At 40.6% G+C, this 1148616-nt stretch overlaps 12 protein-coding genes, 2 long non-coding RNA genes and 2 pseudogenes across 54 annotated transcripts; 8 read left to right on the plus strand and 8 right to left on the minus strand.

The window, feature by feature from the left end:
- Positions 1-10561: 10561 nt before the first annotated feature.
- LOC105479157 (olfactomedin like 3) lies at positions 10562-13374 on the minus strand. The gene is made up of 3 exons (XM_011737001.3): positions 13171-13374; positions 12190-12475; positions 10562-11859 (listed from the first exon to the last, which is right to left on the minus strand). The coding sequence occupies exons 1-3, from the start codon at positions 13282-13284 to the stop codon at positions 11039-11041; spliced, it is 1221 nt and encodes a 406-aa protein (XP_011735303.1). The 5' UTR covers positions 13285-13374; the 3' UTR covers positions 10562-11038.
- Positions 13375-15028: 1654 nt separating this feature from the next.
- On the minus strand, positions 15029-64290 carry LOC105479159 (homeodomain interacting protein kinase 1). Of its 2 annotated transcripts, none has more exons than XM_011737006.3 (16): positions 64153-64290; positions 51982-53059; positions 40267-40390; positions 38399-38518; positions 37518-37604; positions 36357-36541; positions 35885-36047; positions 34889-35114; positions 30440-30561; positions 29366-29500; positions 26601-26743; positions 24927-25109; positions 24231-24437; positions 22681-22922; positions 20908-21038; positions 15029-19852 (listed from the first exon to the last, which is right to left on the minus strand). In XM_011737006.3, the coding sequence occupies exons 2-16, from the start codon at positions 53055-53057 to the stop codon at positions 19364-19366; spliced, it is 3633 nt and encodes a 1210-aa protein (XP_011735308.1). In that variant the 5' UTR covers positions 53058-53059; positions 64153-64290; the 3' UTR covers positions 15029-19363. The 2 variants fall into 2 exon arrangements, with proteins under 2 accessions (XP_011735308.1, XP_011735307.3); XM_011737005.3 differs by lacking the exon at positions 64153-64290 and adding an exon at positions 63243-63260.
- A 19963-nt stretch (positions 64291-84253) lies between these two features.
- Positions 84254-91373, minus strand: LOC105479163 (DNA cross-link repair 1B). 2 transcript variants are annotated; one of them, XM_011737011.3, is made up of 4 exons: positions 90867-91373; positions 89491-89656; positions 88486-88668; positions 84254-85595 (listed from the first exon to the last, which is right to left on the minus strand). In XM_011737011.3, exons 1-4 carry the CDS (start codon positions 91053-91055, stop codon positions 84535-84537), a joined length of 1599 nt encoding a protein of 532 aa, XP_011735313.1. In that variant the 5' UTR covers positions 91056-91373; the 3' UTR covers positions 84254-84534. The 2 variants fall into 2 exon arrangements, with proteins under 2 accessions (XP_011735313.1, XP_024647840.1); XM_024792072.2 differs by lacking the exon at positions 89491-89656.
- An 11-nt stretch (positions 91374-91384) lies between these two features.
- Positions 91385-101901, plus strand: LOC105479162 (adaptor related protein complex 4 subunit beta 1). Of its 3 annotated transcripts, none has more exons than XM_011737010.2 (11): positions 91385-91408; positions 91849-92037; positions 93779-94003; positions 94770-94900; positions 95591-95738; positions 96568-97064; positions 98158-98241; positions 99021-99124; positions 100491-100698; positions 100918-101199; positions 101465-101901. In XM_011737010.2, the coding sequence occupies exons 2-11, from the start codon at positions 91925-91927 to the stop codon at positions 101890-101892; spliced, it is 2220 nt and encodes a 739-aa protein (XP_011735312.1). In that variant the 5' UTR covers positions 91385-91408; positions 91849-91924; the 3' UTR covers positions 101893-101901. The 3 variants fall into 3 exon arrangements, with proteins under 3 accessions (XP_011735312.1, XP_011735310.1, XP_011735311.1); XM_011737008.2 differs by lacking the exon at positions 91385-91408 and adding an exon at positions 91415-91610; XM_011737009.2 differs by lacking the exon at positions 91385-91408 and adding an exon at positions 91614-91700.
- Positions 101902-109227: 7326 nt separating this feature from the next.
- Positions 109228-194761, minus strand: LOC105479165 (uncharacterized). 8 transcript variants are annotated; one of them, XR_011620028.1, is made up of 9 exons: positions 194531-194761; positions 192818-192920; positions 191856-191951; positions 173805-173856; positions 171212-171283; positions 152360-152459; positions 149153-149353; positions 142982-143099; positions 109228-110716 (listed from the first exon to the last, which is right to left on the minus strand). It is a non-coding gene; the product is annotated as an uncharacterized lncRNA (long non-coding RNA). The 8 variants fall into 8 exon arrangements; XR_011620022.1 differs by lacking the exon at positions 109228-110716 and adding an exon at positions 118162-118268; XR_011619991.1 differs by lacking the exons at positions 109228-110716; positions 142982-143099; positions 149153-149353 and adding exons at positions 150660-152266; positions 167849-167920 and having other exon boundaries at positions 194531-194746.
- Positions 110842-118298, plus strand: LOC105479167 (BCL2 like 15). 2 transcript variants are annotated; one of them, XM_011737022.2, is made up of 4 exons: positions 110842-111213; positions 111791-111912; positions 117339-117507; positions 118188-118273. In XM_011737022.2, exons 1-4 carry the CDS (start codon positions 111087-111089, stop codon positions 118229-118231), a joined length of 462 nt encoding a protein of 153 aa, XP_011735324.1. In that variant the 5' UTR covers positions 110842-111086; the 3' UTR covers positions 118232-118273. The 2 variants fall into 2 exon arrangements, with proteins under 2 accessions (XP_011735324.1, XP_011735323.1); XM_011737021.2 differs by having other exon boundaries at positions 110850-111213; positions 117339-117563; positions 118188-118298.
- LOC105479166 (protein tyrosine phosphatase non-receptor type 22) lies at positions 126406-193492 on the plus strand. Of its 9 annotated transcripts, none has more exons than XM_011737015.3 (21): positions 126410-128160; positions 140536-140644; positions 140926-141002; positions 141753-141848; positions 142863-142901; positions 144028-144099; positions 144206-144265; positions 145604-145746; positions 146116-146182; positions 148813-148890; positions 152231-152317; positions 167044-167120; positions 167253-168070; positions 170642-170725; positions 171239-171330; positions 172475-172502; positions 175899-175979; positions 176224-176339; positions 180690-180720; positions 187664-187741; positions 192353-193492. In XM_011737015.3, the coding sequence occupies exons 1-21, from the start codon at positions 128074-128076 to the stop codon at positions 192415-192417; spliced, it is 2385 nt and encodes a 794-aa protein (XP_011735317.2). In that variant the 5' UTR covers positions 126410-128073; the 3' UTR covers positions 192418-193492. The 9 variants fall into 9 exon arrangements, with proteins under 9 accessions (XP_011735322.2, XP_011735320.2, XP_070947042.1 ...); XM_011737016.3 differs by having other exon boundaries at positions 167331-168070; positions 171200-171330; XM_011737014.3 differs by having other exon boundaries at positions 126412-128160; positions 171200-171330.
- Positions 194762-194832: 71 nt separating the features above from the next.
- LOC105479164 (round spermatid basic protein 1) lies at positions 194833-246046 on the plus strand. The gene is made up of 7 exons (XM_011737012.3): positions 194833-195600; positions 210305-210978; positions 229919-230056; positions 230371-230513; positions 239422-239589; positions 240662-240770; positions 241417-246046. Exons 1-7 carry the CDS (start codon positions 194898-194900, stop codon positions 241888-241890), a joined length of 2409 nt encoding a protein of 802 aa, XP_011735314.1. The 5' UTR covers positions 194833-194897; the 3' UTR covers positions 241891-246046.
- A 2355-nt stretch (positions 246047-248401) lies between these two features.
- Positions 248402-321468, plus strand: LOC105479318 (putative homeodomain transcription factor 1). Of its 9 annotated transcripts, none has more exons than XR_011619856.1 (20): positions 248402-249271; positions 250238-250294; positions 268366-268435; positions 268908-269066; positions 281247-281403; positions 282933-283067; positions 293875-294034; positions 294907-295080; positions 295185-295274; positions 296860-297081; positions 300637-300765; positions 301199-301471; positions 302567-302698; positions 303233-303319; positions 306392-306547; positions 307548-307643; positions 308894-309019; positions 309544-309839; positions 317413-317469; positions 317597-321468. XR_011619856.1 is itself a non-coding variant. In XM_071091180.1 (20 exons), the coding sequence occupies exons 5-20, from the start codon at positions 268390-268392 to the stop codon at positions 309562-309564; spliced, it is 2163 nt and encodes a 720-aa protein (XP_070947281.1). In that variant the 5' UTR covers positions 248402-248899; positions 249197-249271; positions 250238-250294; positions 258421-258504; positions 268366-268389; the 3' UTR covers positions 309565-317469. The 9 variants fall into 9 exon arrangements, 7 of the variants coding, with proteins under 7 accessions (XP_070947281.1, XP_070947194.1, XP_070947216.1 ...); XM_071091180.1 differs by lacking the exon at positions 317597-321468 and adding an exon at positions 258421-258504 and having other exon boundaries at positions 248402-248899; positions 249197-249271; positions 309544-317469; XR_011619829.1 differs by having other exon boundaries at positions 317413-321468.
- A 1679-nt stretch (positions 321469-323147) lies between these two features.
- Positions 323148-621260, minus strand: LOC105479169 (membrane associated guanylate kinase, WW and PDZ domain containing 3). 3 transcript variants are annotated; one of them, XM_011737024.3, is made up of 22 exons: positions 620379-621260; positions 456823-456939; positions 419180-419299; positions 414430-414639; positions 408993-409167; positions 405130-405209; positions 388449-388506; positions 383276-383370; positions 377635-377823; positions 365212-365817; positions 363950-363981; positions 361093-361249; positions 358436-358527; positions 356552-356744; positions 353750-353938; positions 347869-348054; positions 335374-335476; positions 334451-334577; positions 333735-333878; positions 325815-325953; positions 324862-324952; positions 324142-324268 (listed from the first exon to the last, which is right to left on the minus strand). In XM_011737024.3, exons 1-21 carry the CDS (start codon positions 620692-620694, stop codon positions 324903-324905), a joined length of 3378 nt encoding a protein of 1125 aa, XP_011735326.2. In that variant the 5' UTR covers positions 620695-621260; the 3' UTR covers positions 324142-324268; positions 324862-324902. The 3 variants fall into 3 exon arrangements, with proteins under 3 accessions (XP_011735325.2, XP_070946782.1, XP_011735326.2); XM_011737023.3 differs by lacking the exon at positions 324862-324952 and having other exon boundaries at positions 323148-324268; positions 620379-621258; XM_071090681.1 differs by having other exon boundaries at positions 323301-324952.
- Positions 621261-689904: 68644 nt separating this feature from the next.
- Positions 689905-785877, plus strand: LOC105479170 (uncharacterized). 3 transcript variants are annotated; one of them, XR_011620040.1, is made up of 5 exons: positions 689905-690135; positions 713202-713391; positions 715243-715331; positions 715968-717985; positions 784200-785877. It is a non-coding gene; the product is annotated as an uncharacterized lncRNA (long non-coding RNA). The 3 variants fall into 3 exon arrangements; XR_011620039.1 differs by lacking the exon at positions 689905-690135 and adding an exon at positions 690678-691022; XR_985732.2 differs by lacking the exons at positions 689905-690135; positions 784200-785877 and adding exons at positions 690678-691022; positions 725897-729938 and having other exon boundaries at positions 715968-716031.
- A 28046-nt stretch (positions 785878-813923) lies between these two features.
- LOC105479172 (small ribosomal subunit protein uS19-like) lies at positions 813924-814412 on the minus strand (annotated as a pseudogene).
- A 28445-nt stretch (positions 814413-842857) lies between these two features.
- LOC139361964 (small ribosomal subunit protein eS19 pseudogene) lies at positions 842858-848655 on the minus strand (annotated as a pseudogene).
- A 28907-nt stretch (positions 848656-877562) lies between these two features.
- Positions 877563-1074190, minus strand: LOC105479319 (leucine rich repeats and immunoglobulin like domains 2). 7 transcript variants are annotated; one of them, XM_071091905.1, is made up of 24 exons: positions 1073580-1074190; positions 1069403-1069501; positions 1014429-1014659; positions 1003131-1003213; positions 998120-998218; positions 986261-986379; positions 923399-923464; positions 920799-920873; positions 920505-920639; positions 919806-919949; positions 919533-919676; positions 918271-918414; positions 917924-918067; positions 915230-915310; positions 913144-913215; positions 912938-913006; positions 904686-904849; positions 901561-901881; positions 899372-899653; positions 897311-897760; positions 895517-895666; positions 895159-895212; positions 892783-893073; positions 877563-888159 (listed from the first exon to the last, which is right to left on the minus strand). In XM_071091905.1, the coding sequence occupies exons 7-24, from the start codon at positions 923410-923412 to the stop codon at positions 887933-887935; spliced, it is 2961 nt and encodes a 986-aa protein (XP_070948006.1). In that variant the 5' UTR covers positions 923413-923464; positions 986261-986379; positions 998120-998218; positions 1003131-1003213; positions 1014429-1014659; positions 1069403-1069501; positions 1073580-1074190; the 3' UTR covers positions 877563-887932. The 7 variants fall into 7 exon arrangements, with proteins under 7 accessions (XP_070948006.1, XP_070947952.1, XP_070948044.1 ...); XM_071091851.1 differs by having other exon boundaries at positions 986261-986418; XM_071091943.1 differs by lacking the exon at positions 998120-998218.
- Positions 1074191-1074266: 76 nt separating this feature from the next.
- On the plus strand, positions 1074267-1117825 carry LOC105479175 (solute carrier family 16 member 1). Of its 3 annotated transcripts, none has more exons than XM_011737026.3 (5): positions 1074267-1074503; positions 1103156-1103416; positions 1108028-1108171; positions 1112098-1112964; positions 1115972-1117825. In XM_011737026.3, the coding sequence occupies exons 2-5, from the start codon at positions 1103200-1103202 to the stop codon at positions 1116244-1116246; spliced, it is 1503 nt and encodes a 500-aa protein (XP_011735328.1). In that variant the 5' UTR covers positions 1074267-1074503; positions 1103156-1103199; the 3' UTR covers positions 1116247-1117825. The 3 variants fall into 3 exon arrangements, with proteins under 3 accessions (XP_011735328.1, XP_011735329.1, XP_011735330.1); XM_011737027.3 differs by lacking the exon at positions 1074267-1074503 and adding an exon at positions 1074652-1075261; XM_011737028.3 differs by lacking the exon at positions 1074267-1074503 and adding an exon at positions 1075554-1075722.
- A 17107-nt stretch (positions 1117826-1134932) lies between these two features.
- LOC139356737 (large ribosomal subunit protein eL39-like) lies at positions 1134933-1135221 on the plus strand. The gene has a single exon (XM_071071595.1). The coding sequence runs from the start codon at positions 1134933-1134935 to the stop codon at positions 1135086-1135088; it is 156 nt and encodes a 51-aa protein (XP_070927696.1). The 3' UTR covers positions 1135089-1135221.
- The last annotated feature ends 13395 nt before the right edge of the window (positions 1135222-1148616 follow it).

Below are 1148616 nucleotides of genomic sequence, written 5' to 3' on the forward strand. Positions count from 1 at the left end.
GCCAGAGAGAAAGGTCAGGTTACCCATAAAGGGAAGCCCATCAGACTAACAGTGGATCTCTCAGCAGAAACTCTACAAGCCAGAAGAGAGTGGGGGACAATATTCAACATTCTTAAAGAAAAGAATTTTCAACCCAGAACTTCATGTCCAACCAAACTAAGTTTCATAAGTGAAGGAGAAATAAAATCCTTTACAGACAAGCAAATACTGAGAGATTTTGTCACCACCAGGCCTGCCCTACAAGAGCTCCTGAAGGAAGCACTAAACATAGAAAGGAATAACCGGTACCAGCTAACATCATAATGACAGGATCAAGTTCACACATAACAATATTAACCTTAAATGTAAATAGGCTAAATGCTCCAATTAAAAGACACAGACTGGCAAATTGGATGAAGAGTCAAGACTCATCAGTTTGCTGTATTCAGGAGACCCATCTCACGTGCAGAGACACATGTAGGCTCAAAATAAAGGGATGGAGGAAGATCTACCAAGCAAATGGAAAACAAAAAAAAGGCAGGGATTGCAATCCTAGTCTCTGATAAAACAGACTTTAAATCAACAAAGATCAAAAGAGACAAAGAAGGCTGTGACATAATGGTAAAAGGATCAATTCAACAAGAAGAACTAACTCCTAAATATATATGCACCCAATACAGGAGCACCCAGATTCATAAAGCAAGTCCTTAGAGACTTACAAAGAGACTTACACTCCCACACAATGAATTCCAGAATCATGAACCATCTGGAAGGGGCTGAGGACACATATGAAGTACAGTCTAAAGCTTCAGGATCAGTTTTGGGAGCCAGATGTTCTTCATTTATGGGCAAAAGACCAGAGGATCAAGGAAACTGAAAAATACAGCACAGCCTAGATCCAGAGAATTAACTGGGAGCTCTTAGAAATAAGACTCAATCGATTAGAGACTTAAATGTTAGACCTAAAACCATAAAAACCCTAGAAGAAAACCTAGGTAATACCATTCAGGACATAGGCATGGGCAAGGACTTCATGTCTAAAACACCAAAAGCAATGGCAACAAAAGCCAAAATTGACAAATGGGATCTAATTAAACTAAAGAGCTTCTGTACAGCAAAAGAAACTACCATCAGAGTAAACAGGCAACCTACAGAATGGGAGAAATTTTTTGCAATCTACTCATTTGACAAAGGGCTAATATCCAGAACCTACAAAGAACTCAAACAAATATACAAGAAAAAAACAAACAACCCCATCAAAAAGTGTGCAAAGGATATGAACAGACACTTCTCAAAAGAAGACACTCATGCAGCCAACAGACACATGAAAAAATGCTCATCATCACTACTCATCAGAGAAATGCAAATCAAAACCACAATGAGATACCATCTCACACCTGTTAGAATGGCAATCATTAAAAAGTCAGGAAACAACAGGTGCTGGAGAGGATGTGGAGAAATAGGAACATTTTTACACTGTTGGTGGGACTGTAAACTAGTTCAGCCATTGTGGAAGACAGTGTGGTGATTCCTCAAGGATCTAGAACTAGAAATACCATTTGACCCAGTCATCCCATTACTGGGTATACATCCAAAGGATTATAGATCATGCTGCTATAAAGACACATGCACACGTATGATGTTTATTGCGGCACTATTCACAATAGCAAAGACTTAGAACCAACCCAAATGTCCATCAATGATAGACTGGATTAAGAAAATGTGGCACATATACACCATGGAATACTATGCAGCCATTAAAAAGGATGAGTTCATGTCCTTTGTAGGGACATGGATGCAGCTGGAAACCATCATTCTCAGCAAACTATCGCAAGAACAGAAAACCAAACACCGCATGTTCTCACTCATAGGTGGGAATTGAACAATGAGAACACTTGGACACAGGAAGGGGAACATCATACACTGGGGCCCGTTGTGGGGTCAGGGGAGTGGGGAGGGATAGCATTAGGAGATATACCTAATGTAAATGACGAGTTAATGGGTGCAGCACACCAACATGGCACATGTGTACATATGTAACAAACCTGCACGTTGTACACATGTACCCTAGAACATAAAGTATAATTTTAAAAAAAGAAATTTTTTAAAAAGTCAGTGATTCTAGTCTGTGGTCTACTCCGCCATAATCCTTGTGACTCCAATAAAGGTACCTGCTATGTGCGCTAAACTTAAATCTTTCAAAGTCCTTTTACTGCTATTCTGCCCAGACTACAGTGGACAGCCCATTCAAAACAGTGACAGAGGTTTCTTAAAGTGGATTCAGTGGCTACAGGGAGAACTGACAGCTGACAGCGAGGGAGAAGAGAGCAGGAAACATAAGTAGAAAAGCATAATGGCCACATTCTATATAGCATAATTGGTTCCAAAGGCATCCTGGCAGGATGCACAGTATAGTGATTGATGTGGATAATCACTCTGAGTCATCAAGAGGGGCTAAATTACAGATATGTCACTGGGAGCTGGTCACACAACTGATTTACAAAATATCTGTTGGATACCCAGTATGCACCTAACTGTGTCTGGATCCTGGGTATAGAAAGATGGATAAGGCATGGCCCCCACCCTCAAAACGCTCTCTGAGCTTCAGTTTCTCCTGTTGTAAGAAGAGGAAGCCAAAGGACATGATTCCTAAGAGTCCTTGCCAGAAGTTCTGAATGCTTTATGCATTAGGGCTTGAACTGCAATGATCCTAGGCAATGATAATCCAGATAATATAATCCTGTTTTGCAAATGAGCAAACTGAGGCACAGAGGGGTTAGCATCTTGTTCAAGGTCACATGGTCAATGAGGAGCAGAGTCAGGACAGTCAGCATGTGGACCAATTACATAGAAATAGAAAGTTCATCTTACTCCCATCCATGCTCTTTCCACACTATCTTCCTTCCCGCAAAAGGACAATAAAAATAGATAGAGAACAGCTCATGCATTTGACAACTGCATGGATTTACAGGTCTAGAACACAAAATTCACCAGCTACAAAACCAAAACTATGTGAAATTGGACAGTAATAAATACCCATAAGATGAAGTGCACCAAAATGGCACCGAAGGATCTGTCAAAATCCACAGCAAGGTAAGTTCAAAAAGTTAATAATGATGAATTCTAGGGACACAGGCTGAACAACTAAAATATCTTTGAGAGAAAATGTGATTGAAGGAAAAATGCGGCTTTGGAGCACAACGTCTCTCTCTCTCTCTCTCTCGCTCTCTCTTGCACACATACACACACACACACACACACACACACACGTATCACTGCTGGGAGTGGTGGTCCAGGCACAGAAAAGAAGGATGTCTCGGTGCACCTTACTTTCTTCCCTCATGGCTGGTGCAGGGCACCTGTCAACCCTGCTGTTACTGATAACACAGAGATCTGTGGTGGGAAACAGGTGCCACGTCTTCCTACAGAACAGTGTACAAATGGAGAAGGAAGGAGCGGAAGGGTCACTGGGTCAAGATAAATGGTTTATAATGCCAAACAGAGATGATCGCTGGCATGCTGTTCCACATCAAGATAGCAAGAGTCAAATTAGCCAGTTGTGGTGGTGTGTGCCTTTGGTCCCGGCTGAGGTGAGAGGATGACTTGCGCCTGGGAGGTAGAGGTTGCAGTGACCCAAGATCTCACTCCAACCTGGGTGACAGAGTGAGAACCTGTCCCCTGCCCCAAAAAAATAAAATAGCAAGAGTCATGGGCCTAGGAATGAACATTTATTGAACATCTATTCTTCTAGATGCTCTGCTAGATATTTTATAAACATTAGCTGATATGGTTTGGCTCTGGTCCCTACCCAAATCTCATGTTGAATCGTAATCCCCAGTGTTGAGAGAAGACCTGCTGGGAGGTGATTGGATCATGGGGGCAGATCTCCTCCTTGCTATTCTCATGAGAGTGAGTGAGTTCTTGTGAGATCTGGTTGTTTAAAAGTGTGTAGCGCATCCCCCTTGGCTCTCTCTTCCTCTTGCTAGCCATGTGAGACTTTCCTGCTTCCCCTTTACCCTTCTGCCATGATTGTAAGTTTCTGGAGGCCTCCTAGCCATGTTTCCTGTACAGCCTGGGGAACTGTGAGTCAATTAAACCTTTTTTCTTCAATTGCCCAGTCTCAGGTAGTTCTTTATAGCAGTGTAGGAATGGACTAATTCACTAGTTCATCCATTCCTCACAAGTCTCTGAGGCAGGGCATGTTTGCACAGGATTACATTGCTAGCAAGTGGCAGAGCAAGGATTTGAAGGCAACTTGAGTTCAGAGCTCCAGCTCTTCACACTCCTCCACATGGCCTCTGTAGCATAAGTTCCAGCTCCAATACTTATCAGTTATGTGGCCTTAGAGGAATCATTTCATCTCTATAATCCTCAGGTTTCTGATACCTGCTCATCTCATGGGATTATTGTGCAAATCAAAGGACAGAAAATATGTGAGAGCACTTTGTTAACTGAAAAGACTTATGCAATGATGATAACATTAGTAACAATAATAATAATAATATATATATTGAGCGCCTACTGTGTGCCAGATACTGGGATCACTGCTTTATATAGATTATTTCATTTAATGCTCACGGCAATCTGTGAAGTGAGTACTATTAAAACCATTCCATAGATGAAGAAACCAGGCTCACAGAGGTGGAGTAACTTGCACCACATCACACTCTGGCAAGTGGCCAGGCTGGGGTGCAAACACAGGTTCAACTACTCCAGGACCCTTGCTATGAGCCGGGTGCTGAACACCTAGGCCTTCCACTACCTTCCGCAGTTTTATTACCCTCCTCCCCTGTGGCCTCAGGGCATAAAGGTCCTGGCCTAGCTTGAGTTTCCCCTTAGATGTTCGAATTGGAATCATGTGGGAAGGCCAATGCCTTCTGCAATTGAAAGGCGCATGTTTTCAGTTTTTATCTGTATCTTGTCTTTGTCCAACTGATATGGTTTAAATGCATCTCCACCCAAATCTCACCTTGAATTGTAATAATCCCCACGTGTCAAGGGCGGGGCCAGGTGGAGAAAATTGAATCATGGGCATGATTTCCCCAATACTGTTCTTGTGGGAATGAATAAGTCTCATGAGATCTGATGGTTTTATAAGTGGGAGTTCCCCTGCACAAATTTCTTTCCTGCCTCCACATAAGACATCCCTTGCTCTTCTGCCATGATTGTGAGGCCTCCTCAGCCATGTGGAACTGTGAGTCAATTAAAACCCCTTCCTTTATAAATTACCCAGTCTCAGGTATGTCTTTATTAGCAGCGTGAGAACAGACTAATACACCAACTGACTTGAAAAATGCCACCAAGAACATGTACTGCTTGCTGGCAATGTGCCACTCCTGAGCAAGGTCCTGAGTTAGGAGACAGACATGCTCAGGGTTCCCAGGGTTCACAGCCTGACGGAGGAGCATGGATATATATAGCATTTATACATTCAACAATAATGATGAGTCAGGGTCTGTGTTCAACCCTGGCGACACCAACATGAGTAAACAGCACAGAGCATTACGGGCTCCAAGTGGGCTATGCCTGGGGGTGAACAGGGGTCCACAGCAAACGGTCCTGACCTGTGTGATTGGGAGTAGAAAGGGCCAAAAAATCCTCTCAAAGGAAGTGGGGTTTCAGAGCAACCACACACTGATTGCGTGCCCTACTGAAGAATCTGCATATTTCATCCTTAATCCTCATGGCAACAATCCTATTGGGTAGATATTATTTTATAGATGAGGCCTTAAATAACTTTGGTAAGTGGCAGAGCCAGACTCTGATCCCAGAGGCTCTGACCCCAGAGTTGATGCTCTTTCTAATACATAAGTTTACCTCTAAGAACGCTGTGCTACAGGCTCTGATGGGGGGAGACGGCAGCCCACGAATGAACAGAACAGGAATGTGGAACTGACTAGGTCGTCTGGAAGGTGTCGTGGAGGAGGTGTGACTTGGTAGAATGATTGGGGCCAGGCTTTGGGGAGATTCTTTCATTATTCTAGTGAGTCTTCTAGGTCATGTGCAGGGAAGAACACTCTACAGCAAGCTTGTCCAACCCCCGGCCCATGGGCCACATGTGGCTCAGATGGCTTTAAATGCAGCCCAACACAAATTTGTAAACTTTCTTAAAACATCATGAGGGCTTTTTTGCAATTTTTTTTTTTTTGGTTTCGGTTTTTTTTTTTTTTTTTTAGCTCATCAGCTATCCTTAGTGTATTTTATGTGTGGTCTAAGACAATTTTTCTTCCAGTGTGACCCAGGGAAGCCAAAAGACTGGACACTCCTGACTACAGGGCCAAGGCCATTTGCCTAGCAGTCCAGGGAATAGGGGATTTTTCTAGTGGGGAAGGTAAAGATGAGGAACCGCCTTTGGGTTTTGGGAAACAGAAATCCACTCATATTAACTTACAGGCACTTTGCAGAACCCAAGAGCCAGAAGTGTGCTGTGACCTCAGGATTGATGGCTAGGGAAAGGGCCAGAACCCAGGCCCAGGTCAGCAGCCTCCTCCCTTCTGTCACAGCTTCTCCCTGGGGTCCACCTCATCCTTTCCCCTCCAGTCGGGCTTTCACTGCCTCTGGGTAGCAGGGCAAAGATGCCTTCACACACTTCCTAAGATCTAACATCTCTGACCTGCAGTTTTAACTCCCCAGGAGGGAGTCTGATGTGTTCCCCTCTGGGCATACCACTATGGCCAGGGAGTAAAGTTGTCTCATCTCAGAGAAGGGGGAATGTGAGCTGGGTAGACCCCCAGAGGTCATGCAGGAATGACCTGTGTTGGGAACAGGCCCCCCAAAATCTGGCCATAAACTGGCCCCAAAACTGGCCATAAACAAAATCTCTGCAGCACTGTGACATGTTTGTGATGGCCATGACATCCATGCTGGAAGGTTGTGGGTTTACCGGAATGAGGGCAAGGAACACCTGGCCCACCCAGGGCGGAAAACCACTTAAAGGAATTCTTAAACCACAAACAATAGCATGAGCAATCTGTGCCTTAAGGATATGCTCCTGCTGCAGATAACTAGCCCAAACCATCCCTTTATTTGAGCCCATCCCTTTGGTTCCCATAAGGAATACTTTTAGTTAATTTATAATCTATAGAAACAATGCTTATCACTGGCTTGCTGTTAATAAATATGTGGGTAAATCTCTGTTCGAGGCTCTCAGCTCTGAAGGCTGTGAGACCCCTGGTTTCCCACTCCACACCTCTATATTTCTGTGTGTGTGCCTTTAATTCCTCTAATTCCTCTAGCACCACTGGGTTAGGGTCTTCCCTACCGAGCAGTCCTGGAGAGGTATCCGGTTACAGGCATGGTCAGAACCCAAGTTCTGGGGAGACAGTGCTGAGAGTTTTGCACTTTTAGTTTCTCATTCTGCCCTTTAAAGTAATACATTGGCTTCCACATTTATAATTCTGTGGAGTTATTAAATCCAGAAATAAAGATTTAATCTTTTAAGCTCTGCATTGTAAAAGCAGAAGTTAAAGACCAGGCAAAGGAAAGCTCGCCAGCCAGGCTGAGGGGTCCACAGGGCCTGTGGAGGCCACAGCTGCCAACAGGAGCTAAGGCCACAGGACAGCCCCTGCTCTCCAGCCGGAGAAATAGAAAAGTTCTCCTGGACCAGAGACCACACTACACTGCAAAGGCAGACACAGGGAGGCTGGGCAGCAGGCCCTCAAGAGACCTATCTTGAAGGCCCTGAGAAATACCAGGACAGTCTCAGCAGCTCTCAAAATGCGCATGCTTTCCTCTAAACCAGGTAGAGGAGTGGGGAGCAGTGGAAGGGGAGGCCCCCAGGAGCCTCAGGGAAGGGGTGCCTGTTCAGGGAGAGATGAGAAGAGGCCCAGAAAATCTGAGACTGGAGGAGGAGGAAAAGGAGGGCTTGGTTTCTGTTTAGCTCAGAGCCCATCCCAGAAGAAACACTGACAGCTGAATCAACAACTTCATCCTGTCCATCTCTGCCCTGTCCCTCTCCACCATCCAGGTCGCTCACAACACTGGCTCAGCTTCCTTGATTAGAATGAACAAGACAAACACTTTGGATTCTCTGGCAGGCAGATGCTGAGACCAGCACTGGAGAAGAGAGGATATTGAGAACAAAGAGGGGAGCTTAGGAGGTAAAGCAGGAAACCCTGAGGCCCAGTGTGGTGGAGAGGGGAACCCTCTCAATACTGCCTTGTGAAGGAGAAGCAACATCTGGACCTAAGACCTAGCAGACAGCTGCCTCCACCACAGCAGCCCCTCCTGGTTCTTGGTGCCCTTCCCACATCCCCATCCTTGGGTGTTTACTGTATCAGGGCCAGGCACTGGGGCACATGTGGGACTTCTCTTTGGGCTTTTAACCCCTCTCCTCTCCTAGGCCCTTTGCCTTCCACTGTCTTTCGTTCAACCAAATCAGAGGTCATAACCTATTTCTGCCAAGTGATGGGTTGTGGAGGGTCTGAGGTGGTTCTGAGGCTACTTGTGGATGATAGGATTTAGCTACTGGTGCTGTCTCCTGAAGCAGCAGATAATTTCGTTTAATGAATTTGGACAGTTCACTGGATCCGCCCACACAGTTCTACTCACCTTCCAAAATTCTTCCAAAATAGCACTAGCTGTTGCATAGAAGCCAAAAAGAAAGAAGAGAAAAGTAATAAATGACAAGGCCCCAGAGATTTCTGCCCTTTCAGAAAAGCCTGAATGAACTATTCCAGAGAAATTGTAAGCCTAAAAAAAAGAAAAGATGCTTTTTGCTTTTTTTTTTCTTTCTCATGGAGGTGGAATCAGGCAAAGATAGATGCCACAAAGACGAGCACACACATGTAAAGCGGAAGAAGCTGGTTACCTGGTTTTCATGGAAGTGACAAGGCGTTAAGAATGTACTTCAAATACACGTTCCTTGACATCACTTATGCACCCGGAGTCTCAGGTTATGCTCTCATCAAGGGCATCAGAGCAGCTCCTGGTGTTTGGTGCTCTAACAAGGTCACTCCAGAGACACAACCCGACCCTACAGCCTCCCGTCACACACAGCTACACAGCTAGCAGACAAGCTCCCCTGCCACACGCGGGCACACATACACATACAGTCACACTAGGGAGACGACAAGCACCTCTACTACACACTGTCAGTGCCCCCCACCCCCACCAACCCCACAGTCACGCCAGGGAGCAGACAAGCTCCCCTTCCTTCCACCTGGGGCACCCACAGTCCCCACGCTGCGCTGCCAGCCCTGTGGCCCAGGACCCATTCTCCAGGCCTGCGCTCAGAATGCCCTTCCCCCTCAGCCCCTCCCTGTGCACCACGTGCGCCGCAGCCAGCTGTTCCGTGGGCAGACCCTTCCGTGGGCTGACAGGTGGTGATTACTGTTGCCAGCCCCACATTAGGAGAGAATTGAATGGGAGAGAGCCCCTGCCTGCCCCAGGCTCCCTACAATAGCGCCTTTGTGAGGTGCTTCACTGTCTTTCTTTCCCCTTCCTCATCAACCTACATCTGGAGCAGCTCTGCCTGAGGAGAAAAGAAAAAAAGACAAAGGGAGGCTCACAGGGCCCTGACGGAGCCACCCCACCTGGGGCGGGAAGGCAGGCTGTGCTTTGGGGAGAAGGCTGTGCCCCTTCCCCGCACTTGGCTAGGGCAAATAACCAAGAGGACCCCCAGGGCTGCCTGAGGCGGACTCCTCATAAAAGCAGTGGATCCTGCCCATCAGCCAGCCTTGCCCCTGCACGCTGAGCACGAAGCAGTGAGGGTGAGGCCCGGGTGGGAGCCTGGTGCAGAAATCAGCAGATTCCTGGAGACTGGAGTCCAAAGCCCGGAGCCTTCCTCCTCCTCTCCCTTCTCCCTTCCCCAGATTACCCTCTGCAATCCAACCCCAGAGGCCAGGGCATGGGCCAGAGAGGGTTAAGTTTCCAGAAGTCCTGACGGGTTCCGGCCAGGTTCAGGGCTGGAGTGGGTAGGTGAGGGTGATGAGGGTGGAGAAGAGGAAAGCAGGAATAGGCTGCGGACCGGGTAAGGCCAACATCTGGGACACGGTCACTGCCCCTCCTCCCTGCCCAAACCGCAGACGCTGTGGCAGCAGGAAAATCAGAGCAGTGTAGACCAAGAACGATTGTGCAACCTGGCCCTGCAGGAGCGCAACGCTGGAGGTGGGAGTGGAGAGGTCTGGGGTGCGGGGCAGAGTCCGCTTTAGAGGAGAAACTTCAGTTCTTACTAAAAACACAGGCAGGCATTCAGGGCTCTGGTTTCCACCCTAGACTGCAATGCAACTAACATCCATTTTGTACTTCAAAATCCTCTGAGAATCGGAATTGGAAGCTCTGCCCTGGGCCCCAGTGTCTCACAGTCAGAGGCACGGTGCCACTGAGGTTCTGGGATGGCTGCTGTGGATTGGCTGCTGTGGATGGCAGTGGGTGTGGAAGGAGACCTTTCGCCCAGCCTCCTAAAGTGGCGGGATTCTGCCGCTTCCCCCAGGCGCCTCACTGTAAACTCTTCCTCAGCAAAGGGAGCCCAGCCAAGTCCTTAATATGGCTCAAGGAGTGCGGATGGGTTGGGAGGGAGAAAATGGATGGTCAGGGGGAAGTTGGATCTGAGGGCTACCCAAACACACACAGGAGAGGAGTAGTGGATTTTCCTTTTAATGCAAAATGTTGCAATACAAAACTGTGGAGAAAGTCCTGTTCCTCAGGACACTGAAGGGAGGAGTGAGGAAGAGAGGGCAGAGCTGGATGTCTCCTCCTATTTCTCCCTCCCCAAGTCACTCTGAGGGCAAGAACACTGCTGCCTGCTCCTGGGGCCTGCCCCCATACAAGGTCAGTGCTCCGGGTCTGGGTCATCTTAGTCTGAAATTTGTTGACGTGGGGCAGGAGAGCAGGAGGGAACATTGAGGGTTTTGACTCTTTGAGCTCTACAAGGATTACTCAGGATCTGGAGTTCTGTATGAAACAAAGGAGCTGCAAGAATTTGATTGCCATTGGCTAAAAATGTAGAGGATTTGAGCCACAACTGGCCCACATTTGAAGAATGAGGAACAGGAAATTTAGTGGGGATATAATATAAATGTATGGGAGCAAGAAAGATGCAAAAAACAAGGCTAGCTCCTCAAACCTCCTCCTCTTTCTTCCTCATCTCCAGCTTATAGACAATCTGGTAGCCATCATCCCAGGCATAGAGCTGGCGTTCTCGGGGATTATAGCGGAGGCTGGCATGGGCACCGTATCTGCGGGGAAAATAAGGGAGTGCTGCCCGTTCAGGGGTCAGGGTGCCGCTGACATCAAAGGAGCACTGGATGCGGGCCCGACTGGCAGGACGGGTGTTGTAGACGACATAGAGGGTCCCACAGATGACAAAGGCAGCCTCAGCATTCTCTCTGGGACATGGTGTGTCCCACTGCTGCTCTGTGTCCAGTGTCTGTGGATCTAACTTGGCCAGACACAAGTGCCTGTCATCCTCTCGGGTGGCATAGACAGCCCAAAGACCTTCCTCATCAGCTGCCAGGTCGATGTAGGTGTCTGCTGTCAGGCCGTATGGGGGAATCAACCCCTCTGCTGGGAATACTGAGCTGTCCACCACTGTCCGGTTTGCCAGGTGGAATTTGATGAGCTGCAAGGTGTTCTCCAGCTCACCACCCCCGCCAGGTCTTCCAGGAGGCCTCCGGGCAAAATAAAGAAAGCCACCATATACCAGCTGCCCTGTGCCTACCCAGGGAAAGGGCACCCGGACTCGGGAAGCTTTCCGGGCAGCCATGGCAAGGGTGAAGTCACGCAGCCTTGGGAAGACAAAGGCTGTGTCATTCTGTGTCCCATCTAACACGTAGATCTTCTCTGTTTGCCCCAGTGGATCCTTGGTCCACAGACCAGCTGGGCCACCAAATCGCTTCAGAATCTTCATTGATCTCACTTGAGAGATTGTGTAGCCACAGTCTGATGAGAAAAGCACAGGAAAAGGAAATAGAGGCAAGAATTAGATGCCTCCAGCAGGAACTCCCCCAGGGTGGGCGATCTGGAGAATAGTGAGCATTTGCCCAGTGGATGCCTCCACTCTTAGGGAGAATTGAGAAAGAGCGGGTACCACAACGGCCTGGATCCCCAGAACCTCTCCTTAATAGACCTGGCATTACAGAGGTTTCCCTGAAACAGATTCCAGAAGACAGAGCCACAATGGACTGGGACAAAGAGAAAAAAAGAGTAAGAAGCTAGGAAGGAAGAGTATCAGTTCTGAGAGATTTAGGGGCCTGCTTTTAGATCATTTACCTGTCACCATATCATACTTCTCATTTCTTCTTCCCTTGCCTTTGGTCCCAGGGCCTCCAGTCACCTTCTCATCAAACTCTACACAGGGCAGAGCTGGGTTCTGGGTCTCCAGATAGTCCACCTCCCGCTCCAGACGATCCACTCTCCCGGAGATGGTGTCAGCCTCAGTTCTGAGTGCCTCCCGCTCCTTCTCTGCCACCTCCAGCAGTGGCAGCATCTTGTTCTTGAAGTCCCGCAGCTCAGCAGCATGCCGACTACTCTGGTCCTGGCACTGGGCCAGCCGTTCCTGAAGGGATGGGGGATCAGGAGGGAGGCTGCAGGGTTACAACTCCCAGGCAGGGAGAGGCCCAACTCGGGAGTCAGGAATGGGAAAAAAAGGGAAAACTCAGCCAGGCTTCAATATCCCCTTCCATTCCTGCAGAAAAGGAAACCAGATGTGCAGAGGTGCTAAATGTGTAAAGAGCCTAACTGAGATTCACCTAGGCCCCTACTCCGACTCCATGTCCTCCAGCCCGCGTTCTCTGTGAGCAGTGCCACTGAGTCACCTGAGCCTCTAGGCAGGTCTAAGCGCATGAAGGTGTGAAGAGGTCTCTGCTCCCTTAGCAATTATCCTCTGGGAACTAAAATGCTACAGATCTCAACCTGTTAAAAAGACAGGAAATTATAGATTCCCTGGGAACCTCCAACTTCAACAGAATCATCAGCTTCTCCGGAGATGCAGCCCCACAATCTTGGTTCTCGTTTCCACTCTGCCCCCTTATTCTGTCTAATCCCAGAGTTAAAACGCAAAAGTCTATTTGCTTTGGAATTCTTCTATGTGGGGAAAGAGGAGGGCTTGTCATTCTGAAGGTCCTCTTATTAAGGGAGAATTTTCTGTAGAGTCTTACAGAGCCCTTTCTTGTTATCCCCAGATCCCTAACAAACTGGTTGAACCAATAGACCTGGAATCCTTCTAGGCTGGGCTAGAAGGGGGTCCCTCACCTCTAAAGCAGCTAGTCGGCGTTCCATGTACTCCACCAGGTGGTGCTGCTGTCCTTGAAGGGGTCCCGACCATGACAAAAGGAAGAAGATGAGGAGAGGGGTGCTGGGCCCCATGGCAGCCGGGAGAGTGGTGCCAGAGTAGAAGGAACTTACAGTCGGCCTCTTCCCCTCAAGCCTGAGGGTTAGCTTTGGAGGCGGGGTGGGGGCGGTGCCTTCTCTCTTTCTGATCTCTGGGTCTCTCTCACTACTCTGGAATGCTTTCAGTCTCTTTACAATCCCCACCCCCTCCTTTCCGCCAGGATTGATCAAACACAGATGGCCCCATTGCACAGCAGCCAGAAGCCTTAACCACCTCCCGCCTAGGCTGTAGGCTCCCCTGGAGGGGAAAGAGATGGAAACCCAAAGGCAGAGGCCTCTGGGCAGTCAAGCAGGAAAGCTAGCTGCAGGAAGCAGAGACCCCAGAGAAAACTCAGCAAACGCCATTCCTGTTTCAGGAAAGTTTCACCAGTGCTGACTTCTTAAGAAACTAACATCTTTCATTAATCCTTCCCTTCCCTGCAATGAGTGGGTTGTTTTCAGCCTTGTTCAGTAGAAGCTCGAAGCTGGGGAGGTGAGATTTGAGGGGAGGAAGCAGGAAAAAAAAGGCCCAAGTGGTCAAGCCCAACTTATTCTAAAGCTCATTGGCGCCACCTTGTGCTAAGCACCTAGTGTCATCTCTCATGATTAATATAGAAACTAAGGCTTAGACTCACCCCACGAGGAAAATTTTCCACAAAAGCCAAATATATTGAATTTACAGGGGTTTTCACCACTAAAATGCAGATTTCCCCCAAGACTATCCAATTACTACTTTGGATAGGCTTGGATTGGCTATGCAAATATCTCTCTGATTTAGCCCAAGAAGAAAATATAACTGAGATTAAAAAAAAAAAAAAAAGAGGTCACTGAGAAGTTAGTAAATTAACTCTTGATTGTCTGGAAGTAAGGCTGACAGCAGCGCTGTTTTTCATGGCTTTCCTTTGCTTGAAAGAGGCCAGGTATATTCTCTCACCAAAACTGAGGAGTGTTCAATGAGTTCACATTAATTTACTATACATTCATTTATTGCGGGGGGGGCGGAATCTGAAATACATATACATGTATGTATGTTGTTGCAGTCTAAATCAGTGTATTCTGACCCCCTTACTACTGGGAGAAAAGACTGTTGGTTATTTCTCTCGGTTGGGGTCCAAAAGGGTATTTCTGAGTGTTTCTCATTTCCATACCCCAACTAAGGCTGCAGGAGCATCCGAAATGAATTAATGGCCACCATAAGGTAGACATGGCCTGACACACAGGTCAAAAAAAAAAAGAAAAATCAAAGAGAGCATTTACTCAGAGACCTGCAGTCGTTGATCCAAACAACCCCGTATTTCTTTATCGGGAGAAATTCTACTCACTTTAGAATCAAGAGAATCTGACAGAGAGGTTCCTTCTCTAAAAAGGACCATGACTCTTAACGGTACAGCTTGAAAGGAGGGGAAAAATAGCAGCTTCCTGTGGTGACTCATCTTTTCATTCTGCTACTGCTATTTGGCAAAATACACTAGGAAACAAAGCTTAATTAGCCTGTCTCAGATGTCTTCTACCTCTTTCAAGTGTCAGATCCAGATGATGTGAAGTAAGGGCCCTGGACACTGCATTCTTGGGAAGTATTCCCTGCCAAACCCTATTCATTTCCAGTATGGAGATTTGTATGAAGAATGAAATTGTCTCTAGTACTCTACTGATGTTCAAATATAATATGCTTAGCCACTTTCAAAGACGTCATTTATTGATCCCCTTTATATCCTATAACAGAAGTCAAAAACAGCCACGATTCAGAAAATTTACCCATTTTATTGATGCATTACAATTGCTCTACATTTTACCATATTATGTAGAAAATACTGAAAATACAAGCTACTTTGTAAAACCAAAGACAAACATTGAATCCAAAGATAAACTATGTTTTACACAATGGACCCTTTTCCCATAGTTAGTATTAAATTTTAAATATCTATTTCTTTTGTTAAAATGATTATTTTACATACTCCCTAAGTACATCTGCATTACAAACATAGCTCAGTAATTCTCAGAAACTATCTGTTTCTAGAGGCTTGTTGTAAAAGAAAGCGCACAACCAAAAAAAGGGAGAAAGCAAAAAGAGTTTAAATCACACACAATAACTAGCATATCAAATACATTTAATAAAGTAGGAATTCCATTGCAATATCAAGGATTCAAAGCAGAAATACTAACATTACATATAATGTACATATAATGTACTGCTACATGTAGTGAGATTATTTTTCAAGCTGAATTGAAACCACACATTATATAAAGTTTAGCAACAAACAACCATGTAGACATGCTGCACCATCTATCAGTTTAAAAAAAAAAAAAATCAAAATAGGAAGCAGGCTCGGGCCACTCCTGTCACTGAGAGGCAATTTCATTTCCTATCCTAAAACAAACCATCTCAACTAGTGAATTTTTGCATAATAATGCTGAATAAAACACACATTACTGTGCTTGCCTGGCCAAGGGCAGTCAAGCTTAGCCCCTCTAGTGGAGGACAATGGATGAGCAATCACAAAAGCAGGCTCAGAATGGCCAGAACTGTTTGAAACAGAGTTCTTATTCCTGGGGTTGGTATTTCAGCTGAGCACTGAAAATAATATCACCTCCTGGGAGCTATTAAAAACTCTGGAGTGACCAAGTGTCCCTATGAACCCAGAGTGGCTACAATGAACCCTTCCCCGCTTCTTCTCTCACCTGGAAAGGAAGAAGCTGGAAATGCAAGTTCAGAGAGAGGACTTAAAGCCTTAAGCTGGTTTGAGGTCAGGTCACTGTGACCCAGGCCAGCTGCTCACTAAATTCACCGGGCTTCCTCCCTTCCTGTCAGGGCCAACAATGTTAAGCCCCAGGGACAGAATCTAAAGCCACATTGAGCACATACATACACATTCAGTAGACACAGGTGGATTTTTATGTTGGAAAATCGGAAATGCCAGTTTGCACACTAAGACTGAAAAATCTCTAAAGTTTTTAAAGCCACACACTGCTAGTCAAGTGATTAACGTAACAATACAAGCTCTTGGTATTATCCTTTTCTGTGGAGTTTAGACTCCTATCTTAAGTGGTATCTGCTTATTGGACTAGGGGAAGGAATGTGGTTTGGTTTTGTTTCCTGCATCTCATTTCTTACAAAAACAACAAATCTTGTCCCTTATAGAAAAAAGACAAGGAACAAAAAAATTTGTCCTTTAGAAACCAGACCTGTGTTCCAACAAGAAAATCAGAATGTGCTTGGCAAAAAGGAGACACAAAGATCACACATGTTGACCAGAAAACTGTATGACACTAGTGACAGAAATTATACAAACTGCTTGGCTATCTTGACCAATATAGTGCTGAAAACACAACTCAATATAATGATTTTTAAAAATAAAGAAAACACAACATGTTCCTGGTAGGCTGTACTGACTACCTGCCCCATCTTGGAAGCCCTTACTCCTTACAATGAAGAAACTCCAAATACTTTGACAGCTCCTCGGTGTTCAACCTGGTACAGAGCTGGCTGACCAGGCTCTATGAAATCTCCCATCTCCATCCTGCACCTCCTTGACACCATCTCTATCTACATAGAACCAGTCCTAAAATTATATCTCAAATATATCATTTTCAATTCAGATGGAACACACCTGTATTTTAGGATTAACCTTCTTTCCCCAAATCCTTTATGGGCAGGAATGTCCCCATCCCCAGTACCTTCTACTTGACCCAGATCCGTGCAGGAGCTGAGAGTACCAGGACAATTTCACAGCTTGAAGGGCCCCAAGACTCTACAAGCTGTTAAAAAAGAAACCTCAAAAGCCTCAATGACTCAACAGGCTTTGGTTCCTTCTCTATATTCTTCACCAGCTAAGAAACCTTTCTGTGAGCTCCTTGTCACCAGCGGCACCATAAAACTCCTCCTCATAGTGTGGGGACATGGTAAGCAATACAATAGGCTCTTTGGTATTAAACTCATCTGTTATATGTTTTTTCAACAAGCAAATATTTTACTAGGAATGTCAACTATTTGCAGGAAGGACTGCCACATGGGAAAAGGAAAAAAAAATTCATTCTAAAAGTGATTGCACATACTTTAAAAGAATGCATATTTAATATTGGCTTGACTCCTCTCACCTGCTTCCTGAATTCTCACAGAAGCAAGGTAGCAATGCACAGTGAGAGAGCCACATGGGGAAAATGCTTCTGTGAGAACTCAGCTGAGAATCCAAAATGGAAAGGGGTAGAGGTGGTGGTAAAGGAGAAAAGCTGCTGTTTTTATTTTTCAATGTTGGCAGGGAAACTGAGAACGATGCATTTACACAACACAGCTACTAATCCTGTTCTGATAAATCCCGTGAACAACTTAGGGTCCCCGGGGGCTTGCTGGTCCATCCTAAGGCAAGCTCACTGTAAACTCTATTAACCACTACATTATCATATAAGGCACTACAATAAGGGAAGGAAGGAGAAAGGGAAGGAAGAGACACACACTGAAAAACTCCTCACCAGACACACCTGTGCAAAACAATTCCAAGGGTCTCCTCTCCTTGCAGGCAATGCCCCTGCTCATTCAGCACTACAGTAATATGCTCTAATATACTTGCAATTAGTTCACATACATTCCAACAAGTATCAGTTCATTTTGGTTTAAATACAACGGGGACATCAATCCATCTCCCGGATAACACTGGAGGATCACATACACACTAAGTACACAATTCAAGTGTAATCACTACACATTTGATTACAAATAACATTTTGGGTTAGCAGGAAAAATTGCTTGTTATATTTTTCTAATCAATATGTACATATTTAATTATGTAAAATATTAAAACACCACCATTACAAAACTTCTAAAATATTTTTAAATTCAGTAATAAATTTTTAAAATATTTTTTGCAATTCCTACATGCACTTATTGTATAAGTCTTAATAAGAGAGCATTCAATTTGCTGCTGGCATACAAAGGAAGCTACTTTAAAGTATAAAAGCTATACACAAGAAATGTTCTTATCTGGTTTCAGGTTTTTTTAGCTTTCTCCCCAAACAAATCACATAAAACAGAAGGGAGAGATGAGCAAAACACAGAGGTGTAATATTGAAAATTCATACTAATCTTTAGGCAAAGCTCATCAATGCCAGTATCTCATAAGAGACAGAGATTTTGCATATAATAAAACAACCACCACCATATAATAATAACCACCTTAATGGCTTTTACAATAAAAAAATTTAAGCTGAATCAGAGAGAGAAAGACTTTTAAAAAATAATTTAAAAAAGAATTCATGGTGCTTCATTTAAAAAGAATACTTGGTGTTTTCACATAGATATGGATTCTCTCACATTAAGTTACCAGCAAATGGTGAGCTGCCTTTTAAACACTACTTTATAACACACACAGGAGCAATTGAGAGAATCCCAATAGTAACATAGAGTAATACGTAACCAGTTTTGCAAAAATAACAATTACCCATTAAGTATAATATGACATTAAAACAAAACTGAAACTCTGTAAGTTTAAATGTCCAATAAACGAAGATGAGATTTTGAGGAGAAATGCCTGATAGTAAAAACACAGACTTGTGTAAGCTGCTTTTAAAATAAAATAGGCAAGTAAGTCTGAGTTTATAAACAAACAAAAAGTAATGATTTTTCTTTTCTTGTCATCAGATTTCAACTCCTTCTATCAGCATTTTTCCTAACCAGCAATCACAATAACACAAAATGAAATAAAGAGGGGCTTCACTTGTTTTTAAAAGCATTTATAGAAATCAAGTCAGAGAGACAAAATATTTTTCAGAGGGTAACTTCACAACAATCTCTCTTCCTTGGTAACTGCAGAAGATGGGCATCTGAACTCTTCCAAGTACCAAAATTGCTGTCACAAAAATAAAGAATTTAAAAATAGGGCAAACTTTGGGAGACTACAACAATGCAGTCAACACTGAGACAGGTTCCCCCAGAGAAAAACTTTCTGCTTCAGTGGGCCCCTGCAGAACAAGTTGCTGGCTAAGAAGTTTCAAGAGGGTAAAGGAGGATCTCACCATAGCCCAATATTAAGAACTCAGGGCCAGAAGAAGGTAGCCATGACTCCTCCTCCCTCATGCTCACCAACTATAAGTAGGAATACTGGCTGATCTTGGTAGGACTCAGCGGGTATCCAGTGTAAATTGTTGAGCCTCGGGAAGACCCAATGTACGACTGAGTGGCAAACTGGTGTTGGTACTGAGCAGGGGCCACGCTGGCAGAAGTGAGGAGGCTGGGCCCAACACTGACAGGGACCTGGTGCACCAAAGTGCTAGGGTGAGTGGTATAGGCTGCAGCATGCCTTGAGGAACCCTGTGGGGAGAAAAGATGAGCAATGGAGCTGGTTGAGCCCAGTGCAGCAGCAGAAGTGGGGGCAGCATACGTATACAGATGAGCCTGGCTTGGCAGGTGAGCAGGGGCTGGGGCAAGGTGTGGGTGCCCCGTCGAGTGTAGTGGGCTGCCGTGCTGGAAGGTGTAGGGGGCTTGGGAGAGAGGGGCCACAAACGCCTGCTGCCTGCGGGGGGCTGGGTTGCTGCTTCTCTCCTGCGAGGTTGGAGCCGCCGATGACTGCTGGTTCTGGAAGAAAGAAGGAAGTGAGGAATCTTGAGGTCACTCTGGTTCAGGGCACGAAAGGCCAAGTTAAGAGCTCAGGTCCTGACTTGTACTGTTTCCGAATGGGTATATAACACATAATCTCCCAGACTGGCATTGAATGCTGTCAGAAATCAGCCACCCCTCCCTCTGCCTCTTAGCAAGATAGATCCTAACCTGGCTCAGGTAACAGCAGTTTGCTTATAAGTATGACAGGAAGAGGGAGAATCAAGAGATCACAGGGTTCCCCACTCCTGCAATTTAATAACTGGTGACTCAACTCACCCTATTCTGGCATCAGTAAATTTGAATTTTTCCTAACCTTTATTTCTTACCATTGCTTTCTTTTGTTCTTCTCCTCTAAGTTCTTCATACCCCTCTTGAAATGTGGAGCCTAAAATATATACACTAACTCAAACTTACATTTTCACTTGCATGTGCTCTCACACTCTCTCTCTCATATTGAACTTTCTCACTACTGGTGGACATCATACAAGCACTTGAATTTTAGCCTCCAAGAATGAACACAAATAAAGTAATGAGAGAAGTAGAAGGGTGGGTTGGGGCAGGGGATGTTCGGAGAGTGGGGAAGTCCCAAATCCCAGACTTCAGCAACAAGCAGGACCTAGAACCAGTTGAATTTGGTGGCCAGTGAGCTTTTCAGTCTCTTGACTCAAGTAAACAAGGTAAGGATCAGCTTACTTATGGCCTGAGGGATAAAGAGAATCTGGTCTCAAAGCATACGCCTATCACTGACATGGTTAAACTTCCCACGCTCTTTCTAAATCCCAGACGTTTCTCTAACCTTCCATGGTAGACTTAGGGAGGTTTGATGGAAAACCTAGAATGTACATCCCAAACACAAAAAGTGAATGATGAGATGCAGCACATGCGGTACGACGTAAGCCATAGAACACAAAATTGTTTGACACAAAAGGGGCTTCATTTGGCTTTATTCAGCATCCAGCCAGAAGCAGGGTTCTCCAGAAAGTAACAACAGTGCAAGGCCCAAAGAGAAGGCAGTAGCCCGTAGCGCTTACCTGGCTAAGGTTGAGTGGCTGTGCTGCACCGGTCCCCCCGCGTTGAGCTCGATACCCTGTGGGGGTGATACAGCATCCAGATGACTGCCCACTCACTGAAGCTACTGGCTTGGTCTTATTGCTCAGGAGACCTAAAAAAGCATCAAGCTTAATAGTTATGAGTAGACATCACTGAGCTAACCTCAGATGGCATCATATTAATTAGTCCACATTTGTATGCAGTTTGCAAGCGTTAAGGTCTCATGTATGTCTTAATTCCTCAATTCTATTTACCCCAGAAGAAAATAACCTGTATCACCCATTTCTTTTCTGTCTTGGCACAAATCTCCACATAGGAGATTTGTTCACTTAAATCAATATTATAAATATTATAATATTGATTATATACAATAATATAATATTGTTATATACAAGGAAGGACTGGAAATACAAATATGCTAAGACACCGTCCCTCTCTCTAAGAGTTTATAGTTTTATGTAGGAAGGGATTAAACAAGCACAGAAATGACAATATGAAGCTGAGAAAGCTATTGGTAATTCTTAGGATATTAAAGTGTCAAGAGGGTTTAAAAAAAGGCAAACTTATATCTTGGGCACTTAACTGGCTTCAAATTCTAAGAAATTACAGGACAGCTGAATGTGAAATTTTGCTTGCTTCTGTGTTCCCATTAGGAAAACCAGAGCATCTATTCAGTGTTTCATGTGATAGCCTATATTCTCTGGACCCAAGAGCGCATGGAGGTCCTAATAATTCTGTTCAGTAGCCTGGCATCAGGAAGCTCTCTCCCTTGTCTGCAATGGGACAACTGTCTACTTCTGAAAAGAATCACACAGAGGCGTAACACAATACCCTCAAATTATAACCCTGTTTACGTCTATGGCAGTAAGATAATACACAATAAAACATAATTTTTACAGGTATGGCCCAGGTTTATGTTGACACCTAAACTTCACCAACCCCTTTCTTGGTATGAAGTTGTCACTGAAAAGCAGCTACCTTGACAAGACTACATTGCCTGGCTCACTTGCATCTAGGTGGGGCCATGTGAGAAGTATTCACTATTTCCACTTATATCCAGGCTAAAGAGATTAAAACATGTGTGTGCCTCCTTCAAACTTTCTCCTTCTGACTGGATGCTCAGGAATCAAACACTTGTACCAAGAAGTTATATGAGAGAGAAGTAAATTTGTACTATGTTATGCTATAAAAATCTAGGATTTGTTACTGCAGCTATTACCCAACTAACACAATAACTGAACCAGGGAGCCTAAGTCCAGTATCTATCAGAGCAAAGAAGATGGAAGTAATTGGGTTGGTAATAAAACCAACAAAAGCATCACTGCTATGACACTGGGTGAGAAAAAAAATCTTAAGAATATAACTGTTTTCCAAAACACTTTTGTAGTCATTTTCAGTATTATCAAGTCCTGTCTACATCTCGATTGCCAAATTCAAATCATCTATGGCAAACCTAATTGCCTAATACTTCTGGCAATATCACAGGTCTTGTCTGCTTTCTCCCATCAGCACTGAATGTGTTTCTGAGACTACAATCTCATTTGTGCATTAATCCAAGCAAAATAAACACAGGAAGATAAAGTGATGGCCAAAAATAATTTCACATTGTGCAGGGAACTGATTTCTGAATTAAGGACTCTTTAAGAATGTCTACACCACTGGTCTCTACCACTAACATAAGTGGATTATGGCAAAATATTTAAGCATACACACATCAAAGGAGAATTCAACTCAAGTTGTGAAGATACACTTACCTGAGGCCTGGGTTGCTACAGTGCAGTCACCAAGCTGAGTTTTCAGTGGAGGCACAATGATGGTGCGGGTGCCAGTGCCATCTGCCACAACTCTGCCAGGCCCCTCCAAAACGGGTCCACTATTGCCTCGGAGAGCACTCAGGGTATCAGTGGAATAAGGGCTGCTCAAAGAAGAGTCAGAGTCTGGAGAATCATTGACAGTGACATAACTGATGACATTAGACCTTGGCTTCAGGCTAGAGCTGAGGAAAAGAAAAATACATGAAAATTGAATTGTTCTTTTTTTTGTGTGTGACAGGGTCTTGTTCTGTCACCCAGGCTAGAGTGCAGTGGAGTGATCACAGTTCGCTGCAACCTCAACCTCCTAGGCTCAAGCTATCCTCCCAACTTAGCCTCCCAAGTAGCTGGGACTACAGGTGTGTACCACCATGCCCAACTGTTTTTATCTTTTGTAGTGATGAGATCTCATGATGTTTCCCAGGCTGGTCTCAAATTCCTGGGCTCAAGTGATTTCCCGCTTTGGCCTCCCAAAGTGCTAGGATTACAGGCATGAGCCACCATACCGAGCTTCAATTGCCCTTTTAAGCAATGTTTCTTAGATGATCTGTCTCTGGTTCTCCCATGATAACAATGATGATAAAGATGGTAATAATAACGGTAATATTAGCAGCAGTTAACTTCTGAGTACTTATGTATCAAGCACTACTCTCATGCTCTACATACATCTCACTGAATCCTTACAACAATCCTATGAAGTAGGTACTATTAACACCATTTTGCAAATGAGGGAACTAAGGAATATGGAGATGAGGAACTTGCCCAGGGTCACACAAGAAGTGATGAGTGGTGAAGACAGGATTCAGACCCAGGACAGAATGACTTCAGAGTCCACACCTCTAACACTTCCTGTATATTGCTTCTACCATCTTACAATTGGTCCTTTTGAACTAACAGGCTCTAAATTCATTCTAAATTTTCTCTTCCAAGTTCACTTAAACTTCATTTATGTATGACTCTGTAAAGTCTCCTAAGTTACTTTCACGTGTGAATCCTACCTTCTTAGGTAAAAGCAAGAGGTCATTCCCTCTTCTGTATGCCCAACACCAAAAGCCCCATCGAAGGCTATGCTTCCAAAATACCTTTTTCTTCGGCCCTTTTTTTTTGGGATAGGGGTGGAAGGGGATGCAGTCTTACTCTGTCACTCAGGCTGGAGTACAGTGGCACGATCTCAGCTCACTGCAACCTCTGCCTCCTGGGTTCAAGTGATTCTCCTGCCTCAGCCTCCCGAGTAGCTGGGATACAAACATGTGCTACCACGGCCTGCTAATTTTTGTATGTTGAGTAGAGATAGGGTGTTGCCATGTTGGCCAGGCTGGTCTTGAACTCCTGACCTCAGGTGATCTTCTGGCCTCAACCTCCCAAAGTGCTGGGATTACAGGCGTGAGCCACCGTGCCCTGCTGGTCCTTTGTTTCACAGGCCAAACTGGGCCCACTTGCCTGAAGCCAACAGTCTAAGACCAACAGAGCCAGGAACCATTCACTTATCTTACCTACTGGGCTTGTATTTGTTGTCCTCTTCCTCATCAGTGTCACTTCGGATAGTGATGACACTCACAGGAGGGCTGGGAGTATCTGGAATGATGATGGGCTGATGCTGATCTTGGACAGGGACTAAGGAATTATAAGAAGATGTGGTGCGGAGGGGACTGCTCCCAACCAGAGAATAGACTTGGGAAGGCAGAACATCTAGAGAGGACCTGTAGGAAAAGTTCACATGGAAAGATGATTCAGTTCTTGGCTTTCCAAATTGTACATCTTTTCCCCCAGACTGCTTTCCAATTTACTCGTTGATTCCTTTTTACATAATCATTAAGCAAATACATTTAACTATACAAGTTCCGATGAAAATAAGCACCATGCTGGCAAGAGTTTCAGGGACAAGAACACCAAAATACAAGACATTTTACTTTTATAAGTCCTTTATCCCAGGACTAAATTTCACTCTGTAAAGTAAAATAAAAGCATCATAAAATGCCCCAGATTCAAAGTGGCAGCAGAGAGAAAGGACCATCATAACCAGGACACACCTGGTGTACATGTGCAGATGAAATGATTTGCTCTTTCTCAATTTGGCAGCTACCTGCTGCTTCATATCTATATGATATGTCTATAAAATATTCCAAATGCAAGGCAACATATCTCTCAAATTGGCACAGTTTTAACTATCAGCTGTAACACAGACTCACTTGGAAGAGACTGGAGCTGACTGCTTATTCTTCTTCGAAGGGAGGGAACTGGATTGCTGTTGTCTGACAACATGGGCAACACCAACATTCAGAGGCTGAGCAGTGGCCAGTGTCACATGGTTAGTCAGCAAGGATGGCTGCTGCATGATAGTGCTGTACTGGTTGCCATGAGAGTGGGCATTCCTGTACCAACAGAAAGAAAGAGAGAAGAGTGAATTCCAAAACCACTGAAGAATCAGGACCAAACAGACATCAAAAGCAATTAGCCAAAATGCAGCTGCATTTTATTTTTTTAAAGTTGAGTACCTACCATCTGATAAGGGATTCATAACCAGAATATGTAAGCAGCTCAAACAACTCTATGGAAAAAAAATCTAATAATACGATCAAAAAATGGGCAAAATATTTGAATAGACATTTTCCATAAGATAACTTACAAATGACAAACAGGCATATGAAAAGGTGCTCAACATCTCTGATCATTAGAGAAATGCAGATCAAAACTGCAATAAGATATTATCTCACCCCAGTTAAAATGGCTTATATCCAAAAGACAAGCAGTAATAAACGCTGCCAAGGATATGGAGAAAAGGGAACAACTGTACACAGTAGGAATGTAAGTTAGTACAACTATTATGGAGAACAGTTTGGAGGCTCCTGTAAAAACTAAAAATTGAGCTACCATACGATCCAGCAATCCCACTGCTGGGTATATACCCAAAAGAAAGGAAATAAGTATATCAAAGAGATAGCTGCACTCCTATGTTGCAGCACTGTTCACAGTAAGATCTGGAAGAAGCCTAAGTGTCCATCAACAGATGAATGGATAAAGAAAATGTGGTACATATACACAATGGAGTGCTATTCAGCCACAAAAAGAATGAGATCCTGTCATTTGCAACAACATGGATGGAACTCAAGTTCATTATGTTAAGTGAAATAAACCAGACACAGAAAGACAAACCACATGTTCTCACTTATTTATGGGATCTAAAAATCAAAACAATTTAATTCATGGACATAGAGAGTAGGATGGTTACCAGAGGCTGGTAAGAGTAGTGGAGGGTTAGTGAGGAGGTAGGGATGGTTAATGGGTACACACACACACAAAAAGAATAAGACCTATTATTTAATAACACAATAGGTGATTACAGTCAGTAATAACTTAATTGTACATTTTAAAATGACTTAAAGAGTGTAACTGGATTGTTTGTAACTCAAAGGATAAACGCTTGAGGGGATGGACACCCCATTCTCCATGATGTGCTTATTTCACATTGCATGCCTGTGTCAAAATATCTCATGTACCCCATAAACATACATACCTACTATGTAACCACAAAAATTAAAAATTAAAAAAAAGAAAAAAGGATTTTCATTATAAAAAATAAAGTTGGGGACCTAGATTATCAGGCTTTAGGATCTCACTGTATGGTTTCTAATCACTTAAGACTCTCTTTAAAAAATCTGGAAGAAATGATTCTTAAGAACCTATTGCTTTCCTATATTCAAAGTTTTCTTATAACACCGTCTCCTAGCCTGATATGGGTTCTTAAAGGATTCCAACAGAGTCAAATTTTCCTTATTTTCTTACTAGTCTCTCCTTATTATCAAGTGCTCCCACCCTATGGGATCTGCCCTTACAAATCTCCCAGAGTAACACAGGACACTTGCCTCCAGTCGGCTAGCTGCTGGCCACTCCCCATGGCCTCTGGAATCATTGCTGTGGGCTGGACAGAGTTGTGTAGAGCTACCCCAGGCAACTGTTGCCAAGTTGAAGGCAGGAGAATTTGCTGAGTCCCTCCAGGCCACGCCTGCTGTAAGGAAACACACACAAAAAACATCCAGACTTGATTCATTCTTGGCTTTTTCTTCTGTTTTTTTAAAGAAAGAAAAATTCATATCTTAAAAGAAGTTGCTTGTAGATTGTTAACTTGCAGAGATTAAAAAAGAAAAGTCAGAGGGGCTCAAAGCTACAAGTCTTATGAATGGGGAAAGAAAACATACTGCTTTCTTTCACTCACCCCCATAACCTGACCACCCTGGTATTAAAGAAAAGAAGATCCCTGCGGTTAAGAGCTTCTATTATACTGTAGAGAAAAGGAGTCTGAAGGTTCAGAGATAAGAGCTGGTTAAATGCTGGAGTTTCATTTTTGCAACAATTCTAAAATATATCCGTAGAAAGACTTAAGAGGACTCCCTGGAGATTAAAAATTTTTTAATCTGACTGCCAATCAGATAAGATATCAGATCAATTCAACCCATAAAACAAAGGGCAGAGCTGTTCCCTTTTTTCAAAGGGTAGTACTTAGAAAATGGAGCCAGATGTGGATGACCAAAGGCCTAATCCTTTTGGGAAAAAAATCTTACGCCAGCAAGAAAAAGCTAACCTCATCATTTATAGCCACATAATAGAATTTCAAAATAAGGCTAAAAGTAAGATCTTTGTGAAATAGATGCAGAAAGCACCATACTTTGTTTCTAATAGTTACCTAAAATATGTTTTTATGTATCATTTGCAGGAATATTTCCACATAAAAACTAATCACTACAAGAAAGCATGATTTCTAGTTTTTAAAAAGCCATGTCACTTGCAATAAACTGAGCAACAAATGTTTTCTGTACTTCTTCCTCACAGAAATTCTGGCATTTTTTGAAAAAAAATGGAAACAGATTTGGAAGTTTCCTTTTTAAACTTGAATTCTGCAGTACGATTACCTACAATGCCTGGGTACATATGGTTCTGTTTCTTGAATTTCAAATTGCAAGGCCATCAACACACTGTTTTAAAAATATTTCTGCAAGTAACAGATCCACTTGTTACAAATACTGGTTCCAAACAAGAAGCCTTCAAAGCAGAGAAACTGCAAACACGTCTGCTACCATAAGCAGAATTTAAAACAAAACAAAACAAAACAAAAAATAAAAGAAGTATGTTAAGTCACACCATGCGTCTTTCCATAAGCCAACACCTGCACAAGACAAAGCATGTAGTTTAATACAAAGCAAGAAATAACATTCCAATGTGAGGCAGAAATCTGGCGTTCCAAGCGACGAACTGTTTTGACAGAGGAAGAACAAAAATATGCAAAGCTTAGCAAATGGCTAGTGCAAACTTAAGAGAAGCAGCAAAGGAGAAGTGTCAACTAGCATTCCAACCTCGAAACTACAGATGAGTGAGTTAAAACCAGCGGCTTCGATCAATCGAGTTGGAAATATATCTGACTCCCTCACACTCAGGTTTTATGCTCACAAGAAAATTAATGTGGAAGTGACAAAGACTTTTAAACTGAAAACCAAATTCCAACCAAAGTATGTTTCTGGAAGTGTTTTCACTCACATGAATACTTAAGAAACAACAAAAGAAATTTAAAGCAACTTTGAAAACAGAGAAATAACAGGATTCAATAGTGCCTTTCAGGTTTTTGGATGCTTACCTAATTTTAAATTTCAAATGATAAAATGCTGGATATCCAATAAATAATTCTAACTCCCCAAATAAACCAAAACACATCCAAAAAATCACTCTTAAGGTTACAAATCCTGAAACACACCTCAAAGTCTTGTTTGTTTTTTCTGTCTCTAAGCCCAATACTACAACTGCAGCTATATTAAGTAACTATTCCCCGTGACTTTTAATAACAAAGATATTGTATTTGCATATGTATTTGCATAGTTTGTTGGCCATACTTTCAACCTTTGTATAAAGACCTATTTGTAAAATAATTAATTCTTCCCAAAACTCCTAAAAATGTGTTCACTTTTAATTTTAAACAACAATATGACCTCCAATATGATCTACATTCTAAAGGGAATATCTTTAAATGTAAGATATAAGCTGCCACTGATCATGAGTGGCAAAAAGAGCTATCTTCGTGTGCCCATAGAAAGATGGTTAATATCAACTGATAATAAATTAAGAGCATCTTAAGCATTTCCACGTGCAGAAAAGTTTTAGAACCTTAAAACAGCAAAAAAAGGAGAAAGCTACCTTGCCAAGGAGTTCAATTTTGGCCATCCGGGTACCTGTAGCTGAGCCAAATTAAAGGCCACTTCCTTCATGCTCAAGGGTCAGAGGGTAAAAGATAAGGCAGAAAACAAGTAACAGTGTTGAAGCTCTTCTGAGGCTATATTGAGAGCTTTTATCACACTAGGCTGGCAAAGAAGAATCAAGGGATCTGGCTCCTTACAGAGCCATATAACCATCAGTCAGACAGTGCTACAGCAAATGTTGGGGAGGAAAACAATGAGACATTAAAAGATGTAGCAAGAACACAGCCACAAGATGGCACATGCTTCCATGCCCTCTGCAAAGACTAAGCTAAAAATTTTTTTTGAAAAAAACCAGAAAAAAACAGAACAAAAACAAACAGGAACAAACAAAAAAGAAAGAAACCAAAGAAACTCCGTTAGTAACACAATCAAGTGAGGGGAATTACCAGTACAGCAGCAGTCTGTTCAACCAGCGCCGGCCGGCCGGCTGCGCAGCTCAGAGTAAAGGGCACCGCATACTGCGGTGTGATGGTGGCTACTTGAGGGTGGAGAGTTGCTACCATTAGTGGTGTACAGCTTCCCTGAAACGTAGATTAGGCAGGTGAGTGAAACAAACACGGAGGCAGGACATCTGGATTCAGAAGGGTTCTCATTCCCCCCAAGTTATTACTGACAATGAACAGTAATTTGATAGCACCTAAAATGCATATACCAAACACGACTTCCCCCCTTCAACTTTGTACAGCACTGGCCCACAAAGTCAAATGCCAATGGCCTAAAACAAAGAAATATAGGAATCCTCCTTGGGCTAGATTCAGGGCATCAGTTCTATGAAACAAAGACATTTATTAAGAATTCTTCCTCCTGTTCACAAAATAGGGTTTTTGGATTTGAGAATTTCCTATGTGTCATAGGCCACAAACATTTATATATAAAATATAAAATATACTGTTTGTTGCTATTTAAATACTTCACTATTTTCTCTATCATCTTAGTCGAATGTTCCATAGCAAGTATAAAGTTTTAAAGCTTTCTACAGTCTGGTTAAACACAAAGAATGAAGGAATGTAATACGTGAAGGGGCATCCTGATGTGATCCAGCCTCTCAACTGTGATATTCTAAGAGTGAGCAAAAGGGACACAAAGGGTGCAAAAGTGGAACCTTGTATTTTAGAATCAAAATGCTGCATATATACTTATCTTTATATGAGCTCCAACATTTAAAAAACAACAATAAAAAAAAAACACTTCATCCCGCAAAATTAAACTAAACTTACTCAGAAGACCATTTCTCAAGAATGTCTGGATATTTTTCCCTGCAAGTCTAGGGAAGACGATGGCACACTTGCAATAGTGTTAGGAATGAGTATATTGTTCCATAGAGATGTTTCATTTTAAGTCCACTGAATCATGACCAAGAAAGATCTTAGAGTCAAACGAAATGCCATTTTCTAGGACAAAATATCTGAATCTCAACAGTGTTTAGCAATACTGAGTATCCACATTGCTCTAGCTTTTACCTGCGTAAGAACTCCTGACTGAATCTGTAGTGGCTGAGCAGCTGGTGCCTGGGGTACAATTGGTACAGCATTATCCATCCTCACAGGGAATCCAGAATGCTTTGCTGTTGCTTGTAGTCCAGCTGTTGAAAACAGCATCACAGTGAAATAGTTTTGCTGGGTCTGGGAGTACTGTTTTAGATTATTTTGTTTTCAGCTTTTCTGTTCAAATAATCCACTATTCAGATTTTAGTCCTAGACACTTAAAATAAAGAAGTTTCATTCACAGAAGTCTTGGAAGTTAAGAAAAGGGAGACTGTTCCCCTCAGTTTTTTAATAGAAAGATGTCTGATATAGCGAGGGTTGGCTTAAAGGAATTCTAAATTTTTTTTACACTACAAAATTTAAAACACAATATTCATCCCATCTCCATTAACAGTACAGGCAAAAACAAGCCTTCACTTAGTAAATTACATTCACTTTTTCTTTTTGTTTTTTTTTTTTTTTGAGGCAGAGTCTCGTTCTGTCACCCAGGCTGGAGTGCAGAGGTGTGATCTGGGCTCACTGCAACCTCTGCCTCCCAGGTTCAAGCGATTCTTCTGCCACAGCCTCCCAAGTAGCTGGGACTACAGGCGTGTGCCACCACGCCCGTCTAATTTTTGTATTTTTAGTAGAGACAGGGTTTCACCATGTTGGCCAGGCTGGTCTCAAACTCTTGACCTCGTGATCTGCCCACCTTGGCCTCCCAAAGTGCTGGGATTACAGGTGTCAGCCACTGCGCCCAGCATTATTCACTTTTTAATCCACTAGGGGAAAAAAAACTTGATTTTAAAACTCTAATCTTTAAAAGCAAAGGCTTAAATATAACTTTTAGAGAATGAGAAAATATTATGAAAAGCTCAATAATTTATAATCTAAGTTACCTTTTTATTTACATTTTTCCCCATTCCTCAAAAAATATAACCTAGTCCATAAATCAGACATATATTTTATCCTTAACCAGGCATGAACTGAAAAAATTATGCCTAGGATAAGAATATTTTAAAAGCAGACATTCTGGTTTATAGAAACTTTCTTCTACTTATTTTAGAAATCTACTCTTGTCATTGACATCTAATAGGGCTCTTTTGTAGTTAATGGACAGCTAAGAAAATGAAGAATTCTTCTTTGTAACAGTGCCTTTATAACAATGATCATGTCTTCTTTTTTATTCATTATGCTCTTAGAACAAATGTTGAATAAATCTTTCCTACAAACAGATCTCCTTCTGGGGAAAAGCACAACTAAAGACAATTCTTTTTGCCAAGACTTGAGAGTCTTCAGTTGCTTCTGTACTTTATCAAAACTTGCAATATAAAGAATTTAAGTTTCTATTATACTTCCAACTCACTAATATCTGCAATTTTGTTAAGTAAGGATATAAAGATTTTAATTAAAGACTCCTTCAGTGACATTTTCTCAACTATCACCAACTAATTTCTCTTAATATTGCTATGGAGGTATCAAATAAGCATAACTCATAGACCTAATACTGCTGTTTTCAGCAAGTCAGTCTTCTAATTTTCCACTTCAGTAATTTATGAGTAATTTAATAACAGGCTGTCATGAAGAAAAATACAATCCAGCAATGTACAAAATAAGAGGGCATAGTAAAATCGGAATTAAAACACTAACAATATCCTTTTAAGTTCTACTTGTACAAAAATAAAAAGTAACAAATTCATATATCAAGATTAAAAAGTTGCCAGCCATGCTTCATTAGGCAATGTTATCTAATAAGGCTAAGCCACACAAAATTCTTGCCTAAAGTAGGACATGGATACATGCCTAACTACAAGACATTGGTATTGTATAATAATAGCCTCCTACAAATTGGTAAAATTTAGGAGGAAATGTTTACTTCAGAAGTTCATCTATGGCCCCCAAGGTGATAAAGCAAAAGTGACAAAATTACAGAATAATAGTTACTACTAAGCAAAATGTGTATCTATTTTGGCCAACCAGGGTAGTATAGAAAGTAGTATTTATAGTACTGACCTACAAATGTGACTCTAATGTATTAGACTGCTATTGTACTTTAGGCTGAGCCCAAAAGTGGGAACAAAGAATTTAACAAAAGGCAACACTGTTGGAAGGTTCTCCCTGACTCCTGACCTAAAAAGGATTATAGTTTCATTTTTTGTTATTATTTTGTTTTATTGAACATAGTCCTTTAAATAAAGAACCAGTGAAGTATGGAAAGAATAAACTGCCTAACTGATGAGGATCTATCCTCCTGTAAGTATAGGCATCTTGTAAAAAAACAGATGGTCCAAGAAAAGTGGGCAACCTGGAATAGACCATTGCTGCACAGAAATGAGCAAATAGTGGTGGCTGGGAACTGAGGGGCAATGAGGAATAACACTTCAAAATACAGAAGCTATGAACTCCCCTGCCTGGGTTCAAATCATGGTTCTGCAATTATTAGTTATAGGACTTTGGGCACATGAAGGAACCATGCTCAAAATTCTCATCTATAAATTGGAGATAATGACATTACCCTACCTCCTAGAATTGTTAGTGAAGATAAATTAATACATGTAAAAGCAGTTAGAACATTATCTGGCATATAATAATACATATCAGGCATCATCATCATCACCTTAATTTTAAAACTCCCTTTTCATTTGGAAAATTTTAAATACGCTCTACTAGCTCCTCAGGTTATTTATACTTCCTAGATAGGAAAAATGTCAAAAGTTATACTTACCTAATTATAGTAAAAAGGGTTATCCCACTTTTCCCCTCTAACTTCTTTAGTTTACATTTTGTTTTGTTAAAGGAACTCAAAAGTTCTTCTGCTTCATCTCTTATCATCTCAGAAGAAGCAGAAAACTTCAGGGTCCCACATTTGAAAATTGTTCCAATGAAACTCTTTGGAAAAAGTAGTGAAAAAAGTGGCTAATCTACTAAGCTCAGTGGAAGAATCACTCAACATACGACAACCCCAACTACAGAATTTACTATTATGAAGCATATGCAGAAAATAATTTGGTAAGTTAGGCTAAATGTGCATTTACGGATTTTGAATCTGTTCCTCCGCTCTCCCTGTGGTTTCTCCTTGGTTTACATCGCTATTGCTCTCCTGTCCTCCTGGTAATCTTTCAGACTTCCCTAGCCCCTCTTTTCCTTCTGCTTGCTCCAACTCTGTCAGAAACCAAACAAACAAGAGAGTCATAGTCAATAAGTAATTGATGTAAAAAGGCAAAAATGCTACCTGCGGCCGGGCGCGGTGGCTCAAGCCTGTAATCCCAGCACTTTGGGAGGCCGAGGCGGGTGGATCACGAGGTCAGGAGATCGAGACTATCCTGGCTAACATGGTGAAACCCCGTCTCTACTAAAAATACAAAAAACTAGCCGGGCGTGGTGGCGGGCGCCTGTAGTCTCAGCTACTTGGGAGGCTGAGGCGGGAGAATGGCGTGAACCCGGGAGGCGGAGCTTGCAGTGAGCCGAGATCACACCACTGCACTCCAGCCTGGGAGACACAGCGAGACTCCGTCTCAAAAAAAAAAAAAAAAAAATGCTACCTGCTTCTATGTAAAGTGTTATATGAGACACCTGAATCCTGGTTTACTCTCACAGGGTACTGACACTGACCTTCTCTTGGGAAAGTCAAATGTGTCATTGGATTTTAGCCTTAAAGTAACATTCTTCTAAATGGCTTACCAAATGATTAAACACACATTTCCCATATACAGAAAAAAGAAACTGGACAGACTAGATTACAGAACAACAATGTCAAAATTAAGAAGGATGGGAATGTGAAAATTAAAATCGTATTGCAACACAGGGACTCAGCCTCCTCCTTCAGCTATTCTGTTCCTCTATTGACAGGAGTTTGCAGAAACTGTATGATTCATAAGCTGAAGAAGATAATCTTAATGCCTGCCCCACACAAGCACCTCAGCCTGTAGGATTTTTTAGTTCAGTAAATAATGATTTTTCTATCCTTAAGTAATTTAAGACATTTCCACATTCTTAAACATGGTATTTACATTTTACAATAAAATCACTTTTTATTGGGAACATAATTTTTATAATAGAATGATACAGGAAATAGGATCCAATATTTAGCAATTCTGCTTACAACGAATTTTTTTCAAGTTGTATAGATTTTGCATATTGACAGATACATGCTTATACAAGACATATGACACTGACACAAGGACTCAATGGGCAAGAAAACTGGTGTGAGGCAATTCAATTAAGGAAACATAAATTGAGCTGTTATAATGCATCAGATAGCATCATAATTAGATAAATAGCCAATGTAAAAAGGGAAAACCCATTTTGTGATATCACCCAATTTTAGTTACCTTCATCATCAGAGACAGAGTTTAAACTTGTAAAGATCAGAACTAAACAACTAGAGCTGCCTGAAGCAGGAAGGTCTGATACAATACCATATGATACAGGAGTTTCCCCACTTACTTTGAAACGCAGGTGGACATACTATAAATGTCTGTTGGAATGGATCTGTCTGAGTGCAAATCTGGGTGGTTCCAGGCTGCAAGGAAACACCCTGCTGGGCAACTCCAGGAACTGGTGCGGCAGATGATGGGTACAAAGCTGACTGGTAGTTTAGTAGCGAGACATCTGAATTAGCCAGAGAAAGAGTAGCAGCTGCTGCAGTAGAACTGGAAGCTAGAACACTGGCCTAAAAACAAAAGGATTATATTTGTACACTTGTATTAAGTAGAGACACAATAATTTTACATATAGAGAATTTATCCAGAAAAACTTAGAATAATGTTTTAAAATGTAATGTTAGCTGCCTCTGAAATAACTCTCTGCTTAAGAAACTTTCCCAGTCCCTAAATCGAAGGCATATTACAAGGTCAAATAAGCAAATAAAAAAAAAAATAGTTCTATGCTGGCTGTGGCTACACAAACCCCAACTACTTCTGAACAAAAATTGCCAGATGGAAGATCTCACCAAATCTCATAGGCTCTTCCATTAAAAAAGGACACCCAGTCAAGAAATTGGGAAGCTTACATCTTCAGAAACAAACCTAAATGTAAATATCACTGGCCAGCAAACAAATGCAAAACCACCCTGAAAGTTAATGATTGGAAACCTTTCAATACAGTAACAAGAGATATAAAATCCTTCTCCTAACAAGGAGAAAGTCATTTGGCTAAAGTTAGTACAACTAACAGCGGTAAGTAGTACAATAGTCAGACTCCATTTGTTTGATGATGCTGAACATATGAGGGCATGGATTAGGCCTTTATATTTAACTTTAGTTAGCCTGTGCCTGGTACGTATTATCAGTCTACCCTGTTTTCCATCAACTTTTGTCAAGTAGAGAATTTCTAAGAAGCAACAAGACCACCAAAACAAAAATTGGTTCTTTACCTTGCCCTGTATTTTTACTAGTTTCTATCCCATTTAAGCTTGAGTTTCCAAAATTATTTACTGAATACCTGATTGTGCACTGTATTGAGCTGATTGCTGAAGCTCATGGTTAGATTTGTGCTTGTATTTGGAGCAACATGTGTAGTGAAAGGACTCTTGATCTGACTCACTGTATCATACATGTGAACCCTCCGCTTGCAGATCTCCATGTTCTGAAAACAAGACTTAACACTGAAAAAGAGATTAAAGATTCATTAAATGAACGCTGAGATTTAAACAGCAAATAACTCAAGATGAACATGGATCAAAGTTTTTTTTCCCCAATCACTTTCAGATAAAATAAATCAAGAATCTGTGTAATCATAGGGAAGAAAAATACACATCTAATTTTTATCTTATAAAGTTTCAATGAGAAAGAAAAGCACTGCTGAGCCAGATTTATAAGCACCAAAGTGGCTGGCTCATTTGATAGTGCTATTATTAAGGCAGTAACTCAACAAAGAACCACATGGCAAAAGCCCCAGAATATTCCATACTCACTGATTGCTATGTGGAAAATCCAAAAGGTGAGTCATTGTCACAAACTGATGGTTAAGAGTTTTTAGAGGGGTAATTCTCTTATCTGCATCAATTGTGAGCATTTTCTTTAAAAGATCAATATATTCTCTTCGGTCTGCCTTCTCTGCCAACATATCTGTTCCCTCTAGGTCTGTGGACATATTCACCTTCCAAAGAAAATTCAGAATTATACTTCTTCACTTAACCTTTAGCACTGACACTACATAGCTGCTTTCCCTCCAAACTATGTGTGTGTTTCCCTCCAAACTATGATCAAAAGAGAAACCTGGGGAAATTCTTTTTATGAAAGTGTAATCATTTTCACAGGAGGAAGCTCTTTTTATGCTGCTTAATTAAAATCTTCATCTAAATTTAGTGGTAGAAGAAAGCTAAACAATTTCTTGTCATTAAAAATTTGGGGGCTGGGCATGGTGGCTCATGCCTGTAATCCCAGCACTTTGGGAAGCCAAGGCAGGTGGATCACCTGAGGTCAGGAGTTTGAGGCCCAGCCTGGCCAACGTGGCAAAACCCCGTCTCTACTAAAAAAATACAAAAATGAGCTGGGCATGGTGACACATGTCTGTAATTCCAGCTACTTGGGAGGCTGAGGCAGGAGAATCGCTTGAACCCGGGAGGCAGAGGTTTGCAGTGAGCTGAGATTATGCCACTGCACTCCAGCCTGGGCAATAGAATGAGACTCTGTCTCAAAAAAAAAAAAAAAAAAAAAAAAAATTGGAACAAGTAGTTAAGCAATAGTGACTGTTACTACCTAAATATAAAAGTTTCTACTGTTGAAAAAATTAAGTAAGTGTGAAGAGTTCAGAGTTTGTAACATAATAGGTGCTCAATAAATATAGCTCTTAAGTATTTGAGAAAATGGGACAAGAAACTTTCAATAATATTTTAAAACACTGCTATGTAACAAGACCAGTTAAGCAAAGCAAGAGAGAAATATGTAATTCTAAAAATATACTTGGTTAGGATTTAAATGTTCCTTTAATACATGGCAGAATATTAATGCATTTTTTATAAAAACTGAAAAATACTAGAAAGATAACATTAAATTTGCCTTCAGTATAATCAAGAGAAGTGTGTCTCTGCTTAAAAATAAATGTCTGACTTTCTGAAACTTTCTGCACTCACCTGAGCCATGTCATCTAAGCAATTAAAAATGTACTTCCGGGCTTCTTTTGATTTTATTCCAGTCTCCAGTTCATGTTCTTCAGGTGTCTATAAAATAAAGATTCTCCTCCTTAAATTCCATCTGTATGTTATTTTCACATTTTATTCAAAACTAAAGCCAGAATACAAGAGAAAAGTGTGGTCACCCTGCCAACCATAGATGGAAAACATGAAAGTAATTCACAATCAGAAAATCTTCCAGTGGACAGATGTGACCTTGATATCTAGCTACCCTTTCAACAGTGATAAAATAAACATGCAAGTAATGATACAGCACAGTTCCTGAAGAATGTCAGGTAAAAAGGGACACTACCATTGTTCTCTTAAAGCTACTTTGAAATGAATTGATATCTCAAACGCTAACTGTTCAACAGGATTAGAGGCACAGTCACAGAGTTAGTCAAATTACTCAGATATTTCTGACCCTGACAGAGCAGGCTCAGAAGTAAAAAGCAGGTATTTGTTTCAAGAAAAAATACAGAAGTCTTGAATGTGGGCAGTTAGAAAATTATGTGATTTTATCACGTTCATTGAGAATTCTCTAAAAATCAGTCATTACTAAATGTCTCTAGTTCTATCACTTAATGGTGAGCACTACTCTCCAAACTTTCTATCAGCTGCGGATTGAACACATACAAAATAACCTCAGCCAACTGAACTAGCACTTAATGTTTTGTTTTTCAACCGAGGATAAGGCCAAACAGGTACAAAGAAATAATTTTTCAAAATGTTTCTCCCTCTCCTGTCCCTCCACTACCTGAAGAATTTAATAAACTTTGAATTCAAAGTTGGGGAATGAGGGGTGGAGTACAGGAATCGTAAGCATAGTAGGGAAGACAGACCTTAAGCCTCCACAGTGGGTACCCCAAATTAGGATCTCTGTTGAAAAACCTGGTTGTTTTTGTTCCGGCACTGAGAAGATATTCAGCTGGCAAGCCTTGTGTTTGTGAAATATAACGAATCTGAAACATCAAAACCATTAAACATCTATTTGAAGTGAAAAGGGAAATTATTAAAGACTTTTACACTAAAACATTATTAACTTTAGGCAAAAGAAGAAATCAATTCTTTAATCAATACAACTGAAATTTATCTGTAAATACCTATATATACTAACCCATCCACAGCTACTGTATCCATTGTTTACAAGGAAATCCAGTTTTGAAAATTTTGGCTATAATCTTTGCTTTTCCTGTGGACTTCTAATACTTCAAATCTGTGGAATCTACTACAACTCAGATAACTTCCTTTCTAAATCCTATAACTGGAAACCAAAATACCACGCAGACATTGTAAATAAGGTAGAAGTATATTTATGGACATGTAAAGATATTTGACAATATAGACCAGGCATGGGGGCTCACACCTGTAATCCCAGTACTTTGGGAGGACAAGGCAGGAGAATAGCTTGAGACCGGGAGTTTGAGACCACCCTAGGCTGATATAGCAAGATCCCCAATTCTACAAAAAATAAAAGAATTAGCCAAGCAAGGTGGCATGCACCTGTAGTCCCATCTATCTGGGAGGCTGAGGTGAGAGGATCGTTTAAGCCCAGGAGCCAGAGGCTACAGTAAGCTATGACCACACCTACACGCCAGCCTGGGTGACTGAGCAAGACTGTCTCTAAAAAAATAAAAACTTAAAAACAAACAAAAAAAAACTTGTGTACTGACTGTGTACCAGACACAGTGTTAGGAGCTTAGGATATACCAGTGATATGAAACAATCTCTACCCTCAAGGAGCTCACATCATAAAGGGTAGAAACGTTTTTTAAAAATAAGAAGGCTGGGCACAGTGGTCACACCTGTAATCCCAACACTTTGGGAGGCTAAGGCCGGCAGATCACCTGAAGTCAGGAGTTCAAGACCAGCCTGGCCAACATGGTGAAACCCCGTCTCTACTAAAAAATACAAAAATTAGCTGGTCGTGATGGGGGGCACCTGTAATCCCAGCTACTTGGGAGGCTGAGGCAGGAGAATTGCTTGAACCAGGGAGGCAGAGGTTGCAGTGAGCCGAGATCGCACCATTGCACTCCAGCCTGGGTGACAGAACAAGACTCCATCTCAAAAAAAACAAAAAGAAAAAAAATAACAAGAAATGAGAATTCACAATTTACTTCCACGGTAAAACATTTTCCCTTAATGGACAAATTCCTTAGGAAATTATAGTGTATCTCCTAAAGTTTGTCTATTTTGAGATACAGATCATCTATTACTACAACTCAGATGACTTCCTTTCTAAATCCTATCTTAGAGACCCAGTATGTCACAGCTTCTGGGACCTAAAGTGTTTCAGTCTGAAGAAAGTACTTCACTGTATCATGTGTAAAGGAAAATTATAATAGCTCTGAGTAAGTAGAAGTTCTCTTAAAATTCCAGTTCCTCATCCTTACTCTACTTTCCTAATTCACAAAGCACATTAGTTAATGAAAGTTAAGTCTCTAATAAATCATTACAGATCTAGCAAAGTATCAACCTTAAGTAATATAAAATAAAATTCTTTTTTTTATTATAGAATTGCAAACATACTTTAGCCTAAAAGGCAGGAAGAGAAAATTCTACTATTCTTTAAAAAGTTCTTTAGTAGTAATTGGACTACTCTTTCCCTATTATCTAAATACTTCAGTAGTACTTAGTACTTCTCTTTCTCTAGAATCTATTTCACAAGTAACTACTTGCATTCTATTTCCATCCAAATAAACACTTTTACCTGATCATATTCTGAAGCACCAGGATAAAGAGGCCATCCCAGGAACAGCTCAGCTATCACACAGCCCAGTGACCACATATCAATAGCTTCACAAAATGGTAACCCAAGAATAATTTCAGGAGCTCTAGCAAAAACAAAAAATATCAGATAAAAAAATAAACATTATTTGGGAAAATTAACTACATGACTAAGTCCTGTTTTAGTATTAGCTAAAGGAATATTTATTCAATGAAATGGAAAAAAATCTTTGGTATACAATCTATCATCTGAAACTCAGGGCCAGATGTGTTTTGGAATACAGAATATTTTGAATTTCAGAAAGGTAATGCAGAACACAAAGTACATATTATATAATAATCCCAGTGGAGTTCAGTGCAGTGCCCTATAATCAAACACATTAATATTTCTGCAACAAAACATGGAACAGTCATACTAAATTGGTTAAATAAAGACTTCAAATAGCTTTACAATGGTTCAAGTCAGGCCTTGCCAATTAAATGAATTTGTACCAAACTTAAAGAACAATTTTCATTTATGAGAGTTTTCTGAATTTTGCAATCACAGATAAGGGATAATAGATCTTATTATTATTCCTAGAAACTTTTCAATCACACACACACACACACACACACACACACACACACACACACACAAAATCAATTAAAAGACCTGGTCATCTGGGCACAGTGGCTCTTGCCTGTAATCCCAGCACTTTGGGAAGCCAAAGCGGGCGGATCACCTGAGGTCAGGAGTTCGAGACCAGCTTGGCCAATACGGCAGAACCCCGAATCTACTAAAAATAAAAAAATTAGCCAGGCATGGTGGTGGGCGCCTGTAATACCAGCTACTCAGAAGGCTGAGACAAAAGAATCGCTTGAACCCAGGAGGTAGAGGTTGCAGTGAGCCAAGATCACACAACTACACTCCTGCGTGGGCGACAGAGCGAAAAAAAAAAAAAACCCTGGTCAATAAATAACTCCTCATGACAGAAATGCCTTCTGGAAAAAAAAAAAATAAGAAAGGCCTTCTGAAGAGACATAGTGTTGACAGCACACTCTCTAGAGCCAGCCTGTCAGGGTTTGAATCCTAGTACCATCATTTAACAGTTGCGGGTGTATTACTTGATATCTCTGTGCCTCAGGTTCCTCATCTATAAAATGGTGACAGTAAGAGTTCCCACCACACAAGAGTTGTTGTGAAGCTTAAATAAATACATGAAAGCTTTTACACCAGTGCATGGCACATGGTAAATACTAATAGGTGTTAGATATAATAACATTATTATATTACCATTATTTTAAGACTCTGAACTTTCAGTGTGCTTTTTAGAAATATTCATTTTCATTAACAGTCCAAGTGAGAAATAAAACACTAGGGAACCTTAAAAAGATGACTAAGGTAATCCATAAACTCAGACCTTTATATACATGAACACAACTAAAATAGAATTATCCCCATTGTATAAAAAGAAATTGAGAAAAAGAAATATTAAGTTATTGGCCTAGAGTCACAGTCAAATAAGTGGCAGAGCTAGGACTTGAATCCCTGCAGTCTGGCTCCAGAGTTGAGTATATTATGCATTACACTGTTTCTCAATAAGTAAAAGTACATACTCATATATATAAATTTATACTTGACATGGTGGAATACAAGGGCAATTGTCAAACTGTGAGTAATTAAGCAATAAGTAGGTTCAAAAAGAAAATAATAGTAAACACTAATAACAATAATAATAAATGACACATAAATAGTGCCTATTGTGTGCCATGTACTGTTCTAAGTTCTTTATAAATGTTGAGTCACTTAATCCTTACAACAATCCTATCAAAGTATTATTATTATACGTCATCAATTCTAAGATACACATCTTTTTACATTTCAGCACCTCTGAAATTAAGATTCTTACAAATGATGGTATATTTTAGTTTAATGGCAGTGCTTTTCCTTTTTTAAGTGATACAAAAATAATGTTGTATCTTATAATCAATGGCACCTTAGATTCTATGTAATAAAAATATTATTCTCCATTTTACAGATGAAGAAACTGGGCACCAAGAGGTTAAAGTAACTTGCTGAAGGCTATACAACTACTAAAAGATGGTGCCCTTGGCTAGCGCAGTGGCTCACGCCTGTAATCCCAGCACTTTTGGAGGCCAAGGTGAGTGGACTGCTTGAGGTCAGGAGTTCAAGAACAGCCTGGTCAACATGGTGAAACTCCATCTCTACTAAAAATACAAAAATTAGCTGGGCATGATGGCGGGCGGCTGTAATCCCAACTACTTGGAGGCTGAGGCAGGAGAATTACTTAAACTCGGGAGGCGTAAGTTGCAGTGAGTTGAGATCGTGCCACTGCACTCCATCCTGGGCAACAGAGCAAGACTCCATCTCAACAAAAGAAAAAGGATGGTACTCAAGCTATCTGGATCCAAGATTTCGGCTCTTAGGCACTTGATCATCTTCTCCAAAGAATTTCCTTTCCTTCTTACAAGTCATGGAATTACAATCTATAAGGACATTCCAGATCCAGATCCAGATCCAGATTCCTCATGTAACAGGAGTTAAATGGAAAACAGATCTCTCCATGAAGAACCATCTAACTGGCCATGTCCCCTCACAGAATACTTAGGTTTCTCAAACTACTTTCAAGTGATATGTGCTTATTGTTGCTTTGTGTATATGTGCAGGGGGTTGAGGGAAGGCAAGGATTAAGCATGGAGAATATAATTTCCCTAAGTAAGAATATCCCTCCCCATCTAAGCAAACTAGGCATAGAAGGAAAGAAAAAAAATCCCCCCCTAATATTTATACATAAATAGTGGCCCTTAGAAAATAGTAAATCTGGGGACTCCACAGGGCCTGAAAGCTTTTCTGATCCTTAAACAGAAATAGCAGTCAACCCAAGCCTCTTCAGGCTTACACTTTTTAACAGCTATGGATGGAACAACCAATATCATCAGTTTTTGTAGTATTTAATTTGAACTGTGGTTTTGTTTACCAAAGAAATAACTGGCCAGGTGTGGTGGCTCATGCCTGTAATCCCAGCACTTTGGGAGGCCAAGGCGGGTGGATCACTTGAGGTCAGGAGTTTGAGACCAGCCTGGCCAACATGGTGAAACCCCATCTCTACTAAAAATATAAAAAATTAGCCAGGCGTGGTGACGGGTGCCTGTAATCCCAGTTACTCAGGAGGCTGAGGCAGGAGAATTGCTTGAACCCAGGACGGAGGTTACAGTAAGCCGACATGGTGCCTGCCACTGCATTCCAGCCTGGGTGACAGAGTAAGACTCTGTCTCAAAAAAAGAAAAGAAAAAAGAGAAGAAGTAACCCTCAAAAGTGATATTCCTGTTACAGGTGGCTAGAAGCACATATTACTGATGGAATTTCAGAGTTCAATGAAATCTCAACCATAAGGGCATGTTTTTAACACTGCACAAGTTTGACAAGCGCATTAATAAGCTAGTGAGTAAGACTACCCAGAAACAACATAAAAGCTTTTCTAAAATTGAAAAGGAACAAAATTTTCTACTCCTAGTGAGCAGAATCATTAATTTCCAAGTTCATGACAGTGCCAAAAATAGCTGGCAGGGGGAGCACAACTGGCTATGTGCCAAAATAAAAACTGGGTTTAGAACATTCCAAAGCATCAATTGGAGGGCAGCATATTGATTTTGCTATTCTTACCATACTAGAAAGACATTTTAAAGTCCAAAAGGCAGGTCACAAAGAATGGCCAGGCCACTCTATAACTTCCTTTTTTAAAAGGCAGCAATAATAGGCCAGGCGCAGTGGCTCACGCCTGTAATCCTAGCACTATGGGAGGCCGAGATGGGTGGATAGACTGAGGTCAGGAGTTCAAATCCAGCCTGGCCAACATGGTGAAACCCAGTCTCTACTAAAAATACAAAAATTAGCTGGGTGTGGTGGCAGGTGCCTGTAATCCCAGCTACTCCGGAGGCTGAGGCAGGAGAATTGCTTGAACCTGAGGGGGTGGAGGTTGCAGTGAGTCGAGATTACATAAATTCACTCCAGACTGGGCGTAAGAGAGAAACTGCGTCGGGGGGCGGGGGGGGGAGGTAGCAATAATATAACTGTCTAGAGCTTAAAGTTTTCTGGGAAATTAAGGAAAATATCACTTCCCACAGCCCCCAAGTCCCGTTTTTTAAAAACAAACTGAAGATTGGCTGAAAGTTTTTTCATTTGGTCTCACCCTGCTTTTGGAGTGACAAAAGCAGTTAAGGATTTCCAGCAAAAGCTCAGTCAAAACAGCAACTCTACCATATCCACCTTATAAAAAGGCAAATAGCAAAAGGAAAAACAAAAAAGGAAAGCAGTTAAAAAAAAAAAATATATATATATATACAGCCAGAAACGGCAGTTCACACCTATAATCCCAGCACTCTGGGAAGCCAAGGCAGGAGGAACACTTAAGCAGGAGTTTGAGACCAGCCTGGGCAACACAGCAAGACCCAATCTCTACCAAAAAAATTTTTTTAATTAGCCAGGTATGGTGGTGCGTGCCTGTAGTTCTAGCTACTCGGGAAGCTGAGGTGGGAGGATCACTTGAGCCCAGGAGGTCACGGCTGCAGTGAGCCATGATTGCACCACTGCACTCCAGCCTGAGACCCTGTCTCAAAAATAAACAAAAAACCAGTAAGGCTGCTTAGTTCATTGAGGGCTTTGTATTATTTGGGCCTATAAATGTTAGACTTACCCAAACTCTACGAAGCAAAAAGACAAGTTATTTTCTACTTTACTGAACAGTAAGGCATCACTAGGGCAGGTTCATCTCTAAGAACTGAATACTTTAAACTGTGCATCCAGATTATAATTATTAGAATTATTTTCATTACATCTTTCCTGTTGGCCTCATTATTTCTTAATCCCTCAGTATAAACTCTATAGACAAGTAAAATTCTGGTTCTACCTCATTTGTATAATAAGGAAGCGGAGTTAGATAATTACTCTTCCAGGTCCCTTTCCAGCTTTAACATTCTAACAACTGGGCAGTAAAAAAGGTTATCTACAGAAGCACAGGAAAGTGAAAGAAACTGTTTAACACTGGCCGTGTTCACTTCAGTAGGAAAATGGCATTGATTGTGCTTTGAAGACGGCAAGTCTCCTCTCTGAAGACACATCCCATCCTTAAAAAACAAATACTAAACAGGCTTTAGTTATTACAGTTAAGTGATAGAAACAACAATCCCTGCCTTTTGGTTCCCCAGCTTCAAACTTCTTTAAGTTGAAAAATTCTTCCAACCAACATTGTTGAGGTTAATTTCACTGGCACCCAGAGCAAGCTAAGGTTAGAATCACTTAACACAAATCACTGATTATTTCCATGAACATTCTCATTTCTTTCTTCCTATCTCAGAGACATCAAACCTACTTACTTACCAGATTACAGAGGTTACTTAAAACCTAACTTCCTGCATCAGTGGCTTAGGTGAAACTATAGTTTGACTGTCAGAGGAAATTAGATTGTTTGTTTGTCTAGGATAAATGGAAGATACATTCTCCTTCTCTAGACCTTTTCCTTCCATAAGTAACAAAGTGATTCAGCTTGAAATAAAGGCTGGCTAGTTCAGTAGGGAAAAACATTCAGCTTGTAAGCATGGCAAACCTTTGTCTCTAAAACTCAAGCCCCAAAGACAGGAGCTTTGCTTGGAGTCTGTGCACATTTACAGTGAGCCAGAGAATAAAGTATATTATTTCCACTGCCTGAATCATTTAGCCATGCCCAGGACCAATGGACACAGCGAGGTGGCAAATTTATGTGAGCTGATAATACTTTGGCAAGTTATCAGAAAGACAATGCAATGTAAACTAAAAAGGAGGGTAAGAGGAGGACTAGCTTTGGAGTCAGAATGCTTCACCAGCCAAAAGGATTTCACAGAGGTTTTTTGAAAGACAGAAGGGTGAGGACTTAATGGTCTCTAATACAGCAACAAAGCAACATGAAAGAAGCTTAAGAGGACCATTGCGGATAAAACTAGTGATAAAGAAGGAATGCCTGAGCTGCTATTCCATCTGCCTTAGGCTCATTATCAAGTATTACTGTGACACAACAGAACACTCATGTTAAATCCTAAACACAGTCAAGCCCTGGGTACTGAACTTCAGTATACAGAGTAATTACTCAGTAACACACAGAATGAACTCCTGTTTTTAAGAGGCAAACTTAGCTCCACTTAAAATTACACTCAACAACTATAATGCAGTGAATTTAAAGAAAGCTTTGTCGAAGGTAACTTTGAAGATTTGAAAATTGTAGTTTCTATAAAAAAAAAAACCAAAATGAATCAATTGACAGCTTAAATTAAAAGGATAAAAAAATACAAAGATCAGCAACCTAACATTGAAAATTATTCAAAAGAATTACATATTACAGAAAGCTAAGCAGTCAAATAATTCGTTTTATTTTGTATTAACAAGCCCCAATTATAACAAAGTCAAAAAATATTTATCTCCTATTGCTCTCTCTTTTTCAATTTAAAAACTACTCTGTTATCACAAGAGAATGCACTTTGTCTTTGACAGGGCAAACAAGTACTTAAAGAACACCTGTACACACAGTGAAGACAGAAAGGAAAAGCTGATCAGCCTTCCTCCTTCAGCTGTGGTCTGCCTAGTCCCTCCTGAGGACTCAAAATGGGATGCTGTGCTGAACTCTTCAGTTCACCAGTAGAGTATGCTATATATATGTATGTGGGTGTGGCTGGTGGTGAGACTGCTCAAAGGAGAGTATTAAAAAGCAAATGTAGTTGGAACTTAAATCTCCCAAGGCATAAATAAATAAATAAATGGAGATGAGATTCTTAAAGTTAGCCAAGGTTGCCTAGGGCAGCATAAAACCAGAAAACGAAGGCTCTAAGAGTTTCTTTACCTCACCTCAAGTAAAAATCACCAGTTTTATAAAACTGTAAAAAGGCCGGGCGCGGTGGCTCAAGCCTGTAATCCCAGCACTTTGGGAGGCCGAGACGGGCGGATCACGAGGTCAGGAGATCGAGACCATCCTGGCTAACCCGGTGAAACCCCGTCTCTACTAAAAAATACAAAAAACTAGCCGGGCGAGGTGGCGGGCGCCTGTAGTCCCAGCTACTCGGGAGGCTGAGGCAGGAGAATGGCGTAAACCTGGGAGGCGGAGCTTGCAGTGAGCTGAGATCCGGCCACTGCACTCCAGCCTGGGCGACAGAGCAAGACTCCATCTCAAAAAAAAAAAAAAAAAACTGTAAAAAGATATAAAGAAATAAGGATGGACTGACTTAATATTAAGCTGTCAACACTACCCAAAGCAATCTACAGATTCAATGCTATCCTTAATAAAAAGTAATTATGATTTTTGTATAAAATAGAAAAACCCATCCTAAAATTTATATGGACTCTCAAAGACCCCAAATAGCCAGAACAATCTTGAAAAAGAATAAAGTTGGAGGTCTCACACTTCCTGATTTCAAACTTACTACTAAGCTACAATAATCAAAACAGTGTGGTACTGGCATACAGACATACATAGATTAATGGAATAGACAGCCCAAAACTGAAAATGGGAAAGCAATAGAAGATAAGAATTATTTGTATATATGTTCAAATGATTCCAACAAGTGTGCCAAAACCACCCAATGCAGAAAGGACAGTCTTTTCAGCAAATGGTGTTTGAAGAACTGAATAGTCACATGCCAAAGAATTACACTGGATTTGTAACTTGGACCACAGACAAAAATCAACAAAGAATCAAAAACTGAAATAAAAGAGCTAAAACTATAAAACTCTTAGCAGGAAACAGTGGAAAATCTGTATGATTTTGATTTAACAATGACTTCTTGGGTAAGTCACCAAAAGCACAAGCAACAAAAGAAAAAGTAGACAAACTGCACTTCACCAAAGTTAAAAACTTTTCCGTGTCAAACACTATCAACAGGTAAAAAGGCAACCCAAGGAATAGATGAAAATTTAGTATATAGACTATACAACTCAACAACAAAAAGCCCAATTCAATAAACGAGGAAAGGACTTAAATAGACATTTCTCCAAAGAAGATATACAAATGTCAGACACATAAAAAAATGCCGGGCTGGGCATGGTGGCTCATGTCTGTAATCCCAGCACTTTGGGTTACTGAGGCGGGCATATCACTTGAGCCTATGAGTTTGAGACCAGCCTGGGCAACACGGTGAAACCCTGTCTCTACTAAAACTACAAAAAACTAGTCAGGTGTGGGGGTGCATGCCCATAGTCCCAGCTACCGAAAGGCTAAGGTGGGAAGACTGCTTGAGCCTGAGATGTCAAGGCTGCAGTAAGCCATGATCGCACCACTGCACCCCAGCCTGGATGACAAAGTGGGACTCTGTCTCAAAACAAAACAAAATAAAACAAATGTTCAACATCATTAATCATTAGGGAAATACAAATCAAAACCACAGTGAGATACCACTTCACACCCATAAGAATGGCTATTATTGGCTGGGCCCAGTGGCTCATGCCTGTAATCCCAGCACTTCGGGAGGCTGAGGCCGGTGCATCACAAGGGCAAGAGATCAAGACCATCCCGGCCAACATGGTGAAATCCTGTCTCTACTAAAAATACAAAAATTAGCTGGGCATGGTGGCACCTATAGTCCCAGCTACTCGGGAGGCTGAGGCAGGACTGCTTGAACCTGGGAGGTGGAGGTTGCAGTGAGCCCATATCGTGCCACTGCACTCCAGCCTGGCAACAGAGCAAGACTCCATCTCAAAAAAAAAAAAAAAATAAGGCTATTATTGGCCAGGCGCAGTGGCTCACGCCTATAATCCCAGCACTTTGGGAGGCCAAGGGCAGATCACCTGAGGTCAGGAGTTCGAGACCAGCCTGGCCAACATGGTAAAACCCCATCTCTACTAAAAATACAAAAATTAGCTGGGTGTGGTGGCAGGTGCCCGCGTGGTCCCAGCTACCCGGAAGGCTGAGGCAGGAGAATCTCGGGAGGCAGAGGCTACAGTGAGCCGCGATCACACCACTGCACTCCAGCCTAGGTAACAAGAGTGAAACTCCAGCTCAAAAAAAAAAAAAAAAAAAAGCATGGCTATTATTTAAAAACCAAAACAAGGCCAGGAGTGGTAGTTCATGCCTGTAATCCCAGAACTTTGGGAGACTGAGGCAGGAGGATGGCTTGAGGCCAGTAGTTTGAGACCGGGTTGGGCAACAAAATGAGACCCTCAAAACCCCATCTCCACAAAAAGTAAAATAATAGTAATTAGCCAGGTATGGTGGAGTGTGACTAGTCCTACCTACTTGAGAGGCTGAGGAGGGAGCATTGCTCAAGCCCAGGAGTTGGAGGCTACAATGAACTATGATCGCGCCACTGCACTCCAGCATGAGCAATAGAGGGAGCCCCTGTCTCTGTAAAAATAAACAAACAATTTTTTTTTAATAAAAAAAATAACAAATGTTAGAGAAAATGTGGAGAAATCTGGAATGTTCATCCACTGCTGGTGGGAATGTAAAACGGTGCAGCCTCTGTGGAAAATAGTTTGGTAATTCTGCAAAAAGTTAAACATAGAATTATCATGTGACCCAGCAATTCCACTCCTAGTTATATACCCAAAAGAACTGAAAATGGGGACTAGGATACTTGTACACCAATGTTCATAGTGGCATTATTCACAACAGCCTAAAGGTAGCAACAACCCAAATATCTACCAACAGATGAATGGATAAACAAAATGTGGTATATACAAACAATGGAATATTATACAGCCATAAAAGGAATGAAGTTCTGATACACGTTACAGCATGGATCAGCCTCAAAAACATTATGCTAAGTGAAATAAACTAGACACAAAAAGACATATATTGTATGATTCCACTTACAAGGAGTATCTAGAATAGGCAAATTCATAGAGACAGAAAGTCAAATCAAGATTACCAGTGGTAGGAAGAAGGGAGAATAGGGAGTTATTGCTTAATGGTTAGAATTTCTGTTTTGGGTGATGAAAACATTTGGAAATAGTGGTGATGGTTACACAACACTGTGAATATCCTTAACATACTGAGTGGTACCAAATGGTTAAAATTGTAAACTTCCTATTACAAAGATCTTACCACAATGTTTTTAAAAAAGTAAACATGTAGATGACATTTTTTCTGAGTCCTTGCATGGGTTAAAATATCTTCATATTATTTTCACACATAATATAAAATTATTAATTCAGAATTTCTATTTCCTCAAATTTTATTACAGGTATCTGGCATGTATAGCTCCTTATAAACATATTTTATAGGTTATCTATGTTTTTGTTTATTATTTCACTTCTTGATTGGATGCTTACATGATTTGTATTTAATGTACGGCCATTAAAACTAAGTATTAGATTCCTTAAAATTAATAACTAGGCAAGTAAGTAAATGGGTGCTGACAAAAAGCACATTTTAAAAGCCTTGGTTATGATATAGACAAAAGTATATATATCAGCATTTACATACTGTCCCAATAATTATTATATGTTAAAACGGTAACTACATTAAAAGTATCAATCTAGAAATATATATCATTAAAGTGTAAGGTACTTGGGTCAAGGCCATTCTAGGATAACCCAATAAGTTCAAAGTATTTAGAGAATGTTAAGACAGGAAGAGACTGTAGCAATCATCTAATCCAATTCATGCTACTACAGAAGAAAATGTAAAAGAATAAAATGTTACTAGAGTTAAAGCTGGAGTTATTCCCAAGTTATTTTACCTGCCAAGGTAAGAGCTTCGAAAAAACAGCAGCATATGCTCAGATTCATTACAAATAAATAAATATCTTTGTATATTTCAAGACTCTTTAAAACGGGAAAATGGCTGGGCATGGTAGCTCCTGCCTGTAATCACTGGGAGGCCAAGGCAGGCAGATTACCTGAGGTCAGGAGTTTGAAACCAGCCTGGTCAACATGGTGAAACCTCATCTCTATTAAATATAAAAAAATTAGCCAGGCATGGTAGCAGGCACCTGTAGTCCCAGCTACTCGGGACAGGAGTAGCAGGAGAAATCACTTGAACCCAGGAGGTGGAGGCTGAGTGAGCCGTTATCACACCACTGCACTCGAGCCTGGGTGGCGAGTGAAACTCCATCTCAAAAAAATAAATAAATAGGCCGGGTGCGGTGGTTCACGCCTATAATCCCAGATCTTTGGGAGGCGGAGGCAGGTAGATCACAAGGTCAGGAGATCGAGACCATCTTGGCTAACATGGTGAAACCCCGTCTCTACTAAAAATACAAAAAAATTAGCCGGGCATGGTGGTGGGTGCCTGTGGTCCCAGCTATTCAAGGAAGCTGAGGCAGGAGAATGGCGTGAACCCGGGAGGCGGAGCTTGCAGTGACCCGAGATTGTGCCACTGCACTCCAGCCTGGGCAACAGAGCGCGACTCCGTCTCAAAATAAATAAATAAATTAAATAAATAAAATGGGAAAATGAGGTATAATGATAATAAAGAAAAGAACCAGGTGGTAGTATAATTCAACTAGTAACAACTTTCAGAATCAGACTGAGTTAATTTTTCCAGTGCTAGATAAAATTTCAGAAATAAGAAAATGTCATATATAGGAATGCCACACACACAGAATGAGCTAAAACATATCCTATTTCTATCTCAGAATCTATAAACAAATTCACTGCTATATGTAGGCTATGGGGTATATGTTAAATATAAGGACAGAACTCTAGCCTAAGATACAATTTTCAGCATTTGCCACTTGCCTGTAGTAACGTGACTGTAAGTAGGTTGAGCACACAGCTTTGGAAACATGACTAGCAGAACCAAAGTCAATGACCTTCACTCGGTAGGGCTGGCGAACTGGATCAACCAGCATGATGTTTTCAGGCTTAAGGTCGGCGTGGATCAGACCAAGACTCTTGAGCTTCATCAAGGCTGTGGCCACCTGCTGCAAGATTGGTCTGATGTACTTGAGTGGCAGTGGGCTAAATTTGTTTTGCTTTAGAAAATCATATAAGTTCTGCTCCAACATCTCAAAAACAAGGCAGGTGTGATTCTTATGCTGAAAGCACTCGTATGAACGGACAAAATTATATTCATCAGCATTTTCACTGCTTAGGCGGGAAAGGATGCTCACTTCAATCTGCCCCTGTCTGGCATAGGAGGGGTGGTTCTTCAAGATTTTAATAGCCACAATTTCCTTGGTGCTCCTCTTCCAGCACTTAGCCACCTGTCCAAATGTCCCCCGGCCTAGGAACTCCAAGACTTCATAGCTATTGGTCATAGAGCAAAGGATCTCATGCTGGACCAGCTGGTAATCCCCTTCTCCACTGGAACTGCTACTCTTTGTGGTCACAGTGGTGGTTGTGGCAGCAGCACCCACCACAGTCCTGTTTTGCAGCATGAGAGGGGGATGTTCTTCTATGATCTGCACACTACCGTTGCTGTCAACTTCCTCACTTTTTCGTTTCAATCCACATTTTTGATAGGGCTCAAGCAAAGAAACGTTGCTTCTGTGAGTCAGGGACTGGCTGCTTTGGAAGGTTGATGTAGCAGCACTGCCCGAGCTATCAGCGGCTGTTACAACAATATGTTCCACTGCAGGAGCTGGGAGGAGGAGGCCCTGGTCGTAAGCAGGGATGCTGAAATTTGCTACCTGGTGAGAGGAGTTGGCTTGCCCTTGTGTGGCTGGGAGGGTTTTGCTGTGGGTATAATATTTGTCGTTGCTACTCTGTCCTGAAACATCCCAGCCAGAGGGCTCTATTTTCAGTTTCTTCGCACTGCAGAAGGCACTCGACGACACTGATGGGGGCGAAAACACTTGCAGCTGTGATGCCATACCTACATTGAGAGAAAGGAGGAATTAAACCACAAGGATAAGAGATACAAGGCTTAGGTTTAAAACGTATACACACACACTTTTACTTGATAAAAGAAACATGATGTAATAATGTTCTCCTCAAAAACTAATTCAATCTGGGCCTATATTCATAGAAACAGTGTACAGAACCTGCTGGACAAAGTGAAGATTATCCACTCTGCTCAAGTCATACATAAAATGCATTCAACTGTCTACCACATTTTAAGAGAAAAAAGTAACCAGCATGGGCCAGGCACAGTGGCTCAAGCCTTTAATTCCAGCACTTTGGGAGGCCAAGGCAGGAGGATCTCCTGAGCTGAGGAGTTCAAGACCAGCCTAGGCAACATAGTGAGACCCTGTCTCTAGTATAAAAATACTAAAATTGAAAAAAAAAAAGTAACCAGGATGATGAGAAAGCTAGGGAGTATATTCTGAAGAACTAAGGAAAGTTAGCAGAAAAATATGAGGAAAGGATAAAGAATAGTCCAGCTTTCTGTCCCTGAATATCCCACAGACACTTCCAGCTCAATATGCCCAAAGATTAAACTGAAAGCTATCTTTTCAGAATAAAGTCCAAACATCTGACATAGCATACAAGCCATTTCATATTTATCTTCTCCATTTTCAACCATCCGATTTCATATGCCTTGGGGCTCTATAGTAATCCCTCTTTCCTTGCTCTACACTTTCCCCCTTTTTAATAATTACTCCTCAGAATTAGTCATCTGCAAAAGACTAAAATCTCTATCTCTAACCCAGAATTCTCTCGCTTTGAACTCCAAACCCGATATCCAAATGACTACTTAACACTGCAACTTGGATATTTTATAAATACCTCATATTCAATACATTCAGAATTAAACTTATGAGCCTCCACCCCACCTTCAGTTTTCTATCTTAATTATGAGATGCCATTACACATCCAGTGCCTCAAGCCAGAAATCAGGGAGCTCCAGCCTGGGCAGCATGGTGAAACCATCTCTAAAACACACACCCACACACACACACACAACAACAAAAAGCAAACAAAAAAAATTAGCCAGGCATGGTGGCACATGCCTGTAGTCCTAGCTACTCAGAAGGCAGAAGTGAGAGGATCACCTGAGCCCAGAGGTAGAGGCTGCAGTGAGCTGTGATCGTGCCACTGCACTCCAGCCAGGGTGAAAGAGTGACACCCTTTCTCAAAAAAAAAAAGAAAAAAATCAAGGATGTCTGTTTCCTCAGCTACACAATGGTGATAGCAATACCTACCTCATGGGGTTGTTCTGAGAATTAAATGATTCAATACCTGTAAAGTGATAGTGTCTAACACATATTTAATACTATTATCCCGACTCATTCCTCTCCCTTATTCCTCCACATCTAATCTCTATCTTATCCATTTCATCTCCCAAGTATATTTCTTTTATTTCTTTTTTTTATTTTTATTTTTTTTGAGACAGAGTCTCACTCTGTAGCCCAGGCTGGAGTGCAGTGGCGCAATCTCGGCTCGCTGTAACCTTCGCCTCTGGAGCTCAAGCGATTCTCCTGCCTCAGCCTCCCAAGTAGCTGGGACTAGAGGCGTGCGCCACCATACCCGGTTAATTTTTTTGTATTTTTAGTAGAGATGGGTTTTCACCATGTTGCCTGGGTGGTCTCAAACTCCTGAGCTCAGGTGATCCACCCCGCTCAGCCTCCCAAAGTGCTGGGATTACAGGCGTGAGCCACTGCCCCCCACCTCCTAAGTATATTTCAAATCAGCCCTTTTCCCCTAACCTTATTGGCACCATTCTAGTTCAAACTGACAGTAGCTTCCAAACTAATCTCCTTTAATCCACTTAATAGATCTTTGCTTTTAAACAATGCAAATCGGATAACCGCTCTCTCTTCTTAACCATCTTGCTTCCCCTTCGCCCAGGGTTTCTCATTGCTTTGGAGATAAAGTCCAAGATACTCAACTTGGCTGGCCATAGTCGCTCATGCCTGTAATTCCCGCACTTTGGGAGGCCCAGGCAGGAGGATCACTTGAGCTCAGAAGTTCAAGATCAGCCTGGGAAGCATTAACATTAAAAAAAAAAAAAAGAAAGAAAGAAAAAAAGAAAAGAAAAGAAAAATTAGGCCAGGCACAGTGGCTCATGCCTGTAATCCTGGCACTTTAGGAGCCCAAGGTGGAAGGATCACTTGAGCCCCAGGAATTCAAGACCAGTCAGGGCAACATGGGGAGACTCCATCTCTACTGGAAAAAAAAAAAAAAAAAAGCCAAGTATAAGTGGCACATGCCTGTGGTCCCACCTACTCAGGATGCTGAAGCAGGAAAATCATCTGAGTCTGGGACATTGAGGCTACAGTGAGTTGTGATCACTCCATTGCACTCTAGCCTGGGCAACAGAGCTAGATTCTGTCTCAAAAAAAAAAAAAAAAAAAAAAAAAAAACTGTCTCAACCTGCCTTAAAATGCACTCCAAAATCTGCTTGCTGCCTTCCAACATCTCCCCACTTTGATTCCCTTCCCCCAACCCTCATTCTGGCCACACTGCCCTTCTTTCTTTAGTTCTTGGAAGGCCACTCACCTCCAGGCCCTCTAAATATGTTTAAGACTTTCTGCTGCGAAAACTGCCCTCTGTCACCTCTGCCACATGCAGAAATGCTCCCTATGATCATCCCCTGCCCCTACCATGCATTCCCACAGCACCCTGTTAACTTGAAAGCATTTCTTTAATGCTACATTCCCAACTACAGTATAAGCTCTAGGACATGTACCATCTCTGTCTTGCTCTTCTCTTATACCACCAAAGCCTACTACAGACTGACAATATATACATACTCAATATCTGTTGGATGAATTACTTGACCCCTGCCTACCAATCTCCTATCTATTAAATACAACTCCCTACCACTCATATTCAAATGCAGTATCTTCAAATGCTTGGTCCTTGGTTTTGTTTTTTTTAATGTCTTCCCTCCCTTTTATCTGTGTGGTCCTTGAGTCATGGGGGAGGTCTCTACTCCAATCCATATAGTATAACGTTACTAATCACAAGAGAATAAACACACACAAGAAGAAAGGAAGGAAACATGACAAAGGATGTTACAGAACATCAAAAGGCAGTATGTGCATTTCTTTGTGCCTGAATACAACTAGAAACCACCTGCACTGGACTAGTCAGCTGGAAAGAACAAATCCTCTGCCTTCAATTTCTAAAACCCAGTTGAGATTTACTTTAAGAGTTTCCATAATTTACATAAACTTTGAAGAGGGAAAAAAGTACAAATTAAAAGTTAAGGTCAGTACAATTTAACTGTGAGACTGAATTTACAAATCATCTTGTTCTATTTCACTGAAATACCAAACATAATAAAAGAAAAATCTGAAACCAAGTAGCTCCTTTACAAAATGCACCTATTAAAATATAAGTATTTCTTGTCATAAAATTAAGCCAACCTGTTGAACAACAAAAGGAAGCAAATTTTCTAAATTTGTTTTCCATTAACAATGTTAATATTGTTCACCTGCTATTTTTTTTTTTTTTTTTTTTGAGACGGAGTCTCGCTCTGTCACCCAGGCTGGAGTGCAGTGGCCGGATCTCAGCTCACTGCAAGCTCCGCCTCCCGGGTTCACGCCATTCTCCGGCCTCAGCCTCCCGAGTAGCTGGGACTACAGGCGTCCGCCACCTCGCCCGGCTAGTTTTTTTTGTATTTCTTAATAGAGACGGGGTTTCACCGTGTTAGCCAGGATGGTCTCGATCTCCTGACCTCGTGATCCGCCCGTCTCGGCCTCCCAAAGTGCTGGGATTACAGGCTTGAGCCACCGCGCCCGGCCTCACCTGCTAATTTTAACAATCTATCAAAAAACATAAACATGACTTCTATGTAACTGAAAGTAGTGAAAGAATCTAAATAGAAAATTCGCAGTTTGCAGCAACTGTCTAGGAATGGGGGGGTCATAAAAGTAATAATACTGAAAAGAATTCATGAAATACCAAATTTTTAAAAATGTATTCATTTTGGGAGGCTAAGGAAGGCAGATCATGAGGTCAGGAGTTTGAGACCAATCTGACCAACATGGTGAAATGCCATCTCTACTAAAAATACAAAAATGAGCTGGGCGTGGTGGCGTGCACTTGTAATCCCAGCTACTCAGGAGGCTGAGGCAGGAGAATCACTTGAACCTGGGAGGCGGAGGTTGTAGTGAGCCGAGATCATGCCATTGCATTCCAGCCTGGGTGACAGAGCGAGACTCGTCTCAAAAAAAAAAAAAAAAAACAAGTATTCGTAACTAGATACTCTATAAAATTTTGCATTTAGCAGAGTAACATTATTGCCAACTTTTTACCCAAAAAACATAATAAAAGATTACTTATGATTTCAGATCTTCACACTGCGCATTGAAAAAAGCACAAGTTCTAGGACATTTTTCAGAATGTTTTAATATTAAATGATTATAATCTTTATCCATAAGGACAAATTTAGTTCACCCAAAGGGAAAGGACAACTCAGAATTCTTTCACTGGTCTTCCCCACAGCAAGGGTGTGACGTACAAAAAGTCAGTATCGGACCACCAGGGCTCTTACAATGTGGCTGAGACTCATTCTGACCTCAATTAACACAAGGTGAGAAGAAAATACAGAATCACAATGGCCTAGAAAAACCAACAGACTCTTATTTATACTCTACTCTGAAATTCAGCTAAAATAGCAATTTCTAGACACAGGATAAAGATACTATGTTCCATCAAACCTGCCTTTGCAAGTCGGGGGGCAAGTCTCTTCCTAGGTGGAGAGCTTTCAAACAACAACAAAAACAGAATTAACACCTGTGGAAAACTTACTATATATCAGAATCTATGAGGCAAATTACAGATATTTTTAATTCAATGTGAATAGCAACCCAATAAATTAAAACGCTATTTTTGACACATTTGCAGTCAACAAGCGTATGAAAAATTGTTCAACATCACTAATCATTAGAGAAATGCAAATCAAAACTAAAATGAGATACCATCTCACACCAGTCGGAATGAATATTACTAAGAAGTCAAAAAATAACAGATGCTGGCAAGATTGTGAAGATAAGGGAACAATTATACTGCTGGTGGGAGTATAAATTAGTTCACCCATTGTGAAAAGCAGTGTGGCAATTCCTCAAAGAATTTAAAACAGAATTACCATTAGATCCAGCAATCCCATCACTGGGTATATACCCAAAGGAATATAAATCATTCTACCATAAAGACACAAGCACATGTTCACTGCAGCACTATTCACAATAGCAAAGACATGAAATTCAACCTAAATGCCCATCAACAGTAGACTAAAGAAAATGTGGTACATATACACCATGGAATACTATGCAACCATAAAAAAGAAGGAGATCATGTCGTTTGCAGCAACAGGCAACATGGATGAAGCTGGAGGGCCACTATCCTAAACAAACACAGGAACAGAAAATCAAGTACTGCCTGTTCTCACTTATAAGTGGGAGCTAAAGAACAAGAACACATGGACACAAAGAGGTCAACCACAGACACTGGGGCCTAGGGTCTACTTCAGGGTGGAGGGTGGGAGAAGGGAGAGGATCAGAAAAAATACCTGTCAGGCACTATGCTTATTACCTGGATGACAAAATAATCTGTACACCAAACCCCTGTGACATACCTATGTAACAAACCTGCACATGTACCCCTGAACCTAAAAGTTTTTGTTTTTTTTTTAAAAAAGCTATTTATTTATTTATTTATTTTATTATTTTTATTTTTTTTGAGACAGGTTCTCGCTACTGTCATTGAGGCCGAAATGCAGTGGTGTAATCACAGCTCACTGTAACCTCGAACTCCTGGGCTCAAGCAATCCTCTGCTTCAGCTATCCAAGTAGCTAGGACTACAGGCATACACCAGGACGCTTAGCTAATTTCTACAAGCATATGCCGCATTTGGCTAATTTTTTTTTTTTTTTTCAGAGATGAGGTCTTACTATGTTACCCAGGCTGGTGTCAAACTTCTGCTCTAAAGCAATCCCCCTGCCTTGGCCTCCCACAATACTGAGATTACAGGTGTGAACCACCGTACCTGGCATAAAAAGCTATTTTTGACTTCCTGAAAATGCTGCACCTTTTGACTCCAGCAATGAATGAAGTCTTTACATTTCAAACCTGACTTTCCAAGGACTTAGTCATCTCAATATAATGATAAATTTGCCCAGTGCATTAATACCAAATTAGCAATGATGGGCAAAAGGCCATTGGTACTTGTATTTATTGCTAAAAGATAATTGCTAGAATCCAAGGCTTTCAAAAACAGATTAACAACTTTCCCACTCCCTGGCATGGTCACATTCATTTAACATCGTTTACTGGGTGCTCCACACTATAAGCACTATAGGTAGATAATCTTATTAAAATCATCCAAATATTATAACCCTGAATGGAACAGTTGGATATGACAACCAAGGTAATCATTTTCCATTGATTTGTCCTTACCCCTCAGTAACCTTTTTCCTGACACACCAGTAATAAATTCCTGTTGCTTTTGCTCAATGTCATCTTTGCCTCCTTCATACAATTAAACAGTTGGTTAGCCAAATGACCTAAAAACTGTACTATATATTGATTTCTTGTTCTAGCACTTATCCTCAGATGACATGAACACAGGTGTACATACTGTCGATCACATACTCTGATACATATTTTTACAGATGATAAGAGTACACCTTCTGTAAAACCAAAGTGAGACAAGTTTGGGAAGAAAATTATTTCCAACAAACACCTCTCTACTCTCCTAAGTTTTCTCCACCTCTACTGCACAATTCCATACTTAAACAGCTTAACTGGTTTCCTCCAAACTGTACTTTCAACTTCCCCCCTTTATTTGAGATTCTGTCACCCAGACTGGAGTGCAGTACATGATCATGGTTCGTTCACTGCAGCCTTGACCTCCAGGGCTCAATCCACTCTCCTACCTCAGCCTCCAGAGTAACTGGGACTACCAGCACATGCCACCACGCCCCGCTAATTTTTTTGTATTTTTTGTAGAGATAGGGTTTCACCATGTTGCTCAGGCTGGTCTCAAACTCCTAGGCTCAAGTGGTCCACCTACCTCAGCCTCCAAAAGTGCTGGGATTACAGGTGTGAGCCATGATGCTATCCTCAAGCCCCTTTTCTAAGCTCCCCTCTCCCAATTCATTATTCACCTTTCAACTGAAGCTTTAAAAATGCACAGCTGGAAAAAAAAAAAAAAAAGTGTATCTGTCCCCCACTTAAAAACTTAGGAAAAAGACCAAAAAATTCCTATTTTGGATTACCAGGCCTTGCAAGATCTGGACCATGATTACTTGCATAGCCTTGTTTCATCTGCGCTTTTCCCCAGGAACTTTCTCTTCCAATACTACCAAGTCTCTCTGGGTTCCCACAATATGCCTTGCCTTCTCTGGCCCTAGTTCCTTCAACACGTTTCCTCTCTGAAGTTCATTTTCCCCTTAGACTTTTCTTTTCCTAACTTTCACTTACCCTTCTAGTCTGTACTTAAAGCTTACTTCTTCAATGTGGCAGAGGCTGTTGCTTTGTATCAAAATCAATAGTTCACTGAGATTTATTTGGAATGACTATGGCAACAGAACAAAAGAAAAGTGCTTGGCCAGGCGTGGTAGTTCACGCCTGTAATCCCAACACTTTGGGAGGCTGAGGCGGGCAGATCATGAGGTCAGGAGATCAAGACTATCCTGGCTAACACGGTGAAATCCCATCTCTACTAAAAATACAAAAATTAGCCGGGTGTGGTGGCAGGCGCCTGTAGTCCCAGCTACTTGGGAGGATGAGGCAGGAGAATGGCGTGAACCCGGGAGGCGGAGCTTGCAGTGAGCCAAGATCATGCTACTGCACTCCAGCCTGGGCAACAGAGCGAGACTCCATCCCCCCCCCCAAAAAAAAAAGTGCTTTGTATTTAGTAAAAAGGTACCATATTTTAGTACCTGCACATGACGGTCTATAGGTCTATAAAGTTTAGAATTAAGAAAACTATACCTTGAGGAGCTTCCAGGATAAAAAAAGTTAAAATTAACAAAGCAGAGACGAATATGAAATATAAACAATATGCCAGCAAAAGCTGAAGGAAAACGGGACTTAAGTAAGGCAATAGCAGTTTGGAGAATGGAAGATGGAGGAGGCTCTTTCAGAAGAATGAGATGACTTTTGCTATGCTAGTACGCCAAAGGATGTGGAAAAATAAAAAGCTGTGTAGAGTAAGGAGATATATTTAACTGGAGCAGAAGACACTGGCAAAAAAGTACTGGAACTCTTACAGATAAAAGGGACCTTAAAAGATGCTAAAACCCCCTAATTCCAAGATGAGAAAAAGGCAATCCAGACCAGGCATGGTGGCTCATGCCTGTAATCCCAGCACTTTGGGAGGCCGAGGCAGGTGGATCACTTGAGGTCAGGAGTTCGAGACCAGCCAGGCCAATATGGCAAAAACCCATCTCTACTAAAAATACAAATATTAGCCAGGCATGGTGGTGCGTGCCTGTAGTGCCTGTAGTCCTAGCTACTCAGGAGGCAGAAGTATGAGAATCACTTGAACCCACCACGGCACTCCAGCCTGAACCCACCATGGTACTCCAGCCTGGGTGACAAAGTAAGACCCTGTCTCAAATTAAAAAAAAAAAAAAAAAGCAGATCCAAAAAGGCCAAACGAGTTTTACCCAGAGCTAATGAGTAGCAATGCTGGCAAAGAATCCAGGTCTTCTCATTCCTTTTCCTTAAGCACTCTGGGAAAGCACTGTACCAGGTACCCTTAAAGAATCTAAAAGAAATGTCAGTTTCCTTACCTTCAAAGAACTTAAAATGTTGCTGAAATGATAAAACACATGAAAAAGAAAGAAAAATATGAAAACAGGATATAAATTTCTGAAGTGCCAAATTACGCACTACAGGAATATATTAGGCATTTAGGAGCTGGGTTCCAACAACTAAAAGGAAGATCAGGAACAAAAACAAAAGGAACCAAAAGACAAACCAGTGATTGTTGAAGTGGTACTCAAAGGAAAATAATCTTGATGACTTGTGTTCAGAATGGCACGAAGGGAGAGGAAGGGAAGAAAACGGGAGGAATAATAGTAAACTTTTTTTTAAAAGACCTAAAAAATACAGACTGCTGTTATACCTCATGCAGGTGGCAGATCAAGCAGCTCATGTTTGCAAAATTACTTCAAATTACAAGACCAGTTACAATATATAACAAGCTGCACAAGTTCCAAGTGTAAGAACTTCACAAGGCCGGTATGACTCACTGATTTGTACCAACAAATCATTGATGGAGCTCTGCTTATAAAAACAAAAGCAGAGAATGAAAGAAGTCTATTTTCCAAAGAATTGTGAACTTTGAGATTATCTTTTTCTTTTAGAAGGAAGTTCTGGTTTGGTTTGAACTCTCAAGTTACCAACAAACTTGCTCTAAAATCCACAAAACTACAGTGTCGAGAGATAGGATAAACTATTTATGAAGGTATCACCAGCAAAAGTTCTACTTGCCAACCAGAGTCAGTATATTTATAAGATCTCATTCACCATTTTATTCTAAGATGCTTTACTGGCTTGGCTGCCTCCAGTTCCAACCGCAAGTACTTTACTAAAATATCCTTCAAGCCAGGAACAGTATCTTAAAAGTCAATGACACCCTTCATCATACCAGCATTATAACACAGAACCCTGAGATAATTGCATGTAAAGATCCAAAATCACCAGATGAATAATGAAAATTAAGTCAAATGATTTGTTAGATTTTAAAATGTTTTATAGAAAGCTTTAGGCTTCTATATTTAAAAACCTAGTAATGGTTTGCATTCTCTATAATCTTACAAAAAAAAACAAAAAAAAAACCCAAAAACCCTACAGACCAGAAATCAAAAATAGCTTTACACAAACAAAAGGAAAATTGTAGGTTTGCTGAGGGCATCAGCCACTTAATTTAACCCCATTTCATCAGGAGCAGGAAGCCACACTGCTGTTTTCACCAGTTACTAAGAAACAAGATAAAGGACAGATTGGGACAGAGAGTCTATAGCTGAAAGTATTATTTTGATGCAATTACTGAGAATTCCCAAAGTGTCACTAATAGACAAGAAAGAGCATCTAGGACTGCCTCTAAATGAGTCTACCTACAACAGAATCAGTGGTTAAGTAAAGACAAAACTTACTGGAGCCTGGGGGTGTTCTCCCCCTCTTCCCTACCCCCATCCTCCCATCCTCAACTCCCCTCCCTAAGCAGGAAAGAAAGCTCGCCCAGCATAAACACAGGCCATTGCTCGCTGCTCGTCACCACAACAAACTGGAGGTTAGACCAACGCTCCTGGAGACAGAACTCCAGGTCTTGGTTGCTAGGCACAAAAAGGGGACTCTTCCCCACAGACCTGTGAACAGTGTGGGTCTTACCAGAATTTTGGTTGTTTCTCCACCTTTCCTTTTTTGTTTTTTTAACGAAAGCTTTGAAAGTGGTGACAGCAAAAGTTTCCCTTTGGGCCAGACCTCTAGATCTGCCTTGCACAGATATACATTAGGTGGGCTGGTCTCACCTAGTCTCCACCGTCATTACAAATTACAAGCCTAACGACTACAGAACATCAGCGAAGACGACAGAAAAGCTTCCACACCCATCCCACTGTCGTCCGCTCCAGGCACGGCTTCCTGGTCCCAAACAGCACAAATAACCCAAAATCATGGTGATAAGCGGAGCTGTGAAATACACACGCACAAGCCACACACTGAGAACCTGCCACGACAGCCGGGGAAAAACCGGCCGAGTGAGAAGACGCAAGGCGGTCCCCTGTCACTTAAGGACAACACGCCCAGGCGAGAAGTGGCAGGAGGCAGGGGGAGTTGTCCCGAAAAACAGCCCAGAGCCTGCCCACCTTCCTGGGAACGCAATCCCCTCAGCGGCCGCGAGCCGCCGGGCCGCAGGACGCGGCGCCCGGTCCCGGGCAGGGGCCCTCTGAGGAAGGCGCCCCCCGCAGGCTAGGCGCCCCAAGAGAGCCGGCGGCCGGCCCCGCCTCGGGGAGCTGAGGGGAAGTCCCTCCCCGCCGAGGCCCCCTCCTGCTGGTCCCCACTCACCGCCGGTGTGTCTGGTTCTCAGCCGCGAGCTGGGGCTGCCGTGAGGAGGCGGCGGAGGAGACGAGATCTGGGGCCCCGCCGCCGGGTCATCATACCCCCCGCGCGAGCCGGCCCGGGCCCCGGCCCCCGCCCCCCGGAGCCGTCCCCGCGCCCGTCCCGCAGGGGGAGCCTTCTCAGCCTCCCGCCCGCTCCACCACCCAGCCCCTTCCCGCCGCCGCCGCCGCCGCCTCAGCCCCGCGCGCTCCCGCCTCGGCTTCCTGCTGCCGTCCGGGGCTACCGCCGGGCCCCTTGCTCCGCAGCCGCCGTTGTCGCCAGACCCGACGAGCGGAACGCCGAGCGGCCGCCCCTCAACCCGGACGGCCCCGCCTCGCCGGAACTATTCACCCGCCCCGCGCCATGACACCTACTGAGGCGGAAGTGCAGATGAATGGACTCTCTAGGACGACCGCATAGTACTGATCGCAGTGGGAGTGGGTGGGCCTCCGTGGGGAGCCAGCGTGGATCGAGTGCGGGGGCTGGGCTTCCCGCCCCCTCCGCACCGTAGACTCCGCGGTGATTTAAAGGTGCCTGGCAGTGGTAGGGGATCCAACTGTAAAATGTCATCCCAGCTAGTGTGACATCACCAGTCTAGTGTGACACCCCCAGAGCCTGGGCAGTGTACAGGAAGACAGTGCCTAGCAGAGGAGCTCCACTGCCGGTGAGGGATTACCTCAGGTTAGGTTTTAATGTTTCGTTGCCGTCTAGAGACGTTCTAGCAATGTGACATCTGTGTACCCTATCTGGAAGTCTCCCTGTACGTCAAGAGCCCCTTAGTGGAGTCTCCCATTGCCGCCTTGGGAACCTGTGTTTACATTAGGAAGAGAATAGCTGTAATCTGAACTTAAACGCTCAAAACATGCAGTGAGCGAATGCTAGCATAATTTTCTTGCCTCTACCAGAAGGAAGTAAGGCTGGGTATTTAGGAAACAGAACGCGTTGGCACAACATTCTGAGAAAAAGGACACTGAAAATTAGGTTATCCTAATGGAAAAGCAGTTGCGACCTCCCAAAATCAAGAGATTCTGTAGGACTTCCGATATATCTCCTGCTGTGTAAAATATTCAGATTCTTGAAGTGGGGGACATTTTTAAGGCAACTGTAATCTCTTCATTTTTTCCATCCCACAAGTGCTAGAGGCAGCAGTGATCTGAGCCCTAGAAAGTGACTGTCCGGCACCATCGGTATTTGCATATACTCTCTGAAGAGAAGGGCAGATGTGGCTAAGACAAAATTCTACTATCAAGTTTTGTTTCTCAGATCTCACTCATTAACATCTTTGATTTCCTTGGATCCCCATAACATACACACACCAAAAAAACCTATAATTTTTGTAAAATGTGCTAAAGTACCTTTTAAGGGAAGTCATTTGACTTTCTCTCTGGCTTAACAACACGGGGAGCAGTTCCATTTTATCTGGAACAGGGAAGTTTATTTCCCTAGAGAAGTAGGGTTACCAAAAATGTTCGATCCCACAAGGCAGTTTTGTTTGCATATTTTCACAGAAACTTCCTTCAACTACTTAAAGAACTTAAAGTCCTCACGTTGGGCCAACCTGGGAAATATGAAGACAAAAAGAGTGGGTAAACGTGCCTGCTTGATGAGCCAGAAAAAAAGGCAGAAACCTGTGGTCTGGGTATAACAGATCCTGCTCAAAATGTAAGCTTCAAACACACTGTTTATCATGCCTTCGTTCAACCTAACTCTCTGACATGTTCCTAAACTCCTGCTCTCTCAAGGCATGTCCCTTTCCTCTTTTCAAATATCTCTCAGAATTCACCTCTCGGGAACCTTTGCTGATTGACTCTTATTTTATTTGAATTCTACATCATCATCTGATTACTTAAATTAACCTGTACCTTCTTTATTTATACTTGTTAACCTCTATTTTCATTGCTTTTAGGTCCTCAGTCTTTCTCACTATACGGGGAGCTTCTTAAAGTCTGTATTTTCTCCTCTTTAGTATCATTCATTCATTCATCCAGCAAACTGCTGTGTGCCTGCTCTGTGCTATACACTCTTCTAGACACTGGGTCAGGTATGCATGAGACAGATGAATAAGGCATGGTCTTTTCCCTCAGGCACCTTACAGTCTATTGAGGCAAAAACGTGTGCAGACATATATAAGATAAGCGAGAGAGTCGGAGAAGAACATCAGAAGTGATATTTGAGCACAGTAAGGTCAAAGAAGTTTCAAAGTTTCATCATTTGTCCATTCAGTAACTATTTACAGAGCATCTTCTGTGTGCCAGGCACTATATAAGAAATTAAGGGGCTGGGTGTTGTGGCTCATGCCTGTAATCCCAGCACTTTGGGAGGCCAAGACGGGTAGATCACCTGAGGTCAGGAGTTTGAGACCAGCCTGGCCAACATGGTGAAACCCCATCTCCACTAAAAATGCAAACATTAGCCAGGTGTAGTGGTGCATGCCTGTAATCCCAGCTACCCGGGAGGCTAAGGTAGGACAATCACTGGAACCCAGGAGGTGGAGGCTGCTGTGAGCCGAGATCGCACCATTGCACTCCAGCCTGGGCGACAGAGTGAGACTCCGTCTCAAAAAAAAAAAAAGAAAGAAAAAGAAAAAAGAAATTAAGGAGACACAGAAGAAAAGGCATGGTCTGTTCCCTGAAGGAGCTTACAGTTAAGCAGAGAAGTGGCAGGATATAGAAGTAATAAGGTAAATTGAGTCAGATTTTGAAAGGCAATGTAGAGCTGTTAGAAGTTTATTCGCACAGGTGGCCAGGCACAGTGGCTCATGCCTGTAATCCCAGCACTTTGGGAAGCCAAGGTGGCAGATCACTGGAGGTCAGGAGTTCAAGACCAGCCTGGCCAACATGGTGAAACCCCGTCTCTACTACAAATACAAAAATTAGCCGGATGTGGTGGCATATGCTTGTAATCCCAGCTACTCAGAAGGCTGAGGCAGGAGAATCTCTTGAACCCGGGAGGCAAAGGTTGCAGTGAGCCAAGATCGTGCCATTGCACTTTAGCCTGGGCAAACACAGCGAGACTCTGTCTCAAAAAAAAAGTTTATTCAGATGGGTAATGTGAGAGAGAACTAGTGATGGTGAAGGAAGATAGCTGGCTGGAGTGGGTAAAGACTGGAGAAAGGGATCCTAATCAGAAAACTATGATGAGGGTTTGATTAAACAGGAAAGAAGGCGAGAAAGGGGCAGATATGTGAAATATATCCTCCTAAACAAAGACAGAGCAGCTGGAGAGGGAGATGGAGCAGTTAGCAATTGGAAGCATTCAAGTCTCATTCAGGGTCTGACATCCTTCTAGGACCTAGAGCCTAGATTCAGTGTTGCAGGCAAGAAGTCACTTGCCCAAGAGTGGCAGTGCTTAAGACCAAATAGGAGAAGCTGACGAGAAGGCTGTGTCTTGAGACAAACTGAACCATGAAGCTAGGCAAACTCTTCAAACAAATTATGAATCCTAGGGGCTAGGAAAAAAAGAGAATTTAAATAGAAATCAACAGGTTGTGAAACTGGGAAAACCAGATTAGCGTGAAGGTCTGCAGTAAAGGATAAAAAGCAGAAAAGTCCCTTGAGCCAACAGGAGGAGAACTTCAATGATTTTTTTTCAAATCCAGAACCCAGGATACTTTTTATTTAGAAATAATGTTAAACATACAGATATGTTGCAAGAGTGACAAAAAGAGGACCCATATACCTGTTACCCAGATTATTAACATCTTGCCCCTTTTGCTTTATCATTTGCAGTTATAGATATAGAGTTCTATTACACACATACATGCTTTTTTGTTTGTTTTTTGACAGTCTCACTCTGTCACCCAGGCTGGAGTGCAGTGGCGCGATCTTGGCTCACTGCAACCTCCGTCTCCTGGGTTTAAGTGATTCTCCTGTCTCAGCCTCCTGAGTAGCTGGGATTACAGGTGCCCACCGCCACACTCGGCTAATTTTTTTGTATTTTAGTAGAGACGGGGTTTCGCCGTGTTGCCCAGGCTGGTCTCGAACTCGTGAGCTCAGGCAATCCACCCACCTTGGCCTCCCAAAATGCTAGGATTATAGGTGTGAGCCACCACACCCGGCCCACATACATTTTTTCTTTTCTGAGCAGTTGAAAGTAAATTGCATGCATCATGCTCGTTTACCACATAATACTTGAATATCCTAATAAGTACATTATCTTATATAAACAAAATACATACAATTATTGACTCCAGGAAATTTAACATTGCTGTAACACTTTACCATCCATGTTCCAGATGTTGTCAGTTGATCCAATAACATCTTTTTTAGCATTTTTTTCTTTTCCAGCACAAGATTCAGTTTAGGATCATATATTACATTTAATTGTCATGTCTCTTTAGTGTTCTTTAATCTGGCACAGTTCCTCAGCTTTTCTTTGTCTTTGATATTTTTGAAGAATACAGGCCTTTTTCTGGTAAAAGGGTAATAAAATGTTCTTCACAGCTGGGCGCGGTGGCTCACGCCTGTAATCCCAGCACTTTGGGAGGCCGAGGCGGGTGGATCACCAGGTCAGGAGATTGAGACCATCCTGGCTAACACGGTGAAATCCTGTCTCTACCATAAATACAAAAAGAAATTAGCTGGGCGTGGTGGCGGGCGCCTGTAGGCCCAGCTACTCGGGAGGCTGAGGAAGGAGAATGGCGTGAACCCGGGGGCAGAGCTTGCAGCGAGCCAAGATGGCGCCACTGCACTCCAGCCTGACAACAGAGCGAGACTTCGTTTCAAAAAAAAAAAAAAAAAAAAAAAAAAAAAAAGGCCGGGCGCGGTGGCTCAAGCCTGTAATCCCAGCACTTTGGGAGGCCGAGATGGGCGGATCACGAGGTCAAGAGATCGAGACCAGCCTGGCTAATACGGTGAAACCCCGTCTCTACTAAAAAATACCACAAAAAACTAGCCGGACGAGGTGGCGGGCGCCTGTAGTCCCAGCTACTCCAGAGGCTGAGGCAGGAGAATGGCGTAGACCCGGGAGGTGGAGCTTGCAGTGAGCTGAGATCCGGCCACTGCACTCCAGCCTGGGTGACAGAGCAAGACTCCGTCTCAAAAAAAAAAAAAAAAGTTATTCATTTTAGGATATCCTCATTTTAGGTTTGTTGTTTATGTTTGTCTGATGTTTACTTATAATTAGATTCAGGTTATCCATTTCTGGCCAGAATACTTCATGTATGATATTGTGCCCTCAGGATATTATATCCGAAGGCACATAATGTCTCTCTGTCCTTCACTGGAGATAGTAATTTTGATTACTTTGTCAAAGGATCTGATTTCTCACAGTGCATTTACTATTTTTTCCTTGTAATTAATGAGCAATCTATGGGGACACATCTTAGACAATGCAAATATCTGGCTCCTCTTTAAACGTTTTCCTCTAGATTTAGCATCTATTGTGTTTTGCCTGTACCAATCCTCCCTTGTCTCTTATTTAGTTAGTTGGTTTTTTAGTTATCTATTAATGATACAGACTTATGGACTACTACTTTTTTCAATGGTTTATAATTCATTACTGTCCTTAATTATTTTGGAACTTGAATTTTCCAGATTTAGTCATGGATACCCTTTCAAGTTGGCTCCTGTGTCTTTTTCAGCATGTCTCCAAAATAGGATGCTCCAGATTCATCTTGTACTTTCCATGCCCCAGCCCCAGAATCAGCAATTTCTCTGAGGAGTCCTGGATTGCTATTTCTTTAATGTGGAACTATATTAGAAAATAAGATCTGAGCCGGGCATGGTGGCTCACGCCTGTAATCCCAGCACTTTGGGAGGCCGAGGTGGGTGGATTGCTAAGTCAGGAGTTCAAGACCAGCCTGGCCAAGATGGTGAAACCCCATCTCTAAATACATCTAAAAATACAAAAACTAGCCAGGTGTGGTGGCGGGCGCCTGTAATCCCAGCTACTTGGGAGGCTCAGGCAGAGAATTGCTTGAACCCGGGAGGCAGAGGTTTCAGTGAGCCGAGATCACGCCACTGCACTCCAGCCTAGGCGACAGAGCGAGACTCCGTCCCCGCCCCACAAAAAAGATCTGAGCACTAGGCCCACAATGATTTATTACTGAATGCTTGGATATGAATGTCAGCCCTTTAGTTTCCCTACTAATCCCTTTCCTCCGAGTTGCAAGACTTAGGTATCACCAAGATTCTTCTCTTAAGACTCCTTTTGAGTATCCTTAACAGAGAAAGCTTGCATAGGGAAATTTGGCAGACACTGTACATTGCCTATTCAAATGAATAGTTAGGGATAGCTAACTTCTCTAGGAAACAATCCCCATACCTCAGGGGCTTATGGAAAGGTCACGGCTAGCTGGTCCATAATGGCATGTGCCTGTAGTCCCAGCTTCTCAGGAGGCTGAGGCAGGAGGATTGCTTGAGCCCAGGAGTTCAAATCCAGCCTGGGCAACATATTGAGACCCCCATCTCTAAGGTAGATAGATTAGATACATAGATAGATGGATAGACTGACAGATAGATAGATAGATAGATAGATAGATAGATAGATAGATAGATAGATAGATAGACAGACAGACAGATAGATAGATTCTGATTTTCAAGAGAGCGGTTTTAGTGGCATAGTGGGGGCAGAAGCTGTGTGGTTCCTACACAGGATTACTCATAGTATGAGTGGTGACTGACAAGCTGGGAAGAATGGTTTGGTCCAACTGAATGATAGAATCTATTCTGGTCAATACCCATATTCAGCTCTTAATATCCAAGGAATCTGCTTGGGTCCACATAAGCTACATCTGAGAAGTCATGAAATGAATCATTTTGACAACGTTCTCTATCACTTCTCTTCTCACAGGAATAAACCAGGAAAAGTTGTTCTGGCCCCTCATCTGGTTTCATGATGGACAATATCTAGCATGAGAGTGACAGGGATTAGAATAATGGACATTATGGGGACTGCGTTCTAGCAGAAATGATGGAATAGTGGAACAGGAGTTTGGATGAAGCGGCATCCTATGGGATTAAAGAAGATTTGAATACAAGCTTTCCTAATAAATGAAAGGGAAGGTGAAACTAGAGCATGCTGATGGCTGCACAGCATTGTGAATGCACTAAATGCAGTAACTGTCCACTTTAAAATGTTTAGTAATATGTCAATTTTATCTAAATAAAAAAAAGGAGCAACATAGTGAGACCTTGTCTCTAAAACAATTTTATTCAGATGTCATGGAGGATAAAACTTTCTTTTTTTAATTAGCCAGGCATGGTGGCACACACCTGTAGTCCCAGCTATTCAGGAGGGTAAGGTGGGAGGATTGCTTGAGCACGGGAAGTTGAGGCAGCAGTGAGCTATGATCTTGTCACTACACTCCAGCCTGGGCAACAAAACAAGACCCTGTCTCAAAAAAAAAAAAAAAAAGTGGGGTGGCAGGGAGGGAGGTTTTCAGGATTTAGAGACAAGGCACAATTACCCTTAATTTTCAAGGGTCAACCCAGAGACTATTGTAGGGGAAAGAACAAATGCCTTGACTCCTTATACAACCCATGTTTACGACTCCTCAGACCCTCCTTCCTCCATAATCATTTCTAATGTCTCCCTTTTCCACACATAATGATCTTACTCTTTCTCACTTTTCTCGTATACCAACCGTTTATTTAGCAAAAGCAAGGAATAGTGCTTTTACTCCCTTTCCTTGGGTCATCATTTCTCATTATTATGCTTCCTCTGTTCTGTAGTTTCTCACCTTTTTTTTTTTTTTTTTTTAGATAGAGTCTTGCTCTGTCACCCAGGCTGGAGTGCAGTGGCCGGATCTCAGCTCACTGCAAGCTCCCCCTCCTGGGTTTACCCCGTTCTCCAGCCTCAGCCTCTCGAGTAGCTGGGACTACAGGTGCCCGCCACCTCACCCGGCTAGGTTTTTTGTATTTTTTAGTAGAGACGGGGTTTCACCATGTTAGCCAGGATGGTCTCGATCTCCTGACCTCGTGATCCGCCCGTCTCGGCCTCCCAAAGTGCTGGGATTACAGGCTTGAGCCACCGCGCCCGGCCACGTTTTCTTTTTTAAAAAGTCATCCTCCCCACTCTAAGATTCTCACCTTTTCCTTGACCAACTGTTACACAGCATTTAGCATCTGCATTCCATATGTCTTTCCCTATCATCAATTTCAAGCAACATCTAAAACCAAAATAAATGGTTTGGGAAGGCACAGAGACCCACATGAAAAGGGCAATGAAGCAGAACAGGAACTTGAAATTTAATAATTGAATATTATTTGTGTTAAGTCATTTTGCACTTCCCACAAACTCAGAAATCCAAAAGCCCCAATGAAGTGTCCCCTGCCCAGCACAATTCCTTACACATGGTTGGTGCTATAACTGTTTTGATGAATAAATTACTGAGTGCTTATTCACAGTGCTCAAAGCATCAGGATCAGTAAACTATAGAATAGGGGTTAGGAAACTTCAAATGGACCCAGTACAATGGTTCCTACTTGTAATCTCAGCTGAAGCAGGAGGATCGCTTGAGTCCAGGAGTTGAAGGACCAGCGTGGGCAACATAGTGAGACCTCATCTCTATGAGAAAAAATTAAAAATTAGCCAGGTGTGGTAGTGTGCACCTGTGGTCCCAGCTACTTGAGAGGGAGGCTGAGGTTGGAGGATTGCTTCAGTACAAGAGATTGAGACTTGTGCCACTGTACTCCAGCCTGAGTGACAGAGCCAGATCCTGTCTCAAAACAAAAACAAAAAAAAGAGAAGAAGGGAGGGAGGAAAGAAGTCAGGGAGGGAGGGAGACCTCACATCGGTCACGCCTGTAATTCCAGAACTTCAGGACTGGGAGGCCGAGACAGGAGGACTGCTTGAGGACAGGAGTTCAAGACCAGCCTGAGCAACATAACAAGACCTCATCTCTATTTTAAAAAGAAGAAACCTCAAAATAACAATTATCATCATTGACTGTGAATTTAATTTTTTTTATTATTACTTTTGTAAACTCACTTTGATGAAACCTGTAAGCAGTCAACAAGTGGTTCTTTTCACTCAGGGTAGGATAGGGGAATGTGCTCTATGAAAACCCTAGAGGGTAAATTCTCTGATGTGAAATAGGCTTTTACCTGACCAACCTCACTGCTCCTAGGATTCCAGTATAGAAAAATAGGAGCTTCAGAGCCTGACGTCCATAGGAATCCTGACTCTGGTAGGTATTAGGGTATGATGGTGGGCATCTTAATGAGCCTCACTTTCCTCATCCTGAAAATGAAGATGATAATACCTTTTCCTTAACTCCCTCATTCCATCCATCAGAAAATGTCTTCAGTGGTACTTCCAAAAGATACCCTGGCTGGGCATGGTGGCTCACGCCTGTAATCCCAGCACTTTGGGAGGCCAAGGTGGGCAGATCACCAGAGGTCAGGAGTTTGAGACCAGCCTGGCCAACACAGTGAAAACCCGTCTCTACTAAAAATATAAAAATTAACCACCAGGTGTGGTGGCAGGCACCTATAGTCCCAGTTACTTGGAAAGCTAAGGCAAGAGAATTGCTTGAACCCAGAAGGCAGAGGTTGCAGTGAGTTGAGATTGTGCCACTGCACTTCAGCCTGAGCAACAAGAGCAAGACTCCATCTCAAAAAAAAAAAAGAAATCCTAAATTTACTAATATTCATCTCTACTGATACCACCTGTGAAATTAGAAAGTCTGTGAGAAGTGAAATATAGAATAACAAATATGGATACTTGATACATCTATGTTGTGTGGGAAATATTTAAAAATTTAAAAATATTGGCCGGGCACGGTGGCTCAAGCCTGTAATCCCAGCACTTTGGGAGGCCGAGACGGGCGGATCACGAGGTCAGAAGATCGAAACCATCCTGACTAACACGGTGAAACCCCGTCTCTACTACAAAATACAAAAAAACTAGCCGGGCGAGGTGGCCTGCGCCTGTAGTCCCAGCTACTTGGGAGGCTGAGGCAGGAGAATGGCGTAAACCCAGGAGGTGGAGCTTGCAGTGAGCTGAGATCGCGCTATGCACTCCAGCCTGGGCGACAGAGCGAGACTCCATCTCAAAAAAAAAAAAAAAAAAAAAAATATGGCCAGGCGTGGTGGCTCATGCCTGTAATCCTGGCACTTTGGAAGGGCAAGGTGGGCGGATCACCTGAGGTCTTTTTTTTTTTTTTTTTTTGAGATGGAGTCTCACTCCATTGCCCAGGGTGGAGTGCAGTGGCGCAATCTCAGCTCACTGCAACCTCTGCCCCCCAGGTTCAAGCAATTCTCCTGCCTCAGCCTCCCAAGTAGCTGGGACTATCACACCCAGCTAATTTTTGTATTTTTAGTAGAGACGGGGTTTCATCTTCTTGACCAAGCTGGTCTTGAACTCCTGACCTCATGATCCACTTGCCTCAACCTCCCAAAGTGCTGGGATTATAGGCGAGAGCCACCGTGCCTGGCCCTATAATAATCTTAATAATTTAAAAATAAAAAGTAAAGGCCAGGCACGATTGCTCACACCTGTAATCCCAGCACTTTGGGAGGCCGAGGCAGGGGTGATCACCTGAGGTCGGGAGTTCCAGACCAGCCTGACCAACATGGAGAAACCCCGTCTCTACTAAAAATACAAAATTAGCCAGGCATGGTGGCACATGCCTGAAATCCCAGATGCTCGGGAGGCTGAGGCAGGAGAATCACTTGACCCGGGAGGCAGAGTTTGCGGTGAGCTGAGATCATGCCATTGCTCTTGAGTCTGGGCAATAAGAGTGAAACTCCATCTCAAAAAATAATAATAATAAATAAAAATTAAAATTAAAAGTAAGCGTTGGGTGTGGTGGCTCACGCCTATAATCCCAGCACTTTGGGAGGCTGAGGCAGGCAGATCACTTAAGTTCAGGCATTTGAGACCACCCTGGCCAACACGATGAAACCCCGTGTCTACTAAAAATACTAAAATTTGCTGAGCATGGTAGTTCGTGCCTATAGTCCCAGCTGCTCGGGAGGCTGAGGCAGGAGAATCACTTGAACCTGAGAGGTGGATGTTGCAGTGAGCCGGGGTCGCGCCACTGCACTCCAGCCTGGGCGACAGAGTGAGACTCTGTCTCAAAAAATAAATAAATAAAAATAAATAAATAAAAAGTAAGTACTGTCTGATTAATGAAGTTTTTTAAATTGAAGATTCTTAGTTTCTCAGGAAATGTAACCTCTAACCCCAAGACTTGTGTTGACTCCAAAGCAAGTAAAACATGCTATTTCTTTTAAGAAGATAGTTATAAAACATGCCTATTGTAGGAAATAATGTTAATTCATAAAATATTCCAATTATTTACTTATAAACTGGCTTACTCATTTCTTCCTGTTTTCTCATTCCCCACAAATATGTGTATTTATATATTAGTTTGTGTATACATATGGTTACAGATACACTTTTTCTTTGTGAAAGCTTTGGTGGAGGAAAAGGTATTCTTTTTCACTGTAACTGCTTGTAATAAAAAGGTGCTCTAAAAGATTCCTATTTAGACACAGTGTAAATCCAGCCAGGTGTGGTGACTCATGCCTGTAATCCCAGCACTTTGGGAGGCCCAGGCGAGAGGATCATGAGGCTGGGAGTTCAAGACCAGCCTGGGAAACATAGTGAGACCACATCACTACTTTTAAAAAAAAAAAAAAAAAGTCAAATAGAATATAAATTACCTTTCCCCAGCTCCCAGCTCAGCTCACCAATATCTCTGATTGCTGTAAGAGCTTCCTAAGTGGTATCCTGTTTTCATTTTTGCCCCATTCTCTGTTGTTTTCAAAAATATATATCAGATCATATCACTCCCCTAATTTAAAGCACTCCAATAGCTTATAAGTACATTTACAATCAAATTAAAACTTCTTACTTTAAACTATTAAGTCACTTCTGATCCAACACCTGCCACCCTCTCTGACCTCATCTCCTCTTCTTCTCCTTCTGACACACTCTTCTTTGTTTATACATATATCTTTTTTTTTTTTTTTTAATTTTTATTTTTGGAGACAGAGTCTCTCTCTGTCACCCAGGCTGGAGTGCAGTGGCATAAGCTCGGCTCACCGCAATCTGCACCTCCTAGGTTCAATTCTCCTGCCTCAGCCTCCCGAGTAGCTGGGATTACAGGCATGCACCACCATGCCCAGCTAATTTCTTGTACTTTTAGTAGAGACAGGGTCTCATCATGTTGACCAGGCTGGTCTTGAACTCCTGACCTCAGGTCATCTGCCCACCTCGGCCTCCCAAAGTGCTGGGATTACAAGTGTGAGCCACTGTGTCTGGCCTGTGTGTGTGTGTGTGTGTGTGTGTGTGTGTGTGTGTGTGTGTGAAATATATATTTCAACTTTTATTTTAGATTCAGGAGGTACATATAACAGGTTTGTTTCATAGGTATATTGGATAATGCTGAGGTTTGAGGTATGACTGATCCCATCACCCAGGTAGCAAGCATAGTACTTAATAGTTTTACAACCCTTGCCCCCCACCCAGTTGTCCCCAGTGGCTGTCATTGCCATCTTTCTGTCTGTGACCACCCAATGTCTAGCTTCCACTTATAAATGAAAGCATGCGGTATTTGGTTTTCTGTTGCCGTGTTCATTTGCTTAGGGTAATGGCCTCCAACTGCATCGTTGTTGCTGCAAAGTAAATTATTTCATTCTTTTTATGGCTGCATAGTATTCCCTGGTGTATATGTACCACATATTCTTTATCCAGTCCACTGGGTTATATTTTTTTTTATTTTACACATCACAAGTTACCATTAACCAATCCACTGTTGATGGGCACCTAGGTTGCTTCCGTGTCTTTGCTATTGTGAATAGTGCTGGGTTGGACAGATGAGTGCAGGTGTGTTTTTAGTAGGATGATTTATTTTCCTTTGAATATATGCCCAGAATGGGATTGCTGGGTCAAAGAGTAGTTCTCTTTTAAGTTCTTTCAGAAACCTCCAAACTGTTTTCCACAGGGGCTGAACTAATTTCCACAGGGGCTTATACACTGAACACCAACAATGCATAAGCGTTCCCTTTTCTCTGCAGCCTCACCAGCATCTGTTGTTTTTTAGCTTTTTTTTTTTTTTTTTAGACGGAGTCTCACTCTGTTGTCCAGGCTGGAGTGCAGTGGCACGATCTCAGCTCACTGCAACCTCTGCCTCCCAGATTCAAGCAATTCTCCTGCTTCACCCTCCCGAGTAGCTGGGACTACAGCCGCCCGCCACCATGCTCAGCTATTTTTTGTATTTTTAGTAGAGATGGGGTTTCACTATGTTGGCCAGGCTGGTCTCAAACTTCTAACCTCATGATCCTTCTGCCTTGGGCTCCCAAAGTGCTGGGATTACAGGCGTGAGCCACTGCATCTGGCCATTTTGACTTCTTAATAATAGCCATTCTGACTGGTGTGAGATGGTACCACACTGTGGTTTTAATTTGCATTTCTCTACACTCACTTCTTGATGTTCCTTAGGCACAAAGCTCATTCCCATCCCATCACAGCCGCTGATTCTGCCTGAACCCTCTACCTATTCCCTACTCTCGGCAACATAGTGAGACCTCGTCTCTACAAAAACGATTTTTAAATCGGACCTCCCCACCAAGTCTTTACCTGGCTGGCTCATTACTCAGGTCTCATTTTGTTGTCAGTCCCACAGATGTACTTGAGCAAGTAAGCCAGGAGAAAAAGTTTAAAATTGAAGTTTCAGATGTAGTATAATTTCTGGTAATGACAGGGTGGTGAGGTAGAGGGAGAATAAGGTCTTTGAAGATGAAGTCAAGGAAGCTGAGTGGCCAGGGTGTTGAAATCATCCAGAATGATGACAGGGTTCTGAAGGAGGAGAAGGCTGTGAGTCAGCGACTCAAGTCTTGATAAGTGAGAATGGGAAGGAGGGGATGGTGTAGCTAGATAGTATGCACTTCATGGGAGGAGAGATGGCCACAGGAAGAAATGGCAATAATGATTAGGAGGCAGCAAGGAGAGTAAGGAGAACATCAATGTCACCTTCTTACCTTGAGGTGGGGGGAGAAAAAAGGAGCCTGTATGTGAGAAGCTGGCTGGAAAGCAGTGTGCTCAGAGGAGAGCCAGTCTTCAATTTAGGCAAAGAGGGTGATGGATAGTTTCAGAAAAGATGCTGAGGACATAGAGGAATTTGCTGATCACAGAGCAGGAGACTTGAGAGCCTAGTGAAAGAGGGGAGGGAAGGCTGAGGATCCGGCCTTAAAGACTTGAACTCCTGACAATGACTGGGGTTTAAACAAGGTATAGGGGGATTCATTCTGCCACCTTTAGGGTGAGGCTGGGTGACCAGACCTGTTCTTATGGTCCAGGGAAGTTGCCCCAGGGTGTCACAGCTTGGTATCCTTGATGCTCAAAGGTGTCTTCCTAAGGCTTCACATGTTGTAAGAGTTTGAGTCATAAAGCTTTGTCATAACCACTAATGTACATGGGAGAGGAGGTGGATCGAGGGCATAAAGAGATGAGAAGCAGCTTTGAAAATACCAGAGGCTGAAATCTGTGGTGACACCAGTTGTATGGTTCTTTTCTCCAGTGGTTCTGCCTTCCTTCTGCAGGAGTTGAAAAGGAGAATTCCAGGACTGATCCAAGGTTGTTGGTTTATACAGCTGGTGTGGGAGAAGAATCTAGAACCAGACCAAGCATAGTATCTGGCCCTTAGTTTACCCACAATGTTTTGAAATGCACAGGCCAGACTGCTCTGCTCTGCACACCTCTTTGGATTCTCTGAGCCTCTGATTAACCACTTGTTCTTCTGAGGTGTTTTGGCTTTGCCTTAGGATTTTACAGTGAAATCTACTCAGCACAGCATCTGAAGCTTATCATGATTTCACCCTACTCTTTTTCCATCTGTACAAATGCATCCTTGGATGCTTCGGGTAACTGCCCTTTTGGTTAGACTTGACTCCAGGAACCTCTCCCCCAGGAAGTAACTTCATCAGCCAATCTCTCAGATTTTTCTGGGTCTGAAAGGTAGGATTAGCCAATGGCATTATCCAGAGCAAGCACTGGACATGTCAGTCACTCCTCTGTAAACAGAATTTAAGGTATGTCAGGGAGTTTAAGGCCAAACATTTTTTTTTTCTGCGGTAGGGTCTTGCTCTGTTGCCCAGGCTGGAGTGCAGTGGTGTGATCTTGGCTCAATGCAACCTCTGCCTCCCTGGTTCGAGCGATTCTCCTGCCTCAGCCTCCCAAGTAGCTGGGACTACAGGCACATGCCACCACTCCCAGCTAATTTTTGTATTTTTAGTAGAGACGGAGTTTCACTATGTTGGCCATGCTGGTCTTGAACTCCTGACCTCAGGTGATTCGCCCACCTTGGCCTCCCAAAGTGCTGGGATTACAGGCGTGAGCCACTGCACCCAGCCAAAGGCAAAAACTTTTTCTTTTCTTCTTTTTTTTTTTTTTAATGTATTGGATACTCTTGTGAAGTACTTTGGTTGCTTTATTCTATTTCATTCTCCTCCAAACCCTATGAGGTAGGCATTATTATTCCCACTCTACAAAAAGAAACTTTATGCCGGAAAGCTGAGTAGTTTGCTAGAGATTATATGCACAGCTAGTAAGTCACAGGATCACTATTCCAACCCAAGACATCTAACTTGAAAATCCATCTTTTCCAGGCCGGGCGCGGTGGCTCAAGCCTGTAATCCCAGCACTTTGGGAGGCCGAGACGGGCGGATCACGAGGTCAGGAGATCGAGACCATCCTGGCGAACACGGTGAAACCCCGTCTCTACTAAAAAATACAAAAAAAACTAGCCGGGCGAGGCGGCGGGTGCCTGTAGTCCCAGCTACTCGGGAGGCTGAGGCAGGAGAATGGCGTAAACCCGGGGGGCGGAGCTTGCAGTGAGCTGAGATCCGGCCACTGCACTCTAGCCTGGGCGACAGAGCCAGACTCCGTCTCAAAAAAAAAAAAAAAAAAAAAAAAGAAAATCCATCTTTTCCAGTATGGCCTACCGTCTTGCACATTGGGAGAACCCTGGGAGATAAGGCTAGAAGGATAGGTTGGGCCTTGTATCATGTGGACCTAAAATGTTCTGAATAGTTTGGGTTTTTGAAGGTGTATGAGCAGAGAAAATGTTCTTAGTAAGAGGTTAATTGAAGGATTTTTATCCCACCATTGAGAGGGAAATTAGAAAGCAGATGGTATGAGCCTGGATGATGGGTGGGAATTTGAAGAAATTCAGCTGATCAAAGCTTTCCTTTCCTCCTGAAGACATGTTTTCTACAAACTTTGTATCCCTGACTCCCTAAACAGCAGGCATCTGCTCTTGCTCTGGTGCTTTGTCTCCACAAAGCCTAATTAGTAGGGTGAGTGAGCTTAACCCAATTTCCTTAGCTCCTCAAAAACACACATTTCAATGAGCACATTGAGGAAGGAACAGCACAGGGGGCAAATTTTTCATCCCACACTCTCCAAAGTTGTTGTAAATTAACCAGAGGAGACAGGACTGGTAAGAGAGCCATAATACAATAGTGTAAATAATGTAAGGCACAGGCAAACCCAAGGCTAGCCAGAAGTTTTGTGTGATTGAAAGATTATTCAATAAGCTATTTATCCAGAAGAAGAACCAAGCCCAGAATCCTGCGAGCTTTTTGTGATCCAGTAGGTCAAGGATATGTTCAAAGAAGACAAAGTTACCCAGGAATGAGACAGTCAAAAATGGAAGGGTAGAGCTAAATGAAAGCATTGTGGTCAAGAGAAAGACAAGCTTAACCATTCTGAGAATGCCTCATAGGTGGCTGTAGACTCAGATGATTATAAGGGAGAGCAGCATCATTCTGTTTGGGTATAGGTGGGATCCCCTGGGGAAGAGAAAGGGGAAAGCACCATGAATCTAAGACAAAACAGCTTGTGGTGGTTGGTGGTGGCTGAGGGGCATGAGGGGTGGGAGGCAGCTAACACACTGACAGGTGCTCACTGATGGTAACATTGAAAATATATGCACGTGGGCTGGGCCAGGCGCGGTGGCTCACGCCTGTGATCCCTGCACTTTGGGAGGCCAAGATGGGCAGATCACCTGAGGTCAGGACTTTGAGACCAGCCTGGCCAACGTGGTGAAACCCCGTCTCTACTAAAAATACAAAAATTAGCCAGGTGTGGTGGTGCACGCCTGTAATAGCAGCTACTTGGGAGGCTGAGGCAAGATAATTGAACCCAGGAGGCAGAGGTTGCAGTGAGCTAAGATAGTGCCATTGCATCCAGCCTGGGCAACAGAGTGAGACTACTTCTCAAAAAAAAAAAAAAAAAAAAAAAGAAAGAAAGAAAGAAAAAGAAAAGAGAAGAACAAGTGGAGTCACTCATCTGTTTCCTACCACAAAGGGCAATCTGGGTCAAGAGTGAGAGACGGTCCCCCAACGCCAGCCAGGCAGATTTTTTTCTGTAACGGGACTTAAGCCACTGTCAGTCACCTTGTGGAAAAGTACAAGTTCTCCCACAAGATCATCCATTAAATAACTAATGGATCTCTAGGGAACCTCCTTTTTCCCAGCACCTTCAAGCCTAATTGCAAGATCTTCATACATCTATAGGATCATCTTTAGAGCCTAAAAATAATTTAAATTGGCTATGTAAAGTATATGCAATGCAGCATTTTTATATGAGGGACTATTGGAAAATCAAACAACTGCTGATCTCTAGTATAAGAAGGCAGACATTTTTCTTTTAGAATAGTATGGAATTTTCCCATTATGAAAATGCAAACATGGCTGGGCACAGGGGCTCATGCCTGTAATCCCAGCACTTTAGGAGGACAAGGTAGGGGGGATCACTTGAGGCCAGGAGTTCAACACCAAGACCAGCCGGGGCAACACAGTGAAACCTTGTCTCTACAAAAAAAAAAAAAAAAAAAAAAATTAGTTGGGTACGGTGGTGCATGCCTATAGACCCAGGTACTCAAGAGGCTCAGGTGGGAGAATCTCTTGAGCCTGGGAAGTCGAGGCTGCAGTGAGTTGTGACTGTGCCACTGCACTCCAGCCTGAGTGACAGAGCTAAAAGCTGTCTCCCAAAAAAAGCCAAACAAATGCAAACATGCTGCCAACAACTAAATTCCTCAGTCTTTTGCTTCCCCTCCCCTATGTGAATGCATATAGAACCCACTTCAAGGAACAGGTGTGACACAGCATGTGCCAAGAGTAGACGGGCTCCCTTGTTGCTAGAAGATAACGCCAATATGAGGACCCCTGTACCGAGAACTACCTTATCTCTCCCAGCCACCTTCAGCCACACAGAAGTGAGACAGCTGGAGGATGCTAGAGGAAGTCCGGCTAAATTTGCCCACACAGTTTAGTAAATATTTATTAAGTTAACACATGAGATGATTTTCCATGTGTTAACATGTACTGTTCTCGTGATCTCATTTAAACTTAATGAGTCTTCAAGGTATTTTAATGCTATCCTGTCTGCAGAAAAGATGGTCAGGAAACCTTTCTGGAGGGCAATTCAGCACAATTGGTATCAATAACTTAAAACTATAATCTACCTCCAGTAATTTAAGGAAATAAAAATGCAAAATATATGCATAAGGTTGTTCACTGTAATATATGTCATTAGAAAAACAGTACACAAAATGTTGAATATGGGAATGGCTTAGTTAAGGAATACTCATATGATAGGGTATTATATTAATATTAAAAATGATGTTTTTGAATAATATCTAATGAGTGAAATGCTTAAGATATCAAGAAATTAAAATGTAGGCTATAAAATTATATATAGTATTATCCCCAACTTTGAAAAACATTTACATATTTAATACATCTACATGCACAGGAAAAAAAAAAACTAAAAGAAAGCAAATCAATCAATCTATGACGAATTAAAATTTTTTCTTTATATTTTTTTGACTTTCAAAGTTTCTTTTGTTATATACAGATTAGTTTCTTTCTCGAACCAGAAGCTAAAGAAAACCAACATCTGAAAGACCCATCCTGTGGCAGACATTGACCTAGGGGAATTTTACCAATTATTTGATCTCCAAAGTAATCATGAGAGGTAGGCATCCCAAGTCCATTTTACAGATGAGGAACTAGGCTCCACAATTTAAGCAATTGCTCAGGGTTACACAGATTTGAGCCTAGGCAGTGCCCATGTTTCCTGCTGCACCAAATGCCTCACCTGCTGTAGCTCCTAACAGAACACTGGTACTTACAACAAAGGTCACTGACAAAACAGAGCTGTGTACAGCTTTCCCAAGAGCAACTGCTTTCTAAACTCTGTATTTCTCTCTCAAAGCAGAAAACTCTTTTAAATCCCCTGGACAAGAAACGGAACCTTTTTCATTGATAGGGCTAGAGGTTCCACCCCAAAGCAGTTTTGATCCAGATGCCCAGCTCCACAAGTCTGTGGCCTCTCAGAGCCTATTCCCTCTAGCCGTGGTATCAGCTATCCTGCTTACTAGTTTGGCATTTTGTCAGGTTATGAGCAGAAGGACAGGGCAGACTGTACACCCCACCCCTTCCAGCCAGCTGGCTCCTTGGTCTCTTCCTTGGATACTAAAACAAACAGGCTGTGTGCTCTGGCTCCCTACTCAATCCAAGGGGTGGGGGGAGCAACAAATATCCCAGCTATGTGAACAATTGGAGGAATATCTGACAACACATTTGATCTTTTGTAACTCTGCTTCAGTCAAATAGGGCCTCCAGGCCTGGGAGTCCCATCACACCCAAAGCCTTGCTGTTCAGCTGGGTTCTAGGTACTGCTAGAGAGTTGCCCAGCCCCCCAGCTGGCTCTGTTCCACATGAATCCCAGTGATACTAACTGCACATCCTCATGAAGGACACAGAGGTAGAATTTTCACTACTGTTTCAAGACCTCTTCATCGCTTCCTGTTCCCTCCCAGAGGCAGAGACAGGAAATTATTTGGATGGAGGGTCACAGCAAGTCAGTGATGTTCAGAATTGAAGCATGCAGCACCATAGTTCATAATTTTAAAAATAGAACTCCCTAGGGATTTTGATCTGAGAAGAGGCAGAAGGGGACATGGAGAATGGCACATGACACCACAAAACAGCAACAGGAATAACCTGGTCCTTTTTGTTTCAGACTCTTTTTGATTCAGACCCACATAAGAGGATTGCATGTTCACAAAAGTTTGAGAAATACTGGGTTAAACAAGGTTAAACAGATTAAGTTACTGTAGGACTTCAAAGAAATTTTAATTTGCTCACGCATACTCCAAAGATTTTAAAACAAAACGTATTTCTTAAACATAATCAATTATAAAATGAAGGATTCCATAGGCACGAGGACCCCAATGAAAAAGTTTTGGGAAGTGCTGCTCCACAGTGGGCCCGTAAGAGTCTTGTAAAGATAGAAAAGCAGGCCCCCAAAACAAACTCTTTCCCACCAGCCATCAGTTACTATCTTCCAAATGGCAGTGTGGGCTCAACGTTGTCCTTCTGTACTCTGTCTTCAGCAGGGTTTATGGTATTTTTCCACTTGCTGGTCAAAGCTCCTGGAAGAATACCCTGCCTGGAATAAGTTCACTGGAGTCAGAAGGTATTTGAGTGCTAGATCCCTGAATTCACTAGCAAGATGAGGGGTGCCCTTGCTGCTGTGGGACGGGGGAGAACCATGGCCCATCCAGGCACTCTGATTCTCTGTGGCTTCTGGACCTCCATCATCATCTCCCAAGGGTACCAAGGGGGACCCTAAACCAATTTCCTCCCTGGTTTTTAGAGAGATAAACTCTTCATCTGTAGACCTTAAGGGCACTGAAAATCCCAATGGGGCAGTTAACATAGTCACCCTCTTTTGGGACTCACAGAAAGGCACTGCCTCGTTCCATTCTTTGCTATAGAGGTCTGGGAACAACTGCTTCTTGGTCCGCAAAGGATGGTGGGAAGGCTGCTTTTCAAGGTATGCAGGCCAGGGAGAAAGTTTCTCTTTCTGGGTCTTCTTCGAGTCTCTGTCAGCTTGAGATTGATCAGCACTTTCCTCAGGAGATTCAAACACAACACCTTGGGTTCTTGGCCTCTTTAGCCTCCTTTCTAACAGCCAGAGAAAGCTTGGTTTTCTAGAGGAAGAACTCATGTATTGCTGTACAGAGTCCGGGATCAGGGGCATGGAGATCCTGGGGCTCAGACTGTCCTGAAAGCCTCCACAGGGCTGCCGACTGACAATGGGCACCACCTGGCAAGGCTTCAGTGCTGCGACAAAGGCACAAAGCTCGGAGTAGGAGGAATGGTCAGAGTAAGGGATGACATGGATATCAGGATGGGAGCTGTGGATTTTTCGGCTTGTGGGAAGGATAGCAATGGTAGGGTGGGTCTGGTTCCAACGCAGCATGTTGGAATGGCAGATCTCCATATGGCCTACGGCATGGATGCGGCCAGCCTTCTCCTCCACAGTGAACACATCTGCCAGGCCCAGTAGCTGCACCAACTCCAGGCGCCGAGGACTCAATACCACCCAGGTCTGAAACTCCAGGGCGAGCTGCTCCAGCAGTGATTCCTTTCCCAGGTTGTAGAGTCCTAAATAACGTTCAATGTATTGGGGAAAGTAAGAGAAGGAAGAAAATGAAGCTATTGGAAAATCCTAATAAATCAACAAAATGTTTAACAAAAATAGATACAATTCATAGAGAAATCCAGGGAGAATATCAAGGAAGAAGCGACATTTGAGCTAAGATATATGAAGGGGAATGAGAGCATCTAGCAAGCTTCAGGCACTATGAAAACTAATAAAGAAAGCTGTCAGCCCTCAAGAAGTACAATCTACAAGGAGACCCAGAAAAACCAGTTAAGAGCAACGTAAAGATATGTATACAGGCCGGGCACTGTGGCTCACACCTGTAAGCCTACCATTTTAGGAGGCTGAGGCGGGAGGACTGCGTGAGCCCAGGAATTCAAGACCAACCTGGGCAACCTGGCGAGACCCTGTCTCTACAAAAATAGACAAATAAGCATGTTGCTGCACGCCTATAGTTCCTGCTACACGGGAGGCTGAGGCGGGAGGATCACTTGAGTCCAGGAGGTCCAGGCTGCCGTAAGCTGTGATCGCGCCACTACCCTCCAGCCTAGGTAACAGAGTGAGACCCTGTCTCTTTAAAAAAAAAAAAAAAGTATACAGCATTGTATCCAACAGGTGATGGAATTAGGGAAAGTTAGGCTAAATCTTAAAGGATGGGCAAGTTTAACCTGGCAAGGAAAGGGTAGAAAGGGTATAGTGGAAAACATTTTAAGAGGGGTCAGTTTGTTGTTACTAAAGTAAAGAAGGAATTGGTAAGATATGATACCAGAGAGGCAAGAAAGGGCCGTATAATAGAGGGTCTTATATGTACCACTAAGAAGCTCGGACTTCATTGTGTAAATGAAGGGGAGCCCCTGAGTGTGAAGCAGGAAAATGGCTAATTCTAATCATAAGAATAACATGCTCAGAGCAGAGCTTTAAAAACAAAAATATGGTAATAATATTATTTGACTGCCAGGATGAGAAGAAGCTGGAGTGGAAGTTTCAATTACCCAAATAGTACTTACAGAGAAAGAAATTGAGACATTAATTTGGGAAATGGTTATGGTAATAGATATAGGAGATGTTTAATAGCTGTTCTCAGACCTTTTCTGAAGAAGTTTCAAATCCACAACCAGATTGTGAACGCCTTAATAAGAAGTATGTATTATTTATATCCACTTTATTCCTGATTAGGGTTCAAAATCTCACTCTTTGGGCACAAATGGAGCTGATTTTTCTTCTCTCTATATATATTCCCACTTCCACCTCCCCACAGGTCCTTCCCTACCAGACTGGGAGCCCTCCAAGTCAGAGACTGTATTTTATTCATCTTTATATCCCCACTGCCTATTGGATACTTGGTACTTAGTTGGTAGAGGCTTATTACATGTTTGCAAAATTAATCAAGACTTACTATAGCATCCTCCTAGCCAGCTTTGCTTCTTTGAGAAAATTCTGCATTTAAATATTAAGAATGGTTAGGTCTTTATGAGTAGTTAAGCAATCCTGAGAGTAGAGGATATTTCTCAATCAATTTGGTAGTCACCCTGGAAGGTATATAATTTTTTCAATGCCTTTGTTTAGTCTCATTTTGAAACTCCTTTCAGAATTGAGACATGTCCTTTTCAAATATTTATAATGGTGGCAAATCTTTGCCCTTTTGTAGACTCACAAATTTGGAAACAACCAAAAAAGTAATTTAGAACCAAATCTATTACATGTATTTATTTTATAAAACAAAAATTTATTTTCATAAACTATTCCAAATGGCAACTCAAGAGTCCTCGACAATGTTTTATACTATTTATAATCAGTAGAACAAGCACATAGCTGTTTTTTCAGTATACTTAATTTAAAGCACAATGCTCACTTAAATATCTATGTTCTGATAAATTTCATTCATTCATATTGAATGCATCTGTGTCAGGCATTAGTGGTATACCTATAATAAAACAAAGAGCCTGCCATAGTGGAATTCACATTCTAACAGGGGGAGTCAGACAATAAAAAGTCCAATAAATATATATAGAATATATTGCAAGATGATGAGTGCATATTGTTCCTCTTCTACTTAAAATCCTTCAATAGCTCTTGGTTGGGTTTAGGATCAAGTCCAAAATGGCTTAAGAGCACTAGAGCTCCTCTTGCCTTTTCAGCCTCCTTGCCCACTGTGTGCCTGTCATACTAGCTGCTGCCTCTCTGTTCCACAAACACACAAAGTCTCTTCCTATTTTCAATGATGCTCTTAAGGAGTTTATGCTTCTGTGTGTGTGTATGTGCGCGCGTGCCTACGTGCATGTGCCAGAGGAAGTGGGTGATAGGCAACAAGCAATAGCATATCTAAAAATGTATAGAATATATGAGTGCTATAAAAAAATGAAAAAAATGAATTGGTATAGGTGATCAGGAGTTGGGAATGGGGATGGTGGGCAGGTTGCAGTTTTACTTATTTTATTCATTCATTCATTCATTGAGACAGGGTCTTGCTCTGTCATCCAGGCTGGAGTACAATGGCACTTACATGGCTCTCTGCAACCTTGACCTCCTAGTGGACCCAGGCAATCCTCCTGTCTCAGCCTCCTGTGTAGCTGGGACCACAGGCATGCACCATGCACCACCATGCCCAACTAATTTTTAAATTTTTTGTAGAGACAGGGTCTTGCCATGTTGCCCAAGCTGGTCTCAAACACCTGGCTCAAGTGACCCTCCTGTCTTGGCCTCCCAAAGTGCTGGGATTATAGGTGTGAGCCACCACAGCTGGCCAGGTTGCAATTTTAAATAAGGTGGTCAGTGTAGGAGAAAGTGAGAACTGCACAAAGATATGAAAGCACAAAGATATTTAAGTGAGAACCCTTAAATAACCTAGTTCACTATGTACAGGTGACAGGAAACTGAAAGGAAACAACTCACCAATCTTTATGTTATGTTGTGGGTGTTTTCGAATGAGCTGGACAATCTGGTGGGCAGCTTCTTGTCGGGAAGGAAGAACCAGGGCTGGATTGCAATTGGTGTTGTCTAGGTATAAAGTATGGATCTGTTTCCCCAGTGTCAGGGCTGGCTCCTTTAGCATGGATGGTGTGTATCGAAAATCACCTAGAAGAATATGTATATGGGGGCAGAAGGTCAGAGACAAAAAAACAGAAGACAAGCCTCTCCTACCTCCAACAATAGATGGGTGTTTGCTTACTAGTCTGTGAAAAAACTATTATGTAGCCTGGCACTGAACTATGCAGTCTAGCTGCATGGTTTCTTTGTTGAAATGTCTCCATCCTGCTCCTGTTTTTCAATTACTCTTCACAAGGTTTGGACCCTTAAAGAGTGGGAAATTGGCTGGGTGCAGTGACTCATACCTATAATCCCAGCACTTTGGGAGGCCGAGCCAGGTGGATCACCTGAGGTCAGGAGTTCGAGACCAGCCTGGTCAACATAGTGAAACCTAGTATCTACTAAAAATATGAAAATTAGCTGGGTGTGGTGGTGGGCACCTGTAATCCCAGCTACCTGAGAGGCTGAGGCAAGAGAATCACTTGAACTCAGAAGGCGGAGGTTGCAGTGAACCACCATCATACCACTGCACTCCAGCCTGGGTGACAAGAGTGAAACTCCATTTCAAAAAAAAAAAAAAAAAAGAGTGGGAAATCAGTTGAGATGGGGTCACTATGCTCATATGTGATGAAGTTAGAAGGCCTTCAGCACCTCCAGACTTCTATTGAGTTAAGGCTGCTCAAGAAAAGTCTGCCAGGTGTGGTGGCTTGTGCTGATAATTCTAGCTACTAGGGAGGCTAAAGCGGGAGGATCACTTGAGGTCAGGAGTTTGAGACCAGCCTGGGCAATATTGCGAGGCCCCAGTCTATACATTTAAAAAAAAAAAAAAGGTAAGTCTGAGAAGTCACTGGGATTCCTTGAGAGGCCCACCTGTGTAGAGGATGGTTCCAAAATATCCTTCAAAGAGAAACATGACAGAACCAGGACAGTGATTGGCATCGAGGAGGGTTACAGTCATGGTCTCTCGTCCAATTTCATCTAAGGGTAATACATGGCTCTCACCAATCTCCAGGGGTTGGATCCATTGCTTAGATACCTGAGAAAACAGTTAGTCATCCCAGTGACCACCGACTCCCCTCCCTGTTACTTCCCCGGGTCAGGGACTATGCTTTACATGAATCAGGAAAGCTGACCAAATCCTGAGTCACCGGGAGCAGAAGCTGTAATGGGGATTCCCAAGCAATCTGCCCTTCCTCCTTCCACTCCCCATCCCACCCTTTGTACAATTTAATTAAGAGTTCAGCTGGCCGGGCGCGGTGGCTCATGCCTGTAATCCCAGCATTTTGAGAGGCCGAGGCGGGAGGATCATGAGGTCAGGAGATCGGGACTGTCCTGGCTAACACGGTGAAACCCCATCTCTACCTAAAAATAATAATAAAAAAAAAAGGTGGCGGGCACCTGTAGTACCAGGTACTCGGGAGGCTGAGGCAGGAGAATGGCGTGAACCCGGGAGGCGGAGCTTGCAGTGAACTGGAGTGCCCTCCAGCCTGGGCAACAGAGGGACACTCCGTCTGGGTGGGGTGGGGGGAGAGTTCAGCAAACAGTCTAGTCAGCAATTTTCAAACTTACTCCTGATCTTAATATCTTGGAGACTTAAGGGTGGGGTGGGGAGAGAGAGAGCTGGAGAACCTAGCACGTTAGGTGGATTCTTAAGATAAGGCATATTTAGGCGGGGCGTGGTGGCTCACGCTTGTAATCCCAGCACTTGGGGAGGCTGAGGCGGGCGGATCACTTAAGGTCAGGAGTTTGAGAACAGCCTGGCCAACATGGTGAAACCCCGTCTCTACGAAAAATACAAAAAATTAGCTGGGCGTGGTGGCGTGCGCCTGTAATCTCAGCTACTCAGGAGGCTGAGACAGGAGACTCTCTTGAACCCGGGAGGCGGAGGTTATAGTGAGCCGAGATCGTGCCACCGCACTCCAGCCTGGCAGCAACAAGAGCGAGACTCCGTATCAGGGAAAAAAAAAAAAAAAAAAGCAAGTTTGGGAAACATCAGCCTAGCTTATGTATAAAGGTAGCAATAGTTTCCTTGGCTGGACTAAAATATCTCCTCAACTTATAGCTAAATATCTCAAGTTGGTCACTTGGAAACCACGTTCCTATTCTGAGTTAAAGATGCATTTTTGGGTTCAAACAACTTCCGCATCAGTCTTGGTGGCCCCCATTCTATGACTCAAAGAATGACAGGTCGAAGTCCCAACCCAGATGCCTGGACCACCTCTTGGAGACTGACTCCAGCCCCATACCTGTAGGTGACGATGCAAGAGGTGGGCTGTAATCGGGGAGCAGTAGAGGGGCCGGGCCCAGGTGCTAGACAGGCCCACGGTGTGGTCCGAGTGCATGTGAGACAAGAAGAAGAGCCGTGCGGTGCCAGCCCGACGCAGGCTCCAGAAGTCCACTGCAATGGGCGTGTGGGGGATCAGGACCCCATTCATGGTGGCAGGGTTGTAGTCACCAGTGGGATCTTCTCCGCGAGGGCAGGGCTCCTGCGTGAGGCTTCCACAACGGCGCCCCGATAAAAGTCATGCTGGGGCAAGAACAGGGCCAGATACCCTAAGGGAAAGAGCCCAGCAGAGGAATAAGTCACTAGAGTGGGCAGAAAAAGGAAGTGACCGTGCCGGCGGGAGCCCAAATAGCGGAGGGCGCTCGACACTCCCAACCGCGCGGGAGCTGAGGCCAAGCCGGGCACTCAAAGCGCGCGCTGCTGGGAGGAGACAGGCCGAAGTAGCCGATTTCCGATTGCCCGCCGCAGCTCCACCAGAGGGAGCCGCGCGACTGCGCCTGGAGGGTGAGAGGTTGAGGGAAGGGCATCCTAAGGTCGGAGTCGGGACCAAGCTCAGCTCTCGCTAGCTGGGAGACCGGCAGCGCGCTTCTGTTTGGTCTCCTGACAAGCGGGCGGGACTTCCGCAGAAAGGAAGATTGGGCCTATCTGCGATGAGAACGGCTTGAAGGCGCAAGAAAAGCTGGAACTGGAGAGGGAGGGGTCTGCGGTCAGTCGGCCGCGGCGCTGGAAATCCGGCGGAGGGCCTAGTGTTAGCGGGAGCGATCTGTGGGCGGGGCGAACGGCCTGCCGGGCGAGGGTAGGGCCTGAAGAGCCCAGGGTGGGGCTCGCGGGGTCGCGGAGGGCGTGGAAGTGTGTCAGGGCCAGCGTGCCGGCCCTACGGAAGCCGAGCCTGAGGCGAGATTTCGTCTTTAGTATTTTCACTGACTCATATTTCCTTTACTCAGGCTCCCACATCAAGACGAGAAGGAGCCCACGAGTTACCGTGGGAGCTGTGGGAGCTGCCCTGTGACTGTTAGGAAGATGCCGTACCTTGGCTCCGAGGACGTGGTGAAGGAGCTGAAGAAGGCTTTGTGTAATCCTCACATTCAAGCTGATAGGCTGCGCTACCGGAATGTCATCCAGCGAGTGATTAGGTATCACCTAACTCCCGTCGCGTGCTGTTTGCTCCCTTTGCAATCCCCATCAGGGCTCACTAGCCCCAGTCTCTCTGAAAGGGTAAATTAGCTTTCACACGTGGCAATTATATGGTTCGGTCTTCGTCCTGCTGCTTTGGAGTACCATCTCAGTCTCTCCTCTGCAGCATCTTTTACTTACCTGGGTAGTTTCCTCCATATCACAGGCTTGAACAATTACTGCTAACTCCTGGATCTATAATATAGCTAGTACAGACTTCTTTTTTTTAGCTTCAGACCCACGTATCCCACTGCCTGCTTGGCATTTCCACTTGCATGGTTTATCAAAAGTATGTCCGAAATAGCACGGACATTCTTCCGTCTTCCTCAAACCTGTTCTTCGGCTTACATTTGTGTTGATGAATGCCACCAGCAGCGACTATGCGTGGGAGCCAACCTTGAGGACACCCGATCCCCACTTCTCATGTCAGATGGTTTGAATTCATAATTCTAAATATCCACCCTCTCTTGTTTATTGGCGTTGTTGCTTTGGTCCAGGCCTTCATCACCAAAGCAATTGCAGCAGCTTACTAGTAGGCCACCTTGCCCCATTTGAGACAGAATTTTTCCATTATACAAATCTGAACATATAACTCTTGCCTACAGCTATGGTTCACAAACTTTACGGTGCACAAAAATCCCTGGGGGTGCTTTTTGTCATCCAGTCCAGGGATTGATTCTGATTTCAGTAAGGTAGGAGGGAACCCAGGAATCTGTATTTTTAATAAACATCTCAGCTGATTCCAGTAGGCGACCAGTTTGAGAAACAATGAAGTCCAAACTTACCACAGCACCCAAGGAACAAGCTGTTAATTCAACTACCTACAGACTCAAAAAAATGTATGCCGCTCCTGCTCATGTCTACATACCTCATACCTTCTGTTACATCGATTACATCTGCCTAGTGAGCTCCTGCTCATTCCGGTAAAGTGTTACTTCCTCTGTGAAGAAACATTTTCTGACTTCCTGCCGGTGTTAGACCTCTGAATCCCCTCTGCGCCTTGTACAATACTTCTATTTAAATACTTATCAATCATACCATAATTAACGGTATTTTTATCTGGCTCATTAATAGATTTGAAGTTCCTAGAGGTCTGAGACCACGCCTTCTTCAAGATTATGTCCCAAGAGCATGTCCCTGGATGTAAAAGTTGAATTTCACCAAAGTACTAGGGATTCAATAAGTGTCTGTTGAGGCTGGGCACGGTGGCTCACGCCTGTAATCCCAGCACTTTGGGAGGCCAAGACGGGTGGATCACCTGCAGTCAGGAGTTCGAGACCAGCCTGGTCAACATGGCAAAACCCCGTCTCTACTAAAAATACAAAAATTTAGCCAAGCATGGTGGCACGCACCTGTGGTCCCGGCTACTCAGGAGGCTGAGGCAGGAGAATCACTTGAACCTGGGAGGCGGAAGTTGTAATGAGCCGAGATTGTGCCACTGCACTCTAGCCTGGGTAACAGAGCAAGACTCCATCTCAAAAATAATAATAAGTGTTTGTTGAATGAATAGAAGAAGAATGTTTATTGCAGGCCTATGGTATGAAGTACTGTGTGATATAATAGACAAGGTAATCCTGGCTGCTACCCTCTTAAGAGATCACAAGCTAGTTGGGTAACCAGGAGATATGTAAGTAAAACTCCCTCCATTGTTAGTTGGGGATTTTGCATTTTACTTCTTTCTGTCATGTGCGTTGGTTTCAGGTACATGACTCAGGGTTTGGACATGTCTGGTGTTTTTATGGAAATGGTGAAGGCCAGTGCCACTGTAGATATTGTCCAGAAGAAGTTGGTTTATCTGTACATGTGCACATATGCTCCCCTGAAACCAGATCTGGCTCTCCTGGCCATCAATACGCTGTGCAAAGACTGCTCAGACCCCAATCCAATGGTGCGAGGGCTGGCGTTACGGAGCATGTGTAGCCTCAGGTGAGTACCATCTTCTCTGTCTGGTCCTAAATGGCTGATGACTTCAAGAGATCACGCAGTAGGTTTTTAAAGAGGATAATTTATTTGAGCTCCTTAATACTGGGGAAAACATTATCGTACCCTGAACTTAGATTTTCAGCCACTGCTTTGGCTTAATAACCTGTATCATATAATTTTATTACAGGGAGTTTTTGATTCTCACTCTAAGTAAAATAGTCCTCAATTTTGGTTAAATATCTCTAAACAATTATGTGTATATATTTTTTTGCTGCCTGTGCATCATTATTCCAAATGAAAAGTCAAATTAGGCTGGGCACAGTGGCTCATGCCTGTAGTCCCAGCACTTTGGGAGGCTGAGACAGGAAGACTGCTTGAGCTCAGGAATTCGAGACCAGCTGGGCAAGATGGTGAGACCCTATATCTACAAAAAATTAAATGGGCATGGTGACACGCACCTGTAGTCTCAGCTACTAGCTAGCAAGGCTGAGGCAGGAGGATGGCTTGGGCCCAGGAATTAGAGGCAGCGGTGTCCTATGATTGGGCCACTGCACTGCAGCCTGGGTGACAAAGTGAGACCCCATCTTGAAAAAAACAAGAGAAAAACAAAAACATCAAATTATGGCTTTTTAAGCTTGATAGAGGCTTTCTGCAATTCTTCATGATCTGATGGGTGTAGCATCTACTAAACTCTGTTAGGTGAACAGGGTTTGATATATGTCAAAATTAGTATTTCCGAATCTGGCTGACTCCAGGATGTGTTGCTTAGGATGCCTGGTGTGCAGGAGTATATACAACAGCCTATTCTCAATGGTCTGCGGGATAAGGCTTCGTATGTCAGGAGAGTGGCAGTCCTTGGATGTGCCAAGATGCATAATCTTCATGGAGACTCTGAAGTAGGTAAGTTCAGTGTAATCCATCATGGTCAATGTGCCTCTATTATGTATAACTTTATAAAAGATTATGTAGCTTTGGTAGAAAATAATAATGTGGCCCCAGTTCTGTACATATCTCTTTAAGTAGGATGCAGGGCTTGGTATCTTCTGGAGATGAGAAGTCCTTTCTCTCGGGCCCCAGTGAGATCCTTTGTATTAGCTGCTTAAAACAGTCTGGACGGCCGGGCGCAGTGGCTCAAGCCTGTAATCCCAGCACTTTGGGAGGCCGAGGCGGGTGGATCACGAGGTCAGGAGATCGAGACCATCCTGGCTGACACGGTGAAACCCCGTCTCTACTAAAAAATACAAAAAACTAGCCGGGCGAGGTGGCGGGCGCCTGTAGTCCCAGCTACTGGGGAGGCTGAGGCAGGAGAATGGCGTGAACCCGGGAGGCAGAGCTTGCAGTGAGCCGAGATCCGGCCACTGCACTCCAGCCTGGGCAATAGAGCGAGACTCCGTCTCAAAAAAAAAAAAAAAAAAAAAAAAAAACAGTCTGGACATGGCATTTTTTTTTTTGCCTTGCACTTTAGTATGGCCTTTGTCATTTTTGTAGCAGAGAAGTTCAACTTTGTCTACTTGGAGCTATTACTCTGGCTACATCCCTGTTACTCTGAAGCTTTTCTTTTTTATCTAAGAACTTTGTTCTTTTTTATAGATGGTGCCCTGGTAAATGAATTATACAGTTTGCTGCGTGACCAGGATCCAATTGTAGTTGTGAACTGCTTGAGGTCTCTAGAGGAAATTCTGAAACTGGAAGGAGGCGTTGTCATCAATAAGCCCATTGCTCACCATCTCTTAAATCGGTTTGGATGCCTCAGTGCTCTTTTTATTATGAGATCTGCGTCCTTGTGGGATCTTGTTGATGTATTGAACAACTTATGTGAAGTAGAAAAGAAAGTTAACCATTATTATTATTATTTGAGACGGAGTGTTGCTCTTGTTGTCCAAGCCGGAATGCAACGGCACTATCTTGGCTTAGCGCAACCTCCGCCTCCTGGCTTTAAGCAGTTCTCCTGCTTCAGCCTCCTGAGTAGCTGGGATTATAGGCATGCGCCACCATGCCCGGCTAATTTTGTATTTTTAGCGGAGACAGGGTTTCTCCCTGTTGGTCAGGCTAGTCCCAAACTTCCGACCTCAGGTGATCTGCCCACCTTGGCCTCCGAAAGTGCTGGGATTACAGGCGTGAGCCACCGTGCCCAGCCAGTTAACCACTATTAACTCCCTCACATTTCACTAAGAGAATTTCTTTTATTTGCCTTAGTTTCCCTTATTGATATAGGGAAATAGAAATATACTGTGGGAATAGGTTCTGCCCTTCTCTAGTCATTATGTCCCCCAAAGTAAGCCATTTATAGTGTCTTAAAATGTAGGGAACCTGGACCCAGTGTATGCTGATCATGTCTTTGGTCTTAGGTGAGTGTGCATTTGTATTAACAGCTCATCTTGGAATTTTAAGCCTTTTTTGTGTAAACTTTAAATAGTACATGAAAAGAATGATTTAATTATGGCACAGCCTATTTTTAAGAATTCTCCCTTTGTTATGATGAACAACCAACTGGTCATATGGCAGTGGCATGGAAATGGCCCTAATTTTGTTGCTAAAATAGCTCTTTTGTTTTCTTTTTTGGATAGAATGTCAAAACTGGACCAATGGGGCCAGGCTGAGGTATTGAACTTTCTGCTACGCTACCAACCCCGCAGTGAGGAAGAACTATTTGACATTCTCAATCTGTTGGATAGTTTTCTCAAGAGCAGTAGCCCAGGTGTGGTGATGGGAGCTACCAAACTTTTTCTGATCTTGGCAAAAAAGTTTCCCCATGTACAAACAGATGTCCTTGTGCGGGTCAAGGGACCTTTGCTAGCTGCCTGTTCTTCGGAGAGCCGTGAGCTCTGTTTTGTTGCTCTTTGTCATGTACGCCAGATCTTGCATAGTTTGCCAGGTCACTTTAGCAGCCACTACAAAAAGTTTTTTTGCTCCTACTCGGAGCCCCACTACATCAAACTACAGAAAGTGGAGGTGCTGTGTGAGCTGGTGAACGATGAGAATGTGCAGCAGGTGCTAGAGGAGCTTCGAGGGTACTGCACGGATGTGTCTGCGGACTTTGCACAGGCTGCCATCTTTGCCATAGGTAGGTGTCTGCTGCTTTTCCTTCTTGAGAGACCAGCCAGCGAGAAAGCTGTGGTTAAGAGGAACCATAGAGAGCAAAGGGCATGAATCTTGCTTCAGAAGCAAAGTACTATGCACTAAATAATTGGGTCAGTGACTACAAACAAGGGGGAAGAGACTTGTTTTTTTTTTTTTTTTTTTGGTCAAGATTGGTGTTGCCCTATCTTCCAGGATGGAGAATACAGGTAACTCAAACTACAATACTTAAAATTTTTGTTGTTTTCTATCCAAAATGCTTTCCTATACATCATCTTACTACAGTCTCATGAGACAGTCAGGAAAAGTAGACAAATGTCATTAACTTCATTTTAAAGATGAAGAAACTCAGGCACAAAAACAGTTATCAAGTTGCCAAAAGGACATACAGTTTTAGAAATGGGACTGAAATGCAACTTTCCTGACTCAAAGTCCTTTGTTAATCCACCAGTCGTTTATTGAGCTTCTACTATGGGCTATGTATTATGCTGAATGTAGACAAACACAGAATAATTCCTAAATCTTACAGACTTTTTCATAGTACCCTGTCTGGAATTTAAAAGGCTGGAGGTGACTCAAAAACTGAAAACAGCTGTTGAGCTAAGTTTTGAAGGATTTCAAGTATAGGAGGAGGAGGAACCCTCATATTTGGAATAAAACATGGTTATTTTAGGGGCAGAGAAGAGGGAGCAAAGAGGAGACTAGAAATCCTTAGGAGACTGCTGTCAAGTGTCCCCTGCAAAAATACTCCTTTGCAAGTGTGCTGCAACAAAAAGGGTGTCTCATATCTGGCTGCCATGTAAATACCTTTGTTACTATAAGTTTTCAGCCTTGTTTAATGGGGAATTGTTTTGCTATGAGCTTTTAATTTTCTAGTAGTCAGTGAGAAAAAATGATTTTTACCAAAGTTTCCTTTATAGCAAATTTATATTCTTAGTTCATCAAAGAATGATTTGTTTTTTCTCTTTTTTGTTTTTAGATAGCTCTGTTTCTTTTGTCTTTGATTGGTGGGAGATGATTTTAGATTGAGGTATTAATATTTCACTTAGCAGTTTTCTCTTCTTTCCCTTCTTTTGTAGGTGGCATTGCCAGGACTTACACAGATCAATGTGTTCAGATTCTAACAGAGTTGCTGGGTCTTCGACAAGAGCACATTACCACAGGTAATGCCTGCCTTTTTAGGATTTTTGATTTTTTTGTCAAGTGCCTGGCTTATAGTAGTTGCTCAAAACATGTTTGTTGTTGAATGAATAATATAGAGATTTGAACTTTTCTTTGCATCATCATCTGTTGCTGTTAGAGAAGCATAGGGTCTATGGATCTAATAGGATATTGAGTCTTTAGGCTGCCTTGAGTCTATAAGGCTGTACTATAGACAATGAAGGCTACTAGGATGACCTTGCTTGATATTTCACCAATTTTACTTCTCCTTTTGTTTTATGGCAGTATGCCATAGGCAGTGGCTTCCAGGGTTGGGACTAGGGTAAGTCAAGCAAGATGCCTAGGATGCAAAATTTAAGAAGGCACTCAGTCTTAGGTTCCTGCAAGAGCCAATCCTGCATGTCTTCTTCAATTTTGAACCCTAGGCACCTCACTTGCTTTATCATTTTCCCAAGCCTGGTGGTTCCATTTATACTGTCTTTAGTGTTTCATTCAACAGCAATACTACCCCACACACATTTGCATACGGCTTTACGTTTTACAAAGTGCTTTTTCATACATTAGTTCATTTATCCTCACATCAATCTGGTAAGAGCAATATGCAGTCAAGAAATTATTGCTCATTTCATTACATTTCTTAGATAACCATTGACCATACCTCCAAAACCCATTTTATAGAAATCCAGCCAGAACCATGAGTCTGAATACATCACTGTTCTTAAGATTCCTCCCTACCTGGAGGCTCTAATCCTGTGCTTTTGTACCCTGGCCTGTATTGTAGTGGTGGTGCAGACTTTCCGAGACCTGGTTTGGTTGTGTCCTCAGTGTACTGAAGCTGTGTGTCAGGCCCTGCCCGGCTGTGAGGAGAACATTCAAGATAGTGAGGTAGACTATAATTCTCCTTTACTTCTAGGTAGAGGGAGAATGCTTGAAACCTTGCCCTTTAAAAGGGAATCTAATTATTCTCTCTACCCTGTGTTTGAAGTGGACACTCTTCGAATTGATTGCCACCTTAGATTCTCTTTTGGATATAGATGGCATATAAATTATAAAAACAAGATTTATCTGACGGTTTTTATTACAAAACTCTGATACCATTGTTCTCTTGAACAATTTTGTTTTGTTTTGTTTTGCTTGAGATAGTCGCCCAGGCTGGAGTGCAGTGGCGCGATCTCGGCCCACTGCAACCTCTACCTCCCAAACTCAAGTGATTCTCCTGCCTCAGCCTCCCAAGTAGCTGGGATTACAGGTGTGCACCACCATGCCCGTCTAATTTTTGTATTTTTAATAGAGTTTTGCCATGTTGTCTAGGCTGGTCTAGAATTCTAGCCTCAAGTGATCCACCCGCCTCAGCCTCCCAAAGAGCTGGGATTACAGGCCTAAGCCACTGCGCCTGGCCTCTCTTGAACAGTTTTGAGTCAGAGATTTAGACCGTGGAGTTTTTAGCTAGAATGAGAATTAGAGTCATTTGTGAAATTTTTACAAAGATTTGGACGTAATCACAGGTCTACTGACTTAAATATTCAGGGGTAGTGGACCTAGACAGATAACTTTTTTTTTTTTTTTTTTGAGACAGAGTCTAGCTCTGTTGCCCAGGCTGGAGTGCAGTAACGCCATCTCGACTCACTACAACTTCTGCCTCCTGGTTTCAAGCAATTCTCCTGCCTCAGCCTCCTGAGTAGCTGGAACTACACGCGTGCACCACCACGCCTGGCTAATTTTTGTATTTTTAATAGAGACAGGGTTTCACCATGTTGGCCAGGCTGGTCTCGAACTCCTGACCTCAGGTGATCCACCCTCCTCGGCCTCCCAAAGTGCTGGGATTACAGGCACAAGCCACCGTGCCCAGCTGACAGATACATTTTTAAGAAGCTTCACAGATGAATTTGATATGCACTCTAGGTTAGTAACCACTTCTGTGAAAATTTTAGAGAAATTCTTCAAGCAACTTCCACTGAAACACTAAACCCCAATTGGGCCAGAGGCCCCAAACCTGAGGAAACCTTATTTATTGCTTAATCCAACATAGGCTATGAAAGTTTTGAGTTTCCTCTTGTGTATTAGAATTTCATTCCTATTTGTTATAGAGAGTATAGTATAGTAGGGGGAATTGGTAAATTAAATGAAGTAACTAAAGATTATACCTTTTCTGCTGGCACTAAGCAAAAAGCAAAACCAGTGGCTGTCTACGATCTCCTTTGTTTTAGACGGTCAAGTGTTGAACGCTTGCTCTTATTCCTTTATTCTCTAGGGGAAGCAAGCACTTATTTGGCTACTTGGTGTCCACGGGGAAAGAATTCCTAATGCTCCTTATGTGTTAGAGGACTTTGTTGAGAATGTGAAGTCGGAAACATTTCCAGCTGTTAAGATGGAGCTGCTCACTGCTTTGCTGCGCCTTTTCCTCTCTCGACCTGCTGAGTGCCAGGACATGCTGGGACGATTGTTGTATTACTGCATAGGTGGGTTTTGCAGGAGGAAATAGTGCTTGCCGTGACCCATAGTAAAGATTCTTAATAGCTTTCATTGTTTGGTGAGTCATGTCTGGGACCCGAGAAGAAAATGTTAATGCTTCCTAGGGTTTCCTCTCTCCTTCATTTTTTTCTCCTATTATGGTTGGCACAAAAGTAGGAGGAAAGTGGTTTTGTTTTTAATGAAGTCAATCTGTTGTCTTACTTCAGAGGAAGAAAAAGATATGGCTGTACGGGACCGAGGTCTCTTCTATTATCGCCTCCTCTTAGTTGGCATTGATGAAGTTAAGCGGATTCTGTGTAGCCCTAAATCTGACCCTACTCTTGGACTTTTGGAGGATCCGGCAGAAAGACCTGTGAATAGCTGGGCCTCGGATTTCAACACACTGGTGCCAGTGTATGGCAAAGCCCACTGGGCAACTATCTCTAAATGCCAGGGGGCAGAGCGTTGTGGCCCAGAGCTTCCTAAAACTTCATCCTTTGCCGCGTCAGGTAAAAACAGTCCTTACATTAAATCTTGTCATGATAAATCTTTACCTTTTCAATGATTGGCAGAAAGTAGAGTATCCTAGCACTAAAGCTCAGACTGTTGTCTGAATTTGAAGCATTTGTGAACAAGAAAGAGGTTCATCATTGGTTATTTCAGCCATTTATCCAAAGATGAAAGTCACATTGTGTACATTTGGGAATTTGGGTAAAAAACTTAGCTCCTACAGATTAAGAGTATCTTTCACACAAGTTTTCTGTCTCTTTTTAGGACCCTTGATTCCTGAGGATAACAAGGAGAGAGAACAAGAACTCCCTGATTCTGGAGCCCTCATGCTAGTCCCCAATCGCCAGCTTACTGCTGATTATTTTGAGAAAACTTGGCTTAGCCTCAAAGTTGCTCATCAGCAAGTGTTGCCTTGGCGGGGAGAATTCCATCCTGACACCCTCCAGATGGCTCTTCAAGTAGTGAACATCCAGACCATCGCAATGAGTAGGGCTGGGACACGGCCATGGAAAGCATACCTCAGTGCCCAGGATGATACTGGTTGTCTGTTCTTAACAGAACTGCTATTGGAGCCTGAAAACTCAGAAATGCAGATCTCTGTGAAACAAAATGAAGCAAGAACCGAGACACTGAATAGTTTTATTTCTGTATTAGAAACTGTGATTGGAACAATTGAAGAAATAAAATCATAACAGATTCTTGTTGCTTGTCCAGAGTAAGATGAATAACTATTACAGTTTATTTATTTATTTATTTATTTATTTATTTGAGACGGAGTCTCGCTCTGTCGCCCGGGCTGGAGTGCGGTGGCCGGATCTCAGCTCACTGCAAGCTCCGCCTCCCGGGTTTACGCCATTCTCCTGCCTCAGCCTCCCGAATAGCTGGGACTACAGGCGCCTGCCACCTCGCCCGGCTAAGTTTTTGTATTTTTAGCAGAGACGGGGTTTCACTGTGTTAGCCAGGATGGTCTCGATCTCCTGACCTCGTGATCCGCCCGTCTCGGCCTCCCAAAGTGCTGGGATTACAGGCTTGAGCCACCGCGCCCGGCCAACTATTACAGTTTCTTAGTCTTTCTTTTTAGAGCTGGCAGTAAGTCCAGATAATATCAGATACAAAGGAGAGTGGAAAATCTAGAAATCAGGATTCTTAAGTTTTTGGCCAAAGAACATCGATTCATTCCTTTCATTCCTATTGGCAATTGACCCCATTTTTCAATGATGATGTTGTAAAGGTTAATGTTGGTAAGGGAATGGGATAAGGATGGGATTTGGATTATTTCCTAATCAATTTTAGGAATTGTGTTAGTAATTAAAGATGGCTGATGTGTGGAAACTGACAGGGGTCATCATTTATGGGGGTCATCTTTTCTTCCCTGGATTATTATAGCAAATTGCTAACTGTTCTCATATTTCCAATCATGCTTTTTAGGCCAGATTCCAAAGTCCTTAATGTCATCTAAAGTACCTCTTTGGTGTCAAGTCTTGCCACTCCCAAAATGCCTTTTCTTCTGGCAGAAGCAAACCATTTGCATTGCAGTTCCCTGTATACACCAGCTTCTTTCACCTCTGTGCTTTAAACCTGCTTTTATTGTCTGGAACATTTTTTCACCCTCATATCTTGAATTAACACCTTGTCTATCTTTCAGTGTTCAGCTCACTCATAAGCTCCTTCAGGAAGTTTTCTTTAACCCTCACTGCCTTCATTAGGGATCTCCTTCAAGCTGTGAAAGCCAGAGCATACCTCTAGCAGTAGTACTGTGATTGTTTTCTTGTTGCTTGTCCTCAATTTTTATTCTGTTCTTACCTGACCACATTTTGTACATTGAAGCAACTTATGGCAAGAACAAATCTAATAAAATGATGGGAAAATTAAAATACCAGTTAAGACCAGCTGGGTTAGGGATGGGGAAATACACAAATGTTCAGGCTGTTTGGGTCTATTAGGTGATATAGTTGAGCCTTGATTTGTCTCTATAGGCGATTTAGCAGTCATAAGGGAAACAGTTATAATTGTCATCAGAGAGGAAGAAACATTGATTTCTAAAAGAAATTTACATGTAGTTTCACATAGGTGGTACTAAGATATGTGCAAGATCCTATGAGAAGTTAGTAATGGGTTTCACATAACTTTCTTACAGTATTCTTCAACGAAAGCAGAGACGTTAATACAGAGCTTAGATTGGGTGCAGTCGTTCACGCCTGTAACCGAGCACTTCAGGAGGCCAAGGAGGGAGGATTGCTTGATGCCAGGAGTTCAAGACCAGCCTGGGCAGCATAGTGAGACCCTGTGTGTAAAAAAATTCAGTTGGCCGGGCATGGTGGCACATGCCTGAAATCCCAGCTGCTCAAGAGGCTAAGGCAGGAGGATTACTTGAGCCCAGGAGTTCGAGGTTACAGAGAGTGGTGATCACACCACTGCACTCCAGCTCCAGCCTGGGTGACAGAAGGAGACCCTATCAAAAAAAAAAAGTAGGCTAGACATGGTGGCTCATGCCTTTAATCTCAGCAGTTTGGGAGACCAAGGTGGGTGGATCACTTGAGGCTAGGAGCTTGAGACCAGCCTGGGCAATGTAGTGAGATCCCCATCTCTACAAAAGTAAAAAATTAACCAGGTGTGGCAGTGTGTGCCTGTAGTCCCAGCTACTTGGGAGGCTGAGGTGGGAGCACTGCTTGAGCCTAGGAGGTTGAGGCTGCAATAAGCTATGATCACACCACTGAACTCCAGCCTAGGCTACAGAGCAAGACCCTGTCTCAATAATAACAACAACAACAACAACAACATGGTGCTTAATGAAGGCATTTCTTCAAGGACTTAACATGATCCAAGAATATAGCCTTCATCATCCAGCTTAATTCAAGGATTTCTACTATCTAGATACATAGATGAACACATACCCTTCAGAAAATTTTTCACCTATCACTTCTCTCAATTAGGCTCTTTTTTTTTTTTTTAAATCTGAGACGGAGTGTTGCTGTGTCACCCAGGCTGTAGTGCAGTGCTGTGATCTCAGCTCACTGCAACTTCCACATTGCAGATTCAAGCCATCCTCCTGCCTCAACCTCCCAAGTGGCTGGGACTACAGGCATGCACCACCATGCCTGGCTAATTTTTGTATTTTAGTACAGACGGGGTTTCGTCATGATGGCCCAGGCTGGTAACTCCTGACCTCAGGTGTTACCCAGCCTCAACTAGGCTCTTAATAGGAGTAGATAACAAACAGTATTGAATTTTCTGGTAAGAGCCTGGGTTTTGTGAGTTGTTTATTGAATGGTCTTCCCCATTGAACAACTTTTTTTTTTTTAAACGGAGTTTTGCTCTTGTTGCCCAGGCTGGAATGAATGGCACGGTTTTGGCTCACTGCAACCTCCGTCTCCCGGGTTCAAGCAGTTCTCCTATCTCAGCCTCCCGAGTAGCTGGGATTACAGGTGCCCACACCACACCCAGCAAATTTTTTGTATTTTTAATAGAGACAGGGTTTCACCATGTTGGTCAGGCTGGTCTCAATTTCCTGACCTCAGGTGATCCACCTGCCTCGGCCTCCCAAAGTGCTGGGATTACAGGCATGAGCCACCGCGCCTGGCCTGAACAACTTTTAAGAATGATTCTCACCGGGTGTGGTGGCTCATGCCTCTAATCCCAGCACTTTGGAAGGCCAAGGTGTGTGGATCACCTGAGATCAGGAGTTCGAGACCAGCCTGGCCAACATGGTGAAACCCCGTCTCTACTAAAAATACAAAAATTAGCTAGGTGCGGTGGCGGGCACCTGTAATCCCAGCTACTCAGGAGGCTGAGGCAGGAGAATCACTTGAAACCCGAGAGGTGGAGGTTGCAGTGAGCCAAGATCATGCCATTGCACTCCAGCCTGGGCAGCAAGAGTGAAACTGTCTCAAAAAATAAAAAAATAAAAAATAAAAAAAAGAGTGATTCTCTCTTTCTTTTTATTTCCATAGTGCTTGCCACATAGTATTACTCAGTAAATCTTTATTGAATGAATGGCTGTATATAATTAGATTCTGATGTGTTTTGGGATTGATGTTTGAAATGAGTTTTACGATACTGTATCAACTATATGGAAAATAATGGAATTTCTTCTAGACCAGGATTTCTTAAAAGTGGCAATACTGACATTTGAGGCCAGATAATTATTTGTTGTGAGGGGCTTTCCTCTGCACTGTAGAATGATTATTAGCAGTATCTCTGGCCTCTACCCACTGGATACCAGTAGAATCCTCAGTTGTGACAACTAAAAATGTCTTTAGACATTGTCAAAGTTACCCTGGGACAGGTGGCAAAATGGCCATTACTTGAGAACCACTGATTTAGACCATGGATCCTCAGGGGTAGGAAAGGGAGGGATTAGAACAACTTCAGAATTGCATTTTCTGTATTTTTATGGTTCAGTTAAATGGTGAATGTTTACATACTAGGAGAAATAAAATTGAAGTGCTGCCAATTCAAAGCGTAGCAAGGGGCTGGGCGTGATGGCTCACACTTGTAATCCCACCACTTTGGGAGGCCGAGGTGGGTGGATCACAGGATCAGGAGTTCAAGACCAGCGTGGCCAACATGGTGAAAACCCATCTCTACTAAAAATACGAAGAATTAGCTGGGTGTAGTGGCGGGCACCTGTAATCCCAGCTACTCAAGAGCCTGAGGAGGGAGAATCACTTGAACCCGGGAGGCGGAGGTTGCAGTGAGCCGAGATTGCGCCACTGCACTCCAACCCAGGCGACAGAGTGAGACTCCATCTCAAAAAAAAAAAAAAAAAAAATAGTGTATCAAGGGAACAGGATGCAGGTGGTGGAAACTGAGTAAATTTTTTTTTTTTTTTTTTTTTTTTTTTTGAGACGGAGTCTTGCTCTGTCGCCCAGGCTGGAGCGCAGTGACCAGATCTCGGCTCACTGCAAGCTCCGCCTCCCGGGTTCCCGCCATTCTCCTGCCTCAGCCTCCCCAGTAGCTGGGACTACAGGCGCCCGCCACCTCGCCCGGCTAGTTTTTTGTATTTTTTAGTACAGACGGGGTTTCACCGTGTTAGCCAGGATGGTCTCGATCTCCTGACCTCGTGATCCGCCCGTCTCGGCCTCCCAAAGTGCTGGGATTACAGGCTTGAGCCACCGCGCCCGGCCAAGGAAACTGAGTAAATTGATTGACTTTTTAAAATTAAAGACTATAACTGAAAAGTTGATCTAAAGAAAATTAGGTATGACTAAGCAACTGAATAAATGAAAATACTAAAGTAATCCCAACTATTGGAGTTTTTAGAAGACTATGTTCTTCTTGGTCGCTTTTCTGTAATGTAAGAGGCATACATAGAATATGAAATTGTTGCTTTTGGAAAATATACTTTTAAGATTATCTCAATGAAGAACTGATTTCTCCTATAGCCTGGCTTTACTAATTTATAAGCAAAAATGACTAAAGCTCAAGTATACTATTAAGTTAATGCTTTAATATTTTCCCCCCTAGGAACTCTCTGTAGCTTCTGCAGACATGGGGTTTGATGATGTGATATAAGTAGATGTTTATATTTTACAATCCATGAAGGTAGTCCATACTGTGCTCTCAAAGCAGCAGCCTTCTAATATCATTCTTAGTTGACAGGTAAACAGAATGTTGTGTATGTAATGAGGTCCCACAAAGACAATAGTGTTTTGGAACACCGCAGAGGCAATAATGCTTAGTTACCATCATTTTATAGTTGTGAATCAGTGACTGTGATGTATTTCCGTTCCCCCTATTTTTGAACAGGCGTTCTGTTAAAAGTATTCTATTCCTTTCTTAGATATGGGGTGTTTAGGGGAGAGGGGACACATTGCTTGTTTTCTTAGTTACAAGTCTCCATGTTGAGAGGAGTTGCACCCAAGGATCTTCATCCACATGCACATCTGGTACACATGACAGGATCCTGGACTTTAAGCCAATGATACAATGAGACAAAGCTTTTCGGGGAGGGATGTAAATTGTTGTGGTCAGAGGGTAGCAAGAGAAACAAGTGACGGTGAAAAAATTCTGGCCTTATCATTTTTCAGTAATAATTAAGAGCACAATATTACAACTGCAAGGGTGAAGGTATGTGGGCTGATGGAAAGGGATAGTTTTGGAGGGTGCTTTATTGAAGGCCCAGAAGAAGTAAACAAACGTGGAAAATTTACTCCACATTGCCAATGACAGGCTGTACTCTCTTTCTATAGCTTTACAACATTGATTATAAAAGACAATGCAAAGGAGTTGAAATTAGACTTTTTTTTTTTTTTGAGACAGAGACTTGCTTTGTCATCCGGGCTGGTGTGCAGTGGTGTGACCATGGCTCAGTGAAGCCTTGATCTGGCCTCAAGTGATCCTCCTGCTTCAGTCTCCTGAGTAGCTGGGACTATAGGTGTGTGCCGCCACCCCTGGACTCAAGATTCGAGTTCAAAGATGGCATGAGCATACTGATAATGAAATGAGGAAGGTGGTTTATTACTGTGGGAAAAGCTTCAGTCTGATGTAAGACAGACTTGGTTTTATTCTGCCACTTACTGATGTGTTGGGGTCCGCGTGTTTCCTAAACAAAGGAATGAACACACAAGACAACACAAGACAAGACAAACATGGTGGCCGCCTCGAATGGCGTGCTCTGCTTTATTTTATACAGTCATTTGTGGAATGTTGCCAAGTCACAAGACACATTGTTGTTTTTCTGACCTTTCCCTGACTTTCTGGATTTTCAAGATGTTTACACATAAACAAGCCCCCAACGCCCTGCTTCGTTTGCAAGAGCAGGACTTATCAGGAACCTCTCGTTTGCGAGCACATAGTCCTCTACACTGATGTGTGAACTTGGGCAAGCTATTTAATACCAGCTGGATGGTCTCATAAATATTTTCGTTTTTTATATATTGTTTTGGGAGTATGTCACAAATGTATTTTTTAGAATCCTTCAACTGTCAGTGGCTAGCTCTAATGTGAAAGGAGGCTAGCCTACAATTTTCTCTGAGTGCCCTTCTGATGTTAAAGATCTGAAGCCTACTTAGTAATAATGGAGGTTTCAGCCCTTTTGTCTCTAGAGAGAATGAGCAACAGATGACAAATGAAAATAACGCTTTTTTTTAGCTACATGGGAACATAATTTGTGTTCTTACTCCAAAAGCAATTTATGATCATTTTTAAAAATTAAGACTTTTTAAGAGCAGTTTTTTAGGTTCAAAGCAAAATTGAAACAAAGGTACAGAGATTTCCCATATACCTTCTGCCCCCACACAAGCATAGTCTTCCCCATTATCAACATCCTCAATCAAAGTGGTACAATTTGTTTTAAACTGATGAACTTACCTCATCAATTATTACCCAAAGTCCAATTATCACCCAAATTCCTCCTCATCTTTTCATGGCCTGATAGCTCATTTCTTTTTTTATTTTTTGAGATGGAGTCTCACTCTGTCACCCAGGCTGGAGTGCCGTGGTGCCATCTCAGCTCACTGCAACCTCCGCCTCCTGGGTTCAAGCAATTCTCCTGCCTCAGTCTCCTGAGTAGCTGGGATTACAGGTGTGAGCCACCGCGCCTGGCCAGCTCATTTCTTTTTAGCACTAAATAATGTCTATTGTCTGTATGTATGACAGTGTATTTATTCATTTACCTACTGAAGGACATATTGGTTGCTTCCAAGTTTGGGCAATTATGAATAAAGCTGCTATAAACAACCATGTGCAAGTTTTTGTGTAGACAAGTTTTCAGCTCCTTTGGGTAGATACCAAGGAGTACAATTGCTAAATCATATGTTAAGAGGATGTTTAGTTTTGTGAGAAACTGCTAAACTCTTCCAAAATGGCTGTACCGTTTTGCATTCCTACCAGCAATGAATGACAGTTCCTGCCCCACATCCTCACCAGCATCTGGTTTTGCCAGTGTTCTGGATTTTGGCCATTTTAATAGGTGTATAGTGGTTGTATGTGTTTTCAAATGGAACAGAAAACACAAGATTGGCTTTGATATTTTGCAAGACAGAAATTCCATTCTGAACAACTGACTTACTGTTTATGCTTGAATCTTTTCTTTTTTTTTTTTTTTTGGAGACAGAGTCTCGCTCTGTTGCCCAGAGCAACAGAGGCTGGAGTGCAGTGGCGTAATCTCGGCTCACCACAACCTCCGCCTCCCAGGTTCAAGCAATTCTCATGCCTCAGCCTCCCGAGTAGCTGGGATTACAGGCACGCACCACCACACCCAGCTGATTTTTGTATTTTTAGTAGAGATGGGTTTTACCATGTTGGCCAGGCTGGTCGTGAACTCCTGACCTCAGGTTATTCACCCACCCCGGCCTCCCAAAAATGCTGGGATTATAGGTGTAAGCCACCGTGCCCGGCCTATGCTTGACTCTTTTATTAGTTGGAGCTGTTAATAACTTCACCAGGTCAGAGGTTGAGTGGTAAGTTTGCAGATAGACTTGATTTGGGTCTGAGACCCAGACCCAAAATCTAGGTTTAGCTACATTAAAAAGGCAACCACTACAGATAAGTGTCCAATCATGAGATCTCTTAAAACAGTGATGGAGTCCGACCCTGTTAGGAAAATCCTTTTGCTAGAGAAAGAATCTCAGATCTCTTTCATCCTGGTCATTATGCCTTGGGCTAAAAGGAGGACATTTAACATTTATTGTACGCCAACAGTGCTAGGCCATTCTGCATGTTATCTTGCTTAATCTTCATAATTTATCTGTGAAATATTTTCCATTGTCCCCATTATAATTCCAAGTTGTTTGAGTTGTTTTTTTTAACTTTCCCAAACTTTATATTTGCTACCCCTCCACCTAGAATAGTATTATGCCTCCTTTTTGCATAGTGAATGCCTACTTATTCCTCAGAGCTCATCTCAGATGCTACTATTTTAAGGAAGCCTTCCCAGTCCCCTGGGCTTGTTTCCCTATTAAACTGATCAAAGGCTTGATTCTCTATTACACTTCACTGATCTAAGTGCACTGATCTCAATAGCACAAATAACTATGTGATTAGTCATTTAATGTCTGTCATTTCTGCTGAAGTGTAAGCTTCATGAGCACAGTAACTGTGCCTGTATCATTTTTCTATGTTATAGTGCCAAGTATGGTTCCTTGTTTGGTAAATAATTATTATATGATTATGGCAAATAAATTCCATAAACAGAAGGGTTTTTTTTTTTTTTTTTGAGACGGAGTCTCGCTCTGTCGCCCAGGCTGGAGTGCAGTTGAGCGATCTCCGCTCAATGCAAGCTCCACCGCCCCCCAGGTTCACGCCATTCTCCTGCCTCAGCCTCCTCAGAAGCTGGGACTACAGGTGCCCACCACCACGCCCGGCTAATTTTTTTTTTTTTTTTTAGTAGATATGGGGTTTCACCGTGTTCGCCAGGATGGTCTCGATCTCCTGACCTTGTGATCCGCCCGCCTCGGCCTCCCAAAGTGCGGGGATTACAGGCGTGAGCCACCGCCCCCGGCTGCGTAAACAGAAGTTGAATGCTGGTCCACTGTAACTTCAAAACCTTCCTTTAAATTATGCCATATGCAGGACCTAAGAAGTAAAGGAAGTATTTCTTAATAAAATTACTCCAGAGGCTCTTCCTGAACTCTGTTTCAGTTCTAGATTGGCTATCTAACGATAAAAGTTAAGCATTAACTTTATGTGGTTAGGGTGTGGTCTGAGATAAAGAACCTAAAGTCTTTAAAGTCTCCCCAGTTCCAAGTAGGTAATCCCCTCCGAGAAGTCCCACCTTTCTGAGCAGCTGTGTTTGAAGAAAGCTAGTGGGAAAAGTTCCAGGACTACATGTCAGGAAACTACAAGAGTTAGAAACATTTGTTGATTTACAAGTGTTTTTAACTTCCTGCTGGGCTGAAAACTGCTTGTTTTGTGGAAAAGCAAAACTTGGCAGCAAACATCTAAAATGAAGAGCCCCCAAACTTTTGAGGAAAAAACGGAATGCATTGTGAACGCTCTACTCATGGACTTCTTGGCCCCAACATTGCAGGTTGCCAACCGGAACCTATGCTGTGTAGATGAAGTAGATTCAGGTAAGGCTCCTGGCCTAGGTGGTGATTGCAGGTCAATAAGAGTATGTTTTCGGCTGGGCACGGTGACTGACTCCTGTAATCCCAGCACTTTGGGAGGCCAAGGCAGGTGACTTGAAGTCAGGGGTTTGAGATCAGCCTGGCCAACATGGTGAAACCCCATCTCTACTAAAAATACAAAAATTAGCCAGGCATGGTGACTCACGCCTGTAGTCCCAGCTACATGGGAGACTGAGGCATGAGAATTGCTTGAACCTGGGAGGCGGAGGTTGCAATGAGCAGAGATCATGCCACTGCACTCCAATCTGGGCGACAGAGACTCAGTCTCAAAAAAAAAGAGTATGTTTTATTTATTTCCTTTAAGTTTCAAAAGGCAAACTCTAAGCTTTCAGTAACACCTAAAGGGAAAGAGGTTCTCAATGAAGGGAAACTTTCTGACTATTGGTGTTGACAAAACATTTAAGCTCTTGGGAGATGATGTGAAAATTATTTAAAAACAAGACCAATTTTTCCATTGCCCAGATTCCTGGGACTTGCCATTGCTTCAAGCATTGTAACAAATGTGTTCCCTCTGTCGTAGGAGAGCCTTGCTCTTTTGACGTGGTTATCATTGCTGGTCGCCTTCGGATGCTGGGTGACCAGTTTAACGCAGAATTGGAAACTTACGCCAAAAACATCATTGCAGAAACCATTCAAGAACAGGTCAAGTTTCTACTTCATGCTATTGTTTGCTGCTTTTTTTCCTATTTCAAACTTCCTTTTCTTACTACTCCCATACTATGGTGACTAGGAATGTTCTATGAAAATATTTGGGGGCTTATATTCCAAGGAGGTATAGCAAGAATTCTCCAATTGCTAAAACCTAAGTGGTATGGAGATGGAAAATTTTTGGCATAGGCTGATGAACCTTCAGCTTGTCTCTACTTGGTCTTCATCAGAGCTGTGCTTAGTGTGCATAGAGCACATTTTATAGCACTTTATTCTTGGCAAAGTATAGCATTTTTTTTTTTTTGAGACAGGGTCTTACTCTGTCACCTAGGCTCAAGTGCAGTGGTGTGATCTCAGCTCACTGCAGGCTCCACCTTCTGGGCTCAAGCGATCCTCCCACCGCTGCCTCCTGAGTAGCTGGGACTTCAGGCAAGTGCTACCATGCCCATCTATTTTTTATTTTTATTATCTTTATTTTTAGTAGAGATGGGTTTTTGCCATGTTGCCCAGGCTGGTCTTGAACTCCCGAGCTCAGGTGATCCACCCACCTCGGCCTCCCAAAGTCCTGGGATTACAGGCGTGAGCTACCACACCCAGCCTATGCTTTTTTTTTTTTTTTTTTTTTTTTGAGATGGAGTCTTGCTCTGTCACCCAGGCTTCAGTGCAGTGGTGCGATCTTGGCTCACTGCAACCTCCATCCCCCAGGTTCAAGCAATTTTCCTGCCTCAGCCTCCCAAGTAGCTGGGACTACAGGTGCACGCCGCCACACCCAGCTAATTATTTTTTGTATTTTAGTAGAGATGGGGTTTCACCATGTTGCCCAGGCTGGTCTCGAACTTCTGAGCTCAGGCAATTGGCCCGCCTTGGCCTCCCAAAGTGCTGGAATTACAGGCATGAGCCACCACACCTGGTCCCAGCTTATGCATATTTTAATATTTATTTTGTTGGAGGTGGGCACTTTTTTCCCCCAGGGTCCAGCAGTGAAGTATATACAGGAATGACAGGCAGTCTACAAGTTTGATGCAATGAGGGATAAGCCCTACAGCAGCTCACTGGCTTTTCATCAGAATGCTGATTACTGGCAGTAGCACTTGGACTCTGTTTCAGATGTAAAGACAATAAGGCAGTATCTAGGAGATGTTGCTGATATATATCAACAATGACAGCTAATATTAACTTATCACTTACAATGTGCAATTATTATCTCATTTAATCATTATGCCCCTGTATGAGTTATCATGGAAGCTATTATCGCCGCAGCAACCTCTCCCCATCTGCATATAACACCACAAAAGCAAACATCTAACCTGTTTTGTTCACTGCCATATTCACACAACCTGTAACAGTGCCTTATATATAATACGTCCTCAGTAAGAATTTCTTTTTTTATTTTTTTTGGAGACAGACTCTCACTGCAACCTCTGCCTCCCGGATTCAAGTGATTCTCCTGTCTCAGTCTCCCAAGTAGCTGTGATTACAGGCACCCGCCACCATGCCCTGCTAATTTTTGTATTTTTAGTAGAGATGGGGTTTCACCATGTTGGCCAGGCTGGCCTTGAACTCCTGATCTCAGGTGATCCACCCGCTTCGGCCTCCAAAAGTGCTGGGATTACAGGGGTGAATCACCGCGCCTAGCCCATCTGGGTGGATCACCTGATGTCAGGAGTTCGAGACCAGCCTGGTCAAAATGGTGAAACCCCCATCTCTACCTAAAAATACAAAAATTAGCCGGGCAGATAACTTGACGTCAGGAGTTCAACACCAGCCTGGCCAACATAGAGAATCCCTGTCTCTACTAAAAATACAAAAATTAGCTGGGTGTAATCCCAGCTACTTGTAATCCCAGCTACTTGAGAGACTGAGGTAGGAGAAACCTGGGAGGCGGAGGTTGCAGTGAGCTGAGATCACGCCACTGCTCTCCAGCCTGGGCGACAGAGCAAGACTCTGTCTCAAAAAAAGAACCACACTCTTAACCATTATGCTTTATTCTTCCTACTATACATAGCTTGGGCAGTGTGCCTACACTACCTTCAAGCAGAACTGGACCTGTTACCTCCAGTTACTTGCCCTGAGGCTGTCCTAGGTAGTTGATAGCTGAGTTGACTTTTTTTTCATTAAACAGATTTTTTTTTGGCTGGGTGCCATGGCTCATGCTTGTAATCCCAGCACTTTGGGAGGCTGAGAGGGGCGGACTGCTTGAGGCCGGGAGTTTGAGACCAGCCTGGCCAACATAGTGAAACCCCATCTCTGCTAATAATACAAAAATTAGCTGGGCATAGTGGCGCACACCTGTAATTCCCAGCTACTCAGGAGGCTGAGGTAGGAGAATCACTTGAAACTGGGAGGCAGAGGGAGGTTGCAGTGAACTGAGATCTCGCCACTGCACTCCAATCTGGGCAACAGAGTGAGACCCTCTCTCAAAATAAATAAATAAATACATACATACACACATACATACAAACACAAATACACAAATTAGCCAGGCATGGTGGCACACAACTGTAATCCCAGCTACGCGGAAGGCTGAGACAGAAGAATTGCTTGAACCCGGGAGGCGGAGGTTGCAGTGAGCCAAGATGGTGCCATTGCACTCCAACCTGGGTGACAGAGCAAGACTCTGTCTCAAAAAAAAAAAAAAAAATTATTTGACTTGAACTTGTTTTAATAAAAAAAAATTTTGAAACAGCCCTAAACTCAGGGAAAAGTTGCAAGGATAGCACAAATAATTTCTCTCTTTAATCATTTGACAGGAGGGAGTTGACATGATATTTCATCAACCCCTAATACTTTTATACTTCCTTCAAACGAGGACATTCTCTAATGTAACCACATTCTAACCATCAAAACCAGGAAATTAACATTGATTCATTTTCATCTAATCCTTAGATCTCTTTCAAGTTTTGCCATTTTTCCTGATAATGTAACGTATAGTAAAAAGTTGTAGGCCAGAATCACATATTGCATTTAGTTGTCATTTCTCTTTAGTTTCCTCCAATCTGGAATTTTTCCTCAGTCTTTCCTTGATTTTCATAACCGTGACACTTGAAGACTATGGTCTATCTTGTTGAATGTCCCTTAATTGGGTTTGTTTGATGTTTCTTCTTGAATAAATTAAAGATATGTACCTTTGGTAGGAATATCACAGAAGTATTGCTGTGTTCTCAGTGCATTGCATCAATTGGCACAATATTTCATTTTATCCCAGTATTGATGTTGTTAACTTTAATCACTTAAGATGGTGTCTGTAAGGCTTCTCCTCTATAAAGTTACTCTTTTCCCCTTTGTAATTAATAAGTGTTTTATGGCGAGGTACTTTGAAACTATGTAAATATTCCACATCTCATCAAAATTTCAATGCATTCATTTTTTATCAGCATTGGACCCATGAATTCCTACTTTATTCAGTGGGTTATAATCTGTTAATGTCATTATTAATTTAGATGCTCAAATCATCCTAGTTTTAGCTAGTGGGAGTGCTTTCACTCTAGACTGCACCTCTTTGATGTGTCTCTATCTTTATTTGAGTACTTCCTTAATTTCTGACAGAAGATCTTATACTTCCCTAGCCCCAAACTGAAATCAACCATTCTCCAGAGAGCGCTGGTTTCTTTTATTTTTTGAGACGAGTCTCACTCTGTTGCCAGTCTGGAGTGCAGTGGCACGATCTCAGCTCACTGCAACCTCTGCCTCTCGGATTCAAGCAATTCTCCTGCCTCAGCCTCCCAAGTAGCTGGGACTATAGACGCACACTGCCAAGCCTGGCTAATTTTTTTTTTTTTTTTTTTTTGTATTTTAGTAGAGACGGGGTTTCACCATGTTGGCCCAGGCTGGTCGCGAACTCCTGAGCTCAGACAATTCGCCGGCCTCGGCCTCCCAAAGTGCTAGGATTACAGGTGTGAGCCACCGCGCCCACCTTTTTTTTTTTTTTTTTTTTTTTTTGGAGACGGAGTCTCGCACTTTCGCCCGGGCTGGAGTGCAATGGCGCCATCTCGGCTCACTTCAACCTCTACCTTCCGGGTTCACATGATTCTCCTCCCTCAGCCTCCAGAGTAGCTGGGATTACATGCGCCCGCCACCACGCCCGGCTACTTTTTTGTATTTTTAGTAGAGAAGGGGTTTCACTACGTTGGCCAGACTGGTCTTGAACTCCTGACCTCATGATTCACCTGCCTTGGCTTCCCAAAGTGCTGGGATTACAGACGTGAGCCACCGCACCCGGCCTTTGGTTTGTTTTAATGGAGAATGATATTTAGAAATCAAGATTTAGGTGCCCTCCCACATGGATGTCCTTTTCGGCTTGTTTGGGCTCTGATATTCAGCTCTGGCCAGGCTTGACCCGCCTAAATCCCCACAGATCTTGCTTGGACCCACCTAATGGCTTTTGGATCCCATATTTGAAAAGGAAAGAGGAAAAGGAAGAGCTACTCAATTATTTTAATTAATTATTTTATTATTAATTCTAATTAATTACTATTTTTGAGACAGTCTTTCTCTGTCACCTAGGCTGTAGTGTAGTAGCTCAATGATAGCTCACTGCAGCCTCAATCTCATAGGCTTAAGTGATCCTCCCACCTCAGCCTCCTAAGTAGTTGGGACCACAGGCATGTGCCACCATGCCTAGCTACTTTTTAAAATTCTGCATAGAGACAGGGTCTCAATGTGTTGCCCAGGCTAGTCTTAAACTCCTGACCTCATGTGATCCTCCCACTTTTGCCTCCCAAAGTGTTGGGATTACAGGTGTGAACCACTGCACTCGGCCTTTTTTTTTATTTGAGACAGAGTCTCGCTCCGTCACCCAGGCTGGAGTGCAGCGGCATGATCTCGGCTCACTTCAACCTTCACCTCCCAGGTTCAAGTGATTCTCCTGCCTCAGCCTCCTGAGTAGCTGGTATTACAGGCCTGTGCCACGATGCCTGGCTAATTTTTGTATTTTTAGTAGAGACAGGGTTTCACCACGTTGGCCAGGCTGGTCTTGAACTCTTGACCTCAGGTGATCTGCCTGCCTCGGCCTCCCAAAGTGTTGGGATTACAGGTGTGAGCCACCGCACCCGGTCTTTACTTGAGAGTTTCCCAGACAATTTCCTTGTCATTCAAGCAATACCTTTACAATTTAACCAGCTGGACTATCACATACTTAATATTTTTCTTTCAAATCATTTTTCATTTATTTTGTTTAACCTAAGCAATAATATCTGAAATCATGGGTTTGATGGACTACTTATGTATTTTCAAATGCCCATTAATATAACAAAATATTAAAACGAGAAAAGATTATCCATCTACCCTCTGAGATTTCATTAGTTACCACCAATTGCACATTTGGCACTCTAAGAAACAATTGCTCTACTGGATTCCTGCACCTGCAGCCTCCTGCACTTTTTGAGGGATACTCTGTTGATATTTCCTTTGTCTTTCCTCAGGCAGGAGCTATACTCCAGAACACAGTGGAATCTCTCAGCAAGACCTGGTGTGCTCAGGATTCCAGCTTAGCTTATGAGAGAGCCTTTCTGGCAGTGTCAGTGAAACTTCTTGAGTATATGGCTCACATCGCTCCTGAAGTAGTGGGACAGGTGGCTATCCCCATGACGGGTATGATCAATGGGAACCGAGCCATCCGGGAGTTCATCCAGGGCCAGGGAGGTTGGGTAAGTGTGTTGGGGCTCCTGGCTTTGCTAGGTATTTGCACTGTTTTTGTACTAATACCTGGGATTCCAATTCATGACCCTTTTGGTAAATTGGAAACCAACAGGAAAACAGGCTTCCCTATTTTGCTGAAAATGCCTAGATTTTCTTGCCATGGAAAAGTGGAGCAGACAGAAGATCAGCCTGTGGGTGTTGGACTCCAGAGTCATGCTACCTAAAATATTGACTGCTGACTACTGTAAAGCTAATCTTCATTTCCTACACATAATCATCTATAAAGTATATTCGTGGTAGAGTTCTAATTTCAGCCTGGCTTCACTCTGTTCCCTTGTAAATTTCTGGGTCTTTTTTTCCTAACATCTTTATGTGTGTGTTAGGGAAGTCAGAATCACCTTAATAGTATCTAAGAAAAAACAATCTTTGCTGTAGTTGTAGCCATAGAAGGTATTCTAAGCCCATGTTTTAGTAATCATTAGAACTTATGCTGTCATAGAGCATTTACGGGGTCAGTGGAAGCCTTAATAAGAGCTACATTTCCTGGAGCTATCTGCAGATCATTTCCTGGTTTCTTAGGAAGTTCCTGAAAGCAATTCCTTTGACTGTAGGATTTTCACTGTCTTTCCTAGGAAAATCTGGAGAGCTGAAGAGGTGGAGCTATTCACGAGACTGAACATCACTTCCTTGTTGACTGATTGGGTGATTAACTCCTGGCAATTCAAACAAACAAATAAAAAAACACTTTTTTCATTTTATCAGAACTGAACTTAGCTGAATAAGTTATTTTTTACTGATTGTTAAAGTTGGGAGCAGCTGCCAGAGGCCTACAGAGTTGGTTTTTGTTTTGTTTTGTTTTGTTTTTTTGTCAACTTAACGCAAACCACAGAGATTTTCTACTTTCTGTTTTCACATGAGCTTTAATGAGGTTCTGTTGAAGCAAAGACCTCTAGACACAAAGTAATGACTTGTTAGTAGTGGAATTATAAACAACAGGGCAGGCCTTTGCTGGAGGTATTTTGAGAGAAGGGAGAATAATGGAAACTATTCCTTCAGATTTAGCCCTGTCCTTTGGTAAGCATCTTGTCTACTAATTTTGCAATTTAAAGGATTTCAGGAAGCTTTTTGGTTGAAAAATCTTGTTTTTTTTTTTTAGACGGAGTCTTGCTCTGTCACCCAGACTGGAGTGCAGTGGCTCGATCTCAGCTCACTGCAAGCTCTGCCTCCCCAGTTCACGCCATTCTTCTGCCTCAGCCTCCCGAGTAGCTGGGACTACAGGTGCCCGCCACCATGCCTAGCTAATGTTTTGTATTTTTAGTAGAAACAGGGCTTTACCATGTTAGCCAGGATGGTCTGGATCTCCTGACCTCGTGATTCGCCCGCCTCGGCCTCCCAAAGTGCTGGGATTACAGGCGTGAGCCACCGTGCCAGGCCTAAAATCTTGTTATTTTAAGTTGAGTATTTTCATTCAAAAATCATCCCTAAACTTCATGTTAATTTCACCTGAGGAGGACTATTTTATGCATTTTAGAGGTTGTAAGCAAAAAACAAAAAACAAAAAACAAAAAACAAAAACAACCCAAAAAACAAACAAACAAAAAAAATAGTTGTTTCTACTAGGAAGGTCAAAGAAAATAAAAGTTACTGCATTGTTACTGCCACAGGATGCAGGAAGTGCTGGCCCACATCTAGGACAGCAAGGCCACCCCAGCTGACATGAAGCTAGCTGCGTAGCATAGAGCTTTAAAAGTGTGGTTCACACACCACTTGTGGACCTTATTAAATTGCTGATTCGCATTCCTAGAGATTCTGATTCTGTAAGGGTAGGCTGGAGCCTAGGAACCTACCTTTTAAACTAGTTCCATAGGTGATTCTGATGTACATATAGAGTGTGACAGCCATCACTTTAGAGAATGGATTGACAAATTACAACCCACACGTCAAATCTGGCTTGCTCTCTTATTTTGTAAATAAAGTTTTATTGGAATAGAGTAACATTCACTTGTTTACATATTGTTCATGGCCACTTTTGCGCTACAATAGCAGAGTTGAATTATTATGGAAGACCATATGACGGTTAAGTCCAAAATATTTACTAGCTGGCTCTTTACAGAAAAAGTTGGCTGACCCCTTCTCTAAATCAACATTTCTCCTTGGTAGTTGAAACTCTATTACAGTCCTGACAATTCCAGCAAACACAGCTGTGGATACAGGGTTTAAACTCAAAGATATTTAACTCTTTTTTGGGAACTTAGTCTCCATATGTTTGTTAGTTCTTGCATAATCCACAGTTTCTCTAGGTCTTCAGCCAATCAGAGAGCTCTGTAGCTCCTGAGTAGTCCATTTCTCTGGCCCTACAAGTGAGAGTGACTAGAAGCAAAACTTATGATTTGTATGATCTTATATCTCAAAATAGTCCTTAATGATCTAACAGATTAGTAGGCAGTCATCAGGTAGAGACTTCGAAAACCAGACTACTTTCCTGAATGTCAAGAAGAAAGGCATTGCTACTGTGATTCACGAAAAGCAGCATTAATGACTTTGGCTAAAGTTTAATAAAGCTAACCACTTCCCCTCTATCAGCCAGCCATCCATCTATCCCCTCTAAATTCAGAGAAGTAAATATGTAGTGCTGTTAATATATTTTTGCTTTTTAAAGTTATGCTTTGGCCTGGCACGGTGGCTCATGCCTGTAATCCCAGCACTTTGTGAGGTCAAGGCGGGTGGATTACCTGAGGTTAGGAGTTTGAGACCAGCCTGGCCAACATGGTGAAACCCTGTCTCTACTAAAAATACAAAAAATTAGCCAGGCTGGGTGGCATGTGCCTGTAATCCCAGCTACTCAGGAGGCTGAGGCAGGAGAATCACTTGAACCTGGGAGGCGGAGGTTGCAGTGAGCTGAGATGGTGCCACTGTACTCCAGCCTGGGCGACAAAAGCAAAACTGTCTCAAAAAAAAAAGAAAGAAAATAAATAAAGTTATGCTTTTTCCTTTATTCCTAGTTAAATCACAACAGGTTAGTAATCTGTAAATGATGTGTCCTGTTTCTCTTTAGTAGAAATTATATTTTTGGCTAACCATTAAGAAACTTGTACTCCTTTGTCCCTTATGTTACTATAAACTCAAGATGATGAGTTTTGTGGTATTTGACTTCATAGGCAAAATCAAATTACTTTGACTGTTGCTATTCTGTTTTATGAAATAAACTTCTGTCTATGCATTTGAACTAAGTTTCAGCAAATTCAATCTAAATTGAATAATTCCAGCTCCCAGTTTTATCCTGTGTTGCTCATAAAACAGTTCCAAGTATACTGCATTATCTTGAGATTTGAAGATATGGTGCCCACGGGGATTATACTAGGCAAATGCATTAAGCAGCTCTGGCCTAGGTGTTGTGTATTTTAGGAGACTCTATCTTAGGAGAGTTTAAGTGATTGGGCTGCAGGAAGAAGACATTTGTAACCCAGGAATTAAAAATGGATTCAGATTGCCTGATTTTAACACTTTAGTTTCACTATAGGCTAATTATGTGACATTGGGTAAGAGACATAATTCTTCTGTACCTTAGTTTCTACATTTGTAAAATAGAGATGATTTGGTAACTTATTAATAAGATTTTTGTGAGAGATAAATAAAACAATACACTTTGTAAAGGGCCAGTGCCTGGAATATTTTAAACACTGTGCCATTAGCAATTTGGAATTCTATGTTATGGAGTTCATAAGGTATTAGCTTGACTTTTTTCTCTCTCCATTAACCCTGGCTCTCACAGAGGCAAACCACTCTTAATGGCTTTACCTTTCACATCACGGTGAGTAATTCCTAAATATGATTTATTTCCCTTCTCAATTCCATACCCACAGACGCTTATTATTTATGTGTACCTTTCTTATCCCCATACTCTCCGTTTGCCATACAACTAGCTCAAAACCTCAGTCATTTTTACCTTGTCTCTCTCTCTCCAGTCCAACTCACCCAACAGTTTTTCTCATTTGTTACTTCCTTTTTGTCCTGGTTCTTCTACCAGATTTATTAGCAACTGCCTGGACTATTAATAAAGCCTCCTACTTAGGCTTTCAATAAATTGTTCTGTTCCTGCTCCATTCCAGTCTATCCTATATACTGACATCAGATTGATCAAAGCTGTGGTTCCTTTGTCTATTGTTTTGATTCATTTTTGTATATGGTATCATTCATTTTTAAATTTAACATACCAATGAAGATTATAGGACTTAAACATTTTATCAGAAGGGGGCATTTATTTGTTAAATCAAGAAATAACTTTCCAAAAGCATTGCTTTGAATGCCATTCTCTTAAAGTCCTTCAGTAGAACTTTTGAGGGTGATTAGATATGTTCATTATCTTGATTGTGATTTTATGGGTGATTTCATACCAACTTATCAAACTGTATACTCTGATTGAAATGTGTAGTTTATTGTACATTAGCACTACCTCAATAAGGTTGTTTAAAAAAGAAAATCTTCAGCGGCTCCCTACTGTTCATCAAATAAAGCCTGACTTTCAGTCTGATATTCAAATTCCCCTAGGATCTGGCCCTAACTGCCCTATATAGCCTTAATCAATCATGATTCTCCTCTACAATTCCAATGCTCTAGTAAAACCGAGCCAGTCACTAAAGCCATCCTCCTACTGTTCTCTGTGTTTCATATTGCTTTTTCTGAGGCTCTACCTGTAGACATCGTCAAGACCTAACCCAATTGTCACTTTCTCCATTAAGGCTATCCGTATAACTAGAACAAGAAGTGGCCTCTGCCTCCTCGAACTTTTGTTTGTGCCACTTTTATGTTTCTTATCCAAAAAATGGCCTTAAATTGTAATTATCTGTATAGTCATCTTCCCCACTAGGATAAAGGATCGCTGAAGGATACAATTTGTTGTATACTTCTGTAACACCCCTCCTCTTCATTCTCTGTCATGTACATCGATATTAAAAATATTCATTAAATGAATGAATAAATGATTGACTCAGATGAGACTTCAAGTTTGATTATATTTGAACAGGATGCTAAGCTTTAAGAGTCCTGATGCTCTTGGCCAGGCGCGGTGGCTCACGCCTGTAATCCCAGCACTTTTAGAGGCCGAGGCAGGTGGATCACAAGGTCAGGAGATCGAGACCATCCTGGCTAACACTGTGAAACCCTGTCTCTACTAAAAAATACAAAAAATTAGCCGGGCGTGGTGGCGGACACCTGTAGTCCCAGCTACTCGGGAGGCAGAGGCAGGAGAATCGCTTGAACCCGGGAGGCGGAGCTACAGTGAGCCGAGATGGTGCCACTGTACTCCAGCCTGGGTGACACAGCAAGACGCTGTCTCAAAAAAAAAAAAAAAAAAAAAAAAAAGAGTCCTGATGCTCTTTATTAAAAAAAAAAAAAAAAAAAAAAAGCTTCAGGCTGGAGTTGGTGGCTCATGCCTGTAATCCCAGTACTTTTGGGAGGCTGAGGCGGGTGGATCACCTGAGGTCAGGAGTTCAAGGCCAGCTTGGTCAACATGGTGAAGCCCCATCTCTACTAATAATATAAAAATTAGCTGGGTGTGGTGGCTCACGCCTGTCATCCCAACTACTCAGGAGGCTGAGGCAGGAGAATTGCTTGAACCCAGGAGGCGGAGGTTGCAGTGAGCCAAGATAGCACCATTGCACACCAGCCTGGGACAACAGCAAAACTCTGCCTCCCAAAAATAAAAAAATAAAAAAATGCTTCAATTGCAATTTATTGGTTGCCCTTTGCCTCTTGAGGATTCTGAAACCAAAGACAGAGTATGCTTCCCTGTGTAGTATGTGGGAGGTTGACTATGAAGTCTGCAGCAGGTGAACTGAAGGACTTAGTGAAGTCTTAGAATGCTGTAGTGACAAGCAGTAGATTAGAAGATGGGTAGGGGAACTTTTCCTACCATGGATGACGTGAAAACATGACAAAATGAAACAAGCTTAATTAAAGGCATTTTATAAGCCTCTTCCGTGTTCATTTATAAAAGGAGAAACAAGCCTATTCTAGAGATAAAGGAGGTCATTTATTTCTGGCTATTGCAGTTCTTCAGAGATGGACTCTGAAGCTCAGTATTGACACCATTCCTTTCATAATAATAGCCTTGCTGCTTGGACAGCAGCATTCAGGAAAGTACCCTTTGCCAGGTTCCTGTGCCTCCATGTAGGAAGGCCCATCTGCTCCTGGCATAATGAAAGTGCCTAGCTAGAGACAAGAAGCACAGACTGTGCCAGGCAAGAGACTTGGAGTAATTGATATAATGAGTAACCAAGTGAGAGTAGATCCCTCACCAAAGTGTAACCACATTAGCTTACATTATCACAACAGACTTATTTTAGGTATGTATTCTCAAGACCATGTTAAGCACTGTGGGTTACACAAATGCATAGAAGACACTATCATTGCCTTTGATAAATCTGAAAAACGGGGCATCTTTTGAATAAACTCTTAAACTTACAGGAGACAAGGAAATTGAATAAATGAAGAAAATGTCTATAGCTGTATATACAGATTTATACTGAAGAGATTCAGACTAAGGGAAGATCATGGTGAAACAGTTAAGGGCAAGATTTTTGAAGAAAAAGTAATTGAGCTTTATGGCTTTATTTTCATCGTGGTGAAACTTAGGGGTACAAGTGAGAAGTAGAAAAAGAAGTAGAATGAACAAGGTCTGTAGGTGATGTGCTTGGATAGGTTGGCTGGGGATAGTTGACAGGGAGGGGCTTGGTGACAAGCTAAGGAATCTAGACTTGTTCCCATAGACCATCAATAACTATTCTGATTCTTTAGCATTAAAGTGCAGTTTTAAGAACTTTCATCCAGCCTTGGTTAACAGGAGATACTAGAATGGAAACATATAGATAGGAAGATAATATAAGTTTATTGCTATAGGAATCCAGGTGTGAAAGTGGGAATGGGACTAAGTGGGAATGGAAAAGACAGGTTGAATCAAAAAGACATTGAGGAAAAATTTCCAATAGGTCTTGGTGATCAAGAGAATGCTTACAAAGGACTGAATGTTTCACAGACAGTGTATATATCCCATATCAAATCAGTGACCCTGGGATGTAGGGAAAGGCAAGGGTAGTGAAACTAAAGCTAAGGTTGGGTAAGTATCTTCTCCAGGGTAAAACATGTCTCTTCCTCATCCAAAAGAGAGAAGGATGTTCTGAGAATCCTGAATGTTTTTCCTATTGAATAGTTTATCTTATCCTTGTAGTCTTCCCTGAAATTCTCTTCAATTAACCTGTATTGTAATCTAATTCCTGACCTCCATGATACTGATATTTCCCCTTAAACTAGCATACGCCCCTCTTGTTGGAACAGCTGACATGGTGACCAGCACTCTTCTCTATTGTGTTCTTCCTTCTGACCAAACACTACAGCCACATGAGGCAGCAGTGAGATGTGGCCTTGTCACTCCTCTTCAGGTGCTCATCCACAATTTACTTCCCACAATTTACTTGATGGTTCTGGCAAAATGTTGGTAAGTCTTTTTTTATTGCATGGAATTGTTGTATTCACTTAGGTTTTATGCCAGACTGGTTTAAATGACTCATCATAAATTCTGAAACTCTTTTAGGTATTTGCCAACCTTTACTGCAAGTCTTGTTTCCCCTCCCCAGCTCTTTATCTTCCCACAAGATACAAATGAATCAACACAATCTTCATCAAAAAGTATTATGCTCTTATTGCCCTTCGGTATCTGTAGAAGGAAGTGTGATAAATTAAGTAGTAGCTTATTTAAAAAATAATAATAATAATAGCTCCAGCTACTTGGAAGGCCGAAGTGGGAGGATCACTTGAGCCCAGGAGTTCCAGACTAGCCTGGGTAACATAGCAAGACCCTGTCTCAAATCAAAACAAAACAAAACAAAACAAACAAACAAAAAAACCAAAACAAAAAAAATTAAAGTTTTGTGTTTTCTTCTTCAGTTTGTTTTTTGCTTGCTTGAGTGGTCTACTCAGGAAATGGCCTTGTAGCTAAGTGGGTTTTGGGGGTTTGGTTATTTCACAATGTCTCTATACCTTTTGGGTTTACAGTTGAATAGAATCTTAAAAATTGCTGCTTGCTTTTTTAAAAAGTGTGAAGTTCTGCCAACACACTATTTACAGATTCTTAGATTTTGAAGAAAAGGACTATGGAGGCATCTAAGCAAAAATTTTTTTGCTATCTCCTATTTATTTCTATCTTCTCCCTCCTTAAGAAGAAACAAGAAAGTTAGTAAGAGATTGTTCTGAAATATAGGCTTGAGAAAAATAGATTTAAATTTTATTAGGCAGGTTTGCCTAATCAATTAATAAAAATAAAGTTTTAGTTTTGGTGTAATTGAGGACATTCTAAGGGTACAGAGAAATTATAAAACTATATTATCTTATTTGTCCAAACATAGAAAATCATTTTCCTTTTACGATTATGCTTTGCTACTCTGCAATTAAGCAAGTTATTTGGAATATTTTTATTTTTATGTTCTTTTCCAAAGTTACCTAAGGAATGTTTTAATTTTTATCAGTAATCATGTCTGTATCTTTAGTTCTGAGGTGCTTTACTAACTGGCTATGGATTTTTTTTTTTTTTTTTTTTTTAACCATATTCTGGCTTTCTCAGTGTTGTATGCCCATCTCCTAAGATAATGTTTAGAATTTAGTAGGTACTCAATAAATTTGTTGAACAACTTAATGGATTTTTTAAATGTTTATTTCTAATTTTAAAAACAGTATAATAATTTTAGAAAGCAAACTTTATCCCATCACACTTATACAATTGATTCTCTTTTGCACCTTTTAGTCTTAAACTATGTACATACTTTTACATGGTTTTAGTTATTATAAACTTGAAATTTTGTATTCTTATAAATCAAAGATTTCCCATGTTTTATGTTTTAAAATAGCCAAAGTAAACATCACATTACTTAGAGCAGCAAGAAATTCTCTCTTAATTCTAGGTGGGAATAATTTGAGAAACATACTATTCTCAACAAATATTGCTGAAGAATGAGGGTTTAATTTATGTGTACTGGGATTGAGTTTCTTTATTTGAAATATTGTCTTTAAGTCACCTATAACCAAGATATCTCAATGATCTTACTTTTCTTTTTGCAGTACTTAGTAAAGAGCATGCAGTATCTTTAATATTCAGAATAAACAGTGTTCAGAATCATGATATCCTGAAAGAAGTTTGAATAATGTTGCAAAACAGAAAGGATTGCTAATATCTTAAATAGAGGAAGCCCTAACAACACATTTCCCAGTTTTCCTAGGATCAAGACTAATTTTGTTAACATTTGTTGAACTTCTGCCTTCAACAAAGATGATATGCTGATTTTGGGATGTTCTCACACTGAATTAGGCACTTGGGTAGACTTGTACCCATTGAGAGGTTATGCAAGCTGAGATGTGGAAGCTTTTTCTAGAAGAGCCTGCCTTTCAGGGCCAAAATGCCACAGGCACAGCATAACTTCCTGAAACAAATTTATTTCCTAAGACATTGGTTGCAGAGTAGAAATGTGTTCTTTAGAAACAGTTCTTCAGGCTTTCTGCCCTAAAAGTTACAATGTTGTCAGCAAGGTGGTTGATTTTACTTTCTTTTCTTTCCATCACAGTTTACCAGCATTACATATGCAGGATATTGTGCTAACTGCCTGGTCAGGTGCTCCTTGTGGGGGTCACTTGCTCTGGATCCTGTATAGACCAACACTCTTAGTCTTTATATCCAGAACCCAAGTGAAGCTTCAAAGGCTACTGGGAGGGTTGAAGAGGTGCTGAAATGAACACTTCCCCTAATGGAGGTCAGCACTTCCCCAGTCCTGGGGGAGACACAGACTGTCAGAAGCATCTGACTTTGCTTCATTCAAAAGAGAGTTTGAGGTATATATAGCAGACTTAAAAGTTATGAATAAAAACACCTTCTGTGATGAACAGAAGTTTCTCATTGATCACACTGACAAGAAACCTTTTGATGAACAGTCGGGGTAGAAGACATGTAACTCTAAATGGTGTCTGTCTTCTTTCCTGGGCCTAACTGAACTTTGCAGAGTTCACCTGGGACATAAGGAAACAGAAGGTGTCAACTGGGCCCTTGTGCTCACTGGGGAAATGGGGAGAGACAGAACTCATGCAGGAGACCTGTAATTCTGCTCTTTCTCTGGGAGGCAAGAAGAAAGGTGGGTTTTGCGTATGAGTGATGGAATGGAATAATCTCAGAGTTAAGCAGACCACAATTTATGTTCCGGTTAGCCTCTTGTTTGTTAAAAATTTAAATTGTAACCAGGTTCCTTTGCTGAGAAGGAAGGCGCTAGGGCCCTGGAGCAAGATGATGGCTGTGTTATGTGACCACAGAAGGTGGTTACGTACTAATTTCCTCTAGGGCTTGTGATGAAGTCAGTAAACCACAGACTTCAGCATGCTCTGCTCAGGCGGCAGCAGTGGCTTTTTGGAGGTGTCTCGGCCATGACACACATTTGACATGCCCTCCCTCAACCTGCTTATAGACTATTTCTCTTGCTCTGCAGCATGGACCAAAGAGAAATTCTGCAGAAGTTCCTGGATGAGGCCCAAAGCAAGAAAATTAACAAAGAGGAATTTACCAATGAATTTCTGGTGAGTTCTGTGTGTGACCCTCTCAGGGTAGTTACATACACTATTTAACTGACTATGTGGGTCCAATTTTCTGAGACCAAATTGCCCTTGGGATAAAGTAAATATCAGGCCTTGAAGGGGAAGACAGAAAAAAAGGCAAACTAAAGTCTGACTTCTCTGACTGGTTTGCATGTATTTTACGTATTCTCTCAAAATTACTGGTTTTAATATTTTGTTTGCTAGCTCTTTGGAGTTTGGTTAGGAATCCTACAGAAGACATATACAACTCCAGATATAAAACCACTAATATTAATTGAACATCCAGATTTCCCCAGATATCATCCAGATATCTGAGTTGTGGTTTATGCTTCATATTACTAATTTTAATTAATATTAAGAAGAAAGAGACCAATGTTAACTTTTCATACAATATTACATTTTTAGCCTCCCCTTGGGATTCCATTTGGCTGACAAAGGTTTTTGAAGAGCACCAAAACTACCCACTGCCACAGTTTTTTTTTTTTTTTAAGAGTCAGGATCTTACCCTGTCACCCAGGCTGGAGTGCAGCAGTGCAACCATAGTTCACTGTAGCCTTGAACTCCTGGCCTCAAGTGATTCTTCTGCCTCAGCCTCCTGAGTAGCTGGGGCCACAGGTGTGTATCGCCATGCCTGGCTAATTAAAAAAAAATTTTTTTTTTTTCTGGAGAGACACGCTTTGCTTTGTTGCCCAGGCTCGTCTCGAACTCCTGGCTTCAAGCACTCCTCCCATCTCGCCTCCCAAAATGCTGGGATTATAGGCATGAACCACTATGTCTGGCCATCATTTTTCTTTTCTTTTTCATATGAAAAATATATTATAACGTGTTTTTTCAATAACAGGCCTTCCTTAACTTCTTTTTCTTGGAGAAGTAGAATGGCTAGGATGGAGAGTAGAGACAAGCGTAGGTCACAGAGAGAAACATGAGTATAAGATAGGTTCAGGTTGGGTGGATTAGATTACCCAGAAGAACAATGCATCTCCTTTGAGAGAACTGTGATTATTGATGCAATGGCAGCTGGGTAGGCCTCATTCACCCTACAAGCTGAGACATCAGATAACATAGGGTGTCTAATAGTACCTATCATGTATTTTAGAATACTTACAGCTGGTGTTTCAGAGATATAAGAATTTTAAACCTTAGCTCTTCAGCTGTGAAGAAATGGGGGGAAAAGGGAGAACTGAAGTACAAACCTGAAATTTAATCATGATTTTTTTCACTAAATTACCAAGTATTTGACATGTTCTTAAATCTTTCTGTTTTCTAACTTATAAAATGGGGATAATAATTAATGTCCTACCTATCCTCACAGGATTGTTGTGATGATTAAATATCAAAATTCAATGTGGTCATTTACTGAGTACTATTTATTGAGCACTTAGTAGGTACCAAGTTCAGTTCTAAGCACTAAAAATACAGCGGTGAACAAAAAGAACCAAAACCTTTGCCTCTTGGAGCTAAAACTCTGGTACCAGATAGTAGATGTGAAAACACTCTGAATGTCTTGAGTAATTAGATATTATTGAGTGATTAGATATTATGACAGGAACTCCGATGTCAGCTCAACGTGGATAATCTTGTGGTACTATGAAAAATGTGCTCTCACTGCCACTGGCTGAGCAGTCTGAGCCCCTCTGGTAGAGTTACCTGAAAGGAGTTAAGTAGGACATGTGTATACATGTCCCTGCCCCTGCACTATAATTCCTAAGCCAAAGTAACCCAAGGCATAGATGTAAAAAGTGGGCTGATGGGCAGTGCCGGGCCTCTGTTTTATTTTAGTTGTGTTTCTAAAAATAATGCAGACTGGTCAGGTCCTGTGGCTCACGCCTGTAAACCCAGCACTTTGGGAGGCCGAGGTGGGCGGATTGCCTGAGCTCAGGAGTTTGAGACCAGCCTGGCCAACATAATGAAACCCCATCTCTACTAAAAATACAAAAATTAGCTGGGCGTGGTGGCGGGCACCTGTAATCCTAGCTACTCAAGAGGCTACTCAAAAGGCAGGAGAATTGCTTAAACTCGGGAGGCAGAGGTTGCAGTGAGCCGAGATACAGCTGTTGCACGCCAGCCTGGACAACAAGAACGAACCTCTGTCTCAAAAAAAAAAAAAAAATAATAATAATAATAATGTAGACTATATCCCTAATATTTTACCTTTTCTCAGCTAAAGTCATTGTAGTTTCTCACTAAAATATAGCAGCTACTTCCTAACTGGCTTCTCTGCATCTAGCCTTGCCCTACCTTCAATCAATTTTCAGTTCAACACCCAAGTGCTCTTTTAATCATACAAATTTGGTCTTTTTTTTTTTTTCTTGGAGACGGAGTTTTGCTCTTGTCACCCAGGCTGGAATGCAATGACACGATCTTGGCTCACTGCAGCCTCCACCTCCTTGGTTCAAATGATTTTCCTGCCTCAGCCTCCCAAGTAGCTGGGATTATAGGCATGAGCCACCACGCCCGGCTAATTTTGTATTCTTAGTAGAGACAAGGTTTCACCATGTTGACCAGGCTAGTCTAGCCAATCAGGTAATCCACTCGCCTCAGCCTCCCAAAGTACTAGTATTATAGGTGTGAGCCACTGCACCCAGCCAAATCTGGTCATTTTTTCCCTGCTTAAAAACTTGTTATAGTTTTTTTAAGCTGCTTAATATTGTTCAATATAATACACATTTAGAAAAGTACATAAAACATCTAAGTATAATTGTAAAGCAACCTTTAGCAGTGTAACCACCACCCAAGTCAAGAAACTGTCAGACCCCCGAAGACCCCTGCCCCATCAGGTCCGCTGCCCCCATCCCACCCTGTCCTGTCCTACCCTGGTCAAGGGATAATCACTATGCTGACTTTTATATTAATCACTTCCTTGCTTTTCTAGCTCCTGATTTTTAGGACCTTGTTTTTGGGTGGTGATTAAGTGTAACCTCACTGTTCACTGACTCATGTCCTCCAGTGGAAAAATAGTCTTCCTCTCAGCTCCATCTAAAGGTTTCAGATGAGACACCAGAGAGAGAGCTCTGGGGGAGTAGAGGAGTGGTGAATGAGGCTACATTGCTTGCTTGGACAAGGAAAATACTGCCACTAAATCGGAGGGCTTTCCATCTGGTCATGTTCCATGTCCCATCTTGAGCCCTTAATGTATTCTCCCAGGATTTTATGTTTCTGAGGTTGGAGGACCAATTCTGTGACACAAGGCCACTGTTCACTTAACTGGTGGTACCTTTAGGGGAATTATCAAAATGCGTATCTATTTCCAGGTAGATTCCCTGTGCATCCTAACCCCTTTACCCTCTCCCCAGGTCCATGGTTCAGATTTCAGTCTCCACTTCCTTCTTGGCCAGACATCTTTGTACAGAGAACAATACAGATGGCCCTCTGTATCCCCAAGTTCTACATCCTTGGATTCAACCAACTATGGATCAAAAATATTTGGGAAAAAAACCCAAAAATAACACAACAACAACAACAACAAAAATGTAAAGCATAACAACAATTTATCTAGCATTTACATTGTATTAGGTATTACAAGTAATCTAGAGATGATTTAAAATATACAAGAGGACGTGTATAGTATGTGTAAATACTATGCCATTTTATATGAGAGACTTGAGCATCCATAGATTTTGGTGTCTTGAAGGGGGTAGTCCTGGAACCAGTCCCTCACAGATACTGAGAGGACTGTATTCATAATTCGATGTGGCAGTCCTGTTATGACAGCTGAAGCCAATGCCATGCTGCTTACGTCTTTTCCCTGTGCCAGGACTAAATTCAGTAACTTTTCTGTAGTTGAAGCTACCACTGACCACCCATCTAAGGTTTTTATACATTCATATAAACATTCATTGAGTGCTTATTGTGTGCAAAGTAATGCCCTAGATGCTAGGAATGCAATGCAATACTCCATGCTTTAGTGGAGCTTATTTTGTAAGACAATAGATATGTCTTAGAGAGGCAGACATTAAACAAGCTAATTAGTATATTAATATTTAATATAATTGTGACAATCTGGGTGGGGCAGTCAAGGAAACATCAACATTCATTTTCTTTTTTTTTTTTTTTGAGACGGAGTCTCACTCTGTCGCCGGGGCTGGAGTGCAGTGGCCGGATCTCAGCTCACTGCAAGCTCCGCCTCCCGGGTTCCCGCCATTCTCCTGCCTCAGCCTCCCAAGTAACTGGGACTACAGGCGCCCGCCATCTCGCCCGGCTAGTTTTTGTATTTTTTAGTAGAGACGGGGTTTCACCGTGTTCGCCAGGATGGTCTCGATCTTCTGACCTCGTGATCCACCCGTCTCGGCCTCCCAAAGTGCTGGGATTACAGGCTTGAGCCACCGCGCCCGGCCTCATTTTCTTATTTACTATTCCTTAAGAAAACCCTGTGAAATAGCTACAACTGTGATTTCTGACTTACAAATGAGGAAACTGAAGCTCTGAGAAGTTAAATAATTGGCCTAAGCTCACTCAGCTGTTCAGCCATAGGGATGAAATTTGACTCAGATCTGTCTTATTACAGAGCTGTGAAATTAATCCTTATCCAATAGTGTTCTACTTCATTCAATGACACTGAGTCTCTCAAAGGACCTAGTTTTAGGGTAAGTGCATAGTGCATAGTATAGCTTCTACACAGCAGAAACAGCAGGATGCAACTATACTGTTGAAATTTCTAAAGGTACTTTCAAACATTCCTTATTATTGTTATTCTTATAAAACAATGTTATTGAAAGTTAAAAGAAAGTAAACTCACCATAGTACCAACATTCTAACAAATCAAAACTTTTTTTGTGGATCTTGGCCAGGTGAGGTGGCTCGTACCTGTAATCCCAGCACTTTGAGGCGAGCAGATGGCTTGAGTCCAGGAGTTTGAGACCAGCCTGGGCAACATGGTGAAACCCGTCTCTACTAAATATAAAAAATTAGCCAGACGTGGTGGTACATGCCTGTAGTCCCAGCTACCTTGGAGGCTGAAGTGAGAGGATTACTTGATCACAGGAGATGGAGGTTGTAGTGAGCTGAGACTGCACCACTGCACTCCAGCCAGGATGACAGAGTGGGACCCTGTCATACACACACACGAAAACCAACAACAGCTTTTTTGTGTGGATCTTCTAGTTCTTGTCCATTTATATAATTTTTTATATTATGGTTATTATAGCATAGGTACAATTTTGTATTCTCATATTTTCACTTACCATTATACCAAAATTATCAGGCTGATTAAAATGTATATAATTTTTAATGGTTGATAATGCAGCATCATCACATGGACATGTATTTGTCCATGTGGGTTTTTGTTGTTGTTGTTGTTGTTGTTTGAGGAGTCTTACTCTGTCACCAGGCTGGAGTGCAGTGCCGTGATCTCGGCTCACTGCAACCTCCTCCTCCCGGGTTCAAGCTATTTTCTTGCCTCAGTCTCTCGAGTAGCTGGGACTACAGGAGTGCACCACCACACCCAGCTAATTTTTGTATTTTTAGTAGAGACAGGGTTTCATCATGTTGGCCAGGATGGTCTCAATCTCTTGACCTCGTGATCTGCCCGCCTTGGCCTCCCAAAGTACTGGGATTACAGGTGTGAGTCACTGCACCCGGTCTGTCCATCTGTTTTTTATAATGAAAGAATAATAATCATAATAGAGAATGCTTGTATACCTCTTATAGACACTGTTCTAAACACTCATGTATCAACTCATTTACTCCATTGAGGAAGGTACTGTTTTCATTTCCATTTTATAGGTGAGGAAACAAACAGAGAGGTTAATTAACTTGCTCAGGGTCACATAGCTAGTAAGTGGTGGAATTGAATTTCAAGTTCAGGTAGTCTTGCTTTATCATCTGAAGTCATAAAAACTTTGGAGTCATATAAATCTTGCTTTGAATTTAGGTTATGCCCATGATTAGCTGTGTGACCTTTGATTAAGTCAGTAATCGAATAATTACTGGGAATAATATTCACTTTGAGGAACTGCTGTGAAGATAATAAGTATATAAACTTCCTGAGACATAGTAATATCCAAATAATTTAATTATTTCTCCATTGTTAGACATTTGAGTAATTTCTAATTTTTAATGATTATTGATAACACTAATATGAATATATTTTTCCATGTGGTTTTTCCCTTCTTTTGGATTAATCCTTAGGCTAGATCCCCAAAAATGTTATTACTGGGTCAAAGACTATTAGCATCTAATTGGTTAAGTATTACCAAATGTATTTCCAAAGGAGTTTTTCTAATTTGCAATATGTGAATTTATCATCTTCTCTACCACTCTGCTAGACTTAATAAATATAAAAAAGAATAAAAGATGAAAAAATTTTGCCTACTTACTATGTATCAGGCAATCTGCGAAGTGCTTTGCCATATATGATCTCATTTAATCATTACAACGACCCCAAGAGGAGAATATTATGTTCATTTTACCCATGAAATGGCAAAACCCAGATTTGAAACCAGTCTGTTTTTTTTCAAAGCCTCTTAACCTCTTAAACTGTATCAGGTAAAAATCATGTTTTTTTTTTCTGATATAACTAGCATAAAATAGTACTTTATTATGCTAATTTCACTTATTTGATTTCTGAGCCTGAAAATGTTCCATGATTATTTTAAATCTGCATTTCCTTATATACGTTTTCTGTTCATCTGCTTTCCACAGTCACAACAGCTAATCCATAGAACTGTGTTCCAGACTCTGTGCTAAAAGTGCTTCACAAATAGAACTTCATGTACCTCCCAAAGAACCTTTTAAAATGGCTACCAATACCCTACATAGTGTCTCTCCAGCTTCTTATAGCATGCTCATTTTCTTGTCCTTGCCATGCTTCCTCTGCCATAGGGCCTTGCACACATGTTGTTACCTCTGCCTTGAACATTCCTCACACTCCTCTTTACCTAGATAACATTTAGTACTTTTACTTTATTTTATTTTATTTTATTTTATTTTATTTTATTTTTTTGAGACGGAGTCTCGCTCTGTCTCCCAGGCTGGAGTGCAGTGGCGCGATCTCTGCTTACTGCAACTTCTGCTTCCTGGGTTCAAGTGATTCTCCTGCCTCAGCCTCCTGAGTGGCTGGGACTACAGGTGCATGCCACCATGCCCGGCTAATTTTTTGTATTTTTAGTATAGATAAGGTTTCACCATGTTAGCCAGGATGGTCTCTCGATCTCCCGACCTCGTGATCTGCCCACCTTGGCCTCCCAAAGTGCTGGGATTATAGGCATGAGCCACAGTGCCTGGCCTTTTTTTTTTTTTTTTTTTTTGAGACAGGGCCTCACTTGGTCATCTAGGCTGGAGTCCAGTGGTGTGATCATGGCTCATTGCAGCCTCAACCTCTGGGGTTCCCATCTCAGCCTCCCAAAGTGTTGAGATTACAGGTGTGAGCCACCATGCCCGACTAATAATTCTTAAGATCTCAATTTGGTGGTCACTTCTTCAGAGAAAGCTTTCTTTTCTTTTCTTCTTTCCTTTTTTTTTTTTTTTTTTTTTGGAGACAGAGTCTTGCTGTGTCACCCAAGCTGGAGTGCCATGGCTTGATTATAGCTCACTGCAGACTTGACTTCCTGGACTCAAGTGATCCTCCAGCCTCAGCCTCCCAAAGTGCTGGGATTACAACCATGAGCCACCACACCTGGCCAGAGAAACCTTTCTGGACCTCTTTGAATAGATCAAATCTTCTATTATAAGTTCTTATTAGCACCATATGTTATTTTTCATAGCACTTACCACAATTTCAGTTTTTTTTTTTTGTTGGTTTGTTTTTTTGAGACGGAGTTTTGCTCTTTTTGCCCAGACCAGAGTGCAATGGTGCGATCTTGGCTTACCACAAGTGATTCACTGCAGGCGAAGTTGCAGTGAGCCGAGATCACGCCACTAAACTTTAGCCTGGATGACAGAGTGAGACCCCATCTTAAAAAAAAAAAAAGGCATTTATTAAATATGAACGATTCATTGAATCCCAATAGAAAGAAGATAACTAGTTCTGAAGGCCAGGTTTAAGTGCTAATGATTTAAAATATACTAGAATTCAGACTGGTACTATAGCAACTTCTGGAGACTCAATAGAAGACCAGAGACAGATTAAAGCTCTGGTTACATCTTGGTTCTATAAAGGAGACATAGATACATCCTGGTTCTGTATGTATTACAGTAATGATACTAACCAAACAGTTATCAACATGGTACATCCTACAGAGCAAGTGCACAAACATCTATGAATTGACATTACTCATTCCTGGGAATCAGCCTATCACTTGAACATATCTATCGGCATTTCTTGACCTTTGTGCACATTAATGCGCAATTTTTTAAAATGCCACCACCAGAATAAATGTATCACATCACCTCTGAAGCTGACTTCTCTAACTCCAACTCTAGTCTCTCACTAGGGACCATCTAGTCCTATATTTTCATTTACTCACAGGACACTTAAAACACATTTCTTGGCTAAGCACAGTGGCTCACGCCTGTAATCCCTGCACTTTGGGAGGCTGAGGCAGGCGGATCACTTGAGGTCAAGAGTTCAAGTCCAGCCTGGCCAATGTGGTAAAACCCCATCTCTAAAAAAAATACAAAAATTAGCTGGGCATGGTGGCAGGTGCCTGTAATCCCAGCTACTCAGGAGGCTGAGGCGGGAGGATCACTTGAACCTGGGAGGCAGAGGTCGAGGTGAGCCAAGATTGCGCCACTGCACTCTCTGCTGGGCAACAAGGCAAGACTCTGTCTCAAAAACCAACCAACCAACAAACACACACATTTCTTGCCATTTTCTCACATTTTATGTATCTAAAGTTGAACCTCTTGGTTTACTCACCCCAATTTAGCTATTGCCTACCCACCTACCCATTTGCCCCACTATTGCACTGGAAACTAACCTCGATAAGTTTGTTGATCCTGTTGAAGATGATTGCACTGCACGCTCAGACAATTCAGTTTTGTCCTCCATTCCTGTTGGTAGTTCTCCTGATTACTGGATTTAGAGGCCTGAACTCCTAATGCCATTCCTTACCACTCGCGCTTTTTCTGTCCTGATGGAGGCTTGGGATAATACTGACCTATATTTGCAAGGCACGGAGGAACTACCTTGCAAAGTTCTGGAGATAACCAAACTTTGTGTTCTCCCACCTAGCACAGGAGGGCCAAGTTTGATTTTCCTCTCTCTAAAATGTCTCTAAAATGCTATGTCTTCTATTCAATAATGTAGTCCTTCAAGGCAAAGATATCGTGGTCTTGTACTTTCTTTTACTTTCTGTTCTCTTTTGGGAGTGACTTTATTTTATTTACTAGTCTATGAGAATAACATGCAAATTACTCAATCCGAATTTCTAGAATCTAGTACTCCTTGTTATACTGGCCAGGATCCCCGTTCTCCTCTCCTTTCTTGAAACGAAAGGGGTAGTATCATCTACAAACCAAATGAACTTACTATTAGCTTATCAAGCATACACAGAATCTGGTTTCTCACATATTCCACCCTATTTCAGGGCCCATAAGGGATGCTGAGCTCTCTCTTCACTTTATTCTCTTTTTTATTTTTATTTTTTTTGAGACGGAGTCTCACACTGTCACCCAGGCTGGATGACAGACTCACTGTCATCCAGTGAGTCTGTTATGGCTCACTGCAATCTCTTCCTCCCAGGTTCAAGCGATTCTCCTTGCCTTAGCCTCCTGAGTAGTTGGGATTACAGGGGTCAGCCACCACGCCCAGCTAATTTTTTTTTTTTTTTGTATTTTTAGTAGAGATGGGGTTTCACGATGTTGGCTAGGCTGATTTCGAACTCCTAACCTAGTGATCTGCCTGCCTCGGCCTCCAAAAGTGCTGGGATTACAGGTGTGAGCCACCACACCCAGCCTCTTCACTTTATCCTCTTGGCAACTATTCCCCTGACTTCTCTTGATGGTACCTCTTCTAGGGAACTCACACCCCCTACCTTGTACTTGGCAGAGAAATAACTTCACCCTTTAGATCTCGTATCTTTTCTTCCCAAACTTAAACCCATCTCCATGACCCTGCTTCCTCTTTTATACCCTTTTGCTTTCTACTCTCAGAGTTCCTCCTTTTCTGGTGTAGTTTATCACTTCTTCTGTCCTAATTGTGCCCTAATGTGTTCTTTGTTGGGGTATTGGATCCCAGGTGTCTGGCAGGAAGAGAGGTGGAAGAGAAAAATGAAGCCTGCCGGGCGCGGTGGCTCACGCCTGTAATTCCAGCACTTTGGGAGGCCGAGGTGGGGGGATCACTTGAGGTCAGGAGTTCAAGACCAGCCTGACCAACATGGCGAAACCCCATCTCTACTAAAAATACAAAAGAAAATTGACTGGACGCGGTGGCTCACGCCTGTAATCCCAGCACTTCGGGAGGCCAAGGCAGGCAGATCACGAGGTCAGGAGATCGAGACCATCCTGGCCAACATGGTGAAATCCTGTCTCTACTAAAAATACAAAAAATTGGCCAGGCGTAGTGGCAGGCGCCTGTAATCCCAGCTACTTGGGAGGCTGAGGCATGAGAATTGCTTGAACCCGTGCCACAGAGGTTGCAGCGAACTGAGACTATGCCATTGCACGCCAGCCTGGGCAATAGAGCGAGACACTGTCTAAAAAAAAAAAAAATGCAGAAAGAAAAAGGAAGTCTTCACTGTGGTATGACCTTAAGATGTTTGAAGGAAAAAAATCAAATCTTTCATACATTGCAAATGAATTATTCTGTAGGCATTTCCTGTGTGATGTTTTGCTAAGAGTGTCTCCCTTTGTCATCCAGCTAGATTACTCCAGGGGGAGAAAAGGAGTAGGATAAATAAAAGCCATTCTGCCTCATTGTTGAAGGTGGCAGTGAAGGCAGCTAAACAAATATAGGACACATACACACACATCCATCACCTTTATCTATAACATTTTGCCAAATTAATTGAAGCATATCTTACGCAAAGGGGTTTGTGTATAGCATTCTCCCTAGAAAGTGTTCCAAAAGCAAAATAAAACAAAAATAAATAAAAACAGTATAACAAGGAGTATGCACTGAGCTTAGTTCTGGAGATTCCTAGAATAAACTGTTCTGGGACTTGAGATCTTTTCAGCAGCCCTGGGATCAACAGCAACCTGAAAATGATCATTCTGGGGTTGCTTAAGAGCAGGGAGATTTGAAAAATTGGTGTAACTTCAGCTGAAATTCAGCATAGTCTTTCATGTGTCCTTAAATTCCCAAATTAGTCCATTTCTATCCATATCCATCTTGAAGTAAAAATATGGTATAAAGATAGTTCAATAGCTTCTTGGGGTTCAAAGTAAAGCAAGCAAACAAACAAACAAAAAGATATCAGTTCAGTATCTCTCCTCTCAAATCCAGTTCTGAAAATCTAGAGGAATTCAAATTACCGTAGGCTCTCTCTACAGAGGATGTGTTTGAAGACCTACAGTAGATGCCTGAAACTGCAGATAGTACCAAATCCTATGCATACTATGTTGTTTTTACCTATACATACATATCTTTAATTAAGGTCAATTTATAAATTAGGCACAACAAGAGATTAGCAATAATAGCTAGTAATACAATAGAACAATTATGATAATATACTGTAATAAAAGTTATGTGAGGCCAAGGAAGGTGGATTGCTTGAGCCCAGGAGTTTGAGACCAGCCTGGGCAACATGGTGAAATCCCTTCTCTACTGAAAATATGAGAACTATTCAGGTGTGATGCTCGCGCGTGTGGTCCCAGCTTTCAGGAGGTAAGGCTGAGGTGGGAGGTGAGGCTGAGGTGGGAGGTGAGACTGAGGTGGGAGAATCACCTGAGCCCAGAAAGTTGAGGCTGCATTGAGCTGTGACCAAGCCACTGTACTCCACCCTGGGTGACAGAGTGAAACTCTATTTAAAAAAAAAAAAGTGACTGCTTTTGGAACTGAAATCTTTGAAATTTTGCTAGATACAGACAGATTTTATTCAGCTTAAGCTCCACTTCTACTTAGAAAAAAAAAAAGTGATCTGAAGTAAAAAGACTAATGGAACTTAATAATTTTCCAGTTGACCATTTAACTAAAAAGCAGTTATGAAGAAAGTAAATTAAGCTTTTAATATCTGCCTGTTGGGTGGAGCATATAGCTTGCTTCCAGAAGATATTTGGTTCTTAAAATATTCACAACTTTCACCTTTAAGTTCACACTATCTATGGCTCAGCTGCAGTAAGTGTGATCTTTTCACTTCCCCAAATGTCACTGAACTCCGGTCTCTTTATGCTCTGCAGCTCTGTCCTGAATGGAGTCAGAACCAGAAGATAATAAAAGGGTTGAGGTAGAATGTTTTGCCAGTGGAAAAGGAAAGCTCTTTAGAGATAGCTTCTTACCCCATTTCTCTATGAAGATTAATTATTCTTGGAATCTTATTACAGAAGCTGAAAAGGCAATCTACCAAGTACAAGGCAGACAAAACCTATCCTACAACTGTGGCTGAGAAGCCCAAGAATATCAAGAAAAACAGATATAAGGATATTTTACCCTGTAAGTTCCATTTCTCTCTATAAACTCATACTTTCTCCCAACCTCAATCATTACTATTTCTTTGTACCCACTGCTTACTGATCCTGACCTTGGAACAGAGTATTGACAACTTAGTTTGTACTATTTATGACTGCAAAAGAATATTCATTCATTCATTCATTCATTCATTCATTCATTTACTTGTTCACGCATGAGCATACACTATTCACAGTGTTAGGCCCTGACTTAAATCTGCTGACTAAGCTCTCTTAATTATACTATGTCTGTCTTTTGTATTATAGATGATTATAGCCGGGTAGAACTATCCCTGATAACCTCTGATGAGGATTCCAGCTACATCAATGCCAACTTCATTAAGGTACAGTGAAAGAAAATAGCCGGGCGCAGTGGCTCACGCCTGTAATCCTAGCACTTTGGGAGGCCAAGGTGGGCAGATCACCAGAGGTCACGGTTTCAAGACCAGCCTGGCCAGCATGGTGAAACCCTGTCTCTACTAAAAGTACACAAATTAGCCAGGCGTGATGGTGTGCGCCTGTAGTCCCAGCTACTCAGGAGGCAGAGGCAGGAGAATTGCTTGAACCTGGGAGGTGGAGGTTGCAGTGAGCTGAGATCAGGCCACTGCACTCCAGCCTGGGCGACAAGAGCCAGACTCCCATCTAAAAAAAAGAAAAAAGAAAGAAAATAAAAGCAGTCCACATTTCCCTAGATACCTAAAAAAAGGGGAGGGCTGGCTGGACTCAGTGGCTCATGCGTGTAATCCCAGCACTTTGGGAGGCTGACGCGGGAGGATCACTTGAACCCAAGAATTTGAGACCAGCCTGGGCAACATATGAGACCCCATCTCAACAAAAAGTTAAAAAATTAAACAGGTGTGGTGGCATGTGCTTGTAGTCCCAGCTACTGGAGAGGCTGAGTAAGGGGATTGCTTGAGAACAGGAGGTCAAGGCTGCAGTGAGCCGTGATTATGCCACTGCACCCCAGCCTGAGTAACACAGTGAGACTGTCTCAAAAAAAAAAAAAAAAAAAAAAAAAAAAAAGGGAAGGGGAGGACTAGGTGAGAACACGGTATTATTTGTAGTCACGCCACGTAATTTCTGTTCCCCTTTAGGGAGTTTATGGACCCAAGACTTATATTGCCACCCAGGGTCCTTTATCTACAACCCTCCTGGACTTCTGGAGGATGATTTGGGAATACAACGTCCTTGTAAGTATAGCGTTGCTTCTGTTACTTTATTCTCTACTTTATTAAAAACAGTGCCTTTAAAAAATTGGTCAGTGGAACTTCAGGGTTCAGGCCTCTTTTAGTCAGAATCACAATGCCATTCTTGTCTAAGGAAATGAAAGTTCTTAGCCAGGTGTACTCTGGGAGGCCAAGAGGGGTGGATAGCTTGAGCCTAGGGGTTCTAGACCAGCCTGGGCAATATGGCAAAACCCTGTCTCTACAAAAAATACAAAAATCGCCGGGCGCGGTGGCTCAAGCCTGTAATCCCAGCACTTTGGGAGGCCGAGACGGGCGGATCACGAGGTCAGGAGATCGAGACCATCCTGGCTAACACAGTGAAACCCCGTCTCTACTAAAAAATACAAAAAAAATAGCCGGGCGAGGTGGCGGGCGCCTGTAGTCCCAGCTACTCGGGAGGCTGAGGCAGGAGAATGGCGCAAACCCGGGAGGCGGAGCTTGCAGTGAGCTGAGATCCGGCCACTGCACTCCAGCCTGGGCGACAGAGCCAGACTCCGTCTCAAAAAAAAAAAAAAAAAAATACAAAAATTAGCTGCGAGTGGTGGTGTGTGCCTATAGTCCCGGCTACTCAGGAAGCTGATGTGGGAGGATTGCTTGTGCCCATGAGGTTGAGACTGCAGTGAGTTGAGATTGTGCCACAGCACTCCAGCCTGGGTGACAGAATGAGACCCTGTCTCAAAAATAAATAAATTTTTAAAAATAATAAAAATAAATTTAAAAATTAGAAAGTTCTTACCTTGACAGGTTCATCTGGTAACAAGATTACTGGTTTGAACAGAGAAAGGGGAAGTATTGTCAGAATGAAGGAAGAGTAAGAGCAATGTTTCATAAGTTACCAGGATTTCTTTTTTGGTTAAAAAAAAAAACAACAAAAAAGAAAAAAGAATGGTTAATACTTTCTGACTCTGGGATCCATGTATTAACTGCTCTTTCTAACTATACATGAATGTTTAAGTTTCTATCTATTTCATCCCCCAGATCATTGTTATGGCATGCATGGAGTATGAAATGGGAAAGGTAAGTTACTTACTAGTACCTGCTGACCTACAAACAAAGGAAAGAAGAAAAAGGAAGGTGAAATTGGCAGCAGAACTTACCTAAGTGTGCCTAGATAAAACTTATGTCATCTTTCTAGTTTTCAATTTTGCAATGCCACGTGATTCTCAGGGGATTTTTTTTTTCTCATAAGAATCCTATTTGTTTTCTCCGTAGACTCTATGTTTTAAAGTTAAAAACAAAATATGCTTTTAAGATTAACAAATCACTTGCCCATTTCTATTAATCAGATATCTTTAACTGCCAGCCAGAGCTTTTAATCCTGTGCTGTCCCATATTGCATCCACCAGACACATACAGCTATTGAGCATTTAAAATATGGCTAATGTGACTGGGGAACTCAATTATTTTAATTGATTTAAACTTAAAAACTGACATGCAATTCAGCTATCAGAAAGCTGTTTGAGTATGTGAAAATTTTTCAGATGTAAGTTTTATTAAATCTAAATGGAAATAAAATACTTCCAAAATTTGGCATCCTAATTGAGATTAGCTATAAATATAAAATACACACTGGAATTTGAAGACTTAGTAAAAAATGCCAAATATCTGATAATTATTTTATATTGGTTACATGTCAAAATGTTTTGATATGCAGGGCTAAGATATGTTATTAAAATTAATTTCACCTCTTTTCATTTTTTAATGTGTCTATTTGAAAATTTAAAATTACATTTGTGGCTCACATTATATTTTTACTGGATATCACTGTTCTACTGTTGCCATTCTGAGTTGACAATTCTAATCAAAACCAAGGAAACTAGGTATTTCACTTAGCTTGTGCAGCTGTTTTAGTAGACATATAATTTCTGTTAGTTCCTGTGAAATACTGAAAATAGGTCAAAGACTTCTATTTCTACTTTTTCAGACTCCCAGGAAGTCTGTAATTTATATATCCTTTAATGTTTGTTTTCCCATCTTTGGAGATTTTAATAATGTAGGGGTTGAAGCCCAAGGGGGTTAGACGCACCTAACCTAAGGTGAAGGACAGAGCTAAATTTGCTTCCAGATGAGGGAGTGGGTTTTATTCCCCCGAAGAGACTAGAATACATGGAGGGAAATCACTGCATTCTGCTTTGTGCAACAGAAAAAGTGTGAGCGCTACTGGGCTGAGCCAGGAGAGATGCAGCTGGAATTTGGCCCTTTCTCTATATCCTGTGTAAGTATAATGTCTGTTCTCATGTCTGAGTAAAGCCTTCAGGGTCTACCTTATAGTGAGCTTGTCTTTGCAATCACTAATATTTTGGTCTTCTTTTTCTTTTTAGGAAGCTGAAAAAAGGAAATCTGATTATATAATCAGGACTCTAAAAGTTAAGTTCAATAGTGTAAGTATAAAAACTCTAAGGCTTTTGAGTTTATCAAAAGCCTATAGAGATCAGGCAAGTAAATATAGATGTGTGTAGCTAAGGCTGGGCATAAGACAATGGGGAGTGGTAGGGTCTTTGATGTCGTGAATGAGTCTTCATATTCAAGAGAATTTTGAGCCTGGCCAACATGGCAAAAACCCGTCTCTACTAAAAACACAAAAAAATTAGCTGGGTGTGATGGTGCATGCCTGTGGTTCCAGCTAGTCAGGAGGCTTAGGCAGGAGAAATCATGTGAGCCCTGGAGGCGGAGGTTGCAGTGAACCGAGATGGTGCCACTGCACTGCAGCCTGGGTGACAGAGCAAGACCTTGTCTCAAAGAAGAAGAAAAAAAGAAGAAACCGTTGGTATAATATGTCTTCAATCTATTCTCTACCATGACACACATATAAAATGATAATATTTGTAGGGTAAACAGAAGCTGAACAGTACATAGAGACTGGGGACCAGTTTGAGAGCTTAGGCTGCCCTAGGCCCTGCCCAACTTCTCTAAGGCAAAGAGATTTAATATATCAGCATGATTGTGGCACATTTGAGGCATACCGGTTGGGAAACACTGGTTTCCCAACTATTTTCATATCCAGCTATTGCCTCTTGTGAATGGGGCAGATGGGGTCAAAAGTGACCTGAAATCACTTTTAATTGTTTTCAGAAAGCATCTGGTCACCTGAGATTTATAGAGAAGAAACCGGAATAAATTTCTAAAAGGATATAGATAAAACTTAGTATGCCAGACTGATGTCTTGGTATAATGAGGTGGAGTTCCAGCCTTCAGTTGTCTTATTATCCTGGCTATTTTTAAAATAATTTCAACTTTTTTTTTGGGGGGGAGGAGGGGACAGAGTTGTGCTCTGTCACCCAGGCTGGAGTGTGGAGTGTGCAGTGGTGCAATCTCGGCTTACTGCAACCTGAGCCTCCTGGGTCCAAGCAACTCTTGTGCTGCAGCCTCCCCAGTAGCTGGGACTACAGGTGTGCGCCACCATGCCTGGCTAATTTTTGTATTTTTAGTAGAGACAGGGTTTCCCCATGTTGGTCAGGATGGTCTTGAACTTCTGACCTCAAGTAATCTGCCTGCCTTGGCCTCCCAAAGTGCTAGGATTACAGGCGTAAACCACCACACCCAGCCTCAACTTTAATTTTATGAATATAATACATAAGGGCGTAAATGTGCAGGTTTGTTACATGGGAATACTGTGTGCCACGGAATAATCGCATCACCCCAGGTAGTGAGCATCGTACCTAATAGGTAGTTTTTCTGCCCTTGCCTCTCTTCCCCTCCCATCTGGCTATTTTTTATAGGACACTCGAACTATCTACCAGTTTCATTACAAGAATTGGCCAGACCATGATGTACCTTCATCTATAGACCCTATCCTTGAGCTCATCTGGGATGTACGTTGTTACCAAGAGGATGACAGTGTTCCTATATGCATTCACTGCAGGTATGATGCTATGTATAAACCTTCTACCTAGAATGAACCAAATGTCAGCGTCTGGCCAGGACTTTGTAATTGAAAGGGGGAAAGGTTAATAGCAGAAACAAACGACAATAAATTCAACCTAAGCATTAAATTCATGTTTTTCTGATAAGTTACTTGTGAGTAGTACAACTCTAGAGACTCTTGCCCTGAGATGTTGCCTAGGACCTGTGGCATGACAAATGTGCTCTGGGAAATGGTGGGGTTTGGGAAGTTTAATTGTCCCCAGGCATCTTCTTCCTCAAATCTGTTGGTGAAATTTTCCAGCTACTGTCAATGGTCCATTCTCTCTAGGTATACATGCATACATGCTACTGTGATCTTTCATTTCAGTGCTGGCTGTGGAAGGACTGGTGTTATTTGTGCTATTGACTATACATGGATGTTGCTAAAAGATGGGGTGAGTTTCTCTCAGCAGGCACTTCCCATTTTCTTACTCTACTGCTTTCATATTAGTAATTGTTTGGTTTTTCAAAATATCTATCTTCATGGTTCATTTTTTCTAGAAAATGTACTTGTAGACCCACTCTGTCAGATGATTAAATTAGTTCCCAGGTAGGTGGGTCTTAAAGGGTGGTCCACAGACAAGAAGCATCAGCATCACCTGAGAACTTGTTAGAAATGTAATATATATTGGGCTATGTTATTAAAATTAATTTCACCTATTTTCATTTTTGAATGTGTCTGTTTGAAAATTTAGGCTGGGTGTGGTGGCTCACGCCTGTAATCCCAGCACTTTGGGAGGCCGAGGCAGGCGGATCACGAGGTCAGAAGTTCGAGACCATCCTGGCAAACATGGTGAAACCCTGTCTCTACTAAAAATACAAAAAAATTAGCTAGGCGTGGTGGCGGGCGCCTGTAGTTCCAGCTACTCAGGAGGCTGAGGTGGGAGAATGGCTTGAACCGGGGAGGCGGAGCTTGCAGTGAGCCAAGTTCGCGCCACTGCACTCCGGCCTAGGTGACAGAGCGAGACTCCATCTCAAAAAAAAAAAGAAAAGCAAAAAAATTAGCCAGGCATAGTGGTGCATGCCCGTAATCCCAGCTACTCAGGAGGCTGAGGCAGGAGAATCGCTTGAACCCGGGAGGTGGAGGTTGCAGTAAGCAGAGACTGAGCCACTGTACTCCAGCCTGGGTGATAGAGACTCTATCTCAAAAAAAAAAAAAAAAAAAAAAAAAAAAAGAGGCCGGGCGTGGTGGCTCACGCCTGTAATCCCAGCACTTTGGGAGGCTGAGGCGGGTGGATCACGAGGTCAGGAGATCGAGACTATCCTGGCTAACACGGTGAAACCTCGTCTCTACTAAAAATACAAAAAACTAGCCGGGCGTGGTGGCGGGCGCCTGTAGTCCCAGCTACTCGGGAGGCTGAGGCAGGAGAATGGTGTGAACCTGGGAGGCAGAGTTTGCAGTGAGCCGAGATTGTGCCACTGCACTCCAGCCTGGGCAACAGAGTGAGACTCCATCTCACAAAAAAAAAAAAAAAAAAAGAAAGAAAAGAAAGAAATTTTCGGCCGGGTGTGGTGGCTCACGCCTGTAATCCCAGCACTTTGGGAGGCCAAGGCAGGCTGATCACCTTCAGGAGTTCGAGACCAGCCTGACCAATATGGTGAAATGCTGTCTCTACTAAAAATACAAAATTAGCCAGGTGTGGTGGCACATGCCTGTAATACCAGCTACTCCAGAGGCTGAGACAGGAGAATCACTTGAACCTGGGAGGTGGAGGTTGCAGTGAGCCAAGATCGGACCAATTGTACTCCAGCTTGGGCAACAAAAGTGAAACTCCTTCTCAAAAAAAAAAAAAAAAAAGGAAAGGAAATTTAAAATTACATATGTGATTCACATTATATTTTTACTGGATATCACTGTTCTACTGTTCAACCATTCTGAGTTGACAATTCTAATCAAAACCAAGAAAACTTGGCCGGGTGCGGTGGCTCATGCCTGTAATCTCAGCACTTTGGGAGGCTGAGGTGGGTGGATCACCTGAGGTCGGGACTTCAAGACCAGCCTGATCAACATGGAGAAACCCCATCTCTACTAAAAATACAAAATTAGCCGGGTGTGGTGGTGCATGCCTGTTATCCCAGCTACTCGGGAGGCTGAGGCAGGAGAATCGCTTGAACCTGGGAGAGGGAGGCTGCAGTGAGCCGAGATTGTGCCATTGCACTTGGCCTGGGCAACAAGAGCAAAACTCCGTCTCAAAAACAAAAACAAAAAACAAAACCCAAGGAAACCAGGTATTTCACTTAGCTTGTGCAGCTGTTTTAGTAGACATATAATTTCTGTTAGTTCTTGTGAAATATTGAAAATAGGTCAAAGATTTCTATTTCTACTTTTTCAGACTCCCAGAAAGTCTGTAATTTATATATCCTTTAATGTTTGTTTTCCCATCTTTGGAGATTCCAATAATGTAGGGGTTGAAGCCCAAGGGGGTTAGGTGCACCTAACCTAAGGTGAAGGCAAATTACTGGGCCCCATTGAATTGAACCGTATCTCTAGAGATGGGGGCCCAGCAAGCTGTCCAGGTGATTGTGATGCATGATAAAGTTTGAGGACCACTGTCCTAAATTATATAGTTACCCTTCCTTTATCCAAACTGCTTTAATAGATGGACTCAACTTACTGCAATCATACTTTGCGTTCCAATCTATAAATCATTTTTTAATGTCTAATAGGAAGTTTAAAATATGGCCTTTAGACCTATCTACCAACCTCTTTTATTTTATACAACTCTCATACTTGTGCATCTACTGAATCTTGTCCCTCGTTATATCTATAGTTTTAGACATTTGGTTACACCGTGTGAAATCATTCTGAAGAGTTTCTTTAGTCTTTTCTAGGGAAAATACCAGGCTTTAAATCATGTTGCAAGTGATAAGGAACCTCATTTGTTTTAAAAATGCATCATTTTTTCTGATATTACCCCATGTTAGAAGAGCAGATGCCATGGAAGTACAAGACTATGAAAAAGTAGCAATAATTTATTAACAAAGTATTGAAAGGAATAAGATATTTTCCCCTTTAATTCGATAGATAATTCCTGAGAACTTCAGTGTTTTCAGTTTGATCCAGGAAATGCGGACACAGAGGCCTTCATTAGTTCAAACTCAGGTATGAACTGTAGTGAATGGATCAGAAAGTGTGTCTGAGTCTTGCTCCATCTCTATGTTTAATGGTGAGGCATCCAAAAACAGCTGACTGCTCACATATAACACCAATTTACTATTACATGCTCTGGAGTCCATTGCCATTTTCTGTAACTCTGAATATCCCAATATTTTTCCTGTATCCCTTGTCCTGGGTCAAATTCCTTTCATTCCTTATTTTACTGTCTGTTCAGAAAATATTAAGACACCAATGTAATATTACTTACTTCCTTACAAAGGATGTTGTAAAACTATTCAACAAACTGTTTGGCTTGTGAACTTGAAATAGCTAGGTCATGTTAACTTGAAATTTTGTAGTGATAAAATTCATCTCTGAAAGCATAGAAAATCAGGGATTTATAATCTCTACCTCAGGATGTGGTAACAGAATATGGAGAATTCAGTCTATGTGCTCATTTTAGGAAACACTGAAAAATAAAAATAAAAAATATATTCCTATTACCTAGAGATAGCCACTATTACTATTTTTCTATAGTTTCTCCTGATTCTTATTGCATGCATACTTTTTTAAAAACACATAATTGGGCCAGGCACGGTGGCTCACACCTGTAATCCCAGCACTTTGGGAGGCTGATGTGGGTGGATCACCTGAGGTCAGGAGTTCGAGACCAGCCTGACCAATATGCTGAAACCTCGTCTCTACTGAAAATACAAAAATTAGCTGGACATGATGGCAGCCACCTGCAATCCCAGCTACTCAGGAGGCTGAGGCAGGAGAATTGCTTGAACCTGCGAGGTAGAGGTTGCAGTGGGCGAGATCACACCACTGCACTCCAGCCTGGGCAACAGAGTGAGACTCTGTCTCAAAAAAAAAAAAAAAAATATGTGTGTGTATATATATATATGTATATATTATAATCACACTATATTTATGTATCACAATCTTTTAACCTACGCCAGAATGCCCACACTTGTTCATTCCATTTAGGAATGCTCTTCCCTTCTCCTCCTAGCTCAAATCTCTCACTGTCTACAATATTAATTTCACTCACATTTCTACACCAATAGTTTTACCCAACAGTTTTAGTTTTCTAAGCGGTATTCATTTTTAATATAGAATTTAGAATTGACCCATTCATTCATCAAATGTATATTGATATTTATTAACAGGCACTTTTGTGTAATCTGTTAGAACTACTTTTAACGACTTAAATAGCAAGACCTTAAAGTGTTTAAGACACTTAGAAATGAAGATGCAAATAGTTTTAGAGATAAAACCACTGACAATGGCAATTCAGATATTTTAGTCTAGAAGTTGTTAATTAAAGGGAAAAAATAAAGAGCTATTATAATATAAAACTGGCCTCCACAGGTTTTCCACTAATAGCTGGTGGAAAAAAATAACTTTTCATGTGCTGAGTGTAGGTGTTTTCTATATTCAACCTGTGAGGGAGAAAGCTTATATGAAATGAAAGCATTGGTGGTTTAATGCTGTCAGACTTGAAAGAAGGCTGATCCATGTAAATGCATAAAGATTCCAGAAGTATGGAATCTAGTTACATAAATTGCAATACTAATTTAATAAAACTATACTCCATTTCAAAAACAAATTCCATTTCAGGTCTACTTTTAAGAGTTGAAAGACAGCTGAAAAAGCCTTCACATTTTGGCATTATCAAACAACTAATTGAATTTAACAGTTGTAGCTGTTTTTTTCTGACACTACTCTAACCAGGAAATGGCACTGTAACCAGATGAGAGCTTCCTGTCTGATTTTTCTTTCTTTTCTTTTCTTTTTTTTTTTTTTTTTTGAGATGGACTTTCACTCTGTCACTCAGGCTGGAGTGCAATGGCACGATCTCGGCTCAGTGCAACCTCCGCTCTGCCAGTTTCAAGCAATTCTCCTGCCTCAGCCTCCTGAGTAGGTGGGACTACGGGCACGTGCCACCATGCTTAGCTAATTTTTTGTGTTTGTAGTGGAGATGGAGTTTCACCACGCTGGCCAGGCTGGTCTTGAACTCCTGACTTCGTGATCCACCTGCCTCAGCCTCCCAAAGTGCTGGGATTACAGGCGTGAGCCACCTTGCCCGGCCCTGATTTTTCTTTCTTAAAAAAATTAGCCAGATGTGGTGGCTCATGCCTATAACCCCCGCACTTTGGGAGGCTGAGGCAGGTGGATCGCTTGAGCTCAGGAGTTCAAAACCAGCCTGCGCAACATAGTGAGACCTTGTCTCTACAAAAAATACAAAAATTAGCAGGGTGTAGTGGCAGGTGCCTGCAGTCCCAACTTACTTGGGAGACTGAGGTGGGAGCATCACTTGAGCCTGGGAGGTCAAGGCTGCGATAAGCCGAAATTGCATCACTGCACTCCAACCTGGGCAACATGGTGAGACCATGTCTCCAAAAAAAAAAAAGAAAAAAAAAAAAAAAAAGAGCATACTAATGACTATGTTGGATGATACAGACTCTGCATTGTTTCTTGCTAAAATTATCTTTGAAAAAATATTGTTCCTTATTTGTATAGAAATGTGTAAAGCGTCAGGGAAAACTCTGAATAGGCCCATTCAGATAAAAAGTAGGTTCAAAATTAAGTGCTTGAGCAAGTACAGGCTAAAACAGAATAGTAATAACTCGTAAACCTTGTAATAGTAGAGGTCTTATTTCTCTATGGTGAAATACTTTTGTAACCACAAATTTCCAAACCTTATTTAGTGGTTTACTTTTCTTTGGTATCTTTACTAGGACAAAATTTTAGCAACTTTATCTAAATGCACTGAACTAAGAGTGTGGAAATTAAGTTTCTGAGTCAAGTCCTGGAAATTCCTTCTGTGACCTGGGATAAACTGTTTGTAAATAGGTATAATAGCCTATCTACTTTATAGAGCAATTGAGAGGACCGAATTAAAGCGTATACATTGAAGTTACCTATCTATACACCAACTACTATCTCTTTTTCCAGAAAAGATGAAGGTTGCTTACAAAAAATCCATCTAGAATGAAATACATTTTTTTTTAATATGAACAAAGGAAACAGAATTAGAGGAATGATGGAGAGAAAGATAAGAAAGTAGGGTTAGAACATAAAAGAAACAAGTCATAAGATTCTTGTACATTAGTTACAGGTGTATCAAATAGCTATTTTCAGCAGCATAAAAGTGCTTTGAAATCTGAAGTGAACTATGCAAGCATAAGGCATTGTTAGTAAGTTTAATAACATGCTGATTGTCCTTTTGGGTCTGCTATATTAGGATTTGATTGGTGTTCAAATTCCTAAAATCTGGTCCTGCAGTTCACCATTTTTTTTCTTTTTGTTTTCATTTGTTCTGGGTTGTGATGCTCTTCAGGAACAATATGAACTGGTCTACAATGCTGTATTAGAACTATTTAAGAGACAGATGGATGTTATCAGAGATAAACATTCTGGAACAGAGGTAAAATTTAAACTAGATATGATGTCAAAAAAATTTTCGTACTTGCTTTTGGTCAAGGGATGTCAGATTTGTTGCAGGATTTATCCATTGTCACAACTAAATTGAGAGCATCAGATGTGCATAGGGCTGCACTAAAAATTTCCTGTGGAAAAGAGCAAATTAATTTGAGGTAACTTAACTTAAAAAATTAATCTCACTAGGTCCGGTGGCTCGCGCCTGTAATCCCAGCATTTTGGGAGGTTGAGGCAGGCAGATCACCTGAGGTCAGGAGTTCAAGACCATCCTGGCCAACATGGTGAACCCCATCTCAAAAAAAAAAAAAAAAAAATTTAGCCAGGAGTGGTGGGGCATACCTGTAGTCCCAGCTACTCCAGAGGCTGAGGCAGGAGGATTGCTTGAACCTGGGAGGTGGAGGTCGCAGTGAGCTGAAATGGCACCACCACACTCCAGCTTGGGCAACAAAGTGAGACCCTGTCTCAAAGAGAAATAAAAATTTAAAAATAATCTCTTGGCTGGGCGAGGTGGTTCATGCCTGTAATCCCAGCACTTTGGAAGGCCAAGGTGGGAGGATTGGTTCGAGCCTAGGAGTTTGAGACCAGCCTCGGCAACATAACAATTTTCTCTACAAAAAAATTTTTCAAAATGGCCGGGCGTGGTGGTTCATGCCTGTAATCCCAGCACTTTGGGAGGCCGAGGTGGGCAGATCACCTGAGGTCAGGCGTTCAAGACCAGCCTGGTCACTATGGCAAAACCCAGTCTCTACTAAAAATACAAAAATTAGCTGGACATGGTGGCAGGTGCCTGTAATCCCAGCTATTCAGGAGGCTGAGGCAGAAGACTCGCTTGAACCCAGGAGGCGGAGGTTGCAGTGAGCCGATATTGTACCATTGCACTCCAGCCTAGGAAACAAGAGTGAAACTCTGTCTCAAAAGAAAAATAGTAGCCAGGCACAGGCATGTGCCTGTGGTCCCAGCTACTCAGGAGACTGAGCTGGGAGGATTGCATAAGCCCAGGAGGACAAGACTGCAGTGAGCCAACATCCCACAACTGCACTCCTGCCTGGGCAACAGAGTGAGACCCTGTCTCAAAAAAAATTATTAAAAAAATTCATCTCTGATTAACCTACTGCATACGGTTAGTTTTCAGCTAAATTTAGAAACAATAGGAGTAAAAGGGCAAGCATATATTCTGCTCCCATGTTTAAAATTTACTATCAGCTATTTTGAAGTATACAATACATTGTTATTAACTATAGTCACCATGTTATACAACATTGTACAGCTTGAACTTATTCCTACTGTCTAACTGACATTTTGTATACTTTGACTGACATCTCCCTAACCCCATCTCTCCCCCAACTCTCCACCCAGCCTCCTGGTAACCATTATTCTATACTCTGCTTCTATGAGTTTCACTTAAAAAAAAAAAGGTTCCACATATAAGTGATAATGTGGTATTTGTCTTTCTGTGCCTGGCTTATTTCAGTTAGCATGTCTTTCAGGTTCATCCGTGTTGTCACAAATAACAGGATTTCCTTCTTTTTTAAAGGCTGTATGGTACTCCATTGTGTATGTATACACATTTTCTTTATTCATTCATCTACTGATGGACACCAAGGTTGATTCTGTGTCTTGACTATTGTGAGTAACGCTGCAATAAACATGGGAGTGCAGATATCTCTCTGACACAGTGACTTCATTTCCTTCAGATATATACTGAGAAGTTGAATTGCTGGATCATATGGTAGTTCTATTTTTAATTGTTTGAGGAATCTCCATCCTGTTTTTCATAATTTCTGTACTAATTTATGTTCCCATCAACAGGGTACAAGTGTTCTCTTTTCTTCATATTCTAACTTTTGTTATCTCTTGTCTTTTTGATAATAGCCATCCTAACAAGTGACAGATGACAGGTCACTGTGGTTTCAATTTGCATTTCCCTGATGATTAGTGATGTTGAACATCTTTTCATATGCCTATTGGCCATCTGTATGTTTTCTTTTGAGAAATCTTTTCAGGTCTTTTGTCCATTTTAAAATCAGGTTATTTGTTTTCTTGTTGTTGGGTTGAGTCCTTATGCTATGTTAGTATCCAATGCTGTTGGATACTTATCAGATGTATAGTTTGCAGAATTTTCTTCCATTGCACGGGTTGTCTCTTCACTCTGTTGATTGCTTTCTTGAATCATTGAAGTTTTGAGAATTTTTTAGAATATCCAAAGGATTTTCAGCTGGAGGCCTAAGATATAAAAACTATTATGATTTGGCCAAATGCCAATTAAAAAATATTGAGAGTTCTAGGATATGCTATTTTGATCTCATCACAAAAATTGATGTTAAATACTGTATAACCACAAAGTGTTAGATTCTGAACAAACCTTAACAAGACAAAATTACTGCTGCCTTGCCTTCATGTGACATATACATTTCTTTTTTTTTTTTGGAGACAGAATCTCATTCTGTCGCCCAGGATGGAGTGCAGTGGCGCGATCTTGGCTCACTGCAACCTCTGCCTCCTGGGTTCAAGTGATATGTGACATATACATTTCAATTTTTAATATCGCATTTTAAATTATTAATCTGAAAATACTCACTGAGGCTCTACTATTTTCTCAGCATTAGGAATACAAAGTGTTTCAGACATGGCCCTGATCATAATTCTCATCATTTGAATGATGAAGCATACTTGAGACCTCAGCAAGACAGGTGGGTGGGAAGAAAGCCAGAATAACTGATGGGGCTAGGGAACTAATTAAGCAATCTTATAGTTAATATCAACTGCAAGGAGAAATGATATGGTGAAGGGACATGGAATAAGAATATAGTTGCTAGGAATTGTTACTTATTTTATATTCATGCACATTTCATTGGCTAGTAATCCCAGAACAATGTCAAATAATAGAGGTGAAATAAACAATTCTAATTTTGATAGGAATTATTCTCGTGTCTCACTAAGCATAATTTTGAATTTTGATTGGACATATGAATTTTTAAATTGTTTAAAGGAATAATTAATTGATTTTCATTTTCTGAAGAATTTCTTCAGAAAGCATGTTGAATTATTATTATTATTATTTTTTTTTTTTCGAGACGGAGTTTTGCTCTTGTTGCCTGGGCTGGAGTGCAATGGCGCGATCTCAGCTCACTGCAACCTCCACCTCCAGGGTTCAAGTGATTCTCCTGTCTCAGGCTCCCTAGTAGCTGGGACTATAGGCATGTGCCACCACGCTTGACTTATTTTGTATTTTTAGTAGAGATGGGGTTTCTCCATGTTGGTCAGGCTGGCCTTGAAATCCTTACCTCAGATTATCCGCCCACCTCGGCCTCCCAAAGTGCTGGGATTATAGGCACGAGCCATTGCACGTGGCCAACATGTTGAATTCTTATCAATTGCCTATTTTTGCATTATGGAGTGATTAGATGGATTTTCCCTCCTTTGACCTATTAATGCAGTCATATAATTATATGATTATCAACCATCCTTACACCCTTAGAATAAAGTCTACTTGAACAAAGAATATTGTCTTAATGTGTTGCTGGAGTAACTGTGCTTATTTTATTTAGGTTCTAGGAAATGTCAGTACTCAAATGTAGCCCAGTAGCAGTGCCATGGCTCTGGATAGCTGGGTTGTTTGGAGTGGGTCCTTAGCCAGTAAATGGGGATACAGGAACACAGTTCAACCCCTCACAGGGGGAACTGGTTAAAGATAGCCATGGAGGACTTCTGCTTCTAGAAAGATCTAGTAGAGATACTTTTCCTATTCCTTCCACTAAGTGCAACTAGAAATCCTGGATATTATACATAAAACAAACACTAGAAAACTCTGAGGGATGGAGAGAAAAAGGCAGACTAGTCAGGGCCCTCCGGACTTGAGGAACAAAATGGTGGTGAGCTCCCTCGGTTTTCTTTGCCTCATATAATTTAAACTTGGTGCTTAAGATGCCAACAACTGAGAAATGCTAACAGTGCAGAGAAAAAAGATGCCCCAATAAAAGCCTGCTATCTCTAGCCAAATAACCAGTAAATGGGCAGCCTATCAAGACAGAACATTATTAGACAATAATCATTCTACTGTAGCCAACACTGAAGCAAAAGCTGACCCAATCTCATCCATGCCAACAAAGGCTGAGTGGGGAGCCTATACTTCCACCCTTACAAGGTTATAATAAGGTGTCCAATACGCCTTCTTGGGTGGTGTTAGAGAAGGGCAAATAGAGAGCTGGAACTTTCATCCCCACTGGCCTGTAATGAGGCTCCCTATCCTGCAGTGTCAGTGGAGACCATATGTAGCATCAGAAGAGGCCCAGTGGAAACTAAATACTTTCACCATCATTAGTGGTAATGAGTTCACCACTATCACAGTGTCAGTGGAGACAATGTGAGGAACCTAGGCTTCTACCTGGTATTAACATGACCCCACAATGCCTTCCCATTGAAGTAGTGTCAGAAGAGGCCTAGTGGAGAGTCAGGACTTTCACAGTCATCTGGTGGTAATGAGGCCACTCCCACTACAGTGTCAGTGGAGAACAAGTGAGGAGCCTTCCCAACAGTGCATGCCCTGGAGTGTCAACAGAGGCTAAGTGAGGAACCTGGTGGAGGTAGGATCCACCCAGCAGCAATGAGGAAGCACCCCCTACCATTTCCCCTGCTAGAGAGTATCAAAAAGCCCCAGCAAGGGCCAGGTGTGGTGATGCATGCCTGTAATCCCAGCACTTTGGGAGGCCGAGGCGGGCAGATCACTTGAGGCCAGGAGTTCGAGACCAGCCTGGCCAGCATGGTGAAACCCTATCTCTACTAAAAATACAAATGTTAGCTGGGCATGATGGTGTGCACCTGTAATCCCAGCTACTCAGGAGGCTGAGGCATGAGAATTGTTTGAACCCAGGAGATGGAGGTTGCAGTGATCTGAGATCGCACCACTGCACTCCAGCCTAAGTGACAGAGCAAGACTCTGTAAAAAAACAAAAAAAGCCCCAGCAAAAAGAGAAGGCTTAACTAGGATTCAGAGTTTCATAATAATGTGAAAATACCCAGATTTCAGTTGAAAATCACTTATTATACCAAAAACCAGGAAGATCTCAAACCGAATTTAAAAAAGGACAATAGGTGACAACACTGAGATGATACAGATGTCAGAATTATCTGACGAGGATTTTATTTTATTTTTTTTATTTTTTTTATTTTTTGAGACGGAGTCTCGCTCTGTCGCCCAGGCTGGAGTGCAGTGGCCGGATCTCAGCTCACTGCAAGCTCCGCCTCCCGGGTTCACGCCATTCTCCTGCCTCAGCCTCCCGAGTAGCTGGGACTACAGGCGCCCGCCACCTCGCCCGGCTAGTTTTTTTTTTTTTTTTTTTTGTATTTCTTAATAGAGACGGGGTTTCACCGTGTTAGCCAGGATGGTTTCGATCTCCTGACCTCGTGATCCGCCCGTCTCGGCCTCCCAAAGTGCTGGGATTACAGGCTTGAGCCACCGCGCCCGGCCCTGACAAGGATTTTAAAGCAGCCAAGATAAAAAAAAAAAATGCTTCAGTGAGCAATTAAAAGCATGCTTAAAACAATAACAACAAAAACAACAAAAAGAATGAAAATATAAAAAAAGAAAAAAAGTAAAAACATGCTTAAACCAAATTAAAAAATACAAAGTCTCATCAAAAAAAAAAAAAAAAAAAGAATCTCAGCAAAAAACGAGATATAAAGAGAAGCAAATGGAAATTTTAGAACTTAAAAATACAGTAACTGAAGCAAAATAGATGGGTTCAACAGCAGAATAGAGGGTACAGAAAAAAGTATTAATGAATTGAAAAGCAGAATAGAAATTGCCCAGTCTGAACAACAGTGATAAAATAGACTGAAAAAAATAAACAGGGAACTAAGAGACGAGAAAAAAAAAAAAAAAGAAAGAAAGAAAATCTAGCATTGTGTCATCAAAATCCCAGAAAGAAAAGAGAAAGGGCAGGGCTGAAAAAGTACTGGAAGATACATGATAATTAAATTTCTGAAAACGAAAAACAACAAAAAAGTTTTAGAAATCAGCCAGAAAAAGATGACACCTTAACTGTAGGAGGAAAACAATTAGAATGACAGCATATTTTGCATTAGGAATCATAGAGGTCAGAAGGAATTGGCACAATATTTCCCAAGTGCTGAAAGAAAATAACTGTCAATCCAGCGAAAACATCCTTCAGGGATGAAGTGGAAATCAAGACATTCTCAGATGAAGAAAAACTAAGATAACCTGTTACCAGTAGACCTACCCTAAAAAAATGGCAAAGGAAGCTTTCTAAACAGAAAGGAAATGATGAAAGAAGGAAGAATATAATAAGCAAACATGGGTAAATATAATAAACTTTCCTTCTCCTCTTGAGTTTTATAAATTATGTTTTACAATTGAAGCTAAAATATAACACTGACTGATGTTGTTCTAAATGTATTAAAGAAAATATTTTAAATGCTTGTAACAGGAGGATGGTAAGAAACATAAAGGAAGATAAGGCTTCCACACTTGACCTGGTAAAATGACAATACCAGTAGAGTGTGATACCATATATCTAAATCTATATCTAGAGCCATGACTAAAAAAAGGCTATACAACACGATATAATAAAACACACTGTAGGTAAATCAAAATGGAATTCTAAAAAATGCAAGAAAGAGAAAACGTCAGGAAAAAGAAAATAGCAATGAGAAACAGAATAAAAATAAAACAAAAAATAAAATAGCAGAATGAAACTTGACCATATTAATAATTACATTAAACATATAAGCCTAAATACACCAATATTTACTGGTGGTAGAGTGAATTGCCAGATTGGCACAGAGAATTAAAAAAACAATTCAACTATATGTTGTCTATGAGAAACTCACTTCAAATATATAAGAGGGCTAAAAACAAAGGAATGGAAAAAAGATGTATCATGTAAACATGAGTCAAAGGAAAGCAGGAGTGACTGTTAATATCAGATAAAGTAGACTTCAGAGTAAAGACAATTATCAGGGATAGGGAGAGATAATGATAAAAGGATCAATCTGCCAGTAAGACATAATAGTCCTAAATGTATATAGACCAAACAATGAAGTTGCAAAATATGTGAAGAAAAACTCATAGAACTTAAAGGAGAGAAACAGATGTTTCACAGTCATAGCCAGATAGTTCAATATTCTTCTTTCAACAATTTTGATAGAACTAGACAGAAAACCAGCAAGGATATAGGTGAACTCAACACCACTAACTGACAAAATCTAGTTGATACTCACAGAACACTCTAATAAGAATACGCATTCTTTTTTTTTTTTTTTTTTTTTTTTTTTTGAGGCGGAGTCTCGCTCTGCCGCCTAGGTTGGAGTGCAGTGGCCCGATCTCAGCTCACTGCAAGCTCCGCCTCCCGGGTTCACACCATTCTCCGGCCTCAGCCTCCCGAGTAGCTGGGACTACAGGCGCCCGCCACCTCGCCCGGCTAGTTTTTTGTATTTTTAGTAGAGACGGGGTTTCACCGTGTTAGCCAGGATGGTCTCGATCTCCTGACCTCGTGATCCGCCCATCTCGGCCTCCCAAAGTGCTGGGATTACAGGCTTGAGCCACCGCGCCCGGCCAGAATACGCATTCTTTTAAAGTGCTTATGGAAAATATATATCAAGATAGAGTATATCCTGAGCTATAAAACAAATCTGAAAATTTTTTAAAAATTGTAGTCCCAGCTACTCGGGAGGCTGAGGCCGGAGAATGGCATGAACCCGGGAGGCGGAGCTTGCAGTGAGCCGAGATTGCGCCACTGCACTCCAGCCTGGGCGACAGAGCGAGACTCCGTCTCAAAAAAAATAAATAAATAAAATAAAAAAAAAAAAAAAGAAATTAGGCTGGGAATGGCAGCTCACACCTGTAATCCCGGCACTTTGGGAGGCCAAGGTGGGTGGATCACATGAGGTCAGGAATTTGAGACCAGCCTGGCCAGCCTGGCCAAACCCCGTCTCTATTAAATATACAAAAATTAGCCAGGTGTGGTGATGGGTGCCTGTAATCCCAGTTACTTACGAGGCTGAGGAAGGAGAATCGCTTGAACCTGGGAGGCGGAGGATGCCGCTAGCTGAGACAGGATCACTTCACTCCAGCCTTGCCAACAAAGCGAGACTCTGTCTCAAAAAAAAAAAAAAAAAAAAAAAAAAATTGAAATTATACGGAATATATTTTCTGACCACAATAGAATCAAATTAGAAATCAGTAACAAAGACCGGGTATGGTGGCTCTTGCCTGTAATCCTAGCACTTTGAGAGGCCAAGGTGGGAGGATTCCTTGAGGCCAGGAGTTGAAAATGATCCTGGGTAACACGGGGGACCCCCGTCTCTACAAATATTAAAAACTCAGCCAGGTGTGATAGCATGTGCCTGTAGTCCCAGCTACTCAGGGAGCTGAGGTGGGAGGATTGCTTGAGCCTGGGAGGTCAAGGCTGCAGTGAACTGTGATTGTGCCACTGCACTCCAGCCTGAGTGACAAAGCGAGACCCTGTCTCAAAAATTAATTAATTAATTAAAAAAATAAAAAATCAGTAACAGGTAATGGAAAAGTATCCAAATACTTGGAAATCAAACCACACTTTTCTAATCTATTGAGTCAAAGAGAAAGTCTCAAAGGAAATAAAGAAACACAGTGAATTAAACAAAAATGAAAATACAACATATCACAATTTATGAGACAGAAGCTATAGCAGTACTGAGAGGGACCTTTACAGCACTAAGTGCATCCATTAGAAAACAGTATAGGTCTCAGTAATCTAAGCTCTCACTCCAAGAATATAGAAAAAGAAATAAAGAGCAGAAATCAATGAAATTGGAAACAGTAATAGAGAAAAATCAGAATTGGTTTTTTCTTTGTTTGTTTTTGTTTTTTTGAGACAGAGTTTAACTCTATCACCCAGGCTGAAGTGCAGTGGCATGATCTTGGCTCACTGCAACTTCCGCCTCCCAGGTTCAAGCGATTCTCCTGCCTTAGCCTCCCAAGTAGCTGGTACTACAGGTATGTGCCACCATGCCCAGCTAAGTTTTGTATTTTTGTAGCGACAGGGTTTTGCCATGTTGGCCAGGCTGGTCTTGAACTCCTGACCTCAGATGATCTGCTTGCCTCGGCCTCCCAAAGTGCTGGGATTACAGGCGTGAGCCAAGGTGCCCAGCCTGGTTTTTTTTTTTTTTTTTTTTTTTTTTGAGACAGAGTCTGGCTCTGCCGCCCAGGCTGGAGTGCAGTGGCCGGATCTCAGCTCACTGCAAGCTCCGCCTCCCGGGTTCACGCCATTCTCCTGCCTCAGCCTCCCGAGTAGTTGGGACTACAGGCGCCCGCCACTGCGCCCGGCTAGTTTTTTGTATTTTTTAGCAGAGACGGGGTTTCACCGTGTTAGCCAGGATGGTCTCGATCTCCTGACCTCGTGATCCGCCCGTCTCGGCCTCCCAAAGTGCTGGGATTACAGGCTTGAGCCACCGCGCCCGGCCTGGTTTTTTTAAAAGATAAAAAAATATTGGTTCTTTAACAAGATCAATGAAATTGAGAAACCTTTTTAAAAACTGACACAGATAAAAAAGGAGAAAATAAAAATTATCAATATCAGGAATGAAACAGGAGCTATGTTGTCCAGGCTGGTCTTGAACTCCTGGGCTCAAGGGATTTTCCTGCCTTGACCCCCCAAAGTGCTAGGATTACAGGCGTGAGTCACCACATCCAGCCCAGAATGGATTATTTTCTCAAACACAATCCACCACAATTTATTCGGCATGACATAGATAATCTGAATAGCCCCTTAGTGATTAGAAAAACTGAATTTGTAATTTTAAAACTCCCAAAAAAGAAATCTCAGGCCCACATAGTTTCACTAGAGAATTCTATCAAATGATTAAGGAAGAATTAACACCAATTTTATACAGTCTATACCAGGAAATAGAAAAGGAAGAGATACTTTCCAATTAATATTTTTATTGTGGTACAATATATCATTTTAATCTGCTATTTTAGCCATTTTTAAGTGTACAATACAGTGGCATTAAGTATATTCACAATGTTGAGTGACCATCACTATTTCTGGAACTTTCGTTATTCTAAACAGACACTCTGTGTCCATTAAACAATAACGCCCTATTCTCCCCTCCCACTGGCCCCTGGCAACCATCATTCTACTTTCTGTCTCTATGAATTGGACTACTCTAGGTACCTGATATGGGTGGAATCATATAGTATTTGTCCTTTTGTGTCTGGCTTATTTCACTTAGCCTAATGTCTTCAAGCTTCTTCCATGTTATAACATGTGTCAGAATTTTCTTACTCATTAAGGCTGAATAATATTCCATTGTATATGTTTATACACACACACACCACACACACACACGCACACATTTTGTTTATCCATTCATCCATCAATGGATACTTGAGTTCCTTCCACCTTTTGGCTGCTGTGATGCTGTGATAACCACCAGTATACAAATATATCTTTGTATCCCTGCTTTTAATTACTTTGGTATAACCCAGAAGTAGAATTACATGTGGTAATTCTATGTTTAGTTTTCTTGTAGAACAGCCATACTGTTTTCCATAGCAGCTGTGCCATTTTACATTCCCACCAACAGTACACAAGGGTTCCAGTTTCTCTTTTTTTTTTTGAGACGGAGTCTCGCTCTGTTGCCAGGCTGGAGTGCAGTGGCGAAATCTCAGCTCAATGCAACCTCCGCCTCCTGGGTTCAAGCGATTATCCTGCCTCAGCCTCCTGAGTAGCTGGGATTACAGGCACATGCCACCACGCCCAGCTAATTTTTGTATTTTAGTACAGATGGGGTTTCACCATGTTGGCCAGGATGGTCTCAATCTCTTAACCTCGTGATCCGCCGACCTCAGCCTCCCAAAGTGCTGGGATTACAGGCGTGAGCCACCACGCCTGGCCTATTTTGTTTTTTTGATGGCAGCCATCCTAATTAGGTGTGAAGTGGTATCTCATTGTGATTTTGATTTGTATTTTCCTAATGATTAAACACCTTTCTGTGGTCTTATTGGCCATTTGTATATCCTCTTCGGAAAAATATCTTTTCAAGTCCTTTGCCTTCCCCTACCCACCCCCACTTTTTTTTTAGTCAGGGTCTTGCTCTGACATTCAGGCTGGAGTCTAGTGGCACCATCCTGGCTCACTGAAGCCTCAAACTCCTGGGCCTTAAGTGATCCTCCCACCTCAGCTCCTGAGTAGCAGAAACTATAGGTATGCACTACCACACAAAGCTAATTTTTTTTTAACTTTTTTTTTTTAAGAGACAAGGTCTCATTATGTTGCCTAGGCTAGTCTCAAACTCCTGGCCTCAAGGAATCCTCCCACCTCAAACTCCCCAGTAGTTGGGACTACAAGTATGAGCCATGGTGCCCAGATTTTGCTCATTTTAAAAATTGAGGCTGTATGCGGTGGCTCACGCCTATACTCCCAGCACTTTGGGAGGCCGAGGTGGGCAGATCACTTGGGGTCAGGAGTTCGAGACCAGCCTGGCCAACATGGTGAAACCTCGTCTCTCCTACAAAGACAAAAATTAGCTGGGTATGGTGGTGTGTACCTGTAATCCCAGCTACTTGGGAGGCTGAGGCAGGAGAATTGCTGGAACCCAGGAGGCAGAGGTTGCAGTGAGCCGAGATCGCACCACTGCACTCCAGCCCAGGTGACAGAGCAAGACTCTGTCCCCGGCCCCGCAAAAAAAAAAAAAAAAAAAAAAAAAAAAAAAAAAAAAAAAATTGAGTTGTTTACATGTTGTTGAGTTTCAGGAGTTCTCTACATATTCTGGATATTGATCCCTTATCAGATATGTGATTTGCAAATATCGCCTTCCATTCAGTCAAAGGGTTGCCTTTTTGCTCTGCTGATTGTGTCCTTTGGTGTGTAAAATTCTTAAATCTCAATGAAGTCCAATTTTCCTATTATTCTTTTGTTGTTTGTGCCTTTGGTGTCCTATCCAAGAAATAATTGCCAAATTTAATGTCATGAAGCTTGCCCATTTTCTTGTAACAGTTTTACATTTTACCTCTTATGTTTAGGTATTTGATCCATTTTTGAGTTAATTTCTGTATGTGCCATAAGGGTCCAACTTCATTCTTTTTTTTTTTTTTTTGAGATGGAGTTTCACTCTTGCTGCCCAGGCTGCAGTGCAATGGCACAATCTTGGCTCACTGCAACCTCCACCTTCTGGGTTCAAGTGATTCTCCTGCCTCAGCCTCCTGAGTAGCTGGGATTACAGGCATGCACCACCATGCCTGGCTAATTTTGTATTTTTAGTAGAGATGAGGTTTCCTCCATTTTTGTCAGGCTGGTCTCGAGCTCCTGACCTTAGGTGATCCACCACCTCGGCCTCCCAAAGTGCTGGGATTACAGGTGTGAGCCACTGCACCCAGCCTCAACTTCATTCTTTTGCATGTGTGTATTTAGCTTTTCCCAGAATCATTTGTTGAAAACACTCTCCTTTCTCCACTAAATTTTCTTGGCACTTTTGTCAAAAATCAATTGCCTACCATATGTAATTGTGTTTTTCTAAGCTCTTCTATTTCATTGGTCTTTGGTCTATACTATGTCAGTACCACACCGTTTTGATTACTGTCGCTTTGTAGCAGTTTTTGAAATCAGGTAGTGTGTCATTCAACTTTGCTCTTCTTTTTAAAGATTGTTTTGACTATTCAGTGTCCTTTGAAATTCCATGAATTTTATTCTGGTTTTTAAACAAATTATGTAAAAATGCCATTGGGCTTTTGATAAGAATTGCATTGCACCTGTAGATCAGTTTTAGTAGTAATGTTATCTTAACAATAATACATTTTCCACTCCTTGAACAGAGAATGTCTTTTTATTTATATCTTGTTTAATTTCTTTCAGCAAAGCTTTGTAGTTTTCAGTATACAAGTCTTTTGCCTCCTTGGTTAAATCTATTCCTAAGTATTTTATTCTTTTTGGTGCCATTATAAATATAACTGTTTCCTTAATGTTCTTTTCAGATTGTTCATTGCTAATGTATAGAAATGCAACTCGTTTTGTGTGTTCATTTTACATCCTGCAACTTTGTTGAAGTTGTTTATTAGCTCTAGCAGATTTTTTGTGGAATCCCATATATAAAATCATGTCATCTGAGAATAGAGATAATTTTACTTTTTTTTTTTCCTTTCTGTTTTGGAAACAGAGTCTCACTCTGTCGCCCAGACTGGAATGCAGTGGCGTGATCTCGGCTCACTTCAACCTCCGCCTCCTGGGCTCAAGCAAGTCTCCTGTTTCAGCCTCCCAAATAGCTGGGATTACAGGTGTGCACCACCATGCCCAGCTAATTTTTATATTTTTAGTAGAGACAGGCTTTCACCATGTTGGCCAGGCTGATTTCGAACTCCTGACTTCAAGGGATCCACCCGCCTCGGCCTCCCAAAGTGGTGGGATTACAGGCATGAACCACCGTGTGCAGCCTTTTTTTTTTTTTTCCAATTTGAATGCTTTTTTTTCTTGCCTAAGAACAAAATTACTTTAAAAAATTACTTTGGCTAGAACTTTAGTACCAAGTTGAATAAAAGTGGTAAAAGTTGGCATTCTTGTCTTGTTTTTGATATTAGGGGAAAAGCTTTAAGTCTTTCACCACTGAATATATGTTAGTTATAGGTTTTCATATATGGCCTCTATCATGTTGAGAAAATTTCCTTACATTCCTATTTTAAGTGATTTTAACATGAATTTTGTCAAATGCTTTTTCTGCATCAATTGAGATGTTCAAAATGGATTTTAACATCTCTGAAATGAAGATATATTTTATAATCAATGGTATTTTAAGATTCTATGAACCACAATAACACATTTCATAATAATTGCTATAAAAAATAAGGATTGCGAGGCTGAGGTGAGAGGAGCACTTGAACCCAGGAGGTCGAGACTGCAGTGAGCCATGTTTGTGCCACTGCACTCCAGACTGGACAACAGAACAAGACTCTAACTTAATTAAAAAAAAAAAGATTGAAGCCAGGCACTGTGATACACACCTGCATGGTCCCAGCTACCTGGGAGGCTGAGGTAGGATGACTCCTTGAGCCCAGGAGTTTGAGGCCAGACTGGGCAATATAGCAAGGCCCTGTCTCTTAAAAAAGAAGATTGAGCATGGCTGGACAGGCGCAGAAGTGTGATTTTAGGTTGGGTGGTCAGGGAAGGTTTCCTTATGCAGATGACAGTTAAGCAGAGATCTAATTATTTAGAAGGAGACAGCCATGCAAAATTTGGAGCAAAAATATATTCATCAGGAGGAATAGTAAGTGTAAAAGCCTTGACTTGGAAGTAAGTTTGGCATGCTAAAGTAATGGCAAGAACACAGTATATCTAGAGCATAGTGAGGAGGAAAAGAGTAGAACAAGATGAAATAGGTCCAGAGTACCTATAAAGGGCTGAGATGCTGAAATTTCTAAAGGCAGAGTGTTTTTGAGACTAAAGTTACTCACCAAAGAACATTTTTAAAACTCCCACATTTGCAAAGATGATATACACAAATCCTTTCTAGTTTCTATGACACTATTAATCCTTTATTCTGGCCATCTCAGTATATGAACGAGTTCTTGCTGAGTTCAATATTTTGGAAGCTAATCTAACCCTTTCATGAATTATTTTAAATCTTTGCATTTCCTGAAAAATTACTTTTCAGCCTTCTAAATATTAAAATATCTTATTGACATTGCTTCACTGAAAACCAGCCTTTGACTTATTTCTTTTAAAGAGTCAAGCAAAGTATTGTATTCCTGAGCAAAATCACACTCTCCAAGCAGACTCTTATTCTCCTAACTTACCAAAAAGGTGAGTACAATTTTATATATCTAAACGTTGACTAAATGTGTCTGGGAGATGAATCTCATGCTTATACATCATTGTGATGCTAGGAAGAGGCCTATTTGGGGTATGGTGTCATTATTACGCTTTTTGTTTTAGTACCATAAAAGCAGCAAAAATGATGAACCAACAAAGGACAAAAATGGAAAACACAGAATCTTCTTCCTTTGACTTTAGGACTTCTGAAATAAGTGCAAAGGAAGATCTAGTTTTGCACCCTGCTAAATCAAGCACTTCTTTTGACTTTCTGGAGCTAAATTACGGTTTTGACAAAAATGCTGATACAACCATGAAACGGCAGACAAAGGCATTTCCAACAGTTGGGGAACCTCTTCAGAAGCATCAAAGTTTGGATTTGGGCTCTCTTTTGTTTGAGGCATGTTCTAATTCTAAACCTGTAAATGCAGCAGGAAGATATTTTGATTCAAAGGTGCCAATAACACGGACCAAATCAACTCCTTTTGAATTGATACAGCAGAGAGAAACCAAGGAGGTGGACAGCAAGGAAAACTTTTCTTATTTGGAATCTGAACCACATGATTCTTCTTTTGTAGAGATGCAGTCTCAAAAAGTAATGCATGTTTCTTCAGCAGAACTGAATTATTCACTGCCGTATGACTCTAAACACCAAATATGTAATGCCTCTAATGTGAAGCACCATGACTCTGGTGCTCTTGATGTATGTTCTTACATACCTTTAGTGGAAGATCCTTATTTTTCATCATGGCCTCCAAGTGGTACCGGTTCTAAGATGTCTCTTGATTTACCTGAGAAGCAAGATGGAACTGTTTTTCCTTCTTCTTTGTTGCCAACATCCTCTACATCCCTCTCCTCTTATTACAATTCACATGATTCTTTATCACTGAATTCTCCAACCAATATTTCCCCACTATTGAACCAAGAGTCTGCTGTACTAGGTGAGTTATTTTTTAAAGTTTGCATAGAACTTTAGGTTTCACTTTGTTTCTATAGAATATTTGGTTTCTTCTCATCTTCCCTCTTCTCTGCTTCTTCTCTTTCTTCTTTTTTTGAGATGGAGTCTTGCTCTGTCTCCAGGCTGGAGTGCAGTGGTGCGATCTTGGCTCACTGCAACCTCTGCCTCCCGGGTTCAAGCAATTCTCCTGCCTCAGCCTCCCGAGTAGCTGGGAGTACAGGCGTGCACCACCACGCCCAGCTAATTTTTGTATTTTTAGTAGAGATGGGTTTTCACCATGTTGGCCAGGATGGTCTCGATCTCTTGACTTCGTGATCCCCCTGCCTTGGTCTCCAACATGCTGAGGTTGCAGGCGTCAGCCACTATGCCTGGCCTACTTCCTTCTCTTTCTTCTTCCCGCTACTCCTCAAATAAATACATCCCAGGAGTGTTTTAATGCTGTAATAAGTTGAAAATAGCAACATCAAACATATAATATTCCATGAAACAGGCAGCAATGGAGGCAGTCAAGATCTGGTACAGGATCTGTACCAGCAGGAGTACTTCTAAAGAAGGCACGCCTCATTCCTAGAAATGTATATCAAAGGCCCACAATATACTGTTTTTCAAAAATATTTTTTGAAACAGAATCTCACTATGTTGCTCATGCTGGAGTGCAGTGGTGTGAACATTGCTCATTGCAGCCTTGATGTCCTGGGCTCAACCGATCCTCCCACCTCAGCTTCCCAAGCAGCTGGGACCACAGGGACATGCCACCATGCCCGGCAAATTTTTTTAGAAATGGGGTCTTGCTATGTTGCCCAGACTAGTCTCAAAAATCTGGCCTCAAGCAATCCTCCCACCTTGGCCTTCCAAAGTGCTGGGATTACAGGTGCAAGTCACCACACCTAACTTCAGAATTTACTCTTAACATATAGAAGCAGCTTCCAAAAGAAGAGCAGAAAAAAATGTGATCAATAGCACCCAGAATTTTTGTTGCACAATTATGTGGCTAAAATGAGTTGAACATATTGCTAAAAACTGAATTCTCTTCCTGTGGGAGTTGGAAGGGGAGAACTTGATTTCTTGCTCTTTTGTAGTAATTTAGTAGATGAGAATACATGTTTATATTTTGTGTAAAAATTTTATCTTATGTATACCTTTACTTTCATGTTTTACCTTTTATAATTTTGTATTTTTGCATATCATGCATATTGTTCTGTTTTACTGATTAGTTTGAAAATAGAAATGAGCATCCTGTTAGAGATGATGACAATAATTTGATGTGGAAGATGATGAGGGAAAGCAAAGAACAAGTTTAACTCCCTTAGGTATATCATCAAATAATTTATAAAGCACATTCTACATAGACAGGAGGTGGAGAAAACTTTTGCTCTATAACATTATTTATTGTAGAGTTTCTTCATAAATAGTTGTGTAAGATCATTTGTGGCTTTGCTGCAAAAATATCTGGATCTAAGAAGTTCCTTCTGTGATTAGATTATTTTATACATTTTTAACCATTTAAATGTATTTTCTTTTCTTAGATACTCAAAATACCTTAGACTTCTCTAAGCATCTGCATCATTAAAAAACAGAGCGAGACTCCATCTCAAAAAAATAAATAAAAAATAAACCCTTATTTTTCCAAGGATTGTAACAATATCGTCAAGTGCCATCTGGTGGCAGTTTCTTATAATAGCATTTAAAATGTTTAATAACTGGAATGTTTGTATAGAAATACAGAAGACTATCCTATACTATTGTTTTGTAAAATGGAAAAATACCTATATTCTTGGATTTTGTGTAGAATGAAGAGATACTAAAATCTTTATAATTTTACCTAATGTATAACTGAAGCTTTTACATATCAAAGCACTTTATAATGCTTTATTATATAGTCTATATAAAACAAAAGGAGTTATGCGAAAGGTAATTCAAAGCTTCCAAAATTAATGTAATATTTTATGTTAACTGATATACCATGACTCAATCAAAATACTTTTGAGCTTTTATTTATTTATTATTATTTTTTGAGACGGAGTCTCCTGCTGTCGCCCAGGCTGGAATGCAGTGGTGCAATCTCATCTCACTGCAAGCTCCACCTCCCAGGTTCACAGCATTCTCCTGCCTCAGCCTCCTGAGTAGCTGGGACTACAGGTGCCTGCCACCGCGCCCACCACCATGCCCGGCTAATGTTTTGTATTTTTAGTAGAGACGGGGTTTCACCGTGTTAGCCAGGATGGTCTCGATCTCCTGACTTTGTGATCTGCCCGCCTTGACCTTCCAAAGTGCTCGGACTACAGGCCTGAATCACCACACCCAGCCCTACTTTTGAGCTTTTAAAACAAACAATAAATGTTAAAGAATAAGCAAAAACCTCGTGGGTTTGTACCTCAAGATAATTCATTTTGCTTTTTCCTCGAATGAACAAGTGCCAACTTTACTGATAATGGTGCTTCAACGGAATTTAAATATAAATTATGGTAAATTTATATTTAATATTAGAATATAAGAATTTCCTTTGGATTGTTCTAATTAACAATTGTTACAATGTTTCTGACATTTTGGATAGCAACTGCTCCAAGGATAGATGATGAAATCCCCCCTCCACTTCCTGTACGGACACCTGAATCATTTATCGTGGTTGAGGAAGCTGGTGAGTACAGTCCAGTAAGTACAAAATAAAGTGTGGGTCGGGCATGGTGGCTCATGCCTTTAATTCCAGCACTTTGGGAGGCTGATGTGGGAGCCTTGAGTTGGAGGAGTTCATTGAGGCCAGGAGTTCAAGATTAGCCTGCACAACATGGTGAGACCTCATCTCTAAAAAAAAAATTTTTTTTAATTTAGCAGAGCAATGGCAGCATGCATGTGTAGTCCCAACTACTTGGATGGTGGAGGCGAGATGATCACTTGAGCCCAGGAGTTGGGGGCTGCAGTAAGCTGTGATTGTGCCACTGCACTCCAGTCTGGGTGACAGAGCAAGACCCTGTCTCAAAACATAAAATGAAGTGTGAATTAACTAGATTACTTCTCAGTTCCTTTCAATGTTTTATGTACTATTTGCTGAACAACATTCGATTTCTAAAAGAATACTACCCCTAAGAACTGAAACATATTCACTTTCTTCCAGGAGAATTCTCACCAAGTATTTCCAAATCCTTATCCTCAGCTGTGAAGGCAAAAATTGGAACATCACTGGAATGGGGTGGAGCATCTGAACCAAAGAAATTTGATGACTCTGTGAGACTTAGACCAAGCAAGGTCAATAATTTTTTAATGACTCTACTCATCTAGATTCAATAGACTACAGTTCTACTCCTTGTATTTTTAACACCCATCATTCAATAAATCCTAAGTACATACTAAATATAAAACAATGTGCTAGAGGATGTTGGGATAAAAAAGATGTATAAGACACAATTCTTGCCTTTAAGAAGCTTCTTGTCTAGTGGTAGAGATATAGGACATGTACAAATCTTTATTTTTGCCTATATTTATTATAACAAAGCAAATATGATCAATGTCATATGAAAGATAAAGAATTTCAAGTGTGGGAGATGCCTCCAGGTTGGAAGTGATCAAGGAAGATTTAGTGAAAGAGGAAACATTTGAGCTGATTCTTGAAGGATAGTTAAGGCAAAAATAAATGTTTCATACTTAAGTAGGAAGCTTGTTCACTGTAGTCATCTGGTAGGCTGTATCATGTTAGCTGTGATAATATGTTATAGAGAATGACAGGTGTGCATATTACTTAAGATAAACCTTTTGGAATAGTGTGGTTGATGGTAAAGTCAGAGATGGTGGGGGATTGTGGATTAAATAGAAAATAATTCTTGAAAGTAGACGTGTCCTGCTTCTGGAGGAAAAATAGAAGTGCATCTAAAAATGTTATGCATTTCTATATATTCTGTGAATCAATTATCTTAACATTTGAGAGACTGGAAAAATAATTAAACATTTTAAAGTACCTACAATTGCAATGCTGATAGGTAAATATTCTCTGCCTTTTAAATTATAATTCCAATGTACTAGTAATTATGATTGTCAATAATAACCACATATATTTATCTTAACAACTCCCAGAGGAAAGAACAATAATTCTTTCCAATGTTATGAAGTAACTTCAATTTCAATTTTCAGGGAAATGTTTTAGGTGGGACAGAAATAAGTCAGAAGGGGATCAATTTAGGACTAATTGCCATGGGATATAAAAAATCATCATAAGAGTGAAGGATGCCATTTCCTAATTCAGCACACTTATGAATTAGGAAAAATAGGGTCTACATTTCATAATTATTTCTACAGCTATCTTAAATATAATTTCAAAAATGCCATTTTTTGCTTTGAGTTTGTATAATTCATACATATATTCTTCTTTCACTTTTCCTTTCTGTTTTTCTTTTAGAGTGTAAAACTCCGAAGTCCTAAATCAGGTAAAAGTTTCTCTTGGCTTTAGATGACATTTAGCCCTAAGATTAGAAGAATGGTTCGTTAAGTTTAGAGTAATTCACCTCAGGAAGTTACTTGGTTCCCATAATAGCTTCCAGTATTTATTGATTTATTTCTGGTTTTCCCGGACTAGAAATTTTGTTAAGAGCAAGGTGAAGACAGGATTTTAGAATTCTGTTCCTTAATATATAACCATTTAAAAATTATTTCAGAGAGAATCTTTTAAAACTTTGCAGCTTTTCCATTATATATATAGATTTTCCCACTGTTAACACTGTGATTCAAAAAATTATTTTTGGCCACTTAGTTCTTTAATTTGCTGTTGCCTTTCCAGTACTTTCCTGAGCTTTGCCGGTTTTATGCATTGAAGAACAAAAACTAATATTTATTGGGCACTTCCAGGTACTTTGTTTACATTATCACAGGTGGTAGTTGCCCTTAACATGTTTATTCATATTGTCATGTTATTCAAATACATATACAGACAATATAAGGGTTAAAAAACATGGGCTTTGCCAGGAGTTTGAGGCTGCAGTGAGCTATAATGGCACCACTGCACCCGGCCTGTAGGACAGAGCAAGATGCTGTCTCTAAAAACCATGACAATAGGCCAGGAGCCGTGGCTCACGCCTGTAATCCCAGCACTTTGGGAGGCTGAGGCTGGCGGATCACGTGGTCAGGAGATTGAGACCATCCTGGCCAACATGGTGAAACCCCATCTCTACTAAAAATACAAAAATTAGCTGGGCTTGGTGGCACGCGCCTGTAGTCCCAGCTACTCGGGAGGCTGAGGCAGGAGAATCGCTTGAACCTGGGAGGCGGAGGTTGCACTGAGCCAAGATCACGCCACTGCACTCCAGCCTGGGTGACAGAGTGAGACTCCATCTCAAAAACAAAGCAAAACAAAACAAAACATGACAACAAAAACATGGGCTTTAAAGTCAGATAGGCTTTAAGTCAAATCCCCAGTCTACGAACTATCAACATGCATAAAGTTGGTTAAATTACATACTTTCTCCATCTATTTTTCTCATTTATAAAAGGAGAATAGAATCCCTTAGATAATTTTTATGAAGATTAAATACAATAATGTCATAAAGCTTTTAGCCCAGTACTTGTCAAATAAGTCCTCATTAAATATTATCAATTATAATTTTTATTAATCATTAAATGAGCATTTTACTAAGCAACTTCTGTGTACCTTACATGGTGTTAGAATAGGCACGATGTATAAGAGTACTACTTAATGCTTATATTCAAATTCAGTAGATAAGATTAATACTCACATGGAACCACTAAGTGATAATCTGTGTGGTACCCACTGTAATCACCAGCAGTCTGGAAAAACAGGATGGCATTACTGGAGTGGTTAGGAAAGACTTTGCTGAGTGGAAGAAAGAACTTTAAATAATTTGTATAGACAGAAAGAAAAAAGGAGGGAACTCCAGCAGCAGGGATCAGCCTAACAATGACTCAAAGGTAGAAATGAGCATGATGTGTATGGAGAAATGGTGAGTAGGCTATTTTTTATTGCAATAGATATTCTAGTTTGTGAAATACAGAAAATAAATTTGGGTAAATAAGATGTGAGGCAAGATTCTGAAGGACTTAAAAAAGTCAGTCAGATGAAATACCCAGAATAGACAGATCCATAAAGATAGAAGCAGGTTAGTGATTGCCAGGGGCTGGGAGAAAGAGGAAAATAGGGAGTGATGGCCTTATGGGTGCAGAGTTTCCTTCTAGGGTGATGAAAAATATTCTGGAACTAAACAGTGGTGATGGTTGTACAATACTGTGAATATGCTAAATGTCACTAATGGCAAATCTTATGTGTATTTTACCACATACACCCAAAGTTAGGCAGAGGAATTTAGATTTAATGCAGTAAGTAACAGGCATTATGGGTTCTTTGTCAGGGGAATATTAAGATGAAATGAAAATTTAGGGAAATATTTACTAGAATACTGTTAACGAACAACTTTAGTTTTCAAAATATTCCCTAACAGCAAACTGGAAGATGATGAACTACTTCAGAATAGTTATTAAGTATTTATTAAATGCCTACTGTATGCCAGTTATTTTATTAGGTGCTAGAAATAAGTACTACACTTGTGTGTATTACCCAGCATGTAAGAAATAAGACAATTTATTGATAAGACAAATTCTAAGGACTAAACAAACCCAGTGACCAATGACATGTGAACCTCTCGTACTTTACTGCATTTTCATTTTCAAAAGGAATTGATATACTACTACTCAGCACCATACAATGAGATGCTTATGTCAGTAGAATACCATCTGTATCTTTAGAAATTTACATCATGGGAAAATATGTCCATTATTGAACATCTTCATCATGGAAAATTTCAAACACATTTAAAACCTACCATGATACCATTATCACACCAATAAAGCTAATAATAATTCCTTAATAGTAACTAATATCCAGACTGTTCAGTTTTCAATTGTCTCAAAAATATCTTTTTACAGTTGGTTTATTCAAATATGGATTCAAACAAAATCTAAACATTGCATTTGGTTTACATGTTTGTCTTCTTAAATCTGTCTTTTGAAATCTGTAACAGTTCTCCCTTCTTTTTTTGTATTTTCTTTTTAAATATATAACAGTTCTCCTTTCTATGCTTTTCACACCATTTATTTGTTGAAAAGAGTCAGTCATTTTTCTTAAAAGACTGCTTAACATTCTAGATTTGGCTAATTGTATCATGATGGTTTTATTTAACATGTTCCTCTATCCCAAATATTTCTTTCTTTTTTTTTTTTTTTTTTTTTTTTGAGACGGAGTCTTGCTCTGTCACCCAGGCTGGAGTGCAGTGGCCGGATCTCAGCTCACTGCAAGCTCCTCCTCTCGGGTTCACGCCATTCTCCTGCCTCAGCCTCCCGAGTAGCTGGGACTACAGGCGCCCGCCACTTCGCCCGGCTAGTTTTTTGTATTTTTTAGTAGAGACGGGGTTTCACCGTATTAGCCAGGATGGTCTCGATCTCCTGACCTCATGATCCGCCCATCTCGGCCTCCCAAAGTGCTGGGATTACAGGCTTGAGCCACCGCGCCCGGCCTATCCCAAATATTTCATGCAAAATGGTTGTTAGATCTAGAAGCTTGATTATATGTGGCTTCAGTGTCTTTGGGAGAATACTTCGGAAGTGAGCTATATATTTTTGATGAATCATAGGCTCACTGGCTAACGAGGCAGAAAAACAAAGTTCTTGAGGCTCCAGTCATTTTTCAGATAATATTTTATTTGGTGATTTTTGGTTAAGATTCATTGATTTAAAAATTATACAAAGAGAAAAGGGTGTTGACTTATGACTTTTAATTGATGGATTTCTCTGGTTTGTTGTATACTTTCTTATCACAGAACTACATCAAGATCGTTCTTCTCCCCCACCTCCTCTCCCAGAAAGAACTCTAGAGTCCTTCTTTCTTGCCGATGAAGATTGTAAGTGGTAGTACTTTCTCTCAAAAAAATCATAAAAATGAAAATGTTAAAAGATTAACAATAAAGTAGGACCTAAATGAAAAGGTACAAAAATGATTACACAAAAGAAAACATTTTAAAAGCCCATAACATATAGTCAAAATAATGCCTAAAAAAGCCAAGCTAATAATTTACTATATGTAACATGAAGGCTTAAGAAGGTATGCAATGAAACATGTTTTTCTCCTTTTTTTTTTTTTTAAAGGTATGCAGGCCCAATCTATAGAAACATATTCTACTAGCTGTCCTGACACCATGGAAAATTCAACATCTTCAAAACAGACACTGAAGACTCCTGGAAAAAGTTTCACACGGAGTAAGGTAAAGAAGATAAGAGTTTTGGGAAACATGCCAGAAGCTTTCTCTTACTGCAAGTTTCCCCCCTCCCCAGCATTGAGATGGAAAATTAGATTAAATATCTTTACTAAAACTAATTGTTGATATTATAACAATCAAAATTAATAGAAGGAAACCAAAAAGAAGAAAAAATACAACTTAAAGATTCATTTTCAGAGATAGAGGACCAGAAAAAATACCTATTGGGTACTATGCTTATTACCTGGGTGACAAAATTATCTGTACAGCAAACCCTTGTGACACACAGTTTACCTATATAACAAACTGGCACACGTACCTGTGAACCTAAAATAAAAATTAAAAAATAAAAATAAAAAGAAATGAAGAAAAAAGAATCCACTTCTCTCTAAGGTTGATTTATAAATGTAAAAGATGCCCAATGAAACTACCAACTTGTTTATTTCTGCAACTATATAAACTGATTTCAAAGTTCATATGGGAGTAGGGGGAAGCAAGAATAGTCAGAAACCTGCAAATAAATAATAAATAAAAATAGTTCAGATAAATGTCTTTCTAAAATAATTTTTAAAGATAAAAATAAATAAAAAGAAAAGCAATAAACGAGTCACCTTAGCAGATATTCAAATATGGTAAGTCCCAGCCTTTGGGAGGCCAAGGCGGGCGGATCACTTGAGCTCAGGATTCAAGACTAGCCTGGGCAACATGGCAAAACCCCGTCTCTATCAAAAATACAAAAAATTAGCTGGGCATAGTGGTGTGCGCCTGTGGTCCCAGCTACTCAGGAGGCTGAGGTGGGAGGATTGGTTGAGCCTGGAAGGTGGAGGCTGCAGAGACTGCACCAGTGCACTCCAGCCTGGGTGACAGAGTGAGATGTCATCTCAAAAATATAAATGTAAAAATAAAATGGCATGATATTAGTGTATAAAAAGAAACATATACCAGCAGAGTAAAAGGGAAAGTTCTGAAATAGATCCAAATATATGTAGAAATTTAGTATATAATGAAGGTGGTATCTCAAAATCAGGGGATAAAGATGGATGGTTTAATAACTGTTGTTGGATCAAATAGATAACCACCTGAAAAAAAGCAGGGTCTATTCCTTATATCTATACCAGGATAAATTCTAAATGGCTAAAAGATGAAAATATTAAAAAAAACAAAAACCTAAAAAAAACCTGGAAAGAGTCTTTTATAACCTGGGAGTGTGAATGACCTTTATAACTATGACTCAAAATCCAGAGGCCATAAGAAAAGAGATAGATAAATTCAGCTAAATAAAAGAGAAAATTTATGCATGGCAAAACAATCACCTTAAAAATCTAAAAACAAAGAACAAATTGGAGGAAAAAAAATCTGCAACTGGCACCACAGCCAAAGGGGTTATTACTCTAATATACAAAGAACTGTTGGAAATTCATGGAAAATAGCCGGGCGCGGTGGCTCAAGCCTGTAATCCCAGCACTTTGGGAGGCCGAGGTGGGCGGATCACAAGGTCAGGAGATCGAGACCACAGTGAAACCCCGTCTCTACTAAAAATACAAAAAATTAGCCGGGCGCGGTGGCGGGCGCCTGTAGTCCCAGCTACTCAGGAGGCTGAGGCAGGAGAATGGCGGGAACCCGGGAGGCGGAGCTTGCAGTGAGCCGAGATCGCGCCACTGCACTCCAGCCTGGGCAACAGCGTGAGGCTCCGTCTCAAAAAAAAAAAAAAAAAAAAAAAAAAAAAAAAAAAAAGAAATTCATGGAAAATAACCCCCAAATAAAAATGGGCAAAAATATGGGATCAGATGGTTTGAAGAAAATAAATGAGCGTGGTATGCCCTTTAAACATTTGATATGTTCAATCTCATTCATAATGAAAAAATTATAAATTAAAACCACAATGACATATGGCTTTTCATCTATCAGAATGGTAAATTCCAAAAGTTTGATTGCATTCTCTGTTAGGAAGACTATGGGGAAATAAGCACACTCAATGTTGTTGGTGAGAATGTCAAGTGGTACAACTTCCTTTTAAAATTTTTTTTTAAAAATTAGAGATGGGGTCTCCCTATGTTGCCAACTTCTGGACTCAAGCAATCCTCCTGCCTTGGCCTCCCAAAATGCTGGAATTACAGGTGTGAGCCACTGTACCCAGCCTGCTACAACTTCTATGAAGGGCAATTTAGAAATATCAAAATTACAAATGCATGTATCCTTTACTCAACAATTTCACTAGAAGTGAAATTTATCCTACAAATGTGCTTGCATATACATGAAATAACATGTATACCAAGTATTCATTGCAGCATTATCTGTAAGAGCAGATGACTGGAAACAACATAATTAATAGTGTTAATTGTTAGGGGAACTGATTAAATAAATCATAAATCATGTTATATCCATACAAATGGAATACTGTGCAGCTAAAAAAGAATTAGGACTTTCTCAATATATTTATATATAATTTATTAACTTTTACTTAAAAAGAGGAATATGATACATATGTGTATTTATATATTCATAAGTAACTCTGGAAGGATACTAACTATAGAGGATGAAAAACTAACAGTGGTTATCTACAGGAGGAACATTAGAAACTGAGTAGATTGAAGACAAGGATGGGAGCATTTTTACTAGGATTTCCTGACTTGTAAATAAATCATCTATTTTTTAAAAAATAACTAAAAATGTTACAAATTAAGAATTTATTAAATATCTATTCCAAGGAAGAGCACATTTCTGTTCGGTGTTAGGAAAATAGAAAAGTCACAAAGGATAACTATTTGCCCTTGAAAATAGTATAGTTAATCTGCTGGAACAGAACACCTTTGAGGAACATGAAAATTATCAAGAAGAATAAAATGCCATGAAGCAGATTAAAAACATACATGCTGAAGAAATGTGGAGTAAAGAAGAAATTTGGGTAGGTTCCTTGAAGAGATTAATTAGAGACACCACCATAAAAGTGAGGGAAGGAAGTATGGCTAACAGTATGGAAGGGGGCCTTAGTAAATTGAATATAGAATATGACTGGCAAAAATTCTTGGCTAGAATGAAAATGGCTGTGTATCATGGATATATTCAGAAGCCACTGTGGGTTCTGAAATGGTCCTAATAAAGGAGAGAAGTGGGAATTTCATCCCCTCTACCCCTCTGAGTCCCTTCCTTTCCCTTCTCCCTTCCCTTCCCTTCCTCTCTCTCCCTCTCTCTTTCTGTTTCAGACAGGGTCTTGCTCTGTTGCCCACGCTAGAGTACAGTGGCATAAATATGGCTGACTGCAGCCTTGACCTCCTGGGCTCAAGTGATCCTCCTGCATCAGCCTTCCGAGTGGCTGGGAACACAGGTCTGCATCACCATGCCTGGCTTTTTAAAATTTTTGGTAGAGATGGGGTCTCACCATGTTGCCCAGTCTGGTCTTGAACCTCCTGGCCTCAAGGGAACCTCCCACCTGAGCCTCCCAAAGTGCTGGAATTACAGGCATGAGCCACCTTGCCAGCACCCCACCGCTCCCTGTCAATATTCTGATAGCATAATTTAAAAAAACAATTTACTGGCTGGGCGCAGTGGCTCACGCCTGTAATCCCTGCACTTTGGAAGGCCAAGGCAGGTGGATCACGAGACCAGCTTGCCCAATATGGTGAACCCCAGTCTCTACTAAAAATACAAAAAATTAGCCAGGCATGGTGGCACGTGCCTGTAGTCCCAGCTACTCAGGAGGCTGAGGCAGAAGAATCGCTTGAACCCGGGAGGCGGAGGTTGCAGTGAGCTGAGATCACACTACTGCACTCCAGCCTGGGTGACAGAGCAAGACTCCATCTCAACAACAACAACAACAAAATTTATTAATCTTTCATAAAAGACATGTTTTTACTCTGTCACCCAGGCTGGAACGCAGTGGTGGTATCAGAGCTCACTGTAACCTTAAACTCCTGGGATCAAGCGGACCTCCTGCCTCAGCCTCCCCAGTAGCTGCTACCACACTCGGCTAATATTTTTTTTTACTTTTTGTAGAGATACGGGGTCTTGCTATGTTGCCCAAGATGGTCCTGAACTCCTGAGCTCAAACAATCCTCCTGCCTTGGCCTCCCGAAGCACCAGGATTACAAGTGTGAGCCACTGCGCTCAGCCTCTGATAATATTATTTCAAAACACGTAGTGTGATACTTGCATGGGTGATAAAAATAGCAAGATAAAATCAAGTAGAGGTTGTGCACTGAATTAAAAATGGCAAGATGGAAAAACAACTTTGTACATTTTCACGGCTATTTTTAAGGAAATTAATTCTTTTCACTTAAGTCTATATTTCTACTTGATTAAAGTATTTCAAATTTCACAGGAAAAAAACTAACATTTTCCTTTTCTTTGCTTTTGTAGAGTTTGAAAATTTTGCGAAACATGAAAAAGAGTAAGTTGGTACTTATGTTTAAAAAGATCATTTTCTCAATATTGTAATTTTTCTTCATATAACCAACCAATATTGTGAAAAGATTAACAAAATTATTCCTAAACAGAGCCTCCCTAAAGTCCTATGAATCAGAACAATCACCCATAGGCCTCTTTTTTCTTTTGTTTGTTTGTTTTTGCTAGGCTTCACGATGCTAATATTGGGCAGGGAGTAGGCGATAAGTCTTCTGTTTAATACATAAGAATAATAATTAGTACAATGGCATTTAAAAAAATTTAAATATATTTTAAAATTTATTTTTAATAGTAGAGACGGGGTTTCACCATATTGCCCAGCTTGGTCTTGAACTCCTGGGCTCAAGTGATCCTCCTGCCTTGGCCTCCCAAAGTGCTGGGATTACAGGTGTAAGCCACTGCACCTGGCCAATGTTTGGTACTTTCTACCCATCCTGAGATGCTGTCATACAATTGGGTTACTTAAATTTCTAGCAGTCTAACCTCAGATGTATTTTCTTTGAAAATAGTCACAGCAAACCATATTGTGAAACAAATGTGTTGACTTCATGAAATAAGCAAAACATTGACACATTTCCATTTTTACCAAGTATTAGTAGCAATAAAAGTCTGTTGCTTACTATTTTTGCTATATTGTAATGAAAATAAAATCCGTTGAGTCCTGAAACTGTGGAAAATTATCTTAGAAATCTTATTTACAAATAGAAAATATAAAAAACATGGTGATGGCCGGGTGTGGTAGCTCACACCTGCAATCCTAGCACTTTGGGAGGCCAAGGCAGGTGGATCACCACGTCAGGAGTTCAAGACCAGCCTGGCCAACATAGTGAAACCCCGTCTCTACTAAAAAATACAAAAATTAGCCAGGTATGGTGGCGTGTGCCTGTAGTCCCAGCTCCTCGGGAAGCTGAGGCAGGAGAATTGCTTGAACCTGGGAGGCGGAGGTTGCAGTGAGCCAAGATCATGCCACTGCACTCCAGCCTGGGCAACAGAGCAAGACTCTGTCTCAAAAAAAAAAAAAAAAGAACCATGGTGATATACTTAAAAATTTTTTTGATCCATTTGGTTAATCGGTGAAAGACCAGTTATTTGACATTATACTAGTATTATAGGGAGAGACAAAAAGCACTGAGAAAATCTGATTTCAGGTATAGTCTAAGAAAGAAGGTTTCCTTTTGGGTTTTCATTCTATCTCCCTACCCAAAAGCTCCAGGTTCTTGAGCTAGTTTGATATCATTGCCATCATAGCTGATCTCTGACATGAACTCATGATAGCTGAAGTATAGTTGGAAAATGTACCTTTTCTCCTAAAGAGAGTCAAAAGAGAATTTAAACATTTCAAATGGAAATTATGGTAGGAAACAGGGGAAATAAAACAGCCAAGTGCAAAGAAATGAGTGACTTAAATGGTCAACCAAAGATTGGTTTGATCAGCCTAACTCAGAAAATAGTTTTCTTTCTCTAGCTCTAACTCTGCCTAGAATATCAAACAAGAAACAGAAACTTCAGGTAGATTTAGGTTGGCACAACTTTGAAGATATGGTGGAACTTTCAGAGATTGAGTCTTCTTTCTTTTTTTTTTTAAATTTAAAAACCAAGTTCATGTTTTTCTTGTCCCAATAATTATACTATTTATTTATTTATTACATTTTTAAAATTATACTTTAAGTTCTAGGGTACATGTGCACAACGTGCAGGTTTGTTACATGTATATACATGTGCCATGTTGGTGCGCTGCACCCATTAACTCATCATTTACATTAGGTATATCTCCTAATGCTATCCCTCCCCCTACCCCTTCCCCACAATACCACCCAGTGTGTGATGCTTCCCTTCTTGTGTCCAAGTGATCTCATTGTTCAATTCCCATCTATGAGTGAGAACACGCGGTATTTGGTTTTCTGTTCTTGCGATAGTTTGCTGAGAATGATGGTTTCCAGCTGCATCCATGTCCCTACAAAGGACATGAACTCATCCTTCTTTATGGCTGCATAGTATTCCATGGTGTATATGTGCCACATTTTCTTAATCCAGTCTGTCACTGATGGGCATTTGGGTTGATTCCAAGTCTTTGCTATTGTGAATAGTGCTGCAATAAACATACGTGTGCATGTGTCTTTATAGCAGCATGACTTATAATCCTTTGGATATATCCCCAGTAATGGGATGGCTGGGTCAAATGGTATTTCTAGTTGTAGATCCTTGAGGAATCACCACACTGTTTTCCACAATGGTTGAACTAGTTTACAGTCCCACCGACAGTGTAAAAGTGTTCCTATTTCTCCACATCCTCTCCAGCACCTGTTGTTTCCTGATTTTTTAATGATTGCCATTCTAACTGGTGTGATATGGTATCTCATTGTGGTTTAGATCTGCATTTCTCTGATGGCGAGTGATGAGCATTTTTTCATTTGTCTGTTGGCTGTATGAATGTCTTCTTTTGAGAAGTGTCTATTCATATCCTTTGCCCACTTTTTGATGGGGTTGTTTTCTCTTGTAAATTTGATTGAGTTCTTTATAGGTTCTGGATGTTAGCCCTTTGTCAGATGAGTAGATTGCAAAAATTTTCTCCCATTCTGTAGGTTGCCTGTTCACTCTGATGGTAGTTTCTTTTGCTGTGCAGAAGCTCTTTAGTTTAATTAGATACCATTTGTCAATTTTGGCTTTTGTTGCCATTGCTTTTGGTGTTTTAGACATGAAGTCCTTGCCCATGCCTATGTCCTGAATGGTATTACCTAGGTTTTCTTCTAGGGTTTTTATGGTTTTAGGTCTAACATTTAAGTCTCTAATTGATTGAGTCTTATTTCTAAGAGCTCCCAGTTAATTCTCTGGATCTAGGCTGTGCTGTATTTTTCAGTTTCCTTGATCCTCTGGTCTTTTGCCTGTAAATGAAGAACATCTGGCTCCCAAAACTGATCCTGAAGCTTTAGACTGTACTTCATATGTGTCCTCAGCCCCTTCCAGATGGTTCATGATTCTGGAATTCCATGTGTTCTCCTGGTAGCCTGGATCTCCCACTGGTCCGTAAAGCTGGTCCTACTTTTAATGAAATTAGGATTCTTCATCTGTTATTTTAAGCTAGAATCTAAGCCTAGTGTCATTCATTCATTCATTCAATGAGTATTTGTTGAGTGTCTACTATATTTCAGGCATTCTGTAAGGCACTTGGTATATGATGGTGAACAGAACAGATATGGGCTCTGCTTTGTGGAATGTAAGTTTGGTGAGGGATTCCATCATTAAACAAACAACATTAAACAAAATTTGGTTGACCATATTCACAAATATGTACATAATAACACATGACAAATGCTATGAAGGAAAACAAAAGGGTAACTAGGAGAGGGTAACAAAGGGGATCCACTTTAGAATGAGGAGTCCAAGAAACCCTCCCCTTTTTTTTTCTGAGACGGAGTCTCGCTCTGTCGCCCAGGCTGGAGTGCAGTGGGGCGATCTCGGCTCACTGCAAGCTCCGCCTCCCAGGTTCACGCCATTCTCCTGCCTCAGCCTCCCAAGTAGCTGGGACTACAGGCGCCAGCCACAACGCCGGGCTAATTTTTTGTATTTTTAGTAGAGACGGGGTTTCACCGTGGTCTCGATCTCTGACTTCGTGATCCGCCCGCCTCGGTCTCCCAAAGTGCTGGGATTACAGGCGTGAGCCACCGCTCCCGGCAACCACCCCCCCCCCCACCTTTTTTTTAAAATGGAGTCTAGCTCTGTTATCCAGTCTGGAGTGCAATGGCGCGATCTCGCCTCACTGCGACCTCCCCCTCCCAGGTTCAAGTGATTCTCCTGCCTCAGCTTCCCGAGTGCTGGGACTACAGGGGTGCGCCACCATGCTCGGCTAATTTTTGTATTTTTAGTAGAGATGGGGTTTCACCGTGTTGGCCAGGATGGTCTTGATCTTCTGACCTCATGATCCACCTACCTCCACCTCCTAAAGTGCTGGGGTTACAGGCATGAGCCACTGCGCCCAGCCCAAGAAACCCTTTTTAAGGAAGTGAAAATTGAACCCGAAACATGAAGGAGCAGCCAGCCAGCCAAAGGGTCCAGAGAAGAGTATTTCAGATAGAGGGAACAAAATCTCTGAGGTATGAGAGTTTGGTGTATTGTAGAAACTCAAAGGGAAGCCATCTTAGTTGCAGGGTAGTAAGTAAAGAGGAGACATGAATAAGGCGAGACTGGAAAGATCAGAGAGGAGCAGTTAGATTCTTATGGGTCATGCATGGTAGGTAGTTTAGTTTATTCTAAGTGTAATGGGAAGCCATAAAAGGGTTTTAGGTAGAGATGTTACATGCTCTGTTTCCTATTTATTTTTATTTTTAAACATGCTTCACAGAAAAGTATAAAACGATCATGAATGAATTATAGAGTGACAAGAGTGGAAGCTGTCAACTGTGATGTTTGATGCTAACTTTTGGTGGGAAACTTTAATTGCTCAGAAATCCTTTAGTTACAAGTGACAGAAAACCTAACTTAAGCTGACTTAAGCAGAAAAGGGGAATTTACTGGCTTGTAACAATGGTCCAAATGATGTAATCAGAACCTAATCTCTCATTTCATGTCTCTCAACTTAGTCTCACTCTGTGTTAACTCATTCATAGGCAGGTTTTTATCATGTGAGTTCAGGCTTATGATGGAAAAAAAAATAACTCTTTATTAGTTTTCAAGCCACACTGTGATGACTAGTGCCAACTGGGTCTGATTGTCTTGACTTGGTTCGTTTGCACATCCCTGAACCAATTATTGCCAGTATAGTCAATGTTCTGATTAGGCAGGATAGTGTCATACCCTAATATTTAACACTTATTACATGTGTACACTGTCCAATCAGGAATGAGGTCAGACCTATACATCTGGCGTGACCATGCCAATATACTAACTGAAAATCAGCCTTAGTTATAGGTCATTTCCTTAATCTAAAGGTACAATCAGCTCTACTGGAAGCATGGGAACTGAAAATTGGGGAGGGGTAGTTTCCTAAAGGAAAATTCAAGTTCTATTATTAGAAGTGGGAATGAAGGTTAGGCAGGCAGCATAAATATATCCATAATAGGCCAGGCGCAGTGGCTCACGCCTGTATTCCTAGCACTTTGGGAGGCCGAGGTGGGCAGATTATGAGGTCAGGAGTTCGAGACCAGCCTGGCCAACATGATGAAACCCCGTCTCTACTAAAAATACAAAAAATTTAGCCAAGCATGTTGACATGCACCTGTAGTCCCAGCTACTTGGGAGGCTGAGGCAGGAGAATTGCTTGAATCCGGGAGGCGCTGGTTGCGGTATGCTGAGATCGTGCCAATGCACTCCAGCCTGGGTGATAGAGTGAGACTCTGTCTCAAAAAAAAAAAAAAAAACAACCATGATTTTAAAAATATAACAAAATAGCAGTTTCCTCTGATATATATGTGTGGAATCTGTGCCTCCTTTGTAAACAACCAATATTCTCCTTTGAGACAATTTTGTTTTCTTTCTGAAGGATGTATATAACTTTCAGCTCTATGCAGTATAGAGATTACTGATGTCTCCTGAACTTCCTTACCTTTACTCACTTTCTATTCATGTCTATCTTCAGTGCCTAGAGCAATGCTTAGCACATAGTATTTAAATATGAATAGTATTTTATACTTATACTTTAACTATTTTAATATATTAAGTATAATAATTATGCTTACTATAGTAATATAGTAAGTATAAAATAAATATGTGTTTTAACTGGATCTGATTGAAATTCAGTATGTATTCTAGTGATTCCTACTCAGGTACCTCCTCGAAAAGGAAGGTGTTTCTAGAATCCTAGTATGAGGTATGCATGTGCAAAAACACATATGCAGTTCACACAGTGCATTCTGAAAATGTTGAAAACAACAACAAAAATGCTTACCAATATTCTTCCCATTTATATGCAATTTGTTAGAAAGTTATACAAGCCTGAAATTATCTTTTTCCGTTGCCAAGAGTGCAAAATGTGGACAAAGTTTTTAAGGGACTATTTTCAAAACTGCAGAAACTGATACATGAATATATCAATGTAAATATATGACCTATAAGTAACTTATACCTATAAGTAACTAAAATAGCAAAACAAAGCAGCATAACAATGCTTTTGGGAGATTATTGGCCTAAATAATAATCAAATCATGTTTTTTTGAGACAGGGTCTTGCTCTGTCACCCAGTCTGGATTGCAGTGGCGCAGTCTGGGCTCACCGCATCCCTCTGCCTCCCAGGTTGGATCAGTTCTTGTTTCTCAGCCTCCCAAGTAGCTGGGATTACAGACGTGCAACACCACGCCTGGCTAAGTTTTTCTGTATTTTTAGTAGGGTTTCATCATGTTGGCCTGGCTGGTCTTGAACTCCTGGCCTCAAGTTATCTGCCTGCCTCAGCCTCCCAAAGTACTGGAATTACAGGCGTGAGTCACCGTGCCCGGTTATGGGCCTAAATTAGAAAAAAATCAGGCTGGAAAGTGGAATAAAAAAAGAGATTCCAGCGTAGAGGATTATATAATAAAAATAAGACTTGTCATGGATGAATTATTGTGGAGAACAAATGATGTAAAAATGTACTAAGAGTGGTCAGAGGAAAAAATTATATGAAGTCCAAAGCCAAAATGTGAATTTCAAAAAAAAAAAAAAAAAAAAACCATGCTGATTCATGATATATTGGATCTTATTTCTATGGCAATTACCTTTAGTGTTGGGCTTTACTATACAATCTGTTTGCAAAGAAAAGAAACCTTTTAAGAAAATACCAAAAATACAAATGAGAATATTATAGTGTCAACCCATTTGTAAGCACCTACATTTTGTTAACATTCGACAGTGATATGTTTATTTGGGATTATTAATTACTCTTAACAATTATATGTGATCTGATCAACAGTCATCTGAGTCTGTCTTTAGTCTTTCCCTTATATTTTTTCTTTTAATTCTAGGTATCTGTAATTCTTGCCCACCAAACAAGCCTACAGAATCTGTTCAGTCAAATAACTCCAGCTCATTTCTGAATTTTGGTATGTGTGTCATTTTACTGAAGAGTTAAACAAATTACCTAAATTACTCATTTACAGTATAACAGATACAACTTTAAATATGATTTTAGGTTGCACGTATAGGTCCTTATGTTTATATTCTTTTCCATGCAATTTATCTTTTTATTTTTAACCTTAACTACCTCTTAACATCTCACACAGAACTAAATTATCTAGTATATGTGGAAAATAAAGCTAGGTAACCAAATGATTGTGTTGGCATGTAGTAAATAAATATGACTATCCAAATGAAGAAATTGAGATGCTGTGATATTCCAGTTCATATCTAAAGCAAATTTATGAAAAACATACAAGTATGATAAAAAGAATAGCAGTTGCCACTATTTAGTCTCATATAACTAATTTAATAGTAGGAAATGAAGCACAATTCTGACAGTTTTAAGGTTTGCTTACCCAATTCCTCCTAAGTTAAGCTATAAACTTAAAATGATAATTTTATATTATTCTAAGCATTCTATTATTCTGTGTGATACATATTTATGATACTATTTAAAGTAGTATCAGGTATAATTTTTTGTAAGAAGAATAGCAATTAGTAGTAGGCTATTACTACTAAACATTATTATTAATCAACCCCCTGAAAGAGTGTGAGGCCTCCAGGAGTCCCTGAATCACACTTTGAGAACTGTCGCTTAATGGTATTGTCCTTACTTACACAATCAAAATTAGGTTGCTGCCACATCCAGACTGTAAGTGGCAAGAAAAGAGGAAAAAGTGGAGGTGTGGCCTCCTCTTCTTACTCTACAAAGGCACTGGCCCGGAAATGGCCAGATCATATCAGCTCATATTCCCTTGAAGAGAACTCAGACATGTGCTATAATTAAACTGCAAAAGAGACTGGGAAATGTAATATTGCTGGGCAGACAGAAAAAACTGCCTACATACAATTCTATTTGAGGAAGAAGCTAAGAGGATATTGGTGGATGGGGAGCAATATCTGCCACGCCTAAGTTAGAGTCCCTGTGTCATCTTCACAAAATGTTTAACTAAAATCTCTGGATCTGTCTTTTTTGCCACAAAATTTTGTTTGGATTTCATTAACTCTAAGGTTTAAAAAGTTATAATTTAGGCTGGGAGGGGTGATTCACACCTGTAATCCCAGCACTTTGGGAGGGCGAGGCGGGTGGATCATGAGGACAGGAGATCAAGACCATCTTGGCCAACATGGTGAAACCCTGTCTCTACTAAAAATACAAAAATTAGCAGGGCATGGTAGCACATGCCTGTAATCCCAGCTACTTGGGAGGCAGAGGCAGGAGAATTGCTTGAACCAGGGAGTCGGAGGTTGCAGTGAGCTGAGATCGCGCCACTGCACTCCATGCTGGCGACAGAATGAGACTCCATCTCAAAAAAAAAAAAGTTATAATTTAAAAAATAAGTTATGATTTACACGAAATCACTTAGCTAAAACATTCACATAGAATATTGTAAAAACTACGAAAAAAGCAAGCCAGGCATGGTGGTTCATGCCTATAATCCCAGCACTTTGGGAGGTTGAGGTGAGGGTCCCTTGAGCCCAGGAGTTGAAGACCAGTCTGGGTAACACAGTGAGACAATCTCATTTAAAAAAAAAAAAAAAAAAAGGAAAAAAGAAAAAGAAAAAAGCTCCCTACTTTGCCCGGAACATAAATGTTCTCTGCTTCCTTCTTTACTCTAAATCAGTGATACAACTTGAGTAACTCTAGGCCTACCTAGCTTAACAACAGTCTATATAATCTAATATGAGGATAAAATATTAGAGAGCTGCCTCCATGCTGCTCCCTCTCAAATATGCCTAGATTTGAACATTTTACCTACTTAAAAAGCAGCACTTTTATGCCTGTAATTCTAGCACTTTGGGAGGCTGAGGAGGGAGGATTGCTTGGGGCCAGGAGTTTGAGACCAGTCTAAGCAACACAGTGAGACTCTGTCTCTACAAATTTTTTTTTAAACTAGCCAGGCATGGTGGCATGTGCCTGTAGTCCCAGCTACTCAGGAGGCTGAGGTGGGAGGGTCACTTGAGCCCTGAAGGTTGAGGCTGCAGTGAGCCATGATCACGCCACTGCACTCTAGCCTGGGTGACAGTGCAAGACCCTGTCTTGGAAAAAAAAACCCAAAACATCAGCACTTACTTTTTTAAGGCAATATCAATTTAAGTGCATGTTACTCAAAAAAGTACTTAAATCGGAATGAAAAAAATTTGTGATTCAGGTTTATTTTCCCTGAATTGGCCCACATGCAAAAAAAGGTAGCTCGAAACTGTTTTAAACTACTGAGAATTGACTAGAGAAAGAGATTGAATATAGGTATTCCTAAAATTTTAGGTACTCAGTACTAATATATATCCATATCTCTATTCCTAGTCCACTTGGGTTACAATCAAGTGATCTGTACTGACAGGATGATTCTGACTATTGTGTGTGAAACATTTTAACCAAAAGTATTCCTTCCATCTTCTTTCTTACCACTGGGAAGAGTAAAATGTACATCAACTAGGCTGTGCGTCCCCTCCACCAATTTTTTTAATCACCACCATTAAGAAATTTGAATGTGCTTTTTTTTCTTGAATCTTCTTTCCCCTTCCCTACTCTTCTTCTCTTCCAGTTCTGGCATAGTTTTCTAGGTTGGAAATTTTCTTTTTCTTTTTTTTTTTTTTTTTAAATGAGATGGAGCCTCGCTCTATCACCCAGGCTGGAGTGCAGTGGCACGATATCGGCTCACTGCAACCTTGGCCTCCTGGGTTCAAGCGATTCTTCTGCCTCAGCCTTCCGAGTAGCTGGCATTACAGGCACTCGTCACCATGCCCAGCTAATTTTTGTATTTTTAGTAGAGACAAGGTTTCACCATGTTGGCCAGGCTAGTCTTGAACTCCTGCCCTTACGTGATCCACTCACCTTGGCCTCCCAAAGTGCTGGGATTACAGGTGTGAGCCACCATGCCTGGCTTCTGGGTTGAAATTTAAGCAACATTTGAGTAGTTACCATGTGCTTGAATTCCTGGCCTCAAGCTATCTTCCATACTCACCTCCAAAAGTGCTGGGAATATAGGTGTGAGCCAACATGACTGGCCTGAGCAACATTTGAGTACTTACTATGTGCCAGGCATTGTGCTGGATGCTGTGCATTTTTGTTTTTGTAATTCTTTTTTTTTTTTTTTCTTTCCCTCTGCAGCCTTGACCTCCCTGAGCTCAAATGATTTGCCCACCTCAGCCTCCTGAGTATCTGGGACCAGAGGTGCAAGCCACCATGCCCAGCTAATTTCTTTTTGTATTTTTTTGTAGAGACAGGGTTTCACTATGTTGCCCAGGCTGGTCTTGAACTCCTGGGCTCAAGCAATCCACCTGCCTTGGCCTCCAAACCTGTGGGATTACTCAAAGGCGTGAGCCACTGCACCTCATCCCATTCGCTTTTTACACAAATATCTCATTTGATCTTTACATCAGTTTTTTAAGGTAGACAGTACAACTTGTATGATGATGAAATTAAAGGTTTAGGCATATCTTTGAGTTTTCCATTTTATTATTCCTCTATACTTCGAACCTTTCATTTCTCACTGTAAGTTTCTAAAGTTGCTAAGTGTAAGATAACTGAAAAATACACTGCCATTAGGCCTGGCTTAGTGGCTCACACCTGTAATCCTAGCACTTTGGGAGGCCAAGGTGGTCAGGAGTTTGAGACCAGCCTGGCCAACAGGGTGAAACCCCATCTCTACTAAAAATACAAAAATTACGCAGGCATGTTGGCTGGCACCTGTAATTCCGGCTACTCGGGAGGCTGAGGCAGGAGAATCGCTTGAACCCAGGAGGCGGAGGTTGCAGTGAGCCGAGATCGTGCCACTGCACTCCAACGTGGGCAACAGAGCAAGACTCCGTCTCAAACAAAAAACAAACAAACAAAAAGACATTACCATCAAAGAAAAGTCATAAAGTCATATGTTGCTGAAATGATAAAGAACCAACATCATCAACCTGCATACCTTTTGAAAACATCCAGAAATAGCCTTCATTAGTTGTGAAAAATTTTCTCATCCTCCTTTTTTGGGGTAGGGTAGGGGGAACAAGTTTGAAGAAGAAAGATAAATAATAATGATTACTTACCTACTTCGTTTTTCAGAATTGTTTATTTTTTTCTAAGCTTTTCAAACATAATCTCTTAGTAAATTGAAGGATTTCTGGACTGACATAGAAGTATATCTAGATGTAATGCAATAATATTATAAGTAACAGTGCTATATTTTTGTGAAATTAAAATTTCCCAGCTTCATTTAATGGGAAGGAGTGGATGACAAAAAGTCATAGATAAATGATATTATATACTAAATTATCAAAGGCTATATATAACCAGGGTCCTACATTCTATTATTACCATTATTAAATTTGTAAATGCTTTTCAAATTTAAAGTGTTATTAGTATTCTGTTATCATTTAAACTTTATATTACTATAATCCTTTTATAATCTATTACTAAATTGGTCAAGATGCTGCCTAAACTTAAAAAAAAAGACCATGTATTTGCATATATTATACTCTAAAATCCAAGTATTCATTTCTATACTTAAAACATCTTTTTCATTCAACTTCATTTTTGTTCCCAGGTTTTGCAAACCGTTTTTCAAAACCCAAAGGACCAAGGAATCCACCACCAACTTGGAATATCTAATAAAACTCCAGATTTGTAAGCATATGGGCTGCAAGTACACCTGCAAATAAAACTACTGGAATACTGCTAGCTAAAATAAGTGCTCTATACGCATAATATCAAATATGAAGATATGCTAATGTGTTAATAGCTTTTAAAAGAAAAGCAAAATGTAAGTTTTGCATTTTCATATCATTTACATTGAGTTGAAAACTGCAAATAAAAGTTTGTCACTTGAGCTTATGTAGAGAATGCTATATGAGAAACACTTTTAGAATGGATTTTTCATTTTTGCCAGTTATTTTTTATTTTCTTTTACTTTTTTACATAAACGTAAACTTCAAAAGGTTTGTAAGATTTGGATCTCAACTAATTTCTACATTACCAGAATGTACTATAAAAAGTTAAAAAAGGAACTTACCTTGTGGGTTGCAATACAAATTGCTCTTGACAATGACTATTCCCTAAGTTATTTTTGCCTAAATGAAGTATACCTTGTAAATCTTCCCAAATATTGTGGAAAACTGGAATATTAAGAAAATGAGAAATTATATTTACAAAAATAAAATGTGCAAATAATGACAATTATTTGAATATAACAACAAAGGAGTTCAACTGCATTACTGATAAGTTTTAATCAAAGTCATTAAATTACCAATTCTAGAAAAGTAATCAATGAAATATAATAGCTATCTTTTGGTAGCAAAAGATACAAATTGTATATGTTTATACAGGATCTTTCAGATCATGTGCAATTTTTATCTGACCATCAGAAATACTAGTTTAAAATGAATTTCTATATGAATATGGATCTGCCATAAGAAAATCTATTTCAACTCTAATTTTATGTAGTGAATAAATTGGTGGGTAATTGTGTTTTACAAAGAATCCACCTGACTTCCCCTAATGCATTAAAAATATTTTTATTTAAATAACTTTATTTATAACTTTTGGAAACACGTAGTATTGTTTAAACATCATTTGTTCTTCAGTATCTTTCATTCAGTAGGGCAAACTGAATGAAATATTATTAGCTGTCTGTTGTAGTACAATGTATCCAATAGATAATCAATAAACTTTTTTGTTTTTAAACTGACTTCATTGCAGTAGTGTTTAGGTAATACTTCTCCAGAAACTAGTGAAATCAAACCACAGTAATTTTATCTGCTGAGTATATATATCATTGTAATCAATTACTTCCAAATGTCTTTAACAAGAAACAAATATATTAAAAGAATCCTAGGTAACTATGAGTCACCTAGGGCGCCATGAGTGCACCTGTAGACCAAGCTACTCAGTCCTTGAGCCCAGGAGTTGGAGGCCAGCTTGGTCAATAGAGCAAGACCTTGTCTCTCTCTCTCTTCTTTTTTTTTAAGAGTCAGGGTCTGGATCTGTCACCCAGGCCAGAGTGCAGTGGCGCGACCACTCCTCCCACCTTAGCCTCCCGAGTAGCTGGGACTACAGGCGCGTGCCACAACACCCAGATAATTTAAAAAATATTTTTGTAGGGACAGAGTCTCACTGTTACCCAGGCTGATCTCGAACTCCTGGCCTCACGCGATCCTCCTGCCTCGGCCTAAGCTCTGGGATTGTCGGCCTAAGACACAGAGCCCCGCCCCGCCCGTCTCTAAATAAATACCTAAAAGAACCCCAGGTAAAAGCTAAAGCGAGGATGAAATTCTAAATGAATTTCTGAGCAGCAGCTATCCGTAGTGAACAGTGACGATTTGTGGTGTGTTCTCTGGTAGGCACCCTTTTCAAATTTATGCAACCTTATCCTTAAGATTTGGAAAAAAAACTTACAAAAAATCTTAAACATGGTTTTCCATCTACAATTTTTCTTAACTGTAGGGATATATTAAAAATAAATGCTAGACTCTTCCAGGCATTAGCGGGGATGTGGCCCGATGGCAAGGAGGGGCCGCCCCCACCAGGACCCCAAGCAGTTCTCGGACCTGACTTCGTAGGCCTGTAGCTGTAACCATAGCAATGCCCCAGATGCTTGAAAACATTTCTGAATTGCGGCCCTATCATATTTTTACAGCAAAACCACCCTTATTTTACATATTACTAAATCTTCTTTTCACCTTCATTTCATCCCCCGTAAAAGTTTAAAGGATGAAGATTTTTTTACCTGAAAAAGGTTATGAGAGAAATATTAAATTTAAAAGTCACTGTGGAGACCACCTCCTCCGTGTAAACGAGGAAGGGTCATAGGAAGATGCTAATGGGAACGCGCCGCCAGACTCTAAAAGCCATTAACATTGTTTCGGCCGTTAGGGCGGTTGGCGGCAACTCACCGCCCAGCGGCGGTTGCGTCGCAGCCAGAAGCGTGACTCCGCGCACGCTCCCTTTCCGCTCCTCCACTCAGAGCCGGGGACGCGGCGCGGGGCCCGGCGGAACTACAGCTCCCATAATGCTTTGCGCGGCACACGGTGCTTTACAATAGAAGCTCGGTTGGAGAGGCCTGCGGAGAAAAGCTGGGAACGGCCGCTTCCGGCATGTTCATCTCTGGACGAAGAACAGCCGACAAGTGGAGGGCGGAGGAGAGACTCCAATGCCCAGCGGGCAGTGCGCGGGCGGCGCTTGCGCGATGCGCGGACGGGGGGGCGGTCGGGCCATTTAAATGTGTGTTTGTGGGTGAAATGGCTGCGCAGGTCGGAGCGGTGCGCGTAGTACGGGCGGTGGCGGCGCAGGAGGAGCCGGACAAAGAGGGGAAGGAGAAACCTCCTGCTGGGGTCTCCCCGCGGGGAGTGAAACGGCAGCGCCGATCTAGCAGTGGGGGGTCTCAGGAGAAGCGGGGACGGCCGAGCCAGGAGCCCTCTCTCGCTCCCCCTCACCGGCGGCGTCGCAGCCGCCAACATCCTGGGCCGCTGCCGCCAACGAATGCAGCCCCAACTGTCCCAGGCCCTGTTGAGCCTCTTCTCCTGCCGCCTCCGCCGCCACCTTCGCTGGCACCCGCCGGGCCCGCTGTCGCTGCCCCTCTCCCGGCCCCAAGCACCTCGGCCCTCTTCACCTTCTCGCCTCTGACGGTGAGCGCGGCCGGGCCCAAGCATAAGGGCCACAAGGAGCGGCACAAGCACCATCACCACCGCGGCTCCGATGGTGACCCCAGCTCCTGCGGAACGGATCTCAAGCACAAGGACAAGCAGGAAAACGGCGAGAGGACTGGAGGGGTGCCTCTGATCAAAGCCCCCAAGAGAGGTGAGAGCAGGCAAACTGCCCGACTTGGGTTCTAGGTCTCTCTCAGTTCCGATATCCTGCATCTTTAGGACTGAAAGACGCCAAACCCCTGCTTACCTTCTGCTGCTCTACTTCCCTAAGCTCACTGGGGTGGACCCTGGATTTCAGATCGTTGACACGGTTTGATCTAACTACTTGAGGCTTCTCGCTCCGAGGCCGAGCTGTCAGTTACTAATCCCTTTGCCAGTCCCCCGGAACCTCAGCATTTGTTTTCAAATTCTGCAAGGTTTCCGCGCCGCGTTAGATTAGTAGGTGGGGTACTAAAAAATGCCTTTCCAAAGAAAAGACATGTTGCTAAAATCCCTTCTTGTTTTGCTTGCTGGAAAGCTTTAGTATCCGCTCTCCCTTGCGCCAGAATAGTCAGGGGTATGGTTCCAGTCTTTCAGAAGGGAATTCATATAAAGGTTACACGACTCACTGGTTGACTTAGCTTCTGCAAGATAAAATATCACACGCAATTAATCTTGGTTCTTTTTAATCTAGAGATAAAAATCATTTTAAAGTTTTCATATTATCCATTTAAATTCTTAGAATAGTCGTGTGGAAGTTTTCTCTACCCTTTGATACTAGGAAATAGGACCAACAGTGCCTCTGAAAAGTGGGAATTTGTGCAGTAGATAGTAGAGGCTGGAATTCCAGTTGCATTTGATTCTGTCTAGCACAATTTGTGAATCTGTTAATTCCAATAGCCCTCAAGAATATTTAACTAGAAAATGTCAGAGTATCCAATTAAATGTGGGTTCTAGAAAAATTAGATTGGCCAAAACTGATGTCTTCCTGTTCCCAAGTACCTGTAGCATTTATTTATATTCTTTGTGGAACAAATATGATGCTTTTGATTATGCCATATGTTTGTACTTTATATATTATTATTATTATTATTATTATTTTTTTTTTTTTTTTGAGACGGAGTCTCGCTCTGCCGCCCAGGCTGGAGTGCAGTGGCCAGATCTCGGCTCACTGCAAGCTCCACATCCCGGGTCCACGCCATTCTCCTGCCTCAGCCTCCCGAGTATCTGGGACTACAGGCGCCCGCCACCTCGCCCGGCTAGTTTTTTGTATTTTTTAGTAGAGACGGGGTTTCACCGTGTCAGCCAGGATGGTCTCGATCTCCTGACCTCATGATCCGCCCGTCTCGGCCTCCCAAAGTGCTGGGATTACAGGCTTGAGCCACCGCGCCCGGCCTATATATTATTTTATATAATTTGCTAGTTGTTTTTCCTCAGGGAGATTTAAAATACTTCTTTGTTTCTTAGTACTGGGCCAGTTAGGTTATTACGTGTTAATTAACCGATCTTTCAACCTAAAGTTTTGTGAGTCTTGCATTCTTTCCACGTATTGAGTCTTAAGGCTAATCATTTTTTTTGGTGGTGCTATTTCCAAATAGTGTAGTTCATTGCAAATAATTGGTCAATAAGTATTTATTGAATAGCATTAAATTTTTATTCATTTGGTGGCATCCAAATCTTATCCTTGGCAGTAGAACTTGTGGCAAGATGACAGAATTGCCAGTTTTCACCGCCAATATGCAATGATCTTGCTCTCTTTTTATTTTTACCTTTATTCCCTACTTTCTCATTTCGTGTGTGTGTGTGTGTGTGTGTGTGTGTGTGTGTGTGTGTGTTAACTGTACAGAACTAGAGGGAATCAGTGATCCTCTGGCTTAAATTTGTATTGTAGAAAAGGAAACTGAGGCCCAAAGTAGTAAAGAGGCCTGCTTAATCAAATCACAGTTAATTCGCACCAAGTGCAAAAAATTTAAATATTTTTTAAAAAGATGAATTATTGACATAACAGGGAGTAGAAACCAGACTCCTGAATCCTGCTTCGAGCTTCATCTCCAGGCCTCATGATGTTGCTTTCTCTTCCTGCTATTCATTTTTTCCACTCCTTTGTTTACCTTTTCCCTGTGCTTTGACATTACAGTGGCTTTATATCATCAAGGATCCCTGACCTGGCCCTGTTTTATGGGGGATAGTGGCAATAGCATGTGTAATAATTCACAATCTGCTTCTCTGAAGATTACACAGGCCCCACGTTCTTTAAAAAACACGCTTCTGACCCAATGCTGACTGATAGAACTTTCTCAGATGATGGAAATTTTCTGTATTTGTGCTGACCAATATGGTAGCCATATGTGGTTCCTGAACAGACTTGAAATGTGGCATGATTGAGGAACTGAAATTTTGATCTTATTTAATTCTAATTAATTTATAATTAGTCACATATGGCTACTGGCTACCACATTGGACAACACCACTCTAAATATTTGTAGTTTGCCAATATGTGAAGAAGAGAAGTGGGTTAAGATAAGTCCATTTAAACATTTTAACTTTTGACTGAGAGATTGTTGGATTATATACCCAAACTATATTTTGGGTGAAAAAGAGTTTTTTGGTCAAATACATTTGAGAAAAACTGTATACTCTAGCCTTCTACATATGTAATATGAACTGGCAAACTGGCATTTTAAAAGTTTTGAAAACCCTACAGAAAATAAACTGATTTAACTTTGTTTAATCCAGGGTTTTGCACATAGTTGGACTGATACCTTTCTTGTCCTGTGAACATGTTTGTTGTTACAGTGGTATGCAGGAGGCATGCCTCTGGTATTAATCTGAGTTTAAATCATGACTCTCTTACTGTGTGAACCTGAACAAATTGCTTTACCCTCTCTCAACCGCACTTTTCCTGTCTGTAAAATGGGATTGTGGTATCATTTATAAGGACCTTGTATGGATTAAATAGGGCATTGTGTCAAAGTACTTACAACAGTGCCTGGCTCATGGTAGGCACTTAGTTAAAACTGGCCTTTATTATTTTATTATGCATGGTCCTTAAAACAACTCTAAGATTAATAAGGAGAGTGGGCAGATTCTTGTTACTTGCAAAGCTATGTCTTTCCTTCGCTTATCCTCAGATTTTTGGAAACTATTTTAACTTTTTTTTTTTGAGATAATTAATGATTGACAGGAAATTGCAAACATACTCGAGTTCTTACCTTTTACCGGTTTCCCTCAGTAGCTACATCTTACGTAACTATTGTATAATGCCAACACCAGGAAATTGACATTGGAACAATGTATATGTAGTTATATGCTATTTTATCATATGTACATTAGTGTAACCACCACTACAATCAAGATACAGAACTATTCCACCACCACAAACCCTTTACAAACTTAGGCACTCCCTCTATCTCTCTATCGTCCCTGTCCCCTGGCAACCACTAACCTGTTTTTCATCTCTGTAATTTTGTCATTTTGAGACTATTATATAAGTTGAATCATACAGTATGTAATCTTTGGAGATTGCCCTTTTTCACTCAGCATGATGTCCCTGAGATCCATCCCTCTTTTTCATTGATGAATAGTGTTCCATGCTGTGGATGTACCATGGTTCACCTATTGAATCATTCCCCTATAAGAAAGGACATTTTGATTATTTCTAGTTTTGAGCTATTATAGATAAAGCTTCTATGAAAATTGATGTTCAGGTTTTTGTGTGCATGTAACTTTTCATTTCTTTGGTCGTATGGCAAATACAGTTAGCCCTCTGTATCCATGGGTTCCACATCCCTGGATTCAGCCAACCTGGGATTAAAAATATTTTCAAAAAAAATTGTCTATACTGGACTTGTACAGATTTTTTTTTCTTGTCACTGTTCCCTAAACAATACAGTATAACAATTATTTATATAGCATTTACATTGTATTAGGTATAAATAACCTGGAGATGATTTAAAATATAGGGGAGGATGTGCATAGGTTATAAGCAATTATTATGCCATTTTATATGAAGGACTTGATCGTCTTAGATTTTGGTGCCCTGAGAGGCTCTGGAACCAGTCCTCCGTGGATACCAAGGATGACTGTATATGTTTATTTATTTTGTTTGTTTTTTAAGATATTGCCAAATTATTTTCTGGAGTGTCTGTACCATTTTACATTCCTGTCAGCGATGTAAGAGAAATCCAGTTTCTCCACATTCTTGCCAGTATCTGGTATTGTCACTATTTTTAGCAATTTTAATAGCTGTGTAGTGATATATCATCATGATCTTAATTTGCATTTCCCAAATGGCTAGTGATATTACACATCTTTTCATATCATAATTTGCCATCTATATATCCTGGTCAGTAAAATGTCTCTTTATACCTTTTGCCTATTTTCTAATTGAATTGTGTGTGTGTGTGTGTGTGTGTGTGTGTATATATATATTTTTTTTTTTGGAGACAGAATTTTGCTCTTGTTGCCCAGGCTGGAGACCAATGGCAATCTTGGCTCACTGCAACCTCTGCCGCCTGGGTTCAAGTGATTCTCCTGCCTCAGCCTTCTGAGTCGCTGGGATTACAGGTGCCCGCCACTACGCCCAGCTACTTTTTTATATTTTTAGTAGAAACGGGGTTTCATTGTGTTGGCCAGGCTGGTCTTGAACTCCAGACCTCAGGCGATCCACTCGCCTCAGCCTCCCAAAGTGCTGGGATTACAAGTGTGAGCCACTGCGCCTGGCCCTTGAATTGTATATTTTTTTATTGTTGGGTTTTGATAATTTTTTGCAGATAACAGGTGCAGCTTCTTTGTATGTTTTGCACATATTTTCTCCCAGTCTGTTGCTTGTCTTTCCCTCCTTTTTGTTTGTTTGCTTGTTGTTTTTTTTTTTGTCATTTTGGTTTTTATTATTATTATTATTTTTTGAGATGGATTCTCACTTTGTCGCCCAGGCTGGAGTGCAGTAGCATGATCCTGGCCCACTGCAACCTCCACCTCCTGGGTTCAGGCAATTCTCGTATGTCAGCCTCCCGACTAGCTGTGATTACAGGCCTCTGCCACTGTGCCCGGCTACTTTTTGTATTTTTTAGTAGAGACGGGGTTTTGCCATGTTGGTCAGGCTGGTCTTGAACTCCTGACCTCAGGTGATCCGCCTGCTTTGGTCTCCCAAAGTGCTGGGATTATAGGCATGAGCCACCACGCCCAGCCTGTTTGTTTTTGTTTTTTGGGGAGGGTCTCACTCTGTTACCCACGCTGGAGCACAGTGATGTGATCATGGCTCACTCTGGCCTCAACCTCTGGGGTTCAAGTGATCCTCCCATCTCAACCTCCTGAGTAACTGAGACCACACGTGTGCACCACCACACCTGGCTAATGTTTTTTGTTTTTGTTTTTGGTAGAGACGGGGTCTCTCTGTGTTGTCCAGGCTGCTCTCAAACTCCTGGGCTCAAGTGATCCTCCCACCTTGGCCTACCAAAGTGTTGGGATTACAGACAGGAGCCACTGTGTCTGGTCCTTTCTACCTTCTCAGTGGGATACTTCACAGAGCAAAAGTTTTAAATTTTGTTGATACCCAATTTACTAGTTTTTTTTTTTCTTTAATGAATCATGTTTTTTTGGCATCATATCTAACATACCAAGTCCTAGATCCCAAAGATTTTCTCCTTTGTTTTCTTCTAAAAGTTTTATAATTTTAACTTTTATATTTAAATCTGTCATTCATTTGAGTTAATTTTGTACAGGTGTGAGGTTTAGGTTGCCTTTTTTTTTCTTCTTGCCTAAGGATATCCAGTTGCTCTAGCACCTTTTGTTGAAAATATTAATCTTCCATTGAATTGGTTTTGCACTTTTTTCAAAAATCAGTACAATCTGTAATGTAACAATGTTTTTTTTTTGTTTTTTTTTTGTTTTTTTTTTTGAGACGGAGTCTTGCTCTGTCGCCGAGACTGGAGTGCAGTGGCCGGATCTCGGCTCACTGCAAGCTCCGCCTCCCGGGTTTACGCCATTCTCCTGCCTCAGCCTCCCGAGTAGCTGGGACTACAGGCACCCGCCACCTCGCCCGGCTATTTTTTTGTATTTTTTACTAGAGACGGGGTTTCACCGGGTTAGCCAGGATGGTCTCGATCTCCTGACCTCGTGATCCGCCCGTCTCGGCCTCCCAAAGTGCTGGGATTACAGGCTTGAGCCACCGCGCCCGGCCTTTGTTTTTTGTTTTTTGAGACAGAGTCTCGCTCTGTGCCAGGCTGGAGTGCAGTGGTGCGATCTCAGCTCAGTGCAACCTCCACCTCCTGGGTTCATGGGATTCTCATGCCTCAGCCTCCTGAGTTGCTGGGATTACAGGCGCCCACCACCATGCCCAGCTAATTTTGTACTTTAGTAGAGATGGGGTTTCACCATGTTGGCCATGCTGGTCCCAAACTCCTGATGTCAGGTGATGTGCCTCCCACAAGTGCTGGGATTACAGGCATGAGCCACTGTGCCTGGCCTAACAATGGTTTTTACAATTTAAAATAGTTGGAACGACCTTGTAGCACATGGAAATCTTATGAAATTTAAACTGTGTCCAGAAATAAAGCTTTATTGGAATATAGCTTTGTTCATTCATATATATTGTCTATAGTAGTTTTTGCACTACAGTAGCAGAATACAGTAATTGAGACAGAGACCATAAGACCTGCAAAGCCTGCTGTTTGACTCTTTAGAGAAGTTTGCCACCCTTGAGTTCACTTAGGAGACATGTTCCTTCCTGCACAGCAGTTCAACAGTATTTAATCGGAGTTCATGTGGAGACTAATTATGAACTATTACACTCTCAAATATTTGGAGTTGTTCATAAACAGTTGAAACAAAAATTTAATCTGTAAATGCTAGGGTAGACTTGCTCATCTTCAAAACAGAAAGTAAAGTGATTTTCAGAGAGGTAAAGTGAAATGCTTAAAATTTTTTAGTTAGTGATAGAGCTGAATACAGAACTCAATTTTTTTCACTCATAGCCCAGTTGACCTCTCTTTCTGCTATGCACACTGGGGTTGATTATTTAACAGAGATATTTAAATGTTTTTATTTCATATAGGCAGTAGACTTGAGTCTAACTAAACTGGCAGTTACCTATGTGTTTTGAAATCTTAATTTTTTTCTGTCCCTCTTATTGCTCATAAAAACATAGGACAGGCCGGGCGTGGTGGCTCACACCTGTAATCTCAGGCCAAGGTGGGCAAATCATGAGGTGAGGAGCTTGACACCAGCCTGGCCAACATGGTAAAACCCTGTCTCTACGAAAAATACAAAAAATTAGCTGGGCGTAGTGGCGGGCGCCTGTAATCCCAGCTACTTGGGAGGCTGAGGCAGGAGAATCACTTGAACCCGGGAGGGGGAGGTTGCAGTGAGCTGAGATTGCGCCACTTGCGTTCCAGCCCAGGCGACAGAGTGAGACTCCGTTTCAAAAAAAAAAAAAAAAAAAATAGGACAAACATACTTCCTTAAAAAACCATCAAAAGAAGTAATGCTTCTTTTTAATTATTCTTAGTAAATTCATGATTTTAATATTTTGTTGAAAAGGAAAGGAAGGACAGCCCCCATAGGCTGTCTTCTCCAATATCACTACATGACTGGATTGCTCATATGTATGCTCTTGTGAGTCATCATTCCTTTCTCTCTCTTTTTTTTTTTTTTTTTACTCTTGACCACTTGCCTAACTGCTATCACAGAGTGTAAGTGTTCCTGAGCCAGACATTTAATGGAAATTTTCTCTTATGTCAAAAACCTGGGGTTTTAAGTCCAGAAGCACTTCTTTTTGATGTTAGAAATGGAAAATTATTGGGATTATAAGGGAATTGAAATAAACAGATAATCTTATTTATCAGAACAACAACTGTAGGGACTAATATTTTTCCCTGCTCACCCTGAGAGAGGCAGAAACACCTTTAAGGATACGAAAAATTTTGGAATGGGTACTAAGTAAGATATTTGTTGAAGTAATACTCCCTTTCTTCCAAGCTACCTCAGGTCCATTAATTGTAACCAGATAATCTTAGTTAATCATCTAATGGGAGTGTTGCAGGGAGATGTCTGATAGTGGAGGCAGAAAGGAAGAGAGTGTAGTGTGCAGTATGTTAGAATAATTTGTTTTCGAGTCAGATAGGTGAGAAGTTTGAATCTTGGCTGTTGTCTACTAGCTTTGTGACCTAATATAAATTACATATCTGGTTTCAGGCTCTGTTTCTTTCTCCATACTTAATTGGTTTGAGGATTAAAATGAGATAACATATATGGTCCCTATTATACACTTGGCAGATAAGTTTTCTTTCTTCTTTCAGAGATCTTTCTTATGTGTTTCTCTTGATGATCAAGATGATAAGAGACTTATTGTGTGTCAAATATTGTGATGAGGGCCTATTATAGTCATTGTCTCATTTAATCCTTAAAATAACTCTGTGAGATAGACTCTAGAATTAATATATATATTTTTTTCTCTGAGACAGGGTTGCCCAGGAGGGAGTGTAGTGAAGTGATTATAGCTCATTGTAACCTCGAACTCCTGGGCTCAAGTGATCCCACCACCTCAGCCTGTAGCTAAGCCTAGCTCACTCCTGCAGCTAGGACTACAGGCATGCACCGCCAAGCCCAGCTAATTTTTTTTATTTTTTATTTTTGTAAAGATGGGGTCCTGCTGTGTTGCTCAGGCTGGTCTTGAATTCCTGGACTCTAGCAATCTTCCTGCCTCAGTCTCCCAAAGTGCTGGGATTACAGGCATGAGGCACTGCATCTGGCCTATGATAACATTTTAAGGTGAGAAAATTGAGGTTTAAAGAGATTTATGAGCTTACTCAGAGAACTTAGTAAACAATAGAGCTGGGACATTGACTTAGGTCTATCTAATTGTACACCTCCTGTTCTTAAATAGTACACTCTATGGCCTCTAGAATTCAACTGTTTTTGGCAATAATAGTAGTTAAGATGTATTGAGTATTTATTATGTTCTAGGACTATTATAAGTACTTTACATGCATTTTTCATTTACTCTGTACATGAATTTTATGATGAGATACTGTTCTTTCCTCCAATTTTACCAATGAGAAGCAGTGCAAAGAAATTAACTTGCAAAAAGATATGCCATCTCATTCATTATTTTTGCGAATACAAAATGATATAGCCAGTTTGGAAGACAGTTTGGCAGTTTCTTAACAAAACTAAACATATTGTACGATCCAGCAGTCATACTCTTTGAAATTTACCCAGAGGAGTTGAAAATTTATGTCCACACAAAAACCTGTAGATAGCTGTTTATAATAGGTTTATTCATAATTGCCAAAACTTGGAAGCAATCAAAATGTCCTTCAGTAGGTAAATGGATAAACTGTGGTACATTCAGACAGTAGAATATTATTCAGTGCTAAAGAGAAATGAACTATCAAATCATGAAAAGACATGGAGGAACCTTAAATGCATATTACTAAGTGAAAAGAAACCATTTTGAAAAGGCTGCACATTTTATGATTCCAATTATATGACACTCTGGAAAAGGGAAAAAACTATCAAGAATGTTAAAAGATCAGTGGTTGGTAGGGGTTTTGGAGAGGGATGCATGAATAGGCAGAGCACAGAGCATTTTATAGGACAGTGAAACTACTCTTTATGCTACTTAATTAACAGTGGATACATGTCATACATTTATCCAAACCCACAGAATGTACAACACCGAGAGTGAGCCTGAATGTAAACCATGGACTGTGGGCGGATAATGATGTGTCAGTGTAGACTCATCAGTTGTAACAAATATTCCACTCTGGCTGGGGGTGATGATAATCAGGGAGACAGACTATGCATTTGTGGGAGCCAGGTGTGGTTATAGTTCTAGGAACCTGAAACTGCTCTAAAAAAAAAAAAAAAAAAAGTAAAGGCTTAGGGGAAAAAAGTTATACTTCTAGAAAGTATACTAGAAAGTTGTACTTACAGAACAGGGATTTAAACCTAGGGAGTGCTCTTAAAACACCATGATATAGAGAGATGGTGGGTAAAGTAAGGCAGTATTAAAAACATACAATGATTCAAAATGTTTGGCTTTCAAAATGAGTAGTTGTTTGTTTTTCCTTTTTAGTCAGGTATTTATATAGAACTGGCAGAACTCTCAAGAAGACTGAAAATAATTTGTTTTCAGAAAACAACTTTAGTCCTTTAAAAAATCATGAGTAATAAGATGTAAGCAATTACACTTGTTTTGCTTTTGCTCATCTACTATGATTTTTAGGAATTGAAGATACTACCTTTTTTTGTGTTTTTCCAGTTCTAAGTCATAATTCGAGTATAAGAATTGCTGTTAAGACCTTACGTTTTGTAGGCCGGGCATGGTGACTCATGCCTGTAATCCCAGCACTTTGGGAGGCCAAGGCAGATAGATCACTTGAGGTCAGGAGTTTGAGACCAGCCTGGCCAACATAGTGAAACCCTGTCTCTACCAAAAAGTACAAGAATTAGCTGGGCATGGTGATGTGCACCAGTAGTCCCAGCTACTTGGAAGGCTGAGGTGGGAGAATCGCTTGAACTCGAGAGGCAGAGGTTGCAGTGAGCCGAGATTGTGCCACTGCCCTCCGGCCTGGGCGAGAGTGAAAAAAAAAAAAAAAAAAAGGAGAACTTAATAATGTGGAAAGCTATTTTTTGCATTAATGAAAACTTTCAGTAGTGTGAAATCAGATGACAATAATTGATAATATTGGAAGTATTAGCACATATGAGGATCGTATTAATAATGTCATGTATTGATAATGACCTTTTTAAGGACAGCCAGCAATTTGTTTCTTAAGTGAATGTTTGTATCTTCCTCTGTAGAATTATGTATTTCTCTTTATATTTAATCACACAGTTGGATATGTGAAAGCTTTTCTAAGTCACAGGTATAGCGTAGGTTGTTGGCTCTTTTTCTATAAAGAACTGTAGTCAATAAATTTTAGCTTTTACACTATGGGGAAATACTAAAAATGTGCTGAATAGATTCTCCGTTGGAAAGCTAAAATCAGAAATAGAAAGGTTGTGAAGACTTTGGACATTGACTTTCAAATAACGTTTTTAATTCAAGGCAGGACAATTGTTATTTTTCTCATAAAGCAACAGTGGCCAGCGTTTGATAATAACCTTTAATAACTTTTGTATACATATGCCATTCTCAATTAGTTGCCACCTTGATAATTCAGTAATAAATTTTGTTCCCTTATGGAGATTTGTTAGCCAGTATGAAATGGGTAGTCTTAAATTTCTCTGTAAAAAAGTCACGCTTTCTGTATCTTAGCCTAAGTTAGATAGATAAAAGTCAAAAGCTGGGGCCGGGTGCGGTGGCTCACGCCTGTAATCCCAGCACTTTGGGAGGCTGAGGCAGGTGGATCACTTGAGGTCAGGAGTTCGAGACCGGCCTGACCAACATGGTGAAACCCTGTCTCTACTGAAAATACAAAAAATTAGCTGGATGTGGTATTACATGCCTGTAATCCCAGCTACTTGGAAGGCTGAGGCAGGGGACTCTCTGGAACCCAGGAGGCAGAAGCTGGAGTGAGCCAAGATCACGCCACTGCACTCCACCCTGGGCAACAGAGCGGGACTCCGTCTCAAAAAAAAAAAAAAAAGGAAAAACAGGATTAGTGAGAAGATAGCTTGAGATTTACTTCATATTTAAAATTTTTATCATGTTGATTTATGAGATTACAATGTAAGGTTTTTTTCTTTATACAGTGGTTTTCTCTTTTTTTGTTGTTTTTGTTTTTGCTGTTTTTTTTGAGATGGGCCATGTTGGACTAATTGAATGGTTTTCATATAAGTGACTTTTGTGAAACCCGTATAAGTGAAACCCACAGATACTTGGCCATGTTATAAATACCACTGGAAAGTTGATAGTAATATAGAAAATGTGTTACAATCAGCGCAGTTCCTTCTTGGTGCTAATGTCAGTGGCAGATCTAGGTCACAATTTTCTGCATACCAAGTACCTCTTTCGAAGCTTAAAATAACAATATCTATTTGGAGATATTTTCTTTTCTTGTTTTCCTGTGAAATTCTAAAACATTAATAGCAGAGGGTAATTAGATGACTATTTTTAAATTGGTCTAACCTTTATATTGAATGGCATTAACATTTAGTTGCTTGGGAGAATTGACTAAATTACTGATTTGATATTGGGGAAAGTATTTAGATTAATTTTATGTGGTAAGAAGTATAAGTGACTATTACTAAGTGTTTAATTCTCAAATATCTCAAATATTTAGTTGTATATAGAATAAAAGATGACTTTTTCTCTTGCCAGGTTAACAGTATTTTGATTATATGTAAATTTTGGCATCTAGTCACAGTTTAATTACAAGTGATATTTGCAAATAAAGGGTTTTCATTTTATTGTTCTTAGAAGGAAATATTAAATACAATGAAAGTTATTTGGCATTGGAAAGTCTTCGACTTGGTTTTTTAAGTATTTTATGTAGAAGGTTTTATAAGCCTTGTAATAACTAATTGACTCGAAGTGATTTTTATATAGAGTACTGGAACTGTTATATATTTACGTATTGTACCAAGTAAATTCTTAACTCTAAAATTTGTTGAACTTATTCTTCTAGATGTAATAATAGGATTAATTGGAATATTTGTCTTAACTCCAAATTACTTCAATTATGTTAGAAAAAACGATTGGTGGATAAATTCTATACAGTAAATACTAGACCAAACTTGAAGGTTGGTCAGGACTGTACCTGGTATTTCATCCTGAAAGTTTCCTGCTAGGTATATTTTCCAACTGGTAAACAAAAGATGTCATTCCATCTTGGGCTTGTTAATCCATGATAATCCTTTAAAAATTAAAAATAAGTTTTTAAATTATAAAAGCAATATTGTAGAAAATTAGAAAATACAGATAAGCAGAAAAGAAGCTAGACATTTAGAATTCTACCACCAATAGATAACTACTGTTAATAACTTGGTATATATTTCTCCAGATATTTTTCTCTGTGTGTGTGTGTGTTTGTGTGTGTGTATAAAGCATCTATAGATCAGACTTTTTCATCGCTTTAGGTCCTTTTCTTCTTTCTGGGAATATTTTCTCCTAGACCTTTACATGCCTGGCTTGTCTTATTCTTTAAGAATCACTCTCAATTTTACCTCCCTAAAAGAGCTTCCCTCAAACTTAATGCATCCCACTTATCACTACCTGGTACTTTGTTTTTCTTGTACAATTAGATCTTAAGATCCAAGAGATGCCAGGCACCATGGCTGACACCTGTAATCCCAGCACTTGGGGAGGTAGAGGCAGGAGTATAGCTTGAGCCCAGGAGTTTGATACCTGCCTGGGCAACATAGTGGGACTCCATACTCCTCAAAAAGCAGGGAGAAAAAGATCCAAGAGATTGGGGATTGTGTATGTCCTAGTCAGCACTATGGTCCTAGTGCTCAGAAGTATACCTAAGCACTTGGTAGGTACTTAAATGTTTGGATGAATGAATGTTTATATAAACATGGGATCAGAATGTACATGTGTTAAGTGTTCAGGAAAGGAAGGTAGGATATACATCCCTAAACTTAGATTGCTGACAGTCTAGGGGAGGGTGGAAAATGAAGTGTTAATAACACAGAGTATAAGTGCTGAAATGGGGATGCAAAGCTAAGGGAACACGTAGCAAGAGTAGCTATCCAGATTGGGTGGGGAAGAAAAGGCTTTCTGAAAGAATGACAGTCTAAGCATTTTGTAACTTTCTAATTTTTATGTCAGTTTTTTCATCTATAATATAATTTATTTATTTATTTATTTATTTTGAGACGGAGTCTTGCTCTGTCTCCCAGGCTGGAATGCAGTGGCGTGATCTCAGCTCACTGCAAGCTCCACCCCCCGAGTTCACGCCATTCTCCTGCCTCAGCCTCCCAAGTAGCTGGGACTACAGGCGCCCGCCACCATGCTTGGCTAATTTTTTGCATTTTTAGTAGAGATGGGGTTTTACCGTGTTAGCCAGGACGGTCTCGATCTCCTGACCTCGTGATTCGCCCACCTCGGCCTCCCAAAGTGCTGGGATTACAGGTGTGAGCCACCGCGCCCAACCATCTGTGATATAATTTATAATGGCTGGGTAGTATTTTATAATATGTAACTACCAGAGGTTAATCAGTCCCCTGTTATTAGACATTTAGAGCATTCCCTGTTGTGTTGTTTTAAATAATACTGTCATGAATATCTTTTTATGATCTTCAATTATTTTCTTAGATAACTTTTACTTGGAAGTGGAATTTCTGAGTCTGAGGATTAGAAATATTTTTTAAGACTTTTGACACGTATCATGAAATTGCCTTTCAGAAAGTTGTACCAGTTTAGTAGCAACTTACTACTTCCAGCAACAGTAGTTGAGAATGGCCAGAAACCACAAACTTTGCCAACTTGATAGGAAAAAATGATATCCCATGGCTTACTTTGCCTTTGTTTGATTCGCCTGTATGTATCATAGTAATTCATAGGCCGACAGCAAAATACGCCCAGCTTAAATTTAAATTTTATGCTGAACAAAAGGATCTATGTTGTTAACATAGATTTCAGAATCGTCATATTTAGCTATTGTATAATGTTTCATACCATTGCTATATCATGATTTATTTAACCATTCTCTGTTTTTTGGATGCGTGAATTATTTCTGATTTTTCTCCATTGTCAGTAATACTGCTTTGAAAAATGGATACCTTCAGTTCTTTTAATCTTTTCTTCAATCCAGAATATTATTATATTTTAAGATCTCTGTCTTATTTGTTTTCTAACCATGTAAGTTGTAAAAGCAAATTCAGAGAAATTGAGGATAGGCTATTTAATGAGATCAAGTACCTTAAGAAGCTTGTATGTTGACACTAGTCCTAGCAACTAACTTCTTTTTAATTATTGTGGCCAGAAACACCAGATGAAAATGGTAAAACCCAGAGAGCCGATGATTTTGTCTTGAAGAAAATAAAGAAGAAAAAGAAAAAGAAACACCGAGAAGACATGCGAGGAAGACGCCTTAAAATGTACAATAAGGAAGTTCAAACCGTCTGTGCTGGCCTGACCCGCATCAGTAAAGAAATTCTCACCCAAGGACAAATAAATAGCACTTCAGGACTTAATAAGGAGTCCTTCAGGTATCTGAAAGATGAACAGCTGTGCCGATTAAATTTGGGCATGCAAGAATATCGGGTACCCCAGGGAGTACAGACACCTTTTATGACTCACCAGGAACATTCTATTCGTAGAAATTTCTTAAAAACAGGTACTAAATTTAGCAACTTTATTCATGAGGAACACCAGTCCAATGGTGGTGCTCTTGTCCTTCATGCTTACATGGATGAACTCTCATTTTTGTCTCCAATGGAGATGGAGAGATTTTCTGAGGAGTTTCTTGCTTTGACATTCAGTGAAAATGAGAAAAATGCTGCTTACTATGCTTTAGCAATAGTGCATGGAGCGGCTGCTTATCTCCCAGACTTCTTGGACTACTTTGCTTTTAATTTCCCCAACACTCCAGTGAAAATGGAAATTCTGGGCAAGAAAGATATTGAAACAACCACCATTTCAAATTTTCACACTCAGGTAAGATAAACGTTGTTAAAAATTATTTAGTAAATACATTTCTAAACAGAATTAACCTCATTCTGTTGCACAGCACGTACCAGCACATTTTTGGTAACAAATTTATGGTAATAAAGGTGCTTCAAATTGTTTGTCTCTTCCTTTCATTGAAAAATCTTAATTACTGAGTTCTTTGGGGTGGGACTTCTTATTTACTGGAAGGAATGCTTTATACTAATGTTATGTATCATTACAAACTTTATGGAAAACTAGCTTGAAAACTTAACTGGTCTTTCACAAATCAGGTAATGTTAGTATGGAGGATGTGATTGAGATCTGGTAGTCTCAGAATAACTTTAGTTAAGGTTTGCTTTTATATCATAATGAAACACATGAGGGCATGGGCCTGTTTATTTTCCAGGTTTTTGGAGTTTTTATATCTCTTTCAGTAACTTGTTGGCAGTCCATCCCAGAAATATACCCCAGTTATGTGACTTGGAAGTGTCATTAGGAAGACCGCCATAGCCTCTGCTCCTTCTGCCTATGCATTGTTGTAGGTGAAGACATTTTTTGAAGCCTTGCTTGGGCAGCTAGGCTTAAGTCAGCAGGGAAATGTCTGCTTCTTAACCAGTGGTTTTAACCAAACATTTTTTTCAGTGAAGTTATTTTAGGGCATAAGAAGTTAATAATGTGTCCTAGTTTTTTTTCTTACTTGCTTTTCTCATAAGAATTGAATATGAATGGTCAGGTATAAGTTTGTGCAGTATGTATTATAAATTCAACTTTAGTGGAGACTCACTTTTTAAACTTTTATGATTGTACATTCTATTTTTTCAGGTTGTCTAGTAATTTGCTGCCATTCTTTTCCCTTAAGATTTTTTTTTTTTTTAGGTAAATAGATTGTTGCCATAATAAGACTCTCAGCTGCCTGAATTATAGTGGTTTCAAGCCACTTAGATTTATTTGTAACCTCCTCTAACTTGAATCTTTTTAGCGAGTCTTACCATCTTTGCCTCCAATGAGGGGAGTATCCAGTTTAGATTTATGAGCTTCAGAATTTCTCTAATTGAAGTTCTCTCTGCAGTAGAGAGAGCAGGAGCAGCCAATGTGGAGAGGTCGCAAGATGGGGCTGCCCACGATGTTGGAACACCATGTGCAATAAAGGGCTTCGTCTTGGATTTTGGCCTTGGCCTTGTTACCACAACCAGGTACCGAAGTGCTGACTTTTGTAGTAGATTTTCTTTTTTCATTTTCCTTTTTTTTTTTTTTTTTTAAGTTTTGCCCTTTGAAGGTCAAGGAATTCTATTTTTATAAATATTGCCGATGAGACCGAAAACATTTCTCCCAATATAGTCCATAATCCCCATAAGTTCCCTATTTAACAAGGAAAGATATCGCTGAGAGCAGAGTCAACATGCTGTATCATTTTTTTAGTTTAGAAAAATGCAGCAAATTTTCTCTTTTGATAGACCAACAAGCATTTCTGAGAAATAAGCCAGAAATTTTGGGGAAAATTGTCCCAGTTTTGTAAGGGTGACTTTTTAACATTCCTATTAGTTAAAGTGGATCAAATTTGTATGTCAACAGACAGTATCCAATCTAAATAGTTAATAAAAGAAAATATCTTGAAATATTCCCTGCTGATTTTTGTCCTCCAATTAATTTTTTAAAATGGAGCTGAAATTTAAATGACTGTACCAACAACTTACCTTGATATTTACTATGAGATTTAAAAAATAACCACTTTTTAAGAACATATCAGATTATTATTAGATTACATGTTAAACACTTCAACCACATAAGAATATTGAGGACTGTTGAATGAGTCCTGTGCTCTCATGGTCCTGAAACTTAATTTGATTTATAAATTTTCAGTCATTAGAGAAGAGTATGGTGTGGATATGGGAGGTTTGATTAGCCCACTAAACTTTTAAGTTTGCAACTTTAGCAGATGTTGGGATAGAAGTTAACACAATAGTTCAAATGTATTTAGCACTTCATGGTTTATAGAAATGCTTTCACATTCATATCTGAATATTTGAAACAACCCAGTGGGTAGGTAGGTAAGCAATTTTATCTCTGTTTCCCATGGAAGAAACTGAGCCTGGGAGATGTTCATTGTTTGTTAGCCAAGGTCATATAGCTAGTAAGTAGAAGAGTCCAGATGCAAACCCAGGCCACCTGAACAATGTTCACATCATTTTACCATGGAGAAGAGATTAGTGCTTTTATTTGTCTAACACTGTGGTCATTGAAATTAAAGTATCTCCACAGCATGCAAAGGGCTTTGTTTCTAATATTTTTAACAAATCCCTTTAGATCGTTGGGAATTTAACAAATACCTAGGGTAGTTTGGACTTACGTGAAGTCTTTTGACATTTTGTGAAGTTCTGTTAAACCTAGAAATAAAGTCAAGTAAATTTTTTATTGCTTTAGAGACAGAGTTATTGGAAGTTATTTATAGTTTAAATGTGTAGCCATAATAATTATCTGTGACTATATTTCAAGATAGTTTATTCAGCAAGCACTTGCTGAGAACCTACCATGTACTGGGCACTGTGTTCTTTTCTTTTTTTTTGAGACAGAGTCTTGCTCTGTCGCCCAGGCTGGAGTGCAGTGGCGCGATCTCAGCTCACTGCAAGCTCCGCCTCCCGGGTTCACACCATTCTCCTGCCTCAGCCTCTCAAGTAGCTGGGACTACAGGCGCCCGCCACCATGCCCGGCTAATTTTTATATATTTTTAGTAGAGATGGGGTTTCACCGTATTAGCCGGGATGGTCTTGATCTCCTGACCTCGTGATCCGCCCATCTCGGCCTCCCAAAGTGCTGAGATTACAGGCGTGAGCCACCGCTCTCGGCCTAGGGCACTGTGTTCTTAAAAGGACTAATTGTTGAGCTCAGTCTAGTGGGGGAGATGAGTAAACCAGCAATTATAATACAGAGTACTATTTGAGTAGAGGTATGCATAGGGCAAACCCTATAATAGAGGGAGCACTGTCTGTGGTGTTACCTAATGCAGACTTGAGGTAATTAGAAAAGGCATGTTAAGCCATGTGATGCTCGAGTAAAATCTCGAAAGCATGTTAATACTTAACTTGGTAAGAACATTTTAAGCGAATAACAGCCTATGCAAATACACAGAGGCATTTAAGAATGTGGCACTTAGAGAGAGCTACAAATAGGTTGACATGGCAAGAGTATGCACTAACTGTTAAGGGATGGAAGGAGTTGAGACCAGAGAGAGAGAGACATGATTAGGATTATGAAGAGCCTTATATGACATGCTTTTAAAAAGTTAGTACTTTTTCCTAAAGATAATTGGGAGTCATTGGTGAATTTTAATAGGGAAATGCTTGCTATTCATTTGTTTGCAAGATTACATAATAGTGTGGAGGATGGAATTGGTGGTGCAGGATATGAGATTGGAAGCAAGAATACCAGTTAGTTGTGATAGTAACCAGATAATAAATACTCCATGTCCAAACTGGTACTGACATTAGAGAGAAAAGAAAGTAATTTGAGAAATAATTAGAAGGTTGAGATTTAACTAGTCTTGGTGAGAGAGAGGGATAGTCTTCAGATGTGGTTTGGACAAATGGGTGGATGGTGATACTGGTCAAAGCCAATACAGGGTTGAAAAAGCTAGTTTCTAGGGCCCAGAGGGTGTTGATGAGTTCAGTTTGAGGTATCTTGAGTTGAAGGTACCTGTGGGAATATATGGTTAGCAATAACCATTAGGAGGCTGGGCATGGTGTCTCACACCTATAATCTCAGCAGTTTGGGAGGCTGAGGTGAACGGATTGCTTGAGATCAGGAGTTTTTTGAGACCAGCCTGGTCAAAGTGGTGGAACCCCATCTCTACTAAAAATTCAAAAATTAGCTGGACATGGTGGCGGATGCCTGTAATCCCAGCTGCTTGGGAGGCTGGCTTGAACCTGGGAGGCAGAGGTTGCAGTGAGCCAGGATCGTGCCACTCACTCTAGCCTGGGCGACAGAACAAGTCTCAAAAAAGAAAAAAAGAAAGAAAAAGAAAGAACTCTTAGGAATTGAATGTATGGATCCAAGTTTGAGAGATTTGTCTAGGCTGGAGATGCAGAAGTTGAACCCATTAATGCAGGAGATGCAGAGGTGCAGAAGATGGAACCAGCGATAGCACTGGAAAGGAGTTGAAACTAAGGGTATAATCTTGTGATGCACCCACAAGTATGATGAACATGGGAAGAGACCAAAAAGAAAGACAGGCAGAAGAAAGACTAGAAGTTTTCTACATTTTAGGAATGAAGTGTTTATTTCATCCATATGAAAGATCCAGAAAGTAAGGATGGGAAAGTGGTAGGTTTATCAGTTAGGAATTGAATTGGAGACGTTATCAAGATTAGTGCTTTGCAAACCATGGATAGCTAAATACTATTGTAAATTACACCTTTTCTTTAGGACCTTGCTACTAAAAGTCTGCTCTATGTATGAATTTGGCGTCACCAAGGAGCTTGCTAGGAATGTAGACTGGGCTCTTACCCAGATTTTCTGAATCGGAATCTGCCTTTTTAAAAGGTGATTCGAATGCACATTAAAATTTGAGAAGCTTTAGAACTCAGCTCCTCTAAGCAGGAGAAAGTAAAATGTAGGTTTTGTGCAAGAAGAATGAAAACTTCTGTTATTTTTATATTTTTAAATTATTGTGGTGGCTAAAGCTAGGATCCACATATAGGGTTTTCTTTTAACATTCTAGAAAACTCAAATGTTCTAACACCAGAGCAGAAAAATTTATATGTCCATTGAAACAGTAAGCTGATCCTTGTTTGATTACTTAACTCTCAGCAGTTGATACAGGATAACTTTATGAAGTTGAGTTTCCTTCCTTCTTCCCTTCCACTTCCGCTTCCCCTTCCCCTTCTCCTCCATTCCCTTCCCTTCCCTTCCCTTCCTTTCTTTCTCCTTTCTTTGATGGGGTCTCGCTCTGTGGCCCAGGCTGAAGTGCGATCATGACGTGTGATCATGGCTCACTGATGGCCTTGAAATCCTAGGCTCTAGTAGTCTTTCTACTGTTTCTTACTCCACTGTGCCCCAGTACATAAACTTCGGGAAGTGGTGGATCTCAACTTGTTCTTTGCTTTCAGGTGCTATATCCAGTGCCTCAGCCTCCTGAGTAGAGTAGCTAGGACTATGGGTGTGTACTACTACAATTGGCTAATTTTTAAATTTTTTTATAGAGCCAGTCTCACTATGTTGTCTAGGCTAGTCTTAAACTCCTGGCCTCAACGGATTCTCCTGCTTTGGCCTTCTAGCGTGTGCGGATTACAGGTGTGAGCCATTAGCCCTGCTTTTAGTCTGCATTTTCTGGTGATGCTGATGTTGCTAGTAAATGGACCACCAAGGCCATATAGGTCTCAAAATCTGTACATAAATTACGCAAATAATAATAAACACTAAAAATACAGTGAAGTTAAAAGGGAATTGTTTTCAATATCACCATCTGAGATCTTCTGGCAACTAAGTAATTAAAGGATGTACATAGAGAGAAGTGTGTGTTATGTGTTTGCTGGTGGGGAGGGGAGATTGGCAAATCTGCATGTTTTAAGTATCTTTTTCAAAAATTTGCATATATAATTTTGAGGTTTCACTGAGAATAAAAGCTTTTTAACTTTAGGTAGTTTTATTTCTTATGTTACTTTTATTAGTTTATAAAATGATAATGTTCTGTAGCATTGGTGTGTACAATTTTAGTGTCTGCGGTTCCAGAGAGAAACAAAAAGTGTTATTCCCTCATTGTGTGTTGGGACAAGGCCTTATATGGGCTAGTTATATGCACTCTGATCTTTGATTAACATTTTTTAATGAATTGGTAGTACTAATGAAGAGCAGAACTAGTAGAGTAGTATATAGCTTGGAGAATAACTGAGCAACCCTTAAGGAACTGTATACATTAGTGTGTTATAGAAAAGGAGAAATAAACATTTTAAGTAGCAGGTTTTATAAAATAAAATGGCATAAATAAAAATGGTAGGCTTGATTCTTTTTTTTTTCTCATTTTAAGTACTCACTTTGACCCACTGACACTGTTTTTTCACTATATATTTTAAAGTAGGAATGCTTTCCTATTCACAAGTCACAAGGTTAGGAAGATTGCTGGCTAGCTTTTTCCTTTCTGTGTTTTAAAAAAGCTTGAATAGGCTTCTTCCTGAAACGTGAGTTCTGTGGAATAATCCACACCCCCTCTCAAACCCCTGTACATAGGGTTTTCCACATAGTGCTTTTTTAGCTTGGTATTCTCCTGAGTTATTAACAGATTTATAATTGTCCTTTGTAGGAGAACCTGTATGTGTTGGGGACACAGTTGAGCTTACTTCAGAAATTCTTATGGGATAGCTGTGAAGTTGAGTTTCTAATTTAAACACTACATATGTATTGACAGCATATGTATATATTCAAAGATAATTGTTTAACATTTTATAGATACTATAAATATGTTAAATTTTTATGCAAAACTAACTACTATTTTTTTTTAATAGGCGTATTTCTCTTTGATGCCACATCCTTCTCCCCTCCCCACTTTGCCTTCTGAGTTTTACCAAAGGCTGCATTTTTCCTGTTGGCGTTATGTCTCCTGCTTCCATGGCAGCTTTAGTTTTTTCTGTTCTTTGGTCTCATACGTACCTCCCTCCAGTCCTCCCAATACTGTTTCTTCCTCCACTGTGCTCCAGTACATAAACTCTGGGAAGTGGTAGAATTCAACTTGTTCTTTGCTTTCAGGTGCTATTTCCAGGCCAGAGTTTCCCAAACTTGCCAGATCCTAAGAATAATTTGGGGTTGCTAGTTCAAATATACATTAGACTCTCAGGTTCCTCTTCTGGAAATTCTGGTTCGTGAGGTCTGGAGTGAGGCATGAAATAAGTACCTTGACTGACTTGATTCCTATGATCAGGCAGGTTTAAGAAACACTGTTTTAAACCACATACCATCTACCATTACTCTAGTTCCTTTCATTTGACCTGTAGATAGCATCTTTTTAGAATTTCAGAGCATCATAAACTAAGAGATAATCTTATCTGACCTTTGCAAAGTGCAAATTTTAAAAAATCATGTTTTGATTGGTCGTCACTGGGGACTTTGTCTCTTCATAACATTTTATAATGCTTCCCATTGGGTCGTCAACATTGCCTGGGAAGCCTACTTCGTTTCTTTGGTTAGCTTGCTTACCTATTCTTCATAAATACTATTTAAACTTTCTCTGTATACATCTTTTCCTCATTCTCTCCTGTTACAGTAGAGAAGATATTCTATCTCCTCCTCAAAGCCTAATTTGTCAGGCTAATTTGTCTACTTGTGTTATGAATACCATCCCTTAGCCTGCTAAGGTTTTTTAAAAACTGTTGTCAAATATACACAAAATTTACCATTTTAACCATTTTAAAGTGTATAATTCTGTGGCATTGGGTATATATGTGGTTGTACTATTACCACAACTTTTTCCTCATACCAAACAGAAACTCTATACCCATTAGCTTAGGATCTTTGATGTCAGTTACCCGTTACTACCCCTCCAACCTTTCCCTTCTCCATTCCCACTCCCCACATAACTAAAAGTATAAAATATATTAAGCAAATTTCTGCTTAGTGTCTTTCCCCCTTTTTTTTTTTTTAAATAAACTTTTCCTTTCTCCCTAGAAGTAAATCTTTATTCTGAATTTGTGGCTTATCATGTCCTTTTATCTTTTAACATTTTACTAATACCAAATGAACATAAAAACAATATTTGTACCTTTGTGTTTTAAAACTATAGTGTATTGTGGGTATCATTCAGCGGGCTATTTTTGTTCAACATTGTTTTTGAAGATTATTATACACGTAACTCTACATTAATTTTAACCATTATATTTAGTATTTCGTTGGGCGACTGTATCACCGTTTTTGAACACCTTACTTTTCCTCTCCTGTCAAACAACAACTATCAACACAGAAGACTTCTTTGTCCAAATGTGGGAGATTTCTCCCCCACAACAAGCAAGCAATCAATTCTGCAGCAGACACCAGCTGGATGTCATCCAATTCAATTCCGACACTACCCAGAGTCAGTTTTGGATCCCAAATAGAGGGCTCAGTCCCCAGAATTGACCCCTCCTTCCCACCAGTCACAAGTCCAGGCCTCTGGAACTTCTGACCAACTGGCTTCAAGTTGAGGGTTCCCATGATCCCCCCTTTGAGTTCAGTGGATTTGCTAGAGTAGCTCAGAGAACTCAGGGAAATACTTATGTTTATCGGTTTAGTATGATGGATATGTTAAAGGGTGCAAATAAACAGCCATATGAAGAGATACACAGGGCGTGGTCTGGAAGGGTCCCAAGCACAGGAGCTTCTTTCCCCGTAGAGTTGGGGTGTGCCACCCTCCCTGCAAGTGTATGAATTCCTGTTCATCTTCCTGTCTGTTTCCACATGTTCAACTATCCAGATGCTCTCTGAACCTCTTGCGTTTTTATGAAGCTTTCAGTACGTAGGCTTGATTGATTAAGCCAGTGGCCATTGGTGGTCAGCTTGACCTTTAGCACCCCTCCCTGGAGGTTGGGGGTAGGACTGAACGTCCCAACCCTCAATTTTCTTATCTTTCCTATTATATTTTTCATTGTCTTTTTTCTTGCTTTCTAGGGGTAGATTTAACTAGCTTCTTAATGTTGATTAATGTCAGCTGTAATTTGAGAGGTTGTTCTTGTTCTCTGTTCCTTTTTTAATAACTTCCTATTGTTTTATGGATACAATACCCTTTTTCATCTCTCTGATACTAATTATACTTGTTTTTAAATTCTCTTTTATGTTGTAAGTTGTTCAAGTTCTTTTTTGTTTTTGTTCTAGTCTTCTATTTATGTCATATGTTTTCATCAAACATGGTGATCTGTTCATATTGAAACATGAGTCGTTGTAAAACTGGTTAGAAACTCTGTGAACACATGGGTAGGATTTATCAATTGAAGACTGGATAGGCAATGTGGTCATATTGTGAGAAAAGCTCTAAATATTAGTGTTTAAAGATATTGTTTCTTGGGCTTTTAGTTTCTACAGCTAAAAATCTACCACGTTTTTGTCAGAGGATAGAGTAGTTTATATACCCGTCTGCTAGAATTCTTGGAAGGAGGTAGGTGATTGCATTGTTAAATAACTGGGATTTTACTTAATTCCTTGCTTTCAGTGTAATGGTTCTCTCCCATGGACTTGTGCCTTGTATCCTTGTGTCTGTAGTCATTTGGTTCACTTTCACCACACATAAGGTGAGGAAAAAGGAGTATGGGATAGGGAGGTAGAATGTAAGTGGAAGGGTCTCACTGACTCAAGCAGATTTTAAACCCAACTTTTTTGTTTTTAATTGCATGCTTTGTTCCTTGCTTTCTATAAAACTTAGCCAGAGTTCTCATTTTGCAAATTCCCCTGTACATTTTTCACCTTCCCAAAACATTTTGATAGCTTGTACCTATAGTTTTTACTTCTGTTCTCTTTGAATATTTGGGTTTTATAGCCTTGCTATTTTATTCTCACTTGAGTGGGATTTTGATAAGGAATAGAAAAAAATCGTACATTCAGTCTACCATGTTTAAACAGCAGTCCTCTTCACCTTTTCATCTTTATCAGATTCTTTCTATTAGTGTTGAAACATGATCACACAAAAGAGGACTTAAATGGAAAGATATATTACTATGTTCCTGGGGAAGAAGAATCAATATCAGAATGACAGTTTCTCCTAAATTATAAATTGAACACAATCCTAATAAAATAGAAATAGTTGTTTTTTGAGACAAGCAAGCAGATACTGAAGTTTATATGCAAAAATAAGTAGGCAAGAACAGCCAGAAAAGAAAAGAAAAAGTGGAGGAGTGCCCTACCTGGTACCAATATATTCTAAAGATTTAATTATTAAATCAGTATAATTGGTTTATGAGCTCTGTTCAGCAAGACAGAAAATTTGGAAATAGACTACAGACACTCACCACCATGCCCAGCTAATTTTTTGTATTTTTTTTTTTTAGTAGAGATAGGGTTTCATCATATTGCCCAGGCTGGTCTTGAACTCCTGGGCTCAAGTGATCTGCCTGCTTTGGCCTCCCAAAGTGCTGGGATTACAGGTGTGTGCCATCCAGCCCCCAAACAATGGCTTGAAACAACACAAATTAGTTTCTTACAGTTCTGAAGGCTCTGAGGGAAAAAAATCAAGTTTTTGCCTTTTTTAGCTTCTTGTGTCTTGTATTTCCTAGCTTGTGACCCCTTCCTCCATCTTCAAAGTATAATACCCCAGGCTATACTTCTGTCATCACATTGCCTTCTGAAGTATCTGTCTGCCTCAGTCTTACAAAGACACGTGTTTTTACATTTAAGCCCATCTGGATAATCCAGGATACTCTCCTCATCTCAAGATCCTTAATTTATTCACATCTGCAGAGTCCCTTTTGCCGTAAGGTAACATTCACAGGTTCTAGGGATTAGGTTCTCGGGGTTAGGCTTTTTGGAAGCCATTTTTCAACCTATCACATACTTCCAGCTCATCATGTCCACAACAATGAAACCTGGTCCTCCTTCGGAAGACAGAGTAGTTTCTCTGTCAGGTTCCAAAGTACAGAAGCTGGCAGTCATCTTTGATACTTCTTTCTGTTATCTATCATATCCAATCTTTGTCCACATCTTGACAATTTTATCTCCTGTATAATTTTCAGATCTCTTTTTTTTCTTTTAAAAATAAGTCCCTGTTTAAAATCAAGCTATTAGCTTAGCCTAACATTTCTTATTTGGCATATTATAGAATACTCCCAGCTGATCTCTTTACTTTTTGTGCCCCTCTGAGAAAACTAAACAAACAAAAAGCCAAAGGCAAATTGGGTAACTTTCCTTCTCTTCAGATCCTTTAGTGGCTTTCCAAAATCCTTAATGTGATCTTCCAGGCTTTCCATAATCCAGCCACAAGTGTTTTTTTCAGTCTCATCTTTATTTTTCTCTTGCTTTCTGTGTTTATTACCATTAGCTTTCTTTTAGATCTTGGAAAGGGCAATGCTTAAGAGATTTTGTTTCCCTCTGAACTTGTTCTTTAGATCTGAGCTCAGTGTTACTTCAAGGAACACTTTATTCCCCGGATCAGGATCCCATGTTCTTTTTCATAGTGTCATACACCTTACATTCTGAAGATCATAGTTTATAATTAAATGTCTGTTTAGATTAGTGTCTGCCTCTCCCTACTAGACTGTAAGCTTCAAGTGGCTAGGAGTAGGTCTGGTTTGCTATACCTGTGTTGAGGACAGTGGCATAAAATATATGTTTATGTGCTATGTAATGACGTTTCGGTCAATGACAGACCACATATGTAAACTGATTCCGTAAGATTATAATGGAGCTGAAAAATTCCTATTGCTTACTATATTTGCTATACCTTTTATCATTATTTTAGAGCATACTTCTACTTATTAAAAAAAAAGTTAACTGTAAAACAGCCTCAGACAGGTCTTTCAGGAGATATTACAGAAGGCTTTGTTATCATAGCAGATGATCGCTCCATGAGTGTTACTGCCCCAGAAGACTTTTCAGCAGGACAAGATGTGGAGATGAAAGACAGTGATATTGATCATTCAGACCCTGTTGTAGGCGTAGGCCAATGTGTGCATTTGTATCTTTGTTTCTAACAAAAAAGGTTTAAAAAAGTTAAAAAAAAGTTTTTAAGTAGAAAATACAGAATAAGGATGTAAAGAAAATATTTTTGTATAGCTGTACAATGTGTTTTAAACTATGTGTTATTACAAGAGTCAAAGAATTTAAAAACTCATAAAGTTTATAAAAATTACAGTAAGCTAAAGTTAATTTATTATTGAAGAAAGAAAATTTTAAAAATTAGTTTAGCCTAAGTGTACACTGTTTATAAAGTCTACAGTAGTGTACAGCAATGTTCTAGGCCTTCACATTCACTCACCACTCACTCGCTGACCCAGAACAACTTCCCATTCTGCAAGCATGGGAAGTTAAATGTGTTTAGATACATAAAAACTTACCATTGTGTTTTAGTTGTCTACAGCGGGGGTCCTCAACTATACTGGTCCCCCAGTACTGGTCTGTGGCCTGTTAAAAACCAGGCTGCAGCAAGCTATAATAGCATTGCTGCTTGAGCCCCACCTCCTGTCAGATAAGCTGCAGCATTCGATTCCCATAGGAGTGTGAACTCTTGTGAATTATGCATGTGAGGGGTCTAGTTTGCACACTTCTTATGAGAATCTGACTAATGCCTGATGATCTGAGGTGGGTCAGTTTCAGCCAAAACCATGCCTGCCAACCCCCGACCCTGTTCTGTGGAAAAATTATCTTCCATGACACCGGTCCCTCATGCCAAAAAGGTTGGGGACCACTGGCCTACGGTATTCAGTACAATAACGTGCTGTAAGTTTTGTAGCCTAGGAGCAATAGGCTATGTCATATAGCCTAGGTGTGTAGCAGGCTATACCACTTAGATTTGTGTAAGTACAATCTGTGATGTTCTCAAGCACAGATTGCCTAATGATATTTCTCAGAATGTATTTCTGTCATTAGGTGACACATGACTGTACAATAAACTTGTGGTAAATGAATGACACCTGCTTTCCTGTAACTCATGTTACCGGCCTCCAAGTATTTGAAGATTGTTGTGTCCCTCCTTTAATCTTTTCAAGTTAAATACTTTTGAAATACTTTTGATTTCTTGAATTCTTCCTCCATTTTGTATGGTTTGCAAGTCCCTAATCACTTTAAATGTTATATTTTGGGTGTGCCCTAGTTATAGATTTTTTTAGCCCAGATCAGGAGATCACACCCCAGATGATATCTCTGTGCAATGCAGAATATTGCCTCCCTCATTACAAAGTATACAAGATACAGGCTAAACAACCATAACAATGAGGACCAATGTGCAGTGGCTAGAACAAAAGTTTCTCTCTTGTTTAGCAGTCCAGAGGTAAGCAACTCTGTTCCTTGTTGTCATCCAGGATCCTAGTTTCCTTCTGTCTTTAATTTTTGTCATTCCTACTGGTGTTGTCATGTGCATGGTTGAGACTAGCTCTTTACCACTCTGTGTTTCAGCCCTCAAAAGAGAAAAAGGAAGTGGAGGGCAAGCCAGTTCCTTATAAAGGTATGCCCTGAAGATTGCATATGTAACTTATGTGACTGTCTTATTGGCCCAAACTTAGGCACAGGCCACAGCTAGCTGTCAGGGAGCCTAGCTCATTGGCCATATGCCCAGAAAGTTTTCTTACTAAAAGGAGGGAATACTTTGCTTGTTTGGCATTAGTTTCCTACAGTTGGTGAATGTTTTTTTGTTTTATTTATTTTTTTTTCTCGCTCTCTCTTTTTTTTTTTTCTTCTTGTCAGCCTTTTCAAAAGGTTGAAAACTGGTGCATGTTGAATTTGTGGTCATAATTGCTGTTCATTGTTATGCTGTTTATTATTTAAATGTAACAAACATTTGCATTTATTAAATTTTTTAATGCAAGTGATAGACTGGCAATCAGCAGTTCTTCTCCCCCCCCCCCCGCTTTTTTCTTTTTGCCAGAGTTTGTGGCCCTAACATACAGAAATTCAACAAATATTTATTACTACATACCAGGCACTCTGTATTACAGATACATAATATTGAATGATACAGATTATTCTCTTTCACAAAGTTTGTATTCAAACATATTGCTTGATTTCTTTTGTGCGTGGTTTAAATTAGGGGTTGGCAAACTTTTTCTATTAAGGACCAGATAGTATTTTCTGCCCTGTGGCCTAAAATTTATGTAAAGAATTCAAACAACCCCATAACAACAACGAAATAATCTGATTTAAAAATGGGCAAAAGACCTAAATAGACATTCTGAAATTTGAAGACATACAACAGGTATATGAAAAAATGTTCAACATCATTCATCATCAGGGAAATGGAAGTCAGAACTACAATGAGATATCACCTCACCCCAGTTATGGCTGTTAACAAAAAGACAAAAAATAAATGCTGGTGAGGATATGAAAAAAGGAGAACTTTTATACAGTTAATGTCAATCTAAATTAGTACAGCCATTATGGTCAACAGTGTGGAGGTTCCTTAAAAAATTAAAAATAGAACGACCACATGACCAAGCAATTCTACTTCTTGGTATATGTCCAACTCAAGGAAATTTACTCAGTATGTTGAAGATCTGCATTTCCATGTTTATTGCAGCACTATTCATAACAGCCAGTTTGTTTTTCTTAAAAAATAGTTGTCCTTGACCATTTTTTGAAATGTTATTCTTACATCATTTTAATTGCATTACTTCTTACTTCATCCTTTCACAATTCCTTTAGCTAACTCTTCCTCCTGTCTAATACCTGTTTTAAGTGAAGTTCTTGGTTCTCTGTCTCTCTCTATTCTTTCTCTCAAGTCTTAGTCACTTAAAAAAGTACATGTTATAGACAATTTGCAAATCTATGCATCTGTTCCTTACCTTTTTTGATCTAGTTATAACTCCAAATCTCACTTATCTAAAATCTGTAAATATTATGTACTTCAGTTCTTTGAGCTTGAAACCTTATTTTGAGTCATTTTATACCATCAAGGAAATAATAGGAGTTGTAGAGGTGGACAATAACATGTGAAAACTTGTAGAGGCAGCAGAAATTATTTAGAATTTGGGAAATGTATATTTAGAATGTGGCAAATGTGGAGAATGTGGCAAATGTTGGTCTGTTACTCCCTTGGAATAATAGATCAAGAGGGGCTTTGTCTTCCTTAAAAAGGATTTTCTAGTTTGATTCTATAGGTAGTATGGAGCTACTAAAGGATTTAAAATGGGAAGGTTTAATGATAAGATGTTTTTCCCTAGATTATTTGTAGCAGTATGTAGGATGGCTCTTGGGGATGGGAATCCTGAAGCAAGGATACTGCTTAAGAGGTTTTACGATTAGGTGAGAAATGATAATTTCCTGAATTAAGGCAGTGGTACTGCAGATTTAGTTAGAAGGATAGATTTTGATTTAAGTGGTGAGGAAGAGGGATTTATCAATTCCTGATTTAGGACCTGAGAAAATGAATATTATTAACTGGCGAAGTACATACAGAAGGAAAAAAGGTTTGGGAGGGGAAGGGAACCTTACAAAAAAACGAGCTCTGTTCTGTAGGTATTAAATTCAGGGGTGTCTGTGGGCTGCCCAGGAGGCATTTGTATGTAAAGATCTGAATCTGAGGCAAAGTTTTAAGTTAGAGATGTAGATATGGAATGTAGTAGGGTACAGGTGATAGTTAAATCTGTAGTATAATTGAAACCACCTGCAGATAATATGTTGAATGAAAACTGGGCCAACTCTGCAACAACCACATTTTGGAGAGGAGGAAGCCTGGAAAGGGAAATCAAGAAAGCAGGTGATTGAAAAGCATTTCTTGAATTTGGCTGTGAAGAGGTCATCAGTGATTTGTTTCAGGGGAGTGGTGTGGGCAGAAGCCTGATTGCAATGATATGAGATGTGAATAAAAGGTGAGGTGAGGCAGTAGAGACAGGTAATACAGACTAATATTACAGAAGTAGGATTTTTATGTGAAAAAGGTATATCATGTTGCTTTTGATGGCAAGTTGCAGGATAGTCAATTTTAAAATGGGCTTAAATGATGAAAGAGATTTGTTGGCTTTTGGAATGGAAAAGTCCAGAGGTGGGATTGATAGTTTGAATGTTTCACGCTTGGGGTTTGCAGGCAGGACTGGTGGAAGGACTGGGATAGAGGATGAGAGTGTGTTTATGAGAGAGGGATAAACCTTGGGGTTTAGCCTAGATATGGAAGCAGCTGGAAGAAGGAGGGGACTGATACTGAGAAAAAAACGTAGGTCACAGAAAGCCAGAAGTCTAAGTAAAGGAATGAAAACAGGAAGGTTGTGGTTTACTAATAAGGGCTTTCTCTAGCTAGGCTAACTTAGCTACAGTTATCCAAATAGGCTTTATACATTGCAGCTTTCAAAATCCAGTCCTAGTATTTTGTCGCGTAGTTGTTTACTTGATGGCTCTTCTGCCAGGAAATAAAAATTGAACATTGTTAATTCTTTGTCATTCGTGGATACAACATTGGTACTCACACAAAGGTGTGAACCTGAAGATCCTCATAAGATGAGAAGCTTTTCTTTGTGTATATATGAAAATAAACAAGTTGGTCTTGGCAAAATTATGAGGTTGCTATATTTTGTGGTCATACCCTGTCTTTGTCTTCTGTTGTTCCCGCCCTCTTCCTTTTTAAGTTTACTTTTTTTCTCTTTACAAATAAGAAAAGATGCTTCATATTTATTCATGTCACATGTTAATTATTCTAGGTGTTTACCTTTCTAAGGTGTCTTCAAGTTCAGTGCTGTTGAGTTTAGTGGTATTTGAATTAGGTAAACTTGGAGTGGTGTGATCTAAGAATATTAATTCTGTCTCACTTTATGTGTAAAATTTAAAGTAATATGAATTCCTTCAAATTAGTAATGCATTGAGTTGCATAACCTCAAAGCCAGCAGGCCAAGTGAATTGAAAACTGCCACTTGGCAGTGTATTTCTTTAGGATTGGTCTTGAGTTTTGGCAGCTTTAAATTATGATAGGTCTTAAGAGTCACTTCTGGCTGGGAAAAAGATTTTAAAAAAGATTATGATAGGTCTTTAGGACATTTGTTCCATAAAATGCCTGTATAGAGTGAAAGCCTTTCTTAGGAAAGGAATTTCTGAGACTGGGAATAGTTGGGAGAGGTGTTTGGGGGAGACTGATACTTCTTTCATTTTTTTTGAGATGGAGTCTTGCTCTGTTGCCCAGGCTAGAGTGCAGTGGCATGATCTTGGCTCGCTGCAACCTCCACCTCCCGTGTTTAAGTAGTTCTCTGCCTCAGCCTCCCAAGTAACTGGGACTACAGGCATGTACCACCACACCCAGCTAATTTTTGCATTGTTAGTAGAAATGGGGTTTCACCATCTTGGCCAGGCTGGTCTTGAACTCCTGACCTCGTGATTCATCCGCTTCAGCCTCCCAAAGTGCTGGAATTACAGGCATGAGCCACCGTGCCTGGCCGAGACTGATAATTCTTATTATCCCTAAAAGCATATGATTCCTAGAAATGTTGCTGAAGGTTAAATCTACTTTAGTTGTTTTAGAGTGCTTAGAAAGGTTAGAAAAATGATTTAAAAAGACTTCCCTTTCTTCCCCTTCCTTATCTCTATATCCCATGGTGAGCCTTTGTTCCATGCTGCCACCCCTGGCGTTTTATGGCATGATGATCATATAAAACTTATGGAAAGTAATTCATATGAATATATATATAAAGTAATTCTGGCCTGGGTGGCTGCTGCTTAAGAATATCTGAAGTGATCTTGGGGGGAGGATTTGTAAGGAATTAAGAAATCCTCACCCCTGCTATTTGAGAACAAGATCTACGGCCTTTTTTTCTGTGTATATGTGTGTGGGTGATGTTAAATTGTCTATGGAAAAAAAATTGATTCTAAAAATGCTGCTGAAGAACAAATGGTGAAGAATTGTGGTAAGATATCCTAGATGGTCGTTTATGTAGACTGTTTCCTATTAAGGCAAAATAGGTGGTATTTAAAACATGACGGTAGATTCTTTAAAATTTTTTTAATGTTCAATAAAGAGCCATTTTATATAAAGGCACAGCTATATGTTAGGCTTTTAAATTTAATCTGCATTTTAACAGAGGTAGAAAATGCTAGGTAACTGATCTGAAGTGGAAATTCTGGTTAAATGCAGCATTTCTAGTCTAGTCCATTGCTATGTACAGGATCCATCTCTCTGTCCTTGAGAAACTCTAAATTGGAGATTATATAAGATAAGAACATACATGAAATGACTAGAGGAATAGTATCAGATTGTATGGAATTAATTGATAGATTACATTCAAATGCTAGATAGGATGCTCTGGGCTACATATTTGTATAGGATATGCCCTCAATTCACTAGAGAGTTGATACAGTGAAAATGTATGTTGCTCATAGGTAACGTTAGACTTCAGAGAAGGGAGAGATCATGGAGTATGACCAGAAAGATTTCTGGAAAAAAAAAAAAAGCTTTTGAACTGCTCTTTGAAGTATGGATACGATTTGGGTTGACAGAAAAGAGGACATTCCAGATGGGCCAAATTCAAGAGAAAAATCACTGGAGGTAGAAATAAGTTTGTTGTAAGTTGAGTAGAGAAAAAAGATTGGGGCCAGGTGTGGTGGCTCACACCTGTACTCTTAAAACTTTGGGAGGCCAAGGCAGGTGGATCAGTTGAAGTCAGGAGTTCAAGACCAGCCTGGCCAACGTGGTGAAAGCCTATCTCTACTAAAAAAATACAAAAATTAGCCAGGCGTGGCAGCGCACACCTGTAATTCCAGCTACTTGGGAGGCTGAGGGAGGAGAATTGCTTGAACCCAGGAGGTGGAGGTTGCAGTGAGCCAAGATCACGCCATCGCACCCCAGCCTGTGGGACAAAGAGTGAAACTCCGTCTCAAAAAAAAAAGATTGGTCTGTCTTGGTAACAGTGAGCCTGGTATCCTGGTATCTGGGCTAAAGTGAAGACTTTGAAGCTAGGGAGTACAAAATGAACATGGAAGATTAATCTGACCATGGTCTTTTTTTCTCCCTGCCCTGATGATTTTACTTTTATATGTTTTTTTCCTTAAATAAAAATCACACTCTAAAATATTTAAAATATTACAAAGTTAAAAAAAATCATTTTTAGAGAAGTTTAAGTATTAAATAGATCTTAATGTCTTCAATATTTCTTTGAGATGTTCAGGCTCACTCACACATTGAAATTTGCTTGTGGCAAATGTATTAGTGTATTTGTCAGTGTGCTTGGGTGCCTCTCTGACTTTATTCAAGGTATTGACCATTCAGTTCTTAGTTTGTAGAAGAAATGGCAACATTGGAAACAATAACCTATTTTAATTCTTTAATTATATTATAGTTGTGCCTCAGTCCATTTTTCCCCCTTTCATTTTATCTTAGGTCAACAGGACATACTGCTGTGGCACCTACCGAGCAGGTCCTATGCGGCAGATAAGTCTTGTTGGAGCAGTAGATGAAGAAGTTGGTGATTATTTCCCAGAGTTCCTTGATATGTTAGAAGAATCACCATTTCTGAAAGTGAGTATTAATTAAGATTATTAAAGTTTTGATCTTTACTTAAGTGGGCCCTTTATATGTTGAAGAGTATTAAACTAATATTGCCTATTGAAATTAAATTTATCCAATGTTTTGCATAGAAATGTTTAGATATAATAATATTGGTACAAAGTACTTAAATTCAATTATTCTTTTTAATATAAATTACTATGTAGCATTTGTTTCTTTATATACAGTTGTAAAAAAGTCTTCTTAGAACTTTTATTTGGGTGGGGGGATTAACTTATAAATCACTGAAATGATTTTTTAATGTGACTAATCCTTCTGATTTCTAGATGACTTTGCCCTGGGGTACACTTTCCAGCCTCCGACTCCAGTGTAGGTCCCAGAGTGATGATGGGCCTATAATGTGGGTAAGGCCAGGAGAACAGATGATCCCAACAGCAGATATGCCAAAGTCACCCTTCAAAAGACGACGGTAAATATTTCTTTTTCTCAAATAAACAAAACTACTTTTTTTTAATTGGTTGCTTATAAAAATGAGCACAGTTTGAAAACCATTTGTCTTGGGCTCCCTTAAGTAAATATTTTAGTTGTCAGTTCCTCGTTTCAGTTCAATCATCACACAGTTATCACAGTGAGGCATTTTTCTAAAACATAAATTTAATTTTTACTTATTTTTTAAAAACCTGTGCCCTAACTGCCTGCAGGATAAAAGATCAAATCCCTTAGTGTGGTTTACAAGGATCTTTCATAATCTGGTCAGCTCTATCTCTTCTAGACGTATCTGGTTTTAGTCTTCTCCGGCCATACTGAATTCACTTTCCAAACCATAGTCTATCATCACGCTTTGCTTTTGCACTATTTTTTTTTTTTTTTTTTTTTTTTTGAGATAGGGTCTTACTCTTGCCCAGAGCTAGAGTGCAGTGGTACAATCATAGCTCACTGTATTCTTGAACTTTTGGGCTCAGGAGAGCCTCCCAAATAGCTGTGGCTATAGGTGTGCACTACCATGCCCATCTGATTCAAAAAATTGTTTTGTGTATTTTATTTTTGTAGAGATGGGGGTCTCATCATATTGCCCAGGGTGGCTTTGAACTCCTGGCCTCAGATGATCCTCCTGCCTCAGCCTCCCAAAGTGTTGGGGTTACCATCCCACAGCAAACTTAATACATTTTCAAAACTTAGCTTGAGCTCAGCACAGTGTCATATGCCTTTAGTCCTAGCTACCTGGTAGGCTGAAGTAGGAGGATCACTTGAGCCCAGGACTCCACAACAAGATCCTGTCTCAAACCAAAACCAAAACCAAACAAAACTTAATTTGGACGTCACCTCCTTTGTGAAGTTTTTCTTTCCTCCCTTAGGTAACTTTGCTACAGTGTTCTGTTCATTAAAGTTCTGTTTGCATGTTTTTATTTTTTACTAATATTTGAGGTGTGCTTTGGGAAGACAGGGACTCTTTTATTCATCTTTGTCCTCATGACATATACTATAGGTAACCAGTATTTGCTACATGAAACCAGTAATGTACCGTAGTACCGAGCCTCAGTAATTCATATTGTGCTAACATGTTTTGTGTTTCAGACTCTTAAGACAAATGTAGATTAACTCACTCTCTAGTATTTTGAAAAATCTAATTTAATGAGACCGAAAATGATTTATACCTGCTTAGACTATGAAAATAGCAATTCAAAATAAGTGCCCAGAAGTGAGTTTTAATGGACTAATCTAAACCTTAACTTAAGACTCATAGGAGAATGATACTTGAGCTAAGTGTGGAATAATCTTAGGTACTTGAAATGCATGAAAATATTTTGAGAAAATTATGTATGAATGCAGGGTGGTGGGATGGTAAAAACCCAGGAGTTATTTGAAAGTTCTGCGCATTGTTAGATTATAGCAGTTTTTGTTGCAGGATGACGACGAATCTTAAAATCTTATTAAATTGTTAAATACTATATACATATTTTTTGTTCTGTAGTCTTTCCCCCAAAAATCACCATCATTTGTTTCCTGAAAAAAGTAATAGGAAAGAGTAAAAAGAGGGCAGGCGCAGTGGCTCACACCTGTAATCCCAGCACTTTGGGATGCTGAGGCAGGCAGATTGCTTGAGTCCAGGAGTTCAAGACCAGCCTGGACAACATGACAAAACCCTGTCTCTAGTAAAAATACAAAAATTAGCATGGTGGCACGCTCCTGTAATCCTAGTTATTGAGGTGGTTGAAGCATGAGAATCGCTTGAACTCGGGAGGCCAAGGTTGCAGTGAGGTTGCAGTGAGCTGAGATGGTGCCTCTGCACTCCAGCCTGGGTGACAGAGCAAAACTCCATTTCAAAAAGGAAAAAAAAAAAAAAAACAAGAGTAGAAAGAAGGCAGACCGGGCGTGGTGGCTCACACGTGTAATCCCAGCACTTTGGGAGGCCAAGGCAGGCATATCACCTGAGGTTAGGAGTTCAAGACCAGCCTGACCAACATGGTGAAACCCCATCTCTACTAAAAATACAAAAATTAGGTGGGCATGGTGGCAGCCGCCTTTAATCCCAGCTACTCGGGAGGCTGAGGCAGGAGAATTGCTTGAACCCGGGAGGTGGAGGTTGCAGTGAGCCGAGATTGTGCCATTGCACTCCAGCCTGGGGGACAGGAGCTTCTTCGCCTCCAAAAAAAAAAAAAAGAAGGCAGAAAGCCACCATTTAGGCATATTAACCTTTCAAATTATATATAGTCATAAATAATCTTTTTACAAAAATCCATTGTTTGTGTGATGTTTACTTTAAAACTTGGGAATTTTTTTCCCCCTAGGCTTATGCGTTATATCAAGATGCAGCTGTATCATTTCTAAACAACTGTGTAGTTTACTGTATGGTTGTATCAAGATTTATTTAACCAATTCTTGGTTGTGTTTTTGTTTTTTTCTTTGAGACAGGGTCTTACTCTGTCACCCAGGCTGGAGTGCAGTGACTCAATGAGGGCTCACTGTAGCCTACCTCCCAGGCTCAGGTGATCCTCCCACTTCAGCCCCCCAAGTATCTGGGACTACAGGTGCCTGCCACCATGCCTGGCTAGTTGTTTTTTTTGTTGTTATTGTTTTAAATTTTAATTGTAGGCCTCACTGTGTTGCCTGGGCTGGTCTTGAACTCCTGAGCTCACACAATCCTCCTGCCTTGACCGTTACCAACTCTTTATTAGTGTAATATTTTCCCAGGTTTTCAATGTAAACAGTATTTTCAAAACATGATACTGGTGTGCTGGAGCCAGTTTGTACCTGTTCACAAAGGCCATCATTAGCATCACTTTCCAATTCCACATCGTGTGATGTCATGTTAGTAACTGGAAATTGTTTGTGTTAGGTGTATTTATACCATAGAAATCAGCTAAAATCAGCCACCTCCCCGACCCTCAAGCCAGAGGTAAAATATATAGAGCGTACCACTGATTGTATGTGGATGGATCATATAAACAAAAACTTCTGTGAGTAAAGAAAAAAAACACTGAAGCCGAAAGGCAAAGAGAAAAACTTGGAACAGAAGGGAAAAAAAGCTTAATAGTCATAATATATATGGGATTTTTACAAAAGAAAAACACCAAAATAGAAATATATATAAAGGAAATCACCAAAGACAAAATAAGAAACCCCTCAAAAAATAGCAAATTAAAATGAGACATTTTGGGGTTGGTATGTTTGTGCATATGTGTGTTTCTTTTCTTTTTTTTCTTTTTAATATTTTTTGAGACAGAGTCTCACTCTGTTGCCAGGCTGGAGTGCAGTGGCGCCATCTCGGCTCACTGCAACCTTCGCCTCCCGGGTTCAAGTGATTCTCCTGCCTCAGCCTCCCAAGTAGCTGGGACTACAGGCATGCACCACCATGCCCAGCTACTTTTTGTATTTTTAGTAGAGACGGGGTTTCACCATGTTGGCCAGGATGGTCTTAATCTCTTGACCTTGTGATCCTTCCACCTTAGCCTCCCCAAGTGTTGGGATTACAGGCGTGAGCCACTGCATCCGGCCATGTGTGTTTATATTCTTAGTAAAAATTCCTAAAGGCTCAAAGTATACACATTTCTAATGGACTTCCAGAAATATACCAATTTATACACCCACTCATACAGTTCCCCTTTTTCTTATACTCTCCACTAACATTTTTAACTATATTGATCTGATTGGATAAAAATGTCTCATTTTATTTTATTTAAAAAAATTTTATTAGACAGAGTCTTGCTCTGTCACCCAGGCTGGAGTGCAGTGGTGCGATCTTGGCTCACTACAACCTCTGCCTCCCAGGTTCAAGTGATTCTCATGCCTCAGCCTCCCAAGTAGCTGGGATTACTGGCGTGCGCCATCACGATTGGCTAATTTTTGTATGTTTAGTAAAGAAGAGTTTTGCCATATCGGCCAGGCTGGTCCCAAACACCTGGCCTCGAGGGATCTGGCCAGTTTGGCCTGCCAAAGTGCTGGAATTTCAGGCGTGAGCCACCGCGCCCAACCCCAAAATGTCTCATTTTAATTTGCTATTTTTTGAGGGGTTTCTTATTTTGTCTTTGGTGATTTCCTTTATATATATTTCTATTTTGGTGTTTTTCTTTTGTAAAAATCCCATATATATTATGACTATTAAGCTTTTTTTCCCTTCTGTTCCAAGTTTTTCTCTTTGCCTTTCGGCTTCAGTGTTTTTTTTCTTTACTCAGAGTAGTTTTTGTTTATATGATCTATCTTTCCTTTTGAGGTTTCTCCTTTAGCAGTAGGCTTAGAAGAGCCTTCTCTTATTCAGTGTTATAAAATACTCACCTACATTTTCTCTTAGTACTTCTGTGATTTCAGTATTTACATATTTAATCTACCTGGAATTGGCTTCAGCATAGAGGAAGAGATTTACATTTTTTCCAAGTAGTTAGGCAGCTATACCAACATCATTTATTTAATAATTCATCTGTGGTGCCATCAAATTTTGTTTCTGTTGGAATTAAATATTCTTAAGTGAGGCATTCAAAAGCATTTTGAATTAGAATTGAATGAATCAAAATGTAAATGCTAATGTCCATCTTTTTGTGTTAGTGAAAACTTCTTGTTGCAGAAAATGGTGGAATCAATGTGAGAAGCTGTTCAGTTACCAAGGGCACTGCTACTGAAGCTTATCTTTGGATTTATGAACTCTGAAGTTAAAGAAATATGTGTACAGAGTTTTTTAAATATCAGATAATACAGCAGGACTTAATAATGGAAAATCCTGCCCACTTTTCCTTCCCAGAGGCAAATATATTTTTACGAGAGTCAAAACCCATTTGTTTATAATACTTTTTTAAAAAGGCTTTGGCAGGGTTTTTTTTTAATTAAACATTTTTTTAATCTTGTGTATATAATAGTTGTATATATGTATGATGCACATGTCATGTTTTCATACAGGTTTTGATTTTTTGGTATGATAGCAGGTATTCCTTCCTCTTACCTGTTCTCTGAATAGTTAAATGACCCCTACTTTATCCTCTTCCTCATTTCTTCTTTCAGTCAGCTGTCCCTACACATTGCTGGGGTTAATTCATATTCTGTTTTAAAATTATCGTTAGGTCTTACATGCCTTGTTAATAAGTGGATTCTAAAATTTTATGGCTAGCTGTGTTTACTGCAGACCCAGCTAGTAAGTTATTAATTCATATGCTAAGGTTTCGATGTTATGTCGTCACTCAAAGGAAGAATATGCAAAAGCCTCTTTCTTTTCTCTATTTCACCTACGTACTTAAAACCATGTCACATTTTTTGAAAGTTTTATATTTGGTATCATAACTTCTTAAAAAAAAAAAAGTCTTCTGTTTTTCCTGCAGTTTCTGATTGCCCTGTTTTTTGAGGTAGGAACATAAAAAAGTGTTCTGTTTTTCCTGCAGTTTCTGATTACCCTCTTTTTCTTTTTTGGGAGGTAGGAACATAATAAACTTTTCTTGACCATCCTAAATATCTTCTGCTCTCTTTATTGCTTTACATCCTTTTATTTATTGCTTCCATTCTCCTTACTGCTTACAGGGTTAGCGTTAAGGTACATTACTTTCTTCCAGAACCACGCTGACTTTGTCATCTGTCTGACTATGGCTTTCTTTAATAACTTTTTTTTTTTTTTGAAAGGGCATTGCTGTTGGTAGTTACCTAGCATTCTGTTCTTTTATCATATCCTCATGCCTTTCAGAATTTTTTTTCGTACTCTCTGCTGTAACATATCAGTTTTTTTTTTTAATCTTTTGGAACTCTGTGTTCTGCCTATAGAAGGCTTATTTCAGTTATGCACCTAGGACTTCGTATTTAATGCTTTTCTGCATTAACCTATGGTGGTTGTTCTCCTAGATTTATTTCCTTCTCTTGCTTAACACATTCTCAGGGAATAGTCTAACAAAAAGGAGGTATTCTGAGTCATTGTATGTCTGAAAATTTATTTTTCTGTTAATAAACATGATTTATAGTTTAGCTGAAGTCCAGAAGTTGTGTTGTCTCTTAGTATTATTAGCAATGCTCTATTGTCTTCTGGCATCTAATATTATTTATGAGAAGTCCTAATGCTAGTATAATTTTTATTCTTTTGTAGGTAGCCTATTTTTTTCTTGTCTGCAAGCTTATAGCATCATCTATCATCAGCAGTCTGAAATTTCACAGTGTTACATCTTGAGTCTTTCATTCTTATTTTTTAATTATACTTTTTGTTGTTTAGTAGTCACCTTAAATTAAAAGATTCATGTCTCCTTTCCTTTCTGATAATTTTTCTTACCTAATTGCTTTGGCAGTTTCTTCTTTATTTTCTCTTATTTCTTTCTGAAACTACTATTGGTTGAATAATAGATCTCCTGGTTTGATTGTCCTCTTATTTCCTATTATCTTTTTGCTTTTGATTCTGAGACATTTACTGGACATTTGTCTTCTAACCTTTCTTTGGTGTTTAAAATTTTAGCATTGTTCATTTTGGTTTTTCTGTGTCAGGTTGCTGTCTTCAGATAGCTGGTGATTTTTGGTTGACCCATTCATATTTTAAAATAAAGCATTGGGTTCATTGCAAGTTATATTTATATTTTGGTGAGTCTTGTCAACAGGTAGACAATTGTCAGTTGTCAGCTTAGAGTGAACAGGCATAGAAATGGACACTAAATGATGTGCCCAAATATCAGAGGATTATGTTCTATTTTTGTGGCAATTTCCATGTGTTTAGAGAATGTGCAGTTTTTCTGGCTGAAAGTTTATCAGGATGTTTTTCGCTATAAGCAACAAAAATTTTGATTCAAACTTGTTTATAAAATAAAATGTCTGTCTTGTATATCGAGAAGTCCAGAGAGGTTGGTTCTAGACACCATATGGTCAGTGTGTCAGTGCTGTTATCAGGGGACCAGATTCTTTCCTTTTCTCTGTTCTAACATTCTCTTGGCCTAGGCTTTGCACTTGCACTAGCTCCCTTTATAGTTGCTAGATGGCTGAGGCAGTTCTAGACATCACATCTGGATCTGGCTATATCTAATAGAAGAAGATAGTATCTTTTCTTGTACTTTCTTAGGAGCTAGGAAACTTCCCAGAAGTCTCTTCGGCATATTTCCTTTCATACTATTAGACAGAATCTGTTCATGTCTATTCCTAAATCAGTCACTGTCAGGGGAAATGAGCCTACCATAATTTACCAGGACTCATCAGAAATGAACTCTGGAGCTTGTGAATGAGGTCACATACAGGGCAGGATGAGATGCCTAATGAAAATCAGGGTTCTGTCAGGGAATTAAAGGGGAGGAATGGATGCTGGGTGGGTAGCCATAGTCTACTCCATGTGGGGCAAAATGCCTGTCTACATTTTTTCCTGCAGGGATGACTTGTTTATTTGCAGAATTTCACTTTAATTCCCCTTGTCTCAGCCTTACTTCATTTCTGTTCATCATTATTATGCCTGGCTTCTTTTTGGACTCAGGCTTTTCTAAAGTCTGTTGGGCAGGTCTGCTGCCTTTTGCCTGCTGATCTCTTTTTGTGTATTCTATGCCTGTGGCTTTCTCTGCTCAGTTTTATTAATCTCAGGTACTATGATCATTTTCCATCTTGTAAAAGTTTGCTGATATTGCTCATTCATTAATTCATTTCCTTCATCACTTATTCACTATCATCTTTAGATTATTATACTTAGAAATTCTTGAGCACATAAAAAAGCAGAAAATAATATAATAAACTGCTGTGTGTTTAATATACAATCAACAGCTGTCAACTCATGGCTAATTCTGTTTCATCTGTACTCTAATCCATTCTCCCATCTAATCCCCACTTCCCCTATTATTAATTTGAAGACTTTTACTTTCGTTTTAATGTAGAAGGAGATAACATGGATGCCTAGTTTGCAATCTTGAATCAGAACTCTAGTCTAACTATAATAGGTTCATTGCCTGATGCAAATAACAAGTCAGTACACCAAAACACCAGATTGCAACAGAGAAAGAAGTTTAATTGTAGGGCCACTAAAAGAGGAGATGGGAGGAAATCTGAAATCTGTCTCCCTGAGGAGTTTGGGGGTTAGGGTTTTTAGAGGTTTTGGAATGGGCTGATGTGTGGAGATGTTCATTGGTCTGAGAGTACAAAGTGAAGTTATGGACAAAGAGATGAATAAACTATTCTCATGCTGATTAGGTTTTTCTGTGGGGGTCTTTAAATTGGTTGGCCGCAGCTGTTTTGCCAGAATTCAGGATCTGCTTAAGCCATTCTTAACATGGGAGATTCTATCTTAAACAAAAGCCTTATGATGCTAATACTTGAATTCTTTTTTTAAAAAAAGTATATATATGTGTGTGTATATATGTGTGTGTGTATGTGTATGTGTGTGTGTGTGTGTGTGTGTATATATATATATATATTTTTTTTTACAAAAAGGTTTCCCACTTCAAGAAATTCTATCTGTAGGAACAATGGGGATGCAGATGGTCAGTATCTAGTGTTACCTGACTTGTAGTTATAAGAAAGTGGTCTAAGTGCAGCCTGATTAACACTTAATTATAGCTATATTTCCATCCAGAATTTTTGTTAACTGTATGAGGGCAGCCTCACTCGTAGCATATGTTGAGAGTTGGAAATAAGATGATTAAGTGTAAAGAAACCTTAAACTTTGACTTTTATTTTCTGTTGCTAGACAGAAGCACTACATTTGAGCCTAATCTAAGATAATATTTTCAGTTTTATTATGGCACACAGGGAGAGGAAGGTAATTACATTAAGCATTATAATATAGTGTGTTAAATGCTAATGATCATAATCATTGAACACTTCTCAGTCCTCATGTTATTTAAATCTGGTATTTTAGCAGACTTTTTTGTCTTACTGGTATTAATTAATTTTTTTCTTTTTTTGGTCTCTTTCTTCCTTGCTTACCCTTTGTTTACCAACCAAATCAACTCTAGATCAATGAATGAAATAAAAAATCTCCAGTACCTACCTCGGACCAGTGAACCCCGCGAAGTCCTCTTTGAAGACAGGACTAGAGCTCATGCTGATCATGTAGGTCAGGGGTTTGACTGGCAGAGTACGGCTGCTGTTGGAGTTTTGAAAGCTGTACAATTTGGTGAATGGTGAGTTAATTGAACTCAACTGCAAGGTTGGTTAATATTGTATAAGACAATGTGGACTCTATTTAAAAGGTTTAGGACTAGTTTTTAAATTGTGGTAAAATACACATACAGTTTGCCATCTTAACCATTTTTAAATGTACATGGTGGAGTTAAGCATAATTACATTGTTATGAAACAGAGCTTCAGAACCTTTTCATCTTGCAAGGCTGTAACTCTATACTCACTGAACAATTTCTCTTTTACTCTCACCCCCGGACTCTGGTAACTATCATTCTACTTTTTGTTTCTATGAATTTGACTACTTTACATACCTCATATAGATGGAATCATATAGTGTTTATCTTTTTGTGACTGGCTTGTTTCTCTTAGCATTGTCCTCAAGGTTCATCCCTGTTGTAGCAAGCGTCAGAATCTCCTTCCTTTTTTAGGCTGAATAATAATTCATCATATGTGTATACCACGTGTTGTTAATCAGTTTTTCCATCAGTGGGCGCTTGGGTTGCTTCCACCTTTTGGCTTTTGTGAATAATGCTGGTGTGAACATGGGTGTATACATATCTCTTCATGTCCGTGCATTCAGTTACTTTGGCTATACACCCAGGAGTGAAGTTGCTGGATTATATGGTAGTTCTATTTGTAATGTTTTGAGAAACTGCCAGACTGTTGTCCATAGTGGCTAAACCATTTTACATTCTGTTGGGGCCCATTTTTAACAAAGCTCAGGACATAGAAATACAAAGTGGTGAGAGGACCGCAAATGCAACTAGTTTAGAATACAACTATTCTTTTTAGCCATTTTTGTTTTAATTTTACAACAGCAAATCTGATTTTTATGGCTTTTTAAGTTTTAGGTTTTTCTCAAATTTTAAAAAAATTGTATACCTCGTCCTTAGAAACTATGCATCTATTTCTCTGCTAGTAGAAGCATTTCCAAGAACAAAAGAACTGAAATTTTTTCATTGTGAGATGTTTGGCTCTAAAACTTAATTTTGTTAGTTTGTCTCTAAAACTTAATTTAATCATTTTTCATTGTGAGATGTTTGTCTCTAAAACTTAATTTTGTTAATCTTAGGAGTGACCAACCTCGCATAACCAAAGATGTGATTTGTTTTCATGCTGAGGATTTTACTGATGTTGTACAGAGACTTCAGTTAGATCTTCATGAACCTCCAGTTTCCCAGGTAAAAAACTTATTTTTTATTACCATTTGAGATACTGGAAATAAATATCTATACCCATTTTATTTTGAATTTTATCTTTCAGTCTGATATGTGGGATAGTGAGTTTAATTTTATTACTATTAAAGACTGGGGTGGGGGTGGTGCTGAGAATCATTTAAACAGAGCTTCCCCAGCAGAATGCTTGAAATCACTTCCATCTTTGGGATACCAGGTGGGCCTGGGATGGTTAGAGGTCCCAGGTGACTCAGTTATGGCCATGAGCTGTCTCACTTGTTAACCCCATTGCACTGTGTCCCCTCAACTGCAAAAGGCTGAAAGACACACTGAAAGAAAACATGTTGCCTTTATGTGTGGTAAAGAATATTGGTACTTAGCTGTACTTTGAAATACTTAAGTGATTCTCTAGGCCATCCTGATTTTAACCTGTACTTTGTTACTAAAGAGGTAGTAAAATAGGAGGAAAAGAATTTCCCAAGCATTACAAAAATTTTTAGAAAGTTACCTATCATTCAGTGTTGCTTAATTTTAATTTGATTGTTGTTATAACACATTTTGTTTCTACTGTTTTCCTTTGCTAATTATAATATTTCATTTGACTAAATTATTACATGTTTTAAAGTCTCACGTAACTTTTTTCTTTCTTCAGTGCGTACAATGGGTAGATGAAGCTAAACTAAACCAAATGAGGCGGGAAGGCATTCGTTACGCTAGAATTCAGCTTTGCGACAATGACATCTACTTCATCCCTAGAAATGTCATTCATCAGTTCAAAACAGTTTCGGCAGTGTGCAGCTTAGCCTGGCATATAAGGCTTAAACAGTACCATCCTGTTGTGGAAGCCACTCAAAACACAGAAAGCAATTCTAACATGGACTGTGGTTTAACTGGAAAGCGAGAATTAGAAGTTGACTCCCAATGTGTGAGGATAAAAACTGAATCTGAAGAAACATGCACAGAGATTCAGCTGTTGACAACTGCTTCATCATCCTTCCCACCTGCATCAGAACTTAATCTACAGCAAGATCAGAAGACTCAGCCTATTCCAGTTTTAAAAGTGGAAAGTAGACTGGACTCTGACCAGCAACACAATCTGCAAGAACATTCAACCACTTCTGTGTGATATGTACATATTCAAACACATTTTTTAACTTTTTTAAATTTTGATGTGAAGTTATAGTTTTATAACTGGCTTAAGTTAAGTTTTATTGGAGAAATCTTGCCTATAATTCTATAAAGAGAAATGACATTCCACAAATGTCAAGCATATCTTTTTTACACAGATTATGCAAAGTTAAGAGTTGTATCTTATCCCGTTAGTACAGTATGTAATAGTGGGTCTGCTGCTACTTTCTGTTTTAAGGTGTGAGGTAACAATTCAATCTCTTCTTCAAATCAAAATGAGAATTCTCTGGAATAACAGATTCTTATTTGGTAAATTATTCACTTCCCTTAATTTTATCTTGCCTTGTCTCTTGCCATATTTGCTGTTTTTATGGATAAATCAGATTTATGGTTTAGTATTTGTGTCTTTATGGCACAGGTTCAATTTCTACAGTAAAAATGGCATTAGGTTGCAGGAAAAAATTCCTGCATCTGGTACATGGGCAAGTAAGTTATTTAGTTCTAACCACAAATAACAAGTAGTTTCTAAGGAAATTTCAGTGGCTCTCTGGTTTCTTAACAAAAGAGAAAGCACAGCACTTTCTGATCCAAACTGTCTTTTTTTTTGTATCTGTTATTTAAAGCCCAGTGGATATTTCAATTAAAAAAAAATCTAAAGATGAATAGTCCTTGGTCATTCATTATCCATGGCTCATTAATCTCTTCTAGAATATATGCTAACTATGGAAGATATTTTGGGTAAAAGAGATAATGTTGACATGATACTCTATTGTTCTGCTTCCTGGCATCCTCACATTTTGTGGGGATAATTTTGCTTCCTAAACTGATCACAACTATTAAACTTAGAGAATAATAATAGTCTTGCTGATGAGGCTGCCATATTTTGAGCATCAATCTTACGATAAACTATTCTTGTCACTTGGCATCAACCTCTTCATGATAAATATCTACTACTGAGACACTTCAATTCACAGTTTTAACTCGTGAATACCTGGGTTTATTTACTATTACTCTGTGTTGCTATTTTCTAAGAAAGAATACAGCACTAGACTTCATCCTAGAGTTTCAGGCTAATGCTTAGTGCCTGAGTATTTAAATTTTCTTTTCAAACAGGCACAGTTCACGTTGCTAGTATGGTCCTAACTTTCTGTTATTTTAGAATGTTAACATGATTCACATTATACTTTATCTTAGTTAATAATACAATAGGCCTTTTGTTTATTAAAGGAAGAGTTCTCCCCACACCTAAGACCAGATTCTTGTATCTCCCTGGTTACAGTGCAATTTGGAGATTTTTTTTTTCCTGGATGGTAAGATTTGAAATATTTACATTAACATAGGCAAAAAAAAAAAAAAAAAAAAAACCAAAAAAAAAAAAACCAAGATGCTGCTTTATTATGTCTGTCACCATGAAAATGTAGCTGCATCTTTTGAAATATCAAATATGAATTTTCTCTAAAATATTCTGAAATAGGTTAAATCTTATATAAATATTACTTTGTGCAATATTGTTGTGTAGTTAAATGCATATTAGCAAAGTATAGAGGTCACTGTGTAAACAGATAGAAAAGTAACCATCAGCAAATACTGCAGTGATTAGTTAGAATCTGTATTATTCCTTATATATATGTATATGTATGTATTCTCTGTTACAAAGGATGAAGACAAATAGGGATACATTTCAATGTAAACCATTTATGAATTGGAAGTGATGTTGGCTTTAGTTATCTTTGTAAATAAGGTAATTAGAATGGTATGAAAGGTAATGTGATTATTGCAGGGGTGTTTTTAAATCTTGGGTATAAATTCTAGGGTAAATTCCAGTTTATCAATACTAGTTTTTAACAGGACCTGCCTTTGAGGGTGTTTTTTTGTTGTTTTGTTGGGGAGGGGTTTAATCACAAAGTGTGTGGGTTTGGGTTACTTCTTGTTTTTATTTTCCTGTCCAGAAGAGCTTTACCAGGCTGTGCAAAGTAAAATTCTTCTCAGGCAACATTTGCTTTTAAAAATAATCATGAAGAGAAGGCTGTTAAAGCAAAAAAAAATTTTTTTTTAAATTTTTTCTTGTCTTCCAAGATCCGATTTCCCCATCTCCCACTTGCCATCCAGCAGATGCCATCTGTCATCCAAGCTGGTCATTGCTAATAAACAAGGAGACTGTCTCCTGACAGCCAGCACTGTGTATTATCACTCAGGAACCAGCGGATCTGCAAAGACCTACAATCAAAAGCAAATCCCCATTTTCCTTTTATAAAACATTCTACCCTCACCTCCAATATAAACACATTAAGAGTACAATAAAAATGTTTAAACTCATGTACTAATAAATTCATTGTATGTTAGAATTGCAATAGAATGGAGAGAAACATTTAGCTAGTAATGTATCTGAAAACTGAATGTCCTATGTGAGTATTAGATTTTAATAGCATGCTTTAAAGACTGATGAATATAAAAGCAGAAGTTTTGCGTTTTTTACTGCTTTCAAAGCTGTATCCTAGTTTAGTGATACAAATGATTGCAATTTTTCTAAATCATTAAATTATTTGGTTTGGTGGAGTGAGGCATGGAGCAATCTGGCGTCTTCTGATTTGTTAAAGTAGTGATGGGAGTGAAGTTGTAACTGAAATTTAAGCTGATCTTCCTTTTTGATATATTATCCGTTGTGCCAGCTCTTGAGATTACTTGCACAATGTGGCTATAAGTTTTAATATTTTGTGGAGCAGAGGGATGGTTTTTAAATGTGCTTATGGAAAGGACCCAATAAATGAATATTCCTAACTTAGTAAAGTAGAATAATTTCATGGTACCCATTAAAAAGGATAAAAGTCTTCCTCTTGCCCCAGAAGTAATTCTTGATACCAAGATATGCTAGGAGTAGGATGATTCAAAGCGGTAACCCAAATTCATAAAGCAATAATAATGAAAACCTACATAGTATGTTCCCTCCTCCAAAGTTTTAACTCTAAAAATTGATTCCTAGGTTTAATTGTACTTTTAATTTGCTTATTCAGTACTTAGAATTTGTTTAACTGGTACTTTTATTATTTTTTAGTGAAAGACTTTTGAAAAGTGCCCTTTCCCCTTAAGAGACAGTTGGAATACCAGTTGACTGATATTATAAGCTCTTATAGGGGGGGAAAAGGAGCTTATTAAAGTTCTTTACTAAACTTTGGGAAAAGATGTCTTGCATCAGTCTTACTAGGCATAAAAGTCACACTTAATGACTGGAAAAAACTTGCTTATTGCCTTTCCTTATATAAATATTGTCTAGAATGAAAGCTAATATAGGAACAAGACTCCCAAATCCATGAAAACCCTTAGTGAATATATTCTTAATCATTAATATTAGCCCATTATATTTTCATCTGTATTTGCCATAAAAAATTTATTTGCATTTATGCCTTTAGGATAATTTTGTATCTTTCTAATCTTTTATCATTGCTACACGTTTTTAAAAAAGAATCTTTCACTAGCACATGCCAGAGGTTCACATCTGTGCTGTTTTGTTTTTCAAACAGGTTGTAGCTGTATTTATTGGCCATGCAAGTAGAGGAAATGCACAGTACAAATGTTTTTCTTTAGCACGTAAGGGACCTATCCTTGTCTTGAAAGTTTGTTACTTTAAAAGCAAGTATCTCTCCATAAATATTATGGCCTTCCATTTTCTTCATACATTTTTTAGGATCCACTTGTGCATGTAGTTGAGACCACTGTCTCTTAAAATATAGCACTTTTCAATTCTCTCTGAAGAAATACTTATGTACTACTATCACATGTTGTAAATTTTCATGTAATAGTGTTTTCTGTGACTAAACTCCATTTTGATTGGCAGCTAAGACTTTTTTTCCTGTGGCTTTTATTTATCTAAGAGGTCTTTGCATATAGATGAAATGTATATTTGCCTGGCGGACTATTTGCGTTGTGTGGCCTTAGTTTGTTTATTGACATTAACAAGTGTTTTAAAAAGGTTTTTAATGAATAGTCTTAAATCTAAATTTGTGTGAATAATCCTTTTAACACAGTGCTTTTTTGTAGCTGTCTAAGTGTGTTAAATTGTTAAGCTATTTCTTTGTAAAATAGGACAATGGAATGCATAGTTTTTTTTTTTTTTTTTCCTGTAAAGTATTTTTTTAATAAACAAAGTCTGATTTGTCCTTTACTGGTGTTTCATCACAAAATGCATAGCATATGCGAGTTCTAAATACTTGGAACCTATTTTTAGAGGACGAATCCTTCACCTACTTTATCCCCTACTACTACAAAAAATTTTTTTAGAAAATCTTACGACTTTTCTTTCTAAAGATGTCTGGGGAAAATTCCATCCATATTGAGATGCAATTAGTTTAGGGGAAGAAGAAAAAATCACTTGGCATTTGTTGTAGTTAATGCCTCTTAATTGCTTAAATTAGTGTGTATCTACTTAAAAGGACAGTCTTAAATTTGTATTCTGGTGATGTGGATTTTCTTGAAGTTCATTGAGTATTAATGAAGATGGCGTATAGACTTTTATGTCATTGATGTATTAATGCAACACCACAAAATGGATTTCTTTCCTCATCAGTTTTTGTGTGAACTTACCTTTAATTGAGGTACCTTTCCTAAGCACTGATAGCCTTTGATTCTGATTAGGAAAGGAAAAGAAAGGGACTTCACAGTTTTTGAGTAACTGCCATGGGCCAGGAAGTTTGTATGAGGGTATCTCATTTAATCCTCACATCCTTAAGAAGGCAACTATCTCCAAAATACAGGTGAGAAAACAGGCTTGTTAGTTGAATAAATTGCCTAAGATCACAGATTATTGGTTGGGAGCAAGGATTCATACCTTGTTCTCTGGTAGCCTTAGGAAGCACTGAATAGTTTCCAACAGGGCACCTGAAAAATGGTTTGCTACTTAACCACTATCGTCTAATACTACTTACCTGATTTAGTTCCTCCACACACTGCCCGGAAAATCTTTTGTGTGCCAAACAATGAAGTAAAGTACTTTTGCTATTAATGTAATTGAGGTTAAATATTTACGTGTGCAAAATTCGACGTTTTTCACTTGTCATTTATCTTTCTTTTTTTTCAAGTTGGTCATTTGTCTTGAAGCCCAACAGAATTGTAATGTTTAGCACTAACGAAAGGAAAAGCTGTCAAGGATTAAAAGGAAACCACTGCCAATGTGTGCAATGTAAAAAGGATAAAATAATTTTTACTTTATTTGAGACAGGGTCTCTTGCCTAGGCTGAAGTGCAGTGGCGCAATCATAGCTCACTACAGCCTCGAACTCTTGTGCTCAGACGAATCCTCCCGCCTCAGTCTTCGAAGCAGGTGGGACTACAGGTGCGTGCCACCATCTCCGGCTAATTTTTTTTTTTTTTTTTTTTTTTTTAGAGATGGGGTCTGGCCATGTTGCTAAGGCTGGTCTCAAATTCCTGAGCTCAAGCGACATTTCCGCCTTGGCCTCCCAAAGCGCCCGGATTGCAGGCGTGAGCCACTGCGCCCAGTCTGGGGGAAATAATTTGTAAAACTTAGTCCTGTGGGAGTTATTTTAGCTTAGTCGATTTTCCTCATCTGTGAAATGGGATAACTTCCACCACCTGGTACCCACTCAATAGATGATAAGAAATAATGTCTGTAAAACCGCGCCTTTTAGCCTTTAAGTGGAAGCTATCATCTGTCATTAGCTTTCTCTGACCCAGATGCTACACGCTGTGGGCCAACAAGAACACAGCTTCAAATAAGGTGGGGAGAATGACTAAGGGGACAGTGTTCCATTAATGGCCAAAAAAAAAAAAAAAAAAAAAGGAAAGCAGCTTAACAATCCTTTTAATGTATCCTTAAATATTCACTTTAGGGCTCAACCTTTCTTTCCTTTCTCCTGACCTCTATCGGCCCTAATTAACGTGTTCCCGCCGCCACCTAACTTTACCCTATTTTGGAAAAAGCTGTGACTGCCCAATACTTGTCCCTCTTTTTCCCCTACCTTTGAGCCCCAGAAAGCTCCAGACCCAGAGCTGCTGAGGGGCGGGAGAGGAAGGGAGTCACTAAGCCGCAGCCTGGCCCTTCCTCCCAGGGCAGCGTAAATTCACATAAACATTCATTCATTCACTCAACAAACATTGGGAACCTAAGTGTCATGTTCGTGCCAGGCCCCAGTCTCTGACCTCATGGAGCCCACAGCCCACTGGGGAACAGAGATTAAGCCATGAAACACGAAGATGAGTGCCACAAAGACATGAGCCGGGAGCTACTAGAGTATCAGGACCGACCTCCTTTAGACCGCTGGATGGGAGAGTCGTTTGTGAGGAAGTGACTTTTAAGCGGAGGGCTGAAGGGTGATCTGAGGGAGCTGCTCTTGGCCACAGATCGCCGCGCGGCTCCCCAGGCCCTTGGACCCTGAGCCTGGACCTAGGCGGGGCGGGAAGGCCCGGGCCAGGGGCGGAGCCACCTCGGCGGCGAAAGCCGGAAAGCGGAAGCCGAAGGCTGCTACCCGGTGGTCGGCTGAGCGGCTCTAGCCCAGCTCTCAGACGGCTGAGTCACTGCCGCCCGGCCCGGCCCGGAAAAGACGAGCGCCGCCGCCGCCGCCGCCGCCGCCGCCGCCGCCGCGGCCGCCTCTCGGGTTCCCGGGCTCTCGGGGTCCCGGGCCTTTGCACCTGTCTTTTCCAGCTGGGCACACCTTTTGCTGTCGCCGTGGCGACTGGCGGCCTAGCGAAGACCTCCTTTACTTTTAATCCCCCTCGTTTTCCAGTCCATTCTCTGCTTATTTTCTGATCAGTCCGTGACCCTCTAGGCGGGCTCGGACCCGCGATCGATTTGCCGCCCTCAGGGCGCTGGGCCGCCCGGCTGCCTCCGGGGCTGGGGCTGCCTCCGCGGTCTCCATGGTAACGGCCTCGCCGGCGTTTCCGCCTAGGTGGGAAGATGCGGCCTGCCCTGCCCGCCGCCTCGCCCCCGGCCTTACGGTGGGACCCCGGGCACTGAGGACGAAGGTCCCGGGCGCCGGCCCGCGGGGCAACGGGCACTAGGTGAGAGCCGGACGCCGGGGAGCGAAGGAGGCGGGTGCCGGGCGACTCCAGCGGCCGCCCCTGCCCCTCCCCCGCACCCAGGAACACGCTCGCCCGAAATATTGCAGAGGCTTCTCCGGTCGCCGCTGCGCCAGTTTTTGTTTGTTTGTTTGTTTGTTTGTTGTGTTTTCCCTGGCAAACAGCTGGAGAAAGAGCAGCTCATGGAGAGGCTGAGAGAAGCGGTTTTTGAGTCCTACCCAAATTGGGAGAGTAACCTTCAGCAGCTGGACTCACCGACTGGTTTTCCTTCATTTTCAGTGAAATCCCATTCTCTGGCTGGAGACACAGATGGCCTCGAATGAGAGAGATGCTATATCGTGGTACCAAAAGAAGGTAATACCAATATATATATTTTTATTTGTAACGCATTCTTCCTGCAAAAAGCTCTCACAAATAGTATGTTACTTTCCCCTGAGTTTGGTAGTGCCAGGTGTTCATGTATACTTCAACATAAATGGAAAAAAAAAAAAAAATGTACAAGGTCATTATGTTTTTTAAACCCGGTTCCAGGTCCTGGAATAAGGTTTACAGGCCACCTCCCTTCTCCAGGCTGCGTACACAATGCCACCGCAATGCTTTGAAAGTTTGCTTCTGATCAAACTGCTTAAAAACAAAAAAGACATGAAACCTTAATCTGCACAGCTCAGATTGATACTATTAACAGTCTTATTGAGCTGTTCCTTGTATTTTATTCCTCTCTAGTTTTTCTATTGCTGTTTTCCTTAATAAGTGGATTTGATTTTTTTTTTTTTTTTTTTGAGACGGAGTTTCGCTCTCGTTGCCTAGGCTGGAGGGCAATGGCGCGATCTCGGCTCACTGCAACATCCGCCTCCCGGGCTCAAGCTGTTCTCCTGCCTCAGCCTCCGGAGTAGCTGGGATCACAGGCGCCCACCACCACGCCTGGCTAATTTTCTGTATTTTTAGTAGAGACTGGATTTCACCATGTTGTTCAGGCTGGTCTCAAACTGCTGACCTCAGGTGATCCACCCATCTCCACCTCCCAAAGTGCTAGAATTACAGGTGTTAGCCACCATGCCTGCCCAAGAAGTGGAAATATCTTTTAAGGTAATATTTAATTTGAAATGTTTTGGGCATTGCTTTTGAATTTACTTTTAGGTCCAGCTATTTTAGATATTTGAAAGAAACAGTCCTTGGAAGTATTAATTTATTCTAACTCCTGAGTAGCACAAACATTTTCCACATAGCATATTGATACTTAATAGGCTCATGACTTTTGTGAGGCTTGACTTAGGTAAGGATTTCCTTTGCATCGTTTAAATACACTACTCCCTCTTTCAGATTGGAGCCTACGATCAGCAGATATGGGAAAAGTCAATCGAACAGACTCAGATTAAGGTAAATTGGTTTCTTTGATTCTGCCTATGTTTCACTGCATTAATATGAAGAGTGGAATTGTACTTACCTGGTAAACTCTCACTTAACTACCAGTATGGCATTCTTTAATCTTTGAAGGTTATAAGAAAAACAGTGCAAGCATAATGAGAAGTGACACTTGATTTTTGGCCTCACTATCAGGAAAACAGAAAGGGGTGAGTTGGTCTGTGATGAATTAGAGAGCAAATGTCCCATGTAAATAGGGCTGGGTTACTTAACTCTGGCCAGTTTTTACTACATGGCAGTGCAGGTCCAAATATTGCCAGAGTTTCAGATTTTTCAAGAGAAGCTGGAAATACACATTTTTATATGAAATATATTGTGCATTTTATGTCAGATTTTTAAGAGACTCTTCCTTTTCTTCCTCTTCCTCTGCAAGCCAAATAAAATCCATTTGTGGCCTGAATCCAGCGTATGGTCCCCCATTTTATTCAATCACTAGCTTAGAGTATGGGTTTTTGTTTGTTTGTTTTGTTATGTTTTTGAGACGGAATCTCACTCTGTCGCCCAGGCTGGAGTGCAGTGGCATGATCTTGGCTCACTGCAAGCTCCGCCTCCCGGGTTCATGGCATTCTCCTGCCTCAACCTCCCGAGTCGCTGGGACTACAGGCGCCCACCACCACGCCTGGTTAATTTTTTTTTTTGTATTTTTAGTAGAGATGGGGTTTCACCGTGTTAGCCAAGATGGTCTCGATCTCCTGACCTTGTGATCTGCCCGCCTCCACCTCGCAAAATGCTGGGATTACAGGCATGAGCCACTGCGCCTGGCCTAGACTATGGTTTTAAGTTTTTCAGATTCTTAAACTTTTTTCTACACAGCTCTTAGAACTGAGAGGATTCTTATTTTATACTAACCAAGTGACCAAAAACTGATATGTAATTCAGAATGCCAGTTTATTAACTTATAATAGGGGAGGAGAGGGTTAAATCATCTTCTAATATTCCAAGGTCAGAGTTGTGGGGTTAAGCCATTTGGGGATGCTGGTACAAATTCGTCATGGAATGGTTGCTTGGTAACCAAATGTAATTGGATAGTCTTGAGATGTGGAAAAGCCTAAAGAACTATCCTTGGTCCTCAAAAGAATGTAACTGTCTGCAACTTTAATACTTAAATCTTACGGACACAGGGCCTGACTTCCTTGGAAAGTACTGATAAATGCCAGCTGATTCTTGTTTTTGGATTATCTTTTAGAAAGTTTTGCTGCAGACTCTTCATTAATAATTAAAAAAACCTGGGTGAATACAACTTAATATTATCTGTTGTGTTAAATAGACCAATCAAGTAGAAAGCTACTTGAACGACAAGTAGCCGACTAACTTTTCACAATTTGGTATAGTCCTTGATTATTTATATTAATGGGAGATGGGGTTAGGATGAATAAGTCCCGGGATTTTATTTTGTAATTCTCTGAATCCTGTCCCGTTATTTTTTTGTGAGCTGCTAAACATCATTGATAGTAAGTATGGTATAATGGAAACAGCATAGAAGTGGAGTCTGATCTTGTTTTGTGATCTCTAGCCTTGTGATCTAACCTTCTTTTAGCCAATTTAAAGATTTCCTTCACTCTTTTTTTTTTTTTTTTCTTTTTCTTTTTTGAGACAGAGTCTCGCTCTGTCACCCTGGCTAGAGTGCAGTGGCGTGATCTCGGCTCACTGCCAGCTCCACCTCCCCAGTTCACGCCATACTCCTGTCTTAGCCTCCTGAGTAGCTGGGACTACAGGCACCCGCCACCATGCCCGGCTAATTTTTTGTATTTTTTTTTTTTAGTAGAGATGGGGTTTCACTGTGTAGGCCAGGATAGTCTCCATCTCCTCACCTCGTGATCCACCTGCCTTGGCCTCCCAAAGTGCTGGGATTACAGGCGTGAGCCACTGCGCCCGGCCTGATTTCCTTCACTCTTATTTCCATGCTATTTAAAACATACCTTCCTTTTAGTGCACCATATGAAAGTTATTTGTTAACCTGTGTGTGTTCATAGGCCTTAAGGGTAGGAAGTGTGTTTGTTTCCTACTCTGAGAACATCTTGATTCATACTGAGAACTCTGTTGCTATAGTTAATTGAACCCTATCCATCATGCATGTTTTTACTCATTGTTCTCTCATAGGGTAAACTGCCTAATCATGCCTTAATGTATGCTTCTGAATTTAGCAGCAGTGGAAAGAATGAAATGTAAAATAACTATAAACATTTACTGAGCTTTCAGTGTGATAGTAGAAAGCTGGAAAAAAAATTACTCAACTAATGTGCCACACTTATACTAGGTGCTGAGAATACAGTGAAAAAGATAAATGTGATGCCTTCGTGGGTTTCACTGTCTAACAGTGATGGGAGAAAAGCCAAGATATCTTTTTAATATGCTTAAGTCTTAAAAAATGACCGAAGTATAGCATACAAAAAAATTAATGCTAAATTTAAAAATACATTAACACAAATACAATTTTTTGAAAACAAAAAAAGAACAAATAAGCAAAAAAAAATTAAAATAAAAATATTAACATCATATCACAGTACTGTTATATAATTAAAAATTATATATGTAAAAGTATAATTCAGAATTATAAAAGACATAAATTTTAAAAATCTTAACTTGGATCATGAAAAATGGTACGAACTTTTCCATAAGTGTTTATTGAACTACAATGTTTAAGGCATTTTGTTGGGTGCTGAGCACAAGAGGAAAAGTACTAACAAACAGAAGTATAAGACTTGTTTAAAGTAACAGCAAATAAGTAGCCCAATGTGATTGGAGAATAAGGTACACAGATGGAGTGATAGGCCATAAATCTATTTGGAGATTACTTGACTGCTTTACTAAGAACTTTAGATACTATTCTGTAGAAAATTGAAAGGTTTTAATGGTTTTTGAGTAGAGGAGTCACATCATATCTGTGTTTTTGAAAGACAGAAATAAAAATATAGACATAAAATTATGAAATTATGGAATATTTCCAGAGTCGTACTTATTATTCTTAATGTCTATATTAACAAAAAATGTCTAGTTTGACTAGGAAGGAAGATTTATAATGAATAATATTAATATTGAATAATCTAGAGAAAGAAAATAGTAATCAACCAAAGTAAAACAGGAAAAGAAATACCAAAAATAAAACGAAAGCATCCATTACATATTTATTTAACAAATATTTGTTGACTGCTTACCTACCATGTGTCAGACACTAGCTATGCCTACATAATGGTGAGTAAAAACATTCAATCTTTTTTTTTTTTTTTCTGAGACAGGGTCTGGCCCTGTTGCCCAGGTTGGAGTGCAGTGGCATGAACACAGCTCCACTGCAGCCTCAACCTCCTGGGCTCAAGTGATTCTCCTACCTTAGCCTCCTGAGTAACTGGGACCACAGGCATGCACCAACAGGCTTGGATAATTTTTAAATTTTTTGTAGAGACAAGGTCTTGCCATGTTGTCCGGGCTGGTCTCGAATTCCTGAGCTCAAGCAACGCTTCCACCTTGGCCTCCCAAAGTGCTGGGATTATAGGTGTGAGACACTCTGCCCAACCATTTTTATTTTCATGGAATTTATGACAAAGTGGGTGAGAATAATAAAAAGAATCCTTCTAATAAGTGCAAATTACTTTGAGGCAAATACTGAGAAGAGGGCTATTTATAAGCTACTACACTTATAATAAGGGAAATAAATGAGCCTAGTTGCTGGGCATGGTGGCTTATACCTATAATCCTAGCACTTTGGGAGGCCAAAGTGGGAGGATCGTTTGAGGCCAGGAGTTTGACACTAGCCTGGGCAACACAGGGAGACTCTCTCTCTACAGAAAATAAAAATTAACTGGCCATGATGGCATCTGCTTGTGGTCCCAGCTACTCAGGAGGCTGAGGTGAGAGGATTGCTTAAGCCTGGAGGTCAAGATGACAGAGACCCTGCCTCTAAAAAAAAAAAGGCTGGGCATGGTGGCTCATGCCTGTAATCCTAGCAGGGAGGCCGAGGCAGGCAGATTGCATGAGCTCAGGAGTTCAAGACTAGCCTGGGCAACATGGTGAAACCCCTTATCTGCTAAAAATACAAAAATTAGCTGGGTGTGGTGGCATGCGCCTGTAGTCCTACCTACTCAGGCGGCTGAGGCAGGAGAGTCGCTTGAGCATGGGAGGCAGAGGTTGCAGTGAGCTGAGATCATGCATTGCACTCCAGCCTGGGCAATAAGAGCAAGACTCCATCTCAGAGAAAAAAAAAAAAAAAAAAAACAAAAACCTATTTAAGAAGGTCTCAGATAAGCTTTTGCTAAGGAATTGATTCTTAAAATGAGATCTGAAGCATGAGTAGCAGTTAATTATGTCAAGAACAAATATACTAATTCTACACAAACTTTTTCAGAAAATAGAGAAGGAAATATACTTCTCAGCTTATTCTATGAGACTAGTATTACCCTGAAACCTAAGCCAAAGGCATCATAAGAACATTCATTATGAATGTATGTGTGAAAATCTTTAATAAGATATTAACAAAACCAACAACACATAAAATGGCTTATCTACTGTGACCACGTGGGAGTTACCCCGGGAACGCATTAATTTGAAAACAAAGTAATGTAATATACCATATTAATAGGATAAAGGACAATCACATATGATCTTCTCAGTAAATACAGAAAGAGCATTTAACAAAATTCAGTGCCGGCCGGGTGCGATGGCTCACGCCTATAATCCCAACACTTTGGGAGGCCGAGGCGGGTGGATCACGAGGTCAGGAGGTCGAGACCATCCTGGCTAACATGGTGAAACCCCGTCTCTACTAAAAATACAAAAAATTAGCCGGGTGTGGTGGCAGGTGCCTTTAGTCCCAGCTACTCGGGAGGATGAGGCAAGAGAATGGCGTGAACCCGGGAGGCGGAGCTTGCAGTGAGCCGAGATGGTGCCACTGCACTCCAGCCTGGGTGACAGAGCGAGACTCCATCTCAAAAAAAAAAAAAAAAAAAAAAAAAAAATTCAATGCCCATTAACGATAAACTAGGAATAGAAGGGAACTTCTTCAACTTATTAAAGATTGTCTAGGAAAAGCTTGCTACAAACTTCACACTTAATGGTTAAAGACTGAATGTTTTCCCCTAAAATCAGGAAAAAAGCAAAGATATCTGCTCTTACCATTTTTATTTAACATTGTCCTGGGAGTCCTAACCAATGTAATAAGCAAAGGAAAAGAGATGAAAGGCATTGAGATGAAAAGGAATATGAAAACTGCCTTTACTCATGACAACATAATCCCATGTTTAGAAAATCCTAATAATTCATATAAAAAACTACAGTAACGAATGTGGCAAGGTCTTCAAATACAAGATCAATATACAAAAATCAGTTGTATTTCTATATACCAACAATGGGTAATTCAAAAATAAAATTAAGAAAACAATTTTATTCATAATAGGAACAAATAATACAATTCTTAGGAATGTTTGACATAGAAAGTGTAAGAGCCATACATGGAAAACTATAAAACATTGCTAAGAGAAATTAAAGAAGGCCTAAATAAATGGAATAACTTTTCATTTTCATGATCTGGAAGATTCAATATTGTTAAAATGTTAGTTTTCTCCAAATGTATCTATATATTCAATGTAATCCACTCAAAATTCCAGCAGACTTTTGTTTTTGGTAGAGATTGATGAGCTAATTCTCAAATATATGTATGTAATACGAAGGATGTAGAATATTCAAAACAAATTTAAAAAGAATAGTGTTGGAAGATTTACATTACTACATTTCTAATACATCTGTTAGAACAAAACTAAAAAGACTAACGATACCAAGTGTTGGCAAGGTGATGGAGGAACTACAACTCTTCTACACTGCTGGTGGGCATGGAAAATGGAAAACAGTTTGGTGGTTTCTTAAAATGTTAAGTATATACTTCTCACATGACCCAGCATTTCCACTTCTAGGGTATCTACCTATATTTAGGGTATCTACTATATCTAATATTTTCTATCCAAGAGAAGTGAAAACATAAATACATGCAAATATTCATAGCAGCAGTAGCAGCAGTGTTCTTAATAGCCAGAAGTAGGAAAAATCCATGTGTCCATCAACTGGTGAATCAACTGGTATAAGCAAATGTGTTATAGTCATATAATGAAATACAATTCAGCAATAAAAACTGTTAATACATACTGCATCATGGATGAATATAAGAAATGTTATGCTAAGCACAACATATTGTGTGATTGTTTATATGAAATTTCTAGGAAACTATAGAAATAGAAAACAGATCAAAGATTGCCTATAGATTGAGGGGAACAGGGCTTTCCTGCAAACCGGCAGAAAGGAACTTTTTGGGGTAATGGAAATGTTCTAAAACTTGAGTGTGATAATGATTGAACAACTCTACAAATGTACTAAAAATTAAATTTACTAAATCTGTAAAAATGAGTTAGTTTAATAGTATGTAAATTATACCTCAATAAAGCTACTTTAAAAATTATACCAATAGAAAAAAGTAGGAAAAATAATAATGTAGTATACCAAAAACGTAAATGTATACATATTCACAATTAAAATTGTTTTCTAAATTTAAAAAAAAATTTATATTTTGTAGAGACAGGGTCTCACCACGTTGCCTAGGCTGGTCTTCAACTCCTGGGCTTAAGCAGTTCTGCCTCCCTGGCCTCCCAAAGTGCTGGGATTACAGATGTAAGCCACCACACCCAGCCCTAAATTTTTTGAATGAGAGTGTATATTAAATCTAATGTCTAACATTATTTTCAGTGATGGAGTGTAACTTAGTCCTCCAAGTTCTTATTTTAAGACTAAAATAAGAATCTCCCCTTTTACTACTCTTTTTTTTTTTTTTTTTTTTTTTTGAGACAGAGTCTTGCTCTGTCACCAAGGCTGGAGCGCAGTGGCGCAATCTCGGCTCATAGCAACCTCCCCCTCCTGGGTTCAAGCAATTCTCCTGCCTCAGGCTCCCAAGTGGCTGGGATTACAGGCTTGCACCACCACGCCCAGTTAATTTTTGTATTTTTGGTAGAGGTGGAGTTTCACCATGTTGGCCAGGATGGCTCGATCTCTTGACTTTGTGATCTGCCCACCTTGGCCTCCCAAAGTGCTGGGATTACAGGCATAAGCCACCACGCCTGGTCCCTTTTACTATTCTTTAGCATGCTGTTTGAGATACATGTGCTGAGATGAGCAAAACATTCTAATTAACATTATTAATATTATCTTTTTTGTATGTTTTCTTTTTAAAAATTAATATTAGAGTGAACAAAAATCACTGTTTGAAGATAGCATGGTTTTGTATTTAGAGAATAAAAAAGGCTAATCAGAAACACAGAGACTACTTCAGCTGTATTTGTAATGTTTTACTTAAGCACGATGGTGGCCCATATGATAGATGACACTGACACTCCTTATTAAAGATGACAGTTTGAGGCCAGGCATGGTGGCTCAGGCCTATAATCTCAGCACTCTGGGAAGCTGAGGTTTTTGCTTGAGGCCAGGAGTTTGGGACCAGCCTGGGCAACATAGCTCTACAAAAAGATAAAAAAAATTAGCTGGGTGTGATGACATGCGCCTGTAGTCCCAGATACTGGGGAAGCTGGGTGGCGGGGATCGCCTGAGCCTAGGAGTTTGAGGCTGTGGTATGCTGTGATTGTGCCACTGCACTCTAGACTGGGTGACAGAGCAAGACCCTGTCCTGAAACAAAAACAAAAACAAAAACAAAAACACCCAAAAAACGATAGTTCAAATACATGCTCTAATCTCTCCTGAAACCTCTTTAAAAGTACAATAAATAAGAAAAAAACATGGCAGCCTGCAAGGACTAAAAGAATGGAAGAAGAGACTACAGTAAACGAGAGCTATCAATACAATTTTGAAGGCTGGAAAATGAAGGAAGTAAAAATCTAAGTCTCTGCAATAGGGAAAGCCAATAGGAAACAAGTAAAACCCATGTGATTAACTTCTGCAAGACTCAGGAATTAGATGTATCAGGTATATCTGTAGGAGTGAGGAAGAACTAAAGACAGGATTATTTGAGCATGTGTATAAGGGATAATAGACCTAGCCCCAGATCTTCCTTATTCCATGTAGCCACATAGTTACCCTTATCTTCCTCTGACAGAAGACTGGATTGAAGCTTGCTCTCTGGAGAGGCTGAGCCAGAGAAGTTCTGGATTCTGGAAGACCAAAAACAAATCAGAGTCTGGTGAGATGCTGCACTAACAATGGGGATTAAGTGAAAGTCTGGTGGTCAGATTTATAATCTGCAAACAGAAGACTGGAATTTCTTTTTGTCAAAACTGAGTAACCAAAGAGAACCTAAGGATACTGAAAAGTGAATGACTGGCCACGCCTCTGTAGTGAGGCCCACTATTCAAAATGCTTCACCCATTGCACAGTGAGCTTGCATTCAGTGTGTTAGTGCCTCTTAACTATAAATGGATAATTAAAGATCATCAAATATTTGAGACCTAAAGAAAAAGAAGAAAAAAGAAAAGAAGCAATGCAGGAATCGTAAGAACAGTGTTTTTAAAGATACAGTTACTACCTTTAAAAAACTGGATACTATAAAAAGACTGAGAGATCTTCAGCAGATCTATTGTATAACATTGGTGACTATAGTTAGTAACAGTATATTGTATTCTTGAAAAATGCTAAGAAAGTGGATATTAAAAGTTCTTACCACACAAATAATAACCATGTGAGGTAATGCATATATTAATTTGCTGGATTTAGTCATTTTACAGTGTATATCTACTTCAGAATATGTTGTACACACTGAATACATAGAATATTATCTGTCAATTTAAAAATTAAAAAAGAATGCTTAAAAGATAGACTATAGATGAGAAAGTAAGAAGACTTGAAAATAAAAATAATCAGAATAAATTCAGTGGTGTCTGGGTACAGTGGCTCACACCTGTAATCCCAGCACTTTGGGAGGCCGAAGTGGATCGCTTGAGCCCAGGAGTTCAAGGTTAGTCTGGGCAACATGGTGAAACCCTGTCTCTACAAAAAATACAAAACAATTAGCTGGACTTCGTGTTGCGCGCCTGTAGTCCCAGCTACTTAGGAGGTCAAGGTGGGAGATCATCTGAGCCTGGGAAGTCAAAGCTGCAGTGAGCCGTGATTGCACCACTGCACTCCAGCCTGGGCGACATAGTGGGACCCTGTCTCAAAAATAAACACATAAATAAATAGAAATTAAAATAAATTCAGGGGAAAGGTTAGAAGATAAATTTGAAACCATTTTCCAGAAAAATAGTATAAAAAAGAATGACAAAAAAGAAAATAACAAAGTGAGTGCAGTTCGTACAGGAAATGTAATATCCAACTAATAGATGTTCCAGAAAAAGGAAATACATGGAGAGGAAGAATAAATAATTCAAAAAAAAAATTGCCCCAGAAATTCAGTACTGTATATGTATTTCCAGATTAAAAGGATCTTTTGGTTGGGCATGGTGGCTCATGCCTGTAATTCTAGCACTTTGGGAGGCTAAGCCAAGAGGATCCCTTGAACCCAGGAGTTTGAGACCAGCCTGGGCAACAAAGTGAGATCCCATCTCTACAATAAAATTTAAAAATCATCTGGGTGTAGTGGTGTGTGCCTGTAGTCGCAGCTACTCAAAAGGCTGAGGTGAAAGGATCCTTTGAGCCTGGGAGTTTAAAGGTGCAGATAGCCATGAATGCAACACTGCACTTTGATCTCGGTGAGAAGTGAGACTCTGTCTCAAAAGAAAAAAGAAAATAAAACGATCTTTTGAGTCATCAGCATTGTTTGGTGATGTAATGATCATTAATAGCGTGGAGTATGTGTCTTGCATTATTTTAAGCAACACACACAATTGATCCTCATGATAATCTTATGAGGTATGTGCTATTATCTTTCCCTTTTTATAGGTGAAGGAATTGAGGCATAGAAAGGCTAAATGGAAAGTTATTTCCTCATCTTCAACAGTAAGAAATGAATGGATAACATCTGAAATTGATTAAAGCACTGTAAACTTTTTTTTTTTTTTTTTTACAAATAAAAAAGAAATAGCTAGGATATATGAATCAAGGGTAAGGAAGGGTGAGACTGGAATGTTATTTTTTATTAGCCTTGTAATATGAGAATTATTTTAGTACAAATAAAGATTTAATTTTAAAACATTTTTCCTCCAAAACCAAATAATATATTAAATGATGTTACCTGAGTAATAGGCTATACATACATTTCCATATAAGATAGGTATATTTAGAGGTATATGAGTATTTAGGTATATTGGCTATACCAATATGCTTTATTTATACCGGTGCCAAAACGAACAAATCTCATCAGCATTTAGGCAAGAGCTTTAGAGTCAGATGGACTTAACTGTATATTATAGTAATTTTCCTAATTATTCACTACCTGTAATTATTCTTTCCTGTAAGAAGATTATATGGCTGCACTTACTGTCATGTGACTTGCAGTGCCTTCCTATAAGAGGAGAATTCTTCCTGGCCCCACAGACTTCCACCTTAGTCATGGAATTTGCTTGGCCAGTGGAGTGTGAGCTGAATGTGACCTTCCTCCCATGACTCAATACTTTTTTTTGTTTTCTTACCTTTCCTATTCAGTGACTTGCTAAAATGCTAAAGTCAGGGTTTAGAGTTCTTCACCTTGACACTAATCTCACATTTTCAGTTACCAATACTTCTGGATTATACCTGCTAAATATCTTTTGAATATGAGTACAGTTCCCAGTTCACACTTCTAATTACTGGTCTGACCTATTGTCTACTCATCTGGTTGGCAAACTATTGCTTATGTGCAAATCTAGCTGAAACCCAGCCAGGTTTAGTGCTTTACATATTTATATTCAATGTCTGTGTCTGCTGTAGGGCTACAGTGGCTAAGTTGAGTGGTTGTGACAGAGATGGTATAGTCCAGCAGTCCCCAGTCTTTTTGGCACCAGAGACCAGTTTCATGGAAGATAGTTTTTCTGTGGACTGGGGGGATGGTTTTGCAGTGATTTAAGCACATTACATTTATTGTGCACTTTATTTCTATTATTACCTTGTAATATATAATGAAATAATTACACAGCTCACTATAATGTAGAATCAGTGGTAGCCTTGAGCTTGTTTTTCTGCAACTAGACAGTCCCATCTGAGGATGATGGGAGACAGTGACAGATCATCAGGCATTAGATTATCATAAGGAGCACGCAACCTAGATCCCTTGAATGTGCAGTTCACAATGGGGTTTGCACTCCTGTGAGAATCTAATGCCACCTCTGATCTGACAGGAGGTAGGGCTCAGGTGGTAATTCGAGCAGTAGGGAGCGGCTATAAATACAGATGAAGCTTCCCTTGTTCTCTCACCTGCCGCTCACCTCCTGCTGTGCAGCCCAGTTCCTAACAGGCCACCGACCACTATTCCATGCCCTGGGTATTGGGGACCCCTGGTATGGTCCATAAAGCCTGAAATGCCATCTGGCCCTTTATAGAAAAATTTTATCCACTCCTGATTAGATTACTAGAGTAGGTTTTTTAACTTTCTAACTGCTTTCTTTTGCTTCCTATCTCTCCTTACCCTCCATCTGTTCTTTATAACGAAGCCAGGTTGTTGTTTTTTGGTTTCTGTTTTAATACAAATTTGATTATTTTTCTCATATTTAAAACTGTTTCCTGACTTCCTAGTACCCTTACAATAAAATCATACTCCTAGCATGATTATAGTTTTCACATTATGACTTCTCATCTCACAAGTTTACCTCTTACCCATGTCTTGACCTCTTTTCACTTCCACTGTGTGCTTTAGGCCTTCTCAAACTTACTTTAGTTTTTACCATGCTATCTCTTATTCCTGGGTCCTCTCATATGCTTTTCTTTCTTTCTTGCCCTCCCATCCCCTCCCCTCCCCTTCCCTCCTCTCCCCTCCTATCCCCTCCCCTCCCCTTCCCTCCTCTCCCCTCCTATCCCCTTCCCTTCCCTTCCTTTCCCTTCTTTGGAGACAGAGTCTTGCTCTGTCATGCAGGCTGGAGTGCAGTGACACAATCTCATCTCACTGCAGCCTCTGCCTCCCTGGTTCAAGAAATTCTCTTACCTCAGCCTCCCGAGTGACTGGGACTACAGGCTCATGCCACCACTCCCAGCTCATTTTTGGCATTTTAGTAGACACGGGTTTCACCATGTTGCCCAGGCTGGTCTCCCTGAGCTCAGGGAATCTGCCTGCCTCAGCCTCCCAAAGTGCTGGTATTACAGGCATGTTTCTTGATTCCTCATTTTGCTATATCCCATGCGCAACTTTACAAGTTCTTATACATCCTTCAGGTATCAGGTTAGATACTATTTTTCTTTGTGGAAATCTTTCTTGGACTTCTTAAATGTGAATAAGGTGTCCTTTATGGATGTTCCTGTAGTGCTACACTTGCTTGTAATTGTTGTTTTGTTGTTTATCATATGCCCCAAATCAGGGGTAACTTCCCTCTCTGCACCAGACTGTATAAATAGTTCAATTCTTTTGATGGTAATAAAATAGAAAATTTCAGCACACTAGGAAATAGAGATTTGTCACAGGGTTTCACTTGTTTTTTATTCCTTGTTTAATACAAAGTCCAGTTATATTGCATCAATACCTCCAGTGTTTTTGTTCCTCTTCCAAAAAGTGGGAACTTCATTTGTCAAGTGGTTCTGAGCTTGTGATGATGTTGCACAGTTATGTTGGGGGCAAACAATAGAGAGGGCTGTGTACAGCCTACACCTGGGGATGTGCAGAGAATTCCCCTACCACTACTCTGGCAACTAGTGATTATCCTGATTCTCTCCTACAACCTTTTCCTGGACTGCTGAGGTAGAGGTTGTGGCCAATAGGAAAATCCACTCCTAATGCCCATTGAACCTCTCAAAGTTAAGCAGTCTTGTTTGATTTAACAAAACCTCTCTCTACATTGATTAGGGATGCATTTTGTGTCATATAGCAAAAGGCAGGATAGTGTAGTGGTTAGAGCACAGACTTTGGAATGAGAATGACAGGATTGGAATCTCTGCCTTGGTTGCCTCATCTGTAAAGTGAGGATAATAAAGGTACCAATATCATAGGACATTTGTGAGGACTAAATGAGTCAAGTTAAGTACAGTCATGTGCCACATAATGATGTTTCAGTCATCGATGCTCCTCATATGGTCCCATAAGATTATAATGGAGCTGAAAAATTCCTATTGCCTAGTGATTTTGTAGCCATCCTAAAGTCATAGCATGACACATTACTCATGTGTTTAGAGTGATGCTGGAGTAAACAAACCAAATGCACTGTCAGTCATAAAAAGTATAGCATACAGTTACGTACAGTACCTAACACTTGATAATGATAATAAATGTCTATTACTGGTTTATATATTTACTATACTATGCTTTTCATTGTTATTTTAGAGTGGACTCCTTCTATTTATTTAAAAAAATCAGTTAACTGTAAAACAGTCTCGGGCAGGTCCTTCAGGAGGTATTCCAGAAGAAGGCATTGTGATCATAGGAGATGACAGCTCCCTGTGTGTTATTGCCCCTGAAGACCTTACAGTAGGACAAGATGTGGGAGACAGTGATATTGATGATCCTGACCCTATGTAGGCCTTGGCTGTGTGTGTTGGTATCTTAGTTTTTAATTAAAAAGTAAAAAAAAGAAGAAAGAAAAAAGCTTATAAAGATAAAAAGAAAATGTGTGTTTTTAAACTGTTATTACAAAAGAGTCAAAAAGTTTAAAAAACCTATAAAGCTTATAAAGTAAAAGCATTACAGTAAGCTAAGGTTAAGTTATTATAGAACAGACTGGTTGAGGTGGCTCATGCCTATAATTCTAGCACTTTGGGAGGCCACGGCAGGAGGATCACTTGAGACCAGGAGTTTGAGACCAGCGTGGGTGACAAAGCAAGACCCCTTCTCTACAAAAAAAAAAAAAAAAAAACTTGGGAGGCTGAGGTGGGAGGATTGCTTGAGCCCAGGAGAATGAGATTGTAGTGAGCTGTGATCGTGCCATTGCACTATATCATGGGCAACAGAGCAAGACTCTGTCTCAGAGAAAAAAAAAAGTTATTGTTGTAGAAAGGAAGATTTAAAAAAATGTGATGTGTATCTTATGTTTACGGTGTTTATGAAGTCTACAATAGTGTACTACAGCGGCGTCCTAAGCTTTTACTTTCATTGACCACTCACTCACTGACTTACTCAGAGCAACTCCCAGTCCTGAGAGCACTATTCATAAGTGCCCTATACAGGTGTACCATTTTTTATTTTTTATTTTTCTTTTTTGAGACAGAGTTTTACTCTTGTCGCCCAGGCTAAAGTGCAATGGTGCGATCTTGGCTCACTGCAACCTCAGCCTCCTGGGTTCAAGCGATCCTGCCTCAGCCTTCTGAGTGGCTGGGATTACAGGTGCCCACCACCACACCCGGCTAATTTTGTATTTTTAGTAGAGATGGGGTTTCACCATGTTGGCCAGGGTGGTCTTGAACTCCTGACCTCAGGTGATCCTCCTGCCTTGACCTCCCAAAGTGCTGGGATTACAGGGGTGAGCCACCACGCCCAGCCCCATTTTTTATCTTTTATACCATATTTTTACTATACCTTTTCTAGGTTTAGACACAAATACCACTGTGTTTAAAATTGCCTAAATATTCTGTATAGTAATATGCTGGACAGATTTGTAGCCTTGGAGCAATAGGCTGCCATATAGCCTAGGTGTGTAATAAGCTATGTTCAGGCAACAGTGAAATCACTTAAAGATGAATTTCTTAGAATGTATCCCTGACATTAAGTGATGCATGACTATATGTGAAAGTGCTTAGGATAGTGCCTGGCATGTACTTCCTCTTATACATACCTGCATGGTGGAAGATAAAGCAGAAGAATTCTAAAACGAAAGTATGGAATGTGGTTTTTACTCTCCCTCAGTACAAAATATACAGCAGTATATGGTGACTTTTCTAATCTTCCTTGAGATCAGTGGTCATAAATTTATTAAAGATTTCTGTCTCTTTAGGAATTAAAAAAATGGAGAGATTCAGAGGGCATTTTCCTGAGAAACCCTTGTACATTTGGTCTTATCGTTTGTCTTCCCTTCTATACTGTACATTCGTTGAAGATAGAGCCATGTTTTGACTTATTGTTTTATACCTAGCTCAAGCAGAGTATCTGACATATAAAAGATACTTGTGGAATATTTTTTGACTGAGTGAATGAATAAATGTGTTTCTATTGCTAAGGGAGATTTGGATAATTGTACCTCTAGTTAATGCTAATTCTAACGCTGTAACATTATTGGAGAAAAGTCTAGAAAGCAAAGAAAGTAGAAAGATTATTTTGACTCTAAAGTGATGGGGAATAGCACTGGTACAAATGTCCGGAAAGCTTAGCACTGGGACAAATGTCCAAAAAGCTATAAAGTAATATTTTTACTTTAAATTTTTAATTTCTGATTTTGAATATAGCATACAAGATAATTGTTATTCTCGTGAAAATGCATATTTCAAAAATTAGTGTACATGTTTCTTCAAAGGGTTTTTTCCTTGAGTTGCCTCATTTTCAAATTTTGATTCCTTCTTTAATTTTATTACACTTGAGGTTTTAGAATATTTTTCTGTAAAATCTACAGCTTATGGTGAGTTGAATAGAAATATATAGGATTCACAAGAGAAATTGACTGCATCTGTTTAAACAAAGCTAAAGATCAATACTGGTTCAATGACCATGATAGGTAAATAGCAAATTATTGTAAACTTTAATTTTGGCATTAATTTTAATGATTGAATATCTAATTTTTAGATGTAATTAAGAATTAGCATGTACAAATTATTTTATTATTATTTTCTAAATTAAGGGACAGGGTCTTGCTCTGTCGCCCAGGTTAGAGTGCAGTGGTGTGATCTCAGCTCACTGCAACCTCCACGTTCCCAGTTCAAGTGATTCTCCTGCCTCAGCCTCCTGAGTAGCTGGGATTACAGGCACCCACCACCATGCCCAGCCACTTTTTGTATTTTTAGTAGAGACAGAGTTTCACCATGTTGGCCAGGCTGGTCTTAAACTCTTGACCTCAGGTATCCTCCTGCCTTGGCCCCTCCCAAAGTGTTGGGATTACAGGGGTGAGCCACCGTGCCTGGCCACTATTTCTCACCATATACAAAAACCAAGCCAAAATAGATTAATGATTTAAATGTAAGACCTGAAACTGCTAGAAGAAAACATAGGGGAAATGCTTCAGAACATTGGTCTGGGTAAAGATTTTATAGAGAAGACCTCAGAAGCACAGGTAACAAGCAAAAATAGACAAATAGGATTGTATCAAACTAGAAAGCTTCCGCACAGCAAAGGAAACAATCAAGATTGAAGAGACAGCCTACAGAATGAGAGAAAACATTTGCAAACTTTTCATCTGAAAAAGGATTAATATATATAAGGAACTCAAATAACTCAATAGCAAAAATCCAAATACTTCAATTTTAAAATGGACGATTGAGCTGAATAGACATCTCTCAAAAGAAGACAATACAGACGGCCAACAGGTATATGAAAAAATGCTTGATATCACCAGTCATTAGGGAAATGCAAATCAAACCACAATGAGATACCACGTCAACCTAGTTTAGAATGGCTGTTATCAAAAAGACAAAAAAAAAATGCTGGCAAGGATGCAGAGAAAGAGGAATTCTTATACACTGGTGGTGTGAATGTAAATTAGTACAGCCACTATGAAAAACAGTATTGCAGTTCCTCAAAAAACTAGAAATAGAACTACCATGTGATCCAGCAGTCTCAGTATATATCCAAAGGAAAGATAATCTATATGTCAAAGGAATATCTGTATTCCTATGTTTATTGCAGCATTATTCACAATAGTCATGACATGGAATTCATACGTGTCCATCAACAGATGAATGGATAAAGAAAATATGGTATATATACACAATGGAATATTATTTAGCTGTAAGAAAGAATGAAGTTGTGTCATTCATGGCAACATGAATGGAAATGGAGAACATTATGCAGAGTGAAATAAGCCAGGCCCAGAACGATAAATACTTCGTGTTCTCACACATACATGGAAGCTAAAAAGTTGATCTCATAGAAGTAGAGAGTAGAATAGTAGTTACTAGAGGTGTGGAAGTGTAAGAGGGAGGGAACGACAGATAGCCAATGCTTGGTTAACAAATACAAAAGTACAGCTAGATAGGAATAAGGTTTAGTGTTCTGTAGCACTGTGAGGTGGCTATAATTAATCACAATTTATTATATGTTTTCAGATACCTAGCAGGGTGGATTTTGAATGAACCCAACACAAAGAAATGATAAATGTTCAAGGTGATATAGTTTGATCATTATACATTGTATACATGTATTGAAATATCACATTCTACCCCATAAATGTGCACAATTATAACGTGTCAATTAAAAATAGTAGAGCAAAAAAAAGATGAAAGTTATTTGTTTTTGAGGAGTGAAATTCAGAGGAGAGGAGCGATGGCTCAGGGGGCTATTATTTTTCATGTATTGATCTGTTGGCACTGTTCGAATATTTTAAAAAGTGATAAAGTATATGGATGCATTAGTGGAGAGGATTAAAAACTAAAACAAAATGTGTATTAATGGCAAGTTCCTTTAAGGAGCTTTAGGATTAAAGTGTCCTTAGTAAAAGGGAATCGGATATACAGAAAAAAAAATTTAAGTTTATTTTCTGTATTTAAAAGGGCTTTTCTGACTGGGCACAGAGGCTCACACCTATAATCCCAGCACTTCTGGGAGGCCGAGGTGAGTGGATCACCTGAGGTCAGGAGTTTGAGACTAGCCTGGCCAACATGGTGAAACCCCATCTCTACTAAAAATACGAAAAATTAGCCGGGCTTAATGGTGGGCACCTGTAATTCCAGCTACTTAGGGGGCTGAGTCAGGAGAATCACTTGAACCCGGGAGGCAGAGGTTGCAGTGAGCCGAGATCACACCATTTTTTTCCAGCCTGGGCAACAAGAGCGAAACTACGTCTCAAAAAAAGAAAAAGTAAATAAAAGGGCTTTTATTTATTTCTGGTTTTGTTTGTGTTTTGTTTTATCCTAGGGTTTGAAAAACAAACCAAAAAAGATGGGCCACATAAAGCCAGACTTGATTGACGTTGACTTAATCAGAGGTTAGTTCTAAAATTGTTTTTTATGTACATTATTATATTATTTCTGGTGGTGCCTAATTTTTAATATCTTCTCTATATGATAGTGTACTTTAATTTCCAAATGTAACACTTTACTCTCATCACTCAGGCTTTAGCACTTTTTCTACCTCTGCCTTAGTACTGTGTGGCTCTATAAATTACATGCATACATGTAAAAGAGGGATGAACATAGAGACTTGCTGTTGTGTAATTAGATAAATAGGTTGTTTAACATTCATGTAAGCCTGACTTATTTTGAGCTTCTGTCCTAGTGATTGAGGCAAGAAGTTATTACATTTAACAGACATCTAAGAGGGTTTTTTCTTTTTTTTTTTTTAACTGAGCAGGTTTTGTGCTGATGTTTGCACTCACCTGTTTTTAATGTAGTGCTACAGGTGGGCATCAATACAGTGTATATAAATGTTTGATATTTTGTTTTATTGTATGTTTAAAGGGTCAACATTTGCCAAAGCAAAACCTGAAATTCCATGGACATCTCTGACTCGGAAGGGGCTTGTTCGAGTTGTATTTTTTCCATTGTTCAGCAATTGGTGGATTCAGGTTACCTCTTTAAGAATCTTTGTTTGGCTGTTACTACTTTATTTCATGCAAGGTAATTGGCAGAGTTGGAATAAGCAATGACAGTTTCTTTTTGCTGCTTTTGCTATTAAATAATTATCTACTGTTTTTACATTTACCCTTTCACTTGACGGTTTAAAGTATGCAGAAGTGAAGAGACATAGGCCATTCGGGGTTCATCTTAAAATTACCTGCTACATTAGAGCAAACATACTTGTGTAACTCTTTCTCTTCACTTGAGTTTCTTTCTACCTGTCTCACTGGCCAGGCCTTTTCTGTCTTTTCTTGTGTCTGACCTCTGAGCCTTTGAAATTGGGTATGTGTGTTTTTTGTTTTTGAGACAGGGTCTCTCTCTGTCACCCAGGCTGGAGTGCAGTGGCATGATCATAGCTCACTGCAGCCTTGACCTCCCAGACTCAAGCAATCCTTCCACCTCAGCCTCCCAAATAGCTGGCACTACAGGTGTATGCCCCTGTGCCTGGCTAATTTTTGTATTTTTTTGTAGAGACCAGGTGTTGTCATGCTGCCCAGGCTGGTCTTGAACTCTTGGGCTCAAAAGTGTTGGGATTACAGGTATGAGCCACCATGTTCAGCCTGAATATTGGATTACCTAAAGTTTGCACCCTAGGTTCTGTTCTTTAAGTAGTCTCATTAAGGCCTGTTGCTTTAAATATAATTGATATACAGATGATTCCCAAGTCTGTATCTTCAGGCCAGATCTCTCTGCTGAACTTCAGACTTACAAATCTAATTGGCTGCTTGACATTTCCATATGGAGATTTAATTATATAAATCTGGTATCAAGATACCATATGGTATCTTGAACTTAATTATATAAAAAATGGAACTCTTGACTTGTGTGTGTGTGCGCTGCACACATGTGCATGTGTGTGTAAACTTGTTCCTGTTTCTGTCTCCAATTCATTAAATGATACCATCAGTCACCCAGTATGCAGGTGAAAAATGAAAGCTTCCTACTCTACCCTACCATCAACTCTCATGTGTAATCTGTCACCAAGTCTGTGAGTTCTTCCCCCAAATTTGTCACTCTATTTATCTCAGTCTCTGCTGCCATGATAATTGTCCACAGCACCAGCATTTCTTTGCTTAGACCACTGGAATAACATCTACTCTGAGCCTTCTTTCTACCAATCATTCTTTCCACAGCAATTAGCGAAATCTTTTAAAAACAGAAGCCATATAATGTCATTTTCCTGCTTAAAACCCTGTAGTGACTTCTGTCGACCTTAGAATAAAAATCCAAAGTTCTTACCATGGCCTATACTGCCCTGCAGGACCTGGTCCCTGTTCTCCTCTCAGACATCATCTTCTCTATTTCTTACCACTCTGCTTGTGCTGGCTCTAGGCATAATGTCCTTTTTTTTGTTCTTCACACACAGCTGTTTTGTTTTGTTTGAAGCATTTGGAGTTTGGCTGTTTTCTCCCAGGCTGGAGTGCAATGGTGCGACCTCGGCTCACTGCAACCTCTGCCTCCTAGGCTTAAGTGATTCTCGTGCCTCAGCATCCCGAGTAGCTGGGATTATAGGTGTGCGCCACCATGTCCAGCTAATTTTTTGTATTTTTAGTAGAGATGGGATGTCACCATGTTGGCCAGGCTGTTCTCAAACTCCTGACCTCAGGTGATCCGTCCACCTCAGCCTCCCAAAGTGTTGGGATTACAGGTGTGAGTCACTGCACCTGGCTGTTTGAAGCATTCTTAAGGCTTTTAAAATGGCTGGCTTTTTTCTCACCTTTAAATCTCAGCTGGGATGTAAATTCCATAAAGAGACCATTCCTATCTATATTTCTAAGTAGTCCTAATACCCTCTAGTCACTATCATAAGAATCAATTTTAATTTCTGGGTTACACATCACTACTTGATGTTTTCTAACTGTGTGCAGGGACCCAGTGTATTCTCTTTACGAATGTATCCCCATTGTCTACCAAGGAAGTAGGCAGTATGTACTATGGTTACACCAGTGCAAAAAGGCATGAATTAGAACAAAGAGTGGGAGAAAGTTGGGTTAAGGTGAAAGAATTATGTTTTTTTTTTCTTTTATCTGTGTCAGTTTAAAAAATTTTTAAGTTATAGAGTGAAAAATATATGTATATATTTACAAATTTATAGGTTTAATATTTTTTAAGTTGTGAAAGTGTCATTTATTAGAATATCTGTAATGGAAGTATTCCACATCTGTGCTGCCCAGTGTAGTAGCTACTTAGCCATATGTGGCTATTGAGTATTCAAAATGTAGTTAGTGTCAATAAGAGACCAAATTTTAAATTTTATTTTATTTAAAATAAGTCTTCATAACCATCATTTTAATGGCTGCATAATCATTCATCATGTGGACATACCGTCATTTAAAACTATCATTTTAATGTCTGTACAGTCTATCATATGTAGTCATATGTATCATATGGATTTATAAACATCTTTATATGGCTGCCCTTTTTTTTTTTCTTTTTGAGACAGTCTCACTGTTGCCCAGGCTGGAGTATAGTGGTGCGGTCTTGGCTCACTGCAACCTCTGCCTCCTAGGTTCAAGTGATTCTCTTGCCTCAGCCTCCCAAGTAACTGGAACTACAGACACACACCACCATGCCTGGCTAATTTCTGTATTTTTAGTAGAGAGAGGGTTTCACTATGTTGGCTAGGCTGGTCTTGAACTCCTGACTTCAGGTGATCCTCCTGCTTCAGCCTCCCAGAGTTCTGGGATTACAGGTATGAGCCACCACACCTGGCCTATATAGCTTTTTAATAGTCCATTATGTAAGAGTACTGTAATTTCTGTAACCTTTCTGTCTGAGTCTGTTCAGGCTGCTATAAGAAAAATATCATAGACTGGGTGGCTTATCAACAACACAACTTTATTTCTGACAGTTTTGGAGGCTAGGAAGTCCAGGATCAAGGTGCCAGAAGATGTGGTATCTGGTGAGGACCTGATTTCTGATTCATTGGTGTCAGTCTTCTTGCTGTGTCCTTATGTGGTGAAAGGGGCAAGGGAGCTCTTAGGAGTCATTTTATAAGGCCACTTCCATGAGGGCACTCATCCCCAAACTTACCAACTGGTTATATGTGACTGGGGACCTCCCTAATATGCTTTCTCACTTTTTACAATGTGCATAGGCTGATAACTTTTCAAATCTTTAAGTTAATGCTTCCTTTTTGCTTAACAATTCTGTCTTTTAAGTCATTTCTCTCTTCTCACATTTTACTGTAAGCACATAGGAAGAGCCAAGCTGCACCTTTATCACTTTGCTTAGAAATAGCTCCAGTTAAATATGCAATTTCATCACTTGCAAGTTTCACTTTCCACAGAATCCTAGACCATAAATACAGTTCAGCAAGTTCTCTACCACTCTGTAACAGAGTGTTTTTCCTTCAGTTTCTAATAACATATTATTTCTCATTTCTATCTGAGACCTCATCGGAATGGACTTTACCTCATATTTTACCAATACTCTGTTCATGGTTACTTAGGTATTCTCTAAGAAGACTGAGGCTTTTTCTGTAGCTCCCCTCTTTTCTTTCTTTGTTTTTGTTTGTTTTATTTTGTTTTTCAAGACAGAGTCTTGCTCTGTTGCCCAAGCTGGAGTGCAGTGGCACGATCTTGGCTCACTGCAACCTCCGCCTCTCGGGTTTAAGTGATTCTCCTGTCTCAGCCTCCCGAGTAGCTGGGATTACAGGCGCCTGCCACCATGCCTGACTAATTTTTGTATTTTCAGTAGAGATGGGGTTTCACCATGTTGACCTGGTCTCAAAGTCCTGACCTTAGGTGATCCACCCGCCACGGCTTCCCAGCTTGTTGGGATTACAGGCGTGAACCACTGCACCTGGCCACCTCTTTTCTTTCTGATTCCTTACCAGAATCTCTTTTGAAAAGGTTTAAGGCAATCCAGGCTTTTTCTACTGTGTACCTCAGTATTCTTCTAGTCTGTACCCATTACCTCTACCCATTCTAAAGCTGCTTCCACATTTTTAGGTATTTGTTATAGTAGGACTCCCATTCTCAGTACCAATTTCTATCTTATGCCACTTGGGCTGATAAAACAAAAATATCATGGCCTAGGTGCTTTATAAATAACAAAAATTTATTTTTTACAGTTCTGGAGGCTGAGAAGTTCAGATCAGAGCACTAGCAGATTCAGTGTCTGGTGAGGGTCTGCTTCTCTCTGGGTCCTCATGTTGCTGAAGGGGCACAGGAGCTCTCTGGAGTCTCTTTAATAAGGTTACTAATCTCATTCATGAGAGCTCTGCCCTCATGACCTAATCAGCTACCAAAGGCCCCATCTCCTAATATGGTCACATTAAGGATTAGAATTTCAATATGAATTTTGTTGGGGACATACTTTATAGTATCTTCCCATATTGTGGGCATTTAGGTTGTTTCTATGTTTTTTCTATTAATAATGCCATCAGGAACAAAGTTTTCCTTATTTTATATTATTTCTTTAGAATTTGTTCTTTGAAATAGAATTAACAGATCAAAGAATGCGGACATTTAAGGGTTTTTGTACATACAGTGAAATTGCTGGTGGCACAGTTCTTTTGGAAAGCAATAGATGAGGATACTTGTTTTACCATGGTCTTACCAGCATTATTATAATTTTAAAATTGTTATCTAGGTGGGGGGCGGTGGCTCAAACCTGTAATTCCAGCACTTTGGGAAGCTGAGGTGGGAAGACTTGAGGCCAGGAGTTTGAGACCAGCTTGGGAAACATAGCAAGATCCCATCTCTACAAAAAAAAAAAAAAGAAAAAAAAAAGTTTAAAAAAATTAGTGGGGCATGGTGATGCATGCCTGTAGTTCCAGCTACTTATGAGGCTGAGGTGGGAGGATCACTTGAGCCCAAGAGTTTGAGGTTACAGTGAGTTATGATTCATCACTGCACTCTAGCCTGGCTGACAGTGTAAGACCCTGATTGCATCTCTGCCCACACCTGCAACAAAAAATTGTTACCTAATTTGACATGCAAAAAATATTTTGCTTGTTGAATATGCATTTCCTTGGTCACTTGTAAGGGTGAAATTTAAGTATTTTTTCCACACATTTATTATTAAATTATTTATTCCTTCCTGGTTGATAGATACTGCATCATATATAGAGAAAATTTCCATATATGCCATGGTCTGTTTCCAGACTACATATTCTGTACCGTCAGTTTTGGTTATTCTATGCCATATGTTAAATGGCACATAAATAATTTTGGTTATTCTCATATCTGTGCCATATACTAAATTTTCGTATTTGCCATAGTGTGTTTCTGGACTACATACTCTGTACCATTAATTTCTAGTTATTCTCATATCTATGCCACACTGCTTTCATTAACTACAGCTATTTAATATGGATTAACATTGAGCAGGAATTTTTTTTTTTCTTTTGGGATGGAGTCTCACTCTATTGCCCAGGCTGGAGTGCAGTGGTGTGATCTCAGCTCACTGCAACCTCTGCCTGGGTTCAAGCAATTTTCCTGCCTCAGCCTCCCAAGTAGCTGGAATTGCAGGCATGTGCCACTACGCCCGACAAATTTTTGTATTTTTAGTAGAGATGGGGTTTCCCCATGTTGACCATGGTGGTCTCGAACTCCTGACCTCATGATCCACCTGTGTTGGCCTCCCAAAGTGCTGGGATTACAGGCCTGAGCCACTGCGCCTGGCCAGGTATTTCTTTATTATTCTGCTTTCCCACATTTTCTCTCATGCTTTCTTGTTTATCCTTTCCAAAATAGTTTAGCATTATTTTATCATGATTAAAACCAAAAAACCCCACAATATAGGAATTTGGATTGGAATTCTCTGATTATCCCCTTTCCCCAGCACACATACACAAATATAGATGTATGCATATATTTTTGGAAGATGGACAGAAAATATGACTTCTTTACAATATTCTCTTCGCTATACAGAAATATGATATTGCTCTCCTTTTAATCGGGACTTCCTTTTTTTTTTTTTTTTTTTAATTGAGATGGAGTCTCGCTTGTTGCCCAGGCTGGAGTGCAGTGGCATTATCTTGACTCACTGCAACCTCTGCCTCCTGGGTGCAAGCGATTCTCATGCCTCAGCCTCCTGAGGAGCTGGGACTACAGGTGTGTGCCACCATGCCTGGCTAATTTTTTTGTATTTTTAGTAGAGATGGGGTTTTGCTGCATTGGCCAGGCTGGTCTTGAACTCCTGATCTCAGGTAATCCTCCCACCTCGGCCTCCCAAAGTGCTGAGATTACAGGCGTGAGCCACAGCACCTGGCCTTAATCAGGACTTCTATTTATCCCTCAGTAAAGCTTTGCAGGATTTTTTTCTTTCTTTCTTTCTTTTTTTAAATATAGACAGGGTCTCACTCTTACTCCCAGGCTGGAGTGCAATGGCCTAATGGTATTTCACTACAGCCTTGAGCCCAGGCAATCCTCCTGCCTCAGCCTGTTGAGTAGCTGGGACAGTAGGGGTGTGCCACCACGCTCAGCTGGTGTTTTTTATTTTTTATTTTTAGAGATGGGCTCTCGCTATATTGCCCAGGCTGGTCTTTGAACTCCTGGTGTCAAGTGATCTTCCTGTCTCAGCCTCCCAAGTGTTGGAGTTACAGGTGTGAGCCACCACACCCAGCCCTGGATTTTTTTCTTATAAGGCCCCCTTAGATCTTATTAAATTCAGTTTTTTTTTTATTGTGGTAAAATGTACACAGCATGAAATACACCATCTTAACCATTTCTCAGTGTGGAGTTCAGTGGCGTTGAGTATATTGATATTGGAATACGACCATCAACACCGTTTATTTCCAGAAATTTTTTCATCTTCCCAAACTGAAACTCCATACCCATTAAACTCCCCATTTCCCCTACCCATAGTCCCTGGCAACCATCATTCTACCTTGTCTCTATGATTTTGACTACTCTGGGAACATCATATAAGCGGAATCATATAATATTTGTCCTTTTGCAACTGGCTTATTTCACTTAGCATAATATCCTCGAGGTTGCCCATGTAGAATGTTTCAGAATTCTTCCTTTTAAAGGCTGAATTGTATTCCATTGTATGTATATACCATGTTTAGCTTATACATTCATCTTTTGAGAGATACTTAGAGATTTCCACCTGAAATTTAAATAGTTTGTCTTTGTTGCTGCTGCTGAAAATACATGACTTTTTAAGTCTATTTTTACAAATTTTAAGTGGTTTTTGCTGTCACATTTGAAAGCTGTTGGTTTATAATTAAAATTGTTATAACCAGCTGCTTTATTAAACTCTTTGTCATCAATTCTAATAGTTTTTCAGTGCTTGTATTAGATTTTATAATGATATAACCATATGGTTGGCAAATAATGAAAATTTGGTTTTCTCCTTTCATATACATTTCATTTACTTTCACCGAATCAGTCAACATTTCAGAGTCATGTTAAGTGATAACAGTGAGTGGTCATGTTGTTTTGTTCCTGATTCAGAATATCTTCACTAACATATAATGTGTATTTATTTTACTTATATATTCTTTAGCATGATAAGGAAATATTTTTATTCTTAATAGTTTAGAAAATATGGGCATTTGAGATGAATTACAAATCAAGAACAAATATGTGTGTGTGTGTGTGTGTGTGTGTGTGTGTGTGTGTGTGTGTTTTTGAGATGGAGTCTCGCTCTGTTGCCCAGGCTGGAGTGCAGTGGCCGGATCTCAGCTCACTGCAAGCTCCGTCTCCCGGGTTTATGCCATTCTCCTGCCTCAGCCTCCCGAGTAGCTGGGACTACAGGTGCCCGCCACCTTGCCCGGCTAGTTTTTTGTATTTTTTAGTAGAGATGGGGTTTCACCGTGTTAGCCAGGATGGTCTCGATCTCCTGACCACGTGATCTGCCCGTCTCGGCCTCCGAAAGTGCTGGGATTACAGGCTTGAGCCACCACGCCCGGCTGTGTGTGTGTTTTTTAATACAATGCTTTTTTTTTTTTTTTTTACTGTTACCTGGAGTTGGGCCAGACTTCACAGGTTTAGGGCACAGTCCTCTACAAGACTGCTCTCACTTCAGATACCAGCCTCAAGTTTAGGGGTCGCCAGGGTCACTCTCACTTCTGACCAGGTAGCTATAGTTTTAGGTCCCCCAGGCATTCCCTCAGATTTGATGATTGGATGGAATGACTCTCAGAACTCCAGAAAGTACTAAACTTACAATTATAGTTTCATTATAGCAACAGAACATAAATGAGAAGAGAGGTATAGGAGTGTTTGGGATAGTTCCAAACAGGATGCTTCTGTTGTCCTCAGGTAGCAATATGCAGAATATTGCCACCCTGCTAGGGAAGAAGCTCCCCTTAGCTTTGGTATGTAGAGTTTTTATTGAGACTTTATTATTTAGGCTTGATTGATGGGATCATTGACATGTGGTTGAACATAGTCTCCATCCCCCTTTACTCCTCAGAGGTCTCCTATGGCTCAAAGACCCAAGCCTTTAATCACATAGTTGGTCTTTTTGGGGTGACCAGCAGCCATCCTTAGGTACCTTGTTAGCATAAACTATCAGGCTTGGCACAAGGGGCCCACAATGAATAGCAAAGGTACTTCTGTCACTTAGGAAATTCAAGGGTTTAGAGGTTACCTCTGAGGAACTGGGATCAAATGCCAACCAAATTCTTTTTTTTTTTAACTTCTTAATTTTTGTGGGTATATAGTAGGTATATATATTTATAAGGTACATGAGATTCTTTGATACAAGCATGCAATGCATAATAATCACATCATGGCAAGTAGGGTGTTCATCTTCTCAAGCATTTATCCTTTGTGTTACAAACAATCCAGTTATACTCTTATAGTTCATTTTAAATGTACAATTCAATTATTGACTATAGGTCAGCCTGTTGTGCTGTCAAATACTAGGTATTTTTCATTCTGTCCCGTGAACCATCCCCACATCCCCTACTCCACCCCCACTACCTTTCTCAGCCTCAGAGCCTTCTACTCTCTGTCTCCTTGAGTTCAGTCTTTTTCATTTTTAGCTCCCACAAATAAGTGAGAACATGTGAAGTTTGTCTTTCTGTGCTTGGTTTTTATGGTTTTTATCACTTAACATAATGTCCTTTAGTCCCATCCATGTTGTTGCCAGTGACAGAATCTTATTCTTTTTTATGGCTGAATAGTACTCCGTTGTGTATATGTACCACATTTTCTTTATCCATTCATCTGCTGATGGACACTTAGGTTGCTTCCAAATCTTGGCTATTGTGAACAGTGCTGCAACAAATGTGGGAGTGACTCTTTGATATACTGATTTCCTTCCTTTCTTTTGTTCTTTTTTGTTTGTTTGTTTTGAGACAGAGTCTCATTCTGTCACCCAGGGACTGGAGTGCAATGGCATAATCTCAGTTCACTGCAACCCTCTGCCTCCTGGGTTCAAGTGATTCTCCTGCCTCAGCGTCCCGAGTAGCTGGGATTACAGGTGCCCGCCACCATGCCCAGCAAATTTTTGTATTTTTAGTAGAGACAGAGTTTCACCGTGTTGCCCAGGCTGGTCTTGAACTCCTCACCTCAAGTGATCCGCCCACTTTGGCCTCTCAAAGTGCTGGGATCACAGGCATGAGCCACAGTGCCCAACCACCACTTTCCTTTCTTTCGGGCATATACCCAGCAGTGGGACTGCTGGATCATATGGTAGTTCTATTTTTCTTTATTTGAGGAACCTCCAAGCTGTTCTTCATAGTGGTTGTACTACTTTACATTCCCACCAACAGTGTACGGGGGTTCCCTTTTCTCCATATCCTCTCCAGCGTTTGCTATCGCCTGTCTTTTGGATAAAAGCCATTTTAACTGAGGTGAGATGATATTTCATTGTGGTTTTGATTTGCATTTCTGTGATCAATGATGTGAGTACCTTCTCATTTACCTGTTTGGCATTCGTATGTCTTCTTTTGAGAAATGTCTATTCAGATCTTTTGCCCATTTTAAAATCAGATTATTAGATTATTTCCTATAGACTTGTTTGAGCTCCTTATATATTCTGATTATTAATCCCTTGTCAGATGGATAATTTGCAAAGACTTTCTCTCATTCTGTGAGTTGTCTCTTCTCTTGGTTGATTGTTTCCTTTGCTGTGTAGAAGCTTCCCCTGCCCCACCTCCCCACTCCCACCCCCACCCCATCCCTGAGATGGAGTCTTGCTCTGTCGCCCAGGCTGGAGTGCAGTGTCGTGATCTTGGTTTAACTTGATGTGACCCATTTGTCCATTTTTGCTTCACCAACCAAAAAAATTTTTTTTTGTTTTTGAGACCAGGTCTCACTGTGTTGCCCAGTCTGGAGTGCAGTGGTACGATCTTGGCTCGCTACAGCCTCAACTTCCTGGGCTCAAGTGATCCTCCCACCTCAGCCTCCTGAGTAGACTGGGAGTGGGACAACAGGTGCGCATGCCACCATGTTCAGCTAATTTTTTTGGAGTTTTGTAGAGATGGGGTTTTGCCATGTTGCCCAGGCTGGTCTTGAACTTCTGGGCTCAAGTGATCTACCCACCAGGCCTCAAAAAGTGCTGGGAAGGCCAGGCGCGGTGGCTCATGCCTGTAATCCCAGCACTTTGGGAGGCCAAGGTGGGTGGATCACGAGGTCAGGAGATCGAGACCATGGTGAAACCCCGTCTCTACTAAAAATACAAAAAATTAGCCGGGCACGGTGGTGGGCACCTGTAGTCCCAGCTACTCTGGAGGCTAAGTCAGGAGAATGGCGTGAACCCGGGAGGCGGAGCTTGCAGTGATCTGAGATCCGGCCACTGCACTCCAACCTGGGCAACAGAGCGAGACAACTTCTCAAAAAAAAAAAAAAAAAAAGGTGCTGGGATTACAGGTGTGAGCCACCATGCCCAGCTGCCAACCAAATTCTTACTGCATAACTGTCAAAATTGAGGTGATTTGTGTAGATGTGATCAAAATTACATTGTATGAAATTATTACATTAATTCAGTTGAGTCAACAAATACTTAAGCCTATTGTGTCTGTGCCAAATACTCTTCTAGATGCTGAGATAAATTTTCTACTTTTAAATGTTAAATTCACTTTGATAGTATTTCAATAATTTATCCAACAAATATTGAGTGTCTATTCTGTGCTCCAGGTACTGGTTTTAGATAGAGCAGTGAACAAACCAGAAAAAACTCCTTGTCTTCACGGTGCAGTGGTAAATTTATATTCACATTCTCAAGTCAACAAGGTCTATAGTTATTGTCTGGGTACTTTCATTATTGTGTTTGAGTATTGGGATTTTATTAGGGCATGAAATAGGTAACTTTCTTTTTCTCCACACAGGAATAGTTTGTATAGCACAATAATTACTATTTATGTGAAAATCTGAAATATGTTAAAATATGGAGATACTTTTTGATATTTTTCCATTTCATTTGCTTCTTTTCTTTTTTTTTTTTTTTTTTTTTTTTGAGACGGAGTCTCGCTCTGTTGCCCAGGCTGGAGTGCAGTGGCCGGATCTCAGCTCACTGCAAGCTCCGCCTCCTGGGTTTCCGCCATTCTCCTGCCTCAGCCTCCCGAGTAGCTGGGACTACAGGCGCCCGCCACCTCGCCCGGCTAGTTTTTTGTATTTTTTTCTAGTAGAGACGGGGTTTCACCGTGTTAGCCAGGATGGTCTCGATCTCCTGACCTCGGGATCCGCCCGTCTCGGCCTCCCAAAGTGCTGGGATTACAGGCTGGAGCCACCGCGCCCAGCCCATTTGCTTCTTTGAACCTTTTATATATATGCTTTGATTTGCATTTCATACACACACACACACACACACACACACACACACGTATATGTATTTCTTCTTCATTATATATGAAATGAAAAGGCAACATAGTTAAGAGTGAGGACTCTGGAGCCTGACTACCTAGATTCAATTTCCATCTTTGCTTTTTGCTTTCTGTGTAGCCTTGGAAAATACTCTTCCTTAGAGCAACACATTTCAACATGCGTGTTATATACAGCATCTAGTTGTTTTTGCGGTGGAAACCCTTTTGAAATATCTAAATTATGATGCTGCCAGAAAGGTAAATCCTTTTAACACAGTATTCTTCACTTGCCGAGGGATCTAGGGCTTCAGGTTTTCACTCTGCTAATGTGCAGCTGGATGGGTGTTGTAGGAAATTATTTATTTGTGTACTTTTTTAAATGATGGATTTTTATAGAAATTGTATAGTTTTTAGAATTAATTTTAAAGATGAGATCTAATGTTTTACATCTTAAAACCTCTTCTTTTCAGTTATAGCAATTGTCTTATATTTGATGATGCCTATTGTGAACATAAGTGAAGTACTTGGACCCTTGTGCCTTATGCTACTCATGGGAACTGTCCACTGTCAAATTGTGTCTACTCAGATAACAAGACCATCAGGAAACAATGGAAATCGAAGAAGAAGGTAAGATGAGAAATTACACTGTAGTTGTATATTTTCTGGGAGAGGTGTTATAGAGATTGATAAAGTCTTTGATTAATTTAAAATCTCCCTCTTTTGTGTATTTTTTCATTATTTTTTGGCTTAGGAAATGGATGCATTACTTTGCACTTTTCTCCTTGATGCTGAGAAACCTTGTTATAAACTTTCAGTTCCAGTTTGGGATTTTTGTCATTCAGTACAGTTGTTTAAAAGGAAATTTTATATACTATATCATTCTTTATTAAAATTTATCTTATATATTGTCTTTAAAGAAAACATTCTCTTTGAAATTCAGTCTTAATCAAAATTTGGTGAAAATTCACTGTAAACAAGGATCTTGGTACATTTGGTTAGTGCTACCAAAATTTTACCTTTTTTCAAAAGTGTGTAATAAGAATTGACTTCTAAGTGGTCTAAACTTTTTTTTTTTCTTTTTGAGACAGAGTTTCGCTCTTGTTGCCCGGGCTGGAGTGCAATGGTGCAATCTTGGCTCACTGCAACCTACACCTCCCGAGTTGAAGCGATTCTCCTGCCTCAGCCTCCCAAGTAGCTGGGATTACAAGCGTATGCCACCACGCCTGGCTAATTTTTTTTTTTAATTTAGTAGAGACGGAGTTTCACCATATTGGTCAGGCTGGTTTGGAATTCCTGACCTCAGGTGGTCCACCCACCTCGGCCTCCCAAAGTGCTGGGATTACAGGCGTGAGCCACTGTGCCCAGCTGTCTAAACTTTTAATAAGGATTGATTTGGCTTTTCTTTACATATTGAATTCATGTTATATTTTAATCGATTATATGGTATATGTGAGTTTTGGAACTGTTTAAATGTTCTTAGGTATATGCAGTGTTACCTTCTAAAAGTTATGTTATCCTCCCTCAAAATATCTGTAGATATTTGCCTGCGTAAGCAATTACTAAATAAGAATTTTCCATTAGGTGCAATGAATTTCAACGTATTCTTATTTTTGAATGTTATTTTAAAAACTTTTAAAAAAGAAGATTTCTTGTAAGTTCAGTTAAATTGATTGAATGTTTTCTAAGGAAATAAAATGCTATGCTATGTCTTATTGATATATATATAGTATATATCTTTTAATTATATAGGATATCAATAAAAAGTGATCAGTTGCTATTATTCTATGTTCCCCTTATAAAATGTGCCATAAGAGGTAGATTCCTAATGTCCATATTTAAAGAAATTGCTCCTTCTGCTAGTGGTGTTGAATGTGCCTGAACAGACTTTTGGTCATACAAGTGGAAATTTTTTTTTAGTAGATTCTGAATAGCAGTTCTATTTCTTTAATGAATGAACAAAATGGTAGCATAGGACTTTGGTTTGGAATCTGGTTTTGCCCTCAAATCAGAAAGTTCTTGCATAATTTATCCTCAGTATGTGAAGTTAAACTATACTTGATTTTACGTAATAATTTGTCAGTATAATTTTCTATAGGGATATTTTGGGCAGAAATAGGGTCTTGAATAATCTGAAGTTATTGACCTTTTTTTTGTAGAAAATTGCGAAAAACTGTAAATGGTGATGGGAGCCGAGAAAATGGAAATAACTCCTCTGATAAAGTCAGAGGAATAGAAACTTTGGAATCTGTACCCATTATTGGTGGTTTTTGGGAGACTATCTTTGGCAACAGGTGGGAGTCTTTTTTACTTGATTTTGTATTCACATGGTGTTTACAGAATGTATAGTATCATCAGGTCATAGGAGTAAGTAGTATAGACTTATCTTGGTGTGATTTTAAGGGTTATCAGAGGGCTTGCTTACTCAAAATGTTGTCTTCACTGTCTGTTTTGTTAACTGTGAATGCAGTAATCTATCATGAAAGTATTCTGTTTTTTGTTTGTTTGCTTGTTTTTTTTGAAACGGAGTCTCATTCTGTCACCCAGGCTGGAGTGCAGTGGCACGATCTTGGCTCATTGCAACCTCTGCCTCTTGAGTTCAAGCGATTCTCCTGCCTCAGCCTTCCAAGTAGCCGGGGATGACAGGTGCCTGCCACCACACCCGGTTAATTTTTGTATTTTAGTAGAGACAGGGTTTCGCCATGTTGCCCAGGCTGATCTCAAATTCCTGACCTCAGGCCTCAGGCATGAGCCATCGCACCTGGCCTGATTTCCTTTCTTTCGGGCATAAACCCAGCAGTGGGACTGCTGGATCATATGGTAGTTCTATTTTTCTTTATTTGAGGAACCTCCAAGCTGTTCTTCATAGTGGTTGTACTACTTTACATTCCCACCAACAGTGTACGGGGGTTCCCTTTTCTCCATATCCTCTCCAGCGTTTGCTATCGCCTGTCTTTTGGATAAAAGCCATTTTAACTGAGGTGAGATGATATTTCATTGTGGTTTTGATTTGCATTTCTGTGATCAATGATGTGAGTACCTTCTCATTTACCTGTTTGGCATTTGTGTGTCTTCTTTTGAGAAATGTCTATTTAGATCTTTTGCCCATTTTAAAATCAGATTATTAGATTATTTCCTATAGACTTGTTTGAGCTCCTTATATATTCTGATTATTAATCCCTTGTCAGATGGATAATTTGCAAAGACTTTCTCTCATTCTGTGAGTTGTCTTTTCACTTGGTTGATTGTTTCCTTTGCTATATAGAAGCTTTTTAACTTGATGTGATCTCATTTGTCCGTTTTGCTTTGGTTGCCTGTGCTTGTGGAGTATTATTTAAGAACTCTTTACCCAGACTGTTATCTGGAGAATTTCCCTAATGTTTTCTTTTAGTGATTTCATAGTTTCGGGTCCTAGATTTAGTTCTTTAATTCACTTTTATTTGATTTTTGCATATGGTGAGAGATAAGGGTGTAATTTCATTCTTCTGCATGTGGATATTCAGTTTTTCCAGCACCATTTATTGAAGAGACTGTCCTTTCTCCAATGTATGTTCTTGGCATCTTTGTCAAAACTGAGTTCACTGTTGGCTGGGCACAGTGGCTTATGCCTGTAATCCCAGCACTTTGGGAGGCTGAGGTGGGGGGATCATTTGAGGTCAGGAGTTCAAGACCAGCCTGGCCAACATGGCCAAACCATGTCTCTACTAAAAATGCAAGAATAATCCATGCATGGTGGTGGGCGCCTGTAAGCCCAGCTACTCGGGAGGTGGAAGCAGGAGAATCACTTGAACCTGGGAGGCAGAGGTTGCAGCGAGCCAAGATCTCACCACTGCACTCCAGCCTACATGACAGAGTGTGACCCTGTCTCAAAGAAAAACAACAAAAAAAAAAACAGTTCACTGTAGATGTATGGATTTATTTCTGGGTTCTCAATTCTGTTCTGTTGGCCTATGTGTTTTTATGCCACTACCGTGCTCCTTTGGTTACTATAGTGCTGTAGTACAATTTGAAGTCAGGTGATGTGATTCCTTCAGTTTTGTTATTTTTACTTAGGATATCTTTGGTTATTTTGGGTCTTTTGTGATTCCATATTATTATTATTATTATTATTATTTTTTTTTTTTTTTTGAGACGAAGTCGTCTTCTTTTGCCCAGGCCAGAGTGCAAATGGTGTGATCTCAGCTTATTACAACCTCTGCCTCCCAGGTTCAAGCAATTCTCCTGCTTCAGCCTCCCAAATAGCTGGGATTACAGGCACCCACCACTACGCCTGGCTAATTTAGTAGAGACAGGGTTTCACCATGTTGGCCAGGCTGGTCTCGAACTCCTGACCTCAGGTGATCCGCCCACCTTGGCCTCCCAAAGTGCTGGGATTACAGGTGTGAGCCACTGCACCTGGCCCATTCCGTATAAGTTTTAGGATTGTTTTTTCTATTTCTTTGAAGAATGTCATTGGTATTTTTATAGGGATTGCATTGAATCTGTAGATTGCTTTGGTTAGTATGGATATTTTTAACAATAATGATTCTTCCAGTTCATAAACTATGGAATATCTTTCCATATTTTTTGCATTCTCTTCAATTTCTTAAATCAATGTTTTATAGTTTTCATTATAGAGATCTTTCACTTCTTTGGTTAAGTTAATTGCTCGGTGTTTATTTGTAACTGTTAGAAATCGTATCACTTTCTTGATTTCTTTTTTAAATTGTTTGCTGTTGTCATGTAGAAATGCTATTGATTTTTTATGTTGATTTTATATCCTGTAACTTTAATGAATTTATATGTTCTGATAGTTTTTTGGTGGAATCTTTAGGTTTTTCCAAATATAAGATCGTATCATCTGTAGACAAAGGTAATTTGAATTCTTCTTTTCCAATTTGTATGCCTTTTATTTCTGTCTCTTGTCTGATTGCTCTAGCTAGGACTTCTAGTACTATATTGAATAACAGTGATGAAAGTGGGCATCCTTGTCATTTTCCAGATCTTAGAGGAAAGGCTTTCAGTTTTTCCTCATTCAGCATGATACCAGCTGTGGGTCTGTCATGTGACTTTTATTCTTTTGAAGTATGTTCCGTCTGTACCCTGATTTTTGAGAATTATTATCATGAAGGGATATTGAATTTTATCAAATGCTTTTTTATCATCATTTGAAATGATTATATGGTTTTTTTCCTTCATTCTGTTGGTATGATGTGTCACGTTAATTGATTTGTATGTATGTTGAACCATCCTTACATCCCTGGTATAACCCTACGTGGTCATGATGAATGATCTTTTTATTTATTTATTTCATTTTATCTTATTGTTATTTTATTTTTATTTTTTATTTTTATTTTTTTTTTTGAGACGGAGTCTAGCTCTGTTGCCCAGGCTGGAGTGCAGTGGCCGGATCTCAGCTCACTGCAAGCCCCGCCTCCCGGGTTCACGCCATTCTCCTGCCTCAGCCTCCCGAGTAGCTGGGAGTACAGGCGCCCGCCACCTCGCCCGGCTAATTTTTTTTGTATTTTAGTAGAGACGGGGTTTCACCGTGTTAGCCAGGATGGTCTCGATCTCCTGAACTCGTGATCCGCCCGTCTCGGCCTCCCAAAGTGCTGGGATTACAGGCTTGAGCCACCGCGCCCGGCCTCATTTTATCTTATTGTTATTAATATTTGAGACAGAGCCTCACTCTGTTGCCCAGGCTTCAGTGCAGTGGCGTGATCTTGGCTCAGTGCAACCTCTGCTTCCCAGTTCAAGTGATTCTTGTGTGTGAGCCCCCCATGTAGCTGGGACCACGGGCATGTGCCACCACATCCCTCCCTAATTTTTTGTATTTTTTGTAGAGGTGCACAGAAGTCAAGAATTGAGATTTGGGAACCTCCGCCTAGATTTCACAGGATGTGTGGAAATGCTTGGATGTCCAGGCAGAAGTTTGCTGCCAGGGCAGGGCACTCATGGCAAACCTTTGCTAGGGCAGTGTGGAAGGGGAATGTGGAATGTGGGATGGGCACCCCCACATAGAGTCCCCACTGGGGCACTGCCTAGTGGAGCTGTGAGAAGCGGACCATGGTCTTCAAGACCCCGGAATGGTAAATCCACTGATAGCTTGCACTGTGCGCCTGGAAAAGCCACAGACACTCAACACCAGCCTGTGAAAGCAGCCAGGGGATGCTGTACCCTTCTGGTGATACTTGATATAATTTTAAATTTCTGGAATGTTTTAAGATTTGTTTTGTGGCTATAATATGGTATATTCCTGAAAATGATTCATGCACTGAGGAGAAAAATGTGTATTCCATAGCCGATAGGTGAAATGTTCAGTAAATGTCTATCAGGTCTATTTGGTCTGTAGTGTAGATTAAGTCTAATGTTTTTTTGTTGATATTCGCTTATGTATCTGGGTGCTTCAGTGTTGGGTGCATATATATTTACAATTGTTATGTCCTCTTGCTGCATTGACCCCTTTATCATTATATCATGACCTTCTTTAACTCTTTTTATAGTTAAAATCTATTTTGTCCAATATAAGTATAGCTACTTTATATGGTTAGGCTGTGTCTCCACCCAAATATCAACTCGAATTATATTTCCCAGAATTCCCATGTATTGCGGGAGGGAGCCAGGGGGAGGTAATTGAATCATGGGGGCTGGTCTTTCCTGTGCTAGTCTCGTGATAGTGAATAAGTCTCACAAGATCTGATGGGTTTATCAGGAGTTTCCGCTTTTTGCTTCTTCCTCATTTTCTCTTGCTGCCGCCATGTAAGAAGTGCCTTTCACCTCCTGCTGTGATTCTGAAGCCTCCCCAGCCTTGTGGAACTGTAAGTCCAGTTAAACCTCTTCTTCTCAGTCTCAGGTATGTCTTTATCAGCAGCATGAAAATGAATTAATACAGTAAATTGGTACCAGTAGAGTGGGGCATTGCTGAAAAGATACCTGAAAATGTGGAAACAACTTTGGAACTGGGTTACAGGCAAAGGTTGGAACAGTTTGGAGTGCTCAGAAGAAGACATGAAAATGTGGGAAAGTTTGGAACCTCCTAGAGATTTGTTGAATGGCTTTGACAGAAATGCTGATAGTGATATGAACAATAAGATCCAGGCTGAGGTGGTAACAAATGGAGATGAGGAACTTGTTGGGAACTGAAGAAAAGGTGACTCTTGTTATGTTTTAGCAAAGAGACTGGTGGCATTTTACCCTTGCCTTAGGGATTTGTGGAACTTTGAACTTAAGATAGATGATTTAGGGTATCTGGCGGAAAAAAAAAATTGAAGCAGCAAAGCATTAAAGAGGTGATTTGGGTGTGGCTAAAGGCATTCAGTTATATAAGGGAAGCAGAACATAAAAGTTTGGAAAATTTGCACCCTGACTGTGCAATAGAAAAGAAAAACCCAGGCCGGGCATGGTGGCTCATGCCTGTAATCCCAGCACTTTGGGAGGCCAAGGTGGGCAGATCACCTGAGGTCAGGAGTTCAAGACGAACCTGGCCAACATGGTGAAACCCCGTCTCTACTAAAAAAATACAAAAATTAGCCAGACGTGATGGTGGGTGCCTGTAATCCCAGCTACCTGGAAGGCTGAGGTAGGAGAGTTGCTTGAACCCAAGAGGCGGAGTTTGCAGTGAGCTGAGATCACGCCACTGCACTCCAGCCTGGGCGACAGAACGAGACTCTGTCTCAAAAAAAAAAAAAGAGAAAAACCCATTTTCGGGGGAGAAATTCAAACTGGCTATAGAAATTTGCATAAGTAGCAAGGAGCCCAACATTAATCCCCAAGCAATGGGGAAAATGTTTCCAGGCCATGTCAGACACTTTTATGGTAGCCCTTCCCATCATAGGCCTGGAGGCCTAGGAGGAAAAAGTGGTTCATGGTCTGGACCCAGGGTCCTCATGCTGTGTGCAGCCTTGGGACTTGGTGTCCTGTGTCCCAGTTGCTCCAGCCATGGCTGAAAGGGGCCAATGTACAGCTCAGGCTATGGCTTCAGAGGGTAGAAGCTCCAAACCTTGAGCTTCCACGTGGTGTTGAGTCTGCAGGTGCACAGAAGTCAAGAATTGAGGTTTGGGAACCTCTGCCTAGATTTCAGAAGATGGATGCCCAGTCAATAGTTTGCTGCAGTGGCGGGACCCTTATGGAGAACCTCTGTGAGGGCAGTGTGGAAGGGGAAAGGTGGGGTCAGAGCCCCCACACAGAGTCCCTACTGGGGCACCGCCTAGTGGAGCTGTGAGAAGAAGGCCACCATCCTCCAGACCCCAGAATGGTAAATCCGCCAACAGCTTACACTGTGCTCCTAGAAAAGCCCCAGACACTCAACACCAGCCTGTGAAAGCAGCCAGGAGGGAGGCTTTACCCTGCAAAGCCACAAGGACAGAGCTGCCCAAGACCGTGTGAACCCACCTTTTGCATCAGCATGACCTGGATGTGAGACCTGGAGTCAAAGGAGATCATTTTGGAGCTTTAAAATTCGATTGCCTCACTGGATTTTGGACTTGCAAGGGCCCTGTAACCCCTTTGTTTTGGCCAATTTCTCCCATTTGGAATGTCTGTATTTCCCAATACTTGTACCCCCATTGTATCTAGGAAGTAACTAGCCTGCTTTTGATTTTACAGGCTCATAGGTTGAAGGGACTTGCCTTGTCTCAGATGAGATTTTGGACGCTAGACTTTTGGGTTAATGTTGAAATGAGTTAAGACTTTGGGGGAGTATTGGGAAGGCATGATTGGTTTTAAAATGTGAGGACATGAAGTTTGGAGAGGTAAGGAGCAGAATGATATGGTTTGGCTGTGTCCCCACCCAAATCTCAACTTGAATTGTATCTCCCAGAATTCCAGTGGGTTGTGGGAGGGGCCCGGGGAGGGTAATTGAATCATGGGGCCTGGTCTTTCCCATGCTGTTCTTGTGATAGTGAATAAGTCTCACAAGATCTGATGGGTTTATCAGGGGTTTCCGCTTTTGCTTCTTCCTCATTTTCTCTTGCCACCACCATGTAAGAAGTGCCTTTTACCTCCCACCATGATTCTGAGGGGCCTTCTCAGCCATGTGGAGCTGTAAGTCCAGTTAAATCTCTTTTTCTTCCCAATCTTGGGTATGTCTTCATCAGCAACGTGAAAATGGACTAATATACTACTCCTGCTAATTTTTAGTTTCTATTGGCATGGAATAACTTTTTCCATTGCCTTATTTTCAGCCTGTGTGTATGTTTATAGGTAAAGTTTGTTTCTTGTAGGTAACAGATCATGGATTTTGTTTTTTTATTTCATTAAGCCACTCTATGTCTTTTGATTAGAAAGTTTAGTTCATTTACATTCCATGCCATTATTGATAAGTAAGGACTTACTCTTGCCACTTTGTTAGTTGTTTTCTGGTTCATTTGTGATCTTCTTTTCTTTCTTTCTTTCTCGTCTTCCTCTTAGTGAAGGTGATTTTCTCTAGTGGTATTTTAAAATTTATTTCTTTTTATTTTTTTGTGTATCTGTTATTTTTTTTAAATTTGGGGTTACATTGAGGCTTGCAAATAATATTTTATAACCTATTATTTTTAAACTGATGACACTGATTGCATAAACAAGCAAACAAACTCATAAACCAGCAAAGAGAAAAGTAATAAAAACTGTACACTTTCATTCTGTTCCCTTGCTTTTTAACTTTTTGTTGTTTGTATTTATATCTTATTGTACTGTCTATGTCTTGGAATGTAGTATTCTTTTAAATTGGTTCATCTTTTAGTCTTTCTATTGAAGATATGAATAGTTTACACATGACAATTACAGGGTTATAATATTCTGTCTTTATTGTGTACTTACTAATGAGTTTTCTACCTTCAGATGATTGCTTATTGCTCATTAATGTCTTTTCTTTCAATTTGAAGAACTCTCTTTTGCATTTCTTGTAGGCAGGTCTGTTGTTGATGAAATCCTTCAGCTTTTGTTTTTTTCTGGGGATATCTTTATTTTTCCTTCTTGTTTGAAGTTTATTTTTGCTGGATAATACTATTCTAGGATAAAAAGGTTTTTCCTTTAGCAGTTTAAATATGTCAGACTGGCTGCACATAGTGGCTCATGCCTATAATCCCAGCACTTTGGGAGGCCAAGATGGGAGGATTGCTTGAGGCCAGAAGTTCGAGACCAACCTGGGCAACATTAGGGAGACCCAATCTCTACAAAAATAAGAATAAAAAATTAGCTGGGTATGGTGACATGTGCCTGTGGTTCCAGCTATGCTGGAGGTTAGACAAGAAGATCACCTGAGCCAAGGACGTTGAGGTGGTAGTGAGCTGTCATGACAGTGAACTCCAGCCTGGGCAACTGAAATCCCCATCTTAAAAAAAAAAAAGTAAAAAGAAATAAGTAAATAAATATGTCATACCACTCTCTCCTAGCCTATAAAGTTTGCACTGAGAAGTCTGCTACCAGACATATTGGAGCATCTTTGTATGCTATTTGTTTCTTTTCTCTTGCTGCTTTCAGGATCCTTTCTTTATCCTTGATCTGTGAGGGTTTGATTGTTAAGTGCCTTGAGGTATTCTTCTTTGGGTTAAATCTGTTTGGTATTGTATGACCTTCTTGTACTTGAATATTGGTATCTTACTCTAGATTTGGGAACTTTTCTGTTAGTATCCCTTTGAATAAACTTTGTACTCCTATCTCTCTCTCTACCTCCTCTTTAAGGTCAGTAACTCTTAGATTTGCTGTTTTGAGGCTATTTTCCAGAATTTTTAGGTGTGTTCAGTCTTTTTTATTCTTTTTTCTTTCGTATCTTCTGTATTTTTAAATAATCTGTCTTCAAGCTCACTAATTCTTTCTTCTGCTTGATTAATTCTGCTGTTAAGAAACTCTGATGCATTCTTCAGTTGCATTTTTCAGCTCCAGAATTTGTTTGATTTTTTTTTTTTTTTTAGTTATTTCACTCTCTTTGTTAAATTTATCTGATAGGATTCTGAATTCCTTCTGTGTATTCTTGAATTTCTTTGAGTTTCCTCAAAATAGCTTTTTTTTTTTTTTTTTTCTTCAGTGGTGCAATCTCGGCTCACTGCAGTCTCCACCTCCCAGGCTCAAGTGATCCTCCTGCCTCAGCCTTCCAAGTAGCTGGGACTACAGGCACATGCCATTGCACCCAGCTAATTTTTTTATTTTTTGTAAAGATGAGGTTTTGCCATGTTGCCCAGGCTGGTTTTGAACTCCTTAGCTCAAGTGATCCACCTGTCCCTTGGCCTCATAAAGTGCTAGGATTACAGGCATAAGCCATTGTGCCTGGCCAAAAATAGCTATTTTGAATTTTCTGTCTCTAAGGTTGTATATTTCTGTCTCTCTAGAATTGGTCACTTATTATATCTTATTAGTTGGTTTGGTGAGGTCATTTTTTCTTCGATGGTCTTGACGCTTGTGTGGTTAGATGTTTATTGTAGTCTTCACAGTCTGGGCATCTTTGTACCTGTCCTTCCTGGGAAGGTTTTCCAAGTATTTGAGGAGAATTGGGTGTTGTGATCTAAGTCTTTGGTCACTGCAGCTGTATCTGCATTCGGGGGCACCCTAAGCCCAGTAATGCCACAGCTGCTGTAGACTTGTAGAGGTGATCGCCTTGGTGGTCTTGGGTCAGATCTGGGAGAATTCTCTGGATTACCAGGCAGAGACTCTTGTTCTCTTCCCTAACTTTCTCCCAAACAAATGGAGTCTCTCTCTCTCTTTGCTGAGCTGCTTGGAGCCAGGAGGGGGTGACACAGCACCCCTGTGGCCTTTAATACTGGGACTGGCCTGGGGCAGGCCTGAAGCCAGCACAGCACTGGGTCTTGCCCAAGGTCCACATGGTGACCACTTGCCTGTCTACCACCTATGTTTACTCAAAGCCCAAGGGCAAATTCAGCCAGGCTTATGTCCTTCCTTTTAGGGCAGCAAGTTACCCCTGGCTCTGGGCAGATCTGGAGATGCTGTCAGGGCCTGGCGTTGAGAACCTTAGGAATCTACCTGTCGCTGTGTTCTATGGCAGCTGAGCTCGCACCCAAACCGAAAGACAAACTCCCCACTCCTCTCTCCCATTTCCTCAAGCAGAGGAATCTCTCCCCATGGCCACCACTGCCCCAGGCCTGCAGCAAGTACTGCACGGCTGTCGCTGATATTCACTCAAGGTCCAAGGGCTCTTTGGTTAGCTTGCGGTTAATGCTGATAGGCCTGGGTATCTCCCTTCAGGGCAATGTGCTCCCCTCTGGCCCGGGGTGGGTCCAGAAATACCATCCAGGAGCCATGGCCTAGAATCAGGGACCTCAAGAGCACACTTGGTGCTCTACCCCACTGTGGTTGAGCTCGTACCCTGCCTATAAGACAGGGTTCCCTTTACTCTTCCCTCTTTTCCTCAAGCAGGAAGAGTCTCTCCCTGTAGCCACCACAGCTCGGAATATACTGGGTCACTCCCTGAGGCCAGTATGGCTCTGAGTCTCACCCAAGACCCACAGTGAGTACTGCCTGGCTACCACTGTTTGAGCCCAAGGGCTTTTTGGTCAGCAGGTGATGACTCCTGCTGGGACTGGATCCTTCCCTTCAAATGTGCTGATTGCATTTTGGTCCAAGGTGTGTCTAGAAATGTCATCCATAAGTTAGGTCCTGGAATGGGGGCCTCAGGACTGTGGTCTCTTGTTCTACTCTGGCTGAGCTGGTCCTTTTTACTCTTCTGTCTCTTCCTGGGCTGTGAGCAACACTGCCTGGCTTTGCAGTAGGGGTGGCACAAGCACTCCCTGGCCACTCAGCTGGTGTCTCAGTAGGTCATGTGCACCCTAAGTCTGCTGGGCTAGTGGAGTGGCAGTAACAGACGATAGAAGGTAGGAGTTGCATTGTGTTTGAGAAGATGTGGAGAGGACTATGAACCTACTTTTGTGCAACACTGAAAAGTATATGCTTCCTTTCAGTTAATTGACCTGAGTCTTTGAAGAATAGACTCACATTCTGAGTCTGTGATTGAATATTTTGTCATTCTACACCCTTACTTAGCAAGCTAAAGTCCTGAAAAATATGATTCTTGAATTTTCTTGATTTCCAGAATAATATAGCGTATTCCTTAGAAGAAAGTGGTTTCATGAAAGGTGTTATTTTCAAAAAACTAATCTTCTTTTCCTTTTTTTTTTTTTTTAAAAAAAATAGGATTAAAAGAGTAAAATTAATATCTAACAAAGGGACGGAAACTGACAATGACCCAAGTTGTGTCCGTCCTATCATTAAGAAGAGACAATGTCGACCAGAGATTAGAATGTGGCAAACAAGAGAGAAAGCAAAATTTTCAGATGGAGAAAAGTGCCGTAGGGTAAGATTTAGATGGATTTAACAAGCCTTTTTTTCCTCATGTAACATTTTCCTGTTAAGACTCTGTTAGAGATATAAAACAGATACTAGTAGGTTTGTAAATTTGTCCTAACAAGTAAAACCACAGGATATGAAAAGAAGCTATCACATGAAGACTGGAACTTAGTCTTAAAATTTCTAGTACTAGACTTGTTATTAATTTTGCGAGTTATCCAGCCTTAGCAGTAGGCTAGTAGATTTAATAAACAGATTAGTGAAGAGGGTGCTGTGTCATATTCCAGAGAAGCAGTGATAGTATAGTAAGAGTTTGGGAAATTATTTTGTAGGTTTAGGTAGAGATGGTCTGCTCTATGTCGAAAACTAGCTATATGCTTTTAGTTTATAGTTTTAAACTGTTTTCTTGTTGGTTAGATCGTGGCATTTAGTCTAATAATTATTGAGCCATTACTATAACCAGATATTGTTCTAAGTACTTTACATATACTAACTTATCTCATTTATTTTCAACAAATCTGTGAAATAGATGCTTTTGTTATCATTTCTTTTCAGATGAGGAAACTCAGCTCCAGACAGATTTAGTAAATTGCTCAAGGTTATGTGTCTAGTAAGTAGAAGAGTTGTGATTCAGGCTTAGAGTTTGACTTGAGTCTTGGTTTTTGAATACTCCATAACACTGCCTCTTCATTTAGCATATTTAGTTTCAAGTTAATATTTTTCTTAATTGAGATTAAATAATATATGGATTTATTCAGTTTTGGGTTAGTTTACTTTTGCTGCTTGGTAGTGTTTGTATGATTTTTTTGTTTTTACACATGCAGCTTATTAGAATATTTTGGGCTGTCCCCTGTGAAGATATTGCTGTTCTCTTTGTAGGAGGCTTTTAGGCGTTTGGGTAATGGGGTGTCTGATGACCTGTCAAGCGAGGAAGATGGTGAAGCACGGACACAGATGATATTATTGCGTAGGAGTGTGGAAGGGGCCTCAAGTGACAATGGTTGTGAAGTTAAGAATAGAAAATCAATACTTTCAAGGCACCTAAACTCTCAGGTAATTTTTGTTTTAGTTTATGAAAGTATAGGACTAAATCATTGAAGTTAGTAACAAAGCATTCAACATATCTTCCTATTGTTTGTTGGTTTGATTTTTGGCAGGTAAAGAAAACCACTACAAGGTGGTGTCATATTGTGCGGGATTCAGATAGTCTAGCTGAATCAGAATTTGAATCAGCAGCCTTTAGCCAGGTAAAGTATCCCTTTGAGAAATCAAGGTATATTTTTGAGTGTAATAACTTTATCCATTCCTTTTTTTATTGGTTGCCCTAAAGTTGCGTTTACATTAATTGCCAACCCTTTCCTTGTCTCCAATTATCTATCTCCTTATCTGGCAGCTTTTAATGACTACATACCTAGAAAGAATATTTTTCTTTTTTTTTTTTTTGAGACGGAGTCTCGCTCTGTCGCCCAGGCTGGAGTGCAGTGGCCGGATCTCAGCTCACTGCAAGCTCCGCCTCCCAGGTTCACGCCATTCTCCTGCCTCAGCCTCCCGAGTAGCTGGGACTACAGACGCCCGCCACCTCGCCCGGCTAGTTTTTTGTATTTTTAGTAGAGACGGGGTTTCACCGTGTTAGCCAGGATGGTCTCGATCTCCTGACCTCGTGATCCGCCCGTCTCGGCTTCCCAAAGTGCTGGGATTACAGGTTTGAGCCACCGCGCCCAACCGAAAGAATATTTTTCTATATTGACCCTGAGCTTAAAAGTATCACAGATGATGCCCAGAAAGAGGTTACTTAATCCCTGAATTATGAGATTATTAAATATTCACTTGGAATATGAGGTTTATTTTTAAACATCATAAATTGGATTGACACTGATGAAGACAGATTTTTGAGAAAGGAGTTCTGAAAAGATGGGAGTAGTAAATCTCATCATGAGAGCTAAAGGGCATATTATATTATTTGGAAAATTGTAAGTCAGAGGTGAGCAGAGTAGATGGTGGTGGTGTGGTTTTTCTTTTGTTTTGATTAACAAGGCAATTGTGATCATGGAATAACTTTCATATTTATGTTTTTACTTTTCTTTGCCTGATTATCCTTTAACATTTTGGAGCTGAGTAAGTCTGTAGTGAAGTTCACAATATTTAGAGTTGGGGACATTTTGTGTGTGTCAAAAAGCTCAGCTAAGCCAATTGAGTTGGTCATCTTGGTGTGCTTATAGGAATCACTCCCTTCCCAGAACACCTTAGTTGAACAGTTCTGTAACTTGGCAATAGCTTCTTAGAGGGAGTCCTGCTTGCTAGAGACATCAGAGTTTAACATTTAAATACTAAAATCTATTATTGGCCAGACATGGTGGCTCATGCCTGTAATCTCAACACTTTGAGAGGTTGAGGTGGGTGGATAGCTTGAGACCAGGAGTCTGAGACCAGCCTGGGCAACAAAATGAGACCCCCTCTTTACAAAAAAAATATATATATATGTGTGTGTGTGTGTGTGTGTGTGTGTGTGTGTATCCGGGTGTGATGGTATGCACCTGTAGTGCCAGCTACTCAGGAGGCTGAGGCAGGAGGATCGCTTGAGCCCAAGAGTTTGAGGTTGCAGTGGGCTATGATAATGCCACTGCACTCCAGCCTGGGTGACAGAGTGTGACCCTGTATCAAAAAATAAGAAAGCATTATTGTTATGTGAAGCCCTGTGAAAAAATGAATTCATGGTGATTGACTTTTGAAGGCTTTCAATCCATTGCTGTAGATAACTTGTTTTAATTTTATTTCACATATAATTATTTTTAAAGATGAAGAAAATTTTTTCCTTTTTGTTTTCCTTTAAAGGGCTCTAGATCTGGTGTGAGTGGTGGCTCTCGAAGCCTCAACATGTCAAGAAGAGACTCAGAAAGCACCCGCCATGACTCGGAGACTGAGGATATGTTATGGGACGACCTGCTACATGGCCCAGAGTGCCGGTCATCTGTCACCAGTGACAGTGAGGGGGTTCATGTGAATACCCTTCACTCAGGGACCAAACGTGACCCCAAAGAGGATGTTTTTCAGCAGGTCTGTGCAGGCATGATAAGAATAGCTAGTATTTATTGTGTTCTTACTGTGTGTCAGGCATTCTGTTATCTCATTTAACTTTACAATAATCCTGTAGGGTAGATACTATTATTATCCCCAGTTTAGAGGTGAGGAAATTGAGCATAGCCTGTAAGTGAAGATGTTGGGATTAGAATTCAGGGAGAAGTAATCTAGAGTTACCTAACCTAAATTTTTTTTATATTACTTTTTCTTATTATTTTCCTTAGAATGGCCCTTAACGTGTATTTTGTATTTTGTATGAGTAAAGTTTGTATACAGAAAATATACCTTATATTTTCATGAACATCACAGTGTTACATATGAATTACTAGGAAATGGTACTGCTTGCTTTTTGAATAGTGCATAAAATAAATAATGCTTTTAATTTCAGGTTTTATATTAATGTCATAAAATCAGTCATTAGAAGGTATTTCAACCTTCCAACCAATGTAGAGATTCATTCTATATCTGTAAATTTTTTACCATCTGTTGTGTGGTGATAATAGTTCCTACTTCTTAGGAATAGTGTGAAATAGCTAATAAGATAAAGTACATAGCATAATACCTGGCAAGAGTAAAAACCCAATAAATGTTAGCATTATTATTAATGTCTCCATCAGATGATCAGTTGGCCTCTTCTTAAATACTTCTGGAGCTGGAGTGCATGTTATTTAATGATACAGCTTATTCCACTTCTGGATAGATTGAATGATGAAGAAATAGTTCTCATATCAACCTTTCAGTTGCTTAATGTCAATGATTGTTATGATTCTTAGGTTTTTGTTCTTTAGGCTAAGTATTTCCACATTGACTTGCAAATAGTGAATGATGGATACATATTTGCTTAATTATCAAATTTTCTTGATTCAAAGATACCATTGATTTAGATGATACATTTTCATTTAAAAAATCACTTCATTAAATGTATATAATTTTTAAAAAATGAACCAGAAACAATGTAAATTTTCTCATTAAAGTTTTTTTTTTTTTTTTTGAGACAGAGCTCACTCTGTTGCCCAGGCTGGAGTGCAGTGGTGCAATCATGACTCACTGTAGCCTTAACCTCCCCAGCTCAAGTGATCCTCCCACCTCAGCCTCCTGATTAGCCACCATGCTTGGCTAATTTTTAAATTTTTTGTAGAGATAGGGTCGCACTATCTTGCTTAGGCTGGTCTTGAACTTCTGGGTTCAAACAGTCCTCCCACCTTAGCCTCACAAAGTGTTGGGATTACAGGGGTGAGCCACCATACCTGGCTCTCATTAAAATTTTATGCTGCTTTTTCTGATTTTGCAGTGAGGCTAAATATTTTTTGCATTCAGTCCGAAGATTCATCTAAATTACATTGCTTTCAGTAGTTATGCATAGCATCATGATGATCTTGATCTCTTTAGCACTCCCCTCCTTTGAGATTTGCAGTATAATTTTAAGACATATATAAGAATAATTGAGTGTGGTAAACTCACCATGTCAAATGCAATAAATCATTTTCCAATCCTGTTCACCTAGCCTATTATTCTTTTATTCCCTGTGTTTCTTAATACTATACTACCCACCCAAGTCAAAAAGCTTGGAGTCATTCTTGACCCCCCCCCCTTTTTTTTTTTAGATGAAGTCTTACTCTGTCACCCGGGCTGGAGTATAGTAGCACAATTTCAGCTCACTGTAACCTCCGCCTTCCAGGCTCAAGTAATTCTCCTGCCTCAGCCTCCTGAGTAGCTAGGATTACAGGCGCCTGCTGCCCACCACCACACCTGGCTAATTTTTGTATTTTTAGTAGAGATGGGGTTTTGCCATGTTGGCCAGGCTGGTCTCGAACTCCTGACCTCAAGTCATCCACTCGCGTCGGCCTCTGAAAGTGCTGGGACTACAGGCATGAGCCGCCATGCCCAGCTGGCCCCATTCTTTCCAACCTTAATCGCTTATATTCTTTTGATTCAGCTGTCTAAATACCTGCATCTCTGTGGTCACCCTGCTTGGTGCAGGCCATCATCTTATTTCAACTGGATAAGATAAGAAGCTATTACAGTAACTTCTGTAGGGTTGCCTCTGTTCCTTTCATTTTCCTTGCTACAGCCAGAGTGATACTTCTAAAATACAAATCTGATAATGCCACTTCCTTTAAAATCCTTTTTTCTTCTTTCTGGATTGCTTGCTTCTGTTCCTTTATTTGTTCTAATACAGTTTCATCTCTGACCATTCTGTCCCTGCTCCTCACATGGTGAACTTGACTCGACTAACTTTCTTTGTTGCTGATATGTAACCAGGCCTCATGCGCCTCTGGGCCTGTATGCATACAGGTTTCTTTGCCTGGGACATAATTTTCTCTAATGCCCATTCTTTTGGTTCATTCCTTTTTATTTCCAGGCAGGTCTTGGCCTGAGTGATGCTTCCTTCAGGAAGCCTTTCTTATATACTCCTAAAGCACTCTTGCTTTTCCTTACCATGCTGTATAGTAACTTCCTTCAGAAGTCTATAAACTCCTTGATAGCAAGGACATCTGTCTTGTTCTCCATTTTATCCACAGGCATGATACATAGTAGGTGCTTAGTAAATATGAGTTGTATAAGTCAGTGAATCAGTCACATCAGTGATTCAAATCAATAAATGCTTGTTGGCATTATGCTAAGCGTTTTGGTAGAAAGAGAAAAAATATGCCAGATGGTCCTTTTCTAGAAGGTTATATTTTAGTTTGGGAACAAGATAATTATATAGGAAATAAGTAGAGGACAACATAAAAGCACCATATAATAAGATGCTAATTTGTCTGATACAGACTGTAAAAGTTTTTCATTTCAGAGAAGGGCAAAGTTAGTAAGGCTGAGGCTGTCAGAGAGGACCATGGTGGTGAAATGGGACTTGAGCTAGTATTTAAAGAATGAGACATGATATGGCAGAGGAGGAGAGGGAGCTGTTTTCATTGTGACTGTCTCCACTTGAGCTTTTCTAAGCCTCACTAATTCTCTGTGTCCTGGTTAGACCAGAAACAGACTTAACTCCTCAGTCATTCATGTGATGTATAAGGCCTTTTAGTATCTTCCTTTACTTCCTATTACTCCCAGTATAATCTCATAGCTCTAGAAATTCTTTCTTAATAGCCCATGACTACACTAAGCTTATCCTCACTTCCATACCTTTAGAGAGGGAAGCAACCTTGGAGATCATGGACTGCTATCTCTCCTCATAACAGAAGACATTTAGTCTCTCCCTAGGTAAGAGAATGGCTTAGTGAAGAAAAATGGACCTAGCGGGCCATGGTGGTATGTGATTGTGGTCCTTGCTACACAGAAGGCTGTGTAGAGGGAGGCAGATGGGAGGATTGCTTGAGCCCAGGAGTTTGAGACCAATCTGGGCAACATAGTGACACCCTGTCTCAAAAAAAAACAAAAAAAAACAAAAAAAAAAAAAAAAAGAAAAAAGGACCAGCATTATAGAAGCGGTTATTAGAGTGTTGGCAAATGAATGGAGCCTGGGAAAGAAAAACTAATGGAGGCAATAAAGCATGGATAGAAACAATTTTATATTTTTCTTCTCAGAATCATTTGTTCTGGCTTCAGAATTCAAGTCCTTCCTCTGATCGAGTTAGTGCAATAATCTGGGAGGGGAATGAGTGCAAAAAGATGGATATGTCTGTGTTGGAAATAAGTGGCATCATCATGAGCAGGGTAAGATTGAATATGTTTCCAGATTTTTCAAAAAATATACTAGGTGATCAGGAGCTATTTTATAAGAATCTCTTAGTGATTAAAACAGTATGACTCTGCTTTTGAAGCACATATATATATCATCTATATTATATGTAATATATTATTAACATATATATGTAATTTTGTAGTCAGAGTCTTTACATGGTAGTATATATATTATTTGTTATACCTGGTCTCTGTTAGCATAGTCAACTGTTCAGGTATGCTCTACAGATATTCCTATCTCATTGAATCCCAATTTTTAATAAGATTTAAAAGTCATAAATCTGTATGTCATTTGTATTTATACTTTTAGAATGTGTTTTTAATAGTCTGAATAGTGTTTGATAAATACTGCTTTGTAACTCCATTTAGCTACACAATAATGATAGAAATTGTAAATAATTCACAGGTCAATGCCTATCAGCAAGGAGTAGGTTATCAGATGCTGGGAAATGTTGTCACTATTGGATTAGCATTTTTTCCATTCTTACATCGACTTTTCCGTGAGAAGAGCCTTGACCAGCTAAAGTCCATTTCAGCTGAGGAGATCTTGACTCTCTTTTGTGGGGCACCACCTGTTACACCTATTATTGTTTTGTCCATAATTAATTTTTTTGAAAGATTGTGTCTTACTTGGATGTTTTTTTTCATGATGTGTGTGGCAGAGAGAACATATAAACAGGTCAGTGGAGAAATAAGTAAAATTTTTTACCTCTGTTTTTGTATATGATATTCCATTGAGTCGTTTTTGTTCTCTTGATTTGGTCTCTCTTCAAGTTGATGTGGACAATAAAGGATTGATAAGTGGACTTTTGATATTTGTGGATTTATTGTTTGTGTTATTGACTGTTTACGTATTACACATTGTAATCTGAAATTTTGCCAGGCCCCACGTGTAGAATAAGTGGCTTAGCCAGTGAGTGAGCCTAGCCGACTGCTTAGCTTCTGTACCTCAGTGTCCCTTTTTTGTTTTTTATCCATAGAATAAAATAATTATCTACATGTGATAATGTTTTTGTGAAAAATGGCCAAGTGAGAAATACGTAAATTGAAATTTGATAAAAATTATGGATGGAGGGTTTAAAATATTGGTGATATGCAGAAGAAGTGTGATTTATTTTATTTTATTTTTTTGAGACAGGGTCTCGCTCTGTTGCCCAGGTTGGAGTGCAGTGGTGTGATCACGGCTCACTCCAGCCTTGACCTCCTGAGGATCAAGCAGTCCTTCCAGCTCAGCCTCCCCAGTAGCTGGGACTATAGGCCTGCGCCACCACACCCGACTAATTTTTTGTATTTTTGTAGAAGTGAGGTCTTACTTTGTTGCCCAGGCTTGTCTTGAACTCCAGGGCTCAAGTGATTCCCCTGTCTTTCCTCCCTAAGTGCTGGGATTACAGGCCATGAGCCACCATGCCCAGCCCCAGAAATGTGATTTTGAATAGAAATTTAATTTGGGAATAAGGCAGAATGATGTATAAACATTTGAGTTTGTGAAGTAATGGATCCACAAATGCCAACCATTCTTTGGGGGTCTCCAAAGAATATTCCTTGCAAATGTTGAGTGTACCACATTGTGAAGAAGTATATTACTATGTAATGTGCTTTGGAAACAACAGGGTAATGAGCTATTAATGAAAATTTTCACTGCCCATCTTAGTGATCACTGATTAGAACTTCATTCTTTTTAACATTTTTGTATTCTGCGAATATCATTGGCAATTATGTGAATACACAGACACATACATACATTTCACTGTGTTTTTTTTTAAACCTCTTCTAGAGATTTTTATTTGCAAAACTCTTCAGCCATATTACTTCTGCCAGGAAAGCTAGGAAATATGAAATACCTCATTTCAGACTTAAGAAGGTGGAGAATATTAAAATATGGTTATCACTGCGTTCCTATCTAAAGGTGAGTTTTATTTGATTAACAATAGAGTATATGCAAGAATATGCTCACTGAAGCTCCTGGCAGCAGTTACTCAGTAGACAGTGTAGTTCTGGGTGTCAGGCAGATCATATCAGCAGCCGACAAACTTGCTGGACAGCAAGTTGGATGTCATCTCTCTGCAAAGCTGGTAGGGGTAGGTAAAGAAGAGCTTAGAAAGGGAAAAGAAAATCTAAATTTCCTAGGGGCAAAGTGATAATTAAATAGTGTATATTTTTCTGACTTTTTGGGGAAATATTCCAGCTTTTTTGGGAAATATTCCAGCTTTTTTGGGAAATATTCCAGTATGTTAATGAATCAGTCACCCTTAATTTGAAAATGCATGGATTTCAGTACTTAAAGTTGATGACTTTATGTACTGAATATGTTAAAATCCTATCTCAGAAACTTCTTATAAACATTTTCACACGAATGTAGTACAATTCAGAGTGTTAATGATGTGAGGGCGGTTGCTGTCTGCCAGTAATCTAAAACATTAACACGTGTCTCACTCCACAGAGACGGGGGCCACAGCGTTCAGTTGATGTGGTTGTATCCTCAGTCTTCCTACTGACACTTTCGATTGCTTTCATTTGTTGTGCTCAGGTAAAAGTTTCACATCTGCTTTAAGGAAAAATGAAAATTCTAATATAGGATTCACTTTCTGTTTTAGACTTAGGTCACTGTCTTTAAGTATGTACTTTTAGTACATCTACATTTTTTACTATTTTGGATTTTTGGTAATTTTTCTAACTTTTCAAAATGGGAATACAAGTAATTTTGAAGTCCTTTCAAACTGTAAGATCAGTCTAATTTTAGTTGGTAATTATTAATTGATATAAAACTATCGTATGATTGTAAAATATTGATTTTCCGACTACGTTATTCCTTCTGTATTTATTAGTTGTCACTCCAAGGTAGATCTTTCATTTCTTTCCCTCTCATTTATTCATTCATTTATTTATTATACTGTGGAATCATGTATTCTCATTTTTATACAGTGGGTTAAAATCTGTTACTATAGGCTGGGCATAGTAGCTTAACACCTGTAATCCCAGCACTTTGGGAGGCTAATGTGGGAGGATTGTGTGAGGCCAGGAGTTGAAGACCAACCTGGGCCACATAATGAGGACCCATCTGTACAAAAAAAAAAAAAAATCTGTTACTATATTTGCTTTGATGCCTACATTGTCCCAAATTTGGCCAGTGGGAGCTCCTAGAAACCCCCTCCTTTATCCTTTTGATAGGGTCTCCTTTTTGTAAAGCACTTCTGTGCTTTCTGCATTAAAAGAAGTTACAGGTTTATCTTATACTTTTGCATTTATTGAATTTTAATGTAATTCTACTGTGGTCAAAGCATACTCTGAATATTTTCAGTCCTGTTAAATATGTAGAGGTTTACTTTATTATCCAGCATATATTCAGTTTCATTAAATTTTCCATTAGCACACTGACAAGATTTATATTCTGTCATTGTTGAGAGCAGTGTCCTATATGTATCAAATTACCTACATCCTTACTGAATTTTTTGGTCTGCTTATTCTGTCAGTCATTGGTAGAGGTGTGTTCAAGTCTGATTGTGGATTTGTCTATGTGTCCTCTTCTGTCGATTTTTGCTTTATGTGTAACGGGGTACAACCAGATTTAGTTTTGTTATCCATCTTTTTGGGCAATTGACTTTTATGTCCTTTATAGTGATTTTTTTTTTTTTCTGAGTCCAGGATCCAATTCAGAATTACATATTGCATTTAATTGTCATGTCTCTAGTCTCCTTTAATCTGGAAAAATGTCAGGCTTGGCCTTTCATGACCCTACAAAATGTCTCTCTTTGTAATGTTTCTTATTGATTTGATGTTAATTTCGTTGCACCAGCTGTCTTGATTCATTTCTACATGTTATATCTTTGTCTACCTGTTTTTATTCTTTTGTTCTCATATTTTAGTTGTGTCTCTCATAATCAGCATGTCCTCTTATGGTTGCTTGGTGTTCGTTCGTTCGTTCTTCTTCTTCTTCTTTTTTTTTTTTTTTGGTAGCTGGGACTACAGGCACATGCTACCTAGCCTGGTTAGTTTTTAATTTTTTGTAGAAGTGGAGCCTGGATTTGTTCCCCAGGCTGGCCTTGAACTCCTGACTTCAAGGGATCCTCCTGCTTCTGCCTCCAAGAGTGCTGGGATTATAGGCATGAGACACTGTGCCCAGTTGGTTGCTTGTTTTTTAATCCATCCTCACAGTGTTAGATTTTGGAGTGTCTAGCCCATTTAAACTTAATGTTATTACTATAACCACAAATATATTTGGTTCTTACTTTTGCTACCTGCTAATTTTCCTTTTTCACTCCTCTTACCATCTTTTTATTAACCAAATATTTTTAAATATTCCACTTAATCCTATTAACTTGTTATATATTCTTTTACTATTGTTTTAAGTAGTAAAGAGATTACAACATGCATGCTTAATTTTTTATAGTCTAATAAAATGATTAATTTATCACTCTCTTGATAATGCTAGGCCCTTAGAACAGTTCATCCCATTTACTTTTTCACCTTTTGTATTATTGTCCTTCACCTTAATTTTACATATATTTTAAAACCACAAGATGTAATTATTATTGTTTTGTGTAATTAATCATTTATATTTACTCACATATTTACCTTTTCCATTGCTTTTTGTTATTTCCTGAATTTCTGTGTTTCTCTCTGGGATTATTTTCCTCCTACCTGAGTAACTCCTTTAGTATTTATTTTAGTGACAGTCTGCTGGTGATGAATTCCCTCAGTTTTTGCTTGTTTGAAAATATATTTTATCACTTTCACTTTTGAATATATATATATTTTTATCAGGAATCGAATTCCAGGTTGCCAGTTATTTCCTTTCAGCACTTTCAGGATTCTATTGCTTTCTGATTTCCACATTTTATCTTGAGAAGTCTGCTGCTAGGGTGCCATGACAAGCCAAAGCTAATATGAGTCAAACTCAGTGGGGAGGCAGAAAACAAAGGTCTTGTAAGGCAATGGAGCTGGCTAAGAGGAGTGGAGATGGGAGCCTACGTAGCCCTGGGGGAAGCGAGATGCAGAGGGCAGCTCTTCCTGTTTTTCACAAGGTTTCTGTGAGCATTATCTGTATGTTTTTCAGTAAAATTCCATCTTACTTTGGGCTTGTTTGAGTAAATTTCTTTACTTTTAAATCAACAAATTTAAAAACAAAAACAAAAACCTTTTACCAGAAAATTTGACGCATAGTTCCTGCTGCTATTGTTATTTGGAGCCTAAAACAGAATAAAGAACTGATCGTTAGGACTTTCTAGTCATACCAGTGGGATGAGCCACATGTTTTAGGGAGCTCACTTGACATAATGCAAAGTTATTACTTTGAATAATGGTTGCCATATCGTTGTGAGTGGACACACTGATAGTTAAAGTAGTTGCAAATGCATTTGTCTTATTTTATTTGTGGTATTTTCCTTCTTTGTTACTTCTAGACCCTTGCTAAAGGAGAAAATCTAGGAAACTTAAATATATAATGATTAAATAAATAGGTAATACTTTGGGTATTAAAGCTCTTCTGCTTTGAGTATTAAAATACTGGATTTTTGGAAATGTTCTTAAATTGACAGAGTAAAAGTAATGATATGATTTTAAGGTAAATGAAAAACTAAACTTTTTTTGATCCTTTATATAGGTTCTCCAAGGACACAAAACTTTCCTGAATGATGCTTATAACTGGGAGTTTTTGATCTGGGAAACAGCTTTACTACTTTTCTTATTGCGTCTGGCCTCATTGGGGTCTGAAACCAATAAGAAATACAGCAATGTTTCGATATTACTTACAGAACAGGTATTGATCAGTCCTGTCAATTGGGTTTAGTGGTTAGGGTAGTATAATACACTGTAAGGTCCCTGCAGAGGATTCAGGGTTTAATCACTGTCTAGCTATCACATTCTAGCTAAAGGACCTCACAAGTCACTTTGCTGCTCTGTAGTTGCTTATCCCTAATAAAATGGATGTAATATCTCCTCTTGCTCCCAGGATTATGAGAATTAAGATCTAATGGATTGAAAAGACTTTGTACACTATAGAGAGATTTTTATTGGTGGTAATGGAGCATGCTTTTAATCTCATACTCTATGTCAAGTATTACATCTTTAGAGTACGTGTCATTTAGCATGTATAATAAGCTTCTTGAATTCCTCTGTATCAGACATAGAATACATTATTCAATGTTTGGAAAATACTTGGTTTTCAGTATGTGAATAGATACTAAGATTGAGAAATATCTCTTGTAAATACAGAGTAGTATAAAGTGTTTTTTTTTTTGTAATTTTGTTTTTAATTTCAAGTTTTTCCATAAACTTTGAATAAAAACATTTATCTTTTTTTTTTTTTTTTGGTCTTAGAATCATACTGGAGAATTCTTCATACAAGGCAAAATATAAGGAATTAGTAAAGTAACAGGAGCTATCTTCTTCCATGTTTAATGAGGATGTTAGATTATCTAGGGGGATAGTGAGATGAATAAGATATAGGTTTTGAACTCAAGGTGCTTATGTGCTAATTATGTTATATTGCAAGTAATATTAAAATTTTTCATTGTTTTGATATTTAAATTGCTTCATCATTAATAATTTTTTCATCACTAAGTATTTTTTCTTTGCCAGAGTGAGACTGATCAGGGCTGGGGGCTAGAGTACGTGACATATGTTCTCTGTATCAATAGTTATTGGAATTTCAAAATTTATTTTACTTGAAAACATGACCTTTGAAATATGCCAGATTTTATGCAGTATACATATTTTTTTCCTAAGAAATTTACCTTAATTTCTATTCCTTCCCTTAGATTAATTTATATCTTAAGATGGAAAAAAAGCCAAATAAGAAAGAACAGCTTACTCTAGTAAACAATGTATTAAAGCTGTCCACCAAGTTGTTGAAAGTAAGTCATAGGCTGTGATACACTTTTACTATTATTTAAGTTAAATCAGTCTCTTCTCTGAGAAAACATTAAATGGCAGATGATACCTTGGGTTGGGAGGAGTCCTGGAAGTGGACTCTTCCACAGTGGCATCAGGGGTAGGGGTCACAGTGGTGGTTAGGACCAGAGCTGAGGTCACAGAGCTCCTGGAGGCAAGGTTAAGGACAAAGAGTGGCTTCCCATCACCAAGTTGGGCCATCTGGTCAAGGACATGAAGATCAAGCCCCTGGAGGAGATACGCCTCTTCTCCCTGTGCATCAAGGACCAGGTTCAAGGCATTTGTCACCATCGAGGACTACAGTGGCTATGTTGTTCTGGGTGTTAGTGCTCCACGTAGGTAGCCAGCACCCTCCATGGGGCTATAATCATGGTCAAGCTCTTTATCCTCCCTGTGTGAGGAGGCTACTGGGGAAACAAGATTAGCAAGCCCCATACTCACACTGCCCTTGCAAGGTGACTGGCAGCCTGCATCTCTGTCCTGGTGGCCTCATCCCTGCCTCCAGAGGCATTGGTAGTGTCTTAGCCCCTGTGCCCAAGAACCTGCTGCTGATGGTGGATACCCACCATTGCTGCACTTTGGGGACTGCGCTGCTACCCTGACCAATTTTGCCAAGGGCACCTTTGATGCCATCTCCAATACCTACAGCTATTTCAGCGCCAACCTCTGGAAAGAGACATGTTCACCAAGTCTCCCTATCTGGAATTCACTGACTATGGCCTAGAGACCCATACCAGAGTCTCCATGTAGAGGACCCAGGCTCTAGCTGTGGCCACCACGTGGTGGTTTTATACCAGAAAAATAAAGTGAGTTAGCCTGTTTTAAATAAATTAATTAATGTTTTACTTCTCAGAACCCAGTAAGAGATAGATGCTAGGCTGTGTAGATTCAAAATGCTGACCTGATGATTTTGGGTTAATAACTACTATGAAAAAATTTCCAATTTTGTTACCCAGGTTCTGATGATTGCTGATGTCTGTCATATTTTATATATTTTAAACCACAAATGACATATTGCTCAAATCCACCTAAAAAAATCTTAGTAGAAAAGTAGGTGAGAACGCGTTATGGATGTTTTGAAGGTAGCTCTTTGAATATTAAGGAAAGGCAGCCTTAAGCATTCATCTATAACCAAGACAAAACACAGCAAGAAGTCACTGAGTAGCTATGAGAAAACATGTATCTCATTTCAATTCTTTGATGTTTTTTGTAGGAGCTGGACACACCGTTTAGACTCTATGGACTGACAATGAATCCCTTAATCTACAATATCACAAGAGTAGTTATCCTTTCTGCTGTCTCAGGTGTTATAAGTGATCTTCTAGGATTTAATATAAGAGTAAGTATCCCCACCACTCTGTAGCATCTTAGTCTTAAAAATTACTATGTACGGAAATCTGTGTTCTTCACACGTGTATGTGTGTGTGTGTTTCTAGCATGGAAATAACTCTTGAGGTAAAGAAATAGGCATTTTGATTGGTGGTCCACAGGCTTTTCTTTCAAAGCTTTGGTGTTCTCATTTTACACAAGTATAACAGACAGTGCTCTTGAATGGAACAAAAAAAATCAAGTTTGAATTTCACATCAGTTTAATAGCCTGAGCTGGGTAACAGTCTTACTCTTATCCTGGGAAATGTACAGAGGTAGAATGAATGAAAACCAGTTCATGAACTGCATTGTATTATTTTTGATCCTGGAAGTTTTAAATGTTTTTTCTCTATGATGTTCTATGGTTGCTATTGCCAGACTTGATACCTTTTCTTCTTTTATAAAGGATTCTTTGTTTATAGTCATGTAAGTGTACCTATAAATCCCACCTGGTTTTCCTAGAACTAACTTATTTTGGTGATTTTGTTTTCTTAGCTGTGGAAAATTAAATCATAAGCTGAGTTAAATGCCTGGACTCTCCCCTGACTGGTATCAAAACTTACCTATCAAGGAAAGAGATGACTGCAGAAACCAGTGAGATACCCACCTGCTTGTTCACATGCACAGGTGCTCTCAGCTCTGCCAAAGCGAATGAATGGTGTTTCCAGAGGAACAAGTCCTTTTCCAACTGGGCGTGCATGCTAAAAACCTGTATCTTCATGCTTTTCAAACAACACGAATAGTCAGCCGACTAAAGACACTGTGTGTTTTGGTAACACAAGGACAATTTTGTAAGTTAGTAAATTTATTATGTGCACTTCTGTACTGTGACAGTTACGTTTACTGGCCATAGTCTTTTGGGCAACTATGGTAGATGCTCAAAGCATGAAGCAAATGTCTTTTATTGGAAATATGCAAATTCAATATTTTTACATTATAGTCTATAGAATTGGAGATTTCATTTCTCTATCAAAGAGAGATCAAACTATTTTAGGTTAAATCCAAATAAAAGAACTTTACTGGAGACTTTCAGTTTCTAGGTTTTCTTTGTTGTTGAAGGAAGAAAAATAACTTTTAAACTCTGAGTTTCTGTTGAACTGTGGATAAATGTTTTGTTAGTTTACAATTTTGAGTTAATCCTAATAACTGTATAGTTGTTGGTGAACGATGCATGCACACAATATGCCATGTAATTCAGCATGAAAAATTTAAGTATATGCCTACTCATCCATTTCCATCATACAACATGGTTTCCATGTTCTATGTGGAAGTCATGGAAGCATGGTTTCCATATAGATCATCTAGTTGTGGTTCCTAACACAGTGTTATGTGTCCTATCACAAGCATCATTGATAGTTTATCTGTTGTGCAACTTAATGTATTAAACCCTCAGTACATTTTCAGGTCCTCAGTGTCTATAGTCGACCATGCCATGCCTCTGATGATATAGATTCTGTAATGCAGCATCCTCTTATACACATGCATATACATATGTTAATGAAGCTCTAATAGTCTACTTATAATTCTTGCTCATTAAGTTACCTGCTTTGAAGAATCTTTTTTTTTTCCTTTTTTTGAGACAGAATTTCGCTGTGTTGCCCAGGCTGGAGTGCAGTGCCACCATTTTGGCTCACTGCAACTTCCACCTCCTGGGTTCAAGTGATTCTCCTGCCTTAGCCTCCTGAGTAGCTGGGATTACAGGTGCCCACCACCACACCTGGCTAATTTTGAAGAATCTCTTGAGGCAAATTGAAAGCTTGAACATTTTAATGATAAGGTTTTGTGAACTTTTAAATAAACATAATTTAGAAACTTGGTTATTACATGTAAAGCATGTATTCATTCAAAATCAGAGTATCAGTTGCATATTTTCTAATAAGCAGGAAGATTTGTGAGTTTTAGAGGTGGATTTCTGAAGAGTCCAGGGATTGAGGTCAGACTTTTCTGAGTTCAAATCTTTGGCCCTGCCACTTATTAGCTCTTTGTATATTAATTTCCTCACTTCTTAACCCATTTATGGGAATAACAACTACAAGTGGGGATAATAACTACATAATAGGGTTGTTAAGATTAAATGAGGTTATCATGTAAGGTACTTGCACAGTGTAAAGTATTTAATACTTAGCAAATCTACAATAAATATGTTACTATTTAAAGTCCTTTAAAAAAACCTCACTGATAATTCCTGTGAAGATAGAAACATAGAAAGCAGGGTTGCCGAACTAGAAGTTGATTACCAAAAATATGCAACCTTTTATACATGAGTTATAATTTTTTAAATGGTAAAACTCCATTATAGTGATCTACCTTTAGAAGGAAGTGTTCTGTAGAAGCACTTCAGCATCTCAACAGATGGCTCATAGAAACCATGCCTTTACTATTTCCATAGGGAACAGTAGCAGTAATCTCAAATCCAAAATTGAGCTCACTGCAGATTTCAAATGAAAACTGATGCCTTCATCTTTTTCTTCTACAAAAATGCTGTTCTATTTTTATGTACAACTTTTACACAGTGAATTCTTAGTTTAAAAGCAGTGTTTAGAGTATATTAATTCACTTGTGTGGATTGCTTCAGTTGTGGTTTTGATGGTGTATATTGGTTTAAATTATTTTTCAGATGGGTAAAATTATATGTAAGTATAGTTAATCATATCAGTAACTTAGGAATGATTCTTGACTCATTTTTCTTCCTCATACCTCACATCCAATCAATCACCAAGCCTTTGAATAATTATCTTCTAGGTATCTTTCTGATCAGTCCACTTTTTCTTCCTCCCCACTGCCATTGCTCTTAAGTCAGCATCCTTGGTTTTTTGAACAAGTTTCTGCTATCTCTGCTCTTATGTATGCTTGACTCCTCTTTCCCCCATGCCTAACCCACTCATCTCAAAAGTGTAATATGTCTTTCCTGAAATGTAAGTTTCGTAATTTAGAATCCATTAGTAGCTTACTAGCACTTTGAAGATGAAAATCCAAAATTCTTTTAGCAAGGTGTATAGGCCTACCCTATTGAGAAAGATTTTGAATCTTCATGTTTGAAAGATACTTTTGCTGGGTATAAAATTCTAGGTTTAAAGATGTGGTTGTGCTGTTACCTCCTGGGTTGCATTGTTTCTGACGAGAAGTCTACAGTCACTCTAATCTTTGCTCCTCTGTAAGTGTCTTTTTTTTTTTTTTTTTAACTCTGGCTACTTTTAAGATTTTTATCTTTACCATTGAATTTGTGCGATTCAATTATAGTGTACATTGGTTTAGTTTTCTTCATGTGTTCTGTGCTTGGGGTTTGTTGAACTTATTGGATCTTTGGTTTTGTAATTTTCATATTATTTTATATACAGTTTTCTATTTTCATATAAAATTTGGAAACATTTTTGCTATTCCTTAAAATAAATTTTCTATAGTCTACTCTTACCTACTTCCTTCTGGGACTCAAATTTACATGTATATTAGACTGCTTGAAGTTGTTCCTCAACTCACTGATGCTTTATATGTTTGTCCAGCCTTATGTTTGTTTTAATTTTGGATGATTTCGTTTGCTGTGCCTTCAAGTTTGCTTTTTTGCACTGATTTGCTATTAATCTCATCCTATGCATTTTTCATCTCTAGAAGTTTGATTTTGGTCTTTTTTATATCTTCCATGTCTCTCTTTAACATGAGTATTCTTTTCTCTACCTCATGTAACATAATACATTTATAATAGGAATAGTATATAAGGATATTAAAACAGTTATTGTGTCACTTCCCACCCCCCGCATTTTGGGTCGTTTTCCTGCTGTTTTGCATGCCTGGTAATTTTTTATTGGCTATGAATTTTATACTGTTGGTGTTTGTGTGTATGTATGTATTCTTCTTGGTAGTCTTTTAAATATTGTTGAGACTTTGTTTTGGAACACTGTAAAGTTATTGGAAATAGTCTGATTATTTCAAGGCTTGCTTTTAAGCTTTGTTAGGTGGGCAGGAGCAGCCTTTAGTTTTTCTCCGTTCACCGAAGCAATATCCTTCTGAGTACTCTACCTGATGCCCTGTTCATTATGAGGTTTTTTCTTTGGCTGTAGTAGCGTGAACTATTCCCAGACTTGTGTGAACTTCTGGAATTTTTCTGCCTGCTTCTTGGAGGTTCTTAACCTGTTCTTGGGTATTCCCTCATATGCTTGTGCTGATCAATATTCAGCTAAAGACTTGAAAGGAGCCCTCTGCATGTCTCTGGAACCCTCCCTTCTCTGTGCAGCTGCATTCTCTCTGGTACTCCTTCTTATAAATTCTAGACCCCAGGCCTTCTCCAAATTCTCAATTCTGTCTCCTCAACTCAGCAAGACTACTTGGTTCTTTTTGGGTTCTCCCTTTTTGCACCACAGCCTAGAAACTGCCTCCTTGTAAAACTGCTTGAATGAAATAATCTTGGAGCGGTTATGGGACTCACCTTGTTTAATTCTACTATCCTGTGCTGCCTGGTGTCTAATATCTAAAATCCATTTTTTCGTATTTTTAAAATTGTTTTTCAGTTGTTTGAAATTTGAAGAGTAAAACAACTCTTCATTACCTTAGTAAGTGAGTTTCTCCAGTTGCTCAGGCCGAAAGCTCCATATCTAATCTACTACCATGTCATGCCAGTTCTGCATTTCCACAGCTACTAGGTTAAGCCTCCTTCACTCTCACCTGGACTACTGTGTGACCCACTGGTCTGTTTCCATTCTTGTCTCCTACAGTTGGTTTTTCATAGCCACATGAATGAGCTTCAAAATTTGGAAACTAACATTGTTCCTACTTAAACCTTTCCTGGCTTTCTCTTTGGTGGCCTCCAAGGCCCTTCATTATCATGCTTGCCTTGCTTTCCAGCTTTACCTCCTTTACAGCCTCACTCCTTTACCTCACCACCACACTGACCTCCCTCTGCTCTTCTATTAGTCCAATTATTCTATTATTCTGCTCTTCTATTATTCTTTCTCATATCAGGCTTGTGCAAGCTTGTTTCATCTGCCTGGAATGTATTTTCTTAGGTTCATCTCTGGCTGGCTGCTGCTTATCTCTCAGCTGTCAGCTGTCAGTTCCTTAGAGGGCCTTCTCTCATGACCCTAATTAAAGTAGTTACCCATTTTATCCATTATCAGTTATACCGCCTTGTTAATTTCCTTCATGGCACTTACCACAATTTTATCGTGTTTATTTTTTGACTGTCTGTCTCCTTTCCCACTAGAGTGTAAGTCTCTTGAAGGCAGAGACTTTTTCTTGTCCCCAGAACATATAATAGGTGTTCAATAAAAATGTGTTGAATGAAGAATAGACCTCAAGTAATTTACCATTCATGTAGTTTTTTTTCTGTTAGGATAGAGGGTTGTACATTTGATTCTTGAACAATGCAGGGGTTAGGGGCATCATCCTCCTGTCCTGTCGAAAATTCATGTATAACTTTGATGCCCCCAAAACTTAATAGCCTACAGTTGACTGGGAGTCTTGCCAGTAACACAAACAATCAACACATTTTGTATGTTATTTGTATTATATACTGTATTCTTAAAGTGAGCTAGAAAAAAGGTAAATGTTATAAAGAAAATCCTAAGAAAGAGAAAACGTATTTCCTCTTCACTAAGTAGAAGTGGATCATCATGAAAGTCTTCCTCTTTGTCATTTTCACATTGAGTAGACTGAGGAGGAGGAGGAGGGGTTGGTCTTGCTGACTCGGGGTGGCAGAGGTGGAAGGGGATGCACAAGAGGCAGTCACACTTGGTCTAAATCCACAGAAATACATTTTAATCTGTCTGACTTTTTGCTTTTTTCATTTCTCTAAAAATGTTTCTATATGGTACCAATCCTTCTACTGTTTGCTTTAGTTTCAGTGTCCATATCATAGAAGAGTCCATGTTGTAAAAGAAGTCAAAAGCAGCCTTGAATAATTGGAACCCTTCTGCCAGATTGTCTTACATCCGCTTGTTCTTTGGCATTGCTTCTAAGTTTTCTTCCTTATCATCTTGCACTGCTTTGGAATCACTCATCTCCATCAACAAGTCATCTGTTAATTCCTGTGGTGTGGTGTTTATTAGCTCTTGAATTTCTCTTGAAACCCTTCACACCCCACCTTTTTGCCACATCCACAATCTCTTTCATGACTTCCTTGACTGACTCTTTTGTACATCTTATGAAGTTATGACAATATCTGCATAGTTTTCTCCAGCCAGAATTTAGTGTTTGGGCTTGATGATGGCATCTTCAGTGACATGGCATAATCATTCCTTCCAGACTTGCATAATGTTCTCTCTTGGGCTTCTCTTTCACAGCATTGACAGTCCTTTCCAGAGTACTGTGTGTAATAGATCTAAAAAGTCCTTATGACCCCCTTATTCCTGAATTAAAGATGTTGTGTTTGGGAGCACAGAGACCATTTCATTGCCTTGGTGTTGAATTTATGGGGTTTTAGGTGGTCAGGGGCATTCTCCAGTATCAAAAGAACTTTAAAAGGTAGTGTCTTACTAGCAAGGTACTTCCTGACTTTAGGGACAAAGCATTGACAGAACCAATCCAGAAAAAGGGTTCTCATTGTCTAGGACTTCTTGGTATACAACCAAAAGACTGGCAGCTGGTGTTTTTTATTTTTATTTTTATTTTTTCTTCAAGGCTCGGGGGTTAGCAGCTTTACAGATATGTGTAGTCCTGATTGCAAACACAACAGCATTTGCACAGTGTTAGCTTACCCTTTCCTGCCTAAATCATGGTGCTTGCTTCTCTTTCTAATAAATTTCCTTTGTGGCATTGTTTCCCAGAATAGGTACTTTCTACTGCATTAAAAACTTGTTAAGGCAGATTTCTTTTCTTCTCATTTATCTTCTGAATGGCATCTGTGAACTTGTCTGCTGCTTCTTAGCAAAGCTACTTTCCTTTTGCTTTAAATTGTCATGTGACTTTGCTTTTTCTTGAATCACATTGGAATCTATACATCTGCCTTAGAGCACTCCTGTACTCACATGAAGCTGCATTTTAAATGCAAGTTAAAAAGCTATTTCACAAAAAGTGCAAGGTTTTCATGCCTGGTGGCATAACCGCAGCAAAAGCTTCATGAGTTTTTTCTTTTTGCTTTCCTTTCTCTTTCCTTCTTTCTTTTTTTCTTTTTTTACAATGGTCCTTATGCTGGACTCATTTATCTTGAAATGGTGGGCAACCACAGACCCCAATCTATGGTATGTAAGCAATTCAACTTTTTCTTCTAATGTCGTGACTCCTCTGTGCTTCTTGGGAGCACTTCTATCACTGGTGGTACTTCATATGGGTCTTGCAGTTTTTATGTCCTCAAGGTTTACAGTATTGCACTAGTCACGAAAAATATGCAGGAACCGCAAGGGATCACTTTTTACTGTGATCCACGGTTTATGAAGAGATGAACTGCCCACACAGAGATGGTTAGCATCACATGGTGTTTTAAACAGACCTTTCGACACTTGAGTTCACCACAATAGCAACAGGAGGTAACTACAAAATAATTATAGTAGCTCAGCATGTACTACAGTTAATTTTATGCAGTTATGATTTAATACTGTATCTTTGTTTACATTTCTCTCAACTGTGAATGGTGCCATGTACAGTTTGTGTTTGTATGTTTTTATAAATTTTAACTTCTTATAATAGATTTGTGTGTATTTTGTAGTAAATGATAAAATAGGCTAGTATCTACATACCATTTTAATTTTTCTGTATTTCTAGGCTACATGGTTTCTTTTTTCAAATTGTCATAAATCTCAAAAAAATTTTCCAATATACTTACAGAAAAAAAACCTGTATATAAGTGGACCCACACTGTTCAAACCTGTGTTGTCCAAGAATTTACTGTAATTTCATGGTTCTCCTACCTTCAGTGCTTCGTTTATCCCTGTATAGTAATTTCTAGGAACTTGGGCTTTTGTTTTGATTTCAAAAAAGAAATGAGATTTTGGTGTTAATTACTTGTTACTGAGAAATTAAACCAAGATGTAAAAACAATTAGATTAGGCCATTCACACATTTAGTTGGAATAGTAATAACCATAGAAGGGTAAGAAAAATACCTGTTGACTTAATTTTATAATCTGCAGTTGGGAAAAATTCTCTCTCTGAAAGTTGGGTGTATAATATGCAGCAGGGGTCCCCAGCCACCCACACCCCCCACTGGCCATACAGCAGGAGGTAAGCTGCAGGGGAGAGTGAAGCTTCATCTGTATTTACAGCTGCTCACACTGCTTGCATTACCACCTGAGCTCCATCTCTGTCAGATCAGCAGCAGCATTGGATTCTTAGAGGAGCGCAAACCCTATTGTGGACTGTGCATGTGAGGATCTAGGCTGCGTGTTCCTTATGAGAATCTAATGCCTGATGATCTGTCACTGTCTCCCGTCACTTCCAGATGGGACGTCTAGTTGCAAGAAAACAAGCTCGGGGCTACCACTGATTCTACATTATGGTGAGTTGTGTAATTATTTTATTATATATTACAATGAAATGATAATAGAAATAAAGTGCACAATAAATGTAATGCACTTGAATCATCCTGAAACCATCCCCTCCCTGCACCCCTCCCCTGCCCCCAGGTCCCTGGAAAACTTGCTTCCCATGAAATCACTCTCTGGTGCCAAAAAGGTTGGGGACCGCTGATCTACAGACTTTCTAAATATGTACAATATGACCTGTGTATAATATAAACACTTTGAGAAGTTAAATAACCAAATAATTGCCTCACTGGAGTATGGTTCTGACTTTCAGAGACAGGTAGAAAAATTCTAAATACCAGGATGTCTCACAAAGTATGAGTTTGTTTTTATTTTTGGTTCATTTTATTTAGAGGCAAGTGGACCTATGCAATATAAAAATAACCTTTCAAATTAATGAAATTTATGTTTGAAAACTTTTAGATCTACACACTTATAATAGGCTAGATGAGCTTCTCTCCCAAATACAGTGTGTCACTTGGGAATATCAAGTTAATTCATTAAATCTAATCTATTCATGTACTGGCTAGTTTAGTAATCTGTTACTTCCTGCAGTTATGGGGACCCATGTTGAATAGTGAAGTGTGAGTTTCACAAATGTGCAATAATTCTGTACCTTTCCTGCAGCATATCCTGAGCCTATAAGGTATAATAGGGTATTACTCTAGTTAATAAATGGTTGTCTTTTATTTTTCTATTTTTTTTTTTTTTAATATTTTTGAGACGGAGTCTCACTCTGTCACCCAGGCTGGAGTGCAGTGGCACAATCTTGGCTCACTGCAACCTCCACCTCCCAGGTTCGAGCGATTCTCCTGCCTCAGCCTCCTGAGTAACTGTGACTACAGGTGTGTGCAACCACGCTTGGCTAATTTTTTGTATTTTTAGTAGAGACAGGGTTTCACTGTGTTAGCCAGGATGGTCTCGATCTCCTGACCTCATGATCCACCCACCTTGGCCTCCCAAAGTGTTGGGATTACAGGCGTGAGCTACCATGCCCAGCCAGTTATCTTTTATTAATGGCAAAATATGTCTCTTGATTTGTGTATTTGCTAATAGTTAAGCTTTACTTGAATGCAATATTGCAAAATACCCACAGGATTATTTGTCAAAATATAGGTTTAGGCTAAATTAAAGCTCTTGGCTATGTTTTCCTATTTTAATGTATAAATGAGAAAGATTCAGGGTTTTCTATTAAATAGAATTCTCTCTCTCTTTTTTTTTTTTTTTTTTTTAGACAGAGTCTTGCTCTGTCACCAGGCTAGAGTACAGTGCCACAATCTCAGCTCACTGCAACCTCTGCCTCCTGGGTTTAAGCGATTCCCCTGCCTCAGCCTCCCAAGTAGCTGGGATTACGGGCATGCACCACCACACCTGGATAATTTTTTGTATTTTAGTAGAAACGGGGTTTCACCATGTTGACCAAGATGGTCTTGATCTCTTGATCTCCTGATCCACCCACCTCAGCCTCCCAAAGTGCTGGAATTACAGGTGTGAGTCACCACGCCTGTCCAGAATTCTCTTTATAAGCCTTCATACTCCCTTCTTATACTACTAAAAAAAAAAAAAAAAAAAAAAAAAAGTTCTTTTTTGGCTGGGCGCAGTGGCTCACACCTGTAATCCCTGCACTTTGGTAAGCTGAGGTGGGCGGATCACATGAGGTCAGGGGCTTGAGACCAGCCTAGCCAACATGGTGAAAACCCATCTCTACCAAGAAGTACAAAAATTAGCCAGGTGTGGTAGTGCGCACCTGTAGTCCTAGCTACTGGGGAGGCTGAGGTGGGAGAATTGCTTGAACCCAGAAGGCAGAGGTTGCAGTGAGCCAAGATCGCACCACTGCACTCCAGCCTGGGTGGCAGAGTGAGACCCCATCTCAAGGGAAAAAAAAATTTTTGAGATGGGGTCTCACTGTGTCATCCAGCCTGGACTCAAACTCCTGGGCTCAAGTGATCCTCCCAGCTCAGCCTCCTGAGTAGTTTGGACTACAGGTGTATACTACCATGCCTGGGTTTATAATTCTTAAGGCTACTTGCCTATCAATGTCGTAATTCAGCTAACTAAAAGCAAAAATTATAGATTCCATGTAATAATGACATGCTTTAAACAAGTCATCATATTCCCGATAAACTCTAATAGAACCAGAAAAGAGCCACCTGAATAAATAAAGGTTATTGTTTCAAAAGCACAAATAGTTTTTAGGCCTTGGAGCATGCCATGATGATGTAGTAAGTTGCTCTGATGTATTTCTCTTACCAGACTGAAATGTCACATTTTGTAACAAGTTTATTTATATCAATGTTCCTTAGCTCCACTGTGGACTAAGTGTCAAATACAGCTTCCTGGAAGTCATTAGTGAGACTGTTATACAGTTTAATCTGAATACTCCTTGCCTTATTAAATCCTTACTCTTTGAATAGTGGACATATTAAACATAAAATTCTTTGTCTACATGTTTAAAAGCATTTGGCTTCTACATGATTACATTTGCTTCTCTTTTAAATCTTGCTATTAAAAAGGGAAATAACAAGGTATTCTTATGTTGAGTAAAAAGCCAAGTGCCTTTCTGGGTCCAAGACTTCTGAAATAAGAGTTGACCCTGTTCAAAAGCTACCTGGTCCAAGACTGATGTAACTAGAAGACAATATCATAGGATCTTAGCCTTCTCATCTGACTAGTGAGACAATGTAATAGTATCTCAAAGCTTTTCTCCTTGTTGTGACCAGTAAGGAAATATGTTCACTAAAACAACAAAACGATTTTACTGCCAGTTTCTGCAGCCTCTGCTATGGCACATCTTCACTGTGGTGTCTGGGAACTAGAAGTTTGGGTTTACTTTTGTTGTTGTTTTTTTTTTTTGAGATGGAGTCTTGTCTGTCAGCCAGGCTGGAGTGCAGTGGTGTGATCTTGCCTCACTGCAACCTCCGCCTCCTGGGTTCAAACAATTCTGCTGCCTCAGCCTCCTGAGTAGCTGGGATTACAGGCACCCGCCACCACACCCGGCTAATTTTTGTATTTTTAGTAGAGACAGGGTTTTGCCATGTTGGCCAGCTGCTCTCGAACTCCTGACCTCAAATGATCTGCCTGCATTGGCCTCCCAAAGTGTTGGGATTACAGGCATGAGCCACTGTGCCCGGCCGTGGGTTTACTTTTAGTATGAGTTCTTGCAATGGTAGGTGGGAATTTATATTTCACCTTAAGAGTATAAAATTTACCATGGTTTTGAAGTAGGTTTTAGGCACTTTTCATACCGAGTTAAATCAAAACGCTTTATTCTAAAAGTAAGTATAAAACTAAATAAATGACCTTTAAAGATAATGTGGATTGTTAGTCTGCTGAAATGGAATTTTGTGACCTTGTGGTAACTGGACTTATGTTACTATAGCCATTATAAATGTCTAGTAGCTGAATTTCCAGTAAGAAATTTTCTTCTCTCCCCAACAGTGTAAGAAAGGATTTTTAGTAGCAAATTATTTATCCAAAGCTATTTTCTTTACAATGAAAGATGAAAAATGGGTATAATGATATTCAACTCTAAACAATTTCAAACTCTATGTGTAAATAAAAGAAGTGTAGCTATACAGGTAAAATCATTATTATAAGAATCTTCCTGATTTTAGGACTTTGAATGTTTGTTACTTGGAGGGACAAAATCTTGTCTGCGGACTCAGACTATGATGGAACCTTGCTCCACCAGTAGAAAGCAACATTGAACCAATGTGACAGTCACAGAAATGCAGGCCAGGAACTCTTGTTTTTTTTTTTTTTTTTTTTTTTAATATCTATATAAAAAATAACGAGCAATTTACAGATCTTTCTCTAATCAGAACCTCAAGTGTATATATAAAGGTACTGTACAATATATAAACATTTACAACCAGTACATCCACATTTTGCTCAGCATTCCAAGGCCACATTGCTAAGTCAGTATATAATCAGGACAGAGGTTACTTAGAAAGGAAGAACCACATAGGACAACATATGACATCAAAGTTATGTCACAGTTAACAAAAATAGGATTTGTTATCACTAATTGTGGACTACAGGGAAATAAATAATTTCTGTGGTACTAAATTCTTAGCATTTATCAAGCCTCCTAATTTTGCTCTATTTGAATAGTTACAATAGGTGGGTAAATATAGTTCTGGATGAAAAGGGGATTTCAAAAATCTCACTCTGGGAAGCATGTCTTATCTACAGGGGCTAATACAGTTGTTGGGTTAAAGAGTTTCACAGTCAGACTCCCAGAGGGAAGGACCTGGACGTAATGTGCTTCACAACAGGATGAACCCAGGTGACATAACAAGTGTGTTCACACACTCCATGGAATAGTTCTATTCTCCGAAGGTGCCTTTATTTATATAGATGCTACTGAATGCTGCTTCAGGGAACTGAAAAACCTGGATCTATTTTATGGCAGTTAACAGTCTCCAACTTCTAAGAAACACCTTTAACTAGACTTTTAAACAGAATTCTGAAAATGTGTACAAGCTAAGCAGATGTTTAGTCTCCCTTTCTTGTTTTTAAATAAGAAAGTTAATGTAGCCAAAAGTTAAATAAGATCCAGTAAGTACTGTCTACACATTTGTCCTCACTTGCTGGGCAGCATACCCTACACAGGTTGTTTCTAAACACCCAAGCTTGTGCACCTGCTACCAGAAGAGTTGGTACCTGGACTGTGAAACTGGTTTCATGATTAAGTCCCTCACATAATCTATATAATAATTTTACTTTTCAAATATGTATTATGTATTAAAGACTAATGACTTTAGTAGTAGGTACAGCCAAAATATCCAGAAATAGTTGGCGGTTTTTCTTCAAAGAGCAATAAACACTATTTCCACATGCTTCTTTATGGTTTCATAATTAAATAAGTGAAATAAAAAGCGTGACCTGAGATGCTGTAAGTATACATCGAGGTTGGATAACACAGCAAGAGATGAACTCTATTGCTTAAAGTACTTTCTCATTTTGAACATTCAATTGTAAGTAATATCTTTTAACAGTTATTTGAAACAACTTATCCAGCCAAATTAAAATAAAAAGCTGTAAGAAAGCATCAGTATTGGACTACATTTTTTTCCTTAAAGTAGTGATGTTTGGGGGTTTTATTTTTAAAGTGGGACATCATCAGTAGCTGTTAGACGACAACTGCCATCTTTAACGATGAGTTAACAGTCTCGTCTTCTGCAAGGACTCACATATTTCTCTCTGTAAACATGCAACATGCTATTGAGAACATCAACTTCCAAGCCAAACCTAACTTTTTCATTACTGTGGAAATAGCTGAACAAGAAGGATAAAAACAGACATGATACAGTAGATAACTTGGCACAAATACAAAGTGAGTTGTGACCACACTGTTAATATCAACATATGTCATTTGTTCAGACACTCGTGAAGATGAGCTGGGCAGCCTGAGCAGGGCGGGTCAGATGAGCGTGTGGATGCAGCTCCTTCCTGAGTGCGAGGGAGGGCAGCCGGCCAGGGGGACAGTTGGTTCTTAGCAATCCTAAAGGCCCTTCATGCAGCCTAGGTAACTTGATGCTCACATTAACATGTACTTATCTGTTTCAGAATATCTGAAAAAAAAAGGCTTTTTCTGGAAAAATGCTGCTGTAAGAAAAGATTACAACTTGTTTTTGTTTTATACTAAAGGTTACTGCCGTTTCTCAGCCATACCAATAGTGCCTGTGACTTTATTTCCACTTGGCACCTTCCAGGGCCCTGGAGTTATCGGTGTTTTCTTAACTGGAGAACTACTTTCAGGTTTGAACCTTCCAGTCTCTCTGTTTTTGTCAGCTGCCTCTAGTTCTTTCCCTTTGTGATCTTCTGTTTTGTTTGAAACTACCTTCTCTTCAGGTTCTTGCTTCAGCCTCTTTTCTGATAGCTGGATATTTTCTGCTATTTTATCATTACTAGAACTTGTTTCTCCTGTGGTTACTTTCTTTCCTTTTTCATTTTCAGATACTTCTTTACTTGTAGTCTTATTAGTCTTTTTGGATGGAAGAGATTTCTCAACCATTCTTTTGCTTTTTTTCTCTGGAGACCTTGTTCTGCTTTTTTCCACCTGATTCTGCTTTGCATCTTTCCTGATGACATCTGATTTTTCCTTCCCATCTAGGATCTGCTCAGCATTACTGCCTGTGTGGCCTGCTATTCTTCGACTCTTACCCTCTAACAATTTGGCCTCAGCATTTGATGGAGCTTTGCTTCCTTCAATTTTTTGCTGCTTTTTTGGACTGGCAGACCGACCTCTGCTTTTTCTGCACTGATCTTGTCCAGAACCTGCCTTGGTGCTGACCTGGCAACTTTTATTTTCCCCTTTGCTGGGGCTGAGGGATCGATCTCTGGGTCTTCTTTTGGGGTCATTTTTTAGAGGACTAGAAATCTTATCCAAATGTTCCTCTGAATGTTGACTGGCTGGCTTTTTGGGACTAACCGATCTACCTCTTCGTGTAACACCATTTTCTACTTTTAATAGAGTTTTCTTGTTACTGTGCCCATGACTGCTGGGTGGATCCCTCTTACTCACATTTTTCTGGAGAAGAGACTGGTGCTTTATCTCAGGTTGATTTTCATTTAAAGTGCTTTTCTTTTCAGGTACAATGTCCTTTAATTCTTCTGCCTTTTCACATATCTGAACTCTCATTAAAGATTCTTCAATTACTGGCATGTGAGACTCTTCAAATATGGAAGCAGAATGTGAAGATGGGGGTAATGGTGACTGTTCATCATAAATCACATTTGACGATGAAGGATTATTAATATCCCAATCACCTAAAAAAGTGATTTGAATGGAACATTATTTTTAGAATTACAAATAGGAACAGTACGTTTGAACTTTGACAGCCATTTGAATTGTACTAACTGCTTAAAAAGCCTGTATTTTATACAGTTTGTGTATGTTTACAACATATCTCTCTACAAATATAGGCAGATGTGTATAAACATCTGTTCATACATAAAGGATAGGTTGTTTATATACATAAAATAATATTCATTTTTTTCCAATTACATATAATTAGTGAGATAATATATGTTCTGTAAATTCTCTATTAGTAAAGCCCAATTAGAACTTACAAGTTATAAAGTTGAACCAAATTACCTGGCCCAAGAAGCTCACTAATTATTATGGATTGATATAGTTTAGGATATGGCAAAATCACTAATTAATAAAGGAAACCAAACTGTGGTAACCAGAATGAGGCTCATGGGCATTTGTAAATAATTTTCTTGCATTAAGCTGTCAAATTTAATGTCAAAAGGAGACTGAAAAGTGCAGAAGATAGAAATAGATGTATTTAATAGCATCATTTTTAATTTAAAAGAAAACAAAAGAAGAAAGTGATTTACAAGACATGCAAATTTACCAAGTCTTTTTAAGGAAAGACCAAGAAAAGCCCTGAAAGCCTTAATGTTGCTCGGGTTTCACGTAGGAGCACAGACCGGAAGGAGCCAAACCTGAAGAGGGAAGAGAAAAAGCCTAGGACTATGTGAAAAAAAAAATCAGTGCAGTTAGCAAAGATGTCACTGGGAACGTATGATTTACAAGCAGATGGTGGAAGATAATACAGTCAGAGAATCATAAGCTGGAAGGCTACTGTAGGAGGTTATGTCTACACTTATCCCTCAAAAGTGGTGAGGTTGGGTAGGGCAGGGAGTGGGGAGCTAGATGAGGCAAGTACTGTGTGGGTGTCGTACTGCCTTTATTTCTAGAATAGTGCACTCAAAAAACAGTGACTTTCAAATACCATGATATTTCAAAACATGCAATGGAAACCCAGGAAGTTTAACATTAATACAAGACAGACATGGTCTCAGGTCCAACTCCGTGTCTCCAGGTAGGGTGATAGCAACTTGTTTTTGCCGAGTCACCAGAAAAGCCTAAAGTTTTCATGCTACATATTCATTATAATATAAACTTATCTTGCTTTACAGAAATAAAAATATTGGTTGGTAATGTGTAATTAGCTAAGTAAGGGGAAAAGCTGGGATATTTTGCAGAGATTTAAAATGTTTTTTATGATATTTAAATTGTTTGCCTCTAATACACTTTTTTTATAGGCACATTTTTCTACAAAAACTATGTTTTTTCTGATTAAATTTAAAATACATTCCATTCCAATGAAAGTCCTGCCTAAGTCACTTGTTTTCTAATACTATTTATGATAACTCTGCTATGTAACTAGCTTTTCATGGTTCCAGCATTCATCTCTGAATTAACTAGTAAAATATCTATCCTCTGCAAATATATATTCATCTTTCTTCTGCCCCCCCTCCATAATATACAACTTTTCAGCTACTAGTGGGCTACTTTACTTACCATGGTCAGGTATCAAGCCAGTTCCTGGCCTCAAAAGAAGAAGAACTTTATTTCCGCCAGCCTGAATGAGCTCAATTGCTCGAGTATGTGTGATTCCTTGTGTAGGTTCCCCATTGATTTCAACAATCTGGTCACCAACCTAGACAGAGAACATTCACAGGGACAACATGAAACTATGCATCCTTTGTAAATTCTGCTTTTGTCAGCTCTTGAGCCATTCAACCTTGCTAAGTGATTCTTTCGTCTGTAAAATACCTAACGTGTACCCAGTGCTGCCCTGCGAGAGTTGATGAGAGGACAGATGATAACAAACAACAGGAAGCGGCAATGTCCAGGTGTACTCACAAAAAATCCTACACAGGAAAGTTTTATATGGCTAGTAACTAAGATCTGGACATCTTGAAGTCAAGAATCAAATTCTAGAATCAGATTTGGAATTTTCTAAATTTATAAAAATCGAATTTAGAATGTTAATCAAATTCTAGAATTTGGTTCTTGATTTGAAGATGCCCAGATCTTTAATAGCCATATAAAACTTTCCTGTGTAGGGTTTTCTTTTTTTCTTTTTGTTGTTTTTGAGAGGGAGTCTCATTCTGTGGCCCAGGCTCGAGTGCAGTGGTGCGATCTCAGCTCACTGCAAGCTCCGCCTCTCGCGTTCACGTCATTCTCCTGCCTCAGCCTCAGGAGTAGCTGGGACTATGCAGGCGCCCGCCACCACGCCCGGCTAATTTTTTGTATTTTTAGTAGAGACGGGGTTTCACCATGTTAGCCAGGATAGTCTCGACCTCCTGACCTCGTGATCCACCTGCCTTGGCCTCCCAAAGTGCTGGGATTACAGGCGTGAGCCATCATGCTCGGTCCTGTGTAGGATTTTCATAAGTAAACCTGGGCACTTCTTGTGTAGGGTTTTTATACGTGAGTAAACCTGGACATTGTCTCTTCCTGTTGCTGCCATCTGTCCTCTTATCAACTCTCACACAAGAGAGCACTGGGTACACGTTAGGCATTTTAAAAACAACAATCCAAATGATACTACAGAGTTATGTCTGAATGTGAAGGGTACTTTCAAAGTTGAGCTGAATCCAAAATGTATCTCCTAAAACCTGGGCGGAGGGCTCCTTATCTTTGAAGCCTTTCTGGCCTCCAGGGAGAACTGCTCATTCCTTTGAGCTGCTGCTATGTCCTGTACATACATGAGGCATTTGAATAAATGACATCTTTATAGATTAAAATTCTTAAAAAGTTAAGCTTGGAGAATAGATTAATATGAACAGTTATTTAAAACCAGTAACTCAGTGATGTTAAACTTAGTGATGTTAGTGTAAAATCATTTCTCAGGGCCAGAGGCAGTGGCTAACACCTGTAATCCCAGCACTTTGGGAGGCCGAGGCGGGTGGATCGCCTGAGGTTGGGAGTTTGAGACCAGCCTCACCAACATGGAGAAACCCTGTCTCTACTAAAAATACAAAATTGGCCAGGTGTGGTGGCGCATGCCTGTAATCCCAGCTACTCCGGAGGCTGAGGCAAGAGAATCACTTGAACCCGGGAGGTGGAGGTTGTGGTGAGCCGAGATCACGCCATTGCACTCCAGTCTGGGCAATGAGCGAAACTCTGTCTCAAAAAAATAAAAATAAAAAAATAAAATCATTTCTTAGGAAAATAAACATAAAACTAGGGATCAGAATAAGATCTACCTTAGTACCATTGTGATTTACTAGAAATGTCTGAGTTACTTTAAAAGAAAAAGGGAAAATATGTAAAAGTCAAGTATAACTTTGGAACAGACCTAATTAAAGATAATGATGGTACTGATTTTAAATCTATTTCAAGCAAACACATGTTGATGAATGCCAGATTGGATAAAGAAAATGTGGTACAGATACACCATAGAATACTATGCAGCCAAAAAGAGCGAAATCATGTCCCCTTGCAGCAAGGGGTGGAGGATGGAGTTGGAGGCCATTATCCTAAGCAAACTAATGCAGAAACAGAAAACCAAACACATCATGTTCTCACTTGTCAGTGGGAGCTAAACACTGAGTACACATGGACACAAAGATGAGAATAACAGACACGGGAATACAAGATGGGGGAGGGAAGGAGAGGGTCAAGGGCTAAAAAACTGCCTATTGGGTACTATGCCCACTACCTGGGAGATGGGAACTCATTCATATTCTAAGCCTCAGAATCATGCAATATACCTGTGTAAAAAACCTGTACATGTACCCCCCTGAATTTATTTAAAAAGTTGAAAACTATTTCAAGGTGACATGTAAATGAAGGATACTGGCTTCAAAACAGAAAAATTAAACAATGGCATATTACTGAAATTCCTAAAAGCAAATACTCAAACGTTTGTAAGAGCTTACTAAAGCAATCCAGAAGTTCCTTTGAGTTGAAGCTAGCTAGCTGCAAGGTGACTAAAGAATAAAAAAAGTAATAAGCCAATCCAGAAGTAACAAAACAGAAGGACTCAATATTTAACAAAGGTCAGTGGGTCAACGCTTTCTACAGACACAGCACGGCACAGGCGGTCAGGAGGCTGTGATTCCCATCTTGTGCTCCACCTCTTTCTAGTGTTGTGGTCTCATTTTCCTCATCTGTTAAATGAGGATAATATTAGTACCTACTTCGTGGGTTTCTGGGAGGACTTAAGATAAAACATGATTATATACCAAGTACAAATATTAGTTTTCAAGCTATTTTCAAGTGTATCATTATGAAGATTTAACTGTAGACTGTACTCCATTCTATACAATGCAAAAAAAAATTCAAGTCAACTACGAAATAGACTAAGGGTCTTATTGCATACTTATTTTAAACAAGGGAGTCTTACTCTTGAAGAAATGGAGGATATCAGAAACAAGATTGATGGATTTAATATGTAAGATGAAAACACCTTAATAAAACCAAAGTAAGACAATAGGATGGAGAGTAATTTGAAACCCCTTACTATCCAGAATATATAAGTGCAACAAAAGCCAGTACTTAGATTTCCCTTGATAAGTGATGGAAGAAGAATAATTTTCATGAGGCAATGTAGGTAATAAATTAGCACTAGATATATAATCCTGCTGATAACTAAAGAAAATTAAAGTAGATAGTATTTGGACACTGCTTTGGGTATATCTTGTAAAACGTGTTTGAGGTTATAATTTATTTCAGTCACATTCTTTAGCTTAAGCTCTCCAAACCTGTAAAACTCTTTATTCTTTTACTGCAATAAACTGCAAAAAAAAAAACAAAAAACAAAACAAAACTTGTAATTGAACAGACTTGCCACCAGGTGTCATTTCTGTTTAACTTTAAAACTGAATGAGGGGAAGGAGGGAGAGCCATTGCTTTAAGATTTATGGTAGGCCCCTCAGAGCAGGAGAAATTCTGCAGAGACCTACATACACAAAACTACAGATGCAAAAGACTCTCCTGAGAGGGAAATTCAGAGAAGTAAATTCACCCAGTAAACATCCTTTTAACATTTTGAGTCACTTTAAAAATGTGATAAAAAATAATTTGGAGAAAACATCTTTTGATAAATAGAACAAACATTTAAGTTTGGTTTTGTATTATTGAAAAATAATTATGGGGACAGAGGAGAGAGAGGAAAGAAAAGAGAGAAAAAAAATAGAACCAAAAGAAAAGAAGTAGGAAGAATAGACAAAAAGAATGTTCCCTTTTTTAAACAAATCACTATCTTTTTAGGCAGTCTTGTCGTTTTAAAAACAACATCCACTACAAATGTATTAAAATGACAAAATATTTCTACCACATGGCTTATATTATCTCACAACCTGTTAAGAAACTATCTGCCTCTCAATGAAATCCAATCCAAACTGGACACAAGCCAAGACCTGACATAGCGGAAAGGACACGGACCGAGCTTCGAGGATGACGGACCAGGATCACACCTGGGTCACACTGTGGCCTTCACAGGCTGAGTGATCTCTGCAAGTGACTAGGTCTCCTTGAGCCTCAGTTTTAAATCTGTAAGTGGGGATAATGTCACCTATTTCAGAGTTTCTGAGAGACTATAAAACTAATGTAAGTAAAAACACACATGTAGGAAAACACATATTGCCTCAAAGACAGCAAACTCTTAATATTTTCTAAATCTGATTCTGTTCTATGTTAAATATTCAAGTTTGACACTTTGCTAATATGAACCTTTTCCATTCAGCTATTTCTCAGTTCCTTATCCCAGAACACTTTTTTCTCCCTCCTCTCTAAATTTTAACCAGACTGAAAGGAAAAACCTCTCAACCCCTTCCATCTATGTTACAAGTTAACATTTTCTTGTTTTCTTAATGACACTAAGATTGTTGCTAATTACTTCATATATCCCCACTCCTGTTCACCCAGTAATACGTGCTGGGAACTGATCTTAAAAAACAAACCAACAAACACAGTAATTCTCTCAGTATCTAGAATGATCCATCCATTTTACTCTTTCAACAAATACCTATGGAGCACCTGGTGTGAATATTCAAGGCACTGCATCAGGTGCTATGAATATTCAAGGCACTGTATCAGGTGCTGGAAATACAGAGTAAGAGGTATAGGACACAAAGCACAGTGGTCACCCTAATAAAGGGAGAAGAGGAGAGGCAAGCGGGGGAGGCAGAGGGGGCACTCAGGTAGCTCCGTGGTGCGAGTGTCAGCTGGAGATAAACTCTTATCATTTGGACAGTGGCCACCAGAGAAAGTTGTCATCAATAACATATTATTGAGCACTAGTTATATGCAAAGCCCTCATGAGCTTTATCAAGTCAAGATTTTGATAACTTAATAGCCCAAAAAGTGACTTCTCTGAAAAGCTGACATTTTCTTACAGGTTAGAGCACACTAGGGTCTAACAGTTAATTGCTTATTTCCGTTTGTTTTTCAGAGTTTATTCTTGAAATAAAAGCTGATTTCATCATTAGATTCTAAAGTTTCTGCTCATTCATAAAGCATGTCATGTTGTCATTTTTTAACTGAGGATGTTTTGCTGTATTGCCCAGACTGGTATTGAACTCCTGGGCTCAAGTGACCCTCCCACCTCAGCCTCCCAAGTAGCTGGGATTACAAGCACGTGCCACCACTCCTGGCTAAGAATGACATGTTTAGAACTAGACTTTATCTGCTTTAAGGCCTGTTTGCCTTTTGTTTACTGACATTAGTGGATCTGAGGGTTATATTTGGAACCAACATTTAAAACAATGTTATCCTAATTTATCATGTAATTAGGATTTTGGTGACAATATATACAATGGAAGTGTTAAAAACACAGATGTAAAGTAACTGAAGAGGTTGTGTGTTTGTGAGAGAGAGACAAAGAGAAAAGAGAGAGAGAGAAGACAGGAGGGGAGGGGAGGGGAAAGGACCAAGAAAACCAGGAATAAATATGCCATGCTCTGTAAACAGTGTCTCAGGATGCTCTTATTAAGACTTTAAGAAGTTTACTTGGACCATGTATTTTACATATAGTTCTGCATTTTGCAGATGAGGAAACTCAGGTTAGGAGAAGATTCTTGTCCTGTCTGATTTCCAAACCCATGTTCGTGTCACCATATGAAACTGTCTCTACGAGAAAGCAGATCCAGGAGTTCCTGAGTTCTTGACAAGCTGTACTAACAGCATTTGGCCATCAGTCCCTCCTTGTCATAAACACTGCAGCTTTGGCTCTGTGGCTCTGCATGCTCTGCCTTCCCATTTCCTTTATCTTATCTAACTACACGCCTTGCTCAGAGCTCTGCCCTTGGCTCACTACTCTCTAAATATTCTTCTTTAGTGATCTTATCTACCACAAAGGTTTCCATCATCACTTCTCAGTAATGTCACAATCTGGGCTTCCACCACTAGTAGTAATTGCCTGCTGAACATTTACACCTGCTCTACTAGCTGTTCCCTTCACCGCAACATGACTCAAACTGACTACACCATCAGTCTTTGCCATATCCTTTCTCCCCTTGGCCTCCCTAATGGTTTTCGTAGTACAGATGGGGCGAGGCTTCTGAGTCATCCTTTACTCTTCCTTTTCCTTCATCCCTCATTTAAAGGATCTTGTTGGTCATCTAGTCTGGTCTTTTCTTCACTGACAGTTGAACTCATAGGCATCTCTTATCTTCCATCCAAAGCGTTACCAAGTTATACTCCCACCACGACCACTGTATGCATAAATTACAGCTACCTGGATTCCTTCATCCATCCTGCACACCACTAACAGATTTTTATCAGCAGATTGCTCCAAGGGGAAATTCCTGGCTAAAAAGCTTCCCGTGGCTTCCACTGTCTAGGACTTTTATGCCTGTGACCCATATGCTTTTATATTTTCATCTCCTCTGTTCCTCTACATATTTTCTAAATAAAATCTAAGTAAACTCAACCATTTGAAGTTCCCTGTACATGACTTATACTTCCTTAGTTTTACCCCATTGCTCATTTATTCAGCCTGGAATGTTTTCTCTCCTCAATTTCTCCCTATTGAAATCCTGTGCACCTGTCAGTCAATGCCACCTATTCTGTGAAATCTTCTCTATTCACCCCTTTGAACTTGTGCATGTGTCTGGTCATTCTGAGGGAGGATAGTATCTTATTTGTTTTGGGTCACTGTCTCTCCCAGCTAATTCAGTAGCGCGCACAAGGCTTTGGGTAATGCAAACACTCAGTATGTGTTTATGAAATGAGTAATGGGAGTGAAATGAAAAATGCAAAACTGCTAAATCACCCAGAAGCACCTTTTCTAATCATCACTACAATATACCAGCTAATAATTACCAGGGTCATTTGCCTTTCTCACTGAATTACTTAAAGTTAAAAAAAAAAAAAAGTTCCTTTTCCCTGATGCTTACTGGTGGCAGAGAAAGGAAATCCAAACTTTTTTTGAGTTAGTAGGGGAAAGGGTATCTAGAATTAAAAATTTTTAGTGTATCACCTAACTGAATACCAGTGAATTAACTTTTTTTTTTTTTTTTAAATCAAGGACAGCAAATGTCTTTTTTTTTTTTTTTTTTTTTTTTTAGATGGAGTTTTGCTCTTGCTGCCCAGGCTGGAGTGCAATGGCGCGATCTTGGCTCACTGCAACCTCCGCCTCCTGGGTTCAAGCGATTCTCCTGCCTCAGCCTCCCGAGTAGCTGGGATTACAGGCATGTGCCATCACAGCTGGCTAATTTTTGTATCTTTAGTAGAGACAGGGTTTCTCCACGTTGGTCAGGCTGGTCTCGAACTCCCAACCTCAGGTGATTTGCCCGCCTCGGCCTCCCAAAGTGCTGGGATTACAGGCGTGAGCCACCACGCCTGGCAGCAAATGTCTTCTACATAAGATTCTTCTTTAATTAACAACCAGAGAAGAGGGAAAAACTATCTTATGCAGATCTAGAAACAACTTGGTCTGCAATGCCCTATATGAAGTCACAGTGTTTCAGAGTGAGAACATCTGTGATGGAATACTACTGATGTGAATTCTAGTCCTTCAAACAGTAAGAAGTATTGAGAGCCACGCTTTTCAGCCTCTAGTTACCTCTCCAGGTAGCTAAGAGGGGGGTAAAAATCCTGGACCTATTGTTTCCTGGGAGAAGTTAAAGATTCTATTTGATCCTTGCTTTCTCAAGACTCTTATTAAGATGAAAAGTGTATTTATTAATTCATTTACCCTCAGATGTTGACTATGTGAATAAGAAATGAATTTTCTTATTGACCAAGGTCAAGAAGGCAAAGTAGCATAACTGTAATACAGTTTAGCACACTGAAGGGAAGAAATGAAATCATCAGGGCATTAGAAAAGCAAAATGACAAGCACTTGCCTTTTTGAGGTATCAGTGACGACAAATCCTGCTTTTTAGATGTAGGAGGTTCCTGCATCCCTTTAAATCAATTATTAATATCTTTTGAAGTTTCTAGTCTAGAGCCTGAACCTAAGGTTACAGACAGAAACCAACTCACATGAATTCTGCCATCTTTGATGGCAGGACCATCTTCAGCAAGACGAAGGATGAACAGCCCCATGTTGTACTCCTTCCCCCCTCGGAGGCTGAATCCAAAGCCCCGGGGGCCTCTCTCCAGCTCTACTGGGTAACAACCAAGGCTCTAGAGAGAAAGAAGTATAAGAAAAGCAAGTTCTCACGGACTGTTTATTTACATTTTGAAGAAAGATTACTTCTATAGCTAGGGGAAATCATTTATACTCTCAATGTGCATTTCTATATTGTAAAGAAGGAATGTAGGTTTTCGTTAAAGGGGTCCTTAATTTTTATAAATGTGGCCTAAACTAATCTGAAGGTTACATGTCCTTTCTAGTTGGTCAATGTGCAATGGAACAGAGAACAGAATTTTGGAAAGTGCTTCCTTTAAGTAGCATTTGACTAATTTTCCTGAAAAACAAACAACAAACAAAAAACCCTAATTTGATTATATAAAATACTATTTACTGCTAAGTACTTAACCAAGGGTTCAAAATTCTCTTGCTATAGGGGAAACTTTTCTTTCACACTTGACGGCCTCCCGTGGATGCCAGCAGAATGCCAAACACATGGCAGGTCTTCGAGAATTATTAGTTTTGCAAACAAATTTATCTGAACTGATCTGTAATAAAAATTCACCAATGCCAGTGGTATGGCAACTCAAAATCTCACTCCCCGTCTGGGGGAGTGTTTGTTTACCTGATTGTGCCGACTGCCTACAACTGGAATCACTGCGGGGTCAGGCTGTGCAAGGTGCTTGTGGTCTGACCAAGAATGTCTGTAGGAAGTGCAGACATCTTTTCCAATCTCACCTTCTAGGCCACTTCTACAAGAGAGAAATCAAGTCACTCTCTGACCTGAGACAATGAAAAGCAGTCTAAAGGCAGATTAATTTCTTTTCTTTTAAAAGCTCAACCTTGCCACTTTTCCCTCTGACAAACCACTGTGAAGACAGACTATATCTAAAATCAGAGGGGCGCTAGGAGAAACCTGGCCATTAATTCCAACATATCTTGAAGTCTGTCAATATCCCCAATTTTTTTAAGGACATCTCAGAGCAGTTTATAGCAAAGGAAACTGCAACCAAATAACTACACCAGAGGGCAGTTAAGCTGACCCTGTCTCAGTGAAAAATGGCTCTCCTGCAGCACCAACGCCCGTGAAGATGCTGGATTTCTGGAAATCTAGTTTTTGTTTCATGGCTAATATTTTCAATGAAAGAGGACAGAAATACACACAAAAACCTGCTCTGCTCAGGTGGCCTGATACGATAGCAATCCATATGGGTCTGCAGTTTGCCTATGAAAACTAGGAGGACCAAGAGTAGCAGAGCCAGATGCTACTGTCATTTCTTTCTAATCCTCGCATGTCAGGCAAAATTGGATAATTATGCTGTGCCTGGGATGGAGGCTGGAAGAGGGACGAAGGTACTGAATGGGTGGGTGGAAGCAATGGGGACGGTATTTGAGGAACAGGCAAGAGTTGTCATTTTGACCTCAACAGCTGGCATCTGCATTACTGTATGGGGGTGGATGATGGGGAGTGGGGTTATGAATAGCAGAGCAATAAGGAGAGAATAAGGAAAACAAAAACAAAAACAAAAAACCTGAGAATAGCCCCACCTGTCCCCAGGTATGTGGTTGGCCTGTGACTGTCCCACGGGCCTGTGCTGCAGGGCTGGGCTTTGCCTGGCTGAGTTTGTTCCTGATGGTGGACCATGATGCTCTGTTCAAATGAGAAAACAAAAGAAATAAGAATTTGTACATAAAAATGTGAAGACCAAGTGGATCTGTGAAAGTGAGACAATAACAGATGGTTACTGCTGTACTGACTTTAGTGGCTTTAGCATGAGCAGCACTATTGTCAGCTGTCTGGAACTGGCACATTAACATCTTTTTTCCCTGTGGCTTTTGATTAAAGTTTATGTGTCAGGAGAACAGGAATCATATCATGTCCCCATTTTCACCTTTGTTTTAGTCATCCATATAATATAAAATTCAGAAATGAATATAATATTTATCCAGAAGACAGAGCTCCAGGAACTATACTGTTGCCTATTCTATGAGTTTCCAGAGCACACACCTGATAATTGGTAACCCATTCTAGATAACAAAGTCAGGTCTCAGGAATGCTGGAACACGGAGGCCAGTCTTCAAACCAAACTCACACCTTTGAACCTGCATCCTCAATATAGGAGCAGTTATTTTGCCTGACACCGAGAACCAAAGACAAACTTATAGAATCCTGAGTGCTAACAAATGTTTATAAATACTCTACTGCTTCTATTTTCTCAGAACACCAATATAGGTGAAAAACATTACATTTGTTTCCATGTCATTCCTAACAGCTCTGGATTCCCTGCTGTTCCTTGAAGGTAGCTTTCACAGCTAAGCATAGTGACTACCTGCACCTAGAACTAGATGGCAAGGAGGGGACAATTAAACGAGATGCCTAAGGCTGGCAGACTCATATTTCTGAAGTTGAAACTTTTGCACATTTTATTATGTTTAAATATAAAAGCATAGGATATTTAAAGTATTGGAGAGAGCAAGCACAGCTTAATGATTAAGAGCATGAACTCTGAGCAAGCTGGACAGAGTTTAAGCCTGACCGCATCATTTACCAGCTGTGTGTTCTTGAGCAAATCTGTTATGTTCTCTGTGCTTTGAATCATCTTGTCTATGAAAGGGGAAATGCAGTTATCTCATTGGGTTATAGTATCAAAGGAGCTTATAAATGCACATGCTTAGAATAGTGCCTGGCATATAACAGTCACATTATAACAGTTTCTGTTATAACTATCATCATTTTCATCATCATCAAAATAATATCTCTCACTTGGTATTGCGTTTCTCCTTAAGCATATATTCTGAAATCTTTACCTTGCTTTACAAAAATGTTAAATGTAGAGGATATTTTAAGTTAGAAAACCATGTGGAAGCTGATATAACCTGAATCTTAGAATACAATAGAGAAAATCTCACATTAAAGATAAAAGATACGAATATTAAGAAGCAGTTTCCATTGAGAAAGCTGAAACTTCAGGCTTCACTACAATACATGCATCACTATTTTATGGCTTGGATTAAGTTGCTACTTTCCAAAGTTCTGTGAGACTAAAAACACAGATAAATTGCTTATTTTTATTGAAAAACTTCTTGTAGCTAGAGAGTACTCTAAAAACACAGGCCAGAGAGTAGAAAGTGGCAGGAGGAAGAAATGGTATATGGCCAAGCCAGGTGGCCCCTGAGGATTTCTATGCCCTCTGGCTGCTAGGCTTAGGTGTGAACATGGATTTAACAACGTGTACCAGACCTGGAGATGCAGAACCAACCTCTGCACCAGAACTTATCCAGAGGGTTGTGTTTCCTCTTTAAAGTCAAGTATTCCAGGAAGGGAGGGTGGGGGTGGGGTGGGCTATGAACTTTTTTTTTTTGGAGACCTGGACATTGGTTGCTCTTTTATATTGCTATCATGAATTTTGTTTTTCCTGAGTAACTTTACCTCCTAACTGCTCTCTTTCCCACTGAAGACTCCAGTTTTAACACACAAGTTGAAATATGCCACTGTCTTGTGTAAAAAAACTATGGCGGGCTGGGTGTGGTGGCTCACACCTGTAATCCCAGCACTTCGGGAGGCCAAGGCAGGCGGATCACCTGAGGTCAGGAGTTTGAGACCAGCCTGGCCAACATGGTGAAACTCTGTCTCTACTAAAAATACAAAAATTAGCTGGATGTGGTGGCATGTGCCTGTAGTCCCAGCTACTTGGGAGGCTGAGGCAGGAGAATCGTTTGAACCCAGGAGGTGGAGGTTGCAGTGAGCCGAGATCATGCCACTGCATTCCAGCCTAGGTGACACAGCAAGATTCTATTTCAAACAAAAACAAAAACAACCTATGGTGACGTTTTCTTGCTCATAAGATACTATCCAACCTTGTTACCTGGGCACTCCTGCCTTTCCATTTCACCTCGTGTTGAAAATTTCACCTCCTCTGTGAAATCCTACCTGGCTCCTTAAGCACACTGTGATCACAATGTTCTCACAGCATTTCCCACATTGTGTCAGAGCTGACAGAACACCTGTCTCTCCTACCATACTCTGAACCCCTTGATTGCAAGAATCACACCTCAGTTATCTCAGTATTCCTGTACTCACTAGAAATTTCCAGAAGTTCTTCCACATTTGCTTCCTGGGTATGTCAATTTCAAGGTACCTGTCTCTAAACTTTACTGCCCAGTATAGAGTTGGATTCTTTTCAGTCACTGTAAATTCATGGTTAATATTAAGGGAATGGAAAATGATGGGGAAAATTCCATCTGCCAACAAGATGACTGGGAGATACTTGTACCTTTGCATGTGGCCAAGAGAGATAATTTATCAGCATTACTAGCTTGGCTATTGTAATGAGTGTATAACATCAGAGCAGGACACCAGAAGTAATCTGATCAATTTCAAGTTTTCCTCTACCTTCCACTCTAGATGAGACATTTCAGTTTTAGGCAAAATGTACCACAAATTGGTGCTTACTTTTAAAGTTACATGTTTTTTGTTGTCTTCATCAAATTTAAGTAAAACTTCCTATCACTGGGATTCTTTTCATTTTTAGTCCTTCAACCCGTGCTACATGCTACGTGGCTTCTCCATTTTTTTTCTGTTATAAGCTATTTTACTTCACAAAGTCAAATATTTATTCCATAATGTCAAACAGGCCTATCTTCTCTCTGAATTTTATTTGAAAATTCTTAAAAAAGTAAAGCAATGGGTTAAGTATATCTCTCCCTTGATGAGAATTAAATTTTTGCTGGGCTTTCTGTCTCTAAGTATAGGTATGCCTTATTTTAGTGCACTTCGCTGTATTGCATTTTTTATAAATTGAAGGTTTGTGGCAACCCTGTATTGGGCGAGTCTATTGGAGCCATTTTTTCCAACAGCATGTGCTCACTTTCATGTCTCTGTGCCACATTTCGTTAATTCTTCCAATATTTCCAACTTTTTCATTATTATTATATCTGTTATGGTGATCTGTGGTCAGTGATCTTTGATATTTCTATTCTTGTACCCACTGGAAATTCCTTTGCTTAATGGGTATGTCAATTTCAAGTTACTTGTCTCTAATTGTTTTTGGGTGCCATGAACCACACCCATATAAAATGGCAAACATAATCGATATATATGTGTGTGCTGACTGCTCCATCAACGAGCCTTTCCCCATCTTTCTCCCTCTCCTCAGGCCTCTCTATTCCCTGAGACACACAATATTGAAATCATGCCAATTAATAACCCTACAATGACCTCTATGTATTCAAGTCAAAGAAAGAGTTGCACATCTCTCCTTTTACATCAAAAGCTAGACATGATTAAGCTTAGTGAGGAAGGCATGTTGAGACCCGAGACAGACTGAAAGCTAGGCCTCTTGTACCAGTTAGCCAAGTTGTGAATGCAAAAGAAAAGTTCTTGAAGGAAACTGTAAATATTACGCCAGTGAACAAATGAATGATAAGAAAATGAAACAGCCTTATTGCTGGATATGGAGAAAGTTTTAGTGGTCTGGATAGAAGATCAAACCAGTCACAATATTTCCATAAGTAAAAACCTAATCCAGAGCAAGGCTCTAACTCTCTTCCATTCTGAGAGCTGCGGAAGCTGCAGAAGAAAAGTGTGAAGCTAGAAGAGGCTGGTTCATTAGGTTTAAGGAAAGAAGTCATCTCCATAACAAAACTGTAAGGTGAAGCAGCAAGTGCTGATACAGAAGCTGCAGCAACTTTTCCAGAAGATTCAGCTAATATCTTTGGTGAAGGTGGCTACAGTAAACAACAGATTTTCAAGGTAGACAAAACAGCCTCTTATTAGAAAAAGATGCCATATCTAGGACTTTCACAGCTGGAAAGGAGAAGTCAATGCCTAGCTTCAAAGCTTCAAAGGACAGGCTGACTCTCGTTAGGGGCTAATGCAGCTGGTGAATTCATGTGCTCATTTACACTCCAAAAATCTTAGGGCCCTTAAGAATTTTGCTAAATCTACTCTGCCTATGCTCTAAAAATGGAACAATAAAGCCTGGATGATAGCACATCTGTTTACAACACGATTTACTGAATAATTTAATCCCACTGTTGAGACCGACTGCTCAGAAAAAAAGATTCCTTTCAAAATATTACTGCTTACTGACAATGCACTTAGTCACTCAAGAGATCTGATGGAGAAATACAAGGAGATAAATGTTGTTTTCATGCCTTCCAATACAACATTCATTTTGTGGCCCATGGATCGAGGAGTAATTTTGACTTTCAAGTCTTAGTATTTAAGAAATACATTTGGTAAGTCTATAGCTGCCACAGATCATGACTTTTCTATGGGTCTGGGCAAAGCAACTTGAAAACCCGGAAAGGATTCACCGTTCTAGATGATATTAAGAACATTCGTGATTCATGGGGTAGAGGTCAAAAATATCAACATTAACAGGAATTTGGAATAACTTGATTCTAGTTCCCATGGATGACTTTGACAGGTTCAAGACTTCAGTGGAGGAAGTAACTGCAGATGTGGTAGAAATAGCAAGAGAACAGAATTAGAAGTAGAGCCTGAAGATGGGACTGAATTGCTGTAATCTCATGACAAAACTTGAACAGGTGAGGATTTTATTCCTACGGATAAGCAAAGAAATAGTTTCTTGAGATGAAATCTACTCCTGGTGAAGATGCTGTGAACATTATTGAAATGACCACAAAGGATTTAGAATAGTACATAACCTTAGTTGATAAAGTAGTAGCAAAGTTTGAGAGGATGAAGTCCAATTCTGAAAGAAGTTTTACTGTGGGTAAAATGCTATCAAACAGCATCACATGCTACAGAGAGATCTTCAGTGAAAGAAAGAGTCACTCAATGTAGCAGACTTTATCGTTGTCTTATTTTAAGAAATTGCTACAGCCACCTCAACCTTCAGCAACCACCACCCAAATCAGTCAGCAACCATCAACATCGAGGCAAAACCCTCCACCAGCATAAAGATTAAGACTTTCGGGCCGGGCGCGGTGGCTCAAGCCTGTAATCCCAGCACTTTGGGAGGCCGAGACGGGCGGATCACGAGGTCAGGAGATCGAGACCATCCTGGCTAACACGGTGAAACCCCATCTCTACTAAAAAAATACAAAAAAACTAGCCGGGCGAGGTGGCGGGCGCCTGTAGTCCCAGCTACTCGGGAGGCTGAGGCAGGAGAATGGCGTGAACCCAGGAGGCGGAGCTTGCAGTGAGCCGAGATCGGGCCACTGCACTCCAGTATGGGCAAGAGTGCCAGACTCCGCCTCAAAAAAAAAAAAAAAAGACTTACTAAAGGCCCAGATGATCATTAGCATTTCTTAGCAATAAAGTATATTTTCATTAAGGTATGTATGTTGTTTTTAAAGATATACTGCTATTGTACACTTAAGAGACTATAGAATAGTGTAAATATAACTTCTATATGCACTAGAAAACCAAAAAGTTCATGTGATTCACTTTATTGCAATGTTCACTACCTAATGGCAGTGGCCTATAACTGAACCTGCAGTATCTCCAAGGTATGCCTATAATAATACACTTAAGAGAAAGTGTATATTCAAAAGATAAAAACAAAATCCACAATTAAACTACAGCAATAAACATTATAATCTATTGAGAATCACCTTACCAAGAGTAAATAAGAACCCTATGAGACAACATTCTAAAACTCTTATTAAAGGACATAAAAGATAATCTGAGTAATTGGAAAGACAGTCCATGATCTTTGGTGGGATGACTTAATATGTACAGATATTCTCCCCCCACCAAAACTATATATATACATACACACATGTATATTTATATACACATAGACACAATATATCCCCAAAAAACTGCACTTTGACTTTTTTGGAGGAGCTTAATAATTTGCTCTAAAATTTTATATAGAAAAGTTCCATGAATATATAGTCAATTTCGAGAAACAGAGAGACAGGTTTGCCCTAATAGGCAGATATATTAGGATATATCACAGATAAAAAAAATTAAAAATACACACACATATATCATCAGCCCAAGAACAAATAAACTAATAGAACAGAATAGAGAATTTGGAGACTCATGTTTAAAGGGGAAGTTGATATATAGGAGAGATGACATCACAAATAAATAAGGCAAAGAAGTGCTGTCTAATAGCTGGTGTTGGGAAAACAGGCTCATGTTAAGAATAAAAATAAAACTACATCCCTCCTAAAACTACATACAAAGGTAGGCTCCAGATGGATTAAAGACCTAGGTACAAAAATCAAAATTACAAATCTGGTATTAGATCATATAAAAGAAAGATCTCTGTGATGTGGGGAAAAATGACTTATCTTAAATAAAACCTCAATAGTTTAAGCTGTAGGTAAAAAGTGACAAATTTGATTACATCTAAATTAAGAATTTCTATATAATAAAGGGTACCATGGTCAAAGGACATACAGATAGCAGAAAAAGATATTTATAGTCTCTAAAACAAAGCTGTACTACTGAAGTCCATATAATTCATGAGCAACCACTAAATATCAACAAGACAGAAATCCCACAAGAAAAAAACTCAAGCATATGAAGAGATGCTGAAATTCATGGGCAATCAGAGAAATACAAATTAAATAATGAGACAATACCTTCATGCTTTAGGCTAGCAAATTCAAAAGCTGATAATAACAAGTACTGGTGGGGAAGTAAAGGCATAAAAATCCTCAATGTTTTGCTGATGGGAATAGATGGATGCAACAATCTGACAATATCAAATCAAGCGCATGTATACCCTCTGATCAAGTAATTTCACTCCCAGAAATTCTCACACTGTTTTTCATTTTTTAAGAGATAAGGTCTTGCTATGTTATCTAGGCTGGCCTAAACTTCTGGGCTCAAGCGATCCTCCCGTGTAGCTGGGACTACAAGCATGTGCCACCAATGCCTGGCTTCTCACACTGTTTTGTAACATAGATATGTGAAGATGTGTATTATAGAATTGTTTGTAAGACTGTAGTGTTGTAGGCAATGTGACTGTCTATAGGAAAGTGGACAGGTTATTTGTTGTAAATATTCATGGAAAACTATCAAGCAGTTAAAAGCAATCAATTATGTTCATCCAGCAACGCAGATAAATCTTAAAAGCATATGATGCTATGATACCAAAGCACAAGCACCGCCCCTGCAAATAGATGAATTAGACTTCTTCAGCATTAAAACTTTTGTCCATCAAAGGATAGTATCAAGAAAGTAAAAACACGAACGGAGACTGGGAGAAAAATACTTGCAAACCATGTATCTGATAAAGGTCTAGTATTCAGAAACCAATTCAACAATAAAAAAGACAAATAACTGGGTTATAAATGGCAAAGGATTTAAATAGACATTTATGTAAAGAAGATTTACAAATAGTCAATAAGCACATGAAAAGATGTTCAACATCATTACTCATCAGCAAAATGCCAGTCAAAACCACAATGAAATACCATTTCACACCCACTAGGATGGCTAGAAAACAAACCCCTGAAACAGAAAATAAGTGTTGGCAAGGTTATGGGGAAATGGAAGCCTCATATATCGCTGGTGGGAATATAAAAGGGTGCAGCTGTTGTGGAAAACCGTTTTGAAGTTCTTCAAAAAGCTAAACATAGTTACCATGTGACCCAACAATTCCACTCCTAGGTATACAACCAAGAAAAATGAAATCATACATCAACACAAAAACCTGTAAAACAACGTTTGTAGTGGCATTATTCACAGTAGTAGAAACAACTCAAATGTCTATCAAATGATTAATAGGTAAGCAAAATATATGTATGCATAATGAAATACTATTCATTAGTCATAAAAAGGAATGAAGTACTGATACATGCTATAACTAGGATGCACCTTGAAAACATTTTGCCAAGTGAAAGAAGCCAGACACAAAAGGCCACATACTGTACGATTCTATTTATATGAAATACCCAGCAAATCCACAGAGACAGAAAGTGGATTAGTGGTTGCCTAGGGATGGGGGTTTCAAGAGAATGGGAAGTGATTTCTAATGGGTATGAAGTTTCTTTTGGAGGCAATAAAATGTGGAACTAGTGGTAATGATTGCAAAATCCTGTGAATATACTAAAAACCACTGAATTGCGCATATATATATATATATATATATATATATATATATTTTTTTTTTTTTTTTTGAGATGGAGTTTTGCTCTTGTTGCCCAGGCTGGAGTGCAATGGCTCGATCTCAGCTCACTGCAACCTCTGCCTCCTGGGTTCAAGTGATTCTCCTGCCTCAGCCACCTGAGTAGCTGGGATTACAGGCACATGCCATCATGCCCAGCTAATTTTGTATTTTTAGTAGAGGTGGGGTTTCTCCATGTTGGTCAGGTTGGTCTCGAACTCCCGACCTCAGGTGATCTGCCCGCCTTGGCCTCCCAAAGTGCTGGGATTACAGGCATGAGCCACTGTGCCAGGCTGAGCTGTATATTTTAGAATAATGACTTTTATAGTATATGAATTCTATCCCAATTAAAAAGAAAAAAAAGACACAACAACTAAATGCCACGAGGAATCCTGGATTGGATCCTGTTCAGTAAAATGGCATTAAAAGAAAACAACAACATGGTTCTGAGAAAAACCCAGTGTAAAATCTGTAACATTTACATAACTCAAAAATAAATGCCAACACACAACAAAAATGTATTTTAAAAGACGTACAAATAAAATGCAGTACATAAAACATACTAGAATGTTTGCCAATGGGAGCAGTGAGAGAAATGAGAATGGAAAATGGAGACAAATGGGAATAAACAGATAAATAAATTGAAAACAAAACAAAAGTATTGCAACACTACCAGAATCATTCCAATAGGAGTGCTTGGTAGCCTTTGGTAAGTCATGTTCACTCTTAAAATTAACAAGACCTGACAAAAAATTAGAAATTAATTTTGAAAAATTATATATACATATTTTTACAGTAAGCAGGAACTATCAGACATAGTAAATTTATGTTCCATATTTTAAAACAAGATACCATGGCGGAGGAAGAGGCGGCAGTGCTGTGGGGAATGCCATATGATAGAGAACAGTCTCAAGTCCTGGCTACAGTTTGGAAGTCTTTTATGAAATATGACACTTGCCTTACAATTTCCTTGGCAACACAGGCACAAATATTAAACAGCATCTAGCAAAGGGGGATAAAAAGGATGGAGGGACCAAGAGTTGTTCTTTTTCTAGGTAACTGTCTTTTACCTGTTAACGGGGAATGGCTGACGGAGAGAAGGGAAGAAGTACCAGATGGGAAGCTCTGCTGCCCTGAGGTATTGATCTGAATGTGTGGTTTCTGAAAATAGCTTTAGAGTTATAAATATTCATTTGACTCTTTAGTGCAGTTGATAGATTTTATACTGAATTTTATGAGAAACCTGGAAGGCTTACAAACTCCATGAATGAAATCTTTATAGACAGAAGGAAGATTTTCTGGTTTTTCCTAAGAAAAATAAGAAATTCTGAATGTTTTCATAGTTTCAAAAAACCTAGAGTATAATAAAATAATGTGTGATCACTGCAATGTGATTTAACATATAAAATGTGACTGTATTTTGAGAGGCTGTGGCTGCATATGAAATATACTTTAAGTATATATCTGCTAGGGAGCTTCCCTCCACCCTTCTCTCTTTTCTCTGAACACGAACTGACGTTATACAGGAAATCTCAAGTGTCAGTCCACAAGTGTTTGGGCCAGAATGTGAAAGGGAACTTTCATTCTAAGAAAAATTATGAACAATCTTGGATAATCTCTCAGAGAAAACACCATCAACAGTAAACAGTAATTTTTGGGGAAAAGTTACTGGAGAAAGAAGTAGTTTTTTTTCTAACAATCTATCCCAAGGCTACCCAAAGTGTGGTTCACAGACGAGATACATAGATATTGAGAGTAAGCATTTAGAACATTTTTTAACCACAGGCAATTCATCTAACTGCTCTGTGACTCAGTCTCCTCATCTACGAGAATTGGAAAACCATAGTGCCTGCCTAGGATTATTGTATTAGTTAATATACATAAAGCATTTAGGACAGTGTCTGTCACATAGTACACCCTTATTAAATACTATTATTATTTCCTTGGGAAGTGAGATTTAAACAGAGACCTGAATGAGGGAGCCAGTCATGTAGGTAAAATAATGATATTAGATGAGCACCCTAGGGTATTTATGTAGTTTCTGTATATTTTCACCTTTAACCCCTGCTGATGATCCTGAAATAGATATTACTACTCCAATTCTACAGTTAAAAAAGTGAAGATTAGAAATATTAAGTAGCTTTTTTGTCATATAACTAGCTAATAGATATCTGTGACCTTTGTCAAAAGCCTTACTTATTGGGTTTAAATCGCCTCTGCTCAGGTAATGGGATAGAAGGCCTCAGAACTAAAATCTCCTAACTTTTACTTTGTTCACTCATTCGTTTACTCATCTTTCATTCAAAACGTATTTGCTGGCAAGGCACAGTGGCTCACCCCTGTAATACGAGCACTGTGGGAGGCTGAGGCAGGAAGATCGCTTGAGCCCAGGAGTTCGAGACCAGACTAGGCAACACAGTGCGACCCCATCTCAAAAAAAAAAAAAAAGAAATTAAAAATGATGTAGTCCTAGCTACTCAGGATACTGAGGTAAGAGGATCACTTGAGCCCAGGAGACTGAAACTGCAGTGAGCCACGACTGTGCTACTGCACTCTAGCCTGGGCAACAGAGTGAGACCCTGTCTCAAAAAAAAAAAAAAATGCTGAGCATCTAGTATCATAGTCAACCAATATGTTTTTTGTTTACAAAGAGCAGACCATTTAAACAGGGATATAGTTATATAAGAATGATGTCCAATGACGTGCAGAGACAGGAGGTGCCAGGGGAGTTGGGGTCAGGCGGAGGCCATGTACACAGAGGCCAGTGAGGCCCAGCTCAGAGAGGGTGTGGAGAGAATACTGAGAAGTACATTTAAAAGGCAGGCTGAGAGCAAAATCACAGAACACTTTCTGGGCAGAGTGGGGAAGCAGTGGAGCTTCTACAAGGGATTATTTTTAAAAAGAATCAGCAGAGTCTGAGAAGAGGGTAGGAATGGAATGGAGAAGGGAAAGAACAAAGGCAGGGATGTCACAGCATCTTGGAATCCTGCCCAGAATTCGACAGGACCTAAGGGAGCAGTAAAGTCAATTCAGGTCCACGCAGAAATACCCCCTACAGCATCTTGAACAGATTTATGTAATACCTTAGAAATAAATGGATGAGAGTGGTGTGGTAGGAACAGAAACAAAAGGTAGAACCGGGAAGTATAAAAGACTTGGAAACCAACTAGATCAGAGGGTCATGGGGGAAAATGGAACATGAATACACATTATAGTATGAAGAATTTTAACATCAAAGACTGACCCTTCATAATTCTGTTTTTGGCTTCTTGTTTTGCAAAATCAGGAAAAATGAGAGCATTACATAGTGGTTATGTTGTAATTCACAAAGAATATGAACTGGTTAAAGATGGTTCCTAATTAGAAATTCTTAATGATCAAAAGGCAGCTTTACAGCAAGGCAAGACATTAAACATGTTTGTAAGACTCCAGGGCTGCCAGTATGTGTTTTATGCCCCACTTACTAGCCATTCCCACACACTCTTTTACCCTGTTTACAAAGCGGCTGCCCAGAACAAAGCCTTGTCCCCAAGGAAAGGCACACGGTGGCATCGGCCTGACATAAAAGACTTGACATCAACAGTGACTTTCTTTGAACTGTTTAAAGGATTTTCTCTCACTCAAGCCAAGACTTAAGACATTATTTTAAGAAAATAAGATCTGAAAAGTATGACCAGTCTCTTTCACTTCCGGGTGCTTGCTTCTCTAGCACATAAATAAATGGTCCACACTCACTAGCTGGATTACTTTTCTTGAGCTGCTGATAATTTTATAATAAGCTGTCTTTTAAGTTCATTAAATGGAAAAGGCGAAGAATGAGACTCCAGCGTACATACACAGTTCTATCCCTGCAGTGATTCTGGCAGTGCTGGAGGAGGCCACTGCCTCCCACAGGTTTTGCGCCTCTCAGATCAGCTTGGGGCAGGCGGGTCTACTGGCTCCTTACCTTCTTCAGCAATGACCGTTAGTGTGACGGTGACACCAGCATCTTTGATCAGCTGAACAATGTTATCATGAGACAGTTCAACAATAGACTGCCCATTCACTGCAGAGATATGATCTCCAACTTTCAGTTTTCCACAGCGGTCAGCTGGACTTCCTTCTATGACTCGACCAATTTTATGAGGAATAACTATGGGAAAAAAAACCCAAAAACCAAAAAACCAGGTTTTTCAATTATTTAAGATTTCTGCTAGTGTTAGATTTATAATCATCATCATTTAAAAATTCAACATAACGTCAAAGAAAAATATTTAAAAACATAACAGAAAAGTACCACACGTCATCATCCCATCCAAACGCAAGTATTTTCGTACTTCTCACTTTTGCCCACATACATACTCTTTACACAGTTGTAATCATAGTATATAAACCTCTTTGCTATCTTCTACCTACCAGAAACCTTGTTCTAATTTTTACATTATCATCCTAACTGTTCTGTTTAAGAGTTATTAATCTCGCTGATACCACCTGACTGATCAGATGTCTCATTGTTTATCGTTGATCATTTAAGCTGCATCAAGTTTTTAGCTATTTTAAAAACTGCTACGATAAGATAATCTTTGCTTCTGTTAAAGGGGCACTTGCTCCCATAAGGAATCTTGTAAATAAATGCAGGTCAAACTCAGGTTTAGCAGTCAGTAGTTATTGGTCAGAAATTCAGGTACAGTGAAATGACTGACAATTAAAATGAATCATACTTAATTCCACAGGTAAATTAATTCCTCTTATTTATGCCTTTGGTTCTTTTTAAAATTTGAAAAGCTAAGTGGAATTAGAACATTAAATGTTAAGTGTTAAGACTACTTGACTCATGGATCAAATTCTAAACCAAATACACAAAGCTGAGTCTCATACAATTGCAAAGATGCTCTGTGCAGCTCTACTGTATCTCTAGCTTATAATGCTAAGGGCCTTCCTGGACTAACTATTAAGACATTCTGCTATAATTGTAGCTTGAAATGAGTTCTCATATATTCAGGAAATCTTGTCAAACAAAATATTTTCCACCATGCAACAGGCAGCATTAGTATTAGGAAACAAATGTTCCTTCTGTGTTCTCTGAGAATTTCCTAGCCTAGGTCAGTCAACTTTAAACTTATCAGATATGTGGGATCCTGCTGACTACTGACTGATTTGAATAGGGATACTTCATATTTTTGAATGGCACTGTGAATGATGTTTAATTTCCATAGTAAAACCCGCTCCTTACTAGTATGTCTGAATCATATCTAGGAGTATGTAAGGGACATTTTAATAGACCTTCGTTTGGACTAGAAAAGTTATTCTTGATGATAATTTATTTCCCTACAGACAGTGCCCTGGCTCTTCTAGGAATACACAGTGGGAGATTTTATCTTAAAATAGAGTAAGTCAGTGTTGGAAGGAAGTGCCTTTTAGCTCTGAATTATGTCAAGCACTTATTATTCTATTTTCCTTACAAACAATGTAATTAGAGAAATGCCAGTGCAGAAAGGGCCATGTCGTATGCCAGGCATTATGAGTTGATTCACTAATTCTACAACAGGTGGCACACCAGAAACATATGGCAGGTCATATGGTGGCCCTGTGGTGACCTTCTAAATCAATATCTCAGTTATTCTCCTTTTTACAAAAGATTTACTTAAACATAGTGTTCTTTCTAGATCCCCTGAGAAGAAAATCATTCAGTTCCTTGGCTCACTAAAAGGAGTTTGTTCAGACTTGGGAAAGCATTAAATAGAATTAATCTCTGAAATCTTAGTGGTCCCCTTTCTCAGCCTGTGAGCAATGTGGTAAAAAGAATTGGTGCATGGTGGTATACAACTTCCTAAAGGGCTGGTTATCTGGATCAGGGAAGGTAAAAGTAGTCAGATTGTTACTGTCTTAGTATTTATAGCAGTATCACTAGAACAGTTAAAAATAGCAAACAGACCAGTAGAAAGGTAACTTCTGAACATTTTCTAAACGGACAGGGAAACTGTTCAAGGTAACCCCTTAGAGTTCACATAGCTAGGGAAAAGCCTTCAGTCCTGCCTGATTTTTGTTGATACACAAAGTCTACAGGCATTTGCCATAAAGCCAACTTATCCATCTTCATTCATCTTTGGCCTAAATCTGTCTCATAGCCTGGCTTGTCCAGATCCTGAGATCACTTTAGTGCTCTTAAAACATTTCTTTTCAGGAAAACAAAGAACAGTAACTGGAAATGTTCCCTTTTCAAAGAAATCCTTTGCAACCGGAACTGAAAACTATATGATAAGAAGGAATAACACTAAAAGCTCTGAAGTACTGGTAAAGCAAAAACTAGCCACGTCTTTTTAATCTTAAATAGAGGCCTTTTCTAAATACTCCATTCATTCAGCACTTAGACAAATTCTGAGGATGCTGGACCTGGATCCCTGATCTTTGAAAAAGTCAACAGTAGAGAAACTCAGAATTCCATAACTGGTACCACAGATGCTACTAGGAACTCTTCTTGAGACATATGTCATCAGAAAATACCTGAGACAAGGTCCATAAAGAATGATCTGGCCAGGCACAGTGGCTCACGCCTATAATCCCAGCACTCTGGGAGGCCAAGGTGGGTGGATCACCTGAGGTCGGGAGTTCGAAACCAGCCTGGCCAACATGGCAAAACCCTGTCTCTACTAAAAATACAAAAAACATTAGTCAGGTGTATTGGCACATGCCTGTAATCCCAGCTAATCGAGAGGCTAACGCACGAGAATCACTTGAACCTGAGAGGCAGAGGTTGCAGTGAACCGAGATTGCGCCACTCCACTCCAGCCTGGGAAACAGAGAAAGACTGTCTCAAAGAAAAAAGAAAAAAAAAAAAGATCTATTCTGACAGACAGGTTTCCTGCCTTTCCACCTGTGCTAACTCCTTTCTGAACCAAACCTTCTCTATCATACAGTTTGCAGCAAGTATTCAGTCTCTGTGAGTGAAAGCTCCTCATTTGAGCTTTCCCCTGAGAATGTCAGAAAATAAAATTCTAACAAGAATACTCTCAGGCCTCAACATTTTATGAGATTATTAACTAGCATTTCAGTGAAATTATCAATTCTGGTTTTACACTAGGACTGAAAATCTCAAGTACTTTACATAAAATTCATCAACAACCTGAGCCTAATTTACCATTCAGCCTGATAATTAATGAGCTGCAATTACTCATTTCCTGCCACATGTGAGCTGCTGCCTCAATCTTACATTTTAATTGGGCTTTCTTTCCTATCTCATTATTAAGTATTGACGAACTTTTAAAAGTTTTTTAAAAGAAAAATTAAGAGATGGTTACAATTTTCTAAATAATAATGATGATGATAGCAACGGCAGCAGAAGCTACAACAAGCGACAGCAGCTAACATTTACTGAAGGCCTTGGCTAAGGGCTTCCCATACGCTGTCTCCTTTAATCCTCACATTCGTGAGACAGGGAGTGTCTCTCCCTCCCTCTGATAAGTGTCTTCTAAGGCATTTAGGGTTTTTTTTTTTTTTTTTTTTTTTGAGACGGAGTCTCGCTCTGCCGCCCGGGCTGGAGTGCAGTGGCCGGATCTCAGCTCACTGCAAGCTCCGCCTCGCGGGTTCCCGCCATTCTCCTGCCTCAGCCTCCCGAGTAGCTGGGACTACAGGCGCCGCCACCTCGCCTGGCTAGTTTTTTGTATTTTTAGTAGAGACGGGGTTTCACCGTGTTAGCCAGGATGGTCTCGATCTCCTGACCTTGTGATCCGCCCGTCTCGGCCTCCCAAAGTGCTGGGATTACAGGCTTGAGCCACCGCGCCCGGCCGGAGACAGGGAGTGTCTCTATCATCCTCATTTTACGGAAGAAACTGGAGCTCCTGGAGGGAAAATAAGTTGCCCAAGATCAGACAGCTATTAAAAGATATAAGCAGGACTTGAATCCAAGTTTGTTGGATTACAAAACCCAACCCTTAATGACACTATCTTATACAGAGATGAAGTAGCTCCATAGGTAAAACTATCAAAATAGTAAAAAATGATTGAAACAAGGAAATATAAAATTACTTAAAGATTTTTAAATTTTTAAAAATTTACCAATAAAATATATACAAATAAAAATACTTAATTAAATTTTAATACTTAATTACATTTAATACTTAATTTTAAATATAAACAAATGTAAAAATATGCTCAAACATATTTAAGCAATGAAACTTATTTTACTGAATTTCTCTATATAGGTTAGTTTTATGGTGAACATCAGACTCTCCCCAAATTTCTGTAGTGCTAGAAAGGGAATATCTTCAATACAGAAAGTGGTTAGCATCTATCTACTAGAGTAATACTCTTTCACTGTTTTTGTTAATCTGAATGCCTGGGGTTATCATATGTTACGAGAATGACAATATCATTATCCTAAATGGTTATCTGTTTTTAGAAACACTGATTCCAATGACATAACATGAAAACCACCTAAAAGCTGCTTTCCTTTCATTTTTCTGACACAGGCCATATTATCATCCTCACAGCATCAGTGACAGTTCCAGTTCTAAGTGTTTCCATGGCAACTGCTTTGGGAAAATGGAAACTAGTATCAGTGAGCAGTGACCTAATACTATAGCAATAACTCATCCATGTCATGGACTCTTTTTCCCTTATACACTTCCATTAATTTTAGCAAGATTTTTGCAAATTGCTTTGGCTCACAACACTTTCCTAAAACTGTTTTCTTTTTTTTAAACTAAGGTTTTAGCAACCACTTGGTCTAAAAGGATCTCACTATTCAAAATATAATCAAACTGACTTGTAAAGGCAAGGGCACATTTTCATGTAGTCAGAGATTTTTTATTATTTGACTTGGGGCTGGGTTCTTATATTCAACTGGATTTTATAATTATATTAAAAATTATTATTTTATAGAAACATCAAGACAAATATTTCATTTGCTGAATCGTAACAGCCCTGAATATATCAGATGTAATTCCTCCTTTGATCATGGAACTGATATAAATACATTCATCTTCTGGATTAGAATATTCTGTTAAATTCGGTTCAAGATATTTAGATTCATTTTCTAATTGTTGACAAAATTTTTACCTTTCAATGAAACATTTATAAAAAGTATGCCTCTTATTCACAAGGGTAATTTATAGCTGGACTACAGCAATTATTATTAAATAATAACATTAAATAAAGACATATTTGGGTCAAGATTTTTCTATTAATCTGCTTTGCTTGTTCTCAATTGCTTCTAGTCTTTAATTCTTTTCTATATACATGATTAATCCTAATTTTCAAAACCTATGCCCCCATTTTTTTATTTTTTATTTTTATTATACTTTAAGTTCTAGGGTACATGTGCACAACATGTAGGTTTGTTACACACGTATACATGTGCCATGTTGGTGTGCTACAGCCATTAACTCGTTATTTACATTAGGTATATCTCCTAATGCTATCCCTCCCCCCTCCCCCCACCTCACGACAGGCCCTGGTGTGTCATGTTCCCCTTCCTGTGTCCAAGTGTTCTCATTGTTCAATTCGCATCTATGAGTGAGAACAAGAGCCCCCATTTTTTTAAAAGTCAGCATTATACCTTTCATTAAATCCATATCTATTACATATTATCTTCAGTATAACCTTGATGCAAATGGAGCTACTGAGACTTAGTAAATATTTTATAGAATGTGAGATAATAGATAAACCTGAGGCCTAGAAGGTTTGGTTCAGATTACCTAATTTTGAAAATAAGGAAAGTATTCACCATTCTTAAAAAGATAAGTACCTAAGGCATTTTATAAGTAGCTCCTAATTATTTCATAAACTCCAGTGGGAGCCTCAGAAAACTGGACTTGCAGGCAGAGACAATAAGATACAATATCCCTTACCTCCTGGAGGTGGTTTGTTTTTGGAGGTGAGGATGACAAAGCCAAATCCTTCATTTTCTTTTCGTTGCAAGACAACATCATAGGGCTCCTGGGGTGCAGGCCTGGCTGGGACCTCTGCCCGGTTCAGGCGGGGAGATCCATTCTGTGTTGAAATGAAGGCCTGAGAGCTGTCGTCCTCAGGTTGTTTTTCTATAATAAACATGATCAGTTTTGATATTTCTGGAACATCATAATTTCTGGTGACTAAAGTGTTTTTATGCTAAGCCCCTCACAGAAAAATTCAGTTTCTAATAACATAAAGAATAGAAAAGCAGCCCCACATGTGAGCTTCGGGTGTAATCTGAGTGCAGATTTAGGCAACAGCAGTCCATCCGACTTTCCAGATACTCAGAGTGGATTACTGAAAAATACATACAATCTCAAGTTGTTGTTTTTCTTCCCCCCCACCCGCCGAGATGCAGTCTTGCTCTGTCACCCAGGCTGGAGTGCAGTGGCGTGATCTCGGCTCACTGCAACCTCTGCCTCCGGGGTTCAAGCAATTCTCCTGCCTTAGCCTTCCGAGTAGGCGGGATTACAGGTGCCCACTATCATGTATGGCTAAGTTTTGTTATTTTTAGCAGAGATGGGGTGTCACCATATTGTCCAGGCTGGTCTTGAACTCCTGACCTTGTGATCTCATTTTAAAGGAAGCTTTTAAAAGCTTCTGTGAGATTTGATAGTAAATAATTCTTCTTAAAACTGTTTTAGTTCCATCAAGGTTTATAACATGGACCAATAATTTTAACGAAACACATAATGAGGAATGACACAATGAACTTCCTTTTAAAATCAATTATAAATATAATTTAGTTCAGTGACTGATACTCATTGATGTCTGTCTGAGAGGTTAAAGCATCAGGGCAGAAATGTTGCCCCACTGTAACAGTTTGCTACCTGTACAGGATTTGTCTCATATGATGTGTTTTGCAATTGCAGTTTCCTGAGTGATGATATAAGATGAGTTCATCATTAGCAGTTCTCAGCCTTCCACCTCCCCAACCCCCAACCCCCAACTTGCTGGGACACATAACAAGCTGTCCACATGAACAGCAAACACTTCTAGGCATAGGCAGGGTCATATGAAATTCCTGATAAATGGCCAATTAACCTACACCTTTTTCTGCTCTTTTATCAGAACTTGAGAATGGCACAAAGTCCTAATTGATTTTTTAAAAAGGGCATTTTTTTTTTGCCATAATTTGGTACAAACCATCGTTAATAATAACCACAACACACTGCAGTCATGTACATATTTATAAGGTCTCTTTTTGGCTGAAAATTCACATGGTTTTAATAATATGTTTTTTTCTTTCTTTTTTTTTTTTTTCAAAATGCATGGTTAGAATGTATTAGCTAAAATGTCTCCAACAATACCACACTACTATGAAACTTCTTCATGATTCTTTCCAGGGAAGAGCCAATTTGTAGGTTGTATAACATCACAATTTTACTGTAAGTAGTTACATTTGGCCTCCAACACAACCAAATTGAGGCAGTACTGCGTTACAAAATCTGTATGCATCTCTAAAAGGCTGGTATTTACCAAAGGAGGCAGGCGTTTACTTTGAATGTTGCAATAACAAATACAGTGCCTCAGTTTTGAGAGTGAGGTAAATATTCATCCAATTAACAATTTATTAATGTCCACTTTGTACCAGACAGGCACTCTTCTAGGTGCTGAGGATACAGGAGATAACTAAACAAATAAAAAATCATAGCTTCATGAGGCTTATATTCTTGTGCTACAGAGTTGTATTTTTCTAATTTTAAAGTGGCAAGAATTCATTTATAAGACTTCCTAATTATTCATAAAGCTACTGATGAGAAACTGTAAGAGATATTCATATCCTAATGTTATAGTTTAAACCCTGATCTCTGAATTAAACTGCAAGTTTTAATCCAGGCCCTATCTCTTACCAGTTATTTGTTTCTCAACCTTTCTCTGAGTAGTCATAGAACTAGACAATGACCTCATAGTGTTGTGAAGATTAAATAAAATAATTCATGCGTCTATGACATAGTAAGCACTCAATAAATGTTAAATTATACTAAAACTTCCCAAGTAGAAACATCCCACTTTCCCTTAGTAGTTCAGATTTCATTGGGATCCAAAAATCTTTGTACATTCAGCTAGTGGGATATCTTGGTATGACTAAATAACTTTTCATTTGCTATTAAAAAAAAAAATTTAGGCCAGGCATGGTGGCTCACGCCTGTAATTCCAGCACTTTGGGAGGCTGAGACAGGCGTATCATTTGAGGTCAAGAGTTCGAGACCAGCCTAGCCAATGTGGTAAAACCCCATCTCTGCTAAAAATACAAAAATTAGCCATGTGGTGGTATGCTACTCAGGAGGCTGAGGCAGGAGAATTGCTTGAACCTGGGAGGTGGAGGCTGCAGTGAGCTGAGCTCATACCACTGCACTCTAGCCTGGGTGACAGAGTGAGACTCTGCCTCAACAAAACAAAACAAAACAAAACAAAACCGGATTTAGATCAATACTCCCACCTATAATACCACATTTGCGAAATGCATCAATATATGAAAATAATCTTAATATAGAAACCCAAAATGTATTTTTTTATAGTAGTATTATTTCTGAATCCTTTTGTCTTTGCATGGCCTTCCACAGTGAGGCCTGGATCACATCAAATGAGTTATCTCAGATACTACTGAATGTAATAAAATAACAAAACTACACAAGAGGTAGATTAGTATCTTTGTTTCTTTTTTAACTTTCCAGAGCAGGAACAAGTTCACATACCTCCATAGAAGATCTTTCGTCTGACAGTTAGTAACACATGGCCATTTCGAGCAGCAGTCGTCATGAGGTCCAAGACTTGTTTGTGTGATTTCCCTTTAACAGGAATTCCATCAATGCACATTAGTTCATCAGCTGCACGGAGCCGACCATCTTTCTCAGCTGCTCCCAGGGGAATAATAGCCCCGATATATATCTGATAAGATAACAAAGTATAGTTTGGTCCACAGCGTAAAGTTTAGCTGAAGAGTTAAGGGATTCCTAACTTAGCATTGTGCAAACCAACAGATTTTTGCAGTTCAACTATGAAAACAGTCATATTCTAGAAAGGTATTATCTGGGAAAGTGCCCATTCTCCAAAACGGCACTTCAAATAACCACACTGTATTATGTAATCCCTTATAGATCCTCAGGGCTGTGTACAAAGGAAAGAGAAAATACGAAGTTGTTCAATAACTCAAAATGCACCACCATTATCCCCATCATTACAATGAAACAAAACACTAAACTCAGAAAATATAAATCTGCATAGTAGCTATTAAAAGTCTGTTCAATGTCATCAGGCAAGATCTTCTACTTACTGTTCACAGCAACTGAGATCATTCTCAATGGTACTCCCATCACATAAGACTAACAGTACAAGTTCAATATACACAGCACAGAGACATTTCTTCTTTCTAAATCTCAATGGGAACAGAGTGGCCTGAAGCTCACTTGTATCTAAGTGAACAAATCTGGTTCACTTTGCTCACCAGCATTAGAATCCTATTAATTAGGCAATTCTGAATGTTTGGGCTAGTTTCAGAGCTGCTAAAATCTGACATTCAAGAGAAAAGAAAGGTTTCTTCTAAGTTGTTTGAGACAAATTCTTAAAATGTCTAAGTGAACATTATAAGTATCAACAAAATAGGAAGCAACAAAACAAAAATACAAATACCACCAAGAACAATTAAAGTATCTACTATTTGTTCTACATAGGGCAACCTGCCTTAAGCTTTATGTGTCTCCAATGACTGTTGTAACTGTAACCAATATGACCAATTAGAACAAATTTATACTACATAAATCAAATGTTCTATTCAGAAATAAGAAGCCTGTAATTTTTAAAGATTATTGTTCTTCACCTAACTTCCAACCATAATATAGTCTTTTTTGATATTATATAAAAGAAAATGCAAATATGTTCTTAAAAATTCTATAGAACACATTACTTCTTTGTTATTCAAACCAAGAGCAAAACTTAGAAACAAAACCCACTACATTTGTTCTCTAAAACAAGTTTATGTGAGTAGCATATGTAAACAAAATCCTAGACTTCAAATGCTTTGCAAATATAACCCTTATGCCTCTGGACAAAAATATTAATTATTTTATATTCCTCTAGTTTCAAAGTAACAGATGAAATGACATGCAAAGTACTGAGCATGAAAATGCCAACCTACTAATAAAATGAGGTGAAACAATATACACAGGCTCATGCCAACCATTTATGGAACATTCAGCAGAAGTAATAGTGGGAAGGAGGACATGGGATTATAGGTTTCTTAGAGAAGGAAAATGTCTTAGACTCTGTTTAATGAGGGCAAAGGAAAATACAAACTTAAAATAAGCTTTATGTAGTTATTCACACAGAGAAGTAAATAAATTAATCACTGTCTAATTTGCAGCTGACATATTCAGTTTTTACTCACAGTTTTTAGCCTCAGCTACACCCCAATAACTGAGGGACTATGATACTAATAGAAATGCAGTTCTTCCTCATACTAATGAAACTGTTAGAGGGAAAAAAAAACTTAAACCACAAAACAAAACACACCATAATCCACCAAATCACCACTCAAAACGTTTGAACAGGAAACAGCCATGTTCCAAAGAAGTGACACTTACAGACTGGTCAGGTCCATCTCCTCCTAGCACCCTGAAGCCAAACCCTGACTCTTGTTTTCGAAGAAAAACATCCAAATCTTTGGTATTTGGTGCTAAGGAAAATCAGAAAATATAAATATTTTGATTTATTTTAAAAGGACTAAAACAAAACAAAGTTCAATATTTAGTAGGACATTATAGAGTAAGACAATAAACTATAATCTCAGAACTTTTTAATATGTGAAAATTTGCACAGGAGTGTAACACACACACACAATTCAACTATAAATCCTTGTTTTGAGCTCTAAGCAAAACTGTATCAAGACTGTTTAGAAGCATTTACTCTCACTTCCATATACTCAGTATTACACTGTCATTAACTTCTAATGCTGTCCAATCAATATAACAATGTTGAATTCAGAATGATCAAACTTGAGTTTGATTTTTGACAGGTGCAAATGACCTAACTTAACACTTGGGTAAGGTACATTAAATCCTAGGAAAAGAGTGCCTATAAAATACCTTATTCCTGCTCTCAAGCTGATACCTTTCTCTCAGAAAAGTATTCCATATGAACTACTTACCTAGCCTGGTTTTGCAAAATGATAGCATTTTAAATGAAAATAATTAAGAACTAACATTTATTATTAGCCCCGTTTTCTAGGTGGGAAAACAGGGTCTAAGTAAGTTGGCCATTGTCACACAGCAAGTGGTGAAGCTAAGATTTAAATCCAGGTTGATTTCCAGGGTCTAATCTCCTAACCCATACTATCCTACTCTGAAAGGGTAGGTTGTATTCCTTAGAATATTAAGCAGGAGGATTGCTTGAACCTGGGAGGCGGAGGTTGCAGTGAACCGAGATAGTGCCACTGCATTCCAGCTTGGGCAACAGAGCGGGACTCCATCTCAAAAAAAAAAAAAAAGAATATTAAGTCACAAAAATCTATTTCATGACTAAAATTTTTTCATTGGGAAAATATTAATGTTATTTATAGGTAAGAAGTATTTACTATAAAGAGAAAAGAAATAAACATGTCAGGGAACTATATAAAAAGTGAGATTAGTCAATTCCTGATAATATTCTATAGAAGCAATATCTTTTGATATATACTTCCTATTAAAATTGTAGAACTTTAGAGATTAAAAGAGTCCACTTTGGGAAGCCGAGGCGGGTGGATCACGAGGTCAAGAGTTTGAGACCAGCTTGACCAACATGGTGAAACCCCATCTCTACTAAAAATGCAAAAATTAGCCAGGCGGGGTGGCGTACACCTGTAGTCCCAGCTACTCGGGAGGCTGAGGTAGGAGAATTGCTTGAATCTAGGAGGCAGAGGTTGCAGTGAGCCAACTCCAGTTGCCACTCCAGCTCCGGGTGACAGAGCAAGACTCTGTCTCGGGAAAAAAAAAAGAGTCATGAGTTCAACTCACTTATTTTATGGGTGAAGCCTGATGGGACTGCAGAGTTTATACCAGTATTAACAATGTATCAGGCTATGAATGGAAAGTATGAAGAAAGGGATTCTACATAGTTATGCTAACTGAAATGATTGCTTTGCTATGCATACAACTGGTTTTCATCTTTCTGAATATGGATTGGTATTATCAAGATGTAGTTCTGCAATTAATTAAATAAGCATTAAGTCAATACACATATATTCCACTTGTACATATCTTTTCCATATAGATTTACGCCCATTTCTAAGAACAAACAAATTTTAAAAAATTATACCTACTTAAATCTGCAATTTTACTTTGGAAAAGATGTATCATTAGTAAGTGAATTAGTAGGAACATGCATGAATTTCTGCCTTATGTGGTCTCTCTTTTTATCTCTCAGCTGTACTCCTTTAAGGAGTCAATTCTTTAGTTTCCTCTTCAAATTGCACACTCTTCCTCAAATTGCATTCACCTCTGATTCATCCTTCATACTCCTGCCAGAGAAACCTTTCTAAAATACAAAACTATGTCTTCCTTCCAGTTAAAGGCATTCTGTGGTTCTCTGTTATTTGTATGACCAACTCCAGCTCCCCTTGAGGGGCATAACTGGCCTTTCTCAATCTGTTCCTACTCTCCTCTGTGACTTTCCTTGCCAACTGCACCCGCGAAAGTGAATTACTTACAGAACCCAAGTCATGCAAGACCAGTGTGCACGTGCTATTCCTTCTGTCTTTCCCTTTTATCTTCCTGATAGACACTTTTTCATCCCTGATGACTTAGCTTTGCTTCTAGTATGAAGCTTTTCCTGACACTTCCTACTGCCCACGCTGATAAAACTGAGTATTCCTTCTTTGGATCCCAATTTATCCATTTCATCTTTCTATCACTGTACCTGTTAGGCTTATTACGTGTACTTATTTGTATACTATTTGATTACATATTTGCCTTTTTCCATTTAGTTCTAATAATATTTTTGGGTGCAGGTCCTATGTAACCTATTTATCTCTGTATTCTAGTTACCTAGTATGGCATCTGGTAGATAACTAGCACTTAAAACATGATTTTGAAAAAAATGAATGTGTGAATGTTGAATATACATGGAAGAAGTCCAGAGTTCTATTAAAATGGTAACGAAGGAATAACTTTTCAATATGCTTCTGAAAGATGGGAAGGCCCTAATCTAAAATAAATCCAAATTTATCTTGTTACATGCTTTCCTGAAGTATTCCACAACTACTTACGTTTATCTTCATACAAAGTCTTAGATTTCAGGTAGACCTCAGAAGGATCCAATTTTGGGGATCCTGACCTGATAATGCTGGGTGGAAAAGGCATAGGCTGAGGAATAGGCTCATTTATGGCCTCCAAACTTCCTGAATTTTCCTTTTTATCTGTTTTCTGAAATGGAAAAGGGCCTTACTTAGTATCTTTTAAAAATCAGATGGTTGATTAATTCATAAAACTGATATCTGAAATGGATATGTCAACTGATTATAGTTGTAAAGGTGGCAGGATCAAAGACACAGCAAATTTACAGTTACAGGAATTCATTCTCATAGCAAGGTGTATTTGAAACGTATTTAACTTAAATTAGAAAAAAGTTTACAGTAATATCAACTGAAGAGCCTTAGTTAGTCCTATGTTTAAACAATTTTGCCCTTTTCTCCACCACCAAGACACAAATTGACTTTGAGATGAAGATAAATAAAAATACAACACAATACGGCACTTCTAAGTAAAGTAGGAGGAAGATTCAGAGAATATCTTCATAAAATTCTTGGCCCGGCCCACTTCCCATTCACTGAGTTTAATTTCTAAGGAAGATGTTTAAGATAATACTCTTTCTAAGAAAACAGGAGAGGTTAACTCTAATTTAGGTTATAAAGATGGCACTGTGGAAACCCTGCCTGGCCAATTCATACATATTAAGAGAAAATGTACCATGCAAGACAATTAGATAAGGGAAAACATAGTAGCATATTTTGATATTTTTCCTATTCAGATAGCACTTTTCCAAGATAATAGTCAAGCAAAATGACTTATTTAATAAAATGTTAACAATGAAATCCAATAAATAGCCCAAGGAATATGGTTTTGAGACCAGTTTGTTTTCCTGGATTATTGTTAGGAGAGGGAGATTATGGATGTTTGTGATCATTAACAATGACTAGAATGCAGGGGCACTGGCTTGTCAGGGAGTAATCAGGGGTCAGCCACTACAAAGTGTTGGCCTAGAGGGGACCCTTCAATCTCCCAGACCCAGTGAAAAGGGAGAGAAGCTAAAGGTGGTCTCCCACCATTTCCCCACACATCTTAGCATTCTGTCAGAAGCGGTTAAAGTTCATCAGACCCTTCCATCAATTATAAAGCATTAGGGCCACTGCGGCTGTAGTGGCATCCATTATGAAATAGATATGGTGGCACAGGAATTAAAAATGATTACTAGAGGAACCAGAGAACTGTAGAATATGTGCAATTTGAACTGAATGGACAAAAACAATTTCTGTTCACACTAGACCCAAGTAGTATAAGCAGTCAATGAAAAGGGCAGAAGTTGGCCAGGCATGGTGGCTCACGCTTGTAATCCTAGAATTTTGGGAGGCCGAGGTGGGCAGATCATCTGAGATCAGGAATTTGAGACCAGCCTTGCCAATGTAGTGAAACTCCATCTCTACTAAAAATATAAAAATTAGCCATGTGTGGTGACGTGCACCTGTAATTCCAGCTACTGGAAGGCTAAGGCACAAGAATTGCTTGAACCTAGGTGGCAGAGGTTGCAGTGAGCCAAGATCACACCACTGCACTCCAGCCTAAGTGATGGAGTGAGACTCTGTCTCCAAAAAAAAAAAAAAAAAAAAAAAGGCCCCAGAAGCTGAGTGATTCTTTTTAATCCATAAAACAGCAAATTTGCAGAGGATTCCTACTTGGTGGGCTAGAAATAACTAATTCATTTAATATAACCATCTATAGTTTATGGTTATGGAAGGCCATCTTTCGATTTTGAGATAAAAGACTCCAAATGAGCAAACTAGAACTAAATTAGAATTTTAAATAAAATTGTCTTTATATCCAAAACATTGCGGATATTTAAATAGCTACAAATGTGCACCTCGTAGAGTTTCTTCCACAAAGCAGTATTTGATGCACCCCTTTTAAAGTTCTTACTTTCTGCACAGGTCCTTAAATAGGCTACGTGGTTATTCAGAAGAATGCCAAAGAAGACACTGTTTCAAGTCTTTCGCTTTGACAACAAGCACATTTAGCACAGAAGGCCACAATTACTCTAGAAGTCTTGTTCAGTTAGCAGGATGTGGTGGTTCACGCCTGTAATCCCAGCACTTTGGGAGGCTGAGGCAGGCAGATCATGAGGTCAAGAGATCGAGATCATCCTGGCCAACATGGTGAAACCCTGTCTCTACTAAAAATGCAAAAAATTAGCTGGGCGTGGTGGTGTGCACCTGTAGTCCCAGCTACTTGGGAGGCTGACGCAGAAGAATTGCTTGAACCCGGGAGACAGAGGTTGCAGTGAGCCGAGATGGCGCCACTGCACTCCAGCCTGGGTGACAGAGCAAGACACTGTCTCAAAATAAATAAATAAATAAATAATAATAAAAAGAAGCCTAATTTAGTCTTAAAAGTAAGAAGATTATCTAAAGGTGCATGCACATTTATAGTCCCCACAAAATTATGTGAACTACTACGTCTTCTCTTCAGGCAGGGGCAAGACGATGTAATAATTTATCATCTGTCTTAATGTTTAGGTCCTTCCTACCTTGTTTCTCTGAAACACAAAAGTAAAAAAACCTCTAGGTTGGTTCTTTGATGTGTTCACATTTCATAACTTAGAGAACAGGATTGTTGGTACAATAGGCCTTCAGCAGTCCTCCAGTTGCAATACTTACCCAGTGGAGCACATCTCCTCACTAGGGGGCTTTTTCAAATGCTTCCCTAGTTTCTGATAAATACAAGCCAAGGGCAGCATGCCTCCTAACTTCTCCCGGTCGATAATCATCACCACAGTGAGCCCTCTTACAGAGGGGAATGTGGCATCTTTCTCAGTGTGTTGGGGAAAGGATTTGAGGACCAGTGGATACTCACCATTTTGGTAGTTTTGGTTGGTGAAGGAGGACCTTAAAAAAAAAATAAGCCAAAGTTTAAAACCAGAGGATGCATTCCCAGATCACAAATACTGCTGATGTTTATGATAAAACTAGCTTCAACTTTTAGTAGGCTAGTAAATTCTGTGTCTAACCTCCTATGTAGCAGGTATTATACATATATTATCTCATTTCATTTTTATAACAATCTGAAGGCACAAATGTTATGACCATCTTATAGAGAAGGTAAACTAAGATTCTTTCCTATACCAAAGAACCAGTAAGTGGCAAGGCAGGAGACTGACATCAAACCTGTATGACATGGAACTTTGGTGTCTTTGTTACACTTGTTGAAGCCCTGGCTTACTCTCAAGCACTCACATAGAGATTTCTACCTTACTCGGAGCACATTCCACCATCACTCAGAGAAGAAACCCATATGAATCAAAGAAATGAGAATAAGAAAAAACTCCCAAAGAAGCTGAAGTGCTCATTTGCCTCAATAGTGAAAAGTAAAATCCAGAGAGATAAAAGAGTAAGTGGTTAAGTTTTATTCTTTAAGATACTAGTCACTTATAAGTATGGATTTAAGAAAGCCTATTAAAATTAAACTTTGTGATTATTCCTTGGAACTGGATTTGTAAATGTCTGGGAGCAGTTCATGTCAGCTGATGACCTTGAAAAATAAAAATTCTATTTCTCTCACATAAGCACTGTGCAGTTTAATTAACATCTACAGACAGATACTAGAGCTTAAGATAAAAGCTTTATGAGCACAAGCTATCATGATTGCCTCTGCAGAACAGATTAGCACACCATCCAACATTTTACTTATCCACAGAGATGCTAGCTCTTTCAAAACATCTTTGGTGCATTACAGAGGTCCAGATGACGTACCATTGGTTGAAAGAGTCAATTTCTATTACTGTCATCATCAGAGAAATGAAATTAAGAGGATGTATTTCATTTGAAGTATCACAATGCTGTGACTCTCTCTAATCATTAAAGCCAAGAATCAGATTTTCAAAAGAATACAGAGGGAAATAAATCCATAATGGACATGAACGAAACCACTAATAACTTTTTAAAAACTGCTGAAAAAGATACTGCTTATGGAAACAATCAGACAGAACCTTAAGGAAAATGTGCACTAATTACTAGTTAAGTCTGCTGGGAAAACATATTCTAAACTGTAAGGAAGGACAATCAATGGATATAAATGCTTGAACACTGAAACTTTTTCTATGTGGTGCTTTTACTTACCTCCTCTTAAGATAAGCAATGGTACATCGGCACCTACTGGAAACTGCTTTAGCACCTCTACCACTTGGAGATGTGTTAAATTCTGTACATTTTGATGGTAAATTTCCTTAATTATATCTCCTTTCTGAAGGCCTTGACACCACTGACTATCCAGTATCATTTTCACCTTCTGTCCAGTAGGGCTGTCGGCAATTGCAAACCCAAACCCTTTAGGGCCCTTAATCAAAGGGATAGTCACTAGTTCAGGCTGGGAGCTGCCTGACGATGCCATGGATACTCTCTGCTCACTTGTATCTGATGGTCCATTGAGACCATCACCAGTCAAAGTGTGTCCCGATTTTCCATTCTGCTCCAGAACCATTGTTCCTGGCTTAAAATCCTGAGGATTCATGCAAGTCTCTCCCTTGGTTAATGACTGTCCATTGATGACAGGGGTAGCAGCAACAATATCCACGACAGGATCTTCACTGTCATCAGGAAGTGGATAACCACGACATAAAGTGAGGTTTACATACTGATTGACAGGTACCAATTGAAACATCTGGACAACATCTGCATGAGTATGACCGAGGACGCAGTTGCCATTGATGTCTACAATAACATCACCTGGTAAAACATAATCATATTAAAAATATTAAAATCAACAAACAAGTTAAATTTTTGCTAGAGGGGCAAAAATAACTACAATTTAGTAACAAAATTTGAATTTTGGAAACCTCTATTAATTGCTGAAAAGACAGATTTCTAACACAGACATTCTCCCTTTTCTAACTCCTCTCTAAAAAGTATGTATGTCTAAAATCCTACTTATTTCAGTAGCAAAGAATTTTCACTTCAAGCTCAAGTGAATCACTAAAAAAACCCTGATAATTTATATTATCATTATTAGTATACCCTCTGAGTCGTATCTAAGTAGCCACGCAAAGCTATGCACATTGTAGCAGGTATTTAGTACAGGAGCAAATAACTCCACTGACTACTTGTACAAACTGTATTATATTTTTTGAATACATTAATTTTTTTATATATGTGTATGTATGTTTGTATGTATGTATATATACATACACTGACAAAGATGCTATCCTTAACCAAACTCTAGACAGGCTCCTCTGAGCTCTTTTTTCAGCAGGCCTCATCCTTGGCAAGTCCTCCAGAGCCCAGCTTTAGCAAGAATTCTGCTAAGTTGGTTTAGCCAGAATCACCCAGTCTTGATACATGGTCTAAGTCCTCACTCCCCACCATTCTCCAGGTGATTATCTGATCGCCTCAGCCTGCATTCAGCAAGAATCCTGTCACATCCCTATAATAGCCAGAAATCCTCCTTCACCGCGATACATACATATATATATATAATGTTTTAATTTTACTTTAAGTTCCAGGATACAAGTGCAGAATATGTAGATTTGTTACATAGGAATACGTGTGCCATGGTGGTTTGCTGCACCTATCAACCCGTCATCTAGGTTTTAAGCCCCACATACATTAGCTATTTGTCTTAATGCTCTCCCTCTCCTTGTCCCCCAACCCCCAGCTGGCCCTGGTGTTTGTTGTTTGTTGTTTGTTGTTCACCTCCCTGTGTCCACGTGTTCTCATTGTTCAACTCCCAGTATGAGAACATGAAGTGTTTGGTTTTCCGTTCCTGTGTTACTTTACTGAGGATGATGGCTTCCAGCTTCATCCATGTCCCTGCAAAGGACATGATCTCATTCCTTTTAATGGCTGCATAGTATTCCATGGTGTATACCACATTTTCCTTATCCAATCTATCATTGATGGGCATTTGGGTTGGTTCCTGTCTTTGCTATTGTAAATAGTGCTGCCAATAAACATACGTATGCATGTGTCTTTATAGTAGAATGACTTATATTCCTTTGGGTATGTACCCAGTAATGGGACAGCTGGGTCAAATGATATTTCTGGTTCTAGATCCTTAAGGAATCACTACACTGTCTTCCCCATTCATTGAACTAATTTACACTCCCACCAACAGTGTAAAAGTGTTCCTGTTTCTCCACAGCCTTGCCAGTATCTATTGTTTCTTGACTTTTTAATAATCACCATTCTGACTGGCATGAGATGATATCTCACTGTGGTTTCAATTTGCATTTCTTTAATAATCAGTGATGTTGAGCTTTTTTTCATATGTTCGTTAGCCGCATAAATGCCTTTTTTTGAGAAGAATCTGTTCATATCCTTTGTCCTCTTTTTGACGGGGGTCAAACAGTCTATCTTTAAATACCACCTTATTTCTTGAGTTTAAGAAGCCATTGGCTGGGCGTGGTAGCTCAGGCCAGGCGTGGTGGCTCACATCTGTAATCCCAGCATTTTGGGAGGTCAAGGCAGGTGGATCACCTGAGGTCAGGAATTTGAGACCAGTCTGGCTAACATGGTGAAACCCCATCTCTACTAAAATATTAAAAAATTAGGCCAGATGCGGTGGCTCACGCGTGTAATCCCTGCACTTTGGGAAGCCGAGGCAGGTGGATCACCTGAGGTCAGGAGTTCGAGACCAGCCTGGCCAACATGATGAAACCCTGTCTCTACTAAAAATACAAAAAATTAGCTGGGTGTGGTGGTGCATGCCTATAATCCCAGCTACTCAGAAGGCTGAGGCAGGAGAATAGCTTGAACTCGGGAGGCAGAGGTTGCAGTGAGCCAAGATCACGCCACTGCACTCCAGCCTGGGCAACAAGAGTAAAACTCCATCTCAAAAAAAAAAAAAAAAAATTAGCCAGGCGTGGTGGCGTGCACCTGTAATCCCAGCTACTTGGGAGGCTGAGGCAGGAGTATCACTTGAACCCAGGAGGCGGAGGTTGCAATGAGTCGAGATTCTGCCATCGCACTCCAGCCTGGGCGACAAGAGTGAGACTCGGTCTCAAAAAAAAAAAAACAAAAAAAAATTAAACAAAACAAAAGCCATTGATTACAATGTACTTTAAAAATTCATTCTACTTTGAGAAATATTGAACTGAAGATTAGAATGATGTTAATTTATGAATGTATTTTCTTATAGTATCCTTTTTTTGCAGCAATTTTGAATTTGATTTATAAATCAGATTTCAAAAGGTAAAACAAGCAACAAAAAATTCAACAGAAGCAAACAATGCATTATTGAAGACACTGAAAAGTCAGCTTAATAAATCCCTCTAAAAGTTGGTTTTGCTTTCCTAATTTACATTAGTATGAACATTTTGGTTGTAGAATCATTACCACTCGACGGTCATCAGTTGGGTATTTTTTAACACAGTCTTGACTTAAAATTTGACCCCTGTTGTCTCATCAATTTGCTTTTATTTGAATATGATTATTTAAAAGGTTATTGCCAAATAAAAGTGCTTTAATTTGTTCTGATGGGTTTTAAGAAACTCAATCTGGTATTAAAGCTCCCAGAATTTTCATGGAAATATTGTATTGTCATGCAAATTAGATAAGCATATTAGACAAATACGAAACTATATTTTGAAGTCCTGACAGCATACACAATAGCTAACACGTGTTTCATGGACAAAATGTTGAAAAGGTCAAAACTGAAGACAAAAGAACCTTACTATTAATTTTAATCTCTAAAGTTTGTTAACTTTATAAAGTAATAAAGTAGAATAAAAATAATTTCCTTTACAAGTGTAACTTTTGATTATTTTAAGTTTTCTTGTTTTAAGTTTTTGTTACCGCAGTGGGAAAGCATAATATGAGAGATTAAAAAATACTATGACAATTCAACCATCGAATGTTGGTCCATATTTTCATGGTATGTGAAATAAGAGAGGATTAGAAAAGTCTAGCAAACACTGAAAAAAGCAACCTCAGTATAATACTAAAATCTTTCTGGAAAACAATGCTTAAACTTCCCCCTGCAATCAGAAATTAGTCTTCAACTTTCTCCAAGTGCCTGAGCCACAAACACTGCCAGCCATATTAAAATATCCAGCAATTACCAAGTAAAGGCTTTAGGAAACTACAGAAAAGACAAGTTTACACAACTTTGTAAAAATGGTAATATTTATGTCTATAATTCTTAACATAGGAGTTCAATTTAATAACCAGTAAGATTAAGGAAGAAAACAAACTTGGGAAAAACTGCAAGATTGAACAATTTGATACCATGATAAACACCACAAATGACCTTTTTTCAAATTAGATTATAGGTAAATGCTAACTCCAAAAGTATCCTTTATAATTCAAGAAAATCAAACAAATAGTTTTCTGAGATGATTAATAAATCTTTAGTTTTATACAGTAAAAGGATTATCTCAAAATTACATAAAATATTTCAAAATATTAATGAACTTAATGTTTTCTCCAACAGTTTTCACCTGTTTGTAAAATGGCCCACCATCAAAGATAATAGGCATTTAGTTTAGAGGATAGATGGTGACAGAGGGCAGAGCAAGGTGGTGGGATAGAAGCCTACACTACTCATCCCCCTGCCCCCACAGAAACACCAAATTTTAACAACTAACTACATACTAAAAGTACTGTTACAAGAGACAAAAAGCAGGTGAGCAATCACAGTGTCTGGTTTGGACTTCGTATCACTGAAAGAGACACTGAAGAGGATAGGAAAGGCAGTCTGGAGTTGCCAGTGCTACCCCTCCCCCATCCTCCCTGCAGTGGCGGAGAGAATCTGTATGCTTGGGAGAGGGTGAGCACAGCGATTGTGAAGATTGGCATTGAACTCAGTGCTGCCCTGTCACAGTGGAAAGCAGAACCAGGCTGTAATCAGGTGATATATGCCAACAAAGGGAACATTTGGGCCCGCCCTAGTCAGAGAGGAATTGCCCATCCCAGTGGTTGGAGACTGAGTTCCGGCAAGCCTCTCCACTGGGGGCTGTAGTGCTCTGGGGCCCTGAGTGAAGAGGGGCAGTCTAGGCCACAAGGACTGCAATTCCTAGGCAAGTCCTAGTGCTGAGCTGGGATCAGAGACACCTGACTGCAGCCTATGAGACACCAGCCAGGGCAGCTAAGGGAGTGCTTATGCCACCTCTCCCTTACCTCCTGGCAGCGGCCACCTGGTATGGAGAAATCTACGTGCTTGGGAAAGGGAGAGTACAGTGGCTAAGGTACTCTTCATTGAACTCAGTGCTGCCCTGTCACAGCAGAGACCTGGCAGATTTCATCACCTGCCTACTCAAGAGCCCCTGGGCCCTGAATAACCAATAACAATACCCAGGTAATAAATACACCACAGACACTGGGCTCTGAGACATGCTGGCTTTAGGCGTGACCCAGCACATTCCCTGCTGTGGTAACTATGGTGAAACACTGCTGCTTGAGAAAAGTAGGGGGAAAGGTAAAGGTGACTCTGTCTTGCAGCTTAGGTACCAGCTCAACCACAGTAGGGTAGATCACCAAGCAGGCTCTTGAGGTCCCTGAGTCCAGGCCTAGGCTCTGGCTTAGCACTTCTGGACCTGGCCTGGAATAGAGAAAAGCCCACTGCCCTGAAGGGTGAGTCCCAGGCCTGACAGCACTCATCACAAACTGACTGAAGAGTGGTTGTGCTTTAGGTGAACATTAGCAGTGGCCTGGCAACACCTCCACACCCCCACATAGGCCAGTGTTGGGGGCCACAGGGAGAGGTTCCTCTGTCTGTGGAAAGTGAAGAATGGGAAGAATTCTGTCTTGTGGTTTGAATGCCAGCTTACCCACAGTAGAATAGAATACCAGGTAAATTTCTAAGGTTTTTGACTTCAGTCCCTGGCTCCCAGACAGTATCCCTGAATCCACCCGGGGCTTGGGGGAGCTCACCATCCTGAAGAGAGGGACACGAACCTAGCTCACTTTGCCACCAGCTGATCATAGGGCCCCAGGGCCTTCAGTGAATTTAGGTGGCAGCCAGGTAGTGGTTACAGCTAGCTGTGGGCAAGATCCAGTGCTGTGCTGGTTTCATGTCTCACTCAGCATAGTCCCAGTGGTGGTGGCCACAGGGATGTTTATGTCCCCCAACCCCCAGTTCCAGGAGGCTCAGCACAGAGAGAAGGAGAGAGACAGAGAGTGAGAGAGTGAGAGAGAGAGAGAGAGAGAGAGAGAGAAAGATAGAGAGACTTTATTTGTTTGGAAGAATGTAAGGGAAAAGAACAAGAGTCTCTGCCTATTAATCCAGATAATTCTTCTGGATCGTATCCAAGAATACCAAGGTGGTCCTTATATGAGTCTGCAGGAACCACAGTGTTATTGGGTTTAGGACCCAAGTTCCTTTGAATACCTGGAAAGCCTTCCCAACAAGGATGGGCACAAACAAACCCAGCCTGCAAAGACTACAATAAATGGCTAACTCTTCAATGCCCAGACACCAACAAACATCTACAAGCATCAAGACCATCCAGGAAAACATGACCTCACCAAATGACCCAAATAAGGCACTAGGGACCAATCCTTGAGACACAGAGATACCTGACCTTTCAGATAGAAAATTAAAAATAGTTGTTTTGAGAAAACAACAACAACAACAACAAAAATCAAGATAACAGAAGAAATTCAGAATCCTGTCACATAAATTTAACAGAGACTGAAATAATTAAAACAAATCAAACAGAAATCTAGAGTTGAAAAATACAACTGACATGCTAAACAATGCATCAGAGTCTCTTAACAGTAGAATCGATCAAGCAGAAGAATTAGTGAGCTTGAAGACAGCCTATTTGAAAATATACAGTCAAAGGAGACAAGAAAAAGAATAAAAAACAATAAAGCACACCTACAGTATCTAGAAAATAGCTTCAAAAGGGCAATTCTAAGAGTTATCGGCCCAAAAGAGGAGGTACAGAAAAAATGGGGTAAAAAGTTTATTCAAAAGGATAATATCAGAGGACTTCCCAAACCTAGAGAAAGATACCAAGCCCATGAAGGTTACAGAGCACCAAGCAGATAGAGCACCAACCGAAAGAGGACTACCTCAAGGCATTTAAAAATCAAACTCCCAAAGGTCAAAGATAAAGAAAGGATCCTAAGAGCAGTAAGAGAAAAGAAACAAATAACATACAAAGGAGTTCCAATATGTCTAAGAGCAGACTTTTCAGTGGAAACCTTACAGGGCAGGAGAGAGTGGCATGACATATTTAAAATGCTTAAGGAAGAAACTTTTTACCCCTGTAATAGTGTATCTGGCGAAAATATCCTTTAAGCATGAAGGAGAAATAAAGACCTTCCAGACAACAAAAGCTAAGGGATTTCATGAACGCTAGATCTGCCCTATAAGAAATGCTAAAGGGGGTTCTTCAATATGAAAGAAAAGGACATTAATGAGCAATAAGAAATCATCTGAAGGTACAAAACTCACTGCTAATAGCACACAGAAAAACACAGAATATTAAACTGTAATTGTGGTGTGCAAAATACTCTTAAGTAGAAAGACTAAACAATAAACCAATCAAAATAATAACTAGAACAAATTTTCAAGACAAAGACAGTACAATAAGACATAAAGAGAAACAACAAAAAATTAAAAAGGAAGGGATGAAGTTAAATTGTAGAGTTTTTATTCATTTTCTTTTTGCTTGTTTGCTTCTTTGTTTATACAATCAGTGTTAATTTGTTATCAGTTTGTAATTATGAGTTATAATATAGTATTTTCAATCCTCCTGGTAACCTCAAATAAAAAAAAACACACAATGGATACACCAAAAATAAAAAGCAAGAAATTAAATCATACCACAGATAAAATCACCTTCACTAAAAGGGAGACAGGAAGGAAGGAAAGAAGGAAGAGAAGATCACAAAACAATCAGAAAACAAATAACAAAATAGCAGGAATAAGTCCTTATTGATCATTATTAATAACATTGAATCCATATGGACTAAACTCTCCAATCAAAAGACACAGAGAGGATGAGTGAATAAAAAATGCAAGACCTGATGATCTATTGCCTAGAAGAAACACGGCACCTGTAAAGGTACACATAGACTCCAAATAAAGTACTAGAAAAAGACATTCCATGCCAGTGAAAACCAAAAACAGTAGGAGTAGCTACATTTATATCAGACAAAATAGATTACAAGACAAAAACTGCAAGAAGCGACAAAAAGGTCATTATATAATAATAAAGGGGTAAATTCAGCAAGAGGATATAACAAATGTAAATATATATGCATCCAACACTGGAGTACCCAGATACATAAAAGCAAGTGTTATTTGCTTTACTAGAGCTAAAGAGAGAGGTATTTTATTATATATTACAATTATATATTATATATATTTATTACATAATATATGATATATATTATTAGAACTAAAGAGAGAGAAATATACCTCAACACAATAATAGCAGGAGACTTCAACATTCCACTTTCAGCATTAGGTCTTCCAGACAGAAAAATCAACAAGGAAACATCAGACCTAATCTGCACTATAGACCAAATGGACCTAATAGATATTTATAGACTATTTCATCCAATGGCTGCAGAATATATATTCTCCTCAGCACAGCATCATTCTCAAGGATAGACCATATGTTAGGTTACAGAAGAAGTCTTAAAACATTCCAAAAAATTAAAATTATATCAAGTATCTTCTCTGACCGCTATGGAATAAAATCAGAAATTAATAACAAGGGGAATTTTGGAAACTATACAAACACATGGAAATTAAACAACAGGTTCCTGAATGACCAGTGAGTCAATAAAGGAATTAAGAAGGAAATTGGAAAAATTTCTTGAAACAAATAATAATAGAAACAAAACACACCAAAACCTATGGGATACAGCAAAAGCAGTACTAAGATGGAAATTTATAGCTATAAGTGCCTATAGATATAAAAAAAGAAAAACTTCAAATAAATAACCTAATGATGCATCTTAAAGAACTAGGAAAGAGCAAATTAAACTCTAGATTAATAGAAGAAAAGCAGAAAGAGTAGAAATAAATGAATTTGAAATGAAGAAAACAACACAAAAGATCAATGAAACAAAAAGTTGGTTTTCTGAAAAGATACAATTAACAAACCTTAGACTAACAGAAAAAAAGAGAGAAGATCCAAATAAATAAAATCAGAGATGAAACAGCAGACATTACAACTGATACTGCAGAAATTCAAAGGATTGTTAGAGACTATTATGAGCAACGATATGCCAACAAGTTGGAAAACCTAGAAGAAATGGATAAAATCCTAGACACACACAACTTACCCAGATCAAACCACAAAGAAATCTAAAACCTGAACAGACCAATGACAAGTGACAAGATTGAAGCCATAATAAAAAGTCTCCCAGTAAAGAAAAGCCCAGGATCTGATGGCTTTACTGCTGAATTCTACCAAGCATTTAAAGAAGCAGTAATACAATTCCTACTCAAACTATTCTGAAAAACAAAGGGAAGAATATTTCCAAACTCATTCTATGATGCCAGTATTACCCTGATATCCAAACCAAAGACATATCAAAAAAAGAAAACTACAGGCCAGTATTTCTGATAAACACTGATGTAAAACTCCTCAACAAAATATTAGCAATCAAATTTGACAATACATTAAAAAGATCATTCATCATGACCAAGTGGGATTTATCCCATGAATGCAAGGATGGTACAACATATGCAAATAATTAGTGTGATACGTGGTATCAACAGAATGAAGAATAAAAACTATAATCATTTGAGGCGGGTCGATCACCTGAGGTCAAGAGTTCGAGACCAGCCTGGCTAACATGGTGAAACCCTATCTCTACTAAAAATACAAAATTAGCGGGCATGCTGGTGAGTGCCTGTAATCCCAGCTACTCAGGAGGCTGAGGCAGGAGAATCACTTGAACCCAGGAGTAGGGGTTACAGTGAGCCGAGATCACGCCACTGCACTACAGCCTCGGTGACAGAGACTCGGTCTAAAAAACAAAACAAAACAAAAACAACAACAAAAACTGTATTCATTTCAACTGATGCTGAAAAAAATTTCATAAAATTCAACACCCCTTTATGATAAAACTCTAAAAAAACTGGGTATATAAGAAACATACCTCAATATAATAAAAGCCATATATACAACAGAGCCACAGCTAGTATCATACTGAATGGGGGAAAAACTGAAAGCACTTCCTCTGAGATCTGGAAAATGAAGATGCCCACTTTCACCACTGTTACTCAACACAGGACTGGAAGTTCTAGCTAAAGCAATCAGCAAGAGAAAGAAATAACAGGCATACAAATTGGAAAGGGAGAAGTCAAATTATCCTTGTTTTTAGATGATGGGATCTTATATTTGGAAAAACATAACAACTCCACACATAAAAAAAACTATTAGAACTGATAAACAAATTCAGTAAAGTTGCAGGATACAAAATCGACATACAAAAATCAGTAGCATTTCTATATGCCAGTGAACAATCTGAGAAAGAAATTAAAAAAGTAATCCTATTCACAACAGCCACAAATAAGATTAAATACCTAGGAATTAACTAAAGAAGCAAAATATCTCTACATCGAAAATTATAAAATACTGATGCAAGAAACTGAAGAGGACATAAAAAATGAAAAGATATTTCATGTTCATAGTTGGAAGAATCAATATTCTTCTCAATACTACCCAAAGCAATCTAGAGATTCAATGCAATCTCTATCAAATCTCTATCAAAATACCAATGACATTCTTCACAGAAATAGAAAGAACAATCCTGAAATTTATATGGAATCACAAAAGATCCAGAATAGCCAAAGCTAGCCTGAGGAAAAAGTACACACAACTGGAGGAATCACATTACCTGACTTTAAATTATACTACAGAGCTATAGTAACTAAAGGAAGATGGTATTGGCATAAAAACAGACACATAGACCAATGAAACAGAATAGAGAAATCCATACACCTACAATGAACTCATTTTCAAGAAAGGTGCCAAGAACATATATTGGAGAAAACACAGTCTCTTCAATGGTTCTAGGAAAACTGGATATCCACATATAGAAGAATGAAACTTGACTTCTATCTCTCGCTGACTTCTATCTCTGCTGTATACAAAAATCAAAACAAGGTGAATTAAAGACTTAAATCTAAGACTTCAAACTATAAAACTAGAAAAAGAAAACACGAGGGAAACTCTCCAGGACATTGGTCTGGGCAAAAATTTCTTCAGTGATACTCCACAAGCCCAGGCAACTAAAGCAAAAATGGACAAACGGGATCACATCAAGTTAAAAAGCTTCGGCATAGCAAAGGAAACAGTCAGTCAAGTGAAGAGACAACCCACAGAATGGGAGAAAATCTTTGCAAACTATCCATCTCACAAGAGATTAATAACTAGAATATATAAGGAGCTCAAACAACTCTATAGGAAAAATCTAATCTGACAAAAAATGGGCAAAACATTGGAACAGACATTTCTCATGAAGAAGACATAGAAGACAAAGAAACAGGTATATGAATAGGTGCTCAGGTCATTGATCATCAGAGAAATACAAATCAAAAGTACAATGAGATATCATCTTGCCCTAGTTAAAAATGACTTTTATCCAAAAAGACAGGCAATAACAAATGCTGGAGAGGGTGTGGTGAAAAGGGAACCCTCAAACACTGTTGTTGGGAATGTATATTTGTACAACCACTATGGAAAACAATTTGGAGGATTCTCAAAACACTAAAAATAGAGATACCATACAATCTAGCAATCCCACTGCTTAGTATATACCCACAAGAAAGGAAATCAGTATATTGAAGAGATATCTGCACTCCCATGATTGTTACAGCACTTTTCACAATAGCGAAGATTTAGAAGCCACCTAAATGTCCATCAATAGATAATTAGATAAAGAAAATATGGTACATATACACAATGGAGTACTATTCAGCCATAAAAAGAATGAGATCTTGTCATTTGCAATGACACAGATGGAAATGAAGATCATTATGTTAAGTGAAATAAGTCAGGCAAAGAAACACAAACTTTGCATGCTCCCATTTCTTTGCAGATACTAAAATTAAAACAACTGAACTAATGGAGATAGAGAGTAGAAGGATGATTACCAGAGGCTGGGAAGGGTAGCTGGGGTTGGTGGGGGGTGAGAGGGAAGTGGAGATGGTTAAGGAGTATAAAAAATATATAGTTAGAAAGAATGAGTAAGACCTAGTTTTTGATAACACAATAGGGTGACTACAGTCAGCAATAACTTAATTGTACATTTTATAACTAAAAGAGTATAAATGGGTTGTTTTTAACACAAAAGATAAATGCTTGAGGAGATGTATACCCCATTTTCTATGATGTGGTTATTACTTATTGCATGCCTGTATCAAAGTATAATATCTCATGTATCCCATAAATACATATACCTACTGTGTACCCATACAACTTTTTTTTTTTAATTAGAGGATAAGCTATTTTAATACTGGAATCTCTCTCTTTAGTTATATAATTTAATTCTTTCTCTCTATGTATATAAAATCTCTTCACTATAATTTTTGTTATAGCATCACTACTCTTCAAACAATTATGAAAAATTTGCTACCTGGTGCAATTTTCCCATCCTGAGCTGCAGGACCATCTTTCAGCACATTTTTCACTTGTAGGAACTCATCAGGTCTATCTCCGCCAATAATGGTAAAACCAAATCCCATTGTGCTTTTTTTCAGTGATGCTCGAACAAGGACACCTTTAAGTTGGGATGGATCTCTTGTGAAGTGTGATTTTTCCATATCTGTGCCAAAATGAGAAGTGGGTTTGAGAACAAAAATAATTACAATGAATATAGCACTCAGTCAATCTTTTTTTATATAACTTAATGTTATTCTCAACTTTATCTCTTTCTCATTGCCTTGTCTGCATTTACTTTCAACCCAGAGTCCATTATATGAAGTTAAAATGACACAACCTTTAGTACTCAATTGCTGAAAGTTTGGATATTCAACTGTACTATAAAACTCAGCATCTACTGAGTTTTATGTGCAAAGTACGATACCAGGAGGATGAGGCCAAGTGTCACAAACTTATGAAAGGGAGTATATTGAGAATTTTTATAATTCACAGTTCAGGCTTTCTGCAGTCTTTAATTTATAACTGATGGAAGGAGTGAATCTTTTTACTACCAGTAAATAGCTTCATATTTCTATCCCTTTCACTCGTGTTTAGTAGATAATTTAGGAAGAAAAACACATCTTCTTTTGAAATGCCCATTTTTAGGGGTTAGATGACCCTAGTGATTCACATCTGCAAATAACAACCTCCTTCCAGAACTACTTCTCTCTTCTCCTCAACCATGCGTGCCATTAGGGAAGTGACAAAAACTGAGAGAATCAAACTGTACAGGTTTATAATTTACTAAGTATTAAATTAACTGTAAAAAAAAAAGATTTTAAATGTTCTGCCATTATCTATTTTTTAACAAATTTATTAAGATATCATTCACATACCATAGAATTCAGCTCTTTCAAGTATACAATTCAGTGTCATCCAACTATCAGCATAATCTAATTGTAGAACATTTTCTTCCCTCCTCAAAGGAAATCCCCATGCCCATTAGCAGTCATTATCCAATTTCTCCCCAACCCACGTCCATATTCCAGCCTTAGGAAGCCACGAATCTACTATCCATGTATAGACGTGCCCAATACAGGCATTTCATATAAACAGAATCAGATGATATGTGGTGTTTTGAATGGTTTCTTTCAATTGACAGTGTTTTTGAGGTTCATCTGTATTGTAGCATATGTCAGTACTTTATTGCTCTTTATTATTAATATATAATAAATATTAAATTAAATATGTATTTACTAAAGATAAATTTATTATATTATTGCCAAATAATATACCACTGTATGGATAAATATCACATTTTGTTTATCCATTCATTAGTTGATGGACATCGGGTTATTTCCACTTTTTGGCTATTATGAATAATGTTGATATGAATACTCACAAGTTTTTGTGTGGACATATTTTCATTCATCTTGGGTATATACTGTGAGTGGAATTCCAGCAGTTACTATGAATATATTGTAATTATGTTTATCATTTTGATAAACTTCCAAACTTTTCCAAAGCAGCCTTGCCATTTTACATTTCCACAAGCAACATAGGAGGGCCTCAATTTCTCCACATACTTGCCAACAGTTGTCCTGTCTGTCCTTTTGGTTGTACCCATTCTAGCGGACATGGAGTGGTTTCTCACTGTGGTTTTGTTGTGCATTTCCCTGTTAACTTGAATTAATAATGGTAGCTTGTTTCACACTTAGCACTAGTATCACGCCCAGAGTTACTTATGTGTATTTGCTGCTGCCTCTCTTAGCAGAGTGTTCTGATATATTAAAACTTATCAGAAAAAAGAGCAATTCTTGGTGCTGTTCTGTATGGTTTGCAGATTATGCAGTATGTAAACAGCTTTCTCAAGAGGTAGGCCTGCCCTGGCAATAGTGACAGTGGCAGGTTCGGGGTGGAAAGTAGGAGCTACCTTATTTAATATGTTATTCCCAGATTTGCTTTTATTTGCAAAAAGCACATGATACAAACAAACGAAAAATCCAGCTCTTTTGGGCTTCTCAAAGTAGAGAAGTAGACTCCAGACAGCAGTGCATTGATCATAGTAAATGCCATTTTGTGAGGCCTCTCAGAGGATGGCCAGTCAGCCTACTTATGGTGACACCTCTGTATTATTGAGCTTCTCACATTCAAAGTAGCAACTTTGAATTTTGTTCAGTCTCTGAACAAAATATTACTTTAAAAAATTATTTAATTGACATATGCAATACCCGTTCAATTACAGAAGTTGACTAACACCGTCCACTAGTGTTGCCTACCAGACTGTAGATAAGAATATTTCTCTAATGACTGAGTACTTGGACAGGTACTTGATGATAATATGAAATGTACCGTTTTCATTTTTATGTCAAATACTGAGATGTTTCTGGTTAGCTATCCCATGCCCTAATCCCCAGGAATACTAGAATAAGATTGGCTTCTGAGGGCAAAACTTGAAAACTAGCATACAATAAATGACATCCAGGTTGTACAAACAATAAAGAGGAAGGAAAAATAACACCTAATTTTAGAAAGTATTAATAAAACAGCCAAAGCCAACTGAAAGTTGGTCAGAAGTAAGTCTTATCAAAATTAAGCTTAGAAAAGTGAAAATCATAAAGGCACAAAGAAACTGTCTTTGAGATCAACCGTCTCAACTTTAAATCCAAGATTTGTAATTTAGTTGAGTGATCCTGGGTATGTTGTTTAAAACTTGTAATCCTCAGCTGTCTTGTCTCTAAAATGGGGCTAGTCGTACCTAAAATTCATGGGATTGTCACAGAGATTAAACTATGTGACACACAGAAAGCAGAGGAAGCGGTGCTTGACAAATGGTAACTGCACAATCAATGTAGATGAGCACAAACTCTTATATACTGTCCAAGGAAGGAGGTTCCATGGCTCACAAACTTGAGTGCTTCTGACTCTGTGGAAAGGATAACCTTGGGATAGATGAATCAGACAATTTTAACTTAATGCCATCAAAGCCTCTAAATGGGGATAATAATATCAATAACTTGCAGAGCTATTTTGAGACTTAAATGATATGATTATACAAAGTATCCAAATCTATATGTGATTCAGTATCTCAACAAATGGCAGCTGTTATTCCTTAAGGACTAGCATAACTTCAGTAACATCAAGGAAGTCTTTCTTGCCCTTCTACATTCAGATTTAATTTCTCCCTTTTGTCTACCACTATTGTTTATATCTTCCTTATCATACTATACTAAAATTATATGTGTATTTCCCTGACTAAGTTGGGAGCTCCTGAAAGACAGGTGTTGAATATTTCTGTTTGTTTGTTTTCCTTTTCTTTTTTTTTTTGAGACAGGGTCTCATTCTGTCACCCAGGCTGGAGTGTAGTGGTGTGATCACTGCTCACTGCAGACTTGACCTCCTGGGCTAAGGTGATCCTCCCACCTTAGCCTCCTGAGTAGCTGGTACTACAGGTGTGTGCCACCACACCAGGCCAGATTTTTGTATTTTTTGTAGAGATGGAGTTTTGCCATGTTGCCCAGGCTGGTCTCAAACTCTTGGGCTCAAGCAATCCATTTGCCTTGGCTTCCCAAAGTGCTGGGATTACAGGTGTGAAATACTATACCTGGCCAGGTGTTGAGTGTTTACTCTTCTTTTAATCCCTACCTTATAGGAGAGAGCCTGGGTATCTAAATCAATAAAACATATGGTACCTGACTTCAGGGAAATTAGAGTTTATAAAGGGAGGAAAGATCTCCCTTGAAATGTGCCATGAATTCAGGGACTATATATTATAATACAAAGAACTTTGAATTTAAAGTCAGTAAAACTAAGTTCAAATTCTGGCTTGACACTCACTGTTATTCTAAGCAAGAGGCTTAATCTTTATTAAAGTCTCCATTTCCTTATGTATAAATTAGGGATTCAAGTTGCTCTTCAGTTCATGTCTTCTGTCTATAATCTTTCATGGTGAAAGCTATGAAAATAGTTGGTTATACTCATTGTCTCCACGTCTTCACCTCCCATACCTTCTTCATTCTACTGCAATTTTATTTCACTCTCTACTTGCTCTTGCTAGAGTGACTAATGACCTCCCTACTGTCAAATCCAACATATATTTTTCAATCTTCAACTTCCTTGACATTCCAGCAACATGTGACATACTCAACCTCTTCTCATGGCTGCCTATCCCTATAAACTCATCGCTTGTTACTACCCTACAAATACCCTATGCTGTAACCACGCCTACTTGCCTTCTGGCCTTTCAGCACACCATTTCACGCTTCTATGATTTTAAACATTCTGTTCCTTCTACTTGGTATGCTTTCTTACTCCTTTAAAATTTTTGTCTGCCTGCTTTAACTTTTCCTGACTTTTTAAGACCTAGTTCATATCTCTTCTGCTTTGAAATTTCTCCTGCCCCCTTGACAATCTCCACCAAAGCAGAGTTGGGTACTCCCTTCGTTATGCCACCACTGTACCTCGTACATCTCTATTAATAACAATGAAACTATTATAATTTATTAGCCAACGCATGCTTAATACCATTGCAGGCACTTTACATCTGTTATTTTACATACTCATAACCACCTTAAGAGGTGGGTACCATTATTATTCCTATTTTATATATGAGGAAATAGGGGCATTTAGAGATTCAGGAAATGTACCCAAGTTTACACAGCTGGGATTCAAACCTGCTCCTCAGCTTACCCTTATAATTACTATTCTAGGATGGCACCTAGCTCCATATATTATAATCATCAGTTTCCTATATTAGACTGTGAACTCTTGAGGGCAAGCCCTGTCTTACTCTTAGTCATTTTTGAATACCTAGTGCCTAGCAAAGCACTGGGGATATAGTCAGTGCTCAAAAGTATTTGTTAAACTCAAAATGTTTGCTAAACGAAATGCAAAACTTTAGGAGAAGGATGATGTTTTTGAAGAGTAACTATAAGAAAGAACTATTTCTCTCATGGGCAACTGAAGTGGAGAATCTAGTGGATTACTACAATATGACCATATATACCCTGGTTATTAATGACAAATGAGGACTGGAAAAGGGATGGGGAGGGATAAGTAGAATGTAAGAACTTCCTGAGCAGTGTTTTCAAAATACACATGACTAGGCTCATTGAAATTTCCGGATCTGTATTTTTAAAAAATGCTCCCTAAGTGAGTCTGATGTTACTAATACCTACCATCCCACTTGAGACTCGATGATGTAGGTAAATCATTTGATATATTTATTATTTATTAATATTGGTTAATGAAGAATCCTCAATGGTTACAGATACCATACTTAAGCAATTAACTTGGGAAAAGCTAATGATGAACTAGAGACCTAATATTGGTCTCGCCTTAAACATATAAGGAAACATTCCAATCTTCAAAACAAAATCTCAAATTCACAAAAAAGCTACCCAAATCCCTTCTCCCAACAACTTCATGCTTTTTATATACTCCTGAGAAAAATCTCACTATTCTCATAATGTTCAGATGTTTTATTAAGATTATTCATATCTTTACAATAACAAATATTAGACATTCTTGTCTAGTGTCAAAGCCATAGAAATAAAAAGTTCAAACTCACTTTTATTAACTCAGCATACAAATTTCACAAGTTATTCTTTCAAGAAAAGATTGAGAAGAATGCCTACCTGGTTTTGAAGACCCAATTTCAGCCTGTCCTAACTGCTTTTTCCTTTTCGCTTCCTCCACTGGATTTTCAAACTGGGTTTTCTGGTTAAGGTGACTATAGAATGCAGAAAAATATACATTTCAGTTTAAAATAAAACAGTAACATATTCTTAAATAGTCTATCATACCATTCCATCCTCATAGATTAGGGGACAAATATGTATCTTTAGGCTATGGATCATAGAGAGACTGACAGATGATAGCAGTGGGGCTTTCTGTCAGCTAAATAAAGTCCTGTAGAAGATGCCAAGCTGTGAAGCTTTTGATATTATATTTACTATAGCTTCTTCATAAACCTACCCAATATAGCCAATAACGGTTTTCAAAACTATGGCCTTCTTATCTGATGCAATCACAAGTACTTGTTCTTGGTAATTTAATTTTTTTTTAAAAGGCAGTTAATGATAGAAGGGTTTTAATTTAAGTTTCTCCAAAATAAAGCAAGCTGTAAAGACACTTTCAAAGAAATCTGTGTACAGAATCCTTTTTAAATTATATTACTATTACTTTTCCACTGACTCACCTATATCTGTTCAGTAGTAACTAAGAAAATGACTTGCTCTTATCAATTATAGTACAGAGTAACTCTTTCACACTTAAATTTCTTCATAATTATATCATAATTAAATGAATAATTATAACATAGGTTCAACTGACATTTATGATTTGGGAACATTCACTACTGACTCTTGGAATGCATACAACTCTGTGAGAGAAAGCAGGAAACCTGAGGAGACTAGCCGCTAGGAGATTAGCCAAAACTATTCAACACGCTATGGGCAATAGTATGTTTTACAGAAGAAAAAGATCACTGTTCTTCTGGCAAGCCAGGTAAGTGGAAGTTGGTTAAGAAAGCAACTGCTGTAAAAAAGATGTTAAGGACCTCGAATAGGTCTAATTCAGAAGCAATGGAAATCATATTCTAACACTTCCATAGTACAAATATATTTCAGCATATGCTACAGTTTTCCACTTTAATAAGAAGTGAGGTCGGGTGCAGTGGCTCACGCCTATAATCTCAGCATTTTAGGAGGCCAAGGCAGGCAGATCACCAGGTCAAGAGATAGAGACCATCCTGACCAACACGGTGAAACCCCGCCTCTACTAAAATACAAAAATAAGCTGGGCGTGGTAGCACATGACTGTAATCCCAGCTACTTGGGAGGCTGAGGTAGGAGGCTCACTTGAACCCGAGAGGCAGAGGTTGCAGTGAGCCGAGATCGTGCCATTGCACTCTAGCTCAGGCGACAAGAGTGAAACTCCGTCACAGATAAATAAATAAATAAAAAGTGGTAACACGAGTGAACACCAACAATTAAATACCAAATCATGAGAATTTCAGAACATAATTGTCTTTAGGTAGGCTGAATATTACAAAATGTACATATAAATAGTCACACAAGTTGAACATTTATTTTGCCTTTTTATTTATTTATTTTACTTTTTTTCGAGACTGGCTCTCATTCTGTCACCCAGGCTGGAATGCAGTGGTCTGATCACAGCTCACTGCAGCCTCAACCTCTTAGGCTCAAGCGATATTCCCACCTCAGTCTCCTGAGTAGCTGTGACCACAGGTGTGTGCCACAAGGCCCAGTAAATTAAAAAAAAATTTTTTTCTTTTAGAGATGGGGTCTTACTATGTTGTCCACACTGGAGCTTTGCCATTTCCAAACATTAAGAGTGGTGGTAGAGAAATGGGCAGCAGGGACTAAAATTAAAATTTTAAAAACCACCTTCAAAAAAAGGAAAGTTAGCTTTCTCCATGTCACTTAGGCTACTAGTGCATATTAGTTCCACAACACATGTGGTTACTTATTAAATAGTTTAAGAGATCTAAATATGGTAAGTGCCACTGGACATTCTTTGGGTTCTGATTTCACTAACACTCAAGTATGCTTTTGCTTCATAATATGAGGGGGACACCCTGTCCATTGAGTTAACTGTTTAACTCTGTGAAAATAAAAATCTTAGGAACTACTTTAAAAAATTTATTTAAGAACTGATATTTTACATATTCTTTTGAAAAACAACTAAAAATTGACACTCAGAAAAGAATAAACCTGTTCAGAAAGAAGCTTGGCTCACTTTCACTTTAATATCATTGGCTAGAATGACTCACTTTGCCACCCAGGCATTAGAACATAAAAAGTAGTAATTTGTATTTATACCCTTTGTAATGTGTGGGAGAGGAGAGTAGAAGTATGCAAATGAGTAATCCTTTTCCTAAAAATTTGACAACAGAATATAAGATTTACTGAAGGAAGTTATTATCTTCATTATCTTAGACTATCTAGACTAAAATGCCACTCAAAAAAAAAAAAATCAAAAAATAAAGAAGTGAGAATACTGTCCTTTTCATTTAGTTACTTATACCTACACTATTATTAAGATACAACAAATTTTGTTTTCCATATAACCAGCTATGGGAAATAAGAGAGGAAAATATTATAGATTATCAGAAAGAAAAAAGATAGCAAACAAGAATGATCAAATATTAGTACATAATGTGGCACATTATCTGTATTAAAATTTTATGTCTAATATCTGGATTTAAAAATTTATCTCAATGAAATATTCTTTCATAAAGAATTTTAGATGGCTGGGCATGGCGGCTCACACCTGTGATCCCAGCACTTTGGGAGGCCAAGGCCAGCACTTTGGGAGGCTGACGCGGATGGATCACTTGAGGTCAGGAGCTTAAGACCAGCCTGGCCAACATGGGGAAAACCCATCTCTACTAAAAATACAAAATTAGCTGGGTGTGGTGGCACATGCCTATAATCTCAGCTACTCAGGGGCTGAGGTACGAGAATCACTTCAACCTGGGAGGTGGTGGTTGCAGTGAGCCAAGATCGTGCTGCTGCGCTCTAGCCTGGGCGACAAGCATAAAGCTCTGTCTCAAAAAAAAAAAAGTTTTAGTTGTGAAAGCAAGTATATATTTTGACTTTGTCACCTAGATGCATCAAGACATTTAATGTTCATTACCCTGATCTAATCACTATATATTATGTGTACTGAAACATCACTATGCACCCCCAAAATGTGTATAATTATTATATGTTAATTTAAAAAAGACATGTAATGCAATACAATCAAGACCGCATTTCTAAATATATATGCATATTTATATTTATGCATATTACAAGTATATTATATTTTTGGAACAATTTTATTTTAAAAAATAAATTCATCCATTTCAGAATCCCATCCTCTAAAATAAATACAAAGAAAAACTACCATTGCAGTTGGTGTTACTACTATAAGGCTCCTGCCAAGAGCAATCATCGTGCCATCTGGTTTGACAAACTAAGAGAGCCAAAGAGTAGCCATTCAAGTAACAGCTTTTTATCTCCATCAGTAAACTCACTGCAGATTACCATGGTCGAGATTCAAAACCTAACTAATCTGGGAATCAAGCCACACTCCACAGCTCAGCTGACTCCATACTAATGTGCATCTTGAGTACAGTCTGCTCCTTCTTAATCTAATACAAAACCCTCCTGTAAAATGAGCTCATTCTGGGAACAATCATACAAAATCATGTCGCTGCTGCTGTTGCTTCTAATTCAGGCTATTTCATGTACCTCCCTGACAACTAGGAGCAGGTCGCTTCAGGATTTGCCCTAAAGTTGCTTTAATATTATATCTTTGCATAATGGGCACCAGATCATTCAGCTCAAGGTTTTATAACAGGCAAATGACTTTCACCTTTTGACCATGTATTCAAATTCACTTGGAATGGGTAATAAAGAGAATGAGAATCATTATCTCAGAAATGTTCAGCAGTGTCAATGGCAAATAATAGCTGATTAGAGCCCAATTTAAAGAGACTAAACTTTGAGGGGAAGAAAAAAATCCTGCAAAACCTTTTCAGTTGGCCCCCAAATATTCCTTTAATGTGAAAAATGGTCGTTTCTTCCTTTAACAAAATATGACTTAGGAAAAAAATAATAAAAGAGCTGCTGTATACTTTTTATATCACAGTATCAGTAAGATATTAAGTAACACAATGGAAATGGAAACAAAATTAGCATAGCTTTCAAAGGAACCAAGATATTGAAATTCTGAAGTTATATACTTAAGTGTCAAGCTAATTGAGTCATTTCCTTAGGAGACACCTTTAATTATAAGAAGTCATTCCAAAAATCCCTCTAACCACAGTGACTCAAGTAACAACCTGCACAACAGAATAAAGACTAAAGTTGCAACAGGAGTCAGAGATGCTTACTTTAGGGATAATTACCAGGAAATGTCATTGGTTTATGCCTGTAAGTGTTGAAACATTAAGCAACAATCATAAAATTAAAGATGCTTGTGTTTGTTACTTTTTCAGGTAATAATAACATTTTGTCTTTGCTACCTAGGCAGCAGGTTAAACTCCTAGTCTCCAGGTAAATAGTAATGTTTCTGATACAATTATTTGCCTGCTGCTAGACGCTTGAGGTCAAATTCAATGTTTAGCATCTGGAAAGAAAGCAATCCCAATGGTCATAACAATGTAGCAATTAGATAAAGAAAAGAGAAGGCAAAATTAGACATTGACATTAGCTTAATTTCTCTGGCTAACATAGGCAGGGGTCTGGCACTCCTCTCCAATATATATTTATGTTTAAAATTAACTGTAACACCAGCCTAAGAAGCAACTTTCACCCCTAAAAAGAATACTAAGTTTTCCTGGAATAACTCCTTAAAAAGAGAGTACACCTTTAGGTGTATGCTTCAAAACTTTAGGTAATTATGTTATAATGCCCTAAAGTTCTTCCACTGCTTTCAGAAGCACACAGGGGTAGTGTTGGAAATTACCTTGATAATTAATCTAGTCTGTTGCCCTCATTTCAGTTTTCTATCAACTGACTTTCTCTTTAAAGGCTGTATTAGTAACAACAGTATCTCCAGCTATTAATCCTCTAGGCAACTTCCCCCTTATTTTCTATATTTAGAAATTCAAAGCCAACTTCCAGGAAGCCCAGGATCAATGTAGTAAATGCTCACTGCCTCTACCTTTTCATACCCCTAGTTGAAAAACTCAACAGCTGGATCACAGAAGCATAAAGTGCTATATCCAGTATTCTCTAAAACTACATGCTGAAAGGAAAACATCTGGGAGAATATTAACTGAGGTAACAAACTTACTCAACATAGTATGTCCCATACTGAGGGTCCTCTATTTTCTCCCAGCCATAAGGAAGCTCTGTAAATAAAGAAAATTGAGTGAAATGCCAGATTCAAAATTGACAGAAAATAATTCACCAGTGAGTGAATTTATTATTTAATTATACTAATATTTGGGAGTCAGAAAGCTGAGGGCTCACTTCCAAGGAACAAACACAATTTAAGTCTGAGCGGCTTTTTCCCCAGCCAGTGAGAATTTCAGCAAGCATTAGAAGCCCAGAACAGAAGATGGCATTAAACAAAAAGGTGTTTATATGAACCACAAGCCATAAAAATGCTAATACAAATTACTGTATATTTCTTTCATTTAAAAACCTTGATTATGCTGACATGAGACATACATACCCTGTAGTCCAACACAAGAAGAAGGTGCCTGTTCAGTTTTTTACTATTATACATAGTCATTTTTGATGCTATGTTTGGACCCACTTCTCCTCAAAGGCAACCCTAGTCCTAGACTTTTGCCATTTCAAGTGAGCAATCTAGATTTGCTTAAAACCTACAAAAGTACCTCCTTTCTGTTGGTGAACAGGATCTGAGTATCTGAAGGAACACTAATCTAACTACCACAGTGCTTTGTGTAATCTGTATTTGTGAATAACAAACATCTTACATAGCATTTTTATATATTACTAAATCTCGGTAATTGAGCAATAAAATATAACCAGAAATACTGAAGGTAGCTGAATTTCTGGAAGTTAAAAAAAATCTCTAGCCTTTTCAACGTGAACTGACCTGAGCTTTTCAATGTGAATGTGAATCTTTTCCCTCCCACTTTGTCTGCATTCCTTGTAAAGTTAAGGTTTCTGAAGAACCATCTTATTAGGAAAACATGGATTAAGTTGGGAGGAATGTTCCTAGCAGGTGGTTCTAGTCCTATTCATTTTATATAGCAGTTGAGCAAAAAAGAATTTTTTTTAAGTACACAGTTGTACACTATGATGTCCCATGCTTTCATTTTCAATTTCTCTTAAGAGTGCTTCTGCTATGCTGGAAGACGCACACACAAAAAGTACGCTGGACAGCAAACAGGTTTAGAAAGTATCACAAGACTTATTAGTTTTATAACATTTAGCCTCAGTTATGACATACCAACTTTGTAAGTAAAAATTCCATTATAATAAACTTGACAAGTGATACTGTTTTACTCTAAGAAAAATTATTGTTCTGCATTCAGAATATAAGAAAAGAACAGATGACTAGCCTCCTGGTGAAAACCTCCGAATTACCCCTACCCCATTTCTCCACCATTCTTTTCTGCATACATATTGATTGGTGGTTTCAAAGTTTGATGAGTTTTTGTGTTTTTCCTTTGAAGGACCTGGTTGAAATATCTGAGGTGGGAAAGATGAGAACAAATGAAATATTAAAATAGTTGAAATATGTGAGAAGAGAACAAAACATTAAAAAGAACTGAGATGTACTTTAGCTCACTTTAATCCTCCTCAGCTATGAAGCAAATCTATCAAATAGATATAATATTTTATCATGAAACAACTGTTTCATGGAAAAGAGTATTTTTTTTTTGGAATATATCTGTAAAACTGCACTATAACGGTTATGGATCTTCCATGAAAAATATTTTTTTTTTTCTTTAAAAGAAATTTTCTTGAAATAGCATGGGAACTGAATAGAGCTGAGTAACACTTAATTCTACAGATGTACCACAATTAGACCTACGTTTTGTCTTTAGAGAAGTTTGGAGAAATTAAGGTCTATAGAAATAGCTGAAATAGTCCATTTGATACCTGAAAAATTCACTAAAAGGGATGTATCAATAGTTAATAAGGATAAATGATCAACATAAATATATTTTAATGTTAACTTGAAAGTTAATTTAGCATTTTAGTTAAGACTCAAGGTAATTAGCAACTAAGATTAACAGTCCTTTCTTTAGGAGGGTAAACAAATACAGCCATTTATCTTCTGGGTTATTTTATTAATTTTAAACCTTTACCACTGACACCATTAGCAAGTTGTTTTGTTTTGGTTTTTTTTTTTTTGCATGCAGGGAAAATTAATACAGATAAAGAAGTGGTTATTATTTGCTCATTTAAAATGAAGGTAATAAAAATCAAGACTAAAATACCTAGCAATTTTATACACTATTTAGTGGATCAATTCATTTATTCATTTTATTTCTTTTTTCCTTTCTCCCTTCTCATCCTTCTCTCCCCATCATCCTTATGCAGAAATAAAAATTATAAATATAACCCAGTTCTTGACTTCAAGGAGTTTACAGTCTAGACAGGAAGACAGAAGAGATAAATGATAAGATGAAGATAAACATCATCTTTTTTGGGGAGTACAGAGGAATGACACCAATTGCCTGGTAAGATTGCTATCAGGAAAGCCTTCTAAAAGGTGACGTTTAAGCAGTCTTTAAACATAAGTTGGCTCACACCTGTAATCCCAGCACTTTGGGAGGCTGAGGCAGGTGGATCACGAGGTCAAGAGATCAAGACCATCCAGGCCAACATGGTGAAACCCCATCTCTACTAAAAATACAAAAATTAGCTGGGTGTGGTGGTACACACCTGTAGTCCCAGCTACTCAGGAGGCTGAGGCCGGAGAATCACTTGAACCCAGGAGGCGGAGGTTGCAGTGAGCCAAGATCGTGCCACTGTACTCCAGCCTGGTGATAGAATGAGTCAAAAAAATAAATAAATTAATTAAAAAGTTGGGATTAGGGAGAGGGAGATGATTCCAGATAGATCAAAGGGCACTGAGGTATTAAGAATGCTTGGTATTTTCCAAAATTACAAATAATTTGGTAAACTAGAATGAAAGTTGTATGCAAAGAGAAATGAATTTTATGAACAAGCACCAAATTACAACATTCTTAGAGTGCTGTTTTGAGAAGTTTGATCTTTATTTTGATGATAGTGGAGAATTGATTAAGGTGAACTGTGACAAAATTTAATTTATATTTGAAAAAGATTATGGGCAGTGGTAACAAAGGACGAAATAGATGGTGTGCAATGAGAATAAAGGCAGACAAGATAAACACTAATAGACTGCCTAAGAACTTGTGAAGACTGGAACTAAGGCAGGGATAGCAGAATGGATAATAAAACAAAGAAGGTAAAGTAATAGAACTTAATGACTATCATGAGGATTGAGGAAGGGAAGGGAGGAAAGAGGCAAAGATGATTCCCAGGTTTCTGGCTCTTGTAGCATGAAAGTGATACATTATCAAACATTTATTGAATAATTATGAAAATAGGACGGCGCAGTGACTCACACCTGAAATCCTAGCACTTTGGGAGGCCGATGTGGGTGAATCATTTGAGGTCAGGAGTTTTAGACCAGCCTGAGCAACATGGTGAAACCCCCATCTCTACTAAAAATATAAAAATTAGCTGGGCGTGGTGGTGGGTTCCTGTAATCTCAGCTACTCAGGAGACTGAGGCAGGAAAATTACTCGAACCTGGGAAGTGGAGGTTGCAGTGAGCTGAGATCTCATCACTGCACTCCAGCCTGGGCAACAGAGTGAGAGTCTGTCAAAAAAAAAAAAAGAATAATTATGAAAATGGCTGTGGGAATAGAAATTAGGAATTAATGTGGATTCAGAGGAATTTACAAGACAGATGATATGTAAAAAGTGCCTAATAATGTGTCTACCACCAATGGACACTCAAGAAATGGCAGGCTTTTATTTATTTATTTTTTTTTGAGATGGAGTCTTGCTCTGCCGCCAGGCTGGAGTGCAGTGGCGCGATCTAGGCTCACTGCAACCTCCGCCTCCCCGGTTCAAGTGATTCCCCTGCCTCAGTCTCCCGGGTACCTAGGACTACAGGCTTGTGGCACCACACCTGGCTAATTTTTTGTATTTTAGTAGAGACAGGATTTTACCATGTCGGCCAGGACAGTCTTGGTCTCCTGACCTTGTGATCTGCCCGAATGGCAGGTTTTTAAAAGTCAGAATTGATAGAACTTGGTAGTTAACTGCAACAAAGAGGAGTGAGGAAAGGGCGAGGATGACAACCAGTTTTTGGCTCAAGCAGCTGGCGGTATGTCATATCATCTGTTGAAGGCAGGAAGGGGAGGTGTTACATTTGAGTGATCTGTAGAACATCCTGGTAGAGATAAATAACAAGCTCTTGGCCATATGAACCTGGCACTCAAAAGAGAAATAAAAGAAGATAAAGATTTGAGAGACATTGTAGTAAAAGCTATGACAGCAGACATGATTACCTAGATAAACTGAGCAGAGAAAGGTGAAGAACAGAATCTTAGGCGCACTGACATTTTAAGGGGCAGATGGAGAAAGTAAGAATCATCAGGGGGAATGGTATAAAAGAAGACAGAAGAGGAAGGGCATGGTCAGCATTAAAAAATGCTTTGTAAAGCTGTTAGGCATAAAGATAAGGGCTAAAAAGAGTCTGTAAAAATCAGTAGCTTACTGGTAACCCTGAAAAGGTAAGAGGCAAAAGTCAGAATATTGTAGTAACTGGAGAGAAAAATAAGAGGTAGAGTCCTTAAGAATACATGACTTAAAACAAAAATTTGCTTGTGAAAAAGATAGTATAAAAACTATGGGGAGGATTAGGGCCAAGAGAAAATGTGTTTATTTTTGATACAAGAAAGACCTAACCTAACCATCTTTTCCTGTGTGTGAAGCCAAAGTATTCCCCTAAAAAGCTATTTCAAAAGACAAAACTATTTTGGGCATATCAAGCAGCTGGTTGGTTCTAAATCCCATGAATTTATCTTTCTTTCCTCTTCCCAAAATAGGATTTTTCTTGTTTAAATGTAAGAATTACAATTGTTTTCTCATGGTGGAGCTCTATTCAGTTGATAATTTTTTTATCACTCTCTAAGCTCTGAAATATCAACATTCAAAACATTTGTAAGCTGCCTTTAGCAAAAATTTAACCTTTCTTTCATCATAAGAGAAATGGGATGGGTTGAGGGTAAAATGGATTCCTAATGTTGTATTTTCAAGACAACTACCTAACCAAAACACTATTTTATTTGAATAGAAGATAAAACGTACATCAATTAAACCGAGCTGTTCAAGCTGTGTCCTTACACTGTATTTGAATATACAGCTGGGTTCAGAATATCAGAAGATTGGGAAGAAAAGGACATGTTTTAGAAACTGTAAGGTCTTTCTAGAAGATCTTAAATGTTCAGCAGAATGTAAACAATATCTTAAACTATAAAACCTACATTTAAAATATTATTCTTCTATTTTCAGCATCTACTCTGTGCAAAGCACTGCAGAGAATACTAATGTGAATCAGATATAGTTCATCCTGAAAATAGTCTTCTGTGGGGCTATTTTCCCCCTACTGAGTGGGGAGACAAACTGTAGAGAGAAAGTGGTAAAGTCTGGCTGAGCATAAAACAAACAGACTCGATGTTCTAAAGTGTAGGCTCCCCCCAAGATCAGTATAGGCAATGTTAAAAAGGTGCACCCAGTGTGTAGATGGGAGAATAGCCCTTATTAAAGAGTTTCAAACATTCCAAGAATACCGAATGCAATTTTGATTGTTCTATTTTAAGAAAAATATACTTAGGATGATCATAAAATGTACTGTCCACTTTTGAGAATAAAAGGTGATACTATTAATAATTATGCTGGGACAACAGGAATAAGCTGGGTTAGTCCTGGGTCAACGAAGACACATGTTCAGCCTTAATGTAAAGAGCACTAGGGGGAAATGTTCATCCAATTATACAAATTCCTTAGAGAATAAAGAATGGGAGGAACGTTTCCAGTTTCTCGGAGCCCCCTCACTTTCTTCCCCAAGGAAGAAAGAATGTCTTATCTGACTGGGGAGTTTTACACAATGTACTCAATATGCTTGCCTCAGGGACTCTTGAGTTCTCTCAGTTTTGGTTAACAGCCTGCCTGCAGAGGTGTATTCTGGTCTGTTCTCTGCCATGTCTGCCCATTGGGAGTAGGCTTGCAGTTGAACACACAGGCCAAAGACTAAGTATTTATGTCTCCCTCCTGCAGGGATAAAACAACAGCAAGGCCATGTACATGCAGGGCTAACATTCATTCACTGGCATTCTGACTTCATCTGTCTGTCTCTGTTGTCTTATTTCTCTATTGACTACAAACTGGTGAATGAAGACATGCTTATTATTTATTGGCCCCTCAAAGCCTCACAGAGATTAAAAAGTATTTCCAAAAGGGCGACCAAAATAATCTGGAGGATAGAGTAGTTTCTTTCCTTTTTTCCCTTTCTTTCTCTTCCTTTTCCCTTCTTCCCTCCTTTCCTCTATTCCCTCTTTTCAAACATTCAAGTCTCTGATGAAAGGATATATACAGATGAATGTGTCAAAAATCACTACTCTGAGTGTGGTATCTAGTTACAATGCAATATAAGTGCTACAAGAGAGACATGTCATATGGTACTACTGAGCACAGAGACAACATCTACTTCTGACTTGCAAGAAAATGACAGAAGGGGCTACAAAGAAATTATAGCTTAGACTGGAGCTTAGAAGGATAATAGGTATGAGCCAGGTAGACACTGGAAACAAGACTGGTTCCTGGCAGAAGAAATGGGTATATGGCAAAGACGAAAATTATGTCAGATTTATGACATGAGAATACTTTGAAAAATAAATATGGAATATGATTCAATTATAAAAAATCTTTAATACTTAACCAAGGAGTCTGGACTTTATTCTGCTGACAATGGACAGCAAGGGAGAGACAGTTAGAAAATTAGTTTTAGAAAGATTAATTTGGTCTTACATAATATCTCCAAGGTTTTTTGATCATGCAGCCTTTTTAGTAAAAAATCTGACATCTGCCCCTCTTCTAATATGTATATAATAAAACATATACAAAAATAGATGTTTTTAAAGGAGGTGATTAAATAAACAATTATGATTTTACCTTGATGAAGTTGAAAAAAGTTCATATACGGTCATAAATGGCACACAAACAGTATCAGCTCTTCCACTTTCTTGCTGTTAGTCTGGGTTTGCATATTTGTATTATCTTCAATCAGTAGTGTTTTTGTAGAAATCTTTTAAAGTGACATTTCCATTTTATGTGAGGTTAGTTTAAAAACTATATAACAAGTCTATAAATCCACTTAACTGGGCACAAATCAACTGTAAAATTTCACAGTGTCCTTGAAAAAAGAGCAAAGGTGTCACACCCATTCCTCCCTCAAGGCACTCTAGTTAGAGTCTGCGATAATCCGACATATGGAATCAGTAAGAATGCCATTACCAATCTGTATGTAAAATAGTAGTGAAGCTTAGTTTGTTTCTTTTTCTTTCAGTAACAACATTATGAAAAATTAGTTCTAATATTTTCTACTGGATACCAGTAGATAGTTTGAGTATGATCATTTTGGAAACCACTGGCATAAAAGATATATTAAACAGAGAGAAATAACTGGAGGAAGAAAGACCAAGAATAATCCAAGTGTGTAGTGATTAGGAGAATGGAAAGGAAGATATAAAAGAAAAAGCACAGATAGAGAAAGAATAAATAAATAATCATGTGAAGAAGCAAATGTAGCAAAATGTTAATTGTAATATCCTAGTGGTGGGCATATGTATGTTCACTGTAAGATTCTTTTCATTTTCCTATATGTTGAAACTTTTGCATAATAATATATTGGCAAAAAGAGAAAAAAGAAAAAGCAAGAGGACATGAAAACTAAATCAGGAAGTAGAGTAAGAAGAGAGGAACAGGTAAAAATAATTGCAAAGATTTTGGCATAGATCATTATGAGAATGGTACCTATATGACAGAAAGAGGGACGGGGTGGTGTTAGGAGAAAGATGTCAATTTAGTTTTAAATAAGCTTATTTGAAGTATTAGTAGGGAAATCAAAACAAAGACTCAAAAGCAAGAGGAAATAGAAATATAATTCAGAACAAAGGACGATACTAGAGATTTTGATAATGGGGCAGGCTATAGTAAACTGATAAAGCTATGAGAATAAATACTTTCTACAAAAGAAAACAAGAAAAGGCTGAACTGAAACAATTAGGGACCAGGAAAAAGAATGGAAGCCAGTAAAAGGGACATGCTCTAGAAGACAAATACCATGCTCACAATCAAAAAAGTCAACTTCTATAGTATTATATATTCTAGTTTGCCTTTAGAATGGCTGATTTCACCATAAGAAGGGACTTACTATGGACCCAGGAGGAAGAGGCTGCAGTGAGCAAAGATTGCGCCACTGCACTCCAGCCTGGGCGACAGAGACAGACTCCGTCTCAAAAAAAGAATAATAATTGAGGTATAATTTACAAACAATAAAATGCACAACTCTTAAGTGCCCTTTTAATGGTAAAAAAAAAAATCTGGCTGGGTGCAGTGGCTAATGGCTATAATCTTAGAACTGTGGGAGGCCGAGGCAGGCGGATCACGAGGTCAGGAGTTCAAGATCAGCCTGGCCAATATGGTGAAACCCCGTCTCTACTAGAAATACAAAAATTAGCTGGGCATGGTGGCACCTGCCAATAGTCCCAGCTACTTGGGAGGTTGAGGCAGAAGAATCACTTGAAACTGGGAGGCAGTGGTTGCAGTGAGCCAAGATCGCGCCACTGCACTCCAGCCTGGATGACAGAGCACAACCCCGTCTTGGGGAAAGAAAAAAAATCGAGTGCTTGTTCAATTATAAAAAGTGGGTTTTGGCAATTGGATATGCCTGTGTAACTGTCACCTCAATTGAGATGGAGAATACAGCATTCCAGGGAATTATCTCACTTTACCCCACTTCTACTCTCCCCAGTCATTTTCTGATTTCTATTACCACACATGAATTTTGCCTGTTCTCAAGCTTTAAATAATGAATAATTAAGAACCTACTCTTTGGTGTCTGGCTTCTTTTACAACATGTTTCTGAAACTCATCCATGTTGTTGAGTGTTATCAACACTTTTTTCTTTTGACTCATGAGTAGTGTTTTATTGCATGAATATACCACAAATGGTTTATCCATTCTCTTCTTGATAGATATTTGGGATGCTTCCAGGTTTGAGCTATTAAGAGAAAGGCTGTCATAATCATTCTAGTTAAGTCTTTTGGGGAACATATGTTTTCATTTCTCTTTAGATATTACTTCATAGGAAACCGTCAAAAGTTCTAAAAAATGTTCAGGTAATTTTGTGCCCCCACTCACAATACATGAAAACACTAGTTGCTCTAAAATCTCATTAATCTTCGGTATTGTCAGTATATTTTATTTTACTATATATAAAAATAATATTACATATATAATATGTATATTATATGTATATTTATATTGGGGTATAAGTGGTTTTTAGTTACATGGATGAACTGTATAGTGGTAAAGTCTGAGATTTTAGTGCACCCATCACCCAAGTAGTGGGTGTACCCACACTTGGTACATACTTGTGTACCCATAGCTTAGCTCCCACTTATAAGTGAGAACATATAGTATTTGGTTTTCCATTACTGAGTCACTTAGAATAATGGCCTCCAGCTCCATCCAAGTTGCTGCAAAAGACATTATTTCATTCTTTTTCATGGCTGAGTAGTATTTCATGGTGTGTATGTGTGTATATATATATGTGTGTGTATATATATATATATACACACACTACATTTTCCTTTTTTTTTTTTTTTTGAGATGGAGCCTCACTCTGTCACCAGGCTGGAGTGCAGTGATATGATCTTGGCTCACTGCAACCTCCACCTCCCAAGTTCAAGTGATTCTCCTGCCCCAGCCTCCTGAGTAGCTGGAATTACAGGTGTGCACCACCATGCCCAGCAAATTTTTGTATTTTTAGTAGAGATGGGGTTTCACCATGTTGGGCAGGATGGTCTTGATCTCTTGGCCTTGTGATCTGCCCACCTCAGCCTCCCAAAGTATTGGGATTCCAGGTGTGAGCCACCACACCTGGCAATACCACATTTTATTTATCCACTCATCATTTGATGGGTACTTAGGTTGGTTCCTAAGTTGGTTCCATATGTTTGCAATTATGAATTATGCTATGATAGACATACATAAGCAGGTGAGTTTTTGATATAATGACTTCTTTTTCTTTAGAGAGGTACCCAGGAGTGGGATTCCCAGATCAAATGGCAGATCTAATTTTAATTCTTTACTTATTTTTTTTTTATTATTATTATACTTTAAGTTCTAGGGTACATGTGCATAACGTGCAGGTTTGTTACATATGTATACTTGTGCCATGTTGCTGTGCTGCACCCATCAACTCGTCAGCACCCATCAACTCGTCATTTACATCAGGTATAACTCCCAATGCAATCCCTCCCCCCTCCCCCCTCCCCATGATAGGCCCCGGTGTGTGATGTCCCCCTTCCCAAGTCCAAGTGATCTCATTGTTCAGTTCCCACCTATGAGTGAGAACATGCGGTGTTTGGTTTTCTGTTCTTGTGATAGTTTGCTAAGAATGATGGTTTCCAACTGCATTTTAGTTAAGAATGCGCCATACTGTTTTCCATAGAGGCTGTACTGATTTACATTCCAACCAGCAGTGTATAAGTATTCTCTTTTCACCACACCCATGCCAACATCTATTGCGTTTTGACTTTTTAATGATAGCCACTCTGGCTGGAATAAGGTGGTATCTCATTGTGGTTTTAATTTACATTTCCCTGATGATTAGTGATGCTGAGCATTTTTTTTTTCATATGTTTGTTGGCCATTTGTATATCTTCTTTTGAGATATGTCAATTCATGTAATTTGTCTACTTTTTACTTTTTGGTGGCATTATTTGGTGGGTTTTATTTATTAATTTTTCTGATTTGTTTGAGTTCCTTGTAGATTCTGGATATTGGTCCTTTGTTGGATGCATAATTTGCAAATATTTTCTCCCATTCTGAAGGTTGTCAGTTTCCTCTTATGATTATTTCTTTTGCTGCGTAGAAGCTTTTTTGTTTAATTAGGCCCCATTTATTTTTGTTTTTGTTGCACTTGCTTCTGGGGTCTTTCTTTCCATGTTCATCAGGGATACTGGTCTGTAGTTTTATTTTTTTGTTATGTCATTTCCTGGTTTTGGTATCATGGTGATACTGGCTTCATAGAAAGAGTTAGACAGGATTCCCTCTTTCTCAATCTTTTGGAATAGTTTCAGTAGGATTGATACCAATTATTCTTTGAATGTCTGGTAGAATTTGGCTGTAAATCCATTTGGCCTCGGGCTTTTTGTTGTTGTTGTTGTTGTTGTTGTTGTTGGCAATTTTAAAATTACTGATTCAATCTCATTGCTAGTTATTGGTTCAGGATTTCTATTTATTCCTGATTTAAGCTAGGAGGGTTGTATGTTTCCATGAATTTATCTAGTCCTCTAGATTTTCTACTTTGTATGAATAGAGGTATTCATAGTAGTCTCAAATTATCTTTTGTATTTCTGTGGTGTTTGTTGTAATGTCTCCATTTTCACTGAGCTTATTTGAATTTTTTCTCTTCTTGGTTAATCTAGCTAATGGTCTACAAATTTTGTATATCTTTTTCAAATAACCAGCTTTTTGTCTCTTTGATCTTCTATGTATGTGTACATGTATATATATGTGTATACACACACACACACACACACACACACACACACACACACACACTTCGACTTTTATTTTTTGAGACAATCTCATTCTGCTTCCCAGACTGGAGTGCAGTGGGACAGTCTCGTCTAACTGCAACCTGTGCCTCCTGGGCTCAAGTAATCCTCCTACCTCAGCCTCTGGAGTAGCTGGGACCACAGGTGGGTACCAACATACCTGGTTAATTTGTGTATTTTTTGTAGAAATAGGGTTTCACCATGTTGTTTAGGCTGATCTCAAACTCCCAAGTAATCTACCTGCCTTGGCCTCCTAAAGTGCTAGGATTATAGACATGAGCCACTGTATCTGGCCCACTGTTTTTGTTTGTTTCAGTTTCATTTAATTCTGCTCTGATCTTTTGTTATTTCTTTTATTCCACTAACTTTGGGTTTGTTTTTGTTTCTCTAGTTCCTTGAGGTGTGATATTACGTTGTCAATTTGTGATATTTCAGACTTTTTGATGTAGCAATTTGTGCTATAAACTTTCCTCTCAGCACTGCTTTGCTGTATCTCAGAGGTTTTGATAACTTATGTCACTAATATTACTCATTTCAAATAATTTTAACACTTCCATCTTGATTTCATTCTTAACCCAGAAATCACTTAGGAGCAGACTGTTGAATTTCCATGCATTTGTATAGTTTTTAGGGTTCCTTTAGGAGTTGATTTCTAGTTTTATTCCACTGTGGTCTGAGAAGATACTTTATATGATTTTGAGTTTTAAAAATTTATTGAGACTTGTTTTGTGGCCTATCATATGGTCTATTTTGCAGAATGTTCCATGTGCTGATGAGAAGAATATATATTCTGCAGTTCTTGGGTAGAATGTTCTGTAAATATCTGTCAGGTTTATTTGTTCTAGGGAGTAGTTTAAGTCCAGTGTTTGCTGATTTACTGCTCCAATTATCTATCTAGTGATGTCAGTGAAGTATTGAAGTCCCCTACTATTATTGTGTTGGTATCTCCTTTCTTAGGTATAATAATTGCTTCATGAATCTGGGGGCTCTAGAGTTAGGTGTATATGTATTTAGTATTTCAATACCTTCTTGTTAAATTGATCATTTTATCATTGTATAATGACCTTGTCTTTTTTTTTTAACTGTTTTTGCTTTAAAATCTGTTTTCCCTGACATACCAATAGCTACTCCTGCTCACTTTGGGTTTCCATTTGTGTGAAATATCTTTTCCACTATTTTACCTTGAGTCTACAGGAATCCTTACGTGTTAGATGAATCTCTTGAAGACAGAAGCTATTTGGTTTGTGAATTTTTATCCATTCTGCCGATCTTTTTCTTTCAAGTGAGCATTTAGACCATTTACATTCAACATTAATATTGAGATACAAGGTAGTATTACAGTCATCATGTTGACGGTTACCTAGTACTTTGTTTTCTTCACTGTGCTATTGTTTTATAGGTCCTGTATTTTTTTTGGGGGGGGTGTGGGGGGTGGTGGGTAGAGTCTCACTCCATCACCCAGGCTGGAGTACAGTGGTGCAATCTCGGCTAACTGTAACCTCCGCCTCCTGGGTTCAAGCAATTCTCCTGCCTCAGCCTCCTGAGTAGCTGGGAGTACAGGTGCCCGCCACCATGCCAGGTTAACTTTTGTATTTTTAGTAGAGACGGGGTTTCACCATGTTGGTCAGGGTGGTCTCGAACTCCTGACCTCATTATCCACCCACCACAGCCTCTTAAAGTGCTGGGATTACAAGCGTGAGCCACTGTGTCCGGCAGTCCTGTGAGTTTTATGCTTTCAAGAGGTTCTATTCTGGTGCATATCAACTTTTTGTTTCAAGATTTAGAACTCCTTTTACCATATCTTGTAGGGCTGATCTGGTAGTGTAAAATTCCCTCAACATTTACTTGTCTGAAAAATACTTTATTTCTCCTTCATTTATGAAACTCAGTATTGCTGGATACAAAATTCTTGGCTGACACTTACTCTGTTTAAGGTGGTTAAAGATAGGACTCCAATCCCTTCTGGCATGTAAGGTTTCTGCTGAGCATCAGTGTACTTTAGTCCTTCTAAAGGATGTAGATGGTATCTCTAGCCCTTGTAGTGGGTGTTGATGGTATCTCATTGTAGTGATAACTAATGATAAGCACCTCTTCATGTTCTTCTTGACTCTTCTTTTATCTTCTTTTGTGAAGTGCATAAATCCTTTGGCCATTATAAAAACCACTTTATTGAGGTATAATTTACATATACAATTCATCTGTTTTAAGTATACAGTTCAATAATTTTTAATAATTTATGGAGTTGTACAACCATTACTACAATCCAGTTTTAAAACGTCTTCATAACTCCAATAAGATTCCTCATGCTGTTAACAGTTAAATCTCTATTTTTACCCTTAGCCCAAGGCAACCACCAACCTATTTTCTGTTTCCACAGATTTGCCTATTCCGGACACTTCATACAAATAGAACCATATAATATGTAGCCTATTTTGTCTAATTTCTTTCACTTAGCAGGTTTTTGAGGTTCACACATATAGCATGTATAGTATTTTGTTTCTTTTTATTGCTCAATAGTATTCCATTGTAGATTAGAGCACATTTTATTTATCTACTCATTGGTTAATGGACAGTTGGGTTGTTTCCACTTTTTGGCTATTATGAATAGTGCTGCTATGAATATTTGCATGCAAGTCTTTATGAGGACTTTTATTTTCATCCTCTTGGGTAGATACCCAAGAGAAAAATTACTAGGTCATACGGTAAACTTATATTTAACCTTTTAAGAAACTGCCAAACTGTTCTCCAAACTGGCTATACCATTTTCCAATGGCACAGCAATGTACAAGGGTTACTGTTTCTCCATATCCTCCCCAAGATTAGTTAGATTAGTTACCATCTGTTTTTTTTTTTTTTGTTATAGGCATTGTAGTGGGTGTAAAGCAGTATATTACTGTGGTTTTAATTTGCAAAACACCTAATGACTAATAATTTTTCATATTTTTTCATGTTTTTATGGGCTGTTTATATATTTTCTTTGGTAAAATGTTTATTAAAATATTTTGCCCATTTTAAAATTTGGCAACATTATTGAATTGTAAACAGTTCTTATAAATTCGGAATTTAATTCCTTTGGCAAATATATATTGCAAAGTCTGTGACTTTGTCTATTCATTTTTCAATGGTGTCTTTTGATGAAGAGAAATTTAAAGTTTCTATTACATGCAAAATATTAATTTTTTCTTCTATGGTTCATATTTTTTGTGGCCTGCTTAAGCAATCTTTGCCAATTCTGACATCATGAAGACACTCTCCTATATTTTCTTCCAAAAGCTTTGTGGTTATAGCTTTTATGCTTAGGTCTTTGATTCATCTGAAATTAACTGTTTGTATGAAGTGAGGTATAGTTGACGTTCATTTTTCCATATCAGTTGGCACCTTGGTTGAAAATAAAGTGACTACATACATGTGTTTTGATTTCTAGACGCTCTATTTTCTTCCACTGATCTATTTATCTATCCTTATGCTAATACCAAACTGTCTTTATCACTGTAGCTCTAAAATAAGTCTTCAAATCTGGTACCCTATGTCTTCCAACTTTGTCTTTTTCTTTTAAGGTTCTTTGGCTAATGAACATAATATATCTTGTCAATTATTATTATTATTATTAGTAGTAGTAGTAGTAGTAGCATTTTGAGACAGGGTCTCACTCTGTCACCCAGGCTGGAGTGCAGTGGCGTGATCACGGCTTACAGCAGCCTCAACCTCCTGGGCTCAAGCGATCTTCTCACCTCAAGCCTCCCGAGTAGCTGGGACTACAGGTGCGTGCTACGACACCCAGTGAGTTTTTGTATTTTTAGTAGAGACAGGTTTCACCCTGTTGCCCAGGCTAGTCTTGAACTCCTGGGCTCAAGTGATCCATCCACCTTGCCTGTGATTACAGGCATGAGCCACCATGTCACCAGCCTCTTATTAATTATTTTGTCTTCCTTAATGTCTTTCAATTATGTTTTGTAGTTTTTAGTGTTGAGAGCTTGCACCCTGTTCAGAAGATTTGTTCCAAGCTATCTAACTTTTTTGATGCCACTGTAGAGAGAATTTTAAACAATTCCATTTTCCGATTGCTTCTTCCTAGAAAACTCTTAATAACCCTTATAATCATGCTGAACAATATATGTGGAAATTTTGTTTAATTTCTTTTTATAAATTGGACTTCAATACAAGGGGGACTATTGTGAGCCTCATTTTATGCTACTTATTTTTAAAAACCAATTAATATGTAGTTTCTGATTAGTAATACAAAACAAATGCAAATTTTATTCATTTGCAAAGGTAAAGACATCGCAAACAATTTTGGAGGAATAAATTCTATACTTATTTACAGAACTCTACTCTTTTTAAAACTTTGTTTATTTATGAATTTTCAGAGACAGGGTCTCTCTGTTGCCCAGGCTGGAGTGCAGCGGCATGATCACAACTCACTGTGATCTCAAACGCTGGGACTCAAGCAATCCTCCCATTTCAGCTCCCCATATAGCTAGGACTACAGGTATGTGCCACCACACCCAGCTCAAAACTATACTGTTAAATGTAATCTATAATATATAAAACAGATAAGTGCTATTATCTGATGATTCTTAGAGAAATAATTTTTCCTTTAAGCAGTAAAAAGTAAGTGTGTATATGTGTGGGGCCTATATTAAAGACTTTCATTGAATTTCTACTGCTGCTGTAAATGGCTAAGGAATAGCTATAGATACTTGCATATCTACTGTAATGTATACTAAATTAAGTATACTTTAAAAACTTCAAAAGACATGATAAACCTAGCTTATGGTTGAGGATGTGCCTAATTTTTAAATATTTATTTAGAATTGTAAAAGTCTGTCTTCGGGACAGATGTCAACGAAAGGGCAAATGTATTTTATTGTTGTTGTTGTTTTTATAGAGAGTTATGTAATCCTGAAAAAGAAATGAAATCTCTCATAAAGTCAGATGTAATGATGTAATTACCACAGTCAGTTGATTATGATATCCACCCACTGCTTTTTTGCTTGTGTACATTATGGTTTGTTTAGGGTTTTGGAAAACCCATTACTGGGGCAAGAAGAGCAAGAAAGGATTAAGAGAATAAGTATGATAGAAAAAGTTTCTGAATCTCTACCTCCATCTTCACAGTCTTCAGGGGCTTTGGCTTTCTTACAAAGACGCGGATCCAACCAGGTGGTTGTCTTGGTATTGTGGCTGTGGAATAAAAATTTTAATTAGAAACAGTAAAATAAAGGAGGAGAAAACTATTTCAAAAGTAAAGATTAAAAGTGACTAAAAGGTATATGATGGTTGAACATTAATCTCCTAGAGCACCATTTGTATTCCTCAGATTCATTCATTAACCCTATTGTTCTCAGTCTACTTCAAAATTTCCATAAAGGAATGGTAATGCTAAGGTACTAACTTGAGAATCAAGACTTTAGAGAAGGCCTAAAATGCCAAGTATGGAATAACAGACACTATTTAAGCAGTTAAAAATGTTTCAAAAGGTGGGTGCACAGCCACATACTGTGCATTATCTAGCCAACAATACTGCACTGAAAACCTTGTTTGCTCACTGGCTGAACTCCTTCCTCCTTCCCTTCAAAAAGTACTATATTTCTTGCATGCCTGTGATATGTAGGTACTGTGCTGGCAGTTGGAATATAAAGACAAATAAACAATCAGATAGAGCCCCAGCCATCAGGGACTCTTAAAAATAAAAGAGAATAAAATAAAGAGTTTTAAAGTGGCTGTTTTTCTGCCACATGCAAGTAAAAGCAACAGGTATAAATTCTGCTCTACAAAACTAAGTTTTCATCAGCATGATCCACACAGGGAAAAAAGGGAAGAATAAAAATATCCTGCTCCTGGCTTCATTTTATGATATAGGCCAAAGATGACTTTAGAGAGCAGTATCTGTTTAATTTCATTAAATGTCATAGTCAGTTAGTTTCAGACCAGGTCACCATGCAGCAGATACTAATGCCCAAACAAAACTATCTCATTGCTCAGTGGACAAACAGTGTTAGTTTAAATATCTGAAATACAAGGATATTAAAGAAAGAAAAAGTCATGGAAGAAAACACAAAGGAAGGGAATAAAACATAAATTAAAGTTATTGTTATTATTATTATTATTTTGAGATAGAGTCTTGCTCTGTTGCACAGGCTGGAGTGCAGTGGCATAATCACAGCTCAGTGCAGCCTTGACTTCCCGGGCTCAAGTGATCCTCCTGCTTCAGCCTTCCAAGTAGCTGTGACTACAGGCGTGCGCCACGATGCCCAACAACTGAAAAAATTTTTTTTGTAGAGAGGCCTTGCTATGTTGCCATGCTGGTCTTGAACTCCTGGGCTCAAGTGATTCTCTTGCCTAAAGTTATTATTGGAATACAATGTCATACTTAACTGAAGTAATTAACTGTTATTAATTAGTAACAATGAACGTAAACAAGTTATTTTTCCTGAGTGTGTTTAACGTGAGATAAACTCACTAATCTGTACCTTGACCACTCTTAGAAAATGAAGCCAGTAAGGTTTCAGGAAATCAATCATATCTTCTATACCTTTTCTAACTGCTGAGCTACTTACAGAGCTATGCAGCCATTGCCAGGTATAAATAATATTAGCTGGTAGAATGTAATAGAAACACTTTTTTTATTTTTATTTTTTTTTATTTTTTGAGATGGAGTCTCGTTCTGTCACCCAGGCTGAAGTGCAGTGGCCCGATCTCAGCTCACTGCAAGCTCCGCCTCTCGCATTCACATCATTCTCCTGCCTCAGCCTCCCCAGTAGCTGGGACTACAGGTGCCCACCACCACGTCCAGCTAATTTTCTGTATTTTTAGTAGAGACGAGGTTTCGTTGTGTTAGGCAGGATGGTCTCGATCTCCTGACCTCATGCTCCGCCCTCCTTGGCCTCCCAAAGTGCTGGGATTACAGGCATGAGCCACTGTACCCGGCCAGAACACTTTTTAACTATGCTGAATAATAGCTAATTTCTGTAAAAAAAAGTGAGATTGTTTCTAGAAAGTCTGCATTACTCATGCTATTAGAGAAATAATCTCCCCAAACTTAAAAGTTTTTTGCTGAGAAAAAATTTAAAAAATGAAAGGGATGAGAACTCAGGGGCCTAGGAGCCACGCAGATTGTCAGGAAACAACAACAACAATAACAACACGAAAATACCTTGCTAAATCAAACTAAAAACTGCTACTTGAGAAAAGCTTAACTTAGGTTCCCATGATCCAAAATTTTATTGCTAAATTAGCAGATGTAGGCAATTTGCTAAAATTTTACCCAACATTTTCCAATGAAAAGAAATATCCTTAGGGGCTATTCTATATGAACATTATTTTCCCACAGTTGCATTTTTCAACAGCAGCAGTAATACAGATCAACCATATTGGTTATACCAAACAAAACAGCTTTATCTGGCAGCAAATATTTAACTATATTCTACACATTAACCCTTTATTATGTAAGGTTTATAAATATTTTCTCCTATTCTATATATTGCTTTTTCAATCTGTTGATTGATTGCTTTGCTATGCAGAAATTTTAAAGTTTGATGTAGTCCATTTTTGTCTACTTTTGCTTTTGTTTCCTGTGCTTTTGGTGTTATATCTAAGAAGTCCTTGGCAAATCCAATGTCGTAAAGCTTTTTCCCTGTGTTTTCTTCCTTTTTATAGTTTCAGGTCTTATGTTTAGATCTTTAATCCATTTAAATATATTTAACTATAAAAAGATTTCTTTTTATAAATTCTTCTCCCCTTTACTAACTTAGCCCTGTTTGCAAGGTGAAGTACTATCAGATTAAATGTCTCATAATCTGTTTTTAAAGATATTTTAGCTACTTCTAATGATTCTACACCTTATTTTGGGGTTTAGCTCTAAAGTCAGCATGAAAGTCAAAAGTCTAAATTTCCCTTAACAAACCCCTTAAAGTTGTCAGTAAAGAATATACCACCTGGTTGTACTTGTTTTACATCATTGTGGTCATGAATGTTTATATAAATGTATAACCTCATCAATAATGTGCAATCTATAGTAAAAAGAACGCTACACATCCAAAGATCTATGTCTTTTAAAAACTAGAATCCTATTTGGTATAGCAAGACACTCACTCTTTTGGAAGGGGATGGAATTGCGAATATCTGAGGAAACAGATTCAAGATCCCCACTACAAATTCATTTCTGAGTATATGTTCTTTGAGTGTAGTACCCAGACCCAAATATTTTAACCATTATTTAATTGTTATATTCTGTAACTTTACTACATTAATATTCTACTTTTGGGCAAATTACTTTAAGATGAGAATTACAGCTACATGAGAACATAAAAATTCTTCATGATAAAACTTCCAATAATTATTTGCATAATATTATTCTCTAGTACAAACAACATACAATTTTAGGTTGATCTAATACATGTGGTAATCAGTATCTCTATAAATACTATATTAATAGTGCTTTCTCATAAAAGTAGTGTTTTTTGTGAACTTAAGTTTGTACCAATTACTCTGACATCAAGTGATATTTTCTTCCTACATCATTCAACTATATTGCCTGAACACATCAGACTCAAACTCTAGGACTGAAAATATTTAATTCAGATAATAATATGTTCCTACTCATGATGACAATTCTTGAAATCCTCATTAAGCTGGACAATCTACCTAAAAGTTTTTTAATAAGCAAAGCAAAATACTCTTTATTCTTTACATTTTTCACCATTCGTGATGAACTGTTTTTAATCCTCCTGCTCTTATAAAACCAGAAGTCAAATACACTATTCCTTTATCCAAGTCAAATAAAAATGAAGTGTCAGATTAAATCAGATTAAAAATCAACTGTCAGTTTTATGAAAACTATTTTTAAAGAAAGAAAAAGAAATGAGTCTTCTGAAAAAGGTTTGTGTCCAAAATGGGGTTTAAAAAAATCTTAGGCAATCCTCAAGGTGTTAGGGCACGTTAGAAGGGATAGAGACATTTGCTTACTCAATGAAGTAGATCATCCCTGTGTCAGTGTAGGCCATTTCCCAGTTTTTGGGCAGTGGTTCCAGAGTCTCATCTCTCATCATATAATTTCTAAAGTCCATGGAGCTATTTGTTTGGTTGTAACTTGGAACAGTCTTCATCCAGTCAGATGACTCAGAATGCCTCTCTCTGTTTTCTGCCATTGTTCAAAACAGAACAGTGTGAAAAGTTACATTTTTCTTCAAACAGCACCTTTCATTTCTAAAAAAATTCCAAATACGTAAATATTGCAAATTTCTTGTCTATTATGTCCACATTCTGCTATAAATTTTAAAATAACCAGCATATTCAACTCTTTTCCCCTACTCATTGACAACTAACTCTGTATAGCACCTCTGATGCTAGTCTGGGAAAGAAGCAAAAAACAACACTAGAATTAATTCAGTATAAATCCTAATAAGCCACAGCAGCTACAGCAGCACTAATGTAGTCCTTTTATGTGTCAGGCTCTATTTTAAGTGCTTTCTATAAATTAACTCATAATCATCACAGCAACCCTGTGAGTATCCATTATTAAACTCCCTGTTTTACAGACTCAGAAAACTAAGGCACAGAGAGGTTAACTTAGTCATAATTACACTGCCAATAAACAGCAAAGCCATGAGTTGAATCTAAGTGGTCCATGCTCTTACCTGTTATACTAAGCTGCTTTGTACACATTTAACACTGGCCTTTAAATAATAGTAATTTTTAAAAATTACACTCAATAGAGTTCCTGTTGTTAAATATAATTCCATTTAGTAATATTAAAATCCTTTTAGAGTCCCAAGGCCCATAATGTAGGTAAGAATACTAAAATTTGGGTACCGTCTAGGGGGTTCACAATTCATATACTTAAAACTTGTTTCTAAAACTTAAACGATGCTATGTGATATCACTACGACAACTTCAAATTGCAGGCAATGGCCAGATTCAGAGAATCTAAGAGAGATCTTATATATCCTGAGATATCCTTCTCTATAGTATTTCAACTCCAACCATCCTTTATCTAACCATGCGCTACTACTTACTACCTTTCACTATTCTTTATCCTCTACCCATTTCCCCATTGCCCTGCTAACCCAACTTAAATTCCATGATGAACCATTATAATTATTCCCTTGTAAATATTCCTGATTCCTTTGCCCTAACCTTACTTCGTAATACTGCCTGGCTAAATCAGAACTCTGCTTAAATCCTACTCTCCACCTACTCCATGTCAGCATATGCAGCTGAATACAGGCAATGTTGACAAGTTTACTTTAAATTCATGATCACTAACTTTAAGTGGGCATTTAATGATCATGGTGATCATAGCATATTTCTTTAGTTGATTCACTCTGACACTCTCCAAGATAATTATTTCATACCTTCTTTCTCCTTAAACCATCCACTACTTTTCCCTTATCCCTCATCTCATTTGATGACCTTGTGTCTTATTTCACTAAGAAAATAGAAGCAAGCATAAGAAAACTTCCACAAACTCCCACCATCACATCTACACAGCAACTGTGCCCATTGACTCCACCATCTGTTACTATGGAAGAACTGCGTGTACTCCTAGCTATGGCTAACCCTCCAATTATAAATTATATCCCATCCTCTCTGCTTACAGCAATTCTTTCACTCTCCTTCCTGCATCACCAATCTTCTTTATCTATTAGATCACATCCATCCACATAAAAACATGTTCCCAGTTCAGTAAAAAGAAAATAATTCTCTGGCCGGGTGCACTGGCTCACGCCTGTAATACCAGCACTTTGGAAGGCTGAGGCGGGCAGATCACGAGGTCAGCAGATTGAGACCATCCAGGCTAACACGGTGAAACCCCCGTCTCTACTAAAAATACAAAAAAAATTAGCTGGGCATGGTGGCGGGCGCCTGTAGTCCCAGCTACTCGGGAGACTGAGGCAGGAGAATGGCGTGAACGTGGGAGGCGGAGCTTGTAGTGAGCCGAGATCGCACCACTGCACTCCAGCCTGGGCGACAGAGCGAGACTCCGTCTCCAAAAAAAAAAAAAAAAAAGAAAAGAAAATAATTGTCTTTACTCCTTGGCAGCCAACCTATTTCTCTCCTCTTTACACCAAACCACCTTGAAATAGTTTATATTTGCTGCTTCCTCTTCTGCTCTTCCAGTTCCTCTGGACCTCACTCCAACAAGGCTTTTAAATTCCTATCATTAAACTATTCTTAACGAGGTCATCAATAACCTCTACATTGCTATATCCAATGATCATTCCTCAGTTCCATCCTACTTGAGTTATCAGCAGCATCTGATCACTTTCTTCCTTGCACATTCAGTAACCTCCTAACTGGTATCCCTATTTTGCCCATGTCCTCCTTTTGCCTATTCGCAATACAGTAGTCAGAATAAGCCTGTTAAAAACTGTTGTACCATGTTACTCTTTGAATCAAAATCCCATAATGGTTTCTCATTTCAGAATAAAAACTAAAATTCTTCCAATGACCTACAAGATCCTGTATGATATGCATTCCTCCCTCTTCATACCCATCATTATCTAAATGATCTTATTGGTTACTATTCTATTCTATTTCCTTCCATCACCCAGATCCAATCACTCCAATAGAATGCATTGTCCACATTGTATCCAACCACTCTGGTTTCCTTGCTATTGACTGAATATTCTAGGTATGTTTCCATCTCCGGGCATTTGTACCTCCAGTTCTGTCTGTCTAGAATGCTCTTCTCCCAGATATCCTGAGTTTACTCACTCGATTCTTTCAAGTCTTTTCTTCCACACTATCTAAAATTGCAAACCTTGACCACCATATCTTACCACCTCCTGCTCTGCTTTGTTTTTCTCTGTAGCACCATCTAACACACTATGTATGTTATTCATTTAAGTTGGCAAGTTCTGTCTCTCCCACCAGAAAGTATAGTTCATTACAGGTTTTTGTCCGTTTTGCTCACTGCTTTATTTCTAGCATTTAGCACAATGGCATTTAGTATTCTAGTAAGTGCTCACTACATACTTGTTGAATAAATAAATGAATCAAGCACATGATTTATTTTGTATGCAGAAAAAATGACAGAAATCAAAAGGTACCTAATGTATAAATCAATCAGGAAAGGAGTTACATTCTTGGCAACTAACCATGTTGGAGAAAAGCAAAAGCAAGTACATAATCTATAATATTTTTCTTAATAAAGTTCCAAGTGATTGAATAAAGGAGTTTGCTTAATAGCCAATGACTTGTGAAGATGTTCTTTATATAAAACCATTTCTTAGAAAAAAATTATAATTATTACGTAACATATATTATTGTACAAGGCCATTTTAGCATTCTTTTGGATTATTTCTTCAGTAAGATATAAAATAATAAACATACTGGTGTGCACAAATAAACCTCTACCTAACTTCTCCTAATTTCTGCTCCCAAACAATTTTCTGATTTTTCAAGGCAGGGATTCAAAAACGATACACAGGCCAGGCACGGTGGCTCACGCCTGTAATCCCAGCACTATGGGAGGCCAAGGCAGGCGGATCACCAGAGGCCAGGAGTTCGAGATCAGCTTGGCCAACTTGGTGAAACCCCGTCTCTACTGAAAATACAAAAATTATCTGGGCAGGGTGGCACATGCCTGTAATCCCAGCTACTTAGGAGGCTGAGACATGAGAATTGCTTGAGCCCGGGAGACAGACTGCAGTGAGCCAAGGTTGCACCACTGCACTCCTGCTTGAGCAACTGAGGGAGACTCTGTCTCAAAACAACCAACCAACCAAACAAAGAAACAAAGAACAACAAAAGCAATACACAAAGCACATTTCCCCAACTTTGATTAGTTAACTAACAACTACAGTTCATACTTATTCAGAAGGTGAATTCTGTTTGTAGGCAGGTGCTTTGTATTTTTTCACTTAAATGTCCTATATATTTTCTATTACAAAGAAATATGTAATTCAATGTAAGTGTCCTATGGTATCTATACATAAGAGGTAGTATACGAACTGCCTCCCACACACCCTTGGATATATTCCCTTTAAATATTAATATCAAAGAGTATATAATGTCAGTTTAACAAGTGACTTACATGAAGCATAAACTATAGAGATTACAAACAAGTTTACCTCTAAAAGAACTGCAGTGAGCACTTAAAGGCTCTGTATTAGGAAGTAAAAAAACAACATTTTCTTTTCCCTTAAATCAAGAACATATAAATTCCTATATTGGGAAAGATTCATGGTCTCCAATCCTGCTGTTTAGCATTTTTAAATGTTAACAGACTTAATTTTGTGGGATAGCAGAGCTGGTATCAACATTAAAAGGCTCAACGGTGTGATGACTTCCCTTCGTAGCTCCTAAAAATTAGATGTGGACTCCGTCTCAAAAAAAAAAAAAAAAAAAAAAAAAATTAGATGTGAATTCACCTAAACCTTTTAAAACCTGTTTTTAGTATTTACATTTAAATACATTGGGATAATCCATTTAACATTAAACACACTATGTGGCATAACTACGTAAAAAGTTAGGACTATAAAACCGAACTCACACTCTGGAGTGGGACATAAACAATGAATGTATTAACTCATTGTTTAATACATTCATATACATATCAAATTTTAATAATTGATGAAGAAAAAGATAAGGGTGCTTTGGGAAAATGATAAGGACATGTGTTCTGCAAATTTGAGGATTTTAGTTCCTATTACATGCCAGGCATTGTTTTTGATGGAAGGGACAGAACAGTAAACAAAAAAAGCAAAACTTCAGCCCTATGAAGTTTACATTCTAGTGTTCTGAATGGAATTTTTGCAATGGGTACCACTGAATAAGCTCAGCTGTGATTTTATGGTTTCCTAGTTATACTCTCAGTTACAAGTCTAATAACCCTCTAAGCAATCACCACATTAATTAGGGCTACTCAAAATGAGCAGATTCTTCCCCACTGAATTTCTGCTGGTTTTACATTTAATGAAGGGACTCATATTTGAAAATTTGAGTGAATCTAAAATTTAAATTCAAAATATTATAAACCAACCTTTTAGATAATTTTTACCAGCATACTTTCAAACCCTATTTACTTTGTTTAGGCCGAAGTCTACATTCTAAAACATCCATATATTGTTTACATCCTATAAAGGAAGACATAGACCAACAAGATTCCCATATTGCAACATCAGAGGCAAATCTCAAGTATTTTAAACAGCAGGGTAATTGCATATATTTTATTACTAATGATAGCTTATCATTAATTTATCCAAATTGGAAAAATTCACTTTAGCTTATAGGATGGTCTACAGAAATACACTTTGTTCCACATACAACCTTTACAAAAAAATTAAAATCCCATCACTTGCTCTTCATATGCTTTGTAGAAAATTTTAGTGGTTTTAATTCAATGTAATAGTAAAATCAATCTAGAAGATCAGTTAAAAGTTGTTCATCTATTACAAACCTGCGTTTCCACTGCCATTAATAGCTTCCTTGTCCTCATCTTCTTCCTCTTCAGGAAGAGAGCTATCCATTCTTTCCATCTTGCTGACAGATGTAGTTCGTTTTCTTTGAGATTCTGCATCAAACTCATTATCAAAGAGGACTTGATCAACTGGATCTGGCTGAAAAGGGCTGGGTTCTGCTGGAGGCTTGGGAGTTCCATAGAAGTTTCCTGAAGTGAGTAAAATAGCAGCTGAAATTACTAATGTTTAAGTGAGAGTCAGAGCAATTTGACTTAGCGTATGTCTCTGCCCTGTTTTTCACAAAGGAGTTTTGAAATATCTACCAAAGGGCTGGGCACAGTGGCTCACACTTGTAATCCCAGCACTTTGGGAGGCTGAGACGGGCGAATCATTTGAGGTCAAGAGTTTGAGATCAGCTTGGCCAACGTGGCGAAATCCAACTCTACTAAAAATACAAAAATTAGCCAGGTAAGGTGGCACATGCCTGTGAATCCCAGTTACACAGGAGACTGAGGCAGGAAAATCATTTGAATCTAGGAAGCAGAGGTTCCAGTGAGCTGAGATTGTGCCACTACACTCCAGCCTGGATGACAGAGTAAGACTCTGCCTCAAAAAAATAAAAAGTAAATTTAAAAAAATTAAAATATCTACGATTGGCCAAAAGGAGGCCAAAGTACTCATCTTAGGAGAAGAGAGAGCAGAAATAGGGGAAAGAACTAATTTCTCAAGTGCTCTTCACCATATATTATCTAGTATTTTCATGCTATTTGTCTAAGGCCAGGAAATTGACTGTATGTATGTAGATTATTCATTCCTACAGGGATTGCCTTACATGGGTTCTGAATTAGGACACAATTTGTGAATTTAAATGCATTGGTGCTCTCATGTAAGACTAATTGGCATAAAAGGTGGGGGTAAATGAGGATAAAACTAACTGAAATAATTTTGTTCTAATGTGTAACATAATGAACTATTTTGGTAAAATGAGGAAGTAAGTGGGTAAAGGTTAAGCTAAGAACTAACCAGGTCAGATAAAAATGTAGGATGTTTATATAAGGGTAATTTTTTAAAGTTTTTCTGAGCATTCTATTATTTTATCTGACAATTTATTGAACAAATAGAGACATTAGCAGGATCATTCAGTATTGGCTTACTCTCAGGAAAGCAAGAAATACTTTAATTTTCTCTTGAGAATCTGTAATTTTTGCAGTAAAAATAAATGTTCCAGAAAAGAATGAAAACAATTGAGTATCTTCTCAATTTGTCATGCAGTTCCCACTAGGCCGCCAAATAATATGGGAAAGCACTCAAAAGGTCAAGCCAACATTAACAGCTTGTGGTTCCTACTACTTTTGACATTCTATTAATCATTATGCTAATGTTAGAGAAATATATATGTGATGAAAGAGTAAAATACTCATGATTCTTCTAACTTCATATTTTCTAATCAAATTCTTTGGCTCCTAAGGAAGTAATTAAGATGCTCATTCACCTAACGTAAATTAATGAGGTAGATAATTGACTGTTTTTTCCTAGACGGAAAGTAGCATAGGTTCTTCCCCATAATGCTGAAACAAATCTAGATATTACATAGTTTACCTTAAATTGTGCATGTTTTGAGGGGGAAAACATTTAACATGAATTCTTTGGAAGTTTGACTTTCAGCAGGAATTGTCATTAAAATAATGAAGACAAAACAATAAAATCAAACTAAAAAACTTTTCAGCGACATCCTGTCTCTCCCTACTCACCTACTCCCTTGTTTCCAAATCCATATTTGAAATGGAGTTACTCCAATCATACAGATGGATGCAAAGATTTGTATGAAAACAGACTAAACTTTCTGCAAACTTTCTAGCTCAGAAGTAAAGCAAAGAACCAATGAAAAAGCCAGTCACGCTTCTCTGGGGTAGCCGGCACAGAAATACATCAAACAGAGATTTGGCTGGGGATTAGGAGGTTCGAGGGTCTCTCTTTCTCCTGAATTATGCCTATTAATCACAGTATCAAGGAAACTGGATATACCATGACAGAAATAAAAAGTCCACTTTTTCTAAATAAGGTAGTAGTATTACTAGAAACACATCTTACTGAGAATTCTTGGTAATTATTATCTAACTTGAGAAAGTTTAACCTTTTTCTAAGGGGAAAATATAAAAATGCTGGATATGATGACTGCCATCCATAATCACTGAAAAGATTTTAGGACTTCATAATAATTTGGGGCAGTTTCCTTGTTAAAAAAGATAATTACAGGCCTTAGATTAAAAAAGAAAACTAGCATTGTTTATAAATAAATTAGATCTATTTTTCTTGAGTTGTTGGTAAATATCAAGTTTTCAGATACAGTATACAATTCCAAGGGTTGTGAACTCTAACTATAGTTACTGACAGAGAAAGTTTTTCATTGTTTTAGAGCTGTTTTGAAGTTTTTTTATTTTCTGAAGGCTTTTTCATTTTTACAGAACTGCCAACTATTCAATATTTCAAATATATATAAAATTACAGACTGTAGTATCAGAATAGTATTAGAAATATCTACGTATAAAATTTACTTACATAAATATGTGTACATGTATCAATTTATTTATATACACATCATCTAGATATTATTGCTAGATTGCCTTCAAATCTACCTTTTTTTTTCTCTTTAAGGATATATATACATAGTCACATCTACAATTAAAGCTCTAACTTCCTGTCCGTATAGCCACTCCCTCCCTGAGCTGTCCTGAAGTTGGTATGTGTCTTTCCTCCTGAATATACATCTAAGATATGTATATATGCATCTATAACATGTAAACACTATTGTTTTCATAAAAGCTTCAGAGAATACTTTCCTAACATTTCACATATTTTTTCATAAATAGTATAATATAAATATCGTTTTGTAACTTTTTATACAATTTTATACCTTTATACAATTTTATACTTTTTATGCCTCTTAACACTTATTAATGTTCATACCTATAAATCTAGTGCATTGAACTGTTGTATAGCAGTCCATTTTTATGAACAAATTAAATGTATGTTACTCATTCTACTAAAGGAGAGTTGTTTCCATTCTGTCACTGTTTCACACTATAACAAATATTCCCATACGTGTCTATATATGCATATGCACAACGGTTTTTCCTGAGTAGATGTCTAGAGGGGAGCATTGCTGGGTCAGAGTTATGTATATCTTCAAATTTACTAGCCACTGCCACAATGTTCTCCAAAAGGATTATACTATTTTATATTCTCACCAGCAATGTATGGGAGTTTCCATTTCTTTCAATTATCAGACTGTAAAATTGTTGCCAATCTCTGAATGTGAAATGAAATGATGCATTTTCTTTGAATTGAGCACACAGCAATAAATAATATATAATATGCCACTTCGTCCATACTAAGCTCTTATATTTAATGGAATAAAATGTAGAATATCTTCATCATTTAAGGGGAGAGGGCTTCTTTAAAAAAAAAAAAAACAAAACAAAACTTCAAAAGCACCGTAACCTTGTTCATCGCAGTATTCCTAGATCCTCTTATAGAGCTTAGCACATAGTAGGTACTTAATAAATGGTTGTTTAATGAATAAAACAGGATAAAACGAATGAACAAACGAATGAGTCATGAGTGCTAAGCCCAGAAAAGGTAGTTAGGTTAAACTTAGCAGATGAAAGGAAATCATTGAAGGTTCTGCATAGGAGAGACATGATAGAGCTGCTCTTGAAGAAGACTAGCATGGTAGCAATGGGCAGGGTGGAAGAAATTGGAATAAATGAGATCAACAGCAACAGTCCACACATGAGCTCTTCTAGTAGGCCTACAACGAGGTGGTGAAGGTGAAAGAAGAGCATTGTGAATGCAGCTACAAAAGAAGAATGATGAGATTTGGCAAATGGATGTGAAATGTGAGAAAAAGGAGAAAGTAAATAATGATTTCACTGTTCTGAGATCATGGTGCTGCTAAAGAGAGAAATGATGAAGAATTACTCTTTTGGATAGAACACAAATGCATATTTGAATATGCTGAATTCCAGGTTAGATATTTATTGAACACTATCTTTAGGCACTGAAGATAATATCAAGTATGAAAGACATGACCATTACTATCACAGAGCTTGTAAAGAGGCAATTATAATAGTATGAAAAAGCAATGATGGACCATAGCATAGGTGCTATGGAAGTGGTAAGTTTGCCAGGGAAAAGTATGCTACATAAGGGGAAGAATAGATCTAACAGAATCATTTAAAAATGGAAATTGATCTCAAATATCAAGTATCAATGGAATCAAGTGGGTAGAGGAAACAGAAATGAAAAGAAAACCAATTATTCTGTTTTTGTTGTTTTCTCCCCATATTTTATACTCTCTTTTGTCCAGGATAGTCAAGGTACATATAAGTTTTTTAAGAGTACAGATTTTGAATTCCCAACCACAAATAGAAAGCAATCAACAAATACTCATTGAGTTCACATGATGAATGTGAATTACTATGAAATATATAAACTGGCCAGTTTGATTTTTAGTACATTGTTCACAATCAACTTTAAAATATGACAGACTTTTTTGGTTTATTATTTAATCCCATTTGTAATTAGTAAGTTACAAATCTCTCCATTAAAAGAACATTTTCCCAAAAACAGAGCAGAAAAAACTTTTTCAAAAAGTGGTACTTTGCTGGTCAAATTCCCTCTGAAATAATTCCAGTCGTTCAGATAGTTTTTTTGGGTGGGGGGTGGTGGTGTTATTTGGGGACATACCATCATACGTTCCACTTTCTAACAATGCTCCACTCTCTTCCAGTGCTTTGAACTGTTCAACGGAAATGAAATTATAATCCACTCCTGGTACTTCCCCATCCCTGGGGGCCCTTGTAGTGCCTAAGAAAAAAGAAAAAAAAAAAGTAGGTTGTAAACTACTTTCAAACTTCCAAAATATTCAAAGTAATAGAATATTTCATCTATAGAGAACACTTTAGAGATACGTCATTCCCCTGCCCCAACTTTATTAAGGTAAAATTCACAGATAAAATTGTATACATTTATAGCATACAACATGTTTTGATATATGTGCACCCCTGGCGAAAGATAGACTTATTTTAAAGTAGTTATCCTACGTATTTTTTTCATCTCTAGCATAAATGTAAACATTCTACTTACTAGAGTGATGAAAGACAAAAAAATAATAATTTTTATAAGTCATTTTAATGAACTTTATTTTTAAAACTTGGACAAACACTGGTTATAAAGTTACTTTATAAGTGAATAAAATAAGATAGGTATTCACTTAATAAAAATTAAGATAGGTATTCACATATGGCTTCTTAGCTTTTATTTTCTTCAAGTAATTTAAAAAAATTAAGTAAGTAAATTGTTTCATAAAATTAACTGCAGTAACAGATCACTAAATGCTAAAGTACAAACTTTCTTTCAGCTTCAAGGTACAAATTCAGGTTATGGCAGCATTGCTACATTTTACTAAACAAGAGTCACTTTTATGAAATGTCATTTCAAACACTACGTAATACAAAGAGATCCAGGATTCTCACTGGGAATAGAGTCTGGGATTTGGCTGCAAGTCTAGGACAAGGACACTTTCCTTCTTAAACCTGTTTCTCCACTTAGGCCCCTATTCAGTAATAGCACTCCAGGTAGGAAATCTGAGAGTCAGTCGTCTTGGGCTCCTCCCTCTACTCCACATCCAGTCACCAAATCTACCTCATAAGTATCTCTAAATACTTCTTTTCATTCCCATAATCACTGAATTCATATCATTATCTAGGACCTGTATTGTTGGTACTCCCAGGTCAACCTTTACCTCTTCCCAGCTACACTCCTAGTACCCCGCCAAACTGCAGTCAGTGACTTTCTAAAACACAGTCTGAGGAAACAAAGAAAATCTCTCTAAACCCATCAATGGCTTCCCATGATCCTTGGTATAAAATCCAGATTCTATAACAACACATTTTACAAAGCCTTCCTCTTAAAAAAAAAAAAAGTAAATTCAATGATTAAAATTATAATCTGTAATTATCTATGACAGATGGAAAAAATATGATGACAATATTTTGCACCTCTTAAGAGGTGGGGCCTGTTGCCTCATCCCTTGAATTTGGACTGGATTGAAGATATGCTGTGATTAATCTAATGTGAAGGCTGTGATGCTGTCCAAGTTTAGGGATCTAGACTTCCATCTTCACCCTCTTGGAACGCTCCTGCTACCATGCAAGGAAGTCCAGGCTAGACTACCGAATGATAAGAGAGCCCAAGCCAACAAAAAGCAGCAAGGCCCCAGACACATGAATTAGACCATCTTAACCCCTCCAGCTCCAGTTGAGCTGTCAATGACTACAGCCACATGAATGGTCCCAACTGAGCCCAACTCATGAAATCATGAGAAATACACACCACTATTTTAAGTCACTAAGTTTTGGAGTAGTATGTTATACAGCAAAGGCTAACTGAGATATCCAAATAAACTCTACTATAAAATATAATGACTAAAAAACAATTTAAAAAGCAAGCCATATTATAGATAATACTATAAAAACAGCACTGATCCAAGGGGCAGGAGGAACTCTGTTTTGGTCTGGGATTATTATTAATGGCACAATTTAGATCAAGTAGTTAATCTCTTTTGGCTTTCTCTTTCTGCAAAGTGGCGTTGAGCAGGATGTTGTCCATGATTCTTTTCACTGACAGATATGAATGTTATGTGTAATTCTACCATATATTTCTAAGACTAGAAAATAGTTTTAATGTTAATTCTCTTTACAAAGTATTGTAAATTTTAACTCCCCCCACAAAACCATACAACCCAATACACATAAAGTTATCTTCCTTCCTTTACCCCACTGCTTTTGGCATTCCATAAAATTTATCTTTATATTCTCCTAATACTATATATTTTATATAAAGCTTTCTACATCCCCACTCACCCCCAGTTCTCACCACAGTTCTCCTTTGTACACAAAAATTCTTCCAGGAAGAGGAGGAGTTCTTTGGAGCCATACAGTCTCCAATTCTCCTCTCACCGTCTCTTGAGCCTATTCAAATACCATCTTTTCCCCAACCATTCACTGAGACAAAGTGCTCTTTCAACAACAGTCTCCACTCTGCTGAACTCAATGGCCAAGTCTTACCCTCATCTTAATTGACCTATGAATAACATTTGACATAACTCATTTACCCTTTCTGTTTAGTTATAAGCAAATCAACCCAAGCAAAGAAACAGAACATTACCAGGACCTCAAAAACCTTCTTGGGTGTCTCTGATGATAAATCTCTCCTCAAAAGTGACTATCATCTTGACATCTGTGATGATGATTTCCTTTCCTTTTTGATGATTGTACCAACTAAATAGTGCATTTTAAAGGAACATAGCTTAGTTTTGCCACTTTTGCAACCTCATATGAATGGAATCACATAACATGCATCCTCTTCTGTCCACACCAATACTTATCATGAGGCTTTTAAACTTTATCCAATATCCTGGGTGTGTAAAGTCACCTGTGTATTTAATATGCAATTGCTTTATGAGATTAAACATTCTTTTTAATACATTTAGAAGCCATATAGATTTCCTCTGTTGTGAAGTGGTTATTCAAGTCTTTCCCCATTTCTCTGTTGGGTTTATGTCTTTAAAATTGATTTGTGGGAGCTGGCAAGATGCCCAAATAGGAACAGCTCTGGTCTGCAGCTCCCAGTGAGACTAACACAGAAGGTGGGTGATTTCTGCATTTCCAACTGAGGTACCCAGTTCATCTCATTAGGACTAGTTAGACAGTGGGTGCAGCCCATGGAGGGTGAGCAGAAGCAGGGTGGGGCATTGCCTCACCCAGGAAGCACAAGGAGCCTGGGAACTCCCTCCCCTAGCCAAGGGAAGCCATGGGGGACTGTGCTATCTGGCCCAAATATTACGCTTTTCCCATGTTTTTGCAACCCGCAGACCAGGAGATTCCCTCGTGTGCCTACACCAACAGGGTCCTGGCTTTCAAGTACAAAACTAGGTGGCTATTTGGGCAGACACTGAGCTAGCTGCAGGAGTTTTTTTTTGTACCCCAGTGAGACAGAACTGTTCAATTCCCCACAAAGGGGGCTGAAGCCAGGGAGCCAAGTGGTCTTGGTCAGTGGGTCCCACTCCCACAGAGCCCAGCAAGCTAGGAACCACTGGCTTGAAATTCTCACTGCCGGCACAGCAGTCTGAAGTTGACCTGGAATGATCGAGCTTGGTGAGGGGAGGGGCATCCACCATTGCAGAGACTTGAGTAGGTGGATTTTCCCCTCAGAGTGTTAAGGAAGCCGCCAGGAAGTTTGGACTGTGCAGAACTCACTGCAGCACAGCAAAGCGGCTGTGGCCAGACTGCCTCTCTGGATTCCTCCTCACTGGGCAGGGCATCTCTGAAAGAAAGGCAGCAGCCCCAGTCAGGGGCTTATAGATAAAACTCCCATCTCCCTGGGACAGAGCACCTGGGGAAAGGGGCAGCTATGGGCACAGCTTCAGCAGACTTAAATGTTCCTGCCTGCCGGCTCTGAAGACAGCAGCAGATCTCCTAGCACAGTGCTCGAGCTCTGCTATGGGACAGACTGCCTCCTCAAGTGGGTCCCTGACCCCCGTGCCTCCTGACTGGGAGACACCTCCCAGCAGGGGTCAACAGACACCTCATACAGGAGAGCTCTGGCTGGCATCAGACAGGTGCCCTTCTGGGACAAAGTTTCCCGAGGAAGGAGCAGGCAGCAATCTTTGCTGTTCCGCAGCCTCTGCTGGTGATACCCAGGCAAACAGGGTCTGGAGTGGACCTCTAGCAAACTCCAGCAGACCTGCAGAAGAGGGGCCTGACTATTAGAAGGAAAAGTAACAGAAAGCAATAACATCAACATTAACCAAAAGGATGCTCACACAAAAACCCCATCCAAAGGCCATCAGCATTGAAGATCAAAGGTAGATAAATCCACAAAGATACGGAAAAACCAGCACAAAAATGCTGAAAATTCCAAAAACCAGAATGCTGCTTCTCCTCCAAATGATCACAACTCCTCTCTGACAAGGGCACAAAACTGGACAGAGAATGAGTTTGATGAATTGAGAGAAGTAAGCTTCAGGAGGTGGGTAATAACAAACTCCTCTGAGACAAAGGGGCATGTTCTAACCCAATGCAAGGAAGCTAAGAACCTTGATAAAAGGTTACAGGAACTGCTAACTAGAATAACCAGTTTAGAGAAAAACATAAATGACCTGATGGAGTTAAAAAACACAGCATGAGAACTTTGTGAAGCATACACCAAGTATCAATAGCCAAATTGATCAAGTGGAAGAAAGGATATCAGAGATTGAAGATCAACTGAATGAAATAAAGCTTAAAGACAAAATCAGAGAAAAAAGAATGAAAAGGAACAAAGCTTCCAAGAAATATAAGACTATGTGAAAAGGCCAAACCTATGATTGATTGGTGTACCTGAAAGTGACAGGGAGAATGGGACCAAGTTGGAATACACACTTCAGGATATTATCCAGGAGAACTTCCCCAACCTGGCAAGACAGGCCAACATTCAGATTCAGGAAAAACAGAGACCACCACTAAGATATTCCTGGGGACCCAGCACTTTGGGAGGCCGAGACGGGTGGATCACAAGGTCAGGAGATCGAGACCATCCTGGCTAACACAGTGAAACCCCGTCTCTACTAAAAAATACAAAAAACTAGCCGGGTGAGCTGGCGGGCGCCTGTGGTCCCAGCTACTCGGGAGGCTGAGGCAGGAGAATGGCGTGAACCCGGGAGGCGGAGCTTGCAGTGAGCTGAGATCAGGCCACTGCACTCCAGCCTGGGCGACAGAGCGAGACTCCGTCTCAAAAAAAAAAAAAAAAAAAAAAAGATATTCCTGGGGAAAAGCAATCACAAGACACAAGATCGTCAGATTCTCCAAGGTTGAAACAAAGGAAAAAATGTTAAGGGCAGCCAAAGAGAAAGGTCAGATTACTTACAAAGGGAAGCCCATCAGACTCACAGCGGATCTCTCTGCAGAAACCCTACAAGCCAGAAGAGGGTGGGGGGCCAATATTCAACATTCTTAAAGAAAAGGATTTTCAACCCAGAATTTCAAATCTATCCAAACTAAGCTTCATAAGCGAGGGAGAAATAAAATCCTTTACAGACAAGCAAATGCTGAGGGATTCTGTCACCAACAAACCTGCCTTACTCCTGAAGGAAGCACTAAATATGGAAAGGAAAAACTGGTACCAGCCACTGCAAAGACATACCAAAATATAAAGACCAACAACCCTATGAAGAAACTGCATCAACTAATGTGCAAAATAACCAGCTAGCATCAGGAGGACAGGATACAATTAATACATAACAATATTAACCTTAAATGTAAATGGGCTGAATGCCCCAATTGAAAGACACAGACTAGCAAATTGGATAAAAGAGTCAAGACTTTTTGGTATGCTGTATTCAGGAGACCCATCTCATGTGCAAAGAAACACATGGGCTCAAAATAAAGGGATGGAGGAATATTTACCAAGCAAATGGAAAGCCCCCCGCCTCACCCCAAAAAAAGCAGGGGTTGCAATCCTAGTCTCTGATAAAACAGACTTAAAACCAACAAAGATCGAAAGAGACAAAGAAGGGCATTACATAATGGTAAAGGGATCAACGCAACAAGAGCTAACTATCCCAAATATACATGCACCCCAACACAGGAGCACCCAGATTCATAAAGCAAGTTCTTAGAGACCTACAAATAGACTTAGATTCCCACACAATAATACTGGGAGACTTTAACACCCCACTGTCAATATTAGGCAGATCAATGAGACAGAAAATTAACAAGGATATTCAGGACTTGAACTCAGCTCTGGACCAAGTAGACCTAATAGACATCTACTGAACCCTTCCCCCCAAATCAACAGAATATACATTCTTCTTGGTGCCACATAGCACTTATTCTAAAATCAACCACATAATTGGAAGTAAAACACTCCTCAGCAAATGCAAAAGAATGGAAATCATAACAAACATTCTCTTGGACCACAGTGCAATCAAATTAAAACTCAGGATTAAGAAACTCACCCAAAACCGCACAACTACTTGGAAACTCAACAACTTCCTCCCGAATGACTACTGGGTAAATAACAAAATTAAGGAAGAAATAAATAAGTTCTTTGAAACCAATGAGAACAAAGATACAATGCACCAGAATCTCTGGGACACAGCTAAAGCAGTGTTTAGATGGAAGCTTATAGCACTGAATGCCCACATCAAAAAATGGGAAAGATCTAAAATAGACACCCTAATATCACAATTAAAAGAACTAGAGAAGCAACAGCAAACAAATTCAAAAGTTAACAGAAAAGGGCCGGGCGTGGTGGTTCACGCCTATAATCCCAGCACTTTGGGAGGTCAATGGGGGCGGGTCACGAGGTCAGGAAATTGAGACCATCCTGGCTTATGTGGTGAAACTCCATCTCTACTAAAAATACAAAAAATTAGCCGGGCGTGGTGGCGGGCGCCTGTAGTCCCAGCTACTTGGGAGGCTGAGGCAGGAGAATGGCATGAACCCAGGAGGCAGAGCTTGCAGTGAGCCGAGATCATGCCACTGCACTCCAGCCTGGGTGACAGAGCAAGACTCTGGATCAAAAAAAAATAAAAAAAAAGCTAGCAGAACAGAAGAAATAACCAAGATCAAAGCAGAACTGAAGATTATAGAGATATGAAATACCCTCCAAAAAATCAATGAATCCAGGAGCTGTTTTTTTGAAAAAGACTAACAAAACAGACCACTAGCCAGAATAAAAAAGAAAAAAAGAGAGAAGAATCAAATAAACACAATAAAAATGATAAAGGTAATATCACCACTGATCCCACAGAAATACAAACTACCATTAGATAATACTATAAACACCTCTATACAAAAAAAAAAAAACTAAAAAATCTAGAAGAAATGGATAAATTCCTGGACACATACACCCTCCCAAGACTAAACCAGGAAGAAGTCGAATTCCTGAATAGATCAATAACAAGTTCTGAAATTGAGGGAGTAATTAATAGCCTACCAACCAAAAAAAGCCCAGTATCAGAGGGATTTACAGCTGAATTCTACCAGAGGTACAAAGAGGAGCTGCTACCATTCCTTTTGAAACTATTCCAAACAACAGAAAAAGAGGGACTCCTCCCTAACTCATTTTATGAGGCCAGCATCATCCTGATACTAAAACCTGGCAGAGACACAACAACAACAAAAAAGTTTCAGGCCAATATCCCTGATGAACATTGATGTGAAAATCCTCAATAAAATACTGGCAAACTGAATCCAGCAGCACATCGAAAAGCTTATCCACCACGATCCAGTTGGCTTCATCCCTGGGATGCAACGCTGGTTCAACATACGCAAATCAATAAATGTAATCCATCACATAAACAGAACCAATGACAAAAACCACATGATTATCTCAACAGATGCAGAAAAGGCCTTCAATAAAATTCAACACACCTTCATGCTAAAAACTCTCAATAAACTGGGCACTGATGGAACGTATCTCAAAATATTAAGAGTTATTTATGATAAACCCACAGCCAATATCATACTGAATGGGCAAAAACTGGAAGCATTCCCTTTGAAAACTGGCACAAGACAAGGATGCCCTCTCTCACCACTTCTATTCAATATAGTATTGGAAGTTCTGGCCAGGGCAATCAGGCAAGAGAAAGAAATAAAGGGTATTCAAACAGGAAGAGAGGAAGTCAATTTGTCTCTGTTTGCAGATGACATGGTTGTATATTTAGAAAACCCCATCTTCTCAGCCCAAAAACTCCTTAAACTGATAAGCAACTTCAGCAGTCTCAGGATATAAAATCAATGTGCAAAAATCACAAGCATTCCTATACACCAACGATAGGCAAACAGAGAGCCAAATCATGAGTGAACTCCCATGTACAATTGCTACAAAGAGAATAAAATACCCAGGAATCCAACTTACAAGGGACATGAAGGACCTCTTCAAAGAGAACTACAAATCACTGCTCAAGGAAATACGAGAGGACACAAACAAATGGAAAAACATTCCATGCTCATGAATAGGAATAATCAATATCATCAAAATGGCCATACTCCCCAAAGTAATTTACAGATTAAATGCTATCCCCATCAAACTACCAATAACTTTCTTCACATAACTAGAAAAAACTACTATAAATTTCACATGGAATCAAAAAAGACCCCATATAGCCAAGACAATCCTAAGCAAAAGGAACAAAGCTGGAGGCGTCACATCACCTGACTTCAAACTATATTACAAGGGTACAGTAACCAAAACAATATGGTACTGGTACCAAAATTGATATATAGAACAATGGAATAGAACAGAGGCCTCAGACATGACACCACACATCTATAACCATCTCATCTTCAACCAACCTGACAAAAACAAGCAATGGGGAAAGGATTCCCTATTTAATAAACGGTGTTGTGAAAACTGGCTAGCCATATGCAGAAAGCTGAAACTGGACCCCTTCCTTACACCTTATACAAAAATTAATTCAAGATGGATTAAAGACTTAAACGTAACACCTAAAACCATAAAAACCCTAGAAGAAAACCTAGGCAATACCATTCAGGACGTAGGCATGGGCAAAGACTTCATGACTAAAACACCAAAAGCAATAGCAACAAAAGCCAAAATTGACAAATGGGATCTAATTAAACTAAAGAGCTTCTGTACAGCAAAAGAAACTATCATCAGAGTAAATAGGCAACCTATAGAATGGGAGAAAATTTTTGCAATCTATCCATCTGACAAAGGTCTGATATCCAGAATCTACAAGGAACTTAAACAAATTTACATGAAAAAAAAACAAACTACCCCATCAAAAAGTGGGCAAAAGATATGAACAGACACTTCTCAAAAGAAGACATTTATATGGCCAACAAACATATGAAAAAAAGCTTATCATCACTGGTCATTAGAGAAATGCAAATCAAAACCACAATGAGATACCATCTCACATCAGTTAGAATGGCAAATATTAAAAAGTCAGGAAACGACAGATGCTGGAGAGGATGTGGAGAAATAGGAACATTTTTACAGTTAGCGGGAGTGTAAATTAGTTCAACCATTGTGGAAGATAGTGTGGCAATTCCTCAAGGATCTAGAACTAGAAATACCATTTGACCCAGCAATCCTGTTACTGGGTATATATTCAAAAGATTATAAATCATTCTACAATGAAGACACATGTACACATATGTTTACTGCAGCACTATTCACAATAGCAAAGACTTTGAACCAACCCAAATGCCCATAAATAATAGAATGGATAAAGAAAATGTGGCACATGTACATCATGGAATACTATGCAGCCATAAAAAAGAATGAGTTCATGTCCTTTGCAGGGACATGGTTGAAGCTGGAAACCATCATTCTCAGCAAAGTAACACAGGAATGGAAAACCAAATACCACATGTTCTCACTAATAAGTGGGAGTTGAACAATGAGAACGCATGGACACATGGAGGGGTATATCACACACTGGGGTCTGTCAGGGTGTGGGGGGCAAGGGGTGAAAGAGCACTAGGACAAATACCTAATGCATATGAGGCTTAAAACCTAGATGTTGGGTTGATGGGTGCAGCAAACCACCACGGCACATGCATACCTATGTAACAAACCTGCATGTTCTGCACATGTATTTCAGAACTTAAAGTATAATAAAAAATAAAATTGATTTGTAATTCTTTAGATTCTGAATATTATATTAAATCATCAAATCTAAGTAACCAACCCCTTCTAAACTGCATCATTATTTTATCCCTAAGAAAGAAAATAACCTGACAATTACAGTGGAAGGATTTCATCTATTCTAAGATGCATCGCAACTGTAGAGATGTTAAAATGTGAAATAACTGCCTTGGTATTGATGAATTACTGTGGTCCATTGTCAGACATATGTATTGCAAAAGGGGGATTTCTGTGAAACATGTTTTCTTGAAACAGCACTTTCTGAAAAATCATGCACCCAAAATAACAGAGATTATGGAGAAAACAGAGTCATGGTTGACTTCTCAAAACCTTTGCAACTTTGTAACCAGAATACTAACAAAATAAATAACGGTTCTAATTTAAAATATTAATACAGTTTAAAAGACATGTTAAATTCCCAATTAAAAATAATAAATAAAATACTGTGTCTTCTAAGAAAATGAAAGAAATGAAAAGAAAAGGTGGCTTGACAGAAAGGGGTATAAGAAAGGGTTAGCCTACTAAATAATGAAGATAGGGCAAATAGTGCAATAAAGATTTTAAAAACAGAACACAAAGTCAAACAGAAAAGATGCCAAATTGAAGTATACAGGCATCATATACACTGCCATATTCTTCCTCAGCTGCAATATTCAGTTGTGTTCGTTGATTCTATTTACTTGTGGCTATTTGATGATAAAAAAAAAAATTAGCTTGCTGAGGAAAATGGCATAGAAACTAGTATAACCTCAGTTAAACTTATGTCATTTTCTACATATGTGCCAATCACATGTAAACTATTTGTACTGCAGAAATACATGTAGAGGAACAGAGAGTATCTTGTCACATTCTGATTTTTTCACCTTTTTAAAAAATTGTATTTTGATGACAGAAGTTCTTAATTTTAATGTAGTCAAATGTATCAATCTTTTCCTTTACAGCTAATGGTTTTTGTGTCTAGTTGAAAAAAATCCTTTCCCAGCCTGTGCTGATGGCATCCAGGGCACTGGGTTGCACCTGGAAAGCGAGCCTCAATTGTCTGAATGCATAAAGCAAACTGTCCAGAAAAAAAAAAAAAAAAAAAAAAAATCCTTTCCTAAGGCTATGGAGATATTCTATATTCTTTTTAAAAAGCACTACAGGTTTGCCTTTCACACCCAGGACTTTAACACAGTGGCGGGGATGGGCGAGCTGGTGAGAAGTACCAGTCCAATTTCCATTTTTTCCAAATGACTACTCAAAATGATTTATTGAAAGTCTTAATTTCCCTTCTGATCAGCCACAGCACTTCTTTCATAGCAATGTCTATATAAGCTTGGGTGTCTACTACTAGGCTTTCTACCTACTGACCATTCCTGTATCATTATCAGTGTTATAATTATTCTATTTTCCTAATAAATCTAGATATACAGTATAGCAAGTCCATCTATCTTGCTTTTTGTATTCATAGCCTGTCCATATACATTCTAGAATCAGATAAACAGGCTAAAAAGGCTGAAATTTTTATGGAATTTACATTGAATCTACCAATCCATTTGAGTAGAACTAATATCTTTGCCATACTGCCTTTAATTCATGAATAAGAAATCTCTGTCAGCATATTTAGATCTTCTTTAGCATCCCTTAATTTCACCCTATGGAGGTCTTACGTTTCATTAGAGGTTAATTTCTAGGTATTTAAAAAAAAAACTTATATGCCATTGTAAGTAATATTTTCATAAACTTTTATTTTCTAAATATTGATGGTATGAAAGAAGTAATTTATCTACAATAGAATGCACTAATTCTAACAGTACAATTAAGTGAACTTTGGAAACCATTATCCCCCAAAGTTTCCTTGGGCCTCTTTGCGGTCCTCCACTGTGGGCAGTTACTGACCTACTATCAGTAGAGTTTTGCCTTTAATATAATTTAATATAAATGGAATCATACATTAATTTGATTCCAGTAGTTGTCTGGCTTCTTTTACTTAGCCTGATGCTTTTGAGATTCACCCAGGTTGTTCAAATTCTTTTTACATTTAAGATGTCATCTGCAAAGAGAGATCATTTTAAGTCTTTTCTAAGTTGAATGCCTTTTATTTCTTTTTCCTGTCTTATTACTCTGGCTAGAATTTTCAGTACTATGTTGAATAGTAATGGCAAGAGTAGGCATCCTTGCTTTATTGCGGGATCTTACAGGAAAAGTCTTCTGTCTTTCCCTGTTGAGCATAATGTTAGCTTTTATTATGTTGAGGTAGTTTCCTTCTACTCCTAATTTGTTGAGTATTTTTTAAAATCCTGATAGGGTACTGAATTTTGCTTTTTCTGTATTGAGATGTTAATGTGGTATAATATATTAACTGATTCTTATATGTTGAACCATCCTTGCATTCCAGGCATAAATTTTAGCTGGTCAAGATGTATGATCTATTTAATGTGCAATATAATTTGGTTTGCTAGTATTTTCTTTAGAATTTTTGTGTCAAATATCCATCAGGGATATTGGCCTGTAGTTGTCCTTTATTGTGTCTTTGTCTGGTTTTGTTATCAGGGTAACGAGTTTAAATGAGTTTGGGAGTGTCCCTTTCTCTTCCGTTCTTTGGAAGAATTTGAGAAGGACTGGTATTAACTGTTTGGTAGAATTCTCCAGGGGAGCCACCAGGTTCTAGGTTTTTCTTTGTTGGGAGGTTTTTGATTACTGCTTTAATCTCCACACTTGTTATAGGACTCTTCTGAATCTCTTTATGATTCAGTCTTGGTAGGTTTATATTTCTAAAACTTTATCCATTTCTTCTAGATCATCCAATTTGTTGGCATCTAATTTTTCACTACAGTAGTCTTTATAATTCTTTTCATTTCTGTGACATCAGTTATAGTATCTCCCCTTTCATTTCTAATTTTAGAAATTTAAGTCTTTTTATTCTTAATCTAAATAAGGAAGTAAGGGTTTATCAATTTTAGTGATTTTTTTTTTTTTAAAAACAACTCCTGATTTGGTTGATTTTTTTCTTTTATGTTTTCTATTGAGTTTATCTCTGCTCTAGTCTTTATTATTTCCTTCCTTCTGCTGACTTTGGGTTTAGTTCGTTCTTATTTGTCTAATTCCTTAAGGTATAAGATTAGGTTGGTGACTTGAGATTTTTCTTCTCTTTTAATGTGTTTACTGCTATAAACTTCCCTCTTGGTACTGCTTTTACTACCTTCCATAAGTTTTAATATGTTGTATCTTTTTAAAAAATTTATCTCCAGGTATTTCTGAAACTCTCTCATGATCCACTGGTTGTTTAAGAACACACTGTTTACTTTCCATGTATTTGCAAATTTTCCTGTTTTCTTTCTGCTAATTAATTTTAGTTTCATTCCATTATGCTGAGAGAAGATACTTTACATAATTTAAATCTTAAATTCATTAAGACTTGTTTTGTGGCCTAACGTGGTTTATTATAGAGAATCTTCCATGCATGCTAGGTAAGAATGTATATTCTGCTGTTATTGGATGAAATGTTCTGTATGTCTGTTAGGTCCATTTGGTCTCATATTGTTAAAGTCCTCTGTTTCCTCATTGATCTTTTGTCTTGTTTTATTCAGTTGGTATTCCACTGTATGGATATACCAAAACTAATTATCCATTCACCAATGATGGACATTTGGGTTGTTTCCAGATTTGGGCTATAATAAATAAAGCTGCTATTAACTTACATGACTTTGGATAGACATATATTTAAATGTATGTTGAGTTAATACCTAGGAGTGAAATTACTAGGTATTGTGGTAAGTGTATGTTTAATTCAATAAGAAAACGTCACATTATTTTCCAAAGTAGATGTCTTTGCATTTCCACCTGCAATATATGAGAGCTGCAGTTGATTTACGTTACTGTTTCTAACTAGGAATGCTTTCTGGAGTTTCTTGGGTAATTTGTTTTCTCTAAATCTTACAACAAATTCGTTGCCAGGAAAAATGACAAAAAAGTTCTAATTTCTCTTGCACAAATTAAAGTTTAACAATTTGACATAGAGACATCTGGCTTAAAGAAATCCGCTGATATCAACCGAAGGCAAGAGCAGGAAACGCTGAAAAGCAGAATCAAAGGTTAAGGTTGACATTGCCAGGAACCAGGACAGAAGCATGTGGGAGAGTAGCGGTCACAACATACTCAAGTCAGTCTTACTTGCAGCTGTTCCCACAAGTGTGTGTTCATGGCCATATCTGCTAGTGGTGGGTCTTTCTTACATAAAACAATACTAATAAGATGATATGTGTATTATACTTTATATAAATCCTACAAGTTGCGTTCCAAGAAATAACAAGTTTGGAGGCTAAGTCCTTAAATTGGCAGTTTCAACACACAACTCTGTGTAATGCTGTTAACCATGCTGGGAAATCTAAATATTAGGTTATTTGAATACTATCCAATAATATTTTCTGGCATTTTTCACTGATTATTTGTTACAAGCTTCAGTGCTTTGTAAATATTTAACAGAAGAAATGCAAAGAGAGAAAGTGAATGCTACTGTGGAACGTTCCAACATGAAATTAGAAACAGATCTAAAATCTGAAATAAAAGTAATATATTTAATAGATTTCAATGGCAAAATCAAAATCAGGAGAAGCAGACAAAATGCTTTCACAATTAAAAAAGAAAATGAGATTATATGAAACAACATACTTTGTAATGCCCAATATGAGGATGTTTTTTGATACATTCTTAATAAATTTGATGAATGTCAGTGCAAAATGAAATACAATTTTTTCTGGCATACTTGTCTGGCATATTTATCACCAAACAAAGATCAAGACCATCAGATAAAACAATTGATACTTTGTGCTTTAAAATTTCATTTTAGGGTTGGGCTTGGCGGCTCACACCTGTAATCCCAGCACTTTGGGACGCTGAGGCGGGCGGATCACCTGAGGTCGGGAGTTTGGGACCAGCCTGGCCAACATGGTGAAACCCCATCTCTACTAAAAACACAAAAATTCGCCGAGTGTGGTGGCGTGCACCTATAATCCCAGCTACTTAGGAGACTGAGGCAGGAGAATCACTTGAACCTGGGAAGCGGAAGTTGTGATGAGCTGAGATCGTGCCACTGTACTCTAGACTGGTCAACAAACAGAGCAAGACTCTGTCTCAAAAATCAATCAACAATCAAAAATAAATAAATAAATAAATAAAATTTAGGTGTGAAAAATTCAAATGCTAAATATGTATGTGATTATCTTTCAAATTCTAAATGATTTTTATTTGATCTTTATTTTGTGTTAATGCCTCCATTCATTCATTCATCAGTTTAGAGATGCAGTCTTGCTATGTTGCCCAGGCTGATCTTGAATTCCTGGCTTCAAGATTTCCTTCTGCCTCAGCCTCCCAAAGTGCTAGGACTACAGATGTGAGCCACCATGCCCAACCGATGTCTCCTTCTTATAAGTTTTTCTGTTATCAAACATCTGTATCAAGTAGAGATCACTGAAAAATAGTAACAAAATCTTATTTTATTAGTTCATAATAATAATAATAGTAAACCATTTGATTTTATATTGCCAGTTTCTCTCTGTAAGCGCTTGCCACACAGGAGAATCCATCCTATACTACAGTGTTCGTAGCCATAAGTACTGCCATAACAGTCAAGTGCAGCAGTCATTTGGGCTCTCAAGGTACTGGGTTCATTTGTCATTTCTTCACAATCAACTGTAGGTGATACTGTAATTAAATTGTGAGGCCATGACTTCTCATGAATTATCAGCATCCCGCCTCTCATTGGAAGAAACTTGGCACTCCACGTAAGATCAGCCAAGACAACCAAAACCGATTCTAAAATCCCTTCTTGGAGGTTCTGTCTCCTGGGAGCATTACTTGTACTAATTCTGTATCAAGATCCAGACAGGAGAGAGAAACCACATGGCAATCTGAACAGAGACAGTTTAGTATATAGAATTGTTAACTGTTTACAGGGAATTAACTAAGTAGGAATAAACAAGGACTCTAAAGAATATCACCCTAAAGCTGAGGTAGAATAGTTAAATAAGGAACAAACTTGGAAGGGAGGGACTCTCCCAAAGTCTGGGATTCAGACCTCATTGAAGAGGGTGTGGTAACAGCCCAGTGGATGGTGGGGAATTTTGCTGGGTTGCCTGAGGACAGAGCTAGTTTACAGTCAGTGGGTCAAGGATTATAGGCAGGGAACTGCATGGGGTACCAATGAAATTCACCAGCAAGATACCTCTGGTGGTGAGTGGGGTTTGTAAATACAAAACCAGCTAAGACACTGGCTGGACTTGCCAGTAATCCATAGGAAAACTGGCTGCAGAGGATGTTGCTGAAAACTGGGGGACCAAATGGGATGTCACAGAACTCACCAGGAAACTGCTAAGAAGTCAGCTGGTACACTGCTGGTACTCATGAAATCACCTGTGAGGGTGTTGCTGAACTTGCTGTAAGGAAGTCTCCTGCAGGTGTGCCACTGAACTTGTCACTGAGAAGCTGACTGCTAGGGTACTGCTGAAACTTGCTGGGTGTCTTTTTGGATAGCAGGAGCAAAAAGAAAAAGATACACTGGAACCAGGAAAAGAACTCTCTTCTTTGTCCAGTATCCTTCCTGTGCCCTCTATTGAAAGCTTAACACTGTGTCAACGGACAGGAGACAAATGTTACAGTATCACAACCAGGCAAGAAAGTAGATTTATAGCTAAGAGGCAATATGGGTAATAAATGGCAGACTAGTTTTCTGAGAGATTCTATCATAAATGGGAGTTGAATTTTGCCAAATAATTTTTCTGCATCTATTGAAAAGATCATTGGTTTTTGTTTTCTAATATTACTATATTAATTTTGAAATGTTATACCAACCTGGCATTCCTGAAACAAACTCCACTTGATCATAATGTATTATCCTTTTACATATTGCTATATATATATTGACTTGCTAAAATACTGTTAAGAATTTCTGAGTCTACATTCAAGAAAAATTTTAGACTAACATTTTCTTTTTTTTTTTTTAATTTTAGAATCAGAATCATGTTCACAACACAGAATGAGTTGGAAAATGTTCCCTCCTATATTTTCTAGAAGAGTTTGTGTAAAATTGGTATTATTTCTTTCTTAAATGTTCAGAACAATTTACCAGTATCACCCAGGCCTAAAGTTTTCTTTCTTTTTTCCAACTTTTTTTTTTTTTTTTTAAATTAGTAATTCCTTTACTGTGGAAAAATTAGCCACTGATAATACATGAATAATAGCACCTTGCTGTGACTCAATACTGTAATGCATGTACATACATATTAACTCTACAGTAAATTCTGTGTCATTCCCATTGCATAGTCACCAGTCACCAGCTTCAAGTTAAAGAAATCTCTAAGCTACTAGAACCAAGAATGGGAGAGGCAGAATTGGCTACACCTGTAGAGCAAATATAGAATTCACTGGTCTCAAATACAAGTGTAAAAAAAAAAATAACTACTCTTCTAGAACTATATAACTTGGCTTGAATTCCTAATTTCTCTGTTTAATTTGATTTGAATTCCTAATTTATCTAATGCAAGAAACTTAATACAGTCATCATGTTCAGGAAAATTCTCTAAACTCACTGCTTCTCGAATTCATTTAGGTTTTTAAATCATTTAAAAGCCTTTTCCCACATTCTTCTCCCACCTGAGTTTTAGGCATGAGTTTGGGGAAGTCGGAGGTTGAATGTGGACTCTGGAGCAGGAGTAAGTTAAGGGCCCTTGCCTTGCTGTGCTGCCCACATGACTGCCATTGCAAGGCCCTTGCTGGCTCTGGCCTCTGCCACCTGTCCTTACTGATGTACTCTGTGTCAGCCTATGCTTATCTGGGCCAGTGTTCACTGAGGCAGTGTGACCCCGTTGGACCTCAAACCCATGTCATTGTGGCCATGAAGAACTGGACCCCATGTCATAACCATGAGCTGATTCCCTTTGGGGCCACTGCCTGCACAGAGCTGACCGTCAGACTCGGCGCACCTGGTCACCTCCGCTCTTGGTCATTTCTGTCCCCTGCCATGTAGGACTGTTCATGGAACTTTGGGATGTGCCACAGGCTCTGAGCTCTAGAACAAAATCAGGCACAAGGAGCCTCTGGGTTAGAGTCTATGCACCTGCTCTGGGGGTTTTCTGCCCTGACTTTCTATCCCCACGGTTCCCACCTTGGGGGAGAGCAGGGCTGGGCCTCTTTTTGGAGGCAGCCTGTTGTGAATTGCCTTCTTCCTCACATTCCTTCCTTCCTCAGTTCAGGCAACCCTCATTGCTGGGGGCTCCTGAAAACATCTTGTTTAAGTCAGATGGTTAGCTTGTTTTGTTTTTTTGTTTTTTTTTTTTAAATTTATTTATTATTATTATACTTTAAGTTGTAGGGTACATGTGCATAACGTGCAGGTTTGTTACATATGTATACTTGTGCCATGTTGGTGTGCTGCACCCATCAACTCATCATTTACATCAGGTATAACTCCCAATGCAATCCCTCCCCCCTCCCCCCTCCCCATGATAGGCCCCGGTGTGTGATGTTCCCCTTCCTGAGTCCAAGTGATCTTATTGTTCAGTTCCCACCTATGAGTGAGAACATGCGGTGTTTGGTTTTCTGTTCTTGTGATAGTTTGCTAAGAATGATGGTTTCCAGCTGCATCCATGTCCCTAAAAAGGACGCAAACTCATCCTTTTTGATGGCTGCATAGTATTCCATGGTGTATATGTGCCACATTTTCTTAATCCAATCTGTCACTGATGGACATTTGGGTTGATTCCAAGTCTTTGCTATTGTGAATAGTGCTGCAATAAACATACGTGTGCATGTGTCTTTATAGCAGCATAATTTATAATCCTTTGGGTATATACCCAGTAATGGGATGGCTGGGTCATATGGTACATTTAGTTCTAGATCCTTGAGGAATCGCCATACTGTTTTCCATAATGGTTGAACTAGTTTACAATCCCACCAACAGTGTAAAAGTGTTCCTATTTCTCCACATCCTCTCCAGCACCGGTTGTTTCCTGACTTTTTAATGATCGCCATTCTAACTGGTGTGAGATGGTATCTCATTGTGGTTTTGATTTGCATTTCTCTGATGGCCAGTGATGATGAGCATTTTTTCATGTGTCTGTTGGCTGTATGAATGTCTTCTTTTGAGAAATGTCTGTTCATATCCTTTGCCCACTTTTTGATGGGGTTGTTTGTTTTTTTCTTGTAAATTTGTTTGAGTTCTTTGTAGGTTCTGGATATTAGCCCTTTGTCAGATGAGTAGATTGCAAAAATTTTCTCCCATTCTGTAGGTTGCCTGTTCACTCTGATGGTAGTTTCTTTTTTTTTTTTTTTTTGAGACGGAGTCTCGCTCTGTCGCCCAGGCTGGAGTGCAGTGGCCGGATCTCAGCTCACTGCAAGCTCCGCCTCCCGAGTTCACGCCATTCTCCTGCCTCAGTCTCCCGAGTAGCTGGGACTACAGGCGCCCGCCACCTCGCCCGGCTAGTTTTTTGTATTTTTTAGTAGAGATGGGGTTTCACCGTGTTAGCCAGGATGGTCTCGATCTCCTGACCTTGTGATCCGCCCGTCTCGGCCTCCCAAAGTGCTGGGATTACAGGCTTGAGCCACCGCGCCCGGCCTGATGGTAGTTTCTTTTGCTGTGCAGAAGCTCTTTAATTTAATGAGATCCCATTTGTCAATTTTGGCTTTTGCTGCCGTTGCTTTTGGTGTTTTAGACATGAAGTCTTTGCCCATGCCTATGTCCTGAATGGTACTACCTAGGTTTTCCTCTAGGATTTTTATGGTATTAGGTCTAACATTTAAGTCTCTAATCCATCTTGAATTAATTTTCGTATAAGGAGTAAGGAAAGGATCCAGTTTCAGCTTTCTACTTATGGCTAGCCAATTTTCCCAGCACCATTTATTAAATAGGGAATCCTTTCCCCATTTCTTGTTTCTCTCAGGTTTGTCAAAGATCAGATGGCTGTAGATGTGTGGTGTTATTTCTGAGGACTCTGTTCTGTTCCATTGGTCTATATCTCTGTTTTGGTACCAGTACCATGCTGTTTTGGTTACTGTAGCCTTGTAGTATAGTCTGAAGTCAGGTAGCGTGATGCCTCCAGCTTTGTTCTTTTGACTTAGGATTGTCTTGGAGATGCGGGGTCTTTTTTGGTTCCATATGAACTTTAAAGCAGTTTTTTCCAATTCTGTGAAGAAACTCATTGGTAGCTTGATGGGGATGGCATTGAATCTATAAATTACCTTGGGCAGTATGGCCATTTTCATGATATTGATTCTTCCTATCCATGAGCATGGTATGTTCTTCCATTTGTTTGCGTCCTCTTTGATTTCACTGAGCAGTGGTTTGTAGTTCTCCTTGAAGAGGTCCTTTACATCCCTTGTAAGTTGGATTCCTAGGTATTTTATTCTCTTTGAAGCAATTGTGAATGGAAGTTCATTCCTGATTTGGCTCTCTGTTTGTCTGTTACTGGTGTATAAGAATGCTTGTGATTTTTGCACATTAATTGTGTATCCTGAGACTTTGCTGAAGTTGCTTATCAGCTTAAGGAGATTTTGGGCTGAGACGATGGGGTTTTCTAAATATACAATCATGTCATCTGCAAACAGGGACAGTTTGACTTCTTCTTTTCCTAACTGAATACCCTTGATTTCTTTCTCTTGCCTAATTGCCCTAGCCAGAACTTCCAACACTATGTTGAATAGGAGTGGTGAGAGAGGGCATCCCTGTCTTGTGCCACTTTTCAAAGGGAATTTTTCCAGTTTTTGCCCATTCAGTATGATATTGGCTGTGGGTTTGTCATAAATAGCTCTTATTATTTTGAGGTACGTTCCATCAATACCGAATTTATTGAGCGTTTTTAGCATGAAGGGCTGTTGAATTTTGTCAAAAGCCTTTTCTGCATCTATTGAGATAATCATGTGGTTCTTGTCTTTGGTTCTGTTTCTATGCTGGATTATGTTTATTGATTTGCGAATGTTGAACCAGCCTTGCATCCCAGGGATGAAGCCCACTTGATCATGGTGGATAAGCTTTTTGATGTGATGCTGAATCCGGTTTGCCAGTATTTTATTGAGGATTTTTGCATCGATGTTCATCAGGGATATTGGTCTAAAATTCTCTTTTTTTGTTGTGTCTCTGCCAGGCTTTGGTATCAGGATGATGTTGGCCTCATAAAATGAGTTAGGGAGGATTCCCTCTTTTTCTATTGATTGGAATAGTTTCAGAAGGAATGGTACCAACGCCTCCTTGTACCTCTGGTAGAATTCAGCTGTGAATCCATCTGGTCCTGGACTTTTTTTGGTTGGTAGGTTATTAATTATTGCCTCAATTTCAGAGCCTGCTATTGGTCTATTCAGGGATTCAACTTCTTCCTCGTTTAGTCTTGGAAGAGTGTAAGTGTCCAGGAAGTTATCCATTTCTTCTAGATTTTCCAGTTTATTTGCGTAGAGGTGTTTATAGTATTCTCTGATGGTAGTTTGTATTTCTGTGGGGTCGGTGGTGATATCCCCTTTATCATTTTTAATTGCGTCGATTTGATTCTTCTCTCTTTTCTTCTTTATTAGTCTTGCTAGTGGTCTGTCAATTTTGTTGATCTTTTCAAAAAACCAACTCCTGGATTCACTGATTTTTTTGGAGAGTTTTTTGTGTCTCTATCTCCTTCAGTTCTGCTCTGATCTTAGTTATTTCTTGCCTTCTGCTAGCTTTCGAATGTGTTTGCTCTTGCTTCTCTAGTTCTTTTAATTGCGATGTTAGAGTGTCAATTTTAGATCTTTCCTGCTTTCTCTTGTGGGCATTTAGTGCTATAAATTTCCCTCTACACACTGCTTTAAATGTGTCCCAGAGATTCTGGTATGTTGTATCTTTGTTCTCATTGGTTTCAAAGAACATCTTTATTTCTGCCTTCATTTCGTTATGTACCCAGTAGTCATTCAGGAGCAGGTTGTTCAGTTTCCATGTAGTTGAGCGGTTTTGATTGAGTTTCTTAGTCCTGAGTTCTAGTTTGATTGCACTGTGGTCTGATAGACAGTTTGTTATAATTTCTGTTCTTGTACATTTGCTGAGGAGTGCTTGACTTCCAATTACGTGGTCGAGTTTGGAATAAATACGATGTGGTGCTGAGAAGAATGTATATTCTGTTGATTTGGGGTGGAGAGTTCTATAGATGTCTATTAGGTCTGCTTGCTGCAGAGATGAGTTCAATTCCTGGATATCCTTGTTAACTTTCTGTCTCGTTGATCTGTCTAATGTTGACAGTGGAGTGTTGAAGTCTCCCATTATTATTGTATGGGAGTCTAAGTCTCTTTGTAAGTCTCTAAGGACTTGCTTGATGAATCTGGGTGCTCCTGTATTGGGTGCATATATATTTAGGATAGTTAGCTCTTCCTGTTGAATTGATCCCTTTACCATTATGTAATGGCCTTCTTTGTCTCTTTTGATCTTTGATGGTTTAAAGTCTGTTTTATCAGAGACTAGTATTGCAACCCCCGCTTTTTTTTGTTCTCCATTTGCTTGGTAAATCTTCCTCCATCCCTTTATTTTGAGCCTATGTATGTCTCTGCGTGTGAGATGGGTCTCCTGAATACAGCAGACTGATGGGTCTTGACTCTTTATCCAGTTTGCCAGTCTGTGTCTTTTAATTGGAGAATTTAGTCCATTTACATTTAAGGTTAAGATTGTTATGTGTGAACTTGATCCTGCCATTATGATATTAACTGGTTATTTTGCTCGTTAGTTGATGCAGTTTCTTCCTAGCCTCGATGGTCTTTACATTTTGGCATGTTTTTGCAATGGCTGGTACCGGTTGTTCCTTTCCATATTTAGTGCTTCCTTCAGGGTCTCTTGTAAGGCAGGCCTAGTGGTGACAAAATCTCTAAGCATTTGCTTATCTGTAAAGGATTTTATTTCTCCTTCACTTATGAAACTTAGTTTGGCTGGATATGAAATTCTGGGTTGAAAATTCTTTTCTTTAAGAATGTTGAATATTGGCCCCCACTCTCTTCTGGCTTGGAGAGTTTCTGCCGAGAGATCTGCTGTTAGTCTGATGGGCTTCCCTTTGTGGGTAACCCGACCTTTCTCTCTGGCTGCCCTTAAGATTTTTTCCTTCATTTCAACTTTGGTGAATCTGGCAATTATGTGTCTTGGAGTTGCTCTTCTCGAGGAGTATCTTTGTGGCCTGGATTTGAATGTTGGCCTGCCCTACTAGGTTGGGGAAGTTCTCCTGGATGATATCCTGAAGAGTGTTTTCCAACTTGGTTCCATTTTCCCCCTCACTTTCAGGCACCCCAATCAGACGTAGATTTGGTCTTTTTACATAATCCCATACTTCTTGCAGGCTTTGTTCATTTCTTTTTCTTCTTTTTTCTTTTGGTTTCTCTTCTCGCTTCATTTCATTCATTTGATCCTCCATCGCAGATACTCTTTCTTCCAGTTGATCGAGTCGGTTACTGAAGCTTGTGCATTTGTCACGTATTTCTCGTGTCATGGTTTTCATCTCTTTCATTTCGTTTATGACCTTCTCTGCATTAATTACTCTAGCCATCAATTCTTCCACTTTTTTTTCAAGATTTTTAGTTTCTTTGCGCTGGGTACGTAATTCCTCCTTTAGCTCTGAGAAATTTGATGGACTGAAGCCTTCTTCTCTCATCTCGTCAAAGTCATTCTCTGTCCAGCTTTGATCCGTTGCTGGCGATGAGCTGCGCTCCTTTGCCGGGGGAGATGCGCTCTTAGTTTTTGAATTTCCAGCTTTTCTGCCCTGCTTTTTCCCCATCTTTGTGGTTTTATCTGCCTCTGGTCTTTGATGATGGTGATGTACTGATGGGGTTTTGGTGTAGGTGTCCTTCCTGTTTGATAGTTTTCCTTCTAACAGTCAGGACCCTCAGCTGTAGGTCTGTTGGAGATTGCTTGAGGTCCACTCCAGACCCTGTTTGCCTGGGTATCAGCAGCAGAGGCTGCAGAAGATAGAATATTTCTGAACAGCGACTGTACCTGTCTGATTCTTGCTTTGGAAGCTTCCTCTCAGGGGTGTACTCCACCCTGTGAGGTGTGGGGTGTCAGACTGCCCCTAGTGGGGGATGTCTCCCAGTTAGGCTACTCAGGGGTCAGGGACCCACTTGAGCAGGGAGTCTGTCCCTTCTCAGATCTCAACCTCCGTGTTGGGAGATCCACTGCTCTCTTCAAAGCTGTCAGACAGAGTCGTTTGCGTCTGCAGAGGTTTCGGCTGCGTTTGTTATTGCCCTGTCCCCAGAGGTGGAGTCTACAGAGACAGGCAGGTTTCCTTGAGCTGCTGTGAGCTCCACCCAGTTCGAGCTTCCCAGCAGCTTTGTTTACCTACTTAAGCCTCAGCAATGGCGGGCGCCCCTCCCCCAGCCTCGCTGCTGCCTTGCCGGTAGATCACAGACTGCTGTGCTAGCAATGAGGGAGGCTCCGTGGGTGTGGGACCCTCCCGGCCAGGTGTGGGATATGATCTCCTGGTGTGCCTGTTTGCTTAAAGCGCACTATTGGGGTGGGAGTTACCCGATTTTCCAGGTGTTGTGTGTCTCAGTTCCCCTGGCTAGGAAAAGGGATTCCCTTCCCCCTTGCGCTTCCCAGGTGAGGCAATGCCTCGCCCTGCTTCAGCTCTAGCTGGTCAGGCTGCAGCAGCTGACCAGCACCGATCGTCCGGCACTCCCCAGTGAGATGAACCCAGTACCTCAGTTGAAAATGCAGAAATCACCGGTCTTCTGTGTCGCTCGCGCTGGGAGTTGGAGACTGGAGCTGTTCCTATTCGGCCATCTTGCTCCGCCCCCCTCCAACTTTTATTCTAAGTTCAGGGGTACATGTGCAGGTTTGTTACATAAATGTGTGCCATGGTAATTAGCTGCACAGATCATCCTATCATCTACGTATTAAGCCCAGCATCCATTAGCTATTCTTACTGATGCTGTCCTTCCTCCCACCCTCCAACAGGCCCCAGTGTGTGTTGTTCCCCACCATGTGTCCATGTGTTCTCATCACTCAGCTCCCAATTATAAGTGAGAACATTTGATTTTCTGTTCCAAATGAATTGTAAAATAGTTTTTTTTTTTTCCTAATTCTGTGAAGAATGTCAATGATAGTTTAATGGGAATAGCATTGAATCTATAAATTACTATGGGCAGTATGGCCATTTTGATGATACTGATTCTTCCTATTCATAAGCATGGAACGTTTTTCCATTTATTTGTGTCATCATCTCTGATTTCTTTGAGCAGTCGTTTGTAGTTCTTGAAGAGGTCATTTACTTCTCTTGTTAGCTGTATTCCTAGATATTTTATTCTTTTTTGTGGCAATTGTGAATGGGAGTTCATTCTGGATTTTGGCTCTCAGCTTGCCTGTTACTGATATATAGGAATGTTAGCAATTTTTGCACATTGATTTTGTACCCTGAGATTTTGCTGAAGTTGCCTATCAGTTTAAGAAGCTTTTGGGGAGAAACGGTGGAATTTTCTAAATATAGGAGATCATGTCATCAGCAAACGGATAGTTTCACTTCCTCTTCCTATGTGAATATGCTCTTTCTTTCTCTTTCTTGATTGCCCTGGTCAGAACTTCCAAAACTATATTGAATAGGAGTGGTGAAAGAGGGCATCCTTGTCTTATGCTGGTTTTCAAGGGCAATGGTTCTAGCTTTTGTCCATTCAGTATGATATTGGCTGTGGGTCTTATTATTTTGAGATATGTTCCTTCAATATCTAGTTTATTGAGAATTTTTAATGTGAAGCATTGTTGGATTTTATCGAAGGCTTTTTCGGCATCTACTGAGATAATCATGTGGTTTTTGTCTTTAGTTCTGTTTATGTGGTGAATTATGTTTATTGATTTGTGTATGTTGAACCAGCCTTGCATCCTGGGAATGAAGCCGAATTGATTGTGGTGGATGAGCTTTTTGATATGCTGTTGGATTCAGTTTGCCAGTATTTTACTGAGGGTTTTTTCATTGATGTTCATTAGGGATACTGGCCTGAAGTTTTCTTTTTTTGTTGTATCTCTGCCAGGTTTTGGTATCAGGATGATGCTGGCCTCATAAAATGAGTAAGGGAGGGGTCCCTCCTTTTCAATTATTTGGAATAGCTTCAGAAGAAATGGTACCAGCTCCTCGTTGTACCTCTGGTAGAATTCAGCTGTAAATCCATCTGGTCCTGGGCTTGTTTTGGTTGGCAGGCTATTTGTTACTGCCTCAATTTCAGAACTGGCTATTGGTCTCTTCAGGGAATCAACTTCTTTCTGGTTCAGCCTTGAGAGGGTGTATATGTCCAGGAATTTATCCATTTTCTTCTAGATTTTCTAGTTTATTTGCATAGAGGTGTTTATAGTATTCTCTGATGGTTGTTTGTATTTCTGAGGGGTCAGTGGTGATATTCCCCCTTATCATTTCTGATTGTGTTTGTTTGAATCTTCTGTCTTTTCTTCTTTATTAGTCTAGCTAGCAGTCTATTTTATTATTTTTTTCAAAAACCCAGCTCCTGGATTTGTTGATTTTTTTTGAAGGGTTTTTCATGTCTCTATCTCCTTTAGTTCAGCTCTGATCTTGGTTATTTCTTGTCTTCTTCTTCTAGCTTTGGGGTTTGTTTGCTCTTGGTTCTCCAGGTCTTTTAGTTGTGATGTTAGGTTGTTAACTTGAGATCTTTCTAGCCTTTTGATGTGGGCATTTAGTACTATAAAGTTTCCTCTTAACACTGCTTTAGCTGTATCTCAGAGATTCTGATATGTTGTCTCTTTCTTCTCACTGGTTTCAAAGAACTTCTTGATTTCTGTCTCAATTTCATTATTTACCCAAGAGTCATTCAAGAGCAGGTTGTCCAATTTCCACATAGTTGTGTGGTTTTGAGTGAACTTCTTTCTTTCTCTTTCTTTCCTTCCTTCTTTCCTCTTCTTTTCTTTTTTTCTTTCTTCCTTTTTCTTTTTTAGATGGAGTCTCACTCTGTGGCTCAGACAGGAGTGCAGTGGTGCAATCTCAGCTCACTGCAACCTCCACCTCCCGGTTCAAGCGATTCTCCTGCCTCAGCCCCGTGAGTAGCTAGGACTACAGGAGTGTGCCACCATACTCAACTAATTTTTGAGTGAATTTCTTAATCTTGATTTCTAATTTGATTACACTGTGGTCTGAGAGATTGTTATGATTTCAGTTCTTTTGCATTTGCTGAGAAGTGTTTTACTTCCTATTATGTGATCAGTTTTAGAGTAAGTACCGTGCAGTGATGAGAAGAACATATATTCTGTTGTTTTGGGGTGGAGAGTTCTGTAGATATCTATCAGGTCCTCTTGATCCAGAGCTGAGTTCAGGTCCTGAATATCTTTGTTAATTTTCTGTCTCAATTATCTGCCTAATATTGTCAGTAGGTGTCAAAGTCTCCCACAATTATTGTGTGGGAGTCTAAGTCACTTTGAAGGTCCCTAAGAACTTGCTTTATGGCCAGGCACAGTGGCTAATGCCTGTAATCACGGGACTTTGGGAGGCTGAGATGAGTAGATCACTTGAGGTCAGGAATTCGAGACCAGCCTGGCCAACATGGTGAAACTCTGTCTCTACTAAAAAAATTCAAAAAATTAGCCAGGTGTGGTGGTGGGCACCTACTGTCTCAGTTACTAGGCTGAGGCAGGAGAACTGCTTGATCCCAGGAGGTGGAGGCTGCAGTGAGCCAAGATCGCACCACTGCACTTCAGCCTGGGAGACAGAGTGAGACTCCGTCTCAAAAAAAATAAATAAATAAATAAATAACTTTATGAATCTGGGTGCTCCTGTATTGGGAGCATATGTATTTAGGGTAGTTGGCTCTTACCGTTGAATTGAACCCTTTACCATTATGTAATGCCCTTCTTTGACTTTTTTGATCTTTGTTGGTTTAAAGTCTATTTTAAAGTCTGTTGGTTAAACTGTATTTTGTCTGAAACTAGAATTGCTTTTTTCCATTGGCTTGATAAAGTTTCCTCCATCCCTTTATTTTGAGCCTATGTGTATCTTTGCATGTGAGATGGGTCTCTTGAAAACAGTATATTGATGGATCTTGATTCTTTATACAGCTTGCTATTCTTTGTCTTTTAATTGGGGCATTTAGCCCATTTATATTTAAGGACACCATGGTTATGTGTGGATTTGATACTGTCATCATGATGCTAGCTGGTTATTTTGCAGACTTGTTTATGGTGGTTGCTTCATAATGTCACTGGTCTGTGCACCACAGTGTGTTTTTGTAGTGGCTGGTAATGATGGTTTTTCCTTTTCATATTTAGTGCTTCCTTCAGGTGCTTTTGCAAGGCAGGTCTGTGGTAATGAATTCCCTTAGCATTTGCTTCTCTGTAAAGGATATTAATTCTCCTTTGCTTATGAAGCTTGGTTTGGCCAGATATGAAATTCTGGGTTGGTAATGTTGATTATTGGCCCCAATCTCTTCTGGCTTGCAGGCTTTCCACTGAGAGGTCCACCGTTTTTATCTGGTGGCTTCCCTTTGTATGTGACCTGGCCTTTCTCTCTGGCTGTGCTTAACATTTTTTCTTTCATTTTAACCTTAAAGAATCTGATTATTAATTGTCTTGAGGATTATCTTCTCATGGAGTATCTTACTGGGGTTCTCTGCATTTCCTGAATTTGAATGTTGGCTTGGCCTGTCTTGCTAGGTTGGGGAAGTTCTCCTGGATGATATCCTGAAGTATGTTTTCCAACTTGGTTCCATTCTCCCCATCATTTTCAGGTACCCCAATCAGTCGTAGATTTGGTCTCTATATAATCCCCTATTTCTCGGAGGTTTCATTCATTCATTTTCATTCTTTTTTCTTTATTCTTGTCTGCCTGTCTTAATTCAGAAAGCCAATCTTCCAGCTCTTAGATTCTTTCCCCCGCTTGGTTTATTCTGCTATTAATACTTATGATTGCATTGTGAAGTTCTTGTAGTGTGTTTTCAGCTCTAACAGGGAGTTATGTTCCTCTCTAAAATGGCTTTAGCTGTCAGTTCCTGTATTGTTCTATGATGATTCTTAGCTTCTTTGCATAGGGTTACAATGTGCTCCTTTAGCTCAGTGAAGTTCATTATTACCCATCTTCTGAAGCCTACTTCTGTCATTTCAGCCATCTCAGCCTCAGCCTGCTTCTGAGACCTTGCTGGAGAGGTGTTGTGGTCATTTGGAGGAAATGGGACACGCTAGGTTTTTGAGTTTTCAGCTTTTTTTGCATTGATTCTTTCTCATCATTGTAGGCTTATGTACCTTTGATCTTTGAGGTTGCTGATCTTTGAACAGGGTTTTTGTGGTTTTTCTTTGTTGTTGTTTTCGGTTTATTTGTTTTTCTTTTAACAGTCTGGCCACTCTTCTGCAGGGCTGCTGCAGTGTGCTGGGGGTCTCCTCCAGACTCTAGTTGTTTTGGTTCGTCGTGTACCTGGAGGTATCGCTAGTGAAGGCTGCAAAACAGCAAAGATGGCAGCTTGCTCCTTCCTCTGGAAGCTCTGTCCCAGGTGGGTACTGACCTATTGCCAGCCCAAATGTACCTGGAGGAGGTGGCTGGAGACCCCAGTTGGGAGGTCTCACCCAGTGAGGATGAATGGGATCAGTGTGGCTGCTTTTTGGTAGAGGAGGTGTCTTGTGTTGGGGATTCCTTCAGCTCCCGATTGGTCTGGGCTCTCCAAGGCCCACAGGATGGACCCATTGATGAGCCCAAATGGCCAAGGTAGCAGCTTGCCCACCCCTCAGGCACTCTGTCCCAGGGAGAAATTGGAGCTCTGTCAGTTCCATAGAACATGGGTGGTGGCTGGAGGCCCTGGCTGAGAAGTGCCAGCTGGGAGGACCAGCTGAGACAAGAAGTGGATCAGAGTCTGGCTTAAAGAAACAGTCTGGCCACGCCTCAACAAAACAGCTGTGTCCTGGTGGAGAACCGCTTCTGCCCATCAACTTGGACTCTCCAAAGCCTGTAGGCTGTAACAGTTAAGTCATCCATCTAACTCAGGTGGCATCCCTCCCCTCCCCGGGGCACTCCATCCCAGGGAGAGATCAGAGCTCTGTCCAGAGTATGTGCCAGTGGGCACGGCTGGAAGGCCCAGCTGGGAGGTCCTGCCCAGTGAGGAGGATGTGATCCAGACTGCTTAAAGCAGCAGTCTGGCCATGATCTGGCAAAGCCACTGTGTTGTGTCCGGACCTTTTGGACTCTCTGAAGCCCGCATGCTGGAATGGCTGAGTCGACCAAACAGCAGAGATGGTGCCTAACCCTCTCCCCTTAAAGTTTTCTTTATAGGAAAGTTAAAAACTAAAATTCAATTTCTTTAATAGATAGAGGGTTTTTCAGCTCACCTATTTCTTCATGAGTGAGCATTGGTAGTTTTTGTCTTCTAAAGAATTTGTCCATTTTATCTAAGTTGTTGAGTTTATTGCCATAAAGTTATTCAGAATATTCCTTATTAGGTCAGGTATGGGGTCTCACATCTGTAATTCCAACACTTTGGGAGGCCAAGGCCAGAGGATCACTTGAGCTCAAGAGTTTGAGATCAGCCTAGGCAACATAGCAAGACCTCATCTCTACTTAAAAAAAAAAAAAAAAAAAAAAATAGCTGGGCATGGTGGCACACATCTGTAGTTCCAGCAACTAAGGAGGTTGAGGCAAGAGGATAACTTGAGCCCAGGAGATGGAAGAAATGGAAGTTCAGCTATAATCACACCAATGAATTCCAGGACCTGGGTGACAGAGTGAGACTGTCTCAAAAAAAAAATTTATTTATCATACACTTACACACTTAACATCTATAGGATTTTCAGTGATGTCACCTCTCTCATTCCTGATATTGTTTTGCTTTGTAGTAACAGAGTCACTATTTGCTCAGGCTTATCTCAAACTCCTGGACTCAAGCAATCCTCCTGCCTCAGCCTCCCAAAGCACTGGGATTACAGGCATGAGCCACTGCACCCAGCCTCCTGATAGCATTAATTTGTGTTTAATTTCTTCCTAAGCAGTCTAGCTAGAGGTTTATCACTTTTATTGATCTCAAAGAATGAGCTTTGGGTTTCATTGATTTTTTTTCTATTTTCTATTTCACTGGTTTCTACTCTTTATATTTTCTTCCTTCTACTTGAAATAAGTATTTTTCTCCTTTTTAAGTTCTTAAGGTAGAAGTTTAGATCACTAACTTGAAATCTTCATTATTTTCTAATATAAGTATTTAATACTGTAAGTTTCCATCTAAATACTACTCTAGCTACATCCTACAAATTTTCATATGTTGTGTCTGATACATTTCAATTTGTTGGTTGATATGTGTAATATTTTGTAATCTTTGTGATTTATTCAACTCACAGTTTATTTAGAAGTATGTTATTAATTATTAATTTCTGAATATCTTTCTGTTAGTATTTTCTCTATTTTTTTTTTAAGAGACAGGGTCTCACTCTTGACGTGATTATAGCTCACTACAGCCTCAAACTCCTGGGCTCAAGGGATCCTCCCGTCTCAGCCTCTCAAGTAGCTAGGACTATAGGTACATGCCATCTTGCCTGCCTCATTTTAAAAAGTTTTTTTTTGTAGAGATGGGGTCTTGGTAGGTTGTCCAGGCTGGTCTCAAACTCCTAGCCTCAAGCAATCCTCCCATCATCGTTAATAATTTCTAATTTAATTTCATGATGGCCAGATAACATGTTTTATATGATTTAAGTCTAAATCCTCTTAAACGTATCGGTTCTTGCCTTGTGGTGCAGAATATGGTCTATATTTGTGAATGTATCATCTACACCAGAAAAGCATGTGCATTCTGCTGCTGTTGGGTGGCATCTTCTAATAAATAGTAACTAGGTCAAGCTGGTTGAAAATGCTGTTCATGTTTTCTATTACCTTACAGATTTTTTGCTTAATTTTAAAATTAATTACTAAAAGGGGATGTTGAAATCTTGAACTGTAATTATGAAGCTGTGTATTTTCCTTTCAGTTCTATTGCTCTGGTATCATTTCCCTTCTACCTGAAGAATTTCCTTTAATATTTCGTTTTGTTTGTTGTTTGTGCATTTTGTCCAATCTTTAATATTTCTTACAGCGTAAGAAATATTAATATCTGCTGCTGAAAGCTTCTTTCACCTTTTTGTTTGTCTGAAAATTCCTTATTTCTCTTTCATTTTTGAAGGATATTTTTGTTGTATATAGAAATCCAGGTTGGCATCTTTTTTTCCTTGCAGCATGTTAAAGATGTTATTTGATGGACTCTGGCTTATACTGTTTCTGTGGATTCTGCAATCATTCTTTGTTCCCTTGCATGTAATTTATCTTTTTTTTCCTGTTTTTTGCATTTTCTTTTTCAAAAATTTTTATTTTATTTCACTTTATTTAGAGATGGGATCTCACTATGCTGCCTAGGCTGGATTTGAACTCCTGAGCTCAAGTGATCCACCCACCTCAGCTTCCTGCTGAGTTGAGATTACAGGCACATGCCAGCATGCCCAGCATCATTTTCTTTTTATCAATGGTTTTTAATAATCTAATTATGATGTCCTTTGATATGGTTTTCTTCATGTTTCTTCTGTTTCGGGTCTATTGAGCTTCTTTGATCTGTGCGCTTATTATTTTCATCAAATTTGGAAAAATTTCAGTCACTATTTCTTTAAGAATTTTTCTCCTTCCTCCACTTTGGCTTGATAGTTTGCCATGGGTAAATATAAATGCATCGTAGTCCTGTTCTGCCTATATTTAAATGTCTGAAAACAGCTGTTACATATTCCTCATCCAATTTCTAGTTTTCTATGACAACAGGGTAAATCTAGTACTAGTTATGGTACTGGTACTTCATGGCAGAAGTAGAAATCTCTCCCCTCCCCATTGTCATCTGGTTGCTCAAAAAAACAGAACGTTTTCACTTTCTCAGTCATTTTCTTCTCTGTGCTTCAGTTTCATTAGTTTATATTGCTATGTGTTCAGGTTCACTGATCTTTTCTTCTCCAGTTTTGAATCTTCTGTTAAGTCCATTCAGTGAATTTTTAAGGTTCCACTTAATTAATATATACATATATATATACACACACACACACATACATACACATATGAATATTTATATATAATTTTTCTCTTCATTATGTTCATATTGTTCTTTAAATCCTTGAGCATATTTCTAATAACTAAAATTGCTGGTATAGTCCTGCCATCATGTGTCATTTCTGTTTCTTTTTTCTATCAGCTGACTTTTCTTTTGATTATGGGTCACATTTTCCTGCTTTTTGCAGGTCTAGTAATTTTTTATTAGATGCTGGACATTTTGAATATTCTATTACACAATGTTTCCATTTTGTTGTCTTTCTATTTTTTTGTTTGTTTGTTTGTTTGAGACAGAGTCTCACTGTGTCGCCAGGCTGGAGTGCAGTGGCACGATCTCGGCTCACTGCAACCTCCGCCTCCTGGGTTCAAGCGATTCTCCTGCTTCAGCCTCCCAAGTAGCTGGGACTACAGGCACACACCACTATGCCCAGCTAATTTTTGTATTTTTAGTAGGCACGAGGTTTCACCATGTAGGCCAGGATGGTCTTGATCTCTTAACCTCATGATCCGCCTGCCTCAGCCTCCCAGCTGGGATTACAGGCGTGAGCCACTGAGCCTGGCCAATGTCTTTCTTTAAAGAGTGTTGATTTACTTCTTTCCTTCTTTCTTCCTTTTTTGCTAGCAGTTAAGTTGCATGCATATTCACTTGATCCTTTGGGGTCTTGCTTAATTAAGCTTTGTTAAAGCAGGCCTAGAGGAGCTTTATCTGTGGCTATTTTAGCCCTGCTAGTAAGGCAGGAGTCTTATGGGATTCTTCCACCAAGCTGATTAGAACTCAAATGTCTCCTGGCCCTGGGTAAGCTCTGGGAATTGTTAAACTTACAACTCCAAGAGATTTTTTGGTTTAACCTTGAAGAGTCTCATCCCACATATTCTCAGCTTAGTATTCAGCCACAGAGTCAAGGGGGTGCCTTTACAGATTGCTTGAGCTCTTTTTCTTCATAGCTGTCTCCTCTGAGACATTCTGTCCTGCAAATTCCAGATACCTCAGGCTTCTTGAACTCAGATTTCTGTCCCTTCAACTCAGAGTCCATTGTACTCTGCCTGGGCTCTCCCTCCTTGTGCTGTGGTCCAGAAAGTGCCTTTAAGTAGAAACTTGAGGAAATTATAGGATTCCTCTGTGTGTGGTCTCCTTTCTTCTTCTCTCAGGGATTACAGTCCCATTCCACCTACAGCTCAATATCTGACAATAGAAGTGCCCTCTCTCTTTTTTCAACACTGTTGCTCAAATTGTCTCAGATTTTTTGAGTAAGCCTCCTTTTAGGTGGCTTCTATGTCCTCCTGGTATGTCTCTATAATTTTTTAAGCACTATGTACTTTCTGATACACTTACATGCTCCAAAGCTCATCGTGTACTTTCCTTGCCCCAGACCTAGAATCAGAACTATCTCCAAGGAGACCTCAAACTTTTTAGGAAAGTATGATATTTAGAGACCAGATGTGACCCTTCAGTATGCTAACTGCTACTGATGCGGCATTGTGTCTAGGTTCCTAGAGGGAGCTTTGGACACTTCAATTTGTGTGTAAGTTAAGAGGGCCTATTGAGATCTAAAAGGGCTACAGCTGCTTGGACCCTATGAAATGAAACAAAATAAATTTTAGCTCCCTTCAAGGATAAAAACCTCACAGTGAGGAAAATGCAAAACTAGAACAATAAAATTAAAAGAAAAACTCAAGTGAAAGTGGCAGAGGGCAGTAAAAAAAAAAAAAGACCTATCTTAGAAAGTACAAGTACATATTTTTATTATCTTGTTTTAACAACGGAAGAGGAAGCTCTAGAGTTATGAAACTAAAAATGAGACATCCTATGCAGGAAAAATATCAAGTTATTTAAAAAGAAATGAAAATTAGATTGCTACCAAACTCTTTAAGAGCAATGCTTTATGCCAAAAACAGTTAGACAGTTGACTAATATATTTAAGATAGTCGAGGAAAGAAAATGAGTCAAAAATTTTATATCCATCCAAACAAACATCAAAGTATAAAGGCCACAAACAAAATCCTAAGATGATCCTGTGAGCCTTTGCTGGGAAATCGGGTAAAGAAAAAGCTTTAGACAACTACAATTAGTGAAAAAATAACAACGTAAGGATTGGTGGTTATATTAAATATGTATTTACCCACAGAATAAAAGATAAATGATAATTATAAAGGAAGAAATTACAGTAATGTAATGGCTATTTGCTTAGCCAATGTAGATACAGCCCAACTATTAAAAAAAAATAATAATAAGGTAAGAATGACGAAAGCATATGCAAAGTGGAATAAGCTTACTGATCACCTTATATTTGGTAGGAATAAAAAGGTATTACTTCAAGTCAGATGATGGGAGAGAAGGAAGGAAAAAGAAGAGATGACTAAGTAATTTAAATATTACTCATAGTAGAGACAGAAGCAAAAAAAGAGGGAGGGAGGAACAAAGATTATTATATAAAGGTATCAAGGTAACCATTAAAAAAAAAGATCCCTACAAACCTTTCTAAAGAGAGATGACTACATAGTGAAAGGATTTTCATACAAAAGGCTTATATATGGTAAATATAAAAACCATGACAGAATTGAGGCTAAAGATATTGATCACATCAATAAAAATGTAAAAAGTTTCACACTGGCTGAGTAAAGTCCAGAACTATTTGTATAACAGAGATTCAGAGACTTTAAGAATAACAAGATAGACAAAGACACATCAGGCAAATACAAATTGAAATAAAGGCAGAAGTTGTGATCTGCAGCTACAAGGCAGATTTGTAGGAGGAAATCATAGATAAGGAGGCAGATTAAAAAAAACAAAAAATATTTTATGCGATGCTAAGGAGTCTGAACTTGATTTGTCAGTGGAAATCTTTGAAGGATAAACTATAGATGGACAAGAATCGGATGTCCACTTTATTTTTAAATTTTTTTCCCTTTCCTATAGTGCTGAGAAACGTGCACTTTAAAAATCGATTGAATTGAGGTGAAATGAGAGGCAGGAGATCCAGTTAGAATGGGAGAAGGTGACAAACACTACTTGAGTGCCTACTCTAGGCCAAGCAGTTTTACATACATGCTCTCATTTTAAATCCTAGTGACAGCTACATGAGGTGAGTCTTGTTATTTTAATTCTATATATAGAGTTTCTGAGGACCAGGAACATTAAGTAACTTGCCCAAGTAAAGTAGCCAGTAAGATTCTAGAGTAAAGATTTTGAACTCAACTTTACTTAGCTCTTTGCCACTACATAGTCAAGGTAGGAAGGGAGGAAGCCAGGGAGGGAGGGAAAAAAAATTATTCCAAGTAAGAGAGAGTTCCTTTCCTTCTTCTTTTTTTTTTTTTTTTTTTTTTTTTAATTTTTTTCTTGTTGGGGAAGGGGCAGATTTTAAAATTATTTTAAAATAATGTTCTAATAAAATACTTGTTCTTGGTATACAAGGCATTGGGAGCTAAAAAGTCTTCTTACTGCATAAGGCTTTACAAATCGATTTACAGGAATAAAATCTAGTTAACAACATGTAAATATATATTCTTTTTTGATTTCCTTTTTTTCTTTTTTTCGAGATGGGGGTCTTGCTGTTATCGCCCAGGCAGGAGTGCAATGACGCGATCTTGGCTCACTGCAACCTCTGCCTCTTGGGTTCAAGTGATTCTCCTGCCTCAGCCTCCCAAGTAGCTGGGATTACAGGTGCCTGCCACCATGCTTGGCTAATTTTTGTGTTTTTAGTAGAGACAGGGTTTCACCATGTTGGCCAGGCTAGTCTCAAACTCGTGACCTCAGGTGATCTGCCCACCTCAGCCTCCCAAAGTGCTTGGATTACATAGTCTTAAATTCTAGTCATCACTTTTTATTTTTATTTTTATTTTTTTTTTTTTTTTTGAGACGGAGTCTCGCTCTGTCACCCAGGCTGGAGTGCAGTGGCCGGATCTCAGCTCACTGCAAGCTCCGCCCCCCGGGTTCACGCCATTCTCCTGCCTCAGCCTCCCGAGTAGCTGGGACTATAGGCACCCGCCACCTCGCCCGGCTAGTGTTTTGTATTTTTTAGTAGAGACGGGGTTTCACCGTGTTAGCCAGGATGGTCTCGATCTCCTGACCTCGTGATCCGCCCGTCTCGGCCTCCCAAAGTGCTGGGATTACAGGCGTGAGCCACCGCGCCCGGCCTAGTCATCACTTTTTAAAAGTCACAATATAGAATCTTCCAGTTTTTCTACTTTATACTTTTTTTTTTTTTTTTTTTTTTGAGGCAGAGTCTTGCTCTTTCGTCTAGGCTAGAGTGCAGTGGCATGATCTCGGCTCACTGCAACCTCCACTTCCTGGGTTCAAGCGATTCTCCTGCCTCAATCTTCAAAGTAGCTGGGATTACAGGTGCCTGCCACCACACTGGGCTAATTTTTGTGTTTTTAGTAGAGACGAGGTTTCACCATGTTGGCCAGGCTGGTCTCGAACTCCTGAACTCAAGTGATCCACCTGCCTTGGCCTCAAAAAGTGCTGGGATTACAGGTGTGAGTCACTGCACCCGGCCCAGTTTTTCTACTTTTAAAAACAAAACCTCTCAAGTTCTCTGAAAATTTTTCTTCTTATCCAATTTTGTTCATTTTTGCTCCCAATTTAGTCTTCACAATTTCATGTGAAATACTATCAAACTATCTATAGATGTTTAATTAGTTAAGAAAGGACATTTCTGCTTCAGTTCTTTTATTCCATCACATACTTACATGGAATGGTTCTCAAGTAGAGATTATCTCTGATCACTTGCTGCAGTTTGTGGTCAATTGATCCTTTTTGAAACTGAAGACTTAGGTAATGCCGCAAATCTTTATTAATGACTTTGCCTGGAGCAAAGACAAAAAAACAGAAAATAAATGCATAATTTTTAGACGTTCACTTAAATATAGAAGCTAGTAACTGAATATTCTTAAACCAGTTAGCTATGAACAGGATAAAGGAATCAGAGTATTTTACTAAAAAGAAAATAAAACCAAATTATTTATAGGTACTATAATTAAAATATGTACCTGCAACATAATGTGGGAATAATTTTACATGGTAAGGGAGGGAGAAGGTACAGGTCAGAGAGGATGACAAAAATATTCAGAGTAATTTCATTTAGTCCCATGGCTTTAAATGCTACCTATATAATGATAACTTCCACATTCATATCATGTCTCCATCCTTGATCTACCTCTGCCAAGCTCTAAACTCATCAAACTGATCCATATATATTGCAGATATATTTGGAAGTCAAATAAACACCTCAAGTTTCAGATAGCCAAAACAGAACTTTTAATTCCATCTGCCCCCAATGTTTCCTCCCCAACATTTTCCCTATTGTAGAAGGCACCATCAGCTTGCAAAACAATCTCGATACCTAGAAATCATCCTTGATTTCTCCTTTTCATTCTACCCATCCAGATCCAACCCATTAGCAACTTTTGTTGGTTCTACTTCCAAGACATACTTGACTTTTCTTCATTTCCTTTGCCACCACCCTAATCTAAGCCCCCACTGATTCCTCATCTGGAATTCTGTCCCAGCCTTCTAATCGGCATCTATTCTTGTCTCCTTTCTGCCGCCCACCACTTAGCAGCCAGAGTGAGATTTAAAACATAAATCTGATAATTACTACTCTGTTTAGGGTCCCCCAAGATATCTTGTACTTGCATCAAAATCTAAAATCCTGAACAGGGACTAGAAGGCCCTACATGTTCTGGCTCCAGCCATCTCTGATCCTAATTTGGTCACTCTTCCCACTGTCAAACACTGCTCCACCTATGCTTGGCCATCTTTCTGATCTTCGAAAAGGGCAAACTGGCCCCACCTTAGGGTCTTCTGCCTATCACTAGATTAAACAGGCATTTTCTGTCCACTTGCTTGACTCCTAGATACAATGTGAATAATTAAGTCAAAGATTTTCTATTATTTGTGGGGAAAATGGGAAATAAATAGAGAAATATAAGGGCTCTCAAAGAAATATTAAGCAGAAAAAACAGGATTGCAGAAATCTGATAGCAATGAATTTATACTAAGGGTTGAACTTAAAATGAAACTCCAAGTAGTCCAAACCACTGTTCATTAGACAAGGCTTCAGATAATTAGAAAAAAATCAATGCTAAAGCAAAATAGATTATTTTACTAATAAGAACAGTTGATTAAAGTATACTATTTTATTTAGAGCAACATACTTATGACAAGGTTAGATAAACCAAATACTATAGATCAGCTATTCTTTTAACTATTACTCCACAATATTACATTTCTAATTCCCTCTTTTGCTCTTCTCATATGTATAAATGAACATAACCTATGCAAGACAGTGTTAATATAAACAGGAAATCAGTGTGTGTCAAAAGTTCAGCAAACATATTCAGACCCTAAACTAATAAACACAAACCTTAAAAAATCCTTCTTTTGTCTTGCCAAAAATAGATGCTGAGCAAGGGGGAGCCTTTGTGATTTTAATAAACCTGAAAGATATTTACCAGGATGAACACAGAATAATCTCTGGTCCCAGAGATTGTTTCTATTAAGCATTTAGGGATCCCACTAACCCAAGTATTATTTAGATAAAAATAATATTATTTCATTTTTAAAATTTATAATACAGAATAGTACAGTATACTATTCATCACTGGATAGAATAAAATGCTAATTTATAATCAATATTGCATAGTCTCATTGCTTATTGAACAAAAATATACCAAATAATGAATTCATTAAGTATTTTTAAAATCAGGTAAGAGATGTCTCAAATGCTTTGTAAATGTTATTAAAAAGTTTTGGCAAATCATTATATAGTTGCCTAAAGGTGTTTTGTGATACTTGGGGAAGTTTGGTTAGAGTTTTTGAATGCACAGAGAATGCATCATTGTTTTTTCCCCACTTAAAAATAACATAATATAGGCTCTGATATCTAAAAATCTGCTGTACAACATATTTTGTATAAAATATACAACAATTTTAATTTGGATAAAAGATAACACATGAATAATTTAAAAAGACAATCTGACTCAATATTTTGTTTTATTAACTCACGATTTCCTTTTTTTTAAATTTGAAGCTTTACTGTCAGATATGGTATAACTTACAAAGATAACTATAAAATGCTAAAAACTCAGATTGTATTTTAGTGTATAAAATAACAACCATTAAATTAGATATAATTAAGGACAAAGCCACAATAAAATCAGAAATACAGCATAATGGGTCTCTTAAGGCAAAATAATTGAAACAACTCAATTTTTGTTTCGTTTTGTTTTGTTTTGTTTTTTGAGACGGAGTCTCACGCTGTCGCCCTGGCTGGAGTGTGGTGGCGCGATCTCGGCTCACTGCAAGCGCCGCCTCCTGGGTTCACCCCATTCTCCTGCCTCAGCCTCCGGAGTAGGTGGGACTACAGGCGCCTGCCACCACGCCCGGCTAATTTTTTGTATTTTTAGTAGAAATGGGTTTCACCTTGTTAGCCAGGTTGGTCTCAATCTCCTGACCTCATGATCCGCCCGCCTCGGCCTCCCAAAGTGCTGGGATTACAGGCTTGAGTCACCGCGCAGGGCCTCAATTCTTCTTTCAAGGGCCTACAAGATCTTAAGAGTGAGAGGCCAAGGCTGGAATTGCACTCTTTTTTTCACCCTTCACTTCTACTGGGATTCTAGATGTAACACCGAGATGAACAGTTGCAAAGAAAAGTGTGAGGGACAATTTTGTAAGTGTGATATTTTGGCCAGGTGCTCATGCCTGTAGTCCCAGCACTTTGGGAGGCCGAGGCAGTTGGATTACTTGAGGTCAGGAGATCGAGACCAGCCTAGCCAACATGGTTAAACCCTATCTCTACTAAAAATACAAAAATTAGCAGGATATGGTGATATGTGCCTGTAGTCCCAGCTACTCCAGAGGCTGAGGCAGGAGAATCGCTTGAACCTGGGAGGCAGAGGTCGCAGGGAGACGAGATCGCCCTGCTGCACTTCAGCCTGGGCAACAGAATGAGATTCTGTCTCAAAAATAAACAAATAAATAAATAATTGTGATATTTTATGTAAACATCTGCAAGTATTCAAAAAAGTCATCACACTTTTTTGAGGCTAGAGGCAAAATATTACAAGCATCAAAGAAATATCAATTATGATGAAAGTTTAATAAGTTAACTATGGGTTTACATTCTCTAAAAGTAACAATTAATTTAAAAAAAAATTGGATGTAGCAGTTATCATGGACTGCCAAAAGAACTTCCTAAGGGGACAAAATATATGGTTCTCTCTTTGATATGATTCCAGGGAATTTGTATTGTTTTTAAAAATATGTAAATATCTTGAACAGGCAGCTGACTGTGGGATTACCAGAAGGCCAACAGACACACTGACTCAAAAAGACACTGCTGAGTATATCTGTACTATCAAGTTGTATATGAACATCTGCCTTTTATTTAGGGATAGTTCACAGGAATGACATTTCAAAGGTATGAAAAACATCCAAGTGAGCTTAATATAGTTGTTACTGAACAAAGAAAAGATTCCTCATAATGTTAGCATTCTTAACATAGTCAGACTTTGCTCTAAATGTTAATATTATGCCTTGACTTTAAGTAATTTATAAGTCAAGGTTACATATATAAATTAAAAACAGATTTATATATCTTACAAATACAGCTCAGTTGGAAAAAAGTCCCTAACAGAAACCTCAATCATATGAATAAATCTAGGTACTCAAGTTTCAACATACAAATCCTTAAAAAAACTAATAACTACAAATCCATACTTTCTGAATATATGCAAATTAATGTTCACCACCAGTTCTCTGTGAGGAACCAGTATATAAAGTAACTATTATTTAACTAAACCCTGGGCATGCTGGCATGGGGATGGCCAGGCAAGCAGCTGTAAATCAATCTAATTACAATCTAATTTCATCATGTTTCCACAAGGATAGATAAGGAATCATTGTCAACCACTTGGCTAAAGTCAAGATACAACATGTCTTTACTATTCTCTAATTCAGTAGCAATTATAAAACTGAAAATAAAGCAAAAAAAAAAAAAAAAATGAGGTCAGTTTGGCATGTCTTATTCTTATAAATTCATATTGATTCATAGTGATCATCTCATTCTCTTCTAAACACAATATTTCATTTTTTTACAATCTCTTCCAATTTTACCACAGTTTAAAGTAGGGAACTGGTCTTGGGTTTTTGCAATATACTTTATTCCTTTTCGGAAACTGGGACATTTGTCTCTCTCCTCTCTCCAAGTATTTATCCCATATTCTCACTGATTTTGTTAAAAAAATAAAAAAATACTGACAACCGGCCGGGCGCGGTGGCTCAAGCCTGTAATCCCAGCACTTTGGGAGGCCGAGACGGGCGAATCACGAGGTCAGGAGATCGAGACCATCCTGGCTAACACGGTGAAACCCCGTCTCTACTAAAAAAAAAATACAAAAAAAACTAGCCGGGCGAGGTGGTGGGCGCCTGTAGTCCCAGCTACTTGGGAGGCTGAGGCAGGAGAATGGCGTAAACCCGGGAGGCGGAGCTTGCAGTGAGCTGAGATCCGGCCACTGCACTCCAGCCTGGGCGACAGAGCGAGACTCTGTCTCAAAAAAAAAAAAAAAAAAAAAAAAAAAATACTGACAACCCTAAGATTATACCTGAGTCCATCAACTCCTGGGAGGCAATTCATTTGGGTCTTGAAAATTTAAATTCATTTAAAGTGAATGATACTCCATCTTCTCATATTTTTTTTAATTTCTTCTGTTTCGGGTTGTTTGTTTTACCTTTTACTATGGGAAAAGGATTTCTGCTACTGCAGGATTACAGAAGCAAAGTAAGAATTGTATAGGTCTGATTTTTACCTGTAAAGAAACATTAAGAATATCTTCCTCAGACAGTGAGCTATCCCTTCCCTCTTGTTGCTCTTGCTCCAAAGACAACCTTAAAAGTTCTTTGTGCACTCTGAGGCATCTCAGCTCGTTTTAAATTTTGGTCTTTGAAAATTCTTAAATGTTTATTTCTTAAAATCTTAGCACTGTATAACTGTGTGATGATTATGTGTTCCTTTCATCTATTAATCATGCACATCCTTTAAGAAACCTGAGCTGTTCAGGGCATTTTGTACACCCATAAGAATTTCTTCTAATAATTTTTCTTTTAGAACTCTCTAGTCTTCAAATCACACCCATAGATGCTATAATCTTGCAAATATCTGTTTTCCTTAAAGGCAAAGGATGGGCATAATCATGTTTCAGTTCTCTTCTTTACAATGATGTCTGCAAGACAACTTGGTGACTTTCTCAATAAACTGTTCAATACAACCATGTCAACACACAACCAATGTTACAAACTAGTCCTTTTCCATTAGACCAAGACTCAGAATAGCAGTCCATCTTATTATTTCTTCTACCTCATGAAATCTATAGCAGTAAGGGAAGACTCCATGAAAGTGGTGAGATTAGCCTAATGCCAGACTGGCTCCCTGGCTCAAGGAAGAGGATCCCTAAAAGAAATAATAAATCAAACTGTCTACTTGTTTGTAAAAACAAAGAGTATTTACAATGCTTTTCTAGATAATCAGTATCTATACATTTCATAGTAAAACATATTCATTCCATGGCACAAAAGCTGTTCAAAAATACCATATACATTGTTAAACATAAATTGTCAGCTATCTAAAGGCGAAGGCCATGGTTTATTTTTTATTGATTTAGTTTATAGATTTCATTTAGTTTTTATAGATTTAGTGTGTACCTAGAAAACAGAATAAGTGAATCAGCTTTTTTTTTTTTTTTTTTTAGATGGAGTCTTACTCTGTCAACCAGGCTGGAGTGAAGAGGTGCGATCTCGGCTCACTGCAACCTCGGCCTCGGGGGCTCCAGCAGTCCTCCCACCTCAGCCTCCCAAGTAGCTGGGACCACAGGCACATGCCACCAGGCCAGGTTGATTTTTGTATTTTTGGTAGAGACAGGGGTTTGTCATGTTGCCCAGACTGGTGTCAAACTCCTGAGCTCAAGTGATCCACCTGCCTTGGCCTCCCAAAGTGCTGGCTGGATTACAGGTGTAAGCCACCATGCCTGGCCTTAATTTGTATTTTTAACTATTCATTTGACCCTCTCCATCCTTGAATACATGAAATTTTAGAAGACAGTACTCACTTAACTGATACAGCACTCTTTAACAGTCTGTCTACAACTTTATGTTAAATTGTGTTTTTTCAAAAATGAAACTGATTTTATTTTGGCTCTGTCAAATCACTAAAATAAATTCTTCACCAATTTCTTCAATTCTTCATTAAAGCAGCAAGCTCTATGAGTCTTTATAAGTAGGTTTTAATTATAGTTTATATGTCAATTCCTCAAATTCTGTTCTTTACTTATTAACATTTTAAAACATATTCAGAAAATGGTATCTGGACTGAAATATAAAATAAGGCTAAGCTAACCATTTGAATCTATTATCTTCTGGCTCCATTGGGTATAACAAGTCTACAGCAGGAAAAGCCAAAAACCCTTCTTTCTGTGGAAGAGGCATACGAATGAGACAAGAACAAGAAACGGAAACACTGATGACTACGGCTGTTATTTTAGAATTATTATCATTACTATATACATATTAATTACATTATATTATATGCTATATGTTTTAACTCACTCCTCATGATAACCTTTGAAGTAGGTGTTATAATTATTCCCATTTTATAGGTAAGAAGCTGAAGTTTTAAGAAGTTAAGTAACTTGGCCAAGGTTACACTGCTAGTAAGTGACAGACTTGGGATGTGAACACAGTCAATCTGTCTTCAGAGCCGACACTGTAAACACTGTAAGCACTGTCCTAGAATATCCCTGTTTCTTTCTCTCTCTTTCTGTGTGTGTGTGTGTGTATGTGCACACGCGTATGTATGTGTAAGAGACACGGTCCCTTTTGATGAATTTCTTGTTTTGCATAAGCTTATAGAGTATAGGTTTCCTGTTTCATAAGAGCCTACTTTTCCATGACACAGTCTACTCATTTCTGAGTTCTGAGGAGTAGGTACTTAGGGCTAAACATAGTGAATGAGAGTGAGCCCAAAGGGAACTTAAAGTCTTACAGGGAACATAAACATTGAAGAAGAAATTTCAAACGTGGAAACATAAAAGAGAAGTACAGGAGTTCCTCTTTATCTGACGTTTTGTTTTCCATGGTTTGTTACCCACAGTCAGCCTTGGTCTGAAAGTATTAAATGGAAAATTCCAGAAATAAACAATTAATAAGTTTTAGATTGCACACCATTCTGAGTGCTGAGATGAACTCCCATACCGTCCTATTCCATCCCGCCTGGGATGTGAGTCATCCCTTTGTCCTGCTGTATCATCCCTATATCCATGCCATATATGCAAACCACACATTAGTTACTCAGTAGCTATCTTAGTAGCTGTCTGGGTTATTAGATCAAAAAACATAGTATATATAGGATCCGGTACATATCCCCCAAGAATAAGGGGGGACTACTATACAGAGTAGTGTGTGAATTTACAACTTAGATCCTAAATCTGGGGGTTATGGGAAGACTTCACTAAGTGCCATTGTAGCTGAAACCTGAAAGATAAATAGGAGCCAGCAAGGCAAAAAGGGCAGTGGGGGAAATGTTGGTAGAGGAAACAAGACATGCAACAGCACTTACTTGAGCTGGGGAAGAACATAGTGGTTAGAGGAACTGAAAGAAATCCAGTGTTGCTGGCTATTAGAAAGTGAGGAAGAGTCCACACAGTCTGCGATAAGAGTTCCAGAGACCAGTAGGTTACGCAGAACCTTGTAACAATAATTTAAAAGAACATCCACTAACTCAGGTCTGACACTAAAACCCTTTGTAATTCCCGTAAGCTAACAACTATGAACATATTCTTTCTAGTCACCTCTATATTCCACATCTGTGTTCAAATGCTTTCTCATTATTTCTAGTCTGTCTTCTGCTTAAAAGAATAAATCCAAGGTTTTAAACTCAGAAGGTCTATATCTACACATTTCTCTAAGTATGCCACTCTCATTACAGGCAAGCAGGAACTTAATGAATTTTTAAAATAATTTATATAAATAAATTCCTCTCCAGTCCCAAGTGTGAAAAGCATTAAATACTCCAGAGTCTCCTGAGCCATTTCCATTTTTAAAACTAGTCAGTTTTTCAAGTTACAGTTTGAAGAAACACAGACTAAAGCAATGAAGCAATGTTATTATCTTCTACATAACAGAACCACCACTTCAGCAGTCACAAAAAAGGCTCCTGCTAACAGAGGTCACATTCTTTGTCTATATTATGAATTATGGCAATAGTAAACGTTAAAATAGGAGTGTCCACTTTGCATAGGTTCCTGGAAGGGGCCATCACAAATATATTGGTCAGATTTCATATGCTGCCCTGAGTCCTACATGTCACTGGCATTTGAAGGTCAAGCCTGCTGCTTTCCCTATACGTGCCCAGAAAGGTTTTCTTTTCTCTCTCCCTCCTTTCTTATTTCTTACATTCCTCCTTTTCTTCTTTCCTTTATTATTTTTTAATGTGTTTATAATCAGAAGAATTATAATCATAGGTAGAGAAAGAACTCTTTGGCGTAAGTAGCCTATACATCTGGAAAATCCATGAGCTCTACCAAACTAAAACTATATATTCCTAAAAGTCTAATACTGTTTTTCACATGTAGAATTCCATATTAATGTACCATCAAAATTGCTCTATTATATTCAAATTATGTGTAACTAAAACCCATCATGCTGTGGACATTTTTTTGTTTATATGATTTTTATTTGCTTAAAAAAGCAAATGTTTCTGTGTATGATATATTTACAAATAACAGTCATATCTCTAAAAAACTCTCAGACACATGGCTAGGGATCTGAGATGTAAAGAAAAAGAGGTGCTTCCCCAGAGGAAAATGATATTGCATCTATATCTATATTCTCACTTCTGAGGCAACTACACCAGTCTGTCAACACCCAGCTCTACCCTTCTAATCTCCATACCCAATTGTTTTCTCTACTGGTTTCAGTTTTGTGTCTCCAGCATGGAGAACAGAATGAGATCCTGTCTCAAAAAAAAAAAAAAAAGTAATGCTTCAATATATGACAATGCAATCAAATGCTCAAGATATATTTTAAATGAAAAAAAGCGAGTTACAAAATAAAATATTTGGTATGAATCCAAATTAAAGATAACTGAAGATATGCAAATAAAAAATGTAAGGGACACACATAAAACAAACTCACACTTAAACACTTAACAATACTTAAGAGTATTATCAAACGATGTAATTACCTTGTGATCTTGAAAAGCATTTTAAATATACTTTTCGCCTTTTTCTTTTTTTTTTTCCTCAGGAGTCTCGCCAGGCTGGAGTGCAGTGGCGCGATCTCGGCTCACTGTAACTTCCACCTCCTGGGTTCAAGCGATTCTCCTGCTTCAGCCTCCCGAGCAGCTGGGACTACAGATGCGCACCACCACGCCCAGCTAATTTTTGTATTTTTAGTAGAGATGGGGTTTCACCATGTTGGCCAGGATGGTCTCGATCTCTTGACCTCCGATCCACCCATCTCAGCCTCCCAAAGTGCTGGGATTACAGGAGTGAGCCACCGCTCCCAGCCTTAAATAAACTTTTTTCTTTAAAAATGTTTTTCTTCATAGTTTTTGTTTTTCAAATTTTCTGCAGTGAAAATACGTTACTATAATGAAAAAAAAGTTTTACAAACTAGAAACCAAATTTTGAAAAATTGTGCCTTTTAAAGGTCATTAATGGAAAAGGAGGCCTAATGTAGTGGACTGTTATGACAAAAAACTTGCAAGTTCTATATGAAAGCTGAGACTATTTGTGTAGGTTTTTCTTTAGTCAGCTGTCTTCAAAATAAGTATTATTTTCACCATTCCTAGGATAAATTGCAATCATTTCTCTTTTAAATGAAACTCTCAGTCAACGGATAAACTAAAGAACTAAAACCTGTTTGAAAAATAAGATGGAAATCATCATTCTAGACAAGACACAACAAAATCACCACAACCTCCCCTTAAAAGGTCATATATCAGGAAGGGCAAAGTAAAATGGGACCTTCCCAGCGGAACACAGTAGAAAAAGTAAAACAATAAATAATCAAAATTGGGTCCTTTTCTTTTCCAAACTTTTTATGGTATTATGAACATTTAGTATTTAAAGAAAAACAGCATTTTAGAAGTGTTATCCTGAGGCTATTTACAATTTTTTCTTTGTGACACTCACATCAGGAATCATTAGCAAACCTGTCGTAATGCCAGATAACCAATGCCTGGCTGGCATACCAATAACTGAGTCATATTATATGCTTCATCCTTTTGACAGGAGGGTACAAAGCCATCTATTATGTACTGTCATTTTCACTGCAAACAGAATAACTGGGTTTAGTAGTCTTTACACATCAAAGTTATGTGCTTCAACAGAATGTCCAGGACTTGAGGTGGAAGATCTGTTACTGATATTTCATTACAACAGCTGATAAAGAGATAGCTGAAAGGGAATACTGACCCAAAAAAGATAATTAGAGAATTCATAGTGTATTTTAAGAGACTTCATTATTGTAAACAATTTCAACCTCTGGATTCAGGCAGTAGGCTGATATAATTAACCAATATTAAAGGAAAAATTTAATAGTCTCCTTTTCTCTGATAGCTTTTAAAAATATATACTGACCCTCAGAACTTTTCTACAGTAAATGGTTAAAGATCCCCAAAATTCTATTACACATCAAAAGTAATCTGACTCCAGAGAGAGTCAACATACATTCAACAAACAAAATAATTTAAGTATTTTCAATTTCCATTTCTAATCTCTCTTTAATCAATAACACATTTAGAATATTTTTTCAATGATCCTTCAAAATGTAAAATGTCAGTTCAACAATGGAAGTGTCTTCTAGGCAACATGACAATATAAGTCACTTCCACAAAAATCCCTCTTTTCAACACAGAAAATGAGAAAAATAATCAAAAATAGAAAGAAAAAATGTAATCTCTTAAAAAAGTTATCAACTCCAGAAAATGCAAAACAATTTGGACTACACTGAGGGAATGCCAGAAGCTGACAAGCAATTCTCTAGCTCATAAGCACAGCACGTTTTGAAAACTCTGAATAGAAAATATCCGGAAGGTCTCCACTGACATCCCCAGTTTACATGAGCTATCAGAAAGCATGGCAGGACTGAAGGTGGAACTCACTGGCCAAACTTACTGGCCATTTTTCTTCTGTACAAGGTTCTTAACTGGGAGGTGTGATGTCAGTAGGCAAACCTACTTCAAAGCTGCAGATGACAGTGACTTGAGAGTGGAATGGTACATGACAAAAGGTGTATGAGCTGTGGCAGAGTACCTTCTAATTCACCATCAGTTCACCTTGAAGCAGAGGGAACCAAATCAAGCCACCATGCCTACTCCCAACAAGGGAAAGGCAAAAATTCCCAATGCATAGGAGCAAAAGACAAAAATTCAGAGAGAAATGGACATAAAGCTACCAAAATGTTCCCTTGGCTCTAGCTCCCTCCTTACCCACTACTACCAATGCAGGCATTTTAATAGCTACATAGAGGCTATCTGCCATCTATATCAAGCTGAAGACTTCATGTGCTAATGGTAAGAGCCAAGTGATACCAAGGTAAACTGAAAAGGTAGTCAAGAAATAGCACTAATGGGCTTTACGTGAAGAAGTAAGAAAATTAGACTGGCATATTGAAAAAGTAACTTTGTGTGGAGAATGTACAGGGGGGCAAGAATAGCTATGGGGCATGTAATTAAACAGTGAGGGTCATTGTCCAGGTGAGAGATGATTTTGATTTACAGTCGTACTGAAGGAGAAAAGGAGATGGATTTGAGATTCACTGTACATACCCATACATATGAAGAGTTTTTCAACATCAAAAAGTATCCTTAGAAGAGGAAATAATCTTATTTTGAACCTTAGAATATTTCAGATTATAGACTGACATATAAATTATTTTGTTCTGAAAAATCACAAAGTACTGTCTGGAACAGGTAGGTTAGCCTGAATCAACAACAATTGCTTCAAGAGATAATTTGACACAACTGGTAAAAAAAGAAAAAAAAAAAGAAAAGAAAATAATAAGCAAAGTAAGATTTAGTAATTACTCCATGACGTATTACCTCCCTGCTGTGTGTGTTAGATGTCATCATTAAGCAATATTTCAATGATCATTTGAAAAAAGTGATTCAGTCCATGCTTAGGTTACAGGGTCAGGAATATATGCCAACAGAAAAAGTTGGGGGAAAAATTCTGCCCTAATTGTACTTGGAACTGAGACAGCATTATACACAGATTCAAAAAATACATTATCTCAAACAACTTAGATGGAAGGGAGGAGGAGATGATCTGGAAAACTGTGTTAGATCACTCATTCCAGCGTTGACAAAGCACCAACAAAATTTTTGTATGACACAGTGGCAAAACCAGTATCTCTAAATTGTGAGTTTAAATATATGTATAATTAAAGTAAATATTAGAAGTAGAAATTTGATTATATCCCTAAAAGTTAGATTCATACTGTCTAATCAAAAGATTTTTTTAAAAAAACACATGTCTTCTACAGCAAACACATGCAACAAAGGCAATAGCTAGAGAAATGGTATACTTGATTTTTTGGAAGTTTTATGAAGTATTTCCATAAAATAAAATTACGAAGTGCTATATCATAAAATAACCTTAAACAATTTGATACAGTAATGTTTTAATAGACTTATTTAACTAAATTACTATCTACCTGAATCTGAGATGAAGCACAGTTTACAAAATTATTGGGGTAATCTCCAAACTAACAAGCTGAACAGCACACCTGTATATAGGAATACGAAAAATTCAATCGGTGTGAAAGCAAAGGGTGACACACGAACATCTGTACATTTTCTTAGGTGGTTTAATACATACATGATAAAAGAATCATATAATTTCCAAATGTTGGTGGTATTACCTGAAATACTAAATAAAAATAAAAAGGTATCTTCCAAAAAGAAAAAAGCGAAACAAAACAAAAAAACACATGTCTTCTAGTAATTGTGGATAGCTTAAGAACAGGCTCTTCTTGTATTTGGATATACATGGGACTGTGGGTAGAAGTCATAATCCTTGGTAGTACATTTGACAGGAAGATTCAGGGAGAGACAAAAATAATAATGACTCCACGTTTCTCATTTGAGAAACCAGGTAAATTTAAGTTCTATTTAAAGAAAAATAGAAAGGAGAAGAACAGGTTTCAGAATTGAGGCAGGAAATCAGGTTGGTTTCGGGCATGCTGTTTTGATATGCTGGCAAGACGGACACCTTGTAGAAATATCAAGTAGGTTGTTGGATATAACTATGTGGAATTCAGAGAAGAGATCTGAATTTAGAGCTGGAAACTGGACGACTTTACCTCACAGAGAGTAACTGACAATAATCTAGCTTTGAAAGAGATGTGCGGCAATAAGTACTTTCATGTACTATTAATGAGGGTATACAGTTGCACAACCTTTCTGAAAGGCATTATGGCAATATCTATTAACATATACTTGCATATCCTCTTACAAAAGGATCTACTAAGGTAATATTCAAATACAAATGTAAAAAAAAAAGTGTCCAACTATAGGGAACTGATGAGTACATCATTAATAATGAAACATATCTTCAACTACTGATTTATAATGTTCAAATATATTGAGTAAAAAAAAAGAGGATGGTGCAGAATAGCATTTAGTATACAATATTTATGAAATTGGTACACATTTCTTATATATGTATGCAAAACATATCCTAAAATGTGCTTATTTCTCAGTGGCAAGACATTGAAGAATTTTTATCCTCCTCTTCGTAACTTTCTATCGAGAGGCTTTTTTTTTTAAGTGAACAACAAAAGTGCACCATTTTTTAGAAATCTATAAAGCTTCTGTTTTTTCCCCCATTCTCTTAAGTGCTTAAGAATTAGAGCAAATATAATCTTTGAGGCAAACAAGAAAAACAAGAGAAGACGACCACCCTGGCCAAGTACAGCTTGCTTTCAAATTTCAGAGCTGCATAACTAGGAACACACTGTCAAAGCTGAGCACCATCCCAAGCTTCAGACCAAACAATTAAGCTAGAGAAGTCAGTCCTGGTTGACCTAAGCCTGTAATTTGATTACTGAAATGAATACTAACAGGCCACTTACAGAACTGGTTCCTCCACTCCGACCCAGTGATTGAATACCATATGGTGATTTAAGGCAATTTACTGTAAGACCACATCTTAGGGATTAGTAAATTATGTACAAGAAAATATGGACAGGAGAAAAACAAATAGTCTGATTCCAATAAAAATACTTCCCATAAAAAAGAAAAAAAAATCACATGATAGAGATGATCATTACTCTTCCCTTAAAATATATAAAACCAAGAGGACAGAAGGGTAATAAAACAAAATACCAAGCACTATGCTAGACATTGGGGATACAAAAATCACAAAGTAATACCTGTCTTTGGTGTCATAATGGCCACCCCAGTGTTATAGTATCACAAACCAGTCTAAACAAATAACTACAAAACCCAGTTAAGAAGCATGTACAAGGTACACAGGAGTATGTACCCAAGAGAAAATAACTGTAACTGGTAGGGGAAGGCAACATAGACTGGAAGAATGAATGGAGAGGATGGATAGAGGGAGCACAGTGGGCATTCCAGGCAGGAGAAAGGGCATGCTGAATGGCATGGAAGGAAAAGCAAGGCAGCAAGGGATTATATGACTAGAGTGATAGGCGGGAAGCTCAGATGAAAGAAGGATCTAACTCATGACCTTAAAGGATTAGAGCATTACTCTGTGGTGAAGTCACTAAATATTTTACCAGGATTCATGACATAGCCAGACTTGTGTTTTAGATGGATCATTCTGGCAACAATGTGACTATGGGAAAAGCAGAACAGTTGGAGGGCACTAACACCAGCACAGGATAAATTTAGCTGCAAACCAATTAATACTGGCAGTAGAAGTAGTATTAGAGGAATCAATGCAGCAGAAAATTGTATTGGCGAAATAGGAGGCAGAGTCAAGAAACACACTAAACATAGGAAATTAGCTGAGATGTGAAGTGAATGAATGCTCACAGATGTGCAGGGGAAGTGCTGTGATTCAAACTTCAAATTATAGATGTCCCTGCAGGAGAAAAGAGAATGAACTAAATGTTTAATAAACAAGGAGCACAGTTGAAGAAAACTCAAAAACTAAAAAGAAATTACATTTGAAACGAGAATATTAATATTCACCCAAGAAAAAGGAAAAAACAACAACATCATAAAGACAAATTTAAATTCTTTAGCTATGGGGACGGGGAATCTGATTCCAAAAAAAAAAAAAAAGAAAAGAAAAGATATTTAAACAGTCCAAATCAAATCAAGGGAAATTAAGACGAAACTCTGTGATGAAAGACACGATGCATTATCTGTATTCTGTCTGCATGGCAACAAGGTCTTTCTGAGTTGTGGTGGTAACGGTGGTTTTAAATTAATAGATAAATAGATAAATTTCATCTATCTTTTTATCTTTATTTTTCAACTTTTACTTGAGGTTCGGGGGATACATGCGCAGATTTGTTACATGGGTAAACTGAGTGATGCTGGAGTATGGTATACAAATGATCTTGTCACCCAGATAGTGAGCATATTACCCAATAAGTAGTTTTTTTACTCTCACTTTCCTCCCACCCTTCACCCTGAAGGAGACCCCAGTGTCTTATTGCTCTCCTCTTTCTGTCCATGAGTACTCAATGTTTAGCTACCATTTATAAATGAAAACGTGTGGATTTGGTTATCTGTTCCTGTGTTAATTCATTTAATGTAATGGCCTTCAGCTGCACTGATGTTGCTGCAGAGGACATGATTTTGTTCATTTTATGGCTGCATAGTATTCCATGGTGTATATGTACCATATTTTCTTTGATTTTTTTCTTCAGAGAGAAAAGGAGTAATAATCCGGAGCTCTATGACTAAAGCTAAAAGAAAACCATATAACTTAAGAGCTGCTGTAGGCAAACATTAATACTATGTTATTTAGCTACTGTGATGAAAAAATAAACAGGTGTCACATGAGAAAAAACAAGGCACACAGGTAACAAGACTAATAGATAGAGGGGGGAGGTACAATCCACACACCACCTTATTTTTCATGGTCAAAATGAATGGATGTCAAAAGTTACTGCTTTCTAGAGAGATGTAAATTCATCACAATTCAGTTGGAAAATGTCTGTTGTGAAGTTCAAGTAAGCACTAACATCAATTCTTCTTTGTAGCTCTTCAATAACATACATTTTCATATATTATGATTCTACTACCTTGTTATTGACATGATGAGACAGATTTACAATACACACACTTAGAATTAACATTTTCCAAACTCTCTAATAAATAATTCACAAGTATCTTAACCTCAGTAAACATGAGATACTTTGTTAAATTTTAAATTCAAAATTAAAACCAAGTACACTTTTGTTGATCTTGAAGAATACTATTGTATTTAAAAAAGGGACCAGTAGGCAAAAAGCACCACTGAGAGGAAATTATTCTTAGAGATCAGGATTTGTAAAGAAACAGATGTGACAATTTACAAGAGACCTTAAAAAATAAGACAACTGACAAATAATTAAAATGCTGTTAGTGATAAGATTATGAGTGGCTATGCCCTGTCTTTACATTTTTGTCTCAATGTTGTTACTATTTTTCCAATTTAAAAAAAAAAGTAGAAAAGGTCCAATACAAACATATAGGTAATACTATAAAGACAAAGGTTATATATATATATAAATACTGACTGAAAGGGAATTTGCAGACATGGAAATAAAGTTTAATGTTCAGTTCTGTTTCTGGGAAGCTGTTTATATATAATATAAAAGTTTAATAACTGCAATACAGATAGATTCGTATTTGACTCTATAAAATGAATATACAATTTTTCTTTCTTAGCAAAGTATGAATAATCTTTAAGCAGTAAGGCTATATTTATGTGATAATTATTTTAATTAAATTACCTAACTCAATTCAGTGAAGAAACCAATTTAACGGATTTCATTGGTTAAATTACTGATTTCTAATTATGTAGATCTTATTGTATTATGGTATATTATAAAACTTAAAAGAACCACTGATGTTTGCTCTCACTTTATAGCAGTGATTTAAAGAAATTTAAGAACTGAATTACATCTTCAAAGAAACTGTGTAAGAAATTCCAATGGATAAAAACAGATGAAACTGTGAGTCCAATTTGAAAAGCTCTACTTCAACAGTTTCCTAGGCTTATACATATGAAGTTGTTTTAGTTCCTTAGCACGGCTGCAGTATGCATAAGACACCTTAAAGGGAGACATGGTGATTTCTGTTGTGTATCATGTTGAGTACTAAGGTTTCGAGAAAGGTACCCTGTTTTTTTTCCCCCGCCCTGCCCGCAATACCACTTATGTTCAAACATAAGAGTCGGGGAAACACTACCACCAAAACAAATGGCTAGGTAGTTTACAGAAAAAGAAATGCATGACCTTTAAACTTAAAAAGCCTTCACTCATAAGATGAATGCTAATTAAAACAATATGATTTCTCACCATCAGACTGATGAAACATTCAACAACACTCTGTTGGTGAGGTTGGGAAGAAACAGATATTCTCATACTTTGCTAGTGGATACAGTGGCGTACCACAGGTGGGGTGGTAGAAGCAGATCACCCTTGAGGCCCACAACAAGAGGGTGCATTCTACATAGAGAACTTAAAAATTGAACCTAACTAAAAATTGTTCTGCTTTTTATCATCACGTGCCAGCAATTCTAAACAATGTCAGTGATAAAAATACTCCCTGAAAAACAATTTGTGTTCTAAATTCTAAATAATTGTTCCAGTGACTGCTCAGTTTTAATAACCTGTATGTAAGCTTTAAATTAGCAGATTTTTATTACTTATTTCTCAATAAACACTGAATTAGATATGAAAATTAACTTAAAAAAAAAAAAAAAAAGAAAGTGGAGAACTCCCAGTTTAGCCAGATACACATGGACTGTTACATTTATTTCAGAAGTTAATTTTGTAATGTTTCAAAATTATTCAAGCTCCCTCTGAGTACCATTTATGTCTCTAGCCCCTATGACACCAAATATTTCTGCACTTAAATAATATATTCCAAATAAATAACGATCAGTGTATGCTGTTTCTCTTTTTCTCTTTTCTTTCCTTTTCTTTTTTTGAGACAGGGGCTTGCTCTGTTGCCCAGGCTGGAGTGCGGTGTTACAATCACGGCTTACTGCAGCCTTGACCCCCTAGGCTCAAGCAATCCTCCCACTTCAGCTTCATGAGTAGCTGTGACTACAGATGCACACCACCAGGGCTAATTTTTGTATTTTTTGTAGAGATAGGGTTTCACTATGTTGCCCAAGCTGGTCTTGAACTCCTGGGCTCAAGCAATCCTCCTGCCTCAGCCTCCCAAAGTACTGGGATTACAGGCATAAGGCCACCGCACCTGGCCTTGTTTCTCTTCTCTAAGTTGTCTTTTTTTTTGTTTTAACTTTTATTTTAGGTTTCTGAATACATGTGCAGCACTGTTATACAAGTAAACTGCATGTCATGGGGGCTTGGTGTACCAATTATTTGGTCACCCAGGTAATAAGCATAGTGCCCAACAGGTATTTTTTTTTAATTCTCTCCCTCCTCCCACCCTCTACCCTCAAGTAGGCCCTGGTGTCTGTTGTTCCCCTTTTTGTGTCCATGTATTCTTGTTTAGCTCCCACTTAGGAGAACATACGACATTTGGTTTTCTGTTCCTGTGTAAATTGTCTCTTTTTTTTTCTTTTTCCTTTCTGGTAGGAAGTTTTAGATGAGCTAATCAGACACAAAAATGTTTGCAGACAGCTGGAATCAAATTTGAACAATGGACAATAAAACACAAAGCTTTAAAACTGTTATTTAAAGAACAGTACATGGAAACTGTGGCTATGGACATTAACTACGCAAAAATAAAATGTGAGGAAATGGACATTTATATTGAGAAAAGAACAAAAATGTGAAGAATGCTAAGGGAAACAACAAAAGATGCTGCTTTTACATTACTAGAGGAAACCAAATGGCACTGTTTATTTGAATGCACAGTTATAAACTAGTGGGTTAAATAGCATCAATGTTCACTATCACACAGTCATTTTCTCTGCATTTTCCAGAACAAGAAAAACTTTTAGAAGTTTTTTAAAAAACCAAATAGAAAAACTTAAGATGAATTTTCTGGTGAATATATTTTAATAAACATTTTCTGTACTGTAATATTTATTTTATTTTTAATTTATTTTTATTGGCATGATTATATAGTCAACATTCGATCAAATAATTTAGTGTTTATATCTCATTTCTACCCATTATTATATTTTGTTTTATTTCATGGTTATTTTTGGAAATAATTTTGTCATATAGGAGAGGTATATATTAAAAAGTTATCTGCTTTAGGCATCAAATATACTAGGCATGCCACTATGGAGTACAAGATGATACATCCAGTATAGAAGAAAAAATAAGGATAGTTAGAGTTGTAGTACTGCCAGAGACTAAATGTTTATGTTCCCCCAAAATTCATATGCTGAAACCTAATCCCCAGTGTAATTGTATGAGGAGGTGGGGCCTTTCAGAGGTGATTAGATCATGAGGACAGAGCCTACATCAATGGGAATAGTGTACAATAAAAGAGAACCCAGGCTCCTTTACCCTTCTGCCTCATGAGGACACAGCAAAAAGATGGCCATTTTTGAATTGATGAGGAATTGAGCCCTCATCAGGCATCAAATCTGCTGGCACCTTCAACCTAGTACTTCCCAGGATCCAGAACTGTGAGAAATAAATATTTGTTGTTTGAACCACTCAGTTTATGGAATTTTCATTATAGTAACACTAATTAACAAGGAGTTACACAGTTGTATCATAACAAATAGAAACACACTAGGAGGCTAAACTAGAAATGAATAAAAATGGTTACCTATGACAGGGTGGTAAAAGGACGGAGGTAGAGGGTAGATATACAAAATAGAAGCCAGATTTCTCCAACTATACTTTATAATATAGTGTGACTTCTGAACCAACAAAAGTTTTATAAATTCAAGAGAATAAAACTAAATATAAGATCTAAATAAGCAAACTCTGACTGAAAACAAGTAGAAACAAATGAACTTAATTGCTTGTCAAATTAGTAATATAACCACATGAGAACAAAAAATATTTCAAGTCACTTTTGAACACAGTATTCTGACTTACATTCTTACTGGCATATATTCTAAGGACAATAAAAACTATTAAAACATTTAACCTCACATTATGCTTATAGTATTAACATTGGGTTTTGTAATTTTAAACCTATTTTTGTGTACTGTAGGATAAAGCAAATAAGTAATTATGTTGTTCATTTCCAGCTGCAAAATTCTTATTTACCTAAGAATGCCAGTTAACAATGTACAAGGAACGATAGAATTAACAACTCCCGATGAAATAACTGATTCAGGCAAGAATCATCAATAAATGCTGAGCCATTTAGTATGAAATTGTTCCCACTGATTTCCTGCTAATCTCAAAGGGGAAAAGTATTTTATTACACAAAAAAGATGAAACTTATTATTGCTAATCTGATAGCCATTTTATGCAATACAATATGAAGTTTACAGTGTCATCTATGAAGTATTTTTGCCAAAACACTTAATCTGAATAGAATCAACTTGATTTACATTCCAGTTTATAGGAATTACAAAGGATAGAGGAACAAGACAAATGATACCATGAAGAAGCAATCAGACAAATTTAGAATTTAGAACATTCTGCTCTCTTAAAAAGTCTGTCCTCCCTTCAAAAAAAAAAAAAAAGGTGGGGGGAGGTGAAGATTTTCAAACAAAAGAGACTAAAGAGGTATAACACCTAAAGGCAATATGTGAACTTTAGTTGGATCCTGTTTAGGAAGGGGGGGAAAAAATAAAAAATATTTTTGTGATAACTAGGAAAATCTGACTATAAACTGGATAGTAGCTAATATTAAGATATTATTGTCAGTTTTCTTAGATGTGATAGTGGTGTTGTGAGGTATAATATGGAATACATGCTAAATATTTTAGGATTAAAGTGTCACAAAATTTGCAATTTACTTCGAAATGGTTTCACTAAACAGACATGTACACATACACACACATATTTATAGACAGGTGGGTATGGAATCTAGGTGGTGGTTATATGGGTATTCATTGTCCTGTTCTTTCTAATTTTCTGTATGCTTGAAATTTTTCATAATAGTAAGTTGAAACACTATAGAATTCCTTAGTAAATACAATATTAATTAATTCTAGCAATAGGTACTGAAGACGAATAATTTATAGAAAGACTTAAGAACTTATTCTTTGCTATTCTGCCAATTAGGAATCAATCTTTTATCTTTTTTCCTTAAGTCAGATCCAAAACAGAAAATAATCAGCAACATCTTTCCTGTGATAGCAAAGTGACTTCTCTGCAGTTTCCTCAACAGGCCAATGATTTTCTTTCATCTAGCTGCCCATTTTACTCAGCTCAACATCCTCTGAAGACCAGCCTAATTTAAATGAAGTTGTATTGAATGCTGAAAGTTTTCTAAACTTTCCATTTGGCATCAAGTTTTATATTTTGGCTTCTGGCCTAAATAATAAATTCTTAAAGATAACATAATCTTTTATATGCCTTTCCCCTTATTTAACTAGTTCTTCATTTGGCTGAATTCATTCAATTTCCACAGCTTAATTATCACCTATATTCTAGTAATTTTCAAACTGATATCCTCAACTCTTTCTCCCTACTTCCAAATTCACGTGCCTATTGAGTCATGCCAACTGGAAAAGCCCCTCAAACTCAGCAAATCCAAATGTGAATTCATCATACCTCCCTGCCCCCAGCCTCCCACCCCCTGACACACATAAAATCTGCCATAATTCACCTCAACTGCCATTTTAAAAATCTATGAGTTAGCCTTGGCTCTTTTTCTCCCTCTCACTGACATGTCTAATCAGTAATAATAATATTAACAAATTCCAACAATAACTACTATAGAACTAATACTTATATGGTACTTACTATGTACCTGGCACCTGTTCTAAACTCCGTACACATATTAATTCATTTAATTCTCACAACAATCCTATAAAATAAGTATTGTTTTTCTTCCCATTTTATAGATGGGGAGAATGAGGCATAGGGAGGTGTAATAACTGCCCCAAATTTACAAAGCTACTAAGTGACAGACTTAGGACTTGAACCCAGATGTCTGGGCTCTACAATCTTTTTCTTAACTAATACATTATACCTCCTCTTCAATCACCAAATACTGTTGATACCATCTCCCAAATATTTCTCAAACTCATTCAGTTCTCTCCATTTCAATGACTACTACTACCTTAATCCAGGTCACCAACATCTTTAGCCTGATTAAGCCAATAGCTTCCTAACTGCACTCCCTGCTACCAGCTTTGTTTTCCAATTTTCCTAAAGTACAAATCTGCTTATATCATACTTCTACTTTTGTACATAACCTTCCAATTGAGCTAAGAATAGCACTCAAATCCCTTAATGTGGTTTATAAGACCTCCAGCATTCCCTTTCAGCCTCTTCTCCTGCCACTCTGTAGTTCCCTCTCCATACTCCACACCCACTGTCATTCTCACATTCCGCAAATGTTAGGTTCTCTCTCTCTCTCATATGCAGAGCTTGGGACGTGATGTTCCTTTTCTCTGGAACACTCTTCCCCTAACCCCTTGTCTGGTTGTCTCATAGAACCTTTATACCTACATTAACATGTCTATACATAGATACTATATCTTTGGAGAGGTGTCTCTAATCTCCCAGGAGGTTCTAAGTTAGCTGCTCTTCTTATTTGCTCCCCTAGGACCCTGTAATCTCCTCATCACATATACTCACATGTCTTATTACACTGTACTACACCTTCCTAACAGCTTGTCTCACTCCCTGGATTGCAAACATTAGGGGAACAGGAACAACTTAGCAAGAGCTCAATAAATATTAAAGAATTAATAAAATGAGACTGAAATACTTTTTAAGCCTTTTTCAAATAAAACAACTTTTTTGGTCTATTTGTTTTTCTTTATAAACCCAATCTTTTGGAATATTCTACTCAAAACATGTTTGTTTTTGTTTTTTGTTTTTTTAAGACAGAGTCTCACTCTGTCATCAGGCTGGAGTGCAGTGGCGCAATCTTGGCTCACTGCAGTCTCTGCCTCCCAAGTTCAAGCAATTCTCCTGCCTCAGCCTCCTGAGTAACTGGGATTACAGGCATGCGCCACCACACCCAGCTAATTTTTGTATTTTTAGTAGAGATGGGGTTTCAACATGTTCGCCAGAATGGTCTCAATCTCCTGACCTCATGATCTGCCTGCCTCAGCCTCCCAAAGCTCTGGGATTACAGGCATGAGCCAGCATACCTGGCCAATATGTATTTTATTTTTAATGATCTTTCACATAACCCAAATTATCTCCATTATTTATTTATCTTCTCAAAACTTTAAAGTTTAATTAAATAATTAAACCACATTAGTTATTAAATAATTAAATGATAATAAAATGTAGCCTTCATTTAATAAATTATTTCATATAATGGTTAAACAATTTAACTATTACATGAAGGTTACATTTCATTATCATTTAATTATTTAGTTCAATGAAGACCACAGAGAGGAAACATAATTTAACAAAGTTGGTTATCTTTCAATCTCTATGTGCAGTTTTCAAAAGAACATGTTACAAAGCAAGCTACTGCTCTATAGTCTTCTAAAATGTCAATGTCATAAGAAGACAGGGAAAAAGGAAGGAAGACTGGTCTAAATCAACAGACTGAAGAGTCAGGACAACTAAAGCAAATGTGATTCTTGTTTAGTTCCTAGATGTTTTTAAAGAGAGAGAGAAAGTAAAAAGGAAAAAAACCATAAAGGAAACTTTAGGAACAATTGGGAAATTATGAACACAGCCTGTGTATTAGTCCATTTTCACGTTGCTGATAAAGACATACCTGAAACTGGACAATTTACAAAAGAAAGAGGTTTAATGGACTCACAGTTCCACGTGGCTGGGAAGGCCTCACAATCATGGTAGAAGGTGAAAGGCATGTCTCACACAGTGGCAGACAAGAGAAGAGAGCTTATGCAAGAAAACTCCCCTTTATAAAACCATTGGATCTCATGAGACTTACTATCATGAGAATAGCATGGGAAAGACCCACCCCCATGATTCAATTTCCTCCCACTGGGTCTCTCCCACAACACATGGGAATTGTAGCAGTTACAATTCAAGATGAGATTTGGGTGGGGACACAGCCAAACCATATCATTCTGCCCCTGGTCCCTCCCAAATCTCATCTCTTCACATTTCAAAACCAATCATGTCTTCCAACAGTCCCCTGAAGTCTTAACTCATTTCAGCATAAACTCAAAAGTTCACAGTCAAATGTCTCATCTGAGACAAGGCAAGTCCCTTCTGCCTATAAGCCTGTAAAATCAAAAGCAAGTTAGTAACTTCCTAGACACAATGGGGGTACAGGCATTGGATAAATACACCCATTCCAAATGGGAGAAATTGGCTAAACAAAGGGGCTAAAGGCCCCATGCAAGTTCGAAATCTAGTAGGGCAGTCAAATCTTCAAGCTCCCAAATTATCCCCTTAAACTCCATGTCTCACATCCAGGTCATGCTGATGCAAGAGGTGGGTTCCCATGGTCTTGGGCAGCTCTGTCCCTGTGGCTTTGCAGGGTACAGCCTCCTTCCTGGCTGTTTTCATGGGCTGGCATTGAGTGTCTGTGGCTTTTCTGGTGCAAGCTGTCAGTGGATCTACCATTCTGGGGTCTGGAGGATGGTGGGCCTCTTCTCACATCTCCACCAGGCCGGCTTCCCAGTGGGGACTCTGTGTGGGGGTGCCCACCCCGCATTTTGCTTTGGCACTGCGTTAGCAAAGGTTCTCCATGAGTGCCCCATCCCTGCAACAAACTTCTGCTTGGACATCCAAGCATTTCCATAAATCCTCTGAAATCTAGGCAGAGGTTTCCAAATCTCAATTCTTGACTTCTGTGCATCTGCAGGCTCAACACCACATGGCTTAGGGCCTGCACCCTCTGAAGTCATGGCCTGAGCTGTACCTTGGCCCCTTTTAGTCACAACTGGAGTGGCTGGGACACAGGACACCAAGTCCCTAGACTGCAAACAGCAGAGGGATCCCAGGCCCGGCCCACTAAACCATTTTTTCCTCCTAGGTCTCCAGGCCTGTGATGGAAGGGGCTGCCGCAATGGTCTCTGACATGCCCTGGAGACATTTTCCCCACTGACTTGGGGATTAACATTTGGCTCCTCGTTACTTATGCAAATTTCTGCTGCCAGCTTGAATTCCTCCTCAGAAAATGGGATGTTCTTTTCTATCACATTGTCAGGCTGCAAATTTTCCAAACTCTTATGCTCTGTTCCCCTTTTGAAACTGATTACCTTTAACAGCACCCAAGTCACCCCTTGAATGCTTCACTACTTAGAGATTTCTTCCACCAGATACCCCAAATCATCTCTCTTAAGTTCAAAGTTCCACGAATCTCTAGGGCAGGGGCAAAATGTTGCCAGTCTCTTTGCTAAAACATAACAAGAGTCACCTTTGCCCCAGTTCCCAACAAGTTCCTCATCTCCCTCTGAGACCACCTCAGCCTGTATTTCAGTGTCCATATCATTACCAGCATCTTGGTCAAAGCCATTCAACAAGTCTCTAGAGAGTTCCAAACTTTCCCAGATTTTCCTGTCTTCTTCCAAGCCCTCCAAACTGTTCCGGCCTCTACCCAGTTCCACCGTCGCCTCCACATTATTGGTTATCTTTTCAGCAGTGCTCCACTCTACCAGAATCAATTTACTGTATTAGTCCATTTTCGTGTTCTTGATAAAGACATACCAGAGACTAGGCAATTTACAAAAGAAAGAGATTTAATGGACTTACAGTTCCACATGGCTGGGGAGGCCTCACAGTCATGGCAGAAGGTGAAAGGCACATCTCACATGGCGGCAGAAAAGAAAAGAGAGCTTGTGTAGGGAAACTTCCCTTTATAAAACGATCAGATCTCGTGAGACTTATTCACTATCATGAGAAGAGCATGGAAAGACCCACTCCCATGATTCAGTTTCCCCCACAACACATGGGAATTGTAGTAGTTACATTTCAAGATGAGATTTTGGTGGGGCCACAGCCAAACCATATCAGACTGCATATTAAATAGTTTTATTGTCTCTTTCTTACATTTCCTGGGTGTGCTTGTATAGGAAAATGTCCTTACTCTTAGTAGATATGTGCTGAAGTATCATGATATATGCAGTTTACCTTCAAGCAGTTTTGCTTAAAAAATTACACACACACTTACAGAAAGAAGGAAATTTTGGCATTAAGTAAAAAATTAGTTCAAGCAAAGGGTATGTGGATACTCATTCACTCTTACCATTTTTGAAGGTTTGAATTTTAAAAAAAAAGTTAGGGAAGATAACATTTATCAAGTGGGCTTGAGACACCATTCTAAGATATTTGCATATATTAACGCAATCCTTACAAGGTCCCTGTGAGGTATTATTATTATCTCTGTTTTACAGGTAAGTAGCCAGAGGCATTAAGAGGTTGGGTAACTTACCCAAAGTCACACAGCTGGTTGTATAAATTGTGGTAAAAAAAAAAAGCATAGCTTCTGAGAGGACAAAGCATGCCCTCTGAGAAGGCAAAGATAAGCACATGAGTAATTATAAAAAAGTATATGACAGGCCAGGTGTAATGGCTCATGCCTGTAATCACAGCAGTTTGGGAGATTGAGGCGGGCAGGTCACTTGAAGCCAGGAGTTCAAGGCCAGCCTGGCCAACATGGTGAAACCCTATCTCTACTAAAAATACAAAAATTAGCTGGGCATGTGGCACACGCCTGTAATCCCAGCTACTTGGGAGCCTGAGGCATAAGACTCACTTGAAACTGGAGTCAGAGGTTGCAGTGAATTGAGATCGTGCCACTGAACTTGCCTGGGCGACAAAGCGACACCCTGTCTCAAAAAAGAAAGAAAGAAATATATGACAAACCAAAAAATACGCATGTGTTAGTGTAAAAATTTAAAGCAAAGGGGAAGAAGAGTTAGTAAAGCTCCACACCCAGAGCTCAGGTTCTTGAGTTATTTCGTGGAGCTGTGGGCATGATAGAAGACTCTGATACATGGTTAGAAGATACTGAACAACCACCTAAGGCAAATTCTAAGCTCATTATATTAAGGAAGTCATATCAAAAAGAGAAATGAAAGAAAGCAAAACTGACTAATAATTCAGTTACTTCAGGAGAAGAGGCAGGAATAAAAAGGCAGTTTGCATGGGTAAAACAGGAAGTGATGATAATTGATTTCTTTCTGTATAAAGCTTTATATAAAATTCATAATATGACTACTACAAGTACTGGACATTAAGAATAGCACTAACCGTGGCCGGGCACGGTGGCTCACGCCTGTAATCCCAGCACTTTGGGAGGCCGAGGCGGGTGGATCACGAGGTCAGGAGATCGAGACCATCTTGGCTAACATGATAAAACCCCGTCTCTATTAAAAATACAAAAAAATTAGCTGGGCATGGTGGCGGGTGCCTGTAGTCACAGCTACTCGGGAGGCTGAGGCAGGAGAATAGCATGAACCAGGGAGGCAGAGCTTGCAGTGAGCCGAGATCATGCCACTGCACTACAACCTGGGTGACAGAGCGAGACCCTGTCTTAAAAAAAAAAAAGAACAGCACTAACTGGCCAGGAGTGGTGGCTCACACCTGTAATACCAGCTCTTTGGGAAGACTAGCCAGGTGGATCACTTGAGGTCAGAAGTTCAAGACCAGCCTGGCCAACATGGTGAAACCCTGTCTCTACTAAAAATATAAAAATTAGCCGAGTGTGGTGGTGGGCACCTGTAATCCCAGCTACTCGGGAGGCTGAGGCAGGAGGATCACTTGAACCCGGGAAGCAGAGGTTGCAGTGAGCCAAGATTGTGCCACTGCACTCCAGCCTGGGCGATAGAGCGAAACTTCATCTCAAAAACAAAAAAGAATAGCACTAACTGCAAAATGTTTCTTAAAGGCAGTTACTAAAATGTTTGTGGTGGCTTTATGTAGGGAGAGCCTAAAAAGGTTCCAGCACAGTGGCTTACTGTGATAAACCACTTTATAATTAAGCATGCCCTCTCTCACTTTCTCTAGCACAAAAATCAAAAGAATTGAAGAAAACAGGACACTATGCCAGGTGCAATGGCTCATGCCTGTAATCCCAGCACTTTGGGAGGCTGTGGCGGGTGGATCACCTGAGGTCAGGAGTTCGAGACCAGCCTGGCCAATACGGTGAAACACCATCTCTACTAAAAAGATGAAAATTAGCCAGGTGTGGTGGCTTATGCCTGTAATCCCAGCTACTTGGGAGACTGAGTCAGGAGAATCACAGGAACTGAAGAGACAGATGTTGTGGTGAACTGATTGCGCCATTGTACTCCAACCTGGGCAACAGAGTGAGACTCCATCTCATTAAAAAAAGGAAAAAAGGGAAGGAAGGAAGGAAGGAAGGAAGGAAGGAAGGAAGGAAGGAAGGAGGGAGGGAGGGAGGGAGGGAGGGAGGGAGGGAGGGAAAGAAGGGAGGAAGGGAGGAAGGGAGGAAGGGAAGAAGGGAGGAAGGGAGGTAGGGAGGGGGGAGGGAGGGAGGGAGGGAAGGAGGGAGGGAGGGAAGGAAGGAAGGAAGGAAGGAAGGAAGGAAGGAAGGAAGGAAGGAAGGCAGGCAGGCAGGCAGGCAGGTAGACAGGACACTAAGAAATGTTTTTTGTTTAAAAAAGCCCTAAGATTACACAGCAGTGTCCACAGAATATACACAGACACATAAATAGTAGTATAAGTAAGTTTATTTTAAAACCTCTTATAAAATACAATTTGACAAAATAATGTTCCTTATACTAATTTGTAAACATATATTTATTTACATTCCTGTCATCTTTCTTAGAATATGGGCTTCTTCATGGCAGGAATCATGCCTGGTTCATGTCTATGTCCCTAGTATCTAAAACAGAAATAGGTGTACAGTGGGCGCTCAAATGTTTGCTGAATTTAAACACATTTATAGAACTTACACATGAAGAAGTAAAAAAGAAAAGTCTCAATATATTCATTCCTATTGTGATCATTTTGTAACATGCAGTTTATTTCTATTTAAAAAAATAGCATCTGTTCCAAAAGTTAACATGCTTGATATGTTGAAGTCTGAACTGACCGTGTTTATATTTATTTCAAACCATGGATATTAGCCATCACAAACGGGCATGGATTTATTACCACCTTCCAAAGCTGCAGTAATTATGATAGACAAACTTTACCTATAAGCATTCAAGTTATATTGCACATGCAGTGAAAAGACAATAAATAAAACACGGCTGAGACGCTATCCTTAGAAAAGCTTCCTTGCAAGATTAGCCCTTGGCTAGCCCCTGGGATTCTGGATTTTGGGAGAGTTCCTACTATTCCATGATAAGAATATCTCATTTTGCCTAAATTGTGCAAACAATGTGGTTTACTTTTCCTCTGGGAGTCTGGAAATCTGGTATGTGCTAGGCTAAGGCTGCCCATGTGACAAGCCTCCATAAAAATCCTGGCCATTGAGTCACTAATGAGCTTCCCTGGCATATGACATTTCATATGTGTTGTCACAACTCAATACTGGAGGAGTTAAGGGCATCCTGTGTGACTCCACTGGGATCTTGAGCTCAGATTCCTTGGTCTTTGCACTGTGTGCCTTTTCCTTTTGTTGCTATAAATCAGAGCTATTAGTAGGACTATGCACTGAGCCCTCTCAGTTATCCTAACAAATCACCACACCTGGAAGTGGTCTTGGAGAACTCTGACACAGTATGCTGTATCAGATAATAGTCTCATTATTTGGGGATAATGAAAATTATCATTTAACAGATTTCCATAAAAAGTCGTATCAAAAAGAAATTTAATAGGAGTCATGAAGATTTTGACTTTGAACTGTGTTTTACAATAATTGCTTCTATCCAATAGTTACTACAGACTTCCCTCATGGGGCAAGAAATCAAAAAGATAATTAATTATGAGAAACCCAATCATACTTTAAAGCTATGAACTAGGTCTCAGCTTCAAACGTAATGGAATTATTCTTAAGAAATCTCATTTCCACCCCTCTTCCCCCACCCCCAAGTTCATATAAATCCCAATCGGAATACTTCCAAGAACAGGTTTCTAGAGCTCAAATATTACATTTTAATAGCCCAAATTCTTGAGGCTTTGGTTTCTGCTTTCATAGACAGAATTAGGGCGATATCAGAAAGCAACAGTGCCCCCTTTCATTTCCCTCCTAAAATAATGTGTAGTTCATAGTAACAGGGGAAACAAATTAGTTATTCATTCCTCTGAAGAAATATAACTTGGAAACAATATATATCCAAAAATTGTCTAGCTGCCTCTTGCATTACCTGTTTTCATTTTAAAATAAGCACTGACAAGAACTCTTAAACATTTTCTTAAAATAAGCATATTTTATAGAAAATATTAACAGTCTAGATAAATATAATTATTTTAAATTAAATGGATTAGATTTAAGATCCCTATAGAGACAAACACAATGCACATTTTTATCTATTACAGAAAAATGTATTGACCTAAGAAACTTCAGTAGCAGCTGCACTTTGGAACAATTCTGTTAGCTATAGAAAGAACAGGTGCATGACCCAAACTTTAAATCACAGTCTGAAAGGAAGCAACTAATAAATGGGAATGAGAATGAAGCAGGAGATCTGTTAATCTAATTACAGTTGAAAGGCTTCAATATATAATCATATATCTATATTAAAGATATTAAAAATTACGCTTTTATTGTACTGTATGTAGACACAAAAAAACAGTAAGGCTCCTTTCTGATACGATTTTAACTACCTTGCTTTTCCCAACTCCTAAAATGTATATAAGGAATTAAGGATGAGATAAATCATAATATTCAATGGAAAGCCATTGCTAATATAAACAAAAAACATCTCATTACTACTACTGAATTTATAAAGCCATACTCAGAGAAATATCAAAACACAGGAAACCAGTCAAGTTGAACACACTGAATAAAATCCATAACCATAAATCTGAAACCACATTCACTCATTCAGTCATCATAAATGAACCACCATGGGAACAGAAAGACAGACTCTTCGTAATCTAGGAGCTTAGGTGGAGTAGAAGGGGAGACAGGTCAGCAATGTCAGTGGTGTGTTATTTGTATCACCACAGAAACCAGTAAAATAGATTTAAGGGCTCAAAACAGGAAGGGGTCAATTTTAGAGATATTGAAGTATATGACAGTAGAGAAAAAAGTTTCTTACATGCAATGAGGAACCATTATAAGATTAAGAGAAAGGGTATTAGGAGGATGCAATTTGTTTTAAACCCATAGATGTGAAAGACACAGTGGGAGAAGGAGGGTACAATAATTCAGGCCTTAAGGTAGAGGGAATCTAGGATGATTCCCACATATTCAGCTGGGGGAACAAGACAGAGAATGCAGGAGATACCAGGTTTTGTGACTCCAATCTAGTGAATTTGACATGTTATAGGACATAAAAGTATAGATAGATGCTTACTCTGAAGCTAGACTTAGAAGCTAAGATCAGCCTAAAGATTTTGAATTGGGAGTATCAACATGTAGATGATATGTGAAGCTACAGGCACGAATGAGGTAATCCAAGACAGCTACAAGAATGAGAACAAAAGCAAAAATACAAAACCCTCAAGGACACTAAAATTTTAAGGGTGAAGGGGAGAGAGATTAGAAAAGGTAAGTAAATATGTACATTGCTCCTTTGTGCCTACTAGGTATCCTAGGCATTTCCATTAATGTTATTTCTTCACTAGAGACTCAACATAAACAAAAATGAAATACACTTTTTTTCCTCTATGGTATTATCTATAATGGTGATTTTCTCAACTAGGTGCAATTTTGCTCCCTAGGAGACATATGGCAATGTTTTGAGGCCTTTTAAAAAAATAAATAAATAAAACTTTTATTTTACAACAGTTTTAGATTTACAGAAAAATCGTAAAGATAGTACAAAGTTCCCATATGCTACACCAATTCCCCCATTATCAATATATTATATTACTATGGTATATTTGTCACAATTAATGAACCAATATTGATACACTATTGACTAAAGTTCGTATTTTACTCAAATTTCCTAATTTTTTACCTAAAAATTTTCCCCCCTTTTCCAGGATCGCATCCAGAATACCACATTACATTTACTTTCATATTTCCTTAGGCTTCCCTTATCTGTGACAGTTTCTTAGACTTTCCTTGTTTTTGATGACCTTGAAAATTTTGAGGAGCAGTAAACAGGTATTCTGTAGAATACCCTTCAACTGTAGTTTGTCTCATGTTTTTTTCATGATGACACTGGGGTTACATGTTTTTGAAAGGAAGACGAGTAAGGTAAAGTACCATTCTTATTACTTCATGTTAAGGATACATAAACTATCAATATGATTTATCATTGCTGAAGTTAAGTTTGAATACCTGGCTAAGGTAGTATTCATCAGATTTCTCTACTGGAGCATTATTTTTCCCTCTCCTTCAATAACTGATTGTGCTCTTTGGAAGGAAGTCACTATGGGTAGCTCATACCTAAGGAGTGGGGAATTATGTCCCACACCTTGGGGGCAGGTAGTTACATAAATCATTTGGAATTCCTCACAGGAGATCTGTCTACTTCACTCCAATTTATTAATTTATGAGATCATTTATTGATGTAATCAATATGGGCTCATGGATATTTGTTTTATACTTTGGGTTATAATCCAATACTATTCTATTTTTTTTTTTTTTTGCATAAATTTTTCCAGATTTGGCAGTTGAGAGTTCTCCTGTTAGTTTCTGTGTCCCTTTGGCACACCCTTATAATTGTGGGGGATTTTGCCCCTTTTTTTTTTTTTTTTTTAGCACTTCCTTAGTTTCTGGCACTACAAAATGCTCCAGGCTCATCTTATAGTTTTTTCCAACACAGTCCTAGAATCTGCCATTTCTAAAAGGAGTCCTGGTTCCTTGTGTTGGAGAATATCAGAAACCAAGATTTGAATGTAAGGTCTGCTCATTGCTATTGACTAGTCACTGCTTCTAGACCCTGTCAGCTGACAGAACAAGGAAATATATGTGTCTATTAATCTATGTACTATATACATATTGATAAATATTCCCTCTGTACCTATATGAAGTTAAACATGAGTTAATCCTTCTGTTGCAGACAGAAAGATGACGATTTTTCTGAAAGCTGTGACAATTTTTCATTGTCACAAGGGAGTGGTATAAGCATCTAGTGAGTGTAGCCAGAGATGCTGCTAAACATCCTATGGTACACAGGACAGTCCTCCACAACAAATTAATTACTGAGTTCAAAATGTTAACAGTGCCAGGCACAACTGATCCATAATAGCACAACTCAACAACCTGCATATGCCTACCTCTATAGAGTGATTTCAATAATCAGTACCACAGGTCATCATGATAAACAGTCACTACATATACTGTCTTTTAAACTAAAAGGTAAATGTAACTTAAGCCTTAAGTAATTCCCTCACTCAAGAACTATGAGTTTGTTTTTGTAATAGTGACTAAGCACACAGGCTTTGGAATCAGACAAAACCTGAATTTTGAGTCCTACCGCTGTCATTTATTTACTAGCTGAGAAAATGGTCCTGAACGAAATACTTCTCTCTCTGAACCCAACGTTCCTTATCTGTAAAGGAAGATAACATCTATTCCATAAGGTTGTTTTAAGGATTAAATGAGATAATCATGTAAAAACTCGTGTGCTGACTGGCACAGAGTTTGTATTCAAAAAATATTCAATCATTTTTGGAGGTCATATATAAATAAAAAAACCTTAACTTTTTTAATGAAATGAAGTTCCTAATTTTAGACAAACATTAGAGAAGAGATAGTAAAAATTTATTTCTTAGCCTTCATTCTCTCATTCTCTTTAGTCAAAGCTCTACATCAAGCCATGCTACTACTTTACAGATCAGATTCCAATACAACAAATGTCAAATCACAAAAACTCAATAGTCCCAAACATTATAGATAGTCAACGATCACAATAAAATGGCAAACAACAAAGGCCTTTGGAGGTTTGCTGCCTTGATATCAAATTTTTTATTTTTTTTACCATTTTTACTCAAGAAATGGTTTTCTCCTCATATCTTCATTTTGCCGCTATGAGGTTCATCAGAAGAGAAACTTTTATTCAGAAACCAAAATCAACATCTATTGAAAAGCTATATTGTATCCACATGGATTTACTTACAAACATGCACAATATATGCCTTAAATGTCAGGTAAGGGTTGGCAATAAGGGCACTGACCTAGAACTACTAGATGTGAGAATTTAGTGAAATAATGAAAATTCCTCTCCTAAGAGGAATTCTTCAAATTTTACACTGTAATATTATTATTTGCCATCTTTCATATCCTGGAGTTACATTCTAGGTTTGGAATTTGGATTTGTGGTTTAAGAAAACTACAAGGGTACAAATGTTTTGCCTCATCAGTCAGCAGATCACTCTGAAGAAGACAGAATGAAAAGAAAAGGCTTTGAAAATCTTAAAATTTATGCCCAAAAACATATTTTTATTTCTCTCCCTTACAAATGCAACAAACTACATGTTGAGGAGAAAGAATAAAAAGAACACAAAGATCTGTAGATGGTTTGGAAGTGACTAGTTCTCCCTCTAATTTTCAAATAGAACATTCCAAAATATTTAGATCTTTAAGTGGTTGCTGCAGTAATAGAGTTAATTATTCTCTCTTCAAGGCCTGTGATTTTACAATTAAAGCCAAGCTAAGAGAGGTTTAAAGATTTCCTTTTTAAGTCTTTTAGTTTTTATAACAGAAGATTAATGTGCTTAAACATCTGTCTTGGTATGACTTCGATTTTATAAATCTGACACTGGACATAAAGAAAAAATGTTTTGCTTTATTATGACTCCCTTATTCCTGCAAATATATATGAGTCATTTTTACCCATTTTGTCTTGCCCTAAGAATAATTATTTTACTGATTTTAAATGTGAAAAAAATGTTGGCATTTGAATGTTTTCAAATTATTGTCTTCCCCCCCTTAAAGAACTAAATGACCTCTACATTTAAAGAAATAAGGAAGACCTAAGAGGAAACCTTTGGTTATGTAAGGGAGTTTAGGGGAAGATGTGAAGATCATAATCACAATAATGCTATTTAATTTGCCACTCCTGGGAGCAAATGCTCCTGAAAGGTGACTTTTTCCTTCATTAACTCAACTTTCAGTGAGTCAAAACCATTTAAGTTACAGCCCAATATTGGCTTCAGTAAATTCATTAAACGTCCTATCTTATAAATTAAATTTTATGGAACTACTATTTATCTAGTCATTTGTAACTACCCAATAAGAAATCTGCCAGATGATCTGACCCAATCTTTTAATTGTACAAGGATCTGTTCAAGGCTGTCTAGAAAGTTAATACATGGCTTTCTTAAGAAATTAACTGTATTCAATTTTAAACCTTAGCCAATCAAGTTAGCTTAGATTTTGAGGTCCAACCCTAGCCAATGTGGGAGGGACACAGAAGTGCTAAGAACTTTGTTAGGGATAGAAACCCTGCCACACCCTGCTCGATGTGCTCTTGCAACCACACCAGGTTTGAGTGGCACCCTTCTGCAAAAGTAAATTGCCTTGCTGAGAAAGCTTTTTGCCAGCGTGCTGATTCTTCTTTGCAGCACTGAGCATTTGTTTCTAACAACCATCTTTTCATTCTTTCCTAACTTGTGTTAGTATAGATAACTCTCTTGGGCTATTTAACTCGTTTTAAATATTCACTGTCAAGTAAATTATAACAAGATTTTATATTTCATACTTTAAGGTTACCTTCCCCTACCCACAACTAAATTACCAGAATACCCTTAACAGGTCCTACTTTGGAAGAATGTGATGGGGGAAAAAGGTATTATATTCCTTAGGCACTTTTATAGTTCAAACAAGTTCTTTCAGAGGCAGAAAATGTTTAAACCTTGCATCTGTACCCAGTGCAATATATAAAGGCATGTCCAACACCTACCACATGTCAAGGCCCCACAATGGGCACAGGATATGGGATTTACAAAAATATTGGCTAGTTCATGCTTTTAAAGGGTCCCTAGTCTAGTGAGAAAGGCATCAACAATTAATTATAATGTAATGTATTAATGTTATAGTGATCTAGGCACAGTGTTATAAGGATGCAGAATCCTAGAGAAATCAAAGGACATTTGAGCAGCAAAATAAGGATACTCAGGGCAAACAGTGAGTGTGAAGATGGATTCACAAAGGCAGGTGTAGAAACAGCATGCAGTTAAATGTGGCTTAATAATATGGTGGTTAGAGGAGGATCACTGGGCAAACTATAAAACTAGTAAAATTAGGCTAAGGACAGATTGTTGATGGCCTGTAGAGTTCATGGTAGAGTTTAGAATTTCTCCTCTAAACAACATAAGATGCTGGAGATATTTCAGCAGGAATGTGGTATGACCAAGATTTTGCCTTTGGAAAGATAATCTGGCAACAGCATGAAAGAGAAACAGTGTAAGTAGAGAAAAACTTAAGGGAGATATCTCAAAAGTTTGTTTTTACTCTTGATGAAAGATAAAGTTATTAGCAGAAGGGACAGCTACCCAAGAAGAATTATTGAAAAGACCAAACAGATATTTGGTGCTTTGAATCATGTGCACATTTACACAAGTAAATCCACTTGAAATGTCATGGGGGTAGATAATATTATCCAGAACATTAAAAAAAAATTAGTCAAGGCCTAGGATTAAATGTATTTTACACTTCTGTTTATCATAGATGCTTACTGTTCTTATGTATAATGTTTAGAAAGAAGCATCTTATCAAATACTTATAAAGTTTCTGTTACCTAAGTAGCACTTACAATACGAACGATGTGTAGAAGATTATGGTTTACAAATGTTTGATTTTAAAAAATACTTAAAAATTGCATTGTTTACACACTAAGAACAATAGAAACCATAACTCTCATAAACAATGATATAGAAAACACTACACTGACAGTCTTTAAGAATTATTTTTATGGTGTCATGCTCATTCCAATGCCACAGAAACTGTATATCTATAACCATGACATCATTTCTATGAAAAGATAATTGAATAGTATTCAATAGTGATGAAAAAAATAAACATTATCCTAATTTCAGCTGAAGGAATTCATAAAAAGAAGGTAAAAATAACTATGGAGTCATTCATTCTAGGGGTTGTTAGTGGGGTTTTTAAAATAATAATGTTTTAAAATGAGTATACGATTTTGTTGTTACTTGGGCTGGGAAAAATTTCTAGATCTCAAAATGGTAATTTAAGAACAAAAAAAAAACCTTATATCAAACTGTTTGGGTAAATATGCAAACAATGTAACAGTAACTTCCCCACAAAGATCCTCTTGCTTAATGTTAGGGTTGCCTAAGTGAAAATAGAATTGTTTCTAAATAATACCACCATTTACTCACCTTGTGTAATTTCTTCCCACACATTTTTAGAAGAAAAAAAAATCAAGGAAAATATTTTCTCCACATAATTTATGCATAATTGTTTTCCTATTTTGCAACAGCAATGGCAACATCCAACAAAGGCTCCTGAAGGTTTTTTTCAAAAAACATCAATCAATTTCTCAGCAGAGAGCAGCAATGTAAGATAAGCACAGATCAATAAAGCTTAGATGTTTCCTTTTGCTCTGACTCCATTCTTTCATTAGGGAATACTTCCTGCATAGAGCAAAATGTGCTATAGGTACATTTAAAAGAACAAGGAATCACACTAGAAGTTTATTAGCGATGGAGGGGAAAGCATGTCAGCACTCACACCTCTCCCATTTCCCAAATGGTTCTCTATCCAATTCTGTTCTTTCTCAACCCTCCATAGCTATCAGAAACAAGCTTGGCTTACTAGGAACTGTGATAACGGCCCCTAAGCAAGTTCAACTACACAAGGTGAGTTGTGATAGCTTCAAAGTACATTTATTTACCACTTCAATGGACCTTTGAGCCCATGAGGAAAACAGTAGGAAAATGAGCCAGGTCTGCAAAAACAACTTGAATTGCAGCCTTTTGACCAGAGGAATTAAAATCTCTGTATGGAAAGTTGAAAAGAGAGGTGCCTACCCTTAAGATTTCTATTTTCAATCACTTCACAGAGTTCACCTCTGCTTCTCTCTTTCCCCTTAACAAAAATACTAAAATGTTCCCATGTTTACATACCATGTTTCTTTTCTTTTCAACTTGCACTTTTTCATAAATTTATAATTTTCATAAATTTGCAAACAAGAGTTGAGACTTGTTTGGAAATTTAAATTCTATATAATTTTTGTTGTGGATAATTACAGCTGCCATTCTTTGTTTGCTCAAGCTCCACATAGCTTTCCTTTCAGTAATGCAATATACCTCCGTGGCCATTAAAAGGAAAACTTGACCTAGGCTTAGCCAGTTGTAATATCTCATTTTTTTGGCAGTAATGATTGGTCCAAACGGTAGGCACATGACCCCCAAAAGGGCCAGAATTCTTCAATAAGGCTGACATGAGTACTGGAAGACAGAACCTCTCTCTTTCCACTGGGGTGTCTAATCTGGGACAGTCAGTGATCATATTTTCCCATCTTAGAGAGCAAACCTGTCTTTCTTAAGGAGGTAAAAATGAGATCACATTACACAGAGAAACTGTTCTCTCCATTCAGTCATTCAGTAAACATTCACTAAGCATTTTCTGTGTGCCAAGTGCTGTGTGGGCACTGAGGTTACAAAGATAAAGTAATACAATGACCATATTCTGTGAATCAAAAATCAAGACATTATCTGTTGAAAGATTTTTGTGTAACTTCTAGAGGTGAAATGTTATCTGAGAGACACTGTTTAAGTTCAAAAGCATGGTAACTTTCAAGATATTTGGGTGGTCTAAGAAAAAAATCAACAGGATATTCAAACTTGGAAGTATAAGAGAAAAAGGTCAGATTTACAGACGCCAAAATTTTAAAGCATTATCTATTCCCTCAAACCTTCTACTTACAGTTTTTCAATATAATGTAAAACAGAAGAATATAAAAGATTAGTGAAGTAACATAAATGCTATCCCCTTACAAGTAGGGGAGAGGATACTATAAAATATGATATGCCATGCTGAACAGGCTTAGGTGCTGAGTTTATCTAATGCCACTTACAGTACATATATACTAGTAGTTTACTCACATGTAAAACAGCTATAGCAGCTACCTCATAGTGTATCCCAATTTTCCAAGAGATAGTTTAATTTTTTTTTCTCTCTCTTCTTTTCTCTTCCCTCCTTTCCCCAACTTTTTACTTAGCTCTATTTTACTTCCTCTTTACAAGACATTTCCTACAGGGCAAGTTCATCTAACTATGTACTTAAAAGCTCCAGAGCAGAACTCTCACCCGTCAGGAGGTTGCCTCAAGAGACAACAGTCCATCTACAACCCAAAGCATGCCCACTATGAAACTCTCTCCCATCTGGAGAGTTTTGGGATGCTTTTTACAACCTAGGCCTGCCCAAGAAGGCACCAGCAGTCACCAGCTCGACTACCCAGTAGATAAGGCACCAAAGCTAGTATACGGACTCCCCACCTGCTTGCTTTCTCCCCTGAATGCCATTCATGCCAGTATGCCAGGCAACCCCTTTAAAAGCACCCGCTTTCTGCTCCAAAAGGGAAGTGGTACCCTTAAGGCAGGAAGCCTACACTTCTTCATATAAGCTACCTTTGGAATAAAAAGCAGCTGTCTTTATACTAGACCTTGCTCTTGTTAATTGGACTCTGTGAGTGGCAAGCTACTGAACTTGGTTTTTTGTTAAAACAGGGTTGTTTTGAGGATAAAGGATTTAACATAGCAAAAGCACTTAAATGAACACTTTTCACATGGTAAACAATAAGTGGTTTTTGTTACCTTAACTTTAATTATCATTACAACAGAATGACATTGAGAGCCAAAGCAAGTTCTGAGAGAATATGAAATGTAGAACACTGGTGTGATCTACAACCATTAGCAAAAAAAAAAAAAGGGATATGAGGTTTGGAGGGGTCTTGTGATTGCTTTGAGATTTATACGAAAGAGAAGTTTTAATCACTAACCCCCTTTTAATTTATCTGCTTTGCTTTTAAACCGCCTAAAACGTTCTACATAATTAATGCTGGGGGCACTAAAGTATATTCAAAATTAAAAATAGTTTTGTGTGATTCCAAAGTGGACCCAACTAAAATCTATCAGTCCTTTCTCTCATGATCTTCAAGCTCTCCTCCCTTAACCTTCAAAATGTATCTGAAATCTGACCCCTTTCTCACTACTTCTACTTATTAATAGGGTCACCATCATCTCTTGCCTACTCTAGAGCAATAGTCTTTCTTGCTTCTCCTCTTATCCCCTAGAATCAATTTTCTACAGAGCAATCAGAGTGAGCTTTCTTAAATCCAAATTAGCACAGCTTCCAATGTCCATAATCTTCCAGTGCTCATAACCCTCCCCCCATAGCTTCCCACCACAACCAGAATAAAATCATATCTCTTTACAAGTGTAACAACGCCCTACAAGATCAGGCCCTACCCACCTTTTCGAACTCATCTATTCACACTCTATGTCCCTGTGCTTTAGTCACTCTGGTCTTCAAGTTTCTAGAATAAGTCAAGGCCTCAAGGTCTTCTTACTTGTTCTATCTGACTGAAAGGTTCTTCTCCCAGATATACAGTTGGCCTGATTCTTCATTTCATTCACATTTTTTGTCAAATTCACCTTCTGAAAGAAAAACTTTTCCTCACTACCCTATCCAAAATAGTTAAACCTCCTCTCCTTTTCCCTTCCCTGCTCTGTCCCTTTTTATCTGCTGAAAAAATGCTTTTTCTTCATAGCTTTTATGTGATCTGACATTATATATTTATTTATTTATTATGTAGGGACCTTGTATGTCTTATGTGTCATTGTAGGGGCCATAACAATGCCTGCCAGAAAGCAGGTGATCAATAAACATCGGTTGAATAAATAAAAGCTGTTACAAGTTTTCAATTAATATGTTTATTTGAGCTAGTTAAAGCAGAAAATACTACAAAACCTATTGCTGAGCTTTTGCTGATCAAGGTGAAGCAGAAACTGATTAAAATATATGACAAAAAATACAGATAGATGTTAAAGGGTTAGCTATTACATCTGGTTTTTGTTAGCATCTAATATTGCCTCTACAGTTCACTCTTAAATTTAAATGTTGAGTCTTGACTTGTTCTTTGAGTTCCATTCTCACATCTAATTACCTGGTATGGGCCTACCTCCCTTTTCCTTCCTACTCCTGTTGTATTATTATAACTCTCTTAAAACATGTTAACCACTGAGTATGAATTCTTCTCTTTTGCTACATACTGCCCTGCCATATGAACATATAAATGTGTAGGCTCACATACTCATACATAAACTCACACAAAGGATTTTGGTCACTGTTCTACAAAAGAATTGGATTATTAATACGTACTTCTGTATATCTTTCTTTCTTCCTTCAATAGTACCTCACAGAAAGTCCCTCTAACTCATACAGTGCTTTTTGTGATAGTAATATAATGATTTGTGCTGCAATATACTATAATTTATTTATCCATTCCATTAACAAGCATTATTTTGTTTGTAATTTTTTATACTATAAACAGTACTGAAATAAATATCCTTGTACATACCAGTACTTTTATTTCTTAGGGATATATTTCCTGAAGTGGAATTACTGGAGCATAGAGTATGTGTATTTTCCATTTTAATACATATTGCCAGGTTGCCTTCCAAAAAAGAGATAAAATAACTCTCACATTTCCAACAGCAATGTATTCAAATAATTTCCCATATCCCCATGCCAAAGTGATACGTGTTTTGACCATTTTAATCTTTGACAAACTTGTGCATGTAAAATGATAGTTTGGTGTTATTTTAATTTGCATATCACTAACAGTTAATAAGTCTGAGCATCTTTTGAAACATTACTGACCATCTAAATTTGATCTTCCAAAATTGCCTATTCATATCCTTTGCCCATTATCCATTGGGTTGTTTGTCTTCTAAACAAATTATAAGAGTTGTTTCCATATTATAGACACAAATTTGTTATCTGGCATCTCTGTTACAAATATTTTATTTCCTGAATTTTATTTGTACTATTACTTTTGTTTATGTTCTCTTTTGCACTATGTTTTAACTTTCATATAGCCAAATTCTTTTTTTCTTTGTCTAGTTTCTAGATTTCCTGTTTAATCAATAGGGTCCCCTAGAGGATGGTTCCTACTTAAATATCAAAGTTCCTTCTTCCCATATAAAATATGAGAAATCCTCTTTAACTGTATTTTGTTAAGAAATCTCCTTTCTGATATGAACAGACATTTCTCAAAAGAAGACATTCATACAGCCAACAGACACATGAAAAAGTGCTCATCATCACTGGCCATCATAGAAATGCAAATCAAAACCACAATGAGATACCATCTCACACCAGTTAGAATGGCAATCATTAAAAAGTCAGGAAACAACAGGTGCTGGAGAGGATGTGGAGAAATAGGAACACTTTTACACTGTTGGTGGGATTGTAAACTAGTTCAACCATTATGGAAAACAGTATGGCGATTCCTCAAGGATCTAGAACTAGAAGTACCATATGACCCAGCCATCCCATTACTGGGGATATACCCAAAGGATTATAAATCATGCTGCTATAAAGACATATGCACACGTATGTTTATTGCAGCACTATTCACAATAGCAAAGACTTGGAATCAACCCAAATGTCCATCAGTGACAGACTGGATTAAGAAAATGTGGCACATATACACCATGGAATACTATGCAGCCATCAAAAAGGATGAGTTTGTGTCCTTTGTAGGGACATGGATGCAGCTGGAAACCATCATTCTCAGCAAACTATTGCAAGAACAGAAAACCAAACACCGCATGTTCTCACTCATAGGTGGGAACTGATCAATGAGATCACTTGGACTAGGGAAGGGGAACATCACACACCGGGGCCTATCATGGAGAAGGGGGGAGGGAGGAGGGATTGCATTGGGAGTTATACCTGATGTAAATGACGAGTTGATGGGTGCTGACGAGTTGATGGGTGCAGCACACCAACATGGCACAAGTATACATATGTAACAAACCTGTACGTTATGCACATGTACCCTAGAACTTAAAGTATAATAATAAAAAAGAAAGAAAGAAAGAAAAGGAAACTCCCAGGAAAATAAAATAAAATAAAATAAATTCTTCTGTCAGTGCACCAAAAAAAAAAGAAATCTCCTTTTTAGGCCGGGCGCGGTGGCCCAAGCCTGTAATCCCAGCACTTTGGGAGGCCAAGACGGGTGGATCACGAGGTCAGGAGATCAAGACCATCCTGACTAACACGGTGAAACCCCGTCTCTACTAAAAAATACAAAAAAAAACCTAGCCGGGCGAGGTGGCGGGCGCCTGTAGTTCCAGCTACTCGGGAGGCTGAGGCAGGAGAATGGCGTGAACCTGGGAGGCGGAGCTTGCAGTGAGCTGAGATCCGGCCACTGCACTCCAGCCTGGGCGACAGAGCCAGACTCCGTCTCAAAAAAAAAAAAAGATATCTCCTTTCTAACATCTGGTTCTTTTCTAGTTTTTCACTCTATGTACTCCAACATCTTAACCTTATTATTAAAGTAAATATACTTTTCATAGAAATCTGAAGATAAAAGATCCTAAAGGTCACTTTGAACTTTCTATCCATTATAGGTATTCTCTGCTTCAATATCAGTGTCAAAGAATAACCTAACCTCCGCTTGCTCATTTCCAGTGATGAGATATTTACCACTTCTCTAGACCTTACCATTCCATTTTCCAGAAGTTTCTATTCATATCATTCCCAGTCACATATATTTTTATATTCTTGTTAAAATAACCAAGCTAACCAAATATATGAGAATGCAAATTAGATTTAATAAGAATTTAAGTGTAATGTTCTTAGCATCTGAAGATTATTCATTTCCTTCCTCCTTTACTTCCAATGAATATCAACTTGATGCCAAGTATTGGAAATAAAAAGATAAAGAAAACACAACTTCAAATTCTGACCTTACAGTTATAGAAAAGTAATGTTTGTATAATGTATGTGCATATATGTGACTATATAAATATATATACAGAGAGAAAATTGCCGTACTGTGAAAATGCTACTGAAGATCCATTTTAGGGAATTTTAGTACATGTCAGGTAATAATTGGGATAATTTCAAATTATAGAAGTTAATGAAGCTGAAGATTGAAACAGATATTTGCAGTGTTGAGAAAATTATAATTTAGCACTGTTTTCTTGAATCTGGTTCAATCAATTAAGCTCTTTTTTTTTTTTTTCCTTCCTGAGACAGGGTCTCGCTTTGACACCCAGGCTGGAGTTCAGCGGTGTGATCTTAGCTCACTGCAACCCCCCACCTCCTGGGCTCAAGTGATCCACACACCTCAGCCTCCAAGTAGCTGGGACTTACAGGCACGCACCACCATGCCCGGCTAATTTTTGTATTTTTGTAGGGACAGGCTCTCTCCATATTGCCCAGGTTGGTTCTGAACACCTGATCTCAAGTGATCTGCCTGCCTTCGCCTCCCAAAGTGCTGGGACTACAGGTGTGAGCCACCACCCATGGCCTCAATTAAGCTTTAATTACATTGCTTTACCTAGATAATATAATATTCAAGTCAGGCAATATAATGCATTTTATAAGAGATCTAAGGAGCCTCAGTCAATAGATAATGTATCTTGAAGGCTAATTTGGCCTAGATAATAATTACTTAAAAAAAAAATGTATCCAGCCTACAAATTTACTTGCTCATTAAGGGTCAGGTTTACCTTTGGTAATCAGTTCTATCCCAAAACTGAGCAAAAATTCTGAAAATTAGAAACACAAATATTTAAACATCCTGAAAGTTTAAATAATTGAAAACTGGTTCAGTGTGGTTTTTTAAAAGGTAAAAAAAAAAAAAAAGTCCAATATAAAATGCAATCATAATTATACTAAGAAATAGATTGATAAACAGATAAACAAAATGCTAGAAACAAACAAGAAACTGATTATCAAAGTTTATTCTACCAAGGTAGACGTTTGCTCCTTTTGTGAAATTCTAAGAGACTCTGCAAATCCTTAGGGTGGAAAAGTAATCTATTTACTGATTTACTTAGTGCTGACAGTCACATTTAACAAACACATGTAAGATTTCATAGATAGTGAGCTATCATAAGCATTTATCCATCCATCAATCAACTGGCATTCCCAATTATTAATTCAAACCTCAAATTCAGAAAACATGAAGCTAATTTTCTGGGGACAAAAACACATGATGATTCTATTTTATATTGACCAGAAACCTTACTTAAATTTCAGCAAATTTAAAATCTACGTTGTAATCAATTAAAATATAATAGCTACCTGAAAATACCTGAAAATATGTTCATTTTCAACAATGAAGTTGAAATATTTGAAAATCATAAAAAGCATTAGCAACAAGCAAAAAAGCAGCAAATTAAAGCACAGTTCCTTTATCAGACTATCAGGCTAAAAATAAAAGATAAACAAAAAGCTCACAGAAAGATTTCAACCACTAAATGCTTCAAAATCATTAGTCAGGTTTATCTATCATATTAAAGAAAAACTAGGAATTCTTACATATATCACAACCACTTGTCAAAGAGAAAAACCTCTTATCAATCATAGCAGGTCTAATGATGTCAGCTGTTTTGATTTATGCAGTCATAATACTGCTCTACTTTAATATGGCAGAGTTAGCTCAGTTGTTGTGCTTCTGTGATATTTTCTACAGTAATTATAGAGTTTACTATAAATATTTGTTTGTACCGCTCTCTTAGTCTCTAAGATCCTAGGGATAACAGACTTTATATCCCTAGTGACGAACATAAACTTTAGTCCTAAATGCGTTACTCTGCTTATTTGTTAAATTAACGATGTTGCATAAACAGGATGATCTTTAGCAGGTTTAGTTCTTACTATGTATACCTTACCTTCACAGACCTAATGAAGCTAAAAGTTCAAACATGCATTATAAACTGGCATTAAAAGAAAGGTACAGTATCTTCATACAATGAACTTTGGGGACTCGGGGGGAAAGGGTGGAAGGGGAGTTAGGGATAAAAGACTACACATTGGGTACAGTGTACACTGCTTAGGTGATGGGCACACCAAAATTTCAGAAATCACCATTAAAGTTATTCATGTAACCAAACAACATTCATTCCCCAAAAACCTACTGAAATTAAAAAAAAGAGAGACAGAGAAAGGTACTTCAAAAACTAAAACAAAATGCCATATTCTTTGGAAGTCTACAAGTTAAAAAACCCTCTTGAATTATGTAATGGTATACGTGCTTATTGTTTTAAGTGTTATATTTATATGAGAGCTTGACAAATGGGTTTTCAAAAAAATTAGATCCTTTATGATTTAGTAGTCCATGTACTTTGCATTACTTCAAATCACTTAGTAGTTAAACTGGCTTCAATTTTGTTGCATTTCTTGAAGTAAATGGAGCATCGATCTAGCTGCTGACAACATAGTCTAAGAGGTGCTTTGAAAGAATTAATTTCTATGAAAACCTAACAATGAACCAAGAAGATTTTTCCAATATAAATGTATGTTTTGGTTTGTTTTTTCAAATGTGTGCCCCCTTTTTGAGGACATATTTAAATTAGCATAGATCTGGAATTGGTTGTTCTTAAAAATAAAACAAGTAAATAAATAAATCTAGCTAGTTTAAATCTGTATTAACAAAGCTCATTAATCTGAATTAAGAATAGTATATAAAAGTACTCAAACCAGCTATCAACAAAGAACCCTTGGCTGAGTGATCAAAATTCGAAAGGGAAAAGAGCCCTAACTACAACAGAGTTGTTTATAGACACATTGATTGTCAGTGACTCATGCATAATATGTAAACAATACTTATGAATCCCACCTTTTAAAAGACTCTACTACTAGAAAATAATTTCAGTTTCTGCCTAGTTTTGTATTTTAAATAAAGAGATATTGTGATACATCATTTAGCATGTGGGAACTGTTACTAATTCAGAGATTAAGATTTTTCAATAACCATTTTCACCTTAATAAACTTTTTAAAAATTTAAGTTCAAGGGTAACATGCAGTTTTGTTATACAGTACACTTGTATCATAGGGGTTTGTTGTACAGATTATTTAGTAACCCAAGTATTAAGTCTAGTACACATAGTTATTTCTCCTGATCCTCTCCCTCTTCCCACACTTCATCCTCTGATAGGCCCCAGCGTGTGTTGTTCCCCTCCCTGTGTCCATGTGTTCTCATTACTTAACTCCCACTTGTAAGTGAGAACGTGTGGTATTTGGTTTTCTGTTCCTGTGTTTGTTTGCTAAGGATAATGGCCTCCAGCTCCATCCACGTTCCTGCAAAGGAAGTGATCTCATTCTTCTTGATGGCTGCTTAGGATGCCATGGTGTATATTTTCTTTATCCAGTCTATCATTGGGCATCTGGGTTGAGTCCATGTCTTTCAGAACTATTGTGAATAGTGCTGCAATAAACATATAAGTGCATGTGTCTTTATAATAGAATGATTTATAAATCTTTGGATATATACCCAGTCATGAAATTGATGAGTCAAATGGCATTTCTGTTTTTAGGTCTCTGAGGAATTGCCACGCTGTCTTCCAGAATGGTTGAACTGATTTACACTCACTCCCATCAACAGCCTATAAGTGTTCCTTTTTTCTCTCCAACCTCACCAGCATCTGTTGTTTTTTGACTTTTTAATAATAGCATTCTGACTGGTGTGGGAGAGTATCTCACTGTGGTTTTAATTTGCACTTCTCTAATGATTAGTGATGTTGAGCCTTTCTTCATGATTGTTGACTGCATGTATGTCTGCTTTTGAAAAGTGTTCATGCTCTTTGCCCACTTTTTAATGGGGTTGCTTTTTTTTGTAAATTTAAGTTCCTTATAGATGCTAGATATTTGATCTTTGACAGATGTATCATTTGCAAATATTTTCTACCACTCTGTAGGCTGTCTGTTCAGTCTGTTGATAGTTTCCTTTGCTATGAAGCTCTTTTGTTTAATCAGATCCCATTTGCCAATTTTTGCTTCTATTGCAGTTGTTTTTGGCATCTTCGTCATGAAAATTTGACCACTCCTATGCCCAGAATGGTATTGCCTACGTTGTCTTCCAGGGTTTTTATAGTTTGGGATTTTACATTTAATGCTTTAATCCAGCTTAATTTTTTTATGTGGTGTAAGGAAGGCATCCAGTTTCAATTTTCCGCATATCTCTAGTCAGTTATCTAGCACCATTTATTAACTAGGGAATCCTTTCCCCATTGCTTGTTTGTGTCAGATTTCTTGAAGATCAGATAGTTGTAGGTGTATGGCCTTATTTCTGGGTTCTCTAATCCATTCCATTGGTCTATGTGTCTGCTTTTGTACCAGTACCATGTTGTTTTGGTTACTGTAGCCCTGTAATATGGTTTTAAGTCAGGTAGCATAATGCCTCTGGCTTTGTTCTTTTTGATTAGGATCACCTTGGCTATTTGGGCTCTTTTTTGGTTCCATATGAATTTTAAAAGTTTTTTCTAGTTATATGAAAAATGTAAATGGTAGTTTAATAGGAATAGCATTGAATCTATACATTGCTTTGGGCAGTATGGTCATTTTAGCAATATTCTTCCTATCCGTGAGCATAAAATGTTTTTCCATTTGTTTGTGTCATCTCTGATTTCTTTAACCAATATTCTGTAGTTCTCTTTATAGAGATCTTTCACCTCCCTGGTTAGTTGTATTTCTAGGTATTTATTCTTTTTGTAGCAATTGTGAATGGGATTACATTCCTGATTTGGCTCTCAGCTGTACTGTTGTTGGTATATAAGAAAGTTAGTGATTTTTGCACATTGATTTTGTATCCTGAGACCTTCCTGAACTTGTGTATCAGGTGCAGGAGCTTTTGGACTGAGACTGGGGTGTTTTCTAGGTATAGGATTATGTCATCTGCAAAAAGAGATAATTTAACTTCCTCTCTTCCTATTTGGATGCTCTTTCTTTCTTGTGCCTGATTGCTCTTACCAGGACTTTTAAAACCATGTTGAAAACGAGTGGTATTCTTTTCCAAGAGACTGGAAAAAGGATGCCAACAGAGGGCATCCTTTTCTTGTGCAAGTTTTCAAGGGGAATGCTTCCAGCTTTTGCCTATTCAGTATGATGTTCACTATGGGTTTGTCATAGATGGTTGTCACTATTTTGAGGTATATTCCTTTGATACCTACTTTATTGAGAGTTTTTAACATGAAGGAGTATTGAATTTTATTGAGAGCCTTTTGTGCATCTGTTGAGATAATCGTGTGTTTTTTGTCTTTAGTTCTGTTTATGTGATGAATCACATTTATTGATTTGCATATGTTACACCAACCTTGCATCTCGGGGATAAAACCTACTTGATTATGGTGGATAAGCTTTTTGATGTTATGCTGGATTTGATTTGTCAGTATTTTCTTGAGGATTTCTGCTGCAGTGTTCATCAAGGATATTGGCCTGAAGTTTTCTTTTTTTGTTGTGTCTCTGCTAGGTTTTCGTCAGGATGATGCTGGCCTCATAGAATAAGTTAGAGAGGAGTTCTTCCTCCTCAATTTATTTGGAAGAGTTTCAGTAGAAATGGTATCAACTCTTCTTCGTACACCTGGTAGAATTCAGCTGTGAATCTGTCTAGTCCTGGGCTCTTTTTAGTTAGTAGGCTAATTATTACTGAATCAATTTCAGAGCTTGTTATTGGTCTGTTCAGAAATTCAGTTTCTTCCTGTTTCAGTCTTGGGAGGGTGTATGTGTCCAGGAATTTATCCATTTTCTTCTAGATTTCCTAGTTTATGTTCATAGAGGTTTTTATAATTTTCTCTGATTTATATTTCCATAGGGTCACTGGTAATATCACCCCTGTCATTTCTGATGGTCATTTATTTCAATTTCCTCAAAAACAAAAACAAAAACAGCTCCTGGATTCACTGATCTTTTGAATGGTTTTTCATGTCTCAATATCCTTCAGTTCACTCTAATTTTGGTTATTTCTTGTCTCCTGCTAGCTTTGGGATTGCTTTGCTCTTATTTCACTAGTTCTCTTAGTTGTGATTTAGGTTGTTAAGCTGAGGCCTTTTTAACTTTTTAATGTGGGCATTTAAGTGCTATAAATTTCCCTCTTAACACTGCCTTGGCTGTGTCCCACAGATTCTGGTATGTTGTCTCTTTGTTCTCAGTAGTTTCAAAGAACTTCTTTTATTTCTGCCTTAATTTCATTATTTATCCAAGAGTTTATTCAGGAGCAGGTTATTCAATTGCCATGTAATTGTATGGTTCTGAGTGAATTTCTTACTCTTGATTTCTAATTTGATTGTGTTGTGGTCCAAGATATTGTTTGTTATGATTTCAGTTCTTTTGCATTTACTGAGGAGTGTTTTACTTCCAATTATGTGATCAATTTTAGAGTATGTGCCATGTGACAATGATATGAATGTATATTCTGTTGTTTTGGGGTGAAGAGTTCTGTGGATGTTGATCAGGTCCATTTGATCCTGTGCTGAGTTCAGGTCCTGAATATCTTTGTTAATTTTCTGGCTCAATTATCTGTCTAATATTGTCAGTGGGGTATTAAACTTTCCCACTATTATTGTGTGGAAATCTGTCTTTGAAGGTCTCTAAGAACTTGCTTTATGAATCTAAGTGCTCCTGTGTTGGGTGTATATATATATACTTAGGATAGCAATTATTGTTGAATTGAACCCTTTATCATTATGTAATGCCCTTCTTTCTCTTTTCTGATCTTTCTGATCTTTGTTGGTTTAAAGTCTGTTTTGTGTGAAACTAGGATTACAACCCCTGCTTTTTCTGTTTTCCATTTGCTTGGTAGATTTTTCTCCATCCCTTTATTTTGAGCCTATCTGTGTCACTCCATGTGAGATTGGTCTCTTGAAGAGACCAATGGGTCTAGATTCTTTATCCAGCTTGTCACTCTGCCTTTTAATTGGGGCATTTAGCTCATTACATTCAAGGTTAGTATTAATATGTTTGGATTTTACACTGTCACAGACCCTGGTTATTTTTCAGACTTGTTACGTGGTTGCTTTATAATGTCACTGATCTGTGTACTTCAGTGTGTTTTGTAGTGGCTGGTAACAGTCTTTCATTTCCATATTTAGTGCTTCCTTCAGGGGCTCTTGTAAGGCAGGTCTGGTAGTAATGAATTCTCTCAGCATTTGCTTGTCTGAAAAGGATCTTATTTCTCCTTCACTTCTGAAGCTTAGTTTGGCTGGATATGAAATTCTGGGTTGGGATTTCTTTTAAGAATGTTGAATATTGGCCTCCAATCTCTTCTGGCTTATAAGGCTTCTGCTGAGGGGTCTGCTGTTAGTCTGGTGGGCTTCCTTTTGTAGGTGACCTGACCTTTCTCTCTAGCTTCTTTTAACATTTTTTTTCTTTCATTTTGACCTTGGAGAATCTGATGAGTATGTGTCTTGGGGATGATCGTCTTTGTGAAGTATTTTACTTGGGTTATCCGCAATTCTTTAATTTGAATGTTGTCCTCTCTAGGTAGACTGGTGAATTTCTCATGGATGATATCCTGAAATATGTTTTCCAAGTTGGTTCCATTCTCCCCATCTCTTTCAGGAACACCAGTGAGTCATAAATTTGGTCTCTTTACATAATCGCATATTTCTTGGAGGTTTTGTTCCTTCCTTTTCATTCTTTTGTCTCTATTCTTATCTGTCTTATTTCAGAAAGCCAGTCTTCAAGCTCTGAGATTCCTTCCTCTGCTTGGTCTACTCTGCTATTAATGGTTGCAATTGCATTATGAAATTCTTGTAGTGTGTTTTTCAGCTCTGTTGGGTTGTAACCTTCTTTTCTATACTGGCTATTTTATATGTCAGCTTCTGCATTGTTTTATCCTGATTTTTAGCTTCCCTGGATTGGGTTTCAACATGCTCATGTATTTCAATAAACTTTGTTCCTATCCACATTCTGAATCTTATTTCTGTCATTTCAGCCATCTTAGCCCGGTTCAGAATCCTTGCTGGAAGGGAGATGTGACCGTTTGGAGGAAAGAAGGTACTCTGGTTTTTTGAGTTGTCAGGGTTCTTGCGCTGATTCTTTCTCATCTTTGTGGGCTTATCTTCCTTCAATCTTTGAGGTTGCTGACCTTTGGGTGTTTGTTTTTTCCTTTTATCCTATTTGATGACTGTAAGAGTTTGACTGTGGTATAGGTGAATTCAGCAGACTGGTTTCATTTCTGGAAGGTGTTAGAGGGCCACTGCTCAGCTCCCAACTCCTGGACTGTGTGCTCTAACTCTGGCAGACTTGTATTGGGCTCTTTGTTCTCTGGCTCCTCAAGGTTAGAAATCCACTGTGCTGGGGTGGGGGGCCTAAGGTGTTCCCAGACTGCTGGTCACTACACTCTGATAGGTGGTGTGAATGAAGGCATTTCATAGTGCAATGACAGCAGGATCCATCCTCATTTGCACGTGCCAGCAGCAGTGGTAGCAGCAGCTGTGGCAGAGTGCTAGTAGATGCCAGGGTGCCTGTCTCCCTGTGGATGTTCACCAGAGTGGTGAAGGGAATGCAGTTGGAGCAGAGTGCAGGGGGCCCCTGCAAGTGACTGTGTGCACAGTCATGCTAGAAGTTGTGTTGGCTCAGGGCTGGGGTACTGGCAGGTGCAGGTCTGGGTGCCTTCTCTGTGCCCTGCAAGCAGGAGTTGTCACTCAGGGCTGGGGAGGATCTGTTGTTCTCTGTGCCTAGTTTGACTCCCACAGCAGTGTTAGCGCAAGGGCAGGGTGCTGGTTGGGGAAGGCTGGCTGTGCCTGCCATGGCTCTGTCTGCAATGGCAGTTGGCGGGTGGAGGGGTAGGACTGTACTCCCTCACACTAGTGTGGCAAAGGAAAGCAAAACTCAGCCACACAGATACATGCCAGCCAAGTGAGTTGCCATGGGTTAGGGGAAGCTGCAACATAGGGAGGGAGTATGCAGGCTGGTGCATGCCCACAGAAACTGCCCTGCTGAAGCTCTCCGCTGATCAGGCATGGTCTACCAGAAAAGAAGCTATAGTGCAGGCCCCCCAGGGCACCTGAGGCTGCCCTGCAAGCAGGCATGGCCAACTTGGGGCATGAGAGGGGTCAGCAGACCAGTGGGGTGCTCAGGTTGGACCAGCCTCAACTGATGGGCAAGACCATCCTGCAGAGTTGAGGACTGACAGTTCCCCTAGTACTAAAGTCTCCTATAGGAGCAAGTTGAGCCTATGGGGATGGCTGTCCCTGGCCATGCACCACTACAGATGTTCTTGCACCAAACCCTCTGGGCTCCATATCAGTTGCTTGATGCTTCTACCACTTCTCTGAGCATATACAGAATAATGTTTCCAAATAGTCAATGAAACACTAAATTTTCTAAGCTAGATGTAATGAAATGCGTAAATAATTTAATAATAGTAAGTTAAAATAGTAATCAAAAATAAGCAAGAAAAAAATCATGTAAAACATCTGGTGTATTAAATTGTCACGATAAAAAATGAAGGTAGATCCTTCCAAGGGATTTTGGAACAAGTTTGTTCTCTATCATAACTTTATCATTTCTACAGTTGCTTGTTCCTACAAATACTTATTTTGTTAAACAATAGAAAAATATTTTAGTAAATCATGTCACAACTACTCAATATAATATTATGCAGCCATTAAAAATGATGTTGAAGATGAGGAGCAAGATGGCCGAATAGGAACAGCTCCAGTCTCCAACTCCCAGCGCGAGCGACACAGAAGACCGGTGATTTCTGCATTTTCAACTGAGGTACTGGGTTCATCTCACTGGGGAGTGCCGGACGATCAGTGCTGGTCAGCTGCTGCAGCCCGACCAGCGAGAGCTGAAGCAGGGCGAGGCATCGCCTCACCTGGGAAGCGCAAGGGGGAAGGGAATCCCTTTTCCTAGCCAGGGGAACTGAGACACACAACACCTGGAAAATCGGGTAACTCCCACCCCAATACTGCGCTTTAAGCAAACAGGCACACCAGGAGATCATATCCCACACCTGGCCGGGAGGGTCCCACACCCACGGAGCCTCCCTCATTGCTAGCACAGCAGTCTGTGATCTACCGGCAAGGCAGCAGCGAGGCTGGGGGAGGGGCGCCCGCCATTGCTGAGGCTTAAGTAGGTAAACAAAGCTGCTGGGAAGCTCGAACTGGGTGGAGCTCACAGCAGCTCAAGGAAACCTGCCTGTCTCTGTAGACTCCACCTCTGGGGACAGGGCAATAACAAACGCAGCCGAAACCTCTGCAGACGCAAACGACTCTGTCTGACAGCTTTGAAGAGAGCAGTGGATCTCCCAACACGGAGGTTGAGATCTGAGAAGGGACAGACTCCCTGCTCAAGTGGGTCCCTGACCCCTGAGTAGCCTAACTGGGAGACATCCCCCACTAGGGGCAGTCTGACACCCCACACCTCACAGGGTGGAGTACACCCCTGAGAGGAAGCTTCCAAAGCAAGAATCAGACAGGTACACTCGCTGTTCAGAAATATTCTATCTTCTGCAGCCTCTGCTGCTGATACCCAGGCAAACAGGGTCTGGAGTGGACCTCAAGCAATCTCCAACAGACCTACAGCTGAGGGTCCTGACTGTTAGAAGGAAAACTATCAAACAGGAAGGACACCTACACCAAAACCCCATCAGTACATCACCATCATCAAAGACCAGAGGCAGATAAAACCACAAAGATGGGGAAAAAGCAGGGCAGAAAAGCTGGAAATTCAAAAACTAAGAGCGCATCTCCCCCGGCAAAGGAGCGCAGCTCATCGCCAGCAACGGATCAAAGCTGGACAGAGAATGACTTTGACGAGATGAGAGAAGAAGGCTTCAGTCCATCAAATTTCTCAGAGCTAAAGGAGGAATTACGTACCCAGCGCAAAGAAACTAAAAATCTTGAAAAAAAAGTGGAAGAATTGATGGCTAGAGTAATTAATGCAGAGAAGGTCATAAACGAAATGAAAGAGATGAAAACCATGACACGAGAAATACGTGACAAATGCACAAGCTTCAGTAACCGACTCGATCAACTGGAAGAAAGAGTATCTGCGATGGAGGATCAAATGAATGAAATGAAGCGAGAAGAGAAACCAAAAGAAAAAAGAAGAAAAAGAAATGAACAAAGCCTGCAAGAAGTATGGGATTATGTAAAAAGACCAAATCTACGTCTGATTGGGGTGCCTGAAAGTGAGGGGGAAAATGGAACCAAGTTGGAAAACACTCTTCAGGATATCATCCAGGAGAACTTCCCCAACCTAGTAGGGCAGGCCAACATTCAAATCCAGGAAATACAGAGAACGCCACAAAGATACTCCTCGAGAAGAACAACTCCAAGACACATAATTGCCAGATTCACCAAAGTTGAAATGAAGGAAAAAATCTTAAGGGCAGCCAGAGAGAAAGGTCGGGTTACCCACAAAGGGAAGCCCATCAGACTAACAGCAGATCTCTCGGCAGAAACTCTCCAAGCCAGAAGAGAGTGGGGGCCAATATTCAACATTCTTAAAGAAAAGAATTTTCAACCCAGAATTTCATATCCAGCCAAACTAAGTTTCATAAGTGAAGGAGAAATAAAATCCTTTACAGATAAGCAAATGCTTAGAGATTTTGTCACCACTAGGCCTGCCTTACAAGAGACCCTGAAGGAAGCACTAAACATGGAAAGGAACAACCGGTACCAGCCATTGCAAAAACATGCCAAAATGTAAAGACCATCGAGGCTAGGAAGAAACTGCATCAACTAACGAGCAAAATAACCAGTTAATATCATAATGGCAGGATCAAGTTCACACATAACAATCTTAACCTTAAATGTAAATGGACTAAATGCTCCAATTAAAAGACACAGACTGGCAAACTGGATAAAGAGTCAAGACCCATCAGTCTGCTGTATTCAGGAGACCCATCTCACACGCAGAGACATACATAGGCTCAAAATAAAGGGATGGAGGAAGATTTACCAAGCAAATGGAGAACAAAAAAAAGCAGGGGTTGCAATACTAGTCTCTGATAAAACAGACTTTAAACCATCAAAGATCAAAAGAGACAAAGAAGGCCATTACATAATGGTAAAGGGATCAATTCAACAGGAAGAGCTAACTATCCTAAATATATATGCACCCAATACAGGAGCACCCAGATTCATCAAGCAAGTCCTTAGAGACTTACAAAGAGACTTAGACTCCCATACAATAATAATGGGAGACTTCAACACTCCACTGTCAACATTAGACAGATCAACGAGACAGAAAGTTAGCAAGGATATCCAGGAATTGAACTCATCTCTGCAGCAAGCAGACCTAATAGACATCTATAGAACTCTCCACCCCAAATCAACAGAATATACATTCTTCTCAGCACCACGTCGTACTTATTCCAAACTCGACCACGTAATTGGAAGTAAAGCACTCCTCAGCAAATGTACAAGAACAGAAATTATAACAAACTGTCTATCAGACCACAGTGCAATCAAACTAGAACTCAGGACTAAGAAACTCAATCAAAACCGCTCAACTACATGGAAACTGAACAACCTGCTCCTGAATGACTACTGGGTACATAACGAAATGAAGGCAGAAATAAAGATGTTCTTTGAAACCAATGAGAACAAAGATACAACATACCAGAATCTCTGGGACACATTCAAAGCAGTGTGTAGAGGGAAATTTATAGCACTAAATGCCCACAAGAGAAAGCAGGAAAGATCTAAAATTGACACTCTAACATCGCAATTAAAAGAACTAGAGAAGCAAGAGCAAACACATTCGAAAGCTAGCAGAAGGCAAGAAATAACTAAGATCAGAGCAGAACTGAAGGAGATAGAGACACAAAAAACTCTCCAAAAAATCAATGAATCCAGGAGCTGGTTTTTTGAAAAGATCAACAAAATTGACAGACCACTAGCAAGACTAATAAAGAAGAAAAGAGAGAAGAATCAAATCGACGCAATTAAAAATGATAAAGGGGATATCACCACCGACCCCACAGAAATACAAACTACCATCAGAGAATACTATAAACACCTCTACGCAAATAAACTGGAAAATCTAGAAGAAATGGATAATTTCCTGGACACTTACACTCTTCCAAGACTAAACCAGGAAGAAGTTGAATCCCTGAATAGACCAATAGCAGGCTCTGAAACTGAGGCAATAATTAATAGCCTACCAACCAAAAAAAGTCCAGAACCAGATGGATTCACAGCTGAATTCTACCAGAGGTACAAGGAGGCGTTGGTACCATTCCTTCTGAAACTATTCCAATCAATAGAAAAAGAGGGAATCCTCCCTAACTCATTTTATGAGGCCAACATCATCCTGATACCAAAGCCTGGCAGAGACACAACAAAAAAAGAGAATTTTAGACCAATATCCCTGATGAACATCGATGCAAAAATCCTCAATAAAATACTGGCAAACCGGATTCAGCATCACATCAAAAAGCTTATCCACCATGATCAAGTGGGCTTCATCCCTGGGATGCAAGGCTGGTTCAACATTCGCAAATCAATAAACATAATCCAGCATATAAACAGAACCAAAGACAAGAACCACATGATTATCTCAATAGATGCAGAAAAGGCTTTTGACAAAATTCAACAGCCCTTCATGCTAAAAACGCTCAATAAATTCGGTATTGATGGAACGTACCTCAAAATAATAAGAGCTATTTATGACAAACCCACAGCCAATATCATACTGAATGGGCAAAAACTGGAAAAATTCCCTTTGAAAACTGGCACAAGACAGGGATGCCCTCTCTCACCACTCCTATTCAACATAGTGTTGGAAGTTCTGGCTAGGGCAATTAGGCAAGAGAAAGAAATCAAGGGTATTCAGTTAGGAAAAGAAGAAGTCAAACTGTCCCTGTTTGCAGATGACATGATTGTATATTTAGAAAACCCCATCGTCTCAGCCCAAAATCTCCTTAAGCTGATAAGCAACTTCAGCAAAGTCTCAGGATACAAAATTAATGTGCAAAAATCACAAGCATTCTTATACACCAGTAACAGACAAACAGAGAGCCAAATCAGGAATGAACTTCCATTCACAATTGCTTCAAAGAGAATAAAATACCTAGGAATCCAACTTACAAGGGATGTAAAGGACCTCTTCAAGGAGAACTACAAACCACTGCTCAGTGAAATCAAAGAGGACACAAACAAATGGAAGAACATACCATGCTCATGGATAGGAAGAATCAATATCATGAAAATGGCCATACTGCCCAAGGTAATTTATAGATTCAATGCCATCCCCATCAAGCTACCAATGAGTTTCTTCACAGAATTGGAAAAAACTGCTTTAAAGTTCATATGGAACCAAAAAAGACCCCGCATCTCCAAGACAATCCTAAGTCAAAAGAACAAAGCTGGAGGCATCACGCTACCTGACTTCAGACTATACTACAAGGCTACAGTAACCAAAACAGCATGGTACTGGTACCAAAACAGAGATATAGACCAATGGAACAGAACAGAGTCCTCAGAAATAACACCACACATCTACAGCCATCTGATCTTTGACAAACCTGAGAGAAACAAGAAATGGGGAAAGGATTCCCTATTTAATAAATGGTGCTGGGAAAATTGGCTAGCCATAAGTAGAAAGCTGAAACTGGATCCTTTCCTTACTCCTTATATGAAAATTAATTCAAGATGGATTAGAGACTTAAATGTTAGACCTAATACCATAAAAATCCTAGAGGAAAACCTAGGTAGTACCATTCAGGACATAGGCATGGGCAAAGACTTCATGTCTAAAACACCAAAAGCAACGGCAGCAAAAGCCAAAATTGACAAATGGGATCTCATTAAATTAAAGAGCTTCTGCACAGCAAAAGAAACTACCATCAGGCTGGGCGCGGTGGCTCAAGCCTGTAATCCCAGCACTTTTGGAGGCCGAGACGGGCGGATCACGAGGTCAGGAGATCGAGACCATCCTGGCTAACACGGTGAAACCCCATCTCTACTAAAAAATACAAAAAACTAGCCGGGCGAGGTGGCGGGCGCCTGTAGTCCCAGCTACTCGGGAGACTGAGGCAGGAGAATGGCGTGAACTCGGGAGGCGGAGCTTGCAGTGAGCTGAGATCCGGCCACTGCACTCCAGCCTGGGTGACAGAGCGAGACTCCGTCTCAAAAAAAAAAAAAAAAAAAAGAAACTACCATCAGAGTGAACAGGCAACCTACAGAATGGGAGAAAATTTTTGCAATCTACTCATCTGACAAAGGGCTAATATCCAGAACCTACAAAGAACTCAAACAAATTTACAAGAAAAAAACAAACAACCCCATCAAAAAGTGGGCAAAGGATATGAACAGACATTTCTCAAAAGAAGACATTCATACAGCCAACAGACACATGAAAAAATGCTCATCATCACTGGCCATCAGAGAAATGCAAATCAAAACCACAATGAGATACCATCTCACACCAGTTAGAATGGCGATCATTAAAAAGTCAGGAAACAACAGGTGCTGGAGAGGATGTGGAGAAATAGGAACACTTTTACACTGTTGGTGGGATTGTAAACTAGTTCAACCATTATGGAAAACAGTATGGCGATTCCTCAAGGATCTAGAACTAGATGTACCATATGACCCAGCCATCCCATTACTGGGTATATACCCAAAGGATTATAAATTATGCTGCTATAAAGACACATGCACACGTATGTTTATTGCAGCACTATTCACAATAGCAAAGACTTGGAATCAACCCAAATGTCCATCAGTGACAGATTGCATTAAGAAAATGTGGCACATATACACCATGGAATACTATGCAGCCATCAAGAAGGATGAGTTTGCATCCTTTGTAGGGACATGGATGCAGCTGGAAACCATCATTCTTAGCAAACTATCACAAGAACAGAAAACCAAACACCGCATGTTCTCACTCATAGGTGGGAACTGAACAATAAGATCACTTGGACTCAGGAAGGGGAACATCACACACCGGGGCCTATCATGGGGAGGGGGGAGGGGGGAGGGATTGCATTGGGAGTTATACCTGATGTAAATGATGAGTTGATGGGTGCAGCACACCAACATGGCACAAGTATACATATGTAACAAACCTGCACCTTATGCACATGTACCCTACAACTTAAAGTATAATAATAATAAATAAATTAAAAATATAAAAAAAAAAGACTCCATCTAAAAAATAAAAAATAGAGAGAAAAAGAGAAATTAAAAAAAAAAATGATGTTTGTAAAAGTGTGGTACTAAAGTGAAAAAAAATTATTTTATCAACTAATTTGAAGCAGAATGCAACATCAAATATATAAGCATGCACATAATATAGAAAAAATGAAAAAATAAAGAGATGTCAATAGATATTATGTATGTATTAGGTGGCTATAGATGACATTTTTCTTTTTACTTTCTACTTTACTACACTGAAATTTGTTATAATGTATTATTTTCAATAATTTTTATTTGTAATATATCACAAACGAAAGTATTCCCCTATTTTTGGTTAATCTAATTGAATTATGCATACCTCATACTTATTAATATTTATGCCTAGTGTTCCATTACTGGAACACTGAGCTTGTGGGAGTTATTTTTATCCTACTGCTCAAGGTTATCACCAATATCTGATTTTTCACGCACAAAAATTTGCAACCTCTGGCATAAATGGGTTAATACAATTATTCCAGTTAAAAGTATTGTATACACAGCAAAATTATAGTAGAGACCCTGGATTTCTGTTAACAAGTATTTACAATCCAATGAAGCCTATCTGTTCTCTTCTTACTACCCAGTTAAGTTTCTTCTGTCTCTGAATTTTCACTGCACTGTTAAAATATTTCTTACTACTCTTCATATACAGTTTACTTTCATGTATTTATTTATATATACTTTCTTAATTTCCTTGAACTCTTGGTGATCAAGGATTATCCACATTTCCTAGAGCACCCAATACAATGTTACATATTAAATAGTTAAAATATCTGTCAAATTATTAAAAGCCATAGAATTTTAGAGTTAAAAGAAAACTTGACAAGAAACCTTCCCCTAATTCATATCTCAAGACTTTGTAGGCTGGGGGCAGTGGGTGATGCCTGTAATCCTAGCACTTTGGAAAGTCAAGGCAGGAGGTTTGGTTGAGGCCAAGAGTTTGAAACCAGCCTGGGCAACATAGCAAGATTCTGTTGCCACAAAAAAAAAATTAAAAATTAGCCATGTGGTGGCACAACATAGCAAGATCCTGTCTCCATGAAAAAATAAAAAATAAAAAATAAAGCCATGTGGTGTCACACGACCATAGTCCTAGTCATTCAGGAGGCTGGGGTGGGAGGATCACTCAAGCCCAGGAGGTCAGGGTTATAAGTGAACTATGATCATGTCATTTCACTCCAGATTGGGTGAAAACACAAAGCCCTGTCTCAAAAAAAAAAGACTTGGAAGACCCTGTTTTTGTCTTCACAAGAAAGTATATAAACTATAAGAAAACATCAAAATATACATAGTAAGTCCTCACACCATTTAGAGATAGTTTTATGCCCAAAAATATATTGAAAATTCACAGCTTGACTGAGAATCAAATCAAGAACTCAACCCCTTTCACAATAGCTGCAAAACAAACAAACAAACAAATTTAGGAATATACCTAACCAAGGAGGTAAAAGACCTCTACAAAGAGAACTACAAAAGGAAAAAGAAATCACAGATGACAAAAACAAATGGAAACACATCCCATGCTCATAGATGGGTAGAATCAATATTGTGAAAATGACCATCCTGCCAAAAGCAATCTACAGATTCAACGCAATTCACAGTATCAATGCATTATCAAAATACTACCATCATTCTTCACAGCACCATAAAAAACAATCCTAAAATTCATATGGAACCAAAAAAGAGCCCACATAGCCAAAGCAAGACTAAGCAAAAAGAACAAATCTGGAGACATCACATTACCTGACTTCAAACTATACTATAAGGCCACAGTCATCAAAACAGCATGGTACTGGTATAAAAATAGGCACATCGACCAATGGAACAGAATAGAGAACCCAGAAATGAAGTCAAATATTTAAAGCCAACTGATCTTTGACAAAGCAAACAAAAACATACAGTGGGGAAAGGACACCCTATTCAACAAATGGTGCTGGGGTAATTGGCAAGTCACATGTAGAAAAATGAAACTGAATCTTCATCTCTCACCTTACACAAAAATCAACTCAAGATGGATCAAAGACTTAAATCTAAGCCCTGAAATCATAAAGATTCTAGAAGATAACATTGGAAAAACTCTTCTAGACATTGGCTTAAGCAAAGACTTCATGACTAAGAACCCGAAAGCAAATGCAACAAAAACAAAGATAAGTAGATGAAACTTAAACGATAAAGCTTCTGCAAAGCAAAAGAAATAATCAGCGGAGTTAACTGACAACCCACAGAGTGAGAGAAAGTCTTCACAGTCTATACATCTGATAAAGGACTAATATCCAGAATCTACAAATAACTCAAACAAATTAGCAAGAAAACAAACAAACAAAGAAACAAACAATCCCATAAAAAAAAAAAGTGGGCTAAGGACATGAATAGATAATTCTCAAAAGAAGATATACAAATGGCCAACAAGCATATGGAAAAATGTTCAACATCACTAAGTATCAGGGAAATGCAAATCAAAACCACAATGTGATATCACTTCACTCCTCAAAGAATGGCCATAATCAAACAAATCAAAAAAATAACAGATGTTGGCATGGATACAGTGAAAAAGGAGCACTTTTACATTGTTGGTGGGAATGTAAACAAGTATAACCACTATGGAAATGAGTGTGAAGATTCCTTAAAGAACTAAAAGTAGATCTACCATTTGATCCAGCAATCCCACTACTAGGTATCTATCCAGAGGAAAAGAAGTCATTATAAGAAAAAGATACTTGCATATGCATGTTTATAGCAGCACAATTTGCAGCTGCAGAAATATGGCACCAGCCCAAATGCCCATCAATCAATGAGTGGATAAAGAAAATATGGTATATATGGGCTGGGCGCGGTGGCTCACACCTGTAATCCCAGTACTTCGGGAGGCCAAGGCTGGCAGATCACAAGGTCAAGAGATCAAGACCATCCTGACCAACATGGTGAAACCCCATCTCTACTAAAAATACAAAAAAAAAAAAAAAAAAATTAGCTAGGAATGGTGGCGCATGCCTGTAGTCCCAGCTGCTCGGGAGGCTGAGGCCAAAGAATCGCTTGAACCTGGGAGGCAGAGGTTGCAGTGAGACGAGATCGCGCCGCTGCACTCCAGCCTGGCGACAGAGCGAGGCTCCCCCAAAAGAAACGAACGAATGAATGAACGAAAGGTGTGTGTGTGCGTGTGTGTTTATATGTGTGTGTGTGTGTGTATATGTGTGTGTGTGTGTGTGTGTGTATATATATATCATAGAACACTACTCAGCCATAAAAAAGAATGAAATAATGGTATCTGAAACAACCTGGATGGAACTGGAGACTATTATTTTAAGTGAAGTAACCCAGGAATGGAAAACCAAACATCATATGTTCTCACTCATATGTGGGAGCTAAGCTATGAGGATGCAAAGGCATAAGAATGATATACTGAACTTTGGGGACTGGTGGTAAGGGGCGAGGGGTGGCAAGGGATAAATGACTACACACTGGGTACAGTGTACACTGCTTGGATGATGGGTGCACCAAAATCTCAGAAATCACTACTAAAGAACTTATTCATGTAACCAAACACCAATATTCCCCCAAAAATCTACTGAAATAAAAAAATTTAGAAAATAAAACAAAAATTAACAGCTTGAATTCAATCTCGATTAGAACCATACTTCAAGGATATTCATTTAAAATTTGCCTGTTTCCCATATGGTAAATCATCTTTAAAACTCCAGATTTTTCAAAGTGATTTTCAATTTTTCAAAGTAATTATGCCCTTTTAGAATCATTTGCTATTTCTAAATCTGAAAACTGGAGAAACTTGCATATGAACGATATAATGCATAATATTGTATCAATGTTAAACTTCCTAAATGTTAAAATATTTGGAGGTAAAATATCTGCAACTCACTCTCAAATGGGTCAGGGAAGAAAACAGATAAACATACACACACACACACACACACACACACACACACACACACACACAAAATCACATTAGAGAGAAAAAGAGAGTACAAGTGTGCTTTTGCAGCAAAATAATAATTAAGACACACAGGTACTATTGTACTATATTGTTCTATTCTTGCAACTCTTCTGAGGTATGAAATTTTTCACAATGAAAGTCGGAGAAAAATAAATCCAAGCCAACTCATCTTGCCTCAAGAATATTCATTTCACACCTTTAGATCTTTTAGATCTAAACAACAGGGCTCTGCAGCACTGGTACTTTTATTTAATAGCATAATAAAATTTAAACATCTCTGTCTTAGTTTGAGCTACTATAACAGAATGCCACAGATTGGGTTGCTTAAACAGAAACTTATTTTTCACAGTTATGGAGGCTGGAAACTTTAAAATCAGTACCAGCATGGTCACAATTGGTGATGCTCTCCCTGCTGGTTTGCTGTCTTCCTGCTATGCCCTCACATGCCAGAGGACAGACAGAGAAATCAAGCTTTCTTGGGTCTCTCTTTATAATAGCACTAAGCCCATGATGAGGGCTTTACCCTCATTACCTGATTACTTCCCAAAGCCTCAATCCCCAAATATCATCATACTGGGGATTAGGTTTCAATATAGGGATTGTGGGGAGATACAAACATTCAGTTCATAGCAACATCTAAAAAGAAAGAGCATCAAAAGTCAGTTAGTAGGGATAGATCCCATATGTAATATCAAAACCAGTTTGCATTCATATCAAAATGGCATTCACATATGTTAAAATGTTGAGGTATGTTCAAATTTTCCAGTAATCTTTTAAAAGGTAAGAAAAGGATCTGCCTAGGTTCATTGGCTCACACCTGTAATCCCAGTATTTTGGGAGGCTGAAGTGGGTGGATCTCTTGAGTTCAGAAGTTCGAGACCAGAACGGGGCAATATGGTGAAACCATGTCTCTACAAAATATACAAAAAACTAGTTGGCCATGGTAGTGCATGCCTGTGGTCCCAGCTACTCAGGAGGCTGAGGTGGGAGGATGGCTTGAGCCCAGGAGGTTGAGGCTGCAGTGAGCCAAGATCATGCCACTGCACTCTGACCTGGGCAACAGAGAGAGATCCTGTCTCAAAAAAAAAAAAAAAAGCATCTTAGATATTGTTTGTGATGTTAACAAAGCGATTCCAAAGGGCACCATGCCTTTAACCCTACTGTCAAATCATAAATGCATTTACATTTTCCATAAAAAATTATTAGATTTAGTCAGAAAGTAAGATCTCCAGTTGTTAAAAAAAAAAAAAAAAAAAAAAGTAGGCTGAGGCCTGGTGCAGTGGCTCACACTTTTAAGCCCAGCACTTTGGGAGGCTGAGCCAAGAAGATTGCTTGAGCTTAGGAGTTCAACACCAGCCTGGGCAACACTGTGAGACCTCGCCTCTATAAAAAATAAAATAGTCAGGTGTGGTGATGCATACCTGTAGTCCCAGCTACTTAGGAGGCTGAGGAGGATCAAGGATCACTTGAGCCTGGCAGATTGAGGCTGTGGCAGCCTGAGTTACAGAGTGAGACCCTGTCTCAATGAAAAAAAAAAAATAGGCTGAACAAACTGAATTAAATAGGAAACTCTCAAATATCTTAATAACTAAGACAACTGTCCAAAGACTACCAGATCACTTTCATGTGTATAAAAGGGAAACTAAGACCCTCAAAGGTTCAACATCATAACAGCCATCACCATTACCACCAACAGTAAAGTTTCTCTCTCCTGTCTTCTGAGTATCACAATTAAAGAAATAATTAGAAAATTGGAATACTGTGAGTTAGATGAAACTAGTTATAATCTTAAATATTTAAATTTAATTTTATATTAAGTTTATTATATAAATTAAAGACTATTACATAGTTTAAGTTTGTTTCTTCCTAAATTCTGAACTATGTTTCATGGGATTACAATCATATTGAAAGAGTTGGAAAAAAAGAGAGAATGAAAGAGAAATGAGAAAGAGCTTGTCTAAACTTTGAGCAGGCAAATGAGTTTTCCCCTAATATCTCCAGAAAGGAATATAGTCCTGTGATATCTTGACTTTGGCCCCGTGAGATCCATGTCGGACTTCTGACATGCAGAACCATAATTTAAGAAATTTGTCTTGTTCAAGTCACTACATGTGTGGTAATTTGTTACAGCATCAACTAAAAACAAATAAAGAAATAGAATTAAGTTTATTGTTTAGTTTTTATGGGATTGCATGGTAAACACTAGCTTTGATCTGAAAAAAATAGAATGAGCAATATGGGTTATAAAATTTAGAAATTTGCCAGTACTAATAACGAATAAATGCCACTAGTTATAGTTGCACTAAATTAAAGAAATAAGATCAAGACAGAAGCTTGCTTCTTTTTCAAAAAAAAAAAAAAGCTAAAAATCTACAACCCTAATTAGTTCAAAGCTACAAGCTTTATCTAGTGAATTAGATTGCTAACATAATTGAATGTAGTAACTCTGGTGAAATTCATCCATTTGTTTCTTTCAATGTATGGTGTTCACTATTTTAGAATAAAACCTTTACCTGAACAATCAAAATATATGAAAATAGATTTAGACAGTGAATGACAAAGGCAGACCTAACTAGGTTTATAAGATTTGGGGTATAAAAGAAATAGAAGTAATGCTAAAAAAGTGTATCTGAATCCTCATGTAATCTTTGCTGAGATGCATAATTCTAGAAAAGCAGTATGCATTACTAAATGGCAGAAAATTTTTGAAGAAAATTAGGGAAATTAGGGACAAAACAAAAAGCAAGCAAGCCTTTAGAAAGAATGCTTCTAGAAAAGGAAAGAAGAGAGATGCATAGTATAATATGGAGGTAGTGATAATATGAAATAGGAATCTGTAAGCTTTCCAATTCTGACTTTATTAAATAGTAGTATATTGAGAATCAAGTCCCTTCTTCTGTCTTTTGTGGACCAGGTACTCCTGACTATCCTTCCAAACTCAAATAAAATAGCTAAACATATCTGTGCTTCTTAGGATGATAAAAGGTTTCCTACTGGTGGATTCAAAAGTCACACTAGAGTGCCATCAGTAAGATGGCAGAATAGGAGTTTCCAGTCCTTGTTCCCTCATAGAAACATCAATTTGAACAACAATCCATGCACAAAAAAACCTTCACAAGAGCTGAGAAATCCAGATGAGAAAGTACAGCACCTCAGTGAAGCATAGAAATAAGAAGGCACATTAAAGAGGGGAGGAAGGACAGTTTAACACTACCTGTATCATTCATTCCTACCCTGCATAGCACAGTGTAAAGAGAAATACCCTTTGTGTGGGGGAAGGAGAGTAAAGTGAGCACATGAGTTCACCACAGACCTTAGCACCAGGTCAATGCCTATAGCCTCAGACTCCAAGTCCACTCCTACAGAGCTAACATCAAGGTCAACCCCTGCGGACCCAGATTCCAGGGCCATTCCACTGCCACACCAGCTCTCATGGCCTCAGGCTCCTGGCCTGCCCCTGTGGACCCAGGCACTCGGCCAGAGAGCCCTTAACTGTAGACCTCCCAGTACCAGCCCAGCCCCCACAGACCCAGGCACTAGGCAAGCCCTCCCTGTGGGCCCTGCAAAATGGCCTAACCAGAATCTGTAAATAGTTGACTGTTGCAGGGCATTCCCTGCCAAAGCTGGTCTGTAAAGACTGGAAGAGGTGCCTACTTCTTCAAATGGGCACACACTAATGCAAGGCCACAAAGATCATGAATCATCAGGGAAATATGACACCACAAAGGCACAAAATGAAGCACCAGTAACTGACCCTAAAGAAATACAGATCTACAAATTACCTGACAAGGAATTCAAAACAAACATCTTAATGAAGCTCAGAGAGCTACAAGAGAGTCCAGATAGAAAACTAAATGAAGTCAGGAAAAAAATGCATGAACAAAATAAAAAAAAATTTAAAAAGAAATACAAACCACAAAAAAGAAACAAATAGAAATTCTAGAACTGAAGAATACAATGAATGAACTGAAAAATTCCATAGAGAGCTTTCAACAGTACACTTGATGAAGCAGAAAGAAGATTCAGCAAGTTCTAAGATGGGTCATTTAAAATTACCCAGTCAGAGGCACAAAAAGCAAAGGGAGTTAAAAAGAGTGAAGATAGTCTATGGCACTTACGGAATATCAAAAGAACCAGTATATGTATTACAGAAATAAAAGAGAAAGAGAAAGGGGCATAAAGTTTACTTAAAGAAATAATGATGAAAACCATCCCAAATCTGGAGGGAAAAAAATGAACATCCAAATCCATGAAGCCCAAAGAACCTGAAATAGATTAATAATAAAAAGATCTTTACCAAGACACATTTTAATCAAATTCTCAAATGTCAAAGGTAAGGACTGAATTTTGAAAGCAGCAAATGACTAGTCGCATACAGGGGAACCATTTTAAGACTATAAGTACATTTCTCAGCAGAAACTTTGCATGCCAGGAGAGAATGAGATGATATATTTAAAGTACTGGAAGAAGAGGAAGCGCGGTGGGGGGGGGGTTGTTCCAAGATGGCCGAATAGGAACAGCTCCAGTGTGATCGATGCAGAAGATGGGTGATTTCTGCATTTCCAACTGAGGTACCTGGTTCATCCCATTGGGACTGGTGGAACAATGGGTGCAGCCCACAGAGGATAAGCTGAAGCAAGGTAGGGCGTCACCTCACCCGGGAAGCACAAGGGGTCAGGGAATTTCCCTTTCCTAGCCAAGGGAAGCCATGACAGACAACCTGGAAAAACAGGACACTCCTGCCCAAATACTGTGCTTTTCCCAAGGTCTTAGCAACCGGCAGACAAGGTGATTCTCTCCCATGCCTGGCTCAGTGGCTCTCATGCCCACGAAGCCTTGCTCACTGCTAGCTTAGCAGTCTGAGATTGATATGTGAGATTGCAGCCTGGCTGGGAGAGGGGCGTCTGCCATTGCTGAGACTTAAGTAAACAAAGTGACTCAGGAAAGCTTGAACAGGGCAGAACCCACCTCAGCTCAACAAGGCCTACTGCCTCTAGACTCCACTTCTGTGGGCAGGGCATAGCTGAACAAAAGGCAGCAGACAGCTTCTGCAGACTTAAACGTCCCTTTCTGACAGCTCTGAAGAGAGCAGTGGTGACTACTGGGTAAATAACGAAATAAAGGCAGAAATAAAGATGCTCTTTGAAACCGATGAGAACAAAGATACAACTTACCAGAATCTCTGGGACACATTTAAAGCAGTGTGTAGAGGGAAATTTATAGCACTAAATGCCCACAAGAGAAAGCAGGAAAGATCTAAAATCGACACCCTAACATCACAATTAAAAGAACTAGAGAAGCAAGAGCAAACAAATTCAAAAGCTAGGAGAAGACAAGAAATAACTAAGATCAGAGCAGAACTGAAAAAGATAGAGACACAAAAAAACCTCCAAAAAATCAAGGTATCTAAGAGCTGGTTTTTTGAAAAGATCAACAAAATTGATAGACCGCTAGCAAGACTAATAAAGAAGAAAAGAGAGAAGAATCAAATAGATGCAATAAAAAATGTTAAAGGGGATATCACCACCAATCCCACAGAAATACCAACCAACTACCATCAGAGAATACTATAAACACCTCTATGCAAATAAACTAGAAAGTCTAGAAGAAATGGATAAATTCCTGGATACATACACCCTCCCAAGACTAAACTAGGAAGAAGGTGAATCTCTGAATAGACCAGTAACAGACTCTGAAATTGAGGCATTAATTAATAGCCTACCAACCAAAAAAAGTCGAGGACCAGACGGATTCACAGCTGAATTCTACCAGAGATAGAAAAAGGAGCTGATACCATTCCTTCTGAAACTATTCCGATCAATCGAAAAAGAGGGAATCCTCCCTAACTCATTTTATGAGGCCAGCATCATACTAATACCAAAGCCTGGCAGAGACACAACAAAAAAAGAGAATTTTAGACCAATATCCCTGATGAACATCGATGCGAATATCCCCAAAATACTGGCAAACTGAATCCAGAAGTACATCAAAAAGCTTATCCAAAATGATCAAGTAAGCTTCATCCCTGGGATTCAAGGCTGGTTTAACATATTCAAATCAATAAACGTAATCCATCACATAAACCAATGACAAAAACCACATGATTATCTCAATACATGAAGAAAAGGCCTTTGACAAAACTCAACAGCCTTCACGCTAAAAACTCCCAAAAAACTAGGTATTCATGGAATGTATCTCAAAATAATAAGAACTATTTATGACAAACCCACAGCCAATATCATACTGAATGGGCAAAAACTGGAAGCATTCCCTTTGAAAACCAGCACAAGACAGGGATGCATTCTCTCACCACTCCTATTCAACATAGTGTTGGAAATTCTGGCCAGGGCAATCAAGCAAGAGAAAGAAATAAAGGGTATTCAGTTAGGAAATGAGGAAGTCAAATTGTCCCTGTTTGCAGATGACATGATTGTATATTTAGAAAACCCCATCATCTCAACCCAAAATCTCCTTAAGCTGATAAGCAACTTCAGCAAAGTTGCAGGATACAAAATCACTGTGCAAAAATCACAAGCATTCCTATACATCATTAACAGACAAACAGAGCGAAATCATGAGTGAACTCCCATTCACAATTGCTACAAAGGAATAAAATACCTAGGAATCCAACTTAAAAGGGATGTGAAGGACCTCTCTTTAAGGAGAACTACAAACCACTGCTCAACAAAATAAAAGATGACACAAATAAATGGAAGAATATTCCATGCTCATGGACAGGAAGAATCAATGTTGTGAAAATGGCCATATTGCCCAAATAATTTATAGATTCAATGCTATCCCCATCAAGCTACCAACGACTTTCTTCACAGAATCAGAAAAAAACTACCTTAAAGTTCATATGGAACCAAAAAAGAGCCCGCATTGCCAAGACAATCCTAAGCAAAAAGAACAAAGCTGGAGGCATCATGCTACCTGACTTAACCAAAACAGCATAGTACTGGTACCAAAACAGATATATAGACCAATGGAATAGAACAGAGGACTCAGAAATAACACCACACATCCACAACTATCTGATCTTTGACAAACGTGACAAAAACAAGAAATGGAGAAAGGATTCTCTATGTAATAAATGGTGCTGGGAAAACTGGCTAGCCATATGTAGAAAGTTGAAACTGGATCCCTTCCTTACACCTTATACAAAACTTAATTCAAGATGGATTAAAGACTTAAATGTTAGACCTAAAACCATAAAAACCCTAGAAGAAAACCTAGGCAGTACCACTCAGGACACAGGCATAGGTAAGGACTTCATGACTAAAACACCAAAAGCAATGGCAACAAAAGCCGAAATAGACAAATGGGATCTAATTAAACTAAAGAGCTTCTGCGTGGCAAAAGAAACTACCATCAGAGTGAACAGGCAACCTACAGAATGGCAGAACATTTTTGCAATCTACCCATCTGACAAAGGGCTAATATCCAGAATCTACAAAGAACTCAGACAAATTTATAAGAAAAAAACGAACAACCCCATCAAATAGTAGGCAAAGGATACGAACAGACACTTCCCAAAAGAAGACATCTATGCAGTCAACAGACACATGAAAAAATGCTCATCATCACTGGTCATCAGAGAAATGCAAATCAAAACCACAATGAGATACCATCTCACACCAATTAGAATGGCAATCATTAAAAAGTCAGGAAGCAACAGATGGTGGAGAGGATGTGGAGAAATCGGAATAATTTTACACTGTTGGTGGGAATGGAAATTAGTTCAACCATTGTGAAGATAGTGTGGGCGACTCCTCAAGGATCTAGAACTAGAATTACCATTTGACCCAGCAATCCCATTACTAGGCATATACCCAAAGGATTATACATCATGCTACTAAAAAGACACATGCACACGTATGTTTATTGCGGCACTATTCACAATAGCAACAACTGGGAACCAACCCAAATGTCCATCAATGATAGACTGGATTAAGAAAATGTGGCACATACACACCACAGAATACTATGCAGCCATAAAAAAGGATGAGTGCATTGCCTTTGCAGGGAGATGGATGAAGCTGGAAACCATCATTCTCAGCAAACTATCACAAGGACAGAAAACCAAACATCACATGTTCTCACTCATAGGTGGGAATTGAACAACGAGATCACTTGGACACAGGGCAGAAAACATCACACACTGGGGCCTGTCAGGGGATCAGGGTGCTGGGTGAGAGATAGCATTAGAAGAAATACCTAATGTAAATGATGAGTTAGTTGATGGGTGCAGCAAACCAACATGGGACATGTATACCTATGTATCAAACCTGCATGTTGTGCACGTGTACCCTAGAACTTAAAGCATAATAAAATATAAATTAAGTACTCGAAGAAAAAAAATGTGTCAACCAAGAATACTATACCTAGCAAAGGTGCCCTTCAGAAATAAAGGAGAGATAAAGACTTTCCCAGAAAAACAAAAGCTGAGGGAGTTTGTAATCACTGAATCTGCCTTACAAGAAATGCTAAAATGAGTTCTTCAACTTAAAATGAAAGAATGCTAATTAACAACATGAAAACACATTAATTTTAAAAAGTTACTATAAATTCAAATTTACAACTCTACTATAAAAGTTTAAAATATATTAAGACAACTTAGCTATAATAATTTGTTAATGGATATACAATACAAAAGACGTAAACTGTGACATTAATTACATAAAATATGGTAGGAGGAAAAGTTAAAGTGTAAAGTTTTTGTAGGTAGTTGAAGTCAAGTTGTTATCAGTTTAAAATAGACTGTTAGAAGATGTTTTTAGTAAGCCTCATGGTAAACACACACATACCTGTAGTACATACAAAGTAACATAAAGAAGAAGGAATCAGAACATACCATTATAAAAAAAACTATCAAATCCCAAAGGAAGACAGAAAGAGAGGAGGAAACAAACTACAGAACATTCAGAAATCAATTAACAAAATGGCAATGGTAAGTACTACCTGTCAACAATTATTTTAAATGTAAAGGGATTAAATTATCCAATTAAAAGACAGAATGGCCGAAGGCTTAAAAAAACAAGATCTATCTGTATGCTGCCTACAAAAAACCTTAGCTTTAAGTACACATACAGGTTGAAGGGAAGCAATGGGAAAAGATATTCCAAGCAAATGGTAACTAAAAGAGAAGAGAGGTAGCTGTTCTTACATCAGACAAAATAGAATTTTAGTCAAAAATTATCACAAGAGACAAAGGTCATTACGTAATAATAAAGGAGTCAATTCATCAAAAGGATATAACAACTGTAAAAATATATGCACCCAACATATGCACCAGAACATGTAAATATTAATAAACGAAGCACATATTAACAGAAGTAAAAGGAGAAACAGCAATGCAATACAGTCATGAACTGCATAATAATGTTTTGGTCAACAACAGACTACATATACAACAGTGGTCCCATAAGATTATAATGGAGCTGAAGAATTCCTATAGCAAAATGATGTTGTAGACATTGTAACACATTACTAAGGTGTGGGTGGTGATGCTGGTTTAAAAAAACCTAATGTATTGCCAGTCATATAAAAGTATAGCACATACAATTATATACAGTAAGTAATACTTGATAATGAAAATAAAAGCTATGTTACTGGTTTATGTATCTACTATACTATACTTTTATCATTGTTTTTAGAGTGTACTCCTTCTACTTGTAAAAAAAAATGGTAACCGTAAAACAGCCTGAAGCAGGTCTTCCTGTAGTCTTTTTTGATGTAGGTATTTACTGCTATGAACTTCCCCTTTAGAAAGGCTTCTGATGCATCCCTTAAGTTTTAGTATGCTGTGTTTCATTTTTCTTTACAATTCTTAAAAACTTTCATTTTGATTTCTCCATTGACCCACTGGTTGTTCAGGAGTATGTTGTTTAATTTCCACATATTTGTGAATTTTTCAATTTTCTTCCTGTTAGTGATTCTGGTTTCATACCACTGTGAGTGAAAACAATATTTGATATGATTTCAATCTTCTTGAATTTGTTAAAACTCATTTTGTGCCCTAACATGTGATCCCTCCTGGAAAATGTTCCATGTGCTCTTCAAAAGAATGTATTTTCTGCTATCAGCTGGAATGTTCTTTATATATCTGGTAGGTCCATTTGGTCTGTAGTATTAGACCCTCATCTCAGACCATAAACAAAAACCAACTCAAATGGACTAAAGACGTAAAGGTAAGACCTGTAAGATTACCAGAAGAAAACACAGGGAAAAGCTTTTTTACCTTGGTCTGGGCAATGAGTTTTTTGGATATGATGCTCAAAGCACACACAACAAAAGCAAAAATGAACAAATAGGATTGCATCAAACTAAAAGGCTATATACTATGGATTATTATTCGGCTTTTAAAAAGAAGAAATTCTTGTCATTTGAAACAACATGAATGAGCCTAGAGGGTATTATACTAAGTGAAATAAGCCTAGCATAGAAATACAAATACTCCATCTCACTTATATATGGAATATTTTCAAACTCAGAAGCGGAGAGTAGAGTGGTGATTGAAAGGGATTGAGTGACAGCAGGGGATGGGGAAACGTTGTTTACAGGATTCTAAGTTTCAGTTATACAATGAATAAATTCTAGAAAGCTAATGGACAGCATGATGACCATAGTTAATAATTCTGCATTGTAAACTTAAAATTTGCTAAGTGAGTAGATCTTAAATGTTTTCAATTTTTTTTTTTTAAACATAGTTACCATGTGAGGTGATGGCCTCTCTTGCAGATAGATTTGTCCATGTGATTAAGTTCTGGTCAATAGGATATAGCATGAAGTGCTGTGTGTAACTATGAAGTCACATACTTTTTCTAAAGCTGCTTGCTTTCCACTTGTTTTCTTCCCTTTTTCCCACAAACTAGAACTGAATGTGGTGGTGGTGGCAATTTAGACTCATCTCTGCAGACATGCAACACCTTAGGGAATGGTAGAACAAAAGAGAAGAAACAAAACAAGGTCTCTGGATGGCAGTGTGAAACAGAGCTGCCCAATATTCAGAACTGCCTGTTAGCTCAGACTGAGCAAGCAAGGGAGAAAAAAAAAAAAAAGACTATTTTTTGCATGCAAAATGATAATGTCTAAAAATAAATTCATTTTTTTTTACCTAGAGTCCACCTCAATCTTTTGATGGCATATTTTTAAGCTAAGTTTTCCTGAATACCCTTACAAATGTGTATGAATTCGCAAAAGGTATGTCACCATTGAAAAGAATCATGTGAACAGAAAAAACAGATAAACTTAGCATATATGGGAAATTGTGGCAGCATGTTAAAAATGAAAAAGAATACATCTTTTCCCTTGAACGTTATACCCTCCTGTTTTATAACTATTCATTTGTAAAAGATTTATTCAGAATAATAGCATACTGGATTTACAATTAGATATGAGATAAAACTTTCTGTGGGAAATGTTAACAGAAAGCTGAAAAGAAATAAACTTATATTCTTGCCTTTTTGCTTCATCCCCAAAAGTAAAGTATTATAAATGTGTTACCAACCAGAAATCTCTTCTATTAATAATATAAGAGAGAAGTTGATTCCTGGGACCACTATATAAATAACCATTTCATTTTCCCAAAAGTCAAATGTTAATTTTTCATTCATACACTACCAGTGGCAACACTTTCTTTATACTTTTCCCAGAGCTGAAAAAAATATTACTGAAAGTATAAACATAAAAGCTGATGCTGAACAGAAAAAAAAAAAAGACTTTGCTTGCTGAACTTTAATAAATCTTAAAGCAATTAAAAGCAGATTGTGAGGCCTAAGTAAACTTTCTTCATTCCAGGAAAGCAAAAGAGGCATCAGAAAGTCCCCCAAGTCCAATACTGCCCAGGATTCGTTCACACACATACTTCCACAATTTTGAAAGTGATAATTATGGATGACCAAAATTACATGACATTTCTTTAGCATACTGGTTAAAGGTACAAACTACAAAGCCAGACTGCCTGAATTCAAATTATTTCCATCACTTAATATTTCTGTGTCATTTTGTTATTTAATGTTCCTGTCTCCATTTCCTGTAAATGAGGAATATTAATAGAATTTTGCTTACAGATGCTGTTATGAGAACTTAATTATTCAATTATTAATAGAATTTGGCTCAAAACAAGTGCTGTTACTCCTGTATTCCTAGGTATAGGTTTTTTCCTCTATGTACAAGCTTGTTTATGTATGTATCTATCATATATATGCTTTAATTCAAAGCCTCAATTCTTCAAAAGGCTTATGGTTACAATTTCTAGAGACTATGTTATTCATTCAACAACTATTAAGTATCTACTATATTAAAGACACAGTAATAGTCAAGATTAAAATGAAAAGGGTCCTTCCCCACAAGGAGCTCACTGTCAGAACAGCACTGTCCTATAGAAATATAATGCGATCTACAAATGTGAGCCACATGTAGAATTTTAAACTTTCTAGTGGCTATATAAATGTAAAATAAAATAGGTGAAAGTATTTTAATAATTTATTTAACCAAACATACTCATGTTACATCATTGCAATGGGTAATCAATAATTAAAATTATTAATGACAAATTCATTCTTTTTTATATCTTTGAAATTCAGCATGTGTTTTACACTTAGGCACATCTCAATGCAGATGCTACCGGAAATACTCTGATCTACCCAATTCTTCCCTTCTTCACCTACTGGCACATGACAAAAGCGGTGAGCTGTCCTGTCCAATACAGTATCCACTTGTCATGTGTGGCTACTTACATTCAATTTATATTAAATAAAATTAAAACTTCAGTTCCCCAGTGACAGTAGCCACATTTTAAAGTGTCCTATAGCCACATATGGCTAATGGCTACTAACTATACTGAACACTGCAGGTCTAGAGGGAAGACAAATGTGCAACAATTACATTTAGATAATTTCTACAGTGGGATTATCTGTCAAGTATAGTAGGAGCATTAAAAAGGTAGAAACAATCTGTGCCCAAGGAAAACACAGCAGAAATGTAAAGAATAAGTGAGAATTTGCCAGACAAACAAATTGGGAGACAGTGTTTAGGAACAAAACCACGAGACAAGGTCCAGGAGTTTCAGTGAGTTTACTGGGAAAAGTATAAACAGGCCGGGCACAGTGGCCCATGCCTGTAATCCTAGCACTTTGGGAGGCCCAGGCAGGCGGATCGCGAGGTCAGGAGATCAAGACCATCCTGGCTAACACGGTGAAACCCCGTCTCTACCTAAAATACAAAAAATTAGCTGGGCATGGTGGCAGGCGCCTGTAGTCCCAGCTATTTGGGAGGCTGAGGCAGGAGAATGGCGTGAACCCAGGAGACAGAGCTTGCAGTGAGCCAAGCTCACTCCACTGCACTCTAGCCTGGGTGACACGGCAAGACTCCATCTCAAAAAAAAAAAAAACTATAAATAGCTCACGATTACTGAAGACATACATGAAACTGGCCAAGGCTTGGGCAAGGACCAAATCCTAAAATGTTTTATAGCCCATGAGGTAACATTGTAGGATACTAAAGATTTGTTGACAAGGAAGCCTTTTCTACCTACACTTATGGCAAAATTAAGGAAGGAATAAGTTATTGTTGAAATGGGAGGAAGAAGGGAAGAATCAAAGAAGCTATATCTCCAATCCTAAATGCTAAATGTTAAAATAAGATTTATGAGCATAAATATGTAAAATAATAGTTTGGCAAACACCTCAAATAAGTTTAACTGACCATTTTGCCATTATCAACACCAAAGAACTTTATTTTAAATAGTCAAATTTAAGAAATTTTGAGATCTTGCTTCTATAGACAGCTTTTACAAATTAGGTTTTAAATTTATTCTAGAAGAACTCTTGACGATGATACCAACAATCTGCATCCAACAATCTCATTTAATGGACGCCAATCATGAAAATTTCAAGAACCCAATGACATCTGTATTGTTTAACTGCCATTGAGTTCCAGGAATGTACTCAGAATTATCTAGAAAGTCTTATTATCTAGGCAGGCTTACAATATTGAGCTATCACATGTAACACAGAAGGATTAAGAGTCAAACACAAAGTAAGTAGAATAAAGATGAAAATTGTAAAGAAGATATTTTGATTCCTTTAGATTACAAAATAATAAGGTCGGCACAACTACATAACCCAAATGATTAAAATGTTTTAAAATTATTTTCCAAAGATAAAGCAATAACTATCATAAATGATCAGACTCAAGCTCATTGGATATAACCCTTACACGCTCTAAAGAAACATTATTTTTAAAGAACGGAGGAATATCCAAAATAGCGTTTTACGTACAAGTTCTGACTGCTCCAAACTGGCCCTTTCAATAAATACTTCGTAAGTCAGCTTCTACACTAAAGATTTTCAAGACATTTCCTGTATTTTAATTATTTGTAACTCAAAACACAAAATATCTTTCAGAACGTATGCTTTTCATAATCCTAAGTGACACCTGTATGAGAAAATAATAGGCTAAATTCAGACTATTCTAAATTAAATGCTATTTCAATTCATCTTATCATTTAGATAGCAATTATTATAGCACATACAAGCCCCAAAAATCTAGCTAGCAGATACATTTAACTTAAAAGTATTAAACGTATCCTAGAAAACTTTGCCTAATGAAGATTTTTTTTTCCTGTTGATTTTCATTAAAAATTAGGCAAGACAATACTCAGTGTTTTATGTTTCTGATAAGCAAAAGGCAAGTAAAAATCCTAACAATTTTTTAACATCAAAAAAGGGAGAGAGAGAGAGATTTCTGATTCCAAAATGGTAACATAGAAGCAAGCTGGCTTCACTCCCCACAACAGAAAACCAAAACCAAATACACAGTGCTGAGATTATCACCAGCAATATGCCAGAACTTAAATATGATGATGAGACAGTTCCCAGAGCCACAGAAGTGAAAAAAACTCCAAGCAGATGACAAGCAAATCAGATTTCTACATCTGTGGTGTCCCTTTCACCATTCTGCTTGATACCAAGCATGCAAAAAATTTCCCCCCAAATCAGTTTCTACTCTAGAAAAAGTGAGATTGAGGTGGACAACCAGCTTCCCCACCATACTGGATTTCCTGGCAGGAGACCTGTTCCTGCCTTAAACGATAAGAAGCACCACAAGTGCCAGAAGGGAGAAATATTCAAGGAGAGCCAGAGACCAGAAGGGGAGGTGTGACTACCATTCCCACCCCTGATAACTGCTTTATAATCCAGCCAAAGGAGATGCCAAATCACAGTTGCTATTAAGCAGCACCATTCTGTAGGAGTTACATTCCACAGGTTAGGATGGGCATGAACCCTTAGCTGTCCTTCTCACACTGCCAGAATATTCCCTTTGGGACCTCCCCCATTTCGAATGGGAAGGACTCTGATCATGTACTAGAGCCAAGGTGAACCCAGGCTTAAAGTGCCACCTCGACCCCACAAGAAGGCAGCAAACTAGTGGTAAAGAATCTGTTTACAAATATATCCAACAAAAACAAAGCAAGCCACATATTCCAGAAGACTGGAATAAAAAACGAATTCTTCAATGCAAAGACACAGATGTATATCCAGAAGAAACAACAGCAAACAGGCAACCACAATCTTCCCAGACAAAGCAAGAAACCAGTGACTAATAGTAACAAGACAGCAATATCTGAACTCTCTTCCCGAGAATTCAAAACAACAGTTTTAAGGAGACTCAGTGATCTCCAAGATAACACAGAAAACCAATTCAGAAATTTATCAGAGAAATTTAACAAATTCTTTTTAAAAATCCAAAAGAAATTTTAGAACTGAGAAATACATTTACTGAACTGAAAAATTCATTGGAAACTCTCAACAATAGAATGGACCAAGTCAGCAAAGTTATCCTTCAAATATGAAAAAGAAATAAAGTCTTTCCCAAACTATGAGAAAGTATTCACCATCACCAGACTCATCTCACAAGAAATGCTAAAGGCAGTTCTTTAGTATGAAAGTGGAAAAAAACCACACTAATGTACAAAAAGAAAACATCTGAAGGTATAAAACCGACAGGCTAAAATTGAATACACAGACAAACCCGAGAATACTTGAATACTATAACTGTGGTGTACAATTCACCCACAACTCTAGTATGAAGCCCGAAAGACAAATCTATCAAACACAGTAATACCTACGGCAACCTGTTAAGAAATAGGTAACAGAAAAAATGTAAATTGAGAAAACTAAGAGTCTAACTAAATATGGAGAGAATAAAGTTAAAGTATAAGGTTTTTTTTTTCTGTTTCTATTCTTTTCTTTGTGATCTAAGATAAGTTGTCATCTCTTTAAAATACCTTGTTATAAGATGTTTTGTGTAAGCCTCATGGTGACCACAATGCAAAAAATCTGTAATAGATTCACCAAAAATAAAAAGCAATGAATTAAAACATACTACCAAAGAAAATAACCACAAAGGAAGACAGTAAAAAAGGATGAGAGGAATTACAAAACAAGCAACAAAATGGTAGTAAGTCCCTACATATTAACACTGAATGTAAATGAACTCAATTCTCCAATTAAACGGCAAAGAGTTGCTGAACAGATAAAGAAGAAACAAGACTCAACTTTATGCTGCCTATAAGAAACTTAGCACCTATAAAGAAACACAAAGACTGAAAGTGAAAGGGTGGAAAAGATACTTCACACAACTGGAAACCAAAACAGAATAAGAATAGATATACCTATATCAGATACAATAAACTACAAATCAAAGACTATAAAATGAGACAAGATCACTATATAATGAGAAAGGTCATTTTAGCAACAGGATATAGCAATTATAAATATTTATATACAACAATGGGGCTCCTAAGATACATATGCAAACATTAACAGATCTAAAGGGAAAAATGGACTGCAATACAATAATAGTAGGGGCCAGGTGTGATGGCTCATGCCTGCAATACCAGCATGTTGGGAGGACAGGACAGGAGGATTGTTTGAAGCCAGGAGTTCAAGACCAGCCTGGGCAACATAACAAGGTCCTGTCTCTACTAAAAAAAGTTTAAAAATTAGCCATATGTAGTGGCATGCACCTGTAATCCCAGCTACTTGGGAGGCTGAGGCAAGAGGATCACTTGAATCCAGGAGGTTGAAGCTGCAGAGACCTATGAACATACCACTGTGTTCCAGCCTGAGTGACAGAGTGAAACACTGTCTCTAAAAAGAAAAAATAGTAGGGAACTTTAACACTCTACTCTCAGTAATAGATCATTCAGAGAGAAAACCAACAAAGAAACATCAGAGTTAAACTACACACTAGGTCTAACTAACAGAACATTTCACCTAATAGAAGCAGAATACATTCTTCTCATCAGCACACGGAACATTCTCCAGAAGAGACCATATCTTAGGCCACAAAACAACTCTGAACAAATTTAGAAAAGCAGAAATCATATCAAGTATCTTTTCTGACCACAATGTAATGAAACTAAAAATCAACAACAAGAGGAACCTCAGAAACTGCATAAACACATGGAAATTAAACAATATACTCTGGAATGACCAAAGGATCAAAGAAGAAATTAAGAAGAAAAAAATTTAAAATTTCTTGAAGTAAATAAAATGGAAATACAACATAACAAAATTTCTGGGATACAATAAAAGCAGTATTAAGAGGGAAGTTTATAGCAATAAACGTCTATATCCAAAAAGTAGAAAGACTTCAAATAAACAACCTAATGATACATCTTAAGGGACTAGAAAAAGCAAAAAGAAATCAAACCCAACATTAGTATAAGGAAACAAACAATAATGATTATAGCAAAAATACATGAAATTGAAACCTAAAAAAAAAATACAGATCAATGAAACAAAGAGTCGGTTTTGTAAAAGACAAACAAAATTGACAAATCTTTAACTAGACTAAGAAAAAAAAGACCCAAATAAAATCAGAAATGAAAAGATGTAACAACTGGACCACAGAAATAGAATCATTAGAGACTATTACAACTACATGCCAACAAATTGAAAAAACTACAAAAAAAAAGAGTAAATTCTTGCACATATAAAACCTACCAATACTGACCCACGAAGAAATAGAAAACCTCAACAAACCAGTAACAAGTAACACAATTGCAGCTGTAATCAAAAGACCCCCATCAAAGAAAAGTGTGGAACCTTATGACTCTACTGATGATTCTACCAGACATTTAAGGATGAACAAATACCAATTCTACTAAAAAAGTCGAAGAGGAGGGAATATATCCAAACTCCTTTTATGAGGCCAGCATTACCCTGATACCAAAAACAGATAAGGACACAACAAAAAACGAAGACTACAGGCCAATATCACTGATGAACACAGATGCAAAAATCCTCAACAAAATACTAGCAAACCAAATTCACCAACACATTAAAAAGATCATTCACCATGATTAAGTGGGATTCATCCCAGGGATGCAAAGATGGTTCAACATATGCAAATCAATAAGCGTGATAATTAACAGAACCGCTACAAAAACCCCACGACTATTTTAACAGATAAAATAAGCATTTGATAAAATTCAACATCCCTTTATGATAAAACCCTCAACACAAAGGGTATAAAAGGAACATACCTCAAAATCATAAAGGCCATATATGACAAACTCCCAGCTAACACTGCACTCGAAGGGGAAATATTGAAGGTCTTTCCTCTAAGATCTAAAACAAGACAAGGATATCCATTTTCACCACTTTTATACCACTTAATCTTGGAAGTCCTGGCCAAAGCAACTAGGCAAGAGAAATAAAGGATATACATTCAAGTTGGAAAAGAAGTCAAATTAGTCTTGTTTTCAGACAACATGATCTTATACTCAGAAAAAACTAAAGACTCCACTGAAAACACTATTAAAACAGATAGATAAATTCAGTAAAATTGCAAAATACAAACTGAACATACAAAAATCAGTAGTCTTTATACACACCAACAGCAAACACAGTGAAAAAGAAATCAAGAAAGCAATACCATTTACAATACCTACAATGAATATGAAATCCTGGGAATCAACCAAAGAATTGAGAGATCTCTGTTGAAATCTATATAACACTGATGAAAGATATTGAAGAGGGCACCAAAAAAAATTGAAAGATATTCCATGTTTATTGAGTAAAAGAATACTGTTAATATGTCCATACTACCCTAAGCAATCTATAGATTCCATGCAATCTCTAACAAAATACCAGTAACGCTCTTCACAAAAATAGAAAGAAAAAAAAATCTTTTAACATTTATATGGAATCACAAAAGACCCCAAAGAGCCAAAGAAATGCTGGGCAAAAAGAACGAAGCTGGAAGGGTCACACTGTGTCCGGAATTGGTGGGTTCTTGGTCTGCTGACTTCAAGAATGAAGCTGCGGACCTTCTCAGTGAGTGTTACAGTTCTTAAAGATGGTAGTCTGGAGTTTGTTCCTTCAAATGTTCAGATGTGTCCCCAGTTTCTTTCTTCTGGTGGGTTCGTGGTCTCACTGACAGGAGTGAAGCTGCAGACCTTCGCAGTGAGTGTTACAGGACATAAAGGCAGCATGGACCAAAGAGTCAGCAGCAGCAAAATATATTGCAAAGAAGGACAGAACAAACCTTTCACCATGTGGAAGGAGACCCCAGTGGCTTGCGCCCGGCTGCCTCAGGCAGTCTGCTTTTATTCCCTTATCTGGCCCCACCCACATCCTGCTAATTGGTCCATTTTACAGGGAGCTCATTGGTCCATTTTACAGAGCACTGATTGGACCCTTTTGACACAGTGCTGATTGGTGTGTTTACAATCCCTGAACTAGACACAGAGTGCCAGACATAAAAGTTCTCCAAGTCCCCACTAGGTTAGCTAGATACAGAGTACCCATTGGTGTATTCATAAAATTGAGCTAGACACAGAGTGCTGACTGGTGCATTTGTGATCCTTTAGCTAGACATAAAAGTTCTACAAGTCCCCACTAGACTCAGGAGCCCAGGGGGCTTCATGTAGTGGATCCCGCACAGGGGCTGCAGGGGGAGCTGCCTGCAAGTCCCGAGCAGCACCTGCACTCCTCAGCTCTTGGGCGGTGGATGGGACTGGGCCTACGGAGCAGGGGGCGGAACCCGTCAGGAGGCCCAGGTGCGCAGGAGCCCACCAGGGAGGAGGATTTACAATCCTAGAGCCACACAGAGTCACAGAGTGCTAGTCCTCCAAGTCTCCACTAGGTTAGCTAGATAGAGAGTACCAACTGGTGTACTCACAAACCTTGAGCTAGACACAAAGTACTGATTGGTGTATTTACAAACCCTGAGTTAGACACAGAGTGCTGATTGGTGCATTTACAATCCTTGAACTAGACACAGAGTGCTAGACGGAAAAGTTCTCCAAGTCCCCACTAGGTTAGCTAGATACAGAGTGCTGATTGGTGCACATACGATCTTCTGGCTAGATATAAAAGTTCTCCAAGTCCCCATCCAGTTCAGGAGCCCAGCTGGCTTCACCCAGTGGATCCTGCACCGGGGCTGCAGGCGGAGCTACCCTCCAGTCCCGAGCCGGGCCTGCATTCCTCAGCCCTTGGGCTGTTGATGGGGGTACCTCTCATTGGTACCTTTGTCAAAGATGAGTAAATGCATGGATTTATATCTGTGTTCTTTATTCTGTTCCATTGGTCCACGTGTCTGTATTTATACCAGTACCATGTTGATTTGGTGACTATAGCTTTGTAGTAAATTTTGAAGTCAGGTAGTGTTGAGCGGTGACAATGTGCTAGCAGCCCTCACTCTCAGTGCCTCTTTGGCCTCCGCGTCCACTCTGGCAGCGCCTGAAGAGCCCTTCAGCCCACCACTGCACTATGGGAGCCCCTCTCTGGGCTGGTGGAGGCCAGAGCCGGCTCCCTCTGCTTGCTAGGGAGGTGTGGAGGGAGACGCGCAGGCGGGAACCGGGGCGCCAGCAGTACTCACAGGCCAGCGGGAGTTCTGGCGGGAGTTCTGGTGGGCGCGGGCTCCGGCCCCACACTAGGAGTGGTGGGCTGACGCTGCCTGCCTGGGCAGTGAGGGGCTCAGCACTCTGTGTCTAGTTCAGGGTTTGTAAATACATCAATCAGCACTCTGTGTCTAGCTCAGGGTTTGTGAATACACCAATTGGTACTCTGTATCTAGCTAACTCTGTATTTAGCTAACTAGCACTCTGTGATTCTGTGTCTAGCTCAAGGATTGTAAATGCACCAATCAGCACTCTGTCAAAACAGACTAATCAGCTCTCTGTAAAGTGGACCAATCAGCTCTCTGTAAAATGGACCAATCAGCAGGATGTGGGTAGGGCCAGATAAGGGAATAAAAGCAGGCTGCCCCAGCCAGCCACGCTCAGGTCCCCTTCCACGCTGTGGAAGCTTTGTTCTTTCGCTCTTTGCAATAAATCTTGCTGCTGCTCACTCTTCGGGTCCACGCTGCCTTTATGAGCTGCAACACTCACTGCGAAGGTCTGCGGCTTCACTCCTGAGTCCGAGTCCATGAACCCACCAGGAAGAACGAACAACTCCAGACGTACTGCCTTTAAGAGTTGTGACACTCACCACGAAGGTCTGCAGCTTCACTCCTGACAGCGAGACCACGAACCCACCAGCAGGAAGACGCTCCGGACACATCTGAACGTCTGAAGGAACAAACTCTGGACACACCATCTTTAAGAACTGTAACACTCACTGCGAGGGTCCACGGCTTCATTCTTGAAGTCAGTGAGACCAAGAACCCACCAATTCTGGACACACCAAGAACATACAATGGGGAAAGACAGTATTTTCAGTAAATGCTGCTGGGGAAACTGGATTAACTATATGCAGAAGAATGAAACTGCACCACTATCTCTCGCCAAACACAAAAATCAAAGCAAAATGGATAAAATATTTAAATCTAAGACCTCAAACAACTGATGAAAAACTACTAGAAGAAAACACTGGGGAGATGCTCCAGGGCACTGGTCTGGGCCAAGACTTTCTGTGTAGGATGTCAAAAGCACAGGCCACAAAGCAAAAATAGACAAATGGGATTATATCAAGTGAAAAGCTCTGGACAGCAAAGGAAACAATCACAAAGCAAAGAGACAACCCATAGAATGAAAGAAAATCTTTGCAAATTATCCATCTGACAAGGGATTAATAATCAGAATATTTATGGAGCTCAAACAACACAACAGCAAAAAGCCAAAGAATCTGGTTTAAAAATGGGCAAAATATCTGAACAAACATTCCTGAAAATAAAACCTACAAATGACCAACAAGTAAGTGAGCAAATGCTCCTTGTTAGTAATCATCAGAAAAATGCAAATCAAAACCACAATGAGATACCATCTCACCCTAGTTAAAATGGCTTTTACCAAAAAGGCAATAACAATGCTGGTGAGGATGGAAAGAAAGGTAAACCCTCATATATTGTTGGTGGGAATGTAAGTAAGTACAATCACTACAGAGAATAGTATGGAAGTTCCTGAAGAAACAAAAAATAGAACTACCATATGATCAAGCAATTCCACTACTGGGTATATATCCAAATGAAAGTAAACCAATATATCAAAGATATATCTGCACCCTCATGTTTACTGCAGCACTATCTACAATTGCCAAGATACAAATCAACCTAAGTGCTCATTAACAGATGAATGGACAAAGAAAATGTAGTATATATACACAATGAAACACTGCTCAGCTACAAAAAAGAAGGAAATCCTGTCATAAGTAGCAATGTGGATGAAACTGGAGGTAATTATGTTAAGAAATAATCCAAGCAGTAAAAGACAAATATTGCTTGTTCTCACTCACATGTGGGAGCCAAAAAAAGTGGATCTCATAAAGATACAGATTGGTGGTTAGCAGAGGCCAGGAAGGATATGGGCAAGGAAAAGATGAAGAGAAGTTGACTAATACGTACAAATATATAGTATGATAGAAGAAATAAGACCTAGTCTGATAGATCATTAGGGTGACTATAGCTTAATCTATTGTACATTTTGAAATAGCTAGCATAATTTGAATGTTTCTAGCATAAAGAAGAGACAAATATTTAAGGTGATGAATATCCCAAGAACACTGATTGGATCTTCGTAAGTTATAGGAACATATTTTCACATGTATCCCCAAACTATGTACCTCTATTATATATCCATAAAAGAGAAAGGGAGAGAGAAGAATTGAACAGGGGATGTTCTGCTCTATTCTAGACAGTATTAACGTGAGAGTATTAATGTCAAGCCTTAATATATTAATTTAAAGTACCAATATCCCCCTGACTCACATCCCCAATTCCAGGTACTCTACCAATTCCTCTCAATCCTCTAAAGTGGGTTAGAAGAAACTCTCACCATCTCTCCCCCGCCTTCACAGCAAAATCTATTGTAAAATTTGCCTCTATTCCTTATCTCTACTTCCTCATTTTAATCCATCACAGGCTTTCAGCATCATCACTTCAATGAAACAGCTCCCTTAAAGGTCATTAAAGGTCCCTTTTGTTAAAAAAGTAAATGATCAGCCAGGCGTGGTGGCTCAAGCCTCTAATCCCAGCTCTTGGGGAAGCCGAGACGGGCGGATCACGAGGTCAGGAGATCGAGACTATCCTGGCTAACACGGTGAAACCCCTCTCTACTAAAAAATACAAAAAACTAGCCAGGCGAGGTGTGGGCGTCTGTAGTCCCAGCTACTCGGGAGGCTGAGGCAGGAGAATGGTGTGAACCCGTGGGGGCGGAGCTTGCAGTGAGCCGAGATTGTGCCACTGCACTCCAGCCTGGGCGACAGAGCGAGACTCCATCTCAAAAGAAAAAAAAAAAGTCAATGATCAAACTTCTCTGACCTTCCTTTTTAAAAAATTACTCTTATCTTTTGATCCAACTGACTTCTCCCCACTTAAAACACTATTCTCCAAGTGATATCACAGGTTCCTACCTCACTGGTTGCACCTTCTCAGTATCTTTTTCCTAGAAATTTCTAAAATCTAGTGTGCCACAGGACTCTATTCTTGGCCCTCTTCTCTTTTCAATTTATCCTCACTTTCCTGGGTGATCTCATCTAGATCCAAAGCTTCAGATGGTTGATGACTCTCAGACAGAAACCTCTAGTCTAGACCTCTCTTCTGAGGTTTAGTTTTCTGGAGACAACCACTACTCTACATCTCCACGGGGATATTTAATATACACTTCAAACTTATCCCTTGGTATTATCTGGGACCACTGGACTGCAGATTTGATTTTTAAATTTGTTTCTGGGCAGTTCTATTTGTAAGGATTGATATTTCATGACTTTATTCTTTCTTAGAGGTATTCAAGAGCAAACAGAACTCTTACTTGTTTTTAAAACAGAAACCTATTTTGTCTTGCAATTACCATATGAGCCCATCGGACTCTTTTATAAATCTGAGCTATATTATGGGGCCTCAGTGATCTTATTTTTCCTATATCTTAAATCTTTTGGTAATCCATCATCCTGAAAATTATTTCATCATTATTTATCAGTTATTCCCAACTATCTTTTTAAAAATCTAAAATTATAACAATAATAGAATTACCTAAAAGGATACTGTACTACTATACCCTCCTTCAGTTTTCTTATTGCATTACTCAAAGTATTGCCTCATCTTTTGTTTTTCACCTTTTATTTTAGGTTTTGGGGTACAAGTGAAGGTTACATAGGTAAACATGTGTCAAGGCAGTTTGTTGTACATATTATCTCATCACCCAGGTGTTAAGCCCAGTTCCCAATAGTTATCTTTGGGAGGCCGAGGTGGGTGGATCATGAGGTCAGCAGATCGAGACCATCCTAGCTAACATGGTGAAACCCCGTCACTACTAAAAATACAAAAAATTAGCCGGGCGTGGTGGTGGGTGCCTGTAGTCCCAGCTACTCAGGAGGCTGAGGCAGGAGAATGGCATGAACCCAGGAGGCCATGCTTGCAGTGAGCCGAGATCGCACCACTGCACTCCAGCCTGGGTGACAGAGTGAGACTTTGTCTCAAAAAAAAAAAAAAAAAACAAAAAACCCCATAGTCTCAGCCTGAAAGCTCTTCCAGCTGGTACACAGCTTCAGCGAAGTTGTAGGATACAAAATCAATGTACAGAAATCACTAGCATTCCTATACATCAACAACAGCCAAACTTAAGGGCCAAATCAGAAAAGCAGTCCCATTCACAGTTGCCACAAAAAGAATAAAATACCTGGGAATACAGCTAGCCAGGGAGGTGAAAGATCTCTACAATAAGAATTACAAAACACTCCTCAAAGAAATCAGAGAAGACAAATGGAGAAGCATTCCATGCTCATGGATAGGAAGAATCTATATCATTAAAATGGCTGTACTGCCCAAAGCAATGTACAGATTCAGTGCTATTTCTATCAAACTACCAACAACATTATTCACAGAAATAGAAAAAACTAGTTTAAAACCCTTATGGAACCAAAAAAGAGCCTGAATAGCCAAGGGAATCCCAAGTAAAAAGAACAAGTGCTGGAGGCATCATGTTACCCAACTTCCAACTATACTACAAGGTTACAGTAACCAAAACAGCATGGTACAGGTGCAAAAACAGGCACATAGACCAATGGAACAGAAGAGGGAGCCTAGAAATCAGGCCACACATCTGATCATCAACAATGCTGACAAAACCAAGCAATGGGGAAAAGACTGCCTATTCAATAAATAGTGCTGGGATAACTGGCTAGCCATATGCAGAAGATTGAAGCTGGATCTCTTCCTTACACCATATATAAAAGTCAACTCAAGATGGATCAAAGGCTTAAATGTAAAACTCAAAACTGTAAAAACCCTGGAAGACAACCAACGCAGTACCATCCTGGACATAGAACTGGCAAAGATTTTATGACAAAGACACCAAAAGCAATCACAACAAAAGCAAAAATTGACAAGCGAGATCTAATTAAACTTAAAAGCTTCTGCATAGCAAAAGAAACTATCAACAGAATAAACAGACAATCTACAGAATGGGAGAAAATATTTACAAATTATGCATCTGACAAAGGTCTAATATCCAGCATCTATAAGGAATCTAAATAAATTTAGGGGAGAAAAAAATCCATTTAAGAAGTGGGCAAAGGACATGAACAGACACTTCCCAAAAGAAGGCATACATGAGGCCAACGAGCATATGAACAAAATCTTAATATCACTGATCATTGGAGAAATGCAAATTAAAATCTCATTTTTAATTAAAATTAAAATATCCTAATCTCATTTCAAATTAAAATCGCATAATGCAAATGCAAATTAAAATTAGATACCATCTCATACCAGTCAGAATGGCTATCATTAGTCAAAAAATAACATGCTGGTGAGATTGCAGAGAAAAGGAAACACTTATACACTGTTGGTGGGAGTGTAAATTAGTTCAATCATTGTGGAAAGCTGTATGATGATTCCTCAGAGACCTAAAAGCAGAACTACCATTTGACCCAGCAATCCCATTACTGGGTATATACCCAGACCAATATAAATCATTCTACTGTAAAGACACATCCATGCCAATGTTTATTGCAGCAGTATTCACAATAGCAAAGACATGGAATCAACCTAAATGCCCATCAGTGACAGATTGGATAAAGAAAATGTGGCACATAAATACCATGGAATACTATGCAGCCATAAAAGAACAAAATCATGTCTTTTGTGAGAACATGGATGGACCTGGAGGCTATTATCCTTAACAGACTAACGCAGGAACAGAAAACCAAATACCACATGGCCACACTTACAAATAGGAGCTGAATGATAACTTACAAACAGAAAGAAGGAAACAACAGACACTGGGGGCTACTTGACGGGGAGGGTGGAAGGAGCAAGAGGAGCAGAAAAGATAACTATTGGGAACTGGGCTTAATACCTGCGTGATGAGATAATACCAAAGTGCTGGGATTACAGGTGTGAGCCACTGCGCCCGGCTGAGACTATGGGGTTTTCTAGATATACAATCATGTCATCTGCAAACAGAGAAGACTTCCTTTCTTCCTGTCTGGGTGCCCTTTATTTCTTTCTCTTGCATGACTGCTCTGGTAAGAACTTCCAGTACTACGTTGAATAGAAGTGGTAAGAGAGGACATCCTTGTCTCATGCCGGTTTTCAAGGGGAATGTTTCCAGCTTTTGCCCATTCAGTTTAATGTTGGCTGTGGGTTTGTCATAGATGGCTCTTATTATTTTGAGGTATGTTCCTTCAATACCTAGTTTATTGAGAGTTTTTTACCTTAAGGGATGTTGAATTTTATTAAAAGTCTTGTCTGCATCTATTGAGATAATCATGTAGTTTTTGGTCTTTAGTTCTGTTTATGTGATGAATCACAATTATTGATTTGTGTATGTTGAACCAACCTTGCATCCCAGGGATGAAGCCTACTTGATCATGATGGATTATCTTTTTGATGTGCTGTTGGATTCAGTTTGCAAGTATTCTGTTGAGGATTTGCACATCAATATTCATCAAGGATATTGGCCTGAAGTTTTCTTTCTCTGTTGTGTCTCTGCCAGGTTTTGGTATCAAGATGATGCTGGCCTCGTGGAATGAGTTGTGGAGGAGTCCTTTCTCCTCAGTTTTTTGGAATTGTTTCTGTAGGAATGGTGCCAGCTCTTGTTTGTACATCTGGTAGAATCTGGCTGTGAATTCATCAGGTCCCAGGCTTTTTTTGGTTGGTGGTATTGTCTCATCTTTTGAAAAGAAGTCTGGAAATCCCATCTTTGTATTTTTGAGAGTTTCAGTAAACATGGTTGAAAATTCAGAATATTTCATTTTCTACCCATAATGGCAAAGAGAAGAAAACTGACAGAGAAAGATATTTCACAATTATTAGATGGTGAATGTAAAGAGGCAGGTAGTAGTGAAATCTCAGGTTATGAATCTTCAGATGATGATATCCTAGATAAATTTTCAATGAAACTTAAGAAGGAATGAATGTACAATATGATTTTTAAGGACAAGAAGGAACTATGGTACTTTTAGCCAGACAGTCATTCAACAGGAAACTTCATTGTACAATATGTTACAAGATCCTAGACCATCCCATTTAGTTAAAAGAACATGTGGTAGCATTTGTTGATCTTTTTATGATGTTTATGAAGCTAAATTTACTTGATGAAGTTCATAGGTAGACAAATGCTAAGTATCTATACAAAACGCGTGGAGAAAAAATAGCTGATGTAGAAATAACAAATTTCATTAAATCGATCATTCTCATTAGTTGATAAATCTAAAAAACAAAAATGCTTCTCAAAGTGTTTATCCTTTCTTCAACAAAATCTTAGCCATCAAAGTTTTCAAAAATACTGCCTTTTGACAATAAAATGCAAAAACCAGAAGTAACGATAAGCCCAGAACATATTAAGAGATTCATTTTAAATCTGGAAATCAGTATTTATATAACATATATTTTACAGGCTTGAATATAGCAATTGATGATTATATTCAAAGGACTTTTTCTCATTTTGAATATGCATGTGTCTTCAAAACCAGGAATTTACAGGATAAAAAAATTGGGTTTGATATGTTTAAATTATTATTATTATTATTTTTTTTTTTTTTTTTTTTGAGACGGAGTCTCGCTCTGCCGCCCAGGCTGGAGTGCAGTGGCCGGATCTCAGCTCACTGCAAGCTCCGCCTCCCGGGTTCACGCCATTCTCCTGCCTCAGCCTCCCCAGTAGCTGGGACTACAGGCGCCCGCCACCTCGCCCGGCTAGTTTTTTGTATTTTTTAGTAGAGACGGGGTTTCACCGTGTCAGCCAGGATGGTCTCAATCTCCTGACCTCGTGATCCGCCCGTCTCAGCCTCCCAAAGTGCTGGGATTACAGGCTTGAGCCACCGTGCCCAGCCATGTTTAAATTATTATTAAAGTTTCTAATAAGGTTGTTTTTCATTATTCCTGTATGTTTACTTATGTTAATTATTTATAAAATAACTTAAAAAATGAACAGGCACAGTGACTCACACCTATAATACCACCACTTTGGGAGGCCAAGACAGGAGTTCACTTGAGCCCAGGAGTTCAAGGCTGCAGTGAACTATAATTGTGCTACTGCATTCCAGCCCAGGCAACATAGTAAGACCTCGTATCTACAAAACAATAAAAAAATTTAAAATTAGCTGGGTGCAGTGGCACACTCCTGTAGTCCTAGCTGCTACCTGGGAGCCTAGAGTGGAAGGATCACTTGAGTCCAAGAGTTCAAGGCTACAGTGAGCTATGATCATGCCACTGCATTCCAGTCTGAGCTACAGAGACACTGTCTCTAAAAAAATATAAAAATAAAAACATAAAAATTGAAAGTAAACAGGGTACAATGAATTCAGATGGCAAATGATAATAATGACTTCCTTGGGATACTGAGAGTTAATACAGCCAAACAGAGAGAGTGCTCTCAACTCATAGCTTCACTTCCAATCTCAAGAGTTGCCCATTTCAGCAAACAGCATCATTATACACTTTATTATTCAGATCAAAAAATTAGGGTCATACTCGACTCTTTCTTTCATACCACTCCAATCCATCAGTCAAATTCTACCTGCTGCCCTGAATCTCCATTGCACCCACCTGGACCCAAGCCACTAGCACAAGCAATGATGTCCTACCTGGTCTTTCTACTTCCACTTTTGCTTTCTTCTTGTCTGTCTTCCACACAGATCATAAACGTCTCACTTTGAAAAACAAACAAACAAACAATCTAAAGGTTTTCCATCACATTTCCAAAAATCCAAACTCCTCCTTATGGCCCACAAGTTCCTAAAAGTGACCTGGTTTTTGGCTACTTCTCCAGCATTACCTCTCCTTACTCTCCCTCTTAGTTCACTGTTCTTCAGCCACATTGGCCTCCTTTCTGTCGTTAAATTCATTGTCACCACATAGTTCTTTCTGCTGGGAAATGCTCTTAGAACAGGTGCCCTTATGGCTTCCTCTTCCTCATCCTTCCTAACTCAATTCAAATGTCACCTTTTCAGCAAAGACTTCTTTGACTCCATCTAAAAAGCTCTTGCCATACAGTATGCCATTCATAATTGGTCAATACCTATTTTATCTTCTCTATATTTATCAGTATTATTTATAATTAAATTTATCTCATTTATATATACTTTATTATCTATCCCCTCTGCAAAGTAATCTTCTTAAGAACAGAAAATATCTTCTTTACTACTGCAATCCTAACACCAAGAACAGGAACTAGTACTTAAAAGGTACTCAAATATTGGTCATTTAATTGACAAAAGAAAATCCATGAAAATGACCATACAGTCCTTGCTGAGGACAAGATGAGAAGTGTACGGGGCAGCACGTGACCTCCATTATCAAACTTAATTCAGTATTTCTTACCAAATAAGACATAGAAATGTCTGCTTATCAACCTATTACTGTCGTATAATCTCAAACGCAAATTGACTTTCAGATTAATTGTAAGGGTCAAATGGGAAACTGTAGATTTGTAAAAAAGAGGTAATGATGTCTCTGCCCTCCTCCGAATTCCTTTCCTGAAAGAAAAGTCTGTTTACAAATATCAAGCAAATGAAAACCTGCCAAATTTTGATCTCTTTCAACAATCACGTTGGTTTAATAGCACTGAAAAAAAGAAATATGGCTCAGAACAATATAGGAGCCAGTCAGGCTCCTTCTCTTCCCCTGACTCATGACTGCATACTAGCAAGCCAACTTTAAGCAAGCACAACCTAGTAAGACACAAGGGAGCTTGGAAAGCCTTTGCATGAATCAGCTCAAAAAACATGTGTATCCAATCTCAATTCTCATATTAATTCATACCTATTCTTACTAATGCCAATAGTTTTTAATTCTCTGTTTGGTTTCTAGGTATAACCAATCTGCCTGCAAACAATGGGAACTATATCTCCTTTTTTCCAAAAGCCCTGCTTCTAATTTCTGTTATGTTTTATTGCATTGTCTAGAACTCAGCAAAAAAAAGGGGGGGGGGAACTAATGGTGCTGTATCAGCGAGCCTCTTTATTTTATCCTATTTTCACAGAAATGACTCAACCATTTCATTATATAGCATGATACTGGGATATTGGTTTGGACAGAAATTTGTTTTTCTTTAACTGAAGAAGTTAAAGAACAGGAACTAGTACTTAAAAGGTACTCAAATATTGGTCATTTAATTGACAAAAGAAAATCCATGACAATTACCACTAAAGTTCTTTGTTTTCCTTTAACTGAAGAAGTCTTCATCCAAACCATTAAATACTTCATAAAGAATGAATATTGAGTTTTATCAAACTCTTTTGTGGCATTAAGATCACCATGTGGTTGTTCATTTTTAACCTAATATTCACCCACTTTTTAAATTCAATGTATAACTTATGCTATGAAATGTTCTTTTAATATCCTGCTGAATCTGATTTGCTAGAATTTTATATTGGTTTTTCCCATCCATATTCATGACTGAACTAGGTGTGTATTACTACTTTTTGGTACTTTATCAATTTGAGATTGAAATAAAATGAACTGGATAGCTTTCTATATGCATATGGGTATGTTACAAAACAGTTTGATATAGAAAAGTATTTCCTAGAAAGCTTACAAGAATGTGTCCATGAAACCACTTAGGTTGTTTTTTGTGTTTGAGAGGGAGAGAGAGAGAGGATGGGTTTCTAAATCTCACTATTAAAGAAAAAATGGAAAAGGTTATTTGACTATGCAAGTCCTTATTTAATCAGAAAATACTAAGTACCTCTCTCTGTGCTAGGCAAGAATGAGCAAAACAGCCATTAATTCTACCATCAAAGAAACTAGGGTCTACTTGGGGAGAAAGAGACATAAATACCCAGAAATAACTGTTAACAGTGTTAAGTATGAAAACAAAGTATAAGGAGCTATAAGAGCAGATGGCACAGGGACCCGAACCTAGTCTATGAAGAGTAAGGTTCAGTTTCCTGACATGAAACTTGAGTAGAAATCTAAGGATTAATAGAAATTTTAAGTGTTCAAAACAGGCAAAACAAACAGGATGTGCAAAGGTCCTGGTGCAAAAGAGAATAGTATTAGATGAACAGAAAGATCAATATGGCCAGAGTGCAGAGGAGCCCAAGGGGAAAGAATGCAAGGCTGGATGGCAAGAAACAGGTCAGATCACGGAGGACTAGAAAACAAGTTGAAAGTATCTATCTTTATCTTGAGAACAATGGGAAGCTATTTAGGGGAATTTCAAGCAGAAGAATGACATAATCACAGTCTTCTATTTCTCTAGTTGATTTTTATATCTGCCAGGAAATTTTAGATTTCATCAAGATTTCCAAATATATTACTGCAAAACTCTGCATAGCAGTCTCTCATACTGTTTAGGATCTTCTCCTGATCCTCTTTTTAACTTTTTAAACCATTTCTTCCCCCCCTCCCCCAATTAAGATTTGCTGTAGGTTCTCATATATTATTGGGATTTTTCAGAAAGTCCACTTCTCAAATTTATCCTACTGTATTTCTATGTCATTTTTGTTATTTCCTTCCTCCACCTTTTTTTTTTTTATTTCCACCCTGATCCACTATTTATCTTTTAATAAACAAGAGGTAAAGCCCAGAACTATGACAACTATTCTGGACCACACATTAATTTTTGACGTACGCCTTCTCTGGTTCTCCTACTTCTTGTTTATTCTGTACCTAATCTCTAATACTACATACTTCAGATTCATGTTTCTGGGTATATTTTCAACAATAATATCACTATCTCCCTTTTTTAAGGTTTATAAGGATGATGATGACTATCACTTACTGAGCATTTACTATACACCAGGCACTGCCGTAAGAACTTCACATGAATCTATTTAATCCTCATTGAAATTCTGTGTAATACAAGAACAGAAAATCAAATACCGCATGTTCTCACTCATAAGTGGGAGTTGAACAATGAGAACACATGGACACAGGGAGGGGAACATCACATACCAGGGCCTGTCAGGGGATGGGGAACTAAGAGAGGGATAGCATTAGGAGAAATACCTAATGTAGAGATGGGTTGATGGGTGCAGCAAACCACCATGACACGTATATACCTATGTAACAAACCTGCACATTCTGCACATGTATCCCAGAACTTAAAGTATAATAATAAAATAAATAAATAAAATAAATTCTGTTTAATAGATACTAATCCCTATTTTACAATGAGGTAATTGAGACGAGAGAGGTTAGGTAACTTGCCCAAGGTCACACAGCTGCTAAGTGAGATTAAAATGTACGGACTGGTCATACTTGCTAGCTTGACTCCAGAGAGTAAGCTGCACTGCCTCTTATGGATAAAAAGTAGTTACCCTTTCTTCTCTTGAACTGAATCAGGCTAAAGACTGAGCTGAGCTACCCCTAAAGGAAGAAGACCCTGAAAACTAATTTAAAACAGCAAAATATGCATCCCAAATAATAACTATCAACCAAATGGCTTTTTCAGTTTTGTTATTTATAATTCTATTTGAATTTCATCTACATAAATGGCTTGCATTTCTGTTCTTACTCATTTGGTGGCATATTGTTATCCTAATAGAAGACCAGTTTTGGTAACTCTTCTAGAGATATCTGAGGTATATGCTCTGTTTTTTGAGAATAATGTTTAAAATAGAAAAGGGTCGGCATAATTATATTATTTCCTATGCACCATTTCTTATCTATTTGTTGTATTATGGACATAGAGTGGCATGCTAATACTTCCTACAAGGGGAAGCAGTAGATAACATGACGGTTAAGTGCACCAGCTCTGAAATCAGATTGCCTGTTGCTCTCTTCTCATACTAATGTGTATATTTAGCTCCCTAACAACTCACTTCACCAAGTATTATTGTTAAAAGTCTTAGCCATAAAGGCCTATCATAGCTAATTATCCCTAAAGAAGAATACAGGCATTAGCTAAATCAAACAGAGCAGAAACTCCCCAAATGGGCTAATCTCCACTATGTAAGGGTTAGCTTTACATTTCTTCTCTAAAACATGCAGCTGCCCACAGGCAAGCTAAATCAAACAGACTACTCCAATAGCAGCATGCCTTCACATTCTGTTTTACCGAGTTATGTTCATTCTCACTGCTTTTATGCCAATTTGATTATGCAATTTAATATTTAATTAAATATTATGCAATATGAGTACAAAAAGGGTGTTTCTATGAAAACAGATACATGTTTTGGGAAAACACTGAAAGCTTTGGAAAGGTAAATCTCAAAATGTTAGAAAATAAAAATTGGGATAAAAAATGTAAAAATCAAGTAGGATTCCATACTCAGTTTGCTAAGCTCTTGTTCCACTTTACGGAAATTGGAATTGGAAACAGGAGATAAGCATTATAGGTTGTTTATGCAAGAAAGATAATAGCAGTCTCCAGTCAGTATATGCTTTAAGTTAAAAATCAAATGCTCTTGAAAATTTATATCAATTTATGTAACTCCCTACCTTAACTATCATTTTCAATTAATCAACCATTGGCTCCACTCATATCCTATACATATGAGAGAACACTAGGTGGCATTCAGGCTAGGTTGAGCTGGTCTGCTTTCCCATGAAGAATCTATAACATATATGCCTATATACTTACAAAGTATATCATACAATTGCTTACTTAAAGGGTCTGACTTTTGCGTGCACAGTGGAATGTATCAATTTGCTGGTCAACTATTAATTCCACTCTCGCTTGATGATGAATAATCAAAGTAAGATTTCCTGCTATATTGCTTTGGGGATGGTGAAGGAAGAAAAAACCTCTTTATTTCTTTGAGTAAAATTTCTTCACTGAGTCTTTCTAATCTTGGGTTTTCCTTTGTCATATTTTCCTTGTTTTTCCCTCATCCTACTTTAATCTCCTTACTTTTTGGCCTGTGCCACTTTGCTGAATGGGCAAATCACCCAAGAGGTTATTTAATCCTATTCAAGTCAACAGAGAAAAAAGTACACAAACAACAACTGCATTTGTGGGTTTTTTCCCACTATAAAATATTTTAAAGTAGTTGCTTCTAAGAGGCTGTCGTGGATCAACCATAATTGTCAGTGCAAACTCACAATACTGCATTTCCATCGTAACTTTCCTAAATAGATTATGAAAAGATATCAAATAAAAATTAAAATTTAAGGGAACAATGACGCTTCAGTGTGTGTGTGTGTGTGTGTGTGTGTGTGTGTGTGTGTGTGTCTATGCACATAAGTTAATCCAACAAAATTAACACATAAATACTTGGCTAAATCTGATGTCCTAATGGAATAGTTACAGTGAAGTCCCACAGAGAGGTCATCAATCTTTAGAACATAATTCAGACTAAAAATCTGCAATAAACAGCTTTCGGATCAAAACTCCAAAAATAAATAAATGCCAAAAGACTTCATTGAACCTTAATCCTAAACAGAAGACGTTATGGCTACAACATACCTTGAGTTACTAAAAATTACTTCTCCTTCCTGAAAGGGGAAGTTGGCTGACATAAGCAAGGTCCTTTCTTTACAGGAAAAAAACAAAAAGGAATCAACAGTTTACCCTGCTTCTGCTCAGGAAAGAAAGATACTGTGATCTCTTGTTCTTCATTAAACAAAGAATATCCCTCCAGAGCAAACAGTGGTCATTTCAGCATGTCTGTAAACAGCACTTATAATGGAATGCTTCAGAAGCCCTTTTGAGAGCTAAGGAAGTAATCGTGAAGAAACATTTATTATCCATCCACCCTCATTTACTTAACCAGTTGGGTGATTGCCAATGGAAGGTGGATAGACAGAAAAAAATTAATGTGTACAGACACACTGCCATAGCAATTAACATCATGTTTATTTCTACTACATGTTAACCTTTTCTAGAAAACATGTACAAAAATAGAAAAGACAATGTTACAGAATAAAAACCACCACACAGATGAAATTATTAATAGTTGCGATTATTTTCTCTTCTTAATGCTGTATTCCCCAGGGAAATATACATATAGCTGCTTGACCATACTACCCATTTTCATCTCCAACAACAACAACAACAACAACAAAAAACCCTCCTTAATTGATGTCTTTTTCCTTATAAGGAACAAAAATCTGAAAAATAACATTGTTCCAGCAATGATCTTCCTAGGACATTTTCAAGAAGACCTGGCATCAAAAAGTGAGTCTTATGGTGTACCATAAATGAGAAGGATGATATAACTGCGTATGCAGGGAGTTTAAAAATATACAATATTGTGTACAATTTTAAAGATTTATAAATCTGCACAGTTTTGATTATTTTCTTTAACATATATAAATTATTAAAACAAATCCAAGATGATGAAGAGTATCTGAAGAAACCAGAGAAGAAAAATAGTAGACTATCTAAAAACTCTCAAAGCTGTTTACAATGAGATCAATTTTACAGGTTAAAGCCTATAATAAGCCTTACAGAAAGTTTATCAGTCCATTCTTCAGGCTAACATAATCCTGATAACAAACTGAGTAAGGATAGCTTCTTCTAATACACATGATGGACCAATTTCATTTATGCAGATAATACTGAAAAATTTCTTAATCAGCAAACTGAATGTTGATAATAAACTCAATCTATTGGGGGAAAAAAATCCATTTGCAGATAATTTATCCAGAATCTCCAGGATCTACTCTGTTCTGGATGGATGTCCTCTCCAACAGTCTAGAAATTTTAGCCCCCAAATGTTACAATGATGAAAAAATATAGACCCAGTCCCAAATCTTCTAAGTGAATTAATTTGTTTTTTCTTAATATTACATGATTTAAGGATTGAAGCCTCTCTTTCTCTGTCTCACACACACACACACACCACAAATGTAATGCAACACTTATAAAGGATTTATTTGCTGCCTCAATGTAAGACTAAATGAGGAAATTCACTACTCATGCATTATCTGCTATTCCACTGTGATGTCACTCTCATCGTCAATTACGATCATCAACTTCTTATCTGTTTTGCTTAGACTAGTCATCTGTGTCCTCATCAACCTTTTACTATCCAGTATATCACATTATTGCCCCTTGATACTGCAAAATATTCTTTTTTTTTTTTTTTTTTTTTGAGACGAAGTTTCGCTCTTGTTGCCCAGGCTGGAGTGCAATAGCGTGATCTCAGCTCATCGCAACCTCGGCCTCCCAGGTTCAAGCAATTCTCCTGCGTCAGCCTTTCAAGTAGCTGAGATTACAGGCATGCGCCACCACGCATGGCTAATTTTGCATTTTTAGTAGAGAAAGGGTTTCTCCATGTTGGTCAGACTACTCTTGAACTTCCGACCTCAGGTGATCTGCCCCCTTCGGCCTCTAAAGTGCTGGGATTACAGGCATGAGTGGCTGTGCCCGGCCTCTTTTTTTCTTTTTTTAGCAACTAATGTAACATTAAAAGTGCATCGAGGGTCCGGCATGGTGGCTCATGCCTGTAATCCCAGCACTTTGGGAAGCCAAGGTGAGGCGGGAGGATAGCTTGAGCTCAGCCTGGGCAACATGGTGAGATCCCATCTCTTTAAAAAAAAAAAAAAAAGGCATTTAGATCATAATACCATACATCATTGCTTTAAAACAAATTAGGGTTACCTACATGAAGAAATCTCACTATTAATCTGAGGAGGCATGTCACAGCAACCAAAGAACTCTTACAGGACAAAAATATAGAAATACTGCCACACACAAATTATTTATCCATTAAAAAACATTTCGTACTCAATATGTAAGGGAATATCTGACAATTCTGCTCTTATACTGGTGATAATAATGTGAAAGGAGAAGGGTAGGTTGAAATTTACCAGTTACTTCAACTCCCAAACAGTAGCCTCAGTGAAAAAAGGATCTTTACTAGAATAATCCTATTACTCCACTCAAAAGAGAACGCCTGTTCTAATATTATAACTTAAGCCTTGTAACATACATTTTCAAGAAATATTTGAAGAGAATTAGCCAAATTAGCTGTATATGCTCACACAGAAAGATCACCAAAAAGCCCAGATATGACTTTCAGCCTAGATAATTATTCTAGAAACTCTGATAGCCTCCACCATGTACTACTTGCCTTAAAAGAAGTTTCTTGGCTATAAGACGGGTTAAAGAAAATAATTAAAAACATTATTTGCTCATTGTTTACATCTGTCTACTTAAAATATAGTGAATAGATATTAGAATAAGATATATTCCTATTATAGCTTCAGCTTTTATTTTTAGTCATTTAGTGGTTGCCAGGGGCTAAGCAGAAAAGTAACTGCTAATGAATATGGGTTTCCTTTGGGGTGATAAAAATGTTCTGGAATTATATGCTGATGATAGTTGCACAATTTTTTTTTTTCTTTTCGAGACACAGTCTCGTTCTGTTGCCCAGGCTAGAGTGCAGTGGCGTGATCTCGGCTCCACTGCAACGTCCACCTCCCAGATTCAAGCAATTTTCCTGTCTCTGCCTCCCGAGTAGCTAGAATTACAGGCACATGCCACCATGCATGGTTAATTTTTGTATTTTTAGTAGAGACGAGATTTCACAATTTTGGCCAGGCTGGTCTGCAACTCCTGACTTCAGGTGATTTACCCGCCTCAGCATCCTAAAGTGCTGGGATTACAAGCATGAGCCACCGCACCTGGCTGCACAATTTTTTTTTTTAATTTCCCAGTTTTATTGTGATTGCTATGTTTTTAATATTTATCCCCTTCCAAAGTTATGTTGAAGTTTAATTGCCATTGTAATTGTATTAAGAGGTGATATCTTTAAGAGGTGACCAGTCCATGAGGGCTATGCCCTTACGAATGATTTAATGCTATTGTCTCAGAAGTAGGTTTCTTATAAAAGATGAATTTGGTCCCCTTTCCTTTTCCTTGCCCTCTCTTTGCCCTTTTACCATGGGAGATGCCAGTCCCTGACTTGGACTTCCCAGTTTATAAAACTGTAAGAATAAATTTCCATTCATTATAAATGACCTAATCTCAGGTTTTCTGTTATAGCAGCACAAAATAGACCAACACAGTTGTAAAATACACATAACATAAAGTTAACATCTTAATCATTTTTAAGTGTACAGTTCAGTATTAAATACATTCACACCGTCATGCAACCATCATCACTATCCATCTCCAAAACATTTTTATCACACCAAAATGAAACTCTGTACCCATTAAATACTAATTCTGCATTCTATCCTCCCCCGCACTCCTGGCAACCACCATACTACTTTCTGTCTCTATGATTTCTGACTACACTGTATACCGCATAAGTAGAACCATATAGTATTTGCGTTTCTGTGACAGACTCATCTCAGCATAATGTTCTGAAGATTTATCCATGTTGTGGCATATGTCAGATTTTAATTGTTGTATCCTCTTGCTGTACTGAACCATTTATTAATATACAATGCCCTTCTTTGTCTCTTATAACATTTCAATTTAAAGTCTATTTTGTCTTATATCAGTATAGCCACTCTTGCTCTCTTTTGGTTACTATTGCATAGAATATCTTTTTCAATCCTTTCACTTTCAATCTATTTGTGTCTCTGGATCTAAAGTGAGTCTCCTATAGACAGGATATAAGTGAATCATATTTTTCTTGATTAATCCATTCTGCCAATCTCTGTCTTTTGGTTGAAGAGTTTAATGCATTTAAATTTAAAGCATTTATTGATACATACTTCTGTCATTTTGCTATTTGTTTTCTATATGCTTCATACATTTTTGTCCATCATTTCCTGCATTACTGCCTTCTTTGTATTTAGTTGACTTTGTTGTAGTAAAATGTTTAAATTCCTTTCTTATTTCCTTTTATGTATATTCTATGGCTATTTTCTTTGTGGTTACTATGGGGATTACATTTAACATGCTAAAGTTAAAACATTCTAATTTAAATTATTACCAGCTTAACTTCAACAACATACTAAAACTCTGTTCCCATAACAGCTCCATTTCCTCCCCTTTTGGCTGTTGATGTCACAAAATTACATCTTTAGACACTGTGTGCCCAAAAACAAAAACTAATAATTATTTTAAATGTGAGTTTCTTAAATTATGCAGAAAAAAAAATATGGAGTTACAAACCAAAGTGAAAATAATAATAGCTTTTAGACTAATGATTGTTTTTCTTAATGTATTAATCTCTTAAATCATGAAGAAAACAAAAAAGTGGGGTTACAAACTGTTGTTACAATAATACTTGCTCTCATAATTACCCATGTATATACCTTTATTGAGATCTTTATTCTTTCATACAGCTGTTACTGCCTAGTCTTCTTTCACTACACCCTGCAGTACTCCCTTAAGCATTTCTTGCAGGACAGATCCAGTAGTAATGAAATCCCTCATCTTTTGTTTATCTGAGAATGTCTTAATCTCTCCCTCGCTTTGGCAGGACAGTTTTGCCAGACATAGAATTACTGGTTGATAGTTTATTTCTTTTAGTATTTTGAATATGCCAGCCCACAGCCTTTTGGCCTCCAAAGTTTCTGATGAGAAATCTGCCAATAATAATATTAAGGATCCCCGGTATGTGATAAGTTTCTTCTCTCATGGCTTTCAAGATTCTTTGTCATTCAAAAATATGATTTTTTTAAAGAGATAGGGTCTTTCTCTGTTGCCCAGGCTGGAGTGTGGTGCCATAATCACAGCAAACTGCAGCCTCAAACTCCCAGGCTCAAGCAATCTCCCATCTCAGCCTCCCAAGTATCCTGAGTAACTGGGACTACAGGTGCATGCCAACACACCTGACTCATTTTTTTATTATTATTTTTTAGAGAGGTGGGTTCTCACTATGTTACCCAGGCTGACCTTGAATTCCTGGCCTCAAATGATCCTCTCACCTCAGCCCCCTGAATAGCTGGGATTGTAGGCACAAACCACCACACCTGGCTCTCAAAGTACGATTATGAGTCTTGGTGTGGGTCTCTTTGGGTTCACACTACTTGGAGTTCATTGAACTTCTTGGATGTTTATATGCATGTCTTTCATCAGCTTTGAAAAGTTTTCAGCATTAAGCCTTCAAATATTCCCTCTTCCCCTTTCTCTCCCTCTTCTTCTGGGACTCCAACAATGTATATGTTGGTCCACTTGATAGTATCACACAGATTCCTTAAGCTCTGTGTATTTTTCTTCAATATTTTTTCTTTCTGTTCCTCAGACTCAATAATTTCCATTATCCTCTCTTCAAGTTTGCTGATTCATTCTTCTGCCTGCTCAAATATGCCTTTAAATTCCACTAGTGGATTTTTCATTTTAATTACTGTATTTTCTAGCTCCAGAATTTCTTTTCGGTTTCTTTTTAGGTTTTCTATTTGTTTATTGAGATTTCCACTTTGTTCATACGTTATGTTCTTGACTTTCCCCACATCTTCCTTTAGTTCCCTAAGCATCTTTAAGACAGTTGTTTAAAGTCTTTGTCAAGTAGATCTGTCATGAGGTCTTTTTCAGGAACAGTTTCTGTTGATTTGGTTTTTTCCTTGGAATGAGCCATACTTTTCTGTTTCTTTGTATGCCTTGTAATTTTTATGTTGAAAACTAGAATCTAATAATATGGTTACTCTGGAAATCAGATTCTCCTCTTTCCTCAGGGTTTGCTGGGTTTTGTTATTGTTTCTATTTATTGTTTTTGCCTTGATTGGTTTAGGCTGTCTTTGTGTCAATGAGTAGCCTGAAATGTAAACTTAAGGTTTTCCCAGGTCTTTTCCAAACCTGTCTCTTTCCCTGGGCATGCACAGTCACTTTCTAATTTTTCCTCACATATGCCATTGTTTATTAATATCCTAGCCTTTAATGTCTGCTCCCAAAAAGAGAAAAATGAGGAGGTAAAGGTGCTAGCCCTTCAAATCCCCTAGAAATCACTTCAGCTGAAGCGGGAGGGGACTGCAACAAAGGCGGTAGGTATACAACAAAGGCTGCCACCCTCTCTCTGCACCTCTGGGAGCAGAAGTAGCAATCAGAGCACAGATCCCCAATATCTAGAGGACAAGGTGCTTTTTGCCCACTCTAGCTCCCACAAGCTGTGTGAAAACTGCTTCTGGAACACCTGTCAGCACAACTGCCTGCCATGGGGCTGGGGTAGGGGATAGGTAGCTGCTACCATGCAAAGAGCTGAAACTGACCAAAAATAACCACAATTAGATCCAAACCTTCTCCCTGGAAAGTGAAAGCCTTCAGTAGACTCCAGAGATCCAAATAGTTGTCAGACAGATTCTGCCAGTGCAATTGTTGTCTAGGGGAAGTAAGACTTTCTGATGCTTCCCACTCCATCTTACCAAAATCCTCTTCTGATAGTTGCGTAACTTTGTGAATATACTAAAAACCACTGAACTGCATACTATAAAAGGGTAAATTTTACAGTATGTAAATTACAACTCAATTTTTACAAAATGAATATACAAAACACACACTCTGTAAGAAACTTGTTTTCACGATGTAAACATTTTTCTTAAAAACAATGTCACAATTGGTAACCAACAATTTTATCACATTTCAATGTACTAACCACAACTTTAGGTTAAAAGGGACTTTAAAAAGTTGCAAACTAAAACAAAAACTACAGATGGGATTGTACCAGTTACTCACAATATTCCATTAGGGTAAGTAACGAATCACTGGTACATTCTAAGCATCATAAATGATCCTGGTTAAAGACTTATTTATACAAGGCAAAGTTTATAAACTTTTAAAATAAACTTTATAAACTTCTGATCAAGAGTAAAACTTCTAATGAGGAGTCATCTGCTAATTTTCACTCTGTACCACAATAAATATCCAAAACCTAGTATATGCTCTTGTTATGTCTCAATTCCATTAATTCCCTTCTAGGAAAAAGAAAGTAATTCTAACCAAAACAAAGCTTCCTGCTAGTCTTCAAGAAGGTAGACATTACTATATTCTACGCATTAAAAATTTTCAACTCTCATCAGAACTACTGGAACTCAGAACCATTACACATAATAGCTTAACATCTTACCAATTCAAATTAACAGAACCAGCAGGCTGTATAAGTTACTACTGTAAAATTATGTGTGAATTATTAATATATTAAAATAATGTTATTATTCCTACTACACAGAATAATTCGTTTTAATTTGAGCAAGACATACTGAATTGCTAAGTCAAGAATCTGCCTACGTCTACCTCATTAAGTTGATAACTATTAGCTGAGTAGTTACTATGTCCACAACATAGTGATGAATAAAAAGATGTTAGGCTCCATTCAAAGAATTTACAATATAATACAAGATGAAAATGCTCAGCTAATATAAACTGAGGGCAAATTATAAATTTTGAGGATCTTATACTTTAACATGTATGTTATGAAGAAACCATTAAACAATCTAAACTATCTACTGTGTCAGACAAAACTAGGCATAGAGAGATTAGCTGTGAGGCTAACACAATAGTCAAGATAAGGATGATGAAGACTCTAAACTAAGGCTATGGAGCCAGTTACAGTAGCTTGTAATCCTAGCTACTCGAGAGGCTGAGGTGCAAGGATCCCTTGAACCCAGGAGTTACACATATATATATGGGATATAATACATATATAATCTCACTGCTATGGTCATTATATATGTGATCATTGTATACATTACATATATCTCCGTACATTATATATGACATATATAATGACCATATATATATTTTTTTGAGAGTGAGGACTGTAATGGGTTAACCAATTTTTTTTGCAAGTGACCTTGGTATGACTTATCCACAATAAAATCAATTCTTCAGTAACACATACGGTAGACTAGATACTGCCAATGTTTTAGGCTTAATAAATGCTTTTAACTTTTTTTTTATTTCCCCATGCTGTGTTCACTGCTTTACATATGTCTCTGACTGCCAAAGAATTGTTAACTTATCGGCATGAGATTCATTTTGTTAGTTCACAGCTGGGTACTTTAGTCATACGACATCTGCTTCGCAACGTATCTTCTGCCTTTTTTTCATCCATCTCAAAACAGTTTCTAAAAGTTGTCACAGTAAAGGATATATGCTCCCTCTCAAATATTTGGAAGCTGAAACTGATAATCATTATTAAGTTTATTACTCTACTAAATTATAAGTGACTTCTGAATGACTAAAAACCATCTAGTAAATCTAAGGATCTAGAAAATCTGGCATTAACATTGATTTGCATGAGAAAACACCGGAAGAAAATTTTTAAAAACAAAAGTAAACAATTATTCAATTTGTAAAACAATTTAGTTAAGCCAAAGAATGAAATCATGCAACAATCAGATGTTAATTCTCTACACATATAGATCTCTAAGCTCTCTGAGTAAAGACCTAATGGAAAAATAACTGCTTCAAAATGTAAATATTAAAAAGAAAATTAATACATATGAAGTACCCATAGGAAAGAACATACTTCACTCTGCAACCAAGACAGATTTTCCACATTCTTAACTTTTTTATTATAGAGAGACTAATCAGGCAACTAATTATCCATGTCCTTAGTTTCTGCCTTTTTACTGGCGATGAGTATGTATTAGTCTAGCATCCTATCAAAGTACAGCATGGTCAAAACCCAAACATAGGTCATTCAACTCATGATATTAATATATTCTACTCTGAATGTTTGTTTTCAAATCGGTTGGCAGTCAGAAAGTATTTCCCTAAAGGAATCATATATAATGGTATTTTATAGATCTCAGGCCAGTCCTCAAAAGCCAAAATGTAGTTGAACTAGATAAGCAATAATAATACACAACCCAAACATCCATTATATTCAGTTTCTATAGCAAAGTTCATTCCAGAATCCAAGTGAGCATTTGGGTAACATATCCTCCCAATCACTGGAAAAGCAGCAAGAGCTTCACAGTTCAGTTTTCCTCTTCTCTCCCAATCAGCCAAAAATCAAGAGGGTGAGAAGGCAGAAAGAGATCTAATAATTGTGGAAAGCTCCAATAATAGGAAGCTGGGTGGTACAAGGCAGAACTATAGAAGATCCCACTGTTTTCACTGAGTCTGGTAAGAGTGAAAGGGGAAATCCCAACATGAGATATTAGGGGTAGAAAAAGTGGCCTTAAGAATACTATCATCTTCTGAAAGTTGACATTGAAGCTATAGATCTCCAAAAAGAGCAGCAGCCAAGAAACTATCAGAGGGACTCCAGCAATGTTACGGTGTTTCATTGTTGTATATCTGGTAGTGGTGGTTGTCTACTTGGTTTTGTTGTTTGACGTGTGTGTCAGGAAGGTAGGAACAATCAGAAGTAACAGAAACAGCATTTTTTTAAGCATTCTTAAACCAATGAGATAAGAAAATGCCTGTAAGCCAATTTTGTAAAATGTTAGCACTTAAATATAAGGACATAGCTGATCTACACTTAGTGTTTACGTGATATGGATTAAAACAATGCACAATGCTTACTTATTAACTGCTTCAGACTAATGAAATGGTAAGCATACCTTGCAATGGTTTTCAGTGCTATTTCATCACATAGCATCATCATCACCACCACCACCAGAACTGTACAAGACACTTCAATAACTTTATATGAGGGAGCAATGTGCTCATCCCTACAAGAAGAAGAACTGTTGATCTAATCACAACCAGCTTGTTCTCCACTTTTCCAGTATTTTTCACAGCTTAGATAATGGCAAGACTGGAGTTAGGAGAGCAGCTAAGCCATTACAGTAGTCCATGTAACCAACTCCAGCCAGTGAGATATAAAGGAAACATCTGAAAAGGGTTTTTTCTCTTCTAATAAAAGATATAGACACAGATGATACCATTACTTTTCCTGCTTTAAATGTAACACCTGCAACTTCACAGATTTCCTAAGACTATGAGAAAGAAAGAAAGAAAGAAAGAAAGAAAGAAAGAAAGAAAGAAAGAAAGAAAGAAACTTAAGTCATTGAAGACTATCTCTAAACTTTTTATTACGTGAAGCCATTTAAAAATTTTTTTGCTAAGCCACTGTAAGCCACTGTATGTTTTTCTGTTGCTTGTAGCTATGATAAGATCAACTACCTGTTGATTAACTTATCTGTTGATCAGATAAGATACAACTGCCATCTATAAAGCATGTATCATGTGCCCAACACTGCACAAAACCCTCTAATACATTATTTCATGTAATTCTCAAAATAATCTTCTAAAGTAAAAATGATAACAACCACGTTTTTTAAAGGGGGGAAACAGAGATTTATAGAGATTAAGACACTTGTCAATGTTAGTTAAATGGTAAACTAGAACTCAAATCCAGGTCTGTATAATGTCCAGGTTCATGTTCTTTACATTACACTAGATCACATCATCAGTTATTACACTAGTAGTAAAGAAACAGCATGGTAAAATGAAATAACCGGAGACCGCAGAGTCAAAACAGGCCTTGGTTCGAGTCCTGGCTCTAGTATTTAGTAACTGGGGAAATTAATTAATTTCAGTTTTCTGAACTGTAAGATGGAGATAATATGTAATAAAAATATATACTAATTATGATAATATGTTCTTACAAAATTTATTGTGGCAATTGAATTTATTCAATTGTGTCTAAAACAACACAATTAAGCACATTCCCTGGCACATAAGAGACACATAAGAGACACTCAAACTTTAGTCTCCTTTCACCTTTCCAGTCTAACAATTGAGTGTTACTGTCCAAATCATGAAGGGAGGTGAAAGAATCCATTTATGTTCTCACAGAGATCAAAGTCATGTGAGGTGATAAAGCACTACAGTATAGTCATCTTAAAGGCATACATCAGATGCTATAGAAAGAATACAGAAAAGGAGGAAGCGTAATAAACTGCCTTCAGGAAATAACCTCTGAGCAGGCTAAAAAGAGCTTGCCAGGTGATGAGGAAGGGAAGAGCAATAACACAAATATGCTCTCAGTAGAGGAAATAGTATGTACAAAGGCACAGAGGGAAAAAAAATCTAGAAATACAGTAGTCCCTGCTTATCCACGATTTCGTTTACCAGTTTGTTATCCTGAAGTCAACATTGGTCCAAAAATATTAAATGGAAAATTCTAGAAATAAACAATGCATAAATTTTAACTTGCACACTATTCAGAGTAGCAATCTCGTGCTGTCCCACTCTATCCCACCTGGGATGTGAATCATCCCTTTGTCTGGCATGTCCATGCTGTATATGTTCCTCACTCATTAGTTACTTAGTAGCCTGCTCTCTTATCAGATTCATGGTATCACAGTTCTTGTGTTCAAGTAACCCTCATTTTATTTAATAATGTCCCCAAAGTTCAAGAATAGTGATGCTGGCAATTTGAATATGCCAAAGGGAAGCCATAAAGCACTTCCTTATAAGTGAAAACGTAAAAGTTCTCAACTTAACAAGGGAAAAAAAATTGAATGCTGAGGTTGCCAAGATCTACAGTAACAATGAATATTCTATCTATGAGATTGTGAAGAAGGAAAAAGATATTTGTACTAATTCTGCAACTGCACCGGATAGAGTTTAGATGTTTGTCTCCTCCAAATTTCATGTTGAAATGTGACCCTCAATGTGGGAGGTGGAACCTAGTGGGAGGTGATGAGTAACGAGTGAGTTATCACTGTATTAGTTTACGTGAGAGCTGGTTGCCTTAAGGAGGCTGGCAACTCTTGATCTCTCTCTCACCCGGCAACACACCTGCTCCCCCTTTGCCTTCCACCATGATTGAGAGTTTCCTGAGGTCCTCACCAGAAGCAGGTGCTGGTACCATGCTTGCTATCCAGCCTGCCAAACTGTGAGCCAAATAAGTCTCTTTCCTTTATAAATTACCCAGCCTCAGGTATTCCTTTATAGCAACACAAAATGGACTAATATAGCACCTCAAACTGCAAAAGTTACAGCAATAGTATGTGATAAGTGCTTAGTTAAGATGGAAAAGGTATTAAATTTATGGGTAGAAGATGTGAACAGAAACATGTTCTGATTGCCAGCAATCGAATTTAGTATCATGCACAGTTTCAGGCATGCAATAGGGGTCTTGGAACCTATGCCTTCAGGATATGGGGGGACTACTGTATTTCAGGACTATAAGTAAATAGGAACAGTTGGAGCTAGTAATGGGGAGTGATAAGAGAAGGGGGCTTGTTGCTTAAGCCCAGCAATTTGAGGCCAGCCTGGGCAACATAGCAACAACCCTGTCCCCCCAGCACCAAACAAAAAGATTGCTACATCAGTATTGCAGAGCCAGGCACAGTGGCTCATGCCTGTAGTTCCAGCTACTCAGGAGGCTCAGGTGAGAGGGTCAGTTGAGCCCAGGAGTTCAAGACCAGCCTGGGCAACACAGAGAGATCCCTGTCTCTATATATTAGAAAGAAAAGAGAAGAGAGAAGAAGAGAATGAGGAGGAAGAGGAGGAGGAGAAGGAGGAGGAGGAGGAGATGGAGGAGGAGGAGGAGGAGGAAAGAAGAAGAAAGCGGGAAGAAGAAAGAAAAATGAAGAAGAAGAAGAAAGGAAGAAGGAAGAAGAAAGAAGGAGGAGGAGGAGGAAGAGGAGAAGGAAAAGAATGAGGAGGATTAATTCTATAAGCTTTTGGACTGATAAGAGTAACTGATATATATAGTTTAAAAGTAATGTATTATTCAATATATACAAAGATAGTAGAGAAATATTTTTGCCAGTGGCAAACATAGCTAAATAAGTGAATGAAAAATTATTAAGTAATCCTTATTTATGTTCTACTTTCTTTCCCTTTCTATTATCTAGGGAGAAAAAAACTTAAAAACACAAATTACTCATAAGAGAATGAGATGGACAAGAAAGAAAAAAGGAGGGGAATAAGGGTCTAGAAAAATAAAGACACTTAATTAGTTATGAATTACTGAAGCAGTAATCAGTTTAAAAATAACATGCACTTGCTCTAATTCCTACTTTACTATTCTCATTTAACATTAATAGACAAAGATGAGTTTAGTTCCAAGCCTGTTTCGGGGGGAAAGGGGAAAGAAAAGACTGAAAATAAATATTAAAACTTATAAAATATTAATATTAAATAAAAGCATGTAAAAATTAGGCCAAGCATGGGAGTGGGCAGATAATCAAAGAAATAAAGGGAGATAAAAAATATTTTCCAGGCTGGGTGCGGTGGCTCACGCCTGTAATCCCAGCACTTTGGGAGGCCGAGACGGGCGGATCACAAGCTCAGGAGATCAAGACCACCCCGGCTAACACGGTGAAACCCCGTCTCTACTAAAAATACAAACAAAATTAGCCGGGCGTGGTGGTGAGTGCCTGTAGTCCCAGCTACTTGGGAGGCTGAGGCAGGAGAATGGTGTGAACCCGGGAGGTGGAGCGTGCAGTGAGCCAAGATCATGCCACTGCACTCCAGCCTGGGCGACAGAGGGAGATTCCGTCTCAAATATATATATATATATTTTTTTTTTTCTAAAGTTGTTACTTTTAATTATCTCATTTTAAAACAGCCTTAAAATATTTGGTACAATACTGATTTTATTCTTACTTGACATCTTCTCTATTAATGTCCTATTCAAACAACTCTATTAATAGATACGCATCTTCATAAAAGTTGGAATGTTTTAGAGAGTAAAAAGAGGACCTATTTACTTTTCTTCACATTATGATAAATACAGACATATATCTTTTATTTTGGGAATAGAATCTATATAAAATACAGAATCTAATTTACCTAGTAAGCGTAAATAGGCAGAACAATACATAATTATTGCCTTTCCAAGGAATAGTTTTGAATATAGGAATCCCTAAGGTGCAAAATGGAATGGATCTTATAAATGACTTTGTTAAGAATGTCTTTAAAATAAAATTTGGGGAAAAAAAAGAAAATAGAATTGTAAGAGTAACTTCACTTTAATACAAGTTGTGTAGCTACAATTCCATTCTCCAAGGTGCTTCGACAATATAAAAAAAAAAAATGTTTAATCATTAAAGGAGCACCAAAAGAGAAAAAAAGAATCATTTTGCATCCTCCGTGAACTATTAACATTACCCAGCTCAATGGTTAAATAATATCCTTTCCATTTAAGTAAATGAAAAAATTAAACCCCAAATGGCCTAACTTTTGCTTTTTGAATACTTTAAACCTCCTTGCTGATCTACAGATTCATTTATTATTCATGTTTAAATAAAAACACAGAATAAAATTCACTTAGGCATGTAAATATATGAGCTACTATGTACCATCTCCATCATTTTTACAAACCAACTGCCCATTAGAGAAATCTTTGTTTTTTATCTCACTAATGTTTTCATGTCTTAATTTGGTCATCTATATACAAAATATATATACACAGAGAGAGAGAGAGAAGGCAATTATATTATTTCACTCATGGAAAAGTATTTCTTACAAAACACACTGGAAAGGTAAAGAGATTAATGGGAGAATGACTGTTATTCAGCCCTTTTCTGAATTATCAAATTATAACATCCCTAAATCTGTAGTCAAGATAATTTATAATATGCAATAATTCTAACAATTATTCATCATTTTGAACTATTCAGGTATTAACCAATTCATCTAACATAACTTTCCTAAGATGCACGTTTGTATTCATGTTTTTCAATAATCATTATTTCTAAATACTGAATTCAATCCTCACAAACTCACTGCAATGATATAGGACACAAAGATTTAGAGTAATAAGCAGATGCTGTAAGTACCTCTAAAAATCTTTCATTTATGAAAGATCTACAGACTCATGCTTCCAAACCAAAATATCAGAATATTATTTGCTAAATATATTTTATAGAATGGTCAAGCTGGATGCTAGAAAAGGTTAAGATCCTTGCAGTTCTTTGCTGTCCCTTTTTCCACCTGATTTATATTCTAGCCTTCTGTAATATTTCAAATCTTACACAGAGATTTAAATATAAATTAAAGACATCCCTCCACATATCAGCTATGTTTAACTCTTTTTCATAATACTGGCACCTTGAACATATGATAAACACTGAAACACGTTTATTAAATGGATGACTGGCTGAACCAAGAATGAATGAGTAAATAAATAAATAATACGAGTATGAAATAACATATTAAGAAGAATCTTACTATTAATTCTTTTAAGGTAATAAATCACTTCTCTAAGTTTTCCTTGATTTCATTTATCAAAACACTTCAAGTAGGTTAGCAATTGTGAAACTGACACTTCCAAATTTACACATTAATATTTTTTAAGAGTAAAATGAAGAAGGAAAAGAGAAAGTGGGTATCATTGTGAACCACAATGAAAAAATTTACTTATGCTGAGGGTCAAGAATTCATGTAGTCATTTAAAAGTCAGTCAAAAATAATCATCTTTGGTGAAATTCTATGCAATAGAAAACCAAAGAAGCTATTACTACAAACAAACGCTTATTAAGTGTCCATTATGTATTTGGCATTGTACGAAACACTAAAATCTAATTTCCCATGATAAAAGGAATTTAGAATTTCAACTCTGAATCTTAAAATATGTAAGACATACTGCTAACGGGGGACAAAAGTGAATAACCAAGAAAAGAGTTAACTACTCAGGAAAATAGTATTGTAACTTAAACATACTTGGTATGTAAAACTCACATACTGCATAACAACTAAATAAGTAACTATAAAAATCAAAAGTGATTCCTAAAGATAAAAATTTTGCAAGAATATAACATTAAAAGACTCATGGATAAAAATGGTTTAGGGCCAAAATGAAAAAACAAGGCCTTGCTAAAAAGCAGAACAATACTAAACTTGCTAAAAATCAGTATGATTAAAAATACTGCACTTGCAGTAAGTTTTATGAATGCAAGAACCTTCCTTGTCTGTTCTGTTTACTTCAGCACAGTGACTGAAACAGTAGGCATACAATAAATATTTGTTGAACAGCAACAGATAAATAAGAAACTGATCCTTGTCTTCAAACACCTTACTAAGGAGATAAATTTTTAATCACAATTCAACATTAACCAGTGCTATAATAGTGTGTTATAAAGCATAGAGAGGCACAGAGGACAGAGGAGGTTCTCTCAGCTATAAAAACTGAATGGTCTTATTCCATCCCTTGAATTTTGACTGACCTGATTTGTTTTATTCACTAATTATTTAGTGAATGCCTACTAAGTAACAGGTGTTGTTCTAAGCACTGAAAATAGAGTATAGTATAACTAGTATGCTTTTTTTTTTTTTTTGGTAGTGGTGGTAGAAATAGGGTCTCGCCATGTTGTCCAGGCTGATCTCAAACTCCTGAGCTCAAGCCATCCTCCCACCTTAGCCTCCCAAACTGTTGGGATTACAGGCCACCTTGCCTGGCTTATCAGTGCGCTTTTAATGATTAACTCACAACCCTCAAATGCAGTGGCAAACAACAAACACCATGTAGCTCACGTTGACAATTTGTACTAGATTCAGCGAATGGTTCTTTTGGTTTTGCCTGGGATAATTTATGCATTCGTGGTCAGAAGATAATCTGGTATCTTCTGGTGGCACAGTACAGCTACCAGGGTACAGCTCTAATATCACAAATCAGGGCAATGAAGGATGAATTTGGAGCTGAGAGGCAATTAATCAGTAACTGGCACATGCTCCCATTTCATTTCTCAAAAGAATTTAAAGTGGCCACAACTTTTTAAAAATCACACCCAGGGAAGAAAGAAGAATAAAAATAAGAAAATACATAAATAATCAAATTAAATCACAAATTGTGACTCAACTTCTGTGTGATTAAATTTCTAAAAAATTATGATTACCTGTGGGGTTTTTATGGGGCATAATAAGAATTTAAAGCTCTTCTTTTAAAATGGGGCTGATATTCTCAACTATGTACACAAAGGTAACAAAAAAAAGGACAACAAAAGAATATAGCATGTTAAGTCACAGTTCTCTAAATGGTTTGTTATCATCTATGAGTTTGTATTTTCCAAAATTTTTTCACACAATTATTATTACTTTTTAAATTAGGGAAATTTTATAAAAAATTGTTGAAGTTGGCCGGGCGCGGTGGCTCACGCCTGTAATCCCAGCACTTTGGGAGGCCGAGACGGGCGGATCACGAGGTCAGGAGATGGAGACCATCCTGGCTAGCACGGTGAAACCCCATCTCTACTAAAAAATACAAAAAACTAGCCGGGCGAGGTGGCGGGCGCCTGTAGTCCCAGCTACTCGGGAGGCTGAGGCAGGAGAATGGCATAAACCTGGGAGGCGGAGCTTGCAGTGAGCTGAGATCCGGCCACTGCACTCCAGCCTGGGCGACAGAGCGAGACTCCGTCTCAAAAAAAAAAAAAAAAATTGTTGAAGTTTAACTGGTCACTAAATATCAATGAATGGGATTAAAGCTGTATAGCCTCTTATGTAACAGGATTCTGAATTCCTTTGAGAGAGCATACATTAGAAGGAAATCATTTCTGCAAAGTAAATCCTGAAGTTTTAGGTTATTTCCTAATAGCTATGGATTTAGAGAGAATAAACCAAACGTTAATCCTTTCAAATGTTATGAACTGCACCAGCAAATTTATAGTGTTCTATTTAATGACTCAGTAGCACAGCTCCAAATGAAAACAAACGAATAATCTCCTAGAAATAAAAAATCAGCCAGAGCAGGAGATCTGATCATAGTTGCTTCTCTGGTATTCTAAAATGCACAGACGCAGTAGTACCTGAAGGTAGAATCACATCACCTCTCACAAGTTCAACATAGTGCCAACTGTCAGCCCCATGTTCCATCTCCTACAGGTTCTTCACTGAAGAAAGTATCACAAATGGCCATTAATAGAGGAAATTATGCTTACCCTCATTAAAAATCAAGGGATGCAAGTTAAAACCATACATATACCATTCTATGGCCACCAGAATCAGAATAACATGAATAATGTTTTTATTATTATTATTATTATTTGCAGAGATGGAGTCTCACTGTGTTCCCTAGGCTGGTCTTGAACTCTGGACTCAAGTGATCCCCCTGCCTTGGCCTCCCAAAATGCTAGGATTACAGACGTGAGGCACCGTGCTTGGCAGAAGAATTTTAAAAGTCTAAAATACCAACCGTGCAAGATGATGTGGAGCAACAGAAACTTATACCTTATTGATATGGTAGAAATTCTATATATTTATGGTTACAGGGTATAATCCTGTCTTATTCTAAGTATTAAAAATATCTTCTCCAAATTTCTGATTTGCTTTTTTTTAAATAGTGTCTCCTGATAAATAGAAGTTCTTTAAGTTAGCCAAATTTATTTTTTTCCTTCATGATAAACATAAAATTCTTCCCTTAAAAAAAGAAACAGCCTATAGTCCCAGCTACTTAGGAAAATGACTTGAAGGCAGGGAGTTTGAGTCCTGTCTGGGCAACATATAAAGACCCAATTTCTTAAAAAATAATAATAATAAATTAACAAAAATTTAAAAACAACTCTTCCCTATCCTACAGTCATAAACAAATGCCCTTATATTGAAAATTTTAGTTTTGTTCCACCCATTTAAGTGAAGAAGTATAGCATAGTGGTTAAAAGCATAGACAATGGAGCCAAACTACCTGGTTAAAATGTGGCTCATTCTACTGTGATCCTAGGCAAATTACTTGACTTCTCTGTGCTTGCCTCAGTTTCATTTTAAAAAATGAAGATAACTGACATGATAAAAAGAGTAAATGTATATAAAGTGCTAGAACAACATCAATAATATGATATGCACAGCATAAGTGCTGGCTGTTTTTATTAAGCCTTTAATTTGCCTGAAATGGGTTTTTGTATAGGGTGTGAGGTAGAAATTCCACTTCATTATTTCCCATGCAGATAACCAATTGTCCCAGCAAGATACAGTGAACAGTTTATTCTTTTTCCATAAATGTGCAATGTCACTCTGACATACATTAAGTTTCCATAAAGGTCTGCTTCTGTGTCTATATTCTGCTTCATTGGTCTATTTATCAATCTCTGTGAAGCTACCATTACATAAAATTATAAATTATTGATATCAGTAATATAATACTACATAGTGTAGATCAAGTGCGTGTCCCCTAACTTGTTCTCCAAGTTTCCAGGATAACTTATCCTCTGCAAATTTTAAAATAAGTTTCCAAATTTCATTTTTAAAAACCATAGGAATTGTGCACGAAATTGCATGAATTTACAAATCATTTTGTGAATAAATGACATAATTATGATATTCAGTCACCCTATCTGAAAATATTTTTCTCTCCATTAAAGATTTTTAATTTTCACTCAATATAAGTCTTATTACCTTCTCTGAAAAGATCTTACACATGTCTATTCACACTTACATCTCGATATCCTTTTGTGAAATTATAAATATTACCTTTTTAAAATAGATTTTGGTTTTAGGTTTACTTAAATACTATTTATTTTTAATCATTACCTTATATCCAACAACTAAGCCAAACTACTGATTTTTCTGTACACTCCTTGGACTTTTCTACGTAGACAATAGTATCATCTACAAATAATACCACCTTGTTTCCTCCCTTCCAACTCTTATACCTTTCATCTATCTGTCCTGTGTCATTACACGGGCTAGAATTTCCAACTGAATATTTATTTTAAATAACTTACAAATAAGTTATATATTAATGTCTAATATAAAATAGAAACAGTGAAGGCAAGTATCCTTGTTATGTCTCTGATTTGTTGTTTTCTTTTTTTAATAAAATGATGCTTCTACTATTCCATACTGAGTATGAGGCTTGCTATAGGTTTTTGGTGGATTTCAACAGGTTAAGAAAGCGTCCTTGTTTTTTGTTTGTTTGTTTTTAAAAAAAAAAAAAAAAAAAAAAAAGGTCTCATCTGTTACCCAGGCTGTAGTACAGTGGCATAAGCATAGCTTACCATAACTTTGAACTCTTGGGCTCAAGCAATGCTCCAGCTTCAGTCTCCTGAGTAGCTAGCACTACATGCATACACCACCATGCCAAGTTAATGGGTTTTTTTTATTTTTTTGTAGAGATGCCCACTCCATTGCCCAGTCCCCAGCCCCTTTTTACTCCAAGGTTCCAGGTTACCTACTAGGACTGTGTATGTCCCCCGGTTATCCAGTGGTTTCAAAGCTCTTGCTTTCCTAGTCTCCTGCTCATTCCTTTTTGTAGACTTATGTATTCATTTAAAATGATCTTTGGTTGTCATGCCTTTTTTTAAAATTCAAATATGTTTTAAATGTTTTATAACTGATTCAGTGAGCCATTTTACCAGAAAAATAAATCCAATTAATGCTTTCTTGACTGTTCAACCTAATGCCATAAGTCATATGAAGCTTTTGAACATGTCCTAGCTTAAAACAGAAGTTACTTTAGGATAATCTATTCCAACAGGAAAATTCCTTTAGAACAAGAATTTAATAAGTCAGTTCATTTGGCTGATGAAGAAACCAAAGACATTTAAATGTAGAGATACTTCTATTATAACAATCAGCCAGATAACTGTTCTAGTATGAATACATTTTGAGAACTACTTTAAAAACATGACATGATTTACTTCAATAGTGTTCTATTTAAATTAGAACAATTAACTTTCTAGTCATATATCATGCATCATGAGTTATACCAAATTATACAGCAATTCTATTGTAATTATGTCCCCAAACACCTTTTTACATTCTAAAAAAAAGTCACAAAGCCAAATACCATATATTACTTTGTATAATATTACAGCCAAAAAGTCTCAGTTTACAGTAATACAGGGCCTCACTCATGAACTACAAGAACAATGCCTCCATATCTGATCAATGAGTTCTGCTAATATAATGCTTCCATTTATTTAGCCAAAGATTTGAATACCTAGTATGTGCAAGGCCTTGTGCTAAGTACTAGAAATTATAGAGCAGTATATAATTTCCAAAATCAGCAGCTATTCCAACCTCTTCTCTGGTCCTAACACCTTCATAGACTCCACTCCCTGATAAAATAAGAAGAAAAAAAGAAATTTATTTATTCACGTTTTTCTCCTTACTTCTATATTATATGTTAAAATCCTACCCTGTGGTTTGCATTTGTGGCCTGAATAACTGATATTCAGAATGATCTGGAAAAGTTTATTTGCAGAGGTGCAGATAAAGGAATGGCAGGAACACTAAGGCTTGTGTTTCAGAACCAGTTGTTTAGTTAGGAAAAGAACCAAGTCAACTATCCAACCTTCATGGCGAGGCAGGAGAATAGGGTCTGGAGGCAGGCAACCTAAGGCCAATTCACGCTGACTTCCCAGAACTGAATTAAAAAGAACACCCCGCCTCTCCACATCTAAGTAACAAAGGGATCAAAGGCTACTCCCTTTGTAATACCCCCCCTTTTTCTGCAGTTACAGATGAAAAACGAAAGTACCTCTGACTGGTCTTTTCCTGCAACCAAACTGGTCACGGGCCCAATCTTCATTTGCATAGGAGTATAGCTCTGTAACTTCACTTCAGTCTCTGGTCACTTTCCGGAACCAATCACACATTTGTATAGGGTGTAACTTTGTAACTTCACTTCAGCCTCTGATGGGTCACCTTCACAAGCAATCAGATTGTGGGCCACTACTTCATTTACGTAGGGTGTAAACCAAGTAACCAATGGGAAACCTCTAGAGAGTATTTAAACCCCAGAAAATTCTGTAACAGGGACTCTTGAGCCGTCGGCTAGAGCCCACTCCCACTCTGTGGGATGTACTTTCATTTCAATAACTATATGCTTTAGTTGCTTCATTCTTCCGTTGCTTTGTGTGTGCATTTTGCCCAATTCTTTGTTGAAAATGTTACTGGGCACCCTCCACCAGTAACAATAGCTCAATATCACTTTGGATTTCTTGTTGTCATATATGCAGCTAACAATGTAAACAGTAGTAAACTGTGATGAAAAAATGTTAGTGGACATTGACAAGGTGATTCTAAAATTTATATGAAAATTTAAAGGATTTGTAATAGCTGAGGCAATAGCCAAAAACAAAGTTGGAGGACTTATACTACCACTCTGATTTATTATAAAGTGACAGTAATTACAAAAGTATGTTCTAAAGACTGACAATAGAATAGAATAGAGCTGCACTGTCCAATATAATAGCCACAAGACACATGTGAGTGCTGAGCACCTAAAATGTAGCTAGTGTAATTAAGGAACTGAATTTGTAACTTTTAAATTTTTAATTAATTTAAATTCAAGAACTGATAAGTGATTCAGTTATTGGAAAACTCTGAAGTATGATTTGGACAAACTTAGGCATGTGAACCTACTTATTCAACTGTGAATTGTATGAAACCTAAATACAGATCAAGTATTTCTGATTAAAATTTAGAGTCTAACTTGAGATGTGCCACACATGTTAAATTTATGCCCAATTTCAAAGACACAGTACCAAAAAATGTAAAATATCTCATTAACAATTTCCTATTGGTTACATGTTAATATTTTCAGAGGTAGGGTTCAATAAAACATGATATTAAAATAAAATTCATAAATTTCTTCTTACTTTTTAAGATATGGTCACTAGAAAATTTAAAGTTACACATACGGCTCACATTTGTGGCTTGCATTATATTTCTACTGAACAGTATAGTGGTCCAGAAAGAGTTGGACCAGTTGCCACTGACATAGTGAGTCCAGAAAGAGTTCCATATATAGAGATCTGATTTATAAGAAAGGCGATACTGCAAATGTGGTGAGGAAAGGATGTCTTTTCAATAAATAGAGCTGAATGAACTAAAAATCCATATGGGGAAAAAAATGAATCTTGAGCCCTCACATAATAAATAAAAATCAATTCCAGATAGACTGTGTATCTAAATGTGAAAGTCAAAGCAATAAAGCTGTTAGAAGAAAACAAAGAGTATCTTCATTACCTTGGGCTTGCCAAATATTTCTAAGCAGAATTCAGAAAGTATTCATCATTTTTAACAATTGATAAGTTGAACTACACTAAAATTAAGAACTTCCCTTCATCAAAAGATACCATTGAGAGAGTGAAAAGGCAAGCCAGAGTGGGGAGAAAAGCCATTAGAGCAGAGAAAGCATAAAAAAGGGAGAATATGAGGAATGGGGACACACACACACACACACACAGAACACATTCATTGTATATACTTTAATGCCTCAACATTTGACTATTATTTTCCTGTTAATATGTTCCACTTAAGAAAAAGTTCAAGTAGCTAAAGTTTACCCACTCAAGAAACAAAATTTTAGCCAATTTTGATTCATTTTTTAAATAGTTATATACATATATTTCTTGTTGTTTAGTTATCCTCAAAAAACAAAAGCAGTGTTGGAAAAAGTTACCCTCAAATTAAAATTAATAAAATATTTTAAAACATGATTGAGACTTTCAGTCCTGACAAGCTAGCTTAGACTGATTTCTCTTGTTCTTCTCTTGTATGTACAACTATAAACCCAAGATATACTGCAAGAGACAGCCAAAAGAAAACTTTGGAAGGTAGGGTAGTAAGAGGACAGCAAACTTGTTTGGGATTTCAGGACTATATGTGCCCTCTACTCAAGAGAAGACAGCCAGCCAGTCTCAGCATGACCCAACCCCCAATTTGGTACAGAAGGCAGTCCAGGTAGGCTCATTCCTCCCCAGGATTGAACAGGAATACTTTCTCTTTTTTTTTTTTTTTTTTTTTGAGACGGAGTCTCACCCAGGCTGGAGTGCTGTGGCGTGATCTCCACTCACTGCAAGCTCCGCCTCCAGAGTTCATGCCATTCTCCTGCCTCAGCCTCCCAAGTAGCTGGGACTACAGGCGCCTACCACCACGCCCGGCTAATTTTTGTGTGTTTTCAGTAGAGACGGTGTTTCACGGTGTTAGCCAGGATGGTCTTGATCTCCTGACCTCATGATCCGCCCACCTCGGCCTCCCAAAGTGCTGGGATTACAGGCGTGAACCACCGCACCCGGCCTGAACAGGAATACTTTCAACAACACCAGGTAAACCTGACAAACCAAAGGCAAGAGGGTATATGACTGGGAAGCTTGCTAATAAGAAGCAGCCAGGGGAAGCAATCTCCTTCTCCCACAAGGTCTGAGATTCTCTTGTCCCACAAAAGGAGACTGGGTTAGGGGGCCAGATGGTACTGGTAAGAGGGATTCCTTCAAAAGTGTCTCTCCTGAGATACATCTTTGGCCTCAAAGGCCTGAGACTCCCTTTTCACCCAGAAACATGAGGTGTGGCCCAGCCTGGGCAAAACCCTGGTGCCTCCTCTGGCAGTACCAACAGGGAACCATGGGAGCCTCAGTGGTATCAGATAAACTTCATAGATCAAAATAACATCACAAAGACTCTGGGACCTACCCATCACTGAAATCACAGCCCACAAAATGTGGCAGGATTTCATGCTAAACCTAAACAGGATGACTGTCTGTAACAAGTAATATACGTATACATACACAAATATATAAAGAGAGAGGGGAGAGAGACATATATATGATCATATATACACACACACATATATAGAGAGAGAGAGTAATAAAAGGGCAGAGTTAAGCTCTAACATATTAATAATTACCTTAAATGTCAATGGCCTAAATACACTCATCAAAAGACTAAAATTAGCAGCATGCATACAAAATACATGACCAAACTATAGGCTGTCTACAAGAACTTGGTCCAAATTCAACATTAAGGAAGCTAAAAGTGAAAGGATTTTTTAAAAAATTATACTACGTAAACATTTTAAAAAGCAGAATTAGCTATATTAACATCTGCTAAAGTAGATTTCAGAGCAAAGAAAATTATTAGAGACAAACAAGAATATTACACAGTGATAAATGGGTCAATCTACTAGGAAAACATAATAATTCTAAATGCGTATGTACCAAATAACAGAGCCTCAAAATACACGAAGCAAAACCTGACAGATTGGAAAGGAGACACAGACAAGTCCACAATTATAGTTGGGGACTTCAACATGCTGCACTCATCAACTGATAAAACTACTAGAAGGAAAATCAGCAAGGTTATTTTGAACAGCAAAACCAACAAACAATTTAATTGACATAAATAGAACACCCCACCCAACAACAGGAGAATATACCTTTTTTAAAACACCAATAGAAAATTCATCAAGAAAGGCCATACATTGGGCCTGAAAACAAACCTCAGCAAATTTTTTTAAATTGAAATCATAGATTGTGTTCTCTGACCATAATGGAATCCAAATAAAAGTCAATGACAGAAAGACAATAGGATAATCTCTAAACATATGAAAATTAATCAACATACTTGTAAATAATCCATATGACAAACAGGAAGTCTCAAAGGAACATTTAAAAATACACAGAATTGAATGAAAATGAAAATATAAAATCAAAATATGTGGAATGTAGCTAAAGCAGTGCTGACAGGAAAATTTATAGCACTAAAAATTTATAGTAGAAACAAGAAGAGGTCTCAAATCAATAAGTTATTACCTCAAGAAACTAGAAAAGGAAGAGCTAAATAAACCCAAAAAGCATAGAAAGAAAATAAAGATAAAAGCAAAATTAATGATATTGGAAATAAAAAAAGGAAATCAAACAAAAAGCTGGTTCTTTGGAAGGTTTTTAAAAACATCAAAATTTAGTAACCTAAATGTAGGAAGACTAGAGATAAAAATAAAGAAAATACAAATCACCAATGTCAGGAACGAAACAGGGTCTATTACTACTGATTCTGCAGCCATTTAAAGGATAACAAGGGAATATTATGAACAATTTTATACTCATAAATTCAATAATTTTGAAGAAATGGACAATTCCTCAAAAACCACTCAACCAAGATGAAGAAAATCTGAATAGTCCTATAAACATTTTAAAAATTGAAATTGTAGGTCGGGCGCAGTGGCTCACACCTGTAATCCCAGCACTTTGGGAGGCTGAGGTGGGCAGATCACGAGGTCAGGAGATCAAGACCATCCTGGCTAAAACGGTGAAATCCCGTCTCTACTGAAAAATACAAAAAAAACTAGCCAGGCATGGTGGCGGGTGCCTGCAGTCCCAGCTACTCGGGAGGCTGAGGCAGGAGAATGGTGTGAACCCAGGGGTGGAGCTTGCAGTGAGCCGAGGTCACGCCACTGCACTCCAGCCTGGGTGACAGAGTGAGCCTCCATTTCAAAAAAAAAATTGAATTTGTAATTTAAAGACTTTGAAAAAAGAAATCTCCAGGGCTAGACTATTTCACTGGATAACTTTACCAAACATGTAAACAAAAATTAATACCAGTTTTTTGTTTGTTTCTTTGTTTTGAGACGGAGTTTTGCTCTTGTTGCCCAGGCTGGAGTGCAATGGAGCAATCTCTGCTCACTGCAACCTCCATCTCCCAGGTTCAAGAGATTCTCCTGCCCCAGTCTCCCAAGTAGCTGGGATTACAGGCACCTGCCACCATACCCGGCTATTTATTTATTTATTTGTATTTTCAGTAGAGACGGGGTTTCACCACGTTGGTCAGGCTGGTCTTAAACTCCTGACCTCAGGTGATCCACCCACCTCGGCCTCCCAAAGTATTGAGATTACAGGCGTGAGCCACCGCGCCTGGCCCCAGATTTACATAATGTGCTCATCTCTTCTAGAAAATAGAAAAAGAGGGAACATTTCCCAACTCATGAGCCAATATTACCTTTTAATTTATGGTAACATTAAAACCTGTATATGAATGCTCATACCAACTTTATTCATAATAGCCAAAAACTGGAATCAGTCTATGTCTTTCAACAAGTGAGTAGTTAAACAAAAATACTACTCAGTAATGAAAAATTGGTAGAATTGCTACATGCAACAACTTGGATGAATGTCAAGGAGATTATGCCATTCCCAAAAGGTTATATATCACATAATTCCATTGAGATAAGTTTTGAAATGACAAAATTATAGAAATAGAAAACAGATTAGTGGTTGCTTTGAGGTGTATTTCTGGACTGCTCTTATTGTCCACATAATCTCATTCTTCCTGGATGTGGGGTAGGAAGGAGGGGTGGCAAAGAGGTGGGTATGGTTCTAAAAGAGCAATAAGAGGGATACTTTTGGTTATAAAACTGTTCTGTATCTTGTCTGTGGTGCTAGATACACAAACCTACAAAAATGATAACATTGTATAGAACTAAATACACATATGATGTCAGCGGTGGCCCGTGTGGAGTAGTCACTGCAAGGATGCCAGCTCCAGCGGGGGGGAGGGGAGGGTGGGAAGGAAAGGGGGTCGGGGGGTGGCTGGAGCTGCACACTCCTCAGGGCTGGCAGAAGCTAGGAACAGGTGATCCCAGCAGGAGCCCCGCCCCCTACTGAGTTGGCGAAGTGGGAGCCTGCACTCGCAGTCACCCAGCAGCAGCTCCAGACTGGGTATCCTTGCACTCTAGCGGAGAGGGAAGCCCCCTGTCCCTGCAGGCTCAGAAGTGCCTGCACCTGCTCCCTGGCTTCTCCCTTCCCAGGCTCACAACTAGGCCGGGTGTGTAAGCACTTCAGGTGGCACTGACACACCAGACCCGCGCCTACCCCACCCGCCACCTCAGTCCCCTCCAGAAACCGCTTCTGAGGCTGAAACTTTGGGTGCAAACAAGCATAGCAGGGAGGCTCCTGGCAGACAGATTCTCAGGTGGGAAAGGGACGGTCCCTGGTGAAACCTCACCTTCAAGCAAGGGAACACCTGAAGCCTGGAGGCCGGGCTGCCAGTATCAGGTGGAGTCCGGGACTAGGAGTGACAACTTCTTTGATGCCTTTTGGCCAATGGGATGGTGCTTTTTCCAATGGGATGGTGCTTTTTCCAGGCCTACCCATGGCTGCACATGGATCAATCAGCACACACTTCCTCCCTTCTATGCCTACAAAAACCCCCAGACTCGGCAGGGCCCAGTGGCTCATGCCTGTAATCCCAGCACTTTGGGAGGCTGCGGAGGGCGGATCACGAGGTCAGGAGATCAAGACCACCCTGGTTAACACGGTGAAATGCCGTCTCTACTAAAAATACAAAAAATTAGCCAGGAGTGGTGGCGGGTGCCTGTAGTCCCAACTACTGGGGAGGCTGAGGCAGAAGAAAGGTGTGAATCCAGGAGGTGGAACTTGCAGTGAGCTGAGATTGTGCCACTGCACCCCAGACTGGGGCGAAAGTGCAAGACTACGTCTCAAAGAAAAAAAAAAAAAACCAGATACTTGCCAGGACAGCCTGCCTGCAGATAGGAACTACCCACTTTGGGTCTCTTCTCCACTGAGAGCTGTTCTGTTGCTCAATAAAGCCCTACTCTGCCTTGCTCATCCTCCAGTTGTCCACATAATCTCATTCTTCCTGGATGTGGGACAAGAACTCAGGACCTACTGCATGGCAGGAGCTAAAGGGGCATGTAACACATTCCTGGTCGGCTCACCAACCACAGAGTATGCTGTAAGCAGTGACATACTCTCAGACTGCAGGAGTGAAGGGTGGCAGCCCTTTTGGGGGCCCAGACCTCAGGATTCCCCAAGCCAGAGTTTCTGTAACACTATAGCCCTCCCACCCTCCACCAGCACCAGGCAGCCCCACATGCGATGGGAAGCAGCAGTGGAGACGGACCAGCCCAGGAGCTACAAGCCAGAGCTGAGTAGTGAGACTGAAAGAGCTATAACACAAATGGGCCAAAACATGCCCCAAGAAACACGCCTCCCCCACTCACTGCACTGTGGGCAATGGGGTTCTGCTGTTCCTGGTATCTCCCAGCTTTCAGGCACCACCGCATTCCCTTATCCAGACAGTAGCGCCCACAGCAGAAGCTGCTTGCAGTATGTCTGGTATAGATGCACCCTTGCATGGAGCAGGCGCCTGTGCCAGCGCCTGGAGCTGCCTTCCCCCCCAACCCCACCCCCACCCCCGCAGCAACCGGCAGGCCTGTCTGTGCAGTGGCCAGACCCCACACTCGCTTACTCACATGACCCTCACCGCTCTGTCCTGGCTCACCCTTGGCAGGCATGGGATCCAGGCAGGCATCATGAGCCAAACGCAGCCTGCCAGGCCAAGTGGGCAGAATGAGCCCAGCAGGTGTGAGCAAAACTCAAGTAGAGGTGCCACCGGCACAGAAGTTTCCGGCCAGTGAAGCAACATCCTAAGGATGCCGTGACACATACATATGCACAAATGAGTAGAAGTAAAACCAGGGAAATCTGTTAAGATTGGTGGTATCAATGTCAATATCCTGACTGTGATATTATACTGTAGTTTTGTAAGATGTTACCACTGGTGCAAACTAAGGGAAAGGTACACAAGATTTCTATTATTTCTTATAACTACATGTGAATTTAGTTATCTCAATAAAAGTTCCAATTAAATAAAAAACAAGAATTGCTATCTAAGCTTACTCCCTTATAGTCAATAAAAGGGTAAAGAGAGAGACATGGGCAGGGCATGTTTTACATACAGCTTTAAAGTCAGTTCACACTAATGATGAGAGGTGAAATTCCAAAAACAACATGAATTCTAAGACAGCACTCAGTTCAGCATCCAGGTCATCAAATTCCACATCAGACAATCAGTAAGCAAAACCAAATCCAAACACATATAGATTAAAAAAATAAAATAAAGGTGGTTTCAGACATTAGAGTATAACAAGAATCCAAGAGCAGTCCAGAAATACACCTCAAAGCAAATACAGAAGTAATTACAGAGTCATAGTCCCTTATATCTGGTTCCTTGTTTTAAGATTGGCTACTTCCTATTGGCTATAGATAAAACAAAAGATCAAGTTTATGAAGAATCATATATTAAGAGTACAGCCCAAGTACCTGGTAAAAACTTCACATAACATTTATTAAAGTACTGAAGAAAGGGAGGGAATAATTCATGAATGAATAAATAAAAGTTGATGGACCCTCATTCCATAAAAAGACACAATCACAGAAATTTTGCATGCAGCTTCAGAGGGTTCTTGAAGACTCTAAAGCCTGGATTTTATGAAACCTTGGTTTAGAGTCTGCATTTTGAGGAAACTAATGAATTAAGTCATTTGTCTCTTTAAAGCAGAGGGTTAGATGAGAAAACTTGTCAAAGCCCTTTCTAATACTATTACTTAATGATTTATATTCTGGTCATATCCTCAAATGAGACTCTCTCTTTTTCACTGTCAAATGAGTAGCACAAAATTTTTAGCTTGACATTGGATTTATCTAAGAGGACCCTTAAGCATATTTACCATATGGGACAGGCTTGAAGTATAAGGAAGAAGCTACAGAAGCCATGGAAATTTTTTGTGTATCATTAGTAAGTCATACTTAAATAGAAAACATGAGGCACAGCAGCCTCAGGGAAAAAAGGTAAATACCATGATGCTGCACTATGCCAGACTGGTTAGAAAGTATGTTCAATTTCACTCTGTTTCAGCAAAAATACCTTCCAAGAAAAATACACAGTTAGCCCTCTCAAAAAAAAAAAAAAAAAAAAAAAGGTTTTAATCTATAAGGTCATTAAAAATGTATGGAGAAAACAAATTTGCTACATAATACATTATGAGATATCTGAAAGTACAAAAATGTTTTCAGCTCTCCCAATGCAATATTCACTGACTACCAGGTATAAGCTGGTAGTCAATGAATATTGACTGAAAGTGAACTACTAACTAGATCTCTCAACTAAAACTACTGAAATTGTTCAAATTGGTTGGTTATAATCGAAACCATGAAATATTCAACACAGATGAACAGATGCTATGTTCCTCACCTAAAGACTTCACATAGGCCTATTAAATTCCAAAAAAAATTTTTCTCCTATTTGGAAAAATTTAAGATTAAATATTCAAACTCCTTTCCACATAACTTTTTAGGAATGCCATCCATTCAAATTGTTAAAAAGTCTGAGTATTTTTCACCTGAATGGAAGAATGAGTCCTTCAAAACAAGTGAAAATATATTTAACCCAAAAGAACTGCACCAAACAAAAGTAGGTCACTGCCTAAGCAGTAGGTTCCTAAATCTACAGCCCTTGTTTTCAGTCTTTCTTTTAGGCCTCATGTTTACTGCTGTATTGAAAGGGGGACAATAAAGCAATACAGCAACTAATGGAGTAAAAGTTGAATTCCTTAAGGCAGGGATTATGTTTCATATCCAAATTATAATAGCACTGAGCTATGCATAGAGAATCACTTGATCTCAGGTTTGGCAAGGGTCTAAGGCTCATGTAGCCCCACCAATGTTTATAGATCCTATCTACAACAATTTCGGGAAGAGGTCGTTCATCCTCTGTTCAACACTGCCATTGTCTAGGACATGCTGCTGCTTTCTGAGACTGCCCACTCCATCCTTACAGCTGACGGTTAGAAAGTTCTCTCTTAAAGTGAGTACAAATCTGTCTCTGTAATTTCCACCCACGAATTCTAATTCTATCGCTTTGGACCACACAGAAAAAAGACTAATAATTTCTTCCATCTTTCACATGTCAGCCCTTCCTTCAAATATTTGAAGATGCTTATTGAGTCTCTCATAATCATTGTGGTAGGCTGAATAACATCCCCCTAAAGATGTCGACATCCTAATCCCCAGAATCTACATATTATACGGCAAAAGGGACTTTGTGGGTGTGATTAAATTAAGGGTCTTGAGGTAGGGGATTAGCCTGGATTGGTCCTATGCGCCCGGTATCCTCACAAAGATCCTTCAAGAGGGTAGTAGGAGGGTCAAAGTGAGAGAAGGACATGTGACCACGGAAGCAGAGGCTAAATTGATACGCTCTGAAGATGGAAGAAGGGGACATGAGCTAAGGAATGCAGGCAGGCTCTAGAAACTAAAAAAGGCAAGAAAATGGATTCTTCCCTAGTGCCTGCAGAAGGAATGCAGCCCTCCATACCCACTTGGAACTCTGAGCTCCAGAACTGTTAGATAATAAATTTATGTTCTTTTATGCCACTAAATTTGTGGGAATCTGTTACAGCAGTCATGGAAACCAATCATTCTCTTTGCAAACCAAAAAGAAAAAGATGTCTTCAACCACTCTCCAAAAATACAGGTCTTGCCCTTGGGATATTCCCAATCTTTCTTTTTTCTAAAACTCCATGCATTCCATGCCTCCTAGCCCTGCACTCTACACCCCAGGCCCAAAAGAGCCTCTTACACTTTCTCTCCAACAAAGATGCCTAAAGCCCTATCCATTTGGTTCACTTACCCTTACCAAGCATAATCACTGAGTTCACTGTTAAATATCAAGTTGAAATGAAACAACTGTTCAGAACTCTGAACAGTTCTGATCTTCTAAAAGATAAAAAGGCCTTATTCCTCTATTCCTCCCAAACTGAGTAATAAAAATATAAGTTAACCTGTAGAGTCCCCAGGTTTTTCCCATCTATAAGGATTTAAGAGTACAGAATGTAGATTCGATAAATGACTTCTCAGTTGAGACTTTCTGTCATATGACTCCTTAATTAATAAAGCTAATGTGGAAATTGAAGATAAAAGTAGAAAATCCCTATATAATGTGTATGATTAAAATTTCCTAAAAATGGGCCCCCTGAACTCTACATTTACTTTTACTTACCATGTAAATAGTTTACATGATAAGTATTATAAAAATCAAAAATCAATTAAGTACTATATTAGTTAAGCCAAATGTTTTTAGAGAATATTTAGTTATATAATAGCTTTATCTGCCAACATTAATTTCTTCCAGCAAAACAATGATGTAGCAAAAAAAATAAGTTTTTGACAAATGCACTGTAATATATATTGTTCCTGTAAAATTCACTTTAAAATCTTTAAAGTTGTTCTATAACACTTCTGTTCATAGATGCTAAAGTTTAGTGTACTAGTCATTATATTTTGGAATTGTATTAGATATAAAGTGATTCACTATCATATTTTCTCATTACGTTTCTATACATAAGTGCAACCAGGTGTTTAAATACTCTAATCAAATATATATTTATTGAGGACCACTAGGCACAAGCCCTATGTTAAAGACAGCAGGAGATTCAATACATGTAAGAAATGGTCCTCAAACTCCATGTGCTTTCTATCTTGTGTAAGAAGATGGCATATTTATAAATAAAAAGAGAGAAAGAAGAATAATACAAGGCAATATCACAAATGAATACCATAGAGAGTTAAATCCCCTAAACAAGGTCAAAAGGGAGTGCGCTATGGACTAGAATGGTCAAAGATGTTGAAGGTGGGACTCAATTTGGGTAAGACTCAGAAAGAAATGGAAAAGTAGAACATACCAGATTAGTGAAATAGTACAAGTAATGGCTGGAAAGTCAAAAGCATGTTCAGAGAAAAGTAAGCAACCAAATTAGACACTATGGAGAATTTTAAGTAGGGAAGTAGAAAAAGATAACAGGAAAAGTGTGTTGGGGACAAATTACACAGCCTAACAAATCACCCATCACAGTGCATTTGATACTATCAGATGCTAAAACCTTTTAAATAAATGATAAAGGTCTTGAATGCTAGACACATAAGTTTACATTTGCTGTGGTAAACAACACAGAACCCACTGAGCTTTCTGAATAAAACCACAATTTACACAAAACTGAAATAGCAGTAGTTTACAAGGTAAAAAACAAAAACAAAAGATTGAAACCAAGGACCACAGGTCTTCGGTCGGAAAAGCCCAGACAAGGAAGTGAATATGAAAATAAAAATGAATGGATGAGGATAAGAAAAAAATTATAAAGAAAGAAAAATTGATACAACTTGGTAATTAGGTTTTCTTTCTTTTAGGAGGAGGTTTTAAAGAGTCTAATATTATTTTAAAGTATTTGAGTCTAGGTGACAAGAAAAACACATTCAGAAAATATTTATTACCTACTATGCCAATCACTTAGTTAGATGATAGGGATCAAATAATGATCAAGACAATGAAGCACCTCAGTGAGACTTACAGACTAACAGGACAGACAAGTAACTATCAGTTATAATAGTGTGATGAATGCTATGAATGAGGGAAGAAATGCATATAGGAGGAATACATAGTCCAACACAGAGATCATGAGAAGAAACTGCTTTTAGGAAGAAAATTAAATGGGAAAAAGGACAGGGGAGCAGTAAACGGGAAAGTAAACGTATACATTTACATTAAGTCCCGTTCTTAAATTGCTCAGTTAAATACAAGAAATTCAAATTAAGCTATCATGAGCCCAGGAGTTCAAGACCGCAGTGAGCTGTGATGTCACCACTGCACTCCAGCCTGGGTGACAAAGCAAGACCCTGTCTCTGAAAATAAAAATTAATCTATCAGAAATCAATAAATGTGGTCCCCAATTTAAGACCTGGCTATACTCCAAAATCCACTTCTATAATAATTTGATTGTTTAAAAATAAAAACTTTTATTTTGATGAAATACATTATAAGGTGAAATTGCATTCTCAAAAGATCACCAATCTACAGGGGAGAACCAGGGAATTTTATGGGGGATTTTTTAAATCTGTATTTTGATTGTGATAGTGATTACATGACTCTATACATTCATCAAAACTAACAGAATCATATGCCTAAAATGGATGAATTTTATTGTATGTAAATTATACCACGATAAATCTTACACTTTAAAACAGGTCTATAAGAACAATGGAGAAGTGAAAAAAAGAAAATACATAAAATTTTAAAAATAAAAGTTTTTTAAAAAATCAATTACTGGGCCGGGCGCGGTGGCTCATGCCTGTAATCCCAGCACTTTGGGAGGCCGAGGCGGGCGGATCACCAGGTCAGGAGATCGAGACCATCCTGGCTAACACGGTGAAACCCCGTCTCTACTAAAAAATACAAAAAACTAGCTGGGCGAGGTGGCGAGCGCCTGTAGTCCCAGCTACTCGGGAGGCTGAGGCAGGAGAATGGTGTGAACCCAGGAGGCGGAGCTTGCAGTGAGCTGAGATCCGGCCACTGCACTCCAGCCTGGGCGACAGAGTGAGACTCCATCTCAAAAAAAAAAAAATCAATTACTAATTGCTAATTCAATGGCAGTTAAAGGTGATTCAATAGTTACTTAATATTATATTAGAAACAAAGTATATGCTAATATCACCCTTACTATTTATAGTACTTTATAACCACTCCGCCAGCAGCATATACTTTCTTAATAAATATGTAATTTTGTCATTTTCATTTGAATAGAACTCTAAACATTCCATCCTGAATTTGAAAAGCAAGTCTTAATGCTCAGGTTCTAATCTGAAGTCCAAATTTATATCATCATTGCAACCAAACCTATTTAAAATCTAAATCATACTCCTCCTTAAAACCAGCTCTCCTTCATAATCTCCCTTATTCTGTCATTATCTGTATCTCAAGATTTGTTAACTTTGATACCTGATATCTCTTCCTCACCCCAGGCATCAGTTCTACCTATCCTGGGAAATTTGACTCTTTAACAGTTTCCATGCTAATCTTTAACTCTTCCAGTATCTCTTACACATCAGTGCCAGATTAATCATATATTCCTTTATTAATTATATATATCCCTGCTCAAAAACATTTGGCTACTTTCATTGGCTTTAGGATAACATACCAACTTATCTGACTAGCTTTCAAATCCTCCATAATCACACCTAATCCTATATACACAGTACGACTTTATAAATATAAAATGCACTCATTTAAAGACTACAAAAGGTGCAGCTATTGGGAGAGGGGGTAAGGAGATAACATACTAAAACTTTTGAAGCATAAAAAGAAGTACAAAGCATATTCTGGTGAGAAACAGACCAATGTCATTGGTACAGGAGAGAATAACTGCATGTGAGGCTGGAAGAGTAGGCTGAGTCCACACTTGTAAGATCTGCATGCTAAACTGAAGATTTTAGTTGGCAATAGGAGACATCATCATGGATTTGAAGAAAAAAATAAACAAAAGTGATGCTCAAGAATCATATTGGGGCTGGAGTATGGGATGTAATAGGAGGGGAGAAACAGAAAAGAGAGGCAAAGGAAGATCATAGCCATTACAAAGTAATCTAGGCAGAAAGTGATAGGAAAAAAAAGGACAAACTATTCATTCTCAACTATTGCTGTTATACACAAACCTCTGAAAATAGCCAATTAGTGTTAGATGTCCTATCAGGTGTGGGGAATGGGGATGGTTACAAAATTAATCCTCACAGTATCTGAGTAATTTCTGCCAGTTTTAATCAGTCTGGAAAGCAATGGCATAGACAATTCAAAAACACCCAACATTCCTACTTCCCTTTAAATGGGAATGAACTTTTGGCAGAAAGACTGCTTGAACTATAATTGCTTACTTTATTAGTATTACTTCTGCTACTAAAGGTCCTACTGACAAAGCACTTAGAAGAAAACTACTAAAAACATTATAGGGAAGAGGATCCGGGATTTAAAGTTGCTCTAGTTTCTACAAATGCAAAGATTTGCCTCAGATTTACACTATTTCGTCTAGTAACACATTTACACAAATACTGTGAAACTTCTAATGATAATAATGTCATCTCATTAGGAAAATTATATACCAAATTTCACATAATAATTGGAATTAGTGTTACAGGTATAAAAGGAACTCTAAAGTCTTTTATAATATCCAGCAGTGTCTTACACATAAGCAACATTTATTTAAATCTGCTTTAGTAATATATGTTAGCTTCGATTGAAATAAACTAATTCACCAAAGTTTTATTATTAATACTAAATAGTAAATGTAACTATTAATTTTTTATTTTTATATAATGCTTTGTAATTTTTATAAAACAAAATAGAAGATTCAACATTCTTTAAAACTTAATTTGTATTCCAAACTACCATCATAGAATACTATAAACACCTCTATCCAAATAAACTAGAAAATCTAGAAAAAACAGATAAATTCCTGGACACATACACTCTCCCAAGACTAAACCAGGAAGAAGTTGAATCTCTGAATAGACCAATAACAGACTCTGAAATTGAGGCCATAATTAATAGCCTACCAACCAAAAAAAAGTCCAGGACCAGACGGATTCACAGCCAAATTCTACCAGAGGTACAAAGAGGAGCTGATACCATTCCTTCTGAAACTATTCCAATCAATAGAAAAAGAGAGAATCCTCCCTAACTCATTTTATGAAGCCAACATCATCCTGACACCAAAGCTTGGCAGCGATACAACAAAAAAAGAGAATTTTAGACCAATATCCCTGATGAACATCGATGCAAAATCCTCAATAAAATACTGACAAACCGAATCCAGCAGCACATTAAAAAGCTTATGCACCACGATCAAGTCGGCTTCATCCCCAGGATGCAAGGCTGGTTCAACATACATGAATCAATAAACATAATCCATCACATAAACAGAACCAATAACAAAAACCACATGATTATCTCAATAGATGCAGAAAAGGCCTTCGACAAAATGCAACAGCCTTCATGCTAAAAACTCTCAATAAACTAGGTATTCATGGAACGTATCTCAAAATAATAAGAGCTATTTATGACAAACCCACAGCCAATATTATATTGAGTGGGCAAAAATTGGAAGTATCCCTTTGAAAACTGGCATAAGACAGGGATGCCCTCTCACACCACACCTATTAAACATAGTGTTGGAAGTTCTGGCTAGGACAATCAGGCAAGAGAAAGAAATAAAGCATATTCAGTTAGGAAATGAGGAAGTCAAATTGTCCCTGTTTGCAGATGACATGATTGTATATTTAGAAAACCCCATCGTCTCAGCCCAAAATCTCCTTAAGCTGATAAGCAACTTCGGTAAAGTCTCAGGATACAAAATCCATGTGCAAAAATCACAGGCGTTCCTATACACCATTAACAGACAAACAGAGAGCCAAATCATAAGGGAACTCCCATTCACAATTGCTACAAAGGAATAAAATACCTAGGAATCCAACTTACAAGGGATGTGAAGGACCTCTTCCAGGAGAGACACAAACCACTGCTCAAGGAAATAAAAGAGGACACAAACAAATGGAAGAATATCCCATGCTCATGGATAGGAAGAGTCAATATTGTGAAAATGGCCATACTGCCCAAAGTAATTTATAGATTCAATGCCATCCCCATCAAGCTACCAATGACTTTCTTCACAGAATTGGAAAAACTACTTTAAAGTTTATATGGAACCATTAAAAAGCCTGCATTGCCAAGACAATCCTAAGCAAAAAGAACAAAACTGGAGGCATCATGCTACCTGACTTCAAACTATACAACAAGGCTATGGTAACCAAAACAGCATGGTACTGGTACCAAAACAGATATATAGACCAATGGAATAGAACAGAGGCCTCAGAAATAACACCACACATCCACAACTATCTGATCTTTGACAAACGTGACAAAAACAAGAAATGGGGAAGGGATTCTCTATGTAATAAATGGTGCTGGGAAAACTGGCTAGCCATATGTAGGAAGTTAAAACTGGATCCCTTCCTTACACCTTATACAAAACTTAATTCAAGATGGATTAAAGACTTAAATGTTAGACCTAAAACCATAAAAACTCTAGAAGAAAACCTAGGCAGTACCATTCAGGACATAGGCATGGGTAAGGACTTCATGACTAAAACACCAAAAGCAATGGCAACAAAAGACAAAATAGACAAATGGGATCTAATTAAACTAAAGAGCTTCTGCGTGGCAAAAGAAACTACCATCAGAATGAACAGGCAACCTACAGAATGGGAGAACATTTTTGCAATCTACCCATCTGACAAACGGCTAATATCCAGAATCTACAAAGAACTCAAACAAATTTACAAGAAAAAAAAAAAAGGCCGGGCGCGGTGGCTCAAGCCTGTAATCCCAGCACTTTGGGAGGCCGAGACGGGCGGATCACGAGGTCAGGAGATCGAGACCATCCTGGGTAACACAGTGAAACCCCGTCTCTACTAAAAATACAAAAAAAAAACTTAGCCGGGCGAGGTGGCAGGCGCCTGTAGTCCCAGCTACTCGGGAGGCTGAGGCAGGAGAATGGCGTGAACCCGGGAGGCGGAGCTTGCAGTGAGCTGAGATCCCGCCACTGCACTCCAGCCTGGGTGACAAAGCGAGACTCCGTCTCAAAAAAAAAAAAAAAAAAAAAAAACCACCAAAAAGTGGGCAAAGGATATGAACAGACAAGTCTCAAAAGAAGACATCTATGCAGCCAACAGACACGTGAAAAAAGTGCTCATCATCACTGGTCATCAGAGAAATGCAAATCAAAACCACAATGAGATACCATCTCACGCCTGTTAGAATGGCAATCATTAAAAAGTCAGGAAACAGATGCGGGAGAGGATGTGGAGAAATAGGAACGCTTTTACAATATTGGTGGGAGTGTAAATTGGTTCAACCATTGTGGAAAACAGTGTGGCAATTCCTCAAGGATCTAGGACTAGAATTACCATTTGACCCAGCAATCCCATTACTGGGTATATACCCAAAGGATTATAAATCATGCTACTATAAAGACACATGCACATGTATGTTTATTGTGGCACTACTCACAACAGCAAAGACTGGGAACCAACCCAAATATCCATCAATGATAGACTGGATTAAGAAAAAGTGGCACATACACACCACAGAATACTATGTAGCCATAAAAAAGGATGAGTGCATTGCCTTTGCAGGGAGATGGATGAAGCTGGAAACCATCATTCTCAGCAAACTATTACAAGGACAGAAAACCAAACACTGCATGTTCTCACTCATAGGTGGGAACTGAACAATGAGATCACTTGGACACAGAGCAGGGAACATCACATACAGGGGCCTGTCAGGGGGTGAGGGGCTGGGGGAGGGATAGCATTAGGAGAAATACCTAATGTAAATGATGAGTTGATGGGTGCAGCACACCAACATGGCACATTTATACCTATGTATCAAACCTGCACACTGTGCACATGTACCCTAGAACTTAAAGTATAATAAAATAAATAAATAAAGTTATTTCTATGGAATTCTTTCACAAACAAATTGTACATTTTCTGTCTTCTCTCTTTTTAAACAAAGTATTCTCAATTGATTTTAACTTTCCTTGCTTTATATTGTGCTATACTGGTCTCCAAGTTGACTTTTACAGGGAAAAAAAAAAATTTGTATTCAAGATTCAGAGAAGATTCAAGGAATAAATCAATTCCCTTCAAAGAAGCAAGTAAGTTTTGTTTAATTTCCAGCAAAATGTGTAGCTTATTTAATTCAGCAGATTTTTAAGAGTCATCATGACTGAAAACATCATTTCTAGATACTCGATGGTTAGAATGGATTATCTGGGAAGTAATCAGTGGCAGTAATTCCCAATATACGAGAATACATATGAAAATCTGCCTATATTCACCTTATAAAAACGGCCTAAATTTGCCCTCTGAAGAAAGATACAGTAAGAGATGCCTACTTATACTATCAGAAATAGTCAGAGAAAACATAAGACTTAAAAACAGTAATTTAACAACAAGGCATTTTATGGATACTAAGGTGATTTGTGTATGTGCCAATTTAAAAGCCTACTGTTTTCCACTAGATTAAGGTCAGTGTATCCAAATAGCTCAGCTTTATTACTGAAACACTGCTACTCAATAAAGAGATTAAGTTGCTAAGAATAAATTATATATTAATGTTTTACATCTGTCAAGTTTTTAAATACTTTGGTAACTTATTGGTAGCTTATCCCAGGTTTGGTTTTGGTTTTGTTTTACTTACCATCTCAAACTTAAGACTGACTCAACTTTTTAAAATGGAAATATCAACAGTTCTTGTTCTATAGCCAAGAGTACTTCTACTTTTACACAAGATCCATCTGGCTATCTAGAGGACAGAAACAGGGTAGTGAGGAGTTAAGTTCCTTTTTTACATACAGTACTTTTTTACATACAGAATAAAAGGACACTATCCTATGTTGATCAAAGCAGTTATCTATAGCAAAATTTTAGGTGTAGGAGACAAAATGGAAACAATCACCAATAGCTACTAGGCATCCTCACTCTGCCATGTAACTACTTAGGCAGAGTTAACATAACCCGGGATATCATAATTGTTTATCAACATGACAGTCATTGCTGTGAGATGAGGCCTGGAAGTTTCCTGTATAGTTAACAATCCAGCAAATAATCCAAAATAACAGATGACTATTTGGAACCAAAAGAGGAAAAAGAAATCTTTTTTGGCTACAAGATCTAACACTGCCTAATAAAAAATAATAATAATAAAGCCTCAAAGACTGGGACAATTTAGTATGAAAAATGTATGAGCTGTAGAGCCAGAAAGATACAATGTAACATTATCAAGATCTCCCAAAAAGTTCACATTTTTTGACCATGTAATCACACATCTAGGATGGTCATGGCCAAAATAATTTAAAATAGTAAAAGAAAAAGAAAATTAATTATTATTATGGCTTCCGGGTGGTAAATGGTTAGTAGCAATTTTTGGTCCTGATTCTTTATGGAACTTTTGAATATAGAACTGTGGCAGACCTAGGATTCAAATTTAGGACTAAGAACCAAAATCCAGGCTCTAGACCTTCTTGTAATATAAGAGGCTTCCCAATGCCCCAAAAGAATTGTCACTCAGAAAAGATGAAGCTGACTTATATTTCAGTACATACAAAGAATATATTTCAGTACTTATATTTCAGTACTCCTTAATTAATTTATTTTGAACAACAAAATACTGTTACAGAGGACTCTGATAAGAAGGCAGAGAAAAACAACACATGGAGAAAGACCATCCTCAGGCAAGAGAAGTGGAGCTGCCTGAAGAAACGTGATGATAAAAGAGGGGGCTAGGAACCACAGACATCTTCCTCATACTTTCCAGAATCAGTTACATTAGGCAGAATACATTTAATGGCGTGACTTGCAGAAAAGTTCCTACAGCCTTGCTTGAAATTCTGTTATTTGGGGTCACACAGGAAGTTAAGAGGAAAATATCCCTGAGTGGGTTTAGCAGTGACAATTCCTCACATCAGTTTAGTATAACCTAGTACAGAACAGATTAATCAAATAACTTTCCTGACACCTACCTATTACACAATGGAAAAATGCCAAATGATAGTGAGTGCCAATAAGAAAGGGTGCTGAGACTAGACAGTCAGGAGACAGTGTGCAGACACAGAAAAGTAATACCAAGAAGTAAAAATGAGAATGGGATAGGAGAAAAAAAGTAACAACGTACCAAATGTTAATTTCACTTCACAATCTTGCCTATGTCAAACATGTCTCACTGGAGCATTGACCTCCTGGGCCCAAGTGATTCTCTTGCCTCAGCCTCCCATGTAGCTGAAACCACAGGTATGCACCACCACACCCGGCTAATTTTTTTATTTTCTGTAGAGACAAGGTCTCACCATGTTGCCCTGGCTAGTATTGAACTTCTGGACTCAAGCGATCCTCCTGTTTGCCTCCCAAAGTGCTGGGATTACAGGTATGAACCACCACACCCAGCCAAAAAGTAAACTTCCAGTTGAAAGATAAATCCCAAATAAGTTCAAATCGATGTCAATTTTGGTCTCCTCTCCCTCTATACTTTTCTAATTCTTACTAACAAGGAACTAAATTCCATTCCATTTCTCTTTTTCCTTGTCAAATTTGGGAGAGTGAACTGGAAAAAAAAAAAAAAGAACAGATCCCTTTTTTAATCCATGTGTGTTCCTCTTGAAACTTTCCACCAAAGAGAAACTCTTCTTGTCAAAGGTATAAAGATGCCTTCCAGTATAGAAAGTGTTTACAGATTAACTTAAATTTGATAAGATTTTTTCAGCATCAGTAATAAATAGACCAATTTTATCACTATAGTCTGCTGGGTGGTTCTAAATTACTGCACTAAATAGCTACAAAATTAATAATAATATATGGCAAAGTACAGAACTATTTAGGTATCCTGGGGTTGAAAAATACAGAAATAAAAAGTAATAAATTAATCCTAGAAAAATCTCCAAAGGAAATAAATTTAGGACTGGATTTTGAAGATGTGTAACAAATACATTGGCAGTAACTGAGTATTCATATTGGGTACTAATGGGAAATGAGTTTGGGAAGATATGAGCTGAGAGAGTTGTTGGAGGATATTAAATTTTGGAACAGAGAATGACCACTCCAAGGAAAGAACACAATGCTCTGTTGGGTTAATTTCCTTAAAATCCAAATTCTCAGAACTCAATAGTGAAAATGTTTATTTTACAAGAAAGCATAAAAATAATATCAGTATGAGACAATTAGTTTAACTTTTAAAGACAAACAGGTCTCACATTTCTGTACCAACTTAAGTCATTATTAACTTCCAGGTTGGATACTGACTTAACTGATAACCTAGCTAGTTAATTGCATATGATAGAAACTAAAATAGCATATTTTCACTCCTTGGAAAATAAGGTGCTTACACAAAGCAAATGAAAAATCTGCCCTTCACACTACTAGCAATTGATTCAATTCTGTAGCCTATGTCAGTCATATGCATATAATTTTACCAAAGAGGCTGAAGTTTTGCCTAGATTGAATAAGCTTCTCTACCTTTTTGAACTTCAGTTTTTATTATATTTTTAAACAAACATATGGCAAAGAAAGAGAAATTTCAGAAAACTGACACAGAAGTCAAAGGCTGATTTCCTTGAAAGTATAGAACTTAAAAACCCTCCAAAAAAATCAATGAATCCAGGAGCTGGTTTTTTGAAAAGATCAACAAAATTGAGAGACCGCTAGCAAGACTAATAAAGAAGAAAAGAAAGAAGAATCAAATAGATGCAATAAAAAATGATAAAGGGGATATTACCACCGGCCCCACAGAAATACAAGCTACCATCAGAGAATACTATAAACACCTCTACGCAAATAAACTAGAAAACCTAGAAGAAATGGATAATTTCCTGGATACTTACACTCTCCCAAGACTAAACCAGGAAGAAGCTGAATCCCTGAATAGACCAATAGCAGGCTCTGAAATTGAGGCAATAATTAATAGCCTACCAACCAAAAAAAGTTCAGGACCAGATGAATTCACAGCCGAATTCTATCAGAGGTACAAGGAGGAGTTGATACCATTCCTTCTGAAGCTATTCCAATCAATAGAAAAAGAGGGAATCCTCCCTAACTCATTTTACAAGGCCAACATCATCCTGATACTAAAGGCTGACAGAGATACAACAAAAAAAGAGAATTTTAGACCAATATCCCTGATGAACATCGATGCAAAAATCCTCAATAAAATACTGGCAAACCGAATCCAGCAGCACATCGAAAAGCTTATCCACCACGATCAAGTGGGCTTCATCCCTGCGATGTAAGGCTGGTTCAACACACGCAAATCAATAAACGAAATCCAGCATATAAACAGAACCAAAGACAAAAACCACATGATTATCCCAATAGATGCAGAAAAGGCCTTTGACAAAATTCAACAGCCCTTCATGCTAAAAACGCTCAATAAATTCGGTATTGATGGAACGTACCTCAAAATAATAAGAGCTATTTATGACAAACCCACAGCCAATATCATACTGAATGGGCAAAAACTGGAAGCATTCCCTTTGAAAACTGGTACAAGACAGGGATGCCCTCTCTCACCACTCCTATTCAATATAGTGTTGGAAGTTCTGGCTAGGGCAATCAGGCAAGAGAAAGAAATAAAGGGTATTCAGTTAGGAAAAGAAGAAGTTAAATTGTCCCTGTTTGCAGATGACATGATTGTATATTTAGAAAACCCCATCGTCTCAGCCCAAAATCTCCTTAAGCTGATAAGCAACTTCAGCAAAGTCTCAGGATACAAAATCAATGTGCAAAAATCACAATCATTCTTATACACCAGTAACAGACAAACAGAGAGCCAAATCATGAATGAACTCCCATTCACAATAGCTTCAAAGTGAATAAAATACCTAGGAATCCAACTTACAAGGGATGTAAAGGACCTCTTCAAGGAGAACTACAAACCACTGCTCAGTGAAATAAAAGAGGACACAAACAAATGGAAGAACATACCATGCTCATGGACAGGAAGAATCAGTATTGTAAAAATGGCCAACTGCCCAAGGTAATTTACAGATTCAATGCCATCCCCATCAAGCTACCAATGACTTTGTTCACAGAATTAGAAAAAACTGCTTTAAAGTTCATATGGAACCAAAAAAGACCCCGCATTGCCAAGACAATCCTAAGCCAAAAGAACAAAGCTGGAGGCATCACACTGCCTGACTTCAAACTATACTACAAGGCTACGGTAACCAAAACAGCATGGTACTGGTACCAAAACAGAGATATAGACCAATGGAACAGAACAGAGTCCTCAGAAATAATACCACACATCTACAGCCATCTGATCTTTGACAAACCTGACAAAAACAAGAAATGGGGAAAGTATTCCCTATTTAATAAATGGTGCTGGGAAAATTGGCTAGCCATAAGTAGAAAGCTGAAACTGGATCCTTTCCTTACTCTTTATACGAAAATTAATTCAAGATGGATTAGAGATTTAAATGATAGACCTAAAACCATAAAAACCCTAGAAGAAAACCTAGGTAATATCATTCAGGACACAGGCATGGGCAAGGACTTCGTGTCTAAAACACCAAAAGCAACAGCAACAAAAGTCAAAATTGACAAATGAGATCTAATTAAACTAAAGAGCTTCTGCACAGCAAAAGAAACTACCATCAGGGTGAACAGGCAACCTACAAAATGGGAGAAAATTTTTGCAATCTACTCATCTGACAAAGGGCTAATATCCAGAACCTATAAAGAACTCAATCAAATTGACAAGAAAAAAGCAAACAACCCCATCAAAAAGTGGGCAAAGGATTTGAACAGACACTTCTCAAAAGAAGACATTCATACAGCCAACAGACACATGAAAAAATGCTCATCATCACTTGCCATCAGAGAAATGTAAATCAAAACCACAATGAGATACCATCTCACACCAGTTAGAATGGCAATCATTAAAAAAATCAGGAAACAACAGGTGCTGGAGAGGATGTGGAGAAACAGGAACACTTTTACACTGTTGGTGGGACTGTAAACTAGTTCAACCATTGTGGAAAACAGTGTGGCGATTCCTCAAGGATCTAGAACTAGAAATACCATTTGACCGAGCCATCACATTACTGGGGATATACCCAAAGGATTATAAGTCATGCTGCTATAAAGACACATGCACACATATGTTTATTGTGGCACTATTCACAACAGCAATGACTTGGAATCAACACAAATGTCCATCAGTGACAGACTGGATTAAGAAAATGTGGCACATACACACCATGGAATACTATGCAGCCATAAAAAAGGATGAGTTCGTGTCCTTTGTAGGGACATGGATGCAGCTGGAAACCATCATTCTCAGCAAACTATTGCAAGAACAGAAAACCAAACACCGCATGTTCTCACTCATAGGTGGGAATTGAACAATGAGATCACTTGGACACAGGACGGGGAACATCACACACCAGGTCCTATTGTCAGGGTGGCAGCGGGGCGGGATAGCATTAGGAGATATACTAATGTAAATGACGAGTTAACGGGTGCAGCACACCAACATGGCACATGTATACATATGTAACAAACCTGCACGTTGTGCACATGTACCCTAGAACTTGAAGTATAATTTAAAAAAAAAAAGAAAAAGAAAGTATGGAACTTGAATCATTCCCTTTTATGGTATCTGGGCCTTGCATGGGGCTTAGTGCATAGTAGGTATGCAAGGCACATTTGCTAATTAAAATGCAAATGCCTTGCCAACAAGAGGATTAATGCTTGGAAGAATCCCAACCTACTTTTCTGAACTAAACATCTGAAAATGTTCCAATTCTACAACATTAGAAGGTACTTTCCAACAAGTCCTAAGTGCCGTGCTAACATTGTAGTTCAGTCAAATGCAACTGCAGTACTACATCTTTTGCATTTTTGTCTTAGAAATTTGGTTCTAAGAGATTATAGCACATCAACAAGTTGGTGGGAAAACTTGTCCAATTTCCAAAATTCACTTTTATTCCTACAAGTTAAAATATAATCAAATTAGAGTCCTGGACTAATGGTAACCTGCATGCTGATTCACCAGTAACTAGCTATACGACCTTGAACATATTTTTCTCCAAGCTTTAGTTTTCTCATCTGTAAAATGAGAAAAACTGGGCATTTAAAAGTCTTTCTTGTGGAAATGCATTGCAATTTACATTGAAAGGCATAAAAAACAAGATAGATTGACGGATGGAGGAATGGGTTAATGTATAATAAAGCAACTAGAGTAAAAAGAAAATAATCTTGGTGGTAGATATATCTCCTTCACACAAAAAATCTGATCACTCCACCCAATATCCTGTCCTTCCTATTCCTGGAAATAGTACCACCACCAGTTACTCAAAGCAAAAACCTAGAGGTTCTCCTGAAGTCTGCTCCTTTTCTTACCTGCAATCAATCAGTAAGTCTTACTTAGTTCCTCTTTCAAAACATATCTCTATCCACTTCATTTCACTGCCACTATTCTTATAGTGTCCAAGCCATCATTTATTTTCATCCAAACTAAAGGGTTTCTTCCTTCTTCCACTCTGGCCCTCCTTCCACATCACAAACAATGACTTTTTGAAATACATACCAGTCGTTCCCCAACTTTATGCTTTCTAGTGGCATTAACAATAAATAAAACCCAAACCCCTTACTGTGGCTAACAGACCCCCACTGGTCCCTATCTACTTCTTCAATCTGTTCCCTCTCACTTTCACCCCTCATTTAGTTGGTGCCAGCTACATCAGCCTTTCTATTCCTATATCGAACCAGGTTCTCATGTTGAGGCCTTTGTGTTTTACAATTCTCTCTGACTGAAAAATTTTGAGGGCAGACGCCTTCCTCCCAGTCATTCAACTCACAGTGGACATGTCCCCTCCTCAGGGACACTTTCCCTGGCCACCCAGTCTAAATAATCTTCACATTAAAGTGCTAAGGAAATTCTCATCTGCACTGTAATACATTTTTTCTACCTATCTCCTGTAATCGGAGGAAATTTTCTTTTATGTACTTATTTTTCCAGACAGGGTCTCACTATGTTGCTCAGGCTGGTCTTGAACTCAAGCAGTTCACCTGGTCTCAAATCTCATGAGTAGCTGGGACTATAGGCCTGTTCTACCACACCCAGCCTTTAATACTTATACATTCGATTAACATGCCTCAATTAGATAATTTTTTATTCTTTAATAAGAAATCCTAAGAGATTATTTGCTTTTCAAAAATCTATTTTCTTTTTTTTTTTTCATTTATCATCTTATGAAAGAAGAGAAAAATCCAGTTTCAACCACTATTTTTTTCCTTTTTTTTTTCTTAGAGATAGGGTCTTGCTCTGTCACCCAGGCTGGAGTGCAGTAGCACGATCAGAATTTACTGCAGCCTCCAACTCTTGGGCTCATGTGATCCTCTTATCTCAGCCTCCTGAGTAGCTGGAACTATAGGCACGTGCCACCACACCTGGCTAATTTTTTTTTTTTTTTCTGTAGAGACAAGGTCTTACTATGTTGCCCAGGCTGGCCTCAAACTCCTGGGCTCAAGCAAGCCTCCCACCTCAGTCTCCCAAAGTACTGAGATTTACAGATGTGAGCCATCATGTCCGGCCCACTATGTTCTTTTTAAGACGATTTTTTAAAAGATGGGGTTTGGTTTACTAAATGCAATCCAGTTCAAATCTCTAAAACATGGGCACCAAATTAAAAGTAAAATATTATCTGTCTTGAGGCCAGGCTTCTGGAATATTTTTAAATCTGGAAACAGAAAAAAACATATATACTGATGTTCTGGGGGTAAAGAGCAGCTCCTGAATATGTAAGCAAAAACAAACACATCAGAAAAAGGAATACCACTCTGGGTTTATACCTAACCCCTCCGACTAAACAACCCACAATGGAGAAGTTAAGAGCACTGCAATCAGCTGACAGGATCTATACACGGTCAGTTTTTTCTATGGAAAGCAGAGAAGCATGGGAGAAGCAATCAGTACAGAGAAAACAAAACTGCAGAGGGAGCAAATCAAAGGCAGCAGAGAAGTTGAGGTTGTGAACTACAGACACAGACAGTCCAGATCTACAGTCTGCACCTTAGCAGTTACTAAAGGCGTAGGCCGAAGCTACAATAGTAAAGAGACAAATATCACCTATGCCCCAGTATTGTACAAGCAACTACAATAGACTCCACAATGTTTATACATGAAAAATATTACTGAATTTTTAAAAATGTATTTATAAGCGGCATTCCTCAACAGAGCTTTTAGTCTTTTGTTTTTTTTTTTTTTTGAGACAGAGTTTCACTCTATCTCCCAGCCAGTATTCAGGTGCAAGCACGTCTCACTGCAGCCTCAACCTCCCTGGGCTCAACTGATCCTCCCATCTCAGCCTCCCAAGTATCTGGGAATACAGACCCACACCACCATGCCCAGTTACCTTTTTTTTGTAGAGATAGGGTTTTGCCATGTAGCCCAGGTTGGTCTTGAACTCCTGGGCTCAAGCAATCCACCTGCCTTGTCCCCCCAAAGTGATTTCAGGCGTGAGCCACGACGTCCAGCCTTTCAATCTTATTCGAGTGTAAAATGTGTTAGGGGAGGGAACGTGGACTACATATTTACAAGTTACAAATACCCTGCTCTGGAAATTCTCATATATCATACTTCTGCCTACCTTCTTTAGGTTGTTTATCTACATCAGAAAATCTGAACTCAAACTTTCAACATACTGCCTCTTTTTCATGAGAAGGTGGCACAAAAGCATAAATAAATAAAATTAAAAGTAAATAAAATTCCAGGGTATTCTATTAAAGCTAGCAACACACACAAATTCATAATTTCATATAATTCCAAGAGCAAGAAATAAAATAGGGCTGAATCCTAAAACTAGGCTTGTAGGATGATTCTAGAATGATTCTAGACCTTGGGATGAAGAGTTTGTGGCCCTTCCCTCCAGTGTTCTGCTATTAACACCACCCAGATCTACAGCATGCATTAGTTTTTTCTCATCGTTTCACTCATAGTTTCTTCTCCCATAATTTTAGTTTGTATATGGTTTCTCATGGCCTCTCCAACTGTGACTCTCCCTACCCGCCCCCACAATCAGTGTGATGTGTTCAGGAAACGCCAACAACTACCACCACAGTCAACTGTGACAACAGTGAAAAGGGAGCTGGGAAGATATGTACAGTAGCAAACCACTATATAGTGTTTCTACCATACAGATATAGAAGATATAAAGAAATTCAATAGCACAGATAATTCTAAAATGTGGGCAAATAATTAGGAAATAATTTCTTTTGAGTATTATCTTTGTTTTTATTAAAATGTTATTCAACTTAATTCTTAAAAATGGCTGTTTGACAACTCGCAGAATTCTTGAAAATTTAACAATTGGTCTTGCAAAAGAATACAGCCAACTCACTTCAAAACCTCTCAGTTGAAGCTCCCACACTTAATTGGAAATTATTTCCTTTTTGTCTTAGTTCAAAAGATAAGCCCCACTTATCTTTTTAAGCTACAGAAATCACAGGTTGCTGACCAGCCGATAAACTGCTTGCTTTGGGTGAGGTGCTCTCCCTGCCTGTGGCTTGCAGGGGAGGTTGACACCAAATGATGTCAAACATAGATGTCAGCAGCAGATATGGGAGGTGGGAGAGATACAAGCTAACCTAGGACAAAAAGTTACTACAGATGTTAAAATCCCTTGGCCCTATGATCATTCCAACTACAGGCCATAATGAAAAGAGAAGCTTACAGAAATGACAATGAGTCATCAAGAATGGGCTAAATTGTAATTAAAATACTATGTTTAAGAAGATGAGTGCCTGGGAAAGGATCAGCTATCACTCAGGGACTTCCTCCTTGAAGTATGCCTTCCTGAAATGCAGAAGTTGCAAAACTAAAAACTGTATCTTCCAGACTCCTTTATAGCCAGTATTCTGGATGCAAATCTGATTCCACCATTAAGATGCAGGACACAAGATATGTAAGGCAGAAGTAAAGCAAAGCCCCATTGGCCTGTAGCTTTTAGCAGCTTTCAGCTTGTACACAAGGTCATGAACATGTCAGTGTCCAGTCTCTAGCTTTGAACTAAAACAAAAAAGAGAGAATTTTCAATTAAGGAGTAGAAGCGTCAGTTAGGAGGTTTTACAGTGATGCAATGGAGTTGGCTGTATTCTCTTACAAGGCCAATTATTAAATTTTTATGAATTTTACAAATCAGTTGTCAAACACAGCCACTATTAAGAATTTAGTTGTATAAAATTACAATTAAATTATATTAAAAACAGAATTAATCATTTTTAATTATTTTATAGACAGTGGCAGAGGCAGCAGGGACCAGATTCATCATAACAGTATCTAGTCACCAGTTCACGGGCATCAAGGAGACGCTGTCACAGCAATGGCCAGATGCTACATTCCAGACTTCCAGCAGTTACAATGTTAACAGCAGTGGCTGTTGTGATCACCTTGATCGCAGCTACAGTAGCATTTTCTTGCCACTGTTTCAGTAGCAACCTCCTGATGGCCACTTTCCTGACTGTAGCAGAGGTGGCAGCTCCCACTGTGGACTGTTTCAAGGTGTCCTGGAAAAAATCATTCTCAGAGGCTCAGCCTAGAGCCTAGCCCTCCAGCCCTTTCAAAAGATTCCCTAAGCAACTAATTCCCTGCATTACATCCCTTTCTGTTTCCTGCACTGAACCCTGACTGATACTGCAAAGGAGTAAGGATTGCAGAAAGATTTTTTCATGTCTACACTCATGCTGTTCTTCCACAGACCTACAAAGAACCCAAGCAAGACTCTACCATTCCCATTAGTCTTACCCAATAAATATAGTTTCCCCAGAACGGCCACCTCAATCCCCTTTCTTCAGTTTTGCCTCACAGGGAGTAGCTTGTCCTCTGCCGTGGCCAGCTTGACATGGCCTGAGATATCTTCCTGTCCCACCCCCAGCAAGAGCACAATCCCTCTTCTCAGTTATGCCATCACTACAGCCGAACAAGCTTGAGGACAGTGAGCCAAAGGTATCCTTGACAGTTCATCTCCCACAACCCTGAGTGTCCCCTTGCCCTAAAATTTATCTTCCCCCAATGCATCCCCTAGTCAGTCAAGGAAAAAAATAGAAGTATAGCTGACTCTAAATGAGACTTGCAGCATCAGCCCCACAGAGAGAGCAAGAGACAGTGTTAGCAGTCTACCACATAGCAGGAACTATTCAGAAACATTTTACTGAAAGCATTGTGAAGAATCTCCGATAGGAAAAATGATTTTCCAAAACTAAAGCAACTAACCAGAATAAATACTTAACTATTCAGCTATTATACCAGCTAACAATTTTGACTGTGTAAATCTTAATCATAAGTTACACCATTATAAAGGCTTAAAATGCCCTGAAAATCCATGGCATATAATGATTAAAATTCTTTCCTGTGCTGCAAGTTTCGGGATACCACTGCCTCTAACCTCATTCATGCATGCTGATGGCCTAACAAACTGAGTCTAGCACATTACACTTAATTCCAAGAGAATGCAGATTTCATAAAGAAACAGAGTATATTTAACAAGTCCTTTTTTCACCAATTTTCTACACAAATTCTTATGCCAGAAACTAGAACAATGAAAGGAACCAAACAATCTGAGTTCCAGTCTCTGCTCTACCATGTTTATGCTATGACTTCTGCCACTGCTAAGCCTCGACTTGTTTATCTATACACTACAGTTGGATTACTGTGCTTCCTTCCACTCAAGGGACTGACTTTAGCCCAGAGAGAAAACATAACAGCACAAATACTTAAAGAATAAGAGGTGCCAACAATCCACAACCTGCTTTACCTGACTCTTCAAAGGATCCATCTTAGGTGTGCAATACTTGAAGCCTAGAAGGAGAAAGGTCTACTTAAATGCAATGAGTTATTCTTTTATCTAGCTTAGCTAAATTTTCTTTAAGCAAAGTGTACTTTTCTGAGAAGGGTCTGCATACTTATAAAAGATCCCTAATTCTAAAATACATTCCTTTCTACATTCACCAGAACATTTTCTAGGCTCTGTCTCAGGGAAGTATGCTAACACCTTCCTGGTGAGTGAATTACAGAAGAAGTAGAAAGGAAACACAACGACAAAATATTATTTCCAGTATCAAATATACAATTTTCCCAAATATATTTATCCCAAAATATGTATCTAATATATTTATCTGGGCTTTTACATATTACAGAGAATATTTTCAGCAATAAAAATAATCTGCTGAAAATATTGTCTTACAAATGTAGCAAGAATACTAACTTTCTGCTTGATTAGCAATTCTTCGAAATAACTACTTATCACGCAGCTTAGTTGTACAGATTAAACTGCGCTGCCACAAACTCTGTTTTGAAACAGAACCAAGCAATGAAGCCTTTATTGTAAGTACTTGCCCAGTATTTTACTGCATTTAACACCCACGCAAACAATTCAGAATTGTGGTTTTTCCTTTTACTAGAGAAAGGAAGACAGGTTTTTTGGACATAAGGAACTAATATTCTATCCAAAAAGTAAAGACTCAACACTGTTTCAGTTCATAATTCTTCCTGAGAGTCTGTGTGAACTTTCATGTGTTAATCTCTCTCTTAAACTCAATTATATCATCTGTAAAGGAAGACGGTAACATCTGACTCATAGAGAATAAAAATATATAAAGTTCTTTATAAGAAAACATGAATGCTAATACATACATCCTTATAAACCAAATGAGACAGGTATAAAATGCCCTGACATGGGAGTTATTACTCTAAATGACAGCTAGTATATTGTGACAAGTCCCCAATATTCCTATTAGAGTAAGGTTGTCTAAACTTAGAGTTGACACCAAAGGGAGGCTGAAGTATCATTTCAGTCATCAGCATTACATTGTGAGATTGCTCTAGTTAGCAAATCTAACTCTATTCAAAGGAAATTAAAATTTCCATTAGCTTGTGCATTCTAACCTAAACACTGAAATTAGTGAATAGAATTCTTAGCTAAAATTAATAATATTTTGACAAAGAGTTCTGCTGAAAGCTACCAAGTTGGATTAAGATACAATTCTGTGAACAGAGGTAATAAAGACTATATCATTTTACTAGATTTCATGGCTTAATTAATCAATATATGGAATTAATATTGGAGAACTCTAATCATTACAGGCTTTTGGAGTAGAAGCAGTAATTTTCCAAATATGGTCTGAAGGCATCCAAAGGGTGCCCAAACTAATCTAACAATACAAAGTACTTGCTATGATGATTCTTATTGGCAAATCACACCCAATTCCAAGAATGTTCATTTTTATGTACAATAAGTACATTCACCAATAATCTACCAACATTTAAAATTCACTAAAGATCCAACTACCAGATGACACTTGGCAAAACTACAAAACTCCTACAGTGTATGGCATATGTAAACTCAAAGTTATTACTAAAATTATTATTTTTATGGCACCAAAGCTGAAGACATTGATACAGTAATTAGAATATAAAAATAGTATGAAATGTTATTTGGAGCACCCACCCCTCTCTTTCAACTGTCTACGCCTGCTCTGGGTACCTCTGTTCTCCCAGTGGAGGCTGTAAAAAACCTTAAAAAGGGGATCAGATTTTATCCTGCAATATCTGCCAAATAACATTTTTGGTAATTAAACAGGTACGACATTACACCATACTTAAGTAATGTTTCAAAACTTATATACCCATTTTATATGTGTCAGTGAAGCAGTTCATTTCACATAATTTCCACGAAATCATGGTTAAAAAGTTTTATTAGGGACCCCTCAGAAATACTACAATAATGATGTTGTCTCAATTCGTGTTTAAAAGGACCATTGTTTTAAAAGCAAAACACCTTGGAAAATAATTCGTTTAGAATTTCATTTTCAAAAGGGTAGAATAAAATTGTTTTAAAAACGTAATTGCTTAACTAGGCTAATAATCTTTTCCTCAGTGCCGAAGACTGTTAATCTTCCAAAGTATTCCATCTCCCTAAAAATCAACAGCATTGACTTAGAGAATCTTGATGTTTTTTCAATCAAAGAAAATTAAATAAAAATTACAAGAAATACTTTTAAATTATACACATTAAGGTATCAGTATTTCAATTTTTTAAAGAAGTAACTTCTAAATAAAAGCAATTTTTTATTAAAAAAATTAAATATGATAATATTTGAGCAAAAGCAGGGCCTAGAAATCAAATCAGTTTTGGTTTACAGCCAATATCTGTTTTTCTAAAAATGATAGTTTTATGACAACTGTATACTACTGCTGGCTTCAAAGTAAGAGAGATTAAATGTTTTAAAAGAGATCATTTCCTGGAGTATTGATTCCTCGGCATCCCACCCTTTCAGGAACTCCCCCTCCCTTATGTCTTGGGGTTCTGCTACAGTTGTTAATCATATTATGCTATTTATATCCAGCTGCAAGGGTAGACATGTCCCCACGCCTGACCAATCATGGCACTTTATTGTCCTCTCCTCTCTCCGCAGTAATTGGTCCAAGAGATCAGCACAGGGCCAAAGTCTCTGCATGAGATTTGTTATTAGACTCCAAAAAGATGAGAAGCTTTAAGGACCCTGTATGACTTGGGGGTTCAGAGCTACCTTCACTGCTACACTGACAGAGTCTAGCTGAGAAAAAATCCAACCTGGAAGAAAAGAGAACCAAATAATAATTCTAATGACCAACATTTGAGAACATGAAGTTAGCTGTCACTGATCTATGCCTGGATTTTAATGTATGTAAGTCAATAAATTTCTTCTTAGCCTAAATTAATCTCAATAGCATTTCTGTCACTTGCTACAGAATTCTTACAAATACAGAAACTGATATGTAAATTAAGATTTTTTTCTTTCCTACTGAGATCTAAGCTATATATCACAAGATACTTGCTGCAAACTAGATAACCATATCCAAAGAGTAACATATCTCTAGAACTATTCCATTAAAGTGAATTTTTAAAAGTTATTTTACTGGAAGAAAAGCAAAGCCAATCTAGCTTAATTCTATTTAAGTTCAGAAAAGGAAGCATTAACACTTGTTTTTTTCCTACCTTGTAGGGTATTTTCCTTTCATAAAACTACTTCTGCTAAATGCCATTATGTATAGTAAAACCCCATTTTTCATAGTCATGTGTAATTCCCAATCAGAACAACAACGAGATACAGGCTTGCCTCTCACAAACTTCCCTGAAGCCAGAAAATAATAATTATGTGTTTCAAATTCTGTGCAAAAAAACAGCAAAAGCAAAGAGGCTAAAATGCCAGAAAGTTTAAATTAAGTAGATAGGTTACCTTTCACATTGCATACCCAAGACAATAAAAAGGGAAGCCTCCAAATAGAAAAGATCTTAATTATTAACAAATTTGAAACAAAATTTTTCCAATTGTCACTGCATGATATTTTTTAAAACCAAACCCTAAACTCAAAATAAATTATGGCAAGAAAGTTTAACCCTTTATAACCCATACAGAGTCTCTAAAACAATATCTCTCAGTATGTGTTAATAAAACAAGTACCTAATCACCTATAAGGACAGCGTGTCCTTTCTCAGGTATTTAGAGATGTCATAAGTCAAATTATGGTCCTCAAAATGTAATCTATGTTCCCCTCGCCATGTTGGGATGACCGAAATGGGTGGGGGCTGCAAGTAAGTGGGTTGCTCCTGGGAACCACTGCAATGCAGCTGAGTGGCTGCATCAGGATAAATTGCTTGGGTTCAGGGAGGAATGGAGATATAATGATGCCCCCCTTCTCACTGGAAGTCAATTGGCTGTGACTATAACAAAAGGGAAGGCAGGATTAAGATGAAAATATATTTTTCAGTTCCCTTTTTCCTAGGCCAGCAAATTGTGTTTTCCCATAAAACTGGCTAGACTTCCAAAACAACCCAAATAGGGCTATTAACCATAAAGAACAGAACTAATGGTACATTAAGGGTTACATAAAAATATTCATAGTATTACATTATGAGTGGAATGAGGCTGAAGGCAGAAATAGCATTAAGCATCTTACAGCATCATCTTGAGGAGATAACACATTAAAAAAAAAAAACTTATGGAAGACTATTCATAATGGAACTACCTAGCCATTTAAACAATTAATATGATCGTCCCTCTATTTTCCAATTATTCTACAATGTGGATTTTGTGCCCTTGTACAAAATAAAGTTTTTTATACACAAACACACACAACATTATTGAGATGGACCACACTGTAAACCTTTCTGTATGGAATGTTTTTACCCTGTGTTTTTCTCCTCCTCTGCTTCTTACCTACTACTGGAAAGATCCTAATTCCACTCAACCAAAACCTGTCATCTTTCAAAACCAAAGTAAGTTCAAAATTATTCACAATTCATTCCTCAACCACTCAAGTCAGAAAACAAGGGCAGATGGTGTGGATCCTACCAAGATATTAAAAAAGAAAAAAGAAAAAAAGAAAAGAAATCGTTCTTTCACTTCATGTACACATTTAACATCCATAAATTCACTATACATACCTAGATGAGGATAATTTCTTAGAATTAAAAGATTTTTTTGTAAAACATATATTTTTTAATGCAAGTAAATTACTTCATCTGGTATTCGACCAAAAAACTGCAATTGGTTCCAACATGGGTGGAAAAGTGGCAAGTAGGACTCATCCTACAAACAGTACAATATAGTATTTTATGAACAATTTACGGACTTTTTGAAAAGACAGTTTTGCTTATATTTGATTTCCCTCTTTGTGAAATGACTTGAGAACCCAAATCCTTTCTAAAATGCAGCTCCACCACTTTTTTGAATAGCACACTATGCAGCCAGTTAATTAGTCTCGTTTTCACCAAAATTCATACTAAGACCTACCTAAAGAGTTTTAAACACTGGCAGAAAAGTGAAAAAGGCAAAACCCTTACTATAGGTATTCCTTACCAATGAGTCACTAAGCTCCTACTAAATTGCCAGCTTCTTGAAGACACACAACTTCTGACTCATGTTTATATCGCCAGTGCTAGCTCCATGCTGGCACTTGATGGGTGTACCACTAAGTGCTTGCTGAGGGAATGAATGTATGCCAGTAATAGGACTTCTTATTTTTTCTGTATTAAATAAAATAAGCATCTTTTCTTGGAAAACATTCTGAATAATAGTTGTTCTTCAAAAACAAAATAATAACAAGATATTTTGTTAGCAAAATTAGCTAGAAGAGCAATGAATGGATTTGCCTCTTTCCCTACAAACATGTCTCGTAACACCAGCTTCTAAGTTTCTGAAACTCATACTTTTGGCAATAGTTTTAAATTCAGGGCATTCATTCTGTCTACCAAAATGTAATATTTCAAGAAAATTATTTCTCAAAATTTCAGAAGACAAAAAATACCTTATTAAAGGCAAAACAGTTCTAGTCTTCAATAGCAAAACACTTATCTTTTGTCAAATCACACACACACACACACACACACACACACACACAAAACCCTGACATTCACAGATTTTGAAATTGGTAAATAATATTAAAGTAACCCATTAAAACAAGATTCTCTTTCAATATACTCCCAAAACACTAAGTCCCCCCAAAAATTACAAAGCACTTAGGGGTTACACAGTAAAGACCATATGAAACTATCACTTGAGAAGATTAGGCACTGACTTCATAAGTCAGACACTTGAATGAATTTAGAAGATTTGTTTTGCTGCCAGTTTACATAAATTAGCAGAAAAAAAAAAAAATCACGAAAATTTGTCTCTCATAACAAAAGGTTTTGTAAAGTATATCCCAGGATCTCAGAGGAAAAATAATGTATACGTCCCAGGAACACAGAGTTATATTATATGAAAATCAGTTTTAGCAATAAACTGAACAAAATTTAAAATCATCTAAAAATCAAATGGCCAAATGTTAAGTATTTGTTTGTACCAGTAAGATAGCAAGAAATTAAAGAATTGTTAAAATGCCTCAACCTAGGAAAATAAAGCTTTATAAACTAAATTTTTTAAAAAGTCTGGGGGTAAGGGCAGGATCAATAAAGTACCCAAAATGATATACTAGAAAATGATATATGAGAAGAGTTAACAAAAGTTTGTGTATATACACGTATGCATATATGCATATATGCATACGTATATATACACACACATATATACATACTGAGATATTTGGATGTAATACTCCTAGAAAATGATGGAGAGAAAATGTTTTTAAGTACAAAGATGTTAATGATATAATAAGAGTCACCAAATATCACGCAAGCAAATCAGTTTGCAATCGCTAAGGTGTAAGCCTATTACTCATATGAATTGAAGGTGTCAATGAACAGAATCCAAAACCTGAACCCTTGAGTTATTAAGAGCTTTGGTGGGGGGGGGGGTGCAGGGGGAAAAGAAAAGAAAAAAGAAAAAAATCTATCAAAATCTGAAATAGTAGGAAATTTTCGACTTTAAGGTTTATCAAAATGTAATGCTACTTTCCCTAGCAAAGGGGGCTTGGCTTGCTTCTTTTTCTGTTGTTTCTAAAACACTCTCTAGGTCTCTAGATTTTCTTGTTATAAAAAACGTACGAAGAAATGTATTGTAAACCTGGGAGGCTAACAATTAACTCTAAATTCTCTTACCTTTCCCGTCTTCAAATATTATAACCACCTCAACAAAACTCATCAAAAATCCCAAATTACCCACTAAACAAATAAACAAAACAAAACTAACAAAAAGATTCAATAGAGAAGAAAGGCACAGCGTTATTTTTATTTAAATAACACAAATATTTCTTATTTTAAAGCATCCAGTAATGTTTCTTCACCAACAGGAAGTGTATATCTAGGAAATTAGCCCATTTTAATAAAACTCCCTTACAAATTGGATGTCCCAAAGAGTCAGCAGTGAAGACTTTTACCTACATTTAACATTACCCAGGAACTGTTTCACCTTGGTTTTTATTTAAACAAACTATAACATTGTTTCCTATGATTTTCATCCCTGGATACACTACTTGCTTAGGGTAGTTGAATGTAATGTGTGCATGATATGGCAGTAGACAATGATTTCATGTATTTATTGTACCAATACTTAATCTCTGGAATAAAATACACATAATTTACCGAAATTTACTGAAAGCAAACTGCTGAAATACGAGCTTAAAGGTGTATGAAGAAGCATAAAACTCTGCACAATTAGAGTCTGGGGAATTTTAGAACAAAATTAACTACTTGTATATTAACCAGGAGAGAAATGGTTTAAGAGTATATACTGTATAGTAAAATCAAAGAAACTAAACCTAGTCATAGTACTATATCACAGAACAATTTCACCAGGGGTCCAAAGTTCAACTTTACTACTGGGCAAAGACAAAGTTCAAACTCAAATGATAACTTTTCTCTTTGCAGAAAAACAAACAACAGGGTCATAATTAAGAAACAGGTAACTAAGTGGGCCAAGCAACAGGTGAAACCAATGATTCTTCTAGAAGCAGGCAAAGTACTGACTACTAAGTACTACACTAATACTAAAACAGTAAGAAATTACCTAATTGATTCAGGAAAAGTTTTAGATTAGAAACCGCATTTTAAAGAGTAACCTTCAATTCTCTATTAAAGATTATAACCCAAAAAGGGGGGAAAAAATCACAGCTAAAGACAGTAGGTGCCAGAAAGATGTTAAGTCACCTGGCTTTTGGTACAGGCTTTGGGAGGGCGACCCTTAGCACCTAAGTGAAAAGAAGGCTAGGAAGAATCAGCACTACAAAAGCCATGTCCTACAACCCAGCTTATCCTTCTGCCATGGACTTTCTCAGAAGACAATACGAGATCATTTCCAATTAGTATTACATCTTACAGAAATAGTTAAATTTTACTCTTTCACTGTGCTAGTCTCTAAATGTCATGTTATGAATATGGTTTAATAAAAAGCAACTAGTCAAGACAACAGAGTGCTAAGTACACTTTACAATACCTTATTAACTTGAAAAATCAATTTCTGTCACAAAGTTTAGAGAAAAGGGAAAAAAATAAAACAATGTTTATGGCAAGTTTCTTTTTAAATTTCCTTACTCTATTTTCACCCTTTCCAAAATGAATCACAACAATAAAGAATCTTCGTCTCTTCTGAAAATAATGTTTGTTTTTAATCAAACTCAAAGTTCTACAGATAACCTCTTCAAGTTCTTGACTTCTAGTATTTAAAGTCTTGTGTTTAACCTGTAGAAATCTTGCTATTTTATAACAAATGTTGCTTTTAAGCAAAGCCATTTAAGAAAGCCATTTAATATAATACCTAACATGAGGCTATTAAGAAGCTAAGAATACTATTTTTAAAAGAGATTAAAATTTTTAAATTACAACCTGCTTAGAAACAATATTAATCTCAGATAACACAGACATAATGATATCTTGAGAAATTACTGACTCAAAGTGTCTCTTTAAAAAATAAGTGTAGTATTCAGAACTTTACTACTAATGACTACAAAATGTTCTGCGACCATTAATATGTTATTCCCTTTATTTTGGCTAAATCTTTAAAATAGAACAGTGTCTATGGCTGTCAAGAGGGTAAAACTGTATTACTCTAATAATGTCAACTACATATGGGGCATAGGATGCTTATCTAACACAGTTAATATGACTAATACTATAAATCTTGAATTATTGTTAAATATAATACAAAGGTTGAGAAAATGTATAACAGGTAGATTAGACTAATGTGAAATAGCCATCTCTTCGGTCTTCTAAAAAAAAAATCACAATAATTTAGAATACACCAGCTTCCATGTCAATATATCAACTTTAAAATTTCTAAAAATACGTTATATTTTCATCTTTGCCCCAACTACTCAAAACAAAACACAAAGCAATGATGCAGATGTTCTCATTATTCACTGACTCATGGGATTTGAACTAAGATTTGGCACCTAGACTAGTAAATGCTGTCTATATAGTCTTTTGCACATTACACAACAGTGCGTGACTGGCTGAATTACAGCCCCAAAAGTCTTTCCTCTGCCTTTCACACACTGTAAAAGTTAGCGTTAAGAAAAAATTTTACAAATTCTCAAAACTATACAGAAAAAGCTGTTTAAAGTCTGCCAAAGTTTTAAAAAATTAACAACAATAAAAAGAAAACCTCACTACATAAACCCATACATTTAAAATGAATACGATGGAATAGGCTATAGAAAGAAAATCTTAATTATGATCTTAGGAGCATGTGAGTCTGTGTGTATATATATCCACAATACACAGACATATGTAAACCGCACCACAAACCATCAAGCCCCATTAAGCTCAAGGACTATTAAAGATATATTAATATTTCCAAAGCGAGCTGCTGAGAAAGAAATGAGAAGGAGATAACATATTAAAATTTTCTCCAGAATTTTCTAGCATTTTGCCATCAAGGGTGGACTGCTACCTAGCCCAGGTAACAATTAAGCAGCCCATTATATTTTGATGCACCGTATACTCAGTAGAGCACATTCAGGAAAAACAGTTTGGTTTCTAATAACGTTACAATCACCATTCTCTCTCCCACAAACATCTAAGACGACAGAATCACATTCTATCTATGCTGAAACAAAACCAACAATGCTGTCTATAACAAATTCATAAGAACTACTACATACTATCAGATCTCACTGTATGCTGTCTCTGATCAATGCTTTGAAACTGACGAGTATGCCATAAACGTAACGTGCTTTGCAGCAAATTTTACTAGCATAAAAGATACCAGGGCAAAAGAGCCTCCTTTAACCCACCACTTGAACAAAATTCTGTAAAATCAAAAGCGTTACAGAAGCTTTCACTCCGCTAGGCACCTAAGTCTTCCTTCAAAACCCAGACTCTCTTCAACAGCTCCCTGCAAGAACACACCAGTCGGCCACATATCACATATTGTACCCTCATCGGTACTCAGACACCTGAACCACCTGGACTGACAGAGTTAGGCTGACAGCTCCGAGATGTCTGCTAGTGTGCAAGAAACACCGAAGCAGCTAAGCCCTTCCAGGTACACTAGGTGGTAACCTTGGCACCAAGTACTTCTATAGTAAAGACCCTTTTTCCCTGTTAGAAGATGCGTAAGATCGTTCCAAAGAAAATGCTACAATCCTAAGGACCTTTTTGCACAACAGAGAGCGGAAAAGGCTGGCCTTCTCTAGTCAACAACTCTTGTCTGCGGGGGGAGATGGAGCTACAAATATAGGAAACTCAGCTTCTAGTCGCAATTCTGTGACAGCTAACACAGCTAGCAGGGCAACCTCGCCAAGCCAGAGCTCAGTTTTCCCATCGGCAAAATGGGACTCACCAACGCCACCCCTCCCCCTCGTCAAGGAGTCAGGCACACCCTAGAGGTCTAAGATTACCCCGGACCATACGCGGTGGGGAGGTGCCGTCGCTCCCAGGACGCCCACCCTGGCGCCCCTGTACCCAACACCCCGCGGCAGATACGCAGGGCCGGCGTACCTGGTTTCACAGTCTTGAGACGGATGGGCTCGCGGAAGTGGCGGATGACAGCCAGGGTGTCCCGGTTGGTGAGCCCGCTGACAGGCGTCCCGTTTACCTCCAGCAGCACATCGCCTGGGCTGGGCGCCTTGCCGGAGACGACGCAGCAGGTGCCCCCGCCGGGCTCCTCGCGGAGCCGCCCCAGGTAGGGGAACTCGCCACGCTCCGCGCCACCGCGGATCTCCGCGCCGAAGTCGCCCGGGGGCCCGGCCCAGGACACGGCGCACTCCTGCACCTTGCTGAGCCAGTGCTTCTTCTTCTTCAGCGTCTTCGACATCCCGAACCCCGCTGCACCATGGGGGAGACCCCGCGCGGGCGGCCGGGGCGCCGCTCCGGCCCCGTCTCAGCCCGGGGGCCCTGGGCGGCCCGCGCAGCCGGGTCAGGGGGGCCTCGCCGCTCCGGCCCCCACCCGGTGACCACAGCCCGCTGGGGGCCCGGCCGCTCCCAGACTAGTAAAGGCTCCGAGACGCCTCTTGGACGCCCCTCCCAGCTGCGCTCCCCGGGGCTGACCAGACTCCGCGAGGGCCAGCGCAGGTTAGGCTGAAGAAAGGAAAAGGGAATTGTCCCCAGGCGGTTCCAAAAGGGGCTTCGGGCGGGGTCACTGCCGCCGGCTGGTCCCCGGGCGCAGCGCCCGAGCGGCGGGAAAGGCTGAGGCGGGGGGGCGGTGAGGTGAAGGGGGAAGAGCCGGGAACGGGAAAAATCCGTCGGGGGCGCGCAGAAGCGCGCGTAGACCCGTCGCGGGATCGATCGTGCCCGCTGCGGAGCTGTAGCGCGGAGACCAACGCCTGCCCAAGCTGCCAGGAAACTGCCGCTTTCAAACCCGCCGCAACCTCCTCCTCCTCCCTTTTCCCTTCCCCCCGCCCTCGCCCATCCCTCATCCAGAGCCCCGCCCCCTCCTGCCGCGCGGCGCCCGGCGCGCTGCCGTCACAGGCCCGGCGCTTGGGAACGAGCCCCGGCCCCGGACTCTCGCGCCAGGGATTGGCCCCCGGCGGGCAGGGGGCGGACCGCCAACGAGAATGAGGACCACTGGTTGGTCGGTGCGAGTGGAGGAGGCGGGCACTAGAATGACTGAAGTTTAGAGAGGGTGGAAAGAAGTTTGGAGAGTGAGGGAGGGCGCAGAGGAGGGGCAGGGGAGTGGAATGGGCTTCAGGTCGCAGGGCCGGGAGAGGCCCTCTGCGCGGCTGCTGGAGCCGAGGAAAACGCGAATCCGAGAGTGACCGAACTCCCCGAAGTGGGGGCGTGGCCGGCGAGTTAGGCGGAGACGCAGGCGGAGCCTCCGAGTCTGTGCGGGGCGCTGAGAGGGGCCGGTGTGCTTAGAATGGAAGACAACGTGCGGAGTCCTGACCCTGCCAAGGTTCCGGGGCCTCTAGGGTGGCCTGTTACAGCCGATAGCTTGCATTGAGTGGATATTTCTTGTTCATTCGTTCATTCAACAAATGTTGAATGAACGCCCATTGAGGCAGGGCTTCGGAGTCCGGTTGATGAAAGATATTATAAAATAGAGTCCGGCATTTAACTGCTGTGTGACCTCAGAAAAATTAGACAACCTCTCTGAGCCGCAGCGTCCTCAATGAAAAGTGAAGATTCCGGAAGATGTACAAAATAACTGCATAGTGCCTGGCAGTGTGTGGATCCCTCTTAAAGTTTGGTAGCTGCTGCTGCTGATGATGATGATGATGACGATGACGATTTTGTGTTAGATATTGTGCTAGGTACTGGGATTCAAGGGTGAAGAAGCCCCGCTATTGAGGAGGTTACAGTCTAGTGGGAGAGACTGAGAAGTAAGCAGACTGCCTGACGTGAGGGGGCGGGGTGGAGGTAGAGGTGGATTATTAAGAACTAGCCTGGTAGCCAGCAGACCTGGTTGGAGTCTTGACGTGCTACTGACTTGCTGTTTGACCTTGGCCAAATCTCAGTTAAAGGAGGTGAAGGGAGAACGAACATCAAATAAAAGACACCGTAGATCCCTTCCAGCTCTAATTTTTCGAAAACTTCACTAAAGCTTTCTCTCTTCCCCGGCTTGACTCACACTCTTCCCTGTCTTTGGAATGCCCTTCAAACCATCTCTTTTAAAACTCCTATCCGTCATCATCCCAAATGCCAGCTCTTCCAGGTAGCTTTCTCTGATTTCTTGCCCTCAAGTGGAAAATGTTTTCTCTGAGCTATGATCTTTGTTTCACTTCTGCAGCATGCCATTTATTTGTGTAGTCTCCTGTCTCCCTTCAATAGTAGGTGAAAGCCCTTATTTAACTCCACAGAATCTCACCACACCTCGGATAGACTGGACCAAACTTCAATAGCTGCAGTGATTTGGTTGACATCATTGTATCAGTCAGGGTCCTGGCAGGAAACAAATGGCATTTTGCAAAGATGTGGGCAGGGTGTGGGAAACCACAAGAGAAGCCTGGAACCCTGAGGCTACAACTCCCAGATCTGTCCAATCAGGGGAAAGAACAGTTGCCGAAAAATCCAGACACAGAGGGCCACCTGACAGGAGTCTGACCTTCAGTCAACGGATGCAGTCAGCCTAAGTAAACATCCAGCAAAGGACCTGGGGGATTTATATCTAACTCACCACCCACCTCCAGTCTCCTGGTGGTGTAGGTCAATGGCCAAGTCCAACCAGAAGCCAGAGGGCAAGGGAGGCTTTTGATATAGTTCATATCAGTCAGTTTCAGAAAAGGAAACAGTGCATCTGAGGGGAAAATATTCAGCACAGACACCATGTGGGTGGCTCAGATTTACCCATATCTGAGACGAAGCTTGGAGTATTTTTTTTTTCTAAACTACTACCTATACTAATGGATTCCTGGATAAAATCTTCATAACCTACACATCATCTGTTTTTGCTGAAACTCTGAGAAAACATCTTTCTCTGTCTAGATTGCATCTGTTAGAATGCCTTTGGCCTCAAGGAACAGAATATTTGACAGTAGCTTTAAACATGAGGTCATTTATTATATCTTTAATATAAGTTTCAAGTGCAGATAGTTTCAGGGTTAGTTGAGCAGCACAATCATGTCATCAAGGACCCAAGCTCTTTTTTGTGTTTGCTCTCTGCCCTCACATGTGTGTTAGCAGCCGTCACCTCTTAATTGCAATGTGACTGCCATAGCTCCAGACATCACATCCACAGAGGTCATTGCACAGAGCAGGAAGGGAAGAAAAGGAAGTGCTGTCCACCATTTTTATGAAAGAGAAAAATATTTCCCAGACTTTAGAATCTTCCTTATTGTCCAGAAAATGGTCACATGCAACATCAGACCAGTCACTGGCAAAAAGAGAGGATTTGCCACAGTTCATTAAATTGATCACAAGTCATCCCTAAACAAAATGAGTGTTCTGATGGAGAGAAAAGGGGAAATAGTTGCTAAGTAGGCATCCAACAGTGTTTGCCACATGCCTCAACCATCAATAAGTTATATTCATTCTTGGGCAGAAAACTGCAGTGGTTCAGAGCTTGAGCTTTTGTGTCAGACTGCAAATCCCAGCCTTTCTACTTAGTAGCTCTGTGATCTTAAGCAAGTTATTTAACCTTGCCTATCCTCAATTTCCTCATCCACAAAATGGGTTTGATGACAGTATTTACCTGAGCTGTTGTGAGAATTGTATGAAGCTATTGAGTCAAGTAATTTGAGTCAAGCTATGTGATAATATAGGGTGCAGCATAGAGCAAACAGTACATTTTTATTTTAGTTTGTGCTAAATTGTACTATCTGTGACAAAGCTAAAAACATCATATTAAATTCACCCATCTTAGTAAGCTTTGGTTCAGTTTTTTAAATATTCTAGAAATAAGCTACCCATGCTATTGAATTAATTCTAGTAGGATATTATTTTGGCAATTATTACATAAAGGGGTCATGTCATAAGCTCTGTCTCTAAAATGGCGCCTAATTAAATCATCATATTGTATCCATGTTTATCACTACTTTCCAAACCTAATGATTGGTTTAATAGTTGTGATTTCCATTAGGGAATATTAATAAGCCAAACAACATGGAACAAAAATAATAAAAATAAATGAGGCAATTGAATTTGATGATCTCCAAGGTTTCTTTGAGCTATCTCTGTCTAATCTATAGAGATAGAGATAGCTATGTGTGTTAGGCTATTTTTGTGTCATTATAAAGAAATACCTGAGGCTGGGTAATTTATAAAGAAAAGAGGTTTAGTTCGCTCACAGTTCTGCAGGCTGTACAAGCATGGCGCTGGTATCTGCTTGGCTTCCTGGTGAGGCCTCAGGTAGGATTCACTCATGGTGAAAGGCACAGCAGTGGCAGGCACATCACATGGTGAAAGTGGGAGCAAGAGAGGGTGGAGGTGCCACACACTTTTAAACAACCAGGTCTGGTGTGAACTCACTCATCGCCAAGAAGACAGCACTAAGCCATACGTGAGGGATCCGTCCTGTCCCCATGATCCAAACAGTTCCCACCAGGCCCCACCTCCAATACTGGGGATCACATTCAACATGAGATTTGGAGCAGACAAATAGCCAAAACATATCAATATGTTTCACTATGGAAACTTACAAGTTCAGTCCCAAGATGGCTGCAGAAGCTCCAAGTATCACATCCTCACACAATAATGTCTAAAGACTGAAAGGAGAGAAGAGGATATTTCCTTTCCTCATTTCCTTTTTGTAGGTCAAGGAAGCCTTTCCCCCAAAGGCCTCCAGGAAGTCTTCTCCTCCAGCTTCTTGGCCACAGTTTCCCGAATTTACTTTACTAAATAAATCTTTGCCAAGGGTAATGAAATATCCTATTACTCCTCCAACATCACCTCTGGTACTCTGAAGGGGGCCCTGCTTCTTCAGCTGCACAATATAGGGACAAAACTTGGGGGAAGGGGTCTCTTAGTAAATATAGGGAGAGGACATTAGCTTTTGGGTAAGCAACCCACATTGTCTGCCACGTGTCCACTGCATTGATTTCCTTCTAATAATTTTTTTTTTTTTTTTTTTAGCAAGGTGGAAAGTTTGTTTTGTTTCATAATATTGTGCCTAATGTTTCTAATGACAGTTACGTAAACCCACTCCTGACCGGGCGCAGAGGCTTAGGCCTGTAATCCCAGCACTTTGGGAGGTCAAGGCAGGCGGATCACTTGAGGTAAGGAGTTCAAGACCAGCCTGGCCAATATGGTGAAACCCCGTCTCTATTAAAACTACCAAAATTAGCCCAGCATGGTAGGAGCTACCTGTAATCCCAGCTACTCAGGAGGCTGAGGTGGAAGAATCACTTGAACCGGGGAAGCAGAGGTTGCAGCGAGCCAAGATTGCACCATTGCACTCCAGCCTAGGCGTTGCAGCGAGGCTCTGTTTCAAAAAACCCACTCTTGGCCGGGCGCAGTGGCTCACACCTGTAATCCTAGCACTTTGGGAGGCCGAGGCAGGTGGATCACCTGAGGTCGGGAGTTCGAGACCAGCCTGATCAACATGGAGAAACCCCATCTCTACTAAAAATACAAAATTAGCTGGGCGTGGTGGCGCATGCCTGTAATCCCAGCTACTCAAGAGCCTGAGGCAGGAGAATCGCTTGAACTCGGGAGGCGGAGGTTGCGGTGAGCCGAGATCATGCCATTGCACTCCAGCCGTCTCAAAAAAAAAAACAAAACAAAAAACAAAAAAAAATCCCACTCTTTTAAGTAGAAAACTTCAGAATGGAGGTATAAATTTCCCATTTTTGAAAGTGACCCATACTTAGTTACTTCTTTGTACAATCAGGGATGCCTCATGGTGGTGCAATGCAGAGTCTATGTGAGTAGTGCCCTGGAGTTATTCATGGCTTTGTGCCAAAGCAAGACAAAAGGAGGGGGAAATGTTAGATTTTGTTTATATTTATATTCTCACTAGTTTCATGGAAAACTGAATTTCTAGTAACAATAAATCAAACCGTCATGATTTAGATGAAGTCATTCTCAACTATTGAGGTGGCAGACAGTGGGGAAAAGGGGGAGTGGACAGATAGAACAAATATGCGCCTTCTATACAGAATGTAAGAAAATGTGTCCTGTTTTTTTTTTCCAACAGATTATTATAATAAAATCATCTTGAGTTGTTAAAATTCTGATCCACAAAATCTTTCGCTGGCTTAGAAAATGTTTATATTTACTCATATAATGGAAATAATATATGTAATGTAGTCCAATATTAATAGCCTAGCCAAATTCAGTATTAATGTTCTATTGTACTTTATATTTTGTTAGTGTTTTTATTTGCCTAGGTTATGTGCCAGTTTGTATGCCAATGCTAAAGTATGCTCAATTACAAAAGCAATAACATGGAAATTTTTATTTCACTTAAATAAACTAATTTATTGTTTAAAATCAGTATTACTGTGTTTCTCACTTAAACATGCATTTTTACCCATAGATGCACTTACCTGCAAATGACCAAATGAATCCAACCCAAATACAGAGAACAACAGCAACATTAAAAATCAGTTTCAGCCAGGCGCAGTGGCTCACGCCTGTAATCCCAACACTTTGGGAGGCTGAGGTGGGCGGATCACCTCAGGAGTTCAAGACCAGCCTGACTAACATAGGGTGAAACCCTATCTCTACTAAAAATACAAAAATTAGCTGGACATAGTGGTGGGCACCTGTAATCCCAGCTACTTGGCAGGCTGAGGCAGAAGAATCACTTGAACCCAGGAGGCGGAGGTTGCAGTGAACCGAGATCCTGCCATTGCACTGTAGCCTGGGCAACAGAGCCAGACTCCATCTCAAAAACAAACAAACCAACAAAAAATCAGTTTCAGCGCCAACATCTTTTGGAAAGGGGAGTTAGTTAAGCAGTTAGGTGTCACGTTTGTCTAACAAAACAGGACAAAGAGAACATTGAAAGAAATAGAAAATGCCAAAATGCCCATCTTTCTAATTAAAAGCCACCTTTTCCCCAAAGCTGGCCTGGATTTCCTATAGGTGGATGCCATCTCTTCCTTCTCCAATGTTGTTTCTATCTATGTGTTTTATCTTTTCCAGTAGACCTCAAGATCCCTGAGGGCAAGATCTCTTTTTGATTCATTTGTGCATTGAGCTGGGTGCTTTGTCTTTGGTGCAGTTAGCACACATTCATTTATAGCAATGAACAGATTTACAAGGCCCTTACTTTCATAGGGAAGAAGACAGTAAACCTGAAACAAGTAAATTATCAAGATAATTTCAGGTAGGTGGCCGGGCATGATGGCTCATGCCAAGGCAGGTGGATCACTTGAACCCAGGAGTTTGAGACCAACCTAGGCAAGATGGCGAAACCCCATCTCTACAAAAAATACAAAAATTAGCCAGGCATGGTGGCACATGCCTATGGTCCCAGCTACTCAGGTGGCTGAGGTGGGAGGATCACCTGAGCCATAGGCGGTCGAGGCTGCAGTGAGGTGTGATCAGGCCACTGCACTTCAGCCTGGGCAACAGCGTAAAACCCCATCTCAAAAAAAAAAAAAAAAAAAAAGATAATTTCCGGTAGTAATAAATATAAATGAAACAGAATAAGTGTAAGTGATTGAGTGGTTAAAAGTAGACACAGGCTTCATTAAATAGAGGGCTTAGAGAGAGGGCTTCAGGGAAAGTAACAGTTGTGATGAGACCTGAATGACAACGAAAAGTGAGCCATATGAAGATATAAGTCCAGCACATTCCAGAGCTACACGAAGACCTTAGGTAGGCCTTTGAATGAATGAATGTAAGGAACAGAAAGAGTGCTGGAGTGGGGTTATGGAGGAGAGAGTGGTAGGAAATGAAATCAGAGAGGTAGGCCAGATCACATAAAGCTTTTTAGGTCAAAGTAAGGAATTTGGAACTTATTCTGAGCACAGTGAGAAGTTTTAAAGAGAGAAATGGCACAATCTGGTTTACATTTTAGGCCTAATTGCTATGATTCTGATTGCTATGTTGAAAAGGATGGGTGGGGGTGACAGTGGAAACAGAGAAGGCAGACAGAAACCTAGAATGAGAACCCACTGAGAGATGACGGTGGCTTAGACCAGGGTAGAAATAATGCAGATGAAAATCTGTTGAAGGCACTGTGGAAACCAGAAATTATAGCTTTAATTTTCTAGACTGATCATAGCTAAATAAACATACATTACAATTGTACTTAGTAAGGAATTTTGTGGAGTGTAATTGTTTTGTCGAAATGTCCTTTCCCCATAAGATAAGGAGGAGGACACTAGAAAGTAAAAAGTGAGGAAAAGTTCTTAATTAAGTTTAAATTTATACGGGTTCTTTCTTTTATTATGTTTATTCAGAAGAGCTTCCAGAGAGATGTAATGTTAATTTCAAGGTTTTTGTTTAATCTCTTAAGAAAGTAACATCCACTCAAAGCGCATGATGACTTAAAGTTTATGAAACAACATTTATTGTTCCTTTAATCTATAGAATGTATTATATGAAGTAGAATTTGTTTCTTAAATTATAAACTAACTCGCGAGCCTTGTTTTTTAAAACAGCTCTGACACCATATAAAATCATTTAGGTTATTTGACTAGTTAGAAAACTTCAAATTTTTGAGTCTTATTTTCCCACTGCAGACTGGAAGCCAACAGTGCCTGTGGCAGATTCCAATACAAAGCACAAACTGAGGCTCCTTTACTTCAACAGAAGGAAAATTCTCATTTACTTGGCTAAACTTAGGTGTAGTGCTTCCAGACACATACTCACAAAATTTCACGTAAATATGATTGGAAAAATACCACATGAGCTTAAAATAAACACACGCCATTCAAAGACAGGATACTGTGGTCTTTCCTACACTAACAATTACTCTACACTAACAATGGCTCCACGTATGATTTTTCAGCTTTACAGTGATGCAAAAGCAATATGCATTCAGTAGAAACCATAATTCAAGTACCATACAACCATATAGTTTTCACTTTCAGTACAGTATTCAATAAATTACATGAAATATTCAACACTTTATTGTAAAATAGGCTTTGTGTTAGATGATTTTGCCCAATTGTGGGCTAATATAACTGTTCTGAGCATGTTTAAGGTAGGGTATGCTAAGCTTATGATGTTTGGTAGGTTCAGTGTATTAAAAGCATTTTCAATTTACTGTATTTTCAAATTACAATGAGTTTAACCAGGATGTAACCCCATCATAAGTCAAGGAGCATCTGTACTTACAAAGGAATCAAAGTAAGGTCTGTACTGAATTTGCCTTCATTCAAAAATAAAGAGTAATCCAAAAGAAGACACATATGTGCTCAACAGCTATGTGAAAAAATGCTCAATATCATTAATCATCAGAGAAGTGCAAACTAAAATCACAATGAGATATCACCTCACACCTGTCAGAATGGCTATTATCAAAAAGATGAGGCTGGGCGTAGTGGCTCATGCCCATAATCCCAGCACTTTCGGCGGCCACGGTGGGAGGATCACTTGAGCCCAGGAGTTCAAGACCAGCCTGGCAACATAGTTAGACCCTGTCTCTACAAAAAACAATTTTAAAAATTAGCCAGGCATTGTGGCATGAGCCTGTGGTCCCAACTACTCAGGAGGCTGAGGTGGGAGGATCATTTGAGCCCAAGAGGTCAAGGCTGCAGTGAGCCATGATTATGCCACTGCTCTCCAGTCTAGGAGACAGAGCGAGATCCTATCTGGGAAAAAAAAAAAAAAAAAAGATGAAAGGTAATAAGTGTTGGTGATAAGGATGTAAAGAAAACCCTTGTATACTGTTGATAGGAATGTAAATTAGCATAGCCACTATGGAGACAGTATGGAGATTCCTCCAAAAAAAATGAAAAATAGAATTACCATATGATACCATATGATCCACCAATCCCACTTCTGAGTATATATCCAAAGGATTTGAAATATCTGCACTCTCTTGTTTGTTACAGCAATGTTCACAATAGTCAAGATGTGGAATCAACCTAAGTGTTCATCAGTAGATGAATGGATAAAGAAAATGTGATATATATATACCTATATATATATATAATGGGATAATACTATTCAGCCCTAAAAAGTAAAAAGAGGGAAATTCTGTCCTTTGTGACAACATGGATGAACCTGTAGAACATTATACTAAGTGAAATAAGCCAGGCACAGAAAAACAAATACCACGTGTTCTCATTTATATGTGGAATATAAAACAATCAAACTCATAGAGTCAGAAAGCAGAATGATGTTTACCAAAGTCTGGGGGGTGGGGAGAATGGGGAGATGTTGGCCAAATGATACACTGTTTCAGTTAGACAGGAAATAAATTATAAGTATTTGAGGTGTTGGATATGTTAATTAGGTTGATTCAATCATTCCAATGTGTGTGGCTGTGTGTGTTATATACATATTGTGTATATATATATACACACACATAACATCACTTTGTACCCCATAAATATATATAATTACAACTTGTTGAAATTCAATAATATTTTTTAATAGAAAGTGATCTTTCTGAGTTTGGGATGAGGGAGGGAGATGATTTTCAGTCCAGAATCAGGGTAACATTCTAGCTAACATGGGTTCTGATGAGATGCTTCTATGCTTAGAACCCAAAATTAATCTTAGCGGATTTAAATATATAATAACTGTCCAGCCACAGTCTGACAGGCACAACTTGGACAAAGAAAGTGACAGATTATATCAACAGCAGGCCTTCAGAAACATTCATACAAACGATACATGGTTAATTTTCAAGTTTGCCTTTTCAGCCTTGGTGTGTTTGAGAATGTTTAAGAGTTAAGAAATTGAAATTTTCAAGTTGCAACTGCTATGGACTGAATTGCATCCTCTCCAGATTCATAAAGCCCTGACCTCCAATGTGGAAATAGGGTTTTGGGGAGGTTATTAAGGTTAAATTAGCTGATAAGGGTGGAGTTCTAATCTCATCTCTTTCCCTGCTCTCTTCCTCCCACCATGAGATGACACAGAGAAAAAGGCAGCTGTCTGCAAGCCAGGACGACAGCCATCACCAGAAACTGGCCATGCCGCTGCCCTGATCTCAGACTTCCAGCCTCCAAAACTGTGAGAAAATAAATTTCTGTCATGTCAGCCGTTTAGTCCACGGTTTTGTGTTATGGCAGCCTGAGCTGACTAAGACACAAGTAGTTACAGTGATTCTTTCCAAATAATGAGTGAGATCTTGTCTGTCTTTGCTTAACACTGCATTGTATTACCATTTCACTCTAAGTAAAAGCCATTGTTCCTACAATGACCACAGGCCCTACCTGATGTGGACCATTTTCATCCCCAGCCATTATCCATTTATCTCTGATTTCATTCATTACTGCCCCCTATTCTCCCACCTGACTCCAGCCCAGCTATCCTGGCCTTCTTATAATTCATGCTACATGCAGGCATGCTTCTGCCTAAGCTTTCCCTCTGCCTGGAGTGCTCTTCCCCCAAATATCTGCATGGCCCATTCCCTCACCTCTAACTCTTTGATCAGTTGTCACTTCTCCATGGCCTGTACTCTGACCTTCCTATTTCAAAATGCAACATTCTCCCAACCCTTAACCCTCCTTGTACAGCCCTCTCTAGCTTTTCTTTTCTTTGTCCACAGCATTTACCCCTTTCTAATGTACTATACATTTCACGTGCTACTGATAGGTGACAAAGTGCTAGCAGCCCTCACTCTCAGCCCCTCCTCGGCCTCAGCGTGCACTTTGGCAGCGCTTGAGGAGCCCTTCAGCCCGCCACGGCACCGTGGGAGCCCCTCTCTGGGATGGCTGGGACCAGAGCCTCCTCCCTCTGGCTTGCAAGGAGGTGTGGAGGGAGGTGCGGGCGGGCACCAGGGATGCGGTCACAGGCCAGTGTGAGTTCTGGGGGCGCGGGCTCGGCTGGCCCTGCACACGGAACGGCCGGCTGGCACCGCCGCCCCAGGGCAGTGAGGGGTTTAGCACCCGGGCCAGCAGCTGCATTGGTTGTGCCTGGTCCCCCAACAGTGCCTGCCTGCCAGTGCTGCACTCAAATTCTCATGGGGTTTGGCTGCCTCCTGGCGGGGCAGGCCTGGGGACCTGCAGACCGCAGTGTCTGAGCTCCTCCCCCTGTGGTGGCCTCCCGCGTGGCCTGAGCCTCCCCAACTGGCACCGCCCCCTGCTCCATGGAGCACGGTCCCATCCACAGCTCAAGGGCTGAAGAGCACAGGTGTGGCTTAGGACTGGCGCGGCTGGGCCTGCGCCCTGGTGGAGGATCCACTGCATGAAGCCAACCGTGCTCCTGAACCGGATGGGGACTTGGAGAACCTTTGTATCTAGCTGGAGGATTGTATGTGCACCAATCAGCACTCTGTGACTCTGTGTCTAGCTCAAGGATTGTGAATGCACCAATCAGCACTCTGTGTCTAGCTCAGGGTTTGTGAATACACCAATCAGTACTCTGTGTCTAGCTCAAGGTTTGTAAACGCACCAATCAGCACTCTGTCAAAACGGACCAATCAGCTCTCTGTAAAGTGGACCAATCAGCTCTCTTTAAAATGGACCAATCAGCAAGATGTGGGTGGGGCCAGATAAGGGAATAAAAGCAGGCTACCCAAAGCAGCCAGCGGCAGCTTGCTGGGGTTTCCTATAGTGTGGGAGGTTTGTTCTTTTGCTCTTTGCAGTAAGTCTTGCAGCTGCTTGCTCTTTGGGTCCACAGCCTGTGAGAGCTGTGAGACTGAGCGTGAAAGTCTGCAGCTTCACTCCTGAAGCCAGCGAGACCACGAACCCATTGGGAAGAACGGACAGCTCCAGATGCGCTGCCTTTAAGAGCTGTAACACTCACAAGGAAGGTCTCTAGCTTTGTTCCTGACTGCAAAACCATGAACCCACCAGAAGGAAGAAGCTCCAGACACACCTGAACGTCTGAAGGAACAAACTCTGGATACACCATCATTAAGAAGTGTAACACTTAACGGCGAGGGTCTGTGGCTTCTTTCTTGAAGTCAGTGAGACCAGGAACCCACCAATTCTGGACACCCTACAACTATTATTTTGTATGTCTCTACTCTAGAATGTAAGTTTCAAGAGGGAAAAGGGGTCTGTGTTTTGTTCACTGATTTGTTCCTGATGTCTAGAAGAGTTCCTAGGTCATAGAAGGATCTCAATAAATACTTGTTTACACAAGTATTCTAAGACATTTTAGCTATGCTAGGTAATTGAAACTTCATGATTTTTAAATAATTCAATCTATAATCCTATGAGGTAATCATTATATGCCTACTTGTAATGGGTCAGAAAGTTTACTATAGTCGCTCACAGGTTTCTCAATTGTGAATCAAAACTTGAATTCAGATGTTTTTGCTTCTCATTTAGCTTTCATTCCTGTATCATGGTAGTTGTATTCAGACATTTCATAGTCAAACACAATGTCAAAATACCCAGGTTAAGAAACAATGATCACCATTACAACTGCATCAAAATGGTTACAATTAAAAGGACTGACCCTGTTAAGTGTTAGCAAAAAATGTAGAGTTGGAAAATCCCATACAATAAGAATATAACATGGTTCAACCACTTTGGTAAACTGGTGGATTCTACTAAAGTTAGCATATGTGTACTCTATGACCCATCAATTCTATTTCTGGGTATCTATCCAACAACAATGAATACGTAGATCCTCTAAAACATCTATACGAGAATTATAATAGCCTGAACCTGGAAGCAGTCCAAGTGTTCATTATGACTAGAATGGTTAAATAAATCTTGGGATATTCTTACAATAGTATATACTATACCACACAGTAAGGTAAGAAAAAATTAATCTGCACGTAATGAAATGGACAAATATCCCAGCACTGTGGGGGGGCCAAGGCAGGCAGATCACTTGAGCCCAAGAATTCGAGACCAGACTGGGCAACCAGGTAAAACCCAATCTCTACAAAAATACAAAAAAATTTGCCGGGCATGGTGGGGCGTGCTTGTAGTCTCGAAGCTACTTGGGAGGATGAGATGGGCGGATCACCTGAGCCCAGGAAGTTGAGGCTCCAGTGAGCCATGATCACACCACTGCACTGCAACCTAGGTTACAGAGTGAGACCCTGTTTCAAAACAAAAAGATAACTATCACAGGCATAATTTTTAAGCAAAAGAAACCTGACACAAAGATCACTATGTGATTCCATGGATATGAATTTCAAGAATGGGCAAAGCTAGTAAATGGTGATTCAGGTCAGAGTAATTATTTCCTTTGATGGAGTATTGACTGAAGGGGGCACAAGGGACCTTCCTAGGGTTCTGACAGTGTTCTATATCTGATCTGGGTGTGTTTTACAGAGGTATAAACGTATGTGGAAATTAATCTGGTTGTACACTTAAGATTATACACTTTACTACATAAGATGTATATGTAGATATATATACCAATGGAGAGAGTTTTTAAAATGAATAGTATTTTAAAATGTTTTAAATGAGTTTTAAAATGAGGAAATAATGGATTAAATGATTACAGAACACTTGGTTAGCCATGAAAAAAAATGTTGATCCTTGATTCCTACCATATTTCTTACTTAAAAATAAATTTCAGATGATCAAATATTTAAATATAAAAAACCCAAAGAGTACTAGAAAAAAGATGATAAAATTAATTTGTAATATTGGAGGAAGAAAGTCTTTCTGATCAAGATACAGAACACAGGATAATCTTAAGGAAAGTTTATTAAATTTGATTACAAAAAATTTAAATGTATATGTGGCCAAATAATTACCATAAACAAAGTTTATGGTAATGACATACATTTTATTTCTTGGACCTATGAAATAAATAAGTAAAAATGACAATCTTGGAACAAATATTTATAATATTTGTTGACAGAGGCAATTTTCTTGTTGTACAAGGAACCCTTATAAATCAATAAGCAAGCAAAACAAAATAAATAATCCAGTGGAAAAACAGGCTAAATGAGATTACAGAAAAAAACTGATTTTAAACATATAAAAAAGCTTCATTTTAAAATAATAATAAAATTCAATTTTTTACCTAACACGTTAGCAAGGATCAAAAAGTTTGATAATATGTTGCTGAAATGAGACTATAAATCAGTATAGTTCTTTGGTGGGCAACATGCCAGCATTAAAATTTTTAAATTTTCATTGCAGTTTCACTACTAGGAATTTTCAAAGACTTACATACTAGCATGCACATTGTAGCACTGCATGTAGTAGAGAATGTCTAGAATAGAGGCTGGTTAAATGCATTGTGATGTATACATTCAGTGGACTAATATGTAGAATGAAGTAGAGCTTCACATGCTGATGTGGAAAGATTTCCTAAAATATATTTTAAAGGTACGGAACTTTTTGCTCCTATTTGGAATAAAAAGGGGAAAATAGTGGATATACATATTTGCATGTACATGCCCATGTTCCTCTGAAGGATGTATAAGAACTGATGGCTGTAGTTGTCTCTGGGCAGTGTGACTAGGAGACTGAAAAGGAGAAATGTTTTTTCACAAAATGCCCTTTGCACTGTGAATTAGTAGTAGTAGTATTAGTAGTAGTATTTTCACTAAGTATATATATGTTACATGAAACTGAAAACATTATGTTCAAGAAAGAGGGGGAAGTGGAGTGAAAGGGAGGAGTTGGAGGAGAGGGAAGAGCAGGTGGTAGAGGAAAAAGAAAAATAATCAATACCTCCACTTCTACATGTCCCCGCATTACCTAGCCCTGTGTCTTACAGATAGTGTACTGAATAAATAAAACTCCCAAATCTACTAGTCTTGAATTTCGTCCAAGCCTGAGTTCAATGTGTTTAACATAGATTAACCTTTTAAAATCAGACTATTTCGGATATGAGATACTCAGGCTAGGAAATTCTCTGTTTCTTAGAGGTAGTTTATGCTGGTAAGATACTAGAGTTTACCTCGTGTAACTGGCTTTAGAGAAGATGAAGGATAAATCAACACGGATGGAAAAACATGATCACACCAAAGCAGCATGCTACCTATCTGAAGCTAAAAATGGACCTGTTGAACTTACTAGAAAAAGACCTATTAGCAGAAATTCCATCAACGTTGGTTTTGGAGAGATTTGGGATTCAACTGATTTCTAGGTTTCAGGTGACTTGCAGAGGAGGTTCTAGCCCATGTTTATCTTGATCTAGGAGGTTAATCTATATCAAAAGGAAGTTATTTTAACGTGAATCTTAACAAAGTTTTACAGAATATTAAAAAAGCAACAGCCAATATAAATAGGAAGTAAGACTTGGGAAATTATCAGGAATTCAGTTTTGAATGTATGTGTCAAGTTGGCTGATTTTTAAAGGTTTGGTAAAAAACATGAGGAAAATACTCCTCTATCATGAATAAGATTCCTTCTAGTCGTAAGAGTAGAAAAACAAGAGTATAAACAATTGACATACAGATTTGTTGAAGTTTAGAAACAACAATGTAGTTATATTTTTATAACCAAAATTACAACCTTTCCTAGTTGTAAAAGTAGTGTGCAGCGAATGCAGCATAGTTGAACAAAGGACAAGCTTATTTAAGGGGCCAAAATTCCCAGTTCTAGAAGAATGTGATGCCCAGACCTTTGGGGACCTTATACTGCCTGTACTCAGCTAAACCGGAAGCATGCTGTTGCTGCTTCCATCACCACCAGAGCAGAAACAAATACTGCGGAAGCATTGTGACCTGTAGAGACATTCTCCCACCTTCTTTTAGTTTTCATGTCATCCCTTAGAGGCAGAAATGCATTCTCTTGATTTCTTTTCATGGATCTCGGCAAAATGCTTATGTAACAGCTTGGCCTTTTCACAAAAATTAAGCTCTGTGCTAGGACAAGTTGCTAGTTGTATAAATAATTCTAAACTTTGAAACCCCAAAATACATTATTCTAAAGGTCTTGAGTGTTCATTCAGATTATAAATTGTGACATTTGTGCAGAAACCAATCTGGATTGAATCCAAGGATATCCAATGTGGCTGGAGCAGAGACGTCTACGGAGACAGAAGGTCACAGAAAGGATTATGAAAAGAAGGTTGGAAGAAACTTGGACTGTATTTGGTAATTATGGAATGCCCTGGTGCATTATAGAATAGAATAATAGCGTAATCAAAGTAGTGCTTTTAGGCCAGGAAAGATATGAGAAATTGAAAGAGAAGAAATCATTTTTTAAGAAATTGTATATGTAATGAATGATGTCAGGAAAGCATTACGAATTGTTACCAGTAGTTGAGTAGTTATCTCTTGAGCGATAGAATTATCACTGCTTTGTGTTTATCTGTGTTGTCTACTTTCATTGAGAATGCATGACTTTGTGTTGCTTTGCTTTAAAGAAGTCCTAAGTTAGGTAAACATTTATTTTCTAATTGAAAAATCCAAACAAATACAAAAGAAAAGAATAAAATGAACCCCATACACCTGTCACCCAGATTAAACAATTACCAAGATTTTGCTGTATTTTCTTTCTTTCTTTTTGTTTCTTTACCAATGTCTTGCCCCTGTTCCTGAATCTTGCTTTTCAGCACAGAGAGATGTCCCAGACTCCTCTTAATTTCCTGCCACAGCCCTGAAATCAGTCCATCTTTCAAGGTCCTCTGTGTCCTCTCAGTGGGTTGAAAATTGTTTTAAGAAACAAAGGTATAAGCTGACAGAAATCTTACACAGAGGTGATCCCTGAACAATTATGGGTGTTATCCTTCTGAGAGTGGTAGAGAAAATAATTAAAATAGCATAAAATAAATAAGAGTAAATTCACTTTAATAAACATACTAAAATGAATCTGCTTTAAAACAAAACATTTGTCAGCATTAAAAACTTACCTTGTTGGTAACCCTGCTCCTGAGTTGATTTCTTCAATTTAAGAAATATTTAGCATCTTTGTGATCTTTTGAATAAAAGTTTTAAGCCTGATCTTGCCAGATAAAATCTAGCATCTTTTAAACAAGGACCTTCATTTCGTTTTCATAACTCTTAGCAAAATGCTAAGTAACATCTAATACCTTCTCCTTACTGTTTAGAACAGTTTTCATTCTCTAGTTTAGCCTAAACAAATAAAGCCCTACCCTGTCTCCACCCTGGTCTCGGACTTCCAGCCTCCATAACTATAAACGATAAACATCTGTTTAAGGTAACCAGTGTATGGCGTTTCGTTATAGCAGCCAGAGCTCACTAAGACAATGTATAAACATATATGTTTAAATAAGAAGTGTTTACCATGCGCCAGGTGCTATTCTTAAATCCTTTTCATATGTTAACACTTTTAATCCTGAAAAAAAAAACTATGAAGCAGGCACCGATTGCCTTAATTTTTATAAATAAGGACACTGAGGAATAAAGGGTGAATAAATAGGAAGCCCAAGACCAGTCGTCTATGACATGACACAGTCAGAATTTGAATCCAGGCAATCTGGCATCAAACTCGCTCAGGGCTCTTTTTTCTCCCTAACAAATAGAAAAACCCTGAATCTCAAAACCACAGCTACAGAGAAATTACTGTTCAAGAGTGAAATACCAGAGTCCTTCATTTTAAAAGCGAAAACAAAACAAAACAAAAACAAGGTGCCATCACCATTATATTGTCAGGCTAACCCAATCATTCAGTTAACAGTTGTATGGTTTTCACCCAGGAAAGAACTAAAACGTGTTTATTGTTTACAGGTGCAGTTTTCACATTGCATTATGTAAACTCCATGTGGGCAGGAACAATACTTTCATCTTTGTATCTCAATCATTCCTTGTAGATAGGAGGTAAATAACATATAAAATGAATACTTTTTGAATGAACTAAAGTTGATAAAGCACTGGATTTTGAAAGTCATGCATATTGCATCATGATACCTGTGTGCAGATGACCACATGTTGTCTAAATTTGGACACTTAAAATTTTTTTTGTTTTTGTTACTGTTCCTCAAATTCCTTTTTACCCAAATCTGGACACAAATGAAAGAGGATACTAGTACTAATTACACCAGGACAACAACCCTTCTTATTTGAACAGTTTTGCTGCACAAACCAGAACTGAACAAAAATACTGAGTCCCAAGGCACGGTAATGTGTGAAGGTGTTATTGTACCACATTGAAAAAAAAAAAATGCTATGCTATTTTATAGCATAAATTTGTCACATATACCTGCAGCTCCTTTCTCATTACCCTTTTTTTTCTTTTTCTTTTTCTTTTTCTTTGTTTTTTTTTTTTTTTTGACAGTCTGGCTCTGTTGCCTAGGCTGGAGTGCAGTGGCAAGATCAGAGCTCACTGCAACCTCCACTTCCCAGGTTCAAGTGATCTCCCACCTCATCCTCCCAAGCACCTAGAACTATAGGTACGTGCCACTATGCCCAGCTAATTTTTAATATTTTTAGAGAGAGCATCTTGCCCTGCTGCCCAGGCTGGTCTCAAACTCCCAGGCTCAAACATTCCCCCTGCTTTAGCCTCCCAAAGTGCAGGGATTACAGGTGTGAGCCACTGCACCTGGCCTCTTTACCTATTTTTATGACTTCTCAGTAAAAACTTTTCCTGCCATCTTTTAAGTCCTTTATTTACACTGCTGTTTTAAACAACATAAGTATCTGCAGATATCTACCTAAACATTTAGTCTTTGTTCTTTAGATAAAATTTTAAAGTAAACTGTAAATACTATACAGTATTTTCATAGTCAAACTCTAAAAGCTCTTTTATGTGTAATTCCAATTTTTAAGGTTTTCTAAACTTTGGGCTCATCTACATATTTTAGAGGTGGCAAAACTTTGTAGACCAAGCCAGAGAGGTATTCTTTCTAGTAAAAAAAAAAAGGGGGGGGGGTGGGTTTTATCTTTTAATTTTTGTCTCTGATCAAAAGACCAACATTTATGGTTTCTATGAACTCCTTTTTTATTCTAGCATTTTGAAGATAGTGTTGGTGAAAATCTGGCTGTTTACATCCTTATGAATGATTTAACTTTCCTGTTTTGTCAACTCAGCCGTTTAGGTCTCTTATAAGTCAGAGCAAGGATATAATATCATTTGTGGTATTATTTGCAAACATGAAAGGAAATCACTGTGGCTCACAGACACCACTTACATTCCATCGTCGACAAGGAAGCAAAAAACATAGCATAGTATAGATTTAAATGGTTTGCCTGGTGTTCCATAAAACATTTGTTTCATTTACTTCTCCAAGTCTGTGCAATTCAGCTCAGCTACTGTGAAGCAGAAAATATTATCAATTAGAGGCACAGTATGTTAGTCCTGAATCACAGGGCTCCAGTACCCTGGTGTGTTATGATATCCAAGCTCTACCTTGCTCCCCGCCCCAGCACACACATCACAGCAGGAAGGGATGTATTCAGAGGCTAGATGTGTACTGAAAATTAACAGAAGAATTGAAAAGGCAAAAACTTAAGAAATAGAAGTTTTTTATAAGGTAAAAATGTGGAAAACCATAATATGACCCCCAACTATTGCGTCTTTTAGTATAGTAAGACTAGATCTCTAAATTGATAAAATTGGGAATGACAAACAGGTCACTTAGGCCCTCACCTCAAACTCAATATATCTAAAATTGAACTTTTGCTAATCCTTTCTTTCCCATCTAACTCCAAATTCTCCGTCGATGATGGCAAGACTACCCAGCAAAGGCTAGAAATTGAAGTCATCTTAACCGAAGTCCAAGCCTCTTTCATTCCCATGGCAATCAGTCTGTATGTGCTGTAGGTAATTTTGCTTTGAAGTATTTCTGGAATCTGATGTTTATTCTTCATTTTCATTGCCTCACTCTAATCCAGACCTCCTCTGATTTGTTTCTGGACCATCAGAACAACTTTCCAGCTTGTCCTTCTAGCGGCACATAATCTTCCACTTTTAATCCATCTTATATACTTTGTAAATGGCAAATTAATCTACCCTAAACACAACTTTCACTTTCCTCTATAGGGAGGCTCAACAGCTCATGGACTTCAAGACCCTCCGTGATCTGTTTTCCCTTATGTCCTCCTCAATATACATTTTTTTTTTCCAAGACAGAGTTTTGCTCTTGTTGCCCAGGCTGGAGGGCAATGGCACAGTCTTGGCTCACTGCAACCTCTGCCAGCCTAGTTCAAGCAATTCTCCTGCCTCAGCCTCTCAAGTAGCTGGGATTACAGGTGACTGCCACCAAGCCCAGCTAATTTTTGTATTTTTAGTAGAAACAGGGTTTCACCATGTTGGTCAGGCTGGTCTCGAACTCCTGACCTCAGGTGATCCGCCTGCCTCGGCCTCCCAAAGTGTTGGGATTACAGGTGTGAGCCACTGTACCTGGCCTCAATTTTATCTCATTGGTTCTGAATATTTTTTCTGTGATGTGGTCAAGGCCTTTTCTACACAAGCCCACAAACAAACAATAATCCCTGCTAGCTATTCCTTGGCCTTCTTGCCTGGCATGCCCTCTTTTCCCCCTGTATCATTTAAAATTCAGCAACAAGTTCAAACCCTAGTTCCAACCCTTGCTTTTTCTGAATTATGTCGTTTGACCAACATCTGACTCTTTTTTTCAATAAGCAAAGCACTATGCTATCCCAGTGTATGGTTCATTCAACCCTGAATGAGGACATACAAAGGTCATAGTGCTGGAGGGTAGGCTCCCATGTCAGATATCCTCTTTTGAGAATGTGGCATTGGGTGAGTTATTTAATCTTTCCTAGCCTCAGTTTATTAATCTGTAAAATGGGGATAATAATAGGACCTACTTCATGGAGTAGGTGCTATTAGGTTGAGAGAAGAAATAAGACAATCCAAATGAAATACTGAACATTATGCCAGATACGGCAGTGCCCGATAAATGTTATCTGTTATAATTCATTAGACATTTGCTGAGTCCAGGCTCATGGGCTCTACCTACAGGGGTTCACGATCCAGGGGAAGAGAGAGACTTGATGTGTGTATGTGCATGTGTGCATGTGCAGGACTGGGGAGGTGGCCTTGAGGATGGCACTGAAAGGTAGTGGTGCCTTTAACCACGGTAACTAAGGAACTCAGGAGGACAGTTGGGTTAGTGAAGAAAGGATACTGTGGTTAGTTAGGAAGATGTTAAGTTTAAGGTGCTAGCAGGACATCAGTGAAACCATGCTTGTCACCTATATTCAGTTTTCCCCTCCAGATCTGCTTTCCATCCTTCCCCATCTGCCCTGGGCCTCAGGAGTACTGATCTGAAGGGCTACAGCCATAGCCTCCTGTGCCTCTGGCTTCTGTTTGAGTTTAGCTGATGGGGAGCCTAGCAGGAAATAAGGAGGGGGAAGAATGGAGCCGGGGTATTTATTTCTCTGGTTTCTTCCCAGCGAGACCACCGTCAGGCTGGCTGCATCCCCTGAGAGGAAATCACAGTTCTCTCAAAGCAGCCTACTCTTCCCAACTTTCTCTCCTTCTTGGTTCTGGTAATTTCTCCCTCCTCTTATCCTTTCAGATTCCGGGCTAGTAAAAGCCCAGCTCACAGTAGCCCCTCATGGTTCTCCTCTTGCCTAAATCTTTGTAAGTAGACTCTTTGCAAACAAACCCTCTCTGAATTATCCCAATTTAAATGTGCCTTCTGTTTCCTGTTGAGATGTTGAGTGATATATCGTGTAGGTCTGGCCATTTGGATTTCAGGTCTAGAATTTGGAAGAGAGATTAGGATTGGAAATACAGATTATGGAGTCCAGGTGAAATAGGGAGAGTGAATGAGATTGCTAACTGAGGGGAAGTAGATGGGGAATGAGCATTAAAGGCAGACCCTGGGGGACTTCTGTCTACTCCAAACAGTGAGTAAAAGAACACTTCGAGAGTGAAAATAATAATTTTTCTTATGACTCAGATCCTCCTAACAACCATCAGGCCCTGTTGACACCTTAAACTCAACATTTCCCTTCCAGAAGATGTAGAAATGTTATAATCCTACTGATGGGGCAGTTATTTAAAAACATTGTCGGGGGGGCGGAGCAAGATGGCCGAATAGGAACAGCTCCAGTCTCCAACTCCCAGCGCGAGCGACACAGAAGACCGGTGATTTCTGCATTTTCGACTGAGGTACTGGGTTCATCTCACTGGGGAGTGCCGGACGATCGGTGCTGGTCAGCTGCTGCAGCCCGACCAGCGAGAGCTGAAGCAGGGCGAGGCATTGCCTCACCTGGGAAGCGCAAGGGGGAAGGGAATCCCTTTTCCTAGCCAGGGGAACTGAGACACACAACACCTGGAAAATCGGGTAACTCCCACCCCAATACTGCGCTTTAAGCAAACAGGCACACCAGGAGATCATATCCCACGCCTGGCCAGGAGGGTCCCACACCCACGGAGCCTCCCTCATTGCTAGCACAGCAGTCTGTGATCTACCGGCAAGGCAGCAGCGAGGCTGGGGGAGGGGCGCCCGCCATTGCCGAGGCTTAAGTAGGTAAACATAGCCGCTGGGAAGCTCGAACTGGGTGGAGCTCACAGCAGCTCAAGGAAACCTGCCTGTCTCTGTAGACTCCACCTCTGGGGACAGGGCACAACTATACAACAACAAAAGCAGCGGAAAACTCTGCAGACGCAAACGACTCTGTCTGACAGCTTTGAAGAGAGCAGTGGATCTCCCAACACGGAGGTTGAGATCTGAGAAGGGACAGACTCCCTGCTCAAGTGGGTCCCTGACCCCTGAGTAGCCTAACTGGGAGACATCCCCCACTAGGGGCAGTCTGATACCCCACACCTCACAGGGTGGAGTACACCCCTGAGAGGAAGCTTCCAAAGCAAGAATCAGACAGGTACACTCGCTGTTCAGAAATATTCTATCTTCTGCAGCCTCTGCTGCTGATACCCAGGCAAACAGGGTCTGGAGTGGACCTCAAGCAATCTCCAACAGACCTACAGCTGAGGGTCCTGACTGTTAGAAGGAAAACTATCAAACAGGAAGGACACCTACACCAAAACCCCATCAGTACATCACCATCATCAAAGACCAGAGGCAGATAAAACCACAAAGATGGGGAAAAAGCAGGGCAGAAAAGCTGGAAATTCAAAAAATAAGAGCGCATCTCCCCCAGCAAAGGAGCGCAGCTCATCGCCAGCAACGGATCAAAGCTGGACGGAGAATGACTTTGACGAGATGAGAGAAGAAGGCTTCAGTCCATCAAATTTCTCAGAGCTAAAGGAGGAATTACGTACCCAGCGCAAAGAAACTAAAAATCTTGAAAAAAAAGTGGAAGAATTGATGGCTAGAGTAATTAATGCAGAGAAGGTCCTAAACGAAATGAAAGAGATGAAAACCATGACACGAGAAATACGTGACAAATGCACAAGCTTCAGTAACCGACTCGATCAACTGGAAGAAAGAGTATCAGCGATTGAGGATCAAATGAATGAAATGAAGCGAGAAGAGAAACCAAAAGAAAAAAGAAGAAAAAGAAATGAACAAAGCCTGCAAGAAGTATGGGATTATGTAAAAAGACCAAATCTACGTCTGATTGGGGTGCCTGAAAGTGAGGGGGAAAATGGAACCAAGTTGGAAAACACTCTTCAGGATATCATCCAGGAGAACTTCCCCAACCTAGTAGGGCAGGCCAACATTCAAATCCAGGAAATACAGAGAACGCCACAAAGATACTCCTCGAGAAGAGCAACTCCAAGACACATAATTGCCAGATTCACCAAAGTTGAAATGAAGGAAAAAATCTTAAGGGCAGCCAGAGAGAAAGGTCGGGTTACCCACAAAGGGAAGCCCGTCAGACTAACAGCAGATCTCTCGGCAGAAACTCTACAAGCCAGAAGAGAGTGGGGGCCAATATTCAACATTCTTAAAGAAAAGAATTTTCAACCCAGAATTTCATATCCAGCCAAACTAAGTTTCATAAGTGAAGGAGAAATAAAATCCTTTACAGATAAGCAAATGCTTAGAGATTTTGTCACCACTAGGCCTGCCTTACAAGAGATCCTGAAGGAAGCACTAAACTTGGAAAGGAACAACCGGTACCAGCCATTGCAAAAACATGCCAAAATGTAAAGACCATCGAGGCTAGGAAGAAACTGCATCAACTAACGAGCAAAATAACCAGTTAATATCATAATGGCAGGATCAAGTTCACACATAACAATCTTAACCTTAAATGTAAATGGACTAAATGCTCCAATTAAAAGACACAGACTGGCAAACTGGATAAAGAGTCAAGACCCATCAGTCTGCTGTATTCAGGAGACCCATCTCACACGCAGAGACATACATAGGCTCAAAATAAAGGGATGGAGGAAGATTTACCAAGCAAATGGAGAACAAAAAAAAGCGGGGGTTGCAATACTAGTCTCTGATAAAACAGACTTTAAACCATCAAAGATCAAAAGAGACAAAGAAGGCCATTACATAATGGTAAAGGGATCAATTCAACAGGAAGAGCTAACTATTCTAAATATATATGCACCCAATACAGGAGTACCCAGATTCATAAAGCAAGTCCTTAGAGACTTACAAAGAGACTTAGACTCCCATACAATAATAATGGGAGACTTCAACACTCCACTGTCAACATTAGACAGATCAACGAGACAGAAAGTTAACAAGGATATCCAGGAATTGAATTCATCTCTGCAGCAAGCAGACCTAATAGACATCTACAGAACTCTCCACCCCAAATCAACAGAATATACATTCTTCTCAGCACCACATCGTACTTACTCCAAAATCGACCACGTAATTGGAAGTAAAGCACTCCTCAGCAAATGTACAAGAACAGAAATTATAACAAACTGTCTCTCAGACCACAGTGCAATCAAACTAGAACTCAGGACTAAGAAACTCAATCAAAACTGCTCAACTACATGGAAACTGAACAACTTGCTCCTGAATGACTACTGGGTACATAACGAAATGAAGGCAGAAATAAAGATGTTCTTTGAAACCAATGAGAACAAAGATACAACATACCAGAATCTCTGGGACACATTTAAAGCAGTGTGTAGAGGGAAATTTATAGCACTAAATGCCCACAAGAGAAAGCAGGAAAGATCTAAAATTGACACTCTAACATCACAATTAAAAGAGTTAGAGAAGCAAGAGCAAACACATTCGAAAGCTAGCAGAAGGCAAGAAATAACTAAGATCAGAGCAGAACTGAAGGAGACAGAGACACAAAAAACTCTCCAAAAAATCAATGAATCTAGGAGTTGGTTTTTTGAAAAGATCAACAAAATTGACAGACCACTAGCCAGACTAATAAAGAAGAAAAGAGAGAAGAATCAAATCGACGCAATTAAAAATGATAAAGGGGATATCACCACCGACCCCACAGAAATACAAACTACCATCAGAGAATACTATAAACACCTCTACGCAAATAAACTGGAAAATCTAGAAGAAATGGATAATTTCCTGGACACTTACACTCTTCCAAGACTAAACCAGGAAGAAGTTGAATCCCTGAATAGACCAATAGTAGGCTCTGAAATTGAGGCAATAATTAATAGCCTACCAACCAAAAAAAGTCCAGGACCAGATGGATTCACAGCTGAATTCTACCAGAGGTACAAGGAGGAGTTGGTACCATTCCTTCTGAAACTATTCCAATCAATAGAAAAAGAGGGAATCCTCCCTAACTCATTTTATGAGGCCAACATCATTCTGATACCAAAGCCTGGCAGAGACACAACAAAAAAAGAGAATTTTAGACCAATATCCCTGATGAACATCGATGCAAAAATCCTCAATAAAATACTGGCAAAACGGGTTCAGCAACACATGAAAAAGCTTATCCACCATGATCAAGTGGGCTTCATCCCTGGGATGCAAGGCTGGTTCAACATTCGCAAATCAATAAACATAATCCAGCATATAAACAGAACCAAAGACAAGAACCACATGATTATCTCAATAGATGCAGAAAAGGCTTTTGATAAAATTCAACAGCCCTTCATGCTAAAAACGCTCAATAAATTCGGTATTGATGGAACGTACCTCAAAATAATAAGAGCTATTTATGACAAACCCACAGCCAATATCATACTGAATGGGCAAAAACTGGAAAAATTCCCTTTGAAAAGTGGCACAAGACAGGGATGCCCTCTCTCACCACTCCTATTCAACATGGTGTTGGAAGTTCTGGCTAGGGCAATTAGGCAAGAGAAAGAAATCAAGGGTATTCAGTTAGGAAAAGAAGAAGTCAAATTGTCCCTGTTTGCAGATGACATGATTGTATATTTAGAAAACCCCATTGTCTCAGCCCAAAATCTCCTTAAGCTGATAAGCAATTTCAGCAAAGTCTCAGGATACAAAATTAATGTGCAAAAATCACAAGCATTCTTATACACCAGTAACAGACAAACAGAGAGCCAAATCAGGAATGAACTTCCATTCACAATTGCTTCAAAGAGAATAAAATACCTAGGAATCCAACTTACAAGGGATGTAAAGGACCTCTTCAAGGAGAACTACAAACCACTGCTCAGTGAAATCAAAGAGGACACAAACAAATGGAAGAACATACCATGCTCATGGATAGGAAGAATCAATATCGTGAAAATGGCCATACTGCCCAAGGTTATTTATAGATTCAATGCCATCCCCATCAAGCTACCAACGAGTTTCTTCACAGAATTGGAAAAAACTGCTTTAAAGTTCATATGGAACCAAAAAAGAGCCCACATCTCCAAGACAATCCTAAGTCAAAAGAACAAAGCTGGAGGCATCACGCTACCTGACTTCAAACTATACTACAAAGCTACAGTAACCAAAACAGCATGGTACTGGTACCAAAACAGAGATATAGACCAATGGAACAGAACAGAGTCCTCAGAAATAATACCACACATCTACAGCCATCTGATCTTTGACAAACCTGAGAGAAACAAGAAATGGGGAAAGGATTCCCTATTTAATAAATGGTGCTGGGAAAATTGGCTAGCCGTAAGTAGAAAGCTGAAACTGGATCCTTTCCTTACTCCTTATACGAAAATTAATTCAAGATGGATTAGAGACTTAAATGTTAGACCTAATACCATAAAAATCCTAGAGGAAAACCTAGGTAGTACCATTCAGGACATAGGCATGGGCAAAGACTTCATGTCTAAAACACCAAAAGCAACGGCAGCAAAAGCCAAAATTGACAAATGGGATCTCATTAAACTAAAGAGCTTCTGCACAGCAAAAGAAACTACCATCAGAGTGAACAGGCAACCTACAGAATGGGAGAAAATTTTTGCAATCTACTCATCTGACAAAGGGCTAATATCCAGAACCTACAAAGAACTCAAACAAATTTACAAGAAAAAAACAAACGACCCCATCAAAAAGTGGGCAAAAGATATGAACAGAGATTTCTCAAAAGAAGAAGACATTCATACAGCCAACAGACACATGAAAAAATGCTCATCATCACTGGCCATCAGAGAAATGCAAATCAAAACCACAATGAGATACCATCTCACACCAGTTAGAATGGCGATCATTAAAAAGTCAGGAAACAACAGGTGCTGGAGAGGATGTGGAGAAATAGGAACACTTTTACACTGTTGGTGGGATTGTAAACTAGTTCAACCATTATGGAAAACAGTATGGCGATTCCTCAAGGATCTAGAACTAGATGTACCATATGACCCAGCCATCCCATTACTGGGTATATACCCAAAGGATTATAAATTATGCTGCTATAAAGACACATGCACACGTATGTTTATTGCGGCACTATTCACAATAGCAAAGACTTGGAATCAACCCAAATGTCCATCAGTGACAGATTGGATTAAGAAAATGTGGCACATATACACCATGGAATACTATGCAGCCATCAAAAAGGATGAGTTTGTGTCCTTTGTAGGGACATGGATGCAGCTGGAAACCATCATTCTTAGCAAACTATCACAAGAACAGAAAACCAAACACCGCATGTTCTCACTCATAGGTGGGAACTGAACAATGAGATCACTCGGACTCAGGAAGGGGAACATCACACACCGGGGCCTATCATGGGGAGGGGGGGGGGGGGGGGGGAGGGATTCCATTGGGAGTTATACCTGATGTAAATGACGAGTTGATGGGTGCAGCACACCAACAAGGCACAAGTATACATATGTAACAAACCTGCACGTTATGCACATGTACCCTACAACTTAAAGTATAATAATAATAATTAAAAAAAAAAAAAAAATTGCCAGGTGTGGTGGCGCACACCTGTAATCCCAGCTACTCGGGAGGCCGGGGCAGAATTGCTTGAACCCAGGAGGCTGAGGTTGCAGTGAACCGAGATCGTGCCACTGCACTCAAGCCTGGGTAACAGAGCAAGACTCCACCTCAAAAACAAACAAACAAAAAAAAACACAAGAAAACAAAACAAAAAACACTTTTCAATTTTTTGCTAACCTGATCGGTAGGAAATGGTGTCTCAGTAGGGTTTTGATTTTCATTTCTCATATAATGAGAAAGGTAGAACACCTTTCGAAAAATGTAAGAGTCATTTGTATTTCTCTCTGACAAGTCTCTTCATATTTTCCATGTTTTTTCTTCTTGATTTCTAAGAGCTCTTGACAAATAAGGCAACGGATCCCTTTGTCTGCAATATGAGTTGCAAATATTTTCAACAGTTTGTAATCTTTTACTCCGTTCGTATTCTTCCTCTGGGAGCTGGCAAAGGGGAAAACCTCTCTTTTTTAAAGCCCGCCCTCTAGGTTTTTCTTTCCCATTCAATATTTATTCATACATTAATTTATTTGAGGAATTCAATAGAATATGGTTGAAAGCAGTGATTGGAAGAAATAAAACCATTTCATAATCTTATATGCCCCATTGAGGTGACACTCTACAATAAACCAGTTACACTTACTTTTGCTTACTTTTGCTATTTGCCAAGCCATAATACTGGGAAACATTTGAGATGGCTTGCAAAATCCTGAAAAGCATAAAATAGAAAATAAAAACCACTCATTGATACTATTAAAAAAAAAAATAAAAAATAAAAACATTGTCAGGGTACTTGACAACTTGGACTTGTCTTGGAAATAGATTCTGAGTAAATTATGCATACCTTTATGTATAGGAACTTAATTTTTCTAATTTTTTAGTTTTATTTTTTAATAGGCAATGCATTGACATAATTCAAAAAGTAAAAATAAAAATAAAAAGATACACATTGAGAGTAGCTTTTCCACCTGTCCCACTTACCTTATTTCTCATCCTCCTCTTTCTATAGTACCATTTCCTATAAATTGCTTGTAAAATATACAGGTATATCTTAAAGATATTGTGGGTTCAGTTTCAGGCAATCACAATAAAGCAAGTATCACAATAAAGTGAGTCACACAAAATTTTGTTTCCCAGTACATCTAAAAGTTATGTTTACACTATTCTTTAGTCTATTAAGTGTGCAATAGCATTATGTCTTTAAGAATAATACACATACATTATTTTTTAAATACTTTATTGCTAAAATATCCTAACAAAACATCTGAGCCTTCAGCGACTCCTAATCTTTTTGCTGGTGGAGGGTCTTGCCTTGATGTGGATGGTTGCTGACTTAACACAGTGGTGGTTGTTGAAGGTCGGTGGCTGTAGCAATTTCTTAAAATAAGATAACAGTGAAGTTTGCCACTTTGACTCTTCCTTTCACTAAAGATTTCTCTGTAGCATGTGATGCTGTTTGATGCTTTTGCCCACATTAGAACTTCTTTCAAAATTGGAGTTAATCCTTTCAAACCCTGCCACTGCTTTATCAACTAAGTTTATGTAATACTCTAAATCTTTTGTTGTCATTTAACAATGTTCATAGCATCTACACCAGGAGTAGTTTCTATTCAAGAACGTACTTTCTTTGCTCATCCATAAGAAGGAACTCCTGATCTGTTCAAGTCTTATCACGAGATTGCAGCCATTCAGTCCCATCTTCAGGCTCCACTTCTAATTCTAGTTCTCTTGTTATTTTCACCACATCTGCAGTTATTGCCTCTAATGAAGTCTTGAGCCTCTCAAAGTCACCCATGAGAGTTGGAATCAAATTCTTCCAAATTGTTATTAATGTTGATATTTTGACTTCTTCCCCATGAATTATGAATGTTCGTAATGTCATTTAGAATGATGAATCTTTTCCAGAAGGTTTTCAATTTGCTTTGCCCAGATCCATAGAAAAAAATCACTATCTGTGGTAGCTATAGCCTTACCAAATGTATTTCTTAAATAATAAGACTTAAAAGCCTAAATTACTCCCCAACCCATGGGCTGCAGAATGGATATTGTGTTAGTAGGTATGAAAACAACATTCATCTCCTTTTACATCTCCATCAGAGATAATTCTGTAGACCCCAGGATTTTCAGAATGTCAAATAAGCATTGGCTTCAGCTGTTGCACTATCACCAGCATTATCACCAGCTGGATCCCCTAAGAGGAGAGCCAGCCTGTCCTTTGAAGCTTTGAAATTAGGCATTGACTTCTCCTCTCTAGCTATGAAGGTCTTAGATGGTGCCTTCTTCCAATAGAAGGCTGTTTGGTCTACATTGAAAATCTGTTGTTCAGTGTTACCACCTTCATCAACTATCATCTTAGCTAGATCTTCCAGATCGCCTGAGGCAGCTTCTACCTCAGCAGTTGCACTTTTCTATTTTGGAGATGGCTTCTTTCCGTAAACCTTATGAACCAACCTTGGTTAGCTTCAAACTTTTCTTCTGCAGCTTCCTCACCTCTCTTAGCCTTAATAGAACAAAAGAGAGTTAGAACCTTGCTCTGGATTAGGCTCTGGCTTAAGGGAATATTGAGAGTGGTTTGATCTTCTATCCAGACCACTAAAGCTTTCTCCACATCAGCAATAAGGCTTTTTGCTTTCTTATCATTTATGTGTTTACTGAAGTAATATTTTTAAGAACCTTTCCTTTGCATTCACAAATTGGCTAACTGATACAAGAAGCCTAGCTTGTGGCCTCTCTTAGATTTGGACATGCCTTCCTCACTAAGCTTAATCATGTCTAGCTTTTTGAAGTGAGGGACACGAGACTCTTCCTTTGATGTGAACACTTAGATGCCATTGCAGGGTTATTAATTGGCCTAGTTTGTTGTGTGTTGAACACATAGAGAGGCCCAAGATGAGAGAGAGAGCGGGAAGAATGGTCAGTCAATGGAGCAGTCAAAAGACCGGCAATTTATTAAATGTTCTGTCTGATATGGGTGTGGTAATGCAGCTCCCCCAAACAATAGTAACATAAAGATCACTGATTACAGATCATTATAACAGATATAATAATAATGAAAAACTTTGAAATATTGTGAGAATTACCAAAATGTGACACAGAGACACAAAGTGAGCATATGCTCTTGAAAAATGACACCAAATATATTTGGGTGAGGCAGGGTTTCCACAAACCTTCATTTATAAAAAATGCAGTATCTGCAAAGTACAACAAAGCAATGTGCTATGAAATGAGGAATGCCTGTATTCTTTCCTGTTTCTTCATGTAAAAATATAAGCTAGCATGATATATTCTTATTTTCCCTTTTTCTTATCCAAAAGGTATTATACTAGATGACTACATCTTGTTTTTGTGACTTAACAGTATATCCTGGAGATCATTTCCTCTTTCTTTAGAGTGCTTCCTCATATTTTGTGTAACTGTACAGAATTCCATAAAGGAGAGGTACCACTGTTTATTGACTCAGAAGGTAGAGGAGCTTTGATGAGTGCTCTGCCTACCAAACTCAAGTCCCTAACTACAGCTCTCAAACCCTTTCCCCTCCCTGAAAACATGAGTGCCCAATTCCTACCCACCTATCTTCAGGGATTTCTCTCCCTCTAAGAAGAAAAAAATTGAGGGCTTCAGAAGGAGCTTCCTCGATTTGTTGCTATCGAATATAAAAAACCACCTACATCTATGCCTACCCTCCTCCTTTCATAGGCTGCAACACAGGACACTTTCTACCTGCTGTTGAATGCCGATCCTTTCCCCTCTGGCTAGGATCTCATCTCCTTTCAGTCTTCTCAGGACTCTACTATTGACCCTAGTTTCCCTCTTGGATATTAAAGTTTCTTCCTTACATCTGGATCCCATAAAAATACAATTAACCCTCCTCCCCACCCCCTTGACTTCTCTCTCTAGCTACTGCCTTATCTATCCCTCTCCTCCTCTTCAGAGCCAGATTTCTCAGAAGAGTTGTCCATAGTCAAAGTTTTGATTTCCCTGCTTGCTTTTCATCCATTTCAGCCCAATTCCACCCCATCACCACACTCAGGCTTTTCACAATATGTTCCCAATGACCTTCAGATCACTCAACAAGTATATGTTTTAGTTTTAGCTTTAGTTGACTTCTCAGCAACATTTGATACCCTTTATGAGTCTCTCTTTTGGAAATACTCTGATGACACTATATTCCTGGATTTTCTCTTACACCTCTGGCTGCCACTTCTCCATATAGTGGGGATGATTCTCAGTCCATAGTTACATGTTCAACAAATAAAACTAGAACTGGAGTGAGTTGAGTGAAGCATTCACCTTGGGTGTAAAATTAAGGGTGCACACAAACTCAGTAAACAAGGTGAATAATATTTTAATGCAATATGTTTTTAAAAATCCAATTAATGTAAAAAATCCACATTGAACAAAATATCAGAATGTTAAATGAAAACCAGTGCTATCTGATTCAGATTGGAGCCTAAGGCAAATGGAAAAATGTATGCCTCTGTATACATGTTTTTATGTGGTTTGTAATGGTCAATTTGTTGCCTGAACATTAACATAAGTAGAAAAATACTGAAAAATTGAAGAGTAGGTATATTACCACATTAAGTTTAAATATATTTTATCTGTACCAAAAGGAATTCTGATTTTACTTCAATTTAATTAAAATTTATTTAGATCATCACTTGAAGATAATTTATTCCTTTTTTTTTTTTTTTTTTTTTTTTTTTTGAGACAGTCTTGCTCTGTCGCCCAGGCTAGAGTGCAGTGGCGCAATCTTGGCTCAATGCAACCTCCGCCTCCTGGGTTCAAGCAATTCTCCTGCCTCAGCCTCCTGAGTAGCTGGGACTACAGGTGCACGCCGCCATGCCCGGCTAATTTTTTGTATTTTAGTAGAGATGAGGTTTCAACGTGTTGCTCAGGCTGGTCTGGAACTCCTGTGCTCAGGCAATCTGCCTGCCTCAGCCTCCCAAAGTGCTAGGACTACAGGCGTGAGTCACCGCTCCCAGCCAGTAATGAAAATTTTATTGATGAGTTTGCTCCCATGAAAGCCAGGGGCACATGTTTCCTTTCACCTTAGACATCCATATGGCACATCATGGAACTGTTTAAAATAATGGCATTTTAATTCTAATTTTTAAAGCAAAGTGCAGACTTTTTGCTACTGTCCCACCAGCATGGTGAGAACTTTAACTTCAGTTATTTTTGAGCTTCCCATCCTAGAGCTGGGCAAAGATCTGGAAGCCATATATATCACCAGGGCACTGAGAGAACCCTCTGACCAGTGGCCATAGACTCTTTCTATCTGCAGAATACACTCACCCAGATCTACTTGGGGCCTTCAGGCCCAGAGGTTCTGCTGCATCTAAGGACTCTGACAGGCCCTAGGATGTTCAGATTGAGGGCTTGAGCCACCCGTGGATCTTCACAGTTCACCCTGCCTTGGAGCTTCTCTGTGACTTCTTGACACTTACCGAAAATTACAAGAAGTTTACCTTCAGGATTCTTTTGCTTTAGGCCCTACCAAGACCCCTGAAGCCAGGAAAATAAAACCAGGCTATCAGCTTAAAATGGGAGAAAAGGGAAAAATAAGAGTGAGAAAAAACAATAATTAATATTCCATAGACGATCCTGTCACATGAGCCTCGTCTGCAGGCTCATCTTCTTCCCACTGATCATCCAGCATCCGGGTTCCCTAAGCTCCCACTCTGTTTTCTCCCCAGGCAATTTCATCTGCTTTCCTGGCTGTAGTTGCCATCCATAAGCCTATGACTCCCTGATTTGTTTCTCTGGCCTAGACCCCTACACTGAGCCCCAGAGCAATACATCCAACTGCTTCTTGATACCTCCATTTGGACATCTCTTATCCCAACATCAAACTAAATATGCTCAGGGCCACATTTACTATCTTCTCCCTCTAATCCAGTCATTTCCCAGTGCAGTTAGGGGATGGTAGTCACACTTTGCACCTCCTGCTCCCTTCTCTTCTGTTTCCAATTCATCCCTGAATCCTGTCCACTTCCACTCTTTTTTTTTTTTTTTTGAGATGGAGTCTCGCTTCATTGCCCAGGCTGGAGTGCAGTGGCGCCATCTCGGCTCACTGCAAGCTCCGCCTCCCGGGTTCACGCCATTCTCCTGCCTCAGCCTCCGAGTAGCTGGGACTACAGGCACCCGCCACCACGCCCAGCTAATTTTTTTTTTTTTTGTATTTTAGTAGAGACGGGGGTTTCACCATGTTAGCCAGGATGGTCTCGATCTCTTGACCTCGTGATCCGCGCCCGCCTTGGCCTCCCAAAGTGCTGGGATTACAGGCGTGAGCCACAGCGCCCGGCTCCACTCTTACATAGTTCTAAAATTCTAAATGGTTCCATTTCCACTGCCTCCGCTCTAGTCTTACCTACCGTCATCTCTCCCCTAGACTGTTGTGAAAACCTTTTAACTGATCTTCTGCTCTGGGCCTGCTTCAGTATTTACCATACCCTCAGAAACACAGATCTGAACATGTCACCTCTGGCTTCAACTCTTCAAAGGCTTTCTGTTGCTTCTGGAAATAGACCAAAATATGTGCTGGCCCTGCTTGTCTGGTCTCCGTTCACTTCTCTCACCCCACATCTCACCTTGTTCCTTCTTTCTCCCCTTTGCTCCCTGAGCTCCAGCCACATAAACCGTTCTTTCCCTCAGCACCTGTTTCTCATTTTGTCATGACGTACTACTCACTTATATGATTATGTGATTAATGTCTTCCTCTCCCTCTGGACTGTGTGCTCTATGAGAACAGAGGCTGCATGTCCCCAAGACCTCACACAGAACCAGCGATATTGTAATAAATGTATTTTATTTATGAATATGTTTTGTGGGAAAAGTAATAAATATATTGCTTATATTTCTTTGAGAATTAGGCCATTCTGAAGTTTAGAAGTATATTTGTAATGAATTTTTGTTTTTCAATAACATTTATAGAGAATTATAGTGTTCCAGACACTGTTTTTAAGTGCTTTACTATTACCTTTTTTTTTGAGACACAGTCTTGCTCTGTCGCCCAGGCTAGAGTGCAGTGGCGCAATCTTGGCTCAATGCAACCTCCGCCTCCTGGGTTCAAGCAATTCTCCTGCCTCAGCCTCCTGAGTAGCTGGGACTACAGGTGCACGCCGCCATGCCCGGCTAATTTTTTGTATTTTAGTAGAGATGAGGTTTCAACGTGTTGCTCAGGCTGGTCTGGAACTCCTGTGCTCAGGCAATCTGCCTGCCTCAGCCTCCCAAAGTGCTAGGATTACAGGCGTGATTAACTAACTATTAACTTAGTTAATCCTCACTGTAAGCCTAGAGGTCAAGGCTATTATTATCCCTATTGTAAAGATGCTGAAACTGAAGCACAGGGAGGTCAAGTAACTTGAACACTCATGGTCTCACAGCTAGTAGGAAGTGGAAGGAGGGCTCTAACCCCAAAACGTTGTACTGGACTCTATGTTTATTCAGCAAATACTTACTGAGCAAAGTGCCAGGCACTGTGACAGGAATGGGCTAGGACATCTCAAAAGAGGAAAGTGTAAAAGAGATTAATGGTGTTTGAGTGTAAAAGATGCTATACTGAGTAGATATCCCATTTTATTGGGTCCTCTCAGAATGGAATAAGCTAAGTAGTATTATGCCCGTTGTATAGATAAGAAAGATGAGACTAACAGAGTTGGCATAATTGGTTGAAGGTCACATAAGCAGTAATGAGACATAGCTGGAATTCAAACCCAAGTCAGGATGACTCTAAAGCCAGTGCTCTTTCCACCCCGTGAAGCTGCCTCCAGAGAAAGTTGTTTGAGACTGCTTCCTTTCCATCACAGATTGATTAATTGATGAATCTACTGCTTCAGTGTGCATAAGAATCACTTGAAAAGCTTGTTGAAATCAGAGATGTCTGGGTTTCACCCTTAGAGATTTTGGTGTGGAGTAGGACTCTTTAATCTGCAGTAAGCCCACCCACCTCCCAGGTGACTCTAGTAGTTCCAAAATTTTAGTGGCATGATTCTAAAACTTCAGCACTATCAGAATCAGCCAGAAGGGTGGATAAACCAGAGACTGTTGGGCTCTACTCCAAGAGACTTTCTGATTCAGAAGGTCTAGAGTGTCAGAATTTTCATTTCTAAGTTCCTGAGCAAGGCAGGGACCAGCTTTTGAGATCCACTGTGTCCTACGACAAGACTCTGAGAGACACTTCACTGGTTATATAATTCTTCTTGATTCCACCAATTTTGAAGCAATTTCTAAAATATACATGCCTCCACTGTGTCATATCTTCATACCCCTTTCTTTGAGAAATGTGGAGAATGGCAGGTTTCGGGACCTAGAGAATACTATCTTGGGATAAAATCTTTCAGCAGCTTGAGATGAAAAATCTACTCTCCTTTTCTTTCTTTTTCTTTTCTTTTTTTTTTTGTTTTTGTTTTTTTTGTTTGTTTGTTTGTTTTCTTTTTTTGAGACGAAGTTTCACTGTTGTCACCCAGGCTAGAGTTCAATGGTACGATCTTGGCTCACTGCAACCTCCACTTCCCAGGTTCAAGCAATTCTCCTGCCTCAACTTCCCGAGTAGCTCAGATTACAGGCTCCCACCACCACGCCTGGCTATTTTTTGTATTTTTAGTAGAGACGAAGTTTCACCATGTTGGCCAGGCTGGTCTCGAACTCCTGACCTCAGGTGATCCACCTGCCTTGGCCTCCCAAAGAGCTGGGATTATAGGCGTGAACAACCGCACCTGGACTTTTGTTGTTGTTGTTGAGACAAGTTCTTACTCTGTCACCCAGGCTGGAGTGCATTTTTTTTTTTTTTTTTTTTTTGAGACAAGGTCTTGCTCTGTTACCCGGACTGGAGTGCAGTCGCACAAACATGGCTCACTGCAGCCTTGACCTCCTGGGCTCAAGCAATCCTACTACCTCAGCCTCCCAGGTAGCCAAGACTATAGGCATGTACCAGCAAGCCTGGCTTATTTATTTATTTATTTAGGTAGACATGAGGTCTCATTATGTTTCTCAGGCTGGTCTTAAAATCCTGGGCTCAAGGGATCCTCCCATCTCAGCCTCAAAGTGCTGGGATTACAGGTGTTAGCCACTGTGCCCAGCCAGAAAATCTAGTTTCAAAATGGTGCAGTGTTTGTATAAAACTTCAAAGTATTAGAAGCCTCAAAATAAGATTGATTCTAGACAAGAAATAGCAAAAGCAGTGCTTTTTTTCCCCTGCCTATACTGCCTTAAGATTTAAAAAGCAGGGAAATTTATTTTTTGTCACACATATGTATATTTGTGACAAATATAGTATATATATTTGTGAGTTTCTCAATAAAATATAATTTGCATTTAAAGTCATTTAGCTTTTGGCAAACAGGAGGATACCATGTCAGACATATTTAATTTCATATGGGGGGATATTTTAAATTGAAAATAAAAATAGGATTAAAAATTTTAATCTTATACTGTTCCTCTGGGAAAATCATTTTGTCTTAGATGTCTTAATACTGCTTAAGATGCAAAAAGATAAAGTGTTTGTGAGAGAGAGAGAGAGTGTGTGTGTGTGTGTGTGTGTGTGTGTGTGAGGCTTGCTTGGTTTTGTGGTTCAAACTCATGAAAGTGCACAAGGTAACTAAACAGCATAAAGGATGATGATTCCATGATTCAGGGCCCATTCATTTGATGAATTTTTGAGATATGTTAGGTAATCTTTTCAGTGTATGTGATCTATGAAGATATTTTCCATAAAGGCATTTGGCAAATGAGTTTCCGATGAAATGTACTTCTAGACTTCAGTATCTTCAGAAATAATTCAGTCCTTTCAGATTTTGGAATTACATAGAAGATTTATGTTTCTCATAGGCATCCATGAGGAGAGCTGTCAACATCTCATCTTCAGAAAACCTTTGTAAACATCACTGTCTCCATAAAGCTTTCTTTTCTTGCCCATAAGCACCTCACTCCCAGCAATGGACTCACACCCTCCCTTGAATTCCACTTCACTGTTATAATGAACAGACATCTGACGTTATTGACTGAAATTGATTGGCTTTACTGACTGAAAATCAACTCAACTTTATTCATTATCCCTTTTTTTTCTTTTACTACTCAGCTTAAATGCAAATAACTCTTCTTTCCTACAGCTATCTACAGGAAGTGAGTATTTTAAAATTACCAATCAAATGTCTTGGTGTGTAGGGAATTATACTTTTGCAGACTCTTGATGATTAAGTCTTCTGAGAATGCCAATGGGCATGAAGAGTTTATCCTTTTCTCTATTCAAATAGACCCCACTTAAGGCAAATTTTTAGTTAGATAGCAGAGAAATGCACTCTCTTAAGTACAAGGCTGGTCTAACGCAACTGTCTTACGTATGGCCGAAGTGTTTGAGGACACAGTTGCCAGGCACATGGGCTCTGGAACCAGACTGCATGAGTTCAGTTCTGGTTCCAACAGTTACTAGCTGTGTGACATTGTGCAAGTTACTTACCTTCTCTGTCTCATCTGTGACATTAGATTCTAATAGTACCTACTTCAAAGAGTTATGAGGATTATATGTAAACAGCACTTAGAACAGTGCCTTAAATATAATAAATGTTCAGTAAGTATTAGCTGTGATTGTGTTGTTATAATTGTTACTAAAAAGTTTATATCGTGTTAAAGAATGAGGAGCAATTTGATTCTGAAGGGATAAGTATTAACAATGGTTTGTTTACTATAAAATGGCATGAACGCCTATTTAAAGGAAAATAGATTATTAGTTTACCTGATCCCAAATTAAAATGAGAAAGGGCCGGGCGCGGTGGCTCAAGCCTGTAATCCCAGCACTTTGGGAGGCCGAGACGGGCGGATCACGAGGTCAGGAGATCGAGACCATCCTGGCTAACACGGTGAAACCCCGTCTCTACTAAAAAATACAAAAAACTAGCCGGGCGAGGTGGCTGGCGCCTGTAGTCCCAGCTACTCCGGAGGCTGAGGCAGGAGAATGGCGTGAACCCGGGAGGCGGAGCTTGCATTGAGCTGAGATCCGGCCACTGCACTCCAGCCTGGGCGACAGAGCGAGACTCCGTCTCAAAAAAAAATAAAAAATAAAAAAAATAAAATAAAATGAGAAAGTTTCTTTCTGTAAAACCTACTACTTATTGCCAAGAAATATAACAAATGTCATAAAATGTGTAACAAACACAATATAGCTTAAAAACATCCCTTAAAAAAACAACCTGGGTTGTAGTTATGAACAGACGCCATAACATTTTTACCTTGAGACATTTGCTGAGAGGGAAGCACAATTATATAATGAAACATAATGAATGCATATTAATTTATTTATACTGCAACTTATTCCAGAAAGGAATAGAGGCTGCTATAACTAGTGAATCATAAGAGAAAACATAAGAAATCTTCTAATGCAATGGGCTAGCTCTCAATGCCTATAAAACATGTTGTAAAAAATATTGAAAAGAAATATAAATAAATAAGAATAGAAAATGCTCCTTCTACATTTTTATTAGTGGCACAACATTTTCTTTCTTGAAGTATCAGTGTTTCATTTGAATCTTTCCCATCCCTCATTCCTCATATTCAATTGGTAGCCATGACCTATTAGTTTCACCGTAGCCTTATTTCTTAGATCCAGATCTTTTACCTGTTTCTACTGCCAATACCCTACTTCACATTACCTCTTTAATATTAATAGTTTTTCATTCACCTCTTTTCCCTCTCTCCTCTTTCCATCCTCCTTGCTTTCTCTTCTACCACCATAATCTACCCAACACAGTGCTACAGGATTAATTTTTCTAAAGTACATCTCTGGTCTTGAAATTTGCCTGCTTAAAAACCTTTAGTGACTTCTTATTACTTTATATTTTTGATACATTTTATTTGTACCTCTTTTTTGTCAATGTTTTCTATTTCACAGTATAATAAATTTTGTATATATTTGAGCATCTCTACTAGTAAGTATGTTCCTTGCATTGTTTTTTCCACAGAACCTAGCACATTCTCCTAAAATATCAGTGAATGTTGAACAAAAAGAAGTAAGTAGGCCAGGTACAGTGGCTTGTGCGTATAATCCTAGCACTTTGGGAGGCTGAGGAGGGAGGATGGCTTGAGGCTAGGAGTTTAAGACCAGCCTGGGCAGCACAGCAAGACCCTGTCTCTACAAAAAAAGAAAAAAAAAAAAGATGTACTGGGCTTGGTGGTGTGTGCACCAGAAGACCTAGCTACTTGGGAGGCAGAAGTGGGAGGGTCACTTGTGCCTAGGAGGTCAAAGCTGCAGTGAGCCCAGGCTGGACTTCACCACCGCACTCCAGCCTGGGGGCAACAGAGTGAGATTTTGTCAAAGGAAAAAAAAAAGAAAAAGAAAAAAAAAAAAGAAAGAAAAGTAAAAGAAGTAAATAAAATCTTAGAAGAAAATAATCTTGTTAGGCATTTAGCATTTCTTTTTCTTCTCTTTTCTGACACAGGCTCTCACTTTGTCACCCAGGTTGGAGTGCAGTGGCACGATCACGGCTCACTGCAGTCTCAACCTCCCAGGCTCAAGCAATCCTTCTGCCTCAGCACCCCCAAACAGCTGGAACTACAGGCACGCACCACCACACCGGCTAATTTTTTATATTTTTAGAGACCGGGTTGCACCATGTTGCTCAGGCTGGTCTTAAACTCCTGAGATTGAGCGATCCTCCTGCCTCAGCCTCCCAAAGTGCTGGGATTGTAGGCATGAGCCACCATGCCTGGCCTTGACAGGCATTTCTAACTACTACAACTATTTCTTTATGATGACATAATTTGATCAGGACAAAGAGAGATGTGAATCACCAAATTAAAAAAGTGTAACTAATCAAGACCTTAATTACAGATCCACAACACTTAATTTCTCTAAATTGAAAAGAACATATTTTCATCTTGTTGCCTGCTATGTAAGTATGCCAAATAAAATGTTAAGCAAAATTTAAGGAAAAAATTTTAAGGAAAGCCAGTAGAATGAAAAAACAAAAAATCTAATTGAAAATAACAAAATGTAAAAAGATACCATGACACTAGAGATTCTAATGAAAATGATAAACTGAAATACCCTTACATGTAAGGTAGTAAGCTGTTTACTAAGTTGAAAGCCTTTGAGAAAATGTATAATCACATGACCATTGAAAGAGTAATTCATTTGTGCATTTATGATTCTGCAAACAGTATTCTTGGCAATGTGTATTTAAATGTTGTGTGACCCCAGAGTACAGCTATATGAAGATGAATTTTTAGCTTGTATATAATGTGCATTGTAGCATGTTCAGTCTCAGAAGAAAATTCATCCAGGGATTTCATCAGATGTTAAAAAGAGCTTAGAAAAATAAGCAGTCGTTTTAATGACAGCTCAGGTAAGGTAAAGATAACCATCTCTAAGACTCTGAGTATCTATAATCATTGTAAGGATTAAGGTTTGTGTCTTTCCATATGATAGTAATACACACAGATACTTCTAGAGATTACAATTGTTGCACTACAAATCTCCAAAATATTTCTCTTCCTGATAACCTAAAAGTTTATTGAACTGAATTTGTATGGAAGACAGGAGCTTTATTATACATTCACATTTTGTGTAAAAGTTATCTTAAAAGCAAATCACCCCCTTCACCCCTTGAGTGTGGGCTGGGCTCAATGTCTCATTTCCAAAGAGTAGAGTGTGGGAAGGGAAAAACAGTAACCTTACAATGAAGAAAGCTGGCACACACCACTTCATCCAAGTGATGAAAGTTAACATCACTGGTGATGTCATGTGCATGTCATATCCCTCTGATGTATGAGAGGAGAAGGACACTTCATCTCTGTGGCATTCTTTCCAAAAACCGATAAACCCCAGCTCATCATGAGAAAAACATAAGACAAACCGAAACTGAGGGACACTCTATAAAATACCCGGCCAAGCTCTTCAAAATTGTCAAGGTCATGAAAAACAAGGGAAGACTGAGAAATTGTCACAACCAGAGGACATTAAGGAGACATAACAACTAAATGCAATGTGGTACGCTGGATTGGACCCTGAATCAGAAAGAGGACATTATTGGGGAAAGCTGTGAAATTCAAATAAAGTCTGGAGTTTAGTTAATAGTTATATGCCAATGTTGGTTTCTTAGTTTTAATAAATGTACTATGGTAATGTAAGATGTTAACAATAGGTGAAACTGGGTGAGAGTATGAGAACTCTGGGTAGTACCTTTTCAACTTTTTGGTAAATCTAAAATTGTTACAAAATAAAAGTTTACTTAAAAAGAAACATTGTACAGCAGACATATGCCCACTGTCTGCCATTGTCAAAAGTTACATTATCATTCCAGGAGCACTTGGTTGACAATGGTGTTGAGTGAAATGGATAAGAAAATGGATAAGAGAAAGCAATTTAAAGAAAGGACATGGGGAAGCTTAAAGAAAATCAAAAAGCTTTGGAAACAATGTATAATATTACATTTAAAAAAAAAGAATTTGTTTTACTTTTTACATACAACCACAATGGAGCCAAGGTAATAAAAATTCACTTCCACTGTATTGTGAATCCATTGAAATACAAATAATCTCTATGTTTATGCTTTTCTGAGAAAAGACTCTGTCCTTCTGTTATCACGGCATAGACTCCTAAGCTGCTATTACCATCAGGGGAGAGCTATGTTTTGTTGGATTGGGTGTAACAACGTTGCAGCCTATATGCACCCCCTGGGAGAATATCTGAGCATTTCAAGTTCTTAATAATAATAATTTTTTAAAACCCTAGAATTTGGCTGCTGGCTTTGTTTAAATGTGAACAAAGGGAAATACCATTTTTAAAACTCATATAATCCTAAAATTGATGAAAGTGGACCAGGACATAGCATTTGTCGCCCCACCTTTGTTCCCCCAGTGGCATATTATCATTGCTGAATATTCATGATGACCATGCCTAGCTGTTCTTAAATACACTAGTCCCCCTTTATCTTTGGGGTCAACGTTCCAAGACCCCCAGTGGATGACTGAAACTGCAAGTAACACCAAACCCTATATAAACTTCACTTTGTTTTTTTCTATACATACATACTAGTGATAAAGTTTAATTTATAAATTAGATACAATAAGAGGTTAACAATAACTAATAATAAAATAGAAAAATAATAGATAAATAGAAAAATTTTTTAATTATGAATTGTTCATTTCTAGAATTTCGCATTCAGTATTTTTGGACTGCAATTGTCCAAAGGTAAGTGAAGCTGTAGAAAGCAAAACTGTAGCTAAGGAGAGATTATTGTATTTACAATCATATAATTTTATTATTGACTTGGGAGGCTTGTTTATATTCTCATTGTAAAATTTACTCTTGATCTAAATAAGCAATTTTTGCTTCTTATTATCAGTTTACCTTTTACCACGCTCTTAACAGATTTTAATTCTTGTTATACATTGCAAATGCTAACATCATTAGTTAACCCATATGTTCCTTCCAAAGGGAATATTACGAGAACTACTGTATTTTCTGCATATGCATCTAGGCAAATGCCTTCATATCAAATCCGTTATTGAAAGATTCATTCTTCATCGTGCTGAGATGATTATAGATATCTCCTATAATTTAGAAACTGTGTTCTGGTAGAGTTTGCCATTAGGTAAAACGTTGCCTATCAAGTCTTATTTTCCTATGAATTCCAGTAATAAATGTTACATGCTTTTCAGTGTAGAAATAGAATGAAAGAGCAAAGTATCTTTGAAATAGGAAGAGCAATGACAAGGAGATGGGAGTACAGAATGTCACAACATCAGGATTCCATGTCCCTGACTCGTGGTGAGATGGAGGTGCAGAAAGACTGTGGCTGTGTTTGCTTTCCCAGGGCTTTCTTCCTGAGTACTTAAGTTCAATGGGACCTTGGTGGGAGAGGGGGGCCACTTCTGAAGAGCAGGGAGAAAGGAAGAAAGCCTACCATCTTTCCTTAATTTTCTTCTTTCCCTCGCCTGTGCCCTGGATATCAAGGCAAGACTGCTCAGAAGGCTAACCTCAAAGACTTGAACTCATTGGTATTGCTGGCTCTGCTCTTTGGAATAGGCTCTAGAACGTCTGTGGTACTTCATACAGGGAATTGCAATATTTGCATTGTTACAGTATACAGGACAAGAATGTTATATTGTTATATATTCCAATGTTTCTGTTATTGAAATGCCAAATAATTTGTCTCCAACAAGATGTGCATGATTTTCCTTACATTAAAAAACATTTGTGTCACTTAAAAAGCAACTTTCCACGTAGCTAATTTTCTTTACATTAAAAACATTTCTGCTTCTAAGAGAGCAGTTTTACTTCACTGTGAAGCTAGTATTCCTTGAACTATATTTGATTCAGGATGTGGACCTTTATAGGATCCATATTTTTCAGTAGTCTGCTTTCTGATGCTTTTATCTATTTTTGCCCATTTTGACTGTGCTGCATTTTCTGCCCTGACTAAGCATTTGCCAAGGAAGGCCACCAGAATGGAAACTAAGAGTGGAGACTTCTTCTTACTTACTAATATTTGTATCTCTAGAGCCTAGCACAGTGCTTGGCACATAAAATATGTTTCATTCTTGCTATTTAAAATGTAGAAAAAATCATTTTCTTCTTTCTTTCTATGGATGTGTGTCACCATAGTGTGCACCAGAATTGAAGGTTCACCCTTTGGATCAATTGTGTGGGTGTCAAGGGTACTGCATCATTAATAGGTTCTCCAAAGTTGTGAGCAAATTTCCCCAATTTTTTTTCCTGTGCATGGGTTCTTACAAATGACCCAATACTACACCAAATATCTATGACCTTTTGGTGTCTGTTATCCACTGTCCAATTTTTCTGAGGGCCATTTCATGTCAGACTTCTCATGTTATTGAGGTGTCTAGTTGCTTCTATTCCTGGCCTCATTTGCAGGAGAAGTAGAAAACCAATGGCCGCTTTTAGAGAATTGAGAGGAGTTACACCGGTGGTTAAAGTGACTCTGGTGAAGGGATTCAGCAAAGATACTTGAACCAGCCAAAATTGTGAACCAACTATTAGGTCATGTATACCATTCACCTCCATGGAAGGAATTCTATAGGTACAAATAAACCAATTGGAATTTTAAGACCGGTTAGTTGCAAGCTTCTCTATCAACTAAATTCCACTATGTAAACAGTAACACTTCCCAGTTCCAACATACCTTTTCCAATAATCTCAGTGTTGATGTTTGTGCTTCACTTTTGTAGAACATAACCCCTCCTCGTTTTCCCTTCTACTAACTTACCCATTTCCAGCTCAGCACTGTGTCCAGGTTCCTTGCACTTGCTCCCTTCTCCCTCATCCCCAATACTTTTCACTGTGGGTTTTTTTCTTTTTCCTGCTTTTTTTGTTTGCAACCAGCACTGTTTTGTGGAAAAATCTACTCGGTAGTATATGTCAAGGCTTCCCTTCTAATTCTTTGTGATGGATAAAGCTCCTTTTGTAACTCCTGCTGATGCACGGGGCTGAGAAGAGGAGGTCCATGTACTCCACTCTGCATATCCTTTTCTAGACCATTGTTCATCCAACTTGTGCCTCATCATGTTCAGTATTTCAAAGGCTCAAAAGCAACCCTTTTTCTATGTCAGTCTATGGATTATGTCTCTATAGCTCTTGTCCTTTCTCACTGCTACCATGAATACTCAAAAACTACCCAAACTAGGCCGGGTGCAGTGGCTCACGCCTGTAATCCCAGCACTTTGGGAGGCCGAGGTGAGCGGATCACAAGGTCAGGAGATTGAGACCATTCTGGCTAACACGGTGAAACCCCGTCTCTACTAAAAATACAAAAATTAGCCGGGCCTGGTGGTGGGCTCCTGTAGTCCCAGCTACTCGGGAGGCTGAGGCAGGAGACTGGTGTAAACATGGGAGGCGGAGCTTGCAGTGAGCCAAAGTCGCACCACTGCACTCCAGCCTGGGTGACAGAGCGAGACTCCTTGTCAAAAAATAAATAAATAAATAAAAAATAAACTACCCAAACTATTTTTATGACATTCCAACTAGTCACTTTGATGCCAGCCTCGCCTTCTACTCTTAACCTACTGTCCAGCCAACATGCTGCTTATTTACACTAAAATGTTAATTTTGATCTAGTTTTCTAAACAAAAAAAATCAAAGATTTGCTTATTGAATAAAGCCCAAACTCAATGTGGCATCCAAGACTCCCTACAATATGGCTCCAACATTTAACTCCAGCTTTACCTTTCAGCGTCCTCCTCTTCAACCAGCCTATCCTGTGTGTTGTTCCTGCCCTGTGGGATTTTCTGCTTTTCATAATGGTAGTAATACTTGCAATTTAATCCAGCATGATGTTCCAGACATTGCAATTAAGCACTTCATATTTAATCAACTCAGCAACATGTAAGGTAGCAACTATTATCCCATTTTAACAGATGAAAACATTGTTACAGGGAGTTACAGAGACTCCCCAAATCACATTTAGAAAATGGCAGATCCAGATTTGAAGCCCATCTGTCTCCAAAGCCCATGCTTCCTTCTTTGTTTGAAATGTACTACTCTTTAGTCATCAAAATTAATCATAACCCCCCAAAACCATCTCAAATGCACTTTCCTTTATGAAACCATTTTTCATCCCTCTGACCAAAAGGCATCACTCCTTCTCTGTACTTTTACAGTATCGTAGATGCTTTGCTTCAGCTTTTCAAAAGCCAAATTAACAATAGAATATGGTTGCTGCCCTACTGAAGCTTACCTACCACATGTTACTTACTGCCTTTTGTATTACCTTTGGACATAGTAGGCATTTATTACATGATTATTGCACTGAGTTGATACCATCCATCCATCCATTATCCACTAATACACTGGGTTATTTGTACAGAAGAAACTGACAAAATCCTTTCCCAGATCATCTTTCTCGGAATGCTGTAGGCATCTGAACCTCATTTTTACAGTTGCTATTTGTGTACAAACTATATGCTCCATACTCAAGAAATTTTTTGTTCACTAAAATAATAAACTATTTATTTCCTTACATATAATCAAAAGATTCATGTCACCAGTTGCTTTTTTAAAGTCTCACTTCTTATAAAATCTAATGTGAAGACAGCTTGTCTCTCACTCAACAGCACCGGGGAAAAACCAGGCGTGAGCAATAAGATGCGAAAGTGACAGTAAGTGGCAGAATCAGGATTTAAATCAAGGTGTACTTGATGTAAATGCCATAGTTCTTAACCAATATGCTACATTGTGTCACAAAATCATTGTCTAGCCATTTTGTTGCCTACAAATACAGTCGTGCTATTTTGACAATACTTTCTGGCCACTGGAATTAGAATTTGTGGTTTTCCAAAACAATTTAGCTGCTTATTGGTAATTTAAGATTTTTTTTCTTGTTTTGTTTTTGACATAGATAAAATATCCTACCACTTGTCCAAAGGGAATATCTTTTAACTTTGCTTAGACTGTACCTTTGATAAAGATTAATGCAAATAGTTGATTTTGTCATTTTTCTTATTACATTTCAGAAGGCAAGTTCAAGCTTGGAGGTTACCTTGCAGTCATCACTCTTGTATCATCATGTGCCTATTTGTATAAAACTGAAGTTAAGCTGGGCATGGTGGCTCCCACCTGTAATCCCAACACTTTGGGAGGCAGAAGGGTGGAGGATTGTTTGAGCCCAGGAGTTGGAGACCAGCCTGTGCAACAAAGTAAGACTCCATCTCTACAAAAAAAAAATTTTTTTTAATTAGCTGGGTGTGGTGGTACACGCCTGTGGTCCCAGCTACTTGGGAGGCTGAAGTGGGAGGACTGCTTGAGGCTGGCAGTTCAAGGATGCAATGAACCATGATCGTGCCTCTGCACTCCAGCCTGGACAACAGAGCAAGATACTGTATCAAATAATTAAAAATAAAAAAGCCTGAAGTGTAACTTAAAGAAGGAAGAATAATATTTAACTGCCTTCATGGTGGCTTATGCCTCTAATCCCAGCACTTTGGGAGGCCAAGGAAGGCAGCTCACGAGGTCAGGAATCCAAGACTAGCCTGGCCAACATAGTGAAACCTCATCTCTACTAAAAATACAAAAATTGGCTGGGTGTGGTGGCGGGTGCCTGTAATTCTAGCTACTCGGGAGGCTGAGGCAGGAGAATCTTTTGAATCCGGGAGACGGAGGTTGCAATGAGCCGAGATCGTGCCATCGCACTCCTCATTGATCATACAGTCGCCCTGTATGACAGGGCGAGACTCCATCTCAAAAAAAAAAAAAAAAAACATTTTCTGAACCCAGAGATCTGGTTTGCAACCTGGTATAGTTCATATGGGAGATAAAAGATAAATTTACATTCTCCTGATATAAAAAGTTAATTAAAATAGACCTTACAATATTGCTTTTAGAATAGCAAGCAAAAAAAAAAAAAAAAGAATAGCAAGCAAATTTCTTCAGAACGTGCATACTGTTGTTCTTCATAAAATGGTCCTTCTTTATCACTGTAGTCTCTTTTCTCACCATTTTCTCCTCTCACTTCAATTATAGACAAACTAAACTTCTTTCTCAAAGACAAGATCTTTCTCACCTCTGCAACTGCACATGTCAATTTTTCCTTACCTATCTAACCTCTACTAGTCCTTCAGGACTATTCTCACGCTGCATCTCTTTCTTGCCTCCCAAACTCCCCCAATGTCAGGAATCCCTTTTATATCTCCCTGCTTATTTCCCATTGGTAGCACATGTCATGCTGATTTGTGATTGCCTCTTAACTTGCCTGTCTTCCCAATCAGCTTGTAAACTTGCTGAGGGCCAAAACTATGTCTTGTCCACATAGATTCCCAGGACGTTGGATGGTATTTGGACTATATAGTAGGCACTCCTAAGAAGACACAGTCATTCTAGACAGTAGCTTTGTATCTTTTCTCACTAAATATTGTTTCTCATGACCTTACTATTCCCTGACAAATTTGAAAGACTGATTTATAGTAGGTAGGTAGTATCCAAATTGTTAAAATACTTGGGGAACTGCCAGATTCCTTTTTACCATATGCATACTTTGCATCTGGATATTTTATTTGCTCAAGGATAATTCTCCTGGGAAGTAATATAGGCGTTCTTAGGGAGTACACCATCAAAAGAGATGGATCAGCCTAAATTAATCTGAGAAACTAAATATAACTGAGTGGAAAAAAATAACGCTTACTGTTATTAAGAGGGAAAGCACACACTATATTTTGTTCTGTAATCAACTGCAAATTTACATTTGATAACTCTGGTTGTTGTTTAATCAAAAATGATTATCTTCCTTGATTAGGAGTATTTTTTAAGGAAAAGGAATTGCTAATTAGTTTGCTGACGCGCTGTTGAAGGTGTTTGCAATTAAATTGAGGAGGTAAAGAAAGCTGCAAATGATCCAAATGCTGAAATGTAGTTACTAAATATTGAAGGAGTTCCTCTTTCAAACTATGTGAAATTCTAAACTTTTAAAAAACACTCTACTATATAAAATGCTGTCCCTATATGAAAAAAAATCTATGAATTCTTGGTAGAGACTAAAGAGGCTGATTGTTAAATACTTTTATTACATGTAAACCTAAAAAGGAAAGCAAATTGCTATTGTGTATTTAGATACAGTTAGATAAAGTCATGATATTAGACAATTTTGAGGTTGTTCATTCTCTTCATTAATATGGCATTGACTATAAATAACAGCTACTTCCTATTAGGTCACTTCAGACCTGGTATATGAATCTCCCCAAAGCTCTGAGGTTCACACATCATATGACTTTTATTTCTGTTATTCCTTTCACCTGGAGACACTACCAAAGGCATAATCTGTAATGATGCATTGGTTTCTTCAATAATAACATTTGAAGATGTCTGTGTCTTGAAAAATTTAATTGCCTAAGATTGATTTTTGCAATCTTAACCCCTTTTCAGTATATGGTTCAGTAGTGTTAACTACATGCACATTGTTGGGCAATAGATCCCTAAGACCTTTTCATCTTGCAAAACTAAACCTCTGCATCCATTGAACAACCTCCCACTTCCTCCCCTGGCAATGTCCATTCTACTTTCTAAGAATTTGACTTTTTTACATACTCCATGCAAGCAGATTCTCTTTTTGCAACTGGCTTGTTTCACTTAGCACAATGTCCTCAAGGTTCCTCCATGTTGTAGCATGTGAAAGGATTTCCTCCTTTTCTGAGGCTAATATTCCATTGTATGTACATACCACATCATCTTTATCCATTCATCCACTGATGGACATTCAGCTTGCTTCCACCTCTTGGCTATTGTGAACAATGCTACAGTGAACATGAGTGTGCAAATATCTCTTTGAGATCTTGCTTTCAGTTCTTTGGGTATATATTCAGAGGTGAAATTGCTGGATCATACAGTAAATCTATTTTTAATTTTTTGAGGAAATTTTATACTGTTTGTTATAGTAGCAACACCATTTTATATTCCCACTGACAGTGCACAGGAGTTCCAATTTCTCCACATCCTTCCCAACACTCGTTATTTTCTGTTTGTCTTTTTCAAAATAGTAGGTATCCTGGTGGGTGTGAGGAGATATCTTATTGCAGCTTTGATTTGCATTTCCCTGATTATTAGAGATGTTGAGCATCTTTTCATCCGCTTATGGCCATATGTATATTTTCTTTTCTTTAGAGAAATGCCTATTTTAGTCTTTTGCTCATTTTAAAATTGGGTTTTTGTTTTGTTGTTGTTGAGTTGTAGGAGTTCTTCATATATCCTGGATATTAATCTCTTATCAGATACATGATTTGTCTGTTTTTGAGACACGGTCTTGTTCTGTCACCCAGGCTGGAGTGCACACTTTTAAAAAACATATACCTGTTCAGCCAACCCAGGTATTTATTCATTAAACTTTTACTTGTCATCTATCATGTGCCAGGCACTATGCTTGGTGCTTATGATACAGATGATGTGAACACACACACACACATACACACACACACACTCTCCTGTCTCTTCCTCCAAGGAATCCACATTTATGTGCTTCAGTAACGAATATGAAAGATTGTAAAATGCTTCACTGAAATTCAGAAACACTGATCCATAATGTCAAACACAATAACTGTTGTATAGCAAAGGTGAAGTGTGTTTTCACTTCAAACCCAGGATGATCAACTTCTTTTTTCTAGAACTGTTGTTTCAATATTCCTATGAATACATTTAATTTCACTTTACATTTTCATGGCCTGGCTTGCCTTAAACAATTTTTTGAATTCTAACCAATTATCAAACAATTTTTATGCTGAACTTAAATATTCAGTAAAGATTCTATTTGGTTTGAATATGTATGATTCATTAAACCCATGGTCTTCATTACAGTAATATTTAGAAGCCTAATTATCTCTGAGTAATCATAGAGTATGAAGCAATTTAAATGTCATTCCCAGCACAGGTTAGAAGCAAATTTACTTATTAAATTATTAATGTTTTACTTTAAACTGGCAGTTGAATAATTAAAAATGAACATGACAGTTAATTTCAAAGATGTAAAAAAAAAAAAAAAATACAATGGCAATAGCTCTACATCAGCTCAAAACAGTTTGACCTGAGTTTATTTTCTTCAAAATCAAAAACCTCCATTGTGTTTTGATTATGTTGGAGTCATAGTTTTCAAATGTGATTTTCAGGTAATTTATTTCACTAACAATTTTCCAAAAGTTAGACTTATTTTGAAGCTTAAGGAACATTTTAGAATAGGAGCTAGCAACTTTTATTCCAAAACAGATTCATTTTGTTAGTTGAAATTTGTTAGTTGAAAATACAGTATTAGAATGAAGTATATGCTGCAATTTCTGTAGGTCAAAGATGATTGACCAACACGGAGAAACCCTGTCTCTACTAAAAAAAAATACAAGATTGGCTGGGCGTGGTGGCACATGCCTGTAATCCGAGCTACTAGGGAGGCTGAGGCAGGAGAATCACTTGAACCCGGGAGGTGGAGGTTGTGGTGAGTCGAGATCGTGCCATTGCATTCCAACCTGGGCAACAAGAGTGAAACTCCGTCTCAAACAAAAAAAAAATTATAAATAGAATTTAAACATACATGAGATTTGAAAAGAAAAAATCCATAATCTCATCACACATATACATTCTATAACAATTTCTGTACTTTCTGTTCTATTATTGTCTCTTGTGCATAGTTTTACATGGTGTACTCAGAGCATGCATAAATATTTGCATATGTAAAATGAAAAACTTTACATTACAGGCATACCTTGTTTTATAGCACTTCATTTTATTTAGCTTCACAGAGACTGCATTTTTTACAAATTGAAGGATTGTAGCAACCTTGCATCAAGCCAAGTCTATTGGCATCATTTTTCCAGCAGCGTGTGCTCACTTCATGTCTCTGTGTGACATTTTGGTAATTCTCACAGTATTTCAGACGTTTTCATTATTATTATATCCGTTATGGTGATCTGCGATTAGTGATCATCAATGTTACTATTGTCATTGCTTTTGGGTGCCATGAACGGTACTCATGTAAGATGGTGAACTTAATAAATGTATATGTTCTAACTGCTCCACTGACCAGCCATTCCCTGTCTCTCTTCCTCCCCTTGAGCCTTCTTGTTTCCTGAGACAGAACAATATTGAAATTAGGGCAGTTAACAACCCTATGATGGCCTCTATGTGCTCAAGTGAAAGAAGGAGTTACATTCTCTCACTTTAAATTAAAAGTTAGAAATGATTAAGCTTAGTGAAGAAGGTATGTCGAAAGCCAAGATAGGCGAAAAGCAAAGCATCTTGTGCCAAACAGTTAGCCAAGCTGTGAATGCAAAGGAAAAGTTCTTGAAGGAAATTAAAAGTGCTATTCCAGTGAACACATAAATGATAAGAAAGCAAAACAGTCTTATTACTGATGTGGAGAAAGCTTTAGTGGTCTGGATAGAAGATCAAACCAGCCCCAACATTCCCTTAAGCTAAACCCTAATCCAGAGCAAGGCCCAAACTTTCTTTCCATTCTATGAAGGCTGAGAGAAGCGAGGAAGCTGCCAAAGAAAAAGTTTGAAGCTAGCAGAGGTTGGTTCATGAGATTTAGGGAAAGATGCCATTCTCCACAACATAAAAGTGTAAGATAAAGCAGTAAGTACTATGTAGAAGCTGCAGCAAGTTATCCAGAAGATCTGGCTAAGATCATTGATTAAGGCCCCTGCATAAACAACAGATTTTCAACATAGATGAAACAGCCTTATGTTGGAAGAAGATACCATCTAAGACTTTCATAGTTAGACAGAAGTAGTCAATGCCTGGCTTCAGGTCTTCAAAGGACAGTCTGAATCTCCTGTTAGGTGCTCAAGCAACTGGTGACTTTAAGGTGAAACCAATACTCATTTACCCTTCTGAAAATCCTAGAGCTCTTAAGAGTTATGCTAAATTTACTCTCCCTGCACTCCATAAATGGAACAACAAGGGCTGGATGACAGAATATCTGTTTAGAGCATGGTTTGCTAAATATTTTAAGCTCACTGTTGAGACCTACTGCTCAAAAAAAAAAAAAAAAAATTCTTTTCAAAATATTACTTCTCATTGTCAATGCACCTAGTTGCCCAGGAGCTCTGATGGAGATGTACAAGAAGATGAATGTTATTTATATGCCTGCTAACACAGTATCCATTCCATAGCCCATGGATTAAGGAGTAATTTGGGCTTCCAGGTCTTATTATTTAAGAAATACACTTTGTAAGCCTATGGCTACCATAGACAGCAATTTCTCTGATGCATCTGGGCAAAATAAATTGAAAATCTTTCTGAAAAGGATTCATCATTGTAGATGGCATTAAGAACACTTGTGGCCAGGTGCGGTGGCTCACGCCTGTAATACCAACACTTTGGGAGGCCGAGGTGGGCGGATCACCTGAGGTCAGGAGTTTGAGACTAGCCTGACCAACATGGAGAAACCCTGTCTCTACTAAAAATACAAAATTAACCAGGCATAGTGGCACATGCCTGTAATCCCAGCTACTCAGGAGGCTGAGGCAGGAGGATCGCTTGAACCCGGGAGGCGGAGGTGGCAGTGAGCCGAGATCATGCCATTGCACTTCAGCCTGGGCAACAAGAGCAAAACTCCATCTCAAAAACAAACAAAAAAACTTGTGATTCATGGGAGGAGGTCCAAATACCAACATTAACAAGAGTTTGGAAGAAGTTGATTCCAACCCTCATGGATATCTTTGAGAGGTTCAAGGCTTCGGGGGAGGAGGTAACTGCAGATGTGGTGGAAATAGCAAGAGAACAGAATTAAACGTATAGCCTGAAGACAGGACTGAATGGCTGCAGTCTCATGACAAAACTTGAACATATAAGTTGCTTCTTATGGATCAGCAAAGAAAGTGTTTTCTTGGGACGGAAACTACTCCTGGTGTAGATACTGTGAACATTGTTGAAATGACAGCAAAGGATTTAGATTATTAAATAAACTTAATAAAGTGGCGGCAGGGTTTGAAAGGATTGAGTCCAATTGCAAAAGAAGTTCCACTGTGGGTAAAAAACAGCATCACATGTTACTGAAATTATTTTGTGAAAGGAAAAGTCAATCAATGTGGCAAACTTCATTGCTGTCTTATTTTTTTTAATTGCCACAGCCACTTCAGCCTTCAATAACCACCACTGTGGTCAGTCAGCAGCCATTAACATTGAGGCAAGACTCTCCGCCAGCCAAATGACTATGATTTGTTGAAGGCTGAATCGATCATTAGCATTTTTTTTTACCAATGAAGTATTTTAAAATTAAGATACATATATTTTTTTAGACATAATGCTATTGTACACTTAACAGACAACAGTATAGCATAAACATAGCTTTTATATGCATGGGAAACCAAAAAATTTGTGTGACTCGCTTTCTTGTGGTACCTGCTTCATTGTAGCAATCTTGAATTGAACCACAGTGTCTCCGAGGTATGCCTGTACTTACATTTTTCAATCTGACATATATAAGTTACATTTATAACTTTCAATAATTGCATAATCTACCAATTTGGATGTACTGTAATTGTAACATTTTCATGTTGCTGAACATTTAGGTTGCTTCTAGTTTTTTGATATTACAAATGTGTTATGATGAGCATCTTTTGAATTGCTAAGAAAAAGCTGGCTTATATTTATATAATACCATTTCAAAAATCTATGTCTGTATTTTTCCACTGTTTAGGTTTTTTAATCAAATAAATTATGATGGATACTCTTGGTACATCAGGAGATAGAAAGCAGTTCCATAAGTTTTTCTCTGTAATTTACCGTTAGCATTCAAAACTGATTTCTTTTATAGTCATTAATTTGTAATGACAACATAATAATGATTTTCAAAGCCCACAGACTACTAGAAAACTTTCTACTGAGCTTGTAATTAAAATGTCAGAATTCATTCCCATCCTTGAAAACAATTTTTTTTTTTTTTGCTTTTGATGATTGATTCAAAACTGTGTTCTATAAATCTTAATTTTCACATCTTCTACTTCGGCAGCAAAATGAATACTCAAGGTGAAAAACAAAATAAGAGCTTAGAATTTAAAACCTGTTATTATTAGCTTGATATAGACAACAGGGTGAGATGTTGCTGCTTTCAACTTTTTTTTTGCACACTTAAAAATAAAAATATGAATCGTTATGCAACTAAGAGTTGAAACTTTTCTATTGAACTATTAAGTTATAGTTTGTGAGTTTTAAAAACTACTTTTGTGTATTTTAAAGAGATTGTGTTCCATTTATTCTCAAGTCAGACTTACACATCTTGGTTCTGACCCAGATTGTATATTCTCATATATAAGGGTGAAAAAGACTGCCAAAGTACAGTGTTAACTTCAGGTATTCACCACTCTAACCTGTTATCCGCCTTGGGGTCTTACTTTCTTACATGACTGCAGTCAACAAGTTAACTGGAGCTCTAGTACTTGTGATTCATTTTAAAGACTATTCACTATTATTTCACCTCCAAAGGGCTATAACAACAAATATTAGAAAGTGGGTAATATACAGGCCTCTTTGTTTTGATTATTTAATCCAGAAGAGGTAGATGTAGAAATACATGACATCATCCTCATCCTTCCCTTTCATCATTTTTGATGATGGTACTCAATAGTTGTCAATACCTACATAGTTCACAAGGAAAAGCTATGTAGAATTAGAATGAACTATTAATATCAAGAAAGTGACAACCTACTTCTGCCCAACATCATACATTACATAAGGAGAGGACATTCAATTTGACAAGTATTTGAGCGCCTTATCTGTATTGGGTAAGATGTGTATCAAGGAAAGCTGTGCCCTTGGTTTTTACATTTTTCCTCGTCTAGCGAAGGGCTACATTCTTCCAAAAACACATCCTGTGGCTGAAAATGTTTTTGTTAGCAGTTATGCAACTTTATGAAAAAGCATGGTCTTCTCCAAATTGGATATACTATAAATTGAAGACATTAGTCATAGCTGCTGGATTTTTCCCCCCATTTGAAACACATGCTTTAATACTTTCTTTTTTAGGTCGGATTTTAAGTGGTGTATTGAAATGTGGGAGAAAAAAATACTATAAGTAAGAGAAAACAGGTTGGATAGATAATATTTTTAAAAGCAATCTGCATTAGGAGGAGAAATAGCAGTGTCATTTTCTCACATTTCAACTCCCAGGCATACACATGTAATTTAACAAAATGCAATATGATGCAGTACTCATTCACACACTTAGCATGTGATTATTGAACACTTGTCATGGGTGTCACACTGCAATCATCTCTGTAGGAGATACAAAGAAAAGAACGCCCTGCCCTTGCCCCCAGGCAGCTCACAGCACCTTTGGAGAAACAAGACAAGCATGAAAAATTTAATGACAGTGTAGGGTACTGAATCTATAACCAGACAATAGTGCTTTGAGAAAACATGAGAGAATGTGTTCTATTGGGAGGGCTATAAAGAAGCAGGTAAGCTTGAGCTGGGTCTTGGAGGGTAAGAAAGATTTAGCTAGACTAGGGAACAATAGGGAGGAGGGCCCTCTAGACCAAGGGGAATGTTTAAGAAAAGGAAGGATTGTGTAACCATGTCCAGCAGGTGGTAAGCAGACAGCACCTGTCAGCACATCCTTCCTCTTTCTACCGTACCAGCTCCTTTAAGTGTCTCGCAAGGGACTTGAACTGGTTCTTTATGAAATAGAGAATGGCTGAAAATACTTTGATCCAAAAAGACTTTAAGAAAATTATTTTCATGGTGTGTCAGTGTGCAGTATGGATTAGAAGGACCTAAGAGTGGTCAGCATTTTGGACATACTTTTTTTTTTCACTTTGTCGTCCAGGCTGGAGTGCAGTGGTGCAGTCTTGGCTCTGGCTCACTGCAGCCTCTGCCTCCTGGGCTCAAGCAATTCTCCTGCCTCAGCCTCCCTACTAGCTGGGATTACAGTTTACGCCACCACACCCAGCTAATATTTTGTGTTTTCAGTAGAGATGGGATTTCACCATGTTACCAGGCTGGTCTCAAACTCCTGACCTCAAGTGATCTGTCAGTCTTGGCCTCCCAAAGTGCTGGGATTACAGGCATGAGCCACTGCTCCTGGCCTGGAAATAATTTTAAAAAGGGCCTTTACAACTCAATATTCCCTTGGAATCCAGCACATTGTCTTGCACATAGTTGCAGCTCGGTAAATATTTGTTCCGCTAGAAAAGACCAGAGAACTAGTATTCAGAAGATGTGTGTTCTAGTCCTGACTTGACAGCAATGAGTTTTGTGGGCATGGGCAAATGGGGTAAGAGCTCTGTGATCTTGAGCACGTTCCCCAACCTCTCTAAGGCTTAGTTTTCTTATCAGTGAATATAAGGATCATAGGCTTATTATGGGGTTTACACGGAGACGATAAGATACAATATGATTGAACAGTGCCTGGCATAGTAAACCTTAGTTGTTATTATTAAGGGGAAAATCCTTTAATTATTTTAATTAATTCATAAGGCCTAATGGAAAGAACAGTTTCCTACATTAAGCCTACAGTTAGTAAATAGGTTTTGGTAGATAAATATTTCTAAAGCATGAGAGTTGAAGGGAGGGGAAGGGAATTAAAAGGATCTTAGGTGATGGGAGTGATGAGTACACTGGCTTGAATGGTTCCCAGGAAATGTCTACCAGCACAAATGCTATATGAACATGGGACTGAAGGAAGACATAACCAACCTGGTGACTAGTCCTATTAATGCCTTAATCTCTAGAGGCCCAATATCCTGAACAAAGAAAAAATAGAGATGTAGAGAGGACCCTCTACGTGTCTGGGTTCTGCATCTGTGTATCCAACCAAATATAGATCAAAATACTTAAAAATTTTTAAAATAACAATAAATAAAAAATACTATATAACAACTCTTTACATAGCATGCATGTGGTATTAAGTATTGTCAGTAATCTATTTATTTACTTATTTTGAGATAGGGTCTCACTCTGTTGCCTAGGCTGGAGTATAATTATATGATTATGGCTCACTGCAGCCTCAACCTTCCTGACTCAGGTGATCTTCTGACTTCAGCCTCCCGAGTAGCTGGGACTGCAGGCATGCATCAGCATGCTTGGCTAATTTTTGTATTTTTGATAGATTTAGGGTCTCACCATGTTGCCCAGGCTGGTCTTGAACTTCTGGGCTCAAGCAGTCCACCCACGTTGGTCTTCCAAGGCCAAGTGCCGGGATTACAGGTGTAAGCCACCCTGCCTGGCCTCAGTAATTTAGAGATTATTTAAAGTGTATGTGAAGATGTATGTATGTTATATGCAAATATCATGCCATTTTATATCAGGGACTTGAGCATCCACATATTTTGATAACTATGGGGGTCCCGGAACCAATCCCCCAAATACCAAGAGACAACAATACTAAATGCCCTAACTTTTTTGGAAGACCAGAAAACTCATGTTGGTGATGGTGGAAAAGTCACGTTGGAGTTCAAGGTGCTTGGGTTTTGTATGTTATGTAATTTAATGTAAGCTTTCAGTTTTATAAAATATAGTCCTAGTTAAATCCTGTTCTGAAACATTTTCAGGTTTTGTCTGAAATTATACTGCCTAAACTTTATGCCAATAAATTTTCCAGGGGAGGGTGAATAATGGATTTGTTGTCTGATTATCATATTTACAAGCATCATCTGGTCTTAGTTGCCAAAGACTGGTATTTTGAAACCACATGACAAGAGAGGTTCATTTCTTTACGGTAAGAAGACAACAAAAATCCCCATTATGTCTACAGCACTTTCCCACTGTTCCTTCTTTGTTGTACATTAGAACAGCTGCAATGCACTGCACATAAAAAAGGAATCTATGATGGTTAAATATTCATGGCCATTTGCTATTCAGTGTGTGTTTTTATTATTTTTAGCAAATAACAGGACTATCTAATGATTCATTTAACCTAGTTTATGAATTTTCAGTATCTAATTTTTATCTATTACTGAAAGATTTCTGTTCTTTCTTAAAAAGAATGCCTTAGTCTTGCTTTTATGTGGACTCCCAGCCTAGAAAAATCCATTTAATGGTCCCACATGCTTAGTTTGTAGGATCTTAGGTCTCAGAGTTGATAAAGTACTGTTGATGAAGACCAAAGAGTATGGAGGCAGACTTTTTCCTCCCTGGGAGCATAGTACCTCCAAAATATAAACCGGGGTTAACTGTGATAGAAAGGTCAGGGGAAAATTCTGCTCATCTTCTTTCTGTTTTATTGTTATAAAAAGAATGGCATTTCCCAGAGATTATTGCCTTAGCAAAGCAAAGAGAAAATGAAGCAGAGAAAGAGGAGGAAATGTTTCCTAAGATGTATTTGTTTACTTTTCAGCCTAACAGGGCTGGCTTTCTAGGTGTGTAACCTGTGTGGGTCTTAGAAGCAACTCAGGAGGGCCTCATGCTTGAATTAATAATGCTCTACTGTCACCATCTAAAAGTTGTTCATAATTTTTGAGTCAGGGGCCTCACGTTTTCATTCTGTGCTAGGCCCACAAATTACATAGCTGGTCTCATGACTTAGCGAAATATTTGATGAAGAAGATGCTTTTGTTTAAAGCAAAAGGCTTATATCAAGTCAACTGAAGAAAGAAGTCAATACCAGGAACCAAAAGAGACAGAGGAAGGTGAGAACAGAGGATTCGCTTCAGTGGTAATGTCCCTTTTCATGACTAACAGTGATACATATGCAACTTGTTCTCAAGGAAAAGAGGAATATGGTTGGAAAGAGAAATCACATATTTGATACCTCTTCCAATATGGCTGCTTTTTATACAAATTATACGTTTCTGTTTTTCACCCTCCCTGCACCTACCCTGCTCTGTTCTAATAGTCATTTGGAATCATTCATCCACAATTGCTACTGATATCAAAGGTAAAGTATCTTATGTTGATACTTTAATACCAAGAGTCTTCCCATAATTTCTGGAATAATAAAAAGTTCTTCATTTATTTCTCAAGTGCCGAAATAAAGATCAACCAAACGAGAAAAGCAAAGGCTATTTATTCTGAGCTTGCAATGGAGTCAGCCACCATCATTTGCATTTTGACAGAGATTCAAACGCAGGTAGGAGAGAGGAGGTGGAGCAAGATAGCTGAACAGAAGCCTCCACCAGTCATCCTCACCACAGGAACACAAAATTTAACAACTATACAAAAGGCTCCTTCATAAGAACCAATAATGGGGTGAGCAATCACAGTACCTGGTTTTAACTTCATATCTCTGAAGAAGGCACCGAAGAAGAGGAAAGATAGTCTTGAATTGCCAACACCACCCCTCCCCCATCCTCCTGGCAGTGGATGGCCAAATGGCATGGTGAGAGAATTATATGTTCTTGGGAGAGGGAGAGTGCAGTAATTGTGGGAATTTGCATTGGAACACAGTGCTGCCAACCCAGGCAGAACTTAGCTGCTACTCACAAGAGGGAGCATTTAGACCAACCCTTGCCAGAGGAGGATTGCCCATCCTGGCAGTTGAAACTTAGGTTTCAACAAGCCTCACCCACAGGCTAAAGTACTGTGGGGTTCTAAATAAACTTGAAAGGCACCCTAGGCCACAAGGACTGTAACTCCTAGGCAAGACGCAGGGCTTAGATCCAGTGGACTTTGTGGGTGCATGACGTAATAAAACACCAGCTGGGCAGGGCTAAGACCACCTTACACCACCTCTCCCACAACCTCAGGCAGCACAGCTCACAGCTCCAAAAGAGACCCCTTCCTTCTGCTTGAGGAGAGTAGAGAAAAGAATAAAGAGGACTTAGTCTTGCAATGTGGATACCAGCTCAGCCAATGTAGGAGAGGGCACTGGACAGAGTCATAAGGCCAGAATTCCAGGGCTAGCTCCTGAACAACATTTCTAGACACATTTCTAGACAACATTTCTGAGCCAGAAGGGAACCTGCTGCCTTGAAGGGGAGAACCCATTCCTGGCAGAATTCCTCAACTGCTGACTAAAAAGCTCTTGGGCCTAAATAATCAGCAGCAGTAACCAGGTAGTAGACACCATGGGCCTTGGGTGAGACTCAGAGATGTGCTGGCTTCAGGTGTGACCCAGCACATTCACAGCCATAGTGGCTATGAGGAGAGACCGCTTCTTCCTGAGAGAAGAAGAGGGAAGAGTAAAGGAGACTTTGACTTGGGCTTAGGTACCAGCTTGGCCAAAGTGGAAAAGTACAGCAAGCAGGCTCTTGGGGTCCCTGATTCCAGGCGTTGGCTCCTGGACAGCATCTTTGGACCTACCCTGGGCCAGAGGGGAGCCCACTTCCCTGAAGAGTGAGTCCCAGGCCTGGCAGCATTTACCAAAAGCTAACTGAAGAGCCCTTGGGCCTTAACCCTGGCAGTACTCTCCATGAACTTATGGTGGTGGTGGACATGCAGAGAGACTCCTCGACCTGGGAAAAGGAGAGGGAAGACTGAGAAGGACTTTGTCTGGTGGTTTTGGTGACAGCTCAGCCACATTAGAGCATCAGGTAGACTTCTACAGTTTCTGCCTCCAGGCCCTGGCTCCAGAACAGCATCTCTGGACCTGCCTGGGAGCCAGAGGAATTGCTGCCCTTAAGGGAGGGACACAAGCATGACTGGCTTCACTACCTGCTGATTGTAGAGCCCCAGGGCCTTGAGTGAACACAGGCAGTAGCAAGGGAGTAGTTACAGCAGGCCTGGGCGGGACCGAGTGCTGTGCTGGCTTCAGGTCTGACCCAGTGCAATCTCAGAGGTGCTGGTCACAGGGATGCTTGTGTCACCCCTCCCTCAGTTCCAGGCAGCTCAACACAGAGAGAGAGAGAGAGAGAGAGAGAGAGAGAGAGAGAGAGAGAGAGAGAGAGACTCCATTTGTTTGGGAGAAAGTAAGAAAAGAGAACAAGAGTCTTTGCCTGGAAATCCAGAGAATTCTCCCAGATCTTATCCAAGGTTCCATGGTGGTACCTCTATGAGTCTGCAAGAACCAGTGTTGCTGGGCTTGGAGTACTTCCTAAAGCAGACATGGCTGCAGTGATCAAAAACTTAGGTCACCAAACCCAAATCCTTTCAAATACCTGGAAAGCCTTTCCAAGAAGGACAGGTCCAAACAAGCCCAGATTATGAATAACTCTTCAAAGCCGAAGCACCAACAAATATCTATAAGCATTAAGACCATTCAGAAAAACACGGCCTCACCAAACAAACTAAATAAGGCACCAGGGAACAACCCCAGAGAGACAGAGATATGTGACCTTTCAGACAAAGAATTCCAAATAGCTGTTTGAACAAAACTCAAAGAAATTCAAGATAACACAGAGAAAGAATTAAGAATTCTATCAGATAAATTTAACAAAGAAATTGAAATAATTAGAAAGAATCAGAAAGAAATTCTGGAGTTGAAAAAGGCAATTGACATACTGAAAAATGTTGTCAAGATTCTCTATCAGCTAGATTCCCCTTCTCCTGAACAACTCCTTAGCCTCTGTAGGTTCACCTCTCTAATCTTAGCAGCTCAGAAAGCAAACATGAAATGAAACAAAACAAAAACCAAACGTTGTATTTAAAGTCAAGTATACCAGGTATACCTGGGTACCAGTCCTGGCTCCACCCTATGAGCCACATGATTGCAACCAAGTACATTGTCGGAATCTTACCTTTCTTATCCGTAAAGTGTGGATAATGTGTTTCTTGCCATTTTCACGGGGTTATTACGAGGGCTAGATGTGTTATTCTAGATGCAAATACTCTGAAAACATAACAAGCAGTATTGGTTTGTTCACTTTTGTGACCCAGCCTGGTGGGTCAGAGACGTCTTCCTGGAGGAGCAGATGTTGGACCTGAGGCATGAGGAAGGCAGAGAGTTAGCAAATGAAGAAGGTTCTAGATTGAAGCAATGGTATGAACAAAGCCAAGGAGTTGTAAAGTGGCAGGGTGAGCTCAGAGAACCGTGAGCACCTCTGTATTCTCAGTTGAAGTGAGATGGGGAGATGCAGACAGGGCTAGGGTCAGGAGAGCCTAGTAGGTTCACCAAGAACCCTGTGGCCCTGGGGCCATAAGAGCTATGGGAAGGTTTTGGCAAATGAATAATGTGGTGTATCAGTGTTGTAAAAAGACTGCTCTCATGGCAGAGTGTAGGGTGAAATGGAGGGAAACCACAAGGAAGCTGGGAGTGCAGTCAGAATAAAGGCCTTAACCAGTGCAAAAAGTGAGGATAGAGAGGAGGGGTGAGGTCAATAAATATTTAGAAGACAAAATTAGCAGCACTTGGTGATGAGTAATTAGTGTCTTTGGATAATAAAAATTGGCAGGTTTGATGATTGATCCTTGGCAAAATGCTGTAGCCAATTTTTAGAAACAGTAAATGAACATTTCATTTAAAAATTAAAATGGTAGATTAATTTAGCATCAGAATACATTAACTATGAACAAATCATACCAAATATGTCCCATTTCCTCTTTACAGAATAGTTATTTTTCCAATATAAAATAATAAATGCTTATTTTAGAAAACTTGGAAATTGTAGAAAGCTAGGATAAGAAAAACTTCTGCCACCCACTAATTAACATTCCCGTCAGTATTTTTCTAAGATCCTTTAACACAGCTGTGATCATTCTGTCCACTAAATCTAACAGTGTGTGATTTTTTTCTCTTAACGTTATACCTCAAACGCATTTATTTTGTAACAAAATCTTTGTAAATATTATTTTAAATAATAATATTGACTGTCTATGGATGTGCTTTAATTCATATTTTATGGGATATTTGTTTCCAATGTTGGGATATTTAAAATAATTTCATTGATATCTTTATATATAAAGTCCTTTCCATAATGGGGCAGATTTCTTAAAAATGTTTACAGTATCAAAAGACACAAATGTTTAAAACCTTTTTTAAATGTTATCAAACCTCTTTCAAAAAGGATTGTAACAATTTATAACGCCACTGGTACTGTAAGGTTATCCATTTCACAATATCTTTTCCTGCAGAAAATCATCATTAAAAACAACAAAACAAAACCAAAATACTTTGCTAATTCGATTAGTAAAAATGCCAACTCATGACCAAGCATGGTGACCCACACCTGTAATCCCGGTACTCTGGGAGAGCAGGACAGGAGGATTACTCCAGCCCGGGAGTTTGAGACCAGCCTGGGCAATGACACTTTGTCTCTAAAAATAATTTTGTCTCTACAGATAATTTTAAAAATTAGCTGGGCATGGTGGCATGGGCCTGTAGTCCCTGCTTGGGAGGCTGAGGCGGACGGATACCCTCCTCTGGGAGGCGGAGGCTGTAGTGAGCTGTGATCACACCCTGCACTCCAGTCTGGGTGACAGAGTAGGGGGATAAAGTCAACTCGTTTCATTTTCTTTGTTTTTACAAATATGAATAAAACACACATACAAGAGAAAGTAAAATAGTGTAAAAAGGTATAAAACGAGAAAGCAAAAATCTCCCCACTTCCCCAACCCCAAACCTACCCCCTTCCCCAAAGTAACCACCACAAAAAACTTACTTGTGAATATCTTTGAAAAAAATTATTTATTAAAGTTTCTAAAACAGTACTAGGTACTATTTATATCAGAGGGTTCTGGGTCTGGAAACCTTTCCATGTCAGTGCATATAGTTCTACTCTATGAATATATACAAACTTATTTATCCAGTCCCCTATGGATTGATATTTTGTTTACTTTCAGTATTTTGCTATTGCAAAGAATCCTGCAATAAATATCTCCGAATTAAGATCTCAGTGTACTTGTGCAGCATAATTCCTGGATAGGAAATTATCTTCAATCTTAGATTTTAAAATGTTTGCAGCAATTTACAATCTCACCAGCAATGTGTAAATGTTTATTCTCTCACACTCTCACAGATAAGCCTTTTTAATCAATCTGATAGATGAAAAAATGTCATCTCCAGCCAGGTGCGATGCCTCACGCCTATAATCCCAGCACTTTGGGAGGCTGATGCAGGCAGATCACCTGAGGTCAGGAGTTCAAGACCAGCCTGGCCAACATGGTGAAACCCCATCTCTATTGAAAATACAAAAATTAGCAGGGTGTGGTGGCACATGCCTGTAATCCCAGCTACCTGGGAGGTTGAGGCAGGAGAATAACTGGAACCCGGGAGGCAGAGGCTGCAGTGAGCAAAGATGATGCCACTGCACTTTAGCCTGGGCAACAGAGCAAGACTCCCTCTCAACAACAACAACAACAACAACAAAAAGTCATCTCGGTGCACACTCATTCATAAATGTTTATTGAGCTCCTACTTTGTGCCAGGCCCTGTGCTAGATGCCTGGGACACACAACTGAATAAAACAAAGATTCCTGCCCCTACGGAGCTAACATTCTAACACAATTAACAATAAACATAATACATAATAAATCATAGTACACAAGTAAGTCAGAAGAAGATAAGCTCCAGATGCACTAGAACCTCTGCTTTTGCTGCCTCTGAAACAGAACGTCGTGGCTGCCTTTGTCACAGTCCCACCAGAATGGATTTTCACCAGTTGCTGCTTCTTAACCTCACTGGTTCTTGCCACAAAATTTAGGACTAGAGTATCTGATTGGTGAAGCCTAGATCATGTGACAGCGTTCTTGCTGTAAAGGTGGTTAGGAAAGTGAATAGATGGAAATTTCAGGTTCTTTGCTGAATAGAAGTCTTTGTCTCATAAAGTGGGGAGGAGATTCCTCAAACCCAGGGGGAGTTCAGTTGCTGAGCAGCTAAAAGGAATGACAAATGTCCACACACTAGTGTTTGATTCCTTTTCACAAGTGCCTGGGCAAACCTGAGGGAGGAGAGGCCCCAAAAGTCAAACTAGATCTGGTAAAGTAGGTACCCAGGGTGACCAGGGGCAGATGTAACCTGATGATCAAGTGTAGGTAGAAGCCAAGGTCAAAACTTAAGGAGTATGACCAGTTATAGGGCCTAAGGGAACAATGCTAATATTACAGGAGTGAACGCTACATAACCATGGATACTAGGAGATTTAGGAAGAATATAGAGCTTGCCTTCATGTGTAGAAGTGCTGTCATATGGAAGAGTGATCATATGTATTTTTGGAAACTGCATTGGGCAAAGCCACATTTATCATGTATCCAGCAAGTATCTAGTAAGTAACTGATATATACTAGTTCCTGCTCTAGGCAGTGGAAATACAACAGTGAACGAAGCACATAAATTTCCACCATGTAAAACTGGCATGTACTGGGGGAGTAAATGATAAAAAGAATCACACATACATATGCGTAATATAATGCTAGTGTTAGGTGAAATGAAATAAAATAGAGCAGGGTAAAATATACAGTCAAGCATGGAGCAGGATAGATAACGCAGATGGAGAAGACCTCTCTGAGATGGTAACATTTGAGCAGAGACTTGAATGAAAAGAAGGAGCAAGCCCAGCAGGCATTTGGGAGAAGAAATTCCAGACAAATAAAAACCAGTACAAAGGCCCTGAGATGGGAATGCACATAGTATGTTGGAAAACAGTGAGAAGCTAGTGTGGCCGGAGAGCAGTGAGTAGTAGGAAATGAGATCAGAGAAACAGTCATGAAACCAGGTATTTCAGGCCTATAATTACAAGATGAGGTAAAGCATTTTGATTTATTATAAATGTTATAGAAAACTATCAGAGGACCTTGAGCCAGAGAATGACATCATTTGGCTTACATTTTATAAGGACTAGTTAAGGGGCTTCTATGGAGAATTGATTGTAGGAAGGACAAGGTAGAACCAGAGAGATGAGTTAGGAGGCTACTATCATGGTCTAGGTCAGAGACAGTGGTGGTAGCAGTGGGTGAGAGTTTCAGAGAGACGCGATGTAACTTTGTATAAGAAAAACCTCCAGTTATTACAACTGTCCAAATATAGAATGGTCTGGGTGCTAAAGATGAGATTTCTGTATTGGGAGGGGTTTGGTCTAAAACAGGAATCAGCAATCTATGGTCCAAATCTGGCCCACCATCTGTTTTTATAAGTAAAGTTTTATTGAAATACAATTATACTCATTATTGTCTATGGCTACGTTTGCACTACAAAGCAGAGCTGAATAGTTGCAACAAAGAACATATGGCCTGTAAAGCCTAAAATATCTCTTTTCTGGCTCTTTACAGGAAGAGTTTGTTGATCCTTGATCTAGAAGACTCCTCTGGTTCTTCCTCCCTTCCAGAGTTCCTAGAATTCCATATGTAATTGTTCACTTGACATTTTTCTGTTATCTTTGTTCCGTGTAGGTAACAAAGTCTTCACAGATGGGAAACTTGCTTTCTACTTCTCAAATAGGTCTTTCTATTGCCTAATTATGAACATTTAGCAGTTTCCTTAAAATACACTCTTGGCCGGGCGCGGTGGCTCAAGCCTGTAATCCCAGCACTTTGGGAGGCCAAGACGGGCGGATCACGAGGTCAGGAGATCGAGACCATCCTGGGTAACACAGTGAAACCCCGTCTCTACTAAAAATACAAAAACTTAGCCGGGCGAGGTGGCAGGCGCCTGTAGTCCCAGCTACTCGGGAGGCTGAGGCAGGAGAATGGCGTGAACCCGGGAGGCGGAGCTTGCAGTGAGCTGAGATCCGGCCACTGCACTCCAGCCTGGGTGACAGAGCGAGACTCCGTCTCAAAAAAAAAAAAAAAAAAACACTCTTATTTGGGAGGTCAAGTATGAGGTCATTATCACTTTGTAAAGAAAAAAAAAATTGTTCCAAGGTTCTGAGTACATTACTATTTAATATTTTTCCTATAGATAGAGTGTATGCCACTGGCAATACCTATGAATTAGCTTAACAGTTGCTTAACAAAGTCATCTTGATAATTTTAAGAATGATATATGGGGTTAAGAATCAAATGTTTGAAGCTCCAGAGGAATATCTTGTTCCTGGCAACACACATGGGCCAAGGGTAATAGAAACAAGTGCAGTAACTTAGCAGCCAAAAGAGGTTGATCCAGCTCTCTGGCTTCTTCTGAAGAGGCAAACAGGTCATATGTTTGGAGAAGTGAAGGAATTGCATGCCTAAATAGACTATGACATTTCCTTTAATGAATGAGAAGAATGTTTGTACAAGATACAAACCAATCTTGGTTATCCAACAAAAGGCAGCAAGAGCTTCAAGTCTACCATGCAAATCCCTGGAATTTGATTTGCAAATAATTCTTATTCTCTCATATGAGGGCATTGGAAGAACAACAGTGCTGAGCAAAAGCAGAAATTCTTCATAAGAACTCTAAGAAAGAGAGAAAAGGGGGGTTTCTTACTTAACAATAGGTGTGAGATCCTGAAGATAATGAGCGAGAACAAAGAAAAGGGGGCAAGAGGAGCACAGTACACATCACTGATACTTACGGTGAGCCAATGCCCATGCTGCTAGCTTTCCAGGAGGCAGAGACTCTCTTTCCCTTTGCCTCTACTAACAAAAACATCAGATGAACTTCTATTTTGAAAAATGCTATCATTAGGCATTAGGACCAATTATGAGGAATGGATTTTTAAAAATTGAAGTTCATTTTCACCTCTGAATCTACACACAGACACACACAAACACACATACAAACACACACAAACAACTTAGACAATTATTCAGACAATTCAAACAAAAATCTCAAAATCTGTTACTTGTGAAGTTCTTTATCTCCTCTAATTATCAATACCGATCATATCAACTAGGCAGACCATAGCTCTCCTCTCTCCTCTCTATTTTGTGTTCTTTGTGTAGATGTATAATATTAATAACTAGACTGAAATCCTAAAGCAGTATTCACTGTTTGCTTCAGGGGTTGCCTGGGGTCATTATTTGGGCAATACTCCGAAATTATTAGTTCCCCCTGGTGTTTTAGTGATATAGCAACCTAATCAATTTTAAATAGTTTTATAGAATATTAATATCAGTGTTGCATAAAAACCTTTACTTCTGAAGCTTAGCTTTTAAAAATTCTTCCTAGAGCACCCCTTCTTCAAATATATCTAGGCCAAAAGCTATTTGGTATGTGACTGCTCATTTATGTATACACACCCATGTTTACCCAGTGCTTCTGAATCACTTATGACTGATTAATCTAGCTAACCATTACAGGCTGCATAGCAAGTGATAATATAAGTACCACCTTGTATTTGTTTACATAAGAGAGGCAGAGCACTGGCAAAGGAATTGTAAAAAACGCTTCACCAAGCAACCTGGGACAGGCTGCTGGACAACTCTGAGCTTGTTTTTTTCTGTCTACAAAAAGGAAATATGTATGTATTTCCATTCTATTTAACTATATGTTTGTACCAGTTTGTACCATTAACCTTCCCCACTCCCTCCCCACACTATTCTTTCCAGCTTCTGGTAACCGTCATTCTACTCTCCATCTCCAGGAGTTCAATAGTTTTAATTTCTAGCTCCTACAAATGAGTGAGAATCTGCAAAGTTTGTCTTTCTGTGCCTGGTTTATTTCACTTAACATGATGACCTCCAGTTCCATCCCTATTGTTGAAAATGACAGGATAAATATGTATTTCCATTTTATAGACACATATATATGTATTTCAATTTTATAAATATATAAATTCATATGTAATATATATATCCTACTAGATGAAATTATTTTAAGATCATGATTCTGAATAATTACAAATGGATAGCACAGACAGGATTATTATTATACTATTATAGAATACCTTGATTTATATTAGACCCTAGACTTCCTTGGAACAATTCTACGTCTGGAAAAAAGTGTGGTCATTACTCAGTAATGGTCTTAGTGAGAAAATATTGAATCAATAATTATGAATACCAAGATTTCATTTTTTAAAAAATTTTTATTTTAATTTTTCTGCTTACATAGTAGGTATATTTATTTATGGGGTACATGAGATATTTTGATACAGGCATACAATGCATAATAATCACATCAGGGTAAATGGAATATCCATCCTCTCAATCATTTATCCCTTCTTTGTAACAATCCATTTATACTCTTTTAGTTATTCAAAAATATACAATAAATTATTGTTGACTGTAGTTATCCTATTGTGCTATCAAATACTAGATCTTATTCATTCTATCTAGCTGTATTTTTGTTCCCATTATGCTTTCCCCCTCCCTCCCCCCAACTACCCTTCCCAGCTTCTGGTAACCATCATTCTACTCTCTATCTCCATGAGTCCAGTGGTTTTAACTTTTTGCTCCCACAAATAGGTGAGAACTTGCAAAGCTTGTATTTCTGTGCCTGGCTTACTTCACTTAACATAATGACTTCCAATTCCATCTATGTTGTTGCAAATGACAGGATGTCATCCTTTTTTTATCGCTGAATAGTACTCCATTGTGTATAAGTACCACTTTTTAAAAATTATATTTTAAATTCTAGGGTACATGTACACAAAGTGCAGGTTTGTTACATAGGCATACATGTGCCATGTTGGTTTGCTGCACCCATCAACTCATCATTTACATTAGGTATTTCTCCTAACCCTATCTCTCTCCCAGTCCCCCAGCCCCCAACAGGCCCCAGTGTGTGATGTTCCCCTCCCTGTGTCCATGTGTTCTCATAGTTCAGCTCCCACTTATGAGTGAGAACATGCAGTATTTGACTTGCTGTCCTTATGATATTTTGCTGAGAATGATGGTTTCCAGCTTTGTCCATGTCCCTGCAAAGGACATGAACTCATCCTTTTTTATGGCTGCATAGTATTCCATGGTGTATATGTGCCACTTTTCTTTATCCAGTCTATTATTGATAGACATTTGGGATAGTTCGAAGTCTTTGCTACTGTGACAAGTGCTGCAACAAACATATGTGTGCATGTCTCTTTATAGTAGCATGATTTATAATCCTTTGGGTATATACCCAGTAATGTGATTGCTGGATCAAATGGTATTTCTAGTTCTAGATCCTTGAGGAATTGCCACACTGTCTTCCACAATGGTTGAACTAATTTACACTCCCACCAACAGTGTAGAAGTGTTCCTGTTTCTCCACATCCTCTCCAGCATCTGTTGTTTCCTGACTTTTTAATGATCGCCATTCTAACTGGTATGAGATGGTATCTCATTGTGGTTTTGATTTGCATTTCTCTGATGACCAGTGATAATGATTTTTGCATATGTCTGTCGGCTGCATAAATTTCTTCTTTTGAGAAGTGTTTGTTCATATTCTTTGCCCACTTTTTGATTTTTTTTTCTTGTAAATTTGTTTAAGTTCTTTGTAGATTCTGGATATTAGCCCTTTGTCAGATGGATAGATTGCAAAAATTTTCTTCCGTTCTGTAGGTAGCCTGTTCACTCTGATGATAGTTTCTTTTGCTGTGCAGAAGCGCTTTAGTTTAATTAGATCCCATTTGTCAATTTTGGCTTTTGTTGCCATTGCTTTTGGTGTTTTAGTCATGAAGTCTGCCCATGCCTATGTCCTGAATCATATTGCCTAGGTTTTCTTCTAGGGTTTTTATGGTTTTAGGCCTTAAATTTAAGTCTTTAATCCATCTTGAGTTAATTTTTGTATATGGTGTAAGGAAGGGATCCAGTTTCAGTTTTCCCAGCACCACTTATTACGTAGGGAATTCATTCCCCATTGCTTGTTTTTGTCAAAGATTAGATGGTTTTAGATGTGTGGTGTTATTTCTGAGGTCTCTGTTCTATTGCATTGGTCTATATATCTGTTTTGGTACCAGTACCATGCCGTTTTGGTTACTGTAGCCTTGTAGTATAGTTTGAAATCAGGTAGCATGCTGCCTCCAGCTTTGTTCTTTTTGCTTAGGATTGTCTTGGCTATGCAAGCTCTTTTTTGGTTCCATGTGAAATTTAAAGTCGTTTTTTTCCAATTCTGTGAAGAAAGTCAGTGGAAGTACCACATTTTCTTGAGATATTCGTCTGCTGATGGACACTTGTTTGCTTCCCAGTATTGGGTATTGTGAATAGTGCTGCAATAAACAAGGCACTGCAGATAGCTCTTTGTACACTAATTTCCTTTCTTTGGGGTATATACCTAGCAGTGGGATTGATGGATCATATGGTAACTCTATTTTTAGTTTCTTGAGGAAACTCCAAACTGTTTTACACAGTGGTTGTACTAATTTACATTCCCAGCAACGGTGTATGTTCTCTTTGTATGTATGGTTCTCTTTTCTCCGTATTCTCTCCAGCATTTATTATTGCCTGTCTTTTGGATAAAAGCCATTTTAATGGGTGAGAGGATATCTCATTGTAGTTTTGATTTGCATTCCTCTGATGCTCAGCGATTTTTAGCACCTTTTCATATACCTGTTTGCCATTTGTATGACTTCTTTTGAGAAATGTCTGTTCAGATCTCTTGCCCATTCTTAAATTGGATTGTTAGGTTTTTTTCTCTATAGAGTTGTTTTATCTCCTTATATATTCTGGTTATGATTAGCACCTTGTGAGATTGATCATTTGCAAAGATTTTCTCCCATTCTGTGGGTTATCTTTTTTACAGATTGCATTGAATCTGTAGATTGCTTTGGAAAGCGTGGACATTTTAACAATATTGATTCTTCTAATTCATGAACACGAAATATCCCTCTATTTTTCATGTCCTCCTCAATTTCTTGCATCAATACTTTATATTTTTTATTGTAGAGATCTTTCACTTCTTCAGTTAATTACTAGGTATTTAATTTCATTTGTAGCTATTATAAATGAGATTCCTTTCTTGATTTCTTTTCAGATTGTTTGCTGTTGGCATATAGAAATGCTACTGATTTTTGTATGTTGATTTGGTATTCTGCAACTTTACTGAATTTGTTAATCAGTTATAAGAGTTTTTTAGTGGCCCACATGCTGAGGAGAAGAATGGGTATTCTGTAGCCATTGGACAAAATGTCTGTAAATATAAAATCCATTTGGTCTATGATGCAGTCTGGTGTTTCTTTGTTGATTTTCTGTCTGGATTATCTTTCCAATGCACAAAATGAAGTTGAGGTCTTCAGTTCTAATTGTATTGGGGTCTATCCCTCTCTTTAGCTCTAGTAATATTTTTTTTATATATCTGGGTGCTTCAGTGTTGGGTACATATATACTTATAATTGTTATATCCTCTTGGTGAATTGATCACTTTATCATTATGTAATGATTATGTTTGTCTCTTTTTATAGTTTTTGTCTTGAAACCTATTTTGATTGATATAAATAAAACTACTTCTGTTTTTTTGGTTTCCTTTGAATACAGTCTTTTTTCATCCCTTTATTTTCAGTCTATTTAGGTCTTTACAGATGACATGTGTTTCTTGTAGGCAACAGATCATTGAGTCTTGTTTTTTAAATCCATTCAGATTTAAATCCACTTGTTTTTAAAATTCACTGTATGTCTTTTGAGAGTTTAGTCCATTTACTTTTAATGTTATTATTGATAATTAAATACTTTCTCCTGCGATTTTGTTTTCTGTTTTCTGTCTGTTTTGTGGTCTTCTCTTCCTTCTTTCCTTCCTTCCTTCCTGTCTTCCTTTTAGTGAGGGTAACTTTCTCTGGTGGGATGCTTTAGCTTTTTGCTTCATGTTTTTTGTGTATCCTTTGTATATTTTTTTATTTGAGTTACCATGAGGCTTGTAAATAACATCTTATCCATTATTTTAAAATGATGACAACTTAACTCTGATAGCATAAACAAACTGAGAAACAAGCAAAAAGAAAACTAACAAAAACTCTACATTTTAACTTTTTTTTTTTTTTTTTTTGAGATGGAGTTTCGCTCTTGTTGCCCAGGCTGGAGTGCAATGGTGCAATCTTGGCTCACTGCAACCTCCACCTCCTGGGTTCAAGAGATTCTCCTGTCTCAGCCTCCCGAGTAGCTGGGATTACATGCATGCACCACCATGCCCAGTTAATTTTGTATTTTTAGTAGAGATGGGATTTCACCATGTTGGTCAGGCTGGTCTCAAACTCCTGACCTCAGGTGATTCAACCACTTTGGCCTTCCAAAGTGCTGGGATTATAGGTGTGAGCCACCATGCCTGGCCCTACACTTTATCTTTGTCTGCCCATGGTTTTACTTTTTCTTGTTTTTACTTATAGCTTATCGTACTGTCTGGCTTTGTTTTTGTTTTTGTTTTTTTCCTCAAGATGGAGTCTTGCTCTGTTGCCCAGACTAGAGTGTGGTGGCAGCGTGATCTGGGCTCACTGCAACCTCCGCCTCACAGGTTCAAGCAATTCTCCTGCCTCAGCCTCCCGAGTAGCTGAGATTACAGGCACATGCCACACACCCAGCTAATTTTTGTATTTTTAGTAGAGACGGGGTTTCACCATGTTGGCCAGGCTGGTCTCAAACTCTGGACCTCATGATCTGCCTGTCTTGGCCTCCCAAAGTGCTGGGATTACAGGTGTGAGCCACTGTGCCCGGCCATCTTACTGTACTGTCTAAGTCTTGAAAAGTTGTTATTATCTTTCTGTCTTTCTACTTAAGATATGAGTAGTTTACACACCACAATTACAGTGTTATAATAGTCTGTGTTTTTCTGTGTACTTACTATTACCATTGAGTTTTGTACCTTCAGATGATTTCTCATTGCTCACTAAAGTTGTGTTCTTTCTGATTAAAGAACTCCCTTTAGCATTTCTTGTGGGACAGTTCTGGTATTAATGAAATTCCTCAGCTTTTGTTTGTGTGGGAAAGCCTGTATTTCTCCTTTATATTTGAAGGATATTTTTGCCAGGTATACTATTCTGGGGTAAAATTGTTTTCCCTTTAGCACTTTAAATATGTCATACCACTCTCCCCTGGCCTGTAAGGCTTCTACTGAAAAGTATGCTGCCAGATGTATTGGAGCTCCATTGTATATTATTTGTTTCTTTTCTCTTGCTTCTTTTAGAATCCTTTCTTTATGCTTGACCTTTGGGAATTTGATTATTAAATGCCTTGAGGTGGCCTTGTTTGAGTTTAATCTGCTTGGTTTTCTATAACCTTGCTGTACTTGAATATTAATATCTCTCTCTAGATTTGGGATAACCTCTCTGTTATCCTTTCAATAAGCTTTCTACCCCTATCTCTCTCTCTCTGCCTCTTCTTTAAGGTCAATACCTCTTAGACTTGCCTTTCTGAGGCTGTTTTCTAGATCTTGTAGGCATGCTTCATTCTTTTTCATTCTTTTTTCCTTTGTCTCCTCTGACAGTGTATTTTCAAATAGCCTGTCTTCAAGCTCACTAATTCTTTCTTCTGCTTGATCAATTCTGCTCTTTAACAGGCTCTGATGCATTTTTCAGTATGTTGATTGCATTTTTCAACTCCAGAATTTCCTCTTGATTCTTTTTGTTTCCATTTCTTTGTTAAATTTATCTGATAGGATTCTGAATTTCTTTTCTGTGTTATCTTGAATTTCTTTGAGTTTTGTCAAAACAGCTATTTGGCATTCTCTGTCTGAAAGGTCACATATCTCTGTCTCTCTGGGATTGGTCTCTGTGGCCTTATTTAGTGTGGTGAGGTCATGTTTTCTTGGATGGTTTTGATGCTTATGGATGCTTGTCAATGTCCAGGCTTTGAAGAATTAGGTAGTTATTGCAGTCTTTGTAATCTGGGCTTGTTTGTACCCATCATTCTTGGAAAGGCTTTCTAGGTATTTGATGGGACTTTGGTTTGGTGATCTAAGTTTTTTATCACTATAGCCATATCTGCATTAGGAGGTACCCTGAGCCCAGTAACACTGTGGTTCTTGCAGACTCATAGAGGTACTGTCTTGGTGGTCTTGGATAAGATCTTGAAGAATTCTCTGAATTACCAGGCAGAGACTCCTCCCTTACTTTCTCCCAAGCAAATGGAGTATCTCTCTGTGCTGAGCTGCCTGAAGCTGTGGGAGGGGTGACACAAGCACTCCTGTGGCCACAACCACTGAGACTGTGTTAGGTCAGACCTGAAGCTAGCACAGCACTAAGGTCTCACCAAAAGACCACCATAACTACTGCCTGACTACTACCCACATTCACTCAAGGCCCTAGGACTCTACAGTCAGCAGGTAGTGAAATCAGCCAGGCTTGTGTCCTTCCCTTTAGGGTGGCGAGTTTCTCACTCTCCAGACTGGTGCAGAGACACTGTATGGAGGCCAGGACTTAGAGTTGGAAACCTTAGGGATCTACCTAGTGCTCTATTGTTCTGTGGCTGAGCTGGCACCCAAGCCACAAGGCAAGTCCTTCCCCCACCACCCCCCCCCCACCTTTTTTTTTCCGAGATACAGTCTCACTCTGTTGCCCAGGCTGGAGTGCAGTGGCTCGATCTCGGCTCACTGCAACCTCCGCCTTCTGGGCTCAAGCAATTCTTCTGCCTCAGCCTCCCAAGTGGGTGGGATTACAGATGCCTGCCACCATGCCCAGCTAATTTTTGTATTTTTAGTAGAGACAGGGTTTTATCATGTTGGCCAGGCTGGTCTCGAACTCCTGAACTCAGGTAATCCCCTTGCCTCGGCCTCCCAAAGTGCTGGGATTACAGGCATCCTTCCCCCTCTTATCTCCCATATCCACAAGCAGAGGAGTCTCCCCACATGGCTACTGCTGCCCCAGGCCTGTGGCAAATGCTGCCTAGCTACCACTGATGCTCACTCAAGGCCCAAGGGCTCTTCAGGCAGCTTTTGGTAAATGCCACCAGGCCTAGGACTCTCCCTTCAGGGCAATGGGCTCCCTTCTGGTCCAGGGAAAATCCACAACTGCCATCCAAGAGCCAAGGCCTGGAATTGGGGGCCGTAAGAGCCTGTTTGGTGCCCTTCCCCACTGTGACCAATCTGGTACCTAAGCTCCAGTCAAAGACTCCTCTACTCTTCCCTCTGCTTTTTTTCAAGCAGGAGGAGTCCTTCCATGTAGCCCCTAGATCTGTGAATGTGCTGGGTCACACCTGAAGCTAGCATGTCTCTGAGTCTCACCCAAGGGTCATGACAAATGCTGCCTCACTACCCCCTGCTGATTATTCAGGGCCCAAGGGTTCTTCAGTCAGCAGTTAATAAATTCTGCCAGGACTGGGTCCTTCCCTTCAAGGCAGTAGGTTTCCTCCTGGCCCAGGGTGTGTCTAGAAATATGGGAGTGCCAAGGCTTGAAATGAGCACCTTGATGACTCTGCCTGGTGCCCTATCCTATTGTGGCTGAGCTGGTATCCATGTTACAAGACAAAGTCTTCTTTATTCTTCCTTCTCCTCTCCTCAAGTAGAAGGAAGGAGTCTCTTTCAGAGTTGTGAGCTGAGCTGCCTGGGGTTAGGGTAGGCATGGCACAACCATTCTCTTGGCCATCCCGGATTGTGTCTCACTAGGTTACATGCACCCCAAGTCCACACAGCACCAGGACTTGCCCAGGAATTGCAGTCCTTGTGGCCTAGAGTGACTTTCGAGTTTATTGAGAACTCCATAACATTTTAGCCCATGGTATCAAGGGTGGCTGGAATTCAAGTTCCAACTTTTGGGATGGGCAGTTCCCCTGTGGTTAGGGCTGGTTGAAATGTTCTCTCCATGGGTGCCAGCTGAGATCCATCTGGTGTTTTGTTTGTTTTTTTTCTGTGACAGGGCAGCACTGAGTTCCAATACAAAGCCCCACAATCCCTGTGCTCTCCCTCCCCCAAGTACCCAGAATTTCTCCGTGTGCCATGAGGCTGCTGCCAGGGGATGGGGGTGGGTGGCTTTGGCATTTCAAAACTGTCTTTCCTGCTCTCTTTCGTGCCTCCTTCAGTGATATAAATTTAAAACCAGGTACTATGATGCCCACCTGATTTTTGGTTCTTATGAAGGTGCTTTTGTGTGTTGAAAATTGTTCAACTTTGGCCGGGCGCGGTGGCTCACGCCTGTAATCCCAGCACTTTGGGAGGCCGAGGCGGGCGGATCACAAGGTCAGGAGATCGAGACCATCCTGGCTAACACGGTGAAACCCCGTCTCTACTACAAATGCAAAAAATTAGCCGGGCGAGGCGGCAGGCACCTGTAGTCCCAGCTACTCGGGAGGCTGAGGCAGGAGAATGGCGTGAACCCGGGAGGCGGAGCTTGCAGTGAGCTGAGATTCGGCCACTGCACTGCAGCCTGGGCGACAGAGGGAGACTCTGTCTCAAAAAAAAAAAAAAAAAGAAAAGAAAATTGTTCAACTCCGTGTTCCTGCAGGGAGGATGATCAGTGGAGGCTTCTGTTTGGTCATCTTGCTCTGCCTCCTGGTCCCTAGATTCTGTTATTATTATAGTTGACCCTACTGTAGGTCGCGGCTATTTTCTTACAACAGTTTGCATTCTCCAAGCTCCTCTAAGTATGCCCCTTTAAAAACTTGGGGTTCTGTTGGTCACATTTTCTAGACACCAAACAAGGATATACAGTTTGACCTGGGATTTTTGTCTTGTAATCAACAATAAGAGATATTTTGTGTGATGTATTGTGGACACCACGTTACTAACATTTCTGTGACCTTCTTACTATAGGAAAAAATCAAAATATTTGAAATGTAGAAAGTCTGAGATAAACAAGGGTTTATGGATATGATAGTTATGATAGATAGCCCACAAATGCCCAATTTTGAGAAGTAGAGTCCAACTTCAGATGCAGAAAATAATGTGTGACTTGATTATTAGTGAAAACACAACTTTTAATGAGGCAAATGTGCTATTTAGTAAATTAAAATGAGAAAAACAAGGCTGAAAAGGAAACACCCCTTTATCATCAAGGGAATCTCTTAGAATTTCCCTCAAAGTAACTCTTCTGAATCCAATGGTCCAAAGAAGGCATTACTTCTTCTGATTTGTTGTAGTTTTAAAAAAGAGGTTTGGGGTCAGGTGCAGTGGCTCATCCCCCTTTGGGATGAGCCGAGATGGTGGATCACCAGAGGTTAGGAGTTGGAGACTAGCTTGGCCAACATGGTGGAACCCCATATCTACTAAAATACAAAAATTAGCTAGGTCTGGTGGCACGCTCCTGTAGTCCCAGGTACTTGGGAAGCTGAGGCAGGAGAATTGCTTGAACTTGGGACATGGAGGTGGCAGTGAGCCCAGATGGTGCCACTGCACTCCCACCTGAACAACACGGTGAGACTGCATCTCAAGGGAAAAAAAAAAAAAAAAGAGGTGTGGGATGGAAGGGGATGGGGCAGGTATTATGAAAAAATAAGAAGGCTATACTGCAAACTACACATTAACATTATAGAACATTATATGTGAGCAGTTTCTGTTAATTTGTTATAAACTGTGCAAATTTTGGTTTTCAGTAACATTCAGATCTATCAGATTTACTCAAAGTAAAAACAGGCAAGGGAAAGAGAGTTGAAAATTGTATTTTAGCAAAAACATGGAAAAAAAGCTGTAGTGTTTGTACACAAAAGTTAGCCTCCTAGTAACCAAGGCAAAGAGGAAAATATGATGAGTTATATAACTTATTTTTATATAAGTTGTATAAATAAGTTATATAACATTTTTTCAATAGAAGCAAACAGGCCAATTATTCATGAGAAACAATCCCTTTCTGACACTGGACTCTGAAAATAATTTGTCACAGGGTTTTTTTAAATAAAGGGAGAGAAATTTTTTAATAAAGGACCTTGAGCAATTTAATGGCTGATATTTTCTAGTTAGGAGATTTTACATACATATGAGAGCAGAGCTGTTAAAGAAATGTCTTTCTTGCAGGGGAGGAAAGACAAAATCAATCTCTGTCTCTCATACGTGCGCACACACACACACACCCCCACACCCAACACCTACATCCTTGTCCACGTATACATACCTTCAAAGGGTATGTGGCCCAGATGGGGTATGGCCATAAAGAAACCACAACAATTACATCATTACTCACTCGCGGCTCTTCAGCGAGGTAATAAGAGGTATGTTCCCTTTGAAGCGGGCGTAATCGTTCTTCCCAGCCCAGATGCCTAAGTATGGGGAGTGGGATTTGTAGCAGTTGTCTCATTTTGCCACCTGTTCTGCCACTCTTTCTTCTATTGAGGCGTAAGAAAGAGTAATAGGTCGGGAGAAAGGTGTTCACATCATCTCTTCCCCCTAGCGAGGTTTGTGGCTAGAGTCCTTCCTGGCTGGAGGGAAAGATCTGAATCTCTATGCTGTGATCCTAAAAGAGCAGGAAATTAAGCTAAAGATGATATGTGCTGGCAGGTATAGATGAAAATGGTAGTTTCAAAAAAAGAAAAAGAAAATGGTAGTTTCACTGTGCTCTCCATGTTATAAAACATGACACCTTCATAGAGAAAGATTAGAGGAATAGCACAGGGTAATGTGTTTTTCAGAATGCTACCTTCAATGCTTGACTGCTTGTTAAAGACCTATCAAAACAAACCGAACAGACTATGTGGTGCTTTGGTGGATTAACACTGGGCTGGCTCTTACATTCTGAGATTTCAAAGTTCCTTTGAAGTTAGTGTATTAGGAAATCACTTTGCAAGTCGCACCACTATAAGCTTTAGATGTTTCCTAATAACTCTGTGATGGAATAAGAGTTGACTAACTCTTCAGGATTTAACAAGGAAGAGAAATTTTTTCTTGGCAAACATGAAAATAAGATCCTTTAACCAATGAAAAAAGAACACGGAAGTCACATGGCATTTGCCAAAGGTGATCTTTTCTTCTAAAAAGTCAATTTCCTTCAGAATTTTGTAACAGTTTTGTTCCCTTAATGTGGCCCTACATCTTAATATTAGGGTAATTTCTTTAAAATATTAAAATTTGACTTGTCATTAAAGTAACCATTATGAGCCTTGATTTTGTTAATATTACTTGAGTGACCTTTCCGTCTGAGGAACGTAAAGTCCTTTGTAGGAGAATTAGTCTTCTACTTCCCCTTAGGATCATTTGGGTTGAACTGGTGATTAGGGTGTGTGAGCCTCGAAGGTGAGAAGACAGTTCATATCAAGTACCTCAGGGATCAGGTCCTGACTCCTACTACAAGCTAGAAGTTCCAGAAATCCTCGCTTATCCCACAGTTGTGCACTCAGTGGTTTTAGTTACAGGTGGTCAACCACATTCCAAAAATAGGTAAGTACAGAACAAGAAGATAATCTGAGAGATACAGATTACATTCCCATAACTCTTATTGACGTATATTCTTATACTCGTTCTTATTGTTGTGACTTTCTTATAGGGCCTAATTTAGAAATTAAACTTTATTATAGGTATGTATGTATAGGAAAAATGATAGTATATAGAAGGTTTGGTACTGTTTGAGATTTCAGGCCACCACTGGGGGATTTGGAAGGTATTCCCTGCAGATAAGGGAGAATATTACTACACTGGTTTTCCACATACTGAGTGCCTTTACAACATCAGTGCCTCTTAGAAAAGCTAAAAACAAATCACACAAAAATAAATAAAGAAATAACAACACATCACACTGATTGAAGAGTATGGAACAGAAATGCTCTGCTATTTTAAGGTAGCTGCAGCATTTGGATGTGAATCTAATGACTTTCCTGTTATCACATCTGTGTATATTTATAAACTTAGCGTAGAAACGTGCGTCACAACTGATCCCTTGAAAGTAGTTGAGGTTATGGTGTGGGGGATGAATGTGAAATTTAACTGCAAGATCAAGCTTCTTAAAAGGTCAGTGGGGTGGAAAGAATAGTAATTGTTCCAGCTGAGCTACTTTTCACACTACATTTTTGATGCAATGACTAATTATTGTGATTATTTTCACCAGCAAAGTTTCCTTTAGAGTTAAATATATTTATTTTCTCTTTTCATCCCTAAAAAGTATTTCAAGCTTTGGAGGAATTCCATATGTTTTCTACCTATACTGAAGCAGTGTGCTCTCATATGTTTCCACAAATGGTGAACCACCTTTTTCCCATTGCTCTTCTTTCTGTGACACATATTTCTCTCTTTGTATCTGCTCAAGAAAGCCAGCTGGGGCTTAATGAGAATAGTCAGCTCCCATGTTGACCATATTCTCACCTGGCCTTTTGAGGCCCCGTTCAATAACTGTGCATATAGCCAGTGGCCAATAAGCTCGAATTTAATATAATGAGCGGACACATCATTTCAATAGAAGGAGATAGTAGGTGTAGAAATTGTAGGTTTAAAAAAAGTTATCTGTAGTATCTGAAAAATTACTGTCTACAATTTTTCGGTTTAATATCAAATGTGGCCACTTTACTGAGCATGTATCCGAAGAAGTTACAGAAGAGAGTTATTGGAGCTGCCACACCCACAGTAGTAGAAAGAATGAAAGATTAGAAGAATTAGATATATCATTTATAATATAATAATAAGTCCTTAAATTCCTATAATTCTTCATACTTTTCTTTCTTTCTTTCTTTCTTTCTTTTTTTTGGAGACGGAGTCTCGCTCTGTCGCCCAGGCTGGAGTGCAGTGGCCGGATCGCAGCTCACTGCAAGCTCCGCCTCCCGGGTTCACGCCATTCTCCTGCTTCAGCCTCCCGAGTAGCTGGGACTATGGGCACCCGCCACCTCGCCCGGCTAGTTTTTTGTATTTTTTAGTAGAGACGGGGTTTCACCGTATTAGCCAGGATGGTCTTGATCTCTTGACCTCGTGATCTGCCCGTCTCGGCCTCCCAAAGTGATGGGATTGCAGACTTGAGCCACCGCGCCCGGCCTCTTCATACTTTTCAAAGAGCTTTCACACACCCACATTCTTGTTTGCTCTTCACAGGATCTGGGAGTGATCATACCAATTGAATTTGAGACCAAATGAGCATAGCTGGAAATCATATTGCTCAATATGTGACCTGTGAAGAACAGTCCAGTTTTCCAAATTTTGAATTGTTCGCACCACCATAAAACAAACACTAACATAAGGTCTTCAGGAGCGAAATGAAGCAGAGATCTAGGGACTTATTAAGCAGACTATCATATTCTGTCTATTTCTTCCCCCAGCTGATAATACGAAGGGAAAGAGTATCTTGGCCTGTGTGTGATTTGAATTCACACTGTTGTTAACTTTACCTGTGTTTTTAAATTCATAATATAATTGTCAGTTATTTGCTCAGATAACTGTGTGATTAATTTGATTTTTCAGTCTTTGAACAAAATCTTTGGTATTTAAAATGCCTGATGAGTGAAAGATATTGGGACCACACTTCCTTCCACATGAATGAATGATTTCTGAAAATGATCATACACAGGAATCAAACTTCATTTCAATTTTCTAGAGCCAGGTTAAGTAAATCCAACCAGTATACATTCATCTAGTCAACAACTTTAAAATTTAGAATCCCAGAATTTTATAACATTGGGACTGGGCGAGAAATCAGTAACAGAGGGATCTTAAGATATCTGTTTATTAAATACAAAAACATGAGACTAACCAGAGAATTTATGAGTATAGATTTCAGAAAGTTTGGTTTAAAATGGCACTGGCACACGCTAATATCTCAGAAGATTATAAATGTCAGCATATTTCATACTGTCTTTACTCATGATGGCTCCCCTTTTACTCAAATTATGGCTATTTCTTACTAAAATTGTAGTTTTTTAGTATCTTCAGTATTATCTAGAGATGTAACAAAAACATACCATAGAAGTTTTTCTTTCAGGCATTTTGGAAACAAGCCAAAAATGGACCGTTCATCTTTACATAGCATGTCTTAATAAAATAGTTATAATGGTAATTATTCATGTTTATTATATTTTTCTTAAAGATGCCTTAAAATATATATTTCACATTTCATTACTCTGTGTCATAATGCAGCATCATAAACTTAAATATCAAACCACTTCTTGTTACAGTACAAGTACTAAATATCTCTAAAAATGTGAAATCCTCTTTAAATGGTACTTTCTCAAAAACTATTTTTCTGCACCTCTCTAGGTATTGCATTTCATAACTCGATTCTTCTCATTTTAAGAGTAATTGGCTTTTCATAAAATCTTGAAGTTGGGAGGTATATTAGGATTGCATTCAGCTGCCAGCAGCAGAAAACTTGACAGACAGCAGCTTAAGTAAGAGGTTTAATGGGCCCTGACTACTTCTGTTCATCCTCGTCAGCAAATGGCCTTTGTCTTCACAATCATAACATGGCCACTGCACTTCGGCTCTTCCATCTTCATTCCAGCAAGGAAAATAAGGTTATGGGTAAAGGGCAATGCAAGAGCAATTACTGTTAGGCCAGCTGAATCTGTCTCTTTAAAAAATTGAGACATAATTCCCATACCATAAAATTCACCTCTTATGTTCACAAGGTGGTGCAATCATTATCACTGTCTAATTCCAGAACATTTCCATCATCCCCAAAATAAATCTGTACCCATCAGCAGCTGGCACTCATTCCCCCTTTCCCCCTCCCCAAACCCTGGCAATCGCTAATCTACTTTCTGTCTCTATGGATCTGCCGATTCCGAACATTTCATATATATGGAATCATACAATATGTGGCCTGTTGTGTCTTCCCCTTTGCATGATGTTTTTAAGGTTCATCCATTGAATGGAAGTATCAGTGCTGCATCCTTTTTTATGGCTGAATAATATTCCCTTATCTGTATATAGCACATTGGTAAATGAATATTTGTGCTGTTTCCACTTTTTGGTTATTAAGAATAACGCTGTTATGAATAGTTGTGTATGAGTCTTTACGTAGACATATGTTTTCACTTCTCTTGGGTATCTAGCTATGAGTGTGCTCAGTCATACGGCAACTCTGTTTTGGCTTTTTGAGGAACTGCCAACCGTTGTCGAAAGCAGCTGCACCATTTTACAATCCTGCCAGCAGTGTAAGAGGGTTCCGATGTGTCTGTCTCTTCTAAAAGCTTTTCTCAAAAGCCTCCCTCACTCCGCCCCAGGACTCCTGCTAACATCTCATTGGCCGGAACAGGGTCATGTGGCCACTCCCACCTACAATTGAGGCTGGGAAAGTGAGTATTTTAGAATTTAAACCTCTGTTGTAGAAAAAGAAAAAGGAGATTTGCATCTTTGTGTGCTGAAGAAGTGATTCTGGTCATCTTTTTTGATGGAAATCCCCTCTTCAAAACCCCTGCTAGGGGGCATCCTGCTTCTGTATGAACACTGCCGGTGATCAGACTCTTGTCTCTGAAGGGAGGCCCCCATTCCACATTTGAATGGTTCTTACTGTTTGTGTGTCCTGTACACTGAGTAACATATCTAATATTTTCCCTTCAGAAATAATAAAGGGAATATGGCTATGGAAATGAAATCGCGTCATTAATAATGTAAATGTGATGTTCCAGCTATTATTGCCTAGCTCACAGGAGGGCTCAGTAATTGTTTCTCTCCCTTCTGCTCCCCTCCCTTTCATCTTTCCCTTCTTTCCTCTGTAATGGGATGGCAAGGAGAATACATTCTGTTGTTTTGGTAAATTACACATCTCTAGGACATCAGGGATGGTGTTGTCTAATTGACTTTGGTTCACACCTGCTGCAACTTAAACATATGCAAGCATTAATGAATTTTTTTCCTAAAGTAGAGGGAGAAGAAAGCTGGTGATAGAGGAAACCATTCACAGGCCTCACCATTGGATTATAAGCATGCTGGGTGCTTAATGAGTTGCTGAATAATATAACACTTCTTTAGTTCTTTGGCTGCCTCATGATTAAATGCTATAAATATTTATGATTTATTACTGATGCTTTGGATAGGGTAGGCTTTGGAAGGCTCATGGATCTCAGTGATTCTAAAGGAAAATAAGAAAATACAACTATATAAAGCTGCTTATTTATAATGCTGCTGTAACGGGCAGAAGCTGGTGGAGGTAAAGCTATTTAGAGGCAATGCCATTTAAATAGTTTCTTTTATCATTGATTATATAATTTTCATTAGCATATACTTATAATAAACAGGAATTAAAATCATCACTTTCTACTAATAACACACTCACCTTTGAAGGTTTCAGTTAGGTTGCAAAATCAAAGAGCTCTGCGTAATGTTTACTGCAACTGCCGTCTTGCTATACGTGGCAACAGGGACCTACAATACATGCGGCTTTTTCTCCCCAAATCAGAATACTTGTCTCAGGGAACCAAGGCTGGCAGTGTCTGCAGCATAAACCCCAGCTGCATCTAATACCCCACTTGCAAAACTTTCTGCTCCCTCTTTCTTCCTTCCTTCCTTCCTTCCTTCCTTCCTTCCTTCCTTCCTTCCTTCCTTCCTTCCTTCCTTCCTTCCTTCCTTCCTTCCTTCCTTCCTTTCTTTCTTTCTTTCTTTCTTTCTCTCTTTCTTTCTCTCTTTCTTTCTCTCTTTCTTTCTCTCTTTCTTTCTCTCTTTCTTTCTTTTTTTTGAGACAGAGTCTCACTCTGTCGCCCAGGCTGGAGTGCAGTGGCCGGATATCAGCTCACTGCAAGCTCCGCCTCCTGGGTTTACGCCATTCTCCTGCCTCAGCCTCCCGAGTAGCTGGGACTACAGGCGCCCGCCACCGCGCCTGGCTAGTTTTTTGTATTTTTTTTAGTGGAGACGGGGTTTCACTGTGTTAGCCCATGTTAGGATGGTCTACGATCTCCTGACCTCGTGATCCGCCCGTCTCGGCCTCCCAAAGTGCTGGGATTACAGGCTTGAGCCACCGCGCCCTGCTGCTCCCTGTTTCTTTGGTTCTACTGGTTTAGAGGTTAAGTCCCCAACAGAGTTAATACTTGCACAAGGGGCGTGGAAGCGTTGCAGGGTCAGCTGTAGTGCGGGTTATTGATTCAGATAACTAGGTTTGATTCCTAACTCCATCAAGCTGCATGACTCTTAGCAGGTTATTCAACCTCTCTGAGCTTCAGTTCCTTCATGGAGCTACTATGAGAATTGATTGAATTACACATGTGACATACTTGCCAATAGCAAGTGCTTAATTAAACATTAGATATTATCTCCATTAAAATGAATCATAAGCAAATATTTTGACCTGCAATATACCTTAGAATACAATGGACATTTATGAACAGTGTACTAGATAGCTTATTGCTCAGACATAAGAAAAATGTAGTGTATACAGAAAAATAGAAGCATTAATTTTTTTCCCTGAAATTAATGCTGTCCCCTAAAGTATGTATGGAGAACAAAATTATTGAGTCTGGCCTTTTCACATATCTCATTGCATCTTTATATCCACCCTTTGAGATTATTATTATTATTTTCTTCATTTGACTAATGAGGAAACTAAGACTTTGAGAGAGGAAATGCTTTGCCCAAGAGACAAAACTAGTAAGTGGCAGAGCCAAGAATTGAACCCAGGTCTTCTAAACAATCAATAGATACGCAAAGTGATGACAGGAATATGTTTTTGCTTTATATGGCTGTTGTAAAAAATGGAAAGGCAGGTTTAGGGGTGAGGTAGAGGAGGAATAGAAAAAAAAACTCATCTTCCTATAATTCTCCATGAAGGAATAGAATGGGTTCTCCTTGAAAAAAGGTCAACCCATCTCTCCTATCATGCAGATAGCCATCACATGACTGCAAAACAGATCTCTTATTTCTTGGGTTTCCAAGCTGGACGGCTTTTAAATATAAAGTTTCACTAATTTTTTTTAAATCACAAAGGCAGGGCATTCAAATGAAATTATAGTTTCTTTTTAACTGTAGGTGTAGCCTGGTCAGGGTCTAAGAAGCCTTTGCATTATAGACTGAAGTTTTTTACTATTGCATTGACTGACACCATTCAAGTGGAAGATAAAAATTTCACAATTTCTAATGTGGTAATGCCAACGAAAAAAGCAAAAGGCTGCTGAAAATTTGTGACTGACAGCTCAGTGTTCTCAGGGAGATAATGAAGTCTCTCCCGAATGCAGAGCCACCTTGTGTGCCAAGACTGAGGTCATATATTCATACCACTGAGGGAATTTCATCTGTTTCCTTATTTGAAAAAGGATTCTTAATAACTCATCACTTCTATATTTCCCCAGTTTTACTTCAGAGAAAAAGAATTAGATAATCATGTCACATACCAAGAGGAGAACATTTATAATACCCATGAGAGTAAAACCTTTCAGGGCTGAATGGAAGGTTACTCAGTCTCCCTGAAACATAAAGTCCTGACAAGAGGAAACAAAAAAGCTAGCAAAACCAACCTGGATAGCTATATCATGCTCAGGTCCCTGGGTGAAGGCTGTAATTGTTCCAGTGGATGAAGTCTACATCATATAGTAGCAATGAATAGCGTCTACTAAATAGTTCATATTGGCCAGACATGCTACTAAATACTGTATCTGATTTACCCCTGCAAACAGTACCATGAGGCAGGAACTATTATCTTCATATTAGAAACAGAGCAGCCAAGGTTTAGAAAAGATATGAAACTAACCAGATGCTAAATGGCACAGCAGGGACTCTGTTATCCAAGTCTATGCTCGTTTCCATTTCATACAACATTTCCTTTCTTAGGAATGTGACCCCACTTTTATCAATAAACAATGTATTAGTTAGCTATTGCTCCATAACAAATTGCCACCAACTTAGTGGCTTTAAAAATGCCAACTTATTATCTGTAGGACACGAATGTGGGCACAACTCAGCTGGGTCATCTGCTTCAGGGTCTCTCAAAACATTGCAATCAAGGTGTCAGCCAGCATTGGGGTCTCCTCCAAGGCTCGACTGGGGAAGGATTGGCTTCCACACTCACATAGTTTTTGGCAGTGTTTCATTCCTTGCAGGTTGCTGAACTGAAGGCCTTAGTTCCTTACTGTCTGTCACCTGGAGGACACCCTTGGTTCCTTGCTGTGTGGGCATCTCTACATGGTAGCTTATTTCATCAAAGCTATCAGGGGAGAGAGTCTGCTAGCAAGATGGACGTTACGATCTTATATAACATAATCATGACAGTGACATTCCACCACCTTTACAGTCTTCTATTGCTTAGAGGCAAGTCACCAGTCCTGCCCACATTTGAGAGGAAAGGATTGTATAAAGATGTGGATTGTATAAAGATGTGGCTAATAGGAGACGGGGGGTGGGGGGGTGGACATCTTAGGGTCTATATGCCACAGGGAGTTATGTCAAATATTCCATGTTTTTCCTTTATATTTCTTCTAATTCCATAAACTTATCCTAAAGCTCCCTGTCCAGGAAGAGAGAAAGGTTCACAATTATTTTTCAAAATATATTAAAATCCCACTGGAATATTTATCTTATAGTAGTTTCTTAAAATATTAATTATTATTTCTTAAGACTTGGACCCTGATTCTTATTAGTTGCATGATCACCTTGTTTCTGGAAATAAGCTCATTGCATATAGGACCCCAGGGAAGTGGGTATTTAATGAAGTTAGCAGGGTCATGAAATGAATAGATGGCATGAGTTCCACACCCTGTGAATGAGCTCTAGTGGCCTTTCAACCAAGCCTCTCCTGGGTCAAACAGAGGTTCCCTCCGGGGGAAATGCAAACTGTTTTCTGTGTCCTACAGAAACTCTCTAGCACAAGGCTTCTGGCAGTGCAGGCTTACAGCAAACAGAACAGAACACTTACAATGAGAAATTGGTTTTAGAGGTTATCATTTTTATTGCTTTTTAGTGTCTCAAACCCCACTGCACCAGTGGAATGTAGCCTGCCTGAATTATAGCAGCTTAAAAAATCTTTTCATCACTATCACCACATACATATGTCTGTGTGTATATATATATATGTATGCATGACACCCAAAATTTAGCACCGTGAATTCTCACTGCTGCAAAAAAATTGTGTTCCTTCTCAACCCTCTTGACGTACACTGCATCCAAAAAAGATTTTGGAAACCTTCCAGGGCCCAGTTACGCTGGGGGGATGCAAACCCACCCATCTTCCATCTCCCTGTAATTTCTTCAATAACTTCAGCATAGAGTGACATTGGTTTACCAAGGAAAAGCTAACAGATTTTTTTCTATAAATAACTGGTTGGCAGTGCTGTGGTGACAATTTATATAATAGAACTCATGCTTAAATAATAAGGTAACAGCTTTGGACTGAGAATTTTAAAATGTTTTATTGAAATGTAGACTGATTAACAGGCAAGGTTCTTCTTCTAATTATTTTAATTATAGGCTCTTAATGACAAGAAGCTGTAGAAATAAAAACACATTAAAATTACATTTTTAATGAAGTGGCACCTGGAAACCTCAACTTGTCCCAAGCAAGTAAGGGTACTCTGTTGTTACCTAGGAACAATGCACACGTACGGAGAGGTTAAGATGTTCGTTTAAGGGACAGATTTATGACCTCATTTCTCTCTGAATGCAGGTAGGATACAGGACACATGAAGTATGGTAGAAAGAACACTAGGCTCAGAGTCAAGAGACTGATTTCTGGTCCTGGCTCTGTTACATCGCTTGACTGCGTGTCCACTTCACCTTTCTTGGCCTTAGTTTTTCAAGGCTAAAATGTAGAACGTGAAGTTAGTAAGCTCTAAACACCCCTTTTAACTTTATAATTCCATGATTTCATTCTTCTGTTGTAAAGAACTATAAACTTTTGGGGGAAATAGATTGAGCACATCCGTCATTAAATATTAATTCATATGCACATGTAGTAATGGCAAGTTTTAGGACACAGATTGGGACTTTCATTGAATTTAGCAGAACTAAATTAGACATATATCCATGTACCCACCACTGTACCAGACATGTGAGGGTGGGTGAGGTTTTGAGATGGAGAAAGGATAGTATGCTTCTATCCACCCATTCAGTCATTCATTTCCTAAGCAAATATTTATTTGTTTGTATCACAGGGAAGATTCCACCAATTAGGTCATATTTGAAGAGAAATCTAAAAAAAAAAAAAAAAAAAAAAAAGCGTACAGATTATCCTGGGGAAAAGCATTTCAACAGAGTAAGAGGCAGTGCAAATGCTCTGAGGTAGGAGTGCCTTGTTTTGTTCAAGGACTAAGCAAGAAGGTCAGGATGGCTAATCAATGGGAGAGAGGAGCAAAGAGGTAGAGATGAGGTCATGGAGGTAGGTAGAGCCAGGGAACCTAAGGCATTTTAAAAAATGTCTCCTGCTCAGCACAAGTTGTATACTTTCATCTGTCTTCAAGTCCAGAACATTCTCAGCCATCATCTCTACAAATATATCTTATCTGCTACTCTCTCTATTCTCTTAAAAAAGAGAATTCCTGTAAGAGCCATGCTGGAGTCATTCCATCTGTTTTCTATATTTTCTACCTGACATTTTGTAGTTTTAATCTCTATCATTCTGTGCTGCATTCTGGGTGAGTTTCTCAATACTATTTTCCAATTCTTTAATTATCTGTCCATTATGTCTGTTCTACAGCATATCCTATTTATTATGGTTTTTATTTCAGTGACTGCAGTTTTTACATTCCTAGGACTTTCAATTGGTTATGTTTTATATCTACTTGTTCTTGTCTCATCTGACTATTTTGTTTCAGAATTCTGGTTTTTTAGTAAGTGATGGTCCTTCCTTTATCTCTTTGAGGATCGGAAACTCACCTATTTTGAAGACATTTTCATATTAATCTATTATTTTGATTTCTCGGTAATAAGTATATCCCTACTTACTTATCTCTGTTGTCTTAGTTTTCTCCATGTGTTTTGGAATTTTGGTTTGAAGGCTCATTGTGAATAGGAGGCTTTATTGTTTTCTCTCTCTTTGTTCCCTCAGACTCTGACAATTTTGTGTGTAGATACCAGCTTTTTCCTCCCAGCAGTTCAGAAGCTCCTGTCCTACTGAAATTGAAAAAGGTACAGGTGACTAACCCAGTGGGCTGCTTGGCCCATATTCTTGCTTCAAGATGAGATCCATTATTTCCTATCTTTCAAGATACTCAGCTTCATATACTCCATTGCTCCAGGTAAGGACCCACTGCAACTTTTTTTTCATCCTCCTTTCATGGGTGAGAGAGTCTGCAGAAGTACTGGTTTCACTCAATGAAATTGGCTCTCTCTGACCTGCTTTGCGTACCAGGTATTACCATTTCGCAGCCTGTGCCTCCTTTCATCCCTAGTAGCCTTGCTTATGGTACTGGGTTTTTGCTTTGTTTCTGGTTCATAAAAAAAGAATTTTTTTTTAGCATGGCCATTTGTGTTTAGATTTCTTTAAAAACATTTTTATCTACCATTGTTATGTGTTTGGAGCTGAGGGACAGGGTGTGGACCTAAACGTGTAAATATGTATGCCATCTTGAACAGAAGTCTCTTTAAGCGGAATTTGAGACACAGGCTAGGTCTTAAAGAATTAATAGGTCCTGAGTAGGCTGGCTGAAACTATAATCCCAGAGTCGAAGTCAAGAATACGTAGGACGTGTGCAAGAAAATAGGAGAAAACCAATCTGGCTAAGGAGAACCACGGCAGTTGAGACTAGGGGATCCCCAAGCCAGTGTTGATGCCCCTCGCATGTGTTTCTGGAACAGTCTACACATCCCCTCTCATCACATCCATCCTCCCTTTACAATTGGCAGAACCCTGTATATCTTTAAAACAAAAATGTTACCATTTTCGTTTTAACATTTGGTTAAGGTGTACAGTATGATGTTTTGGTACATAGTGAAACGGTTACTATAGTCAAGCAAATTAGCATATTCATCATCTCACATAGTTATTTCTACAATCTACTCTCTAAGCAAATATCTAGTATACAATACAATGTTATAATTACATTACTCATGTTGCACCTTAGATCTCTATATAAGAAGGACTTTCTATTGCTTTTAAAACTTTTGGTCTGGGTGGGGCATGGTGGCTCACGCCTATAATCCCAGCACTTTGGGAGGCCAAAGCAGGTGGATCACCTGAGGTCAGGAGTTCGAGACCAGCCTGGCCAACATGGTAAAACCCTGTCTTTACTAAAAATGCAAAAACTAGCCAGGTCTGGTGGTGCACACCTGTAATCCCAGCTACTGGGGAGGCTGAGGCAGGAGAATCACATGAACCTGGAAGGCAGAGGTTGAAGCAAGCTGAGATCGCGCCACTGCACTCCAGCCTGGGCAACAGAGTGAGAATCTGTCTCGAGAAAAATAAAACTTTTGGTCTGCTCGGAAATCTGATTTTTAAAAATTGACTGATAAAATTATATGTATTTATGGTATATAACATGACGTTTTGAAATATATATATATTGTGGAATGACTAAATCTACCTAATGAACATATGTATTACTTCACATGATTATCATTTGTGTGGTCAGTACACTGAACTTTCACTCTCCCAGCATTTTTCAAAAATACAACACATTATTATCAACTATAGTCACCGTGTTATACAATAGATCTCTTGAACTTATTCCTCCTAAATGAAATTTGTGTATCCTTTGACCAATGTCTCCTCACCCTCAACCCTTGCCCCTGAGAACCATGTACATCTTGTTTAGCACTGTATCCCCTACTGTTTGTACCGGGCCCAGACAGAATAAGTCCTTGACAAATATATGTAGAATAAATGAATAAATATTGGGCACACAAATTAAGGTGTGAAAAAAATACACTGATCACATGTGACTTCACTCCAACAAACACTAAGCATTAGTCTTTTTTTCTTCAGCTGATCAAAAACCCAGTTCCTACTATCTTCTTTTCAACCATCCCTATAATCGGTCATCCATTCTCAAAACTACACTAAAAGTGCTCCACTTAAAAGTCTCAGCAAGTCCTCCACGCCCAAACTAAGCTATCTATTCTCAATTCTTGCCTTATAACCTTTTCTGCAGTACACCGCTGATCTTGGCTTTGGTGGTGCCACACTGTCCTGTCTTGGAGAACTCATGACAGCTACCAGGTTGGACAGCTGAAAACACAGGTATCTGGTGATAAGCAAGCATTTGGCCAAGATCCTGAATAGGAAGTGACCTGACAAAAGGTGTGTTTTAGGAAATCCGATCTGAATGTGAGAGGCAAGGCAGAGGGGAAAGGGGCAAGATTGGAGGCAGCGAAAGGACTACGAGACAATGACACCTTACTTATCCTCATGTGTCTATCTCATGTCTTTCTTCTCTGGGAGGCATTTCCTGATCTACAGGTCTTCTTCTTCTTTTTTTCCCCCCTACTCTGGGACAGGGTCTCACTCTATCGCCCAGGCTGGAGTTCAGTGGCATGATCTCAGCTCACCACAACCTCCACCTCCTGGGTTCAAGTCATTCTCCTGCCTCAGCCTCCCAGGTAGCTGGGATTACAGGCATGTGCCACTACCGCCTAGCTAATTTTTGTATTTGTAGTAGAGAGAGAGTTTCATCATGTTGGCCAGGCTGGTCTCGAACTCCTGACCTCAAATGATCCACCTGCCTCAGCCTCCCAAAATGCTGGGATTACAGGAGTGAGCCACCGTGCCCGGCCCTGATCTACAGGTCTTCTTAGCGCTCAGCTGTGCTGCCTAGGATATCAGCTCCTCTTCCTAGGACAAGAACCCACTGACTGTCACTTTGTATATTCTTTCCAGACCCGTGCTCTGGGACTAGTTTTTGTCTCTGAGATCCAGCCTGCTGTCTAGAGCACTGGTGCACGTGAGTAAAACTTCCAAGCATGCCACCTCCCTACATATCTCCCCTACACTGCTCTCCCCCTGCATTCCCTGTGACTCTAAAGCGAGACCTAAAGCTCTGATCGCATCACCCAGTTTCCCTCCACACACTCCATGCTTTCCTCTGCCCCATCCTGGTGAGATGAGGTGATTCTTTCCCTGGTGAGGGAGCGTCTGGCAGCTGTTGCCTGGTTCCTCCTCCCTGTTGGTTCTGTCCTGGTTGCTGAGGACCATAATGCCTTGAACTCTATGCCTGTTTGTGATTGGAACAAAACGACGTGACTGGGGCTTGTTAGGCCTCAGTCCTAGTGAAAGTAGTAGGCAAGTTATCTAAACACGATCTCAGGCAGAGGGTCCTCAAGATAGAAGCCCATTGGCAATCCTGCTGTACAAGGAGATGGTGAGTGTTGTGATGGTTACAGAAAGCTAGTTATCCAACTGGGGGCACAGACCAGGCTAGATTTCTAGTTGGATGACCTGATGGTTTGCTCCATAAGACTGAGTTGTAGCTCCAGAAATTCCTACTGTTTGAAGTCCAGACTGGTCATAAAAATGAGAGCAAGGGCTTAGTTTATAGGTAGGGATCCAAATGGCCTAGCTATCTGGATAGAGACCAGCAGAAGAGGTAGGAACCAGGCACAGACTATAGAGTGCCTTGGGTATACCAGAGTGTGTGTGTGTGTGTGTGTGTGTGTGTGTGTGTGTGTGTGTGTGTGTGTAGAGAGAGAGAGAGAGAGAGAAATTTAGCTCATATATAGTGGTAATTTTTATATATCAAACTGTGTTAAAGGTACAAACACTGTGACTCAGAATCTAAAGATCTCTTCTCTCTCTGTTGATGCTTTCTTATTCTAAAATTGTTGTCCTGGAGTATTTGTGTGTTTTTTCCAGCTGCCTGAATTGCTCGAGAACTTTTTTCCTAGGGGATAGCTGGGGATATTATGGACTGCCTTTGAAGGCAGTAGTCAATAAATAACTGACGTGAAGTTGTTTGTGTTTTTCAGCAGCCCATGTAGGTGGAAGCTCCAACTGACTATACTCAAATTATTTCTGATTAGTTCCATTTCTTCCTTCCTTTTGTGTCCTAGGTTGCCTTGTCTAACCCCTGGTTACTTAAGTGATCCCTTTCCTTCTCGGTTTCTCCCTGCCATCTCTTTTCTTATTGTTATTCCCAAGGGCAGTGAGGTATTCGCCCAACAACCTATTGTAGGCACTGCTTGGAGTTCACCGTGGGGGTGAATAGCTTGTAACCCCTGGACTCAGTCTAAGAGACCAACATCAGAAGATTTGCTCAATCTGCTTTGCAGGAGACACCTGACAGTATTTTGTTGTTGTTGTTGTTTCTGTTGTTCCCAGATGCATTAATGGAGTTTAGGCATTTTATCTTATTGTGGTAATTGATTCATCACCTGGTTCAAATCCCCCAGGTTGATGATATAAGTCATTTAAAAAACCAGGAAGCTGTCGCTGCTATAAGAAATTGACAGTTATGTTATGTTCTTTTAGACTTATCTCATCATGAACTCTGAGTCCAAAGTCACTTCCACTCTTCCTGACTTTGGGTTTCACCTGCCTTACTTTATTTCCCTTTGAATCTGATTGAGTTGGTTGAACCAAATGTTCCTACAGAACATTTTCTCCTTGAAATTGGCCTGTATGGCCTGAAAGAGAGAGAAACTCGTTTTCCTTCTCTCCCTTTTCCCCTCCTCCCCCTCCGCCCTTTCCTCTCTCTACTCCTCATTGCCCAGTTAGCACAGTCTTCTAGAGACATGTTGTCTATTTTAGGAACTGCTATTCTTACAAACCAAAGTGGTTTGGTTGCTTTAGCAAGGGTAAAAGAGCTATAAAATGATTCATTGACTCCTCTTCAGCTGTTTCCTCCTACGAGTGTGCCAGGCACTGTGCTAGGTGCTGGAATTATTTATAAACACCCAAGGGTAAGTCAATCCCCCTTTTATAACTTGTGTAAGTTAGGGTGAAATTTTCAAAGCCTCCTGTACTAACTTTCTCCATTTGGCACTCCGCAACCATTTGTTGTACCTGTAATTAATTAACCATGGCCACAACAGAGTCCTTTATAGGAAACCTGGTAACTGGGACAAGCAGTCTGTGGAAAAATCCCACAACACTACAGTGCAAGTGCAGCATGGAGCAAAGAATTCGTGTGAATTTTGCACAGAGTGTACTTTTTGAGTAACTAAATTATTCCCCCTGGTCTCTCTGAAGCTGTCGTTACTTCCCGGTTCACTTCTGTTCCTTTATATAATCCATGAGAAACGTTTTCCTTTTGACTTGTCAGGGCCCCTTGCATGCCCATCTTCATGTCAGTCTCAGCTTCGGCTCTTATCTTCTTTCTTCCTCTTTACAGTCTGTAAACGGCCCCATCCGTCCCCAGCCCTGAGGTTTCTGTGCCTTTCACGGGATTTTTCTTATCTCTGATTACTTTGTGTGCTCCTTTATTCATCTCCTGTGTCGCAGCACACAAAACCCTCTAGAAGAGGCTGTGGAATGTTTTCCTGCTTCTTCACATTGTGCGGGCTTGGGCTTCTTTCGCTTTGTTTTTCAAGTGCTTGGGAACATGGCTGGATGAATTACTAAGGAAGCTGAATGGGCTTCATGGGAGCTCACCCTTTTCCTCTGAAGGAACCCCAGCACTGGAACGTGCCCTCTCCTGTCTGTTTCCTTGGGCCATCGTCTTCCCACTGAGGCCAAGTGGCCCTGTATCTCATCCCCACAGGCCACTTGTGCTTCCCAAAACATACCAGGGGACAATTTTAACTCGAGTTGAATGCCAACTTGTATTGATGCCAGGCCCTGCTCTAGGTGCTGGTGATACAAAGATAAACAAGACTCAGTCCTTAACCTCAAGGAGTTTCCAACCTTGTATGGAAAATATGCACACAGATGCAACAACTATAAATCTGTAATTGCTAAGGGTATGCCAGCTGCCTGCACAGGGACGTATGGGAGCACATAGAAAAACAGATGATTCTCCAGTAAAAAACATGGGAAATCGAAGTTAAAATTTAAAAACAATGCTTTTAAGTTTGATGTATTGTAAGCTTCGGTGTGTAAGAGAAGGGAGGGGAAGAAGCAGCTTCCCAGAAAATGTGCTATATCTTGAAGATTGAATCATGGAGGATGCACTTACACCGCTCCTAACAAATAGGAATTTTCCAGCCGAATGAGGCAGGAAAGGTTTTTATTGGCAGAGGAAAAACAAAATTGCAAAGGCACACAGGCATGAGAGGGTGCTAATTGTGCAGGGAAGCTGCTGCTTCATTGTATGACAGGGTCTGTTGGGGAGTGGAGGGTGATGTGGGCAGAGAGGCTGGTGAGGGCAGGTGAGACAGGGCAGGCCCTGGGGGAAGCTGCCTACTGGGGGCCATCACCGGTTGGGTGTGAGGACAGGCAGATTGGGGCAGTATTTATGCAGAGTAGCTAGAAGTAATGTTCTAAAGCAGTGTGTTTTCAAACATTTTTTTTTATCATGGCCAGCAGAAAAAATATACACATATTGCATAGCAAGCCAATGCGCGCACATTGAAAATTTACTACCTAGAATTCACTCTGATATTTTTCTATTTTATCCTGCCTGTTTTTTTTTTTTTTTCCAATGTCATCTTTAAAAAAATGCTAGCCGTAACTCTCTAAACTTATCTCATAACCCAGTGGATCAACTCAAAGTTTGGAAAACACCTTGATTTATAGGGTGAGTGTAAGTTATAGTCAAAAAGGGAATCTAAGATCAACTCAGTGTGAGGGGCAATCTAAGCAGGGGAAAGCAGGAACCGTTCAGTAAAGCGAGAACGAGGCAAGGGTGTTGGGAGCCTGTTCTTACAATGATAGCTGCACATCACTGGAAAGGGCTGGTTACCTAAAGGTATGGAGCTCAGCACGATGATGAAAGACCTTCTATGTTATTAAGGTAAGGAGTTTGGGCTTTTTGCAGAGGCAATGAAAGGCATTGAAGAGTTTAAAGTGGGTCTATCAGTTAGCTATTGCTGAATAACAAGCCACACCAAAACTTAGAAACTTAAAATGACAATCTTCAATCGTTTTTCACAAATCTACTGGTTGGCTAGACAGTTCTGCTTCTCTGGTTTAGACTCATTATGCATTTTCAGGCAGCTAGCAGGTTGGTTGGGAACTGGCTCATCTAGGACGGCCTTGACTGGGACAACTCGCCTCTCTTCCACGTGTCTCCCACATCCCTCCAGCAGGCTAGTGTGGGTATGTTCTTGTGGCACTAGTGGGGATCCAAGAGAGGAGGAAGCATGAAAGTGCTTTTTCAAGCCTCTTCTGTGTCAAGTTTTCTATTATTCCCTTAGCTGAAGCAATTTACATGCTTGAGCCTGGAATTGGTGTGGGAAGGCACCACCTTGGGTGTGGGTACAGAGAGGCATGAAAGATTGGGCCATTCATGCCATTAATCTTCACAGTTAGAGAAGAAATAAGATCAGATTTTTGTTTTAAGAAGATCATATTAGCTGCTGTGTGTTGGAAGAAGATGATGCTGGAGGCAGCAAGGCCATGTAGGAGGATGTTTTAGTGATCCAGATGAGAGACGATGAGGGTTCAAACTAAGGACCTAGCATTGGGGAGAAATGGATTCCTAGAAATCTAGGGAGTCAGCTCAAACTCTTGGGACCCTCCTATTCCCCCTCTCCCAGCCTAGGCCTTGGAACAGCCCTGTAGAGTAGATATTGTCACTCAGGATCGGTGCTTCCCACTGGTGGACGACAGAATAGAAAGAAAAGGAGATGAAATCTTGTAGTCTTTAACAGATTGGCCCCACCCAGCCAAGAGATTCACGTGTCAATGGGAAGTAAGTGGAGAGGGGAGCGAAGGGCCAGGAATGACATGCTAGGGCAGGGGTCACAAACATTTCCCATAAAAAGCCAGAAAATAAGAATTGTGTCCTCTGCAGGCCACTGGGTCTCTGTCACACTACACAGTTCTGCCATTGTAGTGCAAGAGCAGCCATAAGCAGAACATACACGAATGAATGTGACTGTGTTCCAATAAAACTTTATTTATGAATGCTGAAATTGGAATTTTCATGTTCCACACAACAGCCTACTTATGACTGATTTTCAACCATTTAAAAATGTTAAAAATCATTTTGTAGCTCGTGGGCTGTCCAAAATCAAGTGGTGGCTAGATCTGGTTTGCAGATCCCTGCTCTAGTGGAAGCTGTTTCATAAGAAAATATGAAGTGGAGAGAAAGGAGTTCCTCCAGAGTAATTGTAACCTAACGAGAGTGATTTTTTGGGCTACTGTTGTTGCTGCTTCGTAGGAAATGACTTCTATGATGAGAGCATCAAGTGAAATCATAGGGGCGAGGTGAGGGGGCTGGGAGATGGGAAAGAAAGGGAAACTGTTAACATGTGTTAGTGTCTCTTCTGTGCAATACACTTTGCATTACGGTATTAATCTTTCCCAAAACCATCTGAGACAGTTTTCATGCCCCCTAATCTGCTAGTGAGGAAACAGAATTTCAGAGAGGTTAATTAACTTGCCCAAGGCCACACAGCAAGTAGGGGCAGAGTTAGTTTTAAAATCTAAGGTCCTTTCCCCAGTTCACTGGTATTTTGGTCACTTCTGTGGTCCCCAACTCTCACCAGGTAGACAAATACATTTCCAGTGGACCTACTCTTCACGGAACTTATGTTCTAACCAGAATGGCCAGACAACAGCAGAGTTTTCAAAATACCAGATGTCCACTAGTAAAACAAAAACAGAACTGAGATACTCAGGTACTTCAAGCCCCCAAATGCTCCCCACCTTCCATGTGCAAGCCTTCTTTTCTTCAGAGATGATAGGCAAAGCTTCCCAAGGAAGTGGGGTTCTTTCTTCCTTTCTCCTTTTGTGCCTCTTTACAGTACATTTTTTGAAATATTGAGGTGACATTCATATAACATAAAATTAACCATTTTAAAGTATAGAATTCAGTGGCATTTAGCACATTCATAATGTACAACCAACTCCTCTACCAAGATCCAAACTTATAGCACATTTGGCCTCCCATTTGATAGATGTTTGTCTATCATACTGGATGGTTCATTTCTTGAAGCCAGTATCTCTGTCAGTTTCATCTACATACTTGTAAACATTCTAATGCCCAGAAAATTCTAGTTGAATGGAATTCCAGTTTCCCTATTCCCTATTTCTTCTTCTGAGCAGCACTTGAATGGCTGGATTTGGGATCAGAATCAATGTCTTTTTCCTGCAGTGTACCTTCGTTACATCACTGAGTCAGAACAACAAGCTTCACGGGGAAAGAGATTCTTTGTCCTATCTTCTTTGAAGACCTTCTCTTATCTCTTTTTCATCTGACTTCACACTGCTCATGTGGATATTAATTTGTGTCAAGCTATGCTTAAATTTTGAATGTGCCTCCAAATGTATATTCTATTTCTAAGTGAAAACTCACAAATCTGAATATTGAAATTCATTAAATAATTAATTTTTCTAGGGTTTCTTCCATTTTGAGAACAGCAAACTTTATAAATACATAAATATGAACTGAAGCTTGGAAATTGAGGCAGATAATATGTGTACAACCTCAGTGCAGAATTAGGGAAAAACCAGTGCATTATGTTTTTAAAATCAAAATGAATTAGTCAAGAGGTTTACTTGAAAACAACAACATAAAAAAAGACCTTAACCTATTCTGTGTTTTCCACAAATTGTGAAATGGAAAGTGAATCTTCCAGTTATTATTTCAGAATGTTTTAGTCCCTAGAAATAGCTACAAATTAGACCCATTCACTACTGGAAAGCTCTGAGTTTTCTGCACTGCAATTCTATATAATTTATATGCTATGCAAATCATGCTCCACTGAATACCATCTAATGCATTTATTCTTCTTCAAAATTAGCTAAACACTGCCTTCTCTTCTGCTAAATCAATCTGCCTGCAAAGGCAGATGTAAGGACACTTCTCTGACACATGCTATTGCTTCTTAGCTCCTCTTTGCCAAAAGGCATATGACTGGACAGTGGTAAAAAATCTGTGGGGCCTCATTTCACAAAACCTAATGTGAAATCTGTATGATGCTCAAGGTGTGTAGAAGCAAACATGAAAGAATGGAGGCCAAGTTTCCTGGAGGTCTATTTTTGGGAATAGACCACAAAAGTACAGAGCCTAAATTTATTTATGATTTTATGAAAATGTTTATGAGAAAACTGACTTAATCCCAGAATAGTATTTCTCTTCCCTCATTACATTCTAATCATCATCTGTACTTATTGATATTATTGGAATAACTCCATTAAGATGTGTTGGAGGGCAGTCATTCTAAATCTCTGATTTTCAATAATGCTATTTGATGAGAAGGTGCTGGCATAAACAGAGGATCATTTACATCTTTAAGCCCAGATATGCTGGGCTCAGCAGCTACTTCACTGAGAAACATAAGGGATGTTGACCGAGAGCTGGTCAAGAGAGTCAAGAGAGAAAGGTTTGACTTCTCTCACACAATAGTCACAGCAATGTGAAAGTGCTCTGGAGGAGTAATTATACTGGGAAAGGATCCCAGTATAATCCAAGTAGGAAACAATCAATCCTATAATCAATTCTTATGTTGTATGGAAGCCATTTCCCTCCCTCAGGCCCTCTGGGACTCCCTGTTTATGACTTGGAAGTCCAGAGGTCTTACCAGAAGGGAAGCATTCCGTGAAGGAGCAACATGCAACAGGACCATACATTTGAAGTGTTGGGCCTGGGAGAGACATCATTTCATGGACCCCATCCATTTTTCCCATGTGATGGAATAAGTAGCATGACTTAGTGGACAATTACTGAGGCTCTACAGACAGAGTTCAAGTCACAACCTTTCTATTTAAGCTGTGTGTGCTTGGGTAAGTTAAACTTTCTAGACCTCAGTTTCCACATTTGTGGAATGGATGTAAGATTACTACCCGCATCACAGAACTGTTCAAGCCTTAAAGAAAGTAAACCACACACAGTAGCTGAGAATAAGTGTTCAGGAAATGCTAGTTACTATTAACTGTCAGAGTTGTCTTATTCTCTCCCTGTTACCAGAACTGGGATGACTAATTTGATTTATCTAACCCAATGAATGTCTCACCTTCCCCCATTGTAGAAGTCCTTTGAAAGGACCTTAAATGCAACTGTATATTAAATATCTAGGCAGAATCAATATGCAGGCCTAGACTTCTGTTTTTTAAATTTTGTTTTCTTTTGTTTTGTTTTTGAGATGGAGTCTCGCTCTTGTTGCCCAGGCTGGAGTGCAATGGTGTGATCTTGGCTCACTGAAACTTCTACCTCCCAGGTTCAAGTGATCTCCTGCCTCAGCCTCTCAAGTAGTTGGGATTACAGGTGCCCACCACCACACTCAGCTAATTTTTGTATTTTTAGTAGAGACGGGGTTTCACCATGTTGGCCAGGCTGGTCTCAAACTCCTGACGTCAGGTTATCCACCCGCCTCGGCCTCCCAAAGTGCTGGGATTACAGGCGTGAGCCACCGCGCCCAGCCTTAAGTATATTTTTAAATTTTGTTTTATTTGGAGATAGGGTATCACCCTGTTGTCCAGGCTAGTGTGTAGTGGTGCCAACATGGCTCACCGCAGCCTCAACCTCCTGGGCTCAAGTGATTGTCCTACCTCCTGAGTAGCTGGAACCACAGATACATGCCACCATGCCTGGCAAGTTTTACAATTTTTTGTAGAAATAGGGCCCACCATGTTGCCCAGGCTGGTCTCAAACTCTTGGACTCAAGCGATCCTCCCACCTCAGCCTCCCAAAGTGCTGGGATTACAGGCATGAGCCACTGTTCAGGGCCTATACTCCTATTTTTGAAGTGGATTTGGTTTTACAATTGGGGTAATGCCTCAGTGCACAGATTATGCTTCACTGGTGCTAATAAATCTATAAAAGGTTTATATCTCTGCTCTGTATCTGTAAATCTCTGACAGATATTCTTCCTGGTAATGAGTTTGCCTTGACATCTTCCCAAGTAAATCTCATTTTTCAGAAAAAAAAAATGATGTAGATGTTTAACTTAATGTGATAGATTTTTATAATAATGGTTGTCAATGGATTCCACCACCTCAAACCCATGCATTTGAGTATTGCCCTCCCACATTGACTTGGGCTTGGCCGTATGACTAGATTCGGCTGATGCGACATTAGCAAATTTGACAGAGGCAGAGGCTTGAAGCATGCTTGCCCATTGGGCTTGACTCTCTCTCTTGTTGCCGAGAATTTTTCTGGGACCATGTGAAGAAACCCAAGCCAGCCTGCTGGAAACAATGACCTAGCCAACAGCCAGCATCAACCCCCATCCATATGAGTCTGGCTATCTCAGACTATCTGATCCTATCTGACTTGTTAGATGATTGCAACCACATTAATGGCTTCAGGTAAAAATAGCCCCAGAAGAGATCAGCAGAGACCAGCTGAGTTCAGCCCCAACTGTTGACCTATAGAATAATGAACATGTAAAGTAGTTGTTGTTTTAAAACATTAAGTGGTGGGATGGTCAAAGCAATAGATAACTAATGCAATTAAAATTAAAATTTATAGATACAGTGGCAGTTATTTTTGTCCTCCCCTTTTCTGTATTTCTAGCAAAGACATTTTACTGTATAAAAGATGAGATTCATTTGTGGCAAATCCAGAAAGCCCACTTATTCATTTTAGTTAATTTTGGATAAATGAGAAGTGAAGTGGAGTCTGTGCAATTTTCAAAAAAGTGTTGCAACAGAACCTTCACCTGAATAAAGTGAGAATTTCTGAATGGCAGGAGAGAGATTTGCTGGCAGCAAGGACATGCTGTGCTCCTAGGAATAACTCTCTGACATCATCTTGTGTGTTGCAGCACCAATTCTTCCTCCTGACACTTAGCATGCATGACTACACTGGCATTTTCAGCAGTTTTTGAAGAACATAGATTTTCATCTGGCAAATGCATACAGCCAAGTGGTCAAGTAAAATCTAGGGGACACAGTTAAAAAGAAAATGCCTGTACAATGTATATTTATGACAAGGATGTGAATGGAAAATGAACTGAAAGAATCTGAAGGATTCAAAATAATAATGAGAAACAAAAGAAACGGATGCATTCAGAGCAGAGGGATATTACTAAAGCCTCTGACTTCTATGTGGTTCTGGCCCACATCCAGGGCCTTTGACCCATCCAGTTCCAAATAAACAGCTGTTAATACTCGTTAACTTCCCCAAACAAACAAAATGCAAGCGGACTTGGAAGATTAGGTTGGGTTCTTAGATTAAGGTGGCACCAAAACTGTCAGGATTGTGGGTGGGGAAGTTGGGGACATACACTGAAATTTTCAGGATTCAGTGGAGAAGCCCAGACTCAATTAACATTTCTCACAGGAATCAGAAATGAATATTTGTTGAATAATTTGTTCTGGAGGAGAAGACACTCTGGGGAATTCTGACTGATGCTGGTGGTAACAAAGAGAAGAATGGAAGGTGGAGGAAGAGACACAAATGGGAGAAGCAGCTTCACTCAGCTGCCCTCAAACAACCGCTCTATATATATATATATATTTTTCCCCTAACGGGGACTCTTCTTTAAGATGGAGGAAGATTTTACCCTGGGATGTGAAGGCTGTTTTTAAATCTTAATTTAAATATTACATAACGTTGCAAGGTCACTTATTGGTTCCCCACCCCAGGATTCACTCTGCCTTCTCATGGTGTTATAGTATACTTCAATTCTGCACAGAGACAGCTACCCCTCTTCTCCAGGAAGCCAGTGCCCTTACAGCAAGACATTGGTTCCCCTGAGCAGGGACATGACCTAGATTAAGCCGCCACTGGCGCCTTTTAGCTGCCCAAGGAGGGGCACGTGACCCCACTGGAGCCAATGAAATGCCATAGGCTTCTGGGACTGAGACAGACACTTTTGCTCTACCGGAAGCTGAGGGCTGGCACCGCCATTTTCTATCAGGGGCACTTAGATTCTGGGATGACAGCCAAAAATGTGGTGAAAGACAGCCATATAAGGTGGAACACAGAGCTCTGAATCCAGCCGCATCTGAAACTATGCTTACCCTCTGGACGTTTCATCTACACAGGACAATACAATCAATTTTTTTGCTTAAATTGATTGATGTTATGTTTTCTGTCACTTGCTACCAAGAGAGTACTAACTATGCATCTTTATCACATTTTTCATCTATGAAAATGGGGGAATTCTGCTGGAAGTTATCATAAATCCACAGCCTATAATTCTGACTTTAAGAGAAGAATGGTGGAGGAAGAGCCTTGTAGTATTCTGAAGCAAAACAGGTGTTTCCAGAGAAACTGCTTCCCATGTTTGTAATCGGTTCAAAACAATTTATTGAGTGCCAACTGTACTTTAAGCCCATGTGGTTTCTTTCTTTCTGCATCACCATGAAAGGTAAATGTATATTATCACACTGACTGCCATTATATCACAGATAGAAATGTGCCCTTGAGCATGATATTGCTATTGTGATTAGCATCTAGTAGCAGAAAAAGCAATTAAAGTGAGACAAGTGCATTATCATCTTTTAAATAGCATTTGTTGGACCTGTGTGAACACTGTCTATACCTTTTATAAATATTGGCCAATACTGTGGTTTTAACTAGAGTTATGCAGGCATAAAATATCCTTGGTTTGCAAATTTTCTATTAACTTGAACATACTGGGAATGCTTAGCAGCAATGAAGTGCTGAAAATGCCAAAGAAATTAATGGCCTTGTGCTGTACTACTGAAACATGTCCACTAATATTTAAAATTGCATGTCCCAGGACATCACTTACATCTGCTGACTGAAGCTGAATGGCCTGGAATCTGCTGGGTGCATCAGGCCATTTCTCAAGTCTCTCTCTGTTGGGCTTCTGTTTCCCTCTCTCTCCCATTTCCATTTTCCCTCTCTCTTCCATTTCTATTTTCCCTCTCTCCAGCCTTTTCCCCTAGCTCACCCCCATTTCTCTGGGATTAATTGAGAATGTTATTTATAAGAGACTAGAAAAAGGGTTATACATATGGAAGAGGATATGATTTATCAGGATTTATTTCAGATTTCTTAGGTTTAAAAAAAGTACTAAATATCCATGTCTCATTTTAAAAATTCGTATGAAGTCAACATTTATGGACTTTGAAATCCATTGTTTTCTGTGTCCTTGAGAGAAATTTTACAGGCCTTGTGCAAGGTTTGTGTGTTCATACGTCAATGTCACTGTACTCTGAGGTTCCCTGGTTCTGCTGTCCCTCAGATGATGTCTGCCAGAGAAGGCAGAGTGTCTGTGCTAACCAGGCCATGGCATTGACCTTCTTGAGGACTCTCAGGTGACTTTTGTGTGATCTCTTCTCACTAGAAGAACTAGTACATATCATATTCCTTGCCATGAAAATAAGGGTATGATTTTACATGGGTAATTAGTCAATTCCTGTATTGCTTACATGCCTACTCTGGGTGGTTCTCATTTTGTTTGTACGCAAACATTTGTTAAGTACACACTGTGTGCCAGGCTCTGAGATAGGCACAAGAAAAATTTACCTGCTACTCAACATCTCCTTGTCAATGTTCTGCAAGTGCCTTTAACTTATCTACCACTAACCTCATTACTTACCCCACCCAAACAATAGAAATGACAACAACAGCGGCAATAGCCAAAACAACCCAGTCTTTCACCTCTGTATTTTCCACCTTGTTGAATAGGGTCATGCATACACTACTAGTCTCTTAACCTAAAAACCTTAGTGATCCATAGTCTCCCATTCTCTCCCTCACTCACCATATCCAGTGGTAGACTAAGTCTATTTATGCTCCCCTTAACATACCTCAGGTAAATAGACCTCTCTATCCCCATTAGCCTAGCCTTTGTCCAGACACCTAAACTCTCTTGGTGTCTCTCCCTCAAGTGTCTCCAGCTGCCATTTATTTACATGCTGCTGCCAGAGTTAATTTTCTAAAATATGAATCTGACCATGTCACTTCCTTAGTTACAAACCTCCCTCGGCTTCCTACCTACCTTGTAGGATCAATTCCCATATTCTTTGCGTGAAAAGGTGCTTATAATCTGGAAGCTGCCTATTTTTCAGCCTCCTCTCCTGGTGTTCTTTCCCTCATTTTGCTCTTATCTCACCAGGCTTCACACATACCATACACGCCTCTGGACCTTTGAACATGGTGTTCTCTGTTCCTCAAAAGCTCTTCTCTACTTCTCTACCTAAAGAGCTTTTATTTCCTACTCAACCTTCAAGAGTCAGCTCAAAGTTCCCTTTGTGAAGCTTTCGCTGATTTCTCTAGTTGGTTGTCCATGCTCTTCTCTGTATTCCCAGAGTCCTCAAGGCATATCTTCACTAGCTGTTTCATACCCAGTTGTGACTATTTGTCTACATGTTGATCTATACTATTAGCCTGTGAGCACCTTAATGTATCTTGTTCTTCTCAGTATCCCAAGTGTGCAACATAGCACTTGGCTTTACAGTAGATACTCACTTGGTGTTGTATGGAAGGTAAAGAAATATAAAGCACATTTCCTATCCTCCCCCTCCCATTGGAAAGGTAAGATAAGATATACACATTATTTGTGAAAAATTAACTAGCAACGGGTAGTAGTAAACAGGTTGGTGAGTGGTATAGTCTTACTAATTTGGGAGAAATAAATATTTGGGAATGGCAAAGTCAACAAAGTGATTTGGATCTTGAGAGTTTGCCATTCAGTAGGTAGAGAAGGGGAGGAGGAAGGAGAAGAGAAACATTATTAACTAAAGTGCAAAGGTAAGAAGGTGCAGGGCGTGCTCAGGGATGGAAGGTGTGCTGGGACCAGGCTGTGGAGGGCCAAGAATGTCAGAACGTGGACTTTCTCCCATAGGCAACTGAAAGTTTTTGATCAAGGAGGTAACTATTGAAAATTATATTTTAGGATTAATTAGCAGGTAGTATACAAGATAAACTAAAGGTAGAAGGTAGAAAAACAAGTTAGGAAGTTATTGCACAATGCATGCTTGGGGGGATGAGCTCTCATCCATGGTGGTGACAAAAGGAATTAGAGGGAATGGGTAGAGTGCTGTCTCAAGAGTGGAACTGAATAACCAGAGCGACTCCTCAGCTAAAAAGAGAGAGACACAGACACAGATGACCCAGAGATTTCAAACCAGGGAGGAAAAAAAAGATAACTTTTGCAAATAAGAAAGTCAATGAAAAGACTGTAATTTGAGAGGAGATAGTGAATTTTGTTTGAGACTGGTTACATTTGAGAGAACTGCAGGATATCTGAAAGGAAATGTCTAGCAGGGAACTGGAGATTACAGACAATATTGTGTGGTGGTCAAGAACATGGGTCTCTAACCAGACTGGGTGTGATTCCTGGTTACACCAGTTATGAGACAGGTGATTTTAGGCCTCTGTTGCTGTATCTGTAAGAGGGGCATAATTACAGTTCTTATCTCATAGTGTTGTTGAGATGATAAAGGAGATAATGCACATAAAAACATCCCTCACACACAGTGTCTGGCACATGGTAAGGGTTCAATAAATATTGGCCATTACTATTAACAACTAAAACTGATAACAATTTTTAGAGTGCAGAAAATATTTTCATTTAATTTTTCCAACAATTATGTAATGCAAGTAATGCTATTACCATTCCATTTTAGAGTGAGGAAACCATAGCTCAACAAGGTTAATGGATCACATAACGAGTAGGAAGCAGAACCAAAATTCAAATCCAGGTTTTCCAAGCCAAGTCTTCCATGTTATTCTTTTTAACTTGCTGAGTCTGATTTACTTTGGAGGAAAAAGGGTGTCTAGCGTACAACCGTCTAGCACCACCGAATTTTGGGACTGGGTTTTGACATAAGGTTCTTATTGTCACAATGATAATCTTAACTGAAATATACCAAAGCTATCAAGCTCAGCAAAGAATAAGAACTTTTTAGAGAAGGGGGTCATTAAAGGTTATTTAGACTCTGCCAAGTTTTTGTTGAGGGTAGGCACTCCAATGCCCACTCCATCCCTACCAACCTGCCAAGGCTCTAGGATATATTCAGAGACAAGTCATCTCCTTTAATTTAGAACACAAGATGCTAATAACAGTCTGATACCTGTCTGCAAGACTCTCACCCGGCTGGAACAGCTGCCCATAAATCTCACATTTCAAGTAATTCTTCCAACATTAAAAAGATGGGGAAATTGTGCTGAAGGTGAAATTGATGATGAGTTTCTGCCTGGTAGCTGTGAAAATGGTTATTGCTGACCCCTTTCTGTCTTTGAATTATTGCTTAGCTTTCTGTCTGGACATACAGAAGGAAGAAATCTTTGGGGACGTTGCCAGATAAAGTTGGCTTACTTTGGATTCCTGAACAAACAGTATGTCTAAGAATAGACTCCAAGGGGAGACACAAGGGAGCTCAGTGGAACCATAAGAATTGGGCATATTGTTCACTTTTTCCAGTAACGCCTTTGATTTAAGAAGTGAATAAAGTTATGGCACAGTGCCATGGAGAATTAATAGGAAAGAGCACTGGAGAGGTGATAGGCACTTTTAAGAAAGTTCTTTTCAGCCAGGCGCGGTGGCTCACATCTATAATCCCAGCGCTCTGGGAGGCCAAGGCAGGCGGGTCACGAGGTCAGGAGATCGAGACCATCCTGGCTAACACGGTGAAACCCCGTCTCTACTACAAATACAAAAAATTAGCCGGGCGAGGTGGCGGGCAAGTCCCAGCTACTCAGGAGGCTGAAGCACGAGAAATGGCGTGAACCAGGGAGGCAGAGTTTGCAGTGACCTGAGATCGCCACTGCACTGCAGCCTGGGCGACAGTGCGAGATTCTGTTTCAGAAAAAAAAAAAAAAAATACAGAAAGTTATTTTCTTAAAAGAATTTAAAGAATGAGTTGGTCAAATCATGTTCTTCCACCAAGGCATCAGAACAGGAGACTGATCTGTTGGTTTTATCATGAAAGGTGGAGACAGAAAATTTTGAATTCTAATCCTACCTTAGAATGCTGATTCCATCATGGCCAAGGGCATTTTCTATTATTTCCATGCCACTTTTCCCACATCCATAAAAAGGAGTTCATCAAAGGTGTTGCTAAGATTTAATTAATTAATACTGTAAAGTGCTTTGAAGATGAAAAGATTATAAATATCTACAGTTAATTGCTCTTTTATAGTTAAAGTTAACAGTAAACCAATCACATGGTCCCCAAAATAGCTTAGGGCAAATAAAAGTGGCTTAGCTTTGACAGGTACCTTTCCCTGACATTACATTATAGTTATTACAGTTAGGGGGAATAGTTACAGATATTACAGTTAGGGGGAAAGTGCTGGGGCCCTCTTCTTGGTCTTCAGGATTTTTTGTTTTTATTGAGAGGAACAGAAGTGAAATAGTTTGTCTCCATCAGGATAAGAAAATCAGGAATTGGGAAGCCAAGGTAGGAGGATCATGTGAAGCCAGGAGTTTAAGACCAACCTGGGCCACATGGTGAGACCTCATCTCTACAAAAAAAAAAAAAAAAAAAAAAAATTAGCCAGGCATGGTGGTGTGCACCTGTAATCCCAGCTACTCGGGAGGCTGGGATGAGAGGATCGCTTGAGCCCAGAAGTTTGAGGTTACAGTGAGCCATGACCATGCTGCTGCACTCCAGCCAAAATAAATAAATAAATCAGGAAATCTAGAGAAAAATAAAAACAGATTCAAGTATTCATAGCATCCCCACCAGGATAATTTGATGACAAATTCACAGTGACAGTGGGGAGAAAAGAGAGAGCGCACTCACAAGCGTGCTCCTAGGCTTTCGCAGCCACATATGCAAAAAATAGCTTTCCTCAGATCAGAGTTTTGGATGTGGTGTTGTTAAACAGATAACAGAGAGAAATGGCAAGAGACTGTGGTGTTAATTAGACTGGTTCCAGGCGTACCTCAACACTTTCCAGCTGTGTGATGCTGAGCAAGTTACTTTTCCTCTTGGAACCTTGGTTTCTTCCTCTGTGGAATGGGGATCACTCCTGCCTCCTAGGATGGTAAGGAAAACAGAAATAATTGGTGTGAAGTAACTGGCGGATAGTTCTTCCCCCACTTTTTACCATTATTTTCATCCTATTTCTTTTCTTCCTTCAGCCTAGATTTTCTTTCTCATAAGCTTCAGAAATACCAACACATTGAATTCTTGTTTCCAATTCAGAGCTGTTGGGATTGTCTTATTTGCTTTCCATGTTTTCAGTGAAGAATCATAAGGGCTGCATCCCACCTATGGAGCAATATTCCATGGGAGGAGGTCTTATTTTCAAAAGCCAAGGTTTCTCAGGGGAAAACTCAAATACATAAAAAAAAAAAAAGAGAGAGAGAGAGAGAGAGAGAAAGACCTTAGATTATTTTTCAAACCCCAGATTTCAATGCAGCTGTCTTTCTATTCCACCATCCTGCGTTTAAATTTCTGAGAAGGATAGTGATCTAAAAACATAACTACCATAAAGGAGAAAAGCCTGAAACTGCTGGGTGTGTGCTTTTTCAACTGTCTGTTATCAAAATGACCAAGGACCTCTCCTTTGAAGTGAAGGAGCTCCAATAGGCATCCCTGGAGGCTTTTGTGAGATAGCATTATGTTTCCAAAAGTTCCCAGAAAAAGTCGTCACTGAGATTCACAGATTTTGGGAATGGTTAGAACTGGGGAAGCTGGGGGTGTGCAGGGGTGAGTTTAGAGATTATGCTCCCCTCCCCTAGCCTATTTCACTGATAGATACATTGAGTTCCAGATTCCCAAGGGACGTACATGCAAAATACATTAGAATCATCCACCAGGCAGGTAAATACCACTCAGTAATCTGCCCACTCAAAAGCCAGTCTATCAGTGTGTGACCACCGCCACAGGAAAAAAAAAAATCACCAGATAAGCAGTTGCAGCTACTTGGATGTCTAAAAAGCATAGAAAGGGCAACTTTAAAAATAAAACTTTAAACAAATCACCTTCAAATCTGGGACAGTGGATTGGGTGAATCCTGAAGATTTTTAAAAGGTAGATGAGACAAGGAGGTCAGGAAAGGATTGTTGATTCTAACACGTGGATTGTTGAGAGTTGATCCACCTTTTCCTCTCCTGGCTCTCTTCATTAACATTCTGAATGCTGTCACTATTGACATCTCTGAGTACAGAGGACAAAGGCATGACATGAGCAGAGGTAGATACTGTATGTATTTAATACTTTGAATATACCCTTTATGTTTGGCCATACAGAATAACAACCTTGGGTCAGTGTAGTTTTTGTTTCTGCCAATGTGAACCTGCTGCATCTTCATTTATAAAGGAATTTAGAGGAAAGAGGGAATGCTGACATCTTTGGTATCAGGCTACCTATTTGAGCTTCAGGCTACAAGCAGGCAAGGATGTCACTCCCCTCAGATGTCCTGCCTTCTCCAGAATGCTTCACCACAGAATGAGGATTAAGACAGCCTAGCTGCTTACAGTCTCAGCTGTCACCAGAGAAAGAACATGTCTGCCACTCATTGCATTTATGAAGATCAGCGACCTCTAGGGTTCTTCAGCCTGAGTTCAAGGCAGGTGTGTAGCCAAGAGTAGGAACATTCGAGAAGAAACCCATAGCCAGATTCCATTTCACCTTCCCATTATCCATCTTCCAGTCTACCCCAAATCCCTTAACCATGAGAGAAACAGAAGGCCATGCAGCAGAGCCTATTGCTGTGATTTTAGCAACATCTTTTGGGGCTTTTCAGCCCTTGATCCCCTTGGCTAAGGTGGGGTGTGTGGGTAAGTGCAGAAGTGGGTTAATCCTGGGCAATAAGTCTCCCTTGGGCTTGTTACTCCACAGATGAAAAACACAGACCCTAACTAGATCCTTGATGTGGAATAACTTCCTGTTTTGCTCCAATATCTTTAGTTTCTGTATTTTCAGAAACCAGATGAGTTTTCTCATTATCTCACTTCCCATCCCTGCTCCAGCTACACTACTTCCACCAGGCACCATCTTGACTCTGTGCTTTTATGCATATACTCCTCCTGCCTGGGACTTCCTCTCCCACCTCTGCACTTAGCCAGTTCCTGCTCATTCTTTGGGTCCAACTGAAATATTACCTCCTCTAAGAAGCCTGGCCAGTTATATTTCCTTTTTCTGTGTCCCATGGAATTCCATATCTATTCCTTTTGAAATAGGCATAATGAAAACATTTATTTATATGTGTGTGTTTCTCACTAAATTCTGAATTCCCTGAGGACATGAACTTTGATATTCAATTTTTTTTAAAAAAATTCCATTACTAGCACACTCTTTGGCATATAAAATACATCTAATAAATGCTTCTAGAATAAAGAAATGAGTGAAAAAATCTCACAGTCAAAAAAATAGGAACTGACCAAAAAAGAAAAATATTTTCTACAAATATAAGAAAAGAATAATTACTATCCATAATATATAAAGACTTTTTTTCAAATTAATAAGAAAAAGATGAACGTGCCAGTGAAAACCAGGCCAAGGGCAAACACTGATAACGAAGGAAGAAGAAATACAAGTATCTAAGAAAATTTATGAACAGATTTCAACTTCATTTACTAACAAACGATGCAAATTAATTTATCAACTTGGCAAAGATAAAAAGATTAAAAACAAAAATTAAAAAGACAAAAACAAAGTTAGAAAATGTTCACTGTTATTGAAGATCTGGTGAGATATGCACTGTGGTGAGTAAAAAATGTAATCTTCCTGGAAAGCACTTTGGACATGTGTATGCGTGTGCCAGAAGTCTTAAAAATGTTTATATGCTTTGACCTGTGATCCCAGTTATACAATCTATTATAAAGAACTAACAATCTATTATAAAGAACGTAGTAAAAATCCACGTATATGTATGACATTCAAAGAAATATTTATAATATCAAAATTAGAAAATAACATAAATGTCCAAAAATAATAGTTAAAAATTAGCCCCATAAAATAGAGTATCATACAGCCATTAAAAACATGCTTTCAAATAATATTCCATATGATACATAAGAATATTCCCCACATAACATTATGAGAAAGAATAGAATGCAAAATTGTATCTTATGTTTCTAGTTTTATCAAATGTGAATAGCTAGATGAATAGATGAGTCTGCAGAAAAATACTAGAAAAATATGTACTGACATATTAACTGTAGTTATATCTGAATGGAGAGAATTATGGATGATTTTTATTTTCCTTTTTGTGATTGTCTTGTTATCTATGTTTTTTATAATAAGCTTTTCTATTAGGACAAAAGTGAGCTTTTATACTAAAACTAAAAATTAAAAAAACTACAAGATATCACTACTCACCTACCAGAATAGCTAAACTAAAAAATACTAAAACCAAATGCTGGTAAGGATGCAGAGAAACTGAATCACTCATCTATTACTAGTGGGAATGTAAAATGGTACACCCATTCAGAAGAGAATATGGCAATTTCTTACAACATACGTACTTATCAAACAACCCAGCAACTGCACTCTTGGGCATTTATCCCAGAGAAATAATAACTTTTGTTCACACAAGAACCTATGCATGAATGTTCATAGCAGCTTTGTTAATAACAGCCCCAAACTAGAAACAACCTAGATGTCCTTCAGTGAGTGAATGGTTGACTGTTTAACTGTGATACACCTATTCCATGGAATATTACTTAGCAATCAAATGGAACACCACTTAGCAATCAAATGGAACAAGCGATTAATACATGCTGTAACTTGGGTAGATCTCAAGGAATTATGCTGAATGAAAAAGGTCCATCTTGAAAGATTACTGCATGATTCCATGTATATGACATTCTTGAAATGACAAAATTATTGAGATGGGGAACAGGTGAATGGGTTAGGAAGGAGAGGCAGGAAGAAGGTGGCTGCGCAGGAGGGACCTTTGTGATGGAACTGTTCTGTATCTTGACTGTAGTAGTGGTCACACAAATCTGCACATGATTAGAAATGCATAGAACTAAATACACATACAAATTAGCATGTGTAGAACTGTTGAAATGTCAGTAAGGTTGGAAGATTGTATCAATGTCAATTTCCTGACTGTGATATTGTACTTTTATTGGCAAGGTATTAACATTGAGAGAAAGTGGGTGAAAGGCATAGGGATATCTCTGCACTAGTTTTTACAACTGCATGTGAACCTACAATTATCTCAAAGAGTTAAAAAATAAAATAAATAGAAAAGATTGCAATTTGTGCATCTTGTTGGGATCCTGATTCAAACTACAAAAACACATGACACTACAGATTTCAACACTGGCTCAATAGTTGATGCTATTAAGAAATTGTAGGGTTGTTTTTTTTTTTAAGATGTGATGATGGAGGTTATTGTAGCCATTTTTTAAAATCTGTCCTTATCTTTTAGAGACCCAAATCAAAATATTTAGAGATGAAGTCATATTGTATCTGTAAGTGCTTCAAAACAATGTGAACAGACCAGGTGCAGTGGCTCATCATGCCTGTAATCCCAGCACTTTGGGAGGCCAAGGTGGGAGAATCACTTAAGTCCAGGAGTTAGAGACCAGCCTGAACAACATGACAAGACCCCATCTGTGCAAAAAATAAGGTTAAAAAAAAAAAAAACTAGCTGGGCGTAGTTGTGCATCCCTGTAGTCCCAGCTACTAAGGAGGCTGACGCAGGAGGATCGCTTGAGCTCAGTAGATAGAGGCTGCAGTGAGCTGTGATCTTGCCGCTGCACTCCAGCCTGTGTAACAGAGTGAGACCCTGCTTCAAAAAAATAAAAATAAAAACCAATGAGAGGCAATTCACAATTGCAAAATGGTGGAACCAACCCAAATGACCATTAATCAATGAGTGGATAAAGAAAAATATATATGATGGAATATTACTCAGCCATATAAAAGAATGAATTAACAGCATTTGCAAAGACCTGGATGAGATTGAAGACTATTACTCTAAGTGAAGTAACTCAGGAATGGAAAGCCAAATATTGTGTGTTCTCGCTGATATGTGGGAGCTAAGCTATGAGGACACATAGGCATAAGAATAATGCATTGGACTTTGGGGACTTGGGGGGAAGAGTGGGAGGGGGTCAAGGGATAAAAGACTACAAATATAGTGCAGTGTATACTGCTTGGGTGATGGGTGTACCAAAATCTCACAAATCACCACTAAAGAACTTACTCATGTAAGCAGATACCACCTGTACCCCAGTAACTTATGGGGAAAAAAGCAATGTGAGGGAGGAAGAAGATGGGATGTGGATTGGTTAGGCTTAGCCTGGGTGGATGTGTAAATTGGCATGTATTATAATAATCTATGTTTGTGTATTTTCAAAATTCTCCATAATAAAAAAGCTTTCTTTTTTTTTTTTTTTTTTTTTTTTTTTTGAGATGAAGTCTTGCTCTTGTCCCCCAGGCTAGAGTGCAAGGGTGCAATCTCAGCTCACCGCAACCTCTGCCTCCTAGGTTCAAGCGATTCTCCCACTTCAGCCTCCTGATTAGCTGGGATTACAGGCATCTGCCACCACACCTGGCTAATTTTTGTATTTTTAGTAGAGACGGGGTTTCACTATCTTGGCCAGGCTGGTCTCGAACTCCTGACCTTGTGATCTGCCCACCTCAGCCTCCCAAAGTGCTGGGATTACAGGCATGAGCCACCATGCCCAGCCAAAGCTTTCTCTTAATGAGGAAAAAATGTAAAAGAAGGTTAAATCTTCTAGGAAACCCTGCTGAGTTACTTATCTGCTCACCAGTAAAACATGTGGCTTCTATGTGAGCACCTTGTATACCAGGCTTTAAACTAGGCTATAAAGTTATGGTCAATGGGGTTGTGCCTTCCCAGATATCAAAGGTTAGTGGGAGCAGAGTGACTGCAAACACAAATGAGTACAGTTTGAGATGGTAAGTGCTAATAAGCATAGTGGAAAAACTGACTGTCATCTGCACTATGAATGGTGTCTGGACCAAGGCTTCAAGGATGTGCTCAGCCTAAGTCTATTACAGTGGGGAAGAGGGTTCTTTAAACCTGAACCTGATTCCTAAACAGGACTTAGCATCACCTGTTTTCACATCAATGCTTTTCATTTAGGATCCTGTTACAGCCCAGACTGCATTACATTCTTGTTGTCAACTGCCTCTACTGTCACCTTCAGGGAACAGATAAAACAAAGCTAATGATGTTTACTGAAGTCTTCCGGTTCTCGTAATAGGCTGATGTGAGCTTAGATTCAATCTCTCTCATCACCAACCACCATCTCCGAGGTCCTTGAGCCTTTCAGCTCTGGCTTCATTATTTGGATATTGAGTCAGAGGAAAACTATTAAATGAGACTTTTAGAGGGAAGAAAATTTGGTTAGATGTCTTAAAGAAAAAAACAAATATTGGCTGAGCAGGGTGGCTCATGCATGTAATCCCAGCACTCTGGGAGGCTGAGGCAGGTGGATTAGTGGAGCTCAGGAACTCAAGACCAGCCTGGGTAACATGGTAAAACCCTATTTCTACAAAAGTATACAGAAAAAGTAGCCAAGTGTGGTGGCACAACCTGAGCCCAGGAGGTAGAGGCTGCAGTGAGCTGTGATTGCATCTCTGCGCTCCAGCTTGGGTGACTGAGTGAGACCCTGTCTCAAAAAAAAGAACATAATTGCATTTGAGGAAGGCAGTGATCATTTTGCCTTGATAAAAGGGAAACTCAAATGAGAATAAGTTATTCTGGCTGGGCGCAGTGGCTCACACCTGTAATCAGCCCCAACACTTTGGGAGGCTGAGACAGGTGGATCGCCTGAGGTCAGGAGTTCGAGACCAGCCTGACCAAAATGAAGAAACCCCCGTCTATACTAAAAATACAAAATTAGCCAGGCCTGTGGCACATGCCTGTAATCCCAGCTACTTGGGAGGCTGAGGCAGGAGAATTGCTTGAACCCGGGGGGCGGAGGTTGCGGTGAGCCGAGATCGCACCATTGCACTCCAGCCTGGGCAACAAGAGCGAAATTCCGTCTCCAAAAAAAAAAAAAAAAATTATTCACACACACACACCGTATTTATGTATATATATTTTAAATTTATATATATTTAAGATATATTTTTAAATGTGTATATATATGTTATGTATATTTTAAATTTATATACAGTTTCATTATGGCTACTGCCTAATCAGTTGTAATTATATAAAAGATGCCATGCGGTTAACAGTATTAAGGTCATAACTTACATTTCATAGAATGTGGTTTCTCCACAAAGCCACTAGGCATGCTGTGATTAATGTCACACCAGGGAGGCATGACAGAGGTGAGATGGCGGTGGGAGGGATGGCAGGGAGAAGCGGCAGCAAATGAGACACAGGGACAATGGTAACAGCAACCTCTGCAGTACTGGCCCTGAGGGGCCAGGACCCTCAGACTTCAGGACTAGTGGACAACACCTGCTTTGCTTATTTTTTAAAAAGACCTATCCAACACTTCAGAAAAGTGTTAACCTCTGTTCTGAATATTGTTGACATATTTATCGGTCTCGTGTTCCATTATTTGTAAATAGAGAATCAATGGATTAAAACATAAAAGACCCACAGAAATAACAATCACCAAATAAAGCTAAATCTTCTACTAGGACTTACCATGATTCCTGGCCACTGGAGCACAGCATTTGTTTCCGGCCTCGCCATTTGTCACTATTGATTCTGCCTGTGAAGGAGGACGAGCTCCACTGCCTTGACAAAGAATGATTTATCCTTCCTCACAATACAATTTGCAACCTTCAGTCTTATTTGAATCCTTACCTCTAGAGTCTTTATTATGATAGGAGAAACCATAAAGGAGTTAGGTTTTTGTCCGCAAGTCTGCCTATAATTACTTTTAGTATCAAATAGCTCGAAGAGCCAGAACATAATGATTTTAAAGGATACAAAGCTTGGCCATAGATAATAGGTTTAAATATAGTATGCAATTGGCTGTGCCTGGAAGCAGAGAAAAGAAAGTCCATGATGATACAAATAAGAGAAAGAGAAATGCCCTCACCTGAGTCCACCCTTGAGTTTTGTATGTTTCCAAGGAGTTGCTCATTTATTACCTCTAAATGGTTTAATCGCCTGGTCTTCTAGTAAGGAAACACCATTCTTTGGAAAATGGCTTAATTATGCAAGCTGTCTTTTATTTTGATAATAAGGAAAAACAACTCATTCTTAGCAAGTCATATTGGTGAGATAAAAAAAAAATTTATCCAATACAACTCAACAAACGCCTGTCAAACTTCTGTTGAACACCACCACTAGGCACTAGGAGATTCATGTTCATTCACCATATATTTGCTGAGTGTCTGCCCTTTGTCAGGCAGTAGGCTAGGTGCTACGTGAGACGATCCCGTCCCTCATAGAACTTGTAGACTGTAAGGGAGACGGTCATTACACAAATAATCACACAATTAAGTAATTCGTTGATATCGTGTAAATTGATGGAGACGTCCAGGTGCTATGAGAAAGTGTGGTGAAGGTCTGCTCTGAGCACTTGAAGAAGGCTTCCCTGAGGAAGTAATGTTTAAGGAGAGAACCAAAGGATAAATCAGAGTTAGCTAAGTGAGGATGGGGTTGCACTGGGAGGTGGGAGGCAGCTCTGGTCTCTCCCTTCAAATGCTCCCACTAGAGCAGGGAGCCAGAAACACGAATGAGTCGTCTGATCCTAGCTAGATGGGGATGTGCTATAATGGCGACAACGTGTTGTGGGACTGTGGATGGATTCCAGCAGGGTGAGCCCTCTCAAGCCTGACCCTGAGCCCCTGGCTGCGGTGTAGGGAAAAGCAAAACTGAGCAAGGCAATGTCATGGAGCAAGAGAGAATCATTCTTCTTGACTTGTCTACGGAAAGGGGCGTCACTGCTCAGTAAACAAAAAATAACGTGATCGTCCTTGTTATTATTTCCTCTCTTAAACAAGATTTTAGTTTTTCATCTCTCTTTTGAAAGGTGAAAATGAGGGCTTGGGAAAGATGCAACATACTTTAGATCTGAAAATTTAAAAATTCATCTTTAGCTCAAGTGCAGCAAAATATGCCAAGGTGAATTTTATGAGCAAAGCATTATGATTTTATGAGGTGATGCCATGGGTGACTGAAAGTAGGCCAAATGTGTGAACTGATTCTGTGAACTGTTCATGCATTAATTTGACAACTATTTATTGAGCATCTGCTACATGCCTGGCCTACAGCAGCAAGTGAAGCAGACAAAGTCCTTATCCCCACGGACCTTCCACTCTAATAGGAGAGAGAGATAATAAACACATATAATTTTAGGTAGTTGTAAGTGCTATAGGAAAATAAAGTGGATTCAGGTGGAAAAGATAAGAATGAGGATAGAGAGATCCTATTAGGATACAGTGGTCAAAACGTCCCCTCTACAGGGCCAGCTTCATGAGTGAGTGTATGACCAGTGCAGTCACACAAGCCACCACATTCAGAAGGTGACCCTGTGATTGGGGTTTAATGCTCTGCAGTCATCTTCAAATTTTCTGAGTCTGTGATTTGTAAGTGAAGCCTGATGGGCTAGGAGCTCGGAGCCTCAGCGTGTATGTGGTCCCACTTCCATTGGGCTCTTGGCTGGCCGCTCCCAGACCACTCAAGCAATTTCTGCCACTCTCAGCCCCAGTGGGGCTCTGGGTGTGGGCAAAGGGAGAGTCAGGGTGGGATGCACGCACCCTGTGGGCCAAATCCCAGTGTGGGGGCATCTATGAAGGTCTGCACTTATGAGTATCCCTGTGCCCAAGGGGGCATGGCATAAAATGACAAATAAAACACACCATTATGGATGGAGAGAGACCACAGAAGAAAGGAAAAAGCTTTTCTTCCTGCTTTTTGGACAAGGGGTCCTGCCCTGCATTTTCACTGTGCAAACTTTGCAGCTGGTCCTGCCCCTCTGAGGAGGGGACATTTGAGCGCAGATCTGAATGGAGGGAAGATGTGGGTGTCAGCACACCAAGCAGAGGAAACATTAAGTGCTGAGGCCCTCAGGCTGGAACATGCTTGACGTGTTGGAGGAGCAGCACGAAGGCTGGTGCAGCTGAAGTGTGGCCAGCAAGTGGGAGGTGGCGGGAGAGGAGGCTGGAGCTGGAGCCAGGGGCAGGATCACGCGGGGCTTTATAGGTCACGAAAAAGAGGTTTGCTTCCAGCCTAGATGGAAGCTGTGGACAGTTTTAAGTAGAAAAATATACCATCAGATTTAGATTTTTAAAGGCTAATTTTTTGGAGATGGTGAGACTTACTTTCAGTTTATTAACGTATTCACTCATTCTTATCCCATCTGGTTGTCGAAGGGATTGGGTGGCCCCTAATGAAGGCAGTGACAGGCTTGAACACTGGCACTATAAGAAGGGAAGAGGCAAGAATGCTGTGAGCCCAAGTGGAGAGGTGAGCTGTCAACACTGAGACCTCAGGAGAAACTGGGTGTGGGGGGAAGCAAGAAGGAGTGAGCTGAAGGGGAAGAGTTCAAGGCCTTCATCACCCTCAGTGCAGTGAGAAACAAAGCCATGTGCTGAGAATGAGGGATGGCTGGGCAAGGGGATCTGAGGAGAGGAGAGAAGGTTTAGAACATCTTTTGAGAGGAACAGGATGCCTTGGGACAAGAACAGAGAAGGATTCTGGCAGCACAGATGGCCCGGCTTTGGTGGGAAACCCTTCTCCTTTCTAAAAGTAACCTCAGCAGTTAAGTTGTAGGCCCCATTTTTTACCATTTCCTGAAGGATCTGCCACACTGAACCCCACTCTCCTTCCTGTTCTCCTTAAATATGCACAGATCTCCAATTTTAAACCTTAAAATGCTGTGCGATGCAGCTGTTCCAGCCATTTTCCTATGTCTCTTCTCCTATATATACCTTTCAGTGAGTGGCACTTTCTGCGTCTGCTCATCCGTATTCTCACCACGTGTTCCCTCCCGAATGTCTTGCCATATGATTTTTGTTGCATCACATTATTGAAATTTCCCTTAAAGGTCACCCATCATTTCTGCCCTATCCTTCTTGTTAGAATCTCTCTGTGTGTGTATATGTAACCAGCAAGAGCTTCTTCCTTATCTTGCCTTCACCTCTCATTTGAAACTCTTGTTCTGAATTTGCTGAACACTGAGGGTTCATGAGTCTCTTTCTATCTCTGTGGCCACCATGCTCTTTCCTTTCTCTGCAGCTCTTTCTCCTTCTCTTAGTCCCTCATCGTGAGCACTGACTGAGACTCAGCTCCTGTTCACTGCCTGGCCTGGTCCTCAGGGAGCTTGTCTACTTTTCCTGCCATCAACTATTCCCAAATTTATGTGGTCTTCCAGCTTAAATCTCAACTATCAGTTTATGACTCCCCAGTCACACCTTTAGCCCAAACTTCTCTCCTCAGACTCTGTTGTCATATTTCCAACCTAAAATCATCCATGTCCAAAAACAAGCTTAAAAATGTTTCTGCAAAGACCCCTTCTCAGGTTCCAAACTTCTGTGAGTATTACCATTCTTGAGTCCACCATAATTCCAACTGTGGAGTTAATTTTTCTTATCCTCAGCTCTCAGCCTCCTCCTATAATATGTCATCACTTTTTCAGTGATGAGCTCATCTCAGATACAGTCCTTCTTTATTCCTGTTGACTCATCCACCCAACATACAGACTTTGAAATGACCTCAAAGGTCTAGCCTCATCTTCTTCTGATGACTAGAATTCCCTCTCTAATGTCCCCAGCCAAGATCATTCCATCACTTATTCATTCAACAAATATTTACTGAGTACCTATTAAGTATATTGGGTATACAGTGCTGTACAAAGAAGACAAAGTCCTTGCTCTCATAAAGTGAATATTATAGTCAGAGAGACAACAAATATGAAAATAAATAAAATTACTTCAGATAGCAAAAACTGGTAAGCACAACATATGATAATGTCATGGAAAGAGATGGTTGAGGGGGTAGGATGGAATCTTTGTTAAATTGAGTAGTCAGAGAAGTTCTTTCTGAGAAAGTGACATTTTAGTTCAGACCCAGATGAACAGAAGGAGACAATCATGCCAGGCTCCAAGGGTACACCAGGCAAGGGACATCTGGTGTGAAGGACCTTATGTGGAAATGAACCTGGCTTTGTTTGGGAAACCAAGAAAGATGGGTATGTTATGAATGCAGTGAGCTAAGGGGATAACAGTAAAGTATGGGTTTACAGAGGCAGCTGTGGCCAAACCACATGGGGCTTTTTCAGCTAGGCTGAGGGATCAGAGTTTTATCCTAAATTCAAAGAGAAGCCATAGGAGGGTTTTAAGCAAGACAGTGATATGATTTGCTTTGCATTTTGTTTTTTTGTTTGTTTGTTTGTTTGTTTTTTGAGATGGAGTTTCACTCTTGTCACCCAGGCTGGAGTGCAATGGCGTGATCTTGGCTCACTGCAACCTTCATTTCCCAGGTTCAAGTGATTCTCCTGCCTCAGCCTCCCGAGTAACTGGGATTACAGGTGCGTGCCACCACACATGGCTAATTTTTGTATTTTCAGTAGACACGGGGTTTCACCATGTTGGCCAGGCTGGTCTCAAACTCCTGACTTCAAGTGATCTGCCTGCCTCGGCCCCCCAGAGTGCTGAGATTACAGGCCTCAGCCACCTCACCTGGCCTGCTTTGCATTTTCATGAGATCACTTTAGCTGCTTAGTGCATGGAGAATGAATCCTGCAGCTCATGAGAAGATGCAGGGAGGGCAGGTAGGGATCCAGCTGAGGGATGACGGCAGCCTGGATGGCTGAGCACAGTGTAAGTGGACACAAGTGGACAAATGTATGTTAAAATATTTTTGAGGTATAAATGATAGGATTTGTTGATGGATTGGACATGGGGATAAAGGAAAAAGAGGAATTAAGAATGACTCCTAGATTTTGGCTCAAGCAATGGATGGATAGTGATGTTATTTCCTGAGGTGGAATAGTCTGGGGTGGGATAGGTTGTTGGATATAGAAAATCAAATCTCTGCTTGCACACTTTGAATGATGGGACACTCACTACAAGGACAGGCTACGATGCCATTGATATCAGAAAAGTCTTGTATTGAATTCAATTCTGTTTCTGTCCAAATTTACCCAATTGTCTTAATTCCTCCTTTTCAATAAAATGAAATTGTCTTTCCTCCTTCCTACATGACTGTCATTTTCTTTACCTAGGTTGAGAATTACTATGCCCTGCTAAGTATTCTTTTCTGGGTGAAATATCCCGAATCTACACAAATTTTGTCTTATTTCTGGATCCCAGCAGATTCAAACTGGTCTTCCTTCTACCATGCACCCATCTATCATATGAACTTGAGCTAGAGCCATCCTCCTAGTGCGCCAGGCACTACTCACCAAGGGCTAGGCACTGCCGTGTACTGGAGAAAGATACGTTAACAGAGTTCTAAAATTAGACTCTTCTATCTCTGTTTTGCTAAAACAAGAAGACAATAGGTGCTACATTTTTAAAACGCTACCATGCAAAAATTTCAAAGTGATTGGCCAAGGAGATCCTTAAATGCCCAATAAGATCCCACTGTAATATAAAAGACCTGAGACTGGAGATAGTGAGACGGGAGCAAAGATAATGTGTGACCCGGCTGTGAATGCCGTTCCTCCCAAGTGTAGGGGAGGGCTGCTTCCCTTTTCTCCTCAAGTCAATAGAGATGGGTTTCAGGGGGATCATGTGGGGAGCTTGATGTGTGGCACCAGCAGTTGGGGAGACCTCATAGACTGGTGTCTGACTCTGGACTAGAAAATCCAAAAGGTAAAGATGGGCTGGCTAGTTGTTCTGATGGCCAGGGTGGAGGAGCATAGTTTGCACTAGGAAGCCCGCACACGCAGTTTGCGGAGACAAAAAATGTGATGATAATTCTCATGGAATGGATGTGGATCGTGTCAGGATGAGAGCTGGCCTGGAGCCATTTTGAAGTCGGCCTGACAGAACCACCTGGAGGTCTGCATAGAGAGGGCTGCTGGGAAACCGGGGCTGAGGAGGGTGTCATTCAGAGGAAACTGCGTCACACGAAATGCTGCTGAAAGTTACCAATGGAGCCTCCCAAGAACGCACAAAAAAGCCCATAAGTCAGCTTTAAAATAGGTGTCCAAATTGTGAAGCAGTATTGGGATAGTACTAGTCAAATAAGAACTTTCCTGCTTTCTTCCTTTCCCCCTCTTCAGCCACAGGGAGGACAGAAATCCCCGTTGGCTAGAAGGTTGAGGAGAGGGGATGTGCCAGGCAAGTGACAGAGAAGCTGCAGCCCTCCTTTTCCTCCCACCTGCAGAAGGACCTAAGAGAGAATAGAATAAGGTTTAGCTTTCGATTTATTTTATTTTTTGAGACAAGGTCTCACTTTGTCATCCAGGCTATAGTGTAGTGGCATGATTCTGGCTCACTGCAACCTCTACCTCCCGGGTTCAATTGATTCTTTGCCTCAGCCTCCCAATTAGCTGGGACTACAGGCATGCACCACCACACCCAGCTAATTTTCGTGGTTTTTTGGAGAGACAGGGTTGTGGCGTGTTGGCCAGGCTGGTCTCAAACTCCTGAGCTCAAGTGATCCATCTCCTTCAGCCTCCCAAAGTGCTAGGATGATAGGCCTGAGCCACCGTGCCCGGCCTAGCTTTGAATTCTGATCATTATGTTGGCCCTGCACACTATTAACTATTGAATTAAAACGATGAGCAGGGAAAGAACTTGCCCCATTTTAGATGCAGTGGAAGTCCAAAATAAAGTCTCTTTCTGATTACATTTCAAGAGTCCTCCTTGTTCAGCATTCTGGTTATACACAGCTGAAGACACCTTCACTTTGTCAGTCTCTTGCTTTAAAAGCTCCCTTCAGTGCCTCTTTCTTCACTTTTAGATGAAATCCAGACTCCTGAGCATAGAGTTTGATGTCCTCTATTATCTGAGCTTGTCTATATTTTTCAACAGAACCTCCCACAATTCCAAAAAGAGAACATTTGACTCCAGTCAGGTGGTCCTCTGTGTTTTCGTGCTAGGTGGTTTTTTTTTTTTTTTCATTTAATCCTCACAACAACCTTTTGAGATTGGTACTATTATTACCCTCATTTTACAGATGCAGAGTCTGAAACCAGCTAATAAAATGGAGAGGCTGTGATTGGAATCCAGGAAGTCTGACTCCAGAGCAAAGCATACTGCTTCCTCTCCTTGTATTAATATATTCTTTGTTCTCAGCCTACTTTTGGCATGTCTTCCAGCCTCCCTTTCTTCTGTTTATGCCATCCCAGATATCTTTCAGATCTGCTCAAATGCCTCCTCTTCTATGAAGCCTTCCTTAATTTCTACAGTTATCTCTATTCTCTGAACTCTCAAAACATTTCATCTGTGTCAAGGACTTCAAAAGTCAAAGTCATGATGTGTGTTTCTGTATTGTCATTTTGGGAATGTGATTTGGGCAAGCCCATGTACGTTCCTTCCATAATAAGGGTCTATGTTCCATGCTCTTCTTATATTCACCAGGGCAGTGGCTCTCAAACTTTAGTGCACATAGGTAGAAACAGACAGTTTGCAAAATAAGAACTGTACATGACGCTTAAATGTTCTAAAAGATGCTAGACCTCATTAGAATAAGAGACATGCACCACCTCACTGACTGACTATCACCACCCAGATAAGCAAAAATCTGAGAAAAAAAAGTCTGATGACAAAGCTATAGGGAAAAAGGACCTCTCATACATCACTGGTGAGAATGCAAAGTGATACATCCCTTAAGGAAAGGAATTTGGCAGCATCCAGCAATGTTGTATGTACACTCTCTTGGACCCAGAAGTCTCAGTTTGGGGAATCTATCCTGAAGATACACAGGCAAAAATCTGAAATGCTGTGTGTTCAAAGCTATTCTTTACTATTTTTACTATTTATAAAAGTGCAAGACTGGAAAATATGTCAATGTCAATCAGTACAGGCCTGGTTAACTGTGGTACATCCATATAAAAGAGGATGGTGCAGGGATGAGGAAAGATCACTACAGGCTGTTCCAGATGATCTCCAGGATCTATTGGTAAGTAAACACAGCGAGGTGAAGAAAAATGTGTGTGAGCGAGTGAGAATGGTGATCATTAAAAAGTCAGGAAACAACAGGTGCTGGAGAGGATGTGGAGAAATAGGAACACTTCACACTGTTGGTGGGACTGTAAACTAGTTCAACCATTGTGGAAGACAGTGTGGCGATTCCTCAAGGATCTAGAACTAGAAATACCATTTGACCCAGCCATCCCATTACTGGATATATACCCAAACGATTATAAATCATGCTGTTATAAAGACACATACACACATATGATGTTTATTGCAGCACTATTCACAATAGCAAAGACTTGGAACCAACCCAAATGTCCATCATTGATAGACTGGATTAAGAAAATGTGGCACATATACATGGAATACTATGCAGTCATAAAAAAGGATGAGTTCATGTCCTTTGTAGGGACATGGATGAAGCTGGAAACCATCATTCTCAGCAAGCTATCACAAGGACAGAAAACCAAACACCTCATGTTCTCACTCATAGGTGGGAATTGAACAATGAGAACCCTTGGACACAGGAAGGGGAACATCACACACTGGGGCCTGTCGTGGGGTGGGGGGAGGGGGGAGGGATAGCATTAGAAGATATGCTATGTAAATGATGAGTTAACGGGTGCAGCACACCAACATGGCACATGTATACATATGTAGCAGACGTGCATGTTGTGCACATGTACCCTAGAACTTAAAGTATAATTAAAACCAAAAACAATGAAAAATGTGTGTGATATGCTACAATTTATGCTACAATTTATGCAAGACGGAGGGAATATGACTATTTATACATTTGTTTGTGTTTTCCGAAGGAAACAATGAAAGATTAAACCGAAAACCAACAAAAATTGCTATCTATGATGGAGGGGAAATCAGTGGGGAGGGAACTGGGGTCAAAATGGACCTCCCTGAATGTATCTTGGTTTATGTTTTGACTTTATAATAAATCATAAACAAAATTAATCAAAAGAAAACATTAAAAACAAATGGAAACAGCTATGTATGTAGCTGTTTCATAAATCAAAATAAATCAAAAACAAAATTAATCAAAAGAAAACATTAAAAACAAATGGAAACAGCTATGTATGTATGCTGGAATTAAACAATCAAGTAAATGATTGGCAGCCAGGTTTCTACTGCTGGGGTGGGAGATTACAGATAAGCAAGAGAATGAGCCACACAGCAATGGATTAGAGTTGGAGACATTAGTATGAACTCATGTTTAGCTGAATATAGACACAGATGCTTACACATAGAAATACTTAGAGAGATGCATATATGCACAGGTTAGTCTACATGCATATATTTCCTTGGCCTGTCAGCTGAGAGGAGCTAGAAGCAATGATACCCCAGTAGCAACAAACACATCTAGTGCCCAGATCTTAGTTTCTAATACCATTATCCAACGAGGGGAACCAGAGCTCCCTGTAGAAATGGCTGATTTTAGGATTGGGTCAGGAAAACTACAAGATAAGCCTGGAGCATCTTATAATACCGGAAAGTAAGACAGTGCTCAAAAAGAAAAAAAAATTAAGGGGGCATGTCTATAAAGAACACAAAAGTCCCAATGGCTAATGCTGGACCAATTTGAGCAATAAAATAAATAAAAATAGAATTGGGTTATAACTCAAAATATTAAGTAAATATCTGAGTCCATACTGATATAAATAAATTTTTAAATAAAGAAGAGACAAATCTCACATGCAAAAGAATTCCAAATAATGTATGTAAATATCCACCTTCAAGGAGATGGAGCATAATTCCCTATTCCTTATGTGTGCACTGTGCATAGTGACTTTCTTCACCCCCTGCAAAAAATATATATATATATGGAAAGGGTGGGAAAAAAGAGTAACTTTACAGTGGAGAAACTTGACCAACACTACCTCAGCCAGGTGACCAAGGTCAACATCAACTGTGATAAGTCATCTTGATACTATGTACCTTTGATACGTTATGTCTGTTGTCTTCCTTTATCTCTGTTGTCTTCCTCCCAAAACCAAGTAATTCCAGTCTCATCATGAGAAAAATATCAGATAAATACCAACTGAGGGACATTTGACAAAATACCAGACCAATACTCCTCAAACTGTCAAGGTTATCAAAAACAAAGTCTGAGAAACCGTCACAGCCAAGGAAAGCCTAAGCAGACATGATTTCCAAATGTTGAACAGAAAAAGGACATTAGGTAAAAACTAAAAAAATCTGAATAAAGTGTGGACTTCAGTAATGTATCAATATTGGTTCATTAATTGTGGCAAAAGCACCACATTCATATAAGATGTAAATAATAGGGTAAACTGGGTGTGAGATAGATGAGAACTCTTTGTATTATCCTCATCATTTTTCTGTACATATGAAATAAAAAGTTTACTTGAAAATCTAAAGCAAATAAACCTAGCCGTATATCAAGTTGATTCTATAAATATAAACAGAATTATTTTAAGTGATTTTGAAACAAATATGCACACATATATTTTGAGGACAAATATACACACAAAGAAATTTTGTATTCCCTTCAGTATTATTATGCTAGTTACAATATTGGTATTTTGTACCAATTTGGAGAAAGAGAAAGAGAGAAAATACACAACTATGTTAATATCATTAGGAGCCAAGCTTTTCAGCATAAGAGAAAAGGAATAAAAATATAAAACCAAAGTATATAAAAATATAATCTTTGAATTGGAAATATAAGTATAAACTCATAATTTACTTTTTCTCTTTTAAAATAGTGCATATTTCCTAGCTCTATCCAATGAAAATGGCCAGGATTGATGAGCAGTGAGCACCCCTAGAGCCCAGATTATAATCTCTAAGGACCATGACCCATTAAACAGAATCAGGGTTCCTTGGAGAAATGGCTACTTACAGATCTGCAATAGATGAGCCTGGAACATCTTTCCATATCTGAAAGCAAGAAAATCATGGTGATTACGAGTTCATGTCAAAAAGACAAACAGAGAAGCCAACTTGATGTGGCCCCCATTGGCCAAGGAGGGACGGTTTGAACGTGAAAAAAAGTAATGACTGTAATAAATTAAAACACATCAAGTATGTTAAAATTATGAGCTCATAATGTCCCTCCCCTATAAGAAAGAAAACTTCATCAGTCATCTTTGGGGAATACTAGGGCATCAATCATTTGGATAAATATGAAAATGATAAATAAAAGGAAAAAAATAAAGCCTATAAAAAATAAATATGAAAATGATAAATAAAAGGAAAAATATCTTGCCTTTCCTGTACAGACTGAATTTCTTGGTAACCAAATATTTTATCAAGGAAATTTCTTCTCTCTAGAAGAATCATAGCTAATAAATGCAAGATGAGAGACAGAACTAGAAAATCAATGAAATAATAGAACCAGGCGGTGATCAAATTGCCTGCCGGAGCCATTAAATAAAATGTTAATGGAGAACTTTATAGTGGATGGATCAGGCTGACCACACTTGAACCCACTGATCAACCTTAACTAAAAGTGAAACAGCCAGGCATAATGTTCCTCCACCTGTGGAATATTCTTGCAAAAAAAATTGAATCTAATCAAACTTCTAACCATCAGCTTACAGGAAATAAGAGAGATAGGGAAACATGTTAAAAACAGCACTGCGAAGATATAATCAGTCAAATCCAGAAAGTGGGAAATTCTGCAGGAGGAATGATACAGTTTCCTCAACAAATAAATGACACTAAATAATGGAGCTATTATAAATTAAAAGAGACATCCCAAACAAACACAATGTATGGATCATTTTGAATCCTGATTTGAATAAACCAAATGCAAAAAGACATTTTGAGACTACTATGGAAAACTGATCACAGACTGAGAATTTGATAATATTAAGAAATATAGTTAATGTTGGATATGATGCTGGCATTGTGATTATGTTTTTAAAAAAGTTTTTATCTGCTACAGAAATGCACTGAAGAACTAATGGATGAAAGGATAAGAGGATAAGAGTCAGGAATTCACTTTAAAATACTCCAGTACTTTTGCGTCCAAAAAAGTGGTACAGCTGGGTAGAATTGAAACAAGAATAACAGGATGTTGATAGTTATGGAAGCTGAATGATGGGTGCATGAGGTTCTTTATACTATTCTCTCTAATAGATAATATACTATTCTCTCTAATGTTTAAACACATTCATGATAAATAGTAAAAAAACTTTTTTTTATTTTAAAAAATAGGTACAATGCCGGGCACAGTGGCTCATGCCTGTAATGCCGGCACTTTGGGAGGCCAAGGCAGGCAGATCGCTTGAGCCTAGGAGTTCGAGACCAGCCTGGGCAACATAGTGAAACCCCGTCTCTACATAAAATACAGAAAATTAACTGGGCGTGCTGGCGTGCACCTGTAGTCCCAGCTACTCAGGAGACTGAGGCGGGAGAATCACCTGAGCTTCGGGAGGTCGAGGTTGCAGTAAGTTGTGATCACACCGCTACACTTCAGCTTGGGTGACAGAGTGAGACTCTATCTCAAAAAAAAAGATTAGCACAGTGTTTTGGTTTAATTCTAGGTTAGGGGTCGTTTAAGCAAGGAGCCCAGGTGGCTTAATTCAGCCCTGGACTCAGATAGTCCAGGACCAGACTGACAGAATCTGCCCTAGTTGAATAGTGCTCTGGGTAGGAGGCAAGCTCTTCATAGGGATTTATTGAATGAAGATGAAGTCTGTATTTCAGTCAGGAATTGAAGCTGGAAAATTCTGTCCGTATGAAAGAAATATGGGAAAAAAAGAAACATGATAAAAACAGGCAAAGAGAATATTTCATGGGCCTGACCAGGATGCCCAACCCCTAGGGTTTCATAACATCATCTTTCTGTGAGAGCCCATTTCAAAACAGGGTATTCTGGATTCTCTGAACTCATTAATTGAAGGATCAGTTGGATTCTCAAAGACTTACTAAGTGGATGCCAGTTCTGAAATTATTTCCTCCAGCTGTTGGACTGTGTGTGTATACAGTTGCTTTAATCCAGTTTATTGCAGGATCTAGCATTCTCTCTCTCTTCTACCCAATACAAGAAAAGTATGTTTTCTGAGGCTTGTGACCCTCCCATCTTCTTAATTTGCTTATATGCATATTTTAGCTCAGTTGCTCACAATAATAAAGAAGGAAATCATCAGAGTCTGTGCTTCTGTACGGCAGTCTCCTAAGATCTCTGAGAAAGCAGGTCTGTCTAGGTAAACCAGTAGTAAGAATCCTCCTGAGGTATCTGCGCTACTGAGTTTAATTGGGCTGCAGCTGCTTTTCCTCCTCCCGCGCTTGTTCCTGGTTCAGCTTGCAGACCACAGGGATTTACCAGTTAATTGGCTGTTTCTACGATTGTCATTCACTCAGGCATTCTTCCCTCTTCTTTGTTACCACAAAATGCTTCTCTTAAAATTATTTGCCTTCCTATGGATCCTCAAGACAAATGCGTGACACTTAAATTTTTAGGATTTGTTACAGAGAGGGAAATCTGTACGGGGAGGTGGTGTATATGGTAGGTTTTGGGGTGTTGCTGAGATCAGAGTCGGAGTGGAGTTGGAACTCACGTCCTGGGTTCTATGTTATATAAAGGTGCTGGACCCAGTTCAAGCCTCAGAACCAGTTGGGCAGGTTAAGGGAGTTCCCTTTTATTTCTTACCACTCAGTTGAACAGACGAAACTTTCAGCTTCATTAGGTGAATGGTTTACTTGGGATTGTTGAGAAAGGTTAGCAACCTAGGCTTAGGTTTCACGGCTCTAGCATCTTTTCAGCTAGACATGAGACCCCCAAAACAGATACAAGGCTACAGAATTGAGCAGAGGCCCACTGGACCACAGCTCTCAGTTCAGCTTCCGACCTAGGCTGCCAATGGTTTTTCAATGTGGCTGGCTTCTGACAAAAACTAATGGGAACCACTGCCAAAATCGATACATCATGTTTGTTTGTATGTCTGCCTGCCGCAGGTTTGACACTCTGTCTCCTTCCCTAATTGCTTTGTGTCAAACTGCTGCCTAACTTTCTATCGAAGTGTCCCAGAGCCTCGCTCCTTTGCCAGTTTAGTGGAAACTTTTGGGGGTAATTCTAAGAGTGTGCCTCTTCGGAGGGCTTTGTAATTTTTTTTTTTTAATGGGAGTTTTGCCATTTAAGGATCCTAATTGGTTCCTAGGAGATGAGATGATTCTTTTGGCTCCCACAGCCTCTATATTTCTGCAAGGCCATTTTCTGTTTACCAAATAAATACACCAGTCCAGGAGCCAAATGGAAATCTGTTCCTGGCCCTCTCCACTAAAGAAGAAAATAATGCTATATATTGTAAATCAAAAAGAAAGTCTGGGGGTTGAATTTCAAAAAGAGGCTTTTTTAATTCAGAAGTTCATGCCAGTGGTAGGTGAGGTCAGATGGATTACAGTAAGCACCTTGCAAATGTATAGTATGTGTCTTGAAACTCAGTTGCCTTTTCTGCTCCCTCTAGTACCCAGAGCAGGTGGGGTGCAGGGGGGTGGGAGGGTGGGAGAAGGAGTATTTCAAAATCTTAATATTGGCCGGGTGCAGTGGCTCATGCCTGTAACCGTAGCACTCTGGGAGGCCAAGGCAGGTGGATCACTTGACCCAGGAGTTTGAGATCAGTCTGGGAAACAAGGCAAAATTCTATCTCTACAAAAAAGTACAAAAATTAGCCAGACGTGGTGGCATGTGCCTGTAGTCTCAGCTACTCAGGAGGCTGAAGCAGGAGGATCACTTAAGCCAGGGAGGTCAAGGCTGTGGTGAGCCGTGATCCCACCGTTGCACCCCAGCCTGGGCAACAGATGGAGACTCTGTCTCAAAAAAAAAAAAAAAATCCCAATGCCCAGAGAGCTCCCCAGTTAAATCTCCATCTCTGTGGAAGGCTTTTTCTTGTGTCTTCACTCGCTTTAATTTCCCTGTTGATTCCAGTATGTTGCACAGTCAAGAACCACCTCTCTAGTGGAAAGACCAAAGGGCTGGGAATAAAATTAGCAATTTTCAAATCCTGCCTTTGCCATTAACAAATTTTTGGACTAAAAATCATGAATGACTCTATTCTAAGATGATTTGAGCTCTAAAATTCTATGATTCTCTTTCAACTGGTCTCTCTCCTGGAAACAAAGAACATAGCAGGGCCAGCTGTTTTTCTGTAACACCTGGCACTTCTCTAAAGCTATCTATCCTGTAAAAAGATCTGTCTAATCGGGTCGCTGTGTTAGTTAAGTCTAGATTGACTTACCAGGCTTAAGTAAACAAGTAGTGTTGGTTTACAAAGGAAAAATACAAGTTACACGGTGTTGCTGATACTTACGGCCTACCAGCTAGTTTCAAATGAGTAGTGGAATTTTTCTTAATGCATATTTAAGTCCTCTAGTTGTGCTAGTTTCCAATTCCTCCCATGCTCAGTTAATTGGAAATACCTCCTTCTCAGGAATGCCTTACAATATAAATGGATCCCCTACCTCTCCCTGACTGGTGGAAATTTAAATACTTAGAAAGCTAAGGAGACTGTGTTATCCAAAATCGGCATTTTTGTCTGGCCTGGACTTTAACTAGGATATTATTGTAGTTGCCTAAATGGATAGGGAGAAGCTTTAACTCCTGAACTAAGGTGCAATTAGTCGGGCATAAAGGAACTCTAAAGGGATACTAATTACTTTTTAAAAGATAAATTGAATTGAACCAGAGAAGCAGAAAATTACCTTTGTTGAGAAGAATCTTGGTTGTTTAAGAAAGGGAAGGCTTGTTGAAATAGGAACGACTAAATGAGGATGGCTAAGAGGAGGCCCTTACCACTTTCTTGGCCAAACATAAATCCCAAGGTGGAAACTTTAAACTTGAATGCCCCCGGGTTAAGGTAAGGCTGTCTTTCCAGACTCTGGTAACCTACATGCATACCTTAAACCCCAGCCGCAATTGTTTTGACATCTTACTGCGAGGAGTCCCAGTGTTATGTGTAAATGTTATCTCAAAGGGTGTGTGACGAAACTGCCTAAATGAAGGTAATTTAAATTCAGTTTCTTTTTTTTAATGGACCTTCAGGGCAGGGGTGAGGCAGTGCTCCTCTCTGTGAACTCCACAGCCCTTTAGGGTGCTTGATGTGGAGAATGAGTTCAGTGTGTGTGTGGAAACAGTTGTATTTATAGCTCTGTGAGTCAAGCTTAGGAGACAGCAACATCAAACTCAACGTGGAGTGTCACAGCTACAACAACACTGGGAGCTGGTGACCAGAGGCAAATCCAGAGATGCTCTTTTGAGAAGAAGATATTCAGAAAAGTCACCTTCCTGTCCCTAAAACGTCTGAAAGAGGGCTGAGGATATGTTTGCTTTTATTCAGTACCGTGTGCAAATAAATGGTCCTTGGTGTTTTCCTCACACAACTGAGCACAGAAAATAACAAAACTCAGGAATGTTAAGTTAATGAAGTCCATTGGTAACCACTGGACACTTCTCTGCCCTCACCCTCCTCTACTTCTCAACAGTATTTGCATGGCTGGCTAGCCCTGCCTTCACCTTCCTCCTCTCTGGGTTTCTCTTCCCACCTGCAGCCTCCTTTATCCAGTCTCCTTCGCTGGCCCTTACTAGCTACCTGACTGGTGCTAGAAAGCCCTGTGCTTGGCCTTGCGCCCCATCCTCTCTGTCTCCCTCTCCCTCTTGGGGATCGCATCAATGACTGTGGCTTTAAACACCACCTGTACACTGATAACTCTCTTGCTACTGAGTTGCACACTCAAATACCCAACCACCTGCTCATACCTCCCCTTGGGAGTCTAACAGGTATCTGAATCCTAACAAATCTAGAAAAGAACCTTGATTCCTGCCCTCCCTGCTTTGACTCTCCCTGCGCTCTCCATTAAGAAAAGTGGGACCACCTCGCTGCTCCACCGAAACCTAATCATCATTCTCAGCTCTTCCCTTTTCCTCTAATCCATCTGTGAGCTCTGTCAGTTTTATCTCCAAAACATCTTCCTAATCCTCCCACTTATCTCCATTGCCACTTTCCCATCCTCTCTGGCCCAGACGATTGTCCTAGCCGCCTGGCTAATCTCCCTTCGTTCACCCTCGCTCCCCACAATGCATTCTCCACACAGCAGCCAGTGTGAACTTGTTAGAATGAAAAGTAGATCATGTTAATCACCTGATGAAAACCCTGAACTGTTATCCCAGGAACACCAGCATATCTAGTTCTACAAAACACCATGCTAACAGATTAAAGAAGCAGCGCATGAGTATCTCAGCTGATGCAGAGAAAGCCTTCAACAAAATTCAAACTTTTTCCATGATAAAAACTAAAAATAGAAGAGAACTTCCTTAACCTGAAAAAAGTGATCAAATGCATTTTTTTTAAAAGAGAGCAGAGGTAAAAGAGATTGTGGTGCTGAGGAAGCTGAGCTCTGGATTGCAATGTTAAATTGAGTGGTCAGAGTAGGCCATGTTGAGAAGGAACAACATAAGAGGTCTGAGAATGGGAAGAAATAGGTTGGAGAGTGGGGAATGAGACAGGGAATGCAGGGAGCCTTAATTGCGTCAGTAAGGTTGATGCAATTATCTTTCTTATGCTTGGTAGTAGGTTCATTTACTACCTGCATCCTTTGGTTTGCCTGAAACATTTCATCATAGTATTTTTAAAAGAGTGGATTAGAAGCATTGATGGCTGGACGCCAGCTAGACCAGTGGGGAGAGCCTGAGCTAAGACAGTAGCAGTGAGGATGAGGAGGGTCTGTGTATACCCACCATACCAGGGACAGGAATCCTTAGGGGGTTATGACTGGCTGAGCATGGCAGGAGTGAAGAGAGACGTTGAGGATGACTTGCTGGTCACTGCACGAGTGACTGGAGAAGGGTGGTGCTGTGCCCAGGACACATGAAGAGAAGCAGACCTAGGGGTGAGCCGTGAGCAGGGCGGGGGGCCCTGAGCTCAGTTTTGGACCAAGATGTCTTTGAGGTACTGTTGATGTTCAAGAGCAAAAGAGAGGAAAGACATCCAAGTGTGGGTCACATCTATGGCTCTGGGATGCAAAGGTTGCCAGCTTTCTAGCCAGACACAAGGGGCAAGACCCAGGCTCAAGCTGCAATTCTATTCCCCCAAAGCATCTGGGTGCTCAGATGCAGCTCACACCCCTGGATTCCATGCTCAGCACCTCTGGAAAACCCTCTCTCCCCCAGGGCCCCAGCCCAGGCCACTGCACAGACTACTCAGGGATCGTCAGAGCTGGGAAGGACCTCAGAGGTCAACTAGTCAGTAGCACCCCCTTCTTTTAATAGTTTTAAATTTTAAAATGGATTTACATTCACAGAAAAGTTACAAAGAGAGTACAGAGTTCCCGTATCCCCAGTGCTCAGCTTCTCCTATGATTACCGTCTTATACTGGTATATTTATCACAATTAATGAACCAATTTTAATACATTATTGACTAAGGGCCACATTTAGGCATCATGTCTCATTAGGCTCCTCTAGACTGTTGTGCTTTCTCAGGCTTTCCTTGTTTTGGATGACCTTGACAGTTTCGGGGCATGCTGGCTGAGCATTTTGTATGACGTTCCTCAGTTGGGATTTGTCTGAGGTTCTCTCCTTCTCCTCCTTTTTGAAGTAGCAGAGGTGGCCTCCTTCTCCCTCAGACAGAAAGAGGGAATAGCTATGGTTAAAGCCTGAGGTAATAGCAGAAGAGCCTCAGCCTCAAGGCATCTCTGCAGACTCTGCGGGGCTCTCAGAAACCTAGTCTAGAACAATCCCTCATTTATAGACCAGGGAAGCTGTGCTCTCACCAGCCTCCACTCCCCTTTTCTGGGCAGGAACATCCCCATCACCCACCCACTTCAGTTGCATGCATCTCCTTCCCACATGAATTTCCTGTCCCACAGGGACCTACAAATAGACAATCTCTCTTATTGTACTGATCGCCAACAGCCAGGCCCCTCCCAACCGTACACATACTTGAATCAATCGTTGCTGCCAAAATGTACAGTCGTCCCTCGATACCAGTGGGGGAACTGGTTCCAGGACTTCCTCGTGGATACCAAAATCCATGAATGTTCAAGTCCCTGATATAAAATGGTGTAGTATTTGCATATTACTAATGCACAGCCACCCCTATACTTTCAATCATCTCTAGATTAATTATACCACCTAATGCATGTAAATGCTATGTTAATAGCTGTTATACTATTTTGTTTAGGAAATTATGATGAGAAAAAAAGTCTGCACATATTCAGTACAAACACAATTTTTTATCAAATATTTTCTGTCTGTGGTTGGTTGAATTCACAGATGCAGAACCCGTGGATACAAAGAGCTGACTGTAATTATATTCAGATCATTTAGCTCAGCCAGATGGGTCAGTGAGTCAAGGACTGCTTTGAGAGGGTAGCCAGAAAAATGTGCATTCAAAGTCTTGTTTCACCATTTCAAGGGCTCATGAAACTTCTGGGAATGAAACCAACTCCAATGAGGAATCCCTGAGACAGGGCAACATATGGAACACACACACTCTATGTGAAATGAGAGGTGACCAATCTCCCCAGCACCTTTAGACCACGGAGTATACCCAGAACACTCAGGTTTGTGGAGACCCAGGCCCTGGTGTCCCGCAGACCTGGGCGAATTCCAGCATGGTCTTCTGCTAGTACCTACCTGGGTGAATCCTCTGCACCTCCCTTTGACGCTCTGTAAAATGGGGATAATGTTGAACTCAGTGGTTGTGGTGTGGACTGAGTGAGACAAAGCCCAGCACAGTGTCTGGCCAAGATCGATAGCTGTTGGTATTATCATTGCTGTTATTATCATCAGACACCGACAACATGGTCTGCTCCTTTTCCCTCTGCCATTCTCCCTTGCCAGCAGACTGTGGGTGGAACAACACACAGACCTAACACTCTTCCAGGATCCATACTCTTTAAGGCAGTTACCAAAAGGGAACATTTCTAAGTCAACCGAGGCCCAGGAAGCAGCTCAAAACTCAAAATAACCGTTAAGATAGGGGGCACTTTTGACTTCATCTGGATTGCCTTGGCTGGAGACAGGTACTCTTAGGGAAGGTCTCTGCATGTTCTTCTGCTGAGCAGTGCTTTTCCAACTGTAAGTTGCATCCCATTAGTTGGGTATTGAAATCAGTTTGGTGGGCTGTGACCAGGAAAGAAAAAAAGAAGGAAGGAAGGAAGGAGGGAAGGAGGGAGGGAGGGAGGGAAAGACTGGACTAAAATATTAGAGGGCATCATTTGTAGAAAGTATAATATTATTTCAGGAAATTTGTTTTACATGTTTGTGTGTGCTGGTTCATGATATAAAATGTCTTTCTTTCTATGGTTAGTGGTCAAAGAAGTATATGAGCCACTACTCAAGTGTAGGGAAGATTGAGGTATAAGGAGTGTTTATTAAGCCCATCCAAAGAACAAAACACAAGAGAGTACTTTTATGACCAAGGGAGTCAGGACTAAGGATAGAGACTGAATGGAAGGTACTGGAAGGTGCTGGAACCTTTCCCACTCCACCACAGGCCCCACCCATACCTCAGGTTATTATGATATCCATTTCTGGCTCCTTTTAGGGATTAGCTGTTTAAAAAATAAACACCAACCCCTGAAATCATAAGGGCTTGTGTCCTCATTGGCAGGGGCAGAGGGAGAAAGGAGGGCTGTATCCTATTCTCAGTGCCATGGGAGCAGGCCTGAGGATGAGGGGCTTCACAGGAACCCCGAGTTCCATCTTGGACCAGCTGTTTTTGAGGTGCTGGTTGAAGTTCAATGGCAAAAAAGAGGAATGAGATGAAAGTGTGTATCATATTTGTGGTTCTGTAATGCTCAGACTCAAAAAAGTCCTAAGGGATAGAGTAGGAGGTGGCAGCATTAACAAGCCCAGGGCAACTGGAGCAAGAGAACTGCCCGGGCCTGAGAGAGATCATTTGATCCAGACTCCGCTTCCATGCCTTCCCCTACCCTCGGGGTAGTGTGGGGTCTCTTTAATCCTGCTCAAAAGGGCCCCTCATCTCCCCGGCCCTCCGGACCTGCCCAGCCTCATCACTCCCTCCAGGGACTCCAGAGTCCACACATCCCAAAAAACTTGCAGTTCCCACACCATCCTCTCTTTCTTCTGGCCTTGAATGTTTTTCTTTTTCCTGAAGCATGTCAGGCCTTGTTCCTCAGGCCTCATCTTAGCAGTCACCTCCTTCCTGCTAACACCAGGGGTGATTGTTTCTCTATGACATCCCTGTGGAGGCATTTCTGTGTGTAGCTGCCGCCCCTCTAAGACTGAGCTCCTGAGGCAGGAACTGGGTCTAGCTATACTCCCACAGCTTTCCGGAGCACTCCATGACACAGCCTGGATACTGGATTGATTGTTTATTGAATGAGTAGGTAGAAAGCATGAGCACTTTCCCGGGGTCAAATCTGGCAGGCTCTGTATCAGGAATTTCTAGGAGTCTGAGCCATTAGGGAGTCTCTGGAAGCAGCAGGATTTGCAAGTCCAGGGACAGATCTGAGTCAGAGAGGCCAAGAGACCACACCAAGTCGGAAGCCTGCACTGCCCAGAGTCACAGAAAGATGGGTGGGGCCAGCCAGGACTGTGCTACAGAACAGGTTATGACTGTTCCCTTTACTTTTATTGCCCTGGCCATGAGTGGGCTGTGGGGGCCCAGCTCCTGTCCCCAGGGCACCTTAAAAGAACTTTAGTACCTTTGACTCCAAGTTCAAAGGTGGGAAAGCCACAAGGTGTGTTTGGGGCGTGGGAAAAAGAGCAGAGTGGATGGGACAGTGTCACTCCAAAGCCAGGTGGGGAAGAGGCAGAGCAGCAAGGGATAGATTTTATTCAAGGAAATGGGAGATCACCAGAAGGGGGGTGGGCTAAACCACTGCCCCCTATCATTGAATGCAAATTTGGGTATGTTTTTCTAGGAAGACCATAGCTTTCATCAGATTCTCAAAAATGTTGTGACCACGAACAGTAAGCAAACACTGCATGAAAGGCTCTTGAGCAGGTTTTGGGAATATTACTCTGGCAACAGCACACAGTAGAATGGAGTTTCACCAGTTTCCCTGGTGGAAAAACATGTTCCATGGCAAGACAGTGTGTAAATATTTGAGATCTGACATTTGGTTGTTTGATAAGATTGTCTGCCTCTCTGCATATGAGTTAGAAATTTTTCTTTTCTAATAAAGGTTGCCCCCTACTTTATATGCCTGTTACCTTCATGGAAACTAGCTGTTCAGCTGCGTGGCCTCAGCTGTCTCCAACAGTGATGTTTTTCTCTTTGTTCCTTACCTGACAGCTGACTTGCAGTCTGCCTGGGGCTCCCATCCTTAGGTCCTGCTTCCCATCTCATTCTAGATTGGTCTGGTGCTGGGTCAATTATTCATTAAACAAATTTCTTTTGAGTGCTGACTATGTGCTAAGCATTGTGCTCAATGGTGCAAAAGTCCTGCTCCTTGACTTCAATAAACTACAATGCAGTGGGGGAGGCACCTAAGGATTCAGGCAGTGACAGCATGCGATAAAGGAAACCAGCATAGGGTTCTACTCCAGCAGAGGGGAGGGAACTAGTGGGGCCTGGGTCACCTGAGACAGGACCTGTGCAGCAAGAGGGGAGGGGAAGGCCACCAAGGTGAGGCCTCATTTTGTTTCTGTGCCAAAAATGCCTTGAAGCCTCATTGAGTTTGAACTTTCCTCAAATATTCAGATGAATCTCACTCTAGCCCTCTGTATAGTCTAAGACCAACTGTTATTAGCTTTGTGTTTTTTCCTTTTTCTTGCAGGTTCTGGGAGGTTGTCTTAGTCTGGTCTATTTTTTTGCCACTATAACAGAATACCACAGACTGGGTAAATTATAATGAACAGAAATGTATTTAGTTCTGGAGGCTGGGAAGTGCAAGAGCATGGGGTCGGCATCTGATAAGGGCCTTTGTGCTGCATTGACCCATGGCAGAAGGCAGAAGAACAAGAGAGCACTTGAGAGCAAGACAGGAAGGGGGGCCAAACTCACTTCATAACCACCCTACTTTTCTGATCACTAACCTACTCCTGTGACAACAACGTTAATCCATCCATGAAGTCTAGAGCCCTCATGACTAATCACCTCTTACTAGGCTCCACCTCCAAACAGTATTGCACTGGGGATTAATTTTCTAACACATGAACTTTGAGGGACACATCAAACCATAGCAGAGGTGGAAGCAAAAAGGAAGTAAACTAGCTTCAGGAGAAACTCAAAATGTGTTACTAATATAGTCAGGTTTGTTGTTTTTGAGACTGAGGACATTTGTCTCCCTTTATCCCAGGGATGACCCCTGAATCATCCACCTGGCAGGTGCCTCTTCTGCCACTCATGTCTCTGCCCACATCTGTGCCTAGATCTCCTGGGCAGAGACCCCTTAAGAGGATATCTCTCCCTCTCCCAGTGAGTGATGGGAGGCAGGCTGCCCTTCCCTTTCTGTCCTGTTCCTTAACACTCCACCCTACCACCATGACTGCATGAAGAGTACTTGATGTCAGACCTACCTAAATGGGAGAATTGTGACACCAGAGAGAAACCCACAGAATGTGGAGAATGTGGAGAAAGAGAGAGGGAGAGAGGGAATTTAAGGAATCAGCTCACATGATTGTGGAGGCTTTGTGCAAGCCTAAAATCTGCAGGGTAGGCCAGCAGGCTGGAGACCCAGCGAAGTATCCAAAGTCAGTCTGCTGTCAGAGCTCCCTTGAGAGATAGGGAATTCTACCTGAATGACTGACTTTGGACTCCGTTCAATCGAATGGATGAGGCCTACCCACAGTATGGAAGGCAAACTGCTTCACTCAAAGTCTAATGATTTAAATCTTAATCCCATCCAAAAATACCTTCACAGAAATATCTTGGATAATATTTAAGCAGACATCTGGGTACTGTGGCCTAACCAAGTTGGCCCATGTGATTAACTATCACTAGCCTCCCTCAACTGTAGTTCTCTAACCTCCCCATTATCAGGCAAGTCTGATGTCGCTGCAAAAGAGACAGAAGGCAGAACCATCGCACAACCCAGGAATGAGATAGTGTGGTCCTACCCACATGTACCCCACCCTGAGTGTTAACCTCTCATTTCTTTCCTCTTGCTTCTTGCTGTAAGTTTTAAATGGATTTAATAAACCCTGTTATTGAATCATCTTAATTTGACCTGTGAGTCTTTCCCTTCTGTGACCCTTGGAATAGCTTACCTGGTAGCGTACTTGAAGAGTACCATTACATAAGGGAATTTCCACACTACAATGCCTAAAAACTTGGCATCAGCTTTGCAATGACACTTTCCTGAACCTTAAGCCACCTCTTGCTTATTCTCAGTAGGCAGCAGGGAATGGAGACAATGAGGATCAAAATCCACCCCATCCCTGGGTTGGTAAAACAGCTTTCCACAAATATTTATACTTTTCAGGAACTAGAGGACTGGGAGAAACTGTGAAGTTACCTTCTGTTCTGCAGTAGCTGGTTATTAGGAAGGACAGGAACACTAGTCAGAGGCCCTGACAAACAACAGAAAATAAGAACAGAAGTCCCCAGATCCATGTCCCTCACTACCTCCTTCTGTAAGAGCTCCAACCTTTCAGGCTGTCTTGGAGGTCACCTCCAGGTTTGAAAGGGAGTTTGTCTTCTCATGTGTACAAGAGGAAAGAATGGCACAGGCTGGCAGTTCAGCCTCTTAAAAACAGGCATACATTTTTTGTAACCCCCAACACCTATAGCCTGCCTGGCACATTATTTTTTTTTTCAGGTAAAGCTTGCTGAATTGAAGAGAAGTTGGAGAGAGAGCCTGCTGACTGGCCTGCAGGGAGCTCTGGCCTGCCATGAGCGCTGGCTGCAATGAGCATGGGCTGCAGGCCAGTCAGCAGGTTCTCTCTCCAACTTCTGGCATCCCATGTTAGAAATCTGAATGCAACTGTCCTGAGAAGCACCGTTAGACATGGTGATTATGTTCTTTAGACCCACAGCACTGCTCCAAAGAAGTTAAGCAGGATTTTCTCAACTGGTCTAGGGGTATAACCAGCATATTATAACATTACTTTTCTATGCAACATACATTACTGATTTCAACTAATCTACTTTCAGAATCCACTTATCTATAAACTGAGAACTGCCTATCCATGCCATCCCTATTGCCACTCAATCCTGAAATTCCAACCAGTTTAAGTACCTGTGAGTCTACAGGAAAGGGTTTGGCTTCCACCTAAGGTACATGCAGTGATTCTGCACTCTACCCTGCACCTTGTAGCTTGAATGTTGTAACACCCCAGTGCGGAAATTGTTCCTTGTTTTCACACCTTCTCAGTGTTCACTCTCAGCCCCTAGCAAATTGTGAATGCAAGAAATAAAGTGATCACCACACTGCTTTTTATTTCCACTCACACCTTCTTCTTGGAAAGTGGGAGGGGTAGGTTGTGATGGGTGGGTGATGGGGAAGAGTGTGTGCACCCACAACTCCCCCCAAAGGCACACCCACGCATTCTCAGGTAGGATGAGCCAAGACATTAATATCCTCATTATTCTTTCACTTAAATTATTCTGCCTGACTTAATCCTCCAGTCTTATCAGTAGAGGAGGGGCCTCTGCCCTGCAGAATGAATGTTGTTAACAGGAAAAAGACTCAGTTTACTAGAGACTTAGTATCTTGAATGAATGGCACATGTTAAATGATTATGAACTATAGAGGTTCCTATAGAATCAGGCAATGCAAACTTTCAAAAAATATATTAGGCAAACCTCTTAAGAGTGTCCTAGGAAACAAATTTTGGAGAATATATTTGCAGCCTCATATATCAGCAATTCTCAGCTGAAGAAGATTTTGCACCCCAGGGGACATTTGGCGATGTTTGAAGACATTTTCAGTTTCCACGACGGGGCAAAGGGATGCAAACCAGAGATGCTGCTAAATATTCTGCAGTAACACAGGACAGCCCCAGACAACAAAGAATCATGGTGCCAAGGTTGAGAATCCCGAAGTTAGATGGATATATCTGGTCTGTCACCATTATGGTGTTATTCAGGGAAACAAACCATTAGCAAAACCTCATATTTGTAAAGATTAAAATGAATATAAAAGCAAATGACTTTCTTCTGAATTTTATTTCCTTATCAGTGGTTTACTATACAGGTTTTCATACCGTAATTTAAGAATTTTGAACTTTTCCTTGAAGTTTGATTTTGATTTCTTACTGTTAACCATTTTTCACACAAAAATCAAGTTTTTATTAATCTAGGCAAGTAATTACTGTGGGAACAGAAAAAACTACAAAGTGTATTGGAATGAAATGACTGGCTCATTCACCCAGTGACTGTGGCAGACTGTATTTTCTGAAAGTGGCTGCATCAGTATCCTCCTCCTCCGTGCTCTTATCGAATGTGACTTTGGCATTCCTCCCATTGAAGGGCGGGGCCTATGTTCCCTCCAGTTGAATCTGGCAGGTTTTTATGGCCATGGCACACTGTGTGACTTCTGAGGCAAGGTCACAAAAGGCATATAGCTTCCTCTTCCTTGTGGTTTACTTGGAACATCGGGAAGCACAAGCAGCTGCATGTAGATGTTCTGGCCAAAGTCCCCCATGAGGCGGTGAAGTCCCATCGTTAGGTCCTCAGCGTTAATTGCCAGACATGTGAGTAGTGACAAGCCTTTAGATGGCTCTGCCCTCAACCATCGGGTCACCCGCAGCCTTTGAGTCTTTTTAAAGAAGGCCCCAGACTTTGTGGAGCACAGACAAGCTGTCCCCACCTTGCTCTTTCCAAATTCCTGACCTACGGAATCTCTAAGTATAATAAAATGATTGGTATTAGGAGAAATACCTAATGTAGATGACGGGTTGACAGGTACAGCACACCACCATGGCACATGTATCTATGCAACAAACCCGCACATTCTGCACATGTATCCCAGGACTTAAAGTATAATAAAATAAATAATGTTTTTTAAAAATTATTGTCTTAAGCAACACAATTTGTAGTAATTGTTATACATCAAGATATACATGGAATAGGAACTCTCCCTCATATATATACACACACATACATATATATATAGCTATCACATTATCTGTTATATATATAACATTATATATATAATGTTATCTGTTAGATATATGTTATGTATATGTTATGTGTATATAAATAAATATCTGCAATAAAACTTCCAAATTACTATACATCATGGGCTTTCTTTCTTTTTTTTTTTTTTTTTTACTTTAAATCTTTTTTTATTATACTTTAAGTTTTGGGATACATGTGCAGAACATGCAAGTTTGTTACCTAGGTATACACGTGCCACGGTGGTTTGGGGCACCCATAAACCCGTCATCTACATTAGGTATTTCTCCTAATGCTATCCCTCCCCTAGCCCCCCACCCCCTGATAGACCCCAGTGTGTGATGTTCCTCTCCCTGTACCCATGCATCATGGACTTTCGGGACAGCTGAAAAGTGGTCAAAACCACAAAGTCTGAATTTTTCAATGTCAAAGATTTTCTGTAAAAATGGTAAGTAAGTGGCAAACACGCATGACTCTCCTACTCTGCACCTAAGCAGACATCACTAATTATAGAACTTTTCCGAATGAGCAAGAATCCTGCCTTAAAATGCTTCTCAATAAAGCTCCCAGCAAAACACGAAAACCAAGTGATCAGGGCTGGCACACAATGTGAAATAACTTTGCCAACCCCAGTGTTCTCTGCAAGAGTTGAGACTGGTTTTCACTGGCTCATCCCCAGACAGAAGGATTTAACTATTGTTTAATCAGGTGCACACAAAAGAATGTATGGCTTTGCAGAACCTGTTTGCAAAAATGTTGTTATATTAGGTTTGTAGATGAACACGGTGGACATGCTTTTATCATGGTTTTTGAGAATTTGGCCATAAAACAACAATAGCAATCTGTAGATGCCAAGAACCACTTTTATTAAAAACAAATAAACCCAAATCCCTGGTATATAAGAAAAATATTTAACCCCTTAAAAAAAAAAAACAGGGAAGAATCTCTAAAACAAAAACAAAAAGATAATTATGATGAGATGAACCCACAGTCCAGTCGGTGATTGAAGATTGCCAGCTTTGTGGGATAGTTCAGAGGCAGGGTCTTTGATTTCGGTTTGATGAGGTGAGCACACAGTGAAAGGGCCTATTGGTACATGTATTATTATTACCATTATTATTTATTATTCATTATTATTGAGATGGAGTCTCATTCTGTCACCCAGGATGGAGTGCAATGGCATGGTCTCAGCTCACTGCAACCACCGCCTCCTGGGTTAAAGCAATTCTCCCGCCTCAGCCTCCCAAGTAGCTGGGACTGCAGGTGCCTGACACCACACCTGGCTAATTTTTGTGTTTTTATAGAGACGGGGTTTCACCATGTTGGTCAGGATGGCCTCAATCTCTTGACCTCGCGATCTGCCTCGGCCTCCCAAAGTGCTGGGATTACAGGAGTGAGCCACTGCGCCTGGCCATATTATTTTTGATGTTTGTTCAATGCACATTATTTTAACAGGTCTAGGAAAGAGCATGAAGTGAATATGCCCTCTCTTTTTCAATTTTCTGTTTGTGAATTTGATGTCTTCACCTACAACTGACAGCTAAACTTCGTCTCTCATCTATCAGGGATTCTGGGAAGCCTAGAGTTGTTTATTTTTAAAAGGAATGTAATAACGGTTATTTGAAGAAAATGACTGAGGTGATTGAATTCCTGGGCAGGCAGACCACATGACTGAGATAGTTTTTAAGCCAAGATTGCAAGGTTTCTGCAGACCTCACACTCATCTATCTTATTCTTTCATGGTGGCCTTTTCGGCTTTCAAGCAAATTACCTGTAGAAAAGGGGTGGGGTGGAGAGAGAAAGAAAAAGTCACAGTGACTGAAATTCTCTAATTGTCCTTTTTAGAACATTTTAAAAGCATAGTTTAACCAAGGAACAATCCTGGGAATGTCGTAGAGGTAACTATAATTCTCTTCTGCACCTCTCTGCTTGCTGTCCTATGGCCTCTTCTCCCTTTCAAACATCCCACTCTCCTCTCACTTCCTTTCCCTGCAAGCGACCCTTTGTCTTCATGTGTAGACATTGAAGCCATCCTTTTCCTCCCCAGTCTCTTCTAGGACTGCTCTATCCCACCCTTCTAGAAAAACTGCATGACTCCTTGGCTAATCCGATAAACTGATTCAAGCTGAGGTGTTATTTTAGTCTTTTCCTACTAGGAGCCACTGCCATAGGAAAAAAATAATCATAGAGAACCATATAAATTCAAAGCAAGTGCATTACATTTGTTTATTTAGAAGACTACATAAAAATTAAAAATTCCAAATAAGGTTAAAAAAAAAATCTATGAACAGTAAGTTCTCACAACTCTGTGTGATACATTTTATTTTGTCCATTTTCCTGAGGTGGAAATGAAGGCTTAGGCCTGTCAGGAGACTGCTCAGGATCCCGGGATTCAAACCCAGACCGACTTGACTGCAGAGCACATGCTCTCAGCTGCCATGCCTCTCTGCCTCCTGAGAGAGGTTTGGGAGATTTAACAGGGTGATCTTCCCTGGGCAGCTTGCAGGAGCAAGGACATTTTACCACCCTGGTTCCTGATAGCCAACATTAAAACTCAGAGCACGTGGTTATGACTGTGGCTGTTCTGGAACACTTAGCAAATGACTTGCTTTGGAAAGCTTAGGGTTTACTCATTTAAATACCAATTTTTAAAAGTGTATGGAAATTTTTCTTAAGTGTATTATGTAATTTTTTTGCCTTCTTAAGCTGGATATTCTAAACATAATTTAGCCTCTGGCCTTTCCTTATATACTCAAGGTTCACCAACATGAACATTAGCTACAGTTAATGAGGCTGTAAGACAGCAGTGCCTTTGGGGACTGTTGAAGTACATAGGACTGTTTTTAACCTATATTTTAAGTGGTCCCAGACTACTGTGCTATTTGAGTTCTTATGTCTGCTTCTCATAGATTTTCTGCCATGCTGTCAGCCTCTCAGTTATTGACTCTCAATGCTATTAGTGTCTGTCTGTATTAGTGCTTCTTTGCCTCCTTAGCTTTGCTATTTATAACCTGTGGTGGGTGTGAAACCCAGATATTCAGGCATATTTTGCCTGAAAAAAGAGTAAATACTCATCAAATGGCTGAGAGGATTTCTTGTGAGAAGGAAACATGGGTTTTTGTGAATGGAATTTATAACATCTATTTTAACTTTCTGATTCTCTAGGCCAATAGCTAATGAGATTGTTAGTTAACCAGTGCACTAGCAATATCCATTGGTACCTGCCTGCCCACACCCCCCTTTGAGGGAAACTGTCTAGCTACCACAGCCCCTACTTCTTTGGTGGCCATGTTTTGCCCTGTTTAACCACGATCCACCACATCACACATGCTATGTGTGGTAGAATGAGTGCAGCACCTGACCCCAGGCCAACCAGACTGGCCAGTGACCATGATAAAAAGACAAGCTGTACTTAGCTGATCCTAACTCTGGAGAATGTGCATTGGGAAACAAGGCAAAGTGGTTAGGGGTGGTTTTGAAAGAGAACGTTCACAAGTAGAATTGAATTGTGTCCCATAAGGCCACGCTGTAGCATGGGCCATCTGAAGTGCTGAAGAAGCAGACTCTCTAAGAAAGCTGGTAGACGAAAGAGAAGGAAGCAAATGCACAGAGAGAGGCAGCAATGCTCTGAGGCAGAGACCGACACGCGGAGGAGAGAATGCTGAGATTTGTCCATGTGCATCTTCACTCTAGACACCATTTTTCTTAGGCAACTTGAGTGAGTCTCTGTGCCCCCCACAGGAAAGAAGCTAACTATAAAAATTAATTTTTTGAGAGCCGTGTTGTTAGTGTAACTTCCTATATTTTCTGGACCCTATGAAAGCAAAAAAATACCAGCAATTTAACTATACGAGAGAAATAATGGATATTGAAATGAAGACACTTAGACTCGCAATTAACACAAAAGAAGTGTGCATGAGAAAAAGGACAATAGTTGATAGTGATGGTGAAATACAGGACCCACATCCTATTATAGCTTGAATAATCAATCCACCAACACAGAAGCAAAGATGAAGAATCCACTCAATGAAAATGTAAAACAGTCAGAAGAAAGCCCTTGAGTCCTGCTAAGTTTCCTTTTTAATTAAGCAATTACAACAGGCATACAACTTCCGGTTGTGTGTGTGTGTGTGTGTGTGTGTGTGTGTGTGTGTGTGTGTGATCATCCTGGGGAGGGGGATGGAATCATTCCCGTGAGGTCCTACAACAGCCTGATGAAGAGCCACAGCTAGACAGGTGCTCCTATGGGAGCTAGAGGCAGACAGTAACAAAAATTAGCCAAACAAGAGACCAAGACTCATTTCTTAACCATTCTTGATGGCTCTGGAGAATGCAGCTCCACGGATGCCTCGTTTCCTCTACAGAGGTGAGAGAGGCCCACTGGAGGACCTCTGAACACTGTTTCACACCATCAGGGACTCCACCTAAGGTCAGAAAATGATGGACACACACCTTCGCTATGCACCACACATCACTCAAAAATCTCCGGCCTCCAGGGCTTTCTCAGCAATTGTCCTGGCCTCACACCTAAGGCTGGGGAGAGGCAGGTGGAGCTGCCATCCATCCAGATGATGGCCCACATTCCAAGGGCGTAATTGCTGGAACAGAGAGGCAGAGGCAGGCCAGTCTGAAAGGAAACCAGGCCTTTGTTATCACTGGCAACTAAAGAGAAAGGATCAAATGTGAAGGGTTGGGAAGATGATAAACAAAAACAAGTAGCAAGGCTGATGGCGAGGAGAGGTGAGAGTCACACTTCACTCTGAGTATCCAGGGCTGTGTTCTTCAGGCAGTACCTGGAATACAGAAAGCCCATGCTGGGAGGCTGCTGCCTGGCTCACCCAGAGAAGCCAGGCAGAGGGGGCTGCAAACCAGTAACTTCCAGACACCATATTCCCTGCCTACAGTAGGTAGGTAGGGGAGAGAGATAAAAGGGTAAGGAGAAAGAGAAGAGGATGTGGAATGGGTGAGACAAAGGTGGGCAGAGGGACGGGGAGAGAGAGAGATCATTTAAGAGTACAGCTAGAGTTGACAAACTGTGGCCCAAGCAGTTAATATCTTCCCCGGAAAACTTCCTCCCTTCCTGTGGCAAAACCAAATCACTACCAAAACCTACAAAATGATTGAGGTGATCTTTGCGAAACAACAAGAGGGTTTCATGAGGTCATAATTAACAAGTGAGTAACCTTTGGTCTAGATTCTGGAAACTAAATTTGCATCATGCTGGTAGCTTCACTAATTTCCCCTCGAACGCTGTGTCAACAAATCTTTTAAAACGGAACCCTGGCACAGCATAATTAGAAAGGGAAGCAGAATAACCTCCCCGCCATCCTCAGAGGCTCTGAGTCCTACTTGCAAAATTGCTAATGTTCCAGAGTAACCAAGGATGACACTGGGAACTGAGGAGACCAAGGAGATCCCTGGCCCAGGAGCATTTCCTGGGTGGCAGGGAGCACACCCTGAAGTGAGAGGGGCCAGAGGGATGTGGGTCCCTCCCTGGAGACACCGGGTGACAGGCTCAGTGCTGGATGCCTGACCCATCAGAGGCATCTCATCCACCTGGCCACACCCTCCTTCTAGAGGCATTTCTTTCCTTGCATCCAGGGATATGACACTTGCCTGGGTTTTCCCCTCTTCTTTCATTATAGCTGCTCTTTCTGAGAGTCCTTTAAAACAAATGTATTATGGAAAACTCCGAACATTCATAAAAGCAGAGAAAATAGTACAATGAAGGCCTACATATCTGTCCCTAATCTCTGACAATGATCTCCTTGTGGCCTATCTCAATTGCCCTAGACATCCCCCACCCCACCTCCCTGCTCCCAAAGGATTGTGAAGTAAATCCCAGTCATCGTTTCAGCGGTTAGAATTTCATTGTGTGTTTTTGCAAGACTCTGTCTATAAAATCAGAACCTCAATTTACCCAACCACACTCCCCCTAATACAACAACTCTTTAATAGCATCAAATCAGTGTTCACACATCCCCAATTGTCTGATAATAAATAGCTTTTAAAAATAGTTTATTTGTCTCAATCAGGCTCTAAAAGAAGTTCATACGTTGCTACTGCTTAATATGTCTCTAAAGTGTCTTTTAACTTATAGATTCTCTCTCCCTTTTTTTCTTTTTCCTGCCATTCTTCTGTTGAAGAAACTGGACTGTTTACCCTATAGAATTTCCCACATTTTGGATTTTGCTGATTGCACGCCATAGTTTCTTTACCTGTTATTCTGTCCCTTTTATTTCCAGTACATTGGTAATCACATCTAAATGTTTGATCTGGTTCAGGTTCTAGTTTTATAATGTTAGAAACTATTCATGATCATTGCTTAACGATCACTTCTACTAATTCAGTAGAGAGTTGCAAAATGGTGATATCATTCCTCTTTCATGTACTAGCTGCAATACTCCTATGAAGGGAAACTTCTTTTGTCAGCTCTTTGGTGACCCTGAGGCTTAGTTCGTGTAGGAAAGTCAGCCTGCCCGGCTGACCCCAGGAGCACCATCAGCTAGCTGCATGACTGTGGGCAAATCATCCAATCCTTCTGAATTTGTTTTCCCATTTATACAATGGGAATGATCATATGACCCAACTCCGAATTGTTATAAAGATTAAAGGAAATAACACATGGCAGGGGCCTGACATGTAAGCCTTTCTTGGAGGTGAACTGGTATCCTTATTTTCATTGTTAGAGTGAGGATTTTTCAACCGGCGCCCAGAGAACACATCACAGGGATGCTGAGCAGGGTTTGGGTTTTTATCACTTGTCATTACCACAGGCTTATTGCAGCCATCAGTGGAGCTGTTCCCAAAAAAGACAGTCATCCCTCTGCATAGAGCTTTTTTCTGATGCTTATGACAGTAATCAACAATCTGCTCTGCAGAGAGGGCCCTGGGAAGACCCACAGGAGTCAGCCATGGGAGTCACAGCAAGGCAAGTGCCAGAGGCCTGTGGAGGCCTGGGCGGTCCCGTCCTCCCAGGGAAAAATGTTGGACACAGAAAGGATTCCGTGGTGCCCTTTGAGCAACAGCTCTGATCCAAGATGTCCTTTCTTTGGAAACTCCTATTAGCTACATATTTACTCATCCTTTGGTTTTGGCAAGTCAGTAAATTAATTTAACCCTATTGTCAGAACAGTTGGTTGCTCATTTACAACGAACATAATTTTATAAGGCTTTATAAAAATCACTCAGGCATATTTAGGGCCTAAAGGCATTCATCTCAAAATTGGCTCTCAATCTGATTTCTGTATTTCTGTGCATATTAAATCCTTATATTGTCACTTACATTCTCTTAATGGTTTCTACTGAGTGGAAGATACTGGAGTCGCTGGTAGAAGTTATAAAAACAAGAAGCCAGTTGTAAGTTAATCTAATTCCGTTGTAAAGGTAAAATCTTATTTGAGTGACTTAACACCAGCAGTTGAGTTTCTGAGTATTTAGAAAGAGTCTGTGCTCTTCAACCTTTCTTTAAAAGAGGGGTTGGACAGCTAGTGTGGCCTCCAGGGAGACGACATTCATGAAGGGACTTAGCCTATGGCTTTTCTCCCTTTGAGGCCTATGAATAAAATGGTGTCCTGTTTCCTCAGCACATGTGCATGTTAAGAGCTTAGGCGGTGGATCAGGATCAACCTGGTAGCTGCTTAACCCTGAGAAAGTACTTAACCTCTGTGAGCCTCAGTTTCCTTATCAATAAAATGAGATAATGAAAGTTGTTGCCGGGCGCGGTGGCTCAAGCCTGTAATCCCAGCACTTTGGGAGGCCGAGACGGGCGGATCACGAGGTCAGGAGATCGAGACCATCCAGGCTAACACGGTGAAACCCCGTCTCTACTAAAAAATACAAAAAACTAGCCAGGCGAGGTGGCGGGAATCAGTATTATATTCCAGGCGAAATGGCTCGTGCCTATAATCCCAGCACTTTGGGAGGCTAAAGCGGGTGGATTACTTGAGGTCAGCAGTTCAATACCAGCCTGGCCAACATGGTGAAATCTCATCTCTACTACAAATACAAAAATTAGCTGAGTGTGATGGCAGGTGCCTGTAATCCCAGCTACTCCAGAGGCTGAGGCAGGAGAATCAATTAAACCCAGGAGTCCTATGTTGCAGCAAGCCAAGACTGTGCCACTGCACTCCAGCGTGGGCAACAGAGCGAGACTTTGTCTCAAAAAAAAAAAAAAAAAATCACTATTGTAATGACCAGGTGTGGTGGTGTGGGCCTGTACTCTCAATTAGTTGGAAGGCTGAGGCAGTGGGATTGCTTGAGCCCAGGAGTTCAAGGCCAGCTTGAGCAACACAACAAGACCCTTCCTCTAAAATTAAAAATAAATTAAAAACAGGCCGGGCGCGGTGGCTCAAGCCTGTAATCCCAGCACTTTGGGAGGCCGAGATGGGCGGATCACGAGGTCAGGAGATCGAGACCATCCTGGCTAACACGGTGAAACCCCATCTCTACTAAAAACACAAAAAATGAGCCGGGCGTGGTGGCGGGCGCCTGTAATCCCAGCTACTTGGGAGGCTGAGGCAGGAGAATGGCGTGAACCCGGGAGGCGGAGCTTGCAGTGAGCTGAGGTCCGGCCACTGCACTCCAGCCTGGGTGACAGAGCGAGACTCCGTCTCAAAAAAAAAAGAAAGTTGTTGTGGTGGGGATTGAATGAGATAGGGTAGGAAAAGCACCAAGCACAGTGTCTGGCAAATCTTAAGGACTCAAGAATTGTTAACTGCTATCATTATTAGAGCTATGACCAGATTCTGGTCACAGTTGGTCATGTGTTGTATTGCAATTTTTGTTTAACAGAATATTTAGTTGGAATATCACTCAACAATAAAAAGGAAGAAACTCTTAATGTAAGCAACAACTAGGTGGATCTCAATGGCATTTGCTGAGTGAAAAAAAATCTCAGGCTGGGCACGTTGGCTCACGCCTGTAATCCCAGCATTTTGGGAGGCCGAGGTGGGCAGATCACCTGAGGTCAGGAGTTCAAGACCAGCCTGACCAACATGGAGAAATCCCATCTCTACTAAAAATACAAAACTAGCCAGGCGTGGTGGCACATGCCTGTAATCCCAACTACTCAGGAGGCTGAGGCAGAAGACTCGCTTGAACCCGAGAGGCAGAGGTGGCAGTGAGTCAAGTTCATGCCATTGCACTCCAGCATAGGCAACACAAGTGAAACTCCATCTCCAAAAAAATAAAAAATAAAAAAATAAAACTCAAAGGGCCACGTTATTTATGAATCCATTTATATAACATTCTTGAAATGACAAAATTAGAGAGATGAAGAACAGCTTAGTGGTTGCCAGGGTAATATTAGGGATGGTGGAGAGGAGCATGCGGCTATAAGGGAGTAGCAAAGGGACACCTTTGTGGTGATGGAATGGTTCTGCCTCGATGGTCATGGTCACGTGGATCTACACATGTGGTAAAATGGCATAGAACTTGCACACATTGTACCAGTGTCAATTTCCTGCTTGGTATTTTTTTGTCGGTATGTAAGATGTAACCACTGGGGGAAGGGTACATGGGACCTCTCTGTACTATCTTTGCAACTTCCTGTGAATCTATAATTATTTCCAAACATTTAAAAAAGCCAATATTTAGTGTTTACATTATGAAGTTGAAAAACAGCTCGCAGCTGAGCCACATAGAGTATGATCATCACATTTCCTTTCTTGTGTGACATTTTTCCCTTAGATTTAAAAATTCCCTCACATTTTATTTGCTTTGGTTTGCTTTTTACCTAGTACCAATTCTTTCCAACAATGTCAGAACTACAAATTCCTTCTCAGTGCAGTTGACCACATTAGGAAACTCATCAGTTACTATTTTTTTAAGTGACATCCCTGCTAGAACTCTGCCCTCCAGCTCCAATCTGTACTTGCTATTCTCTAGGCTGATTCTGTACCCATTTGCATAGGAAAGATCTACTAATCTACACACCAAAGTCTTAAATTGTGGTTTTTTCACAGGATACTGAGATTTCAGAATATGGTTTGTTGTTGTTGTTGCTCACCTGTGTTTTCTGACTTTGCTGCAGGTAACTTGTATTACTGGTGTTATGCCATCATTACTATATCCTTTATCATGGAAAGAGAAAGAAGGGCATACAGTTGAGAAAAAAAAATAAAAGGTCTCACTTTTAGTTGCTTGAGCATGTACATGGAATCCTGGGGAACATACAGTCAGTCCTGTACACCTCTCCAACTGACACAGTCTGTACAGGGTGGTACTGGGGGCCTTTTAGTGGCTCCTGTGCATCTTAATCTGGGCCCTCCCTTTGTACACGGGGCAGGACTCCAGCTCTATACTCTTGGTGGACACCACAGGGTATTCCCTTATTCATAGCCACACCCTTTCATTACCACTCTCTCACCTTTCCCTCTTCCAAACCCTTAGATATTTGTAGCCCCTTTGTCTCCCGCCTCCACCCGGGCTCTCACCCCAGTTATTGGCATTTTTAACAAATTCTAATGCTGCAGCTGGATGGGGAGGGGGGATGTAAGGGAGCTTCAGATCGTGAAGCTGGAAGCAGGCAGGGTAGAGGCCATCACAGAGATCTGGCTCCAGAATGGAGTATTTAAAAGACAAGCAAACCGAACTCATTGCTAAGTCTAACCTCATTCTGATTCTTTCAAACCTCTCTAGACCAAAGAGGCCCTAATCTGCTTCCCAGACTTGGGGTAGTTTACAAAAAGCAGCCTTCTCTTAGGTACCAGGAAAAGAGTGGGGAGGAAGTTTTACCAAACTGTGTAAAAGGGATTAAAGAAGCAATGTTTGGGGTGGAAGGGAGGAGAGCTCTCACATCTGCAGGAGGAGCAGCTGGCAGTGCACCCCTGTCTCCTGAGGTAAAGCAGGACCCTGTGTGGGCCACCTTTGGGGTCAGAGGAGCAGTGAAGTGCGCGCCCACCATCCCCCCAGCTCACCGGCAGGGCCCTGGCTCCCGCCTTGCACGTGCATGCGAGTGTATGTGGACTCTCCGAAGTATGTGTCTGTGCAATAAATTCTGAAGAGAAGAGCTTTAAAATTCAGTGTATTGGCCGGCAATAAACCTCATCACCTCAGAAATTCTGAGACAAAAACACACAAAGTAAACCACAGAGCATTCTCGGTGATTTTCTGTTGCAGATTTTCTGTAAGTGGATTTTCTGCCTTCTGGTAAAACACAAACATGTTTAACGGGCCCCCAAATTCCCCTGGCTGGATTTGTTTTACATTCAACAGCAAAGCCATTAATGCAATTTCAGGTAAGCCTCGCATTCTGTATCTTCTGTAATCTCTCAAGGTTCTTGAGTATATTAAAACACTTCCCAAGAACATTATAAGAAAAATGATCTTTTAAAGTACAGCTCAGCATATAATAGGATTTTTTTCTTCTATGTCTGTCCAATAGTTCCTCTTAACAAAATGTCATGATTCAAGTACAGAAGTCCCTGGGAATCCTTTGGCATAATAAAGCATTTTAAATTTGTTAATTCGATTTAAGAAATAGCCTGGGTAACCTATGTAGAAGACATATCAAACCTCCACTTAATATGTGGTATATTTCCTTAAGTACATAAAAGACCTTGGAAATGCTTAATTTAATCAAGATTATTCACCTTGGCACAATACTGCTGTGTGGATAGCCAGTGCACAGATGAAAGCAAATCTATGTATTTGCATAAGGCAAGAAGAGCTGTGATTTTACTGTGGAGGCAGAACATGGGCTGGATACAGTTCCAAAATTTAATTATTAGAAATAGAGACAGCACAATTTTTTTTATCATAAATTGAAAAAATTTTTAAAGCATGTTAGGATCTCTCTCTCTCCCTGTGACATTAGCCAGTTACACAGACAAATTGTTAACAAAGTACATGGTTCTACTGAAACATTCAGAGTTTTTATTTAAAATCCCGGGAAAAGACAGTGTGGTGGCTCACACCTGTAATCCCGGCACTTTGGGAGGCTGAGACGGGAGGATCACTTGAGGCCAGGAGTTGGAGACTAGCCTGAGCAACATAGCGTGACCCCTGTCTCTACAAAAAATAAAATAATTAGCCAGGAGTGGTAGCATGCACCTATAGTACCAGCTGCTTGGGAGGCTGACACAGGAGGATCGTTGAGCCCAGGTGTTTGAGGCTGCAGTGAGCTATGATCTCGCCACAGAGTGACACCCTGTTTCTAAAAAACAAACAAACAAAAAATCTGAGGCAGTTAGAGCCTAATGGGAAAATATATGAATCATAGGGAAGAGATGAACTACTCATTATTTCCTTAATTTTATTTTTGTGCCAAAAGTTGTTTTCTTAATGATAGAACCATGTTGTTAAATTAAGAGAACTTAGGCCCTTTTATGCTAGCCAACGTCTTTAAAGACAACACAATTCTTTTCCTCTCTCCTTTTCTTCCCCTGCCTGCTCTTCCTCTGTGCTTAGGAGCCTCTTGGATTCTCCAGGGAAGTGTTTATCTCTGCCCCTTTTTCTGAGTTTTAGCAAAATTGTGGTCTCCTGGTCTTCACCTTACTTCTTTTTGTTTTTCTTTCCATTTTGCTTTCATTGTATTTTTATGATTTTTTTCTGTAAGGATATACAAAGCAACTCTAAATTGGGGTTATCTCTGTGGAGGTGGGGTGAGCATGAGGGGGCCTTTAACTTTGCTTTCTTCTGCATTATTCAAATCTTCTTTTAAGCCTAAGTTACTGCTGTAATTTTTAAAATATTTTTTCTGATTACCAGTAGCATATGTTTATTGTAGATAATTTGAAAAACAAGGAAAATGAAAAGAAAAGGGAAAACGCAGAAGACAGTTCTGTGCTTGGCAGTGCCTAGCGAGCCATGCTCCATGGTGTGGCCGCCGCATCCTCCTCCAGAGAGGGACCCTCCAGGCTCCTGCGGGGTGGAAGAGTGGGAAAGGAAGGGACCCATGGTGGGGGAAAGGCATCTTGAGGTCTAGATGCTTCTCAGAGTCTCTCAAGCAATCCATTGTTTTCAGCCTTGCCCGTTCCTACGCTCATCTTCCTGAGACTTTCTAGGCTTCTGAGGAGCAAACTGGCTTGCCTCCTAGTTCCCCAACCGCCCCCTGCCCTCAGGCATTTAGCAGTCGCCTCCTTTTTTTTTTTTTTTTTTTGTAAAGAGTCAGGAGTCTCACTGTGTTGCTCAGGCTGGACTTGAACTCCTGGGCTCAAGCGATTTTCCTACATCAGCCTCTTGAGTAGCTGGGACTACAGGTTTCCCTCAGAGGTCATCTTTTGGTGTGTCAAGCTGGTGAATGCTCATCTGTTTGCTTTCAAGCTTCTAAAATTTTGTTGACATATCTAATATGCTGCTGTCTGCACTCCTGTTCTTTAAGCCTTAGGAGCTTTCTCCTTTGTGATCCTGTTAATGTAATTTTGTAGGGTTTTCCTAGCAGGCAGAGGTAAATATATGGATTCAACTTGCCATATTTAATGAGGAGTGCCCATATACCTGGTCACACACTGTTTGAAATATTTTACAATATTCTTAATGATTGCATAGTAACTCTTCTTCTCCTCCTTCTCCTCTTCTTCTTCCTCCTTCTCTTTCTTCTTTAGAGACAGGGTCTTGCTGTGTCACCCAGGCTGGAGTGCTGTGGCACAATCATAGCTCACTGTAACCTCAAACTCGTAAGTTCAAGCAATCCTCCCACCTTGGCCTGCCAAAATGCTAGAATTACAGGCATGAGCTACTGTGCCCGGCATGAACTCTTGTATATGGATGTGACGTGATTTATCTAGCCTTGTTGTTTAGGTATGTTTTGCCTATACTATTTATTTCCTTAAGATAAAACATTAAATACAGACTTGTTGAACCTAAGAATATGAACAATTTAAAGACTCTTCGTAGGTACTTGTACAAATTGAAAAGTCGTCCATCTTATGTCACCCCAGACAGTTATGGTGGTGTACCCGTCCCTCTCCCCATGAGTCTGCCATCCCCCTGATGCTCCCCTTTCTTTTAGATCATTTCTCCTTGAACAGTCATCCTCAATTCTGTTTGATTGTGCTTCTCTTTGGCTGCTGTTTCCCACACAGCTCCTCCAGGCTATGGGGAATTAGCTTCTTGCTCTGAGCTCACCTCACCAGGATCAAAATGTACTCTGAAACACTTTTCAGGGCGCCTTTCCAATATTGTTTTGCATTTTGCATTAGCCTGAATTTCCATTTTGGCTCTTCTGAATAGGAACCTTCATCGGGATGCCAGTCCTTTGCTTTTCAGCCGTTACCTCTGCAGCTTAGGCTGTGATCTTTTCTCTGTTCATCTACTTTTTGGTAGAGTAAAGATTTGTGCCTTGAGTCTTATTTGTATCTCAGAATCTCTTAGGCAATTGCATGACTAAATCTACCTATGATTTCACTGGTCTGCTCTCAATAAAAAGAGAGCTTGACAAGTTCAAAATCTAGACAAGTTCTGTGAATTTTTTGCAGCATTTTGCAATAAATACTCTTATTTTTCAAGCTGCTAAAATTTTCAGTCTAAATTTATTGGCTTGAGTATATTTTGGCAATGAGGGAGGAGGTTCTTGGGCAGTTTGGGCCCACCCTCTCCTAGCTCCAGACAGCATGAAGAATTCCTGAGGACATTCTAGCTTACCCTGACTACAGATAAGGGCCTGAGTGTCTTCCCAAGAGCAGGGGTCCCTTCTTGATTCCATTTATTCTTCTAGCAAAGAATGCACCGCCAATACTGTACCCCATAATGCCTGAAGTCACAAAACACAAAGTACTAATTTTATTTTTTAATGATAACATCACAGACGCCAAAAGACGGGATTGGATTCCAAGAAATTCACTCAGTGTCTTTTCCTTGCTGTATCTTTTTGTGTTTCTGTCTTTTTATATTTTCTTTCTGTGCCTGTTTTTGGATGTGTGTCAGCTTGTCCATTTCTATTGTTCACTCGATAGATCTCTTTCATTCTCCTTTTCATTGTTTCATCTCATGGTGTGTCTACCCTTCTCTCTTCTTTAATAAGGCTATACTACAGAATTCTTCTACCATTTACATTTTTGCTCTGTATTTTGAATAGTTGCTCATTCCCAGTCTTACTGAATTCAATAGTTTTCTGTTCTCATTTTTAAAGAAAAATGACTGAAGTCTTTTGTGTCTTTGTCTTTAAAATATAAATTACTTTTGAATTGTTTGTCTCTTGGCTACATTTTTGTCCCTCTGTAGGTCTGTATCACTGGGTGGCAAGGTTTCTTGACACAACGAAGCATTCCTTGACCAATGTTTCCAAAAACCTGTGCTGCGGTGATTCTGCTACTGATTCCAGGCGTTTCTATATGTCCATGTACTCTTTTTCTTCTTGGTCATTCAAAATGTTTTCTTATTAATATAAAAATAAGACATAGTTCAAACATAGATAATAAAAAAACAACTAACATTTATTGAGTGCCAGGCACTCTTCTAGGAGCTTTGCAGTAAATATTACCTCCTTCGAGCTTTACTCATTTGTCATAATGTACCTTCTCAATGAGGCCTTCCCTGACCACCCTCCCTAAAATGCCAGCCTCTTTGACCCATCTTATCTTTGCTTTATTTTTTTCTGCTTATTGTTCATCTCTATCTAACATGCTGTTTTTCATTATCTAGCTTCTTATTGCTCTCTCTCCAGAATATTTGCTTTTTCAGAACAGATATCTTTGTGTGCTTTGATCATTGCTGTATCCCTGGCACCTAGGACAGTACCTGGTACATAGTGGCCCTCAGGAATACTTATGGAATGAATAAATGAGGTCATTTGATCGTTACCATAGCCCCATACAATATCTTCTATTATTATCCCCATCTTAAAGATGAGAAAATTGAGGCACAGAGTTGGGTAACTTGCTAAGGTTATACAACTTGTAAATAGCAGAGCTGGTATCCTAACCCTAGCAGTGTGGTTCCATAGTCCTTGCTCTTCACAACCAACAATGCCCAGGTACCCACTAATACCTGCTTTACTTTTTAAAGAAAACAAAATATTTTTTAAAAATTAAGAAGTTGAATTAGCCGGGCATGGTGGTGCATGCCTGTAATCCCAGCTACTCGGGAGGCTAAGGCAGGAGAATCGCTTGAACCTGGGAGGTGGAGGTTGAAGTGAGCCAAGATCACGCCATTGCACTCCAGCCTGGGCAACAAGAGTGAAACTCTGTCTGGAAAAAAAAAAGAATTAAGAAGTTGAAACCCCCTTTTAAGCTCTTCTTATTTCTGATCCCTTCCAGCTCTCTCCAGAGACAGCCACTGTATGGAAGCTGGTGTATGACCTTCCCACCTTCTGGTGTGTGTTTTACACACAGGCCTTTACTGTTTGGAGCTGTCTTCCCTGGAGCTTCTGAGCCACAGGCGAGAATGGTGTCTGGAGATAGATAGGATCTACATAATTGAAAACCCCCCAAATCTATCTCTCATGTGAAGTATCGACTGCTTTTGTTCCTTTCACTTTCCTATTTTTTTTTTTTCCTTTTCTACTTACGGAGACTCATTTTTCTAACTGAAAATAGAAAACTTTATCAGATTGGAATAACAGTCCCTCTTGCTGTAGTTTTTTTCCCCAAAGACTGGATGAATTTGGGCCTCGTCAGAAAGCCATCTGCTGTGTACGAACAGACCTATTCAGAGCCAGGAAAAGAAAACGAAGGAGGGGGAAAGCCCTGGCTTACTCATTTTAAAACAAAGAGCTGCGGCTTGCGAACTCCACCACGCCTTTGACAAAAGCTGACCGTGGGCAGCGGGCACTAACTGGGAACGGAGGACGGGAAGAGTTCCGCATTGCACACGGTGACCTTGCAGAACTTTGCTACGGATAAAGAAAAGCCATTTACTGAACAGGGAAGGAGGCTCCAAGTCATTCCCTTTAAGTTGGCACCAGTTCTCCATGGAAAATGGCCATTTGATTTGTGTTCCATTGCCTGCTTCCTCAATGCCCTCTCCTTTGTGGCTCTATTTAACTGCTTGTTATTCCTGCTGTGTCGGGCCTCACCAGTCTCGGTTCAGGACTATGTGGAAAGATGCCGTGCGGTTTTCAGTGGACACTTCAATCCACAGGGCTACCCTTGCTGCATAAGGGAAGACTGACATTTGCTGTTGTAGACTAGCAGATCCTAAACTATGGGCTGCCCACTCATGGTTCCTGCTGAAATGCTTCATCTTTACCTTCCTCAAGTCACCACAGCAAAAAATAAATTACAACATGAAAGTCCAGGTTCAAAATCAAATAGTTTCAGTCCAGATGCGGTGGCTTATGCCTGTCATCCCAGCAACTTGGGAGGATGAGGTGGGAGGATCCCTTGAGCTCAAGAATTTGAGACCAGCCTGGGCAACATAGACCTCATCTCTAGAAAAAAAATTTTTTGTGACAGAGTTTCGCACCTGTTGCCCAGGCTGAAGTGCAATGGCGCAATCTTGGCTCACTGCAACCTCCACCTCCTGGTTCAAGCGATTCTCCTGCTTCAGCCTCCCAAGTCACTAGGATTACAGGTGCCTGACACCATGCCTGGCTGATTTTTGTTATTTTTAGTAGAGACAGAGTTTCACCATGTTGGCTAGGCTGGTCTTGAACTCCTGACCTCAGGTGATCCACCTGCCTCGGCCTCCCAAAGTGCTGGGATTACAGACATGAGCTACCGATCCTGGTTGAAAGAATTTTTTTTAATTATCCAGGTGTGGTGGTGCATGCCTGTAGTCCCAGCTGCTTGGGAGGCTGAGATGGGAGGATCACTTGAGCCCTGGAAGTCAAGGCTGCAGTGAGCAGAGATTGCATCACTACACTCCAGCATGGGCAATAGAGCAAGACCCTGTCTCAAAAACAAAACAAAACAAAATAAAACATCAAAATCCAATAGTTTCAAGGCTGGGCGTGGTGGCTCACGCCTGTAATCCCAGCACTTTGGGAGGCTAAGGCGGGTGGATCATGAGGTCAGGAGTTCGAGACCAACCTGGCCAACATGGTGAAACCCCCTCTCTATTAAAAATACAAAAATTAGCCAGGAGTGGTGGCGCACGCCTGTAGTCCCAGCCACTTGGGAGGCTGAGGCAGAGAACTGCTTAAACCTGGGAGGCAGAGGCTGCAGTGAGCTGAGATTGCACCACTGCACTCCAGCCTGGGCAAGAGAGCGAGACTCCATCTCAAAAAAAAAGAAAAGAAAAATCCAATAGTTTCATATTCTTAAGAACCTGTAAACACATTTTAAAAATTAATTTAATTTTTAATGTCTTTTTTTTAATAAGTACAAAAGTAGTATACTCTGGTTGTGAAACATTTGAATAATACATAAATATATACCTGAGAAAGTTAAAGGCCTTTGTTATTCTACCTCATAGATACTTGTTAACAGTTTGTTGTCTATTCATGTGGAACTTTTTGCCATTTGCACGCTTTTGATTTCTATAAAATTGTATGCTTTCCAGGACCTTGTACCTCCCTCGTAATTCTGCTCCCATCTCATCTCTATTACTCACTTACCATCTGCCTTTCCTACTAGCCTGTCATGTCCATGAGGGTGTAGACAGAGGTCTTTAGAGTTCAAATGGGAAGCTCTTGCCATCAGCACATCTTCCTGTTAACAATTGCCAGGGAATCATGAGCATGCCCCAACCAGAGACCTCATTTGCATCCAAACACACGCTATGAAGCCTTTCCATCTCACGCAGAAGGAAAATGTTGCATTCAGTTTTGACTCTTTTTTTCTTTTTGAGACAGAGTCTTGCTCTGTCACCCAGGCTGGAGTGCAGTGGCGCGATCTCGGCTCACAGCAACCTCTGCCTCCCAGGTTCAAGCGATTCTTTGCCTCAGCCTCCTGAGTAACTGGGATTATAGGCGCGCGCCACCACACCTGGCTAATTTTTGTATTTTTAGTAGAGACAGGGTTTCACTATATTGGCCGGGCTGGTCTTGAACTCCTGACTTCGTAATCAGCCCACCTCGGCCTCCCAAAGTGTTGGGATTACAGGCGTGAGCCGCCGCGCTGGGCCCCGTTTTGACATTTTTGAGTTAGAAGTAAATGAGTTAGAGAGGAGAGATTATCATCCGTTATTCGAGAAGATAAACTAGCGTTCGAGGCTGACTTGGGAGGCTGCTTGCTGAGTTAATTATTCAAATATGGAGTTCAATGCTCTCTGGCCATGCTAACAGAACTGCAGGCCTAACTCTTGGCTGTTTCCTACACCCAGGGGATCAGAGCTGAATGCACTTAGCTTCTAGGAGCTTGCACAAGCTCAGGTCTCCATGGTGTGGGCTGGGGGTGACCCGCTTCACATGGCCCTGCAGTGCTGTGAGGCTTTCCATGGGCAGCTGCACAGAATGAGATTTCCGTTCACACACCCAGGGCTGGGCAAGGAGTAACAGAAGTGCCATCAGTCCAGAGAGTCCCAGGCGTGAGACCCCGGGAAAGAGACTGACCTCTTAAATGACTCTCCTTTGTGGTGTAATCTTATTTATTTGTTTATCTTCCACTCTTACAGAGACTTGGATCCTTCATTTTCAGAGGTGACAATTTTCTTCTGGAAAGAATTGTGGTAATTCCTCAACATTATATTTCAACTTACACGACTTTTGTCTTTCTTCCTTTGTTTTGATTTTGCTTTGAGCTAGTTTCGTTTACTAATTCTGATATAGAATAGCTAAAGGCAGTCTTTTTAACATTCATTGTTTTCATCATACAAAAAGAAATATTCTTTCTCCTTTCCTCCTTTTTCTTCTCTTCCTTCTTTCTCCTTTGCTCTCTCCTCCCTTTCTTTTCCCTCCTTCCTCCCTCCCTCCCTTCCTCTCTTCCTTCCTTTCTTCCTCCCTCTCTCCCTCTCTCTCTTTCTTCATGTGTACAGTATTTGATTTTTAAATATTTTTTGGTATTATAAACCAGCTTTATTGAAGTAAATTTACTTACCACAAATTTATCACTTTTTACATGTACAATTCAATAATTTTAGTAAATTCACACAGTTTTCCCATCAACTCAATCCGATTTTAGAATGTTCGTATCGTCCCAAAAGGATTTGCTTTCCACTATGGTTGGATGAATTTACACTCCCACCAACAGTGTGTAAGTGTATAAGTGTTTCTTTTTCTTCACAACCTTGCCAGCATCTGTTATTTTTGACTTTTTAAATATTGTTTTATAAAGTGCTTTGTTCATTAAAAATGTTGATTTTCCCCCAAAAATAGTATGAACAACTGTCTTATCAGATATTTAAAATGTCTTAAAAAGTCCTAGTCACCAAAGCAATGAAATTAGATGAACAGATCATGGAAGAGACTGTAATACTCATATAGTGCCAAGTATAGGTACATTAGAGAAGTAACATTTCAAATCAGTACAGACACATAGGCAATTCAAGAAATGATGGTGAAAAACGCTGGCTAGCCATTTGGAAGAAGTAAGCCTGGATCCAAGCCTTAATTTTTATATCAAAGTAAAATCCAGAATTATCACCAAAAGTGTATGTAAAAATGAAACTGTGAAAGTGGTAGAAAAATAAGTGAAAATTTTCATAATTTTTGGATGGAAAAATCTTTCTAACAAAAAAATTTAGATAGAAAGTACTGGTAAAGGCTGGGCGCAGTGGCTCACGCCTGTAATTTCAACACTTTGGGAGGTCAAGGCGGGCAGATCACTTGAGGTCAGTCGTTCAAGACCAGCCTGGGCAACATAGCAAAACTCTGTCTCTAGTAAAAATACAAAAATTAGCAGGGCATGGTGGCGCACACTTGTAATCCCAGCTATTTGGAAGGCTGAGGTGGGAAGATCTCTTGAGCCTGAGAGGCAGAGGTAGCAGTGAGGCCTCATCATGCCACCGCACTTCAACCTGGGTGACAGAGAAAGACCCTGTCTCAAAAAAAAAAAGAAAGAAAGAAAAAGAAAGAAATTATTGGTACATCTTGCAATATAAAAATTAAGTCTTCTCACCAAAAAACTACCATTTAAAGGTTTGAATGATAGAGGACACATTATGAATATACATATATGTACACACACACACATACATATAAAACCTGCATATGGTTAATATCCTCAATATACAAAAAGCTTTTACAAATTTATAAAATTTGGCTATCATTGAGTAGTAGAATTTGGGACAATTTTAATTTCTTCTTTATAGTTTTCTATAATTTTTTTCTCTTTACAGTAACTATTTTTAATACATTAAATTCATTGTCAGTTTTTTAAAACCTGCTTTTTAAAAAATGTGGATGGGCATCTTTTTTTAGTGCTTAAAATCTAAAGCCCAAAATAATGTTTCCAGAATTGTCCACTGATTCTGCTTTGTAGTATTTATCATTATACATAGCCTTTAATGTATTCATGTAGTAAGACAAGACCAACTAAAAAAGTAAGATGCATGAGGAATAGCAGGGGAAAAAAAATCACAAGACAAAAAGAATGGATTTTAATTTGAAAGGGCAAACTTCATATGGAGGCCCTTGTTTTTTCAAAGCCTGATTTGAATCTAAATCTTTGGATTAAAATTTGACCTTTTTTTAAAAAAGATAAGAGTCCATTTAACAAAAGCTCTTTCACCCCTGGAATATTTTTAGTGCCAAGGTCTTTTCTTTCTAATACAGGTTTTTTTCTTTCCTCTCTCTCCTTCCTCCCCACCCCCCTCCCCAGGCATCTGAGTTGTGCCATTAAATAAAATGTATGATTTAAATTTCAATTTTACTGAAGCTGCAGGTAGGATTAAAGGGATCATACAGATGAGTGATTTCACTGAATGTCACTTCACATAAATTTACATAAAGCTTCAAAAAGCCTACACAGCCTCTAAAAATTCTTCTGAAGGAGAAGGGAGGAAAACGTATATTTATTGAACCCTCATGGTTTGTCAAGCCCCATACTGGACTGCTTTATTTATGTCACTTCGTTTCATCCTTAGAGTCAACAGGTGAAGTCAACATTGTTATGCTCCTTTTATAGGTGAGAGAACAGACTCAGATTCAGTGATCTACTGGAAATCACTCCCACCTGATTCAAGCAGCCTTGCATGACCTTTCCCCTACACCTACAAGCTTTCTCCAATACACACATCTTTGCTTATAGGAGGGCTTACCCAGCATAAGTTGCCATGCGGTCCTGGACATCCTTTGGTGGTGTCTCAAATGGTCTGCCCACTGCAGGTGCAGATGCTTCCTCTCGGCTGCTGTGAGGCATCTGCATGGTCCCTTCTCCATGCTCAGATGCACTGTGGGGAGCACCTGGTTACTGTTGCCAGTGTTCAGAGTCCAGGGTGGTCACCTTTTGCCTTGACCAAGGCTACCGGAGTCCTGACTTCTTCCCTCACTGCAAAACCTGACCACTAGAAGCTGCTGGCTCTGGTGACACTCATGTTTCGTATTTTGTTTCTTTACATTTTATTATTTTTATTTTTTAAGACAGAGTCTTGCTCTGTCCCCCAAGCTGGAGTGCAGCGTTGTGATCACAGCTCACTGCAGCCTCGATCGCTTGGGCTTAAGCAATCCTCCTACATCAGCCTCCTGAGTAGCTGGGACCACAGGTGCGCACCACCACACCCAGCTAATTTTTGTATTTTTAGTAGAGACAGGGTTTCGCCATGTTCCTCGTCTCAAACTCTGAGGCTCAAGTGATCCACCTGCCTTGGTCTCCCAAAGTGCTGGAATTACAGGAATGAGCCACTGCACCTGGCCAGTTTCTTTATATTTTATTTTCCCGTACTCGTGTCTACTGACACTTGGAGTTCGGCAGAGGGGGGCAGGCACTGACCTGGCTCTGCACAAGCAGCTTAACCCCTGTAAGCTTGTCTTCTTATCTGAATAAAGGAGATCTCACCAGTCCATAGCTGGCAGGGTTACCCATTTAATGACTGAGTGCGTGAAGAGTGCTTAGCGCAGTGCCGAGTGCTGCATGCGCGCTTCATAAACGTGAGCTATTGCTGTGGCTGCTCTCGCCTGCTCTTTTGACTGCAGCCCCTCAGCCTGGCCTCAGAGGCCCACCTAAGGGAAGATGTCAAAATCACCCTCTCCTGCTGACTAGGCCATTGTGTCTGGACCAAACTGGTGTGCTGGACTCCTGCCTCTGAGGTACATTTTCCCAGCCAGCTCCATAAGCCCTGGTAGGCCCACCTCCCACCAGGCCTGTGGTCACTCTGGGCCTGGATTCTAGGATGGCCCCAATTCAGGCACAAATTTAATCAGGAGCTTGAGCTGGGTGTCCTGTAGAACCTAAAAACAAACAAACAAACAAACAAACAAAAAACACAAAAAAACACAGGACTGGCATGTTCATAGAATAAATGTCGAATTACATTTTTTCCTGAGTACAATTCTGCCCAAAACTTGTCCCAACAGAGTAACAGAGTGGCTGGCAGAGGAGTGAGCATTGCCTAGGTGGGTTGGCAGTGGCTGATGGTGTCTGCCCCTGCAGGTCCAACTCCCAGCGCCGCTGTCCTCCTGGGGCCAAACAGAGCTACTGTGAAGCACCCTCTTCCCAGGCTGCTTTTTGCCTCCCTCACCCCCACCTGCTTTTCTGACCTTCCTAGCAGATCACTGCTGAGTGGACAGATGCCAAGGGCTCACCTTTCCATTGCCAGTGGCCTGACTGACAGAAGCACGGGCAATTCATGTGCAAGCTCGGTCCACATCTATTACCGGTGTGAACCCCAAAAATCTGAGGCATGTTGCAGTTAATTTAGAAAGTTTATTTTGCAAAAGTTGAGGACACATGCCTGTGACACAGCCTCAGGAGGTCCTGTTGACATGTGCCAAGGTGGTCAGAGCACAGTTTGGTTTTATACATTGTAGGGAGACATGAGACATCAATCAACATATGTAAGATGAACATCGGTTCGGTCTGGAAAGGCGGGACAACTTGAAGCAAAGGTGGGGAGGGGGTTTCCAGGTCACGGGTGGATAAGAGACAAATAGTTACCTTCTTTTGAGTTTCTGATTAGCCTCTCCAAAGGAGCAATCAGATATGCATTAATCTCAGTGGGCATAGGGGTGACTGAATAGAATGGGAGGAGGTTGGCTCTAAGCAGTTCCCAGTTTCACTTTTCCCTTTAGCTTAGTGATTTAGGGACCCCAAGATTTATTTTCCTTTCACACTGTCTAGGACTCTAAGAGACAGAGAGAGGACCCAGACATAAGCACTGGGTGCTTCCTGCAAAGCCCCAGCCTCACCTGATTATTCTGTTCCCTTAATGCATCTGCAAGTCTTTGTTTCCAAGCGATTGTTCATGCTGTTCCCTATGCATGAAATGCCTTCCCCCATTTCTCTGTGTAGAAGTCCTTAACGGCTCATCCATGAAGTTTTCAGACACCCCCTGACCATTATGATCTGCTCATACCTCTAAATTAGCAATAACACATCCCTCCATGTGAGCATGAGACCTCGTGTGCTCCAATCGAGTTGGTTTCATTTGTGATCTCATTTCATTTCACACATTTAAAAACATTATTCTGAGAAGGGGTCTATACTTCCGATTTCCAATGACACCAAAAAGGTTAAGAATCCCTGGCCTAGCTTGTGTTCAATTATTTCAGGAGGGTGGAGACCGTGTTGTAGTCCCTTTTCGCCCTCTACCTCTAACACTACCTAGCATAGTTTGTTGACTTGAACTTGCCAGTGTGGGGGACGGTCCCCACAACCAGTTGTGACAGTAAGTCCCACAGATCCAGCTGCTCATGGCTTGCAGAGTCCAATTAATAAGAAGGAGTTGTGGTGGAGAGAAAGTGACTTTTATTTCAGAGCTTAGCTGAGAGGAAGAAGTACAGGCTCCTGCCTTAAGGGTATTACTTCAGCTTTCAGGGCAGAAAGCGTGGGCTTTTAAAGGGGGACTTGGGGTGAACCTCACGTAGGAGGTAGGGGAGGAGGTGTGGGGCCCACGTGACTTGCTTCCTGTGTCTTATCTATCAAGTGGTCTGGCTAGCACCATTGTGAGCAGAGCCATGTTGTAAAGTGACGATTTTAATTTTGCCTAGGGCAAAATTTAGGTTGTAAATTAACTGTTATCTTGAGGCAATCTCCTGGCAGGAGAGAGTTCCAGAAGTGCCTACTGTGTTTCAAGGTTCAGCCTCTGGAACTTCTAAGTAAACACATAGTTAGATAAGCTTGCCGTGTAGGGAGTGTCTGGTGGAGAGAAGGTAAAGGTTATAATTGCATTCCTAAAGAGCTAAGTAGGAGGTGGGGGAAAAGGAAAAAGGTTAAGAAAATTCATTTTTTTTCTTTTAAAAATGTGGTAGTCAGTTACACTCATGCAGCATGCACTGCTCAGGAAGGCAGCGTGTCCCTCATCAAGACCCAGGGTCACTTTGATTTTGCATGTGCTGCTCTGTTGACCAGGCCCTGGACTGGCCTTGAGCCTCCTGTGCTCCTGACCCAGCCATGGCCACATCATGCTGGGATCCAGCAGTGAGCATGCACGCAGCTCCTCAAGGTCACCCAGAGGCTCTGTCTTGGGGCTTAGGATCTCAAATACTAAATACAGTTTCAGCAGAATTTCCTTTGGGCTAATTTGTCTTCTTTAGTATCCAAAGAGGAAAATCAGGCCCATTGTTCTGCTGTTAATAAAATAAAATTCAGTCTGCAGAAGCAGAAGAAAGCTGGTGGTGTCTGCTCAGCTACGCAAGCCTGCTTTTCTCTGAAACTGATTGATAGTTACACATACAAACATGATATCGCTTTTATGTCCCTAGAAATTCCTATTATCCATTTTACCCCTCCTTGAGGGTTTTCAGTAGTTGATGGTTTGCAGTCAGAGATGTTCTAGGAAAACCACAGAGATCTGACTAATGAAATGCGGGAAGACAGAGCCAACAGGGAAGGGGAAGGGGACAACTGTTTTTGAGCAATTGCTGTGTCCCAGACCCTGCATTAGGTATGTTACAAAACTTCTTTCATTTTTTCTCCTAACAACCCTCTGGGTTGGGTATGATGATCTTCACTTTACACATGGTAAAGCTATGCTTCTGAAAGGGTAATAAACACCCTCCGCCACACAGCTAGAGGAGTGGGGCCAGGTTTGAACTCAGCTTTCTCCCACTAGAAAGCCTGTGCATTTCCCAATCTTCAGGCAGCCGCGGGTGAGGCCAGCTTGGAGCTTGACCTCTATCTCTGGAGTGATGATGTTTGGCCCTTGCAGCCGAGGCTATGTGTCCGTAGCCCCTGCTGCTGCCCAACCTAGCACAGTCCTTGATAACTGGTGAAATGTCCGGCTCTTTTGCTGATAGTAAATGAGCAAACAGGCAAAGTAAATGCCAAGAAGCTCCAGAGCAGACAGCAGGGCTCAGCAGCTCCCCCAGAATTATAAAGGACAGGATGTCAGAGTTTCTGAAATCCCCAAATCATTGGTTGTCTTTGCTCCTTGGTCCTACTGTTCCCCTTTCACCACCATCTTCTGTACCCTCTCCTCTGAACATCTTCACAGTGGCTTCCTCTTCTTTCGTTCTCATATAAGCCTGCCCCCGGCAGAGGACTGCATACACCAATTCTCCCTGACTCTGATAAGACCTAGACCATCCCTTCCAGAGATTCTCTATTTTCCCGGAGCCAAAGAGTCTTATGCCTAAGGAACAACTTTGTGACTGTGCAATTCTTTGAAGGTAATGGAATAGGTCATCTGAAGGAAGGTATGGGAAAAGAAGAGGGATGGAATGTCTTCCCCATGAAGCCACCAAAATTCCACTGGTTGGACAGTTGCTAATATAGTTTGGATATTTGCTCCCACCTAGATCTTGTGTTGACTTGTAATCTGCAATGCCAGAGGTGGGGCCTGGTGGGAGGTGTTTGGGTCATGGAGGTGGATTCCTCATGGCTTGGTGCTCAGTCTTCATGATAGTGAGTTCTCATGAGATTCGGTCATTTAAAAGTGTATGGCACCTCCCTGTCACTCTCTCTTGCTTACGCCTGCTTTTGTCATGTGACATGCCTGCTCCCCTTCGTCATGACTGTAAGCTTCCTGAGGCCTCCCTAGAAGCTAAGTCAGCACCATGCTTCCTGTATAGCCTGCAGAACTGTGAGCCAATTAAACCTCTTTTCTTTATAAATTAACCAGTCTCAGATAGTTCTTTATAGCAATGCAAGAATGGACTAATACAGAAAATTGGTACTGAGAAGTGGGGCATTGCCATACAGATACCAGGAAATGTGGAAGCAGCTTTGGAACTGGGTAATGGCCAGCGGTTGGAAGAGTTTGGAAGGCTCAGAAGAAGACAGGAAGATGAGGGAAAGTTTGAAACTTTTTAGAGACTGGTTAAATGATTGTGACCGAAATGCTGATAGTGATATGGACAGTGAAGTCCAGGCTTTCGAGGCCTCCGATGAAAATGAGGAACTTATTGGGAACTATAGCAAAAGCTCATGTATTATGCTTTAGCAAAGAGCCTGGATGCATTCTGTTTATGCCCTAGGGATCTGTGGAAGTTTGAACTAAAGAGTGATGATCTAGAGTATCTGGCAGAAGAAATGTCTAAGCCTCAAAGTGTTCAAGAAGTGGCATAGCTGCTTCTAATAGCCTACACTTTGATGCAGGAACAAAAAAATGACTTAAAGTTGGAAATTCAATAGGAAGCAGAGTGTAAAAGTTTAGAAAATTCTCTGACCATGTAGCAGAGAAAGAAAACACTTTTTTGGGAGAGGAATTCAAGCTGACTGTGGAGCAACCACTTGCTGGAGAAATTTGCATAACTAGAAGGGAGCTAAGTGCTAATAATCGAAGACAATGGGGAAATGGCCTCAGAGGCATTTCAGAGACCTTCATGCAGCCTCTCCCATCACAGGGCCAGAGGCCTAGGGGGAAAGAATGGTTGTGGGCACCAGACCCAGGGCCCCAATGCCTGAGGCAGTCTTGGGACTACCTGGGCAGCCTTGGGACACTGCTACCTGCATCACCCATTCCAGCTCCAGCTTTGCTCAAAGTGCCCCAGATACAGCTCAGGTTGCTGCTTCAGAGAATACAAGCTATAAGCCTTGGCAGCTTCCATGTAGTGTTAAGCCTGCAGACACACAGAATGCAAAAGTGAAGGAGGTGTGACAGCCTACACCTAGATTTCAGAGGACATATGGAAAAGACTGGGTGTTCAGGCAGAAGCCTGCTGCAGGGGCAGAGACCTCATAGAGAGCCTCTACTAGGGCAGCGTGGAGGGGAAATGTGGGGTTGGGGGTCCCACACAGATTCCCCACTGGGTCAGTGCCTAGTGGAGCTGTGAAAAGGGGCCACCATCCTCCAGATCCAAGAATAGTAGATCCATTGACAGCTTGTACCTGCACCTTGAAAAGAAGCAGTCATTCAACTCCAGCCTGTGAGAGCAGCTGCAGGGCCTGAACTCTGCAAAGCCATAGGAGCAGAGCTGCCCAAGGCCTTGGGAGCTTACCCCTTGCACCAGTGTACCCTGAATGTGGGGCATGGAGTCAAAGGAGATTATTTTGGAGATTTAAGATTTAATGACTGCTCTGCTAAATTTTGAACTTGCATAGGGCCTGTAGCTCCTTTCTTTCTGACAATTTCTCACTTCCGGAATGGCAATGTTTACCCAATGCCTGTATCTTCATTGTATCTTGGAAGTAACTAACTTTTTTTTTATTTTACAGGCTCATTAGTGGAAGGGATTTGCCTTGTCTCAGATGTGACTTTGGACTTTTGAATTAATGTGGAATGAGTTAAGACTTTGGGGGACTGCTGGGAAGGCATGATTGTATGTAAGAAGAATCCAAGATTTGGGAGGAGCCGGACTGGAATTATGTAGTTTGGATATTTGTCCCTGCCCAAATCTCATGTGGAATTGTAATCCCCAGTGCTGGAGGTAGGGCCTGGTGGGAGGTGTTTGGATCATGGAGGTGGGCCCCTCATGGCTTGATGCTGTCTTTGTGATAGTGAGTTCTTACAAGATCTGGTCATTTAAGAGTGTGTGGCATCTCCCCACCCCTGGCTTGCTCCTGCTTTCACTGTGTGGCATCCTGCTCGTCCTTCACCTTCCATCCTGATTGTAAGCTCCCTGAGACCTCCTTAAAAGCCAAGTAGATGACAGCGCCATGCTTCTTGCAAAGCCAGAAGAACTGTGAGCCAATTATACCTTTTTTTCTTTATACATTACCCAGTCTCAGGCATTTCTTTATAGCAATGCAAGAATGGGCTCATAGAGTCGCCAAGAGTGAAATTATGCTGTTTTTCAAAAGGCAGCATCTGGATGAGAATCCTGGGCCTGGTTCTGAGCTCCTGAAGGAGTCTTTCCTGAAACCTTTTCCTGTATCCTTTTAAATTCCTTGCAAGATTTGCACGGAGCCATTATTTTTCCCTTTGTTTCTGACCTTCACCTCTTTGCAATGATGCTGCTTCTTGAGCTGCCGACTTGGCTAAATTGTCTGAAAATGTATCATGGTACTAGGGTGAGAGTGGTCGTCTGCGGAGCTGGTACAGGCCTGTGACTGCTGGTCTTAGCAAGGGTTGGCTGAGTCAGGCTGGAGCCTTCAGGGCAACACGGAGGCCAAATCTCTGTCCCTGCCCAGGAAGAGCTTCGTGTGGTAGGGACTTGTGGTGACTTTACAATACCGTGGGTACCTAGAAATGGGGTGCTTGCCATAACAAAAACCTAAAATGGGAGAATGGTTTTGGAAATGGGCCTGTTGAGTGAACAAATGGATGAGTGAACGGATGGCTAAAAATAGATTGAAAAGAACAGGGCATGTTCTGAGAACTGAAGTTATTTTGGAATTACTAGAGCAGAGAGTCCATTTTTGTGAGAGTGGCAGGAACTTTCTTCATTCAAAAACTATTTATTGCAAACTTTGTTCCTGATAGTGCATGACCAGCTGACTCTTGCAGTGATGGGCTGGCCACACCCAGCTGTGAAGCTGGACAGGTAAGCCGGCTGGAAGCTGGATGCAGATGCACAAGCTCCTGTCTCTGCAGAGACTCCTCTTTCTCCGCATCTCTCAGTCTTCAGTGTTTCACAGGGGCTTCACCTCAGCCTCTTTCCCTCACACTCTACCTCCTCACTCACTCCCTTGGCCCCCAAATCTGCATTCCTAGATGCTGCCTGAGCTTCAGATCCATTGGTGGTGGGATGAATGAAGTACCCCCAAAGAGAAGGCTCCAAGACACTGCTGAGTGAATGCCAGGCTTTTGTTATGCTCCCAGGGGCATGCAGGCCAAGAGTCAAAGATGAACAGTTCAGTTAATGGAGAGTTCAGAGGTCACATGAGGAAAGAGAAGGAGGAGAGCCAAGATGACTGGCAGGAGAGAAGACATATTTAGGCTTCTGCTATCTGCTGGGCAATGTCATTATTATTCCCAAACTCCCCTCGAGAACTGTGGCATATTATTTGTTATCTATACATCTCTATATAATCTACATTTATTATTATAATATCTTCTATGTTAATATAACCGTCGATCCTGAATTAACATTAATATGAGATTTATCATTGATAAATATTTATTGAGCACTTCCTATGTGACAGGCACAATTCATTGATGCATTGTGGATATTAGCTTTGTTTTGGGGTTGGGGGTGGCAGGGTGTGCAATAAAATGCTAACTAAGTGCAGCATCAAGATGAATGTGGGCAACCAGTGAGGACTTCCACAGGCGTGCCTCCACATCCGAGCTACGCACCCACTCCACAAACATGTACTGAGCACCTCATGTGCGCCAGGCATTCTTGCAGGTCCTCAGGATGCAGTATTAGGTGCAGTAGGCTGAAAGCCCTGTCGCCCTGGAGCTTGCCTTCCAGTGGCTTATCTATCTACCCAGTCATCAGTCGGTGTCATCCCACCCCAGATGCAACATGTCTAATGTTGGGCTCATATTCTTACATCCACCACACTTGCTTCTTTCATGTTCTTTATCCCAGTTCGTGGCACCTATGTTCATCTCTTAGCCAGGAGCACTCTCATCCATGCAGTCGCTTAAAACAGAAATATGGTGCCATCCTGCACTTTTCCCCATTATTAACTCCTAAGCCCACTCTGTACTGCCATAACATCATCCATCAGAGCCTAGCAAGCAGTAATCGTTGCTTTCAATGTTTGTGTTCCCCACTGGACTGTGTGCTCATCTCTCTGTCATAGTACCTGGCATAGAGAAGAAGCTCGATAAATGTGTACTGAATGGAGGAGGTAATAAATTGTAACAGAGTGAGCATGAGTAAAACTGAATCCCTCAGACCTTGGAAATGTTATTATGCTCCTCTCCCTTCCCTTCTCCTCTTCTCCCCACTTCCTCTCCTGTCTTCTTCTCCCCTCCCCCCATCTTCCCTCCCCTCATCTCCTCTCCCCCCATCTCCCCTCTCTGTCTTCTCTCTCTTCTCCGCTTCTCTTCTTTCCTCTGTGCTGCTCTGCTTTCCTCTCTTCTCTTATCTTCTTCCTGCAATTGGCTCTGACCAGTTAATGACAGCTTTTGCTGTCTGTTTCAGCTGCCATCTGACAGCATCAACTCACATCACTGTTTCTACTCCAGAATCGTTCCATCTATGCCTCTCAAAATCCATGCTGATTCCTGCCTGTGCCGAGATTCACCCTTACTCCCCAGTAGTGGCTGCAGTTTCCATTCAGCTCACCCCGCAAAGCATATCTGTATTTCTAAAGAAGCCTCCTCCAGAGGTGACCACCACTCCCCCACCAGGTGTGTGGGACCCCACCTGGTACTACCCTCCCAAGTTAACAGTGGGGGAATAGCCTACTCAGCTATATCACATTAATACTTAATTCATTTACACCTGCCTTAGCCCCAAAAGGGCTCTGCAGCTTACCTTTGTAGTGTAAGGTAAGAAAATGGTGAGCATTAACAGGGCCACCACATTCAGCTATGCAGTGTTCACTGCACAAGAACACCCACCGAGGGGAAAATTGGGGGCCCAAATCCAGCCCATCATCTGCCCACCCAGCCATGCAGCCTGGTACAGGCTACCCCTGCCCAGAGAGGCGTTCTTTTTCCAGTTCGCATAGGTGTCCTGTGGGTTAGGGTGAGAGTTAAGAGTAGAATGAAAAGATGGCCAGATGCAGTGGCTCGTGCCTGTAATCCCACCACTTAGGGAGGCCGAGGGGGGCCTCTTGAGGCCACTTGAGGTCAGGAGCTCGAGACCAGCCTGGCCAGCATGGTGAAACCCCGCTTCTACTAAAAATACAAAAAAAAAAAAAAAAAAATTAGCTGGGTGGGGTGGTGTACGCCTGTAGTCCCAGCTACTTGGGAGGCTGAGGCAGGAAAATCACTTGAATCCAGGAGGTAGAGGCTGCAGTGAGCCAAGATTGTGCCACTGCACTCCAGCCTGGGCAACAGAGCAAGGCTTCATCAAAAAAAAAAAAAAAAAGAAAGAAAGAAAGAAAGAAACAAAGGAAAGAAAGAAAGAAAGAAAGAAAGAAAGAAAGAAAAGAAAGAAAGAAAGGAAAGAAAGAAAGAGAGAGAGAGAGAAAGAAAGAAAGAAAGAAAAAGAAAGAAAGAAAGAAAGAAAGAAAGAAAGAAAGAAAGATAGAAAGAAAGAAAGAAAGAAAGAAAGAAAGAAAGAAAGAAAGAAAGAAAGAAAGAAAGAAAGAAAGAAAGAAAGAGAAAGAAAGAAAGAAAGAAAGAAAGAAAGAAAAGAGAAACAAGGCAAAGCACAAAGGGTGACAAAGTCCTTAGGATGGAAAAGCCCCTGGGCGCAGACGTATTCAAATCTTTGCCCATGTGTGTCCCTCAGGAGAAAGAGAACCCTAAGTGACTTCCAAGATGACACCCACCTTTGGGCTAAAGCAAAGAAAAAGGGGAACCATTGTTGCTCTGTGGGGAAAGAGAAGGAGGTCTTTCCAGAAGACATACCACACCCACAGTTTTGCAGTCTGGCTGCAGTTAGTCTCATTCCTCACCACACTGTACCTGGAGAATCTAATCAGGTAAAGCAAATGCTTATGGAAGTAAAGTCGGACCCATCTCCTCCTCCCATGCTTCAAAGTCATCACCAGGAGCTGACTCAAATATGTTTACACTGGCCAATGATTGTACCTGGGCACCAGCCCTACCCTACCAGGTAAGCCTGGAACAGCCTGTTTTCTCGGATATTTCCCTTTGCACATTCCTGTTTCTGACTCTGATATAAATTCTGTGGGTGAAAATGAGAAATGGATTCCACAACGCTACAAGACTCTCAAAACTGAAAACTAAAGATCGGTGGCAATCTCTAACCCTCTCAATCCGGGTCTCTACTTACTGGCTTCCCTACACTTGGCAAAAAACAATTAAAACATGTTTTTGCTTTAGGATCCGACAGTCAATACTGCAACAGCATGTCGTCCTGGCTTACCGACATTTTATTGACATATTGATAATTCAGAGCCATTCCAGAATTTAACTCACCAGTGGGACTAGGAAAAGATGGTGACCTCTGCTTACTGACCCAAGGAGCTCAGATTGAGAGCTTGGTGAATATTTTGCTTTGTTTAGCATGTGTAATCCCCAGGAGTAACTATTACAATAAACCAAATGAGTGTTACCTCAGGCCCACGTCTTTTAACACCCATGAGCACAAGATTATATTAACAAATGGAATCAAGAAAACCTACAAAATTTAACATCCACTTGGCAGCTGTTTCTGGAAGGTGATCTACGCCCCTCTCTCACCCCACTGGGGGGTGCCTCTGGCTTTGCGCTTGAGCTGCCTCTCCCAGGAGCACGGGAGACTAGAGAGGTTCTCACACAGGTCACCTTCCTGGAGCCTGTCCCAAGATCTCTGTTTCTAACTCCTCGGGGTCTGCAGGCCACCCCACAGCTCTCACCTGGGTGCTTGCCACCTGCCAGCCCTCAAAAGCCCAGGGTCACCTCTGGCTGCGTGACAGCCTTTTAACTTCTTCAGGTATTCTCTCAACATCTTTGAGTTTGTTTATGTATAAAATGGGAATCATATTCTCTAACATATCTCAAGCACTTGAAGTATCTGGCACATTAACAGAACCTCAAATAGTGATAAGCATTTTTAATCTTAGGAGAAACAAAAGGGTGGCATGTGGGGGTTACGAGTCTAGGTCCTCTCCTTGGCGTTCCTTCTCTGGGTCCGCTCAAATCCCAAATGATAAAGCAGAAAGTGAGCCTCTTCCTTCTGTGTGCCATCCACTGCTCTTGGCTTATGGCCTGTGTGCTGAACGCCTGCAAGGAAGACTGCTTTGTATTCACATCACTGTGGGGCTAGAGGCTGAACACAGACTGGAGAAAGGTTTCCAGCTCTTGACCTGGTTAAATAGGTGAGTCTCCTGGAATAGTGTATCTTTATCAATAATGAAAGGCATTTTATACAGATAGGGCATAAGGCACACAGCCACTTTTTTCTCCTGCTCCTAAGACAGGACAGGAAGTAACCTTTAAGAAGACACAATTTGACAGTAACACAACAAAAACATTAAAGGGTAATAGTTAAACTCCTGTCCAAACCTTCATGCTGTGTCACATAGCAGAGAGAAAAACCAAAGCTGCTGCAATTACTTAGCGGAGGAGAAACGACACAGGTATCTTATGCAAAAGGAAACAGAGGATACTGCCAATCAAATGTTCAGGTTGAGTCTATTGTGTCTATTGTTACCTCTGAAAATTGAGTTAGAAAAGCTTTATAAGACTTCGGAGTCGGAGTCAGAATATGTACTCATTTGCAAACAAAAGTAAATACTGGAAGAGAAGCCATGTCCCTCAGTGGATCTTGACCCTCAATCCCAAACCAAACCCACATGTAAATTGCTATGGTCGGCCGGGTGCAGTGGCTCACGCCTGTAATCCCAGCACTTTGGGAGGCTGAGGTGGGCAGATCACAAGGTCAGGAGTTCGAGACCAGCCTGGCCAACATAGTGAAACCCCATCTCTACTAAAAATACAAAAAAGTTAGCCAGGCATGGTGGCAGGCACCTGTAATCCCAGCTACAGAGGCTGAGGCAGGAGAATCGCTAGAACCTGGGAGACAGAGGTTGCAGTGAGCCAAGATCGCATCATTGTATACCACACGAGCCGGGCGACAGTGTGAGACTCTGTCTCAAAAAAAACAAAACAAAACAAAACAAAACAAAACAAAAAAAACTGCTATGGTCGTGGGCAAGATAATCCAGTAGACTCCCCCAAGTTTAGATTCATAGAGACAATAAGACATTAAGGGAAGGGAGCTGGCATGTTCTGAGGCTAGAATGACATGCATATAAAATGGCCAATGGACCACAGGGTAATTTGGAGACATGAGGCGAGGTTGACGGTAACGTGAATTGAGGAACTCACAATGGCAGAGGAAGGCAGACAGGTTACACTGCCTCAAAGCCAAAGATCTTCATTCCATCTGACCCCACCATCCATGCTCATGCATGCAGTGCAGTATTCCTCTGCAGTCCAAACCATAGGAAACCCTGTCATGCAAGTTAAATACCTTCCTGCATTTGCTATGGAGTCTGGGATGTTCCTGTAGACCTCCCCACAAAGGGGTGATTTGAAAATACACACTCAGAAAGTAAAGAATAGAAACCAGAGTTTAAAGGCCAAAGACAAAGAGGGAAGGGTTTAAGTGTGAAATGACTCTCTGGTCCACAGCTTACTTCCAAGGGGAGTGGTCCTCAGTAGTAATTTCTGCATAAAGTTGCAATGCTTTGTGCCCTGATCTCTGAGTGAATGTAGTCCCCATACTCTGCCCATAATTAGTTTAATGAGAATCAGGGCTCCAGCCAAGGGTAAACACCATGTGCCGAGCATGAGAAATGCTGACTGTCTCCGAGGAGGCTCAGTACAAAACCCTGCTGCTGCGACAGTCAGTTTTCCAATCCCAGTGACAGAAACCCAGCTCAAAGGGATATAAGCAACATAGGAAATGTATTAGCTCCTAAGAAGAGATGGATCCAGGGACTCAAACATTGTCTTTAAGGTTGCCTTTAGCTTTCCATCTCTCTGCGATTTCTCTTTGTACATTGACTTCATTTTCTCCAGATGATGAAAGTGTCCTCTGCGCCCCTGTACCACTGGAGAAGATGGCTGCGAGCAGCTCCAAGCCATCCTTAGAGCATATTATCCAAGAGGAGGGCAGAACTGCTCTCCTCCGGCTGCCACATCAATGCCTGAAGCAGGCTCTGATTGGCTGTGCTTACGTCATGTGCCCAGCTCTGTGCCAATCACTGTGACAAGGGCTAGAGGACTACTCCTATTGGCTAGACTAAAGACAGGGCACCCTCCCTGCATTGCGGGAGGTGAGGTCGGCCCCACCTGAACCACATAGAATGGGTTCGAGGAAGGAAAGTATGGTTTTATTTCCAAGAGAAGTGGGAGGTAAGCTGGGCAGGCAAAAACAACAAATGTCCTTTGCTTCTGGCAGATAGGAGAGCTCCGTTTTGGAGAGGGATAAATTGACACAGTTAGATCCTCTCTCTGCTAGGATAAATTCTAGACATTCAGAAAGAGGGCAAATCTATTGGCCTTAAGTTGAAATCCAGATTCCATGAAAAGCACTGAACCCTCTCCTCACCCCCACCACCTTGGAAGCATTGGGACGCAGCAATGTTGGGAGGATGGGATTCTGTGCCACTGAGGGATGGCTCGCAGGTAACGTGGCTATGTCTCTTCCTTACATCCGTAAAGAGACAAAATAAAAAGTAACATAGCAGCACTAAATAGCCTATCTTCCTGACCAGGGCCCTCCTCCATTCTGCTGGCACAAGTGCATTCCCAGCTCCTGAACCCACGGGCTCTCTCTCCTCCTTGTGGGTTGAGCAATGTCTGTATTTACTAAACAGGCCCAGTGAAGCAGTACATTCCTTCCAGACCCAGCACAGCCTCAGGCACAAAAGAGGTCCTTGATAAATGTTTGTTGAGGTCTTTTCCCAGCAGATGAAAGTAAATAATTTGGGAAGAATTTGGAAGAAAAGTGACCTGGCCTCCCCTTTGGTAGCTTTTTCCTTTAGCTGGTGAAAGCTCCTTAAAAGGCCTGGATGGGCTGTTCCAGAAGACACTCACAAATGTAAACAGAGACAAATGCCCACAGCCCATGCACACCTGTTTCCCCCTGTTAATACTTAACAGTTAGTAGCTGTTAAGTATTTGATTACTCCTTTCCTACAGAAAAGCATTCCAAACCCAAAGGGAATATGGCTCATTTATTTGCTGAGTGGGACTGGAGGCCCACAGCCGCAGAAGATCCTGGCCCCACAGCAGCTAGAGAGTAAGCTCAGAGTGCTGTCAGTTCTCTCCTGGTGCCTCTCGCCATGATGGTGTAGTGGAAAAATGGTCAACAAGGCTGTTTCCTACTGTGTCCTAAATGCCCATCATGAGAAGTACCAGGTAAGTCCAGAAAAATATTTATATTGTGTTGTTATGGCTGAATTGTGTCTCCAAATTCATATATTGAAGTCCTAAACCCCAATACGTCAGAACATGACTCAACAGGCCTACCTTGGAAATATTGTTGGTTCAGTTTCAGCCACTGCAATAAAACAAATATCACCATGAAGCCAGTCACACACATTTTTTTTTTGTTTTTGGTTTTGCAGTGCATGTAAAGGTTATGTTTATATTATGCTGTAGTTTACTATGTGTGCAACAGCATTATGTCTAGAAAAAAATGAACATACCTTAATTAAAAGATACTTTATTACTAAAAAGTGCTAATGATCATCTGAGCTGTCAGGGAGTTGTAATCTTTTTGCTGGTGGAAGATCTTGCCACGATATTGATGACTGCTGACTGATCGCAGTCATAGTTGCTGAAAGCTGGGCTGTAACAATTTCTTAAAATAAGACAGTGAAGTTTGTCTCATTGATTGACTCTTCCTTTCACGAAAGTTTTCTCTATAGCATGAGATGCTGTTTGATACCGTTTTATTTTATTTTTTGGAGACAATGTCTCACTCTGTCGCCCAGGCTAGAGTGCAACGGTGCGATCTTGGCTCACCGCAACCTCCACTTCCAGGTTCAGGTGATTCTCCTGCCTCAGCCTCTGGAGTAGCTGGCACTACAGGCACGTACCAGCACACCCGGCTAATTTTTGTATTTTTAGTAGAGACAGGGTTTTGCTATGTTGGCCAGGCTGGTCTCGAACTCCTGACCTTGTGATCCGCCCACCTCGGCCTCCCAAAGTGCTGGGATTACAGGCATGAGCCACCACACCAGACTTTGATACCATTTTAACCAGAACGTCTTTCAAAATTGGTCTCAATTGAAAGAAATTGAGGAAGACACCAAAAAAAATGGAAAAAATATTCCATGTTCATGGATTGGGAGAATCAATATTGTTAAAATGTCCATACTACCCCCAAAAATCTACAGATTCAATGCAATTCCTACCAAAATACCAATGGCATTCTTTACAGAAATAGAAAAAAAAATCCTAAATATATTGAACTACAAAAGACCCAGAATAGCCAAAGCTATCCTAAGCAAAAAGAATAAAACTAAAGGAATCATACTACCTGACTTCAAATTATACTACAGAGCTATAGTAACGAAAACAGCAAGGTACTGGCATAAAAACAGACACATAGGCCAATGGAACAGAATAGAGAACCCAGAAACAAATCCACACACTACAGTGAACTCGTTTTTGACAAGATGCCAAGAACATATACTGGGGAAAAGACAGGCTCTTCCATAAATGATGCTGCAAAAAGTAGATATCTATATGCAGATGAATGAAACTAGACCTTTATCTCTCACCATATCCACAAATCAAATCAAATCAAAATGGATTAAAGGTTTAAATTTAAGACCTCAAACTATGAAACTACTATAGGAAAACATTGGGGAAAATCTCCAGGACATTGGTCTGAGCAAAAATTCCTTGAGCAATATCCCACAAACTCAGGCAACCAAAGCAAAAATGGACAAGTAGGATCACATCAAGTTAAAAAGCTTCTGCAGAGCAAATACAGTCAACGAAGTGAAGAGACAACCCACAGAATGGGAGAAAATATTTGCAAACTACCCATCCCACAAGGGATTAATAACCAGAATACCTAAGGAGCTCAAATAACTCTATAGGGAAAAAAACTTATAATCCAATAAAAAGTGAGCCAAAGATCTGAATAGACATTTCTCAAAAGAAGACATACAAATGGCAAACAGGCATATGAAAAGGTGCTCAACATCACTGAGTATCAGAGAAATGCAAATCAAAACTACAATGAGATATCCTCTCACCCCAGTTAAAATGGTTTATATCCAAAAGAAGGCAATAACAAATGCTGACAAGGACATGGAGAAAAGGGAACCCTATATGCTGTTGATGGGAATGTAAGTACAACCACCATGGAGAACAGTTTGGAGGTTCCTGAAAAAAACTAAAAATTTAGCTACCATATGATCCAGCAATCCTATTGAAAGTAAACCCCAAAGAAAGGAAATCAGTACATTGAAGAGATATCTGCACTCCTATGTTTGTTGCAGCACTGTTTATAATAGCTGAGATTTAGAAGCAACCTAAGTGTCCATCAACAGATGAATGAATAAAGAAAATGTGGGGCTGGGCACAGTGGCTCATGCCTGTAATCCCAGCACTTTGGGAGGCCGAGGCAGGTGGATCATGAGGTCAGGAGTTCAAGACCAGCCTGGCCAAGATAGTGAAACCCTGTCTGTACTGAAATTACAAAAAAATTAACCAGGCATGGTGACGGATGCCTGTAATCCCAGCTACTTGGAAGGCTGAGGCAGAGAATTGTTTGAACCCAGGAGGGAGATAGGCCTGTTGAGTCATGTTCATGTTTCAGTGAACCAAGATCATGCCACTGCACTCTAGCGTGGGTGACAGAGAAAGACTGTCTCAAAAAAATAATAAATAAATAATAAATGTGGTACATATACATATAGAGTACTATTCAGCCATAAAAGAAAAGAGTGAGATCCAGTCGTTCACAATAATATGGATAGAACTGGAGATTATTATGTTAAGTGAAATCAGCCAGGCACAGAAAGACAAACATTGTATCTTCTCACTTACCTGTAGGGTCTAAAAATCAAAACGATTGAACTCATGGACACAGAGAGTAGGATGGTTACTAGCTGGGAAGGGTGTTAGGAAACTCGAGGGGAGGTGCAGATGGTTGATAAGTATTTAATACAAAAAACAGAATGAATAAGACTTACAATTTTATAGCACCATAGGATGAGAATAGTCAATAATAACTTAATTGTACATTTTTTAAATTTTTATTTATTTATTTATTTTGAGACAGAGTTTCACTCTTGTTACCCAGGCTGGAGTGTAATGGCGTGATCTTGGCTCACTGCAACTTCTGCCTCCCGGGTTCAAGTGATTCTCCTGCCTCAGCCTCCCAAGTAGCTGGGATTACAGGCATGCGCCACCATGCCCAGCTAATTTTGTATTTTTAGTAGAGATGGGGTTTCTCCATGTTGGTCAGGCTGGTCTAGAACTCCTGACCTCAGGTGATCCGCCTGCCTCAGCCTCCCAAAGTGTTGGGATTATAGGCGTGAGCCACTGTGCCCGGCTGCACTGTACATTTTTAAATAACGTGAAGAGTGTTATTGGATTGTTTTTGTAATTCAAAGGATAAATTCTATTTTTTTTTTTTTTTTTTGAGATGGAGTCTCGCTCTGTCGCCCAGGCTGGAGTGCAGTGGCGCGATCTCGGCTCACTGCAAGCTCCGCTTCCCGGGTTCACACCATTCTCCTGCCTCAGCCTCCCGAGTAGCTGGGACTACAGGTGCCCACAACCGCGCCCGGCTAATTTTTTGTATTTTTAGTAGAGACGGGGTTTCACCGTGGTCTCGATCTCCTGACCTTGTGATCCGCCCGCCTCGGCCTCCCAAAGTGCTGGGATTACAGGCGTGAGCCACCGCGCCCGGCCTCAAAGGATAAATTCTTGAGGGCATGTGTTAGGAATAAGGCTTAAAATCCTAAGGAAATCGAACACTCAAACAAAGGATTCTTAGCAAAGCAATTTTACTTCTGCGCAGAGGGGTGCCTCCCTGGCCAGTCGCCATGAGAGCACACCTGGACAAAGGGGCACGAGAGCCTTTATTCCTGATGCAAGTCCTGCCCCTGTGCCCTTTCCTCATTGGCCGGGGTCGGGTCGTCCAATCTAAACTAATCCCGGTTGGCTAAACATTTGATTTTTTTTAGATAGGAAGGGCACGTAAAAGAAAGTAGAGAGGAAGGGAAAGGGTGTCTGTAATGAGCTAGAAAGTTAGTCCTCTTTCCAAATAAGGAAAGGAATGTGAGCTGGTACTGATAACGATTGGTACTGTGGCATGCCTGTGTACCTAACAAAGGCAAAAAGGAAAAAAGGAGAAAAAAGGAGAAAAAAAACGGGGGGTGTAACTATGAATTAAAGAATAAAAGATTGATCAGATTATTTGAAGAGAAACCTCATCATATCCCACAGATGGAAAAAAAAAATTGGACACAATCCTCTCAAACCCTGTCACTGCTTTAGGTTTGTGTAATATTCTAAAACCTTTGTGGTCCTTTTCACAATGGTCACAGCATCTTCACCAGGAGTGAACTTCATCTAAAAAAACATGAAAAAACACTTTCTTGGCTCACCCATGATAAGCAACTCCTCATCCATTCAAGTTTTATCATAAAATTGCAGCAATTCAAAATGTCAACCTGGAGGAAAAAAATGAGGCAAAATTAGTATAAGTAGAGAGTTTATTTGGGTCAAGTTTGAGGATTGCAACACAGGAGCATAGAATCAAGTTGCCGTGAACACATGCTCTAATTAGCAGCAGGTATAAGTGGGTTTTTAAAGGAAAAAAGAAGAGCAAGTTCCAAAGGTGTTTACCAAGAATTTACATTAAAATAACATAAGCTATTCATTGGCTATACATTGTCCTTTGTATCACAAATTCCAGGAACAAGAAGATCATGGGTGAGGCAGCTGCTCAGAAACAAATGTCTTTCAACAATTACCCCCAGGCATGGGTAGGTGTAAGTCTTTCTGGTCTGAGCTGTTTTTCTTTTCTCAAGTTACATCTTCAGGTTCCACTTCTAATTCTAGTTTTCTTGCTGTTTCTACCATATCTGCAATTACTTCTTCCACTGAAGTCTTAAGCTCCTCAATGTCAACCATGAGGGTTGGAATCAACTTCTTCCAAACTCCTGCTAATATTGATATTTTGACCTCCTCCCATGAATCACAAATGTCCTTAGTGACATCTAGAATGGTGAATCCTTTTCAGAAGATTTTCACTTTTACTTTGCCCAGGTCCATCAGAGGAATCACTATCTGGGGCAGCTATAGCCTTACAAAATGTATTTCTTAAATTACAAGACTTGAAAGTCAAAATTACTCCTTGATCAATGGGCTGCAGAATGGATGTTGTGTTAGCAGACATAAAAACATTAATCTCCTTGTACATCTCTATCAGAGATCTTGAATGTCAAAGTACACTGTCAATAAATGGTAATATTTGGAAAGAAATCTTTTTTTTCTGAGCAGTAGGTCGCAACAGTGGGCTTAATATACAACTGGCCCTTGAACAACACAGATTTGAACTATGCAGGTTCACTTATCCATGGATTTTTTTCAGTAAAAGTTACACTGAGCGTGCCTGCCTCTTCTGCCTCACTTTCCGCCTCTGCCGCCTCTTCCACCTTTGCCACCTCTGAGACAGCAAGCTCAACCTTTCCTCTTCCTCCTCCTCAGCCTACTTAACATGAAGACAACAAGGATGAAGACCTTTATGATGATCCACTTCCATCTTTATGAATAATAAACACATTTTCTCTTTCTTATTATGTTCTTACTAACATTTTATTTTCTCTAGCTTGCTCTGTTGTAAGAATGCAGTATATAACACATATAACATACAAAATATGTATTATCGGCTGTTTACATTATTGGTAAGACTTCTGGTCAACAGTAAACTATTAGTACTTAAGTTTAGGGGAGTCAGAAGTTATCCACAAATTTTGACTGTGGTGGGGGTCAGTGTCCCTAACCTCTGGATTGTTCATGGGTCCACTGTATTCAGTAAACCATCCTATAAATAAATATGCTGTCATCCAGGCTTTGTTGTCCAATTTCTAGAGCATAGGCCAAGTAGAATAGCATAATTCTCAATGGCCCTAGGACTTCTGGAATGGTAAATAAGCATTGGCTTTAACTTAGTCACTAGCTGCTTAGTCATTAAGGACTTAACAAGAGAATCAGCCTGTCCTTTGAAACTTTGAAGCCAGGCATTGACTTCTCCTTTCCAGCTATGAAAGTTCTAGATGGCATCTTCTAATACAAGACTGTTTCATCTATATTGAAAATCTGTTGTTTAACACAGGCTCCTTCATCAATAATCTTAGCCAGATCTTCTGGATAAGTTGCTGCAACTTCTACATCAGCACTTGCTGCTTCACCTTGAACTTTCGTGTTTTAGAGATGGCTTCCTTCCTGAAATCTCATGAAACAACCTCTGCTAGCTTCAGACTTTTCTTCTGCATCTTCCTCAGCTCTCTTAGCCTTCACAGAATGGAAGAGAGTTAGGACCTTGCTGTACATTAGGCTTTGGCTTAAGGGAATGTTGTAGCTGGTTTGATCCTCTATGCAGGCCCCTCAAACTTTCTCCATATCAGCAATAAGGCTGTTTGGTTTTTTTTTTTTTTTGAGATGGAGTCTCACTCTGTTGCCCAGGCTGGAGTGCAGTGGTGCGATCTTGGCTCACTGCAACCTCCTCTACCCGGGTTCAAGTGATTCTCCTGCCTCAGACTCCTAAGTAGCTGGGATTACAGGCATGTGCCACCACGCCCAGCTAATTTCGTATTTTTAGTAGAGATGGAGTTTCTCCATGTTGGTCAGGCTGGTCTCAAACTCCTGACCTGCCATTGTGCCCAGCTAATTTTTTTGTATTTCTAGTAGAGACAGAGTTTCACCATGTTGGCCAGGCTGGTCTTGAACTCCTAACCTCGTGATCCACCCACCTCAGCCTCCCAAAATGCTGGGATTACAGGTGTGAGCCACCACACCTGGTGGCTGTTTTGCTTTCTTATAATTTGTGTGTTCACTGGAGTAGCACTTTTAATTTCCTTCAAGAACTTTTCCTTTGCACTCACAACTTGGTTAACTGTTTGGCACAAGAGGCCTAGCTTTTGGCCTATCTCAGCTTTTGACATGCCTTCCTCAGTAAGCTTAATCATTTCTAGTTTTTGGTGGAAAGAGACATGCAACTCTTCCTTTCACTTGAATACTTAGAGGTCATATTAGGATTACTAATTGGCCTAGTTTCAATAATATTGTGTCTCAGGGAACAGGGAGGCCCAAGGAGAGGGAGAGACTGGGGAACAGCCAATCAGTGGAGCAATCAGAACACACAAATTCATCAATTAAGTTTGCCATTTTATATAGGTACAGTCCATGGCACCCCAAAACAATTTAACATCAAGTATCACTTATCACAGATTATAACAGAAATAATAATGAACAAGTCTGAAATATTATGAGAATTACCAAAATGTGACACAAAGCCACATGAAGTGAGCACATGTATTTGGAAAAATGATGCCAATAGACTTGCTCAATGCTGGTTGCCACAAACCCTCAATTTGTGAAAAAAGCAGTTTCTGTGAAGCATAATAAAGCCAAGTAAAATAATACAAATAAAATATGTCTGTATTTGGAGATAGGGTCTTCTAAGAGGTAATGAAGTTAAAATGAGGTCATTTGGGTGGAACCTAATTCCATATGACTGGTGTCCTTACAAGAAGAGGAAACTAGGACACGGACACACATCAAGAAAGATCATGGGAAGACACAGAGAGAAGGCGGCTGTCTGTAAGCCAAAGAGAGAGGCCTCACAAGAAACCAACCCTGCTGACACCGTAATCTCAGGCTTCTGGCCTCATGAATTGTGAAAAAAAAAATTAATTTCTGTTGTTTAAACCACACAGTCTGTGGAATTTTATTATGGCAATCCTAAAAACTAATACATGTGCTTTACAATTTACAAAGCTTTTTCTCATAAACTCACTTAAATGTCAAAACAATCCAGTTGCATAGAGTATTATCCCCATTTTACTGAGGAAACAGACTCAGAAACGAATAGCCTAACATCCCAGTGTTCATGCGTGGCAGATCTTGGCTTGGCTTGGAGACTTTCTGACTCCAGATCCCAGGTTCTTTCAAATGGACTCTGTTTCCTATTTGCAAAGTGCTTAGCACCATCATTTTCATGTTTTTCTGTCCATCAGCCATTTACAGGCAGGCTACAATCTGTTCCCTTAGTCTGGAGAGTGGCTGAGTGATGTGCTTAGGCTTACACAATGAGTTGGTGGCAGGAATGGCATTAAAGTGGCTCTTGAAATTCTGGGTCATTTTAAAGTGATGATTTCTTATTTTTCCTGTTCACTCAGCCAAATTCAAAGAGCCAAGAATTTTTGAGTAGCTTTGTTCCTGGTGCAGAACAGCCCCACCTCTAATGTCTACTTCAGGTGAGCCTGCCGCAGGTGATCCAGGAATTCAAACGCTGCGAGCACCTGAAGAATCTAAGTTGTTTACAGGCCTCACTGCAGGGTTTGGCTCTTAAGGAGCTGTTTTTGACCCTTAAGGAGCTGCTTTTAACTGTCAGCACCTACTGGGAGGAGAATTGACCAGGGAACTGAGTTCATCTGTGGTTTGCTTTCAACTTAAAATAATCGTATCTTTTCCTGAGAATATTGATTGAAAAGTTGATATCAAAATAAGCAAAGGAGCTACACTAGCACATTTCAGTGAATGAGGCTTTTTCCTCTTTGGGGGAAGGTGAAAGTGCATGATAGGTTAGTGAGCAAGATTTTAAAACGATTTTCTTAGTGCACAAACAGCAGGAATAGATACCGAAATACATGAGAGAGGAAATTGTACCCACCATCCTCCCACCTCATTTTTTCCCTTTTTTGGTGTGTTTTTCTTTATCCAGATGTACATATAGTTTTTACCACTGCACTCATGGCAGAGATGAGATTTTATATTTTCACTGAACATCATAATATAAACATATTTCCAAGTCACCACATAATCCTCACGAATTTATATATGTATATATCTCCTCATGATTATATATATATCCTCATGATTATATATATATTTTTTATTTATTTATTTTATTTATTTTTGAGACGTGTGCGTTTATTAGCTGAGCCACTACTTGAGGGGGTGAAGCAGGAGGAGTGGGTGGCCCTGAAGCCGGGCCGGCTGTGCTTCACGGGCTTGTAGGTGATGGAGAACTCGCCCCCAGGTAGTGGCTGATCATCTCCGGCTTGATCTCCACCTGGTTGAAGGTCCGTTGTAGACGCCCACCATGCTGCCCACCATCTCGGGCAGGATGATCATGACCCGCAGGTGAGTCTTCACCACTTCCGGCTTCTCCATGGGCGGTCCCTCCTTCTTGGCCTTGCGCAGGCGTTTTAGCAGCGAATGGTGCTTCCGCCGCAGTCCTGGTTTCAGCCACAGCCGCTGGCGCGCACTGTTCAGCTGTGTTAGCTGCTCGAAGGACGTGTCCAGCAGCTGCTCGAGGTCCACGCCGCGGTAGTTGAACTTGCGGAAGGTCCGCTTCTTCTTCTGCTCTACCTCTGCCATCTTGCCGGATCCTCAGAAAAATGATTTATATTTTTTAATGGCCACCTAATATTACTTGAAATGATGGAATCATCGTTTGTGCAACCAATCCCTTTCCCTTAGTCATTTAGGTTGTTTACAATTTTTCGCTTCAGGTGATACATCCTCTTCGCAGGCTGCAGAAAAACAGCAGATTTGTGATTTAACTGGGAGTTTTCTGGGATCAAACAGTGGCTTCGTTTACAGGTAGGTTGCCGAGCGGCCATGGTAACTGATGGAGCAGTCACTATGCTGGTCAGTAGGACTGAGTGGGAAGGGTGCCCTGGGAGCCTGGAAGCCTGGGAGCTAGCAGGGCCGCTGTCGTCCATTTCCCACCCAGTCTTTCCTGTCTCTCAGGGACCCCTGGCAGTTGCTCAGCTGGTGCTGAATTGAGAAGCAACGTGTGAACATGAAGGGTATATGGCAGATGATCCCAATTTGGCTTCTGCAAGAAGTAGAACAGTGAGCTACCTGGGGAGGCCCTGTGCCTCCGACTCTTGCTACTCCTTGGAGCTTCGTGTCTCCGAGAATAAACACCCAGTATACTCTGGGGACCTAACCGCTAATCCCAGGAGCCGAGCTAAAGAGAAATAGTGTGTTTTGCTTGTTTCATCAAGCTGAAGTCTGGGTCACCTGATCCAGGCTTATTTTCTGCTCCTCTGCAACTTCTGCCTGAGGGGCCAGGCAGTCCCAGCCTATACACAGCCTGGGCACAGCCCTCCAGGTCCTACTGGGACCAAAAATTCCTTCTGGCTTTAGGACTCCTCATCCTGGTGCTTCTTGCCTGAGCCCTTTGGGAAAGGCACCCTGTAGATGAGAATTGCTGACAGTTTGAGGGAGTGAAAACATGCAGGAAGGCAGAGGATGTTCCCGTTGCGTTTAAGGTCAGCTGTGTTTGGAGAGAATTCAAAATGCAAGCGTCCTAATACAGTCACTGGAGGCCAAGTTAATTTATTGCCTCCTGGTTACAGCCTCAGTCCCACCCCTTAGACTGAGTTGAATTTTGGAGTCTGGTGGCCAGGCAGAATCCTATGGAACCTTCTCCAGCATCCTCTTCATGGTCAATCTCAAGGTCACTCAGGGCTTGTCTTGACTAGTAATAATAAAAGAAGCCAGCACTTATAGAGTCTTTCTTGCTTAGTACTCTACGAAATGCTTTACATATGATATCTCAAATAATCCTCACAAGAACCCTATAAAGAAAGGATTATTGCTGCCTCCATTCTATAAATGAGAAAACTAAGGTTCGGAAAGGTCAAGTAACCCCAAGTCACAGAGCTGGTAAGTGGCACGAATAAAAACTCAGATTTGGGCAGGCTTACGTGTACACGCTCCCTGTGAGGGATCCTGCCACCTGCCAGCCTAGCCACAACCAAAGGAAAATAATAGCTCAACCCTTCATCAATGCAAGGCACTTTGCTAAGGTGTTTGCTTGCATTATTCTAACTCTTGAATGAGGAAACTGAATCAGAGAGATTCATTCATTTCCCCAAAGTCACAAAGCTAGTATGACAGAGACTATTTTCCTCTAAAATCTAATTTCTCCTTCTTGTACAGTAATAGACCCTCATTTTTAGCTGAGCATGTGGCCTTTTGGAGTTATGACTACATTCTCCAGACTGTTGAAGCTAGGTGTCCTTGTGACTAAATCGTGGGCAATAGGATATAAGCAAAAGCGGAATGTGCAGCTTCCTGGAACTCTCAGCCTTCTCTCCACTGCTGAAATGCAGACATGACAGCTTGAGCTAGAGGGTGCCAGCCAGTGCCATGATGTGATCAAGGCCATCAACAGCAGAGCCGCAGGGGAGCAGGAGCCTTGGTCCCTGAGGACACGCTGGACCTAACTTGGGAATCTTGAGTTGGCCACCTCCAAAATTTTACATGAAAGAGAAAAGTAAACATCTAACTTGCTTAAGCTGCTATTGTTTTGGGGTTTGTCATTTATAGCCAAATCTAATCCTCATTAAAATAGTGGTGGAACTGGAATTTGAACCAGTTTACTCCCAAGACCAAACTTAACCTCTTTGACCTGCTATTTCTACTGTAAAACTCTATGCCCACACCAGTTCGTCTTTAAAAAAAAAAAAAAATTCTTTTCTCACACTTCTGGAGGCTATATCCAATATCAATACGCCACCGGGGTTGGTTTCTGATGAGGGCTGTCTTCCCTCATGGTGGTTGGCTGCCTTCTGGCTGCGTCTTCATATGGCCTCTTGGCTATGCTTGTGTGGAGAGAACGTTCCCTGGTGTCTTGTCCTCTTCTTATGAGGACAACGGTCCTTTGGGATAAGGCCTTGCCCTTATGACATCACTTAACCCTATTACTTTCTTATAGACCTTATGTTTACTGGTTTAGTATAAAGGATACAGATGAAGAGACACAGAGCGTGATTTGGGGGTAGGAGCATGGAGCTTCTGTGTCCTCTCCGGGTGCACCACCCTCCATGTGTTCAGCTGTCTGGAAGCTCCTGGTTCATCTTACTACCAGTGTCTTCCATTCCCTTCCTTTGAGGAGTCAGTCAATATGTCCCAAGTGCTAGGCTCTGTGCGAGGGAATAAACCAAAAATATAAATACGAATGAGGCTTGGTTAGTGCCCTTGAGGAGCTGGCAGTCCATCTTGGAAGACAGATGGCTAAGCTAGTAAATGAAAGACAATGCAGTGAATCGTGTAATCGAGACATGGGCCCAATGTTGTGGGAGCCCAGAGGAGTGGCTCACCGCCCGGGGGTCCGGGAAGGTTTTGCTGAGAGTGCAGCATACAATGTGGACATGCCAAGTGGCTGCTAGAGTAGGAAGTGTATTTGCTTCTCAGTCACCAGCACATTTAAACCACGGTCCTCCGAAGAGTCTCGCCTGTCTAGAACATAGCCTACCCTCCTTACCCTAGAATTTTAGACTCTTAATTCTTCAGCACCAGAGACCCCTAGAGTCAGCCCCTTAGGAATCCAGATTTCTTCTTGCTGGACCCAAGGCCATGAAGAAAAAAGTGTGTGGGATCCCTTGTTGCCTCACAACAAGGAAGAAAATGGAAGCAGGAAGCCAGAAGGCCACTATCAGCAGGGCTGGACAAATAAAGATTCCTCAGCATAGCTGCGAAAGCCAGAATGAGTTGTAATTACTCTGTGCTTGGAAATGGTGTTTCCAGTGTGATCTTTCTACCTGCTCTTCTAACAGTGGAGCTGTTGTCACTTTATAAAGCCCAGACCTGGCTTTCCCTGATTAGAGCCAATTAGAATGACCCCAAGAGGGCAGCCAGGGCCGCTTCGCTGCTAATGAGGGCGGCTGATGTGTTGGCGTCAGTTTATTTGCCCGGTGATGGGGAGATGGGAAAGCCTATCCCACCAAGCGGTCCCTTTCTTTCTCCTCCCAGTGCCTCCAATAAGTCTATCAACTATTCTGAGCACCAGCTTTCAATAAAGGGATGAGATCTACTGGGGGAAAAGACTATCGTCTGGGTAATGAGGCCAAGCAACACTTTTCCTTACTCAGCATATATTAAGCAACTACTATGTGCCAGATGTGGTGCCAGGGGTCACACATAATAATACGATACAGGCAGTGGCAAATTTACCATGAAGTTAATAAAACTTAAGCTTTAGGGCCGCCCATTAGGACAAGTTCTGAAGGGGACCCTAGTAATGTGTTTGTGGCGATCACATGTTTTGTGAAACTTGCCGAAGTCAGCTATTTGAACCACACTCAGTTAAGACTGCTATCCCTTTCCACTCAGACTTCCCCTCTGTCACACTCCCCCTCATGTTGCCCAGAACTGAAGTGGCCATGGACATTTTTGCGATCTGGCTGAGGGAAGTTAAGTTGGGGATACAGTTGTTTTATGGGACATATCTAGGTGGTTTGCAGTCACTTTTGTGTAGAGTTGGCTTTTGCTAGCCATCTCAGTGCAGAAATGGTTCCCAGAAACACACTTACTGCCCATGGTGCCGACTTACCTGGCATTATGGCACTCAAATGCAGGGCCAAAGACCATATGGGATTTGCGAGTGTCCTATGCAGCCTGGCCGTGGAAGCATGTGGGTAATAGAGGAGAAACAGGATTTGAACTGTATAGAGCCAAAAGCTAGTCTGTAGGAAATTCTTCCAAACATCAGATGTGTAAGATTGTAAGTGCAGAATCCGGTTCTCACTGATACATAGTCATATACCTTAGGCATATATATATTGAGTACTGCGGCGATACAATTACATGCTTTCCTTTTTTTCCCCTTTTTAAAATGCCGAATATAATTTATCAGAATTCCTGTGTTTGTAGGATACAAACTGTAGCGGTCCTGCAAACAACAAATAAGTCTGGCTGTGGTCACATGTGTTTATGCATTGCGTCAATCATAAATATAATTATTATTATGCCAGAGGACTTAATTCTCATTCCATTCTCTATATAGAAAATATTACAGAATCATTACATATGAAGAGGCAATAAAAGAGTATTATTCAGCCAAAAAATGTGGAGAAAGACTTATTGCAGTGTGCTAGGCAGTTAACAAAAACATTTTTCTGTATTTTGTGATATTTGAAGTATTTTTCCACTTTAAAGGCTTAACAATTTATTATTTCTTTCCCCAATCTACATAAAGGTCCACTTTTCTGCCTAATTTTGTTTTTGTAATTTTGTATTTTTCTTAAAAGAGAACCCTCAAATTGTCTAAGCTTCAGGCTCCGCAAAACCTGAGTTCACCCCTGGAACATACAATTCTTTATTCCTTGTCATGGTCTATGGGCGAACCCTGTTGCCTCCCTCCTTTACCACGTATGTAACCAGTGCCTGCTGCATGCCAGGTTCTGAGCTAGGGATGGGAACACAATCATGGATGAAACAGACCTGGCCCCTTCCCACGTGGAGAGAAAGAGACAGACATCAAATAAACGAAGTCATACAGGATGCTGTGGGAGAGAAAAGGGGTGGGGACCTCTTGCAGGAAATAACGTTTCAGCAGAGACTCAAAGAATATGTAAGAGTTACCTAGATGAAGAGTAAAAGGATAAATGTGCAAGCGGAAAAACAGCATGGGAGAGGCCCTGAGGTGGGAAGGGCTTGGTGCATTACAGGTACTCAGTAAATATCTATTGAATTAATTTTTAAAAAGTATTATTTGAGCAGGGCCAGGGTGCTATGGGAGCATATAAGAACAGCATAGAACTCTTGTCTAGCCCAACCAGCAACAGAGGAATGAGGAATGAGAAAGAGTTAGATTAGAATCGACTTCCTGACTTTCAGGAGGAGAAATACCATGTGCAAAGGCCCTGGAGTCAAAGAGGGATCAGCGAGCAGTTCTGTATGGCTGGACCATAGTGGGATGGATTTGAGGAGGGGCATTTGTTGAGGGGAGATTGAGAATTGGCAAGAAATGAGGCTGGAAATGTAAACCACAGCGAGACCATGAAGGACCTCATAAGGCATGGTAAGCTGTGTGGATTTCATTTGGATGCTGTGGTGAGGTGGTGTTAGGGAAGGAAGTGATAGGCCCAGGCCAGCACGTTGGAAAGAGATGGTTGCATGGTCAAGAGAGGACTGGATGAGATGGCAAAGCTGTTAGAGAAGGTGGTGGCCACAGGTAGTGTGGCATGGGGAGAAAGAAGTAGACAGCTCCAAAGGGGAACATTGTGTACCTAATGGATTTAGGTAGGCAAGATAGAGTCACATCAGGGCAGGTGCCAGGCTGGTGCATAGTTTCTCTTTCTTCCTACAGCCAGCTAACCTCTTGGGAGACTGGGTTCCTGGTTTACAATGGATGGTGTTACCGGACTGTCTGCACCCTTGGCTACTGGTCACCATGCGCTGCTTATTTTCTGCTCACTCTGTCCTCTGACTTCTCACTGGGTTTGGCCAATGGGAAGCCCACGAATACTGCGGAGCAGAGGAACAAGGTCCCCCATGAGGACCTTGCCTCCCCATGAGAAGGCCCAAGGCTAGCTTTGCCCCTCAGTCTCTCTCAAGGTAACCCTGTCATATCTACCTTCCTCTACATGACTTTTTTACTTCCTCCTTTCAATGTCCACTCCCTCCCCTTTCACTTGGGCCTGGAGTGGTTACAGCTCAGCTTACGGGCTGCAGAAACACCCCAACACCCCTTCTGGTTCCCACCACTTCACCCACACCTTTGTTCAGCTCACCCTCCTTGAGTTACTCTAATGAGTATGACATCTGTTTCCTGTTGGGACTCTGAGTCACACACCTGACACCAGGCTGAATTGTACATAAAATAGTTCCCAGTTCCTTTAAATCAGACCACACCCCTGCAAGCCCAACAGCTAATAAGGCAAGAACACATGCTCCAGCCATTTACCTGGTGAGCAATCAGGATCTTCCTAGGCCTCGTCTCCCTGGTCAAGTTCTGCTCCTAGCCACCCAGACTTGAGTAGGGCTCAGATTTCCCAGCTCTGACCCTGGGGATTTTCCTAGTACTGGATGCCCCCCACCATGCTGTCCCACACAGGATGACGCTGCCAAGTTCAGCACCTTGGGCTAGGACAGGGTGTGCAGGGACAAGGGAAGGTAGGTAGCCTCAAGGTTCCTTTCTACCAACCCTGCTGAGACCTAGGGATCCCATCATCAAGTGGCCACTGACCTTCCCTGAGAGGGCTGGAAAAACCTGCAAAATGGTTCTGACTCACTGTTCGCTAGGCTTTCGGCTGACCTGTGATCATCTGCATGTCTGTCTGGGTGTGTATGAATGGGTCTGTGTCTGTGGTATTTTTGTCTGTTTTCCCCTCCCCCACCCCAGAATGTAAACACACTGAAGGGAGGGACTTGTCTTGTTCTCCACTCTATCCCCGTGTCTAGCCCAGTGCCTGGGACACAGTAGTTAATGGGTAATTATTTGTTGACCAACAGACCAGTGACTGGTCTCTCATCATCTGTTTACTGTTTTCCCCCAGACAACATAGAGCTTCACTGGTTAGATTTCCTAATTACGCTCCTTTTCAGTCTTGCCTTCCTGAGATGAGCCTCGTCAGCATCGTGAATATTTCCAGCAACTCCTCAATCACACATTTATAGCTTTTTTATGGGATACTCCTACAACCTGATTAATGTCTTCATTGCCCTAAGCACTGACAAGTTTACAGGGACTCGCACATGAAATTCAAAATACAATTTTACAGCACATGAAATTCAAAATAAAATTTTATTTTTTAGTTTAACATTAAAGTTTATGCTAAAATTTTAAAAAGCGACTTTCTAGATTTTCTGCCTGCAAAATTGTGAATAAGCTCATTATAGCTGAACTTACCCTTCTTTCTGTCTCTCAGTTTGCTAGTGCCCTAGGCAACTGTTTGGTTTGTCTGTTGGGCATTAGTTACTTTCATATATGGGTAATTCCAGGACTGGTTTTTCACAAGCCAGAATGGAGTTCTTGGGAGCATGGAGAGGACAGGGAAGAGTCAATTTCCCATTACCCCACATGTGTTGTTTTTCAGCCTAGGCACTACTGGCTGGACATGGGACTAACCCGCTCATTGCAGGACATTTATCATTTCTGAGTTCCAGGCGCTAAATGCTGTTAGCATCCCCCAGTCATTGTAACAATTAACAACAAAAGGGCCTCCAAAATCTCCAAAATCTCCCTAAGGGAGCAGTTCTACCTCAGGTCAAGAAGCATCATGCCCAGTGTGGCTGAATATAGGTTAAAAGAACGTTCTTTGAAAGGTCCTTCCTTCCCGTGCATGTCTGGAATGAACACTCCTTTCTGTTCCTCCTCACTGATGGGACCCAGATTCTATATGACCATTCCTGGGCAATGGAGCCCACAATTTCTCTCTACTGTGAGTAAGAACAGGGTGATAGTACCACTCCTTAACATTTTGTCATGTGGCATGACTCTCATTATAACATCACCTTTCATGTTAATTAGCTCTCAGGGTTTGTTACAGAACATTTCAAAATCTGCATGTGTGTCTCTCGGACTAAATTATGAGCTCCTGGGGGCAGAAGCCATGTTTTATACCTCTTCACTTAGGAGAGAAGGTTGGTTTTAGGGGTAAAGTGACTCAGGAAGAGTTGTCTAGAAAGCAACTTGGAATTAGGGTCTGAAATCCAAGGGGAGGTTAGAGCTAGACACAGACTCAGGATGCGCCGCCCACAGGGAGAGCTGAAATTGTGGTTGGAGAAGGGATGACATCGGTTCAAGGGCATCACTTTGAGAAATGACCACCTTTAGGATGTGGGAGGAAAAATAAAATCCAAGAAAGGAGAAGGCAGAATGGTAGGGTTGTGGGAAGTGATGGGATGTTGCTGCATCTCAGAAGGTGACAGGGTTATCGGGACCAGAAGGAGGCAAGACTGAGGACAGCCTGCCCTGTCTGCCAGCTGAGAAGCCGATGGCAACCTTTGGGACTCTGTCAGTAGAGTGGTAAGAATGGACAAGGCTGCGAAGAACTAAGGAGTGGGGAAACTACGGCAGAGAGTGTAGGTTTCAAGACTTCCAGAAGCGAAGAAAAGAGGGCAGTCATGTGAAAGGGCGACTTGGCACATAGGAGGCATTCCTAAATAGATCTGTTTGGATACATGAGTTCCTGATACAAATGTTTATTTTTATAAACATATTTTAGTATTATAGGAGAGATGCAAACAGTGTTTGGGGGCAGTAGGGGAAGGGGGAAGGGAGAAGCCACATTTACAATGGAGTTCTTAGCAACAGAGATGGGCCAGGTCTGAGTAGCAGAGGATGGGTTTCCAGTCCAGGTGGAGGCCTTAGACTTGGAGAAAGGAAATTCCTGAGAGATGAGAATAAAGGCATGCAGGGAGGATAAAGAAAAATGGATACTGGGGTGAAAGAATTGCTTCCCTGGCAATTTTACCAGAAACACAAAATGACTCTAGCCGTTCCACATTTATGCATTTAGGTGGCTTCCAGCAGCTCCTAAGCCTCATACAGATTGCAGAAATTTCTGTTACTGGATTTAAAAAGGCCTTCCCCTAGCATGTTACACCTCTAGCCTGGACAGGGAGTTTGACAGCAGGCCCAGAAAAAGGGGGTGACACGACCAAAGTCTCCAGAAAACCAAAATGCCTCCTTCATTCCAAGCACAAAGGTCAGTAATAATCCACAGCCTGAATGCAAAGGTTAGATGGAAAAAAAAAAAGCAACCCTAAACTATACCATGTGCACTCTTCCATTTTACAACTCTGGCAAAAACAAGCAGGAGACAAATCCCATTTACAAGGACAGCAAAAGCTTGATCTCCTACCTGACCCAAGCTCTCTCCATGCATCATAAACATTTCCATAGTCATAAATATTACTGATGAGGAAGCAGAAGGCTCTTAATTGGCTCCAAGTCATTTCATGGTGAAGGAAGCTGGGGAAATGCACTGAATAAAAATAAGACAAAGTGAGGGATCTCCCTGGAGGAAATTAAAATCTAATCTATTTCTGATCATGCTATATCTAAAGAACTAACCGAAGATCTTACAGTGTAAGGAGTGTTGTCCCCCACTAGCTTAGTGTTTTTTCTCAGGGATGCCAATTCCCTTCTGGTTGAGTTTCGTGGCAGTTGATACTGTTCATGATGATCCACCATAAGGAAAGGAAGGTAACCAGTATTTATTTAAAATGAATAGCAAGATAATGGCCAAATGGTGGCATGTTCATACAATAGAATACTACTTAGCAATTAAAAAAAAAAGGACACTAATCACATGAGTTTCAAAAACATTATGCTGAGTGAAAGGAGCCTTACATAAGAGTACAGACTATATCATGAGAAGCAAGTTCACTGCACACTGCTTGTCTGAGTCGGGTAAGACAGAAGAGCCACACATACAAATTACACGAAGTGGGTTTATTCCTTACAGATAACGCAGCAAGGATAACAGAAGCCTAGGATTCGTTGTGACCCAGTCCCACAAGGCTCAGAAAACTGCCTGGGGTGGATGAGTTTGACTGTGAATGCCTTACTTGCACTGCAGCTGAGGGCAGCAAGCAGCCTGCTCTGGGTTTTAGACCCAGGGGTACTGTGACACTCTGGGCCAGAGTATTGAAGGAATCCTATTTCTGGGTAGTGGGGAACAGGCACAAAGCCCAGGTTGTTCTGGCCAGCTTCCCCTTATGTCAAGATGTTGCATTTGCAGCATATTCTACAGTTATCCTTGAGCACTACAAGCAAGAAAAGGGGAATAACTGGCTCAGTCTGAGGCCACCTGAACAACTGTCCTGCATGCGATCCTACTTAAATGACATTCTATAATAAGTAATCAACAGAGGGAAAAAAAATCCGAGCAATGGTCACTTGTAGGGGTGAAAGAGGAAAGGACTGGAAAGGATCATGAGGGAACGTTCTTTCTTTTCTCCTTTTCACCCAGTCTAGGACATCTTGCTATAGCAGCATGAGGGAACTTTTGGTGGTGATACAAATGTTGTATATTTCTTGATGGGTGTTTGGATTACACAGGTGTTTATATTCATCAAAACTCAGCAAATGTATTCTTAAGATTCATGCATTTCATTGTATCTAAATTTTACATCAAATGAAAAAGCTAACCAAATACTGAACTGTAGTTAATGATATGCATGCTAAAGTATTTAGGGGAAAATGTACTGATGCTTGCAGTCTACTTTAAAATGAATCACTAAAATAGGATAGATTAATGGGTAAATAGAAGAATGGAGAGATGGACAGATAAGTGAAGAAGCAATTTTAGTAAAATGCTAATGGTAGAATCTAGGTGGTTAGTATGCAGCTATTCAAGGTAAAATTCTACTTTGCTGTGTGTTTGAAAAATTTACAATAAAATGGAAACAAATGAGTGATGCGATTTTTGCAAAATAACAACCATTTATTGGGTGCCTATATATACCAAATGCCTTACATACATTTTCCCAATCCTTGTATTTTCCTGATTTTACAGACCAGAAGGTCAACATTCAGAGAGACTAAGTGACTTGCTCAGAGATGCACTGCTGTAAACACCAAAGCTAGACTTACCTGGTTTGTTATATGAATAGAATGTGTAATGATCCAGTCAGGGCATTTGGGATATCCATCACCTTGAGGATTAATCCTTTGTTGTTTTTTTTTTAAGACGGTGTCTTGCTCTGTTGCCCAGATTGGGGTGCAGTGGTGCGATCTTGGCTCACTGCAACCTCTGCCTCCCGGATTCAAGCAATTCTGCTGCCTCAGCCTCCCAAGTAGCTGGGATTACAGGTGCATGCCATTACACCCAGCTAATTTTTGTACTTTTTGTAGTAGAGAGACAGGGTTTCACCATGTTGGCCAGGCTGATCTGGAACACCGGACTTCAGGTGATCCGTCCACCTTGGCCTCCCGGTATGCTGGGATTACAGGCGTGAGCCACCGTGCCTGGCCTAGCATTAATCATTTCCACATGTTAAGAACATTTCAAGTCCTCTCTTCTAGCTACTTTCAAATATTTAATATATAACACATTGTTGCTAATTACTCTCCTCTGTTGTGGAACATTATAACTTCTATCTAACGGTATGTTTGTACCCTTTAACCAACCTCTCTTCTTACCCCTCTCCCACCCACATGCCCTTCCTTGCCTCTGGTATCCATCATTCTGCCTTCCACCTGCATGAGATCAACTTTTTTAGCTCCCACATGAGTCAGAACATATGATATCTGTCTTTTTGTGCCTGGCTTCTTTCGTGTAACATCATGACCTCTAGTTCCATCCATGTTGCTGCAAATGACAGGATGTCTTTTTTTTTTTTTTTTTTTTTTTTTTGAGACAGAGTCTTGCTCTGTCGCCCAGGCTGGAGTGCAGTGGCCAGATCTCAGCTCACTGCAAGTTCCACCTCCCAGGTTTACGCCATTCTCCTGCCTCAGCCTCCCAAGTAGCTGGGACTACAGGCGCCCGCCACCTCGCCCGGCTAGTTTTTTTTTTGTATTTTTTAGTAGAGACGGGGTTTCACCATGTTAGCCAGGATGGTCTCGATCTCCTGACCTCGTGATCCGCCCGTCTTGGCCTCCCAAAGTGCTGGGATTACAGGCTTGAGCCACCACGCCCGGCTGAAATGACAGGATTTCATTCGTTTTATAACTGAGTAGTATTCCACTGTGTATATATACTACATTTTCTTTATCCATTCGTCTGTTGATGGACACTTAGGTTGATTCCATATCTATGCTATTGTGAATAGTGCTGCAATAAACATGTTTGTGCAGGTAACCCTCTGATACACTGATTTATTTTGCTTTGGGTAAATACACAGTAATGGGATTGCTGGATCATATGGTAGTTCTATTTTTAGTTTTTTAATTTAACTTAAATTTTTTGTAGTGACAGGGTCTCCCGATGTTGCCCAGGCTGGTCTCCAACTCCTGGACTCAAGTGATCCTCCCACTTCAGCCTCCCAAAGTGCTGGGATTATAGGTATGATTATAGGCCATCACACCCAGCCCATTTCTAGTTTTTTGAGAGATATCTATACTGTTTCTCGTAATGACTATACTAATTTACATTCCTACCAACAGTGTATAAGAGTTCTCTTTTCTCCACATCCTCAGCAGCATCTGCTACTTTTTCTGTTTCTAATAATAGCCATTCTAACTGGAGTGAAATACCTCACTGTGGTTTGATTTGCATTTCTCTGATGATTAGTAATGTTGAGTATTTTTTCATATACCCATTGGCCACTTATACATCTTCTCTTGAGAAATGTCTATTCATGTCCTTTGACTACTTTTTGATGAGATTGTTTTTATTTTTACTGTTGAGTTGTTTGAGTTCCTTGTGTATTCTGGATGTTAGTCTCTTGTTGGATGAATAGCTTGCAAATATGTTCTCCCATTCAACAGGTGGTCTCTTCAATCTCTTGATGGTTTCCTTTGCTGTGCAGGATCTCTTTGGTTTAACATAGGCCCATTTGTACATTTTGTCTGTGCTTTTGAGGTCTTGGCCATAAAATCTTTGCTAGACCAACGTTCTGAAGTGTTTTCCCTGTGTTTTCTTCTGATAGTTTTATAATTTGAAGTCTTTAATTTTTTTATATATTGAGAGTTAGGAGTGAAATTTCATTCTTCTGCATATAGATATCCAATTTTCTCAGCATCATTTATTGAAGAGGGTGTCCTTTCCCCAGTGTATATTATTGGCACTTTTGTCAAAAATCAGTTGACTGTAAATACTTGAATTTATTTCTGGATTCTCTCTTCTGTTCCATTGTCTATATGTCTCTTTTTATACTAATACCATGCTGTTTTGGTTATTACAGCCTTGTAATATATTTTGAAGTCAGATACTGTGATGCCTCCAGTTTTGTTCTTTTTGCTCAGGATTGCTTTGGCTATTCAGGCTTTTTTTTTTTCCCCCCCATATAAATTTTAGGATTTTTCATTCTAATTCTGGAAAATTGATGTTGGTATTTTGACAAGAATTGCATGAATCTGTAGATTTCGTTGGGAAGTATAGTCGTTTTCGTGATATTAATTCTTCCAATCCATGCACATGGATGTCTTACCCTTTGTTTGTGTGCTTTTCAATTTCTTTTTGTTTTTGGCTTTTTTCTCAACTTTTATAAATGGGGGTCCATGTGCAGGTTTGTTACAAACCATGCTGCTTAGGTTTGGAGTATGATTGAAGCTTGTCACCCAGGTATCAAGCATAGTACTCAATAGGTAGTTTTTCAGCCTTTGCCTCCCTCCCTCTCTCCCCCATCTAGTAGTCCCCAGTGTCTGTTTTTCCCATCTTTATGTCCATGTGTACCCAATGTTTAGCTCCCACTTATAGACAAGAACATGCAGTATTTGATTTTCTCTTTCTGCATTAGTTCACTCAGGTTAATGGCCTCCAACTCCATCTGTCTTGCTACAAAAGACATAATTTTGTTATTTCTTCTTCTTCTTCATTTACCTCCTTTTTACATTTTTTTATTTTTAATTTTTGTGATACATAGTAGGCATATATATTTATGGGGTACATAGATATTTTGGTACAGGCATGCGATGCATAATAATCACATCATTGAAAATTTGGTATTTGTCCCCTCAAGCATTTATCCTTTGTGTTACAAACAATCCAGTTATACTCTTTCAGTTATTTTCAAGTGTACAATAAATTATTATTGACTAATAGTTCCCCTCTTGTGCTATCAAATCATTCTTTCTTGTGGCTGTGTGGTATTCCACAGTGTATATGTACCACATTTTCTTTAACCAGTCCACCAATGATGGACATGTGAGTTGGTTCCATGTCTTTGCTATTATGAATATGTCTGCAGTAAACATACACGTGCATGTGTCTTTTTGGTAGAACAATTTATTTTCCCTTGGGTATGTACCTAATAATGAGATTACTGGATTTAATAATGGTTCTATTCTTAGTTCTTTGATAAATCTCCAAACTTCTTTCCACAGTGGCTGAACTAATTTACATTCCCACCAACAGTGTACAAGCATTCCCTTTTCTCTGCAGCACCACCAAAATCTGTTATTTTTTTTACTTTTTAATAAAAGCCACTCTGACTGATGTGAGATGGTATATCATTGTGGCTTTGATTTGCATTTCTCTGATGATTAGTGATGATAAGCATTTTTTAATATGTCTTTTGGCTGTGCGTATGTCTTCTTTTGAGAAGTACCTGTTCTTGTCCTTTGCCCACTTTTTAATGGGGTTATTTGCTTTTTGCTTGTTGATTTAAGTTCCCATTAGATTCTGGACATTAGACTTTTGTTGGATGCATAGTTTGCAAATATTTTCTCCTATTCTGTAGGTTGTCTGTTTACTCTGTTGAAAGTTTCTTTTGCTGTGCAGATGCCCTTTAACTAGGTCCCACTTACCAATTTTTGTTTTTGTTGCGATTGCTTTTGAGGACTTAGCCATATATTATTTGCCAAGGCCAATATTGAGAAGTATATTTCCGAGGCTTCCTTCTAGGATTTTTATAGTTTGAGGTCTCACATTTAAGTCTTTAATCCATCATAAATTAATTTTTGTACATGGTGATGGGTCCAGTTTCATTCTTCTGCATACGGGTAGCCAGTTATCCCAGTACCATTTATTGAATAGGGAGTCCTTTCCCCATTGCTTATTTTTGTTGACTTTGTTGAAGATCTGATGGCTGTAGGTGTGCAGCTTTATTTCTGGGTTCTCTATTCTGTTCCATTGGTCTGTGTGTCTGTTTTTGTACCAGTACCATGCTGTTTTGGTTACTGTAGCCTTGTAGTATATTACCTTGAAGTCAGGTAATGTGATGCCTCTGGCTTTGTTCCTTTTGCTTTGGATTGCTTTGGCTATTCAGGCTTTTTTTGTGGTTCCATATGAGTGTTAGAATACTCTTTTCTAATTCTGTGAAAAATGATGTTGGTAGTTTGATAGGAATAGTGTTGAATCTATAAATTGCTTTGGGCATTATGGCCATTTTAATGATATTGATTCTTCCAATCCATAAGCATGAAATGTTTTTCTGTTTGTTTGTGTCATCTCTGGTTTCTTTCAGCAGTGTTTAATAGCTCTCTTTGTAAAGATCTTTCACCTCCTTGGCTAGATGTATTTTGAGGTATTTTTTATGGCTATTGTAAATGGGACTGCATTCTTGATTTGACTCTTAGCTTGAACATTATTGGTGTATAGAATACTACTGATTTTTAGGCCAGGAGCAGTGGCTCACGCCTGTAATCCCAGCACTTTGGGAGGCCAAGGCGGGTGAATCACTTGAGGTCAGGAGTTTGAGACCAGCCTGGCCAACATGGTGAAACCCTGTCTCTACAAAAAATACAAAAATTAGCTGGGTGTGGTGGTGGGCACCTCAGTTACTCAGGAGGCTGAGGCAGGAGAATCACCTGAACCTGGGGGGCAGAGGTTGCAGTGAGCTGAGGTCACGCCACTGCACTCCAGTCTGGGTGACAAAGTGAGACTACATCAAAAAAATAATAATAATACTGATTTTTTTGGTACATTGATTTAAAGTATCCTAAAACGATAGTGAAGAGGTTTATTAGTTCTAGGAGCCTTTTGGTGGAGCCTTTAGGGTTTTCTAGGTGTAACATCATATCATCGGTAAAGAGAGATCGTTGGATTTCTTTTCCTATTTGGATGCCTTTTATTTCTTTCTCTTGCCTGATTGGTCTGGTTAGGACTTTCAGTACTATGTGGTGAGAGTGGGCATCCTTGTCTTGTTCCAGTTCTCAAGGGGAATGCTTCCAGCTTTTGTGCATTTAGTATGATGTTGGTCATGGGTTTGTCATAAATGGCTCTTATTATTTTGAGGTGTGTTCCTTCAATGCCTAGTTTTTTTAAGAGTTTTTATTATAAAGGGTGCTGGATCTTATCAAAAGCTTTTTGTGTCTATTGAGATGATCATATGGTTTTTGTTTTTAATTCGGTTTATGTGGTGGATCACATTTATTGATTTGTGTATATTGAACCAAACTTGCGTCCCAGGAATAAAACCTATTTGATTGTGGTGAATTAACTTTTTGATGTGCTGCTGGATTCAGTTTGCTAGTATTTTGTTAAGGATTTTTGAATCTATGTTCATCAGGGATATTGGCCTGTAGTTTTCTTTTCTCATTGTGTCATTGCCAGATTTTGGTATCAGGATGATACTGGCTTCATAGAATGAGTTAGGGAGGAGTCCCTCCTCCTTGATTTTTTTGGAATAGTTTCTGTAGGATTGGTACCAGCTCTTCTTTGTATGTCTGGTAGAATTCAGCTGTGAATCCATCTGGTGCAGGGTTTTTTTTGGTTGGTAGGTTTTTTATTACTGCTTCAATTTTGGAACTCAATATTGGCCTGTTCCAGTTTCTTCCTGGTTCAGTCTTGGGAGGTTGTGTATTTCCAGGAATTTATTCATTTCTTCTGTATTTTCTAGTTTGTTTGCCTAGAGGTGTTCAAATAGTCTCTGAGGATCTTTTGTGTTTCTGTGGGATTGGTTGTAATGTCATCTTTGTAATTTCTGATCGTGCTTATTTGGATCTTGTCTCTTTTTGTTGTTAATCTAGCTGGTGGTCTATCAATCTTATTTATCCTTTCAAAAACAAACTTTTGGTTTTGTTGGTCCTTTGTAAGAATTTTTTTGCATCTCAGTTTCATTCAGTTCTGCTCTGATTTAGTGCTATAAACTTTTCTTTTAACACTACTTTTACTGCAGCTCAGTGACTTTGGTATGTTATGTCTCTGTTTTTATTAATTTCAAAGAATTTTTTTATTTCTGCCTTGATTTCATTATCTGTCATTCAGGAGTAAGTGCTTAATTTCCATGTGATTGTGTGGTTTTGAGATATCTTCTTGGTATTGATTTCTATTTTTATTCCACCATGGTTTGAGAGTATGCTTGGTATGATTTACATTTTTTTAAATTTATTGAGACTTGCTTTATGGCTGACCATGTGGTCATCTTAGAGTGTGTTTGGTGTGCATATGAGAAGAATGTGTATTCTATGGTTGTTGGTGGAGTATTCTATAGATGTCCGTTAGGTCCAGTTGATCAAGAGTTGAGTTTAAATCCAGAATTTCTTTGTTAGTTTTCTACTTCAATGATCTGTCTAATGCTGTCAGTGGGGTGATGAAGTCCCCCCCCCCATTATTATCTGACTGTATAAGTCTTTTGTAGGTTTAGAAGTACTTGTTTTATGAATCTGGGTACTCCAATGTTGGGTGCATATACATTTAGGATAGTTAAGTTTTCTTGTTGAATTAAACTTTTATCATTATGTAATGCCCTTCTTTGTCTATTTAACTGTTGTTGATTTAAAGTCTGTTTTATATAAGAATAGTGACCCCTGTTATTTTTTGTTTTCTGTTTGCATGATAGATCCCTTTACTTTGATCCTGCGGGTGTCTTTACATGTGAGACACCCTCTTGAAGACAGCAGACAGTTGAGTCTTGTTTTTTTTTATCCAACTTGCCACTCCGTGCCTTTTAAGTGGGGTGTTTAGACCATTTACGTTCAATATTAATATTGATATGTGAGGTTTTGATCCTGTCATTCTGCTGTTAGCTGTTGTTTGGCAAACTTGATTGTGTAGTTAATTGCTTTATAGGTTCTATGGGCTATGTATTTAAGTGTGCTTTGTGGTCGCAGGTATCATTCTTTCATTTCCATGTTTAGAATTCCCTTAAAGACCTAAAATCTCTTTAATGTTTGCTTCTCTGAAAAAGATTTTATTTCTCCTTTGCTTATGAAGCTTAGATTGGTAGAATGTAAAATTCTTGATGGGAATTTCTTTTCTTTAAGAATGCTGAAAATAGGCCCCCAGTTTCTTTTGACGTGCAAGGTTTCTGCTGAGAAGTTTGCTCTTAGCCTGTTAGCATTCCCTTTGTACGTGATCTGCCCCTTCTCTATAGCTACCTTTAAGGTATTTCTCTTTCACATTGGAAAGTGCAATGACTATGTGTCTTAGGGGTGGTCATCTTGCATAGTATCTCACAGGAGTTTTCTGAATTTCTTGAATTTCATGTCAACCTCTCTAGCAAGGTTGGGAAGAGAAATTTTCATGGACCATATCCTCAAACGTTTTCTGAGTTGCTTATTCTCTCTTTTTCTCTCTCAGAAACACCAATGAGTTGTAGGTTTAGTCTCTGTACATAATCTAACATTTCTCAGTTGTTTTGTTCATTTTGTAAAATTATTTTTGCTTTATTTTTGTCTGACTGGGTTGATCCAAAGCACTGGTCCTCAAGCTCTGAGATTCTTTCCTCAGCTTGGTCTAATCTGTTGTTCATGTTTCCAGCTGAATTTTGAAATTCCTATAGTGAATTTTTCTATTCCAGAAGTTCAGTTTGGTTCTTTCTTAAAATGACTATTTCAACTCTTGTATCACTTTACTGGCTTCATTGGATTGGATTTCAACTTTCTCCTGAATACCATTGAGTTTCTTTGCCATTCAGGTTCTGAATTCTGTATCTGTCAATTCAGCCACATTTCAATCTGATTAGGGTCCATTGCTGGGGAGCCAGTGCAACCATTTGGAGGTAAGGAAACACTCCTTCTTCTTGATTGCTGGAGTTCTTATGTTGATTTTTTCTTATCTGAGAGGGCTGGTGTTTATCCTTTTGAAGTTGCTTTTATTTGGATGGGGCTTTTTAATTTATATATATATATATATGCTTTTGTTCTCTTGAGGCTTTGACTGTCGTGCTTATTGTATATAGTTGATTGGCTTAATTTTTGGGTGTTTTCAGAGGGCCAAGACTCTGTATGGGTTATTGAGTTGTGGCTAGACTCCTGTACTGAGTTTCACAGTCAATGTGTGCTAAAGAATTTTTAATTGGTGGTTTAACTCAGGCTGCATTCCAGTAGATGGAGCTTAAGAGTAAGGGCCAGCAAATAGGCTGTCACTCAGCTATGTGCCTCTTTTATATTTCAGGGCATTCACAGCAGTGCTCTGTGGAGGGAGAGATGTTGGGGGTGAGAGACAATCCCAAGTTTGTTTCTAGGCCTTGGAGGAGCATCCTCTAATCATTGGCATCATGCCTGCATTTCCTTAGCCTCAAGAGGGCCCCTGTCAGGCTACACTCCCACCTCTCTTGGGTGGCCAGAGCCAACAATTAGGTTGCCAGGAGACCCACAGCTCCCCTGAGACCCACTGGTCCTCTGTGTTTGACATAGAGAGAGTGGGTTATGGAGTATGTCTGCAGATGGTCTCTAGATGCAGTGGGCCAAGACTGGAGGATCCTCAGGCAGGGCGGTGTCGTCAAGGGTGCACAGCTGGTGCAGCACCCATGACTGGGGGGTTTTGCTCAGCAGAAAACTGTGGGGACTACCCAGCTTGTGCTCCCCTGACTGAGTCTCCTTCTGGTGTCTGCCCCCATAGCAGGCCCAAACAGCTAGTTTTGTTCTAAGCCTTCCGTGCCCAGATTGCTGGGCTGTTAGGTGTTCTGGGCTGTGGGGCTCCCTTGGGCAGAGGCTGTGGGCTGTTAAACAGGATACACCTTTCCCAGACTGATTCGTGTGGAGGGAGGCATGCCCAAATCCCACATTAGTGCATGAACCTCCACCTCACTCTTCTGAGATGTTCTGAGAGTAGGCGCTCCTCACCTGCTTGAGCTCAGGCCACAGATCTGAGCTCGATACCCCTGAGCTATGTGCTCAAACCCTGGGGAGTTGGGACCTGGCCCATGGCTTTGTCCTTTGGCTCCTTGGGATTGAGCACTGGCTGTGCTGAGGGATGGGGGAGGCTGAATCATTCCCAGGCCACCAGCAAAGCAATCAGGTGGGGCAGTGGAGGTTGTGCTGTGTGCAAGCTCTTGCTCAAGCAGCCAGGCAGGGGCCTTAGGAGGAGCCAGTGGATAGCGGGGTGTGCAGATCAGATGCACCCTAGTACTGCAGGAAAGACAGCTCTGCTCTCTTCCAGCCTGGCAGTCAGCAAGGGCTAGAGTCACTCAGAGCAAAATGGAGAGCCTTGGAGGATGGACACCTATGGTCACATTTTGCTGCAGTTGTCCCCCATGCACAACCTTTTGGGCTTAGCACAGGTTGGAGTTCTGCCTCTGCCTACTTTCCAGGCAGTTCCCCTGCCAATTCAAATGTCTATGGGGGTCATGGAATCTCTTGTAGTTGAATTTCTTCCTTAGGACCTGCTTAGGGCCAGGAGCTGGTACTGGTGCTCAGCGACTCTGTGAAGTATTCCCAGCTTCCTCCCTCTTCAACCTTAGTGTCTGTGTCGCCTCTCTATTGATTTTCTGTATTTTCTCTCAAAAGATCTGTTTGAAGTATGATGGATTAGTCAATGTTTTGGTTTCTCTCAGTGGGAGAGGCATTTCCTGGCTGCATCTTGTCAGCTATCTTGTTCTTCTCAATCCTCTTCAATTTCTTTCATCAGTATTTTGTAGTTTTCCTCGTAGAGATCTTTCACTTTTTTGGTTAAATGTATTTCTAGGTATTTAATTTATTTTTTCTAGTTATCTTAAATAGAATTGCCTTCTTGATTTCTTCTTGGCTGTCCATTAATGTTGTATAGAAATGCTGCTGATTTTTGTGTGTTGATTTTGTATCCTGCAACTTTACCGAATTTATCATATCTAAGAGTTTTTTGATGGAGTCTTTATGTTTTTCTAGGTATAAGATCGTATCATTACAAAAGAGGGACGATTTGACTTCCCTTTTCCAATTTGGTTGCCTTTTATTTCTTTCTCTTGCCTGATTGCTCTGGCTAGGACTCTCACTCCTACGCTGAATAGGAGTGGTGAGAGCGGGCATCCTCATCTTATTTCAGTTCCTAGAGGAAAGGCCTTCAGCTTTTCCCTGTTCTGTATAATGTTAGTTGTGAGTTTGTCATATATGGCCTTTAATTTGTTGAGGTATGTTCCTTCTGTGCCTATTTTGTTGAGAGTTTTTATCATGAAAGGATATTGAATTTTTATCAAATGTTTTTTCTGCATATATTGAGATGATCATATGGCTTTTATCCTTCACTCTAGATGTCGTGTATCACATTTATTGATTTGCATTTGTTGAACCATACTTGCATCCCTGGGATAAATCCCATTTTGTCATAGTGTGTTTTTTAAAATGTGCTTTTGGATTCAATTTGCTAATATTTTGTTGAAGATTTTTGCATCTGTATTCATCAGATATATTGGCCCATAGTTTCCTTTCCTTCTTTTTTTTAATTTTGTTGCGTCTTTGTCTGGTTTTGGTAACAGGGTGATGCTGGATTCATAGAATTAGTTGGGAGAGGTTTCTCCTTTTCAATTTTCTGAAATAGTTTGGAGAATTGGTGATAATTTCTGTTCGAAGGTTTAGTAGAATTCAGCAGTGAAGCCATTCAGTCCAGAGCCTTTTTCTTTTGTGGGGAGAGTTTTTATTACTGCCTTGACTTCATTACTTGTTATTAATCTTTTCAGGATTTTCTATTTCTTCCTGTTAAAGCAAACTATGGCCTGAAAAGGACTCCGTACTTCTATATTTGAGTCCTTGTGGATGAACTGTAACCTAGCTTAATAGGCAGACAAGATTGAAAACTTAACTTAGGAGTATGTGCCTGTAACAATAGCTAAGTCTTGGCCAATCCCAGTGGACATATTTCAACCACTCATAGACTGCTAAGTGTTCATACTGTGTTCAAATAAGGCAAATGCCAACCTGTAACCAATCCAGTTGCTTCTGTACCTCACTTCCAATTTCTGTATGTCATTTCCCTTTTTGTGTCTGTACGTTGTTTGTTGTTTTTTGAGACACAGTCTTCCTCTGTTGCCCAGGCTGGAGTACAGCGGCACAATCTCGGCTCACTGCAACCTCTGCCTCCTGGGTTCAAGTGGTTCTCCTGCCTCAGCCTCCTGAGTAGGTGGGATTACAGGTGCCCACCACCATGCCCAGCTAATTTTTTTTTTTTTTTTTTTAGTAGAGACGGGGTTTCACCATGTTGGTCAGGGGTCTCAATCTCCTGACCTCAAATGATCCTCCCACCTTGGCCTCCCAAAGTGCTAGGATTACAAGCATGAGCCACTGTGCCTGTTCTGTCTATAAATTTGTTCTGACCAAAAGGCATCCCTGGAGTCTCCTGAATCTGCTGTGATTATGGGGGCTGCCTGATTCGCAAATTGTTCATTGTTCAATTAAACTCCTTTAACTTTAATTCGGCTGAAGTTTCTCTTTTAACATTTCTGATTCAATTCTTAGTAGGCTATATGTGTCCCAGGAATATGTCCATTTACTCTTAGTTTTCCAGTTTGATAGTATATCATTATTCATAATAGTCTCTGATTACCTTTTGTATTTCTGTATTTTTGTATTTGTATTATCAGTTGTAATGTCTTCTTTTTCATTTCTGATTTTGTTTATTTGGATCTTCTGTCTTTTTTCTTGGTTAGTCCAGCAAGTGATTTATCAATTTTGTTTATATTTTCAAAAACACAACTTTTGTTTCATTGATCCTTTGGTGTTTTGGGTTTTTGTTTGTTTTGTTTTGTTTTTGTGTCTATTGTGTTTAGTTCTGCTTTGATCTTTATTATGTCTTTCCTTCTACTAATTTTGGATTCGGTTTGTCCTTGCTTTTCTAGTCCTTGAGGTGCATTATAAGATTATTTATTTGAAATCTTTCTACTTATTTGCTATAGGCACTTATTGCTATAATCTTCCCTCTTAGCACTGCTTTTGCTGTATTCCACAGGTTTTGGTATATGGTGTGTGTTTCTATTTTCATTTGTTTCAAGAAATGTTTTTATTTCTTCCCTGGCCCAGTTGTCATTCAGGGGCATATTGTTTAATTTCCATGTATTTGTTCATTTTCCAGAGTTCCTCTTGTTATTAATTTCTACTTTTATTCCATTGTGGTCTGAGAAGACACTTCATATAATTTCAAAGTTTAAAAATTTTTCGGGCTGGGCGCAGTGGCTCATGCCTGTAATCCCAGCACTTTGGGAGGCTAAGGCGGGCGGATCACGAGGTCAGGAGATCTAGACCATCCTGGCTAACATGGTGAAACCCTGTCTCTGCCAAAAACACAAAAAATCAGCCAGGCGTTGTGGCAGGCGCCTGTAGTCCCAGCTACTCGGCAGGAGAATGGCGTGAACCTGGAAGGCGGAGGTTGCAGTGAGTCGAGATCGCACCACTGCATTCCAGCCTGGGCGACAGATTGCAACTCTGTCTCAAAAAAAAAAAAAAAAATGTTCGATACTTGTTTTATGTCCTAACATATCATCTATCCTGAAAAAATGTTCTGTGTGCTGTTGAGAAGAATATGTATTCTGTAGTTATTGGGGGAAATGTTCTGTAAATATCTGGCAGTCCATTTGATCTAGTATGTAGTTTCAATTTTTTTTCTGTTAATCGTCTGCCTAGATGATCTGTTTAATGCTGAGAATGAAGTGTTGAAATCCCCAACTATCATTGTATTAGAATCTCTCTCTCCCTTTAAATCTAATAATACTTGTTTTTATATCTGGGTGTTCCAGTGTTGGGTGCATATATGTTTAGAATTGTTATATCTTCTTGCTTAACTGATCCCTCTATTATTATACAGTGATCTTCTTTGTCTTTATTGACTGTTTTTGACTTAAAGTCTGTTTTATGTGATATAAGTATAGCTACTTCTGCTCACTTTTGGTTTCCATTTGTATAGGATATCTTTTTTCATTCCTTTACTTTTAGTCTACATGTGTCTGTGTGTGAGATGAATTTCTTTTAGGCAGCATTTAGTTGGGTTGTTTTTTTCTCCATTCAGTCAGTCTATATCTTTTCAGTGAAAAGTTTAATTCATTTACATTCAAAGTTATTTTTGATATGTGGGGACTTATTTCTGTCATTTTATTAATATATTTCTGGTTATTTTGTGTATCCTTTGTTCCTTTATTTCTCTTTTATTGTTTATCGCTATGGCTTGGTGGTTTTTCTGTAGCGATAACATTTGAGTCTTTTTCTTGTTTGAGTTTACTCTATCTGTGAGTTTTATATTTTTATGTGTTTTCATGATGGTAGATATATTTCTTTCACTACTGAGTGTAGAATTTCCTTAAGCATTTCTTGTATGACTGATCTAGTCATGAATTCCCTAAACTTTTGCTTGTCTGGGAAAGACTTTATTTTTCCTTCAGTTATGAAGGATAGCTTTGCTGGTTATAGTATCCTTCACTGACCTTTTTTTTTTTTCTTTCAGCACTTTAAATATATCATCCTATTCTCTCCTGGCCTGTAAGGTTTTTGCCAAAAATGTGCTGTTAGTCTGATGGGAGTTCCTTTATAAGTGACTGCCGAGACCACCTCGGTTGGGGAGACCCTAACTTAGCAGCACTAGAGAAATTAAAGACACACACATAGAAATATAGAGGTGTGGAGTGGGAAACCAGGGGTCTCACAGCCTTCAGAGATGAGAGCCTCGAACAGAGATTTACCTACATATTTATTAACAACAAGCCAGTGATAAGCATTGTTTCCATAGAATATAGATTAACTAAAAGTATTCCTTATGGGAAACAAAGGGATGGGCTGAAATAAAGGGTTGGGTTTGGCTAGTTATCTGCAGCAGGAGTATGTCCTTAAGGCACAAATCACTCATGCTATTGTTTGTGGTTTAAGAATGCCTTTAAGGTTTTCTGCCCTGGGTGGGCCAGATGTTCCTTGCCCTCATTCCCGTAAACCCACAACCTTCCAACATGGATGTCATGGCCATCACAAACATGTCACAGTGCTGCAGAGATTTTGTTTATGGCCAGTTTTGGAGCCAGTTTATGGCCAGATTTGGGGGGGCCTGTTCCCAACAAGTGACTAGATGCTTTTGCTGTTTTTAGAATTCTTTATTTGTCTTTAACTTTTGACAGTTTAACTGTAATGTGCTGTGGAGAATACCTTTTTGCATTGTATCTATTTGGGAATTTCTTAGTCTCTTGTATCTGGATGTCTAGCTTTCTTGCTAGACTTGGACAGTTTTCATCTATTATTTTGTTAAATAACTTTCATTTTCTCTTCACCTTCTAGGACTCTGAAATTTTGACTATTTTGTCAGTTTATGGTGTCCTGTATGTCACATAAGCTTTGCTCATATTTTAAAATTATTTTTTCTTTATTTTTGTCTGACTGGTTTATTTCAAAAGACCCGTCTTCAAATTTGAAGCTCCTTTCTTCTCCTTGATGTAGTCTATTGTTGAAGTTTTCAACTGTAGTTTATATTTCATTCAATGAATTCTTTAGTTTCATAATTTCTGGTTGGTTCTTTTATGATAACTATCTCTTTGGTAAATTTCTCATTCATACCTTGAATTGTTTTTCTGATTTCTCTGTATTTTTCAGTATTTTCCTATATCTCACTGAGCCTCTTTAAAATCAATATTTTGAATTCTTTTTTTAGGATTTTATAAATTTCTTTTTTATTTATATGTTACTGGAGAATTATTATTTTCCTTTGGAAGTGTCATATTTCCTTGCTTTTTCATGTTTCCTGTGTACTTATATCAACATCTGTGCATTTGGTGTAACAGTTCCTTCTTCCAGTTTTTGAATTTGCTTTCATAGGGGAGGACTTTTTCCTGAATATGTATCTACGTGTGTAGAGAACTTTGGGGGTGTGTACAGTAATGTGGTCTGTGTATGATTTCTATGACTGTAGACAGTGTTAGTGGTGTCTGTGGTTTCTTCAGTGGCTTAGGATGAGGTCATTAGTGGAGGCTGTGGTGACATATTGCTGGGGACTGGGACCCCAGGTGGGCCAGTCTTTGGGACCTAATGGTGACAGTGGTAGGCTGAGTGTGTCTGTCCTTAAGCCCCAGGGTGGCATATGCTGGCACCAATGTTAGCAGGTCCAAGCATGCTGATTCTTGGGTTTCCAGCTGGCTTGTTCGTATGCTGGTGGCAGTGGTTGGCTGCCAGGCTTCTCAGGAACCTGGACAGTAGGCATGTTGTGAGTGGTGGCAGTGGCAGTGGTGAGACAATTCTCTGGGTCCCAAGCAGTATGCAGTGGTGTTGGCAGTGGCTGCAATGGGCTGGGCAGTCTAGTCTCCAGGTCTGCAGGTGTTGTGTGCAAGTAAGTGCCAGCTGTGGTGGTAGTGGAAGGGTGGGTGGGGCCAACCTCAGGCCCCCAGGAGGAGTGTTCAGGTGCTGACACTAGTGGACTGGGCTGGATGAACCTCAGGCCCACACACGGTGTGCTCTGGCATGGATTAGGGGAAAGCCAGCCTGAGCAGGCTTGTAGTCAGCTCCCCACAACAATGGTGCGTACCGGCACTGGCTGTGGTAGGCAGAAACGGAGGGATCCCCAGACCCCCAGCAGAATGCTTAGGTTGGGGGCAGCAGCAACTGCATTATGGCCCTGCTCCTGGGAAGGGCGAAGTTGTTTTCAGTGGCAGCAGTTATATGTAGGCGAGCTTGGCTTATGCTTCAGACCTAATGGCAGCAGCCCTTTCACTCACACTTTAGCCCCAGCAGCGTAGTAACAACCGCTATGGGCAGAGGATTCTGTCTGGGGGTGTGAAAATGTGCAGTGGCTCTGCTTCTGGAGGGAGTGGGGTCACAGCCAGTGGCCTGCACTTCAGCCTCAGTGGCAGCAGCCGGCTGTGGTGGTAGCTGCAGGTGGGGAATCTCAGTGGGCACTAGGGCCATGGAGATGCAGGCACTGCTGGGCCCCAGGGAGAGTGCCGTTTGCCTGGTGTTGGGGTCTCAAAATAGCACCTTACAGGAGCTGCTGATGCCTTAGGGGTGTGTGGAATCCAGTGTGAACTCCCTCTCTGGGGCAGCGCCATTGTGTGGTCCCCAGGAAGCTCTCTGTTTTAGTCTCAGGGCCCCCGGGGGTCAGGGGCTGTACCATGGCTAGGACTGCAGGAGTCCATGGTAAGAATATGGACCATGAGGCATCTCTCACTGTCCTTTTCCCCCACACTGGGGAGTCTCTGCAGACGCCTAGCTGATCCTGGCTGAGGAGACTGCCTTGCTCCCCTTTTATTCCTTGCCTTAGGTGTTTCCTGACACGTGTCTGTTGAATTCCAGCATTCTTTTTTGGATGACCTATTTGAAATGTGATTATTTACTCACTATTCAGGTTCTTCTTTATGGAGGAGGCAAGTACCAGCCATCTTTAAGCCCCTCTGACTTCAACTTCTGAGAAGCAGAATCTTCCTAGAGGCCTTAAGCATGAGAAATACATGATGAGATGGTATCTGAGGAAGATGAATCTGTTTATTTGCAGTAGTGGAAGAAAACAGTGGCATAAATAATCATAAATAGCAGATTATTATAAAACGATGTAGCAGGTGCCATAATATCCTCAATCTGTTGTTTTCAAACTATAATTTTCAGAATGCTGGGGCTCCTAGGAAAGGCCTTGGGGATACTAAGTGGGGTGGGTGGATGAGGCAGAGCTGAGGGGAAGCGGGACTCAGCACCCCTTTCCTGTTCCCACCTTAACTGGAACAGCACTGCTTTTATTGTTTTAACACATGGAGTTCCAGATAACATTTATTTTCATACAAGAATTTAATAGACTTTAACTGAACAACATCAATTAATTACAGAAATACATAGCCAGACAAATGTTCCAGGAGGGGGTTGTTTGAGGATAAATATTTTGCTGGACATTCACCTCCCACAGCTGTTGGAGATTACTTCACATTTTCACCTGCAAGGTACCAGCTCTGACAAGAGGAAGATTCTCTTGGAGAAGACAGATTTGGAAGGTGGCAGATATGCCTATGCCCCAGGAAATGACTGAACCTGGCTCAATTTATTCAACACACTGGGCAGTGGCCTTTCAACTCTTAGCCTGGGGGCCTGCCTCAGGCCCAGTCAGGCTCTCTGTCTTCAACTTGATTCCCTCAGCAAGTCCCAAGGCCTACTTTCCTCTTCCAGTAGCTACCCGCTGAAGCAGCTTTGGAGTGGGGCAATTCCTATTTCCTAAACCCTCTCCCCTTTTCTTTGTTACCCCAGACAAACATTCAAGAGCTTTTCACCCTGGATAACTAGACCAGGGTAACAGAAACAACAAACCTAGGGAAGTTACACAGGTTCTAGGTTCTTACATACTTTGAATCCCCTGGCTTTTGTCTCCTTCACAAGGGATAATAATGGATAAATTCTGCCCTCCACATTTATTTATTTATTTATTTATTTATTTATTATTTATTTATTTTTACAAACAAGGCAATTTATTTAACCTGGCATGGTTTGTTCTAATGCTTCCTGTTGGCAACTGCCACCTCTCCGGCAATTCTGTCCACATCTCTCTGTCCCCAAGGTGTCAGTTTTCAGCCCCCATCTTGGCCCTTTTCCACCATTTTCAGCCCCTCCAGGGCTTAGAGGACCCGGTGGGCCACACTCTTGGAGCCTTGGCTGAAGTGACTGGGCATGGCGCCATTTCTTTGACGTCCCCCATTGATCTTGGTCATGGAGTCAACCCCAGCGCCACCCCGGAGGTACAGGTGCCGCGCTGTGGAAGCAGCTCGTGTGCAGAACCAGTTCTCATCACAGGGAGCAAGCTCTTTGTGCTTGGCCACCCATTTGGGGACTTTCAGCTTCCCGGACTTTTTGAGAAAGGCTGCCAGAGCTCTGACGAGCTCCTGCTGGTCCACGTCTTTTACAGTAACTCTAGGCATGGTGCAGCCTCTGCACTGCCAGCCAGGGGAAAGGGCCACATTTATTTTTAAATGACCTCACCAATGATCTTTCATTCAGACCTGACTCTTAGATGTCCCCAAGGAATGATGTGAGCCCACCCCTTGTCTTAGGAGTTCCCTGATCTGTCCCATACGAAAAGGATCCCTTTTAAGCAGTTTCTCATGGTCATTTTCATCCCATTACTTCATATATGACCTTATACTATGCGTTCTGGGTTCTTAAGGATGTGTAACAAATCACCCAAAATTTAACAGCTTAACATAATAATTTACTATCTCTCATGGTTTCTGCTGTTCAGGAATTTAAGGAGGTCTCCGCTGGGCAGTTCTGGCTCAAGGTCTCTCATGCACTTACAATAATATATCAGCTGGGGCTACAATCATCTGAAGGCTTTACTAGGATAGGAGGATCCACTTCCAAGGTGGCTCATACACATGAATGACAAATTGGTTGCTGGCTCTTGTCCAGGGACTCAGTTCCTCTCCATGTGGGACTCTCCACATTGCTGCCTGAGTGTTCCCATGGCAGCTGGCCTCCCCCAGAGCAAGAAATCCAAGAGACCAATGTGGGTGCTGGAATGACTTTTATAACCTAGCCTTGAACATCATACACTATTAATTCTACCCTCTTTTACTGGCCACAAAAGTCCAGCCCTGATTCAATGTGAAAGGGGATTACAAAAGGAGGCAAGGGTCATTGGTAGTCATCTTGGAGGCTGGCTCACCATACTATAGAAGGGCCAGAAGAAGACCAGCCTCAAAGAAAAAGAGAAGGCAGCTAGTAGATGCCCTGGAATGCAGACTAGGTGTTGAGTGAGTAAGAGAGAGTCGCGGCACTCTTGAAGCTTGTAATCTAGTGGGAATGACAAGTTTCATATGAATAAGTGCACTTGGAATAAAACCCAATATCCTGTACCTTGCCCCACTTATTCTTTTCTTCTCCTCTTCTCCTTTCTCACTGAGCGCCAGCCACACTTCATTCCTTCAACAGGCTGAGCTCTTACCTTCCTTAGGGCCTTTGTACTTGCTATTCCCTAGAATGCCCTCCCCTAATCTCTGCATGGCCAGCGCTTTCTCACCATTCAGGTCTCTGACTTAAATGCCACCTGATATTTTCTTGGGTATTTGTTGTCTGCCTCCCCATACTAGAAAGTAAGCCACATGACAACAGAGACTTGTTAAGTCTCCTGCACTGCTACCTCCCCAGACCTGAAATGGCACTTGTTATATATTAAGTGATGAATATATAGCCTAATGAGCAAATGAAGTACCCACTTTCTGACCAAATTGTATAAAATTTTCCTTCTAGAATATTGTAAACTCAAGCTCTATCCTTATTTCTTGGCCATCTTGCAATCCAAAGGTTGGTGAATTACGGACTTATTCTATGATCTAACTTTGCTGATTCCTTGCCTCTGAGCAAATGGGTACCTCTGCCACGCCTGATTTCTAGATCCAGTTACTTCTTCCCAGGCCGACTATATTATTTGTATGTTTCCACAGGGCTGAGTCCTCCATTTCTGATTGCCTTTCCTTGGTTTCCTGTCCAACTTTCCTCCCTCCTCCAAAGGAAGGGCAATCCCAGCCTTGTTTTGCTGCACTTGTGTTTTCAGCCTTCTTGGGCTAAAATATTGAAAGCGTTGCTCATTAGCATACCAGATTTCCTGCTTTTCAGGGGAAACGACATGATGAGCAGGGCCCCATGAGGATTTTATTTCGAAAATATGTTTTTTAATTTGAAAGCAAATGGACGCTGCAGGTCTGCAGGTCATTTCACCTGCTGTGGCATGTGATTAGTGAGGACTTTTCTCTCTGGGTGGTGGTGCCAGCTAATGGACTAACGCTCCCTATATATGTTTATCTTCAGTTAATTAAAATTTTGCCAGATCTTCCTCACAGCCCTTGTGCACAGCAAGGCCAAGCCTTGACTTGTGGCACTGATCCGGGCTGGCAGGGTGGATGGGGGCGGTCATCCTATTAAATATTAATCTAAGAAGGCAATCAAGCCTATGGGCTTCCACCCCTGAGGTTCTCCCGCGGGGAAGTCACAAATCGATGCCAGAGCTCCGTGCTTGTGGCAACTCTTCCTGCCAGGCCCGAGTCAGCAAAAGACGCAGTTTTACCGAACAGTTATTTGACAATAAATCTGAGCAGAATTCTGGGAGATCTCTCTCAAATACTGGAATGAATTACACACACGTCTACCTGGGAAGGGAATGTTAACTAGCTGGTGAAACTGCACCTTATGAATGATGAAGGGGCCACTTTGCCAGGATTTATTTTGAAGTTACGGGTCAGATGAAGACTAGCAAGTATCCTATACTTCAGATGGCAGTTTTGAAAATCTGCCTATGCCAGGGATGGGGGAGGAGATTAAAGGTTCACGTGGCTCACAAAGCCTCCATTGCCCTGTTTTCAGAAATGTGGACATTGCCTCCTCACAAGTTCACCTTCCTTCAGTCACTTCAGTCACCTTCTGTCCTAGCTGCCAGATCATTTCGGCAGATTCTTCTGCTGACAAACACGAAAGATAGAAAGAGCACTCTATTGTGGGCTGAATTTTGTTCCCCAAAAAGATACATTAAAGTCCTAACCCCCAGGACTGTGAATGGGGCTTTATTTGGAAATAGGATCTTTGCAGATGTAATTAATTAAGATGGGTGGGCCCTGATCCAATGACGGGCGTCCTCATAAGAAGAGATAACAGACACACGCAGGAAGACCTCTGTGTGACGAGGGAGGCAGAGATGGGGGTCAGGCATCTACAAGCCAAGGAATGCCAAGGAAGCTACGAAGAAGCACATACGAATCTCCTAGAGCCTTCAGAGAGAGCACGGCCCTGCCAACGTATTGATTTCAGACTTCCAGCCTCCAGAATTGTGAAAGAGTACATTTCTGTTGTTTTAAGGCAGCAAGTTTGTGGTACTTTGCTATGGCAGCTCTAGGAAACTAACACACGCTCTACTCCTAACCCTGATGCTGACTGCCATGGCCGTTTGCCTCCTCTGCAGACCTCGTTGATAGGCTCAGTCACCCTGATCTCCTTCCCTTCCTGGGAGGAGGTGGGAAACCAGGCTAGGAAGAAAGCCTCATCGCATCTCAAGACTTGCCCATGATTTTTGAAACATCTCTGCCCACATTCTTGCCTAAGTAGGGGTCAGTGAACATAGTAATATCTCTCTTTAATGATGGAGAATGTCACTCTGCTTCAGGCGTCATCACTCTAAATTCAAGTCTCATGGACTGGCATCACAGATATAGAGAAAATAAGAGGGGTACATTTGTACTGACCCTGACACATGTTCTAGAAATCAAATTTTTATTTTCACATTCCTGGCTAATTCTTTGTCTCTTCCAAAAGTTGAAGGTTACAGGCCGGGCTTGGTGGATCACCTGAGGTCAGGAGTTCAAGACCAGCCTGGCCAACATGGCAAAACCCCATCTCTACTAAAAATACAAAAATGCCTCACACCTGTTATCTCAGCACTTTGGGAGGCCGAGGCAGGCGGATCACCTGAGGTTGCGAGTTTGAGACCAGCCTGACCAACATGGAGAAACCCGTCTCTACTAAAAACACAAAATTAGCCGGGCGTGGCAGCACATGCCTGTAATCCCAGCTACTCAGGAGGCTGAAGCAGGAGAATCGCTTGAACTCGGGAGGCGGAGGTTGTGGTGAGCAGAGATCGTGCCATTGCATTCCAGCCTAGGCAACAAGAGCAAAACTCCCATCTCAGAAAAAGAAAAAAAAATTAGCCGGGCATGGTGGCATGTGTCTGTAGTCCTACCTACTTGGGAGGCTGAGGCAGGAGAATCGTTTGAACACAGGAGGTGGGGGTTGAAGTGAGACAAAATCGCACCACTGCACTCTGGCCCAGGCAACAGAGTGAGACTCTGTCTCAAAAAGAAAAAAAAAGTTGAATGTTACAAAAATCCAGTTAAATGAAGGGTTTGAGCCAGGGAAATTTCTAAGAATAAAGGCTGTACAATATTTTGTTGTCTTGAGATAGCTAAGGAAAGGGACATTGAACATGAGGTCAGAAAACTTAGGCCTGAATTCTAGCTCTGTTCTTCCTCACAGCATCCTTGCAGGGTACATATAATTAGCCCTGTGTACACGTGACCAGATGAGCTGAGACTGCTCCTTGTCCCACCCCAAAACAGACATACTTACAGGAACTGGGGAGGTGGCTTCTGCTTGGTGTTTGTTTTTCTGAGTGTGGGACACCAAGCTGAGGGTAGAGGTGAACTGCTCTGGACAACAGAATGAGTTTTAAGAAGTTGTAGAGGTAAAAAAGGGAAACAAAATTATTGGCAGGGAAAAAAAACTATGTGAGGCAAGATGAAGAGAAGTGGCTGATGAATTTGGTTTAGTTTCTACTGTGTGGTATGCAATATGTATCTTCTTCCCTATGTCTCCAAAAAGATCTGATTAACATGGATGGGAACTGATTTTGGAGGTGGACATCTAATAAGGAACAGATTGTCCAAGGAGATCCAACTATCCCAAGGCTACAGAGAAGCTGATGGCCAGAGAAGTTCAGCTAACCACAGGACTATGAGTGCTGCTGCTTTCCGCAGATCTGACTACCACATTACTAGAGGCCTGTTTACTGCGGTTCCTTTTAACTAGTACATCATGTCGACCTTTCAGCAGAAAATTACAAAGCATACTAAAAGACAGAAAACACAGTTCAAAAAGACAGAGCAAGCATCAGAACCAGAGTCAGACATGGCAGGAACATTGGAACTATCAGAACAGGAATTTTTAACACTATGATTAATATGCTAAGGGCTTTATTGAAAAAAATAGCATGCAAGAACAAATGGGCAATATGAACAGAGAGATGGAAACTCTAAGAGAGAATAAGAAGGAATAGCTAGAAATTTTAAAAAACAAAGCAAATAATAGTAATAATAATAATGTAACAGAAATGAATACCTTTGATGGGCTCACCAGTAGACTGGACACAGCTAAGTAAAAAAATTTCTGAGCTTGAGGATATGACAATAGAGACTCCCTAAGTGAAAAGCAATCAGAAAAAAAGATTTTGAAAAACCCAAAAAAGGGTATCGGGAACCATGGGACAAATACAAACGGGGTAGTATAGGTAGAGTGGAAATGCCAGGAGAAGAGAGAGAGAACCAGAAGCAATATTTAAAGCAATAATGACTGATAATTTTTCACCCAACCACAGATCCAGAAATCTCAGAAAACAGCAAGAAGAATAAATGCCAAAAACAAAACAAAATACCTAGGTATATCATATTCAAAATTCAAAAAATTAAAGATTAAAAATAAATCTTAATAGAAACCGGAGGGAGGAAAATAAACACTTATAGAGGAGCAAAGATAAGAATTATATCAAACTCTTGCCAGGCATGGTGGCTCACACCTGTAATCCCAGCACTTGGGAGCAGTTGAGGCGGGTGGATCACTTGAGGCCAGCAGTTTGAGACCAGCCTGGCCAACACAGAGAAACCCTATCTCTACCAAAAATACAAAAAAATATTGAGAGAAAAAAATCCACCAACTCAGAATTCTGTACCCTGTGAAATTATCCTTCAAGAGTGAAGGAGAAATAAACTTTCTCAGACAAACAAAAATTGAGGGAATTTGTTGCTGGTTGGTCTGCCTTGCAAGAAATATTTAAGGAAGTTCTTCAGAGGAAAGGACAATTATGTAGGTCAGAAACTCAGATCTATACAAAGAAAACAAGAGTATCAGACAATGAATAGGTGAAGGTAAAAATAAAAACTTTTATTTCCTTATACTTAATTGGCCTAACAGAGAAGTTTAGTAAAAATAAAAATAGCAACAGTGTATTTGATTATGCCTGCATTATGCACATATGTCAAATATGTAGGCACACATAAATGAATATATATTATTATATATGCTTATGTATAAGTAAAATGAATAACAGAAATGATATGAGGGATGGAAGAGAGGAATTAGGAATATTACATTATTATAAGACACTTGCCAGCAAACGACCATGGCACATGTATACCTATGTAACAAACCTGTACATCCTGCACATGTATCCCAGAACTTAAAGTAAAATTTTTGAAAAAAGAAACATTAAAGTATTTCTATTTTTATACAGAGAAAAAAAAAAAGATATTTGCCCTACTCATGTTATTTGAAATTAAATTTGGATTAGTTATAAATAGATATTCCAAACTCTAAGGCAACCAGTAAAACAAGTAAAAGAAGAAGTACAACTGACATGCCAAGAGAGCAGAGAAAATGAAATCACATAAAATGTTCTGTTAAAACTACAAAAGAGCCCAGGCAACATAGTGACACCTCATCTCTACAAAAAAAAAAAAAAAAAAAAAAAACCAGGTGTTGTGGTACCTGCCTATAGTTGCAGCTACTCAGGAGGCTGAGGCAGGAGGATGGCTTGAGCCTAGGAGATTGAGGCTACAGTGAGCTACGATCATGCCACTGCACTCCAACCAGGGTAACAGAGCAAGACCCTATCTCAAAAAAAAAAAAAAAAGCTGGAAGACAAAAATAGGAACAAAGCCCAACAGGGGCACCCTTCTACTAGAAATGGACGGATCCAGCAGGCAGAAAATCAGTAAGGACATAGTTGAGCTCAACAGCACCATCAACCAACTGGATATAATTGACATCTGTAGACTACTTTAACAACAGCAGATTACACGTTCTTCACAAGCTCACATGGAACATTCATCAAGGTAGACCACATTCTGAACCATAAAACACACCTTAACAAATATAAAAGAATAGAAATTATATTATGTTTGCTCTCAGACCACAATAAACTTAAATTAGAAATTAATAACAAAGATAGCTGGAAAATACCAAAATTCTTGGAGAGTAAGGAACACATTTCAAAATAACACACGGGTTAGAGAATAAATCTCAAAAGAAATTAAAAAATATTTTAAGCCAAATGAAAATACAACTTATCAAAATTTGTATCAAAAGGATGCAGCATAAGCACTCCTTGGGGAACATTTATAGCTTTGAATGCATGTATTACCAAAACAGAAATATCTAAAATCAATGATCTAAGTGTCCTCCAGCCTGGGTGACAGTGAGACTCTGTCTCAAAAAAATTTTTTTTAAAAACCGAGCGTCCACCTTTGGAAACTAGAAAAAGAGCAAATTAAGTCCAAAGGAAGCAGAAAAAAAGAAATAGTAAAACTTAGAGCAAAAATTAAAGAAATTGAAAACAGAAAAGCAATAGAGAAAATAAAGCTAGAAGCTGGTTCTTTGTTTTTGTTTTTGTTTTTTGAGACAGAGTCTTGCTCTGCCGCCCAGGCTGGAGTGAGGTGGCATGATCTCAGCTCACTTCAACCTCTGCCTCCCATGTTCAAGTGGTTTTCTTGCCTCAGCCTCCTGAGTAGCTGGGACTATAGGCACGTGCCACTGCGCCTGACTAATCTTTATATTTTCAGTAGAGACAGGGTTTCACCATGTTGGCCAGGCTGATCTTGAACTCCCAACCTCAAGTGATCTGCCCGCATTGGCGTCCCAAAGTGTTGGGATTACAGGTGTGAGCCACTACACCTGGCCTGAAGCTGGTTCTTTGAAATTATCAATAAAATCAATAAGTATCTAGCCAGACTAAGAAAAAGAGAAGACACAAACTATTAACATCTGAAATGAAAGAGGAAACATCACTATAGATCCCATGGACATTAAAAGAATAATAAAAATCATATGAACAATTCTACACTTACAAATTTGATAACCTAGATGAAATGGACCGATTTCTTGAAAGAGATAATTTGCCAAAACTTACACTGGAAAAAATAGATAATCTGAATATATCTGTTAAAGAAGTTGAATAAATAATTAATAACCTTCTGAAACAAAACATGACATGCCCAGATGGGTTAATTGGTGAGTTCTACCATACATTTAAGGAAAATTTATACCATTCCTCTACAATCTCTTTCAAAAGAGAGAAGTAGAGAGAATGCTTGCTAAGTCATTCAGTGAGGCCATTACCCTGATATCAAAACCATCACAAGAAAAGAAAACTTTGGACCAGTATTTCTCATGAACATAGATACAAACATTCTCTAATAATTAGCAAATCAAATCCAACAATGTATAAAAATATTTACACACCATGACGGTCTTAGTCCAGTCAGGCTGCTATAACAAAATAACATAAACTGGGTGGCTTAAACAGCAAACGTTTATTCTTACAGTTCTGGAATTTGGGAAGTCCAAAATCAAAATGACAGCAGATTTGGTGCTTAGTGAGAGCCAGCTTCCTGGTTCACAGATGGCCATCTTTTTGCTACATCCTCACATGGCAGAAGCCTCTGGGTTTTCTGTTTTAGGGGCACTAATCCCATTCATGGGGGTTCTGCCCACATACCCTAATCACTTCCCAAAGCCCCACTTCCAAATACCTTCACAATGAGGATGAGGTTTCAACATAGGAGTTTTAGGGAACACAAACATTCAGTCTATAGCCATGACCAAGTGGGATTTATCCCATGTATTCAAAGTTTAACATTCAAAAATCAATTAATATGATCTATCACATCAACTGGCTAAAGGAGAAAAATCACATGATCATATCAATAGATGCATAAAAAGCATTTGACAAAATCCAGTGTCCATGCGTGATTAAAAAAATAATAAACCCAGAGCAAACTAGAAATAGAGGGTAATTTCCTCAACTTGATAAACATCTACAAAAAAACTATAGCTAACATCATACTTATTAATGATGAAAAACTTAAAGCTGTCCTGCTAAGATCAGGAAAGTGGCAAGGATATCTCCTCTCACCATTGTGTTTCAACATTGTACTGGAAGTCCTAACTAATATAATGAGACAAGAAAAATAAGTAAAAGGTATGCAGATTGGGGAAAAAAAACTGCCAAAATTCACAGATGACATGATTGTCTGTGTAAGAAATCTGAAAGAATTGACCAAAAAAAAAATCTCCTGGAACGAATAATTGAGTATAACAAGGCTCCAGGATATAAAGTTAATATACAAAAGTCAATCACTTTCCTATATACCAGCCATTGCTGATATGACAAGTAAAATTTGCAATTAAAAACATATTACCATTGCATTAGCACTCCCCCCAGGAGACCCTTAGACATAAAAATGCTTATGTATAAATTGTAATGTAGGTATTAAAAAATGAAATAATTAAATTATATTCAAAATCTACAGAGGAAAACAATGAAATTCTGATGAAATTTTATCAAAAAAAAAAAACTAAATAGATGGACTATGTTCATGGATAAGAAGACTTAATATTGTCAAGATATCACTTTTTTGCAATTTAATTTATGGAGTCCACACAGTCCATTCAAAATACCAGCAAGTTATTTTGTGGATGTAGACAAACTGAGTCTAAAGTTTATATGGGGAGGCAAAAGACACAGAATTACCAAGTCAATATTGAAGAAAAAATCAAAGTCAGCCAGGCACAGTGGCTCACACCTGTAATCCGAGCACTTTGGGAGTCTGAGGCAGGCAAATCACTTGAGGTTAGGAGTTCAAGACCAGCCTGACCAACATGGTGAAACCCCATCTCTACTAAAACTACAAAAATTAGCCAGGTGTGGTGGCAGACACCTGTAATCCCAGCTACCTAGGAGGCTGAGGCACGAGAATCGCCTGAACCCTGGAGGCAGAGGTTGCAGTGAGCCGAGATCCGCCATTGTACTCCAGCCTGGGCAGTAGAGCAAGACTGAGTCTCAAAAAGAAAAAAAGAAAAAATCAAAGTCAGGGGACTGGCACTACCAAACTTCAAGACTTACTACAAAACTACAGTTGTCAAGACATTGTGGTATTGGTGAAAGACTAGACAAATAAATCAATGGAACAGAAGGAGAGCCCAGAAATAAACTCACATAAATATAATCAACTGATCTTTGACAAAAGAGCAAAGGCAATACAAGAGGGCAGAGACAGTCTTTTAAAAACAACATCAGAACAAGTGAACATGTATGTACAAAAAAAAAATTTATTTTATTTTTGTTTTTTGAGACAGAGCCTTGCTTAGTTGTCCAGGCTGGAGTGCAGTGGCATGATCATGGCTCACTGCAGCCTTGACCTCCCAGGGTCAAGCAGTCCTCTCAGTTCAGCCTTCCAAGTAGCGGGGACTATAGGCATGCACCACCATGCCCAGCTAGTTTTTACATTTTTTATAGAGACAGGGTCTCCCTATGTTGTCCAGGCTGAAAAAAAAAATCTAGACACAGCTTACATCCTTCACAACAATGAACTGTAATAGATAATAGACCTAAATGTAAAAAAAAAAAAAAACCTATAAATCTCTTAGAAGATTAAAAAAAAAAAAAAGCCTAGATGACCTTGGGTATGGTGATGACTTTTAAAATACAACACAAAATACATAATCTATGAAAGAAATAATTGATAAGTTGGACTTTATTAAAATTAAAGAGTTATCTTTGAAAGACAATATCAAGAGAATGAGGGGCTGGGCATGGTGGCTCACACCTGTAATCCTAGCACTTTGGGAGGCCAAGGCGGGTGGATCACCTGAGGTCAGGAGTTTGAGACCAGCCTGGCCAACATGGTGAAACTGTCTCTACTAAAAATACAAAAATTGGCTGGGTGTAGTGGTGCGCACCTGAAATCCCACTACTCAGGAGGCTGAGGCAGGAGAATTGCTCCAACCTGGGAGGCAGAGGTTGCAGTGAGCCAAGATTGCACCACTGCACTCCAGCCTGGGTGACAGAGCAAGACTCTGTCTCAAAAATATAAAAAACAAAAACAGAATAAGGAAAAAAGTCATAGACTGGGAGAAAATATTTGCAAAAGACACATCAAATAAAAGAATGTAATTCAAAACTTACAAAAAAACCTTAAAACCCAACAATTAAAAAAAAAAAACAATTTAAACATGGGCAACAGACCTGAACAGACACTTTACCAAAGAAGATATACAGGTGGCAAGTAAGCATATAAAAAATGCTCAAACCAGGTGTGGTGGCGCATGCTGATATAGTTTGGATATTTGTCCCCACCCAAATGTCATGTTGAATTGTAATCCCCAATGCTGGAGGTGGGGCTTGGTGGGAGGTGTTTGGATCATAAGGGTGGATCCCTCTTGGCTTGGTGCTCTCTTTGTGATAGTGAGTTCTCATAAGATCTGGTCATTTAAAAATGTGTGGCACCTCCCCAATCACTCACTCTCTTTCTTGCTCCTGCTCTGGCCATGTGATGTGCCTGGTTCCCTTTAACTTTTACCATGATTGTAAACTTCTTGAGGCCTCCCCAGATGCTGAGCAGATGCCAGCACTGTGTTTCCTGTAAAGCTTGCAGAACTGTGAGCCAATTAAACCTCTTTTCTTTATAAATTACCTAGTGTCAGGTATTTCTTTATAGCAATGCAAGAATGGCCTAACACATGTGTCTATGGTTCCAGCTACTCAGAGGCTGAGGCAGGAGGGTTGCTTGAGGCCAGGAGCTCAAGGCTACGGTGCACTATGATTGTACCTGTGAATACTGTGAATAGCTACTGCACTACAGCCTGGGCAACACAATGATACTCTCAAAAAAAAAAAAAAAAAAGGAAGGAAGATGCTCAACAAGGGCTTACTTTCATATGCCATTCAAAAATTACCAATTAAAACAAAAATAGATAGCATTACACACTTATTAGAATGGCCAACCAAAACACAACATGAAATGCTTGTGGGAATGTAAAATGGTATAGCCATTTTGAAAGTTTGGGCTGGGCACCGTGGCTCACACCTGTAATCCCAGCACTTTGGGATGCTAAGGTGGGAGGATCACCTGAGGTCAGGAGTTCAAGACCAGCCTGGCCAACATGGTGAAATCCTGTCTCTAATAAAAATACAAAAATGTGTTGGGCGTGGTGGTACATGCCTGCAATCCCAGCTACTCCAGAGACTGAGGCAGGAGAATCCCTTGAACCCAGGAGGTAGAAGTTGCAGTGAGCCAAGATCACACCACTGTACTCCAACAAAAAAAAAAAGAGAAAGACAGTTTGGAAGTTTTATACAAACCTAAATATAATCCTACCATGTAATCCAGCATTTTGTACTCTGTGATATTTACCCAAAGGAGTTGAAAACTTAAGTACACACAAAACATGCACACAAGTATTTATAGCAGCTTTATTCATGATTGTCAAAACTTGGAACCATCTAAGATGTTCTTCAGTAGGTTCATGGATAAACTGTGGTACATCCAAACAATGGAATATTACTCAGCATTAAAAAGACATGAACTATCAAGCCATGAAAGGACATGAAGGAAAGTTAAATGCGTATTTACTGGCTGAAAGACGCCAATCTGAAAAGGCTACATTCTCTATTATTCCAACTATATGACATTCTGAAAAAGGCAAAACTATGGAGACAATAAAAAGATTAGTGGCTGCCCGAGGTGAGAGGAAGGAGGGATGAACAGACAGAGCATAGAGGATTCTCAGGGCAAAGAAACGGCTCTGTATGATAACACAATGGTGGATACATGTCGTTACACTTTCGTCAAAACCCACAGAGTGTACAACACCAAGAGTGAACCCTAATGTAAACTGTGAATGTTGGTCCATAATGATGTGCCAATGCAGGTTCATAGATTGTAACAAATGGACAATCTCCCCCTGGGGCAGAATGTTGATAGTGGGGGAGGTTGTCCGTGTGTGGGGATGGGGGACATGGGACATTTCTGTACTTTCCATGTAATTTTGCTGTGATGCAAAAACTGCCCTAAAAATGTTTATTAATTGAAAGAAATGAAGGAAAAGGCCTACAATGAAAAGAAAGTTTTTATCTTCCCTATCCCCAAGTGACCCAGTTTCTTCTCCTGCCACCCTCAAGTCACCCACTGTGACCAGTTTCTTGAGTATTCTTTAAAGATATCCTTGGTATTTACACAGATGGCCATGTTCTTTTGATACCACAGTTGCCTCCCTTAGGGAAAAAGAATGTTTGGAGTTAACCTGAGGGAACAATTCCTTCCCTTAACCCTCTGTACGCTTCATTTAAATTTTTGAAGCTCAGATACCAAATGGAATATAATGGAGTGTGTTTTTATGTTTCCTGGGAGTTGGTGAGGTGTACTGAAAAGAGCCTGGCATCTGACATCTGTTGGGACTGAGTTCAAATTCATACCTACAGTGAGTGACTTCACCTTTCTGAACCATTTCCACCTCTGAAAAATGGAGGTAATCATCCCTACCTCCAACGGCTGCTGTAAGGATAAAATAAGAGAATGAAGGGAAAACATCTGCCACCTTCCTTCCTTCCCCTCCTACAGTTTCTCCAATGCTTTTTAAGAATAGAGAGAAAAGGAAAAGCAAATTCCCAAAATCTACACGCTGTTTAACGATCAGCTTTGACCTCATTCTACTTCAAAGTGTTTCCTTCTCTTACCCCCCACTATCTCCCACCCAGCTGCCAAATATAAAGAACTCATGAAAACTTAGGCCAAATGGGAACCTGGAATATTAAAGCCTTTGAGAAAACATCTGTTTGTTCATTTATTACCATGTTTTTGCTTCTCTCTTGTTTGGTTATAAGAGCCTACGGGGAAGTCCTTTGCACTTTAGTCTATACAGGGCTCTTACATCCTTCATTTCACTTCGCAACTCTATGAAAAAATGAGAAAATTGAGGTTCAGAAATCAAATGCTTCAGCTGAGAGGCATCTGACAGAAACGGGGCTAGACCCAAGTTCTTCTCACTGGTCTCCTTGCCTTTTTCTATCTCTAGTTGGCTTTTATGTGCAATCGCTACGGCATCAGTTGGGATGCATTTGGCTGCCAGCAAGAGAAAATCCAAGTCACCCTGGCTCATGTAACTGGAAATGCAGAGGTTCTGTGGCTTCAGAGTGAGCTTAAGGCAGTGGCTTTGCTCCCTTCCTCTGCTCCTCCCTTGCTTTCTCCCTCCTCTCTATGTTGGCTTTTTCCCCCTCATAATCTGGCCCTGCTATATTACACTTCTCTTTTTGTTAGGTATCCAGCATTCCCCCGAATTCCAACTTCAAATTGTTGCCTTAATTTCTCTTTTGGAGAAATGGTCACTTGTGTAATGCCTCCCTTATGCTGTGGGGCTGAAGTGGTCACATCATTCGTCTCCCTGGCCCCCAGCTTGTGGGGAGAAGGGGAGTGATTCACAGCCTTGGCCAATTGGAGGCTCTCTCCTAGACTTTGAATCTTGGACAAGAGCCAGAAGAACAGGCTGCAACAGTGCCCAGGCCCAGGCATTTCTATGGGGTGGTGTGCTGCCTGCAGCTCCATTGCCTGACCACTGAAGTCCTTCTGGCTCTTGCCCCGTTTTCCAGGCCCAGCTCTTCAGCTTCTCCCTTGTGGATTCTAGAAGCCTCCACTATCCTGCTAGTAAATTTCCTCTTTGTTCAAGGGGGCCAGAGACATTTTCTGTTGCTTGCCATCAAGAACCCCAATCATACCATGTACCCAGCAGTTCCACTCCTAGGTAGGTACCCAAGAGAAATGAAAACATATCTCCATATAAAATTTTGCACACCAGCGTTCATAACAGCATTCTTCATGATGGCAAAACAAACAAACCATGTGTCCATTAACTGATACATGGGTAAATAAAACGTGGTAGGCTGGGGCTGGTGGCTCACGCCTATAATCCCAGCACTTTGAGAGGCCGAGGCAGGCAGATCACCTGAGGTCGGGAGTTCAAGACCAGCCTGACCAAAATGGAGAAACCCTGTCTCTACTAAAAATACAAAATTAGCCAGGCTGTGGCGCATGCCTGTAATCCCAGCTACTTGGGAGGCTGCGGCAGGAGAATTGCTTGAACCCGGGAGGCAGGAGTTGTGGTGAGCCGAGATCGAACCTGCACTCCAGCCTGGGCAACAAGAGTGAAACTCCATCTCAAAAAAAAAAAAAAATTAAATGTGGTATATTCATACAGTGGAATATTATTCTTCCATAATTAAGAAATGAAGTACTGATACATGCTGCAACATGAACTTTGAAAGCATTAAGCTAAATTAAAGAAGCCAGATACAGAAGACCATATATTATTTCCTTCACATGAAAATGTCCACAATAGGCAAATCCATAGAGACACAAAATAGATTAATTTTTGCTAGGGGTTTGGCAGGAAGGGGAAGTGATTACTAATTGATATGGGACTTCTTTTGAGGATGATAAAAATGTTCTAAAATTGTGGTTGCCCCACTCTGAATCTATTAATTCAGGGCCCACTGAATTGTACACTTTAAAAGGGTGAATTTTATGATATATGAATTATATAAAAGATCCCTAATGAAGATATCTAGTGTAGAGAGCTGAATGGAGAGGCAGCCTGGGTGCTGGGAAGAACACCACCACTGGAGCTCCAGAAGATTTAGTTGTAATCGCAGGTTTATTTCTTACCAACCTTAAATTTCACCCTTTGGGTCCTTGATTTCTTTATTGCTAACGTGAAGAGACTTAGTAAATCAGTGTTTCTAAAACTTCAGTCATTTGTATGCCACCTTGTTGATTTTTGTCACATCATTGTGCCAACTGAATGGTTATTTACCTGGTTTTCTTTCTTTCTTTCTTTTTTTTTTTGAGACAGACTTTCGCTCTTCTTGCCCAGGCTGGAGTGCAACCGCAGGATCTCGGCTCACTGCAACCTCCGCCTCCCGGGTTCAAGCGATTCTTGTGCCTCAGCCCCTCAAGTAGCTGAGATTACGGCATGTGCCACCACGCCTGGCTAATTGTACTTTTATTATTTATTTACTTATTTATTTTGAGACGGAGTCTCCCTCTGTCGCCCAGACTGGAGTGCAGTGGCGCGATCTCGGCTCACTGCAGGCTCCGCCTCCCGGGTTCACACCATTCTCCTGCCTCAGCCTCCCGAGTAGCTGGGACTACAGGCGCCCGCCACCGCCTGTGAATTTTTTGTATTTTTCTTTTTAGTAGAGACGGGGTTTCACCGTGTTAGCCAGGATGGTCTCGATCTCTTGACCTCATGATCCGCCCGCCTCGGCCCCCCAAAGTGTTGGGATTACAGACGTGAGCCACCGCGCCCGGCCTAATTTTGTATTTTCAGTAGAGACGGGGTTTCCCCATGTTGGTCAGACTGATCTCGAACTCCCAACCTCAGTTGATCCGCCCACCTCGGCCTTCCAAAGTGCTGGGATTACAGACGTGAGCTACCGCGCCTGGCCCTCCTGGTTATTTCTTTAAATTAGTTCATCTTTTGTCAAACTTTTATTTTAGGTTCACGGGTACATGTGCAGTTTTGCTATACAGGTAAACTCATGTCACAGGAGTTTGTTGTACAGATTATTTCATCACCCAGGTATTAAGCCTAGTACCCATTATTTTTCTAGATCCTCTCCCTCCTCCCACCCTCCACCCTCCAGTAGGCCCCAGTGTGTGTTGTTCCCCTCTATGTGTCCATGCGATCTCATCATTTAGCTCCCACTTAGAAGTGAGAACATGTGGCATTTGGTTTTCTGTTCCTGCCTTAGTTTGCTAAGGATAATGGCCTCTAGCTCCATCCATGTTCCTGCAAAGGACATGATCTCATTTTTTTTTTATATAACTATATAGTATGCCATGGTGTATATGTACCACATTTTCTTTATCTAGTCTACCATTGATGGGCATTTAGGCTGATTCCATGTCTTCACTATTGCAAATAGTGCTGCAGTAAACATACATATGCATGTGTCTTTATGATAGAACAATTTATATTCCTTTGTAATGGGACTGGTCAGTCGAATGGTATTTCTGTTTTCAGGTCTTTGAGGAATCACCGCACTGTTTTCACAATGGTTGAACTGATTTACAGTCCCAGGAACTGTGTATAAGTATTCCTTTTTCTCCACAACCTCACCAGCATCTGGTTGTTGTTAGTTTTTTTTACTTTTTAATAGCCATTCTAACAGCCATTCTGACTGGTATGAAAGGGTGGTTTTGTGGTTTTGATTTGCATTTCTCTGATGATCAGTGATGTTGAGCCTTGTTTCATACACCTGTTGGCCGCATGTATATCTTCTTTCAAAAAGTGTCTTTTCATATCCTTTGCCCACTTTTTAACGGGGTTGTTTATTTTCTTGTAAATTTGTTTAAATTGCTTAATAGATGCTGGATATTAGACTTACACCATATGCAACAATTAAGATGAATTACAAACTTAAATGTAAAACCCCAAACTATAAAAACCATGAAAGACAACCTAGGCAATACCATTCTGGACATAGGAATGAGCAAAGATTTCATGACGATGACACCAAAAGCAATTGCAACAAACGCAAAAATTGACAAATGAGATCTAATGCAACTAAAGACCTGCAATAGCAAAAGAGTAAACAGACAACCTACAGAATAGGAGAAAAGTTTTGCAAGCAAAGCATCTGACAAAGGTCACTTTTTTGTTTTGTTTCGTTTTTTGAAACAGTCTCGCTGTGTTGCCCGGGCTGGAGTGCAGTGACAATCTCAACTCACTGCAACCTCTGCCTCCCAGGTTCAAGCGATTCTCCTGCCTCAGCCTTCCAAGTAGCTGGGATTACAGGCGCGAGCCACCACCCCTGGCTAATTTTTGTATTTTTAGTAGAGGCGGGGTTTCTGCATGTTGGCCAGGCTGGTCACGATCTCCTGACCTCAAGTGATCTGCCCACCTCGGCCTCCCAAAATGCTGGGATTACAGACGTGAGCTACCATGCCTGGCCTCCACCTTTTTTTTTTTTTTAACCTAGCATCATTCTAAACAAAAATATTTGTAGAATCATGGGTTTGCTGTGCTAGCTGTATTTTCCCCAAGCATAAGAAAATCAGCACTAGACAGTAAAATTTAAAATGTCCATCCATCCCCCATGTCACCATTTCTATTCCTACCGTTTGGGAACCCTGTACTTGAAGATTCCATTCCAAGCACAAGCACAAGTTTGTAGCTTGTGCTACAAGCTAGCCTAGAGGGTAGAGGACAAAAGTCCTCCCTTATTTCTTCCTTCAGCTGTCACAGATATTTTAATCACAGGCCTCACGTGACCTGGCCCTGCTCTGAGGGTGGGTTTCTGGTCTGCTAAAAGAGGAGGGCTTGGCAGGGCACAGTGGCTCACACCTGTAATCCCAGCATTTTGGGAGGCCGAGGCGGGCGGATCACGAGATCAGGAGTTCAAGACTAGCCTGACCAAGATGGTGAACCCCCGCCTCTACTGAAAATACAAAAATTAGTTGGACGTGGTGGCATGTGCCTGTAATCCTAGCTACTCAGGAAGCCGAGGCAGGAGAATTGCTTGAACTCTGGAGGCAGAGGCAGTGAGCTAGGGTCATGCCATGTGCACTCCAGCCTGGGCCACAGAGTGAGACTCTGTCTAAAAAAAAAAAAAAGCAGGGCTGCCACAGGGCCAGCTCCATTCAGTAACCAGACAGGTGCCTCCTGGGATGCTGGGGATGGTCATTGTTATTCTAATTTTGCTGATAAGAAGATTGTCTGAGAAACATTCACTAATATACCACAAGAAAACAAAACAGATCTTTTGACAATTCCAGTGCTCTTTTAACTAGTGGGTTGGTGCAAAAGTAACTGCGGCATTTTGCCGTCACTTTAATGGCAAAAACTGAAATTACTGTAAAATAATCGCATTTTGCCATTACTTTAATGGCAAAAATGACTGTTACTTTTGCACCAACCTAATATATCATAGGTTGGACATTTTGGGATGGATGTACTTGTGGTCTTTATCAAACCAGGCCATACACATGACTGCCACATTGGCCTGTGGGGAGGATCAGCATTGAGGAATGAGACACAAGTGTGGCTCTTTTTAGGGGCAGAAAGGGTATAATACCTTTCCTTCATCATAAGAGTCATGGCTAAGACTCCTGTAATGAAAGACAGGTTAACAAGAGAAAAACATAACTGATTTATGTAATCAACGTTTTACCTGATACAGGAGCCTTCAGAAATGATGACCAAAGGGAAAACTGTCCACTTTTATTTTTAGATTTGTTGAAGGGTGGACAGTTATGTAGAAATGTGACTGGACAAAAAGAGAATGATGTGATAGTAATAGACAGAGTGGGAAACCCAGCAAGGCCTGTGTGTTCTTCTTGGTCTCTCTGTGTGGCATTCCTTCCTCCCCGATATGAAGCAGGATCCTTTTTGGAATGAGGATCTTATTACCTACTATATGGGCAGCTCCTACACAGAAAGGTGGGGGAGGGTTAAAGTAGTATTTCTAGGTTGTTTGGTTTGCCCTGGGGGAAAGGGGCTCTAGTGTCTGTGACCTGCCTTGGAGAGGGGCATTCTGGGTTCTGTGACTTGCCTCAGGGGAGAAGGAAGGGCGAGAGACAGGAGGGCAGGAGAAGGTCAGAGAGCTTGGTTCTGAGGCTGCTTGCCAGGCCTTCCACTCTCCTTTAATTCAAAGTACTCAGCATGCCAAAGTGTTAGGGTATTTTTTCAGAAACAGCTTCTATGATGAAAATTCTATCTATTTAATTTCTAGCGTTTGCATATATCAGTGATAAACAGTAGCAAACTCCCCTGTTACTTCTTTCATCACACTATCCCACTTATTAGCTCAAAATCTCTATTCTCCGCTAGTCAGAAACCATGTCTTTCTTATTGGTTGCTGCGTCTGCAACTAAGAAGAAGCAGGCATTGAGAAGCAGTCCAGTATTTGCCACAGAGTAGGCCCCTAATAAATCTCAGTTTAATTAACTAATGGTCCCTTGCCTCAAGGATCATATAAACCAGAGTGTGTGTGGCTGGGAGGTAGAATGGGGTAGGCTGAGACAAGCCCACAGACAAGGGCAGATTTACTACCGTGCGCAGGTGCCTGCACAGTGGGCAGGGGGCTGCTGAGCCCTTCAGCCCTGTGTCCTACATCCTCTGCATGGAGCAGGCTATTGCCACCGCCTGGGTCCATTGGTAAGGGTGGTTTCTATCTGTCCAGATAGGAGACCAGAGCAGAGCAGTGATGCATTTATTTCATCCAATAAATCGTTGTTGACAGCCAGCCCCATGCAGAGCCCCCTGCCCGGTACCACAGAGGAGATAAATGTAACTCAGCCCTGAACTGAGTCCTGTGCAGGACTCCCGAGTGCACAAATTCAGCAGCCCAGGCCTGCCAACTCCTCGCTCAGTGTTCTTTCTACAACCGCACTGCCTTCCCAGAGTGATCCCCTAGCTGCCAGATTTAGGAGAATTCTTCTAGCAGTGTGCATGAGGAGGCTGTGCGTAGAGTTTTCTACTGAGATGTACTGACACAGGTGTCTGCAGTGTGCTCAGTGCTAGGGTGCAATGGAAGTAAGACTCCTCTTTGCCCCAGGGAACTTATAGTGGCAGCTGTATCTGCAGTCCAGGTCAGACGGAGGAGATAAGAGGGGCCTCTCTCAGTCAGTAGTCTAGACAGGATGTGGGGTTAGTGTCTGGGAAGCTGAGAACAGAGGAGCCATGGGGAGAGGGAAGGAGGAGCAGGTGTGCAGGAGCACATGAAGCACTTGGGATCTGGGGCTTCAGTAACCTATAGCTGTCGGGTGGTTCTAGTCATGGCATGAGGCACTTCCCCTAATGTAATAAGCCCACACGTTCCTTCAGCAGCCGCTGCCCTTCTTTGGACCAGCGATCACAATGGGCATGAAAGCTTTCCACTTTTTGCTTCCTACTTTCAGCAGTCTTTTCCCATTAGGTTTCTGCTCTTCAGGTTACATGAGCACCAAGGCCTGTTTTCTGAAATGTGTGTGCTCACTTACATTGGGTGGACCAGTGTAGACACAATTGCCTGAGTGATTCTGAGGCATGTTCAGTTGTCCAGGCAGATCAAGGACAGAAACAGACTAAAGACCTTTTGTGAAGCCTAAAGTAATGATGTAATAGTTGGTGTACAGCAGAGTTTCTGAACTTCAGCATTATTGACATTTTGGGCCAGATAATTCTCAGTTATGAGGGGCTGACTTGTGCATTGCAGGGTTTAGCAGCATCCCTGCCCTCCACTCAGTACATTATAGTGAGCAGCTCTCAAGCTGTCACAACCATAAATACCTCCAGAAACTTCCTATATCCCCAATGTGTGTGTGTAAAATCATCCCCCATTAAGAACCACTGGTGTACAGGCTTTGAGTTTGGGTCCTGCCTCTACCGTTTGCTAGCTGTATAAACATAGGCATCTTATTTAACTGATCTGTGGCTCAGTTTCTTTATCTGTAAAATGGGAATAATAATATCTACCTCATAGGATTGTCATGAAATAAGTTAATACGTGTAAAGAACAGTGTCTAGCATATAGCAAGCACTCAATAAGTACTAGCTATTTTTCTTACCACAGAAATAAAATGTAGATAAAATGGATGGCCAGAAAGACTCCTCCATACTCACTCATTGTAGTACAGAAATAAGAAATGTAATTCATTTATTTTCTGTCCTGCTTATTTCTGATAAACCATTTAAGGTAGCTTAAAATAAAGCCACACACACTACTGGGCAATTTAAAATTGAGTCAGATTAATAACCATTAAAATTGGAGGAAAAACTGAAGAGGAGAAAGTTAATTCTGTCAAGAACTCAAAATCAGATGGCGTGTTCTCTTCAGCAACAAATAGAATCCCAAGCTTCCTAGCAGCCACTGCAAAATAAAGACACAGCCAAGGGAACGCACCACCAAAACCTCCGGGAGAGGTCAGCTTTTTTGACTAAGTCCAAAGGAACTTTTTGTCAAGTGAGTCCTAACACAAGGTCCTTGAGTAACAAAATGGATATTTCAATAGCAATTCTAGAGACTTGCTATTACATGTCTTAGCACTTATTTAAAGCACTGCAAACCTGCAGCTCTACTCTGGCCAAGAATGTGGTTTAAAAAAGGAACTCCCAACCCTATCACCAAAGAGTGAATTGCCTGGAAAATGCCACCCCTCTAGTAGCAAGCTGGGGTTGGCAAGAGACGCAGCTTCTCTCTCCTGGCTGCCTGGCTGAGCTGCAGGTCCCGTTCCAGGCTAACTGGCAGGGCTGGTCACTACTGCACACTGCCAGCTGCCTCAGCAGTCCAGTCCTGCTCTCAGGTTTTAGCCCCTCAGTAAAGGAGGTCCACCATGGGGTGTGGCACTGGGACTCTGGAGCCAAACTCTTCCACTGCTCAGTTCTGAATGGCTCTCTGAGAAATAAGAAGAGAAAGAGGCCAGCACTGAGTGTGTGAAATAAAGGGAGTGACTACAGAGTGGAGGCTGAGTGTCCCAGGCCAGAGGAGAACAGTAATCAGGACAGGATGTATGGTGAGAGCAGCATCTTGCCCTCTTAACTTCACTGTGCCTCAGTTTCCTCTTCTGTAAAAAGGGGATAAAATTGATCTTATGGAGTTATTGTGCAGATGAAGAGTTTTATGTAAAGTGCCTAGAGCAATGCCTGACACACAGTAAACATTAACTGTTGTTATGGTAGTAATAACACTCAGCATTCTCTTGTGTACATCCTGCACTGAAGCAACACATCTCCATGAGCGGAGGGAGTAACAGTAAAGGTTTCCGAACCTTTTAGTCACTGTCTGACCCTCAGCCTAGAGCCACGCAGTGGGACCCAGCATTCGTTTATGATCTATTGGAGGAGCCTTAAGCATGGGACACTAGTGTCCACTCTGCCACCAAGTGATGCCCTTGCCCATGTGGCCTTGGGCAAGTCCTTGCTCCTCTCTTGCCCCAGACCCCAGTCATCTATAAAATGAATCGGTGGGTCTAAATAATTCCTAAATTTGGCCAGGCACAGTGGCTCACGCCTGTAATCCCAACACTTTGGGAGGCCGAGGTGGGCAGATCACCTGAAGTCAGGAGTTCGAGACCAGCTTGGCCAACATGGTGAAACCCCATCTCTATTAAAAAATACAAAAATTAGCCAGGCATGGTGGCAGGAGACTTAATCCCAGCTACTTGGGAGGCAGAGGCAGGAGAATTGTTTGAACCTGGGCGGCGGAGGTTGCAGTGAGCTGAGACAGAGCCACTGCACTCAAACCTGGGGGATAAGAGTGAGACTTCTCTCAAAAAAAAAATTTCTAAATTTGATTATATATTATAATCACTTGAAGACATAAAATGCAGATTCCCAGACTCTGCCAATCAAATCCAAGTTTCTGGAAATGGAGGCTGAGAATCTGCTTTTTACTAAGCTCCTTAGAGGACTGTGATATTAGCTGGGCACCGTGGCTCATGCCTGTAATCCCAGCACTTTGGGAGGCTGAGGCCAGCGGATCGCCTGAGGTCAGGAGTTCGAGACCAGCCTGGCCAACATAGTGAAACCCTGTTTCTACTAAAAATACAAAAAATTAGCTGGGCATGGTGGCAGGCATCTGTAAGCCCAGCTACTAGGGAGGCTGAGGCAGGAGAATCACTTGAACCTGGGAGGCAGAGGTTGCAATGAGCCGAGATCATGCCATTGCACGCCAGCCTGGGCAACAAGAGCGAAACTCCGTCTCAAAAAAAAAAAAAGAAGTGGGTTGCGATGTTCAGTCAGGTTTGGAAGCCGCTGACTAGATCAGCTGTAAGGCCCCTTTCAATATTCAGATTCCTAAGATACATTAATTACAGACTCATGGAGCAGAAAGGAGCTTTGAGTGGTCATGTGCCTTAGAGGACCCGGGCAGATGGCTGCTTTCCTGTGAGAAAGCTATGCTAGTGCTCTGGTAGCTCTTCCAGGCTTTAATCATCCCTAGCATTAGGAAGATACACTTTCTATCTAATCAAATGCTTCATCTCAGCAACTTACCTCCCACTCTGCTGACTTTGTACTTAAGGGTGTAGAGAAGGGCTGGGCAGTTCCCTGTTAGTGTAGCCCTTCATGTGCTTGAGTGCTTCTGGAGGTCAGACTAGACCTGACATTATTCCTGGTGAAAATGTCTCTTGACTTTGGGCCTTCCTTTTCATTCCCATTGCAACAGCCCAAGTTTAGGCTGCTAGCCTGTCTTGTTTGGACCATATAACACCTTTCTAACTAGTCTTCTGACCTCCAGTCTCTTCTCTATTCCATCTTCATGGTACCAACAGTTATTTTCCTAACCCCCAGCCCCGAATGTATCACTTCTCCTGCGCGCACATCCTCCATGTCTCCCAATCAGAACGAAAGCCTTCATCCTGTCATTCAAGGCCTTTCAGAGCCCGACCCCACCTACACTTTTTCTTTCTTAGCTTGTTACATTTCTCTTCCATAACGCCCTCAGGCCAAGAGCCACCCTGGACTACAGTTAATTTGGCTGAACTTTTTTGACAGGTTTCCCAAACTTGAATAACCATGGAAATCCCCTCCCCACCACTGCCTATGTTTCATGGCAAAATACTTACAACATCTCATGGATACTAAGAGATTCACGGTATCCAGTTTGGGAAACGCTCTCTCTGCCCTTCCTTCTGGTTGCCAGTGGCTTAACTATCTACTTCAGGAGCTTCCCAGGTCTTGAACTGCAACTCAGAATAACTGTCTGATGTTGTCATACTGGCTACCTCTCAATCTGATTTAATTTAATTTAATTAATTTATTTATTTTTATTTATTTATTTTGAGATGGAGTCTCGCTCTGTCACCCAGGCTGCATCTCAGCTCACTGTAAGCTCTGCCTCCCAAGTTCAAGCAATTCTCCTGCTTCAGCCTCCCGAGTTGCTAGGGTTACAGGCGCCTGCCACCATGCCCAGCTAATTTTTGTATTTTTAGTAGAGACGGGGTTTTGCCATGTTGGCCAGGGTGGTCTCGAACTCCTGACCTCAGGTGATCCGCCCACCTTGGTCTCCCAAAGTGCTGGGATTACAGGTGTGAGCCATTGTGCCCAGTCCAATCTGACTGTTTTTAAATACTGAGAAGGCTCTACAGAGCTATGGAACTGGAACACTCCACTATCCCCACTCTTACTCCTTCTTTTTCTTTCCTGAGCTGATACCACATTTTCCTCAAGAGTTGAACTGCTCAAGGTCATAGATTTAATGATTTAATTAAATGAGCGTAGTTGATCATTCAACCATTTTTGTTTTCCTAACTCCAAATAGCCTCCTGGAGCAGGTATCTATCTGTGCCTCCTGGGGCTATTCCCCATTCCTGTACTTGTGACAGACATTGTTGGTGAATTACAGCACTTGCCTCTGGGACCTAGATGTGATGATGGAGACTTAGAATCCAACTCAACACAATTCCCCAGGCAGGCTTTATCCATCAATCAGAGTTGGCATGCAGTTGAGACAGTCCTCCTTACCATCAGTGACCTCGCTGATTAGCTAATGTGTTCGCCAGAAAAGCTCTGTTTCAATTTCAGCCCCCTTATAGAACATAGAGTAGTTTCTAGTTGCATTCTGTCTACTCTAAGCCTTTCAGGCTAGAGGATTTGGGTTGTGGGTGAGGATCTATTATTAGTCTAATTTGGCATGAATATTGGAATAAGACTGCCAAGGTCGGAAAAGTTTCTCCTAAGAACCACCCTAGAGCATTGTCTGCCTCCCATCTCTGTCTCCTGCCAAAACCCACAGAAATGTCTGGGGAGCTGGCTGGTGTTTAGCCATAAGAAAGAGTACCGTAGAGGCTACAACACAAGTGACAAACTACCCCTGGAAGGATGAAACTCTGGGGCAGGCAGCAATCGGAGATGCCTTGGATGTCCCAGAGCAGCGGCAGGGTTTTCCACGTGGCCTGAGCTGATGGAACCGTTTGCAATGTAAAGCCTGATCTCTTCGGTCAGGTAACAGGCTGCTCCAGTTTCTTCTCTCTCCTCCTCCCACTCCTTCTGCTCTGAGTTGATCACATTTCCTTGGTGATTTTCATGCTTAGTCAGCAGATCTTAGGGAACAAGTATATACCCCATTGGGACCTTGTCCGTGTAAACTACTAAGTACTAATTAATGTTTCCTCCGTACTGCATCTTCCTTCCTCACTTCCTGGCACAAGCATTTATTTAACACCTACTGTGTGCTAAGTGGTAAGCACTGCTGTAGAGAAAAAAGCCCTTGAATTCTGTCTGGGGCCACCTGGGGATGCTGTATATGAAACAAATGCCACAGCCCTCATTAGCAGAAAAATGCACTTCCAGTTGCTGCCTCTCTTCTTTAGGCCTCAAGAAAGCTGTAACTGAGTGGGCAAATGTTGAAAGCCTCACAGCTGAAATGAGAGCATTCCAGGGAATTCTACAAAACCGTGAAGCACCTCCATCAGAGGAACACAAAGCGATTCTCAAACCCAGGAAACCGTAATGAGAGATTGGCTGAACACCTCCTAGCTCTGACTTATTGCCAGGCCTTGTTCTCATTGTTTTCTATATATTAACTCCCATGGTAATGTTCTGAGTTAAATACTCTTATTCTTATCATTTAAAAGATGAGAAATAGAGGCACACAGAGGTTAAATGACCTACCCAAGGCCAACAGCTAGGAAGTGATAGAGCTAGGATTTGAACCTATATAGTCTTATCGCAGAGTCCTAAACTGCCTGAAGTATGTACATTTAAGTGAAAAAAAAAAACAAAAAACATAAAGTGCTGATTCATGGATTGGAATGGAGTGGGTTGAGTAATAACTGGGTGGTGCTTTTTATCTCAATATGTTAGATCAGCTAAAGACAGAAGGGTTTTGATAGCTGAGAAGCTCAGAGTGCCTATCCCATACTTTAAGGACGGCCTCAGAAAGGCCAGCTGCTTCCCTAGATCCACCCACAGCTCCTAGTGCCCCTGACAGACAGCAGACTGGTGCCAGAGCAGTTTCATGTGGTTGAGAGCCAGATACGCAGACAGATCTGCATGGGTCCGCTTATGTACTCACATACTGTATTTTTTACTAGAAAACTGTGTTACAGTTAGTACCCAGTGTGGCAGCGTCGCAGGTCCTACAAGTCTGAAGCCTAACTTCTGGAATGGACTCTACCACCTACTGTCCCTTGATTCAGTTCTTTGCAACTATAAATATTTATTCATTCAGTAAATAATTTTGAGACCTCCTCCATGCCAAGCAGCATGCACTAATTTGAATTCAGTAGTTGCCCCAAGGTACTCACTATTTGCTGGTGGCGACAGTCAGATAAAGGGATCTTTATAAGCACTTCTGCACTGTGTCCTCAAAGTGTACCAGGCAGTGAGGGGGGGCTCAACCTGTCCCTCTTCCATAGGAGTCTGTGAGCAGCAGATGAGATCACACAGGGGAAAGCGCTTTGTAAATAGCAGAAGGTGAGAATGGGGTGTGTGAGGAGGTGGGGAAGAGGGGGAAGAAGGAGGAAGCAGAGGGAACGGGAGGCAGAAGGGAAAAGGGGTGAAGGAGAAGAGAGGGAGTGGGGAACAGGGGGAAGGAAGGGGAAGTAAAGTGGGAGGACTTCAACTAGGAGCTGTCTGCCTTTTCTGGAGACCTTGGGCAGGCAGCCACCAAGCTGAGTGCTCCATCAGGGGCTGTGAGCCTGAGCGGGGCCTCCCAGAAGTGAGGGAACCAAGCCTGAAGCTCAGGGCTCACTCTCCCTGCAGGCCAAGCCCAAACCTTGGAACCCTTGCCGAACGACTCTGGGCTCCGTCCTAGTGGGAGCCTTAAACTCGTGTTATATTGCTTGAGACTAGGTGCTTTCGCAGCTCCCCATGCACCTCAACCTCTTCAGGATCCTATCTTGAACAGCGACAGAGGCCAAGCTGTCCCTCTATTGTGACGCCTGATTTCTCATGAATCCCCTTATATAATGGTATCTTTGAGAAATGGTGGCTCGAGGTGACGCCAGCCACTACCATTCTCTGTACTGAATCGCCACCTAGAGGCCAGTTCTAGCCCAAACCAATGTGTAGGCCAAGTTTTCAATTTTGCCTCAAGAGAGAAAACAAAACAAAAAAAAAAGAGATGTCTTTGAACAAAAAGACAAAAAGGCAAGAAAATGGCACAAGACCTTTAAAAGGACTCCATCAGTCCCTTCCTCAATCCTGTGGTTTGCTGATGAGATATGCAAGGGCTGAAATGTCTCCACTTCTCAGTGGGGCAGGATTTCCTCCATGGCTTGGGACCAGTGTGAGAATGTCACTGTTTCTCACATATTCTAAAATCTACATTTGAAGAACGAATATGCCAAGGAAACCCTCCAGTTTGCCCTGCATGTCAGACCTCAACCCATCTGCTCCCCTGCCTTCATGCCCAAATTCAGACTCCCTGGCTAGCTTGGGAAGACAGCTTAGCAGTAGATAGGATGTCCTTTTTAGGAGAGTTTGCTGATTTGGCTTACATTTCTGGAATCAGCTACCCTACACTGAGCATGAATACGCATTAATCCTGGACCATTTATTGAGAAGTAGTTGGATGGGTCTACAAAGGCATCGAAGGTAAGTTGATAGTTCAAAATAAACATCAAGGCCGGGCGTGGTGGCTCAACACCTGTAATCCCAGCACTTTGGGAGGCCAAGGCGGGTGGATCACCTGAGGTCAAGAGTTTAAAACTAGCCTGGCCAACATGGCAAAACTCCATCGCTCTACTAAAAATACAAAAATTAGCCGGGTATGGTGGCAGGTGCCTGTAATCCCAGCTACTTGGGAGGCTGAGGCACGAGAATCACTTGAACCCGGGAGGCAGAGGCTGCAGTGAGCTGAGATCGCACCACTGCACTCCAGCCTGGGCATCAGAGCGAGACTCCATCTCAAAAAAACAAAATGAGCATCGAGGTATTTTGGTCTGAAGAAAATCCAAGCTATGTGGTTCCAGATCTTCAGCGCCCCAGCTTGAACAGTATCAGGAACAGCAGAGTACTAAGAAAAGTAAGCCAGCCTCCCAAACGGAGCAAGGACTTTTTTTTTAATCTTCTTTTTAAATGTTAGGTTTTTCTGTTCATTCCTTTGCCAGGCTAGTACTTCAGCTTCCTACTACTCAGCTTATTGGATTCTTAAGTATAATTGGAAAACAAGATACGTAAAATAGTCAAACTCTCATTGTCAAAGCATCGTAGTTTGTGGCTGCTTGGGGATGGCAGTGTGTGTAGTAGCCAGGGAATGCCCACAGAGGCTGCAGTACATTTTTGCAGGAAAGCAGCTGCTGGTCCCTCTTCAGATCAGCAACAATCCAAACAAGAGGCTCCCTTTCGAGTAAACCCAGAGGAGCCTGGGGAACATTAGAGTGACGTTTGAATCTATGAAAAAGCCACAGCTGTTCCCCAAGGATAAAGTACAGTCCGCTGATCGGCCACAGGGCCCAGAGGCAATGAAGTTGCCATTTCCTTTGCCCACACACCCAAATAAGTGAGACTGCTAAAAACTGAAGTGTTTCCTTCTCTCCAGCAGAAATGATTCCACTTGGTGCTCACAGTAATCTTGTGAAGTAAGTACTGTCGTTGCTGTCATGCAGAGAAGGAAACAGAGGCTAAAGGAAATTTAGTAGTTTGCCTGTAAGAGGAGTCGTCAAGATTTGAACTCAAGTGCTCTGCTTCTAGAACATCTGCAGTTTTCCCAACACCGCCATTCCCCTTGGCATGATGCCAACATACTAAGTCCTAAAGAGAATATTCTGAGAAGTCATTCAGTTTGCCATGGATTGTTGCATGAATTCCTACACAACCACTGGAATTACACCATAGGCGGAGTCAGTGGGCCAAGGACAACCCTCATTCAGGGGTGATGCTTACTGTTGGTCACTTAACACTATATACTTTCTGGGAGGGTCAGAACTTCTCAGTTAAAGAAAAAGATGTCTCCAGTTTCCTACTTCATTCTCTTCTCTTAAGCCAGACAGGCTCTTTGTCCCCTATAAAATCTCCTGCAAGACTTTGTCATTATTGTTCTGCAGATAAAGGGAGTCCTCTCCTGGGAAAGTTAAGAAGAGCCACCATAAACCAATTGGAAGAAGCAAAGACACAATGGGGGCAGTGATGGGGAGACATCAGGTGACATCAAGACTTCCCAAGATCACAGTCAGTGAGGAGCAGAACTGCTCAGAATCCAAGTCCAATGGACTCTGGCTGAATGAAGTTTTCTTTCTTTCTTTCTCTCTTTCTTTTTTTTTTGAGATGGAGTCTTGCTCTGTCGCCCAGGCTGGAGTGCAGTGGCGCGATCTTGGCTCACTGCAAGCTCCGCCTCCCGGGTTCAAGCCATTCTCCTGTCTCAGCCCCACGAGTAGCTGGGACTACAGGCACAAACCACCATGCCCGGCTAATTTTTGTAGTTTTAGTTGAGACGGGTTTCACTATGTTGGTCAGGGTGGTCTTGAACTCCTGACCTGAGGTGATCTACCTGCCTTGGCCTCCCAAAGTGCTGGGATTACAGGTGTGAGCCCCCATGCCTGGCCTGCACTTTTCGTTTAATCATAGTTTCAGGACATTGTATCTTATTTCTAAGCAAAATCCAACTAGGAATCCCAGTCTCCAGGGCTAGCCCTAAAATAGCTCATTGGGGTTACTTCTCGCTACTAACATTCCCCATGCCCCATCTTGAGTTGTGCCAGATAGAGAAGGGAGTGGGAAGGGGATGCTTCATTCTGAGTGCCCATAACAATAGCTAACAGCAGCCAAAATGTATTGAGCACTGTGCTGGGCACTGCTTATTGCTTTGTATGCATCAGCTCATCTAATTATCTCAACAAGCATATAAGGTAAGCATGACTGTTCCCATTTTACAGATAAGGGGAACGAGGCACAAGGCATCTAAGAAACTGGATTAAGCTCCCACAACTGGGAAGAGGTGGGGGTAGGATTGGAGTCCAGCTCTGTTCACCGTCAAAGGCAGTGCTCTGAATCACTCACTTACCACAAGGAATCCTCATATATGTAGCCAGCTGTCTGTAGGAAATTGGCAGCCCCTGCCTAGCCATGGAACTCCCACCATGGATGGCAAACTGGAGACTTCAGAGTTTAGTTTCTAGTTCTTTTGCCCAAACTCTTTTATTGGGGGTTGGAAGAAAGGTAGGAAGAGCAATGAGGAAAGAAATGTTCTTTCTCTGGGGAGAGAAAGAAAACAGAACAGGTTTGTAACCAAAGACCTTCTAAAAGTCACACCCCTGCATTCAAGAGCTACAGAGGAAATGTTGTTCTTAAATTCTTCCACCAGCCTCAGTAACCGCTTCACTAACAAGTCTTACATCAGATAGAACTTAAGTTAGACACAAGAAAGGACTTCTGGTCAAAGTGAACAGTCATTTCTGTAAATTGGGATTTATCTTTACAAAATCCCTTCCCTCAACTAAGACAAGTGTTAGGGCCTTCTCTAAATTAAGGCTGCCCAAAGGCAGAAACACTGCAGCTTTCAGCACGGGAAGACATGAGGTAGTGTTCAAACTTCTCTCCTCCTCCCTCGGTTTTATAGTCTTTTACACTCAGGGGCACTTCAGGAAATGGTACACATTTGGCAGGTGAGACAAGTGACTGAGGTCTGAAAAAGGTGTGAGAAAGCTGGTGCATGTGCAGGAGTGGGGCCCAAAAGGTAACGCTCCTGGCACCATGATGCTCCGCTTTCCTGCAGACCTGCAACTCATGATGGCTTTGTGCTTCTCCAAAAGTCAAAATGCTCAACTTCACACACCTAAAAAATAGCCTTAAGTTCCTTTTTCGTAAGAGCCTATCTGAGTAGTCCCTGAGCCACCCCCAGGTTACGTGTATAAAGAACAAAACCATGGAAGTGGCAATAATTCACTAGTTGATGACAGTTGTTTCTTTCTGCACTAGCTGTTTCTGGCATGGAACATATACCCGAGCGCTCGCCTCTGGAACTTGCCCAGAGTAAATAATTCAAACTAGCCTCTGGAACTGCTGACCTTAAACCACACACCTACTGTTTTCAAGACAGAGAAATTCACATGGGCTTTGATGGAGCATTTAGAAAAGAGACAAAATTAAACGACTTGATTTTGAGTATAACTCAAGAGCGGCCAGTCATTCCACAGATGAGATTCTATATATTGATTTCAAAATCCAGTTTGTCCTTGGGAAGAAAGAATAAGACAGGAGCTTAAGAGCATTTACTCTCGAAAGCTCCAGGTAACTTGCTTCTTTGTCCCCAGATGCACTCATTTATCTAAGGAGATTCCAGTTTCTTGTTTTGTGGCAAGTATAGTTCAGTGCCGCAGATGCCTTTTGTTTGAACTTCGGTGAGCCTGGGGATGTGCAGTGCATCAGAACTGCTAGCATGCTAGCCAGTATGTTCGTCAGTTTCACTTCCAGTTTCTCCTCAGAATGTCTAAAAGAATATTAAGTGTCAGGCCCATCATCGTGGCTCATGCCTGTAATCCCAGCACTTTGGAAGGCCGAGGCAGGCAGATCACCTAAGGTTGGGAGTTCAAGACCAGCTTGACCAACATGGAGAAACCCCGTCTCTACTAAAAATTCAAAATTAGCCAGGCGTGGTGGCACATGCCTGTAATCCCAGCTACTCGGGAGGCTGAGGCAGGAGAATCACTTGAACCCAGGAGGTAGAGGTTGCAGTGAGCTCAGATCGTGCCATTGCACTCCAGCCTGGGCAACAGAGCGAAACTCCGTCTAAAAAAAAAAAAAAATTAAGTGTCTACAGTGGATTTCAGTATGAAAAGAACCAGCTGGGGTCAGAGGACAAGGTGGCTCAGTAGAAAGAGCAGGGGCTTTGGAGCACATGACCTCTGGCTAATCACATAGCTTGAGACAACTTTCTTATTTGCAAAATGTGAAGAAAATCCTACCAGCCTGGCTGGGTGGCTGAGGGACCGTATTAGTTTGCCTGGGCTACCATAACAAAATCCACAGACCACATGGCTTTAAACAATTGATTTTCTCACAGCTCGGGAAGCTAGAAGTCCAAGATCAATAAGTCAGCAAGTTTGGTTTCTTCTGAGAGCGCTCTCTGTGGCTTCTTTCTTGATGAATCCATACATGGTCTTTGGTTTTTGCTCTGTGCTCGTTTTAACTTAATTACCTCTTTAAAGACCTTATCGGCAAATATGATTATACTCTGAGGTACTGAGGGATAGGACTTCGATGTATTGAATTTCAGAGGGTTGGGAGGACAACAGTTTAGCCAACAAGAAAGACTAAATGACCAAGTAGGAGTTTTATAAAAGCTCACTTTTTCCCTTAGGCACAGGGAAAGAATGTGTGCTTTGAAATATAATTTGAACTCCTAGTTGTACTGCTTGCTAATGATGTGAATGTGGGCAACTTGCTTACCCAGGATCATCCTCTGTACAGTGGGGCATGATAGAATTTGGATATTTGTCATCACTCAAATCTCATGTTGAAATGTAATCCCAGTGTTGTGGGTGGGGCCTGGTGGGAGGTGATTGCATCCTGGGGGTACAGTTCTTAGGAATCCAGTGAGTTCTCCCAAGATCTGGTTGCTTAAAGGTGTGTGGGACCTCCCCACCAATTTCTGTCTTGTTCCTGCTTTCTGCATGTGATATGCCTGCTCCCGCTTTGCCTTCCATGATTTTAAGCTTCCTGAGGCCTCCGCAGAAGCTGAGCAGATGCCAGCACTGTCTTCCTGTAAAGCCTGCAGAACGGTTAGCCAATTAAACCTCTTTTCTTTGTAAATTGCCCAGTCTCAAGTATTTCTTCATAGCAATGCAAGAACAGCATAATATAGGAGATAAGAATATCATCCTCAAAGGGAGTGTTGTAAGTAAATGTTAAGTAGGTAAAATGCTTCACAGTATCTGAAAAGCATAAGCAGAATGTATTTGCTATCAGTTGCATCATTTCTTCCCAGCAGTAATTATGATTAAAACTTCCTATTTGCCTCTTTTTGTCAGTGCTTTGATGACTGGCCTTGGGGAGAGTCTGAGAACTAAATGAACAGGGACAAATCTCTATCCTAGAGATTTCAAGAAACATTTCTTGAACAAAGCAGTAGAGGTGGTGAATGAAACGGCCCAAATACATGGTGGTGGGCACCTGTAATCCCAACTACTCGGGAGGCTGAGGCAGGAGAATCGCTTAAACCCGGGAGGCAGAGGTTGCAGTGAGCCGAGATCGCGCCATTGCACTCCAGCCTGGGCAACAAGAGCGAAACTCCGTCTCAAAAAACAAGGAAAGAGAGAGAGAGAGAGGAGAGAGAGGAGAAGAGAGGAGAAAAGAGCCCAAATGGAGTATTACTCTAGTGATCACCCACAAGTCCACATCAGACTCCATAGCATCAGACCACCTTCCTCCCAGTATAATGACCCATGTACTTCCTTTTCCCTTTCCCTCTCTTGTGATAGAATTTCCCTTATAAACAAGTCACAGGCAGCCCATCCCTGAGAGCATTGGCCAGAAAGGCAGCAGGCCTGGAAAACAAATAGCGTGCTATAAATGCTCTACCCAGCAAGTGAGGAGCTGAAGAACAGGAGGAAGTCAGTGAGCTGAAAAGGTGTTTTAATTGTTGCTTCTAGCCAGAGAGGCCTCTAGACAAAGTCCAGTCCTCAGTTTCAATCATATCATACCAGCAAGACTAAAAGGAATCCCCAAAATAAGTAAAAGCTGATTCCCATCCTGACACATAAATGCACCGTTACACAGTTCCAGCAATACTGCTACAGAAGTGATCTGCAGACTTGTGCCAATTCACAAAGCATTTGCTTTGTCCACGATAAACTACAGAAACCGAGAATAAGCACTTAGCAATTTTAATTGCAGTTTGATAGTAATTTTATGTGTTGAATCTGTAATAAAAATTCTATGTTTGTATTTTGTCTTAATTTTTCTAGAAATTCATTCTTACTGCATTTTACAAAAGTATTGATCCATGGCAACTAGTCCTTCCCTAGCACAGATAGCTTAAGCACTGTCACAAACCTCTAAATATCTACAAGTGTGAACAAATATCTTTCATAACTCAGCAGGATGCTACCATATAGGCCCTAGCATGTCCCACTCCAAAAAGTACAATTAACACCACGGCATTTTTTTTTTTTTTTTTGCATGTCACCTTAAAAGAGAAAAAAAGATCTAACTTTTCTATTAGAAATTTAGCAAAAAGCATTTTTTACTAGGGTAAATTCCAGTCCAAACTTTCAGACTGGAAGTGATCAATGTCCAGAGGGTTTTACTGAAGTGTTTACGCAGACTATAGAGAAGATACTCTGCTTGAATTAGAAGGTATCATAGTAGGGAAAACCCTGAATCTGAGTCAGAAAACCTGGATTCAAATCCTGCTGTCTTTCTGGCCAATGCTGTCAGGGATGGGCTGCCTGGGACTTGGTGAAATTATCACTTACCTAATATCAAAAGTTTTTAAAGAACAGGAGGAAGTGGGTGAGCTGAAACAAAAACTTTTGATATTGGCTAAGTGATAATGTCACCTGTCCAGTTTCCATAACTATAAAATGTGGAAAGTAAAATTGTTTGCCCAATCTATATCCTGAGTGTTGTGAAATTCAAGTGAGATGTCTGTGGAAAGTGCCTCCTAAAGAATAAAGTGCTTGGCCGGGCACGGTGGCTCATGCCTGTAATCCCAGCACTTTGGGAGGTTGAGGCAGGCGGATCACAAGGTCAGGAGTTTGAGACCAGCCTGGCCAATATGGTGAAACCCCGTCTCTACTAAAAATACAAACAAAAAAAATTAGCCGGGCATGGTGGCACATGCCTGTAATCCCAGCTACTCAGGAGGCTAAGGGAGGAGAATTGCGTGAATCCAGAAGGTGGAGGTTACAGTGAGCCGAGATTGCACCACTGCAATCCAGCCTGGGTGACAGAGTGAGACTCCGTCTCAAAAAAAGAAGAATAAAGTGCAGTAGAAGTACATGATGGGGTAAATATTACGAGCTTTCAAAGAGTTGGTAGCCTCAAAGAAAATGGCCCCTGTGATATAGTAACAAAGTTGACCAGAATATTGACATTCTTTATCCTATTAATCAAAGATTTACTGAATTAGAAAATGCTGCCTTCATATCCTTCCCTGTGTAGAAAACACTCTTATTTTCTAATGAATTACGAAGTGTATTTGTTTCCATACCTGCCAGGCATCTAGCACCACAGTGGATACCACCAGGGAGGAAGCAGGAGAGCACACAGTGCCTGTCCTCACAGCTCACAGCCGCAGGGCCAGCCTGGGGCAGGCTCAAGGCACTATGTGACTTGGCAAGAACTAAAGGACAGCAACTCTGCCCTGTTCTCACTTGTACAGCTACTTGAAGACCCCCTCAAAAGGATACAAACTCAAAAATGTACCATTTCACTGCTGTACGTCAGGCAAAAGAAGATCAGAAAATCATAATGTGTTTTAGCTTTATTAAAGACATATTAGACAAACAAGTAGACAAACACATGCTCTATAAAATATACATTCTGATGTGTGACAAAATATAAACAGATACTAAGAAATGACTACACTGAACAATGACTTGGCTTATATCTCTTTTTAGGTACATCTAGTATTAGGGCTGCTCAGACTGGCATTATCCAATAGGGGAAAAAAATAATAGTGGAAAGTAGAGGGTAAAAATAAGTCTCACCATTGTAAAGAGGACACAGTAAACAGCAAAGAGACATTCCAAGAGTTCTTGACCATGTGATGATCAATTTCTCTTTCAAGATAGTTACAGTTCATAGAGGATCACTTTACTCCTTTATCTGAAAACAGGCACAAGTCAAGCTGTTTCTTCACCTTCACCCTATTCCATCTACACACACACACACCCCCTACCTTACTACTGACAAAACCTCCAGATGTTTCATGGGTTTTCAGGGGTTAAGTGCAGCTTATAATATATCTCTTAGTTCCAAACTCGTTACTTTTGTCAATGAACCAGACAATTGTCCAAAAAAGAAAGAAAATCAAGGCTAACTGATGTTGGTTTAGACTGTACTCCAAACGAAAAAGTTTAAGGTAGAAAAAAGGGGGGAAACATCTGCCAACTGTATGGGGAAAGAGATCACGTAATAGAAAAATGAAACATTACTTGCAGGTTGCCAAAAAAAGAATCTTAGCTCAATCTTCTAAAGTTCAACTGTCTTCACAATTACCTCTATAATCTGTATCAAGAAGCAAAGTAAGAAGAGGATGTGGCATAAAATGACAGTAAATTTACCTGTTATTCCATTACGCTTCTGGCATTTCTGTGGCTATTAAAATGATTAGAAAAGGCCATGACACACTTGGGTAAAATATTGATATAAAACTGAACACCACAATCTCAACCCCATTCTAATTGTAGTCTCACAGATAAGAAGAAACAAGAATAAAAATTATCAAGAGGGCTGGGCACAGTGCCTCATGCCTGTAATCCCAGAACTTTGGGAGGCCAAGGTGGGTGGATCACTTGAGGTCAGGAGTTCAAGACCAGCCTGGGCAACATGGTGAAACCCCATCTCTACTAAAAATACAAAAATTAGCCAGGCATGGTGCCGGGTGTCTGTAATTAATTCCAGCTACTTGGGAGGCTGAGGCAGGAGAATCGCTTGAACCTGGGAGGTGGAGACTGCAGTGAGCTGAGACCATGCCACTGCACTCCAGCCTGAGCAATAGAGCAAGACTCTGTCTTACAAAAAAAATGTAATCAAGAGTAAAAAAGAGTTTTAATACATTATAGGCTTTTAAATTTGTTAGTATAGTAATGCCACTTATGCTAGTAACTACTTACAGATTTCTTCAGAAGATTAAGCCTAGAATTTCGTGTTTCATGTTCCCAGCTACGAACACAGGTCAGACCCCTTTTGTCAACCAAAGCCCAAAATTATCTGGTTTCCTGAAGAGCTCTAAAATGAATACAAAGGACTTAGAAAGGACAAAGTTTTAAGACTATCAGATTGCTTCTGGGGATTTCCAAAGATAAAAGTGAAAAAGACCTTAAAGGTCATCTTGCCCATATTCCATCTCAATGAAGAAATTTCTTAAACACTATTAACAGATGATGATTTAGCTTCTGTATATACCTTTCCACCAAAAAGGCTGATTATTCCATTATCAGATAAATTTATTAAAGAGCCTACACAAAATTTATTAGCAAGTATATAATACACCTCCCTGTGTATAACTCCTGTCTTCTGGAATAGAATTCTTACTTTTTATGACGACCCTTTAGGTAATTAAAGACTTTTAACACATCTCTGTTTTCATAGGGAAATGGGTGACAGAATCTAAATTGCTTGACATCTTAATGTTCCTTTTACAACCTCACAATGGGCGATGTGAAGACAGCTGTTTTTAAACATGAAAGTTATTCTGAGGTGGCACTTTAGGGGAACTTGCACACTGGAATGGGTTCCCGCTATTTTTTTCAAGAGAGTAGCTTGTATACTAGGGAAAGTACTGCAGGGTGCGGTGGCTCATGCCTATAATCCCTGCACTTTGGGAGGCCAAAGAGGGGAGATTGCTTGAGCCCAGGAGTTTGTGGTCAGCCTGGGCACCAAGGTGAAACCCCATCTCTACAAAAAAATACAAAAATTAGCTGGGTGTGGTGGTGCAGCTACTCAGGTGGTTGAAGTGGAAGGATCACTTGGGCCTGAGATATTGAGGCTGCAGTGACGACAGTGAGCCACGATCACACCATTGCACTCCAGCCTGGGTGACACGGTGCAACCCTGTCTCAAAAAAATAAAAAGTTGCGGAGTAACAGAGAGCCAATGGCATAAATGTAGACCCTGTGCCAGTAGGGCACGGAGTTCAAGGAATACTGTCTTTTTTTCCAGGTAGACTTGGAGAATCGGCCTGAAAGGGGACAAACAAATCAAGAGAATTTATGTATTCCTACTGAAATAAAGTGCTCACTAGGGGGCAGTGGGGAAAGGAGGTATTTCTCTCAGCATTTCAGTTAACCTTGGTTTGCAACATTCCTGATTAGCATTAAGCAGACATGATTCTGCTGGAAGAAATACTCATGGGACACTAATCCTGCTTAGAGGGTTAACATACTGCTTGATCAAAAACATACGCAATAATGAAAAGTTTCAGGAATTCCTTTTCCTAGGGGTGTGTGTGTGTTTATTTAAGATAGGCTCTTCACATTTAAATAGATTGCTGACTAGTTATTTAGGCAAGCTAGGAATATCTAAGAAGGACATCTCAAGCATCTGAGTTGACATAATGGAAAATGACCTGGCTCTTTAGGAGACCAGACTGAGGCAGCACTCCTACACGGGTTTAATTTTTTATTTTTTATTTTTGATATGGAGCCTCACTCTGTCACCAGGCTGGAGTGCAGTGGCACGATCTTGGCTCACTGCAACCTCTGCCTCCTGGGTTCCAGCGATTCTCCTGCCTTAGCTTCCCGAGTAGCTGGGACTACAGGTACGCACCACCACACCCAGCTTATTTTTGTATTTTTAGTAGAGATGGAGTTTCACCATGTTGGCCTGGATGGTCTCAATCTCTTGACCTCGTGATCTGCCCACCTCAGCCTCCCCGAGTGCTGGAATTACAGGCGTGAGCCACCGCGCCCGGCCTCCTACACAAAGTTTTCTAGAGCACTGGCTCACAGGCTGTCGTCTGCCCTCTCACACACGACCGCTGATGCTCACTGGCACAGTCTCTGGCAGCCTCGCCCTAACTCCACCTTTTCCATTCAGGAAATCTATCAGAATTTGAGCGAGAGTAATATAATTATAGGGATAACTTTGAATACATTGGAAAGGTGAGTCACAAACTAGTTACAAATTAGTTGTGGTAGACCTGTCAACTCATTCTGATACTGTAGTGTGCTATAAAACCAGCATTCAGACATTCTGCTCTGGAGAGCAATGGGCGGTTTTTCCACTGAGTCAAGATTCTTTGTTTACTAACACTGTTTAGAAGCAGAATTTTTTTCTCCTAATGAGTATTTCTTACACCATTACTCCTGCTATATATAAAGGAAATATATCTGGCTCAAGTCAGAATGAGCAGCATCACTCTTGTTCTACTCGAACAAATGTCACGAAAGCAGCTTTTTATTAAAGTAGCATAATCCTCCTTAGCTCCTGGAGGGAATTACAGATTCATAGAATGTTACAGCTGGAAAGGGCTTTACAGCATCTAGAAAAATGTCCTCAGGCCGGGCGCGGTGGCTCACGCCTGTAATCCCAGCACTTTGGGAGGCCGAGGCGGGTGGATCACCTGAGGTCGGGAGTTCAAGACCAGCCTGACCAACATGGAGAAACCCTGTCTCTACTAAAAATACAAAATTAGCTGGGCGTGGTGGCACATGCCTGTAATCCCAGCTACCAGGGAGGCTGAGGCAGGAGAATTGCTTGAACCTGGGAGGCGGAGGTTGCGGTGAGCCAAGATTGTGCCACTGCACTCCAGCCTGGGCAACGAGAGTGAAACTCCGTCTCAAAAAAAAAAAAAAAGAAAAATGTCCTCATTTCATAAATGAGAAAATCTAGCCTAGAGAAGAAAAAGACTCACCCTTGATTACAAAGTTAGTAACAAGCAGAGTCAGGAAGCGAACGAGGTCTAAATTCTGAGTCAGTCTAGTACAGACTACACCATAATCTAGTAAGAAAGGAAGAAAAGGGATCGCAGATTGAAGGGACAGGAAATTGTGATCTTTAAGAAGTTCAAAGTGAAAATGATCAGAGGCTGACATATTAAAGAAAAAGGTGTGGCAGTACTAAACAGCTCAAGAAGGGCTGCTGCCTGTGGATGAACACTTAGGATTGAAAATAAGAATAAATGCTCAACTTTCTGGCAAAAAGTTGAGAAATTATGTGAGTTTAGAACCCTTGAACAAGAACTTAAAAATAGACATTTAAGTGGCTGAAATTATCTAGTGAGTAATACTGGATTTAGAGGAGGGAACTGGACAGCTTGTGTAAGGAAATCTGAAAGCACAAAGAAGGAATTACATTGCATTAGTGTGAAGTTCTTTATTTACCTAAAGCTCTTTGGTATAGAAATTGAAGAAAACTTTTTGGCTTAATCACTTATACAAAACAAGGACCACTCCAAGGCTTTACAGTATATAAATTTTGGGTTTGGGCGAGTGGCTCATGCCTGTAATCCCAGCACTTTGGGAGGCCAAAGAGAGCAGATCACCTGAGGTCATGAGTTTGAGACCAGCCTGGCCAACATGGTGAAACCCCATCTCTACTAAAAATACAAAAAAAAACAACTCGGAAATGGTGGTGTGCCTGTAATCCCAGCTACTCGGGAGGCTGAGGCAAGAGAATTGCTTGAACCTGGAAGGCAGAGGTTGCAGTGAGCCGAGATCATGCCACTGCACTCCAGCCTGGGTGACCAAGATGGACTCCATCTCAAATTTAAAAAAAGAATGTTTGCATGTTTGTCTACTCCCAAGAGCACTCTTCCCTTCTTAAGATATACTGTGCACTGGTAAAAGATTAAAAACAAAACAAACTCAGCTAAGAAGCAATCTTTGGTTTCCTGGTCAATGAAGAACTTTGCTGAAAGAAGATATTCCCATTTAGAGAAAGCACAAAGTGAACACAACTAGAAACAACTAAAACTCAGTCTGGTATTTCAATACTGTGTCATAACAGCCAGACAACTTTCCAGCTGTTCTCCAAGACAGAAAACTCAGATTCTGACAATGAAGAAGATGGATGTGGCCCAGTGCAGAAGTCAGATGGACCAATTGGTTCCAGAAGATTTCTACTTGCAAATAATCTGAGTGATGAAGATTACAGGCTTATGAGTGATAACAATTTGCTAGGCATTATAGGTGAAGTACAGAAGAGTTGCTGAGAAGGTTACAACAAATTAAAGAGGATTCCCCACAAGAATCAGGTGAAAGCAGAGGTGGATAATGTCTAGTACTAGTAATGAGTCTGTAATAAAGTGGCTTACCTCTTTTGAACAAACTGAAAATATGACAGGAAGTGAGCAAAGAGAAAACCAAGCTTGGACAGCAGTGAGCCAGAGTAATCCATATAGTGGTAATTTCAGATTCAATGTAGGGATCAATTTTATCCTTAATAATGGAAGGCTGAATACAGCAAATAAATATGCATCATCTGCAAGACTTCCCAGGGGAGAAAATGAGGAAAACAGTCAGAGGAAAAAGTAGAAAATATGGGTGCAGCACACCAACATGGCACAAGTATACATATGTAACAAACCTGCACGTTGTGCACATGTACCTTAGAACTTAAAGTATAATAAAAAAATAAGAAAGTGGAAAATCCACAATCTGAGTCAACATTTGCAAGGCCACCCAGGTCAGGTACAAAGTGCGACAGAAGTATTAATGAAAGTTCCACTTACCAGAGGTCAGAGAAGACTGAGAAGCAGGAGGCCAGACCAATGGAGAACTAGAGCGAGAAACAAAAGTAGGTTGCCTCCAAATTCACGGTAAGAAATTTCACAAATATTTCATGACAATACACCATCTCAGACTTTTGAATGACCCCTGGTAAATGAGACAGAGATTTTCTAGAACTCAGCAACATGAGACATTGAGAGAGTAAATAACTGACCCATAGTTGCAAAGTGGGCATCTTTTTGCAGCTTTTGGAACATGGAATACCTTTCCAGGAGAACATTCTCCAGACACAATCAGAAATGGTGCATCTGGGGCACTGAGACTGAGAAATCCAGTCATAGTCCTGGCTGTGATAGTAGGAAGAGTTCATCATAGAGAATATTTGCCAAGATATAGCACGCCTAAGAGAACCCAGTTAACAACTCCAACACCAAACAACAGTCACTTTAGAGGCCGGGCGCGGTGGCTCAAGCCTGTAATCCCAGCACTTTGGGAGGCCGAGGCGGGCGGATCACGAGGTCAGGAGATCGAGACCATCCTGGCTGACACGGTGAAACCCCATCTCTACTAAGAAATACAAAAAACTAGCCGGGCGAGGTGGCGGGCGCCTGTAGTCCCAGCTACTGGGGAGGCTGAGGCAGGAGAATGGCGTTAACCCGGGAGGCGGAGCTTGCAGTGAGCTGAGATCCGGCCACTGCACTCCAGCCTGGGCGGCAGAGCGAGACTCCGTCTCAAAAAAAAAAAAAAAAAAAAAACATCACTTTAGAAAGTGAACAACGAGGACTCAGAAATAATATTTTCACATTCTGAGCAAGCAGGTGTGAGAACCTATTTCACTACCAACAGAATTCCTATTCACAGAATTTCAAATACTCATTTAATACACCTGTTGCAACTCAAAGAGCATTAAAGCAAATAATGACAAGATGTGCAGACTCAAATACGGACAGTGATAGTGATTTATATCCTAGCGGCTCACCCCAGTCAGAACATGGCAAGAGCAAAGTCACAGATTGAAAGAGATGGTTCTGATATCAGCAACTGTTCTGGCTCCAGGTCATGTCACAGTACTGCTTATGATTCTGACTCAAGTTCTGCAATCTTTAAATCAGCCTCCAGTTTTTGAAGCGTTCATTATACATAAAGTAACAACCCGATCTAACTCACTGGTTTCTGAAGGAATGACTGAACTTTCCTCAATCAATTTCTGTTTCAGTAAAAAAGAGGGAAGTGGGGAGCAAGAGGGGAAGGAAATGAAAGGAATTTCCAAACGAGTTTTCTTCTAGGTACATACAGCTGTGACAGGACTGCCAGGCTCCGAAAGAACAAGCTTTTTATGTTAGAAAGGGAGTATCACCTAGCACTTTTAAACAGATGGCAAATGACCAGAAGTATGAACCTCTAGGCCTGAAGAAGGCAGTTAATTACACCAAGACTGTGTTTATGTGTATACAATCACCAAGCAGCTGCCTCTATAGATACACTTCTTAACAAGTTTTTAAAACTTTTTATTTATTTATTTTATTTATTTTTGAGCCAGGTCTCGCTTTGTCACCAGGCTGGGGTGCAGTGGCTTCACACAGCTCACTGCAGCCTTGATTTCCCGGGCTCAAGTGACCCTCCCACCTCAGCCTCCCAAGTAGCTAGGACAACAACAGCATGCCACAATGCCCAGCTATTTTTTAAATTTATTTTTTGCAGAGACAGGGTCTTACCATGTTGCCCAGCCTGGTCTCAAATTCCTGGCCTCAAGCAATCCTCCCACCTTAGCCTCTCAGAATGCTGGGATTACAGGTGTGAGCCACAGTTTTTATACTTTAAATAAAATTTTTAGATATCATTAAATCAAGTTATTTAAAATCTGTGATCTGAGAAGCTACTTGTCAATATTATAACTGAATATTATATATAATTTTGGCATATCAAAAATATTTACATTGCAGCCAACACATATGGTCAATGAATACAAAAATTATTTATAAATGTACATATATTTACAGTGACATCCCTGGGCAATAGGGACAAAAAAAAATTCACAAGAATACAAAAACCTTTGACCTGGTACCAGTTGGTCAAGTCTGGGATTCTTGCCAAAGACCTTGAATATCAAAGCCCCAGTCTCAACTATCTGCCTGAAACCACTGAAGAATCCCAGGCACACTTCCCACAAGGCTCCAAAGTTATTTTTGCTCCTTGGAAGGCAAAGCAGAACATCCAAGTAGTGATGTTTTCTCAGGACCATTCTGAAGACTAGGGCAATCCAGCAGGTTAAGCAGCAATGTGACTCTTCCGACAGGCAGATGCACACTGGGGCACATCCCCATGGAACCATCAGGAAGCACATATGCCCCGTATCTTCCCTCTGCCGATGCTGCACATTTTTGATGAGCTGTACCCATTTCTGTCAGCTGTTACCATTTCTTCATCAGGTATAAGACCAAACAACGCATGGCCCACCTTGGTGCAGTCAGATGCAATCATAAAGAAAGAGTAAAGCAAATGCTGACTTCGGAGTTTCTTCTGAGCTCTGAGGTAGTAAATGCAAAATTAATTAATGAGTCTCTGCCCAGATTTCATCCTGAAGTGGGTTTCATGTGCCTTCACTACCATCTTGAATGTTCCGAGTCCTACTAAAATCAAAACCATGATCCTGTAACCTGTGGCAGGACATGGAAGAAGCGGAACAGTCTGGCTCCAGCCCTGCCAAGCCCTCATTTTGATGAAGTTGTGGTGACTCATGGACTGGCTGCTGGGAAAAAGGAGGATGAGGCAGACCTAGTTCTCTGTTTATGTTCCAGACGGGCCGCTGCAATGTTTCTGAGAATGAAAGACAAGAATTATCAGTAGTGACTGGTAAAACAATATCCTTTTAGCCAAATCCTCAAAGAAATAAAGATGTTCAATATTCCTGAATAAGGACACTGAAATCAAACACATACAGTCACACGCACCCACCCCCACCCCCACCCACCACCCCCACCACCCCCACCCACCCCCACCCACCACCACCACCACCACCACCACCACCACCACATGGTCTTTCGAATCCCTCTGCTTCACAAACCTAACCAATTATTTACTGAGATCATACTATATATCATGTACTTTCACACTGAAATCAAACACAGTCACATGCGCGCACGCGCACACACCACCACCACCAGAAGATGGTCTTTCAAATCCCTCTACTTCACAAACCTAACCAATTATTTACTGAGATCATATTATATATCATGTACTTTCACCTGTTATTTTAGTGGTTCTGTTGCCAAAAATTTTTTTATTTTATTTTATTTTTTGAGATGGAGTTTCGCTTTTGTTGCTAGAGTGCAATGGCGTGATCTCGGCTCACTGCAACCTCCGCCTCCCGGGATCAAGCAATTCTACTGCCTCAGCCTCCCAAGTAGCTGGGATTGCAGGCATGTGCCACCATGCCCGGCTAATTTTGTATTTTTAGTAGAGACAGGCGTTTCTCCATGTTGGCCAGGCTGGTCTCGAACTCCCAACCTCATGTGATCTCTCTGCCTCAGCCTCCCAAAGTGCTGGGATTACAGGCGTGAGCCACTGTGCCCAGCCACAAGATTTTTAAATAAAACTCTTTAGACACATGTAAAAGAACTAAAAGACAAAACGGTATCCATATTGTAATGAAAGTTTCATGATAGATAATAATCATTGATTCAGTGCAGCCATTACATCTTTAAATATGTCACAAAATTGTTTTAAAAATAAACGGCCATTCCCTTCCAACTCCTAGCATGTCAACAATTCTAACAACAAATGATAGCCAAAGGAGCTATATTAAATCAAATTATCTGCACACTGGTTTCAAATACGCATTTCTCATTCTTCTTTAGTACAATAGTGAACTATTTTCCCAAAGACTGTTTACTGAAAATTATATTAACTTCATGGGTGCATTTTGGAAAAAGCTAGCCAAACATTATAAAAACAAATACCCAGAAAAAAAAATAAAATCCATGTGAAAAGTAAGCTAGATCAGGGTTTCTCAAGTTTTAATTAATATGCACACAAATAACTTGAGGATCTTGTTAAATGTAGACTCTGATTTGCTAGGTCTGCGCTGGGATCATTCTAACAAGCTCTTAGGTAATGGTGATGCTGATAGTCAACAGACCTGACTTTGAGTAAGAAGAAGCTAGGATACCGTAAGTAAAAAATGGCCAATGCGCCAAAGCACTTTCATTTGCTGATTTCCTTACTTACGGACCAGTTTAAAAATTAAGGCATCCCTAAAGTTAGAAAAAAGATGGACTACATTTCTGGTCCTTCTTAAACCCTTTTTGTGTTAACTCTTCTAAGACATCCAACTTAAAGTGGATTTACTGTTGATGCATTTCTTTCATGAACACTTAATGTAAAGATTAAGAGATTTAACTTCAATAATAATAGTGCTTCAATAATAGTGCTTTCCTCTGACCTGTAACCTCTTTGGAAGACTTTAATCTCTTAAGAACAACAGGCCGGGTGCAGTGGCTCAAGCCTGTAATCTCAGCACTTTGGGAGGCCGGGACAGGCGGATCACGAGGTCAGGAGATCGAGACCATCCTGGCGAACACGGTGAAACCCCGTCTCTACTAAAAAATACAAAAAACTAGCCGGGCGAGGTGGCGGGCGCCTGTAGTCCCAGCTACTCGGGAGGCTGAGGCAGGAGAATGGCGTAAACCTGGGAGGTGGAGCTTGCAGTGAGCTGAGATCCAGCCACTGCACTCCAGCCTGGGCAACAGAGCGAGACTCCGTATCTTAAAAAAAAAAAAAAAAAAAAAAAAAAACAGAGACTGGGTGCAGTGGCTCATACCTGTAATCACAACACTTTGGGAGGCTGAGGTGGGTGGATCACCTGAGGTCAGGAGTTCAAGACCAGCCTGGCCAACATGGTGAAACCCTGTCTCTATTTTTAAAAAATACAAAAAATTAGCCGGGCGTGGTGGTGGGCACCTGTAATCCCAGCTACTCAGGAGGCTGAGGCAGGAGACTCGCTTGAACATGGAAGGCAGAGGTTGCAGTGAGCCGAGATCGTGCCACTGCACTCCAGCCTGGGCAACAGAGCGAGACTCTGTATCTTAAAAAAAAAAAAAAAAAAAAGCGAGCATATCTTAGAAACTTTCACAGATGGTTCTGGCAGGAGTAAATGATCTAATGTGGGACATGAAGTAGTAAATGCAAAATTAATAAGTCTCTGGCCAGATTTCATCCTGAAGAGAGTTTCATGTACCCTCACTACCATCTTGAATGTTCCAAGTCCTACTAAAATCAAAAGCATGATCCTGTAACCTGTGGGACATAATCAAACGTGGGACATTAGATCATTCACTCCTGCCAGAACTATCCCCAGGAGTATCACAGTATACTTTGCCTTCCTCTGGAAACCTGTAGTTCTCACCTCCTACCCTATCTTTGTTGTTGTTGTTGTTGTTGTTGTTTTCAGACAGAGTCTCACCCTGATGTCCAGGCTGGAGTGCAATCACTCAATCTCAGCTCACTGCAAACTCCACCTCCCGGGTTCAAGTGATTCTCCTGCCTCAGCCTCCCAAGTAGCTGGGATTACGGGCGCCCACCACCATGCCCAGCTAATTTTTTATTTTTTTAGTAGAGATGGGGTTTCACTATGTTGTCCAGGCTGGTCTCGAACTCCTGACCTTGTGATCCACCTGCCTTGGTCTCCCAAAGTGCTGGGATTACAAAAGTGAGCCACTGCACCCAGCCTGACCTCCTACCCTATTCCAGTGCTCCTGCATGTCAGGCTGACAGAAGGATGAAAGCTGATGAAAAGCTTGGATGGACAGGAAGACATGCTCAGCATTACTCTCCATGATCTAGAAAGAGTTTTGTTTCAAATGCCAAGTGGTTATCAAATGCCTAATCTATACAGTATAATGTATATTTCTTTTCCTGGGCCATGTGAGACAGGGGACACAAGCCCAAAACTGCATTCTCACTTATGACCTTGATCGTACCTCATAGAAGAAAACACTCGCCAAGTGAAGCTGAACTTAAATGTTTACCTACTAGAACAGCAACAAAACAAAACATGTTCGCTTGAACCTGGGAGGCAGAGGTTGCAGTGAGCCGAGATCACGCCACTGGACTCCAGCCTGGGCGACAGGGCTAGAATACATCTCAAATTTAAAAAAAAAATCTTCTCAGTAGGCCAGGCACGGTGGCTCATGCCTGTAATCCCAGCACTTTGGGAGGCCAAGGTGGACGGATCACCTGAGGTCTGGAGTTCGAGACCAGCCTGAGCAACATGGAGAAACCCCATCTCTACTAAAAATACAAAATTAGCTGGGCATGGTAGCACATGCCTGTAATCCCAGCTACTCGGGAGGCTGAGGCAGAAGAATTGCTTAAATCTGGGAGGCGGAGGTTGTGGTGAGCCGAGATCGCGTCATTGTACTCCAGCTTGGGAAACAAGAGCAAACCTCCATTTCCAAAAAAAAAAAAAAAAAATCTTCTCAGTAAAAACCATCACCAAATTATGCCGAAATTTTATTATTACTATTTTTTGGAGACAGAGTCTCACTCTGTTGCCCAGGCTGGAGTGCAGTGGCACGATCTTGGCTCACTGCAACCTCCATCTCTTGAGCTTAAGTGATTCTCGTGCCTCAGCCTCCTGAGTAGGTGGGATTACAGGCGCCCGCCACCACACCTGGCTAATTTTTGTATTTTTAGTAGAGACGGGGTTTCACTATGTTGGCCAGGCTGGTCTCAAACTCCTGACCTCAAATGATCCACCCGCTTTGGCCTCCCAAAATGCTAAAATTACAGGTGTGAGCCACTGCGCCCAGCCCCCCATATTTTATTCTTTATTTAAATAAAGATGGGAGAAAAATTAATACCCTATATGATACCAGGTGTGGTGGCTCACACCAGTAATCCCAGCACTTTGGGAAGCCAAGGCAGGCAAATCACATGAGGTCAGGAGATCATGACCAGCCTGGCCAACATGGTTAAACCCCATCTCTACTAAAAATACAAAAATTAGCTGGGTGTGGTGGTGCACGCCTGTAGTCCCAGCTTCTTGGGAGGCTGAGGTACGAGAATTGCTTGAACCGGGAGGCAGAGGTTGGAGTGAGCTGGGATTGCGCCACTACATTCCAACCTGGGCGACACAGCGAGACTCTGTCTCAAATAAATAAATACCCTGTATGAAATGTTTTTGTGTGTGGCCTCTCAATTTTTAGTAGTGTGATCTTGTTACCCCCACAAAAGTTGTTTCCATCCTATAGATGAAGACTTCTTTGTAACCCTAGTATGTAGAAATCTCTGGCTATAGTTTACACCATTTAACAATGGCCAGTTTCTCCTATATACCAATCCGTTTGCTTCCTGTCAAATGAGAGCACTACCTATATGACAGAAGGAAGAGTCAATTAGACGAAAGTAAAAACAAAATAACAACAAAAATGCATCCCTTACCACCATTCATCGGTGTGGACGGAAGTTTCTTCTCACTTATCCTCTCATGGTTGGTGGGAAAGGCAGATGGCTCTCCGTCAGCTGACGATATCAGGCTCTCTAGGGCAGTAGTATCCTGGGGAAGATGAGCTAAATATGTCTCTTTAGGCATCTGGACCATGAGGCTCGACAGTGTCTGATCAAGAACATCCTCCTCAGAAATATAGGTGTATGGACAGTATTCTCGGGTCCTGGAGTAGATGTTGGCATTGTCATAACAATCTGAGCAAATCACCCGGGTACTAGTGCCACCTAATAACAAGAAAAAGAATCTAAATATCTTTCTGTTAAGGAATTATTTTTTGCCAATCATCAGTTTTCTTCAACGGTTGTCATCATTGCTAGCATGTATTGAGCACTTACTTTATAAAGTAGGTGAAGTTTCAAGCCCTTTCTGTGAATTGATTCATTAATCCTCACAACATCCTTATGAGGTAGGTATTATTATTATCCCCACTTTACAGACAGGGTAAACTATAGCACAGAGAAGTTAAGTAACTTAACCAAAGTCATACTGCCAGAGTGAGGAGCAGAAACAGCCATTCTGGCTCCAGAGCCCATGCTCTTGAAAACTACACTGAAACATATCTATCGTGGATGGATAGATCATGCCCAAATCAAGGGAGCAAGATAAAGCTGGTACTGTGCTACAAGACACATGCTTGGCTTAAGCAAACTAAGTCAGAGAATAAGGAGTTATGACTTCACTTCATGAAAAACCATGTTACTTTCATGAGTCAAGAGGTTAAGTAACACCAATTGCTACAAGCATCCCTAGAGAAAGCTTCTGACAATGAGTCCTGCCTGACAAGTACATGGTTGACAGAAGTATAGGTTTAATAATGAACTCCCTGGATTATTATGTGCTTTGAAAACTGAATGATGAAGGAGAGAAGAGAGAGTGAGAAATAGAGTGAGTCACTTATTCAAAATCATGCAACAGGCTAGGAGCAGTGGCTCACGCCTGTAATCCCAACACTTGGGAGGCCGAGGCAGGTGGATCACCTGAGGTCTGCAGTTTGAGACCAGCCTGGCCAACATGGTGAAACCGTGTCTCTACTAAAAATACAAAATTAGCTGGGCGTGGTGGTGGGTGCCTGTAATCCCAGCTACTCGGGAGGCTGAGACAGGAGAATCACTTGAACCTGGGAGGCAAAGGTTACAGTGAGCTGAGATGGCGCCATTGCACTCCAGCCTGGGTGACAAGAATGAAACTCTGTCTCAAAAAAACAAAAAAACAAAATCACGCAACAGAATGTTAGAACTGGAAGAGAGTGAAAAGTAGTTTAACCCAGAAAGCAGTGTTATTTCCCACATATTTCAAAGAATAGACTTTTAAGTATTCTTTTAAAAGTCAGAAATGCTGGCGAGGTACGGTGGCTCACGCCTGTAATCCCAGCACTTTGGGAGGCCAAGGCAGGCAGATCACAAGGTCAGGAGTTCAAGACCAGCCTGACCAACGTGGTGAAACCTGTCTCTACTAAAAATACAAAAATTAGCCGGGTATGGTGGCACGCACCTGTAATCCCAGCTACTCGGGAGGCTAAGGCAGAGGAATTGCTTGAACCTGTGAGGTGGAGGTTGCAGTGAGCTGAGATTGTGCCACTGCACTCTGGCCTGGGTGACAGAGTAAGACTCTTTCTCAGAAACAAGAAAAGAGTCAGAACTACTATATTTTTCATGAAAAGCCAAAATAAAATCCCATTTATCAATTAGATAAAGTTCTGTTGACAGTCTAAAAAAGTATCTGAAGAAATGGAATATATCTTTCATTTGTATAGTATTTGAAGTACCACAAAGATTTGTAAAAAAGATCTGTGAGAATGTTGGGGGAAGTGCTTTACAAACTATTGTTTCTTTGTTTAAAAATTAGAAAAGTAAAGCTCAGATCTTAAGTAACTAGTTCATGGTCACAGAGCTGGAAAAAGGAAGAAGTATCAGTCAAACCCAATTCTTCTATCCCTTAATTCATTCAGTTCTGTCACTCCCTATGGGAGCGAGGGTATGAAAAGGGTGGAGGGAGAAGAGCTCTATGTATGGGTACGCATCTCTACATGTTGGGATGTAGGTTCATTTAATTAGAGAACTCTTTACATCTCTCTGATATATGCTGAGAACCACTGCTACCCTTTGTTGATTTTTTTATAGGTAGGGAGTCTTGCTGTGTTGTCCAGGCTAGAGTACAGTGGCTATTCATTGGTGTGCTCACAGCATGATATAGTCTCAAACTCCTGGCCTCAAGCGATCCTTCTGCTTCAGCCTCATGGATAGATGGGACTACAGGCGTGCCACCATGCCTGGCTCTTAGATACCCTTTAAACTTTACTGAATGTCTACCTGTCAGGAAGAGAAACCAGCTTTCCTTGGATGTGGTCTGAAGGATGCCCCCGCCTGAAAAGGGTAAGAAAGAGATACCTGAAAAAAGTTTCCAGAACATCCCTTTCCTATAATTACACAAGTTTGGGAGCCTCTGCTGTGTACTCTAATCTCTTGTTTAATGTGTTTCTCCACTCTGTAAGATGATTTTCTTATCCTGTTAAGACTTTAGTCAATTTTCATCCTATTTTGCATGTGGCTAAATGCTTTCATTAGGTATCTTACTTTAAAATATTGCTTCAGATTAATGGAGAAACTACACACTGAAAAACTCAATAGATGAGGCTGAAATTGTAACCATAAACAACAGAGTCATTACCATCAGTGCCTTTGTGTATATATCCATTGGCAGGAGGCATAAGTTGCTGGTGACTGCCTGCCTCAGAGTTGCTGTAGCCTTCCTGTGGCTCAGACAGCGTTCCTTGGGAAGACAAGTAGCTGGGAATGTCTGCAGGCAGATTGAGCTCCTCTGTAAAAGAGACATTTTTAACTCTCAAAGGTAGGCAGTTGAAGTCAACACTCAGAAGACTGTTTTGCAAATGTGTTCCACTTGGATACTATTTTTTTTTTTTTTTTTTTTTTTGAGACGGAGTCTCGCTCTGTCGCCCAGGCTGGAGTGCAGTGGCGGGATCTCAGCTCACTGCAAGCTCCGCCTCCTGGGTTCACGCCATTCTCCTGTCTCAGCCTCCCGAGTAGCTGGGACTACAGGCGCCCGCCACCTCGCCCGGCTAGTTTTTCGTATTTTTTTTTTTTAGTAGAGATGGGGTTTCACCGTGTTAGCCAGGATGGTCTCGATCTCCTGACCTCGCGATCCGCCCGTCTCGGCCTCCCAAAGTGCTGGGATTACTATTAGCAAGAAAAACTGTATGTACCTAGGACCCTGACAGCTCTTGGTACTTCCCCTAAAACTATTTCTCACTAGAATTCTTCTCAAAGTTTCACCAAAAGAAACAAAACCTAAAGGTTGAAATCTTATCTACTGCCACACTTTCATAATCTATCTGACTAGATTTCTTTTCTTGCAGGATTTCAGGGTGAGAGGTGTAAAAGACTGACCTCAACAATCCAGTTTGATATTCAAGGGAAAAAAAAGACTGATCTCAATCGCAAGGGATCCATTCTTCCTTACAGCAAAATTATGATGAAAAGGAGCCTTTGACATTAAAGAGAATGCATCTGTAATGCGTTTTTAAGAGTCAAGTTTGGCCAGGCATGGTTGCTCACGCCTGTAATCCCAGCCCTCTGGGAGGCCAAGGCGGGCAGATCATAAGGTCAAAAGATTGAGATCAACCTGGTCAACATGGTGAAACCCCGTCTCAACTAAAAACACAAAAATTAGCTGGGCGTGGTGGCACACGCCTGTAGTCCCAGCTACTTGGAAGGCTGAGTCAGGAGAATCGCTTGAACCCGAGAAGTGGAAGTTGCATTGAGCCGAGATCATGCCACTGCACTCCAGCCTGGCAACAGAGTGAGACTCCATCTCGGGAAAAAAAAAAAAAAGTATTTACAAATTCTTAAAATTGGTCAGACGTAGTGGCTCATGCCTATAATCCCAGCACTTTGAGAGGCCAAGGCAGACAAACTGCTTGAGCCCAGGAGTTCGAGACCAGCTTGGGCAACATGGCAAAACCTGACTCTACTAACAACATAAAAAATTAGGTGCGGTGGCACATGCCTATAGTCTCCGCTTCTCAGAAGGCCAAGATGGGAGAATCACCTGAGCCTGGGAAGTCAATGCTGCAGTGAGCCGTATACACTCTGACCTAGGCATTAGAGTAACACCCTATCTCAAATAAACAAACAAAATTCTTTCCTCAAAGAGGTTCTATCAAAGAAGTTGAACATTTTAACAACAAAAACTCCCTTCCATCACATATCAGGTAATGTATCACAGCTCTTCAGTTTTTTGAGGGGAAGATGAGGTCTCACTATGTTGCCCAGATGGGCCTTGAACTCCTGGGCTCAAGCAGTCCTCCCACCTCATCCTCCTGAGTAGCTGGGACTACAGGCATGTGCTACTATGACCAGCTCTGTTTTTTATACTGTACAATTAATCCTATACTACATTCTTGACTCAAGTACAAGCCATAGGTGTCATGTGGGTACTACTTACCTGTGTTTGTGATACTATAGTCTTCATTTTTCCTTCTCATGTGGTAAATAACAATGACCCAGATCAAAGAAGTGCCAACAACACAGCAGACCACAACAATGATGACAATGCCAACTGTAGTCCAGCCATCATCTTCATACCCAATGCTACTCTGAGAAGAGTCACAATTGGGGGATGAAATGACATTTAGGTAAATGTGGCCACGTTCTGTCCCAAGGGTGTTAGACATAATGCAGGTATATTTCCCAGCATCTTCTAGCCCAGCATCTACAATGATGAGAAGCTGATTGGCTGCAGCAAAGAAATGTCGTTCTGTCACCAGCAAAGGCCCATCATCTTTAGTCCAGTTGAGACGAGGTGCAGGACTCCCTCCAGCTATGCACTGTAACACCGCAGTTTCACCTCGGGTTACTGTCTTATCCTCCAGGGGTCTAATAAATGAGGGTGTCTCTAACAGGAAAACATTCAAAAAAAAAATGAAAAGTTAGGCAGTTTTATTCCCTAATTCCTACTGAATTAGATCAATGAGGGTATAATAAAATGAGTAATTTTATATACTCATAGGAGGATTAGAAGTTAATGTTTCAGAACAAAATCCTGACAAAAGCCTCAATCGTTTCTCAGTAATTCCAGCTTAGGCAAGCTATCCTAAGTAAGAAATTCAGGGCAGCTGCAATAGCTGGAGGAGGTGAGCAGGGGTGACCCATTAAAAAAGGTTAAAAATAACTTAAAAAAAAATGAAATTCAAAGATTTATATGCAAAGATGTTTACTACAAAATATGTAATTTTAAAGAAGAAAAATATTTTAAAACCTAGCAGAAAAATGATTAAGTAAATTATAGTATAGTCACATGATGTTTTACAAAGACTTTAATAACAAGGTAACTTGTGGTACAATATTAAATGAAAAAAATGTAGGTATATTTAACTACATAAAAGTGAGAGGGGAAAGTCCAGAATATGCTAAAATCCTTCAGTGTCTGAGTGACTTTCCTCCCCTTTTCCTAATTTTCTGTATATCTTAACATGCTAAAACAATAAATGACTTATTTTTCTAAGGCTGAGGTGGGCGGATCACGAGATCAGGAGTTCAAGACCAGCCTGACCAACATGGTGAAACCCTGTCTCTTAAAAAAAATACAAAAACTAGCTGGGCGCAGTGGTATGTGCCTGTAGTCCCAGCTGCTTAGGAGGCTGAGACAGGAGAATCGCCTGAACCCGGGAAGTGGAGGTTGCTCTGAGCCGAGATCGCACCACCGCATTCCAGTCTGGGCGACAGAGTGAGACTCTGTCTCTAAATAAATAAATAAATAAATAAATAAATAAATAACTTCTTATTTTTCTGGTTATACAAGTAACACAAACCAACAAACAATAATAATAATAATAACTGACATCTAGGAAAATACAGAACTGGAAAGTAGAATTTACCTTGGATTTGAGTTCCATGAAGAAAAGTATTATAACAAGGAAGAAAAAACAAAACAAAACAATAACAAAAAAAAAAAACCCAGGCTATCCGGGGGAAATGTTTAGGAAAAAAGGCATTTTACCAGAAATAGGGTTAAGAAGAACACACTGAAAAGGAAAGCAGAAACTCTAACTAGAAAATACATTTTTTGTTTAATGTTTTTTGAAAATGAACTAGGAGCAAACAGTCAGGTTCCTATCAAGCAATAAGTGAAGCAGCATCAAATGGCTGGGATACTCCTAAGAGAACAGTGGAACTCTCAATGCAAACTCACTGAGTGGTAAACACACCTACATGAAATAGAAACCTTACAGTGAGGGACTTGAAAAAGTAAGTTGATAAAGGAATTTGAACTTTCAATTATTGTGATAAGGATGCCTACCTAATTTTGCCCTATGTATTTTCCCACATTTCAGTTATCTGACCTACTAATTCCTAGACTGACATAACCCTGCATAAAATTGTGAAATAAGATAAAGATCTAAGAATCAGAGAGGTAATCTCAAACTTATTTTTCTTGCTTGTTAAGACCAAGAGTAGATCCCAAAGACTCCAAAAAGAGCAGGGACCCATGAAACAGTAAACGTACCTAACACTGTTAGGGAAGCATTTGCTGAGAGACCTCCTGCTATATTTTGTGCCATGCAGCTATAGATTCCCATATCTTCTATTTTCACGTTGGCAATAAAGAAGACGTCATCTTCGGGCATGACGTGCATGCGTCTTTCTCGAGCCGCAGGGAAGTCAGTACCACCATCTTTCTGCCAGGAAATCTGAGGTGCAGGGTGTCCCTCTGCAGCACATTCTAATCTGGCCATGGCACCAGTGCGAATAGTCAGATCCATTGGCGTTTTCAGAAAAGATGGCATCTCTGTTTCCAGAAAGACCACCAAGAAAAAGTGGGCAGGGGAACAAAGACACATATATATATACAAATAGGCATGAAAGAGTCTAGTAGGCAAAACACCCCGTAATGTTCCATTTCTTTGTGAAGACAAGCTCTCTGATTGAGAGTGAATATGGTTTTATAAATTAAAAAAAAAAAAACCAAAACCTTTAGAGATAGGGTCTTGCTCTGCCATCCAGGTGGGAGTACAGTGGCGCAATCACAGCTCACTGCAGCTTCAAATTCCTGGCCTCAAGTTATCCTCCCACCTTGGCCTCCCAAAGTCCTGGGACTACAAGCCTGAGCCACAGCACCCGGCCAAGAGTGAATATGGTTTTGAGGCCATCTCTTCTTCCAGAACCTCAGAGTATTTGGAGCACACTGATAACTGTGTCTTCTAGGATGCATGATACACTTAATCATCAGCTGGAACTAGGGAAAGCAGAAGGCCACAAACCTTCTTGAACTTCCTATTTTAGAACCTGATATTTACCGTGATTCCCTCACTTATAAAGCTAAATGATGCTTCCCTGGGAGGCTGAGGCAGGAGAATCACTTGAAACCAGGAGGTGAAAGTTGCAGTGAGCCGAGATCACACCACTGCACTCCAGCCTGGGTGACAAAGTGAGACTCCATCTCAAAAACAAAAGATGTTGCCCAAACCAACATCTACAAAAGGAAACTGCATGCTAAAAAAAACTTATGCCTTCAAAAGTATCATTAAAAAACAGAAGCGAAACATAAGTACATCTTTTGGTTGCACAAAGCCTAAAATGTTGTAGTTATTCAATTTGATACGCAATAGATAAATCAAGCTATTTTTGAGAAGCTTTTGCAGGAAAGAAGAGTATTCATTTTTAAAATGATCCTGTGCGGAGTGGAAAACCAAACACCATATGTTCTCACTTATAAGTGGGAGCTAAGTATGAGTACACAAAGGCATACAGAGTGGTATCATGGACTTTCGAGATTCAGAATGGAGAGGGTGAGCGGGGGGCTAGGGATAAAAAACTACACATTAGATACAATGTATGCTACTTGGTGATGGGTGCACTAAATTCTCAGAATGCACCACTATAATCCATGGGGAAAAAACTCACTTGTACCCCCAAAAGGTACTGAAATAAGGCTGGGTGCAGTGGCTTACACCTGTAATCCAATACTTTGGGAGGCCAAGGCAGATGGATCGCTTGTGCTCAGGAGTTTGAGACCAACCTGGCCAAAATGGTGAAACCTCGTCTCTACTACAAATACAAAATTTAGGTGGGCCTAGTGGCGCACATCTGTAATTCCAGCTACTCGGAATTACAGGAGACAGGAGAATCACTTGAACCTGGGAGGCGGAAGTTGCAGTGAGCTGAGATCATGCCACTGCACTCCATCCTGGGTGACAGAGTGAGACTCCATCTCAAAAAAAAAAAAAAAGAGAAATTAAAATAAATAAATAAAAATACACACACAAACATACAAATGATCCTGTGTAACTACATTTAGACAATGATAATGACCATTAGACCCAAAAATGACCTAGATATTCCCAGTTATTATAAGGCCCATCAGGAATAAATTTTATAGTTATCAAGAGAGATTTATGGTTCTGGAATGAAAACTGAGAATTTCATAAGAATGTCTTCAAAAGCATAAACAGCAGTGAAAACAGCTTATCTCTTAGGGCCACAGCATTTACCCTTCAACCAAAGACCAATTAGAGACCATAAGTGGGCAGACTGACTAATCCAAAAATCCCACCCACTTGACACGTTATCACAACTCAAAAGACAGTAAGAGTCCTGCTTAAATGTCAGGTTTAGCCTAATTCTCTCAAGTGATTCAAAACAGAACATGAAAAATCCTTCTAAACTAAAAAATAATCAAGGAGCATAATTCCTTACCATTTACAGTCAGTTTGGCTTTCTGAGAATAATTAGAACCAAAGTGATTAGTAACAATACACTGATATTTTCCTTCATCTGTGAAATTCACATTGAAAAGATGTAAGATACTAGTATATTCCAGAGCTTCTCCAGCTTGCTGCCGATAACGAACAAAATTCTCAATATCCACGTCATACAGGATTTCACTGTCTTTGCGCCACACAGTGGACATGGGTGAATCACTGCTGCTCACTGCAGTGCACGTCAGAGTCACATTCATGCCTCTTAGAGCAATTATGGTTTCAGGATGTGTCCTTATCTGTGGCTTAAGAAAATCATCTAAGGGGAAAAAAATGCATCCGCAGCCAAGTCAGTTATATATTTTTGCTTTAAATTTTAAAACAAATACTATAAATTTGTGTGTTCTGTTTACAAAGTGGCATATTAAAGTTTAAAGAGACCACAGAGCTAGAGTCCAATTCCCTTGGTTAAAGATGGGGGAAATGAGGCCCAGAAAATTCAAATGACTTGCTCAAAGACATGTCAAGTCAGTGGCAGAGCCTGGACTGGAACTCAAGTTTCCTGACTTCAGGATCCAGCACTTTTCTACTAGCCCTTACTGTCACCTGTGTGCTCGGAATGTATTTCTCAAGCATTATCACTTATTGGGGAAAAACAGAAACCTTATATTAGGATTTCAAGACAAGTTCTACTTCTATTACCCCTTGTATATAATGTATGTGATAGATAAACGTGTATATGGCCAGGAGCGGTGGCTCATGCCTGTAATCCTAGCACTTTCGGAGGTCAAAGTGGGTGGATCACCTGAGGTCAGGAGTTCGAGACCAGCCTGGCCAACATGGCGAAACCCCATCTCTTCTAAAAACACAAAAATTACCCGGGCGAGGTGGCGGGCGCCTGTAATCCCAGCTACTTGAAAGGCTGAAGGAGAATCACTTGAACCCAGGGTGGGGAGGCAAGCCGAGATCATGCCACTTCACTCCAGCCTGGGCAAAAGAGTGAGACTCTGTCTCAAAAAAAAAAAAAAAAAATATATATATATATATATATATATATATAAAACCATTATCCTTTCTGTGCCAATATAAAATGGGGAGCTTATGAATGATTTATATTTCACAGAGAATACCTAATAAAACAAATTATTTGAAAGCATTTTGTATGTGCACAGGTTTCACCTAAAGCAGTGAAAAAATCCAAATAGGTCAAATGTCCAACTGAAGATTGGCTTAGGACTAGCTAATAAAATATAGATTCATAATTAATAATGTTATTGGACTGACTGAGAGAAGCAGGTATATAAATCTTAACCAGTATCTCCACTGGATAACATTTCATTGTGCCATAAAAGCAGTAAGTGGAAGGGGAGGAAAAAAATATATGGTATGTCTATATTTAAAACTAAGTAAAAAGGGATTGTGTGGCAATGTCAGCAGAATTTAACCTTTACTAGATTCTGTTCTCTTCTTTAAAATTTGTAAAAACAATGGATGTATTTTGTGGGCCCGAACTTCCAAGTGTGTGTTCTGTTCCAACCATCTTTAAGTACACTGTGAAAACAGATTTGGCAACATATAGGTACTCAAATGATCAGAGATACTCTAGGGATATGCAACATAGATACACTGAGCTAAAAGGTCTCCTATGTAAAGCTAAGAATCAGTCATTCCACTTTAAAGAAAAAAAATTTTTTTTTTCAGACAAAGTCTAACTCTGTCGCCCAGGCTGGAATGCAGTGGCACAATCTTGCCTCACTGCAACCTCCAACTCGGTTCAAGCAATTTTCCTGCCTCAGCCTCCCGAGAAGCTGGGATATACAGGTGTGTGCCACCACACTCAGCTAATTTTTGTATTTGTCAGGGTTTCACCATGTTGGCCAGGCTGGTCTTGAACTCCAGACCCCAGGTGACCCACCCACCTTGGCTTCCCAAAGTGCTGGGATTACAGGTGTGAGCCACCATGCCCAGCCTAAAGGAAATTTAAGTGTAAAGGAAAAAATTCCAAATTGAGAAAGAATAATATAGAAGTATACTTGAAATTGGCTGGGCACAGTGGCTTATACCTATAATCCCAGCACTTTGGGAGGCAGAGGCAGGGAGATCACCTGAGGTCAGGAGTTCAAGACCAGCCTGGCCAACATGGCAAAACCCCGTCTCTACTAAAAATACAAAAATTAGCCAGGTATGGTGGCACACACCTGTAATCCCAGCTACTCAGGAGGCTGAGACAGGAGAATCGCTTGAACCCAGGAGGCAGAGGTTGCAGTGAGCCGAGATCACACCACTATACTCCAGCCTGGGTGACGCAGCAAGACCCCATCTCAAAAAAAAAAAAAAAGTATATTTGAAAGTATACGTGCTAGAATCAGGACAACTTGTCTATGACTCTCTCTCTCCCCTCAAAGAAAAAACACAACTCTGCCACTTTAATGTTATGAAACCGCATAAAAAATACAAAACACACAGAATCAGTATATTCATACGCTGCTGGTGACAACTTTAAACTAGTGCTATCTTTTTAGAAAGTACCTGGGGCTGGGCGCGGTGGCTCAAGCCTGTAATCCCAGCACTTTGGGAGGCAGAGACGGGCGGATCACGAGGTCAGGAGATCAAGACCATCCTGGCTAACACGGTGAAACCCCGTCTCTACTAAAAAATACAAAAAACTAGCCGGGCGAGGTGGCGGCGCCTATAGTCCCAGCTACTTGGGAGGCTGAGGCAGGAGAATGGCGTGAACCCGGGAGGCGGAGCTCGCAGTGAGCCGAGATCGCGCCACTGCACTCCAGCCTGGGGAACAGAGCAAGACTCCTTCTAAAAAAAAAAAAAAAAAAAAAATAGAAAGTACCTGGTGGCACTTTTCAAGATCTACTAAAAATGTTCATATAAAAAAACTCATATTGCTTGATTCAGGAATCTGACTACCAAATACCTAACCTAAGGTTAACAATCCCCCTAAAAGAGAAAAGCCTTCATTCATTAAAATGCCTGTGATCATTTTTAATGGCAATTAAAACTGTATGATTACAAAAATTGCTAGTGGAAAATCATTCTGGTTTTTTTTTTTAAATTCTGTTAAGATTATTAAGTGTGTAATATATAAAATTTTAAAACAAAAATACAAACCACAGACAAAATCTTTCAGATCCACATTCAGGATGCTTTGCCCTGCTAGCCATTCAGGGTGTGCACAGCTTACATTCACAGAATGTTGAAAGTTATTATCAATCAACCACTGAAGTAGCCACTTCAAATGGCAGTCACAGAGCAAACTGCTTGTGTTCAGAATCCTGCAGTAAAGAAAAGAGGAAAAGTATCCTTTGTTTTACTTTTTGTTCTAAACGTCTTCAGTATTAAAACCTTACCACACACCTATCCATTATTCTTGCCAAAAACATTCAACATAAATGTAATCATGAGAAAACCAATTGAGACTGTCTGCCAAAATTCTTTAAATGTATCAACCTCATGAAAGACACTAAAAAAAGAGAGGGGAACAAGGGTGGCCAGGGACCTATTTTGAAGACGACTAAAGAGTCATTACAATCAAATGAAATGTGTGATTCTTGATTGAAAAAAACCATCTACGAAGGACTTTTTTTTTTAACATTGGGGAAATTTGAGTATGGACTGTGTATTAGTTAATATTATCTTATCAATGTTAATTTCCTTGGGTGTGGTAATGGTGATGTCTTCGTTAGAAAATGTACTTGTTCTTAAAAAATACATGCTGAGATATTTAGAGGTGAAGTGTCATCATGGCTGCAACTTTTAAATGGTCAGCAAAAAAACTGTATGTGTGTGTATATATATATTTGTGTGTACGTGGAGAGAGAGCAAGAGCTAAAATGAGAGAGGAGGAGGGAGGGAAACAGAACAAATTTAGCAAAACGTTAACAGTCAGTGAATCTAGATAAAGCGTATATGGTGTTAATTGCACCTTCCTTTAAATTTTGGAGGTTTAAATTTTTTCTCATGAAAGTATTGGGATGTAACACTATATATATTGGAGCATCGAGAGATCTCTGTTGTAGACAGCATATAATTACTGTCAAATTATTTCATGAAGACTAAAAACAATTCTGCACTAAGCCAGACTCAGTGGCTCATACCTGTAATCCTAGCACTTTGGGAGGCAGAGGCAGGAGGATCACCTGCGGTCAAGAGTTCGAGACCAGCCTGGCCAACATGGCGAAACCCTGTCTCTACTAAAAATATGAAATTAGCTGGACATAGTGGTGGGCACCTGTAATCCCAGCTACTTGGCAGGCTGAGGCAGAAGAATTGCTTGAACCCGGGAGGCGGAAGTTGCAGTGAGCCGAGATCACGCCACTGTACATCAGCCTGGGCAACAGATTGAGACTCTGTCTCCCAAAAACAAACAAACAAAAAACCACTTCAGCACTGTGGGAATGTATAATGCAATCTAAACTAAGAGCACTGAAAAAGTATTTGTGGTTTATAACCCTGTAAAACATATCTGAAAAATCAGTATTTTCTCTCAATGACCCCTTAAATATCCCATCCACTTAGAAGCAGGGAAAGTAAATGATTTTGAGAACTTGCTTTATGTACATGATAAAATCCTCATCAAGTTTAATATTTGAATAAAGTATCTAAGATCTGATTCCACAGAAGTTTCAATTTTAACTTTTTTTTTTTTTTTTTTTGAGACAGGGTCTTGCTCTGTTGCCCAGGCTGGAGTGCAGTGGCACAATCTTGGCTCACTGCAACCTCCACCTCCTGGGTTCAAGCGATTCTCCTGCCTCAGCCTCCCAAGTAGCTGGGACTACAGGTGTGTGCCACCATGCCTAGCTAATTTTTGTATTTTTAGTAGAGATGGGGTTTCACCATGTTGGCCAGGATGGTCTGATCTCTTGACCTCGTGATCCACCTGCCTTGGCCTCCCAGGGTGCTGGGATTACAGGTGTGAGCCACCACGCCTGGCAAAGTTTCAATTCTAAGAATGAAAAAAATTGACTTACATTGTTCAATTGTTCAAAGTTGACTTATATTGTTATTAAACAAGGGGGCACTGGCAAAGATGACTGTGCTTTTATAATGCTTTAACAAGCTTCATTGAGTAATTTCTTCTCTAACAGTTGGTTTGAACAAACTGCTATTGCAGGAACTTTAATGCAACTGTGTTTTGAGACAAGAACCCGCTGTGTTGCCCAGCCTGGTCTCTAACTCCTGGACTCGAGGCTCCTCCCACCTGAGCCTTCTGAGTATCTGGGATTACAGGGATGAGCCACCACACCTGGATCTAATGGAACTTTTTTACTGAGAATTGTTGGTTGCTTTTGGTTACTTTAGAAGTCATATTTATAATACTTTTTAGGTCAACATTTATTAAAATCTTCTCTTTATACTTTTTGGTATTCCCCACAAGGCTTTGCATCAATAATAAGAAGTGTATGAAAAAGTTGCATATAAATTTTAAAACATTTTCCATTAAAATTATGTAGTAGAAAATTAGAAAGTACCACTAAACCAAGAGGGAGAGAAAGCCCTCCAAATCCTCACTACTCAAAGAAAACCACTGGAAATATTTTAGTATAATCTATCCACACACTTGTTGAGAGAATACCTTATACTCTGTTAAGTACTTGTGGTCAGGGTTTGGTTAGTATATGAAGAGTGGAAAGAAACAAAAGAAACAGAAGTGAAGGGAGCTATTGTGAATTAAGTTTTGTCTGTGGTCAGGCACTGTGCTAAATATTTATTTATTTATTTATTTATTTATTTATTTATTTATTTATTTGAGACAGAGTCTTGCTCTGTCACCCAGGCTGGAGTGCAGTGGCGAGATCTCAGCTCACCACAACCTCCACCTCCCGGGTTCAAGCAATTCTCCTGCCTCAGCCACCTGAGTAGCTAGGACTACAGGCACATGGCACCACGCCTGGTTAATTTTTGCATTTTTAGTAGAGACAGGGTTTCACCATATTGGCCAGGCTGGTCTCAAACTCCTGACCTCGTGATCTGCCTGCCTTGGCCTCCCAAAGTGCTGGGATTACAGATGTGAGCCACCGCACCCGGCTGAGGTAGGCATTTTCAATTCCATTTTCTAGAAATGGAAAATGAGATTTTGGGGGCATTCAGTATTATGTCTAAAATAAATAGTAGAGGCTGGGCGCGGTGGCTCAAGCCTGTAATCCCAGCACTTTGGGAGGCTGAGGCGGGTGGATCACAAGGTCAGGAGTTCCAGACCAGCCTGGCCAAGATGGTGAAATCCCGTCCCTACTAAAAATACAAAAAATTAGCTGGGCGCAGTAGCATGCGCCTGTATTCCCAGCTACTTGGGAGGCTGAGGCAGGAGAATCTCTTGAACCTGGGAGGCAGAGGCTGCAGTGAGCTGAGATCGTGCCACTGCACTCTAGCCTGGGTGACAAAGCGAGACTCCATCTAAAAAATAATAAAATAAAATAAAATAAAATAAAATAAAATAAAATAAAATAAATAGTAGAGTTAGGATATGAGCCCAGGTCTTATGAGTCCAGCTTACAGTATACCTAAGAAAACATAAATTGGACGAGGTCACTCCTCTTTTCTAAAGATACAAAAATTAGCTGGGTGTGGTGGTAGGCGCCTGTAATCCCAGCTATTCAGGGGGCTGAGGCAGGAGAACAGCTTGAACCTGGAAGGCGAAGGTTGCAGTGAGCTAAGATCATGCCACTGCCCTCCAGCCTAGGTGACAGAGGGAGACTCCATCTCAAAGAAAAAAAAAAAATTTTTCTTTTGCCATGTGTAATCTTATGGAGGCTGAAGAAACATCTAAGGGCTGTCTGGATATCTCCAAAGCCCATCTGAGTGTAGATAAAATATTTAGTCTATTTCCAATTATTCTTTTTCCTTTTCAACCTCAAGTCATTACTTTTGGGAGTCCCCAAGTCCCCTGAGAGATCCCCAGGAGGGTGGGGGGCCTACAGTCCCAGTGACTAAGAGTCCAGAGTGGGAAGGAAAAAGTCTAGCAGTGGGTGGACAGATGGATTTGAAGGGAGTCTTATCAAAGGGCTTAAGGGAACCGGAGGGAACATTAAAGGTGGTAAGAGGAGGAATAAGGAGCAGTAGCAATGGGAAGAAAGAGAGCTTACAGGATGCGGTCTGGAGAGATCCTAAGTATCCCAAAGAGGCCAATAAAGGTTCAACAAGGAGGAGGTGGACAAAACGAGTGGTGGAGCAATAGAGTTAGCAGGGGCTCAAAAAGAAGGGATTCAGATGCCAGAGAAATTGCCATGGGAGAAGTAGGATCCATTACAGAGAACAGAGTAGCCTCACAGAGTTCCAAGAACTCTTAGTCCAGGGAGTCAGGGAATAAACCCCACTAAGGAAAGAGAGCCAGGAAGACCTTCAAGCCCAGGAGGTACCTTTCAAAAGAAGCCTGGCCTCTAGCCCAACTCCAGAGAATATATTCACAATCTTGAGAATCGAAATCTTTCCTTACCAGCTTCAACGGATGTTTGTCCGGAGCAATGGTTCATAGTCTGACTCACCATTGGATCCCCGATCTATCAGTCAGGAGTGAAGACAATGGCTTCAAAGGTGCACACTTGGGGTCCTGGGTGAGAGGTCTGGGGGTCCAATGATGAATCTGATCCTATCGGAGTCACAGCACCATAACTGTTAAATGAAAAATTACTCAGTGATACTTGTTAAAGCATGGTAAGGCAGACGTTATTCAGGATCATCTCAATAGATATAGGAACCATGGCAATGTGATGTTGCAGTTGGGGAGAGAGACTGGGCTCAACTCAGTGAGGGAGAGACAGTAGGGAAACAGCAAGGGCAAGTATAGCCAAGGAGCAAGGTGGGTTTGCTTTCATCCCATTCAGTGGATGTGAAATTACTAAAAAATAACATCCAGAGAAAGGGAGACTCTGGCTAAACCCTAACAGGATTCTTGCTGAAGACAAGCCAGGGTGATCAGACATCACCTGGGAATGGTCTACATTGTGGAAGAGTTCTTGCTAAACTGGTTTTACAGGGTTCGTGCTAAAATTGGATTTTACACAGCTAGGCCTAGGAGAAGGTTTAAGGGCTTGCTTGCCTAAAGGTTGGTTAACCAAAGAATCTTTGTCACGACTCCCAAATTATTAAATGACTCTCTGAAGATTGCGACTGCAATATTTGCTTTCACCTACTGTTTAAATTTTATGTTAAATTGAGTTCTCCTAACAGTTAAAACTTTCTTGCTGGCCCTCAGGTTATCACTGACAAAAAAAAAAAAAAAAAAAAAAAGGCGGGGGGGTATACTAATTTGTAGTAAGTCACAACTTATAATTAAACTAAACCTATGAGAAATAACTCAAAATATCTCAACAGATCAAAATATCTACTTTAAGAATCTGGCAGAAAATAACTAATGATGATTTTCATAACATTTTAATTTTAGTCTTTATTGTTAACATTACTCCACTTCTACCCTGTGCCAAGCTCTGCTGAGCATTTTCTCAAAACCCTCGTTTCCTAGTACGTTCAAAAAAGCAAAAATCTTAATTCCTCATGGTCTATTATGATCTGCCTCCTGTCTCTTTAAAAAGAAAAATATGAGCATAATTTTATTGTTGGACTTAATAAAACTGTAAATTCGATATGCTTTTCAAGAACAACAAAAAAGGTAAGTTAGAACAAAGCAGTTTGGGATAAAAGAAAAATATCTTGACAGGCTACATGTCGTGGCTCACGCCTGTAATCCCAGCACTTTGGGAGGCTGAGGCAGGCGGATCACGAGGTCAGGAGATCGAGACCATCCTGGTTAACACAGTGAAACCCCGTCTCTACTAAAAAAAAAAAAAAAAAATTAGCCGGGCGTGGTGGCATACACCTGTAGTCCCAGCTACTCAGGAGGCTGAGGCAGGAGAATCACTTGAACCTGGGAGGCGGAGGTTGCAGTGAGCTGCAATGGCACAACTGGACTCCTGCCCGGGCAAGAGTGAGATTCCACCTCAAAAAAAAATTAATTAATGTAAAAAAAAAAAAAAAAAAATACTGCAACAAATGAAGAGAACGACTAATGAGAAATAAGATGATTAATATCAAAAAAAATTGTACATATTTAATTATTCTACTCTGCTTAACTCTCTAAACTCATTTTACTTCCTATTCCTTGTGCCTGGGAAGCCATTCACTGAGTGTTCACATGGTTTGCCATTTCATTAAGGTCGTGGTTCAAATGTTGTATCTTCAAAAGAGTTTCCCCTCACTACTTTATCTAAAATAGCAATCCCCATCACTCTCCATACCTTTGACCTAGTTTTATTTTTCTTCAGTTGTTACCTGATGAGATATTATATATCTACTGGTATATTATTTATCTTCCTCACTAGGATTTACTGTAATATGCTATGAGCACAGAGACTCTGTCTTGTTCACTACTGTTTTTATCATCCAGAACAGTATCCTACATAGCAGATAATGAATAAATATTTGAGTAAACAAGTTATCTCACTTTATCTTCACATAACCCTGAGGGAGGTGCTATCCCCATTCTGGGAGCAGAAACTGAGTCTTAGGCTAACAGTTGGCCCACTGTCACACAGTTGTAAGGAATGGAGTAAGGATTTGAACCTAGGCAGTTTGAAAACTCACACATTTCCAGTGCATCTCAAATTATCCATGGTAAGGACCAGTCTTTTAAACTGCCAATCTACTGCAGACCAATACTTTTATAAACTACAACAAAAGTGTCACAGTAATGTCAAATTGTTCTAAAAGTTTCTAAATGCTTATTCTGCATTTCTATCTTTTTTTTTTTTTTGAGATGGAGTCTCGCTCTGTCGCCCGGGCTGGAGTGCAGTGGCCTGATCTCAGCTCACCGCAAGCTCCGCCTCCCGGGTTTACGCCATTCTCCTGCCTCAGCCTCCCGAGTAGCTGGGACTACAGGCGCCCGCCACCTCGCCCGGCTAGTTTTTGTTTTTTTGTATTTTTTAGTAGAGACGGGGTTTCACCGTGTTAGCCAGGATGGTCTCGATCTCCTGACCTCATGATCCGCCCGTCTTGGCCTCCCAAAGTGCTGGGATTACAGGCTTGAGCCACCGTGCCCGGCTGCATTTCTATCCTTATATTGTCATCAACCGGTTCTGCTCCACAGAGTATCCTTTGAGTAGCTTCCCAGGCAAGGTAAAATAATTTCTATTGTCTAGTGGTTCTTACCCGACTGCATATTTGAATCAATAGAGTTTAAAAACAATACCAGGCCAGGACTGGTGGCTCACGCCTGTAATCCCAGCACTTTGGGAGGCTGAAGCGGACAGATCACCTGAGGTCAGGAGTTCGAGACCAGCTGGCCAACATGGCGAAACCCTGTCTCTATTAAAAATACAAAAATTAGTCGGGTGTGGTGGCAGGCACCTGTAATCCCAGCTACTCAGGACGCTGAGGCATGAGAATCGCTTGAACCCAGGAGGCAGAGGTTGCAGTGGGCCGAGATCACACCACTGCACTCCAGCCTGGGGGATAGAGCAAGACTCTGTCTCCAAAAAAATATAAAATATATAAATATAAATAATACCAATGCCCAACTAACTTCCAATCCCCTAGGGAAATCTCGAAACCAGTAAGAGCAATTTTTAAAACTCATGAATGAAAAAGGGTACATAGGCCGGGCGCGGTGGCTCAAGCCTGTAATCCCAGCACTTTGGGAGGCCGAGACCGGCGGATCACGAGGTCAGGAGATCGAGACCATCCTGGCTAACCCAGTGAAACCCCGTCTCTACTAAAAAATACAAAAAACTAGCCGGGCGAGGCGGCGGGCGCCTGTAGTCCCAGCTACTCGGGAGGCTGAGGCAGGAGAATGGCATGAACCCGGGAGGCGGAGCTTGCAGTGAGCTGAGATCCGGCCACTGCACTCCAGCCTGGGCGACAGACCGAGACTCCGTCTCAAAAAAAAAAAAAAAAAAGAAAAAGGGTACATATACACACTTGTCTATTTTGACATTTTAGTAGTTTGAACAGGTTAGAGACTTCTCTGACAATTATCCTAAGTGTTAAATCACCTCGGAAACTATAAAACAAAATTACCTGATACCTTTATTGTAACCCACACAAAGTGTTAAGAACTGGTAACACATATTTCTGATAATCCAAAAAGGAACAGTAGGTTATACAAAAAGCATAAGGAGCAGTGCTAAGGTCTCCTAATTATAAGCATTGGTAGAACAGGCAAAACAGAAGGTCTTGATGCCACACACTCTGGGCTTTTCAGTGTTGGGTATTTTAAAATTACCTCTAGCCACTAAAATAACTGAGTATTAATACTTTCTTCCTGCCTGAACTGTGTGCTTTTGGAAATAACTTGGGTCACTCCCATCACACTTTAAGCACAACAAGCAGGAACAATGATCCAACTGGTGATCTTAAAAAGACAAGTTACTTACAGTTCTTTCAAATGAGTCTGAGAAAAAGCATTTTCTTGGATAGACATTATAGCATTATTGTTCAAATCTCTGAAATAAAGAGAAATGAAACATTATCAGTCACCATTTCTATATGAAGTTACATAAACACTTTACATGGTCATGAAAACCTCTGCTAATAGCAAAGATTATTTATAGAGTAAGCAAAATGTATGACAAATACTTACAGATGCTCAAGGGATTCAAGACCAATGAATGCTTTCTTTGTAATTGACTTAATCTGGTTTCCTTGTAAGACTCTGAAATATAAACAGACCTTTGTAAGAAAGCTCTCCACTAAACAAAATTAAATTCATTAAACATCTACCTATTTTTGCTTAGCGTACTTTTTTGTATATTTAACAGCTTTACTGAGGTACAACTGTATACAAAAAAATACACATATTTAACGTGTACAATTTGATGAGAACCATGCATTTTTAAGAAAGTTATGAAATTTAATTATTAATCAATGTAAAACATAGCATAAAGGCGTCTATCAAAGCTCCATGAGGTGAACAACCATCTTGACCACTGATAAACTGGTAATTTTCAGATGCTAAATTCAATTATATTCCTCATGTCTCCATTCATAGCAAAAGATTGTCAGAGAAATTCAGACAAGTGGCCGGGCGCGGTGGCTCAAGCCTGTAATCCCAGCACTTTGGGAGGCCGAGACGGGCGGATCACAAGGTCAGGAGATCGAGACCATCCTGGCTGACACGGTGAAACCCCGTCTCTACTAAAAAATACAAAAAAAAACTAGCCGGGCGAGGTGGCGGGTGCCTGTAATCCCAGCTACTCGGGAGGCTGAGGCAGGAGAATGGCGTGAACCCGGGAGGCGGAGCTTGCAGTGAGCTGAGATCCGGCCACTGCACTCCAGCCTGGGCGGCAGAGCAAAAAAAAAAAAAAAAGAAATTCAGACAAGTGTGACCCTTTGGAGAAATTATTCTCATGGGAGAAGATCTAAAATCTTATGTGAGAGAATGCTCTACTTCTGCTAGATAAATTACTCATAAATCTCATACAATTAAACAAACTACAAATCAAACAGATTATCAAGACATTACTTTCTCAATGCATTCCTTTTACTTGAATAGAAATTCTACTTCTATAAATAACTTCTCTTTAAGTGTCCATAGGAATGCTTTTTCAATAAAAAGTGCCCCAACAACAACAACAAAAACACAGAAACAGAAAAACTAGCTGGGCATGGTGGCTCATGCCTATAATCCCAGCACTTTGGGAGGCCAAGGTGGGAGGATCACTTGAGCCCAGGAGTTCAAGACCAGCCTGGGCAATATAGTGAGAACTCTGTCTCTACAAAAAAAAAAAAAAAAAAGTTAATTAGCTGGGCATGGTGGTACACACCTTTAGTCCTAGCTCCTTAGGATGCCAAGGTGGGAGATCACTTGAGCCCAGGAGGTTGAGGCTGCTGTGAGCTGTGACTGTGCCACAGCACTCCAGCCTGGGTGACAGAGCAAGACCCTGTCTCAAAATAAAAAAAAAAGGCCGGGCGTGGTGGCTCAAGCCTGTAATCCCAGCACTTTGGGAGGCCGAGACGGGCGGATCACGAGGTCGGAGATCGAGACCATCCTGGCTAACCCAGTGAAACCCCGTCTCTACAAAAACTACAAAAAAAAAAAACAAACTAGCCAGGCGAGGTGGCGGCGCCTGTAGTCCCAGCTACTCGGGAGGCTGAGGCAGGAGAATGGCTAAACCCGGGAGGCGGAGCTTGCAGTGAGCTGAGATCAGGCCACTGCACTCCAGCCCGGGCGACAGAGCAAGACTCCGTCTCAAAAAAAAAAAAAAAAAAAAGAAAGAAAAAACCAGCCAGGTGGAGTGGCTCATACCTGTAATCCTAGCACTTTGGGAGGCCGAGGCAAGCAGATCACGAGGTCAGGAGTTCAAGACCAGCCTGGCCAAGATGGTGAAACCCCATCTCTACTAAAAATACAAAAATTAGCTGGGCACGGTGGCACACGCCTGTAATCCAAGCTACTCAGGTGGCTGAGGCAGGCGAATTGCTTGAACAGGGATCTAGGAGGCAGAGGTTATAGTGAGCCAAGATCGCACCACTGCACCCCAGCCTGGGCTACAGAGCGAGACTCGGTCTCAAAATAACGAACAAACAAAGAAACCCCCACAAAGCTCCCAGAGTGTCAGAAAGCTCAGACTTTCTAGCCATATGAAATAAACATAATTCAGTCATATTTACAGTCGGTTCTTGAAAACACGCCTATGCAGACATACATAAATATTATAAATACATACAATTTAGTGAGACTTGTGAGTCCAGCAAAGGCTTCACTAGCATCTTCTATGGCCCATGAAATTTCATTGTTTCTTAAGTCTCTACAAAAATGTCAGAGAAAGACAGGTTCTATTAGTCAATACAACCATTATAACATTGAGCAGCATCCTGGCATGGTGATGTCAAGGTGCACATGCTAATTCTGATCCTTACTTTAACAGTTATTTATGAAGAAGGCTCAACTCTGCTTCTTAAGAAATATCTGGGCCGGGCGCGGTGGCTCAAGCCTGTAATCCCAGCACTTTGGGAGGCCAAGACGGGCGGATCACGAGGTCAGGAGATCGAGACCATCCTGGCTAACACAGTGAAACCCCGTCTCCACTAAAAAATACAAAAAACTAGCCGGGCGCGGTGGCGGGCGCCTGTAGTCCCAACTACTCAGGAGGCTGAGGCAGGAGAATGGCGTGAACCCGGGAGGCGGAGCTTGCAGTGAGCTGAGATCCGGCCATTGCACTCCAGCCTGGGCGGCACGTCTCAAAAAAAAAAAAAAAAAAAAAAAAAGAAATATCTGTAATAAACATGTAAGAACTGATTCTTACAAGCTAAGAATTAAGCTGGCCTTGACAAATAAAGCAACCTGCTAAAAGTATTACTCTTCCGAGCTAAGAGTCCCTCATTATGTTAGCATATTAAAAAGTATACACAGGGTCCTGAAAAGAGGAGGGTTTCAAGATGCAGAGTACATGGCTTATAAATCTGATTTCAGACTAATGGGATTTCTGGGTGACCCAAGCCTTCCCCTGGGACCTTAAACTTACAATGGCTGACAAAGCGTAATATCAATACAGAGCTTCACTGCTCAAGAGCAATTAAAGATGCCCCATGGGAAGCAAAAATGATATACCCATGTGTTACAGTGTCATCAGATTTTCTTTCAAAGGGAAACTATGGATCTTCTAAAATTCACTGTTCCATTCTCAAAGGAAATGCAATTGTACCACATCATGTTATGATAAAATAATTATTTCCATAGAATTAAAAATATTTAATCACTTTTGCTTCTTTAAGTCATCTCATAATAAAGCACAAAGCTTTCTACTTTATAAGGGACATGCAGAGTTGTGTGATTAGCAGTAAAGAGGAGATCCCTCTTTTCACTTGGCTTTCTTTAAGTGAAAAGCTAATAAAGCTCATTTTATTTTACTAAGGAATAAATAATGAAAGAACCAATGGCTCAGCTCTTCAGGACTTTCCCCCTCCTCCACAGCACAGGATAAATAGAAACCATTCAACAAATTAAGAACTGTATCTACCCTGGCAAGAGCACGAGGCTAAAGCCAGAATTCCCCAGATTTGATCCTAATTCTGTCTTAACTATCTCTGTGGTATTACACAACCATTTACTTCTGCTATTACTTCCTTAAACTTTAATTCTAAAAGTAATAATCAGTGGTATACTAAAATAACCTATTTGCGACCCCTTCAACTGCCAAAAGGCTGCAGTTACATCTAAGTTTCTGAGATTGCATTGATCCAATTTCACTTCTGATAATATAGGAAAAGGAAAAATACAATCACTTTTAATTTTTCAAGGCCAAATCTAAAGAAAGTTAAAAAAAAAAATCAAATACACACCTGTGCATGTATATACCCTTCACAAAATTATCTTGCTTTCCCTCTCACTGATGGTTAGGTCTCCAAGTTGGGAACCTGCCTCTTCTCTGAACCATTTCAACTCAAAACCTAACGACCATAAAGTACCCTATTCAGGAAACTTAAGACTCTACTACTTACTCTTTGTTTTCTTTTATTCTGCTCTGTGTTTGAGACTACTATATTTCATTAAAATACCTCTTTATTTAGTAAAATTATATTCTAAAATTAGATATATTTATATATAAATACAAAAAGTTCATAAAAACATATTCTTATATTCTATAAATTGAGTAACTTACAGTACCACAGAATTTTAGCATGGAAACTGCCTTTAGTAACCATCTAATCCTATATCCTTCCTTCGCCGTATAAAAGAGAAGAAAAAATGATGCCCAGGAAAAGCTAAGTGATTTTGTTCTTCTGGTGGTATGATAAAATGGGCATGAGCTTTAGCATCAAACAGACCTGGGATCTGATTCTGGCCCAATATTTACAAGCTATGTGACTTTGAGAAAATTATTTAAATTTCTCTGAACCTCAGCCTCCTAATATGGAAAACAGCAGTATCATCCTAGTATTTGAAAGCACCTGGCACACATCAGATAATAAGTATTAGTTTCTTCCATCCAAAGTCATGTAGCAAACCAGTAACAGTGAACTGATCTCCTACCATGGCAGTTCCCTCTACACATCCTGCATCCTTTTGAATGATAACTAGTAGCTCTGGTGTATTGTCAAGTTCAAAGGAACAAGAAAATGACTGCATTCCTGACACTAGCAACTGTGTTTTATTCCATAGCAACTAACACAATAAGACATGCTTCACTGTTTATGGGATTAACTCAGAATTAAACTACAAACTGAATTGCCTACTACAGGCTTGAGATTTTTATGGAGATGGAGACAAATAAAACTATCTTGCTCTGAGGCACAGGACAGAAGAACCACAAAATATTAGCATACATAATTTGCAGACTGATTAGCTGTTTTAATTAATTTGCTTTATTGTACTAAAAAAATCAGTAACAACAACCAAAAAAGAGAATGGATATACTTACAATGTCTGAAGATTGGAAAGAAATCTAAATACACCATCAGCAATATGAGTGACTCTGTTGTCTCCCAAATTCAATCTCTCCAATAAGCTCAGACCCACAAAGGCAGATTCATCCAGGCGGGTCAGCTGGTTATACGACAAATCACTGAAAACAAGAAATGTGGAAGGTAAGGAATTCATTGTATTTGGTTCAACTTACAATTCTTATTACATCTACATGGTAAATTTAGAGCTTTCTACAAATTTCTAGTAAAGAGGGATGTTATATCTCATTACTGTCCATGGGAATGATTTATTTCAATCTGCTCTAGTCTCACAGCCTCCAGTGAAATGCTATCCAACACTTACAGTTCGGATAGTCTTTGGCAGAACTCCCATGCATCAGGGCTGATTCTTTCAATAGCATTCTGGCTCACATAGAGCTGCTGTAACATTCGCAAGCCATATAACCACCCCTTGTTCACTCGTGTAAGGTTATTGTGTTCCAGTTCTCTGCAGAATTAGAGAAAGAAGAAAATACGTTCCAAAACAAGGCAGTTCAATTAAATAGCTTTAAATCTTAAGTTTTTCCCAGAGAAGCATATATCTTTGTTCAAGCCAACTGAGCTGACCAATTCTATTCAATAAAAATGTATATTTTATTTAAGATTTAGTGCTTGGCTGGGCGCAGTGGCTCACGCCTGTAATCCCAGCACTTTGGGAGGCCGAGGTGGGCAGATCACAAGGTCAAAAGATTGAGACCATCCTGACCAACATGGTAAAACCCTGTTTCTACTAAAAATACAAAAATTAACTGGGCGTGCCAGCACACGCCTGTAGTCCCAGTTAGGAAGCTGAGGCAGGAGAAAGGCTTGAACCCATGAGGCAGAGGTTGCAGTGAGCCGAGATCGCGCCCCTTGTACTCCAGCCTGGAGACAGAGCAAGACTCCATCTCAAAAAAAAAAAAAAAAAAGATTTAGTGTTAGAAGATACTAAGACTGTCTAAAAGAGCAGCTCTACAAAACCAACAGGCCAAGTGGTATAGTATACCCATTTGGATAAATTCTGATAATTTTCATTAACTAAAACATTAAGAATATAAACTTTTTGCCCTGGTGCAGTGGCTTGTGCCTGTAATCCCAGCACTTTGGGAGGCTGAGGTGGGTAGATGACGAGGTCAGTAATTTGAGACCAGCCTGACCAACATGGAGAAACCCCATCTCTACTAAAAATACAAAAATTAGCCAGGGCTGGTGGCACGTGCCTGTAATCCCAGCTACTCAGGAGGCTGAGACAGGAGAGTTGCTTGAACCTGGGAGGCGGAGGTTGCAGGAGCCGAGATCACGCCATTGCACTCCAGCCTGGGCAACAGAGTGAGACTCCGTCTCAAAAAGAAAAAAAAAAAGAATATAAACTTTTTAGATGAGAAGTTTGTAAGAATTATTTCAAAAATGATCAGTTAGCTAACAAAACTTTAAAGGTTTTATGTACACTTATTTCACATCAGTGAGCAGGGAAAGAATGAACATATCTCTATAATTATAATCAGAACAACTATCCTAGCCATTTGACATTGAAAAGTCCCAGACAGACTACTTTCCTAATAATCACCTCTAGTCCCGAGTACTTACAGTTCTTCCATGTTATTTAAGCCAAAAAATGCTCCATCCTTAAGTTTGCTAATTCCATTCCGCTGCATTTTCAAAGATCTTAAGGAGTCAAGTCCTTGGAATGTAAGACCTTCCACGATTTTAATTCTGTTTCTTTTAAGTTCCCTTTAACAAAAATAGTTTTAGAGTCAGGAAATTGGTTTGCTGAAATGCTCTAACAGTAATTAAATTAAAAAGAAAAAGACCCTGTAACAAAAAAACTATCTTTTATAATCCAACTATTTCGTTACTCACAAGAATTGGAGGTGAGGCAGCTTGAAGATCTTAGGTGGAATCATGCTAATTCGGTTACGGTTTAACTTTACCACTAATAAGGAACTCGATAAATTATCGAAGCAGCCAGCCTCCAAGGTGGTTATCCTGTTATTACTTAAATTCCTAAAATAAACAAGATAATAGCAAAAGAAAACATTTAGTAAAATAAAAATTCTACCACTAGAAACTGCCAAATATCTATGTATAAGCCCCCAGCTATCACTTAATGACTATCCACAACTTTATAAATCATTTAAATGCTCTGTTTCTTCATCTATGGAGGCTACCTACTTCATTTAGGTTGTTACAAAACAGCATGTGTGAATATGCTCTGTAAACTGGAAAACATTGGCACACATGCTAATTATCATTATATACGGTAAGCCATTGTTTAACAAATCTCTATTTACCTTTTAGAAAGCTTGGTTTAAAAAACAAAAAAAATTGAATCTCAAAATTACCCTTGATATTTACCAGTATTTTCTGACAATAGTGCGATCTTTCTTTAGGGGGCTTGTGGGGTGAGTGGGCAAAGCCAACCACCCAATATACCAACCCTAGGTTTGTCTCACATATGCATATAAAAAGCACAATAAATAAATACTTTTGAAAAGATAGGTACTGATGAATAATAAACATGTGCTTTAAAGTAAATCTAATTTAATCTGTGTTACTTACAGGTATTTAAGCTGCATGTGAGGAAATGAAGATGTCTTGATTTCTGATATTATATTTGAGCTGAGGTCTAAACTCTGCAAAGCAGGGTAAAACTGGAGTGCCTGTGCATTTATTTCTGGGATTATATTATGGACTCTGTAAAACAAAGATTATAATGAAGCTGCTGCCACTGGATCCACCCTAGGCCACAAAAACGTTAAATAATTAGAATCAACAATATATGTGCTTAAAAAAAATAAAAAACTGTATACTATTCATAATTTAAATAAAAAACCTGAAAACTTATTAACTTACAATGAAAGTAGAGTAATATTAGACGTTGGTTCTCCAAAATACGGGATTTCTGTTAGTTCATTGTAATTCATTTTCCTAGGCAAGAGGAAAAACAGATTTAAATGTTTAGTGAGGGAAATATTACCTCTTGAATTCTACCATCTGGCTAACACATATTCTTTAGAATAGGTGCCAAATTTGAAAAATAATTATGACTCAGAATGAGTTAGACTAAAATAAAAATGTACTTATTGAGAAATTAGAGGTTTTAATGAGAAATTTTTATTTATTTATTTATTTTTTTTTTTTTTTTTTTTTTTTTTTTTTTTTTTTTTTTTGAGACGGAGTCTCGCTCTGTCACCCAGGCTGGAGTGCAATGGCACCATCTCGGCTCACTGCAAGCTCTGTCGCCTCCTGGGTTCACGCCATTCTCCTGCCTCAGCCTCCCTAGAAGCTGGGACTACAGGCGCCCGCCACCACGCCCGGCTAATTTTTTTGTATTTTTAGTAGAGACGGGGTTTCACCGTGTTCGCCAGGATGGTCTTGATCTCCTGACCTCGTGATTCGCCCGCCTCAGCCTCCCAAAGTACTGGGATTACAGGCGTGAGCCACCGCGCCCGGCCGAAATTTTAATTTTTAAATTAAAATTTAATTTTAAAGTTATTTTCTTTCTTTCTTTTTTTTTTTTTGAGACAGAGTTTCATTATTTTTGCCCAGGCTGGAGTGCAATGGTGCAATCTCGGCTCACTGCAACCTCTGCCTCCTGGGTTCAAGTGATTCTCCTGCCTTAGCCTCCTGAGTATCTGGGATTACAGGCATGCACCACCACGCCTGGCTAATTTTGTATTTTTAGTAGAGACAGGTTTCACCATGTTGGCCAAGCTGATCTCAAACTCCTGACCTCAGGTGATACGCCCACCTTGGCCTCCCAAAGTACTGGGATTACCGGTGTAAGCCACCACGCCTGGCCAAGAAATGTGTTTTCATAGTGTTGATCTACTATTGGTATTAATATCAGAAAGGCTACGAAGTATTTTCCACATTAAATATTGTCAGTTCAAGCAAAGTTCTTTGAATAAGTTGGGTTTACGACAGCTAATTTGAGTCCTTAAACAAAGAAGGCATAATCAGTCCATCCAGATCTCTCTTTCTCTAAATATACATAAACACACACATATAAATGTGTGTGTGTATACATATATTCTGAAGCTATACAAATGTTAGAGAGTGTCACTTGAGACCACAGATGAAATTTATCAGCCCACCCAGAGATGGAATCTATGACTAATTTTACAGATAACATAACGTGTTGCATCTGATCCCAGCAGCCCTTTAAACAGATTGTCTCAAATGTTTTAGAAGCAAATCTAATACAATCACATTTCATTAACCTGGTTTTTAGTCATTGAACAACCTCAACAATCTCAACAAAAGAGCACAGAAAAGAAACCAGAACTAAAGACCTTCAGGAAACCAACCAAAGTTACAAAAAGCCCATGCACTTCCCACTGAAGCATTTTCAGGCCTTTCCTCAGTGCCTACTCTTTCAGCTAACAAACTTGTCAACTGTGTACTCATCCACAACACATTAGAAGTAGTGAATTTGGGGCTAGGAGGAGAGAATGCAGAGACAATGAGCATGAAGAAGGTATCCCTGTCAGCAAAGAATTAAAAAGGAAAGTAAATCTCAGGGTTCCGAGGGTGTTAAGTCTAGAGGCAAATAGGCCTACATACCTTAATGGTTGTGCCTCTAGGAATGTAACAATGCTCTAGGAATGTAACGATGCAAAAACTAATATTAATAATATCTTAGAAAACTCCCTCCAAAATTACATAATACATCTCGGTATTAAAGGAAAAACTTTAGTTAAGAGAAAAACTTGGCCGGGCGCGGTGGCTCAAGCCTGTAATCCCAGCACTTTGGGAGGCCGAGACGGGCGGATCACGAGGTCAGGAGATCGAGACCATCCTGGCTAACACGATGAAACCCCGTCTCTACTAAAAGATACAAAAATCTAGCCGGGCATGGTGGCGGGCGCCTGTAGTCCCAGCTACTCCAGAGGCTGAGGCAGGAGAATGGCGTGAACCCGGGAGGCGGAGCTTGCAGTGAGCCGAGATCCGGCCACTGCACTCCAGCCTGGGCGACAGAGCGAGACTCCCTCTCAAAAAAAAAAAAAAAAAGAGAAAAACTGAATTCTATCAACCATTACATTCTCATACGATATCAAGATGATTCTATTTCATATAAATCTACTTTAGACATGATGCTCCCAATCTTAGATAACATGTCAAGACATTTAAAAAGGTTATACAAGAGTTTCACTGGCTGAAAACTTGGCCAAAATCAAAACATAATTTGCTCTAAAGAGGTGTAAATCTTACTTTTAGCCCCAGGAAGGTAAAATATTTCCCCACAGCCTGCAACTTGAAATCACCAACCCAATGCCAAGACAGTCTGATAATAACAAAGTCAAAACATTTTAGGTTTCAAATTATTTCTTTTAACTAATTTTTTCCTTCAATTTTTTTATGGCATCTCTGGATTGAACATCCCGCAAATCACAATTTATTAAGTTCCCTCAGGAATTTAACATAACTTTAAATAAATAAAAATAACTTACACTTCCTGTAACATCTGTGATTCCAAGCTGATGTTCCAGTTAGACAACCGATTATGACTCAAATCCCTGAAAGAGGACAAAATGTCATTTTTAGTTTAGTGCTGGAGAGTAGACCTAAAGAAAAAAAAAAAAAGAAACTGAATAGAAATACTAAAAGTCCTCTTGGCCAGGTACAGTGGCTCATGCCTGTAATCCTGGCACTTGGGGAGGCTGAGGCAGGCGGATCACCTGAGGTCAGGAGTTCAAGACTCACCTGGCAAACATGGTGAAACCCCATCTCTACTAAAAATACAAGTATCAGCCAGGTGTGGTGGCACATGCCTGTAATCCCAGCTACTTGGGAGGCTGAGGCAGGAGAATTGCTTGAACCCGGGAGGTGGAGGTTGCAGTGAGCCGAGTTCACGTCACTGCACTCCAGCGTGGGTGACAGAGCAAGACTCTGTCTCAAAAAAAAAATGTTTTTAATTAAAAAAAAAATAAAAGTCCTATTAAATGTGAATTTGAGACAAGAATGTTTGTAAAGGATGAATAAAAATATATCTCAATTTAAAAATAGCTATTTTACTTTACGTGTGTGTGTATTTATATATGTGTGTGTAGCTTCTGAGTTTGGGAATACATTCACATGGTCCAATAATCAAAAAGTGTAAAAAGTCTCCCACTTTTGTCTCCAGCCACCCAATTCCCCTTCCCAGTAACAACAAATGAAAATATGCCATTTCGGCCGGGCGCAGTGGCTCAAGCCTGTAATCCCAGCACTTTGGGAGGCCGAGACGGGTGGATCACGAGGTCAGGAGATCGAGACCTTCCTAGCTAACATGGTGAAACCCCCTCTCTACGGGGGTGGCGGGCGCCTGTAGTCCCAGCTACTCGGGAGGCTGAGGCAGGAGAATGGCGTAAACCCGGGAGGTGGAGCTTGCAGTGAGCTGAGATCCGGCCACTGCACTCCAGCCTGGGCGACAGAGTGAGACTCCGTCTCAAAAAAAAAAAAAAAAGAAAAGAAAATATGCCATTTCTTGTGCAGACTTCTAGATATTTTAAGCATGTACAGCAAAGTTTTACAGAAATGATAGAACAATTTACACATTATTTTGCCCCTTGCTTTTTTCACTCAGTAATACATCTTAGACCATTCCATAGCAGTATATAGTTTCTTTATTCCTTGTAGTGATTATGTATTATACCTTAACTGTAAATACATTCGAAGATATATTTCACAAGTCAAAATGGTGAGCTTCTGTATTAAAATTGAAGTTGACCACATCCTTGATAGGGATGTGGCCTTCCTTTAAAAAAAAAAAAAAAAAAAAAAAGGCCAGGCATGGTGGCTCATGCCTGTAATCCCAGCACTCTGGGAGGCCAAGGCAGGTGGATTACCCCAGGTCAGGAGTTCAAGACCAGCCTGGCCAACATAGTGAAATCTATCTCTACTAAAAATACAAAAAAATTAGCCAGGCGTGGTGGCATGCACCTGTAATCTCAGCTACTCGGGAGGCTGAGGCAGGAGAATCACTTGAACCCTTGAGGCGGAGGTTGCAGTGAGCCAAGATTGCACCACAGCACTCCAGTCTGGGTGACAAAGCAAGACTCTGCTCCAAAAAAAAACACAATCCACCTTCAGGAAAAGGAAATTAATCTCACCCCAAATTATGTTAATAATAATGACGGCATTGGTGGCTAGCATTTATTAAGGCAGGCATTCTTCTATGCACTTGACACATATTAACTGGCTAAATCCACACAACAATCTTATGAGGCAAATACTTTTAAAATACTCACTTTCCCAATATGGAAACAGGCATAGAAAGATTACTAATTGGTCAATCTAAGGTCAAAACAACCAATAAAAGTTAAAATTTTGAAATTTCACCTCACTTCTAGCAAGTACTTTATTAGATACAGTAGAGATTTCACTGAAATTAGTTAAGTCTAAATAGTTAAATAGGCTTTAAAAATTCACCTTGATGCTTCTGGCATCTTTACAAGGCTGAGGTGGAATGCAGCCCACACAAGCTGTCTGCCTAAAAGATGTACTATATGTTACAAGATGGCTAGCAACAGGGACACATTACAGAAACACTGCAGATCACTTTATCTCACTGTGCCACTGTAGGCAGTTGACAGACGCATGCAGGTCTGAAGAATGTCTCTATCACATTAGAACAATTTGTTCTCAGCTAGATTCATGCCTGCCCATCTGTAAAAGCTAGCCACTTTCATTTAAGAGCTTAATTTACACCATGACATAACAGAAGCTGTGTGTTAAACCATCACTTTTCCACAGCAGTTCTAAAATATGCCAGGATGTCTGGCACAAGGTATCAGCTCAAGGACACTTATGAAAGGAGGAGGGTGTCAGAAAATATAAAGGATAAAAATATGAATTCACTACACATAAAAATCTCATATTCAGATACTTCATCCAATTCACACTTGCTACTAAACAACAAACACATACACTTGTATAAAAATATAAGTGAAAAGATGTTTTTTGTTGTCGTTTTGTGGTGTTTTGACTCAAGAAGAAATTCAACTGTTCTAATTTTAAGTTAGATATTCTATATTCTACTCCAAGCTGCTTAGTCTGGCAAATGAAGAGCTAATATCATCTGTGTAGCAGGCTAGCATAGTATGATCTAATTTTGTATCTTGTGACTACTATAACTTAGCAGTTTTCCCCTTCCAGATTAAGGGCTTTCATTTTAATCCTAACAGTGTTCATAATGCCTTTCCCAACCCTAAATCTTCCTAGCAATGTAACTCTTGACTGTATTCATCCCCTAGAGTTCTCCTATGAATGTCAATAATCAATGACCCACACAATCATTTTTAAAGAAAATAATTATTAAAGAAACCTAAAGCAATAAAACCTAAAGCAATCAATTTATACATTACAAATAACTTAGTATTCGGTACTAGTGAAAACTGTCCAGTGTCCTCTGTTTTGGGAAAGAGTAATTTTCTCTCATCTTTGAAGAATCTATAGGCTTTTCGATGCAACCCAAAGGATACCTGAAATTCTCTGCAGCCTCTGTACTGGATAATGTTGTTGAAAGGATATATGCTTTCAAGCAGCCTCATAGGTCAGAGCCCCATATAATGAGGCTCTCTAGACCCTTCTAAAACCCACATTCAGTTAAGATTTAAAAAACACTAAAGGTGAACTGAAATATATTCCCAAAGCAGTACTATCATAGAAAGCAACTAATATACATCAGCATCGGTACAACTGTTTTTAAGTTACCAAGTGTCTAACTAGAATTATATGGATTGATCTGATTAGTCACTCATACAATAAACATTTATTGGACCATGTGCCAGGCAGTGGACTAAGTGCTAGGGTTATAAGCACTGTCAACTTTAGTAACCTTTTTCTTTTTCTGAAAGCAGCACTTAACAATTCTCAGAGGTGCAGTCACTCCAAAACTATAAGAAAATTCAACATCAATTCTACTATTCTCCTTTACTGCAAACAGGTAAATTAGCTTTTACACCTAATTTCACTCTGGAATTTAATCAAATGACATGTGCACACAGGAGTGCACAGACATACTCTCGTTCCCCATAAGCATGCCTTTCCTATTTCTTTTTTGTTAAGTACCTCCCAAAAGACAGAAGACTAAAATATGAAGACTTCAGGGCCAGGCGCAGTGGCTCACACCTGTAATCCCAGCACTTTGGGAGGCCGAGGCAGGTAGATCACCTGAGGTCAGCAGTTTGATACAAGTCTGGCCAGCACAGTGAAACCCCATCTCTACTAAAAATACAAAAATTGGCCAGGCGTGATGGTCACGCCTGTAATCCCAGCACTTTGGGAGGTCGAGGCAGGCAGATCACAAGGTCAGGAGATCGAGAGCATCCTGGCTAACATGGTGAGACCCCGTCTCTACTAAAAATACAAAGAATTAGGCAGGCGTGGTGGCGGGCACCTGTAGTCCCAGCTACTCGGGAGGCTGAGGCAGGAGAATGGCATGAACCTGGGAGGTGGAGCTGGCAGTGAGCCAAGATAATGCCACTGCACTCCAGCCAGGCTGACAGAGCAAGACTCCAGCTCAAAAAAAAAAAAAAAAGCCAGGCATGGTGGCAGGCACCTTTAATCCTAGCTACTCGGGAGGCTGAGGCAGAATTGCTTGAACCCAGGAAGTGGAGGTTGCAGTAAGCTACGATCGTGCCACTGCACTCCAGTCTGGGTGACAGAGCCAGACTCCATCCCAAAAAAAGTTAAAAAATTAAAAATAAATAAACAAATGAAGACTTCAAATATCAAATTTAAAACTCTTAGAATATGGATTTGGATGATTTTAAAAATTGGTCTCACTATTCTTCCCAATGCCCATTAATTCCAGGTGGTTTGCATAATTTTTTTAAAAAAGCAAGAGTCCTGAAATGGAGAACTCTCTTTCAAATATCCCTAAAATGTACTTAAGAACTTGAAGTAATCTAATGCTCTATTGCCTAGGCAGAAATGCAGTGGTGAGATCACACCTCACTGCAGCCTTGACCTCCCAGGCTCAAGCAATCCTCCTACCTTAGCCTCCTTGTAGCTGAGACCACAGGCAAATGCCACCAAGCCCAGCTAATTTTTTCTGTTTTGCAGAAATGGGGTCTCCCTATGTTGCCCAGGCTGTAAATCTAATGCTTAATAAACTTAACCTAAAGTCTAGCTTTGTAACAGTCTTTCCTTTATTTTCTAACACCACTGATATCTGAATATTTATAGATATGATGACAGAGGAGTAAAGGTCTCTCAGAAGGCCTGATCTCAATGTTGTAAACTCAATTCCCACTCATGCTAATCTACAGAGATGTAGCTGTAATAAATGATGAATTATTAATGTCCTTGATATCATGTGGAGCCAGAGGTGCCATTAAGGTACTTGTTTAGTACCATCAGGGGTAAATTATTTATAGGATGTAAAGAGCAATCACAACAGTTGGAAGAGAAAATCAAGTTCAGCAAGCTAATTGCAACGAAGTCCTACAGCAACAGAAATGGAAGGGTTTTCTTCTGCAGTCACACATACATCTGAATCATCGATTTCGTTTTCAAGAATATGCAGCAATAATAGGCTGAACCGGGAACTTCAGCAACAAAACATCTGACAAAGAGGCCCTTTGTAAAAGTTAAAGGATAAGAAAATATTGTATCTAATATTTTGGGTATGACAGTGCTTCATTTAGCCAGCATAATTTGGAAATCCTTGTCTTGTTAAACGTGTACCTAGCATAATTTAGTTTTAAAAATAATTCTCAGCCGGGCACGTGGCTCACACCTGTAATCATAGTACTTTGGGAGGCTGAGGCGGGTGGATCACCTGAGGTCAGGAGTTTGAGACCAGCCTGGCCAACAAGGTGAAACCCCATCTCTACTAAAAATACAAAGATCAGCCAGGTGTGGTGGCACGTGGCTACAATCCCAGCTACTCAGAGGCTGAGACAGGAGAATCGCTTGAACCCAGGAGGCAGAGGTTGCAGTGAGCCAAGATGGCGCCACTGCACACCAGCCTGATCAACAAAAGTGAAACTGTCTCAGAAAAAAAAAAAAAAAAAAAAAAAAACAACTCAGGGTTACTATTATAATCAATTACTATAGTGTGATTTAACATGCTTATGATCTTGAGTATTCTTGGAGTAAAGTGAACTAAACACAAGAATTCTAAAACAACTCTGAAAATCGTCTGCTCTTGTAAGTTGGCTTTTCCTCTACCACTAATAGCTTTACACTAAAAGCTCTCATTTCTTGGAAATTTCAGCCTTCCTTTCTATAACAGGCTACTTTAACTTTTTACAAAAATTTGTTTCTAATCAATTGTCATAGGCTAGGAGACCCCAGTTCCTGTTAGAACTATCTGAATTAGGAGTAAATGAGATCTGAGAGTCTTTTCTGTGAATAAATTAGGTAAAGATCTTCAGGATAAATAAGATTGTATTATAGCTTGAAGCATAAAGCTGTTCCAAATTAAACTTTCTATATTTCATTTGTACTGCTTATTTGTAATACATCATACAATACTTTTTATATGAATTTTAAATCAGAGGTGCTGGACATGGTGGCCCACACCTGTAATCCCAGCACTTTGGGAGACCAAGGTGGGACTATACACCTGTAGTCCCAGCTACTCAGGAGGCTGAGAGGGGAGGATCATTTGAGCCCAGGAGTTTGAGGTTACAGTGAGCCATGCACACCAGCCTTGGTAACAGAGGGAGACCTTGTCTCCAAAACAACAAAAAAGAAGAGAAAAAAAATTAGAAGTAGTATGAAGATAGGAACATTCATTTAAAGAATAAGGGGCATGTTTTCTTTTCTTCCTTTATCTTTCCTTGAGGTTTTTGTTTTTGTTTTTGAGACGGAATTTTGCTCTTGTTGCCCAGGCTGGAGTGCAATGGCACGATCTCAGCTCACTGCAACCTCCGCCTCCCGGGTTCAAGCGATTCTTCTGCCTCAGCCTCCTGAGTAGCTGGGATTACAGGCATGTGCCACTATGCCGAGCTAATTTTGCATTTTTAGTAGAGGTGGCATTTCACCATGTTGGTCAGGCTGGTCTCAAACTCCTGATCTGTGATCCACCTGCCTCAGCCTCCCAAATTGCTAGGATTATAGGCGAGATTCACCGTGCCCAGCTCCTTGAGTTCTTAATAATTAAAAATGTTGTTTCACCAGGGAATGTAACAACAATAAAAAAAAACAGAAAATATTAATTCTACAGATACATTTAAGAATGCAACCTCAGCATGCCCAGTTTTGGGACATTGGGCAAATTACTGAACCTCAACTTCAGTCTCTTCCATTAGTACCAGCCTTATCAGATTGCTTAGAAGACTAGAATAATATATGTAAAAAGAATATAAAACCTTAATTGGGACTACTCCCCTAATTAACTTATTGAAATAGTAATCTAAATATTGCTTCTGAATTCTAATTTTATGAGAGATGCCAGTAACAAGTCAGTTCACCAAAGATTTGGTCAAATTACTGGAGTACGCATACACATCATAAGATTTGATGTTTCAGAATTACCCAGTTGGCCGGGCACGGTGGCTCAAGCCTGTAATCCCAGCACTTTGGGAGGCCGAGACGGGTGGATCACGAGGTCAGGAGATCGAGACCATCCTGGCTAACACAGTGAAACCCCGTCTCTACTAAAAAAATACAAAAAACTAGCCAGGCAAGGTGGCGGGCGCCTGTAGTCCCAGCTACTCGGGAGGCTGAGGCAGGAGAATGGCGTAAACCCAGGAGGCGGAGCTTGCAGTGAGCTGAGATCCGGCCACTGCACTCCAGCCTGGGCGACAGAGTGAGACTCCGTCTCAAAAAAAAAAATTAAAAAAAAAAAAAAAAACAGAATTACCCAGTGACACCATTTCTAAGAATCTACTCTGCATATATATCTATAGTTATGAAAAGATATCTACCAGGAAGTTACTATAACAACAAAATCATAAAAAGAAACCTATATGCTTATCAATATGAGATCAGCTAAATAATTTATGCAAGTCCTATACAATGGAATTCCCTGCAGTCAATAAAAACAGTAATATAGAGAGCTATACACTTGGTATGGTTTTGTGTGTTTTTAAAGAAAAGGAAAAATAGATGTATGTGTAAAATTTTGGAAGCAACCCAGGAAACAATTAACAGTGAATTCTCTTTAGGTAAGACAAAGGAACTTGTTATTGTCCGACTTTAAATGTTTTGTACCATTTTAATAGTTTATCATGGGCTCCAGCCTGGCCAACATGGTGAAACCCTGCCTCTAATGAAAATACAAAAATTAGCTGGACGTGGTGGCACATGTCTGTAATCCCAGCTACTTGGGAGGCTGAGGCAGGAGGATTGCCTGAACCTGGGAGACAGAGGTTGCAGTGAGCTGAGATCGCACCACTGCATTCCAGCCTGGGTAACAGAGCAAGACTCAATCTAAAAAAAAAAAAAAAAAAAATATGGCCGGGTGTGGTGGCTCACATCTGTAACCCCAGCACTTTGGAAAGCCAAGGCAGGTGGATCACGAGGTCAGGAGTTCAAGACCAGCCTGGCCAAGATGGTGAAACCTCCTCTCTACTAAAAATACAAAAAATTAGCTAAGTGCGGTGATAGGTACCTGTAATCCCAGCTACTCAGGAGGCTGAGGAAGGAGAATTGCTTGAACCTGGGGAGCAGAGGTTGCAGTGAGCCGAGATTGTGCCACTGCATTCCAGCCTGGGCAGCAGAGTGAGACTCTGCCTCCAAAAAAAAAAAAAAGTTTACCATGGGTATTAACTTATTTAAATATACCTTTAACCTAGAATGTACTAGGAAATAAGATTTTATCTTTCAAGACAGGGTCTCACTCTGTTGCCCAGGCTGAGTGCAGTGGCTTGATCATGGCTCACCTTAACTCCCAGGCTCAAAAAATTCTGCAACCTCAGCTTCCCAAGTACCTAGGACTACAGCCATGTGCCACTGTACCCAGCTAATTTTTTATTTTTATTTTTTTGAGATGGAGTCTTGCTCTGTCGCCCAGGCTGGAGTGCAGTGGCCTGATCTCAGCTCACTGCAAGCTCCACCTCCCAGGTTCACGCCATTCTCCTGCCTCAGCCTCCTGAGTAGCTAGGACGACAGGCACCTGCCACCACGCCCGGCTAATTGTTTTTTGTGTGTGTGTGTATTTTTAGTAGAGACGTGTTAGCCAGGATAATTTTTTATTTCTTGTAGAGACAGGGTCTCGTTATGTTGCCCAGGCTGGTTCCAAACTCCTGGACTCAATCAATCCTCCTTCCTCAGCTTCCCAAAGTGCTGGGATTACAGACATGAGCTACCACACACAACCAGAAATAAGATTTTAATTGTTACTTTTCTGAGATTAGAATTCTTCCTACCAAATGTTTTCAGAATAATACCATAAATTGACCAAATCAGGTTAATTATGACACCTGACAAGGAACAAGAAAAACTTATCAACTCCATGTCCTTTTGCATTCCTAATCAGTAAGATACCTCAGAAAGATAGTGAAAAATACAAATATACTAGACTGTTTCTTTAGACGGATGTATGAAATCGTAAATTCCACTTTAGAACCTAGTATCTGGCCTTCAAATTTCAAATGAACAGAGCTGAATTTTTAGTGAGCAGTACAAAACCATGGAATACCACTCCTATCCATATTTTTAACATCTGTCCTTCCTGCCCTCATTTAGAATAAAATAATAGTCCAGTAACAGTGGAACACAGGTTCATATTTATATATGAAAATATGAGGCTGGGCGCGGTGGCTCAAGCCTGTAATCCCAGCACTTTGGGAGGCCGAGACGGGCGGATCACGAGGTCAGGAGATCGAGACTATCCTGGCGAACACGGTGAAACCCCGTCTCTACTGAAAAATACAAAAAACTAGCCGGGCGAGGTGGCAGGCGCCTGTAGTCCCAGCTACTTGGGAGGCTGAGGCAGGAGAATGGCGTAAACCCAGGAGGCAGAGCTTGCAGTGAACTGAGATCCAGCCACTGCACTCCAGCCTGGGCGACAGAGCGAGACTCCGTCTCAAAAAAAAAAAAAAAAAAAAAGAAAATATGCAGAAAGCTAGCCGGGCACGGTGGCTCATGCCTGTAATCACAATACTTTGGGAGGCCCAGGCGGGCGATCACCTGAGGTCAGGAGTGCGAGACAAGCCTGCCCAACGTGGTGCAACCCCGTCTCCATTAAAAATACCAAAAATTAGCCGGGCATAGTGGCGGGCACCTGTAATCCCTGCTACTCAGGAGGCTGAGATAGGAGAATCGCTTGAACCCAGGAGGTGGAAGTTGCAGTGAGCTGAGATCGTGCCATTGCACTCCAGCCTGGGCAACAAGAGTAAAACTCCATCTCAAAAAAAAAAAGAAAATATGCAGAAAACTATGACATCTTCCATCACTATTAGTGAGCATTTAGGTACCAGCATTTTCTAGGTTCATATCTTTGTATCAGACTACTTATATCTTACAATTATTAAGTTATTGTAAAGATTTTTTTTTTTTTTTTTTTGAGATGAAGTTTCACTCTTTTGCCCAGGCTAGAGTGCAGTGGCACGATCTCGGCTCACCACAACCTCCACCTCCTGGGTTCAAGCGATTCTCCTGCCTCAGCCTCTTGAGTAACTGGGATTACAGACATCCGCCACCACACCAGCTAATTTTTTTGTATTCTTTTTTTAGTAGAGACAGGGTTTTACCACATTGGCCAGGCTGGTCTCAAACTCCTGACCTCAGGTGATCCACCCGCCTTGGCCTCCCAAAGTACTGGGATTACAGGTGTGAGCCACTGCACCCAACCTATTGTAAAGATTTTTACAAGTTAATCGAGAGTAAAACAAGTCATCTTATCACTTATATTATTGGTAAAGAAGGTTTAATCAAAGCCAAGCATCTGGCCAGGCGCGGTGGCTCACGCCTGTAATCCCAGCACTTTGGGAGGCCGAGGCGGGCGGATCACAAGGTCAGGAGATCGAGACCACGGTGAAACGTCGTCTCTACTAAAAATACAAAAAAAAATTAGCCGGGCGCGGTGGCGGGCGCCTGTAGTCCCAGCTACTCAGGAGGCTGAGGCAGGAGAATGGCATGATCCCGGGAGGCGGAGCTTGCAGTGAGCCAAGATCACGCCACTGTACTCTAGCCTGGGGAACAGAGCCAGACTCCGTCTAAAAAAAAAAAAGCCACGCATCAGTTGGATTTCTCATTATTGATGTAATCCACCATTCCTTAATGCTTATGTAGTTTAACCTGGCACCAAGTCTAATATCTCCTCAAATAAGCACACTATGCTCAGGGTTGGCTATGCTTTTCCTGCTGCAACCTACCAAGATTTTGATTACATAAGCAAGTTCTTATAGTGATTCTGAAATAGATACGCAAAAAATATGTATGAGAAGCCCAAAATTAAGAAACATTTAGCTGGGCGTGGTGGCTCACGCCTGTAATCCCACCACTTTGGGAGGCCAAGGCGGGCAGATTATCTGAGGTCGGAAGTTCAAGACCAGCCTGACCAACATGGAGAAACCCTGTCTCTACTAAAAATACAGAATTAGCCAGGCATGGTGGCGCATGCCTGTAATCCCAGGTACTCAGGAGGCCGAAGCAGGAGACTCGCTTGAACCCGGGAGGTGGAGGTTGCGGTGAGCTGAGATCTTGCCACTGCACTCCAGCCTGGGCAACAAGAATGAAACTCTGTCTCAAAACAAACAAACAAACAAAAAAAACCAAGAATTCAGATAGGAGTTGATTTACACCACACTTCACTATTGTTGCTCTGTTAATGGTTTAACTTTAAAACTGCTAATCACCACTAATTATTCTGGCAATTATTCTGCCAGTTATTTGTTACAAATAACATAATTACAGTCTTGTTTGGGAAAGGCTGAGGAAGGGCAAAAGGAGAAGAGATGAGGAAGGGCAGATGAAGAACACAAATACCTTAAAAAACTGGTTTACAACAAAGTAAAACTCATTAACTATGCCATTCTCCAGGTTTTTCTCCCACACATAAAATTAATAATTTGCATAGTGTAATTACTTAAATTGCTTTTATTTTTTATTTGCACCAACTGAATATTGTAACATTTTTCATGACTGAAATAATACAGAATAAATGTGTTGAGTCATTTTCTCTGGCATAGGAAATATGACATAAGAATGCTTTCAGAGTACTTCTAAAAAAACATTTTGCTAAGCCTTTACTTAATATGATGTGATCTTTTCTCAACTGGTTAAATGCCAGTTTTCCATTAGGATTGAAAGACCTTTAAAGAGAAAGCACATAAAATGTCATGGATCTAAGATGAAGGAAATGTATTTTCTAGCATTAGGAAACCAAGTGATTATCTTAATATACAAGTAATCCTTTGATTACTCATGTGCTGATTCTATTTGTTTTACATTGGAAAATGCAAAACATTTGTAATATAATGAAACATAATTAGGACATTAATCTCTATAAAAATAAACGGGTCCTCCAAAGCAGAAAATAATTTTAAAGAATTAAGTAAAGTACAAATTTCTTCAACTAACATTCAGTAAGCAAAAATTGCTTATGGTTCAGTGGTTCTCCATCATTACTGCACATTAACCTCAATAGGGAAGATTAATATTGATACTTAAGTCCCACCCCCGACCAAACAAATCAGAGAATCATCAGGTAAGGCCAAAACAATGTTTTTTTTTTGTTTGTTTTAATTATTATACTTTAAGTTCTAGGGTACATGTGTACAACGTGCAGGTTTGTTACATATGTATACATGTGCCCTGTTGGTGTGCTGCACCCGTTAACTCGTTATTTACATTAGGTGTATCTCCTAATGCTACCCTTCCCCCCTCCCCCCACCCTACAACAGGCGCCGGTGTGTGATGTTCCCCGCCCTGTGTCCAAGTGTTCTCAACAATGGTATTTTGTAAAAGCTCTCCAAGCAACAGTCTAATGCACAGGTGGGGCTGAGAACATTACCAGTCCAGAAATCCATCTAATAACCCAAAGCCTGATGGGCCAAGGATGTTCTGAGTTCACATGAGATCTGGTGGCTTAAAAGTGTCCAGCTGGCTGGGCGCAGTGGCTCTTGCCTGTAATCCCAGCACTTTGGAAAGCCAGGGCAGGTGGATCACCTGAGGTCTGGAGTTCGCGATCAGCCTGGCTAACATGGAGAAACCCCGTTCCTACTAAAAATACAAAAATTAGTCAGGTGTGGTGGTGCGTGCCTATAATCCCAGCTACTCGGGAGGCTGAGGCAGGAGAATCACTTAAACCCAGGAGGCGGCGGTTGCAGTAAGCCAAGATGGTGCCACTACACTCGAGCCTGGGCAACAAAGCAAGACTCCGTTTCAAAAAAAAAAAAAGTGTACAGCCAGGCCCGGTGGCTCATGCCTATAATTCCATCACTTTGGGAAGTCAAGGTGGGTGGATCACCTGAGGTCAGGAGTTTGAGACCAGTCTGGCCAACATGGCGAAACCCCATCTCTACTAAAAATACAAAAACATTAGCCAGACATGGTGGCAGGGACCTGTAATCCCAGCTACTCAGGAGGCTAAGGCAGGAGAATTGCTTGAACCTGGGAGGCAGAGGTTGCAGTGAGCCGAGATCTCACCACTGCGCTCCAGTCTGGGCAACAGAGAGACACTCTGTCTCAAATAAATAAATAAATAAATAAATAAATAAATAAACTGTGTGAGTGAGTGAGTGAGACCATGTCTCCAAATAAATAAATAGTCCATCCTGGCTAACACGGTGAAACCCCGTCTCTACTAAAAATACAAAAAATTAGCCAGGCATGGTGGCGGCCGCCTGTAGTCCCAGCTACTCAGGAGGCTGAGGCAGGAGAATGGCGTGAACCCGGGAGGCGGAGCTTGCAGTGAGCCAAGATCGCGCCACTGCACTCCAGTCTGGGAGACACAGCGAGACCCCATCTCAAAATAAATAAATAAATAAATAAATAAAAATAAATAAATAGTGTGACACCTCCCCTACACAACTCTCTCTCCCACTCCTACTTTCACCATGTGAAATGCCTGCTCCCACTTCGCCTTTTGCCATAAGTAAAAGCTCCCTAAGGCCTCACCAGAAGCCACGTTGGTGCCAGTGCCACACTTTCTGTATAGCCTATAGAACTGTGAGCCAGTTAAACTTCTTTTCTTTATAAATTACCCAGTCTCAGTTAATTCTATATAGCAGTGCAAAAGACTAATACATCAGGGTAGTATTGTGTTAACAACCAAGCCCAAGTGATCTGTATCAGATCTGTATTAGATCAGACTTAAGGCTCTCTTGTTGCAGATTTTCTTGTTCAGGTATCTTATACATTAACAAAAATGCCTTGAAGACTGCACTAGATTTTGAAGGCTCACATTTGCTGTTTACCACTTCCCCAGATATACTAGGATAAAGAAGATAAAATATATTAAAATCCTTAATACAGTGAAAGCACGTATATGCTTTGAAATGATTGTTGCAAGTGAAACAGTTCATTGTAACAGTATCGTGGAAGCCAGGGGCTTCCCAAAAAAAAAAAAAAAAAAAAATTTAGTAACTATCTGATGGATGCTGCAAGGCTCTATAAAAACAAAGAAAAAGGCCGGGCGCGGTGGCTCAAGCCTGTAATCCCAGCACTTTGGGAGGCAGAGACGGGCGGATCACGAGGTCAGGAGATCGAGACCATCCTGGCTAACACGGTGAAACCCCGTCTCTACTAAAAAATACAAAAAACTAGCCGGGCGAGGTAGCGGGCGCCTGTAGTCCCAACTACTCGGGAGGCTGAGGCAGGAGAATGGCGTGAACCCGGGAGGCGGAGCTTGCAGTAAGCTGAGATCCGGCCACTGCACTCCAGCCTGGGCGGCAGAGCGAGACTCCGTCTCAAAAAAAAAAAAAAAAAAAAAACAAAGAAAAAAATGAAAGATTACTTGTGGATATGTTTTTCTGAATTTTGAGGCAATTAGACGAAACATCCCAGATGCAGAGTAAGATGGGAACCAGAGCTAGTAATAACTTTTCGGGCCAGGTGCGGTGGCTCACGCCTGTTAATTTCAGCACTTTGGGAGGTCAAGGTGGGCAGATTACCAGGTCAGCAGTTTGAGCCCAGCCTGGCCAACATGGTGAAACCTGGTCTCTAGTAAAAATACAAAAATTAGCCAGGCATGTGGTGCACACCTGCAATCCAAGCTACTCAGGAGGCTGAGGCAAGAGAATCCCTTGAACCCAGGAGGCGGAGGTTGCAGTGAGCCAATATCGCACCACTGCATTCCAGCCTGGGCAACAAGAGCAAAACTCTGTCTCAAAAAAAACCTTTTAGTGTTCCCATATTTAGAATTTTTCTTTGTTTTTTTTTTGAGTGTCTCCAATCGTGTTGTTAGAAGAACAGATTATTGAACTGATACAAATAAATTTTTATAGTAAACTATATTGCCATGTACTTACTATATTGCCATAAAATATGAATACTCACAAATAGTTTCCAAATTCTGAAAAAATCAGGCATAAAGAAACGTACATGTTTCAATTTTGTTCGTAAAAGTATACTTCATAGTATTCCTGTAAAGCTGTACAAAGATACTCAAAGAAGGTGAAACATCATCCTTTAGTTGACAGTGCTTCTTGTATGATGGAGATTGTACTTCCCAGCCTCCCTTGCAGCGAGGGGGAAGTGATGGACCAACTTCTGACCAATGAGGTGTGAACAGAATAGTTGAGAGCCACTCCCAGAGCCTGCTTTACAGGCTGCCAGCTCATCTTCTTCGACCTTTCTCGATGTCCTCTCCCTCTGGCCTATTCCTGGATTTAAAATTGGTGAGATCTTCCTTGGACTGGTTGGTATGAGGATCTGAGGTTAGGTGGATCTTTCTCACGGAGCAAAGAGCAGGAGGACAGGGGATTGATCTCCCAAGGGAGGTCCCCCGATCGGAGTCACAGCACTAAATTTCACGAGCATCCGTGTGAAAACACCACCAAACAGGCTTTGTGTGAGCAATAAAGCTTTTTAATCATCTGGGTGCAGGCGAGCTGACTCCAAAAAGAGTCAGGCTAGAATTTTTCTTTGTTTAAAAAGATGATTTTGCGGGCTCAGTAGCTCACGCCTGTAATTCCAGCACGTTGGGAGGCCAAGGCAGGCAGATCACGAGGTCAGGAGATCAAGATCATCCTGGCTAACACGGTGAAACCCTGTCTCTACTAAAAATACAAAAAAATCAGCCGGGCGTGGTGGCGGGTGCCTGTAGTCCCAGCTACGCGGGAGGCTGAGGCAGGAGAATGGTGTGAACCCAGGAGGCAGAGTTTGCAATAAGCCGAGATCGTGCCTGCACTCCAGCCTGGGCAACAGAGAGAGACTCTGTCTCAATAAAAAAAGTAAAAATAAAAAAACAAAAAAATAAAAAATAAAAAAATAAAAAGATGATTTTGAAATAATTAGCTAAGATAACGCCCTGATTCATTCACAACATTTACTATAGATAATGAGGTACCTTGAAAAGAAACCATATAGTAAGACATTTAAAAGACCAGAAGCAAATGATAATGGGTTGCTTTAATTTCTTTTAAAATTTCTCCTGATCGGCCAGGGGCAGTGGCTCACGCCTGTAAACCCAGCACTTTGGGAGGCCAAAGTGGGCCAATCACAAGGTCAAGAGATTGAGACCATCCTGGCCAACATGGTGAAACCCCGTCTCTACTAAAAATACAAAAATTAGCCGGGTGTGATGGCACGTGCCTGTAGTCCCAGCTACTTGCGAGGCTGAGGCAGGAGAATCACTTGAACCTGGGAGGCAGAGGTTGCAGTGAGCCGAGATTAGATTGTGCCACTGCACTCCAGCATGGCAACAGAGCAAGATACCGTCTCAAAAAAAAAAAAAAATCAGACCGGGAGCGGTGGCTCACACCTGTAATCCCAGCACTTTGGGAGACTGAGACAGGCGGATCACAAGGTCAGGAGTTCGAGATCAGCCTGGCCAGCATGGTGAAGCCCCATCTCGACTAAAAACACAAAAAGTAGCTAGGCATGGTGGTGGACGCCTATAATCCCAGCTACTTGGGAGGCTGAAGCAGAATTGCTTGAACCCGGGCGGAAGTGAGCCGAGATTGTGCCACTCTACTCTAGCCTGGGCAACAGAGCAAGACTGTCTCAAAAAAAAAAAAAATTCGGCCGGGCGCAGTGGCTCAAGCCTGTAATCCCAGCACTTTGGGAGGCCGAGGCGGGCGGATCACAAGGTCAGGAGATTGAGACCACGGCGAAACCCCGTTTCTACTAAAAAGACAAAAAATTAGCCGGGCGCGGTAGCAGGCGCCTGTAGCCCCAGCTACTCAGGAGGCTGAGGCAGGAGAATGACGTGAACCCGGGAGGCGGAGCTTGCAGTGAGCCGAGATTGCGCCACTGAACTCCAGCCAGGGCGACAGAGCGAGACTCCATCTCAAAAAAAAAAAAAAAAAAAAAAAAAAAATTCATTCCTGATTTCTCTCAAAAGGTACAACCTTTTTTTTTTTTTGAGATGGAGTCTTGCTCTGTCGCTAGAGTGCCACAATCTCAGCTCACTACAATTTCTGCCTCTCGGGCTCAAGCGATTCTCCTGCCTTAGCCTCCAGAGTAACTGGGATTACAAGACCCCACCACCGCGGCTAATTTTTGTGTTTTTTTTTTTTTCTTTTGACGGAGTCTCGCTCTGTCGCCCAGGCTGGAGTGCAGTGGCCGGATCTCAGCTCACTGCAAGCTCCGCCTCCCAGGTTCCTGCCATTCTCCTGCCTCAGCCTCCCAAGTAGCTGGGACTACAGGCGCCCGCCACCTCGCCCGGCTAGTTTTTTGTATTTTTTTAGTAGAGACGGGGTTTCACCGTGTCAGCCAGGATGGTCTCGATCTCCTGACCTTGTGATCCGCCCGTCTCTGCCTCCCAAAGTGCTGGGATTACAGGCTTGAGCCACCGCGCCCGGCCGTTAGCTCATAATCTTTAAAGGGATCAAGACGAAATCCATGGGAGGCTGAGGTGGGTAGATCACCTGAGGTCACGAGTTCAAGACCAGCCTGGCCAACATGGTGAAACCCTGTCTCTACTAAAAACACAAAAATTAGCCAGGCGTGGTGGTGGGCACCTGTAATCCCAGCTACTTGGGAGACTAAGGCAGGAGAATCACTTAAACCCAGGAGGCGGGGGTTGCAGTGAACCAAGATCCCGCCACTGCACTCCAGCCTGGGCAACAGAGCAAGACTCCATCTTGGAAAAAAAAAAAAGACTAAATCCACATGTTAATAGTGAAAACATTTTGCCAGGGTTACTAAAATAGCTACAGAGGCTGAAGCCCAAGTCACACATGGAAAGACTTTCGTAGAGCTATTCAACATAAGCATGGCTGGGCACAGTGGCTCATGCCTGTAATCTCAGCACTTTGGGAGGCCAAGGCGGGTGGATCACCTGAGGTCAGGAGTTCAAGACAAGCCTGGCCAATATGGTGAAACCCCGTCTCCACTAAAAATACAAAACTTAGCTGGGCGTGGTGGCGTGCACCTGTAGTCCCAGCTACTCGGGAGGCCGAGGCAAAGAATTGCTTGAACCCAGGAGGTGGAGGTTGCAGTGATTTGAGATTGCGCCAATGCACTCCAGCCTAGGCAACAGAGTGAGACTCCGTCTCAAAAAACAAACAAACAAACAAACAAACATAAGCTTATGTCCTCTCTATATGCTAAAACACGAATCTGTTCACAACCATTATAAAGAAAAATGCAAGCAAATTTTAAACAATTATAATGAAAATAGAAAGAACTAAAAAAGTATAGGTAACTAAGTATATACATAATCCAATAAATTAATCAAGTACAGCATGGGTTCCCAATACTGATCCATGATAAAACTTTTAGCAGCCGGGCGCAGTGGCTCAAGCCTGTAATCCCAGCACTTTGGGAGGCCGAGACGGGCGGATCACGAGGTCAGGAGATTGAGACCATCCTGGCTAACACGGTGAAACCCCGTCTCTACTTAAAATACAAAAAAATTAGCCGGGCGAGGTGGCAGCGCCTGTAGTCCCAGCTACTCGGGAGGCTGAGGCAGGAGAATGGCGCGAACCCGGGAGCCAGAGCTTGCAGTGAGCGGAGATCGCGCCACTGTACTCCAGCCTGGGCGACAGAGCGAGACTCCGTCTCAAAAAAAAAAAAAAACAAAACAAAACTTTTAGCAGTTGGCCAGGCACAGTGGCTCACACCTGTAATCCTAGTACTTTGGTAGGCCGAGGTAGGTGGATCACCTGAGATCAGGAGTTTGAGACCAGCCTGGCCAACATGGCAAAACCCTGTCTCTACTAAAAATACAAAACTGAGCCGGGCATGATGAAGGAGGCCTATAATCCCTACCATGTAAGTTGAGGAAGGAGAATCACTTGAACCCAGGCGATGGAGGTTGCAGTGGGTCGAGATCAGACTGCTTCACTCCAGCCTGGGCGAAAGTGAGAAACTCCATCTCAAAAAAAAAAAAAAAAAAAAAAAATTTAGCAGTCTACAGTGAAATAAAACAGTAAAGAAAAGGTTACAAATTTTTCATAAAGCTAAATCTATATAATCTATAAAAGCGTCCTTAACCCTAAAAATACATACTTCTTAATGTTTTGGTACTATCATGAAATGACCAAGACAACACATCATTGGGGGAAAGGGGTTCTAACAAAGTTACTTTGCAAAATAAGTTGAGTGATAAACCTAGTCTTTAAAGGCTGTGTGTGTGTAAACAGAACAATGTGATAAAGAGCTCTGTACCTACAGAGAATCCAGTCAAGCTCTGAATGATCAAATAATATTCTAGAGAGTTTCTCATACAGAGAAGCATAAAGATAGCATCTGAGTAGGTTTCCAAAAACCAGTATTAATGAATTTTGTCCATCATCATTTTGATGGTCACAGGTTTGAGCATGTGAATTTGAATCACTAATATATTTAAAGCATTACATGTGTTTCAACATTCAAAATTACATAAAGAAATCCAAATGTACTCGGTGGTTTTATAGCTAAAGGCAACTGCTGAAGAATGTTTCATTTCTCAATTTAAAATAGTATGGTACTATCTTTTAATATTCTAAGAGTTCTACCAATACAAGACTTCCATCCAATTACATTTCTACAACAGAATTGCTCTCTAAGGCATTTCATTTCAACTGAAAATGTCAATTTCATTATAGGACATTAAAAATTTTGAATGTCACTTGGCTCTAGGCAATTGGTCTTCATTAAACAAAAATGAAACCTTAACACAAAAATATATCTTACATAAAATTACTTCTAAATGTTTACCAACCAATGGAGAATCTTAAATACTAGGCCAGGCTGTGGCCGGGCGCAATGGCTCGTGCCTGTAATCTTAGCACTTTGGGAGGCTGAGGCAGGCAGATCACCTGAGGTCAGGAGTTCGAGACCAGCCTGGCCAACATGGTGAAACCCCGTCTCTATTGAAAATACAAAAATTAGGCAGACATACTGGCTTCAGTCTGTAATCCCAGCTACGTGGGAGTCTGAAGCAGGAGAATCACTGGAACCCGGGAGGCAGAGGCTGCAGTGAGCCGAGATCGTGCCACTGCAACTCCAGTCTGGGTGACAGAGCAAGACTCTTTCAAAAAAAAAAAAAAAAAAAAGTAGGCCAGGCCAGGCTTGGTGGCTCACACCTGTAACCCCAGCACTTTGGGAGGCTGAGATGGGTGGATCACCTGACATCAGGAGTTTAAGACCAGCCTGGCCAACATGGTGAAACCCCACCTCTACTAAAAATACAAAAAATTAGCCAGGCATGGTAGCGCATGCCTGTAATCCCAGGTGCTTGGGAGGCTGAGGCAGAGAATTGCTTGAACCCAGGAAGCAGAGGTTGCGGTGAGCGAAGGTCACGCCATTGCACTCCAGCCTGGGCAACAAGAGCGAGGCTCCATCTCAAAAAAAAAAAAAAAAAAAACAGTAGGCCACATTCATTCCAATTACAGCTAAATGAATTGTTTTGTCAAATCTGTGCCAGATTTATTGTTATAATCACGTAGCTCTTCCAAGAATGTCTTAGAAAAAGGCACTTGCTGCATAACAAAGAGTCTGCGCTAGGTTTAACTCAGACTACACTGCACACTGATATGAGTTTTTAAATTTGAGTCAATAAAACCAGAATTGACTACAGGTGTCACTACCATAAGACAGAAAGCATCTTATTGCACTGCAGTTCTATGTTTACTAAAACATTTGGTTATTTATGTTAATTTTCTCAATGACTATATGAGGTAGCTTTCTTTCCTATCTGTGCTAACCTATTGGGAGGCTGAAGCAAAGAATTGCTTGAACCCAGGAAGCAGAGGTTGCGGTGAGCCACCGAGCCTGGCCCAGTGATGACTCTTTCTTAACGACTCCATCAGAAATCTGTCAGTTAATAAACGTGTTGCTCAGTTAGTGACGAGAAATAACTGTATGTTAGTGGTTAAGAGGCCCCATAATTGCAACATTTAATATCTGCTGTTGTTCCTAATACCCAGGCTGACTCAGACTGAGGAGCCCTCCAAGTTCCACTGTCTAATAAAGACCTGTCAAAGTGAAAACTCAACAGTGGAGACTCCAGAATGCATTCAACCGTTGTACCTGCTTTACATACATAAATAAACAACTGATTTTTGGGTTATTTGCCACAAGAAGATGCCTGAAAACAAGGCATCAAATGGTTTTGGAAAAAATACTCCTCTTTACAGTTAAGTTTAAACTAGATCAAGAATGCTACTTACAAAGATGTTCTGAATTAGTACAGGATCTCCTGATTCATCATAATGAACTTTTCAACCCTGTTAAGTATCAAAACTGCAGCACAAAATCAGCCAACATGCGAACTAAGGACAAAAGACAGTTCATAGGTCTTTGGAGATCATGGTTATAAAATCACGTGCCTGAGGACCACTAAGTCTGAGGTACACACCAAATAATGCAGCTCAAAGTAAGCAGAAAGCACTGTTCCGTGCTCAACCCACCCCCACCAACCATCCAAAGTCCATGCTGGTGCCCAGGACCCGTGAGTCCTTATCATTAAATATCCCCGCACCAATTCCTCCCCAACTGAGGAAATCACAGACTCCTTGGCCCCAAGAATCTTAACTCTGGTCTTCATCATAAATGTCTCCAGAAACCTTAACACCGGCTTTTTCAGGCTCCCACCACCTAAAACAAAGTTCATAACATCCTGAGGGCAGTTTCCTTCAGGGCTTAGGCTCTCGACCACGCCCTCCCACCAGGCAGGCCTGTCTCCCTCCTGCCTACCCCTATGGAAGGAAAGCTCCCCCTCCTTTTGGTCACTCTGCCTGGCCACTCTACTCACAGGATAGCGGTGTCGGGGGGCAGCAGGCCCGACAGCGCCCTCCAGCTCGGTGCGGGCAGTTTCCTGCGACTGCAGTCCAGGAGAGGAATGCGGCAGGAGCAGGGCGCGGGGCAGAGACCTGCTCCGGCGGCGGGCAACAGGAGGAGAGCGCTCTGGGCAAGGAAGAGTAACCGGGAAAGCAATCCAGATCGACACCCCAGCAACTGCTCCTCCGGGATGCCTAGGGGCGCGGGCGCCATTTTCCCCCTCGACCTGGACCTGGCCTAGATGAGCTGCCTGCTAGAAAAGGAGGATCGGCGGAGAAGCTCAGCAGAGATGCTCAGCGGCTGCACTGTCTCCCCAAGCCCCGGCTGAGGGCTGTACCATCTAAAGGCATGCAAGGAGCAGATGCAGCGCGACAGCGGGGGCGACGGCCTGGGACACACCGCTGAGGCCTGACGGGGCTCCTCCGCCCCGCCCCACGACGCTACGCCCTCACGCACAGGGGTCAGCCAATCGGTGCCATAAGACGAGGTTGCGTCCGGGGCGGAACTGAGTGAGGGGCGGGGCCAGACGCAGCCGAGATTCTTTAGGAGGAGGACTTTAAGGTGTTCAGGGACTTTAGGTGTCGCTGTGGAATTCCGCCGCTGTTCTTCCGCTGCAGGGCGCAGTAGTTCCTTAAGAGGGAATGGTGCGGCAAATCGCTGTGAGTTCAAAGTCCTGACTACAGGTCTATCTACTGTAGTTGTAGAAAAGGATCTTTTATTTGCTCTGGGCTTTAAGAAAGCGGAGTGGCAGAAGGGCTACCTTCCAAGTCGCAGACACGAATGAGTCACGGGAGTTTCTATCCTGGCTTTGGCCAGCTCGTCCTCCAGAGCCGAGCTCGAGTCTCTTCTGCCCTCTGCTGCTTGACTGTAGCCCCTGCTCTTCTGCAAGTAGGCGGCAACTCCCACTTGCATGTGATCAGTATCACTCTGTTAATGGCCCTGTAAGCTCCTGAAAACAGAGGCTCCGTTTCTTCATCGGTGCGCCTCCACCTTTTGATCTAGCTTGGAGTTCAATAAATTTTGGTGGGACTGCACCTGCTTGTCTATACAAGGGAAACACCCTTCTGTTTGGAGGGATGCTGTCATGGTCACTCTCAGAAAAGCAAGCGAGACAAGTAAAGAGGGTGTTGAGCAGTCAACAAAGCAAAGACTGGATGTGAGGAAATTTATTCCTCCTAAAGCAGAGGCTATGGAAAACTTACTAGGAACAGTGAAGTCTGACCACCTTATGCTCATTCAGCCATCCAAGGTTGTAAATAAGACTTTGAGAATAATAGTAATGGTTCACTTATATGTAGGGAACTTTTCAAAGGGCATTTGCTCTGTTACCTTGTTTGCTCCTTCAATGACAGTGACATTGGCAAGACAATTATTGCTGATGATGAAACAAGCCCAAAGAGATTAAACCAGGTTACTCTGAGGCAGGGGCAGGTTCGACATTAACATGGGTTTTCTGACATAAATTGAAAATCTGAGCAGGTTAAAAAGAATGATAATGCCTAGATTAGGGTTCTCTTAGAAAGTAACTGAAAGCAATCTTTGCCATGGCAGATTATGGAGTCATAATTATGTTTTTAAAAACCTTTTTCTGTTTTTTTTTTTTTAATATTGAAGTATCTATTGGAAACAAGGCCATATCCAATGCTCCAGCCCAAACCAAACATTTAAAGCCAAGACAGCAGAATGAAACGTACTCTTTTTTTTTTTTTTTTTTTTTTGGAGACGGAGTCTCGCTCTGTCGCCCAGGCTGGAGTGCAGTGGCGCAATCTCAGCTCACTGCAAGCTCCGCCTCCCGGGTTCACGCCATTCTCCTGCCTCAGCCTCCCGAGTAGCTGGGACTACAGGCGCCCGCCACCTCGCCCGGCTAGTTTTTTGTATTTTTTAGTAGAGACGGGGTTTCACCGTGTTAGCCAGGATGGTCTCGATCTCCTGAGCTCATGATCCGCCCGTCTCGGCCTCCCAAAGTGCTGGGATTACAGGCTTGAGCCACCGCGCCCGGCCATGAAACGTACTCTTAACCTCCTTCCCTTAGCTGTTGAGCAGACTTAACAAACTCTGGTAAGAAATCCAGCACAGGCAGGAACCCCACCAAAAAAAAAAAAAAAAAAGGAGGCAGTTTAGTTCCTTTCTGCATTATAGTTTCAGAGCTTTCCTATGAAACCATACCAAATGGGGCCATTAGAAATTAATGCTCTCTAGCCTGTATCCTCCCCAATAAGTGGTTCACTGCAACCTCCGCCTCCCGGATTAAGCGATTCTCCTGCCTCAGCCTCACAAATAGCTACGACTATAGGTGTGCACCACCATGCCCGGCTAATTTTTGCATTTTTAGTAGAGACAGGGTTTCACCATGTTGGCCATGCTGGTCTCAAACTCCTGACCTCAGGTGATCCACCGACCTCAGCCTCTCAAAGTGTGGAATTACAGGCATGAGCCAACCTGATTGCCCACAGATACATGTTTTTGTTGGGTTTTTTTTTTTTTTAAGACGAAGTTTTGCTCTTGTTACCCAGGATGGAGTGTAGTGGCACGATCTTGGCTCATCGCAACCTCTGCTCCTGGGTTCAAGCGATTCTCCTGCCTCAGCCTTCTGAGTAACTGGCATTACAGTCGTGCGCCACCATGCCCGGCTAGTTTTGCATTTTTAGTAGAGATGGGATTTCTCCATGCTGGTCAGCTGGTCTTGAACTCCCGACCTCAGGTCATCCGCCTGCCTCAGCCTCCCAAAGTGCTGGGATTACAGGTGTGAGCCACCGCTCCCAGACACAAATACATGTCTTTTACAGAATTTAGTGATTCATTTCTGATTAACAATGGAATATAGGGTTTTTATATTCATTGCCCTCAATTGTCTAATTAATCTGTGGGTGCTAAGGTACCTGGGCCGAGATTTTAGAGTTCAGTGGAATCCATAAGCACAGTATACCCCAACTCCAGATTACTAAAAAAAAAAACCAAAAAACTACTTACTTGATATCCCTTGTTCCACACCTTAGCATAAACACCAATCCCTTACAATTTAGCTGCCCTATATCTCCTTACCTCAGGACTTTACTCTTTGCAAAGTCATAGCTAACTAACCTTATCAGTTCTATTCTGTCAAACTAGAAGTCTCAGGATTGCCTGTGCTTTCCTCCCATTCTTTCCTGTCACATCCAGTCAGTAGACTCTCTTGATTCCCCCTCAGGAATGTCTCAGATCTTTCCCCAGCTCTCCTTCCCCACTGCTACTTAGTTCAGACCTTCATCTCATATGACTAGTATTCCAATAACCTTTGAACCCATGTCCTGTCCTCCAGTCTCTCCTGTCTCCAAGTCTCTAAGCTGTCACTAGAATTATCTTTCCAAAGCATACTGTTACAGGTATGTTTTGTCATTTTATATCTCCATTGCTAAGAGCAGTGTCTGGAATATAAGCAACACTGAATAAATATTTATTGTTGACTAAATTACTGTTAATTTGGCTGGGTGCAGAGTGGCTCATGCCTATAATCCCAGCAATTTTGGAGGCCAAGGCATGCAGATTACTTGAAGTCAGGAGTTCGAGACAAGCCTGGCTAATATGGCAAAATCCTGTCTTTACTAAAAATACAAAAATTAGACTTGGTGCTGCACGCCTGTAATCCCAGCTACTGGGGAGACTGAGGCACGAGGATTGCTTGAACCTAGGAGGCGGAGGTTGCAGTGAGCCGAGATTGCACCATTGCACTCCAACATGGGCAACAGAGCAAGATTCCATCTCAAAAAAAAAAAAAAAAAGCCGGGCACAGTGGCTCACACCTGTAATCCCAGCACTTTGGGAGGCCGAGGTGGGCAGATCACGAGGTTAGGAGATCGAGACCATCCTGGCTAACGTGGTGAAAACCCATCTCTAGGCTGGGCGCGGTGGCTCAAGCCTGTAATTCCTGCACTTTGGGAAGCCGAGACGGGCGGATCACGAGGTCAGGAGATCGAGACCATCCTGGCTAACACGGTGAAACCCCATCTCTACTAAAAAATACAAAAAAAAAAAAACTAGCCGGGCGAGGTGGCGGGCGCCTGTAGTCCCAGCTACTCGGGAGGCTGAGGCAGGAGAATGGCGTAAACCTGGGAGGCGGAGCTTGCAGTGAGCTGAGATCCGGCCACTGCACTCCAGCCTGGGCGACAGAGTGAGACTCCCTCTCAAAAAAAAAAAAAAAAAATTACTGTTAATTTCACTGCTTCTCTGTAAATATGCCCAAATCTAGTGAGAATGCATTTTTGTCTCCTTCCATCTCTTCCTTCACCTATCTCCTTTTCCCACTAAAACAAAGGAGAAATAATGATAATAATTGTAACTACTATTTATTGAAGTGAAACCTAAAGCCAGAAAAAATAGATAAATTGTACTTAATCAAAATTAAAAACAGTTCATTAAAGGACACTATCTACAGAGTGAAAAAGTACCCCATGTGATGGAAGAAAAGATTTGCAAATCATATATCAGATAAGGGATTAGTATCCAGAAAAACAAGTAACTCCTACAACTCAACAACAAAAAAGCAACCCAATTTAAAAATAGGCAGAGGACTTGAATTCCTCCAAAGATACACAAATGACCAATAAGCACAAGTAAAATATGCTCAAGATCACTAATCATTAAGGAAATCCAAATTTAAACCACAATGTGATACTACTTCACATCTGTTAGGATGGCAATTATATATATATGATATGTATATGTATAGAAACCAGAAAATAACAAGTTTGGTGAGGATGTGGAGAAACTACAATTCTTGTACATTCCTGGTAGGAATGTAAAATGGTGTAGCTGGCTGGGTATGGTGGCTCACACATGTAATCCTAGCACTTTGGGAGGCCAAGGCGGCAGATCACCTGAGGTCAGGAGTTTGAGAGCAGACTGGTCAACATGGTGAAACCCCATCACTGCTAAAAATACAAAAAGTAGCTGAGCCTGGTGGTGCATGCCTGTAATACCAGCTATTTGGGAGAAGAATCAAAGGCAGAAGATTCTTCTGAATCAAAGAAGATTCAAAGAAGAATCAAAGAAGAATCAAAGAAGATTCAAAGAAGATTCAAAGAAGAATCAAAGAAGATTCTTCTTTGAGGCAGAAGAATCACGAACTCAGGAGGCGGAGGTTGCAGTAAGCTGAGATGGCGCCATTGCACTTCAGCCTGGGCAACAGAGCAAGACTCCATCTCAGAAAGGAGAGCAGAGGGGAGTGGAGGGAAGGTGGGGGTAAGAGAAGGGGAGCGGAGGAGAGGAGAGGAGAGGGGAGGCTGTGGAAAATCATACAGTATTTCCTCAAAAAATTAAACATAAAATAATTGAAACAATTTGAAGAAATATGGGTATACCCATATTCCATAGCAGTATTATTCACAATAGCCAAAACATGGAAGCAGCCCAAGTGTCTTATCAATGGATGAATAAACAAGCAAAATTTGATGATTCAGCCTTTGAAAGGAAGGGAATCCTGGCCGGGCACGGTGGCTGACACCTGTAATCCCAGCACTTTGGGAGACTGAGGTGAGTGGATCCCCTGAGGTCAGGAGTTCAAGACCAGCCTGGCCAACATGGTGAAACCCCATCTCTACTAAAAATACAAAAAATTAGCCGGGCATGGTGGTACACACCTGTAATCCCAGCTACTCGGGATACTGAGGCAGGAGAATCGCTTGAACCTGAGAAGCGGAGGTTGCAGTGAGCCAAGATTGTACCATTGCACTGCAGCCTGGGCAACAAGAATGAAACTCCATCTCAAAAAAAAAAAAAAGAAAGGAAGGGAATCCTGATACTTGCTGCAATGTATATAAACCTTGAAAACATTATGCTAAATGAAATAAATCAGTTATAAAAGGACAAATAGTGTGATTGCACTTATATGAGGTACTTAGAAATAGTCAAATTCATACAGACAGAAAATAGATTGGTGATTGGGCTAGGAGGAGCTAGGAGGAGGAGAGAATGGGGAGTTATTGTTTAATGCATGGTGAGTTTCAGTTTGGGAAAATGAAAAAAGTTCTGGAGATAGATGGTGGCAATGGTTGCACAACAATGTGAATGTACTTTTTTGTTGTTGTTATTTTTTTATTATTATTATACTTTAAGTTCTAGGGTACATGTGCATAACGTGCAGGTTTGTTACATATGTATACATGTGCCATGTTGGTGTGCTGCACCCATTAACTGGTCATTTACATTAGGTATATCTCCTAATCCTCTCCCTCCCCACTCCCCTCACCCCGTGAATGTACTTATTACCACAGAACTGTATACTTAAAAATAGTTCCAAATGGTTAAATTTTATGTTACATATTTTTTACCACAATTTTTAAAGAAAAATCTACAGCCAGAAATTTGGAACTCAACTTTGAGGATTTTCTTTCCTTTCCCTTTATTCTCCATCTACTCCTTACCTTTTCCAACCCTTCAGCAAATCCAAAATATATTTTAAAACTGACTACTTCTTTCCATCTCTCTTACCACCACACCAATCCAAGACACAATAATCTTTCATCTCTACCACCTTAGTAGCCTCGTAACTGAACACATCTTTCCATCTTGTTCCCATCAAAACCACCCACACAGCAAACAGGCCTACAAATGGCCTCTTTAATAGGTAAACTAGAGAGTGCCAGCAATCCACTACATTATCAGAGTAAAGGAGAAAAAACATAACTATTTTAGTATATGAAAAAATACGACTTTTTATGTGATATATGTGATATGTCATATATATGTAGCATATATTTGTACATCCTGAAATAGTATGGTTTTTCCTCTTTAACACATACGTACTATTTAATATATAATATATATCATATACATATCATATAAAATATGTAAATATATACTGTATGATATATAATATATTGCCAAGAGTTGACCGGGCGTGGTGGCTCACGCCTGTAATCCCAGCACTTTGGGAGGCTGAGGTGGGCAGATCATGAGGTCAGGAGTTCAAGACCAGCCTGGCCAACATGGTGAAACCCCATCTCTACTACAAATAGAAAAATTAGCTGGGTGTGGTGGCAGGCATCTGTAATCCCAGCTACTCAGGAGGCTGAGGTGGGAGAATCATTTGTTTTTTTTTTTGTTTTTTTTTTGTTTTTTTTTTTTTTGAGACGGAGTCTCACGCTGTTGCCCAGGCTGGAGTGCAGTGGCGCGATCTCGGCTCACTGCAAGCTCCGCCTCCTGGGTTCACGCCATTCTCCTGCCTCAGCCTCCTGAGTAGCTAGGACTACAGGCGCCCGCCACCGCGCCCGGCTAATTTTTTGTATTTTTAGTAGAGACGGGGTTTCACTGTGGTCTCGATCTCCTGAGCTCATGATCCGCCCGTCTCGGCCTCCCAAAGTGCTGGGATTACAGGCTTGAGCCACCGCGCCCGGCGGGAGAATCATTTGAACCTGGGAGGCGGAAGTTGCAGTGAGCTGAGATCGCACCATTGCATTCCATCCTGGGCAACAGGGCAAGACTGTCTCAAAAACAAAAACACAAACAAAAACAAAAACTCTTAGCCAACTTGGAATAGAATGAACTTCTTCCTGCTAATAAAAGGTGTTTACCAGGCCGGGCGCGGTGGCTCAAGCCTGTAATCCCAGCACTTTGGGAGGCCGAGACGGGCGGATCACGAGGTCAGGAGATCGAGACCATCCTGGCTAACACGGTGAAACCCCATCTCTACTAAAAAATACAAAAAACTAGCCGGGCGAAGTGGCGGGCGCCTGTGGTCCCAGCTACTCGGGAGGCTGAGGCAGGAGAATGGCGTAAACCCGAGAGGCGGAGCTTGCAGTGAGCTGAGATCCGGCCACTGTACTCCAGCCTGGGCGACAGAGCCAGACTCAGTTTCAAAAAAAAAAAAAAAAAAAAAAAAAAGGTGTTTACCAAAACCTATAGCAACTTTTACTTAAGAGTGAAACATTTAAAACATTCCTTTTACGTTAGGATCAAGACAATGATGCCTATCATTGCTTCTACTGGACACTAAGAGGTCCTAACCAGTACAAGTTAAGAAAAAGATATTAAGGATAAAAAATCATAAGGGAACAAACAAAACTGCCCTTACTTACACAGGATATGATTCTCTGCAGAAAAAAAATCCAAAAGAATCTCAAGTAAACAATTTAAACTAACAAAAAAGTTCAACAAGGATGTGACTATGAGATCAATATACTAAAATCAATGTTATCATAATAAATCAGCAATTATAAAATATTTTTAAGATGGCATATGCAATAGCAATAAAAACTAAAAGATACCTAGATCAAACAAAGAAATACAAGAGAAAAAGTATATAGAGAACATTCTAAAACTTTATTGGAAAGTATAAAAAAGGATCTAAATAGATGGAGAAAAATACTATGCTCTCAGACTGAAAGAATCAATATTATAATCCAGGCGAAATGGCTCGTGCCTGTAATCCCAGCACTTTGGGAGGCTAAAGCGGGTGGATTACTTGAGGTCAGCAGTTCAATACCAGCCTGGCCAACATGGTGAAATCTCATCTCTACTACAAATACAAAAATTAGCTGAGTGTGATGGCAGGTGCCTGTAATCCCAGCTACTCCAGAGGCTGAGGCAGGAGAATCAATTAAACCCAGGAGTCCTATGTTGCAGCAAGCCAAGACTGTGCCACTGCACTCCAGCGTGGGCAACAGAGCGAGACTTTGTCTCAAAAAAAAAAAAAAAAAAAAAAAATCACTATTGTAATGACCAGGTGTGGTGGTGTGGGCCTGTACTCTCAATTAGTTGGAAGGCTGAGGCAGTGGGATTGCTTGAGCCCAGGAGTTCAAGGCCAGCTTGAGCAACACAACAAGACCCTTCCTCTAAAATTAAAAATAAATTAAAAACAGGCCGGGCGCGGTGGCTCAAGCCTGTAATCCCAGCACTTTGGGAGGCCGAGATGGGCGGATCACGAGGTCAGGAGATCAAGACCATCCTGGCTAACACGGTGAAACCCCATCTATACTAAAAACACAAAAAATGAGCCGGGCGTGGTGGCGGGCGCCTGTAGTCCCAGCTACTTGGGAGGCTGAGGCAGGAGAATGGCGTGAACCTGGGAGGCGGAGCTTGCAGTGAGCTGAGATCCGGCCACTGCACTCTAGCCTGGGCACAGAGCGAGACTCCGTCTCAAAACAAACAAACAAACAAACAAACAAACAAAAGATGTCAATCCTCTCAGACTGATTTACAGATTTAATGCAATCCCAATAAAAATCCCAAATGTGCATGGTATTCTAAGGTGAAAATAATCACAAAAATCCCAAATGAGGCCGGGCGCGGTGGCTCAAGCCTGTAATCCCAGCACTTTGGGAGGCCAAGACGGGCGGATCACAAGGTCAGGAGATCGAGACCATCCTGGCGAACCCGGTGAAACCCCATCTCTACTAAAAAATACAAAAAACTAGCCGGGCGAGGTGGCGGGCGCCTGTAGTCCCAGCTACTGGGGAGGCTGAGGCAGGAGAATGGCGTGAACCCGGGAGGCAGAGCTTGCAGTGAGCTGAGATCCGGCCACTGCACTCCAGCCTGGGTGACAGAGCAAGACCCCGTCTCAAAAAAAATATATAAAATAAAAAATAAAAAAAATAAAAATCCCAAATGTGCATGGTATTCTAAGGTGAAAATAATCACAAAGACACTCTCAGAGTTAAAAAAGTAGAACTGGCCAGGCACGGTGGCTCACTCCTATAATCCCAGCACTTTGGGAGGCTGAGAAAGGCAGATCACAAGGTCAGGAGTTCTAGATCAGCTGGGCCAACATGGTGAAACCCCATCTCTACTAAAAATACAAACATCAGCCGATGTGGTGGCACAGGCTTGTAATCCCAGCTACTTGGGAGGCTTAGGCAGGAGAATTGCTTGAAATCGGGAGTCAGAGATTGCAGTGAGCTGAGAGCATGCCACTGCACTCCAGCCTGAGCAACAGCGAAAGAAGCCATCTCAAAAAAAAAAAAAAAAAAGGTAGATGTAGTAGGATCACAGATAAATCTAAAAACAGTGGCAAATGGGAAAAAAGCAAACTGCTAACAGATATGTACAATATATCTAAAATATACAATGTTCAAAATATGTGGAAAATACTAGGTAGGGCCGGGCATGATGGTTCACACCTGCAATCCCAGCATTTTGGGAGGCCGAGGCGAGCGGATCACCTGAGGTTGGGAGTTGGAGACCAGCCTGACAACATGGAGAAACCCCGTCTCTACTAAAAATACAAAATTAGCCGGGCATGGTGGCACGTGCCTGTCATCCCAGCTACTCAGGAGGCTGAGTCAGGAGAATCGCTTGAACCCAGGAGGCAGAGGTTGCAGTGAGCTGAGATCACGCCATTGCACTCCAGCCTGGGCAACAAGATGGAAACTCTGTCTCAAAAAAAAAAAAGCAAAAACCAAAAGACTATGTAGGAGATAAATAGTAAAAACATGCAGGCCAGGCGCGGTGGCTCAAGCCTGTAATCCCAGCACTTTGGGAGGCCGAGGCGGGCGGATCACAAGGTCAGGAGATCGAGACCACAGTGAAACCCCGTCTCTACTAAAAATACAAAAAATTAGCCGGGCGCGGTGGCGGGCGCCTGTAGTCCTAGCTACTCAGGAGGCTGAGGCAGGAGAATGGCGTGAACCCAGGAGGCGGAGCTTGCAGTGAGCCGAGATCGCGCCACTGCACTCCAGCCTGGGCAACAGCGTGAGACTCCGTCTCAAAAAAAAAAAAAAAAAAAAAAAAAACATGCAGAGGAGTGACAAATACCAAATTCAAAAATGTTGTGACCTCTGTGGAGAAAAGGTGAGGAATGAGTTCATGTGTGAATGTATGGGTACATGCTTTCTGTTAACTTAGTAGGAGAAAAAAATCAACCTCTACCACGTGGACCCCCAGAGAGGGAAGCAAAACCCCATGAAAGACACTTTTTATATTCCTGTAGGCTTTTTTTTTGCGGGGTGGGGTTCTTTCTTTTTATTTTTTATTTTTTGAGATGGAGTCTTGCTCTGTTGTCCAGGCTGGAGTGCAGTGGCACAATCTTGGCTCACTGCAACCTCTGCCTCCCGGGTTCAAGCGATTCTCCTGCCTCAGCCTCCCAAGTAGCTGGGACTACAAGAGTGTGCCATCATGCCCAACTAATTTTTTGTATTTTTAGTAGAAACGGGGTTTCACCGTGTTAGCCAGGATGGTCTCAGTCTCCTGACCTCGTGATCCACCTGCCTCAGCCTCCCAAAGTGCTGGGATTACACGCGTGAGCCACTGCACCCAGCTGCTCCTGTAGGCTTTTTTTTTTTTTTTTTTTTTTTTTGAGACGGAGTCTCGCTCTGTCGCCCAGGCTGGAGTGCAGTGGCCGGATCTCAGCTCACTGCAAGCTCCGCCTCCCGGGTTTCCGCCATTCTCCTGCCTCAGCCTCCCGAGTAGCTGGGACTACAGGCGCCCGCCACCTCGCCCGGCTAATTTTTTGTATTTTTAGTAGAGACGGGGTTTCACCATGTTAGCCAGGATGGTCTCGATCTCCTGACCTTGTGATCCGCCCAAAGTGCTGGGATTACAGGCTTGAGCCACCGCGCCCGGCTCCTGTAGGCTTTTAAACAGCCCTATTTACAATTTAGTTTTGGCCTGGCATGTTGGCTCATGCCTATAATCCTAGCCCTTTGGGAGGCTGGGATCACCTGAGGTCAGTAGTTCGTAACCAGCCTGACCAACATGGTGAAACCCCATCTCTACTAAATATAAAAAAATTAGCCTGGCGTGGTGGCCCATGCCTGTAGTCCCAGCTACTTGGGAGGCTGAGACAGGAGAATCGCTTGAGTCCAGGAGGCAGAGATTGCAGTGAGCCAAGTTTGAGCCATTGCTCTCTAGCCTGGGCAACAAGAGTGAAACTCTATCTCAAAAAAAAAAAAAAAGAAAATCAGTTTTAAGTTTCATTCCTTACATTGTAACCTTTTTTCAAGTTACCCTTAAACATACAGCAGTAAGTTCTTAAACTTCATGAAGTATCAGAATCACTTGGAGGGCTTGTGGTTCATGCCCGTAATCCCAGCACTTTGGGAGGTCGAGATGGGTGGATCACTTGAGCTCAGGAGTTCAAGACCAGCCTGGGCAACATGGTGAAACTCTGCCTCTACTAAAATATAGAAAATTAGCCAGGCGTGGTGGTGCACGCCTGTAGTCCCAGCTACTCAGGAGGCTGAGGCAGGAGAGTCACTTGAACTTGAAAAATGGAGGTTGCAGTGAGTCAAGATCGTACCAGTGTACTCCAGCCTGTGTAATAGAGCCAGACTCTGTCTCAAAAAATAATAATAATAATAACCATAAAAGAATCACTCAGAGGGCTTGTTATTATATGGATTGTTGAGCTGGCCCCAGACTTTCTGATTCAGTAAGTCTAGAGTGGGACCCGAGAATTTGCATTTCTAACAAGTTCCCAGGTATTGCTGAAGTGGCTGGTCCATAGATTATACTTAAAAACCACACTTTGGGGCCGGGCGCGGTGGCTCACGCCTGTAATCCCAGCACTTTGGGAGGCCGAGGCGGGTGGATCACAAGGTCAGGAGATCGAGACCACGGTGAAACCCCGTCTCTACTAAAAATTACAAAAAATTAGCCGGGCGCGGTTGTGGGCGCCTGTAGTCCCAGCTACTCGGGAGGCTGAGGCAGGAGAATGGCGTGAACCCGGGAGGCGGAGCTTGCAGTGAGCCGAGATCGCGCCACTGCACTCCAGCCTGGGCTGGGCGACAGAGCGAGACTCCGTCTCAAAAAAAAACAAAAACAAAAACAAAAACAAAACAAAAAAAAAACACCACACTTTGGGACCTACAGTAAAGTCTGTCTACATAATACAGGTGTTTTTGTGGTTGTGAGGAATTAAGAGGCAAACAGTGAATGAAAGAGTGCCATTTTCTACATTCTCTTTGGGCTGAGGCCAGCACAGAAGCTCATAATTCTAGGTGGTGAATAGGAGTATTGACAGTGCAGCAGGTAGGAGCCAGATGTCAGGAGAATTAGTGTGATATGAACCCCCTTTCTTCCAAATACATGCCTGAAGAAGTAAGTACAATGTAACTGGTTGAGAAAATCAAACCATGCCCTTCATACTCCCACCCCAGTCCCCATCCTCTGCACAAACTCGATTCATACCCTAAAGGCATGAGGAGGAAGGGATTGAAAATGCTGACCTCCATCCCATACCCAGCAAACCATCCTGTCCATGGGCTGCTTGAGCTTCTGAGCTAACCTGCAGCGAGTCCCATTTTTGTGTTTTCAGCTAGCTGGGCTACTCCCCAGACCTGCCCCTTTATCCTTTCAAGGTTGGGAGGAAACCTTGCTCTCACTCTGGATGAGACACTTGCGTTGGTTTAATGGGCTCTTGGTGGGAACTTCAGAGTTTGATTATTCTCAGCAATCAGCAGAGGCAGTCATGCGTTTCTGGGCCCTCCAGCCTCACTCTGTTCACCAGCTTTCCAGGCTGGGAATGTACCCACAAACCCTTGAGCTGACTGAAAGCCCAGGGAACTTGCGTGCCTGCCTGCATGAATGCATGAATGCGTATGTGTGCATGCCCAAGAGGGAGCTGAAGGCTAGTGCACAGAAGGCAGAGGCCTCAGGCTGGTCATTATCTCCAAGCCAGAACCTTCCTGTCCCTGAATGGGACCCTGGCACAATACCAAACAGCCAGACTCTCACTGTATATAATGAAGTTCTCACTGATTATCCTGATGATGGCCCAGGAGACCTGGGCCCGGGGAGGTTCATCTGCTGCCAACCCTGGTTCCTAGTTCCACTCCGCTGTGGAAATGAGGATGTCCCTGCAGCTCCCCCACCATCTCACTTCCCCAGCATAATGCGTATCCCCAAGGGACCCTGATCCTGGAGCTGAACTAAAATGACAGCAACAGTTTATTAATTGGACTAATGAGAGGCCTGGGCAGGGAGAGAAAGAGAAGCTGGAAGAGTGAGAAGGAAAGAGATGAAGAGAGGAACATCGTACAGCACAGGAAGACAGGACTAGATTTAAGACTGGAGCCAGCAGCTCACTTTCTGAGTGTTTGGGGAGGGGACGGGGAGGGACTTAGAAGATAGTTTTACAAACTTCATGTTCTATATAGGAAACATGCTACTTTTTCATCAGCAGCAAAGTAGAACAGCCTCATTTCCTGATTGTCGGTGTTCCAGGCACTTTACTGTTTTATATTTACTCAGCTAATCTTCATAAGATTCCTATGAGATGAGAATATCCATTTTACTGATGAAAAAGCTGAGGCCCAAAGAGCTTTGTCCAAAATCATACTCATAATAAGGAATAGGCCAGGCACGGTGGCTCACGCCAGTAATCCCAGCACTTTGGGAGGCCACGGCGGGCAGATCACGAGGTCAGGAGTTTGAGACCAGCCTGGCCAACATGGTGAAACCCTGTCTCTACTTAAGATACAAAAAAGTAGCTGGGCAGGGTGGCATGTACCTGTAATCCCAGCTATTCAGGAGGCTGAGGCAGGAGAATCTCATGAATCCAAGAGGCAGAGGTTTCAGTGAGCCAAAATCACGCCATTGCACTCCAGCCTGGGCGACAGGGAAAGACTCCATCTCAAAATAAATAAATAAATAAATAAATAAATAAATAAATAAATAAATCAAGTAATAGAGCTAGGATTTGAACCTAGACAATCTGATTCCAGAGGCCAAACTCTTAACCACTGCCATGTAGGGAGTGATAGGAAATGAGGCTCAATGCATAAATAAATATAGCACTTACATTCCTCTATGTCCAACCCTATGAGACAGGTATGTTAATTTTCCCTATTTTACGGATGAGGAAAATTAGTCTCAGAGAGGTGAAGTCATTTGCCTAAAGCCACATGATTAGAAAGTATCAGAGCAGAGATATGATATCCATTTACCTGACTCCACAGCTGCACTTCTTATCTTGATTCTCTTACAAGGAATTTCCCTTTACTCTGAGCTCCTGCAGGCATCCTGCATAAGAGAAGGCTAGCTGCAGGAATGGTGAGACATTTTATTTTTCCATGGAGGAAGCTTTAGTTTGACATAGGGGGATAAGGATTACCATGAGATTTAGCCTATGGAACGTAATTCCTAACCAAGTGTTGGGGGCAAGTTGCTAGGACGTGGAGGTGGAAGTTTGTTACATGCAACTGCAAGGATTCCTTCTGAGCAACCCAAATCCAGTTCACTGCCTGATCTAGGCAGAGGCATGAGAGAGTTGTTAATAGCATGACATTTTCCTCAACATTTTAAGGTTTAAATTTTTTTTCCTGTCAATAAGGCTAACAGGGTAATCTGCACTGGCAGGCTGCATCCTTCCTGTTTGTCCTCCTGAAGCAGTTCCGGCTGACCAGCCACTGGGAACCTGCTGCTTAAGCAGCTTGTAATGAACTGCAAAACAGAACAAGAAGAACCAGGCAGGCAGGGGTCAGCACCCTCCTGGGACAGTAAACTGGCCTTGCAGAGAGGAGCCAAGGAAGAAGGACACAGGAGTAGAGCTGATGTATGCATATCTAGCTATTCTTTGCTCTGGGCTTATTCCATTTTTGCAAAAAATAATAAATGCTTATAAACAAACTATATAGAAGAATATTAAATAAAAAGTGAAACTTCCCCTCCCGGACACCTCACCCACGAGGGATAGCCATGGTTAATTTAACCATTTGTTTATCTTTTTGTACCTTCTCTGTGTAAATCTTGGTATATATGTGAGCTTAATTTTTTGTTTTGTATCATCTAATACAAAGTGGGATTTATATGTTGATCTTCAATTTGATAACTAGCTCTTTAAATTTTTTTTTTTTTTTAAGATAGCGTCTCACTCTGTCACCTAGGCTGGAATGCAGTGGTGTGATCATAGCTCATTGCAGCCTCGACCTCCAGAACTCAAGCGATTCTCCCACCTCAGCTTCCCAAGTAGCTGGGACTACAGGCCTGAGACTACAGGCGCATCCCACTACACCTGCATAATTTTTTTTGTTTTTAATTTTTAGTAGAGTATTGCTATTTTTTCAGTAGGGTTTTGCTGGTCTTGCTATGTTGCCCAGGTGGTCTTGAATTTCTGGCTTTAAGGATCCTCCCGTCTCAGCCTCCCAAAGTGCTGGAATTACAGGCATAAGCCACATCACCCAGCCCCGCTTCAAAAATTTTATCAATTTACACTTCCAACAATAGTGTATCAACCTAGCCAACAGTGACTTGTTTTTTAGTTAAAAACAAAACAAAACATGTTAGTATGTCAATTGAACAAATATTTCTCTCACTCCCTTTCCTTCTGTCCTTTCCTCTGTTTTCTATTAAATTTCAAACCTCTGACCCATGCTTATTACCCAAAATTCTAGAAATTTGTCAATAGGTGAGAAACAGGGGAGGGAGAGTTTATGGCTAATCAACAAAGATACACAAAGGTGCAATATTACTCTGTAAAAGGTGATAGCAGCTTTTACATATATATATTTACAAGAGTTCATAGGTACAGCTCATTAGCTGGCAAAAAGAATGTACAAGCAAGACACCTTGCTAGGTGTGGGAACTCATTTGATCCTTAGATAATAGTGCAATTAGGCCGGGTGCGGTGGCTCACGCCTGTAATCCCAGCACTTTAGGATGTTGAGGTGGGCGGATCACAAGGTCAGGAGATCGAGACCATCCCGGCTAACATGGTGAAACCCCGGCTCTACTAAAAATACAAAAAAAATTAGCCGGGCGTGGTGGCAGGTGCCTGTGGTCCCAGCTACTTGGGAGGCTGAGGCAGGAGAATAGTGTGAACCTGGGAGGCAAGCTTGCAGTGAGCCAAGATCGCGCCACCGCACTCCAGCCTGGGCGACAGAGCAAGACTCCGTTTCACAAAAAAAAAAAAAAAGATAATAGTGCAATTAGGAAAAGCACGCATTGTCTCCCCATTTTGCAGATGACTAAAAGGAAATTCAACAAATGTGCCTGTAAGGTCACAGTGCTAGTCAAATATGGAACTCTGAGTCAATATTCTCTTCCCTACATTATATTCACCATTTTTATATGTGTGTAAAATATAAGCGTGTATATAAACTCTAAAGTGCACAATATCTAATCTGTAAGCACATTTGTCACACCCTTTTTATACCTGCGGCTATATACTAAATGTAATCTGGGTGTGTGTAATACAGTGTATATAAAATATGGAAGATGGTGCAGGAGGCACTAAGAGGTAGTTAAAAAAAACCTCACCTAAATGTGACCTGGCAGGCCCTGACAAATACACAGGTGTGTCAGGGACTAAAGAGCGCTGGGAAATGTTGAATTCTAAATGAGATCTCTTCCAGTCATGGTTCTGGAACAAACAAAGTGCTTGGAGTTTTGAAGTCAGGTACATAGAGGTTCAAGTTCTGTCTTAGTCACATACTAGATGCGTGATTGTGGACAACTAAGTTAAGTTCTCTGGGCTTCAGTTTTTTTCATCGATAAAAAAGAAATAGGTTGGGTGCAATGGCTCATGCCTGTAATCCCAGCACTTTGGGAGGCCGAGGCGGTCGGATCACGAAGTCAGGAGTTCAACACCAGCCTGACCAACATGGTGATAAGAGAAGAGAGACAGACCCTCTCATATTGTTTTATATTGTTTTATACTCAGAAAAGAAAAGCAAAATAAAAGGCAGGTAGCCCGGCACCTAGGAACCAGACCCAAAACCAGGCCTGGGCCTGCCTGACCTAAGCCTGGTAGTTAAAGATTGACCCCTGACCTAACTGGTTATGTTATCTATAGATTCCAGATATTGTATAGAAAAGATATTGTGAAACTTCCCGGCGTGTTCTGTTTCACTCTGACCACCGGTGCATGCAGCCCCTGTCATGTATCCCCTGCTTGCTCAATCGATCACGACCTTCTCACACGGACCCCCTTAGAGTTGTGAGCTCTTAAAAGGGACAGGAATTGCTCACTCGGGAGCTCGGCTCTTGAGACAGGAGTCTTGCCCTGTGCTCCCGGCCAAATGAACCACTTCCTTCTTTAACTCGGTATCTGAGGAGTTTTGTCTGCGGCTCGTCCTGCTACAGTGAAACCCCGTCTCTACTAAAAATATGAAAATTAGCTGGGAGTGGTGGCACATACCTGTAATCCCAGCTACTCAGGAGTCTTGGACATAGGAGTCAGAGGTTGCCATGACTGAGATTGCACCACTGCACTCCAGCCTGGGTGACAAAGTGAGACTCCGTCTCAAAATAATAATAATAATAATAATAATAATAATAATATTCTGTGTTTCACAAGATGAAATGAGACAATGTATGTAAAACATCTTACAATGTGCTTGAAACATATAATTCTCAATAAGAGTTATTATTTGTATATGTTTGACTTTACCATTCTTATTTGTTTTGTTTCAACATGGTTCAGCTGTACATAAAACTAAGCATATGACTGCAGAAGTGGCAATCCTGAAAGATTAATGCAGTGGTTCTCAGCTCTGTCTGCTTGTTAGAATCACCTAGTGAGCTCAAAACAAATGCTTATATCTAGGCCAATGAAATCAGAATCTCTGAAGGTGTTGAGAATCCATGGATTAAACAGAGGTTTTGAGTGTGAAGTTTTCAGGGCTACTAAAAATCAGTGAGGAAGATTTTGTGAAAATTAAGGCTTTTAAGTGAGTCCTCTGAATTTTCATTATGACTGTAGAGGATGGTTGTTTGTGGATCCCTTTCCACTTTCCCAGGAGTCCTGTTTTACATTTGGACATACTGAGTCCTGGAAAAGTTGATTCTTTCCCTGATTTCAGGGGTCGAGGAAGAAATCCCTAAAGGCAAAGGTAATATTGCATTTTATCCACTGCTATTATGATTGGTGCATATGGCCAAAGCTGTTGTAATCAGGGTGATTCTCAGGACTGTTGGAAACACTGGGACAAAAATGTTGTCTTGCTGAGCATAAAGAAAAGGCAGGTAGGTAGCCCATCTTGGGATTCCAAAGGGGGTCAGCTTTAGTATAAAGACAGTAGAGAAGAAAGAAAGACATTGTTTTGGGGCTACATCAAGTCTCATCTAAAGCCAGTTGCCTCTGGACTTTCCAGCATAATAAGGTGACAAATTCCTTATGCAAGTCTATTTTTCTGTTAGTTGAAAGTGAAAGCATCCAAATAGAATAATAACCTTTCTTATGTAGGTTGTAAGAACAATGAAGAGGGAAGCATGCCTAGTGTTTCTTTCTATTTTACAAGAAAATAGCAAGCATTTTGCTGGAGCCTCTTCCTGCCCCTTCTAAAACCAATAGCCCAAGGTTGACTTCCTTAAGCAAAAGCAAATAAACAATAAGCAAACAAACAGAGCAGTAACTCCTCTTCTTTCAAAGTCATAACAACTTTGAGCTCAGGGTCTCTTTGGACTTGCGGTGAAAGTCTCAGGTTCTCCCTGTTAAGCTGATAAGGTGGAGTCACACCAGCATCCTCACCACAGCTCTGACTCTGTCATTCTGCTTACACATTTTCCATGGCTCCTGAACAGCCATCAAGGCCTCTCACAATCTGGCTCCGTCCTCACCTCGCACTGTACCACCCTGTTCTCTCTTCACATGATTTGCTTTTCTCCCAAATCTGAAATGCTTTCATGTTTCATTCTCCAGTGCCCTTTGTACATGCAGTTCCCTCTGCCTGCTATACCCTTTCCCCTTTCTCTACATGGCAGTCTCACCTATCCTGCAAGGTCCAGCTCAAATACCACTTTCTGTGCTTTCCCCAGGCAGGGCTAGGGGGACTTTCTTGGTCTTTTCTTTTTTCTTTTTTCAGACAGGGTCTCACTCTGTTGCCCAGGCTGAAGTGCATTAGCGTGATCATGGCTCGCTGCAGCTTTGACCTCCCAGGGTCCACAGGATACTCCCACTTCAGCCTCCCGAGTAGCTAGGACTACAGGTGCACACCACCATGCCTGGCTAATTTTTATTTTTTTATTTTTTTGTAGAGACAGGGTTTCAGTATGTTGCCTAGGCTGGTCTCAAACTCCTGGGTTTAAGTGATCCATCCACCTTGGCCTCCCAAAGTGCTAGGATTATAGGCATGAGCCACCACACCTGGCCTCCTTGGTTCTTTTATGGTACTTTATATACACCTTGTGGTAGGGTCAATGTGTTTTGGTACCCATCTCCCCACCAGACCATGAATGCCTCAATAGCAGGGCCTCTACTTTTTTTCATTTCAGTACCCTACAGAGGCGGTATAAAGTGGTGGTTAAGTAAACTGGTTCTGGAAGAGCCTAGAGTAAAATCCCAGCTCTATCACTTACTAACTCTGTAACTTAAGGTAAAATACTCAACTTCTCTTTGCCTCAATTTCCTCATCTGTAAAATGAGGATTAAAAATAATAATAGGGCCAGGTGTGGTGGCTCACGCTTGTAATCCCAGCACTTTGGGAGGCTGAGGTGGGTGGATCACAAGGTCAGGAGTTTGAGACCAGCCTGGCCAATATGGTGAAACCCCATCTCTACTAAAAATACAAAAATTAGCCAGGCATGATGTCAGGTCCCTGTAATCCCAGCCACTTGGGAGGCTGAGGCAAGAGAATCGCTTGAACCCAGGAGGCAGAGGTTGCAGTGAACTGAGATGGTGCCATTGCACTCCAGCCTGGGCAACAGAGCAAGACTCTGTCTAAAAAAAAAAAAAATGCATTATCCATCACCCATCATTCCTCATGCTCCTCTGTAATCCATCCCCCACTCCCCAACCCACCAACCCTGTCTGCAGGCAACTACTGATCTGCCTTATGTCACTATAGATTAGTTCATACATTAAACTTTTATATAAATAAAAGAGTACAGCATGTACTTTTTTTTCTTGGCTTCTTCCACACAGTATAATGTTTTTGAGATCTGTTTATATTGTTATGCATATCAATAGTTGATTCCTTTTCATACTTTTGTATTTCCATGGTATGGATGTACCTAAATTGTCTTTCCATGCATTATTAATGGACATTTGAGTCATTTCCAGTTTTTGTTTATGACAAAACTGTTCTGAATGTTTATGTACAAGTCTGTGTACACATACAAACCAATAACAGGTATTCAAATAGCAACAGCTGTGAGTGACTGAGGAGAGGACCTGGGTAGAGTGGTAGTGGCAACACGGGAGCTGTTTCCTTTTCAATGTGTGTGTAGCAAACATTTTAATAAAGTTGTAAACATCCAATTATCCAAATGTTTATGAATAGGAATTATTGCCGGGTGTAGTGGCTCACACCTGTAATCCCAGCTCTTAGGGAGGCAGAAGCGGGAGGATAACTTGAGTTCAGGAGTTCGAGACCTGCCTGGGCAATACAGCGAGACCCCATTCTCCACAAAAAGGAAAAAAAAGAAGATAAATAGGAATTACTGAGTTCATTGCAAACTTAGATTTCACCAGTCCAAGTTCCCATCTAGTATAGGCCCAATGTGAATGTCACTACTGTCAGGCCTCTGAGCCCAAGCCAAGCCATCGCATCCCCTGTGACTTGCACGTATACGCCCAGATGGCCTGAAGTAACTGAAGAATCACAAAAGAAGTGCAAATGCTCTGCCTCCCTTAACTGATGACATTCCACCACAAAAGAAGTGAAAATGGCCGGTCCTTGCCTTAAGCGATATTATCTTGTGAAATTCCTTTTCCTGGCTCATCCTGGCTCATCCTGGCTCATCCTGGCTCATCCTGGCTCAAAAAGCTCCCCCACTGAGCACCTTGTGACCCCCACTCCTGCCCGCCAGAGAACAACCCCCCTTTGACTATAATTTTCCTTTACCTACCCAAATCCTATAATACGGCCCCACCCTTATCTCCCTTTGCTGACTCTCTTTTCGGACTCAGCCCGCCTGCACCCCGGTGAAATAAACAGCCATGTTGCTCACACAAAGCCTGTTTGGTGGTCTCTTCACACGGACGCGCATGACAACCACTTCTGGAAGGAATCTGGAGCGGCCACCAGCCATTTTTTCCTTACAAACTTAGAAACACTGGAAATAGCTGGGCGCAGTGGCTCACGCCTGTAATCCCAGCACTTTGGGAGGCTGAGGGAGGCAGATCACCTGAGGTCGGGAGTTCGAGATCAGCCTGACTAACATGGAGAAACCCCGTCTCTACTAAAAATACAAGAACATTAGCTGGGCGTGGTGGCGCATGCCTATAATCCCAGCTACTCAGGAGGCTGAGGCAGGAGAATCACAAGAACCTGGGAGGTAGAGGTTGTGAGCCGAGATCACGCCATTGCACTCCAGCCTGGGCAACAAGAGTGAAATTCTGTCTCGAAAAAGAAAGGAAGGGACGGGAAGGGGAGGGAAAGGGAAGGGGAGGGGAGGGGAAGGGAGGAAGGGAGGAAGAAAGGAAGGAAGGAAGGAAGTCCCTGAGGACAGGAACTTATGTCACTGCTGTATCCCAGTACCTAGTGACCTGACACATATACACACAAATTATTCTTTTCTAAGCAGTTCATTCTCTTTTTGGACAGTTCCAATGATTATAAACTGACTTGGAGCAGATAAGTGATCTATCTTTTTGCCCTAATTATGCCCTCAGGAACCCTATTTTCTAAATCAAACTTTAAAAATATTTGAAAATAGCTCCACTCCCTTCACTTCTCTAAGTTAAACAGACCCAGTTTAACCATTTGTATTAAGGCACAGTTTAACTTAGGAAAGTATTGACCAGGTCTTCTGAAAGGCAGTGTGTTTAGTGACTAAGCATATGAATGGAAAAGCCTGCCAGATCTGTGTTCATATCCTGAGTATTGTGGTATGGTTTATGGCAAATTCTTAATTTGTGCCTTAGTTTCTTCGCTTGTGGAGTGAGGATAGTAATAGCTACCATACAAGATTGTTGCTAGAGTTAAATGAGAAAACTTCGCCCAGGCTGGAGTGCAGTGGCCCGATCTCAGCTCACTGCAAGCTCCGCCTCCCGGGTTTCCGCCATTCACCTGCCTCAGCCTCCTGAGTAGCTGGGACTACAGGCGCCCGCCACCTCGCCCGGCTAGTTTTTTGTATTTTTTTTTAGTAGAGACGGGTTTCACCGTGTTAGCCAGGATGGTCTCGATCTCCTGACCTGGTGATCCACCCGTCTCGGCCTCCCAAAGTGCTGGGATTACAGGCCTGAGCTGCCGCGGCCGGCCTTTTTTTTTTTTTTTTTTTTTTTTTGAGACGGAGTCTCACTCTGTCGCCCAAGCTGGAGTGCAGTGGCCGGATCTCAGCTCACTGCAAGCTCCGCCTCCCAGGTTTACGCCATTCTCCTGCCTCAGCCTCCCGAGTAGCTGGGACTACAGGCGCCCGCCGCCACGCCCAGCTAATTTTTTGTATTTTTAGTAGAAACGGATTTTCACTGTGGTCTCGATCTCCTGACCTTGTGATCCGCCTGCCTCGGCCTCCCAAAGTGCTGGGATTACAGGCGTGAGCCACCGCGCCCGGCCCATATACCACATTTTCTTGATCCAATTATGGTTGATGGATACTTAGGTTGATTCCATATCTTTGCTATTGTGAATAGTGCTGAGATAATCATATGAGTGCAGGTGTCCTTTTGATATAATGATTTATTTTCCCTTGGGTAGATAGCCAGTAGTGGGATTGCTGGATAGAATGGTAGTTATATTTTTAGTTTTTTGAGAAATCTCCATACTGTTTTCCATAGAGGTTGTAGTAATTTACATTCTCATGAATGGTTTATAACCTATTGGATTATTGGTATTTAAATAAAGTATGTTAATATCTAGTGAGGTTTCAAAATATTAGCTGAGTATTCATAGCAAATTACTCGACCTCTCTGTGCCTCATTTTCTTCATCCATGAAAATGGAATAATAACAGTACCAATTTCATAAGATTATGAGAATTAAGTTCATGTATGTAAAATACATAGAACAGTATGGTACACACAAATGTTACACAACTGAATTAAGTTCATATATGTAAAATACATAGGACAGTATGGTACACACAAATGTTACATAACTACTTGTTTCATTAGTTTTATTTTTATTAGTTATTAGCCAAAGGCATTAGTGTGTATATCAGACCCTGGAGACGGAGGGGGTTTATGTTGTAGAGACATAAACACTGCAAAAGTGAATCTGACCATCATTTCTTTCCCAATGCCTCCTTGCTAATTCCATTTTCAGGCACCTCTTGCTTTTCCCTTGGCCTCCCCAGAAACTCAATTCCCCTCAGTTCTGTTACATAAACAATTGACTTCTCTACCCCCTTTTCAACTCCAGGCCTTCTTTGCAGAGCTAGCTTTGTGACTGTGCCCTGTTATCCTGTGAGCATTTTCCCCAGATCCAACCCCTCAGGACCACTTTGAGCTCTCTTTTTCTTTTGCCTCCCCCAATAGCTTCTGGGAGGAGCAGGGAATAAGATAGAGATTTATTTCCCCACCAAACAGAATTTTGTCATCTCTCTTAGAAGGAAGAAGAAGCAACATTCAATTCTTAATTTTAATTATTTTGACTCATGAACATTTTAACCACATTTAAAAATACATATTTTAAACATATTTAAATATATTTTATCCTCCATATTATGAAATTTCACTGGTGTGTTGCCTAGGTCTTGACGTTTTCACGACTGAAGTCTGTGAAAATGAGGTTCTAAATGCTAATTAGGGTTTCCTAATTCTGAGAAAGAAGTCAGGAAGGATGTCATTAGCTCATTTGACCACAAATATAGCACTGATTTTGCCCAGGAGAAGAAAATAAAGCAAAATGTGAGCAGTGCTGCTTTCTCAGCCTCAATTAACACCAGAACAGCATCTCCTCCACTCTCTCCCAAGGACCTGATAAGACAGGCAGAAGCCCTTGTTCTTGAACAATACAGAGAGTTGGTAGGAAGGTCTCCAGGGAGGTACTGGACCTCTTGCCACTAAATGCAGTTGGGGTCTCAAGTGATTAATGGAAAAATAAAACATGAGACTATATTTATATCCCACACTGTGGAGTACATCATACCAGTTATACCTGATTATACAGCTAGGTGTTCCAAAACTTCGTCAGCCTGAGACCACAGAATCAGGTTACATTTTCTTTTCTTTTCTTTTTTTTTTTTTTTTTTGAGACAGAGTCTTGTTCTCTCTCCCAGTCTGGATGGAGTGCAGTGGCGTGATCTTGGCTCACTGCAACCTCTGCCTCCCAGGTTCAAGCCATTCTCCTGACTCAGCCTCCCGAGTAGCTAGGATTACAGGCATGAGCCACCACGTCCGGCTAATTTTTGTATTTTTTTTTTCTAGTAGAGAGAGGGTTTCACTGTGTTGGCCAGGCTGGTCTCGAACTCCTGACCTCAGCGATCCACCCACCTAGGCCTCCCAAAGTGTTGGGATTACAGGCGTGAGCCACCGTGCCTGGCCACATTTTCTCTTTTTTCTTTTCTTTTTTTTTTTGAGACGGAGTCTTGCTCTGTCCTGGAGTGTGGTGGTGCGATCTCGACTCACTGCAAGCTCCGCCTCCCAGGTTCACGCCATTCTCCTGCTTCAGCCTCCGGATTGGCTGGGACTACAGGTACATGCCACCGAGCCCAGCTAATTTTGTGTATTTTTAGTAGAGACTGGGTTTCACCATATTAGCCAGGATGGTCTCGATCTCCTGACCTCGTGATCCACCCACCTCAGCCTCCCAAAGTGCTGGGATTAAAGGTATGAGCCACTGTGCCTGGCCAACTTTTTTTTTTTTTTTGAGATGGAGTTTTTGCTCTTGTTGCCCAGGATGGAGTGCAGTGGTGCGATCTCAGCTCACTGCAAACTCTGCCTCCCAGGTTCAAGCGATTCTCCTGCCTCAGCCTCCCTAGTAGCTGGGATTACAGGCATGTGCAACCACTCCGGCTAATTTTGTATTTTTAGTAGAGACAGGGTTTCACTGGGTTGGTCAGACTGGTCTTGAACTCCCGACCTCAGGCAATCTGCCCGCCTTGGCCTCCCAAAGTGCTGGGATTACAGGCATGAGCCACCGCGCCCGGCCTGACATTTTCTTTAATACACAAATTTCAATGATTCCCGTCATCTTCTCTGGAATATGACAAGCCAATTTTTTTTTTTTTTTTTTTTTTTTTTTGAGTCAGTCTCACTCTGTCACCCAGGCTGGAGTGCAATGGCGCGATCTTGGCTCGCTGCAACCTCTGCCTCCCGGGTTCAAGTGATTCTCCTGCCTCAGCCTCCTGAGTAGCTGGGATTACAGGCACACACCACTACACTCGACTAATATTTTGCATTTTTAGTAGAGACGGGGTTTCGCCATGTTGCCCAGACTGGTCTCAAACTCCTGAGCTTAGACAATCCGCCCTCCTGGGCCTCCCAGAGTGCTAGGATTACAGGCGTGAGCCACTGCACCTGACCTGAGAGGCTAATTCTTATTATTAGACTTCCCTTTACTTGTTTGTCTGTGGCAGGAATACTGGGAGAAAGTCAATATGACCCTGGCATTTGCAGGTTTCTTCCCCAAGTACATTTGCCGCCCTCGCTTGCTCCATAGCTCTCAGGTCACCTGATGCCATCTAGGGACTGGCTTCTCCCTGACTGCTGCTGCTTCGTTCCCCAGATGTGTTTTCACAAGCCTGGACACAGGCTCTACCCTTTACTCCCCAAAGAATACCTAAAACCAACAAGTAGGTGCCAGGGGAAAAAAAAAAAAAAAAAAGCCTGACAGAAGTCTTGAGGATCACAGAAGGGAATGACACTAAAATAGAGGACAATCTAAACACGAGGGGATGTACGACTGCTCTTTGAGTCTGTTAGTCCATACCTTCCCCAGGGTACCCTTTACCAGAGCTGGCTTCTTAGGCCTGTGACCTATGCCATCACACAGGTCCCCAGGCTTAGAAGGGGCTTCATGCTTAGTGATCTCCTGTTGTCATCTTGAAATTCTTAATAATTTTTGAATAAAAGATATTCTGAATTTTCATTCTGCACTTAGCCCTGCAAATTATGTAGTGATTCATGCCTTCTAGTAACCATTCTCCTCTTTAACCCCCTACCTGCCTGTATGTGCAGAGACCAGTCCCACCTCTTGCCAACAAAAGCGCCCATGATTATAGTCAACTCAGGCACACTGTTGCTCCACAGATGCAAAAAACCTTGCTCACGATGAAGACTTAGGAGTGATGAAATTGTCCTTCAAGTACCATAACCACAAGATAGTGATAAAAACAGATAACCAGCATCTATTTGGGGTGATATTGACAAAATTATCCAAATGTGGTAGATTCAGATATTTGGTCCCATGTAGACCAAAAACCAAGCAAATAAATTTTTATTTAAAGATGTTTGTTTTGGTTAAAGGGCTTGGCCTCACTTAGGTGGACTCACCCTGTACATGAGGGTGCTTGGGGGAGAGGCTAGAGTGTCTCATGACACGAAAACATTCTATTTATTTTATTTTTTTATTTTGATTTTTTTTGAGACAGAGTCTCGCTCTCTCGAGCCCAGGCTGGAGCGCAGTGTGGGATCTCGGCTCACTGCAACCTCCACCTCCTGGGTTCAGGCGATTCTCCTGCCTCAGCCTCCCAAGTAGATGGGATTACAGGCGCCCACCACCATGTCCGGCTAACTTTTTGTATTTTTAGTAAAGATGGGGTTTCACTATGTTGGTCAGGCTGGTCTCGAATTCCTGACCTCAGGTAATCCACCCGCCTTGGCGTTCCAAAGTGCTGCGATTACAGGCGTGAGCCACCATGCCTGGCTGACACAAAAACATTCTGAAGAATTTGGCTACTGCACTGATCTCCTGCCCACCTGCACTCTCATCTCCACCCCCAATTCTCCACCTCCTACACCCCTCCCCCTACTCCACCTCAGCCCCTCAGGACAGAAAATTAAAGTAATTTTCCAGCCCTGACTCTGAAGTTATCTTCCCAGCAGGAGTCGGAAGGGTGAGTGGTAGAGGGGTGAAGACCCTCAGTGACCAGCTATAGTCTGAGCTGGGAAGGAACAAAGGCAAGAAGAAGGAGGAAATGGGTCACTGCCCATGGCTGGCAGAGCAACTGCTGTGCCTGAGCTTTTATTTTGCGAACAAATCTTTGCTCTCTTCACCAGTGACCCACATGAACTGTCATTCCCAACTGCAATAAAGTGGGGCAAGAGCTGAAAAGGGCTGACTCCACAGCTGTGGATAAGAGTTCCCTGGCAGGAGAAGAAAGACTGAAAGACATAGGGCTTTCATGGAGGCAAAAGAAATAACGAGTCTGAGACAAGGAAATTAAAAAACAAAACAAAACAAAAAAACCTCTGAAAAGCCTAATTGCCCCTAAATACCTCGACACCAAAACTTTGTCATTTTTTCTTTTTTGTGGCTGTCTTCCCATTTTATTTTTAATTTTTTTTTTTTTTCTGAGACGGAGTTTCGCTCCTGTTGCCCAGGCTGGAGTACAATGGTTCGATCTTGGCTCACTGCAACCTCTGCCTCCCAGGTTCAGGTGATTCACCTGCCTCAGTCTCCCAAAAAGCTGGGATTACAGGCATGCGCCACCATGCTTGGCTAATTTTTGCATTTTGGGGAGTGATGGGGTTTCACCATGTTGGTCAGGCTGATCTGGAACTCCTGACCTCAGGTGAGCCACCCGCCCGGGCCCCCAAAGTGCTGGGATTACAAGCGTGAGCCACCACGCCCAGCCTGTCTTCCCATTTTAAACACCCTTTATGTTCCAAGTGAGGTAAAGGTGAGGAATAAAAGGAATAATGGCTGCAGAGCCTCATTAAGCTGGGAGCTAGGATCACAGGAGCCAGTGGAGATCTTGGGTGAATCCTACTGTTTGTTGAACGAGTCCTGGAAACGCCCGCTCATTTGGCTACTTCTTCCTTTCCTGCACACAGGAATTTAACAAGAGTCTTCTACAGCCTGGTGACTTTGTGATCTCTTGGCCTCGGTCACGTTCTCTCTCCCACCCTAGCTCCAGAGACTCTTCCTCTTCTCCTTGGCAGTTCGAGCCCCAGAGTGTTATTTTTCAGTTGGCAGCAGAGGGCGATCTGGCCCCGGAGAATGACCCGGTCAACTCAGGCCAGGCCGTATGCCTGGGCTGCTAATGACTTGCAGCTCCATCAACATAAAGCTGAATTCTTCACAAAGGAACACTGTCACTAAGCTTTTTCCTTTTCATTCTTGAAAGCTCCACTGCCTTAGCTAACCCCTTCCCCCTCCCGCCTTCATTCCTGCTCTCTTTCCTCTCCCAACCTCTTGGAAGCAGCAGGAAATGAACAAGGTCCACAGTGGAGAAAAACAAATCCCAGGGCCCCGCTGAGGAAAACCACAGGAAAATGACCAAGTGGCATTAGCAGCTGCAGGTGTTTTAGGTAGCTGTGTGGTGTGCGTGTATGTGTATGTGTGTGTGAGAGAGAGAATCCCACATAGCAGTACTTTTCATAGTTTAGAATAACATAAAAATCACCTGGAGAGCTTGTTAAAACACAGCTTCCTGTGCCTTATCCAGGAATTCCTATTTAGTAGGTCTGCAGTGGGGCCCAAGAATTTGGGTATTTTAATGATGCCAGTGGAGGACTGACCACATTTTGAGCAGCACTGCTGTGCACAAATGCAGTGAAATAGAATGTATAGATCTGAGTCAGGGGCTTGCTTGGATAAAATCCTGATACGATGGCCTCCCCCAGAAGAGTCAGGTCAGATCCTTCCAATTCCAGGCCAGAAGATTTCATAGATCAGCCTACAGCTGTTCCCTCCCCTTGGAAAAGGAGCTGAGAATGTATCAACAAGAGCATTGTTTGGAGAGGGCTAAGCTCAGATAATAGGCTGGTTCTCCATTGACTGTTTCTTTCATCTCAACTGGCAGAAGAATCACAGAAGGCCCCTCCTTTCCCCTCCAGCAGAGATAGATACTCTACCTACTTAAAAATCAAGAATTCTTCTGACCTTGGCTGTGTCCAATAACTCATGCGCAGAGGCTTCTGACCTCTCTCCTCCTCAGCACCCTCCAGATCTGAGAACCTCCAGAGTCACCAAGGCTTGTGGAAAGAGCTGGTTATCTTCAAGATACCCAGAGGCGCTTGGGCTGATTTAAAGAGCACTACTCCCTTCTGTTTATGCAGCAGAAGATAACAAGACAGACAAAAGTGCTGCTATGATCCGAATGTTGATGTCCCCGCAAATTCATCCGTTGGAATTTAGGCCCTGATGTGATACCAATTAAGAGATGGGGACTTTAGGAATCGATTAGGTCAGAAGGCTACAGCCCTCATGAATGGGATTAGTGCCCTTGTAAAAGAGACTGGAGGGCCAGGTGTGGTGGATCATGCCTGTGACCAGCACTTTGGGAGGCTGAGGCAGGCAGATCACTTTGGGTCAGGAATTCTAGACCAGCCTGGCAAAATGGTGAAACCACGTCTCTACGAAAAATATTTAAAAATTAACTGGGCGTGGTGGCGCACGCCTGTAGTCCCAGGTGTTCAGGAGGCTGAGGCAAAAGAATCGCTTGAACATAGGAGGCAGAGGTTGCAGTGAGCTGAGATCGCGACACTGCACTGCAGCCTGGGCGTCAGAGCAAGACTCCGTCTCAAAAAAAAAAAAAAAAAAAGAGGCTGGAGGGAGGCTGTGAGACACATTTAGAAAGCATCATTTATTAGGAACCAGCCCTCTTTGGGCTCCAAATCTGTTGGCAGCTTGATCTTGGGACTTCCCAGCCTCCATATATGGTACCAATCCTTCTTTAGTTTTAGTGTCCATATCACAGAAGGGCTCATCTTGTAAAAGAAGTCAAAAGCAGCCTTGAATAATCAGAACCCTTCTGCCAGATTGTCTAATGTCAATTTGTTTTCTGGAACTATTGCTTCTACATTTTCTTCCTCTTCATCTGGTTCTGGTTTGGAAGGACTTATCTCCATCAAGTCATCTTCTGTTAATTCCTCAGGTGTGGTGTATATTAGCTCTTGAATTTCTCCAAGATCTGTATCTTGAAACCCTTTATCTCCCACCTTTTTTGCCACATCCACAATCTCTTTCATTATTTCCTTGATTGCTTCTGTCATATATCCTGACAAGTCATGCACAACATCTGGACACAGTTTTCTCCAGCAGGAATTTATTGTTTTGGACTTGATGGCTTTCATAGCTTTTTCTATAACAATGATGATGTCTTCAATGGTGTAATACTTCCAGACTGTCATGATGTTCCTCTGTATCAGGGTTATCTTCCATACTGTTGACAATCCTTTCCATAGAGTATCATATGTAATGGGCCTTAAAGGTCCTTATGAACCCTACATCTAGAGGCTGAATTAGAGACATCTTTGGGGGCAACAGACCACTCTGACACCTTCGGTGTTGAACTCATGGGGTTCTGGGTGGCCAGGGGCATTGTCCAGTATCAAAAGAACTTTAAAAGGCAGTCCCTTACTGGCAAGGTACTTCCTGACTTCAGGGACAAAGCATCAGTGGAACCAATCCAGAAAAAAGGATTCTCATTATCCAGGCCTTCTTGTTCCACAACTAAAAGACTGGCAGCTGGTATTTATCTTTTCCCTGCAAAGCTTGAGGGTTAGCAGCTTTACAGATAAGGGCAGTCTTAATCTAAACCTGACTGCATTTGTACAAACAGAAGAGATAGCCTATCACTTCCTGCCTTAAATCCTGGTGCTCACTTCTCTTCCTTACTAATAAATGTCTTTTGCGTCATTTTTTCCCCAGAATCAAGCACTTTCATCTGCATTAAAAACCTATTCAGGTAGATATCCTTTTTCCTCAATGATTTTCATAACATCTGGAAAATCATCTGCTGCCTCTTAGTTGACAGAAGCTAATTCTCTTGTTATCTTGACATTTTTAAACCCAAACCTCTTTCTAAAATTACCAAACAATCCTTTGCTAGCATTAAATTCTCTCCCTTTAGATTTTACCTTCTTTTTGCTTCAAGTTGTCATATAATGACTTTGCTTTTTCTGTAATCATATTAGAGTATATAGGTATTTCTTATAGCATTACTGCACCAATATAAAAGTTGCATTTTCAGTACAAGATATAAAGGTAGTTTGCAAAAAGTGCAAGGTTTTCGTGACTGCTGGTGTAGCTGCAGTGACAGTTCACAAATTTCCTTTCTTTTTTCTTTTTTTTTTAATGGTTCTTATGCTGGATTCATTTATCTTGAAATGGCAGACAACTACAAGCTGCATGCCTCAAAATATGGAAAAATCAAGCAATTCAACTTTTTCTTGTAATGACATAACTATTCTGTGCTTCTTGGGAGCACTTCCAGCATCACTAGTGGCACTTCATATGATCCCAAGATGTTATTCAAGGTTTATGGTATAACTAAACATGATGAAAACTACGTGAGAACTAAGAGATCACTTTTTTTTTTTTTTTTTTTTTTTTGAGACAGAGTTTCACTCTTGTTGCCCAGGCTGAAGTGCAATGTTTGCAATCTTGGCTCACTGCAACCTCTGCCTCCTGGATTCAAGCAATTCTCCTGCCTCAGCCTCCTGAGTAACTGGGATTACAGGCGTGCACCACCATGCCCGGCTCATTGTTTTTTGTATCTTTAGTAGAGATGGGCGTTTCATCATGTTGGCCAGGCTGGTCTTGAACTCCTGACCTCAATTGATCTGCCCACGTCAGCCTCCCAAAGTGCTGGGATTATAGGTGTGAGGCACTGTGCCCAGCCTACTACAGTTAATTGTATGCAGTTGTGATTTAATACTGCATCCTTACATTTGTTTGCATTTATTTCCACTGTGAATGATGCAAGTGTTTTTAAGTGTATTTATGTGTAAGTTTTTATTAAAAAAAATTTTTTTTTGAGATAGTCTTGCTCTGTCACCCAGGCTGGAGTGCAATGGCATGATCTCGACTCACTGCAATCTCTACCTTCTGGGTTCAAGCAATTCTCCTGCCTCAGCCTCCCAAGTAGCTGGGATTACAGGCGTGTGCCACCACGCCCGGCTAATTTTTTGTATTTTTAGGGTTTCACCATGTTGTCCAGGCTGGTCCCAAACTCCTGACCTCAGGTGATCCACCTGCCTTGGCCTCCCAAAGTGCCAGGATTATAGGTGTGAGACACCGTGCCTGGCCTCTGATAAATTTTAACTTTTTGTAACGAATTTATGTATCTTTTATGGCAGTAAATAATAAAGTACACTAGTATCTACATATATTTTATGCATTTATGACACACTCAACTTTTCCTTCTTTTTTTTTTTTTTTTGAGATGGAGTCTTGCTCTGTCGCCCAGGCTGGAGTGCAGTGGCATGATCTCGGCTTACTGCAAGCTCCACCTCCCGGGTTCACGCCATTCTCCTGCCTCAGCCTCCCAAGTAGCTGGGACTACAGGTGCCCGCCACCATGCCCGGCTAATTTTTTGTATTTTTCTTTTTTAGTAGAGAAGGGGTTTCACCGTGTTAGCCAGGATGGTCTCAATCTGCTGACCTCATGATCCACCTGCCTTGGTCTCCCAAAGTGCTGGGATTACAGGCGTGAGCCACTGTGCCCAGCCCAACTTTTTCTTAATTTAAAAAATATTTCTAGGCCGGGCGTCATGGCGCACGCCTGTAATCCTAGCACTTTGGGAAGTCAAGAAGGGCGGATCACCTGAGGTCAGGAGTTCAAGACCAGCCTGGCCAACATGGCAAAACCCCACCTCTACTGAAAATACAAAATTAGCTGGGCATCGTGGCGCATGCCTGTAATCCCAGCACTTTGGGAGGCCGAGGTGGGTGGATCACCTGAGGTCAGGAGTTCAAGAGCAGCCTGACCAACATGGAGAAGCCCTGTCTCTACTAAAAATACAAAATTAGCTGGGCATGGTGGCGCATGCCTGTAATCCCAGCTACTCAGGAGGCTGAGGCAGGAGAATCGCTTGAACCCAAGAGGCGGAGGTTGCGGTGAGCCAAGATCATGCCACTGCACTCCAGCCTGGGTGACAGAATGAGACTCTATCTCAAAAAAAAGAAAAAATCTGAGCATAAGTGGACCTGTGCAGTTCAAACCCATGTTGTTCAAGGGTCAACTGCACATTTCTCTTGCAAGAGTAACTTTCCAAAGCTACTGCTATGTCTGCAATTTCTCAAAATAACCAGCTGGAAATAATCAATATGCCAAAAAGGCATGTTTTGCGGTGGCATATTTTGGTATCCTACAGTCATACTTAAAGGTGGTGTCTCCTGAGTCCCAGCACCCTTGGGAGTCCATAGTCTGACTGGATACAAAGACTAACAAGCAAATATATAGTAAGAGCAAATAAACCAAAATGTAGTAAAAGCATGGAGATAGCAGAAAACTCTCAAGGGCATTAGAGGAATGGGAACATCCTGAAAGAAGGGAGTGAACTGAGATTTGAAGGGTGAATGTGAGTTCATCAAGGAGACCAAAGAGCAAAGGCTTGAGAGGGAATCTTTTGAGTCGTGGGGTATGAAAAAATAGTGGGTAATGCTGAAATATAAAGTGCAGTCCTGGATGAGAGGCCCCTCTCTGTTCTTTTATAGCACCTGGCACTTCAGACCACTTTGAGCATTTATCACTACTTCTCCACCAAAAGGGTGACCAAATGGGATTATTTGTTTCACAAACCCCTGTAAGAACTGTCAGCAGGGAGTGCTTTCCCTTCTAAATCCCCTCATGGCAGGGAAGAATACTGGATAGGAGTAGGGGTAGATTTCCCTCTGGAAGGTCACCACCACACCAGAAAAGCCCCAGGAGTCCAGAGTTTGGTTTTCTCATATGGAACAGTCTGTTTGGCTCTGGCAGCTAAGAGGCTAGCCGTTCTACTGTGCCAGGCTATCGAAGATGAATGAAATGAGCAGAAACCACAAAAAGGCCAAGAAGACCAATTAGTGAGCATATGAAATCCACCCTAGAGACTCCAGAAGGACTCAGAAGATCACTGAGAGGGTTATAGGTTGTGTAAATCTGGTGGGGTAAGGAACAAAGAGCACTACTTGGTTACTGCTACCATGACCCAGTTTCTCCCTCTGGGCAGGTGTGGCTGGGAGAAACACAGTTAACATGGAGATCATCAGGGCTGCCAGTAGTGGTTAGGGTAGGTCTGTAAATACTTTCCAAGGGGTACAGGGCAGTGGTTAGTTTCAAATAAATCAATTTCTAGATCCTCAATTTGATGCACCCCAGAGGACATCTGCAGCCCTGATTTTCTTTTCCCATCTCATTTTCTCAATTGCCCTCTTCTCACTTTATCAAAAAATGTTTATCTCTTACTCTTCCCTAATCCTGACAAATGATGCATTACTCTGGGGTGAAAAAAACGTGTAAGGTATCAAAGGGAGAATTCCAAATTTTTTTTTTTTTATGAGACTGAGTCTCGCACTATTGCCTAGGCTGCAGTGCAGTGGCATGATCTCAGCTCACTGCAACCTCCGCCTCCTGGGTTCAAGTGATTCTCATGCCTCAGCCTTCTGAGCTGGGACTATAGGCGCCTGCCACCAAGCCCACCTAATTGTTGTATTTTTCGTAGAGACGTGGTTTCACCATGTTGGCCAGGATGGTCTCAAACTCTTGACCTCAAGTGATCTGCCTGCCTCGGCCTCTCAAAGTGCTGGGATTACAGGCGTGAGCCACTGCGCCTGGCACACAATTTTTTTTTTTTTTTTAGACAGAGTCTCACACTGTCACCCAGGCTGCAGTGCAATGACACTACCTTGGCTCATTACAACCTCTGCCTCCCAGGCTCAAGCAATTCTCCTGCCTCAGCCTCTCGAGTAGCTGGGATTACAGGCACGTGCCACCACACCCGGCTAATTTTTGTATTTTTAGTAGAGATGGGGTTTCACCATGTTGGCCAGGCTGGTCTCGAACTCTTGACCTCGTGATCCACCCACCTCGGCCTCTCAATGTTCTGGGGCTACAGGCATGAGCCACCGTGCCCAACCAATTTTTTTTTTTTTTTTTTTTTTTTTTTAGAGACAGGGTCTTACTCTGTTGCCCATGCTGATGCACAGTGGCACAAACGTGGCTCACTGTAGTCTTGACCTTCCAGACTCAAGTGATCCTCTCACCTTAGCTTCCTGAGTAGCTGGGACCACAGGTGCATGCCACCATGCCCAGCTAATTTCTTTTTGTTGTTGTTGCTGTTGTTGTTTTTGTAGAAACAGGGTCTCACTATGTTGCGCAGGCTGGTCTCAAACCTCTGGGTTCAGGGGATCCTCTTGCCTTGGCCTTCCAAAGTGCTGGGATTACAGGCATTAGCCACCGTGCTTGGCCATGGACAATTATTTTAATCAAGGAATCATTAAGAACCTCCCCACTTTTATCTCCTTAAGAGACAAATTTCCAATAAAATTTTACCTCTTAAGAAAACACTGGGCTGGGCGCGGTGGCTCAAGCCTGTAATCCCAGCACTTTGGGAGGCCGAGACGGGCGGATCACGAGGTCAGGAGATCGAGACCATCCTGGCTAACACAGTGAAACCCCATCTCTACTAAAAAATACAGAAAACTAGCCGGGCGCGGTGGCGGGCGCCTGTAGTCCCAACTACTCGGGAGGCTGAGGCAGGAGAATGGCGTGAACCTGGGAGGCGGAGCTTGCAGTGAGCTGAGATCTGGCCACTGCACTCCAGCCTGGGCGACAGAGCGAGACTCCGTCTCAAAAAAAAAAAAAAAAAAAAAAAAAAAAGAAAACACTGGGCTGGGCACAGTGGCTCATGCCTGTAATCCCAGCCCTTTGGGAGGCTGAGGTGGGCGGATCACGAAGTCAAGAGGTCCAAACCATCCTGCACAACACGCTGAAACCCCGTCTCCACTAAAAACACAAAAATTAGCCTGGTGTGGTAATGCATGCCTGTAGTCCCAGCTACTCGTGAGGCTGAGGCAGGAGAATCACTTGAACCCAGGAGGCAGAGGTTGCAGTGAGCCGGGATTATGCCACTGCACTCCAGCCTGGGCAACAGAGCAAGATTCTGTCTCAAAAAAACAAAAAAGAAAGAAAAAACATTATTTACTAATATAAAAACTGGTAATATCTGTTGTTTTGATAAATACTACTAGTTACAGTAATTTTTCTTTTTTTGAAAAGATTGCAATGGTGCAATCTCGGCTCACTGCAACCTCCACCTCCCAGGTTCAAGCCTCCCGAGTAGCTGGGACTACAGATGTGCGCCACCACACCCGGCTAATTTTTGTATTTTTTAGTAAAGATGGGGTTTCACCATGTTGGTCATGCTGGTCTCAAACCCCTGACCTCCTGATTCGCCTGCCTCGGCCTCCCAAAGTGCTAGGATTATAGGTGTGAGCTACTGCACCTGTCCAATTTTTTAAAACAATTTGAGCTTTATGGCCACTGGAGATTTAAAAAAATCAATTTCAATTTATATATTTTTGTTGCAGAAAAATATATTTAAGAGGGAATCAATAAAAAAATTTTTTTTTTAGACGGAGTTTCACTGTTGTTGCCCAGGCTGGAGTGCAGAGCTGTGATCTTCGCTTACCACAACCTCCATCTCCCAGGTTCAAGCCATTCTCCTGTCTCAGCCTCCTGAGTAGCTGGGATTACAGGCATGCGCCACCAAGCCCGGCTAATTTTGTATTTTTAGTAGAGATGGGGTTTCTCCATGTTGGTCAGGTTGGTCTCGAACTCCTGACCTCAGGTGGTTTGCCTGCCTCAGCCTCTCAAAGTGTTGGGATTACAGGCATGAGTCACTGTGCCTGGCCATAAAATGTTTTTTTTTTGTTTTTTTTTTTTGAGACGGAGTCTCGCTGTGTCTCCCAGGCTGGAGTGCAGTGGCGTGATCTCGGCTCACTGCAAGCTCCGCCTCCCGGGTTCACGCCATTCTCCCGCCTCAGCCTCCCAAGTAGCTGAGACTACAGGCACCCGCCACCACGCCCAGCTAGTTTTTTGTATTTTTAGTAGAGACGGGGTTTCACCATGTTAGCCAGGATAGTCTCGATCTCCTGACCTCGTGATCCACCCGCCTCGGCCTCCCAAAGTGCTGGGATTACAGGCTTGAGCCACCGCGCCCGGCCCATAAAATGTTTTTAATCACTGAATTATATTAGTACAAGATTACATAGAAATGGATTCAAAATATGATTTCCAAAAAAAAAAAGAAATAATGTAAAGTTAAAGAGTGTAGTCATGAGAGGCGGGAGGATGCCCAGAAGTTGCAGTGAGCTGTGATGTGCCACTCTCTAGCCTGGACAACAGAGCAAGACCTTGTCTCAAAAAATATAAATAAAGATAAAAATTGGCCGGGCGTGGTGGTTCACGCCGGTAATCCCAGCACTTTGGGAGGCCGAGGCGGGTGGATCACCTGAGATCAGAAGTTCGAGACCAGCCTGATCAACGTGGAGAAACCTCGTCTCTACTAAAAATACAAAATTAGCCGGGCGTGGTGGCGCATGCCTGTAATCCTAGCTACTCAGGAAGCTGAGACAGGAGAATCGCTTGAACCTGGGAGGCGGAGGTTGCGGTGAGCCGAGATTGTGCCATTGCACTCCAGCCTGGGCAACAGAGCAAGACTTCGTCTCAAAAAAAAAAAAAAAAAGATAAAAATTAAAAAAAAAAAAACAAAAAAGAGGCCGGGCGCGGTGGCTCAAGCCTGTAATCCCAGCACTTTGGGAGGCCGAGACGGGTGGATCACGAGGTCAGGAGATCGAGACCATCCTGGCTAACACGGTGAAACCGTGAAACCCCGTCTCTACTAAAAAATACAAAACACTAGCCGGGCGAGGTGGCGGGCGCCTGTAGTCCCAGCTACTCGGGAGGCTGAGGCAGGAGAATGGCGTAAACCCGGGAGGCGGAGCTTGCAGTGAGCTGAGATCCGGCCACTGCACTCCAGCCTGGGCGACAGAGCGAGACTCCGTCTCAAAAAAAAAAAAAAAAAAAGAGTGTGGTCATGAATTTTCTAAATTGATGGTAATATCGAAATACTATATTTATATTCCTGTAAATTCCTTTAAAAGGGTGCTTTCGGCTGGGCTCAGTGACTCACGCCTGTAATCCCAGCTCTTTGGGAGGTCCAGGCGGGCAGATCGCCTGAGGTCAGGAATTCAAGACCAGCCTGGCCAGCCGGGTGAAACCCCGTCTCTACTAAAAATACAAAAATTAGCTGGGAAACTGAGGCAGGAGAATCGCTTGAACCCGGGAGGTGGAGGTTGCAGTGAGCTGAGATCATGCCATTGCACTCCAGCCTGGGCAACAGAGTGAGACTCCTTCTCCAAAAAAACAAAACAAAACAGGGTGCTTTCATAGTTTTATTATATTAATCACAAAAAGCCAGTAATTCTCTTACAACTCTTTAAACTTACAATGAAAGATGTTAGTTGCTAGCTTTAAAACATACAAGGGGGTACGTGGTTTTTCAAATCTCTTATAAAATATAAGAGCAAAAACATTTGAAGACTATGGTTTTAGGCCAACGTCATTTCTGGAAGGGGAAACCTAGAACAGCCTAAATTTGCCTTTTCTATTCAGCACCATTCCATGATTCCCCCAGGGCAGGGTGAGAATGGTCTTCAGCTTCCTTTACAAACCCTTCCAGCCCATGCCCAGTAACTGGCATAGGTTACTCACCTTGGAGTCACACAGCCTGACTCAGTCTTGTACATGAATACGTGGGCATTCTTGGGCAAGGTATTGAATCTCTCTGTGCCTCAGTTTTCTTTTCTTTTTCTCCTTTTTCTTTTTCTTTTTCCGAATAGCTGGGACTACAGGTGCGCGTGATATCACACCCAGCTAGTTTTTGTATTTTTAGTAGAAACTAAAAATAGTTTAGTCAGGCTGGTCTTGAACTCCTGACCTTGTGATCCACCCACCTCAGCCTCCCAAGGTGTTGGGATTACAAGCATAAGCCACCGCACCTGGCCTCAGTTTCTAATTTATAAAATGATTTATAAAATAATTTTTTTTTTTTTTATTGAGACGGAGTCTGGCTCTGCTGCCCAGGCTGGAGTGCAGTGGCCGGATCTCAGCTCACTGCAAGCTCCGCCTCCTGGGTTTACGCCATTCTCCTGCCTCAGCCTCCCAAGTAGCTGGGACTACAGGCACCCACCACCTCGCCCGGCTAGTTTTTGTATTTTTTTAGTAGAGATGGGGTTTCACCGGGTTAGCCAGGATGGTCTCGATCTCCTGACCTCGTGATCCGCCCGTCTCGGCCTCCCAAAGTGCTGGGATTACAGGCTTGAGCCACCACCGCGCCCGGCCGAGAATAATGTTTTATAAATTAAAATATTCTTTTTTTACTAATACTACTTTTTAAATTTATGTAAATTTTCTTAAAAAGTGCCTGGCTATGGAAGCTATTATTGTTTCATTTTGTCTTTTTTTTTTTTTTTTTTTTTTTTGAGACAGGGTCTTGCTCTGTCACCCAGGCTGGAGTGCAGAGGCGCAATCTTGGCTCACTGCAGCCTCTGCCTTCTAGGTTCAAGCGATTCTCCTGACTTAGCCTCCCGAGTACCTGGAATTACAGGCATGTGCCACCATGCCCAGCTAATTTTTGTATTTTTAGTAAAGATGAGGTTTCACCATGTTGGCCAGGCTGATCTCGAACTCCTGACCTCAGGTGATCTGCCCGCCTCGGCCTCCCAGAGTGCTGGGATTACAGGCATGAGCCACCACGCCTGGCCCTATTATTGTTGATTTGAGTACTCATTTAACAAAAAAGGAAGAAGAAGAAACAGAGAGGTCAGGCCAGATGTCAAAGGTGGTTTTATCCAGGCACAGTGGCTCACACCTGTAATCCCAGCACTTTGGGAGGCTGAGGTGGGTGGATCACGAGGTCATGAGATCCTGGCCAACATGGTGAAACCCCGTCTCTACTAAAAATATAAAAATTATCTGGGCGTCATGTAGTCCCAGTTACTCAGGAGGCTGGGGCAAGAGAATCGCTTGAACCAGGGAGGCAGAGGTTGCAGTGATCCAAGATTGTACCACTGCACTCCAACCTGGTGACAGAGCTGGACTCCACTTCAAAAAAAGAAAAGAACCCCGTTTCTACTAAAAATACAAAAATTAACCGGGCGTGATGGCAGACGCCTGTTAATCCCAGCTACTCCAGAGGCTGAGGCACAAGATTGCTTGAACCTGGGAGGCAGAGGTTGCAGTGAGCCGAGATTGCGCCAAGATCGCGCCACTGCACTCCAGCCTGGGTGACAGAGTGAGACTCCGTCTCAAAAAAAAAAAAAAAAGGTAATTTTGTTGGTCAGTGGTAAAGACTGAAAACCTGGAATCCTTGCATTTGGCCCACTTACACTTACTTACCTTTTGGTTTCTGGGCAGGGACTCAGAGCTTGTCCAGGAAACTGGAGGGATGGCTTGTAACATCTTTTCTTCCACAGGCCTTGAGTACAGTCTGTCCTTTCATGGGCTTCCACTTAGCACTGTTCAGAAGCATCCACAGCCAGAGTCAGGGTCCTAGGCTTATAGAGTAGTGTCTCATGTCCTAAGGCTGGGCTCCACCATAGCAGAACAGAATTATCTGCTAAAATCTCCTATCACTTCTCATTTGTTTATTAAATCCTTTTTTTTTTTTTTTTTTTGAGAGGGAGTCTCCTTCAGTCACCGAGGCTGGAGTGCAGTGGCATGATCACCAGTCACTGCAACCTCTGCCTCCTGGGTTCAAGTGATTCTCCTGCATCAGCCTCCCGAGTAGCTGAGATTATAGGTGCACGCCACCACGCCCAGCTAATTTTTTTTTTTTTTTTTTTTTTTTGAGAGGGAGTCTGGCTCTGTCACCCAGGCTGGAGTGCTGTGGCCAGATCTCAGCTCACTGCAAGCTCCGCCTCCCGGGTTCACGCCATTCTCCTGCCTCAGCCTCCCAAGTAGCTGGGACTTCAGGCGCCCGCCACCTCGCCCGGCTAGTTTTTTTTTTTTTTGTATTTTTTAGTAGAGACGGGGTTTCACCGTGTTAGCCAGGATGGTCTCGATCTCCTGACCTCGTGATCCGCCCGTCTCGGCCTCCCAAAGTGCTGGGACTACAGGCTTGAGCCACCGCGCCCGGCCGCCCAGCTAATTTTTGTATTTTTAGTAGAAATGGGATTTCATTATGTTGGCCAGGCTGGTCTCCAACTCCCGAACTCAGGTGATCCACCTGCCTCAGCCTCCCAAAGGCATGAGCTACCATGCCCAGCCTGTATTTGCTTTTCTTTTCTTTCCTTTTCTTTCTTTTTTTTTTTCTTTTTCTTTTTTTTTTTTTTTTTTTTTGTTGAGACAGAGTCTCGCTTTGTCGCCCAGGCTGGAGTCCAATGGTGCGATCTCAGCTCACTGCAGCCACCATCTCCCAGGTTCAAGTGATTCTCTCATCTCAGCCTCCCAAGTAGCTGGGAGTACAGGCACCCAATGTCATGCCCAGTTAATTTTTGTATTTTAGTAGAAACGGGGTTCATGGATGGCCATGCTTGTCTGGAACTCCTGATCTCATGATCCGCCCACCTCGGCCTCCCAAAGTTCTGGGATTACAGGCATGAGCTACCAGCCGAAGTGTTTTTTTAAACATATTCTAGTTCATAGCTATTAATATTTCTTGGATTGTTACATATGAGATAGAATATGTTAAAAAAAAAAAAAAGAGGACGGGCGTGGTTGTTCACACCTGTAATCCCAGCACCTTGAGAGGCTGAGGTGGGTGGATCACCTGAGGTCAGGGGTTTCAGACCAGCCTGGCCAACATGGTGAAACCCCATCTCTACTAAAAATACAAAAAATTGGCTGGGCATGGCGGCAGGTGCCTGTAATGCCAGTTACTTGGGAGGCTGAGGCAGGAGAATCACTTGAACCCACGAGGCAGAGGTTGCAGTGAGCCAAGATCACACCATTGCACTCCAGCCTGGGTGACAAGAACAAAACTCTGTCTCAAAAAAAGAAAAAAAAAATCCTAGTATTAATAGGAAAATACCAGGCAGTCAAGCATTCTAACAGAAAAGGTCAGAACAGGGATTTCTTTTTTTCTTTTTTTTGAGACGGAGTCTCGCTCTGTTGCCCAGGCTTGGAGTGCAGTGGCCAGATCTCAGCTCACTGCAAGCTCCGCCTCCCGAGTTCACGCCATTCTCCTGCCTCAGCCTCCCAAATAGCTGGGACTACAGGCGCCCGCCACCTCGCCCAGCTAGTTTTTTGTATTTTTTTAGTAGAGACGGGGTTTCACCGTGTTAGCCAGGATAGTCTCGATCTCCTGACCTCATGATCCGCCCGTCTCGGCCTCCCAAAGTGCTGGGATTACAGGCTTGAGCCACCGCGCCCGTCCCCAGAACAGGGATTTCTAATGTGAGTCCTGACCTAGTACCACTATCCTGGAGGCTCCATGGAGGTGTTAATGAAGGTGTCAGAGTTGTTTTCTCCTTTTGAAAGAAGCCTAATAGAAATGATTAATTATATTTATGCTACCCAAATTCCTTTGGTTTTTTTTTTTTTTTGTACAGAAACCCATCAAGGTAGTGTGGAAGACCTGGCTGTCTTAAGGGAAAAAGGATTAATTAATTAATGATATTTGTCTGGCAGGCTAAAATCTTTCGAAGCTTTGAGATCCACTCCTAGAAGCTACTTAGTATTGAGAAGGTTAGGGATCTGCAATTTAATCTCTGGCAACAAAGTCTTTTTTTTTTTTTTTTTTTTTTTGAGACGGGGTCTCGCTCTGTCACCCAGGCTGGAGTGCAGTGGCCGGATCTCAGCTCACTGCAAGCTCCACCTCCCGGGTTTACGCCATTCTCCTGCCTCAGCCTCCCGAGTAGCTGGGACTACAGGCGCCTGCCACCTCACCCGGCTAGTTTTTTGTATTTTTTAGTAGGGACGGGGTTTCACCGGGTTCGCCAGGATGGTCTCCATCTCCTGACCTTGTGATCCGCCCGTCTCAGCCTCCCAAAGTGCTGGGATTACAGGCGTGAGCCACCGCGCCCGGCCCAAAGTCTTAAACCAAAAAAATAAACTCCTTCAACAACCACTCAGGCAACAGTACTGTTGCATCTCACAAGGGTATGGATTAAAGAATTGAAGATACACTGGCCTTGATATCTAGGTCCCTAATGTAGTATCAGTAGTCTACAGTGGTTAAAATAATGGACTTTTTTTTTTTTTTTTTTTGGAGACGGAGTCTTACTCTGTCATCCAGGCTGGAGTGCAGTGGCTCGATCTTGGCTCACTGCAACATCTGCCTCCCGAGTTCAAGCGATTCTCCTGCTTCATCCTCCCGAGTAGCTGGGACTACAGGCACATGCCACCATGCCCAGCTAGTTTTTGTATTTTTAGCAGAGATGGGGTTTCACCATGTTGGCCAGGCTGGTCTCGAACTCCCGACCTCATGTAATCTTCCCACCTCCGCCTCCCAAAGTGCTGAGATTATAGGCATGAGTCACCGCACCTGGCCAAAATAATGAACTTTTGACAGCAAAGAGACATAATTCAAATCTTGACTCTGTCACTTGCTATGAATAATTAACAAATTATTTAACTTCTCTTTGCATCACTTTTCTCATTTGTAAAATAATAGAAACTATCTCATAGGCTTGTCAACTAGATGAATGAGATAATACATTTGAATTACAAGATGCTTGACATACAATAACTTCTCAACGAATGTCATACATTTTTTTTAAAGGACCATCACTCAAATCTATCTTTCATTATGACACAGACACACCTCTTCATCCCCACCTTCCTGCCAATTAATCCCTTTTTTTAACCCTCTGAATTAATTGGATGTTTTAGATGTTGTCAAAAATGCCTGAAACCAAAGCAGAAGGAAAGTGTAGGCTGGACCCACCCAGAAGTTGTGTGTCAGTTTGTTCCTCCTGAGTGAGGTTCACCACTAGGCTGGACACAGTGTGGAGGGAATTTGGGCCTCTGTTACAAAGGGAGGAAGAGGAAAAGAACAATTAAGGGCCCATTCTCAGGCAGCTCACTAATATTACAGGAGTCACGAGTCAGGCTTGGAAAAGAAAGAAGACCAACGAAAAACGTAATTGGTTAAGTATAAATATTGAATATGTAAGTGCTAGGTGGGAAGTTCTCCCTTGAGCAGCATTTGATGCAGAGGTAGGAAGACTTTGTTATGCTCTATCACCCTCATTGAAGCACCTAGAGCTTTTAGCCCTCCAATCCGTCCCCACCACCAGGGCAGCTGCCGTATTAATTGCCCTAAAGCACTACTTAATCATGTCATTTCTCAATGAAAATATCAGACACTCCATTATCTATGGAATTAAGTACAGACTTTTTAGCCTCTCCAAATGTGAGCCCAACTTATCACCCATTGTTCCTTGATATGTGTCAGATTGGTGTAGTCATTGTTCCCTAAGCACATCTTGAACATTTGTTCTTCTTTACCTTTCTTTATTCTATCCGGAGTGTCTTCTTGTCCCCTCCTGTCTCAAATACCACTCTCTCCTTTAAAGCTTCCCCTAACACTCTCCTAATTCTCTATCTAACATTTGGGACTCTTATGTGCTGACTGGGGTTACAGTTTTGTTTGTTTTGTTTTAACTTATTATTTTTTGAGACGGAGTCTCGCTCCGTCACCCAGGCTGGGGTGCAGTGGCTCGATCTCAGCTCACTGTAAGCTCTGCCTCCCGGGTTCACACCATTCTCCTGCCTCAGCCTCCCAAGTAGCTGGGACTACAGGTGCCCGCCACCATGCCCAGCTAATTTTTTTGTATTTTTAGTAGAGATGGGGTTTCACCAGGTTAGCCAGGATGGTCTCGATCTCCTGACCTCGTGATCCGCCCGCCTCGGCCTCCCAAAGTGCCCGGCCTTTGTTTTTTTTTTTTTGAGACAGAGTCTTGCTCTGTTGCCCAGGCTGGAGTGCAGTGGCACGATCTTGGCTCACTGCAACCTCTGCCTCCCGGGTTCAAGTGATTCTCCCACCTCAGCCACCTGAGTAGCTGGGATTACAGGCACCCGCCATCATGCCTGGCTAATTTTTGTATTTTTGTAGAGATGCGGTTTCACCATGTTGGCCAGGCTGGTCTTGAACTCCTGACCTCAGGTGATCCCCACCCCCCTGCCGCCCGCCTTGGCCTCCCAAAATGCTGGGATTACAGGCATGAGCCACTGCACCCAGCTGATACATCTCTTTAACTCTCTCCTCAGATAATTTTAAAAAGTAAAAACAAAGAGAAAAAGGATCTTTAGCCCCCAGAAAAATTTATTGCAAAGTAAAATACACAGCTTTAAAATCCTGGGTATCTGAAGATACCCAGGACAGTTTGCCTCTGCTGTTTTTTGTTTTGTTTTGTTTTGAATTATATAAATTGCTTTGCTTGAAAGGCAAGTGGGGGTAAATATAGCAGCAGTATTTCTGATATAACATTCTCTGACCTGTCCTGGACATGTCCTTGACATTGTCCTTTAGAAAGGAAAGAGAAGGAGAGAAAGCATGTCCCTGGTACTGTGTGTAAGAGAAACTCCTATTTCTAGCCATTATCAGGGCACAAGGGGACTGATGAATATATGGAATAAAAATAAAGGTAGAGTGCAGTGGCTTACACCTGTAACCCCAGCACTTAGGTAGTCAGAGGCAGGAGAACAGCTTCAGCCCAGGAGTTCAAGATCAAGCTGGGTGATACAGCAAGACCCTGTTCTCCACAAAAAAAAAAAAAAAAAAAAAACAAAGAAGCAAAAGATGCTAGTAATTTGTCATGTCTCCTGTGTTTGGCTGTCTCTGGCAGGCCAGCCAGAGCCAGAGAGAGTGGATCAGCAGTATTGACTGAGGTGAAGGTAGCCAGATGCCCTGTACTGGAAACCACACTCAGTTCAACTTCCAGTTCTGCCAACTGCATTTTGAAAAGTGTCCTGCCTAAAATGCTTTGTAGGTTACTGAATCCCACTTTTTCCTTACCCTTTTCAGAGTTTTTCTTTTCTTTTTTTTTTTTTTTTTTTTGAGACGTTGTCTCGCTGTGTTGCCAGGCTGGAATGCAGTGTCAAGATCTCCTGACTTCCCTCCTGGGTTCAAGCAATTCTCCTGCGTCAGCCTCCTGAGTAACTGGGACTACAGCATGCACCACCATGCCCAGCTAATTTTTGTATTTTTAGTAGAGACGGGGCTTCACTATGTTGGCCAGGATGGTCTTGATCTCTTGACCTTGTGATCTGGCCGCCTCGGCCTCCCAAAGTGTTGGGATTATAGGCGTGAGCCACTGGACCCAGCCCAGAGTTTATTTTTCCTTAAAGGAAAACGTAAGGATAGCAATAATCAAATTTAACTTGAAAATGACTTGGAATATACATCATTGTGGTTCTTTGTTAAGGGGATTGGGTGGTGGGAGAATGAGGTAAGGGGCTGGGGGCTGAAAGGAAAGCTGAGTAGAGAATGCCCCCTAAATCTTTGCTCTATGTTGTTGACTCTTTTATAATGAGAATGATTTATGAATTATGTGTATAACGTTTTTAAGTAGAGAAGGAAGGAAACAAATAATGTGTTGAGAAATAGCAGACCTGTGATTTATACAGGATACTTGATTTAGACATATTATGTACTCTCTATTGCTATCAAGTAATATATCTGTTTAGTAGGTTAACTGTGATTACCTTATTTCCAGTGTCTAGTACAGTATCACACCAATGCAAATTTTTTAAAATTATGTACCAATTCTGCCTCCCATTTCTGTCTTTTGATTACTTGTTTCCTTGATAAGATTTAAATTAGAGAACCTTGTGATAGTACCCTTGGCACAAGTGCCCACCCTTTTTGAAGATCATTTGTCAAATTAACAAAGCAATACTGTGATAGAAGTCAGTGTATAGGTTAGTGTACATAAAGTCCCTCATATAATGCCTGATACATGCTGGTTGCGGTATAAAAACTAAGACCATTCTTCTCTCCCACTTTGTCCAAGCAATAAGACAGGGTTGACATAAAAAAATTTCAATTTGTAAGCATCTGGCTTAGCAAAGTTAGTTGGAGCTAAGAAGTGTGTTAGGTATTATTTCACTAATTTTCCTCATCTTAAGATAGAGAAACTCAGGCCCAGAGGGGGTTAATGTTTAATACAGGTTACAAATCCACCAAGTGGCAGAGTCTTAATGAACTCTTCTAAACTTCTACCTAGTCAGGCACTGTGGTTCGTGCCTGTAATCCTAGCACTCTGGAAGACCAGGTGCATCACCTGAGGTCAGGAGTTCGAGACCAGCCTGGCCAACAAGGTGAAACCCCATCTCTATGAAAAACACAAAAAATTAGCCAGGCATGGTGGCGTGTGCTTGTAGTCCCAGCTACTCTGGAGGCTGAGGTGGGAGAATCGCTTGAACCTGGGAGGTGGAGGTTGCAGTGAGCCGAAATCATGCCATTGCACTCCAGCCTGGGTGACAGAGCTTTTTTGAAACTTCATCTCAAAAAAGAAAAAAGAAAAAAAAAATCAAAGTACTGGCCTAAAGGCATTCTGACCTCTCTCAGAGCACAGTAGGTGAAGAACAGGCATAGTTCATTATTATTATATTGGCTTATCATCCTTGTCAGTTTTGGCTTCTGTGTGTGAGTTTTCAATACAATATTTCAAAGGCCAGAGCAGCTTTCCCTCCCGCTCAGGGAGTGAGGCAGCATCCAGGTGTCTCTGAAGAACAATACCTACCCACGACTCTCCAGGTGGCTTTGTGATGCTAAGCCTCACAAAGACAGGGAAGTCTTGCAGAAGGGAAGCCCTCAGCCCTCAGCCCTCAGGGTGCTGACTGGGGTGAGCTCCAGGAAAAGCTTGCCTAATTCCCACCTAGAAAAACAGAGCTCTTCTCTGGAATTCAAACACAATTTAGAGAGGTCAGAGAAATTCAAAGCCTGGGGCCCTTTGTCCTCCTGGTGCCCAAACAACCACACATTCTGCTTTCTGCTTCACAGTTTAGAAAGCACTATGAAAGGCGGGAGATCTGCATAATAGGTAGTTCACTGTTCTTATTTTATAAAGTAAAAGCAAACAAACAAAAACAACCCGGAAAGAAACAGGTGAAGAGGAAGGAGGAGACACTAACATGGCTTAAGCACTCATGTGTCCTAGGCATCTTAGATCCCTCATCCCACTTTCAAAACCTCCCTGGAAGGAAGTGTTATCCCTATTTTACAGAAACGGAAGCTTACAGGCCAAGCAGCATGTCCAAGGTCGCACAACAACAAAGTGGCAGAGCCAGAAGTTGAAGTACATCCTTTGACCTCTATCTAGTAAATTGAGTGCACCTTCTGCAGTCCCACATGAGGAAACCCAATCCCAGAGCGGTAGCATGCCCTGCAGAACGTCACGTAGCTTGTAAATAGCAGGGCTGGAATCTGACTGTAATTCTCATCTGAAGCTTGAAGTGGACAGTCTCTGTTTTAACAAGATGTTTTGTTTGCTGGTGGGAAACAGAGCTTATGGAAGAAAATGAAATGTCAGGCATAAATTGATCTGTTTACCTTAGATTTGATAACTTCTGTTTGGGGATGTCACTTGGAGGGAGAGGTCCCTAAACTAAAACTCCACAGTACAAAATCACAAAGCGGATGAACAAGTTGGATAAGAAAAGAAATAAATACTGGAGGCTATGCTGACCAAAGAACTAAATCTTAAATTTTGCTACTCAGCCTTAATTGAGTCTTTAAAGTAACAACTTACTGTTTCAATAAATGACACATGTTCATAATACAAAATTTAAAAGATACAACAGATATGATGTGAAAAGTCCCTTTCCTTCCCTCCCTAACCGTTTACCCAGCCTGACCACTATAGAGTATCCAGAAACCTTGATTTGGCCTAAATAAAGAGTGTTCTATGTATTAGAAGGTACTCTTTACATAGTGTTATCTGAGAAGTGTGGGAAGATCCAGTGCTTTGTAAAAATACATCTCCACTGGCTTGGTTCTACCTTTCCTTTCTACCTAGCAAGAAATTCTGCCAGTAAGAGGCAATCCTTTCTGCTAAACTAAGAGGAGGACATTACTTCCAGAACTACATAGGAAAAGCATAATTTTGCCTAAGGGCCTTTCTGTTCATCAACCTAATCATTATTTTCCCTTGCTTTTTTTTTGAGACAGAGTCTTGCTCTGTTGCCCAGGCTGGAGTGCAATGATGCAATCTCGGGTCACTGCAACCTCCACCTCCATGGTTCAAGCAATCCTCATACCTCAGCCTCCCAAGTAGCTGGGATTACAGGTGGGTGCCACCATACCCAGCTAAATTCTATATTTTTAGTAGAGACGGGGTTTCACCACGTTGGCCAGGATGGTCTTGAACTCCTGACCTCAGGTGATCCACCCGTCTCGGCCTCCCAAAATGCTAGGATTACAGGCATGAGCCCCCGTGCCTGGCCCCCTTGTCATTTTTGTTCTCTCTACTTTCTTCCTTCCTCAAAACATACACCCATCTGGGGAGGCCCTAAGACACCCTCACTAAGGCTTAACTGATTTCAGGATTTTATTTATTTATTTTATTAATTTTTTTAGACGGAGTTTTGCTCTTGCTGCCCAGGCTGGAGTGCAATGGTGTGATCTCGGCTCACCACAACCTCCACCTCCCGGGTTCAAGTGATTCTCCTGCCTCAGCCTCCCTAGTAGCTGGGATTATAGGCATGCACCACCACGCCTGGCTAATTTTGTATTTTTAGTAGAGACGGGGTTTCTCCATATTGGTCAGGCTGGTCTCGAACTTCCGACCTCAGGTGATGTGCCCGCCTTGGCCTCCCAAAGTGCTGGGATTACAGGCATGAGCCACCGCGCCCGCCCTTATTTTATTAATTTAATTTAATTTAATTTAATTTAATTTTGAGATGAAGTCTCATTCTTGTTGCCCAGGCTGGAGTGGAAAGGCGTGATCTCAGCTCACTGCAACCTCTGCCTTCTGGGTTCAAGAGATTCTCCTACCTCAGCCTCCCAAATAGCTGGGATTACAGGCATGTGCCACTACATCAGCCTTTTTATTTTGATAATGGAGTTTCCCTCTTGTTGCCCAGGCTAGAGTGCAATGGCGTGATCGCGGCTCACCACAACCTGCGCCTCTCAGGTTCAAGCGATTCTCCTGCCTCAGCTTTCCAAGTAGCTAGGATGACAGGCATGTGCCACCATGCCCGGCTGATTTTTGTATTTTTAGTACAGATGAGGTTTCTTCATGTTGGTCAGGCTGGTCTCGAACTCCCAAACTCAGGTGATCCACCTGCCTTGGCTTCCCAAAGCGCTGGATTACAGGCGTGAGCCACCACGTCCGGTCTAATATTGTATTTTTAATAGAGACAGCGTTTCACCATGTTAGTCAGGCTGGTCTCAAACTCCTAACCTCAGATGATCCACCTACCTGGGTGTGAGCCACCACGCTCAGACTGATTTCAGGATTTTAAATATAATACATCTCCCCACCAGCCTCACATTTCCAGAAGAGCTAGCTTAACACAAACTAGATTTTGCTCATGGGTGAAATGTGAATAATTTTTTTTTTTTTTTGAGATGGAGTCTCACTCTGTTACCCAGGCTGGAGTGCAGTGGTGCGATCACGGTTCACTGCCACCTCTGCTTCCCGGGTTCAAGCAATTCTCCTGCCTCAGTCTTCTGGGTAGCTGGGATTACAGGTACACGCCACCATGCCTAAGTTTTTGTATTTTAAGTAGAGACAGGGTTTTACCATGCTGGCCGGGCTGAGCCATTGCACCCAGCTGCTAGTGTCCTAAAAACATAACTTTGGCCAGGCACAGTGGCTCATGCCTGTAATCCCAGCACTTTGGGAGGCCAAGGAGGGCGGATCACCTGAGGTCAGGAGTTTGAGACCAGCCAGACCAAGATGGAGAAACCCCGTCTGTACTAAAAATACAAAATTAGCCAGGCGTGCTGGCGCATGCCTGTAGTCCCAGGTATTCAGGAGGCTGAGGCAGGAGAATCGCTTGAACCCGGGAGACGCAGGTTGTGGTGAGCAGAGATTGCGCCACTGCACTCCAGCCTGGGCAACAAGAATGAAACTCCGTTTCAAAAACAACAACAACAACAACGAAAACTTTTAAAAAAATGTTTACTTTTGGATGGGTAGTGACATTGTGGGTGACTTTTTCTGTCTTATTTTTTTTTTTTTTTTTTTTTTTTGAGACGGAGTCTCGCTCTGTCGCCCAGGCTGGAGTGCAGTGGCCGGATCTCAGCTCACTGCAAGCTCCGCCTCCCGAGTTCACGCCATTCTCCGGCCTCAGCCTCCCGAGTAGCTGGGACTACAGGCGCCCGCCACCTCGCCCGGCTAGCTTTTTGTATTTCTTAATAGAGACGGGGTTTCACCGTGTTAGCCAGGATGGTTTCAATCTCCTGACCTCGTGATCCGCCCGTCTCGGCCTCCCAAAGTGCTGGGATTACAGGCTTGAGCCACCGCGCCTGGCCTTTTTCTGTCTTTTATCTAGAGCTGTATTAATGTTGCTATACTGTTCATGTAATTTTCTTTAATTATAAAGAGAAGAAAAACCATTCCTTAATAGAGTGGTTTGCAGTAACAAACTCAATAGGGAACTCTCAGTAAAGACTGAGAAGAGGCATTTTAATGTGACTATTCAGGAGTAGATAATGGCCCTTAATTATATTTCAATAGAGACTAAAACCAAATTATTTGTTATTTGACATTAAGAGGTGACAATAACTGTGCAGATAATTTGCTAGAGGAGTTTGCCAAAAAAAAAAAAAACCGTAGAAATAGGACAGAATCATTAGAAAGCAGCAAAGTTGAGTAAAGGTTTTGTTCAGTATCAGAAAGACAGACAAAGTAGGTGTGAGCTCTGCCTCCTTAGCTATTTCTGCTGTAAACCTAGAGAAGACCTGCTTAACAGTGGAGAGTTGCTAACATACTCAGAAAACCTCTTCACTTTCTGTTATTTCACTTTTTAAAAAACAAGTTGGGGCAAAGGGTCTTCCTAAGTAATGTTCATGAGGGATCAGTGGCAGGGCATCAGGGAGGGGAGGAAGCCGCTTGATTATAAATTCTTTACATTTCATCCATGAGCAAAATTTAGTTTGTGTCAAGCTAGCTCTTCTGGAAAACGTGGGGCTTGTGGGGAAACGTATCACATTTAAAATCTGGAAATCAGGCCGAGCATGGTGGCTCACACTTGTAATCCCAGCACTTTGGGAGGCCGAGGCCGGTGGATTACTTGAATTCAGGAATTCGAGACCAGCCTGGCCAACATGGTGAAACCCTGTCTCACCATGGAAGCACTTACCTGTAGTCTCAAGAGGCTGATGCAGAGTATCCCTTGAGCCTAGGAGGCCGAGGCTATGAATGTCCCACTACACTCCAGCCTGGGCAACAGGGGAAGACCCTGTTTCAAAAAAGAAAAGAAAACAAAAGAGAAGAGAAGAGAACACCATTGAAGTAAGATAATAAGAGAAATTCTCCTACTTTTTAAAAAATTAAAATTTCAACTGGGTGTGGTGGCTCATGCCTATAATCCCAGTATTTTGGGAGACCAGGAGTTTCAGACCAGCCTGGGTAACATGGAGAGACACCATCTCTACCAAAAAAAAAAAAAAAAAGAAAAAGAAAAATGAAGAAATAAATTTTTAAAAAGTAAAATTTCTAGTCCCCGATACTATAATCCCAGTATTTTGGGAGACCAGGAGTTTCAGACCAGCCTGGGTAACATGGAGAGACACCATCTCTACCAAAAAAAAAAAAAAAGAAAGAAAAAGAAAAATGAAGAAATAAATTTTTAAAAAGTAAAATTTCTAGTCCCCGATACTAAGAGATACTGAAAGAAATTGCCAATGTGATTGCAAACCACAAATGGAAATACTATTGAAATTATTGACAGTGGGGAAAGGGTCAGAGGATGAAATGTCTTTGATTTTTTAAATATGAAAAAGGACTTCTTTTAAAGATAGAGATTGACCAAACCTGCTTAGCTTAAGTAGTTGCATATCTAGAGAGTAAGACTGTGGAATAGAGCAGGGTTTTGTTGTTTTTATAAATATTTGGTATTACCTTAAAATTACATCCATATAGGCTGTGTGCGTGGCTCACGCCTGTAATCCTAACATTTTGGGAGGCCAAGCCCGGTGGATCGCCTGAGGTCAGGAATTTGAGACCAGCCTGACCAACATGGCGAAACCCCATCTCTACTAAAAATTAGAAAATTAGCTGGGCGTGGTGGCGGGCACCTGTAATCACAGCTACTCCGGAGGCTGAGGGAGGAGAATCCCTTGAACCAAGGGATCGTGCCACTGTACTCTAGCCTGGGCGGCGGCAAAAGCGAAACTCTATCTCAAAAAAAAAAAAAAAAAAAAAAAAAAAAATATATATATATATATATACACACACACACACACATATATATCCATACAACACAATAATCAAACTTTATTTATAAAAAAGTTCTCAGGCCGGGCGCGGTGCCTCACACCTGTAATCCCAGCACTTTGGGAGGTCAAGGCAGGCGGATCACGAGGTCAGGAGTTCGAGACCAGCCTGGCCAAAATGGTGAAACCCTGTCTCTACTAAAATTACAAAAAATTTGCCAGGCCTGGTGGTGGGCGCCTGTAGTCCCAGCTACTTGGGAGGCTGAGGCAGGAGAATCACTTGAACCTGGGAGGCAGAGGTTGCAGTGAGCCAAGATCATGACACTGCACTCCAGCCTGGGCGACAGAGCAAGACTCCGTGAGAGATTTGTTGTATTTTTAGTAGACATGCAGTGGAGGCTCTGTCTTTTTAAAAAAAAAAAAAAAAAGTGCTCTATATGGAAAAAAATTACATTCTGAAAACTAGTAGGAAAATTTTCAATAATCTCTAGAACATTTTGGCATGGATTATCAAAAGATGTTTTATGAGCATGTAAAGAAATTGACTCCAGGCACTAACATGGGTCCACTACGGGCAAGTTCTTTCATTCAGCAAATATTTGTTGTGCAACTTCTGGGTTATAGTTACTGTGCAAGGCACAAGGGATGAAGCATAAAACAAAACAGGCACATTCCTGCCCCTTGTGGAACTCTGGTGAGGAAGACAAATAATAAAACGTATGGTATAATTACAGCTTGTGATAAGTGCCAAAAAAGAAAACCCAGGGATTTAGGTGAGCCCATAATCACAGGAACTAGCTTCACTGGGAGAGAGGAGGCAGTGTTAGAGAAATCCTCTGTGAGGACACAGTATTTAAACTGCTACCTGAGGGATGAATAGAATTTAGGTGGACAATGCGTGCGGAGTGCTACAGAGAAAATCTGAAAACACCATGTGAAAGAGTCATGAGGCAGGAATAAGCTTGCCATGCTAGAGGAACAGAGAAAAAGCTGAGGTGGCTGGAACAGTAAACAGGAGGGAGAGTGCAGATAAGCAGGGGCCACATCACATAGGCAGTAACTAATGCTATTTTCTTTTTTAAAATGATTACTGGACAAGTAGATGAAAGAAATAAAAACACACTGTTGGAGAGAAAACATCATTTCTTTTTTTACCCTTTTTAGGTTCTTAGTTGAGACACTTGAAAACAAGAGTCAGATTAACAAAAGAAAAACAAGTTTGTTAACATGCTGTACCCATCAAGTGGGAGAGGCCTCAGTTCAAAAGTATTTCTCTCTCCAGGCAGTGGCTTAGGGACCTTGTTTAAATAGTATTTTAACAAAGAGCCATGAATTTTTTTTTTCTTTTTTTTTTTTTTTGAGACAGAGTCTTGCTCTGTCGCCCAGGCTGGAGTACAGTGGCATGATCTCGGCTTACTGCAACCTCGCCTCCTGGGTTCAAGCAATTCTTGTGCCTCAGCCTCCCGAGTAGCTGGGGTTACAGGCGTGTGCCACCATGCCCGGCTGATTTTTGTATTTTTAGTAGAGACAGGGTAACGCCATGTTAGCCAGGCTGATTTCAAGCTCCTGGCCTCAAGCAATCCACCCGCCTAGGCCTCCCAAAGTGCTGGGATTACAGGTGTGAGCCACCGCACTTGGCCAGAGCCATGAATCTTACATAGTGATGAAATAAAGAAGAGTATCTTTAGGCTTCCAAAAGGCGGGAAAATGTGGGAAGGTAAATTAATGGGAAGAGTAAAGTCTGCTCCTGGATCCTCTAGCACTGCTGTCTCTGAGCCGTTTCTGAGCTGATGAAGGCAGAGTTAGGAAGGGCAGTGTGCCCACGTGTTTTAAGTTTTTAACTTTAACTAAAATCCCCAGTATTTTAGAGAGAAATATTTTGGTTTCCTTTAACACACTAAATTTGTTTTCTGCAAGGTAACTGATCAAATGGTTGGGATGAACCAGTTATCACTTCTACAACTCAATTATATCCCAAATCCACTTCCTGCTTTCTCCTCCCTAGATCAAATCACCACCATCTCCCCTGGGCCACTGCTACTGGTCTTGTTTTCACTTTTACTTCCCACAGTCCATCCTCTATACAGCAGCTAGTGATCTAAAATGTAAATCAGGCCATTTGAATTACTTGCTTAAAAATCCTTCAATGGCAGCCAGGCGCGGTGTCTCACGCCTGTAATCCCAGCACTTTGGGAGGCCAAGGCGGGCAGATCATCTGAGGTCGGGAGTTCGAGACCAGCCTGACCAACATGGAGAAACCCTGTCTCTACTAAAAATACAAAATTAGCCGGGCATGGTGGCACATGCCTATAATCCAAGCTACTAAGGAGGCTGAGGCAGGAGAATCGCTTGAACCTGGGAGGCGGAGGTTGCAGTGAGCCAAGATCGTGCCATTGCACTCCAGCCTGGGCAACAAGAATGAAACTGTCTCAAAAAAAAAAAAAAAAAAAATTCTTCAATGGCTTCCCATTTGTCATAGGTTGAGTTTGTCACAGATGCAGAGGTGGAGTTTGGGATTCAACATGTTATTAAGGTTTAACATCTATGACAAGGAAGAAAGAGAAATCTGAGTTGGACTGAGGAATAAATCAGTGATGCAGACCAAAAATAGCCTTGGCCAACCTATCAAGGAGCTCTGAAAAGAGTATTATCCGTCAGAATTTTTCGGTTAAAATAGCTGGGGCTTAATATAACCCTGCTCACTTAGTCTCTAGAAGTGGTCTGCTCCAAGAAGGGTATATCCTTAAGCAGTGAGGCTCTCTGTGTCTGGGGCAGATCCTGAGAGAGTTGTTTGGTGACTACAGTCTTCACATCTGGACATCAAGTCCTTCCTTAGAGAAGGATATGGATGGTACATCTCTTGTCCATCTCACCACTGCATTTAGAATAAAAGGGCTTGCCAGGCACGTTGTGTGAGTCTATAGTCTCAGCTGTTGGGAAGCTGAGGGGTGAGGATTGTTTGAGCTTCAGAGTTCCGGGCCACAGTGTGCTATGATTGCTCCTGTGAATAGCCACTGTACCCTAGCCCAGGTGACAGAGGGAGACCCCATCTCTAAAAAAATAAGAGAGTAAATAAAAGAATTTCAAGACCTTACATAATCTAGTTTCTGTCTACCTTTCCTCTACTTGCCTTTGTTCACATTTTGCTCTAGGTACACTGCCCTCCTTTTTTCTTTAAGTCCATCCCTTCCTCAAGGACTTTGCGCTTGGCTGTTCCCCTTGCCTGGAATGGTATACTCCCAGTCTTCACATGGCTAGTGCCTTCTGAAGTTGTGTGCTTTCCTCCTCATTATTCTATTTAGTGTTGTTCCATTTCACTTTCCTCATAAAATGATCTGAATTTTTATTTCCATCTATCTCATCAATTAGAATGTAAATTTCATGAGAGTCTGGGTGTGGTCTGTTTTTTCCACAGCTGTAACCCCACTCAGTACCTAGAACACAGTAGACCTCCACAAATATTTATGGTTTTTTAAGTTTGTTTGTTGGTTGAGACGGGGTCTCGCTCTGTCACCCAGGCTGGGGTGCAGTGGCACGATCTTGGCTCACTGCAACCTCCGCCTCCCGAGTTCAATCAGTTCTTCTGCCTCACCCTCCCGAGTAGCTGGGATTACAGCCATGCACCACCAAGACCGGCTAATTTTTTTTTTGTATTTTTAGTAGAGACAGGGTTTCACCACATTGGCCAGTCTGGTCTCAAACTCCTGAACTTGTGATCCGCCCGCCTTGGCCTCCCAAAGTGCTGGGATTACAGGCATGAGTCACTGTGTCTGGCCTGTGTGTTTTTTTTTTTTAAAGATGCAATCTTGCTCTGTTGCCCAGGCTGGAATGTAGAGATATGATCATAGCTCACTGTAGCCTCAAACTCCTGGGCTCAAGTGATTCTCCTGCCACAGCCTCCCAAGTAGCTAAGACTACAGTCATGTATCACAACACCTGTTTTGTGGAGATGAGGTTTCACTATGTTGTCCAGGCTGGTCTCAAACTCCTGGCTTCAAGTGATTCTCCTATCTCGGCCTCTGAAATACAGAAAGGTACATTGAATGATACTACAGATAGCTAGTTTTAGCTAACTGAATTTTGTCCAAATAATATTTATTAGTATTAAGGTTAACCAGAAGGGAGATCTCTAGTTGGCTGATACAAGTCTGTCTGGTCCTGTCAAACAGTTAAAAGTCAATGATTTGTATCACAAATGTTGTGACCATCCAAATTTCTGATGACATAAAGCTGGGAGTATTGATGGCTAAAATATTGGATGATGGGTTTCAGCTTCAGAAGGACCTGAAAGTTCATCAACAACAGAATGGACAATGAATTGTGGTATATTATTCAAGCGATGAACTATTGTTCAGCAATGAAAGTGAGTGAACTACTGCTATCAGAAACGTGAAGAAACTTCACGAAGATAATGTTGAAATAAACCAAACACACACAAAAGAGTATAGATTACATGATGCCACATGTATGTATGTTTCCAATCCAGGCAAACCTATTCAGTGGTATTAAAAGTCAGGACTGGTTCTCTATAGGAAGGAGGAAGGGGGCATGAGGTAGGCTTCTGAAGTGCTAGTAATAACTTTCTTGACCTGTGTGGTAGTTATATAAATATGTTTACTGTGCAAAAATTCATTGATCACTGATGTGTGCACTTAGGATTTGTGCACATTTTATATGTGTAGTATATGTTAATTTTTTTTTTTAGATGGAGTTTTGCTCTTATTGCCCAGGCTGGAGTGCCATGGTGTGATCTCAGCTCACTGCAACCTCCACCTCCCAGGTTCAAGTGATCGTCTTGCTTCAGCCTCCCAAGTAGCTGTGATTACAGGCATGTGCCACCATGCCCGGCTAATTTTGTATTTTTAGTAGAGACAAGGTTTCACCATATTGGCTAGGCTGGTCTCGAACTCCTGACCTCAGGTGATCTGCCCACCTGGGCCTCCTAAAGTGCTGGGATTACAGGCGTGAGCCACGGGTGCCTGGCCTATTATAATTATTATTTTTTATTTTTTTGAGACAGAGTCTCGCTCTGTGGCCCAGGCTGGAGTGCAGTGGCCGCTCTCAGCTCACTGCAAGCTCCGCCTCCTGGGTTCACGCCATTCTCCTGCCTCAGCCTCCCGAGTAGCTGGGACTACAGGCGCCCGCCACCTCGCTCGGCTAGTTTTTTGTATTTTTCAGTAGAGACGGGGTTTCACGGTTTCACCGTGTTCGCCAGGATGGTCTCGATCTCCTGACCTCGTGATCCACCCGTTTCGGCCTCCCAAAGTGCTGGGATTACAGGCTTGTGCCACCGCGCCCGGCCCCTTATATGTTAATTTTAAAGTTAAGCGTGAAATAGACTTGGGAGATTTATTTAACTAAAAACTCATGTGTAGTTCCTGATTTTGAATAAAAGAATTTTAACATTTTGCCAGTTAGTATCATAGTTGCTTTTCATTTGGGGTAAATAGTCTTTATTATGTTGAAGTAGTTTCTTTTGATTTTATTTCACAGTTTTTATTAGAATGGCTACTGAATACACTATAACACCTATTGCTATAGGGAAGGGGGGGCAAGGGGTATTTTCATGTGCTGCTACTGAAATATGAAGTGTTACAACCTTTTTGGAAAGCAGTCTGGCAACAACTATTATTTTAAAAATACATACACCCTTTGGCCAGGCACAGTGGCTCACGCCTGTAATCTCAGCACTTTGGGAGGCCAAGGAAGGAGGATCACCTGAGGTCAGGAGTTTGAGACCAGCCTGACCAACATGGTGAAACTCTGTCTCTACTAAAAATACAAAAATTAGCCAGGTGTGATAGCACATGCCTGTAATCCCAGCTACTCAGGCAGGAGAATCACTTAAACCCAGGAGGCAGAGGTTGCAGTGAGCCAAGATTGTGGAACTGCACTCCAGCCTGGGCGATAGAGTGAGTAAGACTTGGTCTCAAAAAGTAAAATAAAATAAATAAAAATACATGTACCCTTTGATCCAGCAATTACAGTTCTGGGAATCTATCCTCTGAAAAAAACCATTAGTTTCAATAAAACTATTGGAGTAAAAACACTATAGGACATATGTACAAGGACATCTGTTGCAACATTTTAAGTGGCAACACACACACACAAATTGTAAATACTATGGATGTCCATCTATAGAGTGATGGTTGTAAAAATTACAGTACATTCACATTTTGGAACATCCATGAAAAGGAATGCATTTGTACTCTACCAGTTGACTTAGAGGGATTTTACACACAAAAATGTTTTGAGTAAAAGAGGCAAAAAGTAGTCACTTTTTAAATGACAAAAAAAATCTGCATTGAATATGTGTGCATTTGTATTTGTCTATGTGTGATTATATGAGCATAGAGAAAAATGTTAACAACTAGATTGATAAATTGGTTATGGGAGTGGAGGGAAGAGCTCATGGGGTAGCAGATGAGGAAGGGGGATGGTAGAGTCAAGGGAGAAAGAAAAAAAATAAAGAACCAGAGGATTTTTTGTAATCTCTATATGAGCCGGTAATCTTGTATTACAGGTGAAAAATCAAATGCAGTCTTAGGAACATTGATATATTATACTGTCACCAAATCAAAGGATGTAATAATCCCAGTGTGCTTTATGCTGTTCACATAAAATCTAGCATATTATATTAATTTCTGGACACCACATTAAAAACAAATAACGCCCTGCTTGTTGCTGCCAAAATAAATTGTTTTTCTTATAAGAGGAATGGTCAGCCAGGCACGGTGGCTCACACCTTAGGAAGCTGGCTCCAACACTTTGGGAGGCTGGCCAGGAACGGTGGCTCCAACACTTTGGGAGGCTGAAGTGGGAGGATCCTTTGAGCCCAGGAGTTTGATAGCAGCCTGGGCAACATAGGGAGACCCCATCTCTAAAACAGAAAAAAAAAATTATCTGGGTATGGTAGCTCGTGCCTGTGGTCCCATCTTCTTGGGAAGCTGAAGTGGGAGGACTACTTGAGATCTAGGCTGCAGTGTGCAGTGATCACACCACTGCACTCCGGCCTGGGTGGACGAAGTGAGACCTTGTCTCAAAGAGAAAAAAAAAAAAGAGGAATACTTAAAGATCAGGAAAACCTGGGTTCCAATATTATATCAGCCACTTAGCTGTGTGGCCTTGGGAAAATTACTTAATCCCTCTATGCCGCAGTTTCCTCATCTGTACAATGGGGATAATTACAGTGCCTATACCTCAGGGTTATTATAGAGTAATTAAAACAAACCATCTATTTGTTTCCTTTTTTAAAAGGAACTGGCATCTAGAATAAACTCAATAAAAATGTTCTTCATCTTCTTCTTATTATTATTTTGAGATAGAGTCTTGCTTTGTTGCCCAGGCTGGAGTGCAGTGGCATGAGCTCGGCCCACTGCAACCTCTGCCTCCTGGATTTAAGCGATTCTCCCGCCTCAGCCTCCCAAGTAGCTGGGACTACAGGCACCCACCACCACGCTTGGCTAATTTTCATATTTTTAGTAGAAACGGAGTTTTGCCTTGTTGGCCAGGCTGGTCTCGAACCCCTGACCTGGTGATCCGCCCACCTTGGCTTCCCAAAGTGCTGGGATTACAGGCGTGAACCACTGTGCCCCGCCAAATGTTTTCACTATTAAAGTAAATATTTATTGTGAAACTTAGAATTTACATATAAACAAGAAAGTAAAAACATAACCATAATCTTACCTTCCAGAGTTAAACATTAACTTTTGGATGTTCATGCGTTACCCAATTTGATCTGAAAAATCATTATGAGACCTGGTGATAGCTTAATTGGCACAAATTAGCAGCTACCAGTGTGTGAAGAGTTGTCATATGGAAGAGAGGTAGATATATTCTGTGAGGCTCCAAAGAACCACAGGAAGAAGCAAGAGTTATGATGAGAGCTGTCCAGCAATACATTGAGTTGCCCAACACCATATGGAACTCCTTGTTATAACAACTGAGTTTTTGGCTTGCAACCATTTGACAAAAAAAGTTATGGAAAAGACGTCAAGTTGAATGACCTCTAAAATGCTTCCTAACTCTAACTTTTTTTTTTTTTTTTTTTTTTTTTTGAGACAGAATCTCGCTCTATCACCCAGGCTGTAGTTCAGTGGCACAATCTCGGCTCACCACAACCTCCGTCTCCTGGGTTCTAGCCATTCTCCTGCTTCAGCCTCCTGAGTAGCTGTGACTACAGGCATGCACTACCACACCTGGCTAATTTTTGTATTTTTAGTAGAGACGGAGTTTCACCATATTGGCCAGGCTGGTCTTGAACTCCTGACCTCAAGTGATTCACCTGCCTGGGTCTTCCAAAGTGCTGGAATTACAGGCATGAGCCACTGTGCCCGGCCACAACTCTAACATTTTATCATCAAGAAATGCTTGCTATATGTATACACACATTAGATTCACAGCCTGCATAAGACAGTTTGTGTGATTTCTTACTTAGTAAATACTGAGTGGTAAGGACAATTCCAAATTCATCCCATGAAAGTTAATAGGGAATTCCTAGCACGTCATAGGTCAGATAGAAAATCTGTCCTTCATGAGCCAGGCGCAGTGGTGCACGCCTATAATCCCAGCACTTTGGGAGGCTGAGGTGGGTGGATCACCTGAGGTCAGGGGTTCAAGACCAGCCTGGCCAACATGTTGAAACTCCAACTGTACTAAAAATACAAAAATTAGCCAGGTATGGTGGCAGGCTCCTGTAGTCCCAGCTACCCTGGAGGCTGAGGCAGGACAATCGCTTGAACTTGGGAGGTAGCAGTGCAGTGAGCCGAGATCTCGCCACTGCACTCTAGCCTGGGTGACAGAGCAAGACTCCGTCTCAAAAAAAAAAAAAAAGAAAAAGAAAAAAAAGAAAATCTGTCCTTCACGAAACGCTGAGGACGTGCAATTCCAATTAAACCCACTCAATCTAGAGAAATAAATCAAAGGGAGGGGGTGGGCCTGGAAAGAGTACATCTTATCTTCAGGTACTGTTTGTTTGATTTTTTTAATACTTGGGGTTTGTTCCTGAGAATAATTCTTGACCTGGCAAAAATTCATAGTAATGACTCAGGGGAAAGGAAAAAGAAGAAACAAACAAACAAAAAATACATTAATGTGGTTGGAAAAAAAAATCTAAGAACATGGTGTTGGTGGGAGAGAAGACTAAAGGTTCGTGGAAGACCCACCCAAGTGCTTTTGATGCTTGACCAATTATTATCTTATTGTTCTTCCTGCTATAGATACAGCTGCAATTTATGTAACAGGATGTTTAAAAAGATTAAAGAGAATCTGTAGTAGGGTTCTGAGATGATAAGAGTCCCTAGAATATGCATTTATGGACGTTTAGAATATAAGTTCCTGTACATTCTTAGAATAAACCATCTATTTGTTTCCTTTTTCAAAAAAGAAAGAAACAAAATTTGTATTTCAATATGGCTGCTTCCTTCCAGCAAGTGATATGGAATAACAGACAAAGACAGCAAACAAATAACAGAGCAAAGACAAGTTGGTGGTGGTTCAAACTGTGGCCCATGCCGTTTCTTAATTAGCTTTGAGCTTTGAGTCTAAAATGTTTTAACTCTACATTATACACATGTTTGGACTTTATTTGGATTCAAACTATTCATCAGAAAATGGATTATTCTATGATACAAGCAGGATAATTGTGTGAAATTTATGACCGCAATCACCCAATGTGAAGATGAAAGTTTAAAAATTTTTGTGCGGCTGGGCGCGGTGGCTCACGCCTCTAATCCCAGCACTTTGGGAGGCTGAGGTGGGCGGAGGTCAGGAAATCAAGACCATCCTGGCTAACACGGTGAAACCCCATCTCTACTAAAAATACAAAGTAGCCTGGCGTGGTGGCGAGCGCCTGTAGTCCCAGCTATCTGGGAGGCTGAGGCAGGAGAATGGCATGAATCCGGGAGGTGGAGCTTGCAGCGAGACGAGATTGCGCCACTGCACTCCAGCTTGGGCAACAGAGCGAGGCTCCCTCTCAAAAAAATAGAAAGTAAAAAATTAATTTTTTTTTGCTAGAGGAGTTTTCAAAAAAAAAAAAAAAAAGTGTTCTACAGATGTCCCAGACATACAGAGTGACTTACTGGCATTTAAGTCTTTCTGCCATGTGGACTGCTACCTTATCTTAAATGATAAATTGGCACCGGGCACTTGATAAAAGGGCATTGGGGCATATTCTCCAAGTTTCTGATGTTAGTCATGAATTAATTGCTTGTTAACTTTAATTATCCTAGCAACCTAGGCTAATATCTACTGCATACTTGCTCTCTCTCACTGTATTTCTGTGCATGTGTATGTGTGTAATTTTTTTCTGAACTTGTTTCTGTTTGATAATAAGTTACAGACATGATGCCCCTTTCCCTTAAGCACTTCAGTGTATATTTTCTTTTCTTTGTTTTTTTATTTTTTGAGACAGAGTTTTGCTCTGTCGCCCAGGCTGGAGTGCAGTGGCACGATCTTGGCTCACTGCAACCTCTGCCTCCCGGATTTCAGCTATTCTCCTGCCTCAGCCTCCCGAGTAGCTAGGACTACAGGCACATGCCACTGTGCCCTCCTAATTTTGTATTTTTAGTAGAGACAGGATTTCACCATGTTGGCCAGGCTGGTCTCAAACTCCTGACCTTGTGATCTGCCCGCCTCGGCCTCCCAAAGTGCTGGGATTACAGAAGTGATCCACCACGTCCCGCCAGTGTGTATTTTCTAAAAATAAGGATATTCTCTTTCATAACCACAATTATAAAAATTGAGAAATCAATATTGATTCAATAATATTTTCTAACCTACAGGCCTCATTTGAATTTGCTCAAATGGTCCAATAATGTCCGTTGTGGTAAAATAAATTATGTCATACATTGTGTTCAGTTGTCAAGTGTTTTTAGTCTCCTTTAATCTGGAATAGAATTTTCCACACTTTGTCTTTCACAACCTTGACATACTTGAGGAGTTATAGGCCAGTTGTTTTGTGGAGTGTCCCCTAACTTGGGTTTTCTGATGTTTCTTCATGATTACATTCAGGTTATGCATTCTTAGCAGGAATAGCACAGAAGTGATGTTGTGATCCGTACATAATATTAGTTGACTTGTTCCATTACTGTTGAAGTTAACTCTGGTTATTTGGTTAAGGGGATGTCTACCAGGTTTCTTCACTTTAAAAGGACTATTTTTCCTTTTTTTTTTCTTTTTTTCGCGACAGAGTCTTGCTCTGTCACCTACGCAGGAGTGCAGTGGCGCGATCTCAGCTCACTGCAACCTATGCCTCCTGAGTTCAAGCAATTCTTCTGCCTCAGCCTCCCAAGTAGCTGGGATTACAGGCGCCCACCATCATGCTAGCTAATTTTTTTTTGTATTTTTAGTAGAGATGGGGTTTCACCATGTTGGCCAGGCTGGCCTTGAACTCCTGACCTTATGATCTGCCCACCTCAGCCTCCCAAAGTGCTAAGATTACAGGCATGAGCCACTGCACCCAGTCCTTTATTTTTCCTTTAATAGTTAACAAATATCTTGTGAGGAGATACTCTGAGACTATGTAAATATCCTCTTCCTTTGGCCGGGCGTCGTGGCTCATGCCTGTAATCCCAGCACTTTGGAAGGCTGAGGAGGGTGGATCACCTGAGGTCAGGAGTTCGAGACCAGCCTGGCCAACGTGGTGAAACACCATCTCTATTAAAAATACAAGAAAAATTAGCTGGGCATAGTGGCGGGCACCTGTAATCCCAGAATCCCAGCTACCTGGGAGCCTGAAGCAGGAGAATCACTTGAACCAGGGAGGTGGAGGTTGCAGTGAGCCAAGATCACACCATTGCACTCCAGTCTGGGTGACAAGGGAGAAACTTGGTCTCAAAAATAAAAATTAAAATTAAAATGAAAAAATCCTCTTCCTCGCAAAACTTTTACCACTAATTTTAGCATCATTTGATGATTCTTAAAAGAATCAATTATTACTATGATGGTTGTCAAATGGTGATTTTATTATTCTGTCATTTCTTCGAAATTTTTTAGCTGGCATTGTACTGTAAGAAAAAAATTTCTCTTCTCCCTGATTTGCTTGACTATTTATTTATACCAGAATGGATGCACAGATTTCTATTTTATTGAATGGGTTGTTGACAGTATTTATTGTGATCCTCAAATTGCCCCTGATGTGGACAGTGGGAGTCTCTTCAAACTGCCCTTTTGACATGTTCCCAAAATTTTTTGAGATTCCTAACTTTATGGCACAATAAGACATTCCAGTTATAAGATAGTCCAGTCTTATCTTGTATCTTCCTAGCACCAGCCCTGAAATCAGCAATTCCTTTAAGAAGCCCTGCTGGTTGCAGTGGCTCACGCCTGTTATCCCAGCATTTTGGGAGGCTGGAGGGGGTGGATCACCTGAGGTCGGGAGTTCAAGACCAGCCTGACCAACATGGAGAAACCCAGTCTCTACTAAAAATACAAAATTAGCTGGGTGTGATGGTGCATGCCTGTAATCCCAGCTACTCGGTAGGCTGAGGTAGGAGAATTGCTTGAACCCAGGAGGCGGAGGTTGCGGGGCACCAAGAGCTTGGGCAATAAGAGTGAAACTCTGTCTCAAAAAAAAAAAAAAAAAAAAAAAAAGGGGCCAGGTGCGGTGGCTTACACCTGTAATCCCAGCACTTTGGGAGGCCGAGGCAGGTAGGTCATGAGGTCAAGAGATCGATACCATTCTGGCCAACATGGTGAAACTCCGTCTCTACTAAAAATACAAAAATTAGCTGGGCATGGTGGCAGGTGCCTGTAGTCCCAGCTACTTGGGAGGCTGAGGCAGGAGAATCACTTGAAACTGGGAAGTGGAGGCTGCAATGAGCCAAGATTATGCCACTGCACTCCAGTTTGGCGACAGAGCAAGACTCAGTCTCAAAAAAAAAAAAAAAGAAGCCCTGGTTCCTGGCCGGGCACAATGGTGGCTCACGCCTGTAATCCCAGCACTTTGGGAGGCTGAGGTGGGTGGATCACCTGAGGTCAGGAGTTTGAAACCAGCCTGGCCAACATGGTGAAACCAGACTCTACTAAAAATACAAAAATTAGCCTGGCATGGTTGCAGGTGCCTGTAATCCCAGCTACTTGGGAGGCCGAGGCAGGAGAATTGCTTGAACTCCGGAAGCAGAGGTTGCAACGAGCCAAGATTGAAGCATCACACTCCAGCCTGAGTGACAAGAGCGAGACTCTGTCTAAAAAAAAAAAAAACAAAAAAGAAAACCCTGGTTCCTTTAGGGAGAATTGTATTTAGAACAATCTGGGTTCTAGGTGTACTAATTTGTACTGGAGTATCATAGCTTGTAGGCCCTTTCAGAGGACAGACTATCACACTAATACAAACAAACAAATGCACACATATGCACACACACACACACAATTTATAAAACTATGTGCTCACATTGATATTTCCAATTCTGATCCAGCACTGCAGAGTTCGTTCTAGCCATCCCCCTTTCCATATTTATTTATTTATTTGAGATGGAGTTTTACTCTTTTCGCCCCGGCTGGAGTGCTATAGCGCAATCTCGGCTCACTACAACCTCCCCCTGCTGGGTTGAAGCGATTCTCCTGCCTCAGCCTCTCGAGTATTTGGGATTACAGGTGCCCACCACCACGCCCAGCTAAGTTTTTGTATTTGTAGTAGAAACGGGGTTTCACCATGTTGTCCAGGCTGGTCTCGAACTCCCAGCCTCAGGCAATCCACCTACCTTGGCCCCCCAAAGTGTTGGGATTACAGGCATGAGCCACTGTGCCTGGCCTCTGTGGAACCATTCTTAACTACTACACCCAACCACCCATAAATGTTCCTTCTTGCCAGGCACAGTGGCTCACACCTGTAATCCCAACACTTTGGGAGGCTGAGATGGGTGGATCACCTGAGGTTGGGAGTTCGAGACCAGCCTGGCAAATATGGTGAAACTCCACCTCTACTAAAAATACAAAATTAGCTGGGTGTGGTGACAGGTGCCTCTAGTCCCAGCTACTTGGGAAGCTGAGGCAGAAGAATCACTTGAAGTTGGGAGGTGGAGGTTGCAGTGAGCCAAAATTGCGCCACTGCACTCCAGCCTGGGCAACAGAATGAGACTCCATCTCAAAAAAATAAAAGCAGAAGGAGAAAAAGGAAACATGTTTATGTATTATAGGGCATTAGGAAAATATCTATTTTCCTGCTTACAGGTTTAGATTCAGGGATCTGAAACTCCAATTATTTCAGAGGACAGGCTAGTACTATAAATGGGTGAAGCAATCAGATATAATACGGAGGAGTAGAGACGGCGGTGGGTGGGGAATGGAAATTGCATGGCTCTTCTTTTTTTTTTTTTTTTTTTAAATGGAGTCTTGCTCTTGTCACCCAGGCTTCAGTGCAATGGTGCGATCTAGGCTCAGTGCAATGGTGCGATCTAGGCTCACTGCAACCTCCACCTCCTAGGTTTAAGCAATTCTCCTGCCTCAGCCTCCCGAGTAGCTGGGATTACAGGTGCCCACTGCCATGGCCAGCTAATTTTTGTATTTTTAGTAGAGATGGGGTTTCACCATGTTGGCCCAGGCTGGTCTCCAACTCCTGACCTCAGGTGATCCACCCGCCTCGGCCTCCCAAAGTGCTGGGATTACAGTCATGAGCCACTGCACCCATCCAAAATTGCATGCCTCTTCTAAAGACATTAAAAATAATTTTAAGGGCCGGGCATGGTGGCTCACATCTGTAATCCCAGCACCTTGGGAGGCCGAGGTGGGTGGATCACCTGAGGTCAGGAGTTCGAGACCAGCCTGACCAACATGGAAAAACCCTGTCTGTACTAAAAATACAAAATTAGCCAGGGATGGTGCCACATGCCTGTAATCCCAGCTACTCAGGAGGTTGAGGCAGGAGAATTGCTTGAACCCAGGAGGCGGAGGTTGTGGTGAGCCAAGGTCATACCATTGCACTCCAGCCTGGGCAACAAGAGTGAAACTCTGTCTAAACAAACAAATAAAAATTTAAAACAGCAACAACACATGGTGCTAATCAAAGATGTCGGTGGGCTGAATCCACTTCAAAGGCAGCTCTCATTTGTGAACTTTAGTTTACGCTTTACAATTGTCTTTGTGAATTAACATTTGCCCTTGAAAGGTGTGTTTGCATGTGTGGATTTAGGTCAGTGTGTTCCAACAGTTACTGGCTGGACAATTTTAAGGATAAAGAGGCATATTTGTCACTCACAGTGGTGAGGAAACAAACACTTGGAGGGTCCATGTACCAACCTGGGCTCTTCTGTGGCCTGGAACATCAAAAGCTATGACAAGCTTGCGAGAGTTTTCTGAAGCATTTGGGTTTTTTTTTGACCAAATAACTCAGACTTGGAGAATGAACCACGGGGAGAGGCAAGAGAGAGTTCCCAGGATGAGAGCAACTCTGTGGGTATTGATTGGAGGTTCCCAAAGGTAGGTGGATGGCCACACAGCAGAAGTTAGGAAATGGCAGGGCTGTCAGACCTGTGGGTAGGGTAAAAAGATTATAAATTAGATTTTCTACAAGGCAACCCCTTGGGAAGGAAGTAATATCTTGTTAGGTTTCCTGGGACAATCAGAAAGGTCATTTAGCAAGACCACCATTGATAAACTAAAACTTGGATGTACAAAGAAATCCATAACTTGATCAATTAGTATAACTAATCTCATTTTGTTTCCCAACACCTGACTTCCTCTTATGGTGGTAGTTGCAGGACAAGGGACTCATTTTGCTCGCCTCCCTTGTAGAGTCTTTTGTGGTAAAAGTTCATTAAGCTAAAACCATAGTGACATGAGAAATTTGAGAGTGGAATATAGACTTTATTCTTAAAGCAGTGAGTCTGTGTGGCCATGAGTCTAAGTTCCTAATGAATGAGATTAAGTGAAAGTATTGATGGGATTTCTAGGAAGACAGTTTAAATAGAGCTCCTACCTATCAAATGCACTATAATTGTGCAACCAGAGCAGATTGTGTTATGTTTAATTTTTCCCTCTTCCTAAAGTATTATTTCCTTCAGTTACTTCAACCATTCACTAAGTCTAATAGACTTATACTACTACCTTATGTGGTGAAGGTGTAGAGAATAAGGGGATGAAGAACTAAAGAAAACTGTGCCTTGCCTCACATTTACTCTTACGCTACACCCATCACGGGGAATAATATCCTACAAAAGAAGTGCGTCCAGGAGTTTGGGGCCGTGATCTGCAATTAAGTGAGTGGGGGACCCATGATGGAGCAGATGGTTGGCGGGGAGCATATGATGTACTAGGCACCCGGGAACAGCATGCAATTTCCAAGTACTAGGGTGATAACTCAGAAGGGACATAAAATGATAACCCTCCACCTACACTAGAGTAAGGCGAGAGACTAAGAGAGACTAATTCTAGCAGTAGTCATGCTAAGTGGTATTCTTTTTTTTTTTTTTTTGAGACAAAGTCTCGCTCTCTCGACCAGGCTGAAGTGCAATGGCACGATCTTGGCTGACTGCAACCTCCGCCTCCCAGGTTCAAGTGATTCTCTTGCCTCAGCCTCAGCTACTCCGAGTAGCTGCGATTACAGGCGTGCACCACCACACCCGGCTAATTTTTGTATTTTTAGTAGAAATGGGGTTTCACCATGTTGTCCAGGCTGGTCTGGAATTCCCGACCTCGTGATTTGCCCACCTCGGCCTTCCAAAGTGCTGAGATTACAGGCGTGAGCCACCATGCCCGGCCCCTATTCTTTTAGTATGCATTAAAACCACATAGGGGATATGACTGTTACTATGTTGGTAAAATGTTATAATGGGCTGGAAGATGACTATTTGCTCTTCAACAGCCTTTCCTTAGCCTAAAACAGCTTTGTTTATCATTATTTATTTATTTATTTACTTGAGACGGAGTCTCGCACTGTCATCCAGACTGGAGTGCAGTGGCAGGATCTCAGCTCACTACAACCTCTGCCTCCCAGGTTCAAGCCATTCTCCTGCCTCAGCCTCCCAAGCAGCTGGGATTACAGGCGCATGCCACCACATCCGGCTGATTTCTGTATTTTTAGTAGAGATGGGGTTTCACCATGTTGGCCAGGCTGGTCTCAAACTCCTGACCTCAGGTGATCCACCCTCCTTGGCCTCCCAAAGTGCTGAGATTACAGGCATGAGCCTTCACACCCAGTCATGTTTATCATTATTGTTAATAGAGCTTATGAGACTATAACTCAAATAATCATAGTTTCCAATTGAAAATTTTCTGAACTTCATGATCTGAGGAATAAAGGACTTATGAAATAAAATACGAAATCTGGACCTTTCCAGATAATTTAGGACCTATCATTGCCCCAACCAAAACACACAGGCAAACTCATGGGCATGTATTAATAATTAGCTTTATACTCCTGAAATTGTAATTTTGACCTCCCTTAGAGTCTCAGTAATGAAGGATTAAGTTCTTATTGCTATCTCTTGAATAAAGGTTCAAAAGTAAGGTTTAAATCAGAGGATGGGTCAGAATAGCTGTATTCTCTTTTTCAGTTCTGGGTGGTTTCTCTTTTATTTTTTTTTGAGACGGAGTCTTGCTCTATTGCCCAGGTTGGAGTGCAGTGGCGCCATCTCAGCTCACTGCAACCTCTGCCTCCCGGTTCAAGGGATTCTCCTGCCTCAGTCTCTCAAGTAGCTGGGATTACAGGCACGTGCCACCACGCCCAGTTAAGTTTTTGTATTTTTAGTACAGATGGGGTTTCACTGTGTTAGCCAGGATATTCTCAATCTCTTGACCTCGTGATCTGCCTGCCTTGGCCTCCCAAAATGCTGGGGTTACAGGCGTGAACCACTGCGCCCGGCTTCTGGGTGGTTTTTATAGCAATCTGTAGCAAGATAGATACAGAGCCATGGGAGTGGAAAAATTCCTCTTACTTTTTGCTTTTTATTTTTACTTATTTTTTATTTTATTTTAATTTTTTGAGACAGAGAGTCACTCTTGTTACCCAGGCTGGAGTGCAATGGCGCGATCTCGACTCACTGCAACCTCCGCCTCCTGGGTTCAAGCGATTCTCCTGCCTCAGCTTCCCGAGTAGCTGGGATTACAGGTGTGTGCCACCACGCCTGGCTAATTTTTTGTATTTTTAATAGAGATGGGTTTCACCATGTTGGTCACACTGGTCTCAAATTCCTGAACATAGGTGATCCACCTGACTCTCCCTCCAAAAGTACTGGGAATACAGGTGTGAGCCACTGCACCCCGCCTTCTTTTGCTTTTTTTTTTTTTTTTGAGACCGAGTCTCACTCTGTCACCCAGGCTGGAGTGCAATGGCGTGGTCTCAGCTTGCTGTAACCTCCACCTTTCGGGTTTCAAGTGATTCTCCTGCCTCAGCCTCCTGAATAGCTGGGACTACAAGCACATGCCACCACACCTGGCTAATTTTTGTATTTTTAGTAGAGATGGGGTTTCACTGTGTTGGCCAGGCTGGTCTCAAACTCCTGACCTTGTGATCTGCCTGCCTCGGTCTCCCAAAGTGCTGGGATTACAGGCATGAGCCACCGCACCCAGCCTCCTTTTGCTTTTTAATCATTACAGATGATTTGGGAGGTTATTTGTCAAGTGAAGACCAGCCCTTCTGAAATTTGTTCCCTTTTCCTAGACCTAGATAGATGCCCAACTGCTTAACATATTATCTTCAGTTGGTTCTCCTCATATCAAATATCAACTTGCAAAATAATCTTTTTTTTTTTTTTTTGAGATGGAGTCTTGCTCTGCCACCCAGGCTGAAGTGCTACAGCGCGATCTCGACTCACTGCAACCTCCTCCTCCCGAGTTCAAGTGATTCTCCTGCCCCAGCCTCCCGAGTAGCTGGGACTACAGGCACATGCTGCCACGCCTGGCTAATTTTTTTGTATTTTTAGTAGAGATGAGGTTTCACAGTGTTAGCAAGGATGGTCTTGATATCCTGACCTCGTGATCCGCCCGCCTCGGCCTCCCAAAGTGCTGGGATTACAGGCGTGAGTCACCATGCCCGGCCGATCAACTTGCAAAATATTCTGAGAAGTGAGACAAGCAGTGTCCACGTTCTCCCATGAAGGAGGCTAGCAAAAATAAACTAAGGCCCCCTGCTTTAAGGGTAAAGGTCATATTCCACTCTCCAATGTTTCTATTATTTCAGCCTAGTGAACTTTTACCCACAAAAAACCTTCTTTGAACAGTGTGATCAAAAACAAAAACAAGGTCTTTAGTTTTTTTTTTTTTTTTTTTTTTTTTTTTTAGATTGTTTACTTACAGCTAAACCTTTAGACAGGAGGCCAACTCTCAGTGGTCACTTTCAAATAGGTTTACTTTGGACTGGCAAGATTTTAAAAAAATCCACAACTTTCAAATAGACATGTGAATAATGCCAGTATTCTTGACTTTATCTGTTTTTCTGAAGTATTTACTCTCTCTAAGGGAACACCTTAGGGGAGTACTATGGATTTAAAAGAATGACTTTAATGGGGACTCTGTGTCCAGTCCTAAAGTAAGGAGTGTAGTTGATTGGATGGTGACCAACAGATTTGAGGTGGCATCGTCAGTTCTGCAGGTAAGTGGAGGAGAGAGACGGGTAGAGAAAGTCAGCAAGCCGTGTCAAATGTGCCTTCACGTTCCTTTATTCACATAGCACCTTCTCTTTTAGGATCATGCATGCCCCTTTATCTACTGCTTTTTCAGTACAAGATTAAGGGTAAAGTTAAAGGGGAAAAGCAATTACTGTCTTAAAAGTCTCATTCTTGTGCTTTAGGAATGTTCTTCTCCTGGGCTTCCCTGAGAAAGCAAAGTTCAGTGTCCAAGTGGTCCTTCCGTATTTGAGGAACATTAAGAGAAGAATAAGAAATTTTTGGACAAAATGGGTTGTAGAACAAAGAGAAGAGCCTTTGTAAAATTATATTTGAAAAGGAACATTTTAACTTGAAACTGCTGGTAAAAATGTCAGATTAATCAATTTTTATAATACCGCACTTAGAGGTAGTGTGGTATTCCAGAACTCCCAAGTATTTGGAATACAGTTTAGGGCCTAGATATAAATGAGCCATCAAAAAGCACACATGGCAGGGCACGATGGCTCACATCTACAATCCCAGCAGTTTGGAGGGCCAAGGCAGGAGGCTCATTTGAGTCCAGGTGTTTGAGACCAGTCTGGGTAACATAGTAAGACCCCATCTCTCAAAAACTAAAAAAAAATTTTAAAAATAAAAAAAATAGCTGGGCATAGTGGCATTTGGCTAAAGTTCCAGCTATGCAGGAGGCTGAGGTGGGAGGATTGATTGCCACTTGAGCCTGGGAGGTCAAGACTGCAGCTATTTAGCCCAGACAACAATTCTGGAAGTTATTAACAACAATTATAAAATTCCTACCATTTATTATTTACTGGGTGCTTATTATGGCCTACTGGGCACTAGTCTATGTAATAGTGTAGTTATTATTCCCAGTTTACAGCTGAGAAAACCAAAACCCAGATAAAGTAACTTGGCAAAGGCTACATGTATAGTAATTGACAGAAGCAAGCTCAAAACAACCTCTGTCATACTTTAAACCTTAACTATTTTGCCTTATTGCCCTATATTCCAATTGTCATTACTTACTGATATATTATCAAAAAAGGCAAATCACCGGGCGTGGTGGCTCAGGCCTGTAATCCCAGCACTTCAGGAAGCTGAAGTGGGCAGATCACCTGAGGTCAGAAGTTCGAGACCAGCTTGGCCAATATGGCGAAACCCCATCTCTACTAAAAATACAAAAATTAGCTGGGCATGGTGGTGAGCACCTGTAATCCCAGCTACTCCAGTAGTTGAGGCTGGAGAATTGCTTGAACCCAGGAGGTGGAGGTTGCAGTGAGCCGAGATTACGCCACTGCACTCGAGCCTGGGTAACAAGAGCAAAACTCTGTCTCAAAAAAAAGGCCGGGCACGGTGGCTCATGCCTAGGGAGGCTGAGGCAGGCATATCACCTGAGGTCAGAAGTTTGAGACCAGCCTGACCAACATGGAGAAATGCCATCTCTACTTAAAATACAAAATTACAAGGTCAGGAGATCGAGACCATCCTGGCTAACACGGTGAAACCCCATCTCTACTAAAAAATACAAAAAAAACTAGCCAGGCGAGGTGGCGGGCGCCTGTGGTCCCAGCTACTCCGGAGGCTGAGGCAGGAGAATGGCGTAAACCCGGGAGGCGGAGCTTGCAGTGAGCTGAGATCCAGCCACTGCACTCCAGCCTGGGCGACAGAGCCAGACTCAGTCTCAAAAAAAAAAAAAAAAAAAAAAAATACAAAATTAGCCAGGCGTAGTGGCGCATGCCTGTAATCCCAGCTACTTAGGAGACTGAGGAAGGAGAATCGCTTAAACCCAGGAGGCAGAGGTTGCGATGAGCTGGGATCGTGCCATTGCACTCCAGCCTGGGCAACAAGAGCGAAACTCCATCTCAAAAAACAAACAAAAAAGGCAAATCTATCTTTTATATTCTTTGATAAACATCATAGGGAACTATACTTAATGTGTCTCAGGACATTTAAAATCTAGTAAGTATACATTTGTTGGCATTTGAAGAGTAAGCTTCAAATATCTACAAATTTCACTCACATGGGAGAGAAAAGTTAATGCCTTCATTTATTCATATGTTGGTTCAAAGAAGGTTTGACAGGCTGGGTGCGGTGGCTCACACCTGTAATCCCAACACTTTGGGAGGCTGAGGCAGGAGGATCACCTGAGGTCAGGAGTTCGAAACCAGCCTGGCAAACATGGTGAAACCCCATCTCTACTAAAACTACAAAAATTAGTCGGGCATGATAGCATGCCTGTAATCCCAGCTACTCCGGAGGCTGAGGCAGGAGAATCGCTTGAACTTGGGAGGCAGAGACTGCAGTGAGCCAAGAGTACACCACTGCACTCCCGCCTGGGCAACAGAGCAAGACTCTGTCTCAAAAACAAACAAACAAACAAAAAAGGTTTGACTCTCTGCATATCTTTTATGTTTGTCTCAATCATGTCTTAACAGACCCATTTTATTTAAAACTCCCTCAGCTCAGAGGTAATCAACTCTTTTCAGTTTGCTAGGACATTCCCAATGCTAAAACTGGAGTAAGTCCCACACACCAGGAAATTTCTCTGTCCTGGGCAAATTGGAAAATTAGTCACCCTAGCTTCACAGCACTTATGAGTGCTTCAAGGTTGCTTTCAGATGATGGTAATGATGATAAATATGATCTGATAAGGCTCCACCAGCCATCAGCTCCATCATGGCTTAAGCTGTCTCTTGGGAAGAAAGAATAAGTTGGGGAAAAATAAGATATTTTGTCCTTCTGTTTGTTTCTGCAGGAATGCCTCAAATGATGGGGAATCTCTTTTTGCTGAAACCTCATATGACTTTTAGTTTTTGGTCACTATTACACAGTTCTTTTTTATTCTGATCTAAAATCTATATCAACACCTACTTTTCTTATCCTATCCCTTGCTACAATACAGAACAAACTGAATTCTCTCCCCTTGTGATTACATATTAAAAATTTAAAGAAATCTATCAGGCTGGGTGCGGTGGCTCATGCCTGTAATCACAACACTTTGGCAGGCCAAGGCAAGTGGATTACGAGGTCAGGAGTTCAAGACCAGCCTGGCCAAGATGATGAAACCCTGTTTTCACTAAAAATACAAAAATTAGCTGGGCGTGGTGGCGAGCGCCTATACTCCCAGCTACTTGGGAGACTGAGGCAGAGAACTGCTTGAACCCAGGAGGCAGAGGTTGCAGTGAGCCAAGCTTTATCCATCAATTAATTTTTAGTTACAACAATTTAATGCATTTCTAGAACCTAATTTACTAATATAAACTCATATTTCTTTCTTTTTTTTTTTTTTTTTTTTTTTGGAGACGGAGTCTTGCTTTGTTGCCCAGGCTGGAGTGCAGTGGCGCGATCTCCGCTCACTGCAAGCTCCGCTTCCCGGGCCCACGCCATTCTCCTGCTTCAGCCTCCCGAGTAGCTGGGACCACAGGCGCCCGGCACCGCGCCCAGCTAATTTTTTGTATTTTTAGTAGAGACGGGGTTTCACCGTGTTAGCCAGGATGGTCTCGATCTCCTGTCCTTGTGATCCGCCCGCCTCAGCCTCCCAAAGTGCTGGGATTACAGGCGTGAGCCACCGCGCCCGGCAACTCATATTTCTTTACTTCATCTAATACAAGGCTAATGTGATAGGAAAGTAAAGTCAGCAACAATAGATACTGATTTGTGATGTAGTATTTTGCTACTTCCATCAAAACCATAGAATTGCGTTCTAGTAGGGCGCGGTGGCTCACGCCTGTAATCCCAGCACTTTGGGAGGCCAAGGCGGGTGGATCACCAGGTCAGGATATCAAGACCATCCTGGCTAACACGGTGAAACCCCGTCTCTACTAAAAACACAAAAAATCAGCCGGGCGTTGTGGCGGGCGCCTGTAGTCCCAGCTACTCGGCAGGCTGAGGCAGGAGAATGGCGTGAACCCGGGAGGCGGAGCTTGCAGTGAGCCGAGATCGCGCCACTGCACTCCAGCCTGGCCGACAGAGCGAGATTCTGTCTCAAAAAAAAGAATTGCGTTCTAAGCCACATGTTTTTCCACCAAAGACGGTATTTCGTATTGCTATGATGTGAATGTGTCTCCCAAATTTTATGTATTGCAAACTTTAATCCCTAACGCATATGTTGATTAGAAGTGGGGCCTTTGGGATGTAATCAGGATTAGATAATAGGTAAAGTCAACAGGGTGGGGCCTCCAAGATGTGACTGGCTTTAAAAGAAGACAAAGAGGGCCAGGTGTGGCGGCTCACACCTGTAATCTCAGCACTTTCGGAGGAGAGGCAGGCTGATTATAAAGTCAGGAGTTCCGGACCAGCCTGGCCAATACGGTGAAACTCCGTCTCTACTAAAAATACCAAATAATGGCCAGGCACCGTGGCTCACGGCCATAATCCCAGCACTTTGGGAGGCGAAGGCGGGCGGATCACCTGAGGTCGGGAGTTTTGGACCAGCCTGACCAACATGGAGAAACCCTGTCTCTACTAAAAATACAAAATTAGCCAGGCATTGTGGCGTGTGCCTGTAATCCCAGCTACTCAGGAGATACTACTCCATCTCAAAAAAAAATAAAATAAAATAAAAATTAACTAGGCGTGGTGGCACATGCGTGTAATCCCAGCTACTCAGGAGGCTGAGGCAGGAGAATTGCTTGAACCTGGGAGGTGGAGGTTGCAGTGAGCTAAGATCACGCTATTGCACTCCAGCCTGGGTGACAGAATGAGACACTGTCTCAAAAAGACAGAAAAAAAAAAAAAAGAAGAGGAAGACAGGCCTGAGGTGACATGTATGCTCTTGCCCTCTCACCATGTGATTGATGCCCTCTGCCTTGCTATGATGCCAAGATGCCTCACCAAATGTTGGCATCATGCTCTTGAATCTCTCAGCCTCCAGACTGTAAAAAATAAACCTCTGTCCTTCATGAATTCTCAAGTCTCAGATTCAGTTATAGCAACAAAAAGTGGACTAAAACACCTATTGTGACTTTCCACCTTATTTACTGTGCTTGTCACTAAGCAAGTTGTGGTTATTAAGAAGATCAAATCTTAAAGAACAAAAATTTGTCCTTGTTAAGGATGTTCAAAAAATATATCACAGATTTCTCAGGTAATTCCAAAAGAAGAGCTTCAAGTAAACTTAGGAATAAATATATATTCTTCCAAATCTATTCCTTTAAAAGGCACAGAACACTTTGGAACTGCAAGTTTTGCTATATTTGTTAAACTGTCAGAGACAGTTTAACCCACTAGTCAAATACATAAGCTTTGGCCTGGTTCAACTCCTGGTTCTACCACTTGCCAAGTGTTTGACTTTGGACAAGTTTATCAGTGCTCAGCACAATACCGGGCATCTAGTGAGAGCTATAAAAAAGGAGTGTGATACTCTAATACATATATTTGGTTTTCAACCCCATTTCTTGACCTACAACTTCTAAAAAAGGCTTACAGTTTCCAAAGTGATGAGTTTTGTATGCTAATAAGATTACTGGTGGCTCGGGGCTGGTCACCAGAAAGACCAAGGCATAATTAGAGGGGTGGGACTTTCAGCCCCAGCCCCCAGCTTCCAGGGAGGGAAGAGGGGCTGAAAATTAAGTTGCTCGCCAATGGCCAAAGATGTAATCAATCATGCTTGCATAATGGAGTTTCCATAAAACCCCCAAAGAACTGAGTTTGGAGAACTTCCAGATAGTTGAACACATGAAGGTTCCTAGAGGGTGGCAAGCCTGTGGAGGGCATGCAAGTTCCGTGTCCTTTCCTGTACCTCGTCCTATGCATCTCTTCATCTGTATCCTTTATGATATCCTTTTTTTTTTTTTTTTTTTTAAGACAAGAGTCTCACTCTGTCACCCAGGCTGAAGTACAGTGGCACAATCTTGGCTCACAGCAACCTCTGCCTCCTGGGTCAAGTGATTCTCCTGCCTCAGCCTCCCAAGTAGCTGGGACTACAGGCATGTGCCACCATGCCTGGTTAATTTTTTTATTTTTAGTAGAGATGGGGTTTCACCATGTTGGCCAGGCTGGTCTTGAACTGCTGACCTCCAGTGATCCACCTGCCCCGGCCTCCTGAAGTGCTGGGATTATAGGCTTCAGCCATGGCACCCAGACTATAATATCCTTTATAATAAACCAGTAAGCATAAGTAAATGTTTCCTTGAGTTCTGTGAGCTGTTCTAGTAAATTAATCAAACTCAAGGAGGGGGTCATGGAGTCTCTGAAGCAGAGGTAAAACAACCTGTAACTTGCAATTGGCCTCAGAAGTTGGGGGCAATCTTACGAACTGAGGTTTAAATCTGAAAGGCAGTCCTCAACCTGTGGTTTCTGAGGCTATCTCCAGGTAGTGTCAGAATTGAATTAAATTACAGGACATCCACATTCAGCTGGTGTCTGTTGCAGAATCACTTGCCTGCTGGGTCTGTGGGGAAAATCCCCCACAAAGTGGTCACAGAACTCTTCTGTGTTGGTTGTTGTGTGAGAGAAGAGGAAAAAAATAGTTTGAGTTTTTCTACTCATGGAGAAATTAGTGGTTATTGAACATCTATTTATGTCAGGCACTACATGAAGTACTTAACATGCTGTTTCATTTTTTCTCTAATGATTCTAAGAAGTAGACATCCTCATTATCCTCAATTCACAGATGAGAAGATTAAGGCACAGAAATATTGGACAATTTGTTTAAGGTAAAAATGGAAGGATGTACACTAAGTCTCTCTGACTCCAAACCAAAATCCCAAACACAATTTTATCCTGCTATTCCTCGAATATAGATATAATCTTCACTAGGCCTGATAACTTTAGAAGTCTCAGTAGGAAGGATACAGACAACCAGCCAGTCAGGGAGTTTTTATGGACCCCAAATGTTCCTCTGCCGTATGGTCTTACCTTGGTGATTCACCAGGGTGAGGTTCTGGTCCACAGCCATATAGGCTTAGAAATCCAATCGGCTAACGCATAGATTATGGATGTATCTCCCAAAGCAGACTCAAGTGGCTGGTATTCAAAAGCAGAATACCAGTTTATTCATAAAATTTTGAATAGAAGTAGAAAACTATAATGGCCAAGGGTCAAAACATTCATGTTCTGTTAGCAGCACTAGGGAAGTCAGATGGTAAGAGTAGGTTGCTTACAGAGTAAACAAGGGAGTCTGTTTTATTTAATACAATTTTTTTTTTTTTTGAGACAGGGTCTCACTGTGTCACCCAGGCTAGAGTGCAGTGGTGCAATCTCGGCTCACTGAAGCCTCCACCTCCAGGGTTCAAGCAATTCTCCTGCCTCAGCCTCCCAAACAGATGGGACTACAGGTGTGCACCACCACACCCAGTTAATTTTTGTGGTTTTTTTTGGGTAGAGATGGGGTTTCATTATGTTGGCCAGGCTGGTCTTGAACTCCTGACCTCAAGTGATCCGCCCACCTTGGCCTCCAAAATGCTGGGATTACAGGCATGAGCCACCGTGCCCAGCCTATTTAATAAATATTTACAGGCCATGATAGATTGAAACCCATTCAACTCCAAAGCAGCCACTTCCAGAATGGAACGGGCTAGTGCAACCTCTTACCTACAAACACTTGGATAAACACCAACAGCATTTGCCTCTGAGACACACTGTCTTCCTAAACATTTTTTTTTTTTTTTGAGACGGAGTTTTGCTCTTGTTGCTCAGGCTGGAGTGCAATGGCGCGATCTTGGCTCACTGCAACTTCTGCCTCCTGGGTTCAAGTGATTCTTCTGCCTCAGCCTCCTGAATAGCTGGGATTACGTGCATGTGCCACCACGCCCAGCTAATTTTGAATTTTTAGTAGAGACGGGGTTTCACCGTGTCACCCAGGCTAGTCTCGAACTCCCGACCTCAGGTGATCTGCCTGCCTCAGCCTCCCGAAGTCCTGGGATTACAGGTGTGAGCCTATTTTAAGATTATAGCATAATCTTGCCTACCAGGGAGCCATTTTACCTTTTTACTAAGACTTTGAATAACTATACTTTGACCCACTGTGCATTGATCTCAAGGTTAAAATCTGAAAGGATAACTTTAATTCCTTGGTTTCATAGGGAGTCCTCTCACTGAGGCTCCAAAGTATTGAAAGCAGCAATAAGAGACAAGATCCCTCTGGCAGAAGCTGCCTTCTCCTTTCTGAAGGTTTTGCTGATTGGCTCTCCAACTTCAGAAACAGAGACTGTCGCCATCAGATTTTTGCCTGTCTACCAAAAACTGAAGGATAACAAACACTGTTTCTGTAGCTACCAAAGAGACAGACTGCTTGGAGAAAGATTTACATAGCTCTGCAGACACCCTGGCGGTGCCAGTTGCAGGGGAGTCAGTGCACATGGTGTGAAGCAATTTTTTTTTCTTGGCTTTTTGCCATAGATTCAGGCAGCTACAGCAACAGCAACAGCAACAGCAGTGGTTCTCACTCGCATGCAGAGCTTCCAGAATGCTTGGGAGTTTCCTGATGATAAAAACTTGTGAAAGATAACGGTAGAATAGGTAGAGCAGCCAAGACTTAAAGGAGGACAGTTGCCCCCAGAACCTTTGAACCCCGGGTCACTGCTGAGCTTAAAATCAAGGAAAGAATGTTCACTGCCTGCATGTGCTACATGACACCTTGCACAGCAGATCACAGAGAAAGAACAGTATGGACAAACTCCTCTCCTGCATCTTTACAGTACAAAGAAGAGGAAGAGGGTCCTGGGGGAACAGAGTTTTTCCAGCATTATGGAGCTGCCACATTGGGAAAGCATAATGAGAACTGGAGCCCCTGCCTATCAAGGCACACTCTTTCCAGCTCTTTTCAGCCACATGGAAAGAATCTCAGGTAGACCCAGAGCTCCTGGTACCCGGACACAGAACACTGGATACACTCAATTACACCCACAGCCTCTTCCTAGCGTGTTCTCTAGATGATGCTAGGAAAGAGGGGTAGGGCAGATCAGGGTAGTCAAACTACAGTTACTAATTTTCTTCACTGAAGGCCAACTAGGGTTCTAGTCAGCCAAGCTCACTCATGAGGCCCCAAAGTACTGACAGCAGCAATAAAAGACAAGATCCCTCTGGTAGAAGCTGGTGATCAAGGTATTATGATTTCTTTCCATATCCCACCTGTTTCCAACATTCACCTATTAAAGTGAAGTCCCCACCAACTCAGTATTAAGACCTGGCCCTGTTATACCTCCAGATTCTTGCGAGAGGTTTGTTTTCTGAACATTTCCCTCTGTGCACACCCCTCTTGTCTTAATTGGCCCTACCCACTGAGGTGGATTCCAGATCCTTCTCCTGTATCTTTGACTTGGCTCAAGCCTCTGGCCCCTCCACTGCAAAGTCTAAAAGCAGGGAGATGGCCAAAATAGGCAGTGAGGGAAGAACAGAGGCATTCCTATTGCATCTGCTCAGTCTCTCAGCAATCCTCTGTCAGGGAACCTCTCAGGGTTATTGCCTGGCCTAGAGAGTCTCCCTTCCCTCACTGCATAAGAGGAGGGTGAGACACAGAACAAAATCTCTCAGAGGCTGTCTGCTGGGTGCTGAAAGTCAGCCACTGTTGTTGAATATGGGTGTTCACCATAGGCTCCATTCTGGATGTGATTCCACAGAGCCATTTTCTGGGTCTGTTTCAGCAAGGGTCTGGATGAATATTCTACCAACATGACTCCTTGCCATATCTCTATGTTCATGGTTTTCACAGGTTAGCTGCTATTGTGTTATTATTCTTAGCTGGCATGAAGAGTGGCAGACTTCAACAAACCTAGGCAATAGTGACAAGCTACCACTTTGGCAAAGTTTGATTGATTGATTAAAAAAATGTTTTTGAACATTAACATGTACATGAAACACTTGATGATGTAGATGGAAGTAAAGATGAACAAGAAAATGAATTCTCTTCTCCAGGAGGTTACATTCTAATGGAGACATAGGTGCAGACATAAATCATTATAATATAAAGTCCAGATAGAAGGACAGGTCACAGTTATAGTGCTCACACCTGGTAAGTTGAAGGAGAGCATTTTCACCTAGGAGGCCACCGGGTAGATGTCTGTTGACTTCCTGGGGTATCCTGATTCTGTTTTTGCTTAAGAAACCAACATCTGGCCCAGCACGGTGGTTTGTACCTGTAATCCCGCCACTTTGGAAGGCCAAGGCGGGCAGCTTACTTGAGGCCAGTAGTTCAAGACCAGCCTGGGCAACATGGTGAAACCCTGTCTCTACTAAAAATACAAAAAAAATTAGCCAGGTGTGGTGGTGGGCCCCTGTAATTCCAGCTACTCTGGAGGGCTGAGGCAGGAGAATCACTTGAACCCTGGAGGCAGACGTTGCAGTGAGCCAAGATTGCGTCACTGCACTCCAGCCTGGGCAACAGAGTAAGATTCCATCTCAAAAAAAAAAAAAAAAAAGCTAACATCAAGGTTAAAAAAGGCAATTGTGGCTGGGCACAATGGCTCACGCCTGTAATCTCAATGCTTTGGGAGGCTGAGATGGGCGGATCACTTGAGGTCAGGAGTTCAAGGCCAGCCTGGGCAACATGGCAAAACCCCATCTCTACTAAAAATACAACAAAAATTAGCCAGGCATTGTGGCGGTCACCTGTAGTCCCAGCTACTCGAGAGGCTGAGGTACAAGAATCGCTTGAACCTGGGAGGCGGTGGCTGCAGTGAGCCAAGATCAAGCCACTGTACTCCAGCCAGGGCAATACAGTAAGACTGTCTCAAAAAAAAAGGAGAAAAAAAGGTAATTGTAACATGTCAAGCACCATAAAACAAATACTTAGTAATGCCTTATGTGCATACAAGAGAAGTTTGGTATGTTATCATTTTCTTTTAAATTGATCTCTTAAATTAGTCAAATAGGTTTGACCTGTTAATCACTTCCCTTTTGCTTCTCTTCCCTGTTCCTTAGGGCAACTAACATGAGAACAAACAAAGTTCAGTACCAGGAATAAAGTTGACTCATACTCTTAGGCTTTCTCTCCTTTTAGAACACATTGATTGAAGACTTGGAGTGGGGTGACATTCATTCTCATAGGGAAAAAGATAAAGTCGCCAAAGTAGAAAGGTTAAGAAGGGAGCAGGGAATATGAGGTGAAGAAATAGGAGACAGTGGCTATTGGACTGTCTTTTTGTTTTGAGACAATCTCACTCTGTTGCCCAGGCTGGAGTGCAGTGGCGTGATCTCAGCTCTCTGCAAACTCTGCCTCCCAGGTTCAGATGATCCTGCTTCAGCCTCCCCAGTAGCTGGGATTACAGGTGCATGCTACCACGCTCAGCTAATTTTTATATATATATATATATATATATATATATATATATATATATATATATACACACACACACACATTTTAGTAGAGACAGGGTTTCACCATGTTGGCCAGACTGAATTAGACTGCTTTTGACAAAGTTTCTTCATCTCAGAAGAAAAGTATGTTTGGTGAAGACCAATTCCCGGGAGAAAGATGAAGATGAGTAGAAATCCCACATATTCTGTCCCAACATCCTAGAGGAAGAGAATAAGTTGTGACAACACAAATAGTATCTTTGTGACCTGGTACCAGTTCATGCTTTCCAGGTCTAGAAAACTTAAAAACAAAATGGACAGAGTACAGGCTCCAATACATAAAATTAGCAGTAAAGAGAGGTGGACTGGGCCGGGCGCAGTGACTCACGCCTGTAATCCCAGCACTTTGGGAGCCCGAGGTGGGCGGATCACCTGAGGTTGGGAGTTCGAGACCAGCCTGACCAACATGGAGAAACCCCATCTCTACTAAAAATACAAAATTAGCTAGGCGTGGTGGCGCATGCCTGTAATCCCAGCTACTCAGGAGGCTGAGGCAGGAGAATCATTTGAACCCAGGAGGCAGAGGTTGCAGTGAGTTGAGATTACATCATTGCACTCCAGCCTGAGCAACAAGAACGAAACTCTGTCACAAAAAAAAAAAAAAAAAGACGTGGACCATTTTCAAGGCAGAAATCTCAATGGTGCCATTGAGTAATTTCAGGTCAAGAGATAAATGGCCAGATGCAGTGGCTCACCCCTGTTATCCCAGCACTTTGGGAGGATGAGGTGGCTGGATCACTTGAGGTCAGGAGTTCAAGACCAGCCTGACCAACATGGTGAAACCCCATCTCTACTAAAAATACAAAAATTAGCCGGGCATGATGGCGGGTGTCTGTAATCCCAGGTAGTTGGGAGGCTGAGGCAGGAGAATCGATTGAACCCGGGAGGTAGAGGTTGCAGTGAGCTGAGATCACGCCACTGCACTCCACCCTGGGCAACAGACTGGCTCAAAACAACAACAACAACAACAAAACAACAGGGTAGAATTGATGTGTCTCCCTCCGGTGAGTCCTTATAGGCTTTTTTTTTTTTTTCCCCTGTGTCACGCCTTTGTTTCTCTTCTATCTAAATTATCACTTAAGTCTGAATATGCTATTGAAATATACATGTTTGTCTTCATATAAACTCTTAACTACTTAAGGGCAGCAATCATGTCTTGAGACCCTCAGTGGCAACTAGCTCAGTGCCGACTCTTATTAGGTCATTAAGAAATGTCACTGGTTTTGATATTATAGGAGAATTGGACTTCAAGGGTAAACAGCTGCAAGGTCTGGCAATCCATAGGTCTGGCCAAGAATTTCCATGAGGCAAGACAACATTTGGCAATTACAAGGGCATTCCAGTGAAGTGGAGTGTCAGATTTTGCAATAGTTCTGCAAATAAAATAGATTTTCTGGAGCGGCTGGGTTCTTGGAAAAACATGTGTTGATGGCAAAAAGTAATCTGGGTCCTTACCTTTAAAGAGATCACACAAGATACAATCTCTGCCAGAGTTAAATAGGAAGAGGTGACATTAATAAATTTTCTGGGTCAGGCATGGTAGCTCACGCCTGTAATCCCAGCACTTTGGGAGGCCTAGGCGGGCAGATCATGAGGTCAGGAGTTCGAGACTGGCCTAGCCAACACGGTGAAACCCCATCTCTACTAAAAATACAAAAATTAGCCAGGTGTGGTGCTGCGTGCCTGTAATCCCAGTTACTTAGAAGGCTAAGGCAGGAGAATCACTTGAAGCCAGGAGACAGAGTTTGCAGTGAGCCAAGATCGTGCCACTGCACTCCAGCTTGGGCAACAGAGCAAGACTCCGTCTCAAAAAATAAAAAATAAAAAGAATAAATTTTCTGGGTTTTACAAGGAATTATGCTAGGTATTATACATGCATTTTTTTTTTTTTTTTTTTTTGAGACAGAGTCTTACTCTGTTGCTCAGGTTGGCATGCAGTGGCATAATCTCGCTCACTGCAACCTCTGCTTCCTGGGTTCAAGCAATCCTTTTGCCTCAGCCTCCCAAGTAGCTGGGACAACAGGTGCGTGCCACCAAATCTGGCTAATTTTTGTAGTTTTAGTAGAGATGAGGGTTTCACCATGTTAGTCAGGCTGGTCTCAAACCCCTGACCTTAAGTGATCCACCTGCCTTGGCCTCCCAAAGTGCTGGGATTCCAGGTGTGAGCCACCATGCCCAGCCTGCAGAATTTTTTTTTTTTTTTTTTTTGAGATGGAATCTCCTTCTGTCACCCAGGCTGGAGTGCAGTGGCGTGATCTGGGCTCACTGCAAGCTCCACCTCCCGGGTTCACGCCATTCTCCTGCCTCAGACTCTTGAGGAGCTGGGACTGCAGGAGCCCGCCATCACGCCCAGCTAATTTTTTGTATTTTCAGTAGAGACAGGGTTTCACCGTGTTAGCCAGGATGGTTTCGATCTCCTGACCTCGTGATCTGCCTGCCTCGGCCTCCCAAAGTGCTGGGATTACAGGCATGAGCCACTGTGCCTGGCCCAGAATATTTTTTAAAGTAAGATGTGATTACTGTCCTCAAGCTTAAAATCTTAGTGAGAAATTAATGTAGATGTACATAAAATAATCAGAGAATGATATGAATGTTACATTGAGTTAGAAATTAAACATTACATTACGGTCCTAAGATGGTAGCCATGAGATGGGTCTTGGGACTCCTCAAATTTGTATAGGTATTTGCCCCCCATCCTGAGGTCATCTGAAACATAATAAAGTTTATTGCTTTAATACCGCCCCCACCACTCCACCTTACCCCCACCTATTAATAGGCCAAGATAGCATTTCACTTGCCTGGTGCAATAATGTGCCTCATATACCCTCTAGCCTCTGAGCTAGGATCTACAACCCCAGCTTATAGATTAAGATTCACTTCATTTCAATGACTCAATTCTTCCAGCTAGAAGATAATGAGGAGACTAGGTCTTTAGTTCAAAGAGTCAGTCTCAGCTCTGCTTGGTGGCTTATGCCTGTAATCCCAGCACTTTGGGAGGTGAGGTGGGAGGACTGCTTGAGGCCAGGAGTTGGAGACCAAACTGGGTAACAAGGTGAGACCGTGGTTCTACCAATCAATCAGGATTGTCAATCAATCAATCAATAATAAACAAAAAAACTGAGTGAGACCCTGTCTCAAAAGAAAAGTCTCAAAGGTAATCAAGACTTTGGGGATGGGAAAAGAGTTCCTGACTTATACTTCCCTAGGACTAAATTTCTTGCCAGTAACTTTTCTGCCTCTGAATAGAGTTACAGCCCCCAAATTATCTCGTTACTGGGATCTCTGGTTTCTATGGCCAGAGTTTTTGGACATCAACTTTTTGTGCACCTGAATCCTGAATCTGTATAAATTGTCTAATGCATCTTGGATTGTTTTTGGAATTTTATTTATTTATTTTTTTTGAGATGGAGTCTTGCTCTGTCACCAAGGCTGGAGTGCAATAGCGTGATCTTGGCTCACTGCAGTCTCTGCCTCTCAGATTCAAGTGATTCTCCTGCCTCAGCCTCCTGAGTAGCTGGGATTACAAGCGCCTGCCACCACACCCAGCTAATTTTTGTATTTTTAGTAGAGACAGGGTTTCACCATGTTGCCCAGGCTGGTCTTGAACACCTAATCTCAAGTGGATCTGCCTGCCTCAGCCTCCTAAAGTGCTGGGATTACAGGTGTGAGCCACGGCGCCAGGCCTATTTTTGGAATTTTTATCCAGTATAAGTAAAAAATTTCTGCCGTGGTCCCAGGGGCTAGTTCTGATAGAACAATCACAGGGAAGACAGCACACTGGTAGCCTAAGGGTCTCTTATTTCAAATGTGTCTTGCTACAAGGCAACAATGAGTGAGAGGCTGCAGCTTTGTCATGAGCTCATAGTCATCAACTTGTTTGTGATACGAACAATAACTAAAGAAGATTTCTGTTTTAAGGTTTAAGGGAATGAAAGGGTTATTTCAGGAAGAAGAAGAAAAATAAAACCCCACCACAGAATAGATTAGCTAGCAAAGTGACTATCCAGACAAAATATGCCTTAGCATTTACATCAGATCAAATAAGATAATGCCCAAATACCCAGCCCAGTTCCTGGCACTCAACAAATATTAGTTCTCTTCCCGTCTTTTTTTTTTTTTTTTTTTGAGGCGGAACTCTTACTCTATCACCCAGGCTGGAGTGCAGCCAGTTCTCTTCCTCCTGCATAGAGATTTTACAGTTTACAAAGTGCTTTTGCATACATTAAATACCCCCCCAAAAACCTTCTGAATCAGATATTTCCCCCAGAGCAGTGACTTCACCTCCTAAAAGTACTGAAGGCTGAGAGTCAGATCCAGGTCTTTAGACACCAAAATGAGTTCTCTTTTCTCCATACCCCAAATCCTTCTGTTGCTTTGTCCTAGATTTAAGATTACAAAGGCTTGGATTAGAGTGCTAAGAATGAGACGGAAAAGAAAGAATGATCTGTCAGTTCCTGTGTAGCTGAGGTTCTCAGGGCCTTATTATTATATACCTTTATTTGTGTTAATAAAATAACTACTGCATTTTATCTGTCCCAAGAAATAGATAGTGATATCTCTGAAATCAAGATGTGTCTTTTTTTTTTTTGAGACAGTCTTGCTCTGTTGCCCAGGCTGGAGAGCAGTGGCGCAATCTAGGGTCACTGCAACCTCTGTCTCCTGGGTTCAAGCGATTCTCCTACCTCAGCCTCCTAAGTAGCTGGGATTACAAGTGCCCACCACCATGCCTGGCTAATTTTTGTATTTTTAGTAGAGACGAGGTTTCACCATGTTGGCCAGGTTGGTCTTGAACTCCTGACCTCGTGATCCACCTGCCTTGACCTCCCAAAGTGCTGGGATTAGACATGAGCCACCACGCCTGGCCAAGATGTGTCTTAAAACTGATGTGTTTTAAAACTGATGTCTTACAGTTGCTTCTTCTGCTCAGCCGTTGTGCTGTAGTTGTCATTGTCTACTCATGCCCAAACTTGATTGACTGTTAATCCCGGTGGCATGACTGGAAAACTGAAATTCATAGCCCTTTCAGTTTGTTCATTTAAGTACCATTTAAGCAAGTTATATTAATCCCACTTGTTGCCTGAAAACCTTCCATTGACACCTTCCTGTAAGATCAAGAAAGTATTAGCATCAAAACTTGCAGACTGGATGTCAGAGGCTTGAAAGAAAAACTCAGATAAAAATAGTCTGGCCAGGAGCGGTGGTTCATGCCTGTAATCCCAGCACTTTGGGAGGCCGAGGCAGGTGGATCACCTGAGGTCAGGGGTTCAAGACCAGCCTGCCAACATGGTGAAACCTCGTCTCTACTAAAAATACAAATATATATATATATATGTGTGTGTATATATATATATCTCTATCTGGGCATGGTGGCAGGCACCTGTAAGCCCAGCTGCTTGGGAGGCTGAGGCAGGAGAATTGCTTGAACCTAGGAGGTGGAGGTTGCAGTGAGCCGAGATCACGCCATTGCACTGCAGCCTTGGTGATGGAGGGATGAGACGGTCTCAAAAAAAAAAAAAAAAAAAAGTGAAGACCTGAAGACCTGCCTAAGGAATGCTGTATCACCAGTGCTCTTGAGGCCACACTTGTAATATTGCGTTGAAAATTACAGACATCGGCCGGGCGCGGTGGCTCAAGCCTGTAATCCCAGCACTTTGGGAGGCCGAGACGGGTGGATCACGAGGTCAGGAGATCGAGACCATCCTGGCGAACACAGTGAAACCCCGTCTCTACTAAAAAATACAAAAAACTAGCTGGGCGAGATGGCGGGCGCCTGTAGTCCCAGTTACTTGGGAGGCTGAGGCAGGAGAATGGCGTAAACCCGGGAGGCGGAGCTTGCAGTGAGCTGAGATCCGGCCACTGCACTCCAGCCCGGGCGACAGAGCGAGACTCCGTCTCAAAAAAAAAAAAAGAAAAAAGAAAATTACAGACATCGGCCGGGCTTGGTGGCTAATGTCTGTAATCCCAGCACTTTGGGAGGCCAAGGCGGGTGGATCACCTGAGGTCCGGAATTCGAGACCAGCCTGGCCAACATGGTGAAATCCTGTCTCTACTAAAAACACAAAAAATTAGCTGGGCATGGTGGCACATGCCTGTAATCCCAGCTACTCGGGGGGCTGAGGCAGGAGAATCACTTGAACCCAGGAGACAGAGGTTGCAGTGAGCTGAGATCACACCATTGCACTCCAGCCTGGGCAACAAGAGCAAAACTCAGTCTCAAAAAAAAAAAGAAAAGAAAATGCAGACATTGATTCAGAGTCAAAAGTGATTCAGAGACAGACTCTGAATATGAAGACATTTTGGACTGCCTTACCTGGTTTTCATTATGTTTTCCTTTTATTAAAGCACAAGTGTGATACGATAAAAATCAATGTTCAGGTTCAATGAGAATAGTCACATTTGTATATATATGTCTCACAATTTATATAGTCAACTCATTTTGATCATTACAATAACATGACATTAGTAGCAAAGTGTTATCTCTAATTTTACCTCTGGGGAAAATCAGGCAGATTAAATACTCAACCATAGACTCAGGACTCATCCTAATTGTCTCACCTAATTAAATCTTCTAGAATAAGCCTGAAATCTTTCTTTTCCCTCTAAAATTTCAAGATTTGTATCAAATTTAGAGCTACTGTTTCTTTCTTTCTTTCTGAGAGCCACTGTTTTTATTTTATTTACTTATTTATTTTTGAGACTGAGTTTTGCTTTTGTTGCCCAAGTTGGAGTACAATGGTGCGATCTCGGCTCACTGCAACCTCCACCTCCTGGGTTCAAGCAATTTTCCTGCTTCAGCTTCCTGAGTAGCTGGGATTACAGGCGGCCGCCACCACACCCAGTTAATTTTTGTATTTTTAGTAGAGACGGGGTTTTACCATGTTGGCAGGCTGGTCTCGAACTCCTGACCTCAGGTGATCCACCCGCCTTGTCCTCCCAAAGTGCTAAGATTACAGGCGTGAACCACCACGCCCGGCCGAGAACCACTGTTTTTAAAACATTGAGCATATTTGGTGAGATTGATGATAACATAATTCAGAATGAATACTGAACATGACTCGTTTTTTGGCAAGGGAAGTCAACTGTCAGAATTGTAACAAATCACTATTACACACAGCCTAGTACTTTGCATAGCAAAGTACATAAAAGGTACTAAATAAATAATAAGAATTGTATTACTCAGGGCAATTAACACTGAGTATCGCAGCAGTCAGACCCTAAATCCTTAGTGGTTTAAACAACAAACATTTATATCTCACACATGTCATATATCTAGCACAAGTTGGCAAGCAGTGAAAGTTCAGTGTTGCTCAACTCCTCACCTTCACTCAGTGCTATGGTTTGAATGTTTGTGTCCCCTCCAAAATTCATGTAGGAACTTAATGCCCAAAATTATATTAACTATTAAAAGGTGGGGCCTTTATGAGGTGAGTAAGTCATGAGTGCTCCACCCTCATTAATGGAATTAATGCTTTACAAGGGAGGCTTTACACAGCATTTCTTTTTACCTTTCCATCCCTTCCACCATGTGAGGACAAGGAGCCATTGGAAGCACAGACATCAGACTAGAACAGAGTAGACTAGATATCAGACCTATTGTTGCCTTCATTTTGGAAATCTCAGCCTCCAGAACTGTAAGAAATAGATTTCTATTATTTATACCTTACCCATTCTCAGGTTTTTTTTTTTTTTTTTTTTGAGATACTCTTGCTTTGTTGCTTAGCCTGGAGTGCAGTGGTGCTCACTGCAACCTCCGCCTCCCAAGTTCAAGCAGTTGTCCTGCCTTAGCCTTCCAAGTAGCTGGGATTACAGGTGTGTGCCACCACGCCCTGCTAATTTTTTGAATTTTTAGTAGAGACGGGGTTTTGTCATGTTGGCCAAGCTGGTCTTGAACTTCTGACCTCAGGTGATCTACCTGCCTTGGCCTCCCGAAGTGCTAGGATTACAGGCGTGAACCACCGTGCCCTTTGGGAGGCAGAGATGGGTGGATAACCTACAGTCAGGAGTTCGAGACCAGCCTGGCTAATATGGCGAAGCCCTATCTCTACTAAAATACAATACTTCCTCAGATAGAAATGAGGAAAATGGTATTAGAAACTGGAGGAAAAGCTATTCTTGTGGCAAAGAACTTAACTAAATTGTTTCTGTGCCCTAACATTTTATGAAAGGCAGAACTTGTGAGTGATGGACTAGGATATTTGGCAGAATTATCTAAGCAAAGTGTTGAAGGTTCTGCGTGGCTTCTTTTGACTGCTTATAGTAAAATGTAAGAAGAGAGAAATGAATTAAAGATACAACTAAAAGGGAAGCAGAAGATTTGGAAACTTCTCAGCCTGGTGTTAAAGAAAAATCTGAGGCACAAGAGTTTATTTGAGTAAGATACAATTCATGAGTTGGGGAACACCAGACTAAAAAAAGTTTAGTGTTCCAATGATGAAACATCAGGTATTTATTGGGAAAATGGAGAAGCAAAAGAAATTATTTGGTTGGCTTCCAATTACAAAATTCCTTTTTTTAGGTACTTGTCGGCAAGACCCTAATCACATAATCGTACTTATCATGGCTGGGGTTAAGTTTTAGTTTTGTCTAGCATGAACCATCAGAAATTACCCTACTTAAGTTTTTGCAGTTTAAGCCAGATTTAGGTTATTATTTATTTATTTATATTTTTGAGACGGAGTCTCGCTCTGTTGCCCAGGCTGGAGTGCAGTGCGTGATCTTGGCTCACTGCAAGCTCCGCCTCCCAGGTTCAAGCCATTCTCCTGCCTCAGCCTCTCAAGTAGCTGGGACTACAGGCACCCACCACGATGCCCGGATAATTTTTTCTTATTTTTAGTGGAGACAGGGTTTCAACGTGTTAGCCAGGATGGAGATTTAGGTTATTTTTAAGGCCTTTGGTTTTGTCTGCTCAAGAAGTTTTCTGGTCAAGTCTCCATTTTAATTTAAACACTGGCAGGGTTGTAAAAGCATACTTCAGAAAGCATACCAAGGATGTGGCCAAGTGGCTATTTGATAAGATTAATAGGGATAGAAGGAAGCCAGATGCTATCCTCAGGACAATGGAAGAATGATCCTGAAGGCATTTCAGAGATCTCTGAGGCTGCTACTCCCATCACAGGCCCAGAGTACTAGTGCCTTGAGGGAAGAAAGGCTTCAAAGGAGGGACCTTGGGGCTCTCAATATTGCCTCAAGTCTGTTCCCTGCATTCAGGTGCAGAACTCCTTGGCTGCCCCAGCTGTGGTTCAAGTGGGCCCAGGTGAGGCTTGGGCTGTTGCTCCAGGAGGCACAAGCGGTAAACTTCAGTGGGATCCTTGTGGCGCCAGCTCTGCAGGCATGCAGAGTGCAACACTTGTGGAGGCATTGCTACCTCCACCTAGATTTCAAAGGCCCTCTCTGAAAGCCTCAGGGCCCAGGCAGAGAGCTGCCAGGGATACTGCAGAGAACCTCTCTAGGCAATGTCCAATGGAGTTGTGGGTTAAGTCACTGTGGAGAGCACTGACAAGGACAGTATCTAGTGGGGCCATGGGGAAGGGTCAACTCCACTCCCCCAACCCCTAGCAAGACCCAAAACCTAGAGAGCCATCAGTGTGCAGCATCAGTCAGGGACAGCTGCAGCGTGGGCTATGCCCAGTGATGCCATAGGAATGCAGTTATCCAGGGCTTTGGGGGCCCAACCCTCACCCCAGGGTGTCCAGAAGGTGGCACATAGAGTCAAAGATTGTTTTTCTGAAGCTTCAAGATTTAAAGTTTGCCTTGTTGGATTTTGGACTTACTTGAGACCTGTTACCTATTTCTTCTTGCCTATTGCTCCCTTTTAGAATGGGAATGTCTGTCCTATGCCTGTACACCATTGTATTTTGGAAGCACACAACTTGATTTCACAGGCTCACAACTGGAGAGGAATTTGCCTCAGGATGAATTGTACCTTGGGTCACATCCAAATCTTATGAAGATGGTATTTAGATGATACTTCAGAGTCAGACTCTAAAGTTGATGCTGGAACAAGTTAAGACTTTTGATGTTATTGGGATGGAATGATTATATTTTGTATGTAAGAAGGACATACATTTTGGGGGTTCAGGGGTGGAATCCTATGGTTTGTGTCTCCTCCAAAACTATGTTGAAATTTAATCTACAATGCAACACTCTTTAAGAGGTAGGGCCTTCCGAGGGTAGGCCCTGAGGGCTCCACTCTCAGTGCTTTAGAAGAGGACTTGAGGGGGTGGGTTTGCCCCTTCTGTCTCTTCCTCCATGTAAGGACAGAGATTTCAGCCCCTCTGAAAATGCAGCAACAAAGCATTATCTAGTAGTGCCTTGATACTGGACTCTGCAGACTCCAGAACTGTGAGAAACGAATTCCTATTATTTGTAAATTATCTCGTCTTAGGTATGTTGTTATAGCAGCACAAATGGACTATGAGACTCAGTAACCAAAATGACTCAAATTATATCTTGTGGCTGAACTGTGTGGAATATTTAACCTCTGGGGTTGTGTGACAGGTAATAACAGGGTTGGGGAGCACATTAGCTTATACCTTCCTCAGCCTAAAAATGATACATGTTATTTCCTTCATAGGCCATTAGCTTGCTGTAAGCACATGATCCAAACCTAACTGTAAGGGATGCTGGGAAAAGCAGGGGAGCAGAGGAATATTTGATGAGTACTGTTTATACCACAGCAGTACTATAAATATTTCCTTGAAGGCAAGAATCTGTTTTATTTACTGATATTCCCAAACATCTAGAAAAGTGCCTGACATTTAGTGTTCACTAATAATTACTGAATCAATTAATTGATGAATTAATAAATGGCATCTGAAGCTGGTATGAATCTAATCTGAAAAGTTGCTAGATAGAATGATATGCAAGTTCAGGTTAATATTTCAGCAACAATTAGTGTTGACAAGAAAAAGATATTTGATGAGAATTTATTTGAAGTTGACTAACATTCTCAAATGTAGTTACAGATTACATAACATCTCTTTTACAGGAGCTTAACAGTTCTTCAAATTGACTAAAATGTGAGGAAAGACAATAGTTAACTCTAAAAGTCAGTTTGGATTTTTTGTTTCATTTAAAAACGAACAGCCTGTGGCTGGGCGTGGTGGCTCACACCTGTAATCGCAGCACTTTGGGAGGCTGAGGCGGGCGGATTACAAGGTCAGGAGTTCGAGACCAACCTGGCAACATGGTGACACCCCATCTCTACTAAAAATACAAAAATTAGCTGGGCGTGGTGGCGCGCACCTATAGTCCCAGTTCCTCGGGAGGCTGAGGCAGAAGAATCACTTGAACCCAGGAGGCGGAGGCTGCATTGAGCCAAGATCGTGCCACTGCACTCCAGCCTGGGTTACACAGTGAGACCCTGTCTCAAAAAAGAAAAAAGAAAAAAAAACGAACAGTTTGCAGTCTTCCTAGAAATGACTGTTTAGGGAGTTGGGAACAGCTTGCCATGGAGAGAAGAATTTAAGATTGTCCTAATAGGAAAGGGTAAGGAGTAGTGAGGCGGGGGAACCATTCAATAAACAGCAGTCCTTTTCACTCTAATTCAAAAACCTGTTCTCAGTTTTACCAGCATATTTAGAAAGGCACAAAGAGTTCAATATTGGAGTTTTCAGAAAGGAACCTCAAAGTGATTATGAGATGTAACCATTCATCTTTCATTCATCATCCAAATAGGTACAAAGCACAATGCTCAAGATTGTGCTAAGATTTGAGGTGCAAAAGATAGGATTTCTGCTAATGGAACTTCTAGTCTAATCGGGAAGATGGACATTGAACAACTATTACAATAAGCGTGACATTGGTGGCAAAAAGGGAAGTGCCAGGTACTATAAAGTGACAGACTGGGGAACTACTGGTTTTGAGCATTAGAAAAGTAGGATCTGAAACAATCTCAAGAAATTGATGTTTCAACTTAACTCCAAAGGATAAGGAGGATTTATTTGGCAATGAGAAAGTGAGGGGAAGAGAACTCTAGATGGTGGGAATAGCCTATCCTCACAACCCTACTATGAAGGATTACATGCTTAATTATATAGCTGGAGAAGTTGGAGAAGAAGAAAGTGACTTGTTCAAGGGACACTGTTTAACAGGGCACTTAATTAGGACCATAGGCCGCATTCCTAACCTTTTCAGGGCAAGGCGTCCAATTCTCTTTCTAAGGAAGACTCTTTCCTCACCAAAAGAGTAGCTGAGTCAATCACTCCTATAGCCCATCAGGCACATCAACCAAGCACAAACTACACTGATATAATAGATATCAATTTATAATCTGTCTCACAGCTTTCAGGATGAGAACTAAAGAGCCCTAAAGGTCTCTCACGTAGGAAGAGGGTGGTGTGTAGTGGCAGAGAGGGAAGCTTCATCAGTGAGAGCCAAGTGCTAAAAGCAGCTGCGTGTGACATTTCCGTCAGCAGTCCTTCCTCCCTCATTGTGTATGAGACACACATCAGATGCTCTGGTTTATGATTTCAGCTTCAGAGTACATACCCTTTTGAGATCCAAGCTCACATATCTCTTCCAGTGGCATGGTGCCTTTTTATTAACTGGCCTTAAAACCCATCTCAGAGTAGTAACTACCCAAATGCTGAGAATATTGGGACCCCTTTCTCCTACCCTCATGGTTTGGAAACTTGTGGACTGGTTGACTCTTAGGTCCTAGGTGCCTGCCTAGTCTCCCTGCTTGCTAGAAAGTGACAAAGCACATGCTACCAAAAAGATTCTGTACAGATGCCAGAATCATGTCAGAACGCAAGGTCACATACAGTACTCTCTTCCCCATTTATATCAGCCCAGAGGACAATCTACTCTCTTATCTTTGGAAGACACAACAGAGGCTAACTTTTGGAGGTCCTAGGTAAGCACCACTTTTTTTTTTTTCTTTATTTTTTTGAGACAGAGTCTCACTCTGTCACCCAGGCTGGAGTACAGTGGCACCATCTCAGCTGACTGTAACCTCTGCCTCCTGAGTTCAAGTGATTCTCCTGCCTCAGTCTCCCAAGAGTAGCTGGGATTACAGACGTGGGCCACATGCCTGGTTAATTTTTGTATTTTTTTCTTTTAACCTTCAGGAACAATTTATTCCATTTTCCAGGAGTTACTCTCTGACTTCTGTCTTTCATTTGGCCCTGCAGTAAATGCTGTAATGTTCTGTTCCGGTGGGAACAATCCAAAGAGACAAAAAGGAGTCAAATTTCAAATCAGGTTTGCCCTCCAATGGGAAATTTAAGGACAAGTATTGCTGACTCAGAAAAAAAAGTCTTTTTGTACCTTAATTACTCATCTCCTCCGTGGTTAATATAAGAACTTTTTATAAATATGACTTCAAAAATCCATTAAAGGAAATCTTAGTATCTGTAAATAATGTAACATATTCTGATATGTGAGATTTCTTTTTTATTATTATTATACTTTAAGTTCTAGGGTACATGTGCGCAACGTGCAGGTTACACATGTATACATGTGCCATGTTGGCGTGCTGCACCCATTAACCCATCATTTACATTAGGTATTTCTCTTAATGCTATCCCTCTCAATTTTTGTATTTTTAGCAGAGACAGGGTTTCGCCATGTTGGCCAGGCTGGTCTCGAACTCCTGGCCTGGCCTCAAGTGATCCACCTGCCTTGGCCTCTCAAAGTGCCAGGATTACAGGCACGAGGCACTGCAGCTGGCCAGCATTTTATTAGGTAGATCAGATTTAGGGAGGGTCAAGTTTTTGTCGTTTCATATTGTGTTTACTCCCCCAGGTAAATTAAAGTAGGAAAAATCGATTATTTATGACTGGGCATGGTGGCTCGCGCCTGTAATCCCACCACTTTGGGAGAATTGCTTGAACCCGGGAGGCGGAGGTTGTAGTGAGCTGAGATCGTGCCATTGCACTCCAGCTTGGGCAACAAGAACAAAACTCTGTCTCAAAAAAAAAAAAAATCTATTATTTACAGGGGAGATAGAGGAAAGTCCTTATAGGTTTTTGCTTCTTTGATTTAATAGCACAGATTCTGATTTCACTGAGATGTCAGCAAATGAAAAGATATGGTTGCATACTGACTAGTCTCTAAAACTTTAAAAGTTCCTGATGCAGTTCCTCATTTCAAAATGTGTTACTTTAGAGATTTCTGTTATGTATTTGTGTAGAAATCTGTTACTTGCTTCCAAAAGTGCTGGGTCATATAATCTCTCAGATTACTTCCCCAAATTATCCCAATACTTATCAAATTATCTCAATGGTAATGAAAACCATTGGAAAATAAATGTCAGAGTTTTCTTTTTTTTTTTTTTGAGAGAGAGAGTCTTGCTCTGTCACCCAGGTTGGAGTGCAGTGGTGCGATCTCACTGCAACTGCCTCACCAGTTCAGGCGATTTTCTTGCCTCAGCCTCCTGAGTAGATGGGATTAAAGGCATGTACATCGATGCCCAGCTAATTTTTGTATTTTTAGTAGAGATGAAGTTTTGCCATGTTGGCCAGGCTGGTCTCTAACTCCTTACTTCAAGTGATTCATCCGCCTTGGCCTCCCAAAGTGTTAGGATTACAGGCATGAGCCACTGTGCTCAGCTAAAGAGCTTTCTTTTCTTTTTTTTCTTCGTTTTTTGTTTTTTGGTTTTTTTTTTGAGACGGAGTCTCGCTCTGTCGCTGAGGCTGGAGTGCAGCGACACGATCTCGGCTCACTGCAAGCTCCGCCTCCCGGGTTCATGCCATTCTCCTGCCTCAGCCTCCTGCCTAGTTGGGATTACAGGCGCCCACCACCACACCCGGCTACTTTTTTGTATTTTTAGTATAGACGGGGTTTCTTCGTGTTAGCCAGGATGGTCTCAAACTCCTGATCTGGTGATCCGCCTGCTGCAGCCTCCCAAAGTGCTGGGATTACAGGCATGAGCCACCGCGCCCAGGCACCAAGAGTTTTCTTTTTAAATAACAAAATTATAATAATGACAATAATCTGTTCTAAACTAAACGGCAGCAGTGTCTGAGCGCCAAGGCTGTTTGCTTTATCAATGGGTGGCCACATTTTGTTTTGTGTCAGGAATCTGTTCATATTCAAATAATCCAAAATATTAGACAGAATTTTGGATTACTTGAATGATGGGTTGGCTTTGGAAGGAGCATGCTAAAGTTCAGTGAGGCTATATAAGGGCTTCTTAGTCCACATTATTTCTCAAACTTCCATAAGTACATATATGTCTGGAGTAAAAATAACTATTTCTTAGTTTATGGCAAGGTAACTCCTGGTAAAATTTATTTATTTATTTATTTATTTTATTATTTTTTTGAGACAGAGTCTCGCACTGTTGCCCAGGCTGGAGGGCAGCGGCCAGATCTCAGCCCACTGCAAGGTCCGCCTCCCCGGTTTACGCCATTCTCCCGCCTCAGCCTCCGGAGTAGCTAGGACCACAGGCACCCCCCACCACGCCCGGCTAATTTTTTTGTATTTTTAGTAGAGACGGGGTTTCACCGTGTTAGCCAGGATGGTCTCGATCTCCTCACCTCGTGATCCGCCCGTCTCGGCCTCCCAAAGTGCTGGGATTACAGGCTTGAGTCACCGCGCCCAGCAAAATTCATTCATTTAGTCTACAAATATTCAAAGAAAACCTACTATATTCATTATACTGATGAATAAGACATGATTCCTGCCTTATACGTATAATTTAGTAGAGACTATTATATACTAGACTGAACTCCAAGGTCAGGGTTTAGGTCTGTTTCAATTTCCATTTTATATCCAGGGATAGCACAGAATCAGTCTCATGGTAGGAGCTCAATAAATACTGGTTGAACAGGCCAGGCATGGTGGCTCACACCTGTGATCCCAGCATTTTGGGAAGCTGAGGCAGGTGGATCACTTAAGGTCAGGAGTTGGAGAACCAGCCTGGCCAACATGGTGAAACCCCGTCTCTACTAAATAAATCCAAAAATTAGCCAGGTGTGGTGGTGTGTGCCTGTAATCCCAGGACTCAGGAGGCTGAGGAAGGAGAATCTCTTGAACCTGGGAGGCAGAGGTTGCAGTGAGCCAACATCGCGCCTTTGCACTCCAGCCTTGGCAACCAGAGGGAAGCTCCATCTAAAAAAAAAAAAAATAGTTGGATGTCTAAATATATGAACACAAATGTACATGATGTTAGCTTTCTAACACAAAGTGCATACCATTTTTTGACAATGACATTTAGGGATGGGGTTTCACCATGTTGGTTAGGTGGGACTCAACTCCTGACCTCATGATCCACCAACCTCGGCCTCCCAAATTGTTGGGATTTACAGGCATGAGCCGCTGCGCCCGGCCCAATTTTTACTTCTTGTCATCAGTCTGTGGTCTTCAGGGAAATTAACACTGGGAAAAAAGGCTGGTGGGAAAAAAGGCTGGTGGGAAAAAAGGCTGGTGGGAAAAAATGGATGATGTTTGAAAGAAAAGGATATTTAAATCAGCACTATGAAGTTTTATTTAGAGGTTTTATTTAAAATGTGCTATTCTGAAGACAACTATGAAGTGTGTGCATGGTGGGTTTTTTTTTTTTTTTTTTTTGGCAAATGCCAATTCAAAAATAGGAAAAGGCTGTGGGGCAGAGTGGCTCCCGCCTGTAATGCCAGTGCTTCAGGAGGCTGAGGCAAGAAGATTGATTGAGGTAACAAGTTCAAGACCAGCCTGGGAAACAGTGAGTCCCCTTATCTACAAAAAATTTTTTTTAATTAGCTGGGCATAGTGGTGTCTTCCTGTAGTCCTAGCTCCTCAGGAAGCTGAAGTGGGAGAATTGCTTGAGCCTAGGAGTTTGAGGTTACAGTAGGGTATGATCATGTCACTGCACTCCAGTGTGAGTGACAGAGCAAGACCCTGTCTCCAAAAAGAAAAGTCATGTCACCATGCTATTTAACATGCTATTTAAGATATAGTTTTTCTCTTTATCCTAACAATTTTCTATCTCTTTTTTCAGAGTTAAAAGAGCTCTACTGCCAGCTCCTGCATTATACATAAGTAGAAAGGAAGAAAGATGAGCTAAAGATCTTGGAAAGTAGAAAATCTAATTGTTGTTCTGGATTCTAAACATTACCTGTGTGGCCTTAGATAAACTTGAATCTTTTCATATGTAAAATAAAGGAAGTTAAATTGAAAGATTTCTAACCCACCCTCCAGTTGAATATTCTATGATTTCATCTGACAAACCCTCCCTCTTTTATCCTTGTTGTGTGTGAAATGCTCCATCACTCATCACAGATGCTTAAAATAGCTCTCTCTCTCTATAGAATGTCTGCCTTTTTTTCTCCACGTAGTCATGGCACCATGATGACGTTTTAAAAATCCAAATGAAGACACAAAGAAGCAAATAAATAACATGTTATAATCCCATCACCAAAGGATAAACATCCTTAAGATTTTGTTATAATCTAATATTGCCTTTGTGTTCATTTTATGCATATTTCCTTAAAAAATAAAATTGTGATCACTTTCTATTTAGTGTTTTGAAATCTGTTTTTCTTTTTGTTTTGAGACAAGGTCTTACTCTGTTGCCTATGCTGGAGTGCAGTGGTGCAATCACAGCGTACCGCAGCCTTGACCTCCCCAAGCTCAGGTGACTCCCCATATCCCGAGTAGCTGGGAATACAGGCATGCACTAGCATGCCTGGCTAATTTTTGCATTTTTGTAGAGACAAGGTTTCACCATGTTGCCCAGACTGGTCTTGAATTCCTGGGATCAAGCAATCTGCCTGCCCCAGCCTCCCAAAGTGCTGGGATTATAAGTGTGAGCCACTGAACCCAGGTGAAATCTTTATTTAACAATACATTGTAAACATTTCCCCATATTCACTTAAGGTATGACTGTTTTTCACAACTAAACTTGTAATCTATTATTTGAAAATATTACTTATTAACTTATATATTGTTTGCCATCTGAGTTATTTATACTCATTATAAACAACACTGCAGTAAACAAACTTATACAAAAATATATGATTATTTCCTAAGGATAAATTCTCATAGCTAAAATTAGTCCGACTAACCATGTATGAGTGCTGGTTTCTAGAAAACATTGAGATAATGTTTTTTTTTTGTTTTTTGGAGATGCAGTCTGGCTCTGTCGCCCAGGCTGGAGTGCAGTGAAACGATTTAGGCTCACTGCAAGCTCCGCCTCCCAGGTTCACACCATTCTCCTGCCTCAGCCTTCCGAGCAGCTGGGACTACAGGCACCCGCCACCACACCCGGCTAATTTTTTTGTATTTCTTTAGTAGAGACAGGGTTTCACCATTTTAGCCAGGATGGTCTCGATCTCCTGACCTTGTGATCCACCCGCCTCGGCCTCCCAAAGTGCTGGGATTACAGGCGTGAGCCACTGCGCCCGGCCAAGTTTTATAATTTAAAGAAATTGCTTTGGGAGGCTGAGGTGGGCAGCTCACCTGAGGTTGGGAGTTTGAGACCAGCCTGACCAATATGGAAAAACCCCACCTCTACTAAAAATACAAAATTAGCCATGGTGACGCATGCCTGTAAATCCCAACTACTCAGGAGGCTGAGTAAGGAGAATCACTTGAACCTAGGAGGCGGAGGTTGCAGTAAGCTGAGATGGCATCATTGCATTCCACTCTGGGAAATGAGCGAAACTCCGTCTCAAAAAAAAAAAAAAAAAGAAAGAAATTGTTGCCAGAATATCATGTGAAAAACCCATGAGGTACTGGGTTTTATAATTTAGAGAAACCCTTGTCAATATGCATGTTCAGGCCAGACACAGTGGCTCACGCCTATAATCCGAGCACTTTGGGAGGCCAAGGTGGGTAGATCACCTAAGGTCGTGAGTTCAAGATCAGCATGGCCAACATGGTGAAACCCTGTCTCTACTAAAAATACAAAAAATTAGCCTGTAGTCCCAGCTACTCGGGAGGCTGAGGCAGGAGAATAGCGTAAACCCGGGAGGCGGAGCTTGCAGTGAGCTGAGATCCGGCCACTGCACTCCAGCCCGGGCAACAGAGCGAGACTCCGTCTCAAAAAAAAAAAAAAAAATTAGCCAGGCGTGGTGGCAGTTGCCTGTAATCCCAGCTACTTGGGAGGCTGAGGCAGGAGAATCGCTTGAAACCAGCAGGTGGAGGTTGCAGTGAGCCAAGATCTTGCCACTGCATTCCAGCCTGGGCGACAGAGCAAAATTCAATCTCAAAAAACAAATATGCATGTTTCATATTATTGAACATTTCTTTGTATTTTGTTTTGATCATGTGGATTTTCTTTTTGTTGTCATTAAATGTCTATTCTGTTCCTTTGCCCACTTTTCCATTTCTTCCCCACTTTTCTTTGAGACATCCCAAATGCCTCATTTTTGACGAAATGCATTTTACAAGGTGCTCTGCAGACTAAGGGAGATTCAAAGTTCTTTTTGAAAAGCAAAATCAGGCCAGGCGCAGTGGCTCACGCCTGTAATCCCAGCACTTTGGGAGGCTGAGGTGGGTGGATCACCTGAGGTTGGGAGTTCGAGACCAGCCTGACCAACACGGAGAAACCCCGTCTCTACTAAAAATACAAAATTACCCAGGCATGGTGATGATTGCCTGTAATCCCAGCTACTCGGTAGGCTGAGGCAAGAGAATCGCTTGAACCCAGTAGGCGGAGGTTGTGGTGAGCCGCGTTTGCTCCATTGCACTCCAGCCTGGGCAACAAGAGCAAAATTCCTAAAAGAAAGAAAAGCAAAATCACCGGGGGCGGTGGCTCACGCCTGTAATCCCAGCACTTTGTGAGGCTGAGGTGGGCGGATCACTTGAGGTCAGGAGTTTGAGACCAGCCTGGCCAACATGGTGAAATCCCGCCTCTACTAAAAATACAAAAAAATTAGCCAGGCGTGATGACGCATGCCTGTAGTACCAGCTACTTGGGAGGCTAAGGAAGGAGAATTGCTGGAACCTGGGAGGCAGAGGTTGCAGCAGTGAGCTGAGATCGCGCCACTACACTACACCCTGGGCGACAGAGTGAGACTCCATCTCAAAAAAAAAAAAACCAAAAGAAAAGAAAAATCACCATAATTGTGGTCCCAAACCAAAATTTTAATGTCCTTCCATTGACAAATTTATTCTGGCCTATACATGAATAGTTTTATGATTTTGTTTTGCTTTTCAAATCTAAAACCTACCAGTAAATCATTTTAGGGCTCTCTTCTCGAGCACCTTGCCTTTGTCTGTTTGTGTTGCTAAAAAGAAATACCTGAAGTTGTATAATTTATAAAGAAAATAGGTTTATTGGTCGGGTGTGGTGGCTCATGCCAGTAATCCCAGCACTTTGGGAGGCTGAGGTGGGCTAATCACAAGGTCCAGAGATCAAGACCATCCTGGCCAACATGGTGAAACCCTGTCTCTACTGAAAATACAAAAAATTAGCCAGGCATGGTGGCAGGTGCCTGTAATCCCAGCTACTCGGGAGGCTGAGGCAGGAGAATTGCTTGAACCTGGGAGGTGGAGGTTGCAGTGAGCTGAGACGGCGCCACTGCACCCCAGCCTGGCGACAGAGTGAGACTCTGTCTCAAAATAAATAAATAAATAAATAAATAAATTAAATAAAATAGGTTTATTTGGCTCACAATTCTGTAGGTTGTACAAGAAGCATGTTACCAATATCTGCCTCTGGTGAAGGCCTCAGTCTGCTTCATAGTGAAAGGTGCAGAGCAGCCTGTGTGTGCAGAGATCACATGGAGAGAGAGCAGGGAGGAGCTGCCAGGCTCTTTTTAACAAGCCAGCTCTGAAGGAACTAACAGAGTAAGAATCTACTCAGTATTACAAGGACAGCACCAAGCCATTCATGAGAGATCCACCCCTATGACCTAAACACCTCTCATTAGGCCCTGCCTTTACACAGAGGGTCAAATTTCAACATGGTGTTTGGGAGGATAAACAACCAAACTACAGCATGTCTTTTCTGTCAATAATTTGACAATTTTTTTTTTTTTTTTTTTGAGATGCAGTCTCACTCTGTTGCCCAGGCTGGAAGGCAGTGGTGCGATCTCGGCTCACTGCAACCTCCGCCACCCAGGTTCAAGTGATTCTCCTGCCTCAGTCTCCTGAATAGCTGGGATTCCAGGCGCATGCCACCACGCCCAGCTAATTTTTGCATTTTTAGTAAAGACAGGTTTTCACTATGTTGGTCAGGCTGGTCTCAAACTCCTGACCTCAGGTGATCCGCCCACCTTGGCCTCCCAAAGTGCTGGGATTACAGGCGTGAGCCACCACGCCTGACCCAATTTTTGTATTTTTCGTAGAGACAAGGTTTCACCATGTTGGCCAGAATGGTCTTTATCTCTCCACCTTGTGATCCGCTTGCCTAGGCCTCCCAAAGTGCTTGGATTAGAGGTGTGAGCCATCAGGCCCAGCTTTTCTTTTTTTTTTTTTGAGATGGAGTCTCACTCTTGTTGTCCAGGCTGGAGTGCAATGGTGTGATCTCGGCTCATCACAACCTCTGCCTCCTGGGTTCAAGCGATTCCCCTGCCTCAGCCTCCTGAGTAGCTGGGATTACAGGCATGTGCCACCACACCCGGCTAGTTTTGTATTTTTAGTAGAGACGGGGTTTCTCCATGTTGGTCAGGCTGGTCTTGAACTGCCCACCTTAGGTGATCTGCCTGCCTCGGCCTCTCAAAGTGCTGGAATTATAGGCATAAGCCACCACACCCGGCCAATAAAGTATTTTTAATAAAAGATTAATACCTAGTTAATTTTATGCATTGAAACATTAACAAACCTTAAACATCGGTAGATTAATATTGGACAAATTGGAAGAACGTTAGCACATTGACAGTATTACTTTTTTTTTTTTTTTGAGGCGAAGTCTCACTCTGTTGCCCAGGCTGGAGTTCAGTGGCGCAATCTCTGCTCAAGGCAACCTCCGCCTCCGGGGTTTAAGTGATTCTTCTGCCTCAGCCTCCCAAATAGCTGAGATTACAGGCACTTGCCACCACACCTGGCTAATTTTTTTGTATGTATTTTTAGTAGAGACAGAGTCTCACCATGTTGGCCAGGCTGGTCTTGAACTCCTGACCTCAAGTGATTCGCCTGCCTCGGTCTCATAAAGTGCTGGGCTTACAGGCATGAGCAACTGCGCCTGGCCAATATTATATTTTTAAATGTAAAACTACTAGGATTTGAATATCAAAACTGTGGTGGCAGAAAAAGTATTTACATTCATTTGCATATCCCTAGAATTTGACTCATCAGATAACATTGGCTTACTAGCTAGGTAAGTAAAAGGTAAATACTTTGGAAGTGGCTACCTTCATTAGAACCTTTTAGCCCTTAGAAGAAAAACCAATCCAGAAAAACTGGAAACCTACAGAACCCCTTTGCTGGGCTCTGATTTACTGGCTAAGCATGTTATTATTGATAGCTGGCCATTCAAAAGAACAACTTGTAACATGTTAGCCATGTGTGAAATAACAATGCACATCTTCACACAAGTTATTGCCCCTTTACCTTGCTTTGAGACTTTACTCTTTTCTAAGCCTGTATTTATTTTGACTCTTTTAATTTTTTTTTTTTTTTTTGAGACAGTCTTACTCTGTTGCCCGGGCTGGAGTGCAGTGATCCAATCTCGGCTCACTGCAACCTCTGCCTCCTAGATTCAAGCGATTCTCCTGCCTCAGCCTCCTGGGTAGCTGGGATTACAGGCGCACACCACCATGCCCAGCTAATTTTTGTATTTTTAGTAGAGACGGGGTTTTACCATGTTGGTCAGGCTGGTCTCGAACTCCTGACCTTGTGATCTGCCCACTTGACCTCCCAAAGTGCTGGGATTACAGGTGTGAGCCACCAAGCCTGGCCTAATTGTTCTTTTTCTTGTTTTGTTTGAGGAGGTGAGGTGAATGACTGGGGAAATGGGGTGTAAGATTTCCTTTTTTTTTTTTTTTTTCTAGACGGAGTTTTGCTCTTGTTGCCCAGGCTGGAGTGTAATGGCATGATCTCGGCTCACCACAACCTCCGCCTCCCCGGTTCAAGTGATTCTCCTGCCTCAGCCTCCCTAGTAGCTGGGATTACAGGCATGTGCCACCACACCTGGCTAATTTTATATTTTTTTTTAGTAGAGACAGGGTTTCTTCATGTTGGTCAGGCTGGTCTCGAACTCCTGACCTCAGGTGCTCTGCCTGCCTTGGCCTCCCAAAGTGCTCGGATTACAGACATGAGCCACCGTGCCCAGCACGAGATTTCCTTTTCATTGTATATTATACCTTTTGAATTTTGTCCCATGTAAAGGAATAATTTAAAAATAGAATTACAAAAATCTTACTAGTTAGTAGTCCAATGTTGGATAAGATTGGAGTAACTGTACTGCACACAGTAGGTAATTCAATAAAGATGGAATGAATGAATAAATGAATAGATGGCTGAATTAAGTGAAATGACTGAATAAGTGTCTTAAATCTGTATTTTGATTACTAAAGCCTTCTGGAATCGTGAAATTTCATAATTGTATGAGACTTAATGTCTTTTTTTTTTTTTCTTTGAGACAGAGTCTCACTCTGTCACCCAGGTTGGAGTACAGTGATGCAATCTCGGCTCACTACAACCTCCGCCTCCTGGCTTCAAGTGATTCTCCTGCCTCAGCCTTCTGAGTAGCTGGGATTACAAGTACCTGCTATGACGCCCAGCTAATTTTTTGTGTTTTTTAGTAGAGATAGGGTTTCAGCTGGCCACGGTGGCTCACACCTGTAATCCCAGCACTTTGGGAGGCTAAGGTGGGCTAATCACAAGGTCAGGAGATCGAGACCATCCTGGTTAACATGGTGAAACCCCGTCTCTACTAAAAAATACAAAAAACTAGCCGGGCGAGGTGGCGGGCGCCTGTGGTCCCAGCTACTCCGGAGGCTGAGGCAGGAGAATGGCGTAAACCCGGGAGGCGGAGCTTGCAGTGAGCTAAGATCCGGCCACTGCACTCCAGCCTGGGCGACAAAGCCAGACTCAGTCTCAAAAAACAAAAAACAAACAAACAAAAAAAGAGATGGGGTTTCACCATGTTGCCCTAGGCTAGTCTTAAACTCCTGACCTTGTGATTCGCCCACCTTGGCCTCCCAAAGTGCGGGGATTACAGGCGTGAGCCACTGTGCCTGGCTTAAATGTCTTTTCAAGAACAGAAATAGGTCTGAATTGGGAGAAAAAAACTTGTCACTTTGTTAGATTTCTAAGTTTAAGCCATCAGTCTTTATTACATCATAAAGGATAAAGAAGTACATTTTTATATATGCCTACATTTGCTGAGGAGGCTAGTCCTGATCAATATTTTTCTGAAAGATGGTGAAAGGTAGAGCAGACTTCACGTCAACATTTTTACTGCCTCTCCTACTTCAGTGAAGCTACATCAATGGCTTATACTAAGTGCAAAGTTACCTTTGGTTTTGTTTACTGGTCTATGTCCTAAGATAGGCAATGCAGCTACCTATTGTATATTCAGATCAAGTCTTGGGGACTAGCATGGTTCTAAAATGTTGACAGCTTCCTGGAGATAAACTGATAAAGAGAAGACACTGGAATTCTAGTTATTTTTGTTGGGAAGGTGAAGGCCCAGTTGCGGGCATATTGCAGCATAGATTCTTAAAGAGTTTTGCTAGATAAATAAAGACAACCAGGTAAAAGTGGTTTTAGATTGAGCAACTCTATGTAAAATGCTTACAACAGTGCCTGGCACAGAGTATGTGCTATAAATGTCAGCTGCTATTTGTTATCATCATTATTATACTGACACTCACCATTTTATACCAACAAATATTTAATAGCCATACATATACATCTACACAAATCAATCTGTATGATACCAAGAGAAGAAACAGCTCTTTTTGTAGGAAATTTATATTGATACATTTTGAAGAATGAAAGACAGAAATTTAAATTGTTACAGAAAAAAAATACTCTTTCTTTGAGGAAATGTCCTTTGCTAGTTTGGTTGGAGCTCTGCATCGAAGGTTGAGAAAAGTTTATAGTCTATGGTTTTCCAAACAAGTTAAAAACAGAAATAACAATACCTAAGATAACAAACAGGCACCAATCATACAGTAATAATTTATTGCTTTTCAACAATTCTGGTGTGATAAAATTTAACTGAACCAAACTCCCCATATATTGTGAATGTGAGAATCAAATTTCCAGGGAAGTCAGATACTTGAGGCAGGGCGTGTAAAGTATCCTCCTTTTTAATTTTTTTCCAGATGAAGGTAGAATGCCAAGAGAGGCCAAGAGAAAAACAAATAACCAGCTGCCTTCATAGGAATGTCCTTTGCCTTCATCTATGTGTGCCTCCATTTCTGAATGCCTTTATTTCTGGATACCTTCCAGTCTATAAAAACAAAGGAAGGACAGATAAAAAAAGAACCGTACTACACTTCTACTGGACAATCAAGAGGTGAAAAATGTTCTTTAGTGAGTTAAAATTGTTTTGCAATCTCTTTGAAAGGAGTAGGCAAAAATCTTGAAAAAGTCCGAATTATTAGTAGAGATTGTCTTAGAAAGGTTAACTTTTCACATTGGCAGGAAGTAATACCCAAACAACACAAAATTTAAACTTATCTCCAATATGTAGATAGAAAAATCTATCCATGGGGCACTAGGCCTTTCTTATTTACCTTAAAATATACTGTTTCCCTCCTTCCTCCTAGCATTCTCTCCTAGGAAAAGGTTCTATGACTTTTGCATTTTTTTTTTTTTTTTTTTTTTGGGACAAGGTCTTGCTACATTGCCCAGACTGGTCTTGAACTCCTGGCCTCAAGGGATTCTCCGACCTGAACTTTTTTTTTCAGACACAGTCTTCCTCTGTTGTCCAGGCTGTAGTGTCACGATACTGGCTTACTGCAACCTCCACCTCCTGGGCTCAAGTGATTCTCCTTTCTCAGCCACCAAAGTAGCTGGGATTAAAGGTGCCTGCCACCACACCCAGCTAATTTTTGTAATTTTAGTAGAGACAGGGTTTCACTATGTTGGCCAGGCTGGTCTTAAACTCCTAACCTCAAGCGATCTGCCTGCCTTGGCCTCCCAGGGTGCTGGGATTACAGGTGTGAGCCACACCACCCAGCCCTGAATTCTTTGTTTGTTTGTTTTCTTGAAATAAGGTCTTACTCTGTTGCCCAGGCTGGAGTGCAGTGGTATGATCAAAGCTCAGTGTAACCTCAAACTCATGAGCCCAAATGACTCTCCTGCCTCAGCCTCCCAAGTAGCTAGGACTACAGAAGTGTGCCACCATGCCCTGCTAATTTTTAATTTTTTTTGTAGAGACAGGGTCTTGCCACTTTGCCCAGGTTGGTCTCAAACTCCTTGGCTCAAGACATCTCCTGCCTTGCGAATCACTGAGCAGACCCCAGCATGCATTCTTTTTTTTTTTTTTTTTTAATTTACTTTTTCTTATTTTTTAAGTTTAAAGGAATGTTAAATTCCACAGATGATGATGATGATGATGATGATGATGATTATTGGAGACGGAGTCTTACTCTGTCTTCCAGGCTGGAGTGCAATGGCGAGATCTCGGCTCACTGCAATCTCCGCCTCCTGGGTTCAAGACATTCTCCTGCCTCAGCTTCCTGGGATTACAGGCACTCACCACCACGCCCAGCTAATTTTTGTATTTTAGTAGATATGGGGTTTCACCATGTTGGCCAGGCTGGTCTTGAACTCCTGCCTCAGCCAGCATGCATTCTTAATAGTAGACAACACAGTAGGAATTTGGAATGCCTGAATGTTTATCTATGAAATAGATTGTTTTTTGAGACAGGGTCTTGTTCTGTCACCCAGGCTGGAGTGCAGTGGTATGATCATAGCTCGTTGCAGCCTCAACCTCCTGAGCTCAAGCAATCTTCCCATCTGGGCCTCCCAAAGCAGATACTACAGGTGTGTGCCACCACATCCAGCTAATTTTTTTTTTTTTTAGAAACGGGGTCTGGCTATGTTGGCCAGACTAGTCTGAAACTCCAGGGCTCAAGCAATCATCCTGCCTTGGCCTCCCAAAGTTCTGGGACTACAAGCATGAGCCACTGCTCCTGGTTGAAATACTTTAATTTTTTTTTTTTTTTTTTTGAGATGGAGTCTAGCTCTGTTTCTCAGGCTGGAGCGCAGTTGCGCCATCCTGGCTCACTGCAAGCTCTGCCTCCTGGGTTCACGCCATTCTCCTGCCTCAGCCTCTCGAGTAGCTGGGACTACAGGTGCCCGCCACCACGCCTGGCTAATTTTTTGTATTTTTAGTAGAGACGGGGTTTCACCGTGTTAGCCAGGATGGTCTTGATCTCCTGCCCTTGTGATCTGCCTGCCTCGGCCTCCCAAAGTGCTGGGATTACAGGTGTGAGCCACCGCGCCCGGCCAATACTTTATTTTAAAGTACAAAGACTGCATACATTTTGCTTGAGGTTCTTAGTGCTTCAAGAGGTACACCAATATCCTAGAGGAATCCTTTCCATGAATTGGTAAAGTTTGTGAATATGTAATGTTAAAAAAAATAAGAATGACCAGGCACTGTGGCTCACGCCTGTAATCCCAGCACTTTGGGAGGCCGAGGCGGATGGATCACGAGGTCGGGAGATCAAGGCCATCCTGGCTAACAGGGTGAAACCCTGTCTCTACTAAAACTACAAAGCATTAGCTGGGGGTGGTGGTGGGTGCCTGTAGTCCCAGCTACTTGGGAGGCTGAGGCAGGAGAATGGTGTGAACCCGGAAGGCGGAGCTTGCAGTGAACCGAGATCGTGCCACTGTGCTCTAGCCTGGGCGACAGACCAAGACTCCCTCTCAAAAAAAAAAAAAAAGAAAAAAAAGAGATGTAGGTATTCTAGAGAAGGTAGAGCAAGATAAAGATTTTAACTTACAAGCCAATGAATTTTTTTTTTTTTTTTTTTCTGAGAGACAGTCTGGCTGTGTCTCCCAGGCTGGAGTACAGTGGCACCATCTCAGCTCACCGCAATCTCTGCCTCCTGGGTTCAAATGATTCTCCTGCCTCAGTCTTCTGAGTAGCTGGGACTATAGGTGTGCACCACAAAGCCCAGCTAATTTTTGTGTTTTTAGTAAGGATGGGGCTTTACCATGTTGGCCAGGCTGGTTTTGAACTCCTGACCTCAGGTGGATCCGCCTGCCTTGGCCTCCCAGAGTGCTGCGATTACAGGCATGAGCCACCATGCCCAGCTGCCAATGATTTTTCCAGAATAATTATGCATCCCTGGGAAGGAAATAGGAAATGAAACATTTTGCATATAATTTGGATTTGTAGGTGGCCTTTCTAAGTAATTTATTAGAAAGTAAACAATAATTATGTAGAAAGAACCTGGTTGGTAAATATAATAATTATGAAACCTTATTAATTTTTTTTTGAGACAAGGTCTTGCTCTGTTGCTCAGGCTGGAGTGCAGTGGCCCGATCTTGGCTCACTGTAAGCTCCGCCTCCTGGGTTCACGCCATTCTCCTGCCTCAGCCTCCCAAGTAGCTGGGACTACAGGCACCCCCCACCACGCCCGGCTAATTTTTTTTGTATTTTTAGTAGAGATGGGTTTTCACTGTGTTAGCCAGGATGGTCTCAGTCTCCTGACCTCGTGATCCACCCGCCTCGGCCTCCCAAAATGCTGGGATTACAGACGTGAGCCACCGCGCCCAGCAGAAACCTTATTAATTTACATTAATTAGCAGGAAAGCTGAATTAAGAAGAGGTCTGAATCACAGAATATAATTACTAAAACTGCTCCCCGTTAATCTACCTGCCTCTCTTCCATCTCCATGTTATTCTGTACACAGTTTACCAAGTGGAAGGAAGAAGTGCTTTTTATTTTATTTATTTATTTATTGTTTTTGAGGTGGAGTCTCGCTCTGTCACCCAGTCACCCAGGCTAGAGTGAAGTGGCATGATCTTGGCTCACTGCAACCTCTGCCTCCCCAGTTCAAACGATTCTCCTCCCTAAGCCTCCCAAGTAGCTGGGACTACAGGCACGCTACCACACCTGGCTAATTTTTTTGTATTTTTAGTAGAGATTGGGTTCCACCATGTTGGCCATGCTAGTCTCGAACTCCTGACCTCAAGTGACCTGCCCACCAAGAGCTGGGACTATAGGTGTAAGCCACCACACCTGGCCAAGAAGTGCTTTATAAGAAGAAGAAACAGCATGTAGAAAGGTTCAGCGTTGGGACTATGAAGCAGTTCTGCATTTTCCTGCCTCATCATCCTCCTCATCTCCATCCTTTCCTATAATGTCAAGATTTTGAACAAAACAAACGAACAGAAGCTAAAAATTAAGTAGACCTAGATTTAAATATGTTTTATAGTATTTATAAACTACAAATTACCCAATTTTGACTAAGCATAATTTAGTGATACCCCTACAAGTTCTGGCAGATGGAATGAGATTGCCCTAGGTTCTTGGTGAAGGCCTTTGTTTAGAAGCATGGTTGCAGTGACTGTAGTCCACACTTCCCTCATTCCACTGGATTCTGTTAAATGGTCTTGGTAGCCGGAATTATGCAATCCCATATTACGGTTAAAGCATACTTGGGCTGTGTTTCATTCATGTTATGGTCTTCCCTGGGTTGATCAAATGAGTAACTAGTGAAACAAATGAAATACATATGATAGAATTAGAAAGCTCCCAGGTTGACTAATCTTTGAATAGGAAACAGGAGCAAAACCCCATTATCTAGCTCATCTGAGCCTAATGGGAACATGAGATGAAGGCCATACCTAATCCTCTGCTTGGATGGCCACACTGATATGTTACCCATTTGCAATGTATGGTTTTGTGCTTCTCATTGACCTCTTGTGTGACATGTAACATCTCCAGATTCTAGTTCCTGCTGTGACTATAGCAAGTGTACATGCGACAAGGTAATGAGCTATGTGTGCAGGGGGAAATGGAGTAGTGGTGAAAACAATGGCTGCAAGCAGAATGGTGTATTCTGAGCTTGTTGAGTTACTATCCTTTTGGTTTTGGGGATAACTAAGTAGACTAGCTGTCCTAGTAGGTAGCATAGAACAAAGAGTATTCCTTGGCCAGGTGCAGTGGCTCACACTTGTAATCCCAGCACTTTGGGAGACTGAGGCGGGCAGATAACCTGAGATCAGGTGTTCGAGACCAGCCTGGCCAACATGGTGAAACCTCGTCTCTACTAAAAATACAAAAATTAGCCACGCGTGTTGGCAGGCACCTATAATCCCAGCTACTGGGGAGGCTGAGGCAGGGGAATCACTTGAACCCGGGAGGTGGAGGTTGCGGTGAACCAAGATCCCAAGATCGTGCCATTACACTCCAGCCTGTGGACAAGAATGAGACTTCATCTGAAAAAAAAAAAAAAAAAAGAACAGAGAATATTCCTACAAGATTTCCAGTTTCTTTCTTGCTATTAAATTAGAGGTGGTAAACAGTAAGAGGTATATGTATATCTCTAAGACTTTAAAGAGGACTCTCTCAAAGTAGTATAAAACTAAAGGCCTCAGACTGAGGCCATGAATTTAAGACACTAGAGAAAAAAGAACTTGTCCATTTAGTGGTGCAGTGTGGGGATAAAGGCTGTTTAGTGAGCCATTTCAGCTGCTGTGGCCATGGTGACAAAAATGGAAGCATGAGTCTTAGATGGGGGGAAATTATGAAGTTGTATGGAAATCCATCAGGTCTGTTAAACTCAAATCCTCATCTGCCAAAGGTAATAACGAAAGGAGTGTCTCCATATAGGGATGGGACTGCGAAAATGACCCTCATTCTGATATTCAACTTTTCCTTGGGGATCTTTCATAAATCACCCTGGGCACTGGAGGAAGCATTCTGCTTTCTACCTTTTTTTTTTTTTGAGACAGTCTTACTCTGTTGCTGGACTGTCGGGACGCAATCTCAGCTCACTGCAACCTCTGCCTCTGGGGTTCAAGCGATTCTCTTGCCTCACCCTCCCAAGTAGCTGGGATTACAGGTGCCTGCCACCATGCTCGACTAATTTTTGTATTTTTTTTTTTTTTTTTTTTTAGCAGAGACGGGGTTTCACCATGTTGGCCAGGCTAGTTTCAAACTCTTGACCTCAAGTGATCTGCCCACCTCAGCCTCCTAAAGTGCTGGGATTACAGGCGTGAGCCATCATGCCCAGTTCTACCTATTTCTTTGTTTGTTTTTGAGATGGGGAATTTCACTCTTCTTGCCCAGGCTAGAGGGCAATGGCGCAATCTCGGCTCACCGCAACCTCTGCCTCCTGGGTTCAAGCGATTCTCCTGCCTCAGCCTCCCAAGTAGGTGGGATTATAGGTATTTGCCACCACGCCTGGCTAATTTTGTATTTTTAGTAAAGACAGGGTTTCTCCAAGTTGGTCAGGCTGGTCTCAAACTCCCGACCTCAGATGATCCACCCGCCTCGGCCTCCCAAAGTGCTGGGATTACAGGCGTGAACCACCATGCCTAGCCGGCTCTACCTATTTCTTAAATGCTGCAGCAGAGACCATGGTGAAATAGACTGGTCTGCTGGCTGCCACGTTTTGTTGGCCCCACCCCACATCTGCCTACTTAGTCCTTCTTTTCTTTTTTTCTCTTTTTTTGAGACAGAGTCTCGCTCTGTCGCCCAGGCTGGAGTGCAGTGGCAAGATCTCGGCTCACCGCAAGCTCTGCCTCCCGGGTTCACGCCATTCTCCTGCCTCTGCCTCCAGAGTAGCTGGGACTACAGGCGCCCACCACCATGCCCAGCTAATTTTTTCTATTTTTTAGTAGAGACGGGGTTTCACTGTGTTAGCGAGGATGGTCTCGATCTCCTGACCTCGTGATCCACCTGCCTTGGGCTCCCAAAGTTCTGGGATTACAGGCGTGAGCCACCGCACCCAGCCGCCTAGTCCTTATTTTCTAACTCCCACACAATTTTTTGCTGTTGTTGGTTCCTCCTTTATATTAATAAAAAATGAAATTAGGAGTTTTAAGAATTCTATTTTTCTTCTGAATTAATGAATAATGTATTATGTAGAAATGTCAAGCAAGTTTGTGCTGTTATTAGTGCTGTATAGGGTAGTGCTTCATGCAGTACATTGTAAATGCTTGAATTTGGATGCCTAGAAGGGTATGGCACTCCTTTCCCCCATACTGCTTACCATTTCTTATTGACTTATACTGGGCTAATTAACTTTTTCTTGGTCCTTAAATGCTTCTCAGTTTGAATCCTTGATTTAGATTAAACTTGATTGACAGAAGTTCAGGGAACAGACTTACAAAATATGAGTGTTTGCTTTCATTTTTGGTTCTCCTGGAGTAGGCAGCTCTGTGACAGAAGCTATTTCCCCTGATCAGTGAGAAGGGCCTTCAACAATTCTTAACTCTTCCAAGTTCAGATGTAAAAAGGCATATCCAGAAGTGCCACCTTCCATCTGTTCCATGTTCCAAGTTTTTCTGTGTGAGGATTCTCTTTTTCTATGACTGATAATATCTACCATATAGAGGGAAACCTTTATACCCTACCCACAGGGTATGGCCTTATTCCATGACTGCAAAAAAAATAAATAAATAAAATAATCGTATCAGAGTGCAATAACAGGCATAACATCTGAGCCCATGATTTGTGCAAAAGGTAAGACAGAGGGAGGGTAGGCAGGAAGGCGTCACTCTAATATGCAGCTCAGAAGTAGGTGTGGTAGCTACTGGACCTCACCTTGGCACAGGTGCCACAGGTGTTGTGTGGTGCAGAGATCCATGGCAGATTTGGGGTTCTCAGAGGTAACCACAAATTGAATTGTATGCTTTATTTAAGCCTCATCTTGCTCACCAGTGCAGCAGTATGAAGGTACAGGTAGAACACCCAGGTCTGGATCCCCAGGCAGATAGATACATAAAGACAGTCACTGTGATGTTAGAGGCCTCCTTCGCTGCATGCACCCCTTGGCTGAGTCACAGTAGGCTTGATGTGCAGCCGTCCAGTAATTCCAACTATCTGCTGCTGCTTTGGGTGAGGGCTTTAAAGTCCAGGTTCTCACACTGAATGATCTTATAGCATGGAATATGGGGACCAGGACACCCAGAACTTCCTAGAAATAGGCGACCAATTAAGCTGTTAGTTGGCTGGGTGTGGTGGCTCACACCTGTAATTCTAGCACTTTGGGAGGCTGAGGCGGGTGGATCACCTGAGGTCAGAAGTTCGAGGCTAGCCTGGCCAACACGGTGAAACCCCATCTCTACTAAACATACAAAAATTAGCCTGGTGTGGTGGTACATGCCTGTAATCCCAGCTACTTTGGAGGCTGATGTAGGAGAATTGCTTGAACCCAGGGGGCGGAGGTTGCAGTGAGCCAAGATCGCGCCACTTCACTCCAGCTTGGGTGAAACAGTGAAACTCCATCTCAAAAAAAAAAAAAAATTTAAGCTGCTAACAAAACCATGTCCCATCATCTTTGTCCCCAACTTAGCTGACTAGAGACTGATAACTACCCCAAATTCAGATAAGCAGGGGGTAGTTCTCTGTGGTGAATCTCTGGTTTCAATGGCAGCTTTCATGGCACATGCTTTCATAATGGTTGTTTCACTCTATTAACATAAAAGGAACCCAAAACAGGGTTTTTCTAAGTCAAGATGGCCTTAAATTCTATTGATTAGTCTCCTATGGTATTAATAGTTACAAATGACAATTTCTACTTGTGTATTTTTGGTGAAAACTAAATGATGACTACTTTTTTTCTTTTTCAGGCAGAGTCTTGCTCTGTTGCCAAGGCTGGAGTGCGATGGCGCGGTCTCAGCTCACTGTAAACCTTCACCTCCCAGGTTCAAGTCATTCTCCTGCCTCAGCCTCCCAAGTATCTGGGACTACAGGCGCCTGCCACCACATCTGGCTAATTTTTGTATTTTTAGTAGAGACAGTGTTTCACTATGTTGGCCAGGCCGTTCTCAAACTCCCGACCTCATGATCCATCCGCCTTGACCTCCCGAAGTGCTGGGATTACAGGTGTGAGCCACCGTGCCCGGCCGTGATGACTACTTTCTGATGACTGAGACAATACTGATTATGTGACCTTGGGGACGTTACTTAACCTCTCTGTATCTGTATATGTCTATAAAATGGGGATTGTAACAGTTCCTAGTTTATAGCATTTTTGTGAGGAATTAATGAGTGTTACTACATCTAAAGTGCTTAGAGCAATGCTTAGCATATGGTAAGTATTCCAGAAATCTTGGCTGTCATCAATTTACTATTGTTATTATTGAACTCCCCATCCCATTTGCCTAAAATACTTTACTAGAGATGGAAAGAAGAAAGGAGGGAAGGGAGGGAGGAAAGGAGGGAGGTAGGGAAGGTACTCATGGTTAGGACTTTTAGTAGCTAGGGGTCAAGGAAGAAAACAGGTCTGGCAAATACATAGGACCATCTCTAGAAAGAATGCTTCCTAGAAAAGATCCTAAACAGCGATGATGTAGGTTACAAAGAGCACAGGTCAAAACTATCCTCCTGGGCTAGCAAAGACAAGGAGCAGGAGTCAAGCCATATCAGACCAGAGTGGGAATTAGAATGACATAGATTGAGCCTCAGGTAATCTGGTTGAAAACAAATTGAATTAGAAGATAAACAGGTCAAAAAGGAATATTCTCAGCTGCTTGTTTTCCATATGGATTGTTTTGCCACCTTTAAAGTTTTAAAGCAGTACTGTCAGATTTTCATAAAATTTTAGGTATGTTTCAAACTTTTGTGCTTTTTAATCTAAATTAATTCTTAGATGATTAAGAAGCAATGTAAATGTCTCATTATCAAGCCATTGCAAATATATATATATATATATATATTTTTTTTTTTTTTTTTTTTTTGAAACAAAGGCTTGCTGTTGCCCAGGCTGGAATGCAGTGTGGCACGATCTCGGCTCACTGCAACCTCCACCTCCCCGGTTCAAGCAATTCTCTGCCTCAGCCTCCCGAGTACTGAGATTACAGGCGCCTCCCACCATACCTGGCTAATTTTTATATTTTTACTAGAGACGGGGTTTCACCATGTTGGCCAAGCTGGTCTCGAACTCCTGACCTCATGATCCACCCGCCTCAGCCTACCAAAGTGCTGGGATTATAGGCGTGAGCCACCACACCCAGCCTGCAAATATTTAAAAAGTAGTAAACAGTGGCCAGGCGTGGTGGCTCACACCTATAATCCCAGCAATCTGGAAGGCCGAGGCGGGTGTATCTGAGGTCAGGAGTTTGAGACCAGCCTGGCCAACATGGTGAAACCCCGTCTCTACTAAAAATACAGAAATCAGTCAGGCATGGTGGCACACCCCTGTAAGCCTAGCTACTCAGGAGGCTGAGGCAGGAGAATCGTTTGAACCCAGAAGGTGGAGGTTTCAGCGAGCCGAGGTCGCTCGCACCACTGCTCTCCAGCCTGGGCGATAGAGTGAGATTCCGTCTCAGTGGAAAAAAAACAGTATGCACAATATGATTCCTTAAGAAACATATATATGTGTATGTGTGTGTATGTGTGTGTCTGTGTGTGCACAAAAAAATTCTCAAAGACCTAGAGAAGCAGTAAAGTAAATCCCTGGCCACCAGAATAACTAAACATACAAAAAACCAGCAGTTGGAAACAATAATTTTTGACTCATTTGTCATGTTGAAGAAATTTTTATTGCAAACATTTTGTTTTCTAGCAAACTATTTTGACCATGTCATGTCATGTCAGTAGAGTGCCAGAGAAGTAACTGATTAGGATACTAAACTGGTGCAGGCTGGTAAGATAAGTGATAGGTCAAAACAGAGCAAGGAGAGCTGAAGAGAAATGGGGGAGGTCAAGGGAGGAGCTTAGAGTGCATCTCACGAATACTGAGTTAGTCTTTCTTTAAAGAATGGCAAAATTCACCCTACATCCAGACACAGGCCTTTGAAAGCAGGAGGACTACACCTGACATATAACCTGAAATTAGATGATGGTATTCTGAATGAGAGGGCTCTCAACTTTAAAAAAAAAGTTTTTAGGATTGACATTATCTTCTTTACTCCAGGTATGTGCTTAGCAAACCCTTTCTTCAAACATGGTTCAAAAGCAAATCACATTTTCCATATTCCCTATTAAATTATTATATATTATGAGGGAGGGCAGTATTCTTAATGACAAAATATTGTGTTTAAAAAGAATCCTTTCCTAAAAGAAATCAGGAAGATAATTCCATTTACAATAGCTACACAAAAATAAGATACTTAAGAATAAACTTAACTAAGGAGGTTAAAGATCTCTAAACTGAAAACTATAAAACCTTGATGAAAGAAACTGAAGAAGACACAAAGGAACGGAAAGACATTTCATGTTCATGGGAGAATTAATATTGTTGAAACACCCATACTACCCAAAGTGATCTACAAACTACAGTCTCTATATAATACCTATGATATATTTCACAGAAATAAAAAAGACAGTCAGGCGCGGTGGCTCACTCTGTAATCCCAGCACTTTGGGAGGTCAAGGAGGTGGGATCACCTGAGGTCGGGAGTTCGAGACCAGCCTGACCAACATGGAGAAACCCCATCTCTAATAAAAATACAAAATTAGCCAGGCGTGGTGGCACATGCCTGTAATTCCAGCTACTCGGGAGGGTGAGGCAGGAGAATCGCTTAAACCTGGGAGGTGAAGGTTGCAGAGAGGCGAGATTGTGCCATTGCACTCCAGTCTAGGCAACAAGAGTGAAACTCCGTCTCAAAAAAAAAACAACAACAACAACAACAAAAAACAAATCATATGGAGCCACAAAAGACTCAAATAGGCAAATAAATCCTGAGCAAAAATAACAAAGCCGAGGCATCACAGTACTTGACTGCAAAATATACTACAAGGCTATAGTAACCAAAACAGCATGGTATTGGCATAAACACAAACACAGAGACCAGTGGAACAGAATAAAGAACCCAGAAATAAATTCATGCATCTATGGCCAACTGTTTTGCAACAAAGGTGCCAAGAAAACACACTGGGAAAAAGACAGTTTCTTCAATAAATAGTACTAGGAAAACTGGAAAGTTACATGCAGAAGCCGAAGACTAGACCCTGTCTCCACCATATACACAAATCAACTCAAAATGGATTAAAGACTTAAATACAAAACTTGAAACTATGAAATTACTAAAAGAAAACATAAGGGAAATGCTTTACAACATCGGGTCGGGCAAGGGTTTTAAAATAAGATCTCAAAGCATAGACAACAAAAGCAAAAAATAGACCAATGGGATTATATCAAACTGAAAAGCTTTTGTACATAAAAAGGAAGCAAGTAACAAAATGAAGAGACAATCTCCAGAATGGAAGAAAATATAAGCAAACTATACATCTCTCAAGGAGTTAATATCTAAAGAATATATAAATAACTTAATTCAACAATGAAAAACAAATTTTCTTGATTTAAAAGTGGGCAAAAGACCTTAATAGGCATTTCTCAAAAGAAGACATACAACAGGTACATGAAAAAATGCTCAACATCACTAATCATCAGGCAAATGCAAATCAAAATCACAATGAGATATCACCTCACTCTAGTTAGAATGGCTATTAACAAACAGGCTGGGGCACGGTGGCTCATGCCTGTAATCCCAGCACTTTGGGAGGCTGAGGCAGGTGGATCACTTGAGGTCAGGAATTCAAGGACAGCCTGGCCAACATAGTGAAACCCTATCTCTACTAAAAATACAAAAATTAGCCAGGTATGGTGGCACTTGCCTATAGTTTCAGCTACTCGAGAGGCTGAGACAGGAGAATTGCTTGAACCCAGGAAGCAGAGGTTGCAATGAGCCAAGATTGCACCACTGCACTCCAGCCTGAGTGACACGGTGAGACTCCGCCTTTAAAAAAAAAAAAAAGACAAAAGAAAACAAACGTTGGCTAGGATATGGAGAAAAGATAACACTCACACTTTTTGGTGGAATTACAAATTAGTACAGCAGCTATGGAAGACAGTCTTTAATCCATTTTGAGTTGATTTGTGTATATGGTGGAGACAGGGTCTAGTCTTATTCTTCTGCATGTGACTTTCCAATTTTCCCAGCACCGTTTATTTAAGAGACTTTTTCCCAATGTGTGTTCTTTGCACCTTTGTTGAAAATTTTTACCTCAAAACATTAAAAATAGAACTACTGTATGAGCCAGGAGTCCCACTAGTGGCTATGTATTCAAAGGAAATGAAGTCAGTTACATTGAAGTGGTATCTGCCCTCCTATGTTTATTACAGCACTATTTACAATAACCAAGTTATGGAATCAATCCAAACATCTAACAGTGAATGAATGAAGAAAGAAAATGTGAGGCTGGGAACAGTGGCTCATGCCTGTAATCCCAGCACTTCGGGAGACTGAGGTGGGTGGGTCATTTGAGGTCAGGAGTTTGAGACCAGCCTGAGTAATATGGTGAAACCCTGTCTCTACTAAAAATACAAAAATTAGCCAGGCATGGTGGCAGGTGCCTGTAATCCCAGCTACTTGGGAGGCAGAGGCAGAAGAATCGCTTGAACCTGGGAGGCAGAGGTTGCAGTGAGGTGACATTGCATCACCGCACTCCAGCCTGGGGGACAGAGCGAGACTCAGTCTCACAAAAAAAAAAAAAGAAAAAGAAAAAGAAAAAAAAGAGAAAATGTGGTACATATGGATAACAGAATATTATACAGCTATAAAAAAGCATGAAATCTTGCCATTTGTGAAAATACGGTTAAACCTGGAGGACGTTATGTTAAGTGAAATAAGCCAGACACAGAAAGATAAATACTGTATGATCTGTGGAATCTAATTTTTTTAAAGTAAGAGTTTATACCCTACAAGCAAAGAGAACAGTGGTTATCTGAGACTAGAAAGGGGATAGGGGAAAGGAGGAGAGGGAAAGGCTGTCAACAGGTACAAAGTGACAATTAGATTGGAAGAATAAGTTCTGGTGTTTTATTGCACAGTAGGGTTGCTGTTAACAATAAGGTATTGTATATTACAAAACAGCATGAGGTGAGAGATATGCTAAGTACCCTGATTTGATCAGTATACAACATTTGTTTGTATGGAAACACCAAACTGTAACCCAGAATATGTATAATTACATATTATATATATGTGTATGTGTGTGTCTGTGCGTGCACAAAAAAATTCTCAAAGGCCCAAAGAAGCAGTAAAGCAAATCCCTCACCACCAGAATAACTAAACGTACAAAAAGCCAGAAATTACAATGAAAATTACAAAAAAAAAAAACCCAAAAAACATTTACAACGTGTCAATTAAAAAAAGAATCCTTTCCTGTATTATTGTTACTAAAATGGGCAAAATAGCACCTTCCTATTTATTACATCAGAGAAATGGTGAAGTAACTGAAAGAATGTAAGTTAAGTAGGTGAATTCTGGAGAACACACTGTAATTTTATCTTTCTTTTTTCAGATAAAGCAACAGAGCAACTTACTCAGCTTAAAGAGTACCTATATCATAATTTTTTGAAGTTTGCATTTGCATTTCTTATTGCATCACTAACTTACGAAGTTATAACTCTTACCTTGAAATCTTCCCAAGTTTTGCTCACTTAACAAGCTTGCAAACAACAGTCCGGCATTTTCCTGAGGCAAATTACCATAGCAGCATCCAGTCTATCAACCTTTAAAACAGAAAGGTGAATCCTAAGAATTTTGTGATAGTGATAAAGCTAAAAGCCAGTAGAAAGCACCAGGTCTTCTCTGGTTCTGATGTAATTATTCTTTTTTGTTTGTTTTTTGTTTTTTTTTTGAGACAGTCTCGCTCTGTCACCCAGGATGGAGTGCAGTGGCACAATCTCCAATCACTGCAAGCTCCACCTCCTGGGTTCACGCCATTCTCCTGCCTCAGCCTCCTGGGTAGCTGGGACTACAGGTGCCAGCCACCATGCCCAGCTAATTTTTTGTATTTTTAGCAGAGACGGGGTTTCACTGTGTTAGCCAGGATGGTCTCGATCTCCTGACCTCGTGATCCGCCTGCCTCCGCCTCCCTCCGCCTCCCTCCACCTCCCAAAGTGCTCGGATTACAGGCCTGAGCCACTGCGCCCAGCCTCATGTAATGATTCTAAAAGACCCCCATGACAAAATATTTTATCTTAAAGATTGTACTTGTTCTTTACACTTAAAGAAACTGAGTTTCTGATCATGCCAATCATTAGATGGGAGGCCTCAGACAAGTCTTTTAGCGTCCCTGGGCCTTAATTTCCATTTCCATAAAAAGTCAGGAGTGCCTTAGATGATCTCCAATTTCCTCTCCACTCTGATTTCTCATCCTATGCTTCCTAGTTCATTTCTTCAATGTTGTGTGCCTCAAATTAGGAAGAAAATCTGGCAGAAGAGCAAGAATTTCACCTGTATTATTTTATTATTTTCACCAGCTCACCCACCCACCCTGTTTCTATTTTTCCACATAAGAGCCTTGGAGTTGCTTTTGATTTTTCCCTTTTATGTACTTTAGACAAATTATGACATTAATTCATAAATACTTATAGAACACTTTCAAAGTTTTACTAATTACTTCTTCTGCAGATACTGTCTCATTTGATTAACACAACAGTTTGGGCTAGTAGGTATTATTTTTAACTTATCTGGCGAGGAAACCAAAGCCCAAGAAAGTGTAGTGAGTTAACTGCCCAGAATAACACAGATAGCAGTTATAGGACCAGATCTTCTTTTTTTTTTCTTTTTTCTTTGCACTCTGTCACCCAGGCTGGAGTGCAGTGGCACAATCTCGGCTTACTGCAACCTCTGCCTCCTAGGTTCCCAGTGATTCTCCTACCTCGGCCTCCTGAGTAGCTGGGATTATAGGTGCGTGCCACCACGCCAGGCTAATTTTTGTATTTTTAGTAGAGACGGGATTTCTTTTTTTTTTTTTTTGAGACGGAGTCTCGCTCTGTCGCCCAGGCTGGAGTGCAGTGGCCGGATCTCAGCTCACTGCAAGCTCTGCCTCCCGGGTTTACGCCATTCTCCTGCCTCAGCCTCCCGAGTAGCTGGGACTACAGGCGCCCACCACCTCGCCCGGCTAGTTTTTTGTACTTTTTAGTAGAGACGGGGTTTCACCGTGTTAGCCAGGATGGTCTCGATCTCCTGACCTTGTGATCCGCCCCAGAGACGGGATTTCACCATGTTGGTCAGGCTGGTCTTGAACTCCTGATCCCGTGATCTGCCTGCCACAGCCTCCCAAACTGTCGGGATTACAGGCATGAGCCACTGTGCCTGGCCTATTTATTTATTTATTTATTTGAGATGGAGTTTCGCTCTTGTTGACTAGGCAGCGTGATTTCAGCTCACTGCAACCTCCACCTCCCAGGATTACAGGCATGCGCCACTACACCCGGCTAATTTTGTATTTTTAGTAGAGACAGGGTTTCACCATGTTGCTCAGGCTGGTCTTGAACTCCCGACCTCAGGTTATCTGCCTGCCTCGGCCTCCCAAATTCTGGGATTATAGGTATGAGCCACCGTGCCTGGCCTAGGCCTTTTTTTTTTTTTTTTTTTTTTGCATTTTTTCGTAGAGACAGGATTTGGCCATGTTGGCAAGGCTGGTCTTGAACTCCTGACCTCAGGTGATCCACCCACCTCCGCCTCCCAGAGTGCTGAGATTACAGGTGTGAACCACCATGCCTGGCCAGGACCAGGTCTTCTGATTCCGAAGTCTTCTTTTCACAACATTAAAATCTCTTAAGGCAGATCCAGGTTTTGTAGGGCCTGAGGTATCTATATTTTGATGACTATCTATCTTCAAGGATAGGAGTACAAAACTGCAATACAACACAAAGTATGATCCTGTTGAACACACTGTTAGGGCCCCTCTCAGAGCCTCCTTGGGGTCTATTCAAGGGAAGGGCCTCTAGGGTTAATCTTTAGGGTTAGGTTTCATGTAGTGTTTTCTATATGGTAAGACACTGCAAAATAAATACTAATTTTTTTTTTTTTTTTTTTTTTTGAGACAGAGTCTCACTCTGTTGCCCAGGCTGGACAGGCTGGAGTGCAGTGGCACCATCTCGGCTCACTGCAACCTCCACCTCCTGGGTTCAAGCGATTCTTCTGCCTTAGCCTCCCAAGTAGCTGGGACTACAGGCACGTGCCACCACACCCGGCTACTTTTTGTATTTTAAGCAGAGACAGGGTTTCACCATATTAGCCAGGCTGGTCTCGAACTCCTGACCTCATGACCTGCCCACCTCGTTTTTTTTTTTTTTTTTTTTTTTGAGATGGAATCTCACTGTGTTGCCCAGGCTGGAGTACAATGGTGAGATCTTGGCTCACTGCAATCTCTGCCTCACGGGTTCAAACAATTCTCCTGTCTCAACTTCCTGAGTAGCTGGTACTACAGGCGTGTGTCACTACGCATGGCTAATTTTTGTATTTTTAGTATTGGCAGGGTTTCACCATGTTGGCCAGGCTGGTCTCAAAATCCTGGCCTCAATTGATCCGCCCACCTCAGCCTCCCAAAGTGCTGGGATTACAGGCTTGAGCCACCACGCCAGCCTGCAATAAATACTAGTTTTATTATCATAATAACCCTGAGGTAGGTATTATCCTTGTTTTACAGAGTTGGGAGTCAGGCTTAGAAAGGTAAAATGACTTGCCTGAGGACATAGAGCTGGTAAGTGCAAGAATCAAATTTGGAACCCAACAGATCTGGCTCTCAGGTCTGTATTGTCAATCTATCACCTTATGGGGCTCTATAAGCCTACTTTTGAGGTTTCCTGGGATTCATCTTATTTAACCACTTCTCACTACATTCCATAGAACAGGGCCTTATAAATGTACATCTAAATCAGACTCAGGATCCTCTCTCTCTAACTTAATTCTGCTTACCATCTACCTGAATGCTGCTGCCACCCTAGCACTGCTCTTGTAAGTCCTGGCTGCCCCAATGACCCGAAATGCCTTCCCTTTCTCCGTGTTTATGTAAATGTAAAAAGCAATTACTGTATTACTAGTAGTACTCGGCCGTGGATGCCATACTGTCTTCTAACACACTGAACTGTTATCGGAAAGCACATAGGACCTCTCAGGACCTGATCCTCCAATCTGTACTCTTCTTCAATCTCAAGCTCTTCATTTGCAAAACAGAAACCATAAGGCCTACCTCCCCGGGTTGCTATGAGAATTGAGGGGGAGGGTAAGTGAGGGGGTGAGTCCTGGAAGGGAGGAAGACACGAGGGAAGGGCAGGGTTCTGGCAAGCAGTAAGTGCTCAACAGATGTTGGTTAATTTGTGCCTGACACAGTCTCCCCCAAAAACTTGCAAGCTCTTTGAAGGCAGGGGCCTTGCCTCATACTTTTTCAGTATTTCTCAAAAGTCCTGGACATCAGAGACACTCCATGGTCATCTGATCACTTCAACACACACACGTTGGTTATCCGGTCAAAGCGGCTATTACGATAAAAACAGACTCTGGGGTGTGACTTAAAATGCTGGCCGCTGACAAGCTGGGCCGTCTGGAAAGTTACTTCACTTCTCTGAGCCTCCGGTCCCTTATTTACAAAATGTTCACGGCAGCGCCCGCTTCACAGGGCTGTGAGGATTACAGAGGCTAATCCGGGTGAGGCGCATCAGCCCCAGCGCCGCCTGCCACGATTCTATCCGGCCCCACACACGCATCGTCCATAGGCGTCCGGCCCCTGCATTCTCGCTTCTCCACGTGGCCGAGGTGCACACCCCAACCCACCGGCCAGTCTTCCCGCCCTCTTACCTGCTCTTCTTTCCCGACTCGTCTTTAATACCCACCAGGCGCCAACCGCCGCGGGCCTGGCTCTGCGGTGGCAAGTTGCATGGGTTCCCCCTTCAGGGCCTCCCGATGAGCCTACGGGGTCAGTTCTATTACTGTCGCCACTTCAGAGGGAGGAAACAGGCCCGGAGGGTTGGGGAACTTTCCGAGGTCACTCAACTGGTGTCAGGCCCGGATTGGAATCCAAACACATCCCAGCCCGTGCCCGGCTCCACAGCGCCGGCCCCCGGCGTCTTCCCGGGTGCCAGCGGCACCCGCATCCATTCAAACGCTGCCCAGTCCCCGCTCCTCAGACGCTTCCCGCTACTCCGCGCGCTCGTCTCCCCCCACCCGTCAGGGTCAGGCCTCTAGGTGACTTTTCCTATTTCTCTGGCAGAAACTGAGGGGTGAGACCGACATTTGTGTTCCGAAGGAGGGCAGGTTGCTTAGAGCTCGTCAGACAAGGACCAACGGGCGAGTCTGGAAGGGTGCGGTAGCTCCGCGTCGCTCTGCAGGGGCGCAGCGCGCGGGTCGGACTGGGACGCCGGTCACGTGGCGGGGAGGGGGGCGCCGGCGCGCGCGGGCGAGCTAGAGGGCGCGCGCGGCTGAGAGCGTGTGGAGATGCGGGCTGCAGTTCGGATGTCTGTGTGGCGGGGAGGGGGCGGCGGCCGGGAGAAACGACTCCGCCCCCTGTGCGCATGCTCGGGCCCCGGCGGGTTATAAGGCAGCCTCGCCGGCCGGACCAGACAAAGTGGTGAGCTGCTACGTGACTGGATGGCTGCGTAGGTGCTGGAACAAGTAAACGAGGCAGCGAGCGAAGGACGGGAGTCGGACCCTGGGCCCGGTGGAACTCCAGCCCGCGCCACCACGTCACGCACACGCTCGGCGCTGCGATCCGCGCTTATAACGGTTAGTTGGGTAACAGCCGGCGGCACGCGGCGCGGACCCCACGGTGCCCTCGCTTCCCTGGTGGGGTCGGAGGGGACCTCCGGGGTTGGGAGACTTTGTCTCCGGGGGAGGGAGGCGGCCCAGCAGAGGGCATCGTGGTCACAGGCAGTCGCGTGGCCTCGGACTGCAGTGCTGGTGAAGGAGACCTTGAGGCGCTGGGGACAGCGCCTCTCTCAGCCGAGCCGCGGGCCTCGTGGTCATATGCCGGCCCCTGGCCTGGCCGAGGAGTTGGGTCGTAGTGCCCGGTGACGTTGGGGAAGTCCCCTTCCCCTCTAAGTCTTCAATAGGCTCCTCCAGAGACGCTTTGATCTGGAAAAGGGATAACATGAGGCTGCTTCATGTGGTACCTCCAGACTCTCCTGGCCGCTTCTGTTCCAAGGGAAGGGACTCGGGGCAGGAATTATTTATGACTCGTGACATTGTCCGCCCCAACCTTCTTGGCCGACCGATCCTTGCCCCACGTGGTGACTTGCGAGAGTGATGCGGAGAGCCGCATTCCCCACAGCCAAGGCGTGACTGCAGGGTTCGAGTAGACTTTGCGGAGGGGACGCAGCCCGCAGACTTCTGGGAGTGGTGCTGACGGGGGCTCTTTGTCATTCAACCTGTGGCTGCCAGGGTCCGCCGCAGCACCCTTCTACTCATGGACTTAAGGCGGCCCTGTTGAGAGAAATCTGGAGGATAGCGTTTACACTTGGTCCGATGCAAGCTTTTTGTTCCAAGTACGTCTTTTTTTTTTTTTTTCCAGCATGCGTTTTAACATTTTATTACTTTGTCGTGACATATTTGATGGAACAAGCAGTTGCCAAAAACTAGTTTGTAATTAATTTAAACCAGGAGACAAACTTGTTACTACTTTAGTCTTTCCTTGGGTTTCCAGTGGCTGATTAGAAACTGGGCTGCTACTGATAACAGTGAAATGTTTACTCGCTACTTTATTTACTGTAACTTACTATAACTTGTTTTGATTTTTTTTTTTCCAAAAATTACTCTGGTTTCAACAATTTTTTTATCTCAACCACCAGCCCAGTGAGGTGATGCCAAGACTATGTATCTTCGGTTTTTTAGTTAGGTGTTAAATAGTACTCATAAACGCAAGTCTTACACCCTGGGGCACAACTTTGCCTTCAGATTGCCATAGAAATGACCAACAATTCAAGATATTTAGCACTTAAAACACGTGGTGAGTAAGATTTATTATTTACACAGAAGTTGAATATATTTCAGTAATTCATTTTGGGTTTAGGTAGATGCTGTTGTTTCATCAGATTGCAGTTACCTTTGTGAAATATGCAAGTTGATCTGAGGAGCATTTTGTAAGATTTTTATAGCTGAATAGATTTGAAGGTTTAGTTGTGCTTAACGGGGTAAACTGTAATGTCCTTAAACAGATTAAAAAGGAAAAAAATCATCACTATAGGATGAAAACAAATGATAAGTGTTTCACTAATTTACATCTTTTAGCCTTTAAATATTAGGGCATATATTAGCCCTGGAAAGGACCCTAATGACCCTGATCAGGATCCCTTGTTTTACCCATAAGGAAACTGAGGCTGGAGGGATTAAGTGATCTAACATCTTAGGTCTGAAAACTTGTTATGGTTTGGTGGGAACTATGTGTGTCATTGAACTCATTTTTGTTAGATTGACACTCCTGAGTTTTCTTTAGATTGTAAATTAGGATACAAATTATCTCGGCCTGAAAATAGATTTCTCAACTCCTTATGTTCTGCATTCCCATCGTGTTTTCAATTCACTTTACAATGCTCAGTCCTATGCAAGATTAAGATCTCTGTGTAAATGCCTTCATAGCTGTCTTGTTTTTGTTGCAGTTGAGAGGACTAGGAAGATGGAACTTGGGTATGAGGAAAACAGTCCAGATTGTTGTGAATTTTGTATGTTCAGTTTGTTATTGGCTACCAGGCACCGTGAGAGACTTAGGATTCAGCAGTGAACAAATTTCACCATTTGCCCTCCTAGAGTTATAGTCTAGCTGGAAAACAGATAAATATATAATTGCCACAGCAAATACTCTTTACAAATAAGTAGGGACTGTTATACTTATGGTAAGTACAGGTTCCTGTAGGAACAAATACTGTATTGTGTAGGTGTGAGAAGACACCCAACTTAGTATAGAAGCAATTTGGGTAGACCTCTCTGAGGAAATACTGTTTAACCTGAGACTTCAAGGATGAAAGAGCTAGCCAGGCAAGGCAGTGATGATGGGTGGAAAGAACATTCCAGACATGAACACTGAAGCTACACTCAAGAGAACAGGGTGTAATGCAAGAGCTGAAATAATTTTACCAAAGCTAAAGCATAAAGTCAGAGAATAGAAAGAGATAGAAGTTGAAGAGATAGTATGAGAAAATGGAGGGCCTTGTAAGCCATTTTAAGGAATCAAGGAGGGTAAAAAAATTAAAGGGATTTTTAAGGAATCAAGGAGGGTAAAAAAATTTAAAGGAGGCTCTTATTTTGAAGCTGATTGAAAGCAGTTTAAGGATTTTCAAGCTGGGCACTGGTGGCTCACACCTGTAATCCCAACACTTTGGGAGGCGGAGGCGGGTGGATCACTTGAGGTCAGGAGTTCAGGACCAGCCTGGCCAACGTGGTGAAACCCTGTCTCTATTAAAAATACAAAAAATTAGCCGGGCGTGGTGGTGTTCTTCTGTAATCCCAGCTACTTGGGAGGCTGATACAGGAGAACTGCTTGAACCCAGGAGGTGGAGGCTGCAATGAAAACTGAGATCACACCACTGCACTTCAGCTCAGCTCAGGCGACAGAGCAAGACTGTCTCAAAAAAAAAAAAAGGATTTTCAGTGGGGCTGGAGATAACCTGATTGGATGTTGCGTTTTAGGAACATCACTTTGTATGCGATGTGGAAAACAGCCTGAAAGGAGGCGTTGGAGTGGTGTGAGACCACAGTGATGGACAAGACAGGATTTGGTAGAGAAACAGACAGGATTTGGTGGAAACCAGATGTGGGAGACTGGGAAAGTCAAAGACGTTAAGGATATAATGTTCAACATGTTATATCCTTATATCCTTTCTGGCTTGAACGAATATGAGTTTATTAGGTGGTATTTGTTTGTCTCTGTTTAACCAACAGGGACACTAAGAAGTTGCGTGACTAGACCAGGGCTGCTCAGCTTGTAAGGCTTGGAGACAAAATTCAAACTGTTGTTTTCAGTTTTTGTTGGCAACCCCTGAGAATGGTGTTTTTCTTTTTTCCCTTTTGAACAGTTAAGTATGGAAAATTTCAAAACACAAAGAATTGAGCGACACGATTTATCTCTTTCCCTATCTGCTTTCCCCAGACCCTACTGGATTACTGTGAAGCAAATTCTACCAATGATTTCATTTGTTTTATTTCAATATAGATATCTGAAAGATAACTCTTGAGAAAATCATAACCACAGTGCCATTACCCTACCTTTAAAAATTAACATCACCAAATATCCAGTCAGTATTCAAATATTCCTCAGTTGTTTTTAAATAATTGGTTGGTTTGATTTGGGATCCAAACACGTTAACATATTACATTTGTTTGGGATGTCTCTTAAACTTTTTAATCTATAGGTTCCCTCATCTTAATTATTTTCCTCGTAATGTATTTTCCTTATAAGGTTGGTGCAAACGTCATTGTGGTTTTTGCCATTACTTTTAATGGTAATTTAAAAACCACAATGACGTTTGCACCAACCTAATATTTGTTGAAGGAACCAGGCCATTTTTCCTCTAGTTTCTCTCATCCTGGATATTGATGAATATGTCCCTCAGGTATAGATTTAACATGTCCTAGTTTAATATATCCCTCTATCCTTTGCTGTAAATTGGTAGCTAGATTGAAGACTGAACAAATTTAGTTCAGGTTTGATTTCCGAGTGGGAGTGTTGGGGGAGAGGACAAGCATAATTCCTAGATATTGCTGTGTACTTCCTTCAAGAGGCATATATTTGGTTATCCCTCTTTCTACTACATCAATAGCCTATTTTCATTATTTCACTAGTGGTTTGCAAGTGGAATTAATTATGGCTTTAATTCTACCATTTATTTTTAATTTAACTAGAATACCTCTATAAAGAAAGGTACAATTTGAATAGGAAGGACAAGTTAAATTAAAGTTTATGTTTTAATACAATATGGTATGTTATTGACACTGTCTTTTTCTGGAAAGGTATTTAAATGTATCGAGGTATATCCTCTTAAAAGGCCACTATTTTAAGTTGTAAAAGTGTTTTTAGCATTTGATGTTAACATTTCAAATGGCTTTTAGTATTTAGAATATTTAAAATTTTTGTCCTTAAATTGATGGCGTTTCTTTTGGTCTTTCATGCTCTTTCTTGGAGGACTTTGCTGTTCCCACAGCTTTTAGGAAATACCTAGTAGAATCACTACTAAATCCAAACCTCTAGCTATAAAAGGATTCCAGATTGTAAGTTCCTCAAGGACGGGGATTGAACACTCTTATTGATGATCTGCTTTTCCAGTTGCTTCCTGGGCATTTCAAACTTAATATGTCACTTAAAGCTCATTATCTCTGCCTGTTCTCAAGTTTCCTTCATCTCCAAACCTAGTTTTTTTTCTTCTGATTCTACCATTCTTGAAGGTAGCCCGGCTTAAAACCTCTGAATCATCTTAATGTTTCTCCTAGTAGGCCCCCCTGCCCTACCACATGCAGTTTCTGCCAATCCCTTGTCCCTTTTGTTATTTCTTGTCCAACCCCCCACTTTTCATTTGTAATACTGCTACCTAGTTTATATGTTTTTCTCTTTGCAGGGAGGGAGTGTTACAGGAGATTTTTACAATGAATGGAAGGACTAGTTTAGGTGGCATGTTTGGTTCCTAGTGTCATCCTGAGAAGAGTATATAAGTTATAAATCTATAAATTATACTTTATAAATTTATAAAATCACTCTCTTGCCCAGGCTGGAGTACAGTGAAACCATCATGGTTCACTGCAGCCTCTAACTCCTGGGCTCAAGCAGAGCCACCTCAGCCTTTTGAGTAGCTAGGACTACAGGCATGGGCCATAATGCTCAGCTAATATATTTAAACTTTCTTTTAGTGATAGGGTCTCACTATGTTGCCCTGGCTGGTCTCAAACTCCTGGCCCCAAGCCATCCTCCTGCCTTGGCGTCCTAAAGTGCTGGGATTACAGGTGTGAGCTACCCCACCTGTCCAGCAATAACAATCTTCTGGGATCACAGTATGCACAATGATAGGAAGGGTTCACATCCACCACACCAGTGAGACGGCTGCATGGGCTGAACCATTGAAGGGTGTCACTGACCATTTCTCTTGCAGAGTAAGATCCAATTCTGTTGGTTATCTACATTATCATGTTGCTAATCACAACTTATGATATTGTTGAATCTGACTTAATTACAATGACTTAGCCTTTGTATAGGAGAATTTCCTCAAAATGTACTGATATTATAAGCTGTATATTTGATCATTGGTTGAAAAATATGTCCTCCCTCTGATTTTGCTCTTCCTATACAAACCTTTTGAAGATTATTGAATGAATGAAAATCTATACACTGCTCTGGTGTGTTAGACTATTTTGGAGAGTAACAGGGCCTTTATAATTTGTCTTTTTGAGTTTTGGGAACCAAAACTTATGTTTTTACTTTATTGACCTGCTCTTCTGTTCCCGTATGAGAGGTTTTTATCCTAGGGTCTGCATATTGATTCCCCAAGGTCTATTGAATTCGGGGGGTCTGTAAACTTGTTTGGGGGAAAAATATTACATCTTTTAATTAACCTCTAATTAAACTTGGAATTTCATTCAAATATGAATATAGGCAACAAACGCATGGTTGTATTAGCAGTACCTGTGACTTTGTCACCAACAGAAATCATGTACTTCATACCATAATGCAGCCGTTATAGCTATCTTGAAATTGTTTAAGCTTATCACTACCTCAAAATTACTGTGGTTATTAGACCCACTGCTGGATCTTATTTTATTTTTTAAAAGCACGTTGTTAATTCCAGTTAAAGTGTTTTGACAGTTCTATCTTTGCATTTTATTTTGTGCATTTAAAAACATTATTCTGGCTGAGCACGGTGGCTCACGCCTGTAATCCCAGCACTTTGGGAGGCTGAGGTCAGTGGATCACTTGAGCCCAGGAGTACAAAAGCAGGCTGGGCAGCATGGCAAAACCCCTGTCTCTATTTGTTTAAGAAAAAAATAAAATTATATTAAAAAAAGAAAACATTCTGACAAGGGTTCCGTAGGAATCCCTCGCGCCAAAGAGTCTAAGGACCCCCTGCTCCTAACTTCTTTACTTCTGTTCCAAAGTTAGAATGAAGTTAGCCAGAACCTATGAAGCAACACAGCACACAGATGCTGATGTCACAGGATTTTACAGAATCATGATGCCATTCCTTGGTTATTGACTTTGTTTTATTTACTAATCATCATAAATTCTGACCTCACAATGAGAGGGAACAAAATATTTGTGTATATGCTAAGAGAGAATAAAATGATTTTCACAAATTAAGGCATAATAATTTTCCTTTGAGGCTGGGCGTGGTGGCTCACATCTGTAATCCCAGCACTTTTCGAGGCCAAGGCGGGTGGATCACCTGAGGTTGGGAGTTCGAGACCAGCTTGACCAACATGGAGAAACCCTGTCTCCACTAAAGATACAAAATTAGCCAGGCATGGTGATGCATGCCTGTAATCCCAGCTAGTCGGGAGGCTGAGGCAGGAGAATCTCTTGAACCTGAGAGGCGGAGGTTGCAGTGAGCCGAGATTGCGCCATTGCTCTCCAGCCTGGGCAGCAAGAACGAAACTCTGTCTCAAAATAATAATAATAATAATAATAATTTTCCTTTGTATTCAAGAAGTATTTGTTTATGTTTCCAAAGGAGTTCATCTTAAGTGCCATAAGTTAAATGGAACATTGGGTGCCTTCACAGACTTGGGGGATTTTCTTTTCCTGTTTTGGGTGTGTTCACAACCTCAAATGTACTTAAAATTGCTTCATACCTTGTCTTCAACAGGTCACTATTAGTGCAGGCCTTTATTTTGCTCAGTTGGAAAAAAGAGGTTGATGAACCTAAAGTTTGAAATACCTGCTCTGGAAATTAGAAATGCACATCCTTACTTCAGTCTATTGTGTTGTATGATGCTGTTGTTAGTGTTTACTCTTTTACCTAGAAAACTTGATGGAATAGAAGGAAGGATAGTGGTTTAAAAATTACCGCAGTTTCCAGGAAAATAAAACACTCATGGGCTGGGATTAGTGGCTCACGCCTGTAGTCCCAGCACTTTGGGAGTCTGAGGTAGACGGATCACAAGGTCAGGAAATCGAGACCATCCCAGCTAACACAGTGAAATCACGTCTCTATTACTAAAAATACAAAAATTTTACTACTAAAAATAGAAAAAATTAACCGGACATGGTGGTGGGCGCCTGTAGTCCCAGCTACTCGGGAGGCTGAGGCAGGAGAATGGCGTGAACCCGGAAGGCGGAGATCGCACCACTGCACTCCAGCCTGGGCAACAGGGCGAGACTCCGTCTCAAAAAAATAATAATAAAATAAAATAAAACACTCATTTGAAAATTGTATATTGGCCAGCGCAGTGGGGCACGCCCATAATCCCAGCACTTTGGGAGGCCCACGCAGACATATCACCCGAGGTAAGGAGTTTGAGACCAGCCTGGCCAACATGATGAAACCCTGTCTCTACAAAAATACAAAAATTAGCCAGGCATGATGGCGGGTGCCTGTAATACCAGCTACTTTGGAGGCTGAGGCAGGAGAACTACTTGAACCCAGGAGACGGTGGTTGCAGTGAGCCTAGATAGCGCCATTGCACTCCAGCCTGGGCGACTGAGCAAGACTCTGTCTCAAAAAAAAAAAAAGAAAGAAAGAAAAAGAAAATTGTATATTGTAGTCTAGACTCCGTCTCAAAAAAAGAAATATATTGTATATTTCTAATAAAAGAACTGACAATTATCTTAATGGCAGCGTAGTTTAAGATGTATATTGTTAGCAATTAAAAAGACTATTTAATGGTGCTGTTTTGAGGTAATAATGCTGACTTTGATACATCTTTAATGTCTGCAAATATCTTTCCAAAAACCTTTGCAAGTAAACATTTGCGAATGGTACACTCTGGTTTCTCTTCAGATCACGTGAAGTTTTCTCTCTTTTTTTTCTTCTGAGATGGAGTTTCACTCTCATTGCCCAAGCTGGAGTACAATGGTGTGATGTTGGCTCACTTGCAACCTCCGCCTCCTGGGTTCAAGCAATTCTCTTGCCTTAGCCTCCCAAGTACCTGGGATTACAGGCACATGCCACCACGCCTGGCTAATTTTTTGTGTTTTTAGTAGAGATGGGGTTTCACCATGTTGGCCAGGCTGGTCTCGAACTCCTGACCTCAGGTAATCCGCCCACCTCAGCCTCCCAAAGTGCCGGGATTACAGGCGTGAGCCACCGCGCCCAGCAAATTTTTCTCCTTTTACTAAAGATTTCCGTGGAGAGAATGGTGAATAATGTTTCAGTGGCAAACAGTACTCAATTTTAATACTCTTTTGTGAGATTTTTCTGTTACTGGTAAAGCAAACAAGAAAACAAAACAACTTAAATCTTTATTGGAGATAATGGGGGAAGTCAAAGATAGCATCATAACGAAGTTCAGACTTAAGGAATTTTTAAATAGTTATTGTTATAAATACATATTTAAAAGGTGGTTTAAAAATGTTTAGAATGAGAATAAAACTTTAAAATGAAATGTTATATTATTCTGTTGTCTCTAGTCCTCAAAGTTTTTTTTTTTTTTTTTGAGACAGAGTTTCACTCTTGTTGCCAGGCTGTAGTACAGTCACGTGGTCTGGGCTCACTGCAACCTCCACCTCCCGGGTCCCGGTACAAGCAGTTCTCCTGCCTCAGCCTCCTGATTAGCTGGGATTATAGGCACGCACCACCACACCCAGCTAATTTTTTTATTTTTAGTAGAGACAAGGTTTCACCATGTTGGCCAGGCTGGTCTCGAACTCCTGACCTGGTGATCTGCCCACCTTTGGCCTCCCAAAGTGCTAGGATTACAGGTGTGAGCCTATTTCTTAATGAATTATAATCCACTTATTCTCCCTATTTGGCATCTGATACTGGAAGTGAAGTAGATTGTAATAGAAATACCATCTATTATTAATATATTCAAATACTCATTTACATTCAAAGTAACGTAAATTATATAATCCTGACAACTCACTTATTTGTAACTTTAATCCAGCCAGTACATTTCTTCAAATTCTGGAACAGGATAGGTTATGTGTTAATAAATTTAAATGGCCCACTTAGATACCGATTTGTTGAATATATTTTGGGTTGCTGTAGAAAATAGAACACATATCATTGTTTATTCCAGAATATAATTTAGAATTCTACAAAGCAAAACCTACTGTTGATGGAAATAGCCCCCAACTTTCTTTTCTCCATGACATCTCGTGTCATTTTATAAAATGTGAAATGGATCTGTATTTGGAAACTCCTGACCAACCAAGAAATAAATTAATATGTGAAAGGGACATAGGACTCTTAACTTAGGTAGTAGCCAGTTTTTCAGTCTGTGAGAAGAAGGCAAAAATGAAGCATAAAAAAGGCAAAATTGCTGGTATAATAATAGCTCAGAAAAGATTGGTAAGTTCTTTGTGCCAGAAGTTGTAGTCTATGATTCTTTAAAAAACAGAACAGCCAGGTGCGGTGGCTCACACCTGTAATCCCTGCACTTTGGGAGGCTGAGGTGGGTGGATCACCTGAGGTCAGGAGTTCAAGATCAGTCTGACAAACATGGAGAAACCCCTTTCTACTAAAAATACAAAAAATAGCTGGGTGTGGTGGTGCATGCTTGTAATCCCAGCTACTTGGGAGACTGAGGCAGGAGAATTGCTTGAGCCCAGGAGGCGCAGGTTGCAGTGAGCCGAGATCCTGCCACTGCACTACAGCCTGGGTGACAGAGGGAGACTCCCTCTCAAGAAAAACAAACAAAACAAAAAAAAACTTTTCTGCTTCTTTGACTGTAGAGGGCACTAGATCCAGAAAGCGTTACGTCACTGAAAGGTTTTTTTTTCTGGTTTCATATTTTTCTCTACTTCTCAAAAACTGGGAAAAGTAGATTACCTGAAGTTCATCTAATGCTAATATTTGGTTGAGATACAAGGATTTTTTTTTTTTTTAGATGGAGTCTCTCTCTGTCCCCCAGGCTGGAGTGCAGTGGTGCGATATCGGCTCAAGTGCAACCTCCGCCTCCCGGGTTCACGCCATTCTCCTGTCTCACCCTCCCGTGTAGCTGGGATTACAGGTGCCCACCACCACGCCCTGCTAATTTTTTGTATTTTTTTTTTTTTAGTAGAGATGGGTATTCACCATGTTAGCCTGGATGGTTTTGATCTCCTGACCTCGAGATCCGCCCACCTCTACCTCCCAAAGTGCTGCGATTACAGGCATGAGCCACCGCACCCGGCCTGTGATAAGATAAAGGGATTTTTTTTTAAAGTAGAAAAATAACCTCTCCCCTTAATTCATGATCTAAAAGCACACAGCTAAAATTAGTAGGGAAATATTGTTTACAAAGAAAGAAATACACATACAACTTATGTAGAATTTTCAAGGTGCTACCTAAGGAGCATTGAATAACGTCATGGAATGAATTATCTCCATGTGGCAAGTTGTATTCAGAAAAATAGTAAGGATATTACCGTACCCTCCTCTATGTCTAACTCTTACAGTGAGCCTTATCAGAATATCTCTTTGTTCCTTTCCATCTTATGAGACAAAATATAGCCTCAATCTCTACTAATAAATATGAGAAGCATTAATGATACAACAGGATCAAGGAGGCCGGGCACAGTGGCTCAGGCCTGTAATCCCAGCACTTTGGGAGGCTGAGGCAGGCAGATCACGAGGTCAGGGGATGGAGACCATCCTGGCCAACATGGTGAAACCCCATCTCTACTAAAAATACAAAAATTAGCTGGTGACAGAGGGAGACTCTGTCTCAAAAAAAATTTTTTAAGTATCAAGGAAAAGAAAAATTGTAAGAATACATTTAACAGTGACTGATGTAATAAAGAATTGGTTCTGCTAACTTCTCTTAAAGCTTTGCCATATCCACAGAAGATATTTTCTAATCTCTGAATATCCTCATCTGCCTCCTTACCCTGTGAGTACACTTATCCTTTAGCCCCAATATTAAAGAGAACTAAAGTAACTGGATTTCATGATTTTTGTTTTAATTATGCTATTTTTTTTGCACTGTATTAAAGACTTACAGTATTTTAGCTTCTCTGTTGGGTAACTTTGAGAATTATTAGCCCAGGTGCCAAATTGGTTGGGAAAATACTCTTGAAGTCAGGGATTTGCTGTGAAAAGTAAAAATGAATTTGCTACTACTTTTGAGCAGCTGTCCAACTTTTACCCAATAATCTTATGGTTCAGACCTAAATAACCCACAGTGCTGTTGATACTGGAGAGTTAGTCACTTTTTTTCATCTGATATCAATTCGTTTGTGAACTTTTAATACAGGAAAAACATAGATATTGTTTATTGTGTATCTTAAAATAAACCTTACTATCATTGACTTGTAATGAGAATATTGGCAAACTTCGTTTTTCTTTGTTTTTTTTTTTTTTTTTTTTTTTTCTTTGTTTTTTGGTTTTTGTTTTTTGGTTTTTTTGTTTTTGAAACTGACTCTCACTCTATTGCCCAGGCTGGAGTGCAGTGGCATGATCTCAGCCTACTGCAACCTCTGCCTCCTGAGTTCAAGTGATTCTCTGGCCTTAGCCTCCCAAGTAGCTAAGATTATAGTCACCTGCCACCACGCCCAGCTAAATTTTTTGTAGTTTTAATAGAGACAGGGTTTCACCATGTTGGCCAGGCTGGTCTCGAACTCCAGACCTCAAGTGATCTGCCTGCCTTGGCCTCCCAAAGTGCTGGAATTATAGGCGTGAGCCACCGTGCCCAGCTAACAGTAGGTAATGTTTTAAAGTATAATACATCCATAGACTAGAATACCATTCTTCAAAAACAGCATTGTGGAGCTAGACGCATCAAAAAATGTTTCCAGCCAGGCACAGTGGCTCATGCCTATAATCCCAGCACTTTGTGATGCTGAAGCAGGTGGCCTGAAGTCAGGAGTTTGAGACCACCGTGACCAACAGGGCGAAACCCTGTCCTTACTAAAAATACAAAAATTAGGCGGGCATGGTGGCAAGCACCTGTGATCCCAGCTATTTAGGAGGCTAAGGCAGGAGATTTGCTTGAACTCAGGAGGCAGAGGTTTCAGTGAGCCGAGATGGCGCTACTGCACTCCAGCCTGGGTGACAGAGTGAGACTCCCTGTCTCAAAAGGCCAGGTGCAGTGGCTCAGGCCTGTAATCCCAGCACTTTGGGAGGCCGAGATGGGCAGATCATTTGAGGTCAGGAGTTTGAGACCAGTGTAGCCGACACTGTGAAACCCATGTCTACTAAAAATACAAAAATTAGCCAGGTGTGGTAGTGCACAACTGTAATCCCAGCTACTCAGGGGTCTTAGGTAGGAGAATGACTTGAACCTGGGATGCAGGGATTGCAGTGAATCAAGACTGCACCACTTCACTCCAACCTCAGCGATAGAGCAAGACTTCATCAAAAAAAAAAAAAAAGTTTCTGATATTAATGGAAAATGTCTCTTAAGCAGCATATACATACATACATACATATTCCAAATTTATGTTTATTCATATGCATGACTATCATAAAAGGAAGTCAGAATTTACATCAAAATATAAATAACTTTAAATGAGGATGGTAGAATGACAGGTAAATTTTATTTTCTATTCACACTTTTTTTTTTTTTATAACACACACTTATAACTTGTCATCTTTTAAAACAACTACTTTGTGGGGCTTTGTTTTTCGTTTTTTGAGACAGAGTTTCACTCTGTTGCCTAGGCTGGGGTCCAGTGGCCATGATCTTGGCTCATGCGGTTTTCGCCTCCGGGGCTCAAGTGATCCTTTCACCTTAGCCTCCCATGTAGCTGGGACCACAAGTGTGTGCCACCACTGCTGTCTAATGTTTTGTATTTTTTGTAGAGACAGGGTTTTGCCATGTTGCCAAGGCTGGTCTTGAACTCCTGGACTCAAGTGATCCTCCCTCCTCTGCCTCCCAAAGTGCTGGGATTACAGTTGTGAGCCACCATACCTGGCCATATTTTCTTCTACTATCAAGTAATACATGTTCATCGGAACAAGTCAGTCAACATAGTTGTATGGAAAGAGCATATTATCTCCCCTTCTCAACCTTCAGCAATGTGACATTTTAAGTATGCTCATTAGAACATATTTACTTAATTAATTTGTTTACCTATTTACTTTCTTCCCCAGAATCTAAGCTCCATGAGGGCAGGGCTTATGTCTGTCTCTTTTTCTCTTTCACTGCCTTTACTCCAGGCACTCAGATTTGTAGAATGAATGGCCAAAATGTTTGGTGTATATGTGTATATCCTGATACACTTTTTAAAATGATGATACAGTTGTACGATGTGTAATTTTTTTTTTTTTTTTTTTTTTTGAGATGGAGTCTCGCTCTGTCGCCCAGACTGGAGTGCAGTGGCGTGATCTCAGCTCACTGCAAGCTCTGCCTTCCGGGTTTACGCCATTCTCCTGCCTCAGCCTCCTGAGTAGCTGGGACTACAGGCGCCCGCCACCTCGCCCGGCTAGTTTTTTGTATTTTTTTAGTAGAGACGGGGTTTCACTATGTTAGCCAGGATGGTCTCGATCTCCTGACCTCGTGATCCGCCCGTCTCGGCCTCCCAAAGTGCTGGGATTACAGGCGTGACCCACTGCGCCCGGCCAATATGATGTGTAATTTTTTAAATCTTAGTTTGCAATCTTTTTTTCTTTTTTTTTGAGATGGAGTCTCACACCGTCGTCCAGGCTAGAGTGCAGTGGTGCGATCTTGGCTGACTGCAACCTCCAACTCCTGGGTTCAAGTGATTCTCCTGCCTCAGCCTCCTGAGAAGCTGCGACTACAAGCGCCCACCACCATGCCCAGCTAATTTTTATATTTTTAGTAGAGACAAGGTTTCACCATATTGGCCAGGCTGGTCTCGAACTCCTGACTTCAGGTGATCCACCTGCCTGGTCTCGAACTCCTGACCTCAGGTGATCCACCCGCCTCAACCTCCCAAAGTGCTGGGATTACAGGCATGAGCCACTGCGCCCAGTCAGTTTGCAATTTTAATTGCAAAAACAATACGATGAAGTTTGATAATTTAGGACATTGGTATTTGATCTTCTTTAGCTGTTATCACCCTAAAATGTTGCCTTTCTACAAATCTTTCTTTGTTAGCCAACAAAGTATACCCCATTCTTCCTCACCGCTCACTGCAGCCTTCGCCTTCCGGGTTCAAGAGGTTCTCCTGAGTAGCTGGGACTCCAGGCACGCGCCACCATGCCCGGCTAATCTGTAGTGTTTTTAGTAGACACTGGAAAATTCCTGTTTTCAGTTTAAAACGAATGGGTCACTATCTTTTGAAAAAAGTTGTACTGATGTGAGTACTTATCCCAAAAGTAAGTGATCCATTTTATACCCCCCACCTTTATTATAGAATAGCCTCATTCTCCCTAAATAAAATCATGCTTATTTGGTTGAACAAATGATGTAAGTCATTTTCTTACAAGGAGAATTAAGAGTGTTTGCTACCAGATTCAGATTATTTAAACATAACGTTGGCTGAGATTGACAAAAGAAGATTAAAATAAGTAAATATACACACACAATTGTGTGCATATTGCATATATCACGCCTGTGTATATATATGTTCATTACCTTTAAGTTTGCATGTTAGTTTGCCCATTTACAAATATGTTCAGCTTCATCAGTTCTCTATACTACTTTAATCCTCCTCATATCTAAAACAAGTACTGTACGAGAGGATTAGGATTGGGGTCACAATAGTAGCATCTTAGGGTATTGTAGAGTATTAAAGTCAAGTCAAATTAATTGGAATTATATATCAACATATGCCCAGTAAAATGGAAATACAAGTGAAGATTGATTCTTATTCAGGCATATTGTATCTTAATGAAATTTAGTTGAAGTTGCAAATAGAAAGCCAACATTTTCCATTTATTTATTTTTCATTGAAATAGGTTGACTGGCTTTGTTCATGATATAGCAAAAGTAGCTCTTAATGCTGGTTAGCTGAAACATTGATTGCCAGGAAGCTGTCTAGGAAAACTTAAACCCATTTCGCCTAACAAGCCAGAGATATTTATAATACATATTATTTGGTAGTTAAATCCCATTCTCTGGAAATTTCTTGAGGCTGGTTCTTTATGTCCACATGCCTTCATGTTACTTCAACTTTGTTTATGCCTTTTCAAAAAATTTCAGCATTGAAGCTTTGCTCAGCTGACTCTAGTTGGACTAATATTTAGCAAAGATTCTTCACCAAAAGTCATTTACAAGGTAGAAAAGTATCATACTGGCCTGACAAGGTGGCTAACACCTGTAATTACCAGCATTTTGTAATCCCAGCCTGTAATCCCAGCTACTTGGGGGACTGAGGCAGGAGAATTGCTGGAACCCAGAAGGTGGAGGTTGCAGTGAGGCAAGATCACGCCATTGCACTCTAGCCTGGGCAACCTGAGCGAAACTCCATCTCAAAAAAAAAAAGGGGGTCATACTTGAACTGCAGTGAACGGAGAGAGGTGTCAGAAAGTCTGGAAATTAAGGGATATTATTTATGCTGGAGAAACCCTCCTCTCAACCTCCTTCTGTCTTACTTTAGGTGGTGAAAGGGCCCTGAGATCTTACAAACACTCTCCATTTCATCACATCACAAATTTAGCACATGCTATATTTACTTGAAACAAAACAGGGCTTTTGTAGATCACAGTAGAGATGAGGACACTTACAAATGTTAGCTTTCATATGTTTTATGGTCCTGTAGGCTCCTGACAAGTGTGCATTGTAAGCTTTCTTGTTAGGAAAAACTTTGGACAAATTTCTTGTTTGGAGAATGCTCTCCAAGAATACGTGTGGTATTTAGGACTACAAGAAAATGTGGGCCGGTCTCAGTGGCTCACGCCTGTAATCCCAGCACTTTGGGAGGCCAAGAGAGGTGGATCACCTGAGGTCGAGAGTTTGAGACCGGCCTGACCAACGTGGAGAAACCCCGTCTCTAATAAAAATACAAAATAAGCCGGGTGTGGTGGCGCATGCCTGTAATCCCAGCGACTCGGGAGGCTGAGGCAGGAGAATTGCTTGAACCCGGGAGGCAGAGGTTGTGGTGAGCTGAGATCGGACCATTGCACTCCAGCCTGGGTAATAAGAGCAAAACTCTGTCTCAAAAAAAAAAAAGAAAAGAAAAGAAAATGGGAAGAGGTCTATAGGAGATAAACTTGATAAGCCAAAGAACTCTTTTTTTATACTACATCATTATTTATTCAACTTTTATTTTAGATTCTGGGGTATAAGTGCAGATTTTTTACAAAGGTATGCCATAATGGTAAGGTTTGGAGTACAACTGAACCCATCACCCAGGAAGTAAGCATAGAACCCAATAGGTTGTTTTTCAACCCTTTGCCCCTCTTCTCTTCTCCCCCATCTTGTATTTCCCAGTAACTGTTGTTCCCATCTTTATGTCCATGTGTACCCAATGTTTAGCTCACACTTATAAGTGAGAAAAGTATTTGGTTTATTGTGTTAGTTTGCTTAGGATAATGGCCACCATCTTCATCCATGTTGTTGCAAAGGACATGATTTTGTCCAAAGAACTCGTAAAAGAAAGTGAATTATTATTTCGTTCTATAATAGAATTATTGCATGTTCTTTTTTAACTGACTAAAAATAGTAAATTTGACATCCTTGATCAAAATTATTTTAATAAATGAGATGTATGTACGTAATTTTTATCAAAGTATAAAATATATATTATTTAAATAGAGCCTAAATGATGTACAGTGAAAAATAGTGTATTCTGCACCATCTCTGACCATCCTTTCCAGTATACACATAGATCAGCTTTTTTCTGTAATTAATACATCCCTGTTATACATCAGAATTTACTGAAAAAAACATGGTGCTGAAGAAAGCATTGTCTAAACTGATTCTGATTCAGTTGAATGCACCAAGATGATATGCAGTCTGAATAAACCATTAGGTATCAATTTAGTCACTTTTGCGATCAAGTTGAATTAATGATTTTAAAAAACAGCCATTCTCAAAGTGTGGTTTTTTTTGGACCCTTCAAGGACCTCAAGACTCTCTCAAGATTGCAGTCTTTAGATTTCACTTATAACTAATCATCATGAAACTATCAGCCAGGCAGTGACCCACGCCTGTAGTCCTAGCACTTTGGGAGGCTGAGACCAGCGGATCACTTGAACCCAGCCCAGGAGTTCAAGACCAGCCTGAGAAACATGGCAAAACTTCATCTCTACTAAAAAAATACAAAAATTAGCCAGGCCTGGTGTTTCGTGCCTGTAATATCAGCTACTCATGAGGCTGAGGTGGGAGGATCACTTGAGCCCAGGAGCTACAGTGAGCCACTGCAGCACTGCACTCCAGCCTGGGTGACAGAACGAGACACTGTCTTTAAAAAAAAAAAAATAAATAAATCACTCATCAAATTTTGGTGTAGTATCAAAGAGGAATATCCTCAATTATCTGAAAATGCTATTAAAATACTCCCTTTTCCAAATACATTTCTGCTTAAGGTTGCCTTGGAACAAAAACTTTCCAGATTTGTTGTCTTTTTGGGCCGGGGGATGGGCAGGGGTGGGGAGTGGAGGGAGTATGAAGCTGAGTTTTTATTTAGAATGATGAAAGAAATAATACATAACTTATTTTAAAAAGCTGACAAATGCAGGGCACGGTGGCTAATGCCTGTAATCCCAACACTTTGGGAGGCTGAGGCGGGTGGATCACCTGAGGTCAGGAGTTCAAGACCAGCCTGGCCAACATGGTGAAACCCCTTCTCTACTAATAATACAAAAATTAGCCCGGCATGGTAGCACACCCTTGTAATCCCAGCTACTCAGGAGGCTGAAGCAGGAGAATCACTTGAACCCAGGAGGCAGAGGTTGCAGTGAGCCGAGATCACGCCATTGCACTCCAGCCTGGGCGACAAGAGCAGAACTCTGTCACAAAAAACAAAAAAAGAAACAAAAAAGAACTGACAGATAACAATGAACAACAGAAAGCGAACTCAGAAAAAAATAAGATAAATTTATGAATCTCTGTACATATGTCTAATATTTTTCTCCCGTGATATTGGGCTGCATACTGTCATTGTCTTTTTTGAACTGCCTCCTGGAAATATGTTTGACATACAAAAAGCTATAGATATTTAATATATACAACTTGATGTATTTGGACATAAGTGTACAACTGTGAAACCATCACCATCAGTACCATAAATTTAATCACTTCCCAAAATTTCCTTCTGCTGCATTTGTTCTTGTTGGTGGTTTGTTTTGCTTTTTCCTGTTGTGTAAAGAGGACTTAACATAGGTCTACACTTTTAGCAAATTTTTAAGAATTCAATACAGTATTGTTAATTAATCATAGGCCCTATGTTATACAGTGTATCTCCAGAACAAACTTTTGTTGTATTATGGAAATTCTGTACCTTCTAATCAATACCTTCCCATTTCCCCTTCCTCCCAGGCCCTGGCAATCACCATTTTACTCTCTGCTTCTATGACTATTTTAGACTCCACATATAAGTGAGATCATTCAAAGTTTGTCTTTCTGGGTCTGGCTTATTACACTTAACAAATGTCCTCCAGGTCCATCTATGCTGTCGCAAGTAGCAGGATTTTTTTTTTTTTTTTTTTTTTTTTTTGGAGACAAGAGTTTCCCTCTTGTCCCCCAGGCTGGAGTGCAATGACACGATCTCCACTCACTACAACCTCTGCCTCCCAGGTTCAAGCAATTCTTCTGCCTCAGCCTCCTAAGTAGCTGGGATTACAGGTGTGTGCCACCATAACTGGCTAATTTTTGTTATTTTTAGTAGAAACAGGGTTTCACCATGTTGGGCAGACTGACCTCAGGTGATCCACCTGCCTTGGCCTCCCAAAGTGCTGGGATTACAGGCGTGAACCACCATGGCCGGCCAGATTTCTTTCTCTCTTAAGGCCAATAATACTCCATTATATGTATTTTCCACATTTTCTTAATCTGTTCCTCCTTAGATGGACATTTATGTTGCTTCCGTGTCTTGGCTATTGTGAAAAATGCTGCAAAGAACATGGGAGTGTGCAGGTAATCTCTTTGAGATCCAGATTTCAGTTCCTTTGGATACATACCCAAAGTATGACTGCTAGATCAAATGGTAATTGTATTTTTAATTTTTTGAAGAATCTTCATATTGTTTTCCATAACAACTACACCAGTTTATATTCCCTCCAACAGTGTACACGGGTTTCCTTTTCCCCACATCCTTACCTACTCTTGTTCTTTGGAGATCTGCTGTCTTAAAAAAGAAGTATGTTGGCCGGGCACGGTGGCTCACACCTGTAATCCCAGCACTTTGGGAGGCCGAGGCGGGTGGATCACGAGGTCAGGAGTTCGAGACCAGCCTGGCCAACATGGTAAAAACCCGTCTCTACTAAAAGTTTTTTAAAAAAACTGGGCATGGTGGCGTGTGCCTGTAATCCCAGCTACTGGGGACACTGAGGCAGTTTGAACCTGGGAGGTGGAGGTTGCAGTGAACCAAGATCACGCCATTGCACTCTAGCCTGGGCAACAGGGTGAGACTCCATCTCAAAAAAAAAAAAAAAAAAAAAAGAAATGCTTTCTATTTATTGGTAGAGTGGTCTATGTAAATAATTTAAAACTGGAAATTATTAACTAAAATATTGTTTTTTTAAGGGATTATAAATATGAATTAAAAGCAAGATCTAAAATCAATTATCATAAACAGAATTCTGAAAGATAGGCCTAAAATCCTTCTTTAAGCATTCTAGTTGGCAAGTTGTTAATTTCTCTTATAAGAATAATATATTTAACTTCTTGTAATGTGGATAGGATTTTCCCAGAATGATAGGGTAGGTAAAGAGAGTTGGAAGTTTGCAGAGCCAGGTTTACATTTTTTAAGATTCTTTATATGCAGTTTGATCAAAATTATGCATTTCATAATTGCTGAGTGTTTGGCTAGCCAGATCCAGTAGTTATATTCCTTCTTTGACTAGCACTTTCTGCTTGATTTTTTTCATTGTTTTGGTTTCCTCAATGTATTCGGTTTCCAAGTGGAAAAGAAATGAAAGTGAGGTTTCCTAGGCTTTGAATCTTGGAAGTTAACTTGGGACCGGTGGTTCTGTAAACCATGAAGCTGGATTAGGGCTACAGAGAGCAACAGGTTATCTACTTTAGCAGCAATAGCTTCAGGAAATCAGCCTTTCTGGATTTGAATGTTTCCATGTGAATTTGAAACCTAAAACTAGTTTATACTTAGTAACACATTATTTTAAGGTTATTGGTTTTGGATACTTTCTGCTTGTTTTAAATTCACAAACTGGTCATTGTCATTTTAGGAAAAGACAGTGGCTTTAAGTGTTGATGAGGAAAGTGTACATAACATCATAAATACTATTTTCAAGGCTTTTGAAGCTCTTCTCTTTGGGAGTGGGGCAAGGACATGGCAGGTATGGAGCACAACTTCGGCTTTCCAGATTAATTTACTAGCACAATTTATAAGAGTTTTGAGGAAAAAAAAATCAGAAAATCTAGAAGGTGATTCTTATCACCGTCATTGCCAAGAAAAGTTAGGGTTATTGTTTTCTATCATCCTTTACAAGATGAATTGATGAATTTTTCTCATTACCCTATCACTTTGTTTTTTAGTCTCCCCATCACTCTTGGGCAATAATAGCTAAGCTAATAGGAAAGCTACTGTGCACATTGTAAGGATTAAAATCTTAAACTTTAGTCCCTTTTAGCCTCTGGGCTTTAGCATACAAAGAATGCATGTGCTCTGTTTTCTCAAGGGAACTCTGAGTACTCTGCAAGGGGGCCTGCTCTCATAATTTACTTTTTGAATGAGCCCTTCTGTTTATAGCTGAGATTTGCCAGTTTAAAAGGAAATAATATGCTTAGATAATATTAACTGACTTTTTGTTTTTTCAGTTATGTACCATCAGAATTTTTAAGTTAACAGGGATAGCCATTTGTCAGGTGGTGGCAGAATTGTGTTGAATCTGCGTCTGGTTTTTTGAAGTGTTCTGTTTTTCATAATGATTTTGCATACTCTTATTTCTTATACTTTCTTATTTCCTTTTAAATTTTTTTAAAGCTTCTTGAAGCTTTCAATCTAATTTTGGCACTATGGAATAAGGTATTAACTTGATGAGGCAAGCTTTAGTGACTAAAAATTGTAACTGCCTTAATTGGGACAAATCATAGCTGGCAGCTAAACTCAAGGTTTAATCACGTCCAGCACGTATTCGCTGTTCCAGTCAGAGCTTGATGTGTTAAACAGCCCTACTGTCTGTGTGTGGGTGTTCTATGTGTGTAAATATTCTGAGATGAATTAATCTTTTTAGTAGTTCTTTGAAAATTTTCAAGTGTTCTCTTTTTTCATACTTAGAAGAAGAAAAAACTCATAAAATCAACGCCTGCAGCTGTTTTATTTAACATCATTTTAGAATTTAGGCTGTTTCTGTTAGCAGAGCTGACCTGTTAAATAGCTTTTATTCATATTCATTCCAGTAGAAATTTTAGGAAACCTTAACTTGTAAATATTTTTATCTCACCCAAATCCTAGGTAGATGAAATGCCCTAGGACAAAGACCTTCAGTTTTTAAACTGGGTTATATTTTTGAGGGAATTATTCTGCACATCATCAGGTTGAGAGATAATCTTAGCTAAAAATTACCTCTTGAGAATGGATGCCTGATCTCTACTTTTTCTTTTCCAACTTGAATTATCCAAAAGCCTTTTACCCCCACTACAAAAGAGAAGTATCTCTTACTCATCCCATTTCTTATGGTGGTTCACTGTCCCAGGCAATAAAAATCTCAAAGGAAGGGAAAATTCCAGAATGCATAGTCCTAGAGAGAGTCCCATGATAGAAATCCAAAAAGGGGTTAGGTCAGAAATACTGGAGAATATTGAAAAATTATTTCATCTGCACAACAAACTCCTGCCTTCTCTCTTTTTTTTTTTTTTTTTTTTTTTTTTTTTGAGACAGAGGCTTGCTCTGTTGCCCAGACTGAGCAACCTCTGTCTCCCAGGTCAAGCAATTCTCCTGCCTCAGCCTCCCAAGTAGCTGGGATTATACAGGTACCCACCACCATGCCCTGCTAGTTTTTGTATTTTATTAGAGATGGGGTTTCACTGTTTTGACCAGGCTGGTCTCGAACTCCTGACCTCAAGTGATCCACCTGCCTCGGCCTCCCGAAGTGTTGGGATTATAGGCATGAGCAACTGCCCCTGGCCGCCTTCTCTGTTTTCTAAGTTAGGATTATTATTAGAAAAATGAGATAGTTATCACAGAGATGTGTATCAACACATTTATTTCGATTAAAATGAAGTTTGCTTTTGTTTAATAGAAATCTCTTACTTGATTGGTTTGAAAATGAGGACTGGCCAGCTATTTCCCATAAGTTACATCACCTTAATCTTTAGTGCCAAACACAGCTAAAGTACAGAAGAAACCATCCAGAATGAAGTTCAGAAAAACAAAGGAATGAATGATAATATGACAACATAGAAGGGAGAGTAAGAGAGTAGATAGCATGGGAAGGTCCAACCCATATCCAATTGGAGTCTCAGAAAAGTGAAAAGAGAATGGGGGAGAAGCAATATTTGAAGACATAGTAGGTGAGAATTTTTCAAAATTGTCAAGAAGACTGTTTTGTCAGTATGAATATTTGTTAGCTGTGTCATCTGTATTTTCTAAATAGTTGTCTTCTAAGATCTTTCTCTTTATCTTGCTTCCTCAAACTGAGGATTTATGTTGTTCCTCAAGTCTATAATATCCTTAGTCATTAATCCTTACTCATTTACCGAGACAGTTGCCTCTTCTCCACTCTTTATTCTCTTTTTCCAAAGTCCCATTAGATAAATGTCAGCTCCTCCTATTCTAAAACCTTTCTTTCATAGCTTCAGAATGAAACTCTCGCCTGAATTCTGACTAATCTCTTCAAACCTATTCTTAAGGTTTACTGACTCTGTATATAGCTATGTCCAGTCTTCTAGTTAACTTGTTATTAATTTCATTGACTTGACTTTCTTTTTTTTTTTTTTTTTTGAGACGGAGTCTTGCTCTGTCACGGCTGGAGTGCAGTGGTACAATCTCAGCTCCCTGCAACCTCTGCCTCCCAGGTTCAAGCGACTCTCCTGCCTCAGCCTCCCAAGTAGCTGGAATTATAGGCACGTGCCACCAAGCCTGGCAAATTTTTGTATTTTTAGTAGAGATGGGGTTTCACCATTTTGGCCAGGCTGGTCTCAAACTCCTGACCTCAGGTGATCCACCCTCCTCGGCCTCCCAAAGTGCTGGGATTACAGGCAAGAGCCACCATGCCCAGCCAACTTTACTTTCCATTTCTTGTTCTATTTCAAATCAATTAATCTTCTTCAATGGATCTTTTTTAGAGAAAGACACAATTTTCTCTAATGTTTTAAATGCCTTGTTTTATGTCTTTAGTCATTTAAATATTCATATTTCTATGACTGTAGTTCCTGAGTGTCTAATCCGACTGTGTTGAATTGACATTGCATTTACTCACAGTTAATTGGTTCTTGATGTGCTCACAATTGTGAGCTTATATTTAGCAGGCCTTTGTTTGTGGGAAATCTTTGCTAGCAAAATCAAATATAATGTATCTCTGGAAGAAAAACAAAGATTTTCTACAGATAATCTCCTGCCAAGCATGAGCTCACACTGGCCTGAGTTGTGAATTCTCAGAAGAGTCTTCTGCACTCCTCTTGTCTCCTTTTGTTTATTCTCGTCTTTGTCTTCTTCCTCTTTCTTTTAACCATCCAGATAACCAAGACAAAGAAGTTCGCCTGCCCTCTCCTTTTGCTTCTGTATTGTCTCCCTGTGCCACAGAACAAATTTTATTCCCCTTGTCACTGTCCTTGAACTTTTTTTTTTTTCGGTTTTGATGAGCTTTATTGAGGTATAATTGACATAATAAAATTTACTAACTTGAATGTATACTTTGATGAGTAACTGTCACCATCATGATAATAAAGTATTTCCATTACCCTATAAGTTATCCCCAAACCGCTTTGCAGTCTCCTCCCCCCAACCCCTGGTGGCCACTGATCTGTTTTCTATCCCTTATCTAAAATGCTTGGGATGAGATGTTTTGGATTTCAGATTTTTTCAGATTTTGGAATATTTGCAGTTACTTAAGCAGTTGAACATCCCTAATCCAAAAATCCAAAATTCAAAATTTTCCAATGAGCATTTTCTTTGAGCATCATGCTGGTGTTCAGAAAGTTTCAGATTTTGGTTTCATATTTTCAGATTACAGATGCCCAACCTGTGCTAGAATTTTGCCTTTTCTAGAATTTAATATAAATGTGACCATATAGAATACAATCTTCTGTCTAGCTTTTTTTGCTACTTAACAGAATGCTTTTACAATTCATCCATGTTATTGCATGCATCAGTAGTTCCTTTTTATTGCTGAGTAGTATTCTATTATATAGCTATGCCATTTTTTATCCATTCATGTGTTGATGGACACTGGGTTGTTTTCAGTTTTTGGCTATTATGCATCAAGCTGCTAGAGAATTTTCATATAAATCCTGGGTAATACCTGTAGCTGTAATGGCTGGCTCATATGTTAAATGTATCTATAACTTTATAAGGAACTGCCAAAATGTGTTCCAAGGGACTGTAACATCAGCAATGAGAGTTCCATTGGCTTCATATCCCCACAAAGTCGTGGAATTATCTATCTTATTTTTGTGATTTTAATTTGCATTTTTAAATAACCAACGATGTTCAGCAGCTTTACATGTGCTTGTTTATCATTCATGTATCTTTGGTGAAGCATCTGTTCAGATCTTTTGCTTTTTTTTAAGTTGGATGATTTGCCTTTTTGCTATCGTTGTGCAAGTTTTTTATGTTTTGGGTATGTCTTTTGTTGGGTATATTGTTTTGTATATATTTTGAATTCTAATTTTTAGACTTTTTTTTTTGAGACACAGTCTTGTTCTGTCGGCCATGCTGGAGTGCAGTGGCATCATCTCGGCTCACTGCAACCTCCACCTCCCAGGTTCAAGTGAGCAATTCTGTTGCCTCAGCCTCCCTAGTAGCTGAGACTACAGGCACGCACCACCACACCAAGCTAATTTTTGTATTTTTAATAGAAACGGAGTTTCACCATGTTGGCAAGGTTGATCTCAAACTCCTGACCTCGTGATCCGCCCGCCTCAGCCTCTCAAAGTGTTGGGATTACAGGCGTGAGCCGCTGCACCTGGCCAACTTTTTTTATAGTTGTTTCTTTATGTTCCTTCAGAAATCTTTGCCTGATTTAAATATTGATTATTTCAGTCCAAGAGGATAGGTTATCTATTTTAATTTCTCAGTATTATAATTTTTGGTGTACATATCTTATACATCTTTTGTGAGAATTATTTCTATATAGTTTACCATTTACAATAGCATTTAAAAATTTTTTCAAATTTGGATTGTTCATTGCTGGTATATAGAAATACAACTGGTTTCTGTTTATTGATGTTGTATTCTGAGACCTAGTCAAATTCACTTATTTGATGTTCTAAGGAACATCTCTTTAGAAAACTCTAAAGAAAAGGGTTTTCTTTATACACATCTGTCATCTGAATAAAAACAACTTTATTATTATTTATTTTTTAGAGACAAAGCTGTTTTTGTTTTGTTTTGTTTGAGACAGAGTCTCCCCCTGTCGCCCAGGCTGGAGTGCAATGGCGTGATCTCAGCTCACTGCAACCTCTGTCTGCTGAGTTCAAGTGATTCTCCTGCCTTAGCCTGCCGAGTAGCTGGCACATACCACCATGCCCGGCTAATTTTTTGTATCTTCAGTAGAGACGGGGTTTCACCATGTTGGCCGGGCTGGTTTTGGACTCCTTACCTCGTGATCCGCCCGCCTCAGCCTCCCAAAGTGCTGGGATTACAGGTGTGAGCCACCACGCTGGGCGAAAACAAGGTCTTGCTCTGGAGTGCAACAGCATGATCATAGATCACTGTAACCTCAAACTCCTGGGCTCAAGTGATCCTCCCACCTCAGCTTCCCAAGTAGCTAGGACTACGTATGTGCACCACCACACCCAATTTTTAAACAATTTATGTAGAGGTAGGGTCTCGGTATGTTGTCCAAGCTGTTCTTGAATTTTTGGCAAACAATTCTTCCACATTGGTCTTCCCAAAGTGTTGAGATAAGTGTGAGCCACTGCACCTGGCCTATTTTATTTCTTTTCCTTTCTTTATGCCTTTTGTTTCTTTTTCTTGCCTGCATGCACTGGCTAGAACCTATAGTAGAAATGGGGTTTCACCATATTGGTAAGGTTGGTCTCGCACTCCTGATCTCAGGTGATCCACCCACCTCTGCCTCCCAAAGTGCTGGGATTACAGGCGTAAGCCACTGCGCCTGGCCTAAAGCTACCATCTTTTGACATCATATATATATTTCTGATTTTAACTGTATTGGCTAGCTGTTGTTTAGGAATTTCTTGTCATATAATGGAGAAAAATATCTTGAATCAAAGCTATTAGATAAAAGGAAACTTGTCTGAGATAGTTCTCCAGCCTGTTAAGTGAAAATTTTGGGTGTTTAGAATTATCTTATTTTTTTGTAAATTGCTACATATCCAGTGAGTCAGGCACCCACTCCTAGTACGTTAAGTCAGCCATAAATAAGAGAATGTGAAAAGAAAGTATGGAAAAATATGTTTTGGAAAAGGTAAAAAGCTTACAAAGGCTATATTAAAACCTATAGTGTCGGGGCTGGGCATGGTGGCTCACGGCTGTAATCCCAGCATTTTGGGAGGCCGAGGTGGGTGGATCACCTGGGGTCAGGAGTTCGAGACCAGCCTGGCCAACATGGCCAAACCCCGTCTCTACTAAAAATACAAAAATTAGCCAGAGGTGATGGCGTGTGCCTGTATTCCCAGCTACTTGGGAGGTTGAGGCAGGAGAACTGCCTGGGAGGCGGAGAGGTTGTAGTGAGCCAAGATCTCGCCATTGTACTCCAGCCTGGGCGACAGAGTGAGACTCTGTCTCAAAAAAACAAAACAAAACACACCTAAAGTGTTTGTAGGTTATATGTTATGTGAATTTTGCAAGCAGGCAAGTCAAATTGGGCATTTGGTTATCTATAATAATTTAAGGAATTATGATGTTAACTGATTTATTGAAAAGGGTTTATTTCAATTATGATTTCTTAAGTGGTGAGAAGCTATTTTCCTTTAAGCTACAAAAAATTATGGGTAATGCTATGACTCTAAAACTTTTTCTGATAATGTCTTTAAAAGAAGATAATGTCTATTGGATAAGTAACTTTAAAAAAATTCATTTACTCGAGAGCTAAGTATAAAGTTCTGAAGGAGAAAAACACCTTTTTTTTTTCTTTTACACAGTCAACAGTCAGCACATCACAAAACACTACTGTAACCAGATGTGTGGGGGTTTTTTCCCCCACATATACCAAGCAATTGTAGGAGACACCAACTGGGTGTCCTGTAATTCAATTCAATTTTGACTTCAACTACCTGGAGTTAGATCCCAGGTTAAGGGCTCAGTCGCACAAGACTGGGACCCTTACTTCACATGCCAATCATACATAAGTAGGTTGTAAACTGTACTTGTGACTGACCAGCTGTAAATCGGGCTACCACTACCCTCTCCTTGGGTTTGATTAATTGCTAGGAAGGCTCACAGAACTCAGGGAAACACTTTCGTTTGCCAGTTTATTATAAAGGATACTATAAAAGATACATATGAAAGCCAGATGAAGAAGTACATAGGGTGAAGTCTGGAAGGGTCCCCAAGTACAGGAGCCTCTTCCCCCGTGGAATTGGGGTATGCTATCCTCCCTGCACATGGATGCAATGACCAACCCAGAATCTCATCAGGTCTCTTGTTTCCCAATTTATTTATTTATTTGTTTATTGAGACAGGATCTTGCTCTGTCACCCAGGCTGCAGTGCAGTGGTACAATCACAGCTCACTGCAGCCACTACCTCCCAGGTTCAGGTGATCCTCCCACCTCAGCCTCCCAAGTAACTGGGACCACAGACACGCACCACCATGTCTGGCTAATTTTTTAATTTTTTTGTAAAGTTGGGGTCTACTTATGTTGCCCAGGTTGGTCTCAAACTCCTGGGTACAAGTGATCCTCCTGCCTCAGCCTCCTGAGTAGCTGGGACTATAGGCATGCTCCACCATACCCAGCTAATTTTTTTAAAATTTTCTTAGACAGACACAGGATCTGTGTTGCCCAGGCTGTCTTGAACTCCTGGCCTCAAATGATCCTCCTGCCTCAACCTCCCAAGTAGCTGGGATTACTAGTAGGCATGATCCACCACGTCTGGCTATATTTCTTATTTCACAAAAGAGTTTTATAGGTGTGCCTTATATTGACATACTATTTTAATTTTATATCTTTCAGATATTTGTATTTGACTTGCGTTTTGGAATTTATCTACACTTAAAATGCCACCAGCAGTTGGAGGTCCAGTTGGATACACCCCCCCAGATGGAGGCTGGGGCTGGGCAGTGGTAATTGGAGCTTTCATTTCCATCGGCTTCTCTTATGCATTTCCCAAATCTATTACTGTCTTCTTCAAAGAGATTGAAAGTATATTCCATGCCACCACCAGCGAAGTGTCATGGATATCCTCCATAATGTTGGCTGTCATGTATGGTGGAGGTAAGTACCTATTAAGGCCTGCTCTTTTAATTTTCATGAAGCAGCCAGAGTGTCTGTATTAGGTAACTTTAAAAAAAAAAGAAAAAGTCTTATTCAGTGAGATGTTTTGAAATGTTATTTCCTAAAGTTTGGTGTTTAGAGTCACATTTTTCATTCCTGATAACAATAGCAACTCTCGCTATAGTATTTGAAATACTATAGCATTTCAAAACGGAAATGAGAAAATCGTGAGGGACCTTGATTTGCTCCAACTGATGTATCATTGAGCTTAAAAGACTGTTATAAAAATGATGTATGCGCAACTGGTTTTTTTTTGTTGTTGATCCCTGCTAGACTCTTGAAATGTAAACATAAATATAGATTTTTAAAAATTGATGTTGGGAGAATTAAAATTAATCAGACTGGCCTAATGGCATGGTTCAAAGTCTCAGGTAAAATCTTTGTATGATGTTAGAATCAACTGAATAAAACCTCCTCCGTATTACTTGCGATGTTATGAGTCCTAAAAGCATGTCAGCTGTACCCTAAACTTAAATTTTACCACTTACTTCTCTTTTGTTTTCTTTGGCATATTGTAAAGGAAATGTAGGGAGTAAGTTGCTCACTTAACATCATCTAAAATACTGTTTCTAGCCAATGTAGTGATTCTAGGTTTCAACTATAAATAACTTAGCCTTAGGCTGCTGAAGTGGTGCCATATTCAACCAATATCTATCAAGTTCTATGAGTACATTCAGCACAGGGCTAGGTGTTGTGAGTGACAGAAAACACTGATCCCTTCCTTTGAGAAGTTTATAATCCTTTTGAGACAATAATATATGATCATGAAACAGGAATAAGCAGTTGAAATCATAATTTCATTAAGCCTATAATTAAATTGTACAGAAGAAACAGGTAACTGGCTGCCATGGAGAGAGAGAAACTGGGTGACTGGGAACAGGAGTAGGAAGACATGTTTCCACTGCTTATCTTTTTGTGCCTTTTACATTTTGAACATGGGCCTATTTTGTCTATCAAATTAAAGAACCTAAGTGCTAAATTGTAGTGTTTGCTTTTTTTGTAAGTTCAGAGAAATCGAAAGGGACTTTGGGCATTAGCTTCTGAGAGCCAATAATTTTGCAGGCTTTGAACTCCATTCGGCCAGGATTTTAATCAGGTTTTGACTATGTTGGCTTGAAGAAATTGGTATAAACATTACCCAGAGGTACTCCAGGTGTTCAGTGTGTTCTTAAGTTGACTACAAACCAGAAGTTTACATGTTGCAATTCTGTGCCACCAAAGAGCTAGAGAGCCACTTGTGTTTTGCATCAAAAGTAAGTGATGTCAGTTTTATTAATTGCACGTGACTCTCCTTTGGGAAAACAGTTCCTCCTTTGTCCTTACGCAATTAGTGGGATAACTAGCACATTTTTTTGAGTTTGTATTTAATAGGCCCATAAACCGTACGCCTTTCTATTTTTAATCATAGCTAATTAGGCCCATCCTTCCTGAAATAACACTAAAAGACAAAATGCCTATCATGAACCTTGTTGCAGAATTTTTACTAAATGGGTTGTTTCGTTTGGTTTGGTTTCTAAATAGTGTATCCCCTAATAAATAGTTTTCATCACTTTTACAACTGTGATAATCCTTTAACTTGTTCACTTGGACCACAATGTGAACACTAATACGTTTTGAGATATGGTTGGTTTTGTTTTCTTTTTTAGTGCTTTGGGTCAGAGATATACAGTGATGGTTATTAAAGTATATTTTGTGGGGAGGAGATGTTACCTGCCTGCTTTTGGTTTGTTTTTCCTTTTTTTAAAACATGAAAGTATAAATTTACATATTTTAAGTTCCACAAGGGTCACCTTAACACTTGTGGTTTGGAATTTTAAATATTTCAAAAACTTTAACTTCTGCAGTATTAACTTCTACCTCACAAAGTCAGCAGTGTGGTGATACTGATCTTTGTTTTGTGGGATCTTTTTTCTTTTTTTTTTTGACACAGGGTCTCAATGTATTGACCAGGCTGGAGTACAGTGGCATGATCATGTCTGCCTCAGCCTCCCCAGTAGCAGTTGGCCCTACTACTATGCTCAGCTAATTTTTTATTTTTGTTAAGTAGAGATGGGGTCTCACTCTATGGCCCAAGCTGGTCTTTTTTATTATTTATTTATTTATTTATTTTGAGACAGCGTTTCTCACTCTGTCACTCAGGCTGGAGTACAGTGGCACAATCACCACTAACTGTAGCCTCAGCCTCCCTGGGCTCAGGCGATCGATCCTCCCCCTTCACCCTGCCAAGTAGCTAAGACTACAGGCTTGCACCACCACGCTCGGCTAATTTTTGTATTTTTTGTAGAGATGGGTTGTCGCAGTGTTGCCCAGGCTGGTCTTGAACTCCTAGGCTCAAACAATCTGCCCACCTTGGCCTCCCAAAGTGCTGGGATTACAGGCATGAGCCACCGTGCCTGGCCTGGTATTTATCTTTGTTATTCTGGCTGTACAAAGTCTTATGACTCTATATATATTTTGTTGTTGTTGTTGTTGTTTCGTTTTGTTTTGTTTTTGTTTTTGTTTTTTGGAGACAGAGTCTCACTCTGTTGACCAGGCTAGACTATAGTGGCGTGATCTCTGCTCACTGCAACTTCTGCCTCCTGGGTTCAAGCAATTCTCCTGCCTCAGCCTCCTGAGTAGCTGGGACTGCAGGCGTGTACCACTACGCCTGGCTAGTTTTTGTATTTTTAGTAGTGATGATGTTGACCAGGCTTGTCTCAGAATCTCCTGACCTCAGGTTATCCACCCACCTCAGCCTCCCAAAGTGCTGGGATTGCAGGTGTGAGCCACTGTGCCCGGTCTAAAAATATTTTATAAGTATTCTTTCAGTATGTAATTTTTTCATCTTACACAAGCTTTAAATTCAAATTATTTTATTTCTTTCTTTTCTTTTTGAGACAGAGTATTGCTCTTTTGCCCAGGCTGAGTACAATGGCACAATCTCTGCTCATTGCAACCTCTGCCGTCCGGGCTCAAGCAATCCACCCACCTCAGCTTCTGGAGTAGCTGGGACTACAGGTGTGTACCACCACACCTGGCAAACTTTTTTATTTTTGGTAGAGACAGGATTTCGCCTTGTTGCCCAGGCTGGTTTTGAACTCCTGGACTCAAGTGATCTGCCTGCCTTGGTCTCCCAAAGTTCTGGGTTTATAGATGTGAGCCCCCATTCTTGGCTCAAATTATTTTCAAATTAGCTGTGATCTAATTCATGAACTGATTATCTTAGTTTGCCCAGGCTGCTGTAACAAAGTATTGATCACAGTGGAGGCTGGGAAGTCCAAGATCAAAGTTCCAGCAGACTAAATAAGTAGTGATGGTGCCTTATGTCTGTGTCCTCATGTGACAGAAGGGAAGACAAACTCCCTCAGTCCCCCTTTTTTTTTTTTTTTTTTTTTTTTTTTTTGAGATGGAGTTTTGCTCCTGTTGCTCAGGCTAGAGTTGCAATGGCGCAATCTCACCACAACCTCCGCTTCCCAGATTCAAGTGATTCTCGTGTCTCAGCCTCTGGGATTGTAGGCATGCACCTCCACGCCCAACTAATTTTGTGGTTTTAGTAGTGACAAGGTTTCTCCATGTTGGTCAGGCTGGTCTCAAATTCCTGACCTCAGGTGATCCACCCACCTTGGCCTCCCAAAGTGCTGGGATTACAGGCATGAGCCACCACTCCCACCCTGTCTTTCAAGAGGCTGAGGCAAGAGAATGGCATGAACGTGGGAGGCAGAGCTTGCAGTAAGCCGAGATCATGCCACTGCATTCCAGCCTGGGCAACAGAACGAGACTCCATCTCAAAAAAAAAAACACAAACCACATTTATGATAATATACAAGTACTCTAAAATGTATTTAGATGCATTTATATGTCTTCTATCAGTGTGTGTGTCTGAAATTTAGAACATACTTTCTACATACATGTTTTTGTTTTGTTTATTTGTTTGTTTGTTGAGACAGAGTCTCACTCTGTTGCCCAGGCTGACTGAAGTGCAATGGCAGGATCTTGGCTCACTGCAACCTCCACCTCCCAGGTTCAAGCCGTTCTCCTGCCTCAGCCTCCCGAATAGCTGGGCACACGGCACCATGCCTGGCTAATTTTTGTATTTTTAGTCGAGACGGGGTTTCACCATGTTGGCCAGGCTGGTGTTCAACTCCTGACCTTGGGTGATCCACCTGCCTCAGCCTCCCAAAGTGTTGGGATTACAAGCGTGAGCTATTGCGCCCAGCCACTTTCTGCATATATGTTAATCATATCCTAGATAAATCAAGAACCTTGTGAACATCCATTGCCAAGGTGTTTTCAGCCTGCCCTGCCTTAAAAGAGAAAGATTAAGGATAACTTCAGATCTTTTGTACTTTAGTAAAATTCCATCCAGTATTTTTAGATTTAGAACCTGCACAATTATGTTTTCTAACATCTTTATTTTAGTACACATATGACTCAGAAATAATTACAGAAAACAGTATTCTTATCATTGCTGCTTGTTTATTTTGGAGGATTTGTCATTCGTTGTCATTCATACTTGTATAGATGTGAGGGAGCAGTTTCCTTTATATTACTACATTTTTGGTTATCTTTTAGGTCCTATCAGCAGTATCCTGGTGAATAAATATGGAAGTCGTATAGTCATGATTATTGGTGGCTGCTTGTCAGGCTGTGGCTTGATTGCAGCTTCTTTCTGTAACACTGTACAGGAACTGTACTTCTGTATTGGATTCGTTGGAGGTGAGTTACTACTGATTCATTTGGAAGCATTAGTTTTTTGCTGGCTATTTTGTATTTACCTGCATTCATCTTTCAGATCTCTGAAGTGAAATTATTTTCTTATAGAAATGACTTGATTATCATTTTGAAGAACTACAGATAAAAGTACTAGAAAAGCAAACTTTTAAAGAAATTGCCATTATATGATGGATATTTATTGGATATTTATTGTTTGTTGAATGAGTAAATGAATTGAAAGAATGATTGCATTCCTTGTCCTAAGAATAGACAGTAGTGGTAGATACAATGTGTGTGGCAACTCGGTGCGAGAGTGGCTATTTGATAGAATGTCCACATAACGTTTCTGAGGGGTAGAGAATATGCTTGATAATTCCTCCCCCATTTTAAAAATCACTAAATGAAGATAATGAACTGTTGATGAACATAATTAATAAAAGTTACCCATAACCTCACAATCCAAAGAATATCATTAACATTTCTATATATATCCTTCCATGTGTTTTCCTATGCACAGATACACCTTTTTTTAAAGCAAAAAAGGATCAAATTATGTATAATATTTTGTAACCAGTTTTTTTCCCACTTAACAATATATCATGAACATTTTTCCATGTTGTTAAATGTTTTGATACATAACAATTTTAATCTCATACATAACATAATTTTATTTGATCTCTTAATTGTTGACAAATTGTTTTTGTCAGTATTAGGTTGAAATTCTTTTGTGAACATGAATATATTCTTAGTATAAATTTGTAGAAAAGGAACTGCTGTGTGTTTGTTTTAATATATGTATGCTAAATTGTCCTCTAAAAAAGTTATACTCACTTATTGTCCCACTACAGTATATCAGAGATTCCAAGATTATCCCTTTTGTCAACAATGGGATATTGTCTTTTTAAAAAAAAAAAAATTGCCAATTTAACAGGTGAGAACAATATCTCTTGGTATTAATCCTTATTTTCTTTCTTTTCTTTTTTTTTTTTTTGTTTTTGTTTTGAGACAGTCTCACTCTGTCGCCCAGGCTGGAGTGCAGTGGAGCGATCTCGGCTCACTGCAAGCTCCGCCTCCCAGGTTCACGCCATTCTCCTGCCTCAGCCTCCCAAGTAGCTGGGACTACAGGTACCTGCCACCATGCCCGGCTAATTTTTTGTATTTTTTTTTTTTTTTTAATAGAGACGGGGTTTCATTATGTTAGCCAGGATGGTCTCGATCTCCTGACCTCATGATCCACCTGCCTTGGCCTCCCAAAGCGCTGGGATTACAGGCTTGAGTCACTGCACCCAGCCTCCTGATTAATTTTTGGATGTTGAATTTTGTTAAAAAATATTTTTAGGCCGGGCGCGGTGGCTCACGCCTGTAATCCCAGCACTTTGGGAGGCCGAGGCGGGCGGATCACAAGGTCAGGAGATCGAGACCACGGTGAAACCCCGTCTTTACTAAAAATACAAAAAATTAGCCGGGCGCGGTTGTGGGCGCCTGTAGTCCCAGCTACTCGGGAGGCTGAGGCAGGAGAATGGCGTGAACCCGGGAGGCGGAGCTTGCAGTGAGCCGAGATCGCGCCACTGCACTCCAGCCTGGGCGACAGAGCGAGACTCCGTCTCAAAAAAAAAAAAAAAAAAAAAAATATATATATATATATATTTTTAAATTCAATCTTTTCCAATGTTTTCCCGTTATTAAACATCTAAAATTTTTATGTATTCAAAAAGTATTTTATGGTTTCCATCTCGTATAGCATCCTAAGAAAGTTGTTTTCTACTCCAAGATTATGAAAATATTTGTCCACTTTTGTTTAGTGCACTTTAGTTTTTATATTTAAAAATCTGTTTTTTTGTTGTTTTTTGTTGTCGTTGTTGTTTTTGAGACACTCTCACTGCCAGGCTAAAGTGCAATGGCGTGATCTCGGCTCACTGCAGTCTCCGCCTCCTGGGTTCAACCGATTCTCCTGCCTCAGCCTCCCAAATAGCCGGGATTACAGGCGCTCGCTACCACACCCAGCTAATTTTTGTATTTTTAGTAGAGACGGGGTTTCACTTTGTTGGCCAGGCTGGTCTCAAACTCCTGACCTCAGGTGATCCACCCACCTCGGCCTCCCAACATGCTGGAATTACAGACATGAGCCACTGCGCCCAGCTACATTTAAAAATTCTGAATGAATGAAAATATCTGACGTAAGATGCGAAAAAAGAAATACAACTGTATTTGTTCCCACATGGTTAATCAGTTGGTTCATTTGCTCATTTATTAATTTATTTATGAAATACTTATTGAGCAACAACTGTATGTGTGTTAGGATCCATTTTAGGTGCTATAGAGATAGAGCAACAAGTCAGGCAGTTAAGCTCTTTAATAGGAGGAGACAGACAGTACAACTCATAAATATATGAATAAATGAGAAAAATATCAGGCAGTGATAAATGCTGTATAAAACCTTTAACTGAGTGTTGTGACAGGGAAGAACTGGGCAAGCAATGAAAGTAAGGGCTCACTGAACAATCAACTTTAAGTAGAGACCTGCATAACAACAGGGAACCAGATTTGTGAAAATGTAAGGGATCATAGACCCTAGAGCTTATTAACAAATGTAAGAATGGTTTGCTATGAGATCAGGAAGTTCTTTGAATATTTCTTCTGCTAGCACTATTTATTGAATAATTTCACTGTTTGTTGAATTAATTTAAAATGCTACTTTATCTTACATCAAATGTTTCTGTATATTTCAACTCTGTTCCTGGACTTTCTGTAGTGTTTCTGCACTTGCACTGATCAATTTTTACTGATACGTGAAACAGAGCCACACTGCTCTAATGATTGTAGCTTTTGTAAAGCCATTTAAATAATATGTTCTGGTTGGTCCCACTTTTTCCTCTGTACCACCAAAAATTTCCTAGTAGCTCTGTATTTGTTCTCTAAGTATCCTTTAGAATCATTTTACCTTAATCTGAAAGTAAAATTCACTGACATTTGCATTGGATTGCATTAAGTTAGTACATTCATTTCAGGAGCTTTGACATCTTAACAATGTTATGTTTTATTTTCCCAAAACTTTGTGTGTATTTTAAATTCTCTAATCTCTCAGGAAAGTTTCACAATTGGAGCCTTAGGAAATGCCTGTTTTTAAGTTTTGGTGCTATATTGGAAGGGATCATTTTGTACTATATGTTATTTCTTTCTTTTTTGTTTTTGAGACAGGTTCTTGCTCTGTAGCCCAGGCTGGAGTGCAGTTATGTGATCATAGCTCACTGTAGCCTCAAACTTCTAGGCTCAAGTGATACTCCAGCTTTAGCCGCCCAAGTAGCTAGGACTACAGGCACACACTGCCATACCAGGCTAATTTTCGAATTACTTTTTGTAGAGACAGGTCTTGCTATGTTGCCCAGGTTGGTCTTGAACTCATGGCCTTAATCAATCCTGCCACCTTGGCTTCCCAAAGCACTGGGATTATAGACATGAGCCACTGCACCTGGCCTTAAGTATTTTCTAGTGTAAATTTGTTTTATCTCTACTGTCAACTTAATAATCTTATATGGTCATAATAGTCCTTAAGGTGATTTTGTTAGATTGGACAAAATAGACAATTATTCACCTTCAAATAATAACAACATAATAAAAATAACATGTATTGAGTGCTTACTACATGCTGGGCAGCGGGTACTAAGTGCTTAACAAATTTTTCTTCCTCACAACAATACCCTCTGCCCGTTTTACATATTAGGAAGCAGTCATAGGAGGGTATACATGTCTGAGATTATGCAGCCAGTAAGCACTGATACTGAGATTTGAACCCTTGTCTGATTTAGAACTCATACTTTAAACCACTACATAACATGTTCTCTAACAATGAGGATTTATATCCTATTCTTTCCATTATTTATACCTCTTATTATTTATTTATTTATTTATTTATTTTTCCCTTTTCACAGGTCTTGGGCTTGCCTTCAACTTGAATCCAGCTCTAACCATGATTGGCAAGTATTTCTACAAAAGGCGACCATTGGCCAACGGACTGGCCATGGCAGGCAGCCCTGTGTTCCTCTGTACTCTGGCCCCCCTCAATCAGGTTTTCTTTGATATCTTTGGATGGAGAGGAAGCTTTCTAATTCTTGGAGGCTTGCTACTAAACTGCTGTGTCGCTGGAGCCCTCATGCGACCAATCGGGCCCAAACCAACCAAGGCAGGGAAAGATAAGTCTAAAGCATCCCTTCAGAAAGCTGGAAAATCTGGTGTAAAAAAAGGTCGGCATGATGCAAATACGGATCTTATTGGAAGACACCCTAAACGGGAGAAACGATCAGTCTTCCAAACAATTAATCAGTTCCTGGACTTAACCTTATTCACCCACAGAGGCTTTTTGCTGTACCTCTCTGGAAATGTGATCATGTTTTTTGGACTCTTTGCACCTTTAGTGTTTCTTAGTAGTTATGGGAAGAGTCAGCATTATTCTAGTGAGAAGTCTGCCTTCCTTCTTTCCATTCTGGCTTTTGTTGACATGGTAGCTAGACCATCTATGGGACTTGTAGCCAACACAAAGCCAATAAGACCTCGAATTCAGTATTTCTTTGCGGCTTCTATTGTTGCAAATGGAGTGTGTCATATGCTAGCACCTTTATCCACTACCTATGTTGGATTCTGTGTCTATGCGGGATTCTTTGGATTTGCCTTTGGGTGGCTCAGCTCCGTATTGTTTGAAACACTGATGGACCTTGTTGGACCCCAGAGGTTCTCCAGCGCTGTGGGATTGGTGACCATTGTGGAATGCTGTCCTGTCCTCCTGGGGCCACCACTTTTAGGTACAGTATGTCTCCCTACTAATGTGGCTCTGTTACAAAACAAGCATATAAGATGGGAAAGCTGACAGAAAGCAAACATTAGTGAGCTATTTGGGTAAGAATAAATCTTTCTCGTTTCTGTACCCTTGGTGCTGGGACAATGCTTGGCACAGGATAATTGCTCAAATATAGAATCTAATTAAATGGAACCATCAAGCCAAAAGGAGGATCAAATATCGTTACAAATGTCAGTGTTTTTTCTTTTTTTTGAGACAGAGTCTTGCTGTGTTACCCAGGCTGGAATGCAGTGGCACCATCTCAGCTCACTGCAACCTCCACCTCCCGGGTTCAGGCAGTTCCCCTGCTTCAGCCTCCCGGTAGCTGGGATTACAGGTGCATGCCACCATGCTGGCCAATTTTTATATTTTTAATAGAGATGGGTTTTCGCCATGTTGGCCAGGCTGGTCTCTAACTCCTGACCTCAAATGATCCACTTGCCTCGGCCTCCCAAAGTGCTGGGTAACGGGTGTGAGCCACTACGCCTGGCCTAAAATACATTTTTTTCTGATCACAAAACTGATGTGCTTAGTGTAGAAAAGCATGTAGAAAAACAACTCAATCTTTAAAGCACTAGCGATTATTTCATTTTAAAAATGGAGTATATTTCACATAATTTTTTTTTTTTTTTTAAGACAGAGTCTTGGTCTTGTGGCCCAGGCTAGAGAGCAATGGCACGATCTCGGCTCACTGCAACCTCTGCCTCCTGGGTTCAAGCGATTCTCCTGCCTCATCCTCCTGAGTAGCTGGGATTACAGGCACCTACCACCATGCCCAATTAATTTTTGTATTTTTAGTAGAGGCAGGGTTTCACCATGTTGGCCAGGCTGGTCTCGAACTCCTAACCTCAGGTGATCCACCCGCCTCAGCCTCCCAAAGTGCTGGGATTATAGGCGTGAGCCACCGCGCCTGGCCCATAAGTTTTTTAAAAACACACAAAAAGCAAAAAAAAAACAACAAAAAAACAAAAGTTTATTTCAGTAGCAATAGTATAATAATAGCTACCATGTAAGCTCCCAGTGTACCAGAGACAGTCCTTATCATTTTGTATCTCCTGTTGTATCTCACAAGTCCATGTGAGGTAGGACCGTTTTAGTCCCCATTTTGTAAGTGAACAGGGGCTTCAAAAGGTGAAGTAACTTGGCTAAGATCATACAGCTAGTAAACTAATTATAACTTGGGGACTATTCCTGAAGCTTATTGAATACTTTATCTTTCAAATTAATATAGCTCAATAGATAACACGTAGTGAAAAAATAATTTGACCCTCCTTCTGGATGTGACTCATACTTTAGGAATTTTGATTTGGGGAGTGAGTTAGAAGATCCATAGCTGCCTTTTGAGATCAGTCTTCTTCCATCTCATACCCAGTGAGTTACTAAGTTCTATCAGTTTTTATGCTCTAAGTCTTTTTCTCATCTGCCCATTTTTCTCCATCACAACTACTACCCTTATCCAAAGCCCTTGTCTCCTGTTTGGGCTGCTCCTAACTGTAACCTCCTAACTGGTCTACCTGTATCAGTTCCAGCTATTCTTCAGTCTCCTTGAAGTCTCCAGTTCAGAACTCTTCAAGATTTCTTAAAACTCTCCAGTTGCTTCCCCTTACTTTCAGGGTGAAAAGCAAATTCCCTAATGTGGCTTGCAAGGCACTGCATGGACTGGCCCCACCTGTCCCTCCAGCCTCATTTCTACCACTGGCCTCCTGCTTTCTGTGCCCCAGCAACCTGGCCCTTCTTTCACCTCACACACCATGCTCTGTCCTACCATTGTGCCTTTGCACTGCAGTTCTCTGCTTAGATCTAATTCCCATCCCCTTTCTCCTAGATAATTCCTATCCTGCAAATCCCAGCTTAGTTGGCACTTTAAGGAAAGCTTTCTTGACCCCACTTCTTTCAAACTCCCCTGGTAGTACTTGTCACAATTTGTGTAGTTACTTAATTAACATCTCTCTTGTCCACTGAACTGTGGATGTTAACTCCTCTGTTCACCCTTATCCTCAGGGCCTAGCTGAGCCAGTGCCTGGTATATGATAAAGGCTAAAAAAATATTGTTAATGAATGATGCAGTGAGTTAGAAAGCCATATGGAATCATATTTAAATTGGTTGTATTAAGTCCTGTTTAAGTGTAGGGTAGAATTTTCCCAGAGATACCAGTTCAATGAGATGCTAATAAATTTTACAGTAATGGAAGTTACGTAACCAAAATAAAATTTGGAAACATCAAGTTAAATAGGATTCTTTACTACCAGACTTCACAAATCCTTTATGAGAAAATAATATGCCATTTACCCATTCATTTGACTTTTGAAACATTAAAGCAGTATCCTTGTAGCACATGCTTAAGGGTGCAGACTTCAGAGTCAGACTTTCTATGTTTAAAGCCAAGTCATTTCACTTATTAGTTTTGTGACCATGGACAAATTAGCTAACATCTCTGTAATTTAGTTTTTAAATCTGTCCAGTGAGGATGATAATAGAATCTGCCTGTTGTAAGGATTAAGCACTTAGAATGGTTGTAAGATATTGCTTTTAAATTTTTAGCACTGGACAAGTGTTCACAGGAATACTCTTTGGGAAATGCTGAGAAAGAGGATTGGCCTGGGTAAATGGGACAGCACTATGGCCTTGGACAAGACTTCCAGGCCTCTTTCAGCAACGCTTATTTCTATAGTGTGTTAAGAGAATTGACTCTAGGTGATCACTGCGTCTCTTCCATTTCCAGTTTGCCGAGAGTTAACTATTTTCAAGTTACTAAAAATAACAGAAGATGCAAAGGCCACTTAAAATCCATGAGGCATTATAAACAGAGGATCAGCTAATTTTCAGCAGTTCCTTATACTAATTCATCATTTTGGGACTCTTTAAAGATTGGGTTGACATGTTTCTGAATGGATCCTTAAGCTTTGCTTGGGGGAGAAAAAAACCTGTTTACTCTTAGAAACATAACTGTTTTGTCGTTTTACATATTTAGGTCGGCTCAGTGACATGTATGGAGACTACAAATACACATACTGGGCATGTGGCGTCGTCCTAATTATTTCCGGTATCTATCTCTTCATTGGCATGGGCATCAATTATCGGCTTTTGGCAAAAGAACAGAAAGCAAACGAGCAGAAAAAGGAAAGTAAAGAGGAAGAGACCAGTATAGATGTTGCTGGAAAGCCAAAGGAAGTTACCAAAGCAGCAGAATCTCCGGACCAGAAAGACACAGAAGAAGGGCCCAAGGAGGAGGACAGTCCAGTCTGAATCCATGGGGCTGAAGGGTAAAATTGAGCAGTTGATGACCCAGGATATCTGAAAATATTCTACTGGCCTGTAATCTACCAGTGGTGCTCAATGCAAATAGTAGACATTTGTGTGGAAATCATACCAGTTGTTCATTGGTGGGATTTTTGTTTGACTCCTTACCAATAGCCTGAATTTAAAATGACATATGCTTTGAGGAGGGAGTGATTGGTAGCAAAAGATGCGGGAAAGAAGTAGGTTTTGTTTTGTTTTGTTTTAATCTTCGCTTTTAATAGTGTCAAAGATTATAATATGTGCCTTAAGTTTTAGTCATTAGAACTCTAGAGAGCCTTAACTTCTTAAACCATTTTTGCTGAATTCATCTATTTCGAGTGTTGTGTTAAAAGGAAAAATAACAACTAGCTTGTTTGAGGCAAATCCAAAATTTAAAATTAATCTTGCTTCATTGTTACATGTAATATATTTCAGACATTTTCACTGGAAGATTTATGAACAGAAATATTGGTTGAAAATTAGAGATTTTATAAAATGCTGACCAATATTTTCCTAGCATCAGTAGATTTCTGGCATGTTTCTGCTAGCTACATATTTAGGAAATTCAAAGCATAAAACTTTGGCAACATCTTGGCTGTTCTAGACACAGTGTACTTGTCAACCCCTCTCAGGTACCTTTTCTTGGGATGCTTATTAGAAGCCAAGTGCAGTGCTTAAGGTTTGTTTTCATTAAATTAGCTATTTTTGCTCCCCTGTTCAAAGATGCATTTTGAGTGTTTATAGATCACTGCCCTTTTTGAAATCACCTGGTATTATTTTTCTCACTGGAAAAGTTAGTATTAAAATCTACAAAACTACATATTTGTGCCTCCTTGGTAAATACAACACACCTAATTAAATGTAGACAGATATTTCAGACATCAGCTGAATTCACTTAAGTTTTTCCAAAACCTCAGTTAAACTGTGAAGCTATTGGAATTTTTTTTTCCTGGAATTTTTCCCCTTTGATTCACAGTGGTCCCATTTATATCTGCTTCCAGCTTAGTGCTATGCATAAGATATGTGTGTGTTTGGTGTTGTGTTGTGTTGTTTTTTTTGTTTTTTTTTTGTTTTTTTGTTTTTTAATTTTATTTTTTAATGTTTGCAAATTAAAAAGGGCCAGAAAAATTTGGCACCAGACAAACGAATAAAGATAGGATTGGGAAAGAAGTTGCTAAGTGTGCTTAGTTTTAATAAGTAATTCTTTCTCTTTTTTCAGAGAAGGCCTTACAGAAAATCGTTGTTGAATTGTTGGATGCATTCTTACTCTCCACACAAACCTAGAAATTTCGTGACCCCTTTCACTTACCTGAAAATTAGAGAAATTGATTCAGTATAAGGATAAGGAGGGAAGGTGGACCAGAATGAAAACTGTAAATATTTTTTTAACCTAATATCACTTAAATTGAGGCAGAAAGATATAGATATTCAATGAATTATATTCAATGCATTTAAAATACCACTGTAATTGACAGAGTTAAAAGCATAGATACAAAACCTTGTGTAAGAGGCTGACTTTTCCAAATAAACATTTTTTAAGAAAATATTTCTTCTTCCAAATGTCTATTTTCTTCAGGAAAATATTGCTGTGTCTTCATTTTCATTACCAAGTTTCATTTCGGGCCTTGCTAAATTGATTGAATTAAATCATCCAGCTTGTGAGCCTTGATATTTGGGTATATGATTTATTTTCATTTGAATTTCTCCTTTTCTCTTCTTTGCTGTAAGGCAAGGAGGAGGGGAATTTTAAAACCATCTTATTTGAACTGAGAGCATCCAGGGCATTTAACCTTAAGGAAACAATGAAAAACTCCCTTTGTATGCCTGGGCATCATGGCAGATAGAGGAAGACTGTTCGAGGAGAAAACTGCTGCTGAGAGTGTTGGCAGGCTTGGCCTCAGGTTCGATTCTAATTTTCTTCGGACCCAAGTCGATAGTCTCTGTGTACCTCTCCTCTCTTCCCCTCTATAAAAATGAGGATTAGGCCAGGTGCAGTGGCTCATGCCTGTAATTCCGGCACTTTGGGGGGCCGAGGCGGGTGGATCACAAGGTCAGGAGATCGAGACCATCCTGGCCAACATGATGAAACCCCATCTCTACTAAAAATACAAAAAAATTAGCCGGGTGTGGTGGCGGATGCCTGTAGTCCCAGCTACTCAGGGAGGCTGAGGCAGGAGAATGGCGTGAACCCGCAAGGCGGAGCTTGCAGTGAGTGGAGATCGCACCACTGCACTCCAGCCTGGGTGACAGAGCGAGACTCGTCTCAAAAAAAAAAAGTTCATGCTTAGGGGTAAAAAGGCTATGATAATTCCTGAGGTGGACTCTTACTTGCCAGAGGATAGTTTCAGGGTGACTCTTAAGAATATTAGCTAAACAATTAAATCCTCCTATTTGATCAGCTTCTCCTTTTAGTCTTCCCAATATATTGGTCTTTCTTTGGTAAATGAAGGGATGAAACTAACACTGCACCAAATGGTGCATATAAACCAGCTTTTCACGTAAGATGGATTTGAATATCAAAGTCCTTAGTCTTTCTACTCTAATACCACAGTCCCTCCATAGGGAAAAGATGCCATACTAGTAGCAGATAAACTTTTCCCCTCAATAACTAATGATTCTATAAAAGAAGAAATAAAACTAGTAAATAATCTTGGCTAAGGTTTTTTATACCTAGCAGTGTCTTCAAATGCAAATGGAAAGGTTGATGAAACATCTATTTTCCCTACTACATCACAACAGTTTAAATGATAAATTATTACCGGTTGGTGGCTGAGTAAATTTGTATGTGTATCAAGCACAATTGGTAATATATATCAAGCACAAGGAACTTGTTTTTCCTAAAAATTTCAGATTTTGAAATTTGTCTAAGAAAGTTTTTGCCTGTCTTTGAAATTATCAATTTCTTTGAAAAATTATTAGGTTGGGTATCAGTGTTTTTTTCGTGTTTGTTGTAGTTTGTTTTTGAGACAGGGTCTCACTCTGTTGCCTAGGCTGGAGTGAGGTGGCACTATCAGTCACTGCTCACTGCAGCCTCAACCTTTCAGGGTCAAGCAATCCACCTACTTCAGCCTCCCAAGTAGCTGGGACTAACTATAACTTTTTTGTGTATGTGAGACGGTGTCTTGCTCTGTCTGTCACTCAGGCTGAAGTGCAGTGGCGCAATCTTGGCTCACTGAAACCTCTGTCCCCCAGGTTCAAGCAATTGTCTTTCCTCAGCCTCCTGAGTACCTGGGATTACAGGCACATGCCACCACACCTGACTAAGTTTTGTATTTTTTTAGTAGAGAAAGGATTTCACCATATTGGCCAGGCTGATCTCGAACTCCTGACCTCATAACTGTAACTTTTATAGAGACTGGATCTTTCTATGTTGCTTAGGCTGGTCTCCGACTCTTGAGTTCAAGCAATCCTCCTGCCTGGGCCTCACAAAGTGTTGGGATTACAGACATGAGCCACTGCGCCTGGCCTCAATAAATAGTTAGATGGATATGGTTATGAAGTCCCTGTGATACAAACATGGCATAATATTAAGTGAAAATACACAAACTAGACCTGGGGCAGTGGCTCACACCTATATTTCCATCTCTTTGGGAGGCCAAGGCAGGCAGATCACCTGAGGTCAGAAGTTAGAGACCAGCCTGACCAACATGGAGAAACCCCGTCTCTATAAAAATACAAAATTAGCCAGGCATGGTGGCGTGTGCCTGTAGTCCCAGCTATTCAGAGGGCTGAGGCAGGAGAATCCCTTGAACTCGGGAGGTGGAGGTTGTGGTAAGCCAAGATTGCGCCACTGCACTCCAGCCTGGGCAACAAGAGTGAAACTCCATCGCAAAAAAAAAAGAAAAAGAAAAAGAAAAAATAGTGATATCACAAAAAGAGGTGGAATTTGCTTGTCCATATGGCTATCATTTGTTCATTCACCAACAGATATTTATTGGACACTTAGTATATCCCAGGCATTCTTTCAGGCTTTGAGAATCCAGCAGTGAATAAAACACAATAATATGTTTTCACAGGCATCTTACATTCTAGTAGGGAAAAATAGGTGACGAACAGTAAGTTAATAAGAAAACAGTAGTTTTCAGAATAGAGCAATGGATATAAAATCAGCCTTCATTCATTCATTCACCCAAACTATTTTTTGTAGCATCTTCTATGTTTTGTGTCTGGCTCCATTAGCTGGATAGAGGGCATATAGCAGTGAACAAAATTCAGTTCCTAGCACCCAGAGGTTCTAGTGTAGTGGGGAAGATATGTAGTAACTGCTGTGGTGTGGTAACACATGGAGAAACCTTATCCAATCTTGGGAGAGCATAAAAAGATCAAAAATTATGTTTTTGAGCAAGTTAAATCTATCTGATCTTTGATAAACATTATAAAACTATTTTGAGGATTATGTGTGAAAGTACACAGCACACCGTGAGTACATAGTAACAGTATATTAAGTGCATAGTCATTGTAGAAATCCGAATCTCCTTGAACATTCTGCAATGCAGTGTAGCAAGTATCAGTTAGGTCATCAACCAGAACAACAATGAATAAAGAACAGCTGATGGTTGTATAGCTCATCCAATTTTACAAAGGCCTTTCAAATATATTCTATCATCTGATCCTGCAAAATCCTAGGGAAGTGAGTATAATTAAAAATACTGACTCTTTATCTGGGCCTTCATCATAGTGGGTCATCCTCCCGGGTTGTCAGGGAGCACAAAGCAGGATTGCAGACAGCTTAGCTGCTAGAGCTGAAGGTTGTGCTGGATGGAAGCTTTGGAATCATACAAGAATGCAAGAGACCAAATCCTGGGTGAACCTGAGGGTGAATAATGGCTAAACCAATCCCTGAGTTCTGCACCAAAATGTGTAAAATGGTTCCTGTCCCCACAAATATACAATCTGATTCTGTCCCTTGGCTTTGAAATGCATAATATGATGTTTTTTTCATTTGTGGATTTCCTTTCCTAATATGCTTTACTGATTCCAGAATTAAAACTTTGCATTTCCTGAGCTTACTCTGGCCAGATCCCAAGAGGAAGTGGCCAGAAGCCATTAAGAGGACCAGGAGGGGAACTGGACCAGGATTAAAAGTCACCTGGTGTGCTGACAATCTGTATGTGTGTAATTATCAACAGAAGGTTTATAATGGTTGTAGTCTTTGTGATTTATCTTTCTTTTCCTTTCTCCACACTCTTTCCCCCCCGCTGCCGCTTCTAACCACTTTGAGGCCCAAAAAAAAAGGGCCTGGGTACTTTGGTCAGGCTCTATTTGTATATGCTTTTTAGAATGGGAGTTGTACAAACTTGATATCAACGCTTTTCGCTTTAAGTTTCAAGTACTATCTCAGTTCTTACATGCTAAGAATGAGAACCAGGCCTGCAGTAGCAGGTTTTCTGAGCTAGACACCTTGAGGGGGCTCTCCCTGTGCATCAGCCCCTCCCTCACTCCCACCCTTTCCTGTCCCCCCATGCCACAGTTGCCAAATCCTGTAGATTCAGCCAGTTTACTGTTTCTCCTTTCCATCCCCTCCGCTTCGTTTTCCTTGCTATTGGCTTAGTTTTCAACAGCTTCCGTCTTTTCTCATTCACCACTTCGGATCCAGCCTCAACAGTGCTGCCAGAATCATTTTTCCAAAAGGGCCAAATCTCTCAGTGTTTTTTTTTGTTTTTTGTTTTTTTTTTTGGTAACAATTTTTTTTAAAGCCTATACCTCTTTTATAACTACAAACAAGAGCAATAAAGATAATAAAGCTCAATCCAATAATGTCTTTTTTTTCTGCTTAAAATCCTGTAGTTTGAGGATAAAGTCCAAACTCCTTGGCTTCAGGCCTCACAGGGCCCTTCTGTGATTTCCTTCCTCCGTGAAGGAAACTCCTGAAGTTTCCTTCAGCCTTATCTCTTACCACTCTTCAGCCCACACCCTGCTCTCCAGGCCAACTACATTTCTTAGGGCTGACCTGTACCTGGAAGCCCCACCCTTCTTTCCCCTCTGCAGCAATGCCTTATCCTCTGAAATTTGGGAACCTTACCTGATCCCACAATTTCATTTCAATTGCCCTCTTAACTGAAGTGCAGTTACAATGCAAGTCTTTCAAATCTCAGGTCTCAAATCTCAGATAGGCCACTTACTAGCTCTGGGTCCTTAGGCAAGTTACTTAACCTCTAGGCCTTGGCTTCCATATCTGTAAAATGGAACTAATAATAGAACTTAACTTACAGGGTCGCCATGAGGATTAAACCTATAAAACCCTTAGCATAGTGCCTGACATGGAATAAATGCTCACTGTGTATTAATTACTGCTTTCTCTTTCACAGATACCACTATTAAAGGATAGTTTTCAAAATGGTAAAAGCATAACTCAGAGAATAAACATACATTTATTTAAAACATGAATTAAGGAGGAAACTAGTAGGATTTTATAACTGTAAAATGGAACTTTACTTATAAAACTGCCTTTGCAAAATTATGACTGAGACAGCAAAAGAGATCTAACTTAACAGACTCCACGTTGCTTCTAACCTGCAAGCCGTCCTTGTTCATTCCTGGGTATAGGCCAAACTAACTTTGAGAGAAGCTTAGTTTATAGTTTAAACAAAGACAGCTCTTTCCCAAAGCAGATGTCCTTTTTGCCTGGGACTAACATTAGCCACAAGATTAGAAATTGTGATTTATGAGTCATGCAGCTGGAGGCTACAAGATTCTGATCCTCCCTAAACTGCTCCTAAGATCAGTGCTTGAGATATTTTGCAGACTCGGCACTTGATGGATCATCTGGCACCCCCCAATTGAAAAACTGGCTCAAATGATCTTGTCGCCCCCACCCAGGAAGTGATTCAGTGCAAGAAGACAGCTCCGACTCCCTATGATTTCATCTCTGACAAATCAGCACTCCTGGCTCACTGGCTTTCCCCCGCCCACCAAGTTATCCTTAAAAATTCTGCTCCCTGAATGCCTGGGGAGACTGATTTGAGTAATAATAAAACTCTGGTCTCCAGGACAGCCGGCTCTGTGTAAATTACTCTTTCTCTATTGCAATTCCCCTGTCTTGATGAATGCTCTGTCTAGGCAGCAGGCAAGGTGAACCCCTCAGGCGGTTACACTTGGAAAGATTTGTTCTGTACTGGACAAAACGTATTTATTTGCATTGCCATGAACAGAAGTTGTTTGCATCCTGCATCCAGTTCTAGACAGAAAACATTTGCACCATCATCAGGCCTCCCCATTAACTTTCATTTCTACAGAGTTATAAAACAGTCCAGCACTTTTGTAGCATAGAATCGGATAACCTGGAACTCTAAATAACACACATCATTCCATTGAAAGACAGCCAGTAATTCTTTGCCCATTTAAAAGTCTTTCACAATTTTTCCTAGCGCTGCAGTGCATTGTACACGTTAGTTTGCTCTTCTAAATCCCTACCAAACTGTGAACTTCTTGAGATGAGAGGGAACTGCACACAAAGTGAGATATACTGTTTGATTTTAGGGCCTGGGGAAGCTTCTGCAGGAGGTGACATTTCAACCAGGTAGAGAAAGATAATGCTGCATTTCTCCTGGAGAAAAGCATCCAGAGAGAGCTATGTAGGAACCATGGTAGAAGTGACAGTCAAGCATTGTTAAACACAGACTGTGTGCCAGGCCCTGGGCTAGGTTAAGAGGATAAAAAGCTGAATAAAGCCTGGTCTCTATTTTTAAGAAGCTTTAAGTCTGATGGTGGCATGAAAAGGAAATCAGTGCTTATAATATAGCGTGATGAGGACCCTAAAAGTCCGCAGGTCAAATTTCGGAGACTCACATGAACCAACGCAGAGTGTTCCCCAAGCCCAAGTCTGATGAAGGGCAGAAAACAGAGGAGACCCCAGTGGGCCTGTGGGCTACTGGATAGGAAAAGCAAATTATTTTTCTCTGTACTCAACACTCGACATAGAATACGCCTGTGATCAAATGTATAGGGATTTTTCTCCACATCAAGCAATTTTCCAATTTTCTACAGACACCAACTGAGAGTCTTACAACTAAACTCAATTTTGATACTATCTAACCTAGGTATAGTGTCAGATCACACAGACCCAGTTCCAGGCTGGGCATGGTGGCTTACGCCTGTAATCCCAGCACTTTGGGAGACTGAGGTGGGTGGATCATCCGAGCTCAGGAGTTCCAGACCAGCCTGGGCAACATGGTGAAACCCCCATCTCTACTAAAAATACAAAAAATTAGGCAGGCATAGTGGCACACGCCTGTAATCTCAACTACTTGGGAGGCTAAGGCAGGAGAGTTGCTTGAACCCAGGAGGTGGAGGTTGCAGTGAGCCGAGATTGCGCCACTCCATTCAAGCCTGGGTGAAAAAGCAAGACCCTGTCTCAAAAAAAAAAAAAAAAAGGACTCAGTTCCACACGTTCACACTCCAAGTGCAAATAGTAGACCTTCATGTTACTCACAACTTCTGTCCAACTTAGCTACAAATTAGAGGTTTTACAAATTAGACCCTTTCTTGGGTTCAATCACTTGCTACAGTGGCTCACAGAATTAAGGGAAACGCTTTACTTTCATTTACCGATTTATTATAAAGGTGTAAAATAAAATGTATGGGAAGCCATTGTTTTGGACTGAGCTCCTGCACTAGACCCCAAAAGAAAAAATCAAAATGGAGTCACTTATGCTAAGTGTCATGCAATCAAGCTGAAACTTTAAGGAAGCAGGAAAATTCCCCATTAGACCAATTTTTCCTAAAAACAAAAGATTCATACCAACCAGTCAGAAGACGCCCAGTCAACCTGAACTGGCATGTTAAGGCAGTCTCCTCTTAACTCTTACAAGGAAAGTAACCTGAAGTAACCTGATGTTAACAATCTGCTTCTGGGCCGGGCGCGGTGGCTCACGCCTGTAATCCCAGCACTTTGGAAGGCCGAGGCGGGCGGATCACAAGGTCAGCAGATCGAGACCATGGTGAAACCCCGTCTCTACTAAAAATAGAAAAAATTAGCCGGGCGCAGTGGCGGGCGCCTGTAGTCCCAGCTACTCGGGAGGCTGAGGCCGGAGAATGGCGTGAACCCGGGAGGCGGAGCTTGCAGTGAGCCGAGATTGCGCCACTGCACTCCAGCCTGGGCGACAGAGCTAGACTCCGTCTCAAAAAAAAAAAAAAAAAAAAAAAAAAAAACAACAATTTGCTTCTGGTATTATTGTTTCCTCACTCCTGCTCTAGCTATCTTATAAAAACCAACTGTTAGGCCGGGCACAGTGGCTCACACCTCTAATCCCAGCACTTTGGGAGGCCAAGGCGAGCAGATCATGTGGTCAAGAGATTGAGAGACCAACTTGGCCAACATGGTGAAACCCCATCTCTACTAAAAATACAAAAATTAGCTGGGCATGGTGGCGGGCGCCTGTAGTCCCAGCTACTCAGGAGGCTGAGGCAGGAGAATAGCTTGAACCCAGGAGGCGGAGGTTGTAGCGAGCCACCATCATACCACTGCACTCCAGCCTGGCGACACAGCAAGACTCCGTCTCCAAAAAAAGAAAAAAACTGGTTTGCCATCCTAGCAGAGCACTTACCTATTTTTTAGATGAGATGCTGTCTGATTTATGAATTGCTAATAAAAACCAACTTGATCTTTAGACTAAATTTATTGAAATTTTGTAACAGTTCTGGTGACCATGAAGGGACTTGAAGAAGACTGTTGATGACCGTGAGGCCCTTGAAGGATGCAGATAAGGTGCTCCTTAATCCTTTAGAGTCCCCTGTCTTCCTCACAGTGCTCCCAATGTCATGAGTAAGTTCCTACCAGGGCCAGCTCTTTGTATTTGAGCTCCTGGTAATTTTGGCTTTGGGGTGCCAAGGGTTGTGTTGTGGCAGAGTAAATGACCTTTGGGACTTTTGGTGATTGTTGCATCGCTACCAAAGAATCACAGTTTTAAAGATAACTGACAGTGACTGCAGCAAGTGGCAGTTACTGCAGGGAGTGTTAGATACTATTTTTCAGAAATTCACAGGGATTTGGGTTTTCTCCTCTTTGTTTCTCTTTCTTGCACACTAAGATAGGGAAAGATCATCGACTATGTTGGCTAAGGAATCTTGGAACCAAACCACAACTTAATTGACAGGTATGGGAAGGTCACCTAAAAGCTGTTAGACCACCTATCACCTAAATATATAACTATTGAAAGGATAAGATGGCTGGGCATGGTAGCTCACATCTGTAATCCCAGCACTTCAGGAGGGCGAGGTGGGCGGATCACCTGAGGTCTGGAGTTGGATAGCAGCCTGACCAACATGGAGAAACCCCGTCTCTACTAAAAATACAAAATTACCTGGGCATGATGGCACATGCCTGTAATCCCAGCTACTCGGGAGGCTGAGGCAGGAGAATCGCTTGAACCCAGGAGGCAGAGGTTGTAGTGAGCCGAGATTGCACCACTGCACTCCAGCTTGGGCAACAAGAGCAAAACTCAGTCTCAAAAAAAAAAAAAAAAGAAAGAAAGAAAGAAAGAAAGAAAAGAAAGAAAAAGAAAGGATAAGGGTTAGTTTGACACTAGGTTACCCACGAGCCCAGAAAATTTCCTCGCAACAAGAAACACTGAAAACATCACATGACCCAACCTCATGATATTTCCCTCTCAGGCTTTTATCTCAGCTCTCATATTGAGAAAATAGGCATCTCATCGGAGAAACCCAATATGCTAAACAACTGAGGACTCCACCTTCCAGTATGCCTGCCTTTTATTTTTTATTTTTATTTTATTTATTTTTTTGAGAGGAGTCTCGCTCTGTCGCCCAGCTGGAGTGCAATGGCACGATCTCGGCTTAGGGCAACCTCCACTCCCGGGTTCAAGCGATTCTCCTGCCTCAGCCTCCCGAGTAGCTGGGATTACAGGTGTGCACCACCATGCCCAGCTAATTTTTTTTATTTTTAGTAAAGACAGGTTTTCACCATGTTGGCCAGGCTGGCCTGGATCTCTTGACCTCAGGTGATCCTCCTGCCTCAGCCTCCCAAAGTGCTGGGATTACAGGCGTGAACAACCGTGCCTGGGCCTAAGTTAAAATTGAGTAATATATATTCTTTAAATGTCTAGATCATTTCCAAAAAAGATAAAATGCTGAAACATTAATTACTGAACCTAAGTATAAGCTTAGCTATTTTTGGCTTATTATTATAGAAGAACTAAAGATATTTGAGTTTGCTAGTAAATATGTTCTGTGTAACACTGAAAAGCTGCACTATGAAGAAACACTTTTTTTTTTTTTTTTTTTTTTTTGAGACGGAGTCTTGCTCTATCACCCAGGCTGGAATGCGTGCAGTGGCGCAATCTCAGCTCACTGCAACCTCCGCCTCCCGAGTTCAAGCGATTCTTCTGCCTCAGCCTCCTGAGTAGCTGGGATTATAGGTGTGTACCACCACACCTGGCTGATTTTTATATTTTTAGTAGAGACAGTGTTTCACCATCTTGGCCAGGATGGTCTTGAACTCCTCACCTCGTGATCCACCCACTTTGGCCTCCCAAAGTGCTGGGATTACAGGTGTGAGCCACCATGCCCGGCAGAAACACATACATCTAAAGATTACAAAATTGTGTCAATCTATAATATAATGGTATGTGACAGTCAATTTACATTAAAAATTAAGGGAGGCCAGGCATGGCGGCTCACCTCTGTAATCCCAGCACTTTAGGAGGTCAAGGCAGGAGGATCACTTGAGTTCAGGAGCTCAAGACCAACCTGTCTCTACCAAAAATACAAAAATATAGCCAGGTGTCATGGTACAAGCCTATAATTTCAGCACTTTGGGAGGCTGAGCCGGGTGAATCGCCTGAAGTCAAGAGTTCAAGACCAGCCTGGCCAACATGGTGAAACCCCATCTCTACTAAAAATACAAAAATTAGCCAGGAGCAGTGTCGAGTGCCTGTAGTCCCAGCTACTCAGGAGGCTGAGGCAAAAGAATCACTTGAACCCAGGAGGCGGAGGTCGCAGTGAGCCAAGATGGTGCCACTGCACTTCAGTCTGGGTGACAGAGTGAGACTCCATCTTAGAGGAAAAAAAAAAAAAGTTATAAAAAATTAAGGAAGTTGCCGGGCTCGGTGGCTCACGCCTGTAATCCCAGCACTTTGGGAGGCCAAGGCGGGCGGATCACGAGGTCAGGAGATCGAGACCACGGTGAAACCCCGTCTCTACTAAAAATACAAAAAATTAGCCGGGCTTGGTGGCGGGCGCCTGTAGTCCCAGCTACTCAGGAGGCTGAGGCAGGAGAATGGCGTGAACCCGGGAGGCGGAGCTTGCAGTGAGCCGAGATCGCACCACTGCACTCTAGCCTGGGACAGCGCCGGACTCTGTCTCAAAAAAAAAAAAAAAAAAAAATTAAGGGAGTTGGCCAGGCACCATGGCTCAAGCCTGTAATCCCAGCTCTGGGGTCTGAGGTGGGAGGATCGCTTGGGTCCAGGAGCTAGAAACCAACCTGGCCAACATGATGAAACCCCTGTCTCTACTAATAATACAAAAAGTAGCTGGGCATGGTAGCAGGTGCCTGTAATCCCAGCTACTTGGGAGACTAAGTTAGGAGAATCACTTGGACCCAGGACTTGGAGGCTGCAGTGAGCCAAGATCATACCACTGCATTCCAGCCTGGGTGACAGAGTGAGACTCCATCTCAGAAAGAAAAAAAAAAGAGGTTATAAAAATTAAGGTTGTTGGCCAGTCGCAGTGGCTCATGCCTACAGTCCTAGCACTTTGGGAGGCCAAGGTGGGTGAATCACCTGAGGTCAGGAGTTTGAACACAGCCTGGCCAACATGGTCAAATCTTGCTTATACTAAAAATACAAAAGTTAGCTGGGTGTGGAGGTGTGTGCCTATAATCCCAGCTACCCAGGAGGCTGGGGCAGGAGAATCGCTGGAACCCAGGAGGTGGAGGATACAGTGAGCCGAGATCACACCACTCCACTCCAGCCTGCGCAACAGAACAAGACTCCATTTCCAAAAAAAAAAAATAAAGGAGTTAAGAATTCTAATTCATACATTGTAATTAAAACTACTAGAAATGATAAGGGAAACAACTTTGTATGTAAAATATATGATAAAAATAAGGTGTAGTTTTGGGGGAGTGGGAAAAATTATAACATATAAAGATATGGCTTTTTGTTAATTGTTGAGGGAAGGCCGGGTGCAGTGACTCAAGCCTGTAATCCCAGCACTTTGGGAGGCTGAGCTGGGTGAATCGCCTGAAGTCAAGAGTTCAAGACCAGCCTGGCCAACATGGTGAAACCCCATCTCTACTAAAAATACAAAAATTAGCCGGGGCAGTGGCAAGTGCCTGTAATCCCAGCTACTTAGGAGGCTGAGGCAGGAGAATCGCTTGAACCCAGGAGGTGGAGGTTGCCGTGAGCCAAGATCGCACCACTGCACTCTAGCCTGGGTGACAGAGTAATACCTTATCTCAAAAAAAAAAAAAAAAAAATCGTTAAGGGATAAAGAAAGTGATTTTTGTCCTAACATACACACAGGTTGTTTTATTTATTTATTTATTTATTTTGGGATGGAGTCCCACTCCATTGCCCAGGCTGGAGTGCAGTGGCATGATTTCAGCTCACTGTAGCCTCCGCCTCTCGGGTTCAAATGATTCTCCTGCCTCAGCCACCTGAGTAGCTGGGATTAAAGGCACCCGCCACCACGCCCTGCTAATTTTTATATATTTAGTAGAGACAGAGTTTCACCGTGTAGGCCAGGCTGGTCTTGAACTGCTGACCTCAGGTGATTCACCCACCTTGGCCTCCCAAAGTGCTGGGATTACAGGTGTGAGCCACTGCGCCCAGCCTATTTTATTTTATTTTAAGATGAGTGTCACTCTGTCGCCTAGGCTGGGGTGCAGCTGCATGATCTCAGCTCACTGCAACCTCGGCCTCCTGGGTTCAAGTGTTTCTTCTGCCTCAGCCTCCTGAAGAGCTGGGACCACAGGTGTGCACCACCATGCCCAGCTAATTTTTTATTTTGGTGTTTTTAGTAGAGACGGGGTTTCGCCAGGATGGCCAGGCTGGTCTCAAACTCCTGACCTCAGGTGATCCACCTGAGAGATAGGACTAGCTGGATTTCCTAGGCCGTCTAAGAATTCCTAAGTCTAGCTGGAATTTAAAGGTGACCGCACCCACCTTTAAACAGGAGGCTTGTAACTCAGCTCACACCCGAGGAATCAGGTAGTAAAGAGGGTTCACTAAAATGCAGATTAGGCTAAAAGCAGGAGGTAAAGAAATAGTCAAATCATCTATTATCTGAAAGCACAGGGGGAGGGACAATGATTGGGAAATAAACCCCAGGCATTCAAGCCAGGAGTGGGCAAACCCCCTTGTCCCCTCCCTTTGTATGGGAGTTCTGTTTTCACTCTATTAAATCTTGCAACTGCACACTCTTCTGGTCCATGTTTGTTCTGTCTCGAGCTGAGCTTTCACTCGCCATCCACCACTGCTGACCGCCATCATCGCAGACCCGCAGCTGACTTCCACCCCTCTGCATCTGGCAGGGCGTCCACTGCGCTTCTGATCCAGCAAGGCATCCATTGCCACTCCCAATGGGGCTGGAGACTCGCCATTGTTCCAGCGAAGCTAAGTGCCCGGTTCGTCCTAACCAAGCTGAACACTAGTTGCTGGGTTCCGCAGTTCTCTTCCGTGACCCACGGCTTCTAATAGAGCTATAACACTCACCACATGGCCCAAGATTCCATTCCTTGGAATCTGTGAGGCAAGAACTCCAGGTCAGAGAACAGAAGGCTTGCCGCCATCTTGGGAGCAGCCTGCCACCATCTTGGGAGCTCGAAGAACAAAGACCCACCAGTAACACGCCCACCTTGGCCTCCCAAAGTGCTGCGATTACAGGCATGAGCCACCACGCTTAGCCCACAGGTTGTTTTAGAATGAAGAAATTGAATAAAGGCAAAAACTGAATAGATAGAAAGTTGAGAAGAGCAAGAGAGCAAAAATAAGAATCTGGTGTGTCCAATCAGTTGAAATTGAATAGATTTATTCTAGGAGTTTTTAAAAATAAATCTTAATGTCAAAGTTACACTGATGCAAAGCTAGAATTTTATCTTTTTTTTTTTTTTTTTTGAGACAGTCTCACTGTGTCACCCAGGTTCTAGTGCAGTGGTGTGAACAGGGCTCACTGCAGTCTCAACTTCCTGGGCTCACGTGATCCTCCCACCTCAGCCCCCAAAGTAGCTGAGACTACAGGCACGTGCCACCATGCTGACACTGCGCTTTGCAAAATTACGACTGAGACAGTGAGAGATCTAACTAACTGACTCCATCTTTCTTCCAGTCTTTAAGCTGTTGTTCCTTCCTGGGCATAGGCTAAACTAACTTTGGGAGGAACTTATAGTTTACAGTTTAAAACAAAACAGCCCTTTCTCAAAACCTCTTTCTTGCCGGGACTACACTGCTTTTGTAGGATTAACAAGTTAGCCACAAGATTAGAAATTAGAAATTATGGTTTAGGAGTCGTGCGGCTGGAGGCTACAAAATTCTGACCCTCCCTAAACTGCTCCTAAAATCAGTGCTTGAGATGTTTTGCAGACTTGGCACTTAACTGATAAACTGGCACCACCGAGTAGATAAACTGGCTCAACTGATCTTGTAGCCTCCCACCCAGGAAATGACTCTTGGCACAAGAGGATGGCTTCAGCTTCCCAAGATTTCAGCCGCGACTCAACCAATCAACACTCTCAACTCACTGGCCTTCCCCCACCCACCAAATTATCCTTAAAAACTCTGATTCCCAAATACTCTGGGAGACTGATTTAAGTAATAATAAAACTCCAGTCTCCAGCACAGCTGGCTGTGCATGAATTACTCTTTCTCTGTTGCAATTCCCCTGTTTTGATAAATCAGCTATATCTAAGCAACTGGCAAGGTGAACCCATTGGGTTGTTAAAATGCCTGTCTAATTTTTGTATTTTGTGTAGAGACGAGGTTTCGCCAAGTTTGCCTGGCTGGTCTCAAACCCCTGACCTCTGGCAACCCACTTTGGATCTTCCAAAGTGCTAAGATTACAGCACCACCACACCCAGACAAATTTGGCCTTTTAAAACATATAGGATTTCCTTGGAGTAGATAAGAGACTGTGAAAGGGATTCTTTATCTTTTAAGTGATCTGTGTGGGGTGGGGGGGAAGAGCTTCTGTGTTTTATCAAGAAAATTTCATGTGCTTCATGTTATCTGGTATTGGGTTTTGTTTTTGTTTTTGTTTTTGTTTGGAGATGGAGTTTCACTCTTGTTGCCCAGGCTGGAGTGCAATGGTGCAGTCTCGGCTTACTGCAACCTCCACCTCCCGGGTTTAAGTGATTCTCCTGCCTCAGCCTCCTGAGTAGCTGGGATTACAGACATGTGCCAACACGCCCTGCTAATTTTCTATTTTTAGTAGAGATGGAGTTTCTCCATGTTGGTCAGGCTGGTCTTGAACACTGGACCTCAGGTGACCTGCCCGCCTCGGCCTCCCAAGGTGCTGGAATTACAGTCGTGAGCCATCGCGCCTGGCCTGTATTAGGTCTTTTGATTATTTAAGAATTTAGTCTTCTCAATATTAAAACTGCTAATGTGGCCGGGCTTAGTGGCTCACGCCTGTAATCCCAGCACCCTGGGAGGCCGAGGCAGGTGGATCACGAGGTCAGGAGATCAGACCATCCTGGCTAACATGGTGAAACCCCGTCTCTACTAAAAACACATAAAAATTAGCCAGTTGTGGTGGCGGGCGCCTGTAGTTCCAGCTGCTGGGGTAGCTGAGGCAGGAGAATGGCATGAACCCGGGAGGCGGAGCTTGCAGTGAGCCAAGATCTTGCCACTGCACTCCAGTCTAGGTGATAGAGTGACACTCCATCTCAAAAAAAAAAAAAAGTTCTAATGTTTTTTAAAACTGTAATTTTCTGTATTTGCCTTTGAAATGTTTAGTCACTTTGACATTTCTTTGTAATTATCTGTGATCCTATTAAATCAAGTGTTGTTTTGGCCAGGCACGGTGGCTCATGCCTGTAATCCCAGCACTCTCGGAGGCTGAGGCGGGCGGATCACCTGAGTTTGGGAGTTTGAGACCAGCCTGACCAACATGGAGAAACCCCATCTCTACTAAAAATACAAAATTAGTTAGGTGTGGTGGCACATGCCTATAATCCCAGCTATTAGGGAGGCTGAGGCAGGAGAATCCCTTGAACCTGGGAGGCGGAGGTTGCGGTGAGCCAAGATTGTGCCATTGCACTCCAGCCTGGGCAACAAGAGTGAAACTCTGTCTCAAAAAAAAAAAAAAAAAAAAATCTAGTGTTGTTTTGTTTTGTTTTGTTTTGAGACAGAATCTCGCTGTTGCCCAGGCTGGAGTGCAATGGTGTGATCTCGGCTTACTACAACCTCCACCTCCCAGGTTCAAGTGATTCTCTTGCCTCAGCCTCCTGAGTAGCTGGGATTACAGGCGCCCACCACCACACCCGGCTAATTTTATATTTTTAGTAGAGATAGGGTTTCTCCATGTTAATCAGGATGGTCTTAAACTCCCAACCTCAGGTGATCCTCCAACCTTGACCTCCCAAAGTGCTAGGATTACAGGCATGAACCACCGTGCCCAGCCAATAATGAATTTTCTCTGTCAATTGTATTATAATAAACTCACATCAGATTTTTAACCATGACCATTTTAAGTCTTGTTATCCTCAGTTAACTATTTTACCCTGATACTTTCCTGAAAGCTTTTGCAAACAACTATACTCCTAAAATGTTTCATCTTCAAGGAAATTCATGGTAAGGACTCTGACAAGTATAGATGTCTGATATCTATTAGATTATACCATTGGAGTGGGTAAGAATTTCCAGAACTTGGCCAGGCGCGGTGGCTCAAGCCTGTAATCCCAGCACTTTGGGAGGCCGAGACGGGCGGATCACGAGGTCAGGAGATCGAGACCATCTTGGCTAACACGGTGAAACCCCATCTCTACTAAAAAAATACAAAAAACTAGCCAGGCGAGGTGGCGGGCTCCTGTAGTCCCAGCCACTCGGGAGACTGAGGCAGGAGAATGGCGTAAACCCGGGAGGCGGAGCTTGCAGTGAGCTGAGGTCCGGCCACTGCACTCCAGCCTGGGAGACAGAGCGAGACTCCGTCTCAAAAAAAAAAAAAAAAAAAGAATTTCCAGAACTCTAAGGAAACTGATGGGTTCATGAAACTGCTAACCCAACACTAGGCAGGACAAGAATTAATCACATGAGACTGAATAAACTGACAAGGATAATGTTTGTGCCTTTTTGTTTAAAATATTTCTGGTTCTTTAATATTTGTTTCCTAGGCCGGGTGTGGTGGCTCATGCCTGTAATCCCAGTACTTTGAGAGGCCAAGGAGGGTGGATGACCTGAGGTCAGGACTTCCAAGACCAGCCTGATGAACATGGTGAAACCCCGTCTCTACTAAAAATACAACAATTAGCTGGGTGTGGTGGTGGGCGCCTGTAATCCCAGCTACTTGGGAGGCTGAGGTAGGAGAATCGCTTGAACCCGGGAGGTGGAGGTTGCAATGAGCCAAGATAGTGCCATTGCACCCTAGCCTGGGTGACAGAGCAAGACTCTGTCTCAAAAAAAAAAAAAAAAGATTAATAAAATATAATACTCTCTTTGTTTCTCTGCCATCGTGGTGTGTGCTTGACTCTGCTTCTCGCCATGTCTTCTCACAAGACCTTCAGGATTAAGCCATTCCTGGCTAAGAAACAAAAGCAAAATCGTTCCATTCCGCAGTGGATTCAGATGAAAACTGGTAATAAAATAAGGTACAACTCCAAAAGGAGACATTGGAGAAGAACCAAGCTGGGTCTATAAAGAATTGCACATAAGATGGCACACATATTTATGCTGTCTGAAGGTCACAGTCACGTTACCATCTGAAGCTGAAAATGTCACCACTATCTGGAGAGTTCAACATGTTTTCCTCTCTGAATCTGTTATGAACATGTTGGTTGGCTGGGTTCAGTAATAAATATGAGGCCTTTCATTTCAAATAAATAAATAATTTGTTTTCTTGATTTAAGAATTTTTTTTCTTTTTTCTTAAGCTATCTGTAGCTTACAGAAATTTGGTAAAGTATACTTTTGTGAACAAAAATGATAACATTTACTTTTTTCTCCCTACCCGATCCCTCCAGAATTATGAAACTATTAGTAAGTATTCTTATTTTTATGGCAATATAATTGTTTGCATAAGTTCAATAAGAACCTGTTTTCCTGTAGCAAACATAATGGAAACACTGGTTAAATTAACCAAGGCTTTAACTGGAATGTCATATTTTGAGATATGACTAGGCAGCTTTAAGGAACTAAGGTTGGCATTACGGAGCCAATAAAGCACCCCTTGGAACAAAACTGACCTGGCTTAAAAAGGTTTCTAGTCAGCCGGGTGCAGTGGCTCATGCCTGTAATCCCAGCACTTTGGGAGGCCAAGGCGGGTGGATCACCTGAGGTGAAACCCCGCCTCTACTAAAAATACAAAAATTAGCCGGGTGTGATGGCACACACCTGTAATCCCAGGTACTCAGGAGGCTGAGGCAGGAGAATCACTTGAACCCAGGAGGCAGAGGTTGCAGTGAGCCGAGATTGCGCCACTGTACTCCAGCCTGGGTAAGAGAATGAGAATCTGTCTCAATAAAAAAAAAAAAAAAAAAAAAAAAAAGCCGGGCTCAGTGGCTCACGCCTGTAATCCCAGCACTTTGGGAGGCTGAGGCGGGCGGATCACGAGGTCAGGAGATCGAGACCATCCTGACTAACACAGTGAAACCCTGTCTCTACTAAAAATACAAAAAAAATTAGTCGGCGCAGTGGTGGGCGCCTGTAGTCCCAGCTACTCCAGAGGCTAAGGCAGGAGAATGATATGAACCTGGGAGGTGGAGCTTGCAGTGAGACGAGATCGCGCCACTGCACTCCAGCCTGGGCGACAGAGCAAGACTCTGTCTCGAAAAAAAAAAAAAAAAAGATTTCTAGTCTTAGAGCCCTGCAAGTTGAAACTGGAAGACTTGCTACAGACTTCAGAGAAATTATCATAACAGCTTCTATATGAACAACCTTCATGCCTGTGGCTAAACTACTCAGAAAGTTCACTGGAACACCTGGTGCAAACTGTGAACTAGGAAAATCTGTCAGACTGCCACTGCCTGACCCCTTTCCAAATAAAAATGCTTTGAGAACATGTGGAGGTTAAAGCAACTCCATCCTGGATGCTAATTTGCCACTGTGACTTCTGATTAACCCCAGTTATGGGAATGTCACTGAGATTTCTACTTTGTCTACTGTTAGCATGCATTTAACATAAATCCTGCCCTTAGGCAATTTGTAGGCTATGACGCACGTAGTGTGCTTGCCTTTCCCTAAGGAGTCAATTTCAACTGTCCCACACATTCCTCCTGAAGCACAGATGCCCTTTCCCTGTGGTGTATAAGCCCTGGGTCTGGAGAGCAACATCGACAGTGCAAGGACCCACCATCTTGTGGCTGCCCAAGTCATGACTTCTGTTTGTGAGTTCCTATTAAATGTTTATTTCTGAGAAACTGGATTTGTCACCCTCTTTTTTCAGCCTCTCAGCTTTCTTTCTTTTTAAAAATAGGGATGGGGTCTTGCTATGTTGCCCAGGCTGGTCTCAAACTCCTGGGTTCAAGTGATCCTTCTGCCTCAGCCTCTCAAAGGACTGGAATTACAGGCGTGAGCCAGTGCAACTGGCCAGCCTGTCAGCTCTCTTGGTATTTGTGGGTAGGACTGCATAGACCTGCTTATCATGGAACAGACCAACATCTAGAAATCTTCTTTACTGCCCTGTAGACTCAGAGACTGAGTTAATAGTTCTAGCCATTAACTTTTGGTTTTCTTTTGTTTAATTTTTTTTTTTTTTTTTGAGACGGAGTCTTGCTCTGTCACCCAGGCTGGAGTGCAGTGGCCGGATCTCAGCTCACTGCAAGCTCCTCCTCTCGGGTTCATGCCATTCTCCTGCCTCAGCCTCCCGAGTAGCTGGGACTACAGGCACCCGCCACTTCGCCTGGCTAGTTTTTTGTATTTTTTAGTAGAGATGAGGTTTCACCATGTTAGCCAGGATGGTCTCGATCTCCTGACCTCACGATCTGCCCGTCTCGGCCTCCCAAAATGCTGGGATTACAGGCTTGAGCCACCGTGCCCGGCCTGTTTATTTTCATTGGTTTGATTCATGGGGACCTTGACTAAGGAATACTCCAGACTTTTGGTAAATTGTCCTGACAGTCATTACGGTGGCCTCCCTGTTGTGCTGTATTCTCTTAAGGTCTTAAATGCACGTTTGCAGCGATCAACCATGTACCGGATGGTCTCACAGTGATTAGAGCAAAAAGGATATGAACAACAAAAGAAATATTTCTTCCACAAGCTTGACATTGTGACTAGACACCCTGGCTCTCCTAGGCAGCCTCCCTCCCCCTCATCCCATCTGGTGCAGCTTAGCTTCTGGAACCTTCCCCAGGAAGCTGAGCAATTTATACTGCACAGGAAGGGGCAGACACCTTGGGACCCTGCCTCAGGACCTGCTTGCATGAAAGTCAGCCCAGCTCCCTGCCAGAAGGCTCTCTGTGCCTCCTCCCACATCGGGCACTCAGAAACGCACATTCCCAGAGGTAGCAAGTATGGTAGGTGCTGGGGTCAGAAATCCCTGGGTTCAAAGCCTGGTTCTACCACTGACTGGCTGTGTGGCTCTGGGAAGATTACTTAACTCCTCTGGGCCTTAGTTTCCTCCTTTGTAAAAATGAGGATAATAATTGTATGAGTCTGGCCAGGTGCGGTGGCTCATGCCTGTAATCCCAGCACTTTGGGAGGCCAAGGTGGGCGGATCACGAGGTCAGGAGATCGAGACCATCCTGGTCAACATGGTGAAACCCCGTCTCTACTGAAAATACAAAAATTAGCCGGACGTGGTGGTGCATGCCTGTAGTCCCAGCTACTAAGTAGGCTGAGGCAGGAGAATCACTTGAACCCAGGAGGTGGAGGCTGCAGTGAGCTGAGATCACGCCACTGCACTCTAGCCTGGATGATACAGTAAGACTCAGTATCAAAAAAAAAAAAAAAAATTGTATGAGTCAGCAGAGTTCAGTGCAGGACACAGGAACTAGTGGAGGTACTTTGGGCAGAAAGTGATTTGAGACAAAGGTTAGGTGCTTACGGGGTGGTTGGAGTGTCTGGATGGGGAGAGGAGAGGAAGTAAGACTGAGTCCAGAGGGTCTGCCACCTCTACCTGAGCAGGAAGCAAGGTAGGGCACCTGGAGATTGCCATTGGCACTGCAGAGTTCTGGGTTATACTGGCATGGCTGTGATCCAGGGAGCAGACGGGGCCTCCACTGCTGTTGCCACCAACTGTCCCCATATTCCCCACAGGTGGTAACTGGACACTGGATGCTGCCGCAGGAAAGTGTGCATCTGCGTGGCCCTGCTTGCCAGAAAGAAGCAGCCAAAGCAGAAGGAAGGCGGACTCTGCCTCTTCCACCTTCCAAATTTCATGAGGGCCTAAATGTTGGACCCCTGTATGTACCTATTGCTTTTGAAGGAGTCAGGCTGGGAAATGTGTTTTTCACCTATCTGCCTCCAAAGGACAGGAGATCAGTAGGGATGGATCCTGGGTGCTACCCAGCCACATGAGGACTAAGCACACTATGACTGACAGCACCCTGAGTGGTTCCCACCACATGATAGTGCCTGCTGAATAAATGTGGGCTATGGTTGATATTACAGCCATTATTGCTACATGCCTGCCATGTGGCTGCACTGTGCTAGGCCCTAGGAGAGATCACGGCAAACAACATGGGTTCCTATCCTATAGAAATGTATAGACTCAAGACGGAGCATAAAGTAAATTGGTGCATGGGGAAAAAAAAAGGCTGGAAGTCTTCATAAAAGCCAAGAGAGCATAGGGAGATGTGGGAGCCTGGGGCAGGTGGGCACCCAGGCCCAATCTTGGATGGCAAAGGTGGAGAGATCAATGGAGGCTTTCCAGTAGAAGGGAAGTACAGTATGATGCTTGAAGGACAAATAGAAATTGACCAAATTAAGCAGAGGGAAACAAGGGGTATGTGTACCAATGCTCATTCCACCTTGAGGGGGCATACACATATATAAAGCCCTGAATGATGGAGGGAGCATGGCATTTGCCAGGCCAGAAGTAGACAGTTCGGTCTGACCAGTGCATAGAGGGAAGGTGAGGGTGGTGGGTAAGAGAAGCAGCTGGAGGGGAAAGCAGGGACAGGGAGGTCAGAGGTCTCAGGGTGCATTGTGTGTCATTTTAAAGAATTTGATTTAGGCTGAGCTTGGTGGCTCATGCCTATAATCCCAACACTTTGGGAGGCTGAGGTGGCTGGATCATGAGGTCAGGATTTCGAGACCAGCCTGGCCAACATGGTGAAACCCCGTCTCTACTAAAAATACAAAAATTGGCTGGACATGGTGGCAGGCGCCTGTAGTGCCAGCTACTCAGGAGGCTGAGGCAGGAGAATCACTTGAACCCAGGAGTGGAGGTTGCAATGAGCTGAGATCACGCCACTGCATTCCAGCCTGGGTGACAGAGTGAGAATCCTTCTCAAAAAAAAAAAAAAGGTTTTTGGCTCACTGCAACCTCCCAAAGTGTTGGGATTACAGATGTGAGCCACCATGCCCAGCCCATAGTGGTCTTTTTTAACAAAAGAAAAAAATCTGAGCTTTAGTGTGTAGGAAATAGGGAGCTACAGAAGGTTTTTTTGTTTGTTTGTTTTTTGAGACAGAGTCTCTCTCTGTCTCCCAGGCTGGAATGCAGTCATGCCATCTTGGCTCACTGCAACCTCTGCCTCCCGGGTTCAAGCTATTCTCCTGCCTCGGCCTCCCACGTAGCTGGGACTACAGGCATGTGCCACCACACCTGGCTAATTTTTGTATTTTCAGTAGAGATGGAGTTCCACAGTGTTGGCCAGGCTGGTCTAGAACTCCTGACCTTAAGTGATCTGCTCGCCTCGGCCTCCCAAAATGCTGACATTACAGGCGTGAGCCTTGGCCCATAGAAGGTATTTAAGCAGGGAGAAGGATCATCACCATTTTGGTTTCAGAAATATCACTTTGATGGGATTTGTGCAACAGTCTGTAAGAGGGCAGGACTACAGGCAAGAATTTCATTTATAATTCAGCCTTCTGGGCTGGAAATAATAATGCCCAAGAGAAGGACTGGAAATAGGCAGAGCCAATTCCAGGTAGTTTAGGAGGAGGCTGATTGAGCAGGTCGGGTGTGGGGGTGGGGGCAGGGAGGAACCCGAGTGGCTGCCAGGTTTCGGCAGTAGGCTCACCCAACAGGGCAGGGCCTTCATTGGCTCCTGGCACTTGATACTGGGGCGCTGCCACCCACAATCTCCCTGTTCCTGGACTAAGTTCACTGAAAGCCTCTTCCCTCCCATCACCATTATGGCCTGCATTCAACTCAATTCCACCTGTTATGTGGAATGAGGCACACCTATTGTGTGCCATGAATCAGGCTTCTCCCAGCCTTACCTAAGGGAGTTACCTGGATGATTGAGAGGCTCTGAAGCAGAGATGGGAGACTGAGGGTGAACTGGGAAGAAGGAAAAATCTTACAGACCCTTAGCCCGTGTTCATGCCTTCTCTCGTCCACCAGTGCTGGAGGAGCTCACTGCAACCTCCACCTCCCGGTTCAAGCGATTCTCCTGCCTTAGCCTCCTGAGTAGCTGGGATTACAAGCACACGCCACCATGCCCAGCTAATTTTTGTATTTTTAGTAGAGATGGGATTTCACCATGTTGATCAGGCTGGTCTCGAACTCCTGACCTCATGATCCGCCCACCTCGGCCTCCCAAAGTGCTGGGATTACAGGCGTGAACCACTGCACCTGGCCCTTTTTTCTTCTTTTTTTTTTTTTTTTTGAGATAGAGTGTCTCTCTGTGTTACCCAGGCTGGCCTGCAGTGGCACAATCTTGGCTCACTGCAACCTTTGCCTCCCCAGTTCAAGTGATTCTCTTGCCTCAGCCTCCCAAGTAGCTGGGATTACAGGCACCCACCACCACGCCTGGCTAATATTTGTATTTTTTTTTTGTTTTTTTTGAGACAGAGTTTCGCTCTGTCGCCCAGGCTCAATTCCAGTGGCACAATCTTGGCTCACCACAACCTCTGCCTCCTGGGTTCAAGTGATTCTTCTGCCTCAGCCTACTGAGTAGCTGGGACTACAGGTGCAAGCCACCAGGCCCAGCTAATTTTTGTATTTTTAGTAGAGATGGGGTTTCACCATGTTGGCCAGGCTGGTCTCAAACTCCTGACCTCAGGTGATCCACCAACCCACCTCAGCCTCACAAAGTGCTGGGATTACAGGTGTAAGCCACCGTGCCCGGTCCATGATAGGCAAGGGACATCACCAGGGCCTTAGACAAAGCCTCTGGGCTCCTACTGAAACAAGCAGCCAACTCAGACTCTTTCTGCTCAGAAAGTTGAGAAGTTCTGTGTTTCTACTGCTGTAAAATAGATCCAGGAGTAAAGGAGAGACACACCTGGCCCTTCACCCACAGGACTCACTGCCTCCCATCCAATAAATTTGCTCTTTGAAATCAAGGTATCTTCTCAGAGGTCTCTTGTTAACGGGGAGAAATTGATCCATTACTGCCTGGGTGACATTAACTTTTTACCAATTCATTATCACGCTAGTGTAGGCAAATTATAGGACTGCTTTTCTTTTTTCTTTCTTTTTTTTTGACACAGAGACTTGCTCTGTCACCAGGCTGGAGTACAGTGGCACGATCTCGGCTCACTGCAACCTCTGCCTCCTCGGTTTAAGTGATTCCACTGCCTCAGCCTCCCAAGTAGCTGGGACTACAGGTGTGCACCACCACGCCCAGCTAGTTTTTTGTATTTTAGTAGAGACAGAGTTTCACCATGTTGACCAGGATGGTCTTGATCTCCTGACCTCGTGATCCGCCCACCTCAGCCTCCCAAAGTACTGGGATTACAGACGTGAGCCACTGTGCCCAGCCAGGACTGCTTTTCTTTCTTTCTTTCTTTCTTTCTTTTTTTTGAGATGGAGTCTCACTCTGTTGCCCAGGCTGCAGTGCAGTGGCACAATCTCGGCTTACTGCAGCCTCTGCCTCCCGGATGCAAGTGATTCTCCTGCCTCAGCCTCCTGAGTAGCTGGGATTACATGTGCGTGCCACCACGCCTGGATAATTTTTTTTTTTTTTTTTTTTTTTTTTTTTTTTTTAAGTAGAGATGGGGTTTCACCATGTTGGTCAGGCTGGTCTTGAACTCCTGACCTCATGATCTGCCTGCCTTGGCCTCCCAAAGTGCTGGGATTACAGTCATGAGTGACTGCACCCGGCCTGCTTTTCTTTTCTTTTTCTTTCTTTTTTTTTTTTTTTTTTTTTGAGACAGAGTCTCGCTCTGTCACTCCCACTGGAGTGCAGTGGCGTGATCTTGGCTCACTGCAAGCTCTGCCTCCCGGGTTCACGCCATTCTCCTGCCTCAGCCTCCCAATTAGCTGGGACTACAGGTGCCCGCCACCACGCCTGGCTAATTTTTTTTATTTTTTAGTAGAGACAGAGTTTCACCGTGTTAGCTGGGATGGTTTTGATCTCTTGACCTTGTGATCTGCCCGCCTCAGCCTCCCAGAGTGCTGGGATTACAGGTGTAGGCCACGGTGCCCAGACTCTTGTGTTTTTTTTTCGTTTGAGATGGAGTCTTGCTCTGTTGCCCAGGCTGGAGTGTAATGGTGCGATCTCAGCTCACTGCAACCTCCACCTCCTGAATTCAACCAATTCTCCTGCTTCAGCATCCTAAGTAGCTGGGATTACATGTGCGTGCCACCATGCCTGGTTAATTTTTGTATTTTTAGTAAAGACAGGGTTTCACTATGTTGGCCAGGCTGGAGGACTGCTTTTCTTGGAGCCCAGAAAAGATGCCTGCTTTTTAGAAAGGTGAGAAGCCCGGAGCCATCCTGGGTGTGGAGGGGTCTGTGTATTACTAAAGAATATAATAGGCCGGGCGCGGTGGCTCACGCCTGTAATCCCAGCACTTTGGGAGGCCGAGGCGGGCGGATCACAAGGTCAGGAGATCGAGACCACGGTGAAACCCCTTCTCTACTAAAAATACAAAAAATTAGCCGGGCGCGGTTGTGGGCGCCTGTAGTCCCAGCTACTCGGGAGGCTGAGGCAGGAGAATGGCGTGAACCCGGGAGGCAGAGCTTGCAGTGAGCCGAGATCGCGCCACTGCACTCCAGCCTGGGCGACAGAGCGAGACTTCGTCTCAAAAAAAAAAAAAAAAAAAAAAAAGAATATAATAACAGTGTTTACTGTTGATCAGGGGCTTTACTTTCCTAATTTCTAAATCGTCATACTTCTGCCAGGTAATTATTGTTCCCATTCTGTGAATGATGAAACTGAAGTTAAGTAATTTTTGCTCATTAAGGTTACATGGCTACCAGGCAGCTGTACCAAAATTTTGACCAACCCAGGCCTGACAGCAATGCTTTCTTCTTTTTTTTTTTTTGAGACAGAGTCTCGCTCTGTTGCCCAGGCTGGAGTGCAGTGGTGCGATCTTGCTCACTGCAAGCTCCGCCTCCCAGGTTCATGCCATTTTCCTGCCTCAGCCTCCCAAATAGCTGGGACTACAGGCACCCACCACCATGCACGGCTACTTTTTTGTATTTTTTTAGTAGAGGTGGGGTTTCACCGTGTTAGCCAAGATGGTCTCGATGGTTCGGGTCTAATCCATCTCCTGACCTTGTGATCCTCCCACCTCAGCCTCCCAAAGTGCTGGGATTACAGGCGTGAGCCACCGTGCCTGGCCAATGCTTCCTTCTTAATGGTTACATGGTCATTAAGCCTTGTTCCCCAAATCTCCGGCTCCCTGCAGGCCCCACTCCTCCCTGAAACAGGTCCCAGAAGGATGTTTTTCTGTCATGCTTATCTCATGGTTGTTTGACTGGGCCCAGGAATTGAAGCTCCTGGGAAGAATAGGGAGTTCAGAGCTAAGGCCAGGCTGCTGGGGGGAAGGTCCTGCAGGGGAAGTCTGGATAGGGACAGATAAACCAACCAAGACCTTGTGAGAGACCATGGCTCCAATGAATCTTTTTTTGTCTTCCCCCTCCCCAGCTAGGGGTCTCCCGTGCACTGCAGCGTCCTGCTCTTGTCCCTGGCATGTTTCATAATCCCGAGACTCCTGGGGCTTGCTATCCCCCATCCCGGTTTGGCTCTGAGAAGCCTCAGGACTTCCTCCTGCTCTGGTACACTGTTCAGGGCGTCAGCCTACTGGCATGAGGCTCCCACTCTAGGTTTAATTTCCACCAACCCTAATGCCTCCAAATCCCCGGCTGAGACACCAGGCCAGGGTACAGCCTGCAGAGCTTATCCATGTGAAGCAGCTGTCTGATGACTGTGGTGAGAGCAGCAAGAAGCCTCCAGGCTCATGGCAACTGCCCCTCCCACACCTAAACCTGGGCTCCCTGCCACTGCCCCCACGAAGCTTTCAGGGGGAGAAAAAGTTCTGGTCTAAACTGAGACCAGTGGTATTTCTTGGGTCACAAGATTGCGGCTGTGCCCGCAGGCAAATCTTGGTGACACCAGGTCCTCCGGGCAAGACTGAACAGGCTCCAGGGCTTGGCCACTGCTGTAGGTCCTAACCTTTGCTAGGCAAGGAGGCATCACTGGAAGTCTTGGAGCTTGGCAGGCCCCTGGAGAAGCCCCCAATATGCAGTCCTGCTGGACCAGGGTAGGGGGAGGTGCCCACCACCACCAGCAGCAAGGCAAAGGTCCAGCCCTCCTCTTTCAGGCCTAGGACTGCCTCCGATGGGGAAACAAGACAGGTTTCAGCCCCAGACCTGAAAGAGCACTGAGCTGGATCTTGCTTCAGGTTCCCTCCTTTTAGCAGCAGCCACAGCCCTCTGGAACCAGGAACAGGCCCTTCCCCGCCATCCCCTCCCACAGTCCCCTAGGATCCTGGAGAAACTCACACACTTACACCCACACACTTATAAACAGTCACTCCCAACGCAGCACACACAAACTGCACACGCCCTAATCAACAACAAATATCCTCCCTCCTCTGACACAGCCAGCCCTGAGTTACAGAGGCATGCCTTCCGCAGGGCCTGAAAGCCAGCTGTGTTTCCAGTTGCCAGAGGGACCTCATGCTGACCTTCTTCAAGAAACCTGGAGAGGCCGGGGTGCGATAGTTCACGTCTGTAATCCCAGCACTTTGGGAGACCAAGGCGGGTGAATCACCTGAGGTCGGGAGTTCGAGACCAGCCTGACCAACATGGAGAAACGCCATCTCTACTAAAAACACAAAATTAACCAGGCGTGGTGGTGCATGCCTGTAATCCCAGCTACTCGAGAGGCTAAGGCAGGAGAATCACTTGAACCTGGGAGGTGGAGGTTTTGGTGAGCCGAGATCGCACCATTGCACTCCAACCTGGGCAACGAGAGCGAAATTCTGTCTCAAAAAAAAAGGAAAGAAAGAAAAAACCTGGAGAGAGGAACCAGTATGTGAGCACACAGGACGGTCCCTCTTTGTGCTCTTCATTCCACCACCCCCAGCCAGATATGGCAATGTGGGGCGCCCTCTTGTGACCAGAGCGGCCCTGCAGCCTCTTGGCAGGATCCCGGCTCCCCTTGGGCACCCAGACATCCCTCCTCCAGGCTGCCCACCCCTGCATGTCAGGGCTCCACTCCCATTACTTCCAACTGACCTCCCTCAGTAAAGATGAGAGTAACAAGACTTGTTCACATTGTTGTAAGGATTTCCTGAGAGCCCTGACAAAGAAGCCTGCTGCACTTAGCAGATGTTCACTAAACATGGGCCTCCTTTTTTCTTGTCTCCCTCCCTACTCTGAAACTGCTTCTTTCAGAAAGTGGAAGAAAACGGAAAAAAAGAAAACCCAAGCTCCCAAGCAAAGTACAGTTCTAATCTCCATCAGATCCAATAATTAACAGAGCATTAATTGTTTACCCACAGGTAGGGAACGTGAACTACCTTCAAAGTATTAAATAAAATTGATAGGAGGCCATTGGTTTGGCCTGAGCTCCTGCAGTAGGCCCAATGGACCAAACCAAAATGGAATTACTCATGTTGAAGTTCCACACCACCAAGCCAACACTAAATTACCTATCTGACCTTGCAAGAAATCGGGAGAGATAATAGCCAAATCCCCAAACACGTCAGTTTCAGCTGGCATCATGAAGAAGTTCCCTCTGCTTTAACCTTCATAAGGAAAGTAAGTCAGGAACAACCGATCTGCTTTTTGTTCTTTGTTTCTGCTTTCCTCAGCCCTTTTCTTTTTTTTCTTTTTTTTTTTTTTGAGACGGAGTCTCGCTCTGTCGCCCAGGCTGGAGTGCAGTGGCGCGATCTCGGCTCACTGCAAGCTCTGCCTCCCGGGTTCACGCCATTCTCCTGCCTCAGCCTCCCGAGTAGCTGGGACTACAGGCGCCCACAACCGCGCCCGGCTAATTTTTTTTTGTATTTTTAGTAGAGACGGGGTTTCACCGTGGTCTCGATCTCCTGACCTTGTGATCCGCCCGCCTCGGCCTCCCAAAGTGCTGGGATTACAGGCGTGAGCCACCGCGTCCGGCTCCTCAGCCCTTTTCATGCTATGAAGCCAATCTCCTCTGCTCAGCTCATCAGAACATTCATTCTATTTCGTAGAATGAGGTGTTCCCTGATTCATGAATTGCTAATAAAAGCCAATTCAATCTATAACTAAAGTTTTTGTAATTTTGTCTGACACATGGAAATTAGAAAAAAGAAAAATTTAATTAGAGCCCCTGCATAGTGGGAATGGGAATGAGTTGATATCTCTTGGAACTTCTTGTTATAATAAAAGTGAGAGCCTCCGACCCAGGATTCCACTCTCCGACTCACCCCCACTGTATGCCACCCCCAGCCTAGGCTCTTGATCAGAAGAGGGCAGAGAAGAGGGGGTGGAGGAGCAGACAACTTCCACCAAGACTCTGGCTACAACCCGTCAGGGCATGGTCAGCTGAGATGACCTCAGCTAGAAGAATAGGGAGCTGCTCATGAGCATCACTGCTCATTAGCCTGGATCCGCTGCCCCGAAACCACCCTCCTCACCTATCATCTAAGATTCCACTAGGGAGATTTGATTTACCCAGCTATTGAAATGCTGTGGGAAATGATTCAAGCTAAGCAATGAACAACTAACAGAAGGCAATTCCCTCCCAATACAGCACTCCCACCTTAGCACCTGACCCAGCTAATGTCTGACCCAGCTAATGTCAGCCTGAGCACTGACAGTGATAGGGACTCATCCTCTCAAGCAGCCCTTTTGGTGCCCAGGCAGCTCCAACTGCTAGAAGGCTCTTCTGACACTGGGTCAGCTTCTGCCAGGCAGAGCTACAGAGCAAGGGCCTATGGGTGCCAGGCCTGTGCCAGGCTGTGAGGAAGACAGGACAGTGCAGACCCTGTCCCTGCCTTTTGAACAGACCAGGTCTAGATTGAGGAATTGAGCAACCTCAACAGTCCTAGGGACATGCGTTTGTCCCACATTCGAAGTTCTGCAGCGCTCGGTGAATGATGGAGCCATTGGGACATAGTAGGACAGTCACCCAGTGGCCTTTTCTGATTGCAACCTGGTCATACCAGACATTTCTAGATACTTTCTGAGGTATCTCCAGCCTAATCTTGACCCTGTGGCCTCCCTTCCAGTAGCCCAAGCCCCCAAGCTGGGTTGTGCTAAATTGGAGCTGTGATGCCTCCTGGCTGGAAGGAGAGGCCGCTGATTTGCTTGGGAATTAGTCCAAGGGTTCTGAAGCTTCAGGGTATGAACATCAGGACTTGTTGAAACACAGATACAGCCCTGCCTAGAGGTTATAGTTTCCTGCCCTGTCTGGAAGTAACAGACTAACAGGGGAGACAGAACTGATAGTAAATTCACATGTCTGGGGAATGCCCCAAAGGACCAGGAGAGGATGCAAGGGTGAGGGAGAGGGGATACTGGATAGGCCATCCTGCCCTGCTCTGAGAGGCCAGGTGGGCAGGAGTTAGGGGTGGCTCTGCACTGAAGGAAGGAAAGTCTGAGTTCACCAGGCAGAGAAGGTGCCCAGGAAAGGGCTCCTGAGAAGGCTGAGAAACAGGAAGGAGCCCTCCCTTAGCTCTCAGGCTAAAGGTCTCACTTCCCTCTATGCCTGGCATAAAGTCTGGGGAGCTGAGTGAGGGGCAGCCCAGTTGTAGGATTGAACCCTGGGTGAGAAATCAAGTCCTGGGGTCCAGTCAGAGGTGTATTATAACCTGTGCGACTCAGCTTTCTAAGGGCCAAATGGGGTTTCAGACTCGAAAACTCCAACTTCTGTGGCCCTGAGAGATGGTGCCACCCTCTCAAC

Source organism: Macaca nemestrina, chromosome 1, assembly GCF_043159975.1.
Source record: "Macaca nemestrina isolate mMacNem1 chromosome 1, mMacNem.hap1, whole genome shotgun sequence".
NCBI lineage: Eukaryota > Metazoa > Chordata > Mammalia > Primates > Cercopithecidae > Macaca > Macaca nemestrina.

What these genes read in the sequence shown, in the direction of transcription:
- LOC105479167 (XM_011737021.2), top strand. Translation starts at nt 111,087, where the DNA reads ATGAAGAGCCCCCAAACTTTTGAGGAAAAAACGGAATGCATTGTGAAC. An exon ending in TGTAGATGAAGTAGATTCAG is followed by an intron (nt 111,214 to 111,790) that starts GTAAGGCTCCTG and finishes CCTCTGTCGTAG; the next exon opens with GAGAGCCTTGCTCTTTTGAC. An exon ending in CAGAAACCATTCAAGAACAG is followed by an intron (nt 111,913 to 117,338) that starts GTCAAGTTTCTA and finishes GTCTTTCCTCAG; the next exon opens with GCAGGAGCTATACTCCAGAA.
- LOC105479319 (XM_071091740.1), bottom strand. Translation starts at nt 945,413, where the DNA reads ATGGCGCCCGCGCCCCTAGGCATCCCGGAGGAGCAGTTGCTGGGGTGT. An exon ending in CAGACTCATTTGAAAGAACT is followed by an intron (nt 904,850 to 912,937) that starts GTAAGTAACTTG and finishes TCTTTACTGCAG; the next exon opens with GATTCTGAACACAAGCAGTT. An exon ending in TATACACAAAGGCACTGATG is followed by an intron (nt 895,213 to 895,516) that starts GTAATGACTCTG and finishes TACCCTTTTCAG; the next exon opens with GCGGGGGCATCCTTCAGACC.
- LOC105479318 (XM_071091093.1), top strand. Translation starts at nt 249,227, where the DNA reads ATGGCCTCGAATGAGAGAGATGCTATATCGTGGTACCAAAAGAAG. An exon ending in GAGACTATCTTTGGCAACAG is followed by an intron (nt 283,068 to 293,874) that starts GTGGGAGTCTTT and finishes TAAAAAAAATAG; the next exon opens with GATTAAAAGAGTAAAATTAA. An exon ending in GTGGCATCATCATGAGCAGG is followed by an intron (nt 300,766 to 301,198) that starts GTAAGATTGAAT and finishes AATAATTCACAG; the next exon opens with GTCAATGCCTATCAGCAAGG.
- LOC139356737 (XM_071071595.1), top strand. Translation starts at nt 1,134,933, where the DNA reads ATGTCTTCTCACAAGACCTTCAGGATTAAGCCATTCCTGGCTAAGAAA.
- LOC105479164 (XM_011737012.3), top strand. Translation starts at nt 194,898, where the DNA reads ATGTTCATCTCTGGACGAAGAACAGCCGACAAGTGGAGGGCGGAGGAG. An exon ending in GATCAAAGCCCCCAAGAGAG is followed by an intron (nt 195,601 to 210,304) that starts GTGAGAGCAGGC and finishes TATTGTGGCCAG; the next exon opens with AAACACCAGATGAAAATGGT. An exon ending in GCTGTACAATTTGGTGAATG is followed by an intron (nt 239,590 to 240,661) that starts GTGAGTTAATTG and finishes TGTTAATCTTAG; the next exon opens with GAGTGACCAACCTCGCATAA.
- LOC105479175 (XM_011737026.3), top strand. Translation starts at nt 1,103,200, where the DNA reads ATGCCACCAGCAGTTGGAGGTCCAGTTGGATACACCCCCCCAGATGGA. An exon ending in GGCTGTCATGTATGGTGGAG is followed by an intron (nt 1,103,417 to 1,108,027) that starts GTAAGTACCTAT and finishes GTTATCTTTTAG; the next exon opens with GTCCTATCAGCAGTATCCTG. An exon ending in CTGTATTGGATTCGTTGGAG is followed by an intron (nt 1,108,172 to 1,112,097) that starts GTGAGTTACTAC and finishes CCCTTTTCACAG; the next exon opens with GTCTTGGGCTTGCCTTCAAC.
- LOC105479162 (XM_011737010.2), top strand. Translation starts at nt 91,925, where the DNA reads ATGCCGTACCTTGGCTCCGAGGACGTGGTGAAGGAGCTGAAGAAGGCT. An exon ending in CGGAGCATGTGTAGCCTCAG is followed by an intron (nt 94,004 to 94,769) that starts GTGAGTACCATC and finishes TGTGTTGCTTAG; the next exon opens with GATGCCTGGTGTGCAGGAGT. An exon ending in TTCATCCTTTGCCGCGTCAG is followed by an intron (nt 101,200 to 101,464) that starts GTAAAAACAGTC and finishes GTCTCTTTTTAG; the next exon opens with GACCCTTGATTCCTGAGGAT.
- LOC105479157 (XM_011737001.3), bottom strand. Translation starts at nt 13,284, where the DNA reads ATGGGGCCCAGCACCCCTCTCCTCATCTTCTTCCTTTTGTCATGGTCG. An exon ending in GCCGACTAGCTGCTTTAGAG is followed by an intron (nt 12,476 to 13,170) that starts GTGAGGGACCCC and finishes CCATCCCTTCAG; the next exon opens with GAACGGCTGGCCCAGTGCCA. An exon ending in GAAGTATGATATGGTGACAG is followed by an intron (nt 11,860 to 12,189) that starts GTAAATGATCTA and finishes TTTTCTCATCAG; the next exon opens with ACTGTGGCTACACAATCTCT.
- LOC105479169 (XM_011737023.3), bottom strand. Translation starts at nt 620,694, where the DNA reads ATGTCGAAGACGCTGAAGAAGAAGAAGCACTGGCTCAGCAAGGTGCAG. An exon ending in TAATGGCAGTGGAAACGCAG is followed by an intron (nt 409,168 to 414,429) that starts GTTTGTAATAGA and finishes GAACAATGGCAG; the next exon opens with AAAACAGAGAGAGGCATTCT. An exon ending in TGAAGACTGTGAAGATGGAG is followed by an intron (nt 388,507 to 405,129) that starts GTAGAGATTCAG and finishes CTTTATTTACAG; the next exon opens with AGCTTCCTTATGGCTGGGAG.
- LOC105479159 (XM_011737006.3), bottom strand. Translation starts at nt 53,057, where the DNA reads ATGGCATCACAGCTGCAAGTGTTTTCGCCCCCATCAGTGTCGTCGAGT. An exon ending in GCTTAGATGACATGGCTCAG is followed by an intron (nt 36,542 to 37,517) that starts GTGAGTGCAGAA and finishes TTTCTTTGGAAG; the next exon opens with GTGAATATGTCCACAGACCT. An exon ending in TGTAGCAACCCAGGCCTCAG is followed by an intron (nt 21,039 to 22,680) that starts GTAAGTGTATCT and finishes ATGCTTTTTTAG; the next exon opens with GTCTCCTGAGCAATAAGACC.
- LOC105479163 (XM_011737011.3), bottom strand. Translation starts at nt 91,055, where the DNA reads ATGAATGGGGTCCTGATCCCCCACACGCCCATTGCAGTGGACTTCTGG. An exon ending in TGGAACCATCCTCTACACAG is followed by an intron (nt 88,669 to 89,490) that starts GTGGGCCTCTCA and finishes ATATTCTTCTAG; the next exon opens with GTGATTTTCGATACACACCA. An exon ending in ACAACATAACATAAAGATTG is followed by an intron (nt 85,596 to 88,485) that starts GTGAGTTGTTTC and finishes AACGTTATTTAG; the next exon opens with GACTCTACAACCTGGGAAAG.
- LOC105479166 (XM_011737014.3), top strand. Translation starts at nt 128,074, where the DNA reads ATGGACCAAAGAGAAATTCTGCAGAAGTTCCTGGATGAGGCCCAAAGC. An exon ending in GCCCTTTCTCTATATCCTGT is followed by an intron (nt 144,100 to 144,205) that starts GTAAGTATAATG and finishes TTTTCTTTTTAG; the next exon opens with GAAGCTGAAAAAAGGAAATC. An exon ending in AAAGTTTCACACGGAGTAAG is followed by an intron (nt 176,340 to 180,689) that starts GTAAAGAAGATA and finishes TTGCTTTTGTAG; the next exon opens with AGTTTGAAAATTTTGCGAAA.